Source organism: Mixophyes fleayi, chromosome 3 (assembly GCF_038048845.1).
Source record: "Mixophyes fleayi isolate aMixFle1 chromosome 3, aMixFle1.hap1, whole genome shotgun sequence".
Taxonomy (NCBI): Eukaryota; Metazoa; Chordata; class Amphibia; order Anura; family Limnodynastidae; genus Mixophyes; species Mixophyes fleayi.
In genome coordinates this window covers 157882395-159035827 of record NC_134404.1, presented here as the reverse complement: position 1 = coordinate 159035827, position 1153433 = coordinate 157882395, and the positions used below count along the sequence as shown (strand labels likewise).

At 40.7% G+C, this 1153433-nt stretch overlaps 4 protein-coding genes across 25 annotated transcripts; 2 read left to right on the top strand and 2 right to left on the bottom strand.

Moving 5' to 3' along the window:
* Positions 1-264690: 264690 nt before the first annotated feature.
* IMPG1 (interphotoreceptor matrix proteoglycan 1) lies at positions 264691-553171 on the top strand. 4 transcript variants are annotated; one of them, XM_075202664.1, is made up of 20 exons: positions 264691-264968; positions 322088-322309; positions 331440-331606; positions 343460-343488; positions 352844-352914; positions 356444-356593; positions 371466-371554; positions 373088-373237; positions 393843-393901; positions 406470-406490; positions 407280-407512; positions 419753-419835; positions 424541-425114; positions 494966-496173; positions 513063-513282; positions 521675-521885; positions 534485-534655; positions 534754-534936; positions 535236-535316; positions 552882-553171. In XM_075202664.1, exons 1-19 carry the CDS (start codon positions 264773-264775, stop codon positions 535279-535281), a joined length of 4083 nt encoding a protein of 1360 aa, XP_075058765.1. In that variant the 5' UTR covers positions 264691-264772; the 3' UTR covers positions 535282-535316; positions 552882-553171. The 4 variants fall into 4 exon arrangements, with proteins under 4 accessions (XP_075058765.1, XP_075058766.1, XP_075058767.1 ...); XM_075202665.1 differs by lacking the exon at positions 356444-356593; XM_075202666.1 differs by lacking the exons at positions 534485-534655; positions 534754-534936.
* A 2731-nt stretch (positions 553172-555902) lies between these two features.
* MYO6 (myosin VI) lies at positions 555903-761418 on the bottom strand. 8 transcript variants are annotated; one of them, XM_075202655.1, is made up of 36 exons: positions 761258-761418; positions 709393-709537; positions 706927-706996; positions 697328-697401; positions 693836-693965; positions 692065-692170; positions 690422-690477; positions 689336-689433; positions 682879-683043; positions 674534-674614; positions 664743-664923; positions 661899-662043; positions 647351-647508; positions 642045-642136; positions 636332-636404; positions 634741-634868; positions 632427-632522; positions 627667-627837; positions 623327-623365; positions 622055-622148; positions 615793-615923; positions 615547-615624; positions 613501-613630; positions 608268-608358; positions 606900-607050; positions 599586-599794; positions 599431-599509; positions 595670-595830; positions 591904-591945; positions 591455-591484; positions 589832-589870; positions 586165-586268; positions 568076-568207; positions 567029-567055; positions 561139-561357; positions 555903-558431 (listed from the first exon to the last, which is right to left on the bottom strand). In XM_075202655.1, exons 2-36 carry the CDS (start codon positions 709507-709509, stop codon positions 558232-558234), a joined length of 3897 nt encoding a protein of 1298 aa, XP_075058756.1. In that variant the 5' UTR covers positions 709510-709537; positions 761258-761418; the 3' UTR covers positions 555903-558231. The 8 variants fall into 8 exon arrangements, with proteins under 8 accessions (XP_075058756.1, XP_075058757.1, XP_075058758.1 ...); XM_075202656.1 differs by lacking the exon at positions 567029-567055; XM_075202657.1 differs by lacking the exon at positions 589832-589870.
* Positions 761419-820931: 59513 nt separating this feature from the next.
* Positions 820932-904470, bottom strand: SENP6 (SUMO specific peptidase 6). Of its 9 annotated transcripts, none has more exons than XM_075202650.1 (24): positions 904193-904351; positions 901778-901871; positions 896119-896182; positions 889752-889894; positions 887417-887521; positions 883984-884001; positions 883714-883778; positions 882580-882725; positions 881811-882198; positions 871731-871957; positions 871143-871313; positions 868330-868363; positions 860575-860760; positions 858113-858339; positions 856574-856683; positions 853531-853647; positions 850878-850997; positions 850254-850346; positions 848551-848978; positions 846820-846920; positions 843898-843986; positions 823126-823194; positions 822871-823021; positions 820932-821496 (listed from the first exon to the last, which is right to left on the bottom strand). In XM_075202650.1, the coding sequence occupies exons 1-24, from the start codon at positions 904224-904226 to the stop codon at positions 821284-821286; spliced, it is 3393 nt and encodes a 1130-aa protein (XP_075058751.1). In that variant the 5' UTR covers positions 904227-904351; the 3' UTR covers positions 820932-821283. The 9 variants fall into 9 exon arrangements, with proteins under 9 accessions (XP_075058751.1, XP_075058750.1, XP_075058747.1 ...); XM_075202649.1 differs by lacking the exon at positions 904193-904351 and adding an exon at positions 903305-903430; XM_075202646.1 differs by lacking the exon at positions 901778-901871 and having other exon boundaries at positions 904193-904470.
* Positions 904471-994394: 89924 nt separating this feature from the next.
* On the top strand, positions 994395-1152218 carry FILIP1 (filamin A interacting protein 1). Of its 4 annotated transcripts, none has more exons than XM_075202643.1 (7): positions 994395-994782; positions 1070233-1070511; positions 1108676-1108849; positions 1111844-1112022; positions 1137414-1140231; positions 1143899-1143956; positions 1151361-1152218. In XM_075202643.1, exons 2-7 carry the CDS (start codon positions 1070239-1070241, stop codon positions 1151399-1151401), a joined length of 3543 nt encoding a protein of 1180 aa, XP_075058744.1. In that variant the 5' UTR covers positions 994395-994782; positions 1070233-1070238; the 3' UTR covers positions 1151402-1152218. The 4 variants fall into 4 exon arrangements, with proteins under 4 accessions (XP_075058744.1, XP_075058741.1, XP_075058743.1 ...); XM_075202640.1 differs by having other exon boundaries at positions 1143899-1144120; XM_075202642.1 differs by lacking the exon at positions 994395-994782 and adding an exon at positions 996300-996415 and having other exon boundaries at positions 1143899-1144120.
* Positions 1152219-1153433: the final 1215 nt, after the last annotated feature.

Below are 1153433 nucleotides of genomic sequence, written 5' to 3'. Positions count from 1 at the left end.
TCTTTTTACAGCCTCCACTCTTTCTTTTTCACTCTTCTTCCAGTTCTTCCTCTTTTCTATGCTGGTTCTGGCAGCTCCTGTCAGCTCCTCTCCACAGAGTCACTACGTCATAACATCACGTGGGTGGCACTTTAGAGCAGGCGGCTGGGAACCGGAGACAGGTGGTGCATTTGTTATGGCCCTGCATCTGAGAAAAGTGGAGCTCGGAGCATGGCTTAAGCTGCAATGTATGCCATTCCCCCTCTGAGCCTTGCTGAGTCTCTGAGGCTCATTGTGTGATCACCACCCACTTTAGCATGATCTTTCAGTACAAAAAAAAAGACCCCTTTAAGACCCCTTTAAATGACCTAACCATTTTTCAGCCAATCAAAGCTCCTCTTGTGATGACTCACACTTATTGCCAGGGCAGACCCGGGATCAGTATAAAAACATACTAGTAGGTTAATTGACTGCTATCAAAATTGACCCTAGTCTCTTTTTCTATGTCTGTCTGTGTGTGTGAGTGTGTATGTTAGGGAATTTAGACTGTAAGCTCCAACGGGGCAGGGACTGATGTGAATGAGTTCTCTGTACAGCGCTGCGGAATCAGTGGCGCTATATTACATCACTAAATGGTGATGATGATGTGAAGTGGTATGAGATGCTTTTGTTGACGTTTGCTTATTGACTTGTTTACATTCCAAGCACTGTAATTGATCTGATTATTCAGCAGATTTTTTTTTCAAATTAAGAGCAATTCACCAATAAAATTGCCAAAAGGGAATAAATGAAATGTTACAGAATGTCATAATTGGAACAAATTACTCATCTCTACAAATAAAAAAATATTAAGAATTACATAGAAACTGCTGGGGGTAAATGTATCAATCTCCGGTTTTGTCAACTCGCTGGAGTATTTTATATAATTTGAGGCAGAGAGAACAAGTATGGAACACACCAATCAGATAAGAATTTTAAACACACATTAAACAGAATTTGAGTTTAAAATATGTCATCTGTAAATATTCTGTATTGACTGACAGCACATTATTGTCCCTATTGTCCCATGTCTGTCTACTGTCCCTCATATGTCCTGTCACATCTTTTGCTGCTCTCTGTGTGAGTCCCCATAACATTACTCACACTCATCCATGCTACTTATGTGTATTACAGCATCTATTTGTTACTTACTTCTGTATTCGGTGCTACGGAATCTGTGGCACCTTATAAATAAATAATAATAATCATCTCATAAGTTTTTTTATTAATATTTTAATGATCATATATAACTTTACATGACTTGTAAGTAACTGCAGCATGATGCGGTGAAGAAAGGTTTCAATTCTATTCCCATAGGTGGCTACCTTTATCTATGTAGTTAATGGTTTTGCTGTCTATTTTGTGTCTTCTTGGGAAATAAGTAGGAACCTTTCAGCAGCAGGAACCCAACAGATACTGATAATACTGGAGCACTAGTTGCCTTATTTTATTTGTTAATATGAACCTGCCTGTACCTGCCAGCTTCTGAATCAGTCCTACAATAGCCATTGGTTGGTACTCAAGCCATGAACACTCAATATACATATATTCATGTCTGATTACAAACTGAAAAATGTATTTAATATTCCATGCTACAATATACAGCATGTCTATTACTAAAGGCCAAGGTTTCCCAAACCCAGTCCTCAGGGCTCCCTAACAGTGCAGGTTTTCCGGATCACATGTGACATAATTAGGACCACCTGTGGATCTGTTACAATGTGTCAGTCAGTAATGAATACACCTGTGCTCCAGCAAGGAGATATGGAAAACCTGCACTGTTAGGGAGGCCTGAGGACTGGGTTTGGGAAACCCTACTATAGGCGATTAAATATATGCACCAAGTTTTATGTTCCAAATATTATTCAGTAAATAGGAATATCATCTTTCAAGTGAATTGAAATATCATGTTTGCAGTCATGGGTTTGGATAGGGAAGAATTAGGCTCCCCAGAGCTGGCATGTGTGCACTGAGCATTTCTGACTCCCCCTCCGGGTGCCACTCTTCCCTGCTTCTAACCTTGTGTGGAGTGGGGTCGGGCAGGGGCAGGCTGGGCTGGGGACAGGGAGGTCTCAGGCCAGACCCATAGTGGACTACCTTGGGCTGGGTCACTGGGCCACTTGCATTTTTATCCCTTTGAAATATTACTGAGGTTGCTGAGTCTAGTCTTGCTAAAATTTGTCAGCCCTCCCCTGGTGGCGGGACAACATTTTTTCTGCTTAGGAGGGTGGCTTGGGCTGTGACATCATAGACCCTGACACACTCCCTGCACATTACCAACATGGTGGAGCAGCAGTCAAGCAGATTCACAGCTAAGAAGCTGCCAGTTGCAGCCCTTCTACATCAGCAGCCAACGCTCAGTGTAAGGGCTTCACAAGGTAACTAGAATCAATGGGTGATTTCAACATCCCCATTGATAACCCACCTTCCAAAGCTGCTTCCAAACTACTCTCTCTAACCTCCTCATTTGACCTCTCCCAGTGGATTGAATCATCTACTCATAAGTATGGCCACTGCCTTGATCTTGTTTTCTCTAGACTATGCTCAGTTTCTAATTTTCTTAACACACCCTTCCCCCTCTCGGATCATCACCTTATCAGCTACTCACTCACCCCCACTGCTCTAACCTCTCTACTGTCTAACTCTACCAAACCTCCTCATACCTGCAGAAATCTGAATTCTATTAATCTTCAACAATTTTCCACCTCTCTCCAACACCTTCTCTCCCCTATCTCTACATTCTCATCCCCTGAGATGGCAGTACCCCATTTTCACCAAACCTTAGCAATGGCCCTTGATCAAGTGGCTCCAGCGACACTACATACTACACGTCGACTTCGATGTCAACCGTGGCACACTAAAGCAACACGAAATCTTCAAAAACTGTCCCGTAAAGCAGAACGTCACTGGCGTAAATCTCGCACCTCTAATGATTTCTTCACATATACTTCTGTCTACCACTCCTATCGAAATGCTCTGGACACTGCAAAACAAACATACTTCCAATCTCTTATCTATGCTCAGGCTTCTAACCCCAAACGCCTTTTCAATACATTTAAATATCTTCTCAATCCTCCCACCCTGAACCCTCCATCTACTATCAGTGCTCAGAATCTTGCTTCCTACTTCAAGGACAAGATTGACAAGATCAGACTAGAAATGGTATCCTCTTCCTCGACAAGCATTCAGCTCAATTCCTTCCCACTACCCTCTGACACCCTCTCTTCATTTGACCCCACAAATGAAGAGGAAATTTCTATGCTCTTCTTATCTTCCTACTCTACCTCCTGTCCTCTTGATCCTATTCCCTCGCAAATTGGTAGATCCTTGTCTTCTGTGCTCATTTCACCTCTAACTCAAATCTGTAATCTCTCGCTCTCTACTGGCATCTTTCCATCACTATACAAGCATGCAGTGATTACTCCTATTCTAAAAAAAACAAGATTCCGACCCAAACTCTCTATCAAATTACCGTCCCATCTCTCAGCTGCCGTGCCCCTCCAAGCTTATAGAGATACTTGCCTACACTCGCCTCACACGCTTCCTTTCCGCTAACAACCTGTTGGATCCTCTTCAGTTTGGCTTTCGTTCTTAACACTCCACAGAGACTGCGTTGACCAAGGTTGTCAATGATCTGATCACTGCTAAAACTGAACGCCATTACTCTCTCCTAATTCTCCTGGATCTCTCGGCTGCATTTGACACCATTGACCACTCTCTTCTCCTACAAACACTGCAATCCCTAGGTCTTCAAGACACTGTTCTATCCTGGTTCTCATCCTACCTTTCTAATCGCTCTTTCACTGTTAATTTCTCTGGAGCCACCTCTGCTCTGCTTTCCCTATCCGTTGGAGTACCACAAGGCTCAGTGCTAGGTCCTCTGCTGTTCTCTATCTATACCGCTTCTCTTGGAAATCTAATAAGTTCCTTTGGCTTTCAGTATCATCTCTATGTGGATGATACCCAAATCTATCTATCCTCTCCTGATCTCTCGACATCTGTGTTGTCCCGTGTATCTGACTGCCTTTCTGCCATTTCATCTTGGATGTCCTCTCGCCAACTCAAACTTAATCTTTCCAAAACAGAGTTAATAATATTCCCACCCACCAACAAGAGCATACCTGACATTTCTATCTCTGTTGATAACATGACCATAAATCCCACTCCACAAGCTTGCTGCCTAGGTGTAATCCTTGACTCACACCTATCCTTTGTTCCCCACATTGACTCTATATCTAAATCCTGCTACATACATCTAAAGAACATTTCCAGAATTCGCACATATCTCACGCAAGACACTGCAAAAACCTTAATTCATGCACTCATCATCTCCCGCATTGACTTATGCAATTCCCTCCTTACTGGTCTTCCCAAAAACAGACTCAAACCTCTACAATCTATTTTGCACGCTGCGGCAAGACTGATTTTCCTTGCAAATCGTTCTTCCTCTGTTGAATCACTCTGTATGTCTCTACACTGGCTGCCTGTTTTATACCGAATCCAATATAAAATACTTTTACTAACCTACAAGGCCATCAACAAAGCTGCACCAACATACATCTCCTCTCTTGTCTCAAAATATCTCCCAACTCGGCAACTCCGTTCTACACAAGATCTGCGTCTCTCATCCACCCTCACTACATCCTACCATTCCCGGTTACAGGACTTTTTTCGGGCTGCACCCACTCTATGGAATTCTCTCTCTCTCAGTAAGACTCTCCTCTGGTCCTCAAGTTTTCAAGCGTTCTCTGAAAACCTACCTCTTCAGACAAGCTTATAATATTCCTCAGCCACCCTCTTAACCTCGCTACCTTTAGCCTGTTACACAATTTCACACAAGACAACTACCCCCTGACCAACATTGTTGTGTGACGGGTTCATTTAGCTTATGAGTCACTTTTACCTTTGCAGTCTGGCTGGGCCAAAATGCAAAATGTAGACTTAACCTCATGTGTCAATCTCCCATTGTCCCATAGATTGTAAGCTTGCGAGCAGGGCCTTCTCACCTCTTTGTCTGTTTTACCCAGTTTGTTTATTAGTTTATTATGTTTGTCCCCAATTATAAAGCGCTACGGAATATGTTGGCGCTATATAAATAAATGATGATGATGATGATCAATGAGTGAGTAAGGGTAGGTACACACTGGAGAATTTTCCGACCAATTTGTTATCTACAACGATTGTACTTACAATTGAAGGTCCAACTGGTTGGGCAGATTCATGCATACACACTGCACACGATTTACCTTCAGATATGTGCTCTTCATTTGGTCTTATAGTGACTTGGAAAATGACAGCACAATATGCATTCATTCATTCCTGTCAGACTGATTAACCACCTTGTTATAGCTCTCCACATGTCATAACAAATTCCGTTAGCTTCTGTGACTCTGAAACAAAATATTAAGTCTCAGAATTAACAAATTATTCCATCTACAGCACTCTCAAAATTTAGTCACCGGGACATGTTCATTGCTGGCATCGGCTAAAAAGACCATGACTATGTAAACTCTATGGAGATCGAAAGCACGAGTGCATACACACACTCCCCAAAAAATATACTGATAGGTTAATTGGCTGCTAAGAAATTGACTCTAGTCTGTCTGTCTGTCTGTCTTTGTCTGTGTGTGTGTTAGGGAATTTAGACTGTGAGCCCCAATGGTGCAGGGACTGATGTGAGTGAGTTCTCTGTACAGCGGTGCGGAATTAGTGGCACTATATAAATAAATGATGATGATGATATATACACACTACATGAATCAGAAGATGACTGGAGGGAGATTACTAAACAGTACGATCAACCAAATGAAACGACAATCGGCACTTTGGAACAACTGACTTTCACAGTGTAAGTATACACACTAACACGACATGTGGTCAAGCGGTCGTTTGTCAGGTGATTGTCCCGATAATTGGCTGATAAACCTCCATTGTGTACCTAGCCCTTAATTACTAGGAGAACAGCCTAGACCAGGGTTTCCCAAACCCAGTCCTCAGGGCTCACTAACAGTGCAGGTTTTTCGGATCACATGTGACATAATTAGGACCACCTGTGGATCTGTTACAATGTGTCAGTCAGTAATGAATACACCTGTGCTCCAGCAAGGAGATATGGAAAATCTGCACTGTCGGGGAGCCCTGAGGACTGGGTTTGGGAAACCCTGGCCTAGACTAACCTAGTGGTAGTGCTGGCCCTGGCTCCACTATAACTCTACACACAGCTACCAGCCCCCCCCCCCCCCCCAATTCCTCTATAATAATTGCAGCTGAACTGAATCCTAAATAAAGTAAACTCTTTATCAAATATGTCAATGTCACTACTGTCAATTGTGACAGTTGCTTATGCAAAACAGCTGTTGTCCTACATGTTATGTTATCTGTCTGCAATCTGCACAATCTTACAGATTATGTTACGTATGATAAAGGAAATCAGCGTTGATGTAGAATATTTTTTAAAAACATGTGCTCCAAATGTCACACCTCAGTCTTCTTATTATTCCCTGCTTTGTTCAGACTGCTTTTCATTCCATGCTATGGAATCTGCTGGTGCTATATAAATAAATGTTGATGATGATGTTTGCAGGCTCTGCATTAACAGATTTCTACTTATAAAGTTATTTTTATTTGCAATGCTCAAAGCAACATAAATATTTACTATCTGTCAAGCAGAACTATACAATTTCACTTAATTAAAAGATACTTTCCTGTAGTGATTTATCATTCAGTAAATAATCTAATTAACATTTCACAGAGTGTGTTGTGTTAGAATGCATATAGAAAAATGAGGTCCCCCTGGGTCAAAGTTTTAATTGCAACTTCTAAAGCTGCTGCTAAGAAAACACATAGAGATGTTTCTTGCAAAGTGGTAAAAATGAAATTGTGAAGTTGTCTGAAATAGTCTGCCAATTACTCAGCTTTGTGTCTACTGGGACCATCAATGAAAGGAGAGAAGAATTCACGGAATGATAAAAGGATTGGTGAGGATGAACTGCAGATTAAGAGTGAAGATATGTTCTACACTTATGTATTATAGAGATCTTCTAATATAGAGATGAGTTAAATAATTCACCACAATTCAGAATACATCAGACTTTTGTAGCCCTTTAATCTAACCTGGTGAACTATGGAAGTTTGTTCATATGGGATTTTTGATAGTTAAACAGTGGAGTTTATTTATTTTAAGAATGTATTCAAACTGTTCAAAATAATGACAAACTAATTTACTGTATAAATAAAATACATTATCTGGAAAATGTATTCATCAATATTTTGCTATTTTTAAAACAGGAATGATGGACTGTCTTTACTATATCATATCACTTATGGCATCCAAACCCATGCTGACTATAATCATTTGAATCAGCCCAGTCTGGCTCAAGGCAGAATGTCAATTTCAAGGCTATTGCAGCAAGACCAGTACTGGTTTATTATTATACTTATAGCTATCGCCCTTTTGTCTCTGTGCCTTGCTTCCTCACCTCTTGTCCTATTGACCGAAATAGAATAACTGATTTCTAACTGATGCTGTAAGTTTTCAATACCCATGGTACTTGTTATCAGGGCTGCCAAGAAGAATTCAGGGCCCGGGTACAACAAATTCATGGGGCCCCCCTCATATTCAAGTAAGCCCCAAAATTTTTTTGCGCCGCCTTACGGCGGCGCAAAACAATTTAGGTGTATGATCATACATTCAGGGGCGTGGCTAGCCAAACGGCGGTGCAAAAATTTTGGGAGGTGTGGTCATGCATTTGGGGGCGTGGCAAACGTGCCATTGGGGCGTGGCTAACATAAAAACCACTAGGCTCTCAATTCGCCGGAGCGTCACATATGTTCAAGCACTCCTGACTTTCAGGACATCTACCACCACAGTGTAGTATACAAACAATGCAGTGTGTACACAAACAGTTCAGTCTTGGCCTACACCTTACATTGGGCACAACATTCACCAAAAATTGGTATTGTCCCTACTAGAATCACAACATTTCACACACTGTGCTGCTCTCTCCTACCTGTTCTTCTCACTTTCTCCACCTGTGGCTGCTGGTTTCTTTAGTTGTGGCTTGTCCGGATCCAGGAATGTTGAAGGACCTATTTTGAAAAAAAAATGGCTACATTTAGAAAATTACAGCCAGCCCCGGCGTTAAATCAATAGCACCCACAATTAATAATTAGGCCTTCCTCCAGCCCCAACATTAAAATAATACTATTCACATTTAATAAATAAACTTCCTGCAAACAGCCCCAGCAGTACCTATTTCTTGCAACCATCACTGCCATTAAATAATTCAGTCACATTTAATAAATAGACCTCATTCTCCCTAAACTCACCCCAACATTCAATAGCCCCCAAAACTTTTTTTCTCCTCTGTTCCTCTCTCCTTTTTTTCCTCCACTGTTCCTCTTTCCCACTTTTTTTCCTCCTCTGTTCCTCTTTCCCACTATTTTTTCCTCCACTCTTCCTCTTTCCTACTTTTTTTTCTCATCTGTTCCTCTCTCCTTTTTTTCCTCCACTGTTCCTCTTTCCCACATTTTTTTCTCCTCTGTTCCTCTCTCCTTTTTTTTCTCCTCTGTTCCTCTTTCCCACTTTTTTTCCTCATCTGTTCCTCTTTCCCACTTTTTTTTCTCCTCTGTTCCTCTTTCCCACTATTTTTTCCTCCACTCTTCCTCTTTCCTACTTTTTTTTCTCATCTGTTCCTCTCTCCTTTTTTTCCTCCACTGTTCCTCTTTCCCACATTTTTTTCTCCTCTGTTCCTCTCTCCTTTTTTTTCTCCTCTGTTCCTCTTTCCCACTTTTTTTCCTCATCTGTTCCTCTTTCCCACTTTTTTTTCTCCTCTGTTCCTCTTTCCCACTATTTTTTCCTCCACTCTTCCTCTTTCCTACTTTTTTTCTCATCTGTTCCTCTCTCCCACTTTTTTTCCCTCCTCTGTTCCTCTTTCCCACTTTTTTTCCTCCTTTGTTCCTCTCTCCCACTTTTTTTTCCTCCTCTGTTCCTCTTTCCCACTTTTTTTTCTCCTCTGTTCCTCTCTCCTTTTTTTTCTCCTCTGTTCCTCTTTCCCACTTTTTTTTTAATTCCTCTGTGGCTCTCTGCTTTTTTTCCCTCCTCTGTTTTTCTCTCCCCTTTCTTTATAGTACTGTCCATCTCTGTTTTCCTCCCCTTGCCTCTCCGTTTCTTTACTTACCTTTTGTCAACTTCTTTCCTTTCTTTTCTTCTCTTCTGTCAACTTCTTTCCTTTCTTTTCTTCTATCTCCTCTTCTGTCTTCTTTCTTCATGCTGGCTGCAGCGTTCCTCACTGACTGACGGGCGTGACTTGATGACGTCACGCCCGGCAGTCAGTGTGAATGGAGAAGAGGAGAGGAGGGACACGGCGCCGCGCGATCACGTGAGTATCGTTTTTTTTCTTTTTCTTTTTTTCTTCCAGCTCCCCCCACCAACGAATAACCCCCCCCCCCCCCCCCCCCCCGCGGGAAAAAAAATAAAAATAAATAAAAATCGCAAAAAAGAAAATTATAAAAAAAAAAAAAAATTTAATTAGCGGAGAGGGCCTGGCCCGGGCCCCCTGGCATGGCCGGGCCCGGGTAAAATGTACCCGCTCCCCCCCCCTCTCGGCGGCCCTGCTTGTTATACCAAAAATTCATATAATTTGGAGTAGATCAATAGTTGCCAAAAGTCTTTGCTCATCTGTACGTATAACACAGAACTGGAAATAATGTCAGTAGTCTTGTAAATATTTCATCAATCTGAAAGATTTGGTTTTTAGTATGTAGTCTAAAATATCTGTGAGCAAAATGTTAGAAATGTGATTGTTTTAAGCATGCTTTCTATTGAAAATGTACACAAAGTTAAATATATTTATTCCTATATATAATAAAATCATATATTCCCCAAAGAATAAAATACAAAGCTTATTCCTGCAATGGGCAAATTTATTCCCTAAAGAAAATTGTTCATAATTGATCTTGTCAGTAAGAGACTCAGTTTGCTTCCTCTAGGTTCTGTGTGATTTATTTAAAAGTTTGTGTGTTCCGGGCTAGACTGCATGGGCAATTGTTAGTCTCAAGAGCTGAACCTCATAATAACTATAACTCATTTTATAACTGATTTTCCTATGTGCTCTGTTACACAAAAAAATGTAATTGCTTTGTAATGTGATCATATCCTTCAGCCATGCAACAATTTAATCACCGTGCATGAACTTCAGGTGATTAATCTCCCCCAAAACTTTAATAATGGAATGAGAGATGAATCGCTCATTCAGAAGATCTTTGGTGATTCTACACAGAGAATGATCACTGATATAAAAAACAGAGGAATGTTTTTGTTTCCTATTGGCAATTAATCTCATTACATTAATCCCATAAAAATGTGTAAAGTCGGATTGTGTTTTCTTAAGCAGTGATGGACAATAGACAGCCACAGGACTGCATGCTGCCCCAGAGCCTTCACTTGTGGCCCCAAGGTCCATCCTGCTTTACTGTCAGAATAGTTTGCTATTGTTTTGTTATTGTTTAAAATGCCTGCTATGTTATTACAGTTAGGTGTCTCTTTCTTTGATTAAATGTATTGTATTATTACTCATAATAAGGATAATGTGTTGTCCTTTTGAAGGTTAGAGGGTCGCCCATGTGACCTTGAGGTGTATTAGAATGCCTATCATTGTTCTTAAGCAATTAATGTCATGAAATTTAATTACAAACCTTTATTTTTTCTCATTGCAAATCTGTTTTTATTTTCTTTCTTATTATCTAATATTCAGATTTATTATGAACACAGAGTAAAAGAATTAGTAAGAACATCACCTTTAGGTGTCCCATTTAAAAAGAAGCAAGGGGAGTGTTAATAGTCTATCAACTAGATTTCTTAGTGTAATATTTCAAATGTTGTAGACAAAATACATCAATACAGGTAAATGTATAAAATTCAACAGACAGATGAATACATAAAGCTTTATATCACACGCCCCCTCTAGAAATAAAAAGAACAAAATCCCCTTTGGCAGGTGCTAACGCCCACCTGTAGCATAATTCGGCACTCCAGTTGTCATTTCTTATTATTGAAAGATGCTTAATACATTCGGGTGATCAAATGCAAAATGTGTGTAACTAAATAAGTGTTTATCAAGATCAACCAATATTCCTGTGTCTGATTTCTATATATTTGTGACCTGTATAAGTCATATGTATTTGTGTACAATACTCCCTTGTTCATAGTTTGTTGAAATGGTTTGTCAGAATGTGGCATCCTGGTAAATTGACACAAAATCAAGTTTTTACGTTCAAAGCAATAAGTAGGTTTCGATCACAGGCACCCATGACTGACTCAATGTCAACTAATGTAGCTATAGCCACCTTATGTACACCAACTAAAAAAAACTTTAAAAAAAAGTTAATAATGATTCATGCTGACATGATAAGTCGCATATTTTGCATTGCCGTTTAATAAAGTGGTCATCATGCAAGGTGTACGGCTATGGACTTAGTCAGTGCTATGTCACCCTCCAACCACTTCCCCTTCACAGTTCAGGAAGCCTTCAAATGACTCTTGCAGAGAACCTTCCAATGTCCTGTGCATAATATAGAGAGTATTGTAGTGACCGCTGCACAATACAGAGAATGTTTTTTCACAATACAGAGGGCCTTCTAGTGAATACTGCACAATACAGAGAGCATTCTTGTGGGCACGGCAGAATACAGAGACCCTTCCTGTTAAGACCAGACAATACAGAGAGCTTTCTGATGACCGCTGCACATTACAGAGAGATAGGACTCTACACTGAAATAAAACACTGACATTTTGACACATGCTGGCTATTGTTTCTAGTGATACAGCAGTGATAGTGTACTTACAGTCAGGGGCGGATTGGCAATGTAACCTACCGGGAAAAACCCCGGGAGGCCGACGACCACAGGAGGCCGACTAGTGTCTTTTTAGGAGTTTATTTAAAAAAATAAAAAAAAATTATGTGTAGCGCCCCCCCCGAACGGCGGGGGAAAGGCAGTGTGTGGTACTAGGTAGCTGGCCCCTCCTCCGGGACCAGCCACCTACCTTAATGTGGCCGCAGAGAATGGTCTCTCCCCTCTCCCCCCCTCTGTGGCTGCAGTCTCCTACACAGGTCACATGGGACGTGTCACATGACAGCTGCCGTCCCATGTGTGCAGTGAGGGGAGTCTGCAGAAGGAACAAGGTAAGTGTATGTCTGCTAAAGTGTATGTCTCTGCTATAAAGTGTGTGTGTGTGTGTGTGTGTGTGTGTGTATGTGTCTCTCTCTATGCTAAAGTGTGTGTCACTGCTAAAGTGTGTGTGTCTCTGCTATAAAGTGTGTATGTGTCTCTCTCTCTGCTAAAATGTGTCTCTCTGCTAAAGTGTGTGTGTGTGTGTGTTACTGCTAAAGTGTGTGTGTCTCTGCTATAAAGTGTGTATGTGTCTCTCTCTCTCTCTGCTAAAGTGTGTGTCACTGCTAAAGTGTGTGTGTGTGTGTGTTACTGCTAAAGTGTGTGTGTCTCTGCTATAAAGTGTGTATGTGTCTCTCTGTCTGCTAAAGTGTGTGTCACTGCTAAAGTGTGTGTGTGTCACTGCTAAAGTGTGTGTCTCTCTGCTAAAGTGTGTGTGTGTGTGTGTCACTGCTAAAGTGTGTGTGTCACTCTGCTAAAGTGTGTGTGTGTGTGTGTGTGTGTGTGTGTGTTTGTGTGGGGGCTACTAAAGAGTATGTAGGAGAGGAGGGGGGCTGCTAAAGGGTATGTAGGATAGGAGTGAGGGCTGCTACAGGGTATGTAGGATAGGGGTGGGGGCTGCTAAAGGTTGGAATGGGAGGGTCTTAATATATTGTGTGATAAGAGGGAAGGGAGGGGGCTGTCTTAATAGTTCATGGGTGGGAGATAGGGTATTAATTTAATGGCGGAGTTTATGTTGGGTCTAATTATTTAATGGGTGCTAATATTTGTGGGGTGATGGTGGGGCAATTTAATTTATTGGTGGGATAATTTCATTTAATACTGGGCCTATTAAATTAATATGGAGTGAAGGGACCTTTAATTTAATGCTGAGATGGTTTGGGGCTATTAATTGAATATAGGGCTGAGTTTGGGAAGGAGAGCTATTTATTATTTAAATGTGAATATTAATTATGTAATGCCGTGATGTTTTTGAAAAATGGTTATATTAAATGTAAATGCTATTAATTTATTGCTGGGGCTGTTTGGAGGGAGGGAAACAGGCCTAATTATTAAATGTGGGTGCTATTGATTAAATGCCAGGGATGGTTGGAGTTTTCTAAATTTCGTGTACCCATTTTTTTTTCCATGTATGGCCGCCAACATTACAGAATCCAGACAAGCAGCAAATGATTCAACAGCCACAGGTGGTGACAGTGACAAGAACAGGTAGGAGAGAGGAGGACAGTCTGCCAACTGTCCTGAATCTGGTGGGACAGTCCAGAATTTTGGTGACCGTCTCTCTTAGGATTTGGTCCTACTGAAAAGACAGTTGGGAGGTATGCCCCGCTTCACACTGTACTACTTGTGAAGGCAGAGCTGCGTGTACCTAACAGTAGTGCACACAGTTTTGCCTGTTTATTTGTCATATATAATAACCCCCCCTGTCTTAAGTGCCCCGAGCCCCCCAGAGCCTTATTCCAGCTCTAGCGATACTTTAGTGGTTCTCGCCTTGATTCCATTGCCTCCTTCTACCTTGCATTGGTCCCATTCTCAGATCACTTTGCTGAACATATGGCCAGCCCCCATTGTACTGACAATATAATTAATCCTGCCTCCTTTAAACTTACTATATCACCAGCAAACCCTTGAATAGCTCTCCCCTTCACTTATGCCATTGTCTGCCAACCCTCCCTGCACTGTTATTAAATCAAAACACCACCAATCACAAGGCACATTTAGGGCTCATACATAATTGTTACCAAAGAAGTGTTTTCTTGCAGATGCTTGAAGCATTTTACTTTTCTGGTGATCGCACTTGATAGCCATTTATTATAAGGATTATTTTTGATGCATTTTTTGAAACACACAGTACACATTTTTAAATATTAAAGAGAGAGATTTGGCTGGTAGTTACAGCTCATGATGTTAGGGAAAGATGCAACAGTGCGGTGCGGTGCTCATATGCTGCTCTGGCAGACTGATCAAATAGGATTCTGCCAACATGTTTTGTAATAGTTAAACTTATTAAACAAAGTCAGATATGTTTCTATGAAGGGAATTTTGGAAGAATGTGTTAGTAGGCAACTAAAGAAGTTTGAGCACAGAGGCATAAATCAGTCTCAGATAATGTAAAAGATTTCATGTATTTTTATAGCACAGGACTGGCAGCTTTTTCCCTGCTTTGCTTTAGAAATGACCCACTGTGTCTTAAGTCATCACATATAGGTTTTCCTAAGTGTTACTACAACCGAATTCTAGTAGTTTTAAATCCCGCCCACTTTTGTGTTGGCCCCACCCACAGTTGATTTGGACCCGCCCACGTGAGGCCACTTCAAGAATTTTTTCCACTTTAAGTTCCTAATCCGCCCCTGCTTACAGTGTATAATGTGAGTGGTAGCACAGTAACAGTGTACCATAATAGAAAGTAAGACATACTGCATTGCAATTACTGTTTATTACCACAGCACTATTTTGGGACTGATATATGTCCTACATCTGCCTCCTGAGATTCCCTGAAACACCCAGAACTGGGGCAGTAAACAGACAGTAATGCTGTCTCCTACCTGTTCTTGCAGCTTTCAGAACCTACTATTGGTGTCTTAAGCTCAATTGCTTCTTAGTTATATCCTGAAATGTTGGGGGCTTATTTGGAAAGAAATATTTACTATTCACCTTCTGGAGAGCAGAACAAGTTAAAACTCTAAACCGCCTTCCTCATATAGTAAATCAATAACATACATTTCATAAATAGTTCTCATTACCGCCAACCAGCCCAAATATTAAATAAGTAACATCTATGTTTAATAATTAGGCCTCTCAACACCCAATAATCCCTGAAATTAAATGAATGGCAGACACATTAAAAATAGGTATATTTCCCCCCCAACTAAAACAGACATTATATTACATTAAATTTATAGCAATCACATTAAATAAATTGCCCTTTTTCTCCCCATACTCGACCCCACATTCAATATATAGATTCCAAATCACACCAGCACTAAAGTAAAAGTACTAGCGACACACCACTAAATGGCCCTAGCTCAATTACTCCACCATTTAATGAATGATCCTCAACAACAAATTTCTGCCATTAAATAATAGCACCCACCCTCACACCACCATTAAATTAATAGGCTACCCCCCACCCACCATCCACATTACACTAAGATCCCAACTACACTTACCATCTTTCATCCAGATTCCCTGAGCTATATGCTCTCCTGTCAGCCTCCATTGCTACCTAAACCTGTGGGATGATGTATGCATGTTAGATATGTGTGGTCCCATGTGTCACTTGGAGAGGAGAGAGGGGAGAGACAGAAGGAAAGGATGTAAAATATGGAGGAGAGAGCCTGGTCACAAGAGTGGAGGATTGAGGGGGGAGACAGATGGAAAGGCTGTCACAGGCTTAGGTGAGGGGGAAACTGTCACAGGCTAAGGGGAGGAAGTGCTGTAAAATGCTGAGATACTCAGTATTACTGACATCTTTACTGCAAAGTGGACAAATAGCAGTGTGCTCTTTGCCTCTGAGCATCACACCCCAAGAAAACTCTTTATTTCTTGTTTTTAAACTCCAAGGGCTAGATTTACTAAGCTGCGGGTTTGAAAAAGTGGAGATGTTGCCTATAGCAACCAATCAGATTCTAGCTGTCATTTTGTAGAAGGTACTAAATAAATGAAAGCTCGAATCTGATTGGTTGCTATAGGCAACATCCCCACTTTTTCAAACCCGCAGCTTAGTAAATCTAGCCCCAAGTGTTTGACTGTGTAGGCAATTGTGTAAGAAGCAGTATTACTGACATATTTACTACTAGGAGGCCAAATATAGGGTGCTCTGACAATGAGCAGCACACCACAAACAATTTTTTTAAGAACCAGTTGTATACATTTGAGTGATATTGTGGAGCAGTGACAGAAGAATTGCAAGGTAAACAGCCCCTAATTTCCCGATGCCATGTGGGTGGAGACAGCCACACTTGGTGTGGTGGCAGCTACAAGTAGCTCCAACTTCAAGTAGCTTAATTCCAATTGTCAATCATGGATCAGTCTACAGATCATGTGGGAACAAAGAGTAATAAAGCATGTTCAAAATCCAAATACTGTTTATCAATTTCATCAGCTCTTGATGTAAGAATTAAGTGAAAAGTTGCTAATGAATGTTTTGATTTGCCCAAAATTTTTTAAAAAACAAATATTCCATGCACTAGCTGCAATGGCAAGTAAAGGCTTAGACCATGCCCACTTATTGCTGGTAGTTTCCCTGCTACTACTGTTGCACTGTTAGAATTCACATTGCAAAATAGAGTACCCAAGAAGGTCATGCATCTTCTGTAACTTCCCATGAACCACCTTATCGCTCTATATGTACACATAGTATATGTTTATGTCTGATGTTCCAGATTCTGACACTTTTAATTATTGGGCAGCCTCCTTGCAAAATGTCTCAACCATTTGGAAATGTGAAGACGAGTGGTTTTGATGGTTATATAGACATAGAAATTGAAGAGGCTGCTGGGGGATAACATGATGAGGAGGATAATTGTGGATCTGAAAATTATGAATGTGTTGTACTTTGACAAGGTGATGAAAAAGATGATGATGATTGTGCCCATGATATGCCCATTGTCATGTTAGGGCATAAGAACAAAAAAATGCACCTCTTGTGTATGGAAATATTTTTATCCCAACTTAGACAACATTTGTCATGGCATCTGTAGCCTTTGTGACGTCACAATATGTAAAGGTAGGAGCATTGATCATCTAGGCACCTCCTCTTTGTTATGTCATTGGAAGAGAGTTCATTCAAGTAGTTTATGGTAACAAACAGCCCAGCATCAGCTAGTAGCAGAATGGATAGACACCTTCATTGTCAACACCTTTATCATCAACCTCCTCATTATAAGTACGTAGCATCCAATTTTCAAAATCTGACTCCTTTAATGCAATCCTTGAATCCCAAGAGGTATCCATTCACAGGCAACCTACTCTCTATATCATTGACTTCACTAAGCAAAAAACCGGTGTCAATCTGTTGGAAAAACTGAGAAATATCATAGCAAAATGGCTCTCTCCGCTAAGATTCTCCTCAGGTTTCCTCATCTCCGATAACAGCATGAACATTGTGTGTACATTATGATTTGGTTAATTTCAACATATACCATTTGTTGCACATACAATAAACTCGGTGGTTCAGAATGTTTTTAAAAATGAGTGTTTAGTGCAGGAGTTGCTGCCTGTGGCCTGTTAAATGTATGTATTTTCAGCATTCAGTGACTGAATGTAGAATATTGCAGCAACTGCAAAAAGAAAAATATCATCAGCTATGCCACCAATTGAAGCAAGAGGTAGTAACGAGGTGAAATGCCACACTTTAAATGCTTCAGCGTCTAGAGGAACAGCGACAAGCTATCCAGACAAGTCAATCAGACTAACCACTAAGGATCCCAAAACTCTGATGGCAGACATGCTGACATTGACGACTGTTTGAAAAACTGAAGTGCAACCATTTCGGCGCATGAATATTTCTGCTCCCAGAATGACGTCAGTTTCCACGGCAACAGTGTGATTGAGGCTGTTAAAGGGGCGATGCAAGGACGCGCGTACAGTACAATGCTTTTTACTAAGTCATGTACATAGTACAGCACGCGCGTCCTTGCATCGCCCCTTTAACAGCCTCAATCACACTGTTGCCATGGAAACTGACGTCACTCTGGGAGCTGGTATAATCATCATCATCATCATTTATTTATATAGCGCCACTAATTCCGAAGCGTCGAAATGATTGAACTTCAGTTCTTCAGTCTCCATTGTCAGCATGTCTGCAACAGAGTCTCGGGATCCTCAAGTCGTGGTAAGTACTGTCGTTTTTTAGTAAGCCATGATTATTAGTACCACCGCATATCTCCTACACATGCCATTGACACAATGTTTACCTTATGTTATTTCCTCACCCTGTTCTCCTCTGCAGTGTGTTTTTATGTTTGCATAAGAACTTGTTCAGTTACTAGGTCATACAACTTAATTCAACTCTTCAAAATGTTAATATTTGTTACTAATCCTATACATAATAATTCACTACATACATCTTGCCAGAAATATATTTCTTTATTTATTATTTTATTTCTGTAGTAATCGATGCTTTTCAATTGCTTTTGCTATTACTATATTTTACTACATGAGAACATTGTTTATTTACTTTTTCTTTCTAAAACTACCAATTTTACGTTACTCGCTATGAGAACAAGCCTATATCATTCCTTTACCTACATGCTTCTTAAGTAAGATGCTCTATTTATCTAAGACTTCAAGCTCTAAACAGTTCTTGGTTGACATTATTCCTTTTGATTAGCGCACACAAAAACCTCTACATTTAGTTCAAGGACAGATTTTCCTTCACATGAAGACAGGTGTCCAGCCCATTTTCATCTTCTAGCTTTACAAAATCTCATTGTCTTGAAAACAAACGATCAATTTTAAAATCTATTTGCAAAAGTGATATTTTATTAAGACAGAGTATATAATGTAGCTTTCACTATGTTTGCCAGTTGACACATTTTTCTACCTCTGCATATAACCTTGAAATTGAAAACAATGTACCGATCATTAATATCTATTAACTACACAATATATTATTGATATGTCCCACAAGCTACCTATGCTCTTTTAACTAAGTCCAAAGAGAACACATGAATGGGATGTTTTATGTTCCCGATATAAGATGCGGAGAAACAACTACAGAAAACTTAGAGAAGAAAATGTAATATTGTTTTGCTTATATTAAAGTACAATAAGGAATTGTTTAAATGTATATAGTTTTACAGTCTTTAAAAGAGTAACAAACATGTACTTTGATAACTGTTAATATGAGTATTATTATTATTATTATTATTTTTACCTTTCAATCATAATAATAAAGCACAGTTCAAAAGTTAAAACCATGCCATCCTGTGGACATAGCTTTTGTTGGTTATATCTTTTGATGTTACTAAAGGTGTTCAGCAGTGTTAAAAGAGCTCCTATATACTAACACAAACCCTTTGTAAAGTACATTGTACATGGCCGCATAGTTATGTTACCCCCTTAAGAGTAGCGTTAACAGCATCAGCTATGTCAGTGATGTCATCAAGTCCCGCCGGTGTCTTCTTTCTTTGGGATTGCTTCAAGTCGTTTCAGTCGTGATGGATCCTCGTCGGGAAGCAGCCGTCCAGACTCAAGATGTTGTGGTAAGTCTTGTCGGTGTAGTCAGCATCGATATGCTGATTACCACCGCACTCATGATCTGGTCTGATTACAGTTAATGTGGGTGGATGAAGAGTGCAGGGTCTACCTGCAAAAGCTGTGACCAGCACCAAGCATAAGCGTGTAACACTATACCAGGGAAGCCCTCAGTGTGAGGACCCCTGTCTTAATGGCATTGTGCAGCCTGGGGCTAAATTCCCAAGGGTTGGGCCTGCAAAACATATTATTTTAATGGCAATATTGGTCCTAGCAAAAAACTACAAGTGATAGCATATCCATGGCTGCCAGAATAGAACTACAATCTCCAGCATGCCATGTTTCTTTTGCCTATACACTGTTCATTCAAGCCTCAGTTATGCATCAATTAACTCAAGAGAGTAATCTTCATTACATGTGTCACTATCATACATTTGAATATCTTAATTACCTTGGTAGAAATGCACCTAAAATTCACTGTTCTGCATGTTGTGCACTTGAAAGGTGTAAAAGCCATTTAAAGCATAGACTGAGCTGCTATCTGCACCACCTTCAAGAATGTGTAAATATCACCCAGCACACCCTATGAGAAGATGCAAAAATGTCCACTCGCCTTTACGTCTTGTGGATTATCATAATAGAAAAAATCTACATTGGAATACATTGCAGAAGAAAATTTTAATTTACAATAAAATGGTTAACAAGAGTATCTGGAAGTCTATTTAAACCAATTTTTACATTCCCTCGTACCCACAGTCCAGCGGTGCCGAGAAAGGCCCAAGTGGTTTTAAGTGTAGGGCTGGTAGTCTCTGGTTGAGTAGGGGTCATACTGGTATTTTGCACCCGCCTTCATAAATATTCCAGTCCCGCGCAGACCATGCTGGTCCTGGTTTTCACTATAATCTGGGACCCCACTGCTGTGAGTTTTCCTGTTAAAATGTAATCCAGCCCTGACTGTCTAGCCTAGTTCTGATTTACGCTCTAAATGGGGAACCCCACAATCATTATTCGCTTAATTTAGTGGAGTGCCTGCTTTTAGTCATTTATTTATTATAGAGCTTACTCACTCACTTTGAATGAGCTTTTCGACACACATCGATGGCTTTAATATGACATCCAGTGGTAGAAACGGGTGTTGCATGTGATAAAGCTAATGCCTTTCCTGCATTACATTAATGGCATTGTGATGCACAAAGTGCCAATTTAACACTTGCTACATCTGTATGACCACCTGGGGAGGCTTCTGAGACCACTTCAAAGAGTGCATGTTGATGCGTAACAGTTACAGCACTGTACAAAATGTACACACCTTGGCATGTATGGTATGAATGTGATCAGTTTTGTAGGTTTACCAAACTTGTAAGTGATGACCCCACCCAATTCTAAGTTTAAAGTGCTTGAATTCACCAGGGGAATGCCTATCAAGTTCTAATAGCCATGGGTGTAAACGAACAGGCACAGCTGTAGACAGCTCAGCTGGTTCAAGGGATCATGAGGAACTACATCTCCCAGCAGCCTTGAGTTGCAGTGTAAATGGGAGTGGATGACATAAATACTCCTGTGAAATCACTGTCACACTCTCTTCCAATGGGACCAGAGATGTGTGCAGAGACATGTAGAGTGTGATAGTTTGCTGTGCTTGGGAAGAAACTGGAATACCTACAGCAAGCTATATCATTATTATCTATTTTCAGCAATATCCTGGATCAGGAGTAAGGAAGTCTGGGTTCTGAGAACTGAGCTCTAAATGTCTTCCAAAAAACAGACTCCAAAACTAAGTGAATGCCATGATGAACAGAACATAATAAAACTGGCATTGGACCTGTGAGAGCCGCGGTGCATGTTGCTGAGTCGGGGAGCCAATCAGTGCTCCCTGGCCGCCCATTCAAACTTTGGTGCCAATCAGGGCTATTTAAGATGCCCGCGCCAGTGCCTGGGAGTTCAGTCGGCAGCGGCGAGACTACAAAGAGGACGTCAAGAGCCTGGAGCAATGCACAGGCAGCAGGCAATGGAGACAGAGAGCCCTTGTCAGGGCTAGAAGCTACTCTGTCCAGTGAAGACCAAGTGGCGCCAAAGAAGAGGGAAGAGTCCCGGCAGCCGTGCCTGGAGCACGTCAACGGGCAGAATGGGACATACGCCGATGTAGCCTGAGGTACCACTGGACCAGGTAAGTCCCCCTGGGCACCACCTCTCCCGGGCCCGTGCCTGCACTCTGTACCACCTTCTTTGCTGGCCACCTTCCTTTCTCCGGGCACAAGGCCCGAGCGGCACACCAGGCACTAGGCTTGAGCAGCAGTTAGGGGAAGCCACTGGGCCTTAATCTCACAGCATAGGCCAGGGGCTCAGCCCCAGAAGTGGGGCACAAGAACCTTAGTTAGTAGACCTGGGCTTTAGGCCAATAGCATAGACAGGGCGCTCAGCCCAAGAAGCAGGGCACAAGGCCCTTAGTTAGTAGATCTGGGCTTTAGGCCCATAGAGCAGGTAGGGTGCTCAGCCCCACAACAGGGCACAAGGCCCTTAGTCCGTTAGACATGGGCATTAGATCCATAGCCAGGTAGGGGGCTCAGCCCCAGAGGCAGAGCACAAGGCCTTCAGTCAGTTAGGCCCCTAGTTAGTTAGGGCAGGACAACAGGCCCAGATTTCCTTCTAGGGCAAGCAGCAGGCTCTGGCAGAGTAGGAAGATATACTGTATATTATGGTACTGTGTTGTTGTGTGCATACAGGGGTTGTGGGTTTGGCTTGTGCTTCCTGACCAGGAACAAGAAGTCAACGTCCTGTTGGAGATAGGTTCTGGTGCTTAGTCCATTCTCTGGCCACACACAAGGCCCAGAAGGGGCAGAGGAGAACGGGCAAAGCACCGGGCCAAAGGAAAAGCCACATGGGAGTCCTCCAGCCCAGTAAGTCCCTGTCATACCCCAAGATTACAGAGGTAGTGGTGGGGCTCCTTGCTGGCATTGCAGCACAGCCCTTTTGAGTTCCAGGAGGTTACCCGCGGTTCCTTTTGGATGCCTGTTTCTGAGTTCCGGCAGGTTAGCCTGACAGTTCCAGGACAGACAGAATACCTTGGGGTAGGTCGTGGTTCGCCTAAGTCCCGGATACTGATTGTTCCAGGTGGGTACCTGGAACAACTGTAGCCCAGTTGTAGCCCTACTGTAGCCCAGTTTTACCTCGGGTTAATCCGGCCATGTTAGTAGGTGAGACCTTACCCAATAGATCATACGTGTTTTAACTCATAGGTCACCTTGACAAAGACTCGTATATGAGTTGAAACGCGTTGGTTCGTTGATGGGGAAGATAATTAATATTCCATGAACACTACAGAATAATCTTTATGCTCCAGTTTTAGCAGCTCTCTTTCTGGACGGCCCTGCTTTGCATTTTTGAATGCTTTAAATCTCCATTTATCTGGTACGGATTTCTATGTGTCTGTGTCCTGGATTGTTATGGAAATTTATTATTTTCTCCCAATTTTAACAATGTTTTAATGTGAGTTAAATAAAAGCATAGTATTTTGCTTCACTTTTATCTATGGTATAACACTATGTGTATTTTTCTTTTTTCCTCCTTGCATGTTGGGTGGAATATACTCCATTAAATACCTGGAGTGAGGAATTTAAAGGTGGAAAGCTACAGCACTAGTTACAACCATACACATTTCAGTAAGAAAGGGGATTCCTGTTCTGAATTATTTTCGTTTGCTGCTGCCGGTGGGAGATTTTCTCCAACAAAGTGGGAGTTAATAGGCAGAACTACGGTACTGTGAGTAACATCAAGACATATAAATGACTAATATATATGCAGAATCCATTTATGCCATTCTCCCAGTGTGGAACAGAGAAAATACTTTTTTTTTTAAATTGTATTGTGTCATATATGCAGATTTCTGTGCCATTGTGTGAGTGAGCGCCTATTTTTCCTTCTCTGTTTTTTCGGGTATACAATAGAAACATTGTATCGTTTTAATTATTGGATTAATGTCTTCTTCCCATAACTAGGGAACCAACTTGCTAGGAGCTGCCAGTAATTAACCACTATGGCTCAATGTCTTGCAATCCATAGTGGTAGTGGTCGGTAGCTGAAGGAAACATACGTATGCACAGCTAAATTGTGTACACTTACAGTAACTATGTTCTTTTATTGACCAATACAGTTCACATTTAATGCTACTTTTAATTGTTCCACATGAGGCAAGTGTCATTGGCATTAATTCCAATGAGAGAGGGCTATGTAGAATGAGGACCAGAACGGGTCTTTGTCCCAATCTAATCATCCTTGTAAGAAGAACGTTTGTTAGGGAGGACAAAAATAGTCTCTGCACTTCACAAAATCTGTACTTCATGAGAGAATAGTAAAAAGAAAAACCATTGATAAAGAACAATTATTTACATAAAATCTCATCTAGAGTTTGTCAGAAAGCTAAGAGAGATCCACAGTGAAGGAAGACTCTATTGTCTGATGAAATCAAGAATGAACATTTTGGACTCAATGCTAACCATTATGTTTGGTACATGCCTAATAATGTGCATCATCCCAAGAACTCTATCCCTACCATAAACCATAGTGTCAGAAGTATATAGCCATGTGGATGCTTCTCTGCTCCATCTGTCAAAACAGAATGCAAAATATTTGGAGCAAGATATAGAAAAACAGGAAAATGCTAGAGGAAAACCTACTGCAGTCTACTTTTGACATGGAAGAAGATTTACAGTCCAACAGGGCAATAGCCTAAAGCATACAGCTTGTCAGAGCGACTATAATGCACACACACACATATATATATATATATATATATATATATGTGTGTGTGCATTATAGTCGCTCTGACAAACCCATCAAAATTCTATGATTGATTTCAATATTGCTGGTCATCATATAACCTGGTGGAGCTCAAGCAGTATTGCATATAGGGATGGGAGGGGGAGACACTTACCCACATATACTCACAGCTGTAATTGCGGCAAACTATGCATCTACAAAATATTAACACAAGGAGGATACAAACTTATGTCAGCAATGATTACCTGACTTTTATTTGTAATCTTTTAAGAAAAATATTTGAAGTTGACATTGACAGTGCATTTTATGTGTTGATAAATGGTCCGTTTTCCCAAATAAATCCATTTTAATTCCTTGAGTGGGCAGCACAGTGGCCTAGTAGTTAGCACTTTTGCCTCACAGCACTGGGGTCATGAGTTTGATTCCCGACGATGGCCTTATCTGTGTGAAGTTTGTATGTTCTCCCTGTGTTTGCATGAGCTCCTCCCGGTGCTCCGGTTTCCTCCCACACTCCAAAAACATACTGTTAGGTTAATTGGCTGTTATTAAATTGCCCTTAGTCTCTCTCGGTATGTGTATGTTAGGGGATTTAGATTGTAAGCTCCAATGGGACAGGGACTGATGTGAATGAGTTCTCTGTACAGCGCTGCGCAATTAGTGGCACTATATAAATAGATGGTGATGATGATGATGGAAGAAAATAAAAGTCTTTTAAGCAGAATACAGACTAAAAAATATAAAACAAACCTAATGCTGATTTGTTAACACATTACAGCATATACAGTATGTAGTTTCTTTATTAAAGGAATAAATAAGAAAGAAGAAGATTGAATTCCCTTTATAGATTTGGCGCTAAAGTCACCTTGTTTGTTTGTCTATGAAAGGTACTAAAATTGAATTAACAGGAAGAGGAGGATATACAGAAAATTATCGATAGAGTTAGCAACAAATAAACATTATTTTTCAAGAGAAACATTGTCATGAATGCTATTAAACCTAGCAGGTTCATTTATTTATTTACGTAATATGTTATTTTTATATGTTATTATGTCTAATTGAATCTGCTTCAATGCACTCTTGTACTTTATTTTCAAATCAAACACAAACCTAAAAAACGTCATCTCAAGAGTGTATGATATGTAACTCTTTTTCTTTTCAAAGTATTCAGTCTGCTTCTTTGTCTAAAACAATATACAAAAATCATGCAAAAATCAATCAAATATTTTCTTCTAATCAACCTTCTAAATGTTTTTTAATAATATCTTTATTTCTCAGTTGAACTTTGACATGTGCTTCAATCAGGTATTCGATCGTTCTTAATGTACCTCATTGCTCTAACAATTCATGTTCCCTCACAGCAGTCCTTTAAATATGTTAGAGGCACATTACTTATGCCCAGTCCCCAGAAAAGTAGGTTAGTGTGGGAAGGGAAGGTGTGCATAGCCATAAAAGGTCATTTGGAAAAATATGAACGAACTGAAAAAAATGTTGGGTCTAGGATTTTGTGATATCACGTATGCCATCTGCACATTTTTATTATCTATTAATAATTAGTTTTTTTTAAATTATTTGATCTTTACATGTCCTCTGAAGTCACCATTACTTTTGTATAGAGATGAGCGCACTCGGATTTCCTGAATCCGAGCCCACCCGAACGTTGCCGATTCGAGTCGGATCCGAGACAGATCCGGGTATTGGCGCCAAATGAATACTTGAAACCGAGGCTCGGAGCCATAATTTCGCTGTCGGATCTCACGATACTCGGATCCTATAAATTCCCCGCTAGTCGCCGCCATCTTCACTCGGGCATTGACCAGGGTAGAGGGAGGGTGTGTTAGGTGGTCCTCTGTCCTAGTAAATCTCGTGCTGTGCTGTTTAGTTCTGTGCTGTGCTGTGTTCTGCAGTATCAGTCCAGTGGTGCTGTGTGCTGTGCTCTGTGCTTCTAAGGGCATAGTTATTTCCCCATTATTCCCAAGTGTTTAAAAAATTAAAAAAAAGTTATAAAAAGAAATACAAAAAAATAATTTAAAAAAAAATTAATTACAACCAAATTTGCAAAACCAATCCTGCAGTATAAGCCCATTGGTACTGCAATATTACCAAGTTCACACATTCTGCAGTATCAGTCCAGTGGTGCTGTGTGCTGTGCTCTGTCAATTTTGAGTTCAGTGGTGCTGCTGGGTCCTGTGCTGTGTCCTGTTCAGTCCTGTGGTGCTGTGTCCTGTGCTCTGTGCTTCTAAGGGCATAGTTATTTCCCCATTATTCCCAAGTGTTTAAAAAATGTAAAAAAATTATAAAAAAAAAAAAAAAAAGTAATTATAACAAAATTTGCAAAACCAATCCAGCAGTATAAGCCCATTGGTACTGCAATATTACCAAGTTCACACATTCTGCAGTATCTTGTGCTACATATAATGGAGACCAAAAATTTGGAGGATAAAGTAGGGAAAGATCAAGACCCACTTCCTCCTAATGCTGAAGCTGCTGCCACTAGTCATGACATAGACGATGAAATGCCATCAACGTCGTCTGGCAAGCCCGATGCCCAATCTCCTAGTACAGGGCATGTAAAATCCAAAAAGCCCAAGTTCTCAAAAAGTAGCAAAAAGAGAAACTTAAAATCATCTGCGGAGAAACGTAAAGTTGCCAATATGCCATTTACGACACGGAGTGGCAAGGAACGGCTTAGGCCCTGGCCCGTGTTCATGACTAGTGGTTCAGCTTCACCCAAGGATCTTAGCCCTCCTCCTCCTCCCCCCCCTCTAAAAAATTGAAGAGAGGGTTATGCTGTCAGCAACAAAACAGCAAACAACTCTGCCTTCTAAAGAGAAATTATCACAAATCCCCAAGGCGAGTTCAAGGGTGTTGGTGGTTGTCAAGCCTGACCTTCCCATCACTGTACGGGAAGAGGTGGCTCGGGAGGAGGCTATTGATGATGTAGCTGGCGCTGTGGAGGAAATTGATGAGGATGGTGATGTGGTTATTGAAAATGAGGCACCAGGGGGGGAAACAGCTGATGTCCATGGGATGAAAAAGCCCATCGTCATGCCTGGTCAGAAGACCAAACAATGCACCTCTTCGGTCTGGAGTTATTTTTATCCAAATCCGGACAACCAATGTATGGCCATATGTAGCTTATGTAAAGCTCAAATAAGCAGGGGTAAGGATCTTGCCCACCTAGGGACATCCTCCCTTATACGTCACCTGAATAACCTTCATAGTTCAGTGGTTAGTTCAGGAACTGGGGCTAGGACCCTCATCGGTACAGGGACACCTAAATCCCGTGGTCCAGTTGGATACACACCAGCAACACCCTCCTCGTCAACTTCCTCCACGATCTCCATCAGATTCAGTCCTGCAGCCCAAGTCAGCAGCCAGACTGAGTCCTCTTCAATACGGGATTCATCCGAGGAATCCTGCAGCGGTACGCTTACTACTGCCACTGCTGCTGTTGCTGCTGTTAGTCGGTCATCTTCCCAGAGGGGAAGTCGTAAAACCGCTAAGTCTTTCACAAAACAATTGACCGTCCAACAGTCGTTTGCCATGACCACAAAATACGATAGTAGTCACCCTATTGCAAAGCGTGTAACTGCGGCTGTAACTGCAATGTTGGTGTTAGACGTGCGCCCGGTGTCCGCCATCAGTGGAGTGGGATTTAGAGGGTTGATGATGGTATTGTGTCCCCGGTACCAAATCCCGTCGAGATTCCACTTCACTAGGCAGGCGATAGCAGAAATGTACAGAGAAGTACGATCAAGTGTCCTCAGTGCTCTAAAAAATGCGGTTGTACCAACTGTCCACTTAACCACGGACATGTGGACAAGTGGTTCTGTGCAAACGAAGGACTATATGACTGTGACAGCCCACTGGGTAGATGCATCCCCTTGCGCAGCAACAGCAACCGCTGCATCAGTAGCAGCATCTACAAAATGGCTGCTCGTGCAAAGGCAGGCAACATTGTGTATTACAGGTTTTAATAAGAGGCACAATGCTGACAACATATTAGAGAAACTGAGGGAAATTATCTCCCAGTGGCTTACCCCACTTAGACTCTCATGGGGATTTGTGGTGTCAGACAATGCCAGTAACATTGTGCGGGCATTAAATATGGCCAATTTCCAGCACGTCCCATGTTTTGCCCACACCATTAATTTGGTGGTGCAGCATTACCTGAAGAGTGACAGGGGTGTGCAGGAGAAGCTTGCGGTGGCGCGCAAAATTGCTGGACACTTTCGGCATTCAGCCAGTGCCTACCACAGACTAGTGGCACATCAAAAAACCATGCCCTGCCCTGCCATCACCTCAAACAAGAGGTTATGACGCGCTGGAACTCCACCCTCTATATGCTGCAGAGGATGGAGGAGCAGCAAAAGGCCATTCAGGCCTACACAGCCACCTACGACATAGGCAAAGGAGTGGAGATGCGCCTGAGTCAAGCGCAGTGGAGACTGATTTCCGTGTTGTGCAAGGTTCTCCAGCCGTTTGAACTTGCCACACAAGAAGTCAGTTCCGACACTGCCAGCTTGAGTCAGGTCATTCCCCTGATCAGGCTGTTGCAGAAGCAGCTGGAGAAAGTGAGGGAGGAGCTGTTAAAGCATTGCGATCCAACAAAGCATGTAGCTCTTGTGGATGAAGCCCTTCGTACACTTTGCCAGGATCCGAGGGTTGTCACTCTTTTAAAGTCAAGGAATACATTCTGGCCACCGTGCTCGATCCTCGGTTTAAAGCATATGTTTTGTCTCTGTTTCCGGCGGACATAAGTCTGCAGCGGTGCAAAGACCTGCTGGTCAGGAGATTGTCCTCTGAAGAGGACCGTGACATGCCAACAGCTCCACCCTCTGGCGGGGATGCTGATAACATCTGGTCCGGACTGAAGGACCTGCCAACCATTGCAGACATGTCTTCTGTCGCTGCATTGGATGCTGTCACAATTGAAAAAATGGTGGAGGATTATTTTGCTGACACCATCCAAATAGACATGTCAGACAGTCCATCAGACAGTCCATATTGTTACTGGCAGGAAAAAAAGGCAGTTTGGAAGCCCCTGTACAAACTGGCTCTATTTTACCTCAGTTGTCCCCCCTCCAGTGTGTACTCGGAAAGAGTTTTTAGTGCAGCGGGGAACCTGGTCAGTGAGCGACGAAGGAGGTTGCTTCTTCACAACGTTGAAAAAATGATGTTTATAAAAATGAATAATCAATTCCTCAATGAAGTACAGCACTGCCCTCCAGATAGTACAGAGGGACGTGTGGTTGTGGAGTCCAGCGGGGACGAATTGATAATGTGTGAGGAGGAGGAAGTACACACTGTAGGGGGAGAGGAATCACAGGTTGAGGATGAGGACGACATCTTTCCTCAGTAGAGCCTGTTTAGTTTGTACAGAGAGAGATGAATTGTTTTTTTTGGTGTGGGGGCTCAAACAAACCAATCATTTCAGCCACAGTTGTTTGGTAGGCCCTGTCGCTGAAATGATTGGTTTGTTAAAGTGTGCATGTCCTATTTCAACAACATAAGGGTGGGTGGGAGGGCCCAAGGACAATTCCATCTTGCAACTCTTTTTTTGGCATTATGTGACCATTCAACAGTCGTTTGCCATGTTCAAAAAGTAAAAGAAAATGTCAACAAATTCTAAAAATTAAATCAAAAGTTAAATGCCCTGTCATTATTTAAAACAAGAGGTATTGACGTGCTAGAATTAGTGTAGTGTTAATATGTTATAAACACTACACTTGGAACTTGGAGGAGGTATTGTGGCCCTGGTACCAAATTTAGTACCGGGGCCACCCCACTACGCAGTCCAGATACTTGTTTGGTGGAATTCTGACCAGTTGAGGCAGGGTGTATTTATTATATTGTGGCCCCGGTATCAAATTGGGTACCGGGGCCACCCCACTACGCAGTCCAGATACTTGTTTGGTGGAATTCTGACCAGTTGAGGCAGGGTGTATTTATTATATTGTGGCCCCGGTATCAAATTGGGTACCGGGACCACCCCACTACGCAGTCCAGAATATTTTTTTGGGGAATTCAGACCCGTGGAGGGTTTTTTATTAATTATATTGTGGTGACCACTCCTCTACGCAGTGCAGATACATTTATTGGTGCGAATCATACAAGTTCAGGGTTTTAAAATTATATTGTGGTGACCACTCCTCTACGCAGTCCAGGTACATTTTTTGGTGCGATTCATACAAGTTGATGGTTTTCTTATTATATTGTGGTGACCACTCCTCTACGCAGTCCAGATACATTTATTGGTGCGATTCAGACCAGTTGATGGTTTTCTTATTATATTGTGGTGACCACTCCTCTACGCAGTCCAGATACATTTATTGGTGCGATTCAGACCAGTTGATGGTTTTTAAATTATATTGTGGTGACCACTCCTCTACGCAGTCCAGGTACATTTTTTGGTGCGATTCAGACCAGTTGATGGTTTTCTTATTATATTGTGGTGACCACTCCTCTACGCAGTCCAGATACATTTATTGGTGCGATTCAGACCAGTTGATGGTTTTCTTATTATATTGTGGTGACCACTCCTCTACGCAGTCCAGATACATTTATTGGTGCGATTCAGACCAGTTGATGGTTTTCTTATTATATTGTGGTGACCACTCCTCTACGCAGTCCAGATACATTTTTTGGTGCGAATCATACAAGTTCAGGGTTTTTAAATTATATTGTGGTGACCACTCCTCTACGCAGTCCAGGTACATTTTTTGGTGCGATTCAGACCAGTTGATGGTTTTCTTATTATATTGTGGTGACCACTCCTCTACGCAGTCCAGGTACATTTTTTGGTGCGATTCAGACCAGTTGATGGTTTTCTTATTATATTGTGGTGACCACTCCTCTACGCAGTCCTGGTACATTTTTTGGTGCGATTCATACAAGTTCAGGGTTTTTAAATTATATTGTGGTGACCACTCCTCTACGCAGTCCAGGTACATTTTTTGGTGCGAATCATACAAGTTCAGGGTTTTTAAATGATATTGTGGTGACCACTCCTCTACGCAGTCCATTTACATTTTTTTGTGTGATTCAGACCAGTTGATGGTTTTCTTATTATATTGTGGTGACCACTCCTCTACGCAGTCCAGGTACATTTTTTGGTGCGATTCATACAAGTTCAGGGTTTTTAAATTATATTTTGGGTGACCACTCCTCTACGCAGTCCAGGTACAATTTTTGGTGCGATTAAGACCAGTTGATGGTTTTCTTATTATATTGTGGGGACCACTCCACTACGCAGTCCAGAAAGATACCTCGTTGCAACGTTTTGGACTAATAACAATATTGTGAGGTGTTCAGAATACACTGTAAATTAGTGGAAATGATTGTTATTGAATGTTATTGAGGTTAATAATAGCGTAGGAGTGAAAATAAGCCCAAAAACTTGATTTTTGAACTTTATATGCCTTTTTCAAAAAAAATCCGAATCCAAAACCTTAAATCCGAACCAAAACCTTTCGGCAGGTGTTTTGCGAAACAAATCCGAACCCAAAACATCAAGAAAATCCGAATCCAAAACACGAGACACCAAAAGTCGCCAGTGCACATCCTTACTTTTGTATCATACAGGTGTAATTCATACAGTAAAGTACATTTTTACAAAACATTAAAATGTACAAATTTGACATAAAAGTAGATACATTTCTCCTTTTTCTCATGACCTAATGCACACTAAAGATGAGCTAAATAATGGTGAAATTTCATGTGAATATGTTTTGCGCTGGAACAGGCCATTTTGCCTTTAATAAATCTATTTAAAAACATATGTTTAGAATACTATCAATGGAGTATCAGATCGGTTTGTGCATCAAATTGGTTTTGCAGGCTCCTCTTACTTTTAAATATTCAGTATTCAGTATACAATATATTTAATTTCCTTCTATGAACCACATATGCCGACTGCAAAGTGGGTGCTTGGAAGATTCCTATATAAATCAGCATTTAATGATATGACAAATGAATTTGTGTGTGACTGCAAGTATAAACAGTAAGGTGGCCACCAAGGATGGTCACTCGCTCACAGAGCTCCAGTCCTTGGTTCTACATTCAACCTCCATCTGGCCATTTAACCATCTTTCTTGGCCATAAAGCACCCTCCTTGTACTGACTAATCACCTTTCACAAGATCAGGACTTTCTAGTGCCCTCTTCCATGCTCTTTCCAGCCTAATGATTTCTCCTGCTTAAATTATGGAGACCTCGAACTAGAGTAGTCCCATTACTTGGAATGGCATCAAGCCATTCTACAAAGAGTGTTGCCCGGCAGCTCCATACCCGCTGTCCGCACCTCCAGCCAAACTAATTTTAAGGCTTGTTAATCTTATCTTAAGGACCACAGCAGAAAGTCCTACTGCAGATCAATAGCAAGCTCTTGAGTGCTGAGCCCCTTTAAAATTGTGTGCTATCTACAGTTGCTATTTTCAGCCTGCAACCGCCTTCTGACTTTATCCTCCTAGAAGTGTTCTGTAGCTTGTTGTGTCCCTAACTATGTCTCTTGCTATCCCATCACCTCTTACCTGCGGTCTTCCTCTGGCATCCAGACAGCTATCACCCACTATACTGTTCCTAGAACCACATGCCACTCCTGCTAGGTCCCTTTGGGAAAAAAAAGCATATGGATAGGGATATACCTTTTAGGTATACCCTTGAGTAAGAAATCAGGCCTCCTCCACCCAGGCCTGTGAGCAATCTAATCCTCTCACTGGACCCCTACACCATCTAGGTCTGCTTCAACAAGGCCTTTGTTTCACCCAGGCTCTGCACTAGACCACTTTATAATTAAGGAGTCCAACAACGTGGCCATTGTTCCATCCAGGCACTACACCAACTATTTCCAGCACCAGGCTCCAGCACCATTGAGCTCCCAACACCATCCATGCCCTTCCAGGACTATGCACTAGCTAGGCCCCTGTTATTCTTGTTGACAATATAGCCATCCAGGCCTCTACACTATATGGACCTTCCAAACTTCTATGCCATCTAGGCCTTTGCACCTGTCTGGCCTAAATATCTTTCAGATCACTGTACTACAGCGGACCCCACAATGCTACTGTCCTATTTTCAACAATTGTCTCTCATTAACTCCTTCATTCCTTTACCCTATGTATCACATCTGTCCTCTCTCTGTTTTTCTTGCTGTCCCTGTTTTGTCTTATTCTGAATTGTTTTTGTTTGTCATGTCATTTTTTTTGTCAATTGCATCCATGCATTTTTCTCTTCATCTGTACTGTTATGTATGTTATACATAATGTTCTCATATGTCTTATATGTATGCACTTATACAATTTTTTTTCCATGTTATTGTATGTTCTAATCTAACCCTTATGTACAGCACTGCAGAAACTTTGTGGCACCTTATAAATAAAAGATAGTAATAATATTCTCCTTGTGAACTGTTGGTTCTATCAAATATTAAGATAATACTTGACTTCCTTGGAAATTGTTTCCTACATACAATCCTTATCCTAAGGAAGTTTATTTTCATTTACATCCAGATATATTCTTTATAATCATCAAGTAAAATAGAAATTTTCCAAAAACGAAGATGCCAACATCAGATCCCAAATACTGGTCACACACAATAGGGAGGTGAAATAGTACAAAAAGTGGAAATCAAATCTCTATTATCAATAAAATTGTGAAAAACTTAATATACAGGTCCTTTTTATATAAATACACATAAATACACAGTATACACAGATGCCCATATGATGCAATCTAGGAAAAGAAAGAGCATGTATGTATACATAGTGCAAACTGAGAGCCAAATGAAGAGATCGGGGTTTCAAAATGGTGAACTTGCAGTCACAGGGCCATGTATCTGCCAGTTTTGTATCATCCTAAAAATCACTCTGCGCATGCTCAAAACCAGCAAATAGATATTCTAATTCACAGAAAGGGCTGTTACTACCCCCTACATGAAAGGAGTGAGTCTAAATTCACTGTACAGTGTGGGCAAACTAGAGCGCATGCAGCCACAGCTGTAGTAAGCTCTTTGGCTGTGGAAGTAACCTTGGATTTAGCCAAAATCTCTTGCTCCAGCTCGGGAATTACAGCCATCAGACCCGCTGGTTCTCTAAAGTGTTAAAAAATAGATTAAAAAAAAACCCTGCATGGGGTCCCCTCTCTACCCATTATAAACCCGAGTGCTGCCAGGCTAGTGCTGGTTGTAATGAAATAGGGTGAAAAAATGTGTGGGGTTCCCCCTCCCAATTTCACCGCTATAGGAGGGAGACTGGAATAATGACAAACCAACACTGGCTGTTCAGATTCCCTAGGGAGTGGGGTCCGCAAAAACATTGTGCAGCCCCACTCTAGGAAAATCCAGCCCCGTGCTGTAAGCACTAGGGCTCCTTCAACACCCCTGTGGTGGTGGGTATAGGGTAATAAAATATCTGAAAAAGTTTAAAACACCATTATAGTTTGTGGAACTACAAGTCCCAGCTAGCCCAGGCTGCAATCAACAGTGTGAGCATGCTGGTGAATGTAGAACTACAAGTACCAGCATACCCATTACAGTCAGGGCATGCTGACACTTGGAGAACCACAAGTGCAAGCATGCACAGACACACAGGGATTGCTGAGCCATGTAGTGCCACAAACTAAAATGTAAATAAACCACAACACCCTTATTATTACCACATTACTTGAATAAAAATATAAAAAATACAAATAAAACACATCTTCCTAGTTATAACCACATATCTTTGTTAACAATAATGAAACCCCAAATGTTTTTATCTGTATAGGATCCATCTTCTAAGCTTTCAATCAAATAAGACTTCTAACCATAACCAAAACAAACTATAATATTCCAGATGTCCTGTGGCTGTCAAAAAAATATAACATTCCAGGTCCTGGGATAGTCCAAAAATAATAATGCCCCCAGAAAATAATTCCAAGGACCTCGTATTATATCCAAAAGGTCATGTAAACAATCTTCTTTTCTTTGGTCTAAAGGACCCCATATTGTATACAAAATGGTTTGCAAAATCTTCTGTTCTTTAGTCCAAAGGACCCCAAAATAAATCCACTGGAACAGGATTGCTAAAACAAGAAACCAATAACAAACAAATGAACTTTGTTCTTCTATGGAACAACATGTGACGCTGAATGGGAAATAAACAGACGTGAGGTCTATTTAGATTGTAGGGGGTTTGCCATGATAGCGTGGGCTATAGTGCCACTCACCCTGGCTGGTTGGCCTAGTGCTGGTTGCAGTAAAGTCAGGGGGACCCCACACATTTTATTTCCCGATTTTGCACAACCAGCACTGTCCTGGCATCACTAGGGTTCATACTGTTTAGAGGGAGGGGCCCCACTCATTTTTTTTAATAATCTAATTTTTAACACAGTAAACAGCCAGTGCGTAAAGCGGCTATAGTGCCGCACGATGTGCCGGCTCAGCAATCACTGACAGGTACTTACATACCTGCAGTGTCTGTGTAGTGGGGGAGGGACAGAGCAGTCCTGTGCCCGAATTCAACAGATTATTTATTCAAAGCCAAAATGCGGGCGTCAAATTCTGTGTGTGGTTTGCGCTCAGAATATGTGCCCTAATGAATTAGGCCCATAGTGTTCCAAGGTACATAAGTACCAAATATATATTGGAGAAAACCATAAAATATTATTAATAATTATAATAATATTAATAAAAAGAATAATAATACATTTTAAGCCGTTTACAAACTATAGGGTTTTGACAACTTTTATGAAATTTATTATTGATTTACAGCATGTGAGAAGTTCTATCTTTCTCTGTTTTTTCTTAAATATGTTATTGCAGACAGCATTGGCACCTAATAATAAAATCTAGAGAATTCCTAAAAAACGTGTGCAGGCCCTGAAGAATAATTTAGGATTTAAAGAGATTATTTGCACTGCTGGGTTTATTATAGCACTTGACATATCAAGGTCATTTAGTACTATGCATCGGTAGATTAAATAAATTGCTCTGCCTTACACTTGAACGTAAGTTTAAAAGATGATGAAATTACGTAATAATGCACAAACAAATTTAAGAACTCGTGTTACAGTAAATTATTTTTAAATATACAATATTAGAGATCCCAACCCACATGCTATATTACCAGCCATATTGTGAGCCTAACTGACAGCCAAATTACACTTGCCACTTCGCCAGCTACTTTAAGCAGAACGTATGGCACAAACAACCTATTGCCCTAATCACTGAACTAGAGCTGACTACACATAACTACATGAGCTCCAAAAGTTAAGCTCCAGCTCATTAAAACCAATACAGGCTTTAGAGGCACTTACAATACAAGCAGGTCTCAACAAATCTGTCAGAGACATAGGAACAGATCTGGTTTCTTTGTTAGCTGTTTCAAAACAGTCTAGCACCTTGTTGTGAACCATTCCTGGGTGCCTTTTGTGGCTTGGGGTCATTGACTTGTTAAAAGTCCCATGACCATCAACCGAGACCGTGCTTTTCTGATACTGGGTTCTACATTGCATTCCAAAAAGGAATGGTAATCTCCAGATTTCATGGCAAACTCCAGTTGGACTTTCCTATGTCTCTCTCTCGGCAGTGGGCAATTTTTATAATGCAGGCATCTGCTACTCGTCACAGGTAAGTCCAGTTCCAAAGTGAAGGACAGTAAATGTATGCACTTTTAGGCTTGTATACATGTAACACAAAAGTAGGTACAAAAGTACAAAGCTTGTTACATATTTTTGCACAGCATCTGCCCTTCATAATTGACCGTAATACAGGTATATGCAGAATATTCTAAACATAAATAGTATACACACATTAGAGACCAAGCCCATGATTTTACATCACTAATTTATATCAATAAATAAACTGCCATGTTGGTGCCACAATATATTATATGTTTTTATTATATAGTATATGACACAACCTGCTGACTTTGAAAAGGAAGTCGGTCATTTAGGGCTGTGAATCATTAAACATTACTCACTTATCAGTTTCATATTCATAACATACCTTTCATAATCATTTATTGTATTTATTTCCACCTTAAATATTATGAAATATTTGAGCATGTCTTCAATGATTATGCGTATCACATATTAGAAAACAGACAGTTTTCAAAACTAAAACTTATAAGAATAGGGGATATATTAGAATGACGGTCTCAAAAGGAGAAGTTTCTAGTAGGATTATAATTGCAAATTAGAGATTAACTGTAATGAGGATCAGGGGAATGGAGAGCTTTCAATGGAGAGAAGGACAGTTTTGCAATTAATACTTAACATGTAATAGAGTACCTTCAGGCCATATTTTAACTCGTTTCAGCGAGAGAACTATGTAAGATAATGAAAACCAAAATGACTTCTGCAATTTTGCATCTTGAAGTTAAGGTATGGAAAAAAATTAATGTATTAAAAAGGTGCTGTACTATTAAAAAGGTGTTTATTTGATTTTTTTTTAGTGCCATATATGCATTTTATCATTTTCATTACTGTAGGAACTAATCTAATGTTTGTGACAACTAGTAATTGATACAGTGATGCCTCACAGTGCTGGAGGATCATGGGTTCAATTCCAACCATGGCCTTGAGTGGCAGCAGGGCTGCCATCAGAAACTGTGGGTCCCAGTACTAATTAATTTGGCAGGGACCCCCCTTCCCCTCCACTTACATGCCTCCTCCTTCCATATATGCACCCTCCTCCCTCACCACAGTACATGCCTCCCTCATCCCATCAATTACATCACAGTAAATGTCCCTCTCTTCCCAATCACAGCCCAGGAAATGTCCCCCTCTCCCCAATTGCAGCCCAGGAAATGTCCCCCTCTCCTATCTCCCCTATCATATTAATACCCAATTAACTCACCTACTCCTCTGCGATGTGGCAGCTCCCAGTCACTGATAGACTGGGAGAGCATTCACATTCTATAGAGATGCAATGAAAAAATGAGCGGAGAATCTGTAATATTTCTATACCCAATTTATCGCTGTCATCTAACAGTATTGGTAGTATTTATTGCTGTCATCTAACAGTATTGATAGTGTGGCACCTTGTAGTAGTGTGGGGATCCAGGACCTATTGTGCACTTTCCAAGCTGTGGGAGCTGATTGGTGGTTTTCAAAATATCAAGCTGACATCTAGGACATCACATGCTGCACAATGTTGATATTTTCTACATGCGTATATTACATATGAGATGGGGGGAAGCACACACATGTATAGGAATTGGTTACTGCAAGGAGAATTCCAAGTCTTTGTCATATTGAGATGCTTTTATCCAATGATTGTTTGGTAATAAACAATGTTATTATCTTAATTGGCGCCTGAACATGATTGCTATGATTAATGTATAATATAAAGTAACTGTTGGGTAGCATAGAAATTATATAAATATAATTGTTTGGATTTAATTAAACCTCAAATTGTTAGCATTTCTTTACTCAATGGAGAGGAGAGTTCATTTATAGTTGCCATTACTTTTTCATGTCCAAAGAAACTATAAAAACAAAACCCTCTCCCTACAAGGTTAAGCAGATTACACTATGGTGGTGTTTTGCTTTATATTTGTGAAATCTGGATAAGAGAAGATTAAAGATCACACACTTTCCAAGAGGAGAATAATACCACTTCAATGCGACAATTTTCTTTAATGGATTTTATTTACAATAATATCATAATTGTATAAGTTGTTGCTTTTTCATAAGCGCATATTTGCATTATATTTGTATATTTAGTTGTTCACAATTTTGGTGTTTTGGGTGTCACCTTCTTAGTGCAAATTGCTGCATTTGAATGGTGCGCAGGTGAATTTAGAGAGTATTTTTGTTTTCCCTACTGTACGGCCCAATGGCGCACTGTGGCGCCTTACAAATCTACGATAATAATAATAATAATAGTTAGTAATGAGTTACTTGCATGTAATGAAAGACCTCCGGATTCCTGGTGCACCCTATCCAGTCTGGAATGTTCTTGTTGAAGTGCTTCAGTTAGTATCTTAGAACCTAAACATACAGAGTTTTAGGTCTTGATGGATTTGCAATAAGACTGCATTTCGTCACTGTGTCAGAGACTTTATCAGAGGCTTCAGTATATACTTCTGATAGAAACTGCCTGCTCTATATAGCATATCAATCTTCATTAGGCAGCATCACCTGAGTGACAGAGGATAATATCACAAACACAGACATAATGTGATAAAAACGTCATTCTGTTATCTTAAAATTACATACATCATTTGTGGAAGTCAATCTTATACATTATGCAGCACATTGGTTCACAGGTATAAAGTAACATTTCGGCATTATGGTGTTCATAGCATTCATTATACTCAGCTGATACACGGACATTAATTAGTGCTAATTGGAAAGAAGGATGCGTATATAGTAAAAAGTTCAGATATCTTTCAAAGATAATCAACTAACCGCAGCCCAAATATCCTTGTTAAATAAAGGACTGAAATATGTCCCTCTGGCAGAACTCAACATGTTCGACCTGTTTATTGAATTAAATAGATACCCAAGATCATTGGGTCGTAAAAAAAAATTTTTGCTATGCAAAATATAAAGAAATCAAAAGAGATCACACTACCAATACTGTTAGATAACAGTGATAAAGTGGGGATATAGATGTTATCAGCATTATTAGAAGAAAGTAATCATATAGAAAAATTAACTTTATTTCTTATCAATAGAAAATTAGATATAAGTAAGGAAAAGAGCACTAATCACTTACGGTGCAAGCCCTCTTTCTTTCCTACACATGTTAAAAGTGAACCTATACATTGTTACTATAAACAATTGTTTCAAGTCTAGAAAATGTCGCAAAAACCTTCCATTATTAGAGAGAGAAGCATTAATTCAATTAAAATCTGATAGGTCCATTGTTATAAAAGCAGCGGATAAAGGAGCAGTTTTTGTGCTAAATACAGAGGACTATAAAAAGGAGGCATTACAACAATGGGATGATACAAATGTTTACATGAAGATTTCGAAATAACCCCACTATTAAATATCAGATAAAACAAAGTTTGCTTGATGAAGCCCTGAATGATGGGTTTATAAGAAGTTTCTGTTTGTTTCTTTTTCTGTCACACTGAGTTTTTTATTATTTACCTAAAATTCATGAATCCCTTTATTCACCTCCAGGGTGACCTTTCATAAGGATTGGTTCTCTCACATCTAAGGTTTCCTTTTATAATGGAAATTTTTTTGCAAACATACGTTGTCACTCTCTAGGTCCAACCTACATGATTCTACATATTTATTAAATTTGATTAGCGGCATCAAATGGAAAGACACATATGTTTTTTAACCCTAGGTGTACAAGCTGTTTATACCAATTTTCCCCACCTCAGAGGCACTAGAGCCATTGGTGATCATCTTCGATCCCAGGATGGAATCTCAGGGAGACAAAGTAAATTCATCACAGATTTCAATTTTTTCATAGTTACACATAATTATTTTTTGACAGCATATATTTTCTTCAGGTTATAGGGAGCACCATAGGAGCCAGGCTCGTCCGAAGCTACACCTACTTGTACATGGGGAGATCGAATCCCGTCATGTGTTGGGAATGGACTAGGTGACAAACCTGGTTCTCTATGGCCTTTACATTGATGATTTATTATTTTGGATGGTGATGTGGTATCGGTACAAGGGTTTGTATCATATGTCAGCTCAAGTTTACTCACAGAACTTCCACAAACTTTCTTGATTTGGCCCTGTCAGTTCAGGGTTCTGCTATTGTTACTTCCACATATATCAAAACAGTAGATACTAATTATAATTTGCACATTCATAGTGTCCATCTAAAATCATGGAAAACAAACATACCAAAGGGACAATTGATGAGACTCAAACGGAATTGCTCGCTAGAAGAGCAATATATGACACAGGCACGATTCTTGATGAAAAGATTTTTAGAAAGTAGGGGGTAAATGTATGAATCTCCGGATTCTTCATCTCCAGCGTGTTCAGCCTCTTCAGCGCTTAAATTTAAAGCAGCGCTGCATTGTAAAGGGAAGTTTCCCTTTACAATGCAGCGCCGCTTTAAATTTAAGCGCTGAAGAGGCTGAACACGCCGGAGATGAAGAATCCGGAGATTCATACATTTACCCCTAGATCTGTTAGAGAAAACTCTAAATGGACTTACAATAATGAACCCAACAGATCTTCTTATTACAAAAAGTAACCAACAAAAGAAAGTCAAACCTTCTGATAAATCAGATGCAATTTTCATTTCCAAATACAACATGTGCTCATATAGCATAAAAAGGTGTATTTATTAAGACCAATATGTAATATTTAAAGAGACAGTTTATTATACGAGATATTATTAGATTTCCTTTACAAAGCTGCGAATATATTACATGAATGATCTAATTGACTATTGGGAAATGTAACTTCTTTTCTGTAAGTATGAAAGAGCCAATCATAGCTGGCCTTTCTTGATCGCATCATATGCAAAACACTTTATCATCATTATCAGCTATTTATATAGCACCACTAATTCCGCAGCATTGTACCGAGAACGCACTCACATCAGTCTCTGCCCCATTGGAGTTTACAGTTTACATTCCCTAATATACACACACACACAGACAGTAAACTCTGATCATGTGGTAATTTCACGTGACCTCTGCTTAATATATCTCTGCATAAGTTTATTGGTTCCCTAGGTGACTAATATGTATATTAGCGAAACATTGTTTATATGTGAAAAACGCAAAAGAGAAGCAAAAGAAAGTAAAACAAAGAATACCATTTGTACACAATTTAAGTGAAAATAAGGTTGCAAAATGTAATGCCATCTCCCATATTGATCTAAACAGCACTAATTAATGTCTGTGTATCAGCTGAGAATAATGAACGCTTTAACCCAATAATGCCGACATGATACTTTACATCTGTGAACCAATGTGCTGCATTATGTATAGGATTGTCTTCTCACAAATAATGAATGCAATTTTGAGATAGCAGAATTAAGTCTTTAACACACTATGTCTGTGATATTATCCTTTGTCACTCTGGTGATCCTACCTAATGAAGATTGATATGGTTTATAGAATGGGAAGTTTCTATCAAGGCTATATATTGATCCCTTTGATAAAGTCGCTGACAGAGCGACAAAACATGTAGGGCATTTGATGCTAAATAATGCTATTGCAAACCCATTAAGATTTAAAATTTTTGTATATATTTGGACTCTAAGGTCCTAATTGATGACAGCATTTCAATAAAAACATCACGGAACTGGATACGGTGCCACAGGAATCCAGAGGAGAACTTTAAATATATGAGAGTAACCCATTACTAAATCCAATTTTAGTGTACTGTATACGGCAAGTACAAATTAATCCTATTTCCATTTGGGACTCGTTATTCTCTTTGTGTGACAAGTGGGATGCTGCAGGTTCCCTTATTTGAATGTCACAGATGCTGTTATATTGTTTTCTGAAACATTCGCAAGAATTTTCTGAATCAATTAGGATAAATGACTTGAGTCACTATTCTAAAGTTCTAAAGAACTTGGTTCTCCTATAGGAGGTCATTAATGATGTGTGATTAATGCTGTAGTGTATGGCATACCTCCAACTGTGCAGATTTCAGTGGGACCGTCCAGAATTTGGGGCTCTGTCCTCCTGTCCCACTGCTGGGGAGGTATGGTATAGTTTTAACACATTTCTATTTAAGTGGCACAGCATTTCAGTACACCATTTTAAAATGGCTACAGGTACTGTGTGAACCATAGAGTCCCGGGAGGGGAGGGGAGAGTAATAGGTATGTTAATAATAGTTGGAAATGTTTCTTTAAAGCATTGAATTTTAATGATTATTACATCTGTAATCTTTTGTTATATGCCACCAACAATGCTGCAGATCTTTGGAATGGAGAGTGTATTATGGTTCATTTAGTGTGGCTCCTTTGGTAAGTCATAAAACATTCTGTGAACATGTAGATGGATATTTTAAGGTTTAGTTTAAGTGTTTTGATGACACCATATTCAGATATACTGAAATACAATGATCATTTGTAGCCTCCCCCCATGTCCTAGCGATCAATTGACTTATTAATTAATTTAGTTTTTAGTTAGGCAATAGGTAAACAAATACAAGAGTGCCTTTTGTGTAGACAGTTGGGAAAGTTATTATTTGTGTATCTGCATACTGTAGCTCTCCCTATAGGGTTGTGTATTTTATACATCAGGAAAACAACTGTAAACTTACTTTGATTTAATTTTTGTAAAATAAAATTTAGTCAGCTTTCTAATAAAACAACTATTAATAAGCAAAAATGTAATAAATGTGAACTCGAAATGCAAAAAATGAAAACATAATTTAAAAAACCTAAAAAAAAGAAACATGAATCTAGGTGGTCACATGTTGTGACAGCCAGTGTGTACTAGTATTAAGCTGTCTCAGAAATACATGAAAACCAACACAATTCATTAGTTGCCCCACTTGAACTAGGAGTCCTAGTTCTCTGCTGCTGGCACCATCGTCATCCCGGAGACCTGTACATGACAAGAGAAGAATATATCATTGTCATAATCATCAACATTTATTTATATAGCACCAGCAAATTCCATAGCGCTTTACAACTGGGAACAAACATTAATAAAGCAATACTGGGTAATACACACAGACAGAGAGGTAAGAGGGCCCTGCTCGCAAGCTTACAATCTATGGGACAATGGGAGTTTGAAACACAAGGGCACGTGCTATATTATATTGCACATTGGATCAGCTTCAATACAAAGGCAAAAAGTAATGAGTGGGCTGTGTGATCAGTCACACAGAAATGTTGGTCAGAGGGTTGATGTCTTGTGTTAGTTGTGTAGAGGGTGGTAATAGGGTAACCTAGGGAGATTAAGATGCTGGTTGAGAAATATCATAACCTTGTCTGAAGAGGTGGGTTTTCAGAGAACGCTTGAAGGTTTGAAGAGTAGAGGAAAATCTTACTGTGCGAGGGAGGGAATTCCCCAAAGTGAGTTCAGCCCGAAAAAAGTCCTGTAACCGGGAATGGAAGGATGTGATGAGAGTGGAATAGAGACGCAGATCTAGTTTAGAACGGAGGTGTCGAGTTGGGAGAAATTTTGAGACAAGTGAGGAGATGTATGTCGGTGCAATTTTGTTGATGCCCTCGTATGTTAGTAGAAGAATTTTATATTGAATTTGTTGAAAAACAGGCAACCATTGTAGAGACTGACAGAGTGGCTTAGCAGAGGAAGAACAGTTTGCATGGAAAATCAATCTAGCCGCTGCATGTAAAATAGATTGTAGGGGTTCAAGTATGATTTTGGGAAGACCAGTGAAATGATAAGTGCATGAATTAAGGTTTTTGCAGTGTCTTGTGTGAGATATGTGCGTATTGTGGAAATGTTCTTTTAGATGTATGTAACATGATTTAGATATAGAGTCGATGTGGGGAACAAAGGATAGTTGTGAGTAAAGGATTACACCTAGGCAGCGAGCTTGCTGGGCGGGATTTATGGTCATGTTATAAACAGAAATAGAAATGTCAGGCTGGAAGTTTCTGTTTTTGGGTGGGAATATTATTAATTCAGTTTTTGAAAGATTGAGTTTGAGCTGGCAAGAAGACATCCAAGATGAAATGCCAGAAAGACAGTAACACAAGACAACACAGATAGTGAGGGATCAGGAGAGGACAGATTTGTGTATCATCTGCATAGAGATGATACTGAAATCTAAACAAGCTTATTAGTTTTCCAAGAGAAGTGGTGTAGATAGAGAATGGCATAGGACCTAGGACTGAGCCTTGTGGTACTACAACTGATAAAGGAAGAGAAGCAGAGGTGGTCCCAGAGAAATGAACAATGAAAGAGCGATAAGATAGGTAAGATGAGAACCAGGATAGGACAGTGCCTTTAAGACCTAGGGATTGTAGCGTTTGTATGAGGAGAGAGTGGTCAACAGTGTCAAAAGCAGCAGAGAGATCCAGGAGAATTAGAAGAGAGTAATGGCCTTCAGTTTTTGCTGTGATCAAATCATTGACAACCTTGGTCAGCACAGTCTCTGTGGAGTGTTGAGAGCGAATTCCTGACTGCAGAAAATCCAGTATGTTGTTTGCTGTAAGAAAGTGTATGAGGCTAGTGTAGGTAATTCTCTAGAGAAGCTTGAATGGGCATGGGAGCTGAGAGATGGGGTGGTAATTTGACAGAGAGTTTGGGTCAGAATTTTGTTTTTTCAAAATAGGAGTAATCACTGCATGCTTGAATAGTGATGGAAAAATATGGCCATTATTGTTCTGTTTTTTGGATCACATCATATATCATATATTTTGATATTGCATCTAGCAGAGACAAAAAGAGACGTTCATTGGCCTTGGGAAGTTCTTTAATAGTAATCATAGTATTGGGGGAAACAAAGGAAAAAAGCTGGTGCCCTTATTCACTATTATAAATATTAGATATTTTACTTTTCAGTTTTACGATTTCTTCCAGTTGTCTAACACATTCACATATTCTTGTAATAGCGTTACATGACTTTGACAAGATGTTAATCTGCCAAGGGAGCAAGGAGCAGTGTCGTGCTGGAGCATGAAGGGCCCACCAGGGAAACCAATGACTGAAGCCCACTTAATACCATGTAGCGCTGCAAAGGGGCTGTTGGGGAGCCTGGTGCACTTAAGACATTTATTATCATTTTAGACATATTTTAGACTAATACACAGGCAAAACTGTGTACACTACTGTTAGATGCACGCAGTTCTGGCTTCACAAGCAGTACAGGACATACCCCCCCAACTGTCCTTTTAGTCAGACCAAATCCTGACTAAGCATGAAGGTTATTTAAATTTAGGACTGCCCCACCATATTCAGGACAGTTGTCAGACTATCCTACTCTTTCCTACCTGTCTTATAACTTTCATCACCTGTGGCTTGTGTCTTTAAATCAGTTGCTGCTTGCCTGGATCCTTGGAGGCCCTATTGGGGAAACAAATGGGTACATGAAATTTAGAAAACTCCAACCATCACCGCTATCAAATCAGCAGCTCTCTCTCCAGCCCCAACATTAAAGTAATAGTACTCACATTTGATAAATAGATCTATTTCCCTCCAACCAACCCCAACATTAAATTAATAGTATTCCCATTTAATAAATAAACCTATTACCCTCCCTCCAAACAGCACCAGCAATAAATTAATAACATTTACATTTAATGCAACCATTTCCGACGACCATTACCGACATTAAATAATTAATATTCACATGTAATAGATAGTCCTCCTCCCCACATTCAATTATTGACTCAAACCACCCTAGTATTAAATTAAAGGTCCCATCACCCCATCTTAATTTAATAGGCTCCACCAATAAATGAAATAGCCCCACTATCACCCCAAAAATAAAATAGCATCATTAAATAATTAGCCTCCACCTAAACTCCACCATTAAATTAATAGTCTACCTTCCATCCATGTACTATTAAGACAGCCCCCCCATTCACTCACACATTATAGCAGCCCCCCTCCCTATAGTTTAGCATAGGCATCCCCCTCCCTATAGTTAGCATAGGCATCCCCCTTCACTATAGTTTAGCATAGGCAGCCCCCCTCACTATAATTTAGCATAGGCAGCCCCCCTCACTATAGTTTAGCATAGGCAGCCCCTCTCACCATAGTTTAGCATAGGCAGCACCCCTCTATATAGTTTAGCATAGGCAGCCCCCCCACACTATAGTTTAGCATAGGCAGCCCCTCTCACTATAGTCTAGCATAGGCAACCCCCCTCACTATAGTTTAGCATAGGCAGCCCCCTCTTTAGTTTAGTATAGTTAGCCCCTCCCTATAGTTTAGAATAGATAGGCAGCCCCCCCTATAGTTTAATATGGATAGGCAGCTCCCCCCTCACTTACCTGTAGTTGCTCTCACCATCACTCCTCACATCAGGCAGACAGGAAGTGAAGTGACTTTCTGTCTGCCTCACAGCCTTTTAGGATCCCATACAGCAACAGGCAGCCTAGCGATTGGCTGCCTGTTACTGTCCCACTGACCACCAATGTGTTTGAGCATTTTCTTCACCCCCTTCTCCACGGCCGTGCCCCCCCCACAAACCTGCGATCACTCCCCCCATGATCATGTCCCTCCCGCACCTGCTATGAAGCATCAGGGTCCACCAGTCCAACGCTGGCAAGGAGTAATGGCATCTTATAGAGTATAACTCACACAAGTCTGCAGAGATATCTGGAGAGTGTCTGTGATAGTAAAAAGATAAGGCTATTAGATGGCCAATTACTTCACTTACTTCCACCCCTTCATATAGACACATTGCCAGATAGATCTGCAGAAGCATTATGGTTTATGTATAACTTTTTATATTGCCACTACCCTGGATGGAATTATAATCAGGAAAACATCTCAGAACAGTTTCCATCTCAAAAAAAGTCTTGAGTAAGATATAATCAATAATTCTTACTTAAGAGTCCATGGTTGATTGAAATGAAGATAGGTTCAGGGTAGAACAAAGCTGTAAAATCTGATATCATGTTAGTTCTCCGCCTCTGATGTTTTAGACGTGAACCACACTTAATCATGGCATCAGTCCTTAAAAACATGCAATCTAGTATTTCCCAATTTGTTTGGTATGGTAGACGTCCAAGAGTTCACCTAAAATTCCTTTACAGGCAGGCTACAAAATGGTGGCCTAGGTCTCCCTTGCCTACATAAATACTACATTTCATCACATCTCACTCAAGCTATATTGGCACATGTACACCCACAAACCAGTCTGTCGGTTGACATGGAGGCAGACCTTCTTCGATGTTGTCTCCCAGCATTTTATTTTGGCTTGAAACAAAAGACCATCTCCCTCCTCACACCCTCCCTCCTACAGTTTGTTTCTCTCTCGAAATTTAGAAATACTGTACGCGCACCTTCAAGCTCATAGTTAATCAAAAACGTATGTTCCCTCTCTGGAATTGTCCAGCATTTCCACCGAGGGTTAATCCCAAGGCTTTTGCCCATTGGACTAAGCATAATTTTGTATTTGTGCCCGATGTAGTTCCAATGGGATTCTTTCCAACATTCCCTGAGCTCCGCGATCGCCTTCACCTTCCATGTTCCAACTTTTACCACTACTTACAAATTCATCACTTATTTAATAACCAGATAGACCCGCGAACACCTTGCTGTCCGTCTCCACTAGAGTCTTTCTGGCTCAATAACTCACCCTCTAAAGGTTTAATATCAACTTTCTAATCTCTGCTGATGAATAACAAATCTACCTGATAAAGAGTCGCATGAATTGAGTTGCATTGGGAGGAGGACATGGCTGAGACTCTAGAACCCGAAGAGCGGAAAGAGATTCGCCAGGCAGTTGCTAGATCATCAATATGCGCTCAGATAAAAGAACATTCTTATAAACTTTTTTTTTGCTGGTATTTGGTCCCTTCCAGATTGAAAACTTGTTATCCGACGACCATGGATCTCTGCTGGTGTAATTGTGGTCATCGGGGTACCCTGTCCCACATTTGGTGGAGCTGTCCGAAAATTATTCCTTTCTGGAGAGAAATAGCTGACCTTATTCTTAAAATAACTAGTTTAAGGTTTTCATTCCATCTCTCTTATTTTCTTCTCCCTCGCCTTCCCCTTGACATTCACAAACTTATCTGGAAACTTCCGTCGATTCCTCACTGCCGCTAGATGTTTCATTGCTAGAAACTGGAAACAAACAGAAGTCCCCCTACCCCAGCGTTGAATCAGAACGTATGGCAGATTTATAATTTAGCGCATATGACTAGCATCTTAACTGATTGGCCTAAACAGTTCCTCTCTACATAGTACTCCTGGCAGATCTATTTTACCTATTCACAACACACTTCTTACTGTACTACAAAGGTTTTGAGAACATCGTTTTCTCTTCTGAGTCCTTCTTTCCTTAGTTCCTACTACTCCCTTTGCTATCTTTCCCTATACTAACAAGCCCTTCATTCCTTTCCCCCATTTCTTCTCTTCTCTACCCTCCTGACCATCCCCCTTTCCCTGCCTGGCGCTGAAAGTGCCACACAATGTATTTAGTTCTGTTTAGTCTATCCCCATGGTTTCTTCATCGATTTTCATGTGTAATAAGATTCTGCTGTTATTTTGAATCTATCTGAAATGTAACTTAAGTATTTATCTTAAAGCTTGGGATTTGGTCCATTCCTGTTCTTTGTATACTCTGCATTGAAAATAATGTGATTGGGTAGCTGTGCAACCTTGAGCATAGTATCAGCCCTGAACATAATGTGACTGGTAAGTCCTCATTCAGTCAATGCAATAAAAAATAAATTACACAATTATCATAAATCTTTAAAAGGAAATAAAACTTCACTTGATCTAAAAAAGGATTTCCTAACAAATGTGCAATGTCTCAAACTATTTAACCTGTTCAAAAGTAGGAATAGCACAGCCATAAAAGATATGTTTTAGAAACTTATGGTAATGTATTGATTTATTTAACTACATAAGGGGATAAATGAGACATAAAATTAACAGACGCCACAGCTCACATTATATTTCTCTATCAGGATGTTTCTGTAAAATAATCCATCCCTAAGCATTTTACTATTTCAGTGATGGCAATGAAACAAACAAAAGTTCAATAAAATGTACGAAAACAAGATTGCCCTAATCTCAAAGTAAATCAATTCAACATAACGTTTTTAGAATGTAAACACTTTGTAGTGTCTTGAGACTTGAATGTTCTAGTCATAACAGCTTTTTGAGCTGACATTAGCCATGTTTCTCCCTACAAATATAGTTTCTGGCTTGATAAATTTAAACTACTGATGTGAATACAAAGGACGCATTAGTTCAAAATGCTGATAATTAGCCTGGCCATTAAGCAGCTTACATTTTTTCTTAATACACCATTATTTCTTGCTTCATTGACATCACAGCAACAAAACAAAAAAATGTCAGTGTTAGTTCAATTTATATGGCTCGGTGCACTCTATATTGAATACAATACAGTCCTTAATGACCATGTAATTGTATATTCTTCAGAATAAGATGCTATATTATATGAAATGTTATATAAACTACAATTTTGCATTCTACAAAAGCCAAAAATATTTTAGGTGGTTTGGAGGCGTACTGTAAGGTTATTCTGTCGGGCAGGTACATTTCTTTCCCCATCTGCCACTTGCGGTTGCCTAAATACTTGGAGCATACTCATGCCATTTTCATATAATTATATTGCAGGAATATGCTAATTAAATGCATGCTCACATTTCTCTCATAAACTCTCATGTGTTACAAAGACAAAAAAGGAAACATTGTCTATATTAGGAGCTGCAAAATTAAGATAGATTCAGAGAACATTATATATACTGCATATTATATTTAACATTAATCAGGCATCAGCTCAATAATGACTGTAAGGGATTGAAAGCATTTCTTCAGTCATAATTAGTAAAACATAATTCCCATTGAGTCAAAGGAAACGCCATCAAAATGTTCAAGTCATATGACTTCATATCATAGGCTTATTAGACTTGTCTTTTTTTACTGTACCATTGTGATGGCATAAGTCAGTGTTAAATGAAATTTCATTTATTTTGAAATTGAGGCATTTACCTGGTGTTCTAGGTGTAAGGTCTTATTCTTCCTGGTGCTGATATGAGTGTAGGATAGTTTCTCCACCTCCATCCCTTTCAAACACACTTTTTACTAGGTTTTAAGATGCTTTAAATTTTAGGTTTTTCGTTTTTATGTAAGAAAGTATACCTATTCATTTTTAAGTTTAATTTGGCTTGTTATATTTTGTTATTCTTTAGGGATATCTGGCAATATCCTTACAATTTATGAATTATATGTTTCTCTAGTATATACATTTTGTGTCTAGAGATGGTTCTCTGGATTAGAGGGGCTTCCGAAGGTGGCCTCCCCTGCAAGGTAATTGCCGGCCACAGTGCAGGGAGAGGTGAGGCCCCATCCGAGACAAGGCCCTAAGTAACTGGGATGCTTTAGATGGGGTTATTAGTATTTTACAAGCATAAAGGAAGATGCCTATTAGGAAAGCGGACATGGATTACCACTGAAAATTCCTCAATAATTAACTTAGTAGAGCAATCTACATAATTTTCAACAGGGTATATCTTGCATTATATGCAATTAAGTAAATTATTTTTATAAAATAAATAATATTAATCCTACATTAGATGTCTTCACAATATTTTTTTACCACAAGACTATAAAATATACTCTAATGAACAAATATGATAACACTATTGGACCTTAGGCTCTTTATACTACAGAATATTTCTCAATTTTCTCTCAAATTTATTTATTATGAGTTCTTGGTGAACAAGCCTTGCTGACACCAACTAGGGTTCTTTGTAAACTATGTTAATGTTTTTTTTATTTAGCTTGTAGGTTAAATCTCACTGTAATGTACAATGGTTTAAGGTAAATGTTGTGGCCAGGACTTATTTGTAATGTTGATAACTAGAGGTGAGTTATATGTATATTTTGCATGTGTGGTCCATCTATCTATTTTAGTTTAATCTATATTTGTGGCATGCATCGGCTAACTTGGATCCATGCAGCGTTGTCCTTTTTCTTTCCTTTCATGTGGTTGATGAGCCAGTCATTAATGACATCATCATAACTGTTCTGATATTTAAGCCCTCTGATATGTCAGCTGCTGATGTTCCTTTCTCTACCCTACTTCTTTCCTCATACTACTCTGTCTGACTGTTGGTCCTACTGATTGAAACAACTATTGTCACCTGTGTTTAGTCACTAATCCTAATCCTATTTCAATCTCTGGCTAACTTCAATTGCTTCCTTAAATCACTGAACACTTCATACTTGTTGTCAGGATGGTACTTGCTTTTACTGACTGCTAATATGCTCTCACTGTATACATGTTGTCTAACTAATTTGCAGCTTTTTAAAGTAGCTGGCTTTTTGACAGTGCTTTAGCAATGTATTAATTATTTTACATAAATTATTACTTTCTTGGCTATTGGATTTCCCTCTTTCAAATAATGTGGCCTATTATTAATTGCTGTTTGGTAATCAGCGGACAATTACACCCTACACTACAGGAAACATTAAGCAGTCCCGGGAAGGGGAAGGGTGTGTTAAAGGCCAGATACCCGCCATCCTGGCTCCAAGAAACTGTGGGTAGCCGTTATTTGAAAAAGAATAGTCGCATTTTCAAATTATATTACTACCTTTATTTTCAGAAGATTTGCAACTATTCAGAAAGGTATGACAATCCACAAACGTTTTCCAAATTATTAGTTACTAAATATTATTTTCTGCTGTTGTTCCACTTTCTGGAAACTACTATGAATTCTATTTTTGGGTTAGAAAGGTAAATGATCCCTCATTTGATGCTGTAGGTTGCCTAGTTTATAAAATGTATACCTTGCTGACATACCCTATTACTACACATATCATTAATTTAATTCAAGACAATGCAAATTAGCAAAAAATATATAATTTAGTGCAGATTTTATTATCAAAAAATCTATCAGTAGCATCCCGCTTTCTGTTTTGGAATGTGAACTAATGCATACTAAGAACCACAAAGTATTTATTGGTGGTGTTTAGAAAAAAATACATTTGTTTTCCTGCCATTTCAATCAGCTTGGTTAATTGTTCTGGACGCCCTTGACTAATACACCCCTAGCATTCCTTCCCCTCCAAAAAATGTTTACATTCATATTCAGCAACAAATAATGTATCATACTGCACATGGACAACAACCAATTAATGTACTTAGGGAACTACTTTATATTGTGACATTCAGCATTTCCTTTAAGGCATATATATGGAACTCATTAATGAATATTCAGTGATATAGGAATACTTCTGAATATGCATATTCAGGAGTATTCTCCAGAACTCTCTTAAAGGCTTGACAACCTGCTGTTCTCTCTTGCTCGTTCTTGCAACTTTGTTGACTCTTGACTGGCTTCTAGAAATTTGGAGTCCTGTTTTGAAAATATCCTAAAATTGTATTGTATTATAATACAAATTGTTAACAAACCCTGACTGATTAGGCTGTTTAGTTTAAACATAACACTTCATTATGGCCACATAAAACTATGCCATAGCACAGGCATATATAGACAATAAAATATATTAAAAAAATGTTGTCAAAGAGCTATAAGCAAATATAAACATCTTCCAGCCAATCTGAACAGTATTAAGCATTCTAGTGAACACAGAGTTGACGCTTGGAACTGCCACACAATACAGAGATAATACCCTCCCCAAAAATAAGAAAAAAATGACAAAACACATGGATGGGAGGGGTGCTTGTGGATATGAAATATGGCAGTGCTGTATGTACACCCCCCACCTCCTTGCCAGGATACAGCACCCAAGGCTACAGTCTGATTAGCCTATTGGTTGATCAGGCCATGTTTTCAATAAAAAACAATTAAACTTCATTTTGCTGTTTTGGAAAGTATAAGAAAACTAATGGTATTTTCATAAACTTTAAATTAATGTGAAAAAAGCCCCAAAGTTTAATTTGTGTGATTATTGCATACATAAATCATTGATGTTGATGTTGAAATGTGACCAGCCAACTAAGTGCCAAAATAGGCTGAGTACAGGAGTGAGACAAGCCTCAGCAGCAAGTGGGTTCAATAGAAAGTAGGAGGTGCACACCTGCCTATCAGGGGCCACAGGCATATGCATGAACATTGGTGTGTTGGTTTAGCAAATGCAATCTAGGATTGGAAATCCCTATTAGAGGGATGGTATAATGCAGCTTTATATATCTGCTCAACTTATGAGCTGCTCAGTTTCTTTTATAAGGTAAATAAAGAGCACAAATTCAACATTATTCTATTATTCTATTTTTCTATATCAAATTGGGTTTAAGGTACCAGTGGTTAATAAAAATGGGCAGACTAGATGGGCCAAGCGGTTCTTATCTGCTGTCAAATTCATATTCCATTATTATAAGTCAGTATCCATAATTTCAGATTGTGAGCTTTATTATTGGTTTTATAGTTATACCAACACATTGTGGGAATCAGGGGAATATTCTTTTCTCATTATCAGTCCCTGCTCTTCCTATATTGTCTATACATATTTTGCATATTGGCCAAAGACGCATATCTGGTGGATGTTGTAGGGGTACAGAGGCTTGGTGCCCCTATTGTCGATCTCTGATAACCTGATTTTCTTTCAGCATCAATAGAGGATGAAATGAAACACAGACAAGTTGTAGTTTCAGAATCAGCTCTCAGGGACTTCCCAGGCTGTTCCTTTATTTATACTTAAGCTCGAGCTGGTTAAAAACAAAAAACAAGTACAAGTAAGGAAATCTCTTTAGCTCAGCAAATATTTCTTTGCAACAATAAATACATATAAGGCAATATTCTTAGTTCAGTAATGTGTAATGTCTTTCAGGCGTTGTTTTTAGTCTTGCATCCTGTTTTTGTCTCTGTTTAATGGGAAACACTTGTTTTTTCTTCAACTCTTATTTCAAGGGCATAGTTCTCATATCTGTGGTTTTAGCTTTTTAAGGTATTTCACACATATATTTGTACCTTTAATAACTAGTCATTGCTTTATACTCTCACAATCCTCTCTTTTTATTCCAATAATCAAATATATATGTATTTCCTGACCCCTCCTTTCATGTCATGATACAGGGTTACCTTTTTATTTCTCCAGCTACTTTTACCCAGATTTTGATCTAACATCTCCATGTGAGTACAGAATTAATCATTCACCAGAGAAGGTACCCTTGCATCATTTATTCTTTCCCTAGAAGTATTTCACTGCAGTATACACATGTCATTTTTGCTTCATAGGGGTTATTCTGTTTACAGGAGGTACATAGTTTTTGAATTTGATTAAAATATGTTGGTACTGCAGTCATGGCCTGATTAACCATTTTAATTAACTTACAGGACAAATAACAATTCCACAAAATCAACAGGATTAAAACCACTTTTATTACCAGTATTGGATGAAGCACTACCCTAAAAATACCTGTTGCAGTGGGAGAGTTACCTGTGAACACATCCCACCAATGATGTTGCAGGTTATTTATTAATTGATGAGCTACATATTTTAATTCCTGTGCTTCTATTATGTCTGCATTTGTGAATGATTAGCTGAATAGTTTACCTGTGCCAAATGCTCTGCCAGGCGCTGGATGTTGTTTATAGCAGTTATTGTCCCCTGAAGATTTATAGTCAAGTTATGGGAGGGTAGTTTGATTGGGATAAATTGCTGATATATTTTGTATTCCTATCCTTGTAGAATATTTAAGTCTTATTTCTCCATATTAGATGAGTAACATTTTGGATACATGCTGAGAATGCATTAGTCAAGTTATACATTTCTGTAGTTTGTTTATCATGGGTTACTAAGCACACTATTTGTGGTGCTACTTCTATAAATATATAATTTCTCCTGTTATGGAGCTCCCAATTACAGACACTAGTCGGATGTTCTAACTTACAAGGTGCATAAACTTGAGTGTTTTGAGAGTACACTCTTCCATTGTTAAACACAATTATGTGTGTTGTTTTTATCATCTATATACTCCCCTTTTATCTGTGGGGTCCATAATTGTCTTCCACCAACCTGGGCATGAAGTGGGACAGGTAATATGAGGAATTTACATATTATCTTGGTCCTCAGTATACTGTATATCTGAAAAGCTCCTGTGCACCAGATTTCTGTACACTTTACACCCATTCTACCAGTTCATTGTTAGTCATTGGTTGAGTTTGAGCATATTTTCTGATACAATGTTTTAATTGAGCATTCAGTCTAGTTAAACATCAGGGAGATATTTATATCTATTCCTAAGGAATTGAAAAATGCTGCATTAAATATCTGCATATTTTCTTTGTCCCATAATATTAGTTTTTGTAAAGGCGTGAAAACTGTAGGCATCCATTGTGCCTGCATGGTGATTATCTTGTTTATATCTTCTCCTGCTGCACTTATCTTATTACTTAATAGTTCTATATCTGTACTTTTAAGTTCCCCCATTCCAGTACCTGTTGCCCCCAATAATGTATCATACCACTCCAATTTATTCCTATTTTGGCATTTGGGATCACGAGGGAATGTGATATTGAAAGTGTGCTAGGTTGCATATTTTCTAGTACCTATATTTCTGCAAATAGAGGGCACCTTGATTAGAGTATCATTAATGAATCTTGGTTTGGGTTCTAATATGTATAGTTTCTCCATGAGTACATACTCCCCTGGTATCTCAGTACTGTTGGTACACATCATCATCAAATCCCCTATTCCCTTCCATACCCTTCCGATTGGTACTGTATTGTTATTCAAGCCATTTACACACTTGAGGGCTTCCATCCATGCTTGGTTATACCCTTTAATTTGACAAATGGTTCAGTGCAGCATATGATGATACTATTAGTCATGATCATTGTATCATTTTCCCCTGGTGCCCAAAAATAATGGGGTTCATCCTCCCCTGCCGTTTTTACAAACCCAAGGCCACCAGTAAATGTAAAGTTTAACCTACAACAGGAATATGGAATCATTCTTCTGCTTCTTCCTGTCCCTATGCTTACCTTCGCACATTCTTTTTGATTACTTGTTTTATTCCATATCATACCTGCACATTTGGTTAAGCCTTCTGGACTTTATTTCCTGGTGTATACATCTGTATATACATTATTTGTTACTAGTGCTATGCACATTATCACAAGAAAAGAATTCACGGAGCTTCAATTTTCACCATCATTTTTTTGCAGTGAGACGCATGGACCCAGGTGTCTCTTCCTCCTAACTTAACCAAAGTTGGAGTGGTCAAGATCACTTAGTATGGACCATCAAATCTTGATTCCAATGTTCTCCTCACGTGCCTTTTTAGGTAGACCCAATCTCCTGGTTGCAAGGGTTCCTGTATCGTTATTTGGATCTGGAATAGAGGAGAAAACTTGAGAGTGCCCATTGGTCATTATCTTTGAAAGCTCTATTAAATAATCAGTTAGATATGCATGATTATGTTGCAATTGCTAAGGAAAATAGCACTCTGTCTTGGGGGCCCCTCCATATTAATATTATTAATATTTCATAAGGGGACAACTTTTGCTTCTTTCCTGGTGTTGTTCTAACTGAATATAGAGCCAAAGATTTTTCCTGTTTCTGCAATCATTTTCTGAATTTTTAACTTTAATGTGCCATTCAATCTTTACACTTTTCCACTTGCCTGGGGCCTATAGGAGGTATGACAGGCTTGCTGTATCCCCATATCCTTCATTATATTTTGCATTACTTCTTCCGTAAAGTGCAATCCTCTGTCTGATTCTGTTGTTTCAGGTATTCCATACCTGCAAATTACTTCACTTAACCGTTTCTTTGCAGTGTTTTTAGCTGTTGCTTTAGCCACTGCCCAGGCCTCTGGCCAATTTGAGAATAGATCTGTACATATAAGGACATACTCATATATTCTTACCCTAGGTAGCTGTATATAGTCAATCTGCAATCTACGAAATGGGTACAATGGCTTTGGTGTGTTCTTCTGTGATGTTTTCACTACCTGACCTGAATTTTATTTTCCACATATCACACAGGCTGCTGCATATGCCGCAGCAGCTGCATTAAATCCTGGTGCTATCCAATGTCCTAAGACAGTATTTATCATAGCTTCTTTAGAATTGTGGACCAGCTTGTGTGCCAATTGAGTCATCATAGGGTATAGGCTTCTGGGTAGGAAATACTTATCATCTGTTCTCCAGAGCCCTCCCTGACATACGGCACCTTCCTTTTCCCAGGCTTTTTTGTCTATTGAGGAGATTTGTTCCTGGAGCTTCTGTAGTATTTCAAGGGTTACAGGCTCTATAGGGTTTTCATCCTGCGTCTCGTGCAACCTGGGCAAAAGGACTACCAGCTCAGCAGCAACATCTGCCTTGGCATTTCCCCTAGCCTTCCTGGTCTTTTCTTTAGTGTGTGCCTGGACTTTCAATATGGCTACCTTTCTGGGTAGCTGAAAAGCTCTAAACATAGCCCTTATTTGTTCTGCATGCTTAATGGGTTTTCCTGCTTACCCCACAAAGTTCCTGCTCTTCCATATTGGCCCATATGCGTACCTGGAGTCTGTGTATATGTTACACAACAGAAAACAGCGCTGATGACTGATACACACAATCAATATACAACCATCCGTGGGTGATAAATATATATAAACACTTTATTAAAAATGAACCATAAAATATGCAACACTGGCCAGTGGATAACAACTAGACATGTAAAAAATCAGATCAACCGACTGTGTTGACCATCAATAAGGCTGGTGAACCATCAAATCGATCACTTCTGAAGAGAACCAGCTAAATGTCCCACATCGTAAAGATACTATTGTCCAATGACCCCGTGCAAGGTCATGAAGTGGAGCTTCAAAATAAGTGTGGCCACACTGGTGGTGGAAAGTGTACGTCACCGCGATGATGGTGAACCCCACTTCAATGCTTCTTACACATGTAGTATGGAGGAGAATATGCCATAAATGCCACAATGAGAAAACCGCCACTCCTGAATGGAAATCAAAGTCGCTAAGCTGCTTGAGCAGTAAGCGCAATACAGACCTGGTCCGATACTCAGTCCCGTATTGTGGTCTGTATGCGCATGCACCTCATACCCAGACGAACTCCGGGACCTCCGTGGTAAATATGTAGGTGAAGACGGCAATTCGTGTAAGTAGTGGAATAGCAGCTAACACAATCGTGGCACCAAATATATAGCGATAATATGGCTCAAAAAAGGCAACCTCCAAGAATCCACTAGGGATATGAGCTGGGTCATGGAATAGTGCTATCCAGCGGCTCAATGAACATCCGGGACTGAGTATCGGACCAGGTCTGTATTGCGCTTACTGCTCAAGCAGCTTAGCGACTTTGATTTCCATTCAGGAGTGGCGGTTTTCTCATTGTGGCATTTATGGCATATTCTCCTCCATACTACATGTGTAAGAAGCATTGAAGTGGGGTTCACCATCATCGCGGTGACGTACACTTTCCACCACCAGTGTGGCCACACTTATTTTGAAGCTCCACTTCATGACCTTGCACGGGGTCATTGGACAATAGTATCTTTACGATGTGGGACATTTAGCTGGTTCTCTTCAGAAGTGATCGATTTGATGGTTCACCAGCCTTATTGATGGTCAACACAGTCGGTTGATCTGATTTTTTACATGTCTAGTTGTTATCCACTGGCCAGTGTTGCATATTTTATGGTTCATTTTTAATAAAGTGTTTATATATATTTATCACCCACGGATGGTTGTATATTGATTGTGTGTATCAGTCATCAGCGCTGTTTTCTGTTGTGTTGTATTTTTTATATTTGAGATCTCATTGATCTCTTCAGCTGCAGATACTGATTCACACTTGATCTCCATTTTTTGCATCATCTCTCCGTGCGCCAGGTTTTTCTTGTTGTTTTTTCATCTGTGTATATGTTAGCTGTTTGGTTTTCTACCATTATACATGCCTCAGTGAATGCCTACAACTCCGCCTCCTGTGCTTAGCAAGAGGCAGGGAGTGGTTGTTGTATCAAGTTCTCTTTCAGGGTGGTCACAGCATGCCCTATGCATGGTGACCCTTCATAATAATATCTGGAACTGTCAACAAATAAGTTCCAATCTGCATTAGATATAGGGACAGCTGTCACATTTTCTAACTCCTTCATTTCTACTTTCATTAGTTTGGCACAGTCCTGTGACTCAGAAAAAGGAACATTTTTGTGTGTATTTTGCCTGGTCCTGATACATTCCTCCCTTCCTGATTCATCAAGAGTGGGGAGGTCTTCACCCACCTCTCTCCCCTCTGTTGAATCTGCTTCAACTGGGAACAGTGTAGCAGGATTCAAAACTGTGCACCTTTTTAATTGTTACATGTGCGTTACTTAATAATGACACCTTGTACTTAGTGAGCCTCGCTGTGGACAGATGCTTCATTCTTGCTTGGTTTAGCATTTCTGTAACTGCATGTTACTCGTTAAGGGGTGGTCTAGTACTATGTCTGCTACTTGATCTTTTAGCAAGGATGCAGCTGCCACTGCCCTTATGCAGGATGGGGGCTCCTCTTATGATACTGTCTAGCTATAATGAGTAGCAAGCCAGCAGTCTCTGTTTATGTGCGTGTTCCTGTGAAAGGACTCCTTGCGCATGTCCCTTCGATTCATTGCTGAACAAGGTAAATGGCTTATCATATTGTGGTAATCCTACCACTGGTGACTGCACAATGGCTTGTTTTAATGTTTTAAACGTTGTTAGTTGTGATTTAGTTAGATATTTCCTGGACCCTTTTACCTCACTAACAGCATCATAGAGGGGTTACATTAGGAGGAATGCTCCAGCAATACATTCCCTGCAGTACCCTACCAAACCTAAAAATGCCCTTAACTCCTTGGTATTATGTGATGACTTTACCTGTTGGATTGCAGTTATCCTGTCCTGTGTGAGGTGTCTAGTACCTTGTGAAATGCAATGTCCTAAAAATATTACCTTACTCTGTGCTGATTGTATTTTTGTTGGTGATATCTTGTAATGTTGCTGCCCTAAGAAGTTAATTAATGATATAGTCTCTTCCTGACACCCCTCAATTGTTTGGCAACACAGAAGTAAGTCATCTACATATGAAGTGGCTCCCCAGTGGTAATCTAGTCCTACAGTATTGTTTTCCCTGATGTGTAAATGCTAGGCAAAGCTGACAGTCGCCTGTATGAGGAACAGAGAAGAATGCATTTGCCAGATCTATAACAGTAAAATACTCTGCTTCTGCAGGGATCTGATTGAGGAGGGTATGTCAGTTGGGTACTACTATAGGTGCATCAGTCACCATCCTTTTGTTAATTTCTCTAAGATCATGAACCATTCTATATTCCTGTGGTTTTCCAGGTATTAACTTCTTCATCACTGGGAAAAGGGGAATATTCCAGGGAGACCTGCATTCCCTGAGAACTTTAGCCTGTTGGTATGCCACTATCTACCACTATCTGTTTGGTTATAGCTCCCTCTTGTTTTTAAGACAGAGGATATTGCCTAATCTTAATGGGGACAGTATTTGGTTTCATTTTTAAATATACAGGCTGTACTGCCAGTAATATAACATCTTTCTTTCCCCTTGACCGCACTTCCTGTGGCACCTTTTCACTGAGCCACAGGGATATTGAGCTTAGTTTTTCTGTGGGGAATACTTTGAGCCAAATATATGGCAGAGTGCATCTGACAACTCTGATTTTGTGTCAGAGAAGAAATATGGACCCTCCCTTCGTTGTAAGTTATTTTGGCTTGGAATGCTGACAGTATATGAGCCCCTGAGATTGACTGGACTGGTGGTTGAGGTTAGAAATTGCACAGGTAACGTCAAAGTCTTATCCTGCAATTTAATAAATACTGGTTCACTTTTTTTAAGCTGAACTCCATCCCCTGATAAACCTGTGCCAGTGATTTTTACTTTACTCATGTATTGTTTTGGTATTTCTAAGGCCTTCAATACAGTGTGGCTTGTTCCAGTGTCCATTACGCAATCAATAATTTCCCATTGGGGTGATTCTAACTGAATTTATCCTGTGGGCCCTGGGCTATTAATAGTGGGTTGCTGGGTGCCTGACACTGGGTAGCCTATTTCCTATGGTTGGGGGGGGGGGGTGTGGAGGTAATGAATGCTGAGACTTCTGGGTTTGGGGTGTCTGTGACCACAGCCTGTGACCACAGCCCGCCCATCTCTATTATAAAACAATATCCTTTCTCCAGTATTACGTAATGTCCTTCAGGCGGTGTTTTTAGTCTTGCATCCTGTTTTTGTCTCTGTTTCATGGAAAACACTTGTTTTTTCTTTGATTCTTATGTCAATGGCATAGTTCTCATATCTGTAGCTATAGTTTTTAAGGTATGTCACACATATATTTGTACCTTTAATAACTATTCATTATTTTATACTCTCACAATGTGTATAGCCATTTCTTATTTAGCAATTGTCAATTGAATTATGCCTTTTGTTTCTTATTGTACTTATTCCAATATTTTATCATTTGCCGTATATGCATTTTAATGATCACAATAAAATTCAGATTTTTATCAAATATTATATGCAATTAGGAGGGCTAGTATCCTTTTCTATTTTTTAACAATGCATATATCAAATATGGAAAATACAGGGGTTGGTACATAAATAATATCTTGATGTTATGGGATGGACAATATACATTGGGAGAATCTATTGTGTCATTGAACAATTTAGTCAACCTATAATTTAGATGCTTTGTGAGTGCTGAGATTATGGAGTATTTGGGCTTAAGAATCATGATAGGAGAATATATTTATTGTATATGATTAACTTTTACCCAGCATGACTGACAAGAGCAATCCCATATGGCCAGTTCCTGCAGTTTTGCAAGTTCTGAAGTAAACAAGAGCAACCATAGCACAATGCTGTACAGTTGATACCAGGCCCACAGCTATAGGATCCTACCTCCTCTGTGAACGCCTCATATATATGGTTATTTCAGCTATGTGCATTTCATAGGGACGATTACAAAATCTATTACTGGGACAACAGATGTCTATTGACGCCCCTGCACTGGAGTTGTTTGATGAGCGTAATGATTACTGCCAGCAGATCTTAGATTTCAAGATTATGCTTTTATCGTGCAGATGTGCTCACAAAACAAAAACACATTCAACAGGAGTCCCAGTGCAGAGAGGTGCCAGTACTAGAGTACACAATAGGCAATTCAAAGACCACAGATAGCAAGAACTAGGAGTACAATATCAGGTGAATCAGTAGTACAATATAACAGAAATACCAGGAGTTAGGAGTCATCAGGAATGTGTAAAGAACAAGGGTCCAGAAACCAGACAGGATCTTCAGAATTTAGCTAGCAATTTACTTCAATGATATGCCTCAGAGTGGAGGACAGGTAAATTTAAATAATCCAGACAATTAATTAAGTTCAAAGCAGATTGAAGATTATTTCTACTAGCGGCCATTCTGGTAAAAATTAACACTACAGGAGCAAGCATCCCTATCATGCTGGAAATTACAGGAGCAGATATTACACACTAGCAGGCACTCTGGTGGAGCTAATAATTACAGAGGGTTCTTAGAGTAGAACTAAAAGAATGTGAAAGACATGGTAACATACAGGGAATATAGAGAGCTGCCAATATTGACATGGTTACCCCAGGGGAAATTTCCCATTTGGTCACTCCATCTGCCTAAAATTGGTAGGGGGCAAATATGTTAAACTACTAAGCACTAGATATCACAACAATCTATCAATTGTTCAGATTTGTGTGTAAATCTGTGCTCTACATAGTGTGGTGTAATGTGATATAACATATGTATTATTATTAGTTTATTATTATTATTTATGCAGGAAAAATGTAAATGAGGGATGAGTACATTACAGATGATACATTTTAGTAAAGTATGTAGTGCCCTGACTGCCCTTGTGTTTTAACTAAACATAAGGGCAGTCATGCGTACACACTAAAATAACTTTTAGTGTGTACGCATGTTAAAATGGAAAAAATATAAGAAGTTATATAGGAATGTTAAGTACTGTAAATTGTTTGCAATAAAATTGTATAATTTGAAACATTGCTGTGTGAGTTGCTGCGGTAACATCTGATGCTCTGCAGAACAGAGCGGCGGTTGAAGATGGAGAGAGAGCTAAGCAAGCAAAGACTAATAGAATCTATCAGTGGCTTTTTATTAGCACTTAAAGAATCATTAACGGGAGTTAGACAAGCAGAACCTATGTGAGGCAAAGAAGTGAGGCGAGGTGAAAAAGCAGATAAGGTTGAAGATTTTATATGTGGAATATGAGATGATAGTATTAAGATTCTATTGAAGATGCAGAATATACGTTTAGTGAGTTTAAGGGAAAGTCTATTGAACTGGTGGGAAACCAGAAAGAAGACACTGATGCTAAAGTCTTTCCTCATACACTGAATACAGTTCACCAGTGTTCCCAACCTCCAGTCAAGCTCTCATACAGGAGTTGGATAAAACATTTCCCGCATTGATAAAATGTGATGTATTAAAATTGATGAAACCAGAACCTGAGCCTCAGAGACATACTTACATAATAACACCCAGGATTTACTCCACACCAGCTAGAGGAAGACCTCCTGATCGATATGATGAACTAGGAACACCTATTAGTTTTTCGGAATAAATCATACCATTATATGCCAGGTCCTGGGCATTGAGGTTCATACCCCAGGAAAATCTAGCACAGGACAATCCTGCTCTCTAAAGTGCCATAGGTTGGTAGACAACAGTTGTTCTGTGACTTTCACTATTGCAGAGATCATCTTACCAGCATTAGTAGATGCAGGATTCCAAGTAGCCCACTTCTTTAAATATTGAACCACCAATGTTTTGCAAGCTATTCCATTGGATAATTTAGTTAGTAATAGTTTAAAAATACCCACTTGTGAATATTGGATTATTGGATATTGTGTATATTGTATTTCAATAATAACTATAAAAAGGAATGAAAATTGAAAAGTGTTACAAAGCTACAGGCAGTTCTATGAGTAGAAGGTCTTGTGACCAGGTTTATTGGCACTGTTAAATGGATAAATGTGCATAATGGATTTATTTTATATTTGAAGTATGAGAGAGATTTGAAGTAAGGTAGTGGAAAGAGAGAATGGTACATAGGCAGCTAAAGTAACTAGTCCTGGAGGTGTTCCAATCCAAGGTAGCAAATATTGAGCAGAACACAATTATTAACACTTTTTCATGTCACAGAGGTCCTTCACCGAAAAATAATAAAATCTACCAAAGCAGCTAATAAGCAGGAGAACAATGCAGGCCAGTGTGGCAGATCACTAATAAAGGATTTAGACCCCGATGTTACAGAGAATCATAAGAGTCAACCCAGAGAAGTATAAAAATATGAAAAGGACGTTGAAGTATCACCTTTCTTGCTAGGAACTGTGCAATATACAGAAGAAGAGAATAGTTCAGGAAATGTTGATTCTTCCAAATAGATAGGAGAACACCAACAAGATATGATCAAAGTAGGCAATATCATTGAAGAAAATGTCTAAAAGTAACAATTGAGTTGGAAAACAAGCTAAGATAAAACTGCAAGAGCTGAAGCCCTAGTAGTAGAAGAATATATTTTTCAAAAAAATCAATGGAACAACCATCCTTAAGAATAGAAGCTCTCTTGAATACCGAAAGACCAACATGAGTGGTGACTGAAGACAACAAAAAGTAGTAACTTTCCTCCAAACCTTTTCAGATGCATTCAGGCGTGCACCCAGAGGGGGTTTCCTAGTCCCCAGAAACCCCTGTCCTGCCTGGGTGCTGTATGCTTACAGTGGCTGGCCCCTCTCCCGGGACAAGCCACTACTGCTTGTAGCTGCAATCATCTCCCAGTCCCCTCCCCTGCTGTGTGACACAGCTCTCTGCCCAGCAGTCTGGTCCCACCCCTTCCTCCTACATGGACAGCATCATTGTGATGCAGGAGGCAGAATAAGGTAAGAGTGTGTGTGTGACAGATTACATGTCTGAGTTTTTGACCTTGTGTGTGATTGTGTATGTGTAAGTCTGTGCTTGTCTGTGTATGTGACAGTTTACATGTCTGTGTGTTTGACCCTGTGTGTGTTTGCAAGTGTGACCCTGTCCTGCCTAAAGTGAGACAGATAGGACATATGCATTTGTGATATAGTCTGACTATTCTAGTTAGATAATTAGCAGTTGAAACAAGCCACCAAACTGTAAATTGCTAATCAGCTTGTGTAAAAACCTGTTTCATCATTTCATAATTTTTTTCCAGTAAACACTGATTATCTTTAACATTAGCATACTGAACAGTATGTCACCTAAAAGTACAATATAGACCACCTATGAGTGATTTTAATGTCTGTACAGTATAACATTTGACTATGTCTGAAGACTTCAGCTTGTGTGATGCAGCAATGCAATACAGACAAGCAACTTATATAGGATTTTACTTAAGAATACTCAGTAAGCAGGGTTCATTACTATCGGAAAAGATACAACACATGATGTTTATGTTAAAGAGCAATGTTATAAAGTGTACAGGAGCGTGCTGGGATGTGTTGAGTTTCAAGAATGATTCTTTGTATGCAGCATCTAGGCTGTTAATCGTAGCAGCATTTAGTTGTATGTATAACCAGAATAATCTACAATAATCTCTCAGTACAAAGCATCACGTATGATGTTTTGCCACATTCACTTTGACTGCTCAGTGTCACTTTGCTTATCATTTATTTGTAATTATAACTGTTTTTTTTATTCAGCTCTTAGTGTCATGTATTTAGCTGCACACTAGACATAGCAAGGCATATGCGTTTTGATGGACCAATGGAATGTTGTGCCTTACTGATTGTGTAAAATTAGAGCCACACCCCTACACATGCTGGCCACGCCCACTGGTGTCGTGGCGTGAAAACCCCCCATCTCAAATCCTGTGTTTTTCCCAGGCATTGAGTGGAGGAACTGTGATAATTAGACCCAAGTTGTAGAAACAGAAGGGTGACACCCAGTAGAAAATCCATGAGAAGTGCAAAAGGAAAAATCCCAGCTAAATATTTATAAAAATAATAATTTTGCAGTTCAACCAAAATTTATACATGAGGATATGTATAGTTTAGAAGGTGAGACTGTAGTTCCCTGGACTGCCCTACAATTAAGTTTTAGTGTAGAATAATATTAGCATGAAACAACAATAATAAGTTACATATATATGTTAAATAATGTGGTAGTATTTGATGTTAATATGCTAGACATGTCAGATGTTGAATTTAGAAATTGATTGTTTGCAATAAAGTTATGTAGTTTGAAACATTGATGTGTGAGTTGTCAAGGTAACAGCAGAGTAGAGAGCTACAGGTGAAAATGAGTGTGAAAGCTGAAGATGGAGTGAGAGAGCCGCCAGGAATCAGCTGTAGAGAAATAAAGACAGCTGAAAGGATTTAGTTTGAAACGAAAACCCTCAGTTTTATTACTTTAGCTTATCTTAATGATATTTCCCCCCCGCCCCCCTGTACAAATTTCTGGATGTAACAGCTCTTAAATGTCAATAAAGGCATCACTCCTATAATACTTTTGTTTCTTGACACGAAAGTATTTACCATCAAATAGTTGGAAAAAAGAAAGAGTGCTGACAAGATAAACTGTAGAGAAATAAAGAGAGCTGACAGGAGTCTATGAGAAAGGTTATGAGAGAAACAACAGAGGGATACAACAGGAAAAAAGCTTCACACAAGACTGACCCATCCAGCCTCATCTCTTTCTGTATCGGTGATGGCCACACAATCTCTAGTGACGCTGCCAACACGCCTTGGACCAGCGCACCAAATTGCTACATGTGGATGCGCACAGAGCTGGATTAAGGTTCTGGGGGGCCCGGGGCACTTAAGACAGGGGGGCCCCATATTGTCGAATATGATATTAATTTTAAACAAATAAACAGGCAATGCTATGTGCACTACTTTTTTTTTTTTTTTTTTTTTTATGCCTGGGAACGTGCAATCAAAAACCCAAAGTGCCCAAAAAAGGTGTGAAACCATAAAAAAGTGCACAAGGGGTACGGTACTGGCCCCTTCTTTAAAAAGAAAGGGCCCTGGTCCCCGACCCCCGGAACCAAAAAGGTCCCTTAGGGGGCAAGGGTCTTCAGACCCCCTTCGCTGCGAGGCTAGGGGGGTCCCTTTAGCCCCTGGGATCCACCGAAGCTTCACCCAGGGCTTAACAACTAGTCCACCCCCTAAGGGGAGGACCAACGTAGGTGTTCAGGGAGGCCGGAGCCTAATGGCCACACAACCTCCCCTAGATCGTCTCGGGGACAGGAGCCCAAAAGGGCCTACCCGTACCCAATAAAATCCAGAAACGTGAACACAAAAGAAAAAGTGACAAACGTGGAGATAAATAAATAGTGCCGAGTGGATACGGCCCCAGCCCAATGGCTGGGCTTGGTATAAAAATTTTCTCGCCCAGCCATAAGGCCGGGGCAAAGAATAGAGCGAGTGCTAAAAGAAAGTGGTCAAAAGTGCATGGGTGCCAACATAATCACATTATATCTGTTTCAAGGTGCTCCTGACCTGTGATTTTTTGGCACCCCCGGGGTCGCCACTCCCAGAGGCACATTTGTCCCAGGCTTTCAAAGCAGCAATCCCAGCCCCTGGCCAGAGGACCAAGTGCAGCTCTGCCACAACTGCACTTGATCTTAGCCAAAAGGCCGAGAAGCGAAGTGCTATGTGCACTACTGTTAGATGCACACAACTCTGCCTTTACAAGCATAACAGTGTGAAGTAGGACATATCTCCCAACTATCCTTGTAGTCAGACCAAATCCTGACTAAGTGAGACAGTCACCCAAATTCTGGACAGTCCCACCATATTGAGAACAGTTGGAAGATGGTCCTGGTCTCCCCTACCTGCTGTTGTCGCTTTCACCACCTGTGGCTGCTGGTGTCTTAAGCTCAGTTGCCGTTTGTGTAGATTCTGGGATGTCGGGGCCCTATTTTGAATCAAAAACAGGTACATAAAGTTTAGGAGTCCCCAAAGAGTCCTGTTAATAAATCAATAGCACCCCCTTTAATAATTAGGCCTCCCTCCCTGCAACCAGCCCCAAATTTGGAATTAAATTAATACTATTCACTTTTAATAATAGAACTATTTTCCCCAAGCAGCCCCGACATTAAATTAATAGCGTACACATTTAATAAACTTATTTCCCTCCCCACCAAACAGCCTGGTATAAATGAATAGAGTTTACATGTAATAAATAAACCTATTTTTCAAAACCATTGCCAACATTTTATAATTCATATTCACATTTAATAAATAGCACTCCTCCCCAAACTCAAGCACACATTAAATACCTCACAATCACTCCACAAATAATTAACAAAATAACCTTACTATATGTAAGTATATATTGGTTATCCCTAACAGCCTAGTCCAGCTAAGCACTAGCAGGACTGATTTGTTGCAAGGCAACAGAGCTAGCATGGAGGCATATTACATTTTGTACATTATGCCATAATTTTGTAATTTTTACCATAATGCCCACTTTTAGAAAAGCTACTTCCCTGGGGCATGGAGAGAGGGTCCACAATAAATAGACAATCTAGGTCTGAGCACATCGTACTTCTCTGTTCTCCATTTATATCCCCAACATCCCACTCCTCAATCCTCTTCATCTTAATTCTCTATCTTCCCTCTCACTCCTCATTCCCCACCTACTTAGCATCTTCAACCCCCTTCTCATCAGCGTTGGTTTCCCTTCCTGGGTTGTCACTCTGCAACCCCCTCTATTTGTATATTCACCCCCTCCTTGTCCATAATCACCCCCTCTCCTTGTCCATAAATCACCCCTTCTCCTTGTCCATAAATCATTCCCTCCTTGTCCATAAATCACCCCCTCCTTGTCCATAAATCACCCCCTCCTTGTCCATAAATCACCCCTTCCTTGTCCATAAATCACCCCCTCTCCTTGTCTATAAATCACCCCTTCTCCTTGTCCATAAATCACCCCCTCCTTGTCCATAAATCACCCCCTCCTTGTCCATAAATCACCCCCTCCTTGTCCATAAATCACCCCTTCCTTGTCCATAAATCACCCCCTCCTTGTCCATAAATCACCCCTTCCTTGTCCATAAATCACCCCCTCCTTGTCCATAAATCACCCCCTCTCCTTGTCCATAAATCACCCCCTTCCTTGTCCATAAATCACCCCCTCTCCTTGTCCATAAATCACCCCCTCTCCTTGTCCATAAATCACCCCCTCTCCTTGTCCATAAATCACCCCCTTCCTTGTCCATAAATCACCCCCTCTCCTTGTCCATAAATCACCCCCTCTCCTTGTCCACAATTATCCCCTTCATTTTCATAATTGCCTCCTCCTCTGGCTGAAACACACACAGACACAGTCACACACACACAGAAAGTCTCACACAGTCACACACACAGAAAGTCACACACACACAGCAGATCTTAACTTACCTTATCCCCCACAGACAGGCAGGGCAGATCTTCTCTGTTCCTCCTCACACTGTCATCTACACGGCAGCTAAGGAAGCCCAGAACACTCAAAAAAAAAAAAAAGCAAAAGCATGCTTGTGCTTATAGTGCCAAGAGAGCACTTAAAAACGGAACCCTGTGCTGCCCCTTGTAGACTGACATTTGGGGGCAGCAAAAAGAGCCACAGCTGGTCCCGGGGGGCCCCCTGAGAGAGGGGGGCCCGGGGCACATGCCCCCTGTGCCCCCCCTTAATCCGGCCCTGGATGCGCAACACAACAAGTGTACATACAGGAGATTTCAGACTATTTTGATTCAGGGGTCTAGAGACAATATCTCATTGACATGATAAGGAGATACAGAAAGGTTGTTACTATCTAAATAATATAGGTGGATAAATAAATTAGAAGTAGTTGGACCGTTAGGGTTCAATTCACATTATTAGTTAATGTTTTGCATTTAAAATATTAATGTAGTCTTCAAGATGATATGTGAACAGTACTTGAGAAGACTATAATAAGAGACATAAACTAAATGTCTGGAATAATTATTTGCCACCTATATTTTAGCATGCTTATGCATAAAGATGCAATAAAGTATACATTTTGATTGCAATGTTTTAAAGGGTCTGCAATATACATGCCTTTTTAAAATGTGTAAAGAATAGTTATATGCTTGTTTTTTATTTTCACTGCAAATTGTTATGCAAGTCCCACAACTATGGTTATTTGACATACATGTTTGATGATGAACTATGTTAGATTTATTAATGCTGAAATTTACGTACTTCCCTTGAGAAACTTGACAATGCGAAAGAATGTCAGCTATGTATATGATGAATAGAAGTGTCTATTCAAGGACTATCGGTCATAGGGTGTACGCTTCTACTACACACTGTACTTTTTGACATCTGCACTTTATTTTGATATATTGTCAAAATGGGTGATGTTTTGTATTAATGTATTTGTTTACCTACTAATAAAATTCAGATTTTGTTTCTGGACAGTAGAGTTCTTGTAATATCTGTTTTTTCTTTCACTTATTAAGGGTGTAGGTATTTACCTGTCATGTCATTTTTATTTCTATTACATTCTATTGCTCCAAAGCAATCTTATAGCCGAGTTTGTCCTGATGCTTATATTAATTCAGGCTGATTTCCCCAGCAGGGGTGTATCTCTATGAACGTTTTTATTTTGATGTGTTTTACTTTTTTTTTTTAAAACTCTAGTTAAAACACAAGGTGAAATGGTAGCATGAGAAAATATTTTGTCTGGGAACATATATTTTACTTAGGCTTAATGGGAGTTTCTGAAATACAGGATATGCGCTCTTGCGATTGGCCCTATCTATTGATGCTTACATATCTGTTTTGCATTTTCAAATTTGACCATAGCTATAAAGAGGTTTTGCATCTGAAGCAAAAAAAAAATTGATAGTACATAATAAACCCCAAGCGATGCTGCAAAAGTCCAGTGGGCCTTTGTATTCCCAGAATCTTTTTTCATACTGCAGTTGCTGTGCATTAAAACTAAAATTTAACATTCTGTCCACTTGTACACTGCTTGGATGATATAGTTGAATAGTGTACAGGCGGGCAGAATTTTGATCATAGTTTAACAAGAAGCTTGCAGAGCAGGAGCACAAAGACAATCCAAACTTTCTCATTACCGACATGGGAAAAAGTTGAGATCTATTACTTTACTGCGTACTGTCCACCAGATTATTTTTCTGTTTTAGGCGGAGACTCTGTGTAAATAAGGAATTTATTTATTCTATTTTTTTAATTACATTTATTGCAGAAAAGCATAATTTTGCTAAAGTTTTATCAATACTTGTACATGTTCTTTACTAGTCTCAATATATTTTACATTTTTAAAACATTTTGGACCTCATGTTGAGTTGGACACATATTTACGTCCATCTGCTGAGTCGTAGGCATATCATGATGCATTCAGATCTGCACCTGTAGCATATACACCATATGGCATACATATACCCACATAAGCATATTGTCAGGAGTCCTAGTATGAACACCCCGGAGAGAAATGTGGATGAAATGAAGTGGTTTATTTTGAACACGGGTCACACAGGTAAAAATGAAATGTTGTAACTGATAAGGCAGCTAATACAAGTCCATAGAAACAGTGAAACAGGATCCCAGGATACCCAGATAGCTGAGGGACTGAAGTATTGGACACCTGGCACAACAGGTTAACTGCAGGTACAGGTTATTAGGTTAGCTGGTAATCTGGAGACTCAGGATTTCCAAGTTAAACAGTGGACTGCAGATATTGGATGTCTTGAAGCACCGGATGATCCCCGGTTGAATCAAGCAAAGAAGAGTCGGTGTAGCCAGGGGTTAGAAACCAGAAGATCCACAATAAATAAGGTCCAACAAGTCGGGGTCTGGATCACAAGAGGAGGTGCAAAACATAGGAAGAAACAGGAGATAAATAACAGGGAGGAAGTCAGAATCAGCACACAGGAATGACCATTGATGAACTGGCCCAGACTGTTGGGAGAGGCAGTCTCTTAAATGCCCGACACAGGTGATTAGGATCAGAGTTTAACAATGAAGAGTTAACCTATTGCAGGTAGGTTCAGGAGAAGGCAAAGCAGCATCCACAGAGAAGAGACTGCAGTGTGAAGGAGGGGGATTGTATCATGAAGAAGATTCTGCTGCTATAGTTATAAAGGTCACATTGTTATACTGACTGTTTTGTGTTTGTATTACTAAGAATTATACTGTACTTCTTATTTTGAATGGTATAAAACAGATTAGAAAAATGCCCAACAGAGAGTCACATGCTGTTAGTTCTCCACAAAGCACGGTATGAGGTCAGCCATTTTGACTAGTGATTTTGTACTGGGAAGTCTTATTAAGCAGCGATGTGGTACTGGCAAGATTTATCTCTTAGATACGTTTTATTATGAGTACTAGAGTAGATGTATTGGAATAGTCATAGCTATATATGTGTATATATTGAGTGCAATTAGGATTAAGATGGAGCTAATGCAGCTATTTAACTTATGTGCAAAATAAAAACTCATTTACACCCCTTGCATTGCAACATGGTTTTGCCCAGAAAACTTAAGTAAGAAAACTTACTCAATTTCTTGCTTAACTTGCTTAATGAATCATCCCACAGTCCTTAAATCTATATACACACAGATTATAAATCATTAAAGCAAAGAGAAACACATCAAGTATTCAGTACATATTTTTTTAGTATCTTCAACAATGTTGTACTTTGTGTACAGACTTTTCACTGCTTACTGTGTGTACGTAATAATTTGTAATATATTTAATAAAGTTTGGAATTAAATGGTGACTGCCATGCATTTTTCATGTTCCATTCTTTTTATGATCAGCTTTCAATGTATTCTTTCGACAAATACCATAATAAAATGTAATGTGAAGCATACGAGGTATGTCTATTAAATAACGAGACTGATTAAATAACTCACCTTTATTTATTGGTATTACAAATGTAATGTTTGTCCCCTTCAATATACTCCCCATTTGCACTAATACATCGTGGTGGTCTTTTCCACTGGTCGAAGACATGAAGCAAATCAATTTCTGTCACTTGTTTCAACATATCTGCCATTTTCTTCTTTACAGCATCAACTGACTCAAAATGTGTCCAGTTAAGCACTGATTTAACTTTTGGTAAAAGATGAAAATCGCAAGGTCATAAATCAGGCAAATATGGAGGATGTTCAAGTGTAGTAATGTGTTTGTCGGTCAAAAACTGCTTCACAGAAAGTGCGGTGTGGGCAGGCGCATTGTCCTGGTGAAGAAAGAAACCATTTTTACACAGTTAGGGACGTTTCTTTCTGACTCTTTCTCTCAGCTTTTGCAAAACTTCCTTATAATAATGCTGATTAACTGTTGTGCCTTCTGGAACCCATTCTTCCAAAATTACACCCTTGATATGGAAAAAAAACAATGAACATTGCTTTGAATTTTGACTTGCTTTGAAAAGCTTTTTTCATTCTTGGTAATGAAGGTGTTTTCCAGTGCATTGACTGTCTTTTGGTTTCAGGATCATACTGAAACAGGTTTGGATCTGTGTCAAGTTGCTGCAGAATGTCAACACAACATTCCTTGCAATGTTCTTTTTGCTCTGGTGTGAGAACCCTTGGGACCATCTTTGCACAAACTTTCGTCATGTTAAGATCCTCACGCAAAATTTTCCATACAGTGTCTTTGTCAATGTTCACGGATTCAGCTATCATTCGAACCCTGAGTCGGCGTTCTTTTCGAACAATCTGACTGATATTTTCTACATTTTCTTCGGTTTTTGACGTGCGAGGTCGTCCAGGGCGCTCATCATCTTCGACATTCTCACGTCCCTCGCTAAATCTTTTGTGCCACTCAAATAGACGTACACGAGACAGGCAGTCATTCCCATAGGCCGCAGTAAGCATTTAAAAACATTCTGTTCTAAAAATTTAAAATTTACACATTGTTCAACATTTAAACTTAGCATTTTTTCGGCACTCTACAGAAAACACAACCAAACTTAATGGCGACTCACAATCAACTGAACGTCATAGAGTGTTGCAGCTTGTCATGCAGGTCCAGACAGGTTCAATGTTACTACGTATGCAGTTATAACCAGTTCTGACTGCTTTGTTTACTAGGCAGAATTACAGTCTCGTTATTTAATAGACATACCTCATACATTAATAATTTTTAAAATGAATGCGCTTGTACATAGCTAGATATATCTCATTGGCACTAGGCAGCGGTGCAGAGGAATGGGGTCCCACTGCAGCCTTTTAGAAGACTGGGCCGTGCTCTACAGTAATAGGCTGCATGCCCCTGCAGTGGCAGAAGGGGAGAAATTAAAGGGCCAGTCCACATTTACTTTTCAAGTAACAAAATAAATGCTCCTCCTGCATGCCAGTATCGAGAGGTGGAATCATTGAGTTCAGGGCAATTGGAAATCCCCTCCTGAGTGTGCATCTGCCACTTGAATTTCATATGTGGCTAGTATTGAAAAATGTAAACCTGCTTGCAGCTCTTGAATTGCCCAATAAGCATGGGTTAAATTATTTAAAGATAAGTAGTTCAGAGGAAAAACCTATACTTTTTATGTTTTGTGTGTAGACCATATATATATATATATATATATATATATATATATATATATATATATATATATATATTACTCCTATAATGCGAAGAAACAGTAAACAAAGCATGCAATGTTTACCTAAAATTTAATAACAATAATATGCCAAGACATTCAGCGCTAGCAGGTTCTCACGAAACACAGAACACAAAACACAAAAATAAGTGCAGATGCACTACACCCTAATCACAATGTAAACTTGTTCAGTCCTTCATTTGCAAATATTGTAAAACAGTTCATATATTCATCCCTATCTTGCAGAGATGTTAATGATCTTTTCACGTCATAAGTGGTTTATTTCAAAGGAATAAGCACCTCCCCATCACCTCCGTGGTAATATAAGATGGACTCCTACCAGATTGTAGAATATTGTAGGCTTGTAAGTATTTAGAGGACTTCTCCCAATCTAGAGTTCCTGTATAACAAATATCTCACTGTTCATCTCCTCTCCAACATGGATGACATCAGTTCCTAATCCTGGTAATCTGCATTCCTGTATCTGTTCCCATTCTGATCACTTCTTGATGGCTAATAACATCTTCTCCTGTCAGTCTCGCCTGGTACGCATCAAGAGGACCCCAACCGTAGGTTCCTTCCGTTGTTAGTGGGACGGCACTTGTGAAGATTCTGATCCGCCGTTAAGCTGTAATCACCGGCATCACTAGGATCTCACTCCGGGAAGGATAGCCACAAAGTGGCCTTTTTAAATTTTAGTATCTTGAATTTAGTTCATTTACTCTCATCAGATCTATGGGATGTGATTAATTGCATATATTTGCTTCTGCGTTCCTAGTACTTAAACCATTTGATTCTGTGCCCGCTCCAAAGCTTCTTGGGTCTTCTGTTTAACATAGTACAGTATCTGTTAACCTCTTACCTCTTAAAAACCAGGAGTTTTTAACACATAACAATTTTGCTTTGTGTAACATTTTGTTTTATTTTATGCGCATTATACAAGCAAGTGCAGGCAAAACAAGCAAAAAACTAGACTAGGACAGATTTTTTATAAATATTTGCAGGTTCGTCATGTTTAAATGGTACAGTTTGGGAATGAAGTACTGATTTTATTGGATGTCCTTATGAAAAACACTCTATCCACGATTGGGACTAGTAAAAATATCTTTCATTTATGAACTTTTAATAAAAGAATTATATATGGATAATTTGCTGTCACCAAAATGAGAAGGTGACCTAGCAGCTTTAACAGATGAGGAATAGTCTAATGCATAAGGGCATGCCCGAGAAGTACCGCATTGACCCCCTCAATCTCAGCAAAGTTTTTTTTCCCTCTTCACTGGAAGCGAATAGAGAAAGGGCTATGTGCGTTCGCATATTGCTTTTCCCATGAGGGATCCAGCGAAGCCGTAGAGGTTTCTTCTGGATCCCATTAAAAATTACTAAAAGTGATGGCGCTACTTTGCTGCGAAAAGCTTTGATTTAGTCAATGAAACATTGGGTCATGAGGGTTTGTATATAGTAGTAGAAATAATGAATCCAAATTCTTAAAAGTCTGTCCAAATGGATTATGCAATCTTATTTATTAGTTGGAAGTAATGATGAATCTGGATATTCTCCTGGGTGTTCAGTTCTTCAATCCTATTGACATAATAATTGTGTTCTATGTTTTATTCCAATTTGCGATCACTATAGATATATTATTATATGTTGACATATGTATCTTCCTAAAAGGAACAAACACAGACGAATTCCTCCAGCACACTGCTCTAGCCAGCAACAGATCTGCTATTTCTACTGTAGATAAAAATGCAAAAGTCTTAGTTGCATACATTTGCAAATGTATGTTGAAGCCACCCACCACTCCACGGTGATTTTGCTAATAGGGTGGTCCTACTCTAAACAATGAGAGTCCCATATATTTGGGCCATACATATGTGTTTTTAAATTGAGAGCTAACTTACCAAAGAGGTACCCCAGAGACCTCCAAATAGCAATCCAATGTCAGTACTCCCCCTCAGCTACTGACATCAACATGCCTCTCAGACAAATAAAGAAAATGGAAGTTGCTCAAATCAATTTATAGGCTATATCAGGTGCATGAATGGGTGGGGTTATCCTAAAAGGAACAAACAGACAAATCCCACCAGCACACTGCTATAGCCAGCAACAGATCTGCTATTTCTACTGTAGATAAAAATGCAAACGTTTATTGTTTAGAGTAGGACCACCCTATTAGCAAAATCACCGTGGAGTGGTGGGTGGCTTCAACATACATTTGCAAATGTGTGCAACTAAGACTTTTGCATTTTTATCTACAGTAGAAATAGCAGATCTTTTGCTGGCTATAGCAGTGTGCTGGGGGGATTTGTCTGTGTTTGTTCCTTTTAGGATAACCCCACCCTTTCATGCACCTGATATAGCCTCTAAATTGATTTGAGCAACTTCTATTTTCTTTATATGTATCTTCCTGTTAGATTAATGTATACAACTTTTATGTGATTCCTATATATTATTTCTGAATGTATTTTATGAGGACAATGTACAGTAAGTAATCTGTAATATTTGACCTTGTTGTGCATTATTGAAAGCATTTCAATCAAATAAACATGATGGAAAAAAATACACTTTTTCATGATGCTTCATGATGCTTGCCATAGTTACCTTAGTTACATGGTTAATGCAATGTCTGAAATGTATACTCTGTACATAGAGATCACAAGTATGTGTACATTGTATTATATTACAGAAAAATAGGGCCTAGAAATAAAAATAGATTTTAATTATGTCATTTATTTATTTATTTAATACAGGAAGTCTCAGGTCACTTCTATTGCTAACACTGGTAGATATAACAACAGCTGACACAATAGTCCCTGCTACATGCAGACTACACTCTATCAATCTGGCAGTGAGTATGTGCTTTCCTAGATTATTAAATTACTGGTTGCATCCAAGTTGTGATTAAGGCTTCACCATTAAGTCACAGGGGAGGTTCAGTGTGGAGCAACGTATTTTTATCCTATAGCATTTTCTTTTTAGTGTCCAATTCACAGCACTTTTTCCCACTCTTTGCCAAAAAAACAGCACATTTCAAATACATTTCCATACACATGGAGTATTAACCATACAAATGTGCAAGGCCGGAGAGGTACTTGGTAGTTTTCTGCACCTAGTCAGCCCATTTAAAAATGCGTCCGCCACACTGGAGATGTCATATGCTGCCATTTTCTGCTGCTGGCTCCTTTCTCCTCTCCTTCTGGGAACAATCCAAGTGACTTGGCAAAAAATCCATAGCGACTTTGGGTGTTTTACATTACACAACATATTTTATTTTATTGGAATTGACAGCTTTTTTTCAAATTATATTGCACTATCATATTATACCTGTCACAACACCCCAAACAAACACATACACACACACACACACACACACACACACACACACACACACACACACGCTTATACATAACTATTCACATTTATCCAGCATCTATTTCAGTTTTGTTAGCTGTATAAAATGTTTATTATGTTTTAACTGCATTAGTATTAGTTTAGTATAGTCACTAGTGTTGGAATTATAAATAATTAACATTTTTAATATATTTTAACAGCCTAATTGTTAGTCCAGATGTTTTTGATTCTGACAGTTGTATTTTTAAAAGCTATATAGTATTTGTGTTTTGTTATATGTAGGTCATCTAGCATATTACAGACCTCCTTTTTATCAGATTTATAAAGCTAATATAGTTGTCTTTAAAGTCCTTCTTGTTCAGAAAGCAGTGAGCAAACCCACATGAAACATGTTGAAAAGGTTTGAATGTTATAAGAGAAGCAGCTGTTGTTCTATTCTCTGAATTGTGAAGAACACATTATGTGATATACCTATTTATTTGACATCCATTAAAGTGTAGTGATTCTTTAAAAGAAATTGGAATTTTAAAACAATATTGCTCTATGTTTGCCTTTTAATATTTTATTATATAGACAGTGTTATTTATTTGATGCTTGGAGAATTTTTTATACTGATTTGAATAAAGGCGATCTTACCTACTATTATAGGTGATTAAATATTTTTTGCATAGTTACACATGGTATTTACATGGGATGTACTATGAAATTGTTTATCTCTTGAGTACGAGTTCACATCTTTACGGATAATATCGGCCCATTTGATAAGCACCTGGGTATTGTTTGAAAACACATTTGTTCATCTTAGTCAGGTGAGTTTACAATTTGACATTGGAAATTCACAATTTGGTTATAAATATAAAATAAACAAGGATCAATATGTACTTTTTTTTTGTTTTAGCACATAGATGTTCATGTGGGATCCTCCTTGACCTTTGCCCATAATGCCCTGTTTAGATTATAGTGTGTCATATGGTACAGGTTGAAACCATCACTCCAGATTGTTACAGGTTGTACGTGGTATTTTTTCCACAGTCTTCTTAATTCCATGAGTAACAAACTTCTTACTGACATTGAGCATTGTTGAAACTGGGATGCCAAAGGCTTTGAAGATAGCCCCATACCTTTAGAGGATTTGAGATATTTGGAGTTCTATAAAGAAAATATGAATTTTTCTGAGAATTAATTTCTTGTCTGCTTAATAATAAGTAAAATAATATAGTTTCAATATTATAAATACCATTTAATGATGACATATATAGAAAATAATGAAGAGAAATTAACATATTAATTAGATAAATATATGCAGTAAATATTAAGAATGATTAATAAAATAGGAATGCGGGAATCAATGTATATCTTATAAAAGATTGGATACTTGACTGTTTGTAGTAAAAAAAAAGGCTAAGTTCCAAACTTATAATATTTACAAGCACAGAAGATTTATGAATTAATAAATGGCGAATAACATATTTTTGTTTTATGCAAATTCATCCTTTATTCACTAATTAATATATTTATTATATATTTTTATATAAAGATTAACACTGGGGAAATGTATATTATTTATTTATTCACATATGTTTACTATTTAAGTATTGCATAATATTTTCTCACAATTTCTATGTAATAGTTCTCAATTAAGTAAAATATACATAGTAGAACTTTGGAAACTACATAGTATATTAGTTATGGTTAAATATTTAATTTTTGATTTAATTTAATTTATTCACAATGGAGTAATATGGTAGGACTACTAACATATTTTGTTAAATATTATACGTTTTCTAGAAAGAGCCAAAGATAACTTATATCAAGTTATGTAATAGAAATATAAGATAGAACAACTATGCCACTAATAAAACAATACAAAAACCAATATAACAAATTAAAATACAGTTGGCAAATCTACCTGTTGTTAATGATGAGAATAAGAGTTTATTCCTGTTATTGATAGCAGAGAATTTGCACAATGTTATTCATTAAATGTTGCTTTTATATTTACACAGTGATGTTTATTAAGTATTATTTTGTATTTGACATTAATAAGTGCTTGATAATGACACTTTCAGGCTGCAGTGTCTTTATATCAAATGTGATATTTGACAGGCTTTTTAAAATAATATGTAATAACAAAGTTCTATTCAGCCTCTAACAGATTTTTAATATCTAATTGCTCTAATTGCTCTTAATAAATGTTTATAGAAATGGATGGAATGTTTATAAAAACAGTGCTTGAAATGACATAGCATTTTTATAATTAGAACCACTTAACTATTAAAATCTAAGTTGAGGATTATTATCATTATTAGCTTTTATTTATAGGGCACCACAAAATTTCTGCAGCCTCGTACAGAGACAGACATAAGACTATACAGGGTAGATACAGTACCGAACATTGAACAAATACTATCAGGACTTCAAACACTCCAAACATAGCTTGCATAGTGATGTAGGAGCAGAGGAATAGGTAAAGAAACAAGAGGGAAGAGGGCCCTGCTCATAAGAGCTTATATCCTAGAGGGAGGGCAAACAGACAGGAGGCACAAAGGGAGTTAGAGGAGGGGTTCAAGCACAAGAGAGGGGGGAGAGAGAGGGTAAGGTAATCAAGTATGGATAAAAGATTAGATGGATGGCTGGTAGGCTTTGAGGAAAGCAGGAGTTTTGAGTGTCCGTTCTAAGAAGTCCAAATTGGGGGCCAGTTGAATGGAGCGAGGGAGGTCGTTCCAATGAAGAGGGACAGCCCTGGAGAAGTCTTGGACTCTGGAGTGGGATGAGGTGATCAGGGTGGAGGAGAGGCGACGGTCATTGGCCGACCGCAGGGAACGGGATAGAGTGTGAATGGAGAGAAGGTTAGAAATGTAAGGAGCAGTGAAGTGGGAGAGGGCCCTGTAAGTGAGTGTGAGGAGTTTGAAAAGGATTCTGTAGGAGAAGGGTATAAATATTTCTAAGTTTAATGGTGAAGTCATATATTAACAATTTCCAGTGGATGGATGTAACACATAATCTAGAATAGGGCACATCCCAGGTCAACTTCAATTCACAATGTTAAAATAAAGTTGACCAGTATTTGTCTGCTACATGTAAAAGTAGGCAAAAATATACTTGGTTTGACCTGTTGTAAATTTGCACTCTTTAGCTGATTTTGCTTTTAACTTTAAATCAGGCCCTATATGTATTGTTGCTTCCTCCCTGATGAAGTCACTGTGACTAAATGTAGGGAGTGGATTAAAAGAAATCTATTTTGTATTAATTACATTGCCCAGTGAACAGCGATGGTTGGTTGTAGAAGGACTCCATGTAGTAGGGTCAGACCCAGTTTCACTATACAGGTGAAAGACTGAACCAGAATATGGAGCACTACTCAAATAAGAGATAAACTATTTAAACTTGTCTCCCTGTATGTGTCTTATTTTATTTGCATGGAAAATTAAGGTTTTTAAAGACATTGCACTATTTGTGGTATTTGCCTTCTCCGCCTCCGACATATACAATGGGATAATAGGGGGATTTGCAAAATCCTCACGAAATCCTCCGGTTTTCCCTTATAAGACTGTCTGGCACCTGCAGGTTCAAAGTTTTCTAAGTGACACACTGTCTCAACATTGGATAGGTTGCACGGACCACATTACTTGGCTCTAACGTGTTTTTGTGAGATCATTAGCATCTAATCTGAAGGACCTTCAAAACAAAATCACGGCAGCAGTGAATTCAGTGGAAGAAAAAACTCTGAGAGGCATTTGGGACTAATTCAACTATCGTTTCAAAGTTATCCGTACAGCAGACGAAGGGCACATAGAACATTTATAAAATGGTTAGTAAAATTTGTTAACTCATTAAATCGTTTGTAACTTATTGTGTAATTGTTACATGATGTCATTGTGAAATAGATAGCTTTGAAATTAGGGCCATCTCTACACTCTGTATATTTAAAAACTTGCCTTATGAAAAATGTCTTTTTTCAAATAGTAAAGCTATAGTAAATAGTACTGTTATGCACGTCTAGATGCTATCCAACAATGATTGTCCACTTCCAGTGATGTGGTTCCAAATCACAATGCAATTTAGTAGCAAAAAGTAGCAGAGTAACAAGTCAGAATAAAATAAGTGCAGCCGTTACTTTTAACAGGCGCCCTGGATCCAGTGTACAGTCATTAAGGTCTGAAGGCTGTGGTCAAGTAGACTGAACACTGGTCCCAGAGCTCCTACTTATATAGTCAGTGATACAGTGAAAACAATACAGACGATGTGGCTTGCTTCCATAGGTTCAGGCTCCAGGAAGGTCCACTGCAATGCAGGTCATTGGCCAGTTCAAACGATGCTATCCAGGGGTGGGGTCAGCTCTCCGGAAGATGCATACTTAAGCTTCCCGCCAAGAAATAGTTTAAACTGGTCTATTTGCATTACACAGACAATACCATGCTTAATCATTTATTCCCCACAATCCATAACTAACATACGCAACATGCGATCCATTTGGCATTTAAACCGGACGTCTGCGAATTATATGTTTCCTGTGACCGAAACCTTTGATCTCACTAACGTGTATATAACATTATTATATTTAACCATAAACATTTCAGTATAAATAACTATGTGTTGCAACTAATTTTAATGTGAGCTAATTACAAGTGTGTGTGTTCGTGTAAATGTATGTAGAAGTGTTTGCCACGTGTTGCGGTTGATTACGCTTCTCCACGCCGTAGCGTGCTATTCGCATAATTTCAGACAAAGACAACAAAGTCGTTAGATATTAATTGAAATGACCATATCCAATTTATCTGACTTCGACAGTACTTTATTAAATAGTTTTTTTAATTAATTTTGTTCCGTTATTGCTGTTCTGAAATGACTGTAATAGAACCAAGATTTTGTGGTCATAAATCGGATTCCCCATGCAAAACTATCAACCAAAAGGCATGGTCAATCTCACCGATGGAGTGGTGCGCCACTGGTGATAGTACAGTTATTGTCGGCAGTTAAACTCATGATGTGTAGGGCAAAGCCCTATTTCATAAACCAATAGAAGTGCTACCGGAAATAAAGCAAAGTTGTTCTCTTCAACAGACTTCTTGCATAGCCTCAACCCCCACCCTTATGTTTGGCTTAATAAATAATATTATAATATTATATTTGCTTAGAGAGGATGATGATGGGAGAATGGAGGGAAGGAAGGGACAAAAGAGGAAAAAGAAAATACTGTAAAAGGACGATACCTGGTACTGTGTGAAAACAAACACAGCATCCCACAGAAAGTCATTTATCCAAACAGAGCAAAAAACAGACAGTATTTTCACATTTATTTTCTAACACAAACACAATTCATTTTGAGATGAGAATGCCTGCAAAAAGACGGAGCTTTGTTACATAAGATTATACCTCTTCTTTGCATGCCTTTCTAAATGAAAGTACATTAACCTTCCTTTTTAAATACAGCCAAACATTTTAGATATACATTTTTGCAATTCTGCCTCCTGCATACAATATACACAACCTAGTATTACAGATTGCAGAAAGCAGATGTGGTACGGATCTTATAAAGGGAACAAAATTGGAGCCAAAAAAATGGGAGCCTGACTTCTGTAGGATGTAAATTATTTGATGGCATGAAATATTGTAGAAAATATTGTGTCAGCCTGTCAAACCTAACAATTATGATTCTCTTTCTGTTGCATTAAGTTTCAAGCTGGATTTTAGTAGTGCAATTTATATGATCTATTTGGATTTTGCGTGAGTATTTGATACTATTACATAGAACAGTACAGTACATACCATGAGAATATCAAGTATAGTATGTACATATGTACGAATGTATGTACATGGGCAGAGATCTAGCTAAGTACAATGGGAATTTATAAACTGAACATATTTGTACCACACTAAAGTTATTAGTGGCTTATCATAGGAATCAGTATTGGGCCAAGTCTTTTCTAATCTCTTTACTAATGTAAGTGTCCATATCTGCCATTGGCACTACGCTATGTACAGTTATTAACATACAGCAGATACCAACTTCCTACAGAAAGATTTAGACAAATTGGCAAACTGGGAAGTTCTGCCTTTAATAAATTTGCTGTTTTATGGGCAGCAGAAATTGTCAATTTCAGAAAACCACAGTTTAATACATTTACCCCCACAACTTTACTCTTGTATAGCTTTGCTTATCTCTGTTCTACCTATACACAAACTGATTTTTATGACCAAATAAATTGAAAATTTCTAACACCAGCCCAATCTCCTCTCCCACGTAAATTGTAATCAATGGCCTCTGAATTACTCATTCCACTTACTGTGCTCAATTGTACTCATGTCGTAAACATGCAGTGTTACGGATAAGTGCTGACAACAATTGACTGTTCAGTATATATATATATATATATATATATATATATATATATATATATTTTGTGGCAAGAGCCCGCTACTGCAGAAGCACATGCGAACAACAACTTCCTTTTTATGGTGCTTTATTGTCAGGATGGTAAATGTTTGACACGTATACTTGTACAGCAATCATGGAGTCCCTAAACACTAGCTATACATAGTCCAGCTCTCTCTCAGGACCAGCCAGCTCACCCAGAGCTGGATTAAGGCTCTGGGGGGCCCGGGGCATTTTAGACAGGGAGGCCCCTATGATGTAACATGGTTATCATTTTATACAAATACACAGGCAATACTGTGTGCACTACTGTTAGCTGCACGCAGCTCTGCCTTCACCAGCAGTACACAGTGAAGAAGGACATACCTCCCAACTGTCCTTGTAGTCGAACCAAATCCTGACTAAGCGAGACAGTCACCCAAATTCAGGACTGCCGACCAGATTCAGGACAGTTGGCAGACTGTCCTGCTCTCTCCTACCTGTTCTTGTCACTTTCACCACTTGTGGATGCTAGTTTCTTTAGCTCAGTTGCTGCTTGTCTGGATTCTGGAATGTTGGAGGCCCTATTTGGATAAAAAATGGGTACATGAAATTTAGAAAATTACAACCAGCCCCAGCATTAAAACAACAGTATTCCCATTTAATATATAAACATATTTCCATCCCTCCAAACAGCCCTATCAATAAATTAAATGGCGTTTATGTTTAAAAAATATAACCATTTCCCACAACCATGGCATTAATTCACATATTCACATTTAATAAAAATACCTAATTTTCCCCAAAACAGCCCCACATTCATTTATGAGCTTCCAAACCACCCTAGCATTAAATTTTAAGGTCCAATCACCCCATCTTAAATTGATAGACCCCACTATTAAACTAAATTGCCCCACCATCACCCCATAATAAAATAGCACCCATTAAATAATTAGCATCCACCTACCTCCCACATTATATTAAGAACCCCCTTCCCTCACACATTTTATTAACATACTACCCTCTCACAAACACATTATATTAACATACTACCCCCCTCACAAACACATTATATTAACATACTACCCCCACTAACTTTGTTCTATCTGCGCACTGTATGGCTTTGTTTCTCTTCACACATGGGATGGCACCTGTCATGTGGTGCAGGCCACACATAGGGGAATGGGGTAGCATTGATCATAAGTATCCGCGGCCACTGATAAAAGGTGGCTGGTCTCCAATAGAGACTTGGACCAGTGCAGGGACTGGCCCAAAATAGTCTTTTTTTTTCTGTCCGGCCCAGCGGGCATATGCCCTCCAGCTCCCCGTCCCTGAAACTAGCATTGATGCTGTCATTTTTTTTTAATGTGCGTCAGTTTTGACTCTCTATACATATATATATATATATATATATATATATATATATATATATATATATATATATATTACAGAGATATGAAATAGATGTAGATATGTGTGATAGATTGATAACTCTGAAATAAATGTGATGGACACATAGGTACAACATTATATAAAAATACTGTATTATGGAGAAGACCTACACAAATGCAGCTACTAGAGTACTCTATAGAAAGATATATGCAACATTAGTTAAAATATTACTATAGATTACACAAATTCATTACAAATTCACATACTATATGCTAGCCTCTAATGAGAGTACTCATGATCAGGTGTACAAGTGACTGCTCCTATATATACGCAACAGGGATGTATGTGATGGGACAGGGAGATAAAGAGATGTTACAGGTTCAGGGATATATCAGGGAAATAAGTATTTGGTTAGATAAATAGTTAGAAAACTAGATACATAGACAGACAGATATTAATTGCTTGTACATATCTTATGTTTACACTATTTTGATATTTAAAGTTCAAACTTTTTCTAGTTGCCCAATTAGTTTAATTCCAGTGATACTGCACATACAACCAGGTAATAGCAGATAAGCAGGAAAGAGAAAAGATTTAACCACTTAGCTAACAGTGAGATTACTAAAACCTGCCTGCTTCCTTCACTGCACAAGGGCTGCCAGACCCACCCCAGGACTTTCTGAGACCCTCATACAATGAGCCGATAGGGAAGAGACACATGACTGCTTACCTGTAATATGCACATGTTGTTATAGCAAGACTGACACCCGGATCATAGTGCACACAAGGGACGTGGCTTCATGGAAAGGAAGACAGCACAGGCCCCTCCCACCTGTTCTTTCTACCATGGACTCTATAACGTTCTCTTTTCTTAACCTGTGCTGTGCCAAATAGGTCTGTAGATCAAGTCACTTTTCGTAAAGAATTGGGTTACACTGTTTTGTTATTGTAAGATTTGTTTATCATATGAAATCATAATGAATAATGTTAGCAATAAGCACATGCGCCTGCATCAGGGGGGCCCCACTGTCACACAAACAGAAGAATCGGATCACCAACTGACAGGTGATCTGATCAGCGTGCGGCCGGCGGCGGGGGGCCCTCAGAGAGAGGGGGGCCCGGGGCACGTGCCCTCTGTGCCCCCCCTTAATCCGGCCCTGAGCTCACCCAGCATTGGTCTCCCTGAACAAATGAAACAAACAAGCTTTTATATATGATGCTCCTCCCCCAGCCTTAGCTTGATGGACAGGTGACACACCCACCTTCTCTTTAAAAGAATACACCCATCACTGCCTCTGTTTGCACAACCAGACACGCCCTGTCTGTTTGCTGAGAGGAAGGATTTCAGATCATGTAAGTTTAACCAAATTTAAACTATTGCTTTTCATACATAAGTCTTCACTCTAGGTCAGCGGTTCCCAAGGTGTGCTCCGCGGCTCCCTGGGGTGCCGCGGCGCTGTCACAGGGGTACCGCGATCCCTACCAAGAAAAAGAAGAAGAAAAAAAAAACGTACCCATCATCCAGCGCCAGATGCTCCTCCTCACTGACTGCCGGGTGTGACGTCATCACGTCCGTCAGCCTCAGTGAGGAGCAGAGAAGACATCCAGGAAAGCAGGTAAGTAAAGGAAGTGAAGGGGGGAACACAGAGAGACACCATGAAAGAACACAGAGAGACACTATGAAAGAACACAGAGAGACACCATGAAGGGGACAGAGAGACACCACATGATGGGGACAGAGAGAGACACCATGAAGGGGACAGAGAGAGACACCATGAAGGGGTCAGAGAGAGACACCATGAAGGGGTCAGAGAGAGACACCATGAAGGGGTCAGAGAGGGACACCATGAAGGGGTCAGAGAGAGACACCATGAAGGGGGACAGAGAGAGACACCATGAAGGGGGACAGAGACACCATGAAGGGGGACAGAGACACCATGAAGGGGGACAGAGAGACACCATGAAGGGGGACAGAGAGACACCATGAAGGGGGACAGAGAGACAGCATGAAGGGGGACAGAGAGACACCATGAAGGGGACAGAGAGAGACACCATGAAGGGGGACAGAGAGACACCATGAAGGGGGACAGAGAGACACCATTAAGGGGGACAGAGAGAGGCTGAAGGGGGACAGAGAGAGACGCTGAAGAGGGGCACAGTGAGGCTGAAGGGGACAGAGAAACACTGAAGGGGACACAGAGAGGCTGAAGGGGGACACAGAGAGGCTGAAGGGGGACACAGAGAGGCTGAAGGGGGACACACAGAGACGCTGAAGGGGGACACACAGAGACGCTGAAGGGGGACACACAGAGGCTGAAGGGGGACACAGAGAGGCTGAAGGGGGCACAGAGCGACAGGCTGAAGGGGTCACAGAGCGACAGGCTGAAGGGGGCACAGAGCGACAGGCTGAAGGGGGCACAGAGCGACAGGCTGAAGGAGGGGGACAGAGAGAGATGCTGAAGGGGGGTCAGAGTGTGAGCTGATGAAGAGGGACACAGAGTGTGAGATGGCGAAAAGGGGGACACAGGGTGTGAGATGGCGAAGAGGGGGACACAGGGTGTGAGATGGCGAAGAGGGGGACACAGGGTGTGAGATGGCGAAAAGGGGGACACAGGGTGTGAGATGGCGAAGAGGTATGATAAAGGGGCCCAATGTGATGGTGAAGGGGTCTAAATACATCTTACGTCATTTTGACCCAACTACTTAAACAACGGGACTACCCGGTAATTATTTTCGCTTTGGGGTGCCTTGGAAAAATGATGGTGACCCTAAGGGTGCCTCGAGCTGAGAAAGTTTGGGAACCACTGCTCTAGGTGCATTACTGCACAAATGTTTTACTCTACTTCCCTGCTTTCTCTGTATATTGCCAGCTAAATGCCTCCTTTTGTTACAATATATACACACACTTTTGAATCTTTGTAATACCAAGAATTCATATATATGTATTGTGAAGTTAAGGAATTACAGATTTATGCCTAGGCTATATACTATGATAGATAGGATAATCATGCCAAGGAATAAACTGAACTAACCTATCCTACGTTACATGCATTTAAAACATAAAAGTGTAGTTTCTGATCCATAAGGTTATATTGTACTATTTTGTTTTGTTACACATTCCAGGACCTCCATAAGAACAAGATGTACATGCCATTATACTGTTTTTATGTAAAAGCTGACATTATGTACTATTGCTCAAGAATAACAATTGCATTGTCAGACACTGAGTTCTTCATTTAGATATTTTTAAGGAATTACATTTTTTCCATGTTCTTGTAAAGAACTCAATCAACTGTGTTTCTTTTACACAATTATTCTTGTCATCTCAAAGCCTCTTTCTTTCAAGAATTGCCTGGAGTAAAACTAAAACATGTTGTGTTGCTTGCCTCCTAATAAGTAACTCACACTACAGGCTAATACAATATTTATATTGTGGCATGTTTAATCTACATATTTGTATGCATTTATTGTATGTTTTAGTATTCACCTTAGCTCACTATTTAAATGTCCACTAAACCTAAAAAGCAATATATTTGATATAAAAAGCCACCTAATGAGTGATAAATTATTCTGTTAGTGACCTGAAACCAGGGCCGTCTCTTCCATTGGGCATGATGGGCAGGTGCCCGGGGGCCCTGCAGGCAAGGGGGGCCCATCCGAATCCTAAAGAAAAAAAAAAATTTTTTTTTTTTTCTTAAATACTTACCTTGCGGTCACATCAGCGGTGATCCGGCTCCCTCCCTGGTCCCCTCTTCCGCGCTGTGCTTGCAGTGAATGCTGGGTGTGATGTCACGCCCAGCATTCACTGCAACCACAGCACGGAAGAGGGCAGAAGAGACTCAGCGGCGCGGAAAAAAGAAGAGGATCGGACTTAAGGTAAGTTAAGGGGGCCCCTATATATATATATATATATATATATATATATATATATATATGTAAAAAAAAAAAGTGATTATATATATTATCACGTTTTTTTTTTACATACTTATATTTTTTTTTTACACACACACACACTATATATATATATATATATATATATATATATATATATATAAAAAATATATATTTTATTTTTTTAGGGGCCCGGTACACTGCATTGCCCGGGGGCCCATAAAGTTGTTAAGGTGGCCCTGCCTGAAACTACCAAAAATACCAGCACAATTAATCGGAATTAATCGGAGAATGTCAGTTTTTTAATAATACATATTTTTTATATAATGGAAAAGTAGAAGAGCAAATTAAAGTCGGAAGATGGGATTTACCGTATAATGTTATGCAATTTTGCAGTCATTTCTGGTAAAGGCATGTCATATTGTTTGCTGAAGAGATTATTATTTTACCGAATGCTTTATCTATACATTGTCAACTTTCAGCTTGTGTGCCTTTCTGCATCTCCTTTGCTGATTTGGTTTTGGTATTAAGAACAATTATTAAGATCTTTAGTGGTTAGTAGTAAAGGAAAAAAGGAACCTGATAACAATAATCCGGCCTTTATTTCAGTATATAATACAAAATCGAAACAGATCCATAATGTTGTCAAAAGAAATTTTAGTATTCTGAAAGAAGACAATGTATTAAAAACTTGTTTGGAGGACAGACCGAAGGTGATTTTTCCGAAGTCCATGAAAAAAAATCCAGAATGCCTTAAGATTGTAGGCTTGGAACATGTATCCTTTACTGTGAGACGAGGAGATAGGTTCAAAAGGATTTGTTTATGCGAATCCTCGTGGATCTTTAAATTAGGGACTCTTTGCCCAAATGGGTTAAATGAGGCTCTAGATTTTTGTGATACAAATTAGTGCATATATTAAAGGTGATATAAGTATGTAAACATCTTTGGGAGCACTGAGTGGATATTTCAGATATCTATTCTATATGAAACATCATGTGCATTGTTTGTAAGAGATGCGTCTGTTTTGAGTTATTATATTTAAATATTTGGGACTGTATAAAAGCAGACCCAATGAGAAATTGAATTATATGAGAAAATTTATGAGTATAAATAATTAGGAGTACTACATATGACATGAAAAGAAAATATGAGTAATGTTTTGAAATATGAACATTAAGTCCAGGTCAGGGTGAACTTGGAATCTATGAACTTTTATGAACAAATTGACTCTATGAAGAATGTTGTCATCCTCTACTGAAAGAACTAGTGGGAGATAGAAAGAACCCTTATAACATATTGGAAGACATCATCTGCCCTTTTAGAGATACTTACGATCATTCCCACCTGGAAGATTTTACAATCCGTTTTCCCTTATTTTTCTTCTTTTATATATTGGAGAAAAAAACGGGATAAGTGAAGAATGGGAGGACCTTATAAATATAGATATAAAATAAAAACAATAAAATATATATATGCTTTGATATATATTCAATATAACTTTGTCCCTTGAAAAGGAATGGGGAAATTGAAAAAGAAGAAGTGTACTCTAAGGTGAACATCACCTGGAAGATAACCACGCCCATGTGTACTATAAATAAGAGTGGAGAATATCGGGGTATTAGCTTTGAGAAAGTTCCGCTACTTGTGGGACGAAACGCGTCAGCTAAGGATTTTCCTCTCACCTGTTTCTATTCGTTTTTATACACAGCGCTGTGTGGAGTATAAGATTACACTGGTAAATATATGCCCTGATAACTTCAATTGTATTCTGACTGAAGCGGATCAAACAATTCATCATATGGTTTCCTGGAGGTCAGAATATACACTGCACTCCCCTCACGGAAATACCATCAGAGGTTTGGAAGGTCCGGGGACGATCGCAAAACAACATTGAAATTACGTTCTCCATTTACCCTCCTTTGAGAGCTATAGGATGTGGTAAGAGCGATTCCAGCATATTATATATTTTTTAAAAATATCTGATGCCACGCAATTTCCGTATATGTTAAAAGAAGGATTTCATTAATCATACTAAGTATATGTGGAACCAACGGAACTTTACATCATTGTAATACTTGTTTCACTTAGCTGGAGACCAATTGTTTATTACGAACATATGATTAATCCATTACTCTGGAACTTACTAATACTATTATTCTCAACGTGTGTCTGACAAGACCATTTATTCTATGTCCGGATTTTATTTCTCTTCTTTTTCTCTTTTTTATGCATGCATGCACTTTTGAAAGTACTCCGGAAAATTGTTTTTTCAATTATGGAAATCTAGAATATCCATGATCTATGGAGTCCTGTTTAGTTGTATACTTATTATCTGGATTTTACGTTCCATGATTTATATGGAGGTTTATACATTATAAATACACCTTAGCCTCATATTGAATCAATGTGCTCACTATACATCATTGTATAAACTTGTATGTATTTCAGGTATGTTTATTTTAATATAGGAATCTATGGTTCTAATAAATGTGTGTTTTTTATCAAATTGCATATATCTTTGAAGTTTATCAAGAAACGTTTTGCTATATAGAAATAGAGGGTTTGTTTCCCAGCGCTGGACATATGCTGTTTTTTATGTTTATTCTGTGACACGGTCTGATGAACCGTGGTCCAAGCCGCAGGATTACCCGGAAAAAATATTCCTATATTTAGGGTTAATTGTGAGACTACAAGCGCCGAGGAGGTTCCATAGGGACCGTGTTGTTTGTTGGTATTAAGAACAATGCCTGCAGTGAGTGGTTAAGTAATAGTAACATTATGCTATGTAGCTTTCAGTGTGCTATAAGTAACTAAGGGGTATATTTACTAAACTGCGGGTTTGAAAAAGGGGAGATGTTGCCTATAGCAACCAATCAGATTCTAGTTATCATTTAGTACATTCTACAAAATGACAGCTAGAATCTGAGTGGTTGCTATAGCCAACATCTCCACTTTTCAAACCCGCAGTTTAGTAAAAAATTTCTCCAGTTCCCCCTCTTTGCAAGTTAAAATATTACTATAAAACATTCTGGATCCCTAGTAGGTGAGATTACATTGACAGTGATATTGGGACAGCAGTTTTATGAGTAGCGAGGCAATGGTATGATAGCTATGTGATTTAGTAAAATTGCATCTTCATTTTAAATATAACATTTTGCTAATGGTGATCATGAGTATTGCTCCTAATCTGCAGCTTATATTCTAAAGGCCATTTGGCTGAAATGTCCTAGTAGAATGTCTTCACACATTCATAATTGGATGTCATAAGGAGTCTACACATTTTATATATGGACAGAGGCCAATAATACAAGCAGTAGAAAAATGTAGATTTTTTTTTTTTTTGATTGGTGTGTGGAAAAAGTTACATAGCTAATTTGACAACTTAGACAAGTTTCCTTTTTGCCTACAGATACATTTAGAATCACTTGATACAACCCTGTAAAAGTCTTGCAAATGGTTCCATCATGTTCGATTCCTTTAAGGCTTTCCTTTCTGGTATGATACATTTCTACATAAAATTGCATTATTTGTTGTGATGTTGTGAAGTTGCTCTTTTCTATAAATACATGTTGCTAGCTGTTAGTGATTTAAATTTCAGATAAAATGCATGCTATCATAAAAATGCAGATCACCACAGTGCTATTCTTGATGGTAATTTTAAATTACTAACCTTACTTATGATTGAAGCACATAGCAATTTATAAATTTAATCAGTGGTCAAAGTGAAAATTTAGAAGTGGTAATATGGAATTTTAAAAGTGGTACTATGGAAAATGTATTGGGAATGTAAGTAAATGGAATTTGATAGTTTCACAATCAAAGCACTAAAAGGATGGCATACCACCGCATATCAGCCCACTTTGACCACTGAATTTAATTCAATGTTTAACTTCTCCATAATAACACTTTTTCATTAAGTTAATTTTGGCTATTGTTTGAAGCTGAGGCTATAATTAGGGTGCACTGTAATTTACATTAAACACATGGACATAACTACTGAGACAGCATCTCCTTGGGGCTTGACAGCTGATGGAAACTATTAGATGTCACAGTGTAGCTACCAATTGTGCTGGCCAGACTCCCACTTACCATTTCTCCTGAGAGGTGAAGAGCTTGGTGTATGCAGTCCCAAGAGAGCTTAATGAGCTTCCTGCTGTGTGACGGCTGATACAACCACCAGCACTGTAAGGCATTTAAAGCCCCAGAATGCTGTGTAGATAAGCTCCCATTTTAGGGCTCAAAAGTGTATTTCTGCTCAGAGGGGAAAGGAAATACAGTGGGTCAATGAGCTACTGGAGGCGGCCAGCAGTAAGGCATATCCTGTTTTTTGTTGCATTATGTTCCTTTTCCTTTCCTTGTAACAGCCTAACTTTAAGACCAAACTATATAATGCTCTAGCCTGGGGGTACACATAATATAACACCAATGCAACAACAAAAATCAGTATTTTTGTACTCTCCATATTGTAAGTACAGTAAGCATTCCATATTGTATGACAGTTGCATTCGGTTTTACCTTTGCGGTGACAACCTACAATTTGCACTACTGTGGTTTTGTGCAGAATTTCTATCTGGGATACCAGCTCCCTGTTTTTCTGAGTAGCATTGTCTAACCACCACAAAACTTGTTTCAAACGTTGATCGTTTTGATGGATTATTCTTTACTAAGCAGTCAAACATAAGTTGCTTAAAAAGGTTTATCACAATCTCAATATCCTTATGGTTCCCACACACCCTGACGTAGACTTTTTAGGACCTTTCCTCCATTTTGTCAAAGACCCTTAAGTCTCCTAATGGTTGATGTCTTCCCCATCCTACCCAAAGCCAAAAACATTTAATGCTTAATTATGAATAAAGATTTAGACATGTGAAATAAAGCATCACAGCTTTATTTAACTAACCCTTGACAATGGCAGCAAAGAACAACACTGCAAGATGCCAACCCAATCTATAAGCATTGTGGATGCCATCCACCCTCGGAGACCAAGCCATGGAGATCCTGTCACCTTTCCCTGGCTTTGAACAGGACCTCCACAAGGGTGGTACTGTGCCCGTCAGCTGCAGTTTGAAGGTGGGTGGCACCTTGGATGTTGCCATGATCTCACTAACTCTAAAAGGTCCAAAGAGATACATTGCAAATGCTGCCTTCAGCCACCACTCCTGATGGCTGACCGCAGATCTTCTCTGCCCTCCTGTGATATATCTGTAATAAAAACACATGTCAGTATAAACTCTCCTGTATATAGATAGATAATTGCCTTGAGTGTTGCCTATCTGCCTTTCCATAACTGATCTGATTTTGGCAGTAGATTTTACAGACTATTAAACCTTTCCTCATTGTCACATTCATATTAATCATGCCAGGTGCTGTAGGGGCCTTGGATGTTGCCACTAACCCTAATAGCTCCAAAGAACACTTTTGCAAATGATGCTGTGCTAACTCACAATCATCTGCATCTATTGTCCCCACTATCAGTTGACCCAAAATGAATGCAGTTATGGGCCTTTCCCTATCCTCCTCATTGGGTTTGGTTCTCCCCCCCCCCCTTCATAACCCTGCTAACTTTTTTCAAAATTGCTAAAATTACACAAAGATTGTATGATATAAGTATGCCAAAAAGTGTATGATAAAAAGTAAAATAACTCTGAAACGCTAATGGTATATTATAATTAGCTTCAACTAGAAGCAAAAACTGGATTTTCCTCTTTTCTTCCTCCCTGTCTGACTTTATTTATTTTATAAATAATTTAGTTTTATATTATGGTTGGCAAATGACAAAATTTTAGTTTACAGGCATAAATTTTGTATTCATTAATACATTAATTTAAATTATAGTCACGTGCATTAATCTTATGTGTATTAACATTTTTAAGTCTGTGTGGTACTGAGAAAATAACTTCTACGTCTGAATATTGTGCGTATTATGAGTGTTTTCATTTTGTTTAAACTTTGTAAGTCATCTAACTGTCCCTTGACTCAAATGTCAGTTTCTTTTAAATGATTAAGTTCTATACTGATGCAAGTGTTTGTTTTATTAATCCCATGGTGGTAAACAAACTGTAAGACAACTCTGAATATTAAATGCTTCGGGAGGAGAAAGTAGTCTAAATACATTTGATAGAAGAAATTAAATCTTATCATAGACACATTTGGAACAATTTAGATAAAGTAAAGTAAAGCAATATCCAGTATGCAAAGCTGGAATACTCAAAGCAAACAGCGCCAAATGCAGTCACAGATAAACACACAAGTCATATCAACAAAGTAAATCATCTCAAAGCTAATTCTGATATACAGACGCTTGTGTATGAAGCTGCAGGAGTAGGACACATTAGTTTCCTCCTTAAAGAACTGAAAAAGAAAAATAAGTGTATTTTATACATGTGCTTATTTCCCCCTCTGATAAATAGATGTGATTTAATTAAAAGACAGACTATAAAGCATACAATTTTTATTTCTTGCCTTATCATGTTTATTATATTTGTTGTTGCTATTGAAATTAAATGTTGTACCAACAGAAATTAGTAGTTATGACTAGAACAAAAAATTTCTGAAAATTGATCTTGGAGGTGATGACATGAAGAAGTAGCTTAGCGGTTAAGGGCATTGCACTTATAATAATAGCGCTAACCATCATTTACAAAGCATAAAAGTATAAAAATGCAATGTAAATGTTTTTTATGGCATCACATGACTATATTTGTGCAATTACACCTAGGTTTATGGGCAACTACATGCATTTTTCGGCCAAGATAGTGGCATCTGTGGAGGTGCATAAGTTTACAAAAAGTGAGTGATAGGGCAGGCCAAAGACGTTCCTTGCTAAGTGCGGAATAGTCACAGAAATGCACTTTTACAATGGAGTTCAGAAATGTCATTTTGCAGTAAGGGATTATTTAAATTAATGAAGGGATGGAAAGGGCTCATTTTCATGATGGTGCAAGGTTTTTCCTACCTTGCAAGAGGCCCTCTCCACCACCTCTAAGGTCCTGAAGATCAGATCTCATCCCTATACTGCAACTTCTGTGGAAAAGTGTATTTTTAGCTACTCCATCAGCAATGTACTAAAAAATGTATTCAATTTAGAAAACACGTAGTTAAAAAAATGAATAGGTGACCCTTGTGCGTAGCATGCATACACAAAAATAATATTTTTTTATCTTTCCTACAACACACTTGGAAAATTCTAATCTATGGTTAAGTTACTACTCAGTCTCAATAAACGTGCAAATCATTTGCAAACATCTAACTACAAGCAGTTTGCTAGTCTGGTGGGGGGGGGGGGTCATCATCAACATCCACTTCTTATATCCACCCCCGCCCGCCAGCAAATAAAACCTCTTTTTCAGCTGTATATACTACTGTGTCCCAGTCTGAATCCATATGTATTTCTTAGTTTAGAACACCCATTCGCTCCACCGCCATGCCACTTCAAGCGTAAGGATTCATAAGTGCCAAAAAGTCCTATGTCTGAATAGCTGAATATTGTGTACGTTCACTTTATGAGCATGTGCCCTTAGTTTATAAATGTTATACATTTTCTGTTCATTATGTGATTTTTAACAATAATATATTATAGACATTATTTGAGACAGTATGAACCATTGGTGTCATACTGCATTTAAAACTTTTTTTTATTTACTTAACTTTATGCATATATTAAAACACTTAAACTATGAAATATGACCTTATTGCATAACTAAAAAAGGCTCAGTGGATCCCTCAAGACATGTGCACTCTCTGTCCCTTGAAGTTGTTTAGAATAGAAGCATGACATCACAAAACAAGAAAAATCAGCTTTTGCAAAACCACTTCAACAATTTTCCTTGTTCCTAATTCTGCAAAGGGCATCTATGAATCTGCAAAACTGCAGTCAATGAGCGCAAATTGAGTTTTTCTTTCCATTGTCACATTATATATATATTTTTGTATTGCTGTATCCATATATATAGGTAGGTGACTGCAGGGAGTGACAGGGGATTGAGTCATTGCTTCCTGAATGTGGGATAAACACAAAAATTTGTCTTTTATTGCATCTGCATGGAAAACAGATTCTGTATGGTGGGATGAAATCAGAGGAGAGGAGATTGTGGATTTAGGGGGTGATCTAGCAGTTGGCTGCACTACCTTTTCCCCAGAAAAACACAAGGGATTAGTGGTGGCCAAAATAAGACCAGTCTTTGATTTTAATGTAAAACAACTTGCAGGTACAATATACAGTATTTAGTATATATTTAACAGTGGTATAAAAATATTAAAAGGTAAGTGTGTGACAAACAAGATAAAGACAGTCCTAATATCCATTTACTGTCATTACTTATTTTAAACATGACTCCAACAAGCTGTATTTTAGAAGGAAAAACAAAAGATTGTAATTAAGTTAGTGTTGAAAAGATCATAGTATATTGGGAAGGCATAGAGCTGAAACAGGAAAATAGATCAAGTGTTGCCAACATTTTTTACACAATAAAATTATAGATTGCACTAACAGGGCCAAAATTGATGTAGACATGTATTGGGTTACCTGCTCAGTGTCCTCCTGCTACGTATTTAGTTTTCTGAGATGGTCTCCTTCAACTGGCAAATGGAGCACAATCTGGGCCTGATTAATCAAGGAACACAAATCCCGATAAAAAACCTACAAAATCAAAATTCTTATTAAACCCAATGTGTACAGTGGGTTTACTGCTAGCAGTTGCAAATGTTTCCATTCATTACTCACTGGGACTGTGAGACCACATAGATTAGCCAACATTCAAAGTAGGCAGGAATTAGAAGCGACAAATTTTTGCCAGCATGTATGTTCCCATCTGAGCAGGCAATACCACAAAGGGTGAGTATTTGCATAAAGGCCAGTAGCTGGAAGTGGGCATCCACCAACAAATTAGAGTGGCACTAAATATTGTGTCTGCACAAAAAAGTATTATGCGCTGCATGTCTGCAAATTTGCAACTAGTAAACTATCTTTTGTGTTTTATATTTTGTGAACAAATTAGTATGATTTAATTAGTTTGTAAATGTAATTTTATTTAAGAAAAGTGATAGTGATGAGAATGATATATAATAGGTAAAATGAAATGGTGTTTAATCAACATGATAATGAATAAGATTAGTGATCAATGAATCATATAGCAAGGGATTTACAAAAAAAAAGAAAAATCAAACACATACTGTATAACCAAAGCTCTAAAGAATCCATTGATGTAATCTGAAGAACTTACATGATAAGACACATTTCAAAATCAAATCACTCATTAATCTCCTTGGGGTACTGGGACTGTGTTATGTGCATCTATTATTTTATTTCAAATATAGCAATCAGCTCTTAAATTGATCACAGTAATTATTTTAACATTTAGTTGAGAAACATTGTGCTGCATCTTGTAAAGTGTTTTCTGAGAAAAAAAGTAACTCAATCCAACATAGATAACAAAGTAGCTGGAAAAAAGCCATATTAAACACTTGGATATAAAGTAAAATGGAAAGGATGTTATTGTTTAAAATTGGCATAGATGGCTATTGCTATGATCAAGTGTCTATTGCCTCTTCTGCTGATTCTTTATAAACTCAAACATGTCACGTCTTTCACTAGGAATATCACTGACTGGTATAAGCGCAACTAAACTGGGAGGCGCGGAGTCTAACGCGCCACCGGTGTTCACCAGGGACCCTCGCAAGGAGGTTTGGGCTTTGCTGCGAGTGATGCGCAGGTCACGGTTCTCCCAGATAGTTATCAGAGCAGTGAATGGAGAGTAATCAGGCAGGCCGAGTCGAAACCAGAGGAGCGCAGTACCTCGGAGAGAAGGCAAAGAGTAATCAGGAATGGTCCAAGTGTCAATACCAGTGCGGGCAGCGAAGTACAAGGGGAGATCCGGGAGAGAAGTCAAACAAGACAAGGGGCTAGATTGACTAAACTGCGGGTTTGAAAAAGTGGGGATGTTGCCTATAGCAACCAATCAGATTCTAGCTGTCATTTAGTAGAAGGTACTAAATAAATGAAAGCTAGAATCTGATTGGTTGCTATAGGCAACATCCCCACTTTTTCAAACCCGCAGCTTAGTAAATCTAGCCCAAGGAGTCAATGCACAGGAGATAATCAGGAACAATAACAATGCTGGAGCTGGATGGAACCAATACTCTGGCACCCTAATGGTGCCAGAGTGAAGTTTAAATAGAGGATAGGAGGAAATGAAGAGGAGGGGTATTTCCGGCGATCAGACTCAGCTGATCGCCGGGGAAGCGTCCTGTTGCTAGGACACACAACATGCAGCAATTCGCGCATGCGCGCGAGCCGCGACCGCATGGCCGGAAGACGTCCCGTTGGAAGTACTGCGGGTAGAAGGTGTCCGTCTCCGGCGACTATGGAAGGCGCGGAGACGGCGCCTAACAAAACACACATGTATATCAGTTTAAGAAATATGGCTTATTGATCAGATATAAAGAGATAAAAACAAAATATGGTTAAAGAACATATCTGAAAAATTATGAAGTTATAGTAAAATGTCCAGTTAAGAAGAATTGTATTTTTTTTGCCATAAAACACCAAACTGTATGTAAATACCTAAAGGCTTAAGAAAAGGTAACATTTTTAAAGTGGGTGTGTGAAGCTGGCGACATGTGATTGGTCATGAGTGGCATTGTTAAATCAATACCCACCAACACCCACTTCATCATGCGCCCCTTCAGTCCTTCCCAGTTGAAATTTTGAATTTGCCGTTATCTAGGCTGTGTGTCACTCACCGGACTGTGAGTGCTTCTTCCCGGACATTTAGGAACCGTGGCCGTCCTCCATCCTGAGAGACTGCGCATGCGCAGCCCTTTCTAAACCTCCAGTGTATGTTCCTTTAACTTAATTGGCAGATCAGGCAACCTCCCTATATTAAGCACCTGTGGTCAACACCACGTTGCCTGATCTTGGAGTCTCATTCCCCATGAGTCTCTGAAGGTGTTCCTGTGTTTCCTCGTTTATTCAGCCCAGCTGATTCCTGTGGTTTCCAAACCACTTCTACCTCAGTGGTTTCCAAACCACTTCTACTACTGTGGTTCCCATACCACAGTTACCCTTCTGTGTATCATCGTGACTGTGAGCTGATTCCTGTCCGCTGCCTCCGTGCACTACAGTCTTCTTACCACTTCAACTCTACCATGTATTATTGGGACTGTTAGCTGATGCCTATCCGCTGCCTCCGTGCACTACAGTCTTTCATTCACATCCACTCACCTGTTCATGATTGGGACTGCTAGCTGATTCCTATCCGCTGCCTCCGTGCACTACAGTCTTCAACCTGCAACTCGTCTGTGTTTCATCATCGTGACTGCTAGCTGATTCCTATCCGCTGCCTCCGTGCACTACAGTCTTCAACCTGCAACTCGTCTGTGTTTCATCATCGTGACTGTTAGCTGATTCCTATCCGCTGCCTCCGTGCACTACAGTCTTCAACCTGCAACCCGTCTGTGTTTCATCGTGACTGTTTGGCTGATTCCTATCCGCTGCCTCTGTGCGCTTCAGTCTTCAGTCCTTGTCAACTCTCCCGTGTTTCCTTGAGTCTGCTGCCACTATTGCTACCCGGTACTCTCCGTGATCAACAGTTCCAGTTCAACTCTGCTCTCCCGTGTCCCATCGTTACTGCACCTGCTGGTTGCTATTGGCTACCTCCGTGTTCCCGCAGAGACCCGCTGCTGCTACTCCTCAGCGCTACTCATCCATCTACTGCTGATCCGCTCTCCACGCTTTCCTGTGTTCCCTGCTGGTCTACCTACCTGTGCGCTGCACCTACTAGATCACCGCTTCACCCATCCAGGGACTTTGCATCCTGCCGGCCTCCTGCCGTTCAGGTATCTCTGCACTCCTGTCTGACTGCCTTCTCCTGAACCACGGTATGCATACTTCTCATTGACTGTGCTGTGTATTGCATACCTTGCTGGACTGTGTTGGTTCTCCTCTGGAGTTTGCTATCCGCTGAGTCTATTGCCATCATTGACTGTGTTATCTCGTGCTGGATTACTTCAAGAGACTTTCTATATTGGCAGTGTTGTTCAGTCATATATACATTTATATTGTGCATATTACTGTGGATCAAAGTCAAGGTGCCCGTGTATATATTGTGTTGCAGTCTCTCCCCGTGCACCTCCTCACATATATATATTCAGTGGTACAACTTGCTAGTGGCAGACCACTGACCCCTGTTTCCAGTTTCACCTGTTCCAGTATCCTCTCACATAGCAGTGGTACAACTTGCTAACGCAGACCACTGACTCCCCGGATACCTCCACTTGGATTCCATTCCTTCACTCAGACAGCGTTACAACTTGCTATCCGCAGACCGCTGACTCTCATCACCTCCTCGTTTCTGTTGGACATTCCTCCTCACTATAGCAGTGGTACAACTTGCTACCGCAGACCACTGACTACCTTCACGTGTCCTTTGTCCATACAGTTCCTCGTGTATTACTACCTCCATATTGCCAGTGCTGCTAGTCATAGACTTTCCTGAGCATCTCATCATCTGCTATTTCCTGTTCCGTGATCACCCTGCTACCAGAGTACCATATTACCACCTATACTGCTCTGGTAAGCCTATCACCTGGTGATCCCTGGGTAAAGACTCCTAGTGCCCGTGACAGTAAGATCAGGCCATGACAGACCCAGATACGGAACCTACCGCTAAAGAGATGCTGCAGCATCTGGTCAGCCGTGTGGAGCAACAGGATGCTCGCCAACAGCTGTTACTTCAATGTTACCAATCGTTAACCTCCCAAGGAACATCTGGACAGACTGTTACAGCTAATATTGAAGCTCCTGTGCTTTCCTCCGTTTCCCCAGTGCCATCCCAGGTGTCTACAGTTCCTGCGCTTCACCTGCCTACTCCGTCAAAATATGACGGGGACCCCAAAACTTGTAGAGGTTTCCTTAACCAATGTTCAGTCCATTTTGAACTCCAACCTCAAAATTTTTCTACCCATCGTTCTAGAGTGGCCTATCTTATCTCATTGTTTTCTGGACAAGCCCTGGCTTGGGCCTCCCCTCTGTGGGAGAGAAACGATCCAATTCTACAAGATAATGCCAAATTCATTTCCACGTTCCGAAGTGTGTTCGATGAACCAGGTCGTGTGACCTCCGCTGCTTCCAGCATTCTTCGTTTGCGACAAGGCTCCCATACAGTAGGACAGTATGTCATTCAATTTAGGATCTTAGCCTCTGAACTTCAGTGGAACACTGAAGCATTAGTTGCCGCCTTCTGGCAGGGGCTCTCCGATAAAATTGAGGATGCACTGACTACCCAAGAGCTTCCTTCGTCACTAGAAGATTTGATCTCTCTTTGCCATCGTGTAGATATGAGATTTCATGAAAGAGAGTCTGAGAAAACAACGGCTGTCAAAGCACCTCTTCGTTCAAACCCTCAATTTCGTCCAGCTCCATCCCCTGCGATTCCCATGGAGATAGGACGTTCCAAGTTATCTTCAGAGGAGAGGAAACGAAGAGTAAAGAATAGACTCTGTATCTATTGTGCTGATTCCACGCATATGCTCAGCTCTTGCCCTAAGAGATCGGGAAATGCCAGGCCCTAACTAGTTCTGGAGAGGTGAAGTTAGGGTCCCTGGAGTCCTCTCCATTGTCTATGAAATCTAAAGTCTGCGCTTTTGATGTTACGATTTCCTTTGCTACCAAATCCTTTGAGTCACAGGCATTGATTGATTCCGGAGCAGCAGGAAATTTCATTTCTAAATCACTAGTGAATCAATGGTCCCTACCAGTGATCACTTTAAAAACACCCATTACTGTGACGGCTATAGATGGATCACGTCTCATCAATGGTCTCATCACCCAGAGTACGTCTCCAGTAACCCTTCAGATTGGTGTACTACACCATGAAGAAATTTCGTTTTTAATTCTTCCAGTTACGACAAGTCCGATTGTCTTAGGCCTTCCATGGCTTCAGTGTCACTCTCCCCAGATTGACTGGCGCACCCCTCAAGTTACGTCTTGGTGGTCTGAATGTCACCATCGTTGTCTTTCTCAAGTTATTCCTCTTAAAGTACAGCAATCTTCCATCTCATCTTCCTCCCCGGGACTCCCTCCTCAGTATGCTTCATTTGCCGATGTGTTTGATAAAGCTCAGTCTGAACGTCTTCCTCCTCATCGTTCTTGGGATTGTCCAATCGACCTTCTACCTGGCAAGACTCCTCCCAGGGGTCGGGTCTATCCTCTCTCGTTACCTGAAACTCAAGCCACATCTGAGTACATACAGGAGAATCTCCAGCGTGGGTTCATTCGACCTTCCACCTCTCCCGCTGGAGCTGGGTTCTTCTTCGTCAAAAAGAAGGATGGATCATTACGCCCTTGTATAGATTTTCGTGGACTTAACGCCATTACTATCAAGAATCGGTATCCCATTCCGCTGATCACTGAGCTATTTGATCGCATCAAGGGAGCTCGGATATTTACTAAGTTGGATCTTCGTGGTGCCTACAATTTAATTAGAATCCGTTCCGGTGACGAATGGAAGACCGCGTTTAACACCAGAGATGGGCATTACGAATATTTAGTAATGCCCTTCGGGCTGTGTAATGCCCCCGCTGTTTTCCAGGGTTTCATCAATGAGATCTTTCGGGACTTATTATATGTATGTGTCGTTGTCTACCTGGACGACATATTGATCTTCTCACAGGACCTGCCTTCTCATCACCAACATGTGGCAGAGGTCCTCTCCAGACTACGGAAAAACTCATTGTTCTGTAAATTGGAAAAATGTTCATTCGAGTTACCCCAGATTCCATTCTTGGGGTATATAGTTTCCGGAGTTGGCCTGAAGATGGATCCAGACAAAGTAAATGCTGTACTACATTGGCCTCAGCCAACTACTCTTCGTGCCATCCAGCGTTTTTTAGGTTTTGCCAATTACTATAGACGCTTCATTCAAGACTTTTCATCCATTGCATCTCCTATTGTGGCCCTAACTCGGAAAGGGGCTAATACTAAGCAATGGTCATCTGAGGCTCTCCAAGCCTTTCAAATTCTCAAAGAGTCCTTCTCGTCTGCTCCCATTCTTCGACAGCCTGATGTGACACTCCCCTTCTTCCTAGAAGTAGATGCCTCTAATGTGGGCTTAGGAGCCATTCTCTCCCAACGCTCGGAGCAACAAAAATTACATCCTTGTGCCTTCTACTCTCGGGGTCTTCTGCCCGCAGAGAAAAATTATACTATCGGGGACAAGGAGTTGCTGGCCATCAAAGCTGCATTAGAGGAATGGAGATACTTGTTGGAAGGAGCTCGCCATCCGGTGACGATCTTCACGGATCATAAGAACTTGTCATATTTGCAATCTGCCCAATGCTTGAACCCTCGTCAAGCAAGATGGTCTCTTTTCTTTTCCCGTTTTGAATTAATTATAACCTTCAAACCAGCCGCTAAGAACAAGAAAGCTGACGCTCTATCTCGAGCTTTTGTGACGTCCTCTGATGTAGAAGAGGTTCCCAACCATGCTATTCTAGACCCCAAATGTATTTCTCTGGCTGCTTCATCCACCAAAATGCTACCATTTGGGAAGACCCTCGTGCCTCCTACTCTGAGGAGGAAAATCCTTTCGTGGTTCCATGCCTCTCGTTTTTCTGGACACGCCGGTGAACACAAGACCTTTGAGATTCTCTCTCGAAGTTACTGGTGGCCTTCAATGAGGAGAGACGTCAAAGAGTTTATTGCTTCCTGTGATTTATGTTCTCAATTCAAATCCTCCCGCAGAACTCCAGCAGGGTTGCTGCGACCACTACCCATTCCGTCCAAGCCTTGGACCCATATTAGTATGGATTTCGTTACTGATTTGCCACCAAGTAAGAATCACAATACTATTTGGGTAGTGGTAGACAGATTTTCGAAGATGGCCCATTTCGTCCCTCTGTCCGGTTTACCTTCCTCGTCTACTCTGGCTGAACATTTCATTAAAGAAATCTTTCGCATCCATGGATGTCCGTCTGAGATTGTGTCAGATAGAGGAGTACAATTCGTTTCCAGATTCTGGCGGGCCCTTTGTAAAACCTTGGGCATACGATTAGCACTCTCATCTTCTTACCATCCGCAATCTAACGGACAAACGGAACGAGTCAATCAAGATCTTGAGACCTTTATTAGGACGTTCTCTTCAGCCAACCAAGACAACTGGGTAGAATTGCTCCCTTGGGCTGAATTCGCCCATAACAACATGTACCATGAGTCATCATCCAAAACTCCATTCTTTGTGGTCTACGGTCACCATCCGTCTTTTCCGGAATTTCCTGCCCTCCCGCCCACCCAAGTTCCTGCTGTGGAGACTGCTTGTCAGACTTTCAAAAATATCTGGTCTCAGGTCAAAACCTGTTTAAAGAAGACATCTAACAAATATAAGTCTTTCGCAGATAAGAAGAGGCGGGCTATTCCACCACTAAAAATTGGAGATCGTGTCTGGTTATCTACCAAAAATATTCGTTTGAAGGTTCCATCTATGAAATTCGCCCCTCGTTTTATTGGTCCATATAGGATCATTCAAGTTATCAATCCAGTATGTGTTAAACTTCTTCTTCCTAAGAATCTTCGGATTTCCAATGCCTTCCATGTGTCCTTGCTCAAACCTCTCATCATCAACCGTTTCTCGACTCCTCCCTCAGCACCGCAGCCAGTTCAAGTTCATCAGGAGGAGGATTTCGAGATTACTGAGGTATTGGATGCAAAAATTTCGCGAGGAGTCCTCCGTTTCCTCGTTCATTGGAAGGGCTTTGGTCCTGAAGAGCGTTCATGGATCAAAGCTGAAGATCTTAATGCTCCTGCCCTTCTGAAGAAGTTTTATTCCAAAAATCCGGACAAGCCCGGTTCCAGGCGTTCTGTGCCCACCTTTAAAAGGGGGGGTACTGTCACTCACCGGACTGTGAGTGCTTCTTCCCGGACATTTAGGAACCGTGGCCGTCCTCCATCCTGAGGGACTGCGCATGCGCAGCCCTTTCTAAACCTCCAGTGTATGTTCCTTTAACTTAATTGGCAGATCAGGCAACCTCCCTATATTAAGCACCTGTGGTCAACACCACGTTGCCTGATCTTGGAGTCTCATTCCCCATGAGTCTCTGAAGGTGTTCCTGTGTTTCCTCGTTTATTCAGCCCAGCTGATTCCTGTGGTTTCCAAACCACTTCTACCTCAGTGGTTTCCAAACCACTTCTACTACTGTGGTTCCCATACCACAGTTACCCTTCTGTGTATCATCGTGACTGTGAGCTGATTCCTGTCCGCTGCCTCCGTGCACTACAGTCTTCTTACCACTTCAACTCTACCATGTATTATTGGGACTGTTAGCTGATGCCTATCCGCTGCCTCCGTGCACTACAGTCTTTCATTCACATCCACTCACCTGTTCATGATTGGGACTGCTAGCTGATTCCTATCCGCTGCCTCCGTGCACTACAGTCTTCAACCTGCAACTCGTCTGTGTTTCATCATCGTGACTGCTAGCTGATTCCTATCCGCTGCCTCCGTGCACTACAGTCTTCAACCTGCAACTCGTCTGTGTTTCATCATCGTGACTGTTAGCTGATTCCTATCCGCTGCCTCCGTGCACTACAGTCTTCAACCTGCAACCCGTCTGTGTTTCATCGTGACTGTTTGGCTGATTCCTATCCGCTGCCTCTGTGCGCTTCAGTCTTCAGTCCTTGTCAACTCTCCCGTGTTTCCTTGAGTCTGCTGCCACTATTGCTACCCGCTACTCTCCGTGATCAACAGTTCCAGTTCAACTCTGCTCTCCCGTGTCCCATCGTTACTGCACCTGCTGGTTGCTATTGGCTACCTCCGTGTTCCCGCAGAGACCCGCTGCTGCTACTCCTCAGCGCTACTCATCCATCTACTGCTGATCCGCTCTCCACGCTTTCCTGTGTTCCCTGCTGGTCTACCTACCTGTGCGCTGCACCTACTAGATCACCGCTTCACCCATCCAGGGACTTTGCATCCTGCCGGCCTCCTGCCGTTCAGGTATCTCTGCACTCCTGTCTGACTGCCTTCTCCTGAACCACGGTATGCATACTTCTCATTGACTGTGCTGTGTATTGCATACCTTGCTGGACTGTGTTGGTTCTCCTCTGGAGTTTGCTATCCGCTGAGTCTATTGCCATCATTGACTGTGTTATCTCGTGCTGGATTACTTCAAGAGACTTTCTATATTGGCAGTGTTGTTCAGTCATATATACATTTATATTGTGCATATTACTGTGGATCAAAGTCAAGGTGCCCGTGTATATATTGTGTTGCAGTCTCTCCCCGTGCACCTCCTCACATATATATATTCAGTGGTACAACTTGCTAGTGGCAGACCACTGACCCCTGTTTCCAGTTTCACCTGTTCCAGTATCCTCTCACATAGCAGTGGTACAACTTGCTAACGCAGACCACTGACTCCCCGGATACCTCCACTTGGATTCCATTCCTTCACTCAGACAGCGGTACAACTTGCTATCCGCAGACCACTGACTCTCATCACCTCCTCGTTTCTGTTGGACATTCCTCCTCACTATAGCAGTGGTACAACTTGCTACCGCAGACCACTGACTACCTTCACGTGTCCTTTGTCCATACAGTTCCTCGTGTATTACTACCTCCATATTGCCAGTGCTGCTAGTCATAGACTTTCCTGAGCATCTCATCATCTGCTATTTCCTGTTCCGTGATCACCCTGCTACCAGAGTACCATATTACCACCTATACTGCTCTGGTAAGCCTATCACCTGGTGATCCCTGGGTAAAGACTCCTAGTGCCCGTGACACTGTGTACTATTTGTGTTCAAACTCTCACACATGCACACTGTTTCAGTGTAACAGTGCAGTGCATCCTCCCATTCTTTTAGGAGATTATAACATCAAAACAGCAATGAATGATGTTAATGTAGGCAATTCCCTGTCTGATCGAGTACTATAACAGTAGCATGCACTACTGATGAATATACAGAATATATTAGTATGGGAACTTATCAGTTAAATATTTTTTTGTAATTTCCAAAAATGGCAGAGTTATAAAACATTAGGGATGTGCACCGGCGACTTTTGAGGTCTCGTGTTTTGTGTTTTGGATCCGGATTTTCGTTATTTTTGAGGTTCGGATTTGTCTCGCAAAACACTTGACGAAAGGTCTCGGTTCGGATTTAAGGTATTGGATTCGGATTTTTTTTGAAAAAAACATAAAAAGTTTAAAAATCAAGTTTTTGGGCTTATTTTCACTCCTAGGCTATTATTAACCTCAATAACATTCAATAACAAGCATTTCCACTAATTTACAGTGTATTCTGAACACCTCACAATATAGTTATTAGTCCAAAACGTTGCAAAAAGGTATCTTTCTGGACTGCGTAGAGGAGTGGGTCACCACAATATCTTAAAAACCCTGAACTTTTATGATTCGCACCAATAATTGTACCTGGACTGCGTAGAGGAGTGGGTCACCACAATATATTAAAAACCCTGAACTTTTATGAATCGCACCAATAATTGTACCTGGACTGCGTAGAGGAGTGGGTCACCACAATATCTTAAAAACCCTGAACTTTTATGAATCGCACCAATAAATGTACCTGGACTGCGTAGAGGAGTGGGTCACCACAATATATATAATAAGAAAACCATCAACTTGTTTGATTCGCACCAATAAATGTACCTGGACTGCGTAGAGGAGTGGGTCACCACAATATATTAAAAACCCTGAACTTTTATGAATCGCACCAATAAATGTACCTGGACTGCGTAGAGGAGTGGGTCACCACAATATATATAATAAGAAAACCATCAACTTGTTTGATTCGCACCAATAAATGTACCTGGACTGCGTAGAGGAGTGGGTCACCACAATATATTAAAAACCCTGAACTTTTATGAATCGCACCAATAAATGTACCTGGACTGCGTAGAGGAGTGGGTCACCACAATATATTAAAAACCCTGAACTTTTATGAATCGCACCAATAAATGTACCTGGACTGCGTAGAGGAGTGGGTCACCACAATATATTAAAAACCCTGAACTTTTATGAATCGCACCAATAAATGTACCTGGACTGCGTAGAGGAGTGGGTCACCACAATATCTTAAAAACCCTGAACTTTTATGAATCGCACCAATAAATGTACCTGGACTGCGTAGAGGAGTGGGCACTGGGCACCACAATAAAATATATAAAAAACCTTCAACAGGTCTGCATTACACTACACATACGGCTGCTCCTCCATCCTCTCCATCATATACATGTTGGAGTTTTAGCGTGTGACAACCTCTTGTTTTTGATAATGTCAGTGCATTTTGAATATTTTTCAATTTGCCCCACACCACTGAATGTACTTTATCTATGATACGCATCTATCTATCTTGACTGCGTAGTGTGGTGGCCCCGGTACACAATTTGGTACCGAGGCCACAATATAATTAAAAAACCCTCCACGTGTCAGAATTCCACCAAACAAGTATCTGGACTGCGTAGTGGGGTGGCCCCGGTACCCAACTTGATACCGGGGCCACAATAAAATAAATACACCCTCCACGTGTCAGAATTCCACCAAACAAGTATCTGGACTGCGTAGTGGGGTGGCCCCGGTACCCAACTTGATACCGGGGCCACAATACCTCCTCCAAACATGCTACAGACAATTCGTCATTGAGATCCCATTAAGTATGTTAAAGACAGACAGGGTCCAAGTGTTATTAGTTGACTTTGTAAAGAAAAAAACTGTCCCTGTTGCACATAGTCGTGCAATGAAGACTTACTTTTTCATTTAAAGGCACGATCTTTCAAGTGTAGTGTTTGTAAGTCTAAGTCATATTATACTTTTGGTAAAATTGGTTATTTTTGTTCCTCTTTATGTTAATTAATTAGTAATAGAATTAAAGTAGGAAATAGAATTAAATAGAATTAAAGTAGGAAATAGAGTGGTATAGAGTTGTAGTGTGGTATAGATAGAGTGGTCCACACAATATAATAATAAAACCCTCAACTGGTCTGAATTCCACCAAACAAGTATCTTGACTGCGTAGTGTGGTGGCCCCGGTACACAATTTGGTACCGAGGCCACAATATAATTAAAAAACCCTCCACGTGTCGGAATTCCACCAAACAAGTATCTGGACTGCATAGTGGGGTGGCCCCGGTACCCAATTTGATACCGGGGCCACAATACCTCCTCAAAACATGCTCCAGACAATTCGTCATTGACAGACCCCAGACAGACAGGGTCGTAGTGTTATTGTTTGACTTTGTAAACCCAAAAAAATGTCCCTGTTGCACTTGCACATAGTCGTGCAATGAAGACTGACTTTTTCATTTAAAGGCACGATCTTTAAAGTGTCAGAAAGAGAGAGAAGACACAGGAGAGGAGAGTTGTAGCTGGGGACCTGGGGTGGAAGCTCCCAGGCTCCCCCAGCATTGCCTGGAAGTCTGAGCGTGGTGACTGAGCCAGGGCAAGGAATGTGTGCCCTGGATGAGGGGGAGAACTCCATGCCACTATAGTGAACCCAAGAGAGAGGGGGACACTGCACATGGAAGAGGCCCTGGAGTGAGGGCTGCTACAAGAGGCATGGTAGCTGTAGTGTCAGATCCTGAGGCTGAGAGTACACAGAGTGACGTGTCAGAGCACAGGAGACATTATCCCCGCAGAGGAGGGATGAGCTGCAGTTGAGAGGTCTGCTGTTGAAATAGGACATGCACACTTTAACAAACCAATCATTTCAGCGACAGGGCCTACCAAACAACTTTGACTGAAATGATTGGTTTGTTTGGGCCCCCACACCAAAAAAGCTATTCATCTCTCCCTGTACAGACTAAACAGGCTCTACTGAGGCAAGATGTCGTCCTCATCCTCAACCTCTGATTCCTCTCCCCCTACAGTGTGTACTTCCTCCTCATCACACATTATCAATTCGTCCCCGCTGGACTCCACAACCACAGGTCCCTCTGTAGTATCTGGAGGGCAGTGCTGTACTTCATTGAGGAATTGATTATTCATTTTTATAAACATCATTTTTTCAACGTTGTGAGGAAGCAACCTCCTTCGCCGCTCACTGACCAGGTTCCCCGCTGCACTAAAAACTCTTTCCGAGTACACACTGGAGGGGGGACAACTCAGGTAAAATAGAGCCAGTTTGTACAGGGGCTTCCAAACTGCCTTTTTTTCCTGCCAGTAACAATATGGACTGTCTGACATGTCTACTTGGATGGTGTCAGCAAAGTAATCATCCACAATTTTTTCTATTGTGACAGCATCCAATGCAGCGAGAGTAGACATGTCTGCAATGGTTGGCAGGTCCTTCAGTCCGGACCAGATGTTATCAGCATCCCCGCCAGTGCCTCTTTTGGGAAAACTGAGCTTTTTCCTCGCAGCCATAGATGTGGAAGAAAATGAGGGTGGAGCTGTTGGCATGTCACGGTCCTCTTCAGAGGACAATCTCCTGACCAGCAGGTCTTTGCACCGCTGTAGATTTGTGTCCGCCGGAAACAGAGACACAACATACGCTTTAAACCGAGGATCGAGCACGGTGGCCAGAATGTATTCCTCTGACTTTAAAAGAGTGACCACCCTCGGATCCTGGCAAAGCGTACGAAGGGCTACATCCACAAGAGCTACATGCTTGCTGTAATCGCAATGGCTTACCAGCTCCTCCCTCACTTTCTCCAGCTGCTTCTGCAACAGCCTGATCAGGGGAATGACCTGACTCAAGCTGGCAGTGTCGGAACTGACTTCTCGTGTGGCAAGTTCAAATGGCTGCAGAACCTTGCACAACACGGAAATCAGTCTCCACTGCGCTTGACTCAGGCGCATCCCCACTCCTTTGCCTATGTCGTAGGTGGCTGTGTAGGCCTGAATGGCCTTTTGCTGCTCCTCCATCCTCTGCAGCATATAGAGGGTGGAGTTCCAGCGCGTCACAACCTCTTGTTTGAGGTGATGGCAGGGCAGGTTCAAGCTTTTTTGATGTGCCTCTAGTCTGCGGTAGGCACTGGCTGAATGCCGAAAGTGTCCAGCAATTTTGCGGGCCACCGCAAGCATCTCCTGCACACCCCTGTCACTCTTGAGGTAATGCTGCACCACCAAATTAATGGTGTGGGCAAAACATGGGACGTGCTGGAAATTGCCCATATTTAATGCCCGCACAATGTTACTGGCATTGTCTGACACCACAAATCCCCATGAGAGTCTAAGTGGGGTAAGCCACTGGGAGATAATTTCCCTCATTTTCTCTAATATGTTGGCAGCGTTGTGCCTCTTATTAAAGCCTGTAATGCACAATGTTGCCTGCCTTTGCATGAGCAGCCATTTTGTAGATGCTGCTACTGATGCAGCTGTTGCTGTTGCTGCGGAAGGGGATGCATCTACCCAGTGGGCTGTCACAGTCATATAGTCCTTCGTTTGCCCAGAACCACTTGTCCACATGTCCGTGGTTAAGTGGACAGTGGGTACAACCGCATTTTTAAGAGCACTGAGGACACTTGATCGTACTTCTCTGTACATTTTTGGTATCGCCTGCCTAGTGAAGTGGAATCTCGAGGGGATTTGGTACCGGGGACACAATACCTCCATCAACCCTCTAAATCCCACTCCACTGATGGCGGACACCGGGCGCACGTCTAACACCAACATTGCAGTTACAGCTGCAGTTATACGCTTTGCAATAGGGTGACTACTATCGTATTTGGTGGTCATGGCAAACGACTGTTGGACGGTCAATTGTTTGGTGAAAGACTTAGCGGTCTTACGACTTCCCCTCTGGGAAGATGACCGACTAACAGCAGCAACAGCAGCAGTGGCAGTAGTAGGCGTACCGCTGCAGGATTCCTCGGATGAATCCCGTATTGAGGAGGACTCAGTCTGGCTGGTGACTTGGGCTGCAGGACTGAATCTGATGGAGATTGTGGAGGAAGTTGACGAGGAGGGTGTTGCTGGTGTGTATCCAACTGGACCACGGGATTTAGGTGTCCCTGTACCAATGAGGGTCCTAGCCCCAGTTCCTGAACTAACCACTGAACTATGAAGGTTATTCAGGTGACGTATAAGGGAGGATGTTCCTAGGTGGGCAAGATCCTTACCCCTGCTTATTTGAGCTTTACATAAGCTACATATTGCCATACATTGGTTGTCTGGATTTGGATAAAAATAACTCCAGACCGAAGAGGTGCATTTTTTGGTCTTCTGACCAGGCATGACGATGGGCTTTTTCATCCCATGGACATCAGCTGTTTCCCCCCCTGGTGCCTCATTTACAATAACCACATCACCATCCTCATCATCAAGTTCCTCCACAGCGCCAGCTACATCATCAATAGCCTCCTCCCGAGCCACCTCTTCCCGTACAGTGATGGGAAGGTCAGGCTTGACAACCACCAACACCCTTGGACTCGCCTTGGGGATTTGTGATAATTTCTCTTTAGAAGGCAGAGTTGTTTGCTGTTTTGTTGCTGACAGCATAACTCTCTTCAATTTTTTGTAGGGGGGGGGAGGAGGAGGAGGGCTAAGATCCGTGGGTAAAGCTGAACCACTAGTCATGAACACGGGCCAGGGCCTAAGCCGTTCCTTGCCACTCCGTGTCGTAAATGGCATATTGGCAACTTTACGTTTCTCCTCAGATGATTTTAAGTTTCTCTTTTTGCTACTTTTTCTTAACTTGGGCTTTTTGGATTTTACATGCCCGGTACTACGAGATTGGGCATCGGGCTTGGAAGACGACGTTGATGGCATTTCATCGTCTATGTCATGACTAGTGGCAGCAGCTTCAGCATTAGGAGGAAGTGGGTCTTGATCTTTCCCTACTTTATCCTCCAAAGTTTTGTTCTCCATTATATGTAGCACAAGATACTGCAGAATGTGTGAACTTGGTAATATTGCAGTACCAATGGACTTATAATGCTGGATTGGTTTTGCAAATTTGGTTATAATTATTATATATATTTTTTTTTTTTTAATTTTTTATTTTTTTTTACTTTTTTTTTATTTTTTACAAACTTGGGAATAATGGGGAAATAACTATGCCCTTAGAAGCACAGAGCACAGGACACAGCACCACTGGACTGAACAGGACACGGCACAGGACCCAGCAGCACTACGGAACTCAGCAGGACAGAGCACAGGACACAGCACCACTGGACTGATACTGCAGAATGTGTAAACTTTGTAATATTGCAGTACCACTGGACTTTTACTGCTGAATGTGTGAACTTGGTAATATTGCAGTACCAATGGACTTATAATGCTGGATTGGTTTTGCAAATTTGGTTATAATTATTATATATTTTTTTTTTTTTTTTAATTTTTTTTTTTTTTTTACTTTTTTTTTATTTTTTACAAACTTGGGAATAATGGGGAAATAACTATGCCCTTAGAAGCACAGAGCACAGGACACAGCACCACTGGACTGAACAGGACACGGCACAGGACCCAGCAGCACTACGGAACTCAGCAGGACAGAGCACAGGACACAGCACCACTGGACTGATACTGCAGAATGTGTAAACTTTGTAATATTGCAGTACCACTGGACTTTTACTGCTGAATGTGTGAACTTGGTAATATTGCAGTACCAATGGGCTTATACTGCAGGATTGGTTGTGAAAATTTTGTGGTAATTAAAAAATATTAAAGTAGTTTTTGGTATTTTATAAAAAAAACTTTTTTTTATTTTTTTAAACACAGGGGAATATTGGGGAAATAACTATGCCCTTAGAAGCACAGAGCACAGGACACAGCACCACTGGACTGAACAGGACACAGCACAGGACCCAGCAGCACCACTGACCTCAGAAGGACAGAGCACAGCACACAGCACCACTGGACTGATACTGCAGAACACAGCACAGCACAGCACAGCACAGCACTAAACAGCACAGCACAGCACAGCACTAAACAGCACAGAACTAAACAGCACAGAACTAAACAGCACAGAGGACCACCTAACACACCCTCCCTCTACCCTGATCAATGCCCGAGTGAAGATGGCGGCGACTAGCGGGGAATTTATAGGATCCGAGTATCGCGAGATCCGACAACGGGATTATGAGTCAGAGCCTCAGTTTCACTTTTGAATTTGGCGCCAATACCCGGATCTGTCTCGGATCCGACTCGGATCCGCAACGTTCGGGTGGGCTCGGATTTCAGAAATCCGAGCGCGCTCATCCCTATAAAACATAACAATTGTCTGATACAGTAATCAAATCACACAATACAATTAAAGGCATGATGTAAAATATAACAATAGTTAGTAAACACAATTTATTTCATCCTTGAAATCTTTAAATGGAAATTATTTTTGCTTGCAAATCAATTAAAAGTAACCTCCAACATAAACCACAGACATCATTTCCTCTGTATTGCAAAGAGCATACAAAAATGCAGATGAGCAGATGCATTTACAGTAAGTGACGACCTTTCAGCAGCATAGAAAATGTTTTCTCTTTAGATTTACGTTTCAGACTTTATCAAGGTCTTATATTTTTTCTTTTTAGCTAGAAGCAAATGCATCATGTTTAGTGTAAAGGGCTGTTCTTGCCACCAGACCTTTATTCCAGTGAAGGCTGCAGCCCAGGAGTAAAGAACAAAAGTTTACAAGGACATAAGTGAAAAGAGGAATGAGTGTAGTCTAGGCATTTTGCCAAAGTAATGGTATGCGTGGTCTTGTCTAGGTCTACACAGCAAAATGTATTATCTGGGTTTCCTGCTGAAGTGAACTACAAGTACTGACTTGTTCGGTTCTATAAGAAGTAGGAACAATATGGGCTCCTGCCATAGTGAATAAAATTAAACATCCATTCAGCAAGGATTATCTGGAGCTCCTGTCAAAGTAAAGGATTTCACATCTTTCCCTCTACCCCTTATTTAGTTCTTTGAGGAGTAGGGTAATGGGACTGCTGAGATATTGGACTATGTTTATGCCAGATATAGCAGTTTTTTAATAAGTTGATAGCATTCCTTCCTTTTTTATGTAGCTGATAAAAGTTAATGGGATGCCTCTGCTATAGAGTAACTCAGCCCCAGATTGGTAAACTGTTGTTAAGTACCCAGTCTGAGAGGTAAGCACTACAGGACCAAGCGACACCAATACAACATTAGTTTTTAAGCAATTTTCAAAATCTGTCTCTTTTATAGTTATATAATGTGTAAGTGCCTGAAGACTATGTTGTATAGTATAAATAAATATAATGAAGTGACGAATATGGTCACCCAAATATGTGTTTGCAGTTTAGTACTTTCCATAACCCAAAAGAAGATATACATGTGCGAGTAAAGAATTTGTAAGGCATATCATGAGACAATTTATTTTAAAAGAATATTTCAACTGTAACTCCGCAAATAAGATCTTTCTTTTCTCCTGTCAATGTAAGAAACAATTCATTAGACAAACCACATGACATCCTGTGATGCAAGAAGACTAAAGTTTACAACCATATAAAAAATCTATTTTTTACAAAGAAGGAAACTTAGGAAGGTTCCTATCAAAAAAGGGAAGTTTATTGGATTTTTAAATTAGACAATTTTAATGTCCAATATACTAAATGATTTTAATCACAATTTTGAGTTGTACTCTTTTTAATAATGCTATATTCCAATGAATGTAAGTCAATGAACTATCCCCAAGGAATGATTTGTTTCAGTAAGGTGACTGTATAATTATGATTCTACATTTGTTTACTCTTGACTAACTTCCCTTATATGATAACGTATTTAGATGTATGTCATGTGTTATTGAATTTTTTCTGATGTCAACTACTGTATCTGCAAGAACCTTGTATTTCTAACATACTTTTAGAAGAAGTAAATGAATAAGCCTCTGAGGCTTATTCATTTTCTGCGTGAAACTAGTAAATTGGTTGACCCACTTTCTGCTATTGTTTATGCTGACACCAATAAAGATTATTTTGTTTAGAATGAAGTCTCTCAACAGTCCCTAGCAAAGGCATAAGTGCTTTTGTATAATTACTGCCGGCAAATAATCCTGCACCAAAGAATGCTACAGTCTCATTTGAGCTGGTGCTTTCCCTTTTATTAAGGTTTAGTGTACTTGGATGACCAGACTGCACATAGATCTGGCAGCCCAATGGTTTGTTCGGCAGTTACCAGTGTATGGCCAGCTTAAGAGAGAAAACAATCTTTTGGAGATAGCTATTTTACCTAAACACTGATAGCTTTGAACTCCAGATATAAATTCGGAACAAATTCCTTCACAGCGCCAATCAATTTTCTTATCATTTAACTTTTAAATCAATATTTATTTACATTTTTTTTATTATTTATATATTGTATCCAATATAAAACTTAATTATGTTGAATCTTATTTACCATTGTTTCCTTGTTCTCATTTTCTGTATTTTTGTGATACTCTATTATAGTGACACTCCTTTTTTCATATATTCACTAAATACTGTAAACTCCCTACTCTTTGAATTGCCGTCACCCATATCCTTTAAGTGACAACACCAACAAGGCTTCAATTTGGGCAAAGAAATAATGAAATTGCCTGCGGTCGGATGCACCTGAAACCCTAGAACCTGCAGGATTTTCACTCTTTGTTTCTGAATAATTTTATGTAGCACAGCCACACATTTCCCAGCAAGAGTTCATTGTCAAGAGGCCAGCTATGGGACCCTTTAATTGCAGCTTAGAAGGGCTGAGCTCAGTTTCCCGACCAGGATCTCAGTGAGGCTCCAAGAGGTTGGCTATGATTATCGCATGAGCAGTCTGTCATTGGGTTAGGCGTCACATAGGCTATTTTGATTCTATGTGGTCAAGCACAAAGTGATTTATTAGCTTTTTGTATGCAACTGCAAAAAGCACAAATCTTGCATGCTCGGTCTGGAAGCAGCATGCTGGAACAAAGGTCAAATACATTGCGACCACACACGTTTTCAGAATTTATTTTGGAACCATCAGCAGTGGTGGCATGGGGTGTTCAGGGATATTGGGTAAGTACTTCTGGTGTGGACAGCTTAAGATCCCTGCCTGAGGCAGCATTCCCTGCAGGTTGAACTTATATAACAAGAGCTACCAAATGTGGAATAGTATTGCGATGAGTGGCTGTTGCATTATTGTTATTATGTGGTATTACTTACATAAATATGTCCATCTGCTCTTAAATTATGGCATTTCTGTGGTCCGGTACATTGGACTGTTTAGTTTTGCTTTCAAGATTTTATTTATGCAAAGATTAATAATGTATGAATAGTGCCCTAAGTGTAAAAAATAGAAACAACAGTATGATGAGTACTTATACAATACAATGTACAGAGATATTAAAATCAAGTTAGTAGGCATGGAACCAGGTGGACTGAACCTAAAAGATTGAACCCTGGATTTTTCAGTGTTTTTCATTTTACTGTATGTATGTCTAATGAGGCAACTGACAGCTATGGGAAACAAGGTTATCAGTCACTCGGGTGTATTATTAACACTGTCTTTACTACAGTTTCCATAACTTTCTTTATATCATTACTTGTGGATTTATATATATATATATATATATATATATACATACAGCAAATGTTATTTACAACATTCTCTGGATTCTATTTATTTATTTTGCTTCCAGGAGACAAAACTCAGTCAATAATATAACACATTTCAACTCCTTATTTAAGGCTGTATTATTTTTGGGTTGGGTACAATACAACGACTGTGGAAATCCTGACACTACTTACCCCGTGTCACGGGCACTAGGAGTCTTTACCCAGGGATCACCAGATGGTAGGCTTACCAGAGCAATGTAGATGGTAATAGGGTACTCTGGTAGCTGGGTGATCACGGAACATGAAATGATGGCCGATGAGATGCTCAGGAAAGTCTATGACTAGCAACACTGGTAATAATGAGGTAATGATACACAAGGAACTGTATGGACAAGGACACGTGAAGGTAGTCAGTGGTCTGCGATAGCAAGTTGTACCACTGCTATAGTGAGGGGGAATGTCCAACAGAAACAAGGAGGTGATGAGAGTCAGCGGTCTGCGGGTAGCAAGTTGTACCGCTGTCTGAGTGAAGGGATGGAATCCAAGTGGAGGTATCCAGGTAGTCAGTGGTCTGCGGTAGCAAGTTGTACCACTGCTATGTGAGAGGATAATGGAACAGGTGATACCGGAAACAGGGATCAGTGGTCTGACATCAGCAAGTTGTACCACTGCATATATATGTGAGGAGGTGCACGGGGGAAGACTGCAACACAGGATATACACAGGCACCTTATACACGATCCACAGTAATATGCACAATATAGGTATATATATATATGTAAATGACTGATCAGGTCTGCAATCTAGAAAGTCTCTTGAAGTAGTCCAGCACAATGATAACACAGTCAATGATGGCAATAGACTCAGCGGATAGCAGACTCCAGAGAGAACCAAACACAGTCCAGCAAGATATGCAATACACAGCACAGTCAATGAGAAGTATGCATACCGTGGTTCAGCAGTAGCAGTCAGATGGGATTGCAGCGGTACCTGAGCGGCTGGAGGCCGACTAGATAGGAAGTCCCTGGATAGGAGAAGCAGCGGTCTAGCAGGTGCAGCGCACAGGTGAGTAGACCGACAGGGACACGAATCCACAGGAGTCAGCAACACGTGGAACTGGACTAATAGGAAACCCAGGAGAATGGAGATGATCCAGCAGAGGGTAGTAGAAGAGATACAAATCCAATGCTGACAGGAGGGCAGAGGCCAGTGGAACACGTGAAGGCGTGGAGAGTGGATCAGCAGGAGATGGACGATAGCGCTGATCACAGCGGCAGGACTCAGCGGCACACGGAGGTAACCAGTAGCAACCACAGGAACCAACAGCGATGGGAAACAGGAGTGCAGCGCAGGGCAGGAGCTGTAGATCACGAAGTGTAGCAGATGGTAATGGAAAGCGGCAGTCTCGAGGAAGTCACAGCAAAGATGAGATGAGAGAGTAGTGCACGGAGGCAGCAGATAGTAATCAGCTGGCAGTCACGATGTTGAACACAGGCGAGTTGCAAGCAGGAGACTGTAGTGCACAGAGGCAGCGGATAGTAGTCAGCTGGCAGTCACGATGTTGAACACAGGCGAGTTGCAAGCAGGAGACTGTAGTGCACAGAGGCAGCGGATAGTAGTCAGCTGGCAGTCACGATGTTGAACACAGGCGAGTTGCAAGCAGGAGACTGTAGTGCACGGAGGCAGCGGATAGAAATCAGCAAACAGACTTGATGAGAAGCAGGTGAGTGAGGTAAAAGCTGGAGTGCACGGAGGCAGCGGATAGCAATGAGCAAACAGTCACATTGATATAAAATAACATTGAAGTGGTGTAGAAGACTGTAGTGCACGGAGGCAGCGGATAGGAATCAGCAAACAGTCATGATGATACAGTTGATGGTAGAAGTGGTATGGAACCACAGTAGTAGAAGTGGTTTGGAAACCACAGGAATCAGCAGCACTGAATACACTAGTAATACAGGAACACCTTCAGAGACTCATGAGGAATGAGACTCCAAGATCAGGCAACGTGGTAGTGACCACAGGTGCTTAATATAGGGAGGTTGCCTGATCTGCCAATTAAGTTAAAGGGGTATACACTGAAGTATAGAAAAGGGCTGCGCATGCGCAGACCCTCAGGATGGTGGACGGCCACGGTTCCTAAATGTCCGGGAAGAGGCACTCACGGTCCGGTGAGTGACAGTACCCCCCCTTTTAAAGGTGGGCACAGAACGCCTGGAACCGGGCTTGTCCGGATTTTTGGAGTAAAACTTCTTCAAAAGGGCAGGAGCATTAAGATCTTCAGCTTTGATCCAAGAGCGCTCCTCAGGACCAAAGCCCTTCCAATGAACGAGGAAGTGGAGGACTCCTCGCGAAATTTTTGCATCTAGTACCTCGGTAATCTCAAAATCCTCCTCCTGATGGACTTGAACTGGCTGCGGAGCTGAGGGAGGAGTTGAAAAACGGTTGATAATAAGAGGTTTGAGCAAAGATACATGGAAGGCATTAGAAATCCGAAGACTCTTGGGAAGAAGGAGTTTCACACATACTGGATTGATAACTTGAATGATCCTATATGGACCAATAAAACGAGGGGCGAATTTCATGGATGGAACCTTCAAACGAATATTTTTTGTGGATAACCAGACACGATCTCCAATTTTTAGTGGTGGAATAGCCCGCCTCTTCTTATCAGCGAAAGATTTATATTTGACAGATGTCTTCTTCAAACAGGTCCTAACCTGAGACCAGATATTTTTAAAGGTCTGACAAACAGTCTCCACCGCAGGAACTTGGGTGGGCGGGAGGGCAGGAAATTCCGGAAAAGACGGATGGTGACCGTAGACCACAAAGAATGGAGTTTTGGATGATGACTCATGGTACATGTTGTTATGGGCGAACTCAGCCCAAGGGAGTAACTCTACCCAGTTGTCTTGATTGGCTGATGAAAATATCCTTATAAAAGTCTCAAGATCTTGATTGACACGTTCGGTTTGTCCATTGGATTGTGGATGGTAAGAAGATGAGAGTGCTAATCGTATGCCCAAGGTTTTACAAAGGGCTCGCCAGAATCTGGACACGAATTGTACTCCTCTATCAGACACAATCTCAGTTGGACATCCATGGATACGGAAGATCTCTTTAATGAAATGTTCAGCCAGGATAGACGAGGAAGGCAAACCAGACAGAGGGATGAAATGAGCCATCTTCGAAAATCTGTCCACTACCACCCAAATAGTGTTATGGTTCTTACTAGGTGGTAAGTCAGTAACGAAATCCATACTAATATGGGTCCATGGTTTGGACGGAATGGGTAGTGGTCGCAGCAACCCTGCTGGGGTTCTGCGGGAGGATTTGAATTGCGAACATAATTCACAGGAAGCAATGAACTCTTTGACGTCTCTCCTCATTGAAGGCCACCAGTAACTTCGAGAGAGGATCTCAAAAGTCTTGTGTTCACCGGCGTGTCCAGAAAAACGAGAGGCATGGAACCACGAAAGGATTTTCCTCCTTAGAGTAGGAGGCACGAGGGTCTTCCCAAATGGTAGCGTTTTGGTGGATGAAGCAGCCAGTGAGATACATTTGGGGTCTAGAATGGTATGGTTGGAAACCTCTTCTATATCAGAGGACGTAGCAAAGGCTCTAGATAAGGCATCAGCTTTTTTGTTCTTGGCAGCTGGTTTGAAGGTAATTATTAATTCAAAACGGGAAAAGAAAAGAGACCATCTTGCTTGACGAGGGTTCAAGCATTGGGCAGACTGGAGATATGACAAGTTCTTATGATCCGTGAAGATCGTCACCGGATGGCGAGCTCCCTCCAACAAGTATCTCCATTCCTCTAATGCGGCTTTGATAGCCAGTAATTCCTTGTCTCCGATGGTATAATTCTTCTCTGCGGGTAGGAGACCCCGAGAATAGAAGGCACAAGGGTGGAATTTTTGCTGTTCCGAGCGTTGGGAGAGAATAGCTCCTAAGCCCACATTAGAGGCATCTACTTCTAGGAAAAAAGGGAGTGTCACATCAGGCTGACGAAGGATTGGAGCCGAAGAGAAGGACTCTTTTAATGCTTGAAAGGCTTGAATAGCCTCAGTAGACCATTGCTTAGGATTAGCCCCTTTACGAGTTAGGGCCACAATAGGAGATGCAATGGAAGAAAAGTCTTGAATGAAGCGTCTATAGTAATTGGCAAAACCTAAAAAACGCTGGATGGCACGAAGAGTAGTTGGCTGGGGCCAATGTAGTACAGCATTTACTTTGTCAGGATCCATCTTCAGACCAACTCCGGAAACAATATACCCCAAGAATGGAATCTGGGGTAATTCGAATGAACATTTTTCTAATTTACAGAACAATGAATTTTTCCGTAGCCTGGAGAGGACTTCTGCCACATGTTGGTGGTGAGAAGGCAGGTCCTGTGAAAAAATCAATATGTCGTCCAGGTAGACGACGACACATACATATAATAAGTCCCGAAAAATCTCATTGATGAAGCCCTGAAAAACAGCGGGGGCATTACATAGCCCGAAAGGCATTACCAGATATTCGTAATGCCCGTCTCTGGTGTTAAACGCCGTCTTCCATTCGTCACCGGAACGGATTCTGATTAAATTGTAAGCACCACGAAGATCCAACTTAGTAAAAATACGGGCTCCCTTAATGCGGTCAAATAGCTCAGTGATCAACGGAATGGGATACCGGTTCTTGATAGTAATGGCATTGAGTCCACGAAAATCTATACAAGGGCGTAATGATCCATCCTTCTTTTTGACAAAGAAGAACCCAGCTCCAGCGGGCGAGGTGGAAGGTCGAATGAACCCACGCTGGAGGTTCTCCCGTATATATTCAGATGTAGCTTGAGTTTCAGGTAACGAGAGTGGATAGACCCGGCCTCTGGGAGGAGTCTTGCCAGGAAGAAGATCAATCGGACAATCCCAAGAACGATGAGGAGGAAGACGTTCAGACTGAGCTTTATCAAAAACATCGGTAAATGAAGCATATTGAGGAGGGAGTCCCGGTGAAATAGCTGAGATGGAAGCTTGCTGTACCTTGAGAGGGATGACTTGGGAAAGGCAATGATGGTGACATTCAGGCCCCCAAGACGTGACTTGAGGGGTGCGCCAGTCAATCTGGGGAGAGTGACACTGAAGCCATGGAAGGCCTAGGACAATCGGACTTGTCGTAACAGGAAGAATTAAAAACGATATCTCTTCATGATGCAGAGCACCAATCTGAAGGGTTACTGGAGACGTACTCTGGGTGATGAGACCGTTGATGAGACGTGATCCATCGATAGCCGTCACAGTAATGGGAGTTTTTAAGGTAATCATTGGTAGAGACCATTGATTAACTAACGATTTGGAAATAAAATTTCCTGCTGCTCCGGAATCAATCAATGCCTGTGACTCAAAGGTCTTGGTAGCAAAGGAAATAGTCACATCAAAAGCGCAGACTTTAGATTTCATAGACGATGGAGAGGACTCCAGGGACCCTAACTTCACCTCTCCAGAACTAGTTAGGGCCTGGCATTTCCCGATCTCTTAGGGCAGGAGCTGAGGACATGAGTGGAATCAGCACAATAGATACAGAGTCTATTCTTGACTCTTCGTTTCCTCTCCTCAGAAGATAACTTGGAACGTCCAATCTCCATGGGAATCACAGCGGGTGACACTGGACGAAATTGAGGGTTAGAGCGAAAAGGTGCTTTAGCAGAAGTCGTTTTCTCAGCCTCTCTTTCACGAAATCTCATATCAACACGATGGCATAGAGAGATCAAATCTTCAAGTGACGAAGGAAGCTCTTGGGTAGTCAGTGCATCTTTAATTTTATCGGAAAGCCCCTGCCAGAAGGCGGCAACTAGGGCTTCAGTGTTCCACTGAAGTTCAGAGGCTAAGATCCTAAATTGAATGACGTACTGGCCTACAGTATGAGATCCTTGTCGCAGACGGAGGATGCTGGAAGCAGCGGAGGTCACACGACCTGGTTCATCGAACACACTTCGGAATGTAGAAATGAATTTGGCACTATCTTGTAAAATTGGATCGTTCCTCTCCCACAGAGGGGAGGCCCAAGCCAGGGCTTGTCCTGAAAACAAAGAGATAAGATAGGCCACTCTGGAACGATGGGTAGAAAAATTTTGAGGTTGGAGCTCAAAATGGACTGAACATTGGTTAAGGAAACCCCTACAAGTTTTGGGGTCTCCATCGTACTTTGACGGAGTAGGCAGGTGAAGCGTGGAAGCTATAGACACCTGGGATGGCAATGGGGAAACGGAGGAAAGCACAGGAGCTTCAGTAGTAGCTGTCACAGTCTGTCCAGATGTTCCTTGGGAGGTTAATGACTGATAACACTGAAGTAACAGCTGTTGGCGGGCATCCTGTTGCTCCACACGGCTAACCAGATGTTGCAGCATCTCTTTGGCGGTAGGTTCCACATCTGGGTCTGTCATGGCCTGATCTTACTGTCACGGGCACTAGGAGTCTTTACCCAGGGATCACCAGATGGTAGGCTTACCAGAGCAATGTAGATGGTAATAGGGTACTCTGGTAGCTGGGTGATCACGGAACATGAAATGATGGCCGATGAGATGCTCAGGAAAGTCTATGACTAGCAACACTGGTAATAATGAGGTAATGATACACAAGGAACTGTATGGACAAGGACACGTGAAGGTAGTCAGTGGTCTGCGATAGCAAGTTGTACCACTGCTATAGTGAGGGGGAATGTCCAACAGAAACAAGGAGGTGATGAGAGTCAGCGGTCTGCGGGTAGCAAGTTGTACCGCTGTCTGAGTGAAGGGATGGAATCCAAGTGGAGGTATCCAGGTAGTCAGTGGTCTGCGGTAGCAAGTTGTACCACTGCTATGTGAGAGGATAATGGAACAGGTGATACCGGAAACAGGGATCAGTGGTCTGACATCAGCAAGTTGTACCACTGCATATATATGTGAGGAGGTGCACGGGGGAAGACTGCAACACAGGATATACACAGGCACCTTATACACGATCCACAGTAATATGCACAATATAGGTATATATATATATGTAAATGACTGATCAGGTCTGCAATCTAGAAAGTCTCTTGAAGTAGTCCAGCACAATGATAACACAGTCAATGATGGCAATAGACTCAGCGGATAGCAGACTCCAGAGAGAACCAAACACAGTCCAGCAAGATATGCAATACACAGCACAGTCAATGAGAAGTATGCATACCGTGGTTCAGCAGTAGCAGTCAGATGGGATTGCAGCGGTACCTGAGCGGCTGGAGGCCGACTAGATAGGAAGTCCCTGGATAGGAGAAGCAGCGGTCTAGCAGGTGCAGCGCACAGGTGAGTAGACCGACAGGGACACGAATCCACAGGAGTCAGCAACACGTGGAACTGGACTAATAGGAAACCCAGGAGAATGGAGATGATCCAGCAGAGGGTAGTAGAAGAGATACAAATCCAATGCTGACAGGAGGGCAGAGGCCAGTGGAACACGTGAAGGCGTGGAGAGTGGATCAGCAGGAGATGGACGATAGCGCTGATCACAGCGGCAGGACTCAGCGGCACACGGAGGTAACCAGTAGCAACCACAGGAACCAACAGCGATGGGAAACAGGAGTGCAGCGCAGGGCAGGAGCTGTAGATCACGAAGTGTAGCAGATGGTAATGGAAAGCGGCAGTCTCGAGGAAGTCACAGCAAAGATGAGATGAGAGAGTAGTGCACGGAGGCAGCAGATAGTAATCAGCTGGCAGTCACGATGTTGAACACAGGCGAGTTGCAAGCAGGAGACTGTAGTGCACAGAGGCAGCGGATAGTAGTCAGCTGGCAGTCACGATGTTGAACACAGGCGAGTTGCAAGCAGGAGACTGTAGTGCACAGAGGCAGCGGATAGTAGTCAGCTGGCAGTCACGATGTTGAACACAGGCGAGTTGCAAGCAGGAGACTGTAGTGCACGGAGGCAGCGGATAGAAATCAGCAAACAGACTTGATGAGAAGCAGGTGAGTGAGGTAAAAGCTGGAGTGCACGGAGGCAGCGGATAGCAATGAGCAAACAGTCACATTGATATAAAATAACATTGAAGTGGTGTAGAAGACTGTAGTGCACGGAGGCAGCGGATAGGAATCAGCAAACAGTCATGATGATACAGTTGATGGTAGAAGTGGTATGGAACCACAGTAGTAGAAGTGGTTTGGAAACCACAGGAATCAGCAGCACTGAATACACTAGTAATACAGGAACACCTTCAGAGACTCATGAGGAATGAGACTCCAAGATCAGGCAACGTGGTAGTGACCACAGGTGCTTAATATAGGGAGGTTGCCTGATCTGCCAATTAAGTTAAAGGGGTATACACTGAAGTATAGAAAAGGGCTGCGCATGCGCAGACCCTCAGGATGGTGGACGGCCACGGTTCCTAAATGTCCGGGAAGAGGCACTCACGGTCCGGTGAGTGACACCCCGGCACGATTAAACTGAAAATCTCATTATTTACTGAGTGGAAAGACTGATAGCTTGAAACGAAGACTTTAGTAAATGGCTGCAGCTGAAGATCCCGGCAGCGTCTGATGATGTCAGATTGAAGGGACACACTCTCATCCAAGCTCTTAAGGTAGTAATTTAAGGAAGCACCGCCTGTACAATGTTCATGGCTTATTAAATAACCTCGTACAGGCGGCACCTCTTTAAATTACTACCTTAGGAGCTCGGATGACAGTGTGTCCCTTCAATCTGACGTCATCGGACACTGTTGGGTTTTCAACTGTCGCAATTTACAAAAGTCTTCACTTCAAGCTGTCTGTCTTTCGACTCAGTCGATGATGAGGGCTTCGGTTTAATCGTGCCAGGGTAAGTAGTGTCGGGATTTCAACAGCCGTAACAGTGAGAACCACCGTTATTTTTGTGTGTTCCTTACACGCTTTCAGTAATTAATAGCAAGCAAGTTAACTTTCCATTTAAGATTGTTAGATTCATACTAGGAAAAATTTTTTACAGCTTTAATTTTTCCTCACTCTTTTTTCCTTCTTGACCACATCAGACCTGGGCTTTAACTGTTCTGATGTAATCGTTTTCAGTTTTCTCCCTCTATCCTCTGTTTTATAGTTATTAATTAATTTTCTCCTCTGTTGCTCTGCTATGCTGTGGCATGTCAACTGTTTTACTTTACTCACTTGTCTCCTGCATCACACCTCTACAGACACCCTTTTTTATCATTACTAGGTCCTAAAATTTTGATTGTCAATGCATTCTCATTGGCCGGCTGCTGTATATTGCCGCTCTTTACCTGCCCACTCAGCCTGTCATATAACATAGTCAGGCCTGTGAATATTCTTTCCCTATACATCTTCTCCTTCTACCATAACACTCTTTCCTTATGAGACCTAGTAGGAGGCTTTCCTGTCAGGCCTCTCAGTGTCTCTATAATGGTGTATAATGGTGTCTACGTGCTGTGTCTTTTAAAAAGCTTTACTTCTCACAGCCTGGTCAATGTCTGGTGACAGGTGGAAGGAGTCTTCAATTGCTTGCTATGAGGGCTGGGGAGGAGGTGTATGGAATTCTGTGTCAGCAATACACTCTGCTGGCCCACCCTCAGGAGTTAGCTCTGGCTGTTTAGCCTGCAAAGATTGCTGACATGTGATAACTGTGATAAGTAAGTTCATTCCGCACATTACCTGCTACAGGCAGTTCAAACAATTCTTATTTAGATAATATTGAACACAGACTTTCACTGTTAGACCCTGGTACCTGTGGAAAGAAATTGTTATTTTCTAACACAATAGAATCAATAAATCACTAGAGACATAACAATACTGATGACACATTGGGAAAGCATTCTACCTAAATCAGTAACTAGCAACACATTTGTAGCAATATTGTCTGATGCCCCAAATTAGGTACATCTGGGCCACAGATACTGCAGGGTGGATCTCTTCCACTCCTTGCCAGGAATGATGTCTTCTGACACAGATACTTACCTATAGTGACCGAATTGAGGAAAGGAAGCCACCCAGTGGAGGGTTTGGGTTTTCTCTGGGCAGGCAGCAATGAGGTTCCCTGGCTTCTTGCAAGCAAAATACCAGTGCGTGTCCCCCAAAAGTGGATTGGCACTCACCCTCCAACAAAAAGGAGCAGGTGAATTTGAAGAGGTTTTTTTTTTAGACTGCCCTGGCACAACAGATCCTCTATTAGCTGCATGTGCTTGAGTAATACTGTATTTGTCAGTCAATCTGCCTACCTGGTAAGATTATGTGCCATGGTGCTTGCAGCTCCCTCTTGGCTGTGGTAGCATACAGAAACACACCCTTTCCATCCCAGATGCTTATTCCTCAGAGGACTAATCGTGATGTACAAGCTAAAGCAAAAGGACTGTAGGCAGTAGAACAGTGATGGATAGAGCCAAAGTCAAAGTATTGCAAAAGGTAAAATACTAGGGGACGAAGCCAAGGTCGAAGTAATGGATAGGGTAAAATTGTAATATGAAATCCAGCAAAACAAGTCTTCAAAGCACAAGCAGAGAAATCCAAAATAAAATGTTGTTTCTTTAACTTGTCCTTATTTAATGAAGGGCTGATTGCATAGCAATGAAATCTGTGCAGTAGTCCAGGTGAAGTGACTAGCTAGATTGCTGTTCTGAGCAGAGTTCTGATTACAGGAACTGAGAGAAGGTGCTAAATTCTCACATGCAGGGGACACAGTCATACTCATTCTCCTATTCTTTCAAATCTCCTGGACATAACATGAGAAACTGCTCATGGATTATCAAATCATTTAGACCCTCAAAAGGTGTAAAACTTTAATCTTCCAATCCACTGTTGAAAACTAGGCTCCAATGCTTTTCTTCTAAGGGCAGGGTTTAAGTACTGAGCCCATTGACTATGAAGGCAGACTCTATGGTCTCCACAGAAAGGTGTCAAAACCCTATCTTTTTCCAGATCAGGGAAATGCTCCATATGGGGTCTTCTGAAACTAGTCTCATCAGTTTCTGAAGTACTGGAGAATTTAGCAAAGCTCCAGCTACTACCTTCTTTCAGCCCCTGGTTTAGGAGACATGATGGTGGGTGATAGAGGGGAGTACCATGCAGGTGAGTGCTAAGATGGGAATCACTAGGCTATAAGTACATAAAGCAGGATCCCAACATAAAAAAGACAAATTACTGCCTTAGTGTTTGAACAAAGATTGACTGTGAAAGGAGGTCCAGGAATTTCTCACAATACTTTTACTTTCCTTTTGATAAGTGCACCACACTTGCTTGCAGACCGAGATGATGGTAGTGAATGAGGTGTTTTCCATGAGGTTGCTATTTGACATGTTGCATGACATGTCGTTTTTCCTCTGCCAAACCACTCTGTCAGTCTCTACATTGGTTGACTGTCTTTTACCGAATCCAAAAAAAAATGCTTCTATTAACATACAAGGCTATATACAAAACTGCACCTACATTTATCTCCTCACTTGTCTCAAAATATCTCCCAACTCGACAAATCCGTTCTGCACAAGACATGCGCCTCTCATTCACTCATATTACATCCTCCTATTCCCGTTTACAGGAGTTTTTTCGAGCAGCACCCATTCTTTGGAATTCCCTCCCTTGCACAATAAGACTTTCCTCTGGTCTACAAACCTTCAAGCGTACTCTGAAAACCCACCTCTTCAGGCAAGCTTATAATATCTTATAATATTCCTCAACTACTGTCCTAACCTCACAAGGTTACCCTATTACCACCCTTTACACTATTCACACAAGACAACAACCCTCTGACCCCTGACATTGCTGTATGATTGGATCATATTGGATCACTTTTTACCTTTTATCTTTGCAATCTGGCTGGACAGAAATCAATATGTAGACTTAACCTCATGTATCCAACTCCCATTGTCCCATAGCTTGTCAGCTTACTAGTAGGGCCTTCTCATCTCTTTGTCTGTATCAACCAGTATAATTACTGCATTTGTCCCCAATTGTAAAGCGCTACGAAATTTGCTGGCACTATATAAAAAAAATAATGATGATGATGTTGCAGCACTCATTTTATGTCTAAATAATTTAAGGGAGTGCTTGGAAATATCTGGATAAGCAGAAGAAGCAGGATATGCTTACTGTCATCTGGAATCTGCAAATTAAGGATAAGGATGACTAAATAAATTACTTTCATCCAGAATGGCTGGAGTTTATGCAGGAAAGATCCAGCAGACAACAATTCCTCCAGCAACCATCCAAAGCTTCTGGATAGATGTCAAGAAAGCTAGTTGGAACATAATATCACTGACATAGTAATTTGTAGGCATTCCCTTTGATAAAGGCACTGATAGAGGTTCAAGCAATTGCTTTGCGAATATCAGACCACTCCTCCAGGTCTAATGAGTCAGCAAAATCAACCTCCCATTTTCTGCGTAAGGGTCCTTCTCAGCATTTGCGATGGGGTAATATGTTATAGAGCATTGAGATAAGACCCTTGGAGGAGTGACCAGAAACACAAAGGTTCTCCAACATAGAGATTGCTTTTTTAGGACGTGGATCTTAACAGAGTGGATAAAATGTCTAATGTGCAAGTACTGATGAAACTGCCCTTTTGAGAATCTAGGTAAAGTCTGAGAATTGAAGGAATAGCCTGTCCTGGAAAGGTTATTTACAAGCGAGTACCTGCCCTGAACCATATAGAGGACATGGTTAATGAGAATCCTGAAGGGAAAGCTGGGTTACCTCAAACGGGAACAATTGGGGAAGGGGTAGGAGACATTAGCCATCCTGTTGACAATTACATTTTTTATCATAAATGTGTTAATAAAAAATTTATTTTTTATTTGAACAAATGTTTATACCAATATATGTATTTTACATAACATTTTTATTTAAAACAATAAAAAATTGTGCATTGATTTGATCATGTGTGGTTAAATTGGAAAAGGAACCTGTCATTGGGGTTGAGCAATGGGATGGGTCAGTGTTCGTCAAGCTTTAGTAAATTTAATCTTCATATGATAGATTATAATTTGGTTCAGTACTTGTTGTTCATTTTTATTTTAACACAAATCACAGAACAACATTCTTTCCTATATAGAGTTTTTCAGATTTTAAAGCTTGGTTTTAAACCATAACTTAAGTTTATTAACGTTTCAGCCCATGAAATTAAATTACCCATTGCCAGATATTTTTTATGTGGTTTCTATTCATTAGTCAGGTAGCGGTAAGTTAGAAGAGCAACATATTTAGCATGGAGGCACCTTGAGTTTAAAAATAACCATCAATTGTGTTTTGGGTATGAAACTATTAAGTGAGGTTTAGCTTTAAGATAAAGTCTGACAGCTCAGATATATATCTCAAACCTGCAGGTTGCAATGACTTTTATCACCTCATGTATCACTCTTTGACAAGGGACCATGTAATAAATCACTGAGTGGTACATAAATGAGAAATGAAGCAAGCGTCAAATAGATAGTTATTGAAAATTAAATATTGTTTGAATTGCATAAAAGTGTGCCCTCTGGCATTCTAAAAATGAAGTTAAACATTAGATGCTTAATAGAAATATATGATCAAGACTCAAAGGGAAACAGACAATTTAAATTAAACAAAACAAAAGTACATTAAATGAAAGCTGAAATTAACTAGTTTATTAAAGGATCACAAAACAAAAAATACAATTTGCCTTCTGTATGTACAGTATGTGTTAAAAAAAACACTGTTAATCCTATTCAACATTTTAAATAGATATTCAGATGTCAATCAGAACTCTCTGAAAATGTGGTCTGACAACGACTGCAAAATTTATTAATAAAGTTTTGGACAAGGATTATGCCTCATCTGTCAATTGGATAATTCTTACTTTCAAAGAAGTTATTAATTCACATCATATGTCATTTCAACTTCACTTCAGAGAAAAATTGATTTTTTTAGCAATACTGTAAGCGATAAATAACCAGTAGCCAGATCGCAAATGTTATAATATAATGCACTGGTTCCCAGAATACAAGGATATCCAGACCCTTTTAATAAACAATTGCAATAATATAAAAGTATTTAATTCAATATACACATAAAGATGACTATTGTGATTAGTTAAATAATGCAATAAACCAATTAGTAAATAAATGTCTTCAGCAGGAACTCTAAATAGTAAAAAATAAAAATAAATGGTTGAAATAAAATATTGCAGCTTATACCCTCATAACATCCTCCAAAATGACATACAGCCCTGGCTTTCAGCTGGGGTTGTGAGTCTTACCATGTAGCCCCGAGAAAAGTTGGCTGCACAGACTTGTACCACAACTTTGTGAAGGAGGTGGACCTATTATTCTCTATTACTTTCCTCTATAGCAGTGCAGCTTTAATCCTTAATTAATGTATGGGATAATGTATATGTTTGAATTTTCCAACCAATCAGAAGCATAGGATTTAACTTATTAACCCCATATGATTAGATAGAATATTTGACTAAAGTGTAGTCAAACATTAGACCTTTCCCTTTTCAGTGTTACTAGGGGATTTTAAGGCAATGTCTGGCTCAGTAGTTAGTGGTTAATTCCAATTATATATATATATATATTAGAGATGGTCACTGACCCCGTGTTTTGGTTTTGTATTCGGTTTTGGATCTGGATTACCTTCGTGTTTTGGTTTTGCAAAACTGCCCTTGCGTGTTTTGGTATTGGTTTTGTTTGGTTTTGTTTTGCTATTTTTGAAAAAAATAACCTAATTTAGTGCTCCACCAGTTTCTTAGATAAGTGAGGTAATTCTAAAGCTAATAAATTATGAAAAAACAGTTTAATCCCTGGTAGGCCGTCCTTAATGCAAACACTTGTCTGCAAATTATGCAGTCAAACCTGGTTGTCTACCTCCTCCATCTTTGATTATTGGCAATGTAGCCATCGTCTTTGGGTGTATATTACACCCTACACTTGTAGTTGAATATTAAAAAAGCAGCCTGCACAGACTGTGGAGCTAGAAAGTAAAATTAAATGGACCACAGTATTTTGGTGGCTATCTAACCTCCCCCCCGCCATACACTTGTAGTTGAACATAAAAAAAGCAGCCTGCATAGACTGTAGAAATAGAAATTTGAATATACAAAGAAATGGACAAAGGCAGTTTGGTATCTGTCTGCATCAGACCCCCCCAGATCCACCTGTAGTAAAATAGAAAAAAAGCAGCCTGCATAGACTGTAGAACTAGAAATTCGAATATACAAAGAAATGGACAAAGGCAGTTTGGTATCTGTCTGCATCAGATCCCCTCTCCGCTAGGAATAAAATAGAAAACTATTCAGCCGTTATATAATCTAGAATAGAAATAGAAATTGAGAAAGGAAATTTGGTATCTGTCTGCATCATAATCATCAACATCCTCATTAGTGCCCTCGTCACCTCCATAAATATCCCCCTCATCCTCTTCTATTTCCAAAGTGGCATCCTCAATTTGTGTATCACCGGCTACACTCAGGCTGTTCAGGTACACATCAGCAGAACTGCTGAAAGGGCCCTTCTTTATGGGTACACTAACAGAATGCTCACGATTAGACATACCACTGTTGGATGGACTCTCCACAGGGATTGGTGTCATTTCTGATTCAGAGCAAACATTATCCTCCAATGCCTTACTGTTATCTTGCAGCTCGGCTTTGACGCGTAGTTGTGCACCACTTGTAGGCTCGGTAACATTTTTGGATCTGCCACTAATAGCCAAAGGTGAAGGCCTCATTCTCTCTTTGCCACTGCGTGTGTAGAATGGCATGTTGGCAATTTTTTTTTTATCGGCCCTTAACTTTTGCTCAGTAACACTTATTTTTCGCTTCAACACAGTAAATTTTTTTTGGGGTTTTGTTTTTTGCACTGATTTGGAAACACTCTGTTGTTTGACATCGCCTTGGCCAGATGACGTACTGGGAACACTAACATCAGGACTGGTGACAGAACCTGGTTGCTCATTCTGATCATATGTGGACTGCTTTGAATCCATTCTGAGCGCAAAGTACTTGTAGTGGTAAAAATTATTTGGTAAGATGCTGCTGACAGATATGACTTTTGACAGCCAGAAATATTTATGCACAACTAGGGGGGACACCCCAAAAGCACTGGGGAGTGCTAAAAATTAGTTGGTAGATACTGCTGACAGATATGACTTTTGACAGCCAGAAATATTTATGCACAATTATGGGGGACACCCCAAAAGCACTGGGGAGTGCCAAATATTGAAAAAAAAATGATAAACCTCTATCCTCCTCTCTTCTCTAGCGATTTTTGTTAGAGCAATTGCAAGAAGAATATTGGATTCTCTGTCCCTGCTCTAATCAGCCTGTGACTACACACTGCTCTCTCCCTCTGTCCAATGGCGATGGATTGCTGTGGAGGCGTGTATTTATAATGTTGAAGTATCGCGAGAACCGAGCCCCAAGATCCGATGACGTCCGGCCTCGATTTGGATTTAGAGCGGACGGGAGAGTACGAACTACTCAGCTCGGTACTTGGATAGGCAAAGTTCGGGTGGGTTCGGTTCTCAGGGAACCGGACCCGTCCATCTCTAATATATATATATATATATATATATATATACATACACACATTTTTATAAACTAGACATTCCCTATTGAGTAGATGTTTAGTGGGGGAGCCCATGTTCCCACTCAGACCAACCTAATTTCTACTTTTGGGACCTTTCTGCATACCACTGATCTGAAGAGCAGGCATAATTACACGGGAAAGTAGCAGTGCCAACTGTAACCTGCTGAAACTTTCACATAGCATTATGTTATAGCAAGCTAAAGAAGTATTTTAATCTGGTGGGGGCAGGAGCAACTTTGTCAAGTGCCATCCCTGGTCACCTGCCTTCTTACAGGGTTGATTGCCATCTATCAATCATCACATTTCGTTGCCTAGCAATGAGATAGAGGTGCTGGCTAATTCCTTCTCTGGCTGGACAGCTTTTGTGCGCACCCGTTTCTAGGCAATGGGACGCGCTTCTGCCGGTAAACCATTGGTCAGTGAAGGCATTGTCTTTCCCATTTGGCTCTATAAATTTCTGGCAGCATTTGGCTGACAGACTATTGGGTCACATATCCTGCTCCAACACCTGAATTGCTTCCTGATTGTCTCCTGGTCCTGACTTCTGTTCATCTCTGGCTATTCTCCTGGTTCCTGATTTAGCTCTGATTGATATTCTAGTTCTGACCTGGCTGGCTGAATTTTCTCCTGATTACTGTATTGGCTCCAATTGTCACATAGTACCAAAACGGCTTGCTACACTATTCTACCACCATCCACCCTACCAGCGACTGACACCAAGGGCCGCAACCTGCTCGTCCCTTGCAGCCCATACCTCCTTGTGGGGGTCCCTGGACCAGGGGCGTGTTAGACTCCACGCCTCCTTTCTCACTAGCGACAACTGCTGGTAGGGGAATACCATCAAATCCTTGTGAATTGTGACATTATACATTGTATATCCAGCACTTAGCATGCTGTTTTGATCAGTAAGAGGCTAACCAAACACAACTCCTGCAATGTTTACAGGGATTGGCCACCCGAATGGATTCCCTGAAGAGAACTCTGGCGCCTCCTGTGCTACCATTTGCTCCTTCTTCTTCCGCTGTTTCTGTGGCTCCCTCCTGCTTAGCCTCTGCCAGTGGGCTATGCATACCTCCCCCAGAAAAATATGATGGGTTCCTCAATTAAAGTGCCATCCAGTTCGAATTATCACCTGAAAATTTTTCTTCTGAACGAGCCAAGGTGGCAAATGTGATCTCTCTGTTTACGGTTCAGGCCCTGGCTTTGGCTTCCCCCTTTGGGAATGTATTGATCCTCTTCTGCACTAACTAACGGAGACTTTAAGAAAGGTGTTTGAGCCTGGACAAGTTTCCTCGGCGGCCTCCAGTATTTTGAAACTATGTCAAGGTTCTCTCACTGTGGGTGAATACGTGGTCCAGTTCAGGACCCTCACTTCTGAACTGAAGTGGAACAATTAGGCACTAGTAGCCATCTTGCAAGGCCTAGTGGTCCACTTCAAAGATGAATTGACTTTCAGGGAATTGACCATTAATCTTGACAACCTTACTTCCCTCTGTGTCAAGGTTGACATTCGGTTTCGGGAACGTACCCAGGAGAGGGAACACTCTTGCCGACCCATTCCACTTCTGGTGCCTACTTTCTAGAACTCGACCATAGTACCAGAGGAACCCATGCAGATTGGGCATTCCCGTCTCACTCTAGAGGAGCGTGAGAGTAGATTAAAAAATCACTTGTGCCTCTATTGCGTGGATCCAGGTCACACTCTATCCAATTGCCCGCAGAGACCATGAAACGGAAAATCCTATTCGATACCAGAAAAGCCAGCCTAGGGTTCCAGACATCCCCTCCCCGTTCCTGGTAAAATTCTGAATTCTTCATGCCTGTTGTCCTATGTTCCTCCAAAGGTACAGTTGCTCTCCAGGTTTTTGTGGACTCAGGTTCCACAGGGAAATTTATTTCCACATCCCTGGTCTCTGAACTGGCCTTACTGTTGGAATCCCTATCCCAACCTTGATCTTTAACAGCAGTGGATGGCAATTGTGTTGTTAACCACTCCACTGGTTGAGGACACTTGAGAACATCTGCAACTTTTTCAGGATCCATGGACAACTCTGAACCAGATACAATGTAACCAAAAAAGGGTGTTCACGGACCATAAATATCTTCTATCCGAGCAATGTTTGACTCCCTTTTAGGCCCGATGGTCATTGTTTTTGCTCGCTTCAATCTCATACTTACCTTCCGGCCTTGGGACAAGAACACTTGATCTGATTGCCTATTCGTTAATTTGACTATACTGATCTCCAATCTCCTTCCACCCCCAGGACCATTCTGGATCCTACCAGCATTATTGCATTTATCAGAACCATTCCCAAGACTCCAACTATTGGATGTTCCTTTCTGGCTCCTTAGCTCCATCTCGTTGAAATGGCCCATGATTCTCTATTTGCGAGCCATACTGGTAATAAAAAGACCTTCTCCCTCATCTCTAGACATTATTGGTGGCCTAAATATATACAAAAGAACAGCGATGTGGGAAGTAGCTATATCTTCTATTAATCTAATAGCATTCTACCAAATGTAAATAGAGGGATTGATTCTTGGAGTAAAACACACTTTATTGTATACAGTTATAATAAAAAAATTAAAAATACATATAAAAACAAATATCTACATAAAAAAACATAAATCCCATAGATTGTGTATGTATTACCCAGTATTGCTTTATTAATGTTTGTTTCCAATTGTAAAGTGCTACAGGATTTGCTGGTGCTATATAAATAGATGTTGATGATGATAAATATGGTAAATCAATGCTTGTTTACTATTGCCACTGCTCCAAATTGTAAAACGTATTAAACATAAGTCACTGACGCACTTGAATTTCAACACAATTCACCTCCGGAATCCTCCATTAACATATTAGAGAAATAATTATTCCCAAGATATTAGTGATGTATTGGAGTAGCGATCCCAAGATAGTCTCTGTGGGTAGTCTGTTGATGTTACAGCAGAGTGCTACAGTGAATACTTCAAATACATAGTTTTCTTATCTCTCCTCTGTGGAGAAACGTGCACCAAAATTTCAATTGTCCATATGGAAAAGAAAAAACTTCTCATACTGGTAATTAAGCATTTTTCATACTCTCCGGAGGGTCTTGAGAACAGCAGGATAAGGTGAGCAGCCGTGGACTTCGCTGCTAGTATATGCTCAATTACTCACTGCGTTGGTCACACTATGTGTTCCTCCACTTTGTCTATCCGGAAACAAGAGGAACAAGTTGTTAGTTACACATAGATAGTTCCTAACTGAGCAAAGATAGGTTGGAGCTCATGTCCTGTGTGCGAGATATATAACTGACGCGTTTCGTCCTGTATATCCAGGACTTTCTCAAAGCTACTCACAGGTCCTATACATATCATTATATAGAGGCTTAAAAAACAGGTGTTATCTTAATCAATTAACAATTTTAGTTCAGCCTCTTTCAATATCCACATTTCCAATACTGTTGTTCCCATACATTGTTCTAAGTATTGAAATAACCTTTATTATATATGGAAATTATTTTTAAAAACAAAAATATATACAAAGATATAATAGAATTATAATTCCTAAGAACCAATCCCTTTTATTAAAGATTCCAAATTCCTACAAATCCTCTCTTCACTAATTAACCACACAATTAATTGCAATAATTCCATAATGAATCGGAGTAATTGTGTGTGTGCAAGTATAGAGGAAATATATATGTTTCTATAAAAGAAAAAAATTACACACATACACACTTAGTACATGTTAATTGTAGAAATGCCATTTGGCAAGATACATATTCCTATTAATAAATCTTTACCAAAATTAACAAAGATTAAAAAATGAAAAAATACTAATAAAATATAAAAATCAGGATACATATAATCATATTGAAAACCTCTTTAGTCGACAGTATTACATCACTATAATAACACTAGCCTAACAATAGCAGCAACACTGTCACCATTAATGTGATCATATTAATATTAACAGAAAATAACATAATAATTTTACTAATAAAATACCACCAATATATTCCATCACACATAGAAAATATAGTAATAATAACAATAATATCTATATAACATTATTACAATAATCCAAACAATCATCATATTGATAATATCAATAATATATAAGTTGTAATAATGATAGTAATAATCATCCAGGGTCCGCTACAACATATACAATAAAAAATAATAATAATAATAATAATAATAATAATATTACAGTTAATCTGATGCATAATACTGAGTCTTATATCCAATACAGACTTATAGACTATATTAGTTGGAATAGATGAAATAAACCAAAACTAGTCATATTATTTTCCATTCAAACAACTGTGGTCCAGGGCTTCTTTTAATCCCATCAGGCACAAAGTAGCCAATTTGAGGATTCATGCTGACTCACTGAAACATAATTTTGTGAACATATTCCCCCTTCTCACAGTGCTCTCAATATATTCTACTCCCACTAAGGTTAAACCACTAGGGTCACCATTATGAATATTGGCAAAATGTCTAGACACGCTGCTTACTGACAGTTTATTCAATACATTTCTTCTGTGTTCCCTGAATCGGGCTTTCAAAGGTCTTGTGGTCCTTTCTCTACATATTGCAACTTGCAGCTACACTGTAAAACAGACCGCATATACGGTGTCACATTTAATGAAACCCTTAATAAGGAACTCTACCCCTGGTTGTTGGACCTAATACTCTTTGACCTATTCACAAGATGTTTACAAGTAAGACAAATTGGTTTATTACACCGAAAACTACCGTTCGATTTTCTGGGTATCCAGCATTCACCTGGATTTATTTTACTGGATTTCAATACACTAAGAGCTAGAATTTTTTTAAATCCAAGGCATTCTGTAAGGAGTTAGGCATCAGTCTCAAGCTCCCTTCAGGTTACCACCCACAGATTAATGGGAAAACGGAGAGGGTTAATCAGGACCAGGAGCTCTTCCTTAGGAGTTAATCCTTTGATAACTAGTCCGAGTGAAGCCATTTTCTCTGTTGGGCAGAGTTTGCTCATAATAACCATGGGCCTGATTCATTAAGGATCTTAAATTGAGAAACGTCTTATTTCAGTCTCCTGGACAAAACCATGTTACAATGCAAGGGGTGCAAATTAGTATTCTGTTTTGCACATAAGTTAAATACTGCCTGTTTTTTCATGTAGCATACAAATATCAACTTTAAATTTCAGTGTACAAATAAGCTATCAAGTATTTGTGTGCTACATGAAAAAACAGGCAGTATTTAACTTATGTGCAAAACAGAATACTAATTTGCACCCCTTGCATTGTAACATGATTTTGTCCAGGAGACTGAAATAAGAAGTTTCTCAAGTTAATATCCTTAATGTATCAGGCCCCATATACATAACTCCACTGGTTCTTCTCCATTTTTAACCACCTACAGTTGTCACCTTCTAACTTCCCAAATTTTCTCACTCCAGTTCTGTCCTTCTTGTTGTTCAAACTTTGGTCCAGGATTTTTCACAAATCTGGTATCTAGTTAGTTCTAAGTTGACTGAATCCTCCCAGTGTTATAAAAATAATGCAGATCGTCACTGTAGGCCAGTTACTCTTTTTCGACGCGGTGACAGAGTGTGGCTATCCACTCGGTACTTGAGGCTTCGGGTTCCACACTGAAGCTTGCTCCATGGTCTATTTGACCTTTTCATATCATACAAATTATCAAACCATTCACATTCAGGTTCCGTCTTTCTCCATCCCTCAAGATTCATAATTTTTTCTACATCTCGTTGTTAAAACCTCTTGTTTTAAACAAACTCTTTAAAGAACCTTTCACTCCAGCCCCCATTAAGACATTCTGTGGGGAGGAATTTGAGATAAAGCTAATTTTGGATTTCCGAATTATCACAAGTCATCACCAATACCTAATTGACTGGAAGAGATATGGCCCCGAAGAGATGTCCAGGAGCTTCACACCCCTTGTTTATTTACCAAATTCAAAATGGAAAGAAGAGCTTCTTGGCTAACCATGACTAAAGGGAGAGGAGAAGAGAGGGTACTGTCAGGCGCCTGCCTCCTTGCAAGGATGGATGCCTTCTCCCAATCACCGGGTCTCATTGCCTAGCAATGACACGCAAGTGCTGGCTACTTCTTTCTCTATCAGGACAGCTTCTGTTTGCATGTGTGCCTATTGCTAGGCAACAGGACGCACTTCTGCCTGGCAAGTCAGTGAGCATTGACATCACTTGTAACGGGTGCTAGGGGAGACAAAGTCACACAAACTGCAATCTTCTTCCTAATACGCTAAGTACACACCAGATCCCAAGGGACCACTATTAATCGCACCATGCTCTCCATCGCAGCAGTGCAGGAACCACACTTCATGGCTGATCATCCTTGCTGGAGCCTGACCTTGATTACCAACAGTGGAAGAACACTAAAAGGAGACAGGTGGCATACAAAACAACAAGCAATTTTCATGGCACCTGCCAGTGTCCACCTCACCACTGATCACTACTTCTCCATGAGCAGAACGATCCTGCTGCTCCTCACCCATCCTAGGACAACCAGTATCTGCCAAGACACAGCCGCTAGGCAGGTCTCCTCCTGCGCCTGAACCACAGCTGTTAAGCCTGCCTTGTCTTGGGGCTCAGGGCTTTATGTGTCCTTCTAGACAGGACAGGACAGAGGGGCCTTGTATGCCACTCTGAAAAACCTAGGACTTTACTATATAGGGCATAACGCTCTTGTACGCTACCCAGAGCCTTGCGCCCTGCTACACAGCTATAAGGGTCTACTACCCTTCTACAACAAGGGTCTGCTGCCCTCTAAACACCTAACAGGGGCCTGGCACTCCACTAGCCTATGAGCCGTGTGCCCAGCCAACCTAATGGGACTTGTGCCCACACTAAGCTAAGTGCCTTCTGCCCTGTTACACTATTGGGCCTTGTGCCCTGTTACACTAAGGGGCCTCGTGCCCACCTAAGCTAAGGGGCCTGATGCCCACTGAATTAACTATGGGGCCTTGTGCCCTGGCTAAAGGGCCTTCTGACCTACTAAACTACTGGGCCAAAAACATGGGGCCTTGTGCCCACTAAACTTACCTATGGCCACTATTATCCACTAACTATATATGGGCTAGCTCCCAATTCCCCTAACTGGGCCATGGTCTTGTGCCTCCCTAACTTGCTAACAGGCTTAGTGCCCAAACTGTGCCCACAGGCCTTGTGGTTGACCTACAGGACTAAGGTACTTGCCTGCTCGGCGCCTTCGGGTCTTCCAAACCCTCCAGCCGGCGGTACCTCTTCTCCTCTTTGACGCTGGGGTCCCCAGCATCTTATTGGCACAGTAGCTCCTGGCCCTCACAAGGGCCCTCTGCCACCACGCTTTTCTTCCCTTCCGGTGTCTTCTTATCTTGATGCGGCACCTTTCTCATAATTTTCTCATGGCAGGGTATCTGCTAGCCCTTACATGGGCTCTCTGCCACTTCCTTCGTCTTCTGCACTTCACTCGGTGGTTCTCCCAGCATCTTCTCATGGCAGGGTAGCTCCTAGCCCTTAAAAGGGCTCCCTGACACTTCCACCATCACCGCTGTCTTCTTTGCTTCTGAACTTTCCACAATGTCTTTTTCTCTTCGCTCCGCCGTTGGACTGAACAAAACATGGAGGCGCCTGGCAGCTTATATGTCACTGGGCATTGCTGTGAGCCCTGATTGGCCAACAATTCAAATGGTCGAAGGCGAGACAGGATTGGCTCAGCTATCCGACCACCGATTTGCCAGCATGGTAAAGTGAGCCCTGATTGGCTCACTCGCACTCTGCTGCCAGGACCTGTAAGAAAAGAATAGGAGTACTCACCACTGGAATGCAGGACCAATGAGCAGTTTTCAGTCTCTACCCTCTTCGCCCACTTCACGGCCACCATATCAGGGCACATCTTCTTTGCCCTCTTCCCGGGCACCTCGGCAGCTATGTACATCTCTATATCACTGACTGCCCCATTCGGACCTTAAAAATTGCTGACTCTGGCAGCATGTAGCTCTTGATTGTCTCGTGGTCCTAACTTCTGCTCATCCCTGACTATTCTCATGGTTCCTGATTTGATTCTGACTGATATTCTGATTCTGACCCGACGGGCTGACTATTCTTCTGGCTACTGTATTGGCTCAAATTGTCAACTGTTATCGAGCTGGCTTGTTACACTATTCTTTCACTGTCCACCCTACCAGTGACTGATACCGAGGGCCGCAATCTACACGTCCCTTGCAGATGAACCCATACCTTCTTGCTGGGGTCCCTGGTGAAGACCAGGGGTGTGTTAGACTCTGCACCTCCTTGCTCAGTAGCACCAACTGCTGGTAGGAGAATACCATCAAATCCTTGTGAATTGTGATAGACATATTGCGGCCTTTCTGTGCAGGCCTGATTTCATTGGGGGTCTCAACAGATTGAAGGAACTGGGACCAAGAAAGGGACTCCTACCAAAAGTTAATACAGATATCAGCTCATTTTATAAAAAAATTATGGTATTGAGGAAATTGGCAGTTTTGCAATAAAAAGCATCAAGCTATTATACAGGGTGGTCCATAATCCAGTGTCTACACATATGATCTGGATGTGGTGGAAAACTTTTTAGGGTATGTGGCCAGTATGGCAGCCATCTTGAAGTCGGCCACCATGGATGCAACTCAAATTTGTTAAATGGGAAGGTAGTGAAGAGACATATCAAACAGATGCAGAATTTCATTAAAAAACAATGGTGTTCTTTGTTTTAATGTAACTTTATTCATTCTCAAGTTTTAACTGAGTTTTGCAGCTAGTGACATTGATGACATTGGCACTAACACAAACAGAACGTGTTGAGATCGTTTTGCTATCAGAAAACCTGAAACAGGAACTTCTTACTAAGTTTTCCTGGGCCTTTACTAAATCATTATTATTTATTTCTGGCAGGGTCTCTGCAGCAGAGACCTAACTACTACAGTTCAGTACAGCACCCTTGCCCCTGGCAACACCTATACTCATTAAAGAGCAACTAAAATTGTAAATATTTTTTTTCATATGTATTCTAAACTGGACCTGCAAATTAAGCAGCAGTTCAGGTATATAATTTGTACCATTCATTTATGAATGCAAACACATCCATCCAAATGCTAATCAGAAATCTGACAGCAATTAGAGCAGTTATAATTATTTAGTCTGTTACCCCTGCATACTAAAATTAATTGTATGCTTGAATAAATTCTATTTCATTTTCAACCCCCATTCCTTTTATGAAAATGCAAGCTTTTATGTGCAACAAGCTGCTGATTAACTTATATATTATACAAAATAATATGAAAGCAAAAAATAAGTTGGTCCTATTGGGAAGCACACACATTTAATTACACAAATGTGTTTATTTCAAAGCAAACTTTTGTTCAAATCTCCTAATAAATCATAAAAGACATATATCTGATGGTCTTTGTGCATCATACCGCAAAACATTTCAAATAGCCAAAGAGAGACAATAAATAGACACATGGATACATTGTAGCTACCTTCCAGATATAAGACCATCTAAGGTGCAGCTTTCTATGTCACATGTACTACAAATTATTAAAATCCATAATTTATCTTGTCTGTGACACAACTAAAAGTCAAACAGTATTGGGAATCGCTGATGGAGTAGAAAGAAAGACAGGCAGAGTGACAGAACTAGAGACATTATGCTATCTTGTGACATATCTCTAAATAGTTTAACTGTGAAGCAGGGGCGGGCTGGCCCGGGGGGCAGGGGGGCATCGCCCCCCCCCGGGCCGCTTGGTCAGGCCGCTATTAGGGCCGGGGTGTAGGCCGGCCGGCCGCCCCCCGGCTGCAAAATACTATGCTTTCCCCCGCGGCCGCATCTGATGACATCAGATGCGGCCGTGTCAGCGCACAGGCGGCCGCATCACATGACAGGGGATGCGGCCGCGTCATCAATGACGCGGCCGCATCCCTTTTCATGTGATGCGGCCGCCTGTGTCCCCCCCCCGGCCACGCCTCTCCCAGCCCGCGCCTGCTGTGAAGGGTTTAGGGTGTTCAAGTTAACAGTCAAAACATATTTTGTGTTGTTAAGCAAGCACTGTTCATACCAACAAACTCTGCTTCAGCTATAGATATACATAAATCTTTTAACCTTTGGTTAAAGTAGATTTCAATCTCACTTGGGCAGGGAAACTGTATTTCAACAACTCTTTCTACAGTGCTGGGTAAACTTAATGGGCCTGATTCATTAAGGAAAGACTTAAGAATTAAGTAACAAAAAAATGAGTAACTTTGAATCTTGGCAAAACCACGTTGCAATGCAAGGGGTACAAATGAGTTTATTATTTTGCACATAAGGAAAACACAGGCTGTTTTTTCATGTAGGACGCAAATACTTTATTTTTACACTGACATTAAAAGTTGATCTAGGACATGCTCTACCCCAATTATAAATCTGCCATCACATTTTAAATTTACCTCCCCCTCCAATGCAACATGGTTTTGCCAAGGTTCAAAGTTAATCCTTTTTTTGCTTTACTTTACTTAATGAATCAGGCCCAATGTGTGTTATAGAAAATAGTTAATAAAATACAAAGTGATAGGATACAAATATCAATATAAGAGGTGCAATGGCAGGTGGCTTTTATTACAAAATACACCTATAGCAGCATGCCCACCCAACAATGTTTTCACTTGAGAAAAATATTAACTTTAATACATTATGTACTATATTTACTTAATTATATACCTTGTTGATATTTTTGTTCTGGTCAGTGAACAACCACTGGTACGATTGTGGATAGAGAGGACACAAAGACTTGATCTTGTTATTTAACAGGGATTTCTGATTACCATAATAACTTAGCTAAAATGTAGTGTTTTGCAATGGTATGCCCCTTATACACACTTTTCAGTCATTAAAAGAGTTAAGAAAACTTTGTTTATATATGTGAACTAGCTGCCACGTATGTTATATTCAGTAATATCCAATTTAGTCCTCTAGCTCTTTGCATTTTAATACATTTCTGATTCAGTTTGAAGCAGCATTCCAAAACATCAAAAGAAGTTTCCATTTTCATGTTATTCATATTTTTATTTACTGTTTTATGTTATCCTGTAGTAAAATCTGCAACCTTATTATGCCACTTACATTGCAGGCAATATTTCATATATATTTTATTCATGTCACTGCCACAAGTTTGCTGCCAAAAAAAGAAACAATTTAATTCCCTGCTTCTTTCTAGTCAGAAGTCATTGACTGTAGATAAAAAATGAAAAGGTTGGAACAATATCAATATTGTCAAATACTGTATATTGTTCAACTATATCAAACTTTGCCCATTGTCTAATCCATGGCCCAAGTTTATCAGGACAATCTTGTGTTTTGACACAGGAATTCTTAAAAAGGTTTTATATTATTTAAATATTTGGCAATACACAGCCCTGAATAGATAAACGGATGGACGGACAAGACAGAATAGCCCTCATTATTCACAAAAGATTACAAATATCTTATCTTTGCCATTTTTTTCTATGTTATCGCCAGCAGTTGGCCAGTTTTCTGAAGTGTCAATTTGGTATAAAGCTAAAATGGATAAAATCCTCAAACTGAGAAATGATCGGCTTTGTCTAGATATAGTATTACTAAAAAAAATGTCAGTTGTTTTTCCAAAACCGTTAAAAACATTTACACCTTTTCAAGATGAATTTGATATTTCTAAATCAACATTTCACAGATATTTTCTTAGGCACCTTATTGAGGCTCAATTGCAAATGGTGCTCCAAAATGTATACTATATCCTATCAAAAAACTCCTTCATGGTAAAGGTTCACACAATATAATATCTAAATTATATGTCATTTTATTAAGTGATTAACTTCATCCTCTGCACCTGAAAAGGGAAAATAACAGGTTGTATTTTGGATGGGGCCTTACAATTTGAACCTAGTTCGTAACTCTACATTAGCTACCAGATTTCAACAAATCCAGAACCAGAGAGGGGTTCTGGACTGCCTGCGCTTGTGAGTAGAGCGTTTTGTATGGTGGTTGCTGTCTGATGGAAGACCCTGTATCTTTAGGGTCTGTTGGAGGTTTCAGTGGCACTGTGGGTGTGGGGGTGTAGGTGTTGTGTATGATTCTGGATGATTCTTTCATGGTGGTTGTTCTTCTTTGGATGCTTACGAAGATGTAGTTTGTCATTGTAAATGTTCTTTGTTGGATAGTTTGGAGTGAAGAGCGGAGGGAGAGAGGGGCTAGCAATATTTGTAAAAAAATAGCTATTGTTTTCAATGTATTATTATTATTATTATTATTATACTACTACTACTACTATATTACTTTATTTATATGTTCTCCCCTTGTTTGCGTGGGTTTCCTCCAGGTTCTTCGGTTTCCTCCCACACTCTAAAAACATACTAGTAGGTGAATTGGTTGCTATTAAATTGACCCTAGTCTGTGTGTGTGTGTGTGTGTGTTAGGAAATTTAGACTGTAAGCTCCAATGGGGCAGGGACTGATGTGAATGAGTTCTCTGTACAGCACTGTGGAATTAGTGGTGCTATATAAATAAATGGTAATGGTGATGATGATGATGCCACAAATGGTCTGCAGCTCCATACATAAAAAAAACAACAAAACAGTACAGGACAATACAGTACACAAATAACAATTTAACTGTGAACACAGCTAATAATAGCCTAAATGAGCAAATTATTATAAACCAACTGCTCAAATCACAGCACAATCAGTACTCCACCTCCTAAACATAAGACCACCAGCATTATTACACAAATTCTATAACACCCCACTCACAGCCACATCCATCCACTTTACCATCTCATTAACAGAACTGCTACATCCACATTAAAAAACATTATGTCACTCACCGGACGGTTAGTGCCTCTGGTCTGGTACGTGGCTCTCTCTCATTCCTGCCGGCGCCTGTTCTAAGCCGCGGCCGTCCGCCATCTTGACTGGATTGCGCATGTGCAGGACTCTTGAACTTAAAACCTTGCTTTTAATCCTATTGGTGAATCAATCACCACTCACTATTTAAGGCACCTGTGTCCTTAGTATCATTGCCTGTTCTTGGTTCTCATTCCCTTGAGACTCCTAGGTGTTTCCTGTGTTCTGCTCGTGTGATCGGTTTTGCTGTGGACAACTCCTCTCTGCTCATCCGTGGTAAACTTGCCCGCTACAGACTACCTCTACTCCGCTGCATGCCTACACCTGGACAAGCCTTATCTGCTCTTCTGTGGTAAACGTACCCGCTATAGATTGCTTACCATTCCGCTGCATACCTGCACCTGAACAAGCCTGCTCTGCTCATCAGTGGTAACGTACCCGCCACAGACTATTTTCTATTCAGCTGCTTGCCTGCATTTGGACAAGTCTCCCTTGCTCATGAGTGGTATACTTGCCGCTACAGACTACCCGCTATTCCGCCACCTACCTGCACCTGGACAAGTCTTCCCATCACCGCAGTGGTACAACTTGCTATCCGCAGACCACTGACGCTCCCGCTCCTACCTGCACCTGGACAACTCTTCCCATCACAGCAGTGGTACAACTTGCTATCCGCAGACCACTGACGCTCCCGCTCCTACCTGCACCTGGACAACTCTTCCCATCACAGCAGTGGTACAACTTGCTATCCGCAGACCACTGACTCTCCCGCTACCCACCTGCACTGGCACGAGTCTTCACTGCACATCAGTTGTTATACCTACCTCCGCATTATAGTTGCAAGTCGCTGACTCTCCTGCTGCATAGCTGCAAGTCGCTGACTCTCCTGCCGCATAGCTGCAAGTCACTGACTCTCCATTGACATTCCTTATCCTAAGTTGTTGTACTGTTCCAACCATTCACCATACTGCCCAGAGGATCACTGTGATAAACTCCGCCCCTCTGGTAAGCATAATCACACCTGGTGAATCCTGGGTAGAGACTCCTAGTGCCCGTGACACATAATTTCCAGAAGCAATTGTCACGGGCACTAGGAGTCTTTACCCAGGGATCACCAGGTGGTAGGCTTACCAGAGCAATGTAGATGGTAATAGGGTACTCTGGTAGCTGGGTGATCACGGAACAGGAAACAGCAGATGATGGGATGCTCAGGAAAGTCTATGACTAGCAGCACTGGTAATATGGAGGTAATAGTACACGAGGAACTGTAGGACAAGGACACGTGAAGGTAGTCAGTGGTCTGCGATAGCAAGTTGTACCACTGCTATAATGAGGGGGAATGTCCAACAGAAACGAGGAGGTGATGAGAGTCAGCGGTCTGCGGATAGCAAGTGGTACCGCTGTCTGAGTGAAGGAATGGAATCCAAGTGGAGGTATCCGGGGAGTCAGTGGTCTGCGATAGCAAGTTGTACCACTGCTATGTGAGAGGATACTGGAACAGGTGATACCGGAAACAGGGATCAGTGGTCTGCTACTAGCAAGTTGTACCACTGAATATATATGTGAGGAGGTGCACGGGGAGAGACTGCAACACAGGATATACACAGGCACCTTATACACGATCCACAGTAACATGCACAATATATATAAATGACTGAACAGGTCTGCAAATATAGAAAGTCTCTTGAAGTAGTCCAGCACAAGTTAACACAGTCAATGATGGCAATAGACTCAGCGGATAGCAGACTCCAGAGGAGAACCAACACAGTCCAGCAAGGTATGCAATACACCAGCACAGTCAATGAAAGGTATGCATACCGTGGTTCAGAAGCAGGCAGTCAGATAGGAGTGCAGCGATACCTGAGCGGCAGGAGGCCGGCTGGATGAGAAGTCCCAGAATAGATGAGGCAGCGGTCTAGTAGGTGCAGCGCACAGATAAGTAGACCAACAGGGACACGAATCCACAGGAATCAGTAACACGTGGAACTGGACTCAAGGAGGACCCAGGAGAGTGGAGATGATCCAGCAGAGGAGTAGTTGATGAGATATAAATCCAATGCTGACAGGAGGGTAGACCAGCGGGACACGTGAAGACGTGGAGAGCGGGTCAGCAGAAGATGGGTGATAGCGCGGTCAGCAGCAGCAGGACTCTGCGGTACACGGAGGTAACCAGTAGCAACCAATAGGTGTCAGTAGCGATGGAACACGGGAGAGCAGAGTAGGCCAGGAGCTGTTGATCACGGAGAGTAGCGAATGGCAATGAGAGCAGCAGTCTCGAGGAAACACAGGAGAGCTGAGGAGAGACTGCAGTGCACAGGGGCAGCGGATAGGAATCAGCTAACTTGTCACGATGATGAACACAGGCGAGTTGTAGGCTGGAGGCTGTAGTGCACGGAAGCAGCGGATAGACATCAGCTCACAGTCACGATAATGAACACAGGCGAGTTGTAGGCTGGAAGCTGTAGTGCACGGAGGCAGCGGATAGGAATCAGCTCACGGACTTGATGAGGAACAGGTGAGTGGATGTAAAGTAAGGGCTGGAGTGCACGGAGGCAGCGGGTAGGAACCAGCAAACAGTCACAGTGAAATATAATAGCGTGATGTGGATTAGAGGACTGTAGTGCATGGAGGCAGCGGATAGGAATCAGCAAACAGTCACAATGATATGAAATAGCGTTGAAGTGGTTTGGAAGACTGTAGTGCACGGAGGCAGCGGATAGGAATCAGCAAACAGTCACGATGATACAGTTGATGGTAGAAGTGGTATGGGAACCACAGTAGTAGAAGTGGTTTGGAAACCACAGAGGTAGAAGTGGTTTGGAAACCACAGGAATCAGCAGCGCTGAAAACACGAGGAATACAGGAACACCTTCAGAGACTCATAGGGAATGAGACTCCAAGATCAGGCAACGTGGTGTTGACCACAGGTGCTTAATATAGGGAGTGTTGCCTGATCTGCCAATTGAGTTAAAGGGACATACACTGAAGTATAGGAAAGGGCTGCGCATGCGCAGACCCTCAGGATGGAGGACGGCCACGGTTCCTAAATGTCCGAGAAGAGGCACTCACGGTCCGGTGAGTGACAGTACCCCCCCTTTTAAAGGTGGGCACAGAACGCCTGGAACCGGGCTTGTCCGGATTTTTGGAGTAGAACTTCTTCAAAAGGGCAGGAGCATTAAGATCTTCAGCTTTGATCCAAGAGCGCTCCTCAGGACCAAAGCCCTTCCAATGAACGAGGAAACGGAGGACTCCTCGCGAAATTTTTGCGTCTAGTACCTCAGTAATCTCGAAATCCTCCTCCTGATGAACTTGAACTGGCTGCGGAGCTGAGGGAGCATTTGAGAAACGGTTGATAATAAGAGGTTTGAGTAAAGACACATGGAAGGCATTAGAAATCCGAAGATTCTTAGGAAGAAGAAGTTTCACACATACTGGATTGATTACTTGAATGATCCTATATGGACCAATAAAACGAGGGGCGAATTTCATAGATGGAACCTTCAAACGAATGTTTTTAGTAGATAACCAGACACGATCTCCAATTTTTAGTGGTGGAATAGCCCGCCTCTTCTTATCTGCGAAAGATTTATATTTGATAGATGTCTTCTTTAAACAGGTTTTGACCTGAGACCAGATATTTTTAAAGGTCTGACAAGCAGTCTCCACCGCAGGAACTTGGGTGGACGGGAGGGCAGGAAATTCCGGAAAAGACGGATGGTGACCGTAGACCACAAAAAATGGAGTTTTGGATGATGACTCATGGTACATGTTGTTATGGGCGAATTCGGCCCAAGGAAGCAACTCTACCCAGTTGTCTTGATTGGCTGAAGAGAACATCCTTATAAAAGTCTCAAGATCTTGATTGACACGTTCAGTTTGTCCGTTAGATTGCGGATGGTAAGAAGATGAGAGTGCTAATCGTATGCCCAAGGTTTTACAAAGGGCTCGCCAGAATCTGGAAACGAATTGTACTCCTCTATCCGACACAATCTCAGAAGGACATCCATGGATACGGAAGATCTCTTTAATGAAATGTTCAGCCAGAGTAGACGAGGAAGGCAAACCAGATAGAGGAATAAAATGAGCCATCTTCGAAAATCTGTCCACCACCACCCAAATAGTGTTATGATTCTTACTAGGTGGTAAGTCAGTAACGAAATCCATACTAATATGGGTCCACGGTTTGGACGGAATGGGTAGTGGTCGCAGCAACCCTGCTGGAGTTCTGCGGGAAGATTTGAACTGGGAACATAGCTCACAGGAAGCAATGAACTCTTTGACGTCTCTCCTCATTGAGGGCCACCAGTAACTTCGAGAGAGAATCTCAAAGGTCTTGTGTTCACCGGCGTGTCCAGAAAAACGAGAGGCATGGAACCACGAAAGGATTTTCCTCCTTAGAGTAGAAGGCACGAGGGTCTTCCCAAATGGTAGCGTTTTGGTGGATGAAGCAGCCAGTGAGATACATTTGGGGTCTAGAATGGTATAGTTGGAAACCTCTTCTATATCAGAGGACGTCACAAAAGCTCTAGATAAAGCGTCAGCTTTTTTGTTCTTGGCAGCTGGTTTGAAGGTTATTATTAATTCAAAACGGGAAAAGAAAAGAGACCATCTTGCTTGACGAGGGTTCAAGCATTGGGCAGACTGGAGATATGACAAGTTCTTATGATCCGTGAAGATCGTCACCGGATGGCGAGCTCCCTCCAATAAGTATCTCCATTCCTCTAATGCAGCTTTGATAGCTAGTAACTCCTTGTCCCCGATAGTATAATTCTTCTCTGCGGGCAGGAGGCCCCGAGAATAGAAGGCACAAGGATGGAATTTTTGCTGTTCCGAGCGTTGAGAGAGAATAGCTCCTAAGCCCACATTAGAGGCATCTACTTCCAGGAAGAAGGGGAGTGTCACATCAGGCTGTCGAAGGATTGGAGCCGAAGAGAAGGACTCTTTTAGTGTTTGAAAGGCTTGAAGAGCCTCAGGTGACCATTGCTTAGGATTAGCCCCCTTCCTAGTCAGGGCCACAATAGGAGATGCAATGGAAGAAAAGTCTTGAATGAAGCGTCTATAGTAATTGGCAAAACCTAAAAAACGCTGGATAGCACGAAGAGTAGTTGGCTGGGGCCAATGTAGTACAGCATTCACCTTGTCTGGATCCATCTTCAGGCCAACTCCGGAAACTATATACCCCAAGAATGGAATCTGAGGTAATTCGAATGAACATTTTTCTAATTTACAAAACAATGAATTTTTCCGTAGCCTGGAAAGGACTTCTGCCACATGTTGGTGGTGAGAAGGCAGGTCCTGTGAAAAGATCAATATGTCGTCCAGGTAGACGACGACACATACATATAATAAGTCCCGGAAGATCTCATTGATGAAACCTTGAAAAACAGCGGGGGCATTACACAGCCCGAAAGGCATTACCAGATATTCGTAATGCCCGTCTCTGGTGTTAAACGCTGTCTTCCATTCGTCACCGGAACGAATTCTGATTAAATTGTAGGCACCACGAAGATCCAACTTAGTAAAGATACGGGCTCCCTTGATGCGATCGAATAGCTCAGTGATCAGCGGAATGGGATACCGATTCTTGATAGTAATGGCATTGAGTCCACGAAAATCTATGCAAGGGCGTAAAGATCCATCCTTCTTTTTAACGAAGAAGAACCCCGCTCCCGCGGGAGAGGTGGAAGGTCGAATAAACCCACGCTGGAGGTTCTCCTGTATATACTCAGATGTAGCTTGAGTTTCAGGTAACGAGAGTGGATAGACCCGGCCCCTGGGGGGAGTCTTGCCAGGTAGAAGATCGATCGGACAATCCCAAGAACGATGAGGAGGAAGACGTTCAGACTGAGCTTTATCAAAAACATCAGTAAATGAAGCATATTGAGGAGGGAGTCCCGGTGAGGTAGATGAGATGGAAGATTGCTGTACTTTGAGAGGAATGACTTGGGAAAGGCAACGATGGTGACATTCAGACCCCCAAGACGTGACTTGAGGGGTGCGCCAGTCAATCTGGGGAGAGTGACACTGAAGCCATGGAAGGCCTAAGACAATTGGACTAGTCGTAACAGGGAGGATTAAAAACGATATTTCTTCATGATGCAGGGCACCAATCAGAAGGGTTACTGGAGACGTACTCTGAGTGATGAGACCGTTGATGAGACGTGATCCATCTATAGCCGTCACAGTAATGGGTGTTTTTAAGGTAATCACTGGTAGGGACCATTGATTTACTAATGATTTGGAAATAAAATTTCCTGCTGCTCCGGAATCAATCAATGCCTGTGACTCAAAGGTTTTGGTAGCACAGGAAATAGTAACATCAAAGGCGCAGACTTTAGATTTCATGGAAGATGGAGAGGACTCCAGGGACCCTAACTTCACCTCTCCAAAACTAGTTAGGGCCTGGCATTTCCCGATCTCTTAGGGCAAGAGCTGAGCATATGAGTGGAATCAGCACAATAGATACAGAGTCTATTCTTTACTCTTCGTTTCCTCTCCTCTGAAGATAATTTGGAACGTCCTATCTCCATGGGAATCACAGAGGGTGAAACTGGACGAAATTGAGGGTTAGAACGAAGAGGTGCTTTAGCAGAAGTTGTTTTCTCAGCCTCTCTTTCACGAAATCTCAAATCAACACGATGGCAAAGAGAGATCAGATCTTCAAGTGACGAAGGAAGCTCCTGGGTAGTCAGTGCATCTTTAATTTTATCGGAGAGCCCCTGCCAGAAGGCGGCAACTAGGGCTTCAGTGTTCCACTGAAGTTCAGAGGCTAAGATCCTAAATTGAATGACGTACTGTCCTACTGTATGAGATCCTTGTCGCAGACGGAGGATGCTGGAAGCAGCGGAGGTCACACGACCTGGTTCATCGAACACACTTCGGAATGTAGAAATGAATTTGGCACTATCTTGCAATATTGGGTCGTTTCTTTCCCACAGAGGGGAGGCCCAAGAGAGGGCTTGTCCAGAAAACAACGAGATAAGATAGGCCACTCTGGAACGATGGGTAGAAAAATTTTGAGGTTGGAGCTCAAAATGGACTGAACATTGGTTAAGGAAACCCCTACAAGTTTTGGGGTCCCCATCGTACTTTGACGGAGTAGGCAGGTGAAGCGTAGAGGCTGTAGACACCTGGGATGGCACTGGGGGAAACGGAGGAAAGCACAGGAGCCTCAGTAGTAGCTGTCACAGTCTGTCCAGATGTTCCTTGGGAGGTTAACGATTGATAACACTGAAGTAACAGCTGTTGGCGGGCATCCTGTTGCTCCACACGGCTGAACAGATGCTGCAGCATCTCTTTGGCTGTAGGTTCCGTATCTGGGTCTGTCATGGCCTGATCTTACTGTCACGGGCACTAGGAGTCTTTACCCAGGGATCACCAGGTGGTAGGCTTACCAGAGCAATGTAGATGGTAATAGGGTACTCTGGTAGCTGGGTGATCACGGAACAGGAAACAGCAGATGATGGGATGCTCAGGAAAGTCTATGACTAGCAGCACTGGTAATATGGAGGTAATAGTACACGAGGAACTGTAGGACAAGGACACGTGAAGGTAGTCAGTGGTCTGCGATAGCAAGTTGTACCACTGCTATAATGAGGGGGAATGTCCAACAGAAACGAGGAGGTGATGAGAGTCAGCGGTCTGCGGATAGCAAGTGGTACCGCTGTCTGAGTGAAGGAATGGAATCCAAGTGGAGGTATCCGGGGAGTCAGTGGTCTGCGATAGCAAGTTGTACCACTGCTATGTGAGAGGATACTGGAACAGGTGATACCGGAAACAGGGATCAGTGGTCTGCTACTAGCAAGTTGTACCACTGAATATATATGTGAGGAGGTGCACGGGGAGAGACTGCAACACAGGATATACACAGGCACCTTATACACGATCCACAGTAACATGCACAATATATATAAATGACTGAACAGGTCTGCAAATATAGAAAGTCTCTTGAAGTAGTCCAGCACAAGTTAACACAGTCAATGATGGCAATAGACTCAGCGGATAGCAGACTCCAGAGGAGAACCAACACAGTCCAGCAAGGTATGCAATACACCAGCACAGTCAATGAAAGGTATGCATACCGTGGTTCAGAAGCAGGCAGTCAGATAGGAGTGCAGCGATACCTGAGCGGCAGGAGGCCGGCTGGATGAGAAGTCCCAGAATAGATGAGGCAGCGGTCTAGTAGGTGCAGCGCACAGATAAGTAGACCAACAGGGACACGAATCCACAGGAATCAGTAACACGTGGAACTGGACTCAAGGAGGACCCAGGAGAGTGGAGATGATCCAGCAGAGGAGTAGTTGATGAGATATAAATCCAATGCTGACAGGAGGGTAGACCAGCGGGACACGTGAAGACGTGGAGAGCGGGTCAGCAGAAGATGGGTGATAGCGCGGTCAGCAGCAGCAGGACTCTGCGGTACACGGAGGTAACCAGTAGCAACCAATAGGTGTCAGTAGCGATGGAACACGGGAGAGCAGAGTTGGCCAGGAGCTGTTGATCACGGAGAGTAGCGAATGGCAATGAGAGCAGCAGTCTCGAGGAAACACAGGAGAGCTGAGGAGAGACTGCAGTGCACAGGGGCAGCGGATAGGAATCAGCTAACTTGTCACGATGATGAACACAGGCGAGTTGTAGGCTGGAGGCTGTAGTGCACGGAAGCAGCGGATAGACATCAGCTAACAGTCACGATGATGAACACAGGCGAGTTGTAGGCTGGAGGCTGTAGTGCACGGAAGCAGCGGATAGACATCAGCTCACAGTCACGATAATGAACACAGGCGAGTTGTAGGCTGGAAGCTGTAGTGCACGGAGGCAGCGGATAGGAATCAGCTCACGGACTTGATGAGGAACAGGTGAGTGGATGTAAAGTAAGGGCTGGAGTGCACGGAGGCAGCGGGTAGGAACCAGCAAACAGTCACAGTGAAATATAATAGCGTGATGTGGATTAGAGGACTGTAGTGCATGGAGGCAGCGGATAGGAATCAGCAAACAGTCACAATGATATGAAATAGCGTTGAAGTGGTTTGGAAGACTGTAGTGCACGGAGGCAGCGGATAGGAATCAGCAAACAGTCACGATGATACAGTTGATGGTAGAAGTGGTATGGGAACAACAGTAGTAGAAGTGGTTTGGAAACCACAGAGGTAGAAGTGGTTTGGAAACCACAGGAATCAGCAGCGCTGAAAACACGAGGAATACAGGAACACCTTCAGAGACTCATAGGGAATGAGACTCCAAGATCAGGCAACGTGGTGTTGACCACAGGTGCTTAATATAGGGAGTGTTGCCTGATCTGCCAATTGAGTTAAAGGGACATACACTGAAGTATAGGAAAGGGCTGCGCATGCGCAGACCCTCAGGATGGAGGACGGCCACGGTTCCTAAATGTCCGAGAAGAGGCACTCACGGTCCGGTGAGTGACAGCAATACAATAAGAGCCATATAGATAGCATTTTTGCAAACAAAAATTACTTTTGAGCAATAAACAACATAGGCCTTAAGCATTAACAATAATAGCTATATTTAGCTACAAACACTGCTTACTGTAAGCAGAGCAAGCTACTAACTGACAGCTATAAACATTGCAAGCTATATGCCATTTGCATAAACCAACAAAAAAAGAGCTTGAACTTATACTTTGTTTTCTGAAAAATATCCACAAGAGCTATCCTACAAGGACAACTGACACATTTTTCCTAATCACTCATCTCCACAAGGTCAGCATTTTTCCTCCCTCCCTCTCTTCTTTCTACAAATTTATCAACATAACAAAGCAACTACAACTTTAAAAGATCACAACAAAATGTTCTATATTGTACATGAATACATAAGAAAATAAAATAAATAGATATAGCATATATAAGAGTAGCTTATTGGGTACATGTAGAATAAGTCTGGACAAATATAGTAAAATACCTTAAAAAATATATGTTGGAGGTTTCCAAGGTACAGAGGTTGTGGGGGTGTAGGGTGTGCAGTTGGGTTACCTGTTTGGTACAGTCCATACAGGTAATCCAACTGCGCACGCACTAAAGTCACAAAGCCTCATTTGTACAATGTCACAGTTCTGGTTGCTCCCAGGAGAAAATTATTTGGCTGGTGGAACCACATTCGGTCAAGTTACTTAATCCTGAGAGTATGGGTCGTGACGCACAAACTTGAAGTCAATGGATTGAAATCGGTAGAATCGTGAGATACGAGGCTGAAGTTAATGTTCAGGCAAACAAACAAGACTCTTGAAGCAAAACTTGGTAGGATTAATGGCTTTATAAAGGCTGCATAAAGGCAAGACCTTAGTCCTGATTATCTTGACCTTTAGCAGAAGTGATGAGCGTGCAGAAAGTGTTATATAACAGTGTTGAAGCAGTCAGCATGCTTGCTTTTGTTGAAAGTGATGATGCTACAGGACAAATGTACTGCCACCTGTCATCCTGGCAGCAGATCCTCCCACCCTGCATGCCTGCATTTTTTAAGCTTTGCAAACGTCTTTTTCTGACAGTAATATCAAGACAAGGGTCTGCAGATGTAATTTTTAGACTTTCTCAAGTAATAAATATCTAATAAATGCCTTAAATACAAAATCAGCTCTGCTACATATAATAACTAGTATCTACTTTTCAGGGAGGGTGTGTTACAGCCTGTCGTGAGCAGGGCTACCTTAATAAAATATAGAACTAGCAAAATCTAGCAATCCCACAGTAGAACAAAACAATAAAATATAGATTCATCCAACAAGTGGCAGGATTTTCAATTCATAGAGTGTGTTTGTGATAGGAGGATGGCATATATTTACATTGGAAGGGAATGCGTTTTTTTCTGAGCTGAAATGAATATATGTGAATTTAATACGTCAACAGCATGTGCATCCTTAAATTATGCCAGGAGGTCAATGACAGAGCAGGGTGTCAGAAACATAGCTATCAAATATTTTATACAGTTCCTGCCAATTGATAGTGATGACCGATGCGTATGCATGCCAGAAAATGTGTTTGCAATCAAGAGCAACTGTAAAAATGCATTTTACTGTAGGTATTAAGAACATCCGTATGTATGTATTTTATGTTAAAAAAAAACAAGGCTCGTAGCGTCATTATGTTAAAAAAAACAAGGCTCGTAGCGTCATTTTATCTTATATCTTATATTTTTATTAATGACTATATTATTAAAAGGAATTAATGTATTTAATTTTATTTATCTGACGGGACTTTATATATACCTTTGCATTGTGCATATCCTGAAGTGTATTGTGTCTGTCTGTATATGACAAGTACCGTATATGCAGAGCGTACTTATACCCGTATTCTATTAGAAATGTTTCTTGAGATCCACTTGTACTTGAATATGTACAATTTGAATAGAAAGCAAAATGCATTAATTTTGCATTTCTTCATGATATTTGTACTATTGCTACATTATGTAAGTTATACAAAAATCAAGTCATAGCAATATGGTACAACATTTATGGGTGCACACTGAGGGGTGAGAGAGATGGATGTAGAGGGTGCACAGTGAGGGGTGAGATAGATAGGTGTAGAGGGTGCACAGTGAGGGGTGAGAGAGATGGGTGTAGAGGGTGCACACTGAGTGATAAGAGAGATGGATGTAGAGGGTGCAAAGAGATAGGTGAGAGAGATGGTTGTAAAGGGTGCACAATGAGAGGTGAGAGAGATGTGTGTAGAGAGTCCACAGTGAAGGGTGAGAGAGAAGGGTGTAAAGGGTGCACAGTGAGGGGTGAGAGAGATAGGTGTAGATGGTCCACAGTGAGGGGTGAGAGAGATGGATGTAGAGGGTCCACAGTTAGGGGTGAGAGAGATAGGTGTTGAGGGTGCACTGGGAGGGGTGAGAGAGATAGGTGTAGAGGGTCCACAGTGAGGGGTGAGAGAGATGAGTGTAGAGGGTGCACAGTGAGGGGTGAGAGAGATAGGTGTAGAGGGTCCACAGTGAGGGGTGAGAGAGATGGATGTAGAGGGTCCACAGTGAGGGGTGAGAGAGATGGGTGCAGAGGGTGCACAGAGAGGGGTGAGAGAGATGGGTGTAGAGGGTCCACAGTGAGGGGTGAGAGAAATGGGTGTAGAGGGTCCACAGTGAAGGGCAAGAGAGATGGGTGTAGCAGGTCCACAGTGAGGGATGAGAGAGATGGGTGTAGAGGGTGCACAGTGAGAGGTGAGAGAGATGGGTGTAGAGGATCCACAGTGAGGGGTGAGAGAGATGGGTGTAGAGGGTCCACAGTGAGGGGTGAGAGAGATAGGTGTATGGGGTACACAGTGAGGGGTTAGAGAGATGGGTGTAGCAGGTCCACAGTGAGGGGTGAGAGAAATGGGTGTAGAGGGTCCACAGTGAGGGTCAAGAGAGATGGTGTAGCAGGTCCACAGTGAGGGATGAGAGAGATGGGTGTAGAGGGTGCACAGTGAGGGGTGAGAGAGATGGATGTAGAGGGTGCACAGAGAGGGGTGAGAGAGATGGGTGTAGCAGGTCCACAGTGAGGGATGAGAGAGATGGGTGTAGCAGGTCCACAGTGAGGGGTGAGAGAAATGGGTGTAGAGGGTCCACAGTGAGGGGCAAGAGAGATGGGTGTAGCAGGTCCACAGTGAGGGATGAGAGAGATGGGTGTAGAGGGTGCACAGTGAGGGGTGAGAGAGATGGGTGTAGAGAGTGCACAGAGAGGGGTGAGAGAGATTGGTGTAGCAGGTACACAGTGAGGGGTGAGAGAGATGGCTGTAGAGGGTGGACAGTGAGGGGTGAGAAAGATGGGTGTAGAGGGTCCACAGTGAGGGGTGAGAGAGATGGGTGTAGAGGGTGCACACTGAGGGATAAGAGAGATGGATGTAGAGGGTGCACAGAGAGAGGTGAGTGAGATGGTTGTAAAGGGTGCACAATGAGAGGTGAGAGAGATGTGTGTAGAGAGTCCACAGTGAAGGGTGAGAGAGAAGGGTGTAGAGGGTGCACAGTGAGGGGTGAGAGAAATGGGTGTAGATGGTCCACAGTGAGGGGTGAGAGAGATGGATGTAGAGGGTCCACAGTTAGGAGTGAGAGAGATAGGTGTTGAGGGTGCACTGTGAGGGGTGAGAGAGATAGGTGTAGAGGGTCCACAGTGAGGGGTGAGAGAGATGAGTGTAGAGGGTGCACAGTGAGGAGTGAGAGAGATAAGTGTAGAGGGTCCACAGTGAGGGGTGAGAGAGATGGATGTAGAGGGTCCACAGTGAGGGGTGAGAGAGATGGGTGTAGAGGGTGCACAGAGAGGGGTGAGAGAGATGGGTGTAGAGGGTCCACAGTGAGGGGTGAGAGAAATGGGTGTAGAGAGTCCACAGTGAAGGGCAAGAGAGATGGGTGTAGCAGTTCCACAGTGAGGGATGAGAGAGATGGGTGTAGAGGGTGCACAGTGAGAGGTGAGAGAGATGGGTGTAGAAGGTCCACAGTGAGGAGTGAGAGAGATGGGTGTAGAGGGTCCACAGTGAGGGGTGAGAGAGATAGGTGTATGGGGTCCACAGTGAGAGGTTAGAGAGATGGGTGTAGCAGGTCCACAGTGAGGGGTGAGAGAAATGGGTGTAGAGGGTCCTCAGTGAGGGGCAAGAGAGATGGGTGTAGCAGGTCCACAGTGAGGGATGAGAGAGATGGGTGTAGAGGGTGCACAGTGAGGAATTAGAGAGATGGGTGTAGAGGGTGCACAGAGAGGGGTGAGAGAGATGGGTGTAGCAGGTCCACAGTGAGGGATGAGAGAGATGGGTGTAGCAGGTACACAGTGAGGGGTGAGAGAAATGGGTGTAGAGGGTCCACAGTGAGGGGCAAGAGAGATGGGTGTAGCAGGTCCACAGTGAGGGATGAGAGAGATGGGTGTAGAGGGTGCACAGTGAGGGGTGAGAGAGATGGGTGTAGAGGGTGCACAGAGAGGGGTGAGAGAGATTGGTGTAGCAGGTACACAGTGAGGGGTGAGAGAGATGGCTGTAGAGGATGGACAGTGAGGGGTGAGAAAGATGGGTGTAGAGGGTCCACAGTGAGGGGTAAGAGTGATGGATGTAGAGGGTCCACAGCGAAGGGTGAGAGAGATGGGTGTAGCAGGTCCACAGTGAGGGATGAGAGAGATGGGTGTAACAGGTCCACAGAGGGATGAGAGAGAGGGATGTAGAGGGTCCACAGTGAGGGATGAGAGAGAGGGATGTAAAGGGTCCATAGTGAGGGGTGAGAGAGGTGGGTGTAGAGGGTCCACAGTGAGGGTCGAGAGAGATGGGTGTAGAGGATGCACAGTGAGAGGTGATAGATGGCTTTAGAGGGTCCACAGTGAGGGGTGAGAGAGATGGGTGTAGAGGGTCCACAGTGAGGGGTGAGAGAGATGGGTGTAAAGGATGCACAGTGAGAGGTGATAGATGGCTGTAGAGGGTGCACAGGGAGGGTTTAGAGAGATGGATGTAGAGGGTCCACAGTGAGGGGTGAGAGAGATAGGTGTATGGGGTCCACAGTGAGAGGTTAGAGAGATGGGTGTAGCAGGTCCACAGTGAGGGGTGAGAGAAATGGGTGTAGAGGGTCCTCAGTGAGGGGCAAGAGAGATGGGTGTAGCAGGTCCACAGTGAGGGATGAGAGAGATGGGTGTAGAGGGTGCACAGTGAGGGGTTAGAGAGATGGGTGTAGAGGGTGCACAGAGAGGGGTGAGAGAGATGGGTGTAGCAGGTCCACAGTGAGGGATGAGAGAGATGGGTGTAGCAGGTACACAGTGAGGGGTGAGAGAAATGGGTGTAGAGGGTCCACAGTGAGGGGCAAGAGAGATGGGTGTAGCAGGTCCACAGTGAGGGATGAGAGAGATGGGTGTAGAGGGTGCACAGAGAGGGGTGAGAGAGATGGGTGTAGCAGGTCCACAGTGAGGGATGAGAGAGATGGGTGTAGCAGGTACACAGTGAGGGGTGAGAGAAATGGGTGTAGAGGGTCCACAGTGAGGGGCAAGAGAGATGGGTGTAGCAGGTCCACAGTGAGGGAAGAGAGAGATGGGTGTAGAGGGTGCACAGTGAGGGGTGAGAGAGATGGGTGTAGAGGGTGCACAGAGAGGGGTGAGAGAGATTGGTGTAGCAGGTACACAGTGAGGGGTGAGAGAGATGGCTGTAGAGGATGGACAGTGAGGGGTGAGAAAGATGGGTGTAGAGGGTCCACAGTGAGGGGTAAGAGTGATGGATGTAGAGGGTCCACAGCGAAGGGTGAGAGAGATGGGTGTAGCAGTCCACAGTGAGGGATGAGAGAGATGGGTGTAACAGGTCCACAGAGGGATGAGAGAGAGGGATGTAGAGGGTCCACAGTGAGGGATGAGAGAGAGGGATGTAAAGGGTCCATAGTGAGGGGTGAGAGAGGTGGGTGTAGAGGGTCCACAGTGAGGGGCGAGAGAGATGGGTGTAGAGGATGCACAGTGAGAGGTGATAGATGGCTTTAGAGGGTCCACAGTGAGGGGTGAGAGAGATGGGTGTAGAGGGTCCACAGTGAGGGGTGAGAGAGATGGGTGTAAAGGATGCACAGTGAGAGGTGATAGATGGCTGTAGAGGGTGCACAGGGAGGAGTGAGAGAGATGGGTGTAGAGGGTCCACAGTGAGGGGTGAGAGAGATAGGTGTATGGGGTCCACAGTGAGAGGTTAGAGAGATGGGTGTAGCAGGTCCACAGTGAGGGGTGAGAGAAATGGGTGTAGAGGGTCCTCAGTGAGGGGCAAGAGAGATGGGTGTAGCAGGTCCACAGTGAGGGATGAGAGAGATGGGTGTAGAGGGTGCACAGTGAGGGGTTAGAGAGATGGGTGTAGAGGGTGCACAGAGAGGGGTGAGAGAGATGGGTGTAGCAGGTCCACAGTGAGGGATGAGAGAGATGGGTGTAGCAGGTACACAGTGAGGGGTGAGAGAAATGGGTGTAGAGGGTCCACAGTGAGGGGCAAGAGAGAGATGGGTGTAGCAGGTCCACAGTGAGGGATGAGAGAGATGGGTGTAGAGGGTGCACAGTGAGGGATGAGAGAGATGGGTGTAGAGGGTGCACAGAGAGGGGTGAGAGAGATTGGTGTAGCAGGTACACAGTGAGGGGTGAGAGAGATGGCTGTAGAGGATGGACAGTGAGGGGTGAGAAAGATGGGTGTAGAGGGTCCACAGTGAGGGGTAAGAGTGATGGATGTAGAGGGTCCACAGCGAAGGGTGAGAGAGATGGGTGTAGCAGGTCCACAGTGAGGGATGAGAGAGATGGGTGTAACAGGTCCACAGAGGGATGAGAGAGAGGGATGTAGAGGGTCCACAGTGAGGGATGAGAGAGAGGGATGTAAAGGGTCCATAGTGAGGGGTGAGAGAGGTGGGTGTAGAGGGTCCACAGTGAGGGGCGAGAGAGATGGGTGTAGAGGATGCACCGTGAGAGGTGATAGATGGCTTTAGAGGGTCCACAGTGAGGGGTGAGAGAGATGGGTGTAGAGGGTCCACAGTGAGGGGTGAGAGAGATGGGTGTAAAGGATGCACAGTGAGAGGTGATAGATGGCTGTAGAGGGTGCACAGGGAGGGTTTAGAGAGATGGATGTAGAGGGTCCACAGTGAGGGGTGAGAGAGATAGGTGTATGGGGTCCACAGTGAGAGGTTAGAGAGATGGGTGTAGCAGGTCCACAGTGAGGGGTGAGAGAAATGGGTGTAGAGGGTCCTCAGTGAGGGGCAAGAGAGATGGGTGTAGCAGGTCCACAGTGAGGGATGAGAGAGATGGGTGTAGAGGGTGCACAGTGAGGGGTTAGAGAGATGGGTGTAGAGGGTGCACAGAGAGGGGTGAGAGAGATGGGTGTAGCAGGTCCACAGTGAGGGATGAGAGAGATGGGTGTAGCAGGTACACAGTGAGGGGTGAGAGAAATGGGTGTAGAGGGTCCACAGTGAGGGGCAAGAGAGATGGGTGTAGCAGGTCCACAGTGAGGGATGAGAGAGATGGGTGTAGAGGGTGCACAGAGAGGGGTGAGAGAGATGGGTGTAGCAGGTCCACAGTGAGGGATGAGAGAGATGGGTGTAGCAGGTACACAGTGAGGGGTGAGAGAAATGGGTGTAGAGGGTCCACAGTGAGGGGCAAGAGAGATGGGTGTAGCAGGTCCACAGTGAGGGAAGAGAGAGATGGGTGTAGAGGGTGCACAGTGAGGGGTGAGAGAGATGGGTGTAGAGGGTGCACAGAGAGGGGTGAGAGAGATTGGTGTAGCAGGTACACAGTGAGGGGTGAGAGAGATGGCTGTAGAGGATGGACAGTGAGGGGTGAGAAAGATGGGTGTAGAGGGTCCACAGTGAGGGGTAAGAGTGATGGATGTAGAGGGTCCACAGCGAAGGGTGAGAGAGATGGGTGTAGCAGTCCACAGTGAGGGATGAGAGAGATGGGTGTAACAGGTCCACAGAGGGATGAGAGAGAGGGATGTAGAGGGTCCACAGTGAGGGATGAGAGAGAGGGATGTAAAGGGTCCATAGTGAGGGGTGAGAGAGGTGGGTGTAGAGGGTCCACAGTGAGGGGCGAGAGAGATGGGTGTAGAGGATGCACAGTGAGAGGTGATAGATGGCTTTAGAGGGTCCACAGTGAGGGGTGAGAGAGATGGGTGTAGAGGGTCCACAGTGAGGGGTGAGAGAGATGGGTGTAAAGGATGCACAGTGAGAGGTGATAGATGGCTGTAGAGGGTGCACAGGGAGGAGTGAGAGAGATGGGTGTAGAGGGTCCACAGTGAGGGGTGAGAGAGATAGGTGTATGGGGTCCACAGTGAGAGGTTAGAGAGATGGGTGTAGCAGGTCCACAGTGAGGGGTGAGAGAAATGGGTGTAGAGGGTCCTCAGTGAGGGGCAAGAGAGATGGGTGTAGCAGGTCCACAGTGAGGGATGAGAGAGATGGGTGTAGAGGGTGCACAGTGAGGGGTTAGAGAGATGGGTGTAGAGGGTGCACAGAGAGGGGTGAGAGAGATGGGTGTAGCAGGTCCACAGTGAGGGATGAGAGAGATGGGTGTAGCAGGTACACAGTGAGGGGTGAGAGAAATGGGTGTAGAGGGTCCACAGTGAGGGGCAAGAGAGATGGGTGTAGCAGGTCCACAGTGAGGGATGAGAGAGATGGGTGTAGAGGGTGCACAGTGAGGGATGAGAGAGATGGGTGTAGAGGGTGCACAGAGAGGGGTGAGAGAGATTGGTGTAGCAGGTACACAGTGAGGGGTGAGAGAGATGGCTGTAGAGGATGGACAGTGAGGGGTGAGAAAGATGGGTGTAGAGGGTCCACAGTGAGGGGTAAGAGTGATGGATGTAGAGGGTCCACAGCGAAGGGTGAGAGAGATGGGTGTAGCAGGTCCACAGTGAGGGATGAGAGAGATGGGTGTAACAGGTCCACAGAGGGATGAGAGAGAGGGATGTAGAGGGTCCACAGTGAGGGATGAGAGAGAGGGATGTAAAGGGTCCATAGTGAGGGGTGAGAGAGGTGGGTGTAGAGGGTCCACAGTGAGGGGCGAGAGAGATGGGTGTAGAGGATGCACCGTGAGAGGTGATAGATGGCTTTAGAGGGTCCACAGTGAGGGGTGAGAGAGATGGGTGTAGAGGGTCCACAGTGAGGGGTGAGAGAGATGGGTGTAAAGGATGCACAGTGAGAGGTGATAGATGGCTGTAGAGGGTCCACAGCGAGGGGTGAGAGAGATGGGTGTAGCAGGTCCACAGTGAGGGATGAGAGAGATGGGTGTAACAGATCCACAGTGAGGGATGAGAGAGAGGGATGTAGAAGGTCCATAGTGAGGGGTGAGAGAGATGGGTGTAGAGGGTCCACAGTGAGGGGTAAGAGAGATGGGTGTAGCAGGTCCAAAGTGAGGGATGAGAGAGAGGGATGTAAAGGGTCCATAGTGAGGGGTGAGAGAGATGGGTGTAGAGGGTCCACAGTGAGGGGTGAGAGAGATGGGTGTAGAGGATGCACAGTGAGAGGTGATAGATGGCTGTAGAGGGTCCACAGTGAGGGGTATGAAAGATGGGTGTAGAGGGTCCACAGTGAGGGGTGAGAGAGATGGGTGTAGATGGTGCACAGTGAGAGGTGATAGATGGCTGTAGAGGGTGCACGGGGGGGTTAGAGAGATGGGTGTAGAGGGTACACAGTGAGGGGTTAGAGAGATGGATGTAGAGGGTGCTTGGTGAGGCGTGAGATAGATGCACATGCCACATACATCTGTCTCTCTGTCCTTTTTGACTGTAACAAGTTGCTTTTCGTCTTAACCATTACTGAGAAGTTCATTTAAGACATTTTTATGAAACTTACCATCTAGCTAAGATGCTATCAGTAAATGTTCTTGCCTTTACATAAACAGTTTGAAACTGCCATATGTCTCATATCGCATTGCTTTCCACCATAGTATAAGAAAACACATTTAGTAATATTTAGTTTAACTATTGCCATCAAGGCCAAACAACACATCAACAAATATTATTCAATATGAGAACATTATTTATTTGGTTGGTTGTAAAAGATCAAGGATACAGGACATATGTGTATGTATCCATGATATGATTGATTATGAGGAAGGTTATGTAACATAATGCAGTATTAATAATGTGGCTTGTGAATAAGTCACTTGTAACAGTATTTGTCATCAAACTGTACCCTGTGCTTCTAGCACAGTAATACAATTCTTTACACATTTTAATAAAAAGTTATACAGTAAGAGCTAGAGAATCAAATGTAGCCAGCACCAAAAGTATGTATTGTATGACAGTGCTGATAGGTAAGCATTCATTTCCAACTAGTTATTATCAGAGATCTTATGATGGCATTTAAAGGAATATTTACCCAGTGGGAAATCATTCTCCTTTTTTCAAATTTATTTGTTGGCTGTTGCATTAGTTTCTTCAGAACCTTGACTTTGTTCAATAGTGGGATTTTGTGAATCATTATCAGGCTTGTATATTTTGATATTGCTTTTTTGTTTATTAAGCCTTAATGCTACACAGCCTGGCCTACTGTACATAGGGTAAACCACAAGTGTCGTTAATTAAATATATACAAATTGTTTAATTGCAGGTAGGAAAATCAGATTAAGGTCTGGTATAAAACAAAAGATCAGCGCTGAGGAACACAGTACCTTAGCAGAGGGAAAGCACCAGGGGCCTGATTCATTAAGGATCTTAACTTAAGAAACTTCTTATTTTACTTCTTATTTCACCCCTTGCATTGTAACATGGGGCCTGATTCATTCATCTTAAATGAAGAGGTATCTTATTTCAGTCTCCTGGACAAAACCATGTTACAATGCAAGGGGTGCAAACTAGTTTTCTGTCTTGCACACAAGTTAAATACTGACTGTTTTTTTCATGTAGCACACAAATATTTGATAGCCTATTTGTACACTGAAATTTAAAGTTGATATTTGTGTGCTACATGAAAAAACAGTCAGTATTTAACTTATGTGCAAAACAGAAAACTAGTTTTCACCCCTTGCGTTGTAACATGGTTTTGTCCAGGAGACTGAAATAAGATACCTCTTCATTTAAGATCCTTAATGAATCAGGCCCCAGATCTTGTAACCAACTCTCTGCGCTGCAGGCACACTGCACACTGCTTTGTTCAAATAAAAGAAAGCTTTATTAGCAAGGAGGCCATTTATTCAAGGATAAACAATATCCAAATAAAGATATTTATATCAATAATGGATCACTAAAGATAATGACAATTGGTAACAATCAGTGGTCCAAATGGGGATATATACAGTTGCATGCCATACCGCCACTTCTGGTATTGTTTTCATTGTAAAAACATCAAATTCCATTCACTTTCATTTTCCATATCGCCATTTCTAAATTTCCACTTCAACCACTGGTAACAATTGAGAAAAACTGTAATATTTTGTTAATATTTGAACAGATTAAAGGAGATCTTATTTATACAAATCTTAAGTTATTCCAAAAATAACTTAAGATGTGATAAGACCACTCAGTATCCTAACAATCAACATGGAGATTTAAAAAAACAAAACTTCCCTCTTAAATAGTAGTCTCCCAAATCTTCCCCTGTAGGCGTGTTTTTATGACAATGTATTGCAGTCCAGCAGGATCATGTAATAGGAGTACAACAAATACACTTATTAGCAGCATTATATGTGGTTTTCACTGTCAACCAAGTGTTTTGTCCTTTTTGTTAGATTTAAAAAGCATTACCTAAACAAGACCTCTTCTAGAGACAAAACTACATGCTTCTGGAAATGTATTCCCTAAGATTAGGTGTATAGATAAAAAAGTAAGTTTACATATTATATTTCACACCTATCTGTAACCCATATTATAATCAATAATGGAAGTTCTCCTATTCTTCTTCATATATACCTTATTTCTAAATACTTTTCTGTCCATTTGTTTAACTCTGCTATAAGCACAATAATATTTAAGTAGTATCCTATTCACAGAGGCTAATCCATATTTCACTACATCTTAAGTCAAATTCTTCATAATCTGAGCAGATCCTGCATAACTGCAGGAACTGCACAGTTGGAACACCAGCCAATAATTTCTTAGACTGACAGCTATCTGATCTATATAAGCAATTGCCCATATAGATTTTATTAGTAATATCAGCGTGCGTGTCCATCTGAATCACCTCTTAGTGTGATGGCTAAACAACGAATAGGAACAGATGTTTTAACCTATGACAGAATTAAAGACATTCTATGCAAATGTTAGTGGAAACAGATTTAGATGAGAATATGGTATCTTAAAAAGAAGCATGTCATATGTCACTCCACCTGTAGATAGAGTAAACTGATAATTCCAAAGTTTTACTATTCTGAACTTACTTATTGTTTTAAAGATATCAATGTGGTTTTAAGTGTGGGTAGCAGAACCATTTTAAAATGTTGAGTTCATCACAGCAGAACAATGAATTACAATAATTTGTATCAATACCAAATGATGAATTATAATATGTTGTATTACAGCAGTATGATACATTCCAATAAGTTGCAGAGAGTACTTTATATTGAATGGTAAAATGTTATGTTATATTTATCACAACATTTTGTGAAGCCAATATACTATAAAAATAAAAACCCAGTTTAGTAGCAATAATTGTGCAGGATGCAAAGACTGTTTATTTCTAAACTGTTATTCTCTAAAATTTGGTTAACTGATGAGCGTAATAAGAACTTACAAAGTGAAAATGTATGCAAATTAAAAATGTGCCCTGAATTAATGCCTCTCTCATTGGAAATTATATCTACTAAGTCTAGTACAAAGCAATGAAAAATAGGTCTTTGTTCATTATTTGTCTGAAAAGGAGCATTCATATATTTCATTATAATATAGATACTTCACTCAGGAAAGAATTTCTGATAGGCTGGTACTCATGCACTTCACATCTCCTTATGTACTACTTGCTTTTGTGGTTTGTAAATATTTACACACCTACTTCATGAATAAATTTGCTTGATTTTGGTGCTTGAGGCTAGTGTGAGATAGTATTATAATAGTGTTAAAATCTATTTTAGAGCACAATTCTAGATGCAAAGCTACATCATAACATAACCAGAGTCATAGGCTATCATATTAACATGTGGGATGGTTGAATAGAGATTGAATAAATCTAATATATAAAATATTTATCAGAAATTTCACAGGTTTAGGATAATATACACTAAATTAACTATTGATCATCGAATTTCACTCGTTTGCCAATGATTGTAGGTTAAGAAAGATGACAGCTGTAGTAAAGGTTTAACTAAAACACACAATTGATTATTTACTTGTATAAATAATAAATAAATGTAAATTGACCTTTCAAGGTGTTAATGTAATATCGGTTTGTTCACACAAGATATACATTTGCTGCTGTCAATACTGCTGTCAATACTTGCTCAAATGTGTACAAAATATAGTTGAATGTCCTGTTATTTGATGTGCAGACTTATTTGCAATATCGGGGTATATAGTGGAGAGATTAGAATACTTTTTATTATTAACATAAAAAGTTATTTAAGAAGACATTATTGTACTTTATTATATACATTTGTTCAATTTGCCATACTTTTAGATATTCTTATGTCCCAGACCTTATTCTCCTAAACTGATACATTTGCTACTGAATTACTTCTGATCCGACAGTTCTGAATCACTTAAGTTGAGAGATTCTCAAACGTTTTCAAATAGTTTTGGTCATCTATATTGAAAAGCACCACTGTACCATTTTCATCACTTTATTTAGCATTTCTTAGCAATATTGTTAATTTGTTCTGTTAACTCTCTCAATACTACTCCTGCTTAGTATTTCTCAGCAATATAATTAAATTGGAATATGTCTACATTACAGTGATGATGTTACTTAGTTTTGGTATATAGTGAATTGGTATAGGAAACTTTTAAACTGCATAGTGTTGGTGCCTCTTTTTCATTGCACCTAAACCTCTTTCGCATGTTAAGACTTAATACTGTAAGTGATAAATAAGCACACGGACACCAATGTAATTTTGGAAATAAGGTCACAGTTTTATTAAAATAAGAATGGTGGCGAAGAAAGCAATGCAAGTCAGGTAACAACTAATAACAGAACAAAACAGAACATAATCCGTTATGATTGGCCGGTGCTAAATCTGGCATCAGAGTGACTACACCCCCTCTAGACTCCCCCACACAAAAGGCCAAGAGCCACATTACTTTGAAGGGGGCGGTGACCACCCAATCAGTGGAAGCACCGAATGAATTAGTCGCTGACTGCAATTTTTTCATGCCAAAGCTGTGGTCCTTTAACGGATACACTGCCTGCCACCATGTGACCGAATTAAAGCCTCTAATATATTTGTTCTATGAAGAGCCACAAACCCTCGTCCGTAAGGTGAACCCCATCTGACCTAAAGTGAACCTGCTACACCATGATTAAAGAGTGGTCAATAACTACCCCAACGTCTATGTTTCTGTGTTTTAACCATGTGCCCCAAACTAACTTCTTTGCGAACAGGAAAGATGTAGGCAGAATGCAGGTTTTTCCAGATGGCTGACTTTATGTTATCGCTAATGGGGAAGTAGAAAACCGTAACTAATACCCTAACCTACATCGGGAGAGAGTCAAAGCCATCTAAACAGCTCCCGGACATGGACCGGAGAAGGCGCTTTAATAAGGAGGTGCCCCTGCTGAACCTCAACCTTTAACTGAATGAATTGAAATTGCTGAGTAAGGGGCTGTTGCAATGGGTGCACATGTGCCTGTACCGGCAGAATTCACCCTTGGCGCACGCCGCGTTATTAAAGGTGAAGCATCAATTCCTAGTCTGAAGACAAGTGCTATTCCTCCCCTGGGCCTGAAACCTCATTCCCCCACCCGCCAGCGCTGAGACCCCATTAGGGCGCATCATTTCCATCCAAATCTCCACGTCCTTGAAACTGAGCAGAATGAGTGTTTGACCACTGATTTTACATCTAAAACGCTTGTCTTACGTGTGCCAAATCTATGACGTTTATCAAGTGAAGGGAGCACCATATGTCAAAGTGGGTTACTAGCCGGGTCTCAAGGTAGGTGGCTGCAAAAACGCCCTTGGATAGCACTGGGGGGGCTGTTCCCTGACTTCCCCTGCCCCGGGCCAGCCTGCTGGCAGTGGGGGTTGAAGATCTGGAGTTAAGCAGCAGAGCACGTAACCACCGGCCACGCGCAATGGGTGGTGGTTGTTTAAAAGCCGCCAGGTCCTGCGCAGCTGCCGGAGTTCGAGGTGAGCTCCGGTACCCAGACAGGTGGGTGCGGGGTAGGGGGTAGGAGAGGTTGTGGCCGATCTCTAGCGGTCGGTATTGAAAGTGCCAGTGCCAGGTGAGATGGCCACGCACTGGAAGGGGGGGAGGTGGAACGCTGTACTATGACTCCCAGTAGGGGCATGGGAGCCATCTGGAAAATGGGCTAGGGGTGCTACAAATCTATTAGGGCGGGACATTATGAGAGAGATAATGGAGAAGGGGAGAGCAAATTTAATGAAAAGAGGAGAAAAAGGTAAGGGGGAGAGATGGGAATGAAGAGAGTTTGAGGGAGAGCTGAAAACTAGAGGCAAGGTAACAGACAAGGAGGTAAAAGTTAAGCTGAAAGGGGTTCAAGAGAAGAAGGCAATCAAGTCAAAATGGAGCTATACTAAGTCTGCTATGGAGTGTACTGTCTGCTTTATAATATTTTATGCAGCAAAAAAGAGGTCCTACAACCACTGGAGGTAGAAATATAGTGAAGCTGAAAGCCCTCCCTGTGGATGTTATTGGCTGGAGGATGCAAGAGACTTAACCCCGAATGGGTAAGTAAATGCCACTTGCACAAACACATGAGTTTAAGTGCATTTGGCTTTATGGCCTCTCTTGTCATTATCCAGAATGCTCTAAAAAACAGAAAGAAAAAAGCAAATAATTGCTGATCCTCAATGAGGCAATGACAGCCACTTCCTGCAATCACATTGAGGAAAAATGTTGTACATTTTAACAGGAATACAATGGCCATTGTGGGGAAAGTTAGGGTTGACATTTAAAAGTTACTAGTTACTATATTTTAGGGACTGCAAAGTATAAAAACCTCCTTATTCAGAAAATGCTAAGTCACAAGTATCCCTTAAAACTGAACTGTATTTGTTACTGGGTTTTTTTCTTGTGCCTATTTAAAATAATCAAATATATGTGATATTGTTTCTTAATTATTTAAAGCTCTTTTTGTCATATGGTCCAAGCCATGAATCCTGAGTGTCGTGAATGGGGTTTTGTTCTGCAAGCTTTCAGTGTTACTTACTTAAGTGTGAGACTAACAGAGTTGATTTCAACAGAAGTAGAGTAGCAGAATAGCCGCATTATTGCCACTACTAACAATCAGGATTGGGCTTTAACTTCAAACCGTGTAGTTTTTTTTTGTCCTGTCACATGTTGCATATTTTTTTATATTACAATTATTCCTTTATCAACAAGAAGCAAAAAAAAAAATTTTGTTTAAAAAGTTCCAAGTATTTGATCAATTCATCAATGTTTTGGTTCTATATAGGACTTTTATCACGATAACAATAATGTGTACACAGTGATGCTATAAAGCCTAGTGAAGTCAATACCGTTAAGTACATAACAATAAATTAACACATCAGCCAGGCAGTGGGAGATTTGAAAACATCGGCCTGTGATCATTTATTGAATAACTTGAGCTAAGCAGCAGAAACAGAATTTCAAGAGGAAGCAGTTCTGGTGACCTATATATAGCTATAATTTTATTTAATAATCCAAATAAGATAGTTTAATAATATTCCCTTTTGCTGCTGTAATTTTCATTAGGAAGCAAAGCACTCCAGAAATAACCAACTGTTTTGCCTCCCAAGTTCAAACAATGAGTTTGTCTTGTTTTAGGCTTTTCTGGGAAGGGTATGAGCTGGTTTTGAAATTAAGAGTTGTTTCTTTCCAATTTCAGAGTTGGCAGCACTGAACAGCAGCATGCCAGAAGCAATAATATGATTTCTCTGAACAATTGTTATACTTTAAATCCTTATTTGCACTTCCCCGTGTAATCACCCACTTTTTTCATTGCTCTCTTTCATTTTTCTTCTCTCAATTTTCCTATATTATTCTCATAAATTCAGAATATACACCATTTACACTTTGCACTATACCCTTTTATTGTCACTAGCTCTCTGTTGCCAATACTTTCATTATCTCTGCTCCTGTGGCTATTTCTTATCATTCTGGATTCTTGATCTAAGATTAGTATCTACTGTTGCCGTTTACAGTGGGTTTGGACAAGGCAGTAACTTAGCGCTCAGAGATTTAATGGTGCCCAAAAGCGACCCATTCAATCTTCAACTTCATTGTATTTCATAAAAGCCACAATAAGCTAACTGAAAATAATTGAATATATGTGGGTGACTACTTCATTTTGCTTCTGCATTACACACTTGGCCAACCAAGTCACATAATCTGCCATGAACATGTCCCTGTTTTTCAGAGCATGTCCCTGTTTCACCCAGCAACTGCCTCCATCTGCCCTGGTCCCATCACCTTTGTTCAAAGTAAAAAGGACATTGTTTAAAAATAGTTTAGAGAAATTAAAAACTAAACACTTTGCATGTTTTAAATTAAATGCATTTCTTACTTATGATGACATTTCTTTCCATTCCCTATGGATTATGCTTAAAAGGAGACTGTTAAATGCTAGATTTTTCAATATGAAAAATATGACATCATCCTCCTCCATATCAGATTATAGAGAATAGACTTTATATAACATATCAGGACTGAGTCATTAAGGAAAGTAAGGCAAAAAAAATGTATATATAGCGAATTGTTCTCCGGGACAAACCATGGTACAATGCAAGGGGTGCAAATTAGTTTATCATTTTGCACATAAATTAAATACTGGCTGTTTTTCATCTAGTACACAAATACTTGATAGCTTTATTTTTACACTGATATTTAAAGTTAATATAGGACATGTCTTATCCAAACTTTAAATCATTCCCCCCATTTTAAATTTACCTACCCCTCCAATGCAACATGGTTTTGCCCAGGTGCAAAAGTTACTCCTTTTTTATGCTTTGCTCTCCTTAATGACTCGGGCCCAACATGTATAAGCAAAAGATGACATAGATTCAGGTAAATATAAGTAAGAATTGTTTTGTCCTGCTAGACAACTCTATACTAGACACTAATGGCAGTACCCTCTCGTGCCACTGTTAGTGCTGATACATAATTTATTGTTTGGAAAATAATAAATATTGTTCAACATTTGCTTACTTTGAAAACCACATGCCAATAGAATAGATAGATAGCAACTAAGGACAAATGTCCTAGGTGAGAGAAATACTCTCTATGGATTGATGAATTCACACACAGGATCAGACTAGTGATGTCATCACATGTTTGAAGGAGAATAAATGAACTGCTCTGCCATGCTGTGTTTAAACTATTTGCCCAATATCAGTTACCAGAAGTGTGATATTCTGATATATACATTAGTTAAAAGAACATCAGCATTATGGCAGAATAGATTTTACTGGTGCTATAGCTAGTTGTGATGTGTTTCACAACTGGGTGAACAATTTCAAAATATTAATATATTTTGTACTCTAAACAAGAATAGCAGTAACAGCAATATGATTCTTCTGCGAAACCAATTAAAAATATAACAAACTACTTCTTAAGAGAAGCAAAATATATATGCTTTGCAATCTTACTGCAGTAAATATGTTTATGAACATTCAATTATAACAATCAAAACATGTCAAAAGAAATGGCACATTTAGACATTTAAGGCAAATGTACCTTTACTTTCTATTCTCCACTAATGTTCTATTTTATCAGTTAATTTTGCTAGTTGTATTTGGCATTCTGCAATACAGTGAATACAGTTATTACAAAAAGCATTCTTACAGTTTATTTAGGGTAATATGTAGTCAAACAATGCATTTTGCAAAAAAGTCTTGGTTCAACCACTTTATAAAGAATCAAAAAGGATTTTGCCATATTCCTCGGTGAACTATATATAACAAAGACAACTGGGTTCCAACGACCTTCTCCTAACCCTGGCACCTTTACAAAATGCAAGACTTGAAAGATAATCTTCCAAAGTCATAAACATGACAACGAAATATACTGTTGCACAATGTTTCTAAGCGTAAGAAGGGAGACATACGAAATGAATAATAAAATGCAGCTTCAATGTGCATTGCTGTAAGGCTTATGCATTTATTGCTTTCCAAATAACTGATGCTATTTCATAGCCGTCTGATAGACCAACATCTCTGCACAAACAACTGTTCACTGTGAGCCAAAAAAGACAGAAAACAAATGAAATATGAATTTTCAGAAAATAGGCAGAGTGATCGTTTTATATGAAATCTTTAACATATTTGACTCTTATCTAAAATCTGATTGAACTCAAAGAAAATGTTTCCTAAAATACTTGAATGTGTATTTGTTATGCAACAATGCTGTTGTCCACTGATATAATTTACCGTATATACTCGTGTATAAGCCGAGTTTTTCAGCATACTTTTGTATGCTGAAAAAGGGCACTCGGCTTATACACGGGTGAACTTACTTGGTGTCTGGTCCCTCGGCTTCAACTTCTGCATATGCGTTCCAACACAGGAAGTTCGGCATTTGGAACGCAAACTTGCGTTCCAAATGCCGAACTTCCTGTTGTTGGAACGCATATGCGTTCCACTGCCGGGTAAGTGAAAAAAATCTCTCTCTCTCTCTCTCTCTCTCTGTCTCTCTCTCTCTCTCTCTCTCTCTCTCTCTCTCTCTCTCCCTCTCTCTCTCTCTCTCTCTCTCTCTCTCTCTCCTTTTTTTTAAATTTACAGTGCAATTACATAATGAACAAACAATACAGCCACCATGTTCATACATTTATATCCCTACCCCTTATATACCCCTTTATTTAGGTTAGGTTGTACCCAATGCCAATGATTTTATAATCATTTATGAATGTTCCTTGTCATCTACTGTTATTTATGGTTTAGCTAAAAATGATTTCATAGATTGAACCTATCATTTTTATTTAGGTTTTTAAATTAGCGCTCTTTTCCACCCTAGGCTTATACTCGAGTCAATAAGTTTTCCCAGTTTTATGTAGTAAAATTAGGTGCCTCGGCTTATATTCGGGTCGACTTATACTCGAGTATATACGGTAAGCTTTGAAACAAATTTAACACAAGAGATTCAATATTATTATTAACATTTATCTATATACTGATAGGTTACTCCGCAGCGCTTGTGGGGAACAAGCTCAGTAAGAAAATAAAACTGGACAGACTAACAAATCGGCAAAAGGGCCCATCTAAGAAAATTGCAATGTATAGGAAATAGGAGTTTGACACATTGAATTAAGTGCCACATATTGCATATTGATCTACCCAGGTTGCAATGGGAAAAAGTGATTAGTGGGGCTATATGGTCTAGCCCAGTGATGGACAAACAACGGCCCGTGGGCCAGATCCGGCCCACTTAGAGATTCTATCCGGCCCGCCTATATTTTAAAAGATTTCATTAAAATATGCATAAAATTATTAAAATATAATTATTTGTTTTTATATTTAAATAAAAAAAATAGATACGAGGAACTTAAAGAAATTCAGTCACAGCTTTATTCATCACATTAGTTTTATAAAAATTTGTATTATATATTTCGATATTTGAGTTTTTTAATAAATTATATTGGCCCACCTAAAGTTTTTCTTTTTTATTTGGCCTGCTCCTGAAAAAGTTTGTCCATCACTGATCTAGTCACACAAATGTTAGTTTGGGGCTCAGATGATTGTTTAAATTAGAGATGTTCACTGAACCCCGTGTTCTGGTTTTGGTTTTGGATCTGGATTAACGTCGTGTTTTGGTTTTGGCAAAAACCGCCCTTGCGAGTTTTGGTTTTGGTTTTGGATTCCGTTTTATTTCTAAAATCCCTATTTTTTTTGCTAAAATCACATATTTTTGCTTTATTTACGCCCTACATTATTATTAACCTCAATAACACTAATTCAAGTTGCAGTCAATTTTGACCATCTCACATATCATAATATTATTTACATGCACTTTCAAACAATTACTGCAACAGTTCTTGCCAGTGATAAGAAGAAGGCCATTGTTATGCCTGGGCAATAGACCAAACAATCCAAAAAATGTGTGGAATTATTTTTACCCAAATCCTGACAACAGCTGTCTAGCCATTTGTAGCGTTTGTAAAGCCACAGTCAGTAGCGGTAGGGACCTTAACAATCTAGGACCCTCATGTATGTTATTTGAAGCGAGTTCATCGCAAGCTGTTAGGAAAATCAGAAATTTATGCTAAAAAAATAACAACAAGCACTCCAACATCAGCTAGGTCCCTTCTCTCATCTACATCCCGACGCCTGCAATCTACACCACAACACCGTCCTCATCAATATCCTCAGTAGCGATCAGAGTTAGTCCTGCATCCAAGTTGCTAAGGCTAAATGACTCCTACACTATCCTGGATTCCTCAGAAGAATTCTTAAGTGTTGTTCCCGCTGCTGCTGGGGATGAATCTTCATCCCAGAAGCAGACCAAGAAGAAGACTACTAGTAATTTACAACAATTGACTGTTAAACAAGCCTTTGCAAGAGGAAGCAAGTATTAAAGCAGGCTACTCTGTGTATCATCTGCTTCACTAAGAGGCATATTATTATTATTATTATTATTATTATTATTATTATCATCGTAGATTTGTAAGGCACAACAGTGCTCCACAGTAGATAAGACAAGGACAAACATAAAACAAGACATACGTAAAACAAGAATAGACAAGGCAGACAAAATGAATGGAGACATGAAAACAAAGAGTATGGAGGACCCTGCTCATTAGAGAGCTTCCATTCTAAAGGGAAGAGGGCACAGCTGAAATAAGAGGAGCAAGTGTAGCTCAGAGTGAAGATTGTGATAGTTGTAAGGGTGCATTAGTGTGAATAGTGTTATCGATGATAAGGTCACCTCTAAAAAAGAGATGGATTTTCAAAGAGCATCAAAAGATTTGAATGCTGTGGGAAAGTCTGAGTGAGCGTGGTAGGAAATTCCATAAGTGGGGAGCAGCACGGGAGAAGTCTTGAAGGTGGGAGTGAAAGGTGGTTATCAGAGATGAGACAAGGCGCAGTTCAGATGTAATACCGCTGACAATCTGTTTTGAAAAACTAAGGGATGTCTTTGCAACATGGCTTATCCTGCTTGGACTCTCCTGAGGATATGTGATTTCTGATAACACCACCAATATTGTTAGAGCATTACAGCGGGGGGAATTCCATCACATTCCTCATTTTGCAAACACAATGACATACAGGAGATGCTATGGTCTACAAAAGTTAAAATCAAGAATGGGCGCTGATGTGTCACCAGAAAGCAGCCCAAGTTAACATATAGGGAGCCACCTGCTCCCCAAAGACATGTATAGCAGTAAAAATGGTAACTCACAGCGCTGAATGGTTCACATACATAAAATGCCAGCATCTAACATGGATAGCTGTAACATAAGAAAATATACATAGAGCAGTACAGTCTCAACATATTATGGAGATAAAATAGGATGTCTTTTAAAGGTGATCCCTCTTCCACAATGTGTTCTAGGTGGCTGATTATTGGATAACCACGTGTGGGAATCCCCGAAGGGTATGTGCTTACAAGATGGTTTCTTTAAAATCTGCACATCAAACAAATTACTGGTGAAGAATACGAGATCCTTTGGTGCTGTAGTCTCCAGCAAAAACCCTCACAGCGGAATAAAAACAGCAGATAGATATTAAAGATGGGGTCAATTACCCACACGACAGTCAGTTCTCAAAGTTGCATCATTCCTCCGGTAGTCCTAAACGATAGTCACCCCTGTTGAATCTGGAGACTACAGATTCCCACACGTGGTTATCCAATAATCAGCCACCTAGAACACATTGTGGAAGAGGGATCACCTTTAAAAGACATCCTATTTTATCTCCATAATATGTTGAGAATGTACTGCTCTATGTATATTTTCTTATGTTACAGCTATCCATGTTAGATGCTGACATTTTATGTATGTGAACCATTCAGCGCTGTGAGTTACCATTTTTATTGCTATACAGGAGATGCTGTCTGTGTCCCCAAATATTTAGGGTCATTTTCAGGATTCTGCAACAGCATGTAGGAAAATGCAGCAACTGCAAGAAAAATAGAATTTAGGGGGAATGTACTTTAGTCCAGCACAGTGGAGAATACTTTCTGTGTTGTGCAAGGTGCTGAAACCACTCTACCACCCTAATTAGACTTTTTGAGCAGCTAGAGGAATTGAAGGAGGAAATGAAACAAAGCAAATCCGCTAATTATGTTGGTCTTGTAGATTAAGCACTTTATTCGCTTCTCTAGGATGCAAGAGTTATCAACATCTTGAAATCGGATCATTAAATTTTGGCAACTGTGCTTGATCCTAGGTTTAAGAGCTATATCCTTTCTTTCTTTCCAAATGACCCAGATCTCAAGAAATGCAATGAGCTACTGGTCAGCTAGCTGACAGCTCAAGTGGTACATGACACAATGACATCTACTCCTTCAGTTTTGCTGGAAATTACTGCTAGAAAAAAACAATACACCCAGTGGTGATGCAGATGAGTCTGCACAACATTTTGACATTTGATCTAAAAGAATTGCCCAAAAATCGTAACAGCTCTTTCGTAAAATGAACTAAAAATTTCATAAAGACGGTCATTACCGGTAATTACATCAAAGTACACAAACTTCTGTGATGGAGGATTCCAGTGGGGATGAATTAGTATTATTTGAGGATCATGTACACACTGATGATGGTTAATATGATGACAGTGTAGATTGCAGGTGCTGAGATCTAAGTGACAGAAGGGTGCTAGCTGATGCTGGTATGCTTGGTAATATTTTGGGTAGAATGACATGTTGGCAATTTTATGTTTTTCTGCAGTAAATTTTCACCTTTATTAGCAAGGTGTTTTTTTTCTTTACAAAAGGTGCAAGCTTTTTATTTACATTTTTGTTTCCCTGACTTAAAACCACTATGCACTTGAGCAATGACTTTAGTACATGAGGTAGAGGGATTAGTATCATCATGACTGAGTCTGGAGAGTGATAAGAACAATGCCACCAATCCTGTTTCTGTATGAGCTATGGCACAGTAGAATGTCACTGTAGACTTTTAAGAACACTGACAGCCCTATTATTACAATTTCTGTTTCAGCACTGAACCCTGCCACCTGTCCTGTTTCTGAGTGAGTTATAGTACAGTAAAATGTAACTTCAGATTTAGACCAAGACTGCCGATTCTAAGATTTCTCTTTCAACAATGCCATTTAGCAACGGAGCAATGGAGCTCTTCTCTTTGTGTGTAACCTATATAACACCATACAATTTGACTGCAAATTCAGAAGACCAAGCCTGCCAGCCCTAGTATTTTTATTTCAGCAATGACAATTAACAATGGAGCTCTCCTCTTTGTGTGTAACCTATATAACACCGTACAATGTGACTGCAGATTTACACCAAGACTGCCAGCCCTATTATTTGTATTTCAGCAATGACAATTAGCAATGGAGCTCTCCTCTTTGTGTGTTACCTATATAACACAGTACAATGTGGCGGCAGATTTAGAACACCTAGCCTGCCAGACCTATTGATTCTATTTTAGCAATGACAATTAGCAATGGAGCAATGGAGCTCTCCTGAATGTCACTGGAGACTTTGAAAAACACTGCTACCCCTCCTATTTCTTTTCTACCTATGACGCTGCCCAACTGCTCTAGAGACTGCCAAGAACTGTGCTACCGCTTCTGTGTCCCTCTGTGAAATGGCGCTGGATCACCATGGAGGGCGGTACTTATAGAATCCAAAACTTGCGAGATCCGACGACGCAACAATGACGATAGATATATATATATATATATATATATATATATATCCTCCCACATTCCAAAAACATACTACTAGGCTAATTAGCTGCTATAAAAAAATTGACCCTAATCTCTCCCTCTGTCTGTCTGTGTGTGTGTATATGTTAGGGAATTTAGACTGCAAGCTCCAATGGGGCAGGGACTGTTGTGAGTGAGTTCTCTCTACAGCGTTGCAGAATTAGTAGCACTATATAAATACCTGATGATGATGATGATATATATATATATATATATATATATATAGTGACATAGGGAGTTATTTGCCACAGGAATCCAAGAGAGAAATTAGGTGTCCAACTAACAGTCTGCAGGTAAAGGCTGTAGGCAGGGTTACACATGAATAGGATAAAGTATACAAGTGTAAGACATGTGTAATAAAGTAAAAGTATAAAGTGTGATCTACATGCTTTGAAAATGGTTTGAAAGTATCTTTTCCACAACTAGCCGCAAAACTGACACAGTTTGTCTGCAGTGAATAGCAATTAAAGAACACCTGCAGAGAACTTCTTTTTAAAGTCAAGATGGGAGTGTTACCTGCCTATCATGCTTGGCCAGTGACAAGACAGGAAAAGTAGGTCTAGTCATTGTTAGGTTGCCTGGTGTCATCCTGACGAAGTGAATGCTGTTTATTGTGATGGAACAATAAAGGTACTGGTTATACAACAAGAAGTTGTCCATGTGTGCATCACCAGAAGGCCACAATTGCCAGTGTCACAATATATATACAGTATATATCAACTTTGGGGTATAGTGGACCTTTACACTGAACATAATGAGCACTTTAATAAGGAGATCAAGAAATATATTCTGCATACTTGAGTTCATGGCATGTACCTTGTATACCAGTATTAAACCGCTAATAGTCCTGAATGTGTTAGCCTCTATTGATATGAGGGTTAAAATTACAATCTTATCTGTCTGTGTGCAATTGGCGATATCAACCCATCTATTTAAAACATGAAAGTAATAAGTGTTTTACTCTTTCCTAACAAAGTAGCAAACTCACCTGCCCTCCAAAAAATATTGTATGCTTTTGCACTGATTGAAAGAAATATTAAATCTCTTCTACAATGAATTACCATCCAGTCACTATTGAATCAATGGATATGGTGATTTCCCAGTCCTAACTTGCTTACTACACGTTTACCAATGACCAAGTGAATACTGAATTTTCAGATTGCTAAAATGTATGTATTTTAAAAGGTACTGTTGTACAGTTAGAATTGTAATGATATTTAGTTCTAAAATTCATTTTATATTGCAGCCATGTGCAAATTCAGTCAATAGACATAACAAGCAATCTATTTTATTTGAATCATTGCTGACTGTCAGAGATATTTATAGTTCTGAGCTGGACTCTCACAGTTCTCGGCAGATGCAAATAAGAGTTGTTGATGGAGATGCACAAGTTGCTGTCATTGCAACGTCGGATTGCCAATGACAGTCTCCAATTATGTGGCAGCTGGGCACAAAATCAGTTAAACAGATCATTTATAACCAGTATTTTGAGTTCTCCAATAATTATTCAGACTAAAAAACAAACCTTTGTACTAAAAAGTTGGCTTAAAAATCACCTTCCTTACAGCAACACCTGCAAGTTTTAGGGACATAATAATCCATTCTCTGCCAACCAATCTGCGTGATAGAATAATATTTATAATGTTATGTATGATATCATTGGCCACATAGTTAATTATATAAGTGTTCATGTGATTTTTTTAATTACGTTATAAAAAAAGTAATGTATAATATGATATTATCTCTGACTTGTTATTAAGGTACAGGGCCTTGGTTGCTGTGGTCAAAGATGTTTTGGTCTAATTAATTGGTTAAATTAAGTGAATGTTCTTTATTTCAGGTATTAATCCTATTAATTTTGTGGAAGATAAAGTATTTATGGTGGCAGCAAAATAATGAAACAATTACTCTGGCAAATATCAATAAAACATTAGAGAATACAGATAAATGGATGTTTTAATCAGTTTAATAGGTCCTAGAGGGAAAGCAAAAGTATTATTCACGGTTGTTTCCATGGTGTAACTAATGTATAACAACAATAGGAATGACCCCCGATAAGATGGAGTAAAAACATTACTTTTCTTAAAAACTGAGGGCCTGATTCTTTAAGGAAAATAAAGCAAAAGATATTGAGTAACTGTGCTCATTGGCAAAACCATGTTGCATTGGAGGAAGGGAGTGTCCTAGATCAACTTTAAATTTCAATGTAAACATAAATGTATTAGTATTGGTATGCTATATGAAAAAACACCCAGTATTTAACTTATGTGCAAAATAATAAACTCATTTGCATTGCAACATGGTCAGTCCCGGAGAAAACGTACTCATTTTTTTTGCCTTACTTTCCTTAGTAAATCAGGCCCTGGATGTTCAATTTTTAATTTCCTTTAGGCTGTAATTTAAAGGAATATCTCTTTGAATTTTTTATAAGTATTCTTTCTTTTTCTTTTTACTGATAACTTCCTGCAGTTTGCTTATTTTCATCCTGTTACTTCCTTCATTGCATAGTATATTCTGAGTGCTTTTTTTCCGTACTGATAAGCAGAAGGACATAAACCATACAAGTACAATTATAATATCTTCTATGCAAACCTTGTGTGTTTATTAGCGTTGCAGTAATATAATTTCCATACCAAAATTATAATTAAGTCCATATTTTCCTGAAGGCTTTTCATAACATGTATTGGTATTTATTTATTGAATTAGTTTCTCATTGCATTTCTATGTGCCTTATGTGGGCTATAGTCGTTGCCACATAGTTCTAATATTTTTGTTTTTTGTTTGTAAATAAATCACTTACATAAAGATTTTTTCTTTAATCGGGTATGATGGAGTGGATCTCCAATTAAAAAAATAATAATTTGAACAATTCTAATATGTGATTTGTTTATTTCATTTATATTTTGATTTTGTAGCTCAATCTGGTTTGTTTGTTTGTTTGTTTGTTTGTTTGTTTGTTACCAGGTTCTTATGATAAAAAGCATAAGACCAATAGAAACTACATTTATACACAATATGTTTTTCATTCTTCATGTAGCCACTAAAGGCAGTTTATAACTTTCAGCATGTATTTACTTAGTCGACATACAATAATATACAATGTTATTTAGGTGGCTTTTATATCAAACAGCTGTGACATGGTTTACTGATTTCCACTATATCACACATACTTTTTCTGCTGTTTCACTCTTCCCAGGACATTTCCAGATTTCCAGATAATGCTTTTGAAAATCTTGAGCTCAGGGTGGTTATTCAACTGGATTAAAGTGTACATTCTCCCAACATAAAGTGGTCAGTTTTTTGCTATCTTAACCTGTATTTATGGAAATGCAACCTATAAACTCATTCTAAACCAATGGCTTATGAATATTGGTCATGAAGTGACTTCCCTAGTGAATATATTGGATGTATTCTCTTGAATTTTGGTTCACCCCCAAAAAGTGGTTGTCTACTATTTGTGTAGGCAACAGGTGATCTTAGACGTGACAGGGTTGCCAAGTCAAGAAAGTGGCAAGAGAGAAGAGAGACAGAAGGACAGTGTTGAATAGATTTTTTTATATGACCTGTTTTATCTACGAAGTAGTTGGATTCCTCTGCTATTATACTTAATTAAAGGGCAAACAAACTCACTATGACAAATTAATACATTGTGGGCCTGATTAATCTTTGGACGTAAGTCCCTTTGCATGCCGTTTCTTGCGTGAAATTGGTCTACGCATGCTCAGATATGGACTTTACGCCAATGAAAGCAATTGCATGCAATTCATGTCCGATCACAACTGACACAACTGCCTCCGACTTGAAGGGTGGAACGGGGGTGGGGAGGTGGTGGATGGATGTAGTCAATGTACAGTACGAATGTGCCTACACAGATGCGGCCGATTCAAGTTCAGGGTATCTCTTATGTAGATGTTTTATATCTGTATTATTTGCACCAACTTCAGGGAAGGTGTAAGTGCCAGCTGATAGTGATGACTACACATATGTGTGCCAGAACATGTGTTTGCACGTAGGTGAAACTTTAACAATGCATTAACATCATCCTGGTGTATTTAATGTAAATAAAAATACAATTTTTAAAAAAAAAAAAAACCAACAAAACATATTTTAATTAATGCTTATAGTATTAAGAGTTGTATATTTTATTCTTAAATTCCTTTTCGTACATGCCTTCTGATGGGACTTTCTGTTGCACATATGCATGTGTATTTCCTGCACTGTGTTCTGTCTGTCTTCATATGGCAAGTAATGTATAGTCAGTGCGTACTTTTAAACAGATTTAAATGGAAATGTATCTCGACATCAGCTTGTATTTGGATACGGGCATATTTGCATACAAGTTACATGCATTATTTAAAAACGTTCACATTGCATTCTAAGATGAATCAAGCCCTGCATGTCAATGGCTGTTTATTTCCAATTTTTATAATATACAAGTAGTGGACACAAAAACACGATAATAAAGTTACTTAATAAGACATTGTGTCACCAGTTGCAGCTGGTACAGCCTGTATGCGCCCACAACATTAAAAGAACCACCAGAACTCTTCAATATTGAAAGCAAGCACTCAGACATCCACTTGTCCATTTGTCATGCTAAAGGCTTACTTATTTGATTATATCACCTTCCTCCACTGTTTGGTTAGCAGATGTTCTTTGTACAACTGAACTCACAAATGAGCATTACCAGGTGTGATGAGCAGTTTATGTTTTGCAACTTTACTAAGATACATTAGTCTGTGGCATTCATTACTCTGATTAAACTGACTGCTAGTTCAACAGGCTGAAATTTGCAGTCTGTTGATATGCACTTGCATGGCACTTCAAATTTAGCTTTTGGCTGATAAGATTTTTTTCCCACGGAGATCCATGCAGACATCTTACAGAACATTGATTGTGAAACATTGAGCTGTCACTGAAGCACCTGCCAAATGCACCTCAACAAACATCTCTCTTTCAAAATCACTGAGGTCTCCTCTTGCAGCCACATTACCCATAATCTTAGGTAATCAGGCCAGCATTTTTAAATATGACCCTAAGCAAGCTGGAATGTTATTTGCTTAATTAATGCATGAGATAGTGTTAGTGAAAGAAATGTCAAGGTGCATCAGAAATTAGCTGAATGACTGATCAGAGGAACAGAAACCTCAAAGATAGGAAAATGGCAGTTTGTAAAAAAAAATATGCAGTGTAATGAGGTGCAGAATCTGAAGAACTCAACAAATGGCAGAGTAGAAATGAATGTGCAAGGCAAACTCCGGTTCAAGCAGCAAACAGGATAATCACTGTAACAGGCTAAGGCGGCGGTTCCCAAACTGTGCGCCGCGGCTCCCAGGGGTGCCGCTGCGCTGTCACTGGAGTGCTGCCGGCCAGACATAAAAAAAAGAAAGAACACAGAAACTTACCAATCCGCCGGGCGCCGGGACCCAGAAGCCTCCTCTCTCCCGCAGCTGTCACTGAATATCGACGTCAGTAACAAGCTGCTGCGGGAGAGAGGAGGCTGCTGGGTCATGGCGCCCGGTGGATTGGTAAGTTTCTGTGTTCTTTCTGTTTTTTATGGCTGGCGCGGGGCAGAGAAGGGGGGACAGAGAGCAGAGGATGGTGACAGCGGGGCAGAGAAGGGGGGACAGAGAGCAGAGAAGGGGTCACAGAGCAGAGAATGGTGACAGCGGGCAGAGAAGGGGGGACAGAGAGCAGAGGATGGTGACAGCGGGGCAGAGAAGGGGGGACAGAGAGAAGAGGATGGGGACAGCGAGCAGAGAAGGGGTCACAGAGCAGAGGATGGTGACAGCGGGGCAGAGAAGGGGGACAGAGAGCAGAGGATGGTGACAGCGGGGCAGAGAAAGGGGGACAGAGAGCAGAGAAGGGGTCACAGAGCAGAGAATGGTGACAGCGGGCAGAGAAGGGGAGACAGAGAGCAGAGGATGGGGACAGCGGGCAGAGAAGGGGGGACAGAGAGCAGAGGATGGGGGCAGAGAAGGGGGGACAGAGAGCAGAGGATGGGGACAGCGGGGCAGAGGAGGCAGACAGAGAGCAGAGGATGGTGACAGCTGGGCAGAGAAGGGGGGACAGAGAGCAGAGGATGGGGACAGAGAGCAGATGATGGGGACAGCGGGGCAGAGAAGGGGGACAGCAGGGCAGAGGAAGGGGACAGAGAGCAGAGGAAGGGGACAGAGAGCAGAGGATGGGACAGCGGAGCAGAGGAAGAGGACAGAGAGCAGAGGAGGGGACAGCGTGACAAGGGGCACAGCGGGGCAGAGGGGGGACACAGCGTGAGAGGGGCAGTGGAGGGGGACACAGCGTGAGAGAGGGCAGTGGAGGGGGACACAGAGTGAGAGAGGGCAGTGGAGGGGGACACAGAGTGAGAGAAGGCAGAGGAGGGGGGACAGCATGAGAGAGGGCAGAGGAGGGGGGGCAGCGTGAGAGAGGGCAGAGGAGGGGGGGCAGCGTGAGAGAGGGCAGAGGAGGGGGGACAGCGTGAAAGAGGGCAGAGGAGGGGGGGCAGCGTGACAGAGAGCAGAGGAGGGGGCAGTGTGTCTGGATGCAGAGGGGGCAGTGTGTCTGGATGCAGAGGGGGTAGAGTGCCTGAGGGCAGAGTGTCTGGATGCAGAGGGGGCATTTTTGCATACAACTAAATAAGTATTTCTGTCCTGACCTAAACACTTATTACAATTTTTTGACCCAACTACTTCTAAAACAGGACTGCTCAATAATTATTTTGGAGGGGTGCCTTGAAAAAATTTGGAGCCTCTAAGGGTGCCGCGAACGGCAAAAGTTTGGGAACCACTGGGCTAAGGTTATCTAGTACGTCCATCGATTACCAATTGGAGCTGGTCTAAGTGGCTGCCTTCTAACAAATTTCTTAGAAATATGAGCTGATTTCAACAAAGACATATGAAAAGTGTGGGGTATTCTCAAAGATTTAGAAAGATCAAGCTGAAAGCCCACAGGTTTCAATTTATTGACGATCTTGAATGACTCCATGTGCTTGAGACCCAATTTGACAGAAGGTTTAATGGTCTTGGTAGACAGTCATACCATATCACCTTCATTAAAATTACACATTTGTTGATAATGATCCTTATATAATTTAGAACGAGCAGCAACCTATTTCTAATAACAATATACTTTCTTTCAGATATTTTTCAAAGAATGAGTAATCTTCCCAGTTTCAGGGTGAATTGATGATAGAAAATGATGCAGATTTGGCATGCATCCCATTAACACAAAATAATGGCGAGTATCTGAAGGATCAATGTGGGAATCATTGTAAACAAACGCGGCCCACAGAACGTTCAGAAACATCTTAAATATTGTTCAAGAGACTGATTCACTTTTTCAGATGCCCATTGGTTCGGGGCTGATAGGTGGATGTAAAACCACAGTATTTTCAACAATCCAAAACAAGGCCATAAATTTCATACCTCTATATGAGAAAATATTAGTGGGTATGCCATGCTGTCTGAAAATGTGTTGAATGAAGATCGAAGCCAAAGATTTAGCAGAGGATAATTTGAGAAATGGAATAAAAGTAGCTATTTTACCGAAATGCCCCACCACCACCCAAATACAATTGCAACCTTTAGACACAGGTAACTCTGTGATAAAATTCATGGATATATGAGTTCATGGAACACGTGGTGTGGGTAAAGGAACCAATTGTCCATAGCATACCTCTCTAGGATTCTTCACTATAGAGCAGGTTTCACAAGTCTATATGAACTCCTTGACATCATTCTTTAATGAAGTCCACCCAACAGAACAAGATTAATGTCATAGTATTAGTGCTAATAGGATGCCCAGATATTCTGCTGCCATGGATTACATATAAAATAGACTTCCTCTATAACACAGATGCAAACAGTAAATGAGAAGAAATGGATGCAGGTGCTTGTTTCTGAACACCCTGTTATACCGCTTTCATACTGCCGCCCCGGCAATATCCCGGGTTTTTCAAGCCGGGTTTTTGCCGGGGGTCGGAGCGTCTCAGCTCAGAAACACCATTCATACTGCACAAGTCTGTGCCCTGGCAATTTGTGGGAGTCATCACCAGAGCAGTTTTCATTGGCTGAAAAATGGTGATGTCATTGAAAGGTGACTGGTTTTTTGACGCATAAAAATGATGCAAAAGTGGGTGGTGATTGTTTACCACATTACTTTTCATCATGACCGACGACTCACTTTTGTGTAGCCCAGAGTTCATGTTTACTAGTGTGTTTTTGCTGTTTTATGCAGCAAATGAAGGCCACTAACTTTGGAAAACCTATTCTACCATGTAGGCGCCTTTCTATTGTGTTGTGGTGGTATGCTACCCCTGGAGAATACCGGACAATCTCCTGCTTGTATGGAGTGGGGATATCCACGGTGTGCACTCTAGTGCATGAAGTCACCATGGCATTGCTGGAAGCCCTGTATCATTGCTTCATCTCCTTACCGCAAGGTCAGCGCCTGGATGATACCTGAGTGGAATGTGCAGGAATCTGAAATGCCAGTGCTGTCAGTGGACTCCAGTACTTTTGAAGGAGAGTGCACCAATACCTCTGCTGAACTTATTAGGACCACCCTCACTGCCAATTTGACCTCACTTGTTTGAATGTACCACACAAATGTAAAAGTAAAAAAAAAATGTTTATTTCACATATTGTATTTTGTTTTGTACATATTTCCTCATATGTCTCTTCACAAAAATATAAAATGACACAATACAAAAGTGCTTACTTGCATGTAGAAAAAAAAATAAATATATACACAAGTAGTAAACAGAAGACACAAATGTGGCCAAACAGTAAGTGCAAATTTGCTTTTCACGTAATATGTGAAGCTAACGGCGTGTTTCCAGATCACACGTAACATACATGATAATAATTAACTGTTAAACATTTGTCCATAAAACATGATTATTACAATTGCCGATATTGTGGCATTTCTGGTTGTGGAGTGGTTTGGTTACAAGGTGGGTATTCTATGTTGGGGTTACCCATAGGTTGAGCATGTTGTGTATTCTGTACCGGGTTTGGAGGGTTATTGTTGCCTAACATGTGTTGCCCCCGCTGGTACATAGGATAATGTCCGTCATAATAGTAAGGACTTGGAGGAGGTGCCTGCACCCGTGAGAGGAGTCTGTCCATGAATCCCATCATACAGTCACGATTTTCGCGTAACATGCGTTCCTGCATGTTCATGATTTGCATGAGGAAAGAGTCCTGGAGATCCCGCTCATTGTCCATGAAACGCTGCAGTTGTTTATTCTCGTGTTCCCTCATGTTGCTCTCCATCTCCCGCAGTTGATCTATCATGACAGTTGTCATTGTTTTAGTTGCTTGCTCCATTTTGTTGGGCCTTTTGCGTTTTTTAGGAACGTTGTAAACTGTACGTAGAAAAAACCACAGTAAAACATACATTAGAATATATAATGTGGCAGAACAAAAAAGCAGTGTTGTAAGCTGATATGTGTTCGAGGCCTCCTCCCTCTTGCCCAGTAGTTTTGCACTGCAACATATGCGTGTTAATGTTTTAATACTTTGGAGTGTATTATATTTGTCTTTTGGCCTTTTTGTTGATATAGTTCTCTTTTTTAAGTTATGTAGATATATTGGTATTTGGTTTGCATTTATGTTGATATACTTCTCTTTTTTTGCCAGTTATGTTCAAACATTTTTATTTTTTTTTAAAGTTATGTAGATATATTTATTGGTATTTGGCTTGCATTTCTGTTGATATAGTTCTCTGTTTTTGGCAGTTATGTTTATACAGTTAATTTTTTTTTTGACAATTATGTAGATATATTGGTATGTATATATAGTTGGTTATTATGTGAGATTATTAAAGATACTTACTGTTGGAGCGTAAACTGGGACCTGGCGTAGACTTTGACACCGGCACTGGTTCTGGCTGCGTTTCTTGCGAATTATCTGTAACGACTTGCGCAGCAGGGAATGGCTGTGAATCGTTCAGTTCCTCCAAAGAAATGTTGGTGTCACCTGTTGTGGCAGAGCACTCCAGTTCTGGGGTGTCTTCTATAGAATCTTCTATTATTACCGTTGCGGCCTCGCTTGTCTGTGTGCTCTCTGGTGGTGTTGGTATAGCCGCATCCACATTGCTAGAAGATGACAGTGCAATTGGATTTGTCAGAGGAGAATGTCCAAAGACCATATTGCACTGGTCATAAAAGGGCCAGTCCATTCTTGCAGCGCCACTTTTGCGCCTGTTGTGGTCATGGACTTTAGTGTACTGCTACCTCAGGGACTTCAATTTGTTCAGGACTTGTTGCTGTGTCCTCTTTATGCCACGTTGTGTGAGTATTTTGGCAATGTTGTAGTACACTGTGGCATCCTTCACAGTCCCAGTCACTTGCCTTCGAATTTCTTCCTCCCTTCTGACATTCAGCAGCTCACGCACCTCTTCCTCCATCCAGTGTGTCATAATTGCTGTTAATACTAGAGATGGTCACTGACCCCCGTGTTTTGGTTTTGGATTCGGTTTTGGATCTGGATTACCGTCGTGTTTTGGTTTTGGTTTTGGTTTTGCAAAACCGCCATTGCGTGTTTTGGTTTTGGTTTTGGTTTTGTTTGGTTTTGTTTTGCTATTTTGTTGGAAAATACATGTTTTTGTGCCTAAAATAACCCAATTTAGTGCTCCAACTGTTTTAGAGATAAATAATCTAATTGTTGAGGTAATAAATCATCCAAAAAAACTGTTTAATTCTTCGTTGGTAGGCCTTCATGTATTCTACACACAAAACAGATTGTCTTCCTATCCCTCTATGCATATTGGCAATGCAGCCATCGTCTTTGGATGTATATTACACCCTACACTTATAGTTAAATATGTAAAGAAATGGAAAAAGACAGTTTGCTTTCTGTCTCTATAGCCCCCCCTCCACTTTTTTAAAAAAACAAAAAATTCAGCCATTATAGACTGTACAATATTAATTGACATGGAGAAAGCCAGTTTGGTTTCTGTCTCTCTAGGCCCCCCTCCACTTGTATAAAATACCAAAAAATCCAGCCGTTATAGACTGTACAATATTAATTGACATGGAGAAAGCCAGTTTGGTTTCTGTCACTCTAGGCCCCCCTCCACTTGTATAAAATACTAATAAATTCAGCCGTTATATACTGTACAATATAAATTGAAATGGACAAAGGCAGTTTGGTATCTGTCTGCATCAGATCCTCTCTCCACTAGGAGTAAAATAGAAAACTATTCAGCCGTTATATAATCTAGAATATAAATAGAAATTGAGAAAGGCAATTTGGTATCTGTCTGCATCATAATCATCAACATCATCATTAGCGCCCTCGTCGCCTACACAAATCTCCCCCTCATCCTCTTCTAATTCCAAAGTGGCATCCTCAATTTGGGTATCACCGGCTACACTCGGGCTATTAAGGCACACATCAGCAGAATGCTCACGATTAGACATCCCACTGTTGGATGGACTCTCCACAGGGATTGTTGTCATTTGTGAATCAGAGCAAATATTCTCCTGTAATGCCTCACTGTTATCTTGCAGCTCGGCTTTGACGCGTAACAGTAGTTGTGCACCAATTGTAGGCTGGGTAACTTTTTGGGATCTGCCACTAATAGCCAAAGGTGAAGGCCTCATTCTCTTTTTGCCACTGCGTGTGTAGAATGGCATGCTTGCAATTTTTTTTTTATCGTCACTTAACTTTTGCTCAGTTACACTTCTTTTTCGCTTCAATACAGTAAATTTTTTTTTGGTTTTTGTTTTTTGCACTAATTTGAAAACACTCTGTTGTTTGACATCGCCTTGGCCAGATGACGTACTGGGACCACTAACATCAGGACTGGTGACAGAACCTGGTTGCTCATTCAGATCATATGTGGACTGCTTTGAATCCATTCTGAGCGCAAACCACTGGGGAGTGCTAAAAATTATTTAGTAGATACTGCTGACAGATATGACTTTTGACAGCCAGAAATATTAATGCACAATTAGGGAGGACACCCCAAAAGCACTGAGGAGTGCTAAAAATTATTTAGTAGATACTGCTGACAGATATGACTTTTGACAACCAGAAATATTAATGCACAATTAGGGAGGACACCCCAAAAGCACTGAGGAGTGCTAAAAATTATTTAGTAGATACTGCTGACAGATATGACTTTTGACAGCCAGAAATATTAATGCACAATTAGGGAGGACACCCCAAAAGCACTGAGGAGTGCTAAAAATTATTTAGTAGATACTGCTGACAGATATGACTTTTGACAGCCAGAACTATTTATGCACAATTATGGGGGACACCCCAAAAGCGCTGGGGAGTGCCAAATATGAAGAAAAAATAATAAACCTCTATCCTCCTCTCTGCACTAGCGATTTTGGTTAGAGCAATTGCAAGAACAATATTGTATTCTCTGTCCTTGCTCTAATTAGCCTATGACTACACCCTGCTCTCTCCCTCTGTCAAATGGCGATGGATTGCTGTGGAGGCTTGTATTTATAAAGTTGAAGTATCGCGAGAACCGAGCCCCGAGATCCGACGACGTCACAATGACGTTCGGCCTCGATTTGGATTCGGAATGGGCGGGAGAGTACCGAGCTGCTCAGCTCGGTACTCGGATACCCAAAGTTCGGGTGGGTTCGGTTCTCGGAGAACCGGACCCGCCCATCTCTAGTTAATACACACTTTTTCAGTAAAATAAAAGCAATTTTCTCCAACAAACTCCGATTCTGCTTCTCCTAAACTCCTTCTTGAATCTTCCACGGGCTCCCACTGATGACATCATCCTCCAGAGGCAGGCAGACAGCCAATCAGCTTGTTTTCTGTGCAACCCGGGTTGAAAAACCAGGGTTGCACCATTCATAGTGCAGGCAACCTGGGTCTGACCCGGGAATTACCCCTCGATAAATCCTGGGTTGAAGACCCGGGTTTTTAGACCCGGGATTTTTGACTTGTACCATTCATACTGCACCAAGACCCGGGTCGTTTAAGCTTGCCCTGCAAAAACCCAGGATTTTGGTGCAGTATGAATGGGGTATAACTGAGTACACAAATCCTGAGTAAGCCCAAACACAATGGTTGTGGAAGGAATTATGGAAGTGTTTTAGAGAGGGTCCAAATGTTCTTACAGAACCATTCTGGAAAATGCATCCACCTTAAGTTTCTTAGAACCTGGACAAAATCAAAATGAGAGAAAAATAAGGCCAAGTGTACCTGTTTGGGAATTACTCTTTTGCTGCTTCAATATATTGAAATTACTTGCATTAGAAAATGCAGAGGTGGTATGTTTAACTCCTTCTAGCCTGTGTCTACATTCTTTAAATGCCAATTTCATGACATGTAGTTCTATATTGCCTAATTTATAGTTGATCTTGGCAGAAGAGAATTTTTTTAGAGAAAAATGCACAAGGGTGCAACGATTATCAGTGACTGACAGTTGAGAAAGGATAACACCAATGCCAACATTGGAAGCATCCACTTTAGTGATAAATGGAATTTTTGTATCTGAATCTCTAAGAATTGGAGCAGAGAACTGGAGCCTTCTTGAGGGACTAAAAAACTTGTATTGCCTCAGGTTACCAAGCATTTGCATTATTTCCCTTCTTGGTGAGTAACATCAATAAAAAGGATGGTGTGCTGCGCAGACAGGATCTGATCCACCTTTAAAAACTGAATAATCAAAATCACGTTTCTAGGTGCATGCAAAATTAAGAAATCATGTACTTTGTCAACCGTATAAATATCATATATATTTATGGAATCTGTGAAATGAAACAAGATTTAATAAATGTATAAAAACAGAAAAAACAAACACATTGATACCAAATAATATCTAATATATAAAAGCCTAGCGGAGTGTGTGTGTGTGTGTGTGTGAGTGTGTGGAAAAAACTACCGGGTGAGTGCTCAAGCTGCAGCACCACCTGCTGGATGGAGTTATATACTACACGGACCTACTAAATTCTTAGCATTATTTAATATATAAAAGCCTAGCGGCGTGTGTTAGTGTGTGTGTGTGTGTGTGTGTGTGGAAAAAACTATTTTCTCAGAAAGGGCTTATCCAATTGACCTGAAACTTGGTATACTGACATTATTTGACAAAAAAATTATAATAGTGAAGTCAGTTAACTTCCATCATCCCCCCTTCCCCCCGTGGGAGGGGTAGTAAAGGCTAAATTTACCAGTTGAGGGCTCAAACTCATTTTCGTGAGGTAATTTTACCTCATGAACACACATGCTGTGTTAGTGTGTGTGTGTGTGTGTGGAAAAAACTACCGGGTGACAGAGTGCTCAAGCTGCAGCGCCACCTGCTGGGCGGAGTTATATAGTACACTGACCTACTAAATTCTTAGCATTATCTAACATATAAAAGCCTAGCGGCGTGTGTGTGTGGCGATGAAGATGACAAGAACCTTTATAACACCTTAAGTAGCTTGATTTGACTAGAATGCATGAGTATCATGCACGGGTTAACTTGTATGTTAAAACCACAGATCACTTATCACGGCTAAAACAGTAATTACATCAAAGAATATCTAGTTATTCTTTAATGTAATTAAATTTAAATAAACCTTCTGCAATATTTAGCAAAACTTAGAAAATGGTGGGTGGCTTTCAGGTTCATGGAAGGATTAGATTCCGTGATGTCTTGAACTTTGGCAGTGTCCATAGAAAAAAGCTCAGCAGAAAATACTATGAAATGCCAAAAAACTTCAAATTCACCTTTCCTATGTTTGGAGCTGATCTTCTCTAAGTTTTTTCCAAACCACATAAACCTGATCACAGTGAGATAATGAGGTAGATTACTGTACTGTATATAAGCATGTTATCAAAATAGACTATAAATAGTCTCGCAATACGTAATTATAGTCTCACAATAAGTAATTATAGTCTCGCAATACGTAATTTATTAAATACTGGAACACAGTCTGGACATTACATTGCCAGAATGCCATAACAGTACTTAAAATGCCCGTAATGAGTATTAAAAGCTGTTTGCCACTTATCATCCTCACTAATATATATTAAACTGTTCTTAGATGACAATAAAACATAGCAGACTTGCTTGCATAAGAGCACCAGTGAAAGACATCAAACACACTGCTTAGAAATACAATTACCTACTGTTCCTAACATCCGTAGGGTATCTGTGAAGGGTACTTCCTTGTGTTAGATATCACAGTCCCTCCCTCCAAAGTCAGGGCAAAATTAATGTGGTTGCGACTGGAGTGGGGGTTCAGTGCCTCACTCCAGCTACTCACCATGGACACATCCTAATTGCACCCATCTGTTATTCACCTCTTTCTCTCCCCTAGGAGAGATGATAACAGTGACCGTGGAGGAGCCAGCGAAACAGTTTAGTGGTTTCCCCACAGGAGGATGATTGAAAACCAGGTAGCTCACTTTACAGTTCATATCTGAAAATTCTAAATTTGGGGGGTTGGTATCACTTTAAAAATTGTCTTAGTAATTATCTTCAGAAAGAGTTTCAGTCGCAATACTATGAGCTGTTCTATGTTTCCCCTTAATTAGTAAATCTACCCAGTAGTTAACTTTTCCCAGTACATTTGTAAAATATTATATATGACATAATAAAAATACAAGTTATACATGAATTCCTAGTCTTGAAAAAAAACAAAACAAATAAAAAATCAAATAAAAAAAATAAAAAAAAATCAATAAACAAGAAAACATGTTTATAAATGGCTCCATTTGACAGCAAAGAAGCATATGCTGCAGCAAAACATTATTAGCAGTTTGGAAACATGACAGAAATGGTGCATTAGAGGTGATGATAAGCACTAGCGAAAATAATAGGCTCTGTCTAACAGCTGTTGGAAGCACAACCATGTTTCCCATATTTCTGTATTTTGCCAATTTAGTTTTAAATTTGTATTGTGTGAAAGAAAACGCTTTAGAGTTTGAACAGCTTTAGACCACTTTTAAAATGTTGTCTGACTTTAAATTGAATACTGGAGTTTATTAAAGCACCTTTTCGAGTAAAAAAATGTTATCTGCCGCCATATCACTGCTTTATAATAAAAAATATATAACTTAGGAATCTGACATTTTAGCAGTTTGATATAACAACACATCAATGCAAAACAGCTTCTTTATCTCCTTCATATGTTAATTTTTACTGTCTTTTCTATATATATATATATATATATATATATACATACACACACACACACACATTATATATAATATATATATATATATATATATATATATATATATATATAGTGGCAGAACTAAAATGGTTGCAATAGGCTATCTGCTTATAAAATGAAAAAAGACAAACATGAGAAAGTAGAGATAATCTTCTATATCAGAGCCCAGTGAAGTGAGCAGGAGGTCATGGTGTTAATGGAAAATTTTAGATATTATGTCTGTTAACATTTTTACAACAATTTAGAACATTCTCCCAAAATATCCGAATGTCAGATTGACTGTTGACTAAGAACTTAGAAGTCTATTTATCAAGGTAAATATGGAGGAAAGAGCAGTACATTTCCACTCTTTCCTCCAATTATATCTCCAGACTTTAGCTTTGCATGGATATCTGGTTGGGCCGCAAACACAGGAAGAGTTGGGATGGATTAAGTCACACACACAAATGCTAGTGATATTAATCATTACTATATGATGTGTTGCACTGTTCTGAACTGTTGAAGGTCAGCTCTGATTTATTCTTGACCACAAATGGCACCGGTCTGCCCCAAAAACGGAGCACTGGGCCTCAATGTACGTTAGAGCCCCTTTTACTGGAAAAATTGAACATGAAAGATTGCTGCAATCCTTCAATCTTCAACAGTTCAGACTTAAGTAGGAGACTACTGCTACATGTAGATTTGTGCCTCCTGCTGCAGGAATGTATACACACAAATAAAAGCCAACTAGTGAATTAAGACTAATTGCCTTTATGTTCTTAATGAGGATCTCAATAATGTTCATTGCCTCTCCTCTTTATTGCAGGGCATTTGTGAAAACTATTCCACAGGTGCTGTCCATAGAATTTAATTATTTTCTCTCATTTATTTAGTACAGTTTTTAACATAAAATCAAACATGTAACTGATTGCTAAAGCACCTTTTCTTCAATTACCTATTACACAGTGTGCATAAATGTTCCTCACTAAATACAGAGAGGACAGAAATGCTGAACCAATACTTTATTCAAAGTAGAGATGTTCACAGACCCCCGTGTTCTGGTTTTGGTTTTTGTTTTGGATCTGGATTTTGTTTCAAAAATCCCTATTTTTTTTGCTACAATCACATAATTTTGCTTTTTCCCCCCCTACATTATTAATGACCTCAATAACACTGATTTCAAGTCATTTGCTGTCAATTTTAACCACCTTAGAGGTCACAATATTATTTCCATACACTTTCAAACAAAGACTGCAGCAGTTCTTGCTAGTGATAAGAAGAAGGCCATTGTCATGCCTGGGTATAAGACCAAAAATCCACCTCTTTTGTGTGGAAATATTTTTACCCAAATCCTGACATCAGTTGTCTAGCCATTTGTAGCATTGTAAAGCCACAGTCAGTAGAGGTAAGGACCTTAACCATCTAGGAACCTCATCCATGTTACGCCATGTTCATGGAAAGCTTTTGCAAAAATCAGAAAATTTTGCTAAAAAATACCAACAAGCAGTCCAGCATCAGCTACCTCCCTTCTCTCAGCTAGATCCCAGCACCTGCAATCTACACCCCCCAACGCCTTCATCATCAATATCCTCACAAGTGATCAGTTAGTCCTACATCCAAGTTTCTAAAGCGAGATGACTCCTCCCCTATCCAAGACTCCTCAGAAGAATTCTTGAGCATTAGGTCCTCTGCTGTTGCTCCTGCTGATGGGGGTGGATCTTCAACCGAGAAGCAGACCAAGAAGAAGACTACTAGTAGTTTACAACAATTGACTGTGAAATATTCCTTTGCAAGAGGATGCAAGTATGAAAGCTGTCACCCAGTAGCAAAGTGGATGACAGATGCCATGGCGACTATGCTAGTATTAGATCTGCGACCAATATCCACTATTAATGCTACTGGTATTAGACAGTTACTTGATGTCTTCTGTCCCCATTACCAAATTCCATCACGACACCATTTTACTGGAAGAGCTATTCCTCACCTCTTCCAGAAGGTTCTCAAAAATGTAATTTTTGGGCTACAAAACTACATTCTATATTCTATCCACTGTACACTTAACCACAGATATGTGTACAAGCAGAACTGGGCAGACTAAAGATTATATGATTGTGACAGCCCACTGGGTTGATGATTCACCTTCACCAGCAGGGACAGCAGCAGCATGTGCCCAAGAACGTCAAATTTTTCAGAGGCAGGCTACTCTGTATCATCTGCTTTACTAAAAGGTATATTATTATTATTATTATTATAGTAGATTTGTAAGGCACATCGCCGAACAGTAGGGAAGACAAGGACATACATAAAACAAGACATACGTAAAACAAGAACATACAAGGCAGACAAAATGAATGGAGACACAAAAACAAGGGGTATGAAGGACCCTGCTCATTAAGAGCTTCCATTCTAAAGGAAAGAGGGCACAGCTGAAACAAGAGGAGCGAGTGTGGCTCAGAGTGGAGATTGGGATAATTGTGTGGGTGCATTAGTGTGCACAGTGTTTTTGAGGATAAGGTCAACTATAAAAAAGAGATGGGTTTTTAAAGAGCATCAAAAGATAAGAAGGCTGTGGGAAAGTCTGATTGAGCGTGGTAGGGAATTTCATAAGTGGGGAGCAGCATGGGAGAAGTCTTGAAGGCGGGAGTGAGAGGTGGTTATCAGAGACAAGACAAGCGGCAGTTCAGAGGTAATACCGCTGACAACATGTTTGAAAAACAAAGGTATGTAATTGCAACATAGCTTATTATGCTTGGACTCTCCTGAGAAAATGTGATTTCTGATAATGCCATCAATATTGTTAGAGCATTACAGCGGGGAAAATTCCAAAATATTTAGTGTCATTTTCGGGATTCTGCAACAGCATGTAGGAGAATGCAGTAGCTGCAAGAACAATAGAATTTAGGGGAATGTACTTTAGTCCAGCGCAGTGGAGAATATTTTCCGTGACCACTCAAAGTAGTCACCTGTGAAGAGAAGGCAGACAATGTTGGTCTTGTAGATTAAGTACTTAATTCGGTTTTCCAGGATCCAAGAGTTATCAACATCTTGAAATCGGATCATTACATTTTGGCAACTGTGCTTGATCCTAGGTTTAAGAGCTACGTCTTCTCTTTCTTTACAACTGACCCAGATCTCAAGAGGTGCAATGAGCTCCTGGTCAGCAAGCTGACAGTTCAAGTGGTACATGACACAATGACATCTCCTCTGTCACGGGCACTAGGAGTCTTTACCCAGGGATCACCAGGTGATAGGCTTACCAGAGCAGTATAGGTGGTAATATGGTACTCTGGTAGCAGGGTGATCACGGAACAGGAAATAGCAGATGATGAGATGCTCAGGAAAGTCTATGACTAGCAGCACTGGCAATATGGAGGTAGTAATACACGAGGAACTGTATGGACAAAGGACACGTGAAGGTAGTCAGTGGTCTGCGGTAGCAAGTTGTACCACTGCTATAGTGAGGAGGAATGTCCAACAGAAACGAGGAGGTGATGAGAGTCAGCGGTCTGCGGATAGCAAGTTGTACCGCTGTCTGAGTGAAGGAATGGAATCCAAGTGGAGGTATCCGGGGAGTCAGTGGTCTGCGTTAGCAAGTTGTACCACTGCTATGTGAGAGGATACTGGAACAGGTGAAACTGTAAACAGGAGTCAGTGGTCTGCCACTAGCAAGTTGTACTACTGAATATATATGTGAGGAGGTGCACGGGGAGAGACTGCAACACAATATATACACGGGCACCTTGACTTTGATCCACAGTAATATGCACAATATAAATGTATAAATGACTGAACAACACTGCCAATATAGAAAGTCTCTTGAAGTAATCCGGCATGAGATAACACAGTCAATGATGGCAGTGGAGTCAGCAGATAGTACACCCCAGAGGAGAACCAACACAGTCAATGATGGCAATAGACTCAGCGGATAGTACACTCCAGAGGAGAACCAACACAGTCCAGCAAGGTATGCAATACACAGCACAGTCAATGGGAAGTATGCATACCGTGGTTCAGGAGAAGGCAGTCAGACAGGAGTGCAGAGATACCTGAAGGGCAGGAGGCCAGCAGGATACAAGTCCCTGGATGGGTGAAGCAGGGGTCTAGCAGGTGCAGCGCACAGGTAGGTAGACCAGCAGGGAACACAGGAAGGCGTGGAGAGCGGATCAGCAGTAGATGGATGAGTAGCGCTGAGAAGTAACAGCAGCGGGTCTCTGCGGGAACACGGAGGTAACCAATAGCAACCAGCAGGTGCAGTAACGATGGGACACCGGAGCAGAGTTGAGCTGGAACAGATGATCACGGAGAGTAGCGGGTAGCAATAGTGGCAGCAGACTCAAGGAAACACGGTAGAGTAGACAAGGACTGAAGACTGAAGCGCACAGAGGCAGCGGATAGGAATCAGCTAAACAGTCACGATGAAACACAGACGGGTTGCAGGTTGAAGACTGTAGTACACGGAGGCAGCGGGTAGGAATCAGCTAGCAGTCACGATGATGAAACACAGACGAGTTGCAGGTTGAAGACTGTAGTGCACGGAGGCAGCGGATAGGAATCAGCCAAACAGTCACGATGATGAAACACAGACGAGTTGCAGGTTGAAGCCTGTAGTGCACGGAGGCAGCGGATAGGAATCAGCTGGCAGTCACAATCCTGAACAGGTGAGTGGATGTGGTTGAAGCCTGTAATGCACGGAGGCAGCGGATAGGCATCAGCTAACAGTCCCAATGATACATGGTAGAGTTGAAGTGATTAGAAGACTGTAGTGCACGGAGGCAGCGGATAGGAATCAGCTCACAGTCACGATGATACAGTAGATGGTAGAAGTGGTATGGGAACCACAGTAGCAGAAGTGGTTTGGAAACCACAGAGGTAGAAGTGGTTTGGAAACCACAGGAATCAGCAGGGCTGAATAAACAAGGAAACACAGGAACACCTTCAGAGACTCATGGGGAATGAGACTCCAAGATCAGGCAACGTGGTGTTGACCACAGGTGCTTAATATAGGGAGGTTGCCTGATCTGCCAATTAAGTTAAAGGAACATACACTGGAGGTATAGAAAGGGCTGCGCATGCGCAGTCCCTCAGGATGGAGGACGGCCACGGTTCCTAAATGTCCGGGAAGAAGCACTCACAGTCCGGTGAGTGACAGTACCCCCCCTTTTAAAGGTGGGCACAGAACGCCTGGAACCGGGCTTGTCCGGATTTTTGGAATAAAACTTCTTCAGAAGGGCAGGAGCATTAAGATCTTCAGCTTTGATCCATGAACGCTCTTCAGGACCAAAGCCCTTCCAATGAACGAGGAAACGGAGGACTCCTCGCGAAATTTTTGCATCCAATACCTCAGTAATCTCGAAATCCTCCTCCTGATGAACTTGAACTGGCTGCGGTGCTGAGGAAGGAGTCGAGAAACGGTTGATGATGAGAGGTTTGAGCAAGGACACATGGAAGGCATTGGAGATCCGAAGATTCTTAGGAAGAAGAAGTTTAACACATACTGGATTGATAACTTGAATGATCCTATATGGACCAATAAAACGAGGGGCGAATTTCATAGATGGAACCTTCAAACGAATATTTTTGGTAGATAACCAGACACGATCTCCAATTTTTAGTGGTGGAATAGCCCGCCTCTTCTTATCTGCGAAAGACTTATATTTGTTAGATGTCTTCTTTAAACAGGTTTTGACCTGAGACCAGATATTTTTGAAGGTCTGACAAGCAGTCTCCACAGCAGGAACTTGGGTGGGCGGGAGGGCAGGAAATTCCGGAAAAGACGGATGGTGACCGTAGACCACAAAGAATGGAGTTTTGGATGATGACTCATGGTACATGTTGTTATGGGCGAATTCAGCCCAAGGGAGCAATTCTACCCAGTTGTCTTGGTTGGCTGAAGAGAACATCCTAATAAAAGTCTCAAGATCTTGATTGACTCGTTCCGTTTGTCCGTTAGATTGCGGATGGTAAGACGATGAGAGTGCTAATCGTATGCCCAAGGTTTTACAAAGGGCCCGCCAGAATCTGGAAACGAATTGTACTCCTCTATCTGACACAATCTCAGACGGACATCCATGGATGCGGAAGATTTCTTTAATGAAATGTTCAGCCAGAGTAGACGAGGAAGGTAAACCGGACAGAGGGACGAAATGAGCCATCTTCGAAAATCTGTCTACCACTACCCAAATAGTATTGTGATTCTTACTTGGTGGCAAATCAGTAACGAAATCCATACTAATATGGGTCCAAGGCTTGGACGGAATGGGTAGTGGTCGCAGCAACCCTGCTGGAGTTCTGCGGGAGGATTTGAACTGAGAACATAAATCACAGGAAGCAATAAACTCTTTGACGTCTCTCCTCATTGAAGGCCACCAGTAACTACGAGAGAGAATCTCAAAGGTCTTATGTTCACCGGCGTGTCCAGAAAAACGAGAGGCATGGAACCACGAAAGGATTTTCCTCCTCAGAGTAGGAGGCACGAGGGTCTTCCCAAATGGTAGCATTTTGGTGGATGAAGCAGCCAGAGAAATACATTTGGGGTCTAGAATAGCATGGTTGGGAACCTCTTCTACATCAGAGGACGTCACAAAAGCTCGAGATAGAGCGTCAGCTTTCTTGTTCTTAGCAGCTGGTTTGAAGGTTATAATTAATTCAAAACGGGAAAAGAAAAGAGACCATCTTGCTTGACGAGGGTTCAAGCATTGAGCAGATTGCAAATATGACAAGTTCTTATGATCCGTGAAGATCGTCACCGGATGGCGAGCTCCTTCCAACAAGTATCTCCATTCCTCTAATGCAGCTTTGATGGCCAGCAACTCCTTGTCCCCGATAGTATAGTTTTTCTCTGCGGGCAGAAGACCCCGAGAGTAGAAGGCACAAGGATGTAATTTTTGTTGCTCCGAGCGTTGGGAGAGAATAGCTCCTAAGCCCACATTAGAGGCATCTACTTCTAGGAAGAAGGGGAGTGTCACATCAGGTTGTCGCAGAATGGGAGCAGACGAGAAGGACTCTTTGAGGATTTGAAAGGCTTGGAGAGCCTCAGATGACCATTGCTTAGTATTAGCCCCTTTCCGAGTTAAGGCCACAATGGGAGATGCAATGGATGAGAAGTCTTGAATGAAGCGTCTATAGTAATTGGCAAAACCTAAAAAACGCTGGATGGCACGAAGAGTAGTTGGCTGAGGCCAATGTAGTACAGCATTTACTTTGTCTGGATCCATCTTCAGGCCAACTCCGGAAACTATATACCCCAAGAATGGAATCTGGGGTAACTCGAATGAACATTTTTCCAATTTACAGAACAATGAGTTTTTCCGTAGTCTGGAGAGGACCTCTGCCACATGTTGGTGATGAGAAGGCAGGTCCTGTGAGAAGATCAATATGTCGTCCAGGTAGACAACGACACATACATATAATAAGTCCCGAAAGATCTCATTGATGAAACCCTGGAAAACCGCGGGGGCATTACACAGCCCGAAGGGCATTACTAAATATTCGTAATGCCCATCTCTGGTGTTAAACGCGGTCTTCCATTCGTCACCGGAACGGATTCTAATTAAATTGTAGGCACCACGAAGATCCAACTTAGTAAATATCCGAGCTCCCTTGATGCGATCAAATAGCTCAGTGATCAGCGGAATGGGATACCGATTCTTGATAGTAATGGCGTTGAGTCCACGAAAATCTATACAAGGGCGTAATGATCCATCCTTCTTTTTGACGAAGAAGAACCCAGCTCCAGCGGGAGAGGTGGAAGGTCGAATGAACCCACGCTGGAGATTCTCCTGTATGTACTCAGATGTGGCTTGAGTTTCAGGTAACGAGAGAGGATAGACCCGACCCCTGGGAGGAGTCTTGCCAGGTAGAAGGTCGATCGGACAATCCCAAGAACGATGAGGAGGAAGACGTTCAGACTGAGCTTTATCAAACACATCGGCAAATGAAGCATACTGAGGAGGGAGTCCCGGGGAGGAAGATGAGATGGAAGATTGCTGTACTTTAAGAGGAATAACTTGAGAGAGACAACGATGGTGACATTCAGGCCCCCAAGACGTAACTTGAGGGGTGCGCCAGTCAATCTGGGGAGAATGACATTGAAGCCATGGAAGGCCTAAGACAATCGGACTTGTCGTAACAGGAAGAATTAAAAACGAAATTTCTTCATGGTGTAGTACACCAATCTGAAGGGTTACTGGAGACGTACTCTGGGTGATGAGACCATTGATGAGACGTGATCCATCTATAGCCGTCACAGTAATGGGTGTTTTTAAAGTGATCACTGGTAGGGACCATTGATTCACTAGTGATTTAGAAATGAAATTTCCTGCTGCTCCGGAATCAATCAATGCCTGTGACTCAAAGGATTTGGTAGCAAAGGAAATCGTAACATCGAAAGCGCAGACTTTAGATTTCATAGACAATGGAGAGGACTCCAGGGACCCTAACTTCACCTCTCCAGAACTAGTTAGGGCCTGGCATTTCCCGATTTCTTAGGGCAAGAACTGAGCATATGTGTGGAATCAGCACAATAGATACAGAGTCTATTCTTTACTCTTCGTTTCCTCTCTTCTAAAGATAATTTGGAACGTCCTATCTCCATGGGAATCACAGAAGGTGAAACTGGACGAAATTGAGGGTTTAAACGAAGAGGTGCTTTAGCAGAAGTTGTTTTCTCAGATTCTCTTTCAAGAAATCTCATGTCTACACGATGGCAAAGAGAGATCAAATCTTCTAGTGACGAAGGAAGCTCTTGGGTAGTCAGTGCATCTCTAATTTTATCGGAGAGCCCCTGCCAGAAGGCGGCAACTAATGCTTCAGTGTTCCACTGAAGTTCAGAGGCTAAGATCCTAAATTGAATGACATACTGTCCTACTGTATGGGAGCCTTGTCGCAAACGAAGAATGCTGGAAGCAGCGGAGGTCACACGACCTGGTTCATCGAACACACTTCGGAACGTGGAAATGAATTTGGCACTATCTTGTAGAATTGGATCGTTTCTTTCCCACAGAGGGGAGGCCCAAGCCAGGGCTTGTCCAGAAAACAATGAGATAAGATAGGCCACTCTGGAACGATGGGTAGAAAAATTTTGAGGTTGGAGTTCAAAATGGACTGAACATTGGTTAAGGAAACCTCTACAAGTTTTGGGGTCCCCGTCATATTTTGACGGAGTAGGCAGGTGAAGCGTAGGAGCTGTAGACACCTGGGATGGCACTGGGGAAACGGAGGAAAGCACAGGAGCTTCAATACTAGCTGTAACAGTCTGTCCAGATGTTCCTTGGGAGGTTAACGATTGGTAACATTGAAGTAACAGCTGTTGGCGAGCATCCTGTTGCTCCACACGGCTGACCAGATGCTGCAGCATCTCTTTAGCAGTAGGTTCCGTATCTGGGTCTGTCATGGCCTGATCTTACTGTCACGGGCACTAGGAGTCTTTACCCAGGGATCACCAGGTGATAGGCTTACCAGAGCAGTATAGGTGGTAATATGGTACTCTGGTAGCAGGGTGATCACGGAACAGGAAATAGCAGATGATGAGATGCTCAGGAAAGTCTATGACTAGCAGCACTGGCAATATGGAGGTAGTAATACACGAGGAACTGTATGGACAAAGGACACGTGAAGGTAGTCAGTGGTCTGCGGTAGCAAGTTGTACCACTGCTATAGTGAGGAGGAATGTCCAACAGAAACGAGGAGGTGATGAGAGTCAGCGGTCTGCGGATAGCAAGTTGTACCGCTGTCTGAGTGAAGGAATGGAATCCAAGTGGAGGTATCCGGGGAGTCAGTGGTCTGCGTTAGCAAGTTGTACCACTGCTATGTGAGAGGATACTGGAACAGGTGAAACTGTAAACAGGAGTCAGTGGTCTGCCACTAGCAAGTTGTACTACTGAATATATATGTGAGGAGGTGCACGGGGAGAGACTGCAACACAATATATACACGGGCACCTTGACTTTGATCCACAGTAATATGCACAATATAAATGTATAAATGACTGAACAACACTGCCAATATAGAAAGTCTCTTGAAGTAATCCGGCATGAGATAACACAGTCAATGATGGCAGTGGAGTCAGCAGATAGTACACCCCAGAGGAGAACCAACACAGTCAATGATGGCAATAGACTCAGCGGATAGTACACTCCAGAGGAGAACCAACACAGTCCAGCAAGGTATGCAATACACAGCACAGTCAATGGGAAGTATGCATACCGTGGTTCAGGAGAAGGCAGTCAGACAGGAGTGCAGAGATACCTGAAGGGCAGGAGGCCAGCAGGATACAAGTCCCTGGATGGGTGAAGCAGGGGTCTAGCAGGTGCAGCGCACAGGTAGGTAGACCAGCAGGGAACACAGGAAGGCGTGGAGAGCGGATCAGCAGTAGATGGATGAGTAGCGCTGAGAAGTAACAGCAGCGGGTCTCTGCGGGAACACGGAGGTAACCAATAGCAACCAGCAGGTGCAGTAACGATGGGACACCGGAGCAGAGTTGAGCTGGAACAGATGATCACGGAGAGTAGCGGGTAGCAATAGTGGCAGCAGACTCAAGGAAACACGGTAGAGTAGACAAGGACTGAAGACTGAAGCGCACAGAGGCAGCGGATAGGAATCAGCTAAACAGTCACGATGAAACACAGACGGGTTGCAGGTTGAAGACTGTAGTACACGGAGGCAGCGGGTAGGAATCAGCTAGCAGTCACGATGATGAAACACAGACGAGTTGCAGGTTGAAGACTGTAGTGCACGGAGGCAGCGGATAGGAATCAGCCAAACAGTCACGATGATGAAACACAGACGAGTTGCAGGTTGAAGCCTGTAGTGCACGGAGGCAGCGGATAGGAATCAGCTGGCAGTCACAATCCTGAACAGGTGAGTGGATGTGGTTGAAGCCTGTAATGCACGGAGGCAGCGGATAGGCATCAGCTAACAGTCCCAATGATACATGGTAGAGTTGAAGTGATTAGAAGACTGTAGTGCACGGAGGCAGCGGATAGGAATCAGCTCACAGTCACGATGATACAGTAGATGGTAGAAGTGGTATGGGAACCACAGTAGCAGAAGTGGTTTGGAAACCACAGAGGTAGAAGTGGTTTGGAAACCACAGGAATCAGCAGGGCTGAATAAACAAGGAAACACAGGAACACCTTCAGAGACTCATGGGGAATGAGACTCCAAGATCAGGCAACGTGGTGTTGACCACAGGTGCTTAATATAGGGAGGTTGCCTGATCTGCCAATTAAGTTAAAGGAACATACACTGGAGGTATAGAAAGGGCTGCGCATGCGCAGTCCCTCAGGATGGAGGACGGCCACGGTTCCTAAATGTCCGGGAAGAAGCACTCACAGTCCGGTGAGTGACATCCTCCTTCAGTTTCTCTGGAAATTGCTGCTTGGAAAAAACTTAGCTTTCCCAAGACACCCAGTGGTGATGCAGATGAGTCAGCACAACATTTTGACATTTGGTCTGGTCTAAAAGAATTGCCCAAAAATCATGACAGCTATTCTGTAAAATGAACTACAAATTCCATGAGGAAGGCCATTACCGCCAATTACATCAAAGTACACAGACTTCTGTGGTGGTGGATTCCAGCGGGGATGAATTAGAATTGTTTGAGGATGATGTACACACTGATGAGGGTGAATATGATGACAGAGAAGACTGCAGGTGCTGAGAACTAGCGGAGATAAGTGCGCTAGCTGATGCTGGTATGCTTGCTAATATTTTGGGTAGAATGGCATGTTGCCAATTTTACATTTTTCTACAGTAAACTTTTACCTTTATTAGCGAGGTGTTTTTTTCTTTGCAAAGGTACAAGCTTTCTATTTACATTTTTGTTTCCCTGACTTAACACCACCATGCACTTAAACATAGACTTTAGTACATGAGGTAAAGGGTTTTGTATCATCATGACTGAGACTGGAGAGTGACAAGAACAATGCCACCCCTCCTGTTTTTGTATGAGCTATGGCAGAGTATAATGTCACTGGAGACTTTTAAGAACACCGACAGCCCTATTATTACAATTTCTGTTTCAACAATGAACCCTGCCACCTCTCCTGTTTCTGAGTGAGCTATGGTTGAGTAAAATGTAACTGCAGATTTAGACCAAGACTGCCAGCCCTATTATTTCTATTTCAGCAATGACAATTAGCAATGGAGCAATGGAGCTCTCCTCTTTGTGTGTAACCTATATAACACCGTACAATTTGACTGCAAATTCAGAAGACCAAGCATGCCAGCCCTAGTATTTCAATTTCAGCAATGACAATTAGCAATGAAACAATGAAGCTCTCCTCTTTTTGTATTACCTATATAACACAGTACAATGTGACTGCAGATTTACACCAAGACTGCCAGTCCTTTTATTTGTTTTTCAGCAATGACAATGAGCAATGGAGCCCTCCTCTTTGTGTGTTACCCATCATGATTATGACTGTCAACATCAAATGTCCTTGCACTCAAAGCATACTGATGAGGTATACTATCTGTAGGAAACATGTTTACTGGTTTACTAACTCATGGGTAGAGACTTTCCTAAATAACCCAGTTAAAGTTACCTATAAACCGTTGAATTTACCCTGCATGTAACTGTGTCCGTTTTTTTTTATGATTACGTGAGTTCAGTATTTTTAACTCCTGCAAGACTGACCAAAACATTTGTCTGATATATATACAAAGAAATTGCAATTATTGGGCCTTCAAACATAACTCCCATTGCGTGCCATATTTTTGCATGAAATTGCTCAGCACATGCTCAGAAATTAACTTTACGCCAGTGAGTGCAAGTGCATCCATCATGCTGAAACGGAAATGACAGTTTCCATTGCCTACGATTTGAAGATTGGAACAGGGAGGGAAGGGGCATGTGCATTAGTCCAATTCCCAGTTCAGGCTTTGGGCAACTCTGACGTATGTATTTTTTAGCCGTATCACTTGCACAGCTACAGTGCAGGTGTAAGTGCCGACTGATAGCGCTGATGTGTAAAGAACATGTGTTTGCAATTAAGACAAACAAGACATATAAATCCATTTTTTTGTAGAGTGGACATTAACAACATCCTGAAATATGTATTAGATGGAAAAAATAAATAAAAATATTTGTTTGTTTTTTAAATGTATTTTTATTAATGATTATAGTATTAAGAGGTGTTAATGTATTTAAAAAAAAAATTCTGTCACACGGCAAGTACCATGTAGCCAGAACTTACTTATACCCATTTTCAAATGGAAATGTTTCTTGAGCTCCGCTTATACTTGAATACAGGTGTATGTGCTGGCAATTTTCATCCAATTTTAAAAAATGCAAATTGCAAATTGTGTTCACTTTGCATTCCTTGATGAATCAGGCCCATTGTGCTTATTTTGCCCAATTTATTCATTTTAAAAAATAAAAATATATAAACAAAATATATTTGTTTTCATACTTGGTAGCATATACAAAAAAAAAATCTCTGTACTAAAGTTCCCCTGTTAGCATTACATCACTAGTCCTGCTGTGCTGTGCTGAGCCTTGCACTCAGAAGGAACAGATGAGTGATCATCAGCATCCTCTCAATGCAAACCTCATCTCCACTCTACATGAAATACATCCTGCTCCGAAGTGATTGATTGGTCCCCTCTGAGCAGGATGTCATACTCTGTTCTTTACAAATGGGATTGAAAGGGGCTAAATGAATACAGGAAGGAGGAAAACTGAAGAGTTATGCTGAAGGGGGGATTATGATGATGAGTGTGATTGATAAAGGGAGAATAAAGGGATTTAAAGATAGAAAGGGGTGATGAGAGAAACATAGGGATGAGAGAGTTAGGCAAGAGCATAAAGTAGGGAAGTAAAGATGGTAGGGGAAATTGTAATAATAAGAGGTAAAGCATTAGCAGAGCAGTAGGGAATGGTTGCTGCACACACCTGCCAGTGGTCCTTGTGGCAATGAAAGGGTGTTTGGAGGGGAGGGGGGTAAGGGACAGACAAGATCTTCAACATATTTATACATGTATATAAAATACATGCATAAAAGTGAATTTGATTTTGGGGACACATGTTGAAGGTAACTGGACAAAATAAGAAATCCTATCAAAAATATATTTTACACCTGTATATTTCTTGAATATATATGCAGAAATATGTTTTACATATACAGTATAACCTAATGATACAATATGGTGACATTATTCATCTGAATGTCTTACTAAAAGCTTTTTGTGAGCTATATTTACAAGGTTAGGTGTTTCTTAAATTGATGACCTTGTGTTAAGCATAAAAGAGTTTAGTAAATTAGAAGTAGTGTGTTAGCACTTATAGTTTGCATATGATTTGCATCCTCTGATTCTAAAGGTATCTTACATTTTAAGTAACACCAAAGCACTAACTGAACAGGAAATCTTAACATATTAGAGTATAATTTCCTAGTGTTAATGAGACCTTAAATGCTTTAAAGACCTGTTAAGGTCTCCTTAAATTCAATAAGAGAGTTTAGAGCAGGTCTGGACAACCTGTGGTTCTGCAGGTGTTGTAAAACTACAAGCCCCAGCTTTTTTGCCAGCTGATAGCCAGCCAATAACTGTCAGGTTATGCTGGGACTTATAGTTTATAGGTTGTCCAGGCCTGGTTTACAGCATCTGGACCTATGTTCCTTTTCATATGTATTTAAAAATGGTCTTAGCAGTGGTTAAAACACATTGATCCTATTGTTCACAATAAAGGTTTTAACCAGGAGCTTGGGGACATTGGCCATCTGCCCAACAGGATGGGCTTTCAGTGGGCTACCTTGGACTTCTGAACCAAGTCTCGACCCCGGGCTAAAATTTTCCATCTAGCCCCTGATTCTAACAATATTTCAATGCCTACATCCATGTACAACCTAAAACAGTTTTAGATGGAAGATGTTATATTGACAATATATATAGATTGTATAATCCACATGGAAAGTTCAGAAGCAAAGCAGACGTAACATCTTAATTCTGATTAAGTGGTGAGTAACAAAATTGCACTTTTTGGTGTAATTCAAAATAAATTAAATGATAATATGTATAGACATATTTTAAATTGGGTTAATTTTTCTTAAAGCAATGAACTTTTTTCAAGATTTTTAATATAAGTACATTTTATAAACCCATAGAATTTATTTTGAATAGGAACTGCTGACTTAAACAGTTTATTAGAGACCCTCTGTAGTAGTATTGCATTTTCGTACTTTTGTATGCTTTTTTTACTCTCGAATTTTATATATTTTTTTTAGGAAGCATTGAACCTTTTTTTTAATGAGCAAAGATCTTTTATATCTATATCCAGCAAAGGGGAAACATTTTTAAAACTGCAATTTCTTCTGATGCGTCTGTTAGTTACTTTCATGAAAATAATTAAACCCAAAAAATCTACCTATTATTTTATTCTGTGACTTCAAACATTAACAGGGATATCAATTATTGGATTATGTCTCAGATGTTTGGTGCACCACGATAAAATGTATACACAAAGGGCCTGAATCATTAAACAAAAGGATGAGTAACTTTGCACTTTGGCAAAACCATGTTGCATTGGAGGGAGAGTTAATTTTAAAATGTGGGTACAGATTTATAATTGGGATAGGGCATGTCCTAGATCAACTTTACATTTCAGTGTAAAAATAAAGCTATCAAGTATTTGTGTGTTACATGAAAGAGCAGCCAGTATGTTCCTTACGTGAAAGATAATAAACTAATGTGCACCCCTTGTTTTGTAACATGGTTTTGCCAAGGTTAAAAGTTACTCATTTTTTTTGCTTTACTTTCCTTAATAAATCAGGCCCAAAATGCTTTGAGTGTCTTTTTTTATTTCCGATTGTTTTTTGTCTTTATTCATTTATTTTCTTATTCTTTAAAATAATATTGTCATTTTTTTTGGTGTAGCATGTGTTAACATGCATCACCATAGGTTGCCTATGCCAAAGCATGTCAACACATGTTTTGATGCTAGAAGCTCTGTAGAAGAGATGATCTGTGTCTGACAGGATTAGGGTTAACCTGTATAGGCAGTTGTATTAAATAGTTTTAAAAAAATGTCCACAAAGATGTACTATTCCTTGTTCTCATCATCTTTTACATATCAATTCTTGGTTATGCATAATCTGAGTCAAATAGCCGGCTGTGGCATATAGAGGGTTATGTTGAAAAGCAAAAGTACATTACTTCTGTAGTACACAGCAGTTTGTCATTATCATGATTTACATTCGTAGTTGCCACAGGTAATTCTCTCTGAAGGCCGCTCGCCGGCCTGCAAAGAGGTCATGGACATTGGATATGCAACATTTTACAAACTGTCTAAGAATACAGTACAGACAGCAGATTTCAATACCAGGGAAAAATCCAGGTGCATTGACAGACAGCTGAAAGCACATAAGAAAGTGGTCCTGCCCTAAGAATCTTATACTGTAATTAACCTGCAGTCTCCATCCACTCTCTTCTGGCAACTAGTTTTACGGTTATTAATAATAATAATAATAATAATAATAATAATAATAATATTATTATTATCATCCTTTACTATGAAATACAGGACCCTTAAAAGCCAGCTGCAATGGTTTTCCTTAAAATTAATCTGTCATCAGTAAACAATGGCAAATTAAACAAATATTGGAATAATATATAAATAAACATATACCAAACTTAATGGGTGTTATTGCTATCTAGTTTTGTCAATATTAACCATTATATATTTGACTTTAGTGAAGTACTAAGTATGAAACTATGTGTATTATTAAATCAACAAATCCCATATACTGGCCAGAGCATGCTCACTGTACTCCTGAAACCTCCCTGTAACATCGGGCAATTGTTAATATGCTACAAGCAGAACATGAGTACAGTTTTTGACCCATCTGAAAGGGAGTCGATGCTTGCACATTAGCAACAAAAGCTTATGCAGACAATTCAGGAATGCATAAAGCAAGAAAAGGAAATAGGTCAGTGAAAAAAAATATGTTCACAACAACCTCATGCAGTGGTAATGAATATATTATTATCATTATTATTATTATTATTATTATTATTATTATTATTATTATTATTATCTAATGTAATAATAATAACAAAATAGTAATAATAATAATAATAGTTCAGCAAATTGTCACCAAAATCTATTTTGATTGAAATCATGCAAATGTTTTTTTGTTTTTGTTTTGTTTTTAATAATAAAAAAGGGCAAAAGCCACCCAAATCTGAAACGTGTAGACCAGCCCGCCTGTAAATGTGGCCCAGCGGTTGTAGCAAGGGGGCAGCGCTGTTAATTAAAAAAAAATCCTGCAAAAAAAAAAAAAGAAAATACTTACCTTGTGGTCACGTCAGCTGGCGCTCCGGCTCCCTCCCTGGTCTCCTCCTCTGTGCGGTGCTCGCAGTGAATGTCGGGGGTGACGTCATCACACCCGACATCCATTGCGTAGCACAGAGGAGTCACCCGCGCGAACTTTCAGCAGCAGTGAAAGATTATCCAGTATCTTATTGTTGTTACTCTGAATTTGGACTTTCTGCACCATGCAATTATGAACTAGCTGTGTTCTCTGTATGTATCTAATATAAATATTAAGAGATGATTGTATTTTTAATATTTTAAACCATTTTAAATGTGCAGTGCTGAGTAGGGTGAAATTATCACCCACTGTTACCCTCATCGGAGGCTGCTCCATGAGTCATTTTTCCCGCCACCCTATCTTTAAATCTCTGTAGATTTCTATTAGTCCTCCTGATGCTACCTATATCGGTGACCATTTCAAACTGGTCAATAAAAAAATGATTCATGGGTGCAGAAAGAGAGGAAAAAAAAGTTTTTGGCATTTAATTCCCCGAACCCCACTAAGGGACAGATGCAGGTAAGTTAAATTGCAGCTGGTAATGGGACTACTGCTTTAATCATGATTCTGCAACAGGTTTCCTAACTCTTACTAACTTCATTTCCAAGTAAGTTTAATATGTTAACTATGTTTTCTATGTTTTTTTGGATGATCAGCTATCGTTAGTGTTAGTGTATTTTATGTGCGGCCCAAACCAACTCGTCGTCTTCCAATGTGGCCCAGGGAAGCTAAAAGGTTGGACACCCCTGGTGTAGACAGAAAATAATGGAAGGATATCTGAATTTCCCTATACTACATCCAATTGATTATTATCCACGGGCAGAAGAACCTTGACAAGTGGCCATAAATTTGCCATTTAAACATATTTCTGCCCATGTTCTAGTCTATTATGTGAATGTGTGTAGATTACTGCAGATGGAATTATTACTGAAAAGCAAAGTCAGTTATGTCCAAAAATGTGGAAATGCTGAAATTTCTAAGAATTAATCAAATCACATTTACTGTACCATTATAAATGTAACATTACATTGATTAGCAACAAAGACTTAAGCTAGGTATACACTTCAGGTTTTTCACCCGATTATCATGCCAATCACATGATAAACGACTGTTAAGTCCGAAATGACATTTTTGTGTATGCTCCCATGACCAAGTGTTATCGTATCAAGGCACTTCGTATTGTGTCATTTGGTCTTATAACCAGACTAAAAATCTTGATATAAGATGGAAAAATTTTGAGCAAATTCTGAAGTGTATATGCACTCACGACCAATAGTGTAGGCAGATCTCCATAGAGTCACGATCTTTTTAGCATATGGTTATGACAGATGAAGAGCACACATCTGAAGGTAAACCAGGTAAAATCGTGTAAGTGTGTATGTATGAATCGGCATGCTGATTGGGACTTTCAGTAGTTGGTAAAATAGTTAAAGTTATTGCATCTGGAGAAAATTTCTGTAGTGTGTACAGGGGCAAATGTAGGATTTTAGGAGGAGGATTTCCACGGCACACCACCAGTGGACAAAACCAGCATACATGGGGGGCATGGCTATAATTTTAGACAGTACTAGGTAGCTCTCCAACACTTCCAGTCCCCCTTTAAATACATGAGCAATGCTGCATGTACTACTGTTAGGTGCATGTAGCCTCCCCTTCATGAACAGAGTTGGGACAAAGTCATGACTGAGTGGGTCAGTCCCCAAACTCAGGACTGCCCCACCAGATTTAGGACAGTTGGCGGACTGTCCTGCTCTCTCATACATGGTCTTCCTGCTTTCAATACTTGTTGCTGCTGCTCGTGACCTAAGCTTAGTTGTGCTTGTCTGGATCCTGGAATGTTGGGTCCCTATTTGGAAACAGAAAAGGTGCATGAGATATAGAAATACCAGCAATGAGTGAACACAGTAGGCCTCCCTGCCTCTATGCAGTCCGATGTTAAATCAAAACAACTCATGTTTTATTATTAATTGCCCTTTCTTGTAACCAGCCCAACTGTAAAATAATTTTATTCACCTTTAAGAAAAAGACCTATTTCCCCCAAACAACCCCAACATTAATTGTAATCACATTTATTAAATAACCCTATTTCCTACCATACATTAACATTAAATGAATCATCCCACCCTACATTAATAATTCTGCACCAACCCCACTATTAAATTAAATTGCCCCACCATAACCACACAAACAAAATATCACCCATTATTTAGACACCACATGCTTCACACATTACATTGCACAAGCCCCCTGTGACGTCACACACACTACATTGCCACAAACCTCTTATGCCATCACACACACATTACATTGTCACAAGCCCCGTGCCATCACACACATACTACATTGCCACAAGCCCCATGCCATCACACACACTACATTTCCACAAGCCCCCTGTGTCATCACACACATTGCCCTGCCACAAGCCCCCTTGTCAACACACAGACACACATTGACATCAAAACACATACACACACCACAGACATCAGCACCTCTCACCAGGGGCGGATCCAGACTATTACTATACCCCGGGCGATTTTAGGGGGGGGCGATTTAGGCCCCGCCCCCTTTCTAATTTCTAAGGCTGCCGGCGGCTGCACAGTATGTGCAGGTCCGCTCGGCAGTGACAGTGTGCTGCCTCCGCTGCTCTGATTGTGTTTAAAACACAATCAGAGCAGCCAGGCAGCACACTGTCACTGCTGAACGGACCTGCACAGAGTGCAGCCGCCGGCAGTAAGCCCCTGCTAGGGGGGGCGATCGTCCCGATCGCCCCACCCTGGATCCGCCACTGCCTCTCATTTACCTTTAGGTGCACTGCTGCTGCATTCCTCCTCACTGCTCAGACAGGAAGTGAAGTGAGCACTTCCTGTCTGAGGCCAATCAGCAACAGGCAGCTTCACGATTGGCTGCCTGCTGCTGCCACTGACCACCAATGTTTTGATTGTCGCCCTCTCCCCCCCCCCCCCCCGATATGTTGGTTTGAGAACTTAGAAATTAATTAACAACATATAAAAGTGCAGAATAGATCTGCAAAATCCTTTGTTGATCTCACACACGCCTCATGCCTACATATTTACCAATAGACCTAGTTTTATAACAAAGTGAATGGATTTGCGGAGCAGGATTGCATAGTTTGTACTGACTGGGAGTTAGGCAAAGGCATACCATTTTAAATATGGACGAGACAGATGGTCCCTCATGTAGAGTTAGACATAAGTCCAACTCATAAGTGCAAAATGCATATTTCTTATAGCATGCTCAGTAAAATGGCGTATGGCTAAGTCTGTCATGGAGACTTAGTATATAGAGGTGAAAGTAGTTGCAGATATGCCTCTTAGGAAGTGTATCTGTTTCGGCTGTTTCCACTATGGTGAAAGGTGCATCCTTATGATGATTGTCATCATCAGCTGATGAATATTAAAATAAAGTGAAGTGAAAGGCACTCTAGTGATGCCAGCCTAGGCTGGTAATGGCAAAATCAGAAGGGTGGTGAAAAGTGTGGGGTCCCCGTGAAAATGCCAATACCAGCACTAGGATATACCAGTCTGAGCACAGGGTCATCCTGAAATCGTGGCAACTAGCCCTTGGCCAGTGAGAATGGTACTAAATTCTCTAGGGGGAACTGGGCATGCAAAAAAAATTATGGACCTCTCCAGGACAAACTAGATCTCTGCTGAAAGCACTCAGGCTGTTCCCAGACCCCTCATGCAGTGGTTGAGAGTTAACTAATAATAATAATGATAAAGTGCCAACACATAATTTTTACAAGGTGCACTACTGCTACCAGAATGTCCCTGACCACCTTTAAGAGATCAAGAGCATTTACCCTGTTGGAGGAATTAAGTCAGAAACAAGAGATTAATAATTGTAAGCAATACATCATTTAATACATTTAATAGGAGGATTAAAGCACTAAAATTTAGCATATGCAAACACTGGTGTAGGAGAATAATTGGAACCATAAATTGTGTTTTTTTTCTTAGACAGTGTTACTATACTGGCATTATCACCTCAATGATTAATAAAAAGCACTTGAATATGGATATCATATAAGTGCAAGCACAAGAGGGTGTTTATTATAATCACATAAGGTGAATTGTTGCAATCATAAGATTAGTGGTCATTGGTTGGCGCTATTAAGAATATTACAAATTACTTCATGTTGGTGTTGATTAAATTAGCTAGTGTTTGTGTAATGCAGTGGCAGAGAGGGCTTTTAGCTGTGTGTCTAGGGTCATTATCCTGTTGGATGACCCATGACCTGTGAGTTTTCTGACACTGGGCAGTTTATTTTGTTCCATAAGGCTTTGATAGTCTTGAGATTTCATTGTGCCCTGTACAGATTCAAGGCACCCCGTGCCAGATGCACCAAAGCAGCCCAAAACATAACCGAGCCTCCTCCGTGCTTCACAGAAGGCATGGAGCTCTTTTTTTTAAAAAAATATATATTTTTTTTCCATCCGTGGACCGGATGGGACTTGCCAATAAGCTCCAGTTTTGACTCATCTGTCAAAGGGCATTCTCCCAGAAGCAATGTGGCTTGTCAATATGCATGTTGGCAAATTCCATTCTGGATTTTTTATGTTGTTCATTCCAAAAAGGAGTCCTCCTGGATCTTCTGCCGTAGAGCCCACTGTCGCTCAAAAAGAATTGTATGGTTCTATCAGACAGTGACATACCTTGACCTTGGAGTTCAGCTTGTATCTCTTTGGAAGTTATCCTTGGCTCTTTTTTTTACTATTCTCACTATCCTCCTGTTTCATCTGGGGTCGACTTTCCTCTTGCAGCCACGTCCAGGCAGGTTGGCTGCAGTCCCATAGACTTTAAACATTTTAATAATATTTGCATCTATAGTCCCAGGAACATTAAGTTGCTTGGAGACTTATAGCCTTTACCATTGACATGCTGGTCTATAATGTTCTTTCTGATCTCCTCAGACAACTCTCTCCTTTGTTTTCTCTGTTCCATGTTCAGTGTGGTCCACACGATGATGCCAAACAGCAGAGTGACTGCTTTTATCCATTTAAATAGGCTGAATGACTGATTACAAAATTGAAGAGATGTGTAATGTTATTTCAAGAAAGCAATTAGTTTGAAACACCACTATAATCCAATTACTTACAATATTTTCAAAGGGGCATCAACAAATCTGTCCGGCATATTTTAGAATCATTTTGGACAATAAGCAATAATTTATCTCTTTCTACTGTTTCTCTGATTTATTCTATGACATACCAAAGGCATGCATGTATATATGAGAAATTAGCTTTCAATTTCAACACTTTTAGGAGGACTGAAGCATTGTTTCAAGTTGTTTCGAGCTGTAAGGGCGACACCAAAGTGTCCACTTCTGTATATTTTGCTTAGTTGACGGTGGAGTTATCCTTACCCAACTTACAGTAAATAAAATCTACAAACAGAATCTTCAGAATATATTTCTAATATTTAAATATCACCTCTAAGTACCTGTAGATCTTTGTATTTTTGTAGTCACTTACTTGTGCAAAATTAATGAGTATACAAAGAAGTGTTGTGTAGTGGTTAGCACTTCTGCCTTAGAGCACTGGGGTCATGAGTTCAATTCCCAATCATGGCCTTATCTGTGAGGAGTTTTTATTTTCTCCCTGTGTTTGCGTGGGTTTCCTCTGGGTGCTCCGGTTCCTCCCACACTCCAAAAACATACTGGTGGGTTAATTGGCTGCTAACAAATTGACCCTAGTCTGTGTGTGTGTGTGTGTGTGTGTGTGTGTGTGTGTGTATGTTAGGTAATTTGTACTGTAAGCCCCAATGGGGCAGGGACTGATGTGAATGTGTTCTCTGTACAGCGCTGCGGAATTAGTGGCGCTATATAAATAAATGATGATGATGATAAATGATGATGACGTGTTACACCCATGTATGATGAGAGTGGAACTAGACAACTATAACTTACATTTTAATGATATGACAAAACTTTCTGCTTCTTTTTTGTAAATTAATTCTATAATACAGAATCACTCAGCCTAGTATCCCATTACTTTCATAAATTAATATATTTAATTTTTATATCACTACTTAGCATTTATTAGTGTCTGGGACACCAGATTATAGAGAGGGTGGATTATACTGCTAAACTGCTGAATTTCTGATTGATAGAAATATTGATATTGTAAATTTAGGTTGCAGTTAATTTTCCTTACTGACATATTGTTTGAAGTGAATTTAAATTATATTGGATTTTTCATTTTTCAACCATACATGATCTCTAAAGAAATCACCCTCACTCGATAACCCTGAAAGTTAGTGCTACACCAACAAAGCTAGACAAAGCAGAACTGCAGTGTTTCATGCTAAGTATTTGCAAAGCAGGACAGGATTCATGTGATTTGCTTCCACCTTCAGAGACATCACACCTAGAGATCTAGAAAGTGCACCACAAAAGGCACAACAAAAGGCAGAAACAGTCCACAAAATGCAATGTAGACCAGAAGCGGAGCTACCACAGCTGCAGAGCACCGTGGGCATGTTAGTCATGCCTAAAATATATATTTGCACCTGCAAATACTTTTCCTTAGTTCTGCCACTCATGTAAACAGAAGATGTCAGTTGTCTACTCATAATAGGTATACATGTATTAAACAGTAACTCTTAAGCATATCATTGCAACCATAGCATTTAGGTTTTAAGCATGCAAGTTTATTAAGTTCTGCAATCTCTCATCTATGGTCTTATTCAATAAAATAGTACAATGACAGCCAATATTAGCTGTCACTTACCTCTCCGCTGTCTTTGCAAACTGTCCCTGTGGTTCTCTGGCTCTGCTGGTTTCAGATCTCTTTGCAAGATGCTGCCCAGTCAGTCTCTACTCCAGATATCCCTCCAGAATCAGTGTATGGGCACTGCCATCATGGATTCGGTCACATGATTCCTCTCAGCCAATCACGGATAGCAGCCTCCTCACTAGGTTTCCCCCCAAAACCAGTTCCTGGGAGCTGACATCTTGGATATAGTCACCTGATCCATCTCAACAACTCAGAGTGCTGCTTCTGCCCAGCTGACCGCAGTCTCCAATCAGGAGTCAACAACTACTATAAAAGGACATCCTGGAGCCCTTACCTGTTACCAGTGCAGCATTGTAATTTCTAACACCAGCCTGGTTCACAGCATTCTGCAATTCTTCCTATTGTTCTAGCTCGGCTAGTGCAGTCTTCATTCCAGTTTCAGTAATCCAGTTAGTGAATGGTCTCCTCTGCTAGGCTATCAAGACCTGTGCCAGTCTTAACAAAATCATGCCACCCAGCTTTGTGCACCTAGTCACCAGCCTAACTCCAGAGACACAACCCAGTCTGGGAACAGACAGATCCTCAGGTGTGACATTAGCTTTCAGTAATCTAGCTAAACTAAACTGCAGCTGAGAGGGGAAGGGACAGCCCTGTGACAGGGCGTACGCATCCACTACACGTGGCAGCAACAGTAATTGGTCTTTTACCATACATTCGCGCAAACACGCATACTTATAAAATAGTATACATTAATGGTAGTTGCAACACATAGTCAGTTATGTCGAAATATAGTAGTATTTATATGTTATATTAGAGTTACATGCATATTAGTGAAATACACGGAACAGGTTGAAGGAATCACATCATGAGTGGTATCATAATGAACCTCGTTACATATCCTACTGTTTGGTTCACTCTGCGAGGGAATCGCAGAGTGCATACACAAGTTATGAATGATAGGGAATTATGAACTACTTAAGACTAATGACATTTGTACTTAAGACTAAGGAATCTTGGCGGGAAGAGCCGAGCATACCCCCTGGAGAGGTGACCCCCTCCTTTGGATTCCTTAGGATGAACTAGCCAATGATTGACAACCCCTTGGACCTTCCTGAGACCTGGACCAATAGAAGCAAGCTATACCATCTTCATTGTATTACTGTATTTAATTGTGTATATAAGCAGCAGCCTCACATCCAGTGTTCAGACATCTTGTCCCCAGACTTCAGGATTGAATGACTGCACTGGGTTCAGAGCGCCTGTGATAAGTAACGGCTGTATTTATTATCACTTCGCTTGAGCATATTATTCTACTATTTGCGAATAAATCTTTGTGCGTTGGAAACACAAATCGAGGTTCGACAATCGTTATTGGTTAGCGACAATACGCACATAACAATTTGGGGGCTCGTGAGCTTTGGAGGTTTCGTTACCGATGATACGCAAGACCAACGGATTTCGGTTCCGCAACAAAGGGTGGAGACGCGTCATATACGGGTAAGAACGCATTGTGTTCAAAACCTGAATTTTACTGTGTGTTGTGAAACCGAATGTCCGTTTTGCATTATCTAGGGCACGCTAACTAGAACCTAGGGACAAAAGAGAAAACTGTTTCTTTTTACTGTCATTGTGCGTTTTAACTGTATTGCATTGCTTAGCGTATGTGTATTTGTTGCTGTGCGGTAGATTTGCCACGTGGTTAAACAATCGTCTTGATAGTTATTATATGTGCATAATATAATTACTTGTGAAAACCTCTGGGACATTATTACTATTGTTGGGAATTCTTTTATTTTCTGCGCAGAAAAGGTGTATGTCGTGTGATTTGTTGACTTTAAATACACTAAGGTTTTATCTATTGCAAAATAGAGTGTCAGTTGCTGTTTGACGAGGCAGGTGCCCAACTGGTGTACGGTATACAAGGCAGGTATACCGGGGGGCGGAAACTGAATAAGTTTTCGCAACGTGCACCCAAGGGTAATCGCATCGCTTACGGATTAGCTTTAAGCGTTGCGATTGCACCGCACGGCAAGGAAAGCCGTGATTGTGACTTGGGAGTAACGGGGAGGAATTATGTTGGTAAGGCTGGTAATTGACTTTATGCTACCAGTTGTAATAAACTCAACAGATTTTGTTGGAGAGTCAGGGGTGATCAGGAAGCTGATAACCCTTTAGTCCGCATTGATATTTCTGTATTAGGGGTCCTTGTTTAATACAAGAGGAAGCGAGTGGACGCGGCTTGTAGCAAATACGTCCACAGGCCGGTAAAATATCTCTAGCGGTAGTGTTGAAAATTAGTGGCTGAATTTTGTGATATTTCTGGGACCCTATTGTTCAATATGGGTGCTAAGCACACGCTAGAGAAGGCCAAGGTACTGCCTAAGGAAGGTCCTATTGGTTCAGCGAGATTTCTCATGTGTAAGAAATATGGTGCATACGCCACTGCGTATTGAGACACGTGGGTCAAGATGACCAAAGGTTGTGATAGGCCTTACCCAACAACAGGGAGTTTTAATGCAGAGGTACTGAATACTGTAAAAGATAAAGTATGGTTGATTACCTCAACGAAAGTGAGGAATAAACATAATGATTGTTTAAAATTGTGGCAAATGGAAGGTAACACGTGGCAGAGCAGCGAATGCAAAGCGGAAGTAGGCGTGGCTAAAAGCGCGCGCACAACGGAAGTAACCGTTGAGAAGCGTGGCGAACTCAGCGCAAGCGCACCCCCGCCACCTTATGTGGCGGGAGTGGTAAGTACAGCCGGTACTAAAACTGAAAAAAGAAAAATTGCTAAGTTGTATCCTGTTTTAGGGCAGTTTAAATCAAGTGTATCTGAAGATGAAGATGAACCCACTGTGATTTCGGCCATTGCCCATGCTGTTAGTGTACTAGAGGCTCAGTGCAAGTATGAGAAAATGGCTGAGATAGGTGAGAGTAGTGTGATCACTAGGAGTGAAAGCGTTCTAAATCTTGAACCAGCAAATCCTGTCCCCTGTAGTCAGTGAACCAGAGGGTGCGTACCCAGTCCGCACAATATCAGTTCCCAATGGGAAACCGGATAAGGATGGTGTAGTTCCTTTAAGAAATGTTACAATGCATTGTCCCTGGAGTAGATCAGAATTACGTTCCATTATGACTGAATTCCCAGATCCTAGAAAGGAGTTAGCTAAATGTCAGAAATTTGTTAAAGACTTAGGAAATGCCCACGAACCAACCAATAAGGATTGGCGTGTAGTGTTGAGGGCGTGTCTTCCTCCCAATACTAACATACAAAAATTTATTGAAGATTGTTTGTTGGAGGAAGATGACACCTTGACTGATGAGATTAACCAAAAGAATATAGAAAGAATTGTCAAACACTTAGCCATATATTTTCCAGTAGTGGTAAATTGGAGTAAGATTTTCACCATAAAACAAAAAGACAGTGAAACTGCAGCGGATTATTTTGGTAGAGCTCTTGCATCAATGACACAGTTTACGGGGGTATTAGATATAAGGGAAAACCCACATCATAGGGAAGTAGCGGTAACAGTACTGATGGATGGTTTAAAGGAAAATCTAAAAACAAGAGTACAAACCTCAACCCCTGTGTTACAGGCACTAGGAGTCTTTGCCCAGGATATCACCAGATGATGGACTTACTAGAGTAATATAGCTGGTACTATGGTTCTCTGGTAGCAGGGTGACAACGGAACAGGAGAAACAGCAGATGGTGAGAGAATGCTCAAGGAAAGTCTATGACTAGCAGCAACTGGTAATGAGTAGATGAATGTACACGAGGAACCAGATGGACAAGGAAACGTGAGGAGAGTCAGTGGTCTGCGTATAGCAAGTTGTACCACTGCTATAGTGAGGAGGAATGTCCAGGAGTAGCGAGGAGGTAGTGAGAGTCAGCGGTCTGCGTATAGCAAGTTGCACCGCTGTCTATAGTGAAGGAATGGAATCCAGGTGAAAGTAGGTAACGGGGAAGTCAGTGGTCTGCGTATAGCAAGTTGTACCACTGCTTATGTGAGAAGATACTTGAAACTGGTGTCACAGGGAACAGGAGTCAGTGATCTGCGTCAGCAAGTTGTACCACTGATATATATATGTGAGGAGGGGCACGAGGAGATGAATGTAAAGCAGAGTATACACGGGGCACACAGAACTTGATCCCACGATGATATCCACAATACAACGATAACTGACAAGCACTGCTTGAAGTATACAAAGTCACAATAGCTATCCAGGCAATAGGAAACAAAGTCAATGGTAACAATAGCTTCAGTGGATAGGAGGCTCCGGAGGAGAACACAACTCAGTCCAGATGGATATGCAATACAAAAGCAAAGTCAATGGAAAGTATGCATACCGCGGTTCAGGAGAGCAGGCTGTCAGAGAGACGTGCAGGGATACCTGAACGGCTGAAGGCCGGCAGGAGGAGAGACCACTGGAGGGTGGAAGCGGTAATCAGGTTGGTGCAGCGCACGGCAGGTAATCCAGAATCAACGAAGCAATACTCAGGAAGCAGTAGTAAGTGAAACTGGAAACATGATGAACACGGGAGAGTTGAGGCTGTCTGGTATCCAGTAGTAGTGGTGGAGGCAGCGGAGAGAAGGCACGCTGAACACGGGAGAGTAGAGGCGGTCTGGAACCCTGTAGTAGTAACGGAGGCAGCGGAGAGCTGACACGATAAACACAGGAGAGTTGAGACGATCAGGAACTCTGTAGTAGTAACGGAGGCAGCGGAGAGCTGACACGATAAACACAGGAGAGTTGAGACGATCAGGAACTCTGTAGTAGTAGCGGAGGCAGCAGATAGGAATCAGCTGAGTGCAGGCACGATGAACACAGGAGAGTTGAAGTGGTCTGGAAACCACAATAGCAGTAAACAGGAATCAGCAGGAGATGAATACACGAGGAACACAGGAACACCTTCAGAGGCTCATGGGGAATGAGACTCCAAGATCAGGCAACCAGGTAATGATCACAGGTGGTTTAAATAGGGAGGGTTGCCTGATCATCCAATCAATTAAAAGCAACAGGTACTGAAGGTTTGATAAGGGCTGCACATGCGCAGACCCTCAGGATGGCGGACGGCCACGGTTCCTGAACACACGGGAAATGGCACTCACAGTCCGGTGAGTGACAGTACCCCCACTTTTAAAGGTGGGCACAGAACACCTGGATCCGGGTTTGTCCGGAAACTTGGAATAAAACTTCTTAAGAAGAGCTGGAGCGTTGCGATCTTCTGCTTTGACCCATGACCGCTCTTCAGGACCAAAGCCCTTCCAATGAACGAGGAAACGAAGAACTCCTCGCGAAATTTTTGCATCCAATATGTGAGTAATCTCAAAGTCCTCCTCTTGATGAATTTGAACTGGCCGGGGTGCTGAAGGAGGGACCGAGAAATGGTTGATGATAAGAGGTTTGAGCAAAGACACATGGAAGGCATTGGAAATACGAAGGTTCTTAGGTAGTAGAAGTTTGAAACAAGCTGGATTTATCACTTGAATGATCCTATACGGACCAATAAAACGAGGAGCGAACTTCATAGATGGGACCTTCAAATGAATATTTTTGGTTGATAACCAAACACGATCTCCGATTTTCAGTGGTGGAATAGCCCGTCTCTTTTTATCTGCAAAAGACTTATATCTGGCAAATGTTTTCTTTAAACAGGTTTTGACCTGAGACCAAATATTTTTGAAGGTCTGACAAACAGTCTCTACAGCAGGAACTTGGGTGGGAGGGAGGGAAGGAAATTCCGGAAAAGACGGATGGTGACCGTAAACCACAAAGAATGGAGTTTTAGAAGATGACTCATGATACATGTTGTTATGAGCGAATTCAGCCCATGGAAGCAAATCTACCCAGTTGTCTTGGTTGGCTGAAGAGAACATCCTTATAAAAGTCTCAAGATCTTGATTGACCCTTTCAGTTTGTCCGTTTGATTGAGGATGGTAGGAGGATGAGAGTGATAATCGGATACCCAAGGTCTTACCGAGGGCCCGCCAGAATCTGGAAACGAATTGTACTCCTCTATCTGAAACAATCTCGGAAGGACATCCATGAATACGGAAGATTTCTTTGATGAAATAATCAGCCAGAGTAGATGAAGAAGGTAAACCGGTCAAGGGAACGAAATGTGCCATCTTTGAAAATCTGTCCACCACTACCAAAATAGTATTGCAGTTTTTACTAGGAGGAAGATCAGTAACAAAGTCCATACTAATATGGGTCCACGGCTTGGAAGGAATGGGTAGTGGTTGAAGCAAACCCGCTGGAGTTCTGCGGGGAGTCTTAAACTGGGAACACAAATCACACGCAGCCACAAAATCTTTGACATCTTTCCTCATAGAAGGCCACCAGTAACTTCGAGAAAGAATTTCAAAGGTCTTGCGTTCACCAGAGTGTCCAGAAAAACGAGAAGAGTGAAACCACAAAAGGATTTTCTTCCTAAGAGCAGGAGGCACGAGGGTTCTCCCAAATGGTAGCACCTTAGTGGAAGAAGCAGCCAGAGAAACACATTTGGGGTCTAATATAGAGTGGTTGGGACCATCTTCAACGTCTGAGGACGTCACAAAAGCTCGAGATAGGGCGTCTGATTTTTTATTTTTTGCAGCTGGTTTGAAGGTTATGATTAGTTCAAAACGAGAAAAGAAAAGAGACCATCTTGCTTGACGAGGATTCAAACATTGAGCAGACTGTAAATATGACAAATTTTTATGATCAGTAAAAATTGTCACAGGATGACGAGCTCCCTTCAACAAATATCTCCATTCCTCTAATGCTACTTTTATAGCCAGCAACTCCTTGTCCCCGATGGTATAATTCTTCTCCGCAGGCAGAAGACCCCGAGAGTAAAAGGCACAAGGATGGAATTTTTGTTGCTCCGATCTTTGGGAGAGAATGGCTCCTAAACCAACATTAGAGGCATCTACCTCTAGGAAGAAGGGAAGCGTCACATCAGGCTGTCGAAGAACAGGAGCAGAGGAGAAGGACTCTTTGAGAAACTGGAAGGCTTGAAGAGCCTCAGAGGACCATTGTTTAGTATTGGCCCCTTTACGAGTTAGGGCCACAATAGGAGATGCAATCGAGGAAAAATCTTGAATGAAGCGTCTATAGTAATTGGCAAAACCTAAAAAACGCTGAATTGCACGAAGAGTAGTTGGCTGAGGCCAATGTAACACAGCATTCACCTTTTCTGGATCCATCTGAAGACCAACTCCGGAGACAATATATCCCAGAAATGGAATCTGGGGCAACTCGAATGAACATTTTTCTAACTTGCAGAATAATGAATTTTTCCAGAGTCTGGAAAGGACCTCTGCCACATGTTGATGATGAGAAGGCAGGTCCTGCGAAAAGATCAATATGTCGTCCAGATAGAAGACGACACAAACATATAACAAGTTCCGGAAGATCTCATTAATGAAACCCTGGAAAACAGCGGGGGCATTACATAACCCGAAGGGCATTACTAAATATTCATAATGCCCGTCTCTGGTGTTGAAAGCTGTCTTCCATTCGCCCCCCGACCTGATTCGAATTAAATTGTAGGCACCACGAAGATCCAACTTGGTAAAGATCCGGGCTCCCTTGATACGATCAAATAACTCAGTAATTAATGGAATGGGATACCGATTTTTGATAGTTATGGCGTTAAGTCCACGGAAATCTATGCAGGGGCGTAATGACCCATCCTTCTTTTTTACGAAGAAAAACCTTGCTCCAGCGGGAGAGGTAGAAGGTTGAATAAATCCTCGCTGGAGATTCTCTTGGATGTATTCAGGTGTAGCTTGAGTTTCAGGTAACGAAAGTGGATACACACGTCCCTTGGGAGGAGTCTTGCCAGGTTGAAGATCAATCGGACAGTCCCACGAACGATGAGGAGGAAGACGTTCAGACTGAGTTTTATCAAATACATCAGCAAAAGAAGCATACTGAGGAGAAAGTCCCGGTGAACAAGGTGAAATGGAGGATTGCTGTATTTTGAGAGGAACGACTTGAGAGAGGCAACGATGATGACATTCAGGCCCCCAAGACGTAACTTGAGGAGTGTGCCAGTCAATCTGAGGAGAGTGACGTTGAAGCCATGGAAGGCCTAATACAATAGGACTGGTAGTAACAGGAAGAATTAAAAATGAAATTTCTTCCTGGTGTAATACACCAATTTGAAGGGTTACTGGAGACGTACTCTGGGTGATGAGACCATTAATAATGCGTGATTCATCCATAGCAGTCACAGTAGTAGGTATTTTCAAAGTAATCACTGGTAGGGACCATTGATTCACGAGGGATTTAGAAATAAAGTTTCCTGCAGCTCCAGAGTCAATAAGTGCTTGGGACTTAAAGGATTTGGTAGCAAAGGAAACTGTAACATCAAAAGCGCAAACTTTTAATTTCGTAGAACATGGAGAGGACTCCAGGGACCCTAACTTCACCTCTCCAGAACTGGTTAGGGCCTGGCATTTCCCGATTTTTTTAAGGCATTAATTGAGCATATGAGTAGAATCAGCACAATAGATACAAACTCTATTTTTTACTCTTCGGTCCCTCTCCTCTGAAGTTAATTTGGGGCGACCTATCTCCATGGGTATCACCGGAGATGAAACTGGGCGAACTTGCGGGCTTGAGCGAAGACGTCCTTTAAATGAAGTTGTTTTTTCAGACTCACTTTCACGAAATCTCATGTCTACACGGTGGCAAAGATAAATCAAATCTTCTAGGGAAGTAGGTAATTCTTGAGTAGTCAGTGCATCTTTAATTTTATCAGAAAGCCCCTGCCAGAAGGCGGCAATTAACGCTTCAGTGTTCCACTGAAGTTCAGAGGCTAATATCCGAAATTGAATGACGTATTGGCCTACAGTACGAGAAACCTGACGTAGACAGAGGATGCTGGATGCAGCGGAAATAACACGACCAGGTTCATCAAATACACTTCGAAACGTGGAAATAAATTTGGCATTATCCTGTAATAATGGATCATTTCTTTCCCATAGAGGGGAAACCCATGCGAGAGCTTGTCCGGAAAACAAGGAAATGAGATAGGCCACTCTGGAACGATGAGTAGAGAAATTGTGAGGTTGAAGCTTAAAATAAACTGAGCATTGATTTAGAAAACCCCTGCATGTTTTGGGGTCTCCATCATATTTTGACGGAGTAGGCAGGTGAAGCGTGGAAGCAGTAGACACCTGGGATGGCACTGGGGAAACGGAGGAAGGCACAGGAGCATCAACAGTAGCTGTGACATCCTGCACAGACGCTCCCTGGGAGGCCAACGCCCGGTAACACAGCAGCAAATGTCGCTGGCGAACATCCTGTTGTTCAATACGGGTAACCAGATGCTGCAGCATCTCTTTAGCTGTAGGTTCCGCACCTGGGTCTGTCATGGCCTGATCTTACTGTCACGGGCACTAGGAGTCTTTGCCCAGGATATCACCAGATGATGGACTTACCAGAGTAATATAGCTGGTACTATGGTTCTCTGGTAGCAGGGTGACAACGGAACAGGAGAAACAGCAGATGGTGAGAGAATGCTCAAGGAAAGTCTATGACTAGCAGCAACTAGTAATGAGTAGATGAATGTACACGAGGAACCAGATGGACAAGGAAATGTGAGGAGAGTCAGTGGTCTGCGTATAGCAAGTTGTACCACTGCTATAGTGAGGAGGAATGTCCAGGAGTAGCGAGGAGGTAGTGAGAGTCAGCGGTCTGCGTATAGCAAGTTGTACCGCTGTCTATAGTGAAGGAATGGAATCCAGGTGAAAGTAGGTAACGGGAAAGTCAGTGGTCTGCGTATAGCAAGTTGTACCACTGCTTATGTGAGAAGATACTTGAAACTGGTGTTACAGGGAACAGGAGTCAGTGATCTGCGTCAGCAAGTTGTACCACTGATATATATATGTGAGGAGGGGCACGAGGAGATGAATGTAAAGCAGAGTATACACGGGGCACACAGAACTTGATCCCACGATGATATCCACAATACAACGATAACTGACAAGCACTGCTTGAAGTATACAAAGTCACAATAGCTATCCAGGCAATAGGAAACAAAGTTAATAGTAACAATAGCTTCAGTGGATAGGAGGCTCCGGAGGAGAACACAACTCAGTCCAGATGGATATGCAATACAAAAGCAAAGTCAATGGAAAGTATGCATACCGCGGTTCAGGAGAGCAGGCTGTCAGAGAGACGTGCAGGGATACCTGAGAGAAGGCTCGCTGAACACGGGAGAGTAGAGGCGGTCTGGAACCCTGTAGTAGTAACGGAGGCAGCGGAGAGCTGACACGATAAACACAGGAGAGTTGAGACGATCAGGAACTCTTTAGTAGTAACGGAGGCAGCGGAGAGCTGACACGATAAACACAGGAGAGTTGAGATGATCAGGAACTCTGTAGTAGTAGCGGAGGCAGCAGATAGGAATCAGCTGAGTGAGGGCACGATGAACACAGGAGAGTTGAAGTGGTCTGGAAACCACAATAGCAGTAAACAGGAATCAGCAGGAGCTGAATACACGAGGAACACAGGAACATCTTCAGAGGTTCATGGGGAATGAGACTCCAAGATCAGGCAACCAGGTAATGATCACAGGTGGTTTAAATAGGAAGGGTTGCCTGATCATCCAATCAATTAAAAGCAACAGGTACTGAAGGTTTGATAAGGGCTGCACATGTGCAGACCCTCAGGATGGCGGATGGCCACGGTTCCTGAACACACGGGAAATGGCACTCACAGTCCGGTGAGTGACACCCTGGTTGGAGAGGCAGCACGGTAGATTCTCTTAGAGAAGTTGCTGTGGAACATGACAAAAATATCTTTAGGAAAAGGGAATAAAAGAGTGACAAGTTGATGACGGTGAGTATACAGGCATTAGGGGAATGCATACACGACCACCAGCATATAACCCACATAACGGGAAACGCAGAATGTTCAGATGTTACAATTGCAAAGAAGAAGGACATATGAGAAAAGATTGTACAAAGGGAAGGTATAATCCTAATGAAGGGTCACATAGATATCCTCCAAGGAGGGATTCACATAGACTAGAAGACTCACATTTACCCGCGCTTATTACAGCAGCAAATGCTGCGCGGGAAATCAATAGTCAGCGCTAGGGGTCAGGTCATACCTGTAGTCTACAGCCAGTGAGGTTAACTGAGTGTCAGAGTGAAGAACCAAAAATGATAGTTGACATAGCTGGTAGGAAACAAACTTTTCTTGTAGATACAGGGGCGGCCCGATCTGTGATAACCTCTCCTTTCAATCTACAGGTGACCAGTAAAACTATTCCAGCTATGGGGGTAACGGGAAAAGTGTTACATTATCCTCTAACTAAACCCGCTGAAGTTACTATCGGGCCTCTGCATACTAAGCATTCGTTTCTCTTAGCTGCAGCGGCATCTACTAACTTGCTAGAGAGAGACTTGTTATGTAAAATGGGATGTGTCATATACTGTACTTCTGATGGTGTGTTCTTAGATATACCGGAGAAGGTCGCACATGAGGTACAGGATATATTGGACACCCCTCAAAGGTTAATATTACATTCTACTGTTATAGAACACAGTCCATCTCAAGTAAAGGGGATGTTGATGGAAATACCAGGTTCCCTATGGACCAGAGATGGACAGGACACTGGACTGATGGCAAACGTAGCCCCTGTCATGGTCAATCTAAAAAGTGGTAGGATAGCTCCAAAAATCCCACAGTATCCATTAAAACCGGAGGTGGAACTAGGGGTATATCCTGTTATTGAGAGGCTGTTACAACAAGGGATTTTAATTCGTACAGCCAGTACAGCAAATAGTCCCATTTTCCCTGTGAAGAAGAATGGGGGGAGGGGCTATAGATTAGTACAGGATTTAAGGGGAATTAACAAAGTTGTTGAGAGCCAATTCCCCGTAGTGCCGAATCCAGCTGTCATCCTCATGCAGATTCCACCGTCTGCCAGTCATTTTACTGTCATTGATCTATGTTCTGCTTTCTTCTCAGTCCCTCTTCACCCTGACTGCCAATACCTTTTTGCATTCTCCTACAGGGGAGTGCAATACACATGGACCAGACTACCCCAGGGGTTCATTGACAGCCCCAGTATTTTCTCCCAAGCCTTACATGACTGTTTGCAATCCTTTCAACCCCACAATGGGTCTGTTCTAATTCAATATGTGGACGATTTGTTGTTGTGCTCTGATTCTTTTATGTCATGTTTACATGATACTAAATTATTGTTGCTTCATCTTTCACAAACAGGGCACAAGGTGGCAAAGGATAAATTACAGCCATGTCAGACTAAGGTCAAATACTTAGGACACTGCCTCACTAAGGGGCTAAGACACCTGACAACCGACAGAATTGAGGCCATACAACACATGACTCTGCCGCAGAGCCAGAAGCAGATTCTTACTTTCTTGGGGATGTGTGGATACTGTAGATCCTGGATCCCAGGTTTTTCTATTCTGGCATTACCATTGCAGGAGCTAGTCTCCTCCTCAAAACCAGAACGTGTTGTACACACAGAAGAGTCAGAGCAAGCGTTCTTTAATCTTAAAGATAGTCTGACTAGAGCACCTGCATTGGGAATACCTGATTATGAAAAGCCTTTTGAGCTATTCTGTACAGAACGTGATGGTTGTGCAGCAGGTGTCCTCGCACAGAAACATGGTGACGTTAGCAGACCGGTAGCATACTACAGTGCACAATTAGACAATGTGGCAAGATCACTCCCAACATGTCTCAGAAGTGTAGCAGCAACGGCTCTTCTGGTAAGTAAGAGCGAGGATGTAGTATTAGGACATAATTCTATACACCCCATGCTGTATCAGCTCTGTTAAATTCAGCCCAAACCAGACATGTCTCTTCAGCTAGATTCACAAAGTGGGAACTAGCCCTGATGGCACCCTCAAACATCACCATCAAACGATGTAGCACCTTAAATCCAGCTACATACCTTCCGTATGTGTCTCTAGAGAAACAAAGGGTGGGAGGTGAGGAGACCCTGGTTGATGATGAGTTAGGCAAGAATACTGACACGCATGACTGTATGGAACACCTGAATCAGACCTTTACTGCAAGGCCCGACATACGTGACACCCCCTCAGAAAATGTAGATTTTACGTTTTATACAGACGGAAGTTGCCATAGACAGACAGAGACAGGAGAGCTATGTACTGGTTACGCTGTGGTGACGATCAGGATGTGGTAGAAGCTGAACCCCTTGGCCCACCTCACTCAGCCCAGGTGGCGGAACTAGTAGCACTAAGGAGAGCATGTGAATTGGCAGAGGGTAAATCAGCCAATATATATACTGACTCTAGGTACGCCTTCGGGGTAGTGCACGATTTTGGGGCCCTTTGGCGTCTTAGAAACTTTACGACAGCAGCAGGTACACCAGTGGCACACTCACAACACATAAAAGGACTTCTGACAGCAATACAGTTACCCAGAACAGTAGCCGTCATAAAGTGCAAAGCCCATACCTTTGAAGAAGACCCAGTGTCATTGGGCAACAACAGGGCAGACGAAGCTGCTAAATGGGCAGCAGGACAACCTATGACTGTATCGCCCGAGACTATGATGGTTTTTCAGACATTAGACATGCAGAAATTAATTGAAATGCAAGATTTGTGTTCCCTGCAGGAAAAAGGCGGTCTGGAAGGCGAAGGGATGTGGTCAAGAGTCCTCAGGACTCTGGAGAGATGGACAAGGTAAGCCTGTAGCTCCCCGAACATACTATCCAAGCCTGGCTGAAGCAGCACACGGTCTGACTCACCTGGGTAAAGAAGGTATGTGCAAACTGGTGAGAGCATACTGGTGTGCTCCCGGATTTTCCTCTCAGGCTGGTAAGAAAGCAATGTCATGTCTTACTTGTTTGAGGAAAAATGTTGGGAAAACTATTCCAACTGAGCCATCCCACATCCCTCCTACAGACGGACCTTTTCAGGTAATACAAATTGACTATATCCAATTACCACCGTGCAGGAATTTAAAGTATGTGTTAGTGTTTATTGATGTGTTTTCTGGTTGGGTAGAAGCATATCCGGCAGCCACTAATACTGCTGTGTTCACTGCAAAGAAAATTGTACAAGACTTTGTGTGTAGGTTCGGTATCCCTAGAATCATTGAAAGTGATAGGGGTACCCATTTTACTGGTGATATCTTCCAAAATATGTGTAAACTCATGGGAATCGGTAGCAGACTTCACACCCCTTACCGACCACAAGCCAGTGGTAAGGTGGAGAGAGTAAACGGTACTATAAAGAACAAGCTTGGTAAGATAATGGCTGAAACTGGGTTGGCATGGCCTGAGGCTCTGCCATTGGTCCTCCATAGCATTCGAACCACTCCTAGACCTCCTCTTAATCTGTCCCCCTTTGAGATACTGTTCGGACGACAACCTCATTTGATCGTGAGTCCACAAGACGACTTGAAGTGTAATAATGAAGTGACTGTACAATATCTTATAAGAATGAGTAGACAGCTAAAACAACAACAACAAAAACTAAAAATGCTGTCACCTGGTATGCCAGAAACGAACTGTCATGATGTTGAACCTGGAGACTATGTTATGATCCGCAATTTCTTACGTTCAGGTTGTTTAACAGACCATTGGGAAGGCCCGTACCAAGTGCTGCTGACCAGTACTACATCACTGAAGGTTGCAGAGAGAGACACTTGGGTCCATTCCACCCACTGCAGAAGAGTCCATAATCCGGAGAAAGTGCAAGATAAAACTAAGACTGACGACATAGAGCTGTCACTTGTGAGCCTGTTCCGGGAAACCTAAAGCCTGCAGTCGAGACACCTGAACCAGAGACGTTTCCTCAGAACTATCTTTCCAGCGATGGAGTGGCTGTTTTTGTTTTTCTTTTGTTCCAGGATTTTCCTTGTTTTTACTCTTTCTAGGACATTCTATTTTTGTGAAGGAGGATGGAGGACGGAGGAGAGTACTGGGAGTGATACGGATGAAATGGAGGCAGAAGAAAAGTTAATAGGATACTCAGAGCAGCCCATTATCAAACTTGGTCCAGGGGTTATGAAAAGGTCTGCTAGCTCAGGAACTCGGAGGCAGTGTGAGGGGCTATTGTCTGATGAGTATTGTATCTGTAAGTTCTGCGACTCCCTAGTTGAAGAGAGATGCATCCAACGATGCCAGTCCCCCAGTACTCTGAATATAGGCGGGCATCCTTTGGAGGATTATCACTCCCTGGTGGGTAAGGTGCTAAACCAAACCGAGTGTTGGGTGTGCTCTCACGTGCCGTAAGGGCAGCATAATATAGGACTAGTGCCATTCCCTCTAAACATATCCGAAGTACTCGAATTGAGGGGAGGAAGGCCCATAGACGGGAGGTACAATAACACTAGGTCCCCTAGTCTGACGCTTCGACAATACTCCATAGGCAGATCTTTGCTGTGCCTTAACATATCTCATGCAAAGCGCCTGGAGAATTGGGAGGCTGACCTATCAGATCAGACAATGGCTCGCCACACTCATTTTAGAGGGAGACTCACAAGGTCACTAATAGGCAGGAATTTTGATGGAAGTCACAAACTAGGGCGTATAACCAAACATAAGAAGGTATCCATTGGAAAAGTCTCTACAGATAAATGTAAAAATGTCATTAATGCCGACACGTGTCTAGAGCATATGGAGACACTAGGCATGGGTAGTTTTATCAAAACTCTGTGTGATATAATTCATGGGCATACTGTTCCTTATGTTCTCCCTGATGTTGTGTATTTTGTTTGTGGAAGGAAAGCTTATTCCTGGGTGACTCCGAGTTCCAAGGGCTTGTGTTTCTTAGCTAAACTGGTTCCCGAAATCATGACTATTACTCATGAAGAAATGGTTGGTATTCACAAGACTACATCACCACCATACATACACACACAGTATGAACACCGTGGCAAGAGAAATATGATTCCTGGTGAGGAACCCATAGCTACAAAATTGATTAGTGAAACTGCTGGTTTCCAAGTTATGGTTGCTCTAGATCTCACCAGGACCGCTCGGGGAACATTAAACTTTAAATATATCCAAGACCTAGCTAAATTAATAGATAATATCACCGAGATGTATGATGACACTTTCAGGTATACTGGAAGGGAGCTACAAGCGTACAAGAAGGAGTTGGTGCAACATAGACTGGTACTAAATTATCTCACCTCTATTACTGGTGGGTACTGTGTGACACTGGCCACCCAGTTCGGTGTCAAATGTTGCACGTACATTACTGATAATACGGATGACCCTAAAGAGGTTATAGACCGGAAGATGGATGAAATTTTGCAGCTGTAATGGGAATTTCGAAAGAGCCATAATTCTTCGTTATATGAGATCGGGGAAAAGGTGGTGGGTTGGTTCTCGTAGTTGAACCCTGTGAAATGGTTCTCCGGTCTGGGGGAGTGGGTACAGGAAATGGTTGCTTGTGTAGGTAAGCTCCTAAGCTCCTTCTCCTTATACTGGGTGTCATCTTAGCAATTGGTTTAGTTGTCAAATGTGTTCCTACTGTGTTGAAGTGTGGAAAGCGGTCACATAGGAGTAACACTGAGAAAGAGACTGAAAGGATGGTACCAGATACCGAGATCATGGTCTGTGAAGAAGTATTGTATAAACCTGAACTTGAAACGGTGATTGGGTGATAGTTTAGTACACTATCAAAGGGTGAAGCTGTCGAAGTCAGCAAATCGGATAAAGTCATTTCAATTAAAGTCTAGCAAACTTGGTTGTCTTTGTCTGAAAAGATGCGTACGGTACGCTACGACGTACATGGGCACGCTACGGCGTGAAAGGGCGTACGCATCCACTACACGTGGCAGCAACAGTAATTGGTCTTTTACCATACATTCGCACAAACACGCATACTTATAAAATAGTATACATTAATGGTAGTTGCAACACATAGTCAGTTAGGTCGAAATATAGTAGTATTTATATGTTATATTAGAGTTACATGCATATTAGTGAAATTCATGGAACAGGTTAAAGGAATCACATCATGAGTGGTATCATAATGAACCTCGTTACATATCCTACTGTTTGGTTCACTCTGCGAGCGAATCACAGAGTGCATACACAAGTTATGAATGATAGGGAATTATGAACTACTTAAGACTAAGGAATCTTGGCGGGAAGAGCCGAGCATACCCCCTGGAGAGGTGACCCCTTTCTTTGGATTCCTTAGGATGAACTAGCCAATGATTGACAACCCCTTGGACCTTCCTGAGACCTGGACCAATAGATGCAAGCTATACCATCTTCATTGTATTACTGTATTTAATTGTGTATATAAGTAGCAGCCTCACATCCAGTGTTCAGACATCTTGTCCCCAGACTTCAGGATTGAATGACTGCACTGGTTTCAGAGTGCCTGCGATAAGTAACGGCTGTATTTATTATCACTTCGCTTGAGCATATTATTCTACTATTTGCGAATAAATCTTTGTGCGTTGGAAACACAAATCGAGGTTCGACAATCGTTATTGGTTAGCGACAATACGCACATAACAGTATAGAGGATGGTGAGACACAGGGGGTTTGTGTTTGTTTTTGGATGTGATCCTGGGAAGAACTCCAGCGTTAAGGTCTAGGCTTCTGCTGGACTGAGCTGGACTGAGCTGGTAGATCGGCAGCTCAGAAAAAATCAACGGGTCTTGGATTCTGCAATTCAGGACACCGAGGTGACTGAAGCTCTTAAGCTAGTTGGGTAAGGGATAGATAATGTGGTGAAGCTGCCTGGTATTTATTTACTGTTTCTATATAATATTCTAGTTTTGTTTTTATTACAGCGACTGTAAGATCCCTATAGGGTACTGAGAAGGCTTCCCTGGCATTATAAGGCACCCCTGGGTGGCCAGCCAATGTGAAATGGGTATAATTGGGCCAGATAAACCTGTTCTTCACATATATCATTTTGCAGAAACCACAGGCTGTGTAATTAAACAAAATGCACATCACACATAAAAGTCTAACGCACCCGCGGTGTTCAGCAGGGACCCCTGCAAGGAAATTTGGGTTTCGCTGTAAGATGCTGTGCAAGTCGCAGTTCTCTGAGTCAGCCACCAGCGTAGTCACAGAAGTAGACAGACATAGTCGAACAATCCGGGTCAGAACCAGCCAGGTAGTGAACTACACAGGGGAGATCCATAGAACAGTCAGAGCGAGCCAAAAGTTAGTAACTGGAACTAGCAGCAAGATACCAAATTGTAATCCAAAGGGAGAGTCAAAGGAGATAGCCAGGTCAGAAACAGGAGCAGGTACTGGACACAGGAACAAGGTGCTGGAGCAGGTATGTGAACCAATACTCTGGAACCCTAGTGGTGCCAGAGTCTTCTATATATATATATTATAGTGTGCCCTGTTTGAAAAGAGGTGAAATTGGCGGTCAGGTACGCTGATCACCAACAGGTGAACTAGGAAAGCGACCGCAATGTCTCCTGCTCATGCATGCGTAGCGTGCCCTGAACAGAAACAAGGAAGCGTCCCGTTGGCTATCGAGAACAGGCAAGAGGCCTTTTTCTGCATTTAGTGTCAGTGCAGAGACAGTGTCTGACATACAGCAGCAGTGAGTACTATGAAATTTGGCAGCCTATGCATGAACCGCATAGGCTTCCTGCATCGCATCTCTGAAGTGGCTTGATTCCCTTCAGATATCACTGTGACATCACCAGGTCATGTGGCTGCAGCAGTCACAAGATACACAGTCCAGGAGCTGCTGGAAATCTTCCTGTTCCTGTGCTGTCACTGGTGAAGAAAAAGGTAAGAAGGGGTTATGTGATGGGGAGGGGGCATGTGTGTCTGAAAATCATGTGGGCAGAGGGGAACATGTGTGTGTAAAGCATGTGGGCCAAGGGCACATGTATGTGTAAAGCATGTGGGCAAAGGGGGCATATGTGAGTAAAGCATGTAAACAGAGGGGGACATGTGTTAGTAAAGCTGTGGGCAGAGGGGACATGTGTGTGTGAAGCATGTGGGCAGAGAGGGCATATGTATGTAAAGCTTGTGGGCAGAGGGGGCATGTGTGTGTAAAGTATGTGGGCATAAGGGGCATGTGTGTGTAAAGTATGTGGGCATAGGGGGCATGTGTATGTAAAGCATGTGGGCAAAGGGGGCATATGTGAGTAAAGTATGTGAACAGAGGGGAATATGTGTGAGTAAAGCATGTAGGCAGAGTCGGCATGTGTGAGTAAAGCATGTAGCTGCAGGATATATCTATCCCTCTGGTATGATTAAACATTTTCTTGAGGTGCAGAGCATCACCAAAAAACATTTTGCCCCGTGCCATGAACGTTTTGCGCATCATAACTGAGGGCCTACAGAGGCGCACGCAGGGGGTTTCTGAGTCTCTAGAAACCCCCCCCGCGCTAACTAAGTGGCCACTGTGCTATACAGCAGCCGCGGCGCTGTCAAAGCAGCGTCCACGGCGGTGCTGTATTGTATACAGCACCGCTGCAGACGCTTCTTAGACAGCGCCGCGGCTGCTGTATAGGACAGCACTGGCGAAACTGAGCTGCTGCCCGCGCATGCGCAGCAGCTCTCTCTCGTTTTGTTTTTTTGGGTTTTTTTTGGGTTGGCGGGGAGAAACCCCTTCCCCCGACAATCCTCCGTGCGCCCCTGGCCTTGATGTCATTATGTGCTCCTCTCATGTACTCACATTTTGAGGAGTGCAGGAATGGAGGTACAGTGGATGAAAGTGTGGTTAGAGGAAGGCAGAAGTGATGATTAGAACTTGAATAAAATTCTTTTAAAAGATGATAAAATTACAATTTCTTAAAAACAAATTTATTCACCAATGCAAATGCAGTCAGTGTATTTGGTAATAATTTTAGCCCAAAACATTAGTAAATATTTTTGTATTCATTTTCTTAAATTCCAACATTACTCATCTGTATATATTCGCACAAATTGATTAGTTAGTTGATTTAAAGTTGGTAATAGAGCAGAAGCAATTTTAAGAAACCTTGTTCAGCAATGTAAATTCCTTTTATGTATTCTATAACCATGAAAATGATAAAACAGCACTGGAACATAGTCATTTCCAATCCACCATAAACAAAACACTAAAAGTAATTACTTTTAAAATCCATGACAAACTTTGATGTTTACAGATGTTCATTGCCCAGAAAAATGTGAGTTCTCTATTTAGCAACATCTAGCCTGTGAGCTGTGCCACCAGTTGCTGATGAAACGTATTATCTTTGAAAGTTTCAAAATCATATGATTAATTGCAAATATTCTTTCTTGAATGCAAATTAAGCTTCTTATGAGGAGAATGAATGGTAATGTGCACAGATAATAAATGTATTCCCATGCCCATATAGCATCAATTAATAACAGAAATGGTGACACAGAGAATACAATAGTGTACAAATTATTGATTGTATTCACAAAATTGCATATTGCTCTAATGAATACCAGCTAGTATGCAGGTTACAGTTTTACTGACAAGAAATAGTGCACTCTTCTAGATCAAAAGTACTTTAATTTAATTAGAAATGGTACTGTTTCTACAAAAGTCACCCTTTACATATACAAAATAAAAATGGACACTTTAGAATTGTTATGATTGATTTCCCAGTGAAGTGGGTGGGTGCGAGGATTCAACACTAGCTCCAGATGAAACCTGTCAGAACACACATCCCAATGATAGCTACAAACACCTTGTCTCAATTCCTGTAATCAGCACTTCACTAAGAACAGTAATTTAGCTAGTCTCCTCACCAGGACTAAGTTTCCCTTACTCTGTAATCAGCCCTTCAGTGAAAAGGTCAAGTAAATCAGAACATTTATCTCACCTGTTTACAGTCTTTATAAGTAACAAAGTGCTACCAAAACTTTTCAGGAGTAAAGTTTTGTTTTGGATTTCTCTGCTTGTGCTTTGAAGACTTGTTTTGTTTAACTGTACATCACGATTCTACCTTTTCCAATCCTTTGACCTTGGATAATAATTTGTCCCCCTCTGTTATACCTTCACCAATCCCTTAACTGTAGCTTCATTTGTAACTATTCTACCATCTACAATCCTTTCACCTTAGCTTGTACCTACGTACCAGTCCTCTTAGGACTAAGTGGCTTGGCTGGACACGGTGTGGAGCTGCCAGCAGCATGACATTGGGATAGGGGCCTGAAAGAAGTGGTTCCAACCTGCCTCTGGAAGAAATGTTAGCCCAAGAACTGTTTGTTTTAACATCATGTATTAGGTTTCTATGGCTAAGTAGCTACATACAAGCCTCAAATAACCATGCGCAATGCCAAACGTTGACTGGAGTGGTGTAAAACATACCTCCATTGGACTCTGGAGCAGTGGATATGCATTCTCTGGAGTAACAAATAATGCTTAAGATTCTGTCAATCTCTTGGACGGATCTGGGTCACTTCCTACCTGAGCGCATACTACTAACTGTATAGTTTTGCAGTGGAGGATAATGCTCTGAGGCTGTTTTTCATGGTTTGGCCTAGACAACTTAGTGCCAGTAAAGGGAAATATTAATGTAATAACATACAATGACATTCTAGAGAATTGTGTGCTCCCAACTTGTCATCAGTTTTGGTAAGGCCTTGTTCTTTTTCAGCATGACAATGTCCCTGTGCACAAAGCAAGGTCCATCAAAAATACAAACATACAGTGCATACATCTGTTATAATTATTGAGAGGACTAGACAGAGGCACCATTATTAGTACAGTTTTCATATCACATTTATTTATAAGGCGCCACAGATTCCATAGCGCTAGACAATCATACAAATATTACATAACTAATACAATAAGCAAAATCACAAATATATGAGGCAGTTACGCATAAGTAGCACACATGAGTGTAAGTTAAACTTGAGACTCACACAGAATGAAACCAGCTGGAGCCCCAGGGACTGCTCCAAGCTGTCGTTATTCTTGGGGCTCCTCTGTTTCTCTCACAGCCCCAGACAAAAACTGAATCTCTGTATTACAGAATCGGCAGATCAGCAGGTAAAGTAGCTGCATGTAACAGACCATTACATGCGGTTATGCAATCTACATTCCATGTACATGCATTCAGTCATATATTTGTGAATTTACATTACTCATAATTTATAGTTGGGATGACAAAAGTGTCAACTGCTCTTTGATGTGCACACTGGATTGAAAAAAAGTGAAAGGGGGAATTCTGAGCAGACCACTTAAGGCTGAATGCCGCTGGCAAAACATGCAAAAATGTTTTGTGTAGACAACAGGCACACACACTTCTCAGGTTTACAGGAACAATAAGTGTTTAATAAAAGTAAACACAATTTACCATTCAATACTGCAAAAATGATACAATATTGAAATACAATGATATACAATGCAGATGCTATTGTAATTTTAACAGTCATAAATATACTTTTGTGAACTAGTGAGAGGACATAGACATATTCATCAGACTCCAACAATTGTACCCTTTAAGAGGAAATAATAGGGACAAAGGGAACTTGGATTTTTATTTATTTTTTTTTTAAAAAAGGGGTTGCATCTCATAAATAGGGACTGTTTGGGTGTAAGCATGAAGGACATAAAATTGTGATCTTTTTCACATTGGCACACTTCCAACAGTTATCTTCACTAAACCAAATGGTCCACTTCTGGATTTCAGCTAATGGTGATGGTTAAAGGGAGGTGCCACGCCCTGTTTATTTTCTTTTATATTCAGAACATAAAGAGGGGGGTTGTTTATGAGTAAATAAACCTTTTATCTACAGACACAATCAAGCAAGCATACTTAGGTTGCTTACCTTTCACAAAGCACATCTAAAAATAGGTATAACATGAACAGAGTATACTGTACTGTAGATTAAATTTAATACACTTCTTCATCAATCACCTCCTATAAATTACCTTTCTATATCTGTCATATTTATACATTTATTTCCCCTGCCCCAAATATAATCAATATATTTCCTATGTGTATTATTTAAAAAATACAATTGTAATTCTTTAATGGATAATACATAAGGCCACATTTAGAGACTGACGTATTTTGCATTTCGAAAGTACACATAAAGACTCTGTCACAAAAAAATGTGTACTTATGAGTGTATGTTGAGTCGCATATATCTCAAGATATATCTAACTAAAAATAGCAATTTTGCATGCCAACGCCAAACGACAGCATATAGATGCGGATTGAAATTGTTAGTAGTAAATGTGAATGTCGCATTGCCCTATTTGTACACATATAATAATGCAGTGAAATATCACATATACAAGAGAGAATAGTGTCTTGACAGTTATTAATAAATGCAAGTTTACAAAAGAAAATTATTTCTGCACAGGGATTGGACCTTTCCCATTAGTCTCACATTAACGTGTGTTGATATGGGGGGTGTTCTTTCAACTTAAATAGATACTGTTTACAAAGATAAAGGAAAACAGTTGAATGTATGACCCGGAAGTGTAGGAGGCGGCAGCGTCGAAAGCCGCATCTTACAAAATGTACTGTCAAATCGCTTTACTAAGGTCTTACATATAAAAGATTAACAATATCATTACAGCAGCAAGTGATACAGACAAGAGGGTTGCTAGATTGAACTCTGCAATAGATGAGCGAACAAATAGAGTGAATACATTCAGGGTGTGCATGCTTCAACAATCAGCACTTGTTCTTTACAACCACATTCCTGTAATTACAAATAGAATTAGGAATTAGCCACAAGTTTGAATTAACAGGAACGTGTGACTTATAACCACATCCTTGTTATTAGTAGTTATATACAGAAACAAGGTCTAGCTACAAACTGATACCATTCTGACATACTTAATTCATACTTGCCAACATTGACAAGGACTCCTCCGGGAGATCAGGGAGAGATGGGCGTATTGGGGGCGGGCCCGATGGGTCACATAATTTGGCCCCGCCCCCAAATGTCAATCATGGTTTCTGCCCAATTACAGCAGGGGGGCCACAATGGGGCACAAGTCGCGTCCTAAGTCCCACCCACCACCTCTTTACTATTGTGGCGATTAGGAATCGGGAGGTTGCCTCGCTCTCCCGGGAGTGCGGGAGCACTCCCAGAAATTCAGAAATCTCACGGACATTCCGGGAGAGTAGGCAACTATGACTTAATTTGATCTCTCTCCTAAAGACAAGATCACTTGTGTGTTTGTGTGCGATATGATTTTCCCTGGAGGATAACTACTGTCAGGGACAGACACTCTTAACGAGTTTTAACTATCACTTTACAGTATAAGGGAATCCTTCCTTTTTGTAAGGACTATTTGTGATCTCACTAACAGGAACATCACAATGGAATAACAATAAAAATACTATATATCATGTTTGAAATATGTGTGTAACGAGATAAAAATATTATTAAAACATCATATACCACATTGGAAAAAGGTGTCAAATGAGATTAGATATAACACCATCCAAGATAACATACCAAAGAGCTGTAATGGCTTGATAATATGGAAAATAATTTAAGACAACATAATAAACGAGTTATAATGGTTTAAGAACACGTGAAACAATATTGTGTTCCTTACACATTATACCTTCAGAAAAATAACAAAAGAAATGTTGCTATTGTAACCAGTGAACTATGTAAATAGTAGGTATTGAATAATAAATAAAATCAAATTACAAAAGTTGTAATAAATATAGTTTATCATTCAACATATGAGTAAGGCTCTACTGAAGGGCTATTTTTTAATGAAACCTTTTTTTCTCTTTTCACTCTTCTGTAATAATTTTAATTCACCTCGCCATCACCTGGTTAATAAAAGAAAATTAAATCTTCTTGTTATATTATAACATTGACATATAGTATATGAGGCCTAATTTACCCACTCCCTCATGTTTAGAAGATCAGCCTCCCAACTGTAAGTGCTGCAAAGTTTGCTAATTTTCTTGAATTTGTTTCTATTCTCTCACTAGTGATTGAAGCACTTTTGATGTAACCTGTAAGATACCGTATCTGTGCTTAACCCTCCTCATTTCAGTAAAGAATTTGAAAGAGAAATTAAAGTAGAGATAGCCGGGTCCGGTTTCCCGAGAACCGAACCCACCCGAAATTTGGGTATCCGAGTTCCGAGCTTAGTAGCTCGGTACTCTCCCGCCTGCTCCGAATCCAAATTGAGACCGAACGTCATCGTGACGTTTACTTTCTAGTTCCACAGTCTGTGCAGGCTGTTTTTTTTATATTCAACTACAAGTGGAGGGCGAGGGGGGGGGGCATAGATAGCCACCAAACTACCGTGGTCCATTTATTTTACTTTCTAGTTCCACAGTCTGTGCAGGCTGCTTTTTTTAATATTCAACTACAAGTGGAGGGTGTAATATACAGCCAAAGACGATTGCTACATTGCCAATAATCAAAGATGGAGGAGGTAGACAACCAGGTTTGTCTGTATAATTTGCAGACAAACTTTCGAATTAAGGACGACCTACCAGGGATTAAACTGTTTTTTTCATAATTTATTAGCTTTAGAATTACCTCACTTATCCAAGAAACTGGTGGAGCACTAAATTAGGTTATTTTAGACCAAAGACAACTTAAATACAGTGATTAGCTAGAGTATTTTTATTATTTCAATTAAAAACTATTAAATCTTGTGTCAGGGATTCATATATTTCATTTAATTTATAGTTCTTGTATCAGTGTTTCATTGACTTAATTTAATTTATACTATAGTATATTACTATAATTTTTTTTTCCATTTATTCCAATGGGATTTCTTTCATTCATTCAATGAACAACAGTGTATGGCTGCCATTGTGTGCTGTGACATGTATTTCCACAATTTTATATTTACTATTACTATTTTACTCCATTAACTACTGAACAGGGGTGCAGAGAAGATTACCAGGGATGGGTTGGTAGTCAATTGAGCTTTTTTGTATACCTGTACCATAGAGGTTATAGCCCCAGTATGAACAGCCTGGAGCAGGATCACATTATGACAAGGGGATCCCACAATCTGGGTTTCTTTGTTATACTGTACACAGCCCAACTTTTTATGCCTTGATATAGATACCAGTTTAGCAGGTGAACCTCCCACAATTTCATTGTCCTCTTGTTATAAAATGATTTGTTTATGTTCACTTACTGTATAAATAACTTACAGTATCTCAAAGTCCATTGGCAGAGATCACAGGTTGCCAGATCACTAGCCCATCTGCACGTGCAGCTGTGGCAATGTCCTTTCTCGGTAACAATGTCTGTGAAGTAGAATAGCATTTTATAGATTTTCCGGGCTTTTGATGGCTTTGGCTGGTGCTACTTTCCAACTTAGGAACAGTAGGAATGATTGAGGTTTTCTCGCTTTCACCAATTTTGACCAAAGTCTGCAGCGATTTGGTTGGCTAAAATAGGTGACAGATCAGTGGCACAAATACAAGGCACAGACATCACTTTCCATGAAATATCTCACTGAAGTGCAGTTGGAAGGTGCAAAATGAGTCCTAAGACTTAGGGACTGTCTGAGATGCTAAGTTCTATTTTATCATTAAAATAATCCTCCACCATTCTACTAAGACAAGGTATATCTAATTGAGAAACGCTAGAGGTATCAGTACATTTGGGCAATTTTTTTAAGCCTCACTAAATGTCATAAACTTTCACATTGGTGTGCTACTGTGTTGTTGACTCATCATCAGTGTGACTACCAGAAAAGGGAATTTATTTTCTGCCAGTAGCATTTGGAGGAGAAGTTGAAGCACTAAACATGTCTCGTGCAACTTGAGCTAAGAGCTTGCTCACAAGGAGCTGTTTACATTTGTGAAGATTTCTGTCATTAGAAAAGAAAGATATTACATATGAATTAAACCTAGGATCAAGCATGGTTGCCAAAATGTAGTGATTCAATTTCAAGATGTTGCAAACATTTGGGTCTTGGCAAAGTAAATAAACAACTTGATCCACAAAGCCAGCATACCGTGCCGAATTGATAAGTTTCAGCTTATCCTGTTTCAGCTTCACCAACTGCTTTTCCACTAGCTTGATTAGGGCTTTGAATTGACTCAGGCTGGCAGTGTCTGAACTCACTTCATTTGTTCCAATTTCAAAGGGTTTAATTTCAGTATCTTGCATAAAACAGTAAAGATTCTCCAATGTGCTGGACAAAGGTAACATATCCCCCACTTTCCCAATCTCATGGTTTGATATGTAGGTCTTGATGACTTGTTGCTGTTCCTCTAGTCACTTAAGCATATACAGTGTGGAGCTTCACATTGTTACTACCTCTTGCTTCAGTTGGTGGCATGCCAGATACATTGTTTTTTTGCAGCCACTGCAATGTTCTACATGTGGTCAGTGAATGTCTAAAATGGCCAGAAATTTTACAGGCCACAAACAGCATCTCTTGCACTGGCCTCTCATTTTTAAGAAATTCTGCACCACCAAGTTTATTGTGTGTGCAAAGCATGGTACGTGTTGAAAGCCATAATGCACACACAATGTTGGTTTTGTTATCGGCAATAAGGTATCCTGAGAAGAGTTTTAGCGGGGTGAGCCATTTTGCTATAACATTCCTGAGCTTTTCCAACAGATAGACACCAGTATGTGTCTACGTGAAACCAGCAATTCAAAGAGTAGCTTGCCTGTGAATGACCTGGCACTGAGTGCTAGCTTTACAAAGCAGAAAAAATGAGGAGGAGGATTGTCCACATATCTGTAGTTAAGTGGACTGTTGGTACAATGGCATTTTCTAGGGACTGGATGGCTTTTTGCTTAACAGCTGAGGAATTGAAGTTCTGGAGAAATAGAATCGAGATGGAATTTGATATTGTGGACACATGACCTCAACTAGTCAGCTAAAACTTGATGCATTGTAGGTGGAAATTGTATGCACATCCAATGCTGATATAACTGTCATGGGTTTAGTGATCTGCTGTGCAATAGGATGCTGACTGTCATGCTTGTTTCTTCTTGCAAACGCTTGCTTCACAGACAATTGTGAGAAATGCTTAGTCGTCTTGCTCCTCTTCTGTATAGATGTACCTCCCCCACTCCACCCCACCAGCAGTTGTAGCATGCAAGGAAGTGTCTTAGGAATCATGGCTTAGCAGAATCATTCGGAATTTGATAATTGAATCCTGGACTACGTACAAGTAATGAGGAGGTTGATGATGAATGTGTTGACACCAGTGGGGATTGCAATTGTCTATCCATTCAGCTGGTAGCTAATGCTGGGTTGCTTCCTACTATACACAATTTGCCACGTTTGGAAACACAACTTGAATGAACTCGCTGCAAATAAAGTAACAGGGAGAAGGTGCCCAGATGTTCAATATCCTTACTTCGACCTATTTTGGCCTGACAAAGGCTAAAGATGCCTTGACAAATGTTGTCTGGTTTTGAATAAAAATATTTCCAAACAGAAGAGGTACTATTTTTCGTCTTATGCCCTAGAATGATAATGCGCTTATCATGGGATGAGCTGGTGGTAACACTGGTGGCTGCCTTAGTTCAACACAATCATCATCATCCTCTTCATTATCTTGTCCATATACAACACATTCATTTTCATATCCACAATTATCCCCTTCATCCTTTTGCAAATTTGCAAATTACAAAGTAGCCTCTTCAATTTCTAGGTGTAAATCATCATCAATACTAATACTACTTACCATCCTCACATTTCCAAATGGTTGAGACCTTTTGAAGGAGGCTGCTCTATAATGACTGTGTCGGAATTGGAAACCTCAGACTCACATATAGCACCCTCTTTAGACTCTCATTTCAGTCTGTGACTGCCCAAGTTATTCTTCAACCTCAATGCTTTTTTCAGGCTGATTTGGCTGTTTTGAGGTGACAGTAATAGACATACACTCTGAGCGACAAGGTGGTGCATGGGAAGTTAAGAAAAATGCACCACCATGTGGGGCACTCTGTTTTGGAATGGCCATTTTAACACGTGTATCAGTACCAGCAGTAGCAGACTGTAATTAAATTAGCAGGCAGAGGTCATTGGATGGACAGTGGTATGAATGGAGTTAGACATTTTTGAACGTAAAGGTGGCCTGCACCCATACTTCAAAAATTCAAAGATCACGCACACAATACATTGCCAGATCATTCATCAGTAGCCAAGAGCATAACTTTCTTACCTTGGTTTACTTATATGCTCTGTGCCGTAATGCTGCCCTTCTGAAGCAAACCAGGGGACTCAAAATATTTATGGGGAGGAAGAGTTGAAAAATCATTCCCCCGGGGTAAGACTTATCCAACCATGGAGTAAAGACAACTGCCCGAGACTTGCAGCAGAGGCAGTCCCCAAGAAGGGATGTACTCACTCTGATACCAAGGCAGCCAGGGCGCTTCACACCGCTGCTAGGTCCCGGCTAGTAACAGGCATCCGGGGTGTGTGGCTGTAATTAATTTATTGCTGCCTCCTGAGTGGACATGAGAGGCATGCTCTTGGCCCCATTACTCCTATCTCCCTGCTACCGGTTCCTGCCCATAAGCTTTTACTACACTAAGTTAAGTCCTGGGGGCATCCGAGTACCTGTAGGTGCATCCAACTCTATGGGAAAGGTGGCTGCTATAAGTGAAAACCCCTCATACTAGTTCTAAAAGCTTATGACAGTTACTAGGTAGCTGTAACTTTGTAAAGGATTATATTCTGGGAGCAGTGGAATAATGACAATCTGACCTTCCACTGTTTGACTTTGCTATTAGTTGTTAGCTGACTCACATTGCTCTCTCCACCACCATTTTTGTTTAAATAAACCAAATTTATATTGGTGTGTGTGTGATTATTTATTTATGCAATTACAGTAATAGTAAATCTGAACATGCAAATTAGGTTTGGGTGCAATGAAAGGGAGATATCGACACTATTTCGAATTGCAGGATGTTATGTCACAGTAATGCAATACAAAATGATAACACATGAATGGCACGATGCGATAAAAACATGACTTGTCTGATGTCAATTTAACACTTGCTACATCTGTAGTTGATGTAATAAATGGCCAAGTAGATTAAATCCTTGATTTCATGTGTGATTTGGTCAAATTTATATAATATTTATACAAAAGAAACATCCCAGATCCAATATGTTTTGATGCAGTATTCAGGCATAACTGAATATCTGATCAGTCTGTAAATAAAAATATAGCTATGGTTAGTCATCATAAATACCTTAACACATTCACTAAATTATAAAATAAAATACTAGTGAATATCTCTGGTTTGGTAATGGAAACCTCAAATTCCGGTTGATAATATCAACTGGTTACTTTCCATTTATATTATCACTCTTTCCTTGAAAAATTCTTGATCTATAATTGTTACATTTAAAATGCATCCACACAGTTATTTATTGCACATATATTACAATCTCTGGTTATAGTATTGAAAACTAACAATTTCTAATCATAAAATATACAATAGTGCATTAATAAATAAGCAGCTTTATGGTTTACCCTATTCTGTCGCTTTGAGTTTTCATTGCTGTCTATTTCATAAACTGACAATAATAAATATATAGGGCTGTGAGGGGAACGAGAGGGTAAGGAAAAGAGTGAGGAAGACAAAGAAGGGGAAAAAGACGATTCAAAAATATTTGATTTGTACACTACACTACAGTAATGATCTTCATTTTATGGAGAGCTATCCCCCCTTAGTGAATAGTGATGATCTGGTTTCTACAGGTCTTCATTTTTTATTGAGTGAATTCCTATGTTCATTTTATCTAGTTGTTTAATGCTTGTATCATATTAATTAAATGTGACCTATCCTTAAATGCAATAGTACTGGGAAAAGTACAGTCTCTTGGTAATTCTTTGTTGACCATAATGAGTGTTTTTGATTAATAGTTCCCACTATCTTTTTATCAAAGTTAGTAGCAAAGTGCAAAGAGAATCTGAAAGAAATATGTAGAATGAATTTGTCTTGTGAGAGAATAATCATTCTAAATTATTCATGACTTAAGATTGCCTGGAACTTGTAAGCTCCCCGCTGAAGTCTTTTCCTAGACTAATAATGCCTCCAAATAGTTTCTGTATTTTGCTGCTTTAAAAGAAAAACATGATAACACATAATACAATGCTAATGTTTCATGCAGTGAAGGAAAATATTAAAAACAAGATCCATGGAATAGATATCGATTTGGACTAAGCGTGAACTGTAAACCAATATATTATAGTATGCTGCTCACTGCTCATCTTCATATTTAAATGTATTTTTTATTTTGAAATGTGGATATGTTTTGATCAATCATTTATCTAAGCTAAACCAATTTTAAAATTGCACAAATAGTAGTAAAAATATAAAATTGTATCTATTTGTGTGTATATCATACTTAAAATTACATTTAGGTTTTGTACATTTCAGGGCTTGTTTATGAAAGTGTGTTAAAGTTTCCATTAACAATTTTTTTCACAGCATAGCACTGTATAAAAATCAATGTTTAGCTGACCGTTTAAGCAAAGTGTGAAAACCAAACTTACAAGTCTAATAGACTCATTCAAGTAGATGAGATACAAAATGGAATCTAGTACTTAAAGATTACATAATAAAGCTGTTAAGATTCAATCATGTTAGGGAACGGGAAAGGGGGGCTATATAGCATCTGATAGTAGGATTAACTCAAACTTGCAAGCACATTGGGAGAAATACCTAACCAATACACAGAAGACAATTACAAGAAGACGGTAAAGTATAAAAAAGAAAAAGTAAAACTGCAACATAGAAACAAATGTAAGGAATAGAGAGGGAGGAGGAGGAATTGTACCATCCTGTCATAGCCCAATGGAAAGTAGTGGTATCTTAGAAATAATAGTTTCCTCTTGGTCCAAAGTGGCAAATAAAACTTTGCTGCTTTTGTTACCTTAAGATGGGGTTTAACAGCCTTTGCGTATGTTTTAGGAGATGGTATATATTCACTTTATGCCTGCTACATTGAATTCACATTATATTGCATGATTGAATAGAACAAAGCAGCTAAAATCGTATAAAAATTTATATCACTTTAGAAATAGTCAAGTAAGCCACCAGTGCATTAGTAAGCAATATAAACAATTCACACTCAAAAATACTCGCTATAAAATTTTATCTGTAGATCACTGCCTCATCCTTTGTACTGTTTTCCTATCTGGATGCATGTACCTAAGGATAGATGCTCGCAGACAGGCATGTAGGGACCAAATCAAATGGACACTCTGGGCCTGATTCATTAAGGAAAGCAGAAAAAAAAATTAGCAACTTTGCACTTTGGCAAAACCATGTTGCATTGGAGGGGGTGGCAAATTTAAAATGTGATGGCAGATTTATAGTTGAGGTAGGGTCTGTCCTGGACCAAGTTGAAATTTCAATGTAAATATAAATCTATCAAGTATTTGTGTGCTACATGAAATAACAGCGAGATTTCACTTATTTGCAAAATAATTAACTGATTTGCACCACTTGCATTGCAACATGGTTTGTCCAGGAGGAAAGCTATTCCCTTTTTTGCCTTACTTTCCTTAATTAATCAGGCCCTCTGCGTCTGAATTGGTCCAACCAGAGAGACAGGTTTGTTTCAGGCAGGCAGCTGTTGAATGGTCCTCATCTGCTTCCCATCATGTGGAAGAAAAACAGTTCTTCAGAATTAACAGTGATGCCTGAATCATTGTGTGTGCCACAGGTTACAGTGGGTAGCATTTGTTATACAAAAGGAAAAAATGACCCGCCTCCCCATTAACTTAACATTTTCCCCCCAAATACTGGTTATTTGAGCCATGAGCATTGTGACAAATATATTATTTAAAATGTTATACATGTACATATATATGTGGATTCTAGCTTTATAGCCACTTAAATATAGGGATGAGCGCACTCGGATTTATGAAATCCGAGCCCACCCGAACGTTGCGGATCCGAGTCGGATCCGAGACAGATCCGGGTATTGGCGCCAAATTCAAATGTGAAACTGAGGCTCTGACTCATAATCCCGTTGTCGGATCTCGCGATACTCGGATCCTATAAATTCCCCGCTAGTCGCCGCCATCTTCACTCGGGCATTGATCAGGGTAGAGGGAGGGTGTGTTAGGTGGTCCTCTGTCCTGGTAGATCTCGTGCTGTGCTGTTTAGTTCTGTGCTGTGCTGTGCTGTGCTGTGCTGTGCTGTGCTGTGTTCTGCAGTATCAGTCCAGTGGTGCTGTGTGCTGTGCTCTGTCCTTCTGAGGTCAGTGGTGCTGCTGGGTCCTGTGCTGTGTCCTGTTCAGTCCAGTGGTGCTGTGTCCTGTGCTCTGTGCTTCTAAGGGCATAGTTATTTCCCCAATATTCCCCTGTGTTTAACAAAATAAAAAAAAGTTTTTTTAAAAAATACCAAAAACTACTTAAATTTATTTTAATTACCACAAAATTTGCACAACCAATCCTGCAGTATAAGCCCATTGGTACTGCAATATTACCAAGTTCACACATTCAGCAGTAAAAGTCCAGTGGTACTGCAATATTACAAAGTTTACACATTCTGCAGTATCAGTCCAGTGGTGCTGTGTCCTGTGCTCTGTCCTGCTGAGTTCCGTAGTGCTGCTGGGTCCTGTGCCGTGTCCTGTTCAGTCCAGTGGTGCTGTGTCCTGTGCTCTGTGCTTCTAAGGGCATAGTTATTTCCCCATTATTCCCAAGTTTTTAAAAAATAAAAAAAAAGTAAAAAAAAATAAAAAATTTAAAAAAAAAAAAAATATATAATAATTATAACCAAATTTGCAAAACCAATCCAGCAGTATAAGTCCATTGGTACTGCAATATTACAAAGTTCACACATTCTGCAGTATCAGTCCAGTGGTGCTGTGTCCTGTGCTCTGTCCTGCTGAGGTCCGTAGTGCTGCTGGGTCCTGTGCCGTGTCCTGTTCAGTCCAGTGGTGCTGTGTCCTGTGCTCTGTGCTTCTAAGGGCATAGTTATTTCCCCATTATTCCCAAGTTTTTAAAAAATAAAAAAAAGTAAAAAAAAATAAAAAAGTAAAAAAAAAATCAATAAATATAATAATTATAACCAAATTTGCAAAACCAATCCAGCAGTATAAGTCCATTGGTACTGCAATATTACAAAGTTCACACATTCTGCAGTATCAGTCCAGTGGTGCTGTGTCCTGTGCTCTGTCCTGCTGAGTTCCGTAGTGCTGCTGGGTCCTGTGCCGTGTCCTGTTCAGTCCAGTGGTGCTGTGTCCTGTGCTCTGTGCTTCTAAGGGCATAGTTATTTCCCCACTATTCCCAAGTTTTTTAAAAATAAAAAAAAAGTAAAAAAAAATAAAAAATGTAAAAAAAAATAAATATATAATAATTATAACCAAATTTGCAAAACCAATCCAGCAGTATAAGTCCATTGGTACTGCAATATTACCAAGTTCACACATTCTGCAGTATCTTGTGCTACATATAATGGAGACCAAAAATTTGGAGGATAAAGTAGGGAAAGATCAAGACCCACTTCCTCCTAATGCTGAAGCTGCTGCCACTAGTCATGACATAGACGATGAAATGCCATCAACGTCGTCTTCCAAGCCCGATGCCCAATCTCGTAGTACCGGGCATGTAAAATCCAAAAAGCCCAAGTTAAGAAAAAGTAGCAAAAAGAGAAACTTAAAATCATCTGAGGAGAAACGTAAAGTTGCCAATATGCCATTTACGACACGGAGTGGCAAGGAACGGCTTAGGCCCTGGCCCGTGTTCATGACTAGTGGTTCAGCTTCACCCACGGATCTTAGCCCTCCTCCTCCTCCCCCCCCCTACAAAAAATTGAAGAGAGTTATGGTGTCAGCAACAAAACAGCAAACAACTCTGCCTTCTAAAGAGAAATTATCACAAATCCACAAGGCGAGTCCAAGGATGTTGGTGGTTGTCAAGCCTGACCTTCCCATCACTGTACGGGAAGAGGTGGCTCGGGAGGAGGCTATTGATGATGTAGCTGGCGCTGTGGAGGAACTTGATGATGAGGATGGTGATGTGGTTATTGTAAATGAGGCACCAGGGGGGGAAACAGCTGATGTCCATGGGATGAAAAAGCCCATCGTCATGCCTGGTCAGAAGACCAAAAAATGCACCTCTTCGGTCTGGAGTTATTTTTATCCAAATCCAGACAACCAATGTATGGCCATATGTAGCTTATGTAAAGCTCAAATAAGCAGGGGTAAGGATCTTGCCCACCTAGGAACATCCTCCCTTATACGTCACCTGAATAACCTTCATAGTTCAGTGGTTAGTTCAGGAACTGGGGCTAGGACCCTCATCGGTACAGGGACACCTAAATCCCGTGGTCCAGTTGGATACACACCAGCAACACCCTCCTCGTCAACTTCCTCCACAATCTCCATCAGATTCAGTCCTGCAGCCCAAGTCAGCAGCCAGACTGAGTCCTCCTCAATACGGGATTCATCCGAGGAATCCTGCAGCGGTACGCCTACTACTGCCACTGCTGCTGTTGCTGCTGTTAGTCGGTCATCTTCCCAGAGGGGAAGTCGTAAGACCGCTAAGTCTTTCACAAAACAATTGACCGTCCAACAGTCGTTTGCCATGACCACAAAATACGATAGTAGTCACCCTATTGCAAAGCGTATAACTGCGGCTGTAACTGCAATGTTGGTGTTAGACGTGCGCCCGGTGTCCGCCATCAGTGGAGTGGGATTTAGAGGGTTGATGGAGGTATTGTGGCCCCGGCACCAAATTTACTACCGGGGCCACTCCACTGTGCAGTCCATATTTAGGTGTATCAGATATTAAACAACGGTGACAGTTGATGCCCAATTTTTTAATTATATTGTGGCCTCGGTACCAAATTGTGTACGGGGGCCACCACACTACGCAGTCCAGATACTTGTTTGGTGGAATTCAGACCAGTTGAGGGTTTTATTATTATATTGTGGGGACCACTCTATCTATACCACACTACAACTCTATACCACTCTATTTAATACTTTAATTCTATTTAATACTTTAATTCTATTTCATACTTTAATTCTATTTAATACTTTAATTCTATTACTAATTACCATAAAGAGGAACTGCCGCTTCTATTTAATACTTTAATTCTATTAGTAGTTACCATAAAGAGGAACAAAATAAACCAATTTTACCAAAAGTATAATATGACTTAGACTTACAAACACTACACTTGAAAGATGGTGCCTTTAAATGAAAAAGTCAGTCTTCATTGCACGACTATGTGCAACAGGGACAGTTTTTTGGTTTACAAAGTCAACCAATAACACTTGGACCCTGTCTGTCTTTAACATACTTGATGGGATCTCAATGACGAATTGTCTGTACCATGTTTGGAGGAGGTATTGTGGCCCCGGTATCAAATTGGGTACCGGGGCCACCCCACTACGCAGTCCAGATACTTGTTTGGTGGAATTCTGACACGTGGAGGGTGTATTTATTTTATTGTGGCCCCGGTATCAAATTGGGTACCGGGGCCACCCCACTACGCAGTCCAGATACTTGTTTGGTGGAATTCTGACACGTGGAGGGTTTTTTAATTATATTGTGGCCTCGGTACCAAATTGTGTACCGGGGCCACCACACTACGCAGTCAAGATAGATAGATGCGTATCATAGATAAAGTACATTCAGTGGTGTGGGGCAAATTGAAAAATATTCAAAATGCACTGACATTATCAAAAACAAGAGGTTGTCACACGCTAAAACTCCAACATGTATATGATGGAGAGGATGTAGGAGCAGCCGTATGTGTAGTGTAATGCAGACCTGTTGAAGGTTTTTTATATATTTTATTGTGGTGCCCAGTGCCCACTCCTCTACGCAGTCCAGATACATTTATTGGTGCGAATCATAAAAGTTCAGGGTTTTTAATATATTGTGGTGACCCACTCCTCTACGCAGTCCAGGTACATTTATTGGTGCGATTCATAAAAGTTCAGGGTTTTTAATATATATTGTGGTGACCCACTCCTCTACGCAGTCCAGGTACATTTATTGGTGCGATTCATAAAAGTTCAGGGTTTTTAATATATTGTGGTGACCCACTCCTCTACGCAGTCCAGGTACATTTATTGGTGCGATTCATAAAAGTTCAGGGTTTTTAATATATATTGTGGTGACCCACTCCTCTACGCAGTCCAGGTACATTTATTGGTGCGATTCATAAAAGTTCAGGGTTTTTAATATATTGTGGTGACCCACTCCTCTACGCAGTCCAGGTACATTTATTGGTGCGATTCATAAAAGTTCAGGGTTTTTAATATATATTGTGGTGACCCACTCCTCTACGCAGTCCAGGTACATTTATTGGTGCGATTCATAAAAGTTCAGGGTTTTTAATATATATTGTGGTGACCCACTCCTCTACGCAGTCCAGGTACATTTATTGGTGCGATTCATAAAAGTTCAGGGTTTTTAATATATTGTGGTGACCCACTCCTCTACGCAGTCCAGGTACATTTATTGGTGCGATTCATAAAAGTTCAGGGTTTTTAATATATATTGTGGTGACCCACTCCTCTACGCAGTCCAGGTACATTTATTGGTGCGATTCATAAAAGTTCAGGGTTTTTAATATATATTGTGGTGACCCACTCCTCTACGCAGTCCAGGTACATTTATTGGTGCGATTCATAAAAGTTCAGGGTTTTTAATATATATTGTGGTGACCCACTCCTCTACGCAGTCCAGGTACATTTATTGGTGCGATTCGTAAAAGTTCAGGGTTTTTAATATATTGTGGTGACCCACTCCTCTACGCAGTCCAGGTACATTTATTGGTGCGATTCATAAAAGTTCAGGGTTTTTAATATATATTGTGGTGACCCACTCCTCTACGCAGTCCAGGTACATTTATTGGTGCGATTCATAAAAGTTCAGGGTTTTTAATATATATTGTGGTGACCCACTCCTCTACGCAGTCCAGGTACATTTATTGGTGCGATTCATAAAAGTTCAGGGTTTTTAATATATATTGTGGTGACCCACTCCTCTACGCAGTCCAGGTACATTTATTGGTGCGATTCATAAAAGTTCAGGGTTTTTAATATATATTGTGGTGACCCACTCCTCTACGCAGTCCAGGTACATTTATTGGTGCGATTCATAAAAGTTCAGGGTTTTTAATATATATTGTGGTGACCCACTCCTCTACGCAGTCCAGGTACATTTATTGGTGCGATTCATAAAAGTTCAGGGTTTTTAATATATATTGTGGTGACCCACTCCTCTACGCAGTCCAGGTACATTTATTGGTACGATTCATAAAAGTTCAGGGTTTTTAATATATATTGTGGTGACCCACTCCTCTACGCAGTCCAGGTACATTTATTGGTGCGATTCATAAAAGTTCAGGGTTTTTAATATATATTGTGGTGACCCACTCCTCTACGCAGTCCAGGTACATTTATTGGTGCGATTCATAAAAGTTCAGGGTTTTTAATATATATTGTGGTGACCCACTCCTCTACGCAGTCCAGGTACATTTATTGGTGCGAATCATAAAAGTTCAGGGTTTTTAATATATATTGTGGTGACCCACTCCTCTACGCAGTCCAGAAAGATACCTTGTTGCAACGTTTTGGACTAATAACTATATTGTGAGGTGTTCAGAATACACTGTAAATTAGTGGAAATGCTTGTTATTGAATGTTATTGAGGTTAATAATAGCCTAGGAGTGAAAATAAGCCCAAAAACTTGATTTTTAAACTTTTTATGTTTTTTTCAAAAAAAATCCGAATCCAAAACCTTAAATCCGAACCGAGACCTTTCGTCAAGTGTTTTGCGAGACAAATCCGAACCCCAAAAATAACGAAAATCCGGATCCAAAACACAAAACACGAGACCTCAAAAGTCGCCGGTGCACATCCCTACTTAAATAGAGCAAAGGATGTATTAAAATTAATTGTCATTTTTTTTTATTTCCGTTACATTCAGGTGGTGTAAGTCACAAGTTCATATACAGAAGTAAACTGACTTGCTACTTTCTATAAAGTCAAATCCTCATATATGAAGAAGCTCTTCCCTGCCCTATTTATAAAATATCTCAAATTCTTCTAAATATGAAATGTTTTCTGCATATCATAACCTCAGACTGGAGCACTGAGGAACACAATTTATTATCTATATTTCCCAACATCCAGAAAAAAGTTTTGTCACTCTGCAATTGACACCATTTGCCACAAATCTAGGTGCTATTTTGTAAATTCAGTGATATCACAACAACTATTGCTATAAGTTATCGATAATAAATGCAATATTAGTCTACTCGCTCCACTTTATGTAAAAATCACCACAGTCTGGTAAAAACACTATATTGTGTGAATAGTAAAAAAAAAACTATTATAAATTAAAGATAAGCGGGCTCGGATTTCGGTAATCCGAGCCCACCCGAACAGTGCGGATCCGCGGGATCCGAGCATTGTTCGAGTACTTCCGGCTGCCAAAGTAATCCAAAACGAGGCTATGACATCCAAGTCTCGCGTCGGATCTCGCGAGACTCGGATGTCATAAATGCCCTGCTCACGGCCGCCATCTTCATTCTCCCTGCGATCACTGAAGAGGGAGGTTGTTGAGATCCTGTGCTCTGTCCTGCTGATTAGTTTCGTCAAGTGGTGCTTTGTCCAGTGCTCTGTCCTGCTGAGTCCAGTAGTACTTTGTCCAGTGCTCTGTCCTGCTGATTCCAGTGGTGCTTTGGTCAGTGTCTGTCCTGCTGAGTCCAGTGGTGCTTTTGTCCTGTGTTTTTTTCTGCTAAGTCCATAGTAATTTTATAATTCTTAAAAAAAAAAAAAAAAAATAATTATTTAAAAAAAATATAAAAAAATTATTTAAAAAGTATAAAAAATATTCTAGAGCAATATATTCTTGCAGTCCCAAAAAATAGGTACTGCAATCTATATTACTACGTTCACTGTTTCTGCAGTCCCAAAAAATAGGTACTGCAATTTATATTACAACGTTCACTGTTTCTGCAGTCACAAAAAATAGGAACTGCAATCTATATTACTACGTTCACTGTTTCTGCAGTCCCAAAAAATAGGAACTGCAATCTATATTACAACGTTCACTGTTTCTGCAGTCCCAAAAAATAGGTACTGCAATCTATATTACAACGTTCACTGTTCCTGCAGTGCAGAAATATTAGTATCAGATATTAAACTACGTTCACTGTTCCTGCTACATCAAAAAAAATCAACTAAAACAAGAGGTAGTGACGTGCTTGAACTCCACCCTCTATATGCTGCAGAGGATGGAGGAGCAGCAAAAAAGGCATTCAAGCCTACACAGCCACCTACGATGGCCAACGTGTTTGTGCCGCCCACTTGAGTCGCTTTGCTTAGACATCCAGCTACCTCGGTGCAACCTTTTGGACTAAAAACAATATTGTGAGGTGTTCACAATAGACTGGTAATTAGTGGAAATGAATGTTATTGAGGTTAATAATAGTGTAGGAGTGAAAAAAAAACCGAAATATGGATTTTAGCACTTTTTATGCTTTTTTAAAAAAAAATCAGAACCCAAAATCAGAACCAAAACCTTTTGTGGGGTGTTTTGGCAAAACAAATCAGAACCCAAAACCTCAAGCTAATCAGAACCCAAAACCCCAAAAGTGGCCGGTGCACACCCTTATTATAAATGTTAAAATAGTTGAAAGTAAATGCAATACTTTCTATTATTTAAAGATATTACTTTCTATTAATTAAAGAGGTACAAAAATAAATGTTTTAAATAAAATGTTGATTACCTAAAGTCTTTAAATACCAACAACACAGGGTTGTTAAATCTGATTACATTTCCTCAAATTAGATTTACTGTAAGTAGTTAAGTAACATGGGTTCCTGGTTAGGGCAACCTGTCATCTCTGGGAACAGAGAGTTAATACTTAACAGTAATCATATTTAGTCATAAAGCCATACAGCCATTAGCACAAGCTATTTCATCACCGCTATAACTTTGTATTACTGTACATCCTGTCTAGTGCAGTGGACTACATGAAAACAATGATTACTCAATACAGCCTTTACCATTAACCTAGTGTTATTTGATTATAAATAACACATGTCCCTGCAACAGGTTACTTAGATGCAGACAACCCTTCCAGCTGTCCCATAAGAAGGATTATGTCTGAGTAGTAGATAAATAGATTATGCCAGACATACACTGTTTCCCAATGTTGTCACTCTAGTTGCAATTACAACTGAACAATTAAAAAAGGACAGCTGCAGTTCCATTGACAGTTTGTGAATCTGAATGCCAAACCGAACTTTAGGTCACCACATTTTTTTTAATGAAGCAGTAGAGACAGACTGTATTTTTTTTCTTAATTGCAAGGGCAACATATTTTTTCTGGTGCAACAACTGAGTAGGCAACACTCAAACATGAATTGTAAGAGTGGATTATTGTTGATCATTATCTGCATCTTCATTCAGTGTCATTGCAGTAAAGGTAAGTGAATATTCCCAACTATTAAAGGTGATGTCAGTCACAGGTTTCTTCATGCGGTTTGGTAAATTGTATAGCTTATCATACTGTATACTACCTACTGTGATGTCAAATGTATTGCATTAAGTACAGCTAAGGCAGCCTTTACCATAGTAATCACTCACATTGTTCATCTTGGGATGATCAATCATATTATTTTTGAAATACTAGGTTGTGGGCTGTGATCTTTTTGGCCATTGCGTGATGTGCCTGTTAAATGGTCCTTAGAATATGCCGTCAAGTTTGCTTCATGTGTAAAATACATTAAACATAATAGAGATACGTATCATACTATGATTATATATCTGTATATGTATATATATATATATATATATATATATATATATATATATATATATATATATATATATACATGCATATATATATAATGCTTCTATCTCTAATGGAGGAGTGTCTCAATACAGGGGAGAGGTGAGACTAACTAGAGTGGAATGCCATAGAAATGGTACCCACTAACCCAGTTGGGGGAATGACTTTTATTACATGTTGTAAGGAAGGGGACTTGGGAACGGTGTTGGAAAAAGTCACAGGGAATTCACTTACATTATACAATACAATACAATAAATTATTAGCTAACATCTTAGACAGTTAATTATGTTCTAAATCCGTTGGGTTACTTAAGTTACTATCTGAGTTTAAAGGAAATGCTAAATATTTTGCTCTCTAAAATTTTTGGGAATTATCCTCAAATTACAATAAATACATATGCACTTATACCATCAATGCAACATACAGTTACTTCACATTTATACAAAACCTGTCCTCTTCTGTTACTAGTAATAAACCCCCATAAATTAATAAATGTTCTTAATGTTCTAATTTTTGTTTCAATATATTTCTATTTGTCTTTTTTCTCTGGTTAAGAACTAGTTCCATTTATTACACAGTTCTGGAAGGGGTATTGACCCTCAGTAATAAACTTCCTGTATACTCTGATCATACAGCAATGCTTTGAAGTGATTCACCTGGCCAGGACGTGTGTATCTATTATGACTTTTGTGGATGTAGTTTTGAATAGTTGGTGGAACCAACCGCGTTATTGAATGCAGAGTTAGCAGAGTTTAGATCTACAAATGATTTCCTTGGTCTATGTCTTAATTTTACTTCATCAATAAAATCTTCACCAAAAAGGTTAGAATTGTAAATTGGAAAACTCATTAGCCTGGGGGCTGGATTGCTCAACCTCACTTATTATGTATGTATTATTGGTTAAAGTATTGGCCAATATAAGCACTGTCATGCTTATGGAATTGAGCAGTGCCCCTTTAGAAGCTATTAGGCTTTCCCTAGAGACATTAGTCTGCCCCTCTTGTTGCACCCTGTTGCGTATTAGGAATAAAAGAAAGGCCGCATCAGTGATCTGGAACTGGATCTTCCAAAGTGACTTATCAAAAAAAATCTGTGGACACTGGTCCTATAATCAAAATTCAAGCAAGGTCAATGACTGGTTATACTAAGGCTGTAATATCTGGGAGACTGGTTTGATCAATGAGGACTAGGTCCTCCTCCCTAGTTAGGGTGGTGAAAGTTCTGTTTAGCAAAACCTCTTACGTCAGAAACATGTCATATAGCCCAATTTGTGTGGAATAATTTTGTAGGGCGAATCCTACCCTGGTCATCTGTAGGTTGCTTATTTTAATGCTGTGGATGTCATGGATCCGGCGACCATTTCTGATTCCCAACCCACCAACTGACTAGGGGAATATACAACATCCTTCTCCTGAGAGGCGTAGCATTTTTCTTTTGGCTGAAGCCCAACAGAGAGAAAATTACATCATAGGACCTGGACTAGTTCCCTTTGTGCTGCCACAACTGGCTGCAGAATGCCTGCTATGGGCTGTGCCAGGGAATGTTGTTTTGCTCAAACAAGCTTCTTTTCTTTTTGAGAAAAACAGACTCCACACACTTTTTCTTATTGGAACCTGTGGTGGTCCTATGGTCCCCGCTGGTATTTCCCTGTTTTTTAATGAGGGAGCCTCTACTGAGAAAGAAGAGCCTCCATCTAACGGTAATGTGTGCTTTACAGCTTTACATTTCTTCATAGAAAGAAGAGCCTCCCTCTAACGGTAATGTGTGCTTTACAGCTTTACATTTCTTCTTAGAATTAGGTAGAGGAGAGAAAATGCTATTATCAGTGTCCTCCGTTTTGGCAAAAAAAATCTGACAGGCTAAGCACAATGTATCTTTGCAGTTGGTTTAGCTGATCACATGACCCTGTGCTTAGAACTCTGTGACACATAAAAAAATGATGTTTCACATATTCTGTGTTCTTTGAGAGGCTGTTACCACCCACTACCTGTTGATAGGTGGCAAGCCTTCCCGAAAAACAAAATGTATTTATGTCTTAATATTGCCTTTATTCTCCCTCCTTTTTTCTAACTAATGACATTTTCTCATAACCAGTTCTCACCTATAATCACTTCTCAGGCAACTCTTCATACACACTATTACCATGCCTTACTTCCCTTTCTCCTAATCCCTACTCACCCCTTCTATATCCGCTTCTCACTCCACTATAATTCTCATTTTCTCTCTCACCACTCCTCACTCATCTTTGCTTTCCCTTCGATTCCCTAACTGTCCCCTCTGCTGTGCTGTTGCTTTTCTCAGCTCGAAGCTCCTATGGTTTGAGATGCTTTTAGCTGATTGGTTCATATAAAGGAAGTTGTGTGTCAATAAATATGATGCGGACAATCTTGTTTCGCTTTCATTTCCTGCAAGCAGTTTACCACTTACAATTATCATTTAAAGGCACCATATCCTGTGCTTTAAATATTTATAACTATGTACAATGTACATGTCAATGCATATTCCTAACATTAGTATACATACCTATCTAGTTACATATAGATATATCTGCAAATTTGATTTCTATTTTCTAGTTATACATTATATTAAGGGGAAAAAAAGACTCATTTTAATATATTTAATTTGTCAGATATTTACTTTGTAGGGTACTACAAATATATCCAAATTCTTGATGCAGGTAAAGGTACAGAGAGATACTTTAGCTATGCCAAAGCTCTTAGTGAATTTGTTATCCAAATTAGAAATCTAGCTTCTGGAATTGAAAAATATAAATATAATCTTTACTTAACAGATAATCTTTACTTAACAGATTTCACATGAAAACACATAATCACCTTAAAGTAATTTGGTCATGCATGTATAGCTGGCATCGTCTTTTCCATGTTTTCCTTTTAGTGAAATTAAATATTTTATAGTTTCTAAAAATATTAATCATATAAATATGTTATTTTAATGTTTCTGTAAATGTAATTATGATTTGTACTTTGTTTACTACTAGTAGCTGACTTATTAAAAATTAGAGATGCTCAGGCTCAGTTTTCTGAAAACCGAGCCCACCCTAACTTAGGGGTTCTAAGTCGGCTCGCGAGCCGGCTCGTTATTTTCGTGCATCCTCGGATCTGAATCAAGGCAAAACGGCATTGTTGCGTTGTCGGATCTCGCGAGTTTTGGATTCCATATGTCCCTCCCTCCCCAGGAGATCCAGCGCCATTGCTCACACAGAAACAGAGGTAGCAGTGTTCTAGTCACTCTCCAGTCTCCAGTGACATTGCTCAGTGTCATTGCTCACACAGAAACAGGGGTAGCAGTGTTCTTGTCACTCTCCAGTCTCCAGTGACATTGCTCAGTGTCATTGCTCACACTGAAACAGGGGTAGCAGTGTTCTTGTCACTCTCCAGTCTCCAGTGACATTGCTTAGTGCCATTGCTCACACAGAAACAGGGGTAGCAGTGTTATAGTCTCTCTTTATTCTCCAGTGACATTGCTCAGTGTCATTGCTCACACAGAAACAGAGGTAGCAGTGTTCTTGTCACTCTCCAGTGACATTGCTTAGTGCCATTGCTCATATAGAAACAGGAGGGGTAGCAGTGTTCTTGTCACTTGACAAAACTGACTGGAAATGATTGGAAATCAATATTATTGAGGTTAATAATAATGTAGGGATAAGACGGATAAAAAAAGAGCCAAATTATGTGATTTTAGCAAAAAAAATAGGAATTTTAGAAAAAAAAATCGAGATCCAAAATCAAAACCAAAACCAAAACATGCAAGGGCGGTTTTGCCAAAACCAAAACCAAAACAAGAAGTTAATTCAGATCCAAAAACAAAACCAAAACACGGAAGTCAGTGAACATCTCTATTAAAAGCAATATGATTTAGTGATGGAACAAAATTCAGAATACAATATCAATGGCACTCTTCTTATGTAATAAGTGGCAGAGGTTATTAGAATAGAGTTAAAAATGAAATCATAGCTAGCAAATGATTCTTCAGGTAATGAAATGGGAGATTCTAGAAGACGTCATATTGGAAATGACTTAAGAAGATTTGGATGATCAGCTGGCTCACATGATTCATAAGGGGATTTGCTACATTCACTACAGGCATGTCATATAATGTAATATCCAAAATACAGATTTCAATAACTAAAGAGTAGCAATCATCAGAATCCAGTTATACTATATTTAAGGGCACAGTAATTAAAAATAAATAGGTTTCATTAGTTTTAACCATTTTTGTGCAACTGGGGCAGAATTAGTTTTCAATGCTTAACGTCATATGATGAATCCTTCTACTACTACTACTACTATTAATATTAATAATAATAATTTTAATAATAATATTATGTTTGATTATACAGAGACAATCACAAGTAGAAAAATCATCTGAATGTTATTCTTTTTAATCTTGCAATACTTATTTAACACCAAACCCAGTTAAGATTTTGGGAAGAGCCATTTTACATAAATGTAGACCTAATTTCACCAGAGCCATGTATATACAATAAATATCCCAGTAATTGTTCACACCATATGTTCATAGCTGCTGTATCCGTTCCTCTGTTGCTCCCTAAAGACCACACTGAATTTGAGATGTATGTAGGTCTTTATTGTACAGTAAACACTGCAGGATTTAAGTTGATACTGACTATTTTTAATGGTTTTATATTTCATAAACATTCCAAACAATGACCTTATAAGAACATTTTATTCATTATGTTCTCATTATATAGTGCATGTATATACTGTATAATTGCTTGAATAACAATTGCTTTTACTTGTTACTTGAATTGAGCAAATGCTTTCTGCAGAATAAAGAACTTTTGCCTGGAACCACAAACCAGTTTCTGAAAACTGTAGGTAAAATTAACTTTAAAAGCACTGTACAATCAGAAAACAGGTTAATTGTTATATAGAAGCAGAAATTTATAAAGGCCTACCTTCACCCGGTGCCATTAGCAATATTTGTGCAAACTAGTGACATTTAAGCCAATAAAACAAAAACACTTAGGTTCCTAAAAGGAGTGATCCATTTATCTACCCTATTTCTCTCTTGCGTTAGTGAAGTTATACAAGTTTGGATGTGCACAGTCATTTATAATGTGGATGTTACTATCCTAAGTAACTCGCTGCTCAGACTGATATCCTGATATGATAGATTAATTCAGTAAACATATGAGTCAATTAATCATATCAAAGTGATATTGCATGTCATAAATCAGAGATACTGCATGAGGCGTACCCTTAAGCATAAAGTCAGCATAGGAAAAAAGTCTGGTACAGGAAGAAGTGATGGTTTAGGATGAGTTTAAATAGGAGCAAATATTGGCAGTGTGCATATACAGTGACATCTCTTAAAATTGGCATAGATATTTCCTTTATGAATCCAGGCACAGAGTTGAAATATTTAGGGGCCGCACATGATAAGTTTTGCGTACCCATGTTGGTTCTGCAATTAGGGATGTAAAGAGGAGCTTGAGCTGTAGATTACGATCCATAGAAGAGAGGATATGAAGACATCCTACTCTTGCACATGGTTAAATTAACAAGTGCGAGAAGTCAATAGGTGTAAGGTTGGGCCTTTGTAGCTCATCATTGAGTTGACAGTTGTGCTTACATTGGAGAAGAAAAGCAGCAGATAACACAGGTGGTGTCCCATTTACAGAGGATTTTAAGGAAATGATGAGTTGTAGACAAGGGCAGGGAGCAGGAAACTTTGTAGCTCATTTAGTCTAGCTGAGGGGATAAGGGCATAGCTAATTGTGATGTGCAGGTCAAAATCTAGTGATTCTTTAAAAGTATCACCTAGATATTTAAATGATATGATATTCTCCACAGGAGAGCAGCAACAACAAAATATTTTGGCATTAATTAGTCTGGCAAGTGAGTCAGTATAGAGTATGTCTTGTTAGTGCTGAGAACAATTTTGTTCTCTGTTAAGCAATACTGCATATTTGAGTAATCTGAAGCAAGTGGGCCATTATTGATATCAGCATTTCTAGCACTTTGGTAAAAGTCTCAGTATTGGCGTAGTGCAGAGACAAGCAGTTACAACTCACATTAAGGTTCCACTGGAGAGTCCTGTGTTTATTGACATCCCTGCTTTGAGTGTATTCACAGTGTCCTGTCTTCAACTGGTGGAGAATTGAGTCTATCTCACACTCTTCTGTTTAGCTGGAATCAGTTGGTCTCAATTGCCTTCAAAGGCTGTAATCACATAAATACAGCGCTAGCTGGCATGAAGTCACTGTAAATAATTAAATGCAGTTTCATCCACTAACATCAGACAGGTATTGCTGATGTACTTATGCCATATTACTATGTCAGACCTGTATTCTTCCAAACAAAATCATCCTCCTGTTTATCCATAAAGAGATCTGCATATCTGGGTGCAAACTTGTTACCCATAGCAGTTCTGCATGTCTGTTTTTAAAATTGTTGCTCAATTCAAAATAGTTGGGATTTAGAATTAACTTAGAATGAATTTGACTTTAAAGGCAAAACAATGCCTTTAAAGCCATTGCTGCTCTATGTATTCACAAAGGTTTGATTTAAGTAACTGAATTCCGGACACAATAGGTCTTCTTGAGGGCTTAGTGATTTAAATGTTCTATTAGTAAGTTATGATATGGCTGCGTAGGGTCTAATTTGAGGGATGGATATGTGGGTGCATTTGCTTCTGTTATGTACTCAGTTTAATTGGGAATGACAAATGCTCTATCTCTGCTAGTTTGATAATTATGTCCTTATTATTTTTCAGGTCCTGGATGACCTGTTGCTCAACTTTTGTAGATTAAATTAAATTTATTTTTCTCAGAGATTGCTCTGATTTTCTGCTGATCTGGAAAATAAATTTAATGTAAGATTAAATCCATTTCCAGTGCAGACAACACTTTGTTTTTTTTCTTTTTAGTGTGTTTACAGAGTGACTCCAGATATTAGAGATCCTCAGTAGCAGAAATGTTTCTTTTTGTAGGTGATTTGAGCAATCTCACTTATCAGTATCATGTCTAAAATTTATGTATTTTCAATAGCAGTTTGACATACGGTTTTGCAAGTTCTCATCCTCAGCATATATCTTTCAAGTGCTAAGAGCGAGTTCCACTCATCGATAGTACTGTAGGAGTTCAAATGCGAACAAAACTCACCTAAAAGATCCCCACAAGGTTATCTTGACTATTTTTAAACATGGAATACCCATGTTATTACAATACATTTCATGCAATACTTTGCAAATACATTAAAGAAAGAAAAACATTGAATGCATTTTCATTTTTAAGCACAGATTTTATTATGAAAATCTATGTATAGAATACTGTTTTGGAAAGGTAGATTGATGCAAAAGCAAGAACCACAAAGTTTTTCTTGGTGATGTTTACAAAAAAAAGTACACACATTTACTTTTTATTTTTTTAAAAAAAATAAAAAACCCTTTAATGGCCATAATTTGTGTGCTTACTGCATAAATAAATTGATGTTGGAATGTGACAAAATAGGCTCAGCATAGGGGTGAGAAAGTCATGAGTGGTGAAATGGTTAACAAACATGTTAATTGAACCATTTTTATCAACTAGGACAAAAGTACTATGTGTGCTGAAAGTAGGTTTAGCAAAATATGTATGTCCCTTAAAGTGGTCTCTTAGTTTAAGATTAAGTTGCATATTATAAGTCAATTCCGAACAACATCTGGGAATGCACAAATGATTGATCAAAAATCAGTCCCATATGACCTGCTCCTCTATAGTTTTCCCCCTTTCTCTGAGCATATTGTAATTTTACCCTAAAGAAAGAATGTTGGTTAAGAGGACAACAAGGGCTAATATATATATATATATATATATATATATATATACACATATATATATATATATACACAAGTTAACCCGTGCATGATACTCATGCATTCTAGTCAAATCAAGCTACTTAAGGTGTTAAAAAGGGTCTTGTCATGCATTTGAGCCTAGCCCAGGCCTCCTCAGGGGAAGAGCATTACTTCCCGATGCAAGCGCCCTTTTTTAACGTGGTTTTGTCCACCTGTCACCACCTCATCATTCTTCTCCATCACCTCATCCTTCATTTTCATCGCCACATCTATCCAGATGTCTATCCAGACACAGGGATCTCTCTCAGCGGTCCTGAGTATCACACTCCTCTCGCTCTGTCACCCCCGGCAACCACCAAACACTCCCCACTGTCACCCCCGGCAACCACCAACCACTCCCAGCTGTCACTTCTCCTTCAAGAAATATATATATATTTTTTTTAAATCTTTATAAACACTTTTAACAATTAACAAATTAAATTAACAAATTAAAAACATCTTAGTATACCAAATTTCAGCCCTTTCTGAGTTGTTTTTTCCACACACACTAAGAATTTAGTAGGTCAGTGTATAACTCCGCCCAGCAGTTGGTGCTGCAGCTTGGTTTTATTTTTTCCACACACAGACAGACAGACTAACACACGCCACTAGACATTTATATTATAGATAGATAGACCCACTAGGGGACAATCGTACATACTCCCCCAAAAAAAGATATCGACAGGACATAGAGGAAAAGAGCAAAAAAAAAATCAAAAACGAAGACCGATATAACAGATTCTTCAACCTGATGAATTAAGATTATTATCAAAAGGGCTTTCATTTGCTCCTACCTGTTTTCCCAATGGCTTTGATCTTTTTATTGATGTAAATAAATACATTAGAAAACTAACTCTAAAAAGACATTTTTTAAAAGCAGATAAGGTGTCTAAAAATGATGAAATAATATCTACAAATGATATAATGTCTAATACTGGTTTAAAGAAACATTCTAATTTTTACCCTGTTGAATCCAAGGGGACCTATATAGATATGTTTGGTGAATTAGTTAAAAGAGATTTATTTGTGCTTAGTAATACCAAGCAAGAGTACAAACCTAATCTCACCAAACAAGAAAAGATAGCTTTAGAAAAATTAGTTAAGGATGAAGACCTTATTATAAAGCCAGCGGATAAAGGAGGAGGATTGGTTATTTTAAACAGACAAGATTATGTTAAGGAAACTTTAAGACTGGTGAATGATTTGGATTTTTATGAAAAGTTAGCTCTAGATCCTACAAATGTATATTTACTAGAATTGGAAGAAATATTATTGAGAGGATTAAGTAATGGTCATATTACTAAAAATGAATTTGATTATGTGCTGAATAAATTTCCTAGGATCGCTACATTCTATCACTTACCAAAGATACATAAACAGTTAGTCAATCCTCCGGGATATCCCATTGTCTCGGGGATAGACTCGTTAACTGCACACCTGTCTGAATATGTAGATTTTTATTTTAAAAAATATGTATCAGGTTTGAAATCTTATGTAAAGGATTCCACTCAAGTATTACAAATTGTGAGGGAAATTTAATGGAATACTGACTTTTTTTGGTGTACGATTGATGTACAGTCTCTTTATACTGCAATTCCACACTCTAGGGCAGGGGTGTCCAACCTTTTAGCTTCCCCGGGCCACATTGGAAGACGACGAGTTGGTTTGGGCCGCACATAAGATACACTAACAATAACGATAGCTGATCATCCAAAAAACCATAGAAAACATAGTCAACATATATATATATATGAGAAAAAAAGTTATATATTTATATATATATATATATATATATATATATATATATATCACTTCTTTTTCAAATCCCCCTATACTTACCTTTCAATCGCCCTGTTCAAAAAATCCTCACTAGTTATTATACTATAATCACTTTTTGTATTGATTCGATGCAATATTAATAAAGTGCATTTAAGCCAGGCATTGTATGTCAGGGTGCCCTGACCAGACCTGCGGTACCTGACATATACATCACTGTGACCCCAATTTGTGACCTGTTTTGCTAATTACACCACTATGTTAGCTAAGGGATAACAACTTATAATGGGCCAAAGAGAATAATATATAATGCCCCATTAGTAATACAAGTAGAAGTATGTAGCAGGGAGATAAGGTCCATGATGCTCCAGGACCAGGTGACTTTTATTCACTGGCCAGCGTCCCTTGAAATAATAAAAAAAATCCCCCTTAATTTACCTTTTAATCGGCTTATTTTCCTGTCCTCTTCTCTTCTTTTCTCCAATTCTGTGCTGCTGATTGTTCTTCTCGCGCGGGTGACTCCTCTGTGCTGCGCTCCGCAATGGATGTTGGCGTGATGACATTACGCTCGACATTCACTGCGAGCACCGCACGGAGGAGGAGACAAGGGAGGGAGCCGGAGTACCAGCTGACGTGACCGCAAGGTAAGTATTTTCTTTTCTTTTTTTTGCAGGATTTTTTTTTCCATTAACAGGGCTGCCCCCTTGCCACAACCAAAACTCCTTCTGGGCCACATTACAGGCGTGTTGGACAACCCTGCTCTAGGGGTATAAAGGCGGTTAGAGACTGTTTATTGAACGATGGAAGTTTAACTGTAGATCAGTGTGACTTCATTATAGAATGCACTAAGTACATTTTGGAACATAATTTCTTCATTTTTCTCAACCAGTATTACCATCAGGTGCGAGGGACTGCGATGGGCAGTCCCTTTGCACCTAGTTATGCTAATATTTATATGGGCTGTTGGGAACAACATGTTATATATGCTAGCAAAATATACATGGATAATATCGTCTTATTTAAACGCTACATTGACGATATATTGTTGATTTGCAGAGGTACTTAAGCTGATTTTAATTATTTTATTCAGGAGATCAATACTAATGAGTTTGATTTAAAATTTACATCTGTGATTAAGAAAGAAAAAAATCGAATTTTTGGATCTGGTTTTAGACACTGCGTTATTTGATGAAAGAAAAATGATTGATACTTATACATTCATCAAAAAAGTTGATAGCAATAGTTATATTGATTATAGCAGTTACCATTTAAAAAGATGGAAAAATAATATACCCATCTCCCAGCTAACAAGAATTAGGCGCAACTGTGCAGATATAGAAACTTTTGAAATACAAGCATCCACCTTAGTAGATAGATTTTTAGAGCGTGGGTATCCAGAAAAACTTCTGGCAGATTGTTTAGAACAAGTTAGAGGGTTTGATAGGACTGAATTAACAAAATATAAAGAAAAGAAGAAGAATAAATTGAATACATCGAATTGTCCCTTCGTTACAACTTATAATATAGCTAATCAACAGATAACGAATATTTTCCATAAACACTGGTCAGTTCTGAAGTTAGATTCGCTACTGTCTAACACCTTACCGAAAAAAACGCAAATTATCTTTAAGAAACCTAAAACACTTAGATCAATACTGGCCCCATCACATTTGAATGAAAAATCTAACAAAAACACAAGCTGGTCGTTCTCAACGAAAGGCTTCTATCCGTGTGGGCATTGTAAAGCCTGTAAATATGTACATAATAACCACAAAACGTTCTCTGATACTTCAAGTAAGTAAGAAAGAAATATTCAATGTTTTATGAATTGTAATACCACATACGTGGTGTACTTATTGGAATGTGGATGTGGAAAAAAGTACATAGGGAAGACCAAGAGAGCTGTTAAAATAAGGGTGTTTGAACATTTACGCAATATTAAACATAAGATTGAAAATCATATTGTCCCAAGACACTTTCTCGCTTGTCATAATGCTAATCCTGATACTGTCCGATTTAAGACAAAAGAACATATTGAGGTGAATGAAAGAGGAGGAGATCGCCTTTTAAAATTAGCTTAGAGAGAAACTTACTGGATCTATACTCTGAATACATTTGTCCCGTGGGGGTTAAATGAAGGTTATAAAGTCACACCCTTTTTATAAGAGTTTGTATTTACAACAGTTTATGTTATGCTGTTTTTATATATTTTATATACTGTGTGTATTTTTTATCATGTTTGTTTATAAATTGTTATTATTCTGCATTTAATTTGAACAGTATGGATTTTGTATCCTTTAAAATTGATATGTGCATATGTTAAGTTAAGCTAACTAGTGAACGAAGGTTTGTCTCGTTCACCTGTGATGTCAATTAAGATTATCCTAGAAGTAGGTGAGCTTTAGAACTTAGAACCACACCTCCTGATGAAGTCCTTGAGATGAAACGCATAGAGGTGTTTGTGGATTGTTAACATGTTATAGCCGCTTTGATTATGATGTCCGTGTATGCAGACTAGAAGTGACCTATACTGTAACCTATGCTTGAAACTTTTGACTATCTGGTACGTGCAATTTTATTCTTTTGAATAAATCTTTTAACTTGGGTAACACACCATGGAAGCGCCGCTGTTTGTTTGATGTTCTAGGATTTGCTACTTCCCCATGGAGATCGGGTGGTAAAAAGGGAAGGACGCGCAGAAGAAAAATCTGCTGGTGTTGGATTTCTTGTGGAACTAATATCTACCACGAACTGGCACGATAGTGAACTTTTTTGTGAACATTTTCTGCTGTGCGCACTGTTTGTTGTGTTGTATATATATATATATATATATATATATATATATATATATATATATATATATACACACACATATAAGTTACGCAATCTTCCTCAACAGCGTTGAAAAGTTTTGGTTACACACCTATGAGAGACCCCAGTATAGACCTGCATGCTTCATGTCAGCAGCTCAGAGAAGAGTTGAGGGCCCAGTGAAGCAATTGTGCTTCAGGAAGGAAGAGTCCAAGAGATACTGAGAAAGAAGAGTCCACAGTCCTAATAGAGGCTGTTAAGCAGATTAGCTGCACCTGTGTTAGTAAGGGTTGTTGACAATTAAAAGCATATTTAGTGTTATGTACTTGCCTGTTATGAACTTGCCCTTAGAATTGCCCTTATCCAAGATGGCCGGGAATGTCTCATGAAGATTCCATCTTGGATCTCATTTCCTGTTTGGGCCTAGAAATGGCACTTCCTGTTTTGAAGCCTTTGCTTAAGTATTGTGTTTGTGTCTGAACTAAATATATTTTTTTCAGAGATTCAATCTCATCAGGCTCAGTACCAAGGGATTGGCGTATAGCAGATGTGGTGCCGTTGTTTAAAAAGGGGACGAGATCACAACCAGGGAATTATAGACCTGTAAGAATGACATCAATAGCGGGGAGTAGTATTCAGGATTACTTGGTATGCAATAAAATTATTAGTGGGAATCAACAAGGATTTGTGAGGGATAGGTCATGTCAAACTAATCTAATTAGTTTCTACGAGGAAGTTAGCGGGAACTTAGACCAGGGCAGCACAGTAGATGTGGTCTACTTAGATTTTGCAAAGGCCTTTGATACAGTGCCACACAAGAGGTTGGTTTACAAAATAAGGGAACTGGGTATAGGAATCAACATTTGTACTTGGATCGAAAACTGGTTAGAGAATAGGGAACAGAGAGTTGTGATAAATGGAACATTTTCTAATTGGTCAAAAGTCTTAAATGGAGTTCCTCAAGGTTCCGTGCTGGGACCACTCCTTTTTAATATATTTATTAATGACCTTGGTGATGGTTTAGAGAGTAAAGTTTCTATTTTTGCAGATGACACTAAACTCTGTAAGGTAATAAAATCAGAGCAAGATGTAGCTTCTCTACAGAGGGACTTAAATAAACTGGAGGATTGGGCGGCCAAATGGAATATGAGGTTTAACACAGATAAATGTAAGGTTATGCATTCAGGGATCAAAAACAAGAACGCAATCTATAAATTAAATGGAATTAATTTAGGAGAATCTGTAATGGAAAAGGATTTGGGAGTGCTTGTAGACAGTAGACTTAGCAATAGTGGTCAATGTCAAGCAGCAGCTGCAAGGGCAAACAAAGTATTGGCATGCATAAAAAGGGGCATAGATGCAAGGGAAGTCAGTGTAATTTTGCCACTGTATAAATCATTGGTAAGACCTCATCTTGAATATGCAGTACTGTTCTAAGCACCACTCTATAAAAAAGATAATTTGGAACTAGAAAGGGTTCTGGGAAGGGTGACAAAATTGATAAAGGGTATGGAGTCATTAAGTTATGAGGAAAGGTTAGCCAGTTTAGGCATGTTTACTTTAGAAAAGAGGCGTCTAAGGGGAGATATGATTACTATGTACAAATACATTAGGGGTCAATACAGAGAATTTTCATGGGAACTTTTTACCCCAAGGACTATACACAGGACATGTGGTCACCCACTAAGGTTAGAGGAGAGGAAATTTGACAACCAGCAAAGGAAGGGGTTCTTTACAGTAAGGGCATTCAAGATATGGAATTCATTGCCAGGGAAGGTTGTGATGGCAGATTCAATAGATATGTTTAAGAAATGGTTAGACAAATTTTTAGCGGAAAGGTGTATCCAGGGATACGACCGTTAATTAAAATGAAGGATAGTAGAGGACATAGGGTAAAAAAAGGACTGCAATATTGAGTCTGGGGGGATTTTCACAATTGAAACAGATTGGCGGTTGCTTACTCTGGATCAATTTCAAATATAAGTGCAGGATCACAGGAGATCCAAAATAGGTTGAACTTGATGGACTGGTGTCTTTTTTCAACCTCATCAACTATGTTACTATGTTACTATGTTAGATGCTTCCACAGAACCTTGCTCCCTCTTGTGATTTGGAATACAATTGCTTGATATTTCTACCAGACCTTTATCTGTCTTGAGACTGTGGATTTCACTTGTTGGATAATTTGAGATTTATATCAAAATAAATCCTGTTTATTACAGAACTACCTGGCTATTGGGTTCCATTTGTGATACCAGAAGTGTGACAGGATACTCAAGCACCAAAATGACAGACCCCGCCGGTACAGAACCAACTGCTTTACAGCGACTTTCAGATCTGAGTTTCCACATGCATTCTACCTCAAGACAGCTACAGGAATTTCATGCAAAATTACAAGGACTTGAGACCCACAAATAATTAACAGGTAACTGAGTTCAAATAAATGTTCAAGAACTTAAAGATCAAATAGCGCTCTAAAATGGAGTTATTACAGAACTACAGACGCAGCTTCAAGAAGTTAATGCTGTAGCACCTTCGGCTGCAGTACATCAGCCCACACTCCCACTACCTCCGACTCAATTTTCAGGTGATCGTAAAAGATACAGAGGTTTTATTAATCAATGAAATATGCATTTTGATTTGCATCCTACTGATTTTTTGACTGATGTGCAAAAAGAACATTGTATTCTTTTATTGTTGAAAGATGATGCCTTGGCATGGGCTTCTCCTTTGATAGAGGCAAAAAGTCCAATATTATAAAATCTTTCTAATTTCATGGATGAAATGAACCAGATATTTGATGATCCAAATCGAAGTGCTACTGCTGAGTCAGTTTTATTAAAGATGCGTCAGGGAAGACGTTCAGTAGCTGAATACACATCTCATTTTCGAAGATGGATCTTGGACACAGATTGGAATTTGGCAGCTGTCTGTTTATCGAAAGGGATTACCTGAGTTTATTAAAGATGAATTATCTAGAGCTGATGCACCCACTGAATTTGAAGTCTTTGTTAAACATTGTATTTGTATTGATGCTCGTCAAATGGAGAGGAAACAGAATAGATGGGGCTCCATGTGGACTCGCCCTAATTATTCAGAACCAGCAGTATCAAATTACTCTGAAACTCCTGCAACACAACAAATTGAGGAGCCTGAGCCAATGCAAATAGATACCATTCGCAAGAAGATTTCTATTGAGAGCAGAGATCAACGACGACAAGATAATCTCTGTTTGTATTGTGGTAAATCTGGACATTATGTATCTAATTGTTCTCAACGACCGCGCAAGACAGTTGCTACATTGATGGAACCTAAAGATTCTGACCAGGAATCTATTATTTCATGCTGTTCACATCAACTGAATGCTATTATTCCTCAAATCTCTTCGCTGTCTACAATTGAGAGAGAGAACAGAAGAATAAAAAATAATTTTTCAATTCCAATACAACTTGAGATAAACTCTCGACTTATTTCAACCATGGCAATGCTGGATTCTTGAGCCAATGGTAACTTCATGGATATAGATTTTGCTAAACAAAACCATATATTATTTCAAGAAAGACAGGGTCCTATATTGATGGAGACAGTTGATGGGTCCCCTCTGAAAATGTCAAAGATGTACAACAATTAATGGGCTTTGCTAATTTTTATTGATGCTTTATAAAGAACTTTTATGGAATTGCTGCCCCCATTACTCAGCTCACAAAAAAGGGTTCTTCATTTCAGTGGTCACCAGCAGCTGATAAAGCTTTTTCCATTTTGAAAACAAAGTTCAAATCAGATCCTATATTAATTCATCCTGATCCTACACTCCCATTTGTTTGCAAAGCATCAAGTGATAATCCTCATCGATCATCAGAATTTGGAATTCATTAAATCAGCAAAGAGATTATTCCCCCAACAAACTGGATGGGCTCTTTTTAAGCCATTTTGATTTCCTAATTTTCTATAGACCTGGATCAAAGAATGGAAAAGCTAATGCTCTTTTAAGAGCCTACGTGGAGATTCCTCAACCGGTAAAGCCTGTTCAAACAATAATTCCTGATTCAATGTTTTGGGGGTTATTTGTACAACTGAGTTATTAACATTGATCCAGAATGGATATGATATGGATTCTACCCTCATGAATCCTCCAAAAAATGTTAAATTAACTTATGACAACAGGGTCTGGCATATGGCACATCGATTATACGTTCCAGAAAAAGCACAGTTAAAGGTCATGCAACTATTCCATGACTCTAAATTAGCAGGCCATAAAGGACTCCAGAAACCTCAAGAACTGTTAAGCCGTTCATTCTGGTGGCCCAAATATAAGGAAGATGTAGCAAAATATGTATCCTCTTGTACAACGTGTGCCAGATTTAAGATTTCTCGTGCTTCTCCTTTCGGACTATTACAACCTTTGCTAATACCTACACGTCCATGGGATTCCATTTCCATGGACTTTATTGTAGACCTTCCAAGATCTAAGAATATGACCACTATATTTGTGGTAATCGACAGACTGACAAAGATAGCTCACTTTATGCACTGCCAGAGTATTCCTACAGCAAAAGAAACAGCCGACTTACTTATAAAAAAAGTTTTTCGCTTGCATGGCGTTCCTAAGAATGTGGTGTCAGACCGAGGAGTTCAATTCACATCACAATTTTGGAAACAGTTTTGCAAATCCCTTGACATTTTGGTGAACTTGTCCACCGCATTTCATCCACAGTCAAATGGACAAACGGATTGAAAAAAACAAAAACTCTAGCGATATCTTAGATGTTATATTTGTCACCTACAAGATGATTGGTTTGATATAGGGATGTGCACCGGCCACTTTTGGTGTCTCGTGTTTTGTGTTTTGGGTTCGGATTTGCTTGATGTTTTGGGTTCGGATTTGTTTCGCAAAACACCTGTCGAAAGGTTTTGGTTCGGATTTAAGGTTTTGGATTCGGATTTATTTTGAAAAAAGCATAAAAAGTTCCAAAATCAAGTTTTTGGGCTTATTTTCACTCCTACACTATTTTTAACCTCAATGACATTCAATAACAATCATTTCCATTAATTTCCAGTCTATTCTGAACACCCTCACACCTCACAATATTGTTTTTAGTCCAAAACGTTTCACCGAGGTAGCTTTCTGGACTGCATAGTGGAGTGGTCCCGGTACCCAATTTGGTACCGGGGCCACAATATATCACCCTCAACTGGTCTCAATTCCACCAAAAAAGTATCTGGACTGCGTAGTGGAGTGGTCCCCACAATATAAAAAAACACTCAACTGGTCTGAATTCCACCAAAAAAGTATCTGGACTGCGTAGTGGAGTGGTCCCCACAATATAAAAAAACACTCAACTGGTCTGAATTCCACCAAAAAAGTATCTGGACTGCGTAGTGGAGTGGTCCCTACAATATAATAAAAAATCCCTCAACTGGTCTGAATTCCACCAAAAAAGTATCTGGACTGCGTAGTGGAGTGGTCCCCACAATATAATAAAAAAACCCTCAACTGGTCTGAATTCCACCAAAAAAGTATCTGGACTGCGTAGTGGAATGGTCCCCACAATATAATAAAAAAAAAACAATTGTTCTGAATTCCACCAAACAAGTATCTGGACTGCGTAGTGGAGTGGTCCCCACAATATAATAAAAAATCCCTCAACTGGTCTGAATTCCACCAAACAAGTATCTGGACTGCGTAGTGCAGTGGGCCTGGTACCCAATTTGGTACCGGGGCCACAATATAATAATAAAACCCTCAACTGGTCTGAATTGCAGTGCACAGATGGCGGACACCGGATGGACGTCTAAAACCAACATAGCAGTTAAGGGCGCAGTTCCTCTTTTTTGTGACTGCACAAACAATTAATGTAGTAATAGAAATGACAGTTGTTTTTTGTTTTAAATATAGAAAGAAAGAAGGTAGTACTAGAAATGGCAGCTATTTTTTTTTTTTTAAAATAGAGAAAGAAAGAAGGTAGTAATAGAAATGGCAGTTATTCGAATCCCCAGGAGAGTCTAAGTAGGGTGAGCCACAGAGAGATTATTTCCCTCAGTTTCTCTAACAGGTTGTCAGTGTTGTGCCTCTTCTTAAAACCTGTGATACATAACTACACACACTCGGCAAAGCAAATTATCTGCGGCACAGGAGAGTACCACTGGACTTATACTGCAGAATCAGTGAAATTTGTAATATTGCAGTACCAATGGACTTATACTGCAGAATGAGTGAACTTTGTAATATTGCAGTACCAATGGACTTATACTGCAGAATGAGTGAACTTTGTAATATAGCGGTACCAATGGACTTATACTGCAAAATCAGTGAACTTTGTAATATAGCAGTACCACTAGACTTATACTGCTGAATCAGTGAACTTTGTAATATAGCAGTACCAATGGACTTATACTGCAGGATTGTTTTGGGATATTTTTTTTTTTTATAATTACTTTTTTTGTTATTTTTTTTATAACTTTTTTTTTAATTTTTTATAATTTGGGAATAATGGGGAAATAACAATGCCCTTAGAAGGACAGAGCACAGGACACAGCACCACTGGACTGAACAGGACACAGCACAGGACCCAGCAGCACCACTGAACTCAGAAGGACAGAGCACAGGACACAGCACCACTGGACTGAGCAGAACACAGAGCACAGCACAGCACAGAACTGAACAGCACGAGATATAGCAGGACAGAGGACCACCTAACACACCCTCCCTCTACCCTGATCAATGCCCAAGTGAAGATGGCGGCGACTAGCGGGGAATTTATAGGATCCGAGTATCGCGAGATTCGACAGCGGGATTATGACTCAGAGCCTCGCTTTCAGTTATGCAATTGGCGGGAATACCCGGATCTGGCTCGGATCCGGCTCGGATCGGCAACGTTCGGGTGGGCTCGGATTTCAGAAATCCGAGTGCGTTCATCTCTAGTTTGATATCCTCCCCATGGCTGAGTTTGCATACAATAATTCTAAACATTAGTCTACAAGATTTAGCCCTTTCTATGCTAATCTAGGATATCATCCAAATATATGTCCCAATCTACTTTGTGACTCTCCAATTCCTGCTGTGGAGGACAGACTGATTCTTATGCAAAGTAATCTTGAATTATTGAAAGAGACATTGAAATCTGCTCAAGAAGGATCTAAACGTGATGCTGACAGATCATGAAGGGCTGCTCCAACTTTTAATATCGGTGATGAAGTATGGTTGTCAACTAGACATTTAAGGATGAAGGTACCATCTTCTAAGTTGGGAAGCAAATTAATTGGTCCATATAAGATCATTACACAGATTAGTTCAGTGGCTTTTTGATTGGATATTCCTGATTCCATAAAGGTACATCCTGTTTTTCATGTGTCATTACTAAAGCTTTCAGTGAAGAATCCATTTCCTGGTCACTCTTTGCCTCCTCCTGAGCCAATTCAAGTTGATGAGCAAGAGGAATTTATAGTCAAAAAGATCCTGGACTCTAGTATGTTTCGAAATCAACTACAGTATCTGCTACATTGGCAGGGGTATGGGCCAGAAGATGACTCTTGGCAATCTGCTAAGGATGTTCATGTCCCACTTTAGGTAAAAACATTTCATCAACAGTATCCTGGGAAGCTTGGTCCTGAGCCGTCCAGAGGACATCATTGAGAAGGAGGCATCCTGTTATGTACTTGCCTGTTATGAACTTGGATTTATACATATCAAAATTTCCGGTTGCGATACCAGCAGTGTGACATTTATATTTAACGTTTGCTGTTTGGAGACTCTATTTTGTACCAAAAATTGGACCTCTGGGACCACTGATATATATATATATATATATATATATCTACATTAAAATAGATACTACCAGTCCCATACCAGAAACTACTAGCCTAAAGCTGAAATAATAGTAAAAAGCACAAACACAATGGAGGTTAATATATGATAGCCATGGTGTCCTACAATTTTGAAAAACTCTTAATTTTGTAATGGAATAAAATATATATAGAAGGGAAAATAATTAAGAAAGGGTTGTGTAAGAAGCATTTATATTCCACACATAAGGCCCGATTCATATCCAAATGCAACTTGCGGTTAAAAAAAAAAAAGAGCACAGAACTTGACTGTAATTCCGCACATATCAAGTCCATGCAAATCTCAAGATGAGTTTCTATTTGAATTTGGGTGTAAGTATGCTCTATCTAAATGCTATGTGCCGTATGTTAACATATAGAATATCATGTTCAATGTATAGTCACATCAGCATTTTACAAAACACATTTTAGCAAATAAATGAACAACATATAATACTATAATCATTAATACTAATATGTGGTTTAAATATTTTTCTTTACATTATTTATATATATATATATATATATATATATATATATATATATATATATAAAACAAGATGTTCTTATGTTCTTAATGTGTACTGTACACACACAATGAAACTTATTTGCAAACACATGTTTTTTGCTATCTAATGGCACACATATGTGTAGTTTTTAATATAAAGACGATGCCATATCAATCATCACTATCAGACCGCATTTACACCTTCCCTGTAGCTGGTGGAAATAACACGGCTAAAGCAAGCTTACTTAAGAGATACCCAAAACTTGAATTGGCCACATTTGTGTGTGAATGCCCTCTGCACATTGTCTATGTTCGTCTGACTCCCCCCACCTTCCCCCCCCCCCCCCCATTCCGCCCTTGAAGAAATTCCGATCTGGCGCATGAGCAGAGCGAATTCACACAACATACGGCATGCAAATGGACTTACTCTTGGACGTGAATAAGGCTAATAATCTGTTTCCTGTATTTAAACCTTTTTATGGAAATTCCAGGCAGCCTTTCACAGTCTGAATGGTAGTAGGGAACATTAACTAGTACTAAGCTAAATAAATGTGTTACATACATCATGGCTGTAACTAGAACTTTGGGTGACCCATAGCAAGATTTTGAAGCAACCCTGAAGGTTTCTAGAGAGGAACAATTTCTCCTGCCCTGCCTTCCCATTCCTATTCCCCATTCCTCAGCTGCATGCCGCTCTGCACTTACTGCCCAGAAAGGAAAGGAACATTAGATTTTCCATCTCCCCTGAGCAGTGTTTACATTTGATGCATGGTATTTTGGAGCTTCAAATGCCATATAGTGTCGGTGTTCACTCATTAAACTCTCTGCTGAACATTACTCTCCTCTCACTCAGAGAAGGCAGCAGAGGGAACAGAACCTGGCAGCTACACAGTACTAGTCAGCAGAGGGGCATGATGGATCCCCTCAGTGGATTGGCCCATGCCAGCTGCTATCCCAGTAGTTGCATTCACAAAATACAGCATTCTTGGCAAGATATGAGGGTGTACACTTATCGAATAAAAGAAAAGAGCTTAGAGTCAAAACACAGAAAACGTATACAAATTAAGTTTTCATTGTACAAAATGTAAAAAGTTTAAATCATTACAAATTGGCCTCTTTTCATATCTATACTAACTAGGGGCCTGATTCATTAAGGTTCTTAAATGAAGAGGATTCTCATTTCAGTCTCCTGGACAAAACCATGTTACAATGGAAGGGGTGCAAATAAGTGTTCTGTTTTACACATAAGTTAACTACTGACTGTTTTTTCATGTAACACACAAATATCAACTTTAAATTTCAGTGTACAAATAAGCTATCAAATATTTGTGTGTTACATGAAAAAACAGGCAGTATTTAACTTATGTGTAAAACAGAACACTTATTTGCACCCCTTCCATTGTAACATGGTTTTGTCCAGGAGACTGAAATGAGTATCCTCTTCATTTGAGATCCTTAATGAATCAGGCCCTAGGATCTTATCTTATATTATACACTGGAAAGTTTTTATTCAGTATTAATTTAAAAAAAAATCCTGTCACTTTTAATCCTTCACAAATGGCCCTTTTAAAATATAAGGAATAGCAGAATAAAAACATATAAAGGACAAGTACCTTCTTATAATACTGTAGACTATTCATATGTGCCCTAATGTTTACATGCCTTACTCATGAACAAACATATAACTTCAAACAACTCACCTTGGTGTGATGGAAAGAAAAATTGAAAGAGAAAGTGGAAACAAGCGAAAGGCTGAGAAAGGATTCCTTATGCTCAGTCAGTTTTATATTTAACAAGTTGTGATCAATGAAGAGTTCAAAGTCAGCCAGATGTAAATGCTACAATCCTTAGCAGGAGATAGCCAAACATCACAGAGACACATCAAAGGCAAGTTTTGAGTGTGAGTTCTTAAGGGGTTATGGAAATTCAGTAAAATTGAGATTCTTGTAAGAAATGTTTGTTGAACAATCTAACTTCGATTTTAACAACTACTACTGAAAGTTGTTTTGTATTATCTATAATAATCTGGGTTGTTTAAGTGATTGCAAATTTATACGTTAAGTTGAATATTTTAAAGGAATAATTGCCAATGTTTATATTTGATAAAGACAAATATCAAGCAGATCATTATTGAAAAAAATGTATTTAGGCTACTGCTTCAATATATGGGCAATAACATCATTATCATTTTAATAATCCTAGATTATCCAGGAATTAACAATGTGATTTGAACTCCCGGGAGATTTCAGGCAGCTACACGTATTAGTATTGAGAACAATGTCATGTTATGATTTAAATTTTTAATCCTAATAAGTGTTATGGGGGTCTTAGGGCAGCTCAGAATAACAGTAGACCCCAGCTATTAATTTTGCACTGGAGTTGCAGGACTCACTAGAAAATCCAGTTACTAAGGTATACTATAGGGTTGGAAACCATATTGTTCCCATAGCACATACTGTATGTTTTACATCATAACTACATAATAATATTATATATGTATAATATTAGATTTTATATTTTAGTGATATTAGAGGACAATAAAGTCCCAGGCAGTGATAGCGTTCCCATATTGTTGTACCTGCTATTGTACTGAATCTCTCTCTGTCTTGTTTGGTATTGACCTGTGACTTTGTTTTTCGATCACTGCCTGATCGCTGCCTGTCCTGACCTCTAGCCTCGTTCACTGGATTAGTCTCCAACCACTGCCTATACTGACCTCTAGCCTTTTTCACTGGATTAGCCTATGACCACTACCTATTCTGACCTTTGGCCTTGTTCACTGGCCTTGACCGCTGCCTGTACTGACGTTTTGGCCTAGTTTATTGGATTATCCTGTGTCCAACATCTGTTTGGACTAGCCAACCATTCCATTCTTCATACACCTTTTAGTTTTAGTCCACCTCTGGCACTCCTGACCACTACCATACTTGTCTGCAGTAAACCTACACATAGCCAAACAAAATATAGATAAGTCTGTATTACTTTGAGTTAAATCCTGTGGGCATCCAATTACAGGTGAGCATATAGCATTCTATGGGAATGGCGGCTCCTATAGATAGTGACATCATGAAGACGTTTCTAGGGACTTGTGTCTACTGTCTGTCCTAACAGTAAGACATCAATGTCAGAGCAAAACAAAGCAGCCAAACAAATAAATAAATAAGTTGGATGAATGTAGAGGCGCACTTGACAACATAATCTTCCAGCATTAGGAGCCTTATATTCCTTCTCTCTGCAGCTGGGGTTACTGTTGTTTCCACTATATAACTCTCCGTAAGTCTTTAGCTTATCAAAATACTGCACTGTCCTCACTTACTAAATCAGAAGTGGACAGCAAGCTCACATTGATCTCCTGAAATAGCTTGTGCTACTATGAAGATTTGATTTGACTGGTTACAGATTTAAAAGTAAATACATTTTAAAATTAATGTTAAGATATAAATGAACACATTTCAGTTCGAGCAGCTCTAAACTTATGTGATTTACTAATGGTCAAATATATGCTCAGATTTACAAGAGTCTAATGCTAATTGTAAATGAAAGGACAATTGACTTCACTTCACAAAGCAATTCACAGAACGGATAGAGCAGTTCTTGCTTTGCCAAATGCAAAATTTTAGCTTTACAGGTCAATAAAGAGCAAAGAACATTACAAGTTTGACACTTGACACAAATTGCAATCTTTTTCAATAACATAAAAGAGGAATAGCTAAAGGAGAGATGTTGTTACTGGAAGCATATAATAAATATAACCAATAGCTTTATTTCTTATTTTTTTTAGATGTAATCCATTTCTGTACAACATGTTTATAATGTGATTCACAAAACAATTAGTTTGTTACTATTCTTTGGAAAAATACATATTTTATGACATTCTAAAACTGCACTTTCTATTCAGCTGCAGAGATGGCAAGTATAATAATATGAGCTATACATTAATTGAGAAAAAATATAATATCTGCATTTATGTAAACAGAACCAAATATCCAAGAAAGCTTGTCAGTTGCTAAAAACAAGAAAAATTAATTTAGGAAACATTAACAAGTTAGAGATGTGTATAGGTCCACAGTGAACATTTGACTGCTGAAATTGGTCTTTCTCCAACACAAACATCAACCCAAAGATATGTTAAGAGATCTATTTTTTTGCAGGACCAAACAAGTTTAAAATGCTTTAAATCCTTAAAAGCAAAGGTCAGCACAGACTGATGCTCAGCAATTTATTATGAGGGGCTTGTTTTGCTCTTTATAAGGAAATACGTTTTGTAAGTCAGAATACGATAGTATCAAAAACATCACAATCTTAGTTGCATTTATCCCCTTTTAATGATCATTATACACTATAATGCTGGTACTAATATCTGTCTGGCTGTTACTTATGTAGATTTTAAGATGTGTGCTACTGTACCTTGTTCCTTCTTAAGAATAGGGCCTGCACAACACAGAAACTTATTACAACATAAATCATGTTACAGGCAGTCTGTTGTGCGTTTCTTTTTTCTAAGGTGCTACAGTTAGTCAATATCATAAGAATAAGTATATCTGAAAATAAAACTGCAGATATAGCATCAACACTGGCAGTATCTGTGACCCCTAACATGTTTAGCTGGGAGTGATTGCTACAAACATTATTGCATTAAATGATTGAGTCTTTAGGTATTTTGCTAAGGATTTGAAAACTATTGGGCATAGATTTTTTTAATGTTTATTATTATTTATTAAAATATAGACCCCATAATGGCATGCTCTTTGGGATTGTATTTTTTTAAAAAAAATCGTAGAGATTTTCAACTCATTCAGTGAAGGTAAAAATTATACATAGTAATGAGCTTGGCAACAGTACATTTAGGATGCACACAATAAAAACACAGATATTTTAACATGGTTCTGATAGGTGAGATATATCAAATTGCATACTGTTTCAGCTTTCTGGCCATTCAAAACATAAGAGAAAGTACAGAATATGCATTTTTATGGGGGCAATCATTATTACTTGACTAAGGGTGCAATATTAGTTATCTTATGGGAGCAATATTATTTTATGATATATGCAATTTTTGTAACAATTTCACCAATGATTGAAAGTTCCAATGACCATGCCAATTCATGCGTACACACCTAAAAAATTTACCTTCAGATCTCTGATCTTCATATCTGATAACCATCTTCTGAAAAGATTGGGACTCTACACAATCTACAGAAATCGGCCTCTGCTGCTGGTCACCAGTACATACACACTTCCATATTTGCCCGACGTTGTTCCATCGTTGATCGTGATTTTGAGGAAGCTTAGATAATCAAATCAACAGATGCAATGTGTTTCAGTACTGTCCCAATCCTGCACTCACCTGAACCTTCATGACTTGTGTGTGATAAAGGCTTAATAAAAAACAACCACCTGGACTGTTTAAAAATGAACAACTATCCCACATACTAACTTTGTCTTACCAGTTATGCCACCATAGGTTTTTTTTGTAAATAGCTGACACTCTTACTCAAGAAGCCTTTGGTCCTCCCTTTAAATGAATCTATCACAATTTATTTGCATCAGAACTTATCATAAACCAAATAATCTCCCCTGATCCAGAGTTATATTAAACCAAATGGTCTCCTCTATTTCAATGTAGCATTCTAACACCAAGCTAAGTCTAAAACATGAATTCATAAGAACACAGAGACATGCACATATTTAGTGTAATTTAATATGGAAAATAAATCCACAATACTTAATATGAAAAAACAATTACCATAATGACAAATATATAATACAATAGTGTCTTGTAATAAATAAATAAAAAGGAATAGATTACAGAAATGGTATAAATTATCCATTATCTGTCTGCTGAGAGAACAGGAATAATGGGACACCTCTCAATATGAAATTAACTCCAAAAGTGAATAAATCTGTTAGATTTACAGGACTTTTTTATACATATAGCAGGTACCCACAGTCTGTGTAAATGCAAATTAGTTGTTTATGATCTCTTTTCAAACACCTTTCAAGTCAGAGATTATTTACACTGGCCTAACTTCTTACCAGATGTCCTACAAAGATGATATTACTTGCATACAACAGTTAATGAGGTTCCCTTAATTTACATGCTAGACATGACTACTGTAAGTATGACAATTGAGAAAATATGACATCTTCCTGTGACCTTATTGCCCTTCATTCACACTTATCTTAGCTGCTCTGTCACCCAGTTGAGAAGCCCTGAGATATTGCAGAATCACCAAGAATGTGAGGGGTCTGTTTGTTTTATATCACTGATGATACAGATATAAACTTAAATAGATCTTTCAAGAGCTTTCGCTTTTATGACCTGTGTCACAAATTTGGTATTGGGCGCTCATTTGTAACTTATTGTCTGGAACGCTCTATCCGTAATACTTCATGGGTAGAGCAGAATAGTTTAAAAACAAAAATCAAAGTGATAAAGTAATCATTTCATCTGAGCCACACCAAGCTAGTTCTATGAATTAATTTACAAACACTTTAGCTTACATATGACAGGTACAGATAAGACATGATCTTGGGAGCGTACATATTCTTGGAATATCTGAACAAAAACTTGTTAATTGTGTGTCACTCACCGGACTGTGAGTGCTTCTTCCCGGACATTTAGGAACCGTGGCCGTCCTCCATCCTGAGGGACTGCGCATGCGCAGCCCTTTCTATACCTCCAGTGTATGTTCCTTTAACTTAATTGGCAGATCAGGCAACCTCCCTATATTAAGCACCTGTGGTCATCACCACATTGCCTGATCTTGGAGTCTCATTCCCCATGAGTCTCTGAAGGTGTTCCTGTGTTTCCTTGTTTATTCAGCCCTGCTGATTCCTGTGGTTTCCAAACCACTTCTACCTCTGTGGTTTCCAAACCACTTCTGCTACTGTGGTTCCCATACCACTTCTACCATCTACTGTATCATCGTGACTGTGAGCTGATTCCTATCCGCTGCCTCCGTGCACTACAGTCTTCTAATCACTTCAACTCTACCATGTATCATTGGGACTGTTAGCTGATGCCTATCCGCTGCCTCCGTGCATTACAGGCTTCAACCACATCCACTCACCTGTTCATGATTGTGACTGCCAGCTGATTCCTATCCGCTGCCTCCGTGCACTACAGGCTTCAACCTGCAACTCGTCTGTGTTTCATCATCGTGACTGTTTGGCTGATTCCTATCCGCTGCCTCCGTGCACTACAGTCTTCAACCTGCAACTCATCTGTGTTTCATCATCGTGACTGCTAGCTGATTCCTACCCGCTGCCTCCGTGCACTACAGTCTTCAACCTGCAACCCGTCTGTGTTTCATCGTGACTGTTTAGCTGATTCCTATCCGCTGCCTCTGTGCGCTTCAGTCTTCAGTCCTTGTCTACTCTACCGTGTTTCCTTGAGTCTGCTGCCACTATTGCTACCCGCTACTCTCCGTGATCATCTGTTCCAGTTCAACTCTGCTCCGGTGTCCCATCGTTACTGCACCTGCTGGTTGCTATTGGTTACCTCCGTGTTCCCGCAGAGACCCGCTGCTGTTACTTCTCAGCGCTACTCATCCATCTACTGCTGATCCGCTCTCCACGCCTTCCTGTGTTCCCTGCTGGTCTACCTACCTGTGCGCTGCACCTGCTAGACCCCTGCTTCACCCATCCAGGGACTTGTATCCTGCTGGCCTCCTGCCCTTCGGGTATCTCTGCACTCCTGTCTGACTGCCTTCTCCTGAACCACGGTATGCATACTTCCCATTGACTGTGCTGTGTATTGCATACCTTGCTGGACTGTGTTGGTTCTCCTCTGGAGTGTACTATCCGCTGAGTCTATTGCCATCATTGACTGTGTTGGTTCTCCTCTGGAGTGTACTATCTGCTGACTCTACTGCCATCATTGACTGTGTTATCTCATGCCGGATTACTTCAAGAGACTTTCTATATTGGCAGTGTTGTTCAGTCATTTATACATTTATATTGTGCATATTACTGTGGATCAAAGTCAAGGTGCCCGTGTATATATTGTGTTGCAGTCTCTCCCCGTGCACCTCCTCACATATATATTCAGTAGTACAACTTGCTAGTGGCAGACCACGGACTCCTGTTTACAGTTTCACCTGTTCCAGTATCCTCTCACATAGCAGTGGTACAACTTGCTAACGCAGACCACTGACTCCCCGGATACCTCCACTTGGATTCCATTCCTTCACTCAGACAGCGGTACAACTTGCTATCCGCAGACCGCTGACTCTCATCACCTCCTCGTTTCTGTTGGACATTCCTCCTCACTATAGCAGTGGTACAACTTGCTACCGCAGACCACTGACTACCTTCACGTGTCCTTTGTCCATACAGTTCCTCGTGTATTACTACCTCCATATTGCCAGTGCTGCTAGTCATAGACTTTCCTGAGCATCTCATCATCTGCTATTTCCTGTTCCGTGATCACCCTGCTACCAGAGTACCATATTACCACCTATACTGCTCTGGTAAGCCTATCACCTGGTGATCCCTGGGTAAAGACTCCTAGTGCCCGTGACAGTAAGATCAGGCCATGACAGACCCAGATACGGAACCTACTGCTAAAGAGATGCTGCAGCATCTGGTCAGCCGTGTGGAGCAACAGGATGCTCGCCAACAGCTGTTACTTCAATGTTACCAATCGTTAACCTCCCAAGGAACATCTGGACAGACTGTTACAGCTAGTATTGAAGCTCCTGTGCTTTCCTCCGTTTCCCCAGTGCCATCCCAGGTGTCTACAGCTCCTACGCTTCACCTGCCTACTCCGTCAAAATATGACGGGGACCCCAAAACTTGTAGAGGTTTCCTTAACCAATGTTCAGTCCATTTTGAACTCCAACCTCAAAATTTTTCTACCCATCGTTCCAGAGTGGCCTATCTTATCTCATTGTTTTCTGGACAAGCCCTGGCTTGGGCCTCCCCTCTGTGGGAAAGAAACGATCCAATTCTACAAGATAGTGCCAAATTCATTTCCACGTTCCGAAGTGTGTTCGATGAACCAGGTCGTGTGACCTCCGCTGCTTCCAGCATTCTTCGTTTGCGACAAGGCTCCCATACAGTAGGACAGTATGTCATTCAATTTAGGATCTTAGCCTCTGAACTTCAGTGGAACACTGAAGCATTAGTTGCCGCCTTCTGGCAGGGGCTCTCCGATAAAATTAAAGATGCACTGACTACCCAAGAGCTTCCTTCGTCACTAGAAGATTTGATCTCTCTTTGCCATCGTGTAGACATGAGATTTCGTGAAAGAGAATCTGAGAAAACAACTTCTGCTAAAGCACCTCTTCGTTTAAACCCTCAATTTCGTCCAGTTTCACCTTCTGTGATTCCCATGGAGATAGGACGTTCCAAATTATCTTTAGAAGAGAGGAAACGAAGAGTAAAGAATAGACTCTGTATCTATTGTGCTGATTCCACACATATGCTCAGTTCTTGCCCTAAGAAATCGGGAAATGCCAGGCCCTAACTAGTTCTGGAGAGGTGAAGTTAGGGTCCCTGGAGTCCTCTCCATTGTCTATGAAATCTAAAGTCTGCGCTTTCGATGTTACGATTTCCGTTGCTACCAAATCCTTTGAGTCACAGGCATTGATTGATTCCGGAGCAGCAGGAAATTTCATTTCTAAATCACTAGTGAATCAATGGTCCCTACCAGTGATCACTTTAAAAACACCCATTACTGTGACGGCTATAGATGGATCACGTCTCATCAATGGTCTCATCACCCAGAGTACGTCTCCAGTAACCCTTCAGATTGGTGTACTACACCATGAAGAAATTTCGTTTTTAATTCTTCCTGTTACGACAAGTCCGATTGTCTTAGGCCTTCCATGGCTTCAATGTCACTCTCCCCAGATTGACTGGCGCACCCCTCAAGTTACGTCTTGGGGGCCTGAATGTCACCATCGTTGTCTCTCTCAAGTTATTCCTCTTAAAGTACAGCAATCTTCCATCTCATCTTCCTCCCCGGGACTCCCTCCTCAGTATGCTTCATTTGCCGATGTGTTTGATAAAGCTCAGTCTGAACGTCTTCCTCCTCATCGTTCTTGGGATTGTCCGATCGACCTTCTACCTGGCAAGACTCCTCCCAGGGGTCGGGTCTATCCTCTCTCGTTACCTGAAACTCAAGCCACATCTGAGTACATACAGGAGAATCTCCAGCGTGGGTTCATTCGACCTTCCACCTCTCCCGCTGGAGCTGGGTTCTTCTTCGTCAAAAAGAAGGATGGATCATTACGCCCTTGTATAGATTTTCGTGGACTCAACGCCATTACTATCAAGAATCGGTATCCCATTCCGCTGATCACTGAGCTATTTGATCGCATCAAGGGAGCTCGGATATTTACTAAGTTGGATCTTCGTGGTGCCTACAATTTAATTAGAATCCGTTCCGGTGACGAATGGAAGACCGCGTTTAACACCAGAGATGGGCATTACGAATATTTAGTAATGCCCTTCGGGCTGTGTAATGCCCCCGCGGTTTTCCAGGGTTTCATCAATGAGATCTTTCGGGACTTATTATATGTATGTGTCGTTGTCTACCTGGACGACATATTGATCTTCTCACAGGACCTGCCTTCTCATCACCAACATGTGGCAGAGGTCCTCTCCAGACTACGGAAAAACTCGTTGTTCTGTAAATTGGAAAAATGTTCATTCGAGTTACCCCAGATTCCATTCTTGGGGTATATAGTTTCCGGAGTTGGCCTGAAGATGGATCCAGACAAAGTAAATGCTGTACTACATTGGCCTCAGCCAACTACTCTTCGTGCCATCCAGCGTTTTTTAGGTTTTGCCAATTACTATAGACGCTTCATTCAAGACTTCTCATCCATTGCATCTCCCATTGTGGCCTTAACTCGGAAAGGGGCTAATACTAAGCAATGGTCATCTGAGGCTCTCCAAGCCTTTCAAATCCTCAAAGAGTCCTTCTCGTCTGCTCCCATTCTGCGACAACCTGATGTGACACTCCCCTTCTTCCTAGAAGTAGATGCCTCTAATGTGGGCTTAGGAGCTATTCTCTCCCAACGCTCGGAGCAACAAAAATTACATCCTTGTGCCTTCTACTCTCGGGGTCTTCTGCCCGCAGAGAAAAACTATACTATCGGGGACAAGGAGTTGCTGGCCATCAAAGCTGCATTAGAGGAATGGAGATACTTGTTGGAGGGAGCTCGCCATCCGGTGACGATCTTCACGGATCATAAGAACTTGTCATATTTGCAATCTGCTCAATGCTTGAACCCTCGTCAAGCAAGATGGTCTCTTTTCTTTTCCCGTGTTGAATTAATTATAACCTTCAAACCAGCTGCTAAGAACAAGAAAGCTGACGCTCTATCTCGAGCTTTTGTGACGTCCTCTGATGTAGAAGAGGTTCCCAACCATGCTATTCTAGACCCCAAATGTATTTCTCTGGCTGCTTCATCCACCAAAATGCTACCATTTGGGAAGACCCTCGTGCCTCCTACTCTGAGGAGGAAAATCCTTTCGTGGTTCCATGCCTCTCGTTTTTCTGGACACGCCGGTGAACATAAGACCTTTGAGATTCTCTCTCGTAGTTACTGGTGGCCTTCAATGAGGAGAGACGTCAAAGAGTTTATTGCTTCCTGTGATTTATGTTCTCAGTTCAAATCCTCCCGCAGAACTCCAGCAGGGTTGCTGCGACCACTACCCATTCCGTCCAAGCCTTGGACCCATATTAGTATGGATTTCGTTACTGATTTGCCACCAAGTAAGAATCACAATACTATTTGGGTAGTGGTAGACAGATTTTCGAAGATGGCTCATTTCGTCCCTCTGTCCGGTTTACCTTCCTCGTCTACTCTGGCTGAACATTTCATTAAAGAAATCTTCCGCATCCATGGATGTCCGTCTGAGATTGTGTCAGATAGAGGAGTACAATTCGTTTCCAGATTCTGGCGGGCCCTTTGTAAAACCTTGGGCATACGATTAGCACTCTCATCGTCTTACCATCCGCAATCTAACGGACAAACGGAACGAGTCAATCAAGATCTTGAGACTTTTATTAGGATGTTCTCTTCAGCCAACCAAGACAACTGGGTAGAATTGCTCCCTTGGGCTGAATTCGCCCATAACAACATGTACCATGAGTCATCATCCAAAACTCCATTCTTTGTGGTCTACGGTCACCATCCGTCTTTTCCGGAATTTCCTGCCCTCCCGCCCACCCAAGTTCCTGCTGTGGAGACTGCTTGTCAGACCTTCAAAAATATCTGGTCTCAGGTCAAAACCTGTTTAAAGAAGACATCTAACAAATATAAGTCTTTCGCAGATAAGAAGAGGCGGGCTATTCCACCACTAAAAATTGGAGATCGTGTCTGGTTATCTACCAAAAATATTCGTTTGAAGGTTCCATCTATGAAATTCGCCCCTCGTTTTATTGGTCCATATAGGATCATTCAAGTTATCAATCCAGTATGTGTTAAACTTCTTCTTCCTAAGAATCTTCGGATCTCCAATGCCTTCCATGTGTCCTTGCTCAAACCTCTCATCATCAACCGTTTCTCGACTCCTTCCTCAGCACCGCAGCCAGTTCAAGTTCATCAGGAGGAGGATTTCGAGATTACTGAGGTATTGGATGCAAAAATTTCGCGAGGAGTCCTCCGTTTCCTCGTTCATTGGAAGGGCTTTGGTCCTGAAGAGCGTTCATGGATCAAAGCTGAAGATCTTAATGCTCCTGCCCTTCTGAAGAAGTTTTATTCCAAAAATCCGGACAAGCCCGGTTCCAGGCGTTCTGTGCCCACCTTTAAAAGGGGGGGTACTGTCACTCACCGGACTGTGAGTGCTTCTTCCCGGACATTTAGGAACCGTGGCCGTCCTCCATCCTGAGGGACTGCGCATGCGCAGCCCTTTCTATACCTCCAGTGTATGTTCCTTTAACTTAATTGGCAGATCAGGCAACCTCCCTATATTAAGCACCTGTGGTCATCACCACATTGCCTGATCTTGGAGTCTCATTCCCCATGAGTCTCTGAAGGTGTTCCTGTGTTTCCTTGTTTATTCAGCCCTGCTGATTCCTGTGGTTTCCAAACCACTTCTACCTCTGTGGTTTCCAAACCACTTCTGCTACTGTGGTTCCCATACCACTTCTACCATCTACTGTATCATCGTGACTGTGAGCTGATTCCTATCCGCTGCCTCCGTGCACTACAGTCTTCTAATCACTTCAACTCTACCATGTATCATTGGGACTGTTAGCTGATGCCTATCCGCTGCCTCCGTGCATTACAGGCTTCAACCACATCCACTCACCTGTTCATGATTGTGACTGCCAGCTGATTCCTATCCGCTGCCTCCGTGCACTACAGGCTTCAACCTGCAACTCGTCTGTGTTTCATCATCGTGACTGTTTGGCTGATTCCTATCCGCTGCCTCCGTGCACTACAGTCTTCAACCTGCAACTCATCTGTGTTTCATCATCGTGACTGCTAGCTGATTCCTACCCGCTGCCTCCGTGCACTACAGTCTTCAACCTGCAACCCGTCTGTGTTTCATCGTGACTGTTTAGCTGATTCCTATCCGCTGCCTCTGTGCGCTTCAGTCTTCAGTCCTTGTCTACTCTACCGTGTTTCCTTGAGTCTGCTGCCACTATTGCTACCCGCTACTCTCCGTGATCATCTGTTCCAGTTCAACTCTGCTCCGGTGTCCCATCGTTACTGCACCTGCTGGTTGCTATTGGTTACCTCCGTGTTCCCGCAGAGACCCGCTGCTGTTACTTCTCAGCGCTACTCATCCATCTACTGCTGATCCGCTCTCCACGCCTTCCTGTGTTCCCTGCTGGTCTACCTACCTGTGCGCTGCACCTGCTAGACCCCTGCTTCACCCATCCAGGGACTTGTATCCTGCTGGCCTCCTGCCCTTCGGGTATCTCTGCACTCCTGTCTGACTGCCTTCTCCTGAACCACGGTATGCATACTTCCCATTGACTGTGCTGTGTATTGCATACCTTGCTGGACTGTGTTGGTTCTCCTCTGGAGTGTACTATCCGCTGAGTCTATTGCCATCATTGACTGTGTTGGTTCTCCTCTGGAGTGTACTATCTGCTGACTCTACTGCCATCATTGACTGTGTTATCTCATGCCGGATTACTTCAAGAGACTTTCTATATTGGCAGTGTTGTTCAGTCATTTATACATTTATATTGTGCATATTACTGTGGATCAAAGTCAAGGTGCCCGTGTATATATTGTGTTGCAGTCTCTCCCCGTGCACCTCCTCACATATATATTCAGTAGTACAACTTGCTAGTGGCAGACCACGGACTCCTGTTTACAGTTTCACCTGTTCCAGTATCCTCTCACATAGCAGTGGTACAACTTGCTAACGCAGACCACTGACTCCCCGGATACCTCCACTTGGATTCCATTCCTTCACTCAGACAGCGGTACAACTTGCTATCCGCAGACCGCTGACTCTCATCACCTCCTCGTTTCTGTTGGACATTCCTCCTCACTATAGCAGTGGTACAACTTGCTACCGCAGACCACTGACTACCTTCACGTGTCCTTTGTCCATACAGTTCCTCGTGTATTACTACCTCCATATTGCCAGTGCTGCTAGTCATAGACTTTCCTGAGCATCTCATCATCTGCTATTTCCTGTTCCGTGATCACCCTGCTACCAGAGTACCATATTACCACCTATACTGCTCTGGTAAGCCTATCACCTGGTGATCCCTGGGTAAAGACTCCTAGTGCCCGTGACAGTAAGATCAGGCCATGACAGACCCAGATACGGAACCTACTGCTAAAGAGATGCTGCAGCATCTGGTCAGCCGTGTGGAGCAACAGGATGCTCGCCAACAGCTGTTACTTCAATGTTACCAATCGTTAACCTCCCAAGGAACATCTGGACAGACTGTTACAGCTAGTATTGAAGCTCCTGTGCTTTCCTCCGTTTCCCCAGTGCCATCCCAGGTGTCTACAGCTCCTACGCTTCACCTGCCTACTCCGTCAAAATATGACGGGGACCCCAAAACTTGTAGAGGTTTCCTTAACCAATGTTCAGTCCATTTTGAACTCCAACCTCAAAATTTTTCTACCCATCGTTCCAGAGTGGCCTATCTTATCTCATTGTTTTCTGGACAAGCCCTGGCTTGGGCCTCCCCTCTGTGGGAAAGAAACGATCCAATTCTACAAGATAGTGCCAAATTCATTTCCACGTTCCGAAGTGTGTTCGATGAACCAGGTCGTGTGACCTCCGCTGCTTCCAGCATTCTTCGTTTGCGACAAGGCTCCCATACAGTAGGACAGTATGTCATTCAATTTAGGATCTTAGCCTCTGAACTTCAGTGGAACACTGAAGCATTAGTTGCCGCCTTCTGGCAGGGGCTCTCCGATAAAATTAAAGATGCACTGACTACCCAAGAGCTTCCTTCGTCACTAGAAGATTTGATCTCTCTTTGCCATCGTGTAGACATGAGATTTCGTGAAAGAGAATCTGAGAAAACAACTTCTGCTAAAGCACCTCTTCGTTTAAACCCTCAATTTCGTCCAGTTTCACCTTCTGTGATTCCCATGGAGATAGGACGTTCCAAATTATCTTTAGAAGAGAGGAAACGAAGAGTAAAGAATAGACTCTGTATCTATTGTGCTGATTCCACACATATGCTCAGTTCTTGCCCTAAGAAATCGGGAAATGCCAGGCCCTAACTAGTTCTGGAGAGGTGAAGTTAGGGTCCCTGGAGTCCTCTCCATTGTCTATGAAATCTAAAGTCTGCGCTTTCGATGTTACGATTTCCGTTGCTACCAAATCCTTTGAGTCACAGGCATTGATTGATTCCGGAGCAGCAGGAAATTTCATTTCTAAATCACTAGTGAATCAATGGTCCCTACCAGTGATCACTTTAAAAACACCCATTACTGTGACGGCTATAGATGGATCACGTCTCATCAATGGTCTCATCACCCAGAGTACGTCTCCAGTAACCCTTCAGATTGGTGTACTACACCATGAAGAAATTTCGTTTTTAATTCTTCCTGTTACGACAAGTCCGATTGTCTTAGGCCTTCCATGGCTTCAATGTCACTCTCCCCAGATTGACTGGCGCACCCCTCAAGTTACGTCTTGGGGGCCTGAATGTCACCATCGTTGTCTCTCTCAAGTTATTCCTCTTAAAGTACAGCAATCTTCCATCTCATCTTCCTCCCCGGGACTCCCTCCTCAGTATGCTTCATTTGCCGATGTGTTTGATAAAGCTCAGTCTGAACGTCTTCCTCCTCATCGTTCTTGGGATTGTCCGATCGACCTTCTACCTGGCAAGACTCCTCCCAGGGGTCGGGTCTATCCTCTCTCGTTACCTGAAACTCAAGCCACATCTGAGTACATACAGGAGAATCTCCAGCGTGGGTTCATTCGACCTTCCACCTCTCCCGCTGGAGCTGGGTTCTTCTTCGTCAAAAAGAAGGATGGATCATTACGCCCTTGTATAGATTTTCGTGGACTCAACGCCATTACTATCAAGAATCGGTATCCCATTCCGCTGATCACTGAGCTATTTGATCGCATCAAGGGAGCTCGGATATTTACTAAGTTGGATCTTCGTGGTGCCTACAATTTAATTAGAATCCGTTCCGGTGACGAATGGAAGACCGCGTTTAACACCAGAGATGGGCATTACGAATATTTAGTAATGCCCTTCGGGCTGTGTAATGCCCCCGCGGTTTTCCAGGGTTTCATCAATGAGATCTTTCGGGACTTATTATATGTATGTGTCGTTGTCTACCTGGACGACATATTGATCTTCTCACAGGACCTGCCTTCTCATCACCAACATGTGGCAGAGGTCCTCTCCAGACTACGGAAAAACTCGTTGTTCTGTAAATTGGAAAAATGTTCATTCGAGTTACCCCAGATTCCATTCTTGGGGTATATAGTTTCCGGAGTTGGCCTGAAGATGGATCCAGACAAAGTAAATGCTGTACTACATTGGCCTCAGCCAACTACTCTTCGTGCCATCCAGCGTTTTTTAGGTTTTGCCAATTACTATAGACGCTTCATTCAAGACTTCTCATCCATTGCATCTCCCATTGTGGCCTTAACTCGGAAAGGGGCTAATACTAAGCAATGGTCATCTGAGGCTCTCCAAGCCTTTCAAATCCTCAAAGAGTCCTTCTCGTCTGCTCCCATTCTGCGACAACCTGATGTGACACTCCCCTTCTTCCTAGAAGTAGATGCCTCTAATGTGGGCTTAGGAGCTATTCTCTCCCAACGCTCGGAGCAACAAAAATTACATCCTTGTGCCTTCTACTCTCGGGGTCTTCTGCCCGCAGAGAAAAACTATACTATCGGGGACAAGGAGTTGCTGGCCATCAAAGCTGCATTAGAGGAATGGAGATACTTGTTGGAGGGAGCTCGCCATCCGGTGACGATCTTCACGGATCATAAGAACTTGTCATATTTGCAATCTGCTCAATGCTTGAACCCTCGTCAAGCAAGATGGTCTCTTTTCTTTTCCCGTGTTGAATTAATTATAACCTTCAAACCAGCTGCTAAGAACAAGAAAGCTGACGCTCTATCTCGAGCTTTTGTGACGTCCTCTGATGTAGAAGAGGTTCCCAACCATGCTATTCTAGACCCCAAATGTATTTCTCTGGCTGCTTCATCCACCAAAATGCTACCATTTGGGAAGACCCTCGTGCCTCCTACTCTGAGGAGGAAAATCCTTTCGTGGTTCCATGCCTCTCGTTTTTCTGGACACGCCGGTGAACATAAGACCTTTGAGATTCTCTCTCGTAGTTACTGGTGGCCTTCAATGAGGAGAGACGTCAAAGAGTTTATTGCTTCCTGTGATTTATGTTCTCAGTTCAAATCCTCCCGCAGAACTCCAGCAGGGTTGCTGCGACCACTACCCATTCCGTCCAAGCCTTGGACCCATATTAGTATGGATTTCGTTACTGATTTGCCACCAAGTAAGAATCACAATACTATTTGGGTAGTGGTAGACAGATTTTCGAAGATGGCTCATTTCGTCCCTCTGTCCGGTTTACCTTCCTCGTCTACTCTGGCTGAACATTTCATTAAAGAAATCTTCCGCATCCATGGATGTCCGTCTGAGATTGTGTCAGATAGAGGAGTACAATTCGTTTCCAGATTCTGGCGGGCCCTTTGTAAAACCTTGGGCATACGATTAGCACTCTCATCGTCTTACCATCCGCAATCTAACGGACAAACGGAACGAGTCAATCAAGATCTTGAGACTTTTATTAGGATGTTCTCTTCAGCCAACCAAGACAACTGGGTAGAATTGCTCCCTTGGGCTGAATTCGCCCATAACAACATGTACCATGAGTCATCATCCAAAACTCCATTCTTTGTGGTCTACGGTCACCATCCGTCTTTTCCGGAATTTCCTGCCCTCCCGCCCACCCAAGTTCCTGCTGTGGAGACTGCTTGTCAGACCTTCAAAAATATCTGGTCTCAGGTCAAAACCTGTTTAAAGAAGACATCTAACAAATATAAGTCTTTCGCAGATAAGAAGAGGCGGGCTATTCCACCACTAAAAATTGGAGATCGTGTCTGGTTATCTACCAAAAATATTCGTTTGAAGGTTCCATCTATGAAATTCGCCCCTCGTTTTATTGGTCCATATAGGATCATTCAAGTTATCAATCCAGTATGTGTTAAACTTCTTCTTCCTAAGAATCTTCGGATCTCCAATGCCTTCCATGTGTCCTTGCTCAAACCTCTCATCATCAACCGTTTCTCGACTCCTTCCTCAGCACCGCAGCCAGTTCAAGTTCATCAGGAGGAGGATTTCGAGATTACTGAGGTATTGGATGCAAAAATTTCGCGAGGAGTCCTCCGTTTCCTCGTTCATTGGAAGGGCTTTGGTCCTGAAGAGCGTTCATGGATCAAAGCTGAAGATCTTAATGCTCCTGCCCTTCTGAAGAAGTTTTATTCCAAAAATCCGGACAAGCCCGGTTCCAGGCGTTCTGTGCCCACCTTTAAAAGGGGGGGTACTGTCACTCACCGGACTGTGAGTGCTTCTTCCCGGACATTTAGGAACCGTGGCCGTCCTCCATCCTGAGGGACTGCGCATGCGCAGCCCTTTCTATACCTCCAGTGTATGTTCCTTTAACTTAATTGGCAGATCAGGCAACCTCCCTATATTAAGCACCTGTGGTCATCACCACATTGCCTGATCTTGGAGTCTCATTCCCCATGAGTCTCTGAAGGTGTTCCTGTGTTTCCTTGTTTATTCAGCCCTGCTGATTCCTGTGGTTTCCAAACCACTTCTACCTCTGTGGTTTCCAAACCACTTCTGCTACTGTGGTTCCCATACCACTTCTACCATCTACTGTATCATCGTGACTGTGAGCTGATTCCTATCCGCTGCCTCCGTGCACTACAGTCTTCTAATCACTTCAACTCTACCATGTATCATTGGGACTGTTAGCTGATGCCTATCCGCTGCCTCCGTGCATTACAGGCTTCAACCACATCCACTCACCTGTTCATGATTGTGACTGCCAGCTGATTCCTATCCGCTGCCTCCGTGCACTACAGGCTTCAACCTGCAACTCGTCTGTGTTTCATCATCGTGACTGTTTGGCTGATTCCTATCCGCTGCCTCCGTGCACTACAGTCTTCAACCTGCAACTCATCTGTGTTTCATCATCGTGACTGCTAGCTGATTCCTACCCGCTGCCTCCGTGCACTACAGTCTTCAACCTGCAACCCGTCTGTGTTTCATCGTGACTGTTTAGCTGATTCCTATCCGCTGCCTCTGTGCGCTTCAGTCTTCAGTCCTTGTCTACTCTACCGTGTTTCCTTGAGTCTGCTGCCACTATTGCTACCCGCTACTCTCCGTGATCATCTGTTCCAGTTCAACTCTGCTCCGGTGTCCCATCGTTACTGCACCTGCTGGTTGCTATTGGTTACCTCCGTGTTCCCGCAGAGACCCGCTGCTGTTACTTCTCAGCGCTACTCATCCATCTACTGCTGATCCGCTCTCCACGCCTTCCTGTGTTCCCTGCTGGTCTACCTACCTGTGCGCTGCACCTGCTAGACCCCTGCTTCACCCATCCAGGGACTTGTATCCTGCTGGCCTCCTGCCCTTCGGGTATCTCTGCACTCCTGTCTGACTGCCTTCTCCTGAACCACGGTATGCATACTTCCCATTGACTGTGCTGTGTATTGCATACCTTGCTGGACTGTGTTGGTTCTCCTCTGGAGTGTACTATCCGCTGAGTCTATTGCCATCATTGACTGTGTTGGTTCTCCTCTGGAGTGTACTATCTGCTGACTCTACTGCCATCATTGACTGTGTTATCTCATGCCGGATTACTTCAAGAGACTTTCTATATTGGCAGTGTTGTTCAGTCATTTATACATTTATATTGTGCATATTACTGTGGATCAAAGTCAAGGTGCCCGTGTATATATTGTGTTGCAGTCTCTCCCCGTGCACCTCCTCACATATATATTCAGTAGTACAACTTGCTAGTGGCAGACCACGGACTCCTGTTTACAGTTTCACCTGTTCCAGTATCCTCTCACATAGCAGTGGTACAACTTGCTAACGCAGACCACTGACTCCCCGGATACCTCCACTTGGATTCCATTCCTTCACTCAGACAGCGGTACAACTTGCTATCCGCAGACCGCTGACTCTCATCACCTCCTCGTTTCTGTTGGACATTCCTCCTCACTATAGCAGTGGTACAACTTGCTACCGCAGACCACTGACTACCTTCACGTGTCCTTTGTCCATACAGTTCCTCGTGTATTACTACCTCCATATTGCCAGTGCTGCTAGTCATAGACTTTCCTGAGCATCTCATCATCTGCTATTTCCTGTTCCGTGATCACCCTGCTACCAGAGTACCATATTACCACCTATACTGCTCTGGTAAGCCTATCACCTGGTGATCCCTGGGTAAAGACTCCTAGTGCCCGTGACATTGTGTGATCTGCATAATAATTGCATGTATGTTTACCCAGCTTAACAATTACATTACAATAAAGTAGACCATGTATTTTTATCATATAAACCTAGAGGCAGAATTGATGCAGCTCTTGAGACTTCTAGGACTTCCAATTTAAGTACATTGTTACCACAACTTACACCTGTGATTGCAGTTCACTCTCTCCCACCATCCCCCACAGTTCTCTCTTTCCCCTCCACCTGCAGTTTTCTCTCTCCTCATCTAACTTACTGTTTTTTCTGTTCCACTTTCTCACTTTCTCCCCCCTGCAGTTCTCTCTCTCAAACCCACTGTAGTTGTTACTCTTCCCATCTGCTGTCCCTGCAGTTCTCTCTCATCCCTGCCCTCATCCCCATAAAAATATTACTTTACCATAAATATTTATTACTGCTATATCACTATATTACAAATATAATTCCCATCCCTCTCCCTGGATATTCTCTCTCCCCCTCTGCTACCTCCTTCCCCCTGCATTTCTCTCCCCCCCTCCCAATGCCACTGCAGTTCTGTCTCTCCCTCTCTCTCCCCATTCAGCTCTCTAATCCTCCCCCTCTAGTTTTCTCTCTTCTCCTTTCACCTGCAGTTCTTTCTGTTCCACCTCCACCGCCTTCCCTTGCAGTTCTCTCTCCCCCTCCATACTGCAGTTCTCACACCTCCCTCCCCCTTCCCTCTGCAGTTCTCTCTCTATCTAGGTAAATTGCCTTCCCATATTTTTTTTATTACTGCTGTATCATTATATTACAAGTATACTTCCCATCCCTAGTCACGGGCTGGCCACTGCTCCCTCATCATTGGTCAATGCTTAATAAGAGGGAGGGGATGAAAAATTTGTGACCAACCTTAAAATTTGTTACCTCCTAAAGTGATTGAGGGAATACATTTCTGTTTCTTCTCATATAAGATCAGTGTTTGTACAGGTGGCCACATTTAGCTTTTGTTTTAGAAGGAATATAGGTTTTGTTCAGTTTAAACTGTAACAATTCTATATAAAATTACATAGCTATCAGTGTGTAGATGATTGCATGCAGTATAGTCCAGCTCACAATGATTTGCAATGCTTTGTTAAACCTTTTCAACTCTTTATTCCATTTTTTTTTAGAACTGTCTCCTTTGAGTTAATCTCTTCTCTCTGTAGATTTATACTACTCAATCCCTTTCTAAAGTTATCACTCATCTATTACTATCTACCTACAGTAGCTCTGTGGCTTATTTTCTCTCCATCTTCTTAATTCCTTTATCCTTACTGCTTATCTGTCTCCTTTGTCCGGCTCTCTCCCACTTGCTCCTTCTCTGGCTCACATAGCAAGTCACCTAGTAAAAGCATCAGTGTTCACAGATCAGAACCACTGGGATATGTATTCTGGAAATTACAGTGTTAAAAATGAACTCATTGGGAAAAAAGGATGCTAAAATAAAAATACACCTATTTGTATCTGTAAATTCAGCTGTGTCTAGAATTGTGTCTTTCCCCTATGGTCAGGGCCATCTTTTCCATTGGGCACGATGGGCAGGTGCCTGGGGGCCCCATGGGCAAGGGGGCCCCATAAGCAGGGCTCTTTATTAGAATAAATAATCCTGAAAAAGAAAAAAACCTGCAAAAAAAACCTTCAAGGGTCACTGAGTAAGTACATCTATCTATCTCTATCTCTATATATCTATATCTATATCTATATCTGTATCTCTATACATCTATATATAATGTATATGTAGGGACCCCGGTGCACTGCTTTGCCTGGGGGCCCATAATGTTGTTAAGATGGCCCTGCCTATGGTAAACTAAAGACCATGTCCCCCAAAATACAAACTCATAATATGTATTTATTTAATTGTTAACTGAGCCCTCCCTGAGCCACTACCTATTTGCATCTGCTAATGACTAATACTGATCTGCATGAGAACAGATCATTTCAGGATGATTTAAAGAGAAAACTGTTAAGAGGAATATCTTCAGCTCATTTTGAGATAGAACAGTTGAAAAGATAGAGGTTTTTTGGGGGGGAATTTCTTCTGACTGAATCAATTTCACTTCGAATGAAAAGTTATCCATCAACTTGGCATGGATGAAGCTTTTACACTTGACCGTGCAGTTTTGCATAAATTAAATGTATACCTTTTACTATTTTTTACATATTTAAGAGTAAAATGTGACAATAACACTCTCAGCAAGGACAGAGCAGAGCTAGACAGCTCATGCTGTTTCGTCCAAGCCTTCAGTGTTAAAGTCAGCAATTGGCACACTTTACAAAGACACAAAGGTTGTATTTTTTTGTCAGTTTGTAAAATGATCTATATATTATGCCTTGCATTTTACTCCTGTTTTGAAATGTTTCAAACCCTACAACAGAACAGAAAGCTATAGTACAGGGAAATACAAAAATAAAGTAAAATATTATACTACAAGGCTTAAGGCAGGGGTGTCCAAACTCAGTCCTTAAGATCTACCACCAGCTCATGGTTTTAGGATTTATTTAATTATGTACAGGTGCATTAATCTTTTTGGCTGGGTCAGTAATTATCACACCTGCTGCTATAGGCAGAAATCCTGAAAACATGACCTGTTGGGGACTGAGTTTAAGCACCTCTGGCTTAAAGCATTCATATGTGGTTAGTTTATTTTCAACATTACTTGTTGCTACCTGAGCTAGTCAAAGTAAATAAATTGAATCAAGTTCTATTTTAACCAATTTGTTACAAGAGGTTTTTGCCTATTTTGAATTTCAACAGACAGCAATTTTTCTACACTTTTATGCTGTGTCAGTTTACGTGGAAATAGATATTTTTGTTTTATTTTATATCCAAGTGATTAATATTGTTTTTCTGGACATACAGGACTTTCTTTTGGTACCATAGTTGAATTTGGTGAAACAAATGCTGTGATGTCATTTTCCTATTTTTTGCATTTGAACAATTTATGTTTTATGTATAGGTTAGCACTTTGAGATAGTGGTAATAGCCAGGAGGACACCTTTGTGCTTCTTTTGACACGAGTAGCTATCCAGGCATAGGATCAGGGAATTCCATTTGTACTATGGCTTAGTAGTTATCCTAGTCCTTCTGTAGCACCCTTTCCCTATTACTCTGATAGGGGTGGTGAAATTTTGTCTCTTCACTTCAGTGCCTCCACCCAAGTCTTTTACACAGTATGATGGCATGCAGACTGTAACTGAATTCACCAGGTACTGACTTGGCCCCTTGTACTCGCCCACACTAATCCTCTGAATTGTAGGGGACCACACACTGTGGTTATGACCTATCAAATGGATGTTTATTTTGGGGGAAGTTAATGGGAAAGGCAGATTTAAAGAGGGAAAAATTCGGGACTAAATGGGACAACGGGAAAAATAATAATCAATGGCAACAATACAGTGAACAGTAATGACAAACAAACAAGATGGCCACCATACGTGCATTCACTAGCGCCACAACTCTCCACACTGTACTCACTTATACACAGTGTGAAGAATATAAATCAGCAATGATTAAACGCAATAATCACAGTCCTGGCAATATTAAATAGTTTGTAATATTAACTAGTTAACCCTGGTGCACTTGTACAAAAATGTGTAACCCAGGCTGCTTAACTTGGTTATATTTAGGTGTAATTTAGAGTAGATCTCTAATATTTGGAATGCTTCTATATATCTGACAGATAACACAGTCTGGACGTGGGTCGTGGACTACCTGCAAGCCTGATCTTGCTAGCTGTCCTTGTCTGCTCACAAGCAATTCATTAATAGCTGGAGACTCCCTCTCAGCACATAGTCTCGCTTTGCCTGGTAATGTCTCTCGGGCTGAAAGATAGTTAATTCTCTGCAGGGATCTGGCTACTGTCCTGTGTGCGACACTCAGCTACTTTGATAGCTCTGGTGTTTCTGTATCTGCTCTAGACATGATTCATCAAGGCACATTTACCAAGCGCAACATGCGTTTGGTTTAAAAGCAAATTAATGAGCTTTGCTCAGCACAAGGCAGCCTTGTTACACTTCTTATTCATCCTTCTTTATTAACCCCTGCACTCCTGAGGCTTGTCTCACTAGTTGAACACTTTTTGGCTCATAACATATTTATTTATTGCCTGCTGGTCACAAATGAACATTTAAAAGAGGGGACTTCACATTTTTATACTAGGGATGTGCACCAGCGACTTTTGGTGTCTCGTGTTTTGTGTTTTGGATTTTCGCGATGTTTTGGGTTCGGATTTGTTTCGCAAAACACCTGCCGAAAGGTTTTGGTTCGGATTTAAGGTTTTGGATTCGGATTTTTTTTGAAAAAAGCATAAAAAGTTCAAAAATCACGTTTTTGGGCTTATTTTCACTCCTACGCTATTATTAACCTCAATAACATTCATTAACAAGCATTTCCACTAATTTACAGTGTATTCTGAACACCTCACAATATAGTTATTAGTCCAAAACGTTGCAACGAGGTATCTTTCTGGACTGCGTAGAGGAGTGGTCCCCACAATATAATAAGAAAACCATCAACTGGTCTTAATCGCACCAAAAAATGTACCTGGACTGCGTAGAGGAGTGGGTCACCACAATATAATTTAAAAACCCTGAACTTGTATGATTCGCACCAATAAATGTATCTGGACTGCGTAGAGGAGTGGGTCACCACAATATAATTTAAAAACCCTGAACTTGTATGATTCGCACCAATAAATGTATCTGGACTGCGTAGAGGAGTGGGTCACCACAATATAATAAGAAAACCATCAACTGGTCTTAATCGCACCAAAAAATGTACCTGGACTGCATAGAGGAGTGGGTCAACACAATATAATTAAAAAACCCTGAACTTGTATGCTTCGCACCAGTAAATGTATCTGGACTGCGTAGAGGAGTGGGTCACCACAATATAATAAGAAAACCATCAACTGGTCTTAATCGCACCAAAAAATGTACCTGGACTGCGTAGAGGAGTGGGTCACCACAATATAATTTAAAAACCCTGAACTTGTATGATTCGCACCAATAAATGTATCTGGACTGCGTAGAGGAGTGGGTCACCACAATATAATAAGAAAACCATCAACTGGTCTTAATCGCACCAAAAAATGTACCTGGACTGCGTAGAGGAGTGGGTCACCACAATATAATTTAAAAACCCTGAACTTGTATGATTCGCACCAATAAATGTATCTGAACTGCGTAGAGGAGTTGGTCACCACAATATAATAAGAAAACCATCAACTGGTCTTAATCGCACCAAAAAATGTACCTGGACTGCATAGAGGAGTGGGTCAACACAATATAATTTAAAAACCCTGAACTTGTATGATTCGCACCAATAAATGTATCTGGACTGTGTAGAGGAGTGGGTTAACACAATATAATAAGAAAACCATCAACTGGTCTTAATCGCACCAAAAAATGTACCTGGACTGCGTAGACGAGTGGTCACCACAATATAATTAATAAAAAACCCTCCACGGCACTGGACTGGACTGTGTAGTTGGGTGGCCCCGGTACTAAATTTGCCACAATACCTCCATCAACCTTCTAAATCCCACTCCACTGATGGCGGACACCGGGCGCACGTCTAACACCAACATTGCAGTTACAGCCGCAGTTATATAGGGTGACTACTATCGTATTTTGTGGTCATGGCAAACGACTGTTGGACGGTCAATTGTTTTGTGAAAGACTTAGCTGTCTTACGACTTCCCCTCTGGGAAGATGACCGACTAACAGCAGCAACAGCAGCAGTGGCAGTAGTAGGCGTACCGCTGCAGGATTCCTCGGATGAATCCCGTATTGGAGAGGACTCAGTCTGGCTGCTGACTTGGGCTGCAGGACTGAATCTGATGGAGATCGTGGAGGAAGTTGACGAGGAGGGTGTTGGTGGTGTGTATCCAACTGGACCACGGGATTTAGGTGTCCCTGTACCGATGACGGTCCTAGCCCCAGTTCCTGAACTAACCACTGAACTATGAAGGTTATTCAGGTGACGTATAAGGGAGTATTTCCCTAGGTAGGCAAGATCCTTACCCCTGCTTATTTGAGCTTTACATAAGCTACATATGGCCATACATTGGTTGTCCGGATTTGGATAAAAATAACTCCAGACCGAAGAGGTGCATTTTTTGGTCTTCTGACCAGGCATGACGATGGGCTTTTTCATCCCATGGACATCAGCTGTTTCCCCCCTGGTGCCTCATTTACAATAACCACATCTCCATCCTCATCATCAAGTTCGTCCACAGCGCCAGCTACATCATCAATAGCCTCCTCCCGAGCCACCTCTTCCCGTACAGTGATGGGAAGGTCAGGCTTGACAACCACCAACACCCTTGGACTCGCCTTGGGGATTTGTGATAATTTCTCTTTAGAAGGCAGAGTTGTTTGCTGTTTTGTTGCTGACAGCATAACTCTCTTCAATTTTTTGTAGGGGGGAGGAGGAGGAGGGCTAAGATCCTTGGGTGAAGATGGACCACTAGTCATGAACACGGGCCAGGGCCTAAGCCGTTCCTTGCCACTACGTGTCGTAAATGGCATATTGCCAACTTTACGTTTCTCCTCAGATGATTTTAAGTTTCTCTTTTTGCTTATTTTTGAGAACTTGGGCTTTTTGGATTTTACATGCCCTGTGCTAGGAGATTGCGCATCGGGCTTGGAAGACGACGTTGATGGCATTTCATCGTCTATGTCATGACTAGTGGCAGCAGCTTCAGCATTAGGAGGAAGTGGGTCTTGATCTTTCCCTACTTTATCCTCCAAATTTTTGGTCTCCATTATATGTAGCACAAGATACTGCAGAATGTGTGAACTTGGTAATATTGCAGTACCAATGGGCTTATACTGCAGGATTGGTTTGGCAAATTTTGTTGTAATTAAAAAAAAAATTAATTCGTTTTTTGTATATTTTTTTTTACTTTTTTTAAATTTTTTAAACACTTGGGAATAATGGGGAAATAACTATGCCCTTAGATGCACAGACCACAGGACACAGCACGACTGGACTGAACAGGACACAGCACACAGGACCCAGCAGCACCACTGAACTCAAAATTGACAGAGCACAGCACACAGCACCACTGGACTGATACTGCAGAACAGAACACAGCACAGTACAGCACAGAACTAAACAGCACAGCACGAGATCTACCAGAACAGAGGACCACCTAACACACCCTCCCTCTACCCTGATCAATGCCCGAGTGAAGATGGCGGCGACTAGCGGGGAATTTATAGGTTCCGAGTATCGCGAGATCCGACAACGGGATTATGACTCGGAGCCTCGCTTTCAAGTTTTCATTTGGCGCCAATACCCGGATCTGTCTCGGATCCGACTCGGATCGGCAACGTTCGGGTGGGCTCGGATTCAGGAAATCCGAGTGCGCTCATCTCTATTTTATACTAGGGTACCACAAGCTTTCAAGTTCCAAGGATATGGAAATAGAAGCTGTAAAAGAGCCTTCCCTATACCTGGCATTTCCCATCGACTTTAATAGACTCTGCACGTACACGCGTGTTTCTAAAGTGGGAAAGATTTTTTTTCTTTGACATTATCAGAAAACCCAGATATCATGGTGGGAAGCCATCTGTGGGTTTTCTTACCTGCTTAAATGTAAAGGACAAGTAGGAGTCATCCTTAGCACTTTAGGGGGTAATGTAGAGGTCCCTTGTCCTCAAAGGATTGAAATGTTGTATAACACTTTTTGATAGATCTGCTTATAACTTGAACAAAGTGTCTAAAAACATGGTAGGTAATTATGGCTAATTTAGCACTGATCAAATTTATATTGTTATGTGTCAAGCGGGTTGGATTGTGAATGATGAAAATATGTCAACTGAGAGAAAGTTATCTGCTTCCAGAAGACAGTTCAACCAATAGAGAAAATGACAAATTTCCTTCTTGACAACTTGATTGACAACTCAGCTCACTGTGCCTCACTGTTGTTAATTCCTGGTCTGCACCACCCTAAGTGGTTTACAATAACTTGACTGCCAACAATACACATGTAGTTACACACAAAAGATCAGGGGGTAAATGTATGAACGTGCGGGTTCTTCAACACCCGCGTGTTCGGCGATTAAATTTGAAGCGGCGCTGCATTGTAAAGGGAAGTTTCCCTTTACAATGCAGCGCCGCTTGAAACTTAATCGCCGAACACGCTGAACACACGGGTGTTGAAGAACCCGCACGTTCATACATTAACCCCCAGGTTGGGATTTATAATCTCACAGACTTCCATCTCTCACTTTAGCTAATGAGACTCCTCTTCTCACTCAACTTGCTGACAGTCTCTCTGTCTGACTACCCGAGCACTGCCTCTAGCAGCGTCCTCAACCAGTTCTCACCCCAACTGCCAATTGTCATCTCACCTACATTTTCTGCCTCACAAAGGCAACCTGAATCCTGTGGTCCTAGTGCCGGTGCCACAACTGTGTTAGACAATGCAATTCAAAAGTCTTGACGGGCAGTGGATATTAGTTTACTAGCTAGTCTGAGGCCAAATGTAGTGTTTCACTCTTCTTCTATTCTTCCTCCTGCAGTTATTGCATTATCATTAAGTGGGGAGTTAATGGGCAAATTTAAATTATGTTAAGACAGAACTGCAAATTCTGTCTTAGCAGAATAGTTAAACAATGCCCCTGAATACCATTGTCTGTGCTTTACATCTATTTTCACTAAAGGTCTTATTTACTTTTCTCAGAGCAATTAACATTTTGATAATGTATCACTTGCTACATTTTATTGCATATGTCATATTTTTGTGTCAAAATTAATATCATTGTTAGACAATGATAAAAGTAATAAATAAGGACATTGATTAAAAAGATATGTGAGAGAAGTTAATTTGAATTAAAAAATGTCTTTAGTTCTCTTATTAAGTCAAATGGGTCTCACTCATTAAGGAAAGTAAAGCAAAACATAGGAATAACTTTGCACCTTGGCACAACCATGTTGCATTAGAGGGAGAGGTAAATTTAAAATGTGTGGACAAGTTTATAGACAGGTTTATAGACAAGTTTATAGTTGGGGATGGGCATGTCCTAGATCAACTTTAAATTTCAGTGTAAAAATAAGCTATTAGGTGTTAGTGTGCTACACGAAAAACAGCCAGTATTTAACTTATCATCATCCTTGGGCAGCACAGTGGCTTAGTGGTTAGCACTTCTGCCTCTCAGCACTGGGGTCGAGAGTTCGATTCCCGACCATCTGTGTGGAGTTTACATGTTCTCCGCGTGTTTTGCGTGGGTTTCCTACGGGTGCTCCAGTTCCCTCCCATACTCCAAAAACATACTAGTAGGTTAATTGGCTGCTATTAAATTGACCCTAGTCGGTGTGTCTGTCTGTTTGAGTGTGTGTTAGGGAATTTAGAGTGTAAGCTCCAATCAGTGTCGGACTGGGGCATGAAGGGCCCACCGGGGAATGCAACACTAGGGGCCCACCAAAGGGGGTGTGGTCAGCCATCATAAAGGCGGGACCAGACACTAGAGGGGGAGTGGTCAGTCCACGAAGGACAGCTAGCACCTTAGTGCAGTATATAAAGAATGCAGTGTGTGTATAAAGTATACACAGTCTTGACCTGCCTCTTAGATTGGGCAGAACAGTCACCAAAAATCACGATTGTCCCACTAGACCAGGATTGGCTAACCTGTGGCACTCCAGGTGTTGTGAAACTACAAGCCCCAGCATGCTTTGCCAATATATAGCAGCTTATTGCTGGAAGGGTATGCTGGGACTTATAGTTTCACAACACCTGGAGTACCACAGGTTAGCCAAGCCTGCACTAGACTCAGATCATTTGACAGACTGTCCTACCTGTTGTTGTCACTTTTACCACCTGTGGCTGCTGGTTTCTTTAGTTGCGGCTTGTCTGGATCCTGGAATGTTGAGGGCCCTATTTGGAAAAAATAATGGGTACATTTAGAAACGTCAACCATCCCTGCCATTAAATAAACAGCACCCACATTTAATAATTAGGCCTCTCTCCAGCCTCAACATTAAAGTAATAGTGCTCACATTTGATGAATAGATCTATTTTCCTCCAACCAACCCCAACATTAAAATAATAGTATTCCCATTTAATTAATAAACCTATTGCCCTCCCTCCAAACAGTCCCAGCAATAAATTATTAGCATTTACGTTTAATACATCCAGTTCCCACGACCATTCCTAGCATTAAATAATTAATATTCACATTTAATAGCTAGCCCCCACACTCAACCCCAAATTCAATTATAGACCCAAACCAACTCAGCATTAAAGGTCCCATCACCCCCTCCCTATAGTGTTCTCTGTGCAGCCCCCCCTCACTATAGTTTAGCATAGGCAGCCCCCCTATAGTTTAGTATAGATAGGCAGTCCCTCTATGCCACACGGTAGTGCCCCCAAAACAATGCTATGCCACACGGTAGTGCCCCCAATGCTATGCCACACGGTAGTGCCCCCAAAACAATGCTATGCCACACGGTAGTGCCCCCAATGTTATGCCACACGGTAGTGCCCCCAATGTTATGCCACACGGTAGTGTCCCCCAAAACAATGCTATGCCACACGGTAGTGCCCCCAATGTTATGCCACGCAAGTGTCCCCAATTCATATTATGCCTGCAATAGTCCTCTCAATTCACACACATCATATATATATATATATATATATATATATACATATATGTGTGTATATATATATATATATATATATATATATTGATAGCACAAACAATATAAACAACTGGTTAATACTTACCCAAAAGTTGATTGCTGCAGCCTCTCTGCTCTTCTCCCTTCAGCGGCGCGGGAACATCAGTTGGCAGGGGGAGGGGGCGGGTCACATGATCGCAGCTGCGATCGCATGTGAAAGATGACTGGCTGTCAGTGACAGCCAGTCATCTTTCAATTGTGATCGCTGCTGCGATCGCAATTGAGCAGCGGGGATGCAGCGGGGACGACGTAAGCTCCACCCACTGGCGAAAGGGGGTGTGGCCGTACGGTAGCCGGGCCTACCGGTGGTTTAACCGGTAGCTCGCTGGGCCAGTCCGAGGCTGGCTCCAATGGGGCCGGAATAAGTGGCACTATATAAATAAATGATGATGATGATGATGCAAAATAATATATTAATTTGCACCCCTTGCATTGTAACATGGTTTGTCCAGGTGAAATATGAAACTGCACGAGGGAATCATCTATCTTTTGCCAAATATTAATGCTGCTCCCTTGCTTTTTATGTTTAGTTTTGGTTTTTTTTTTGTTCTAAAATTCTGTCACAGATTTTTAGATCATTTTAGACCATTTTAGATCAGTTCACGCTCTTACAGTCAGTGACCTTAATGTAACATCAAAGTTTCAAACTATCCTTTTGGCAATGATCCGGTAGACTACACATCTTTTGAGAATTAGATGTGCATGGTTTGACCACTCATGTCATGACTAGAGATGGTCAGGCTCGGTTCCCCGAGAACCGAACTTAGCAGATCCGAGTACCGAGCCGAGCCGGCTTAGTACTTTCGTGCGCCCTCGGAATTAAACAGGAGGCAAAACATCATCGCTACGTCGTCGTATCTCGCGAGCTTTGGATTCTATAAGTACCTACCTCCACGACAATCCAGCGCCATTTCACAGAGGTACACAGAAGGGGTAGCACAGTTCTTGGCAGTCTCTAGTGTAGTTGGACAGCGTCATAGGTAGAAAAGAAAGAGGAGGGGTAGCAGTGTTCTTCAATGTCTCCAGTGACATTCAGGAGAGCTCCATTGCTCCATTGCTAATTGTCATTGCTGAAATAGAATTAATAGGTCTGGCAGGCTTGGTCTTCTAAATCTGCAGTCTTTATTTGAAAGTGTATGAAAATAATATTGTGACCTGTGAGGTGGTCAAAATTGACTGCAAATGACTTGAAATTAGTGTTATTGAGGTAATAGTAATCCAAGATGGGTAATTAATGGAAGGGACATAACAATAGTGGGTGCAGGCGGTGCTGTGGTTACAGGGCTCCAAGGTGAGGGGAACCAGCCAATGCTGGGTGTTCCTAACCCATACCGCCCACTTTCAGGCCCCTACTGCTCAGAATGGCCATCGTTCTGCTCTATTGAATATTGAAACTATTGAAAGCAATGTAGGTGGTCTGAGATGCAAGAATGGCATTGCTACCCAAATTTTGCTATAAGCCTCAGAAATTCACTGCTCTATAGTTTTCAAACTCCTCCATTTCATCACTAACTGTAGTTGTTTTATACTGGTCTTGGATTTTCAGAGACCAATATGCATGTTTAACTCCTTGACTTTGCAGTGCTTTTCAACTTTTTCTGACAAGACCACTTTTTATATTTCAGTGATGTGCCAGCTTCACCGGGAATAACTTTCTTTAGTTTAATACATAATATTATGTTGTTTTATATTTGTATTTTTAGAGAGGAGATGTCTATTATTTCTTTTAGTGGTATATTAAAATGTATATTGTTTTATTTTATGCGACTAATGTGGGCAAATTAAAAGAAAATGGGGAACAGTGCAATCCAAAATATGTGAACCACATAGTTCTCCAAAACATAGGAATATCAAATAAGAGTACAAAGTCTGACATAGTTCAATATTAACAGGTGGAAAAGAAAGTTTTAAAATATTTTTTACTTTTTTTCTGATTATATGTTGTATTCACACACACAGATATAACAAATCTTTGTGGATCATTTCTAAGCTTGGACAAAAGTGCGTGGGGTCGGGGAATTATGGCCAGGAATCACTAAGCGACCAAATGCCTAGGACACCAAAGCTTAGTGAGGACACCTAAAATACTAAATGAGTGTCACTCATTCAGTGTTTTCATTTTACCTGTGAAGCTGCCGATTGCTTCTCCTTCACGTCAGTGGTGGGCCGGGAGTTTGGTCACAGTACAGTCTGAATCAGATGAGCACACATACATACACACACACACACACACACACACACACACACACACACACACACACTTGCGATACACAAGGTAGGAAGACAGGGTAGATGGGCCATGGGCATGGTGTCTGGGGTGGGGGGTGCTTCTGAGGGAAGAGGCACCCAGGACATTTCCAGCGGCCCTGGTTAGGAGAAGTAGTTATTTCTTCCATATTCAGCACATAGCATTCACTTTGTACACTGGTTGTTGGAGATTGAAAGGCCAGGGCAGAACCAAATCAATCTGTTCCTATCCCTTCAGGAGACCATTGACCATTGGACTGACTCTTACTGTGGCCTGTCCTGTGGTCAAACCACTGCCACTAATTGCCTGGCAACCACCTGTTTTCCTAAAATAGTCCTGCAATCAGCAGAGCAATACAAAAGCAATTTTTTTATACTCAAGAGGACATGCTGACACTTATGGTTTCCCATGTACCACCATACCCAGACAGGCATGAGTATGCTGACATTTATAGTACTACAAGCGCCCCAGCATGCCCAAACACTTAATAGGCATGTTGGGGCCTCTAGTGAACAATGGACAAAATGTTACCATATTTTTTTTTTTTTACAGGCCCAGAACTCCCTAGAGAAAACAGTCCCATGCTGACATGACCTAGGATTGGTTTGGCATTATGGCCGGGGGACCTCATGTTAAAAAGGTTTTCCTGCTATAGTGCCACCAGCCCAGGCTGGCAAAGCCTAGAGCTGGTACTAATAAATTTGTGAGGACCAACACGCCTTTAATCCCCCTGATTTTGCTAGTACCAGGGAGGAACGCTGTTTTCGCTATTTATTTTTTTTTATTTATTTATATAATTGTTATTTATTTTTTATAGGCTTTTCAGGGCTGCGGCTACTGATCCGCTAGAAGATGCTGCTAATGAATAATACACTTTAACAGTATCTTACAAAATTTATCCAATTTGCAAACTTTTTCAAAGTCACACTTATATTTAGATAAGACTGGCTCGGAATCCTAAGTACTTTACGGGATGCAATTTACGATAGTGCTGTAAGCATTAATTACGTCTAAGTCTACATGAGGCCCATAATGTGCATTTACTCTCTCATACTGGACTCTACATGCAGGTTGGACAAGCTGTTTTTCCACTCACAGTGAACTTGGAAACCCCTTCCCTAGTTAATATGATAACAAATACTAGTCAAACGGTATATTTACTAAACTGCGGGTTTGAAAAAGTGGAGATGTTGCCTATAGCAGCCAATCAGATTCTAGTAATCATTTTAGTACATTCTACAAAATTACAGCTAGAATCTGATTAGTTGCTAAAGGCAACTTCTCCACTTTTTTAAACCCGCAGTTTAGTAAATATACCCCTTAGTGTTATCTCTGTATATTTTGTGACATCATCAGTGTTTTTTATAAACTTAACAACATAAAAGTAGCCTCGGATACAGGAACAGACACACTCTTTGCCAACAGACATCAGATTCGCAGACTGTTTCTGGATCCAGGGGCAGCGCAGTGTATGTATCGGTTGTACTTTGTATTATTATTGTGTTCTGCTAAATTTTGCTATTAAATTTTGTGCTTTGGAACACCATTAATCGCACACTAGCCTGGTGGCTAGTGTGCAATGCAAAACCTTTTCTTGTATTATAGTAAGAATTGCTACCTTAATTTTCATTATAACTCTTTTTCTTTATTTCTAGAAGCTTGTAGGGGGGTGCAATGTCAACAAATAAAACAATTTCTGAAACATATTGTTTAAGTGAATTAGTTAAAATCAACAGTTTAAGCGTTTGCATACACAGGTACTGAAAAACAGCGCTAGATAAAAGTGTAGACAAAAACTTGAACTTACTTGGACAGCGTTAGAAGCTTTTTCTCAAATACTCTTTAAACACTCCAGAAGAACTGCATTGAAATTTACAGCGTCATTGTGACTTACTATTAAGACTTGTCAGAAAGTCTGTGCGTACATATACCTTTGCTGTCATAACTTGTTTGGGCTTTCAGAGTCAAAGCACATTTTATGGGCTTTAAGAACATGCAGTAAATGCTTAAAATTAATGTTGATATGTATGAGGGTATGAGGTCTATTACTTCTAATAAATCACCTATGCTGTGATTTGTCTTCTTCATTTGAACATTTATTTTAATGTTTATTATCTCTTTCAGAAATTGATTCTAAATCAAGACTTGAAAATAACATTATATCAGCTTCTTCACAACCAAATGCATTTCAGAAGATTTCTAGAATTTCAACAATCAGAAGACTATTTGATTTGAAAAAACTCAGGACAAAAAGATCTACAATTTTTCCAACAGGCGTTAAAGTTTGTCCGCAAGAATCACTAAAGCAAATTATTGCAAGTCACCTGGCATACTACAGACTAAGAGGTAAATAAATACACAATCACACACAACTAACCTAAAACATGTTTCACACAGATCTTGGTTAGCTGTGAAATATTCATTTGAATCAAGTGCATAACTGTAGCCATAGCAGTCAATGCAAGTTCTTTGGTGCCAGAGGTGGAATTTACAAGCTGTGGCCCCCGGTGAAGGGAGGCAGGGAGGAGGGAAATGGGGCCCCGACCCTCTGCATCTGCCATGCATCGGGCCTCATTATCTCCATGGGTCCTGATGCATGTTCCACCAGTGTTTGGGGCCTGAAGCACAGGAGGCCTGTCCCAGAGGAAAATATTTCATATCATTTGTAAAATAATGATGATAATATAACTGTATATATAATTCAGGTTAGTGTGCCAGATTGTAACTGTTGCAATTAGTATTGTGCCCAATTGGTTACTGCCTGGGAGCTGAGCAGACAATGTGATGGGTTTGACTTTATAATGGTGCATACAGGGGCGCCATCAAAATTTTACTTTGGAGTCCAGATATTTATTGTAACTCCGCAGATGAAATTTATAATTTGCCACATTGCATTACAATTTTGAAGTGTTAAAATAATATTTTTTTAATATTTTTCACATCTAAAAAGAAATATCAATTTAATTTCTAACTGCCGAAGAAGACCCACAAAAAGTGTATTCATTTTTTTCCCATATAATGCCAATAAATGAAAAACATATTTACTTGACAATGGTATAAAAGCGCCGTGCACATAACCTCCCGTCTGGTTATAGCGTTCTTGCCCTGTATGATTCATAAAGCCTGCTGTGTTGCTAAACCTAAGGTTCTGATTGACTGCCTGTTGACTGACTCTGCTTGTTCCTGAATTTTCCTGGTCTGCTGCCCATTTTGACCCTTGGATTTATTTTGGACTCTTCTTGCTCGTTGCCCACCCTGATGTCGTGTCTTGTGCTTTGGTATTTCTGTTTGCTGCCTGCCCTCAACCATTTGTATAGGTACTGGTTACTCTGTATATACCATCTGTTGTACTACTATTCTCAGCCTCCAAATTCCCTTGCTACCTGGTTTCTAAGATAAACTCCTACTACTTTGTGCATAAGACCTGAGGGTATCTGAGTACCTGTGAGAATATTGCCCTATATGGAAAAGGCGGCTTGCTGTGGCGAAGACCTCTCATTGCCTTGTTCTAAGAGTTTATCTGGTTTCCAGTGGGAGCCGTAACAGTTACTAGTCTAGACCTGTAAGAGTTAACTTACCTCTTAACCAGTCCAGTCTCTGCATTTGTGGACATGTGTGGGCTTAGTGGGCCAAACCTTTCCCCAGTAGGGTAATTGCTGGGTACAGCAACATTATCACTGAGATGTCCCCTTTCATGCATTGGGTAATGATATAATAAGCCCAAATCTCCCTTTGATAAATGGGTCTTTACGTTTACTTATATTCTGCACAGAGGAATAATACAGAGAAATAACAAAATTGTGTTTATTTTGCCCTGTTATCCATATAATCAGGAGTAATAATCAATACAGTTTAGCTGTAACTTTCAGGAGTTGCTGACTGAGTCAAATCATGGATGCTGCTCCCCACAACTCCAAGATAGACACCTGTCATACTCTAGAGAGAATAGCACAGTGAACAAAGTCTGATCATTGTGCAATCTGATTCACTTATTTGTGAGAAGCACAATGACTACAGTAGTGCAGAAGGTATTGGTTGCATTTTTCTACCAGTACTTTCTCTGCTCCAACTGACATTGCAGTCCTTCACAGATTACTGTATGTGTTCACCATACTTTCCTTCTTTCACTCAATGAGTGAGGAGCTTGGTGACAGCTGTAGCTCCTTACACCGAGTGCACAGTGAATGTGCACTTCTTTTTTTCCTGTCTCATGCAGTTAGCGAGGAGTTTTGTTCTGACAGGCATAGTCTGGGAATAGAGACAGGAAGTATGCACATATGCTGGTGGCATAGACTGGCTAAAAGTTAAATTATGTTATTTCAGAGTTTTTTCCCATACAAATAAAAATCATATTTGCTTTTCCCTTAAACATTCTGCCATCTGAGTGCAACTTTCTCAATTTGAACAGGAGAGTTGCACTAATACCATAAAAGTATATTTTTGCAGTATTATATTGGGCAAATATTTTATAGGAATAGTGGAACCTAAAATGTTCTTAAATATCTTTCATGGAAAAACTAAACAATTTTACATCACATCAGATTTAAGAATAAAATACTTAATATTTTTCTTTATTTTTGCTGTGCTCTCTTACAATAGACTTTTTACAGTTGTCCTTTGTTCTCTAAATCATCTAAAGTAAGTGGTGCTCGAGTCTGAAAAGAAATTGATTAAAATAATGAGTTAGTTCTCATTCATTGTGAAACGACCTGTAATAACTTTTTGTAAATCTACGGCTAAGAAAATGGACATAATTTATAAAAGAATAGCAGTGAAAATGAAATTGAAAGCAAAAGATCATAGGTTATAGGCAAATGCAACACTTGTGGGCATTGCTCTGAGTGGCATTTCTCAAATATGATATGATGAGCCACAAGTATTAGGCAGGATGGCTTTTTATTTGTAAAATAATTAAAAAACTTTATTTTTTTGTCAGCTTGCATCTATTTGACTTTGCTTTTAATTAGCTCTCCTGCTCACCTCCGAAGCTTTTTGCCACACTTTAGGGGGTAAATGGATCAAGCTGTGAGTTTCCGGAAGGTTTGAAAAGTGGAGATGCTGCCTAGAGCAACTACTCAGATTCTAGTTATCATTTATTTAGAACATTCTACAAAAAAAAAGCTAGAATCTGATTGGTTGCTATAGGCAATATCTCCACTTTTCAAACCCACCATAAACTCGCAGCTTGATACATTTACCCCTGGTCGGCAGAGGAAGTGGTTGAAGAGATCTTGAAGGATGAGGAGTTTTATGTTGGGCGCAGGTCCTGAATGCAGCCACAAATTGTTTAACATCTGGACGGAGAGCAGGCCACCAATAGTTCCAGGAAATGAGCTTGGTGGACCACATGATCAGATAAATGGAAGGACTAGTACCACAGTAGTCTTTTTCGAAGCCTTGGAAGAACAAAGCTCTTACCAAGAGGTGGCGATCGGGTAGAAGTAAAGGAGGTGGCGAGTAGGAATTTGGGATCTTGGATTGGATGGTTTATTGAATCCATTAGTTCTGATTCATGGGTGAATGCCAAGGAGAAGGTGTCCTTCTTCTTGTTCTTAGAACAAGGTCGAAAAATGATATGTAGATCAAAGCAGGAAAAAAAGAGAGACCAGCGGGCTTGTCGAGGATTCAGACACTGGGTAGACTGAAGGTATTGTAGATTTTTATGACTAGTGATGATACTGACCGGAAATCATGATGCTCCCAGGCGATATTTCCACACCGCGAGTGACAATTTCATCGCTAAAAGCTCCTCATCTCAAATGGAATAGTTCCTCTCTGCTGGAAGAAACTTAGAGGAAAAGCAGGCACAGGAATGGGATCTTAATCCTGGAGAAGTGTTCTGAGATAGGACTGTTCCTACACCGACTGTCAACTCCAGGTCAGTGTCACGAAAGGGAGCCACGAGAGTAGAATATGAACTGCCTATAGTGACTGGTGAAAACGAGGAAACATTGAATAGCCTTGAGACCAGATGGGAGAGGCCACTCCAGGATGGCACTGACTTTTTGGGTTCCATTTGCAACCAGGTGCCGGACATGACATAGCCCAGAAAGGATGTTTGAGTGGTTTCAAATGAACACTTCTAGAGTTTGCAGAATAGCTGGTTTTCACGTCTATAGAGTACCTCAGTGACATGGGAAAAGATTAAAATATCCTGCAAGTAAACTACGACCGAGGAATAGAGCAAATCTCTAAATATTTTGTTCACAAAACTTTGAAAGCCCACTTGAGTGTTGCAGAGCCCAAAGGGCATTACCAGGTATTCATAGTAACCATCCCTGGTGTTTAAGGTGGTCTTCCATTTGTCCCCTCTACGAATCCAGATCAGGTTGTACGCGGCCCGAGGGTCTAGTTTGATGAAAATGCAAGCGCCATTAATGCGGTTGAAGAGTTCAGTCACAAGCAGGAACAGATACTGATTCTGAGGGTTATGGGCCTGATTCATTAAGGATCTTAAATGAAGAGGTATCTTATTTCAGTCTCCTGGACAAAACCATGTTACAATGCAAGGAGTGCAAACTAGTTTTTTGTTTTGCACATAAGTTAAATACTGACTTTTTTTTCATGTAGCACACACATATCATATTTAAATTTCAGTGTACAAATAAGCTATCAAGTATTTGTGTGCTACATGAAAAAACAGTTTTTTCATGTAGCACACAAATACTTGATAGCTTATGAAAAAAAAGTCAGTATTTAACTTATGTGCAAAACAAAAAACTAGTTTGCACCCCTTGCATTGTAACATGGTTTTGTCCAGGAGACTGAAGTAAGATACCTCTTCATTTAAGATCCTTAATGAATCAGGCCCATGGCATTGAGTCTTCTTAAAATGTAAAGCTCCCACCTGAAGTAAGATAGGCGCGATCCGCCTCCGGATGATGCATTTGCTGTCAATGGTAATAATGGCTACTGGATGAGGCAAGGGAACTGTAGGTAAAGACAGGAGTTCTATCACGGAGGAAGAAATGAAATTTCCAGCTGCCCTGGAATCTAGGAAGGCAGAGAAACTCTGCAGACTAGAAGGTCCGTGAATAGTGACTGAAATGGCACATATGGAAGGTTTGCTCAGATTTGGAGAGGGTTTAAATGTCCCCATCCTGACCCTCCCCAGAGCAGGTTAGGGCTTGGAATTTCCCTGACGCTTGGGCAAGAAACTAGAAGGTTCCCTGGTTCTGTTTATTAAATACAAAGATTGTTTGTAGTCCTCCTCTGTTTTTCTTCCGGAGTATGTCTACATTGCCAAATTGCATGGGTTCGTAAGAAGTACTAGGGGGTCTGAAAATGTGGTGCTAACTTGAAGGAGGAACGTCGAGGGGGTTCTTTCTCAGAAGTGGATGTCAATACAGTGATAGAGAAAAATCAGTGTGTCAAGGGTTGTGGGCAATTCCTGTGAAGCAAGGACATCCTATATTCGTTCTGAGAGACCCTGCCAAAAAGTAGCCACAAGGGCCTCATAACTTGGAGGAGAGTGTCCAAAGCTGGATCATATACTTGCATACTGAGCGGGAGCCTTGATGAAGCCTGAGTATACTAGAGGCCGCAGAGGAGACGTGTCCCGGCTCATCAAAGGAGAATATAAAGTTGTGTAGCATCTTGCTGCTCTACCCTTCCTCATACACAAAGAAGGGAAAGACAGGGCAGAAAAGGGGCACTCAGAATTTATAAGTGGAAAGGCAAATAATGAAATAAAACGTAACCTTTATTATTGTCGACAATAATAAAGGTTACATTTTATTTCATTATTTGCCTTTCCACTTATAGATTCTGAGTGCCCCTTTTCTGCCCTGTCTTTCCCTTCTTTGTGTATGAGTATTCTTACAGTGTTAGGGTGCACCACTCAGTAGTTCCTCTATAATTAAGTACTCTGGGATATGAGGTGGTATATTTATCCACTCATACAGGGATCTATAATTGATGACATACCTTGTGCGGTATGATCTCCTCCTTTCTGACTGCTCTACCCTTCCTACCAGCTATCTACAAATTCTTGGTCAGGGTCCATCCTTCATGGTCAGATGTTAATGTTACATGCTAGAAGTCCAAAGGGAACTCAGGGTCTGCTTGAATTGGCACTACCCACAAAGTGGAGCAGACTCTAACAGAATGGGAGGTTTTCGCCAGGGACCCCTGCAAGAGGACATGGACTTCACGGCTCTCTAACCTCAGGTCGCGATAAGGGGGTGACAAGTGAGACTGAGTAGAGAACAGAGAGGCTAAGGTCTGGAGGCAGACGGTCTGCTGGTAGGAGTAGCTGAAATATAATGTCAGGAACACCTGAAGGTGTGATGGTTTGGAGGCTCCGGAACTAAGTACTAGCACAAGTAGTAGTCTGCAGGAGAAGGCAGTCCAGGCGACCAGGGTGGCTGGTAAGTAGAATCTGGAAAACACAGTTATGTAATCATCTGTGGATGAATTAAGCACTGAGATCCTGAAGATCTGGGAAGCCGCAGAGCAGGATCACTAGGTGGTGCAATAATCTGCAGGAGATGAGAGGCTGGAAACCTGGAACGCAGGTATATATAATCTAGAACACACAAAGAGGGTCTCCAGGCAGGAGAGACACTAAGACCCTGAGGAACTGGGAAGTCCTGAGACAGGATCAGCCAAAAGGGTAATGACCTGCAGGAGGGAGGAATGTAGGAGTCCAGGTACGCTGGTAAGGTAAATCAGAACAAACAGGAATGTGATAGTTTGCAGAGAGATGAAGCAGTGAGGTCGTGGAGAGCTGGAAAGTCCTGGAGCAGGATCACAAGGAGGTGCAACGATCTGCAAAAGGATGGTATTGGAGTCCTGGCAAGCAAATGGTTGGTGACACACAGACGCACACACAGGGGTGGCCGAAGGTGAGGAGTAAAGAAGAGCGCAAGAGCTCAGCCAAATGAGGGTAACCTGCGTAAGATAAACACAGTAGCCAGAGGAAGGCACAGCACAGGTAGGGAGACCTGAAAATCTGGAAGCTAAGAGCTGCAGTAGATGCTTTGAATAGAGAGAGCCCAGCAGGCAATCAGCCAATGGAATTAATGAAATTAGGTTTTAAAAGCCAGGTCTGCGCATGTGCAGAATCACCAGCAAGATGATGCCCTCCAGCGGGGAATGTGGCTCCAATAGAGGAGAGGATAGCGGCTGCAGAAGGGCAGGTAGGAGTGCTGGACACCAGCCGGGTGGTTAATGGGTCCAGTGCGTGACACTTCTCAACCTTCTTCACAATTGGTGCACTCCTAATACACCAATTCGAGAGAAAGAGGAATGATGAGTTAGTAAATTAAAATAGAAAACTTGAAATTCCAGATTGAAAGAGCTACCTATAGCACTGACTGCACAGAATTAAATAGCATCAAAAACCATCTTGTAACATATGGATAGAATATATTAAAAAATACTTCTACTCCAAAAGTAGCATGGTTTTAAGTCTCAAGATAGCCACATTAATTATATTTTCTATATTTTATTTTAGATCATTTGTTTTGCGTGAGAACATTTTTCATCAGTAAATAAGAGGCATTACAGTGCATTTTTTTTACAGTATCTCTCCATGTCTAAGTAGCTCACCCTGTCATGCAGCATGCCATGGCAACGTTATAATATACACAGATCACTTATTGATAGTGACTGCACTCTCCGGTGTTCTGTTTTGACAATGTAAGATAACCTGAAAGGTCTCTTCAGGCACACACAATGCAAGATGAGAGACTAAGTAAAACATCAGATCTCCCAAGTGGAAATAGTGTGAAAACACTACAAAATGACAGGTGGATAGATTTATTTTGACAACTAGAAAATCTCACTTACTAAGCACAACCTAAGTACATTTAATTTATTTATTCAGTCATTTATTTAGAAAAAAAAATGTAACTTGTAGCAATATAACTGAAATCAAACACCTGGGCATACAGTTTCAGTTCGTAATCCTATAGCTGAAGTAGAGTTTAGTGCACATTATTATTATATTTTGATAATGCTAATGAAGAAACGATGATCTCACTAATTGGAACCTCACAATGAATCAGTTGTGGTAAAAGTTGTATTACATTCTGCTTCATCTGCACTAATGGTACAAGTGACAGGGTATAATGGAATTTCTTTAATATTACCTTTCAGAAAGCATATATTAAATTCCTATAAAAATATAGTTGCTCTCACAATATTCCATACTTGAAAATTTGATTTACAACAGCGACAACTCGATTTTAACATTTTGGGCTCTGCGCATGCCCAGTAACAAACAAAACACCAGAGAACGCAGTAGCTTCCAATTAATTTTCCAGCGCAAAAGATCCTTACTACAGGCTGCGATTCCCAGGGCGGAATGGGGCATATGCACATAGTCAATGTACAGTAAGAATGTGCCAAGCTTGAGCGCATGCAGCAATGTCCGATTCAATCTTCGGGCATTTCAAAACTAAATGTTTTTCTGTCGTATCACTTGCACCAGTTATAGGTCTGGTGTAAGTGCCAATTGTTAGTGATGATGGTCACATATGCAAGCTAGAACTTGAAATGAGTGGAAATGAATGTTATTGAGGCTAATAATAGTGTAGGAGTGAAAAAAAACCAAACAAAATGGATTTTTAAAAACAAATCAGAACCCAAAACCCAAAATTAGAACCAAAACCTCAAGCTAATCAGAACCCAAAACCCAAAACCTGAAAAGTGGCCGGTGCACACCCCTAATTTGAATATCCTTCTCCCTCCCTTTAGTGCATCTAATCAAGTGAACCATGGTCCTAACCTTGGAGCACTACAATTCCCACCTTGTCATATCTATTGAACTTAATTGTAACATACTTTTTTGCTTTGTAAATACTCTTCTTCAATGAATATTAACTTAGAAGTATATGCAAAACAAATAAATGGTAAGAATTCCAATTAATGTGCAGGAGAAAAAAACATTTTATTACGTAGTTGGTCAATATTGAAAAATGGGGACATTTCCAGGGACAACAATTTGATAGGATACATTTTTGAAACCTGGAACTGACTATGCAAATTGCGGACATTTGGCCACTATGCTAATCACAAAATCTCTCCGTGTCAATGGACTGGGTGGTTGCTTGCATGTTCAATTAAACATAGATTATCAACAAATCATATGGCAACCATTTTATGAGAGTCGATTTATAGATATAGTTACATTTTATATTAAAAAAATTACATTGTATTATAGTACTGGAGACAATTTGTAGAAATTAGCATTTGTGTCCAAATGCTCATGCCTCCTTCACCAGGCCTCTCATGGTTGTCTGCTCTATTATGATCAGAGGTGCAACGTGTTAAATTCAGAATAGATAAATGTTTTGATACAAAAATTGGTACAAAGAGGATTACATACATTTTAAAGTGAAATATAGAGGTTATTATGAAAGAAAGCTTAGGTGATAAATACTTAATTTGTGAAGACAATGATTAATGGTTGAACATTTCAAAATAACTAATCTATATCTACAATGTGTGTTATTTTGTTATTTGGCCCTAGTATGCCAGGAGGCTGTGTGGGAAGCTTTCCGGATCTTCATGGATCGAATTCCTCAAACTGCAGAATACCAGAGCTGGGTTGATGTATGTCAGCAAGAATCCTTTTGTATATCTGACATTGGGAGAAACTTTAGCAGCTCACAAGAACATCTGGATATTGTTTCACAGGTATGAATTATGTATATTAATACCAACCCCTGATCATCGTCATTTATAAGGCACGACAATACACTGCAGAGCCAAAATGACAGTCTAACAAAAACATGTTATATAAAATACAAATAATACCTCGAAAAATAACAATGACAAACAGATTGGTGTAGACATGAGACAGATGGTTGTGTGAGCTTACACTCTAGTTGTTGGCTCTCTTATTGATTGTTATATCAATAATACAACTGGCATCCTTTCTTTTGTATGCTACAATTGTCAACAATCATACGTAATTACATCCAAGTTCCAGAACTTAAAGACCTAGCTAGAATTTTAATCAAGTCATTGTTTAAACAGAGGGAGAATAAACTCCCTGGTGCCATACTTCACTACCTTCAGTACAATAATGCTATTTAAATAAGTTATCTGAACAATTCTTAAAAATTAAATCTGTAAAATGTTGCAGTACAGTATTCAGACTTCAGAAAGTGATGCATACACATATGGTCCTTAAAGTTACACTTATACACAGTGGCCGAAGTGTGGGTGTATACGGTGCTATGCCGTATCGCCACCTCTCCTACTGCCTTCATAGTAAAACTATACAATTCTATTCACTTACATAATCTCCTTAGCGGTTGATGTGTTTCTTTCTTAATATTCTTACGCCTACTAAAAGTTATCTTACCACTATAAATAACAACACAAGACACTTGTTTATCAAAATGAAAGGTCAGAAATTTATTGAAAATTAAATTTATCTAAATGGTGACAAATATAAGCAGATCAATCAGCCTTAGACCACACCACAAGCTGTAAACTTTGAACCAAATATTGGAACACTACTAGGCATTAGAGGCCAATTCTACCCCATTTGGCTCATTAGCTGAGACCCGCCCACCCAAGGGGAGCCCCATAATCCCAAAGGGGTATTCTCACTAATTCCCCAATCCCTTTTAGGGTAGAGTGCCTAACATGCCAATTAAATGTGTCCAAATGGCCACTGATTGGATTGCTTTCCGCCACAGCTAGGTTTCCACACCACAGAAACCTTAGCCCGCCAGCAACTGACCTCTCACAGCCGAACAAGAAAATGAAAAATCTTCTCAACAAGATATGATACTCCCACATCTGACAAATGCACACCATCTGCCCTATAGAACTGCGCGAATCATCCCTTGATTTCAGGATAACTGATAACTTCACCACCGAGATCCATGCATATTTTCCTCACAGCTCTATTAACTTTTGACTGAGCTTTTTCAATACAAGCTGGTTTATCAGCTCCTCTCCAATTAATTATAGGGATGATATCTGACCAAATTAAGTGTACTGATGGCCAATGCGATTTAATGACCTCCACCTCCACTTTAATATGGGCAATGAGGTCCAAACCTTTCAAATTACCCAAATCGCCCTCCTCCCCCCAAAAAAAACAATCTTTAAAAATGATGCCCTGTATAGTCCTCTAAAGCCTAACCATCTAACTAAATTAGCACGGGGAAAAAATGCTTGAGTTACGAGCAGGGCCACTTTAACAAAAATACAACAAATGAATGGCCAAGCCATCTTGGCATCCCGTCGAGGACTTGTAACTTGGAGTGAGATTAGACATAAAACAACGACCAATGTGATAAACATATAAACAGATAGCTAATACAACACCAGACGCGCAAAACGCAGGATGACCCATATGGAGGTAAAACCGAAAACCTTGGGGTACCACCAGCCAATCTCAGCTTGGTCTGAGTAGAGCGGATTATGAGACTCATATTTTTAGAATAAGTGCGGCTACAGTAGCAGCTGAGGATGGAGTTTCCGAGCAAAATATTATGGATTTTGGCAGATGGAAATCGAGCGTGGTCAGATCTGAATGGGTCATATCCACAAAATGACCCGTGCAGATCTGACTACGCACCTTACTTCCAATGTCCCTGAGGACGATTGTATTAAAACAGCGCACCACATCTTCACCCGCTATTCTGCTTAGGGAGCTTTCACTTGCATCCCTAGTATGGCGGCGGGCACTCTCTCCAGCAGCCTTATTACCTTCACGTGCTTACTTCTGGATCTCCTGGGAACCTCACTCCCAGAGGAAGAAGAGCCTGACTCCGAGCTACCACCAGAAACAGTGCTGCTATGCTCACTGGCTGCAACAGACCCTCTGCGACTATCAACAATCACTTGCGACGATGATCTCTGAGCAGATGTGGATGTGGCTGCCGCATTAGAAGATGCCTGGGTTTATTCTGACCCCGCTAAAACTAAAGATGATGTAGCTATTGGAGAAGGAGCACCTGTGGTTAATAATGGATTACTTTGATATGTAGGAACAGCAAAATAGGAGCCATGAGCTGAGAGAGGGGGATAGCAAAGAGGAAAAAACTAAAGGTTGGCTCGGAAATGAGTAGGGGAAAGGGGGGGCACCCTGATAAAATGGAAACTAACACTCTACCAGGCAAAAGAGGGCTGTGAGAATGATGGACACGACGTGGTGCTAGATGCCTGGCCAGTAGACCATGGTGGAATATGACGCGAAAGAGGGGCCAATGATGTCACAGAGGGTGAAGAACAAAAAGCTGAATTTTTCTGAAGCGCGGGCCTGCTGAATAGCGCTAAGAAATAAATGTGGGGAATGGTGGTGGGAACTATTTGTTCAGATGTGCTAGCAATCATAGATGATGATGATGATGTACAGAAATATGAGTAACTGAAGGGGATGAGAAACCTATAAACTGCAAAGAAGAGGGGTGGGGGTTATGGAGTGGGAGGGTTTGATGAAGTGGCAGGGGGAATGAGGAGCAAAGGTGCGGGAAGGGTAGTTAAAGAGCCTTTGTTTAATTGTGCTGAAACAGCAGCAGTAGTTAAAGGGGCCATATGTGGTGTGTTTAAATGAACAAATGAACAGTGCCTGTTGTGTGCACAGCAGAAACAGAAAAATAAATATATCATTTATATCCTGAATGACTATATTGGGGGAAGTGGTGGAACTGGAGCCAGGAACACCGACACCAATGTTGCAGGGCAAAAAATGACTTGTCCCTGGGCCAGATACTTGGGACATACTGTTTTGGTTTGATAAATTACCACCCCCAACCGCGCAAGGATCGGTGTGACAAACAGGAAGGGGTGTTTCACTTATTGACACCTCTCCTCTCCCGGCGTTCATATCTGCCAGCCACTCGGGAGGGAGAGAAACTAAATTTAAATTTGCATTGGTGTCAGTGGAGCCAGCTGCGGGCACTCTGGGAGCGCCCACAGCTAACATGGCTGCCACGGATATCAGAGCCATCTGTGCATGCACGACTGCCCTATATCGCAAGTGGGTTCGCGACGGCCCGATCACGTGCGTGCGTTCGCGACATCGCACATGTGCAGAAACTTTTTTGTGACAGCCCGCTTGTCCGATTCCCAAAAAGTGAGGGAGGAGGAACAGGGGGATTGCAGCAATTCCTCTGCATGGACTCGTTGCCTGGACATGGCAGAGGGGACCCGGGAAGCTTCTATTAAGCGATGTGGGACGACTCGGGGTCTCTTGGAGCGCAGCATAATAAAAGAGAAGTTGACAAATAAAAAATTAAACAGGGGGTTGAAAAGAGAAACAAAGTGAAAAGGGGATAAAGGGGAACTAAATAAAGGATAAGGGAGAAATAGGGGGTAAAATAATAAAGAAAGAAGCACTAAAGGAAACAGTAAAAGTAAAATACAAGGCACAAAACCAAATAAAGCAGTACTAAAATTATGAGCAATGATAAAAAGCAATTTCAATAAAGAATTGCAGTGGTAAACACTATCCAATGCTTAACCAGGTCAGTCACGGCTATACTTACCAGGAACTTTTCATGCAGGCAAGAGAAAGCTAACTGTAAAAACTGACCATATAATCCTCCCCTAGCTATAGCCCCTCCTTAATCCCTAACACTGATTGGCTAAACCTCACCCAAACCAAACTCTTGCTAAGCTCAATAGTTTTCTCTGTTTAGACAACCTCAGCATTTATGCTACTTAAGGTTAATTCCAGCCCTCTGTTATCCTTCGCAATGCATTTTTCATACCTCCATGTCTCAATTTCCACTACCAACACAGCTTATACATATATTTATTTGTTATTGACAGACATTTATAATACAATAGAAATAGAAAAGAAAAACAAGTAGCAATTGCAAAAACAAAACAAGTAATAAGCATAAACAATAGCAGAGAAAAAATAAGCCTAAAGTAAATTAGAATTAACTTTATTATTGTGAGGAGAAACATAGAAACATGAAATTTTAAATCTGTCATTTGGTTTAAATGGTACATACATGAACATGTGCTACTAACCTATGAATCTGTGCAAAGCAAAAGAAATTGATAAATGCATTGCTTCAATTTTATTTATTCTTATAGATCTTATTATATTTTAGTTATATTATATATAAGGTAGTACACAATAAACAGACAGCAATGATCCATAACATATTACATAATACATGAAAAACAAAGTAATACAAAGGCCAGGCATACTGATTAAACAAAAAAACATACAGATAACATGGTAATGCAGATCAAATTACAGTGAGTGAGGGTGACGGTAATGTCCAACGTGAATTAGGGCTGAGTTAAAGAAAACAAGGTTAGGGAAGCAGGCCAAGAGGTACAGAAGTATAAGGAGGGAGAAATGTCCCATAGATCTGGCGAAGAGAACGTCTTACATATTGGTTTTTTTTATTACTATTTATTTAAATTTATGTGATTGTGGATGTGTTTATAATGAGGCAATCTGAGGCATCAATTGCAGCTTGCAAATTAAATTAAGTGAACAATTTTGATGGAATAGACAATAAACTGCTTGATTATATTCATTTGAGAATTATGGATTCTTAAATTCTAACAAAAATGTCTAATCCAATGTGCAGACTGGTGACTGCTTCAATAAAGTCACAGAATAAAAGGTCCAGACCAGAAGCAGTGACCCTGAAGTTTACTCAGCCCACATTTTCTTTTGGGTCACAAATAATGTAAGGTTAAGGAATTCAAAAGGCCCATTTTGAAAGTGTAACTTCTGAGCTGCTGTCCTCCTCAGCTAGCTAATCAGGGCCATTAAAATTAAAGACATGGCATCTATAAATTTGTCAATCTCTGCAGAATTGGACTTTGATACTTCAGAAGCAGAGCTCCCATGCCAGAGCCTCTTCTTTAAAAATATATAAAGACCACTTTAGTAGGATCATCAGTTCCGATTAGCTGTCATTCTAAGAAACCTCTAAATAAAACATGATCAAACAGAATCTTTACTCCTAAAAGTTCACAAGCTAGGACAGGGTTTCTTAAATGTTACACATTCTCTTGCAAGATTTGAATTTGATTCTGAAGTGCTTTTTGCACTTGGGCCATAGAGACCATCTGCTGGCTCACCTCTGCCATGGCAACCCAGCAGAGTCCAGGCCACAGTTATTCTATCAGGTTCTGGAGTTGACAGAAGGAGAAAGATCTTTCAGGCTGTGGAAATTTACATGGAAAAACAGAGAAGTCAGGCATAGAGAAGCAGGCAGGATTGGTACTCCCTAGATGCTGGGAGCTACAACAGTGGTTGAGAGGTAGCGGGTGATAATGAAAGATTAAACAGTGTAATAAAGCGGTCTCTGGTAGAATGAATCTAAGATGTAATCAGGCAGACCAGCAGGTGTTCAAACAGGCCCAGGATCAGAAATCAGAGATGATAGTTACAAGTCAGGACTCAGAATTTAGGTGTAACACACACAGGGGAAAAATGAGCATTAAATAGTTTGTAGTGCAGCGGTCTCGTGTGGAATGAATCTTAAATTGTAATCAGGACTCAGGATTCAGATGTAACACACAGACAACACAATGTGCAGAAGTCAAAAGCTGACATGCACAGATAGCAGTGCAGTGCATTGCAACTATGACAAAGAGCCAAGACACTTGTTCCAAGGGGAAAGCCTATAAAAGTTAACTCTCCCTTTACAGAAAGACAGCCACTTCTTGCCTGTTTTAAACAATGCTGATAGACTTAGTTTTTGCTTTTATTTTTGTTTTTATCTAGGTTTATTTCTTGTTTTTCCCACTTTGGTATTGAAATGTACATTTGGTGCTAGAGTACTTCAGATCCATTTTTAATAACGTTTTCAGAACAAGTGAAAAGTCCGTGTATTTTGTTCAATTTGTTTTTTTTGGTGTAAGAGCTGTGGTTGTGTTTGTTTCCAACTTACTAAGTATAGACGTGGCAAAGTCATCACCCTGAAGGTTCCATTCTTTAATTTCCCAGATCCCGCAACTCAGGGGTTTCTGAATAGAGACCCAGAGCTTTTCAACACAGGGTTGCTAACCTCTATAAGAGGTGTATGTTTGCGAATTTAGACTGTAAGCTCCAATGGGGCAGGGACTGATGTGATTGAGTTCTCTGTATACCTTTTATATAGTGATACTCCTCGCTGAAACCAGGGGCTGGTTTTATGAGTTAAAGAAGGGACTATGCTGTTTGTTTTTTAAATGATTTATTCATTGTTTTTAAAAGCAACAGTGGTCATCAATAGGTTGACCAGGGGTCAATTGATCAAGTTGCAAACTTCCGGCGGTTTGAAAAGTGGAGATGCTGGCTATAGCAACTAATTAGATTCTAGCTGTCATTTTGTAGAATGTACTAAATAAATGGTAACAATAATCTGATTAGTTGCTATAGGCAACATCTCCATTTGTCAAACCTGCCGTAAGCTCGCAGCTTGATAAATTTACCCCCTTGTATTATTGAGAAAAAAACAAGCACTGCTAATTAAATAATATTAATAATAATAAAATACATTTTATAGCCACCCACTGTACTAGCCAGTCTGGGTAGGGTCCCCCATTATCATGCTAACTAGCTCTTGGACTAATCAGCGCAAGGCTGGTGCCTCTATTGGAGCTCACCAGTCAAATGCTTGCAGTTCAGCTGTGGTAGTCTGGGTAATGAATAAATGGAGTCAAATAAGAATATTAACTTTTCCATCCCGTCTGTGTAGGGTCGCTCTGATGGCCATAGCTGCAATTTACATTAAGTACGTTTGTCAGGCGCTGTCTCCGCACTGACACTTGGGGCAGGAGACGGACGCCTGCACCTTCCAAGCAACCACGTCCTGTTGCCTAGCAGCAGGACGCTATCTCTGCTCACCTGTCTGCAGCCAGCATGTGTTACCACCAAAATCTCCCTAAACCTATCAGGAGGCACCTTAGGGTATATAAAGCAGCCTCTGACACATGTCTAGTGCCAGAGTATTTGGTCTTCAGCCTTGCTCCAGCATTTGTTCCTGTGTTGCTGTTACTAGGATTCTGACCCGGCTTGTTCCCGACTTCTCCTTCGGTTCCTGATTCTGGCTTAGACTGATAATTGATATTGACCCGGCTTCCTGACCATTCTCCTGCTTCTGATTTGGCTATATCCGTTCCTCTGGTTGTGACCCGGCTTGTTGACTACTCTTCCATCCTGCATCCTGGTGGGCTGTCACCGCTGCCTCAATTGTTACCTCGCCAGCTGACTGATACTGAGGGCCGCGACCTGCGCCTCCCTTGCAGCGAAGTCCATACCTCCTTGCGGGGGTTCCTGGTGAAAGCCAGGGGCGTGTTAGACTCCGCGCCTCAGTACTCAGTAGTGCCAACTGCTGGCAGGTATCATCAATTCCACAGAGTAATTCTGACAATGTTCTGTTCCAACTAGCTGGTGGGTACGGGCAACCAATACAAGAGGACCCCCCCGCTAATACACAGGTGTTTAGCACAGTCACATGTGGGCAGACTCTAGTGCAGTGGTGTGTTGCAGTGCTATTAAATATTGGGCGCCAGGCCATCTCAGTTCAAAACAGAATAAAACTTTATTGAACTCTTCTTCTACTCCAGCACAAAAGAACATAACGGTTGCAGGTAAAGGTTATATGACCACTTTAACTCCTCCAGCACACACTTTGCAGCAGTAAAATATTTCTAACAGTTCACGCACCCGATGTTGTAGGAACAGTCATTGCACAGCATCAGCTGAGCCAATCATATACACAGACAGACGGTAGGCATGGTCCAGAGGTTCTCGCACTACGCTCGTACACACCATCCCCTACATTGGGGGCCCTCCTTTTTCGACTTGTAGCCACACTGCCTTCATGCATTGACCCCCCCCTCAAGTATGGGGGTGCTTTCCAAGGGGGTTCCTACTGATGCTGTACAGACTAAGTTCTGTTTATCCAGGGATCTTCCCTTATCTCTTTGCTGAAGTTGCATTTAACATTTGGGGGAACAGTTTCAGAATATTTCATAGTTGTTGCACATCCAAGTTGTCACGGATTTCTGCATCACCTCATCATAGTCACATACTGGCTTACTGACTCACAGTATTCCCCTGACTGCAGGGTACAACCGTACTGTTACACATAGCACTTTCCCTTCTGCTTAGGACACACAAATCAGTCTAACAGGGAAACTGGCCATGAACTCTCTCCCTGGGTGCTGACACTCATCGGGACTCTATCCAGGGAGCTCTTTCCCCCCTGCTGTCGTACAAATATGCTACCAAGGCAGCTGCCACTCGCTCACCCCTATCCAGGGTCTCTGGCTGCCATCTATAAATGCCTTTCTCTCTCAGGCACACTTTTTCAGTAGCATCTCCTCCAAATTCTCTACCTTTCTGCTGGCCTTTGTAGTGGCGGACTCTCCCCCTCTTGACCACTTTCATACCAGTGTTGCACCTCTCCATGCTCTCTCTCATTCTGTACAGGTGCCACTTCTGGGGTACCCCTGAAGGTGGGGATCCCCTCTGCATTCCTATTCTTCACTATAGGGCTCTCTTGCATAATTAAAGGCTCTTACCCCCTTGCTTACCACCCCTCACAGGGTAATGTGGGGCTGTTGCTGTCATTGCTGGGCTCCATTCCCCGTGTTTATAACTGCCCTCAATAGGCTAACCAGTTTACTTACAGGGGTGCTTTCCATTTTTGCCTTTACACTTGCCGGGGACCCAGGACCACCTCCTCTCTCCCGGGTCCAGCTAGAAGATGGCTCCCCTCTCTTGGCGCTTATCCCTGTTGGCCACGCTCCCTTCGGCCACTGGCCATGCCCCCTTTGATGGCGCATCATCTGGGGGCATGGAGACTAACAGCAACCCTTCTTGCACTTTCATGGTCAAGAGGTCATAAGATATCTGTTCATAATACTGAAAAAGTAAGTTAGAAATAAACCCACCCAGACATTTAATTGAACAAAATTTCCAGCATTATATCGCAAAGGAAAAAAAGGCATTTGGGAATCATTGGAAAGAACAGAGACAAGGGGCTAGATTTACTAAGCTGCAGGTTTGAAAAAGTGGGGATGTTGCCTATAGCAACCAATCAGATTCTAGCTGTCATTTTGTAGAAGGTACTAAATAAATGAAAGCTAGAATCTGATTGGTTGCTATAGGCAACATCCCCACTTTTTCAAACCCGCAGCTTAGTAAATCTAGCCCAAGGTGTGTCTGTTCTGCTATAGTGGCACTATTAGTTCCAGTATGGATACACTACTACTTAGGCAAGAAAAGTATTTTGAGTCAGTTTGTGAACTGCATTCTTTTACTACATCCTTATTAACAGACTTGTTTCCCAGTGACATCTTTACCACAGCTATTAACCTACAGTAAACAGGGTAGTATTTATTCTATTGGTATCTAATTGTTTTACAGCAGCCCTGAGCTTGTTCCAACCAATTAAAGAGTGGAAATGTGGAGAGATAAATTGCCACAGCCATGAAAAGAACTATACACTGAATATACTGTATCAATAAACACACTTTTTTTTAAAAAAAAAGTGTACAGATCTGTAATGAACACGCTCCCCACTTCCGTGACTTTGGGTGTTAACTGTATGAGGTTACACACAATTCCAGCTCTCAAGTTGCTCTCTACCTATCACACAGGTTATAGACCTGCTGAATCGTCCCACAACAACGCTCTCACACCCCCACTCACTTCAGGTTTGCCACCACCTATTGAATAAGGGCAATAGGGCCGCGATACACAGGCACAAAAGGCTTCTGGCTACCGACACGTTAGCAAAGCCCACACTAGCAATCAAAGTGTTAACTCGTCCCACCTCCAGACTGTTACACAAATGTAAAGGCAAGAACACACTAGGCTTGTTAGTCAAATATGTTAACAAATAACACACTGGCATTTAAAGGGTTAACTTTGTCTAGCTATATTCTTCTTAACAGGCTAATGGATTCGTTAGAGTATCAAGGGCGCCACTTATTCAATTATAGATTTAATATACACAGGTTCGGGCATTCAAATATAAAAAAAACAATAGACAACTGACATGACATACACAAGCAAAACAGTTTAAAATTCAGAGTTTAATTTACATGAGTTGTATAATCTGTGCCATGGTTTCCCATGACAGCATGGTTGTCACATTTGCCGCGATTTTAAAATGCTGAAAAAAATCCATTTACCCCTAGATCTTTTAATTTGATTGCATTAGAAATATATATTTTATTACATGTAATACATGTTTAAATTAAAGGTTGGTTTGCATAGGATTGGAGGGAGGATAGGAGTGATTAGGGCATGGTTAAATGTGAAAGGGAAAGTGCCAGTGGAGAGGGACAGGTTGCAGGGGGGAGATAGTATTGGGGGTGAGGGAATAGAGAAGTTGAGAGGGAACAGGGTCAAGATTGAGGGGGAAAAGGAAAAAAGGAATGAGAAGACCTTGTCCTCAGTAATGAGACAGAAAGAACAGAGGGATGATTGGGAAGTGGAAGAGAAAGTGGGTGTGTGGTGTTGGATCTTGTGAGAGGAAATTTCTTGATGCATATTTTGATGTTGACTTTGAGTTAGGTGGTTAAGTCAAAAGCAGGAAGGGGAGAAAGGGGGGTTGGTATTGGGGAGAAAAGCAAGTTGAAGATGGCAAAGAAATAACAAGGGTTAGGAACTTAAAGTAGGTTGCTTGGTGAGTGAAAGGGAAATCAAGCAAGAAGACAAAATTCATTTGTAGTGTAAGTCTGCATTGGGGCGAGATTGTCTCCATTGGCGTTAGGAGGTACGGGCACTTTTGCAGGTGAAGGGTCTGTTTGGAGTATCAAGGTTGGGGTTTAGCTCACCGGAGACATTGTAAGTTAGCTCGAGTTGTCTTGTGTAGTGTTGTACAAAGAGATATTTAGTATGCATTTGTTTCCTATATATGTGAAAATAGTATAGTACATATACACATAAAAATATTGAATCTGACGCCTTCTTTTGTTTTCCTTGTATCCCAATTTTGAACTTCCAGTTCTATCATATAGCCCACAAGGTAGAGTGATTTGTACAAAACTATTCATATTCCTTAGATGAATTTAGAGGAACAGTTAGCCTGTCTAGTTTATATTAAATTACAAAAAGTTATAGATCCACCTTTACAAATTAAACTTCAGTTGATTATAAAGCACACCATTCCGTTTTCAGCAATATTATTTTTATAGTCATCTTTCACAAGAAAATAATCCACTTTAAGTATTACATTGAATAACTGTGCATCACTAAATGCAAACTAGGCAAGTTCTCAAAGCACAGCAGGAAAATGCTGACCATTTACTGCTCTGTAATAATATTTATACTGCATCATACCATTAGTCTTAAACTGATAATAATGTGCAATGTTTGAAACAGGAGCCTGTAATCAGCATCATTATTGTAATGTATTTGCATATTTGAAATGATCAAAATGCTATTATTTCCAAAGTAATTTCAATGAAGGGTAATTTCAGTGAGTCAAGGTAAAATTAATTTGCTTTGCTAACAATAATACTGATGTTTGTTTTTTTGTGCTCATCTGTTTTATGAAAAATCGCAATTAAAATGAAGTGTGATATGAATATTTTCTTTTTTACCAGAGAGTTAAAGAGAAGAAAATTCCTGAAAAGTGAGTATTCTATAATAAATATAAAAAAATCATTTAGGGCTCATTCACACCTGAAAACCTCATGAAGTGGATAAAGGGTTTATGGTGGGCTTCTTCTCACCATGAAATGTCACATTTAAAATTTTAGAACATGGCACAACCTATATCTCATGCCTAATGCCTGCTACCGGTACAATAGGTTTTATTACTTAAAGCGCAATGCACGAAAAGCTCAACTTAGTATCCATGCGTTACACCCATTTTCTCAGAGTATATGTGTGAAGGAGCCTTTATTGTTCTTGATGAAGAATTTGTAGCTGTTATGAATGCATGTATATACTATTTTAAGACATTATTTTTATTAAAATCTATTATATATTTTTTATACTGAGGAATCTGCACAATGAAGCCAGTTATAGTTCCATACAAGTAATAAGTAAGTAATTTAGTGATTGCGAGTTTAATTTCAGTAATAATTTGTTAAATGCTACACATAATTAAAAAAAAAATCTAATGCAATCAGTGGGTGCAAATTACAAACAGGGAAAACATACGGAAACACGCAGACGGGCAGAACATTTTTTAGTATGCAAATCTACAATCTATAATACCCTCATCCACCATTGATGTTCATCTGAATAAATGCTATGCATATCATTTTGCTGGACTATGTTGTCAGTAGAGACAAAGCAACTTGTACAATGCACCTTTTTCTACATTTGTAATTTGAACCAAGCTGGGCAGGGGCTCTTAACAATTATTTTTTCCAGCTGCCTTACAGAGTCACCATCATGTGTTGCAAGTGCAAGCAAGCTTACAATATCTAATATTTTATATTGCTAAGCAATATCAGGTAGATTGAGGGTGCAATATGCAAATGTTGTACTGTGACCCTGAGAAGCTCTATTTAAACCACACTAAAAGGCATGACAGCTAAATACAGTATAACGACTGTAACCTGGTGTGACATGTACTAGGCTAGTGTAACACCAGTACTCAACAACCCCAACAGCTCAGAGTCAGTAATTATTAGAGATGGGCGGGTCCGGTTCTCCGAGAACCGAACCCACCCGAACTTTGGGTATCCGAGTACCGAGCTGAGCAGCTCGGTACTCTCCCGCCCATTCCGAATCCAAATCGAGGCCGAACGTCATTGTGACGTCGTCGGATCTCGGGGCTCGGTTCTCGCGATACTTCAACTTTATAAATACACGCCTCCACAGCAATCCATCGCCATTTGACAGAGGGAGAGAGCAGGGTGTAGTCATAGGCTAATTAGAGCAGGGACAGAGAATACAATATTGTTCTTGCAATTGCTCTAACCAAAATCGCTAGTGCAGAGAGGAGGATAGAGGTTTATTATTTTTTCTTCATATCTGGCACTCCCCAGCGCTTTTGGGGTGTCCCCCATAATTGTGCATAAATATTTCTGGCTGTCAAAAGTCATATCTGTCAGCAGTATCTACTAAATAATTTTTAGCACTCCTCAGTGCTTTTGGGGTGTCCTCCCTAATTGTGCATTAATATTTCTGGCTGTCAAAAGTCATATCTGTCAGCAGTATCTACTAAATAATTTTTAGCACTCCTCAGTGCTTTTGGGGTGTCCTCCCTAATTGTGCATTAATATTTCTGGCTGTCAAAAGTCATATCTGTCAGCAGTATCTACCAAATAATTTTTAGCACTCCTCAGTGCTTTTGGGGTGTCCTCCCTAATTGTGCATTAATATTTCTGGCTGTCAAAAGTCATTTCTGTCAGCAGTATCTACTAAATAATTTTTAGCACACCTCAGTGCTTTTGGGGTGTCCTCCCTAATTGTGCATTAATATTTCTGGCTGTCAAAAGTCATATCTGTCAGCAGTATCTACTAAATAATTTTTAGCACTCCTCAGTGCTTTTGGGGTGTCCTCCCTAATTGTGCATTAATATTTCTGGCTGTCAAAAGTCATATCTGTCAGCAGTATCTACTAAATAATTTTTAGCACTCCTCAGTGCTTTTGGGGTGTCCTCCCTAATTGTGCATTAATATTTCTGGCTGTCAAAAGTCATATCTGTCAGCAGTATCTACTAAATAATTTTTAGCACTCCTCAGTGCTTTTGGGGTGTCCTCCCTAATTGTGCATTAATATTTCTGGCTGTCAAAAGTCATATCTGTCAGCAGTATATACTAAATAATTTTTAGCACTCCTCAGTGCTTTTGGGGTGTCCTCCCTAATTGTGCATTAATATTTCTGGCTGTCAAAAGTCATATCTGTCAGCAGTATCTACTAAATAATTTTTAGCACTCCTCAGTGCTTTTGGGGTGTCCTCCCTAATTGTGCATTAATATTTCTGGCTGTCAAAAGTCATAACTGTCAGCAGTATCTACTAAATAATTTTTAGCACTCCCCAGTGGTTTGCGCTCAGAATGGATTCAAAGCAGTCCACATATGATCTGAATGAGCAACCAGGTTCTGTCACCAGTCCTGATGTTAGTGTTCCCAGTACGTCATCTGGCCAAGGCGATGTGAAACAACAGAGTGTTTTCAAATTAGTGCAAAAAACAAAAAACAAAAAAAATTTACTGTATTGAAGCGAAAAAGAAGTGTAACTGAGCAAAAGTTAAGTGACGATAAAAAAAAAATTGCAAGCATGCCATTCTACACACGCAGTGGCAAAGAGAGAATGAGGCCTTCACCTTTGGCTATTAGTGGCAGATCCCAAAAAGTTACCCAGCCTACAATTGGTGCACAACTACTGTTACGCGTCAAAGCCGAGCTGCAAGATAACAGTGAGGCATTACAGGAGAATATTTGCTCTGATTCACAAATGACAACAATCCCTGTGGAGAGTCCATCCAACAGTGGGATGTCTAATCGTGAGCATTCTGCTGATGTGTGCCTTAATAGCCCGAGTGTAGCCGGTGATACCCAAATTGAGGATGCCACTTTGGAATTAGAAGAGGATGAGGGGGAGATTTGTGTAGGCGACGAGGGCGCTAATGAGGATGTTGATGAGGATGAGGTTGTTTGTGTAAGTCCTGCACCAGTGGCAGCAGTTCTGGCACGTGACAAGAAAAAGGCCATTGTCATGCCTGGGCATAAAACAAAAAAATCCACTTCTTATGTGTGGAATTATTTCTACCCAAATCCAGACAACAATTGTATAGCCATTTGTAGTGTATGTGAAGCCACAGTCAGTCGAGGGAGGGACCTTAACCATCTTGGAACCTCGTCTATGTTACGCCATTTAACGAGAGTTCATGGCAAAGTGTTGGGAAAAGCTGAAAGTTCTTCCCAAAAGAATACAAGCACTCCCTCATCAGCTAAGACCCTCCGCTCACCGACATACCGACGGCTACAAAATACACCCACCACACCATCCTCATCAATATCCTCAGTAGCGCTCGGAGTTAGTCCGGCATCCCACTTAAGGCTGGATGACTCCGGCACTATTATTGATTCCTCTGAAGAAAGCGTTAGTCCTGCTGCTGCTGTTGCTGCTGCTGGGGGTGAATCGTCATCCCAGAGGCAGGTTAATAAAATGAGCAGTCCTACATTTCAGCAATTAACTGTGAAACAATCATTTGCGAGGGGAAGCAAATATGACAGCAGTCACCCAGTCGCCAAGCGAATCACAGACGCCATGGCTGCAATGTTAGTGTTAGATCTGCGTCCAATCTCCACAATAAACGCAGCTGGTTTTTCACAGTTAATTGAGGTTTTGTGTCCGCGTTATAGAATTCTATCGCGACACCATTTCTCCCGTAAAGCTATTCCACAACTATACCAAAAAGTGTGTAAAAATGTAGAGATTGCGCTGAAAAATGCCATTCTGCCCACTGTTCACTTAACCACAGATATGTGGACAAGTGGAAGTGGCCAAACCAAAGACTATATGACTGTGACAGCCCACTGGGTTGGTCATTCACCTTCACCAGCAGGAACAGCAGCAGCATGTACACCACTACGTAACATTTGTCACAGGCAGGCCACTCTTTGTATCACCGGCTTCACTAACAGGCATACGGCTGACAATTTGTTACGCAAACTGAGAGATGTGATTGATGCATGGCTTATACCACTCGGACTCTCCCCAGGGTATGTCATTTCAGATAACGCCAACAATATAGTGCGAGCATTACAGCTGGGTGATTTCCAACATATTCCCTGTTTTGCTCACACCATCAACTTGGTGGTGCAGAGCTTCCTACGAAATAACCGTGAGGTGCAGGAGATGCTTTCGGTGGCCCGTAAAATTTCAGGCCATTTCAGGCATTCAGCCACAGCATGTAGGAGATTACAGCAGCTCCAAGAGCAGTTTAACTTGCCCTGCCACCAACTTAAGCAAGAGGTGGTAACTCGGTGGAATTCCACCCTGTACATGCTTCAGAGGATGGAGGAACAGCGCAAAGCCATCCAAGCATATTGCACAAGTCATGACATTGGGAAAGGAGGGGGGATGTATTTCACTCTTGCACAGTGGGGAATCCTTTCAGTGCTGTGCAAGGTGCTGAAACCATTTGAAGTTGTGACATGTGAGGTCAGTGCAGACTCTGCTAGTTTGAGCCAAGTCATTCCTTTAATTAGACTATTGGAAAAGCAGCTTGAGAAAATGAAGGAGGAGCTGAAAGCAAGCAATTCAGCAAAGTATGTTGGCCTTGTCGATCAAGTACTTAATTCGCTTCACAATGATCCTCGAGTTATTAAGATCTTGAACTTGGATCAGTACGTTTTGGCCACTGTGCTTGATCCAAGGTTTAAAACCTACATTGAGTCTTTACTTGTAAATGAGCGAGATGTGAACTTTTGCAAGGAGCTATTGCTCAGCAAGTTGGCCGCTGAACTGGGCCTCGGCTTGACGACGTGTCCTCCTTCACTTTCTCAAGCTGTTGCTCGTAAAAAATTAAATTTCCAAAAAAGAAGCAGGGAAGACACAGGGGGCAGACCAGAACAATTTAACATCTGGGCTGGTTTGAAGGATTTTTCAAAAAAATGTGTCACTTTGCCCATAACTCCATCCAATATGAGTATAAACATGCAAAGGATGGTGGAGGATTACTTTCAAGAGGTAGTTGATATGGAAATGTCAGACAGTCCCTTTCCTTACTGGAAAGAAAAGCAGGCCATTTGGAAACCCATGTACAAACTTGCTTTGCAATACCTAAGCTGCCCACCCTCCAGTGTGTACTCTGAACTAGTGTTCAGCACAGCAGGGAACTTAGTCAGTGATCGCCATAGAAGGTTACTTCCCAAAAATGTGGAGAAAATGATGTTTATAAAAAAGAACTACATCTTCCACGAGGAAGGCCTTCACCATCCAAGACATCCAAGCACTGACTGTTCTCTAATGGCGGATTCAAGCGGCGATAAATTGATAGTCTGTGATGATGACGTACACACTGATGAGGGTGAGGATTAAGCTGAAGATGATCCTGATAACATCTTTTTAAAACTTTCTATGTAAGTGTAGGGTGCAATCTACCCCCAAAGAGGAAAGGGACTTGTGGCATTTCCATATCACATACCATCTTGAAAGGCTGCTGTTAGGGCAATTTATCCTTAAGGGTAGGGTGTCATAGACAGAGTGACCCTAAACTGGCTTTGTCCATTTTTCATAATATTGTACAGTCTATAATGGCTGAATTTTTGGGTATTTTATACAAGTGGAGGGGGGCCTAGAGAGACAGAAACCAAACTGGCTTTTTCCATGTCAATTAATATTGTACAGTCTATAATGGCTGAATTTTTTGGTATTTTATACAAGTGGAGGGGGGCCTAGAGAGACAGAGTGACCCCAAACTGTCTTTCTCCATGTCAATTAATATTGTACAGTCTATAATGGCTGAATTTTTTGGTATTTTATACAAGTGGAGGGGGGCCTAGAGAGACAGAAACCAAACTGGCTTTCTCCATGTCAATTAATATTGTACAGTCTATAATGGCTGAATTTTTTGGTATTTAATACAAGTGGAGGGGGGCCTTGAGAGACAGAAACCAAACTGGCTTTTTCCATTTCTTTACATATTTAACTATAAGTGTAGGGTGTAATATACATTCAAAGACGATGACTGCATTGCCAATATGCATAGATGGAGAGGAAGACAATCTGTTTTGTGTGTAGAATAGGCCTACCAACGAAGAATTAAACTGTTTTTTTGGATGATTTATTACCTCAACAATTAGATTACTTGTCTCTAAAACAGTTGGAGCACTAAATTGGGTTAATTTAGGCCCAAAAACATGGATTTTCCAAAAAAATAGCAAAACAAAACCAAACAAAACCAAAACCAAAACACGACGGTAATCCAGATCCAAAACCGAATCCAAAACCAAAACACGGGGGTCAGTGACCATCTCTAGTAATTATCCCACTTGTTCCTACAGACAGAAATAACATTACCTGTTGGTGGTTCTCGAGAACAGCAGTTGTGAAAACCTGTACTAAAGACACAACAGGATTCTTAATACAAATAACACAATAATCAAATAAAACAGACAGGAAAAGAACATTGGGTTTGCAATAAAATAGCTTGAATATACAGTGGGTATAAACACCCTTTTTGAAATTGCAGTTGTTTGTGATGTAAAGTCTGCAATCAAGATAAATGATGTCAGACATTTTCCACTTTTAAGGTGACCTTCCAACCAACAAGATTCAAATTAAAAACAGATAGACAGTTTTAAAAATAAGAAGAGAAAATAATATAACTACAATACCCCGTATGCATAAGTGTGCACACCCCATAAATAAATACTTTATGGAAGCACCTTTTACTTTTATTATAGCAGTGAGTCTTTTTGAATAGAAAATTCTTTATTTTTGCAGACCTGGGGTTATATTTACTAAACTGCGGGTTTTAATGTTGCCATAGGCCTCTTGATAGCCTCCTTGATGAGATTTCTCCTTGTCCTGTCATCAACTTTGGATGGACTTCCTGATCTTAGCATGTAGCTGTTGTGCCTCCACTTATTGACACTTTACAGTGATCCATGGTTCATGTAACGTCTTTGAAATTCTTTATACCCCTCTTCTGATTGTTATTTTTCAATAATGGGATCCCGTAGATGTTTTGGAAGCTTCTCACAAACCATGGCTATCCCAGTAAGATGCAACCAAGCTGATTTTTATTTTGGGTTAATCACTTTAATTACTGGAAGGTGTATACTAATTACCTATGAACGTGATTTTGAAAATTCAGAAAATTGTAGGGTGTTTTTATTTATTTTCACTTATCTTTTCTAAAAATTGTCTATTTGTTTTTCACTTGAATTTTGTCAGTTCCACAGTCAAATTAAAGGTGGAAAAAGGTCTGATATGATTTATTTTGATGTCAAGCCTTCACAAACACCTGCAATTTTAATAAGGGTATGTAGACTTTTTATACCCTTGTAGATAAAATATAACTTTAATATCTTTAATAACCCATTATTATTTGCAGAACAAATAGAAGTACTATAGAGTCGTGTGACTGAATTTCTATTTTTTATTCACCATTTCGTAATTACATTGTTCTGTTGTTAATGTATACCTCATAAAGCCAAATTGTTAACTTAAAAATATCAGAATTTTGCTTGTTGACTTTTGTAAGGAGCATGAAAATAACCTGTCCCACGAAATAGATGCAAGATCATTTCTACCTGCTACATCAAGCTTCTACCCTTTGCATAGAATGCCACTGCCAGCAGAGGGCAGATGAAAGACATGTAATAGGTGCATAAATATAATATCAATAAATATTATTTCTGTCCATTATATTTTAAGGTGTGTGGTTATAAAATGTTAACCATAACAGATCAATTTAAGTAAATGGTATTTTCCCTCTTTAAGGGAAACATAGCTTTAATATGTACAGGCACACAACAAATGTTGAGGTGAGCCAAACTGAGTTATCAGTTTCAGGTAGAAGGGGCTTTAGACAATTGAATACAAAGTAAATATTTACCAGATTTACCTTATTGGAGCATCTAGAAAAGATTAAAAGGAATACGGTCAAGTTGCAGCCCAAAACTCTCATTGTAAGTGCTATGTGCCTCGATCTGCACAACTGTGCCCAAATTTCTGCCAAAGTGCATATGTTTTTGGTGTAAGAGGGTGGCTGGTTTTACTGAGCAGTGCATATACCAGATTTCAATTCGTAGAGATTATTGATAAAGTAAATGGTTTATTTTTACAGACACTCTTTGCTGTGCATAGACCATTACCACTTCACCAAAGGACTTGGTTTTTGCATCAGCTCTGAGTTAATAGAGATTAGAAGGTAAATTTATCAAACTGCGAGTTTCTGGCACGTCTGCAAAGTAGAGATGTTGCCTATAGCAACCAATCCGTTTCTAGCTATCATTTTGTAGAATGTACTAAATAAATGATAACTAGAATCTGATTAGTTGCTAAAGGCAACATCTCCACTTTTCAGACCGCTGGAAACTAGCAGCTTGATAAATTTACCCCCGGGTCTTATACATATACTAATAGGATCAGAGGTTGGCTGGGCTGGGAGGCAGAGGGGCATCTGCCCCCCAGGCCGGTGCCATAGTGGGCAATCATGGTCTTGGTCATTGGGCCACTTGCATTTTTTTCCCTTTAAATTAGGCTACAGAGTCCAGTCTTACCCTCCGGGCTAAACTTTGCCATCCCTCCCTGAATAGGATCCATTTTGCACCTTCCACATTCCCTTTAACAGAGAAGTACATTTCTAGGTGAACTTTGACCGATGTACAACACAATTTAAAAAAAATAAAAATGACACATGTAACAAAGTAAACCCCAACGTTCCATCACTATCAGGATTAATTGACGCTATAAATGGCTCTACTGAGCCATTTGTATCTTAAAATACTGAGCAGTATTTAAGTAGAAAACTGCAAACGCTTTAGTTAATGAAAGGGTTGTTCTAAAGAGGCTCGGAGGCTGGACTTTGAGATTTTCACGCTCTTCCAATTGTGCCACCTCTCTGCATAACTAAGTCTACTTCTAGTTTGTGGAAGCCTCTTCTGAAAGCAGAGAGCAAAAGTACCTTGATGTGCACAGGATGGACCATCTAGGTGCATGAGTGTTTTACGCTACACCTCAAGTACATTTTAAGAATCTGACTCTGTATTTTTCTGATGTACATTACACACATAATACTGTTAATTTTGAGGTGCAAAGGCAGACATCAGTAACACATGTCTTGCCTATATTCTAGCTTTACATGTACAGCTAGTAAGCACCTGGTAAAACTGTTAAAAGAGGAGTAATGAATCCAGTTAGTGTTTAGAAGAAATAACTAAACATTGCATACATGAGAAAGTAGCACCTATCCCCACCAATTATGTTTTCTCACTATTAGATTAGAGCACCACATCTGTGTTCTTTTAAGTTTTCCTGAACTGACTGACATTACACCTTATTGTCTAGGAAGAATGAGATTTCTGCAGAAGGCACGTTGTCTCCAGTAATTACTGAGGAACCTTCTGTGTCTACAACCGGTAAGTTACTTTATACAATTTATCAATGTTCATGCAAATACTACTAATTACTGCTACTAATTCTACACTAAACTTAGGCATCCATGTACCTTTATTGTAGCCAGACTGACAACTACAAATGTGATTTATCGTCTTGAAAATCTGTAAAATTCCTGTAATATTACAGACATTACAAAAATATTTTTACATCTGGCATTTTGCATTGTAAGAGGGCAGAATCTGAAGAAATGCGTTGTTACACTGCCTCAACTAGATATCAGTGGTTTCACAACAGTTGTATTCACTCCTTTCATAAATGGACTTTGTCACAATACTCTCCTGCAATATCAGTTGTGGTTCCCTACAATCAGTGATGTGCACATCTCCTATATGTGCTGGTATTAAATTGTTTTACTATGAAGTGTAATACAATATTTTCATCATGTACTTTGATATGCTGCTACATCTCACTATGGCAGATATGTAATTTTCCTAAGGTGCAAGTACTTGATACCCTCCTGTCTATTTAGGACACCATGTAACATGTATTTTGGGTGATGTTTAATTGAAATGAGTTACTGACGCATTTTATACTTTAGAGGGAGACGACTGTTAGCTGCAGCATATGTGACAGTTGCCACATTTACTTTATCTCTAAAACCCTTGTGAGGGTTCAGTGTACCAGTTCTCTACTTACCTGTCATCAAACATAGATCTCCAGCTGTCCAGTTCAGATAACAGCAATACTACCAGGTTGGTTACCCCCAGCAAAAGTGGGTGGAGGGGCTTAAAAATAACTGTCCAAAATTTGTACAAGGTCTTGAATGCAAACCTTTAAGAGTTACTTATGTGTATGCTCAATACTTGTGTAAAAAAAACTATACCTTACTTATGGTGCATTCAAATGATTCATTGTATAACCGACACTCTATGCACTTGGCACTATTTTTGCTTAAAAATGTCATACTAAAATGAATCTTTTATATTTTCTGTAGGTCTTGCTTTAATTGATTACAGAACTCTACAATATATACCCTTTTTTATGCACAAAATACAGTGGTACCCTTACAATAGTAAATGCCAAGCAGGACAATAATAGTCCAGATATAAATAGCTGCACCACCAGAAAGGAGTAGTAAATCACTGGCCCACTCCTCTTACACCACCACATTGGTGAAATTAATGTTGCTCTGTAAGGTGCTGTAAAAGAGTCTATTTAAAAATATATTAACAATTAAAACTGCACTTCCATATAGATAGTGACAAAACAGTGAAACATTAGAGTTCAAGTAACCTGAATAAACTCACATTCAAGCTACACAGAACCTTAAACTCGTGGGTTTTTGTTTTTTTCAATGCAGTGACTGGAGCAAAAAGCAATTGTTTCCTCCATCTGTCATTAGTGTGATTAGTTTTCTAGGTGTACAAATTCATTTTCATCTCAAACAGTGTTTACAAAGCACTTGCTAGCACGACAAACCATATTTATATCACTAGTAAGTCTGTTTATTCCCTTACTAAGGCTTATTGAAGCTCTAATTGTATATCAAGTTTAATATATTAACTGTAATTTACTTTATAGAGAATGACAGCTACATAAAGGCAACACCCTCCCCCCAACTTTGCTTGAAATTAATGAATGGCTGGCACATACTTGCAGTTCAAGTGAATCTTTATCATATCCTTTATCTAATTGTGACACAGAGTTGTCCTTATTTGGTCAAATCCATTTAGTCCCTGATGCACTACAGGTCTCAGCATGCCCAGGCTACCATTTAGTGTTTGGGCATGCTGGTGCTTGTAGTACTACAAGCACCAGCATGTAGTACTACAATGTAGACATTTCAACTACATCGTAGTGATTCTTATAATACGTGAGGCCATAAGCCGAGGGTACTTAAAATCTTGTGTTTATGCCAGTGTCAACACTTACCCATTAGGGGTTAAGTTTTCCATGCATAGCCAGCCAATAGTTTTCCAGGGGAGGTGTTATATTCCTCTATAAATCATACCTCCTGAGTGGGCTGGGTGTTCGTTTCCTGGATCAGTCTGTTAGGCAGCAGGTCCCTTGTTTGCAGGCTATTAAAATCCAGCTGTTCCTCAAAGCCTACAAGCCATCCACCTAACCTTCTCCATCCTTGTTCTCCTCACCTCCCACTTCTCTGTTCATGCGCCTCTTGCACTTGATCCCCTCCACTGACTCCTCTCGTGCCTGATGTCTGTTTCCACTCCCTTTAGTATTTAAGCTCTTACAAGCAGGGCCCTCTTCCCTTCTGTTTCAATAACATTTCTTATTCTCCAACGTCACTGTACTTGCTTTGCTTGGAGCTTCTAGAGTCTTGGTTTTACTCGTTTTGCTCATGAATGCATCTCGTTTGCAAAACTAATGTCCGCAATTGTGTATGACTTCTAAATTAAAGCGCAACTATGTTGCGCAAAGCTTATGCCATTGTGAATGCTGTACCCTGTATGGGTTTTGCATTTAGTTTGTATTTTGTATGGTGCTGCGAAAAACCTTGTGGGACCATATAAATAAATAATAATAATAATAATAATATCTCAGTGCCGGAGCTCAGTGAGGGATCTGGATGCCAGGCACATGCGCAGGACAAGCTGGTCATTGCTGGATTGCCGGTCCTGGCGCAGAAGCGCAGGTTACATGCTCCGGGGTGGTGTTCCCACTCAGTTCTGGAGCACAAATAATAAATACTCCTATACAAGCAGTGGCATGAGCACCCCCCCCCCCAGGCGACCCCCTCACACGCTGCTCAAACTATAAAGGGGCACACGGTTTCCCTACCACAACAATTCTGCATAATGTCCCCCCAAGAGCACGCCAGCTATCTGCACGGCAGCAGCCTATTGTTTATGATCAGCCCACTCAGGGGAAAGGAGTAGCTACAACGAACCCCTTTCTCAGTGTACACCCCCCGTTCACATGTTCAGATCACTATTTCCAATTTCCCCCCCTCATGTCAGAGGGTTGGGCTAGCTGTAGGTCCCGTTTAGCAGTATCACACAGCCATCCGCCTGTGGAAAATTCCTTCCACCACCATTTTCTCCTCTTTTATTTTCCCAAGACTCCCTGTCCTGCATTGTGACAGGACCTCGGCTGCCCATTTTTCCTCTCAGTCAGCCCATTTGTCAGACACCCTGCCACCTGCTCCTAACCCAGGAGATCTTGAAATTAATAACTGGTCTCCTCGCCTGGCCTTCCCTGAAGCACAATTTTTGGGTTACTCTGACTGGTCATTAGCTTATTCCCCTCCTGTCACCCCATCACCCAAGTTTCCTGAGGTCTAAAAGTGGACAGCCCCCTACCCACCTCCTTCCCAGGACCCCCCTATTCATGCCCAAGCTTTTCCCTCTCGTGGCTACGACCCATGGCTCTCCATCCTGGTTCTCAAATCTCCCCTGCCCTTATTCCCTGGTGAAGCCCCGTCACCCCCCCAACCGATTTGTGCCACAGCCTCTCCCCCATACCCCTCGCCATTTCGCCGCACGCATGTGGCAGGTCCGTGGTCCGTTACTAATACATCTTTTCTTTCAGTGCCCGAGGCTCAACGAATTGGAGAAGCAGTCCCTATTCTCACCACGGCAGCTTCACATACCACAACAGAAAGTGGAGACATTGACACGACAGGTGAACATGGCAGAGCCGACGATTCACTTGAAGGGCAGGGACCCCCTGTTTCGTCCAGTGAGTAGGAATCTTTGTCTGCACCTATTTATCATACACATAATCCACCTATATTTTCTCCCTAATGGAAATGGCCAAAAAAAAGCCTACAGCAGCTCGCTGTGGGTGAGGGTGGACGAGGGCGCATATAGAACTTTGCCAAATTGTCCAGATTATACGCTTTTGCTGCGTTATACTAAGAGACCAGGCCAGGGCCCTCATTGACATCTGGTGCTACCTACATTTGATCACTAAAATGGTGATTAATGACGCGGCTTGCATCTGTAGCACGTATGATGACAGCTTCCGGCGCAAAGCTATGCAACAGGAGTACATCCCATTAGAATATAAGGATGTGGAAAGGTGGATGCCCTACTGCACCCGCCCGGCAGTGCCACTTTAGCTTCTGGAACTGCTAGGTTTCCAGGATCGGGGAGGTGCATTACACCCCACATGAACCAGAACCAATGTTTTCCTTTCAATCACACTATCTGCGGTCCGCACTCTGTGCGAGACTGCACCAGGAACGCAGTGGATCCTGGCATAGTTTGCGGGCTACCAGGAAATACAGCTTAAAGCCCTATCGCCAATCAAGTTGCATACCCTCCCAGGATATCTTCCTTGCCTGGGGTTTCTGCCACAGCATCTCCATCTTCACCTGGCAGGTACAGTCGAGCACTGGGCGTAACCTTCGGTTGGTCTCCTTGCTTCTGGAGGTATTGGCTGACAAAGTGAGCAAGGAAGTTCGCCTGGGAGGCATGATTGGTCCCTATTCTTCCCCACCGCTGCTGAACTTAATTGTCTCTCCAGTAGAGGTAGTCTCCAAAAAGACAGTGGGTAAATACTGCTTAATTCAACACCTGTCACACACCCACAACTTCTCGGTAAATGCTGCCATAGACGCAAGCCATAGATTGGTGACGTACCAATCTTTTGAGGATAGTCAGTTCATATGGGAGAGGGACCCTACTGGTCAAACTCAATAAGGAATCTGCTTTCTATTTCCTCCCGCTATACACGGACTCGTTCTGGTTCATGGGTTTTAAATTGTGGGATGAGTTTTATGTTGACTGATACCTTCCAATAGACTGCTCAGTGTCATGAGCCTATTTTGAATGATTTAGCTCTTTCCTGCATTGGTGTGTACAAGCAGAAATGGGCCATTCCGGTATCGCCCACTACTTAAATGACTTTTTGTTCATAGGCCCTCCCACTTCCTTGAATTTGCTTGGACACCCCTTTTGCAACACAGGCACTGTTTGCTGCAATGGGGGTGCCGGTAGCGAGATATAAAACCGAAGGCCGTCAGCTTTCTTGTCTTTCTTGGGCATAGAGATAGACACCATCACTGGATACTGTCGGCTGCCCAGGGAGTCGTCAGGTTAGAGGCCTCAATTACTGAGACGCTCAGCGCCCCTTCTAGTTCGCTGCGGTGGGAATAATCATTACTAGGCTTGATTAACTGCCGTGTCATACCTATGGGCAGGATTTTCTGCAGGAAGTTGCAATTGGCCACAGGTGAATTGTGGCACCCACACGCACGGCTACGGTTGTTGGCTGAAATCCGATTAGACCTTCGGAAATGGACCGAGTTCTTACGGAGTTTACAATTTGACCTCATAATTAGGTATCCAGTCACGCTCTGGTACTGCACCCAGATGCTTCTGGGGCTCATGGCTTCGGTGCTTTTTCCATGGAGACTGGTGCTCCACTCCATGGCCAGTAGAGCGGCAGTTTAGTGGCCTTGTGAGGAATTTGCTTGTGCTAGATCTCTTCCCCATAATCCTATCTCTAGAATTATGGTCCCCCCATCTGGCTGACCAGAATGTAGTATTCTGGTGTGACCACCTGGAGGTGGAGCAAAGCGCCTCCTGCATATCTACATTGGACCTCTTGCGCAGGCTGGTTCTGAAGTTTTGAGTACGCCATAACCTTTCGGGCATGGCATGCCCCTGGCACAGACAATAATATGACGGATGCTCTTTCCTGATTCCAGTGGCGCAACTTTAGAGAATTGGCCTCCTTTGCCCAAGTAACCTGAACCCTTGTCCCCCTTTCACTTGAAAGATGGTCGAGTCAGGATAATGGGACTGATTGAAGCATCCCTGATGCCATCCACTTGGAAGGCATACTGGGCATCGTGGCAGCAATGGGAGATTTTCCTGGGCTTCAATGCTGGAAGTCCATCTTCAGGTCAGAGAGATGAGATTTCCAGATTTATGTGGAGCAGAAACCAGAACGGGGCATCTAAAACAACCATGGCAGGGGTGGGGTATGTGTTCCTGAACATGACAGTGTCGACATCGAAGACAATGACTTCAAAGCAACGATAACTATAAATGCGACATAGATGAAATAAATACATACCATAATTTAGATGCCCAGTATGCCCAACACTTCTTGTAGCCGAGAGGTATAAAATGGGACTGGAGAAAAGGGTGACGACTCTTTATCTCATCATTTGCATTGGTCACAGTCAGATAGCCGGTTTTTAGGTAGCAGTGCCGCAACTAGCTGCCTGTATAATGGGTACAGGAGGCTGGTCGTGGCATTGCCACATTAAAACCGGCTATCTGACTGTGACCAATGACTGTGAGCAATGGAAATGACAAGATAAAGTCGTCACTCTTCTCTCCAGTCGCATTTTATACCTCTCGGGTATAACAAGTGTCAGTCATACTGGGCATCTAAATTATGGTATGTATTTATTTAATCTATGTAGTATTTATAGCAATTGTCGCTTTGAAGTCATTGCCTTCGTTGTCAGCATTCTCATGTTTGGAAAATCGACTAACACCGTACGGCAGCACCCCTAGCTGGCATTTCTTTTATGACGCAGCTGCATAACAAGACCGAACCCACCAAGTGCATTGTAATATCCAGGGCAGTAAGGGGCTGGGGAAGGACACACACAGTTAAGGCGGGCACCAGTCTCCCCATTTCCATTGCCTGAGGCGGTTGATGGGAGCGCTAGCAGTAGCAACATCCAGACCATACGAGACGGTCCTTTTCAGCACTGCCTTTTCCAGGTATTTTCATGGTGCGTTTACAGTAGAGGTGGTCACTGACCCCCGTGTTTTGGTTTTGTATTCGGTTTTGGATCTGGATTACCTTCGTGTTTTGGTTTTGGTTTTGGCTTTGCAAAACCGCCCTTGCGTGTTTTGGTTTTGGTTTTGTTTGGTTTTGTTTTGCTATTTTCGAAAAAAATACAATTTTTTTGGTCTAAAATAACCTAATTTCTCTTTCATCCATCTGGGGGACACTCCTTAACCATGGGGTTGAGTCGGGGGGAGGAGTCTGGCACCCAAAGAGTTAACTTTTTTTAGCTGACAGCATATAACCCCCGCCAATTCCCCACATACCTCAGTTTGAATTGGATGCCCTTGGAAGAAGGTTGCACCTGAAGAGCTCCAAGAGAGACAGTGAACAGGGTTCACTGGTTATAGGTTTTTTCCTTTTCTTTTGCAGTTTTTTTCTTTTGACAGTGGCGAGAGGGTCCGTGCAAACGGAGCTGACTCGTGGGAGAAGCGTCTGTCGAGGGGGCGGCCCAGCTGACAGAGAGGTAAGAAGCGATTCTCACAGCGGGAAGCAGTCGGCAAGAGACTTTCCCCGCTGATGCAGGATGGGCGCTGCCTTTAGGCAGAGAGCGCCTTTACTGCTGAGGTTCCCCAGAAGCCAGCTGGAGTATACCAAGTTCCTCCTCACATGGGGATGGCAGTGAATTCTTGAGGATGGTGCGCTTTGAGTAGCGCTAGCGGGGAACACATTCTAACAGGTTTTCCCCTAATATAAGAGAAAGGGCAAAACGCTGTTAAGGTAAACAACACAGAAGGAGAGCCAGTGGAAGGGGAATGTGTTTGAGGAACACCGCTTCCCCCGCTCCTGCTGAGTGAGCATGTGGAAGATCCCTTTTTTGGCACCAAGCTTCAAAAGGAGGACAGTTGTAGCAGTCATTTGAAGAGAAGTGCACTGTTGACACATATCTTCCACGCTAAGTATCACTTTGTTTCTTCTGTATATGCATGCGTAATATGTGTATTAAGACTATGAGGTGTTGAGAGAACGGTGTTTAAGGAAAACTATAAAGTTCTCCAAACCTGTCTTATTTAATCAGAAATACTATGATATGTTAAATAACCTAGTCTGTATTTTCTGATAAAGGTTGTGGAAGTGTTTGGGCGTGCCAAACATATTGTCTGTTCCAAATGTAATGCTAAATGGGCCCAGGGGGTAAATGTATCAATATGCGGGTTCTTCAACACCCGCGTGTTCAGCCTCTTCCGCGATTAAATTTCAAGCGGCACTGCATTGTAAAGGGAAGTTAACCCTTTACAATGCAGCGCCGCTTGAAATTTAATCACGGAAGAGGCTGAACACGCGGGTGTTGAAGAACCCGCATATTGATACATTTACCCACAGGTGTTCTGTGCTAATTGCAGTCATTACTGAAAAACCTGCTGCAGCCTTTCAGCTTGACTAATTATACCTTATACTCTCTATATAGAGGAAAAGGAACAGAAATACTATCTTTTGACTGGTTCATAGATAAATATGTACCTGTATTTTGCGGTGTGGTAGCAAAATGTGAGAAAGATAAAGCAACAGGATTTCACCTAAGTAGATTGGGGAAATCACTGTTAGCAGAGACACAGAAGGAGATTCCAGTGGTAGTGGAATGTGTTGAGAAACACCTCTTCCCATCCCCCGCTGAGTGAGCACGTGGAAGATCCCTTTTTGGCGCCAAGCTTCAAAAGGAGGACAGTTGCAGCAGTCATTTAAAGAGAAGTGCACTGTTGACACATATCTTCCCCGCTGAGTATCACTTTTATTTTCTTCTGTGTGTATGTGTGTGCATGTGTAGATATGTATATTATAAGACAATGATGTGTTGAGAGAACTGTTGTTTATGAGAAAACTATAAAGTTCTCCAACCCTGTCTTATTTAAATCAGAAAAACTATGATATGTTAATATAACCTAATCTGTATTTTCTGATAAATTGTGAGAAGTGTTTGTGAATTTTGAAACGTGATTTAGTTTTTCTTATCTTGTGATGGCAGATAAAAGCAAAACAACATGTACCAAACATAATGTCTGTTCAAAATGTAATGTTAAACTAACAAGTGAACGGCTGGATCAGGGGGGGCTTTGTGCAGCCTGCACTGTGGCTCCTGTGAAACAGCCTATAGACACCTCCACCATAACGGTAGATCCTCCTGAGTGGGCAGGTGCCTTAACACAGGGAGTTAATACCCTTGTAAATCTGTTATCTAAACCAGTTGAGATCCCAGCTACATCTGGGGTTTCTCAGGGTATAACAGTAGGAATGACAGATGAATCATTTTCCCCAGGGGTCAGTGTATTTCCCCTTCCCAGCCCTCCCGGGGGTTTCCCAGATGGGAGAGGTGGGTTGGTCAGCGGTGGCTAAAAGCCTGGACCGGCTTACCCATCTACTGGAGAACCCCAGACACAAGCGTAGTGTTAAAAGACGTAGACAAACAGCTAAAGTGTTGTGGTCAGTGTCAGACTCTGAGAGTTCCTCAGAGGAGGAGGGGGAATTGTTGGACGATTCAGATGTGTCCATTATAGAGTCAGAAGGAAACTCTAGGCACCAGGGTATGGACGATCTGGTAAGAGCAGTTCGTCAGACCCTGGGGTTTGCTGAAGTAGAGGAGACAAAGTCTTTGGACCGCTCACTCTTTAAGAAGGCTTCTAAGCAGGTGGTCAGGTTCCCTCCCTCAGTTGAGTTGAGGGATATTGTAGAAGCCTCTTGGAAATATCCAGATAAAAGGTTCTCTATGCCAAGGAAGTTTGGCGTATTGTATCCCCTTCAGGAGGAGGATATGACCCGTTGGGAACAGGTGGCAAAGGTAGATACACCTGTGGCGAGATTGGTTCGTCAGACTACACTACCTGTACCCGGGTCAGCGACCTTACAGGACGCGACTGACAAGAAATTGGAATCCCTGCTGAAGTCGATCTTCTCGGCCACCGGTATTAGCCTCAGGCCAGCATTGTCCTCTACCTGGGTAGCTAGGGCCATGGAAGTCTGGGCAGGGCAGTTAGAGTCTGCCTTGCAGGATTCAGATTTACTGCCTCTGGCCATGCAGCTAAGGGAGGCAGAAGGCTATGTATATGAAGCGGCCCATAATTCGGCCTCCATAGCTTTGTCTATTTCAGCTACAGCTGTAGTAGCTAGAAGGGCGTTATGGTTAAGGGCTTGGAATGCGGATTCAGAGTCTAAACGATCATTAGAATCCATCCCGTATACGGGTGGGATGTTATTTGGTCCAGAATTAGACTCTTGGATTTTACAGGCTTCAGGGGGCAAGAAGACGTCCTTGCCTGTAAATACTCCAAGACCTAGGGCTAGGCCTAGGTTTAGTTCTTTCAGACAGCCTCCTTACGGGGCGGGTATGGCAGAGGCCAGACTACCGATCCAGGGGCCGTGGAATCGAGGAGACAGTCCCGTAGGGGAAGGTCATCCTTTGCCCCTGTGGCGCGGAGAGCTTCTTCCGCCAAGCTGCCGGATAGACCAGCGGCATGACTACCACCCACCTTTGGTTCCAGAGGGTGGGGTGGGAGGACGGCTGCTTGGGTTTGCCCGGCAGCAGACAGGGTCCTCGGTAGAATATCGTGATAGAATTCATGGGACCAGCTCACCTCAGGTTTTGGAAAAAATTACCTCGCTGGCTTCTGTCAAATCAGAAAGAGCTCAGGGCTGTCGATTTGCTTCGTTCAGACGAAGCTATTCAGGCTTAGAATTTCCAGTAAGGGAAAAGGTTTAGTCACACCCATTCAGGGTGCTAAGGCTAGTCGAGTTGTTCAGTCTAGGACCGAACTTCTAGAGTCTGAAGGGGTCACAGAGAATCCCTTGTCTAAGAATGAGTTTCTTGAGACTAGTGAGGGACTTGGTACGCAGCAGAAGGTTGTCTCCACAGGACAAGTTGAGGTCCTAGATGGAGTGGACAGGCAGGATCCTGTCAGACAAGAGGCTGTCAGTAGCCAGATCTTTGAAGCTGCTGGGAAAGATGGTGACATCTTTCGCGACCTTACCCTGGGCAGGGTCCCATCCCAGAGGAGCATTCCCGTGCTCAAGGTACCAGGAGAGGAGGTAGGTCCTCAGCTGGTGGTTGCTGGACAAGAACCAAACAGAAGAACAAAGACAAATAAATATTTGGACGTAGTGATGGCATTACGTATATATGTTAAGAGATCTGCAAAGATACGTAAGACAGAGTCTCTATTTGTGTTGTTTGACTTTTCCAAACGGGGATGGCCAGCATCTAAGCAAACTATTGCCAGATGGCTTACCCTGACTATCAGGGAGGCTTATGTCCAAAGTATTAATCTCCCTGTGCCGAAACGTATTGTTGCCCATTCTACCCGGTCGGTTGGGGCGTCTTGGGCGGCTCGTAAGGGAGCCATGGCGGACCAGCTGTGCAGAGCAGCCACCTGGTCCTCGGTCCATACCTTTACGAAATTCTACCAATTTAATATATTTGCGTCTGGGGACACCTCCTTTGGCCGTAGTGTTCTGCGTGCAAGGAGATCAGAGCGGTCCCACCCTTCAGAGGGATTGCTTTTGTAAGTCCCCATGGTTAAGGAGTGTCCCCCAGATGGATGAAAGAGAAAACGGGATTTATACTTACGATAAATCTTTTTCTCTGAGTCCATCTGGGGGACAGTCCGATCCCCCCCGTCTTTTCGTTGTTTTGTCTCCACTCCCCCCTCTGTTGAGTGGTGTGTCTTGGTTGATTGGCCTATCATCCTAAGGGCTTTGGTAATCAAACTGAGGTATGTGGGGAATTGACGGGGGTTATATGCTGTCAGCTGAAAAAAGTTAACTCTTTGGGTGCCAGACTCCTCCCCCCGACTCAACCCCATGGTTAAGGAGTGTCCCCCAGATGGACTCAGAGAAAAAGATTTATTGTAAGTATAAATCCCGTTTTAGTGCTCCACCAGTTTCTTAGATAAGTGAGGTAATTCTAAAGCTAATAAATTATGAGAAAAACAGTTTAATCCCTGGCAGGCCATCCTTAATTCAAACACTTGTCTGCAAATTATACAGACAAACCTGGTTGTCTACCTCCTCCATCTTTGATTATTGGCAATGTAGCCATTGTCTTTGGGTGTATATTACACCCTACACTTGTAGTTGAATATTAAAAAAAGCTGCCTGCACAGACTGTGGAACTAGAAAGTAAAATTAAATGGACCACGGTAGTTTGGTGGCTACCTATGCCCCCCCCCCCCCCCCCCCGCCCTCCACTTGTAGTTGAATATAAAAAAAGCAACCTGCACAGACTGTGGAACTACAAATTCGAATATACAAAGAAATGGACAAAGGAAGTTTGGTATCTGTCTGCATCAGACCCCCCCCCCCCATCCACTTATAGTAAAATAGAAAAAAAAGCAGCCTGCATAGACTGTAGAGCTAAAAATTCATTTATACAAAGAAATGGACAAAGGCAGTTTGGTATCTGTCTGCATCAGATCCCCTCTCCACTAGGAGTAAAATAGAAAACTATTCAGCCGATATATAATCTAGAATATAAATAAAAATTGAGAAAGGCAATTTGGTATCAGTCTGCATCATAATCATCAACATCCTCATTAGCGCCCTCGTCACCTCCACAAATCTCCCCCTCATCCTCTTCTATTTCCAAAGTGGCATCCTCAATTTGTGTATCAGCGGCTACACTCGGGCTATTCAGGTACACATCAGCAGAACTGCTGAAAGGGCCCTTCTTTATGGGTACACTAACAGAATGCTCATGATTAGACATACCACTGTTGGATGGACTCTCCACAGGGATTGGTGTCATTTGTGAATAAGAGCAAACATTATCCTCTAATGCCTTACTGTTATCTTGCAGCTCGGCTTTGACGTGTAACAGTAGTTAGCTGCACCAATTGTAGGCTCGGTAACTTTTTGGGATCTGCCACTAATAGCCAAAGGTGAAGGTCTCATTCTCTCTTTGCCACTGCGTGTGTAGAATGGAATGTTGGCAATTTTTTTTTTTATCGGCACTTAACTTTTGCTCAGTAACACTTCTTTTTCGCTTCAACACAGTAAAAAAAATTTTGTTTTTGTTTTTTGGACTGATTTCTAAACACTCTGTAGTTTGACATCGCCTTGCCCACATGACGTACTGGAAACACTAACATCAGGATTGGTGACAGAACCTGGTTGCTCATTCTGCTCATATGTGGACTGCTTTGAATCCATTCTCAGCCCAAAGCACTTGTAGTGCTAAAAATTATTTGGTAAGATACTGCTGACAGATAGTAATTTTGACAGCCAGAAATATTTATGCACAATTATGGGGGACACCCCAAAAGCACTGGGGAGTGCTAAAAATTAGTTGGTAGATACTGCTGACAGATAGTAATTTTGAAAGCCAGAAATATTTATGCACAATTAGGGTGGACACCCCAAATGCACTGGGGAGTGCTAAAAGTTAGTTGGTAAGATACTGCTGACAGATAGTAATTTTGACAGCCAGAAATATTTATGCACAATTATGGGGGACACCCCAAAAGCACTGGGGAGTGCTAAAAATTAGTTGGTAGATACTGCTGACAGATAGTAATTTTGACAGCCAGAAATATTTATGCACAATTAGGGGGGACACCCCAAAAGCACTGGGGAGTGCCAAATATTGAAAAGAAAAAAAACCTCTATCCTCCTCTCTTCTCTAGCGTTTTTTGTTACAACAATTGGAAAAAGAATATTGGATTCTCTGTCCCTGCTCTAATCAGCCTGTGACTACACCCTGCTCTCTCCCTCTGTCAAATGGCGATGGATTGCTGTGGAGGTGTGTATTTATAATCTTGAAGTATCGCGAGAACCGAGATCCGACAACGTCATGATGACGTTCGGCCTCGATTTGGATTCGGAGCGAGCGGGAGAGTATCGAGCTACTCAGCTCGGTACTTGGATACCCAAAGTTCGGGTGGATTCGGTTTTCGGGGAACCGGACCCGCCCATCTCTAGTTTGGAGTCAGCAAGCTGGTAGTGCTGTCTAGAGACGGCAAAGGGACTGCGCTTCTAGCCAAATACATAGTTATTTCAGACATACATGTGGCTTGTAAGTTGTTGCAATCCAAAACTGAACAATTTAGCAAAGGACAATGGCTAACCTCACCTGTGCAGGATGACTTGGTCATATGCCCACTCTCATTATGCACCAAATTGGCAGGGGTACACCCCAGAGATGGAACACTGTTGTTGTCACACGCTGACAGTTCCCCCTTCCCTAAATTCCAATTTATCTTGCACTTTAAACGCTTTCTATTCCAAGTGGGTCAGGACCCCTCTCTCTACGGCATTCACTCTTTCCAGATAGAGGTGCTACTGCTGTGGCCGAGAGGGGTTCCTCTGCCTCAGTCATTCAGTCCCCTGGCACTTGGAAGCCGGAAACTTTCAAGAACTACATATGGCTCCAGCCCTAGTTTTAACCACCCTAGTATCCCTCATCAGTAACCGAGGGCTCAGCTGCTTGTCGCTTTTAGTGAGGGCATGAAGGGATTTTTCCCGTTTCTCCTTGGATAAAGGCCTGATTGGCTGTTGGCCTCCAGTGTTTCTTTTTTCTTTTTTTTGTCCTTTATATGGGTTACATTTTGCCCCAAGCCCCCTTCCCCCCCCCCATTCAGCTGCCCACTGATGTGGCGTCAGCTGATGTTTCAAATAAGTAAATAAGTAAAGCCATGGTATCTATCCTGCCCGCCCATATGGAGAGAGTGCAATAGTATTGAAGCCTTCTGTTGTGTGCAGAGGTTTGGTTGGCCTAGCATATGTTATTGCAATGTCAGACGCTCACCTCCGTGGCTGTCATGCATGTCCATGGCCTTGACGTAAGTATTGTCTTGTCGTAGATATGCCCAGATAGAGGATCCACATATGGGTGCTCTTGCACTCATACATTCTCTGGGCCTCAAGGCACCACCTGGCCCACGACTGGTCACCTTTCCCCTGCCCCGTGGATATCAGGTGAGCTGGGAAGAATGTTATGAAGGGCTACATGAAACACAGTGTTTCTAGGCATTTCTCGGAAGCTCATGGTAATAATCCGAAGGGTTTGAAGATAACTGGAATAGAAAGATTTTGTCCTACAGATAGGGGGGGGGATCGTTATAAGAAATTGTGTAAAAGCGAGGTATCATGGATTTTTAAATTACAAACACTACACCCAGAAGGTTTGAATGAAACCTTGGAATTTAACGATTGGGATATTTAGATTTTAATTTATGTATTTATTTTTATATATTTTTTAATTTAATTTAGTTTACCTATTATATTAATTTTTGGTGGTATTATTATGATTTATATTTTGTTAGTTTTTGATTATCCTTATGTACGGATTCATATATATGTACTAAAGATCAGATAGTGTTATGCACTTTCTAAGTGCATTAATGGACATTTGTACCTTTAAGACCTCAAAGATCTGAACAGATGAATGTAATTAAATGAAGGAATACTCCCTTTAAAAAGGGCAACTATCCAGATGGAATAATACTGCTTGAAAAAGTCTGTTCATCAGACGAAACGCGTCGCCTTGTTTTATGTTGCCTACCACTATCTGAGTGCCTGAGTAATTTGATTGCTATTACCAAGCTTGAAACGCTATTATTATTGGGACCTATCATCCACATGTCATTTGTGTGTCTGGATCCGGATTTGGTGCGCACCGAAGGAACTGCTGCATGTTTTTTATCCTGACCCGCTTTCTGGTAAGGTGGTTAATCTTTGCCATTGCTGACAGACACTCATCATCAGCCGATTTGGATCCCCAGAGGTATGTGGTCTTTTGATTATATAGAGCCACTGAAGCGGAAAGAAGCTGCACCTCTGTTGGACGCTTAACATACATAGTATGGTTCTATATACGGAATTGTTATTGAATTTCAGTCGCGGCTGCGACAGGAGATCTTATTTTACTGATGATTTATAATATTCAAATTCTCTTCATCTGTCTATTTACCGGATATTATTCATATTAGATCCACAATAACGGAACTGTTTTTATTCTCGGAGACATGTGGTATTTGATTGCCAATAGCCGCTGAAGCACTAATAAGCGGTGCCTCTATTTGATGTTTCACACACAAAGTGTGGTTCTCTCTATATATAGGATAATATTTGTTTTCTAACTGTGACAAGAGATTCCACTTTCTGGATAATTAACAGCATTTTCATTATTCCCTTGCACTGTTTGATGACTGGATAACATCTATATTTGATCCTTATAAGGACAGTTTTTTGAAGATCTAAACTCCAATAAGAAACATCATTTGCATGTACATGTAATAGTTCAATTTCAACTGTATTTATATATTTGAAGAGCAAAAAGGGAAAAACAATTTCTCTGCCTTCCTTATATCCTGCAGGATCCAATTAAATCTGGATATCCCAATTATATTTACCAGCTGATGATAAATAGGTGTATTGGGTTGCATCGCAATATATGCATGTATATACATGATTATGAGGTCATGTGATCTGTTTTTTATTGAGATCTATTTATATCTTTACATTTTTATTTTGATTTTATTTGTTTCTTAGAAAAGCCAGTGTATACATAGTATACGTTCCACCTTAACTTTGTGGTTGTCAGCATATGATACATGTATTTTACACAGCTGTTTGACATTTTTTATTAAAAACCTATTAGGTACTTCTGCGCAACTCTCCTTTTTCCCTTTTGTGAGCTGGGAAGAATGGACTTAGATGGGTTTCCCTCATGCCTTTGTTGGAAAACACGATAGCGATGGCTGCCCCCCCACCAACATTCTTGTAATACGTATAGGGGGTAATGACCTGATCAAATGTAAATTCTTAGCCTTGATCATCGCCATGAGGGAGGATATCCAGACCATTCATACTAGATATCCAAGCTCTCTTGTTGGGTCCCCATATCGGCCCCCATACTGAAGACAACCCTCCAGAATATCATTAGGGCCACAGGGCGAGTAATAGTCTCCCTAGTAATAGCCAACCCTACGATTTCGATTGACAAGAAACACATTTTTCAGGCTTGAGTGCTTTTCATAGGACAAATACACAGGCATTTAGGGTCACAAGCTAGGGGTATTGGTGGCAAGCTGGGAGCCACTTAGAGGACCCAGCAGTGGGAAGGAGCATAGGCAAACCGAGGGGTGGTTTCCTAGTGCCTGGAAACCCCTCTCCAAGCCTGGGGCACTGTATAATTGAGGTAGCTGGACCCTGCTCCAGCTTTCACACAGCTCTGCTTGAAAAGGGAGAGCTGCGTACACCTAACAGTAGTGCACACAGCATTGCCCATGTATATTATGGTGATAGGAAGAGTTGGAGAGCAGCCAAACACTGTCTAAAATTATAGCCACGCCCCCATGCATGCTGGTAATGCCCACTGGCGGCGTGGTGTGGAAACCCCCCTCTACAAATCCTGCGTTTGCCCCTGAGGAGAGCGTAAAGTCAGTAACTAATCGAAAGGTGCTACCACTGATTGCCCGCACATCACTGCCCCTTTCAAAGTAATTAGGCTTTTGAGGGTATATTTACTAAACTGCGGGTTTGAAAAAGTGCAGACGCTGCCTATTGCAAACAATCAGATTTATTTAGTACATTGTAGAATGTACTAAATAAATGATAACTAGAACCTGATTGGTTACTGTAGGCAACATCTCTACTTTTCAAACCCGCAGTTTAGTAAATCTAGCCCTTGGTCCTTTAGGATACCTTGACCTGCTTTGTTCGGGCATGTCAAGGTCAAGTCCAGAGAGGGAGCAGTCACGTTGACACCAAATATAGCACAAACCAATGGTAAAGATTTAGTCTTGGTCAAGTGGTGGAATGTTTACCTCCCACTGATTATTTCTTAGCTGACTGCCTTGCTCTCCCCAACACCAGAAAATAGGACTATTACTTTATTCATTAATAAACTGAACCTTTTTTGCCAAAAGTATAAACATGTCAGTGTGTTTATTTCAGTTGAGTTTTGGTAACGCGCATACATCAGAGGGGTAGTGTGGTGCAGGGAACAAAAGGCATTAACACTATGCATTTTATAGTTCACAAACTGCACACAAAACTACTAGAAAAAAAGTGGTTTGCAAGGCCCAGTTTAGTAAATCTCCCGCCACATCTCTTAAGTTTGTTGAATGTGTGCCATTTTGGAAATTATTGGTCATTCATAAATCATACATTTTAAGCACTCCCACAGAGAATGTCGATGGAAGTTAGGAAGTGGGTGGGGTGAGTCGAAGCTCAAAAATCAGATTGAATTGCAATTATGAAAGCAGAATTAAAAGAGAAATTAAATTGTACTATTTGTGAATTTTGAAAATTCGTTCAAAATACAGTAGACAGAATTTCTGGGGGCTTAATACAACTCTTAATAACATGCTGCCTCACACACATTATAAGAGAAAAAAAAAAGTTTTTTTGAATGAATATTCCCTTTAAGTAAATTGTTATTGAAGCATTTATTACCTAATCCAGATTTACTCCAGCCACAAACACCACTAGCAGCACAAAAAGTTCAGCTCACATGGGTGATTACACTGGTAATAAATGCCACCATTAGATTACGTTCAGGAATTTTATAAATGCCAAGCATGGAGAAGGCTGAACAAAGTACAGCAATATTCTTTTGTACAGATAATAACATATTACAAAATAACTACAAAGAAGAAACTCCCAGGCAGAGATCATGGAACAGCTTGGGGATACACAGACAATATAATGTAATATAAAGAATGCTGTGGTCACATAATAAAACAAAGGACAAAAGAAACCCGAAAGACATAATTTTTAATACACTTTTATTACATTTCTTAAAGTTACTAAGAAAGCTACAAATGGGAATGGACTAAGAGAATATCAGGTATTTCATTTCTTTTTACAGGTTTTCCTTATTCTCCATCAGCTTCGCTAGTTACTTCAAATGATACTCTCTTCAATGAAATCATCAATGACACAAAGCATTTATTAAAGGTATATCATTTTGCTTTGAATAAGGCTAATTATATGTTACAGTGTAACCTAATATTTTAAGAAAAAGTAGCTTACAGATGTTTGCTAATACTTGTTACTACTCACAGAGCCATCATAATGTGATTGATTAAATAAAGATTTGGATTAAACAAATTTAGACTATTCATTTTTAATGAATTTAAATCCGCTATATAAATAATCAAATACTCACAGCCATTACATTCGGTAAATGTGCGTTAATATTCCAAATACTGGAAATAACAGGATTATAGAGCATCTTAATGATGGTACTGTAACATAAGTGGTGACATAGTGACGCACCGGCGTTTAATTAAAAGCATGAGCAGTAGAATAGTAGAACATGTTTTACCCAACATAGAATGAATCAGCAAAGAAGTGGAAAAGACCAAATGATACAGCCAGGCAGTGCGTAAAGTCAGCACTACATTGGTTATATAGGAAAGAGCACTACAATTATAAATGCAGTGATTCCAATAACACATCCATAGTTAGGCAACGTTTTTAGTCATGAATTATTTTATGTAGACTGCATAATGTGTGAACCCAAAAATCAATCTGATTATTTTCAGGCATGTTGGAAAATGAGGTCAGAAGATTACCGCTACCGGTTGTCTTCCAACAGCACTACAGATCCCAGTCTAAAATATAATGTGAAATATTTCATTTAATTAATGCTCTTAACTTAGAAAAGTACTTGAGAAGACTACAGTAGGACAATACTATTCGATGGATTGTCAGTCTATGTTACTATGTTAACATGCAACATAAATGAGGTCTTTGGAGATCATAGCCATATTAATTTGATAATATTCAAAGGCAATTACACCTGTGCAGGATTACCTTGCCGTTATTTATTGTTCTCCAATAAGGTAGATAATGCCAAGGCTAATTAAAGATGTCCCAGAACGTCACATACCCCTTTACACACCATGCTGTCATGTCTTCTTATCACCAGATAACCATGCATGTGTCATTTTTCATGTGCATGAATGTCCAGCAGATATATGTATAAGGGACAGTATATACTATGCAGTGATCAGCTGTTAAATAATGAGGCAAATGGGGAAAGAAGAACAATAAGTGTGGGTAGGGAGATAGTAAGAATCCTATAATGGTCATTGCACTGATAGCACGCCCCTGAAAAGAAAAATAGCAAAGTAGTCAATATAATCAAAAACATACCTCACTCACCAAAGCACCATTGTCCACTGAATCAAACCATCACCATTTACACATGAACTCTTGAGTAGAGGATACTTATTTAGTTTGCAAATAATATTAAAATTAAAATCAGCTTGTTTGAATATTATTTTATTATTGTTATATTATTATTTTTAATTTGAGACAGTTGCCATAGCTACAAATAACATTCCCCCCCCCAAAAAAATTAATCTACAAGTAAACATTTGAATACTTTGAAGGTCTATTAAGCTGAGTAAATCAATGTGATGTGAAACCATGATTAATGCAACAGTGTATGAGTGTTGATGATTTTCTTCCATTCATTTATAGGAAACAGAAGTTACTAACTTGGTTCCAGAACAGCCAAAACAGCAGACTGTAGAGTTCACTGTTACCCTCAACAACCAACAATTTACAGCTGAGTTAAGTGATCCAAATACACCTCAGTATCAAGAATTGGCAACAAATTTTCAGAACCAGGTCAGTTATTTTTACTACTTAATGTTTCCTCTAATTTCACATTGGCCTTAATATCTTCCTTTTTAATTCAATGGCAATATCAATATAGGGAGATAAAAATGTGAATTCAACTCTCACTTAAACACACATCTTTTAGATCAGAGGTGTCCAAACTCAGCCCTCAAGAGCTACAAACAGTTCATATTTTCAGGATTTCTTTAATCATGCACAGATGAGTTAATCTATTTGGCTGGGTCAGCAATTATCCCACCTGTTGCTACAGACAGAAATCCTGAAAACATGACCTGTTGGTAGCCCTTGAGGACTGAGTTTGGACACCTGTTTTATATATAGATGAGCAAGGTTTTCAGAAATGTTATGCAAAATATTTTCCTCACTCCTCCTCTTGCCACATATGTTTCCTGTCCTACACCAAACACACCATACAGCAAAATGAATTGAACGCCGTCGTCTCTGCTCTGTCCATATACTATAAGTTCTGCAAAATGCAAGGTTGCAAATTCAGTGTGAGATGGCCATTCTATAAGAAAACGGAGAAAAGCAGAGTTCTTTTCATACCTTCGCTCAACTCTATTTGTACATTATTTTTAATTCTCCCCTTTTTTTGTACATGAGGCAGCTGTTATACCTTTGCTTCAGATATGCACATGTAGTGTTAGTTCAGTTGGATGTCTCCCAGCAAGGGCTATTACTACTAATAAACATAAGCCCCAGTGGGGAAGGAACTGATGTGCTTGAGTTCTCTGTACAGCGCTGCGAAATTAATGGCGCTATATAAATAAATGGTGATGATGATGATGATAAACAGCTTGTGCTAGAGTGAGTGACCTGTAACTTTCATAATTTCAGATGATGTGATCAATAGTTATCATTCGTAAACTGTACCTTGTTTAAAAATGGTTTTACAGATAAAATAGTACAATGAAAAGCTGACTGTTCTTTAAATGGCCCAACAGAAAGAATCTTTTCATTTAATTGTCTTCATCTGAAGTAGCCAAGAGCTTGTTTTTCTTTAAATAGAAAAGCTTGAAAATAGGCAACCCCCTTTTTATTAGCCTAGTTCCTGCTGTTAGATAGTAATTGAAGGTTTATTAGGTCAGGGGGTTCTTAGCCTCCCTTCTGACCAACCATTCAATCACATTCATGGGAAATGGTTAGATCAGTTTCCACTACTTCATATGTATCTGCTAGGTGTCAACTTGAGCTGGTCCTGCTCTAACAGCAGAATCATTATCAAAGTGTTTTCATAGGCATCATTGCATGGCTTTTTCACTGCTCATGTACACAGGAAGGGTTTAAAAACTCACAATGTGCCACCAGTATCTATTTTGTATTGTTATTTTTTCCACAGATTACTGTTAGTAGACTTCTTCCTGATGCTGATGTGAGTGGTGAGGGGTAATACGTAGTGATGAATAAAAGTGGGGTATATCATCATCATCATCATCACCATTTATTTATATAGCGCCACTAATTCTGCAGCGCTGTACAGAGAACTCATTCACATCAGTCCCTGCCCCATTGGAGCTTACAGTCTAAATTGCCTAATGTAGACACACACAGGCAGACACACACACATACATACAGACACACATACACACACACACAGACTAGGGTATATGTGCCTTAGGAAGAGCACAAGTAAAACAATTAGCAATACAAACCGATGTGATTAATATGATTAATGCAGAGAGAGTGCTCTCTTGCACATTCTCATTTACAAATCTGCAAGGTAGATTTTCTGTCTCTTTGTAGCAATTACAATATTGATATGTCTGTAGATTGTAGTACTTCAGTCAGAGAACCTAAAAGCCATCTAGAATTATCTGTCCATTAACAACCCAGCGTTTATTGTCTGCAACACTTTAATTGATGTTCTTTACCTTGACGTAAATAAACAAGATTCTCCTCCTTGAAATGTCACTGCCATTCATAATGCTCTTAAGTGGGATCAGCAATCAATTAGAAAGGAGCCATTGATTTCCTTTGCAGAAAAATTAAAATGGAGACCATTAGGATGCATACATTTATGAGGCTGTTTGTTTATAAAAAGAAACACTATGATTAAAGGGGAAAAATACCCAGATCAAATTATGTTACAGCATAAAGAAAAAGAAGTTATTGCAGTTGCAATAAAAACATTTTTACAGGAGTTTTGCAAATGTTATAGTGAGCAGCTTAAAAGTATTGTGACATTTATCCTATTTGCTTCAGACAAGCAAAGTTCAAAATGATCTGATATGTCAAAACTTCATAAAATATAAATGTTAAAGAATTGTGTATATTTATGTGTATTTGTAGTTGGCAACTTTGGAGAATTTTATATTACAGCAAGATTAACTTCACCTAAACAGTTTAACATTTAAAGTGACTGGAGCAGCCATTGCTTGGCTATGTGGGGTTCTGGTCTTATATGAAGAATAATTTCATAGTTTAGCAAATGTTGCCATAATTATCTCTAATTAGATCCAGATTTTACTTTTTGCCACAGAAGGTAAATTTTTCTGTGCCAACCCTAACACTATCTTCCTTTGCTCTATCTACTTGCTGAATATCAAGTATACAGAACAAGCAGTGCTGGATGATGATATGGGGCACTGGGCTGTACATATACCCAAGTATTGATTGCATCATCATCAGCTATTTATATAGCCCACTAATTTCGCAGCTCTGTACAGAGAACTCACTTACATCAGTCAATGAACCATTGGAGCTTACAGTCTAAATTCGCTAACATACACACACACAGACCGAGAAAGACTAGGGTCAATTTAGATAGCAGCCAATTAACCTACCAGTATGTTTTTTGGAGTGTGAGAGGAAACTGGAGCACCCGGAGGAAACCTATGCAAACACGGGGAGAACATACAAACTCAACACAGCTGAGGCTTTGGTCGGGAACTGAACTTATGACCCCAGTGCTGTCAAGCAGAAGTGTTAACCACTGAGCCACCGTGCTGCCCTCTGCATGTCAAATGACAGGTGTACATAGAATGTACATTTGATATGTAGTCAAATCTGGTCCTGAGTAACTTTATGCCCAACATTTTCCCATTGTCAAATATGCCCATAGCCCTCCCTCCTCCTTCCCCTTGTCAGGTATGTCCTCCATGCTCTCACCCTTTGTCACATATCATATATATGGGGGCTATAAGCATATATGACAATGGTAGATTGTGAGGGCATATGTTCTATCCACTCTGCTCTTGTCACATAAGTTCTCCGACCATACTCCCCTTTACATGTATGCCGAAAGCCTCCCCTTCTCCTCCCAAATCCAATGGAGGAAAGCACTAGTCTATATCACAGCATAACTGTAACAAACTTACCTGTTTCACGCTCCAGCGCTGCTCCGTCCGTCCCCATCCCAGGACTTCCAGGTGACGGGTCACATGATCTGCCTGTCAGGGTGGGTATCTTGAAATGCCTAGCACTCTTTAGACACTGCACTGACACTCAGCCTGTGTCAGTGCAACGTAGTTGCTGTGTTTGTGACTCCTGCCTTGTCTGTGCTTTTGCCCAGCTCCCTGTGAGGTTTTTTTCAGCCTGGATCTCCTGGGTACCATTCTTTGCCTGTCTGACCCTGAGTTGCTGGATCTTCTAAGTACAACCTCATCTACATCGAAAACTGGGACGAATGGAAGATGGCTTTTAATACCTATGATGGCCACTTTGAGTATTTAATGATGCCTTTTGGGCTTTGTAATGCCCCAGTGCTGTTTCAGAATTTTATGAACAAAATTTTCCAAGATCTGCTCTACCAGTTTGTTATCATTTATTTGGATGATATACTTATCTTTTCCCAGAACCTCTTCTCGAATAGGAAACATGTAGGTGAAGCACTTACCCGTCTGATGAAACGCCGTCTATTCTGCAAGTTGGAAAAGTGTCTTTTCAAACAACAACAAATTCCCTTTTTAGGATACATTATTTCAGGAACTGGACTTTAGATGGATCCTGCTAAGATAAAAGCTATCTTGGACGGGCCCCGACCCAAAGTCTATGCAACATTTCCTTGAATTTTCTAATTATTATACAGTTTACTAGATAGTACTCTACCATCATCGCCCCCATCTCTGCCTTAACTAAGAAGACCAATAATCCCAAGATTTGGTCCCCAGAGGCCATCTAGGACTTCTGCTAACTGAAGACTGCTGTTGCATCTGCTCCTATTTTGTGTCAACCGGACTGTCAGCTCCCCTTCTGGAGGTTGATGCCACCTCTTACGGCACATGGGCAGTTTTTTCGCAATGGGGTCCAGATGGAAAATTACACCACTGTGGATTTTTCTCCAGTAAGTTTCTCCCTGCAGAATTAAATTACGGGATCGGTGATAAAGAGTTACTAGCAATCAAGTTAGACCTTTCGGGAATGGCAACATCTTTTAGAAGGGGCCCTAACTTTAGTAACCATCTACACCGACCATAAGAACTTTCATTATCTTCGTTTTGCTTGGTGCCAGAACCCTCGCCAGGCTAGATGGTTATTATTCTTTTCTAGATTTGACATTAATCTGACCTTCCAGCCTGCTTCCAAAACCAAGAAGGCAGATGCTCTTTCCAGATTGATTTGGATGATCAGGACCCTCCCGAGGAGATTAAAACTATCTTTGATCCCAAATGTATTTTGGCCACGACACCCCTGGAGAACTTCAGTTGTCCACCCGGGAACACAGTCATCCTGCCTCATTTACGTTTCAAATTATTATGTTGGGATTATATAACTCGTTTCTCCAGCCATGCTGGTGTTAGGAAAATGGAGAAACTGCTCTCCTGTTATTATTGGTGGCCTTCTTTGCGTAAGGAAGTCAAGAGTTTTGTCTCTGCTTGTTTTGTGTGTGCACAGCATAAAGTTCCTTGTCTCAAGCCCTATGGATCACTCATTACTCTACCTGTTCATGATGTTCCTTGGTCTCAGCTCTCCATGGATTTCATTACCGACTTACCTCCCTTCTGCTCCTATATCGTGATATGGGTTGTTACAGACTGTTTCTCCAGAGCAACTCATTTTGCACAGCTTAAGGGACTCCCTTTCTCCTGCCTTCTGACAGATCTTTTTACCAAGGCAATATTTTGCTTGCATGAATGTCCACTTTACATTGTTTCTGACCATGGCTCACAATTTATTTTGAAGTTCTGGAGGGCCTTCTGCACCAAACTGGATTTCTCATCAGCTTACCACCCCCAGTCCAATGGATTACTAGAGCAGACCAATCAAGAACTTGAAAAGTTTCTCCAAATGTATCTGCTTATCAGGCAGGTTGGGCCAAACTTCTTCCATGGGCTGAGTTCGATAAAAACAACAATCATTTTCTTGAGGCGATTGCTAACACTCCTCTTTTGTAATGTATGGTTGTCATCAGAGACCTCCTACCTTTTCTCAATCCCCCATATCTTCGGTTCCTGTGGTAGATTCTCTAGTGCGCAATTTTTCCATCGTTTGAGCACAAAAAAAGTCTAACCTGAAAGATTCTTCTATTCGTTCCAAGAAATAATTTGATAAGAAGAGACGTTCTGTTCCTGAATTGGTCCCTGGGAAAAAAGTTTGTTTGTCGGCCAAGAAAATTCGTTTGAAGGTGCCCAGTATGAAGTTGTCTCCCAAATTCATTGGTCCTTTTCAAATTTCTGAGATCATTAACCCGGTAGCTTTCAGATTAAAGCTTTCTTCTTCACTTCGGATACCTAATGTATTCCACATTTCTCTCCTAAAACCTGTAGTTCACAATCAGTTTCGCAGGAATGACGTTAAACAATTATTGGACTCTCACAAATCCCAAGGTACGGTAAAGTTTTTGGTAGACTGTATGGGTTATGGCCCAGAGGAGCGTTCCTGGGTCAAAGCTTCAAACATTCATGCTTCCCGGTTACTCAATTTCACAAGAAATTTCCTAGCAAACAAATTTTAGGGTGTCCGGAGTCCAGAGGGGGTACTGCAACAATCTTACCTGTTCCAAGCTCCAGCGCTCCTCCGTCCGTCCTGATCCCAGCACTTTCAAGTGGTGAGTCACATTATCAGCCTGTCGGGGTGGGTATTTTGTAATGTCTAGTACACTCAGCCTGTGTCAGTGCACCGCAGTTGCTGTGTGTCTGACTTCTGCCTTGTCTGTGCTTTTTCCCTGCTCCCTGTGAGTGTTTCTCTGCCTGGATCTCATGTGATCTCCACGTTCCTTACCTGTCTGACCTTGCTTGATCTTCTGTATACCGAACTTGGCTTGTCTGACTATGCATTGTTGGATCACCTGTGTACCGAACTTGGCTCATCTGACTACACATTGCTGTATCATCTGTGTACCGAACTTTGCTCATCTGACTACGCTTTACCCAATCCTAACTGGTCAGTACTGTTTGTGCTTGATTTCTTGTACTAGATCCTTGTCTTCCTGTTCATTCTGAGTTACATCCAGTGTGCCTGATTCCAGTAGTATCATTACTTCTGCACTATCTTCTGGGTACGACATCCACCCTTTAGGCCTAGTGTTACATTCTGAGGCAGTCTAGGGGGAGCAACTTGCGAGTTCTCGGCAGCGAAGTCCATCCAACCTTGAGGCGGTTTTTGGTGAACACCGGGGAACTTGTTAGACTCTGCGCCCCCGGTCTGCCAGTGCCAATTAGGATTAGCACAGGTCCCTCTTCCTGCAGAATGCAGCAATAGCCCAACACTGTTGCATTATGTGGGAAAAATCAAAAATGCAAAGAGCCAATGACTTTCATTAACAATGTCACTGGCGTTTGGCCCACACAGTCTGCATGATGCAGCAGCAGTGAGTGAAGTGCTGCACTCAGATCCCTCCTCCGCTGGGCATCTCAGCATGGAAAGCACTGATTGAGAGTCTGGTGGAACATGGGAGATCATGGCACATCTGGACATTCTGTCCCCCACTATTCACAGAACCTCAGCTGGCCTGGGCCCAAATAAAAGATGCAATGGGCACTAAGGGTATTTGGGCCTCAGACAGTAATCACATCCACATCTATTTTAATCTGTCTCTGAGAAGAAGGGGAGTAACAGCAAGGGAGGGCTGGCAAATTTTAGCCCGGGGGGGGGAGGGCAAGACTCAACTCAGCCTAATAGGAACATTTTAAAGGAAAAAAAAAAGCAGGTGGCCCAGTGACCCAGCCCAAAGTAGCCCAGCCTGCCCCTGATGCTGACTGGGATCAGCAGTTGTAGTGACCCTTGACTTGCTTTGTGACATTGTATTCCTCCGCTGCCCTTTTCTGCAGGAAATTCCTGCCCAGGATTCACTTTATATTTTAGCCTCTCCAACCAGTCTCTGATTAATGCTAATCCTGGTAGCCACACGGTACAGGTACCAGAGGGCCTTATTAAAGAAAAAGTTCCTTCTATAGCAGTGCTTTCAAGAGTAAGGAAATGGCATGAATTTGTAAATCTAAGCAATTCTAACATTACTGTATACAATGTATAATTCCAATATTTCCCTTTTCAGCTGCCTATAAAAATAGTAAATATTATTATATTATATCTGGCACTTAAAATTCAAATGAGCAAATCTTTTTTAGACTATTATTGTATTTCTAGGATTAAATATGCAAGGTGTCATTACACTTAATTAATAAATATTGCCTAAAATAAATGTTCACATAGTGTCATCTAGGATGTAACGTTACTGTTCCAGTTCTTATACATAACATAATGTTGTGGGCATCACGGATTTCCATTGCATGGTAACTGATGTGTTATGTTGACCATCTCACTCCCAGTAGTCATTCTATATATACGTAATTGTAAAATAAAAATTTAATTTGGATACCTTAATTATATAAATAATTTATAAAGATGTTAATATTTACAAAAACGTAGTTGTTCTCCTTTTCAGTTATATATTTTAATGACATGCTACCATAGTTCATTAGCAAGCATCTGCTGGAAAATATTTGCATATTAGAGAGATGTGTTTGGACTGAAGTGGATATTTTTCATTACTTGGCTGCCTTTTTCTAAAACTTGCCTACAATTTGCTTACACAGTAATCCTCATGGGTAACAGTTTGTATTTAGAATACATCCTAAATGGGCTTATGCTATACACATAAAAAAGGATTGAGGAAACTGTTTTTGTAGTCATTGGATAAGGCTCTTAAGCTCTTTCTGAGTACTAATAATCATTGTACTATTTTGCTGAGCTGAGAAATATGTTTATTATTGCATAATATCATTTACTTTTATTTGTATAAGGTTTCTTAGCGTTTCATAATGTCATAAAATCCTACATTTGTCTGCTATTCCTGCTCCCTTTGTATTAGTATTGTGCTCCATAAGATGATTTCTGTTATGCTGAGGCAGACATCAGTGGCAAGAGCCATAGTTACGTTCTCTAAAGACTTTATGTCAAGATCCACAATAAGAGGTGAGCAAACATTTAGCAGTTTCTTTAATAAATATATATGATCCACTGGCCCAACAGCTCAATTTTGTTTATTTGCTTATTTATTTGTTTCCAACTAAAGAGTAAAATTTAAAGCTGCAATCCTCCATTTTTGGCTTTTTCTTAGTTTTGTACCTGTTTAACATGAATCTTCTGATGCAGTTCTTTAACTATAACTGGCTCAGTCTATCAACTGGAACACATTTGAGTTTCAGCACTCAAACTTGTCCTGAGGAGAGGATGACCTCATCTCTCTGAGTGACAGACCTCCCTCCATGTGAATGCTGACCGAGTAACTCTTTAGGGAGTGAGGCAGTCTAGAGTATTGCTGAGATGTATAAGTGCTAATGATTCCGGATCTTTCTATATATAATACATTAAGTATTCAACGTATAGTAATTTCACATTTATTACAATATAGGCATAATGGACTTAATTTGGAGTTTGACACATTTTGCTTCCCAAATGTATGCCTAAAAATGCAGCTGCAAAAATTGCAGTCTCACATGTGAATTTTGAGTTACACTTATCCCAACACTGTCAGACGTATAAATTTGTATATTTGTTGCCAACTATAGCATGGAGATGTAACTTGGCAGGGTTAATTATAAATGAAAAAAGTACATTACCTAATTTGTACATAATATAATACAATAAAGCAGGGGTTGGCAACTTTTTTCTATCAGAGTGCCGGCTAAAATCTAGTGAAGCCCAGGCGTGCCAGTTGGGTGTGATATATATATATATATATATATATATATATATATATATATATATATATATATACATACATACATACATACATACCTACCTACCTACCTACCTACAGGGCTGCCTAGAGAAATTCATGGCCCCAGTACAGCAACTTCAGGTGTCCCCCTTTATAGTTAAGCACAACATTTTTTTTACCATGCAAGTGGTCGTACAATTGGGGGCGTGACAGTGCATTATTGGGGGCGTGTCTAGCAGGTGAAAAGCACCAGGCCACACTCTTACAGAAAAATGCAATACTCACACATGCTCCCCTTGCTCAGCAGCTTTGCTCACATATGTCCCCTCTGCCCAAAGCTTAAATCACACTTGCCCCCCCTCTGCCCAGCACCTTTAGTCACACATGCCCCCTCTCCAGCACACCTTCTTACCTTATTCTCCACTGCACAGCATGGGAAGATATCCAGCAGCCCGCCGAGTACCATGTGATCACTGCAGTCACATGACCTGGCGTCTGAAGATACCTGAGCTGAAGGGGATTTAGCCACTACCAATCCCCCCTGCACTCAATAAAAAAAATAAAAAAAAGTACTTTTAAAATAAAAAATGTATTTTCAAAGATAGGTCTCCAGTGGGGACTCGGGCCACCAAGCAGGCCCGGGCAATTTGTAGCCGCCCCCTCCCCTCTCGGCTATATATATGTCTCATTTTATGAGGCTAATATCATATTAACAGTAAGGGACCAGCAAAAAAATGTTATGCCGCACAGTAGTGCCCCAATTCACATCATACCTCATAATTGTGTCCCCAATTCATCTTATGCCTCATAGTTGTGCCCACAATTCATACTTTGCCACAGTTGCCCCCAGAAACTCATAGTATGCCACAGATGCCCCCACAAATACATAGTATGCCACAGTTGCCCCCACAAATACATAGTATGCCACAGTTGCCCCCAGAAATATATAGCATGCCACAGTTGCCCCCAGAAATACATAGTATGCCACAGTTGCCCCCAGAAATACATAGTATGCCACAGTTGCCCCCACAAACACATAGTATGCCACAGTTGCCCCAGAAATATATAGTATGCCACAGTTGCCCCATAAATAAATAGTATGCCACAGTTGCCCCCACAAATACATAGTATGCCACAGTTGCCCCCACAAATACAAAGTATGCCAAGTATATGTGCCCCTTAATTTGCTGCCCTTACTTACCTTTGTAGACTAGTCTTTCTCAAGAAACCTGGGAGCTGCTTCAATAAAACAGCCGGTGATGGCCGAAACGGAGTTCTGCGCATGCGCAGAAGCTCCATTTCGGCCATCACCAGCTGCTTTGCTGAAGCTGCTTCATTACTGAAGCAGCTTCACCGTGGCATAATGAAGTATGGGTAATGAAGCAGCTTCAGCAAAGCAGCCGAAACGGCTGCTTTGCTGAAGCAGCTTCAGCGTCGGCGTGCCAGACAAAAGTGGTCAGCGTGCCACGTCTGGCACGCGTGCTGGGGGTGGCCGACCCCTGCAATAAAGTGTCCTATACACAACAGAGAATAGGGCCTTTACAGTGTTATTAATGAAATAAAGTTGCATTTTTCACATTTTATAAATCCAATGGGGAGTTTCTTTCTTGCAGAAGTCCACCATTGCAGCTTAAAGAAATGAGTGTCCAAAAAACCTGACTTGAATTTACTTAAGATCAGTCACTTCATTGGATACTTTTTCATAGATAACACAACAATTTTAAGTTCGTACGCAAGGATGGGAGAGAAAGGTAATTGTACTGGAGTGGTAGGGAACCAAAAACATTCCTCACAGTTTAAAGATATCAACAAAAGTAATACAAATGTAATGCCAAACAGATGACACCTCTTTTGCATAAGACTAAAACATGAAAATGTATCTAGAAAAAGCAAAAGGAACTCAGAAGATTGAAGCCTTGAGTTAAACAAATCAGTCTTAACTTCCACCAGGTCATATTTTGGGATTTCTCTCTGTGGAAACCGGTGGGATGATTGCTAATAACAGTCCAATAAATATTTTTTCCTTTGCATGCTATAAGAAAATGTTACCTATGTTTGGGGTACATGAGTACTGGAGTCAAGAAAAACTTATAAAGTGCATGGTGTTATTTGGAGTTGGAGTAACTTAGTGTCAGTAGTAATATTTTTACAGATATTATCTCCATTCCCTTAATCCGGCCCTGCATGTCCTAGATCAACTTTTAATGTCAATGTAAAAATAAAGCTATTAAGTATTTGCGTCTTACATGAAAAAACAGCCAGTATTTTCCTTATGTGCAAAATAATAAATTAATTTGCAGCCCTTGCATTGTAACATGGTTTTGCCAAGGTTCAAAGTTACTAATTTTTTTACTTTACTTTTCTTAATGAATTAGACCCAGAGTGTTTAGGAGTGCAAAAGGTCAGCAACCGACTAACAATAAGCAAAGGTGTTCACACACCAAATGTCCAGAACTAATGTTAAGAACAGGCGACTTAAATCGGAGCAGTGCAGGACCATATTCCTGTGCCAAATACATCTCAGTGCAATAGTTGCAACAACATCATTACGTAATGATGTCACAAACACACTCAAAACACAGTACCTGGACATAGCAACCATGTAGTGATGAGGAGTGAGGGTGCCCAATACACGGAATCAGGACTTTGTAACCAGGAAGAGATGAGGAGAGGCCTGTGTGATTTCATGCTGTTGACCTGTGTATGGCAAATTCGATATTATTACATATAGTAAGCATACTGACAGACTACTAATAAATAAAAGTGACTCCAATTAATCACATTATGCTGTCTCTCAAACTTACAGTCCCTGTCCACTTTAATTTGTAAATCTATCACTCAACTGGTGGGTTATCATGACAACATGTCAGTGTGTTGTTTTAACTATGAACATAATTAAGACTGCTATCAGTAATTGAATGTTGGCTGTTTGCATTTAAATGGAAATAATTGCTGGACACTTCAAGGAAACTTGAATTCACATCACTCCAAAGTCACAAATTGTTTTAACACCCAAATGCATAATAATTGTGAAAATGAGAAAATATTTAGCTTCTTTCTTTATGACATATTCATTCTATTAGATACATGTTATTACATGGAAATGGAAATGCATTTTTCTCTCTATAGATTGTGTTGTTTTGTTATCAAAGAAAATGAGAATTTGTACATATTGTATTGTATGAAACTCTCTTTTAGGAGTTTCAACTATATAAGGTACTGTATGGGGTTTATGTGATCATTTCATCTTATTGTACTTGCTTTGTTGCTACATTTAATAATGTTGAGGTAATACTTTGTGGTTGTGATTTAATATGAATTTATTGTATTCCACTAAATGTGTGATCAGGTTATGAAGAGGTTGTTGTGCTATTTTATGACAGCTTTATACATGATATCCAATATTTTTGTATCCCAGAGCCTGTACATCTCAATGAGCCACAGCTCTAGTCCATATCCTTCTCATAACTTGATTCCTCGACAGAGTAGGTTGCACTAAACCACTATTTAGCACATGTATAAAGCTTTACTTTGAAAGAGCATGATTTGTGAGTGATTAGAATGGCCTTTTTACATAGGATTGATTTGTAGTCCTATTAACCACATTCCTTTATCTTCTTTTAATTGCTGTCTAATTTGTATTCAAAAGGATGATCTGAGCTATCACAGTCTCCTTATATAACATTATTTATCAATGTTCATATTATAAATTATTAAGTTAAGTATCTATACCAAACAGCCTGCCCATAATAATGTGCACACATATTACTAAAGCACTCTGAAATTATTGTGGTCCATTTCTTACTCTCTGTCAGCCACAAGTCAAGTGAGAGATTTAATAAAGAGTGGTTTAGTAAAAAAAAAAAAAAAAAAAAAAAGTTTTCTGCAAAACTTGAACGATTTACTAAAGGCCAAGTCATCATTTTACAAAGCACCACTTTACACATCGCCAACACAAATTTGTTACATGGTAAGAACACAACCATCATATTTAAAAACACTATAAAAAAACAATGGTTGCGTTAAGCGAGATTGCTCAAATCGCAACCAATTGACCTATGATTGAGTATGGTGCCTACAAAAACCTGGCTGCTAGTGTGGATGTTGCAAAATGGGGTTTGCTGGTAAAATTGTACATTCAATATTCAGCATGTATGCTTTGTGGAGTTTGGAGCAGAGGAGAAGGAGGAAGGAGGAGAAGCATCAGCATCAGGTTCTGTGGAGAAGCTGCAGACCCCTTATTTTTTGTGGATGTTTGAACCTGGACTTCCTTTCCGATCAGGAAATAGTATAAATGTTTTGCCTCAACTGCACAAACCTCTTGAAGCTTTCACACCTGGTGAGAGATGATTTGGAGCCTATAGCATCAAAATCCTGTCACACAACATTCTGAAATTAAAGTCATTATAATAAGAGTATTGACATCATTTATTTATTTTTTAAAGGAAGCCTCACCAATTACCTCTCCATGGACTGGTTGTGGTCTGGATGGTGATGACACTTGCCTCTGTGATAAAACTGTGGATTGAACCATGAGACAAAAAACAAATTAATTTCTGAAGCTTATTATCTCTATCTATGCTGTGGAGTAAAAACTTCTCATATTCATGGCATCAGCTAATTACTAGTGTCAACAAGTTTGCAGAAAAATGTACACATTTAACATGCTTTATGACATAAATAATTATATTAATTATATATTTAAAAAATATTAACTCACCAGTCTGTTGCTGTGATGGAGGTCAATCCATTTCCTACACATGGAAACCCACAATTAGCTCAGATGGCAGTATGTGACGTAGCTTCTCCTCATGGGTGGTATATTCCTGGCAAAGTGGGGGGGGGGGCAGCCTCTCTCTCCTCAGCAATTTTTGTCTTTAAGCCACCTTTTTAAGTCTGGAAATCTCTTCCTGCAGTGGTTCATAGATCTCATTAGTGGCCCCACTGCATTCACTGCTTTACAGACATTGGCCCATAACTGATGTTTCCACCTTAACAGGGTCGTGGTTGCCTGGCTCCCCAAGATTTGTTCATAGCAGGGGATTATAGTTGATACTAATACACATTTTTCATTGTGTGAAAATCTAATATTACACCCTGCCTCGGTCTTCTCAACCTGGCTATCATTTTCTGCCTCATCTAATACCTCCTGTGCCTCCTATGCCCCTTCTTGCTCCACACTCCAATCCCCTAGCCTCTCTCTCTCCATACTCGCCAACAAATAACAAAAAAAAGCATAGTAACAAACACAACTAGCTAGCTAACTAATACAAATTGCACTCACTCATAAACAACAGAGACTGGGCTTAAAGAATAGACACAAAAAAAAGAAACAACAAACCGGATAACTAACAAATAAGAAACAAGACACAAAAAAACCAAAAGACACCATTCAGAAATCGTTGTAATATTACACTAACCTACTTTCCACAACACTCACCAATTATCCTGTAAACTAGCTCCTCACAACTCTATTAAACTTAATGAGGAATTGGCCAAGCTTTTATAATGCTTGTAATTTTAATAGAAAACTGCCAAGAAAATTACATATTTTGAAAACCAGCACTTTACAGGAAAACCACTGGCAGCAATTTAGTGAGAAGGAGCAATGTGACCAATAAAAACTAATAATAGTGGACAGGATGACATGATAGACTTAGAGCTACCATCTCCAATGTCCAGAAGGTATAAACGGGCTAAAACAAAAAACCTCTAGACATCTCCTTTGAAGCACATTTTTACTCCATGGAGACCAACCTTCCTCCTAGCATTAGCAATCATGTTTGGACAAAAAGGGAAAAATCTCTTTGTGCATTGACCCATGCACTTCTATGAGAAAAAGCATGTCCTTCTGAGGCATAAATATACTTTTGGCTGAAATATAACCCTTTCTAATAATAGTATGTCTACAGTTTTCAAAAGCCATGCTTCCAAGTGACAAAAATAAGAGCATTCCATAAGTGAACAACACTCTGTCCGGGCCTGAAACGGCAAGTCTTCATGATGTGCAAGAAATCACCTTATTTAAAGCAGAGGTAATCTGCAAAGGAAATAGAAATGTAAGTTCAAAAGCAATAGAAAGGAATGAATAAAGATTTCCTACTAGTAAATGTTTGTACTGACTTAATAATAAGGGGCCTGATTCATTAAGGATCTTAACTTGAGAAGCTTCTTATTTCAGTCTACTGGACAAAACCATGTTACAATGCAAGGGGTGCAAATTAGTATTCTATTTTGCACATAAGTTAAATACTGACTGTTTTTTCATGTAGTACATAAATACTTGATCGCTTATTTGTACACTGAAATTCAAAGTTGATATTTGTGTGCTACATGAAAAAACAGGCAGTATTTAACTTATGTGCAAAACAGAATACTAATTTGCACCCCTTGCATTGTAACATGGTTTTGTCCAGTAGACTGAAATAAGAAGTTTCTCAAGTTAAGATCCTTAATGAATCAGGCCCGAGAACATTATTATTATTATTACTATTTTTCCCCGCTATAACAACCATGTACGGGCATAAATCGAACTTTGCTGGTCCCTATAGCCAAACTTTGAGATAGAGACACTTAACCTCCCCTAACCTCTCCTTACCAAGCATAATGCCAACATTTTCCCTTCTCTTTCTTCAGGGAGCACAGAACGAGCGACAGCCACATGGCTAAAACTTTATTTCTGCTTAAACTCTGCTCTGTTTCATAATATCTAACATCTAACAGATGCAATTCATCGCCATCATTTTCCATATACAATGAAAACAACATCCTTTTTTCTACTACATTTTTGTATCTATCCTCAATCTATTGTATATTCACTATAAGAATTAAATAGCATTATTGTGAATAACTGTTTTTCCAGTAATACTCTGGATTAGAGGACCACTCAACCTTACTTTTACATATATATTTGAGAATGTTTGTAGCCTTTTAACTAAAGCTATATTCTCAATACAATATTTCTAAATTATAATACAGATTGCTAAAACATTGAATGTATTAATACATTCTAGCAGCAACTCTCATCGATTTTCTGGGGATTGCAAATTTAAATTTGTTCCAAAATATAAATGAGAGAGAGAGAAAAAAAAATGTTCTTTAACACATGAATAACTTTAAGTGTTTGTGTTTTTGACAAGAAGAAGAGTAAGTAATCTGTGACAACAATTACTCTGAGGTACTTTTACAGTCAAATACACGGTTCACCCTCCCCAGAGCAAAAGAGGTCAAAGTTCCTAGCGCCAATCAGACGTACTAGACGTATTAGTTCATCGTCATGCTGCCACACATTTGGTAAACAATTTGACAATTCAATTAACGTTCAAAGGTGGGACAAATCTACAAAGTTTAAAAAAAATATTTTTTTTGGGTGGAATTAGTGGAAATTGAATAACATTTGAAATGTTACCTGTTCTTTTTTGATACAGAATGTTTTCACTTAGTTTTGCAAACTGCTAAAAGCAAACATGAACCTATTTCCCTTTATAAATTGCCTAATTAAATAAATCTGTAGGTGGATATATGCTTTTTGCGACTAACAGAGCCGGACTTGGACTAAAAAATCAGCCCTGGCATTGAAAGCCCACAGGCCTAGTGGCTCAGCAAAGGCCCATGGGAGGAGTAGCTGCACATGCCATTTTTTGAAACCAAGGGCTGCTAGTGCAAACAGCGGTGAATCTAGAAAAAAAATTCAGTGACAGCATGGTCCGGTGAGAGCGAGGCAGCGCCGGCCCTGTTGCCAGAAGTGCCAGGCCGGGCTTGGTGCTACTATACAGTAAGCGACTTATGGAAATTTCCTTCTAATCCACCTATCAAAAATTCCTACAAAACTGCTATTAATTTCCACATTTAGATTTTACATATTGAACTTTAACTATAGAAATATTCTCACTGTGTCATACCAAACTGCTTGGGGCCTTTAGACATATGGGAGACCTGCAAAATTGACAGAGAACATACAGGTAACATTATGCATGTTATCCTCTCTCACTTATTTTCACCCAACCCTAAATTATTAGTTTGAGTGGAATTAGCTGGTAAGATTGTTTGTGATAAGATGTTAGTTTCTGCTAAATTCAGTCTTTCAGAACCTCAGAAAATTTACCAAATTGCAAACTAACAATTTTGAAAAATTCAGCAAAAAGAAATCAGAGTACAAAGACTGCCTTATGCTGTACATTCACCACTTACAGACTTGGTCAACATCGTTTATTAGGCTTAAGAGGCTGCCTGAGATGAAGACAACATAGACAGACCTAAGGGGAGAGAATGGTCTGCTTCTTGTCACTCTAGCATTATCACCGTCATACTTTTTGTTTATACAATTGATGAATGATCTGCGATTCCTGGGCTTATTTAATCAAGGCAAGTATCTGCCAATTTTGAGCGTATTGTACACAAAATCGCTCTGTGTATGCCAAGAACTGGGAGATACGTCCGTGAACGCAGCCCTGGTCGCTCTGTCTTCGAATGCAAAAGACAATTACTACAGTCTACGATTTTGAACGGTGCCCTGAAGGGGCTTTTTGCCTTAGTGAATTTACAGAAGTAGCGTGCCAAACACAAGCGCATGTAGCCTCGTCTGAATCCAGCTCTGGCTATCTCAAAGTTACTAGTTTTTCTGCTGTATCTCTTGCTCCAGCTACAGGGCTAGTCTAAGTACTGATCAACAGGGATGACAGTCTTGTATGCATGCTATAACATGTGTTTGCAATCAGGAGGAACTTTATAAATGTCATTTATGCACAGTACACATTAACAACATCCTAAAAATTGTATTATATGACAAAAAAAAAATGTAAAAAAAACTTGATGAATTTGGCTATTTGCAAAGCTGAAATACGCGCGTACAATATTAAATGCGAGTTGCGCTCAGAATATGTGCCTTGGTGAATCAGGCCCCCTGTGTTTACTTAACAGCAAAGGTTGTAGATTGTTTAAATTCAAAATTTTAATAAAAATAGATATTTAATACTATTTCTAATGCAGCGCAGTACAAAAAAAGGGTCTCATTTAGAGTTGGACACAAGTCGTGTTTTTAAGCACAAAGAAACAAACTTTTGTACTGCATATGCAGATGAAAAATGCTTATCCTGCATCTATATTATGCTTCTAGCGTGCCCCTGAGAGGGTGTCAGGGGAGATATGCCCACCAAAGTAATATTATCAGAAAGGGGAATTGCTAATATTATAAGTAAAATAAAAACACTTTCAAATAATTAGAATGTTTACAGACTTCTGTTCGATGTTGGGATATTAACCATTTACTTTCTCACTTTCAATGAAAAAATTAAGAACATGGGTAGCTCCAATAAGCTTCCTTGATTCACAACCTCTACTTCCGTTTTGTGTAAAACTATATTTCATTTCAACTCTGAACAGTTTAGTTTTACACAAAGTGGAAGTTGTTCAATAAATTAAGTAATTAATAAGTAACAGCAGCAGCTAGAAAGGGAGGGATTATCTAGAAAAATACAGTTTGCAAGCTGTACATCCTACACAAAACTCTCACTGCTGGCTCTGGTGATAGCTCTCTAAAAGCTATAGTTAAACATGACCACAGCATGAAATACTTAATTATATCATCTTATGTGAAAATACCCATAGTTACCTATTCTCCCTGTAATATGGTAGTAGATTACACAGCTTGAAATACATTTTACATAATGGCTTGCACCTAGAAATGTCACCACTTACTGCAGACACAATCACCAGTATTATGCCATAAATAAAGGTTGTGTTGACAACATTATGCTAAGTGTGAATATTGCTAATGCAAGTTGCAGCTCTCAGGGATATCTACTGGAAATGATAAATGGGAGGCTTTATTGCTTCCCCAGAACACAGATAAGTATAACAACTCCATGTGTAACAATTAAATATTTGCAAAATGAATGCTAGAAATTACACATATAAATGTTAAATTCAATGGGCATCGTGGAGGAACAGTGCTTAGCATTGCTGCCTCACAGCGCTGGGGCAGGAGTTTGATTCCATCTAGGGCCCTATTTTTCTGGAGTCTGTTCTCCCTTTGTTTGTGTGGGTTTCCTCCAGGTGCTCCAGTTTCCTCTCACACTCCAAAAGCAGACTGCTCGGTAAATTGGTTCTCCTATGTGGGAGCTCTTAAGAGGTTTTACATTAAATGTATTGCATACTTGCCTACCCTCCCGGAATTCCCGCGAGGCTCCCGAATTTCGGGGAGTCCTCACAGACTCCCGGAAGAGTAGGCAAAACTCCTGCATTTGCCCAAATTCATGGCAGTGAATGGAGGGGGGGCTTAATCGCGTCATTAAGCTCCACCTCCTCCATTCAATGCCATGAATTTCGGCTTTTTACAGTGGGGGCGGGGCTATGGGGACGAGACAATGTCATCACGCCCTCCTACTACCCCATGTCACATAACTTCTTCCCTGGATCTCTCCCGGGGAGAAGTCTTAAAAGTTGGCATGTATGATGTATTGTAGCAATCATATGGGATAATAGCCAGCAATGCGGAAGCTGTCATACTGTATAATTGTGCGCTCTAACAAAAAACATTGGTTGTTTGTTATTATTATTATAGAGTATGTTGTGACAAGAGTGTCATCAAGGCCAATGTGTATGGAATAGTCTATGTGCAAGGTCGTCTTTTCTGTATTGGGAAATTGCAACTAGAGCTAAAATGTCTGAAATTGAACTTAGAGATTTGTGTTCTCGCAAACACTTTGTGACTAGTGATTAATATTTTGGGTAATTCTAAATTAAGTATTAAGAATGTAATCACAAAATATACTAGGTTAATGTAGTTATTTTTCACAAATAGAATATAAGTGCTAACTATATGTAGCAAACTTATGCAGCTCCCAAGCTTGTTTTCACTTAGTTTTACAAACTGCTAAAAGCAAACATGACCCTATTTTCCTTTAAAAATTGCCTAATTAAATAAATCTGTAGGTGTAAGCTACTTATGGAAATTTCCTTCTAATTCACCTATCAAAAATTCCTACAAAACTGCTATTCATTTCCATATTTAGATTTTACATATTGAACTTTAACTATATAAATATTCTCACTATGTCATACCAAACTATAAACCACTATTTGTTTTCTGATACAAGCATGGTCATTTATGAATGGGAAAATGCGAAAGTGCAAAATATCTGCAATTCTACTATGCGCATTAATAAAAATTTCCTGCATGTTTCAAGGCCATAATACAGAGGAACACCACTGTCTTGCTTCGTACACATGATCTAGTGCTCTGTATTGCTTTATTTTATTGACTAAACAAACAATACATTTTCACTACAACCGTTTGATATAAGATGTGAAATTAGATAGCACATAGAATGAGGAAAGATCTGATACAATATAGTGCTTCCATATGACTGAAGACAATGGCAGACCAATAAATTACATTAAACACTATTTGCACCAGACTACTTCTATTTTGCCTGATGCGAACATCCTAAAATTACTTTAGTAAACAATCATATTTTGTTTTCTTTCTAACAGATGCAAAAGGTGTTTGAAAAGCTTCCAGGATTTAAAGAGATAAAGGTTCTACGATTTAGGTAAGTTTCTCTACGTATTTTCATTTTAATTATTCTAGTAAGTACTACTATATTGTACTGTATTGTTCACACAGTAAATAAATGTAGTCTGTGTAGGGAGGAATTCTTAAACATTTACATTTATGTTCAGTTTATACTTATTGAGCAAGGTATAAAGACGATCGAGAGAGAAAAAAACTCTATATTTAGTAAGATTACAAGATAAGGGTATTAACCGAGAAACATACAATGCTGTATTTTATATTTAGATCTTTATTGTTTAAACAAGTTTAATGAAGTAGGAACTCATGAAGAGCTGACCGCAAAAGTGCTGTCCGAACATATGTGTAAAAATTATCAGGTGCAACTTGTAATCCAGCATATAGATATTTCCATTGTAAAAATATGTCTGTCATCATCATAAGCAACATTACGTCATACTCATGGGACATGCACAGATAGATAAACTAAAAGTTGTATCTTAAGAATATGTGAAGTCAAAGAGCCTGAGTCCTCACTAAGGAAAGTGTCTGCCGGTTTTGTGCATATTGTACGCAAAAATCACACTGTACATGCTTAGAACCGGACGATATGCAACAGAACGCAGCCACGTCCAAGTCAGCTTTGAGCGCATATGACACTACAGCCTATGATTTAGGGGAGTGAATGAGGTGGGGAATAGGCGGATTTACGTAGGCAATGTAGATTAAGGGCGTTCCCCTGCAGCCACGTCTAAGTCAAACTCAGGAGCACACAGAAGTACGCTGTTTTTTTGCCAAATCTCTTGCTCCAACTGGGGGGGCTAGTTTAAGTTCCAAACACTAGTGCTGAAAATGTAAGTGAAAACGTGTTTACAATCAAGAGCAAATGTAACAATGTATTTTATGTACAGAGACATTAAGGACAGCCTGATAAATGATTTTCCAAGGGAAAAAATATTTTTAAGAAAATGTCCATTTATAATCATAAAAGACTATATTATTGACAGGTAACATTAATTGCTTAATATTTTATTTTGTCAGTGCGTATTGTTGAGATTTTATATTCCACATAGGTACTGTACGTACAATGCAGTGTCTGGTCTAGTAGAGCAGAGTAAGCCTACACCCTCAGTCAATAGATTTTCACTATGTCAATTTGACATTACTTATGAAATTGAAAACATTTGGAAATTTGTAAGGGTTTTATGTACATTATGTACAGTGAAAGTGTACATAAGAGTATTTTCATCTCATGCTTTCACCTTTATGAAAGGCTAATATGTTGTTGTGAACTAGTTACTTATTGACTCTAAAAAAATAGTCGTCTAATGAAAACAACCTTGAATACACATTTTACCATAGCCTTTAAATGATACTAAACTTGACATTTGAGTACATGGAGTCCCACTCTTATTTTTTGCATTTGGTACCAAGTATATTGCATACAATTTTAGGCAAAAGCAGGTTATGTTGTTCTTATTGGGTGTGTGACAAAACGAGTGTGATATGTGAATTATAGCAAATACTTTGTATAGCCCTTCTTTTGTTTCCCCAGCTCATCAGACTACAACTGCATTGTCCAATTACATGTGGTTAAGGGGACATTGTAATTAAATTTAAATATGTATATTTTGTATTATATATTGATGACTTGAAGTAATGTTATTCATTGTCCTTAAACTGAAGCCAGGAGGGTTATGGGTAAAGATCAGGTGGTGTCTAGGATACAGGTGAGAGGGCTTGAGCTGCATTCATTCTCCCCCCTCCTTCCTCTACAGGAAGCATGGAACAGCTGGGGACCCTGTGACATCACAAAGTAGTGTAAGGGGTTAATTTTAGGAGGGGCTCACTGCTACCTTATCCTTGGAAGTAGGGGAAGCCAATTAAGCATCAATTGTTCTCCTTAGGACTAGTCCAGACGTTCTGTCTGCATCCCAGCAGGGGGCTTCTGTGAAAGGACATCTCATCTCCACTGCCCTGTCCAAACCCCCTAGTCCTGCACTGGCCAATGGGGAAGTAGAATAGATGCAGGGGTTTGTCCAGGGAGGGGAAAGACTGTGGAAATTAGACCTGTGATATATAAGGAACAACTCCAGGGGGGAGGGGTGTTCATGCTTGGATTTCATTCAGGAAGGTGCAAGATGGAGTTTTGAATTGTCGTTTTCTAACTCGAGTCTATATATGCAGCTGAGAGGGATCCATGGGTCATGAAGTCTGGACAGCAGGTGACTATATCTCCTTAAGTTATTGGGGTAAGGGATAGATGATGTGGTAAATCTGCCTGGCATTTATTTACTGTGTGTATTTAATATTCTAGTGTTGTTTGTATAACAATAAATATACTGTTGTATTTTTATAACTGCATTTTGCCTGAGTGACCATACGAATCCTAGAAGGTACTGGGTAGCACTGGGCCAGATAAACCCGGTATCTTCACATTTTTGGTGGCAAGCAGTGGGGTCACTCAGTCCCAGGTCTTCTCTGGGTAGAGCTGCAGGGGAACTGTATCGTGATACATTCCAGGGCTCTGCAAAGCAGTTAGCACTAGAAACCAGTTACCACATTATCCTGAACTTACTCCTAAAGGCTTTAAGGTAGAAAGTGTCACGAAAAGCGCTGTGGGCTTTAGGCGAGGGAAGATGCCGCCTAAGTGCCGATTTGATAAGGGGAAGCGCACCCCGCCAGAGGAGAGCGGAAGATGGAACCGTGTCTCAAAGAGAGGAAATCACAGTGAGGTGATCCCTGGAATTAAAATGGGTGTGAGCTCTAGGAACAAGAGAGCAGATCACAGCCCAGTGTTGAAAAAGTTCCCAAAGGAAGGGATGAAGCAGTCCAGTACAACCAGGAGAAAGGTGTACTGGGATGAAGGACTGTGGGAGTGTCTGCAGGATGGGGATATGGATGTGTTGCACCACCCCACCACAATGCAGCACATTTTGGATTATTGGGATGAGGAGTGCCCAAAGATTATTATGTGGGAAGGAGCCAGTCTACAGGAGAAATTGGAGAACCTGTTGGATGTGTTCCTAATGTTGAAAGAGGAGGCAAGTGCCTGTAATTTTCAGGATGAACCAGCATGGGATGATTTTACACATGAAGTTATTTGTACTATGCAGAATCTGGCCAAGGGAGAATCCAGATACAACAATAATCAGCAGTACAAACAAGACGTAAATGGACTATTACAGCACAGGGACATGCCTGATGAATCCCCTGCAAATGTATTAATAGAATCTGTCCCATTAGCAGATTCTACAGATCCACTAGAGACAATGAGTATGGAGGAGCTGATAGTGGAATGCCAGATCCGGGGTGTACCTTACCTGTACAGCACACACATGGATATCCTGAAACGTTTGTTAAAAGATCAGGAGAATCCCATCAATGCCTTTAGTGTTTATAGAAAATGGATGCTCACTTTAGGTCCCCACATACCTCTCTGGGAACAAATGCAATGTCTGCAACAGAGTTTTGAAGAAGCAGAGGATGAGGTATGGCGGCAAGGATTTACGGACACTGAAATGTGGCAGGATCAGTGTTATCGAGTGAATACTGAAAAATGCCAATTGGAATATCTTTTATCACACTCTAAAAAGATGGCTGCTCAGTCTGTTAATCAGGGGGAGGTCCATCCCAGTGGATTAAATACAGTTGCCCAAGCTACTATCTTGGGGGAGACTGGAGAAGAACTGCTTGGTGAGGATGTTGTACCTCTGACTACTCAGAAAGGATTAGGAGAAATTCTCCCATTTGGTGACTTGGATGGAAAAGAGCTACCAAGTAAGTACCATGTAGTAGCATCTTCTGATAATTTGCCAGTGTTATTGGAACCTGAGACTGTGTCTGAGTTAGAACAGAATTACAGAAAAGACCAGTTATCCATCCCTGTTGTGCCTGAAAAGAATTTGTTTAATGAAGTAACGCAGGATACCGCATGTGTGCTCTCCGGGGCAAGTGATGTACAGCTTTACCCAATTGTGACAGAAGAGAATCATAAACTTGCGCAACATATGATCTCAGCAGAAATCATGTTTACAGACTGTAGGACAGAATTAATGGGAGAGGATAAAGGAATTGTCATGTCAGAGGCCACTACCATGGGGCCCTGGGAAAATTACACTTATGCCTTCCCCTATGCAGAATTGGCAGATGAGGAGATGTTGACTGAGTGGGTGTCTGAGAGGGCACCAGTACAGCAAGATTCACCAGCCCCACCAGCTTTGATGCATCGCACTCCAGCTCCAAATCTGGGAATCCAGGACCCAATACCAGAGGCCTGCACTGGACCATCCACTTTGCTTTGCTGCCAGGAGGACAAGTCTGTGTCCAATGAGGATTCACACTACCCCGATGCGCCAGAGGCGAGGGAAGTAGTGCAACAGTTGGATGTGGTAGCAGGGGAGGGGAGATGCACACAAACATACTTACAGGGGCACCCACATGTGGTTTGGGAGGGGGACAGAGGATTCCCCATAAGCAAAGAATTAATGGAGCCCCCACGCTTGCCTGCCACTGGGCAGTTGTCCCTTGAGTGTTTGGGGGAGGGGGGATTGGATCTTTGCCAGAAACAAACAGACAAGGAGCCAGAAAGTTTGCCTGCCACTTGGCAGTTTTCACTTGAATATGTGGGGGAGGGGAGCATGGTCTCCAGAAACAGAGGACAGGCCAAGGGACTATTTGCAGTTGGGCAATTAAGGGTGGATAAGGCACACAAGGGATGTTGGACTACAACTCTCCTACCATGGATGTGTGCACAGGAGTGGCCCAGTTTTATTGTTGTCTCATCTTATGACACAGGGCAGCATAAACCCCCACTCCAGCTGAGTGGGAAGATATGCCTGCAGCCATGGGACCCTGGTGGGAGATTGAGGAACTGTGTACTGCTGTCTACCTTGCCATCAGACCCAGGAGAAACCACAGCAGGCCAGAAACTTTGGACTTGGAAGAAATGATTACTTGGGGCTAGGGAGCCACTGGGAAACAAGGGCTAAAAAAGTAGGGGAGGAATGTGACAAAACGAGTGTGATATGTGAATTATAGCAAATACTTTGTATAGCCCTTCTTTTGTTTCCCCAGCTCATCAGACTACAACTGCATTGTCCAATTACATGTGGTTAAGGGGACATTGTAATTCAATTTAAATATGTATATTTTGTATTATATATTGATGACTTGAAGTAATGTTATTCATTGTCCTTAAACTGAAGCCAGGAGGTTTATGGGTAAAGATCAGGTGGTGTCTAGGATACAGGTGAGAGGGCTTGAGCTGCATTCATTCTCCCCCCTCCTTCCTCTACAGGAAGCATGGAACAGCTGGGGACCCTGTGACATCACAAAGTAGTGTAAGGGGTTAATTTTAGGAGGGGCTCACTGCTACCTTATCCTTGGAAGTAGGGGAAGCCAATTAAGCATCAATTGTTCTCCTTAGGACTAGTCCAGACGTTCTGTCTGCATCCCAGCAGGGGGCTTCTGTGAAAGGACATCTCATCTCCACTGCCCTGTCCAAACCCCCTAGTCCTGCACTGGCCAATGGGGAAGTAGAATAGATGCAGGGGTTTGTCCAGGGAGGGGAAAGACTGTGGAAATTAGACCTGTGATATATAAGGAACAACTCCAGGGGGGAGGGGTGTTCATGCTTGGATTTCATTCAGGAAGGTGCAAGATGGAGTTTTGAATTGTCATTTTCTAACTCGAGTCTATATATGCAGCTGAGAGGGATCCATGGGTCATGAAGTCTGGACAGCAGGTGACTATATCTCCTTAAGTTATTGGGGTAAGGGATAGATGATGTGGTAAATCTGCCTGGCATTTATTTACTGTGTGTATTTAATATTCTAGTGTTGTTTGTATAACAATAAATATACTGTTGTATTTTTATAACTGCATTTTGCCTGAGTGACCATACGAATCCTAGAAGGTACTGGGTAGCACTGGGCCAGATAAACCCGGTATCTTCACAGGGTGGAATAGCAGAGTTGCAGGGTTTGTGGATATAGTCCAATACTTCTCTGTAAATGCAATGTATTGTTTTACTGAAGCTGCAATGATGCCTTGTAAGGTCCTTAAAATATAATATGCTAGATATTTCCTTTTACTCTCCCCCTCACCTTTTTCCCTTCATGGTACTCCAGATATCTCATAACCATTATACTATTGACACACGTCTGCCCACATGTGACGACATTTGAGGACCATTCCTTCTGTAGTGGTTCTGAGTTCTATACCCTACCTGTATTATAAACCCTTGTTGTTAATACTGTTATGAGTTGTATTATCATACCATATGCTGTGCCGCTTCTCTTTGACAAAAATTGAATAAAAATATATTTAAAGAAAAAAATATATATAATATGTTGCCTATCTCTGCACTAACCAATTTTTTTAGAAGACACTGCACTCCATTCTAATTATGATTGCTGTCTATCAATTGGCTACTTCCCTATGTAATAGTTCTAGGAATACAAAAGTAAACAAAATATTGAGTATATTTCTATTCATGTAGAACCACACAATCTTACTACTACAGCAAATATGTAAACAAATAACAATGTAATCTGGATTCTAAATAAAAATACACACAACTTCCAAAAGGAATAAACTTTGGCACTATTTAGATGGATTCAGAATATTAATATTGTAATATACAAAGTGGGTTAACACAAAGAAAAATCTGGATCCAGGGTAATTATTGACACTGCTGCTATTTCAGGACCCACTGCGTATCCCTGAATATAAAGATGCAACAAAAAACGGAAACAAAGTGCTGTAAAAATAAAAATACCCCAAGTAGGATCCTCTCCAATAGAGAAATGGTTACAACCATGTAAATACTTTTGCCTTATAAACTCAAGTAATTTCTTCGACATAATAAAAAATATATGCATTTTAATCCCCAAAGCGTAAAAACATACACATAGAAAAACAAACAGCACCATACATATAAATATTGACAAATCGTCTATGAAGGAGGCTATAAAATAGGATGGCACCGATCAAAATATTGTATCCAAAAATAACAACATGAAGTATACTGCAACTCTCCTTATGGAATCCTTGACCGAAAATCTAATATATATAAGCCTAGCGGCGTGTGTTAGTCTGTGTGTGAAAAAAAAAACAACAAGCTGCAGCGCCACCTGCTGGGTGGAGTTATACACTGACCTACTAAATTCTTAGCATTATCTAATATAAAAATTAGAATAGTGAAGTCAGTTAACTTCCATCATCCCCCCTTCACCCCGTGGAAGGGGTAGTAAAGGCTAAATTTACGAGTTGAGGGGTCAAACTCATTTTCGAGAGGCAATTTTACCTCATGAACACACATTAAAAAGGGCTCTTGCATCGGGAAGTAACGCTCTTCCCCTGAGGAGGCCTGGGCTAGGCCCAAATGCATGACAAGAACCCTTTTAAGACCTTAAGTAGCTTGATTTGACTAGAATGCATGAGTATCATGCACGGGTTAACTTGTAGAGAAATATATGTCCTATATACGTAGGTCACATAAAAACGAACCCAATGTTCAAAAAAATTGGAGAGCTGGAGTGTAACAAATCTTAATGTATAATTGGATTCCAGGCACCATGGTGACAAATAAAACAGTTCACTACTCCGTCTGAAAGTTCCAAGACAGTTCACAATCCAAGCAATGAGTATACAAAACTTCTTATCAGTATAATATAACTTCACCCTCCGGAGGGAAAAAAACACAAACTTCTGATGAAATTGCTGGGACTCATGCCCACATAGAGATCGAATGCTTTCACTCCTTCTACAGCCATGTGTATAGAGATGCAGTAACACTCGCGATCCACGCTCCTACTACATCCGCATCCTAGAAGTGTAACAACATTCGCGGTCTGGAGGAAAACAGTGGGAGGAGAATATTAGTTCCGCGCAAACCAGGTGCCGTTAGTGCTTAACAGGAGAGCCACCATTGAAACTACTGACGCGTTTTGTCCTTAATAACACGGGACTTTCTCAAAGCAGGCGCAATTCCTACAGTCTGCTTCACTATCGGCTCTGCCTTTCAATCTGCTCCATAGACATTGTCACCAGATACGGTTCTGCACGAGTAGCCTTTCCATGCAGCTCAGCCCGAGTTTCCACTTGATACGGTTCAGCCTGAGTTGCCTCTTGATACGGTTTAGCCTGAGTTGCCACTTGCTGTCCAGTCCAAGGATTCTCCCAGTGCTGTCTATTCCGAGGCTTCTCCCACTGATGTCCAGTTCAAGGCTTCTCCCAGTGCAGTTCGGGTCCTCTTCCAAGTGTGCCAAGCCCAGGCCCTTCTCCAAGTGTGCCCAGCCCAGGTCCTCCTCCAAGTGTGCCCACCCTGGGCCCTCCTCCAAGTGTGCCCAGCCCGGGCCCTCCCTTGCTGATGGTGTCCTGTCCGAGCCATCACCTACTTTTGAGGGGCACCTTTTCCAACTTCGTGTCCTTCTGAGGTTTTGAGCTTCTCATATACCCTCCATACCTAGCCTCGTTAATGATCCAAAGAGACAAGTACTGTTTTTGTTATCTCAATTTAGAGGAGAAGCCTTGGAATGGGCAAACCCCTGAATTGAGACTAACTGTCCTATCAGACTGATGATGATGATGCCTTGAACTCTTTGTTGAGGCGGTAATTGCAAGTGCCATCTTGCGAGTCACCTGTGCATCCGGTATTATCACCTATCACTTCAGTCCACGTTCTACCTTTGTGTTCCACCCAGTCGGTTCAGGCTCCTATTCCGATGAGATCCCATAAAAAGAAAGGCAGATAGAAGAGAGGAGGGTCTGCTGTGCCTCAACTCTACTCTGGCATGATTTATTTCGTTTTCTCACCTGTAGACGAGGACTTCTCTGCCAGACCCCCTTTGTGGACTCTGATTCTGATGATTTTAAGCACTTTTGGTAATCTGGCGTCTGGAATCCGCCCTAGGTGGGGGTAGTACTGTCAGTATCTGCCTGCAGCTCTCTGTTTTGCATGCTGCTTTTATTGGCATATTGTATTTTGATCAATAAACACCTTTATTCTTTATCACATCCCGTGCTCCATAGCTGTGATTTACTTTGAAGTGTAATAGACTACTTGTCAATCGCTGTTATCATTTGTCAGCATCAACCCAGTTTTCCAATTCAAATGACATCTGGAAAGTGCCTGTCAGTAACACCCAACTTTGTCAACCATCATTGTCCCTTGACAGCATCACCCATTTGTTTCACATTTTTTTTATAGTATCATCAACAAATATATAATAATCATACATAATGACATTTGGGTAGATTGGAACATGTGTAGATAGTTAAATGCTATTTTATATTTGCATCTGCAGCAGGGCTATTACTGTAGCAATGCAGTATTATCCATTTGTAATGGGGATCATTTTTATTGGGAGGGAATGGCAATTTTGGTAGGATTAATGCATGGTGCACATTACCAATGATTCCTGGACAAAAACCTATTTCTGTCTGTCAAAAGCCCAAACTGGGATAGAAGTTTTCATGACACTTACACATTTGGAGAAATTTTGCAAGGAGAAATGGGCAAATATTGCTACATATTGGTTTAAAGTTGATAGAGATTATCCTAAAAGACTACTGAGCGTATTACCTATCAAATATGTCTCAACTAAGCATTGACCAATGGGTCTTCATAATTAGTAACCAATATTTCAGGTTTTTTTTTTATTTTGTTTACTTTATGGCTTATCTATTTATTTATTTTATTGTAGTAGTAGATAGACAATAATGTCCATACAATGGTATAAGTGACACACATGTGTATATGTCTGCTTAATGCAAATATTATGTGTTTCTTCATAATTCCAAATTTCATTGCCAGCCTCAATATGAGCTCACATAATTGTTGTGCTGCCCATAAAGTATTTGGCTACATCTGTTAATTATTGAATTGAGGTGTTTCAATCAGACCCGTTGCCTGAGGTGTATAAAATCGAGCATCTAGCTATGCAGTCTCCATTTGCAAACTTTTGTGATACAAAATGGGTCGTTCTGAAGAGCTCAATGACTTTGAAGTTTGGGGGAGTAGGGGTAATGGTATGGGGCTGTTTTTCAGGGTTTGATCTGCAAAAGGGGGACCAATTCCATATTAAAGTATACGTATTGGAAGAATACAATGTCATTGCAGTCCTTGTTGGTGTCATGGTCAACCGTTTGAATACTTTTGTCCATATAGTGTATATAATATGTTATGTGGGACATAGTTTGCATCTTCCTACAATCAATATATATTGGCAACAATGACCACAGTAGACCCGTGTAGACACATGACCAGATTATGCTTGCAAAAAGGAGTCTGTGTAAATGTACTCTATTTAACCAGGGTCTATGCAAAAGTGGTTTCTACTGTGGTAGCTGCCAATGAAACTGGGCAATGACCGACTAATGCTTTGTATTACAGATGAATAGGTAGGAAGTCTTGCTGTCATTTGCAGATTACTAGCAATGTAAACATGAATTTATAGTAAAGTAAGTTAGATAGAAATTTGAGTTCCTGTGACAAAATTTGGCATGATATAAGCATCCCTGGAGACACCAATTAAAAAAATGTACCAGTCACAAAAATAGATATTAAATATTAACTACCTTAAAGTTAACTTTATTCCGGTGTACGCAAAATGTTAATAATCAGTGCAACGGGCTGTGCAAACAACTAACATACTCTATTTAATAATTTAGGGCATCCTAATTGCAGAGCAATTTTAATGAGCTCCCAAATCAAAATCTGACCTACACCTCATAAAATATATTTTATGTACTTTACTTCTCATGGGATAGTAGATGTCCTGTTTCAAGGGAACATTAATATGCATATCAGAAGGATCTGTCTCCTTGCCAGTAATACTGTAAGTAATTACCACATATTATAGTATTAAAGGCGGAAAACCCGTCACTTGCTTAGTACTCCTTCAAATTGTCATGTTCTGCTTTAAAATCATATTAAAAACAGGATACCCATCTTATATTTAACATAGATTGGGGCATGTTCTACTTTAACATCATGTTAATACCAGATCATCTGATATGGTAATGGACTGTTCGTTTTACTAAATTATATGTAATTTAGAATACAGTAATACATTTTATTTGGTTTTGTGCATACATTTCAGACCTTGATAAATAGGGCATTTTCGCAGACCCCATAAACATCTATCAGGACTGTATTTGCGATGAAGAGGCTGGGACCGCAGTAGAAATGTCTGATATCTGCTGTGATCCTATAATAATAAATAGCCGATTTACTTTACCATGTGGTAATCCCTCTTTACTATAATATGGAGCAATATTATTGAAGTGAAATAAATGGTGGAGTGGATGCATTTTATGGACTTTCCTTGCTGTGTGGAGGCGACCACAGTATTTTCCACTACACAAAATGGTTTGGTTTTCTACCATTTTTGAGCTGTCAGAGATTAGGGTTCATCCTGTACTTTTAATAAGACACAAGTTGTGCTTTTCAGATGCACTTCAACAGAGCAGTGCATTACTGGGCACACTTTGCCCAACTTAAAACAAACCTTTGAAAATGCAAAAGTTCAACATGTATCAATGTCTCAATATTCCATTATAATTATGATTAATTTCTGCCATAAATGAGGCTAAACTTTTATGTTAAAGGAAAAACTGAAAAATGTAATTTAATGAAAGGGAGGTCTAAATGTGGTAGGTGTACGTAATGATATAGCTAGAACTTCAATAGTCCAACTTCCTAAGTGCACTTGTAGTTTGTAACTCCCAAGAGCGCAGAGTAACTGTGAACCTTGATGACCACAGGCCGGACCATGTAGGTGCACAGGTAAAATTAAAGTGTTTTGTGCAACACTATAAATGAGGTCATCTGAGTTTCTGGCATTGCAGCACGCACAAATATACCCATGTACAAAAGGCCTTAGGTATGTTGTTATTCCAGCATTGATGATTGAATTAATCATTGAGCTTATGTTAATGATACCCATAATTAAGTATATATGTAGAAGATGGATATTGTCTGACTAACATTTCTGGTCTTTTTGCAGTGATGCAATGGGAACAGAAATCCCGTAATCCTGGAAATAAAATATAAGTGGATATACCTTAAAAGTTATTTCACAGTTAAGCCTAATATTTTTGAAAGGAAGATAAATTTCAATGTGTTAAAAGCAACACTACAGTTATACAGTGGATGAATGCTCGTGTATCTGTAACTCAGAGCTTACTCCAACAGATATGTGCTGATAACTAATGTGAAAATGTTAGGGCTTTATGCCGGATGGTCTCTATAACATGTTTTATTCAACGTTAGCATGACCTACCCCTCGATATAACAAATGCATTTACAAATTAACCTACATTATCATTGTATACAATATTTGTTCTGTTTTAATTACTGGGTATTATATTCATCTGTACACCAAGCATTTGAAACAGAATTTACTGGTGGGATCTGCACACTGAATTTATTTAAAGGAACACGGCAACCACTGCAGTTTGAACTGGCGAACCGTGAACATTTAGAAACATGCCACATTAAACAAAAATCAACTCACACATTTATTTTATAATATATGACAATTGAAGCATTGATATTTACATATGTTCTTGTCTTTTCTTTTCCATACTGCATAATCAAGAAAGAAGAAGGACAAATATGGGTAATATTTTCAATAATAAGATAATAAAGAAATGCAATTATGATATTTTCCAGTACCCTTTTTAGCTATGTGTCATTATTGCATATTCTTGTAGGTACTGCTTTATAACCCCTTGGTCCTGTCTACTGCTACTCCCAAATCTTCCCTTTTCATACCATTAGACGAGTTACCTGCAGGGAAGCAATAGAAATGGGGCTCTTCAGTGAACACACCTAGTTGGGTGTTGGGTTTGCTTCAAACAACCCTGACATTATCCGCCCTTCATGTTCTGCTACTGATTTGAAGGGATACTACAATCAAAATAGTGCACTTGAAATATATAGTCGAAACATAATTTTTAAGACTATAGTTGGTAACAATTTAGTGTAGATAACATTTAGAACAAAAGTTTTTGTTGGGGCTTCAACTGTATCGCCGGTGATAGGATTTGTTATTGCACCGTCCTACCTGTCAGTAGTTACCGCCGATAATAACCCCACCAGCAAACAGGCCTACTCATGCTCATGGATGAGCACAAGGACGGAGGCTGCCTTGGTGAAGCAGGAAATTACTATTACCACTCCATGCCAGAATTGCTGAGGCAGCAACCATCAGTTACAGAACACCTGTTTTTTAATTAATTGTATTATTTTAAATGTTTGTGTTTAATTTGTTTGTTTCCTATTAAAATACTGCAAATACTTAAAATAATTCATTATTGTACAGGCTAGAGTATAACATTTGGATAAGTGAGATAAGAACAATTCAATGCACAGTAAACTTAATATACTTCCTTTTTTCATGCTGCAGATCTGATAGTATTGTGGTACGGTATGCTGTGGTCTTTGAAAAAGGCAGCTCTGAATCTAAAAATAAAATTGATGAGACATCTACAATAACATCTAACAAAGTTGAAAATGGTAACAATGGAGATGCAATAGAAATGTCATATACTGTGACAGAACTACAGGAGATGGTTGCCATGGCACTACGTGATGATCGATCTCTTACCCTGGATCTCCAAACCCTCTTGTTTTCAGATGGTGAGTAAACAGACATTGTGGTTAGTTCAGTGTTTAGTATATGCAATGATTTCTACAAATCTTTCTTGACTTTGTCATTTAGAAATTTATGTGTCATATTGTTATTTGATGACACATCTGTGTTATATTATCGTTTGATGAGGGAAACAAAAAAAACTGCTCTTTTCTGCCTTCACCAACTGCTATGGATTCCATTAGAGAACTCTTATAAGTAATGTGATTATTGTGTATAAGGTGGCACAAAAGTTACTGTTAACCATTTATTAACATCTAATTTAGAAGTTTCGCACCAACTTATTTTTGAATTTACAATGGGTAGAACCTGACTGTTTATGAGGCCTCAGTATCCAGCAATGTAGCCAGGCAAGTTTAATTTTGTGAAACATAAAAATTAAAATCCGTACCTTATTTGCTAGGTTGTATAACTGAGTCAAACCTTTCAGAAATGCACATATTCGGTAGATCTAGTCAGTTAATTTTATGGTATCATTCTGAAATGATTATCATTTTGGACAAGCAATTACTTTTATTGGTGCATATGACAAGGGTCAGAGCACCTGCAGCATTTATTCTTCAGGCGATTGATGGGTGATGTCAGGTGATCAGCCCAATTTGCATGCCAAACAGTTACAGGCATACTAATGCACTTGGCTTTGGTGGGAGAGCATGTGTATGCGCTACAAAGACGCCTCCAATTAGTCAACCTAGACAAGAGGTACACTTAGCTGTATGTAGGAGGGCTGTTTGCAGCTACTGAATCTTGGTGCTCAGTGTAGTATAGTATTGTAATAGAGTTTTGTAATAGAGTTGGGATCAAGACAAGGTGAGTGAGTGATTGGAATAGAAGTAAGGTTGTGTAGACCGATAAGGGGTGCAAGAAAGGGCTAAATAAAACCCTGAGAGAACTTTCTAGAAAGTCCCAGTCAGCAGAACCCCAAACTATGAGATGGGAGAGTGTAATGGAGACAGGCTTTTTATAGGGAGCAGAAGCAGAGCTATGACTGCAGTACAAGAGTTCAAGTGCTAAAAATGGCTAAAAGATGGAAGTTACTGCTCAGTAGGGGGATTTATGGAAGTGCAGTCTGACAGCACAAAATCACTGCAAATTCAGCGCTGGATATGTATGAGTCGGCTTAATGCCTCCTGTGTAATGCTGCACTAATTGCTCCAGGAGATGCTTTCTATTTCTCTCTTTAAGGCAGCAGCCAGATTGGGTCAGCTACTAGTTTCCTATAAAGAGAAAGGATATGTAGTAGGCTGAGGGAACTTGAAGAATTAGGCCTCCAGCTGAACAACGAGGGAATGTAGAAGCTCAGTTCTATTGTGCAAATATCTGGCCCATCTAAGGTGGACCAGTGCTCTGAATATCCTACAGAAGAAGGGAAAGTGGCTTCAAGTCAGGAGCAACTGACCACTGTTGCAGAGGAGCCAGCAGAGAAGTAGACAGTGGGTCTCAGCCTTGAATAGATGGAAATGGGCACATGACTAAAATTAGTTCCAAAGGCCACAAGACTGAGACCTCATTCTCAACAATCCCCCTGTTAACTGGTTGGCGTTACGGGAGTTGGATGAGTGCCCAGATGATGAGATCGGTCTGGCTAGCATTTGCAGCTATAAACAGGCTGGCTCAGTAAACCTGACTATCCAAAATAACACCTAAAGGAGTCCTGTCCTAAAAAGAGGAGGAACATATGTTCCACCAAGGATTTATGCAGACAAGAACTGTGCTGCAGAGAAAATATGCAATCTTCATCACCATCAACATCATCATCATCATCAACAATTACTTATATAGCGCCAGCAAATTCCCTAGCACTTTACAATTGGGTACAAACACAGTAATAAAACAATACTGGATAATACAGACAGAAAAAGAGGCAAGAAGGCCCTGCTCATAAGCTTACAACCTATGGGACAATGGGAGCTTGATACATGAGGTTTAGTACTACAAATTGCATATTGATCCAGTCAGAGTGCAAAGATAAAAAGTACTTAGTGTTCTATATGATCCAGTCACATAGCAATGCTAGTCAAAAGTGATTTCATCAGAAAGGCATGGTCTAGCACTCATTAATTTGAGTTTCTGCTGCGCTACTATGCCTGTGTCAGCACTACACCTAACTACTTTGTTATTAAACCTGCATATGCAGAAGCACTTGTCTGTGTAAATACTCACTGTTTCCTGGGATGTAAAGGGCTGAGCAAGTCCTGGATGGTTAGTATGAGAACCTTCAGCGGTAGGCTCCAAGGAGTATGCACATACACCACACATAGATGGACACAGTGTTACATAATTTCTCAACGCTGAGTTACTTTCTACTTTCTACTATCCATGTCCAATTCAGATACATGTGGGTGGTCCAAATTAGATGATATCTGGCCATACAATGGTTGAACAGAGCGGCTGGATCACTTCCAACTTCACTGAAGCCTCTCAAATGAGCTGAAGATGACACAACATTGCAGGCCAATAGTGTTCATCTTCTGACCACATTTATCAACATGCTCGATAAAGATCTGATCAATTCAATGAGCATTATAGTTGTATTGTAAAATATATTGCATTATTTTACAATAATTTATCAATTTACTTTTGAGCACCAACCAAAAATATGAATTTATATTTATATGTTTTTTTCTCTTATTTTAAATGCCAATGTATTATTTAGATATTTGGCTGCATGACCACACAGATTACTTATTTACAATAGTGATATGTAGTTGATAGCAAATGGGCTCATAATATATCCGATATAACATACATTATTATACATGTATGTTTTATTATCCACTTTAGATCCTCTGAATTCTCTATGTATGTATCCAATAGTACAACCTGTACAATAAACCAGTATGGTTGTCCTAAACTAACAAATATGATGAAAATATGACAGTATGAGCACATTATTCATTATTTAAAGATAGAGTCTCCAGCACAATTACTACAAATAGGCTTTCAATGCCAACCAGCTAAGGACAATGAATTGTCCATTGCATACATTACCTTGCTAGTCTATGATACTTAGGAAAGCAGCATATATTTGATCATAGCATAAATATCTGTGTACACTACTTACCTAACATACTTACTGTAATGTTTTCATTGAAAATATATTTCCCAAAGATAAATAACAAAGAGGTAATTATTTTTTCACTGCTGTGTGAATTGTTAGAAAAACAAAATATTGTATTCAGTTTAATGCAATGGATGCTGCTCCTATAACTCGGTCATGGCTTCTTCCCACACTACTCCTCCTTTCAATAAAATTTCCAGGGACATTTTCCTGTTGGGAAAAGCATCAATGTCAACAACCTTGAGACGTTCAGAGCCTTCCCATTGCATAGAGATAGTTGTGAGATATATAGATACAGGGGTGGATTAGGAACGTAGTGTTCCTCTGAAAAATAAGTGATCTCATGTTGGAAATGGGGCTAAATTGTTGGTAGGTCAAGTCAATTATTGATGAAGCAGATCCTGCAAGCAAGAGGTGTGTCTTACTCTTTACACAATACTGTCCTTTCACTTTCCAACACACCAGCAATGCTGCACACACCACCGTTAGGTGCACATGGCTCCCCCTTCAAGAGCAGTGACATACTGTCACTCACCGGACCGTGAGTGCCTCTTCCCGGACATTTAGGAACCGTGGTCGTCCACCATCCTGAGGGTCTGCGCATGCGCAGCCCTTTTCTATACTTCAGTGTATACCCCTTTAACTCAATTGGCAGATCAGGCAACCTCCCTATATTAAGCACCTGTGGTCAACACCACGTTGCCTGATCTTGGAGTCTCATTCCTCATGAGTCTCTGAAGGTGTTCCTGTATTCCTCGTGTATTCAGCGCTGCTGATTCCTGTGGTTTCCAAGCCACTTCTATTCCTGTGGTTCCCATACCACTTCTACCATCAACTGTATCATCAGGACTGTTTGCTGATTCCTATCCGCTGCCTCCGTGCACTACAGTCTTCCATACCACTTCTACCATCAACTGTATCATCATGACTGTTGCTGATTCCTATCCGCTGCCTCCGTGCACTACAGTCTTCTAAACCACTTCAACGTTATTTTATATCAATGTGACTGTTTGCTCATTGCTATCCGCTGCCTCCGTGCACTCCAGCTTTTACTTCACTCACCTGCTTCTCATTAAGTCTGTTTGCTGATTTCTATCCGCTGCCTCCGTGCACTACAGTCTCCTGCTGGCAACTCGCCTGTGTTCATCATCGTGACTGCCAGCTGACTGCTATCCGCTGCCTCCGTGCACTACAGTCTCATCTCATCTTTGCTGTGCCTGCCGCTTTCATTACCATCTGCTACACTTCGTGATCTACAGCTCCTGCCCTGCGCTGCACTCCGGTTTCCCATCGCTGTTGGTTCCTGTGGTTGCTACTGGTTACCTCCGTGTGCCGCTGAGTCCTGCCGCTGTGGTCAGCGCTATCGTCCATCTCCTGCTGATCCACTCTCCACGCCTTCACGTGTTCCACTGGTCTCTGCCCTCCTGTCAGCATTGGATTTGTATCTCATCTACTACCCTCTGCTGGATCATCTCCATTCTCCTGGGTTCCCTATGAGTCCAGTTCCACGTGTTGCTGACTCCTGTGGATTCGTGTCCCTGTCGGTCTACTCACCTGTGCGCTGCACCTGCTAGACCGCTGCCTCACCTATCCAGGGACTTCCTATCCAGTCGGTCTCCAGCCGCTCAGGTACCGCTGCAATCCCATCTGACTGCTACTGCTGAACCACGGTATGCATACTTCTCATTGACTGTGCTGTGTATTGCATATCTTGCTGGACTGTGTTTGGTTCTCTCTGGAGTCTGCTATCCGCTGAGTCTATTGCCATCATTGACTGTGTTATCATTGTGCTGGACTACTTCAAGAGACTTTCTAGATTGCAGACCTGCTCAGTCATTTATATCCATATATATATCTATATTGTGCATATTACTGTGGATCGTGTATAAGGTGCCTGTGTATATCCTGTGTTGCAGTCTTCCCCTGTGCACCTCCTCACATATATATTCAGTGGTACAACTTGCTGATGTCAGACCACTGATCCCTGTTTCCGGTATCACCTGTTCCATCATTCTCTCACATAGCAGTGGTACAACTTGCTACCGCAGACCACTGCCTACCTGGATACCTCCACTTGGATTCCATTCCTTCACTCAGACAGCGGTGCAACTTGCTACCCGCAGACCGCTGACTCTCATCACCTCCTTGTTTCTGTTGGACATTCCTCCTCACTATAGCAGTGGTACAACTTGCTATCGCAGACCACTGACTACCTTCACGTGTCCTTGTCCATACAGTTCCTTGTGTATTATTACCTCATTATTACCAGTGTTGCTAGTCATAGACTTTCCTGAGCATCTCATCGGCCATCATTTTATGTTCCGTGATCACCCAGCTACCAGAGTACTCTATTACCATCTACATTGCTCTGGTAAGCCTACCATCTGGTGATCCCTGGGTAAAGACTCCTAGTGCCCGTGACAGTAAGATCAGGCCATGACAGACCCAGATGCGGAACCTACCGCCAAAGAGATGCTGCAACATCTGGTTAGCCGTGTGGAACAACAGGATGCCCGCCAACAGCTGTTACTTCAGTGTTACCAGTCATTAACCTCCCAAGGAACATCTGGACAGACTGTGACAGCTACTACTGAAGCTCCTGTGCTTTCCTCCGTTTCCCCATTGCCATCCCAGGTGTCTACAGCTTCCACGCTTCACCTGCCTACTCCGTCAAAGTACGATGGAGACCCCAAAACTTGTAGGGGTTTCCTTAACCAATGTTCAGTCCATTTTGAGCTCCAACCTCAAAATTTTTCTACCCATCGTTCCAGAGTGGCCTATCTTATCTCTTTGTTTTCAGGACAAGCCCTGGCTTGGGCCTCCCCTCTGTGGGAGAGGAACGATCCAATATTACAAGATAGTGCCAAATTCATTTCTACATTTCGAAGTGTGTTCGATGAACCAGGTCGTGTGACCTCCGCTGCTTCCAGCATCCTCCGTCTGCGACAAGGATCTCATACTGTAGGCCAGTACGTCATTCAATTTAGGATCTTAGCCTCTGAACTTCAGTGGAACACTGAAGCCCTAGTTGCCGCCTTCTGGCAGGGGCTTTCCGATAAAATTAAAGATGCACTGACTACTCAAGAGCTTCCTTCGTCACTTGAAGATTTGATCTCTCTATGCCATCGTGTTGATATGAGATTTCGTGAAAGAGAGGCTGAGAGAACGACTTCTGCTAAAACACCTCTTCGCTCTAACCCTCAATTTCGTCCAGTGTCACCTGCTGTGATTCCCATGGAGATAGGACGTTCCAAGTTATCTTCTGAGGAGAGGAGACGAAGAGTCAAGAATAGACTCTGTATCTATTGTGCTGATTCCACTCATGTCCTCAGCTCCTGCCCTAAGAGATCGGGAAATGCCAGGCCCTAACTAGTTCTGGAGAGGTGAAGTTAGGGTCCCTGGAGTCCTCTCCATCGTCTATGAAATCTAAAGTCTGCGCTTTTGATGTGACTATTTCCTTTGCTACCAAAACCTTTGAGTCACAGGCATTGATTGATTCCGGAGCAGCAGGAAATTTTATTTCCAAATCGTTAGTAAATCAATGGTCTCTACCAGTGATTACCTTAAAAACTCCCATTACTGTGACGGCTATCGATGGATCACGTCTCATCAACGGTCTCATCACCCAGAGTACGTCTCCAGTAACCCTTCAGATTGGTGCTCTGCATCATGAAGAGATATCGTTTTTAATTCTTCCTGTGACGACAAGTCCGATTGTCCTAGGCCTTCCATGGCTTCAGTGTCACTCTCCCCAGATTGACTGGCGCACCCCTCAAGTCACGTCTTGGGGGTCTGAATGTCACCATCATTGCCTTTCCCAAGTCATTCCTCTCAAGGTACAGCAAGCTTCCATCTCAGCTATTTCACCGGGACTCCCTCCTCAATATGCTTCATTTACCGATGTTTTTGATAAAGCTCAGTCTGAACGTCTTCCTCCTCATCGTTCTTGGGATTGTCCGATTGATCTTCTTCCTGGCAAGACTCCTCCCAGGGGCCGGGTCTATCCACTCTCGTTACCTGAAACTCAAGCTACATCTGAATATATACGGGAGAACCTCCAGCGTGGGTTCATTCGACCTTCCACCTCGCCCGCTGGAGCTGGGTTCTTCTTTGTCAAAAAGAAGGATGGATCATTACGCCCTTGTATAGATTTTCGTGGACTCAATGCCATTACTATCAAGAATCGGTATCCCATTCCGTTGATCACTGAGCTATTTGACCGCATCAAGGGAGCCCGTATTTTTACTAAGTTGGATCTTCGTGGTGCCTACAATTTAATCAGAATCCGTTCCGGTGACGAATGGAAGACAGCGTTTAACACCAGAGACGGGCATTACGAATATCTGGTAATGCCTTTCGGGCTATGTAATGCCCCCGCTGTTTTTCAGGGCTTCATCAATGAGATTTTTCGGGACTTATTATATGTATGTGTCGTCGTCTACCTGGACGACATATTGATTTTTTCACAGGACCTGCCTTCTCACCACCAACATGTGGCAGAAGTCCTCTCCAGGCTACGGAAAAATTCATTGTTCTGTAAATTAGAAAAATGTTCATTCGAATTACCCCAGATTCCATTCTTGGGGTATATTGTTTCCGGAGTTGGTCTGAAGATGGATCCTGACAAAGTAAATGCTGTACTACATTGGCCCCAGCCAACTACTCTTCGTGCGATCCAGCGTTTTTTAGGTTTTGCCAATTACTATAGACGCTTCATTCAAGACTGTTCTTCCATTGCATCTCCTATTGTGGCCCTGACTCGAAAAGGGGCTAATCCTAAGCAATGGTCAACTGAGGCTATTCAAGCCTTTCAAACATTAAAAGAGTCCTTCTCTTCGGCTCCAATCCTTCGTCAGCCTGATGTGACACTCCCCTTCTTCCTAGAAGTAGATGCCTCTAATGTGGGCTTAGGAGCTATTCTCTCCCAACGCTCGGAACAGCAAAAATTCCACCCTTGTGCCTTCTATTCTCGGGGTCTCCTACCCGCAGAGAAGAATTATACCATCGGAGACAAGAAATTACTGGCTATCAAAGCCGCATTAGAGGAATGGAGATACTTGTTGGAGGGGGCTCGCCATCCGGTGACGATCTTCACGGATCATAAGAACTTGTCATATCTCCAGTCTGCCCAATGCTTGAACCCTCGTCAAGCAAGATGGTCTCTTTTCTTTTCCCGTTTTGAATTAATAATTACCTTCAAACCAGCTGCCAAGAACAAAAAAGCTGATGCCTTATCTAGAGCCTTTGTTACGTCCTCTGATATAGAAGAGGTTTCCAACCATACCATTCTTGACCCCAAATGTATCTCACTGGCTGCTTCATCCACCAAAACGCTACCATTTGGGAAGACCCTCGTGCCTCCTACTCTAAGGAGGAAAATCCTTTCGTGGTTCCATGCCTCTCGTTTTTCTGGACACGCCGGTGAACACAAGACTTTTGAGATCCTCTCTCGAAGTTACTGGTGGCCTTCAATGAGGAGAGACGTCAAAGAGTTCATTGCTTCCTGTGAATTATGTTCGCAATTCAAATCCTCCCGCAGAACCCCAGCAGGGTTGCTGCGACCACTACCCATTCCGTCCAAACCATGGACCCATATTAGTATGGATTTCGTTACTGACTTACCACCTAGTAAGAACCATAACACTATTTGGGTGGTAGTGGACAGATTTTCGAAGATGGCTCATTTCATCCCTCTGTCTGGTTTGCCTTCCTCGTCTATCCTGGCTGAACATTTCATTAAAGAGATCTTCCGTATCCATGGATGTCCATCTGAGATTGTGTCTGATAGAGGAGTACAATTCGTGTCCAGATTCTGGCGAGCCCTTTGTAAAACCTTGGGCATACGATTAGCACTCTCATCTTCTTACCATCCGCAATCCAATGGACAAACCGAACGTGTCAATCAAGATCTTGAGACTTTTATAAGGATATTTTCATCAGCCAATCAAGACAACTGGGTAGAGTTACTCCCTTGGGCTGAGTTCGCCCATAACAACATGTACCATGAGTCATCATCCAAAACTCCATTTTTTGTGGTCTACGGTCACCATCCGTCTTTTCCGGAATTTCCTGCCCTCCCGCCCACCCAAGTTCCTGCGGTGGAAACTGTTTGTCAGACCTTTAAAAATATCTGGTCTCAGGTCAGAACCTGTTTAAAGAAGACATCTGTCAAATATAAATCTTTCGCTGATAAGAAGAGGCGGGCTATTCCACCACTAAAAATTGGAGATCGTGTCTGGTTATCCACAAAAAATATTCGTTTGAAGGTTCCATCCATGAAATTCGCCCCTCGGTTTATTGGTCCATATAGGATCATTCAAGTTATCAATCCAGTATGTGTGAAACTCCTTCTTCCTAAGAGTCTTTGGATTTCTAATGCCTTCCATGTATCTTTGCTCAAACCTCTTATTATCAACCGTTTTTCAACTCCTCCCTCAGCTCCGCAGCCAGTTCAAGTTCATCAGGAGGAGGATTTTGAGATTACCGAGGTACTAGATGCAAAAATTTCGCGAGGAGTCCTCCACTTCCTCGTTCATTGGAAGGGCTTTGGTCCTGAGGAGCGCTCTTGGATCAAAGCTGAAGATCTTAATGCTCCTGCCCTTTTGAAGAAGTTTTACTCCAAAAATCCGGACAAGCCCGGTTCCAGGCGTTCTGTGCCCACCTTTAAAAGGGGGGGTACTGTCACTCACCGGACCGTGAGTGCCTCTTCCCGGACATTTAGGAACCGTGGTCGTCCACCATCCTGAGGGTCTGCGCATGCGCAGCCCTTTTCTATACTTCAGTGTATACCCCTTTAACTCAATTGGCAGATCAGGCAACCTCCCTATATTAAGCACCTGTGGTCAACACCACGTTGCCTGATCTTGGAGTCTCATTCCTCATGAGTCTCTGAAGGTGTTCCTGTATTCCTCGTGTATTCAGCGCTGCTGATTCCTGTGGTTTCCAAGCCACTTCTATTCCTGTGGTTCCCATACCACTTCTACCATCAACTGTATCATCAGGACTGTTTGCTGATTCCTATCCGCTGCCTCCGTGCACTACAGTCTTCCATACCACTTCTACCATCAACTGTATCATCATGACTGTTGCTGATTCCTATCCGCTGCCTCCGTGCACTACAGTCTTCTAAACCACTTCAACGTTATTTTATATCAATGTGACTGTTTGCTCATTGCTATCCGCTGCCTCCGTGCACTCCAGCTTTTACTTCACTCACCTGCTTCTCATTAAGTCTGTTTGCTGATTTCTATCCGCTGCCTCCGTGCACTACAGTCTCCTGCTGGCAACTCGCCTGTGTTCATCATCGTGACTGCCAGCTGACTGCTATCCGCTGCCTCCGTGCACTACAGTCTCATCTCATCTTTGCTGTGCCTTCCTCGAGACTGCCGCTTTCATTACCATCTGCTACACTTCGTGATCTACAGCTCCTGCCCTGCGCTGCACTCCGGTTTCCCATCGCTGTTGGTTCCTGTGGTTGCTACTGGTTACCTCCGTGTGCCGCTGAGTCCTGCCGCTGTGGTCAGCGCTATCGTCCATCTCCTGCTGATCCACTCTCCACGCCTTCACGTGTTCCACTGGTCTCTGCCCTCCTGTCAGCATTGGATTTGTATCTCATCTACTACCCTCTGCTGGATCATCTCCATTCTCCTGGGTTCCCTATGAGTCCAGTTCCACGTGTTGCTGACTCCTGTGGATTCGTGTCCCTGTCGGTCTACTCACCTGTGCGCTGCACCTGCTAGACCGCTGCCTCACCTATCCAGGGACTTCCTATCCAGTCGGTCTCCAGCCGCTCAGGTACCGCTGCAATCCCATCTGACTGCTACTGCTGAACCACGGTATGCATACTTCTCATTGACTGTGCTGTGTATTGCATATCTTGCTGGACTGTGTTTGGTTCTCTCTGGAGTCTGCTATCCGCTGAGTCTATTGCCATCATTGACTGTGTTATCATTGTGCTGGACTACTTCAAGAGACTTTCTAGATTGCAGACCTGCTCAGTCATTTATATCCATATATATATCTATATTGTGCATATTACTGTGGATCGTGTATAAGGTGCCTGTGTATATCCTGTGTTGCAGTCTTCCCCTGTGCACCTCCTCACATATATATTCAGTGGTACAACTTGCTGATGTCAGACCACTGATCCCTGTTTCCGGTATCACCTGTTCCATCATTCTCTCACATAGCAGTGGTACAACTTGCTACCGCAGACCACTGCCTACCTGGATACCTCCACTTGGATTCCATTCCTTCACTCAGACAGCGGTGCAACTTGCTACCCGCAGACCGCTGACTCTCATCACCTCCTTGTTTCTGTTGGACATTCCTCCTCACTATAGCAGTGGTACAACTTGCTATCGCAGACCACTGACTACCTTCACGTGTCCTTGTCCATACAGTTCCTTGTGTATTATTACCTCATTATTACCAGTGTTGCTAGTCATAGACTTTCCTGAGCATCTCATCGGCCATCATTTTATGTTCCGTGATCACCCAGCTACCAGAGTACTCTATTACCATCTACATTGCTCTGGTAAGCCTACCATCTGGTGATCCCTGGGTAAAGACTCCTAGTGCCCGTGACACATACCTACTTACTTCCCCTGCAGGCAGAACAAAGTTCTGACAATGTGGGATTGTCCTACCACAATGGACACAGTTGACAGACTGTTCTGTTTCTCCTACCTTACACCATTGAATACCTGCTGCCGATGTCTCAAGCTCAGTTGCAGCTTGACTGGATCCTGTAATGTTGGGACTGTTAGTTAATAAATAGAACTCCTTCCCCTCAACCAGGTCCAACATTAAATTAATAGCACTCCCATTTAATAGGCATATGTCACCCAACAGCCCCAAAATCAAATTAATAGCATTTAACTTTAATTAAAAGGTCTACTTCCCCAACATTAAAATATTAGCCACATCATATAATACCGAGACATCCCATCGCATTAATAGCCCCTTAAATATATTTTCAGCCCCACCATGCCCACATTATATTGACTTCACATTTAATAAAGAGTCCCCATGTAACATTAATACCACTGCACCAGTGACATACAGGCAGATGACAACTGCACCATGTATAACAAGTGCATTTATTTTGTTTTATATTAACATCGCAAATTGCTATCTGATAACTTATACCTTTTTCTTTCACTAGACCCAGATATACCTTTAGATCCTCTGGAAAGTGATGTTCATCCCTCAGTCACTGTGTCAACATCCAAAATGAAGACTGATTTGGTAAGGTCTTAATTTTAAAATTTAAATGTTTGCCTAATTGTGTACATATATTGAACTTTAATATCTTCTAATATGTATATGGTTTTACAATGCACATTACAATATGCATGGACTTCTTGAAACTTCTTATATGCTGAATAAAGAGAAGGCAGGTGAAAAAAAGCAACATCTTTAAGTTTGCTTATCTCACATCCACATTTTATCCAGGAGCAAATCTGGACCAGTTGATGTGGTGTTTGGCTGAACGTGTTAAAAGAAACCATAGCACAAGTCTGTATATAGCATTATATAAAATACAGCAAGGTATCTGGATAGAACTAGATATTCCTGATGTATATCTAAGGTTTAAAGGGCCCCACACCATTCCAAGCTCCATTAATTAAGTTACATACACTAATGAAGTTCTTCTCTGGGATCTACACTAATTACATCTTCTATCACAGGTACCTGATCTACTGTATACAGTTATTTTATTCTCATTACCTGACAACACGTATGCATTGATAATTATGTAGTGAAGCCTGAGGGGACATTTGAACATCCTTTTTGTAACTATAGTACACTGGGCCCCATAACGGTCTCAGCAACCTCTTGTATAAAATGATGTATTATATAAGGCACCTACATTTTTCAAGCAGGCAACTAAAGCACTGCTGTAACCTGTTGTTTGACAGGTTTTTGGTCCATCTATAAAAATCATTCCTGATTTCTTTTGGGTGCCAAATGTGGCAAAATATTATAGTAATCTGTTCTACTATTATTTAAATATGTTTCCCTGAGTTATAGTAGAGTACCAATTCCATTTAAATGTTTCAAATGACAAAACGGAGGACCTATAAAACCTTAGCTTATTTGTACACTGAAATTTAAAGTTGATATTTGTTTGCTCAATGAAAAAACAGTCAGTATTTAACTTATGTGCAAAACAGAATACTAATTTGCACCCCTTGCATTGGAACATGGTTTTGTCCAGGAGACTTAAATAAGAATTTTCTCAAGTTAAGATCCTTAATGAATCAGGCCCTTAGCCCCTATACTCTGTACCAGTGCCGAAACGAGTGTGGTGCGGACGGTGCCGTCGCCCAGGGCGCAAAGCCAAGGGGGCGCAGCAGCCACCCGCTACCTGCCTTCAGCCCTTAAGTTCCGCTTAAGGGCTGAAGAGAGAGAATGAAGTTCCAAATGCCGAACTTCCTGTCAGTGGAACGCACATGCATTCCACAGCAGAACATAGCAGCTGAAGCATCACACTCTGGTAAGTTAAAATCTCTCTCTCTTTCTCTCCTCCTACCCCCCCCCCCCCACCCCCCTCCTTAGATGGGGGGCGCCGGTGCCCTGTCTCGCCCAGGGCACCAAAATGTATAGTTACGGCACTGCTCTGTACTGTTTCAGGTTCTTTTACAACTGCTTAGGGTAGTCATGGGCAACAGGTGACTGTAGGGCTACATGCAACCATCAGAATCTTTGCCTACGGCCCCCCAGTTCCTCCTACTTTATTAACAGATTTGTTTGTTATTGTTTATAACACTTGTTTAAAATGCATGTGGGTTTACACATATGTGCCTATGCAGACTTGTGTGAGTCTGGCACTTATTTCCTTGTGCATCAGGAGAGGCAGGGCAGGCAGTGCCACCATCAGATATCATGGGGCCCAGTATGGGGCGGAGAGCAGAGAGCAGAGGAGACCAGCGGAGACCAGCGGACTGCAAGACAGCGGGCCCCCAGGTAAGTTTGTGTTGCGCTGTTGTACCGGGCCCCCTGGTGAGCCCGGGCCCGGTACAACAGTACCCCCCGTACCCCCCTGATAGCGGCTCTGAGGACAGGGAATGGAAGGGGTATCTTAACTTGGCCAAGTACAATAAAGGTGTGTTTACACAAATGCGGCTTATACAAAAAACTTATACAAAAATGGAGAAGCATATGCCTGTTGGAGGTGCAGACGCAAGTACTCGCTGATGATGATGACTTGTCGCAAACCAGATGTATATGCTGCGGAGGGTGACACAGCTCGAGAGGTTTACATATAGGCACGGATATGCAATTCTTTTCCATGCTCTTATTTTAAGAGTAATTTACTCCCACTTTGCGACCATCTGAATCATGCCCCCTAAGACACCAAAAATACATTCTTTCAAGATTGTGCTTTTTTATAACTTTCACATAATTAGTGCAAGCTGACTAATTTACCTAAAAATGTAATCTTCTAAATGTACAAAGAAGAATAATATCAAATATGTTTTGCTTATTTTAAATGTGTATGATGTATGGCTGTAAATACATCCTGTTTATTTGATTGCTTTTTTACATTTTTCCTTTGACTTATTTTTAACAATCCTCATTTTTAACTGGGAGCAGATCCTGATTTCTGCCAGCACTCAATGGTTATTTGTAAAATGAATCTAATAGAGTTGATTTTATATTAGGTTTATATATTCGATTAAGTTTACATGGATCCTAAAGTGCTAGCATGCAGAAAATACCTGATATAGGTCTCTCCTTCACTGCTCTGGAATTGCTTTTGGAGATGTCCTCTGCTCGGGTGTCACACAATTTCCTTTTCATGCCAGGCAGCAGAACATAGTGTTCACTTTGAGTGAAACCGTAGGTGCCACCCTCTGTTGATATCACAGGTCATAAGAATGTGTATAGAAGAAATTTTTCTATGCACTGATGTAGATTTTCCAATGGACTGCTTTAGATGAATTCAATTATTAGGTTACTAACATCTGTCACAAGAACGTATTGGGGTCACAGTCCTCTGGGTAGACGGTTGCACTTCAGCCAGTTAATCACACAAGTCCAGTGCTTCAGGTTCAACAGCCTTAGCTAGTTTTATTCACGAGCTAGTAAACAAAACAAAACAAACAAAATCCTTGCAGTCTGGTTTCTAACTAATATAGAGGTATTCTCTCCCTAGAGTGAGGGGCCTAGTGTCCCTCACTTAAACCAAACAATGTAACTCACAGATCAAAGTTGCAGTTTCTCTCAGGAGTCCTCTGACCTCCTCCCCAGACAGTGAGAGAGTGATCAGAGCGGCAGCCTTTTACAGGCAGAACACAGGTGCAACTCCTAATTAGTCTGCTGTGAAACCTGCACTGGGAAGCTTTCCCACACACCTAAACAATCTGATGTTTTAAAATACAAATGACAGGAATCTAGAACTTATATACGTGCCATTCACTTCTTTCCCAGCACTTCTGTCACACATCTGAAAATAGGAGATTATGATGGAAGGCACAGTTAAACCTTAACTATACTAATGGTTGTTGTTATCATTGTAATAATAGCTATAGACCTCCATTAAAGCTGCCCTACCACCTAATTCCCCCCTCTCCTCAGCAGGAGCACTGGGGGCTGCTACATGCAGCCATTTTTCTCTGGGCTCTGCTGGTTCTGTAATACTGAACTAGCGAATCAATGACCATCTTAAAATTGTATTGTATTTAATTGGCATCATGATCAAGTAGAATATTGGGACATTGCCTGCTTTCTGCCTAGGATTCTCTGTTTTGTCTTGTTTTTTACCACAGTCCTAAAAGTGAACATCATAGGCTAGGACTTCCTAACCCTTTTTGTCAAGGACCCAAATTACGTCTCTGGATTAGATGTGAATTCATTTTTGTTATTCCATTTTAATTTATTTTTTTATTTACTGTTCCCTTGAACTGAATTATGTTATTAGTAACAAATCTAATGGATTGAAGATAATAATAATAATAATAATAATAATAATAATAATAATAATAATAATAATAATAATAATAATAATGACAGTATTATATTATTCTTATTATTGGTCTATTCGTTGGTAGTATTTGATAAATATGCCAAAAAAGATAATGGAGACCCACCCTAAATACCTTTTTTTTGGTTTCCAGCTCATATTTGCTTCCCATCTCATAGGTTAAGGGCCCCTGTCCCTATCATTTGCAGATCTATTAAAACAAATACAAATAGTGTCTAATAGAGTGTAACGAAAATTATTAACCACAATGTTTCACATGTATCATAAAACTAATTTTTTATTTGATTGTTATGAATACCTAAAGTATACATGGAGCGTTGGTTATTATCGTGCAGATCACACGGTTCACAATCGTTTGTCCAGACATTGCAAGAGTGTGTACGTTCCCACGATCATGTTTTATGGTACCAAAACACATCGCATCTGTTGATTTGGTTTTATAAACTTCCTAAAAATCACAATCAACGATGGAATGATCTCAGGCAAATGCAGAAGTGTGTATGCGCTCACGACTAACAGTTACAATTTTTTCTGTTGATGGTTATAAGGGATGAAGATCACATATCGGAAAGGTAAATCTTGTAAAACGTATATAATGAGTACATATGAATCGGCATGCTGATAGGTACTTTCAGTCGTTGGTAAAATCGTTAATGATCATGCATTGGGAGAAATTTTCTGTAGTGTGTACCCAGATCCAAGTCAGTTGGGATATCTCTAGATTCAGTTTTTCTTTCGCCAGCTAATCTTCTTAAGGTCTCAGGAACAATGGTTAGGCTGTTGTTCCTGGTGAGTTAATTTGACTTGATGGCTCAATATATCAGAAACCTTGGGATATCCCAAGTGATTTATAAATAAAATGATGGCAGCATGTGTAAATTTTAATTATTAGAAGGTTACAAATATGTTGATATAATATCAAATTGTATATTTATTCAACATCTATTTTCTTCTTTTTTCAAGGATGAAGTATCAATTGTGGAAGTACCATTAGGCAATCCTACTGCAGAAATAGTGCAACAGTCTACAGGCGATGAAACACCTGCAAGTACAGTTACACCAGACAAAAACACAATCAATCTTGTGAATGAAATTGTTGCAGAAACTCCTACAGTTCCTATTTCTGTTTCTTATACTGATACTCTTCTTCCTGAAGAATATGGGACTTCACCTATTTCATTTCAAGATAAAGTAGAGGTAGACCTTCAATCGCCATCATTGGAGGAGATTATTAGAGACATTGACAATATAATTAAGGAAGGTTTTACAGTGCCTTTGGATACTCCATATACCAAGAGTGAAGTAATAAATAGAAATGTAATAGAAGTTATTGTAGACAATAATCTGATTGGGACATCAAGTGATACACCATCTGACACATGGGGCGAGTTTGTACCGTCATCTACCAGTACAGTGTTTCCATACATGACAATGGAAACAGCAAGGGGACACACCTCAGTAAAGACAGAAAATACCTTCATCATGGACAAGATAGTTGTTACATTGCCATCTGTGGTAGAAACACCATCTGGAGATGGTAAGTAGTAACATGATGCATATTATTTAACCTCTAACAAGTTGGCTAGAGTTGCATATAATACCAGTTGAAAGAGAGAATTTGTATTTCTAAAAACTGTTTCCAATGTAAAAGCTTGATAACAAGAAACAACTGAACATGAAAATGTCTATACATAGCCTAAAATACCAGTAATATAATATATCTTTTTACAATGAAAAGATTTATGGAGATAAGTTACTCCCTAAATAGCATATGTACAAAAGTCAATCCTATTTAGGAGAATAGACTTCTGGGTAATGCCAGTTATATGACAATCCTTAGAGTCAAGAGCATTTTCCTATTGCTGTGTGTATATATTATTTCACATGCTGACCAACAAATCCTATGGCACACTGAGGAGTACTAACAACGCTGAAACATACTGTCTACAGGTGGGGATGGATTCAGAATGAGCTTGTGTTGTGTTCTAAAACCCCACTAGGTAAGTCATTCAGAGGGTGGCCATGTAAATGGCTTTACCCAGAAGTTTAATACCCTAAATAGGAGTGGTTTTTTATTCTTAGATTTAACATTAGACAATTGTAGTTTTAGAGTGATATACTGTATTTTCTACAAAACTGACCAGGCAGATATTGCAAGCTCTCAAAATAACTTTAGTGTTTAGCTTTCAATGTAATCTCACAGGTAAGTCAATAAACTTTTAACAATCTTGTATAATGTGCGTTTAAATGGCTACATGACTATAATGGTACAAGCTTGTTCTAGGGTAAACAGATAAGATATGGTATAGCCAGGGCTGCCAAGAGGAATTAAGGCCCCCGGTACAGCAACTTCATGGGGCCCCCCTTTTAGTTGAGCATGGTAAAACATTTTGCGCCGCCGATCTGTCCAATTCTGCCCAGCACCTTTAGTCACACGTGCCCCCTCTCTGCCCAGCACCTTTAGTCACACATGTCCCCTCTCTGCCCAGCACCTTTAGTCACACATGCCCCCTCTCTGCCCAGCACCTTTAGTCACACATGTCCCCTCTCTGCCCAGCACCTTTAGTCACACATGTCCATCTCTGCCCAGCACCTTTAGTCATACATGTCCCCTCTGTGCCCAGCACCTTTAGTCACACATGTCCCCTCTGCCCCAGCACCTTTAGTCACACATGCCCCCTCTCTGCCCAGCACCTTTAGTCACACATGTCCCCTCTCTGCCCAGCACCTTTAGTCACACATGTCCCCTCTGTGCCCAGCACCTTTAGTCACACATGTCCCCCTCTGTGCCCAGCACCTTTAGTCACACATGCCCCCTCTGTGCACAGCACCTTTAGCCACACATGACCCTTCTGTGCCCAGCACCTTCACACATGCCCCCTCTTTGCCCAGCACCTTTAGTCACACATGCCTCCTTCCCATCACATTTTCTTACCTTTTCTCCACTGCACAGCACAGGTCTATATCTGGCCATGCTCCCCGCTGGTACCTGGTCCGGCTCTGAACACAGCCCCCTGCACTCGCGGGTGAAAAAAAAAAGTTTAATTTTTTTTAACTATGCAGCTACAGTGGAGTCCCGGGCCCCCCAGGCAGGTCCGGGCCCAAGTAATTTGTACCTGCACCACCCCCCTCTCTCGGCAGCCCAGGGTATAGCTGCCTACAGTAATTCCAGAACAAATCACAATGTCAGACATGTGTAAAAGCGTAATATGATGTAAATCAGATAGCAACATTAGGACACTGTCAAAAAGAAGGACAATTGTTTCATCAATTGGACTGTACAAATTTCAACAAGTTATTCTGTAAAGGAGCAATATCCAGGTCAACTTAGCATATTTTCTCCAGCACGTGTACGGTAGATCACTGCCTTCTCCATCACAATTTTGTTTGTGTTTCCTTACCAGGAAATGTGTTAATTCATTCTCATGATGAATGAGCAAACCACGTTTTTAAAGCACCTTTACCTAATGGTTTAATCCTATAATGCTATTCTTGTTGATCAATATAAAATATCATTACAACACTAAACAGTATTATTGCCATGCTACGTATAAAAAAAAATAGTTTAAAACTATACTAACTACAGGTTTATTTTTACAATACATGAAAGACTGGGGGCCAGAGTGTTTGGTGAAATGATAGAATCAAAGTAATTACATTTTATATAACCTGCTGCACCTGGATTTTCTCTCTATTGCCATTTCTACCATACTTAGGCCTCATAACTATTAGCATTTTAAATGAACACTAGATAAAAACATTATATACAAATGGACTTAATATGCATTTTTACTAGTGTTTTTGTGATTACTGTATGCTTTCCAATGCATTTATATGAATTAAACACAAAATGCAAAAAAAAGTCATACTGCCACAACGCAATTGAAACACCAATAGGTATGGTAATACTAGAAACAAACATGTGTTTAAAATACGTTAAAAGCGAATGGAAAACACGCTCGTAAAAACGTCAGGGGCTATGAGCCCTTCTGCATGTTTCCTGAATATTCAGCTCATATGCTAGACTGGGATTGCAAATATAATTGCCGTTCCCAAATAAACCATATACTGAAGAGTTAAGGACATATTGTGAAAATATGTGTAACACTGATGGCTTTGGCTTTCTATTAGTCAAGATTCCCTGCACGTTCACTGGCTTTTATAGCATTCAGCTGACATACTGTTTTTGCTGTTGTGCATCTGGCTGATTGTCTCAAATAGCAAATAAATCTGAAATGTTCTGCTGCTCACATCAACCTCGTGTCGTAGGCACAACACACTCCCCGCATGCAAATGATAGATATGAAAGTAAAAGAGAATTAAAAGCTAATGACAACCTGTCATCTTAAATAGTTACTTGCCATAATGAATAATAGAATTCAATAAATGTTTGCAAAATGTAAGTTAGTAAATGTTTAGTGGTGGGTGTATTTCTTTATTTGTTGTCACATCATTTTCTTAGCGTGACTGGTAAGGAGCAGCATGTATTTCTACAGAATGTGTTATGTTTATTCTAGTTATGTGAACATTATGGGGAATCAATGGCAGAGAAGGAACAAGTACTTTACATTTTGATGAAAAAATAGAGTGTGAGGTTTGTTTGTATCAGATACAACTGTCGATTTATTTTGTGTCTCTGAGAAAATTGAATCAGTGGATATTTTTAAATGCCATTCTGATTTTAAGAAAAAGTATTCACACCTAAACAATAATTCCACCCAGAACTAAAATTAAACTGCAACATCCATGTGCCTCGAACAAGCAGAATAGCATGGATATGGTGTCTGGTGTAACCTCGTTTTCTGCCACATCCCCCCTGGCACCTGATCAATAGTCAATTCTCCTATTATAAACTCCTGAGTGCTTTCTTCTGCTGAAGATTTTATGGTTGATAACCAGTTTAAATGTGAATGGCAAGCCTCAAGAGCGATCAGCAAACACAAAGTGCAAACGTGAGTCTCACATTTCGATCCACAGATCCGAGTCAATTGGTGATTGCAATGTGAACATTGGTCCTGGCCATCGAAACTCACATTTTTAAGCATCTTTACTTGTTACCAGTAATATTGACATTTTATGGGTGTTGCATATGTGATCAGATGTACACAAGGGGGTATGAAAGGAGAAGGAGATAATCACATCCCTTTTATAATATCATAAAACACTTTAACCTATTTGTCAGAAATCAGACATAAGAGAGGAAATACATAAGGTTAATGAAAAGTGTAAATCATCCATGTCCCCTTCTTTCAAAAATCTACCATGGTACTGGATATATTAGTAAGCTGAAAAACCAATGGTCCATGTCTTTTTAAGAAAACTGTTGTAATGTAATATATAAAGCCTCTAGCAGACCATACATAAGGTCACAAAAAATATAGTGACTATATACAATTGGTGACATCCCCTAGTATCATTACACACACTATAGTTTGTTAATATAAAAGGAAATTTCAGAAGCTGGGAAGAGCCAAGAGAAGCAACTACTTTCATGTAGTGCTCGTAATGAAAAAAACCAATATCTTGACACTAAAGATTTCCAAACAAATGGATTGTGCAAGAGGCAACTCTGTAATGACCTCTACTTTCCTGAGAGCTCAGAAGTTCTCAGCAGATATTGTATTCAATTATCAGAGTTAAAAGGAGCCCTCAATGGTCACTTTAACTTTTACAATAAGCTCATCAGACCTCTGAGGAACAAGTAGGTCAGTAGGACATTTTAAGAACTAAGTCACTAAGGTGTAGAAATGCCAGAAATAATAAATAAATACTGTTAGATAAAGACCATGATAAGACATTAATAATAATAAAAAAATCTAATACAAAAACCTTATAATTGTATAGAACAAAAAATCAGAACATACAGAGTGAAAAGCGCATTCGTATACAAACTAAAAGGAAAAGAAGTTACAGGAGTATTAGAAGGAGAAGAAAAGACTACATAAATAATAAAACACATTAACATATTTTCGATGCAGCCCTTCTTTTTGCAGTCCTATTATCTATAGATACTATACTGGGAATTGGCTTACATAGGAACAATATGATTTGTATAGTACTACCTGCCAATCTGAGAGAGCATTTTCCTAAAAAGCAAGTGTTCTCAGAATGTTAATGATATTGGTACCTGTGATGGTAATGCTTTAATGGAGCCTGTCTGATGTTTCATGTTGCCTCAGCTGAGCAAGCAATACCAAAATTCCCACTCATATTAAAGTGATTCTCCACTTTAAATGACTAGAGTGTATTGGCTTAAAAACAGCCTTCTGAAAGTTTTCTAAATATTTTGGATAAAATACAGTGTTGTTATATTTGCATAGGCCCTCCAACATGACCCTCCTCTACTCCCGAACATCCTACCTAATCTTCTACTGCAGTTACCAATGCTTGATTAATGAATTGATGAAATGGCTGGGGTTTGTTTGTTTTTGGGTTATTTTTAGTTTAAACCTCAAATTAATAAATTCAGCACAGGTAATAGCAATAGGAAATAAACTGGAAAGTTTGGAAGCAGTGGGAGGGGTTATGCTGTTTGAGTAACAAACGTGTGATGTAGAAGTTGCAGAAGTAGCTTTTCCCAGAGATGGAAGTGTGCCTATATACATCAGGATGTGTTATAATTGTGCCCCTTGTTGCATGCTTGGTACCTTGGTTCTCACAGCTCCTCACTAAATTTCTCTTTAGATATTGAAGAGGCAGTGCAAAGCATGCAAGTGTGAAGGGTGCCCTTGGTGGCCTGCAATTACATGCAGTCCTTGTTGCCCCATAAGTTGGAGGAAAACAGGCAAACAATAGACCAGTGTACCCCACCCAAATACATGGGTGTTTAACACAGTCACATGTGGGCAGATTCTAGTTGTCACGGTCACTAGGAGTCTCGACACAGAATCTACCAATAGATGACTTTGCCCACCAGAGGCACGGAGTCTAACACAGCGGCTGGTCTTCTCCAGGAACTCCCGCAAGGAAGTATGGGTTTTAGCGGCTTCCACTGTGCAGGTCGCGACCCTCTGATGAGTAAGGTAAAGTTAACGGATAACAGCTATAGAAGATGGTTAGGTGCCAGCCAGGGCTAGATAGTAGAGAAGGCTCAGAAGTAACGGAGAGTCTCGGGAGAGAAGAGGCCGTGCTGTGGTCAGCGTGGAGATGTCTGCGGCTGATAGGTATTACCACTAAGGTGGAGATGAGGCTTGTCCAGTCTGCAGGTGCGATGCAAGGTAGCGTGGAGCTGTCTGCGGCTGACAGGTATTACCACTAAGGTGGAGATGAGGCTTGTCCAGTCTGCAGGTACGATGCAAGGTAGCGTGGAGATGTCTGCGGCTGACAGGTATTAGATCCAGGAGGTGTGAACTCCTTGGTTGCCTCAGCAGAATGAGAACCAAGAACAGGCAAGGAAGGAAGGTCAGGGGAAGCCTTAAATAGGAAGAGACAATTGGAGAACCAATGAGGGAGATGGAAAGGTTTCAACAGTCCTTCAGTCTGCACATGCGCAGTAGCATGGCTAAGATGGTGGACAACCGCGGTGTCGCACTAGTGCAGCATTGTGATGCGCAAATCATATTGAAATATTGGGTGGCAAACCATCTCAGTACATATAACGCAAACTTTATTTCAAACATCTTCAACTCCAGCACATAAGCATAACGTTTGCAGATACAATTTCATTCCCTTAAATCCAGCACAGACTTAGCAGATGTAAAACACTTTCTTGATAAACTCAAATACCATGTGTTACTGGGTATAGTAGTTCAACAGCATGCAGTCATAGTTCTTCCTATGCACAGGCACACAGTTGGCATGTATCAGAGGTTCTTGCACTTCTTCTCTACTATCATCGCAATATCCAGGGACTCCATGAGTGCATTCCATTCCTTACATCAGGGATCCTCTTCCACAACTTATCGCCACGCTGCCACCACACAGCGGCCCCCCCCCCCTCACAGTATGGGAGCACTTTATAAGGGGGCACTCCTCCTGCTGCTGTTCAAACCATTATCCCAAATGTTCATGGACATTCTTTATTACTATAATGATGCTGGCAACTTCTAGTGTTGAATATTTCTCACATTTCCCACATTCTGTGTCTTACGTGTAGGACTTACTTACATCTGAAGATTTTTCTGGAGTATTTCACAATCCCAGTAACACTTTCGTCAAGCACACACTCTTCTAGTTACTTGAGATGTATCCATTTAATAATATAATAATAATAATAATAAAATAATTTCTACCCATTCAGATGCCCTTTTTCTGGGGTACACGTGAAAGTGGAGACCCCCCTGCTGGCTCTATGGGGTCTCTAAACCCCTGTCTGCTGACAGCAATGGAGAACACCTAACTTGGAGACACTTCCTCTGTTGCCTCTTTATCTCACCCCTTGTCTTTCACAGGGGCTCTGAATAGCAAAGTGCAGCCACACAGCTGTCACAGCGCACTCCCCCTGACGGTGCCTCCTTCTTAAAGTGGGAGTCTCTAGACTCCCTAGTGGAGTCACCTCCACTTGTGGCCTGACAGCATCTACCTCCAAAGTGCCATCATTCCAAAATGGCCACCAAACCTCAAGCACAGGAAAACCTTCTTATAGGTCCAACATACTGTGCCATTGGCCACGCCCCCACCAATGACACAGCCATCCTTATAATCGTATGGGGGAATGCCTCTCTGGTGACGCAACCACACATGTCACTGGTGCCCTCCTCCAATGTGAGACACTGCCCCATTATACTAAACATCTCCCCCTGGTGAACTCGCCTTCAGTCATCGGGGAATCGGGCCTACACATAACACTTCCTGAGTTTACAAGCAAAACTTGCGTGTGGTATATATCCCTACGGATACAACCACAATATATACCTCTTAAGGGACAATGAAACTTGTGGCTCCGTGTTGCTGATCATGAAAAAAGTTGGGTTACCGCTGTTGGGGGTGAAAATCAGTATAAGATCTCCCTACAAAAGCAGTAACCAGCATTCAGCTATGCCAGACTGTGCTGGTAACACTATATCAGGTAGACCTGCAGCATGTGGACCCCTTTCATAATGTGCTCCAGCCCCAACCTAGTCAGCACAGGGCTAAATTCCATAGGGGAGTCAGGCCAGCAAACAATAGTCCCCAACAGGGAAAACCAGCCTAGAGCCGAATGGCACAGGAGCGTTTCCAAACACCCCTGGGAAAGTGAGAGTCAGGGTAAAAGATAGATAAACATTACTTAGTGGAACTAAATATCACAGCAGTCCATGGCAGCCACTAACTGCTTGCAGGGGCACATGCAGGAGGGGTTTCTGGGTCTCCAGAAACCCCTCCCCTCCGCTAACGAAGTGCCCCACATAGCGGCACTGTAATATACAGCAGCCGCGGCGCTGTCAAAGAAGCATCCGCGGCGGTGCTGTATTCTATACAGAACCACCACGGACGCTTCTTTGACACCGCCGCGGCTGCTATATAGTACAGTGCTGCTGAAACAGAGCTGCTCTGTCGCGGGGGTTTTTTGGGGGTTTTTTTGGGTGGGGGTGAAAAATCTCAAGAGTCACACAGATTTAAAAAAGTGATATATATAAAAAATGCAGTGCTGCTGTATTATCTGCAATTATAATACTCATACCACATATACAAGTGCAACTCTGGTCCGGCATTTCCATTAGGCAGCTGCCTAGGGTGCCATGCTCTAGGGGGTGCCACTGAGGCCAGTTATAAGTGTTAATAATGTCACTTAAGCTGACCTACAATGCCGCTAGCCACTGCATATTTTATGAATTATTCAGGATCTGCAATTGAGTCATTCACCACAGCAAGGTGCTCTCCCCTCACTCCAGGCTGCACAGCTAATCTACGCACATGGAGGAGCTCATGAATGAGTAATGGTGCCAAAAGCCGCACTCTAGGGTGCCCCCAGACAGCTACTCACAGCTACTCATGGTCAGGGTGACATGGGCGGAGTAAATGCAGGTGCTCCGGGTGTTATCGGCTGTGGAGGTGCCACTGCCGACTCCTCGCCCAGGGATGTGTGCTTAGGGAAGTAAGGGGGATTCTGTAATGTCGGAGGCAGCTATGTCTGCAGCCAGTGCACCCCATGAATCTCTGACCTTACAGCTACAGCCTGAAGGCAGCCCAGAGAGTAGAGAGTCCGGCAGGGGATGTACTTTGGTGGAAACACTGCTTAGAATTGATGTGAAAAAGGAGCAGCTCTGTTCAGCTCTCTCAACTAAGAAACTGGAGAAACTTGGAGTGGAAGGGAAAGAAAGCTGTGTATGTGATAGTGTGACAGCAGTGTAGAATGACAATACCATGACACCCACAGGTGCCTCTGTTCCACCTCTTTAATTAGCATTATATTAAAACTTATATGATACTATTGATTAAAGTCAGGTCCTGGCATAGTGCTTTTCTACTTCACATGTAATATTCTTGTATATCTCAATAATAGTGTTGAAATTATACGTCACTTATCATTTACTTCATTTTATGATATAGTGAGTATTCGTTCCCTTATGTTTAATCACTGTAAATGTAGGCACTAGGGAAATGTGAATATTTTGTTAACTTTAAAAGTAAATCAATTGCATTTTAAATTCCCTTTAATCCAACTTGAGGCTTTCAGTTCTCTTCTTGATGAGTTTATGAGTATGGGTTGAGGGTACGATGGAGAAGGGGGGTCTGCAGGGGTGGTAGACTGAAGCTTTGAGTAGGGCACCCAGAAACCTTGCACTGGCTCTATTGCAAATGAACATCCATTTATCTTTCTTTAGCAAAATGAAATATTAAATTAGTTTTGAAAGATACATACTGTAAATACAATACAGAGAGCATGCTAATGAACGATAAACAATACAAAGACCATTCTCTAGTGACCATGATACTAAACACAGTGCATACACTATACAATGCCATTACAATTCTTGAGGTAAATGTAGTCCTCTCTGGTGGATTTACAATGCAGACCCACTCCCCACATATCTGGATTTACAATACAGACTCCCACAAATTTCTGCTGGTGACATAATGCAGACTCCATATATCAGGTGGGGGTACAATGTGGACCCAAATAAATTACTTAAACAATATGTAATCAAGCACTGTCTCTTGGCATGCTGGAGAGGAAATTTGGCTGTGCTGTGAAGCCATTATAGATAGTAGATGGCTCAGTCCAATACATAATGCAGGTTACTGAGTTGGTCACATGTTGAGTGTTGTTTAAACTAAAAAAGGCAACTGTAAAAATATTTACACTCATATGCAGAGCCAGAGGAATCTCAACAGGCATCAAGCTCTGCACCTGCAGCATATACACCAGGTCAGGCATACATACACCGACATCAGCATACACACAACCAGGTAATAAGCGCAACAAAACTTTGTTAACATATGCTTTGATAGTGAAATACACATTCTGTATTAGGTTTGATATAATACAGCAGATATAATTAGAGATGGGCGGGCTTGGTTACCCGAGAACCGAACCCGCACGAACTTCAGGTATCCGAGTACCGAGCAGAGCAGGCTAGGTACTCTCCCGCCTATTCGGAATTGAAAACGAGGCAAGACGTCATCGTGACATCATCGGATCTCGGAGCTCGGTTCTCGCGATGTCTCAAATGCATAAATATCCGCCTCCACAGCAATCCATTGCCATTTGACAGAGGGAGAGAGAAGGGTTAGGTCGCAGAATTAGAGCAGAGAGAGAGCAGTTATTACAGCAGTTATTGAACAGTTATTGGAGCAGGAATAGAGGAGTATAGATGAGTCATTTTTGCAAGCAAACATTAGAAACTGTTTGGGGTGTCATATTTTCTCCTAAAGAAACTATTTTCTGTCTGCAGAATTGTAATATACCAGCACAATTTATTTCTGAATTTGCACTACAAGTGTTGGGTGTCACATATTCCCCTGTAGTAAAAAGCAGTTTTCTGGTATTGAAATAATTATATACCAGCACTATATATTTCTGAATTTGCACTACAAGTGTTTGGGGTGTCACATATTCCTCTGTTCTAAAAAATCTATTTTCTGGTGTTGAAATTATTATATACCAGCACTATATATTTCTGAATTTGCAATACAAGTGTTTCGGGTCTCAATAAAATGGATTTACTGCAGTCCACATATGGGCAGGATCAGCAAGCAGTTGCTGGCACCAGTCCTGATGGTAGTCTTCCCTGTACGTCATCTGGTAAAGCCTATGTAAAAGTACATAGTCTTTTTAAGTCAGGGAAAAAAACACAACAAAAAAAAACCTTTTACCGTGTTGAAGAGAAAAAGAGCTGTAACTGATGACAAGTTAACTGCCGAGAAAAAAAAATTGTCGACTTGTCATTCTACACACGCAGTGGCAAAGAAAGAATGAGGCCTTCGCATTTCTCTATTAGTGCCAGATCTTAAAATGTTACTGAGCCATCTTCTTGTACGGTCACTCGTGACCAAGCAAGACCAAGTAATTTGGATTCCAAAAGTGGTGCACAACTACTGTTACGTGTGAAAGTCGAGCTGCAAGAAAACAGTAAGGCATTAGAGGAAAATGTATGCTCAGAATCAGAAATTACACCAATCCCAGTGGAGAGTCCACCCACTAGTGGTATGTGTAATCGTGACCATTCTGATAGTGTACCCATAAAGAAGGGCCCTTTCAGAATTTCTGCTGATGTGTGCCTGAACAGCCCGAGTGTAGCCGGTGATACACCAATTGAGGATGCCACTTTGGAATTAGAAGAGGATGAGTGGGAGATTTGTGTAGGCGACGAGGACACTAATGAGGATGTTGATGAGGATGAGGTTGTTTGTGTAAGTCCTGCACCAGTGGCAGCAGTTCTGGCACGTCACAAGAAGAAGCCCATTGTCATGCCTGGGCATAAAACCAAAAAATCCACTTCTTATGTGTGGAATTTTTTCTACCCAAATCCTGACAACAGTTGTATAGCCATTTGTAGTGTATGTCAAGCCACAGTCAGTCGAGGGAGGGACCTTAACCATCTTGGAACATCATCCATGTTACGCCATTTGACGAGAGTTCATGGCAAGGTTTTGGGAAAAGCTGAAACTTATGGCAAAAAAATAACAAGCACTCCATCATCGGCTAGGACCCTTCTGTCATCTACATCCCGATGCCTGCAATCTACACCCACAACACCGTCCTCATCAATATCCTCAGTAGCGATCGGAGTTAACCATGCATCCCACTTGGTAAGGCTCGATTACTCCTGCACTATAATTGATTCCTCTGAAGAATGTTTAAGCGTTAGTCCCACTGCTGCTGCTGCTGGGGGTGAATCTTCCTCCCATAAGAAGGCCAAGAAAAAGAGCGCTACTATTTTACAACAATTAACTGTAAAACAATCTTTTGCTAGAGGAAGCAAATATGACAGCAGTCACCCAATCGCCAAGCGGAATACAGACGCCATGGCTACTATGCTAGTGTTAAATCTGCATCCAATATCCACAATAAACGCAGCTGCTTTTTCACAGTTAATTGATGTTTTGTGTCCCCGTTACAAAATTCTATTGCGACACCATTTTTCCCGTAAAGCTATTCCACAACTATACCAAAAAGTTTGTAAAAATGTAGTAATTGCGCTCAAAAATGCCATTCTGCCCACTGTACACTTAATCACAGATATGTGGACAAGTGGAAGTGGGCAAACCAAAGACTATATGACTGTGACAGCCCACTGGGTTGGTCATTCGCTTCACCAGCAGGAACAGCAGTAGCATGTACACCACTACATAACATTTGTCACAGGCAGGCTACTCTTTATATCACAGGCTTAACTAACAGCCATACAGCTGATAATTTGTTACGAAAACTAAGGGATGTCATTGATACATGGCTTATACCACTTGGAATCTCCCCAGGATATGTCATTTCTGATAACGCCAACATTATTGTGCGAGCATTACAGCTGGGTGAATTCCATCACATTCCCTGTTTTGCTCATACAATAAACTTGGTGGTGCAGAGCTTTCTAAGAAATAACCGTGAGGTGCAGGAGATGCTTTCGGTGGCCCGTAAAATTTCCGGCATTCCGCCACAGCATGTATGAGATTGCAGCAGCTACAAGAACAATTTAACTTGCCCTGTCACCAACTTAAGCAAGAGGTGTTAACAAGGTGGAATTCCACCTTGTACATGCTTCAGAGGATGGAGGAACAGCGCAAAGCCATCCAACCGTATTGCACAAGCCATGGCATTGGGAAAGGGGGGGGAATGTATTTCACTCTTGCACAGTGGGGAATCCTTTCTGTGCTGTGCATGGTGCTGAAACCATTTGAAGTTGTGACGTGTGAAGTGTGTGAAGCTTGAATTCCCTTAATTCGACTATTGGAAAAGCAGCTTGACAAACTGAAGGAGGAGATAAAAGAAAACAATTCCAAAAAGTATGTTGGCCTTGTAGATCAAGTACTTTATACGCTTCGCAACGATCCAAGAGTAATTCAAATTTTGAACTTGGATCACTACGTTTTGGCAACTGTGCTTGATCCTAGGTTTAAGACCTACATTGATTCTTGCTTACAAATGACTGAGATGTGCATCTTTGCAAGGAGCTATTGGCCAGCAAGTTGTCCGCTGAACTGGGAATTGGCTTGACGACGTCTCCTCCTTCAGTTTCTCAGGCAGCTGCTGCTCGGAAAAAATTGTACTTTCCAAAGCGAAGCAGGGATGACGCAGGGGGCAGACCACAACAGTATGACATCTGGGCTGGTTTGAAAGATTTTACCAAAAAATGTGTGACCTTGCCCATAACTGCATCCAATCCTACTATTAACATGCAAAGGATGGTGGAGGATTATTTTCAAGAGTTAATTGATATTGAAATGTCAGACAGTCCCTTTCCATACTGGGAAGAAAAACAAGCCATTAAGAAACCCATGTACAAAGTTGCTTTGCAATACCTAAGCTGCCCACCCTCCAGTGTGTACTCAGAAAGCGTATTCAGCACAGCCGAGAACGTTGTCAGTTATCGACATAGGAGGTTACTTCCGAAAAATGTGGAAAAGTTGATATTCATCAAAATTAACTACATCTTCCATGGGGAAGGCCTTTACCATCAAAGAAATCCAAGCACTGCCAGTTCTCTAATGGCAGATTCCAGCGGAGATTAATTAATAGTCTGTGATGATGATGTACACACTGATGAGGGTGAGGATGATGCTTAAGATGATGATGACAACATCTTTTTAAAACTTTCACTATAAGTGTAGGGTGTAATCTACCCCCAAACAGAAAAGGGACTTGGAGCATTTCTATTTAACGTACAGTCTTTAAAGGCTGCTGTTTTGTCAATTTCACTAAAAGTGTAGGGTGTCATACACAGACAGACACCAAACTGTCTTTGGTCATTTCTATTTTATTGTACAGTCTTTGCAGGCTGTTTTTTTTTTCTATTTAACTACAAGTAGAGGGTGTCATATACAGACAGACACCAAACTGCCTTTGGCCATTTCTATTTTATTGTACAGTCTTTGCAGGCTGTATGTTTTTTTCAATTTAGCTATAAGTGGAGGGTGTCATACACAGACAGACACCAAACTACCTTTGGGCATTTCTATTTTATTGTACAGTCTATACGGGTTGCTTCTTCTCCTATTTCAATTTTAATGTCTGGGAATCATCTAGACCCAAACAGAACATCTGCTTTGGGCATTTCTATTTTATTGTACAGTCTATGCAGGCTGCTTCTTCTTCTATTTCAATTTTAATGTCTGGGAATCATCTAGACCCAAACAGAACATCTGCTTTGGGCATTTCTATTTCTAAAATAGTCTTTGCAGGCTGCTCCTTTTTCTATTTAACTATAAGTGTAGGGTGTAATATACACCCAAAGGCGATAGCTACATTGCCAATAGGCAAATATGGAGAGGAAGACAAGCAGGCCTGTCTGTAGAATTTGCAGGCAAGTGTTACATTACATTAAATAAATATGAAATTCTATAGCTCTTTTTGCACCGTTGGCTGCCACCCTGGATTGGTGTGTGTAGCTGTAGAATTAAGGACGGCCTACCAGGGATTAAACTGTATTTTTCCGAATTTGCACTAATAAGGTTTGGGTGTACGCTATAAAAGATGCTTTGGGCATTTCTATTGATCGTACGGTGTTTGCAGCCTGCTTTTTTCCCATTTAATTAGAACTGTAGGGTGTAATATACAGATAGACACCAAACTGCCTTTTTTGCTATGAATTTCGATTGCTCTTTTTAGTGCGTTGTCTGGCACCCTGGATTTTTGTGTGTCTGATTAAAGCACACATCCCGGGGGGTCAGCGCTCATTGACATTTATTAGCTGTAGAATTACCTTACCTATCCAAGAAACAGGTGGAGCACTAAATTTATGTTATTTCACCCCCCCCCCCCCCCAAATATTTTTTTGTAACAAGTTGCAAAACAAAACCAAACAAAACCGAAACACGCAAGGGTGGTTTTGCCAAAATCAAAACCAAAACACGAAGGTAATCCAGATCTAAAACCAAAAGACGGGGGTCAGTGACCATCTCTAGATATAATACACCTCCCGTAAGAAGGAAGTGAAGCAAAACATTATTTTTAAAATACATCCACAAAATCCTGTAATATATGCACGATCAATGCAGAAAGCACCTATCAACTTCAGAGGGGAATTCGCAATTAGCCAATCAGAAGCGTCTAACTAGTGTTGGCGACCACCCTCATCATCAGTATATATTTGCACCTGTCCTCTAACAAGTGCAAAAGGTACAACTGCTGACAGGCATATATGTGTCTCCATGCTGGTCTGCCTCAGCCACATTTGCATGAACACAACCTTACTGTACTTGGCCTATGTTAGACCACCCCTTCCCTCCCCCATTCTGCCTCTACAGTTGTAAGGAGACACAAGTGCCAGATGAGGGCAACTCTGCATGTGCGCATATGTATGTATGCACTCTCTGTGTGGGCCTGCAGGGTGCAAAATTGTGTAATTTACACTGTACAAATGGGTGTACATCCAACTCAGCATCAGGCCCATAGTGTGCAGGGCTGGCCCAGACGGACAAAGAGAGATCTGCCCCTAGGGAAAATGCCCCTGCCACTCTTGCCAAGCTCCTGAGGAAGATTGAAAGGAGAGAGGTGTGACATGATTGGAAGACGGACTCACTTTACCAGATGTGTGGCTAACAAATCACATGCCTCTAACTCAAGATACACTAAAATACTAAATAAACTACCTCTGGTGTATTCAATGCAGCTTTTGGGTTGAATGCTGGGAGACATCCCAACCCTTTACATTACCACCAAAGAAAGCTCAATATGCATTCATAACATTATTGTATATGTTTTATATATCAACTTTTCTAAATCTAATGAGAAAAGTTGCATACCTTGTGTTACTTTTCCTTTTCTTTGCCTTGATCTATAGCGTCAGATCCCTACAAAGACCTTAAAAAATAGTGTAGTACTTATTTATAGAGCACCAGAGATAGTGATGGATTAGCCTGGATTTAATTTGTGGATAAGCATGGAAGGGTAAACATGCATCATATGTCTAAAAATTCAGGATGTAAAAGAAACAATATGTGGAACATATATGGAATGAAATCTCAAGGATTACCTGTTTATAAGGACAGCTGCATTTATGAGTAAATATTGATAGTTCATATTTATTTTATGTCACTGAATTGAAAATTGATATACATTACTTTAAGTGGGAAGATTTACTTCAATTTATTATGTTGTAACTTTAAATCTGTTATCCCATCTGTGCATTCAGGAATATATTTTATTTTTATAACAAATCAAATATATTGTGACTCAAAGAGAATTTCCGTAATTAATTTCCAATTATCAAGAGCTGTTGTTGGACATTATTTGATATCAAAGTCGATGAATTATTGAGCTAAACGAAACACTGAAGACAACTGAAGTGTTACACTTAACTATATTTGTACAGTATGTTACCTGACCCAGTGCCGTAACTAGACATTTTAGTGCCCTGGGCGAGACAGGGCACCGGCGCCCCCCATCTAAGTGGGAGTGGCATTTGCCACGTGGGTGTGGCCAACTTAAAGTGGGGGGTGTGGCTAGCACTTTACTGAAATAATTCTGTTACACATATTTGCAAATGCATGATGTGTGTGTATATATATATATATATATATATATATATATACACACACACACACACATACAGTGGTGAGATTCAAATAACTTAACAACCGTTTGTCTTCCTTGCCCCTCAAAACACTGAGATATGTAAAAAGGTGCTTTGGGCAATAGAGAACAATAAAATCTAATTTAAATAACTAGCATTTAATAAATATTCCTAAAGAAGGTGTTTGTTCCATTAAGTGTCATTAATTTACGGGAGAGAGAGAAACACCTCCCCTCAGATTATAACTATCATTTATTTAGTACGTGTTAGAAAATAGCTATAATCTTGTTGCTATGGGTAACGCATCCACTTTTTTTTTTTATGTGTTCACTCTTTGTAATGCCTGGCATTTATGTAGTACAACAAAAGTACTTTGTAACTGTTGTTGCCTGAGTGACTTAATAGACAGTTTCTTTTAGGGGTTGCAGCATGTGGCATTTAAAGTACCTTAAAGAAAAAAGAGAGAGAGAGAGAGAGAGATAAAGAGATAAAGAGAGAGAGAGAAAGAGAGAGATCTTTCATTCACTTACCCGCAGTGGAACGCATGTGCGTTTCACCAACAGGAAGTTCGGCATTTGGAACGCAAGTTTGCGTTCCAAATGCCGAACTTCCTGTCAGTGGAAGATACGTTCCACTGCGGGTAAGTAAAAGCCTGTAGAAGGGGTGGGGAAGGGGTGTAAAACTCAAGTGCACCCATCCACGTCTAAATCAAGCTCTGTGCATCTCAAAATTACTTGTTTTTCTGCCGTATCTCTTGCTCCAACTACAGGCAGTGGTTATGACAGTCTCGTATGTATTTGCAATCAGGCATTATTAAAGAAAATTGAGTATATGTGCTGTAATCCATATAAATCAGATTATATAACTGTCTAGGAAAGTTCACAAAGTGAAAGGAAAACACTGGTTGCTATGGGTTATAGAATATTTGGACACATATATAGAGGTCTGGAGAAGTTGTATACAAGGTTTGACAACTCTTGCGTTCAACCTTACATGTGTATATTTGTCAGTACTTGTTATTGCTATTCTCACCTTGGTGTTGGAAATTTGCTGATGTGTTTTAAAAGTTCTAAAGACTGTTTTCTCCTTGGTACTGGAAATTTGCTAATGTGTGTGATAGAGGAATTAACCCCCAAGTTAGAGGCATGTATTCATACATGTAAAAACACTGATTGTGCAGAAATGTATAAGATAATGGAAATGCTAGCCTGGACTATTTGTAAAAGACAAACTAAAATATGAACAAAAGTAAGGCAATAAGGCAAACATAATACATTTTACTGGCAGTTTAAACTGCTATTCTGAGATACAAAGAATGCAAGACAATACAATTGGCAATTATTCTAACAAATCAATATTATATTTTAGACTTTGTTCCACTTCAAAACTATAATGTGTCAAATGATATAATGCATTAAAAAGAGACTAGGACGCAATGCAGAAAGATACCAGCGTCTGGACATGGGAAGTAAGCTCTGAGGTGAAAGGTCCCTACCTTTAGGAGGTCAGACACTCCGCTGCCTTCCTCGTTACGTGCTCCCGAGCTCCCCCTTGCTCTCAGCTACTGTCTGATAGATAAGAGCTGTGCCGGAGGAATCTGAGGTATGCAGCACTCGGCACAGATAACTTACAAGTCCTGTTGTGAGGAGGAATTAAATCAGCTGTTCTGATGCCACACCAATATTTTATTATCATTTCTTCTGACAAAGTACTGTGTCAGATGATGGCCGTTAAGGCAGACGGGTGACTGTTAATAGTGTATGTGTCTGCCAAGTCATGCCACTGGGTAAGGGACATCATGGGGATTACAGATTTTAAAGTACTAAAGAAAGGGAGCCGCCGCGAGATCAGGTGACCCTTTTTTTTTTCTTTTTTTTTTTTTTTCTTTATTAACACTGCCGCAAATTTATTTTTTTTTTACTATGCCGGCGGGGAGGGGAAGGTAGCGGGCGGCTGCTGCGCCCTCTTGGGCTTGCGCCCGGGGCGACGGCACTGCCCGCACCACCCTAGTTACGGCTCTGACCTGACCCATTGGTTTCCTGATAGCTGTAAGGAAGCCAATATCTCCACTAAATCTAAGGGACACTTCTCTCTGCTCATCCTTCTTGACCTTTTTGCTGCCTCTTGCCCACCTCACCTTGGATCTCCCAGCGTTTTCTTAAGCTTAATATTTTAAACACTGAATTTATTATTTTCACCCATTCCAGGACTTGCTAACCTCCCACTCTCTCTTTCTGTTGATAACACTACCCTCTTCTCTGCACCACAAGTCCGCTGCCTAGGGGTCATCCTTCACTCCTCCCTCTCCTTCAAACCTCACATTCAGACCCTCTGTAAAACCTGATGCTTACACCTCCGGAATATATCCAAGATCTGTCCCTTTCCGATGCTGACAAAACTCTTATTCACTTTCTTATAATTTCTCATTGTGATCACTGCAACCTCCTCCTATTTGGACTAACTATATCCCGCCTTGTCAGTCTTCAATGTATAATACTGCTTCCTGTCTTATTTTTCTCTCCTATTGATCTGCTGTCCCTCTCTGCCAGTCACTACACTGGCTCCCCCTGGCCTACAGAAATACAATTAAACTCCTCATCCTCACCTACAAAATCCTCCACCCCTCCAACATCATCTCTACCCACACTCCTTCTTCCTGCCCCCTCTGGTCTACCACTGAAATCCGCCTCACTACCACACTGATTACCTCTTCCCATTCCCACCTCTAGAACTTTGCCTGGGCTGCTCCTCTCATGTGCAATGATCTCCCATGCCCTATCAGATTAGCCTCTTCTCTCCAATGCTTAAAATTTGCCCTTAAAACTTATTTTTTATTCCAGCCTATCAGTTCTTCCCCTAAATTCTTTGCCTCTGCTATCCTATCCACACCCCAATATTATGTCACCCTCTTTGTGTCCTCCCCTTTTATTTTAGGATGTAAGCTCTTACAAGCAGTGCCCTCTGTCCTAGTGATCTTCTTCTGCTATTGCATTACTCTCTGTACCTCTAGGCCTGCTTCCCTAGCCCTGTTTTCTTGAGCCCAGGCCTACTTCTTGTAGGACATTTCCTTTATTCTTGCTCACTGTCCCTTATATAACGTCATCTGCATTACCAAGTTATCTGTGTAATATGTTTAATATTAATATTTAAAAACCTGCTGTGAAGTTTTCTAGCTTGTATCACTGAAGGGTAGTGCAGAAGCTCAAATCTGAGTGACCTTGTCTTGCACAGGCTGATCCTTCTGCTTACTGACAGAATCACTCTCTAATGTGGCACATGGTTGTCCAAGTTGGGTGAGATTTGCCGACATCACTAAGGCCTGTTAGTTTGTTTGGAGAATGAAAGCACATGCCAGCCTATAGTGGTCATATTAGGATCACATTTACCAACATGCACAATAGATCATGTCTATTTATGCCAGATACTCAGGCATTGCTCTCATTTTTAAGTCACCTATATATAATATCAAGTTAATTGTTTGACTTTGGTTGGGATATTGCATAGTGTGTTGCCAATACTCATTAACAGAAACATCCTCTACATATTTATAAATTCACACAGGGGAATCAGCATTGTTTTCACAACAAATGTGAAACAAATGTGAAAGAACATTATTCACAAGCTTAATTGGAGTTTTTTATCCTGTATTAACACCCCTTTGATATCTGAAACCCGTAGGACATGTATCTTATAATTTGTGATAGAAAGGTGTGGATTTTCATTCCTATGTCTCTTAAACTTTTGAAATAAATACCAGAGAACTCATGTGACCAGAGGTTGTTTCGGGTCATAACATCAACTACTTCGTTTTAAGTTCCAAAATAAAGTAAATCAGTTACAGGATTCTATTTCCACTTATTCTGTTAATTTAGGGTCATCAAGAGTCTAAATTTTGGGAACATAATTCAGCCTTTTATTTAAAAGTGCCTAATGGCATTAAAGATGTCACTAGTTCCTAATGAATTAATAGGCTCAATACTGACAATTGGTGCCCCATGACTCATATCTTACACTTTGACACTAATAAATAATGAATGATTAATGAATATATTCATTCAGCCAACAAAATGAGTGGCTTCATTATGGGTAGGCGACAGGTACATTTACAAATCACGGATACATCAACATATTGTTTTGAGTATTTGTTTTGTTTTGTACATGAAAAAACAGTCAGTATTTAACTTCTGTGCAAAACAGAAAACTAGTTTGCACCCCTTGCATTGTAACATGGTTTTGTCCAGGAGACTGAAATAAGATACCTCTTCATTTAAGATCCTTAATGAATCAAGGCCCTAGATGCACAGTCATGTTTTCTTTGGAATAGAGAGGCAACAGCAGGGGCTGGCTGGCAAATTTTTGCCTGGGGAGTGAGATTCAGGTCAGCAGCCTATTAGGAACATCCTAAAGGAAAAAAAAATCAGATAGCCCAGTGACCCAGCCCAAGATAGCCCACTATGCATCCAGCCCGGGGGGGGGGGGGGAGATGTCCCCCTGCCCCAGAGCCCAGCCAGCACCTGGGCAACAGAAACATCATTAAATGTGAAGTCCATCTCTACCTGTCAGCGTACTTATGTCTGTCATTTGTAACAAAGAATAGCTTCTAGCTCCAGTTGGACTCATCTGAAAAGTATTTTGCAATGCTAACCAATGGCAATAGACTACAGGGAGGTCTGTGAAGTGGATTAGCAGAGAAAGGTTAGGTGGAGCGTGCAGAGCAGTACGTCTCACTTAGGAACAAACTGACTAAACATATTAGCTAGAGGTGAGCGATGTGGTGGAATTTTAACTCAACTTTAACTCAAATGGAATTTCACTGCAGAACAGGCATAACTAGAAATAAAGAGGCCCCATACCGACATTTTAAAGGGGTCTAATCCCTTCTTCCCCTCCCAAAACAGCACAGTTGTGTGACATCAGCATATTAGTGTAGGCAACTCTGTGTTTTAAATGCTGGTTTCCTGCACATAGCAGGCAGAATAAACTGTTCTGTCAATATTGTCTTCTGCAGTAGTCGATAAATCAGTGCTTGTGTATCGGGAATATAGCACTTACACTGCCTGGTATGTGCAGGAAAACTGCATATAAGTGCAGAGTTGCTTAGGCTAATATACATTGCCATACAAAGTGCCCATATGCCCTTAGCCTTAGTGACCTGTATCTCCCCAGGCCTTCTATACCCCGTAGCAGCTGCATGGGCTGTTATGGCTATAGTTACACCAATGGAATCAAGTCAAACTGTATTCAGAGGATAAAAAAAATGGTGTTACAACAGCTGTGTTAAACAATCTGTAAACAATGTTCTATTTGCTACTAGGCCAGTCACATTTTACTCTCTGAGAAATGCATAGCACAGCAATCCTATCTGACGCCAGAATTAAATGAAAATATACAATGTTGGGTTCTGTATCATTTTGAAGAAAATCATCAGTTTTATTACATTCATCAAACCTATAAGCAAGATAAAAACTGACAGACTGTATTTTGTGTCTGACAAAATGAGCTGTCAGGGGTGCGCTTGCTTGAGAAGAAAAACCTACTCAAGTGAAAACCTAGGAAGCTCAGGATATAAACTGGCTAATGTGTAAGTTGTGCATAGTGCGCAAATAGAAATATTTGTTTTACATTACACATCAAAAAGATAATAGAACATGACCTTGGAATGTAAATAATGGTATTCTTGTTTAAGATTGAAGTGAAAAAATGCATTCTCTATAGGCTGAAGGCCGGTTTCCACATTTTTTTTAAAATACAACGGGGAGGAATGGTATGAAATCCGGTGGGTGGGGAACTAGAGGTCACAATCAATTTCCTACCCAGTATGTAGCCGTTCTTCAGCGGTGTTGTATCACATGTAATAGAGGTGACATGAAGGTGCTACTAGCTCCAATTGGTCACTACTGATGACCAAATAGAGGTCAGCAACTTCCTAACTTCAGTTCATTCAAGTGAGTGTTGGCGACATAGTTTTCGCTTCAGTCCATATAAGTGACCTGAACCAAAAAAAGTGAATTTAAGTTGTTTCTAGGCCACTGGACATATATAGCTGGACACACCAAAACTTATTTTTCTGGGTAAATCTCTGAGTATATTACTTGGCATACTATTGGGCACATATCTGAGCACTGTACTTATCATATCTTTCTTCGGATAGTGCATATGTTGAAGTTTAATAATCGGATGAAGGTGGTAATAAATAGTTTCTGTACACTACAATCAATTGCGATGAGATTAATACAGAACGTAATTATTATTGTGGAAACATTTAAATAAGTTTAACATATTTTTTTATCTTGTAATATAAAATATAAAGTAGTGAAGAGGCCAATTAATGTTTCCATTATTTAAATTACATTGAGTTTGGAATCATTATTTTGGTAATTGCATGAGGATGTTTCCGGTATTATTTATGTAGCCTTCTAACTTTGTGAATGTTGGTTATAAATAATATCACTTTTCATAGACCAACTAGCAAGTCCATAGATGTCATAAAAGAACCAGTTTATACAGGACCAGGGGCGGGACCCTGAGAAAGGACACCTGGCCACTTCAAGGAACAATGACCAGAGGAATCAACCAAATGCACGTCGAGTTCTTGGGTGGTCATGACCCATCCACCTATGAATGTGGACCTTAATATTGTAACTGTGATATCACTGCTTTTTATGACTGTACAGTGTATAAATTGTTCACCTCTGACTTTGGAAACCAGAAAGTTCTTATAGAAGTTCGTGTTGGTGCCAGCAGACACAGGCGTATGTATGCATTGTAATTCTTTGCAAATAAAACCTTTGTGCTTTGGAACCACAGCGATCGCATTGAAGAATCGTTATTGCATATGATATGGACGTAACACATATTAATTACAACCTGAGAACATAATTTGGCATATTATGTCTTGTTGGGCTTTTTGCTTGGCCTGTAACATATTTCTTGGCTTATTATTTATCATGTTATATTTTGCTGTGCGTATTGCATCTTTTTAGGAACATTACATGGCTGTATATGGCGCCATATCATCATACATAGTTATCATGGAGTTTTTATTTTGCTCAATTAATTGGATGTGGAGGGCATTGTGATTGCATATACATTATGGGGTAGATTCAGCTCATAGAGCTGTGACCAAAATCAGCAAAGAAATTCCGTAGTAACGGTTATAAAGCGCAACCATTACCATAGTAACAGTAATATTATGTATATTAATTGGATCCACCCCTATGTATCTTTAGTCCAGGATTTAGTTAGCCTACTCCTGTCACTTAATTGTCTTAGGTGTGGTCAGCCACTACTGTAGCCTGGATCAAAATAACTGCTATACAGCACTGGCTAAGTGAGAAACCAGCTGTTATATTGTATAATATCGTCTCTTTTCTTCTTTCTTTATTAGCTTATTCATTTGGTGATTATTGAAAAGCCGTGGTTTGCCGTGCCACTGTTATTTTATCTTGAGTATTTTTCAGTTATAAGAAGTCAAATATATTATTCTTTTGCTCAAACATCACAATGTTCTGCTGTTGTAATTACTTTAATCCTAGTAGGTAATGGTGGTGGTATATTTATATGTTAAGAGCAGCATAATCTTTAAACTGCTGAAGGGTACATTTTGGCCATCTGGAAATAAGAACATTGAAATAGTCACAGTAAAATGCTACAATCAGTTGCCTTTGCTGTATTTTATCAGTTTGCTGTTTATTGTACGGAGAAATTTCCAAAGAAGTCCATATGTTTCTAATGTACTTTGCCATATGTCACAATCTAAACGGTGCCATGAGTCATGAAAAGGTATAAGAGCTACATTTTGTATAAAAATACTTTTGTTACAACATTGTATGCTATTTGGCCAAACAGAGAAACGTGTCAGTAAATATATCAGTTTCTTGACTCACAGATTGATCTTTGCTGAACCACTAAATATATTTTCTCCTTGGATTGTTCCCAGAATGAAGTAGATAGATGTGCATAAATAAGAACTATTTTGTATTAAAAGCAATATGTGACAAGCCTACAGAGATAATAAATGTCTGCTCAAGTGTAGAATCTTAAATATGTCAATTAAAAGCACAAGATAAATGAAAGTCCAACGAGAAGGAAGTATTTTATTGAAATGTATAAAGTTCCAAATGAAATATAAAGTGGAAAATGTAATTACTGATTCTACATCATGAGAGATTAACACAAGATTGACAAGAGAGCAGAACTCTAGAAGTCAATGGATTTAAAATTGGAACACGTCTCTGATTCTATAAATGTGCCTGGAATCACTAAAGAGCCAGCTTTGCAGTTTATTGAGGTGATGGTAGAAAAAGTTATAACAGTAAGATAATCTCCACCACGCTAAAAGCAGAGTGTGAGGTCTGAGAGTAGAGCAGAGTGTGGCATCCTTTTACTAAATAGCAGTGTTTTGTAAGAGGATGGATTTGTGCACTTAATGCAATAACACAATGCCTGGAAATACACAGTGCGTTGTATCCCTTCAGTGTAGTGCAATTACTGCCCTACTGCTGTTTGGAGAACAATAGTCATGTTCAAATGAAAACCAGAGTTACTTTTATAAATTTGGACTAACCACAGGCATGTAGTTATATTTATTAATGTAATAAAATGTGCAGTATCTATGCAAATATATATGTACGAAATACTGTATTATTGATTTATCAATGAATCTGTTCTGAACAGAAATAAAACCAGATTTAGAATCACAAAATAACTGGATGTGGTGTGTTAAAGGAGACATCTCTTCAATAGGGCTTTCACCGTTCATTATCATTCACAGTCTAAATCCAAGCCTCATTTTCATGATTCGGGGGAACGTGAGTCAAGTCATGTCCCTACATGTTTTTCCAACTTTATCAGTGGGGTGGCTTCAGGGCTGGTGCTAGGGTCCTTGGCGCCCTAGGCACACTTCCACATCCGCCCCCCCCCAAGGCACACTTTCACATCCGCGACCCCCCCAGGCACATTTACACATCGCGCGCCCCCCCCCCCAGGTACACTTCCACATCCGCGCCCCCCAGGTACACTTTCACAATCCGCGCCCCCCCAGGCACACTTTCACAATCCGCGCCCCCCCTTCCCCACGTCTTTCCTTACCTTTACTTGCTGCCATAAAGCTGCTCCTCTCAGCTCAGTCTCCTCCCCTCCACTCACTGACACTGTCAGGCCGTGATGATGATGTCACGCCCGACAGTCAGTGAGTGGAGGGGAGGAGACTGAGCTGAGAGGCGGCGGTGGTGATCCATAGCCCCTTCCCGTGGATTTATCGGAAGCTGTGCGGTGGCCGTGGAAGGTATGGTCAGCGGTCGCCGCACAATTTTAAAGTAATTTTCATTCTGTGGCGCCCTCCAGAGTCCGGCGCCCTAGGCAACTGCCTAACCTTGCCTAATGGGAGCACCGGGCCTGGGTGGCTTGGTGCGAAAGAGGCAAATTCAAAAAGTTAAGCTGAAAGAAGAGTGTTAGTGTGACTTATATTTCAATAATTGCATGACACAGTGGTTATTGCACACTTATTTACTGTACAACTGTATGAAACACATTACACAAAAGATAGATTCATACAATAACTATATACAGCACAAAATAAGACCTGGAGGTATATTCACTAAGCTGTGAGTTTGAAAAGTTGAGATGTTGCCTATAACAACTAATTAGATTCTAGTTATATTTTATTTAGTACATTCTACAAAATGACAACTAGAATCTGATTGGTTGCTATAGGCAATATCTCCATTTTTTCAAAACCGCAATTTAGAAAATATACCCCCTGGCGTTTCCCTCCATCGAATACACACGCAGTAACAAGTCTAAATACACCACACTCCTCCCAACATAGATAAATGCAGACATGAGGAAATGTTATTACAATTCAATGTATGTGTCAATCCAGAAGGCTACAGACCAAGCCTTTGGGGTGCCTTACGAACAATGTTTAAATCCTGAAGCAACAGGCTGCTCAACTGGAATCACAGTAGGAGTTTGAGGATCAGATGTTGCACTCAAGGGAACCTCAGGCTGAAGTGACTCCATAAACAGTCTCTGTAGTAAACCCGGATGGGTATACAGTCTCCATAATGTTCTCAAGAGGCTGTTCAGAAAAAATTAGCTTGGCTAAGTCCAGGTGTCGACTCATGGACCATTTGTACCCTGGTATCTATTATTTGCTCAATGTGATGTCACCACAATTTTCCTCTCACTTTAATCAGAGGACCAAATTTGGATGAGACTATTATCGGTTGCCATTTGTCTGCTCTGTAATCACGGATAAGCACTTCTTGACCAATGCTGAAGTTCCAATTAAGTTTCTGATACACCATTTGAAATTGTCTATTATGTACCTTTCATCTCACATCTGGTTTTATTACATCCTATTGAGACCGCAAGTTCCATTGTATAAAGAGCACAGCAGGTGGTTGACCGATAGTGGAGTGTTCAGTTTTATGGTATATAAACAGGAAGTTGTTAATCTTGTGTTTAACAGCACATGTACATGGTGCATGGACTTTTGTCTGAGCCAAACCATTGGTGACTATATGGTGTGGAGCTGACGTGAAATGTGTAATACCATTTTCCTTTATGAACTTTTGGAATTCTGCAGACATGAATTGTGGCCCATTATCACTGCATACTTGCTCAGGCAGACCATTTCTTGCAAAGATGGTTTTCAGAACAGCAATTGTTTTCTCAGATATCATGGTTTTTGTCTTTATTAGCTCTGGCCATTTTTGAATGAGCATCCACTGCAATAAGAAGCAAACAATCCATGAATGGACCAGCAAAGTCAATATGTACAAGCTGCCATGGAGATGAGCGCAGTTACCAGGGGTGTAACAGGGCTATGGGCGGTGAATTTTGAACTCTGACATCCTTCACGTCCCTTTGTCAATGTTTTGATTTGTCCATTGATTCCTGGCCACCACATGTAGTTTCTAGCAAGTCTCTTAATTTTTATCGTGCACAGGTGGCCATCATGCAACTTTTCCAGAACTCTGTTTCTCAGTTTCAGTGGTATTACCACTCTGGACCCAAATATTAGAGTCTCTTCACAGAGTTGAAGTTCATCTCTTCTGACCAAAAATCAATAATATTAACAATTGTCATGCTTATGCCAACCTTTGATAGTCAAATCCATTACTTTAGACAGCACAGGGTCATCATTTCACGATTTATCATGTTATTAATAGTAGGTAGTTGTTCTACCAATATATGGTGATACACCTCCAGTGGGCCATTACCTCTGTTATCCTCTTATCGGGGCAAGGGGGATTGTGACAGACCATCAGATTTGCAATGCAGTTTTGTTGCTTTAAACTCAATGTCATATGTGTGTGCACCCAGGAACTTTGACCAACTTTGAAGATGAGCAGCAGTCATGGCTGGAACTCCCTGTGCATGGTTGAAAATTGATACCAATTGGTTGATGATCAGTTGCCAATGTAAACTTTTGTCCATACAAATATTGATGACATTTCTTTACTCCCGATACTAGACATAAGGCCTCTCAATCAATTTGAGCATAATTTTACTCTGCTACTGTCAAGGATATTGAAGAATACGGTATTGGTTTCTAATTTCCATGTCTCATTTGATGTGACAACACTGCTCTAATGCCATATGGTGAGACATCACATGCCAGTCTGATGGGCAGTTTTGGATCAAAATGGGTGAGTACTTTATCAGAGGTAATCAGTCTTTTTGCTTCTGAGAATGCTTTTTCCCAGTCTTTTGTCAACTTCCAAATTGCGTTTTTCTGCAGTAGGGCATTTAGTGGGTGTAGTGGTGATCTCTGGCACAAACTTGAGGTAAAAATTCACTAGGCCCAAGTAAGGTCTCAGTTGTGACAAAGACTGGGGCCAGGGTGTCTTCAGTACTGCTTCAATTTTATCAGTCGACTTGTGCAGGTCCTCTCTATAGCTTACATGCCCACAATAGGAAATTCTTTCTTGGAAAAATTCACATTTGTCTTTATTTACTCTGAGTCTGTAATTCTGTAGTCAGGCTAATACTCTTTCCAAATTGTTTAGATGGTCTTCATCATCTTTGCCTGTCACTATTATGTCATCCAAGTAACATTGTGTGCCTGGTATTCCTTGTAGGGCTGGATTCATTGTAATTTGCCAAAGCGCTGGGGTAGAAACTAATCCAAATACAAGGCAGCTATATTGGAATAAGCCTTTGTGTGTATTGATAGTTGGGTATTTCTGGAACGCTTCCTCTATTTCCATCTGTAAGTACACTTGAGCTAGGGCAATTTTGGAGAAACAGTCTCACCCCTGAGAGATCTGAAAAAACATCCTCTATTCTAGCCAAAGGATACTGTACAGTGTGTAGCACTGGATTTATTGTCATTTTGAAGTCCACGCAGATGCGATTGCTCCACACTTTGTCCTTCTTTACCACAGGAACTATAGGCGTAGCTCAATCACTCCATTCTATTGGGAAGAGTATACCAGAGTCTTGCATTTTCGATAATTCTTCCTTGACCCCTGGTTGGAGAGTATATTGTATGGGCTTTATAAAATTTTGTAACGGCTGTTGGATCCAACTCTATGCTGGCCTTAATGACCTTTTACGTTACATGTGCCTATCTATTTTTCAAAAATGGTTTCTGCAGCAGCTAGCAACTTCTAAAGTTCTTTAATGTGTAATTTTTGGACACATTAAATGTCGTAGGCTTAAACATGTGAATGGATTGCAAATTAAGTTGAATTTTCCTTATCTGTTCACGACCCAATATTGACGGTCCACCCTGTGGAGGTATGTATAAATAATACAGTTCATGTGTATTGCCTTTATATTTCATCAACACCCCAGTTTGCCAGTATATGGGATTTATCAATGTTTTCTTTAATGGAATCTTTGCATTTGTAATCCTTTGCATTTATCACTACATTTATTCTGTGATTTTATTCCTGTGGAAAGCAGAATTATTGATAAATCAATACTACAATATTTGATACGTATATATTTGTATAGACCAGTGTTTCCCAAAACTGGTCTCCAGAGACCCCTAACAGTGCTTGCTTTCCATATCTCTCTGCTGGAGCACAGGTGTATTCATTACTGACTGACGCATTTTGAAAGATCCACAGGTGGTATAAATAATTCACTTGTGACCTGGAAAACCTGCACTATTATGGGGTCCCTGAGTATTGGGTTTGGAAAACACTGGTATAGACAAACAACACATTTTTAAATTAATGGATATAGCTACAAGCCCGTGGGCTAGTGCTAGCTTATGAAATGCAACTCAGGTTTCATTTGAACACTATTGAATGACTATTGCACTCCACGCAGCAGCAGGACAGTAATTACACTAGACCGAAGGGATAAAACTCACTGTGCATTGCAGGCCTTGTGTTATTATATTTAAACTGTTTAGTAAGCAAATCCATCCTCCTACTTAAATGCTGCAATTTAGTAAGAGGATGTCAGTCTGCTCTACTCTCAGACCTCACACTTTGCTTTTAGCTAAGTGGAGAATTTGAAAAGCTATGTACAAATAACTAACATATCTAGAACCAATTTACCAGTTCACAAGAAAAAATAAAATATACCGATCAAAGGAGTCTGGACTGAATGCAAAGCAGATGAAAACCTAACAGTTGGTATTGTCATAATTGGCAAAACATGGTATATAGAGCAGGGGCGCACGCAGGATTTTTAATACTTAACTCAAATAATCAGTCCTTTAAATAGAAAGCTGAGTCTTCCTCCCATATGTTTTAAGCTAAGTCCATGCTGCATAGCATGATTTCACAGAACCCTGCACATGGAATTACTATTAATCATGGTAACCACATCCAGGTTTGTTTTAATAGATTTTGTTAATTGATGGTGTGCATGGGGTGCTTTTAGTAAATAAAGGTAAAGGTGAAGGTAAAGACAAACCAAATACGCTCTGAACGTTAAAGGGACTTTAATGCTGGTGCAGGTGGATTTTATAGTAATTAATGAGGACCCAATAGATGACAATTAAATATCATCCATAGTGTCCCTGTGTAACATTAGGCCAAGCTTAGCAGCCAAAAGGAAGACTTAGCTGTGTGTAGGGCTGGTTGCTTTTAGCAAAAAAAAAAGTATTAACTGCCCATGTCCCTTTGTAGGATCCCTATATATTAGACACCAGGTTAACACACAACTAGCCACACAAAATAAGAAATATAGTGAAAAAAAAAAGAAAAAAGAATTCAAGAAGTAATGAAAAAGGGGGGTAAACGGTGGGAGTGTTTTAATTTTTAGTCGATATTTCTGCATTTGGCTGAGGTTGTTGAGACCCTTTGCCCAACAAACAGGGACCCTAGATAGTTTACATAATTGCCAAACCTTGAAGGCCATTTTGTCCCTATCCATCACTGCACCAGGGAGGCTAGGAAGATCTTCTGTGTTGAGGCTTTTTGTAATTAGTGGAGATAGGGGCACACATTATTGTTTAACTCCTGCTACTAAAGCAACCAGTCCATCACTTTTGATTTTGGGGGACCCTATGTTGCTGGTCTTCCAATAATAATGTTGCCAGCCCAGGTTGGCTAGTACAGGGGTTTTGTGAAAAAGGGACAGACAACGTTAGAGAGGAAGTATCACAGTTCTCCCACAATGAGTAGAGATATGAGAATCCTGCCAAACTGATATGAGACTATTGGGGTATCATACAGCCTACTTGCTCTAGCACCCATTAGAAAAATGACAATGAACATCTGGTTGTTATGGGATACAGAACATTTGTACAGATAGCATTATATTATCAAATAAGCCAGAAGGAGATCTAAATGTATTTTATTAAAAGCATGGCTTACTAGAGCTGTGAAGACCATTTTAACAAAAGTTTGGGAACCCAAATAACCCCACAATAATCTCAACATTCCAGAGTTGCAACAATCTGGATGTGGTCAGCAGCGGGTGTGTGAATAAACTGACCGGACCCAAACTATTGTCTATTGTGCAAGATAATTTTCCTCTTTAAATTGTACTTATTTCTCCTACACACAAAAAAAAACTATGAAAACAAATGTTGTGGTTACTGTTTCATCCATCTGAAATTATGAAAAGCACATTATATTTATCAACTTTTAAGTAGCTCACTTGGTGCACATCAAAACACTACACCATACCTGTAACAGATCAATTACAGTCTCAGCATGGAGATATGAAGGCACAATCACCCTGATCCTGAGTGTGAGAGTGTGTGACTGCATAAGGTATAGCTTGCCGTGTAATGCAATTGAGCTGTGCTGCAATTGAAGTGTAGTATTAGAGGGAATAGCTTAGGTGTCAATGGACGTGACATGAATAGCCATCATTTGCCTCTGGTCTATACCTTCAGCAGTAAGGGGCTATAAGCAGAGTTATACAGTTAAATACAGTTAAACAGTTATAGGTAGGTATGCAAAGCGCAATATTAACTATAAGAAAGGCAGCATAATGACAGAATTAGAGATTTAGGAAACAAGCATTTTTACAAGAACTATTATTGAATCACTGCTTTTTAATGACTTAAAATACTATAGATGAAAGTAGAATAATGTGAATGTGTTTGACTTTATTAAAAAATAGAAAGGGTGTATTTTTTTCAGATGATGACTATGAATAAAAGTATAGAGCTATCTCACATGTATTACTAGCGTAAACCATTTACAAATTACAATCAAATTAATGAAAAAGAGATGTGTGCATTTTTTTTATTGTAAACTTTCTAATGCTATCATTGGGACCCATACTGAGTTCAGCTTAGCGCAAGACATACAAATTTGTGCTGTGCATACCTGTCCATATGCAGGTTTGGTACATTCTCATCTTTATGCTTGAGGAAGCGGTACAGGAATGGGCGTTTATTGGTTGGAAGAAGGGGATGTTACAGTATAATTTTAGTCCTAGATGGAGTTCTCTATCTTAAAAAAAAAGTTAGGCCAAGCAATTTGGCAAGATAGAACTGGGAACAGTCTACAATGCTATTTTCTGAAAACAGTTAAAGCATGACCAATTTTATACAAATAAATAAACAAAATATTCAAATTGAAAAGCTCCTTTTCTGGCTACATAAATTCACATATCTTTCTGTATTAATTGCCCCTGACAGGAAATGACTATTGTTTAATTTGTCAGATTGAATGCATTTCATTATTGCTCCAATATAGCATTAAGAATAAAAGGGCATGCAAACACTGCTATCTATGTACTTGTCTCAAACAACACAATTTACACTAATAATTTGTTCCAGATGATTAGATATAGAAGTTGGTAGTACTTACAAATTTTTATTTTAGGATTGAGCAATAATTACACTTTGCTAATCAGTATACAGATCATGTGTACAGAAAGGTTGTCTTTTGGCTGCAGTAGGAGACCAGGTTAATATACATAAGTGATTCTACTTACACAAAGATAGACATTATACTGATATAATATTTATTCTTCAAGCCATATTTATTGCTTAAAACAGACCGAATTAACCCAATATAGACATCATTACATGTTACAGCCAGCCATGACTGCAATGAATGCTTTCCTGGTTATTTGCTGTCAGTTCATGTTACGTCTGCTGAGTTTCATCTAGTTCACTGTAATCTTGCAATTCGGCTACTAGATACCTGAGCTTGACAAGAAAAAGAACAACTCAATAAAATTATAGAGATAATTCTAAACTTACATCATTGTTATGTGTCAGAAAGCGTTGTGTAAGCTGAGTTTTGTCAGAAATTGCGACAACATACAGAATGAATGAACAAATTAGTAGAGTGCAGTGTGTTTCTAAGTTTAATAGTGTTCCAACATATTTTTTTATTATTTAATCAAGCATTAACCTTGTGTAGGCAGTGGTGAACACCACTGTAGCTGATAGCAGCAGAAAAGATCTTTCATACCTAGTACAATGGGTGCTACCTCCTCCCCTGAACCAAAAATCAGAGAGGAATAGGACTTGGAGATACATATTATGTATTAGAGGGACGTATAGCGAATAGTCGTTATGTACTTCTGGTCTGTACTTTTGGCAATAAGGTTCTATTAGCAGAGGTACATATATATTTGAATATGCAAAGCGAGATGTTATCTATAATAAAGGCAGAAACAGAATTAGAGGAGTCTGCACATTAATTCAACCACAATTCATTTGTATATACATTGCCAAAGCATTTGGAGAAAAGTATATATTTCAGTGTGATATCTAGAACAAACATCATGAATAGGATGATTTATGTAATGCAGCCGTGAAAAGAAAGATTACACCCTATATATATATATATATATATATATATATACAGTAGTTGAATGAATTATTTTTATTATTATTAATTTTTGAATATAGGGCACCACTCGGTGTCCGTAGCGCCGTACAGGGACAAACGATTACAATACGAGGTGAGACAGCACGGTACAGTAAACAATAAGCACAGTAACCTCCAGAGGGGAGAGGAGAGAAGCGAGAGTGGTCGGAGGGCAGAGGGTCCTCGAGGAGTAAGGCTAGGTAGCTGGAGAGCAGAGTTAGAAGTGGTGGAAACAGGGGTAGAGATGGCCCTGCTCAACGGAGCGTACAATCTAAGGGGAGGGGTAGACAGATCGAGAGACACAGGGGTGAGAGGGAGAGAAGGATAAATGGAGGCAGATTCAGGGAAGGGGGAGAGGCAAAAGATAAGTTAGGAAGTTAAGTGGAAGACTGGAAGGCTTTGAGAAAAAAGTGGGATTTTAAGCCCGTTTGAAACTGGACAGATTAGGGGATGTTCTGATGGAGGGAGCTTGTTCCAGGGAGGGGGGCAGCGTGGGAGAAGTCTTGGATATGCGCGTGAGAGGATGTAATCAAAGGGGAAGAGAGGTGATGGTCATTGGCAGATTGGAGAGGGCGGGATGGAGCGTGAATAGAGAGGAGGTTTGAGATGTAGGGAGCAGTGGAGTTGGCAAGGGCCTTGTATGTGAGTGTGAGGAGCTTGAACAGGATTCTGTAGGGGAAGGGGAGCCAGTGAAGGGCTTGGTAGAGGGAGGAGACAGAAGAGGAGCAGTGAGAAAGGAAGATAAGCTTTGCAGCTGCGTTAAGTACAGATCTAAGGGGAGCGAGATGAGAGTGGGGGAGGCCAGTAAGGAGATGGTTGCAGTAGTCCAAGTGGGAGATGATCAGAGAGTGAATAAGACATTTGGTGGCATCCTGGGAGAGGAAGGGCCGGATGCGTGCGATGTTACGCTGCTGGAAGCGGCAGAATTTAGCAAGAGAGAAAATGTGAGGGGCAAAGGAGAGAGAGGAGTCGAGGATGACACCAAGGCAGCAAAGTTGGGGGACAGGGGAGATAGAGGAGGTGTCGACAGTGATAGAGAGGTCAGAAGGGGATGAGTTATGAGGGGGAGGAAAGACAATGAGTTCAGTTTTGGCAAGGTTGAGTTTGAGGAATCTAGAGGACATCCAGGAGGAAATGGCAAAGAGGCAGGCGGACACCCTTGAGAGGAGGGAGGGAGAGACATCAGGAGAGGAGAGGTATAGTTGAGTGTCGTCAGCATAAAAGTTGGTACTTGAGGCCGTAGGAGCTGATGAGTTCACCCAGGGAAGAGGTGTATAGAGAGAACTGATCTCTATTGGTAATTGTTGCTGCTCTGACCAATTCCAATGTGCCTGGCCCATCCTGATAACTTTATACCCCATTCATACTGCACCAAAAACCCGGGTTTTTGCTGGAGCAAGCCTAGACGACCTGGGTCGAGGTGCAGTATGAATGGTCCCAGATCTAATTTCCGGGTCATCAGACCCGGGAATTAGACCCAGGTCTTTTGGTGGGGTAATTCCCGGGTCTGCCCCGGGAAGCCTGCACTATGAATGCTGCAACCCGGGTCTCACTTGACACAATGTTAAAGTTAAAAAAACATTAAAAAAAACATCACAAGAGGAGCCAATCAGCGCTCCTCTTGTGATGTTGCCATGGAGACCCTAGGCAGACCCGTGTTCAGTACCCGGAATTTTGACTCCGGAGGGGCCTCTGCCCCCTCTGTCCCCCGGGTTCATTTACCCGGGTTATTGCTGGGCGACAGTATGAAAGCGGAATTAATTAGGGCATATTTTTTCTAGTTGTTTTTATTGTCCATTCCAAGACTGAGACTGAAATACAATACATACTTACAAAGTTTTTATTCTGAATGTCAAGTTTCCATCATATGATAAATTTGATTCAACTGTAGTAGAAATATACTTCTGTTGGCTCAATGCAATATTTCAACATTCAGTCACATTTTACTATTTAGACATGTGATACTTTAGTTCTAAGAGTATATAATTAATATTTATGATGCATCAGAATATGTATTGGCTCGATAGTAACATTGATTTGTGTACCTTAAAAGTGAAATGTATTATAAAGAGTAATATTATTGATTCATTTGTGTTATTGTCTTATAGTCTCTTTATATTACTTGCTCTCCAGCATATGGGAATCATGTACTGTCATATTCTTTAAATATAAAATTGACCTAATTGGATTTAGTTTGATCAAATATACACTTAAAGTTCTTTTTCTAAACCATCCAGACTTCCTGTCTGGATCACTATGAGCAGAGTCTGTTTCATGCTGAGGGACCCTGCTCATGATACCAATGGAGATTCCCCAGAAAGTGAAAGCTGGTCGGTACTTCTGTACTAGGTGCTCTGATCAGCAGTCTACTGAGATATGTGCAGTGAGAATTAGGCTACTGGATATCATGTCAAGCATTTCCAGTTCACAGCATTAGACTTCCTGAGCTGTCATTGACTCCTGAGGGATTCTGGAAACACTTTACAAAGTAGAATTACATGAAATTTAATCACAGAGGGTCCCACTCTAACCAAAGTTATAAGCACATCAAAATACCTAAGTAATTGTGATAAAGTTCTATAAAATGGAGGGCACTTATATACTTATTAGACAAAGAAGATGTCTATCCACAAATAACTGTATTAAAAACATTAAGAATATTAGCAAGAGCATTTCCCACTGTTTCCTTTGTATCAATAGTTTAATTTTAATGTATGAGTAATGTTTGTATTGTGCAGGCAACATTCTTTAAATATCCCACTGTGTATAATTTTTTTTGTTGTGAAAATTTAACACATGGGATATTTCATACACTAAATAGTTATACTTTAATTTTTTTATTCGTCTTATTATTATTATTATTATTATTATTATTATTATTCGCAAAATGTATTTATATATCACCGGCATTCTCCATAGTACTAATTTAAAAGTAACAGTAGATTTATGATTATGCCTCTGTCTTTTTATCTGTTACGTTTATTTGTAGCTATCAGTTAGTAACTGTTTGTGAAACAGAACTCCTAATTCACTGTAGTGTGATGCCAGTGTCCCTTCATAATAACATTTTTCCAGTGTTCTGCTAGGAGCAATTTAGCTGTAGACAGAATGATGTCTTCAGCAGCAGTGACTTGGATTCGGACCATGTTATTATACAGAACAATGCTGCAGAGTTCACTGCACATCTGGATGGAACAAATGATGTGTCAGGCAGCCTGGGCTCCATCTTATTGTTTGCTAGGAGTTTGCATGTAATACAGTTATTTCCATTTCCTCATTTTCTTTTTGCATACGTTATCATTTTTAATGTGCTATCTGCTCTAACTGTGGAAGCTTGGGGAAATTATATTGTTTTCAGCGACTACTATTGCTCATGTCATTACTATTTGTATATTGAAATTACATGGGGAAACATTGACATTGTGATGGGTGTTGGAATTGAATCGTTGATGTCTGGAAGAAATTCATTAAGAATAAATGGGGAGAGGCTGGATTGGTTGACGGGTTAAATCTTTCATTTCTCGGTGTAGCCTTTTTTCTGCTCAATATAATTTGACTTTCATGAATTCATGAGTTGTACAATAGTAGAACAATTGAAAATGATAGCCAATTTACAGAGCATTTAGAAGTATGCAAATGAAAAAGAAAAATTAATACATTCAGGGAAAATACTTTTTTAATATTTTTTTTCTTTGGAGATGGTTGAAACCTACTTGCTCATTTGAATCACAAAATTTGAATGTCAAGTTGCTATAAAAGAATAAGAAAAAAATAACACCTAAAATAAAATGTGTATTTATATGAAAGCTTCACACATAAATACGTAAACTGCTTGACATGATTTACCGATATGTAAACATAAATCATTCCTTGATCATTCTTCTTTGCCGTTCATTTTTCTCCATTCTTCTTTGCCCATCTAAACACCTGTCTGCATGCAAACTGCTTTCTCTGCTACCTTTAATACAGCTGATCACCAGTTTCTCTTCTAATGTGTAAAGGACACGGTCTTTTCATTGCTCTCAGTGTACCTTTTAGCTGCTCTTCTAGCGTCATCTTCAAAGTCTCTGTATCCTGTCCATTTTCACAATCAGTGCTTGCTGTGTTCTATTATAACAGATATATTCAGCTGGCACATAAAATATCCACTTTAGTTAGTACCATATACTAACTTTACAACTACTCTAATGAAGTTTCACTTACCCTTTAATTAACACTATTGATTGTATGTCAGGTGTCACCTCCCTGATAGGTCAAGATTAAGGTAGAAGGACGCTAAGACTGAACTCTTGGATTTTTCCATCCTATATTCCTATGCATATTAATGTGATTTTCTGGCAGCAATATTTCTGACACTCTTTTACAAGGAGACTAGTGTTTACCTTTAGTCTTTCTTCCATTCCTCACGTTCAAACAATGTCAAACTCCCTACACCCCAAAATCATCTGCTGCATTCATCTTTACCTAACACTCCCAAAATGCATTTATCTTCTGTTTTCACTAGTGTAACCCTTCACTTACTGGTCTACATACTTCTAAACTGGAAGTACTGTAATTTAATGTTGTGCCTATACATGAGTTGAAATATTTTAAAGTGATTAGATCTGAGTGACTGGCCCTAATTCAGAGTGTAACGCTAGCACAAGCTTAATTTAAAATTAAAAAAAATACGACACAAGTGTATGTATATGTACACCATTCAGTTGAAGTTGAACATGCAGCCGGGTCTGAATGAGTAGCAGATGCATCTGCTTGACAACAAATACACCCCTCTGACTCTTACGTCCAACTTGTGGACAGGTGCTAAAATCTTTTTTTTTATGTTATGAATGCACTTGCTATGTAACATCATTTAAACTTGAAAATCCTCGCTAATATCGCAGGAACAATTTCCTAGTATGCATAGAGGGGGAACAAAAATTCTCTTTGCTGCAAGCTCACCAAATTCTAATCTATGGCCAAACAACTACTAAAGTCTCAAAAAGCATCAGTGAATCATTCTTAAACCTCTCATTATAAGCAGTTCGCTAGTACTGGTGTTCATCATCGCCATCACCTGCTACTTACACGTGCCCCTGACCACCCTCAAATCCCTGCCACAATACTGCTTTTTTAGCCATATCTGCGACTATGTCCCAGTCTGATCCCGTAAGCAACTACTCAAACTCTCCCTTACTGTACATTGCCTACGTCAGAACACCCCTCCCCTCCCCTGTCATGCCTCTTCAGTTGAAAGGAATCGTAAGTACCAAAAAGTTGCAGGTCTGAGTAGCCGCAGTTGTATACATTCACGTTGTGAAAATGCGCAGTGTAAAACTACTCAAAGATATTTTCTTACCTTCATAAAGCTGCTATTACTTTTAAATGAACTCTATGGAGTATGCTGGCGAAATATATAAATAAATTTTAATAATAATAATAACCATCATTTTCCTATCCAGCAAAGACTATCATCATACACAGCAAACCATTTTCGTTACACATTAGAGGATTTTCTTATGCCTGTCATAATCTTTTTTTGGTTCTTTATTTAAAATTTTGTATTGCATACAAACTATTTTTTTTAATTTTACTTTTTTATTGTGGAAATCTTATATATAAAATGAATTGATCTGTTTGTTTGTTTTTATGTCTGGTTATGCATTGGACACCCCTGGGCCGATTGAAATGAAACCAATGCGAGGTGGTCCAGTTGTATCCTGGCCAGGGGGTAAATGTATGAACATGCGGGTTCTTCAACACCCGCGTGTTCGGCGATTAAATTTCAAGCAGCGCTGCATTGTAAAGGGAAGTTTCCCTTTACAATGCAGGGCCGCTTGAAATTTAATCGCCGAACACGCTGAACAAGCGGGTGCTGAAGAACCCGCATGTTCATACATTTACCCCCAGGTGTTTGGGGGGTTAGGGTCCCAGTCGGACCTCCCGTTGGTGTATGCTGGGCAGATCTTTGACCCGGGTCTGTTCTGAGCCTGCATTCGGACACCCCTGCACCGAACAGGATGAAACCAATGCGCGGTGGTCCAATTGGATCTTGGACAGGTTTTAGAAGGGTTAGGGTCCAGTTGGACCTCTTGTTGGGGTACGCTGGGCAGAACTTTGACCTGGGGTGCCTGTTCTGGGCCTTCCACTGGATGGATTTGGATGACATTTAATATAAAAACAAAACACCTCATGGATGTGTTGCTAAGCTGCTAATTAATTTTAAAAGGTTGACAGTTACATCCAACTTATTATAACATTATTATGATAACATGATAACTTTAAGATTCCAACCAGGGCTACACCGAGTATTTCACCTAGTAACAAATAAAAATAGAAATAAAGAAAAAAACATAGTGTATATGAAGATAAACAAAGATGACAAAAAAAACACATAGACAATCCTTTCAGATACAGTGTGTAAAGAGTAAACCAGAAATATCATTCATAGTGTTCACATGTTTTTGTCAACATTTTCAAGTTTGTAGGTTAGGGAAGCGAAGGAGGATGAGGTGGGAGGAGGGGAAACTGGTCATCATGGATAGAGCGCAAAACCTCAAAAAGTTATGTGGGGTGAAGAGCTCAGCCTGTGGAAGGGAGAAGTGGGAGTCCTAACATAGGGCAGGGGGTAGAAGTAATACGAAAGAGAGTCAAAGGGAGATTAGAGTAGAGGTATAGCCAGGGTGCCCAGATCTGATGGAATTTGTTGTCTCTATGTCGTGTAACTGGTGGTTAATCTTTTCCATCTGGGCAATGATCCAAACATAGGACCTCAAAGCAGAAAAGTGGGGAGGATCGCTCTGTTTCCATGCAATTAAACATCTAGTGGCAGCAAGAATATGAGAAGCCTGTTTTGCAACTGGAAGTGGATAACATAGGAGAAAGATCAATGGATCCTTGTGAACAGGACAGGGGAGGAGCAAGGAGAGAAAGGACCACCAGATATGTATGAGCAAACAAAACTGTCCACAACCACCAGGGGCAAACGCAGGATTTGTAGAGGAGGGTTTCCACATCATGCTGCCATTGGGCGTGACCAGCATGCATTGGGGCATGGCTATAATTTTAGACAGTGGTTGGCTGCTCTCCAACTCTTCCTATCCCCATAATATACATAGGCAATACTGCGTGCACTACTGTTAGGTGCACACAGCTCTCACTTTTCAAGTAGAGCTGTGTGAAGCAGGAGCAGGGACCAGCCACCTCAATTATACAGCGCCCCAAGCTTGGAGGGGGGTTTCAGGCACTAGGAAAGCCCCCTCGGTTTGCCTATGACCACTCCAGCAAAATGAAGACCTAGAAGGATACATTTTAGTACGCTTATCAGGGATGAAGTAGCATCTATATTAAACTTTATAATCGTTCTCCTCAATCAACGTGGAGGTGGAGCTGGTGGCCACCTGTTCCCTGATAGTTTTCCAATAGTCCTCCTCCGGACAAGCCATTTGTTTTATCACAATGGCGGATATATTTTCCAGTGCAACACCTTTACTCTAGTATGCTCTTCCTCCTTCAAACTGTTCCCTAACCTTCAATGCTGTCAATGATTCCTGAAGATATACCACTTCAGGAAAGCTTTGCTTAGTGTATTCCCTAATGACTTTGTCATAACGTCTGGCATTCTCTTTACTGCCAATCTTTACTCTCTGCAAATGATGCTCATCTCTATTTTTCTGTCATATATATATATATATATATATATATATATATATATATATATATATATATATATACTCTGACATCCTCTGGTGAAATTTGGTCCTCAAAATACTTTTTCTGTGCTTGGTCATAAATCAGAACTGTAACAGGCACATGGCTCCTGAGCGCTTGACAACCTATTACTCCAAGACATGTACAGTTCTTATGACTTTTAGAATGCTTCCATTGTGTCCTTTTAGATTGTAAATTTATCTCTGTATTAGTCATACCACTCAGGCCCGGCGCTCCCATTAGGCAACCTTAGGCAGTTGCCTAGGGCGCCGGGACCTGCAGGGCGCCGCTGACTAGATTTTCTAATCTAGTCAGCGGTTCAGCGGCACGAGAGAGATGCACAGCAGCGGCGGCGGGGCGGCCGCCGCTGTTTTTTAATGTCCGCATGATCACTGACGTCAGTCAGTGATCATGTGATAGTCTGTCCGGCGCCTCTGAGGTATCACACTGTCTGTCACTGACAGACAGTGTGAATAAAGTTATTCCCCCCTCCTCTTCCCTCTCAGCATGCATCGCGAGGAGCAGCTAGAGGAAGAAAAGGTAAGTGAAATCTAATTTTTTTTTTATTTAGTGTGTTCGGGGGGCGCGGGCGGGGGCGGCTTGCCTAGGGCGCCGAGAACCCTTGCACCGCCCCTGATACCACTATATTATTATTAACATTTTTTATCTATTTGCTTCTTTGCTTGTTAACCCTACTCTACATCACCTATGGAATATGTTGGTGCTTTGTAAACAAAGGGTGATAATAATAATAACAATCCAGTCTTTGATATTTGTAATGATACATGAGAAACACAATTTTCCTTCTGTTAGTTCTGAACATGGTGGTAGAACATGTGAAGTTTCTATCTATTGACAGCTTTTATCTTTTTAGCTTCTACCTAAAGAATTGAGAATGACTTATGCTACATGCACCTTGTTGTTTTCAATGCATATTTTAACAGATACCGCATGTAAAGACGCATATAAACTGCATTGTGTGCATTTTTTTATGTATTTAAATGCTCTTACAAATGCAATGAAATATGTGTTTTGTTTTTTAAACATGGGTCTGTGACAAAACAGAAAGGTGTTATCTTGTTCAAGCCAAACACATGTGGAAACACATGTAAGGGCTTTTCATCACCACATTTCATTATGCTTCTGATATGCTCCCATTGAGATGAATGAAAGTTTTTATCTGCAATTATATGAATCAGATGCACTGAAATGAAACATGTAGGACTCAAAAAGATACACTGCAGTGAAATGCAAGCAAAGTGAAGTTAAAAAACACAGAAATACATAGTCTTTTTTAGTACAATGACTTTTATTTTCACAGTTGTTTCCATGTGCTGTATGTAATAGAGATTGGCGGTTCGGATTCGGAGAAATCCAACAGATCCAAGGATAGGGGTTCCGAGTAGATACAAAGCACAACTTGATCCCTTACTCCATAATTGGATCTGAAAATGAGACAAAACGTAATTTCCAGGAAAATATGGAACCAAAACGCTTGTTGTACAGAAAGTGTGTCATTGCACTTCCGGTTAATGTGCTCCAAGCTGGAGTGTGCATTTGTTAGCGGAGGTGCATTATTGCACCTCCTTAGTACATGCCTTAGGTACTCATGGGGAATACACACCTGCTAAGTAGGTGTCCCAGTGACTCACCTAGTAATTACTGTGTTTCGTTGTTATAGTGAAAACCCATTTGTGCACTTCTTGTTTTGGCACTTCCGTGATTGGCACTTCCGGTTATGCAGGGTGGAATGCATATTGTTTGGAGTGCCTCATAGAGAATAGAAGGGAGACATTGCCTCATATATTTTGCAATGATATGCAGATTATCACCTTTTAATGAATTATGAGCTGCAGCTGAAGACAATCTGGGATTGCATAATAAGTAAGGTAATTATTACATTACATGTGTCACTGCTGTGAGTACCGCCGCGGCTCGCTTCTGGCTCCCCCTGGCGTCCCGGTCGTCATTTCCCCTTCCTGCCCAGCCGGACGCCTCTCACATAGCGCTGCGTCCCGGCAGTGCTGGAAGCCGGGTGCATGCATGAAAACAGGCACAGCCTGTGGGCTAATTAATACAGGGGGCTGAAATTACAGGCATTAGCCTGCAACTGTGTGTCTCAGGGACTAGCCCTGATTGGTCTGGCTCTGTACTGCTGATTAGTCTGCGGGGTGCATACAAGCCCTGATTGGGCCATCTGTGTATTTAAGGCAGTGAGGTCTGCAGCCTCACTGCCGGTTATAGCTTCTGTTACCAGTCTGCTGACCTGCTCTGCTCCTTGCTCCTGTCCTTTGGATATTGTGTTGGATTGCCCGCGTATGACCCCTTGCCTGGATTTGGACCCTACCTCTGGCGTGTTTACCGACCTTCCTGTTTGCTCGTGACCCTTGACCTCGGCTTGTATATTGGATTCCATGTCTGCTGTCGGCCCTTGACCCTTGCCTGGACTTCACTCCGCTTTCCTGGGTTCTCCCTAGTCGGTACGCACTTCACGACTCTTTGCTAGTCTGCAGCCAAGTCTGTCCCCACCACTAGGGGCTCCAGTGAACACCTGACTGGCAGAGCAGACTCCAGGTTGTGCTGTACCGGCTAGAGGGGTTCCTAACAACATGTTTGTTTTTTTTAATATATATCTTTTTTGTTGTTCTACAGTCATGGCCAAAAGTTTTGAGAATGACACAAGTATTGTTTGGTATACTGAAATAAAATTACAAGCATTTCATAAGTGTCATAGTATTTTATTGACAATTACATTAAGTTTATGCAAAGAGTCAATATTTGCAGTGATGACCACTCTTTTTGAAGACCTCTGCAATTCGCCCTGGAATGCTGTCAATCAACTTCTAGGCCACATACTGACTGATGGCCACCCATTCTTGCCTAATCAATGCTTGGCGTTTGTCAGAATTTGTTGTTTTTTGTTTGTCCACCCGCCTCTTGAGGATTGGCCACAATTTCTCAATGGGATTAAGGTCTGGGGAGTTTCCTGGCCATGGACCCAAAATTTTGATGTTTTTATCCCGGAGCCACTTAGTTATCACTTTTGCCTTATGGCAAGGTGCTCCATCATGCTGGAAAAGGCATTGATCGTCACCAAACTGTTCTTGCATGGTTGGGAGAAGTTGCTCTTGGAGAATGTTTTGGTACCATTGTTTATTCATGGCTGTGTTCTTAGGCAAAATTGTGAGTGTGCCCACTCCCTTGGCTGAGAAGCAACCCAACACATAAATGGTCTCAGGATGCTTTACAGTTGGCATAACACAGGACTGATGGTAGCACTTACCTTTTCTTCTCCGGACAAGCGTTTTTTTAGGTGAACCCAAACAATCTGAAAGGGATTCATCAGAGAAAATGAATTTACCACAGTCCTCAGCAGTCCAATCACTTTACCTTTTGTAGAATATCAGTCTGCCCCTGATGTTTTTCCTGGAGAGAAGTGACTTCTTTGCTGGCCTTCTTGAACCAGGCCAATCTCCTCCTCCAAAAGTCTTTGCCTCACTGTGCGTGCAGATGCACTCATCATCATCATCATCATTTATATATATATAGCGCCAGCAAATTCCGTAGCGCTTTACAATTGGGAACAAACATTAATAAAACAATACTAGGTAATACATACAGACAAGAGAGGTAAGAGAATCCTGCTCGCAAGCTTACAATCTATGGTACACACGTGCCTACTGCCATTCCTGAGCAAGCTCTGCACTGGTGGGAGTGGGCTCACTCACAATTTACCTAAGAACACAGCCATGAATAAAGAACGATACCAAAACATCCTCCAAGAGGCCCAGAAGTTGATTGACAGCATGCCAGTGCGAATTGCAGAGGTCTTCAAAAAGAAAAATATTGACTCTTTGCATAAACTTAATGTAATTGTCAATAAAAGCCTTTGACACTTATGATATGCTTGCAATGTTACTTCAGTATACCATAGCAACATCTGACAAAAAGGTCTAAAAAAAACAGCAAACTTTGTGAAAACCAATATTTGTGTCATTCTCAAAACTTTTGCCCATGACTGTATGTGGTTGTCTTGGCAAAGGCCCAAATGTAGATCCGAAATGTTGACTTATAATGTGAGGTATGGAATTGAATTATAAGAAAATCAAAGCAGAAATGGTGATTGGATCTTTTAGTAAACTGCTACGTATTTTTACTGCTAGTCTGTCACTAATTTTAGTCAGCCAGCTCGCTGCAGACTTTGCTGCGAGCTGGATCCAAAGTCTGCAGCCAGACTTTGTCCAAAATTAGTGAAAATATGGATAGTTGTGAAGAGATCATTAGAAAATAGATTGTAAATGATTGTAAATGTGAATGCTTTAAATTGTAATATAGGAGCAAAAACAGCTCAAAATTACATAATTTTACCCATTTTTTAACTATGTTCAATTAAATCCAGATCCAAAACCAAAACCTTTCAGGATTTTTGGGCAATACCTGTAACAAAACACGCGCACATCTCTAGTAATTAATATCACTTTGTACGTAATGCCATTGTGTATGTAATGCTGCTGTATATATAATGTCATAGTGTACATCATGCTACTGTGTACACCATGCTACGGTGTACTTAATGCCACTGTGTATGTAAAGCCACAGTGTACATCAAGCTACAGTGTGTCATGCTACTGTATATTTAATGCCACTAAGTACATAATACCTCTATGTTCCTAATGCAACTGTATATGTCATGTTACTGTATTATCCTGCTGCTATTCACAATATTGGGTAATGTTTTTATTGCTAAATTGATTCACAAGTATTTTATTTTTGATTCAAATACAAAAAGACAGTTGTATTGTAAATATATTTCATTTTCCACTTTGACTTTTAGAAATTCTTTTTATTCAAGGAATCACTTATGAGTTAAGATCTTTCTTTCCATTAACTTAGCACCCTCATTGGGAATTCTTAACCAGGCTGAATTGCTTTCATCTACAGATAACAATGGATTAAATAATGACAAGTGTGTATTTGACATACATTTGCTCATATTCCCCTCATTTTTCATTTTAAACTCCAACTAAATACTGTATTTATTACAATATAACACCAAAACATAGCCTTGATTGTCTAAAACAAACATATCAGACTTTAGCTCACAGGTTAAACAACACCTTACAAACATTTTGAAATGTTCTTTGTTTTTGCAATTGTATTTTCGATATGAAATAAACTCTCGTACTCTCACACATTCTTAAGTGTTTGCAGTGTTATATGCTTTTCTCTGCCTTCCCAACTCCCAAGAGTCAGCTGGTGTTTTGTATCTAGTAGTAAAATGTAGAAATGTCAGCATATATCAATTACCATCAACAAACATGTATATTCATCAAAAACTTAAACTTGTGACATCATAATAAAAGAATACCAGTGTTTGTAAATGACCAGACTTCCACCAAAAGCATTGTCACCCACAGCAGCATTACCTTGAACTTGTTTTTTTGCCTTTTTCTGCCAACTTTGTTTTGAACCCAGAATGTTCAGCTGGCCATCGTACATGGGAACTTATGTCAGCAGCAATGGAATTTAAAGCACTCTAAGGTGGGGAATTCAATACAGCATGGGTGCCTCACACGTCATTTATACACATCAAATGCTGGGGAGCTATTCAATTCCAGGATCTATGAACTTCATTGTCTCAAGTATAAAATGTAGAATATAAAATGTAGCAATGAAAATAAAGTAAAAAAAATAATATGAAAAGTAATAAATAATGAGAAAAAAATATAGAGAAAAAATAATTTATAAAGTGCAAAAAATGTACCGTCTGTATTGCAAATACCATTTGTACCTAGTTTTGCTCTTGATTTTAGCCAAAATATGTACAGTTTGCATTGAAAAAGCAACATGGTTGATGGAGGTGCAATATTTTGCATCTATTGATGGGAGGAGCTGGCAACATTGGGGATTTCCTGAGTGCATGTTAGGTGTATGAATGTACCTATTTATGCATGCAGGAAAAACAAGATTTCATTTTGTGGGACTAGATAATTTAATGACGTGTTTAGTGGGGAGTCATAGAGCTTGTTTCTCCACACAACCTGCACCTGTGAAGGTGGTGCAAACCAGGCATTACCCTCTGTCAGGACATCTTTTACACGGGAAAGCAGGCACTGTCCTGACTAATCTAAGACATAAAAGGGGCTAGACTGAACAGCATTTTAGAAAAAATATCTAAAAAGTAGAAACTAATGTTGGGATGGTCCTAAAGTGGTAGTAAAATGGGATTTGAAGTGACATTTTCACCGTTTCCACCCATAATTCCACAAAAGAAGACAATTTCATTGTTCTTTGCAGTCCCCAAAACCACAATCTGGACATGTACTCATGTATGCTTAAGGCGGACGAATAGGCTCATTTGCACACAATGAGCAGCTACGCACACCCATGTTTTACACTTCCAAAATTGACCTTCAGTGTTAAGCCCAATGACATAAACATTCCGCCGGGCATGTCACATTTAAAAACTGAAATGTTTCCAATAAACTAATTTTGTTACTCTGACTCCTTACTTGCACCACTATCTAATTTAAGATGTCACTCTTTCAGGTTGCCCAAACAGGTGTATTTTACATATATAATCACTTTGCATACTGCTCATACTTTCTAAATGTAAAGATCACTATATTCATTTTATCTGGTGCACATGGGGACGGGATAAAGTATCATATATGTAGATCATATGTATTTCCATCTCATTACACATTTATATGATTTTAGATTTTTAATTTAATAATCCAGATTTCTGTATCAAATATAATTTACTGAATAAAATAAAGAAATGTTTCCCAGGATGCATTGTATAAATAGCAACATGAATAATCAGTTTATATACACAATAGGAGTGTGCACCAATATAGATAACCACTAAAAAGTATTTCACACATTTTGTATAAATCAAGTGAAAACAACAGAATTAACACACAATTGCAACATAAGCAGGGGCGGATCTAGAAAATTGCTATACCACGGGCGATTTAGGGGGGTGATTTAGTCCCCGCCCCCTTTTTTACATCAAAGGCTGCCGGCGGCTGCACAGTATGTGCAGGTCCGCTCGGCAGTGACAGTGTGCTGCCTGGCACGGACCTGCACATACTGTGCAGCCGTCGGCAGCAAGTCCCCCCCTGGATCCGCCACTGAACATAAGTGTGAACAAATTGTATTATAACAACAACAATGATAAAATAGCAGAGAGTTGGTATCATGTCTGTTACAGAGATGACAAAATAGTAAGTGTTTGTATCCTGAGGAGGTGGTGTTCTCAAAGTAAGGCTAGGTACACACTGGAGAATTTTCCAACCAATCTGTTATCTACAATGATTGTACCTACGACTGAAGGTCCTATGGGTCGGGAGACTCATTCATACACACTACACTTGATTTACCTTCAGATCTGTGCTCTTCATCTGGTCCTATAGTTGTTTAGAAAATGACAGCACAATATGAATTCATTCATTCTTGTCACACTGACTACCTGCCTTGTTATAGCTATCCACATGTCATAATGAATTTCGTTAGCTTTTGTGTGTCACAACCGGTAGGGTCGGTGGAGTGCCCATACAAGTTTGCTCACGTTGGTACTACCTCCTAGAAGGCGCGGATTCTAACGGAGAGGGAGGTGTTCACCAGAGGCTCCCGCAAGGGAGTTTGGACTTCGCAGCTCCCAAACCACAGGTTGCGGTTCTCCTAGGAGGTGATGAGCAAAACTGTAGTGAGACTACTGTAATTGAGGATATCACGGATGAGAAGAATCAGGATAACTGAGGGCTTAGGAGACAGTTTCCTTGGGAAACAGTGGAGCCAATATACTGGGAGCACGAATCAATAGAACAGTATGCTGACTACACAGTAGACTAGTAGCGATGGTCTGCAGAACGATTACCACAAGGATAGTGGAGTCGACACAGAGGCTGTGATGATCTGCGGATCGATGTGCTGGAGACTCAAAGAACAGGTAGCAATAATCAGGAGCCAGGGTACAGGACACGTCTGAACAGGAGGAGAGACCTGAATATCTGGCAACAATCACAGGTAAGAGGTGTGTTTAAATAGTGAAGCCTTGCCTCCGATTGGCTGGAAGGGATGAATGGGAATACTGCCGCTTCGTGCATGCACAGAACAGCTGAAAAGATGGCGCCCCGCCGGGAGAGCTGCGGCGTCCGTCCCAGAGAAGCACAACTGCCAGAAATAAAGCGAGTAATAGCGGGGATTCCATCGATCAGCGGATCTGATGTGTGACACTGTGACTGTGAAGCGATATATTCAGTCTCAGAACGAACAAACAAATTATTCCACCTACTGCAGTCTCTACATTTAGTCACCAGGACATGTTCATTGTCGGTATCAGCTGAAAACACCATGACTCTGTAAACCCTAAGATTGTGATCGTGAGAGCATACACACTATATGATCGGAAGGTAATTGGAACAAGATTATTAAACAGTACGACCAACCAAATGAAACGGCAATCGTTACTTTGGAACGACAGTCATTCATCATGTAAGTATACACACTAACGTAATAAATCCCCCAGTTTGTACCTAACCTAAAGGGATTATATGTGCTTCCAAACAGCTTGTTAAAAGTAGGTTGATGTTGTGCATTCCGAAGAAAAATGTATGGAGTATGGAAATGGTCTATTTGCGGTTACCACGCAATAGTAAATAAAGTCTTTCCAAACGGTCGCACTAGCATTATCCAAAGTCAAACAAATAGCAGGGTTGTAGTAATGTAAATAGTTTATTTTCCCCTAACCAAATCTCTTTGCCCTCTCATTTTGTTTTTGGAATGCACAACATCAACCTACTGTTACCAAACCATTTGGATGTACATACAATCATTTTACTTAAGGACACTACCTCCTCAGGAAACAAACACTTACTATCTGGTCATCTCTATAGCAGGCATATATCTCTGCTGTTTTAGCAATCGCTTTGTTACAATATCATTTGTTTATATAGGTTACAATTTTATGTTACAAATTAGAGTGTGTTAAATATTCATTATTGGTTTCTCTGTTATCTATATTGGTGCACACTCCTATTGCGTATATAAACTGATTAATCTTCTTTCTATTTATATAGTGCGCCTTGGGAAACATTTCTTTATTTTATTCCATATTGGGAGAACCTCGGACCTCTCTCCTCACATATCCCCGCTGGCAGCATTTTACATAACATCACAGGGCAGCATAGATAATATTTTTTTGCAGTTTCCTCCCATACTTTTACTGTCCCTTAAACAGCAGTTTTCAGCATAGTTAAGGCTTTTTTCTCCTAGTAATAAATAGTGGCAGATTTTCCCTCTGGAGAGAGCGCATGCCAAAAGTAAGATCACATTATCCCTTTAGAGTGGGCACTAATGTGAGTTATTCATTTTAGTCACCTTTTCATCAAATCAGTGTCAGTAACCCATTTTCCTTTTCTCGGACCACAACAATGGAAACTCCACTTAGCAATGTGTTTAGAGCAGAACAAGACTAGTGTTTATATTGTTTATGTAACTGCGGGAACTGTTCTAGCCAGTAAAGATCTAGGGAGGTTGTACTCCTAACTGGTGAGGGACGTTCAATTATTCATCAACTAGAACTATATATCCATTTGATCGGTAATTACTTCTAGAAATGTTTTTCATTTACCCTCTTATGATTTTCATTCATGCCGCTACCTTCTCATCCCCCTGTGCGGTTTTCCAGATGGATGATCATATAAATTGCTTATTTTTTTTAGGGATGAGCGCACTCGGATTTCTGAAATCCGAGCCCACCCGAACGTTGCGGATCCGAGTCGGATCCGAGACAGATCCGGGTATTGGCGCCAAATTCAAAAGTGAAACTGAGGCTCTGACTCATAATCCCGTTGTCGGATCTCGCGATACTCGGATCCTATAAATTCCCCGCTAGTCGCCGCCATCTTCACTCGGGCATTGATCAGGGTAGAGGGAGGGTGTGTTAGGTGGTCCTCTGTGCTGTTTAGTTCTGTGCTGTTTAGTTCTGTGCTGTTTAGTTCTGTGCTGTTTAGTTCTGTGCTGTGCTGTGCTGTGCTGTGCTGTGCTGTTTAGTGCTGTGCTGTGCTGTGCTGTGCTGTGCTGTGCTGTGCTGTGCTGTGCTGTGTTCTGCAGTATCAGTCCAGTGGTGCTGTGTGCTGTGCTCTGTCCTTCTGAGGTCAGTGGTGCTGCTGGGTCCTGTGCTGTGTCCTGTTCAGTCCAGTGGTGCTGTGTCCTGTGCTCTGTGCTTCTAAGGGCATAGTTATTTCCCCAATATTCCCCTGTGTTTAAAAAAATAAAAAAAAGTTTTTTTAAAAAATACCAAAAACTACTTTAATATTTTTTAATTACCACAAAATTTTCACAACCAATCCTGCAGTATAAGCCCATTGGTACTGCAATATTACCAAGTTCACACATTCAGCAGTAAAAGTCCAGTGGTACTGCAATATTACAAAGTTTACACATTCTGCAGTATCAGTCCAGTGGTGCTGTGTCCTGTGCTCTGTCCTGCTGAGTTCCGTAGTGCTGCTGGGTCCTGTGCCGTGTCCTGTTCAGTCCAGTGGTGCTGTGTCCTGTGCTCTGTGCTTCTAAGGGCATAGTTATTTCCCCATTATTCCCAAGTTTTTAAAAAATAAAAAAAAAGTAAAAAAAAATAAAAAATTTAAAAAAAAAAAAAATATATAATAATTATAACCAAATTTGCAAAACCAATCCAGCATTATAAGTCCATTGGTACTGCAATATTACCAAGTTCACACATTCTGCAGTATCAGTCCAGTGGTGCTGTGTCCTGTGCTCTGTCCTGCTGAGTTCCGTAGTGCTGCTGGGTCCTGTGCCGTGTCCTGTTCAGTCCAGTGGTGCTGTGTCCTGTGCTCTGTGCTTCTAAGGGCATAGTTATTTCCCCACTATACCCAAGTTTTTTAAAAATAAGAAAAAAGTAAAAAAAAATAAAAAATTTAAAAAAAAAAATAAAATAATAATTATAACCAAATTTGCAAAACCAATCCAGCAGTATAAGTCCATTGGTACTGCAATATTACCAAGTTCACACATTCTGCAGTATCTTGTGCTACATATAATGGAGACCAAAAATTTGGAGGATAAAGTAGGGAAAGATCAAGACCCACTTCCTCCTAATGCTGAAGCTGCTGCCACTAGTCATGACATAGACGATGAAATGCCATCAACGTCGTCTTCCAAGCCCGATGCCCAATCTCGTAGTACCGGGCATGTAAAATCCAAAAAGCCCAAGTTAAGAAAAAGTAGCAAAAAGAGAAACTTAAAATCATCTGAGGAGAAACGTAAAGTTGCCAATATGCCATTTACAACACGGAGTGGCAAGGAACGGCTTAGGCCCTGGCCCGTGTTCATGACTAGTGGTTCAGCTTCACCCACGGATCTTAGCCCTCCTCCTCCTCCCCCCCCCTACAAAAAATTGAAGAGAGTTATGCTGTCAGCAACAAAACAGCAAACAACTCTGCCTTCTAAAGAGAAATTATCACAAATCCCCAAGGCGAGTCCAAGGGTGTTGGTGGTTGTCAAGCCTGACCTTCCCATCACTGTACGGGAAGAGGTGGCTCGGGAGGAGGCTATTGATGATGTAGCTGGCGCTGTGGAGGAACTTGATGATGAGGATGGTGATGTGGTTATTGTAAATGAGGCACCAGGGGGGGAAACAGCTGATGTCCATGGGATGAAAAAGCCCATCGTCATGCCTGGTCAGAAGACCAAAAAATGCACCTCTTCGGTCTGGAGTTATTTTTATCCAAATCCAGACAACCAATGTATGGCAATATGTAGCTTATGTAAAGCTCAAATAAGCAGGGGTAAGGATCTTGCCCACCTAGGAACATCCTCCCTTATACGTCACCTGAATAACCTTCATAGTTCAGTGGTTAGTTCAGGAACTGGGGCTAGGACCCTCATCGGTACAGGGACACCTAAATCCCGTGGTCCAGTTGGATACACACCAGCAACACCCTCCTCGTCAACTTCCTCCACAATCTCCATCAGATTCAGTCCTGCAGCCCAAGTCAGCAGCCAGACTGAGTCCTCCTCAATACGGGATTCATCCGAGGAATCCTGCAGCGGTACGCCTACTACTGCCACTGCTGCTGTTGCTGCTGTTAGTCGGTCATCTTCCCAGAGGGGAAGTCGTAAGACCGCTAAGTCTTTCACCAAACAATTGACCGTCCAACAGTCGTTTGCCATGACCACCAAATACGATAGTAGTCACCCTATTGCAAAGCGTATAACTGCGGCTGTAACTGCAATGTTGGTGTTAGACGTGCGCCCGGTGTCCGCCATCAGTGGAGTGGGATTTAGAGGGTTGATGGAGGTATTGTGTCCCCGGTACCAAATCCCCTCGAGATTCCACTTCACTAGGCAGGCGATACCAAAAATGTACAGAGAAGTACGATCAAGTGTCCTCAGTGCTCTTAAAAATGCGGTTGTACCCACTGTCCACTTAACCACGGACATGTGGACAAGTGGTTCTGGGCAAACGAAGGACTATATGACTGTGACAGCCCACTGGGTAGATGCATCCCCTTCCGCAGCAACAGCAACAGCTGCATCAGTAGCAGCATCTACAAAATGGCTGCTCATGCAAAGGCAGGCAACATTGTGCATTACAGGCTTTAATAAGAGGCACAACGCTGACAACATATTAGAGAAAATGAGGGAAATTATCTCCCAGTGGCTTACCCCACTTAGACTCTCATGGGGATTTGTGGTGTCAGACAATGCCAGTAACATTGTGCGGGCACTAAATATGGGCAATTTCCAGCACGTCCCATGTTTTGCCCACACCATTAATTTGGTGGTGCAGCATTACCTCAAGAGTGACAGGGGTGTGCAGGAGATGCTTGCGGTGGCCCGCAAAATTGCTGGACACTTTCGGCATTCAGCCAGTGCCTACCGCAGACTAGAGGCACATCAAAAAAGCTTGAACCTGCCCTGCCATCACCTCAAACAAGAGGTTGTGACGCGCTGGAACTCCACCCTCTATATGCAGAGGATGGAGGAGCAGCAAAAGGCCATTCAGGCCTACACAGCCACCTACGACATAGGCAAAGGAGTGGGGATGCGCCTGAGTCAAGCGCAGTGGAGACTGATTTCCGTGTTGTGCAAGGTTCTGCAGCCATTTGAACTTGCCACACGAGAAGTCAGTTCCGACACTGCCAGCTTGAGTCAGGTCATTCCCCTGATCAGGCTGTTGCAGAAGCAGCTGGAGAAAGTGAGGGAGGAGCTGGTAAGCCATTGCGATTACAGCAAGCATGTAGCTCTTGTGGATGTAGCCCTTCGTACGCTTTGCCAGGATCCGAGGGTGGTCACTCTTTTAAAGTCAGAGGAATACATTCTGGCCACCGTGCTCGATCCTCGGTTTAAAGCGTATGTTGTGTCTCTGTTTCCGGCGGACACAAGTCTACAGCGGTGCAAAGACCTGCTGGTCAGGAGATTGTCCTCTGAAGAGGACCGTGACATGCCAACAGCTCCACCCTCATTTTCTTCCACATCTATGGCTGCGAGGAAAAAGCTCAGTTTTCCCAAAAGAGGCACTGGCGGGGATGCTGATAACATCTGGTCCAGACTGAAGGACCTGCCAACCATTGCAGACATGTCTACTCTCGCTGCATTGGATGCTGTCACAATAGAAAAAATTGTGGATGATTACTTTGCTGACACCATCCAAGTAGACATGTCAGACAGTCCATATTGTTACTGGCAGGAAAAAAAGGCAGTTTGGAAGCCCCTGTACAAACTGGCTCTATTTTACCTGAGTTGTCCCCCCTCCAGTGTGTACTCGGAAAGAGTTTTTAGTGCAGCGGGGAACCTGGTCAGTGAGCGGCGAAGGAGGTTGCTTCCTCACAACGTTGAAAAAATGATGTTTATAAAAATGAATAATCAATTCCTCAATGAAGTACAGCACTGCCCTCCAGATACTACAGAGGGACCTGTGGTTGTGGAGTCCAGCGGGGACGAATTGATAATGTGTGATGAGGAGGAAGTACACACTGTAGGGGGAGAGGAATCAGAGGTTGAGGATGAGGACGACATCTTGCCTCAGTAGAGCCTGTTTAGTCTGTACAGGGAGAGATGAATAGCTTTTTTGGTGTGGGGGCCCAAACAAACCAATCATTTCAGTCAAAGTTGTTTGGTAGGCCCTGTCGCTGAAATGATTGGTTTGTTAAAGTGTGCATGTCCTATTTCAACAACATACCTCTCAACTGCAGCTCATCCCTCCTCTGCGGGGATAATGTCTCCTGTGCTCTGACACGTCACTCTGTGTACTCTCAGCCTCAGGATCTGACACTACAGCTACCATGCCTCTTGTAGCAGCCCTCACTCCAGGGCCTCTTCCATGTGCAGTGTCCCCCTCTCTCTTGGGTTCACTATAGTGGCATGGAGTTCTCCCCCTCATCCAGGGCACACATTCCTTGCCCTGGCTCAGTCACCACGCTCAGACTTCCAGGCAATGCTGGGGGAGCCTGGGAGCTTCCACCCCAGGTCCCCAGCTACAACTCTCCTCTCCTGTGTCTTCTCTCTCTTTCTGACACTTTAAAGATCGTGCCTTTAAATGAAAAAGTCAGTCTTCATTGCACGACTATGTGCAACAGGGACATTTTTTTGGGTTTACAAAGTCAAACAATAACACTTCGACCCTGTCTGTCTGGGGTCTCTCAATGACGAATTGTCTGTAGCATGTTTGGAGGAGGTATTGTGGCCCCGGTATCAAATTGGGTACCGGGGCCACCCCACTATGCAGTCCAGATACTTGTTTGGTGGAATTCCGACACGTGGAGGGTTTTTTAATTATATTGTGGCCTCGGTACCAAATTGTGTACCGGGGCCACCACACTACGCAGTCAAGATAGATAGATGCGTATTGCGTATCATAGATAAAGTACATTCAGTGGTGTGGGGCAAATTGAAAAATATTCCAAATGCACTGACATTATCAAAAACAAGAGGTTGTCACACGCTAAAACTCCAACATGTATATGATGGAGAGGATGGAGGAGCAGCCGTATGTGTAGTGTAATGCAGATCTGTTGAAGGTTTTTTATATATTTTATTGTGGTGCCCAGTGCCCACTCCTCTACGCAGTCCAGATACATTTATTGGTGCGAATCATAAAAGTTCAGGGTTTTTAATATATATTGTGGTGACCCACTCCTCTACGCAGTCCAGGTACATTTATTGGTGCGAATCATAAAAGTTCAGGGTTTTTAATATATATTGTGGTGACCCACTCCTCTACGCAGTCCAGGTACATTTATTGGTGCGAATCATAAAAGTTCAGGGTTTTTAATAGATATTGTGGTGACCCACTCCTCTACGCAGTCCAGGTACATTTATTGGTGCGAATCATAAAAGTTCAGGGTTTTTAATATATCTTGTGGTGACCCACTCCTCTACGCAGTCCAGGTACATTTATTGGTGCGAATCATAAAAGTTCAGGGTTTTTAATATATATTGTGGTGACCCACTCCTCTACGCAGTCCAGGTACATTTATTGGTGCGATTCATAAAAGTTCAGGGTTTTTAAGATATCTTGTGGTGACCCACTCCTCTACGCAGTCCAGGTACATTTATTGGTGCGAATCATAAAAGTTCAGGGTTTTTAATATATATTGTGGTGACCCACTCCTCTACGCAGTCCAGGTACATTTATTGGTGCGATTCATAAAAGTTCAGGGTTTTTAAGATATCTTGTGGTGACCCACTCCTCTACGCAGTCCAGGTACATTTATTGGTGCGAATCATAAAAGTTCAGGGTTTTTAATATATATTGTGGTGACCCACTCCTCTACGCAGTCCAGGTACATTTATTGGTGCGAATCATAAAAGTTCAGGGTTTTTAATATATATTGTGGTGACCCACTCCTCTACGCAGTCCAGGTACATTTATTGGTGCGATTCATAAAAGTTCAGGGTTTTTAAGATATCTTGTGGTGACCCACTCCTATACGCAGTCCAGGTACATTTATTGGTGCGATTCATAAAAGTTCAGGGTTTTTAATAGATATTGTGGTGACCCACTCCTCTACGCAGTCCAGGTACATTTATTGGTGCGAATCATAAAAGTTCAGGGTTTTTAAGATATTGTGGTGACCCACTCCTCTACGCAGTCCAGGTACAATTATTGGTGCGAATCATAAAAGTTCAGGGTTTTTAAGATATTGTGGTGACCCACTCCTCTACGCAGTCCAGGTACAATTATTGGTGCGAATCATAAAAGTTCAGGGTTTTTAAGATATTGTGGTGACCCACTCCTCTACGCAGTCCAGGTACAATTATTGGTGCGAATCATAAAAGTTCAGGGTTTTTAATATATTGTGGTGACCCACTCCTCTACGCAGTCCAGGTACAATTATTGGTGCGAATCATAAAAGTTCAGGGTTTTTAAGATATTGTGGTGACCCACTCCTCTACGCAGTCCAGGTACAATTATTGGTGCGAATCATAAAAGTTCAGGGTTTTTAATATATATTGTGGTGACCCACTCCTCTACGCAGTCCAGAAAGATACCTTGTTGCAACGTTTTGGACTAATAACTATATTGTGAGGTGTTCACAATACACTGTAAATTAGTGGAAATGCTTGTTATTGAATGTTATTGAGGTTAATAATAGCCTAGGAGTGAAAATAAGCCCAAAAACTTGATTTTTAAACTTTTTATGTTTTTTTCAAAAAAAATCCGAATCCAATACCTTAAATCCGAACCGAGACCTTTCGTCAAGTGTTTTGCGAGACAAATCCGAACCTCAAAAATAACGAAAATCCGGATCCAAAACACAAAACACGAGACCTCAAAAGTCGCCGGTGCACATCCCTAATTTTTTTATGCCTTCTTCTTCCTTATATGACAGGTGGTGATAATACCTTAACCAGACCTTTAAATATTGGTTCTATTGTTACTCAATAATGCCACAGTACATTAATAAAGATTACATTACAAGGATATCTGTAAAATATAATAAAAGCAGTGGCCCTACTTTTACCCACAATTCTCCTGCATTCTATTTTTTTGGAGGGTTTAGGCCTCATAACTACTGGCGTTTGTTTTGCATTTAAACTCATGCTATTGTCATACAGTGTTATTTGCATCCAGGAGGTTGTTGAGTTTTCCCCGGTATCTCCCAGAGGGGGAGGGGGCAGGTACAAAGGTCCGGGTCTGCCTAGGGGTCCAGGCCTGCCTGTGTAGTGGGAGGAGCCACCAACTCGGTGTGGCCACACCCTCCTCAGTTGTTATGGAAAGGACCCCAAGAAGTTGCTGTACAGCAGCACCAAATTCCTCTTTGCGACCCTGGGCTTTCCCAGTACATCCACTTCTGGTTTATACAAGTTTATGGAGCAAGCATCATTCATTTCTATTTATAATTTTAATTAGATATATATTTCCTTTAACAGCTCTATCCATTTGAATATTTTGATAGCATTCAAAATCTATTATTTCAGTGTGTTTTTCCTGTACGGTACTTGTACCTTGTATTAGTTATATTGTATTAATTATGTTTATAAACTTCCTTTATGGCAATGTTTTTTTTAAAAAAAAGAAATTTACTGTAGAATAACTATGTAACACTTTAAAACTATGCATTTTTCAGGGGGTTTTTAACCTATGTTTTTCCCCTTTAATTACCTACTAAAGGTCCTGCATCGGTTCCACATTTTTCCTGCTTAATACAGGATGGTACTTAAATACTTTTTTTTAAGTTGTTGGCTCTTTAATAGAAGGAGGCATTTATTTATACCTAGAACATAAAGCAGCTTCTTAACAGCTTCTGTAACATAATCTAGCATTTCATATTTGCATGGTTAAGGTCTCTAGGGAATAATGTATTCCTAAAGGACATTGTTGAAATTATGATTATCTCTGTTTTCAATTTCTCGCACATATACCCCGTGCTGTGTTTTGTCAGTGTTATATCTATGCTTAGTTTTCATTTTTCTCACCATTGCAATGTGGTTTAATACAAAAATCAAAACAAATGCAATATCCACATAAGAACAAGAAAGCTGAAAAACATTGGAAAACCGTAATCCATTTGATTACCTATAATATATCCATAAATATTCACTTTATCCTGTCTTAACTTATGGTATACTGCATAAGTAATCCAAACTGATGCTGTAAAAAGAATGAGTTTTCTAAGCTGCCTTTATTTGAAATGTGGTTTGACAGGGACTGATGTTTTATGTTGTAGAGTACACTGCAATTTTGTTTGGCTCACTGCAGCTACAGACATATATTTTATCATTTCTACTAGAGGACTACAGTGCTTATTTATGGTTTATTACTTTTCATAGGATCTGTATCAGAAAGTGATTGTGAAGCAATTTGATTTGCAATTTTAGACGTATCAGATAGTAGTGATGGTTTCAGCAAAATACCAACATCAATCACATATAATGTATATATAGTACATTGTCATTGTAGCACTGGTATCTTCTTGGAACCAGGCTTAGTTTTTGCAGAGGACACAGAAGCCCTGTATAGGAATCCCAGTGACTAGTCGGAGGCCAGTTCTCACATTCAAAATTAAGTATGTTTTATTGAACTTCAGTGAAAATACGTCACAACGGCAAATATGCAGCAAACATATACTTCATGAGGGGACAGTGTTCCAGTAAAGGGTGAGAAAAAAGAATTGTAAACTGGGCCACCCATTGCTAACATTAGGTGAACCTAGATGGCTGTCTATGACTCAATGTTTAAGGGGCACCTAAAACACTGAATAAGTGACATAACGTCACTCATCCAGTCTTTTTAATGCCTCCACATGGTATGCTGGCCACTGACACGAAGGAGGAGCAGCCAGCAGTTTATAACATGTGAAACTGAAAGCTGCTGCTCCTTCAGGTCAGTGTTATGCTGAGTAAGTGGTGCTTGGCTATGATGCCAGCCCTTAGCAGGATGCCACCCACACCGCCCACCTGCTATGATAAGCAATGGGGGCACAATGCAAGGGGTGGAGGAACTTCCAATGGGTGGGCACACGTATAATCTGGCTGGGAAGACATCAGGGAGGAGGTTATTATGCTCTGTCTCCAGTATAAGCTCATGAATAAGTGCTCAGCTGGGCCTTATCAGGGAGGTGACTCATCATCATCATTTATTTATATAGCGCCACTAATTCCGCAGCGCTGTACAGAGAACTCATTCACATCAGTCCCTGCCCCATTGGAGCTTACAGTCTAAATTCCCTAATATAGACACCCACTCACCCACAAACAGAGACACAGACAGGGAGAGAGAGAGACTAGGGTCAATTTTAATAGCAGCCAATTAACTTACCAGTATGTTTTTGGGCTGTGGGAGGAAACCGGAGCACCCGGAGGAAACCCACGCAAACACAGGGAGAACTCCACACAGATAAGGCCATGGTCGGGAATCGAACTCATGACCCCATTGCTGGGAGGCAGAAGTGCTAACCACTAGGCCACTGTGCTGCCCTGTGCTGCCCTGATAACATGTGAAACTGAAGGCTGCTGCTCCTTCAGGTCAGTGTTATGCTGAGTAAGTGGTGCTTGGCTATGATATCAGAGCCAAGCACCATACTACCAGCCCTTAGCAGGATGCCACCCACATCGACTCGACTCTCTTCCTCAGAGGAAGGGGCGGGGCAAAACCCAAGTAACCACCGGAATGTACCCATTCCTCTCATATGGTACGTCTTCACCCTCCAACAGGTCCAATATTAGGTCGGCATAATTCCAGGGTCAACAGGTTCCAAGTGACAGTATGTAAAATCAATACCTTATTTATCTTTCTGCTAGGGCTGAGAAAGAGCATGTTCTTGTGGGGCATATGGCAGCATAAAAAAAATATATATATTTTTAAGTACTGGTAGAACACATTTTGTCTTTAGGAGGGATGGAATGTGGAGAAGGTTGGAGGCGTAAAGCTCTGCTGTAATAAGGGGGAGGGAAACCATGTAAAAATGGCTGCGAGGGGTAAAATGTGTAAATCCCCAGACACAGCTATGTGCACAGTATACAAACACCAACACAGCCTTTATATTTTATTGGGATATAATTCTAGGTTATAACACTTAAATGCAGGATGTTAAGACACTGACTATAGGTGTGATCATCATCAATGTTTATTTATGAAGCACCACAGATTTCGCAGTGCAGTGCAGTGCAGTGCAGTGGGCCCCAATGCAAAGTGGGACAAAGACCATGATACTGATTGTATCCATTTTATGTAAGGCTGGACAGAGACTAAAAAGCAATACAGAAAACAGAAGCATATCAGTTACATCATACGAGACCTACAGGAGCAAGAGAACAAACAATTACATTAGTATGAGAAAATAGCAATTACATCAGAAGAAAACCTTTCAAGGAGGACAGAGGTGAGCACAGGAGATGAGAGGAAGAGGGAAACCTGTCTGTAAGAGCCAACATACTAGAGGGCAAGGAATAAATGGAGGCAATGGAGGTGAAGGAAACAAGTGGATAGAGTAGATAGAGCATGAAGAGGAAGCTCATGTAGGATCAGACATGATAAGCAAACGTGAAGAGGTGAGCTTTAAGGGAGCACTTGAAAGATTAGAGGTTGAGGTAGAGTCTGGTGTGATTGTGCGAAACCCCATATGTGTCAAACATAATGTTTGGATTGTTCAAACAAAGATGACAGCACGATAATAACCGTTACATAGCTGCAGTCATTTGTACTCACTGCCTGGCATTGTGCACTGCAAACAAATAATTGACTAAAGGACATATAACGATGCTTTTTGCATAATGATGTCCAAGTCATGTTCTGGATAAATAATGGTAAGTTTGTCTTACAGCAGAAATGGATATAAGTCAGTATAAAATCAATATCCCCTTCACAAACTTAAATCTAGGTGTTTTAAATCAAGGGTTTTCATTATTTATATTGAGTATATCTATAAGGTGCATAATCAAATAGAGTTTTTCACTTGATAATGTCATGGCAAGCATTTGACAGTTCCATAGTATAAGAGTGACTATTGTATATTGTATTGGTCACCAAATATTTTATCTAATATATATAAGCCTAGTGGCGTGTGTTAGTCTGTGTGTGTGTGGAAAAAAAAAACCAAGCTGCAGCGCCACCTACTGGGCAGAGTTATACACTGACCTACTAAATTCTTTGTGTGTGTGGGAAAAAAAACTCAGAAAAGGCTGAAATTTGGTATACTAAGATGTTTTAAATTTGTTAATTTAATTTGTTAATTGTTAAAAGTGTTTATAAAGATTTTAAAAAAATATATATATATTTCTTGAAGGAGAAGTGACAGTTGGGAGTGGTTGGTGGTTGCCGGGGGTGACAGTTGGGAGTGGTTGGTGGTTGCCGGGGGTGACAGTGGGGAGTGGTTGGTGGTTGCCGGGGGTGACAGAGCGAGAGGAGTGTGATACTCAGGACCGCTGAGAGAGATCCCTGTGTCTGGATAGACATCTGGATAGATGTGGCGATAAAGATGAAGGATGAGGTGATGGAGAAAAATGATGAGGTGGTGACATGTGGACAAAACCACGTTAAAAAAGGGCGCTTGCATCGGGAAGTAACGCTCTTCCCCTGAGGAGGCCTGGGCTAGGCCCAAATGCATGACAAGAACCTTTTTAACACCTTAAGAAACTTGATTTAACTAGAATGCATGAGTATCATGCATGGGTTAACTTGTAGATCATATGCACTAAAACAATGGCAATTTTTTGGATCAGGGGAATAAGGACTCTGAAATGGCCCAGCAACTTATTCCATAGCAATCAGGGGCTGGAAGGCAGGGGGGCATCTACCCCCTGGGCCAGTCCCATTGTGGGCTACCTTGTGCTGAGTCATTGGGCTATCTGCATTTTTTTCCTTTAAAATGTTCCTAATAGGCTAAAATTTGACAGCCAGCCCCTGATAGAAATATTCCTTCAGGGTGTTCCCATAGAGTTACTTAAACAGCCACTCCAGAGATATCTGGGAGACTTTTGTGGTACAGGAAGAGTGGCATACATAAACTGGCTGTGGCCAAAATATTGTGGGCATGATCTGACAGATGAGTTTGTGTTTGTGTATAAGAAATGTAATTTTCAAGAACTATTAGTAACTAAAAATGCTGTTGCCCCATCTGCTCAGTAAACATTGCAAAGCCTGTTCCAATAGCCAATATGCAATGCATACAAGGCCTCCATTATGATGTGTGATGTGTGGGCTAAAGCACAGCTCAAAGTCCTCTTTGTTTGTGTCATGCTCCTTGATTTGTGCAAGTACACCTAGATTTCACCAAAGCACAGGATTTTGCATCTTTTAGGATGTAAGCTCTCATGAGCAGGGCCCTCTTTCCTTGTGGGCTCTTTCTACTATTCCATCACCTCCTGTACCTCTTGGCCTGCTTCCCTAGCCCTGTTTTCCCTGTTTTCTTAAGCTTCGACCTTCTTCTCGCTGATTTCTTCCATCCCTTTCACTATCTGTCCCAGAAATAATCTGATTTGCTTTACCCTGTCACCTGTGTTTGTATATATTTTTGTATTATGTTGTGTCTTGGTTCTCTGTTTTCTGTATATGTAATGTACGGTGTTGTGGACCCTTTGTGGCGCCTTATAAGTCAAAGATAATAATAATAATAATAATAATAATAATAATAATAATAATAATAATAATTTGATAGCATTTGCAGAGGAGCTAAAGTTTGCATCGGCCAATGGGAGGAGTCTAGTGAGGATATTTGTTGCAAAGTACAGAATAGTCACACACAAACGCCTATTTTTGCAAAACAGTGCAACACTGATGATTTTGTAGTCACTATATAGTGAATATTGAAATGTGGTGAATGGACAGAGGCGCATACAACAATTTCTACTCTACAAATGGACTTGATTTTTGCACTAGTTCCAAGCTTGTGGAAATCAGGTCCCATCCTATACTTTTCATGGGACACATTTTGTGCCTTCTAGTTGCTCTTTGACACATTCCTAGGTGCACTTTACCAATGTAAAACACATCTTAAAAACAACTAGTGCCACTTGTCATAAATGTTGTCCCTCATGATTAATTTAAGCAAACTGAGCAGTATTTTTACAGACTTTGATTTAATGAAAAAGGTGGTTCTAAAGTGGTGTGATGTTATTTTCAAAGTTATAATTAAACTTTCGCTTCTCCAGATCTCTCTACCTATACTTAGCATACTTGTAATTCATTGAGGCATCTCTCCAGACTGGAGAGAAGGTGTGTAGCTTGATGTGCCCTGGGCAGACCTTGTAGGTGCATAATGTGTACTTCATAAAGGAGATCTAGATAATTCCAAAGATCAGTATCAAATACAGACAACATTCTAGTGACCAATATATGATACACCCCATTCAGATGTGTGTGCCATGCAATGCAGACTTCAATCAGGTGGCTGCTATATCAGGCAGACTCTAGTCTATGTTGGCAACAACACAGATCCTAATCTCTTGTGACTGCTATACCCTGCAGAGCACGAGTGGCTACTATATTACAGTAGACTTCAATCTTGTGGCTATACAATATAGACCTTAGTCTATATACCATAAAATCCCCAGCTTGGTGGCAATTATACAAGGTTAGTGTAGGGAAGGTACAGAGAAACTTGACTCCCAGCCTACCCTGGTGACTGGGAAGGACCCACAGGGGAGAAATTTGTGAAACTCTAAAATCCAGAACATTTGACCATCTTGAAAGGCAGAACACTGTATCACAGCACTGATCCATGGTGGCATCAATTAATAAGGCTGTATCACAAAAAGTATCCGAAAAGTTCTCTAACCTAGTGTCAGTGTTGTTTCTCTTTGAAAATTAATTATATAAGAACTTATCCCCAGCATTTTCAGAAATATATGTAGAAACACATAATGATAATAAGCAGGACATCAATAACCAGAGAATGGATATTCACTGAACATCAAGTTATATGTGAAATTTATGCCAACCTACACAGAGACACAGTGTGATACATTGGATAATAGAAAATCAGAAACATTGTATTTATTATACATGAGCATCCTCAGAATTTTAATGATATTGCAAACAGCATAACGTTGTTGTTAATATATTTATATTTGTATTGATAATAATGTTTATATTTATTCTATTTTTACTGTATTGGTACGTTAATATTTAAAAGCATCATTAAGACAGTTTCTTTCTCTTGCTCTTGACTATTAAATAGACCACTATGCACTGTGCATTTGGTACCCTATGTTAGTTATGTGTCATATCTAAGGGCAACAAATATAAACAACTATGCATAGTCAGTATAAAAGGGCTTGAAATTATAAACATTGAAGAAAGCCAGGCAGATAAAAAATGTAGTTAGCAAAAATGTCAGGAAGTCATGTAAATTAAATAAAATAAAGTTACATGTAGGTGAACAGCCCCGTTAAGCCACATGGTTGGAATAGAGCAAGGAATCAAGTTCAGAGTAACTATTAAAGTTACCAGGAAATTCACTGATGGGCCTCAATACAAAGTGGGACAAAGACCATGATACTGATTGTATCCATTTTATGTAAGGCTGGACAGAGACTAAAAGGCAACCATGGCATACACAGTATAACAGCTCACTCAGGGCTTCATTTAGAGTTGTATGTATGTCAATTTTTGCGGCTTAAATATATGCATTTCCATGCTGCCAAACTTGGGAGACGTATCTTTGTAGGTACTGATACTATCTAGAGACTTCTGATTGGCTGTCTGCATATTGACATCTCCAGCTGATAGTATTCATTCATTAATATTGTAGTTATGTAATGACACGTTGTAACTGTCTATTTGCATTTCCTTTTTGTCATATCCATTTTGGAGCTGTAACTAACCGGGGTGGCAGTGTTTGTTTTTTATCACATTTTCTATGGAAAAAGCAACTTCTGCATTTATTAACACTATCAAGACATTATTCTGTCTTTTGTATGTGACACTTCACTACAATATATTGTGTATGAATAAGGTAAAGCAGCTTTCACATTTACTTCTGTCAACCCCCATCTCCATGCTACCGTGGGGCGTAGTTATACTCTTTAGTGCGCTTCATTCAGGAACACTGCTGTTAATGAGTTGGACATATCATGACATACGTGCCACGTATATACACATGTAGGTAAACTTTTTTGGTGACAGAATGTTCACGTGTATGTTCAGAGCACAAAATGCAAACAAATATTATTTACCCCCACAAAGTAAAAAAAAGTTTTGTTAAGCCTAATAACATCACATGACTCCATCAATCACTCGGCATCTCACTATTGTTACAACTCATTACAACAGTAGTTCAGATAATGTAGTGACTTCAGATTGTGACCATTTCCTTAAAAGCAGACCTCGGAGGCTGAGCAGGTATTTTTTTAAAAAAGTTTGGGAGGACAGACCAGATTAATTATGCATTCAGACCATACTTGCCTACTTTTGCAGGCAGCTGTCCGGGAGGGGGTCTGTCGAGGGTGCACCACTAGGCTCCGCCCCCTGTCAATCTCAGGCAATTTTAGCCAATCGCAGCAGGGGGCGGGGCCACGATGCCGCGATTAGCCTTCCCCCCCGCCATCTTCTAAAACGGCGACAACTGGATCCGGGATTTTTGCCTGCTCTCTTGGGAGCCTGGGAGAACTCCTTAAAATTCGGGAGTCTCTCGGACATTCTGGGAGAGTAGGCAACTATGATTCAGACCCACCCTCATTTCTGGCACATTTATAGAAATGTTGGGTATGATACATTAAATATATTATTTTGTGCTCCAACATCCTTTTCTTAACTCTCTTTTTATGGCTTTGGTGTGGGCCCTGCATACCTTAGATCGGCACTGCGAGGCATTGTCTACAAAATGGGTTTAATACAAGGTTTTTGTGTAAATTCCATAATGTAAAAATTTTGGTTACTGAATGTATTCAGAATATATCCCTAACAAATAGATAATACATTTATATAATCTAGTTTTTTTAAAACATTATGGGCTAGATTTACTAAACTGCGGGTTTAAAAAAGTGGAGATGTTGCCTATAGCAACTAATCAGATTCCAGCTGTCATTTATTTAGTGCACTCTACAAAATGACAGCTAGAATCTGATTGGTTGCTATAGGCAACATCTCCACTTTTTCAATCCCGCAGTTTAGTATTTACTATATATTTATACCCCTGTGAGTTTATTAGTCATTGTTTCAAAGTAATGCTATATGCATTTACCAATCATTTTAAATAAGTTGCAGAGGTGCCCAAAATTTGGGAAATATATAACGTATACCCCCCTTGTACCTATACTCTACTTTCGGCTGTTACGCAAACTATTAATCTAACTACAAAAAATATAAGTAGATTATGGTGGCATAGTGCTCAACATTGCTGCCTGGCAGAACTGGGTTTAGTTCCAACCAGAACACTATTTGTGTGCAGTTCTCTCTACATTTGTATCGGTTTTCTGTCACTGCTCATAAACACACTGGTAAGGTTAATTGGCTTATATTAAACCTTATTGAGTGTGAGTGAGTCTGAGTGAGTCATGTAATACAAACTTTAGACTGTTAGCTCTAGTGGGGCAGTTACTGATGCAGATGATTACACATTCTCTGTAAAGCGCTGTGTAATATGTAAGCGCTATATAAAGGCAGGTGATAAAAATTGATTATGCCTTTAACTTTTATACTTAAATAGGATTTATAAAGTAAACTGTATACATAACATGTTAAATATTTATTATATTGATACAGATTTACGTTAGACAAACATTTTGGATGCAATTGTACGAGCAATGATATTTTAAATTAGTGGCTGGGCATGTCACTTTATCTTTTCTGATTAAACAGAGGCCTATTTGTGTCTCAAAGGAAAAGACCTTGTCATTTTTTTTATTATAAAATTAAATATTTAATCTAATAATTGGATTACTTTTCTAATTCAGTTTTGAAAGCCACTATTAAACAAACACCAATATTAAAATGCATTGTATTCACAAACATGGTAGTGAACAAAAAACAACCTTGAAAGTTATGCAATTTAGAGTTAGTAGTAAGAAATGTGTTAACGTGTTATTGTGCATGCGGGTATTGTAAATAGTACAGTCATGGCCAAATGGTTTAATGATGACACAAATGTTATTTTGCTGAAGCAGCAAACTTTGAGAAAACCAAAACTTGTGTCACTGTCAAGACTTTTAGCCATGACTGTAGCATAATAACTAATCTTGAAATATATATATGAAAAAGATTTTTATGTCAGCATTTTCTGTTAATATAGTACAAATATCACATTTATCGCTTTTTGTAAAAAGTGGTTTACACTGTTGTCACATATTGCTGTTCATCACCACCGTTCAATGCACATCACATCCCAGGGGAGTCTACTAAATAGAGATACCTAAAAGATATACACTCTCTGGTGATACAGAGTGAATTAAAACCTGGCAGAGTACAGAGCTGAACTGCACTAAGTGGTTTTGCTAAGAACAAAACTCTGCAGTGATACCTTTTATGAACACATTGATATGCTGGTCATGCAATGATTGCATGACCCAATGAAAGTTAAAAAATAAATGCAATAAAGTTAAATTAAGAAACGAGAACCAGCAGCGATGGCCTTGGTTCATTAGATGGGCCATTTCCATTCCTCCACCCACCTCAAGTACCTTCATCAATATATATATATATTTCAGGCATCTCTATTTAGTAAACTACTCTGGGATGGGATGTGTAGTGAACAGTGATGCACAACATTATGTGATAACAGTGTAAACCACTTTTTACAAACGCAATAAATATGATATTTGTACTATATTTAATCTATATATATTCTAGAAATGATATTCCAGACAAATGTGCTAACTAGCCAGACCTGAAAATTATTTTTTAGGGGAAACCAGTAGAGGGTATAAAAAGTGTGAGAGACAAAACAGAGAACATGATCCTATCCCTACTAATGGTAATCAGCCTCTGGTAAGAGCCCCTGGATTCTGATCGCCTTGTTTATAAATAACTGCATCTACATATATTCTGGATAATAAGCAAATGGGACCATTGAAGTGGGAATAATGCATCTATACAGTCCCTGTTTTGCTAGAAAACAGAAACAAATTAATCTACTAAAAAACATCAATAGTTAAGTGCTACAGAGTGAGGGCATTGCACAGTGAGCAAGAATAGTCCACCAAGCAAAATGTGTCAATGTGATCAGGTAGAGAGCAGAACCCAAAATACACTTGTTCAGCAAATCTGACACTTTGTTTGCACAATGAAGACATATTTGCTCTAAGAGATTATGTATTTTTTAAATAGTTCCTTCTACTGCTATATAATAGTAGTATGCATATAGATTTATATAAAACAATTAAAAGAAAATACAAAACAAGTATTTAATAAAGATACTTAACACATTTGTATTTTTCCATTACAGGTGAGTGGCATGCAGATCACCCCTCTACAGACAAGACATACGGGTCATCACTTCCTACAGACTGGCTGACTTCAGAAAACATTAATGCTGTTTTTCCACATGATGAAACTTCAACTACAGAACCAGTGTATAACAGCACTGTTAAAACATTGCCTGGTTACATAGATTCAAGTCTATTATTTTCTTTCACAACTCTAGAATCGGGATCAAACATATTGGCCATATCACCTTCTGAAAGTCCATTTAGATATGAAGAAACTGAAGCTAGCTCTACTACAAAAGTTGCAGCAGCGCTTAAAAGTACTACTCAGGAAGCCATAGGAATGCTGGAAGAAGTAACTCCAGAAGTAACACAATTGCTTGAAGAAACTACTCCAGTAAATGTAGGCATGGGTGAAGGAACCACTTCAAAAGTAATAGAAGTGTTTGAAGAAAACTCATCAATAGAAGTTGGAATTCTTGAAGGAACAACTACGGAAGTAGTAGAAGTACTTGAAAAAACTACTCCAGTACAAGAAGGCATGGTTGAAGAATCAACTCTGAAAGTAATAGCAGTACTTGAAGAAACTACTCCAGAATTAGTAGGAGTGTTTGAGTACACAACTCCAAAAGTAGAAGTGATTGAAGGCACAACTCCGACAGTAGTTGCAGTAATTAAAGAAACTGCTCCAAAAATAATAGCGTTAGAAGAAACTACTCCAGAAGTAATTAAAATGTTTGATGAAACTACTACCATATCAACATTAACACCGATTTTCTTAACAACAGAACAACTGAGAGTGTCTGAAAGCGTACCAAAATATGACAATAAGAACAACTTTAGTATCATGGGTGATGCCACAACAACTGCTTCTGTCCTGGAATCAAATTTCACTGAGACAAGTGTTTATCTGAGTAAGGTTTCAGCAACTTCACAAAGTCAAATGAATGACAGTGATAGAGAAATGAACAATGAACAAGGTATTTTGACTGTAACAGAACTGGATGAAAGTGAGGATTCTACATCAAGTCCAGACACTCTCTCAAACAATACTGCAGCCTTCTCTTTATTAGGAAATTCAACATCAAGCACAGAGTCTTCTGCTGATAAAGGAAAAGAGCTTGTGGTGTTCTTTAGCCTACGGGTGACTAATATGCCATTTTCTGATGACCTATTCAATAAAAGTTCCCCAGAATACAAAGCACTTGAACAGCAATTCCTGCACCTGGTGGGTAAAATATTCATTACTGAGATGAGAACTGTATTCACACGGTAGAACTGTGATATATAAGCTACAATTTAGTTGTTTTCCCAACAAAGAAAGTCAAGTTCTTTTAAGTCTTTCTTGTAGAATTCTCGCTGAGAGCTGATAAGTAAAAGGTTTATTAAAGCAGAGAATAACTAAATAACATCTTAAATGTAATTTACAATATCTGGCATACAAGTAATCATAAAATATGCCCTTCATTAAAATAGCTACTAATGTGAATCATTATTAAATAATAACAGCATTGGTCTTTTGTGAAAGATGTGGTGATTTAAAAAAATAAATAAATATATGTACATGTTTTTATTTGTTTAACAAGAGTGGATATGTCTGTGTTATATAACAAATGTCACACAATTTATCATAAACGTGGTTTTGATACATGATTGTAGTTTGGAAATTTAAGATATACTATATTATGTTATAGTTGTGAGCTTGCTGTAGTTATTGAATGTTTGAGCCTAAATTTACATACATACATATGTATGTATGTAAATATATATCTATAGCTGAGTTGAAAAAAATGGAGGCAGGGACAAATGAGGGATTTCTAGAGCCGCTCCGACGGAGTGGTGGGGGAACGTGGAAGGGTAAGTATCGTAACAGTACCCCCTACCTTAAAGGTGGACTCCGAACACCTATACAGGTTTACAAGGAATTTTTTTATGAAAGTGTTTGAGTAGACGGGGGGCATAAAGGTCGACTGCTCTTACCCAGGAGCGTTCCTCGGGACCGTAACCTTTCCAGTCTACTAGGAATTGTACGCCACCTCTGTTTCTACGGGAGTCCAGGATTTGTTTTACTTCATATTCACCCTGATTCTGAATAATAACCGGAGGAGGAGCCCTAGGAGGGGTGGAAAACTTGTTCATAACCACTGGTTTCAGCAATGACACATGAAAAACATCTGGGATACGTAGAGAACGTGGTAAGCTTAATCTGAAAGCTACTGGATTGATGATTTCTGAGATGGAAAATGGACCAATGAACCTGGGGGCAAATTTCTTGCTGGGAACCTTTAACCGAATGTTCTGTGTAGATAGCCAAACTTTATCCCCGATGGAGAAATTAGGGCCTGCTCCTCTCTTTTTATCATAGGCCTCCTTAGAACGAGAGATGGCTTTTCTGAGACTTGATTTGGTTTGTTCCCAGATATGCGCGAAGTTACAAAATAATAAGTACACCTCTGGGACTTCAGAAGCAGTAATTTGGGAAAAGGTGAGTAATCTAGGATGACAACCATAGAGAACGAAAAAAGGAGAATTAGAGAGAGCCTCATGGAAATGGTTATTATGGGCGAACTCAGCCCATGGAAGGAGATCCACCCAGTTGTCTTGATTGGCAGAAATGAATATTCTTAAGAATTTCTCCAACTCCTGGTTGGTTCTCTCTGTGAGGCCATTAGACTGAGGGTGATATGCAGAGGAAAAATCAAGCTTGATCCCAGATTTATGACAAAAGGATCTCCAGAATTTGGATATAAACTGAGATCCTCGATCGGAGACAATGTGATGAGGACAACCATGAAGGCGGAATATCTCTTTGATGAAAATATCAGCCAATGAGGAGGAAGATGGAAGACCTTTCAGTGGAATGAAGTGGGCAGTTTTGGAAAAGCGGTCCGTGACCACTAGGACCACAGTACACGACTTAGAGGGGGTAGGTCCGTGATAAAATCCATGGAGATTTGTGACCATGGGTATTCAGGAACTGGTAATGGAAGTAAATGACCATAAGGCCTCCTCCTGGAGGTCTTGTGTTGGGCACATATGGAACACGAAGACACAAACCTCCTTACATCTTCCCGTATGGAAGGCCACCAGTAGTTGTGAGATAACAGGGCCCAAGTTTTGCGAATGCCAGCATGACCCGAGAAGAGGGAACGATGAGCCCATCGTAGGAGTTTGATGCGAAGAGGTGCAGAAATGAAGGTCTTGCCTGGAGGACAGCTTTTTTTTATATGAGTGGCTGCCAATATTCGACTAGGGTCCAGAATAAATTTATTCTCCTCCAAGGGTTCCGAGTCAGCAGGATCAAATGAGCGAGATAGAGCATCTGCCTTGATATTTTTAGATCCAGAACGGAAGCAAATGTTGAAGTCAAATCGGGAGAAAAATAAGGACCATCTTGCTTGTCGAGGATTTAGGCAGCGTGCAGTATGTAGATATAGCAAGTTCTTGCGATCAGTATAGATGGTGATGGGGAACTGGGCTCCCTCTAGAAGATGCCTCCATTCAAAAAGAGCCAATTTGATGGCCAGGAGCTCCTTATCACCGATACCGTAGTTCTTTTCAGCAGGTAGAAGGCGACGGGAAAAGAATCTGCATGGACGTAGTTTACCGGTAGCGTCTCGTTGAGAGAGAACTGTTCCTGTACCTACGGAGGATGCGTCCACCTCTAGAATGAACGGGCGAGAACAGTCAGGTTGCTGGAGGATGGGTGCTGAAGAAAAGAAGGATTTCAAGGTAGCAAATGCTTGGGTGGCCTCTCCAGACCATATTTTGGCATTCGCAGACTTACGGGTTAAGGCAATGATGGGTTCCACCAAAGTAGAGTATCCTTTAATGAACTGGCGGTAGTAATTGGAGAATCCCAGGAACCATTGTGTAGCCTTAAGGCCCGAGGGTTGAGGCCAATCTAATATGGCTTTTAACTTGGTAGGATCCATTTGCAATCCAGTGCCAGAGATGATATAACCTAAGAAGGGAACTTGCTTTTGTTCAAAGATGCACTTCTCTAATTTACAATATAGATTATTCTTCCTAATACGGGACAGAACCTCCAAGACATGTTTGCAATGTGATACTAAGTCTTGGGAGAAGATGAGGATATCATCCAAGTAGATGACCACACATTGGTATAATAGGTCTTGAAAGAGTTCGTTCATGAAGCCTTGAAAAACAGCCGGGGCATTGCATAACCCAAAAGGCATGACCAAGTATTCAAAGTGACCGTCCCGGGTGTTGAAGGCTGTCTTCCACTCATCCCCCTCCTTAATGCGCACCAGGTTATAGGCTTCTCTGAGGTCCAATTTAGAAAAGATGGTAGCCCCCTTTATCCGATCAAATAATTCTGAGAATAGTGGTAAGGGGTACCGATTTTTTTACGGTGATGGCATTAAGGCCTCGATAGTTAATACAAGGGTGGAGGCCCCCATCCTTCTTCTTTACGAAGAAAAAGCCTGCCCCAGCTGGAGAAGAGGATTTCTGGATAAAGCCTTTTCTGAGATTGTCTTGGACATAATCCTCCATGGCTATTCTATGTGGAGGGAGTTTTGTGGCCTCCTGTTCACAAAAGACATCAGAAAAGGTTTGGTAGGGTTCAGGAAGAAGTGCCAAGGGTAACCTATTGTGTCATTTGGGATCCTCCTTGGGAACTACCTTCGATAGACAATGATTAAAGCAATGTTGTCTCCAGGATAAGATATGGCCGGACTGCCAATCCACGTTAAGAGAATGGAGACGGAGCCACGGAAGTCCAAGGATAACTGGATTGGTAGTTTTATGGATGACGAAGAAGGAGATACTCTCCTGATGTAGGACTCCAATCTGAAGACGAAGAGGAGTGGTGCGTAAAAAGATAGATCCTTCAGGGATTCTTCCACCATCGATGGCTAAAAGGGAGATAGGTTGTTCTAGAGCTTGCGTGGAGATAGAGAATTGCTTTACCAAGGCAGCCGAAATGAAATTCCCAGCCGCTCCGGAGTCAAGGAGTGCAGACTGAGAAAAGGTATATTGTCCAGACTGTAACGAAATGGGAATAGTGACACAATCATTACTATAAGGAACTCAGAGAGATGAAATAAGGAGGCCTAACGACATAGTTCCTGAACACGTTAGGCCCTGTCGTTTCCCGGAAGTTTGGGACAAGAGTTCAGAAGATGCCCGCTCTCTCCACAATATAAACATAACTTGTTTCGGAATCTTCTCTCTCTCTTCGGCCGATAGGCGGGTCCTTCCCAATTGCATTGGTTTCTCGGGCGGAAGAACAGGTGTTTGGAAGTTGGGAGCTAGACGGATCATACTGCGTTGAGACTGTTCCTTCTCAGAACTACGCTCCTTGAAACGTAAGTCCATCTTAATGCAGAGGGAGATGAGATCATCCAAAGATGCAGGGAGTTCCTGAGACACCAGCTCGTCTTTAATCCGATCCGAAAGACCCTGCCAGAATGTTGCTACAAGAGCCTCATCGTTCCAGCGGAGTTCCGAGGCCATAGTTCTGAAGTGGACCGCATACTGACCCACAGACTGGTTTCCTTGGTGGAGACGCTATAACCCAGCAGCGGCATTGGAGACCCTTCCGGGCTCGTCAAAAATCTTTCTAAAGGTGGACAAAAAGGTGGATAAATTATGCAGGATAGGATCATTCCGCTCCCATAATGGGGATGCCCACGCTAAGGCTTGACCAGAGAGCAGTGATATCACATAGGCCACCTTAGCCTTCTCAGAAGGAAAATTCCCCGGCAACAGTTCAAAGTGGATGGAGCATTGGTTCAGGAATCCTCTGCAAAGTTTAGGGTCTCCATCGAACTTAGGCGGATTAGGCATCCGCAATTGGGAGGAAGAAGCTGCTGCTGTGGAGGGGTGGTCCGAAGCCGCAATCACAGGTGCAGGAGGTCCGGTGGCCACTAAGGTGTTCTGAACAACATCCCGCCGAGTAGATAGGCTCTGGAGGAATTTTAAAAGTTGCTCTTGGTTCGCCTCCTGTTTGTCCATTCTACCCACTAAATGCTCCAGTAGATCTTTAGCCGCTGGATCCATGGTCAGAGCAAACTGTAACAGATTTACTGGATTCACTACTAATCTTGATTAATGCTGGCTTACCTGAGGTGCGGAGTCTAACAATCTCCCCGGTGTTCACCAAGAACCGCAGCAAGGCGGGATGGGCTTTGCTGCCAGGAGTCGCAGGTCGCGGTCCTCAGGTTTGCCCCAAGATGTAGTACAGCGGAGTAGGAGCAAGATGAGAGTAGTCGGACAGGCCGGGTCGATACACAGGCAGGCAATGCAGACAGAATCAGGAAGCGGTCTCAGAGTCAATCAAACCGGGTCGGTACACGGGTCACCAGAACAGAAGCGAGGTCAGCTAGCCGGGTCGGTACACAGGAAGACAGATAAACGAATAGAGGAAGGAGCGAGAGGCAATCCGGGTCAGGAGCACAGGCAATAAGGAAGGTCAACAAGCCAGGTCGGTACACGGAGGACAACGGAATCCAGAAGAGTGAACAAGCCGGGTCGGTACACTGGGGGTCAACACACAGGAAGCAGGAACAAGGGAGGACACAGGAATCAGGAGCCAGGAACTGGTAAGTTGCTCTGACACTCTCCAAGTGTCAGAGCTATGTATTTATGCAGTGTCCCATTTGAATTCCCTGCCCTGATAGTGATCATGTGACGCCCTAGGTAGCGGCTCCGAGGAGCGGTGGGGGAACGTGGAAGGGTAAGTATCATAACAGGGGTGTGGTCATTGCAGTAGGCGGGACTAGTACTTAACAAACTCTACTCTGCCTTCACCCCTCTGTGCTCTCTATGTAATACAACATGCTCCACTGTGTGACAAACTGGTTGTGTGAAACTGAGTCACAAGATCCCTACTACCCTGTATTCCCACCTTACCACTCTCTAGTAATGGCTTTCTCACTCTATCTCACACTCACCCTCCTGCCATTCATCCGACACTCATGCAGTTTGTATTCTCTTGATCTTCTAATATAGAGAATTATTTATTTATACTGTATTATTTAATAATACTGTAATATATACACTGTGCACTGTATGAGGAGATCAATCTGTCTTTGTATTATATACACTGATCTCTGCATACAGTACACAGTGTATATAATGCTATATACAGATATGTATATCCATCCATTTGGGATAAATTACATACCGGTATTGAACCAACTGTGAAACAATTGATATGGCATGACAACGGTCACACTTCTGTTCCCATTGTGGCAGTCCGCTCTTGAGTTCCTGGAGGAGATCACCTTGCTTTCTTCCTCTTCTTTTTCAGGCAGCAGCAGGCTGCTGCCTGTGGATTCATGGGAAATACAGCGCCTATAGGCCATCGGCATGATCATCACAGCCCTTAAGGATGTAACGTCATCCACTAATTCCTCTCCACTTCACCAAACAGCATTCAGGAAAGTTGTGATTAGGGCGCAGAGAAGAGTAACAGGCAGCCAAAAATTTCCCTAAGTGCATTCCTGGCAGAGATGGCAGACTGTAGCCCAATTCATTAATGTTACACGGCATCATTTTTGGTTTACCCATGCAATGCAAATTTTCCATCCCACTTAGCTTCAATGCACATTAAACCCCTTTTTCATTCATTTAAGTAATACATAAGCCAGTTTAAATTGTTGGTTCCCATTGTGCTCTTGGCTTTTTTTTACTGCAATATGCAAATGATTGGCAAGAGAAACATGGTTTTAGCATTGCACTGCACCATTGCTACCATCATAAATTACCCACACTGTCTTTTTGTACAACATATCCACCCTTGTTCTTTTAATCTAAATGCATAATTTGACTGATGTTGGTTATTTTTTATACTGGTGTATGGTTAATATGTGACTTTTAAGACTTTGTATATAAGAGAATGGGGGATAGTGTTACTTTACACACAAGTTGGACCAACCACAAGAGACCAGGCAAGGGGAAAGGAGATTTGCTTTTCACAAAAAGAAGGGATGACTGTGAATGTGCTCCCAGTAGCATAACGTTATTGACTCTAGCTGCATAATCATTTATTAAGCACCACTCATCCATATAAGCAGCAGCACAGCACTTATGGCCTCATTTAGAGTCATGAGCAAATCTAGCTAAACGTGCAAGTTATTACAGATATATTTCCACATGGCCATTTAAATGTCAAATGCTATTGGAAATGTGTGATAAAACAAGCGCTTAGTCCACAATGTTACGATGGTAAAACTTAGAAACATAGGGGCCGCTTCAATTCGGCCATGTTAGTCTAGGAATAAGGTGGCGCTAATTGCAGTAGTTATTATGGTAATTTTAACCTGGATTTTTACTTACGGCCCTGAGGTTAAAATTACAGTACTAACGGTAATTCTACTCACTTTTACCGTAGTAACTGTAATAATGTGCAGCCCGCTTTATTCTTAGAATAATGCAGCCAAATTGAATTGGCCTTTACAAGCCATCGCCACTTTAAATTTTAGCTGCAGAAACGCTGATCTCCCACGAGATGAAAAAAACGGACTTTGATACATTTACCCCATGGCCTCCAGAACTAAACACTGTATTCTAGATAAGGCCGTACCAATGACCTATACAGTGGCGTTATTATTTCTTTCTTTCTGCTACTGATTCCTTTCCCAATACAACCAAGCATCTGACTTGCCTTTCTCATTGCTTTGTTACACTGCCTTTAAGTCAGCTCAGCAGTGCTCGAAGTGTGACAGTATGTGTCGTTATGACATACGGACACTTTTACCGCCCACCTCCTTTGAAGCTGCACACATGCTCTAAAGAGCATGTTAGCATATGAGTACATGAAAACACTGCTGCCTGAGCAGCAGGTAATGGATTGTACCATTTTTGGAGGGGGAAAGTGTAGTGAAGATGCATAAACTGGAGGGTCCACATGTACACTATACGTAGGCAGCCATGGACATACAGTATATATACAGGGATTGCAGGGCAGCCAATTACAGTGTGCAGCACAGTCCAGATGCATATGGCCTCTGACCCCTCCTCTACTCCTCCCCCTCTTCCTCCTCTGGCTGGGATAGCAGGGACTCGGGTGTCAGCAGGAGCATAGCCGGATTAAGGGGGGGCACGGGGGGCACGTGCCCCGGGCCCCCCTCTCTCTGAGGGCCCCCCGCCGCTTGGGAGGACAGACACTGCTGGATGTTTTTATAAACTATCTTCTACACCCCTCCCCCGCTCGCAGCACACCCCTTCCCCGCACGCAGGGTGCCACGAGTGGGGGAGGGGGGGTGAAGAAGATAGTTTATAAAAACATCATTGGTGGTCAGTGGCAGCAGCAGGCAGCCAATCGCGAGGCTGCCTGTTGCTGATTGGTTTGCTTCAGGTAACGTTCTATCTGATTTTGAGTGCAAATGAAATATCGGTGGAAACGAAGGAGCTGCAAGTTCCCCTCACTCTGGAAACGTATGTGGATTTTATTTACTGATAATCTATACATTGTCTTCTATTGAAAGGTGTGATAATACCAGATATTCAGGTGTTTTACAGTGTAACAGATCCAGGTTTGGTAAACGTTGACTTAGAATCTGCATCAGTAATCAATCCATGATGTTTTATTTAGAGTGAACATAGGACAGCGTTAGCTACAGTGTTTGTGCTTCAATAATAACTGACAACTTTCCCAATCGGAAGACAAATTTGTCCATGCCCCAGTTCTGTTCAAACCACTTCAATTTCAGGTAGTGAATCATTACTTTTCCAGCAGGCCAAAAATCAGGACTGTTGGAAGGTATACATACATGTAGTGATTTTAAAAGGATGTATTTCCTTTAAAGGGACTCTTTTTAATTTTTTTCCTTTATACTTTTTATGGAAGAGTAAGTTAGAAAATGCTACCATGCTTCTTGTTTTGTATATTAAATATATAAAATAACAAAACATTCTGTTGGGAGACAGTTATGCATTCTCACATTTGCTCACAGCCATAGTAACAGTCCTTTTGATGACTTTCCTCCCTCTATCCTCCTTCCTCCATCTGTGGCCTAGGTAACATATTTGGGCTGTTAACTGGTATATTAGTACAGTGCAGTGTTATAATATGTGATGTACTGGGTTGCATCTATGATGTATCTCTCCAATGAACGGCTAACCCTTAGTGCTGCAGAGAAGACTCTTATTTCAGCCATAAGGCCTCGTCCTCATTGGTGTCAATTGTTCTACTAGCATTTTTAGCGTTAGTAGCAATGCATGTAAATGAGTAAATCATGCTTGCCTACTCTCAGTAGGTGACATCTGGGAGAGGGGCGCATTGAATCGTATCATTTTGGCCCCGTCCCCACAAGTAAAAAGACATTTTGTCACGGGTGGCGGGTCCAAAATGATGCAATTCTTGGTGAATCGCGTCATTTTCACACAGGAATTCAGGGATGCAGGAGAAATGCCAGCTCTCGCGGGACTTTCCAGGAGAGTTGGCAAGTATGGAGTAAATGGAAATTGAAACCACGACCCCATACCCACTCATGGTTTTGCTCACGTTTGGGAGCATTGTGATTTTCCGAATTCTGCCTGCGCCATTCAATGGAGTGACCTCATATGACTTCCTGAAATGCAAGTAAAACACATTTTTAAATGCAACTTTTTAAAGGCAGTGGGTACATGGGGAAAGGGAGCAGAGAAACAAATAGCAATAATAAAAATCTTTTAAAAGATTTCTCTATCTTAAACCATAAAGTTTAACTATTATATATCCATAATTCTAGATATATAGGTTTAGATTTGCTTGCAGCATTACTATGTAAAGTTAAGCAAGATCTATTTTCATTCATTTTGTAAAGGTAATCAGTTACTAAAATACTTTACTAAACTAATACGCCTGCAGGGAATGCACAGTTTAAGTAGTGTGATAATTAAAGTGACAATAAACCATCATATTGGAGTGTCAGACTACATTATTGCTGAATATTGGGGTTATTGATTATATAGAAAATGCAATATGTAGCTATGTGTGTGTGTGTGTGTGTGTGTGTGTGTGTGTGTGGTTTTTGACACGGGGCTTGTGGCAGTCTGTGGGTGATGGCAGCAGGGGGCTTGTAGCAGTCTAACGTGTGTGAGGGCGGCAGGGGGCTTGTGGCGGTCTGTGTGTAAGGGCAGTAGGGGGTTTGTGGCAGTCTAACGTGTGCGAGGCCAGCAGGGGGCTTGTGGCAGTATAATGTGTGAGGGCACAGGGGGCTTGTGGCAATGTAGTGTGTGTGAGGGCACAAGCGGCTTGTGGCAATGTAATGTGTGAGGTAGGTAGTGGCTAATTAATGGGTGTTATTTTGTTTGTGGGGTGATGGTAGGGCAATTTAATTTAATAGTGGGGTTAGTGCAGACTTATCAATGTAGGGCGAGATGATTAATTTAATGTTGGAGTGGTTTGGGCGCTATTAATTAAATGTGTGGCAGAGTTTTGGAAAAAGGATTGCTATTTCTTAAAAGTGAATGCAAATCATTTAATGTATGGTAGGAAATTGGTTTATTTAATAAATGTGATTGCTATTAATTTAATATTGGGATAGTTTGGGGGCAATAGGTCTTTTTATTAAAGATGAATAAAATTATTTTACAGTCGGGCTGGTTACAGGAAAGGGGCACTAATAATAAAACATGAATTGTTTTGATTTAATGTCAGACTGCATAGAGGCAGGGAGGCCTACTGTGTTCACTCATTGCTGATATTTCTATATGTCATGTACCTATTCTATTTCAAAACGGAACCAACAGGATCCAGACAAGCACAACTGAGCTAAGGACCCAAGCGGCAGCAACAAGTATTGAAAGTGGGAAGGAGAGAGCAGGATATTCTGCCAACTGTCCTGATTCTGGTGGGGCAGTCTTGAGTTTGGGGACTGACCCACTCAGTCAGGACATTGTCCCGACTACAGGGACAGTTGGGAGGTATGTCCCACTTCACACTGCTCTATTCATGAAGGGGGAGCTGCCTGCACCTAACAGTAGTGCACACAGTATTGTCTGTGTATTTGTCTAAAATTATAGCCATAGTACACTTTAGGGGCCCCCCTGTCTAAAGTGCCCCGGGGCCCCCAGAGCCTTAATCCAGCTCTGAGCAGGAGCTGCTGTGTATGAGATCTGTCACTGTTCCTGTCTCCAGTGGAACAGGTCTATTAAGTAGGTAAACTCCAGACTACACTTGCTTATAATAAAGTACATTTAGCCACTATTGTTGAATGCCATCTGTGCTAAGCAAAATGTGAGTTCTCATAGGGAATTGCTGTTTATAAGAAAAACAAAGATTATACATCATCATCATCATTTATTTATATAGCGCCCCTAATTCCGCAGCGCTGTACAGAGAACTCACTCACATCAGTCCCTGCCCCATTGGGGCTTACAGTCTAAATTCCCTAACATGCACACACAGACACACAGACTAGCAGCCAATTAACTTACCAGTATGTTTTTGGAGTGTGGGGGGAAACCGAAGCACCCGGAGGAAACCCACACAAACGCGGAGGAGAACATACAAACACCTCACAGATAAGGCCATGGTCAGGAATTGAACTCATAACTGCAGTAAGACAGAAGTGCTAACCACTTAGCCACTGTGCTGGCCAGATTAATTTAAAAGATCAGCTCATTCAGGAGTCATTTCATTTGTGCATTTTCCTAAAGTAAAAAAGGCTTTCCCAATGCAATTGTATTTCCCACAGCCATATTCCTGTGTAAATCCACAATATCACTCATACCAATCATATTTGTATATCTTTAATACGGACCAGCTCATCACTTTAACACTTAGATAAAAACATACAAATTACTATCTGACCTTATACAAATAAGGTATTCCGAAAATTTACATCCTGGTAAAAGTGTCCATATCAGTACAAATGTTGATGTCTGATGTTATATTTGCCCTGAAACCAAGTGACAACTATTGCTTCTGACATATAAACCAGATGTCCATTGCCGGCCATTCAGGTTTGAATACATGAGATCTGCTATGCATAGAAAGACATCTTAATAATACACGGAGAGCATCAGTATTAACTTTACTTTCTGACACCTTGAATCCTGCAGTCTGGAATAAGGAAGTAACCTGAAATATTTGATGCAGCACATAACTCTGCCTCTAAAGGACTCAAGTGGTTTTATAAGTCATCTTTTTTTATTTGATGCTTTTGTAATAGTTCGCAAATGCCGGCATTATGGAAGGTAATAACATATAATTAAATTAGCATCTCAAATCTAGCTTGCATTGCATCCTCAATGAAAAAGAAACAAGAACAGGTATAGATAAAGAGGGTAAGTTGGGTGAGGCACAGAGGAGAGCAAGTAAAGAGGTGGGTAACAGAGCCGATGATGGGGCTCATGGGGCGAGTAAACAAAGGAGAAAGATAAGGGAAAGGAGAAGGGACACATGGAAGGCATAAGGGAGTAGTAAAGAAACGCAGGGGAGACAATGTGAAAAGTTGAAGGGATGCAAGATATATGAAAGAAAATGTAAGTACACAAAGATATGAGAGAGATGTAGGAACACTATGAGGGAGACATAATTGGACACAGGGCAGATAGCATTTTATCATTTAAAATGTTTCATATTATAATATATGGTGTTAAAAAGCATCTAAAATTAATTTCATACTATCAAAATCCCTAAAGCTTCTGAGTACAGCCCCCAGCGATTCACTTCAAATTTCCATATCAGCACTTCTAAATTTCCACTTTGACCACTGCACCTCAGTATATTGCTCACTTAAAGAAAACATTCCAATTTGAAGTCTATGGGAACAGTAAGATGCCTGCATATCAATTATAAAACAAAACAGGTTAAAGTAAAAGCCTCATGCAAACCAGTAGGATGGTACATATGAAGTCTATGAATCCACTTGTCTTCACAACGTATGATAATTTGTTTTCTATGGCCACTTCTTGGTGACAGTGATACGTGATCCTAAGTTTGACAGCCCAATTGAGACAGAGTAGCTTGGTTATGTTATGACTGCCTTTGTTTTGTATCTGGCAGCAGTACCTATAATCCATCAGAGGTGCTGCTGTGTTGCTCCTGAACTCTGCAACATGCCTGAAGGAGTTAATCTCCTTGTCTGTTGATAATTAGAACTGCACCTGGCGCACTGCTCAAGCTGTGCTCTGTGCAGTTCATCCCGTTTGTTCCTGGCTGCTGCTAACCTGCTCCTGTGCTGTTTGGTATATACCTTCTGGATTGAACTTCTGTGTATGACCCCTGCCTGTACCTTGGACCTTGCCTGCTTGCCTGTGACCCTGATTTGTTTGCATGTACCTTGGCCCACGCTGTTTTGCTTGTTTCCCTGACCTTTTGGCCTGACTTCTGGACCTTGCCTATTCGCTTGATCTCTGCCTGGCTATTTGGATTTCTGACAGTACTATCCAGTCGGAGTGCTGTGCCCAGTCCAGGCTTCCCGTCAGGTGTGCCCAACTTGCAGTCCCAGCCGGGGACTCCTGCTCTGCCATCCCAGCCAGGGACTCCTGCTCTGCCGTCCCAGCCGATGACTCTCCAGAGACTGCTGCACAAGCTGGGTACTCTCCAGAGTCTGCTATTGAGCCTGAACGCCCAAAAGCCTCTTCCGAGTCATCAGATCCTCCTCCAGTCTTCTTTGATGGAGACATCAAACAGTTTGTTACGGTACTCAAACTTTCCATGAAACAGTTTCAAGAATGTCCGGATTATTTTGTTGATCAATTTAACCAAGTGGGTTCAATTATTATGTGTGTTAGAGGGGAGCCACAAACCTGGGCCTTCTCATTACTAAATTCCATTATTCATAATACCATGGACTTTGTTAATGTTGTTTGTCAGAAGTACACTCCATCCACAGTCAAGTCATCTGATCATGATTTTTCTGTGCCCGTTCCAGCCTGTGCGTCAGTTCCTGCACTTGTCCATAAGACCTCTATGAATGTGTCTTCCATCAGACAGTCTAGGTCACCTAGGGAGAAGGTTAACAAAAATGGAAAAACCCTTGATTTGCCACTTCAGCCACAACAACCACCCACCTTGGTGACTGGCTTTTTGGGCATATCATCATCTGGTGATAAAATAAAAGGTCCTTTCCCGACACTAGGCTGGGACTCAGACTCTAAAAGTGAATTTGTGGAGGATACTAGAGAGTTAGTGGATGAACTTGCCAATTCTTCTGCTTCTGAAGAACTGGGTCTTCTCTGTACTCCATTAGAGAAGAGCCCAATTGTGTCTCCAGGATGATCTTATAATAAGAAAAAGAAGAGGAGAAAAACCTGAAGGGAGCATGTCTGGAGCATCTGGAATCTGCTCCTTAAAGGGGGGGGGCTATGTTATGACTGCCTTTGTTTTGTATCTGGCAGCAGTACCTATAATCCATCAGAGGTGCTGCTGTCCTGCTCCTGAACTCTGCAACATGCCAGAAGGAGTTAATCTCCTTGTCTGTTGCTAATTAGAACTGCACCTGTCACACTGCTTCAAATACTTGCCTCAAGCTGTGCTCTGTGCAGTTCATCCCGTTTGTTCCTGGCTGCTGCTAACCTGCTCCTGTGCTGTTTGGTATATACCTTCTGGATTGAACTTCTGTGTATGACCCCTGCCTGTACCTTGGACCTTGCCTGCTTCCCTGTGACCCTGATTCGTGTGCCTGTACCTTGGACCACGCTGTTTTGCCTGTTTCCCTGACCTTTTGGCCTGACTTCTGGACCTCGCCTATTCGCTTGATCTCTGCCTGGCTATTTGGATTTGTGTGTCTGATCTCTGTTTGATCCCTGGACTCTGCTTTCCTGGACAGCCTTGTACCTTCTGGACTAGGGGAAATACTTATAATACCTGTTCCTGCCATTTTTACTATACAGTCTCCTTAGGAACCTGTTCTTATCAGTGAATCTGAGTTATCTTTGTTTGTGTATTTACCTGAATAAAGACACTTTGCTTTACACTTCCGTTGCTCTTCGTGAATGCACTGGGATTCAGGTTATTAAACTGTCTTGTTGTAGGGGTGTTAGTTTCTTTATCACCTGGTTTAAATGTAAAACATATATTTTATGGTCTTGTATCCCTGTCACCCTTAAACAAATTGTTACAATAATTACAGTGGAGACAAGTGGAAGACACCTTTTTAACATAAAATCCTCAGTCATCCCCAATATACATGACCTAAACCAAATGTTTATCCAAAACTTCTACTTACCTTGAATGTAAAGAATTTGGGTACAGTAAACAGTTTACCATACATTTTGGGGCTGATGCAGAGTGGGCTCTATGCCAATTTTTGTAGTGTATCCTGTGAAAAATCACCAAGTGGATGCCCAGACAATGGGCGCACGCATATGCTCCTTTTTGCAACAACATCCATTATTCCTTAACAACACATCTGACTTGCAGAGTTTTGTTACCGAAACTGGTTACTAGTGCAATCCTTTGGGATTTATTTATTACATGTTAAAGCCCCAACAAACCAACCAGCTCCTGTAAATAAACCTGTTGATTAATTGTAATTAGAATTCTATATACTCTATATATGCTAATTTTCATCGAAGTAAAGAAACAGCTTTTTAATATGTTAGACTAGACAAAATAATCCTATGAAAGCAACTGGTCAGTAAGAAATGTTTGTCTTTGAGAAAGCATACCACTAGGTCTAAGATAGTAGCTGTTCGAACAAATTAGCATGCGCTGGTGCTACATGTGAGCCCATACTGATCAGGGCTGTCTCTTCCATTGGGCATGATGGGCAGGTGCCCGGGGGCCCTGCAGGCAAGGGGGGCCCATCTGAATCCTAAAAAAATAAAATATTTTTTTTTTTTTTTTTTTTTTAAATACTTACCTTGCGGTCACATCAGCGGTGATCCGGCTCCCTCCCTGGTCCCCTCTTCTGTGCTGTGCTCGCAGTGAATGCTGGGCGTGATGTCACGCCCAGCATTCACTGCAACCACAGCACGGAAGAGGGCAGAAGAGACTCAGCGGCGCGGAAAAAAGAAGAGGATCGGACTTAAGGTAAGTTAAGGGGGCCCCTATATATATATATATATATATATATATATATATATATATATGTAGAAAGAAAGTGATTATATATATAATCACGTTTTTTTTTACATACATATATATTTTTTTTACACACACACACACACTATATATATATATATATATATATATATATATATATATATATTTTTTTTTTTTTTTTAGGGGCCCGGTACACTGCATTGCCCGGGGGCCCATAAAGTTGTTAAGGTGGCCCTGATACTGATCCCTTGTATCGGAAAACATGATCAAAATAAATATGAATATTTGTATTAGGTAAAATTGCTTCCAACAAAGCCACTTCCTCCTATTCGATAGAATTAAACTCTGACTATCTACTACTAAACTGCACAAGTAAATTTTCTCATTTGATAAAAAAAAAAATTAAAAAACGAATTTACATAGAAAATTTGGTGGTAGTGCAGATGTAAGTGCTGACATGAAAATTTCACATGAATGAGATAAGCACATGATAACACCATACATTGAACATACAATTCAAACTTTTGCAATTTTGAGGCATTTTAACATTGCTGGAGGAATAATAAAGGTATAGTAATAAAAATCACAAAAATGCACAAAAACAGTTCTCAGGTGTCTTTTTTTTTTTAACAATACAATCACATTCAAAGTTTGTAACCTTCAAAAGTTGCATTTAGTAAAAAAAATGCTTGGAAAAAGGTCAAAATAAGTATTTTTATAGAAAAGCTCTGTTCTCTTTGCAATGCTTAAAAATTATATACAGTAAAAATTTTATGAGCCAGCAGGCAATCAGTAGATCACCATTGTTGTATTAATTCATACTTAGCCACCAGGTCAGGTCTAATGAGTACTCTGTTTCAGCAAATCAGTTCTTACCGTTCCACTTGAAATACACCTTCAGCAAATTCTTGCAATACACTTGCAAGGCTTTAGATATTAACAGGAAACTACCTCAAATTTTAAACACTGCTGGGCAATTTATGTGTAATCACCATTTCTCTGAATCAGCCTTTTGGGGTTAGTTAGTCTGTGGGCTGAAAAAAAAACCATGTGTATCAAAAATGCAATACAGAAAATGTACAATAATTTACAAATTTATCTATCAAAAATTTAAAAATACTAGAAACAGACTAAATGTTTCAAATAACGATATGTGTTTCTTGCAGCTGCTTCCATATCTTCAGTCCAATCTCACGGGATTTAGGAACCTGGAAATCCTCAACTTCAGGAAAGGGAGTGTGATTGTGAACAGCAAACTGAAATTTGCTAAATCTTTGCCCTATAATGTCACGAAGGCTGTCCACTGTGTTTTGGAAGATTTTTGCAATGCTGCAGCACAGCTTCTCAATTTAGAGATTGACAGCTTTTCACTTGACATTGAACCAGGTAAGAATACACATGTACCCTACAATGTTATATCCCCATTTCTTTTAGAAGCTCTGTGTGTCTTCTTAATTAAGTGTGTTTTATACAGATGTAGCCATCATTATCCTAAAGGTATCTTAGAATTTTAGTATTTTAGTATTTTGAGGATTCTAGAAAATAGCTTCAACAATAACTATCTGGGATATCCTGATAACAGTTTAAAATAACACTGGCTATAAGTTTATATCTTCCTTCTTTTTATAATGTGACCTATTAGGTTTTCTTTTTACGCATTATCACTTATTGTTATGGTTTTCAATGGTTCATGTTTGGTACATCAGTTGCATTTTTTTCTTTGGTATTTTGTGCTTTTTTTATTATTGTTATATATAATACACAAGCCATACTCTAAGGTATCATAATGATTAGGAAACCACGTGAATGGATGAACTTACTGGACAGTTTATGCATTTATTTTATATGACAATGTAATTGTAGCATTGCTCTTGGCTTTATAAACCAACCTTTATAAGGTTTTCTGACTGTTTAAATAAAGACCACGAAAAACGGAAGACTTGTGTAGCAGATGTTATATAAATGTCATGCCCACCAAGATAATCAGTTGAATTAGATAGGATAGGGGATGACATTTTATACAATGAACAAGTAGACATGGACAATAGGGTAAGCTGAAAGTTTCATGGAGGTAAAGGAGTGACATAGTCAAACAAATCCAAAAGTCTCAACTGGAGAAGCAACAAGAGATACAAAAATAGACAGAGACACTGAAGGGGTATACAGACAAACTGATAGGAACAGGATTAGCACAAGAGCTGGACTGAGCAATTGGGCTGGCACCTAAGCTTCTAGCAGAGAATAGATGACAAGGCCTCAATGTGTTTTATTTAAAACCACCAGGGGGTGACATTGACCCAAGAATAATCAGTGAGGTAAGACCACAGATCATAATTGGATAAAGGGATAAGAGAGGTAACTGCCAAAACTAGACATGAACAATATCAGACTGATACAAGAGCAGGATCAGGATAGAAATCGAAACCAGAACAAGACAGGACAAAGGCAGATCAGGACATAAACAGGAGCAGCAAGAGGAAAAATACAATGCAAAATATTATAGAAGAAATACAAGATTTCCTTGTAGCAGTTGCAACTCAATGGTCTCCCAGGCAGCTATAAAATTCTTGTCACAGCACTTGGTTCTCGATCAGATGAAAAGCTCACATTAGCATATGTCAAAAACAAGATTGTGGATGAATACAAGGGTAAAGCACAGAGCGTAAACAATGACAAAGTTCCCAGAGCAGACTTGGTATTAGAGAAACACAACTGGAGTAAGAACTATAGATAACAAAGTAAAACATGTAAATGTTTTCTATGTAAGAAGCTTGGTCACCAAAAGTTTGACTGCTGAATTTAGAAAGCTAGAATGAATCCATGCAAGAAAGTAATCAACAGGCCAAAACTACTATAAAAGAGGACTACAAAACTTTATTGAGGCTGCCTTTAACACTAGTTTGGGTGCATCATGCATGCCTACATGGTGTATTGATTCAGGAGTCATGGGTCTTATGAACAATAAAAGTTACCATAGCTAATGGACAGAATGTGGCCTCAGAAGGAACAGGGGTCAGTTACCTTCTCTGCCCGGTCTCCCCTACACTTACCAGAAAGATGGCAGTAAATGTACGATATGTCTTGAAATCAAACTGTTGTCAGTAAAGAAATTAAAAAATCAAGTCAGTTTGTGTCATTCACGGGGAAGAGCTGCATCATCACAAAAGGGAGTCCCTGGTGCGGGATTAGTTGCTGGTTCTTTTAGTTAGCATGATTGATTGATATTATGTTTATACTGCTGGAGTTGTGTGAGCAGGTCCAACCTGCTCAGCCACACTGCCCGCCTAGCTTCCAACCCGTCCAGCTGCAGCTCAAAGAGACTCTGTACAATTTATTTATGACAATTCCATGGGGGCTCATTACCCAATAATCAATAAGAAGCTACAATGGGCAGAATGGATGGACTTTGGAGAGTCTTTTCCTGCCACTGTGCGTAAAGTATTACTATCTAAGTAGGTCCACCATACCATTGTGTACAGAAGACAGTATTTGGTAAGACATATTTAAGAAAGCTATTAATCACAAATGTATCTTTGTGAGCTCACTAAGTGTCATTGCTGTGCCTTAGGGACAGCTTCTTTCTGGGATTTCCAGTTCAGTGTAACTCATCAGTTAGATCACTTAGCTTAACTTACTTTAGTCCCTGCTTCCGCTATTGTTCCACTACTGCTCCTTCTTAAGTTCACTCACTCCTCAGTGGCTCCTCGCACAGGCTTCCTGTTTTATTTTATTTAGTCCCTCTCTAACTATAGATATATGAAGACTCTATTTCTCTAAATTCTATACTCACAGATTTGCCTGAATTCTAATGCAAAATATGCAAGTCGAGCCGAGTTCCACAATTTGTACCATTGGATTAAGTAAATCATTGGTTCAAATCTCGTAATTTGCCGCTACCAGTTTTTAAAATTGAAGTGGTTTTGTGGAGTACAAATGACTGTGCGCACCTCCACAAAGCACAGAAGACCCCTAATGATAGTTTATATACATCTCTGGGTATTTGTGTCCAACTGCAGTAATCTGTGCTGAAATTTTGTCTGATAATTTTTACTAGATGATCTCTGCACTTATGATCAAACTGAATAATTTCAGTTACCAAGCACAAGCTAAAGCTGGATCAAGTTTTCTCCATGCTGGGGAAATCCTTAAAATCTCAGGAGTCTGTGAAATAATTTATCTACAGTGGTTTCTTAAAGCCCTGATATAAGTGTAGGGAATATGGGAAAAGCCTCTCAAAATTAGTTTAATATTCCCAAAGTTACATTCTAGATCTTTGGGCTTTATTCCTTTTTATAAAATGTATAATAGGGTCATATTATTCTGGGATTACAAACTGATAACGTGTGTATTTTGTGTCATGCTTTATATAGCTTTTATATAGTTTTTTACTAGAGAAACCCAGCAGTATCCACCTGATTAAACAGAAAGGTAATGACTAAATTACTTTATTACCAGAATTCAATAACTTTTTTTTTTACACTAAATTACATGTTGAAATTTTAACAACTGTGAGGCAGAAGTGCTAACCACGAGGCAATTGTGCTGCCCTAATGTGTTAATACATGTGGCTGCAAATAACAGTCATAGTTTGTTAGACCACCCAATAGATCACATGTTCCAGGTAACCCAACAGGAATGCAAATAACTGTCACAGTTTCTAGACTACCTAGCAGGTGCACAGGGAGAGATCACTAACTGTCACAGTTTCCAGAGCAGCCAGCAGGTGCACAGGTGTATTGCCAACTGTCACATTTGGTAATGCATTGCTGTAAATGGCAGGCAGATGTTTTGTGACATATCTCCAAAATGATGCAACCAATTACATCATAGAAACTAGTTACTCATAAAAGTAGTATTTATGGTTTTAATAAATAGATATTGTACAATTTTTTACACCATTTTCCAATAGACTAAATAAATACAAGAGAAAACATTTCAATATTACATTTTAACCATGAAACACAATATGAAAATCTGAGGAAGGACAAAATGAAATTATAGTTTAAAATCAAGGTAGTGAAAAATGAGGTATTGTGTTAAGGTTATTGGTCAGTTTCATGGCCTCTACCACCACATCACTAACCTAATTCAAAGACAGTGCAAGACTATCAGTACATATTAACATTGTTAAATACTTCCAGACCTGTGGCTAATTTAAGAAAAATTTTTCCAGGTGTCAAAGGTGGATGATATAATACAATATTCAGCAAAATAAATTGTATCAGTATCCAAAGAATGGGAAGATGCATTAATACTGGCTGCATACATATCACTCTTGGTGTACAGCCTACATTATGCATCTGAAATAAAATGTGTGCAGTCAAGCAACATATATCTTTCATTTGATGCAATTGGGTTTTATAATGCTTGCTGATTGAGAAAGCTCACATTTGGGACTCCTTGATCGAAATCAGCCAAATAGGCTGACAACTTCGTCTGTTTTAGCTGCATATTGCTCTTGTTTACTGCCCCAGTTATTGGTCTTATGGAACTTATTTTGAATGTGTATAAGGCAATATTCTCTAAGCATTGAAACACAGTCACACTATGAATACTAAATACATATCTCTCTTCTTGTAACAACATACATATAAAAAAACAAAATAATGTTACATGCTTTTCTTATTCTGTATAAGAAAAACAACCTTAAATGTAGAGTAAGAGAAGTTGGGCAGTTAAGGTATATTTGTTGTACTGGGCAGTTAAGGTGTATTTGACTGGGGTCCGAGCACCTTATTGTTCCCATTCTTCATCTCCTGCATGTCTGGTATGTCTGTAGTATTGAAGTGGATGAATATAGAACAACCTGTAGCCAATTAGGTCCCACAATGTTCACAGTAGAACAGGGTATATCGCTGAGTGCACTGAACTTGAAATATGCCCACGCAATTGATTATTCTAGTAAGGACAGGGCTGTGTGTGACAGAAACAGTAGCATGATGTAACGAGAATGGAAAATAAGAGGAACCCCAACCACAGAGTATTGATGTAAAACACCTGTCAAACTAATGCAAGAAGATTGTTTCATATAGAGGGGCATTTGACAACACAAAGTATGCACAGCCAACATTTTATTCTGCATATATAGACCACTGCTCTGTAGCAATTATTTTGTTCTGTATGCTGGATATAAATGTTATTTAGTGCTCTTATTTTATATGTATGCGAATTAAGCAACTTTCTTTGTTCTATATAATTCGCATTTTGTTATTCTTTATATATAGTAAATTGCCCTATACCAAAGGTGCTCAAACCTCAAACAGTCTTCAAGAGCTAACAGGTCATGTTTTAAGGATTTCTGTCTGTAGAAACAGGTGGGATCCACAAATTTTCAATAATGGCACTCGCCAAGGCTGTCCCCTTTCACCCCTACTCTGTGTTAATTATGGAACCTTTTGCCCCTACTCTCTGTATTAATTATAAAACCCCTAGCAGCCTGTATTCGGCTGAATAAAGATATTTCAGGTATCACAACAGGCTCACGCGAACACAAAATTGCTCTGTATGCAGATGACATTATACTGACAGACACTAATTCCCACATTGCCTGCCCAAAATTTTGGGATCTAAAAATTTGCCTGCCCAAAAGTTTTGGATCTAAACATGCTACCCTCTGTCATTCAGACACTGAAAGTGAATTTATGACTTTCGCTGGCAGACCCAGAGACTCACATACTTTGGGATATAACTTGCTAAAAGTTACTCCCAGTATATTCGGCCAACCTCCCCCGATTTATAGATTCTATCAAAGCGATTCTAACACACTGGACCAAGCTCACCATCTCCTAGTTAGGACACATAGCAACCATTAAGATATATGTACTCCCTAGATTACTGTATGTCTGGAAGACGCTCCCCATACACATTCCCATTCATGTCCTGAATAACAACAGACCCTTACTAAATTTATCTGGGCTCACCGTAAACCTAGAGTCTGCATGCAAATCCTTCATAAGTATCAGACAGCTGGAGGCCTGGGTGTTCCTAATTTACAAAAAATATTATCAGGCCACACATCTTTCTCAATGTGTTATATGGCACTCCCTGCCACACCAGAGAGTATGGCTATACATTGTATCCTCTTGCTCCACATATCCCCTGCTATGGATGCTTCCCAGTGAAAGACCTATGGTGATCAATCTTAGCCCCACTGTTAAATTTTCACTAGCCATATGGGATTCCGTCATGTATACACATCGGTGGGCTCTGATTAATCCCTACTAACCCCTCTTTGGAACACTGTTGCGTTTCCTCTGGGGCAGGAACCAATTCTTTCATAATTTGACACGGCATAATGTCTTATTTGTTTGGGACCCAGCCCCTATGCACTTCCTACGCACATTTGCAGCTCTCAGTACATCGTGACCATTCCCCATCGACTATTTTATAAATACCTTCAGATTCTGCACTATTTTAACTCTCTTAAACTCCTGCTGTCTTTCGAACAGTGTTCACCACTGAAGGCATATTGCCATGACTCCCCTACCTCGGTCTTATCTCCACTATTGTTATCAGATGTTAGGACTAGATAATTAACCTCCCAAGGACCCACGGGAGTTGGCTTGGGATAGAGATGGGGAAGACTTTGGATCCTAAGGAGTGGTCTAAAATTAAAATTATACTCATCACTGAATTCTCAGTATCTGTTTGAGTGATTTTCTACAGATGGTACTGGGTCCTCACCCACATTCGTTCGATTTCCCTACCCTCTATGTCCACTCTCATACGAAGCATATGGTTCATGTATCGAATGGAGAGTATCATGGCCACCTTACATAATAATCCCTCCACATTTCAAATCTTGTGGACTTCCTGGACAAACGTCTATGATGCAGACCCTCTGCTGACCATTGGCTAATCTCTCAATTTTACCTTCTACCTCAATTCTTTAGAGACTCTCCTTTTCTTCCCTAACCCTCTATCCCACCCCCTCTTCTACAACATGTCTAATATCCCCTCTATTTGCGAGTAGTTTACTCTCCATGGTTTTTTCTTTCTTTCTTGCCTTTTGAATATGTACTACCTTCTATCCCCACTGTTTGTTTCCCCATATTTCGCATAAGAATATACTTTGCCTATGTAAATACTTGTAATATATTTTGCTGATCTGTCTGTCTGTACTCGTATCTCCATTAATTCCTTGTATGTTATCCTTTTGCCTATAAAACTCAATAAATCAGTTATGTAAAAAAAAAAAAATCAGATGGAAAGGGAAGAGAGAGGTGAAATCAACATATTTAAGTGACGTAGTATTAGTGAGTAAGGTTGAACAATCTGTGCATATTGTTTTTACATTTTACTATTGAATGAACAGATCCATTTTCTGTCTTTTGTTTCTTCATTTCTCACATATTTCCCACCTATCCCCTGCATATATTATTTGGCTTTCTGATCTTCTAATCTGTGTGTAGCAGTTATCTATTGAATTGATTTAGCTTTTTTCCCCTGAAGTTCTAGGTAATATATCTTTCACCTCAAGCATCTGTGTAAGAACTGTCCATCAGCTGAGCTCTAGCACAATTTCTCTTACTACTATATAAGACAGGCAATGTATTCTTGTGAGCTGTTCATTGCAGGTTCACTGGTCAAAGTCAAATTAACTATTTAGAAGCATGCGAGAAATACACAATAAATATTTGTTTTCATAATTACCTTGAAATATTATAGCAATGCAGAGCTTAATAGCTTTAATTAAATAAATATAGTAAAATAAGCCTTACTCTTACCAGCCAAGTGTCATGTCCAAATATATATTGGACTGTATATTTAATTCCTAAACATAATTCCTAAATTCCAAAAAATAATAAATTCTTGGTACTGCGCATCTTACTGATTGCATTGTACAGTCATGCATTGGCTCTTTAAACTATCATCTAGGATCCCCTGGAGAGCAAATTTTTCTTAAAAAATAGTAAAACATATTATAAAATAATCATAAACCATAAGTGAACAAGATCATTACTTGCATGTTTGATAAATAAATACATACATGGACAGAAATGCGTATTGCCGAGCCCCATAGCAAAATCTGGACAGACGTTCGGTGGTGCCGTTCTCACCTCCTGTGCCCCCTCTCTGCTCTAAGTAATGCAGTGCAGTGGCCCGAGGGAGATGCAGGGCTTTGGTGGTGGGACGACCCAGCATTGCCGGGCCATGTAGATGCCGCACCCCCTGCACCCACTATAGTTTCACCACTGAAAACACAGCAAGTCCCTCAGCAAGTGTTCACATATACTTGCTGTATCACAGGCTTTGAATAAGGGAGGCTTAACTCAATAGCATTTGGCACCGGGATGCAGCCCCAATCTTGCTTATTTTTATTTTCCATTTTGGCAGGGGACAAAAATATCTGCAAACCCAAACAGTGACTGAATACTGTTGTGTCTTTCATGACTTCAACCATTTTCCATCATGCAATTACAACTCGATCTTTTGGTAAACAGACAGGAAAATAAACTGTAGGCAGCTAATCCATTCTCTCACAAGTTAATTTGCTCCCCTGCTAGTGTAAGGTGTTCTTGCATCTGGAAGTAATACTGAAGGGCCTTGAGTCTCCCAGAGGGTAAATCTACCATTCACTCATTGTGAATGTCACCATGGTGAAGAGGAATTTCCACACAGTTGTTCAGTGGCTTCACATATATATTACTGCTTTCTATTTTGACAATGAATACATTACATGAAATGTGTAAAATGTTAAATTCTGTAACTCACTGATATAATAATATATCCTTTTGCTCTAGTGAATGCATGTACTATGTTTATTGTGTCATTGCAGCCGACCAGGCCAACCCTTGCAAGTTTATGGCATGTGATGAATTTTCAGAATGTGTGATAAACTCATGGACAAAAGAGGCAGCCTGTATCTGTAAGCCTGGCTACATAAGTATTGATGGACTGCCATGCCAAAGTATCTGTGACCTGGAGCCGAATCATTGTTCTGGAGGTGAACAATGTGAAATTGTGGCTGGAAAAGGAGCAGTTTGCAGGTAACAATCATTTGATGGGATTAACTGTTTCCATACTGCTTCTGAATGTTATGTTATTATAAGTGTTTTGCTGTGTAGTCTAGTATTTAAAGCACTGGCATTCCTATAGAATGTCTCAGGTACACTACAACATAAATGTCTGTAGAGTAAATTGAATGTAGTCTAATAAAACCCTGGTGTACTTTCTATGACATTGTTTATATATCCAAAGATGTGAATTAATTCCTTCTCCTTGAAATACTCAAAGGCAGCAATTACTATGGGTACAATCCATTTCCAGTTAAGGTTAATAAACACCCCCTTCCTGGTTGGTATTTAAGGGAGTATTTCCCTTTTCCCTGTGTCTTTGAGTGACATTCCAAGCTTTCTCTGAAAAATATAAACATATTAAGCACTAGTGGGAAACTGGGCTGCCATGAAGTATTTTGAGGAAAAGGAAGTAACTGTAATTAAACAATACTGGGTAATACAGACAGACAGAAAGGTAAGAAGGCCCTTACAATCTATGCTATCTTAATACACTTTTCTTCTGATAGAGACACTTTGTTCTGTGCCTATTTGGACCCCCAGATGTATTTGCTGTGATGGTATCATAAGACTTTTCACCTTGTTCACAATCCAGCCCTATTCTTGTAGAAAAGTGATCACCTGAGCTGTTCTGTAGTTTACAATGTATTCTAAATTCCCAAACACAACAGTGTTGTCCAGACCAGGCCATATCAGTATTCTTTGTTTCCTCAATTCCACCACCGGAGCAACTAGCACATTGGTAAATTTTATCAGAGATATTACCAGGCGAAAGGGCAGGCAAATGAACTGAAAGTGCTGGTCTAAAGCCCCCAACCTGAGGCATTTCCTGTGATGTTCTGCAAAAGGAATATGAAAATATGCATCCTAAAGGTATAGGGATGTAAGCAAATCTCCTTTGCTGATATCCACAAGTATCAACTTCACAGACTCCATGTCAAAATGCCTGGTTGATTCTCTTTAAAACCAGAAATGTGTAAATGGCTTCTGATGACTTTCTGACAAGGTAGAGTCCGAAACTGATTGCCTCATTGACTTGCAGAAAAATAAATTGCATCAGCCTCTCTTAAGGATCACAGACTGCATTGCAAGGCAACTTTATTTTGTACCCATTTCTTACAATGTTCAACACCCACTGATCTTTGGTAGAGTCGGTCCATATATCTGCATAGTGTGCAATTCTGCCCCCTACTAGTGTAAATGGGAGCTGATCCTCACAATAGTCATAGTGAATTCTTCTGATTTGACCTCCTTTCTTTAGGTCTGAATGCCCGAAAGGACAGTTTGGATGTAGTAGGCATATTCTGCTTGACATAATGTCTCCCTGGCTTATAACTTCTCACCTCTCTGCAGTGACAGTGAGTTAAGGAAAGGCAGTTAAGCCATCTATCCTGTGGCAAATGGTTAGATTTACTCACACAGGATTTTTGTATGACAGTGTCCAATTTGGCTCTAAAGAATAGGGACCCTTCAATTTGGAGATCGTCTACTGTTCAAGGACACAACAAGAGAGCTCTCCTGGTCACTAATGTTTATGCAGTTGTCCTTGAGGGGAAACCAACATTTTCTAAAGGTGTTTCACACAGAAACTCAATGCCTCTTTACGTTATCTCATTGCTTTTCAACAGGTATTGTCTGCTCATTTTCTTTTGGACATCTGTATGAGGTGTTTCTCCCCTCAATCCAAGTACCCTGGCCACTGAGGCCATAGCAATGACAGTTGATGAAAATATGAAGCTTCTTAAAACAACTCTCCATTTTCCTATCCAGGGGATCCCCATCTTCAATAGTAGTAGTTCTAGATGATAGTAGCCACAGGTGCATCTACCATTGGGTCCATGCTCCATTTCTGAGTCCCCTCATCACTGAATGAAAACATATGCTCCAATCTTGCTAAGTTAGACTGATGCTTGTCCACCTTTTCCATTCCTTATGAATAAGCTCTTTCACCACCTACAGGGAATGTTCTGCCCTTTCTAATGTAATTTTCAGATAGGATTTTATGAGTCTCTGTGGCAGAATTATTCTTCCTCCATACACATAGATTTGTATTTGTATATGTGTAAGTAAAATCTCCACGTTGACCAAATCAAACAACCTATGTGTTTCTTAATCTCTCCAGATTTATTACTAGAGGAATCTTCCAAATTCTCTGGAAAATCACATACTGACTACAAATACACTTTCTCTAGATTTACGCTTGTCTGAAACCTTGATCTCTTTAATGCATGTATAGCACTCAAGTCTTCCTTAGTTACAAAAGATTAATTCATCCATTGCATAGGTTCTTTAAACTTCTTCAGGGGTTTGTAGTTTTCCTTTGGGTTGTGAACTACATTTTGTAAAAAAACAAATATTCAGAATCAATAGTTTAAAGATTGAGGAACCTGTGATTAGCTTTTTTACTGTTGTGGCTTGCTGTCCTTCTTCTCTTCCACAGGTTCCACAAATGTACTGAAAGGACATTCCATTACTATACTAGCTAAAATTAAGTATAAAGTATTAAGCACCCCTAATCTTAAAGGCTTACCTAGTAAGGATGCCCTTCGGCTGTTTGGGACTTGAATCAACCAAATGCAGCAAAATGTTTCCAAAAGCAGAGCATAGTTCCAAGCCCTCCTTAAGCCTGGTCTCCATCTTGACACTCTGCAACGCGTATGCAGTTGAGGTAAATCCATGCAAAATTTGAAATTCCTTCACCAGAACACCTACCCGAGATAGGAGAACTCTGGAGATCTCTGGATAGCCAGCCCCGTCCATGGCTTGCAGCATGAGATGCTGCATTGCCGGGACCAATAAGATGGTAAGCCCCTGTACTAAAGAAAATAATAGAACATTATCTGACCTACCTAATACTAGAGACAGGAGAAGACACAGGGGCAGAGGAGGAGCTGCCTTATGTACCATCCGGGTACATCTACGCTGGAGGTGCACCTTAATTAGACTTGGACATATCTTCAGATATGCTTCATAGAAGGAATATCTTTTGCAGGTAACTTTAAGAGCTGCATTAGCCGCACCAGACTAGTAGTATGACTTTATTCACTGTTAGATCTGTTACCAAGAGAGAAACCACTAATTTCAGTAATTACACGGCAAACCTTCTATGGCACAGCACTTTTTTGCGCACTATTTTACTGCATTTCTATAGGCTCAGTCCCACAGGCCATTTGCAGGATTATGTTCCCAGAAGGAGAAAAATATATATGTATGTCCTAAGGTGAATTGCACCCTTAATTAATTTAAATGTTTACATTTTTCACATAAATTCTGAGAGTACATTTTAATGTTTCTATAACATTTGTATATATACTCCTATAAATGTCCTTTCCTTTATAAATGTGCTCCAGGAAAGAACAAAAAGGCATATGTTTGATCTCTGGCACCAGAGGATATGTAAAAATATTGTTGATTTACAGGTCTAAAACACAACTAGGAATCATCAATCTTCACCCATTGACGCTCATTTAAATATCTCATCCGGCACCACAAAATCTTACATATAAGTGCATTACTTAAAGGAACCCACCATCCCCTGCCATGTTGCATGGCTTCCTCCTTGGCGCACTTATCCATGCGCTTTCCCATTCAAAGCAAGCAGCATAACCAGTAAAACCACATTTGCAGTTTTTTTAACATTACCCTTAATTATAACAATACATTATTCGCTATAAAAAATGGTAATATACAATTTGCTATCCCTAAATGTTGCTGCCTGATACCAATAACCCAGTCTATCTCATTGTAAGACCACCACTTAGGGACTCTAACAGATGTACAGCAATTATTCATATCCTAAACACCATTTTTAGCTCTTGGTAAGCACTAGAACTTGCTCATTTGTGCAGGGCAGTGCTATTTGCAGACTTTTTATGGCAAGTAATATATGTAATGTTCATGTGCTATATATTAGTTGAATTTGTAGAATATGTTCATAAAAATACAGTAATCTAAAAATGCAAACCAAGTACAGTAAGTCATGTTGCAAACTGAGACAGACACGCATGGAGATGCATATACTCCTGTCAAAGGTCATATCACTTGCGGGTGCCTTACGGCTAATGCAAATACACGCTGATGATGATGACAATCGCTAAAACTAGCTAGGAGCTTCTGATTGGCTGATTGCAAATTCATCTCTGAAGGTGGTTTCTTCATTTATTGTGCATATATTTTAGGATTTTGAGATGCCTGGGCATCACCCTTGACTCCTCCCTCTCCTTTGTCCCCCCACATCAATCCCTCGCCCCAATCCTGTCGCTTCCAACTCTGTAACATCCCACACATCCGGCCCTTCCTATCTCAAGATGCCACTAAAACCATTATCCATGCGCTCATCATTTCCCGTTTGGATTATGTAACCATCTCCTTCTCCCCACTTAGGTCTATACTCCACGTGGCTGTGAGACTTATCTTCCTCTCCTGACTCTCCTCTTCTGCCTTCCCTCTCTGCCTTGCCTTACACTGGCTCCCCTTCCCCCACAGAATCCTTTTCAAACTGCTCACCCTCACTTACAAGACCGTCTTCCACTCCACTGCCCCATACATCAACCAACCTCCTCTCCACTCACACTCCATCCCGTTCCCTGCGATTGGCCAAAGACCATCACCTCTCTAATCACCTCTGATCACCTCATCCCACTCCAGAATCCAAGATTCCTCCCAGGTTGCTCCCTCCACTGGAACGACATCCCACGCTCCATCTGACTGTCCCCTAATTTGTGCATCTTCAAACGGGTATTCAAAACTCATCTGTTCCTCAAAACCTAGAAGCCATTCACATATCCTTCTCTCTGTGGTTATCTGATCACCTCTCTTCCCCTGTCCCGCTACTCGCTCCTCGTGCGATTAATCCCCTCTGGCTCCCCATTGTACCTACTGTCTGTTTGCCCTCCCCTTAGAATGTCCTCTCTCCTGTCTCTCTACCTATTCCTCTCCTCCAGCTCCACTATGCAAGCTATGTTTGGAGCTATTGACGTACTGGTATTTTTGTTTTTTGTTCTGTACTGTTTTACCCTGTATGATCCACTGTCTGTTTTCTGTACGGCGCTGTGCAAACCTTGTATAGTGCCCTATAAATAAAGATTAATAATGATAATGCCTCCGATTCGGCTTAAAAACAATATATGTACGTACAGATATTTAGAGCTTATTGTCTTCTATACAAATATAGAATAAAAAAGTTTGACACATTTTGGAGAATACCAGAGCTTAGCTGTAAACAGGCTGAGAGGTGTAATATGACATGGAAAACAGAGACAGCAAAACTGTTAAACCATGTTGTGTTGTAGGAGAGCATTGACACCTTTCTGGTTTTCGCTTGGGCAGTCAGCTTTTGGGTTGTTCTGTCTTCACCTCTGTAACAGCTGACAACCATACGTAGCAGACCATATATCAGGGCTGTCTAGAATATCTGACCATATCTCATCAAGAATAAATGACAAGATCCTACACCACCAACCCATTTAGCAAGCACAACAAGCTCATCTTTAGAAATGTGTCAAATAACAGAGTTTTATGTAAGAAATAAAAGTGATGCATTCATCAACCTTATCAGGTTTTTTTTTCAATGTAAAAGCAAATTCAACAGCATATTAGGAATTTGCCCTGCATAGAAAAGTCTCCACTATTCATATGTTATAATTTAATCAATATTTAATTTAGTACAACACACCAATATTGGAGGGATATTATTAAAGAAACACAATTATTTTGTAAACAATACATGCTTTTAAGGTTTTATTTTATCCCTTTTATTTGTGAAAAAGTATTTCTTAAGCTAGGTACACACTATAGCAAAAATAAACGATGAGCGATTTTTTAGCGACATGGAAACGAACAAAATCCAGATGAGCCTGACGATTTATGTGTACACACTGTACAGGATTATCTCCAGATGTCTGCTCTTCCTCTGTCATAACAATTGTCTGAATGGTGACAGCTATTCCCGTCTTGAACGACAGGTTGTAAAACAGGCTGCTCACAGGAGAGAGGAGAGGAGGTATGAGGCGCATGGGTGTGGGGGGGGCCTGCACTCACTTATCCGGGCAGGGTAATTACTCCTTTCAACAAGCAATATTTCAGTGAGCGATTTCCCTGCACATTTCTCTCCCCACTTCCTCCGCCCTCTCTGCTGGCGGGCTGAACCATTGTGCTGCAGTAAAATCAGGCTTAGACCACCCCATCTGAAAAGTGGTGCTACCTACACAGCATGAGACCAGCATACAGGGCAGCAATAACACTACCTGCACCTCACAAAGCATGGACAGCCTCTGGACCCCGAACACTAGCTGTCAAACGTCAGGTAAATAGCTAGATTATCGTTCCATTTCTGCAGAGTGCATACACACTGCATAATTGGACAGACATGGCTTATAACTGAAACACATTTTTTAAACAGTACGACCAATCATCTCGCACGATGATCTGTGCTTTGGAACGATGATCGTTCATCATTCCAGGGTACACACTGCTGTGATATCGGGCCAATCAGTCGTTTATCGTTTCATTTGCCCAATAGTTGGCTGAAAGTACCCACCCTTAGTAATGCTTGGTAACATACTGCAATGTGATAAGTTGGCATCGAAGTAGCACTATACTATATTTAATTTACTTTGGCAGTACAATGGTTGTAGCTGTTCCTGTATATTAAGTACATTTCCCCTTCCCATGTCTGCTTAATCAGTGACATATATTGGGTTCTCTGATATGTAGACCAATGTTTGAATGACACAGGACAAATAAATATTGTTGTCAGTCAGGTTCATCCAGAGGGGACCTTCTGATATTGAATGGAACCAGTACTGATTTGCAAATATGTTATAAATCTAGACTCTAAACTCTGAAAGGGTACAAATGTTCTTTTGGGCATTTTAGTAAACTGGAGCCAGATTGTCAAGCCTATGTGACTCTCAGCCCCTGAAAAATCACCCCTGGGTTCTTTTCATGACAGCAGTGTAGCTCATTGTCTTTTTCAGCAAGATAATGTTTCAGGCTATAAGCTTCATTGAGTCATGTAATGGTGCAAGGAACATGGCAGCAAATTTAGATTCATGTAGTGGTCTCCCCAGTCCAATTGAGTAACTGTGAGATGAGATAAAACAAGCAGTTTGGAGTAGAAATCCACCTCCAGCTAAATAGACATGGGACACATTGAAGTCAACTTGAGTCAATATCCTAGTGTTGCTCTTTCAACGCCTTGTTGAGTCCATGTCCTTGACGAACTTAAGTTTTTCTGAAGGCAAACAGGGTAGCAACTTTTGAATTTGTTAGATACTACTAACGAATATGTTTACGAAACATTTTTGTCGATGATAATATATCCTGTAGATTATTGTAATGTAGACTATGTTGTATATAATTTTTATAAATTATAATACAATGATTATTATTATAATAATACCTTTGAAATATTATTAGTCTTCACTTTGTATAGCATTCATTGATGGTAGTTTAATAGGAGGTAAGAGACAAGCAGCATGCATGAATCTAGTGCTTGTTAGCTTGGTTCAAAGTAGGAGTTGCTAAGGGGTTAATGTGCAACATCAATCTTATTGGTGAAATGCGATGCCACTACTTGTCAATTTTAAAGTGATCTTCAATAGAAATGTAGTCATTCTTATAACTAAATTGTTTATATTTTTTTAAATGAACAGTTCCCATTTTTCATAAGAGAAAAAATAGCTTCTATGTTTACTGTTCACGACACTTATAAAAGCATGTGTGTAACTGTCCAGGTTTCACCAGTATAGGGTTCCTTGGTGGCTATACATTCTATTATTCTTCCAACCAGAGCCCATTGGCACTTTACTTTCTTACATCTGTTTTTATCAAACACACTTGAGACAATTTTCTTTTGTTCTTTCTTTTAGAAGTAATCCGATTCATCTTGAGTACTATCATCCTCCTGTCAGTCAAAGCTATATTGGCCTGATTTGTCTAGTGTACTGGCCTTGTTTCTTTACTTCTGATGTTGTTCTTGTACTGCAACTTTACCTATTGCAATGCTTCGGGTTTTTTTTATTAATGTATACAATGTCATTGCATTGTTCTCAATGTTTTAAATAATGAGTATATCTTACCCATTGAAGAAAAGGCAATGATCTGTTGTTGTTGTTGCCACTGACACACTTAACAAGATATTTGCCCTGTACTCTGTAAGATGCAAGCTATGTTGGCTAGGTTATGTTGTAGTCAATAAAAGCTGATCTATAATATGCATCCAATCGTGGCTGGTGAGATTACAAGTCATTGTACACTGTTGGGTCAGCTAATACACTGAAGGTTAGTTTACTTGCATGGATATACAATGCACCAGTGATGTAACACATAGCAACAAATCAGATCTTTGTTTTTATTAGTCTAACCCAGGGTTTCCCAAACCCAGTCCTCAGGGCTCCCCAACAGTGCAGGTTTTCCGGATCACATGTGACATAATTAGGACCACCTGTGGATCTGTTGCAATGTGTCAGTCAGTAATGAATACACCTGTGCTCCAGCAAGGAGATATGGAAAACCTGCACTGTTGGGGAGCCCTGAGGACTGGGTTTGGAAAACCCTGGTCTAACCCATAGCTTGGAGGTAATGCCTTGCGTTGAATAAGAGTTGGTTCCCTATGTCTCATGCCACCAATTTTTATCTCAGAATTGAAAGCAGCAGTCATGTCTAGGGGCAGAAGGGAGAGCAAAGTAAGAGGGGTGAACAAAGAGGGATTTGGAATCCAGTTAGGGGGCACATTTTCACATGAACAGGCTCATCATTTTATCTGTTTATCATTTTTAACCTTAACTGCAATATGACAGCATAGATAAATATATAAACCCACAGTGCAAACATTAGTATGCCATTGCCATTTTAATCTATTAAAATAAAATGATTTCTATTGGCTTACTATCTGTTTTATTAGGAAGAACAAGCAAATCCTCATATATTGCTTTATATTATTTATTTACACAGTGGCTCCTCTCCTGACCTTTCTCCACAGCTGTCCTTTTTCATTTCAAACTTCCTAGTAATCGCTGTAATAAAAATACAACAAATGGCATATACAGCTCTTTAAACATTAATTGCAATGACTGCCACTGGTAAACGGGCTGCTTCATAGAGAGTAGTAGACAGAAAATACAAGCACACTATATTTCTATCATGTTTTGTTTTTTTATTTTCTTTCTAAATCTTAACTGAGCACCGAATGCTTCTGGAGAAAAAAAAAAGCAATTTATTATATCTTTACTATAAAATGTACATGATTATTTTATCCTAAGTGTAGATACTCATTATGTTTTACTCAGACATAATGCACAATGTTTATTGGGAACAGAGGTTATCTTGTTTTCAACCATAAAGGATAGACACTGACAAAAGCAGAATGGCTTTTTTCGCCTTGAAACGTTGTTCATTATTGTCTCCATAATATAAATGACTAGTACAGATAAGCAAAATTGTTTGCGATTCACAGAAATTGATGGAATGCTCAAGTAATCTACAATGGTCTAACAAATGTTGTTTTTCTCAGTGTGTATGTTTTTGTTTAAAGTTTTTACATTATAGGGGCGATTTTAGTTGAATGCAAGTGTATTTGCGCTGCTTAAATATCTGTCTTGTGTAAAACTTTGCACATACACAGATCTTACACCAATATTTTGAGCTGCATGTATCTAACACACATATTACAGTAAGTAGAGCAGACGCATGTTTTCCTTATTCATCAAGGCACATATCTGCCGATTTGAGCATATCGTAAACAAAATCGTTCTGCATATGCCCAGAACCGTTAGCACTGTCCATTGCACCCGTGAACACAAACGACAATTACTACAGCATATGATTTCGGAGAGTGAACGGGGTGGGGAAGGGGAGTTTTGCCTTAGTCAATGTACAAAAAGGGTGTGCCAAACTCAAGCGCACGCAGCCACGTCCGAATCAAGTTCTGAGCGTCTCAGAGTTACTTGTTCTTCTGCCGTATCTCTTGCTCCAGGTAGAGGGCTAGTCTAAGTAGTGAATACCATCTAGTAGGCATGCTATAACTTGTGTTTGGAATCAGGAGCAACTGTAAAACTTTTAAAATGTATTTTATTTTATGCTCAGTAGACATTAACAACATCCTAATAATTGTATTTCATGGAAAAACATAAAAAAAATTGTTCTATCATTAATGTCTATATTAACAGGAGACATTATTTCAAAAACTTTTTTTTCCTGTGCGTTCTTTTGCGAATTTATGATCCACATAGGTATTGGATGTATCTTGCAGTATCTTGTGTAGCAGAGCACAGCAGACCTGCTTCTGATTTCAACAGCGCACTTATCTTGAGATCTATGCCTTGATGAATTCAGGAGTGCGCAAGCCAAAATATGTGCGTTTAATACTAAATGCGGGTTGCACTCAGAATGCGTGCCTTGATGAATCAGGACTGTTAAATATAGCCTTGAGGTGCAATTTATTTGGGTTAATACATATTTTTTGAGTTACATTCTTTACCAATCATAAATTTGATGTCTATACAAGACAGATGTAGTTTTTGAGTTGATGATGATTGACGTATATTTAAACCGGACGCAGGAATGTGCTAGATTTACGTTGCACATATCTTAAGATGTGCATAACTCAAAACACAGATGTGGAAACGCAAGTGTGCAGACACATTTTTGGGCATACACTTTTATGCTCATCTCAAACTCACGCCCTATTTGCTCATCGGTGGAAAAAGGAAATGCTCACCTTTCTATTTCTAAGTGATCAGTGAGTATTTTCTTTCTCCATGGAACCCAGTACACTACTGAGTACAAGTGGACTCGCAATTTACAGTTATGTGGTATATCTCTAGGGTGGATACCACTATCTAAATAATGAAGAGGTTAAAAGAAAGCTCTTAAGAGGCTCCATATCAGTTGTTCCATCACATTTATTTTCTTGTCCTAAGCTCCTACGGGAAGGACCAGATTTGTAGGAAGGACTCATTGGCCAGTGACTAGGGCGGAAAGAGTGACGCTTTATTCAATTAGTTGGTTTATTTTATTTTTCAAATGAGGTCTATCATCCAGGCCTCTGACAGCTCAAATGAGTGGTGGGAAATCAAGGAGGAAGAGATGTGAATGGGAAAATACTGCTGAGGACTTTGTGGCACAGTGATGATTCAGAAATAAGCAGTACATAGTGTATAAGATGTTAGCAAGGTTCTCTGCAGTGACAGTGTCATGAACTTATTGTGGTCCAATCACTGTCATTGCAGAACCCTAAAAGAAACGTATACATCAAGTGCTTGCTATTCCTGAAGGGTGATATTGACCTATACGAGAGTTCTTATTCTTGGTTGTCCAGTGATTGTACTACAGTGCTATAGACTGTAGGTGAAGTAATCACAGGTATCAAGTGCTGGAGAGGCTGATATAGTATGTAGCTGCAGATAAATACTTGATATACCGTTCAGCCTGCCCACACATACAATTGTTTTCGAATACTGAGCGATCAAAGTTTTCAAAGTCAGTCAATTATATTTCTGGATGACCTTTTTGGTTAATATCTTCAAATAAGATCTTTCTTGTGCCACACTTGCAGTAATAATTTTCATACCTCATTGACTAGGATTGCACTGTGAGAAAAAAATCTAAACTTACGGGCACCTTTAACAGGGGTTGCTGTCTTCTGATAGCCTAAACCAAATCCTCATGCTACCTTTGTGATTGAATATATGAGCCATACATTTTCTGTTACTACAATGTCTATCTCAAAAGTGTGCAACTAGAAGACATAGCATTGTTTAGGATCCCACTATTCTTAGGATTGTACTCAATATTTTCACCCAAAATCTTTTCAAATATGTAGATTCCTGGAGCACTTAAATTAAAATAAGTAGATATAGTTTCTTAGAATTGTTTCATTTCACTTGTCGCCCATAGGGTGGATTTTGTGACCTCCCTAAACTTTAAGGGCTTTTTTTATTCCAAGATGATGGGATGCTGTGTTTATACAACATAGTCAACAAAACAAATAATCAATAGTTATTTGATATTTTTAAGACCTGTTATTTTACGTGAGGATAAATTGCCTATTTAAATTGGCATGAAACGGGAGAAACAATTCACAGTATGTGACGGATTCTGTTTTGTATGATAACAATATAAGACTTACACATTTTTAACATATAAAAACATGATGGCAAGTATAAGCACACAAAAAATTCCCTCTAGATGTTTGTATTGGGGTGCATTTTATTGAATTCAGATTTGTACAAAATTTAAAAATAAAACATGCATTTTATGGGGGGTATTCAATTGTCGGCGGAAACGCCGAAAATCCCGCGGTCTGCTCACTATTACCCTTATTATGGTAATAGTGCACGGAAAAAACGTTACTACGGTAATTTTCTCTCTGGATTTCAGCTCGCAGCTCCCTGAGCCGCGAGCTGAGATCCAGCTGACTACTACCATAATAACGGTAGTGGTTTTTACGCGGCGGGATTTCATTCCAATTGAATACCCCCCCTAAAACTCTTATGCATTCAGCAAAAATACACTAGTTAAGAATGAACCCTTAAATATGCTTTATTATTGATAGCTCTTGTCCATTTTAGTTGTCTCAAAGGTAAATCCTGGTTTCAGAGTGGAACGCATTGTTCAAAATCTACTGCTGAGAACGTAAGCCTTATGGTAGCTGCGGCAACCGCGGCCCTATTCCTTGCGTTTATTCTCCTAAAACTTGTTGGGAAAATGTATGGAAGCTACAACCACAAGACACAATCTGAGTAAGCTCACCAATGTTTATATTACTAAGCACATTAAAAAGAATGAAATGGTTGCATATGCCATACATGCTCACCAAGTATAACATATTTTGTTATAGAGTTAATGTGAAAAGCTACAGCCTACACAGTTTTCGAAAAATAAACCCTGCATTTTACCATGATGAAAATCTGAAAAGTCCCAACAGCCTTCTTTGCCCTACAAGTGCCTGCATCAGTCCTACAAGGGATACTGATCACAGAAGACTGCATACACCTCAACACACACAGCTCAGTGTGCGGAGGTAAAAGCGTGTAGAAGAAAGGCCCCTAGCCAGAGTTTTCTGTCGCTATGTTCTAATAACATATAATTGCATGAAGTAGCTTAGCCATCATCACTGCTATTTTCCCTCTCCATTCAACATCGCTAACATAAGAGTAATTTGCCTGTAATGCATCCCACATGCGTGCAACCAGAAAGGTTTCCCTACAGGAACCCTGAAGCTTTCTATGCTTGGCTTTTGAAGACACATTCCTTTTCACAATCACTATTCCAAATTGCTCTTAACATTTTTTTTCTTTTGCATCTTACATCATTTTTCAGATTGCCAGTCGCTATTATGCAGGAAAACCTGAAGAGCAGACAATGAGAGCCGTTCTCCAGCACTGTTTGCAGTACATAAAGGTTTGCATTTTCATTATTCTGTAGATTTATTCCTGATTAATTTATACCTTTTGTCCAACTCCCAAATTTGCAAGTATGGGACAAAAATAGGATTAGATTTGTCAAATGCTACCAACAGTAACAAAAGCTGATTCTTCATTTTCAGAAACTTCATATACTGTATATTGTTTTGCCTGTTATTTTAAGCATTAGGATAATTAATTACCGTTCTGTGTTCCCTGGAAAATAAAACCGGTCATGTTCATATGTTTTGCAGGTGTGCATATTAAGTCAAGAACATTTTTAAATGTGCAAGCAAAAGCATGAATAAAGATTATTTATTTTTGTTAATATCTGTGTTAACTAATAGGGGTTACTCCTCTCATTAAAGCAATTAAGAGGGTTAGGGTTGAGTTTACACAATCCTCCATGGACAGTTTAAATGCTACTTTACACTTTTATTTTTTTTCGGTGAGGCTGTCTCTATAGTGCTTCACATGCTGAGCTGACCCAACCCTTTTATAATCAAAAGGAAAAAACAGTGACTGTGCTCTTATTTGATAAAAAATAATAATGGTCACATTCCTTTGCACGTTAAACTGGTTGATATTTTATTTATGTAAACTATAATAAAATAAATTGATATAAAAGTATTAAAAAAGACAAACATTTAAAACCACAATATTCAACAAATTAAAACCAATAGTTAGAAAAGGCCTGTAAAGGATGGTATAATCAAGAGAAAAACCGTCTCTAAAGAGAGGTCCTCCTTGTGTGCAGGATGTAACAAAGTCCAATTATGGTAACTTCAATAGCTAGTACTGAAAGCAGCGTAAATGATTCACAAATGAAAGTGACTGTGCATATCGTTACTCACGAATGTTGTAGCGTTCAATAGAGGTAACGTCTTTCAGTAGTTCCTCAGTATTATATTGAATGCATCCCTAACAAGTGATAAAAGCAATTCTGATCATGTGATTTCTAATGCAAGTGAGAATACAGCTGACAGTTCTTTAACAAGTGGCAGATCGAGTGTAGCCTCAAAGGCGATTGAGACACTTATCTCTTTGTGAATTAGTGCCTGTACTGCACAACACCTTCATGCGGGCTGAAACCACTTTAGTACAGCTGGGCAAAACCGAATGTTCAGAAGCAAAAAACATAAGCTCCAAAATGTTCAATAATCACATTTCCATCATACATGACCGGATGACATCGGGACTGTAAGCACTGATTAACTTACTGGCAGTGGACACTCTTCAATTGAAAATAATAGTTCTATTCAAGTAAATAAACAGGCATATGGACCTTAACGCGTTTCAGTGCTATATGCACTTTCATCAGAAGGATTTGAAGTAAAGGGGTGGAACCCACGTTCTATTTAAAGAAGTATCAAGCCCATCACATACTAAATGTATAATTCAATACAGAAGTGTTCACAGACACAACAATTGATTAATTGAATCAAATATGAAAGGAATGCGACGTTAAAATATATTAAAGAAAATAACTTGTTAAAGTATGGAGGGATCTCTATAGTTATAAATATAATTCAGATGTTTTACAGATACTTTGAGAAAGTATTGAGAGGCTCAGGAAAAAACGATATGATATAATCTTAAAACCTGAGCTTTGCACTACATGTAACAGATAGATACTACCTGGGAAGCTACCTCAGCATGTTAGCCCTCACCATTCATCATCATCATTTATTTATAAAGCACAGCAAATTCCGTAGTGCTTTACAATTGGGGACAAACATAGTAATAAACAATATTGGTTAATACAAAGAGATGAGAAGGCCCTGCTTACAAGCTTACAATCTATGGGTCAATGGGAAACGGACACAGGAGGTTAAGTCTACATATTGTATTTCGGTCCATCCAGATTACAAAGGTAAAAAGTAATTAGTATGCTATGTGATCCAGACACACCGCAATGTTGGTACGGGGTCAGAGTGTTGTTGTCTTGTGTGAATTGTGTAAAGGATTGTAATAGGGTAAACTAGTGAGGTTAAGAGTGTGGTTGAGGAAGCTTGCCTGAAGAGGTGAGTTTTCAGAGAATGCTTGAAGATTTGCAGACCAGAAGAAAGTCTTATTGTGCGAGGGAGGGAATTCCCAAGAGTGGGTGCAGCTCGAAATAAGTCCTGTAAACGGAAATGGGAGGATGTAATGAGAGTGGATGGGAGACGCAGATCTTGTGCAGAACAGAGTTGTTGAGTTGGGAGATATTTTGAGACAAGAGAGGAGATGTATGTTGGTGTATTTTTGTTGATGGCCTTGTATGTTAGTAAAAGTATTTTATATTGGATTCAGTAAAAATCAGGTAACCAATGTAGAGACTGACAGAGTGATTCAGCAGAGGAAGGACGATATGCAAGGAAAAATCAACTTAGCCGCTGCATGCAAAATAGATGGTAGGGGCTTGAGTCTGTTTTGGGGAAGACCAGTAAGAAGGAAATTGCAATAGTCAGTGCAGGAGTTAATGAGTGCATGAATTAGAGTTTTTCCAATGTTTTGTATAAGATATGCGCATATTCTGGAAATGTTTTTTAGATGTATGTAACATGATTTAGATATAGGTTCAATGTGGGGAACAATGGATAATTCTAAATCAAGGGGATTTATGGCCATGTTGTCAATAAAAATAGAAATGTCAGGTAGGTAACTTCTGTTGGTGGGTGGGAATATCATTAACTCTATTTTTGAAAGATTAAGTTTAAGTTGATGAGAGGACATCCAAGATGAAATGGCTGAACGCTGGACAACACAGAAGGCGAGAGTTTAGGAGAGGATAGATAAATTTGGGTATCATTCGCATAGAGATGATGAGGAAATCCAAAAGAGCTTATTAGTTTTCCTAGAGAAGTGGTGTAGATAGCAAACAGCAGAGGACCTAGTACTGAGCATTGTGGTACTCCAACTGATAAAGAAATTGGAGCAGAGGTGGATCTAGAGAAATTAACACTGAAAGAGCGATTAGGTAGGATGAGAACCAGGATAGGACAGTGTCTTGAAGACCTAGGGATTGTAGTGTTTGTATGAGAGCAGAGTGGTGAACGGTGTCGAATGCAGCAGAGAGATCCAGGAGAATTAGAGGAGAGTAATGCCCTTTATATTTTAGCAATGATCAGATCATTGACAACCTTAGTCAGCGCAGTCTCTGTGGAGTGTTGAGAGCGAAAGTCTGACTAAAAAGGATCCAATAGGTTGTTTGCGGAAAGGAAGCGTGTGATGCGAGTGTATGCAAGTCTCTCTAGAAACTCGGAGAGACATGGGAGCTAAGAGAGGGGAGGTAATTTGAGATAAAGTTTGGGTCCGAACATTGTTTTTTTTCTAACAAGAGTAACCACTGTGTGCTTGTATAATGACGGGAAGATATCAGTATAGAGAGAGAGATTACAGATTTTAGTTAGAGGAGGAGACAGGGATCTACCGATTGTAAGGGTATAGGATCAAGAGGACAGGAGGTAAGAAGAGTGTAAAACTTCCTTTCCATTTGTGGGATCAAATGAATAGAGGGTGTCAGAAGGAGCTGAGAAGGAATTGAGCTGATTGCTTGTCGAGGAGGATGATACCATTTCTAGTCTGAACTTATCAATCTTGTCCTTGAAGTAGGAAGCAAGATCCTGGGCAGTGATAGAAGTTTGAGGGTTTGGGATGGGAGGATTGAGAAGAGATGTAAATATGTTAAACAGGCATTTGGGCTTAGAAGCCTGAACATTGATGAGATATTGGAAGTATGTTTGTTTTACAGTGTCCAGAGCATTTCGATATGAGTGGTAGAAAGTATATGTGAATAAATCCTTAGAGGTACGAGATTTACACCATTGATGTTCTGCCTTACTGGAAAGTATTTGAAGATTTTGTGTTACTTTAGTGTGTCACGGTTGACATCAAAGTTGAAGTGTAGTATAATTTTTTGCTGGAGCCACTTGATTGAAGGCTGTTGCAAGGGTACGTTGAAAATGAGGTACTGTCATACCAGGAGAGGAGAATGTAAAGGTTGAGGAGAGAAGGTGTTGGAGAGAGGTGGAAAGAGTTAAGATTTCTGTGGGTTTGAGGAGGCTTGTTAGAGTTTGTTAGCAGAGAGGTTAAGGTAGTGCGGGTGAGCATGTAGCTGATAAGGTGATGATCCAAGAGGGGGAAAGGCGTGTAAAGGAAATCCGAATCTGAGCATAGTCTAGAGAAAACAAGATGAAGGCAATGGCCATCCCGATGAGTAGAGGATTCAACCCACAGGGAGAGGTCAAGGGAGGAGGTTAAAGAGAGTAGTTTGGAGGCAGCATTGGAATGTGGATTAGCAATGGGAATGTTGAAATTGCCCAGAAATGGTGGGGATGTCAGAAGAAAAGAAGTGTGAGGGCCATGCAGAGAAATCCTAAAGAAATTGTTGGTGCACTCCAGGGGGCGATAGATCGCAGCAACACGCATAGCGAATGGATTAAAAATCCGAATAGCATGTAGTTAAAAAAATGTGAACGTAATTGATGGGACATTAGGTAGAGATGTGAATATGCATTGTGGGGAGAGAAGTAGTCCAACCCCACCTTGTCAGTCTCCAGATCTAGGGTTGTGGGTGAAATGGAGACCAGCTAGGTTTCAGTTATTGCTAGAGGGTTGAAGTTGTTTGATAGAAAAAGGTTGTATATTGATGTAAGTTTGTTACAAATGGAGCACACATTCCAAAGGGCACATTTAAAGGACTTTGGAAGACAGAGGAGACAGGTGATGTATTTGAGGTTTGCTGGTTTGTGGTAGTGTTCAGATATGTGTATTGGAGGAGTGTAGGGGACCTGGATTAGGTGATATCACCAGCTATAAGAAGCAGAGAGATAGGTAAGAGGATTGTAAAATGTGTGACATTTTATTTGCTGGTGACAAGAGGAGGCTGTTTCAGTTAGTGAATATAAATAAGAGAAAAGTTCATGAGTGTTAACTAGAGGTTAGTGGAGTAATGAAGGGGCAATGTGGACAAATGTTTGCGCTGCAGGCAAGGTGTAGGATGATACAGTCCTAAAGATAATGTCTTGAAAGGAGATTAATAAAAGTAATTTGTTAAACAGTGCAATTTAAGCGTAAAAGACAACAAATTTGTTGGAATTTAAAGAAATACCTAGTTGCAATATCCAGTGTAGTTAGAGAATTAGTGCAGAGTTAGGCTGCAGCACATGTAAGTTGTTCCTGGAAGTCTTCCGATGTTGTCCAATGTTTGTCTAACTGTGTTGACACTGTGTTACTGAACACTTTGTTAAAAATCCCACTCCATTCTGTTGAGTGCAGCCAAACGTTGTGACACGAGGCCTGTGTGTAACATTGTTGGTCTGGTCAACCTGGCATTCTGATAGGTGGGTAACTTCAGCCATTCAGCAGCCAGACTACTGGTGGATAGCATGTGCGGTACAACATCCGCTAGAATACCAGGATTACTCTAGTGCAGATATTTTCAAACCCATATATATATATATATATATATATATATATATATATATATATATATATATATATATATATATATATATTGTAACAAAAGGAGGGATTTAGCTGGCAATATGCAGAGAAAGCAGGGAAGTAGAGTAAAACATTTGTGCAGTAATGCACCAAGATTGAATGTAAAGACTTATGTATGAAAAGCAATAGTTTAAGTTTGGTTAAACTTACATGATTTGAAATGCTTCCTTTCAGCAAACAGACAGGGTGTGTCTGTTAGTGCAAACAGAGCCAGGGATGGGCGTTTCCTCTTAAAGAGAAGGTGGGTGTGTCACCTGTCCATCAAGCTGAGGCTGGGGGAGGAGTATCAGGTATAAAAGCTTGTTTATCATTTGTGCACTGAAACCAATGCTGGGGAAGCTGGCTGGTCTTGAGAGAGCTGAGCTATGTCTAGCTAGCGTTTAGGGTCTCAAAGAATTGCTGTGAAATCTGTACGGTGTCAAAACATTTACCATCTTGACAATAAAACTACATAAAAAGGAAGAAGTTGTTCGCGTGTGCTTCAGCAGTAGCGGGCTCTTGCCACAAGTGGTGTCAGGAGTGGGATACTCCAGGAAGCAAGTTTCCGCTACCCAACCCGCGCAGACGTCAACATGGAGGAAGTACCGAGAACCCTCGTGAATGTGGCCGCTGCGCAGCAACAGCAGCAAGCTCAGATGCTACGAGTTGCCGAGGCACAGGTGGAAAACACAAGGCTCTTAAGGGAAGAGTTAAGCCAGGTGAGGCATGACAGAAATGAACCACCTGGTCCTGTTTTACAGAAAATGTCGCCAGTTGATTATATAGAAGCATATCTGGTGTCCTTTGAGAGACTTGCAAAAAGGGCAAAATGGCATCCTAAAGATTGGGCTGAGAGACTGGCGCCATATCTGACTGGTGAAGCTCAGCGAGCTTATATGGATCTAGATGAAGAACGGGCCTCTGATTATTTGTGCCTAAAGTCTGAAATATTGGCTCGCATTGGAGTTTCCGGGCCAGGCCGAGCCCAGCGCTATCACCAATGGCGCTATGATAAAGAAAAAACCGGTCAAAGCGCAAGTGGCTGAGCTTTCTAAAATTTTAAAGAAATGGCTGCAGCCTGAGGAGAATTCGCCTTCTCGGATTATTGAAGTTCTGGCAATAGATCACTGCATCCGGGGGCTGAACCGCGATTTGCAAAGGTGGGTTCTGCAATCAGACCCACAAACTTATGAAGAGCTTGCCACCGTGGTAGAAAGGTTTTGTGCGCTACAGCAAATGACTAAAGAACCTGCATTTGTGCCAAAGCCGCTGCCATGCCAAAAGCCAGGTTTGACAATCGTTGCTACAGGGCCCAATGGCAAAACTGCTACGGACAGAGGGCCAGGTACAAAGCTGTCTAATCTGAAGTGTTTTGAATGTGGTGAGCCAGGCTACATTAAGGCAGAGTGTCCTAACCTACAGGAACCCATGGACTGTTCCGTGGCACATATTGGGCCTGCATTTCCAAGCTGTTTTACCATGAGTCCCACACCAGGAAATCCTTGTTTGTTCTGCATGACTGTGCTAATCAACCAAAACCTTGTTCTGGCCTTGGTTGACTTGGGGAGTGAACTCTTATTGGTTTCCAGCTCTGCCTTACCCGAAAACATAACTTCTCGGTTGCCCAAGGTGAAGGTTCTTTGCGTACATGGCACAACAGAGGAGTATGAAAGAACAATACTACCAGTCACACTCAAAGACAAAACTGTTATGGTGGTAGCTGCCATAGCACCTAGACTCCCATATCCACTCATTTTGGGGCGAGACTTCCCACTGTTTAATGATGTCCTCGGTGAGTGGATCCGGACGGACATGCCGGCAACTGATGCAACGGTCGGAAGCCCGGTCTTAAAGGAACCGCCTAAGAATCCACAAAATCTGGACATCGATCCTTGGGAACCGCCAAACCGGAATGCCATCCTGGGAGTCCCAGCAGGAGTTCCACAAAAGCATCCAACTGCGGGGAAACATGGACAGTCCAAACTAGCATTGGTCGGTGATGTCGCAGATGAGCCCACCCCGCCTGTCAGTGAGGATACGGACTGGTCCCCAATACCAATTTTGTTTCCTCTGCAGGACTTTGCTCGAGACCAACTTAATGATGCCACTTTGGAACATGCCTTTAAAAGTGTGACTGAGGTAAATGGGGTAGCGAAAGCCACCCAGCCTGCAGAAGGTATACCATGTTTTATTGTTAAAAATTATTTCCTGTATAGAGTTGCTAATGTACAGGGGGAAAAAGTAGAACAATTAATGGTTCCTCAGGTCCATGTACCCCTAGTGTTAAAAGCAGCACACACGTCTGTGGGGGACACCTAGGGGAGGATAAAACACAGGAACGAGTTCTGCTTAGGTTTTACTGGCCCGGTGTACACATGGCAGTGAAAAAGTATTGCCAGTCCTGTCCCTTTTGTCAGAGAACCTGTCCCAAACCCATGTACAGGGCACCTCTCATTCCAATACCAATAGTACAAGTTCCCTTTGAACGGATAGCTATGGACCTTGTGGGGCCACTGGAAAAATCCGCACGTGGGCACCAATATATACTAGTGGTGCTTGACTATGCAACCAGGTATCCAGAGGCAATTCCCCTACGAAACATAAAGTCCAGCACCATAGCTAGAGAACTTGTATTGATGTTTACACGCTTGGGAATACCCAAAGAAATTCTCACAGACCAGGGTACTCATTCATGTCTAAACTGATGAAGGACATATGCCAGTTGCTAGGGGTTACGGCGCTTCACACCTCTGTATACCATCCACAAAGAGATGGCTTGGTGGAACGCTTTAACTGCACATTAAAGCACATGCTCAGGAAAGCAGTGACTCAAGAGAAAAAAGATTGGGACACTTTTATTCCCTATTTGATGTTTGCCACCCGTAAGGTACCTCAAGCTTCAACAGGGTTTAGTCCCTTTGAGTTATTGTTTGGGAGACAGCCCAGGGGTATCTTGGATATGTTAAAAGAAGGGTGGGAGCAGCAAGGTCCCAGGGAGCCAAATCTGGTCCAATTTGTGTCCCAAATGTATGAGAGGCTAGGAAAGATAGGGCCCATTGTGCAGCAACATGTAAAAGAGGCTCAGGAACGACAGAGAAAAAGTTATGATTAAAGTGCTATTGTTCAATCTTTCAAGCCTGGGGACAAGGTCCTAGTCCTGGTTCCCACCCAGGAAAGCAAACTTTTCGCCCATTGGCAGGGTCCATATGAAATTCTAGAGGCTGTCCATCCTGTCAATTACAGAGTCCGCCAGTTAGGTAGGAGAAGGGAGGTGCAAATATATCATGTTAACCTCCTTAAACCTTGGCATGATGAGGAAACCTCTCCTCGGGTAGTAAGTACTGCCATTGAAAAGTCTGAAGTGCCCATAGAGCCAGCTTTGCCCATTCAGCAGAGACAACAGACTGAAGAAATGATTCGCCGGAACAGGGATCTATTCTCTTCCATTCCATCTTAATCGAATTCGACATTGTCACTGCGCCAGGAGTCATTGTAAAACAGAAGCCGTATCATATTCCAGAAGCCAGACGGGTTGACGTGAGAAAGGAGACCGAGAAGATGCTCCAGTTAGATGTGATTGAAGAGTCCACTAGTGAATGGAATAGTCCCATTGTGCTTGTCCCGAAACCCAATGGGACAATTAGGTTCTGCAATGACTTTAGGCGCCTAAACAGTATGTCGCAGTTTGATGCCTATCCGATGCCACGTGTGGATGAACTAGTGGAAAATCTTGCTGGTAGCAATTATTTGACAACCCTTGATCTAACAAAGGGTTATTGGCAAGTTCCCCTGACTTCCAAGGCCAAGCCAAAGATTGCATTTTCCACCCCTGATGGTCTCTATCAATATAAAGTCCTACCCTTTGGGTTGCATGGGGCACCTGCCACCTTCCAAAGGGCCATGAATAAATTGCTACGACCTCACAAGGCTTATGCAGCCGCTTACCTGGACGATATAGTGATTTATACCCCAGACTGGGGATCACATTTAGCCAAAGTTGAGGCGGTCTTAGCTTCATTAAGGTCAGCAGGGTTAACAGCTAACCTAGAGAAATGTGCCATAGTCATGAGAGAAGCCAAATATTTGGGGTACGTTGTTGGTCGATGGCATGTAAAATCCCAGCTAGACAAAGTGGAGGCAGTCAAAAATTGGGCAAGACCAGAGAAAAAGTTGCAGTTAAGAACCTTTTTAGGCTTAGTAGGTTACTACAGGCGGTTTGTAAGCCACTTCGCCACTAGAGCTGCTCCACTTATGGACATGTTAAAAAAAAGTTGTTCAGATAGATTAACCTGGTCTGATTTTGCAGAAACCGCCTGGTCTGATCTTCGGTTAGCTCTTTGTTCCTCCCCAGTTCTACAAGCACCAGATTTTACCCGGAGGTTCTTCCTCCAAACTGATGCTTCTGGTGTTGGCTTAGGTACAGTCTTGTCACAGGAAAAAAATGGAGTAGAAAATCCTGTCCTGTACCTAAGCCGTTACTTGCTTCCAAGGGAACAAAAATATGCCACTGTGGAGAAAGAATGTCTTGCCATAAAATGGGCTACAGAAGCTCTGCGCTATTATCTCCTAGGCAGAGAGTGCACCTTAATAACAGACCATGCACTATTGAGATGGATGCAGAACAACCGGGAGGTAAATGCCAAGGTAACCCGCTGGTTCTTGGCACTGAAATCTTTCAAGTTCTCAGTAGAACATAGACCTGGGATTCTACACAAAAATACAGATGCGTTGTCACGAAAATATGCACTCCTCGCGAAGTCCACGCCCCCCTACTTGGAGACGCTAGGGGGAGGGATATGTAACAAAAGGAGGCATTTAGCTGCAAATATGCAGAGAAAGCAGGGAAGTAGAGTAAAACATTTGTGCAGTAATGCACCTAGATTGAATGTAAAGACTTATGTATGAAAAGCAATAGTTTAAGTTTGGTTTAACTTACATGATTTGAAATCCTTCCTCTCAGCAAACAGACAGGGTGTGTCTGTTAGTGCAAACAGAGCCAGGGATGGGTGTTTCCTCTTAAAGAGAAGGTGGGTGTGTCACCTGTCCATCAAGCTAAGGCTGGGGGAGGAGTATCAGGTATAAAAGCTTGTTTGTATCATTTGTGCACTGAGACCAACACTGGGGAAGCTGGCTGGTCTTGAGAGAGCAGAGCTATGTCTAGCTAGCGTTTAGGGTCTCCAAGAATTGCTGTGAAATCTGTACGGTGTCAAAACATTTACCATTCTGACAATAAAAACTACATAAAAAGCAAGAAGTTGTTCGCGTGTGCTTCTGCAGTAGCGGGCTCTTGCCACAATATATATATATATATATATATATATATATATTACACACGCACATATACACACACACACACACATATGTATTGTGGAAAGCACGACAAACAAATGCTGCTGACACAGGTTTGCTGAACCACTTTGAAAATATTTACAAAGTCAAGCGACCCTAATGCTAACTAGACAGATAGTTCACAAACTGGATAGCGGCCACTCATTGGCATTGGTCACAACACCCACAGCAGAAGTACGGTTACTTAAGCTCCCTCCCATGCACGGCACTAGCTGTTCGCTTAATTAATTAATTACACCCAGGTGCTCCATACCTGTGTTCCAGTGATGTGTGTGCAGAGTTAACTTGCAGATTCTTAATTAAACTATTAGTCTCTTCTTTAATAGTATGTGGCAGACTGCCCCTATTGCCACAGTTATATATATATATATATATATATATATATATATATATATATATATATATAAAATGTCAAAGTATTCTGGTATACCATGATATGGATGATGCCACTTATTCCGAATGATAGAGGTTGCAATGTAGTCAAAGTGTAGTGGCGGAGAGCTGTCCATTCTGAATAAGTTGCTGTCAGCATGCTGCTGCCGCCATTGGAGATCTGCAGCGTCGGGTTTCAAATAAGTCTGTTTATATTGTAATCGCTTTTTGGTAAATTAGGATTTTAAAACGATTACCACCAAGAGATTTAAGGACTGAGTTATTGGGATCATAATTGCAAATCTACCTGGGATCTGCAGCTTGCACAACCTTTAGAGATTTGGGGATTTTCATTACCAATACACACTTGGGGCTAGATTTACTAAGAGTCGAGTCTGGTGGGTTAGTGGTCCAAACCGACGCATTTACTATAGGCTTGAGGCTTAAATTTAAAATGACTGGCGATGTATGGTGGATTGAAAAAGCTAAACCACCAACGGTTTGAATGAAACCGCCATCCAAAAGACAGGACAGGACAGTTTTAATACCTGCTTCAGAATGGCTGGATAGCTTAAACATGCTGTTTGAACTATTTTGCCATTCAGGGCAAAACGAATTAAATAACTTGTGAGGGGAAATAAAAATTCACTATATTAAGGGGATAAAATGATTTAATTATTATATTATTCGGACAGTAGGTAATGACAAATTGTGCAATATAAATTATTATATCCACCATTAACAATCAGTTAATATTATATATTCACATTTCCCACATAATTTAATGCAATAAGTGTCCCTTTAAAAAGAATATATATAAAAAAAATCCCCCATAAGTTATTAAATAAATTTTGTCCCTTTATCAATAATGATTTGCCAAATATTTAAAATGTCAATGGTGCTTTCTCTTATGTTCTGAATGGCAGAATAGATCAAACAGCAGCAGTGTGAGCAATCTCACCATTCACCTCTTTTATTTTGTTCGTTTAGATGGCTCTTTTGCGGCATTTTTGAAGACCCCAGCTTAGTAAATGCAGCTGTTTGTATGTCCATCATAGTTAAATCGGGATAGCGGTTTGTAAAGTGGTGGTCTTGAAAAATGTAATTTCTGGCCATTTTGACAGCAGTTTGGGCTTTAGTAAATCCGCGGGTTCAAAACAGACGGAAAAATAGCCGAAAAGCGGCGGTTTGAGCAAAGCGCCTTTTAGTAAATCTAGCCCTCGGTCTAGTTCATAGCCGTGAGAGGTTTGGTGATTTAGTGCATAGCTGTCAGTGTTTTGGAGGTCTGTATTGCATAGTCACCATAGATTTGAGTGATTTGGAGTTCTACATTTCATTCTCACCAGATATCTGAGGGTCTGAACTATTGTCACCACATGTGTAGGGTCTATATTGTGTGATGATAACAAAGATGTTTTCAGTAGTGCACTCGGATGTCAGCATCTTGGACACTAAACTGTTCTCTGTATTGTATAGTGGTTACTATCTGTATTAATTGCTGGTCAAGAAAATGCTTGATGAACTGTAAATTGTTCATTAGAATACTCAGCATTGTACATGGGTCAGTAGAATTTGCTTAGCATTGTATATAGATCTTTGAGTGCTCTGTGCACCATATAAGAATCACTGTATGTCACTAGAATGTATACTAGGCACTACTGTATAGAAGTCACACGAATAAGGTCTACATTTAATCCTGGTCAGATGGGTCTCATTATATTTCATTATAGGTCTTTAAAATATGCATTTTTCATATGTTTAATTGGCTGCGTGAAAACATGTTTTTGACCAAGCTTTGGCACAACGTTTGTGTAGGCGCTACTGGGCACAATGTATAAGGAGGATGAACGTGAGCACATAGCGCCCGCCAACCTTGCAAAGGTAAAAGTGGGCTGTGGTCAAGATGCTTGACTTTCAGTCTGTAGGAAGAGGTGCAGATCATGGGTCTTGGTTAGGCGCAAGTCTAAAGCAGACCCTTGCAGGATTCTACCGTACATTACATACACTAACCAATTCAATATAAGGCATTTTGATTCAATAATAATAATAATAATAATAGTTTAAAAAAATTACAGTAGCGATATTTCATGTTTTAGTACAGTGATGGCTAACTTGTGACACTCCAGGTGTAGTGAAACTACAAGCCCCAGCATGCTTTGCCAGCTATCAGCTAGTTATCTACTGGTAAAGCATGCTGGGACTTGTAGTTTCACAACACCTGGAGTGTAACAGGTTAGCCATCACTGTTTTAGTACAATAAAATATTTGGGTGATAGATGCAGCCATTTATACCCTACTTACAAAAAAATAATACACAGATATAATGCAAATAAAACTTTACCACACTTTTTATTTTTATTTAAAAAACCAACTTTCTCTGTGTTCCTATTACATGCAATCATCCACTCTTCAGTAAACATATCAAGTATGCATTGCCTCCTAACAGTCCCAATTTCCTGCAGCTAAAAGCCACAAGACTAGGTTATTGGAGTCATGGCTATGGCAAATTAAAGCATGATCTACTTCTGTAAAGATGAGGTCAGTTTTGTTACAATTTTTATTCAGCAATATTAGGAGGTGTCTGTGTGGATTTGCAAACCCGATTTCAAATGTGCAGACAGATTTGGGGGAGAGGGATGTTTTCCTAGTTGAAATCGAAATCACAGTGTAAAAATAAAGCTGCCCAGTTTTGTGTACTAAAATAAAAACATGCAGCATTTTGCTTGCATGTAAAAAAAAACAAAAACATAAAATGTGTTTTCATCCCTTGATCGCAACATTTGACCATGTGCAAATTAGCTGGATTCGCTCCTAATTCTAAAATGACACCTTTAAATTTATGTAAAACTACAAATTATAACGTGTAGTGTCTGACGTAGATATGAACAACAGGTATAATTTCACATGAATATACGGTATATACTCGTGTATAAGCCGAGTTTTTCAGCATACTTTTGTATGCTGAAAAAGGTCCGGTCCCTCGGCTTCAACTTCTGCATATGCGTTCCAACACAGGAAGTTCGGTATTTGGAACGCAAACTTGCGTTCCAAATGCGGAACTTCCTGTTGTTGCTGCCGGGTAAGTGAAAAAAAATAAAAATCTCTCTCTTCTCTTCTCTCTCTCCTCTCTCTCTCTCTCCTCTCTCTCTCCTTTTAATTTACAGTTGAATTACATAATGAACAAACAATACAGCCACCATGTTCATACATTTATATCCCTAACCCTTTATTTAGGTTAGGTTGTACCCAATGCCAATTATTTTATAATCATTTATGAATGTTCCTTGTCATCTACTGTTATTTATGGTTTAGCTAAAAATGATTTCATAGATTGAACCTATCATTTTTATTTAGGTTTTTAAATTAGCGCTCTTTTCCACCCTAGGCTTATACTCAAGTCAATAAGTTTTCCCAGTTTTATGTAGTAAAATTAGGTGCCTCGGCTTATATTCGGGTCGACTTATACTCGAGTATATACGGTAACTGCAAACCAATCACAAATGCATGTCATCAGAATAAACTACATATGTAGTTAAAATATTATTAGAATATATAGATATATAGATTTATTTTTTTATATACACACACACTTTACAGAGACCTTTAAATATACCAAAAGAAGCAGGAAATCCCTCATCCCATGTATATCTCTACAGGAGTTTGAATCTCAGGTCACTGACATCAGAAGATGAGGAACATAAAAGAGGGAATTGCAGCTACCCGTGCTAGTGACTGCAGTTAATTTATACCTCTCAGACTGCAGAATGATTAATAACAGTCATGTTATGTTACAGATAAAACATGTATTGGGAAAGAAACAATGGCATTATCACATGCCATAACTGTATTTTATAAAATAAATGGAAGTGCCAAAAGTAGCCTTTAAATTAGTAGCTATAATTCTTTAATATATTTTATGGCATGAAAGAACATTAGGATGAATATCATGTTATAGATTACAATCTGTATGATACAATAGATCTTATTTTTGTAGTTTTTCACCAAAGAGGTTGCAGCGAGTGACTATTCCTATCTGTACTGGCTAATGCTTTCCAATGATTAGTGTTATAGCAACATATTATAAATATACAACATTTATCAGACTATCTGACTATAAAATATGTCCCACTCTTATTTTAACAGGTGTTAGGTAAATTTTAAAATAGATTATGTTGTCAGTTCCATTTCAGCCTCATTTAGACTTACCAGTAAATCCAGCAAGAAGGTGCTATGTTGTACTGCAGGGGGCGAGGGGCAAATTTCAAATGTGCAGACAGATTTGGGGGAGAGGGATGTTTTCCGAGTTGAAATCGAAATCACAGTGTAAAAATAAAGCTGCCCAGTTTTTGTACTAAAATAAAAACATGCAGCATTTTGCTTGCATGTAAAGAAAACCCCTTAAAGATGTATTTTCATCCCTTGATCGCAACATTTGTCCATGTGCAAATTAGCTGGATTCGCTCCTAATGCTAAAATGACATCTTTAGTGTTTACAGTGCCAAATGGATTTAAATTTATGTAAAACTACAAATTATAATTTGGTAATTACAAATTGTGATGTAGCAGTGTGGATTCCTCTTTGCCCCATACGAGGAGAAATCTGCGATGTTGAGGTACCGTAAAACGTGCACAACCGTGATGTTCGGAGGAATTGAATATGCCCCTAAGAAGGTAATGGAGCAAATAATTGATTGGCACACTAGTCACCTGGCTCCATCCTGCTATATTAACCAGTAGTGTGGGCACCTGGAGATAGCCTGGCATCTGTGGATATCAAGACGTAGAACATCTATATATGCTGAAATTGTGTATTGCTGAAAATTACCAGAAAATGGCATTTGTTGCAAGTAATTATTTTCCATAGTGGAATATAGCAATGTGTCTACTGTAAACATGTTTTCCACACACTTTAAACATCTCTCTTATATATAGCAAATTAGAGAGATACCACAGTATACCTGAAGCTGAGAGCTAGACAACTACCCCTTGATCACCATTGTTGTGTGACAGGATCATTTAGCTTATGAGTCACTTTTACCTTTGCAGTCTGGCTGGATCGAAATGCAACATATTGACTTAACCTCATGTGTCAAGTTCCCATTGTCCCATAGATTGTAAGCTTGCGAGCAGGGCCTTCTCACCTCTTTGTCTGTTTTACCCAGTTTGTTTATTATGTTTGTTACCAATTGTAAAGCGCTGCGGAATATGCTGGCGCTATATAAATAAATGATGATGATGCACTGAATCATTCTTGTTCGTGCCCAATTGTACAGGTGAAATGAATGCACTACAAATGGACAACCTCTTCAAAGCTGATGTTTTGACTTGTAGCAAAGTTTCTCTCATTTAACTGTATAAAAATATTGCCGCAAATGTGAGAAGCCCCATTGTGTCCAGAACTATACATTATTTACGGACCATTACGTTTTCCAAATACTATGAAATAGCACAAGGTCAATTATAAGTGGAAGAGCTGAAACTAAGGTCTGTTGACCTGGTTATTTGGTGTTTGATAATACACCTAGGCCTTAGAGGTTGCTGTACTGTAGTTGTGTTTCTGTCCCTCTGGAACAGCGGGAAGTGGTGATTGTGAGTGGCTGGTGAGGTTAGCTGGTCAGTATTGCTCCGGTCCTCCTCTCACTTCATCCTTCAAAGCAGCGTCTTCTTTGCTATGGTGACGAAAGAGAAGGGGATGGCATATCCCCTCCTCTATCCTCCTTCCCAGATGGAGTCAACTTGTGGTCAGTACGTTGGGTGAATTTAAAGCTGTCTTCTGTGGCCGACAGGGAAATAAAACTGGGCACAAATTAAACTTGGCACCCACAGCCCATTCCCCGGGTGTCCAGGCAGGACAACTCCACTAGCTGGGACTTTTAGTTCCACACCAGCTGGAAAGCCAAAGGTTGCCTAAGCCTGGTGCACACCATTTTCCCCTCCCCCGTTTTAACCATTGTAGATAATGGTTTGGGTCACTGCATTAAAAACTATTGCGAACATGCAATATTGTAAATGTGGTGCAGTTCATGAGTTTTACATTCATTTTATTGTAAATTCTAACAATTCATTCCAAATGACATTGCAAACGGAGTTAGCAATAACTGTAATTTGCTGCATATTTTCATTGCTAGCTAAAATTAATACTGGTAAAATATGCCTAGTGATAAATTAAAGTTTACCATTATTCACCAACACAGACAACCCAATTCACATATTTTATAGAAGTTTGAATGAGAAATATCATCATTTATATGAATAACAGATCATTATTAATTCTTAGGGCTTCTTTATGGGATATCCATAATAATATACTGACTGGCTGCATTGTATTTGTATTCCTAACAAACCCTTTTCCTATATCTCAAATTTATTCTTCCAGATAGAAGTTTTCAGAATGAAAGGTCTAAAGAACATTTCTGTACCATGATGAAAAGAAGTTACACAAACAGAAGACTGTGTCTCACTTCCTTTTCCAAGTGCAGAATAATTATTTTAGAAAGTAAATTGTTATGCGTCTGTTATTAATTAGAAGATAGAAAAGTGAAATATACTGTACAATTAAATGTGGAATCCTTCTTGAATGACATGCTGCACTGGCTTTAATATTTGTGGAAGAAACATCGCTCTTCGGAAATGAATTAAACATATCCTTCTGGATAAATCATACAATCCTGTATTTTGCTGTTGTGTGTGTGGAAAAGGAGCCCTTAAAAAAAGCTTTATATTTGTTAGTTATTTTACGAAAAATAAATGTGCCGTAATATTTACCTCGACTCTACTGTAAAGAAAAAGCAAGTGAAATAAGTTGTGTATATGTATATGTGTGTATATATATATATATATATATATATATATATATATATATATATATATATACACACACACACACACACACAATATATATACATATACACACACATTTATTATGTTTGAGCTACTGTTTCCCATTATGTAATCTACACTTATTTTTAGGTAAATACTGCATGTATATAAAACACTAAAAAGATGTATCCACATATAAATTTTTTGTTGCGAATTAAGCACTGATAAATGTATTCGTTGAAATGCATGAACAGCATTTGTACAAAAGTGATGTGATAAAAAATAATATACAAAGGCCTAGACCTAATACTTTTTACATATCGAGTCCCTCAGCCCACAGACATCTGCACATGTAAGCAGGCATCATGTGGTACAAAATACCATATGTTAATAAAAATGATAGTCTGTCTTAATGCAAGCTCCGATAGCAGTGTCTACTCTTAACAGTTTGGTTAATGTACCACCACTATGCAGTTCCTAAATTGTAGATACTTAAATATATGTTACTAAAAATGGCAATGTATTTGTAATGTGATATATACACTCAGTGGCACTTTATTAGGTACACCCTTTTCTGGTATTGAGCAGAACAGAACAGTCTAAATTCTTTGTGGCAATAGCTTTAACCTATCTGGCCGTTCTCCTGTTCTCTCAAATTAACAATGTGTTGTTAATGCCTGAATTGCAATTTACTGGATGTTTATAAACAATAACTGATGCTCTTGACCAAGTCTGCATGCTTTTATGAGAATTTTGTTAGCCTAGCCCAGTGGTTCCCAAACCTTTTCAGTTTGCGGTACCCTTAGAGTCTCCATAATTGTTTCAAGGCACCCCTCCAAAATAATTACCAAGCAGTCCCGTAGTAGTTGGGTCAAAAGAACCTAATAAGTTTTTAGGTCAAGACAGAAATAGTTTTTAAGTTGTATGCAAAAATAATACACATAAATCCAAGGGAAAAGAATATTTTTATATATTTTTTTTTTTTCAATTATATTTCTGCCAAAGAATAATTTATGGCTAACTCACACTGTGCTCTCCTTCATCTACACACACTGTGCCCCCCTCTGCGTCCTCCTCTCACTCTGGGGCCCTCTCTGCGTCCTCCTCTCACTCTGGGGCCCCCTCTGCATCCTCCTCTCACTCTGGGGCCCCCTCTGCGTCCTCCTCTCACTCTGGGGCCCCCCCTGCGTCCTCCTCTCACTCTGGGGCCCCCTCTGCACCCTCCTCTCACTCTGGGGCCCCCTCTGCGCCCTCCTCTCACTCTGGGGCCCCCTCTGCGTCCTCCTCTCACTCTGGGGCCCCCTCTGCGTCCTCCTCTCACTCTGGGGCCCCCTCTGCGTCCTCCTCTCACTCTGGGGCCCCCTCTGCATCCTCCTATCACTCTGGGGCCCCCTCTGCATCCTCCTCTCACTCTGGGGCCCCCTCTGCATCCTCCTCTCACTCTGGGGCCCCCTCTGCGTCCTCCTCTCACTCTGGGGCCCCCTCTGCATCCTCCTCTCACTCTGGGGCCCCCTCTATGTCCTCCTCTCACTCTGGGGCCCCCTCTGCGTCCTCCTCTCACTCTGGGGCCCCCTCTATGTCCTCCTCTCACTCTGGGGCCCCCTCTGCGTCCACCTCTCACTCTGTGCCCCCTTTGCATCCCGGGGGCAAGGAAGAGGACAAACAAACAAACAAAAACAAACTTACCAATCCGGCAGCGCCCGGGACCCAGCATCGTCCTCTCTCCTGCCGCTTGTCACTGAATGTCGAGCGTGATGACGTCATGCCCGATATTCAGTGAGAAGCAAAGAGGGATGATGGTGGGTCCCGGGTGTTGTCGGATTGGTAAGTTGTTCCCCCCCCCCCCCCCTCTACCTGGCCACGGCACCCCTTGGAGCCGCGGCGCACACTTTGGGAGCCGCTGGCCTAGCCAGTATATGTGGCTACTATAGGCTTGAGAACCTTTTTTTTTTTAATCATCTAATATGTGGACACCAAAGTATTTAAGGAAAAAAATATTTTTAAGATTCAATTAGTAATATTTGGTTTAGATTTTCTACTCAACTATATAGAAGTTAAGTTATATAGTTTAATTGTAATACATTTAGAGACATAGAAGGGTGTCTTGCTACCCTAGTTTAAATAATTATTTAACATTCAAAAGAGCTTAAATAATTAAAATTTTGCATTATCAGCTTGGGTAAAACGCAATATGCAGCAAACCCGTTATCTAGAATAGAGGGTTTTAATAAACAGCGGTGAGATTTTGACTCATCATATTGTCACTTCTGATTTATTTTTCAGGCATTACATCCATTTCCATTATTAATATCACATCTTCGCATGGAATCTGTTTATAGTACACTTATAAAATATCTATTCTGTTAAAACATAAATAAAAATATTCAATAGAGATCCACTTTCGAAAGAAAGGCAGGCTGATTTAGGGGATGACAGAAATAAGCTTCCACAAACTATTTCAATGTGGGGATTTTGATTTACTCCAAAACACAAAAGGAATACATGTTTTTGGAAGTGTCTCATAAAATGTTTTTATATTCTTGTCTTCTTAAAAGTTAATGAAGAAACACAAAAACTGTTTTGAGAGTGAACAATTTAATAAATGTTTCAACTGTATGATAAAATGGAACAGATCATCTTCAAAGTCATCTATTTTATTTTGTAAACATATTATAAAATGTACCCGCTACGACTCTGGTAAGATGTTGAAAACAAAACTATAGTAGATGTTAAAGTTCACCTGTCGCTTTCATACAGTGGGGGCAGCCAAATTATAGTCTACGTTTCAAACTCTCAACAAGGCCTTTATCATTTGACAGCGCAACATACCCTACAATATTAGCACTAATCCAATGTAATTCATACCCACAAGGCAAGAAGGTAATATTAAAGAATGGCAACAGGAAATTGTCATCCTGCAGTACAACACCAGTACACAGCATATACCGCACCATGTGACTTGACCTTTGGTGCCCAGTTCCACTTCTTGCTGTGTTCTATGCACAACGTAATGTCAGATACAACCAAGGCTTTGGAGGATGGTCAGTTACTTTCAGCTTTCCACAAGGGTTGACGACCTGACAAAGGTATTGTTGAGAGACTGAAACGTCAACTATGATTTTTTTTTATATCACAGGAATAAAGTGCATGATTTTTGCCCCCACCAATATACCAAGTCTAGTACGTGCCCTCCAATTTCTTCTTTCTTATTTGTTTCAAGACTTTGTGAGGAGCACCCCAGCAATTACCTCCATTCCAGACTTGAGTGCCGAACCAATATATTATATAATATATATATGATTTTTATTTTATATATGAGTGCTTAAGTGGATTCATCTTGTATGCTCACATTTGGTTAGAAGTGCTTGTTTATGTCATTAAACCAATAGTGGGATCCTTCTCATCTTATTTTCTGTGCATTCATAAAATGCAGACAAGCCATTCTGTATGAACCAGTGCTTCATGGCCATTAGCCAGGCTTTATAAATGGTATTCATAAGCAACAGTAGATTCCTAGTGAATGAATGGACTAGTTTCTTATGAATATTGGTTTCAGCTCATATAATGGCTGCCTCTACTGTATACAGGTGGCAGGTGCTGTTTAACACTTCACATCAGTGAAGTATATTTCTCCCGCTTCAAAGTTGCAAAACGGTCATCTGTCAACCATTAAAATGCTTTTGAACAAAGTAAGCCACAAAGTCCAGTTCATGTACCTCCAAGCATGTAGTTCTAGTCTTAACCATTAAATAACGTAAATGCTCCATAAGAATGGACTATAAACCTTATGAAACAACAATCTGATTTATTTGACCAGTTTATAACAGAACTTTCTGAGATAACAGTTGGTACCACAAGGTTTCAAGCCAGGGTGTCAATTTTCACAGCACATTCATGACAAAAGTCAACTGTCACTGATCAAATTCAAGTCACAACTGTACGGTTTTATTCTTATTAACGGAGAGGACACCAATATAATGATCTAAATAAACTATTATAAATAACTATGGTTACATCATGTTCACTCGAAGCAGACATCCAGAACTTAGAAAAAGTGGTCCATAAATGGAATGAATAGAGGCCGCCAAAGAATGTCAGTTTAATGGCTCTACAAAGCGGTAACCGTACATATTATAAATGGATGATCTGCTTCTACATATGTTAAGCCACTGGGGAAGTGTCAAAATATAATCTGCTAACTATTTGGTGATGAAACTAAACACAAATCTCAGTGCAGTAAAACATACACATATGTATGTTATGTTTTAAACCTCTAAAATCAGATGCTTCCAATCTACCTTAAAATTAGACATAAAGTTCTAGCACAGACTGTGAACGTCTGACCATGGATTCTCTAATGAAGGGGAATAGGTGTACAATGTTACAGCTTACGGAGTAATAACAGTCCATGGATTGGTATTAAGTATTTTAGGCCATAAATGTGGAACAATGACACTGCCTCCCTCCCTCTTGATTAAGTATTTTTCCAGCATTAACCCAGGAGACACCGTAGAATATGTGCCCTACAAAAGAGCAGGCTGCACTGTGTTTCATGGCTTTCCCTGCTTGGAAAATAGTGCCCAAAAGCCTTCATGTTTGAGCACACAAAACAGTTTATCCAAGGTAAGGCCTCACAAATCGAAATGCATGATAAATAAAATCAAAAAAACAAAACTACAAAAAAGAGCCTGCTAGGGCCGTAGAGCACATTACTAATGGGCTACTAGATCAAAACATCAAAAAGGATGAATTAATAAAACCTCACAATTAATAAAACCTGTTCACTTTATATTAAAACCTCTATTACACGATTATGGAATGTTTAGTTTGAACAGACCCCTGTCTGGCAGAGGACTGTTTCCCTTTATCTACTAATCCCTTAGTGCAACAATTAATTCACCGGACAGTTACTTAAGCAGATTCTGCAGCATTGCAGTAGCGTACGTTGGTCGGGCTTGTCTGCTTTCAATAGCGCTACTCAAGTATTGAATTCCACCACAGCGCTCCCAAATCTCTTCAAACTGTCTGGGCAGAATCTCTGCTCCTTTTTTTCTTGTCAAGCCGGTTTCTTCAAGGTTCAGCTCACACATCTCCATGTCATCTTTGCCTGGAAATAGTTCAAATATTGTTCAATAAATCTTTCTGCAAATGTAAAGCATGCAAAGCAAACTGTATATTTCATATACACGCAAAGTCATATGGAGAACTTCCCATGGATTTAAAAAAAAGAATATATATATATATCAAAATTTTAAATCTAAACTAACAGTTTCTTTAACTTTGTATGTATTTATGTTAGTTTGCTGAATGGCTGTGACTGTTTTTGTATCCGTCCACAAAAGCCTGTGGCTAGAGGTGAGCAAAATGTCATTTGCCTTGTTATGCAATTCTCTGCAAAACTATGCTGGCAGAATTTGACCCTAAATATTTCCAGTCTAACCCCAACTAAACCACACAGCAAAATAAACTTACCACCATCGTTCAAGCTCTATTTATTAATTCTGATTTCACGGAATGTATGTAGTCCATGACTACAGTGGGGAATGGTATTCTAAAGAATGTTAAAGCAAAAGTGAAACTTCACACAACATGAAAATGGGCTATTCATTCTCAGAACTTGATTTGCACAAACTTTCGCCCATCCCTACTGGTTTGTACTTTAGTGGGCTGCAATATTATATTGTAAAAAATGCTCTACACAGAACTCAAGCTGCCTTTTATTTTCAGCTATAACCGTCGTATATGTATCTGTAACTGTAACTATCACTACAGCAAATTGGTAAAGCATTTTTGTGTAAGAGAATATGTGCTTTGCACAATTATTGACAGCGATCTCAAGCTGGCCAAACACATCAAAGGGAATCTCCAGGTTTGGGCAATTGCATCCATTTTTGATCTGTCAACACACATAGCCTCCTGTAACTTGAAATGGGGAGTGGTGCAAACTTGATCAATAGGGCTGAATGTACACTGATCAACCACAACATTAAAACCATGCCTAATATTGTGTAGGTCCCCACTGTGCCACCAAAACAGCTCGAACCCTCTGAAGGTGTCCTGTGTTTTCTGGCTTCAAGATGTTAGCAAATGATCCTTTAAATCCTGTAAGTTGCGAGGTGAAGACACCATGGCTCGGACTTGTTTTTCCAGAACGTTCCACAGATCTTGGGAGTTTGGAGGCCAAGTGAACTCTTTGTCATGTTCCTCAAACAGTTCCTGAACAATTTTTGCAGTGTGGCCAAGTGCTTTATCCTTCTGAAAGAGGCCACCTGCCATCAGTGAATGCAGCTGCCATGAAGGGGTGTACTTGGTCTGCAACAATGTTTAGGTAGGTGATACATGTCAAAGTAACATCCATATGAATGACAGGACCCAAGGTTTCCCAGCAGAACCTTGCCCAGAGCATCACACTGCCTGTGCCTTCTTCCAATAGTGCATCCTGGTGCCATCTCTTCCCCAGATAAACAATGCATACACCCCTGGCCATCCACAGGATGTAAAAGAAAACATGATTTGATCCATCAGACCAGACCACCTTCTTCCATTGCTCCATGGTCCAGCTCTGGCTTTCTAATGCCCATAGTAGGTGCTTTCAGTGGTGGACAGGGGTCAGTATGGGAACTCTGACTGGTCTGTGGTAACGTAGCCCCATACGCAACAATCTGCAATGCGCTGTGTGTTCTGACACCTTTCTATCATAGCCTGCATTAATTTTTTCGGCAATTTGTGCTACAGTTGCATTTCTGTGGAATTGGACCAGATGGGCTAGCCTTCACTCCCCACACGTATCAATGAGCCTCGGGTATCCATGACACTTTCGCTGGTTCACCAGTTGTCCTTCATTAAACCACTTTTGGTATGTACTAACCACTGAATACTGGGAGCACCCCACAAGATCTGCCGTTTTGGAGATGCTCTGACCCAGTCGTGTAGTCATCACAATCTGGCCTTTGTCAAAGTCTTCAAGAACTGACTGCTCACTTGCTGCCTAATAAATCCCACCTCTTGACAGGCGTCATTGTAATGACATAATCAATGTTATTCACTTCACTTGTCAGTTTTTTTAATGTTGTGACTGATTGGTGTACTGTTTATATCCAGCTGTATTGACAGAATACATCATCCTTCACTGTACACAAGCCAGTAGTAGAATGTGGAATAATAAGAGGTAATGAGAGAGGTTCCGGGAGAAGAATGCCTGATTTTGTATCCAATTTGGCCAGTCATGTGGGTGCCCTAATTTGAACATATAATCATTTCAGATTTGCTAATGACTGTTGGTAATAGGTCCACGCTTTGCTATTTTGGTTTAAATCAGACAAATAAATCACTAGGTATGTGGTCACCCTAAGATTCCATTTGAATTGCATATACTTAATTTTAGAAAAACAAAACACAACGTAAACAATTAAATGGCTGTAAGATTTTTTTTCAAAGCATTTCTTCATTTGACTATATTTTAAATAAGCAATTATACAAAAACAATTCATCAGTGGTGCTATTCGAAAATGTCAACTTTAAATTAGTTGACGAATCCATATCTATTTCCATCATCTTACCCAATGATGATATTTCTCCCCTATTCATTATTCCTACCATAACATATCTACAAACTCCATTATTAATTCTACCATACACCTATAGTAGAAACAAAGTAATGTGGGGTGGTTGAATTAAGGATTGCCTCGAAGTCACATAAAATTGCCTAGTAAACTATCATACAAAACAGCAATCACTCCAAATCCTGACTTCTTTAGTTACGGATGTAACAAAAACAATAAAATTGCCAAAAAAAGAACAAATAAAATGCATACCAGCTACTAGCAATATAGGTGGTTTGTCTGGATGAAGTTCCATTTGACGAGCAATCCATGGACCATCAAAATGTGCATACCACCATCCCTTCTTCTTATTCTCCGGATCCTTGTACTGGTCAGCAGGACGAATAAATGGAATGCGGAAGTAACGTTGCTGCCGATTGACTTCGATCTCCTGTTGCCTTGCGGGCAGCTGCGCCACTGGGTTCTGTTGGGCTACAGACAAAGAAACATTACCTTCAGTAGTTAACATGGTCGGTCTTAAAAGTGGTTACACTTTTTGGCTCCTTGTAAATTGCTCCAGGTCATCTTCTAACTCCCCATAGTCTACAATCTGGAGTATGTTCTTTCTGTTCCATCCAGTGTCTGAGTTACACATTGTGTAACTATTTGACCAATTTATATATCATTATGTGTATGTAATTGGAATTGGCCACCGTTATTGTATTACACATTTACAGAGACAGTATAAGGGATCTGTTCGGTTCTTAGCCTTTAATAGGTATTACTTTCTAAAACAGAATATGTCATATTATAGAGCACTCACTATGGTATTTTTTATTACACTACAAGGCTTTCAAGTCTGAATTTCAAAAATTGGTGTACTTTTCAAATGCATGAAATTACATTACATGGCTCAGTACTTTCCCTTCATATTGGCTGGAATAATATGAAGCTCAATTAGACCTTTAAGAATTTGTGAAATAGGTTTCTGTTTCTGCAGGAGGAAAAGTTGAACTAGTCATGTTTCATTTACAACTTGTACAAGTCACTGCAGGCTTTGTCTAGAGCAGATATTTTACACAATTATACACATATTAACCGCTGGAACAGTTTAGTTTGTGGTGTTCTTCGTAAACTGTTCAAAAAATTACACTTCTTTTCAAGAGAAACTATTTATAATCAGACTCTATCACTACAGTGTTCATTTTCTTACACAAAAGGACAAAATGTACAAACCAAACCATAGTATTTAGACAGGGTGGTGACTGAAGCATTTCAGGGTCAGATCAAATGCTTTCCGCTTTAGAATTTATAATAGTAAAATAGTTTTAGAATCATAAAATCATTGATAGCATTTCATTTAAATTGTCAAATTGACAAATAAACACACACCACGCATAAATGTACATTGGGCTTCGCCCGCTCTTCAGTGCGTATTATAGACATGGTCAGATGTTCTTTTTTTAAATTGGACAAAAGGTGTATGCTAAAGAAATTTTGAAATTTAATATTTAATATTATTGAGTTGGTTTCACAGCATTTGTGGTACATAGAAGGTTTTTAATTGCATGCGCTTTACAAAATAGCGCCTAGGATTAAGATGTCAAGAAACAATATTACTGTGAAATGTTTTAATAATTCAGGAGCCTATTTGTGAAAGGACAAAGAGCCATACTGCAGACAAGAACTCATGATAGGGTTCATTGTGTAGTTATTTATACAAGTAAAATTTAGTTTTTGTGTGTTCATTACTTTTTTAACAAATGGAACTGAAAGCCCAATCTAGGCCCAACTACAGAAAGTATGTGGCGAATCAGTAGGTTAACTGTTTTAGCGTTGTAGACCAGATAAATGTAGGTGATAAGTAATTTAGAAAAATAGATAAATGTTATGACAATAAAAATCATACAAATTGCTGCGATTAGGGGATTAATAATAATAAAAAGGCCCCACAGGATTTTACCACAGTAATCCTATATGTATAATAAACATATAGTAAAAAATAAAAGTAGTACAAAATTACATATACGTTCTCTGCTGCATGACTGGGTAACATAAGTATTGCCTTAGCACTGTGAAAAAGGTACTTGCACAAGAAAGCTACTGTTACAGATGGGTGCACTCAGTAGAAGCAGTGCAAACCAGCCATTGACTTTGCAGGTCTGGTATGAGAGGCAGATGAAAATGGACCTGCACATTTAAAGTGAGGATGTTGGTGTACCAGGACCATCACAGATCTGGAGCTACAAGAGTAAGCCGAATCGGATCTCTCTTTCTTTTCTTTTAAGATCAATGGAAGCATCGCTACTGGGGGGGGGGGGAGGGGGAGATAAAAAGGTAAACTAGATGGAACTGGCAGTGGACTAACATCTACTAAGACAGCCTTTGGGTCCCTTGTCCTTGAACTAAATATAATAGTCTGGTTGACCCCACCTGTCCGCAATCTGGGAGAACAGTCTGCCTGCACAGGAAGTCTGCCACCCAGTTCTCTACCATAGATGAAGATTGTAAGGCATCTGTAGTGGAATTAACCACTCGTTCCAGGAGGCATAGACAGGCCCCCACCATGGAAGAATCTGGATGTGCAAAATGCCGGTCAGGCTGACTGCTTATGTGAAGACTTAACTGCTGGGTGTCTAGCAACCAATGCCTATCTACCCTTCTGCATACTTCTCCCTAGAGGCAAACGTTTTTGCTTTGACTATTATTTTCTCTACAGGTTCTACTCTTGAGAAGCTAAAGAGAACAAAACCTGGGCCCCCTAGCTTTTGGAGTGTTAACCAGAAGAAGAGCACTCCTCCCCCCTGTAGCTCAGCTGATACGCTTATCCCGCTCAGGACCAAATAAGATACCTCGACAGAATGGACTCTATAGTCTGCTTAGACTCCGCTCCAGTGTCCCTTTGAGCCAGAGAGTCCGACAAACTGAGACGGCTGAAGCTGAAATCCTAGCCCATATCAGTCTGCATCTCACAAGTACTCTGTGTCTCCATGCTGCACTAAAAGCAGCAATTCAGACCCCAGCTGACAGCTATCAAGCCCCCTGAAAGATATTTAGACCACTCCTCCATGTCTTTATTAATCCATGCAGAGGCTAAATAGAGCTGCAAATAGGCCCCCCGCAGAGACAAAGATAGACATCAGGATGCTCTCAACCTTACGGTCAGCACCCTCCTTAATATCCTCCACGTTAGGAATGGGAACAATGGTTGTCTTGGACAAGCTCACTAATAAAGCATCCACTCAGAGGAGTTTCCCATTTAAATGTATCCTCATTAGGAGGACGATAACCATTCTGAAGCTTAATGGACACCTGGAGCCTATGGTCTAGTGTAGTCTATCCCTCTTCAAGCAAATAATCTAGCTGGGTAGAAGAACAACAATAAACTGTTCTTTTGTTACCCTGTTGGCTACAAGGCTATTCCTCAATATATGGAATCCAGAAAATGTGAACCTCTCAACCTCCTCCAAAGGGAAAAATAGTCAGATTCTGACTCGTTCACAGGCTACTCTTGCAAGAGACAGTAGGAGCGCAGATTACAGCATCCTTTCTAAGCAAGAGTAAACTCTGACCAGCTCCTGCACCAGTCACAAGAAGCCCATACAGGTGACTCCAGAGACACCACCATGGTACCCACAGGCCCCTTGCTAGGCATGACCAAAGAGGACATGTGCCCTAAGGAACCTCCCCCAGAACCTGAAGGACCCTAAGAAGAACTCCCCCTATAGAAATATCCACGCTAGTATAGTCATCTGTGCTGTGTGATCCACCAATGTCACCCAGACCACTAGAACTAAAAAAAAATGCAGCAGTACAAAAATGGCCCTCTCATTGCAGGGCATTTTAAAATAGCTAAAGCTCTGACAGGTACGGAGCTACAGACAAATTCTGTAGCTCCACCTCTATAACCAAATAGCTCCAGGGTCCCCCAACTGGATGCAGGAGAAAGGTAATTTACCATAAATATTTTAAACAAACCGCTGCTGCATAGACAATGGAATACTTTAAAATGTAATGTTGATTCTAGCAACAAAAAGTTTCAACGTCAACTAATCACCACTCAAATTTTATGGCATAAAATGCATCAATGCCAAGCTCAATGTAGTTTGCAAGCAAATAGGTCAATTGAGGTTCTTTAAATTGCCATGTTTGAGGATAGGCCACTTAGTGCATACCTCACATTGTTCATCATCTGCAAATATTTTGATATTTATTAATATATTTATATAAGAACTTTTGTTGACTCTCTTTTAATAAATATAGTTTCCTAGTCAGTATCATTTCTTTTGGGGTCCAAAAAGTTTCACGTTGAAGCGACAGTTTTCATTCTGCATATATAAATGTAGGTTGATAATTTTCTGTATACACATTTGACATTTCCACCTTAAAAAAATGACTATGCAAAAAACACTCAGAAAAACACACGGAGAGAAGACAAAGTTTCACCAGCGAAGTGTAATTTACAAAACGGTTAATTAAACATGTTAACATACCTCCCAACTATCCAGAATGCGGAGGGACAGTCCCGTTTTAAGGGAAGAGTCCCACTATCCTGATAGTCTGCACATTTGTCTTGACAAGTTCAGCCATATATTCCTGCTCATCAGGTGAGAGGATATCACCATTGTGAACAGGAACCGCACACCAGTGGCAGGTATCTCTGGTGTGCGAGGCAATTCAAGAGTGCTTTTAAAGGAGGGAACAGGTGTTGGGGCGAAATAATGGACCTTTTTTTCTTTGCAGCAGTGCTCTTAATTTCTAAAGCAACCATAGCCAAGAAGCAAAATTGATGCAAATAAATTTCCACGTTTATGTTGACTGTGTGGTACCCACAAGAGCTTCGTAAGGATTTGTTAGAGATATTGATCAGTGTGCTTAACTAGGCCACGTGATCATGGTCTAAGAAAACATTGTGCATGCTTATTTTTCAAACCAGTAATATGTAGCTAAATATCAGGGTAAGTTGTGTCATTTCAGACAGTGTAAAAAATATATACTGTAATACAAGAGGGCAACAACATATACCAGCATGATTCTATACATGATGTATATATACACCAAGTCCACCTATCTTTATAGCTACAACATATATGCAGACATATACAGAAGGGATCACCTACTTTGAGTAATGGTTGTATAAGGCCAAAATATTAACAAATAAACGTTTTTAAAAATAAATGGACAGCTGTAAAATATTTTTAATACTGGTAAGAAAACGCAAGTGTAATCTGCGTGGACTGTTTAAAAAAACAAATCTGTACCCTTGTTTACTTAGGTATCAAACACAGTAGCAGCAATGTTTTCTAAGCATGACACAAAGTGGCTGTTGTTACTTTAATGTATGCCACCACACCAACCAATGTAGTTAGAGCTTGTAATACATTGCTTTATAATTGCCTTCCACTCATTAAAGCACTTTGCTACAGTCATGTCTCTCACTGTTCAACCTTTCCAAATACAATATATAGAAGTGGGGTAACTTTATATCTCCATACTCTGCCCTGAGCTCGTTATCGGTACCCATCTTGTGTTCATAGTATAACCAATGTATAATTAATAATCAAGCATGCATAGGAGGCTTAAAGGACAACACCCAAATTACAGTATTCAAATAAATAATATCAAGACAAAAGACATTGTTTAATATTACCCTGGCTCAAGTACCATATTTATCATACCTGACGAATAAATATCTTTGTTTAAAAGTAATATAGAGTTAGGTTAATAAGTTAAAAATAACGCTCCAAGGTGACGTGTGATTAAATTCTAATCCACCAATGAATTGCAATCCATATTCTACAGCCCTTAGCCACTGTGAAACAGTTATATGGGGCACTATCTAGGACACTAAGCTTAAAGGACTTAAGCAAAGCAGGTCCGTTTAATGTTCCATGCCCTTGTTTATAAACCCAGAAACCTTTATTGAGTACAGATATTTTCTGTTGCCTAGGAGACGGCCTTCCTATTTGTCAGGTCTAGGACTAGTGTGCTGCAAGATAGAGAAGCACCACCCTTCTTAGCAGTTGTTTTAAAAAAGATTTTGGTCTTAAAAGGTTTTCATGGTTTCCATAACTGTAGCAAACATCATGTTGGTTAGTAGCATAAAGCTTAAACACCTTTCCCTCTTCCTTCAGGTTAGTCTGTTTACCATCGCCACACTTACTTGTGTTGTTCATAAATGGAGCAAACTCTGTAAAAAATATCAATCATATTTGAATTGAAAGCATGCAACATATTTGTCATCAATTAAAAGGGAAAATAACGGGTTAAATTAAATGTGCTTAATCACTTAATAGAAAAATAGAACTTATATTTACTAATAATGCTCTATAATAAAGAAAAAAAATCCAAATTATATATATATATATATATTTGGTATTGTTAGAAAATTGTGCCAAATATATTTTAATTTATATGGAACCAATGCATGGTTTATTTTGTCTCTACAAACACCCAGCACAGCAAGTAGGCCTTACATTCTATTTATATATAGTACTCGGCCCATGTAAAGTCTCTTTATTTCTACAAGGAATGCATTTGGTCCATCGGTGCTGCAAGCAAGACTGACCCCTATTCTAACAAGCTAATGCATATCAGCAAATAGGCCAAACGTCTAGTAAACAGTTGGGCGATCATGTTTTAAGTATTGTATGACTCATATCTGTCTGTGCAAAATTAAATACATTCCTTAACTAAGGATTAATTTCTTTGAGTTTGAGAGAATACAACTTGTGAGAATTGTGTTATAAGTAGTTACTGTTGATATTCTATGAGGGCACAAAACATATGAAGTAGTAGTTGACAGAAATGAGAACTATTTATCCTCAAGAATTAAGTATTTTGTATAGAAATGGATTTTGGATCTTCACTTGTAGAACAAAACAATGATTAGCAAAACACTGAGTCAGAGTGAGATTATAAGACCTAGCGCTTGTAAATAAAATCTAAACAGTAAGTTTAGTTTAATGGTAATTTACCTATGGCACTTATTAAACAAAAACAATCAATAATTAAATCTATAACAACAATTTATAGTATTAAATATATTGTAATTATTAAAAAAGTGTTCACCAGCTAACACAATTCACACTTCTGTTTTGTCCAAAACCAATATCTAACACATGACCATCTGAATATCTGTAACTTAACAATAGGAGTATACTGCGTGTGCAGTGTTTTGTTTTTTTTGCATGGGTTTCATAGGGCTTACCATAGTCCGTAACAGACTTAGGGGCACGTTGCTCAGTGTCTGTGTTGCGTTTCTTATTCTTGGATTTCCAAGCATGATAAACTTTAAGCCGTCTGTGAAACTCCTCTCTGCAGGCTGCCAGTAGTTCGATGTCTGTTCACGAGATTTACGGGAAAACACATTTTGGTTAATGCAATAAAGAAACAAAGACTGCCAAGATAATATCAGCTTTCCTCATCCAACATACTAATTTATGCGGTATTCATATTATTCTTGTAAAATAAATATGATATCCTGGTAAGGCAATTTATTTGTAATATTCATAGACCAAGCTCACAGTATATGATCATCTTACATAAAGGTAATATCAATTGTAAAACCTCATATATAGCTTGTTTATACTAGGGTTTTCCATATGCCACGAGAATTAATCAATATTTAGTTATTTTAGACATGCACCTATTTCAGGTAAATTGAGGTGTCACAGAAAAGGCCATGTACAAAGAGTAGCTTTACCCATCAGGGGGGTACGGCCAGTACAGCTGTAAGGAGCCCCGAACAGACACTTCAGTCTGTCTGGGACCTCTGGACTGGTCGGGCCCCTTAATCTGACCAACCACCTTCCTGTTCCTTGCGATGCTGTGGCTCCCAGCCACTAACAGGCTGAAAGCGCGTGGCGTGGTGGGAGGCATGTACCGCAATGAGGGTGTGGCATGTACCGCGGTGAGGGTGTGGCGGGGGGGCATGTACCGTGGTGAGGGTGTGGCGGGGGGCATGTACCGCGGTGAGGGTGTGGCGGGGGGGCATGTACCACGGTGAGGGTGTGGCGGGGGGGCATGTACCGCGGTGAGGGTGTGGCGGGGGGGGCATGTACCGCGGTGAGGGTGTGGCGGGGGGGCATGTACCGCGGTGAGGGAGCGGAGGGAGGCATGTCCGCGATGAGGGAGCGGAGGGAGGCATGTCCGCGATGAGGGAGCGGAGGGAGGCATGTCCGCGATGAGGGAGCGGAGGGAGGTATGTCCGCGATGAGGGAGTGGGGGAGGCATGTACCGCGATGAGGGAGTGGGGGAGGCATGTACCGCGATGAGGGAGAGGGGAGAAGTATGTACCGCGATGAGGGGAGAAGTATGTACCGCGATGAGGGAGAGGGGAGAAGTATGTACCGCGATGAGGGAGAGGGGAGAAGTATGTACTGCGAAGAGGGAGAGGGGAGAAAGTATGTACTGCGAAGAGGGAGAGGGGAGAAAGTATGTACTGCGAAGAGGGAGAGGGGGGAGATATGTATTGCGATGAGGGAGTGGGGGAGGCATATACCGCAATGAGGGAGTGGGGGAGGAATATACCGTGATGAGGGAGTGGGGGAGGCATGTACCGCGATGAGGGAGTGGGGGAGGCATGTACCGCGATGAGGGAGTGGGGGAGGCATGTACCGCGATGAGGGAGTGGGGGAGGCATGTACCGCGATGAGGGAGTGGGGAGAAGTATGTACCGCGATGAGGGAGTGGGGGAGGCATGTACCGCGATGAGGGAGTGTGGAGAAGTATGTACCGCGATGAGGGAGAGGGGAGAAGTATGTACCGCGATGAGGGAGAGGGGAGAAGTATGTACCGCAATGAGGGAGAGGGGAGAAGTATGTACCGCGATGAGGGAGAGGGGAGAAGTATGTACCGTGATGAGGGAGAGGGGAGAAGTTTGTACTGCGATGAGGGAGAGGGGAGAAGTATGTACCGCGAAGAGGGAGAGGGGGGAAAGTATGTACCGCGATGAGGGAGAGGGGGGGAAGTATGTATCGCGATGAGGGAGTGGGGGAGGCATGTACCGCAATGAGGGAGAGGGGGGAAGTAGGTATCGCGATGAGGGAGAGGGGGGAGGCATGTACCGCGATGAGGGAGTGGGGGAGGCATGTACCACGATGAGGGAGAGGGGGGAAGTAGGTATCGCGATGAGGGAGCGGAGGGAGGCATGTCCGCGATGAGGGAGTGGGGGAGGCATGTACCGCAATGAGGGAGAGGGGGGAAGTAGGTATCGCGATGAGGGAGCGGAGGGAGGCATGTCCGCGATGAGGGAGTGGGGGAGGCATGTACCGCGATGAGGGAGTGGGGGAGGCATGTACCGCGATGAGGGAGTGGGGAGGCATGTACAGCGATGAGGGAGAGGGGGAGGCATGTACAGCGATGAGGGAGAGGGGAGAAGTATGTACCGCGATGAGGGAGAGGGGAGAAGTATGTACCGCGATGAGGGAGAGGGGAGAAGTATGTACCGCGATGAGGGAGAGGGGAGAAGTATGTACCGCGATGAGGGAGAGGGGAGAAGTATGTACTGCGAAGAGGGAGAGGGGAGAAAGTATGTACTGCGAAGAGGGAGAGGGGAGAAAGTATGTACTGCGATGAGGGAGAGGGGAGAAGTATGTACCGCGAAGAGGGAGAGGGGGGAAAGTATGTACCGCGATGAGGGAGAGGGGGGGAAGTATGTATCGCGATGAGGGAGTGGGGGAGGCATGTACCGCAATGAGGGAGAGGGGGGAAGTAGGTATCGCGATGAGGGAGAGGGGGGAGGCATGTACCGCGATGAGGGAGTGGGGGAGGCATGTACCACGATGAGGGAGAGGGGGGAAGTAGGTATCGCGATGAGGGAGCGGAGGGAGGCATGTCCGCGATGAGGGAGTGGGGGAGGCATGTACCGCAATGAGGGAGAGGGGGGAAGTAGGTATCGCGATGAGGGAGCGGAGGGAGGCATGTCCGCGATGAGGGAGTGGGGGAGGCATGTACCGCGATGAGGGAGTGGGGGAGGCATGTACCGCGATGAGGGAGTGGGGGAGGCATGTACAGCGATGAGGGAGAGGGGGAGGCATGTACAGCGATGAGGGAGAGGGGAGAAGTATGTACCGCGATGAGGGAGAGGGGAGAAGTATGTACCGCGATGAGGGAGAGGGGAGAAGTATGTACCGCGATGAGGGAGAGGGGAGAAGTATGTACCGCGATGAGGGAGAGGGGAGAAGTATGTACTGCGAAGAGGGAGAGGGGAGAAAGTATGTACTGCGAAGAGGGAGAGGGGAGAAAGTATGTACTGCGATGAGGGAGAGGGGAGAAGTATGTACCGCGAAGAGGGAGAGGGGGGAAAGTATGTACCGCGATGAGGGAGAGGGGGGGAAGTATGTATCGCGATGAGGGAGTGGGGGAGGCATGTACCGCAATGAGGGAGAGGGGGGAAGTAGGTATCGCGATGAGGGAGAGGGGGGAGGCATGTACCGCGATGAGGGAGTGGGGGAGGCATGTACCACGATGAGGGAGAGGGGGGAAGTAGGTATCGCGATGAGGGAGCGGAGGGAGGCATGTCCGCGATGAGGGAGTGGGGGAGGCATGTACCGCAATGAGGGAGAGGGGGGAAGTAGGTATCGCGATGAGGGAGCGGAGGGAGGCATGTCCGCGATGAGGGAGTGGGGGAGGCATGTACCGCGATGAGGGAGTGGGGGAGGCATGTACCGCGATGAGGGAGTGGGGGAGGCATGTACAGCGATGAGGGAGAGGGGGAGGCATGTACAGCGATGAGGGAGAGGGGAGAAGTATGTACCGCGATGAGGGAGAGGGGAGAAGTATGTACCGCGATGAGGGAGAGGGGAGAAGTATGTACCGCGATGAGGGAGAGGGGAGAAGTATGTACCGCGATGAGGGAGAGGGGAGAAGTATGTACTGCGAAGAGGGAGAGGGGAGAAAGTATGTACTGCGAAGAGGGAGAGGGGAGAAAGTATGTACTGCGAAGAGGGAGAGGGGAGAAAGTATGTACTGCGATGAGGGAGAGGGGGGGAAGTATGAATCGCGATGAGGGAGTGGGGGAGGCATGTACCGCGATGAGGGAGTGGGGGAGGCATGTACCGCGATGAGGGAGTGGGGGAGGCATGTACCGCGATGAGGGAGTGGGGGAGGCATGTACCGCGATGAGGGAGTGGGGGAGGCATGTACCGCGATGAGGGAGTGGGGGAGGCATGTACCGCGATGAGGGAGTGGGGGAGGCATGTACCGCGATGAGGGAGTGGGGGAGGCATGTACCGCAATGAGGGAGTGGGGGAGGCATGTACCGCAATGAGGGAGTGGGGGAGGCATGTACCGCAATGAGGGAGTGGGGGAGGCATGTACCGCGATGAGGGAGTGGGGGAGGCATGTACCGCGATGAGGGAGAGGGGAGAAGTATGTACCGCGATGAGGGAGAGGGGGGGAAGTATGTACCGCGATGAGGGAGAGGGGAGAAGTATGTACCGCGATGAGGGAGAGGGGAGAAGTATGTACCGCGATGAGGGAGAGGGGGGAGGTATGTCCGCGATGAGGGAGAGGGGGAGGTATGTCCGCGATGAGGGAGAGGGGGGGAGGTATGTACCGCGATGAGGGAGAGGGGGGAGGTATGTACCACGATGAGGGAGAGGGGGGAGGTATGTACCACGATGAGGGAGAGGGGGGAGATATGTATTGCGATGAGGGAGTGGGGGAGGCATATACCGCAATGAGGGAGTGGGGGAGGAATATACCGTGATGAGGGAGTGGGGGAGGCATATACCGTGATGAGGGAGTGGGGGAGGCATGTACCGCGATGAGGGAGTGGGGGAGGCATGTACCGCGATGAGGGAGTGGGGGAGGCATGTACCGCGATGAGGGAGTAGGGAGAAGTATGTACCGCGATGAGGGAGAGGGGAGAAGTATGTACCGCGATGAGGGAGAGGGGAGAAGTATGTACCGCGATGAGGGAGAGGGGAGAAGTATGTACCGCGATGAGGGAGAGGGGAGAAGTATGTACCGCGATGAGGGAGAGGGGAGAAGTATGTACCGCGATGAGGGAGAGGGGAGAAGTATGTACTGCGATGAGGGAGAGGGGAGAAGTATGTACCGCGAAGAGGGAGAGGGGGGAAAGTATGTACCGCGATGAGGGAGAGGGGGGGAAGTATGTATCGCGATGAGGGAGTGGGGGAGGCATGTACCGCAATGAGGGAGAGGGGGGGAAGTAGGTATCGCGATGAGGGAGAGGGGGGAGGCATGTACCGCGATGAGGGAGTGGGGGAGGCATGTACCACGATGAGGGAGTGGTGGAGGCATGTACCACGATGAGGGAGTGGGGGAGGCATGTACCGCGATGAGGGAGTGAGGGAGGTATGTACCACGATGAGGGAGAGGGGGGAGGTATGTACCACGATGAGGGAGAGGGGGGAGATATGTATTGCGATGAGGGAGTGGGGGAGGCATATACCGCAATGAGGGAGTGGGGGAGGCATATACCGTGATGAGGGAGTGGGGGAGGCATGTACCGCGATGAGGGAGTGGGGGAGGCATGTACCGCGATAAGGGAGTGGGGAGAAGTATGTACCGCGATGAGGGAGAGGGGAGAAGTATGTACCGCGATGAGGCAGAGGGGAGAAGTATGTACCGCGATGAGGGAGAGGGGAGAAGTATGTGCCGCGATGAGGGAGAGGGGAGAAGTATGTACCGCGATGAGGGAGAGGGGAGAAGTATGTACCGCGATGAGGGAGAGGGGAGAAGTATGTACTGCGATGAGGGAGAGGGGAGAAGTATGTACCGCGAAGAGGAAGAGGGGGGAAAGTATGTACCGCGATGAGGGAGAGGGGGGGAAGTATGTATCGCGATGAGGGAGTGGGGGAGGCATGTACCGCAATGAGGGAGAGAGGGGAAGTAGGTATCGCGATGAGGGAGAGGGGGGAGGCATGTACCGCGATGAGGGAGTGGGGGAGGCATGTACCACGATGAGGGAGTGGTGGAGGCATGTACCACGATGAGGGAGTGGGGGAGGCATGTACCGCGATGAGGGAGTGAGGGAGGCATGTACCGCAATGAGGGAGTGAGGGGAGGCATGTACTGCAATGAGGGAGTGGGTGGAAGCACGTACTGTGCAGAGGAAAGGGGAGCGCATGTACGGCAAAGAGGGATACGGGAGGGGGGCTGCCAAATTAATCAGTACTTGGTCCTACAGATTCTTAAGGCAGCCCTGAGCACACCTTCCTGTTCCTTGCGATGCTGTGGCTCCCAGCCACTAACAGGCTGAAAGCGCGTGGCGTGGTGGGAGGCATGTACCGCAATGAGGGTGTGGCGTGTACCGCGGTGAGGGTGTGGCGGGGGGGCATGTACCGCGGTGAGGGTGTGGCGGGGGGCATCTACCGCGGTGAGGGTGTGGCGGGGGGCATGTACCGCAGTGAGTGTGGCGGGGGGGCATGTACTGCAATAAGGGAGCGGAGGGAGGCATGTCCGCAGTTAGGGAGAGGGGAGAGGGGAGAGGTATGTACCGCGATGAGGGAGAGGGGGGAGGTATGTACCGCGATGAGGGAGAGGGGGGAGGTATGTACCGCGATGAGGGAGGTGTGTACCGCGATGAGGGAGAGGGGGGAGGTATGTACCGCGATGAGGGAGTGGGGAGGCATGTACTGCGATGAGGGAGTGGGGGAGGCATGTACCGCGATGAGGGAGAGGGGAGGCATGTACCGCGATGAGGGAGAGGGGAGAAGTATGTACCGCGATGAGGGAGAGGGGGCGAGGTATGTACCGCGATGAGGGAGAGGGGGGAGGTATGTACCACGATGAGGGAGAGGGGGAGGTATGTACCACGATGAGGGAGAGGGGGAGGTATGTACTGCGATGAGGGAGAGGGGGAGGTATGTATCGCGATGAGGGAGAGGGGGGGAAGTATGTACCGCGATGAGGGAGAGGGGAGAAGTATGTACCGCGATGAGGGAGAGGGGAGAAGTATGTACCGCGATGAGGGAGAGGGGGGAGGTATGTACCACGATGAGGGAGAGGGGGGAGGTATGTACCACGATGAGGGAGAGGGGGGAGGTATGTACCACGATGAGGGAGAGGGGGGAGGTATGTACCACGATGAGGGAGAGGGGGGAGGTATGTACCACGATGAGGGAGAGGGGGGAGGTATGTACCACGATGAGGGAGAGGGGGGAGATATGTATTGCGATGAGGGAGTGGGGGAGGCATATACCGCAATGAGGGAGTGGGGGAGGAATATACCGTGATGAGGGAGTGGGGGAGGCATGTACCGCGATGAGGGAGTGGGGGAGGCATGTACCGCGATGAGGGAGTGGGGGAGGCATGTACCGCGATGAGGGAGTGGGGAGAAGTATGTACCGCGATGAGGGAGTGGGGGAGGCATGTACCGCGATGAGGGAGTGGGGAGAAGTATGTACCGCGATGAGGGAGAGGGGAGAAGTATGTACCGCGATGAGGGAGAGGGGAGAAGTATGTACCGCGATGAGGGAGAGGGGAGAAGTATGTACCGCGATGAGGGAGAGGGGAGAAGTATGTACCGCGATGAGGGAGAGGGGAGAAGTATGTACTGCGATGAGGGAGAGGGGAGAAGTATGTACCGCGAAGAGGGAGAGGGGGGAAAGTATGTACCGCGATGAGGGAGAGGGGGGGAAGTATGTATCGCGATGAGGGAGTGGGGGAGGCATGTACCGCAATGAGGGAGAGGGGGAAGTAGGTATCGCGATGAGGGAGAGGGGGGAGGCATGTACCGCGATGAGGGAGTGGGGGAGGCATGTACCACGATGAGGGAGTGGTGGAGGCATGTACCACGATGAGGGAGTGGGGGAGGCATGTACCGCGATGAGGGAGTGAGGGAGGTATGTACCACGATGAGGGAGAGGGGGGAGGTATGTACCACGATGAGGGAGAGGGGGGAGATATGTATTGCGATGAGGGAGTGGGGGAGGCATATAACGCAATGAGGGAGTGGGGGAGGCATATAACGCAATGAGGGAGTGGGGGAGGCATATACCGTGATGAGGGAGTGGGGGAGGCATGTACCGCGATGAGGGAGTGGGGGAGGCATGTACCGCGATGAGGGAGTGGGGAGAAGTATGTACCGCGATGAGGGAGAGGGGAGAAGTATGTACCGCGATGAGGGAGAGGGGAGAAGTATGTACCGCGAAGAGGGAGTGGGGGAGGCATGTACCACGATGAGGGAGTGGTGGAGGCATGTACCACGATGAGGGAGTGGGGGAGGCATGTACCACGATGAGGGAGTGGTGGAGGCATGTACCACGATGAGGGAGTGGTGGAGGCATGTACCACGATGAGGGAGTGGGGGAGGCATGTACCGCGATGAGGGAGTGAGGGAGGCATGTACCGCAATGAGGGAGTGAGGGGAGGCATGTACTGCAATGAGGGAGTGGGTGGAAGCACGTACTGTGCAGAGGAAAGGGGAGCGCATGTACGGCAAAGAGGGATACGGGAGGGGGGCTGCCAAATTAATCAGTACTTGGTCCTACAGATTCTTAAGGCAGCCCTGAGCACACCTTCCTGTTCCTTGCGATGCTGTGGCTCCCAGCCACTAACAGGCTGAAAGCGCGTGGCGTGGTGGGAGGCATGTACCGCAATGAGGGTGTGGCGTGTACCGCGGTGAGGGTGTGGCGGGGGGGCATGTACAGCGGTGAGGGTGTGGCGGGGGGCATGTACCGCGGTGAGGGTGTGGCGGGGGGCATGTACCGCGGTGAGGGTGTGGCGGGGGGCATGTACCGCAGTGAGTGTGGCGGGGGGGGCATGTACTGCGATAAGGGAGCGGAGGGAGGCATGTCCGCAGTTAGGGAGAGGGGAGAGGTATGTACCGCGATGAGGGAGAGGGGGAAGGTATGTACCGCGATGAGGGAGAGGGGGAGGTATGTACCGCGATGAGGGAGGTGTGTACCGCGATGAGGGAGAGGGGGGAGGTATGTACCGCGATGAGGGAGTGGGGAGGCATGTACTGCGATGAGGGAGTGGGGGAGGCATGTACCGCGATGAGGGAGAGGGGAGAAGTATGTACCGCGATGAGGGAGAGGGGGCGAGGTATGTACCGCGATGAGGGAGAGGGGGGAGGTATGTACCACGATGAGGGAGAGGGGGGAGGTATGTACCACGATGAGGGAGAGGGGGAGGTATGTACTGCGATGAGGGAGAGGGGGGAAGTATGTACCGCGATGAGGGAGAGGGGGGGAGGTATGTACCATGATGAGGGAGAGGGGGGAGGTATGTACCGCGATGAGGGAGAGGGGGGAAATATGTACCGCGATGAGGGAGAGGGGGGAAATATGTATCGCGATGAGGGAGAGGGGGAGGCATGTACCGCGATGAGGGAGTGGGGGAGGCATGTACCGCGATGAGGGAGTGGGGGAGGCATGTACCGCGATGAGGGAGTGGGGGAGGCATGTACCGCGATGAGGGAGTGGGGGAGGCATGTACCGCGATGAGGGAGTGGGGGAGGCATGTACCGCGATGAGGGAGTGGGGGAGGCATGTACCGCGATGAGGGAGTGGGGGAGGCATGTACCGCGATGAGGGAGTGGGGGAGGCATGTACCGCGATGAGGGAGTGGGGGAGGCATGTACCGCGATGAGGGAGTGGGGGAGGCATGTACCGCGATGAGGGAGTGGGGGAGGCATGTACCGCGATGAGGGAGTGGGGGAGGCATGTACCGCGATGAGGGGGAGGGGAGAAGTATGTACCGCGATGAGGGAGAGGGGAGAAGTATGTACCGTGATGAGGGAGAGGGGAGAAGTATGTACCGCGATGAGGGAGAGGGGAGAAGTATGTACCGCGATGAGGGAGTGGGGGAGGCATGTACCGCGATGAGGGAGAGGGGAGAAGTATGTACCGCGATGAGGGAGAGGGGGGAAGTAGGTATCGCGATGAGGGAGAGGAGGGAAGTATGTACCGCGATGAGGGAGAGGGGGGAAGTATGCATCGCGATGAGGGAGTGGGGGAGGCATGTACCGTGATGAGGGAGTGGGGGAGGCATGTACCGCGATGAGGGAGTGGGGGAGGCATGTACCGCGATGAGGGAGTGAGGGAGGCATGTACCGCGGGGAGGGAGTGAGGGAGGCATGTACGGCAATGAGGGAGTGAGGGGAGGCATGTACTGCAATGAGGGAGTGGGTGGAAGCACGTACTGTGCAGAGGAAAGGGGAGCGCATGTACGGCAAAGAGGGACACGGGAGGGGGGCTGCCAACTTAATCAGTACTGGGTCCTACAGATTCTGAAGGCAGCCCTGAGCACACCTTCCTGTTCCTTGCGATGCTGTGGCTCCCAGCTACTAACAGGCTGAAAGCGCGTGGCGTGGTGGGAGGCATGTACCGCAATGAGGGTGTGGCATGTACCGTGGTGAGGGTGTGGCGGGGGGCATGTACCGCGGTGAGGGTGTGGCGGGGGGGCATGTACCGCGGTGAGGGTGTGGCGGGGGGGCATGTACCACGGTGAGGGTGTGGCGGGGGGCATGTACCGCAGTGAGTGTGGCGGGGGGGCATGTACTGCGATAAGGGAGCGGAGGGAGGCATGTCCGCAGTTAGGGAGAGGGGAGAGGTATGTACCGCGATGAGGGAGAGGGGGAAGGTATGTACCGCGATGAGGGAGAGGGGGAGGTATGTACCGCGATGAGGGAGGTGTGTACCGCGATGAGGGAGAGGGGGGAGGTATGTACCGCGATGAGGGAGTGGGGAGGCATGTACTGCGATGAGGGAGTGGGGGAGGCATGTACCGCGATGAGGGAGAGGGGAGAAGTATGTACCGCGATGAGGGAGAGGGGGCGAGGTATGTACCGCGATGAGGGAGAGGGGGGAGGTATGTACCACGATGAGGGAGAGGGGGGGAGGTATGTACCACGATGAGGGAGAGGGGGAGGTATGTACTGCGATGAGGGAGAGGGGGGAAGTATGTACCGCGATGAGGGAGAGGGGGGGAGGTATGTACCATGATGAGGGAGAGGGGGGAGGTATGTACCGCGATGAGGGAGAGGGGGGAAATATGTACCGCGATGAGGGAGAGGGGGGAAATATGTATCGCGATGAGGGAGAGGGGGAGGCATGTACCGCGATGAGGGAGTGGGGGAGGCATGTACCGCGATGAGGGAGTGGGGGAGGCATGTACCGCGATGAGGGAGTGGGGGAGGCATGTACCGCGATGAGGGAGTGGGGGAGGCATGTACCGCGATGAGGGAGTGGGGGAGGCATGTACCGCGATGAGGGAGTGGGGGAGGCATGTACCGCGATGAGGGAGTGGGGGAGGCATGTACCGCGATGAGGGAGTGGGGGAGGCATGTACCGCGATGAGGGAGTGGGGGAGGCATGTACCGCGATGAGGGAGTGGGGGAGGCATGTACCGCGATGAGGGAGTGGGGGAGGCATGTACCGCGATGAGGGGGAGGGGAGAAGTATGTACCGCGATGAGGGAGAGGGGAGAAGTATGTACCGTGATGAGGGAGAGGGGAGAAGTATGTACCGCGATGAGGGAGAGGGGAGAAGTATGTACCGCGATGAGGGAGTGGGGGAGGCATGTACCGCGATGAGGGAGAGGGGAGAAGTATGTACCGCGATGAGGGAGAGGGGGGAAGTAGGTATCGCGATGAGGGAGAGGAGGGAAGTATGTACCGCGATGAGGGAGAGGGGGGAAGTATGCATCGCGATGAGGGAGTGGGGGAGGCATGTACCGTGATGAGGGAGTGGGGGAGGCATGTACCGCGATGAGGGAGTGGGGGAGGCATGTACCGCGATGAGGGAGTGAGGGAGGCATGTACCGCGGGGAGGGAGTGAGGGAGGCATGTACGGCAATGAGGGAGTGAGGGGAGGCATGTACTGCAATGAGGGAGTGGGTGGAAGCACGTACTGTGCAGAGGAAAGGGGAGCGCATGTACGGCAAAGAGGGACACGGGAGGGGGGCTGCCAACTTAATCAGTACTGGGTCCTACAGATTCTGAAGGCAGCCCTGAGCACACCTTCCTGTTCCTTGCGATGCTGTGGCTCCCAGCTACTAACAGGCTGAAAGCGCGTGGCGTGGTGGGAGGCATGTACCGCAATGAGGGTGTGGCATGTACCGTGGTGAGGGTGTGGCGGGGGGCATGTACCGCGGTGAGGGTGTGGCGGGGGGGCATGTACCGCGGTGAGGGTGTGGCGGGGGGGCATGTACCACGGTGAGGGTGTGGCGGGGGGCATGTACCGCAGTGAGTGTGGCGGGGGGGCATGTACCGCGATAAGGGAGCGGAGGGAGGCATGTCCGCAGTGAGGGAGAGGGGAGAGGTATGTACCGCGATGAGGGAGAGGGGGGAGGTATGTACCGCGATGAGGGAGAGGGGGGAGGTATGTACCGCGATGAGGGAGGTATGTACCGCGATGTGGGAGAGGGGGAAGGTATGTACCGCGATGAGGGAGTGGGGAGGCATGTACCGCGATGAGGGAGTGGGGGAGGCATGTACCGCGATGAGGGAGAGGGAAGAAGTATGTACCGCGATGAGGGAGAGGGGAGAAGTATGTACCGCGATGAGGGAGAGGGGGCGAGGTATGTACCGCGATGAGGGAGAGGGGGGAGGTATGTACCGCAATGAGGGAGAGGGGGGAGGTATGTACCACGATGAGGGAGAGGGGGGAGGTATGTACCACGATGAGGGAGAGGGGGAGGTATGTACCACGATGAGGGAGAGGGGGAGGTATGTATCGCGATGAGGGAGAGGGGGGAGATATGTACCGCGATGAGGGAGAGGGGGAGGTATGTACCGCGATGAGGGAGAGGGGGAAGATATGTATCGCGATGAGGGAGAGGGGGAGGCATGTACCGCGATGAGGGAGAGGGGGAGGCATGTACCGCGATGAGGGAGAGGGGGAGGCATGTACCGCGATGAGAGAGTGGGGGAGGCATGTACCGCGATGAGGGAGTGGGGGAGGCATGTACCGCGATGAGGGAGTGGGGGAGGCATGTACCGCGATGAGGGAGTGGGGGAGGCATGTACCGCGATGAGGGAGAGGGGGGGGAAGTATGTACCGCAATGAGGGAGAGGAGGGGAAGTATGTACCGCGATGAGGGAGAGGGGGGGAGGTATGTACCGCGATGAGGGAGAGGGGGGGAGGTATGTACCATGATGAGGGAGAGGGGGGAGGTATGTACCGCGATGAGGGAGAGGGGGAGGTATGTACCGCGATGAGGGAGAGGGGGGAAATATGTATCGCGATGAGGGAGAGGGGGGAAATATGTATCGCGATGAGGGAGAGGGGGAGGCATGTACCGCGATGAGGGAGTGGGGGAGGCATGTACCGCGATGAGATAGTGGGGGAGGCATGTACCGCGATGAGGGAGTGGGGGAGGCATGTACCGCGATGAGGGAGTGGGGGAGGCATGTACCGCGATGAGGGAGTGGGGGAGGCATGTACCGCGATGAGGGAGTGGGGGAGGCATGTACCGCGATGAGGGAGTGGGGGAGGCATGTACCGCGATGAGGGAGTGGGGGAGGCATGTACCGCGATGAGGGAGAGGGGAGAAGTATGTACCGCGATGAGGGAGAGGGGAGAAGTATGTACCGCGATGAGGGAGAGGGGAGAAGTATGTACCGCGATGAGGGAGAGGGGAGAAGTATGTACCGCGATGAGGGAGAGGGGAGAAGTATGTACCGCGATGAGGGAGAGGGGAGAAGTATGTACCGCGATGAGGGAGAGGGGGGAAAGTATGTACCGCGAAGAGGGAAAGGGGGGAAAGTATGTACCGCGATGAGGGAGAGGGGGGAAAGTATGTACCGCGATGAGGGAGAGGGGGGAAGTATGTATCGCGATGAGGGAGTGGGGGAGGCATGTACCGCGATGAGGGAGAGGGGGGAGGTATGTACCGCGATGAGGGAGAGGGGGGAAGTAGGTATCGCGATGAGGGAGAGGAGGGAAGTATGTACCGCGATGAGGGACAGGGGGGAAGTATGCATCGCGATGAGGGAGTGGGGGAGGCATGTACCGTGATGAGGCAGTGGGGGAGGCATGTACCGCGATGAGGGAGTGGGGGAGGCATGTACCGCGATGAGGGAGTGAGGGAGACATGTACCGCGAGGAGGGAGTGAGGGAGGCATGTACCGCAATGAGGGAGTGAGGGGAGGCATGTACTGCAATGAGGGAGTGGGTGGAAGCACGTACTGTGTTCAGGAAAGGGGAGCACATGTACGGCAAAGAGGGACACGGGAGGGGGGCTGCCAACTTAATCAGTACTGGGTCCTACAGATTCTGAAGGCAGCCCTGAGCACAGTTATATAGTTAGTACTGGGACACAAACAAAATATATGCAAGATAGACACTTGATTTTGTGGTACATGCTCTTTAAATTATTTATTGCACCATGATTATTTCCGAACAATAACTCTTGTAAAAAATAAATAAATATATAAAATGAAAGTTTTTCTTCACAACAGCTAATACCTAGGTGAGATAATTGGGCAAGCTCTGTACTGTTCCTTTAACTACATGAAAACAGCATAACCAGAGTTATTATATTTCTCTGCTAATTCCGAGAATGAAAGATAGTTCTGGAGAAAACAAATGGCAGTTAAAAAGAGTTGCTCCAGCTACTAGTTGATGTCTTGCCAATGTCTTTTCTGTGTGAGGCATCACATCTTGCCAATATATTAGAAACTCTACTGGCTTCTCTCTAGAGGGGAGATCGAGTACAGTACAACCAGACAACAGAACCTTTTAATGGGAGAGCAAGGGGAATGTGACGTTTTTTTACTAAGCACAGAGGACAAGAGAAAAGACAGCTCTGCAATAAGGAGATTATTCGAAAAACTGATGTACCAAACACTATACAAAGATTTCATGTTTAAATACTCAACTAGAAGCGAATAAATTTATTATATATATATATCTATATCTATATCTATATATATATATATTATTAGATTACCCAGAACACAACTAGGATTACCAGATTAGCCATGTACATTCTGACACACATGACATACAGAAGCTGGGAAATTATCTCTCATACTGTGGCCTATTTACCATGATTCACAATTTTGCCCCGTTACGTATCAATTTACTATTAAAGTAACATCAAAACAGCGCATCCAATAGGAAGCTGTCCCAATTACAAAATACACGGTGGACAAATAAAGGTACAGTTTACAGAAAAACTCTACTTTTTCAAACCCGCAGTTTAGTAAATATACCCTTATGAATGAGGGTATTATTATAAAGATAAATAATAAAATATATTTTATCACCAATTATAATAACAATTTAGCACATAATGTGACAAACATTCTTAAGAAAAACTGGAAGATCCTTTTACATGAGGAAGACCTCAAACAAATCCTACCAAATAATCCTGACGTAATATTCAGAAAGGCATCTGACCAAAAGAAGACATTAGTCAAAAATCACATTCAATCCAAAATGGTAAACCAAACAACTCTAACACAAAGCCAAAAACCAGAAGTACAAAACCAGGGAACAAGTTGATTCAACAGTATCCGGGTCCTCCCCCGAAGTAAGAGACTTTCTAACCTGCGACTGACAATAAGTGCTATATCTTCTAGTGTGCCCCTGTCATTTTCAGTACAATCAGACCGACCCAGAGTGATATTTTTAAAAGTTATAAACCGCTCTGAAACTAGACGGATTCATGAATTACAAGGTCTAACTCCAAGAGGCTTATATATTGATTCTGAGGTCCAGAATTGCCTCTAATTGCCAATTAGTGATCCACATCAGCTAGTACACTGCTAAAAAAAATTTTACAGTCATACAATACTGCAAATGCCCAACCCCATCTGAACTTGGAAGCAGTACAGGGTTGGGCTAGATAAGTACCAAGCGCCAGAGAACTTGGGAATACCAAGTGCTGTAAATATAATGCACGATCGATCTGTACCTTTTAGGATGTGTAAGTACACATCAATCTCTATTTTCATTTAATTTAGCTTTTGCCAACGTCAAGCGATATTACCAAACACACCCATGCATTCCTATAATCTTAGGGTATCATATGCATTTTGATGCACGGTTTAGTATACACTACAACCATATTTTTATGATGATCGTTGACAATTTGCACAATACACTTTTTTGCAAACAAATATTAATTTACTGTTTGGGCTGTATATCCATTTTATTTGCCATTGATCATATCAATGTATGATGTTATTAATATCCAATCTACACAGTTCACTGCTTCTGCTCTTGTATAGAAATTCAGTCATTTATTCATTACTCTATTCATTGATTATATGTAATTCATTTTGACAATGACATAATTTTTGCCATTACCAGAATAATGTTTAATGTCTCCTGCATGTACAATACAAAAGCAACTGTATCTGCTGTATAAGGATCTATATATAGGTATAGTAACTGTTTACTGATTTTGAGCTACTGAGTATGACATTAATTTTTTGCCATAACATTATTTTATATGTTCCTTTCATGTACATATATGTACATGAGCTGCTGAACTTGATATTACACACAATTCCACATACCCTCAGGTTGATCTATATCTTTTATTAATCATACACTACAATTTGTTATGTATTTAAGATGCCATTTATGGACTAAGCATTATTTTTCATCTGTAATCCAGTCCATTGGTTAGACTGCTATACCATATTCTCAATATTAGATGTAAGGTTTCTGCTTATATCAGGATTACTGTTTTATATTACTTTTGTGACTACCTATGGAGAGACACCTGTTGCTTAGCAGCACAATACAACAACTACCACTACCGCTGTCTATTTAAACGGGCCAGTCATCACAAAAACACAACCAATCCTCCCTGAAGAACTCACGCACAGGAAGTGTCAAAACGCATTGGGGCAACACCCCTCACACATAGGATATGGTAAGTTCATTTGTGCGTTCCAAGTGTGGAAAACACACAGGTTCAGCACACACTGCCACTTACAAGAACTTTTAAAGACTAAAAGAACAAGGACAATATTTTACTAAGTTTATTACTATACACATTTGGGAATTTTTAGCAACTAATTTATGCCAATTAGGTTCAAGTCAATTATTTGAATAAAGTGTTTATTTTACTTGATACCATCTAGTGTATGTTATCATCAGCACCTTCCCTCGATTCCCCAGTTTTTTTATTTTTTTCACACACATGCATACAGTACGTGATTACAAGTTCCCAAAGATACCCAGAACAAGATCATTGGGACATCACAGTCACAGCAATGACACTTGTACAGATGTATGACCATTTTCTAGGTTTACTAAAAAAACGATTCCTTGTGATTTTCAGACTTGTTTTCAGTTGCTGTTGTTTATTTTGGTTCCATCACCCATACCTGCATGGAAACAACAGTAACACAAGCAGTAACTACTGCTTGGCAAGATTATATAGCTCTAATGTACCTTATATTCTTTGGACTCCTCTAACTTTTATTACCAGTAGGTGCAAATGTTTACCAAATGCACAACGATCCATAATTAGGGGTAAAAAGTACATAGCGAATATGAAACCCTACAAACCAACATCAATGACTTTTTAATAATAATAGAGCTCACAGAGAAGGATCAAACATCTAATGGACTGTATGAAATCCTGTACCTTAGCTAGAGCTCATATGTTCACACATATTCGGGCAGCCAAAGGTCTTTTAGATGCTATAGGCCAACAGTGGTTACCTACCAAGAGACATAGCCAAAAATGATTTGATTTATCACTGTGACATTGGGCTTATTGTGTGCCACAAACATGGAAATATCTCCAGCAATGTATCTCATATGTTCAGGCTATGTTTTGCATGACTACCATTCTAGTGCAATGTCCTGTCGTCAAAAAGATGTGTGTGTGGTTTTGTCGTATCCAACACCCTTCAGAAAAAAAGAAAAGAAAAAAGCGCAATGTGCTAAGCAAAAGGACTCTGAAGCTGACTATTGCTTACTAAATGCATACGGGTCCTTTTTACTGTGCCTCCTCGAAGGGTGGGAGAAATGTGGTCACCAACATGCATGCAGTAAGGGCCAGTTTACAGAAGACCATTTGCCGCAAATAAGAACTTAGAACACTACAACTTGCAATCACAAATCTGATGGAGGGAATGCAGAAACTTCTATGTAGCTTCAGCCTCACACCTCAACAACCATCTATACAAGAAAAAAATAAACATTTTCTATAGTTCCAATAGTTTTACAAAATCTACAAACTATAAGGTTGCTTCTAATCTGTAAGTAGAACTAACTGGGTAGGCTACTGTTTATTGCAGAGAACCATGTACACTTTCCATAGCAGGCAGTATCCAGAATGCTTTAATTAACCTCCTGTGCACACCTTAATGACATACTACTTATACTTTAATAGCCAGTTTTGTTGACTTACCACATGAAGTATTGATTGCATCTCTCAGCTCTGCATATTTCCATTTGCTTAAGTCATGCTTTTTGACGCTGGCAGCAGATTTCGTAGCCTGAACTTGCACCCCTCTGTAAAAGCAGCACACAAGGAAATTATCTGATACAATAAGTTACACAAAATGGAAACTACAACACTTTTAGAACAGACATAAGGGGAAAAACTGCCTGGCTGCTGAGACACCACACAAAGAAATATTTAACGATCACATAGAAGGTAGCTTTCAGTTTTGACAAAATAATAAATCTTATCTTGCACTAAATTATATATTTCTAAGAATCCAGAATTGTAAAAACTTCCACGATTTGTAGCACACAGAAAGCATTCACAAGACAGAGAACAAAGTAATAGATCCATCTGAACTGGGCAGTTTAGTTCATTAATCATATCTTTGCGAAATATGTCACGTGCAACAATTCAATGATTTGTATAAATTCTTGGCAGATGTTACAATTAATGTAAGGGAGACCATTAACCTGGAACATATGGTATAGCAGTCTAACCAATGGACTGGATTGCTTTATAATGAGGATCTTTTTTCAGGTGAAAAAAATGCCCAGACAGATCTCTGACCTATGTTCCAGAGCAATGTTTTGTAAAATGTGGCACAACTCATATCTGGATGGTAACCTTATAACATGAACAGCTGATGGGTATGTGGAACGCAAGTTAGCACGTTTTATGCAGCAATAAAGCCACTGCAGTTCATGGAAACAACTTGGTAAGCTCTTCCTTTACTGTACGAATAACATTCCAAGAAAGTGTACAGTGGACCAACATCATTTATCAAGTAATTTAGAAAGGCTTTATATGTGAAGGGTTAGTTGTCATAAAGTCTGTGCCACGTTTGTTGCACTCTGCAATAAAGCCGTGAGAATCTGCCTGTTCAACTACAAACAGAGTCTTGGTACCTTTCATTTCCTGGCAAGTACTTCTTCACCTCTGGTCTTTTAGGATTTAAAATAGCTGTCAAAGAACTCACACGGTGTAAAACAGAACACCTCATTTTGGTGGCTCTCTGTTATAGGTTGACCAATAGCAAGTGACAAATACACAGAATTCTAGTACTGTGATTTTTTATTTTTTTTTAAACTAAAAGGTAATTTGCAAATCTCAAAAAATCTTATGTGTGTGTAAGATTGCCTAATAGTCTGCTACCTCCAGGTTTTTGGAAACACCCATGTAAAAAGGGAAGGCTACCGCTGTGACTACACCTGAAAATGTGCATGGTGGAAAGAGTGTAAATATCACTACAAAATCCAACCTACTTCCACATTAGGATCGCCTCCTTATATTTAAACTTACTGCATAAATGAAGCTAAATCAAGTATTTTTATATCCACGGGATGGAGGGACAGTCGCATCAAACTGTGATTGTCCCACCAAAATCAGGAAAGTTGGGAAATACCATAGTGTAACATTAATAATTGAATCAAAGTGGAATATACAAAGTCAATACGTGTTTCCGTTCACCATTCCATGAATTGCCGCTGTTAAACCTACTGTACTAAATTAATAGTTCATTCATATAAAGGCGAACAGCTTGGCCAAAAATATTGGCACCATTGCTGTTTTTTATATTATATTTTTTTAATAACTCACAATTTCTCCTAAAAATAAAGTGAAATTAACAATATTATTTGGTCTCCATAATTCTTTCTCTGATAATCTACAGGATATTTGTTTTTGATTCTCAATTTAATACTGTATTTCATTTTAAATCAGAAAATGCAAACAAAATGGCACTGACAAAATTATTACCAGCCTAGACTTAATATTTGCTAGCATAGCTTTTGGTCACGATAACTGCAGTTATGTGTTCTTTTCATTTTGCTTTCTGCAAACATAGGGGTGATGTGTTTTACTAAAAAGCTCTCATTTCCTCCTCTGACCCCAGGACATCCTGTCAGAGGGAATTTGGCTTGTTCAGGTGTGTTTTGGAAAAACTCAGGTTGGGGTTTCTCATGTCTCTCTCTGTACTGTAACTCTCCTGGGCTTCCTATCATATAACTCCCTCTCATTCAGTTGGGGACAGATGGTGCAAGCTGAATCTGTGATACTCTGTGTCTGAAGGTCAGCATGAGTCTGTTTGTCAGTTGATCCAGGTGTTTTCTTTACTATGCGAACAATCCTGCACTACAAGTGAGTTCAGTACTAAAGTGAAGGAGAATCACCTGCTTGAAATCTAATTATTCCAAATTTAATGATTTCTGTGTGGAATAAGCTGGCTTTACTCCAATTTACTCTATTCCATTGAAAACCAAAGAGAGATATATGTGGATACCAAGATATAATTTCAACAATTTTCTGGAAAAATATGGTACATTAGGGAAAAAAAACTCCAAGGGTGCCAATATTTTTGACCATGATTGTACATGGTTTTTAAAAGTGACCTAAATAAACAGCTATTTCTATTCTACCACATACTATCTACCATTCCTTTACAGTGCTAAAAAATGAATTTACATTTATAGGATTCTCTAGCCAACTAACTCTCTGCTAGCATTCCTTTAATTAAAGTGTAGTATTGAGAAGAAGTGGTTGCGATGCAAACTGTTCATTAAAATAAATGCACAACAAATTCAGCACTATGATGCGTTAAAGGCATTTTGGAAGAATAGCTCTGCTACAGGGCTTGTAGCAGATATTTCATGTCAATGTCATGCCCTGTCTTGTGCAGGACAGGAAAACAATCCCTGCTAAACACTACCTAATGAGCCCTGTAAATCCTGTTCGTAATAATATAACACAAACAACTGGCCTGTTTTGTATCTCACAGTACGCCATCTTAAATGGGAATACAGATAATTAAATCAGTATGCAAGGGGAAAAAGAATTGTAGATATTCAAATATTCACAATGTATGCAAAGCATTAGCTAGTTAAGGTATTACTTATAAAACTGGAATAATCTTTTTCCCCTTGAGGCATCATACACACGGGCATTAAAATCAGGCACTCAGAGCATTTACTAAGCTTTGTTGACATGTGCAAATAAGAGTGGTCCAAAAAATATCTGGGCGAACGGGCACACAACCTTTCTGACAAGTCTTCGCTTCACTACAATTTCAATGTTTTCTGCAACGTTTATCATCATTTACACTTAACGCAATATAATGGAGTTCTATTGAAGCTTTTATTGAGTACATAGCAAACTAGTAGTATAGTAAACTATACCACATGGAGGCTTTAAGAACAGATTTCTATCTTTATATTAAAAGCGAGAGCAAAAACACAAAGCACGTGAGTATTAGGTCTAAGACAAAAACATCCAAAATGTGGCTTTTGTTCAAAGCAACAAGACAGATTAGCACTTGCTGCAACAATGTCACCTGTAGCTAAAATGCAAAACAATGAAATTCAACCTTCTATTACTTTGGATAAAAATGGAAATGATTGAATGATGATTATAACTGAATTACCATCCGTTCGCAAATATTAAAGAAAATAGAATCATAATAGAATAATTTGGCTTAATCGTTGGTTTTTTTTTTTTTGTTTTTTTTTTTAAAGTCTCTTATTGAAAAGTTACAGTGATTAAATGACTATATCATTTTATTTTTTTGACGATGAAATTAAGCAAAGATTTTTATTTAGAATTTTGTGCAGAACAAAAAAGTGATTTTCTCACCAACCTAGACAGAATATCTGACATTTCTTTGGCCATTTCATCCCTAAAGAAAAGGTTAATAAAAAAGACAAAACACATGTTGACGCATAAATGTGACATCATCAAAGCATTAGGAAGACACTCAGTGTGAAACAAAACGCATGCGTACTAGGGTATATACTGTTTGTATTCAGAGTAGCATTTTACAGACAAAGGGCTAGATTTACTAAACTGCGAGTTTGAAAAAGTGGGGATGTTGTCTATAGCAACCAATCAGATTCTAGCTATCATTTATTTAGTACATTCTACAAAATGACAGCTAGAATCTGATTGGTTGCTATAGGTAACATCTCCACTTTTTCAAACCCGCAGTTTAGTAAATATACCCCAAAGACTTCTAATTGCTGACACAGTCTGTGGCTCTCCAGCTGTTGTAACACTACATACCCCAGCATTCTGTGTCAGTGTGTGGCTAGCAGGACATTGGTAGGGCAACAACATACTGTGGCTAATCACCAGGTTTGGCAGGGCATTTACTTAGATTATCTCTTCCCCAGTCATTTCATCTATCATGCTACCTCTGGTCTTGCTAATCCTACGGGTCTTGTAGGAGATTTACATATTGTTACATTGCACTTAGATGGACTAGACTGCATATTGCCTCTAGGTGGAAGACTCTCGCTATGTTCTACGTTGTAACAGTATGCCACACAAAAAAACGCTTGTACAACTAAGTATTTGGTGTTCCCAACAGGAGTTTTCCAATAAATTCCACCTCGTTTCTGGCACGAGGTTGTAAGTCAATTTTTGTTGTTTTACTGCGTAAATGTACTATGAAAATAAAATGTATTGTGCTCATAGGCCAACAAAGTGGATTCTGATATATTTAGGCTGATACTAAACGTACAGACGTGTTCATGAGAAGAATACATTGTCAATGAAGGTTTCCTCTGCAGTATGGTAACATTTGGCAAGCTTGTGAAGATATAAGACTGAAAAGGCTGTACAAATAATGTATTTGTCATTGCTTCATTTTTAGTCTGAGTAGATTGAAGTGGTTGTACAGACACTTTCAGCCTTCTGTCTTGCGCTTATCATTACACTCATTTAGTCCTTGATTGGCTCTTGTGATAAAGGAGCCATTTGCAGTTCAAGAGGCTTGTTCTGTACTCTGGTTAGAGGTTATTTTTGTGCAAATAAAAATGTCATCACTTCTTGCTTGTTCATTTCAAGTGTCATTTTAGGACTGTTTATGTCTACTCATTAAAAATGAATGTATAACAAATGCAGCGTATATTATAAAGTACAATGCTCTCGTCTTTATAAAGTTAGCTGCAGTTACCACCAAATATATTCTCTGCACAAAAGAACATTACAATGTATTCATTACACTATATGTCGCCCTCTTTGGAATGCCTGTATTTTACGTCTTCAATATAAGACAAGAGCCCGGGATATTGTTTTACAAGAGGTCAGACAAATATTAATGTCACCTTAGCAAACAAACCTATTTAAATGAATGCAGTATCATTTTCCATGTTTGTTATAGTTCTGTTTGTGTAAAAGTGTACAAGACATAGGGCGTATGAACAGAATAATAAAGACAATTTGGTCAATAATATATAAACAGTTCACACGGAAGACATACATTGTCATTTTGGGCTTTTCTCCACCAGCTCTGGAAATAGAAAACAGGTGAAATAAGTTAAAAAAAAATGTTTCAGCAATTGTTTTTTTTAACTTTAGATTTAATGATTGCCCTTCCACCGCCCCAATGTACCTCATTCATTTTCATTTAGTATAATATGATCTCTGTTGGAACTTGCAAAAAGATTATATTCTCCAGCTCCCTTTAATCGTTTCAACAGGAAAACATGATTATCAAAAATAAAATTAACAATAATTAAGACACACTCTTAATAATTATTTCCCGAACCCCTTGCAAAGTCTTTAACTAATTTGGATCTTTCTGAATTCCCTAATTGCCTATTCATCTCAACTGATTTGTTAGTGACTTTCCATTTTTGGTTGAAATCATACATGCAATTCTCACATAATTACAAAATACATGCGTGCATAGGAGACAGGACTTCTTACTTGGCATGTGTCGCAGAGGACTGAACCAGTTCTGCTTTTATGCTGCAGATATAAAGTTCAAGGTGTACAATTTTTGCCAGTATTACAGACATGGATAGTTATTTATATAAATGAAAATAGAAGCTTTAGATGTCCAATATTCATTCAAATATATACAACTTACACTGCAAGATATACAGTATTAGGTAAAGGATTAGTCATATTTTGAATAGCATGACATGTACATATTACTAAACTTACGGTATATGTTTTAAAATATAGCAAACTAAATATCACCTGAAAAATGTACAAAAAAGTAAACCAAAGCCCACGTTATCAGCCTTCTGTGTATATTCCCCTAATATAGGCACCACTAATGAGATGTCTGTGTACTGCAGTCAGTGTGCACTGGTCAGTACAGAGGGGGGATTGTGAGACCAAGTAGTACACAACTACAATAGTATGAAAATGCATTCATTTGTAACAAAATTGTTGTTTTCGACTAGGATAAAAGTACAGTAACTACTGCATTGGCTTTTGAATAAAAGAACACAGATAGGTGGGGTTAGATCAACATACACCCAATCAGATCATTAGAACATTAACAGTAGCACAGATTCTTATTCCTGCATGTTCCAGGGTGTTCAAGTTGGTGAGACTAGGCTTACACATATTGAGTCCAATCATCTAAACATTAACAGCAGTGTGATGTAAGATGATAATGGTGCCAAATACAACTCTATAAAACAAAGTTCATTTAGCTTGTTCATAGTATACAAGGATGAATATTTTTATGGTGCATTTTGTACTGTTAAGTGCATCTCGATTGGAAACCATACAAATACATCACTTCCAATCTCATAACGGTTACTACTATCATCCTGAACACTTAGCAACCTCACTTGGCTACGGTTCAATCAACCTTCTGGAGATATATTGATATGATGAGGCAGGTGGGCTAACCTTCATGATGAAATATACCACCCAACTGTTCCTTGGGTCTTACAGCTGTCACTAATACATCATTTAGAAATAGTCCCAGCTTGTCTCTGTAACAGACACTGTTGTTTTCCCCAACGATAAAGCATTTCTCAGTCGTAAAGCAAATTCCTACGTTTCTGCTGCAAAGTGTAGACATTAGAAGCTTGGAACATAAACCTATTTATTATATTTATATATTTTAAAGAGCCAGAAAAGGACATCACCAAGTGACTTTCTATAGAAACTACTCCCAAATTTAGGCAACAGCAATTAGCTACCTGTCTCCTGGGATTTGATCAGCCCTTTGAAACAGGCCTGGCTGTAGATAATAAAATGTATAATGTACAGTTCTGAAGTATGTATGAAAGCATTAATCATCATGGACTTATCACAGTTCCATGTTCCATTTCCAGTCTACAACCCAGAAAATATAACTGCTAAGAATGGTAAATGGTTAGTACTTGTTTTTTTTATCTTCAGCTTTGGGGGAAAAAAAAAAGCTTTGCATAGCTCTGTTATCTCTGAAGGGCAGATATTTATTTTGAAAATAGCTACTGTTTCTAGCTTAAAAACTATGTTTTTCATAAATTAGGATAAGTGTTCAAAATTAGCTTATACTACAATCATATTTGTAAATGAATGGACACACTGTAAAGAAAATGGGCTTTGTTCATTGGAACTTCAATGACCTTGTTTTAAGTTAAAGCAGCATCTGCCAACATGTATTTTTCAGGTCTCCTATCCTCTGGGAAGAGATTAGTTCCCTCACACATGAAATGCATTTAATAAACCGCTATCTTTATAGACCACACAAGTTATGACAGAGAATACAGAAGCCACAGTGGAAGTTTAGAAACTGCACAGAATACACCCTCAAATCCCTGACAAAGTAATACTGAAGTGCTGATCTCTTCCAATGTCACAGGAGTTGCTAATGAGACTTGGACAAATTAAGATCTATAAATATTAATGGTTTACTAATGGAAATTTTGCCTTGCAATATCATCAGGCTGCACAAAATAGGAGTTATTAGCATTCATAAGGTTCTTCCTGCTATGATCTATTTTATGGAGTCGATTTGAAAGCGGAGATAAATTTCCCTCTCCTTGCTGCATCATAGGAAATAATAAGACTCTGCCTACACATATTGTGTGTTAGCGCCCTACTAAGCGGATCTCATCTGTTGTCCGCATAATTGGCATTAAGAACCCCATCAAAGAAAAACAAAGGGTTAATATTTTTATTAAGAGTTTGTATTTTACTTATGAATCATGAAAGCAGTTTGTATATTCATGCAAAAAGGAAAACAGTAATGTTAAGCTGTCACATATCCTTGCTCCGCTCATTATAATATAATCTGTCCTTAATTAAGAGAAAAAGAGAGATCCTAAAAATTAAAGCAGAAAATAAGCAAAACAAGACCAAAAGTAAATTCCAAATATTAAATCTAAACCATGAGAATGCTAAAGCTTAAGTCTTTTTCACTTCCCCTAAATGAGCAAGACATACCCTGCGTCCTGCGTGTATCACGAGAAAGCACGCACATCAGAGCAAGGAAAACTGTGGCAAGATAAATGAATCAAGCACACAGACCTGGAAACAAGTCACACTCATCACAGTTCACTGCCCATTTCCAGAGAACTTTATATATTCCAAGGACAACAATGCAATCTTACTACATAAATCACGTCAAAAGTTTAAATAACTAAACAGAAGGAAAAACATAAATCTTGGTAAAGTAGATCCCACTTAAATGAATCCCTTTGGGGATTTCAAGCTTACAGATGTACTTTCTGTGCTTTTATCAGGACCAAGGGGGTTAAGAAGAGCAGAGATTAAATCATCTATGCTTTGTACTTGGAGATCCAGAGTAGATAATGCTATAAGGTTAATATATTCACTGAAAACTGGCTCCAGGCTCTGTATAATGTGAAAGAAATAATTTCACAGTCCTGGAACTAACAATGAATGTTCAACAAAGTCACTTTCAGAAGTATTGTAACTAGTTACAATGTTTTAATTTATAAGGCCAGTATAAAACATCTTAAAATGGTGGAAAGTAAAAAGGTGGTGTTACCCATAGCAACCACATTTCATGTTTAAACTGCACTAGACAAAAAAACATCTAATTGCTTTGAGAAACAACATTTTTTTCTTTTGCACAAGTTGCCACAGATGTCATTAATGGTGTATTCGTCAAGAGATGGAGGTTTCACTTTGAGGGACAATGTTAGTCCCAGACAGTTGAAAGCAATAGGTGGCCCATACACATTAAGGCCATATTCCTGCTTATTGCTATGTAAAAGTGCCAGTGTGCTGATTTTACACAGTGTAATTTAATATTGGACCAGTCAACATGCACTGACCTGCTCTAATCACACAATGTGGACACAGTATATCCAGTCATAGGGGATGCAATTACAATCCAATGCCTATCTACAAAAATGTGTGGCTCTCTAGAGATATACACAGCAGGGAAATCTTTAGACAAATGAGCTGCAACACTGAATCAAAAGAGCATCTAAGACTAAGAGCATCTCCTTCTGCCTCCAGAACCATTCCAGAACATTTAAGAGCTCTGCTGCTAGTGTGTGATTGTATGTATGAAATATGCAGTTCAAAATTATTTGGATTTATAAGAAAAATAATATATATTTAAAGTGAGAAGTGGAGTGATGACAAGAAGTTCACATCTTAAGGTACAATAGTTTAAATGACATACCTAAGACAGTATTATTGTTTATTAAACCAGCAAGACACATGCACAAAGAAGCGATGTGGTTGTGAAAATGAGAGATGGAGATACCTGCGTAGTGCGGAGTCTGGACCAAGCTCCTCATTGATGAGCTCTGAATCACTCTGAGCGATCCTCATGGCAAGCTCACGATCTCTGCGCTCTTGTTCTAGAACAGCTTGAAGCTGTGACTCTTCCTCTCGTTCTCTGGCCAGCTGCACCTCCACCTCTGCCTGTATACATGATAATATTAACATAATGTTAACAGAGCACACAGTTTGGAATAGGATTTAGGGAATAGGTGGCTAAACATAAGAACATGCATGCACATAAAATGAAAGCAATTTTATCAGTCATATGCTGCATGTGGCAGACAGAGATAAAGGGGACAATATTAGTTATATGAAAGTACTCCACATTACTTATGTCCTTACTAATATAAGAACAACATCAAGACATATCCTGAAGCAAGCAATGGTATTCGGTTTGAATTGTGAAGGGATTACATAGTATGGAGGCATACTATATAAACCCTTATCTTTTTTCTACATATTTACTGCCAGGTGGTGAAGGTGGTAGTAGGGCCAAAGCAAAGGGAGAGCATCCAAATACTGAACTAGAATATTTCAGTTGGTGAAAGTGGGTCATCACTTACCCATGACTTAAGATACCTTAACTCACCTGTTGTACAATAGAGGTAACCTGCGTAAGCCTTATAAGATTGAAGCACTGGAAACTTCAACTTAGGTCTACTTGTTCCCATAACAAAAGTTCAAACTGTTGAAAAGTCATTCCGAGGATATAACCATCAATAGTTCAAAAATGTTTGATATAAGAGTCTAATCTTTTTTACATTTACTCTATCAACCACTGACAAGGATAACTTCTTCCAGAAATGACATTTCTTTTTAACTAGGTATATTCTGGTATACACATTAATGTTATTGAGAGGATGCTTTTGTCGCCTCTAGGTCCAGGAAATACAATCAGTTACATTTTGTACATGGGGGATTTATAGCAATTTCAGCTTCAAGAGATATCGTGAATGAAGCAAAATGTGGTTATGCTCCCTCAAAGTAAATCCCACTCAATGGAGTCAAATGCATTGGTTACTTATGTTGAGATAATAACCCTGCCCCCAACACCATTCTGTACACCAGTGCTCTAAGAAACAGAACTATTACACAGAATCTTCCCAGAAAACTCAGCCGTGAGAAGCTGCTATTGTATGGGTAAAAGTGAGCGATTATAGTTTTAAGAACCAATCATGGGTGTATCGTAAGCAGTGTAATCTCTGACTGGGGAAAATAAGATAAAAGAAGAGACGCAGTAGGAGATGGAAGAGAATCTGTAGATGTTGTTAAGACCTATGATATTACCTAAGCGTCAAATAAAGAGTTATGTCATTCTAGCAAATGGATGAAGTAAGTTCTTCAATAGACACCTTGGTGGAGATACTTTTAACTTTGATAACCTTATCTTTGTCATTTTCTGACAGCGAATTTATCTTTCACAGTTGTATAAATAAGTATTCATACCACATATAGTTTTATTATATTAGTCACTGTCTGATATCAGTCGGCACCAAAGATAAGCGCATACTTCACAGTTGCTTACATAAGTATTTATGTTGTTCTTTAATATTTATAAAACAATAAAGTGAGGTTGTAAATGGAGTAAATTATCCCTTTAAAACTACAAGATACTTACACCAAGGTTGACCCAAACACACATGCTTTATATAGCACTCTGCATACATTACTAAAGTGGACTTTGGGCATTATTTACACCAATGTGGAACCCGTTTCATACTCCATGCCATACCTGTTTAACGATACATACTTAGCAGCTTTGTACGCATTAAAGGCATACAAATTAAGTGTTCAATTAGCTCTTCATATTAAACATTTAGATATATTTACAAATAATAGAAGCACAACAGGCTTACATAATGGATTTCTAAATTGTATTATGTACGCACAAATGGCAAAATCAGGTTTGCAATTTGACTTTCAATCACTGTAATATAATTCTTATGCTCGCAATCAGCATAACATTTTTACAGGAGCAAAACAATGGGAACTGACAAAATATAAACAGTATGCTCCACTGCTGTGATTTTTCAAAAAACGAAAAATAATTAGGTACAATACCATTGATCTTTTTCCTTGACCTAGGTCAAGGATTTTCTTTTTTCTTCAATTTATTTATCAGCTTGCAGCACCCCCTCTCTCTTTAATTAGAAATACTTCCATGATTTAAATAGAAGAGGTTGTCTTATTCGAGTGGTGCAGGGCCCACTTTCTGCTTTTTTTTTTTTAGGTTCAATACCACCAAGTACTATAAAACAGTCACAAAATACGCTACATAAGATGCACCATTTCTAGCAAATATCAATCAGTAGACAGCTTTGACACTATATTCTACGAATGGACTTGTGTCAATAGCCTATTAGGAATGTTTTAAAGGCAAAAAATGAAGGTAGCCCAGTGACTCAGCCCAAAGTCGATGACCCCTGCCCAGTCAGCCACTTGTAAGAGTGTACAAAGCAGCCAGCAGCATAAATGGAGGAGCAGAAATACTGTAAGGATGTAGAAGCAGTGTGAGGAGCAGAAATGAAGGAGCAGAGATACTGTAAGGGTGTACAAGCAGTGTGAGGAGCAGAAATGAAGGAGCAGAGATACTGTAAGGGTGTACAAGCAGTGTCAGGAGCAGAGATACTGTAAGGATGTAGAAGCAGTGTGAGGAGCAGAAATGGAGGAGCAGAGATACTGTAAGGGTGTACAAGCAGTGTCCACAGCATAAATGGAGGAGCAAAGATACTGTAAGGATGTACAAGCAGTGTGAGGGGCAGAATTGGAGGAGCAGAGATACTGTAAGGGTGTACCAGCAGTGCTAGGAGCAGAGATACTGTAAGGGTGTACCAGCAGTGCCAGGAGCAGAGATACTGTAAGGGTGTACCAGCAGTGCCAGGAGCAGAGATACTGTAAGGGTGTACCAGTAGTGACAGGAGCAGAGATACTGTAAGGGTGTACCAGCAGTGACAGGAGCAGAGATACTGTAAGGGTGTACAAGCAGTGTAAGGGGCAGAAATGAAGGAGCAGAGATACTGTAAGGGTGTACCAGCAGTGACAGGAGCAGAGATACTGTAAGGATGTACAAGCAGTGTGAGGAGCAGAAATGGAGGAACAGAGATACTGTAAGGGTGTACAAGCAGTGTCAGGAGCATAGATACTGTAAGGATGTAGAAGGAGTGTGAGGAGCAGAAATGGAGGAGCAGAGATACTGTAAGGATGTACAAGCAGTGTGAGGGGCAGAATTGGAGGAGCAGAGATACTGTAAGGGTGTACCAGCAGTGCCAGGAGCAGAGATACTGTAAGGGTGTACCAGCAGTGACAGGAGCAGAGATACTCTAAGGGTGTACCAGCAGTGACAGGAGCAGAGATACTGTAAGGGTGTACCAGCAGTGACAGGAGCAGAGATACTGTAAGGGTGTACCAGCAGTGACAGGAGCAGAGATACTGTAAGGGTGTACCAGCAGTGACAGGAGCAGAAATGGAGGAACAGAGACAGTGTAAGGATGTACAAGCAGTGTCAGTAAAGATCAGACAGCTGAAATCCAGCTCAGAGTGTGTGAAAAAAAGTGTTCTTTCCCTCACTAAAATGTTGAAATGGAAGCTTGCAGTGATCTAGGAGAGGATTAGCAGGTTAATATGCTTAGTCAATTAGATTCATTTCAAATAAAAACAATTACGCTCATTTGCCCTTTAAAGAAAAAAAAGTGAGGAACTGCTCAGTACCATGGCCCATAATGGCTATGGTGTAAGGTATACCTGAATCCTTTTCTCTTCCTCTTCCCTCTTTTTCCTGTCTTCTTCGTCTTGTTTTCTTTTTGCCTCAATCTCAGCTTTTCTATGAATAAAAGTGGATAATGATTATAGTAAATTACATTACCAAAAGTAATATATTATTGGAGGTGTATACTCACAGTCGCCTGTCATTTTCCTCTTTCCTCCGCAGTTCCTCTTCTGCCTCGTGTCTCTTCCTCTCTCGCTCCATCTCTTCCTGAATACGGCGCAAACGTTCAGCTTCTTCCTCCTCCTTCTTCCGCTTTTGCAGGGCATTGAGGAGCTGTCCTGAACTCTTCACAAGTGTATCATATTCTCTCTCTATCTGATCACGGGACATTATAGTGTTCTGAAAAAAATAAATAATGAAAAATACATTCAGATTAATAAGCAAAACGGATAAAAAGTATATAGCCGATAAGTAATATGTACTTGTATCACATACATTGCTAGCGTAATAACACTGGTACAGTAGTACAGTGCACCACTTATTTGAGCCACAGAAAGAAAAGCATTGAAATTGTAGTGCCACATATAGCATTGTGTAATAGAATTAAGATTTGAGATAACAAATAGTGAAGTATTGCTGTAAGATAAGAAACTCAAAAACAAATTGGCCTATGTTTTCTAACAAAAATTTTTTTTTTAAACATTTGACTAGTTGTATTGCAGTCCCACTGACAGCAATCATTATGAGAAAGCAAATTCTATCATTCATTTTGTTCAATTTTCTGTTATTTTCCCTTGTCAAAATCAAAGTAAAAAATATATTAAAAATACCAATCTTGACTCTGCAAAACAACGGACATTCATAACAGAAATATATACTGCAGAGAATTCCAACATTAATACCTAGCATATTATTGAAAAAACAAACACATCAGTTTTGACTTAGTAAGTAGGTACTAAGCTTGGAAATTCAAACAGTTTAATAACAACAGTTTGTTTCAACTTTTCTTACTGGTAAATAGAGAACTGGATTTTATTTTGTAAAGTTTAACCCTCTGTGGGTACTGGAATTCTTCCTAACCAACCTGCTTGTATAAACCATAGTTGCCTACTTTCCTGGATTGTCGAGAATATTGGAAGACTTCCTGCAGTCCCGGGGAGGTAGATTAATCTCCCGCATGTCAGCTTTGCCTCTTGTGCTACAAGAAAATGGCTGCCACGGTCATGAACAGGGACATGTGTTGTTATACAGTTATTATACCTTATTTTCCTCTCTTGTTTCCAGATTAACATTAGAGGAGATTAAGTAATGTGTTAGAAAATAAATCTGGACTACTAGTAAGTGACAGACTGTGAGTCTGAGTCTGTCTGCCTGCTCATAAGTCTGACACAGGGGCGGGCTGGGCCAGACAGAAATAATCTATTTTGGTCTGGTAGACTGAGCGGTGGCTGGCCCCTCCTCCGGGACCAGCCACCTTTCATATTGGCTGTGGATCCTCCTGATCCGTCCGTTCCCTGTCTATCTGTGAGATCCTAGCTGTCACATGGGACGTGCACCACATGACAGGTGCTGTCCCATGTGAGAAGTGCTGAAGACAGCATGCGCGTAGGGATAAGGCAATTTTGGGGGGGTCGTTAATATTGCGTGTGTGCTGATATAGTGTGTGAGCCAGTGTGTTAATATAGCATGTGTGTGAGAGTGGGGGCCAGTGTGTTAATATAGCATGTGTGTGTGAGAGTGGGGGCCAGTGTGTTAATATAGTGTGGGAGGTAGGCTATTTAAGTGCAGGTGGGGGTTAATTACTTGTGGGGTGATGGTGGGGCTATTTAAGTTAGTAGTGGTGCCTATTAATTAAAGGTTAGGTGACGGAACCTTTAATGTAATTCTGTGGTGGTTTGGTGATATTAATTGAATATGGGGCTAATTTTGGGGAGGAGGGTTATTTATTTAATGTGAATATGAATTATTTAATGTCGGCATGGTTGTGTAAAATGGTTATATTTGTTAAACGTAAATGCAATTTAATTTATTGCTGGTGCTGTTTGGAGGGAGGGAAATAGGTTTATATATTAAATGTGAATATTATTATTTTAATGTTGGGGCTTTAGGGAGGCCTAATTATAAAACATGGGTGCTATTGATTTAACACTTGGGCTGACTGGAGTTTTCAAAATTTAATGTACCCATTTTTTTCTCTAATAGGGCTTCCAATATTCCAGGATCCAGACAACCAGCAAATAAGCTGAAGTAACCAGCAGCCACAAGTGGTGAAAGGGACGAAAACAGGTAGGAGAGAGCAGGACTGTCTGCCAACTGTCCGAAATCTGGTGGGACACTCCCGAATTTGGGTGACTGTTTCACCTAGGACAGTTAGGAGGTATGTCCCGCTTCACCGTGTCCTGCTCGTGAAGGCAGAACTGTGTGCACCTAATAGTAGTGCACACAGTATTGCCTGTGTACTTTTCTAAAATGATAACCATGTTACATCATAGGGGTTACCCCAGTGCTGTAATCCAGCTCTGGGCCAGGACAATGCAAAAGCAAGACCCTTTGCTGGCAAAAACATCAGGAGTTTTTAAAGCAAACAGTCTTTTTGCATTTTGATAAATCCCGTTATAACAGGTATGTAAAAAAATAAATAACTAAAATAAATAAATAAATAAATAAATATTTATATATATATATATATATATATATATATATATATATATATATATATATATATATACACACATATATACATATATATATATATATATATATATATATATATATATACACACACATACACACGCACACACAAATACATACATGTATTATTTATACTTATTTATACTTATTATTTATAGTAATAAAGTATCGCTGGATCAAGAACACTAAAATAGCCTCTTTTTAATATTGATATTGATAAATATATATTGTACCAAAGACCACCCTTTAAGGATGGGCCGCTACTTATGGGCCAGTGCTGTGTGCCCGGGCTAAGGTCTGACACAAGGACAAAACACACATAATTTGTTTTATTCGTCTTTGGGTTTTTTCCATAGTTTGCTCTGGTTGGAAATAGTTCTGGGCCTAGCAGCTTTCTAAACTATGGGAGTCTCAAATGTTTTACTTACCCTATTTTGCAAGCTTTACATATGACTTTTAGAGATATTTCATACTAATAAACACTGTTAGCCCTTTAAAATACATGTGTTAAATAAAACAACACACTTGTTACATTGTTACAGGCCATCTTAGAACCAAAAAAACTAGTAAACATGGGTGTGAATTTTATCCTTATAGGTGAAGTTTCACTAAGGTGGATTGTCGTATACAAATCGAAACTGTAATAGGTCTACCTGTTTATATACTGCACATCATCTACCACTTTAACATAAGTAAGACCTGTACTTGCATTTTAAAATTAGTTGTTTTTTTTTCTGGGGTTTGATCTAACTTCAATGTTTTAATGCTTTTCGATCAATATGCCCCTGGCATTTAAGACATTAGAGAAACAAAAACAAGAGCTTTGTTGACTTTAGTTTTTAAGGAAACACAATCGCATCTTAACATTTCCCTTCATCTTCTGGTCTGAATTCATTTATCAGAATTATTTCCAAACTCCTGGTTACTGTACTCCGTCAGTCTGATCCCCCAAACTAACCAATGACCATCACTGCTTTTGCTGGGGGTCATTTGGTGGCGCATGTGATCATATTAATAGCCTCCAATTAGTGGAGTACATTCATGAAAACATGGACGCTACCCCCGAGTCTGTAAAATCTGCATGGTAAGCCTTACAGTGATATTATTGTGTCACATGGCAGATGTCATAAATGTGATTAAATGCACCTACGATGAGGAACTTCCAGCAAGCATATTCAAACCTATAAGCAATCCAGCTTGGCATGTAAACCTGGATTTGGTTCAAAATGTACTTATTAGGATGAAATATAGTATAAGACTGTAGTCTATCACTGAGTGGAATAGCTTTATAAACCTAGTTCCTTTTTGACAGTTGATCAATAGTCATATATGCAAGTGCCACTATACTTGGTATTTTTCAAAATGGTCTTCTGGAAGGGAAGAGTTTTCCTATGCAACATATCCTAGAAACCATTTACGCTCAATATTTAATCCTCTCTGTAGTAGTACTTTTGGTGAAGGACTTCTCTGCAATCTGTTATGCAGCAACTATTCTGTTTATGTAATTTTGAAATGTAAAGAAAACACTGCATTTATGGGCAGCACGAATCACAAAAGAAAGCAAAGGTAATAAGCAACAATGAGAGTACATTAAGCAACAGGGTTTGCAATGTAATGTAGAAGAAACATAGGCATCAATCAAATGAGAAGATGATCAGTGTCTCACTCAGAGAAAATTACAATAATTTAACACAAGTGTCACCGCTTCGGAAAGAGCTGAATGCAGTTAGCAAATTAAAAAAAAAAAAACTTCTGTTCCAGTAAAACAGACAAACAAAGCTGGTTACACAACACGTAACACAGGTGGGAAAAGAAGCAGAAGCTGATCAACTTCCTTTTACAGTGATGATGGATTACGAATGGGATTAGGCTGATTAGTAATGACAATCCAGCATTACAACAAATTGCATGTATGCAGTCAGTATTGGTGTTAATGCTGCTCCTTTGAAATGTGGAAAACAAGCACAGCTGTTAAAGTGATCTGCCAGCAGCTTCACTTGCAGCTGTGTAAAGGATAACAGAGTCTTACATTCCAGAATCCCTCACCTGGCACACTAGCTACATCCCAGCAATGCACTACCAGAATGCAGAAGTAGAGCACTGACATTACATCCAGTCATACCTCTAGTGCTAAAAAAACAAGGATGAATTGCTACCCGCTGATTACCATCCTGCGCCTCATTATCTATGATCATGGAGTTGGCAGTCTAATGATGATCTATGGTTTATTTTCTTTTAGAGGAAACCCTCTGAGTGTAAGATGTTTAAGTTGTTACAGGAGAACACTGGAGGACATTTAATGCAATTTTATATCATAAATAATACTTCCCAGAAAAACACAGATTGCTAAACTCAAGTTGGGTTAGACATATATAGACTTATAATTGTATATAAATTAAAAATAGCAAGGAACAGAAGATTATAGAGCAGAAGTTACCCCCATCTTTGCACAATTATCTTCTGATTCTTGCTACCCTATGACTCAAATGACTCTGCTACAAGATACAATTTGCTGTAAGTAATGTATCCAATACATTTTTAAGTTCACTAATTAAATGTGCACAACATACTATATATGCATCATGAGTTTATCAGTGCACATGTAATTTGTTCGACAGAGGAACATAGACGCAAGTTAGTGAGGGATAAGTTTAGAGATATTACCATTATACGTATTAGAGAAATGGATTTCATGTCAGAATAAGCTATTTTTTAGGCAGGACTGCCAAATATGGACAAAACTGCCTAGAAGGCCACAATGTCCCTAGCATTGATTAGAAAAATTAGGGTACATTATTTTGTTTGTTTTTTTAAAGATTGGTACCATATCTGCATTACCACCGATATTGTGTTACTGACCCAGTTGTGAGTGAGTCCATAAGTATAAAAAAAATAGAATTGTCTATGATTTACTAATCATCATTCCATTTGGCGCCAGGCGCTTCGGCACCTTCTGGAGCCAATCTCTTTATCTGTCTTAATCTTGATTAGGCATAACTGAACCTCCTCCTATTTTAAACAAGTATAATTTATGGCTTCTTCACACATGTGCTGGGAAAATAAGTAAAAACGCATGAAAACTAACATGCGTTAGCGATTACTTTTTTTATACATGCCCTTTTACGAATACAATCTATTGTATTGGTAACTCACATTAATGCATGAAAAATATGGCAAACACATTCTAAAATTGTAATTGTTGCATTGAAGTGTTAGGCGATAATGATGGAGACAATGCCTTTGACTCTTATTAGTCCTATTTTTAAAGCACTTTTCAAGCTTTAATGTGTGAAAAACACACAAACAGCAGATGGATGTGAATGAACCCTTAATGGTCTATATATAGGCTATCCAATTATTCTCCCAATCTATCCTTTGGTAGCTCAATAGTGCAGGTTTTATTTTTATGTTGTAGATGTACTACAAAAGCATTTTTGGAATTGCACTTGTCATCAATACTTTTTTTTTTTTTTTTTTTTAAGCCTAATCTTTGGTAACTGTATTTTCTGTCCTACTAAAAACTGAATCCCCTACTACAAGCACCTGCCTGGCATTCCCTATACTTCTGTTTCAGTCTTCAGTGAAGCAGCCATTGCATTGATTTCTAGTGGAAATATGCTTCTGTAGTAATGCTATTAATGAACGTTGGCATATTTATTGGGGTGTCAGATTAGGACTAATTCCTCTTTGTTTTTCTTGTAGCCTGGCCTTCTAACATCAGTTATCTACCTCAGGACTCTGCTCTACATCTCCCATCCCCTTATAACCTGGCCCCACCCAGTGCCTGCTCAGTGACAGGGACCTCACTGCTGCCAAATACTCATTTAGATCCAAAATGTGGAAATCTTTAACATCAGCAACTCATTGACAGCTATCTTCCCTCTGGAATGGTTGTTCCTAAAGTGCATACAGCACAATATAAACAAAGTAGCGATACCACAAAATAAACACAATTTACTTAATAAATAATTACTACAATGAGTTTAGTAATAAGTATTAATACATCAGTGTACAAGTACAAATAGACTACTTATAACTTTAAATAATATTCTAAAATGGATCTTTTTTTTAAAAGCAATAAAACTACAAAAAAAATAAATCAGAATCTTCAGCATACCCTTACCACAAAGAGAGGAAATACAAATATATACCACGCTTTTCTGGTTCCTTGTGCTGAACTAAGTCTTTGGGCTAGATTTACTAAGCTGCGTGTTTGAAAAAGTAGGGATGTTGCCTATAGCAACCAATCACATTCTAGCTTTCATTTATTTAGTACCTTCTACAAAATGACAGCTAGAAGCTGATTGGTTGCTATAGGCAACATCCCCACTTTTTCAAACACGCAGCTTAGTAAATCTAGCCCTTTGCGTGAAACAATGAAAATTTCAGAATAGTGTGAGAACGAAAACTGCTAAATTCTTAAACACATTAAGTCTTCTTCATCAATTAATAAATTTAATAAAATGTCCTCATGAAAGTTAAACTCGTACAAGCTTTGACTGACCAGGGAGTGCTTTCTGCAATGAAAACACAGTGACAGCATGTCAAGCTCTCCCAGGGCCCCTTATCGACATGAATCATTCCAAGCACAGTAGGCATATTATCTGTGATGGGGCTTTTAAGAGCATCATTGAAATTTACATCTTTTTAACACAATTACAGATTGCAAGTAGCCTGCCAAAGAATCTGAGGCAGGAAGTGTGAAAAACACTCATTTATTTTCTTCCTCATGCAAGTCTATTTGCATAATGACATGTTTAGCATATAGACAACACAGCTTCAGGAGCAAAGAACAGAACCACTTTCAGCTCACCTTTATCTTAGACAGGAGAGCATCAATGGACGACTCCAAGTCCTTCACCTGCTTGCTCATCTCCTGTTTACCTTCCTTCAAAGCATTAACAACTTCATTGAATTTGAGGAGTCTGGTTTTCAGTGTTTTTACATTCCTCATTCCATCAATTCTGTAAACAAAATGTCAAATTAGGATTTCAAAGGTACCCAACAAACTAGCAGGAGTATGTGTATTAACATATGCATATTGCATTTGATCCACACCACAATATTGCAATATTTTTGTTGATTTGAAATGCAGGATCCATTCGAAAAGCAAGGCTGTGCATATCACAGAACGAAACTAAATAGCAATGTTCTGGGGACAGCACAGTAATGGGTTTTATGATGACTTTGTTTATATTTTTTTTCTTTTGTATTTACCAAACTACTTTATGCAGAAATGAAGGGGGTAATAAAGTGGGTAACGGAGACGTGGGCATGAGTGCGTGGGGGCACAACAACAAATCTAGGATGTATTCACTTACAATTGTTAGTGCAGACAACTATAAATATGACCATGTATAAGCGTACTACAGCGCTACATCCAACCATAACACTGGCAATTGTTTGTAGTAGTTGGAGTAATGTGTTGTACAACAAGCAACACAAACTATTAATTTCACCATCATGCATAGCATTGAACAAAAAACTCAGTCCTTATTAGCATTTCAATTATTTTAAAGAAGACCATACTGTAATTTGGATTACGAATGTCTCCAGCAACTGGGATTAAATTTGATGCTATTGTTGTCATGGTAGGTAATTCCTAGGCAATGCACCGATTTCAAAAGACAAATTAGCTGCTGGTCCCTGAGGACTAGATTTTTAGGAAATCCCGCAAAAAAAAAGAAAAAAAAAAGACTAAAATAAAATACAAATATTAAGAGCAACATGAGTTGGAAAGAAAGATTAATGCCTAGCACTTCATTCCCATGATTGATTTTAGGGAGCACAATAAGAGAAATGCAAGCAGTGATCTATCCAATTCAAATAACAGAAGTGGCATCTGCACCAATAAAAGTGGTTGTTAAAATGTAAAAAAAAAAAAAAAAAGTAATAGCGGCGTTATGTTTATGTTGTTTGTAAAAGGAAACATATCATTCAGACTGTTAGTTGATTGGGATGAATTGCTCAATCTAGAAATCTTTGATAGCTGCCTCATTTCACATAGGTATTGAACACCTGTTCAGGATTACAGCCCTCCACATATCTAAAAAAATCAATCAGTGATTGTGAGTACAAGTCGCTAGATCATTCTGACAAAAATAAAAAATAAATGAATCAAACTCATGTGATGGTGGAAGGAGAAAATAGATTTGATTTTGTATGCAACCTTTCTTCTTACCGTGGTTTGTGTTTCTTCCTGCAAAGCCACATCCGAATAGTCTTTTGCATTTTAATGCAAGCAGAGGCCCGGTATTGAATTTTATTTTTCACTTTAAAAGAAAAATAGAAAAAGTCTTTTGAACAAGCAGTAATCAAAATCTATCTTTATAAGCAAAAGGTATGAGTTAAAGCTCATTTTCAGAGATACCCATCCATTAATATAAGTAAAGTAAATCTGTCAGCATTTAAGAATCACCCCATCCCATGCACAATTTACATATATATTTTGCAGAGTATGAGCACTAGTTATGAAAAAAACAGTTATTGCTATTTATTTTATTTATTATTGAAACCATATTACGCAGCGCTGTACAGAGAATATTTTATTATTCACATCAGTCCCTGTCCCATTGGAGGTTACAGACTATATGATCTACCACACAAGCACACACATTAGGGTTCATTTCTGTCAGCAGAAAATTAGTCTACCAGGATGTAGGGTGAAACCAGAGTGCCCAGAGGACACCAATGTAAACACGGGGATATCATACAAACGCCACTCAGATAGGAGCCTTGTCAGAGCTGAAACCATGGCTCTTTATTGTGTCAGAAACACAAAGCAGTACATATTAGTGTGTGAACACAGCAAAATAGGTTTTCAAGTGTCAATCTTGACATGTATACATACAACACAATAAAAACAGCTCCAACAAGGGTAAACTTGAGTCTGATTCTTGTAACTTGAAGGAAAGGGGTGAGGGGAACACTAGAGTATAAAGTATTGGGGGAGGGGCACAGGCCTAGACATCAGTCTATAAAAGCACAAATCACAAAGAGCCAATAACCAAATGACTTAAGGTAGGTAATTATGTTACATTGGATAGTAGTAAAGAAAAGCAATACAGAATTGGGATTTAAGATGTAGGCGTTGGACTCACCAATGACTCATAGACCTTGGTTTTCCAACCAAGGTGTACCAATCGGGGTGGTCTATGCGTTGGTGTATGGAATATATAGGAAATGGCCAGTCTATTAATGAAATTGACCTCAGTGTCGAGACAGGAGATCACCTTGGAGGGGCCAATGTAGTCACTATTTATGTGGGCTGAGCGCCAGTACAATTTTATATCAGGGAGACCACATCTAACAATAAGTATGTTTTTTTTTAAGTTGGTTAGAGGATAATCTTGAAGGTCTACTATTTGAAACAATACATGTAATGGATTTGTTAATGTTATTCACTAGTGAGAGCGGAACAGCTTATTTACATTACGTGTAAATATCTGTGCAATTATAAACTATACAGAGATAGTATAACGGGTGGCACGGTGATTAGCATTGCTGCTTCGCATCGCTGGGTTTTCTTCCAGTGCGACAAATTCTTTACGCACAGTCCAAGAACATACTTAGATAGGTAGATTAATTGGCTTGTGATACATTGTGTGGGCAGAGTCTGATGGGAATGATTAAATATCTGTACTGCAGGGTGGCACTATAACTCTAAAGATGCATGACCACTAAAATATGGCAAAACAAACTGTGACTAAACATGTTTGATTTCACCTTAACCAGCCTGTCCCTCGTTAATCAAATGTTGATTATAATATGTACTTTTTATAGCCCTTGCTTTTGTTCCCCAGCTCAACAGAGTACAACTGCAGTTTCTAATTAGATGTGGATAAGTGGACATTGTACCCACGCCTAGATAAGAGACTTCTTCATTCCATGCTACCCATTGTAAAAACGTGTTTGTTGTTAATTTAATCATGCTGTTATGCATTGTTCTCAAATTGAAGTCAGGTGGGTTATGGGTAAGGATCAGGCGGTGTCCAGGATACAGGTGAGGGGGCTGGAGCTGCATTCATTCTTCCCCCTTCTTCTCTACAGGAAGCCTGGAACAGCTGGGGACCATGTGACATCACAATGCAGTGTAAGGGGTTAAATTCAGAAGGGGTTAATGTTTTCTGATATTTGGAGGTGGGGAAGGCCAATTAGTACCCATTGTTCTCCACAGGACTGTCTGACACAAATGTATTGTTTTACTTTCTAACTGCATTTGTCTAAGTGACTATGAACATTAGCAGGTATTGGGGTAGGCTTCACTGGCATAGTAAGGCATCCCTGGGTGGTCAGCCAGCGTGAAGTATGTAGAATTGGGCCAAAATTATTGGTATTTTCACAGAAACTTTGATTTTAAGTCAACAACTCTAGGACAGCCATGGGTTGTCAGTTAGTTTACAAGTATATAGTCAGTTGGTCAGAGAAATATGATAAGTCAATTAGTCAGTTATTATATTTAATCAGTTAGTGAATTAGCATTTTGTTTGTCCAAGTGAATTATAGTTACCCAGGCCTAGTATTAGCAGTCTGTCAATTAGTTGGTCAGTTACTTAGCAGTTGGAGAAGCAGTCTATTAGTCAGATCATCAAGTGTCAGCAAGAATAGACAGGGCGAGAAGGCAGAAGTGCAGGATAGGAACAAGTAGGAGTAGGCACGCATCAGCCAAAACAAAGTAGAGTATGGATTCAGTCACTCAGGATGCCAGGACCACAAGAGACCAGCACCATCACGGCTCCAGAGAGCAATCAAGGGTTTACCACAGCAAGTCACTCTCTTCTGTAATTGTTCCAGACCAGGCAAGGTGGACAAAACCAGTTTGCTAACCTCAAGACATCTAGACAGTAAAGCAGTATTATCAACAGCACCAACAACAGAAACCTTAGTGCACCTACATCCTGGCCAGGTGAAATATTTCAAAACACTGAGCACTAAATACAGTTTATCCAAGTCACAAATATAGTGAACTACTTCAACCACTACTAAACCTGCAAGTCAGCTACACAGACAAACTTTGTTAAACAAAAGACTAAACTGTAGTTAACATTGGATAAAAAAGTCCACAGAATTTAGGATATAATTCATACATACTCCTTTTTATAGACCTCTAAGATCAATCATCATCATCAACATTTATTTATATAGCGCCAGCAAATTCCGTAGCGCTTTACAATTGGGAACAAACATTGATAAAACAATACTGGGTAATACATACAGAGAGGTAAGAGAACCCTGCTCGCAAGCTTACAATCTATAGAATGTAAATCAATGTACATAGCAGTGATTTTTAAGTAATTATTTTTTAATGGTTGTAAGCTACCAACAATTTATCGGTGAAAAAAAGCAAAACAGTGATTGTCTAGGTATTTATTTAAATGATTGAGAATTAAATAACCTTAATGTATTATTCATTTTTTAGCATACCTTCAAAAGGTCCCAATTTAGGCAGGACAGTTCCAACTGACGGAAAGTTGACAGGTAAACTATATGGACAAAAGTACTCGGACACTTGGCCAATATACCAACAGGGATTGTAATTACATTGTATTCAAATACATATACTATAATATGGCGTTGGATACTCTTTTGCAGCATCAACAGCTTCCACTCTTCTTGGCAGACTTTCCACAAGATGTTGGAGTGTTTTTGTAGGAATTTGTGCCCATTCATTCTATAGAGCATTTATGAGGTCAGGCACTGGTGTTGGACGAGAAGGCCTGGCTCGCAACCTCCGCTCCAGTTCATCCCAAAGGTGTTCGATGGGGTTGAGGTCAGGGCTCTGTGCGGGCAGGTCAAGTTCTTCCACATCGAACTCATCAAACCATGTCTTTGTAGTCCTTGCTTTGTGCACTGGGGCACAATCATGTTGGAATAGAAAAGGGCCTTCCCCAAACTGTTGCCACGAAGTTGAAAGCATAACATTGTCCAAAATGACTTGGTATACAGAAGCATTAAGATTGCCCTTCACTGGAGATAAGGGGCCTAGTCCAAACCCTGAAAAACAACCCCATACCATTATCCCTCCTCCACCAAACTTGACAGTTGGCATAATGCAGTCAGTCAGATAGCGTTCTCCCGGCAAACGCCAAACCCAGATTCACCCATTTGACTGCCAAACAGAGAAGCGTGATTTGTCACTCCAAATAACACGTTTCCACTACTCCACAGACCAGTGTCGGTGTGCTTTACACCACTCCATCTGACGCTTGGCATTGGCCTTATTGATTTACGGCTTGCATGCAGCTGCTCGGCCATGGAAACCCATTCCATCAAGCTCCCGCCGCACAGTTTTTGTGCTTACATTAATGCCAGTGGATGTTCAAAACTCTTCAGCTATGGAATCAGCAGAGTGTTGGCGATATTTATGCACCATTCACCTTAGCAGTCGTTGACTCTGTTCTGTGAATTTACGTGGTCTTCCGCTTCGTGGCTTAGTTGCTGTTGTCCCTAAACGCTTACACTTTTTAATAACACTTACAGTTGACCGTGGAATATCCAGCAGGGATGAAATTTCACAAAACGACTTATTGAAAAAGATGGCATCCTATCACAATACCACGCTTGAAGTCACTGAGCTCTTCATAACAACCCATTTTGTATCACAAATGTTTGCAAATGGAGACTGCACAGCTAGGTGCTTGATTTTACACACCTCTAGCAATGGATCTGATTGAAAAGTTTCAATTCAATTATTAACAAGTGTGGCCAAATAATTTTGTCCATATAGTGTATGTTCTGTGGGGCTATTACCATGATGAGCAATTGCAGCAGTCACCAGACTTTTTAGAGGACGGGAGTTGGGGGTGACTTAGCGCTTTAAAAGTGCTAGATACGCCCATGGAGCATGTGGCACATCCCCTTTAGCATGCGAGGCAGCATACTACATTATTTCACATTAGCATGGCAAAAATGTTGGGAGGTATTTACTCATTAAAGTGTGCCTCCCTCTGTGCCTGGGTTAGCAACATTTCCTCGCTGAAGAGAAGGACAGGATGGTAACTGCAGAGCACTATTAACTAGAACTTGGGTACATCACAAACTAAAATATGCATTTTCATCCCAGTCCAATATCACTTCTATAACTTTCAGTGAATTCTTATTAATTATTTTAATGATATGTTTGCAGGGCTTTCAGAATTTTCAAAGTCTATCTAAGATAAAATAACTAATTATGTTAGAGCTGAAATATCTTAGCAAAATTGTACTTTTTTTTTCCTAGGTAGAAAACGAACATTTCTTGCAATGCTAAAAAGGAAGTACTTATACATTTATTATGTGCTGCTCATAACGTTATACAATCCAGAGAAGATTAGGAAATAAAATACTTTTCTTTAAATATTCCTATGACTTTGAATTTAAATAGAAAAAGTTTATGAATTCACATTTTATGCCTCAACACACAATAATCCACTTACATTTTATGACTGAGAGTGCACACCACTGGACCTTCTTCCAGCGACTGCAGATAAGCCAGTGATTGACACGCTTTATCAGTTCAGCTAAATGATCAGGATCAGACTTCATGATCTGATCAAATTCAGCAAACTGAAATGAAAAACAAAGCATCTTAGTACAAAGACAGTGTTTTAACTAAAACGAATATGATTATTGAAGAAGATGAATACCCCCATGTCTCCCACAATGCATGTGCCTACATGCAGACATGAATATCTGTGTGCCTTAATCTACAACAGTGGTTTTCAATGTTCTTTTTCTCCAGGCCTCACAAATGCCTTAACAGTAAAATGTAAACTTCAATTAAATAAACAATTACTGCATGCAGCTAGAGTATAAATACCACAGATCTTCCTATTACAAATACACAAATCTGCAAACAGTAAAATCATCCAGGTGCATCTTACTAATTTAATGCACTGCACCATACAGCCTACAGATGGAGCCATTTTCTTCAGATAAGCCATAGTTGCCTACTCTCCCGGAATGTCCGGGAGACTCCTGAACTTTTGGGAGTTCTCCCGGACTCCTGAGAGAGCAGGCAAAAATCCCAGATCCAGCTGTCCCTCTTGTTCAAGATGGTGGGGATGGGGCTAAACGTGCCATCGTGGCCCCGCCCCCTGCTGCAATTGGCTAGAATTCCCCAAGATTGACAGGGGCGGAGCCTAACGCCGCACCACGCCCCCTCGACGGACCCCCTTCCGGACAGCTGCCTTCAAAAGTAGGTAAGTATGAGATAAACAGTGTGATTGGCGAGTAGCATACCCCCTACCTCGAGCTGCACTCACATACAAGTGTAGTTATGTCAGCAGACCTTATGGACTGCCAATGCTGGTCAAAAAGAAAATTGCTTTGCAATTAAAAGAAAGTATAGGCTCTTAATGCAAGCAGTGTGAACATGTAATATGTATATCTAATTACTAACTTTGTAGCACCAGTGCATCTTTTACACCTTTCAGCTCTTTGACTTCAACATATCCTTTCTCCTTTAGCCAATGTACTTACATATAATTGGATCTAGTGGATCTCAATCAAAACAAAAGCCAAAAAATGTGAGCTGGGAAGGAATGCCTGCACAACTCATAGCTAAAGCTATAGCACCATAGCAGAACCTTGATATGCTGGGAGTGTGGTGCTGGACTGGTCTATGGGGAGTGCAGTACATATTCAATTTAATTAAAATTATTAAACACATTCCCAGTTGTCAGCTATTGAGATGGTTATGTTCGTATTCAAATATACAGGACAGCTAGCACTCAGTCTAGGGGCGCCAGGAAAACTAAAAACACTGTATGAGCGTGACATGATGTCCCTCACAACATGTTGGCGCTGTAGGTGACTGCCTCAGGTCACCGAATAGTAGTGCCAGCCCTCAACGGATATATAGAGTTCACTTGCGTGGCGGGAGAGCTGCAGCGGGCAGCAATGCATGTATCACTACGAAAGAAATCTCTGATTATATATATATATATATATATATATATATATATATATATATATATATATATATATATATATATAGTCTCTTATTGTAAACTTGACGGTTTGCTGGGTTTGGGTGTGCGCCCTTTATTTGTCTTGATTGTCCAATATACACTGTTGGCAGGTGTGCTGTGGACTGTGATCATCTTTTATAAAGCACCAAGATATAATAGAGTGTTGTACAATAGTAACTGTCTGCTGAAAATGCTGTAACTGATCGATCCCCATCACAGTGCACAGTGATAGTCACTTTACAATGTTGATGCAACCTTTCTAACACCTGTGAAACAGTCTGTGCATAATGCATGACCGTATTCTAGGTACTTTGGCATATACAGTGACAATGTGACAGCTGTAGAGAACACCGTACCTTTAAAAACACTAATCATTTTATTAATTTGCAAGCATATTCTGAAATTCAAGGGCAAGAGGAGACATATTTGCACATCAAAGGAAGGTTAACAGCACCTAGACCCTTATCCTGGAATAATCACATTTCATATTAAAAGAAAGTAGACATTTACCTTGCCAGGCCTGAAAAACACCTTAGTTAACCCAAATTTGTAATCATTTTCATTTAAGCCCAAGGCTTTGAACAGAGCCTGTAACATAAAAGAAACACATTAATAGGCTTGAATTCATACCCCTTAAAATAGTCTTCAAAGCCGACAATAAATTATTAAAACACAAGCAATTTTACTAGATGATTTTACACAGCATGAAAAGGATTTTATGGTACAATTAAAATTGCTGTTCACTAGGAGAGATACCTTGCAGAAAAGTCTGGGGTCCAGGCGAGACATCTTTGCAGGCATATACTTCTTGTACATGTTATAGAGTTCATGGAAGGAAGCCCGGGACGGGAATCCTCCCTGCATGAGGTCCAGTACAGACACCATTCCTGGGGAAAAGAATAATCACTAAACACCTCCAAATATCACATATAGCAAAGAATAAACTGTCTGTGCTACAGAGCACTCAGCGGAAAACAGCAGAAGTGAGTGGCTGGAAAGAACAGGCTGTGCAGGCTGGAAAGAACCAACCACACTGGGAACGTTGGCTTTGAGCAGTAGGACAGCACTTCATCTTTATACCTTGTTGGGTGGGGTACTAATTAATGATGCTGATAACACCGATAACAAGTTCATAGACAAAATATGCCCCAACGTGACTTCAGCGACATTAAAAAAATCCAGACTTGCCTCTTTAATGACAAGAGAAATATTCGACTGTCTTCTCAAAGATCCCGACCGGAAGTAATAATGGCACTGCGCTTTTACGTCATTGAGATGTTTTTAAAGTGGCAGTTCCGTCTGATGATCCCTAACCCGAACCGTTACACTTACATGACAGCCAGCATTGGCGCTTTAAAAACTTCTCATATGGTGGTCGCCATTTTCAATGACGTAAAAGCGCAGTGCCGTTATTACTTCTGATCAGGATCTTTGAGAACAGAGTCGGATAGTTCTCTTGTCATTAAAAAGGTAAGTCTGGATTTTTTTAAATGTTGTCTATGAACTCGTTGTCGGTGTTATCTGCACCGTTAATATCATTACCATCAATTCTGTTGAGAAGTACAAGTGCATTAAATCATACCAACTCAGTTATATTTTAAATACATTATAATGTATTTAATGGCCAGTTTTTTTAAACAGAAGAACACATACAGACAAATGTCCTGAGAGTTGCTGGCAACATACTGCCCACTGTGATGTCTACTGCAATATTGGACAATTGGCCAGATATAGTAGTATGTGTGATCCTAAAAGGAACCCCATGCACAATAATAATCACTATTGGACACGTTGGCAAATGCAGCTGGAAGATGACTGATGATGATCTCGATTAGCCTTGCTGTGCGTTTATCTTCAGACCATACCAATAGGCCCCTCTTATACTGGGAGTGATCAATGGCAAAACTATACTGTGGATAGTACAATGTGTGGATGGCATTAAAGTACCCATACAGAGCGTGATTCAGCCACATGGATTTCTGTAAGGTTAGATCATAAACATGCACACTTGTCTTTCCAGATCTGAAAGCCTGGGCCAAACGATCAGACACATTAGGGCACCATTAGCACGATCAGACAGATTTTGTTGATAAATATATGTGCATCGAGAGCTGGCACTCTTTTGCCACTTTATCATATGTATTTTGAGAGAAAAGTACAAATGGACGATTATAAAGGGAAACATCTCCTATTTATGTATATGCGGACATATAACTATTTATATACAATACTTTGTTTTAAAGTGCTAGACTCTCTTTTGTTCTCATATACACAGTGAACTTTCTCAAATGAATTTTATTACTTGTATAAACATACTTAATTCATTTAAGGTGCACACCTAGATACTAGGGATATCCAACAAAGAACATCTGTCAAAAAAGAAATACCTAATAGTTTATAGTTATATTTAAAGAGTCAATAACACAGCAAGTGCTTCAACATATTTTATAGGACTCCAATTTGACTTGCATCTTAGCCTAATAAGGCTTCATGAAAGTAATTTCAGAAAAATACAATTTTAATTTTGAAAAAGAATGAACAGTGCAGTCCAATTTACGTCATCAAGCCCGACATTTTCAGTGAGCATTGCACAGAAAGCAGCTGTGATGGACAAGACAGAAGAAACAGAAAAGAAGAAATCAGAAGAAAGAAGGCAATAGAAAGGTAAGTGAAGGGGAGCAAAAGCAGCATAATGGAGGGCACAGTGTGAAACAGGGGAGAAGCGGAGTAAAAGTAGCATGGAGGGCACAGTGTGAAACAGAAGAGACAGGAGAAGGGAGGCAAAAGCAGCATGGAGGGCACAGTGTGACACAGGGGAGAAGGGGAGCAAAAGTAGCATGGAGGGCACAGTGTGAAACAGAGGAGACAGGAGAAGGGAGGCAAAAGCAGCATGGGGGGCACAGTGTAAAACTGGGGAGACAGGAGAAAGGGAGCAAAAGCAGCATGAAGGGCACAGTGTGAAACGGGAGACAAGTGAAGGGGAACAAAAGCAGCATGAAGGGCACAGTGTGAAACGGGAGATATGTGAAGGGGAACAAAAGCAGCATGGAGAGCACAGTGTGACACTGGGGAGACAGGAGAACGGGAGCAAAACCAGCATAATGGAGGGCACAGTGTGAAACTGGGGAGACAGGAGAAGGGGAGCAAAAGCAGCATGGAGAGCACAGTGTGACACAGGGGAGACAGGAGAAGGGGAGCAAAAGCAGCATAATGGAGGGCGCAGTATAAAACAGGGGTAACATGAAGGGAACAAAAGCAGCATGAAAGATGCAGTGTGATGATGAAGGGGACACAGTGTGATGAAAGGGGGTGACAAAATTGCATACAAGATTTTTTCTTTTTCTTGCGGCCCACACAATCTTAGACTTTGATCTTTGGCTTAATTGGGGTTTTGGGTTTGACATGCCTGCTCTACACACTCTTGTCATTAAGTGTTCGCACACAGAGGTGGAGATAAATTGTAATTCATTATCCACAGTACTCAAACTATGAAAAAAAACGTTAACTGCTCACCTATTCTAAAGAAACCATCTCTCGATCCAGCCTCTCTCTCCAACTACTGTCCTATTTCTCTCCTCCTCGTTGCCTCCAAACTACTTGAGTGATTAGTGTACTAACGTGTGTTTCACTTTCTCTCCTCTCATTCCATTCTCGACTCTCTCCAATCAGGCTTCCGCCCCCAACATTCCACTGAAACTGCTCTCACAAAAGTGACCAATGATCTAGTTACTACAAAATCTAATGGTAATTTCTTGCGCCCTCCTTCTTGGGCCCCGTCGTTTGCGGATCCTCCCTCCCCCTTCCCCGCCCTCTCTAGCTGTGCATTGAGCGTACTGAGTTGCTGTGTTTACTGTACTGTGCTGTCTCCCATTGTATTGTGATTTTGTTTGTCTCTGTACGGCGCTGCGGATGCCTTGTGGCGCCTTATAAATAAATATTAATAATAATAATAATACTCATTCTCCTGGATCTCTCTGCTACTTTTGATACTGTTGATCAACCTCTTCTCCTACACACCCTTCACTCCATTGGCCTTCGTGACACAGTTCTTTCCTGGTTCACTTCCTACCTATCGAACCGCTCCTTTAGTGTTTCTACTTCTGGCACATCCTCTCCTCCACTCCCACTATCTGTTGGGCTCTCACAAGGCTCTGTTCTTGGCCCATTACTTTTTCCATTGCACACCTCTTCTCTTGGGGCACTAATTCGCTCATTCGGCCTCTAATACCACCTCTACGCTGATCACACCCAAATCTATATCTCTTCCCCTCACCTCTCTCCTTTTGTAATATCTTGTGTAACCAACTGTCTTTCTGCTATCTCAACATGGATGTCCCAACGCTACCTAGAGGTCAACATGTCCAAAACTGTGCTTATTATCTTCCCTCCTGCCAGAGTCAACACCTGCCCTCAAATCTCCCACGCTGGTAATAACACCACAATTTCCTCAGTCTTCCAAGCCCTCTGCCTTGGTGTCATACTTGACGCCGCCCTCTGCTTTATTCCTCATATTCAGACTCTCTACCTGTCCTGTCGACTCCACCTTAAAAACTTTTCCTGAATATGCCCTATTCTTACACTACATGCTACCAAAACTCTTATCCATTCTCTCATCAACTCCTGTCTTGACTATTGCAACCTCCTGCTATCTGACATTACTGAAACCCATATATCCACACTTTAATCTATCCTAAATGCTGCTACAAGACTGATCTTCCTCACTCAACACTCCACATCTGCTCCACCACTTTGCAAATCCCTACACTGGCTCTCTGTGTCCTCCAAAATCAAATTCAAATTACTCACCTTACCTACAAAGCCCTCAACAACACCACCCCTTCATACATCTCAAATCTCATATCAAATACTCTCTCTACCGCCCTCTTAGATCTACCTCTGATCTGCACCTTGTCTGGTCTCTGGTAACCACCTCTCACTCCCGTCTACAAGACTTCTCCCATGCTGCTCCCCACTTGTGCAATTCCCTACCACACTCAATCACACTTTCCCACAGCCTTCAAATTTTTAGATGCGCTTTGAAAACCCATCTCTTTTTTTTTTTTTTTTTTAGAGGTGACTTTATCCTCGATAACACTATTCACACTAATGCACCCTCACAACTATCCCAATCTCCACTCTGAACCTCATTTGCTCCTCTTGTTTCAGCTGTGCCCTCTACCACTTAGAATGTAAGCTCTCTAATGAGCAGGGTCCTTCATACCCTTTGTTTTAATAACCGCATTTATTTTGTCTACCTTGTATGTCCCTGTTTTATGTATGTACAGTTTTCCCCACTGTACAGCGCTGTGGAGCCCTGTGGCGCATTACAAATCTACAATAATAATTAAAATAATTAAAGTAATTTATTTAAAAAAATATATTTTTTCCCCCTAAGGTCTAAGAAAAAAATGGAATTATTATGTTGTCCAAGAAATTTAAAATTATTCCCATAATTTATTTCTGAACATAGCAATTCCGAAATAGCAACACATAATGTGTCTCACTTACAAATGAATGCACAGATGTTTGGAAAAATAAACTATATTCACATACATTACACACTGGCTATAATTCAAAAATATTCAAAGTGTCATACATATGAACAAGCATAACATATATTATTAATATTGTTCACACAATTATTAAACATACATGCATTAAAAGCTTTGCTGTAGTTAACTGTAACAGTTTAGCACTTTTTATTGCGCAACTTTTACAGGCAATATTTTATAATATACACCAAATGATCCAGAGATGTTGGGCGGGTTTCCCGGTTGAATACATGCAAGCAATAAGTACAAGGCTGCTCACTCCAAGGTTCCTGTTTATCTAAAGTTAAAGGACATGTTTGAACTTACATAAGCTTATATTTATGTAATGGTTCCGAACAGGAAAAATTCATATACTCACACATTTTAGGCTCTATGTGACTTTACACTACATTCATAGCCTTACAGATGTGCATAGAAAAATGTTTCATTCCAAAAAATCCCTATGTTCTGAGCTAGTTGCTGAAACTTTAGCACAAATATCTGGAAACAGAAGTTTTAGGCCCTTTAAGAGTATACAGTACAACATTATACCAGAATCCTAGATGCAAAAGACTTCACCCCTGCAGAAGATAGATGCACATTTGTATTCTACTGTAACTAAATACATTTTAAATTCAAAATGAAAAGCGACATTAAAAACCAATGTTCTGGGATTAAGGATGGTCTCCTTGATCAAACCAGTAAGAAGAAATCACAAGAACATATCACCGCAAAATGTGATTTTAATTATAGCAACTCACAAAGTCTAATGAGCGAATACTCCTGGTAAGCCTAAAATTGCGAAAATCAACAGAAATGACTTCTCTATGAAGCTCTAATTCAAATGCAGGTGAACGGCATGGAAATAAATTGCCTGGGGCTCAAGTATTATTTCTTTTGATGTCATCCCGTCATCTACAGCTTAACTAAATGGAAACAAATCCTATAGAGAAAATGTGACAGTGAAGCATGATAAAAAGTATATATGCAGCTCCTGCAGGGCCAAGCGGCTGTCCTTAGGGAAGCTATTATTCCATTCCACAAAAAAACCACAGCACATTAAAAATATGAATCGAATGATTGAGTAACACAGTAGCGTTGTATTGAAACTAAACGAACCCTATACAACTCACAACATCTAAAGCACCATATAATGTATTTATCCCTATGTAAACAAAGATGCTATTACAAAAAGATGGACGTTTATGTTTTTCTAGAAAATGTAGATGTAGTTAACAGGAAAAAGGAACTAAGCACAGGGCAAATAACAATAGAATGGAACATATACTCAAAACTCCATTCCTTTTGTAATCCTATTAAAATCAATATGACAGAAGCTTGCACTTGCCAAAAAGGTATATCTGGAATAGACATATAATTGGTCATTGGGCCTAGAACACAGCTGTATTATTATGCAGGTATATCCAGAATTGTATTGGGAGCTACACTAATAACACTGATGTTATAAAAGATGAAATTAACATTACCTGAACACTGCAGCTGAGACAGAATTTGCGCTCCTTCAAACTGATGACTTGTCATTTTTAAATTAGGCTTGATACAACGGATGAAGCTAGATCCCTGTGGGAAATCCAAGTAAATACATTTGTATAACAACACTGGTACAGTAGTTATTTTATGGCTGCACCAAGCAAGAAACAAAGTAAAATCTAGGTCATCACATTCAAAATGCGCGCAAGCAAAATTATTAACAGCCACTAAAATGTAAAAGAAAATTAAAAAAAAACAAAAAAAAAACTAAACATTATGCATTTTTCTTAATTGCTCAGCATTTCAATAATGCAAATGTCCCTGTGCTATTTACCTTCCACAATGATTTTAACAGCACAATTTATTTTTCAAACCCAACAAAAACCATGTACTTAGAATGCATACAAGTCATTCCAAGAGTGAATGGCTGTCCTTCAAATTCTAATGTCTTTATTGATTTTTCTGACATGGCAAAATATGTCCAACGTTAATAATAAATGTCCTTGGGCAGCACATAAGATGGCATTGTTAGCTTGTATTACTAGCCAGCTTTACTGGATTTCTCATACGCTAGAACAGAAAAAAAAATGCCATGTTCTCATGTTCAAAGATTCGCTCGGTAGAGGATACAGTCAATACGAAATATAAAAGCATACATGGTTTTTGTATTTATTAAGAGGTGTTAATAAAGTTTTATGTGATGACAGTTTGCTCTGCTGCCAGTATCTTAGTAGTTAACTCTGCTTTCTTCTAAAATACTCTCCCGTAAGATGTGTCCCTTGTACATACACACAAGTTCTGTGGGCAGAAAGGCAGACTGTACCTTCTTCAATTAGCGTAAAGCATGATTTAACAAAAAAGTTTAGTTGCAGAGAAATAAGGCTGCAGTCACCCTGCAGAACAGAATAGATATACTTTTGTCAGAATGTGTGACTGTAGCTTTCAGCGTTTGTATCTTTATCTTCTTCTAATTTGTGCCTCTATTTGGCAATCACACATACTCTAAGCTTATCCGGTGTAGCTGCTTATCAGCGTTAATAGTGCATTTATTACAGACACATTGCTGGCAGATTATCACGGCTCTAAAGACATTGTCAAACCATGTAAGCAGAGCACTGGAAGACTTTGCAGGTGCAAACGTAGCTAGATGCAAGGAAGCAAGAATTTGTACCATCGTTTTCAAATCTATAGGAAAAAACGCTTTGGCCGATACAGTCACGAATTACTAATGCGCACAACTGACAAATATAAAGATGTGGTTTTCCTACCGTGCTACGAAGTTTTTCAAGTAACAGATTTAACTGGGTCTGTGAAAAGAAAAATGAAGACAAAAAAAATATTACATTCAATATATGTTGATGATGCTTTACACACATGTAGCACGGCGACACGTTTGCATGCGTTAACTGGCAAGCAGTGCATGTTTTCATAGTGTAATGTCACGTTGACGTGCGGCCAAGACAACAGATTACAAAAACTTTAATAAACAAATGTTTATATGGAATGCAGATTGTGCTACTCACTATTCAAGTGATGAATAGTTGCATTTACAACTATTTTCTGTAAAGAAAGTATAACAACACTAAATACAAGAAACACACAAACAATAAAAATTACAATAATTCAACCAACGTGTTGAGGGGGCAGATTCTATCCCTCACAGGTAAAAGTAGGATTTTGGATGAGTGAAATGTCATAACAAGCAAATTGTGACTGAAAATGGTCATGTGCAAATAGTGAAAATATATGGAAACCTGTAGGCAAGAGACATAAACGTGTAAATTACATTGCAAATAGGGGTTTCATATGCGTTCAACCCGTGTTTCTGTAAATGTCTGTGACAAAACAGGAAGTTATCTTGTTCAAGCCAAACGCATGTGTAAATGTTTCTTAACCACAGTTCATTGTGTTTATAATGCAGTCCCATTAAGATGAATGTAAGTTTTTAAACTGCATTGTCCAGCAACCGACACACTACAATGTAACAAAAAGTGTCTAAAATAATGCACTGCAACGTAAGATAAACAAATGAAAATCTGTAAATAAGTAGCATCTCATTTACTAAACTTGTGCAAAAAACGCATCTTAAATGGACACTTTTAACACCAGTGGTAATGTGCCTCACCTTGCTATTTATTGCAGCTGTAATGCTGTTGCAACATTGAGGTAATGTATCAAAATTTAGTTTGCAAAAGAATCTGAGCAAATCAGGGTAAAATCTGAACAGGTTTCCTCTACTCACAGCTCATGTTACAAATAAATCTACATATCACCCATAAAACAGTGAGATAGAGAGAACTAAACAGCAAACGTTTTATTGCGTCCATCACATTGCCCAGTCAGCCCTAGGAATGTACTCCCTAGTTATTCCTGGGATTAGGAAGGAATTGTGATTCCCTCTATGAAGCACTGTCACATTGGGGGTTTTGTTGAACTTGATGTACCTGTGTGTCTTCTTCAACTTCAATAACCAACCCAATTTTGCACAACACTAAATCAACGATGTCTACATTGAAAAAGTTAATTGCTGAATATATACTAAGCATATGTTACAGAACTACTATACAACTACCACCAATGCAGGGGATGTGGCTGCTATGAGGTTCACTTGGGGAGGGGGGGAAGGGGGGGGTCTGGCAAAGGTTGTTCAGCCACTATAAGGCCCCCGCTCTTCTCAGTTGAGTGTGTACAGTGAACATGCGCCAGTATGGTATTTGCTCAGAAGAACGTGGCTTTATATAAGCATTCACTGCACATACGCCAGCCCACCACTCATACTCAAAAAAGCAGAGTGGGGACCTCTGGAGGAATGGACTGGAGTTGTCAGGCCGTCCACAAAAATCTCCTATGGGACTTGGCACAGTTATGTTTCATCCCTGAACCATTTTAGCCTTTTGGTGTGTAACTACTAAACTTTAGTGTAGTTCTATTTTAAGAACCAGGCAAAACTGTGATACAGTCTGAGAAGACTTTTGACAGCATATGTTGACATTAGTTTAAATTACAACTGTTAAACTGTCAAACTATGAGTAGTTCTCAACTTTGTACTTTTGAATGCAGCAAAACAAGAATCTTGGTAAGAGTATTACCTTTACGTTAACCGTACTATGCAATGCACTGCACTTCTACCAAGGCAGCTAGCTTCATATTTCAAAATACACTCCTTCTCAACTCATTCAATCAAATAATTTTTACATGTTTTTCATCCATTAACTAGAATGCAGCACAATACTAATGTGTGAATATGACCTCAGCATAGAGACTCTATGTGGTAAGGGAATCAGAAATAGGTTATTGGAATAAAACTATGAATGTGTTTGTCTGCATGAAAATGAGAAGATTGGCAAGTAGTTATTTTTACATTTGTTTCTCTAATGCAAATGATATTTGCTTTCCTTCCCCTGACACACTGATTAAAATTAGCAATTTCAGACAGCGTACCAAGATTAACTGCCTGCGCTGATTGTGGAGAATTTAGCAGGTCAGAACATACATTTTAAATCTAACTACCCATTAACACGCTCTAATAATTTAATATTTACTCTGCAATTGTTTTTTATCCAAGTCTTTACAGGCAGCATGGATAAGACCATGCCAGATGAGCTTCTATATGGATACACATAAGGTATGAATTTGGGGACTAAAAATATGCGTGAATTTACACTGAATGTGGTAATGTTGGGACATTCCATAATGGAGAAATATCTAGTTATAGTTTTAAATTAAACTATGAGCAACATGCAATGCCAATCTGAGGCCTCTAGACCCAGCAGGTCAACACCTTGTATTAAAAGGGGCAAATGACAAATATAATTGTACTCACTTGTAAAGCATTGGTGAGGTCTCATCTTTAATATACAGTTACATTTTGGGAACCAATTCACAAAAAGAATGCTGTGAAACTGGAGTGGGTGTAAGGAAGGAAACTAAATTGATTACAGTCTACATTCTCTACCATACAAACATATACACACTTTAGGGTTAATGAACATGGGGACAACATTCAAACTCCAGACAGATGGTGCTGTGGTCAGAATAGAACCCATGGCCCCAGTGCTGTGAAGACAGCCATGTTAAGTACTGTACCACCATGTACGTAAGTGTATTTACCCAACATATACATGCATATTTGCTTAAAATCGATGTACTGCACATGTGTTGCATGTATCATACATTTTCTCCACCTTGTACTAGGAGAGGTGGCTCAAGGGAAACTTAAAACATAGGCATGGAAATGCAAGCGTGGAGGGCATTAGGCCCTTAATCTCCAGCTGGGGCAGCACGGTGGCCAAGTGGCTAGCATTTCTGCCTCACAGCACTGGGGTCATGAGTTCAATTCCTGACCATGGCCTTATCTGTGAGGAGTTTGTATGTTGTCCCCGTGGTTGCGTGGGTTTCCTCCGGGTGCTCCGCTTTCCTCCCACACTCCAAAAACATACTGGTAGGTTAATTGGCTGCTATCAAAATTGACCCTAGTCTGTGTGTGTGTCTGTGTTAGGGAATTTAGACTGTAAGCCCCAATGGGGCCTGGACTGATGTCAGTGAGTTCTCTGTACAGCGCTGCTGAATTAGTGGCGCTATATAAATAAATGATGATGATGAAGGTTCTTTACAGTAAATGCAGTGAAACTGTTGATTTTACTCCCACAAGAACTGGTGCTGGCAGACAACATAGATGGATTCAAGGAACGATTTCACATTATTCTAGCAACATTCAACAAGCAAGACTTCTGACATTAAAATAAAAAACACACGACAGTGTGCCAATCCTTGTGAGTGTAAAATGAACTATGCTTTATTGGGATTTTCTTCTGGATCAACACCTGCTCATTTTTGAGGGTAAGGTTTGACATATGTCTGTTTTTTTTACCGTATACAACATTGTAACTACTTTAACCCTTCACGCCAATCAAGTCAAAAGGCTCACAAGCATTATATTCAAAGTATTTTAAAGAAATGTAAATAATAACACCCTTGTAGGAGGCAGTATGCAATTTTAAACCACCTTTCATAGTCACTAACAGGAGACCAGAACTTTACATGCTAAAGCTCTGTGGAGAGTTGAATTAATGCGTTGAACAGTTGTTATCCATAGTAATGAAGTGCCTTAGAGAGCAGATGCTATAACATTAACAAGAACATGGTAACACCCCACCCTCTGTGTGTCCAAGACTCCTGTATTTTATCAAATACTGACATCACCAGTGCCTCCGATGGTCAATTTTCCAGCTGAAAAATTCTTGACATCTTATATCTTCACACTACTGCAGTGCTAGCAAATGTGCCCAGAAATGTAGTTAATTTAACAAATAATCAGCAGGAATGGACTCAGGAACAGCAGGTGGCTCTCACAAGATTTTTGTTTTGATGCATCCAAAAAAAAATCCAATTTTACACCTGCTCATTTTTTCTGTACAATATGTTTTGTTAGAGACTCATATGAATTATGTAATTCATTCTACGATAGAATACAGACATTACAACCTATCGCCATTTGGTGTTGGACTACGTCGTCCCTATTCTCAATCCACTTCTGCATTGCACCTAAAACAAAAACAAAATAAAACACAACTGGAAGTTCTTCTATTCAGCAAAGAATATTCCATACCTTGAACTTGTTTCCCACACTGATGAAACTGAGTTTCCCAGTCTTCTGCTTGGAGTCCTTGTTATTATTTGCTGATTCAAACAAATCCCGTACAAATTTATCTTTGGACTCGCATATGAGGGACTCGAGTGACATGTGTAGTGCATCATTATTCTTCTCAACAAATTGTGTCTAATGGGAGATTTAAAAAGAATCATTTATAGGCAGGAGAAAATTAAAAGAAGAAACTTGCAACCTTTGTTTCAAGTACAACAAACAAGTAAAAGTAAATAATGTGTATATAGATATATATCAACACATAACCCTTTCATTTACATAGGTGTTTCGGTCCTTCATCACCAGATCAGTAACACCATATAAATGTTAATAATCACATTACCTATTGGACCTACATAACTATTTCTTGTGGACAAACGTGGGCTGTGCTATCATTCATACTTGTACACAGTACCAGGAAAACCAAGAAGTGCTATGGTCCCCGAATATGGCAGCAGCTGCAGGACAGGTACATACTTCATACTCTCTACTAGAGAGTGTATATAGCAAACACAAACAGGATTGAGGTTACATGTACAAAATAGAAAGTGAAGTTTTCCTTTAAGGTTTGGTTTACTCATATGGGCCATAATAAAATAAAAGTGTACACATATACATATACATTAATTATATGCTGACCAATAAAATAGTGTTCGTACACTGTTATTGTAGGCTACAGTAAGGTAAATACCAATAGAATATGTAACGTTTCTCAATAACTTGCAATTATGTGTTATATGTGCAGGGGCGAACGGAGGATTGTCGGGGGATTGTTTCCCCCCCGACCCCCCAAAAAAAACACCCCCCGCGAGAGCAGCTCCGTTTCTTCAGCGCTGTCCTATACAGCAGCCGCGGCGCTGTCTAAGAAGCGTCCGCGGCGGTGCTGTATACACTACAGCACCGCCGCGGACGCTTCTTTGACAGCGCCGCGGCTGCTGTATAGAACAGTGCAGCTATAGTGGCCACTTAGTTAGCGCAGGGGGGGTTACTGGAGACTCAGAAACCCCCCCTGCGTGCGCCACTGATGTAAATTATTGGCTGTCTGCCATGAGAGGACAAGATGGTATAATAACATCCATTAGACCCCTCTGTGGACAGACTGGATTTCTGCAGCAGGACAATCTCTTTGAGCTGCTTCATCAGGTCACACCCATGCAGGCTGAACAGGGACTTTCCTGGGAACAGAAGTTGAAGAATGTATCCATACTTTATATTGACAAGACAAATCGCAATGTTTACTAAACCAATCTAATTTATTTCTTGTATTCTTGAACTGTGCTTTCCAATAAAAAATTTAGCCCCATTAAAAACATGTGAGGTCTCAGCTCTTGCAATAAACAATTGGGATAATACAATGCACGTGAATCAATCAAGCTTGGTTTACTAGAATTAAAATGTTTGGATGGAGAAACCTATCAACATTGTAAGTTATGAAAAGAGACTCTTATGCCTGTTTAGAAGTTAGCAAGTTATATGGTTAAGATTCTGGAACTGACTTTGTTATGATCAGGGACACATCTCCCATCAATTAAGTACACAAAACTATTAGGAGTACACTTAGAGGCAACTATTTTGGTATTTCCATATAATTTATTACTACTACAGAAGGTATTTTTTACAGATGTGATACAAATCAATTAATTTAGTTGGTTGATTTTTGCATTAATTAATGCATTTCCATAAAGTGGACAAACAACAATAGTGCACTAATCATCCAATTCAATTGAATTTCAATACCAAGAGATACATGTCCTATGAACTTCTTAAAAAAAGTCCAATTCTTCAGAAAAGTTCCTTAGTTGAAACCATCAGCCACAAAAATGGATGTATCATCTGCATTCCAAAGGAGGCAAAGCATCTAAAGTGATCTAAAGACGCTTCCAAGATGTAGACTGGTTGGCAGAATATCCAGACTGGTTCAAGCTGACATTCCAACATGTAATTCAATTCATCCTGCTGTGTGTTACCAGTACAGGCTAGTGGTGGTGGTGTGGGGAACGTTTTCTTGGCACACATTAGGCCCCTCAACACCAACTTAGCTTTGTTTAAGTGTCACAGTCGCCCTGATTATGGTTGCTGACCATGTGCATCCTTTTAGGACCAGTCTACCCATCTTTCTAATGGAAACTGCCAGCAGAATAACACGCCATATCACAAAGCCCACGTCATCTCAAGCTGGTTCCAAGAATAGGACAATGAGTTCAATGTACTCCAATAGCCTCGACAGTTACCAGGTCTTCATCCAACAGAGAACAATTGGGATGTGATAGAACGGGATAATCACAGCATGAATGTACAGCTGGCAAATATGCAGCAACTGCATGATGCCATCGCGTCAACATGGACCAGAACCTCTAAGGAATGTTTCCAGCAGGATATTCTGGGGGCCAAGATGGTATTTTTTTTAATCTTTTTCTGCTATAAATTTATATTACGTTTCATATCATTTTGCATATTTTTATTTGAGGGTAATGCAAGTTACCCCTGGTATTTGCTTGGAGTCTTAGGGGTAGATCTACTAAAGAACAGTTGTGATGTTCAAAAGAACAACTAATTAGAATCTATATAGCATTTCCTGGAATGTACAAGATGAATTATAGCTAAATCCGATCGGCTGCTATGGGAAAACACCTACACTTTTCCCTTTTTAGAAGTTTTAGTAAATATATTCCTTAGTTTTAACTTAATTGTTTCAATACTTCCCCAATGTCCAATATTTTTGCTACTTCTAATAATAATAAACCAGCTTTAAATCGGTTTCTGTCACTAAACGCTGGATAAGTTTATTTTTCATTTAAAAGCCTTTTTATTTATGTATTTAAAATATTAACGTATGGTGTTATGGGTGCTTTATAAATGTTTCTTTCCCCTCTGTGTCAAACCGTAGACAGACTATACCTTCTTCACAAATACACAGTTTAGATTTGAAAAGGTGCAGTCAGATGCTGGAATTATTGTTATGGCATATTAGTACAAGATGAAAGAGTCATTAGGTTGAGAAGAAGTACATAGAAACAAATTGAGTTACAATTAAGTCCTGTGCTGTCATATTCTTTGCAGAGTGCGAGTACATCAACCATGACAATATGTCTCATAACTGCTGTACGTGGTCATCAGCAAGACACAGTGTTCAGTCTGCATTCACTCCAGTCTGAGACGTGACAAACTTGATGACTGACCATGTCTAACTCCTGATCCTCGACTCCAACAGAATTATATGTGCAAAAAGTTACATTTACCAGGTTTCAAACCATTACAGTTTTTTATTTGTGAGCATTTGCACCCACATTGCTTGCAAAAACCTCAACATTTTCATGAGCAACCTGACCATATATTTACTGTTAATTTAAATTATTGATTTTCCACTTAATTGACAAATAAAATGTTGGGTGGTGAGAAAAACACAACCAAATTCTTAGTTTGCCATGTGCTAAAGTTTTCCCCATATATAACAGATTACAGATTAATACAAATGAATGTTCCTGAAGGCATATAACCTACTTACTATGACTATTGGAAGCTGCTAAGCCCATGTTAGATAAGTGCGGAATTAAAATTAAACACTGAAAACAGATTTGCTAGAATATGCCAGGAGGAAGTACTGTATTGAATTGAAGGCATTTATGGTTTTGAAAACAATTTTCACACTCCGTAACTGACATTTTTAGAAGGTATTTCTAAGGTCCCCCAGCTTATCTATCAGTCAGACTGGAAGGACAATGGGAATTGCAATTTATTCATGTACAAATTCTTGTTTATTTGGCCATTAAATCCCTGCATGTCATAGGATTTATAAATGTCAGATCATAAAGTATTTTATGCAGAATAATAATGAAAGTAATCCTTAAGCCGATGCTCCCCAGATATATAGATAGATGTATGTGGCAGCAAAACCAGCCCAATGCGAAATAATAATCCAATCTACTGGATCAGTTATGGGACATGCAGGTAATCATACAAAGTCATTTGTAACACTAGAAGGAATTTGGCTTCCGGGTGCTCGTCTTGCTTGCCAAATGGTCAGATCTTATTAAATTTGGCCCACTAATTATGCGAATAAGACTACTGGGAGGTCACGCAGTCACACAGCATGCCGGAGGAGGAGAGGGTGCAATCTGCGGGCTCCAGCTGTAACCGTATGTGGAGGAGGTGTGAAAAGCATTTGGGGAGATCTGATGGGTAAGGGTCATGTGGAGAGGTCTGATAGGAATGTAAGAAGCATGTGGAGAGGTCTAGGGGACATTTAAGGGGCATGTGGAGAGATATGATACACATGTAAGTGGCATGTGGGAGATCTGATGGGCATGTAAGGGGCATGTGGGGAGATCTGATGGGCATGAAAGGGGCATGTGGGGAGATCTGATGGGCATGAAAGGGGCATGTGGGGAGATCTGATGGGCATGAAAGGGGCATGTGGGGAGATCTGATGGGCATGAAAAGGGCATGTGGGGAGATCTGATGGGCATGAAAGGGGCATGTGGGGAGATCTGATGGGCATGAAAGGGGCATGTGGGGAGATCTGATGGGCATGAAAGGGGCATGTGGGGAGATCTGATGGGCATGAGGGGAGGTCTGATGGGCATGAAAGGGGCATGTGGGCATGTCTTAGGGGCAGGGTGCTTTGCAGTATCTATAGATATTTTTGGCTTTTAGTCTCTGATTGGTTGGCTAAACCTGTCCTATGCAAAAGCAATAAATTAATTAGACCCATATATAACACTTACTGTTTCGTAGCACACAGCTCCTGCAAAATGTCGTATGATAAAGCCCTCGTCATCTCGTATATTTCGGTGAACAGTTAGTTTAGATTTTCTGGGAATCTGCAATAAAAGCAGGAAACAACTGCAATGTACTGCTTCATTTCATCACACACACCACACAGACTTTGATTACTGGACACGAACAATTTATATGTGACAAGGTCCAACAAAATGTCATGCTACCTTCTCTTACAAGTCACAAAAATAAAATGACAAATGGTGGCATCATCTGTGGTTTTCTGCACTACTAAGACAACAAAGCAGAGATTGAGATTGATCAGACTGATGTTCTAAATGCATCTTAATGATTAAGTAAAACGTATGGCAGATATTAAGCAGAGAGTAGTGTAATCTCTCAATGCTTGTGACTGAAGATTTAAATGGCATGGGCTTCTTTTGAATGCATTTTCTTCAAGGATTTCATTAGTCTCATGCTACAGTCATAACATTATACATTATCTATGCTAAAATCAAGGCTGTCATTTGTTTTGCACAGATAAAAAGGTAGCGGGATGCCTACTCGCCATGTCAGTGGAACATACAGCATGGTACGTATATTTTTAAGAGCCTCAGGAGAGGCATAAGAGAAAATCTATACACAGCCGCTTATCATAAACACGGGAACTGGAGCACTTTAAGGACAATCTACACAAAAATAAATGATGAAATACTCTGAGGCAATTCAGTTCACCTACGCATAAAATGTTTCATTGGTTTTGAGCATAGCTTGTCTTTTCATAATAATAATAAAAAAAAAAAAAAAAAAAAAAAAAAGAATTTGAAGACAAATGTTTGTCTAGCAAAGATCCCTAGAATTAATTAAATTAAGATTTAAAAAGATGGTTAACATACAATATGCATATTTTTAAATTGTGCTTATTTTGCATATGTTTTTCATTACAGGTTTAGCAGAGTGCAGCTAAAATAAAAACGACAGACACAATAAGAGAAAGAAACCAGGGGAGGACAGCTTCTTCTAGGTTAGCAAACTCACAAGGCTTTTGTATGAGAGTAGTGATAAAATAAATTGAGCTAAAATGACAAAAATGGATCAATAGTGACAAATAGGCTCTCAGTTTGATCTGTCTGCTTGGCACGAGTGACGAATGTCAAATCTGCGTGTGGCTAAACAGATGCTGTCACTCAGAAAATTTACAGACGAGAACACACTGGTAATGGATTTTTTTCTCTTTACCCCTAGCTATACTCCCAAAATTGAGTGACATTAACCTCCACCAGCACCTGTATTAAATACTTGTCCAGGCTTACAATCAAGATAACTGAAAAATGGGGTTCATTATATACACACGCACAATAAGTATTTGTATGCACAGCATTCATTCTCTCTCTCTGTATATATACACACACATACATATACAGAGAGATTTATATATATATATATTTATATCTATACACACAAACAAACATACACATGTCTGCCACTACCTTTATTTTTCTCATTCACTGCAATAATACCAGAACTACATCTGCAGCTACTGATCTTGACAGATTTAATGTCACTAGTATGAGACTGGCTCTTTTCTAATACACCAAGTGTAGGTGATACCATGCAGGACAACAGTATAGCAGAAACAGAGAGTAAAATATACTACTACTACTACATCATAAAGACATACCCATACTTTGCAGAACAGCCTTGCCCTGTCCATCAGTGAGAATCGAACCACCTGGGGCCACAACTATTACATGCAGCAGTATGACTCATTCCTATCTCCTAGAATGGACGTTTTGATTGAATTTGGCACCTGGTTGGATTGCTGTTTGACCTTTCAAATCACAAAAGTTCCACCCTTACACCAGGTACAAAATTCTCTGCTCCCAAGCCTCCCACTGTATCTACTATTGCAATTGCCTGTTCTGAATTGTGTTTTTAAAACATTAAGTAATTGCATTAGTAAATAAAGTGAGATGTTCTGGAGCAGCGCATTTTGTATCGGGTGGAAGAGCTTATGTAGGGGGATCTGGTATCAGATCTTACTTTCAATGCCCACCTCCTGCTCAGTCATAGTCTATAGCACAATGTTTGCAGCTCCTCCTCCTTTCCAGTTGTGCTGCGGAGTGGTTGTTATTAGGAAATGGTGGGGTTTTAAGAGGGGGAGCTCCAATGATTCTCTAGTCTGGGTAATACTTATCCAAGAGAGGGTTTTACCAAATTGGACAACCCCTTTAAGGTTCGCACAATAAACTAAATCATGCAGTCTATCATGTCATAACCTTGATTTTGAACTACTATTACCACCACAAACAAATGACTTACAGTAAGGCGAAAGTGGTTCTTGTGCTTCTGGTGAACCATGGATGTAAAGTGTCGGTCACTAGGCTGGGGTAGTCTGTTCTCTTCATCAACAATATCAAGAATACCCACTAATTTTGATTCAATCAGATCTGAAAAAAAATTAAGTAAAAAAAACGCATGATTCACTTAATGGTGCAGCAAAGAAACAACTATTCCTATGTAATACGTCACGCACTAACAATTCTCCCACCAGATAATCATCTTTAGAAAGAGAACTGCACATCTGTCTCTGGAACTGAAAGAGGAAATTAAAATCAAGCCAGCATTTTTACTATTGCTGACGGTACACTAAACGGTTCAGTTAAGAATCGGTTTATTTCCAAAATGTTATCTGTACCTCTAAAACCTGAGAGAGAAATAAATTTAAAAAAATGCATGTTTAAATAGGTGTATAAAACGATATACATGTGGATTTATTTTGCGAACCAAAACATAGCATGTATACAGACACAATGGTTGTTTGCACAGGATCAGGCGTGCACTTAAGACAAGTTTCCAGTTGCCCAGAAATACCCTCTCCGCCCAGGACAGGCTGGTCCCTTCCTTGGGATCAGCCACTTTACTGCTGTGGATGCACAGATCCGTTCCGCCCCTCCCTCCTACACTATATGTCCTGTCCCCCTTTTTCCTGGGGCAGGCAGCATGGCATGTGCAGGAAATAAGAGAGACAGACAGAAGAGTCTGCCTCTGAAATCTACATCATCAGATAGTAGAAGGTAAGTGTAGGGGGAGGACTCTTACTATAATAGGGATGGAGGCTTGGTATTAATGAGGGTGAGTGATAATCATTTAATAGTCTATGTGAAATATGAATTTATTTGTAGTTGCCAATCTATTTGATGGTGAGGACTATTTCATTTAATAGTGGGTCATATTAATAAGTGTTAATTTGAGGTTGTGTGATGGCATTACTTAATTAATGCTAGGGTGATTTGGGGGCTATTAATTTAAGGTGGGGCTGAGTTTAGGGAGAAAGAGGGCCATTTATCATTTTTGAATACCAATATTGGGACAATTTGGGAGAAATAAATGGGAATATTAATTATTTAATATTGGGTCTGTTTGGGGGAAAATAGGTATTAAATGTGAGTACCATTCATTTAATGCCAGGGCATGTTGGGGGAAAATAGGTCTATTTATAAAATGTAAATGCTATTCATTTAATGGCAGCTTAAGACGTGAGAATTAACAGGTAGTGGAAGTGTCAAGGACAGAAACGAGATCAACAAAGTCTGCCAATCGTTCCGATTCTGGTGGGGTAGTCCCAATTTTGTGTGACTGTCCTGACTGAAAGTATAGCTGGGAGGAATGCCCCACATCACACTGTACTGCTTGTTAAGGGTCAGCTGTGTGCACTACTGTAAGATGCAAGCAGCTCATCCTTAATAAGCAATACCACCAGAATGCAAACATTTGGCTACTATTGCCCGTGTATTTGAAGGCGATGGTAAGAACTGGAGAGCAGCCTAGAACTCTCAAACCACAGCCTTGCCCCTTGTATACACTGGCATGGCATGCAAACCTGTGTCTGCCCCTGGTAATGTACACTAACCTATGCAGTCCTGGTTATCCACATAGTGCACTTCATTAACACCAAGGCCTTCTTTCTGGTATAGTTCCTGTTCCTAAATAAAGAAAGAAAGATACATACATGAGTAAAAAAAAAAAAAAAAAGACATCTGTCACGCACATAAATATAACGGAGTGTCAGAGAAACAGATCTAATCAATAGTATATAATCACCGTACCAAACTATTGCAGCCCTCACACGTAAACTTACTGCATTTTCTATATAATAAAGCACAGCACTACAGAAATATTGCAGGGAAAATAACAACAGACCAGGTAGCATGACAAAGTCTATAATAAAATAAGCATTTGAATCTGATCACTATTTATTTTCTGAAGTGTATATATTTCATAACCATGTATTATCTATAAGATTAAGGGGGAGGGCATCATTTTAATTTACCTTCAAATAGCAAATGTAAACTTTAACAATTAGCTAAATTATAAGCAGCTGAAAGAGTCAACCTTGAGCTCATTAACTAAATCACAATTGGCAGCAGTGCACTTACTAGCATAGTTTCCAAGGTGACATTATCATTACATATATCTTAGTCACTGGACAGTTTGCAGCTTTAAGTAATACACAACACAATTTTATTTTGACTGCTGTTTGAGGAGATAAAAAAAGAAACAAGCACTTTATTACCTGTTTTTTTTTATATTTATTTTTTTTATATTCTTATAATTATATGTATATTACATCTCATTGATCACCTTAAATTTTAGTTTTCAGGTGGAGTAAAATGTTAAAATCTAAATACTCTTCATTTATGGCATCTTTTTTGTTAGTAAATTTATTAACAAATGTATTAGTTACCTGACTAAGTCAACCAGCTCAAGCAATTTAAAGAATCCATATTAAATGCCAATGTATTTGATATGCATTTTTACGACTGTTAGTATGCTTTCCATTGTGCTGAAATGTGACAAATGCACTGAAATGGAACAAATAGTGTTCTGGAAACCGCTGCCAGGATGCATCGGAGTGCAATGCAAGTAATTATACAAATGGGTATGGCAAGACTAAGAACAATAATTTCTAGTGTCAGATCCGTTTTACAAATATAAAAAAACAAACACATAACAAAACACACTTTAAAAATACCATTGGGTATGAATATACCCTAAGAAATAAAAATGGTTTTATCATATTTCATACCATAGTATTTTTTAGAAATTTTGAATAGTTAGTATCTGAAATATAATCTCAGGTCTTCAATTCTTGAAATGCTGCTCTCTATGCATTGCAATTTTAATAATTTAAGTATTATTCTTGGCCCTGAGCTGATCGGTCACAGAACAGATTGTTTAGTTTCTAGAGTAACAGTGGTTTCTGTCTAACTGTATTTGTGTCTGCAATAAGCTTCTAGGCATTGTGCAATGTCCAATCACTTTTCAATAACAAATCTCCAACACAATACAGGAGAGAAATAGCAGATGCGCACAGCAAAGGTTTCTAAAAAGTACAGCAAATAAAATGTTGTAACCAAATCAACACAAACTCGGGAAGATGGAATCAATTTTAAAGGGACATTTTACTAAAAGTCCTTTTATTTTTAGGTTTACATAAATTAGGAGCAGAATTTTCCTTTGCACCTTACTCGGATATCCCTGTGCTCATAAACAAACACATTTCTGTCATTTGCATCCTTGTTATTTCAGGTTTATGTATTTTGCTTTGACTGAAGGAATTTTGCATATTCGCAAAATGATTACCATACACCATGATTATATGCAAATAGAAAATGATCAAGAGTTAATAAAAAATCACTACAAAACATTATGCCCATCGTAAATATAGTATAAGATGAACAAAATTTGCCTAAGATGTATAAGATTTGTATAAGATGAACAAATATATATTGAAATTAAACTAATGTGCTGCCTATTAAAAATGAATGACATTGAGGCACTGCTAATATTACCAGTATTAACTTTCACACCTGCATGGTGTATGTGTGTGTGTGTGTGTGTGTGTTATATATATATATATATTATATATCTGTACACACACACACACACACACACACACACACGTGTAAATTATTAACCTTTATTTATATGGCACCACACGTGGTCTGCAGCGCTTTGCACTGGGCAAACAACGACAAAGTACATGGTATAATAGAACAATACAGTAAACAAATAACACTACACCTATCAACACAACTACTGATAGCCTGGATGGGGGTGAGACACTGCAAGGGGATCTGCGGCCAAGAAGAACGACAATGAGAGATGGAGGATGAAAGAGTGCGATGTATACTACATGGTGAAACGGTTAAGGCGGAGGACTGGTAGGCTTTTATAAACAGGTGTGTTTTTAAGGACTGTTGTAAGCTATACAAGCCAAGGGATAGTCTGATAGAACAAGGGAGATTGTTACAGTGGGGAGGAAAGGTGACAGACATTGGACGACCAGAGAGGTCGGGAGGGAGTATGTATGGAGAAGAGGTTGGAGATGTAGGGAGCAGTGGAGATGGACTTGTATGTGAGGGTGAGGAGTTTGAAGAGCATTCTGCAAGGGAATAGGTGTAAGGCTTGACAGAGAAGGGAGGCAGATGTGAGGCGGCAAGAGAGGAAGGTAAGTTTAGCTGCAACATTCAGTTTAGATTAAAGAAGAGCGAGATGTGGATGGGGATACCCAGTAAGGAGAAGATTGCAGGAGTCAAGACGAGAATTATCAGCGAGTTGACAAAAGGTTTATTGACGTCCTAGGAGAGGAGAGGAAGGGTCTGAAATGAGTGATGTTGCAGAGCTGGAATTGACAGGATTGGGCAAGAAACTGAATGTGGGGGGCGAAGGAGAGGGATGAGTCAAGAATGACACTCAGGCAGTGGAGTTGGGGGAACATAGGCAATAGAGACTTGAAGAAGGATTGTTTAGAGAGGGAGAGGGCGAAACTGTTGAATGAGAGGATGAAGTTGAAATTAAGGAAGTTGCCAAGGAACGAGGTTTCCTACAGTGGCGTTCAGTGGTAAGTGTGCATTTTTGAAGGAACAGGGCAAATTTGGAGTGCTAAGGTTGGGGTTTAGAACAGAAAAGTTGGACAGTAGAAGTGGGGGGCTGTAGAGTCAAGAGTGGTGGTGAGGGTGTGGTTGTAGAGGAAGGCCGCCTAGCTGGGGCAGGACTGAGAGGGGAGAGGAGAGTTTCAAGTGAAGAGGACAAAACAGCAGAACAGAATCATCATCATCAGCAGTCATTTATATATCAATATATATTTATTGGCTAACTAAACAACATTGTACTGGATGGCTTTGATATATATATATAAAAACATGGCAGTATATTCTTATGGGGAAGGAGGACAGAATGCCAATTTGCTTACCTAGGTTTAGTAGTGTAGCTAAGTCAATAGACAAAATGTAAACCCTGACCCTACTTCACATTTTCTTAGCCCTAAGAATAACTACCACAGATATATTTTACCTGCACTGCCTGTTTTCTGCTGTGCTTTCACAGTTACAAGGACAGATAAAAGAAACAAGTAGCCCTGAGCCCAGGTAGGAATCACAGCTAGGCCTGTGAGCTTGATAGCGACTGCTACCTCCTACTGCTATGTCACTGCATCGATTGATGGAGGAACATCACAAAATATTTTCCCCTACATTTGGTACAATGTTTCTAGATTGAAACACACTTTTTTTTTTCTTATAAAAGAAACCAAGGCCAGTTGTCTGTGTATGATGCGTTGTCATCCATTGACGAATATAAGTGAAGTCAGAAATCTTCCCGATTAGGATGATTGAGCGATTAAAAAATATATATATATATATAAATCCATATTCAATTTATATCTCTGTCAATGGTATAACTAACTTATATTCACTACATAAACAGTGGAAGTAATTAATTTACCAACAATATGAACCGAATACACTATACCAGAAAGCATTATTTATCTCTATCCACACTGACTAAGTAATGGATTGAAGCGATTCTAACTTGATATTCGTTTGATTTATCTGTTAAAGCAGCTGTATAAAATGTGTCAGCACCATCATCTCACTAGTAAAGTTCAGCTATGAGAAGCTCAAGATGACAATGGCATCTATAAGAGAGGATCAGATATCTAAAAGCTTCAAGTTCTAAAACGGCATTAACATTTAATTGAAAAGATAGACAAACATGACAGTTAGATCTGTCTAAAGAGCTGTCAGGTTTCACTTCAGCATTGCCTCTTCTAAGTGAATTATGGACTGATGTGAGAGATTACTGAACAATACATGTGCCCATAAAATAGCCCTTGTTCATAATAGCCATATTTTAAAAATGAAAAATACAACTGGATTTTATGTACTTTGTACTAAACCAAGAATACAAACTGGCAATATTATTGTTATGTTCCCCCAATACCTGATTTTGGCAGAGAAGCAAGAGAAAACTCAGGGGAGAAAGAAGAGGAAATAAAAGCCGGTAAGTGCATGCAAGAGGAAGTGGGAAAGCTGGCTCTTCCATATAGGTGGAAAAGGGAAAGCCATGCTCAAGAAAAAGGGAAAGCCATTGCCCGTGAAGGAATATGAATTACCATCACATACATACAAGAAAAAAGAAAGAATGGTGTATATGTAGGCAGGAGGAAAAGGGAAGGCCGGCAAGCGCAGGAGGAAAAGGAAAGGCCGGCAAGTGCAGGAGGAAAAAGGAAGGCCGGCAAGCGCAGGAGGAAAAGGGAAAGCCGCAAAGTGCAGGAGAAAAAGGGAAAGCCGGCAAGCACACGGGAAAGAGGGATGGGCGGCACACACGAATGCTGGAGGAAGAAGGAAACATAGAAGAACCTGGCGCAGGCATGTAGGAAGTAGAGAGACAAGATCGTCGCGAACGCACAGACTCATGAAGATAATAATTTTATACTTTTTATGTACAGACCCCTCTCCATTGTAATGTAGAGAGAGTGACACCTTTTCATTGTCAGATGAGATAAGCAGCTTCAACTACTGTTTGAGAGTGCTCCATTATTTAATCCCCACTGCAGTTTAAAATACCCCAACTGGCCCTTCCCCCACCTGATGTTGACCTGCTCCACATCAGTTTTTGGGCTTTAGGACTGTTCGTTAATCAGAGAGAAAAGGTGGTGATTGCAGCTTGCATGAAGAAGCCCCTAAACTTTGCCTCTGATTATCCTCAAGTTTTATAATGTCAGCAAAAATGAGGGTCTGTGAACAATGCATACAGAAGCACGAGGCCTGATTCATTAAGCAAGGTAAAGCAAACATAAATGAGTAACTTTTCACCTGGGCAAAACCATGTTGCATTAGAGGGGGATGTGAATTTAAAATGTGGAGACAGATTTATAGTTGGGGAAGGGCGTGTCCTGCATCAACTTTAAATTTCAGTGTACAAATAAAGCTATCAAGTATTTCTGTGCTACATTAAAAAACAGCCACCCCTTGCATTGTAACATGGTTTTATCCATGAGAAAACTTACTCAATTTTTCTAAACATGACTACAAAGCCCTAATTATAAAAAAAAAAGTATATAAATATATATATAATATTATATATATATAAATTAGGTAGTATTGGTAGTCTGCCCCTAACACTTAGGAATGTTGCATGCTATAAATAAACTGGAGCATCTACAAAGTTGACAGCTGTTCCATGTCTCAGTAATTAAGTTATGCAAGTGCCCTGAGGGTCTGATGTAAGATTTCTTGTTCTTTTTATGACAGGTAACATTTCAGGCAATATCTGCATACCTCTTTCAGGATCCTTTCATTAAAGAACTGCTGCAGCTTCTCATTACAGTAGTTAATGCAAAACTGTTCAAAACTGTTGTGTTCAAAGTATTCTAAAAAATAAATAAGATCAGAACATTAGTACGAGTACTGCTGACACACTGATTACTGCAGTAATAGTATAAACATTAATCATTTGCTTTAGTCTGAATCAGAAAAGCTAGAAAAAAGATCTACTCTGTTGAGGGCACAGGAGTTTCCTTTCCCGCTCAAAAGGTTAGAAATATTTTGGGCAATTAGGGAGCTTTATATAACTAAAGAGAGGTGTGAAACTAAAGCTACCAATCAGGGCCGTTGATGGCGTCTCCAGCAACCCCCTTTCCAAAGACTGCGCATGAACCACTCCCCATAACCTGGGACCTATTCTGATCCCGGCTCTGTTTACAATTACCAGACTTACATTGTTCCGCTGGCTCTGCTAGCAATACCCGCACAGATGTGATTGCCTACATCAATCAGTTTTTATTTAATTGCATGCAAATTGTGTAGTGCGTGGGAAAAAAACTGACAAATTGTTGTGGTCATGATCTCTGAACACTTCATGTATTTTGGAATTGTTTGTTTTGGAAACAATTGATACTACAGCGCATTCGTAGAATTTTCACAGGAAAAGCATTCTGGATTGGTTTGGTCTGGTCTGCCATACTATGCTGCCCATAGGGTGACAAATGATTGAATAGTCTAAACTGCTGTGACTTTGGTTGTTAAATCTGTATCCATTTTGGTGGCCAATGCATTAGAAAATGAGTCCATTCTATCACAGGAAAACACTGGGATCTGTGCGTGTGAATAGCTTAAGACAGGTAATATGTTACGGGATTAAAGCTGCCACTCAGCCAACGCTATTGGTCCTCAGACCAATAGCGTTCCTCTGCTCACTGCATTTACCAACATGAGGATAGTGATCACATTGAAGTCTGTCAAGAGTATTATCAGGCTTTAGGGTCTTTTTTGGGTGCCACACTCAATTGTCCAATATCAGCTATGATATCGCAGCATCTATGGCCAATTTAAATCTCACAAAACAAAGGAGTGGATTGTTTGGGTGCTGAATTTCATGCATTGGTTGCATCTACTACTCAAAAATAATATCCTGTTATTTATACCCTGGGAAAATATTACTCAACATTGTAAAATTACTTTATGTTGGGCATCAGTCTATCATCATCATCAGCTATTTATATAGCGTTACTAATTCTGCAGCGCTGTACAGAGAACTCACTCACAACAGTCCCTGCCCCATTGGGGCTTACAGTCTAAATTCCCTAACATACACACACACATAGACAGAGAGAGACTAGCGTCAATTTTTATAGCAGACAATTAACCTACCAGAATTTTTTTTTTGAGTGTGAGAGGAAACCGGAGCACCCGGAGGAAACCTACGCAAACACAGGGAGAACATACAAACTCCACACATATAAGGCCATGGTCGGGAATTGAACTCATGACCCCAGTGCTGTGAGGCAGAAGTGCTAACCACTAGCCCACTGTGCTGCCCAAAATGTCTATGCCCTAATATGTCTATGCCCTAATAGAGCTTACAATCTAAGTTCTCCAACACAGGTACACACACAATCATTAGAGCTAATTGAGCTTGAAGCTAATTAAAATAAACAGTAACTCTTTGGACCATGCGAGAAAGCCAAAGTACAAGTAGGAAATTCACAATATGTATACCTATCTACCAGTACTTCTCTCTATTGATATCTATATATCAATAATAGACCAAATATTAGTACCCATTCTAGATAGAGTCATGATTGGTATAGTATTCAAGAGAACAAGTATCAGACGGCACATGAAACATGCAAAAACTATAGAAACATATTCCTGTTTAACAGCAATGTTTCAGGACTTGTCAGGTCTATTTTGCAAGCTGAGTTGAAAAAGATCTCACAGGTCTCGAAACGTTGGCGTAACAAAGCATTTCTTTACTTTTTGCATGCCTAGAGTGTGGTCTGACATTTCTATTTCTCTCTATATATTAAATTATATTGACAGAGAACACCCGCCTTCCAAAAAAAACAAAGTGAACGAGGGAGTGGCCTTTAGGGACTGTTTGATAGAGGATAGGGCACTTTATCTCAGATTAACTGGTTCCTGTTCAAAGGGCACTAGAGCACTGGTGTTCTGGAGTGTACCTCCTATTCTTTATCGTCCATTGCAGATTCAACAGCTGTAAGTAATGTTGGGCTGCCTTTGCATGTTCCTGAGTGCTGGGAGCAGGTTAAAAGCCACACTGGGAGCCCCACAGCAGCTGCATGAATGGTTTGTGTGAATCCTGCAAGAGTTATATTGAGAGATAGGGGGCGGTGGTGTTTTGGGCTGCTGCAACCCAGAACCAGATAGCAGCAGTGCCTGATTCAGTAGAGCAGAAGCAGCACTCCTGAAGTTAAAGAGCTGCTTACGAGCCTGGGCCTACACTGCTTAAGCCATATTTGCCTGGAAGGGGCACAAGACATTGGGAAATTCAAGTCCTGGAAGCAATTTGCCAGTTTTAGTGGTGTAAGGGTGGAGGGGTGGCCGAGCAAAATGTTAAAAGTTCGAATAAAGTCCAGGCTTATTCACTTGCAAGATAAATGAATCAACCTGGACTGAGTGAAGTAACAAGGGGCTGAATTAGGTAGGCCCTGCCAACCTGTGTAAAAACTGTATAAGAAGGGGCAGCAAAGCCCATGTAAAGTGTTTACCATCTATCTGTGTGTGTTTGTCTGAATCATCACTACCTTTCAGTGAATTGTGACAGCTCCTTCAAGAGCACAAATATTGAGAAATAAATACTACTCTTATAAAGGTCATTATATAAGAGCACTGACTCACAGCGCTGCCATGTAAATGCCATTATCTAAAAATCCCTAATTTGGGCTTTTTTCTACTGCAAAAAATTCTATCCATTTAACTCCTATGGGAGACACCGAGAGAGAGACACCGAGAGAGAGAGAGAGAGATAATAACTGAATCAGTGACAATAAGTGAAGGAGTTCATAAGAAATGTACTTTCTGTCACTACCATGGTTAGAGTCATCCTGTTTAGAAGAAAGGATGATCATTTCTAGACTAACAGGTAACTGATAACTACAATATATTCAACCACTTTAGCAGTAGATGTGCTTTAAACAAATCTATGTATATAAGAACGTCTAAAAGTGCCTCACTTTTCTAGAAATGCAAGCAATGTCTTTTTATTCCGACATACAGGTTTCTCAGTGTGAATTAAGTTGCGTGTATTTCAAGAGCACTGGTCATCTATATGAAGTGATGAAAGCAATTTTCTTCACTGAACCAATAGTCATGAAATGGAGCCTATCCATTTACTTGGAACCAGCAAAACACGAATACTAGTCATGAAGTGTCTTATTAATGTCAGTGGCAGCTGATAAATTGATTGTTTGCATTCGCAGAAACAGTGTGGATGACGTGCTCTTTAAGGCATCTGTAGGTATAATTGTTAATTGTATTTTAGATTACAATGGTTTTCTTGAAATATTTTAATTAAATGTGACCAAGAAATAGTTATATTAAATGACAATTTATTATGTGACAGCACAGTGGCTTAGTGGTTAGCACATCTGGCTCACAGCACTGGGGTCATAACTTCAATTCCTGACCATCACTGTAAGCTCCAATGGGGCAGGGACTGATGTGAGCGAGTTTCTCTGTACAGCGCTGCGGAATTAGTGGCATTATATAAATAGCTGCTGATGATGACAATACATGTTATAGTGTAAGTCATTTGGGTATTTAGGAACTGAAAGATCATTTATGATTATTACTTATTTTAAAATATACTTTCAACATCAACTCCTTGCTATAATACAGAGCAGAAAACAAACTACACAGCATCTATCTTGTTGTTTGGAAGGCCTATAGCTCTTGGCGTGCTTCTCAGTCCTAGGAAAGTGAGCATCTCAGAGATTCTGAACTTCTTACAATCCAGCCTAGAAATGGCCTTGTCCTCTAGTACTTTGAAAGTTTTTGGTGTATTCCATGGCACTCATTAGATGCAACTCTCACTGGTTAAAAGATGCTTTAAGGCTCTCAACAGACTCCTTTTGAACTTTGATGAAATTCTTCCCCAATAAGCTGGCCTTATTACTCATTACAGTCCACAAGGCTGGAGAAATGCAACCCTTGTCTATTTGCAAGCCTTACCTATACAAGACTTACTATTTACTAAACTGCGGGTTTGAAAAAGTGGAGATGTTGCCTATAGCAACCAATCAGATTATAGCTGGCATTTTGTAGAATGCAATAAATAAATGAAAGCTAGAATCTGATTGGTTGCCATAGGCAACATCTCCACTTTTTCAAACCCGCAGTTTAGAAAATCTAGCCCTTGGTGTCTATCACAGTGAACCCTGGAGTTATCAATTATCAGGAATACCTGAAACTACTGTAGTGTACAGGAACACTACTTTCAAGTAGAGGAATGAGCATGCTTCTAATACCAATTCACATCATTCTTCCAAAGAACACCACAGGTTAAATGCTAAAGAGATATATTATTAACTAATATGTCAGAAGAGGGGCAACTAGTTATAGAAGCAGATGTGCTAAAATTAAATTTTGGTGTCACTGGGAGAATGAGCCATAAATAAAATATGAAAAGATGCAAGAGAAAGAATTAAATGAATGACAAAATGGCAACAGAATAGAATAACAAAAATGAGTGCTGTAAGAGAATGCACTTGGGAAGCAAGACATGCACTATAGACATAGAAGTCATGAAATAGCGAGGCATACCCAAGGGACATACTGAAACAACATAGATTGAGGCATAGAAGGCCTCATGAAGAAAGTCATTTAATAAAAAGGGTTTTTTTTTTTTTCAGTTTTATTTGCTTTCTGGATTTTTCTGCAATGTGTATTAGAAATACTGGTTATAAAACAGAACAATATAAAAATACACACAGACATAAGCTTTTACTTCTATCTCATTATTTGGTTGTTTAATAAAAGACTTGTTTTAAAATGACAATTTAAAACCCCACAAAAGTATTCTGTTAAGTTATTGACATTGTGGTACATAAGAAAAGTGGAAGATTTATCTACACATCTGAATACTTCAGTGCTAACAATACTCAGCATTTTGCCTTTATCTTCAAACAGACATAACAGGGTGAATGGTGATCCACATTAACATTGGCATAGACATGTCAATATGAGATAGGCTAAGTAAATGGACCACAATTTGTTTTACTAAATTCCTAACAAAACTATGGCTATAAAGTAAACATAAATAATGAATCATTTAGATTACTTACCAAAACCAGCAATGTCTAAAACGCCAATAAAGAAAGTGGAACTCTCAAAGGGAAAGCACTGGTTTACCCGGTTAACCACATGATCAAATAGCCGGCTGTAAACTGCCTTAGCCAACGCATCCCGAGCATTGTTTGCCTGCTCCACTTTCAATGGCACCCTGAAACAGAATTAAAGTAGAAGTCTGTTTCGTCATCTGTACACAAACGATTTATCATTTTTAATTTTCTTATGTACATGGAACATTATTTTTGGTGTAATAAAGCTAGCATCATGGCAATAATATAAATACAAGATTTTTTATTTATATTTTTAAATATACCAAACAGAAGCTAAAAAAGAAAAACTACTAAATTTGATAAATGTGCATCAAGTGAAGAAATAAAAGTTAAATCATAAAATGTTGTGTGTAATAAAACATTCCAGCACTTGCAACAAAGGCATCAACCATATCAAATATTTTTTCCCATTTTTCTAAATACCACAGAATCAACATACTTTTCACTCATTAACATATTTAAATAAAACACCTTCTCAAGACAGAGTGTCACACTCTCTAGCTTAAGGTGTACCTGTAGCAGCAGCTACTGTATTTGTTCCAGAACCACCCTACAATCTCTCCCCAGCTCTAGTACCACCAGTGGCAACGTAAAGCAGCAAATGGTTATTGAAGACGACACCGGGCCCCACCTACTACCCGATAGCCAACCCAGCATGATTGGTTATTCAACAGAGCGCTATCCATCAATCGTTTTTTTTGTAGCTTCTTTTAAGGGGCACGACCACTGACACGAGTACCGGGCAATACTGCATCTCTTGCCCCTAGCATTAGATGGCCTTCTATAGTAATGTGCTCTCTGATGTGTTTTTTCTCAGACAAATAATCTACAGGGCAGACTGAACTCGTCAATGATGCCTATACATGTGTTAATGCAATCTCTAAACCCTACCGTGAACTATGGTGGCGGTAGCATCAGATTATTGGGATCATTTTTAGAGGCAGGGACTGCCAATCTTTAAATGAACTTAATATCCTGGCTAAAGTTTGTAACCCTCAAGCCTGTATGGGTTCCTCAAGCCCTCAATTTCATGAATGCTTGTTCTAAGCTTACAAATATTTGGTCCAGATGGACTAAATTATTTTTGTAATAGATGGGAACAATATTAGTCAACAATGACCAAGATGCCCAACTCTTGTGTTTTTATTTATGTTTCACATTCTCATCATCCTGTGACAAATCCCTTAACTTGCTGTGCATCACCACTCCTCAACTAACCTGACCCAGATGAAGCAATTGTGCAAGAAAGAAAGTGAAAATATTGTTCCATCTCTGTATTCACAGCTATTAGAGACTTACCTAAAAAGATGACTGCCTCCAATAGCTGCCAGAGGTGGTTCAGTGAAGTATTGACCAAGGGGAATACATACTTAGTTAATAACGATTAAACACTGAAATATCATCATTTAACATTATCTTCCTTTTTGTGGGCACTAAGATGAAGGTGTGATTCAATTACATACATATAAAAAAAATATTCCATGTTGTGAAATCTTAAGTGTAAAAAAAAGGAATGGGGTTGGAATACTTTTTCAGGGCACTGAATATGTCCATTTGATTTGTTCAGATTATTTCCTTGCAGAACCTGTACTATTTAATGCTACTGGGCTTTAACACTCCATAATCCTTTTAGAGACCATGGGCTAGATTTACTAAACTGCGGGTTTGAAAAAGTGGAGATGTTGCCTATAGCAACCAATCAAATTCTAGCTTTCATTTATTTAGTACCTTCTACAAAATGATAGCTCGAATCTGATTGGTTGCTATAGGCAACATCCCCACTTTTTCAAACCCGCAGCTTGGTAAATCTAGCCCCTAAGCTCCAACAGTGGAGGTCTCCAAAGCACAGGACGGTAAAGCTAGCTGACGATGGCTTTCCATTTGCTTATGTCTCAATTACGCAAATCTTTTTGCAACCATTACAGTATCAATATAGTACTGTATAGCTACCTAAATTATAGTCTGCTTACATCAAACCATATCTGTTCCTAATGTTGGGAAATATATGTAATTAGGTAGTTTGTTAAGACCTTTAACAGTACTGTTATTTGTCATGTAAGTAAAGACTCATGGTCATATAATAGGCATGGCCTCTTGCATAGGAAGACTTGTGAATATAGTTATGCACAACACATTTTCCTACTGTTGCATAAAAGCCATTTTTCGACTAAACTAATGTCACAAAGCAAAGCATAAAATTCAATGCACACTTGCTTAGAAAACCAATTGTGGCCAACAGAAAATGCATACTAGTGAACAGGTGAAAATGTTATTATTCACATCACATTTGTTCATGCACAGATGCATTAAGTTGCAAGTGTAAATTAGCAATAGTTTTTTTTTAATCAATAGACAAGAATATTTGTTTTTTTTCTTCTTATCTGTGCTAATCAATATTACATGGTCAATCAATTATTACTCAATCTCTCAGTTCTGTTCAAACTGGTTTATCATTAGACTGAATTTCATGGTGTATGCATTCAATGCCTCAGTATATTTTTGCATAGTCATAAGAAAGGTAGAAAAAAAGTGGAATCTAAGCTTTCATACAATGAAATATGTCTTTGGTTCAACTTTTTATTATTAAAAATAATGATTGGCATTTCATATTACGTTTTGCAACTATTCTTTATTATATGATGCAAAGGAAAAAGCAAGACACATTAATCAGTGATAAGCAGTCATGCTGTCAAGCTAAATATATAGAAAATATGAATATTAAGCATTAAAAGTTAATGAAAGTATGCAGGAAAACAAAATAATAATGCATTTCTAAATAGGGTTATAAAACATTTATGACTGAAATCACTTTATGAGTGACAAAAAATAAAAATATCTCCCATACAATTACAGTAATGCATAAGACAATCTTTTCCTGTAAGCATCTCTTGATTTATTATGTGACAACCAGGAGTGACAGAAACCTTATAAGTAGAGAGCAGGTACTGTACCATGACAGTCTCCTGATAATCACAGATCAGCATGGCTAATCCATGAGATTTATGTTTATTCCCCGACTGTTCTTTTACATAATATAGGGTACCAATGTCAAGCAGGTATTCACACTGTATCCATGAATAAGTCTTTCAGACATAAGGAAAGAGATATATAAACGGCAGTAACAGGAAGTGTAAGGAAAATCAATAAAACCACTTTGCAAAAACATGCCTTGTTCTTTAATACAGAGCTTGTCCACACTGGGTCAAAGTCTTCCAAAGTCCAAGCATTAAAATGATATTGCACATACAGGGCCAGAGTCAAATCTGGACATACAACCATTTTCGTAGCGTATCTTGTGTAATATCACACTGCACAAGTTTGTGAACGCAATTGTACAAATTTGGTATCCACATGCATCTGACACACGACCCCTTACAATTTGTCATGTACAGTAAGGGCATGTTAATGCAGATATGACCAGTTCACATCCTTCATTTATCGTAAGTGCACTTGTTTTCAGCCATTTTTTCATACCTGCTACAGGGCAGGTGTAAATGCCGGATGATCGTGGTGACCAATTAAAAATTGTATGCATCTCAGTAGCTATCACAGAATAACTGAAAGCATTTCAGATTTAATGATAGTTAACTATTTAATTGGTTAATTAAAAAAAAAAAATGTATGATATATATGCGTATACTTCTTCTGTTCTGTATGTCTATCTACAGAAACTACTGTCAAACTCATAACCCCAGTGCTGTGAGGCAGAAGAGCGAACCACTAAGCCACTGTGCTGCCCATATATAATGTTGCCACCTACTGCAAATACAAAATCAACACCATTCAACAAGATATTTCCTCGTGCCAAATCTCACACACTACACCCACCTTTTCCTACACTCTCCAATCCCCCCTCAGTTCAGTCTCTCCTGTAACAGAAGAAGAGGTCCCTGAACTCATCTCATCAGCTCACCCTACAACCTTCTCCATCGATCCTATTCCCTCCAAACTTCTACGCTACCTTTTTCCTGCTGCATGCACACATCTGGCTCACCTATTCAACCTGTCTCTTTTCACTAGTATATTTCCATCTTCCTTTAAACATGCGCTCATCTAACCAATCCTGAAAAAAACATCTCTCGATAGTCCTATTTCTCTCCTCCCTTATGCCTCCAACTACTTAAATGATTTGTGTACAACTGGCTATTTCAATTTCTCTCCTCTCAACTATTCTCAACTCACAAAAGTGATCAGTGATCTACTTACAGCAAAGTCTAAGGGGTATATTTACTAAACTGCAAGTTTGAAAAAGTGGAGATGTTGCCTATAGCAACCAATCAGATTCAGATTCTATTTTGTAAAATGTACTAAATAAATGACAGCAAGAATCTGATTGGTTGCTATAGGCATCATCTCCAATCGCAGTTTAGTAATTATACCCCCAAGAGTCATTTCTCCTTACTCATTCTCCTGGATCTCTATACTGCTTTCGACACTACTGATCACCCTTTCCTCCTGCACACCCTTCACGGTACAGTTCTGTCTAGGCTGATGATACCCAAGAACTATCTTGTGTAATCAACTGTCCCTCTGTTATCTCCTTGTGGATGTCCCAACTCTACTTAAATCTCAACCTATCCAAAGCAAATCATATCTTACCTCCTGCCAGAGAGTCACCACCTCCCCTCAACTCTCCCTCCCCATCTATAAACACCACAATTTCTTCAGTCTCCCAAGACCGCTGTCTTCATGTCACGAATGATAGAATAAAACCACATTGTACATGGTCAACATTACTATTCGGCAGCTCCTATACTTTTGGATAAAGTTTACCTCCCCAAATTACTATTGTCCCACCCCACAATGAAACACTATCAAATTAACTCATTTGGAGAGAGATATAAAAAGAGAACTATAGATTAATTTGACAGTGCAACACCACAGGCTCCTGATAGAAAATGATTCCCATTATACAACCCCCACTCCCCCCCCCAAAAAAAAACACACAACACAATTTAAGTCTCCATCTAAGCCTCCAGAGATATAGCTTTCACAGATGGCGATTGGCTTCAGACTTACAGATGAAATTAAACATACATTCATTTGTTAAATATAGTTTAACACAATCTTGCCTAAGAACTCAGCCATGAATAAGGAATGGTACCAAACATCCTCCAAGAGCAACTTCTCCCAACCATCCAAGAACAGTTTGGTGACTAACAATGCCTTTTCCAGCATGATGGAGCACCTTGCCATAAGGCAAAAGTGATAACTAAGTGGCTTGGGGATCAAAATATCTACATTTTGGGTCCATAGCCAGGAAACTCCCCAGACCTTAATCCCATTGATAACTTGTGGTCAATCCAAAAGAGGCGGATGAACAAACAAAAACCCACAAATTCTGTCAAACTCCAAGCATTGATTAGGCAAGAATGGGCGGCCATCAGTCAGTATGTGGCCCAGAAGTTGATTGACAGCATGCCAGGGCGAATTGTAGAGGTCTTCAAAAAAAAGGGTCAACACTGCAAATATTGACTCTTTGCATAAACTTAATGCAATTGTCAATAAAAGCCTTTGATACTAATGAAATGCTTGTAATGTTACTTCAGTATACCATAGAAACATCTGACAAAAAGGTCTAAAAACACTGAAGCCGCAAACTTTGTGAAAACCAATACTTGTGTCATTCTCCAAACTTTTGGCCATGACTGTATATACAATGTAATATGTATAATCCAGAGGTAACCAATTCTGAGACCTGCATGTTATATTATTGAAAAACAATTAAAATCTCAGTAAAAACAAAAAAAAAAAAGAAATAAATAATTTATGATGACATGCAATTATACAGCTGCCAATTGTCCCTAATTTCCAGGAACATACCCAGGATTTAAGGAATTGCTCCTAAGTGTCTGTATTTTTCATTAAATGACAAATACCTAGAATACCTTCTTGTATGTTGCAAGCATTTTGGATACAGTTCACAGTGTGTGTTGTTATTTCCTGGGCTCTACAGGTTAAGAAACACAATTTAAAATGCTTGTAAGTATGCAACTACCAAAGACATGTGACCTTAAGCTAAGTAATACAGATAATACAAAAGTTTCATAAAATAGTGCAACAAGCCTTTTACATTTCCGCAACTTCATGCAAGCGTTCCAGTGTCATTTTTGCCACTGAACATGGAAAATCTTTTAATATGCTTCCTTTCAGGTGCTTCTATCTATCAATTACCTATGTGAGAATCTATAACATTACAAACTATCTTAACATGTTACTCACTTAATAAGTTCCTCAAAAAAAACCACATTTTTCTCTCGCTCAAAATTAGCATTTATTTGCCTTACCATTCCAGCTGATATAAGGAAGCAGAGTGGCTGTGGTCTAATTTGTTCATCGGATTATTGATCAAATACAGAGCTTGCTCTCTATAGCTATTTATAGACATACAGATTCAACCATCCAGATCATATGTTTTAAATCTAATTGTCCACAAATCATTTGGTGAGTGGACAACAAAGAGCCAATAAAGATTAAATAATATTGTTAAAATAATTTATGATGTTGCTTGCACAGCCCTCCAAATTTCTGTCAATGCTTATAGTTTAACTGTATCCATTGCAAATGTTTGGGACCGCTACATGAAAAGTGTGGACTGCTCTGCCAGATTAAAATGGTGTTCAGAGAGGAAGGGGTTCTAGTTGTGCTAAATCTGGTTGTTACACCTGTGTTCAGTTCAAAGAACAACAAATCAGATGTGTGCAGTGTGTGGCTATCATTACTATATCTTTGGAATAAGTGATATCCACATATGTATACTTTCCTGTAAATAATATCTGTATACACAGTAACTTGTCATCACATCAGTCTTCATTGGGAAAACTTGAGTACTATAAGGAATAACTTCCTTCAACTTGTAAATGATTTCAGATGTTAGAATTACCTTGTATTTATGCGACATATATAAATGTGCTCAATGTAGAGCTTGGGGACATAGAAAATAGGGCACCCAATAGTGTAGTATGGATTAGTTACCATCTAGCGTCTAAAATAATACATAATTATGCATACAATACAGTGACATTATTTAGGAACGTGAAGAGATCTCTTTTCCGAAGTTTCTCAAGTTCTCATATCATGCTCCATACCAGAATGACCGGAAACATAAATATAAACAAAGATAGTGTAGTATCCTCAACAAACTGGGCTATCACAGGAGTGCACCACTCCCCACCTCAGGTGTATGCTCGTACCAAAGTGAAAAAGTTTTTTTGCTTATCTGTATAGCTAGGTACACACTACAGGGTTTTTGTCCAATAATCGGCTCAACCAGCCGACATACAACCGCTCGTTCAAAAGTCGGGTCAGTGTGTGTAGTGACACAATGGTCGAAAGTCTGCCCAAATGGATGATTGTCGCCTCATTTGGTTGGTCGTAACGTTTAATATTTTCGTTCCAATGTCGTTTCCGTTGTGTAGTGTGTATAAGTTTCCGACCGATCCACAACAGTGAGAACGAAATTACAGTAATTGCTCACGACAACATGGCTGTAAAAAGTTGCTAACGGAACAGCTGCTCTTTATCGCCTAAAACAAGGCTAGTGTGTATGCAGTCCACGGACCGAGCGATCGGAACATCGAACGGATGTAAAAACGATCGGCATAAAAAGTTGGTGAAAAAATCTGTAGTGTGTACCCAGCTTAAGGCTTACCTGTATGCACTCCAGGGATCTTCCTACGATTCATTTCTTATCTCAGTCCCATCCAATGCAGTCATTCATTTCATGCAATGGTGACTATTGCAATATATTTCAAAGTAATCTGATGATCTTTTTCCTGATGATACCATTACATTAAGATATGCAGAAGAGCCGGTAGCATGTGTTTGTATAGATATTATATATATTCAATGCGGTGTTTTATTTTCAGCATTTATTAATATTGTTATTTGATATCCTGGAACTATGTAGAAATGTATTCTCTTGATTTATTTGCAATTCTGTTTAAATGTTTTCTTAGTGCTGCATTTTTGTCTTTGCATTTACTAAAGCACACAGGCACTCAGAAGATTACAAATGTTTGCACATCACTAGACACAAAAGCACTTGCTGTTTAACATCTTTTCATTAATTAATTCAACAGTCCCAGCTTGCACACTATAGATAAGGCAAAACAAAAGTGAAACTCCATCGCTGAAGTTTCTTTTGCTTCAGTGTGACATTGGAAATACAGTCATTAAGAGATAGATTAGCACTGTACATGGTGATTTTTGGCTGGAAGTATTTGCAAAACTAAATATGTTGCATTCTCCAACTTTTTTTTATTTGAATAAAACACACAGTGATTATAGAGAATGGTTAAATACAGTCCCTGTCTGCTCCTTTGATATTTTGTATGTTATAAACTAATTTCTGATAAAAGGCATGAAGAACACAAGTTTGAAATAGTACAGCCTCATCGCTATACTTCAAACTGTCCACATTAAAATCTGTGAGGCAGCGGATGAAATCGCGTAAGATTGCTGATGAAAAGCCAATGAAGCTTTGAAATTCTAAGATTCGATTTGCAATTCAATATTCTCTGGGTAGCAAACATGAGGCAAACCTGAAGGGAAGAGTATAACTACTAATTAACTTCCAACTTGAACAACTATTTGTCCCCAAAGGCAGAAAAGGGAAACCCACTGAAAAGCAAGTTAATTAGTTACATAGCAAGTTTAAGTCTGAAATTTGTGTGTATCCGTTTTCCACAGCAAGATTTGGCTGCAAGCTAATTATCATTTCAGTTGTTCAAAAGCTCCAGTGTAAGGCAGTTTGCAAATAAAATATGCACAAAACACACTATGAACTATATCCCGGCTTTCAATAAAGTTTACCTACCATCAATAAACAACAAGACTTATTTTAAGAAAATCATTCAATATTTTGTTATATTTTATCACATATCTGACCTGCATTGTTAGACTTATTATATGACATGATTAAAATGACTCAAGTTGTCAATGCAATGGCATATCATTAAAAAACACCAAATATTAGGATCAGAGGAGGTGTCGGCAATGAAGCTAGGAAATGATCCCACACTGATGTGGATGTAATGTAAAGGATGGTTAATAAGACTTCTATGCCAGACCAGTTAAAAAAATGAACGATTCGGATGTGTATTGTTTTGGCCCCACACAGAGCAATATTGGAATCATTTTCAAAACCTCATACTCACCAGCAGCCAAACCACAAATTGCAGCAAAGTATAAGGGTCTCTTCTTAATACTGATCCTCCTGGACATCTCTGCAACCTTCAACAGAACACCCTCTTCTCCGAAACACCGGTTCACTCCCTTGGCCTTCACGATACAGTTCTTTCATGGTACACTCCTACCTGGCCAACAGCTCCTTAAGTGTTCTTAAGTGCCTCTGGATCCTTTGTCCTCCACTCCCCACCCTCTGCTGGGGTCCCACAAAGCTTCATTCTTGGCCCTCCACTTTTCTCACTGTGCATCCCATCCCTTGGCGAATTAATAAGCTCATTAAGCCTCCTCTATGCGGACGACAACGAAATCTAACTTTCCTCCCCTGACCTCTCCTTTTCTCCACTATCTTGTGACCAACAGTATTTCTGCTATATATATATATATATATATATATATATATATATATATATATATATCCACATGAATGTCCCAACACTGCCTACAGCTCAAAGCTCAACATGCTCAAAACAGGGCCCAGAGCCACCATTCCTCTAAAATCTCTCTAATTGTCAACACCACACCAATTTTCTCACTTTCCCAAGTCCACTATCTTAGCGTTACCCTTGACTCAAACTTACCCTGTCAACTCCACCTTTGAAATATTACAGGGATATTCCCATTTCTTATCCAAGATACAACAAAAACATGTCCACTCTCTCTTCATCTACTTGCTTCAACTTTTGCAACCTTCATCTCCCTGGTCCTTCACCTATCCGTGCTTTAATTTTTAATACCATTTATTAATATAGTGCCAGCATACTCAGCAGCACTTGACAATTAGGAAAAAACACAATAATAAAACAAGGCTGGGTATTAACAGACAAACGTACAATCTGTTGTATTTCCTAAATGCTATGGCAAGACCCCATCTTACTCTCTCGCCAATCCACACCTATAGTATTCACTCTGCAAATCCCTATACTGGTTCCATATATTCTCAAAAATCCCATTCAAATTACTTATCTTTACCTATAAAGCTCTCAACAGATCCATCCCTTTATACATGTTAAAATATTGTCCCTCACATACTCTGACCTGTGCCTTGACTCTTCTATGATAACAATCGCTTACTGCCCCATAAAAGACTTCTTCCGTGTTGCTACTAAACTATGTAATGCCCTTCAATGCCTTTTCATCCAGGCCTTCAAGTCTTTAGACACACTCTGAAAACCCATCTTTTTATTTGAGCTTACCCTACCCCCACCTATACTGCTTACACCGGTACGTCATGACTAGTGTCCTAATCTCCCCTCTGAGTCACACACACTGCTCTTGTCTCAGCTCTGCACTTTTTCCCATTGTAAGGTCTCTGATGAGCAGGGCCCTCACTACCATTTGATTTCATGCCTGCATTTATTTTGTTTAACTTTTATGTAGCTGTTTTATGTACATTCTATTTTCCCCACTGTATGGCACAGCAAAGCAATGTAATGACAATAAGTGTTTTATCCTAATGATAAGTATGAAAATAATATTCTAATAAGACTTTGCATAGTCTTTATAAAGGTACTAGCAAGTCTACTTCTAGAGCTTACCATTAAGTACAGTTGTCATTGTTTTGCTTGTCTTCCTCATAATTCGGTTCTCTTGTTTGTTCATCAGATTATTAGTAGTGTGTATATATATATATATATATATATATATATATATATATATATATATATACATATACACACACAATATATACACACATATATATATATATATATATATATATATACACACACATATATATATATATATATATATATATATATATATATATATATATATATATATACACACACACACACGCATACATATACACACATACATACACACACACACAGCAGGTGGAATGGTGAAATAAGTATTGAACACATCAACATTGTTCTCAGTAAATATATATTTAATATGGCTATTGTAATGAAATGTACACCAAATGTCAGCAACAACCCTTGCAATCCACACATCCGAAGAAATCAAACCATAGATGTCCGTAATTTTAGTTTTATGCAATAATGTGAAATGACACAGGGTAAAAGTATTAAACACATGAAGAAAGAGAGATGCAAAATGGCATGGAAAGCCAAGACAAGAGCTGAAATCTATCAGTGATTAGAAAGCAATCCTACCAGCTGGTTCAGCCACAACTGATGGCTTATAGAAAAGTGTCTCATTACGAAGGTGTCCCACAAGAAACATCTCATGATGGGTAAAAGCAAAGAGCTCGCTAAAGACCTTCGCTACCTTATTGTTGCAAAACTTACTGATGGTATAGGTTACAGAAGGATCTCTAAACTGCTGTACCTTCCAGTGAGCACTGTTGGGGCCATAATCCGTAAGTGGAAAGAACATAATTTCACCATAAAACAGCCACGACCAGGTGCACCTCGCAAGATTTCTGACATTGGAGTGAAAACAATTAACAGAAGAGTTGTCCAATAACCAAAGACCACTTGTAGAAATCTTCAGAACGACCTGGAATTAGCAGGTAAAATTGTTTCAAAGAAAACAATAAGTAATGCACTCAACCACCATGGCCTGCATGCACGCTCACCACACAAGACTCATTTGCTAAAGAAAAAAAACATGTTGAAACTTGTTTAAAGTTTGCTGTACAACATGTGGACAAGCCTGTGAAATACTGGGAGAATATAGTGTGGTCAGATGAGAGCAAAATTGAAGTCTTTGGATGCCATAATACACACCATGTTTGGAGGAGAAATGGCACTGCACATCACCCCAAAACACCATACCAACAGTGAAGTTTGGAGGTGGGAACATCATGGTGTAGGGCTGTTTTTCTGCACACGATACTGGCATACTGCATGTAATTGAAGGAAGGATGAATGGAAAAATGTACCTAGACATTCTTATTGAAAATCTGTTGCCATCTACCAGGATGCTGGAGATGAAACAAGGGTTTCAGAAAAAGAAAGAAAAAAAAGCAGCTAGAATGGCCCAGCCAATCGCCTGACTTGAATCCAATTGAAAAACTAAGGAAAGAACTAAAGATTAGAGTTCATAGAAGAAGCCCACGGAACCTTCAAGATTTGAAGACATGGAAGAAGAATGTGGCAAAATCACACCTGAGCAATGCATGTGACTAGTTTCTCCATACAGGAGGTGTCTTGAAGCTGTCATTACCAACAAAGGCTTTAGCAAAAAGTATTAACTAAATTTCAGGAAGCTTGTTCAATACTTTTTCCCTGTGTCATTTCACATTATTACACAACACTTAATGTATGGACATCTATGGTTTGATTTATTTGCATGTGTGGATTGCAAGGGTTGTTGCTGACATTCGGTGTACATTTCATTACAATAGCCACATTAAATATATATTTACTGAGAAAAATGTTGATGTGTTCAATACTTATTTCACCCGCTGTATAGATAGTTATATATCACTCTACAATAGGTTGAGGACATGGTCGACAATGATATCAATGGGTACATGGCCAGGTCTGGAAAAGACCAAAATATGCCAGAGCAGCCAAAACAAAAAGCAGACACGATCATCTAAAGTTTGCACAGTACAACGTAAAAATGTCTCTCACATACAGCCCCTTGTGCTAGGCATAATTAACCAATGAAAACATTTTAAGTTACAGTCCCTAAGATTGCATAGAATTGTCTACATAGACAAAGAAGAAAAAGTCCTCCTATATTCATGCGACTATGGAAACAATTGGTGTGTATGGTGTTAATTATTAATTGTTAAATTTTGTGCTGAAAATCTAAGAATTCATCCAAGATGAGTAGGTTAAGGCTTAAAGTGCCTCAATGCCATTGCATACATGCGATCAGAGGCTGTGTCCACAATGTAATGCCTTTTCTACTGTTGTGAAAGTTATTGGACACATGGCAGCCGTAATATACAGAACACTAGTGGATAGGATAGATGCAATCTCAATAACTATTTTCAAACTGGAAACTAGCAGAAAAGTTAATTTAATTTGTTATTTTATAAGGGATATGAACTTTTAGATTATTTTTTGTGTGTGTGTGTGTGTGTGTGTGTGTGTGTGTGTGTGTGTGTGAGCATTAGGTGTTAGTAAAGTTAGTACTGTATATATTTGTTATACAGTTTAGCAGTACTGTTATACAGAATTAGGGCAGCAGCTATAGGAGATCTTAAAAAGCTATCCCTGTCACAAACATATGGAACAATGACTATTGTGGTGTAGCGATCACACATCAATACAAAGTTAGGTGTTGTTGCTCTTATAGAGATATTTGGCTACTGCCGGGAACTTCTGGTTTGTTATAGAGAGGTAAAATGTGCCCTTCATTCAATTAACATTCTACTAGAAACTAGTACTCTACAATACCATGCTGCTTGTTCAAAGGATATGGTACTCTGCTATATTATATAAAAAGAACTATATATATATATATATATATATATATATATATATATATATATATATAGAACAGTAATATACTGTATATTCTGGCTTACAAAGTATAAATAAATAAGATCCAGTGAAACTTTAAAAATTACAATGCCACCAAAAGATAAATAAAAAAAACAAATGATGAATGCAAATAAGTTTAACTCAAGGTCTGGTAAGAACTCCCAAGATCTATAGTTCACATCACACTTTGCAATTTGTATTGCCTATTTCAGCACATCCTTGAGAGCATCCTCTAATTAAAATACGCTTAACTGCCCAATACAAGAATGACTACAATAATATCTCTGCAACTAAAGCACTTCAATAGGAGAGAAAAAATAGATTCCACAAAAATCATGTCCTTGAGAATGAAAAAATAATTACAGGTTTAATACAATACATACAAAGATGTACAAATGTAAATATAATACACTAAAATATATTTGTGACAAAAATATCTTCATATTGCATTTAAAAACAAATAATAAATATATATATATATATATATATATATATATATATATATATATATATATATATATATATATATATATATATCTCTATCTTTAATAAATAATGGCGCTCAATTCGGAACAGTTAGTCCCTTATCAATAGTCCATGTACACTATAACCACTTCTTTCATACCAGGTGGCAGCCTTCCTTCCTTCCTGCCTACAAGCATGTACAGCTCAGTTTGGTGCAGGTAAGCCAGCCCATTATTTATGTTGTATTTAATAATGGGAGTCTTACTCCTCATGCTATGATATCTGCTATGAAGCAAAGCGATAAGAAATTAAGAGTTTCAAGTAGCAGGATGCTTTTATTCACGGGGAAGATGCCGTTTTTCAAGAAATAATCACCAGTCACTTAATTGGTTGCATGGCAGAAGTGGGAAAAAAAGAGAGTAAAGCAATCTTACTTGATAACTGTGCCTTTGGTGCCCCCTGCTGTTGTAAGCATGACCCTTGTGGTTAGACTGACATGTAGATCATCTTCGTCCAGACCAAGGAGCATAGAACAGCATTGTAACGAATTACTAGATTTGTTCTTTAGAGTGCAGCCACCTGGTGTTCAATACAACATATATGTCAGCAAAACTGAGCACTGCAGACAAGTACAACATTGGTTAACAGTGTTTGGCATTTATCCTAGCACTTCGTTATTTTGTCCAAAATGTTCATACTATACAATCTGCTCTTTAATCTTTTCACTGGCAAAAATAAAAACTTTGTATATAACAAAAACACAGCAAGCAGCTTGAAAGCAGAACACTATTTTTCTTACTAGAACCTGGTACCATTTAAAGTGAGAGAGAAACAGCTTCAGAATCATGGAATAACAGAAGTATTGACAGTACATGCATAAAGATATACAATCATATACAAATATAATATAGAGAAGCACATACTTAAAATACTACACATTAGCTTATAAATTAGAGATACATAGGTTAGGATTTATTTTTCTGATAGTATTTATATACAAAACTAATTACAGAGAGAAATTGGTGTAATTTTGACAATGTGGAAAGACAATAGTTGTTGCCTTATTATATTAACAAAGACAAGTACAAAAGTAGCGGTGTCCCCCATGACCCCTGCCACCAACCTCCCTCCGTTCACAGATCTAAATACAAAATTGTAAGCATTGAAAGATCTCAGCTCAGGTACACAGTGCTAGGTTTTAATTCCATACATTGTAATACAGGTTAGAGCTAGCCAATCTCTTCACAGCTCTGTGTTTTCTATGTAGTTTAATAGATAAATACCATCGCACTAGATTTAATTTGATTAATATAACTTTATTGTGGATCATCCCCCTTTTCAATTAATTGTAACATACTTTATTATTTTTTTTACCGGGAGGTGCTACCATTTAACACAAACATTCATGAAAGAAAAAAAGATGTTTGTTCCAGGATGGTGCACTGATCTTAATGATGTGTAGGCATCACTAAGATCAATACACTATTTTGGAACAAACACTTCTTTTTTTTTTCTAGGTAGTTTGTTAGTAATATTTATGTAATGCTATAAAAACACATGGTGTCTCACCATTTCACCACTAGGGAACATTAACACTATGCCCAAGAGTCCAAGCTGCAGGATACTGACCACATGGAGGACGGTTTTAGTTAGGCATACAGACCCACAACCATTGCACAAATTGTGTAACAGACCACAGATGAAACAGAGTAGGGCTTGCTGTGCTCATGGTGTGTCCCCAGCTGTGTGCATGGACTGTCCATATGCGATCAATCATCCCTAGCATTAACCATCCAGTTAACATACAGCAACGCAGACACAGGCAAAAACATCAAACCATATACTTAAGAAATCTTTATACAATCATTGCTTTACTAGGCGTAAGGTAATATAGGCATTAAAAGCAACACCCTCTAGTGATTCTACCTTTTTATTTTGCTGTAGCAAGAGATGGAAAAGCCCAGTAGAAAAAAAAGCAGCTTTCTTAACATATAGATTTGTCTTGTAATAATTATATAAACAAAAGTAATAAAATAGAAAACACAAAATAATCTATAACAAAACATTATGTACAGTACATGTATAAAAACAAAAAATATAAACATTAAATACTGTTTCTCTGTAACTTATAAGAAGTGTCTAACTTTCCCATTAGCCTTTTAGAACATTTGAGAATTGAAGCTCAGAAAATGTGCCTCTCCATGCAGAGCTATAATATAACATTACACATTCTAACTGTGCTTCACACTGCCCTCGCCTTCTCTGCTTAAAACCATTTAAATCCCCCAGCGAGCAAGTGTTAAAACTTTCACCAGATGATCACCAAGGTACACATTCGACTCCGGGAAAAACTCCATTGAAGGCATCTTACTGCCTGAATCCATGAAACACATCTTTTTTGAGTCAGTGAGTAAAATGATGAATAATTCCCTTAGCTCTTATTACATCAAAAAAGGCAACTTGCTTTTGCCACCCAAAGTCACAATATCGCATAGCAAGTCAAGGGCAAGCAAAGCTGCTATACAAACTCATAGCCATATAATCACAGTACAGTTCTCCTCAAGAAATGCCTAATGTAAAAAGAAAAAAAACCCTCCCAAAAAAATAATAACTCATATATATATATATATATATATATATATATATATATATATATATATATATATATATATATATATATATATATATATATATATATATATATATGCATTGAACTGGAATGCTTTTTATTAGTGACAATGGTTGTGTGTATATATACTAATCTTTACCTCTCACTATAGAGCATGTAACCCTTTCCTGTTCTGGACAGAACGGAAAAACCAAGCAGTCTCTGTACTGCAGGGGTTAACTATTTTCTAACTGTGGTCGTGCTGGATGGGACACTGACACTGCTGTATGAATGTGGCCAATCTGTCAATTCTACCACTGACTTGTCAAATCAGATGGCCTGCAGTACACCTGCATTGCAGCAGTCACACAACAGTGCATTTTTATTGTTTCTAGAAGACCTTTACAAATCAACTGTGCAGATGGCTGTTTCATTTACTTGTAATCAAATAACCCCTTTCATTTACTCATAGAGGAAATCATTTTCAAAATCAATTTTTCTTTTAGTCTATGCCCTTGGTGTACTATCTGAGAAAAATTTCCACATGCAATTTAAAGTACAATTTATTCCCACTTTTAAAAGAACATTGTGCTTTGTGACTCAAATCAAACTCGCATCATTTCAGATGACATTTACACTGATAGAATAATGGAATAAAATGTCTTCTAACCAGAGGTGCTCCCAGCTTCTTCAAAATCAATATTTCCAAGGTGTAGGACACCGGCAACCACTCGGAAAAGATCAAGCTTCTCTGTGTCATCCAAGCCAATCTTTTTCATAGCGATGCACATACGATTGAAATCTCCATGATCGTCTAAGAGTGGATCCTTTAGGGAGCCAAGTTTGAGGTACTACAAAAAATTGTCAGGGTCAGTAGGTAGTTTAGGAAAGATAAAGCAAATGTAAGAATATATTTAAACTCATGCAATGGCTTGGTCTCTAAACACATATAATCTTACTAAGAAGCACATGCAAAAGTAAAGATAATATATTAAAGTGGACCTACCACCTACACAGTGGAGGAAACCATTTTGTGGGCTGAACCAATATTTAGTAGAATGAAGCCTATAAATTCACTAGAATATAGTCACATCACTGAGACAAGAAGCCCTTTAATGACTTGGGGCTAGATTTACTAAACTGCGGGTTTGAAAACGTGGAGATGTTGCCTATAGCAACCAATCGGATTTTAGCTGTCATTTTGTAGAATGTACTAAATAAATGACAGCTAGAATCTGATTGGTTGCTATAGGCAAAACCTACACTTTTTCAAACCTGCAGTTTAGTAAATATACCCCTTAGACTCCATTTTGTGTAGGTGACGGATTCTCATTAAGATGGAAATCGGAGGCACTTCAGTAGTGACAAATTCTACTTAATAAGGAAGGATATAGCATGTAAAGTATTACAAGACTGATAATAAATGTAGATAAAGTCATGAAGGCATAAAATCAGCTAAAACACTTTGCTTTACGGGCATATGGAGGTTTCTGGATTTAATGACATTTTAATTTGCGTTCCCTGTATATTTAAGGACTCATTCACCCATAAAACAAATATGCATGCAGAGCAGTTCATCTCTACTCCTGGAAGATAACTTAGACATGCTGGATTAAGCAGTGCTCATGGAAACACCACAGAGTATTAGAAGCTCACAGAGTCAGAGAACTTCACAAAGCCAAAAAGTTTCTTCCACATGTACGTCATGCATCTGCAAAGTCACGCCACGCTTCTCTACACACCATCAACACTAAGCTAAAAGTAATTGCAGGGTACATGAAAATACCTCATTTTCCTGATATAATATGGAGAAGGCAAAAAAAGCAATTTGGAGAGTTAATTGCACAGTTTTGTTTGTATGCAGCGGTTAATACATAGAAGGCAGAGTGATCAGACTACTGGCTAATGACCTAACAGCAGCAGGCTTCTCGGTGTGCTTGCAAAGTTAAATTATTTGAGCAGTGACAGAAGGACGTGAGCATTTCTATACACATTCTTGCGTTTGCTAGACGGCTATCTGTAAATGTGACAAGGCCCATGATTATCTTTGCTGATGGTACAATGTCAGTCACCCTCACACAACACTTAGCCATTTACATTATATTAGAAAAGAGGATGCTTAAAAAAAAAAAAAAAAGTGAGAAGAAAATTACAATGCACAACTACTGGTCAAGTTCTATCATCCCTCTGCCCCTGACCATTAGAATCCTCCTCCTTGCCAAATGATTTTAGGCAAACACACGCTTGTTGCTCTGACACTGAAATAGCTATGTAAGGATTACAGTGTAATATATCACTTGGATAGAATTCTTGAGTGATCAATTAAAATAAAATGGGTTCAAACAAGTCCATCTTTGCTGCCAAGCCAAAAAAACCTATTCACTTCCTAGGGTGCCTGCAATAGCATAGTGCAGAAGTGATAAAAAAAAAAACAGCATTCACTTCCATCTACAAGCTATGTAACCAAAAACAATCAATGAATGCGTCAATGAGCTTTGAATGTCAGCATTATTCAGAGGTAAACATGGACAATGTTGACGCACCAAATAAAGCCACAAAGGTCAAGGACGCATGCGAATTAATAGGAGGAGCAATGCACAACAGCTACTAGTTTGACTGATGTGTCTCTTGTTTATAAGAAAAGGGATCAGGTGTAAGGAAAAAAAGCAAAACATTAATTATCAGCTATGTATGTTTAGAACACAAGTGAAAAACACACAAAGATGTCAACATCTTGGAAACTGTAAACACATGTGCCAAGGCCCTGCTGATAGGAAAAACGAACTGCACTGTTCAATCAAAACAACAGAGTTCCAGCAGTGTATCTCCTACACACAATAATTACATTGTAACTGTTTCACTCCTAGACCAGATTGACTGGAAATTGGTTACACTTACAGCGGAATCCAGTGCAACCCACTGTATTTACAAGTAACAGTCTAAGAGTGTATGCAGAGGTAGCTATTATGATTCTTCAATAACCACATCTATGTTTTAGCACCACTTATATCTAGTTCTTGGTAGTTTTAGAATAATTAAAAGGATAAAGCAAGATATTTTGACATTTCATGAGCTTTGCTTGAAAGAAAAACAAAACAAATGGTGTCTGTTTATTGAGATAATATTATATACAGTGGCCGTATTGGAAATTTAGAAGTGGCGATATAATGTAAGTTAATGAAATCCGATAGAAGTGCTGGTGTGTGTGTGTGTGTGTATATATATATATATATATATATATATATATATATATATATATATATATATATATATATATATATACACACATATACACACACACATACACATATCTGCACACACATAGACAGATGGAGCGCATTCGAAAATGTCGAGAAATGGTGTGATGATACACCCTACAAACTGGAATAAGTGTTCGATCGTTCTACATGCCACATCATTTTTTTATGTGTACTTGGTCCTTTGTGTTTACAAAAGGGCACTGACAAAACTGACAACAGTTACTCAATTTCTTTGTCTGTCACACATAAAAATTCAGGGTGGATCTCAGGTTGAAAAATGGCTCCATCAGTGCCGGACTGGGGCATGAAGGGCCCACCGGGGGACTGCAACGCTAGGGGCCCACCAGAGGGGGTGTGGCCAGCCATCATAGAGGTGTGATCAGACACTAGAGGGAGGGAGTGGTCAGCCCATGAAGGACAGCTAGCACCATAGTGTAATATGTAAAGAATGCAGTGTGTGTATAAAGAGTACACAATGTTGACCTGTCCCTTAGATTAGGCAGAACAGTCACCCAAAATCAGGATTGTCCCACTAGACCAGGCTTGGCTAACCTGTGGCACTCCCGGTGTTGTGAAACTACAAGCCCCAGCATGCTTTGCCAATATATAGCAGCTTATTGCTGGAAGGGTATGCTGGGACTTGTAGTTTCACAACATCTGGAGTGCCACAGGTTAGTCAAGCCTGCACTAGACTCAGAACATTTGACAGACTGTCCTACCTGTTCTTGTCACTTTTACCACCTGTGACTGCTGGTTTCTTTAGTTGTGGCTTGTCTGGATCCTGGAATGTTGAGGGCCCTATTTGGAAAAAATAATGGGTATATTTAGAAACGCCAACCATTCCTGCCATTAAATCAACAGCACCCACATTTAATAATTAGGCCTCTCTCCAGCCTCAACATTAAAGTAATAGTGCTCACATTTGATAAATAGATCTATTTCCCTCCAACCAACCCCAACATTAAATTAATAGCATTCCCATTTAATAAATAAACCTATTACCCTCCCTCCAAACAGCCCCAGCAAGAAATTAATAGCATTTATGTTTAATACATCCATTTCCCACGACCATTCCCTGCATTAAATAATTAATATTCACATTTTATAGATAGCCCTCCTCCCCACACTCAGCCCCACATTCAATTATAGATCCAAACCACCTCAGCATTAAATTAAAGGTCCAATCACCCCCTCCCTATAGTGTTCTCTGTGCAGCCCCCCCACTATAGTATAGCATAGGCAGCCCCCCCACTATAGTTTAGCATAGTTAGCCCCCCTATAGTTTAGTATAGATAGGCGGCCCCCTTATGCCACATAGTAGTGCCCCAAAGCAACGTTATGCCACACAGTAGTGCCCCCAAATAACGTTATGCCTCACAGTAGTGCCCCCAAATAACGTTATGCCTCACAGTAGTGCCCCCAAATAACGTTATGCCTCACAGTAGTGCCCACAAACAATGTTGTGCCCCAATGTTATGCCACACAGTAATACCCAAAATTCACATATGCCATTCTATAGTGTCCCCAATTGATATTATGCCCACAGTAGTGCCCCCCAAATCACATATTCCATATGCAATAGTGCCCCCAATTCACGTATGCCATGCAATAGTGCTCTCAATTCACACACACATATATATATATATATATATATATATATATATATATATTTATATATATATATATATATTAGTGATGGGTAGTTCACGAATGATTAGTTCAAATGAACTAAATCATTTAGTTCACAGCTCTGGCAAAGATTAGTTCACCAGGAACTAAAACAAGTGGGAGGAGTTAGAGATAAAGCCCAGCAGCCTCACTCACTGTCTCATTCACACTGGCTCTTTTGTTTCTATTTAGCGCTCTCATTTAATACTCATGAGTCAGTACCTCTAAACTACCAAAGGTTGCACTGCTGTGCTCAGACATTGTGTGAGACTCTGGAGCTGATCACTGACTGAGTCACGAGTCATTCTCCTCGCTCCGGAGTTCAATAGTTCATTTCACTCAGTGACTCATACAAGTCTCCGAATCTTTCCACTCTCCGAATCTTTCCACTCTCCGAATCTTTCCACTCTCCGAATCTTTTCAATCATTTAGATCATTTAGCTCATGAGTCACAGGATACATTCCCTTCCCTGTCAGCACTGCACTGCACTGCTGAGTGCTGCATGCTATATACTGTAGTTCTGTTTACTGCACCATATATACAGGGGAGATGTATTAAACCTTCAAGAGAGATAAATTGGAAGCGTTGCCCATAGCAACTAATCAGTTTCTGTCATTTTATAGACTCTGCTAGATAAATGACAGAAGCTGATTAGTCATAGTTGCCAACATTATGTTGGTTACGTCTGGGAATTCCTGGAGCGGGGTATAGGTGCAGGGGGTGGGGCTTCATGAATTGTGCCATTTTGGCCCCGCCCCCAGTGACGTGATGCCCATTTGGGGTCTTTTTACAGCTGTAAAAATTCCCCCCTAAGGTTTGATACATTTCCCCTATATCCTGATTGCACTGATCTCAATTTTAAAAGCAAAAAAAGTGACACTTTATAATACTCTGAATTTGGGTCTTTTTCATTTGCATATTATGGAAATAAAAAATAATAATGAAAATGTAATTAACTTTGCAGAGCTCAACATGTCACTAGTGTTTGTATAAGTGATTGCCCTTTTTAAAATATTAAAAATGATCTGATATATTAAACTTATCTGATCATTTTAACAGGGCTATAACTCATCTAATGAGATGTAGTATATATGCCTACAGTATGTGTAATAGACTAGATCTATGTCTCCAATCACTTCTCTCAGCAGTGTTCCAGAGCCAGTGATCTAACTAAACTAACTGAGCTTAATGAACTAAATGAACTACTGAGTGAAATGAACTAGAGTGAAATGAGTGAAATGAACTACTGAGTGAAATGAGTCAAATGAGTGAAATGAGTGAAATGAACTACTGAGTGAAATGAACTAATCTTTTGTGTGAACTAGATCAGAATGAACTAATCTTCAAAATGAACTAGATTTCCCATCACTAATATATATATATATAGTGGTCGCACAAACAATATAAACAAGTGGTTTAAAAAGTCTACTCACCCATATGTTGATTGCTGCAGCCTCTCTTCTTCTCCCTTCAGCGGCGGCAGGAACATCATCACAGGGGGAGGAGGCGGGTCACATATTCGCAGCTGCGCAGCCTGCGTTTGTATTTGAAAGATGACTGGCTGTCACTGACAGCCAGTCATCTGCAGCAGCGGGGACGGCGAAGAGGACTGCGGGCACCCTGGATGACGACAACGGGCCTCCAGCTAAGCCCCGCCCACTACTAAAAGGGGGTGTGGCCGTAAGGTAGCCGGGCCTACCGGTGGTTTTACCGGTAGCCCGCTGGGCCAGTCCGACACTGGGCTCCATGAGCGGAGCAAAGCAGGTCATTATTTCATATGTTTTAGTAGGATTGGATTTTCATTGTGTAAAATTATAGTTTTGGTGCCCATACATAGTCCAATAGTTGGTTAGTTTAATTTAAGAAAAAACCATACTGACCAACCGAATCACAATCTGTAGGTCATTTTCAAGCAAACTGGTGTGAACACTGCACAGTGAGGAAGTCAGGAATGACTGTCCTGCCAGATCAAACTCTAAGCAAGTTCCATTGGATATTACTTGGGCAATGATCACATAGGTCTACAAACTTTCAAGCGGTCTCTGAAAACCCACCTCTTCAGACAAGTTTATAATATTTCTCAACCACTCTCTTAACCTCACTACATTACCCTATTACCACCTGTTACACAATTTCACACAAGACAACTAATCCCTGACCAACATTGTTGTGTGACAGGATCATTTAGCTTATGGGGGGAATTCAAAGTACCACAGCACTAAAACTATTACCATTATTACGATAATAGTGCGCGTAATTACCGTTACTATAGTAGATCTGATGCCGGCTTTTTGCTTGCAGCTCCTTGAGCTGCGAACAGGAAGCCGGGTTAATATTACCGTAATAACGGTAATATTTATAATGCGGCGGTACTTCGGGGGTAATTGAATTCCTCCCCATGAGTCACTTTTACCTTTGCAGTTTGGCTGGACTGAAATGCAAAATGTAGACTTAACCTCATGTATCAAACTCCCATTGTCACATAGAGTGTAAGCTTCTCAACTCTTTGTCTGTTTTACCCAGTTTGTTTATTCGTTTACTGTGTTTGTCCCCAATTGTAAAGCGCCACGGAATATGTCGGTGCTATATAAATAAATGATGATGATGATGATGATAGGTGTATGTGTATTCACTGAATGATCTATGTGCAAATGCCCCTTGTTGTCTTTCAACAAATTACCAATTTGGCACAGTACAGATATGACCACATTTCACACAAATTTGAAACATCTTAAATTATGTTTTCTGCCCTTTGCTCAAATAAACCTTCGGAAGCATAGCATTCAATCAAGGTATGTACCCGAAGCCTATGTGCATAGAAATTGTAGTACCATTGATCTAATCCAATCTCCTATGACAAGGACATAATCTTATAATTATAGTTATACATAATGACAATATAACAAATTGGATTACGAATTTTGTTTCCTAAAGAGATTAAGGGGCCGATTCAATTCCCTGCATTGTTCTTCAGAACACGGTTGCGCATAATTACTATTACTACGATAATTTCTCAGCTGATGTTTGCTCGCAGCTCTATGAGCTATGAGTAAAAATCAATGGAGATTTTCTTACAATTTAGAACAACGCGGGAAATTGAATCTGCCCCTAATTCTTCTATGCATTTTGATCAATAAAGTAACCTACAATTGAGGTTCTCGGCTAAAAAAGCACTGCATCCTCTACCACCAGCACATAATATTCTACAATATAAGATATTATACACTACAGTCATGGCCAAAAGTTTTGAGAATGAAACCAGTATTTGTTTTCACAAAGTGCGCTGCTTCAGTGTTTTTAGACCTTTTTGGTAGATGTTGCTATGGTATACTGAAGGTAAATTACAAGCATTTCGTAAGTATCAAAGGCTTTTATTGACAATTACATTAAGTTTATGTAAGGAGTCAATATTTGCAGTATTGAACCTTCTTTTTGAAGACCTCTGCAATTCGCCCTGGTATGCTGCCAATCAACTTTCATACTGACTGATGGCCGCCCATTCTTGCCTAACCAATGCTAGGAGTTTGTCAGAATCTGTGGGTTTTTGTTTGTCCAACTGCCTTTTGAGGAATGACCACAAGTTTACAATGGGATTAAGGTTTGGGGAGTTTCCTGGCCAAAATTTGGATGTTTTGATCCCCGAGCCACTTAGTTATCACTTTTGCCTTAGGGCAAGGTGCTCCATCTTGCTGGAAAAGGCATTGTTAGTCACCAAACTGTTCTTGGATTGTTGGGAGAAGTTGCTCTTGGAGGATGTTTTGGTACCATTCCTTATTCATGGCTGTATTCTTAGGCAAAATTGTGATTGTGCCCACTTCCTTGGCTAAGAGGTAACCCCACACATGAATGGTCTCAGGATGCTTTACTGTTGACATGACACAGGACTGATGGTAGCGCTTACCTTTCCTTCTCCGGAAAAGCGTTTTTCCATATGCCCCAAACCAGAGCCGTAACTTAGAATTCTAGCGCACTGGGCGAGAAAGACAAATTCCGCCCCCCTAACGCCCTCAATTTTAACCAAATTAACCTAAAATTTTCCTAAATCGCGACCCCCTTCAGCGTTGCACCCTGGGCGGTCGCCCCTGTCGCACAGCCCTAGTTACGGCCCTGCCCCAAACAATCTGAAAGGGGATTCATCAGAGAAAATGACTCTACCCCAGTCCTCAGCAGTCCGATCCCTGTACCTTTTGCAGAATTTCAGACTGTTCCTGATGTTTTTACTGTAGAGAAGTGGCTTCTTTGCTGGCCTTCTTGACACCAGCCCATCCTCCAAAAGTCTTTGCATCAGTGTGCGTGCAGATGCACTCACACCTGCATGCTGTCATTCCTGAGCAAGCTCTGCACTGGTGGTGCCCCGATCCCATAGCCAAATCAACTTTAGGACACGGTCCTGGCGCTTGCTGGACGTTCTTGGGTGCCCTGAAGCCTTCTTCACAACTATTGAACCTCTCTCCTTGAAGTTCTTGATGATCCGATAAATGGTTGATTTAGGTGCAATCTTACTAGCAGCAATATCCTTGCCTGTGAAGCCCTTTTTGTGCAAAGCAATGATGTCTGCACGTGTTTCCTTGCAGGCAACCATGGTTAACAGAGAAAGATGATTTTAAGCATTACCCTCCTTTTAAAGCTTCCAGTCTGTTTTTCTAACTCAATCAGCATGACAGAGTGATCTCCAGCCTTGCCCTGGTCAACATTCTCACCTGTGTTAATGAGAGAATCACTGACCTGATGTCAGCTGGTCCTTTTGTGGCAGGGCTGAAATGCAGTGAAAATGTTGTATTTTAGATAAAGTTCATTGTCATGGCAAAGAGGGGATTTGAAAAAAATTGCAATTCATCTAATCACTCTTCACGACATTCTGGTGTATATGCAAATTGCCATCATAAAAACTGAGGCAGCAAACAATGTGAATACCAAAACTTGTGTCATTCTCAAAACTTTTGGCCATGCCTGTAGATAGTGTGAGAGTTATGTGTTGTCTGAAAACAGAGATGTATGGAGGCAACACATAGGTCATAATTGCCAGAACATCTGTTGTGCAGTTTAAAAATCAGCTATGGTCCAATCATATACCAGGATTTGCACAGATGCGCCTAGATTTTTGCCAAAGTGCTTAAGTTTTCAATACGGCATCACTTGCAGAGGACTAAAAGTTTGCAAAGGCAGAGGGGAGAAGATGGGCGGAGTGAGGGCATTCCTTGTACAATAGGCATGCAACTTGATATGCACTGGGCAAATTGTTCAGGTGCCCCAGTACAAAACAAAGGCATTTTGAAGTGTGCATTGATTGAGCATCATACATGATAAAGTGTAATGTATTGTGTTACCCCAGGCAATTCATTTATCTTCAAATCTAGTGTAGATTTCTGAAAATTAAGGCTGATGTCTAAATACACCTCCCAGATACTGGCTATTCAAGTTTGAATAGATAAAGTCACTGCTGACCACCAATATGCACCTTATAACGGGAAACGTCATTATCAGACATTAAACACAGGTTATATGTTCAGGGATTAGTGTGCTTTCCCGTACCTCAGGACTCTTGCGGTTCTTTAGAATTTGTTTATCAGTGTCCTTTGAAGCAAAGTACCTTGTACAGCCACGGTTCAGATACTGTGGAAATACAGACAACCAATTATACACGTTATTATAAAATAAATGAAGTGATAAATATGTAACACTAAATATTATAACTATTATTATACGGTCATATATTGCATTTGAAAACAACTCGAGTGGTTGAGGTCAGTGTAAAGACATCAGAACCTAACAATAAAAACCATGATGGAGAATACATTTTATAGAGTCATCTGGAAAACAAATGTTATAGTATTGGAATATACTCACTGAAATGAGAGTACCACCACATGGGCATCAAGATTTACATGAACAATTAATGAAATGTCACTAAATTATATCAGAAATGTATAACAGTTAAAGAAAAACTGTTGGCATGAAACATTAACTACAGAAATGACAAAAGCGTAATATAAATTATAGCAACATATTGATGAAGTAATAGCTATATACATCATAGAGCATTATATTTGTAGTTTCAATATACCCTTTTAATATTTGTATTTATACGTGTTAAAGGCAAAGGTCAAATACTGATAATTTAGTACATAACTCCACAAGTGAGACATAGAGACTGGTAAAGAAAATTAGGCCTAAACTTCCAAGCACTGTACCCGTTCATCAATTTACTCAAAGTAAAGTTAACAAGGTTGATATATTTAGAGTTAATATAGGTTGAAAATAAAAAATATTTCTGTGCTATAAAAGATGTAGACACAGGAGGTCTGTGTCATGGAGACAGCACAGTTAGGAAGAGATGAATAGTTCTAGCATCACCATTTGGAATCTTATGTAATCAGACAGGTGCAACTTTTGTTCTTACAAAATACACAAATGTGTTGTGCTGCATTTTTATTGGTTATAATTTACATAATGCCATTTTTAACATAACTTTCAACAAAACAGCTTTAACTTAAATTAAAAATCAAGAAACTATTCTGCTGTGTTATACAGGGTAACATTTTCACAGATTCATAGTACTATGAATACAGGTTAGCAAGGTCACTTAAGAGACAGGAAATTGGTTTAAGGTTTAGCTAGTCATTAACAGCTATTCAAGATACATGCTGTCAGAAATAGGTCTAGTCTTTGATATGTCTTATAGCATGTACAACTAAAAACAGGTTCCATCCAGCATAATTTTGCAGAAATCAAAGTATTTAAATATTTAATTAAAAAAAAGTTGGTAATCAACACATTATGATGTACACCAAGCAAACAATAGAGCTTTAACTTCACATAGGGAGAATAGATTATACATTTATCACCAGGGACATCTACAGCTTTAGAAAGTTAAACATCTTATTCATAGGCTTGGCTACAATTTATCTTTTAAAGTAATTGCAGTTTCAATAGACTTGACATTTCTGTTTGCAGTCTCCAGCCCACCGAGAGGCCCAGTCAAATATGTTTCATTTCAATTTTAATCATTTAGAAGGATTTTTTTTCTCTTTTCATCAGACCACTCTGTAAGAGTAATGTTCTTGGACTGCTAGAACTAGACATCAGGCTTTATAAGCCTAGGTGATAAAACCTGACTGCTGTCTGGCTGAGTAATCAGCAGTAGTCAGCACCCATCAGCGGGAGAAGATTGTAAGGGTCATTTATTGAAACATTCTTAATTGCAAGCCCTACACGTACATCTGATCCGACTGGCTAGTGTGGTCTAAGCACAGACAACATGTGCTAGAACATGACAAGCTCCATATTGGCTCAAGCAATAACAGTCATAAATCAGGTAAAACATAATAGAGCAGTAGCCTAAGTAGAAACAAAATTAACTGTGTGGTCCAGATCAAGTGTGAGTCTAACACCATCTCTTTTTAATCTAATGGGGAATTTTTAGGTTTTGTTTTCCATGCTCAAGATGTCACAGGGGTCCATGCTCATTATGGGCATAAAAGAAATCTGCTATTTAACAGGTAACATAGCACCAACACCTGAGCGTTAAATGAAGATAAGACTGTGTACAATGAGTATGTCCAAAGTTGAAAAATTCCCTTTAATTCTAGCATTCCTGTTCTCAGAGCCCATCAGTGCACAGAAGGGTCCCGAAGGGAGGGACTCCGACCATATATGTAAGGTGAAACAATTGTGGCAGGGGATTTCTTTACAATTTCAAAAGGTGAAATAAGCATTTAAATTAAGCCTATATTATTTTCTGTCTAAATCCAAGGATTTAAAAGACAAAAAACAGAGTCATAAGACTTCTTTTAACATCATAGCTTATTAGCTTAACTTGCACTAAACTGTTCAAAGTTTGTTTTTGAGGACCAAGTGCTATGGCATATTTGTATGATTTCTACCATGTCACTATACACAATAAGCAATGCAAGAGTTAATTACAATGTTCTTAAGGTCCCATGTGTTTTTTTTCAAGAACAATTAATTGGTGTGTGTAGTGGGATAGTCGCCCTGGGCTCCCTCACATCATGTGGGCTCCCACAATGTGTCCCCACTTCCACCTCCTTCCCATCTTGTGTGCTGCACACTTAGGGATTTTACAGTAGTTCAGTACCGCTCCTTCCCATACTCAACTCTCATGCAAAGATGACTCCTATTCATTAAACTCTGAGGGCAAGGCTCTATTTACAGTGCAACTGTGCTCAGATCAGACAAGGCCAGTTGAAGCAGTCTGGGTGCCCAGGACAGCTTTTCCCCCTCAGGCACTGTGCACCCTTGTCCAGCTCAACGCTTCTTAATTTGTGCGTAACAAGTGGGGGGAATCAACATGGTTAGGCTGTGTTAGCCAGTGTTCTGGTGTTTAGGAAGTGTGGATTTGTTCTAAGTGTAATTTGTTACAAGTGTATATACAGATGTATATAGCATAGTAAGAGTTACACAAGCATTATTTTCTACAGCAGACAAGAGTGTAGTTTGCCAATGTCTTCATCCTGTTTTATCTACAGGTACATACTTTACACCATCCTTGTACCACCCATGTTTAAAAGGATCAGATGTGCTGTTTTCCTATTTAGATATATGATTTATATAGCATAGTAAGAGTTACAAAAGAGAGGTGAACAGGAGAGGAACATTTTACATGGAAATGCAACTATATGTGGACAACATTTAACAATCGAGAGTCCTGTTACCCTCCACCTCATGCACCTTCCTTGTGTATTGCCTGGACACTCTCTGCTGAATGGTTTCTCAACCTTGCTTCTTACAGCTGCAGTTTTATTGTGACTTGGTAGTTTCAGATCTGCTGCTGCTTGTGTTCCCACCTTCAAACCATACTTGCTGATTCACTAACCTTGATTCTCTATCTGGCTCCCTGGCGCCCAGTGATCATATACAGTCACCTCACTGCACCTTCCATTTTCCCTAATGTTATTTGGCTACAGTTATGTAGGCCCTCTCCACTCCTGACAAATGTCACTGTCAAATCGAACTGTGTTATACTTATCCATCCCTCATCTCTACTGTCCCAACTACTTTCCATTCCCCGTCTGATCCTATCACCACTTTTCTCTTCTGAAACCTCTGACTCCTCTCCATTTACTTTTTCCTTTATCACTTCTAACCTCTTGCAATCCTTCCTTTCGGTCATACATTCAGTTCTCTATTTCGAGCTTTAATTAATATTATGATTTGCTCCTCTCTCTGTTCACCTTGTTCAACCTTGCTATGTTCTCCCCTCTCCTCCCAGCCCCTCCTTCCTCCACTTTGTTTATTAGCTTTTTCCTCTCTTCCCTCCCATAATCTGACTCATTGCCTACCCCCTCATCTTTCCCTTGTTCCGATCCCCCCTCACCGCCTCTCCATTTCCCCTCACTGCTCTGCTCTCTGCTTTATTCTCTTTCTACCTATCCCCTCCACCTCTAAAAATATTTTCTCACATCACTTTTTCCTTCTCCTGCTTTTCCCTCTCCTATCCATACAACCCCCAAATTAGCCTCATCTCCACTTCTCTCCCAACTGCTGTTCCCCTTCCCCCTGTTGCCTGCCCGCCAATGCATCCCTTCCTAATTCTGTTTCTCGTCCAAATCCAACCCTCTCTCCAGGTTACGTCCATTGCTCAAAATCATACCCATCCTTGCAGTCCAGCAACCCAACCAACCTCATCCACAAATCTCCTCTTCCATCTCTTCCTCTATTCTGTGGTCTCTGGAACACCAACACAGTCTGTAACAAAATGACGTCTATCCATGATCTCTATCTCTAGATCCTTCATCCAGCTTGCCATCGCTGAAACTTGGTTATCCCCTGAGGACACTACTACTACTGTTGCGCTCTCTTTCAAAGGCATGTCCTTTTCCCATAGACCCAGACCTGGAGGCTGGCAAGGTGGTGCATTGGAATTCTTCTTGCCCCTGAACACTGCCCTCACTTTCTCCACATTAAGGGTACACTCCAGCCTCTTCAACCCACCCCACATACGTGCTGTTTTTATCTACCGTCTTCCTGCTGTAGTCTCTCAATTCCTTGATTACTTTTCCACCTTGAACTCTCCCTTTCTTTTCTATGATCTTCCCTCCCTCATCTTTGGGGACTTTAATATCCCTATGGACAATCATTCACAACCATCTGCTTATAAATTTCTCTCTCTCTGTCCTCCTCCCATGGTCTCTTCTCAATTGGTCTTTTGCTCACCAGCTACACTGTGCACCTGTCCTCCATTATCTTCGCACCTCTTTCAGCCACTCTAAACCGTTACTTATGGGCAAAGGTTTCAGCTGGTGCTGCATATACAACTTGTACCCCATTACCCATGCAGGCTATCAGTAGCCGTGTTGAGAGTTGTAGTGTTATGCAATGTACTGTCTTGTTGTTTGCCTTCTGAACGGCACTATGAACAACATGCGGCGCCCTATAAAGATTAATAATAGTAATAACCTAAAGAGTGGACCAAGATTAGAACTAATCTGGCTAAAACCTCTATCTCTGTTCGAATCAAAAGAAAATTCATTCAAAATATATAGTAGATGGTACTTGGTCCCATCGCGTCTTCATTCTATATTCCCAGCCTCTTCGGACAGATGTTGGAGGGAGTGTGGTTGTAGAGGCTCCCTGCTGCACGTTTGGTGGTCATGCCCCAAGATAGTCTCATACTGGCAACAAGTCCATAAGTTGATATCCTCCATTACTCACATTCAAATTCCTGACACACCGCTCTTTTCATTACTCCCTAGACCTCTCCCTAATATATCCCGCCCAACCCAAAAACTAATTAGACATATTCTTAATGCAGCTAACTGCCTGATTGCTTCGCACTGGAAGAACTCGATCCCACCCTCACTTACTGCGACCATAAATTTTGTATGGTCAACATATCGATTGGAAAGTATAACCGCCACCCTCAACGATACTCCAATTCAATTCAAAGCTGTGTGGAACCCCTGGACATCCTTTTATGAAGCAGAACCGCCCCTTTCTACCGTTTGACATTCTCTTAGTTTAACTTACTATCTAATTACTTCCTCCTGATTAAAGATGATCGTCTAAATATACCAATCTCTTGCTCTAGTTACCATAGTCAAACTCACTCATCTTTATTTTTCTCTCTCCCTCATCAGATACCTTCCTTCTCTTCCCCCTTAACCCCCTGTATGTCTCCCCTCACCTACAAACTTTTTCTCTTTGAATTATATACACCAAATCTACATTTGGATTTTACATCACTTTATTTATCATACGCCTGCAAATGTTTTCATTTTATCCACATGTATTTATGTTCTTCTCCATTTATACAACTCATTGCTGATGTTTTATCCGTGTAAACCTGTTTAAATAAACAATAAAAATTTTGTTTAAAAAAAAATAAAATAATAGTAATAATAATAATGGACCTTCTCTTCCTTTCCCTAACCTTGACACCATTTTCATCCTCCCTGGTCTCACTTCTCTCCCCCATAACCACTCTTTCTTATCTGGATGAGACTGTCTCCTTCTATATTAACCCCCCTACCACTGCACTTGACTTTGTCTCCCTGCTGTCACCATCAAGCTTAAATCGGTCCCCGCCTCAACCACTATCTTCAAAAATGATCCAGTTGTGCAGAATGGCTTTAAAAGACGGTCACGCACTCATGCCGACTTCCTTCATTTCAAGTTCATACTCGCCTCTTAAAGTTCTACTCCATCACTCTCTAAACAATCATACTTCAAGGTTTTCATTTCCTCCCAATCCTCTAATCCCAGTCACTTTCAACTTCCCTCCTTGCTCTCTGCTATTTGCTACCCAGTTCACCCACTTTTAATACATAATGACATCAGTCCCTTAAATCCCCACTCTTTCCCCCCTCCCGTGTGATTGTTATGTCCATCCTCTGTTCGACACTGTCACCCCCACTTCCTAGCTCACCGACCTTTTCTTCCTTCACTCCGGTATCTGCAGATGAAGTCCGGACCCTTCTCACTTCCTCACCCCCCTCCACCTGTCTACTTCACCCCATACCCTCCCACCCCATCCGCTCCCTCAGACTTGAAGCCTGCTCCCACCTGGCCCACCTACTCAACTTAACCCTCTCCCCTGGACTCTTCCCCTCCTGCTTTAAACATGTTTTCATCTCTGCATACTCAAAAAAAAAAAAAAAAAAGCCCCTTGACCATGCCTCTCTCTAATTACTACCCTATCTCCCTCCTTACTTTTGCCACTAAACTTCTCGAATAGGTTTTGTACAACAGTCTCACCCCCTTTCTAACTTCTCACTTGCTCCTTGACCCACTCAAATCTGGCTTTCGCACCAACAGCTCCACTAAAGCTGCCCTCACAAGGTCACTAATGAGCTCCCTTTCGCTAAATCTTCTCCCTGCTTATCCTTTGGGACCTCCCTGCTGCCTTCAATACCGTTGACCACTTCCTCCTTTTGCAAACTATCAAATCTATAGGCCGCTGTAACACTGTCCTCTCCTGATTTTCACCTCACCATGTCAACTGCTCCTTTTCACTCTATACACCTGATTCCACTTGGCCCCCTGCTCTTCTCCCTCTACAGCTCCTCTCTTGGTGATCTCATCCGCTCCTTTGGCCTCCAGTACCATCTGCAGGTGGTCATCTGTTGATGACACCCAAACCTATTTTTCATCCCCAGACTTCTCCCCTTCCCTTAGGTCTCATATCTCCCACTGTCTTTCGACCATCTCATCTTGGATGTCCCAGAACTTCCTTAAAAGCAATATTTTCAAGACTGAACTAATCATCTTGCCCCCTCTCCAGAGCTCCCTCACCTCCCCATCTCGCTTTCTGTTAACACTACCCTTCTCTCTCCCTCAAGTCTGATGACTATGGGTCATCCTTGACTCTCCCCTCCCCTTCAAACCTTGCATTCTGTCCCACTCGATATCCTGCTACGTCTAACACAATAATATCCAGGATATAGCCTTCTCTCACCACAGAAGCCACCAAAACGCTTATTCACTCCCTTACTCTCACCTGTAAATTCTTTCACTCTGACCTACCCACCTCCCACCTTGCCCCTCTTAAATCTAATGCTGCTGCTGCTGCCCACCTTATTATTCTCTCCCACCGCTCTATCTCTGCTGTCCTCTCTGACAGTCACTACAAAAGCTCCCTGTGGCTTACAGAATTGATTGTAAACTCTTCACTGTCACCGTCAAAGCTCTCTACTAACCCCCCCCACCATCAATCTGCCAATGACCGCCAACTCAATGTCTCACTACTTCACTGATTACCGCATCCTACTCCGGCCTCCAGCACTTTGCCCAGAATGCTACCCAGCTGAGGAACATTCTCCCACGCCCAATAGTCACCGCTCTTCTGAAGAGATTTTGTTTATTATGCATTTATCAGGGAATCTAATCCTCGGCATTAAAATGATTCTTGTGTGTTAAATTGCATGGCTTGGAACATTAAGTTCTGAAATATTGTATGGTTTTATGATTGTTGTATGGTAGGATTATACTTATTACCTTCTTACTGTTTTTGATACCTTGTGCTAGGAATCAAGCACCATAATTTACCTAGCTAAGTAGAAGGAAAATATGTGAAAGAGAAACAAATTAACTCATGACTGAAGATATATAGTTTTTGACATAGGCCAATTCTTTGTATGATTAACACAATTGTAAAATAACAGAAAGGGGCATTGGTGTAATAATAGAGCTTGCAGCCATTTGACTAGCTACAGGCCCGCCGATCCTTTTGGGACTTATTTGATCCAAATCTCAATGGGCGCTGGCCAACATCCATTTTTAATTGTATTTTCAAACAAATCTAGAAAACTTTGTTGCTCACTAGTTTTACACAAATATGCTTGGTGTTATTGTAGAATCTCACAACTATGATTCGACTACAAGTTAGTAAATAGTAGTGACACATAACAAATTATACATACCCTAAAGTTATCTGGTGAACCCAAGAAGAGTTTCTGACGAATGTCCTCTGGGGCACCTGCACACAACCTGTAGAAAATATGGTAATTCCTTTCATCTTGACCTTGCACACAGATACGAGACTTCTCCAGAAGGTAGTGAGACACAAATCCACCCACTACAGAATGCTAGATATGGAAGAAAAAAAAATATTGTTGGTATAGCAAGTTAATGAATAGCAGAATTTTTATTTTTTTTTACATTTAGGTTTTTTTCAAAAATAAGAGGTACAGAAAGTAAATCAGTACTACATACCAGAATATTAGAAGAGGAGGAGGAGAAGAAGGAGAAGAAGAAGGAGAAGAAGAAGGAGAAGAAGGAGGAGAAGAAGGAGGAGAAGGAGAGGAAGGAGGAGAAGAAGGAGGAGAAGGAGAGGAAGGAGAAGAAGAAGGGGTGGGGATAGAAGGGCTTGTTAGTGGATGAGAAGAAAGGGAGTAATATAGTAAAGTGAAGAAAGACTCGATACCAAAAGTATGCTCTTTAAATTTTTAAGGAGTGTAATACATTAAAAAATGTATTATGATGAGGCAAAATGGTCTTGCCAACAATGCAATGCATAAAGGAATTGGTTAGGGCGATCATTTAAGACGCTACTCATATGTTCTAAATTATATATTTGCCAAACACTTTGAATAAGCTCTGGGATTGTGGGGGTCTCAGCTTGTTTCCATTTTTTAGCTATCAGACATCTAGCAGCGGTGATGATGTGGCCCGGGAGTCTCCAAACAAGTTTATAAGTGTCAGTGGGGAGGAAGAAAGTAAGAGAGATGGAACGGAAACTTTAGACTGGTTAATTTATGGATAAGATCAGCTACTTCTAACCAGAAAATTATCATTTTTGGACAATTCCACCAGATGTGGGACAGGGTACCTCGATGACCACAGGTACGCCACCAAAGATCAAAGATCAGAAGCTGTCGGATAAATAGATTTCAGTTTGGAAGGGACTAAAAACCAACAAAATAAAAGCTTGTAAGCATTTTCTTTTATCTGAGTAAATAGAGAATTTAGCAACTGCCCCTAGAATATCAGCCCACTCTTCATGATCTAAAACCTCGGCCATGAACTCCTCCCAGCGAAGCTCATGTAGCTCTTTATCAGGCAAATTGTTATTCAACAGCAGCGCGTAATAAGTGGAAATTTGCGGGTCTATTTGGGTGTTGAATAGGTGTCGTATTTGTAAATATTGATAAAAGGATGAAGATGGAAGGTGGAGGCAATCACGGAGCTCAGGGAAAGTCAGAAAATATCCCATATATCGGGTCAAATCATAATGTTATGCTTTGTCCAGTGGGAAAAAAGATTTAGGATTCATATCGGGAGGAAATGCATGGTTGTTCCAGAGAGGGAACATTAGTTTAGGATTACCTTTAAGTTTATAGGTGCGCATACAATATTTCCATATTTCAAGTGAAAAGCGAACTGTAGGAGGGAAGGTGTGTGGAGGGGGGGGGGGGGGGGTCTTTTATATCAAGCCAGTATAGGATACTGGGAGATAATATCCGGAGAAGATCTGCTTCTGTGTCGACCCACAATCTAGTGTGGGGGCGTGCGTGAGGTAAAGCTGCCTGAGTGAGATGTGATGCTAAGTAGTATTTATGGAGGCAGGGAAGACCCAAACCGCCATTTTTAGTATGCCGGTAAAGGACTTTTAGACAGACTCTAGGGCGTCTGCTGGACCATACAAACTGAGAGATACTAGACTGTATATCTCTGAGAAAAAGCGAAGGGACACAAACTTGTAAGGTTTGAAATAGGTAAAGAAGTCTGGGTAAGATATTAATTTTTACTAAGGCGACTCTCTACCAATTCATGATATATACTGAGGTGACTAAGAGCGGATATCGAGTTTTAAAGTGGCTATTAAAGGGGGAAAGTTGGCCGCAAATAGTTTATCATAACTTTTGGTTAGCTTGATTCCTAAATATTTAATATGTTGTGATTGCCAATTAAACTTAAAAGTGTTTTGAGTATTAGATTGAAAGTTGAGAGCTAGGGCTTCAGTTTTGTCGGAGTTAACTTCACAGTTAAAAAGTTAACTTTTTTTTAATTTCAGAAAAAACAGAAAGGATTGAAACATACGGATTTGTGAGGGTAAGGAGTACATCATCTGCATAGATGGCCAATTTAGATGGCCTAGAGCAGGGTTGTCCAACCAGCGGCCCAGCCGCCTGTAACTGTGGCCCAGAAGGAGTATTGGTTGTGGAAAGGGGGCAGCGCTCTTAATGGAAAAGAAAAATCCTGAAAAAAAAGAAAAGAAACTACTTACCTTGCGGTCACGCGGTCACGTCAGCTGGTACTCCGGCTCCCTCCCTTGTCTCCTCCTCCGTGCGGCGCTCGCAGTGAATGTCGGGCGTGATGTCATCACGCCCAACATCCATTGCGGAGCGCAGCACAGAGGAGTCACCCGCGCAAGAAGAACAATCAGCAGCACAGAATTGGAGAAAAGAAGAGAAGAGGATCGGAGAACAAGCCGATTAAAAGGTAAGTTAAGTTTTATTATTTCAAGGGACGCTGACAAGTGATTAAAAGTCACCTTGTCCTGAAGCATCATGGACCTTATCTCCCTGCTACATACTTCTACTTGTAATACTAATGGGGCATTATATATTATTCTCTTTGGCCCATTATAAGTTGTTATCCCTTAACTAACATAGTGGTGTAATTATCAAAACAGGTCACAATTTGGGGTCACAGTGGTGTATATGTCAGGTACCGCAGGCCTGGTCATTGCACCCTGATATACAATGCCTGGCTTAAATGATATTGCAACGAAACAATACAAAAAGTGATTATAGTATAATAACTAGAGGATTTTTTGAACAGGGCGATTAAAAGGTAAGTATAGGGGGATTTGAAAAAAAAGTGATATCTATCTATCTATCTCTATATATATATATATATATATATATATATATATATATATATATATATCTATATATATATATCTATATATATATATATATATATATATATATATATATAAATAACTTTTTTTCTTGTGTGTGTGTGTGTATACATATATATATATATATATTAACTATGTTTTCTATGGTTTTTTGGATGATCAGCTATTGTTATTGTAAAGGCCGGGAAGGCACAACCATTAACCAGAACTATTGCTGAGGGATTATAATACAATGATGCGATTCCGTTAAGGAAAGTACCTTGAATATTGGCTGTGTTAAGAACGTTGCGCATAAAGGGCCACGAGACACTGTTGAATTCTTTCAGCACGTCAAGAGCAACCACCAGAGAAGGGGTCTTATATTTATTAGCAGCATGGATTAAGTTAATGACTTTTCTTGTGTTATCCGCCACCTGGCGGTTAGGGATAAAAGCCACTTGGTCTGGGTGGACCAGGGAGGGAATCACACGGGTAAGTCGGTTAGCTAAAATTTTGGCAACAAGTTGTAAATCGACATTTAATAAAGAAATTGGCCGGTAGCTTGCACATTGACTCGGGTCTTTTCCCTCTTTTGGGATTACAACTATATTTGCTCTGGTGGTGGCTCCATCAAACTTCCTTCCGAGGAGAATGGAATTAAAAAGATCTATGAGCATGGGAGAAAGGGCAGGAAGCATCTTTTTATAATATGCAGCTGTGACACCATCAGGACATGCGGAAGACGTGTTTCTGAGCGATTTGATAGTGAATTTCAGTTCCTCAGGTGCTACCTCTTGGTTTAGAGAGGACAACTGCGCATCACTCAACATAGGAAGCCTACAAGATTCTAACAAAAATTTAATTCTAGATCTGAGATCCTTAGGAGGGGGGTTATCTGGGTGTAAGTCATACAGTTTAGAATAAAAGTCTTGAAAATGAGTGGCAATCTTTGTACAGTTTATTAGCTGAAGAATCTTGTATATAGATCATTCTATTACGGGTTCTCTTGGAGCGTAGGCTACGACCTAAAAGAGTCGGTCTTGTTTCCTTTTTCATAATATCTTTGGCTTAGCCATTTCAGCATGTTGGCAGCTTTAGATGATAAAATTTGTTGTAGTTGACCCTTGAGAGCCAAGATTTGTAGATAGGTTTTACTTTTAGGGCGACATCGATGTTTCTCAGTGAGAGAAGATATCTCGGCTTCAAGATCGTGTATACGAGATAATTGGACTTTTTTCAGGTTGAGGACATGCTAATTAGTAACCCTCGAATTGTGGCCTTATGAGCCTCCCATGTTATAGAGTGAGGAATATCTGGAGAGGAGTAAAATTCCCTGAACTCCACGATCGCTTGCATGACTTTTTGTTTATTTTGCTTTTTGGAAAGGAGGTAATCATGTAGACGCCAAAATCGGCAGGGGTGAACAGAAGGACAAATGTCAAAGTAAAGTGAAACTACTAAATGATCTGTCCAAGTAATGGGGATTACATCCGAGGAGCACAAAAGGGGAGTGGTGGGTCTATCAGCGAGGATCATGTCTATGCGAGTATGAATGTTGTGAGCAACCAAAATGTAAGCTAAATAATAAGTAGACCTTTACAAATACCAATACCAATCATTGTACAAATAGACCTAGCCCCACATAATTTAAACAAGTGACACATCCAATGTATGGTCCAAATCAAAAGCCAGTGTCCCCAAAAGAAGATAAGACAGGATCTCCCTTACACAGCCACAATTACACATTAAGGCACCGATGTACCAGCACACATTATATACGTGGAGAAAAGGCGTTTCAGCACCACGGCAATACACTTTACTGTTCACTGGATATCATATAACAGATAAAGAATATGGTTTTCCTCTGCTACATGTCAACATAACTGAAGCTGAAAAGAAACAAATGACAAACTCAGATTGTCTGTAGAACGTTCAGCCTCTTGTACAAAGCACATTATACAGTTGATCCCATCGGTGCTAAAGAAAACTGCAGTATTGTGTCACTTTACTGGAAAAGGTTACTCTCATTATCAGGGTTGGCTTCTAGACAAAGGCTCACTCAGCACTGGGATAACCTTTTCTGTGATACAAACCTATACACAGGACACTTGGGAACACACATTATTTGTTTTCTATTTATCTGGAAAGGGCAGGTCGTGAGAGGAGCTTTGACAATATTAAAGGTTGTCACCTCAAACTGTGGAGTCAACTTTGGGAGAAATGTCACAAGAGAGTGGAAAACAGTTATATCATTTTCTTATGTGCTCTGCTCAGTTGTATGTAAAAATCAACAGTTATCAGCTGTACTAAAATTACAAACGTAGTCAAGTGTCTTTCCAGCTCACTGCCAAAGACTATGCATAAACACAGTAAACATGTATAGATTGGGTTACAGTGATAATATAGCAAGTTATCAGCATTAATTTACCATAAATTAAATTCTGTAGTAAGAGAATCACATCACGTAAGATTCTCAAGATCGGGGAGTCTTAATGGTTCTTACGTTATGTGACTGACAACAATGCTATGGAGTGCATCACTGATCACAGAATGCAATCAATCTGTGTAGGTACAAAGCAAATGGGAAATGATTCACCTATCATTTTCACTCATTTGCTACTAGAATCAAGAGAATGCATTATTTACACCAGTACCACCTATTAATTAATATACTTTTATTAAACAGTAGAATTATTAATATTTTTCTTCTTAAACATGGGTTTTCACTATAAAGAGCAAAACGAACAGGGCAGCACGGTGGCTAAGTGGTTAGCACTTCTGCACTCACAGCGCTGGGGTCATGAGTTCAATTCCTGACCATGGCCTTATCTGTGAGGAGTTTGTATGTTCTCCCCATGTTTCCGTGGGTTTCCTCCCACACTCCAAAAACATACTAGTAGGTTAATTGTCTGCTATCAAAATTGTTCCCTAACATACATAGACAGACAGACAGAGAGTCTGTCTGTCTATGTATGTTAGGGAATTTAGACTGTACGCTCCAATGGGGCAGGGACTGATGTGAATGAGTTCTCTGTACAGCGCTGTGGAATCAGTGGCGCTATATAAATAAATGGTGATGATTTTATATATATATATATATATATATATATATATATATATATATATATATATATACACATATATATACACACACACATACATACATAGATATACATATAATATATATATATATATATATATATATATATATATATATATGTATATTAATATTGAGTGCTACAATAGGAGTTTAAAATAATAATCTCAGATAACACATGCTCTAACATACGAGCCTGGGTCTTATTAGACACTGGGGCACACCCTTCTGCCTCTGATGGTGGCACTTGAAAAACCATGCCACCACTGTGGGGAGGAACGTTACATAGGGGGTGAGAGGTTTAAACCATTAATGATTTTTTGTTATGGAAAGATGCAAATCATCCCTTATAGGTCATTCTAGGCCACCTAGGCAGAGTTACAAATATACACAAGAAAACAGGAGTTATAAATAAAACAATAATAAAGATACCTACCTTTTCATTGAAGTGAATTTCCACAAATTTTCCAAACCGACTGCTGTTGTTATTTCGGACTGTTTTTGCATTTCCAAAGGCCTCTAATAAGGGGTTGGCTGTGTGAATGCAAACACATTGTTTTTATCAGTAACAAAGATAAAAAAAGCTTAGTTAAAAGCATCATTTATGTTATTCTGTTAAGCTCTTTAGCAGTTGCTTCTTGAAAACAGCACACAAGGACATGTACTACAAACTGAATATTTATATCAAAAGCCTATGAATAGGTCAAAACTTTTACAGAGTCCAATAGAAAAATCACATTTCTGTAGTAGCTCAAATTCAAATGCAGCAAGAAAATACCAATATTTTAAAGTATGTTCTTCCCTTCTGGGATAAGTTCAGGTAAATGATAAAAGATTAATTCTAAAAACCCAGGAAGATATGTATTCCACTGGATCCACAATGTAAACCATTACAGAGGGCAATAACAAAGGAGTGACGTGGAGCGCTATTGTGAGGTACTAGGACATGGTATATTAAAATTGTACTTAAAAAAAAAAAAAGAACATAAGACCTATATTAAACCCTACAATTAGGATGCTGGCTCTCTGAATTCCTCATATGTCTCAACAACCTAGCAGTAACCTCCATGGGCATTTGAAAACAAAAAAGGTCTTAGGTAAAATATACAAGCTTCTATCCGACAGCTTGGAATAGGCCTTTTGTTTATTACACTTTTAATGGGACTACATAGGAAGTAATGTTTAGAGGAAAATTAGTTTCCTTAGAAATATTTCTACCACATTAAAATAAACACTCTCCTTATTTCTTTCTTGTGAGAAATAATTCAGCATGGCTTCTTGTTGGGAAAAATGAACAGCAACCTCTGAGTATTAATCCCATAATGACATTTGGCAAACGTCAAAACAACAAAATCCCTTAGAAATAAGAATGTACAATACATAGTTGTTTCACAGCATTTATTTTCCATGGAAACATATTACTAACAGCAGCAACATAAAACATATGGCTTTCTCCCTACTGCCTTACTTATTTACATATTTGGGGGGGGGGGGGGCTTTCTAGTAACTTAAGCTCACATACCTTCTACAATCCTCTCATCGATATCTTGCCCAGATCCATATGATTCGGTCAGATATCTACAGAACATTGTAATATTGAATGATTAATAGACAGGAGAAAACTGTATGAGTCATGTGACAAGTGTGTGCATCATGTATACCGAGTACATACAAAATACAGACTAAAGAACTGCTTGTCTTAGAAACAAATATTTCTGTTCAGGTAGTAGATAGAACAATGAATAAAGTGACTTAGTTAGAGGCTGATTTCACATAGGCGGTACTTTTCAAAGTAAGTTAGTGGAAACACTCTTTCTCTGTCACATGGGGGAGATAAAGCCATGAAGACCATGTACACAGAGTTGTTCGCATTCAAAGAGCCCATGTGACACTAGCCTAATCCATATATGTGTGCTGGTCTTTGTACATAATGAGAAGGAGGCCATGTTTGTACTATTTGAGGTCTTGGTAGCCATACCAGTTATTAGAATCAACAATCTTCCATTGTGAGTCATTTAAGAAAATCATCTTTTCATTTTCATTTAAGAATAAAAGCTAAAAACGATACTTAAAATAATAACAAGTTTGAATCTTAGTAAACACAGTCATTACCATGGTTTGAACACTATTATAGCTCTTACTGTGTTCAAAAGATTATTTCAAACTGCAATCAAGTCCAAATGTTCCAATATGAATTTAGCAAACATTTCTATGAAAAGATCTTCTGAAATTAACTTGTGTCTGTGTAGTACCCCCTTCAGGACCGCCAACCTTCAGCAAATTTGTAACATTTGTGCCTCTCGGTAAGAAATAATACAGATCAGTAACAGTATATAGCAACCTCTGACAGTACAAAAATTCACACAGAATCAACCACTCCAATTGTTTTGGGTCTGAGTAGGGTTTTTTGACACCCAAGTTTTCTTCTCTGGATGTTACAATATACATTTATTAACACATCATCAAAATTTGTATATACAATTGTCAGTAAATAAAATAAATAAAACACCATTAAGGGTTGGCAACCCTGACTTGACCTCATGGACTGTAGTGGTTGGCAATTGTAGAATATAGCAATTTGAAAATGCAAGTAATCGGTAAAGCCACCACCTACAATAGTGAACAATTTGGGCACACAGGAAGGTGACCAGACTAAATGACATGTTTGTTCAAGTGACTGACCAACAGGCTGCCTTGGCATGATTTGCACTTTTGAGTGAAAGAATGACCCCACAGATATGATTGATGGTGGTTATCACTCAATCATACCCAATCAATTCCAACAGAATTGTATTTTGACCATATGTAGCAATTGCTTTGGAGCTCACACATGGTACTGTGATAGGTCAACTTGGTCAAAATGAAGGACTAAAATCACACTATAAGAAGACTATAATACAAAAAAACAAAAACAAAAATGTACTATTATTATCATCAACAGGAAAAAATGCACACTGTGATCTCTAAAATACGGATTGCTATGTTATGTGAATGCTAACATTACAATATATTCAAATAGGGAATAAATTAGTATTGATTTATTTGAAAATGAATAAGCTAAGAACTTTAGAATGTTCCTTTAAATCAGGAGCTGTGAGAAAAAAAATAAGACTGGAAAATAATATGAACAGTAGAAAATAATAATTCAATTTACTGTATACAGACCTCAGAACAAACTTAGTATTTTCTGTCTTGCCAGCTCCTGACTCTCCAGACACGATGATTGATTGGCTCATCTTCAAAACCTTCATGTCTCGGAAGGCTTTATCAGCTGGAACAAAACATATTGTAATAAGCAACACTTTAATGCTCCAGCAATTCCAACTATCAGAAGTTATTCACTTTATGTGTGCTTCCGAAAAAGTGACTCTGATAAGGTCGCTTAGCTGGGAAGTTTGGTTTATCTGAAGTAAAAAAAAAATTTTAATCACACTGGATGTATTAAGGAAGTGGTGGCTCAATTTTTTTTTCTAGCTGGGATCCCCAAATATGTGGCTCCGCCCAACAGAATGTGTTGCATATCTAATAACCAATGGGACAGCAGAAAGAAATTCTTGGGGTTCCAAAGCACAATTTGCAAACATTAAGAAAACAAAAGATGGCTTTACAACTTCAGTCCCCCAACTAACTTGAAAATAAGCTTGAACAAAGGAATAATCATATTAAGGAATGGTTTACACGCCCGTTTCATGACAGAAGAACATTTGTAATAGCCCATCATCAAAATTCCTGATTCCACTATTCCTGTAATTACCAAGTTTGTTAATAAGGTTTTCATGGAGTGGGTAAGATTCTATTAAAATGACACTAAAGTAGAGGATGGAAAAGTAACCACAGGCGCTCAACCTAAAGGGTGCTGTCCTGGCAGGAAACAAGGTACCATCAGCTTGTATAAACTATAGTGCATAACAGATTTTACCTGGCATCGGCACTAATCCTACGGCAACAGTTAGAATGCAGTATCTTATATTAGAAAGATATTATTCTCAACAATATACACAAGGAAAAAAAATTAGACAAAATACAGAATGATTGAATATCACAATAAGCATCTGAACATATACAGATTTACCAATGTATATTGGCCATATACGTTGAAATCTGAGGGATGAATGTTCATCTCCAAATCCCCCCCAAAAAAGAAAAACTATATATACTTGTTACACTAAATTGGGATTTATAGACCCCTTGGCTGAGGCTTCTTGATTATTCACAAATCTACGGTAACCACAGATAGGCAAGATACTCTCACAGTACTACTTGTTACACACTTTTATGTTGGATGACTCCATGACAACGTTTTCAGTGTAATCAGTGGAGAACGTCATTAACCAGACGATAAATTCTGTATTTAATGAAAGGCTTACATATTAGTCACTTCATGTGAGGGTATTTTTTTAATTTTGATTACATCACAGGGTTTCACTATTTACAATTTTCCTTTTTAGTGGTTTGGAGATGAACATTTATGCCTCGAAATTTGATGTATATGGAGAATACCCATTGGTGAATCTGTGAATGTTAAGATAATTATCCAATACCTTAATAATCATGTATTTTAACTGATGTTTTTTATATATATATATTTTTTTGAGACGAATATACTTATAATTTTAGATAATATTACATTATAACTGTTGCAGCGAGAATTGCGCCAGCACAGTGTAAAATTAATTAAGCAGTATTAAAATGATGTAATAAAATAGTGAGTTTGAAGATTCTCAAGTGACAAAAATGCAAAAACCAAAATTGCTTATTTGAACTTTCAAAGCTTCTGCAAATTGCAATGCATAAGAAGGCTCCTCTAGAAAACCTACTTATAATATTAATATTTTTCCCCCAAAAAGCCCAAATATTTAAAATAATTACACTAACAATTTAATACATTGAAAAACAAACAATACATTAAAGGAGAGACAACAGAAATATTTCTTACCTATTGCGTAGACATGTGGTGGCAAAGTTCCCAGAGATTTACCGTGGTATTTTTTAATGAATTCAGAAGTGTACAGGTGTGGGACATCAAAATATGGGTTTACTGCAATCAAAATGTTGGCCACATAAGTCTAAAAAACAAAGGAAGAAAATATATATTACATAAAAAACAAAACAAAGGGGGGGGGGGGGGAATCGAGAGTCCGTGTCCACATGTTGGTATGCTGCTGATTGCATGTTGTTTTTAAGGTATAGAGAGACAGTTATATATCAGGATAGTAACAGAGTAACTCGTGCAAAATACAGCTCTCAAGATACAAACTACACACACATTATTGCAATTTTCAATGCAGCAACTTACAGCAATATAGGTAGGCCAATTTAACACGGTCCTAATAAACTATATAAAATATTAAAATAAATACCAACGCATACATTGGTTTCAAATCCACTATTTTAACTCATTAAAATATTACACCTGATGCAAAACCATTTGTTACTCTACATTCATCAAACACAAACATGAATTCACTGGTGAACTATCTACACTGCAAGTGATGCATCACCTGCGGGGCCTGAAGATGAGAGGGGCCCAGCAATGCTGGTTCGCCCTCCCAAACCCAATGATCTGCTTTTCTGAGCATACACAAATAAATAGCACATATGTATTGAAGCCCATAAAAGAGCAGATTGTAGGCATCTTCTGAGCATGCACAGGAACGTCTGGGGTTCTGCTCATATGCCCCAAACACGTGCAGAAGAGCGGAGCAGGTGCCTTGGGAGAGTGGAGTGCTTTGCTGGGTTTTCACTCAAATTTTGCTATGGAGCCCAGCTTGGATACCCGTTCATCATTGATCCCTATAGTAAATGTAGTTTTAGTACACACAAGTACTTTTCTAAAATAAAAATAAAACATGGAGTGTTCATGTTGTGTCACACATTTTTGTATTGGCAGATGCAAGATTTTCTTACCAAATGACACAACCAAAATGACAATTTCCTCCTCTTAAATGTAATAAAAAACATAGCTTACAAACTCTTCTCATTTCACAGGTCACTTTTTAAACACATTTACTGTTTATAAGTAATATAATGAAAGAAGCTGTAAGGCTGACTATCCAATGTCATTAAGAAAATGACCATGACACAGCATTTGACATGTGTCAACACTTCTGTTTGATGGTGGGAATCACTCTATTCTGAGCACACTTTATTCACAGCAATGCAGTGAACCCAAGTAAATAGGGCAGGCAATGTCCAGAAACCGCAGCCAGGCCTTCAGCACTCCCAACCACAAGTTCAACTGGTCACTTAACCAATAGGTTCCATTCCAAGGCCTGTGTACATGTTTTTACGAATGTTAAAAATGCTATTAAACGCTTTTTCATTTATGCCAGTGGGTAAGTAGCCCAAATATTAAGCCAGGAAATCATAGAAGAATAATGTTAATATACCAAGCAGTAACAACAGGAATAATATAAATGACTTAATTATTTTAAACAAATATTTTGCACCATGTTTTCTCTTGTCTGTGTATTTAGCTTGCTGTCATACAGCCCCTTATGTTTGATAATAAAGACATGAAAGGCATTTTGCTGAGTTAGTAAAAGAGTGTACTTTAAATCAAAAGACCAAACAGCAAGAATAAGTAAATAAAAAAACATAACAAAATATGTATGATATAAAAGAAAAATATATCTCATACAGAGAAAACTAAAATGTAAATCAAGAGTGGGAACAAGCTAGAGTTGAATGTCACTTGAAAATGTATTATCCATATATTCAGGAACAGAAGCAGATGAAAATAGGAAAGGTAAAAATGTGGACACTAGGTACCAATTACGATAATTTCTCTTAGGAAGCACTCTGTGTCAAACCTATATTCCAGCTGTCACTGTTTTGGCAGATGGCAAGATTACTTCTGTAATTTGGTCAGAATTAATTAAGCACAATTAGGTAACTTGATAGTAGTATAAAAGATTAAGTCTGTCATCTGAGCCAGTAGGTGTTAAAGGAGACCTGTGTATGCTTAAGTTTAAAGGCATGGAAGAAGAGAATAATTTCACCACAAGCCAAGTGCTACATTAGCAGCAATCTAACCTAGCATACCACAATCACCTTAGAAACACAATAACAGCAACAAGTTTACCTTCAACTCCCAAAGCAGTTCAATGCCTTTTTCTATTTTACTATATTTAATGGATTAGGGAAGATGGTTGTTGAGCCTTGTTTGTATTATAATAATAAAGCTAATAGAGATCAGCAGAGTGAACAATCACAATTAGGCATGTGTACAAGGCAGTTAATGTAAATGGTGTAAGTGTTAAGATATACAGGGGCAAACGCAGGATTTTTAAGGGGGGTCTCTTTCCCCCCAAAAAGAGAGAGAGCTGCCGCGCAAGCGCAGCAGCTCCATTTTGGCGATGCTGTACGGTACAGCAGCCGTGGCGCTGTCAAAGTAGCGCCCGTACAATACAGCACCGCCACGGACGCTTCTGTGACAGCGCCACAGCTGCTGTACCGTACAGTGCTGCTGTGTAGGGGCAATGTTTCATGCCCTTTCGTAGGGCCCTAGAGTAGGGCTTTCTGGAGAACCAGAAACCCCCCCTGCGTGCGCCCCTGATATGTTAACATGGGTATTTTAGTTTTGTACACGTTAAGTGGAACCTGAGCCACACTGTGAACAAGGTGTGCACAAGGAATTTAAAATTAATCATTGCTCTTGATGGTGAAAGGCCGTACACAACATATAAGCGCTAAACCCTAAAGTTTTAATTTTCAGACTTCACATTGTACAGCATTGACCTAATATTCCACCACAGCTCTATGGAAAAGTAAAAAGACATAGCTTTCCAATGCATTACAGAGAGCTAAAGCAGCCCTCCCTCTCAAAAATCTTTATGATAATTTGAGCTGCTGTGACATCACTGGCCTTGCCCCTTTGTATGATATTAGCCAATTTCGCAGTTCATTTCTGCCAGATGTCAGTCACTGTGTTTCTAGCTTCTAAGAGAAGCACACCACCTAAAAGAACAATCTACTGCAGAGGAGTGAACTTTTACCAAATTGGATTGCTATTACCCCTTATAGCCTCATCCTGAGAAATCAAAATCTCACCCAACCAGATCAGAATAGGTCTGTCAATGAGGAGAGTGCTCAGTGACAAATCTGTACTCCGGATACCCACAATTCCAAGTTGCTTACAGGGATTGTGCCGGAAAACAGGTTTCAATCATATGCCGACATCTTTCATCATATTTCTAAACTGTCACCTAATAAGTTATGTACTTTAGAATGAAAGTGACTAGGTCAAAGCCTGAAAAGAACGTAAGTAAAATGTAATGACATTCTACTCCTTTTATGAATTAGCGGTTCATTACAAATACATGAAAAACAATACCCATAGCAGGAAAAATAAATGTCAAACAGAGAACAGAAATCAGAATAGAGCATATATATTTGATTACAGTACATGTTAAAGCCAAAGACTTACATATATTTTATCTTTACTGTATCGAACTTTAATGTTGTGAAGAAGAGTGGCTTCATTGAGATACATTAACGAACCTGCAGAGAGAACCACAGAGTCATTTACAGGTTATAAAGTACAGTGCCCCTTTATTATACCAGCAAATTAGAACACAGATATGTGTATCATAATAACGGAATTAATACATTTGAGTGCACTGAGAGAATAATTCATGGCAAGTGAGGGTCATGTTGTAAAAGGGGATCACTGTACGGCAACTTACATCTGAAATAAAATTAAAATTACCGATGCACCACAGGTGAAAAAAAACAGACATCATTCACATAACCAAAGACATTGTATATGGAGTAACACAAGTTCTTCTCTAACCTATTTATGCCATAAATAAGCTGTCAGGTTTCCCACTAATTATGTAGCACTTTAATTTAGTCAAGAAATATCTGCGCCTAGGAGTAGTTCAGATCTATGAAAACCCTGATCTCCTAAGGTACTCCATTGGCCAACACAAATATTATGTACTGAAAACATCCCAGAATGCTTCAGTGTAAGGAAATGTAAAACTTGTGCTTACTCTTTTCATCAACTGGATATAATGAAAGTATGTCAATCCATTACCATTTATTTATTGTATATGTATTTTAGGATGAATATATACAGTATATTATATAAGAGAAGAGTGGGGGATTCTGGAGGATGGGCTGGTATTGTTGGGCACCACCACCCCCAGCCCAAATTTTGCTATTGGGCCCAACAATGGAATGTTACACCCCTGTGTGTAAGTGTGAATATAGGATTTTAGTAATTAAAAATCTTTATCAAAATACACCCCTCAAAAAGGCATATATTTCTAATAGAATTGGCTCTTTTCTAATTCTGGAAAGTAACTGTAAAGTGAATTATTTCCAAAATTAACAATTTTCCACAGACCAATGTATATAATGTATATAACAGACAAAAGAAAAAAGTCAAAGTAAATCTGAATAAGTAATAAACTCTAAAATGGGAGAGGTCACAGAAAAAAAGGTAAAGCAACTGGGGCTGAACTTTGGACAGTAAGCGGCAACTATTGAGTTACAAATTACAACAGGAAATTTAAATTTCACTGTTAATAGGTTACCTATCTAGGAGATTCTTGACAACTTGAGCAGACAACTCTCATACTAGGTTTAGATTATCCTCTCTGTGTTATGAATTATACAATAAAATTTGCTCATTTGTTTTGCATATTTTACTTGCATCCAAAGCTAATGGTTACAAGAATAATTTAGCAGATACAAAGCTGCTGCCAATTCCGAGCTTTCCAAATATATTAATTAATATTAATTTGCACCAGCCAGCATCTCACAGAATAAAGTTGTGATTCGCACTTATATAAACACAACAGACTGCACAATGAGTATGCTTGCAGTAGGAAATAAAAGCTTTATTTATTATTTTGTGGGTGGTGTTTCCCCTTTTAGGATGGTCATACAGTGGGCTGGTACATCAGAATGGTCCAAACATGCAGTGGCTCAGATCTCTATCTATACTGCCCATTTCAACGTACACCTAATACATCCCAATCTGAAGTTTATGAATCCCAAAAGCAGAACGGAGTTACGGCACCTTTTTTCCATGGGTTTTCAAAGTTTCATTAACTTTTTAACATTTTATTTTGTTTTTTTCTCTGCAGTGCTGTTACAGTGCAGCACCGCATCTTAGTGTCCTGCTTCCGTCTCCGGCAGCATTGTGACGACACGATGCTGCCAGTGAGAGGAGCCTCGGTCAAGCAGAAATGCAAGAAAAGAAGCATAGACGGTAAGTACAGACTACAGAAAGCGAAGGAGGGGGCGCAGAAAGAGAGGGCTACAGAAAAATGAGGGGGCAGAAAGAGGGCTACAGAAAAACAAGGGGTGCAGAAAGAGTTGTCTACACAAAAATGAGAGGGCAGAAAGTGGTGAGTTCCGGCACCTTTCTTCTTACAAAAAAAAGCACTGCCCAAAAGACTTCCAATGCAGACATATGCTGAGATTTGTAGCCATCTAGTTCTAGGAGGGCCCATCTTTCTGCCAAAATTGCAACTTACATGGGCTTCTAATAAAACAGGTAACACATGGGTCAATCCTGTTGTGGGTAGCCACAATACACACGATTCTGATATTCAGCTCTTCAGGCCAAGCGGTCAGGTCATTCCTGGCATGACTGGGACCTGTTGTGCAGTTGGAACGTAACCACACACAGGAGCATGGTGGCCATCTGTAGTCATGATCATGCCGATAATGATCCAGTTTGATTTCAATCTGATTATAATAGGATAATGCCGGTGTCTTCATTACCCAATATCGGCTGCGATATCACAGCACATGTAGCCAGCAATTCTAGAATGTGCATGCTACATTTAAAGCGCCACAAAGCAGCATACTCTTTTGGCCCCTTAAACTGAATTTAAAATACTAAAATACTGTCCAATCATTTTTCACAGGAAGAAATATGTTGAAACTGGACACCTAGCTAAATGGATCAATGTAAAACATGTGTAAGAGAGAGGAAGGATAAAGAACTATATGTCACATTACTGAATAGTAAAGTGAATTGTGAATAGTAAATGTATAAAACATTTGTTGACACCATTTTTAACTTTTGCACCTATTTCTAATGATAATGATCATGATTGCCCTTATGTCCAACACTACTGAGTCTGATGCATGTCCCTACTGTATGGCTGGAGGTAAAATCTGTGAGAAGGTGCTGTCATATTCTACTCACTGCTAATATTATGATACTAATCTGCAGCTCAATCATTCTGAATGTAAAGAAAGTAAAACCTTATTTAGGAGAAGTAAAAAAAATAAATATATATTTTAAACCCCCATGCAAGCAACTTAAGTGTATTGTACATAGCCTGCAGGGTAACTCCAACCACAAGCAGACATCCACTAAGAGCCCGCATTCACAAAGGGAAGCCCTCAGGCAAAGAAAAGCCATTCTTTTTTAGAGATGTTACATGTGGGTATCTGAGAGGCGCTACACTAATCACTAGTCCTGTTATGTGGTACTGTAAATTCATGACAAACTGGTTCTTTCAGATGAAAATGTCAGTCTTTATATTAGCCATATAATTAAAAGCAAAACAAGTTACTTGTACTGATCTTATACGTTAAAGGGCATCCAGTTTCCGTGGCCCCCTAAAGCTAGACTGACTTGGTAGTTGGCTAAATGAAGATTTAGTCCAGACAATTATAATCAGCTCACCCAATGAGACGGCAATGTGGGGTTGCACTATAGCAGCTACTTGTTTCATTTACATGGGTTTACTGCATTTCAATGCATTTGAAGATATACAATGTTCTCTAAAAACACTGGTGAAAAAGCAAACAGTTATCAAACATGTTTGGTATGATATGTGTCTTTACTAGCATTGAAAATAGTTCTTAATAGCCAGTGAGTACGGAGCCTTAATCAGATCAGCAAGGCCCGTCACACAGATCGTGCATATCAGCACATACAATGTGTTTACTCCACATAGAGCTGTAAGCAGTGAACTGAAATTGCTGTGATTTGTCTTTTCTCTTCAGGGTGACTAACATAATGGCTCTTTTTACAATAGCTCTTATTGGTAGGTAGTAGAAGTGAAAAGGCTATTAGTATTTACAAGTCCTGAGGCAGCAGTTTCATTCATCCAGACAGCTGATGTCTGACTTGAGATCTGCTGTTTAACTGTCCACAGAAAGCTGTCAATTCTAAGCAAGAATCTCAACACCTAAAACTTTCAAATTGTTCAGAACTTAAAACTCAGCTAGAATATTATAGACATTTAAAAACAAAACAAAACTAATATTATACTAATTTTTTTTGTTATTAATATCAAGCAGATGAAATGGTTGCCTTTTCTGGGACTACATAACAAATACACACACATGGTAATCCATAACCTACTGATGAACGTTCATGCTACAGTTTAAGACAGACTAACCTTTCCTTTTATTTCCATTTTTTGTCTTATGTATTTATTAAGAGGAAAATTCTATTGGAAAATGTATTCAGGTCCGATGAGTAACAAAAAAATTAAAAGCAGGCTAGGGGGACGCAGTCAGAAATTTGTAACCTATGCAAAGGTGTAGCATAAAATTATGTTAAACACATGCGTTTCCCAGTAGTAGGCAAATGTTTGTACATGACATTTTCTTTTAAATGCTTCTCACAGGCCATAAGTGCTTCAGCTTGAAGAGTCATATGTTTATGTCCCTTCACTATAGCATCCCTATGTTCTTGTGATTTTTGTCCCCATACCTAAAACTTGGAGTTCAGTTACAACCTTGAGGAGGCCAGAAACAGTTCCTGGCCTCCAGTTATAATATTTTATTAAAACTACCAAAAGTAGTATCTATCCAGAAAAAAAACAAAACAAACGCAACGTGAATTTCACTTGTGTACACAAAATAGTTAATTGACCACTACACCTAAAAAAACAAACAAAACAAAAAAAAAAACACAAGCTGGACTATATAAACATATCATAATTTCAGTATACAAAATGGAAAACTTTATGCTAGCCACACAAACATTGAGATTGCTGGTGATGTAATCAAATTGCTTTAACACTGTTGCTTTTTGGCCTCACAGCATAATCAGATTTTATATTTATGTTAAATCCTTTTCCAAGCTACCCTTACGGATGGGATTTACACATAGTAGAGGCAGTGTGCAGCACGTTCCTCCTTCATCCTTTGATGCATACACTTTAACCCTATAAAATCTGGTAAGTGGACCAGGAAGCAACCCCACACAGCTGCTCAGCAGAGGCCCCATGCGCCTTAACAATCTCTGGAACTGGCAACCCTGTTCCCCTGGTAAGCCTGATGGATTACTGACATAATCAATCTTGTAATAGATATCTTGAACACTGGCCAACCCTTCTTATGAAACTCGAAAAGGACCAAAAGACTTTCTGTCCTGCGAATATCAAAAGTCCTCTGAACATAAAGTTCCCAGAGCCCTGACAACATCCAGATATTGAAGAGAGCCCTCTTCCTCTGGGGACCTATTGTGGACAAAAGCCGGGATAACTATATCCTGGTTGAGGTGAAATCTAGAATTTACCTTCAGCTGAAAGGAAGGCCTGGTTCGAAGCACCACCCTATCCCTGGAAAATAAGTAGTGGAGATCTGCAGGACAAAGCTGCCAACTCTGAAACCCTTCTTGCCCATGAAATGGCTAAAAGAAAAACAGTCAGGAATTTTAACTCTACCTTATCCAAAGACTCAAATGGTAAATAAGTAAATGAAGCAATGGTAATGTAATGTGGTATTTTATACACCAAAATAGAAATTTGTATTGTTTGTATTTATATTTTTATTTCTATTTTGGTGTATAAAATACCACATTACATTACCATTGCTTCATTTACTTATTCATCCAGTACACTATTTCAGGCACCTGGGAATTTTGTACTGAGAGTTATCTAACTTGGGAGGGTAGAACCCCCTCCTGCACATCTGTTTCCTTTGTCTGGCAGCCACCACACATTATTAGAGGGAGCGCAGATATCTTCCTTTTCTCTTTCGAATGGTAAATGTCGCAAAGCATTCAAGAACAGATTTAAATCCCATGGAGCCACAGGAAAGACGTACAGGTAATGGATATGAAGAACCCACTGGAAGCTCGAGCCAGTCTCCAACCCATCCTGTAAAAACATAAGGAGCCTGGGTGTTTGAAAAGAAGAGGTGGAAGCCCCTTCTTCTCATGCCAGGCAATATAAAACCTCCACACTCTGTGATAATTCCTGGCTGAAATTGGTTTCCTTGCCTTGATCACGGTCTGGATCAGAGGCGGAACTACCATTGGTGCAGAAGGTGCCATGCACCGTGGCCCATGGAGATAATGGGGCCCACTGTATGGTAGATGCAGAGGTTTGGGGGCTTCGGTTCCCTCCTCTATGACTTCCTGCACCGGGCCCACAGCTTGCTAGTTTCGTCTCTGGTCTGGATAACTATCAGAAAATCCCTTATCAGGATCAAGGCTTCAGCAGCCATGATGTCAAAGCCAGCTGCAGTAAACAGAGGTGCCGAAATGGGCCCTGACTTACCAAGTCTGGCCTGAGAAGGAAACATCCTTACTGACCTGCTGACAAAGTTAGACATCTGTGTACCAGGACAATAGCGGCCGATCTAGAGCTACCAGAATGAACAGAACCACTTCTGTCTTCACATTCTTCAGGATCCTTGGAAGCATGGCCACCGGGGGGAGTGTGTAGATCAGGTGGAAATGTCAAGAAGTTGACATGGCATCTACCAAGACTACCCTTGGGTCGCTTGTTCCCGTACAGAACTGGTTCACCTTGTGGTTGAATTGAGACGCCAACATGTTGATGTCTGGTTGCCCCCACCTGCTCACAATCTGATGGAAAACCTCTGGGTGAAGAGGCCGCTCTTGCAGGTGTACAGCCTGTCTGCTCAGGAAGTCTGCCTCCCAGTTTTCTATCCCTGGAATGAGGACGGCCATGATGTCCTGAAAGTTCTGTTCTGCCCACCGAAAAATCCCTTCTTGGTGGTCGAGGTATGCTACAGTCGTGGCATTTTCTGACTGTATTTTTACAAAGGCTCCCCACCACAAATGTTCTACATTGACTAGAGTGCAGAACACTGCCAGCAATTCTAACATGTTTATTGGGAGCTTTGATTGCTCAGCAGTCCAAAGACTATGAAACCGGACCTGATGGTTGACAGCTTCCCAACACCAGAGGCTTGCATCTGTAGTCACCAGTGTCCATTCAAACAGAGAACTAGTGCCCCCTGCTGAGGTTCCCTCTCCTCAGCCACCAAAGGAGCCAGAGATGCGCCCTCTGGAAAAGGCATATGACCTGGATGGACAGACAAAGGTAGGACTTGTTCCACTTGGCAAAAAGTTTCAATTGCAACTCTCTCGCATGAAACTGGCCAAATGGGATAACCTCAAAAGTCAAAACCATCTTGCCAGGTACTCTCATGCAGAAATGAATAGAAGTCAGTGTATGAGCGAACAGACACTTTACAATGTTTTGCAGGGATAGGACCTTGTCCGCTGGTAAAAACATTCTCTGTTTTTGGGCGTGGAAATAAAGGCCCAAAAAGACCATCCACTGAGACGGAGTCAGTCTGGAATTTTTGAGATTTCAAATTCACACATGGTCTGAGCAGTCTCCTGCACGTAAGCCTGGAGAATGTCCAGATAGGGAATAATTTTTATTCCCCTGGAACGCAGCACAGAGATGCCATGACTGCCATAATTTTGCTAAACTCTCTTTGGACTGTGGCTAGACCAAAAGGTAGCATCCGAAATTGGTAGTGGAGGGACTGAAAAGCAAACCTGAGAAGACAGTGATGTCCTTCCTAAATAGGAACGTGGAGATAAGTGCCCCTGATATCCAAGGCCACCATAAACTCGTCCTTTTTTATGCCGTTCACTACCGATTTTAATAACTCCCTCTTGAATCTGCACACCTGGAGCTGGGTGTTTAGGGTTTTCAGATTCAAGATGGGCCTGAAGGAACTGTCTGACTTTAGAACCAGAAAGAGGCTTGAGTAAAACTCAAGTCTTTTCGTGAGCCGGAACTACCAAGGCTTGAATAACTTCTCGCATAGCAAGACGATTTGTCCCGTCTGCAGGAAGCCCTGTGGTGAAAAATCTTTTGGGTGGGGCCCCAAGGAGGACTATAATGTAACCTTGTACCACGATCTCTCTCACCCAGACATCTGTCGTCGACTCTAACCATTGGTCCCGGAAAAGAAGTAAGCAGGCTCCCACCACAGAAGAATCTGTGGGCACAACGCCCGTTCTACTGAAGGCTTGTCAGGGAACCTAGCACCTGAGTGTCTGGACCCACAAATCTGTCTTCCACTCTTCAAATCCCCCCCAAGAGAATGGAATTGACTCCAGAGTCCACTTAAACTCAACATCAGCTTCCCCGGACTTTAACCAAAGCATGCGACGAGTCGAGTCTGCTGTGGCAGAAAACCTTGCCCCAATTAATCCAGCATATGGAGTCTGTCTCCCAAAACTCTGAAGTTTCCTCAATCTGTTCCATTATGGGTAATAATTCAGACCCTGCTCTACCAGCCTTCAGGTCTTCTGAAAGCTGTTCCAACCTCCTCTCTACCACCTTGTTAACCCATTCAGAGGCCAAAATAGGTCACAGCCACAAAATTAGATCTAAGCATGCTCTCAAACTTATGGCCAGCACCATACTTAATGTTTGCCGCATCCACCCTGGGGAAAACGTTCGTATTTTCTGGCAGAAGAGGGTAACAGTTCAGCAGTTTACAGGACACCTGTCTGTGGTCCAAGCCTCTCCCAACAAATCTTTTAGCAGGGCAGAAGGAGGAAAAAAAGACAGCCTTTTCAGCAACAAAGTTTCTGAACTATCCGGAACATCTGAGTTTTGTATGTTCAATACTCGGTGCACCGCCTGAATTGGTCATCCACTGCCTGTCGACTATAAGGAGCCTCTTCGAAGAATGAAGCATCCTCACCCGAACCATGACCTACCTCATCCTTGACCTAGGAGAACTCGTCAAAATCAGAACCAAACCTCTATGTTTTCGAGAGACAGGAGGTGTAGCAGATTCCAACATCCTTTCTAAGGAACAGGAAACCCTGACAAATCCCTGTACAGAACTTGCCAAACTTCTTGCTCAAAGCAGCTGCTCCTGAGTTGCCATCCTGAGACCCACTGGCTGGACATAAGTCCTACTAAATCTACACCTGAGGGAGTCTGAGAAGGACTCCTTTCATGAGAACAGGTCAGATGAGCAAACTCAGCGATAGCACTGGCTAAAGATTTAGCTCTGGCTGGTTCCACTACGTAGAAACTAGAGCCGTCAGGCGCACTCCGAATCAGAACCTCAGATGCCAGGCTGTGCATAAGACATCTGCACCTGACTGTGGGCTATGGCTAGGACTATGGAGAGGGATGGAGGGGGAAGGGGAGGAGCTTCAGATAAAATTATGAAATTTTAAAGTGCCCTCGTTCCTATACTACACTCAATACTCCAGTGTGTCCAGTGTCTGGGGTAACCCAATCGGAGGACAGAGAAAAGTAATTTATTAACATTCTTTTTTATGTAGCACATACATATTACACATTGTTTTACATAGAATATTTAATAATCCACATCAGTTCATATCCAAGTAGAGCTTATTAACTTTCCAGTGTGACTTCAGAGTGTGGGACGATACAGGAGAACCTAGAGGAAACCCAGACAAACACAGGCAGAACATACAAACATCCTGAGATTGATCAAACCAAAAAGTAAATTTCAGGCATGGCTGAATAATCAGTCATCTGTCAACAAACTGCAGCCAAACTAGAAAGAGATGCGGTTAGCATAGTGGGCAGATCCCCTTGCCCCTCTGTGTGGCAGGTGTTGCATATATACATTTTTAATCATTTTAGCAACCATTTTATATAAGGTGGCTTGCATCTTAGGACTAGTGGACTTTTAAAAAGTATTACGAAATGCGGTCTGGTCATGAGAGTATGCATGCCCCATATCACTAAGAGGCAAAAAGAAGGATAGAGAACATTATAATCTCCTCCCATTGTCTCACGTATTAATAACAATTGTCAAACCCTGATGTATACTCACAGTTGTCTTCCACATGTTTTGTGGTATCCTCTTCAGCAGGAAACACCTGATTAACAGCTGCCAAAAACACCTGTATGTCAAAACAAAGGAACACAGTTAGCCTATGCCATGGATAAAACAGATGTTGTCAATTTTAAACTTGCTCATTTACAGGTATATTTCACCAAAGAGTGAAATATAGCATTTGCAGTAGTATACCTTAAATAAGAATATATATTAAAACAAGATGAAAAAGTTGGATAAAATAACACTATGGCAATACTAATGTGCTTCTTCACAAGGCAGACTATATTGCAGTTTAGTCAAATCTAACCAATCGAGTCATTGCTCTTTCAATATCACTGAGAATAAACGGATTTTTATTTTCCTCTCTAGTTACAAATGGATTGGCCAAAAATCACTATATTACATAGTATAATGTATTTTTAAAACAAATAATTTCCCAGCTTCTTCTGGGCATATTATTGGTACTAATGTACATACTGTATGAATGCTTGTCTTTAGTTTACTTATGTATTTATGTAACATGTCCCTACTTTGCCTCTAAATTGTGTTTCACACCATTGTAAAAATTATTTTTTGTTGAGGGCCCTTTTTTGTGTTCATATCAGATAAGTATGTAAACTCCCCATTAGGGCCCACCAATACTTGTGCAGTTTTTATCCTGAACAATGTTTTTTCAAGATCTCCTCTATAGATATACATTCAGCCCAAAATATATATATATATATATATATATATATATATATATATATATATATATATAACATTACCCAATTTAAAATGAAGGTTCTCATCTATAAAGCTCTCTACATTGCTGCACCCATCTATAATTCTTCTCTTTTGTATGATTACATCTCTAAGCCTGCTGTTCAGTCTGCTAATGACCTAAGCTTGTCATTCTCCCTTATAAGCATATCCCTCTCTAGTCTTGATGAACCACTAATCTCCAAAGTTTTAAAGCACATCTTTTTAGGGATGCTTACCAAAGTATCCAGTACCAGGGTAGCATTGTGTGTATAGCTACTGTTTAAATAATCTATTCACCTGAGAAGAATAGCTAGCACCCATTATTTTCACCAGTTGTACCTGTGCACCATTTCATTTGCCTAATCTGTTTCATCTACAACATGTGAGGGCACCTCTCTCCTCCCAGGTTATATGTAACAGGGGTTACAAGTAAAACACTTGTAGGAGCCTATTCCCACTTGTTAATGTACATTCATTAGGAGTTGAAATTAAGAAAAAATAAGTATAGTAAGGTAAAGATTTTGGGTGAAACAAAAGACTGTCCTGTAAAAACCATGTCACGTGTGAGATTTACGGTCATCATTTTATTGTTTGTTACTGTACTGTTAATCAAGGTATATAAATTGTGTTCCCTCTAATGGCAGAAGCACAGCATAAAATGCTGGTACTACATAAATAAAGAGTAATAACAAGACAACTTACAGTAATACACATTATTATTTAGTGGCATTTAAACACTAAGGGAGATATATAAAACATAAGAAATAGAAATGTTAACTCATCTTTAGGATTGTCACATCACTCATTGTACCCTATAGTACATAACATTATATTACCATGGTTTTCACAAGTGTTATCTCTTTTTAGGTTACGAAGTAAAAAACAATGTGGTTTAGTTAACCCCACTATCAAAAATGCTACTTTTCTAAAAATAAGCATAATGTAGTCTTTTTCTTTACCAACTGACAGCACTTCATATTAAAGCAGTAGCAATGTATCCTATCAGAAGAGAGCAGAGAAAAGCTATTAAAACGGTCTATTGTCTCAAGAAAGCACATCACACAACTACTTTGTTAAGGACATTATCACATCCTAAATTAAGCCTAATAAAATAAGGAGTCAATGTATTTTTTCCTGAATCATCCTGTTTGATAGAACACCACCATTAGAATGTAGCCAACAGCTATAAGCAGTGTTTTAAAGTAGCTGAGAAAAGCAGCAGGATGCCACAATCATTCCCCTGCTCCGAGGCCTGTAGAACCTGGTCCCCATGACAGGAGACATAACCTGTTTTATCACAGTAGATTTTTTTTCCTAAATAAATTAAATGTCTTTGCACATTTTTCTTAAAATGTTCAAAAACATTAGGGAGCCATAGATAATGCATACAACATTTTATCACAAGAAAAAGAAAACTACATAACAATACTATAGCACACATATACATTAACAACAGACAGTCTGCAGGGGAGCACAATAGTTCTCCTACCATTGGCCCATGATTAAAGACACCTTTCGGCATTAGCTATGTTCACATATTAGAAGTTAGATGAATATGGGATCTAATTATCCAAAATATTTGGTACTTTGGCATAATTTTAACATGTAGTTCAGTATATTTTAGGCATGGATACATAGGACATACAACTCTGCAAATAGCCCTGGACTATACATCCAATTAAAAACAGTCTTGAATATACAAACAATAAAACATACCTTTCCCTTTTGATGTAGCGGTTCAATTGTTAAAGAATCCGGACCAATATCCACAATGTTGCCCAACTGAAAGCCATCAGTTGGGTGTGGCGCCCAGACTGGCTTTCCGTCCTCCATGGTCCTCTGCCACTGATCTCACGTTTTACTAAATAAGAGTAAACAAAAGACATTAATTCTGTTGTTCAAAGCAACCAGCATAATCATTATTTCGGTTAACAACCTATTATGTATATCTAGGCTTATGCCAACCTGATATATACAAAGACACGCATATAACTATACATATAAATTGTCGCTTTATCCATGCATACTATTTTTCACCTCAATACATCAGACTGAAGCAAAACATTACAGTTATTGCTGAACTGCAATGCCCAGCAACTGAGGTGTAAACTAATGAATGGGTTGCCCATCACTCACATACAATGCTGCTGCAGTCAAGTTATATGATCTCATCTTTATAATGGCACCTAAAGCACTCATTGATATCTATTGGATTACTTCATAGCCACACCTCATCTTTAGACCTTTTGTTTTCTATACAATACACAAGTGTCAATAACACTTCTGGGAAGCTTGAGAACATTGACATGTATACAAAGCTAGCAACTAGTACCAATGCTTTCTCAGATCTTACCGGCCACGTTAAGATTTATACCATGCTTGCAAAAATAAACAAATACACAAGTTTTGTTTTGTGAGACAGAGGCAAAAACGTAAATAAAGTGTTTTTGCAAAGCACACAGGAGTTAGTTTTATCCTACGCTGTTCTAATGGGGATTATAACAGCAAATGTGATGTTAAATGTGCTGTAGGACGGAAAGAGTTGTCTTATGTTCCTGCTTATGTCCAGACTGTAAGTTAGCACATAATAGGAAGCAGAGCAGGTCTGAAAGGAAGAAGTAGAGAATAGCAGTTGAAGTGAGATGCCAGCCATGTACACAGGACATCTCAGGCCAAGAGAGCTACTGATCAGCATTCTATTACTCTAAACTAAACAGACACTTTTTGTTTATCTGCCACAATGAATCTCAACATAATTTGCCTAAAAATACTTCACTTAGTACCCAATTATCAATCAGTGAATTCAGTAGACAATGTAGTGTTTAAACAAGTGAATAACTATAGCCATGGCAGTTCACGCAATTGCTGTGCGGTCCAACAGCATAGGCCCGTCGCAAGTGGGGGAAAAAAAAATGTTCTTCTGCGGGACCTGCCAAGGACTGGCTCCAGTATTAGGTAGTTTATTTGTTTGTTTGTTTTAAACAGCTTGTGCCTATATTATTGCAAGGTTGAATACTGTTTTGGGAAGGTGCAATCTGTGGGACAGAGAGGAGCAAAATCATGGCAAAAATTTTGCACAAATCAAGTTTTCCAGAGATGCAAAATACAGTACTAGGATTTCACTGTTGCCGAGACAACAAAGATCAATAGAGGTTGGGGTAGGATTAGGAACACTTCTGGGCATGTTCCATGTGAAACATGCAAAATTACGCTTGTGTCATTACATCGCAGGGGTGGGGCCAAAGTGACGCAATTTCCTGCACCATGCCCCTCTCCATCCTCACTCTTAACCTCCCCTCCAGGATCTACCAAAGGGAAAGTGTCTAGCCTTAAACCTAGTAGTAAATTAAATAAGGCAATATTTGAAAAATCAATTAATTCTTGCTAAAGTATGCATAGCTCGCACAATGGCCAATAACCCACCTTCCTTGGATAACCTTAGTAAATGAGACGGTTGAACATGAGAAGTTTGTATACTCTAGCAGAAAATTTCTGAGCAAACATGGGGTAGATTGATCAATCTGAGATATACAGACAGGTTAAACAATCTCCTGACTGAATTTGCAGGCACCCAGCAATAGACAATATTGTAAATAATTTGTTAGTTATGTTTATTTAGCTATTTTTGTAACACAAATTATTGGAAAATATCTAGATGGTTAACGCATTGTCACCATATGAGGTTACAAAAGATTCTGTCTCCCTCTCTGTCTGTCTTTGTGTGAGTGTGTGTATATATTAGGGAATTTAGACTGTAAGCTCCAATGGGGCAGGTGATGATGTGAATGAGTTCTCTGTACAGCGCTGCGGAATTAGTGGCGCTATATAAATAAATGATGATGATGATGATGATGATTCTATGCTCACGGCATATCCTCTCTGACAACATTAACCGTCAATTGTTCAAAGCAAAAAGCAGAGTGGAAAAATATTTAAAACAGTTTTTCTACATGAACAAAACATGCCTCCTCTATCTTTACATCTGCTAATCCTGTTGACAGTTTGCAATGTCACACAACACAGTTTTGGGCACGATTAAAGCAGCAATCCCATGAATAAAATGAGGTGTGTTTTTTAAAATCATTTACTGTGGCCTGCTATAAGAAAAAGCTTGGTAATTATCAGTTTCCTTATTCAGGCACCTATTAATTATAATTCTGCAGGTTCCATAGTGTCATGTGACTACTATGGCAACCACAGTCCCAAGGCACATGCAGGGATGTCAAAACACAATGTCATTCATCCAGCAATTTTGACGCTCCTGCCACCCGTCACCAACCCCCCCTCCCCGAAGCAGTGGGCGCTGATATGAAGGAGAAACAGCCAGTTACTTCTAACATGTAAAGCTGCTAGCTAGCTGCTGCTACTCCATGTCAGTGTTATGCTTGTAGAGTGGCACTGTCACAGCCGATCACCATAATCCAGTCTGAGGAACAGAGGATGCTGCCCCCACCTTCTGCTTGTCAGGTATTGATAGCTCTTTCCCACCAGCACTGAAGGTTGAGTTAATAATTGCCTCTTGCTCACCACAAATACTCATCACACATTAAGTGAACAACAGATATGCAGCATGCAGGAAAGTCACTTGGTTATAATAGTTACCTATAAAGGCTCTGTAGGTCACCCTGTCACAATATATTTATATATATGTGTGTGTGTGTGTGTGTGTGTGTGTGTGTGTGTGTGTGTGTGTGTGTGTGTGTGTGTGTGTGTGTGTGTGTGTGTGTGTGTGTGTGTGTGTGTGTGTATCCATCCAATATCAAGTTGTGCATTACCCCTCAATATTGAACAACTAAACAGTTTTCTTAGGCTACAATTCAGAAAACATTCAACCAGACAGAAACTCACACAAGTCAACAAAGGCCATTTCTATATTTGTCATATTTCCCTTCACAATGTAAAACAATTTAAGAACAAAAAATGTCCCCCATAAGCATTATAGTTAAAAGTAAATATTTACCAAAAAATCCTTCCATTTTAAGACAGTTTTACAAAGATCTTAAAACAATCTGATTATCCCAGTCACATGCTATAACTAAACACCTAAATCCTTTAAAAACAAACCATGCATTCAATTTGAACTGGAAAGAATATACTAAGGACTAAACAATAACTGTATTATTTATTTCACTTTATTTATACAGCACCTACATATTAAACAGTGCCTTACAGGGAATAATTTATAATTCACATTAGTCGTGCCCTAGTGGAGCTTACAATTTATAGTGCAAAAGATATGATGCAATTAATTTGTCAGCCGCCAAAGAATAAGACCGCATAAGACTAGTGGAGGAAACTGAGGACCTAAATTGGGAAAACGACTAATTTAGTCATGGAGGGAGACAGGAAGGGTAGACATAATGCAAGGAGGAGTGACAAAGGGGGGGAACGCAACTGGAAAAAAATGTGGAGACAACGTGGCAAACAGGCAAGGGGCCTTGGGAAACCAGGAGAGAAACTAGCTCTGTCACCCCTCACAGCCATGACTTTGTCCAGTCTGCAGGCACAGTTAGGTGGTCTGTCCCCATCGTGCTACATTGTATTGCAGAGCAATATAAAGGGTAAGCCTTACACAGTGAACAGTGAGCAAAGCATTACAAGTGAGGCACACCAGCGCTAGTTTTGCTCACTCCAGACTGGCCACACCCCTCTATGATGATGAGGACGCTATTTTTCCACGTGTAGTATGAAAAGGAGTTACAGTTAATGTACAAATTGAGCATGGCACTTAATATTTGGGAATAGATTAATATGTTAAAAATGAATAAATAGTAGCACTCACGTCCCCTTCAGTCTCAATTGCTTACATCATTTCACTGTACAGTGTGTATATATATATATATATATATATATATATATATATATATATATATATATATATCATCATCATTTATTTATATAGCACCAACATATTCCATAGCGCTTTACAATTGGGGACAAACATAATAAACTAATAAACAAACTGGGTAAAACAGACAAAGAGGTGAGAAAGCCCTGCTCGCAAGCTTACAATCTATGGGACAATGGGAGATTGACACATGAGGTTAAGTATACATTTTGCATCTTGGCCCAGCAGACTGCAAAGGTAAGGTGACTCATAAGCTAAATGATCCTGTCACACAACAATGTTGGTCAGGGGGTAGTTGTCTTGTGTGAAATTGTGTAACAGGCTAAAGGTAGTGAGGTTAAGAGGGTGGTTGAGGAATATTATAAGCTTGTTTGAATAGGTAGGTTTTCAGAGAACGCTTGAAATTTTGTAGACCAGAGGAGAGTCTTATTGTGCGAGGGAGAGAGTTCCATAGAGTGGGTGCAGCCCGAAAAAAGTCCTGTAACCGGGAATGGGAGGATGTAATGAGGGTGGATGAGAGACGCAGATCTTTTGCAGAACGGAGTTGCCGAGTTGGGAGATATTTTGAGACAAGAGAGGAGATGTATGTTGGTGCAGCTTTGTTGATGGCCTTGTAGGTTAGTAAAAGTATTTTATATTGGATTCGGTAGAAGACAGGCAGCCAGTGTATAGACATACAGAGTGATTCAACAGAGGAATAGCTATTTGCAAGGAAAATCAGTTTTTCAGTCTTGCCGCAGCATGCAAATTAGATTTTAGGGGTTTGAGTCTGTTTTTGGGAAGACCAGTAAGGAGGGAATTGCAATAGTCAATGCGGGAGATGATTAGTGCATGAATTAAGGTTTTAGCAGTGTCTTGTGTGAGATATGTGCAGATTCTGGAAATGTTCTTTAGATGTATGTAACATGATTTAGATATAGAGTCAATGTGGGGAACAAAGGATGGGTGTGAATCAAGGATTACACCTAGGCAGCGAGCTTGTGGGGTGGGATTTATGGTCATGTTATCAACAGAGATAGAAATGTCAGGTATGCTCTTGTTGGCGGGTGGGAATATTATTAACTCTGTTTTAGAAAGATTAAGTTTGAGTTGACGAGAGGACATCCAAGATGAGATGGCAGAAAGACAGTCAGTTACACAGGACAACACAGATGTCGAGAGATCAGGAGAGGCTAGATAGATTTGGGTATCATCCGCATAGAGATGATACTGAAAGCCAAAGGAACTTATTAGATTTCCAAGAGAGGCGGTATAGATACAGAACAGCAGAGGACCTAGTACCGATATAGATAGATATAGATATATATATATATATATATATATATATATATATATATATATATATATATACATATATATATATATATATACATATATATATATATATATATACATATATATATATATATATATATATATATATATATATATATATATATATATATATATATATATACATACACATATATATATACATACATATATATATATATATATATATATATATATATATATATATATATATATATATATATATATATATATATATACACACACACACACACACACACACACACAAGTTAACCTGTGCATGATACTCATGCATTCTAGTCAAATCAAGCTACTTAAGGTGTTAAAAAGGTTCTTGTCATGCATTTGGGCCATAGCCCAGGCCTCAACCACCAACCACTCCCCACTGTCACCCCCGGCAACCACCAACCACTCCCAACTGTCACTTCTCCTTCAAGAAATATATATATATATATATATATATATATATATATATATATATATATATATATATATATATATATATATATTTTTAAATCTTTATAAAAACACTTAACAATTAACAAATTAAATTAACAAATTAAAAACATCTTAGTATACCAAATTTCAGCCCTTTCTGAATTTTTTTTCCCACACACACTAAGAATTTAGTAGGTCAGTGTATAACTCCACCCAGCAGGTGGCGCTGCAGCTTGGTTTTATATTTTCCACACACACAGACAGACTAACACACGCCACTAGACATTTATATTATAGATATATATATATATACATACATATATATACTAGGGGTGTGCACCGGCCCCTTTTGGTGTTTTGGGTTCTGATTGGTTTTGCCAAAACACCCCACTAAAGGTTTTGGTTCTGATTTTGGGTTTAAGGTTCTGATTTTTTTTTTAAAGAAGCATAAAAAGTTTTCACTCCTACACTATTATTAACCTCAATAAGATTAATTTCTACTAATTTCCAGTCTATTCCGAACACCGCACACCTCACAATATTGTTTTTAGTCCAAAAGGTTGCACCGAGGTAAATGGATGTCTAAGCTAAGCGACACAAGTGGGCGGCACAAACATGTGGCCCATCTAGTAGTGGCACTGCAGTGGCAGACAGGATGGCAGTTTGAAAAACTAGGCCCCAAAGTGCACATAATGGCAAAAAAAAGAGGTGCAAGATGGAATTGTCCTTGGGCCCTCCCACCCACCCTTATGTTGTTGAAATAGGACATGCACACTTTAACAAACCAATCATTTCAGCGACAGGGCCTACCAAACTACTGTGGCTGAAATGATTGGTTTGTTTGGGCCCCCACACAAAAAAGCAATTCATCTCTCCCTGTACAAAGTAAACTGGCTCTACTGAGGCAAGATGTCGTCCGCATCCTCATATTCCTCGCCCCCTTCAGTGTGTACTTCCTCATCCTCACACATTATCAATTCGTCCCCGCTGGACTCCACAAATCACAGGTCCCTCTGTAGTCTCTGGAGGCCATTGCTGGTCTTGATTGAGGAATTGATAATTCATTTTTATGAACATCATCTTCTCAACGTTTTGCGGAAGCAACCTCCTTCGCCGCTCACTGACCAGGTTCCCCGCTACACTGAAAACTCTTTCAGAGTACACACTGGAGGGGGGACAACTCAGGTAAAATAGAGCCAGTTTGTACATGGGCTTCCAAAATGCCTTTTTTTCCTGCCAGTAAGAATAAGGACTGTCTGACATGTCTACTTGGATGGTGTCAGCAAAGTAATCCTCCACCATTTTTTCAATGGTGACAGCATCCAATGCAGCGACAGTAGACATGTCTGCAATGGTTGGCAGGTCCTTCAGTCCGGACCAGATGTTCTCAGCATCCCCGCCAGCGGGTCGTTTAGGAAATCTCAGCTGTTTCCTCGCAGCCACAGGTGTGGAAGAAAATGAAGGAGGAGCTGTTGGCATGTCACGGTCCTCTTCAGAGGACAATCTCCTGACCAGCAGGTCTTTGCACCGCTGTAGACTTGTGTCTGCCGGAAACAGAGACACAACATACTCTTTAAACCGAGGATCGAGCACGGTGGCCAGAATGTATTCCTCTGACTTTAAAAAAGTGACCACCCTCGGATCCTGGCAAAGCGTACGAAGGGCTTCATCCACAAGAGCTACATGCTTTGTGGAATCGCAATGCTTTAACAGCTCCTCCCTCACTTTCTCCAGCTTCTTCTGCAACAGCCTGATCAGGGGAATCACATGACTCAAGCTGGCAGTGTCGGAACTGACTTCTCAAGTGGCAAGTTCAAACGGCTGGAGAACCTTGCACAACACGGAAATCAGTCTCCACTGCGCTTGACTCAGGCGCATCCCCACTCCTTTGCCTATGTCGTAGGTGGCTGTGTAGGCTTGAATGGCCTTTTGCTGCTCCTCCATCCTCTGCAGCATATAGAGGGTGGAGTTCCAGCGCGTCACAACCTCTTGTTTGAGGTGATGGCAGGGCAGGGTTAGGCTTTTTTGAACACCCCTGTCACTCTTCAGGTAGTGCTGCACCACCAAATTTATTGTGTGGGCAAAACATGGGACGTGCTGGAAATTGCCCATATGTAATGCCCGCACAATGTTACTGGCGTTGTATGACACCACAAATCCCCAGGAGAGTGTAAGTGGGGTAAGCCACTGCGAGATTATTTCCCTCAGTTTCTCTAAGAGGTTGGCAGCGTTGTGCCTTTTACTAAAACCGGTGATACACAACGTTGCCTGCCTTGGAACGAGCAGGCGTTGTGGAGATGCTGCTACGGATGCTGCTGCTGCTGTTGCTGTGGAAGTTGATGCATCTACCCAGTGGGCTGTCACAGTCATATAGTCCTTAGTTTACCCTGAACCACTTGTCCACATGTCCGTGGTTAAGTGGACAGTGGGTACAACCGCATTTTTCAGAGCACTGAGGACACTTTTTCGTACTTCTCTGTACATCCCGGGTATCGCCTGCCTAGTGAAGTGGAATCTCAACGGGATTTGGTACCGGGGAGACAATACCTCTATCAACCGTCTAAATCCCACTCCACTGATGGCGGACACCGGACGCACGTCCAGGGCCGGATTAAGGGAATGGAGGCCCCTGGGCTAAAGGCGCCTCCATTCCCCCGTGAGGGCCCCCCCCAAGCGCTTACCTGTCACTGTAGTCCTCCGTCCCCGGCGCGCTGTAAGCTCCTTACTGAGAAAATCTCGCGAGAGTTCACTCGCGAGATCTCCTCAGTAAGCAGATTACTGAGCGCCGAGAACGGAGGACTACAGTGACAGTGCTCAGCAGCATTGATCGGGCTGGGGGCGCCCCCGCCCCCGGACCGATCAATAATGCTGCTGAGGATTTTGAAGGGCCCCCTGGATGCCCGAGGCCCCTGGGCTATAGCCCAGTTAGACCTCGGGTTAATCCGGCCCTGCGCACGTCTAACACCAACATAGCTGTTACGGCCGCAGTTATCCGCTTTGCCATAGGATGACTACGGTCGTACTTCGTGCTCATGGCAAACGACTGTTGTACGGTCAATTGTTTGGTGAAAGACGTAGCGGTCTTACGACTTCCCCTCTGGGAAGATGACCGACTACCAGCAGCAGCGGCAGTAGTAGGCGTAGCACTGCAGGATCCTCCGGAAGAATCCCGGATTGAAGAGGACTCAGTCATGCCGGTGACATGGCCTGCAGGACTATCTCTGATGGAGATCGTGGAGGAAGTTGACGAGGAGGGTGTTGCTGGTGTGTATACGACAGGACCAAGGGATTTAGGTGTCCCTGGACTGCCGACGATCCTAGCCACAGGTCCTGAACTAAATACTGAATTATGAAGGTTCTTCAGGTGACGTATAAGGGAGGATGTCCCTAGGTGGCCAAGATCCTTACCCCTGCTTATTTGAGCTTTACATAAGGTACATATGGCCATACATTTGTTGTCCGGATTGGGATAGAAATAATGCCAGACCGAAGAAGTGGATTTTTTTTGGGCTTTTTCATCCCATGGACAACAACTGTTTCCCCCCCTGGTGCCTCATTTAAGATAACCACATCAGCATCCTCCTCGTCAAGTTCCTCCTCAGCGCCAGCTACATCAATATCTTCCTCCCGGTGTACAACATTGACACCTTCATTAGCCAAATCTGTAACTGGACTGTGGGTGATCCTTCCAGCATATGCAGAGGGCGTGCTGCAAATGGTGGAAGGAGCCACCTCTTCCCGTACAGTGATGAGAAGGTCAGGCTTCGCAACCACCAACACCCTTGGACTCGCCTTGGGGATTTGTGATGCCATCTCTTTAGAAGGCAGAGTTGTTTGCTGTGTTGTTGATGACAGCTTAACTCTCTTAAATTTTTTAGAGGGGGGGGGAGGAGGAGGGCTTAGATCCTTGGGTGAAGCTGAACCACTAGTCATGAACACGGGCCAGGGCCTAAGCCGTTCCTTGTCACTCCGTGTCGTAAATGGCATATTGGCAAGTTTACGTTTCTCCTCAGATGATTTCAATTTTCTTTTTTTGCTAATTTTAGTGAACTTTGGCTTTTTGGATTTTACATGCCCTCTACTAGGAGATTGGGCATCGCCCTTTGCAGACGACGTTGATGGCATTTCATCGTCTATGTCATGACTAGTGGCAGCAGCTTCAGCATTAGGAGGAAGTGGTTCTTGATCTTTCCCTACTTTATCCTCCAAATTTTTGTACTCCATTATAGTTTAACCTCTGGTACTAATATTTCTGGACTGCAGGAACAGTGAACGTAGTAAAATATTGCAGTACTAATATTTCTGGACTGCAGGAACAGTGAACGTAGTAAAATATTGCAGTACTAATATTTCTGGACTGCAGGAACAGTGAACGTAGTAAAATATTGCAGTACTAATATTTCTGGACTGCAGGAACAGTGAACGTATTTATATATTGCAGTACTAATATCTCTGGACTGCAGGAACAGTGAATGTAGTAAAATATTGCAGTACTAATATTTCTGGACTGCAGGAACAGTGAACGTATTTATATATTGCAGTACTAATATTTCTGGACTGCAGGAACAGTGAATGTATTTATATATTGCAGTAGAATTTTTTTTATACTTTTTTAAAAATTATTTTTGTATAATTTTTTTATAATTTTTTTATGATCTTTTAAGAATTTGAAAATAATTTTAAAATAACAATGGACTTAGCAGAACAAAGCACAGGACACAGCACCACTGGACTCAGCAGGACAGAGCACAGGACAAAAGCACCACTGGACTGATCAGCAGGACAGAGTGACAGGACACAGCAGCACCACTACAATACAACCTCCCTCTTCCCTGATCTGAGCCCGACTGAAGATGGCGGCCGCAAGCGGGGAATTTATACAAACCGAGTCTCGCGAGATCCGACGCGGGGATTTGGCGTCAGCCTTGGTTTCATTTTTTTTCACCGCCGGAAATACCCGAACAGTGCTCGGATCCGCACTGTTCGGGTGGGCTCGGATTGCGCTAATCCAAGCCCGCTCATCTCTAATATACACACACACAGTTGCAAAAAAATAATAATTTCTCAGCCTAACTGGAATAACTTATGCTAAAGGTCCCCTACCAAGAGCTACTGAGCTATACACAATTAAACTAGTCAGAGATATGTCACAAGATAGCACAGACTGTCTACTTAAACCTTAGGCTGGGTTCACGCTACAGGAAAATTCTAACGACGCAATAGTTTTAACAATATTACCAACGACAGCATGCCGATTCATGTGTACACACTATACACGTTGTACATGATTTACTTTCAGATCTGTGCTCCTCGTCTGTCATAACCATCGGCTGACACGTAGCAGCATTCCCCTTTGATAAAGTTCCACCCAAGGAGTAGAATAAATCCCACATTGACCATACAAGCTGGTGGCCGGAGAGAGAGAAAAAGAGGGGGAGTCCATCACAGACATACACAATTACGCGGGGACGGGTGGTATGGAATGAATATGACACCTGAATGGATGACAGCAGCTCCTGTCCGATACCACATGCACGTCCTCATTTCTGTCCTACCCGGTCCTCTCCCCCCACCTGAGAAGTGCTGTGGTCTGAAGCCAATGATCAGGAAAACATGAGGGAACAGAATGCCTAACCTGCGATGCACCGTGTGGGAAAGATGGTTATTTACATACTGACACACTGTACACCCAGGGGTGAAGAAGATAACAAAGTAGGAAGACCCCACAGATAGAACGGATTGAGTTTTGTTGCCAGATGTTCCGAGGTTTGTAGATCAAATATGTATTATTGTTGTGTCTAATCTGGTGTTACATTGTCCACCCTCCTGGTAACTGTCCGGTGTCCTATATTTCCTTGTTGCATCGTACACATTACTGTGATATTGGGCCAACGGGTCATTTATTGCCCGATTGGCCCGATAATCGGCTGAAAACACTTCAGGGTGTACCTAGCCTTAGCCAGGAAGTAGCGTTTACTGCAATAAACTCTACTTTATATGTATTATGATTAAATCAGGGCCGTAACTAGGGCTGTGCGACAGGGGCGACTGCCCAGGGCGCAACGCTGAAGGGGGGCGCAATTTAGGAATATTTTAGGTTAATATGGTTAAAATTGAGGGCTAGGGGGGCGGCATTTGTCTTTCTCGCCCCAGGCACTAGAATCCTAAATTACGGCTCTGGATTAAATCATTGAAAGTATTGTCTATAGATAAGGCTGACTAAGCCAAACTACATGTGTTAATGAAGCAAAACATACTCTATAGTGAAATCCTTCTGTGCATGTCACAGACATTAATTCCAAGCCACAAAGAGGAGGGGAAAAAAGCAAACATTAAGGGCTTTATTTCATTTTGGCAACGCTAACAACTGTACCCTATAATTTAAAGTACAGAAAACAAAAGTAAAAAAAACGTTCTCGATAGTGTCCCATTAACAGTATATGGTCACATTGTTTTGGGAGTCAGGCACTTTGGAACGATCCAAATTTCAGCATCCCCCATTCACTTAAATGTTATATTTTAGGGTATCCTATTTTTAGAATGCCACAGTGTTCTGGTCAGAAGTAAGAAACATTCTAAAACACAGATGTTACCAGCCCTAAAAAGCAACATACAGTTTAATCTCAATGGTTAAATGGAAAGCAAACTCTCTTACATTGATGCTGTTTTGATAAACTATTTGTTAACAGTGCAACTTTAGCTTTTTATTTTACTTAATTAAGATGCACATATGATGGGTTCTGAAGAAATACCCCAAAAAATTACATGCCACCAGTAAATTACTACCCAATATATTGGCTTTCAGATTTTGTTACCGCAGTCCTATGTAACAGTTTGGCATAATTGCAGCTATAAGAAGTAAAAACCAGGTCAAAGTCCTAATTTGTCCCTCAAATGATTTAAATTATTTATAATTAAGGAAAATTGTAAGAGATAATGTATCCATCATATCTTGTTAAATCTCCTATTATGACTATGCCTTGTGCGGCTGTATAAAAGCTTTTATATAGGTGCCAGTATGTGACATTAACAAATTTAACAAAAGGTTCTGTATTAGAGAGCTGAAAAAAAAATAACTGACATTTTATTACTTAATTAAATATGTCCATGATGATCACTTTCATTCTTCTGCACTAGGTTGCTGTGTTAGGAAGTAAAGGTGTTTTTTTTTGTTTTTTTATCTTGCAACATCCTGGCCAGCAGTGTGTGGGTGACATAGGCAGGTAGACATGGCTGTAGAAATGAACTGTGTAGGTTGGAGGATTCATGTGCAGGGATAAGGTAGGTCACAGCAATTTAACTGCTGAAATTAAAGCTCTTTACCCAGTGTCCTTTCCCACTAGAACACTTTCATAAATATGTTTCTTTACTTGTATGTAAAGGGGAGGGGATAATGCCCTACTGAACTTCACTTTATAACACAGCAACAAAAGAATTTACATTTTTGGGGGAATTGTAGCCAGTTTTAAATCTACATGCATATATATTCACTTTTACATAAATCAGACAGGCTATAAAAAGAATCTTTGCATTTACCATTTTCCTTGGGTTTGTTTCTTTAGGCTGCTATTAAAGATTGATAATTCTGCAGTATCATGTGACTACCAATGCAACCACATTCACACACATGGCATATAATGTAGGAGCAGAGTTGCTTTGAAATGCCCCTCTGAGCTTTGTCTGCTCTGTGTAGGGTAAAATCTCCCCCCACCCTCCTTGCCTTCACGTGACAAGCTGAGAGCTGTGAACCTCTGTGTGTTACGGACAGTCTAACTTTGCACCCTCCAGAGAGATTTTAGAAAGGAGATAATGATTTGTAGGAAGACAGCTGAAAAAGATGACTGATGCATGCTTCAAAATTTTTTAAAACCTGTTATGCGGGGTAGCTGCTTTAATAGATTCTTGCAAATATACTATTATTAATATTATAAGATAAATTGCAGTTTAAAACTATTTAGCATACAGAAAAGGATACAGTATATACTTATAAATGTACACTAAAACAAACTTACAAAACGGTATCATACTTTTAAATTTTTGTATTTTCAGAATAGCCATCAGTCAATAATTCTACGGAATTTTAAATCTAAAATTCGATATGACTAAGCCCAACTAGAAACAATCACAAATATTTGAGATTATCAGAATTGAAGATATATACTATAAAGTTATACTCTTTGATTAATGTTTTTTCCAATGCACTACTACTTTATGTTTTTAAGTCTACTGAAACTGCAAATGAAACACAGGGCACAATTTCAATATGTGACTACTATCATACAGAATCACCAGGCAAGCCAATGTACAGAGAGCTGAAGCACAAAGAGCCTTGTGCCAAGATATTATATAAATACTTGAATCTTCATTGTAGGCAAATTAAAAACAATCTCTTTATGTGACCGGTTTCAGGGAGACCACCTTTCCCAAGAATCCTTTGAGTCTATTAAAAACAGACAGAATACTTTACATTATAGTATTTTTTTCCTAAACATTATACAGTACTTATCCCTGTAGCTTGTAACGGACTATAAAGATGGGTTGTGCAAATACTCTCAAAAACCCTCATACCTTGTTATACTTGTAGAGCTATAAGCAGCATAATGGCACAACCAACTTATTACATATTACAAGTGTATAGAGCAACAGTATTGTAGGAATAAAATATGCAGGTTTGTTTTCTTTCCATGGCCTTCATTTAAAGAGCCCTGTACATTACTTTTGAATTGGTGCGCCCATATGGTTCGCCCAGTGCACTTCTAGGTGCATGCCTACGTTCTGGTCTTTGGAGGTGCCAGGGTGTATGTAGAGGAAGAAAACTCTGTGGAGTGGCGCACTTTGTAAAAGCATAAAAACATTGCTGTTTATCCCCTAAAATACTGCAAAGTTTAACCTTGTTCATGACAATTTATTACATATGGCATTTTTGTGTCTTTGTAGATCTAATTTTCATAGTTTGAAGTGCACCTAAATATGCACTTCTCTGCCGAATTGCAACCAGAAGGCACAAAATACATCCTAAGTATAGGATATGCTCTTGCTCCTAGTGGAAATGGCCATGTATTCTTCAGCAGTGTAAGCAGGGGCGGATCTAGAGAATTCTTCTACCCGGGGCGATTTAGGGGGGGGGGGATTTAGGCCCCGCCCCCTTTTTGACATCTGAGGCTGCCGGCGGCTGCGTACTATGTGCAGGTCCGTTCAGCAGTGACAGGTAGGGACAGTGTGCTGCCCGGATGCTCTGATTGTGTTTTAAACACAATCGGAGCGGCCGGGCAGCACACTGTCCCTAACTGTCACTGCCGAACGGACCTGCACATAGTGTGCAGCCGCCGGCAGCAAGCCCCCCCTGGATCCGCCACTGAGTGTAAGGATAGACACTATACAGATGAATCAGTGTAAATCAGGGGTTTAAAATCATTTTGGCTCCTCAGCTGTTTTGTACTTGTAAATGCCCTTCTGTGACTAATCATATCAACAAACTCATCTGCTTTGGAAAAATACCATTTTATGGTGATCAGTAGACAAGCAAAACTGAAACCATGCATTTGTCAGAAAATTGCATAATGCTAATAATTACAGACTAATTTAGTCTGTTTAAGTTGTTATGTCCCTAATGAACCAGTAAATCAACCCAAACAATCAATTTGTGATAATTTGGCATTTAAGTACAGATCAAAGTGCAGAGCATGGCTAACGTTAAAAACTACAGAGGAAATCCAACCAAAGGAAATATAAGTAAATTCTTTCTTGACACAGCTAGATAGTCTTTTATACCTTATTTAGGTCATTTTCTTCCCCATGTGCAATGAAAAAGTCCAAAGCCGGCATTAGTATTTAGTTTTGATGATAATGTGCAAGGATAGACATAACCTGACTTGTGATACATGATCTATGAGCGATCATCTTACTATAACTGAGCTGCATCCTCACTGCTAAATCAATTAATTAAGTCAATTAGAACGTAGAACTATTAAAAGCTTAAAAAGCAGACAGGATCATATCACAGGACATTTCGAGACACAAACATGTAAGATGTGATAACAACAGAAAGGCTTTATAGTTAGGACAGGGAAGAGTATATAAAATATGCATACTTTCATCTCAGAAAACAATATTCTGGAATTCATTAGTTTAACTCTGAAGCCTATATTTTACACATGTTGGATGAATAAAAAAAATAAACAAAAAACTTTTAGCACCAAAAACTGCACCATGCGAAAAATAAGAAGCAGCAAGTGCAAACCATATTTAAAACGCATCAAAAATTTAATTTAAGCTTAAGAAACCTGAAAAATCAATGCCCATTTTTACAATCAGACTCTAGATATCAGTTCTCCCACCATCTACTTGGGACATCTGAGCCACATGTCAGCATGTGAAAGAGCCAAGAATACTACTACCTTTGAGAAATACAGTAGCTTTCACATTCATTTTATTCCCTGTCCATTTATACTTTTACCAGTAATTATGTTTGCCCACAAAGGGCATGTTATCTAGACTTACTGCTTACCATCTTTACCGGTTCTGGAACAAAGTTGCTTTTCAATTGGCTTGGTCCACCAGTCTCAGAGGCCTGCTTTAAACCCACCTTCTTGTGTGTAATACACCTGTATGACCTTACACACAATGTCTGTTAATCAGTGAACTACCACTGTTCCTATCAGCCTTGCTTCTCTTCCTCTGTACCTGCTGCTCTACGGGAAGTTGGAGCTCATCACTTGGCTGCCCCAACCAGCATCTGATATTAACAGCTACAGGAGTAATTTCAGAGAACTGGGGCAGCACGGTGGCTTTGTGGTTAGCACTTCTGCCTCACAGCACTGGGGTCATGAGTTTGATTAGCAACCATGACCTTATCTGTGTGGAGTTTGTATGTTCTCCCTGTGTTTGCGTGGGTTTCATCCGAGTGCTCCGGATTCCTCCCACACTCCAAATACTAGTAGTTTAATTGGTTGCTATCAAATTGACCATAGTCTTCTCTCTCTCTGTCTCTGTATGTTAGGGAATTTAGACTATAAGCTCCAATGGGGTGAGTGAGTTCTCTGTAGCTCTGTTCTCTACAACACTGTGGAATTAGTGGCGCTATATAGTTGATGATAATAATGATGACTGGAAAAGAGCAAATGTAGCCTCACTGCACAAAAGTGGAAACAAAGGAAGACACAAGCAAATACAGACCAGTGAGCCTTTCATCAGTTGTAGGGAAATTGCTGGAAACACTCTTAAAAGAAAGAGTTGTATTGTAATATGCTTTTCTAAAAAATTCAATAAAAACCTTTTGAGTTAAAAAAATAATAATTGTAGAATCTCTCAAATCCAGTAACTTACAGGATCCCAACCAGCATGCATTTACTGGGGGGAGATCATGTCAAACAAAACTTCCTGACTTTTTTGACTGGGTAACTAAAGTAATAGATCAAGAGGGGGGTGGGGCATAGATGTAGTTTATCTGGATATCAGTAAGGCTTTTGACACTGTCCCACATCACAGACTGTTAAATAAACTTGAAAGCTTGGGATTGGACTCTAGATGGTTGAATGGATAAGATCTTGGTTGCAGGACAGAAAACAGAGTTGTAGTAAATGGAGTACCCCAAGGATCTATACTAGGACCAGTGCTTTTTAATATCTTTATTGGTGACATTGCACATGGTATTAAAGGGAAAGTATGCCTTTTATAAATGACACAAAGATATGCAACAGGGTGGACACACCAGGAGGGGTAAAACAAATGACTAATGATCTAGGTAGACTACAGAAATGGTCAAGAGAGAGGCAACTATAGTTAAATGCCAAAAAATGCAAAATCATGCACTTGGGTCTCAAAAAACCAAAGGCTAAATATAGTATTAATAGCACTAAAATGGAAACTACTGAGGAGGAAAGGGATCTGGGAGTTACTACTTCAGGTGACTTAAAGACAGGTAAGTAATGTAACAAAGCAATGAGAAGTCAGTTGCATAGGGAGAGGAATCAGCAGCAGAAAGAAAGTAATAACACCACTATATAGGTAACTGGTACGGCCTCATCCAGAATACTGTGTTCGGTTCTGATGGCTATATCTCCAGAAGAATATAAATACATTAGAGACTGTACAAAAAAGGGCAACTAAAATGGTGCATGGCCTACAGCACACAACTTACCCAGAAAGACCATAAGATCTTAATATGTTTAGTTTGGAGCAGAGAAGGGAAATGGGGGACATGATAGAAACTTACAAATATATTAAGGGTTTTAACAAGGTACAGGAAGGAAACATTCTTCAAAGGAAGATAAATATTATAACATGAGGACATGCAATAGAGGGAAGTAGGTTCAGAAGAAAATTTGAGGAAAAACGACTTCACAGAAGGATAGTGGATAAGTGGAATAGCCTCTCATCAGAGGTGGCAGAGGCTAATACAGTAGAGCATTTTAAACATGCTTGGGATAGATATAAGGATATCTTTACAAATATTAAAGGATCAAATAGGGTTTGAGTTTACCATAGGTTATTAGAATATGGGCAGACAAGATGGGCCAATTGGTGTTATCTGCCATCAAATTCTAGGTTTCTGTGTAACATGCTCTGGTTTGGTCATTTCTGAACTGAAAAAAATAACTAACTTGTACCCTCAGTCCGACTTTTGAATGCACAGACACTTTGAACTACATTTTTCTGGGGTTTGTAATCTGTCAGACACGTTGGCAAAAGTAAAAACATTTCTTCAAAACATTGTCCATCGCATTTGGGCCACCCCTCACATTGTCTTTTATTCTCTACAGTTACATCCTAATTTATGTTTCAACCAAAATATAACAATAAGTGGATGTCAGGGCTGTCACCTATTGTGTCAAGTTCTATCATTTGTACATGTTAAAGTTTCAATTACATTGGTTTATGTAAATGCAATTCTCTTATAAAATGTACAAATTAGGAGCAAAATTTGTCCCACCGAAACTAAAGGACAGCGCCTGATTTGAAGTCCATTAAACTACACTGAAAATAATTGTTCCATTTAGATGCAAAAACCAGTGCGCTACTGTGGTTAGCACCAATCTGCCCATGTCTGGCAGGCTCATTATACCTGAAATAGCTACATATGGCAATGCGTGGTCCATGCTGACTATGTTTTCATTGGTTCCATTGCTTAAAAGTTTATACTGATGTGTTTCTCTGTAAAGACACTTTAAAATTGCTAATCTTATATGCATACAAGAAGTTCAGAGCAAACACCCTATGAAAATAAATAAGGTAGCAAACACATAATGTGATTACACGAGGTGTTAAATCAAACAAATACATTATACTGTGCAGACAAATGTCATGCTAACATCTTATGTGACTGAGTATGTAGAAAACAAGCAGAGGATGTAAATGGTTATATTTGTAGTGTGTTTTCATTTCAGCGCCTGGAAGAGCTTTTAAAAAAAGAACAATCAATTTCATTAAAAAGGGTAATTGGAAATTGTTGCTTCTACATCTTAGGAGCACGATTCTACTGCCCACCAATTGGATGTTATGTTATTATAAACAATACTTCACTTTCATCTCCTTCTAAACCGGTAAGGGATGTTGTGCTTTTGCGTAAACCGCCGGCAAGGCTATATAATTCAATATCTTCAAGTATTCTATGCATGAATTGCTAATAAATATGCCCGGGGTCAGGTCACGGCTAGTTTGGGAATATGTCTCTTGTAGTAGAATGCATGGGCAGAAAAAGTAATACATTATATAGAATTTAAATCCCTGCTGACCATAAACTTTGGATTCCTTTTCAAAGAGAGACAAATCTTGCAAAATTTATAAATTGATAAATGCTGGTGAACTCTGTCTACACATTTTTATACATCTGTTAAACCTTATAGACACTCTTTGAACCAATAGAACGTGTGTATTATATGGATGTAAATTATTCAACAAAGAAAATAATTGCCATCAGAACAAAACAGATACATCTGTGGCTTAATGGTTAGCACTACTGCCTCACAGCTCGGGAGTCATGAGGCGATTCCCGACCATGGCCTTATCTGTGTGGAGTTTGTATGTTCTTCCTGTGTTTGCGTGGGTTTCCTCCAGGTGCTCCGCTTTCCTCTCACACTCCAAAAACATACTGTTAGGTGAATTGGCTGCTATTAAATTGCTCTTAGTCTCTCTCGGTCTGTGTATGTTAAGGGATTTAGATTGTAAGCTCCAATGGGGCAGGGACTGATGTGAATGAGTTCTATGTACAGCGCCACTGGAATTAGACACACTATATAAATAGACGATGATATTTAAGCATGTAAATGTAAAATGTATAATGTGCAGAAATTAACATTGGAGGTAAAATACATAGATAAGAGGACTTTCCACTGCAGTCCTTTTAAAAGGTAAAGTATTCGCTCCCCACTCCACTATAGAGCGCTAACTGCAGCACAGTGCCCTGATGAGAAACGATGCTGGTCCAAGAGCTGGAAATTCAGTCATTAGATACCCCTCCCCTGTGTATTTTTTTTTTTAAAAAAACGTTTTTTTTTCCTTTTCTTTTTTTTTTTTTTGCGGGGTGGGGGGGGGGGTGGGGGGATGCTCGGTCGTTGGTGGGGGGGAGCAGGCTAGTTTAAAAAAAGATAAAACATACTCACCTGATCGCGGAGCCGGCATCCCTCCTCTCTGCTGCTCTGTGCTCTATTCAGACTGTCTGAATGCCGGGTGTGATGTCATCATGTCATGCCCAGCATTCAGTCAGTCTGGAGCAATGGAGCACAGAGCAGCAGAGAAGACCAAGAAAGGAGAAAAGGTAAGTGAAGGGAGGAAAACGAGGGGAGCACAGAGGGGTTTAAAAATGAGGGGGGCATAGAGGGGTTAAAAAACGGGGAAGCAGCATGTCAGAGGGGTTAAAAACGGAAAAGCAGCATGTCAGAGGGGTTAAAAACGGAAAAGCAGCATGTCAGAGGGGTTAAAAAATGAGGGGGAGCACAAAGGGGTTAAAAAACGGAAAAGCAGCATGTCGGAGGGGTTAAAAAAATGAGGGGAAGCAGCATGTCAGAAGGGTTAAAAACGGGGAAGCAGCATGACAAAGGGGTTAAAAAATGAGGGGCAGCACAGAGGGGTTAAAAAACGGAAAAGCAGCATGTCAGAGGGGTTAAAAAATGAGGGGGAGCACAAAGGGGTTAAAAAACGGTGTGTGTGTGTATGTTAGGGAATTTAGACTGTAAGCTCCAATGGGGCAGGGACGGATGTGAGTGAGCTCTCTGTACAGTGCTGCGGAATTAGTGGCGCTATATAAATAAATGGTGATGATGATGATATATGAATATTAATCACCCTAGAAATGAACAGTCTTTTATATAAATGTATTCTGAATAGTGCTTCTAATTGCTCTTTAAATTTTAGTGTGTCAAAACAAAGCCAGATTTTTTAAATTTATTTTTTTACTTATTCTGTTACCTGTGCACTAGTTTGCCTTTAACACAAATTGTATTTTATGTTGTGTCTTGAACATAGAGAACTTACAGTTATTTATAAGGGTTAACCCATCACATTATTGTGCGGAATAAGGCCTAAATCATAAGTGCAGTATATAGTATATTAAATGAATCCATTGATAAGTGGAGCTACTAAAGTGTAAAATTTGAAGCCAGAGAGTCTGTTCTGTGTGTATTCGGGGACTCTGCGCATCCCAGTGTTAGAAAGCTAGCAGTGTCACCTGTGGCAGCTTCAAAGAGCCCCTGCGGCGAAATATATCCTGGCCTAGGATGGAGTTTTGACACCTGAATAGATTTTTAGGAACCGCTCAGCATGGTGTCTGATTTGGCTATATGTTATATAGACAAGAATAATTCAGTTTTAAAATATGCTACTTAAAATCAATAAAAAGTAGTGATCAACCACATATTCCTCAATAACATAATTAAGGACAGCTCATATGTTGAATTCTGACACACAGAGAAGTTGAGGAAATGATTATAAGCTCAACTGATACCGTTTGGTATCAATAGATGGGTAAATTCATAGCGGATCTAATAATAATAAAATCGGGTCTGTGCGACTCTCCACAGAAAAGTTAGATCACATAGTAGAATTGGGTAGTAAATCAGGCAACATGCAAATGGTGATTGATAAAATCAACCCCCGAGGGGTGGGGAAAGGTGTAAAGGTGTCTTTAAAAAGCTGAAACCAGTTACAACAAATTGTCAGTCTTTTGGGAAAATCAATCCACATTGATAAGATGTCCATCTTTCAAGCCAATTTCAAATGGCACAGATTATACAACTCATGTAAATTATACTGTGAAATTGAATCCCTTTTATTTTAAACTGTTTTGCTTGTGTATGTTATGTCAATTGTTTATTAATTGATTTTTTTATATATCTGAATGACCTGTACCTTTGTATATTAAATGTATAATTTAATAAGTGGCGTCCTTAATACTCTCATAAATCCATTAGTCTGTTAAAAAGAATATAGCTTGACCAAGTTAACCCTTTGAATTCCAATGTGTGATTTGTGAACACATTTGATTACCAAACCTAGTCTGTGCTTGCATTTATATTTGTGTAACAGACTGGAGGTGTGACAAGTTAACCCTTTGATTTCTGGTGTGGGCTTTGCTAACCTGTGGGTAGCAAAAAGCCTTGTGTGCCAGTGTGGGACAGTATATCGGGGTCCTATTGCCCGTATTCAACAGGTGGTAGCAAACCTGAAGTGTGTGGGGGTGTAAGAACGCTGTTGTGGGGCGATTCAGCAGGTCTATAACCTGTGTGATAGGTAGAGAGAGACTGCAGGCTGGAATCGTGTGTAAGCTCATACAGTAAACACCCAAAGTCACGGAACCTGGGAGCGTGTTCGTGACATGTAGTTTTACTTTTATCGACACGTGTCTAGCTACAGAGCGTAACAAAGCTTTACCCTAGCACTACCACCTTATTAGTGTGATGACAAGAATACCCTTTCCTAGGTTTCTCACTAAGATTAAAATAGTAGAAGGCGTTGTTATTGGCATAACCAAGAAGAAAAAACTTGACACACATTAAAAGGGCATGTATTATCATGCTTTATAAAGGACATTGTGACACACTAAGGGATACTGCTTGTACATAGATGATATTAACCATTTCCTAGCGACCAGACAGCCTTATTTTCATGAACATTGATTGCGCCTACAAAATGGCAGCCATCACTGTTTGTAGCCAAGGACAGAAACGGCAAGATGTAGCGGCAGTATGCATAAGGGAATGGAAAAAAAGTAAAAAAAAAAAAAAAGAAATGTACCATAACACACAGTCACTGGATAAAAAGACTGGAATTGTTATTGTATTAACATTCCTTACTATAAGCCATGACGCTGCCACAGAACAGTTTGTTTTGTAAAACCCAACAGTAAACCATTTTTACAGTGTGAAGACACTACCAGGGGCAAACGCAGGATTTGTAGAGGGGAGTTTCCACACCACACCGCCATTGGGTGTGACCAGCATGCATGGGGGCGTGGCTATAATTTTAGACAGTGCTTGGGTGCTCTCCAACTCTTCCTATCCCCATAATATACATGGGCAATGCTGCATGCACTACTGTTAGGTGCACGCAGCTCTCCCTTTTCAAGCAGAGCCGTGTAAACCGGGGGCAGGGTCTAGCCACCTCAATCGGTCTTGGAGGGGGGTTCCAGGCACTAGGAAAACCCCCCTCGGTTTGCCTATGACTACCATAATCCTGACACTGAACGCCACATTACTTAAGCTTCTACGTAAATGAAAATGTTTCCTATCGCATCATAACGGAAACTACCATGTAAATAGAGACATTTGCTGTTAGTAAATGACCTTCTGTGCTTTAGCCCCTCATAATCCATTTTGCAGCAGTAATCTCCTGCGCGATCTGTATGTTTAGAAACCAAAGCAGAAGAACAGAAGGAAAAGAAAATGCGACATAACAGCAGCTCCTCTGCCACCATTATCAGTTTAGAGGGTTTGATATTTTTACCTAATAGTTCTATCATTGGACATTTAATTGTGTGCGATAATGTATTATCTTCAATAGCTTTCTAGCTGTTTAGTGCTCTAGTATGAGATTGGAAAAAAAACTAATCAGAAGAAAGATATATTCAAGTAAAAATATTTTCATTATGTCTACTGAAGTGATTTCACGCTATTCCACTGTATTGTTTTCTTGCATGGCTTCCTTCACTTACAGCTCAAGCAAGTAAAAAAGGAAATGACAGACATCTACCCCAGCAGGTTATACTGCTCTTCTGAATTCTTGTTATAAGACATGCACTGCGCAAGTGACCTAATAGTAGAAGTGGTCCCACTGAGTAACAATTTTGCCAGGTTCCGATATCCATCATGAATAAAAGGAAATGTGATGGATACAAATAAGACGATGCAGACAGCACAGTCAAATCCCATATTATATAAAACTCTCACCTTTGAGATGTTCCTTTGAACAAGCATGCAAGCTAACACTGTGGGGAAAATTTCAGTAGAAAAATACTTACTGCTTGAAAACACCATGTTAAGCAGCAAACAAAAACAGCCATGCTGTGGGAAACAGTGTTTTTAAAGAATAGAGAACAACCACATAAATAAATAATTAAAATAGCCTGAAAATCAACATGACTACACAGTAAAACATACACTACTGTGAGACATCACAGAAGAGAATCTGTCCTTCTAGAGCAGTGGTCAAGGAACAAGGGTAAATTACCCCAAATGGGGTAAAAATGTAATTCCTGGGGGTAATGCTGCCGATTCACATGCTGACAGTTGGATTGTAGACCCCTTTAAATGTGAAATTTCTGTTGTTCCAGAAGAGCCTCAAGGGTTGGCAGAGGCACTTCTTGAGCTTCGGTGCAATAATGAAGCATGTATTGCATTTGAAAACAAAGCAGATCTGTCATATTTTTGGATGTCAACAGCTGCAAAGGCATTCAAAATTGCACATGAGGAGGCAGTCAAAAAGTTGCTGCCTTTTGCAACAACCTACCTTTGCGAACAAGGATTTTCCACTCTAACGAACATTAAAACAAAGCAGAGAAATCAATTGGACGCTGAAGACTGTATCCAAATTGCTCTGACATCAAAATGCTCCAATATTGATGCTCTCGTATCAAAAATAAAGCAACATCAAACCTGAAGTTTTGAAGTTGAAGCTTTCAAAGAAATTTTGAATAAATTCAATAAAATTTTGAATTCTAATAATTAATAATATATGATTTCCCTTCCTATAAAATCAAGGGGGTAACGACAGAATATCTAAATATATTTTGGGGTAAAAGGTAAAAAAGTTCCCTGACCCCTGTTCTAGAGGCTACCCTCCTAAATGGTCACACCCTAGTGCACTTTTTAGAATTTAGCCATACGAAATGAAAGTGTTTTTTGTTTTTTTTTTAATTAATGGTGGCGGTGATTATATAATCGTACTAAGTTTAGGACCCAAGCTGCAATTCTAGTTATTGGATCTTTTCCTGTGTGGTGCATTGATTGTACTTTTTATGTAGGCAACAGTGATTATTGGATTCGCTTCCCAATCCAGCAGGTGGTTGTAGCAAAGCACATCCATCCATCTGCATAAAGTGGTTTTACAGAGATTGGCTTCTGTATATATGTTACACAGAAGGAGCTCTATAATGTTTTCCTCTAGGTGGCCATTTCTCCTGCTGTTTGCTGCCTTCTCTTTCATTCCATGGAATAAGTGTTAGATAGGAGATGGTGCGTGATTGGCTGTTGAAAGACCTATCCCTTTTATTAAATTGGTTTAAGCAAAAACCACATACAAACCAGTAATACAAGAATAACAGTAAGAAAAATAAATACTGTAGTAAAAGAAAACTGAAGCAGATGTCCAGAAACTGCAAGCTGTGACTCATCAATGTGCTCCAGCTGTAACACTATGAATTTAGATTATATACAACAGCCCCTGCCGCACCCATAAGGCCACGTATTAAACCTTTAAAATAAAAAAGGTGTAGTCATTATTTCAAAACAGCTGATACTGTACCGTAATATTGCTTAACTATTCAAATTGGAAAAGCACACACATAAAATACATATACACCGAGCAGAAGGCTGGTGCATCATTACGAAAACTATGTCATTAGCAGAGTTGTTAAACAAGGCGGTTGCTCCAATGGCTGTTTTGTTTGCTTTTAATGTTGCAACAACACATCAGTCCACATTACCACAGATGTAGATTCATCAATGCTGTATACAATATAAATAAAAGTATGTGCAATACTGAGCTTAAATCAAAACCTGAAGTAATTTGTGTTTCTACTTAACTGAATCTGTCTAGCATGCTTTACAGAAAGTAGCCAGGGGCAGGGCTGGGGTGGGGTGGGGGGGGGGGGATATGCCCCTCGGGCTGGTCCCATAGTAGGCTACCTTGGGTTGGGCCACCTGCATTTTTTATCTTTAAAAAGCTAAAAAGCTGTTAATAGGCTGCTGAGTAGAATTTTGCCCCCCGGGCTAAAATTTGCCAGCCCTCCCCTGAACGCAGCCATTGCTTAGGTGTGTGGCCCATCTGCATTTATCATCATTATGGAACCTGGGAATGGCTGGCAAGGGGGGAGGGACTCAGGTCAGTAGCTTATTAGGAATATTTTAAAGAAAAAATGCACGTAGCCCAGCCAAAGGTCTGGAATAAAGGAAAGTCATTGTGTGAATAACTTACTAGCTGCTAAGTTAACAAATACTCTGTACAGGCTGCAGACTGGAGTACTAATAGAAGGCAGAGCCAGTGATGTCAATCCAAGCAGACATAATGCTTTACAGCTCAAGCTGTTCTCATTGATGGGCCATTTACAAACAACCATTCTGAAAACATCATGGGCTAAATGTATCAAGCTGAGAGTTTTCCGACGGGTTTGAAAAGTGGGGATGTTGCCTATAGCAACCAATCAGATTCTAGCTATCATTTTGTAGATGTACAAAATAAATGACAGATAGATTCTGATTGGTTTTCAGACCCGCCGGAAAACTCTCAGCTTGATACATTTACCACCATATGTCCAAATAAACTTATATAAACATCCTTTAAAGATCTCCCCACCATTGTAGGACTAGGGAAATCATTAGTTGCAAGCAAGAAAATCAGGTATTCTCCGTCTGCCTTGCTCTAACAGATGCACAAAAACTAGATCAAATTGTTGCTGGTCATATGCAATGAGCCATCATAGCGAATATCTGGTATCACAGCATCTATGGCCCGGTAATATAGTCCTCTAACCAGCACCTATTTCCCAGGTGCTCCACTCGGCTGTTTTTACTTGAGATCCGGCACTTGGATTCCGACAGAGTCCAATTATAATAGGAGAAACAATGGTTTATTCTATTAGAACAGGCACTATGTGAGTACTACAGCCAACAGTGTGTGTTAGACCATAAACCACCAGTCTGACCAGTCCTGGCTGGAGCGGGCAATAACCTCCAACATTTTTCAATATCATTGCAAATTATTACAACTGCCCCCACCGCACTACTTCTTAATGTCACCAAACTGGCAAATTTTTCTGGGGAAAACACTGTAATGGTCCTTATGCCTAATAAACCCTCTTTTAACCCTATAACTGCATCACAGTAAATCTGATTAAAATTTGGGATAAATAATGGAATTTCTCTATTTACTAGACATTAACCATTAGCAAAATTTTTAAAAAGTGTTTATCCTCTGCTTTTGCGTATGTTTCCCTGTATATTGCATTTAAAACAAAATATATGTATCCCAATATGATACCAAATAAACGTTTGTCAGTCCTGAACAAAACAATCTACTATTAGATCATGTAAAAAAAATTGCTCCATCCCAGTTTATTAAAACATATAATATATTTTACAGACCTGCAGTGCTGGTAGCCATTCCTTTATACTTCATCTATGAAAAAGCCCATTAAGAGGCTTAGTTGTCCTGTAACTTAAGGCATTCTCATTTACTATTTTCAAATTTAAATATTTATATTGAAGTATTTAAACTGCTGTGATTTATTTAGAAAGGCATTACTTGTTTCTGCTTCAATTCTAGCTGTCCAGATTGTATTGTTTTGATTCCGCACTTACAGGTACGGTGTGGGGAACACAAGCCACTTAAACAGTCATCACAGTCATACAAAGTGTCAAGAGAAGAAATTACTACGGCACATTAAGCCCTCAGGCTATTAGTTGCATACCATTGAGTTACAATCATCATTTCAACATCATAAAAATACCAAGTTTGCCCGTGTAGTCTCAAAAAACATACCACATCCATACAGCACATGGGACACAACAGGAACGCCCCCCTTCCCTTGTTACATGAAGCCAGCTGCTCATTACATACCATCCATAGCTCTAAGACAAGTCTCTATTGAAGTGCTTTCACGGACCTGCACTTTGAGCTACAGACAGACTTAATTAGCCAATATAGAAACTGCAGCACAACCAGTCTCTCTGCTTCAGCTAACTTGAGCATTACACCTGTTACCCCACCTAAAGAGGGGACATGATTTTGGGGTGTTTACCAAAAGATTTCAATCTGATTTATTCAAGATTTTGAGAAATAGGCAAAGAAACAATACCAAGCCAACAGAACCAACAGTATTTTAGGTGACAGTTACATAGCCAATATTATTTGTTTGTGCCCCCACATTAGTTGTAACCAGTTCACCACGCTGGTGCTTGGTTCAATTTGGGGAGTTAGGGGACACTTTTTTCCCCTTCATTTATTTTTACCAGTAAAGACATATACGGATGACCATCAGCAGCAACAAAACCTACACACCAGAGTTCCAGGACTCCTAATTTATACGTAAAATAACAGGCGGCTTACTCTTACTATGCCACATCTCAATGGGTAGTGCTACACTTGTGTGTGCACACTCTTACTGCACTTGCACGCCAGTGATCCATCTCTCCATGCATAGGGGGCCACAAGTGCAACTTGCACTACAACTTGAATTTATTCTAAATTCAACGTTGTCTCACAGTAAAAGTTCTGTGCCTAAGAAATGGCCTTAGGGTCTATCTCTAAATGAGACTCCTTGTGTTTCACTAAAATTTGATAAGTTTGCAGAAATATTGTCAAGTATCATAACTTTCAAGTGACAGACTATTTATTTATACTTTATTTAAGCTTATGTTAACATAGCTATCCTTTTACTTAGCAATACACTTCATTGTACTAATGATGTAACCCTTTAGTGCATCCCCCACTACAATCGGGGGCTACAAACTCTGGTAAACGTAAATCTCCCATCCCCCACCCCACAAAAAAACCCTCAATCAATAACAGAGGCTTGTTCTTTTTAGCAATACAAGTCCCCACTGCTAGTGTTAAAGGCCAACTAGTAATATTCACACTGGGTGTCCAAGTCCAACAGGTTTGGAGAGATGAATAGTGGCTTGCAGAAATATGAATAGTAAAGGTACCATTCTAAACACGCTTCTCAGAACAGGTAACACAAGAAGATATACATGTTACTCTTCTTGATTCCGATATCACTTGGCTCACTGCTTGTGATGTTCAAAACGTAAGAACTGCCATTGACCAACATGTGGTGCGTTGAAGGATAAAGCATGATATATTTAAACCCTACCAGTCTGAGTCTCCTATTAAAATCCACAAATTTGCTCCTTTTCTTCTGGACCTTCATGGAGAAGTCTAGAAACACTATTTTATTTTATTGAAGCCATTCTTGCCTCTATATCAGCAGCCATGCCAAAATGGAACATAATAGTGCCCCTGGAGGTGGTTCATGTACGGGTACCTGAGCCACACACACATATCCCGCCACAACTGAATCCAAGCAACGCCTCAACAGAAAAACCTATTAAATTTAAGTGCTCAGTTCTAAACACTGAATAAAAAACCTTCACTCTGGGCAATAAAGCCTATACTCTGGTATGGCCAATCCACTTTAAATACACAAGGAGTGGAACTTGTAAGGATCTCTGAAGTATGCTGGTGCCTAATCACTATAAACAATAAAGAATATTGTCTGGTTTCTGCTTCATCTTCAAGTTGGATGTGACTGTAATAACCACCAGGCTAGATTTCAATTCCCACTATGCACTCCACTGTTCTCCTCAGGTCCACTCTGTGCCTTTGCTCAATTCCTCTACATAAGTAAATCACTAATGTCTCCATTGCCCATCCAATCCCTCTGCCCCAAGTGATAACTTCACTTTGGATAAAAGTACTTTAAATGGATAGGTCTACAACAGGCGTCAAACTTGGGGCCAAAACGCATATTCTTTGCTGCCCCTCAAGGGCCCAGGAAAAAAAAAATTTGATGCGGCGGTGTCCGGCGCCCTCCTCCCCTCCGCTCTTGGCACTGAATGCTGCGCATGACATCATCACACCCGACATTTGCAGTGAGGAGCGCACAGAGAAGAACCACGAGAAGAAGAGAAGAAAACAGAAGAGAAGAAGGCAATAGAAAGGTAATTGGAGCAAAATCAGAATAATGGAGGGAACAGTGTGAAACAGGAGAGACAGATGAAGGGGAGCAAAAGCTCCAGCATGCTTTGCCAATATATAGCAGCCTATTGCTGGAAGTGTATGCAGGGACTTGTAGTTTCACAACACATGGAGCACCACAGGTTAGCCAAGCCTGTCATAGGGCATCACACACTATAGCACAGAAGGATGTCTGCTTGTGAGTCTCCCACTAACTGACCAAAGTGGAAATTAGATCTATTCCCCCTCCTCTCCCCATGTCCTCAGTTATTAAAGTATTCTTCTGTCATATATATTAAAAGGTTTCTTTTTATCATGTTTCATTTGGTGGAACTATAGTCAAAGTAAGAAGTAGCACAGTACTCACAATATCTATTTTAAATAAAATAAAAATTGTACACAAAATATACAACTAAATGTAATCTAATCTAATCTTCACTTTTAAAATATGCAACTTTTGTTAAAAATCCTGCCAGAACAACATAACAGATAAATGTGCAAGAAATACAAGGCTAATGCGTGCATTTTATTCTGCAAGATATTTGAAATCTAAAACAGGATTAACTGCTACTTTCCTAATGGTCTGTAAAGAAGTGAGGAATTGTGATACAAAGGCTGTGTTGAGCTTCCAGACAACAACTAAGTTATTACATGGACATCTATTATAAATAGATGTCCATGTAAAAGTGAATGGATGTCAGAGATTACATTTTGAAATTTATTACTGTGCATAATTTATATGACTTTAAACAATCACAATGTGCAACAAGTAACATTTGTATGCAGTTACCTATATTATGAGTAAAGAATATTTCCACCCAAAACCGTTTTTAGTTTAGGGTGGAATTAGGCAGCATATGTAATATGACACTTATCTGCCCTTTCCAAATATGACAGATCCTGCAATTACTTCAGTATCCTGAGCAGAAGATCCTCTCGCTCTCCTGCTCAGGGGATGGGCTTTTTTTTATGAAACACTTTGGGTTGGTGTTAGTGTATCTCAAACTTTCTCAGTTCAGGGCACCCTTAGTGTCTCCGTAATTTTTTCAAAGCACCCCTAAGTTAAAATAATTACCAAGTAGTCCCTTGGCAGGCTTTCCACTGACCCTGGCCACGGCATAACCGTGAGATCGCCACGGCACCTCAGGCAGCCACGGCACACAGTTTGGGAACCACTATCCTATAAGGAAAATACTGTCACAAATCACCCTACAAGTTGAACCTGTTGTTGACCAGAGCTTCACCTATAGCAACCCCCTTTCCCATAGAACCAGATATGTTCGCCAGTAGTCGGTTGTCCCCGGGACTTATTCTCGAGTAGTGATAACTCAACTCCGTTATGCAGGCACCACAGAGAACTTGATAGTGGGATGCTGGCAGGAATACTCCTGGACCAGATAAAGCAGGAACACTGAGTAGTAACAGGATGCAGTACCAACCTCTACCAGTATAACAGATTGGCAGTCTGGAGTAGACGATGATGTAGTACCAGCTGTGGCCTGTGTGAGATGGAGCTAGAGAGCAGCACAGTGTCAGAGAAAATTCCAGAGCAAGATAGAGCAGTAAATCTGTACTGCGAAACACTGCAGACACAGGTGAGTCTGATGGAGCGAATAGCTGGAACCACGATCCTGCGTCAGGGAGAAGATCTCACAGACGAAAAGGCAGAGTCCAAATCCAAGCAGAAGTCAGGGCCACGAGCAAACAAGCAAGGTCAGTATTCAGGCAGAAGTCAGGGTCATGAGCAAACAAGCAAGGTCGGTATCAAGGAAGAGGTCACAACGGGTATAAATCAGGAAAACGGTCAGACTCTTCACAGAACCAGGAGCACGGAGAAGCAAGCGTGTGAACACTATAACCGGCAAAGGCAGAGTGAAAGTGAATCTTCATATTATTGTAACAATGTGTATGTTTTCAATATAATATCCCTTTAGTAATCCCATATTGGCAACTCATATTCCTAGTAAATATTCTGGTCCTGATTTAGAGTTACGAGTAAATACAACTTGAAGGTAACATTTTGCACCTTTGCAAAACCATGTTGGGCTACAGGAGAGGCAAATGTAAAAAACACAGAAAAATGTATAGTCGAGAGTGTGGCAATTCCTAGCTCAGCTTTGTGTAAAAAGATCACACTACTTGAGTTCCCACTGCCACTCGGGTCACGTCTCCATGGAGATGATATGTCAATTATTTGTCTTGATTTTGATTGGAGGACGGGGCGGAGGTGTGAAGACATGCTTACTGTTTGCTATTATACCTCTACTCAGTTTCAGGTTGTAATATCACTATGACATTGTGCAACCATGGAAACAGTATCCAGAGGTTCAGATTTATAGAAATTTCAGTTTTTTTGAATTTGCCCGAATTGTTTTTATAATTACATGTCGGTCTGGAATTTTGTTTGACTTTATGACTATCAGAACTAGGCGTGCCATTAGACGTGGTTCATATATGTATTTACAACAAGATTAATGATTGGCCAATCAGACTATAAAAGGATTAGAGGTGTGTGGATTCCCCTCCCCTTGATAAAAACACTTTGGGGGGTATTCAATTGTTGCTCCAGACCGCAAAAAAACGAGCGCGTTAAAACTATTACCGTTTATACGGTAAACTTGCGCGTAAAAAACGTTAATACGGTAGTTTACTCGCTGAATTTCATCTCGCAGCTCAGGGAGCTGCGAGATGAAATTCAGCGAGTAAATTACCGTATAAACCAGGCCTGTCCAACCTGCGGCCCTCCAGATGTTGTGAAACTACAAGTCGCAGCATGCCCTTCCAGCTATCAACTGGTTGTCTACCGGCAAAGCATGCTGGGGCTTGTAGTTTCACAACACCTGGAGGGCCGCAGGTTGGACAGGCCTGGTATAAACGGTAATAGTTTTAACGCGCTCGTTCTTCCGGCGGCCGGAGCAACAATTGAATACTAGGGGATTTCCTAGGAATTGGGATGACTTCACCATAACACAGAGGCGTTCTACTGGAGCCACAACCCAGGACATTTGTTACAACTATCCATGTTGTCACTGCTACTGATGTGAGAGACTTACATTACCCCAGAAGGGAATTCTATTTTTATTGAACAAGTTTTAAAGACACACACTTATTGTGAAAGCTTTTGTAATATCTGTAACTGTTTTATATTAAAGTTGGACTATATTGTACTATGGGAGGTATTTGTATATATTCTTTAGGAATTTATAAATCCATGCATCTTGCCACGCCTATGAGGTTAAGAGTTGAAAGAAGAGGAAATAAATAATCTTAAATATGGATTTCCGGGTGTGGAAGAGTTAGATAACGGATACCATTACTTTATTTACATGTAAGTGCATTTGCATACACACTGTGGTAATATATTATGAGGCATTTCCCTATTACTCTTCTTTTTGGAGTTCTCACAAGCTGCCCAAAGGTATTCTATGCCTACTACCAATCCATTATGTCTTAAAGTTGTTAAAAGGTGAAGCGGATGGATCCCAATTGGGAGATAAAAATTGTGGAAAACTGAGAGATTTAGCAATAGAGTGCAGTTCTCATTTATATAAAGTTACTAAAGTCACCTTTCTGGCACCTTTTCTCTTCCTTTTTTGGAGCTCAAGAATCCACTTGATGAAGTCTGATGAGTGTGAGTGAGGTTGGCATTACTCCTCACATATCCTTCACATTTTGCTGTAGTGTGTTCAGCACATTCACTAGGTTTGCATGCAGCATTTTATATTACTGATAAGTTGGATTGGATTGGATACATATATTTGTTTTTTTTTCATGGTACTCGATGAGAGGGGTCATTTCATCACAAGAGTTGCTTTGCAAAGAAGAAGGAAGAACTATTGTGTAGTCATTCATGATCAATAATCAAGTTGCTTAAAGACTACCTGAATTGGTGGTGACATTGTGTGAAGTGACACTGTTTGCACATTTGTAGACTGAAAATAAAGCTGCCCAGTATTTTTGTGCTACATGTAAAAATAAGGTAATTTTTTTCCCTGCATGCAAAAAAACAAGAAAATATTTGCACCCCTTGAATCGCAACATGGTCCACTATTTAGCTGGACTTCCTTCTAACTCTAAGGGGCATATGTATCACTTGAAAAAGTGGAGATGTTGCCTGTAGCAACCAATCAGGTTTCAGTTATCATTTATTTAGTACAGTCTACAAAATGACAGCTAGAATCCGATTGGCTGCTATAGGGAACATCTCCACTTTTTCAAACTCGCAGTTTTCTAAATATACACGTAACAGCGGTCCTCTATGACTAAATATCACAATGTAGCTCCCTAAGCTTGTTTACTTATAAGTATGGTTATAGTACTTTAGTGGTTAATGTACTTGTACGTAATGATGCAAACTAGAAAATGCTGATATTATAACTATAAATTACAGTTTCACAAGTACCGTGTAACCTACTTTTCTCTCTCTTATTTTGCAAAAGCAGTAGTGTATGAAATTGTATAATTTGTAAAATAAAATACCTTTTTAAGTACACATTTAGAAAAAACACAGCACAACACAGAATGTAACATTAAATCATACCTTCACATATGAAATTTTATTATGTGATGTTATGACTTAATATTACATTCTGCACTGTACAAATATTTATTAAATATTGGCTAAAAAAAAGAAAAAAAAGTGGGGAGGAGGGTGAAGCTGAGACACCCCATTAACCATCATGTCTCATTAGTACATAACAAACACAGGCTTAGACAAGAACAAATCCATGATAGAAACATTTCTTTGTGTTTCTATGCCTATGATCATTGGGTCCCAAAAGACTTGATCACTGACACATCCCTTGTTAATAGAGAAACAAATCCTAACTTCTCCTTTATTTACATTAATAATGATTTCTTCTGTCAATTGTGATTAATGGTTAGGAAGGGACTTTTTGGAACCAAACGTAATAGTACTCTAGTAACTTCATTCCTCCCCTCCCTTCTACATACTGTAATTTATAACTAACATTCAAGATTTATTAGCCAGTGTTATTTTCTTGTATCCCCATTTGCTTTCTACATACTAAACTAAGTGTCTATAAATAAACTTTGTATTATATACAGACTTTCATGTCTGGATGTGCTATCACAACTACTAAAACTTGACTACAAGTAAAAAGTACAGATTTGGGGATGAATGTATTAGAAAATGAAGGTGTGGGGCCTAATACAACACAAATGTCCTACTGTTTTCTTCAGAGGGTATACAAACATATGCTGAAATACTATTACGTATACTAAACAGAGCCCACTCTTATTCTCCATGCCCTGTGTTGGCTGGCTTACATCTGTCGTCTTGCCAAACCATGGTCATTGTTCACCTTACTTGCTTCACGCTTCTTTCACATGACTTGAATGTCTCAGTAAGAGTAACTAAAAGTGTAATCAAACTGGACTAGAATGAGGAAGAAAGTGCAAACATCTTTGCAGGAGACAGGATAGTTCATGCACAACCCTTGATAAGCACTGTTTATCAGGATATTAGGTAGATTCCAGATGTGCCTTTAAACACACTGCCGCTTTAAAATTTGGCTGTGAAAGTTGCCGCATATCGTTGGATTTGCAAAAATCGCTCCTTAATACATTTACCCCCAGTGCATTTTTTTTTGTTTTGATTATAACCTTCTTCTTAAAAGTAAATTTAATGGAAATTAACTTTTTTAACCCTGACCCCCGGGAACCCATCCAATTAACAGAACCATGTGGTTTTCATGTACCCACTGGCCTTTCACCAATTAATGTTTAGGCTTAATAGCTTGGAGATTTTTGAATACAAACAGAAAAAAATTGATGTTGTGCAGATCTGGAACTGTTCTTAGCAGATATGGGGCTATGCCAGTGGGCTTCGTGGGTAAAGAGATTAATGTAGAATCTATTAAAAAGTCTACAGACAGAATAGACTGTTATCCATGCTCCAAGCCTCCCAGTGCCAGCCACATTGACTTATCCCAAGTCACTGGATGGAATTGCAAAAGAGACAAATGATGTCAGACTAAGACAAATGGGTCCATTTAGTCGGCTTAACTACATACCCACGCAGTCTATACTATTAGCACTGTATTATACTAATCCTTTAAACATTTACAGGGTGTATGTATGTTATCCATTAAACACTGTCCCACAGAAGCATTATTCAGACTTCTCTTACCAGACATATAGCAAATACCGCAATAAGCATACATAGGAACCAGTCAAAGATCAGTATATGTTCTTGTCAGGGCTCTCATCACTGCCTGTCACAGGATAAATTATCAGCAATAAAATAATCACATCGTCATCTACTAAGAAACGTGGAACACTACGATTAGCAGCCAGATTCAAGGTGTCGTTATTACTAGTTTGTTTTCACACAGTAAACTCTATTCACCAAGAACATATGAATAACCACGTCTACTTTAAAGAAACAAACCATTGTATATTAGGGAAATGTTATCCTATTTAAGTCAAAGACAAATGAAATGCAGAAATGACACAAAAGGACATTCTATAAAAGACCTTTATGAATACTGGTGTTGAAGTGTTACCAAAAAGTTGCTGCAAACCAGTCAGTCAGATTTGACCTTCCTTTTTATTCAGTATAACTTAGAAAATGAGAGCAAAGATCTGAATAATTGCTATGCGTTACAGCACCTTTTCTGCAATTACCTATGCACCCATATAATTCCCATTAGTCATCTTGCCAAATGAAACAATGGTGCTGCCACTGAGAGATTCTTTCATCAAACATTATTACTAGATTAAATCAGACAGACATTCTTACATTTTTAAAAGAAATGTGCCAATGAAAGCACAACTACACTGGAGTAACTGGCGGAATAAGGAGCTATAATAGGTGATAACTGTAAAATGCAATATTGTTAAAAGCAAAATCTAATTGGTACCTGTGCTGGGCAATTTCATTATTACAGTAATGTGAATGCATCGTATGCTCAAGATAAGCATTCTGGGAGACTAAACAATACCACTATTTAAAAAGTCAATTTTGAAAAACCGTGTAGCTAAATAAAATGCATGTATATCACATTCAAAAGTTATTAAAGCACAAATAAGCAACAGCATTATACATGCATGATCTCCTTGCCAACAGCCTGGTCTGATTTTATATGTAATTATTTATGAAAAGACAGTTAGGATTTGTGACAGGATGGACCGCCTATGCCACCCTGTCTGTTGTTTCTGGGAACCAGCTGGGCTTAATTTCCCTTTCGTTATTCCGAATACACCCCTCCTGTCGCAGTAGGAGGAGCCTGCTGCCACCACTGGACTCCTTTATGGCATCCAGAACCACATTCCTTCTGGGTAACTGTCGCTGCTAGAGTACTCCCGTGCTAGTACACTTGGCTGGTACCCCTGACCGCTTACTGTGGATCAGGGTGCGTAGATGGATCCCCCCTGGCCTATAATACTGGCCAGAGCTGCAGGGTAGCGGGCAGAGCAGTGGTACTAGGAGCTGGGTAAAAGCTTCAGAACAGCCGGAGGACGGATTAGATATAGGGTCTAATCTGTAGGTCACAGGATTACAGCAATATTGAAGAAGTTGTCAAGCAGGGTCTTGAAGCAAAGAGTGATGTTTATTTCGCTCAAGTGTCCTGACAAGGACAGTTCCACTGATTAAAGGTATCAGTGGTCAGGTCAGATGGAACATTAGAATGAAATATTTCAGTGTACAAGGGTCTCTTTTTATACAGTTTTAGACACAGCCTCACAGGCTTTTTTTTAGAATTAATATCAGCAGCTGAATTTTTTACCAAACTATCAATGCATTCGCTCACAAAGATGATCCCTTCCTAAATTGCCACTTTCTGTTGTACTTTAGGATTAATGGTGTACACCTTTCAATGGTGATTATGTATTATGTTAGCATGTGTTAGAAAGCCTGCTGATGTAAGGGTTTTTATACCATAAATGATGTGTAAGTGTCCGTCTTTCACTATTTGAAATGACTTGAATGAATTGCTCATGTGACAGGGAAATAGTGTTTCCCTGGGAAAGTCAGGCGTCACTGTGGGAGCCTCAGAACACAGTGCTTTTCTGGCAGGAACAGGCACAACCTCTAAAATACTCAAGAGGCACAAGGCTTACTGTATTTCTGCCTGCATGAATTACTAAACTGCCTGTGCCATACCCAGTGTGAGCCAGTAACATGTTCTAATGAGCTTGAGAAGGTTTGTGTGGGAGAAGACAGAAAATGAATGCAAATTGCAAACAAAAATCCCCAGTGGCAGACAAACAAGAGTCGAGTGGGGGGATTGTCTCTGCCTGAAATTCTGCACATTCCTCTCTGCAAATCCGGGTACATTTAGGGAAACTATGTCACAGAAGTAGTGTGTTTTATTTAAATGGGAAAGAAATTAAGGATGGGATTTCGTGAAAGCTGCACAGAGCCTGGCAGACCATTAATCTGACATTCAACAAGTGACTTAGAACAGCAGTCTCAGGTTTACAGCAACATTAGCAGTCAAGTTTTGCTGCTTAAATTTATATTATTAGTTATTATCCACAATATCATATCAATAAGCTAGTAACAAAAAAAGTTAAACTGCAGTAACTCAACAACTGACTGGAATTTTCAAAAGTTGTCTTTTCAGCAGCTTACTTACATTGCTGCACCTGTGTTAGGTCATTTACTCACTGGCATTAACAAAGCAAGTAAATGGAGCAGACAACGTCCAAAAGAATGCAGGCACAAGCTGAATTGGTATAAAGGTCATTGGAGCCCGGACACTTTGCATGTTTTTACTTGTGTTAAAAAAAACTTCAGTAAAAGCATGCTTATTAGTGCTAGTAGGTAACCGACTCTGGGGCTAAATGGATTTACTATACACTGTAATTCACATGCCAATAGATGAATATCCTGCCTTTTTCCACAATCCCCTCCTACAAACTCAGATTCTGCATGCTTGCCAACATTGGGCCTACTTGTGGATGTCTGCAATCCTGTTTGTTGTCACCGTGTAGACTTGTATGAGCAAGAAGTCCACATTCTCAACTAAAGTGATAGAAATAGTTGGCATAGTAGACAATACACACCCTACTGCTAATTATATCGATATTAGAAGTCACCAAGGAAATTCTTAATCATGTTAAAGCATAAGAATTTAGGCTGAGTGCTTTTAAATGGCACACAGAAATGCAAGTTGAATTCACTGTGTATACAGATATTAAATGTGATTATTAAACATACAGTATATTAACACCACATGTGTTTTATATGTACATATATAGTAAAATAGTGACAAGAATTTTTTTTAAATGTTGCATAAGTAAAAACAAAAAAAATGAAAAAAATTAAATCAGTCTCTTAAAAACACAGATATTGATCACATAACCTGTTATAGGAAAGTACTAATACAAATGCAGACGTGATCTTATTTTACTACTACTCCTAATTGTTGACCTTTCATCCTATAAACGTGCATCGGAAGGGAATAGCCAAGATTACTCACAGTGAAAACGGAAAACAATTATAGTTTAGACAGAAACACACACTTAAACATCCCGTACATTTCCAAGATAACAATAAACCTCTTTTCAATGCCTCATAATTACAGTCTTAAATGCTTGGCTTTGTCCAGCGCAACAGTGTTTTACGGTCTCTTCCATTCCCACTGTAATTACAAGAAACGTACAGAGCTTTGTCGTGATCAGAAATACATTTGAAGATTTTATTGTGGAAGTTTCACATTTATATAGGTGTACAGAATTGGCATTTTAGCATAGACGGTGTCATAAAGATTATGAATCACAATGGAATAAAGACACTTTAATGCTAATTTGTTAAGGGGATTCAAAATCTGTATTTTAAATTTGCACTTTCTATTTGCATAATGAAATCATTAGGGATGAATGTATAAAATATTCTAGTTGCCATCATTTCTATGACTGTGCTGGTATGCTTGCTCTTTTATTCCCCATGATCCCTGTATCTTCTTCCAGCATTTGCTTGTCAGTCTTTTTGAGGCATAATAATCCTATCACAGGGGCTATACAGTAGCTCATGAAGCATCATTGGCTTCAGGGTATGGCTCATAGCCTGCCCAGAGGTATAACAAAACGATCTACAGTATAGAGATTGCTCTGTGCTAGGTACAATTATAGTCCCTTTAAGCTAGGAAGTGAAGGTGGCAAAATAAAAAGGCAACACGTGTGTGTATGTAGAACTACAATTAGTATCTAGAACCTTCCCAAATAGGGACACATTTATTAGTATCATATTTGAATATAAATGGTTTATTAAAGAAAAGTAAACTTCAGACAAAATGTAAATATTAAATAGCTATTATTGTAAGCACCACTCTGCATACAATTACTTGTCTGGCTGTAACAATTCTTGTGTTACAGCAGGTATTGTGGCTGCTCACCCAGGGTCTACCATTAATCCAGCTATCACAGACTCAGGTGATTAACCACACCACATGGGCGGAGGGTCTGCATTCAAACATCCTGGCACAGTGCATGCTTGTAACCAAGGACCTTGGTGTCACAATCCTCTGACCCGGCAGGTCTCTCCAAAGGCTACACAGGTTTGAAAGAAGCACGCTTAAGAAAGGACTTCAGCATTAGATTGTTGGAGCCTTCTTGGGGGAAGGGGGGCAGGGTAGTTAAATTTGGATTAAGTTATTCTTTAACGGCTTCGCAAACCATGTTTTGCATCGAAAGTAAGAACCCAGGACTACTGTAAATAAACTAGATTAGTATCATACCCATCATCACATTTTACATATGGGAGACAGCAAGATTGGACAGGTAATGGCAGAAGGGGGATACTGATTGACCATTATAATTAACTAAAATTACATAAACATATCTGGAACTAAACACAGTGGATGCTGTATTGGTTATTTTAAATACTGTTGAAAATGACTCAAGGTACTAAAAGTTTTATATATAGACCAATGTTAATTCCAGTGCCTCTGTTGTGGGGAGAGGGGGGGCTTCAATATCACTTTCTGACCAAGGAAAGACTATTTTATTATGTTCTTAAAATAAATGTTTTAAGTGCGAGATCTAAATCTTCTCTGACATGACCTATGCACTCTAGCTAGTGACTTTTCTTTTACTCTAAAAATGATTGTTTTAAAGATTACACTGAAATTCTATCTGCCTTTAGGCAGAATAGTATTTATCTCCCAAAACACAATGAAGGGTTTGTAGTACAATGTGGCTGGACAGTTCGCATGAATAACAAGCAATCTTATGTAGTGCAATCCAGCTCCTCCTCTTTATGACCAGATGATTACACAGATTGTCTGTTTCTTGTTGTACAGCACTACCAACCACAAAACATTACACATGAAACTACCAGAGTGTAGTTCCTCATATCCTCACAAATGTTCCTCCAAAGGACCAGGAATATGCATTGAAAACACATATGCCAATAGAACAGAAGAAAATATTCTCACACATCTGAAACCTGTTATAATAGGAGAGTTTCATACAGAGCCAAAACATATGTAGTGAATGCAGTGCTCATTGTACACATGGAAATTCAGTCAATGCTAGATCCACTATGGAAGCAACATGTACAGTTTTCCTTAGTTGGCCCAGTGTTTAATATGAAGAGTCATGTGTAGTTCCTACTGCATTCCACCTTTTTAACTAAGATTCAATGATACCTATTCTTTGCCATGTATGTTGCATTCGCCACCTGTACCTACCCTTACTCTGGTCATACACCAATCTGATTACCTACAAGCAATTTGGTACCATATTGAAGCATCAACATGCATGTTCAAAATCTAATACAATTGGCTCTGAGCAGGCGGGATAGAAATCCTAATCATCATGTGACCACAATTAAAAACAGGATGATTATTCCAAACTAATCACACATTTTGGAATTTGTCCTGGCAAACTCTATTCTATTTATGGATATAGTTAAATATTACAGGGAGCACCTGTAGTATTCTTTAGTATTCTTTATGAATATCAATATTAACCATATGCAATCAGGAAAAATTATAGCTAAACCAAGTGTATATATTATATTTTGATACATTTATCCCTTGGAGATTTGTCTGCAATTATTTCCATGTTCATACTTTAAATTATGGAAAATTATATATATTGTGTAGCCTGACAGAGTCAGCGAAGCTGTCTACCATGAAGTTGGCAAATCATAGTACTCTAGATAAAAATTATTTTCTATGTATTGACTCTTAGGGGCATATTCAATTCTTAGCGTTTTCCGTGGCGTTAAAACTATTACCGTTATTACTAGTAAGTTAGTAATAGTAAGCTGGATTTCAGCTAGCGGCTCAGGGAGCTGCGAGCTGAAATCCAACAAGAAAACTACCGTAATAACGGTATTTACGTGCACTATTACTGTAATAACGGTAATAGTGCGCGCGCCACAAGATTTTTGGCTTTAACGCCAAGAATTGAATATGCCCCTTAATGAGTGTTTTTTGATAGGTCATCCTTGTTGTCCAAAATGAGCTATGGCTACTATGCATGCTATTAGGAATAGTCAAATATATAATTTAATAAGAAGAGAGACCAACAATTAGCTTTTAGAAATGTACACTATAGTCCCTAAATTAATAAGGCTGGTATCTCAGAATCTGAAGAAAGTGTTAACATAGGACTGGACCAAAATAGGCTTAGAGGAGAGCTAATTGCCCAGATGATGCATTGACTCACCTTAAAAATGGAAAGCGTGAATGCCTCTTAAGTTTTGAAATTGCCAAGCTGCTCGTAAGAGCAAATCACATCTGAATGACTTTATGTATTTTGCTATGATACCAGGGCATGATAATAGCCAGTCTTATATAACTGTGATCAGTTGCTCAGCTGTAAAAGAATACACATTTCATAGCAATCCAACCCATCAGCTATATAAGGACATCAAGTGTACCATAGCTAGATTCACCCCACAGAAACCATAAAAGATCGGAATCAACCTGAATAACCAGACAGCAATCCACATTGACTAAAGAAAAATAATTTAGGGATTAAAAAATAATCTTCCAAAAAAAATTCATTGTTACAATGCAATAAAGAGAGAGCCATTACGTGGAAGAATAGAATGCTACGAACTAACTGAGGTCAGCTGAAACAAGAATTATCAAAGGGGCTAAGTTTTCCAAAGTAATCCTCATGGTTTTACTAGCTAGGGGCAGAAATTCATATGGAAAAGAAAATGTCAAATGCATTTGTTGGATCAGCAAAGCAAAGAACATAAAATCCACCATACCAAATAGGGTAAGAGACCAAGATGGTTGGTCTTCAACCAATGTTTTCACAAGTCATGAATATCTGGGAAGAGTCTAAAAATGCTTGATAGCAAAGGGAAATGGGCAATAAATGTTCTGCCGCATGCTCCTTCAAATGGCTGTCAAGGGAGAGCCTGTTTATTTACAAACAATTCGTATTCCAGGGAACCATATTGCCATATTTTTTTTAAACCAAATATATAATACTCAGTAATTAAATAGCAAAGATGTGTATCAAGAGCTCTCTGGGCCTATCTTATAAGTTAAATATATTTCCTGTGAATAAACACCATAAAACAACCTGTCAGCTTTCAGGAGCTATCTGCTGATTTTGGCACTACCCTATCTGGAGGCGCGAAGTCTAACGCGCTTTGGGTCTTCACCAGGGACTCTTGCAAAGGGATTTGTATTTAGCTGCAAGAGACGCGCAGGCCGCAGTTCTCCAGTAGGGTAATCAACGCGATAGGTAAAGGTGATCGGATGGTCAGGAGTGCCGAGGTCTAGCCATGCGGTCAGCGCAGTACACAAGGAGGTTCCAAAAGAAGTCAGGCAGGCTGAGATCAAACACCGGAGCAAGATTGAAGAGCCAAAGGGAGAATCCAAGTAGCCAAGCCAAGAGTAGCGAAGTCCAGAACCAGGAAGTCAGACCGAAGATAAATGCAGCACATAAACGCCTGGAGCTAGGAGACTTAATACTCTGGCACCCCAATGGTGCCAGATTCTTCCTCAAATAGAAGCGGAGGTATTGGAAATGGCGGCGGCAATGATGCGCACACCCAGTAGGAGCCGCCGGGCGGCCGGAGTTTATGCATCTGGTTGCTAAGCAACCAGGAGTGCAGGGACGGCGCCTGGCACAACTATACCACATTTAATTATAGCGAATCTAGGTTGTGGTCAGAAAGACAGTGGACAGTATAGAGGCATTAAAGAACAAATTACTAGGCCTTCACAATCTTAAACGTTAAAGCTAAACATGAAAGCAGGGATGCGACAAATCGAGGATTTAAGAAGGGTTTGCACAATCCTGTTTTAAAAATAAATAAATTAAGATTTGGCCAAACGCATATGGTTTGGCCAACTGAAACCATGTAGTTTACACAGGTAGGAGATTGAGTCAGAGTCATCACTTCCATGGACTAAAATTACACTTAAGTTTTATCATTTAGACTCCTTCAACTTAAGATACAAACTAAAACAAATTAAACTTTTGGCATTTCTACAAATCCTAAACTGTGTGTGGCTCTGGTGTATTTCCATCTAAATGTAACTTCTAATGGTCTATGACTGGAAAAGTCCTTAGTCTTATATTTAGTTTACCTACAGAAAAAGAGTAATAGTAAAATTAAAAATAGTCAAGGTGGGGAACAGAAGAGACTTCCTCAAGAGCTCAGAGGTCTACTGAGGTAGAGCAGGAGAACTTAGTCTAGATGAAGACTTCCCATAAAGCATGAGACCATAACAGCAATTAAAGTCCTCTACGATTACTAATGGAGCAAAGTTACCATGGACAAAAATATAGTATGTGTCTGAAAAGATCTATGGGGCAAACACAGGAACAAAAACACAGACATGTCAACAAGAAGCAATTTAAAAAAGAAAATAAATGAATGAATAGAGTAAACATTGGGCAGATATGTTTGATTAAAAATTAGATTGACATAAAGGCAGAACATGTACATCCCTAGAACCAAATGCCTAAACCTGTTGCAGCCCATTCAGCTTAATAGTCAGATTTCCAATGAATGCTGATCACTGTCACACTTCTGCCTGTTACAGGCAGCAGTAAGAGAGTTTAGTAACTCTTCATATCAACAGGTCCAAGGAAGGGATTCTTGTGCTTCTATTAGTGACGTGTGGATGTTTACTGCTGAAACAAGCGCCAACCCAAACTTCTTCACGCTTAAAACATACACTACTATCTGGTTGGGACATCTGGTAGTTTTGAAGCAAGCTGGCCTGACATCATAGCATGTGTGGTGCACAAATGATTGTTCTGCCTGATCTAAAGAAATAAATGTCAATGTTTTATTCATTAAGAGCCACTGTTATCCTCTCTGTTTCAATCATGAATAGAGTAAACAGACAGAGGTATGCATGCTGTATATGCCAACCTGATATAAAGTTCTCCACAATGGAGAGACCAGGTGAAGGATTAAGTTGCATGTGGTAGGTTGTTCTTCTATGTTTTGTTTATTGACATTTCAGGAAGAGCACGAAGCAAAAACAATACCCAAAGGTCTGCATTTACAATAGCACCTGCTCTCCTCCTGAGGCATGAGCTGGACAAAACAAGATGAGCAAGATGAACTAAGGTGTCCGTCTGGAAATTTTGGTTGACGTTGCAATGTATGAAAAAGAACAGAATCAGGGATACAAAAATCTTTCACGATTTAATGGGAAAATTGCACATCGTCTTAAAATATGTAACTTTGATCATTATTTTCTATTTTTAATATGCTGTCTACCTTACAATTAAGAACAGATCTATTTGCTGCAACAACTTACTTGCTGTATGTAAGGAAACAGTATTACAAAAGCCTAAGAAGCAAATTTGACATGTGACCTTTGTTTCACGCCTGTGTTTTGCTGCACGACCTTTATCAGTCTTGCAGTTCTGCATATTAAAGATGTCAATGCTCCGATTTATACACAGGACCATCTATTAGCCTTTCTAAAGCTACAAATTGGTTCTAATCCCAGCCTGCTATTACAGGTAACACTGAGAAAATAGAGCGAATCCAGTACGTGTTCACACCCCAGTGAAACGATGCAGCAGGTCATTATTAAATTCCAACATTTCACTGGTATCTAGGCAATACTGTAAGTACCGCTTATGTACAAGGAACCATGGTAGCGATCCAGGATACCCCTCAAACCTTAAGACATAGTGAAGTAGCAGTCATCAGTGCACACAAAAAAAATAATAAAACACAGAAAAAAAAATGTGTGATCTAATTGGGGGGGGGGGGAAACATTTAAAATAAAGTATGTCTCATGTGTAGTTTTGTAAAACACTAGCAGGACTTTTTACACAGAATCTATATTACTTGCATGCTTATTATCTAGTGTAGATAATAGTTTTCAGAGGTCATATTGTTTGATCTCCTCTAACAAGCTCTACTGAAATAAACTCACTATCAAGATAAAAAAAAAGATAATACCTAGTACATTGACACAGAAATGCATGCACCACTGTGGTCCATTCTCTGCAAAATGTATACTTTAACATGGAAAGTATTGGTTCCTTTGTCTACATTAAAAAAATAACTTTGGGTACTTTTAGGAATATGGTGGACTTAAAAGTCCTATAGTAAAGAATTCCATTGACACACAAAAAAAATCTAATCTCTGTCATCCTGCTTGAACTTTGCTTATCCTATCACCAGTCTACTTTCCATAAATTAGTTTAATGCAGTGATCTTTGTGAACCAAAGGATATTAGCAGTATAAAAGCAATGTTTGACCCCAACTTACGTCATAATAGCATAATAATAAAGACAAGTGAAAAGCTCTCAAACGAACATATATGAAATATTGCCAGTGATCTCAACAGCAACATTGTAAACACAAGCAGGCTTCTTAAGATCGTATGCATTTCCATGTGCTACAGCATAGCATATAAATATGGGATGTATTTATTTTACATTTGATATTTATCAACAAAGACATACCGTGATTCTTTACTGAGACTGAAGATCTTTTGCAGAATGGTTGAAATACCACATAGGTTTTACCAGGAGTAGAAAACAAGAAATTAAGATTCAATTAGCAAAAACAGCCAGCAGAAAAGGGGAGACATGAATGAAATTGGAAAGTGTACACAAAAAATTATGCCTACTGATTGCAATCTGCATGAAAACATTCGAGAGGGACCAATGGGTTTCCCTGCTGAGAAAGCAGGAGGGTGTGATGGCAAATGCAATGCAAAGCAAGGAAAAATATCTAAACCAGATGCGAAAGAGACATGGACAAAATGTATTAAAAAGTAAAGATGTTAGACTAGCACCTCTATCTGCTCAAGGATGGTGAGAAAGAAAGAATATTAGATGATGCTAATGGCCTCCAGGGGAGCAAAATTGGTTAAAGTATGGTCAAAACATCAACATATGGAACTATGTTACAACACAGTCAGGAATTACAATAAACAGAATGCATTTCCGGCAGAGAAGATAACAGTTTCCTTGCATTACTAAGCTGACATAGTTGCTCCATGACATGAGGACTGCCAATATACTATAGGACTACATTGTGGTGCATAACATGCAGATCAGAACCACAAATAAAGCCGTCACAGACGCACTAGAGAGGTCCTAGGATAGTTGCAGACACGCTGCTCCTCGTATTTGGAAATGCCAATCCACAAGTAAGAATAATACAACCAAAGAAACAGGAAACACACAGAGTACAAGCAAAAGGAACCTTAAATGGCTCAACCAGGACTCGAATTAAACAAAATACAACGTTCCCAAGGTTTAACAACCAATTTTATTTAGAATACTCATTAAAACATATAATAGAAAAAGTGAACCAAGATAAAGTTGATATATAAACTTCCTTATTTGTTATTGTGAACAGGATAATCCTTCTTAAAGAAAACCAATCATTAGACATATCAATCCCGGTTATTTTATTTAGATAAAGGCATAGCCAAACAGAGTCTCAATAATAACCACACCAAATACATATGAATGTCTAATGCGGGACTTGTATACCTATATCAATGTTCACCGCAGAGGAATTCCAGCAGTTAATTTAAGCTCTTCTCAGATCAGACCCACGTAGGAAAGTAATCAAGATACTGCTTGAAAGGTATAGCAAATATATCAGACTTTACATTTCAATGGTCATAACACATGTTGGAAAGTCCCATACATTATGTGGTTATATGTTTGCTATTTCGTTGTACCTCTGAAAATTGACAACAGGATACTAAAAACATATTTTACCTACTTTACAAATATTGCATATAATTTGGTCTTATTATATTTTATACTCCTTGTTTAAATGTATACATGGAAAATATTCCCATATTTTTTTATGCAGGAAATGTGAACAAACATATATTACATTCCAGAGCTCCTGGTGATGAGCAAGGCACAGGAAACATGAAAAAGTGGAGAAAGACACAGTGTGTCCATTGCTACGTCAAATACATGTAGATATAGTGTACTCTACATGGAAAACTAGACATTATATAACACAACACTATTTAAATACTATATCAGAGGGCAGAGTAGAATGAAAACAGACATGCATTATAAAATGACAAAAGGGGTCTTTGGTCAATGATCATATTCAAACCATTACGGGTGAGGAACATATTCTGACAAATTAAGAAAATAATATTCAAAATTATCCCAACCTTAAACAAGAGAAAAGTAATGGCACAACGCCAGGGTATGGCAGCTTGCCACATACCAAATATCACCCTTTTACCACTAATTGCAATTTGTTTGTTTTTAATTAGTACATTTTATATTGCAGACATTCGCCTGTACACCAAACACTTTGTCATCGAATCACAAATTATAAAATGTGACAACACATGATCAGCATCGCCATTACACAGGTTTCACACACCAGTGATAAAATACACATGTGTAATACTATAAACATTTCAAATGTGGCAGTGTGGGAAGAGAGGCTGATCTTCATCATAAAAGTAAACCAACAACTTGAGTTATTCATGCATTTAACCAAAAACAAACAAGTTTTAACGGAATTGGAGGTCATATTTTTACGACTCCAAAAGACTCTGCTGAGCTAAAGTAATTACACTAAACTGTATACCTAGATATTACACTGTAGCCGAATAAAGCTTTACATTCCAAATATAAAATCTACTATTGAATCAAATGTACTACATATGTTAATTATGGTGATTACAAATAAGACAACGGGTTCAATAGGTGTGCCTGATATTGCTGCAGTAATTATCCTGTTGGTGCCCCACAACACAGCAATGCTGCCAGACATGGTAAGAGCTCTCCATCATAGAATGCTAGGAGTACCAACTCACTATATGTTACCACACTTCTTCAGTAACAATACATACTTACTAGTTTATCTCACTAAGGCGAGGTTACTAGGTGTGCACAAACAGGATAAACTACAGTTTCTATTTTTAAATTAATTGTGATTCTTTCATAAGATTGCACCCAAAAGTGCAGAAAAGACATTGCTGGAACCTGAGTCTTTACACAAGAGGAACACAACATTTAAACCAGAATGTGTGCTCTACATTGTGGAAACAGGGCACAGTTTAGTGACACTGCACTATTGGCACTATCTGCAATTGGCCCAACATCTGAAAGTAGCTGGCCATAAAGAGACTCCAATTCCTGAATCAATACTGATCAGATTATCAGGTATGTTGATAAATACCAGAAGATGACCACTATTGGCCTGTACAGGTCAGATCAGACAGGTTACAGCTTTGCATCTGCTCGGCACATACACCGGATGGAAGAATTTGGTCCAATTTGTGAGTGACCAGCATTACTTATTGTAGGATATTTGTTCAGTGTAGAACTGAATATGGAAATATAAAAACTAGTACTGGTAATTAGGGCAGGGCTATGCAAACACTCACTGCAAAGTCAGAATGCACTTTGAATAGGTTTTGTTACTTTTGTACAGTAAACACAACCAAGGATGTGTACGAAAACGTTTATTATTTTGTACCAGGTCTCATTTTCAACATGAAAAAAAAGCACTTAAGCTGCATAGGTTTGTACTGACCCTTACTATGTGAAACATGGAGTTATCAGCAGATAGATATTAATAAGTCTGTATAGTCTTAACCCAAGACACTGGGACAGAACTGCAACACAAGTAAGAGACAATTTATTTCTTTAACATCATTTTTTTTTCCATGGTACAAGAAACAGTAGGAAATGTGTGTGTTGACCTTTTTATGTAGCTCCTACATATTACACAGCACTTTACAGAGAACATGTAATCATTTAGGTCATGTAGCTTTTTTGCTCAGAATTGTATACCATAGCATTATAACTGCTGAAACGTGTATGACAACAAGTCATCCTACCAACCACAGTAACTTGTAGCATTGTTATAGAAAATAAAAAAAAATAATGGAAAAATGCCAAGTGCAGTATTCTTTATCTCTATTATAGTCCTACAGTACTATCTCAACCAGGAGAATATACTTAACATATGCCATGTTATCACTTAAGAATATGAATAGAATTGTGACCTTCTTGCCTAAGATTACTTCCCGACTGATGTTATAGAAATATTGCTTTTTGTTTGTTTGAAATTCCCAACTTTTTATTGCCAGGACAAGGCAAAGAAATTCAAATTACTTATTTTTACTGGGCAATGACCATAAAGGCCCCCTTTTTAATATTAACCGCATATCCTTTTAGTGCGTGTCAATCTATTCTCTGAATATACAGTGCCAAGTGTGTTTGGGGGGGAGGCACATTAAGCCACACTGGAATTCAAAAGCTTATATCTCACTTCACTTGCGACTTACAAAGTTGCAAACAGCAGCATAAAGAGATGCTACCTGTAAAATGTACCTAACAAAACTATCTGAGACATCAGCAATTCTACTATGCATAATTAGCTGTTGGGGGGGATTTTTTCTTTACTAGTACTGCTCCTGTTGTCTGTTAATTAATGTAGGACTGTAGAATAAATTACATCAACTGTCACCCTTGTACTCTACTAAAAAGTTTACAAATCATCTTTAGTCAATGATTTATATTTACTATGTTCTTTTGAAAAGGAAATATTGCAAATAACTAAAAAGAGAGGGCACTCAACAGGTGACAAGTATTTTATGGCCACCAATATCAATGCATTAAGCAATGGTCTCTGTTACTGGTAATATTTATCAAAGAAAAAAGAATAATTGATTCTAACATGAAGGTAATTCATTCTGTACACGAAGTAATTAGAATAAACGAACATGTACATTCTACGTCTCAACAGCGAGATACAGATACAATTATGTTGAGGAAGAGTTACACTAAGGATAATATTAATAATGGGGAACATGAATAAACTAAAGTTTCATTGTGATTCCATAGAGCAGGAAAATATGATCCAGGAAGAGAGGTACATCCAGGATCAGAAAGGGGTGGAGAATGGGACTCTGAGTGAGGAGGGGGGGCTGACAGAGAGCTGTGGTCACTGAACAAAATAAACATTAAACTACTAAACTAGACAAAAGTGGGGCACATCAAGTGGATGGTGGGGGAGATGAGCACATAAGGATGTGTCACTGCAGCAGCTCCATAGGAAATCCCTACAGCAGATAACATGAATGCTACACAGGGAGCAGAGATAGAGCAAAGATCACTAGTCCATACAACCGGGCTTACCCGGCCTCCCGTGCCAGAGAGCACTCACTCACCCTAAACTCTTCCTGCAGCGCCGCAAGATCACCGAGCCGGGTACACCCAGATACAGACAGGGACCTGGTTTACTCTCTGACCCCCGGAGGACTGCTCAGCCCTGCAGTTCCAGCTCACCCTCACCGCCCAGTACCGGAGCACAGCCACCGCTGACGTCACCAGCCGGGTCCAGCCCTCCTCCATGGCCGGGAGAGGAGGGAGGAGCACCTGGACAGAGAATGACAGCACCCTGGCCTCACCCTGGCATCAGTCACACCTTGACTGTATGGATACTCCCATAGACAAGGTTGTGAGAAGCTCACGTTACTTAACAAGTGACTGGCATATGATTTTATCAGGCATGTGGGAACACTATTATTTCTAAAGGCCTGAATGTGTCACCAATATTTATTCTGAGTGACAGGTAAGTTATTACTAACAACCTGCTACTCAGATCTAACATTTATAGGATATATTTCAGTTAAAGTTAGTTATTTATAATCTGGAATTAAATCTTAAAAATATCCTTTGTAGATGTGAACATAGGAAAGCTCTATATTTTTTTTGAATGAAAGAACCTCTGTTGACTGGGAAAATCTGTCTGAAATTGCTCACTGTACTCTGATACTCCACAAGAAGACATGCTGGAGGATGGACAACTGGTAGGCAGATTTCCTCATCATTATTAAGCCAGAACACATCACAGATACTGGAAACAATGTGTTAATACATAAAAATTAGAGGGAAAAATGTGGATAGCCATGTTATTCTCTTGTAGGAAGTGTAACACTGGCACTTCCAATGACAGCACTTTTCAAGCTAGAAAGTGCTAGCGCTCATAGCATAAAACCACTACATGCTGACACATTTGCAGTGCATGGGGAACACACTTTTCCTGTCTAACTGGAGCACTTCGGCTGATAAAACACACACACATATATATATATATATATTATTTATTTATTTTATTTCTTTCAGCCGTTTTTCAGTACAACTATATCAATAACGCAAACAAGAAAACAAAGGGTAGGTTGGGCCCTGTTCATGAGAGATCTTAAATTCTAATTGAACAAGGGCACTGCTGAAACGTGTGTCTCAGAATGGAGACTTGGACAGTTGTGAGGGTGCATTAGTGTGGTTAGTAAATGTTTCATTTTTAGTTGGAAAGATTTGAGCTCTCTCAAGTTATTTTGTTTTGTCAATAATGCATATTCTAGCCAAAAACAGGATATAGAATAGTATATGCAGTGAAGGCAATGTTCTATATGTCATCCAGTCTAAAGAAACTGGCTTCACTAAACTGCTCAAGCTGCAATCACCTCCGCTATGTGCTACTCCACGGGCTATACCGTTTAAGCTGCAACCACCTCCGCTGTGTGCTACTCTACGGGCTATATACCGCTCAAACTGCAACCACCTCCGCTGTGTGCTACTCCATGGGCTACACCGTTCAAGCTGCAACCACCTCCGCTGTGTGCTACTCCACGGGCTATACCGCTCAAGCTGCAGCCACCTCCGCTGTGTGCTACTCCACGGGCTATACCGCTCAAGCTGCAGCCACCTCCGCTGTGTGCTACTCCACGGGCTATACCGCTCAAACTGCAACCACCTCCGCTGTGTGCTACTCCATGGGCTACACCGTTCAAGCTGCAACCACCTCCGCTATGTGCTACTCCACGGGCTATACCGCTCAAGCTGCAACCACCTCCGCTGTGTGCTACTCCACGGGCTATACCGCTCAAGCTGCAGCCACCTCCGCTGTGTGCTACTCCACGGGCTATACCACTCAAGCTGCAACCATCTCCGCTGTGTGTTACTCCACGGGCTATACCGCTCAAGCTGCAGCCACCTCCGCTGTGTGCTACTCCACGGACTATACTGCTCAAGCTGCACCTGTCTCCGCTGTGTGCTACCGCTGTGTGCTACTCCACGGGCTATACTGCTCAAGCTGCACCTGCCTCCGCTGTATCGCTGATCCTAGGTCTGGACTGCTTAAACCACACCTGACTTCGTCAGGCTGCTATTCTACTGTTTCAAGACATCTCTCTGAGCCGTCCTGTTCAAGCTTCATCTGCTCCGCATTGGCCTCTGTGGCTCAGTGGTACTACAGGTCGTATCATCAAGCTGCTTGTTGTTCTCTTCTCTGGCTGAACTGTTCATGTATTAACGAAAGTATTAAGGCATTGTATGGTACTGATCCCTGCCGCATCTATTGTGATTATGCTGATAATTTTTATTAATTATGAGTCCTTTTGTCAGTCTCAGCTTGGCTAGTGTATCATTAATGTCAGTGATGGAACATGGGTGAATTCGCCATGGTAGATTTTGAGCACTAAAAAACTATGCAGCGTGGTGAAATTGGCACACTGTACTCCAAAACACCTTTGATTTCTCTCTACTAAATCTGATTGTAACCACTTTACCCCCTATTTTTGGCAAATCTGTTCCAAAATGAGCTAATTAGACACAACTGAGGAGTCCAATGCTCTCTTCACTGAAACAACCTGCTCACTATCACAGTAGCTGATCTACTAGGACAGCCATCAGGGGGGTATGGCCAGTACAGATATAAGGGGCCCTTCCTAACAAGGGGTCCCCCCTAGTCTTGATCCCTTTACCTTTTTTCTAGATTACTTTCCTGCTTTTCTCCGGTCTGGTGATGCTGCGGATCCCAGTCACTCATAGGAAACGCTGCACGGTGATGAGGTCACAGTGCGGCGCTCCCAGACTATCAGTGACTGGGATTCGCAGCATTATGTCAATAAGACAAAGAACAGGACAAGAAGAATGGAGGCAGAGAAAGGTAAGTGTATTGGGTAGGGGTTTAATGTGCAGTACATTGTGGAATGTTGGGGGCCCTATTTGGAAAAAAAAATGGTTACATGAAATTTAGAAAACTCCAACCAGCAGCGGTGTTAAATCAATATAACACTCACGTTTTAAAATTATGCCTTACTCCAGCCCCAACATTAAAATTATAGTATTCACATTTGATAAATACATCTATTTCCTTCCAACTAGCCCTGCCATTAAATAGTATATACATTTAATAAATAGACCTATTTCCCTACAACCAGCCCCAACATTAAATTAATAGTATTCCCATTTAATAAATAAGCCGCTTTCCCTCCCTCCAAACAACCCCAGCAAGAAATTAAATAGCATTTATATTTAATAAAAATAACCATTTCCCACAACCATCTCAGGCATTAAATAATTCATAATTTCATTTAATAAATATACCTAATTTTCCCCAAACAGCCCCACATTCACTTAATAGCACACATTATAGTCATATACTGTCCCCCCACACACATTATAGTCATATACTGTCCCCCACATACATTACAGTCATATACTGTCCCCCCACACACATTACAGTCATATACTGTCCCCCCGCACACATTATAGTCATATACTGTCCCCCCACACACATTACAGTCATATACTGTCCCCCCACACACATTACAGTCATATACTGTCCCCCCACACACACATTATAGTCATATACTGTCCCCCCGCACACATTATAGTCATATACTGTCCCCCCACACACACATTATAGTCATATACTGTCCCCCCACACACATTACAGTCATATACTGTCCCCCCACACACATTACAGTCATATACTGTCCCCCCACACACACATTATAGTCATATACTGTCCCCCCACACACATTACAGTCATATACTGTCCCCCCACACACATTACAGTCATATACTGTCCCCCCACACACATTACAGTCATATACTGTCCCCCCACACACACATTATAGTCATATACTGTCCCCCCGCACACATTATAGTCATATACTCTCCCTCACACACATTACAGTCATATACTGTCCCCCCACACACATAGTCATATACTGTCCCCCCACACACACATTATAGTCATATACTGTCCCCCCACACATTGGCCATTTTTTATTTTCCCCCTCCTACAGCCATTGCCCCCATGCAGACATTTACACCCCCAATTCCCCCTGCAGACATTGTCACACACCCCCCTTCCCCCTGCAGACATTTTCAATCACTTCCCCCATGCAGTTATTTTTACTCATTCTCCCTCCCCCCCCTGCTGTACCTGTCACTATCCCCCGGACACACCAACTCAGCTCAACACCCTGCGCCCTCAGCAGACCGACGTCAAATCGCGCAGTGGCGCGGAAGTTAAAATAAAAGAAGAAAAAGCTGCGGGACTTGAAGCGCAGGGACCGGACCGGCCCATACAGCCATCGGCCCTTCTGGCAAATGCCAGATGGCCAGTCTGGCCCTGGGGCAGTGCCAGGGAAAGTGGATTCTACTTGTACAATGATTTATTAAAACATGTCTATAAGAAACCTTGTGGTTTTTGTCTATATGAACCTCCTGAGTAGGGAGAAGACAAGGGGGCAATGTGACATGAAATTCTACCTCAGAGTCTGAGGTAGTAGAGGAGGCTTTTTCTTGTTCTTATTTTTAAACTGCAATTCTTCCTCTGAGGAAGAAATGGATGAAGGAGAGACCGCTCTTTTGGTGATTCTCCTGTCAGATTTGTGCACCTGAATGGAGAATAGCAATAAGGAGTTACCGAGACAGAACCAACATCCTCCATGATGTCGCTGCCTGAAAAATCTATTGCCAGGTTTCTGCACACGACTATGAGTATGCACACAAATGTGTATGGCAGAGAGAAGTAAACATTTCTTTTCACTGTCTCTTCCTTCTGCAGTGGTGTTTTGGGAGGTTTACAATCAATTAACTAATAATCTCATGACTTTCAGTCAGCTGATAAGGCAGAATATTTCAGAACATGTTATGAGACAAAAAGGACAATGCAGCAGACAGACAAGAACGCAAAATAGTAACACAGATACAGAATGGCTACTACTATCACTGGCACTGAGAGACTGGTTTCCCTGTGCTATAAGGAAAAGGAAGCCAACCAGAATCCCCAACAAAGTCAAGCCCTCTAGTGATTTGTAGCAGTGAAATCATGCGATCACACTGCACTGATAAATCAGCTGCCACAGTTGAGGATCCTGACACCAAGAAAGTAATAATTTAAAAACATTCAGGACCAGTGCTTTTTTTGTAAGAAAAAAGGTGCCGGAACTCACCTCTTTGTGCTCCCTATTTTTTTGTAGCTCTCTCTTTCTACACCCTCGTTTTTCTGTAGCCCTCTTTCTGCCCCCCTCGTTTTTCTGTAGCCCACTCTTTCTGCCCCCTCATTTTTCTGTAGCCTTCTTACTGCGCCCCTCACCCACTTTCTGTAGTCTGTACTTAACTTCTATGCTTCTTTTCTCACTTCTCTGCTTGATCACGGCTCCTCTCACTGGCAGCGTCGTGACGTCACAACACTGCCGGAGCCGGAAGCAGGACACACACTAAGATGCGGTGCTGCACTGTAGCAGCACCACAGAGAAAAAAAAATGTTAAAAAGTTAATTAAACTTTGAAAACCTGTCACGAGCCGCGGCAGTACTCACAGCCGCCGCGGCTCGCTTCCTGTAGGTCCCAACGTCCCGGCCGTCACCATGACGACCGGGACGTCATTTCCTTCCAACTCCCGACCGTTGCCAAGGCAACGGTCGGACGCTTCCTCAGCGCCGTGTCCTGGCAGCCAGGCGCGCATGCGCTCTAGGGACAATCAGGCAGATTTAGCCTGTGGCTGAATTAGCAGGCATTAGCCTGCAGGTGTGGATTTCAGTGCTAAGCCCTGATTGGTCTTGCTAGGTGCTGGCAATTAGCCTACAAGTGTGGCCTTGTCTAGGGGCAGGTTCTGATTGGTTATGGGTTGTATTTAAGGCAATGAGGTCTGCTGCCTCATTGCCGGTTATAGCTTCTGTGCTCCAGTCTGCTGACCTGCTTGCTCCAGTTCCTGTTCCTGTATCTACGTTTTGACTTCCCGTGTATGACCCTTGGCTTCGTATTTGACTTCGCTTGTGTTTCCTGTGACCCTGATCCTTGGCTCGTTTACCCGTTCTGCTACTTTGCCTGTGACCTCTGACCTCAGCTTGCTCATCGTTTCTGTTACCTGCTGCCTACCTTTTGACCTCTGCGTGGACCTGACTCTTCTTGCCTGGGTTCTCCCCAGCCGGTACACACTTCACGACCCTCTGTCAGTCTGCAGCCCAGTCTGTCCCCACCATCAGGGGCTCCAGTGAACACCTGACTGGCAGAGTAGACTCCGGGTTGTGTTGTGCCGGCTGGAGGGGTTCCTAACATTATAACCGGCCCACTCACGGAGACAAGATTAGGATGGATACAAGTGGATCCACACCGTCTCCAGCACAAACTCTAGCAGGCCACGTTGAGTCCTTGTATCAGATGATGCAGGGATTGGCTGAGCGTATGTCTGTTCAAGAAGAAGCCACAAAAGCTTCACAACCGACTCCAGGTCCCATCTGTGAACCCAAAATGAACTTACCAGATCGGTTCTCCGGAAATAGAACCCTGTTTCGGAACTTCAGGGAGAGCTGCAAGCTCTATTTTCGGATGAGACCTCGCTCCTCCGGTTCAGAGCAGCAAAGAGTTGGGATTATTATTTCCCTTCTACAGGGTGACCCCCAGTCCTGGGCGTTTTCTTTGCCGCAGACCAGTCCGACCATGCAGTCCGTAGACTCCTTCTTCGAGGCACTGGGTCTACTGTATGATGACCCGGATCGAGTGGCCTCCGCGGAAGCTCATCTACGGTCCTTGAAACAAGGCCGACGGTCGGCAGAAGAATACTGCGCTGAATTCCGTAGATGGTCACCTGATAGTCGATGGAACGACCCTGCCTTACGGAGTCAGTTCCGTCTCGGCCTATCTGAACAGATTAAAGATTCTTTGGTGCAATACCCGTCTCCTAGTTCTCTGGAGGATCTGATGCACCTCTCCATTAAAATTGACAGGAGATATAAGGAGCGGAAAACTGAAAAGGAAGCATCATCACCTCCATTCGCCTTCGTTCCTGTTTCCCAGGATGGTGAGGAGCCTATGCAATTAGGAGCATATCGTCTCTCTTCGGAAGAGAGAGACAGGAGACGTTCGCAAGGTCTATGTCTATACTGTGGCATAAAAGGCCACTTCTCCCGTTCTTGCCCAAATAAGTCGGGAAAAGACCATGCCTAGGGAATGAGGGGAAAGTTCACCTAGGTCTGCAAATTATCTCCCCGAAAAATGCTGTATTAATCCCGGCACAGCTCACCTTCCGGGCTCGCTCTGTGGACCTGTCGGCCTTCATTGATAGCGGAGCTGCAGGCAACTTCCTTGATATTGGGTTTGCCCGCTCTGCCGGAATTCCGATGGTAAAACTCAACTCTGCCATTACTGTTTGTGGCTTAGACGGAGGTCCGTTGCCTGGTGGCAAGATTTCCTGGGAGACCCCGCCACTACAGTTGAAGATCGGAGCTCTCCATTCTGAGTCAATCACCTTCTTCCTGATCGATTGTTCGTCGGTTCCTATGATCTTGGGCCACCCATGGCTTTCCTGTCATAACCCTGTCATAGACTGGGTAAAAGGAGAGATTGTCAAGTGGAGTACTTATTGTACACAGTCTTGTTTGTCACTGTCTCTGCGTATGATTCAGCCTATTCCGGAGCGGCTTCCCTCACAGTATCATGAATTCTGGGACGTGTTCTCCAAGAAGGCTGCTGATACCTTACCGCCACATCGTGACTTTGACTGTGCCATCGAACTTATTCCTGGTTCCAAGTTACCTAAGGGGCGTTTGTATTCTCTTTCTGCTCCAGAAACAAAATCCATGCAGGAGTATATCGATGAAAACCTGGAGAGAGGCTTCATCAGGCCATCTAAGTCTCCCGTAGGAGCGGGATGCTTCTTTGTATCAAAAAAAGACGGAGGGTTAAGACCTTGTATTGACTACCGGGGATTGAATCATATCACAGTCAAGAACACCTATCCCCTTCCGCTCATCTCGGTTTTGTTTGATCAGCTAAGAGGGGCCACTGTCTTCACTAAAATCGACCTTCGCGGAGCATATAATCTCATCCGTATCAAAGAAGGAGATGAGTGGAAGACGGCATTCAATTCGCACTCTGGCCACTACGAGTATCTGGTCATGCCGTTTGGCCTTAGTAATGCACCTGCAGTGTTCCAGGACTTGATCAATGAAGTTCTTCGGGAATTCCTTGGTTGTTTCGTGGTCGTCTATTTAGATGATATCCTCATCTATTCCAGATCTTTGCCCGCCCATCAGACTCACGTCAAACAAGTTCTACAGAAATTACGAGAGAACCACCTGTACGCTAAGCTGGAAAAGTGTGAGTTCGAGGTACAGAGAGTATCCTTTTTAAGCTATGTAATCTCTTCTGAGGGATTCTCCATGGATCCAGCTAAGGTCCAGGCTATTCTGGATTGGGTGCAACCCAACAATCTTAAGGCGGTGCAGAGGTTCCTGGGCTTCTCCAATTATTATAGGAGATTCATTCACAACTTTGCCGACATTGTGGCTCCCATTGTCGCTCTGACCCGTAAAGGAATGGATCCAACTAATTGGTCGTCCCAAGCAGTAGCCTCATTCGAAAGCCTGAAAAAGGCCTTTGTCTCCGCTCAGGTCCTCAGACATCCGGATCCAGCTAGGACATTTATTCTTGAGGTCGACGCCTCTGACATCGGTGCCGGTGCCATCCTATCGCAGAAGGATCCTCATACTAATCGTCTGCACCCATGTGCTTATTTCTCCCGTCAGTTCTCTTCAGCGGAGGCCAACTATGATGTCGGTAATAGAGAACTATTGGCAATCAAATGGGCCTTCGAGGAGTGGCGGCATTGGTTGGAGGGTGCTTCACATCAGATCTCTGTCATTACCGATCACAAGAATTTACAATATATACAGTCAGCCAAACGTTTAAATCCCAGACAGGCCCGGTGGGCGTTATTCTTTACCCGGTTTAACTTCCTGATCACCTACCGACCAGGCTCCAAAAATGTCCGGGCAGATGCCCTTTCCAGAAGTTTCTCGGCACACCACATTCCAGTCACTATCCCAGAGCCGATTATTCCCCCTTCTGTAATCCATGCCGGGTTGACCCAAGATCTGAGTATCACACTTCAGAGATTCCAGAAATTAGCCCCTGATACTACTCCGGAGCGACGTCTCTTTGTTCCAGTCCATCTAAGGAAGGCGGTTATTGCAGAGGCGCATAACAGTAGGGTTGCAGGGCATCCTGGAATTTTCAAGACGTTAGAAATCCTTTCCCGTACAGTCTGGTGGCCATCTATGTCTGCTGACGTCAGGAGTCATATCCTCTCATGTGAGGTTTGTGCCAGAAACAAAGTTCCTAGGATCCGCCCAATAGGCCAGTTAGTTCCTTTGGCACCACCTGCAAAACCATGGACCCACTTGTCCATGGACTTTATAGTGGATCTACCACCTTCTGCAGGACACAATACTATTTGGGTCGTGGTAGACCGGTTCAGTAAGATGTCCCATTTCGTTCCCTTACCCAGACTGCCTACAGCTCGGGATTTGGCCGTCTTATTCATTCAACATATTTTCCGGCTCCATGGACTCCCTACTGACATAGTTTCCGATCGGGGTTCCCAGTTCATAGCGCAATTCTGGAGATCTTTCTGTACCCTCCTCGGAATCAAGGTTAGTTTATCATCCGCATATCACCCTCAGTCCAATGGGCAGACCGAAAGAGTTAACCAGTCCTTGGAAAAAATTTTGCGATGCTACACGTCAGAGTTCCATGATAATTGGTCTTCCTTGTTACCCTGGGCAGAATTCGCCTGTAACAATTCCTGTCATTCATCTACTAAAACTTCTCCGTTTTTCTGCAATTATGGTTTTCACCCCAGATCTAACTCCCTGTATTCACTTAACCCAGTTGGTGTCCAGGAGATCCGTTCCACTGCAAGAGATCTCAGAGTTATCTGGAGGAAAGTACAGGCATCTCTGAAACAGGCTTCAGTTGTCGCAAAAAAATTTTCGGATCGCCACCGTACCATCTGCTCCTTCAAGGTGGGCCAGAGAGTGTGGCTGTCTACAAAAAACATTAAACTCAGACAGCCTTGCAAAAAGTTAGGTCCCAAGTTCATCGGCCCGTTCCTTATCATCAAGCAGGTTAATTCTGTTGCATTTAGGTTAAGAATTCCGGGCTCATTGAGAATTCCCAACACATTTCACTGTTCTCTGTTGAAGCCGGTATTATATCCTACTCAAATCCAGTCTTCAAATTTGCCTGAGAGAAAATCAAACAGATCACCAAGATACGTTGTTCAGAAGATCTTGGATTCCAAAAAAGTGCAAGGTCAGGTGCACTTCCTAGTGCAGTGGAGGAATCGTGGGTTAGAAGAACGGTCTTGGATCCCACGGAGACAACTCGATGCTCCTAAACAGTTGAAGGAGTTCTTTAAAAAGTTTCCAAGGAAACCGGGATGTCGGGGTTCCTTAACCCCTCCTCAAGGGGGGGGTACTGTCACGAGCCGCGGCAGTACTCACAGCCGCCGCGGCTCGCTTCCTGTAGGTCCCAACGTCCCGGCCGTCACCATGACGACCGGGACGTCATTTCCTTCCAACTCCCGACCGTTGCCAAGGCAACGGTCGGACGCTTCCTCAGCGCCGTGTCCTGGCAGCCAGGCGCGCATGCGCTCTAGGGACAATCAGGCAGATTTAGCCTGTGGCTGAATTAGCAGGCATTAGCCTGCAGGTGTGGATTTCAGTGCTAAGCCCTGATTGGTCTTGCTAGGTGCTGGCAATTAGCCTACAAGTGTGGCCTTGTCTAGGGGCAGGTTCTGATTGGTTATGGGTTGTATTTAAGGCAATGAGGTCTGCTGCCTCATTGCCGGTTATAGCTTCTGTGCTCCAGTCTGCTGACCTGCTTGCTCCAGTTCCTGTTCCTGTATCTACATTTTGACTTCCCGTGTATGACCCTTGGCTTCGTATTTGACTTCGCTTGTGTTTCCTGTGACCCTGATCCTTGGCTCGTTTACCCGTTCTGCTACTTTGCCTGTGACCTCTGACCTCAGCTTGCTCATCGTTTCTGTTACCTGCTGCCTACCTTTTGACCTCTGCGTGGACCTGACTCTTCTTGCCTGGGTTCTCCCCAGCCGGTACACACTTCACGACCCTCTGTCAGTCTGCAGCCCAGTCTGTCCCCACCATCAGGGGCTCCAGTGAACACCTGACTGGCAGAGTAGACTCCGGGTTGTGTTGTGCCGGCTGGAGGGGTTCCTAACAAAACCCATGGAAAAAAGGTGCTGGAACTCCGTTCTGAGCTATGACAAAAAAAAGCCCTGTTCAGGACCATAGATAAATAACACCTGATTAGATTTTGTCAACCTCAATCCCTATTATTCCTGAGGAGAAGAGGGATGCATGTAGACCACCTTACTTTTAATCTCTGTAATAAGAAATGTAATCAAAGAAAGAGACACCAATCTAAACTAACATATCAGTGGGCTTTTTAATGTGTGGTGAACTATAACAAACACATCTGACAATTCTATGTGACTTCTGAGTTACCAGATTTTCTACCAGGATTTTAAAGATTGGTGTAAGGCTGAGACAGACACTAAACAATTCGGTAGAGAGGTTTCCATACGTCAACCCCATGATATAAAATGTGTGAATGGAACCAAAGATAGACAACTTAGCAGCACTCTGGCATATGACAGGGTCTAAAAATTCCTGACCTTTATTAAAATAAGTAGTAAGCACATCACTCTTTACGGTAGAGGAAGGAGGGAGACTACGTGGAGCAGACTGCGCAGCCCTAATTCATTGTATCTCAGATATGCTACTGGCGCCTTGTGACCTCCCTGTGTTGTGTGAAGGAGATAACGTAATGTAGAATTCAGCTGCTCTGGACAAAGAATATGGTAAAGTTCAGTCTTATTCTCTGCTTTATGCCACTCCGAGATTCATCCACTGTCTCAGATCTTATTAAATAAAACTGGATCCTCAGATGAAGCTTGATGTGGGAATTATAAGAAAATGAGAGCTGTGGTCGACAGGGCATTAAGTACAGAAAAGAACTGTTGGGTGTCGAAGTCGTATAATTGGATGAACGAAAGTATATTTGGTTGATATTGTTTTATTGGTCGATTGCACTCAGTATGCCAAGCTACACGTGGCATATTGCGATCGCACGGTAAAATACGCAGGTACACACTCGCATTACATCATTTAGTTATTTATATAATTCATATTCATATTGGTTCCGTCACACTGTAATTTATGAGCAGATAGTATTTGGTTTATTATTAGTTTATATAATATGATTATATGCACACTTTAGTGTTATTTAAGGTTCAGGTCATAGGAATTGTTTCATGATATCATATTAAACCCCTAATCATCAGCAGCTGTCACGTGCATTCAGCGAAGAGATCGCACATTGCATACTTTAGTTATTGATGTTAGGGAATAAACCTTTGTATTATGCTGGCTATGAAATACTAATTGACTAAGATGTAACTGGAGCATTGGCGGGAAAAAAGGAGCAGATCCCCTGGAGAGATTACCCCTACCTTTGGATTCCTTAGATTGAACCAGCCTATGACCTGTTTACCCTGGACCCATCTGATGTCTGGACTCATCTCTATTGTTCACTCTTTAACACTGACTATATATATAATCATAGCTGCACCCCCACCAGTCTACTCTGGCCACAGTTATCTAAACAGATATACTGTCCGCTGGGACCCGTGGAAGCGCATGCAATACGAGCGCGGTATGTATGTATCTTTTGGTATTGGCTGTACTGTACTGTACTGTATTATATTACAATCATGTATTGAATTGTTAACTATTTACATCTGCTAAAATAAATCACTTTGTGCGTTAGAAACACAATATAAACGCCTATGCAATGCTTATTTGAAAACGATAAAATTACTTTAATATGGGTTAAAGCAGGAAGGAGCTGGGGGTTACAGGTGATGGTTTGACCTGCCTCATGTTGCTCATCACTGTTGCAAACAGAGCATAGAGTTTACTTTTTGACATTTTCTGTGTGCTTTTTACTATAAGGGTTCAAGCTTATTGTCAGCCTAGATATTGAGCATGTATGATGACCTGCTAATGGAGATGCACAGACATTATATGGACAGTGAATATGAGATACAAAATAAATATGTTTGATTCAGCTTAGAGGGTTGATGAAAGGGAAAGATCTGGTTCATAATGGACATCTTGTTACAGGAGCATAGTTTGTTTTTCTTGAGTGGGAAACTCACTCTATACTTCAAGGATTTCACAAAAACACATTTGCTCTAATATTATATGTCCACTATTACACAATAACTTGGAATGTGAAAGGCATAACATTTATAGCAAAGAGGAAAAAAATGGCATGGCCTTGTTGTTCTCTTGGTTTGGGTCCCGTGTTTTAAGAAAAAAAGCAGCAATCAATAGACAGGCAATTAACACAGTTGTTTGCAGTTTCATACATAAACTGTTTTGTCAATATGAGGGTGATGCAAAACAACAAAATGAAGCATTTTTTAGTAATTAAATTAAAAATAGAAATACAATTTTGGGAAAAGTTTTAAGTAAACTCAAGATAAAAATAAATAAACATAAAAAATATAGAAAATAAAAAAGTCCCACATGTGGAGTGTGTACTGGTTCCTGTGGTGGTTGACTGTTTACACCTTAGTCCAGCTAGAAGAAAGGATTATGGTCCTGATTCCAGCTCAGTGCGCTTTGGATCCTTGGCTCAAATGTATAATCAAATGCATTTTGCTTCTACATGTAGCTTCCCAGTCAGGCAGGAGCATTCTATTGCACCATTCAGCCAATCATGGGTAACATACCGTTGCTGATTGGCTGCCCGGATATTAATTAGGCAGGCCCAACTGTCATTAACTCATTTGCTGTCGGGAAGAGCTTATGAGCAGTTCTAATAGAGTGTTTTTGTTGTTTTCCAAATGGATTACTTCGGATAAAGAACAGGAAACTATTATTGATTTATTTGGGAAGCATCTTTATTCATAATGGGGGCCATGTTACTTATATAGAGAGCTAACACGGGCCATGTTATTCATGTATTAGCAAGGGGGCCACTATATTTTAACATTTTTACCCTGGTACCCACCTGCCAGGTGTACCAGCCAGTGCTATTTATCATTCAGAATTACATCCATTACAAGAGGTAAGTGGCAGTGCGTAGATTTCAATACATAGCCAATAAAAACAAATGCTAAGAACAGCATCTGTCATACAGAACAAATGAGGTACTATGCAGTGATCCATACATACCACAGTATAGAACAGGTACTAAAAATTATATCCAGGACCAGAGATGATCTTCCTTCGTCCTTGCTACCTGCAGGTCTTGCTGAATGTGTGGCTGCCAGAAGTGAGTTGACATTGAAGCAGGACCTCTGTCTTGCCAGCATAACAGTGAGTGAAGCCTTATTGCCACCAGATTATACCTAATGTGGGTACCCCACAGGTTGGTTAAAGAGAGACTGGTAATCATAACAATATCATGTATGTTATATTGTAGTGTTTTAGTGTGATAGTACCATAAAAGTGTTATAGCTCTGTTGGTGAATTCTATTCAATAAACTTGAGCATTCTTTTTTTCAGATATTTGCATGGGTGTGAAATTACTTTCCCATGTTCTTTGTATTGAGTGGGTTGATAAGCTGAAAGGTAACCCTTACCCACTGTGTTGGTGCAAGTGTCATCGTTGATTAACACTGTGTATACTCTCCACTATTCAGTGTGGGTAAATTTCCTGTGAATGCTTCCCTACTGTCCGTGTAGTCAGGAGAAAGTAATGGCTGGTGGGGTTATTACTTTAATACATGTAACGTCCTGTCCTGGTCCTGTGGGTGCATAGGCATATAATGCACTTATTGTGCAATAGTTGTTGCCAATTGTTGAAATGGGCCGGTATTATACGATGGTATATGCCATAACACCACTTCTCCTTCTGCCTTCATGGTACAACTATCAAATTTCATTCACATCCATTTTCCATACCACAATTTCTAAAATTCTGTACCGCCACATCTAAATTTCCACTTCGAGCACTGGTTGTTGCAGTAAGTTGGTTGCCAAACTATTGCAAAATGGACACTCTTTATTTACACCTCTTCTCCACTCCAACACAATATATGGATTGTAGATAAAGCAAATATATACAGCTCCTCTCTCCTACAGCACAGTTCTTATGCAGTTGTCAAGTTGCAAATATCACAGTCCACATACTTCTTGCCCCCCTTGCACAATGCTTCAATGTTTAACTTGGGTATGATAATAGGACAGTCATATTTTCCCATAGATTGTAAGCTTACGAGCATGGCCTTCTCACCTCTTTTTAGATTACAGTCATCTCAGCAGTATGCACTCACCCCTCGTCGACAGGGGTTATATCCCATTTAATTGGTTCTGACACTATCTCTGATGCACTCTCAGTCATAAGTCACCACTGTTCTGTGGGGACATTATCACACACTTAGCTCTGGTACCATCTTAGGTGCACTCTCAGCCACAACTCACCCTCCCCTGCACTATTTTACCCTGAATATCCGCCTGGGACAACCTAACTCAGCACGATGCCTCAAATACCATCAAGTTCCACGAAACTCAACCACATCACAAAAAACACAGCTCACAGACAAAAGCCACGAAACCACACTACGAAAACCCACTATGGCCTGCGCTCCACGGCTACGGAAGGATAAGTTATCTATTTCTAGTTCTACTAGGTGAAGGAACCCGTGTCAGTCGCGCACACATATCAACACCCACATAAACCTAGCGCAATAGTATACCCAAAAACTGCAACTCACCCTAGCTCTACAGAGGTGACCACTCATTTAGACTTTCTCTCTTATGTACCTTTAACCCTGGGCTCTGACCCATCCTTCAGTGTAGCTCTCAGCCCCTTCAATGCAAACAATATTGCCCCTTTGCTCCCAGCAGCACTCACCTCTCCTAGGGGTCTCTATTTCTTTTTTTATATGGCCTTCTTGATATTGTGGCTCCCTGTAAAGATACTAGCTTTGTCTGACCCAACTATACCCACTTTGCATGGCTGGCCACTTGGGTGCTTTTCTATACCAGGGAAGTATATCCAGTACCTTCTAGGGGTTCATCAATCACTCACAGGCAAAGCTGTTATGAAATACAACAGTACTTTTATTATTGTACAATACACTTGAATAAGTATACACTTTAAACTAATGCCAGCCGGGTTTAACATACACCCTGTCTCTTTATCCGAATGGAGATAGGAAAACAGTATTTAAAGTAGAACTTGGCAGACATCAGAACTCCAAAACCAAGTTTCCAGTGTAGAACAGCAGGATGCTCTGTCCAGCAGAAGCTTAGACTTCAATGCTGGAGCTCTTCCCAGGATGAAAAACAAAAGTTGCAATAACCCTCCCCTGGGTCTCATACTTTCCTCTATACCCTGTAATTTTCCCACACTCCAAGGGCTGGATCAGTAATAACCTGAGATAGTAGGACCCTCTTAGAATGGCTGTCTGTTAAAAAAAGGGGCTGTAACAGGACTGTAAGTTCTCATACTAATACACCCCTTGACCCCCTGCTGATTTGACACCGAGCTGTCTAGCTGGCCACAACCTGAATGGGGACATACTGAGTTTAGTGTGAGGCCAGGATGATTAAGTGACAAACCCAGTATTACAAGCTTTTTCAGCCAGAACTAGCTTCCAGCTGATTAGGGCTTCCTGTAGACTAATGAGGGAGAAGGAATGTAGCTACAGCCTTCTCACTCAAGTCCTGGAATTGCACCAACCTGATCTTTACCTATAACTCACCTGGCCTCATTTGAGAAATTTATATAATGTGCATTAAATACAATGCTGACATAAATGTTCACAAACATTATCAAAAACATTTCCCAACACAAATATACAGCAGTCCTCCATTTGTTGTAAAGTTGGGCAATTGTGCACAGGGCATACAAGTACATACATAGTTTGGAATTAACATATGTATATACATTTCAACATTGTAGCAATGGTATGGAACAAGCATACAAAATTACAAAGCATGTCAGAGTTACATATGAATGCATTAAAAACATTGGGTAAAGTTGCTCCCAAGTCCACCCGCTTGGGAGCGGTCTGGGGATTTGGGGAACACTAAAAGGCTAGAAAAGTTTTTGTTAAAGTCCTCATTTTGTGATAAACATGGCGCAGGCTGAATAAGGTTAAATCAACCCTTGTTTCATCACACTCGCACCCTTACAATCTATTTTGCATGCAGCGGATAGATTTTATTTACAAATCGTTCTTCCACTGCTGAACCACCCTGTCAGTCTCTACATTGGTTGCCTGTAATATATAAATTCTCCTACTAACATACAAGGCCATCAACAAAACTGCACCAATATACATCTCTTCACTTGTCTTAAAATATCTCCCAACTTGAAACTTTCTGCCCAAGATCTACATCTCTCATCCACACTTTTTACCTTTTTTCAAACCTTCAAGAGTTCTCTGAAAGCCCACTTCTACAGGCAAGCTTATAAAATTCCTCAACCACCCTCTTAACCTTCCTTTTGTACCCTATTACCACTCTGTACACAGTTCACACAAAGCAATCATCTATACCCGTTCTCTCATTATTTATACCGGCTTCTCCCAGTTACCTTTTTTGGTCATTTATGTTGCTGTTCCTGATATTGTTGTGTTCATTTGTTTCTCCTGTTACGCCTCCTGGTCTCTGGGACTACTACAAGCTGCTTGCCGACATCTCTGTACCTGTTTTCCTTCCACTCAGCCAGTTCATCTGCATCAGCCGTATTCCTTGTTGCTACCTGTTTGCAGCCTCACTCTGAGATCCATTGTTCTGTGTCTGCAATACTCGGTTTATACAATTTTCTGCCCTTTTTGGATCACATCTGCTGAAATATTTATGCTTTCACCATATTCCGGGTTCCTTAGCTGTCATTTCCAGTTCTCAGCATAGAAGTGTGACACCTACCTTTAATGGGGGCCTGACTTCTGGATCCTATAAGGGAAAAACACCTCAAAAGCCTACCTTTAATGGGGGCTTGACTTCTGAGGGCAAGGGCACACTAAAGACATATACACAGTACTGTAAGGGACCATCACACAAAGGCCAACTGAGATTACCGGTACAATGGGGACAGACCAGGCGTGGTCTAAGAATAAAGGCCTACATCCTAACTGTGCCAACAGGCCTGCACTTTACTTGGCCACAGGCTAATCCTGACATTTAACTGGTGTCCACAGGCTAATACTGTAATTTAAGTGGTGCCACAAGCTAATTCAGATTTTAACTTGAATGCACCCTAAAGACAAAAATCCAATAAACCTCCAACACATTTATTCCCACTACTGCCATACAGGCCTAGTGCCTGAAAGATGCCAAGAGCCTTGTGCCCAAAATGTGCAGAAAGTCAGAGTGCAGGCATGGGCCTGGAAGAGGGCTGCCCAAGGGCTTACCTTACTCTGGCAGCTTTTGTCTGCTTATTCTATATGGAGACTTCAGCAGTCTTCTTGCTTAAACCCACAGCTCTCAGACTCCATGCTGTCTGGTGTCATCTACTGTTTTATTTTTTCCTTTCTGCCTGCTTCTTTCTTCTATCCATCATCTTGTCTCTTGATCCCGAAGGCTACTTACTTGACCTCGGCACCTTCTGTTCTTCTCCCAATGTCTTTGTTTTTGATTGTGACGGCATCTATCTGGAGCTCTGTTGAAATAGGTCTCCGCCATTGAACTGAAGCCACACCACATGGGACGGTTATATAATACTGATTGGCTCACTACGGCGCCAAAAATTTATATGCCCACTGATTGCCTGAGTCACTCACCAACACCATGGAAGAATGAGGAATTTACCTACGCTGAATCGCAGGATCGGTGAGTGTTCCTTTCTTCCTTACGTTGCGCTCTTCCCAGGCTTCGGGGGGCACCATGCCTTACATGCATAGTTCATAAATATAAAAAGTAATAGTATATAAATCTGACAATATCTCTTTAAGTCTTTTTTCAAAGAATAGCTGGTCTACTACCTCCATATGCAGCAGTTTATATTGCAATTTCAGTCTTTGAGCCCTAAAAGACTATGGGAGGGTAGGAACTGATTAGATTGAGGTTTTTCTGAACTGTAGGCATCCAGGCATGGACTCTCTGAGTTTAGCTACTTTGCTAGCCAAATATGTTTATTTCTAGTATTCTCTTTTAATAAACTAAAAAAGTTAAATTACATGTATTAAGTCTACTTTTACTAATCAACATTGAGGGTAGATGTTATCAGAATAATCCCATTTTTCAAGTGCGATTAAGGTACAATAAACTCATATAATGAATTTATGTAAGAAGTTCTAAAACAAATGGAGAAGGCCACATTTAAAAACCTAAACAATATTCCAAAACTGTGCTGAAAATTATTACTTTATATTACCATTAAAGTAATTTACTTGAGATAATCAATGGCACCATAACAAATGGGTTAACTCCCTTGCCAGAAACAACCTTCAGGATCACTGAGAGCACCCTCCAGATCCACACTTGCCTGTGGTGTGGCTCTCTTAAGCCCTTGCATAGCATATAAATCCTCCTTTAAAAGAACAGTGTCCTTTATTGCTTTGATCATCCCAGAAATGAATTCCTCCAACTGTTCATGAAAATGAGCAGTAGCTGTTTTGAACAGAAAGCCCTCTTCTCTATTCTCGGGCAAAGGATTGTCAAATGCTTCACAAAAACGGCGATGAGACTTCCTGCTTCTCTTTCCTTCAACAGGCTCCTAAATAGTACTGAGAAGGAAGAATAACTTACTGACTAACTAATAAAAATGTAGAATGGCCCCCAGTGGTCTCGGCCTTTGCCTCCCACCTCCCCTTCCTTCTCCCTGTGTATTTTGATCATCTCAGTGAACCCTATTTGGACTGTCATTTGTAATGCGATTTCACGAGGCAATTGGATTATATCCAGCTCTTTGAAATTCACCTCTGGATTCATTTGTGGTGTTCGGGCACTCTCCATCGTAAGCCCAACACTTTATTGGGTTCCAAAATAGAGGATTCATCCTGTACTACTGGTCAGTTAGTCTCTTCATTTCAATATGAGCATACATCTATCAGCGTGGGGAGCATCTTCACAGTAAGGACGGAGCCTGCATTACAGGTCTATTGGTGACTCACAGGTTTATTTGCATCGGACTTCAGCTCAATAGAAATCCGAGTGGATTTACCGGCACGACAGGTGAGTGCTGCCGGACGGTCCTTTCCGAGAGGCCCCAGCTGTTATATACCTCTTTGCTTAACATCGTCCTTGTGCATTTACAACTACTGCTCCTGTTACATATCAGTATCATCAGACTGCATTTTTGGAATAACCATTTGTAAGTTTTGGATAGTTTCTTTATAACACCTATCATTCCTGGAGACGTTTACAGCTAACACATTCATTACCTGTGATATTTGTCTATATCTATTGGATTCATCCACTCCGTTTTTTGGTGTCTAGTTGACACATTTATTACATTTTTATTTTGTTTTGGGATATAGACTGTTGCCATTTTGTTCCAACTGAATGCTTTTTTTCTGTGGGCCCACAGTGTTACATTGATTAGGAATTCCCAGGTATTCATATATCGGCAGCATTCTGTCCTATTTATTACGATATACTGTTTATTCAATGTCATTCTATAGTGTTATTTATTTTAGTCTATATTTGTAATATTTTTAAAATTCCTATTTTTTATTTATTTGAATGATATATTATATATTATAAACATTATTAGTAGACTGTGTGAGACTATCCTTTATTCATCCCCCATGACTGTAATATTCAATATTTTGATATATATTTTTTAGCGCTGCATTTTTTTGTGTTTTACTTTTGTATGTGAGGAGGGTTACAGCCTTCTGTGCAGCTGCTGTAATTTTTGGGTTACATTTATTTGGGCGCCAACAGAAGGTTTTATTTTTGTTTTTATGTACCAAATATGAATCCCTTAAGGGCTCATCAACAATCCTGGGTGTCTCAGGAAGGACCAGACACATAGGGCCTGATTCATTAAAGAAAGTAAAGCAACAAAAAACAGTAACTTTGCACCTTGGCAAAACCATGTTGCATTGGAACGGGAGCTAAATTTAAAATGTGGGTACAGATTTATAATTGGGGTAAGGCATGTGCTTATCTGGGTTTGATTCTTGTAGTCGTAGTATTGGGTACAGATTACTTCATGATAATGCGACCAAACACAATAACAATAGAAATACTGCTCATAAATATTTTGTTATGGACATAAATTGGTTCTGCAGCTAATAATATTTTGGGGAAAGAGTGGTCTAGGTCAGCGCTTTCCAAACCTGGTCCTCAAGAAGCCATAACAGTGCATGTAAACATATGCAACTGTGAGGCCCTGTTAGAAATGTATACACACAAAGCACCAACATACTGTACACTTCAAGATGTAGTATAATTTATCTTGCAAAACAATAGTAATATAGAATTATATAAATAACCAATTAAACATGATTTAAATTGTTGATCATCCTAATGCAATAGATAAAATACATAACGTGGCAGCTACTGTTTTCCTCCTTCATTAATTGTGTATGTTTTACTGTTGTCATTGAAGTTGCAGAATTCAATGTGTGGTATTATATTTCAAGAAGAAGCTCTCTGGAAGACAAGCCCACTGGGAATAGTAGTTGTCTGTTGGAGGAAATGAGAACCAGAGCAAAGTTTAAAAAAAAATATTAAATAGGAAATCAAAAACATTTTTAATTATTTCCAGTGGTCTGAATGTTGGGGCTTGGAACATTCAGTTTATTTCTGATTTACAAACAGCTCCAATGATATTTATTGTAAACTCTAAGTCATCTAATGATGTGATGTATTAATAATAGCATTTTAGTTTTCTAGGTTTAAAATTATTTTGTGGTTGTAAAACAAATAAGTTCATAGAGCCTATACAATGGATGTATTTCAGTTGTATATCTGTGCTGTGAAAATACTAAAAACTAATATAGCACCTAGCCACTTATATGTAAGAACACAGCACTCGTATTTTATTCCACCAATTTTAAATATTTATGTAACCTTAAATACATACATTGTAAATATGGTATATTATCCTTATGTGGAACTGAATGTCACCTGTTTTTTATATTTTATTCAGGGTTCCAGCAGTGTGCACAAGTTACTATGATGCGTTTCAAGTGCTACTCAGTGAATACAAACTTCTGACCTTTTCTTTGTGGAGTAACATAATCAAACAATGGCAGCGATGTGAAAGAGTGACTGGTGATATTCACATAGTCACTACCAGGGGCGGGCTGGGCCGCTCAGACTCGCGGCTGTTAGTGCAGACCGCCCCCCGGAAGTAATATAATGTGATGCGGCCGCCTGTGCGGTGTGTGCCCCCCGGGCTGACGTCCATCAGCCCGCGCCTGGTCACTACTGAGACAGGAGGGATGAACTGTGTTCTACAAGTGCTGTTCATATGCATAATGCATCTATTTACTCCACTTTGCAAGTTTTTCTGGACTCTGGAATATTTGATTGAGAATTGGGCATCTTTCCACAGTGTTGGTAATTTAGTTGTTTATAGATAGTGTACATTGTCAGGCAAAACATTTCACTGTGCATTATGATTTATTGTTTTTATTGTATTAATCTTAATATATTACATTGGTTTGTTCATTTTCAATGCATATGGTTTCTGCAATATCTTTTTGATGCTGATAATTTTGAAAGAGGTAGTTGAGTGTGTGCCTTGGTATTATTGCAGAATGTGCTGGCAACGGAATCACAACAGCTAGAAACAGCATAAAGAGAGATATATTACATTTTACATTTGTGGTACATTTCTGAAAAATAAATTTATTCTTATTTTAAATAATACTTTGTACAAATGTTTCTGTATTATCATTTCACAGTAAAATGCATACAGTTCAGCATAAAATGTTTATAAAAAAGAAACTTTTTACGGACTTATCAACTTGTTTGTTCCTCACACACCTCCCCTACTATGTGCCTCCTCTCCAGCTCAGACCTCAGTTTTGTATAACCAAGCCAGGAAGAAAGGAGAAGCAATACAGAAAATAGCACCGAAAACAGCACTACTTTCAGAGCAAAGGGAAGGTACACAGTGTCCCCCAATGGAGTCAGAGAAATCGATTTTACGGTGAGTAAAAATCTTCTTTTCTCTTTCCTACCATTGGGGGACACTGCGAGACATTGGGAACATTAAAAAGCTGCCTCTACGGAAGGGATTGCTCTGGAACGGCTGCGTACAACATCCTGCGCCCAAAACTTGCATTAGAGGATACACAACCATGCAACCAAGAAACTCTGCAGAAGATGTGGGTGTTGCCACCTTGCACAACTTACCGAAGCAACCTGACGTGCCGTTCAAGGAGCACCAACTGCCCTGGAGAGTGAGCTCAAAAGTCACCAGAGCAGGATAAGGGGAGTGAACATCCCACAGAATGGAGGAAGGGATGTAGCCGGAATGTCTGGAAATTGACCAGTCCCGCTATTGAGTGTCCGAAGGACGAAGAGAACATTAGTCAATCTGGCACCGAAGAGCACAAACCACATCCAGCTGAGGAAGAGTGTCACACAGAAAGGAGGAAGAATAACAGAATGCTTAACCACAAGCTCCCAAGTCAGTGTTTAATGCAAAAACTATCCTCTGAACCAATATTGGCCGGAGTGACGTACCTCTCTATCATCCTGAAAAAGTAAACTGTGGGAGTGCAATCCACACTATCTCCACTGAACCCCTGGGAACAGGGGAGATATCCAAGGGAACACCCCTACCCTGGGATAAACATATTTTCCAGAGTCAGCAAGTCAAAAGTGGCCAAAAGAAGCGCTCTGATCACCCGTACTAGATTTCAACGCTCCACCTGACCAGCCAAAGGGGGGCTGAACCAGAAGAAAGAACTAAAGATACCGTGATTCTGAAACTGGTGCTGAAATTGATGTAGAGCACCGAGAGCTGCACCTTACGGGAAGCTAGGCAGAGTCCTATATCAGAGGCAGCTTGCGAAAGAAAACAACTAAAAGAGCCAGTCCTGGGATGTGTGAAAACTCTAGGATTCACACCAAATGCTGTACTGTTTCCAAACCCAGGAGAGCGGATTAGGAAAATGCCGTACAGCCTCTATTCAAGCTACCAAGCAGCTCCCTGTGAAGATCCACTGGCCCTATGGCTAGGGTCTCCAACGCCACTGCGGTAAGCTAGACAATATAAAGAGTGGTAGAAAGAGGCCCCCGACCGTTCAGATTTGGCCACAGAGGTAGGTGGAAGGGAGGTGTCGCCATCAGCCGCCAATGTCTTAGAACCATGCTCTGCGAGGTGAATGAGGGACCATCAGGATAGCTGGAAGCCGCACTCCTTTATAAACTCTATAGCACCTATGAGAACCTGGGACGTGAAAGGAACAGGTACACCAGACTGAAGCTTCAGGGAACATCCTGGCATCGGAAAATTCCACTTAAGGGTCTTTAGATTATGAGCAGTAAAGGGGGGACCTGAGAAATAAGTATGGATGCCCTGAGGACAAAGTCTGAAGTGCCCCCAAGACTCCACCAGTAGGGCAAAGGATGTCTCTGTGGAAAGACCTTTCCCCCTGATTAAATGCCTGCCTGCTGAGACTCTCAGCCTCCCACTTATTCATGCAGAGATAATGGACGAAAATATGGGAACCTGACATGCTGCTCAGGCCATAACCTGGTCGTCTCTCACACTGCTCTCGAGCCGCGTATTACCCCATGACGCTATAGAAATGCAACAGCCGTGGCATTATCTGACTGATTGTCTAGAGGTTTCATGATCAGGACCTGCTGGGCCTGACACCACATTCTGTGAACCCTGAGCACCAGATTTAGAAGAACAGTCTTCTTGGGAGGCCCCAGAATACCCTGAGACCCTAAAGATCCTATTAATCTGCCTCCATCTAATAGACTGGAGCCTGTCAAGACCGAGGTCCAGGACCTGGTGAAAGACTGAATTCACTCCTGACTATCTGACTAATCACTGCGAGAGAGATAGATGAGTGGGTTTGGACAGAGTGATGATCTGGGAGTCCATTAACCTGGGAACCAGCCCCTTTCTGGAGAATTTCCCTCTGGAGATGTTGAGAGTGGAGCATGCAAACATTACTCCCTGGAACATTGGTATCCTGTTTTCCAGAAGCCACATGTAACTGAGAAGAGGAAACTTTTCTTCGCTCTAGGAGCATCGTTTTCCTGTGCTGAAATGGGAGAGACCTTTCCTCCGACCGGAAGACCACGTGGGACCCAGTATAGAAGCTGAGGTGTAAGAAAAGTATCTGCTGTAGCAGATTGAGTGGGGACCTATGTAGTTTCTGCACACAGAGGTCCACTTCAGGAACTGGATGGAGATTTGTCTGTGAGATTGAGATGACGGAGCCCATTGGAAAATGGTCGCCCAGACAGGATACTATTGTGACTCGGCAGGTGCGCCGTAGCTCTGCCATGACCGCCATAACCTCGGAAACCCGTGAGGCGCAATGTCCAGAATGAAAAGGCAGGACCCAGAGCCAGAACTGAAATTTCTGTACCGCCAATGCGAAAGCCACCTGTGCCCCTGTATCGACTAGTGCATATAAGAAGACCTCCATGATGCACATTGAGGTGAGGCTAGGAACTCTCTCTGTTCACTGCCTGCAATGAGTGTGTGTGTAGTGACGACATCCGAAACAAGAGAATTCAGTCCTGCCTGATGAAGGACTGCCAGCTTAAATGGTATGAAAGGATCCATCTGTGGGCCAGGAAGAGGTTGAAATAAAATACATCAGCTTCCGGGAATACCACCAGGTATACAGGTACTTCACCTAACTGCACCTGTGCAGGTACTATATGCTCCTATGGGAGACAAAAAATGACTACTTGATGGGGCGCCCGACCCTGGAAAAAAGGGAATGAAGGGTTTAAACACACGCAGAGAACCCAACTCTGCAGTGGAACGCACAGGCGCCTGTGCGTTCCACACCAACACCGGAAGTGAGGCATTTGGAACGCTTTTGCGCTCCAAGAACAACGGGAGGAAGCCGCTCGGCCGCAGCCACTCCGACCGCTCGTCCAGCGCTACAATTCAACAAAAGAATTGCCCAAAGAAGCCATTCACACAAAGCACTGCACGAACTGCCCTTTTAAGAGCACAAGAGCAAAAACGCTGTAACATCCTCCAACCTACACCTAATCTAGCCCTTAAACCACACTCCTCTCCCTTACATACAGCCCCTTAACTCGCCACAGTTATACTAGCACATACTCTCCCCCTAATACAGCACAGATCATTTCTACTACAACTGCACACATTTTATTCACCACATCCCCACACCAAATCCCATAAAGGGAGTTTAACCTAAAATTTAGAACTATAAGCACCAAATAAGCTTGCTCCGCTACTTCACCCATTAGCTGTACATTTTAGGGCTATAGATAAGCAAGCCTACAAATTAACTAGCAGTTTTTCTGCGAGCTTCAAACCCCAAGCTTTAAACAGGACAGTTTAACCCCCCTGCCCGTCACATCCCCAAGAGCTACTTACTCTGAGAACCTTTACGATCACCACAGTATACACGGCACTAGAGCTATAAACAAGGCAAAAAAGCTATAGACCAAAACTGCAAAACAAGCTATAAACATTTCCCACTCCAGAAGAGCCACCGAACCGGCCGTTATCGTGTATACTGTCTCGCCTGTTCTCTCTCCCCCCCCCCCCCCCCCACTCCCCAACTTATTTCCATCACAGGTTGCGCCACGGAAGAAACAAGGAAACAATGAAGGGTTTAAGACCGCCCTTGATGTGGCCTAGTGGAACTGACAGGAAGAGATGTACACTTACCACCAGTGCCCCCCTAGAAACTACACTGTAATTCTGCAAAAGTGAGAAGATCCGTTCTTGGAACGTCCTCCAGAATACCTCTGGCTAACTGCTCTGACCATGGCTTAATGGCCTTTTTCAAAACCCAGCTATGACCCTGTTGGGTGTAAACAAACTGCCAGCCGTCACTTAAGCTGAGTGGAGGCTAGGTTACACTTCCTGTCAGAGAAAACCTTCTATGGGTGCCTGCCCTGCGTAGGGATAGCAGAATAAGTGAATAGACGAGTCACAGGGTTGTCAACCCCAGGAGTTCCTTCCGATCTAACTATTTTCTCTGCCAGGAGAGGAAAAAGAGATGAAAATCTGTCCATTCTAATAATTGTTTATTTGGCTTTTTTGCCAAAGGTCAAACACCCTGCCCAGCATCTGAGGAGGTGAGGATGGGACTGCAGAATCAAGTTACGCAAGGGTTAAAGTGTGTCTGATGCTTAAGCTGAGACTATCCATCCTGAGAGTGGATGTGGAATTTTCAAAGTTAACAATGTTTTTGTCTGTAAATCAAGATCCAAGTAGCCATCCTCTGCCGAGTAATGGACCATATCCTGATCTTGACTGTGAACAACTCTGAACAACAAAATTATGCTTACCCCTGTGAGATGGTGAGCAAATGTGTCTATGTCTGGGTGGACTCAAACTTGGACAGAGACATAGCCGCTTCTGTCTGGGAAGATGTGCCTGCGACAGATCTGATCTGTGTGGGCTGAGTGTGTGTAGCAGCGTGAGAAAAGGAGGATTCACGTACCTATTCAGACCCTACTCCAAAACCAAAATCAAGCTAGTCCAAGAGAGGGGTACACTGTATATCCTTATATTCATCCATCTCTCTGACTTCAAACTAGGAGAAACAAGTGGCCCTAAACTGGTCAACTCAACCTTTAAGCATAGATGTGAGATCCATTTATCAACTGAGGGAAGGGGTGACAGTTTGGCAAGGAATGACATCTAGACATATTAATAAAGTGATATAGAAAAGATCTTTTGAATCTCTCACTATGCAATATGTATTGGAGCAGATACAATATTGGATCATCCAGAAATTCAACATCCAATAGTCTCTATATTCACCCTGACTGCCTTTCAATAGCACCATTGCTTAGGACAGGACCAGAAGATATATACCTGGGAGCCCCATACTCCATCTTTCCACACCTCTACTACAAAGTAGAAGAGGCAGGGAGCAATGTAAAGGGACCTACAGTACCTCTCCAGGATATTTTTAGTTTGTACCAAATACACTATATTGAGTCTGTCACGCAAAGTTGTCAATGCTGCCCATGTAGCTGTAGTTTCTGTCTGTGAGTAAACTATAGTTTCTGAATTTGAGTTCATATAGATTCAGTTTGAATATTGGGCTGTTTCTTTATGCTCCATGTTTGATAAAAGAAATACTTCAGATAAAGTAGTTCTGGGAATCCTAGCGTGTCAGTAGCTGAAGTTATTGAAAAGTAATGGTCAAGATCCTTTTTAATGTCCTTTTGGAGTTAGTCATCTTGAATTGGAGTTTTGTTGAGCTGCAAAGACCAGTTTCTCTGAAAGATGATGGGTAAAAAAAACCATTAGGTAAACAGTAGCATGATATGAATAGGGGTTATTGTCTATTGATTTAAGGGCCAAGTGTAGATCCTTTTGCTTGAAGACAATATAGTAAATTCTGGATTAAACTGGGTACACACTAAAGAAAATTACTGCAGATGTGATTTCTGTAATGATTTTACCAACAACTGAAAGTCTTGATGAACATGCAGATTTATGTGTATACATCTACACAATTTACCTTCAGATTTGTGCTCTTCATCTGTCATAACCATCTACTGAAAAGATTGTGACTCTGTAAACTTCCAACAATGTTCAATCGTTGATCGTGATTTTTAGTCTTTTTAAACAATCAAATCAAACCATACAATGTGCTTTGTTATGAGTAAACATGATCGTGAGAGCGCACACACTAATGTGATATCAGACCTAACAGTAATTTATCATGTGATTGGCATGATAATTGTTTAAAACACCTGCAGTGTGTACCCATTGAGGAGCAAAATAATATGTATAATCTTTCTTATCTGGATGTTGGAACTGCCAGACATCTATTGACTGGTGCACAAAAAAAGAAACCCTTAGTGACACAGAATAAATAGAGCCCAATCAAAATAAATAGTGATTAGTCTCACCGCTGTGTAGGAAATCTGTTGTTTTCCCAACAACAAGAAATTCTGAAACTAAAATATACAGGGCTATGGCTGAAATTACTGCTACTCTTTAAATACATATATTAACCATATAATAAAATAGCAAAAATATTAGAGATGAGCGGGCTCGGATATCTGAAATCCGAGCCCACCCGAACGTTGCCGATCCGAGCCGGATCCGAGACAGATCCGGGTATTCCCGCCAATTGCAAAACTGAAACCGAGGCTCTGAGTCATAATCCCGCTGTCGGATCTCACAATACTCGTATTCTATAAATTCCCCGCTAGCCGCCGCCATCTTCACTCGGGCATTGATCAGGGTAGAGGGAGGTTGTGTTAGGTGGTCCTCTGTCCTGCTATATCTTGTGCTGTGCTGTGCTGTGCTGTTCAGTTCTGTGCTCTGCTCAGTCCAGTGGTGCTGTGTCCTGTGCTCTGTCCTTCTAAGGGCATTGTTATTTCCCCATTATTCCCAAGTTATAAAAAATTGAAAAAAAAGTTATAAAAAAAAAAAAAAATAATAATTATAAAAAAAATAAATAAAAAAAAAATATCCAAAAACAATCCTGCAGTATAAGTCCATTGGTACTGCAATATTACAAAATTCACTGATTCAGCAGTATAAGTCCAGTGATACTGCAATATTACAAAGTTCACTGATTCAGCAGTATAAGTCCAGTGATACTGCAATATTACAAAGTTCACTGATTCTGCAGTATAAGTCCATTGGTACTGCTATATTACAAAGTTCACTAATTCAGCAGTATAATTCCAGTGGTACTGCTATATTACAAAGTTCACTGATTAAGCAGTATAAGTCCAGTGGTACTGCTATATTACAAAGTTCACTGATTCAGCAGTATAAGTCCAGTGGTACTCTCCTGTGCCGCATATAATTTTTAAAGGCTTTGCCGAGTGTGTGTGGCTTAGGGGTACGCTCTCGTGCTACATATAATGGAAAACAAAAATTTGGAGGATGACCCTCTCCCATCAGAGATGCTGGAGGCCAAAATTGTAGTTATCCCTAAAGACGGTAAAGACCCGCTCCACTGTGCTAGCTACAGGCCAATCTCTCTCCTCAATCTCGATTTGAAAATTTATGCCAAAATCCTAGCAAACCGTCTGAATGCCTTCCTCCCTTCTCTGATCCAGTATGACCAAGTAGGGTTTATCCCGGGACGCCAGGCGAGGGACAATACCAGACGTGCCATTGATATCATCCATATTACAAATTCCAGGAGATCCCCAACTATTATGCTCTCTCTGGATGCTGAAAAAGCATTTGACAGGATCTCTTGGGACTTTATGAAAGCGGCTCTTGAGTCGTTCGGCTTCGCTGGCGACTTCCTCACTGGCATCCTAGCATTATACACCACCCCTACTGCTAAAGTCCTGGTTAATGGCACTCCCTCAGAATCATTCTCCATTCGAAATGGAACACGACAGGGTTGCCCCCTTTCCCCTCTGATATTTGCTCTGATAATTGAACCTCTGGCTTCCCAAGTTAGGTCTAATCCTAGCATACAGGGGGTCAAGGTGGGTAAAACGAACTCCAAGATCTCACTCTTTGCAGACGATATCCTCCTATCACTTACCCAACCGGGGATCTCCTTGCCCAACCTATATGCCATCCTTCAGAACTACAGCGATGTTTCGGGCTATAAGATAAACTACACCAAGTCAGAGGCCATGCTGCTTCACGTTTCTCCTCGGGATACCGAGCTCCTCCGGGCTAACTTTAATTTCAAATGGCAGAACAGGAAGATCAAATACCTGGGGGTTTTCCTCACTTCTCGCTATGACCTCCTCTTTCGTGAGAATTTCCTACCCCTTTTCTCCAAGACGCAATCAGACCTGACCTCCTGGAACCGCCTTATTATTTCGTGGCTGGGCAGGATCATAGCTGTCAAAATGAACATACTCCCCAAATGGCTGTACCTCTTCCAAACCCTTCCGGTAGCTGTCCCTGCCTCTTTCCTTGCCAACATCCAGAAGGCCCTCACCCGCTTTATTTGGAACCATAGACCTCCTAGAGTCTCATCCAATATCTTAAAACGACCAATCCCTGGAGGAGGAAGAGGCCTTCCCGACATCAAATTATACTACTTGGCATCCCACCTTTCGCAAATCGTTGCCTCCTACGCTCCCTCTGGCTCCACTGCATGGCTTGATATAGAATCGGCCCATCTAACCCTGCCCGATCTCTCCTCTCTCTGGGGCGTATCTCCCGCCCGTCGCCCCCCTGCTGTTAGAGCACTGCCTTCTATCAAATTTGATGCTATGCTCTGGGACTCCAACTCCTTCAAACTAAAACTTTCAACTGCAATATCTCCTTTAACCCCCATCTGGCATAACCCGGTGTTCCCTCCTGGATCTGCCTCTACAACCCACCGTAACTGGTCTCGTGCAGGGCTTAAATTTCCAGTAGATTTTTCCAAACAGGGCCGCTGGCTTTCGCTAGCGGATCTCCAACCCAAATCCCCGTCCCAAATCCTCAGCCCCTTTGAATTCTTCCAAATTAATCATTTCTTGCGATCCCTGCCACCAACCTATGTTCTTAGGGACCTTACTCCATTTGAATCTCTTTGTAGAAAACATCCCTTGGACAAGGGCATGATTTCTCAAATATATAGCATTCTTCTCACTTCTGCCCTTCCCTCTCCAAACCCTCATGAAAACGAGTGGGAAAAGGACCTTGGTCCTCCCCCGGATGAAGAGGCTTGGGAGGACATGAGACTGGGGATAGCTAAATGCTCCATATCAACTAAACTCAAGGAAACCTCTTACAAAATTTATTACCGTTGGTATTACACTCCCACAAGACTCCATAGAATGTTTCCCTCTTCCTCGCCCTGCTGTTGGCGGGACTGTGGCCAAAGGGGTACGATGTTTCATATTTGGTGGTCTTGCCCGATTATCACCACCTTCTGGGACTCAGTCCATAGTTTCCTAAATACCCTTTTTGAAGCTCCTATCCCGAAAGATCCCTGGATATTTCTTTTATGTTACACTCCCCAAGACCTGGACAAATTCTCCAAGAAATTAACTGCCCACATCCTGACAGCAGCCAAATCACTCATAGCCCTTAATTGGAAAAAGACCTCACCTCCATCCCTTTTGGCTCTCAAGAAGCAGATTTGGCACGTGGCCGCTATGGAGGAGATTACGTACTACCTCCACGATAGAGGCCACGTCTTCAGTCAAGTCTGGGCTCCATGGCTAGCCGTGGAACACACCTTCCCCCCTCAACGCTCCACGTCCTCCGACCTGACCCATGTGCGATGACCCTAACTCTTCCCGACACATATCTCCTCCTCTGCTATAGGCTCAACACACCCTAGTTATCCTCTAAATACTTACAGTGCTTATCTTTGTGGTCCTACCCCCCTCACCCCTCCCCCACAATCCATTTTGTTCCTACACCCATTTTATATTACTCTTTAAAAATGTAAAAACCGGTCATTTTTGTCTAAAGGTTTCCTAATATGCGATACACCACAATAACTGTTGTGATTTTACTGTGCATGCTACACAGTGTTATCGTTTTGCTGTCTGTATTTTCTTGATTGACCACTGAAAATAAAAAATTATAAAAAAAAAAAAAAATTTGGAGGATAAAGTAGGGAAAGATCAAGACCCACTTCCTCCTAATGCTGAAGCTGCTGCCTCTAGTCATGACATAGACGATGAAATGCCATCAACGTCGTCTGGCAAGCCCGATGCCCAATCTCCTAGTACAGGGCATGTAAAATCCAAAAAGCCCAAGTTCTCAAAAAGTAGCAAAAAGAGAAACTTAAAATCATCTGAGGAGAAACGTAAAGTTGGCAATATGCCATTTACGACACGTAGTGGCAAGGAACGGCTTAGGCCCTGGCCCGTGGTCATGACTAGTGGTCCAGCTTCATCCAAGGATCTAAGCCCTCCTCCTCCCCCCCTACAAAAAATTTAAGAGAGTTATGCTGTCAGCAACAACAACAAAACAGCAAAGAACTCTGCCTTCTAAACAGATGACATCACAAATCCCCAAGGCGAGTCCAAGGGTGTTGGTGGTTGTGAAGCCTGACCTTCCCATCACTGTATGGGAAGAGGTGACTCCATCCAGCATTTGCAGCACACCCTCTGCATATGTTGGAAGGATCACCCACAGTGTAGATCCAGATTTGGATAATCAAGGTGTCAATGTTGTACACCGGGAGGAGGCTATTGATGTAGCTGGCGCTGTGGAGGAACTTGATGATGAGGATGGTGATGTGTTGTGGTTATTGTAAATGAGGCACCAGGGGGGAAAACAGCTGATGTCCATGGGATGAAAAAGCCCATCGTCATGCCTGGTCAGAATACCAAAAAATGCACCTCTTCTGTCTGGAGTTATTTTTATCCAAATCCGGACAACCAATGTATGGCCATATGTAGCTTATGTAAAGCTCAAATAAGCAGGGGTAAGGATCTTGCCCACCTAGGGACATCCTCCCTTATACGTCATCTGAATAACCTTCATAGTTCAGTGGTTAGTTCAGGAACTGGGCCTAGGACCGTCATCAGTACAGGGACACCTAAATCCCTTGGTCCTGTTGGATACACACCACCAACACCCTCCTCGTCAACTTCCTCCACGATCTCCATCAGATTTAGTACTGCAGGCCATGTCACCAGCCAGACTGAGTCCTCTTCTATACGGCATTCATCCAGGAATGCAGGAATCCTGCAGCGGTACGCCTACTACTGCCACTGCTGCTGTTGCTGCTGTTAGTCGGTCATCTTCCCAGAGGGGAAGTCGTAAGACCGCTACGTCTTTCACAAAACAATTGACCGTCCAACAGTCGTTTGCCATGACCACAAAATACGATAGTAGTCACCCTATTGACAATTTTTTGGTTAACAAAGTCAACAAATAACACTTCGACGCTGTCTGTCTTTTCACATACTTGATGGGATCTCAATGATGAATGCTCTGTACCATGGTCGTCTAAAACAAGAGTTATTGACGTGCTATAGCTACTGTAGTTTTTATAAATTATAAACACTACACTTGAAAGTTGGAGGAGGTATTGTGGCCCCGGTACCAAATTGGGTACCGGGGCCACTCCACTATGCAGTCCAGATAGAGGCGTATCAGATATTAAACAACGTTGACTGTTGCTGCCAAATCATAAATTAATGAAAATGACCTGTCATCGTCAAAAACAAGAGGTATTGACACGCTCGAACTACACCCTGTATATGCTGCAGAGGATGTAGGAGCAGGCAGCTGTGCAGTGGAAGTCAGACCATTTGAAGGCGGAGGTATTGTGGCCCTGGTACCAAATTGTGTACCGGGACCACTGCACTATGCAGTCCAGAAAGCTACCTCGATGAAACGTTTTGGACTAAAAACAATATTGTGAGGTGTGAGGTGTTCAGAATAGACTGGGAATTAGTGGAAATGATTGTTATTGAATGTTATTGAGGTTAATAATAGCGTAGGAGTGAAAATAAACCCAAAAACTTGATTTTAACACTTTTTATGTTTTTTTCAAAATAAATCCGAATCCAAAACCTTAAATCCGAACCAAAACCTTTCGTCAGGTGTTTTGCAAAACAAATCCGAACCCAAAACCTCAAGCAAATCCGAATCTAAAACACAAAACACGAGACACCAAAAGTGGCTGGTGCACATCCCTAAAAAATATTATATTTTAATGATACAACCATAAAAACATTACATTTAGTAAGCACCAAATAGTGTTTACAATTTATACTTTTGCAAATCTAATAACTATGTCTAAAAAATGTGCTATAGCCAACTGTTTATCAGGTTCCATAATCATCTCATAAAAGTTCCTGGCAAGAATCAAACAACAAAACCTTGTCTCTTTGAATTGCAACGTTTTTCAGATGTATCTTATATAAATCCTGTGTGATCAATGTCTAGCAGTTCATTTCTTGTAATAAACGCACAGAATGAGCAGTCATTCTAATGGTAATATATGAACACAATAGGTTTTCTAAGAATATGTGGCATGAAAAGAAAACAGTCAGTAGCGTGAACAAGCAGACACTAATTAGCACATACTTGCAAGTATCTCCCTGTGTCTTTTTTATTCCCCTGTCTGAATCTGATAACGTATGTAGAAATCATGGTTCAGCATCCACTATAGTTTTGTAGCATACAAGAATGCTCTTTTGATGCAGAAAATGATCATGAATATCCTATGCAGTGCATCAATAGGGTAAACGTCTAGATATATTAAGAATATTACCTAATTGTTTCCTTATTGGTGCACCAAAATAGAATATTTGTAATCATTCTCTGCATCGTAAGAGCAGTATGGTATTATGCTATAAGATTGCGCCGGATACCATTCTAAGTAAACAGTGATTTCTCCCTTATGAGACTCTTGCAAAACAAATGACATGGATTTAGCCACTAATATCGATACCTCTTTGTTCTTTGTGTGGATAACAACAGTGAAAAATGGTAGGCAATCTAGTTGTCACACTCCGGTCCCGCTTGTGGGCACCTGTACCTTTACCTTCTCCTCACAGGCGAGGATGTCAGCATATCCTGGCATCAGTCTCTTAGCAGGCACCATCTTGCAGTCTGGTCTGCGCATGTGCAGAATCGCAGTCCTCCTTTGATAACCTCCTCTCTTCCCTCATTGGCCGCAGGATCGTGGAGCACTATTTAAACCTCTTGTGTCCACCTGCCTATTGCCTGTTCTTCAAGCTCACTTCCTGTAGCTCTAGGATCTGGTTCCTGTCTTCCTGTGTGGCATGCATGGTGTGGTATCAGCCTGCTCTCCTCCAGCATTGAACCCCGCTGCTCCAGTGACCCATCTACCACTACCTGAGTTACCTGTATCATGTCAGCTTCGGTTCTCTCCACCTGCTGCCTCAGAGAGCTACCACTGTTAAGTGACAACCTCGGTGCGCTCAGAAGGAAAAGACCCCAGGTTGCATTCAAACTGGATCAGACACTGGTTTAAGAAACCCCAGCTCTTCTTGGGATCTCCATCAAATTTTTCGGGAGGAGGGAGGCGTAACAATGGGGTAGAGACAGTAGCAGAGTTTACAATCTAGCACCTGATTTCAAAAATACTTAAAGGTCTATAAATTCATGCTTTATACATTATGGCTTATACCCACTGCACTCTACACAATCAACTCTTAGAAATGCTCCATTTAGATTGTAAACTCTCACAAACAGGGCCCTAGTTTATCTTGTTGCCTCCCTCCCACCTCTTCCCTATTTGCTTCCTAACCTTGTCATCCTTGGGTACCCTCAATATCAGTTTAAGTGCCAGGCCATTGCCCATTGTAATATGACTTGTATTATGTTGGAAACTGTGGGTTTGGGGTGCAGTGGATTAAATAACGCATGACACTCAGATTGTCTAACAGATATATAGTTTATTGTAAGAATTAATATAAGAGTAAATATGGTACAAAGTTAGTATAATATAAGAAAATACTTAGCTGTTTCCAACAGATCATCCAGTAGATATGTTTACAAATTTCTCTAGGGCTTCGTCTTTCTCCGCAGCTGCGCGTAAACTCGAAAGTTAAGAAATCCACTGGTAACAAACAGTTGTTTATCTGTAACAACAGGTGCTTGGCAATTCTGCAGCATTCCAAGCTAAGGCAAGGTTAGGTCGCAGATACCTTGCTTTTATTGACAAGGACCCTAACATCATTTGCATATAATTTATAAACATGATCTTGGATTTCTATTGATTTTGTACTGATAAAAGCTTGAGCATGTGCAGTAGGCCCAAAGCCACCACCCTAACTAGAAGTGTGTAGAAGATTCTAGAAAGGCCTTATTTATATAAGCATTGTGAAATCACTTGGTTATATAAATGAATACAGGCTTTTGATTGGTGCAATAGAGATAAAAAGAATACATTTCTCTGCGTCTGCGCAATGAAGCACTGAGACAACACACTGGCAGGATATGTTGGCATTGCCACGACTCTGCCGTGTTTACTAAAAACATTTAAATACAAAAGTGGAAGCTGCTCAAATCAATTTATAGGCCATAACAGGTGCTGAAAGGGTGGGGTTATCCTACAAGGAACATACACACAACATTTTTTAGCCCAGCACACTGCTATAGCCAGCAACAGATCTGCCATTTCTACTGTAGATAAAAATGCAAAAGTCTTTGTTGCACACATTTGCAAATGTATGTTTAAGCCATCCTGCCACGCCAAGGCGCTTTTACATTTAAAGTAATACACACATGAAAGTATAAAACAACAAAATGGAGTTTCAGCAGGCATTTTGTCACACCTGCCACATATTCATACTTGCCTACCTTTGGCAAGCTGCATCCGGGAGAGGGGCGTGTCTAGAGGGCGGGAGGAGATGGGGCAAGGTGAATCGTGTCATTTTGACCCCGCCCCCTCGTCAAATATGCCTTTTTGTTGCAGGGGGTGGGGCCAAAATGACGCGATTCACTGCAAATTGTGTCATTTTAGCCCCGCAATTGCGGGATGCTGGAGATTTGCCAGCTCTCCCGGGAGTCCATGAGACCAACCCGAATTTCGGGAGTCTCCCAGACATTCCGGGAGAGTTGCAAGTATGCACATATTAGCTCTTGTATTTCTTACCCGTGGTTTGTCTATCCATCTCTATTTCATATCTACATTCTTGTCCATAAGCTACTAAGAAGTGTAATGTAACCATGTAAATGATTTGTAGCAAACACTGCCACATTTACTGCTTAGTGCATTTGTCTGGGTTGTCTATTAGTCCACCAACTGGTGGCTATGTGCAAGCAGCTAATATGTCAATGTATGCTACAAATCATTTACAAGATTACAACACATATTTTTGGGGTAAAATATTGGCAATAATTAGACCTTGGTCATGGATCTAATAAAACAACTCACTTGTTCGAAAAAGTAGCCACACTAGGGCATCTCCACCAAATGGCGCTTAATAACTAAGCGCACACAGGCAGTTGTAATCACGCCATCTGTTTTTTTTGTTACGGTAGAGGGAGGAGACACAGGGCCCGATTTTTATATAACATAGAACCGACTTGCAAATAATGAAATAGAACATGTAGTACAAGGTTGTTTGGATTTTGTGCTTAGTTTCACTTTTGAATGTCTGAATAAATTTCATTCAGAGTGTGAATTTCAATAACAGAAACCCTCCTTATTTTAAAAGAGAAACGAAGAGTTCAGTAAGTGTGAGCTACCTTTTCTACCTATAGACAAGCATAGTACATGTTTATCTCCCCATAAATTGATAATAGCAGAAGGTGACCGGTGAAGATTCTGTTACCCACTCTGTAAAATAAGACCTTCCTTCAGGCAATGGGAAGCAGGTGTTTTCTTCTACAAAAGAGAGAAATGCAAATCCTGTCATATTGATGATGATGCAGGTGGGATGATTGTCATCTCATTTGTGAATAGTATCTTCACTAGGAAAATATCTTTACAGCAAATAAATCCAGGTGTTTTAAAGAGGAACAAAAAAAAAATACATTCCATGGAAGAGACCATATTCCATACATGGTGACAGTCTGTATATACAGGTAACGGATGATTGTATTGCAGACTCTCTTGGCCTGTAGACAGGTCAGTGTTACTAAGATCTCGCTCTTTTTAAGTTCTAGTTAAAATGCTATTTATAATAGTAAAGGAGATTAGTGGTAGAATTACCAATGGTAATTCTACCACTGGTTATCCCCCGGGCTATCCCCCGATAGTCCCCGACCCTGATTGTTCCCCTCTTCATTGGTAGGGGGAGCAGGTAACTTTAAAAAATAAAAAACTCACGCGACAGCTGCGCTCTCCGACTCCTCTCTGCTCCGTTCACACTGAATGTCGGGCATGACGTCATCACGCCCGACGTTCAGTGAGGAACGTTTCAGAGAGGGGTCGGCAAGAAGAGAGAAGACAGAATAAGAGAAGAAAGAAGCCGAGAGAAAAAGTAAATGCAAGAACGGAAGCAAGGGCAGCACAAAGAGCACAGACAGCATGGCAGCAAGTGAAGAGGCAAAGGAAACATGGCAGAGAGTGAGAAGGGGCAAAGGCAGCATGGCAGAGAGTGAGAAGGAGCAAAGGCAGCATGGCAGAGAGTGAGAAGGGGCAAAGGCAGCATGGCAGTGTTTAAAGGGGGTCCAAAACAGCATGACGGAGTGTGAAGGGGGTCCAAAGCAGCAAAGCAGAATGTGAAGGGGGGTCAAAGCAGCATGGCACAGTGTGATAAAAGGGGGCTAGGAGAAGGGGGGGAGCAAAAGCAGCATGGAGGGTGCAGTCTGATCATAAGGAGGCACAGCATGGTGATGAAGGGACACAGTAATGTGTGTGTGATGGCACAGCGGCATTGTGGCAATGCAATGTGTGTCATAGGTGGTGGCTAACTAATGGGTGCTATTTTGTTTGTGGGGTGATGGTGAGGCAATATAATTTTATAGTAAGGACTATTAATTTAAGATGGGGTGGTTTGGGCGCTATTATTTGAATGCGGGGCATGAGGTCTATTTATTAAATGTGAATATGAATTATTTAATGGCAGTGATGGTTGTGGGAAATAGGTATATTTATTATAGGTAAATGCTATTAATTTGTTGCTGGGGCTGTCTGGAGGGAGGGAAATAGGGTTATTTATTAAATGGGAATACTATTACCTTAATGTTGGGGCTAGAGGAAGGCCTAAGTATCAATTGTGGGTCCTATTGATTTAACGTCGGGGCTGGTTGGAATTTCTAAATGTACCCATTTTTTTTTCCAAATAGGGCCCCCAACATTCCAGGAACCAGACAAGCTGCAACTAAAGAAACCAGCAGCCACAGGTGGTGAAAGTGACAAGAACAGGTAGAAGAGAGCAGGACAGTCTGTCAAATGAGTCTAGTGGGACAATCCCAATTTTTGGTGACTGTTCTGCCCAATCTATGGGGCAGGTCAAGACTGTGTATTCTTTATATACTACACTATGGTGCTAGCTGTCCTTCATGGGCTGACCACTCCCCCTCTATTGTCTGTTCTTGCCTCTTTGATTGCTGGCTACACCCCCTCTGGTGGGTCCTTAGCATTGCAGTCCCCCCGGTGGGCCCTTCATGCCCCAGTCCCACACTGGGTGTGGGCCCCGATTCCCTCCTCCCTGCATCAGGCCCACAGCTCTCTAGTGCCACCTCTGATGGAGACACTAAGCGGCTTTCTTTCTCATTTAGATTATTTGATGAAAATAATATTTTTTGTTATTTCTGAGTATTTCATACAGTTTATTAATGTGTTAGCAGTAGACCCTACAAAGAACAGAATCAGATCAAATCCAGTGTAAGACAGTTAAGGGAATATAATCCTGAGTCTTTCACTGCACAATTATTGGTTACACACCAGAAGCAGACCAAACATATGCTTTATGATTGCTGTGTATCAACTTAACTTCTTAAAAAAAAATTGCTAAGATGTATTCATTTAAATATCAAGTTTCAATTAAGCAAATCTGATTGTCTGCTCAAGTGTCACCTTGAACTTGCCCACCATGAAAGTAGATTCTATATACCAACCAAAATTTGCACTGGCAGATGAGAAGTGCAAAGTCTAACAAGCCCTTCGATTTTCACCCCACAAGGAGGCATGGACCTTGCTGCTGGGAGCTAGCAGAATATGACGGGTTTGGTAATGTGTGGAAATAGAGAACAAGATGAAGCTGATAAGAGGAGCCAGACAAACCAGGGATTGGCATATAAGTGGACAGAAATATCTAAATCAGGAGCCAAAGAATAGTCACAAACCAAGCCAAGATCAAATCAGGAGTTCAAGGAAGCAGTCAGGAAAGCAATATATCACAACCATTAGAGACAGCAGCTAGAGGTAGGATACCTGTTGCTCTGACACTGAACAGTGCTCATAGACAGTTTAAATGGTGTTCCTGATTTGAATCTCCTGTCTCCCTGCTATAACAGCCATGTGACCACAGGTTATAGAAACCTGCAAGTTCCACGTGCCCCCTGCTAGAGACCATAAGCGAGCACCTGGACTGTTATGTAAGACCAGCGATGGCTCTGTCAATGGTGCCTGCAGAAGGTACAGTGAAAATACTATGCAGGAGTTTTGCCTTTTTTGGTAAAGATTTCCAACATGTTACACATTATTAGGAGATTGGTTTGAGTTGTGTACATTATAGTTTGTCTGCATTGAACAACAAATGGTCAAAATGTTAAAAGCACTCACTTACATAAAGAGGGGGTAATCAACCCAGGGGCCTAGATCTCAGAGGATGCAATGGGGCTGATGCAGAATGAGACGTATGCCAGTTTGCGTAGTGTATCATGCATGAAATCACTCTGAGCATTCCCAAAAAGTGGTACATGCCCATGTGTAGGATGGGAAGGGGCATTCTAATGTTGGCTGAGTACAGTGAGGGCATGTTTGCTGAACTGTGACATGATGCAGACCTAACAGAAGATGCAGATGCACCTATTACAGCTGTATTATTTGCACCAGTCTAGGGTTTACCACAAATACACGCTGAAGATGATGACAGTCGCCTGCATTAGCTTACTGAATTCCGATTGACTGATTGCAAATTAATTTCTGAAGCTGCTGGGCACTTTCTTCATTTTTTGTTCATATATTATAGGATTTTATGTATGTATTTAACAAAAAAAGACTTACTTTCATTCGTACACGAGCAAGAAATTCATATCTGCTGTATTATATGAAGTCTAATAAAAAATGCATACAATGTTTTATTGAGTTGGTGACCTGGGGGTAAATGTATCAAGCTGAGAGATTTCCGGCGGGTTTGAAAAGTGGAGATGTTGCCTATAACAACCAATCAGATTCTAGCTTTCATTTTGTAGAATGTACTAAATAAATGATAGCTAGAATCCGATTGGTTTTTCAAACCTGCCGGACAACTGTTAGCTGGATACATTTCCCCCCTGGTTCTCTGTGTGTGTATGTCTGTGTACTGTAAGTATGTCTGTAGCAAACTTTAAGCGTATACTACAGATGCCAAGCTGGATGCTTCTTGCATCTGACTCAGCATATGGGCTGAGATTTACTTTATTTGCATGCACATTTTTGGGCTGTAAATTACATCCAAGTTGCATCAAATTCTGCATCAGCCCCACTGTGTGCAAAGGAAAGAATAATGGCCCGCCCAGTAATGCTGTAGTTCCCCATTCAAATTGTACAATATACATACAGACATGGGATCAATAAACTCAAAGGAGCAAGTGCCAACCATTAGGTTCCACCTCCTCAGCCCCAATCATAATATTAGGTTCAGAATTATTACAGAGAGCAGGCAAAGAGATGGCAGTCAATCATAGTCAATGTTAGAGTACATTTACAGTTTTTTAAATTGATCATTGTTTTTGCACATATAATGAGTGCACTTTGTCTGTATTTTATATCTTTTTCAGAATTATTATCACAATCGGTTTATTTACACACTGTACAGAGAAGGAGCTTAACACTATATCAAACATATGCAATGCCAAAACCCTGCCACTGTCAGGACATGCTAGGCTGTGCAATTTCACACCAGCTGGAGTGACAAAATTATTAATTGCAATCTTTAATAATTAATATTTTAAAGCATAAAGACACACAAAATGAACCAAAAGCAAACTTTTTTTCTTCTTAGAGAAGGTGTCCCATGCAGTTTATTTAGTGGTATTTCATTCAATTAATATTTGTATAAATGTGGATACTTTTACCTTTGATTTATATGCCTCAGATTTCCTGTCTTTGGTCTACTACAGTTGTAACTACAGGAAATCTTTTTTTCCCGTAACCTTTTCTTCTGCTAGTACAGATTACTGCAAAAGCATTGAGCTACATGGTGCCGTCATGATGAAAACTGGCCATATAGTCACTCTACCCGGTGGGTACTGGGCCTGTATTCACATATCATAGAAATGTATATGATGGGCATGATATTATATAATGTACTACTCAGCTAGGCTTAATGTGTGCAGTACATATCTGTGACGAAACAAGGGTTGAGTTCACCTTAGCCAGCCTGCACCTTATATCTCACAAAATGTGGACTATAATAACAAGTACTTTTCTAGCCCTTTAGTGTTCTCCAAACCCCAGAGTGCAATGGTGTGGGACAGTGTCCCATTGCTTGGAGGGTCACTTTATTTTCATTCTGACTTAATAAACAAGAATAAATGTCATGACGCTTTTCCACTGCTCTTATATTTGATATATAAAACATTAATGTCAAGCATAATGCAAATGTGGCCGCAACCTGGGCAGTTTAGGAATTCCCCTTGTTGTTCATCAAATAAAAAAAGAGGTTCAAGGTATTATAATATTGTTACGAGCCGCAGCGTTTCTCATAACTGCTGCGGCTCGCTCTCCTCTGCCCCCTGCGTCCTGGCCATCTCATTGACGACTGGGATGTCACTTCCGGCTTCCGGCCTGATCGTTGCTGAAGCAATGGCCAGACACCGTCCTGTCAAATCGGCACGTGGAATTAGATGGGTGCGTGCGTTTTAGGAGGATAATTCATTATCAGCCTCCTGGGACTGATTAGCTTAGGCTGTGCCTCTCCAACTCCTATTGGCTGCTTTGGATATTTAAGGCAGGGAGGACTGAGCCTCCCTGCTGGTTATAGCATTTCAGTCTGTGCTGTTGTTGACCTGCTGTTGGACACCTGTTTTTGCCTGATTTTTGGTTGTGACCCTTGCCTGTTTCTTGGACTTTGCCTGTTTGCCTGTTGCCCTGACTCTTGGCTTCAATACTGACTCTGCTGTTTCGCTTGTGACCCTAACTTCTGCTTGGATACCGATTTGCCTATCTGCTATGCACTCCTGACCTCGGCCTGCCTCTGACCACCCGCTCCAGCCTGGGCTAGCGCCTCCAGTTCTACCTGCGCTACGGCCATCATGAGCTTTTACTACACTGAGCTTAAGACCTGGGGCATCCAAGTACCTGTGAGCATATAAAGCTCTAAGGGAAAGGCGGCTGCTAAAGGTGAAGACCTCAACACTATCGTTCTAAAAGCTCATCTTGGTGGTCGTGAGCCCTAACAAATATACTAGGAATGTACAAAATATTGGATTTGGGTCAGTGTTCTGACATGTTTCAAAAGCTTCAAAAAAATCAATTTCCAACACCGAAATAAATTCAAGTGAGCGGTGATATTATGCGAACCAGGTGCATCACATATATGAGCACAAGGCTTGTATATGACATCACTCAGAGCAACCTTAATGCTATGGTACACCCGGTCTCAACAAGACATCCTGTTGAGTAGGACAACAACAGTTATAGGGGGCAGAGGCATCAAATGGTTGACAACAATATAGGAGGAAAAGGAGGACAATAACAATTACCATCAACGAGGAGCAGAACATATCCAGGGGTAGGAGGACACATTCGAGTAATGCTACATTTATGAGGGGAAGAAGAGGAAAGAATAGTGACAATACAATTACATGGGGGAGCCCTTTTTCTCTGACAGTTTTCACAACCCACGTAACTCAATTACGTATCAGCAAAGACAGTCCAAACATTTTTGATGTTTTGCTTCCCTAGAGCCATAATCTAACAAATGGTAGAATTGTGATGATAGCCTTCTATGTAACTAACTATAACTTTTTATTCTGTACCAATAACTCATTTTGTTAGCTTTGTAAGTTCTTCATAATATTTAGATTCAGTCCTTAATATGGATTTTATACATCCTTATAATAAACTGTATTGTACTTGTCAATTGTGTGTTATAAACAACTTTTTTTTGTTAAAATATCATAGTAGAGCGCACAATATGGATAAAGCATACCATATTATGTTAAACAGATTTTGTTATTTGACAAATCCTTTTTCTTTTCAAATACTAAATTCCACAATAGGGTAAGTTACAAAGTAGTGTTGTACACTTTATTTTAATAGCGACAGAAAAATCTTAAAGTCTTCCAAACGTCTCTTTTTCTCTCTAATAACATGGGAGGCATGGCGGTAACAAATATTGTGATATCATACCTTAGCCAAATTGTTATAGCAAAGTGTGCACAATACAATTACTGTACGAAAAATGCAACAGGAATTTGCAAGTGTTATAAATAACTATTTTGCACTCAATTTGATTTATTATTGCTTTTTTATATAACGCCAATCATATTCTGACACCAATGAGTACAGTTTGTGCAGTGAGAGAATGACTGCACACAAAGTCCAATCGTGGTCATCTTCCAACAACATTTACCAATATTGATCGGATTGATTTTCATGGGATACATTTTGGACATTGGGCTATTTTTGAGGCCACATGCTGCAATAGTTGACATCATAATCAGCTAAAAAGACACTGCTAATCGGCTCTTGAGAACATTTCAAGAGGCCGCTCCATGATTGAGGATCTACATGAGGCTTCTTCAATTAGAAGCCATCCAAACTTAAGACTAAGGTAACTGAAATCACTATACTTGTATGCATGACATAAAAATGTATCAGGGGGTATCCCATTCCATTTTCTCGTCATATATGTGTCCATATAGCGCTCTATCTGCATCTGGAAATGTCAAGCTGACCTACTAGTCATAGTCAAAAGTTTTGAGAATTACACAAATATTGGTTTTCACAAAGTTTGCTGCTTCAGTGTTTTAGACCTTTTTGACAGATCTCGCTATGTTATACTGAAGTAAAATTACAAGCATTTCATTAGTGTCAAAGGCTTTTATTGACAATTACATTAAGTTAAGAGATTGCAGTGTAGACCCTTCTTTTTGAAGACCTCTGCAATTCACCCTGCAATGCTGTCGATCAACTTCTGGGTCACATACTGACTGATAGCTGCCCATTCTTGCCTAATCAATGCTTGGAGTTTGTCAGAATTTGTGGGTTTTTGTTTGTCCACCCACCTCTTGAGGATTGACCACAAGTTCTCAATGGGATTAAGGTATGGGAAGTTTCCTAGCCATGGACCCAAAATTTCGTTTTTCTTTTTTTCTTTTTTGAACCCCGAGCACTTTTGCTTTATGGCAAGGTGCTCCATCATGCTGGAAAAGGCATTGTTTGTCACCAAACTCTTCTTGGATGGTTGGGAGAAGTTGGAGGATGTTTTGGTACCATTCTTTATTCATGGCTGTGTTTTTAGGCAAAATTGTGAGTGAGCCCACTCCCTTGGCTGAGAAGCAATCCCACACATGAATGGTCTCAGGATGCTTTACTGTTGGCATGACATAGGACTGATGGTAGCGCTCATCTTTCCATCTCCTGACAAGCCTTTTTCCAGATGCCCCAAACAATCTGAAAGGGGATTCATCAGAGAAAATGACTTTACCCCAGTCCTCAGCAGTCCAATCCCTGTACCTTTTGCAGAATATCAGTCTGTCTCTGATGTTTTTGCTGGAGAGAAGTAGCTTCTTTGCTGGCCTTCTTGACACCAGGCCATCCTTCAAAAGTCTTTGCCTCACTGTGCATGCAGATGCACTCACACCAGCCTGCTGCCATTCCTGGGCAAGCTCTGCACTGGTGCTTGCTGGACGTTCTTGGGGCGCCCTGAAGTCTTCTTAACAACTATTGAACCTCTCTCCTTGAAGTTCTTGATGATCCAGTAAATGGTTGATTTAGGTGCAATCTTACTAGCAGCAATATCCTTGCCTGTGAAGCCCTTTTTGTGCAACGCAATGATGACTGCACGTGTTTCCTTTTCCTTCCATGGTTAACAGAAGAACAATGATTTCAAGCACCACTCTCCTTTTAAAGCTTCCAGTCTGTTATTCTAATGCAATGAGCATGACAGAGTAATCTCCAGCCTTGTCCTCATCAATACTCTCACCTATGTTAATGAGAGAATCACTGACCTGATGTCAGCTGGTCCTTTTGTGGCAGGGCTGAAATGCAGTGAAAATGTTGTTTTTGGGATAAAGTTCATTGTCATCGCAAAGAGGGACTTGCAATTTATCTGATCACTTTCATGACATTCTTGAGTATATGCAAATTGCCATCATAAAAACTGAGGCAGCAGACTTTGTGAAAACCAATTATTTGTGTCATTCTCAAAACTTTTGGCCATGACTGTACTACACGGTGATACTACCACAGAAAAACCTTTTATTTATCTTGTGAAAGTAAATGCTACCATTAACTCCCAAGTCTGGTTTTGTACAGTCCTAAATTATAAGAAATAATAATTATCATCAGGGAGGTTGCAGCACTTAAGTTAAATTGAGTCATAAACAGAATGAAAGGCCAAGTGTTAATATGTAGTGCCCAAATTGAATGTAATTGTCTTATATTAAAATCACAACTTTATTATGGATTTATTTAAAATTGTGTGTTCTAAAAATCAATCCCAAAAAAAGAAATCAGCAAAATAATGAAAATGTGTAATATGTTAGTGAATTAAAAAAATCGCACACGGGGGGTGGGGAGCAAATTCAATTCAGCCATGTTGGTCTCAGATTAATGCGGCGTTAGTAATATTACCTTTAATACGGTAATTATAACCCAGATTTTTACTCGCGGACCCAAGAGGTGCAAGCAAAAGTCAGCGCTAAAATTACCGCACTAGCGGTCATAGTGCGCAGTGCTCATTATTCCTAGTATAATGCGGCCATATTGAATTGCCCCAGAGTGTCACAAATAATATCTCTGTGTTGTTTGGTATAATCAATGATATGACCTTATAAATATAAATATTTCTAGCAAGGTGATAAGTAATTAGCCTTTATATAGATCAGAGATTCCTGAAATTCCTCTGTGTGTTACTCTTTCCTCCAGTTTTAATAACAAATATCATTAAGAGGAAAACAAAGAGACTTGTAACTCAAATATATGACCCTATATAGTTAGGAATATTGTAGTGCAGTACCAGATGGCTTTTTGTTCATTTATTCAGTAACCAATTATAGGAAATTGCTGCACCGTAAAGTTTTAGATATACTGCAATATTGTAGTCGGATGGCTTCTTTATAAGGAAACAAATTGCATATAGTTGTTACACTGACGTTCTACAAGAAGTTGTCTATAGAGTGAAAAGAATAATATCATTCACTCCTTGCATAATGTCATATTTCTAATGCCGATAGCTAAAATTCTTGTATATATTGTAACGTCTTCTCTGCAATCGTGGGGAACAAGTTACTGCGTTATCTATGGCTGCGGTGCTAGACATAGGCCTGATTCAATGTGCATTTGCTTCAGAACACACGTAATTCAATTCTGCGCACGTCCAAATTAAACTAGGGGCAGATCTGAAGATACATGCGCTGATGAATACGGGTGTAGGTCTGCTCTGCTACACAGGACACTGCAGGATAAATCCAATAGCTAAGCGAGATATAAATTCTCAAAAAAAAGATTGCATTATTGTCACCTGCTAATAATATGGGCATTAGTGACAAAACATTTAAAAAGTAAAAGTGTTTTGTTTTTCATGAAATACATTTATTAGGATGTCATTAATGTTTAGTGTACATAAACACTTTTACAGTTGCTATTGATTGCATACACCTGTTGCATCATACATACACAGCTGTCATCATCAGCAAGCAGCACTTAGACTAGCCCTCTAGCTGGAACAAGAGACACGGCTAAAAAAAACAAGTAGCATAGATGCCCAGAACTTGAAATGGAAGCTGCTGCATGTGCTTGAATTTGGCAATTCCATTGACTACTGGCAAACGCCAATTCCCTCCTTGAAATCGCAGGCTGCATGGAGTCTCCTTTGCGTTTGAAGATAAATTCAATATGACTGCATTATGAGCATGTGCAGAGTAATTTTAAGGATGATACGTACAAAATTAACGTTTATGTCCCTTGATGAATCAGGCTCAGAGTGTTTGGGATTACTGTGTTCCGTTAAAACCTAGCTATCCCTCGTGGACTGTGTTGCATTCTATTAACAAAATAGGACATTGACTCCCGGCATACACGCCAACACATGCTTTGTTGAAAGATGCTTTCACATAATCTACAAATATTTTGACAAATAGAATTCATCACATATCACAGGATGTCTGAGTTTTGGGGTTCTCTGCCAATAGAATGTATGCATGGTTATCTTTGCTCGTACATTGTTCATCTTCTGAGCAGATCCTACTTCAGAGACTGACAGAAAGCATTTCAAAGTCCATTAATGTTAAATAAACCCATCCATTATTTGATTTATATAAACAACATAGAATGGTTCCTTTTCAAAACTATGTTTGTGTACTGTGCAGTTTTATACATTCCTTTGCAGAATTTATTAAAGATACACTTGATTCATGCACCATTCTGTAGTTTTCAATTACATGGCACAATTAGGCTTGTATGTTTCATTTTATTAGTACAACTAAAATTTAAATTACATGCCTGAATCCCTCTTCTAAGTAAAGTACTACTTTATAATTGTTTAGCTATATGGTTACTTTCAGGGCTTACTGCACAATGAAGGCTATTCATATCTTAACCTTGAAGAGGAAGTATTGAGGGATATCTGGTGCCTCTGACAGTGTGTACCTTGTCTAAGACCTCATCCATTTAGCCTTAAATCATGCTACAAAAAGCTGGGCAATCCAAGCTAATATTAAGAGGAATAAGATAACAAAATAAACCAACATCTACAAATATCAACACACTGTGCCCCTTCATCCTTACTCTTTGCCCCTTCACCTTTACACTGTGCACCTTCATCCTTACTCTGCCCCCTTCTTCATTCTTTTGCCCCTCCATTGCTGTTTCCCATCACCATTTCCCCTCCGTTTCTTTACTTACCATACTTGGCCTTCTATTTCTTCTGTCTTCTCACCAATCCAGCGGCACCCAGTACCCAGCATCCTTCTCTCTCCTGCCGCTCCTCACTGAATATGGTGGACGTGATCACATCACGCCCAACATTCAGGGAGAAGCGAGGAGAATGCTGGGTCCCAGGCAGGTCCAGGTAAGGGAGATGCGAGAGGGATGTGTGAAGACACACATGCAGGGAAAAGTCTCTGTCTTCAGGACAGTGGGGACTGGTCCAGGATTGTGCCTCCTTGGACTGTGCTTTTTGTACTTGAAAAAGCAAGAGGACATTGAGCTCAGTCCCAACCACGTGAAAAGCATGGCTGAAAGGCAGGGATTGTGCATTGAAATAACAGATACAAAGTTGCTGGCGAGGAATAGGTGTGTGTAACTTGCAGTGTGGTAAATCCTCTGGTATTGTCACATATTTTCTATTATTTTGTGTGCTGTGTGTTTTATATATAATAAAAGGGTGCAATTTTCAGTCACTATTTGCCTCTGTGATTTATTTACCTCCCCATGATATATTGAGAAAGTCAGGGGCAGACCAGGCTGGCAGGGCAAACAGGGCTAAACATCACTCTGGTAGTCTCACATATGCATCCGCCTACTGAAAAACTACGCAGAGACATACGAAGTGCATGTCTGATTCTGGGCATTACCTGAAAATGCAATGGCGGTTCCCATTTCAGGGAACTTTTGTCATTTTTTTTTTTTTAGAGCCTGTTCTGCTAATTTGAGCTTGAAGTCATTTAGGGTTGCAGAGCTGGACATTTATTTTGCTTGATGGTGAAGTTAACAAAAAACACCACTCAAAACTTTTTCTTTTAACCATAATGATTGCTCTATTTTATTATGATAAATTCCTCCATAATTTGTTTAAATAATTTCCATAGACATCTTGATGCTGAGCCCTGCGTTTTCTCAAGTGGTACTGTCTAGCTCTATCTTGCAGTAGTACAACAGCCATTATTTCTATACAATTTGTAAAATCAGTCATTCCTGTAAGAGATTATATAGTCAACGCAGCAAAACCGTATGGAGTCTGAAAAACAATTAACACTTTTTAATATGCAATCATTTTCATCCGGCAACAATCACCAGAAAAACACTTTTTATGTTATTTATATTGAGTTACTTTTTTAAATTGCAACAAATTGTGTTACTGGATATATGCAAGTGCTATATAACATGTTGGCGCTATGTAAATCAATGTGGATGATGTTATGTTAATAAATTGCATTTATTGTAAGTAAAAAACATGGTGTTTTGCTTTTATCTTCCACTTCTCTAGGTTTCATAAGTGTAATGTTTAATTAGAAGAGAGTGGACCATTAAATGCCTCCCGATCTTACACAAAACCATAGTTTTCCCTAACCAGCATTTGAGGTAATTTACTCTGCTGTGAAAAATATCTACAGCTATAGAGCAATAGAACAACATCTCAAAGGGATTCTTAAATGTCACTTCTGTTTCTGAAACCACTCTGCAAATGTTGACCAGAGATGCATCCATTTTTTATGTAGAGTAATCTAAAACTTTTTTGCACAAGAATTACTAGCTGTTATTCTATCCGCCTGTGAAAACCAATACAACAGGAGCATCTAATTAGCCAGCCACCTGATAGCCTTGCATGTGCACAAAGGTATGCATCTTCAAGAAGCTTGAGTCTTCGAGATGACCACATGTACAAGCGATAGCCTTTAGTAAAGAAAGACACAGAGTATTGTCTCTATTTGCATTGAGTTTAACATAACATATGCATAAGTCACGCTTGTTTGGAATCATTAAAGTACACAAGATGATAAAAACAAGACCAAAGAGTATATTACTCTCATCAGAAACTTAACACAAATATCTTTTGCGTTAGAGACTGTATCGTGTGCTATCGCTGTGTATTTGTAAAGTTTTGTCTTATAATAGAGATGTAATTAAGCATCGTTGAATAAAATATAATCCAACCCAGTGCAGAATATAAAAAAAAAACAAGTTTACACCTCTATTTTACACCTTACATCCAATATCTTTCGCAGTCCTGTTGCTTCTACCTTCAAAATAGTCCTGGAATACGCCCCTTTTATACCAAAGATAGAACCACAATTCCTATTTATCCTCTCATTTCCTTACTCAACTACCTCTCCCCATCTGGAATTTCCCTCACTGTTCTGTCCCCACATCAATTATCATTTATGTATATAGCTCCAACATATTCCGTAGCGCTTTATCAATCGATCCTAAATGCTGTGGCAAAACTGACTTTCCTGACATTCAGCGCACCACTCTGCAAATCCCTATATTGACTCTCCATATGTGCCAATAAAAATGACCTGCACCCTCACCGCTCGCTAGAATACCTTTCACTCTTGCCTACAAGACTTCTCTCATGCTGCTGCTCTCTTTGGAATTTGGCCTGTTTAAAACCCACCTATTTACACCTTTGCCACAGTCCCTATAACACACTTGCCTACTAACGGCGTCATTTTGCCCCCGTCCCCTGCGACGGAAATGTTCTGTCCCGGGGGCGGGGCCAAAATGACGAGATTCACCGCAAATCGCGTCATTTAGTGGTGGCAGTAGCGGGATGCGGGAGATTTGCCAGCTCTCCCGGGAGTTCCATAAACTGACCCAAATTTCGGAGTTGGCAAGTATGCCCTGTAAGTTACACTCACTCCCCTTTTCCTCTCTTGTATGTCAGTTTTATGTATGCTATGTTTTTGCTACTTTCCATGGTTGTAGAGTACATCAGCGCCTTAGAAATAAAGTATTACAAAAAATTATTAATAAAATACTTAGCAAGAAAAATATACTGTGAAAAACAGCATTTTGCATTAATAAATGTTACAATTTAGAAATACATTTTCATGGTCTGTAAACATCTTAAAAAATTCCAATTATACAATAAAAGGCAGCCTCATTTTGAAAACAGAATAACAGTATTGAACAATTTCTTAAACACAATTTTGTTTATAGCTAGAAATACACTTATAGGGCACATGAAATATAGGGTGCAATCCATACATATTTATTTTTATATATTATGGGCAGCACAGTGGCTAAGTGGTGAGCACTTCTGTCTTACCGCACTGGGGTCATGAGTTCAATTCCCGACCATGGCCTTACCTGTGTGGAGTTTGTATGTTCTCCCCGTGTCTGCGTGGGTTTCCTCCGGGTGCTCAGGTTTCCTCCCACACTCCAAAAACATACTGGTAGGTTAATTGGCTGCTAACAAATTAACCCGTGTGTGCGTGTGTGTCTGTGTGTCTTAGGGAATTTAGACTGTAAGCTCCAATGGGGCAGGGACTGATGTGAGTGAGTTCTCTGTACAGTGCTGCGAAATTAGTGGCACTATATAAATAAATGGTGATGATGATATTATAGAGCAAATCCAAAAGAAGTGACTAATTCAGAATTAAAGAGAAGACAGAAAAAAAAGGCAGTGGTTGGGTGGTATAAGCCATTATTACCAGGGATACAATGGATATACAGTTGCATATTAAACATTGTGAATTATGTTCCAGAAGGGTAACACCACAATTGCCACTTTCCATCCACATTCTTCTCTGTGTTGACAATATGACAGAAGCTGACTCTGCGTAAAGAAACAGAAGTACATCAAAGTAATTAGAAATGACAAACTAGTTCTTTAATATTTGCTGTATGCCCATGCTTTCAAGCAGTTTACAGATACAGCATCATTTTCCTTAAACATCACTTACACATTTTCTTAATTAGATTTATTAAACAGAGACAATTGATTAATAAGCCATTTATACCCCACCTACATATTATGTAGGGCTTTTATTTAATGAAATTAAAATGTAATTATTCAGTCCCTGCCCCAGTGGAATTTACAATCCATATTCCATAACACACTAGAATTAAATTAATCAGAAGCTAATTAACTTACCAGTATTTCTTTAGCATGTAGGTAGAAACCGGAGCATCTCAAAGAAACCGCCATGCAAATACAGGAAGAAAAATAAAAACGCAACACAGATAGGGCCCTGATCAGAATCAAAGCCTTGACCCCACCACTGTGAGACACCAAAGCCAAACACAATGCCACCATGCTGCACAGGATAAATTATAGTTTATCATTAATTGATACGTTTCCTCTCTGTGATTCACACCCTTCTGATATAAAACTCAGCTATACCCAAAACAATCAAATCAAAGTGGCCTGAAAGATATTCAGACATTTGGAAAACACAAAAAATACAAGCTCTGTTGCTGATGACCTGTGGATGTCAAAGGGAACAGCCTCTCACATGGGGATGATTGATTCAAGACTAAATACATAGTGTTTTTAACAAAATTCTACCAGAGAACATCAATTCTCCTATCTATATTCCATAACACATTATGTTGAAATGCAGGTACAGTATTTGTATTCTTTCAAAAGGTATCAGTGTGCGAGTCGCTCACCGTTTGCCCACCAATCCAAAAAAACCTAGAGCCACAGGGAGATAAAAACCAACATGCACACAAACGCTACCTACTTCTATAATAACGATCTACAGTATATATCTATTTACACCAATCGGCCACAACATAAAAACCACTTGCCTATTATTATATAGGTCCCTCTCGTGCTGCTAAAACAGCTCTGACCTGTCGAGGCATGGACTCCACAAAACCTCTGACGGTGTCCTGTGGTATCTGGCACCAAGAGGTGGGCTTCCATGGCTCTGGCTTGTTTTTCCAGCACATCCCAGATGCTCGATCGGAATGAGATCTGAGGAATTTGGAGGCCAAGTCAAAACCTTGAACTCTCTGTCATGTTCCTGGAACTATTCCTGAACAATATTTGCAGGCTGCATTATCCTGCTGAAAGAGGCCAGTGCCATCAGGGAGAACCGCTGCCATGAAGGGGTGTACCACAATGTTTAGGTAGGTGGTACGTTGCAAAGTAACATCAACATGAATGCCAGGACCCAAGGTTTCCCAGCAGACCATTGCGCAAAGCATCACACTGCCTCTGCTGGCTTGCCTTCTTCCCATTGTGCATCCTGGAGCTAGCTCTTCCCCAGGTAAATAATGCACACGCACCTGGCCGTGCACATTATAATAAAGAAAATGCGATTCATCAGACCAGGCCACCTTCTTCCATTGCTCCATGGTCCAGTTCTGGCACTTACGTGCCCATTGTAGGCACTTTCGGCAATAGACATCATGGGCACTCTGACTGATCTGCAGCTATGCAGTAAGCTGAGATGCACTGTTTGTTCTGACACATTTCTACCATAGCCAGCATTAACTTTTTCCAGCAATTTGTGCTACAGTAGCTCTTCTGTTGGATTGGATCAGACAAGCAATCCTTCTCCCCACGCCTTGGGCGCTTCATGACCCTGTGACCAGTTTACCGATTCTCTTTCCTTGGACCACTTTTGGTAGGTATAAACCACTGCATACAGGGACTATCCCACAAGACCTCATATTTTGGAGATGCTCAGACCCAGTCGTCAGGCCATCAGTTTGGCTCTTGTGAAAGTTGCTCAGATCTTTACACTTGCACATTAACTTCAAGAACTGACTGGTAACTTGCTGCTCAATATATCCCACCCCTTGACATGTGAAATTGTAACAAAATAATCAATGTTATTCACTTCACCTGTCAGTGGTGTTAATGTTGTGGCTGATTTGTGCATATTTATCTATTTATTGCTTTGTGTAGCTCTTAAATGCTTTGATAAATTGTCCAAAATTAAGTAGATGTAGTAAACTAGATCTACTTAAGTTGAAAGTAAACCAAGCTACCTCCCTCTACAACCACTCCCTCACCAATGCCCTGGATGCTGTAGCTCCCGCTTCTTCTGTCCACCGCCACCTCTTGACACCCCAACCCTGGCACTCCAAAGTCACCTGCTTCCTCCAGAAGTGCACTCGTGCTGCTGTGTGCCTCTGGAGGAAATCTCGCTGCCTAGCCAACTTCCTTCACTTCAAATTTATCCTCTCCTCTTACAGCTCTGCCCTCTCCCTCACTAAACAAGCTTTCTTATGTCCCTCATTTCTACTCAGTCCTCCAATCCCCGCCGCATTCAATTCTCTCCTCTCTCCCCCCACCCTCCTATCCCACTCTCCCTCTTTGCCTCCTTTTCTCCTCTAAAATTCATGCCATCAGACTTGACATTCCCCCCCCCCCCCCCTTGCACCATCCTCCTGTCATCCTTATTGCTCCACCTTCCTCTATCAACCATCTCTGGTGCTCATTCCGCCCTACCTCAGGTGAAGAAATCCACTCCCTCATCCTTTCCTCTCCCCCTTCTAACTGCAACCTTGCTCCCATCCCCTCTCACCTCCTTCGCTCTATCTCCCTTACTGCCTGCTCCTACCTTGCACACCTCTTCAATCTGTGACTCTCCACTGGCATCGTCCCCTCTTCCTTCAAACATGCCCTCATCTCTCCCATCCTCAAAAAACCCAAATCTTGACCCCTCTTCTCTTGCCAACTACTGCCCTATCTCACTTCTCACCTTTGCCTCAAAACTACTCAAGGGTTGTCTGCAGCCACCTCACTAGACACCTCTCAGACAATTCGATCCTTGACACTCTCCAATCAGGCTTCCACCCCCTCCTCTCCACTGAAACTGCCTTGGCTAAAGTTACTAACGACATTCTCTCAGCCAAATTTAAGGGTCACTTCTTGCTCATCCTCCTGGACCTTTGCACAGCCTTCGACACGGTCAACCACCCCCTTCTGTTGCAAACCCTCCTCTCTCTCTCGGTCTCTGTCCTTGCTTGGTTCTTCTCTTACCTCGCCAACCGCTCCTTCTCTGTATCCATTTCTGGTTCACCCCCCTGCCGTTCTCCCTGTAGGAGTTCTTTAGGGCTCAGTTTTTGGCCCTCTACTCTTCTCGCTGTACACTACCAGACAATAAGTGAACTGTTCACCATGTTTGCAGACATCAAACCTGCTACTTAAATTCAAAAAATGGTATTTCTTAAATGAAAATTAACGTGTAAAAAGTACATCACTCCATGGTAATGTATACAGCTACATCCTAACCCAAAAATTACCTAATTATAAACCGGTCTTTTCTTAAACCTTTGCTGACATTTGTTTTTCTCTTCCTGTTTAAGTTCTCTTATTTGCAGATAGAAACTATCAGGCTGATACAGCTAAAGTGCTCCCATTAAAGCTGTATTATACAGCTGTTGCAAAGAGGACTCCACAATTTAATTCTGCAATGGACACCTATGGCCATCTGTTGAGATATGTCCTTTCTACAAAACTTCAACCTATAAGATTATGAAAATAAATCTATTCACAAAATCGCTTAAACAGTCACAGAATGAATACACATACGAAGCCGTTTTCCAGTGTGTAGGCAAAATGTATAGTAGTAAGGGTAATAGATTGTTTTTTCCTTATTCTTACAATGCGAATGGTTGCATGAAGCTTTCTATCTAGTCTATGTTGGCTCTTTTACATGTGCTAGAACCATAGTCTTCACAACACAAATTGAATCGCTTTGGGAAGAAGGTTTCTTTGCCTAGTGTGGATCACTAATAGAACAAGAAACAGCTTGTGAAACAATGAAGTTTGCTGATGTTCATAACTTTTTTACACAGCTTCCAATAACACCCTCATGGAATATAAGGATATTATTGAAAGGCTCTGCAGATCAGATAGTGCCTTGCTCCCCCTCTGAGCATTCCAGAGCCCTGCTCCCTCTCTCTCATGGACTGTCGAGCGCGATATCATAGGAAGGTAATCACGATGTGATGAAGCAGGGAAACACATAAATAAATATATATATATTTTTTTTGGGGAACAAATGACATTGCATTATTTTAATTACATCCTTGAAGGCCCTGGTATTTCTGTTTCTCTTCTGTGGAATATGTTTTATGGGTGGGGGTGGACACAATGCAGTGGGCACTATAAATCCCAGACTCTATATGATTTCCTTTTACAATTCCATTATAAGGTGCTTGTAATGAGTGTTTATATGGCCTATTGTAGATGCGAGATACTCCTCGACAGTACAGAACACATTTCTTAGAACACTTTGCTGTTAGATTGCCTATACATTATTGAAGAATTTGGTTTGTACATAAACATGTTTTTTTTTTTAAAGTATTCTTTTTATTTCAAAAATAATAAATATGTTATTTAGAGAAATAGCCTATTACATAACTAATAACAAAACAAACACTATATCAAACTTCTGCAGCTTGAAAGTCTATGCACTCCAACATTCTGTATACATTTACAAAAGTATGTTAGCTTGGCCAAAAAAAACATGGAGATGTGGACTAATGATCTCCCATATCAGGGACAATTTTCACTATTAAACCCTTGCTCGTCAGAAGCAGCTCCAGTATACATTTTAAACATAAAAAGGGGTGAATTTTTTTTTTTATCAGATTAATAAAGACCCTAAACCCTAAGGTTCATTTATCATTATTTCTGTCATGCTTCTTATTCGATAACAAATAGGTGCAACATACATGTACAGTAGCTAGGGCATTATGTTCTAAGCTGTTCTGCAACAGTAGAATAACTGAATATTGCTTTATCTAAAACCAAACCAATATCTAATTAAATGAGAAATGGACATGAACAGAACAGAACAGAACACACACAATTGTGGTTTGTAGCCCATTTTGAGCATTTCATCATGCGTAAAATCAAACAGTTTGAAATAAATGTAAACCGTATTAAACTAAAGAATACAAAACAGGAGACAATTGTTTCATTTTCAGCACTTCTAGCATTTCCTTCTTAGATGACAACAGGACTGCACAAGTCTTGGGCTTATAAGAGGACATCGCAGATGTAAGGCACAGAGAAATAATCAATAATGCATCACGGGCAGATAGAAATACAGATGAAAAGATAGGGCATTAATCACACTTGTTCCTGTATTAGTTGTGTTTCAGAAAACATTACAGGCACAGTACAACTATAACCACACCAATTATCTTAGTTACTGCACACAGCCTCAATCTCAGATCACCTTATGGTCCTCCTTAAGAAAATCTAAGAAACAAGTATTTACTCATAAAATATTATTTTCTTCTTAGCTTCTAGTAAGGGTTTGAGTGATCATACGCCAGAGATTTGTATAAATGGGGCTCTCAGTTTATTAAATGTCTAAGTCAGTTGTAAGTAGTTTTGATATTTCAGTCGATATCTCCAACAAGTTAGATTTGTCAAACTCTTCAGCACAAGGGATTTAAAAACCAAAACAAAATACACAAAAATAATATTTATATTAGGGAAAAAAGCATTAAAGGCTATGTTTAAAAAGGTTAGGACATTTCTCTAGCACAATCCCCTAATTTTTCAACCCTGTAAAGGGGGAAAACTAAGATCACTGTTGAAAACAAACTTTAGAACACAAGAGGGTCATACTTAATATGGATAACGAAAAAACAAACAAAACAATGTCAGGAAAATAATTTAAACTATGCTGCTGAATTGTTAAGAACATACTTAACATATCAATGTCATTAGCCCACTTTGGTCCTAGCTGTAAAAGTCTAGATGCTTACATGAATAATCTGCCTTCGTCTATACAATCTTATATTTTTGTTTGTAGTATTAACGCAGTGCAACGAGGCAACAAAAGTGTACCCGGTCACTTACACACAGTAGAGGCAAACATTTTGTGGGCTACATGAATATTCAAGAGGCATTACCGAGACCCATTTTGCTACTGCATGTATTGCAGCTTTGTTAATTACTGCTAAATGACAACATATCTGCACATCATTTAATTATCTTAAAGACTGGAACGAATGATTTCAGCATCATACAATGTAGCTTTTTCTTGTCTTGCTGAAAGGAAAAAAATCTGATAAAAACAGAAAATGGGAAATACAACAGCTGAGCACCTCCCCCCCCCCCCCAAAAAAAAAAACCAAAAGCACACAACTTAAGTTAATAGCTTAAAGAACAGATAAAATCAGTCCGTAAAATACTAGATGGATGGACTGAACAAAAAATGTACATATGTCAAACATGCTGAGGGAAGTTTATACTGAATAATACACATTAAAATGTGAGCCTATAAATATTTTTTTTTTTTATTTGAAGTGTACTTTGAATTTGTCTTTATTTACTGTTAAGAGAATTACATAAACACTTCTAAAGAACGGGAAGAAGAAAAATCTTTTTTTTATAAATACTGAAAAGAAATGGCCGCATCATCGTATGTACAAATCTTACTTCTCAACGCTTCATACACCTTTTCTGTTTGGGAACCAGTCCTTCAGGTGACCTACAGACTAGCACTGATATTCACAAATAGACGGACAGACTGATCCATTTAATGCTCAAGCTTAGAAGCATAGCGAATTTTAAAAGTCGTCCACTTTTCTTTAATGACGGCAGAGCATACCACAGATAAATTGTTCAGACAGTTTCAAAATCGCTGACAAAATGCTCTGTTCCCTCCTGTGGAGTGGGCTGCGTTGTACTAAGGTCCCTCTGCCCTTTCTTGTCTTTGCTTTGAAGTTCCTGCAGAGTTAGGATAAGATTCCGGATTTCCTCACGCTTGGTCTTCATTCTTTCTTGAGGAAACCAATCCATCAAATTCATGGGCAGATCAAAACTCTCAATGGGATTCTGGAATACAGTGAAAGAGATGACTTATGACAGGTGGTTGTCATGTAGGCCAAATCTGGATGATACAATTAAATTGCTAACATTGAAAAGCATTATATACAATGGCAATAAAGCACAGAACAGTTCTACAAAGTATTTGTTACATTCCGCCTTTCGATTTTCAAGTTTGAGAACCCCCAGTTCGTATGTTAACATACGAATGAGAAAGAACTCTGTCCTGGTAACTTCACATCCCAATATACTTCTGCTACTGGAAACATGTTCTAAACATGATTCTATGGACAGTCTAGAGTTGCAGCAGGCAAAGTGAATGTTTGCACTCCTGCAGCATACAATGATTAAAATAAAACAAATGGTAAACAAAGTTTGGAAAAGAACCAGGTCTACAACAGTAAACACGTATTCTGTATCTACAAAGAGCGTTTTTGTGTGTTTTTTTAAACATATTTTGGGGGGACATTTTTTTTTTTTAAAACTGGTTCAAAAAGGGTGCTGTAACCAATAGCAACCAGGCTAGCTTTCATTTTTAAAAGTTCTCTAAGAGAATGGCACACTGCTTTGCACAGTTAGTTCCCTGTGCACTAATTTTTATAAATGTAAGAAATTAGTCTACTCACACTTATATCTATTTAATTTTTGAAGAATGAATTTGTAGATTCAAATGGACTGTTAGCAGTTGAAGGACTAGAATAAAATATTACCCAAGCCTCATAATATGCATACATATAAACATAGTATTGGTTCATTGATATATTAAATATCAAGCCAATAAAAATGAAATAAGAAATTAAACACAATATATGCAAAGATCTGCTGGGAAGTCACACAGTTCATCACGTAAAAGCATGACAACTGGTAAATAATCACTTAAGTGCATGACATTACAAGTGTTTTTCGGTTTATAAAAATTGCCAGCATTAAAAAAAATGTTACTTCATCAAAACAAAAACTGCCCTCAGGGGTTTAAAAAATGAAAATTCATCAAGAATTTTCAAAACTACTAACAGATTCTTTTGTTTTTGATCTCGTCTATTTGCAACTCTTAAGAGTGACTGCATTAAATGTTATTGCTAATCTGTATGGGCAGCGCAATGGCACACCCAGAGTTTATGCAGCCATTTAGATTTTTTTTTTTTTTTTTACTTCCTTGCAGATACAGGACCTGCATCCAAGCAGTTCATCTAGCTTAACACACATTACAAGAGACACAAAAAATCTCCACTTACACAATTCACTACATTTTTAAGCTGCTTTTTATACATCTATATAAAAAAAACAACAACGAAAAACCCAACAACAACATAGCTACAATTATTACAATGCCAAAACAGGAAATGTTCAGTAACATTATTGCACCTGTAGCAATAAACTCACCTCAAAAAAGCTCTCCACATACTGCAGTATAAACACACCGCAGTCACTGAAGTTGTTCTGCTGAGGCACTCTGGGGTTGGAACCTTTCATAACGGTTTTCGAAAAACTTCTTTTACTTCCTTTCCTAACTTCCCATTCTACCTCCAGGTATCTAAATAACAAATTAAAATGAATGGTGTTCAACACTGTACAGGGAGGATTGAACTTAACAAAAGTATTAAGATGTGTTTGCTAAAACAAACATATGAGACTTACTCTCGTAAGGTTTTTACCACAGTGGAACGAGAAGGACCTCTCAGAGAATCCATAAGCAGAATACATGGTCTGCAAAGAAAGAAAACAAGTGTCAATTTTAAAGAGCCTAAAACAAAACCAAAACACACTTAACTCATGGTTAGTATACTTTTAGGTAATGCTGCATTTAATATCTTTGAATATAATAATTTATCAACTAGGCCACTACAATACACTTAACATGATTCTAACCCTCATAACACATTAGATGGGGGAATGTAAAATATAGGCACCATGGACACATACACACCTATATGTTGGAAACTACACAATAAATCTTCTGTTTAATCCCTTCAATTTTTTTTTTTTGCTCATGTTTGTAAATCACTTTACAATTGAAAGTTATTTCCATTGAAATTTGCATTTTCTCTGGTTGGAGCGCATATAACACCACATTCATGGCAAAGTTTATGTAGGTGCTACATGTCACATGAACGCCAGGACCCAAGGTTTCCCAGCAGAACACTGCCCAGATCATACAGCCTCTGCCGGCTTGCCTTCTTATAGTGCATCCTGGTGCTAACTCTTCCCCAGGTAAGCAACGCACACGCACTCGGCCGTCCACATAATTTAAAAGAAAACCTGATTCATCAGACCAGGCCACCTTTTTACACTGCTCCATGGTCCAGTTTTGGCGCCCACGTGCCTATTGTAGGCGCTATCGTCGGTAGATAGGGGTCAGCACCAGCTGGTCTGAGGCAACATAGCAATAGCGATGCACTGTGTGTTCTGACACCTTTCTATCATAGCCAGCATAAACTTTTTCAGCAATTTGTACTACAGTAGCTTTTCTGTTAGCTTGGACCAGACGAGCAAGCCTTCGCTCCCCACACGCATCAATGAGCCTTGAGTCCCATGACCCTGTTGTCAGTTCTCCTACCTTGGATCACAATTTGGTAGGTACTAACCACTAGATATACTGAAAACACCCTACAAGATCTGCTGTCTGTTAGGAAATGCTCTGACCCAGTCGTCTAGCAATCACAGTTTGGTCTTGTCAAAGTCGTTCCGATCCTTACACTTGCCCATTTTCCCTGCTTCCATCTCATAAAATTCAAGAACTGACTGTTTACTAGCTGCCTAATATATCCCTTGACAGGTGCCATTGTAACGTGAATAACATGGATTACCTCTTCAGTGATTTTAATGTTCTGGCTGATCGATGTATATTTAAAACATACTCCCTACTGATACACAAGGACCATCATTTGGTTTTCTGCAAGCTGTAGTGTGTCAACCGAAATTTAAGAGGCCTGAACTAAACTACAAAGTGTGAAAGTGAACCACACAGCAGGACATATATATGTCCTGTTCGTGCAGAGTTTACTCCAGCTAAAGAGAATACCTACATCACACTGGGCTTGGGCTTTTTCATACATTCTGGAATTTTTCTATGTGGCTCAATCCTGCTTGGGTTATATTTATACATAAATAACTAAAGCAGCCATACAAATAGCTGTGTGTCTGGGCAGACGTAAAAGTATGTGCTATCATGCTCTAACAATAGCTTAGGTGATCTACTGGGCATGTAAAGTTAACAAGCATAAAACAAACTTCTGCTGAAAAAAAATGATAATATAAAAACAAGATGCAATCTTTGTAAATGTTTACCAGTTCTAATAAAAAGAAGGTGAGAATAACAAAAAAATAGTAGAATGCTGAACAATGAACTCTAGGTTTTAATATAAACTAATTTTTAATGTAAATCCACACTGATACCTACCAGTGACATTAAGGCACAACTAAGAAATGTTACATGAGATTTAGAATATATACTGCAACAACTTAATAGAGGGCTCATAGCCATATCAAGTTTTAGAAAGCCAAAATGTTAATGCCGTAACAAGAGAGGAAAACTAGCAGACAAGTCACAGTACAAGTAGTTGCTCAACAATGATAATTGCCTCTTACTCATGTCACCAGAATATTTAAAACTAGTTAAGTTGTGAACCAATTAAAAATCACAAGACCCAGACCTAATATTATTTATAGCTTGTATGCCATCTGTTCTGTACAACACTTACCACAGGGGTCAGTTCCATTTACTTGCCACCAGAATGAGCTGTGTAATGCCTACTAGCCATTTCTGGATACATAACTATACTGGCTTCCTTGGTATAGCTGCATCATTTTACATGGTAAAATTGGAGCTATATTTATACATAAAAGCACAGAGGTCACCAACAAACAAGGCTATGTCTTTAGTGGTGAATCAGTACATACTGATAGAGCATACATAGTGTTTATGTGATATTACAATGTAAAACCATGTCCATAGTGCGTTATTCATGCCCGTTATTTGGACAAGCCTGGTAGACACACAACTTTATATGGGCTTTGAGCAAATTCATCAAAACCTACACCATTCTGAGGAAAATTGCTAAACAAGTTAATGAGGAGAGGAATGTCAGTGCGGGGAAGACTGGGATCATTTGTAAATGTAGTTTAGTATATTTAAGGCATGGTGCACCAAATTTGAGTAAATCAAGCCCCGAGCATTGCGGAACATGAGACACATACATTATATATTTCCTGTTGTCTGTGCAGTGCAGCCCTGTATAATATTACATGCTCTAATAGGATCACAGCCAAGGCCCCTGGCCCGAAGGAAATATAAATGGCAACATTCAGCAATTTTAGTCTGGTAGTAATGTTTACAATTTTACTGTTTCTACCTGATGTTCTACAGTCAACAAGACTTCCCACCTTCTAATTGTTAGCAACCACCAGCTGGCAACATCAGGCTTTTAAATAATATGACAGCTACCATTCTAGAGGGAATTGTGACCTCTCTAAGGAAAATGCAACAAAACACGTCAGAGACTTGTGGAAGATCAACACCGAAGAGTAAAAAAAAAAACCAAAAAAAAAAAACTGTCCTGGGATAAAACCAGTCGTCATGGCATTAGCATTGTTTGTGATCAGGTTACAAAACTAAATGCATTTAAACAAGACCCTGAATTCAAGTTTAACAAAACTGAATAGGCAGGACAAACCGGTCTCTTTCATGTGTTTGTGATCTTGTATCTCTTTTTGTGGGTGCCTCATCCTAATATATCTGTATATGCAAATGTTATTTAGTCATTAGCCAGTGTAAGGTGAGCTCACGCCATATGCATGACTATAGATTGTATGGCCATTACTCATTTAACACAATTATGGTATTGCAGTAATCCGTTTCCCCAGATGTTAGCATACAATGTCCATTCAGACCAATACGAGAAAATGAATGTTAAGTAAGCAGACACTGAAAAACGTAGGGAAATAAAGAGAGACCAGAAATTAATATACACAAATACAGATTATGGGGTTAGAGTATGTACTCAACAGCAGAGTGAACAGTGCAGAGCTCAGATGTGTTTAACACCGCAAACTCTGAGCTTTATAGGCATCAGGAAAACCTACTTTAAATGAAAAGGATTAGCACTGTTGCACAGTGGTTAGCATTGCTACTTTACAGTTCTATTCCAACCAAGGCACTATTTTGTGTGAAGTTTGGATGCTTTCCTCATAATTGTGTGGGTTTTCTCCCACAGTCCAAAAATAGGTTAAGTGGCTGCTGGAGATATTAACCCCAGTGTGCCTGGGAGAGAAACTAGAGACTGCAAGCTCCATTGGAGCAAAGACTGATGTAAAGTGCTGCATAACATGTTGGTAATGTTTACTAATAAAAGTGAAGAAATAATGCTTATCTATTGAGGGTAGGTAATGTAGACAGAACTTGTTCTTGAGCCATCTGTATTCCTAAAACTCCGTGTGCACTCTGTTTTAGCATGGTGAGCAGAGTAGAGCTCAGATGCACAGGTGAATGGTACTTATGTGACAACTGGGCAGTGTTTATATACAGATGTGCTTTACAGAGGATGGAGCATGACTTATTCTTCCATTACTTTTCTATGTCATGTCCCACTCTGCTTTCTCTTTAGTCCATGTGTAAACACGCTTTGTAATTCCTACATAATGGGTACTCAGAACAAACGGATTTCCAAATTAACACTTGCATTTCCCTACAATCACAATAATATACAACCGAGGCACATATTGAGCTAGTTGCTTAAGACAAGTTACAATTTTATTCTGGCAAAGAAGCAACTTTTCTTTTAATTGCATGGACAATGTAGGAAAGTTGCATAATTGTTGAAATTTAACAACTAAGATACATACTTCAATCTGATCACTTTTGAATAAAAATCTCTTCCAAGGACTATTGATTCTTCAATCTTCATTTGATAGTACTGTATTGATGGACATGTCAATTTTGAACATTTCAATCACAAATGATTGATTTGTGGCTAGCTTCCCTTACAAGGTGAAACTCCTAACATGGTATATTAGGCATCTTAACATTAACTCACGTTAATGTTAAAGGCCCTTAAATTAAATGCTGTTTAGTTACAAGTGTGGACATCATATGATATTTGATACACACCACTATATATAAAAAGTGGACAGGCAAAACTGCATCAATATAAAACAAAGGTACACCCATCAGTGTTCTCCCCAGCACCTATTCCACTGGACTGTTTTTACTTGCCACCTGGCTCTTGGAGTCCAACAGAGTCCTATTATAATAGAAAAACAAACTGGTTCTCTTATTGTGTGAGCACTACAAGCCGTGAGTGAGTGTGTGTTAGCCCACTGACCACCAGTCTGACCAGTCTTGGCAGGTGTTGGCAATAATGAAAAATAGAGAAAGTTATTGCCAAGTATTACAACTGACCCCACCTGGCTACTTCTTTGTGGCACCCAGCTAGCAAAATTTTCCAGGGAGAACACTGCCCATTGCAATCAAGTATTTGTAATCCGATTGTTAAAAAATGAAAACTGGGGATAAAAGAACGAAAAAAAAACCTTAAGTGGCTGCTCTGTCAGATCACAATTGTAGAATAAGTGTGTAGATTTTGATGATCGCATTATGGAGGCTGAACTGCATGATCACTTGAAGAACTAGTCTCCTTCCAGCTTTGATTGGATATTTACCTTAACAGCCAACTATGTAAAATATAACATATCTACCACCCTTGTGACCTGTGAAACGCAGATTAATGGCGGATACCACTATACTTCGTATAGTCTGCATATTTCTGGAGTCAGATTCTGAACAAGGGGTAAATGTACCTCTGTTACCAACAATACAATACAAGACGATCCTTTCAAATGAGGAGGATTGTAAATTTTAAATGAGAGCAGGACACCAATTTATTCCTAACGAAGGTGGAAAAAGATAGAAACACTAACAAATTTAGCACCCTGAAGGATACTCCCAGCATTAGACATAATGATGTCAGCCTTTCAAACTAACAGCAGCAGTGTATGTTTGACAATAACAGCTGAATTTAGATGCAAAGCGGTTAAATCTGGTTGGTGACATATATATATATATATATATATACATATATATATATATATATATATATATATATATATATATATATATATATATTGAGGTAATCCAGTAAGGATATCAGGCTGCTGCGAAGAACTTGATGGGAGACACAAGAACCAATTTTCAGCTCGCGCCTGCATTGTGACTGATGCGAACATGTGAGGGAGCATGCCTCCCGCTGCACGCCCAGCAGGGTCAATCAGGTGTGAGGGAGCATGCCTCCCGCTGCACGCCCAGCAGGGTCAAACAGGTGTGAGGGAGCATGCCTCCCGCTGCACGCCCCCAGCAGGGTCAATCAGGTGTGAGGGAGCATGCCTCCCGCTGCACGCCCAGCATGGTCAATCAGGTGTGAGGGAGCATGCCTCCCGCTGCACGCCCAGCAGGGTCAATCAGGTGTGAGGGAGCATGCCTCCCGCTGCACGCCCAGCAGGGTCAATCAGGTGTGAGGGAGCATACCTCCCGCTGCACGCCCCCAGCAGGGTCAATCAGGTGTGAGGGAGCATGCCTCCCGCTGCACGCCCAGCATGGTCAATCAGGTGTGAGGGAGCATGCCTCCCGCTGCACGCCCAGCAGGGTCAATCAGGTGTGAGGGAGCTGCCTCCCGCTGCACGCCCAGCATGGTCAATCAGGTGTGAGGGAGCATGCCTCCCGCTGCACGCCCAGCAGGGTCAATCAGGTGTGAGGGAGCATGCCTCCCGCTGCACGCCCAGCAGGGTCAATCAGGTGTGAGGGAGCATACCTCCCGCTGCACGCCCCCAGCAGGGTCAATCAGGTGTGAGGGAGCATGCCTCCCGCTGCACGCCCAGCATGGTCAATCAGGTGTGAGGGAGCATGCCTCCCGCTGCACGCCCAGCAGGGTCAATCAGGTGTGAGGGAGCTGCCTCCCGCTGCACGCCCAGCATGGTCAATCAGGTGTGAGGGAGCATGCCTCCCGCTGCACTCCCAGCATGGTCAATCAGGTGTGAGGGAGCATGCCTCCTGCTGCACGCCCAGCAGGGTCAATCAGGAGAGAGCTTGAGCATACCATGTGTGGATATGCAGCTGACTGCACTTAGGGAGTTACTTTCAGAGCCGACAGGAGACCAAAGAAACCAGCAGAGGAAAAGCAAGAAGAGAGGGACAGATAACAGGAAGGGTCAGTGAAATTAGAGTGGAAAAGACATACATAGAGAACCAATAGAGAGCCAGAGAGCAGATTAAGAGAAGCACAAAGAGGGGGAACTTTGAATAGGAAAGGGAGGACAAAGTTTCACTAAAAGAGGAGTGTGGCAACCTTGATAAAGGGAAAATAAGTGGCACACAAATCATCAAAGAGGAGCAGCCGCAGACAAGCTATAGTTAAGGAAGGGAAACATCAGATAGGCTAAGAGGAGCAGAAGAATGCAATAAAGACAGACAGGTGGTTGAGAGAGGAGCATTATCACAATGAGCTATTCCCTATTTTTGTTCTTTCTTTAACCAGAGATGTGTTCAAAATGCAATCATAGTTTACAATCTAAACTTGTTACTTTATTAGCAAAACTTCTAGTAATTTGCAGTCTTAAATATCTTCCCTAATATTTTATGAGCAACTATTTTTTGTAAAAGACGACATGATACTACATTTCTTAGCTTTGTAAACTTTTACTCTAGGTAAAGTCTCTGGGTTTATTGATGTAGCGAATGCATTTGATAGAATCATTTGGAATTTTATGACCCACATGCTCTGCGCCTATGCAGTACTTCAGGACAAGTAAAGACAAATGACGCTTTCATCCAGTATCTCAATCACAAATGGTACAAGGCAGGTTGTCCGCTCTTGCCTACCATTTTTGGGCTATGCATTCAGGTTATAGCCATTTCCTATCATCAGGATAATAATGGAATTTGTTAAGGAAATTTGCAATATTATTATTTCCATTAACGCTAGAGAGGAAATTGGCCACAAACCAAAGCTTTATAATCAACTCATTTGCCAGCATTGCAAGCAAATTTTAATTTCATATGGTAACCTGATGGTATTTGGTATGTAGGAGACCATATAACCAAAGGCCTTTCAAATTGAACAGCTATCTCTGCTCCAGTACCTTGCAAAAGACCATACCAGGACACCAACAAAAATACAGTAAAAAATAAAAATAAATTAAGGCAACATTCATGGATATAAAAAGCCTACACAATTGAAATTGCAGGCATTTGTGATATAAAGCCCAAAATCAATCAATCATGCCAGTCCTTTCTTCACCTTTCATGACCTCGCAACCAATAGAATTCAAGAGGAAAAACGCACACACACAGCACGATACATGTTTAGTGCTTTTGCTTTGTCCTTCACTCTTTCTGGCCTGAAGTGTTCAAATATACTACAGATTGTAATAGGAATACGACACAATCTTTCTGCATAGCTAGACTGGTGCAAAGCATTAGACTGTCTACAAGAATACTAGGCTACACCCCCTTTCAAATGCAGAAAAACATATCAATGGAAATATATTATTTTGCCAATTAAACCCATGTTTGTCACAGATGAGAAACTATAATTATGGAGAAACCCACCCTTGCAAAGAGATGCACATTTCATATATTCACATGATTTACCTTGTTGGTGTTCAAAGACTCTTATACATAGAAAATTATAACACATGGGGAAAACGAATACTGTTTGATGCAGTCTGATTTTATATTAACTGACCAATAGATAAACTTCCACTGAAATACAAGTTTCAAACATGTCCTTTGTGAGTTACTGTATCTACACTTATCTGTATGATGTCCTATTCCTTTTTGATTAAAATGAGGTTTCACCCATTTCCTCCTTCAGTTCTTCAATTCGCTGCATCTTATGTTTTACGTTGATTATTCATAGCTCTCTTATTGTTCACAGGTCCAGCAGCATGATGTCCCGGGTGGACACCAGGTAGGGAGACTCTGCCACTTCCAGGTGATAAGTCACCATGGTCTTGCTCATCCCGCAGCCAGGTGGAGCCCGTAGTTACTGCCTTGTCTATCTTCCCTGCACCACTTGGTCCCAAGCATCTAGCTCCAGGTCAGGAAGAGCTGCAGACACTACCTGTGCGGTCATGCCTCATGCTTTAACAATTCCGAATGAACCACCACCCAGATGATAAGGAGACTCCGGTCACCTCCACGTAGAGGTGTGCAACACCACCCACTCAGTTCCAATCCATTGCATATCTGAATGGCATTGTAAATTATCAGTGTCATGTACAACAATGTTCAATTTGATCCCTTTGGCTACCTACATACAATGATATTTGGTCTACTGTCACATACATAAGTCTATTTACATTAAAAAAAAGTTAAAGATTTAAATGTTTGAATATTTTAAACCCAAGCATGTTAAATATTTAAAGCAAAAAAGGAAGATTTGACAGAACAATGACATTCTCTACTACATGTTGTAACTCCATACAAGTATGTTTTTTTGTTAGTTAATGACAATTCATGCTACTTGGGTCACAACCTTAAAACAGGCTGAAAACAATTTTAAAAATATACAGAATATCAATGGATGGATCAAGCAACAGACTTATTACAGTGATGTAAATTAGAAATAAAAGACATTTTAGTCTATACCCAATATGCATTCAGCATGCACATATGTCTTTGTAGTGACCATTCATAGCTCAATGTATGCCTGGTTTCTGTATAAGTATTTATTTATATTGCTTGAGGAAATATGCCATGTGAACCAGCTGTATCTCCTACTATCTTTTACACATCTCCTGTCTCTTATACTGGCAAGAAGAATACAGCAAGTTTATTAAAAAGTAAAAAAAACCCCAAAAAGAACCAACTTTTTTTAATAGTAACTATAATGTAGATGTGTTTTGGACTTGGATTCACCTTACCAGCAGGTCCAATTGGTCACACCATAATTTAGGAGCAACAAGCACACATGAGATGCACTCATGTAAGCAATGTGTGCACATTACTTTGTCTTAATGAAATCATTCTTGACACTATCAGTTTCTTTTTCACATTGCCTTTACCATGTCCTCTGCTAAAAGGTAGCAAACATTTTTTCTCTACTTAAAAACATTTCATTGATACATTTTGTCACTCAACTTCTCATTTCCCCTTTCTGCAGGGCACCTGTCATCCAAACATAATACAGGAAGCCATTTTGTGAGCTGAACCAACAGCAATGAGAAAACAGCCTACTAAATCACTAAGAACCAGTATACATAAATCACTAGCTTCTAGCGAGTGGATAGACTATAGTCTAATGAATAATGGTTCAGCCCACAAAATGTCTGCTTCCACTCCGTTTAGTTGAAAAATGCTCTTTAAAAGAGAAGAGGACATGTCACCACCGTCCACAGGTTACTTTGTAAACTAGAGGCTATATAAAACCATGGGTAAACTTTGTTTCACTTGTACCATGTTGTTCTGGGAATGTGGGAATGTATTTCCTTAATTCACATTCCATAGCAGAAATAAAACTCAACTCTAGGTGCTGTGCAAAAAAAAGTATAACGGCTTACATTAGCTAAAATGTGGTCTAACTGTGCGTTCGATGGAAGTATGAGTAAACGGCTTTGGCACACTTTTCTACGCAAACAATTAAAAAGACACTAATAAGAGGATCTCCTCAGGAAGATCCTGGGATCTTGTCCTCAAATCAAGTGTCAGGGCTCTAACAAAAGAGAAAAGATTTACTGCACATTCCTCATAGCTTTTTAAGATGGCGCATGGCTACTCCACAATGCAGTATTGACCAGCAAAATGAGGTCTAGCTCAGCTTGAAACAAACTATCAGAGCTCAAAAAAGTAAAGGAGATTGCTTCCTACTAAATCCAACAATTAAATCAGCAAATGTTAAGCATTGGAAAGAGCTTGTCGAAACATGTGCAGACATTAATATATTGGTACATATCTGTTTAGAAGTGGCACAGAGGTCAGCATTGTTGCCTTAGTGCTGGCATCATGGGCCCAATCTGAATGACGTTTGTTCTACAGAGGATTTCCTCCGTGTGCTCCAGTTACACTCGAGTGAGTGAGGTAGTGTCAGAGAACACAGATTGTAAGCTCCACTGGAGTTGATGTGAATGATTAAATATTCTCTGTAAAAATTATGTGTAAATATGCAGGGGCAATATAAATAACGGTTAATACATAAGAGGATACAAGATTCCAACATAAAGTGCATTAACAAGTTGCTGAAATAGAGGAACCGAAAAGTCGCTTAGAAAATAGATGAGTGATCATTCAAAATGCAACACTAGGAGAAAAGTAATGCACCATAGAAAAATATAATTTTTGGGCTAATTCCAAAAAAGTGCAGTCAATCAAGCAGCTCATGGAAACACAGAACTAGCGACATATACGTTATATAGTGCCTTTCGATTGAAAGTTGAACACTATGGCAGGCCCCAGATCCTAACATCTTCTTAAGATGCGCCCGCTTTCTAGAAATTGTCTGAAAAAGTTTTCACATTTGTGTAAGTTTCACTAAATGGAGCCATGGAAAATCTAGCATCCCTCTATCAGAGATTATTGCTGGTTCTAATGAATTCCTACATTGACGGTAATCAAGAATTGATCATATATTCTTCAATCATTTTTTTTTTTACAGAAACTACTGGTATTGGCTGTATTTATCTGTTGTTCAGAAAAAGATTTGGAAGGATGTTTAAATGAAAATATCAAAAAAGTGTCTCATGTGAAAAAATGTTTTAACTTTATCTTAACTGTTTTAAATGAAAACATTTTTTTTTTTTAATATTTTTTTTTATTAGGTTTTACATAAGGAGATGCAAGATAACAGAAAACATAAAGGAATCAGGCGTATATAACGAACAAAACCACTTGAAGCTCAGTAACGTCGATTTTTCAGTTTCCAAGTGATACATACTAAATTAGGCACGGTTATTACTACCATGGGAGGCAGAAAAGAAGGACAATGAAATAGAGGAAATAAGGGGATAGGGAGAAATATAAACCTTGTTCGCCAAGGTTTATAGAGATGTGAGGATGTAAAATGAGAGAGGTACTGGCTCATATTGAGGGTACATCGGAATTAGAACACCAGAGGTGAGGGAGAGACAGGATACTCTGTCCAAGGGCTCCAAACACGGGTGAAAAAAGCAGGAATGTGGCGTAATATACTTGTAATGTGTTCCATGTGATAAACCTGTCATGTTAGTGATGTTAGAAACGAGGCGGTGTATAGAGTCCCAAAAAGGAGGCAATTTCGGACAATGCACATGTGGGACAGGGTACCCACTTGACCAAACTGGCGCCAACATAGCGGGGAAGTGCTTGGGTAGATCGTATGTAGTCTTTGGGGGACAAGATACCATCTAAAATATTTTTTCCCAAGCGTTTTAGCTCATTTTAAACACAGTGAATGAAAACTTTTATCTAGACATTTAGTTCAAGTGAAAACTGAAAAATAAAAACACAGAAAAGCACTGGCAAAATGGAGATTGAGGCTTACAGAGCAATCCAGCAACTGGAACTACACCAACACCACTAGCAAAGAGACATTGAAAGAGTTACCATTACACAGTGCTTTTTTTGTCATAGAACTCACAGAACAGAGTTCTGGCACCTTTTTCAATGGACTTGAATCGAATATATGTTAGAAAAGCCGCCTCGTTTCTAACATCATATATATATATAGTGCAAATAAGAACAGCAGTAAATTCCTTCACTTGTCCTCTTAATTATGGAATTTCAGCACAGCATATTATTTTGAACCAGAACGTTCAAATTATTAAAATTGGAAATGTTATGTGCAAGTCAGTCACCTATGTTTATGCTGCTGATTTATTGTTCACAGTCTCCAGCCGATTAACTTCTCTGCCAAACCTTTAGAATAAATGTAAGTTTTTGTGGCAAAAAAGTTATTCAAAATTTTGCAAAAATCAGACACATTGGGTACAACAGTACCTCCAGAAAACATTGACAAGTTTGCTTCACATCCCCTATTCAATCTTTCGAAATTAGAATACTAAGGTATGTTTCTAACTAAAAATGTAACCAAATCGTGTAAGTAATTTTAATCCTCTTCTTAGTAATTTGCAGTCCAATTCTATATTAATTATAACATAGCGAACAACTTAAATTAACACTTCATTTTGGAAAGGGTCTATTTATTCACTTTTAGGTTCATTGTGTTAAATAACACGAGAGCTATATTCAAATTCTATTATTTACGGAGGGATACAAAAATGTTAAAAATAAGAAACTTTAGAAACAAATAATTCCTTAAGGCTTTTACTGGAGTGCATTATGTGAAGAGCTCTATCGAATGGAAAAAAAATACATGTCCGAGACCAACAAATATGATCTTTATAAGATTTGGTCTCTGTGGATTATATACACTGCTCAGAAATACCATTTTTGATTTACACTATTACTATTATTTTATCATAATACTACTTTGACTATCCAAGCACTCTACTGGGCAAGTACACAAAATGTTTATTCTAACGCAATGAAAATTGTTGCGTGAATTAGTTTACCAACACTAAGTATTAATTTGTACACTGCCAGTCTATGAAATGTTATGCTTCCAATGTACAAGTCTAAATAATTTTTGAACTGTATGTTTTTGCCATACAGGACTGAATTACACTACATTACACCAAATCTAATTACTCTTCTATACCGTATCTATATCCCTTGTAGAATTCTTTTCTATGTATTAAACCTCTTCATGGAAAGTATTAAAACAGTGACACCTGCAGACTTTAAAAAGCATACACACTTACTATTGCATACCAAGATTCTAATTCAGTGAAAAACAAAGCCCTAGCACTTCATCAAGTTACAAAACAACTAAATTCTCCTGCTAAATTCTCCTGCCAGTTGTATTTTTATCTCTACATAGAACCACATAACAGAATATTGTCCTACTTAGCTTTAGGGCTGGGAAGTATGGTTTATTTCAATACTCTTTTGCAGAGTGGTTTAGCACGGTGTTTACCCATGAATAAACAGAATGTGCAGGAAAACCAGAAAGCACATATCCATAGACTATATAGATATGCAATCATCTGCAGGGCAAAGTATACTTTTACATGCGTTAGCCCCTCTCATTAAGCTATAATTTTGTAAGCCCTCCCTGCAGTACTTTACAATTATCACTGTATATTTTATAATTATGTTCTAATTTTCTTACCGATCTAACAAATATATAAAACAAGCAATCCCATTTAATCGTATTTTAATTTACAAACTCTAGGACAGCTATATTTTTCCCTGCGTAAGTTTTTCTATTTTGGTTTTTCCACCTTAAACCCACATATTGGAACAAATGCTTACAGAAAAGATGTTAGACCATGTCTTATTCAATTGTGATCCATCATCTTCAAGTAAAAAAATACATGTACCTGCTATTTATACCCTACTGCATAGGGGTATAGTTACTAAACTGTAGGTTTGAAAGAGAGGAGATGTTGCCTATAGCAACCAGATTCTAATTATCATTTATTTAGCACATTCTTCAAAATGACAGCTAGAATCTCTTTGGCTGCTATAAGAAACATCTCCACTTTGTCAAACCCGCAGTTTAGTAAATATACCCCATAGATTTTTTCTTTTAAAGTTATCTAATTTTTAAGCATGCATCTGCTAGAGCAGTGTTTCTCAAACCTGGTCCTCAGGACCCCTAAATGTGCATGTTTTTCATATCTCTTTGCTTTACAACCGGTTTATTCATTACGCATTGTAACAGATCCACAGGTGGTATAATTATTTCCCTTGTCATCTGGAACACATACTGTTAGGGGTCCTGAGGACTGGGTTTGAGAAACACTGCTAGACAATTTATGCAGCTGCTAATTTACAAATTGTTATCTCTTTCAAAATCTCTCTGGAGAATAGGCAAGTTTGGCTGCCAGACACAGATCCAGTTCATCTGCTACACAGACACAGGCTCAAAGCACTCAGCGTATGATGTGATATGATGGATGTCAGAGTTCACAGGGCATTCCAAAGCCGCTCTCCTCACATGTGCCATTTTTCATGAGATTTCTGGTCAACTTTATATTTCAATACATTTCTCTACAAAGAAATGGACATACAAATAAAATCCTCACAGCCTACAATGGAACAGTGCGCACAGTGACAAAATCACCACACTGTGGCAATAAATTTGTGAAATACTGCCATACTAAAACCCACTTTCCAACATAACATCTCTGATATGATCCTTCAAACATGCTCTCGTATCCCCCATTCTTAAGAAACCTAATCTCGACCCCACTTCTCTTTCGAACTATCGCCCCATATCTCGTCTCCCCTTTGCCTCCAAAATTCTCGAGAGGCTCGTCTGCAGCCGTCTCACCTCCTACCTTTCTGAACACTCCCTCCTTGATCCTCTCTAGTCTGGTTTCCGCCCCCTCCACTCCACTGAAACTGCCCTGGCTAAAGTCACCAATGACCTCCTCTATGCTAAAGCCAGGGGCCACTTCTCCCTTCTCATCCTCCTTGACCTCTCTGCAGCCTTCGACATCGTTGACCACCCCCTCCTCCTCCACACCCTTCAGTCTTTCAGCCTCTCCGGCCCAGTCCTGTCCTGGTTCACCTCTTACCTTACTCGCCAATCCTTCTCTGTCACCACCTCTGGGTCTCTCTCCCCCCCGTCCACCCTTCTAGTCGGGGTCCCTCAGGGCTCTCTGTTCTGGGACCCTTATTCTTCTCTCTATACACCTCCTCCCTGGGTAAACTCATCAGCTCTTTCGGCTTCAACTACCACCTTTACGCAGACGACACTCAACTATACCTCTCCTCTCCTGATCTCTCTCCCTCCCTCCTCTCTAGGGTGTCCGCCTGCCCCTCTGCCATCTCCTCCTGGATGTCCTCTCGATTCATCAAACTTAACCTTGCCAAAACTGAGCTCATAGTTTTTCCTCCCTCTCATACCTCATCCCCTTCTGACCTCTCCATCACTGTCGACAACACCTCTATCTCCCCTGTCCCCCAACTTCGCTGCCTTGGTGTCATCCTCGACTCCTCTCTCCCCTTTGGCCCCCACATCCTCTCTCTTGCTAAATCCTGCCGCTTCCAGCTGCGTAACATCGCTCACATTCGGCCCTTCCTCTCCCAAGACGCCACCAAATGCCTTATCCACTCTCTGATCATCTCCCGCCTGGACTACTGCAACTTCCTCCTCACTGGCCTCCCCCACTCTCATCTCACACCCCTTAGATCTTTATTAATGCTGCCGCTAGGCTTATTTTCCTTTCTCGCCGCTCCTCTTCTGTCTCCCCCTCTACCTAGCCCTTCACTGGCTCCCATTCCCCTTCTGAATCCTCTTTAAGCTCCTCACACTCACCTACAAGGCCCTCGCCAACTCCACTGCGCCCTACATCTCCACCCTCCTCTCTATTCATGCTCCATCCCGCCCTCTCCGTTCTGCCTCTGGCTGTCGCCTCTTTTCCCCTCTTATAACCTCCTCCCACGCGCGTATCCAAGACTTCGCCCGCGCTGCCCCCCCTTCACTGGAACAAGCTCCCTCCATCTATCAGAACCTCCCCTAATCTGTCCATTTTCAAACGGGCCCTAAAAACCCACCTTTTTCTTAAAGCCTTTCAGTCTCCCACTTAACTTCCTACCTTATCTTCTGCCTCCGTCCCCCTACTCTCCCTCTCTCCCCTGCGTCTCTCTGTCTGTCCAGCCCTCCCCTTAGATTGTATGCTCCTCTGAGCAGGGCCATCTCTCCTCCTGTTTCCACCACTTCTAACTCTGCTCTCCAGCTACTTAGCCCTCCTCCTCGAGGGTCCTCCACCCCCTGCCCCCTCTCGCTCCCTCCTCCCCCCTGGGGGTCTCCCTGTCTTCTGCGCCCTCCTTCTTGGGCCCTGTCGTTTGCGGATCCTCCCTCCCCCTTCCCCGCCCTCTCTAGCTGTGCATTGAGCTTACCGAGTTACTGTGCTTACTGTTTACTGTACTGTGCTGTCTCCCATTGTATTGTAATTCATTTGTCCCTGTACAGCGCTACGGACACCTTGTGGCGCCTTATAAATAATAAAAAATAATAATAATAATAATAATAATAATAATAATAATAATGATATGGGAGTATCATTACTTTACTATTACAAGAAAAGAATTAGATGTTTACAATCCCCTAGAAAACATGTTTTATATAGTATTCCTTAAACTTAAATGCGACACATAAGGGGGTATTTTTTATGCTGTCGCGAATCATGAGAATACAGCATATCAATTAAGAAACTAGTGATACCAAAGGCATGCAGCAAAACATCATGTCAATAAAAACACTGGAGCATAATGTTATTATGCTTCAGTGATATTACTACTTCCTAATGAACAGTTAAACTGGGAACAATTCAATTATGATGGAATGAAGCAGCAGCAGAGGGAAAGGAAAAAGAAAAAAGGACCCACACTAGTAAAATCATTTTTCCATCATTATACCTATAACCTTGTAGACTTCTCAAACAAATGTTCTCTCCCTTTAAATAACTTCCAAATCTGTGTCCCCCAACATCTAAGGATCATAAAAGTACCCGCAGAAAATCAATGCCAATAAATAACCATGGTGAAAAGGGGGATGGAATACGCGCTCCCTAAACATATGTAAATAGGCAGCCTATAGGATGTGTATAAAGGAGAGGTGGGCTTCATCCCTCCATATCATATAGTAAAAGAGATTTTTCCAAAGGCGCCAAGATGAATATATGGACACGGATAGGTTTCAAATGCAGTATATTTATACAACAAATTCAAATCAGTGCACTGATAACACAACAACCGATGGTGTCACAAATAAATACAATAAACATTTTGCTGTAAGCATGTTTGTAAAGTTCCTTTACATAAAGTCCATGGTGGAATGAGTCATTGCAAATAAGGTCCAGTGAATTGGTATACAATGGTATTCCACGAATGATGCCTGAAATTCTCAGGACGGGTGATATTCCAGTTAATGCAGTGTTGCCTCTGGCTAAATACAGGACAGAGTCGCCTCTGGTGTAAAGTCTCTCTGGTTGCAGAGCTTAATGCCAATAATTGAGGATCTTCCAATAGTGCAATAGAGGCTTCTGTACATGGATATCAAGTGTTCACTTAATGAGGGGGCAGAGGATCGCTTACCCTATTGTAGGATCTTATCCACGGTGCCGATCCTTAGGACTCTCCGGCTGGGTGATTCTGGAGACTGTTGTAGAGACGCGGCCGCGTCGTCTGTCCCGCGCTTGCGCACTCTGCGGTTGTGATGTTCTCTGTACTCACAGGTGAAGCGGGGTGATCGTAACGTGTAGCGTGCAGTAATGTTTGGGTCCTACGCGTTTCGCCGGTCTGGCTTTGTCAGGGACAATTGCACTTACATTACAGAAACTCCTTTTTGTAGCCGATAGAGTTCAATGACTGGTTGTTTCAGAGGTGGGCTGGTTTTGAGGAGACCAGTCTTCTGTCTTCTTTGCGGTTGATTGACATCCCAGATGTTTGTCATGTGAGCCAAACTGAAAATAGTTGCGAGCCAGTATATTCTAAATGGATATTAAATTACCCAGAGGATAATTTGTCCTTATTCCTTAAAGGTAAATCCCTTGGATATTTAGATAGTTAGGTTCTGTTATAAAGTTTTCTGGCAGAGAAACGTAGATATGCATCGTTCCTTATTTTCTTATACGCTACACTGCAAATCATGCAGATGTTGCATAAAGGGCATTGTCAATCTTGATCTGCTGTGTAGATCTGAAATTATAATGTTAAAAAGGGCTTTCTTCTTCCTCCTCTGGGTTAGTGATTATACACGACACTAAATGTAGTTACCATGCATTACAATCCAGATTTATAGTGGAGTGCACAAAAAATAGTCAGTTTTCATTTTCTTAAAAGTCAACATAGTTTTGTTAGTGTGATATCATTTTGTTTGGTACATAACAGGGATATACACTTTAGGTTTAGTATTTCTATGTTACAACATGGAAAATACATTGTGGAAAATACATTTATAGTGGAAAAAATGTTTTAATTGCTGACGTATTAAGCAGGTTAAATAGGTAGCAACAAGTTTACAGAAATTTGGACAGCTCAAAGTCGATGTTGAGACCGTATGGGATCAGTGTTTTGGCAGTATAGATCCATTTGGCCTCTTCTCTGGAGAGGCGCTTTATATAGTCACCACCTCTCCATGGCTGTTGTACCTTACAAATTCCCATAAAGTTTAAAAGTGAAGGGTCTCTGTTGTGGTATTTAAGGAATTGGTCTGAGACACTATGTGCCTCAAACCCCTTCTTTATGTTTCTAAGATGTTCTGAAATACGTGTGCGCAAATTCCTGGTGATTCTTCCGATGTGTTGTTTCCCACAGGGGCATTTTAGCAGGTAGATGACCTCCTTACTGTCACAGGTCAGCTTGTTTCTAATTCTGTGACTTTCCCCTGTGGTTTTGGATACAAATGTCTTTATGGGTTTCGTTTCCCTTTTTGAACTGGTCTTACAAGCATGGCATCTATTACAATAGAAAAAGCCATTCTCATTTTCTTCCAGCCATGTGCGGTTTTTAGTCTGAGTGTTTGGCTGTGTGCCGCTTTTAATCAGTCTGTGCTTAAGGTTATCTGCTCGTTTGTAAATAAACCTTGGTTGGCAGGAAGTATTTTTCTAAGTTCTTCATCACCTAATAGAATGCTCCAATGTTTTTTTACAATATTTTCTATTTTACGCGATTCCTCGCTATATCTTGTTATGAAGGGCAATTCTATGGTGGTTGATCAATCAACCGCAAAGAAGACAGAAGACTGGTCACCTCAAAACCAGCCAACCTCTGAAACAACCAATCATTGAACTCTATCGGCTACAAAAAGGAGTTTCTGTAATGTAAGTGCAATTGTCCCTGACAAAGCTAGACCGGCGAAATGCGTAGATACAGACATTACTGCATGCTACACGCTACTATCACCCCGCTTCACCTGCGAGTACAGAGAACATCCCAACCTCTGAGCTCACAACCGCAGAGTGCGCAAGCGCGGGACAGACGTCGTGGCCGCGTCTCTACAATAGTCTCCAGAATCACCCAGCCGGAGAGTCCTGTGGGGAGTTACTAAGGATCGGCACCGTGGATAAGATTCTACAATAGGGTAAGCGATCCTCTGCCCCCTCATTAAGTGAACACTTGATATCCATGTAAAGAAGCCTCTATTGCACTATTGGAAGATCCTCAATTATTGGCATTAAGCTCTGCAACCAGAGAGACTTTACACCAGAGGCGACTCTGTCCTGTATTTAGCCAGAGGCAACACTGCATTAACTGGAATATCACCCGTCCTGAGAATTTCAGGCATCATTCGTGGAATACCATTGTATAGCAATTCACTGGACCTTATTTGCAATGACTCATTCCACCATGGACTTTATGTAAAGGAACTTTACAAACATGCTTACAGCAAAATATGTTTATTGTATTTATTTGTGACACCATCGGTTGTTGTGTTATCAGTGCACTGATTTGAATTTGTTGTATACATATACTGCATTTGAAACCTATCAGTGTCCATATATTCATCTTGGCGCCTTTGGAAAAATCTCAATAAATAACCATGTCTGTAGCATTCCAAACAATGTTCTTTGGCCACAAAAGAGCAACATAAAAACATAAAAAGTACATTAAGGCAGTTAGTCTTCATGTTGAATGTATTATTTATGAGCAATGCCACAAGCAACAAACCTTTATTATCACACAATAACAAATTCAAGGTAAGGGACTAGCTAGATTTCCAGTGACACATAGGTACAATGTGTTTTTAATGTGCTGTATTGATAAACTAGAGTAAGTGCACACAGAGCCACAGGGGGCTTGAGATACATCTGTTTTACAGGGTAACGTGAAACATGTTGCTTTATTGATCTATGCCACCATCTCTGCTCCATAATACAAAATGGCAATATTTAATTTTCTGAATAAAAATAAATAAAATCTTATTCACAAGCCTAACTGAATTAGGCTACTTAAATTATTTTCTATTATGTCACAGATAAAATACAAACCAAACACCAACAGAGTGTTTAATAGGTTGACAAAATTTTCTTTCAATCAACACAATAATATTCTCAGGGTATGGTAGCGACAGATTACACATTCATACACGCTACTAAAATGAAAATGACATATCATTAAATGACACTACCACTATAAAGAATTGTGAAATTGATGAATATCTGACCATTTTCTATGCGGTCATCCTTATAGACCTTTATCTAATTCAGATGCTGTAGTGTATGCTATATACGGTCATTTTTTCCTTTTATGAAAAACATCTCATTATTGCAGTTATCACTTGCTCTATAGCTCTCCAAGCCAATGTTTTCTAAGAATTTCCACTTATTCTACATTCATTATAATTCTGGCTGGGCTGTGTGCAGGACACTTACTGCTTGCAGTGCGAGGATTTGAGATGCCACTTTCCTGCCTCAGAGGTGAAATTGTCATCAGCAAGGCCGCCATCATCGCTGCTTTCATCCTACAAAAAGTAATTCATAAATGCACTTAGTATAAATGCAGAATATTGGAGTAGAAAACCTCATTAGGTTGTCTAGGGTAAAAAAAAAAAGTCTTAAAAGACATTTACATAGGATGTTTATAGCCTACCCACCTACTGAAAACATATGTATGCCAAAAAACTGAAAAAATAATTCCCTTCGTACATGTGAGTAATCAGTTGACCTAGCTGCATAAATTTTTAAAACATATTAAACCTATTCAAAAAGGCGATCATCTCTTAGAGGCAGCCTCCACGATGCTTCTGCCGCCACGCTTAGAATGTCAGCGTACCAGGGTCTTCTTAGTCAGTCTGGAACTACCAGAATTATTTGAACACAGTCTCTTGGACTTCTTTAATAGCCGAGGAAACATAGGAATCAGAAAGGGCAGAGATACACTAATTGGTACTTCCATGGGGCCATTACAACATCCACTTGGTGCCTGGTTCTTGCACAGTACAGAGTTCATTTGCGATTCAGCCCAGAGGCCATCATGACAACCTCGGCCTAATCCCACCTCTCCATAACCTGGATGAAAACCTCTGGATGGCTGAACCATGATTGGCATGCTTATTCAGGAAACCAGACCTCCTAATTGTCCACACACTCCGTCCCGTCCAGCACATAGTCTTGTTGCTCCCCTTCCACCCCAAAGGGCTCCTGCTCCACCTCTGGTGGTTTTCTTATATGCCACAGCTGTGGCATTGATGGATTGGATTCAAATTGGTCTATCCCTTAGAAGGGACTGAAGCAACTCCAGAGCTTTTAGGACAGCTCTGAACACGAGTGTATATGGGAAGCTTTGCCTCCTCTTGGGACTAAAGTCTCTGTAAGTAGAGGTCATGTGTCAACCTGCAGGCTGGTATGCATGGCCACATGGCTCAGTCCCTGAGGGAGAAGGGATAGCCCATGCCGAGATTCTCTCTCTCCAGCCACCACAGAAGGGACTGCATGTCGAACATGACCACCTGGCTAGAATTTTGTTCTGGAAAGTCAGAGTGTGAAAGCAAGCAAACTGCACTTCTTCAAAGCAAAATATTCTCCCTATTAGCTTTTTGCAATGGAGGATTGAGAATTATCTGTGAGATAACAGAACTCTCACTTGCTTCTGAAACACCAGCATCATCTTCTCCAGTAAAAACACTCTTTAAAAACTGGCTTTAGCGACCTAGAAAGATCATGCACTGCGTTCGGACAGTACTGGACTTTAAATATCACCCAGCCTTGTGATTTCAGTGTTTGCACTGCCAAGCACAAATGAGTCAGGAGAAGAGGGGCGTAGGACACCTACATCAAAAGGTCATCTAGGCGTGGTATGAACATGATCCCTTCTGGCCTTGAGAGCTGCCATGACCACCATGACTTTTGTGAATATCCTTGGTGCTGTAGCCAGACCAAAAAGGTAGCACTTTGAACTGCTAATTAGATTTCTCCATCACAAACAGCACAAGGCTGTGATGTCCTTCCCAGATTGGGATTTGGAGATATGAATCCTTATCCTTTAGGGTTTACAGAGGCAAGAAATTTGTCTCTCTCCATGGAATTAATGACAGGTCAGACCAACTCTATCACAAATTTGTCCAACCGCATATGCAAGATTAGGCACTTCAGGATCAGGATGGGCTGGAAAGAAAGTTTGATTTTTGTATGAGTAATATGTGAGTAATAACTCAAACTGTTCTGCTTTTTCGAGAGTGAGACAGTACTCTAAACAACAGGCACTGAATGGCCCAATGAAGCAAAGTCTCCTGGATCTGTATCAGGAGGTTTGTGGAGAGCAACAGCTTGAGGAGAGCCCCCAAGAAGTCCAATACGTAATCTATTTTTAGGATGCATCTGAACCACAACTCTGAAAAAGAGCTGATCCACAGGCCCGAAAGAAAAAGAGATGGGAGGGATCGGAATCATGTGGTCTATTTTTCAGCAGGCTTGGAACCAGGACACCTGCTTTGCCAAGACTACTGACTCATTTTGGTGGTCACCCTATGATGCTAAGGGATGACCCCACACAAAATTCCCTTACATTTTCCCTGAGAAATAAAAACAACACTGTTGGGAGTCCCTAAGGGAAGTTTAGGAGGAATATGTTCAGTTAACAAAGAATGCGCTGCACATTTTGTCAGCTCCACGATGGATTGAGCTAGCACCTCGCTCTGCCATCTCGTTTGTATCCTTCCCAGATGTCCGTGTACTGGTCCTCAGTCTCAGAAGCCACACATTGGACACCTGGATCCGAAGCATCCATTCTGTCATTTTGCCTGGCATTTAGAACAGGTGAAGTACAAAGCATATGTTTTGTATTGCATGTTTAACCAGTGTCCCCCAAATATGATGGATAACAAATTACTACTATGCGTAATAATGCAGTAGGAAATTGACAAGTCCAAATAACACTTAATTCCTTTACAATACAGGTAACAACATAATAGTACATGCAGGAATGTCTCAAGTTATGGTCTATGGCAGTGATGGGCAACCTGAATCACTTTCCAGCGCCACATTGTGTGGCCCTCTAACCTTCCAAGGGGTCTCATATCCTTAAATCTCAGTAATACATTAAAACAATACATTAAATCAAAGGAAGAGACACTTATCTGCAATAATATATCAGCAGTCAAGCTATAACAAACGAATCTGAGAATAAGGCAGGAAGGACCTTGGGGCCGGAGATGAAGGCTCAGAATGATGCATAGGCCCCCTACTGCCCATCACTGGTCTATGGATTTACCTATGTTCACTCACACATTAGTTTGGTTTGTTGTCAGACAATTTGCAAGTTTCATGTCACATTTTTTTTTTCTTTTTTAAACCCACCAGATTATCTTGATCATCAGAAAAATCTATGAATTCTTCTTCATTTTTCTTCAGGTCATCTGGTGAGTCACTATAGCTTATTCGTAATCTGTGTAAACCATCTGAATAGGACAAAACACATTTTAATTAGTATAAAAGGTATGACAATATTGGTTTTGTTTACCTCCAACAGCTACGTAGTAGTGTATACTCTTTCTGCATTTAGATTTAATTTGTCTTACTCAACAGATGCACCAGTTACAAAATTTCAAGTATATAATGGTCATGGTGAACAGTGTAGTATATCAAAATTTATCAGGAAAGATTAAGTCGCAAGCCAAAACGGACAGCTAGACATTTGAGCAACTATATTTTGCAAGGAATTTTAACATTTTCCTTATAGCAGGCCAGGTGTTGGGAGGTTGCAGTAGAACTTGGCAGAAGCTGCTTATTGCCTTGAAGCTGCTTATTGCCTTGGAGTCTTGGAGTGAAATGAATTATGTTCACTGGAATATTTTAGAATACTCAAAAGTAGAAAATGGTACACCAGAGTCTGGAGAAATATTAGGAGCATATAAAGTTGTGAAGTAGGGAAAGGACACAGTTTTGTGATTTTTGCCGACTAGTTACCATTCCAGAAGGGCGAATATTAAAAAACTGAGTGCATGGACCATGTATTTTAGAAAGCAGAGACTGGAACTTCCAGACAAAATTAAATGTACTTGTGGCCTATTTTTTTAATGTATACTAGTGTCTAAGTACTTCCGATTTCGAGCTATTCCCAGCACCCACCCTAAATTCTAATCGGAAATTAAATTCTAAAATGATTAACAGTAGTTCAACGGTACGTGTCACTGGAGAGACAATGCACCTCAACTTCTGTTCTCACCCTCTCCTTATCTATGAGAAAGATAAGGCCACCAATTAGAATAAATCAATTGCAAAAAAGAACAAAACTGTAGTATGTTTAATAAAAGAAATGCGTCAACACACTACTCTTCACTGTTATCCCCCTTATTCAGGTGGTTTCCCTAACCTTTTCTGGTCCAAAGTGGTGACCTGTGCAGGTTCTAGGGAATTACAGGCCCTCAGTAGTTCATTAACATTTCTACACACTAAAGATTCATATTGTAAGTGTTCTTGTAAAAATATAGTCATGGAAAGTTTAACAAAACTTAATGGGTCTTTTATGTTAAATATAAATTTGATATATAAATTAAAATTATACAAAAAGGTCCTTCATTTTGAAATAAGATTCCAGGTGGCATCCATTTAAAAAACCCTTCACTTGCACAGAAATTATTTAAAGATAACACTACAGCACAAAAGCAAAAATATACCTTTTAAAGCAAGATACACAGCAAGTACACTTAGGTCCCCTTTCATCATTTGCCAAAAATCACAAATGTCAAAAAGGGGAAAACTCAAAAACCAATTTAACGGAAGTATACAGGCATTCAAAAGCAGTCACCAACTTTATTAATATATAGAATTTTGTTGTGGACAATTTGGTCTGTTTTAATTACAAATAATTTGTACAATTGAAGAGAAAAAACTATAGCTAGCTAAACTAGACAAATGGTTAAATTAAGTTTTATTCAACTAGCAAATATACAAACTGTACTTCAATGATTGCATTTCTACTGCTATTCAGTTGAGGTTAAGCAATGTGTTATATGCATGCATATAATAAGAAAATGCAGAACAACAAAGACTTGCATATTATGGATTTTAATTGCATGAAGTACTTACCAACATGTTTTAATGGAGTTTTACATTCACTGGCAATTCCATTTACATTTTTAGGACTACAGTCTGTTTGTGGAAAAGGAGATTTAAGAGACATATCTGCTTCTTGGAACTCTTGATCACATCTTCGGAGGCCACTCCGTACTACACAATGACTTGGTTTATTCCCAGGAGTGTCACTTTTATCAGCCCCAGAGCTTGTGTCACTGGTAGGAACAGTTTGTTTTTTATTGGGTGTTTTTTTATGAGTGGATTTGGAAGAAATGCCTTGCAGAAGGGTCTGAGAGTCACCAGGAGGAAAAGAGGCACCGCTATCATCTCCCTGCATCACGGTGGCTGCTGGACTACCTGTAACTTGGTAGTAAGGGTTTGGATAATACACTGGTTCTTCTAAACCAGGAAAACAAATGACAGCTAAAAACCAATGGGCACTGTAAGAAAGAGAGAGAAAGAAAAGTAAGCTTGGCATGAACCAGTTTGGGTATAATTCTGAGTTTCAACAAAACCTGTGCAAGAGTATTATTGAAAGTTTTTTTGTGTTCATAACATTTTGCACAAAGTCTCGATAACAGTTTTATTATTGGAGCCCCATTTAATTGTATTTTTTACTATTCACTTCCTTTCAAAGGCCCGTCACTTTTCCATATGCTGTGATCTATATTACTTTATAGAAAGAAAAAAAGGGAGACCTAGCTGTTGTATAAATCCCATATAGAATGAAAGCAGAACTGCCCTTCTAGAAGTTTATTTAGTAACACTATGCAAAAATATCAAATAAACAAAATTGTGTAGTGTAAGCACTAGTAACCTAAATAAAAAAACACATGAAAAAAAACAAAAAAACCTCAAGATATGTGAAGCAAATGCAACTATGCATTTTTGAAGACTGGCTTAGGAGCCAGATTTAAATCCCAATTTCGGTCAGGCATCTATAACCATCCACTTTCCTTTGTAATATAAAGAACTAGTATTGGTAGATTAAAATATATCTCTTTACTTTAACAGATTCATCTTGTTTTAGGTGTATTGTCACATGTTGTCGTGTTGATTGCATTTTAGAGTACACTACTTTCAGTGCCAAGTCCACCGAAAGTACACAAGCACGTCCAAAACCATGCAAGGACCACACTTGCGGTACACACTAGGGTTACTGGTGCTGGATCATCCACAGCTTAGCGTTGATATTTATGATCAACAGCTCTATTAACATATTTAGAATCACAAGCAAACATGATAAACATTTTGCGATTTACTGATTCACACCAGTGGCGGAACTACCATTGGTGCAGCAGGTGCGGTGAATCGGGGCCCATGGAGATAATGGGGCCTACTGCACAGGGAACTAGCGAGCAGTGGGCACCGGTTCCCTCCGCTAGTTCTGCCTCCGATTCACACCTACAGTATATACATTTTTTTTATATAAATGCAGGACACAAAGACATAATCTACCAGCTGCAATGTTATTTGGTCGTGAATTAAAATTTTGCAAAGGAAATGTATTTAAACAGACAATGAGAACCAAATATGAACTATGCTCCTTATTGTCCATGTACTAGACACCGTTGGAGACAGATGAATGGATAGCAAATATAGCACAAAGCGGATGCTTTGCAGACTGGCAATTTACGCTTAATATTGCAATATTTCATTGCATGGAAATGAGCATGCCAAGTAGTTTGTGATTTTCATTTCAAGATTTTACATACGCTTCATTAAGTGGAACAAAAATGAAGTCTTTTTGAAAAATATCCACATGCCGAGTCCATGTTTTAACTCTTCCATGTCTCCTTTTCTGCAATCTAGGGGGAAAACAAAACAATGATATACACACACATATATCAGATGAGAAATATTACAAATTCCATCTTTATTGTTATTGTAAATGAAAATAAAAAAAAAAATGTTTACAATATGGTAATGTGAACACACACCAGGTGTACAAAAGTTCGAAAAATCTTCTTGGTCAACCTTGTTAACTTTAGCATGTTCTGAATTAAAATATGACTGTTGATGGACCAACATAGCCCATACTGTAAATGGCAGATGTCAATAGTTAAATTGCAATTCAAAAACAATAGTCCAAAGCTGAGTGCCTTTGCAGTAATCACAAAACGTCTGTTGGCATGTAGACAAAGGTGAAGCTCACATATTCTCTATGCAATTAGAAAATCATTTTTGAAAACTGTTGCAATTTTACAGAACTTAGTGGGTGAATGAAGAAGATTTGGCAGTTATAAAGGCTATGTCAAGAGAAAAATGTTGCTTAGACATTACAAGACTACACAGAAAATAAAATTATGTAACTAACCTGCATAACTATTTGTACTTACGTTAAGTTTGCAGAATCCTGAAGATTCCTCCTCTCTCTTTGATTTAGGCGCTTATAGAAAAAAGAACTAAAAATATGGATTTTGTCTGCCTTTTTCCCCAGTTTCTCCAGCACTAAATACCTGTTAAAAAAATGTAAGTGTTAGAAACACCAAACTCATTGTGAAATTTGTGACAAGAAAAATAAATTCTGATTTCAGAATTATAGTGCTGTGTGATACATTCGTATTGACATTATTAGAAGATAGCCCTATTTAGAATTGAAAACATATGTGCACTAATGATAAATAGAAATCATTAAAAAGGTCTTCAGAAAGAGCTGACAGATTTGAGAAGTTCTAATACAGCAGATAAATAAGAGGGGGTGGGGGGGGGGGGGGGGGCGCGTTTGAGTACCTAGACAATCAACGTGGTTAAAGAAATGGAAAACTAAAGCAGCCTTTTTTTACTATAACCTACCAAATAGAAATTATCACTTTCTCCCTCTTCAACACTCACAATACTAACATGCCATTAACAGGTCATGCTGCAGGAGGCTTATTTGACCAGCTTGCCAAGTACACCATTACTAACTTTATACTGTTGATTTGTGCCACCCTGAAAGCAGTTCCAGTTAGCTATTGGAGATCAATTAACACTAATTATCTGTGATTGCTAGGAACACTGACTGACTATGAAGAACAAGAGTAATTCCCAACAATTGTAGTGCTGGCTGCTCTCATAGTTCTTAAAGTGCAGGTGGCTGCATTGAGATCTGCTGATTTATCAATTTCCATTTTTGCTCGCAAAGATCTCCAAATTTACGTATGTCGCTGTTAGGTTAGCAGTGGCAGCAGCAAGACTAATGCTGTGGGGATCTGGCCACTTGTCCACTGGAGAAAATGTTGACTTAGAGGGGTGAGCTAGGCACCAGATCAGGTCTACTGCAAGTAATTTAAGTAGGAGATTTAAAGAGTAAATCTCTCAGCACAGATTTAGTGGCACAAGCATGAAGAGTGGACTGAGCCCACCCTCACCATTGTAGTTTGTGGGTGTTCACCAGCAAAGAGGTACTGCAGTAGCTGCACACAACACCCAGAACAAAGGAGAAGGAGCCTGGTGGTGGCCGAGACTACTCTGCTACAACTGACGTGCAATTGGCATTCATGGTCTGGGAGATTCTTGCATACAGAGTGGTAGAGTAAGTCCATCCTGTTACACTTACTCTGGTTTGCCTTTAGTGTTTTCATAGCATTGTCTCATTAACACTCTTCTACATGCAGTTGTTGTCATAAGCATATTTGATAGTTCATCCTTTATGGAAATTGTCCAGGCTAATCATTATATACACACATACACACACACACACACTTACAAGCCCATATGGGCATATAAGAATCCTTGTTCCAGCTCTTTGGCGTTTAGTCTTCTTCGCAGATATTCTATGTTGAAGTACTACAAGAGCACTACCACCTCTGAACAGAAGTTACAAGGAATTTATACATTTGAACCTCAAATCTCTTGAACTTTGCAAGCCAGTTTAAAAATAAAATCAATTCAAAATCATTTTTCAGAGTTCGTTTATTGTCCACATGGTGGCAGTCCATCATCAACAAATTTAAGCTGTACCTCAGCAAAATGGACATAAAAATTAGGTGTAGCATTACTGAAACATTAGGAATTATTAATTAGAAGTGCCCCTATTCCAATAGCCTTCTAGAATCATCAACACCACACATCAATCATGCGTGTATATAAAAATATCCTTCTGTTCTGATATTAAGACGAACTAGAGTTATAGGCAGTGTACAATATTGATGATATCTGGAATTAAGAAAGTTAAGATAGTATTAAAACATCAATTAAAGACCGCATAAGCAGACAGGGCATTTTAATACATTATTTCTAATACACATGCCATCCTATTTTTAACTATTTTGCTGGTTTTAAAGAGGATTCATCAGTAAAATAAAAGGTTATGTTTTAAATAACAAGTTCTTAGTTGTGCATCACAAGACTGCAACTTATTAAAGCTAAAACTCCTGTATAGTGAGTAAACCATAAAATGAAGTAATAACAAAAACCCTGCTAAAGCAACGAAAGTGGTGAGACAGGCACATGGAAGTTATACAAAATGCAATGCTTTTACATACACCACCATATCATGCAGCAAGAGTGTCTTGGCAGCATATTGGATACAGAACTTTGAATTCAAAATCGCTGTGGAACAGTGTGGACCAGGATGCTGAATGGTCTAATGTGTTTGCCAACATTGCTGTCAGCACTGGAACTGGTCTCACAGGCAGGTGGGTTTTTATTTATATTGGAGACACTGTGAGTAAGTTAAACCAGAACGTTCGGCACTATCCAGACAAGAAAGGTACAGGTTGGTATAATTATACTGCATTCCTCTGTTTACAGAAACAATTTACAAAATTTGGAGATGTTCTAAGAATATACTTTTTAACATGCATTATAATTAGAAAAAAAATAAGTGATATGACCTTGGCGCTGTACTTCACTAAAAATGGTAAAAGCTCGATAGACAGGAACTGTATGTTAGAGTACATTGTGTTGGGACCTTATAAAAATAAAATATCTATTAACTAGACAGTTCATTTTATAAATAAAATGAAAAACAAAACAAAAAATAAAACAACCATAAATAAGACTTACTTTAAGTAGAAATCAATAATAACATCATTTAAAAATTCTCCTTCATTTAAGCAATGGAGATCCTCATTTGTGACAGAGATTCCACCTTTAGCAGGAGGTGGAGGATAAACAATCAATCTAAAAGAAAACAAAAAAAACAAACACGTCTACTTATTACGTCAAATAAGGAAAAAAAAAAAAAAAAGCAATTGCAGTCTATAAATACAAACGCAAAGGTAAAAAAGGAAGACCCATCCAGATAAAACCTGCAATACATTTCTTTTAAATTGATAAATCACTTTGCTTAAACTGTTAATCTTTGGCCTGTTATGATGAAATGCCTTTTTTTGTAATTTCTTGTCTATTTCTAAAATGTAAAGCCTGAGATGAGGCAAGACTTGGAATAAAGGAGTGTATTTATTATCTCTTACTAAAAACTGGCCAACGGCTTCATTAGGAAGACCAGTATGGGGCGATACATCCCTAATCCTGATCAAACATCAGGGGGTAAATGTATCAAGCTGAGAGTTTTCCGGCGGGTTTGAAAAACCAATCCAATTTTAGCTATCATTTATTTAGTACATTCTACAAAATGATAGCTAGAATCTGATTAATTGCTATAGGCAACATCTCCACTTTTCAAACCCGCCGGAAAACTCTCCGCTTGATACATTTACCCCCAGGAATGTCTGATTTTGATCTCGTTTCTTGACCGACGCATTGGAGGGATCCTAGGAGCCAAACCCTGAAGGTCCTCTTTTGCATAAAAGATGAAAATACAAAATCTAAGAGACAAACCTGCACCTGATAACTGGTCATGCCTCACTGAAGATGTGAAAAAAGATGCACCTGTATCTCAGTGAGAAGCAGCTAGCCTACCAAAGCAAGTTTATCCAAGCAGCCTACTTAACAACTGGCCAATACTTGGAATAGCGCCCCTGGCAAGGTGATCTTGCAGTCAAAGAAGGGAAAAAGAAGTTTCCAAGATGTTGCAGACTACCTTCTTCTCATGAGATACTTTGGATCTCTACATAGATGCGGTTCTAGCGCTTTCCAAAGTTGAGAGGAAGCTCTGTCAGCACTTCACATGGATTGAAATCCGGGGAAGCAGACGTGTAGATGTCCTCAGACAGCCAAAATATATGAAAGGTCCTCCACCATGCGGTCCATGTCAGTACTTTGAGCAAAGTCAAATTGTAAACTTCAAGTGATAACTCTGGCGACAGTTCCTACACACATCCATATGACTGTCCCATTAACAGAGCATTAGGAAAAGGGTGTCCCTATGTGCCATGTTCCAGATGTGGGTCCTCACGAACCAATAAAAATGTGTGTGTGTGTGTGTGATCTAATGCACTATACACCAATCAGCCACAACATTAAAATCACCTGTCTAATATTGTGTAGGTCCCCCTCATGACACTAAGGCCGCTATGACCCATCGAGTTATGGACTCCACAAGACCTCTGAAGGTGTGCTGGCACCAAAACATTAGCAGCAGATCCTTTAAGTCCTGTAAGTTGCAAGACTCTGACTTGTTTTCCCAGCACATAATGAAGATGTTCAACCAGGGAATTTGGAGTCCAAGTCAAGACCTTGAACTCTGTCATGTTCCTCGAACCATTCCTGAACAATTTTTGTAGTGTAGCAGAGTGGATTTTCATGCTGAAAGAGGCCATTGCCATCAGAGAACACCGTTGCTATGAAGGGTGGTACTTGGCTTGCAACTATGTTTAGGTAGGTGGTACATGTCAAAGTATAACATCATCATGAATCCAGGGCCCAAGGTTTCCCAGCAGAACATTAGAGCATCACACTGCCTCCGCCGACTTGCATACTTACCATAGTGCATCCTGGAGCCATCTTTTCCTCAGATAAACAACATATACAAACAAAGTAAATGTGATTTATCAGGTCATCTGTTTCCATTGCTCCATGGGCTGGTGGTAGTGGTGTCATCAGCTCTATCAAAGCAGACAGACTTAACCACTACAAATTAGCCCCAAAACCAATAATAGCAATAGTATGACCATATGGACTTACGAATGTGAAATGCGACTATCAGAAAGATCTACATAAAGAAATGTTGTCATTTTTAATAGACTCCGAGCAAATGTCCATTTTAAAGCGGCAATGCCCGGATCCACTGCCTGGATTACATTATACAGGCCGTGGGGCCGCCCATTGCTGCTTTAAAAGCGCCATTTGCACTGAGTCTATTAAAAATGCCATCATCATTTCCTTATGTAGATCTTTCTGACAGTCGTATTTTACATCTATAGATTATTAGGGCTGACGGACAGAATGACTGCCTGCTATATGGTAAGTCCAAATTGTCATACTATCGCTATTACTGGTTTCGGGATTAATATGTAGTGGTTAAGTCTGTAAGCTTTGTCCAGAACTGGACCCCCATGGTCCAGTTCTGGAACTCACATGCTTTCGGTAGTGGACAGGGGTCACATGACCACTTTCACCAGTCTGTGGCTACGCAGGCCCTTACGCAGCAAGCTGCGGTGTACTGTGCGTCTCTACATTTTCCTATCATAAACTTTTTCAGCAATTTGTGCTACAGTAGCTCACTTGCCCATTTTCCCAACTTTCAACACAGCAACCTCAAGAACTGACTGTTCACTTGCTGCCAAATATATCCCACCCTGTGACAGGTGCCATTGTAACAAGATCATTCACTTTATTCTCTTCACTTGTCAGCTGTTTTAATGTTGTGGCTCATTGGTGCATGTGGAATTTCTCCATACGTATATCCAGCGAACGTTTCCTCTTGATCAGTTTTAAGATTTTACTGTTATCTAGTGTATTTTACACATTTGAGTCATTTCTTTATTCATGAACTCTGTCAGATATATTTCACTGTGATTTATATTTGTGCTGTTTTACTCTATTTTGGGATTGAAATCAGATTTTAAATATACTTCCTTCCAATTACATCATTGAGATGTCATCCTTTCCAGCATCTGAAACACAGGTTTTGCTGTCCCGACTACCCTATCCTACTGATTCCATAGCAAAGGACAAATATTTAAAATTCTAAATATAAACTCACTTTTCAATGGGACCAACAAAGACATTGTGTGTGTCTCCAACTCCATCGTCAGTGAAAAACTGCAACTGAGCCGCAGCATTCCGCAATTTCATCCGAGTTTCTGTTGGAACCTGCATTACAAGTGCAGTATTGTTATTGTTCTGTTGCTGTTAAAATGCTACCCAGACAATAGCAAATGATTTTTTAAATTGAAAATAAACCGGCTTTTATGAATTTGCTTGCATTCAACAATATATATCACAACATAATAAAAGACTAGAAAAGGTTTGCTTAGATTAGATTTTACAAGCACAGTTGGGGTACTGTCATATGGAAGCTATCTGTGCCAGTATACAATTACACCAGGAGCCTGGCATTTATTCTCCACTTATAAATCTTAGGGCTTTGTAAAATCAAACGATTTACAATCCAATATAACTATTGGGCCACTACAGGTACCTCTTCTATTAGAGTGTTTATTGCATGTGGACATATGCCATTCTGCATACTCATTTCTCTGCAGTCAGCCTCCAATTTTAATATTCATGATACTACACACTCCACAATTCACTCATTGTCTAATGCCTTAAAGTAGTTCAGGTTTTACACAACACTATTACCCTATATACAGTGGGGGTTGTACTTTTACTATGATAGTATTGTACATTAAGTTTTTCGTTTTTGTCTGAGCATTATTGGTAGTGCTAAGAGAAGCTCAGATGAGGAAATTGTGATACATAGGTTTGAAAATACTGTGAATACATTAGGACTAAATATGGTTGCTCAGATAAGAATGGGTTTGATTTTTTTCCTACAATTTACCATTTAGTTTACAGCAAAAAACGCTGTGTGTAGATGTTTTACTATTGGGAACAAGCTCCTTAAACAAAATAAAATCAAAAAAAGTTACATTTTTACTTTGAACGCTACAATAGCTATAAATCAAGCAACCTGGAGCCTCAAAGAAAAAAAACAAGTTTTCAGGGACTCCCCTTGCATTTTCTCCTTATAACTCCATGGTACGGCTTCATCTTGGCCGAAAAGCTGTGGCTCTGTGATGCTGCTTCGGGGTGTATGGCCGCATGGATCTATATGAAGCCGCAAGCATGGAGCTTGCAGCTCGTTATTAGTTTGCGGCAGGTTTACGCTCACCTCAGTGGCCGTTTTAAAACGGTTAGCAATAACTCCCATGGCTAACGGGAAGTGCAGCTGTAAAGCTAGTCGAGTGTCAGGATTAACGCTCAATTTTGTCAAATTGCACAAAAACTGGCTGTTCAGCCATTTGGATCATTTTAATTGCGGTCTATTGTGTCGTTGTAAGACAACGACATTTCCCGCCACGTGCAATAAAGATTCTATTGCATCATTAAATGAGAATTGTGTTCGATTTCAGCCCACAAATGCTGCCATTTCAGGCCAACAAGTGGATAACTGGCATAGATATTGCAGTATGTATATGGCACCTTAACTTAAATACCCAACCCAAAAAAAACAAAAAACAAACAAACCATGGCTAAGGCTATGCACAAAGACAAAACTACCCAAACAAAAAACATTTACACTTCTTGCTATGTGGTCCAGTGGAGATGAGATGTGTGCTGGAGTTTCTTCAGTGTGTTTAGTAAAGGCAACGAGTCTTCTGTTCGCTTCTTCAAATGCAATTTTCGAGAAAAAGTCTGGGATTGAGTGTTTGACTCCAGTTACAGTTAGTAACTTTTCAAAAAGTGCGTTTTCATGCACAGTCAAGGGGCGTTCAAAGATTAAGACAATGAACTGTTCTTCTAAATCTACAATAGAAAAGAATGAAAAACATTAAAAAGGGATATTTTACTTATAAATCACTTAAAAAAAAAAAAGTTTACTGAACAAAGCATTCTTGTTCAAAAATATAGAAAGCAAAAAGCAGAAAGGACATTCTCCATATATTTTATACCCCTAAGCATTACTAAAAAATGTATTTAAACACATTGAAAATTAACTTTGCATATTAATAAAGCAGATCACCTAAGCCCAGCAATGGTATTATTGTGAATGGTAAGCCATTCCATAAGTAACAGTGTATCAATAGAAAGATTCTGTGGGGTTGGTATGCGGTGCACTTTATAACAGTGCTAGCTAGACACATATCACGACCAGTATAAACAGAGAGAATTGACTAAGCTTGATCTGCAGTGTTTCTGTTGAGAACAACAATTTAGACCAGTGGTTCCCAAACTTTTGCAGTTCGCGGCACCCTTAGAGTCACCACAATTTTCTCAAGGCACTTCTTTAAAATAATTACCGAACAGTCCCGTTTTATAAGTAGTTGGGTCCAAAAAACGTAATAAGTATTTAGGTCAGGACAGAAATACTTATTTAGTTGTATACAAAATTAATACACATAAATTCAAGGGAAAATATTTTTTTCAATTAAATTTCTGTCAAAAAATAATTTACAGCTAACTCACTCCGCCCCCCCCCGCCTCCACTCACTCTGCGCCCCCCCCTGCCTCCACTCACTCCGTGCCCCCCTTCCTCTGCCTCCACTCACTCCGCGCCCCCCCCTCCTCTGCCTCCACTCACTCCGCGCCCCCCCCTCCTCTGCCTCCACTCACTCCGCGCCCCCCCCTCATCTGCATCCACTCACTCAGTGCCCCCCTCACCTGCATCCACTCACTCAGTGCCCCCTCTCTTTCATTCTTTTGCCCCTCCATTGCGGTTTCCTATCACCATTCCCCTCCACTTCTTTACTTACCATACTTGATCTTTTTTCTTCCATTTCTTCTGTCTTACCAATTCGGCGGTGCCTGGGACCCTGCATCTTCTCTCCTGCTGCTTGTCACTGAATGTCGGGCGTGATGACATCACGCCCAACATTCAGTAAGAAACGAGGAGGATGCTGGGGGTCCCGGGCGCCTTCGGAATGGTAAGTTTTGTTTTTTCCTCCTGCCACTGCACCCCTGTGACAGCACCGCAGCACCCCGGGGAGCCGTGGCGCACACTTTGGGAACCGCCGATTTAGACCATCTATTAGCATATGTAGAAATGGTATGAACTTTCCATTCCTGGGAAAGTCTGAATTTTGGGAGGGAAAGGCAAAACAACGGTTTACTAGATGGGCAAAAGTAGGATTTACTAAAGTCAAGGACCTTCTGAACACATCCTGAAAACCCCTCACATTCACTGAAGCTACAGAAAAATATAACTATCTCAACACAGATTTGTTTTCATGCAAACAACACATTATCTACAAACAGTTCTCCATGTGCTGTGGCAGCAGGATGCATTCAATCCTCTAAAGTCACTCATACAGAATGTCCCTAACTCTACCTCAGCCATATTTGCCAAAATTAAAGCAGAAATTAATCTTGAAGAGGAGAACTCTGGCATCAAAAAATATGAACTGCATCTCACTGATTTAATGGTGCTAGACATCATAAAACACTTTTTGACGTGAGCTAAAAATTGTTCAAGAAAGGACCTTCAAGACATAACATAAAATTTTAAAATCAGGCCTAGTTCTCACCAAAAAAATAAAGTGTCTGGCTGGACTCCACTCAGACAGTAGAGGCCCCAAACACAGACTTATTTCAGAGTTTTTGGCAATGCAAATTAAATATGCTAATAGTAATTGTAAACAAATGTCAGTCATTATTTATTCTAAATCACTGAACTTTACTTCTTAAAGGGCCACCAGCATTTCTTAACGTGTTTTACATTCATTTATAATGCTTGTGCAACATATGCAAATGTGCATGACACAAGAATCCGCTTTCTGTAGGGTTACAATACCTTACACTGAGCATGCCTACAATGATCTGGATAAAATCTTAAACTGTAAATGGGTATGTGGACTAAAGCTGCTGAGAACAGCAGGGTAATATCTGCATTTAGAACGGTGATCTACGCATCATTTGACAAATTAAATATTTTTGTGTTTATAGAGAAAAAGTAATTTCAAAGAAAATGTTTGTCGTCATTTAGAGAAGTGTAGATTATAACAAAGAGAAAGAAAAAAACCCACTAGGAAACAGGACACTTACTTGTTGTATTGCAGTCATACCATCCAATGCCATTTTGCCTGCTCATCTTAAACTGTGTCCGCAGACTCTGACAGAGGGAAGGCATACTTTGGAAAAACGCCACTGTAAGTTTTCTTGCACAACACCACTCGCAAGTAGTAAGCTCTGATGTTTTCAAGGTTACGTCTTCTATGTCATCATCTGATGCTATGAGCCAATACAATGGATTATTTTTGAGCTGTATTTAATAAATATCTTAGATATAAACATTGTTTTGTAGTTCTATAGGAAGCAATAAGATAGTGTTAAAGGATAAGAGCAAAATTATCACTCAGAATTTTATGTTCAGTCTATGTGCCCGTTTTTCAAAACGATTTCTCTGAAATAAAATACTTTAAAGTGAAACTATAGCTGGTAGTGTCTGAAATTACAAACGGTTGATCATCTTCTAAGGGTCATTTACTAAGGTGCAAAACTACAGTCATGCAGCACAGATATTGTTCTGAGACTTCATGGACCTATAATTCTGCCCCTTTAGACAAATATAATGAATGCCAGGTGTACATATACACACAGCACTCTTCAACACACACATATATATTTCTATATATATTATATTATTATACATATACTCACGATAAATCCATTTCTCTGATTCCATCTGGGGGACACTGCTATCAAGGGGTTGTGTGAGGGGAGGAGGATTTTGGCACTTAACTAGTTAACTCTGTTAATGTATGCTGCTGACAAACCACTCCCCTCTGCAACCCCCATGTAGCCTTCAGTTTAAGTATAAACCCCAAGGAAGGGGAGTCAACCAACCAAAGACCAAACAGCAGAAGGGAGGGAACGCAGTGTCCCCCAGATGGAATCAGAGGAACGGATTTATCGCGAGTATAAAAATCCTCTTCTCTCTTTCATCCTATCTGGGGGACACTGCGACCATGGGCACTTTTTAAAAGCAGCCCTCTTTAAGGGAGAGACCGCTCTGACAGCCCGACATGTAGAGCACTACGGCCAAAACTGGCGTCTGGCGACACAGACATTGAATTGGTAAAATTTAGTAAAGGTATGGACCGAGGACCAGGTGGCTGCTCTGCATAACTGGTCCGCTGAGGCACCATTTCGCATAGCCCAAGACGCCCCCACAGAACGGGGGCAACAATACATTCTGGCACAGGTCGGTTAGCATTGATATAAGCCTGCTTAATAGTCGACGTAAGCCATCTAGCAATAGATTGCTTGGACCGGCCAACCACATTTTGAGAAGTCAAATAAAATAAACAAAGAATCCATGCGATAAATCTTTGATATTCTATGGACAGATTCAGAGATCTCTGACTACATCCAGAAATTCCATAGATCCTGTTCCAGACACTTGTGAATCGTCCCATGGACACCGGAACCACTGTTTCTTGGTTTACATGAAAACCAGAAACTACTTTTGGTAGGAAAGAAGGAACTGTTCTGAGAACTGCCATATCATCGTGAAACACCAGATAAGGTTCTCGACATGATAGCGCCGCTAGCTCGCAAACTCTACGTGCTGAGGCAATTGCAAGTAGAAAAAACACTTTCCAAAACACTTGTAACTCTGCAGTCTGCAACAGTTAGAAGGGAAGTTTTTGACGCATACTAAGGACCAGGTTAAGATCCCAGGGTGCCGTGGGCAGAACATATGGAGGCTGGATATGCACTCCCTGTAGGAAGGTCCTGACATCCGGTATGTCTGCAAGGAGACGGTAAAAAAAACACTGAAAAAGCTGAAATCTGCACTTTTAAAAGGATCCTAGGCGAAGACCACCATCCAGGCCATCCTGGAGAAAAGCAAGAAACTTAGAGAGGCAGAACGAATCCGAGTGGCAGGTCCGGTTCTCACACCATGTAATGTATGTAAGCCAGATACGGTGGTAGATCCGAGCAGAGACTGGTTTTCTAGCTTTAAGGGGGGTATCCACTACTCGTGAAGAGAACCCCCTGGATTTCCAAAGGTTGGCTTCAACAGCCATGGCGTTAAATTCAGCCATGGCAAGTCCTGATGTAGGAATGATCCCTGAAGTAGAAGGTCTTCTCGAAGAGGTAACCGAAGACCTGGACCTACCGCCATCAACAGTATTTCTGGATACCAGACCATCCGCAGCCAAGCTGGAGCCACCAGTATGACTGGCAGTCCACCCTGCTTGACTTTCCGAAGAACGTGTGAAATCACGGAAATGGGAGGGGATATGTATCCTAACCTGAAGTCCCAGGGTACAGTCATTACATCTACTGCCAATGCCAAGGGATCTCTTGCCCTCAAGTAAAATTGTAGGACCTTTCTGTTGTGACGAGACATCATTAGGTCTCGGTCCGGGGTCCCCCATGGGACGACCAGAGACTGAAAAACCTCCGGATGAAGAGACCATTCCCCTGGCAGAATTGCATGTCGGCTTAGATTGTCTGCTTGCCAGTTCTGGATGCCTGGAATTAAGACTGCATAAATGGCAGGGAAGTGGTTTTCGGCCCAGGTGAAAATCTGAGTCGTCACCTCCATTGCTCTTGCACTCCTGGTGCCTCCGTCTGTCGATGTATGACACTGCTGTGGCATTGTCGGACTGCAGACTGACCGGTTGGCCTTGAAGGATGGACTGTGTGCCCTGTAAGGCCTTTAACGTGGCTTTTAGTACCAGTATGTTGATGGGGGGAGAGGTCTCCTGAACGGACCATAGCCTCTGAAGTCTCAAATGAAGAGCCACCCCCACCCACCAGAAGGCTGGCATCTGTGGATACTAAGATCCAAGACCATGGGGCAAAGGACCTGTGACTAGCAAGTTGTCCCAGGCTATCCACCATCTGAGGGATTATCCCGCTTCAGGTGACAAGAAAATCAATTGACGTTAACTTCTGATGGGATCTTGACCATTTTTTAGGAGGTACCATTGGAAGCAATGAGAGTGGATTCGACCATAAGGGAGAGTCTCAAAGACCAACACCATCTATCCTAGTAGGCGCATACATAAGAGGAGCGACGGTCTGCGGCAGGACAAAACTCGACTCGCCGAGTTCCGCAGGGATCGTATTTTGTCCTCTGGAAGGAATACTTTCCGGTTGTTGGTATCCATTATCAGTCCCAGAAAAGTCATTCTCTGGCAAGGTGTTAACTGGGATTTAAGGCGATTTATGAGCCACCCATGCCTTTCCAGGATTCTGATGGTAAGCTGAAGATGTTGGTCGAGCAGGTGAGCTGAAGCAGCCTTGCTTAGTAAATTGTCCAGGTAGGGCACTAATTGCACACCTCTGGAATGAAGATAAGCCGCCATCACAGCCATAATTTTTGGAAACACCCTTGGGTGCAGTTGTAAGGCTGAGTGGGAGAGCCGTGAACTGGTAGTGAGAAGATCCTACCATGAATCTGAGAAGAGCCTGATGTGCCTTCCAGATAGGAACGTGGAGGTAGGCGTCTTTGATGTCTATCGACACCATGAACTGGTTTGCCTCCAGTCTGTTGATAACGGAGCTCAGGGATTCCATTCGAAATCTGACCACCTGCAGGTGAAGGTTCAACTGTTTTAGGTTTAAGATGGGATGGAAGGAGCCATCCGACTTTTGGACCAAAGAGAGGTTGGAGTAGAACCCTTATCTCTCATCTCTTTTAGTCTTCCGGAACTTCTCGGATAACTTCTGCAGAAAGAAGAAAGGCAACACAGAGAAGCATTGCCTGTCTTCTTTGTGGGTGGCGGGGCAAGCTGGTTGCAAAAATACAACGAGGGGCTGGGCCCACTAGGTCTATTATGTAACCTCTTGTCATGATCCTGCGATCCAACCGTCCTTGGAGGACTCTGCCCACTGATCTCTGAACAGAAGCAGACGTCCCCCCACTCCCGCCACTGCTAGAAGGGGGGGGCGTCACGCTGCTGGTTTATCCGGGAGCTTAGAAGAGGGACAATTTGTGGAGGAGGAGGACCAACCTCAGTGCGAGTGTGCAGCCCCTGCCAGATGGGCCCCCTTGAAAGGGCTGTCTAAATGAGCCAAGCCTGGGTGTCCTAGGCTTTGGGACATTGACTGGTAAGAAGATACTTTGCCTTCTGTGGCCTGGGAAAGTATGCTGTCCGGGCCAAATAACACTCCACTGGAATAAGGGAGGGACGTCAAGGACTTCTTAGATTCAGTGTCCACATCCCATAACCTCAGCCATACGGCCCCTCCTTGCCGCTACTGCTGAAACAAAGGAAGAAGCTGCGTTCAGGGCAGCTTTATACACGTACCCTGAAGCCTCCTTGAGGCCAGGGGAAGCAAGTCAGAATCTTGCAAAGCTGTAGCTGTAACTTATCAGCCCATGTTTCCATAGCTCTGGCAACCCAAGCTGATGAACATGGATCTGAATGAAGTACCTGCTGCCGTGTAGATGGACTTTAAGAAAGCCTCTATCTTACGGTCAATGGACTCCTGCAGGGATGCTGTCCCTGGAACAGGAAGCGTGGTGTGGCGAGCTAAGCGTGCCACTGGCGTATCCACCCATGGGACCTGTTCCCAACGGATTAGATCATCTTCTTGTAGCAGGTATAAAGCCAGGTCAGATTGTTTCCAGGATGCTTTTCCGATCTCTTTCAACTCCACAGATGGAGAAAAACTGATCGCTCGTCTTCTGACCTTTTTAAATAGGCTACGATCTGTAGATCTAGTCTCCTCTATGTCTAGAAGTCCCAGTGCCTGACGCTCTGCTACCACCAGGTCATCAGTCCCCTGATATCTGGGAGACTACTCTGGGTTCGTAACCTATGCTGAATCGGATTCTTCTAAAACCTCACTGTTCTCTTTGGAGGATCTCTCCGAATCAGAGAGGGACAGAAGGGGGTTAGAAGATCTGTGTCTTTCTTGGGAAAATGTCTTGGGGGTTCCAAAAAAATGGTTTAACCGATCTAGGCCCCTGACCAATGATGAAGACCAAGCCGGTTCTCCCGTAAGGGGGGGCATGAGATGGTAGTGCGGATGGATCTCCTGCTTGTGTAGAGACAACGGACTCGGTAGTACCCATGGTCTCCCCTGAACTAAGGGGGCCATCGTTCCAAAGGGTGAAAGGAGTACCGCAACAACCGCTGTAATTTCTGTGGGTTTAGAAAGCAGTTGTACCAATGCGGTAACCCTCCGCATCATGACAGCCACCCACACTGGTGTTTCCGTTACAGTTAGGGCGTTAGTCTGTGCCTGCGCTACCATGGGAGCCCCACTGTAGTCAGTAAAAATCGCCTCCAGGTCCTGCTGTTCAATGGGTAATTTCATTTTACACTTGAAGTATAATATTTAGCACGAGCTGCTTTACCCTTGTCAGACATTTTAAGGTAACAGCAATAAAATGTAATACACGCAATCGCACAAGAAATAGACAGAAGATACTAACTAATCTATGACAGGAGTCAAAAGATAGTATCCCTGTTAAGGCTAAATGTGAAAGCAAGAGTATTTATGCAAGTAATATTCTTTCTACTAATATAGGTGCATTAATAAGTTTTCTAATACACCTCTATCTATATTATAGTGAGTATAAAAAATGATTTTGTACTTCTCCTGCTCCAGACAGCTTAGCCCTGGGAAGACTAAGTTGGTCAGCAGCTCTGCTTATCCCTCAGAAGGAGCGGATGTCTCTTTTCCTGGGCAGATCTTGATGCCTTGGGAGAGTCCAGTTTTACTCTGCAGGTGGGGAAGCTCTATTATCCTAGCTCTCTCTGTCCTGCATTTGCTCCATTTAATAGGGCAACGATTGTAAGGGCGATTTACTGCTTCTCTATAAGCAGTAATTGCCGCTCAGTGCATCTGCTGACCCTGCAGATGAATACCAAGTTCCCCTCCCCCTTTTCTGCGGAGGGGACTTCGAATAGTCCAACATGTCAGACTCAGACGGCGGGGTTTACCGGCACTCTCTGCCTTCGTGGCAGCGGCGGTAACCTAGTATCTATTAGGCTTATATAAGCCTCCTGTCTCACTGCAAAGAAGTCACACAAAAAATAAAAATTCTCTCTGCTGTCAGTTAGCCGTCCGGCTCTCATCTGATAGCTGCTTCTTTAACTTACGAGTGTGATCTGTAAGAAGAAGGACAGAGCACACCTCTGCATAAAAATAAACATATGCAGTAAAGGAACTTTACTGCCTAGCTAAGTGAGCCCAACTCCCTTGGGCACTCAACTAAAACTGAAGGCCAAAGGGGGTTTGCAGAGATAACTAGTTAAGTGCCAAACAAGAGGGAGGTGACTGCAAGGGAGCAAAAATTTAGCTTTCTTTGATGGTAGGAATTGCATGAACGTATTGTTTTTAACAATGCGTTATAAAAGAGAAAGCCTCAGCCCACGTTAAGTGCAAACCCAAATTTCATGTTCTGGCACTAGGTGTATAAAGGAGCTTTAGAAGGATAAGCAGTATTTCTCATAATACGACCGGATATTCACACATGCTCAGAGGTGCTGGAGAAAATACATTTGCCTACACTTAAACTAGACGCATTTTACATGAGAAAGCATAGTTTTATGTTCACAAACACTAAAGTAAAATTTTTTACAAATGCACAAATGTGTAACATGAAATACAGTCCACATGTTCCCTTACTTACATGGTTTAAGTAAGACATAAATGTGGCTTAAGAGAGCACTACTTTAAGAGAAAAATGCAGAAATTAAATGGATGGTCCAAAAGTAATAGCAGGTGGGACCTCAAAAGGCATTTTGTCTTTTGCCAGCATGAGCATTCGCATCTCTGTTCACAACTAGTCAGAGCTATAGTAAAGGGATACGTACCAAAACTGAAAGAAGGTATACACCTGTGGATACTCAAAGTGGTGAAATAAGTGAAACTGTAGAAATTGAACACACTACATGTCTGCCTATTTTGACCCTTACTGACTTAGCGGGTAGAGGTGAATTGTGCAAATACCAGTGCATGTCATTGTTCTATTTATATCACCACTGACTTCACTGTTGCCATTTTTGCCCAAAATATCTAGAGGCAGATTTCCACTCTGTAATGGAGCTTTGCACAACATACATGAAGTTACTTTACAGTTTCAATTCCTGGCTCTAGGCAAGTAGAAGCATTCAGAGAGGAAGATATATTGGTGTGGGGGTTTTACATAGGGTACTACACTGTGAAAACAGCAATGAGAAAGAATTGAAATGCCATAGCAAAAGGATGACATTGTTCCATGAAGAAAACTTAAAAATCAGAATCTTTTGCAACTTTCTATAAAAATGAGCTCTATGAAATATGGATCTATTTCATTAACTGTGGCTATGTTTAAACATTACAGTGGATACAAACAAAAAAAGTTGCAGGTGTTTGTGATAGAACGCCTGAATTCAAGACCTTTTCCACCTTTAACGTGATCTTGCAGCCAACAAAATACAAGTGGAAAATAAATAGGCAACTTTTAGGAAAAAGTGAAAATAAACAAACCTACAATACCTTGATTGCATTAGTGTGCACACCCTTTCATAATGGTGCTGTAACTGTGTTCTGAGTTAACCAATAACATTAAAAATCATAAAACTAAACTCATCCGCCGACTGGTGAGAAACCAGATTAATGCCCATAATCTGTCACCTACTGCCATTGACTGGCAGAGAAAGACGTGTGATGTGCAAACAACAAAACGCTTCCTCAAAAACACACCAAAAACGGAGCTTTAAATATATCTTCAGATATTTACTGTTTTTATTTAGACTGTGTTTTTATTCATTTTAAAAATCGCCACTTATACATTTATATTCATCAACTCCGTGGTCAAGAAACAAAGTATTATTTTATAGTTACCTTGTACTTTGATCTTTATGAAGTCTACACAAAACTGTACAAAGAAAAAAAAAATACAGTAATGTTTAACATAACAAAAATGATTGCAAATTATTTTACATTTACAGTGATTTAAGGTGGAACAGAGATTCGCATTCATTAACACATTCATACCACTAGCTGCATTTGTGTGGTCATTTCGTAGCAAAAAATGTACATGAAATGACAACCAATACAGTGGAACAAACACTAACTACATATTTTAAAACATTACTATACTGTCAGACAAAAGAAAAACAAAATGTTGTGCGTCTCGCACTAGAGAACTAGCTATACACAAAACTCCTTTTCTACGAGTGTATTAATGATGGTGAGGAAAATACTGCATGGCCCATTAGCTACAAGTCAGACTTTCCCCAGGCCCCAGCTGAAAGCACTGTAATAATTAAATGACTATATGGACTTGTTGAGTTGATCTAGAGGGAAGGCAACATTAAAGGTCCAGCAAGACAGCTGACCATTTATCTTCACTGTGAAAGGGAGAGAAATACCTACCGGACTTAAATGGCAATCTGAATAATTCCCTGTTCAACCTACCCAATAACACATTCTAATAGTCACAACTGGAGATAGTTATTCTTGTAAGGAAGACCTCATCTATTTATAAATCCATGTAATGAAGTAGTCATCACCACCACCCTAGGTAAAGCTTTTCATAGTCAGACTCAAAACAGTGAAGAAACCCTTGCTGAGCTAATGGTAAAAACCTGTCTTACAGTAGAAGTGGACATCCCCTTGTTGCATGGACAGTCCTAGATATAGCAGAGGTCTATTAAAGATCTATTTATACATACTAAATACTCTCTACAGGTGCCTCCCCCAATGTAAACAAGTACAGTTTCTCTAGACTTTCTTTACAATACCACCTCTCCCCTCCCTTAAATAATAGGGGGGCATGCTTTGGAACGTGCCATGCCCTTCTTGCAGACAGGTGTCAAAAAGTGCATCATATTTTTTAGATGAAGTCTGGCAAGTAACTTACACAGCAGTAAAATTATGATTAAATCCTGTGCATCTAAATGCCATTTTACGCATTCTACATTTTTTTTAATAGCCTTAATAGTCGCAGCCTTCTGCAAGTGCTGTTTAATTTACCATGTAGTTTTCCGGTCACACCTAGAGAGCTGAGGTATTGCAATGCCTTAAAGATACACAAAACATACAATAGAAAGACCCTACCAGTCTGTTTTTCTTAAAATAAATAAATTACAATCTCCCTTTACAATTTAAATTATTAACACTGTAAATAGCAGAAAAAATAATACTCAATAATTGCATAACATGTCACCCCCAATTTCAATATTTCTTACAATAATTGGCAGCAACATTTCTTGAAAATGCACTTCTTTCAGGTTACTAAACAAAGTCCAAACGATAAAATCAAAGCATACGCCAGCCGGCAACACACAGAATTGTATCAATCGTGTATAAATGTAATGTTATTAAATTCAAGAAGCATTAGTGAGGCTGACCTACATTTATCACCGATATATTTAAATAAATTTTGCCACTAATTTATTTCTATTCCTGCAGCAGTTACTCTAATAGACTACTGCACTTTAACTTCAAAAGTCCTAAAGTGGGGGGACTTTACTCTTGGATTGAGATTATCGGGGCAGAACACAAGGCCCTGACTGACTCTTGTGTGTGGCATTCTACTAGTACAGTCAAGCATTCCAGAAGTGGATCCCCATTTGGTCCCTTATTTGTTTTCAGGAGTTATTTCCAATTCTCTAACTTAGGCAGCAGTGCATTTACGGCTATATAAAGACGTTATAATTAAAAAAATCATGCTGCTTAATTTCATGTGTCCTTATTAGTGGCAGTTGCAAGACATATTTGCACCTTACAAGATCCTAATTTCACAGCTGGGACTTGAGTCTACTTTCTGGTTAACATTCATAGGGCTAGTTTTATAGTCCACATGCACACCCCTTTGTGTGTTACTTCAGTATTAGTAGAGAAGTATTCCAGAAGTGGAACCTTACTTGGTTCCTCCTTCTTCTGGAGTACTTTTCAACCCTTAGTGCTGGAGAGTATGCATTTATATTTATACCTATATTATGTCTTAAGATATCGTGTTTACATAGATTTAAGTGTTTGTCAGCATATTCATCTAATCAGCATACCCACCCACTCGTTATGCAATTTTTCCTATTTAATATTGTTAATAATTTACATATAACCGGAAATGATCTCTATACAAGAATGGCTAGAGTCCCAATGCAAACTAGATCTTAAAACAGAATTTAAAATATAGAACACTCCCATCATGCAAACCCTCCCAAATGCACTACCCAACTATGCACCTCATTCACACACATTTCTGTTATCCCTACTATTTCATACCCGCCCAACAACATTAATCATTTCAGTTCACATAACTTCACTATTTCAGAAAATACCAAATTAGAGGCCACAGCTTTAAGATTACAATCCAATTCTCCGAAATTGATCTTCATGACAGTCTCTCCCCCCCCCCCCCATAAGCAATTTTCTCTACACAACATTACATTTGTTTGAGTTATAAAAAGGTACATACATTTTACTTCTACAATCAAACTGCACAGGAGAAGAGATTTATACTGTCAAACCACTTTAAAAAGTTTACAGCAATATGAGTTAGGCCTTATCCTTCCCATGTATTATATCATAATAAAAGCTGCATCAGTTTTCTATGTAATTAGAAACAAAAAGCTGGGAGAAAAGTGGCTCATTAAACTGTATTGCAGACAAAACACCTTGTAAGAAACGTTTCACATATTTGCACTCACCACAACAGGTTCCACTATCGTTCTGTATAAGGTTCCTACTCGTATATTCCGACAAGACAGAATGATACTTTCACATGCAGTTGTAGAAAATGACGACATGGCTTCACTTGGAACTTCTACCTGGGCAACTTTACGACGCTTTACAGGAGTATTGGTGACTGTATTGCCAAACTGCAAATGAAATTTGTAGTATTAGCACTAACCAAATCTATAACATGTTGCAGTCATGATGAGCAAAACTACTATGCTGTGGCTAACTTTAATCAAGTCAAACCCTTAAATGCAAAATATTTTTCCTGTTAACCTTCACCATATTCAAAATCTCGCTGGTTATGAAAAAAAAAAAAAAATTTTTGCAAAATATTTCTTAGGTTAAATGTAGTAAAATTGCACATCGTAAGCTGTATAAACGCAGAGTCCTTTATACATGACTGCCAACATGAGTCAGTGTAAATATCTGTGTGACAGTAATGCAGAACTATCACTGCCTATGTGCATAAGGCCAAAACATGCAGGCATCCAAAGCACCAATATGCTACTAGTTTTATATGCATAAAAAAAAAATCCACTTATAACTGAAAACAGTACCTGATCTTTCATTCTTGCTTTCCTTGGGATTGTGACAACAGGCTCAGCTTCAGGTGGACTACTGAATATGTTGTCAATTAAACTATTTTCTCTTAGTGCAGCTTCTACTTTTCCAGATGATGGAACAGGAGAGGAGCAAGCCGAATCGGCAGGTCGGGGAGAGATGCTCTCTATCCTGCTTGTGCTTCCAGTGCTAGCATTGTCTTCTTCGTCACTAGATAGGATAACTGTGGTTATGATAGAAACAGTACAATTATTACAAAAAGCACATATGTGGACAAATAAAGTACATCATAACTTTTTCTTTTAAAAGTTCTTTTCCAACATCACTTCAGCTTTTCCAAACCCAGGTTGTCTATGTCTATAACAAAATGTGGCAGTATACCACTGGTTGTTTTTTTTTTTTGCTTTTTTAAATAAAAAGTGATTATGGTAGGAAAACCCTTAGCTGAATGAATCCAGACTGGATTTTACAAACCTACTATTGTACTATTCGTTGAGCTGCTCCATCAGACTTTGCAGGTATGAATTATACGGACAAGTTTCAAGAGTGGGTTATATTACACACACCAATGGGCCCCAGGATACCAGGTATGATCATTCACATTCCAAAAAATCGTTAACCTCTCTATAAACTGTGTTTAAAATCAATTATTGATATTAGTTTGATGTTATTTAATTTTTCCCAAATGATTACACAAGGCTAAGTAAGGCACAGTATTTAAAAACTGAGGTCGGACAGGGACATAATGAATCCAAGAGTTAGGATTCAACAATTTTGCAACAAACAGTTTGCATAGCAGCTCAAGATTTGTGATTTTGTGTTTGTTTCCCGTTGAACATGTGGTGGGTTTTTATTTTGTATAACGTGTAATTCAGACTGTCTGGTATTTGTGGTGCCCTACAAATAAATAATGAAGATACCTAATAGCAGTCAGCAATGTTGTTATACTGTATGCATCCCCCTTCTCTACTTCCCATCTCAATTACAGGCCTGGTGGCAAGGGATGTTTGCAACATCATTGGGGGTTGAGTAGTGGGGAAAGACCAGGTCCAGGAAAGACCAAAATATGACAGATCAGGCAAAGCAGTGTCAGACATATCTTTGCGATTTGTCAAAACCTGTACAAAGAGAATACACAAAACATTGTCTACCATACACAGTTCCCTGTTCTCATTACAAGAAAATTTACAATCAAAGACTTTAATGCATTATATAATGTAGTGACTTGTTGGGTTGAAAGAAAGGTGTAGTCCCAAGCACAGTTCCGTCGTCATGGAAGAATTGAATAGGAGATCTAAGAGAACAGAGCCCGCAGCTCCAAAACTCTCCTAACTGTGGAGATGGCCAAAAAGGTAGTTATTGGTGAATGTGTGGAGGCTACAAATGCATCACTCCCTGCAGGACGGTCTGCACTTCAGGCAAAAAAAAAAAAAGTGAGCAGAGACCACAACCTTCAATGAACTGAGTTCTAACCTGCCCTTCCAAATCATCCTACACAAACAACAGTAACTGGTCCAACCAGAAAGAGGAGGTAGGAAAGCCCTGTAATTCTCTCCAGGAGATGTCAATCTTCCTAACACTGTGGTAACTTCTGTCTGAAAACGGTAGGAACAGATAGAGCAGATGGAAATTTGCACGGAACAGACATGGGACCAACTAGAAATTCCTGTGCTTTCTGCAGCTAGATCACTAAAGACCTCCGAGTTTCAGCCTTTATAACAAGCTTGGACCCTACCAGAGTCCAAAAACCATGGAACCTGTGTTGAAGCACAACAACTACAAATTACTGAAGACTGGCATCTGTGGTCACCAAAGTTCAGTCGCAGATGGTGAACAAGCAAGCCCTGTTTAGGTCATCACTCCTCAGCCACCATTGGAGTCATAGATACACCTTTGAAAAAAGTCTGAAGATCTGTTTGGGCAAGAGGGTTGGGTTTTAAGGCCAATAAAGATCCTCCACTGTGAAGATGTCAGGTTGGATTTCCTGTAGTTGATGATCCAACCGTGAGTTTCCAAAATCTGGGCTGTGTCCTGAACATGCGCTTGAATGAAGTCCAAAACAGTTAACCTTGATGAACAGATTACCCAGGAAAGGGATAAACAACCACTGAATCGAAGAAAGGTCACCATCACCTTTATGAACGCCCTTGGCCCCAGGTTGATAGGTAGGGCCCCATATCTATAGTGATGGGACTGAATTGTCACTCTAAGAAGGCACTGTTGTCACTCCCAGATTAGAACATGTAAGTATGACACTATAAACTTGTCCTGGTCCATGCTGTTCATGACAGACCTTAAGGACTCAATCTACCAACAACTTAAGATTTAAAGATTTCAGATTCAAAATAGGTCAAAATGAACTGTCTGGTTTATGGAGCATGAAGAGATTTTAGTAAAATCCCAAAAAACTTTCTGCTGTTCTGGGATGGAAATAAATACATCCCCTGAAATACGGGACTCGATAGGTTTGCTTAGGAGAAATTGATTTTCCCCATTTCGTCCCATGGTAAAAAAAAAAAAAAAAAAAAAAAAAAAAAAATCGCCTGGGCAGAGATTATAGCAAAACATATGGATCCCCAACCTACAAAACCTTTCACCCAGGTTTCAGTGGGTGGAAGAGAAGACTGGCTACCACCATAGGATCCCCCTGGTTGGCAGCTTGCCTTTCATTGCTGCCCGCTTGTCAGAGGACTTGATAGCTGACATTTAGCCATCAATGCCTGTCTACCTCTCTGCAAAACTCCCCGGGGGACAGAAAGTTGACCCCTTGAGACCTGACCCTTTGCCTCAGCCCCAGGGCATGGAAGAGAATCCAGTGTCCTCTTAGACACTGCGTTCGCCTCCCAGGTCCGTCCAGAGTCAGATGTCACAACTACTGAGGCTGAAATTCTACCCCAATGAGTCTCATATCAATGGCAGCTTCCCCTAGATACTCTGAGGCCTCACGGATATGCTCCACCAGAGCAGATCCAATTCTGATTGGTCAAACCCTTCAGCAATCGCTCCGACCACCTCCCTGCCTCCTTACTGACCCAAGAGGAAGCTAAGCTGGGTCTAAGTGACACTCTGTCCCTGTTATGATCATGGGTGGCTTAAATTTTCCCATCTGTGCTATATTTTGACAATTCGGTTGAACAAACATTTGACACTGTTGACCACTCTCTGCTCATACAAACGCTACAATCCCTAGGCCTTGAAGGCACTGTCCTATCCTGGTTCTCATCCTACCTATCCAATCGCTCTTTCAATGTTAATTTCTCTGGAACAACCTCCACTCCGCTTTCTTTATCAGTTGGAGTACCACAAGGCTCATTCCTAGGTCCTCTGCTATTCTCTATCTACACCACTTCTCTTGGAAAACTAATAAGCTCCTTTGGATTTCAGTATCATGTATATGGATGATACACAAATGTATCTATCCTCTCCCGATCTGTGTTGTCCAGCGTTACTGACTGTCTTTCTTCCATTTCATCTTGGATGTCTTTTTGCCAACTCAAACTCAATCTTTCAAAAACCGAATATAATATTCCCACCCAAAAGCAGAAGCTTCCTGCCTGACATTTCTATTAACATGACCATAAATCCCACCCCGCAAGCTTGCTGCCTAGGTGTAATCCTTGACTCACAACTATTATTTATTCCCCACATCGACTATCTAAATCATGTTACATACATCTAAAGAACATTTCCAGAATACGCACATATATCACACAAGATACTGCAAAAAACCTTAATTCATGCACTAATCTCCGGCATCGACTACTGCAATTCCCTCCTTACTGGTCTTCCCAAAGTCAGACTTGAACCCTTACAATCTATTTTGCACGCAGAGGCTAGATTGATTTTCCTTGCAAACCGTTCTTCCTCTGCTGAGCAACTCTGTCAGTCTCTACATTGGTTGCCTGTATTTCAACGAATCAAATATAAAATTCTTCTACTAACATAAAAGGCCGTCAACAAAATTGCACATACATCTTCTCACTTGTCTGAAAATATCTACTAACTCGACACCTCCGTTCTGCACAAGATCTACGTCTCTCTTCCACTCTCATCACATCCTCTCATTCCCGGATACAGGACTTTTTTCGGCTGCACCCACTTTGTGGAATTCTCTCTAGTCTTCAAACGTTCTCTGAAAACCCATCTCTTTAGGCAAGCTTATGATATTCCTCAACCACCAACTTTAATCTTAGTAGGTTACCCTATTACCACCCTCTACACAGCTAACACAAGACAACAACCAACATTGCTGTGTGACTGATCACACAGCCCACTCAATACTTTTACCTTTGCATTCTAGCTGGTCCATTGTGCAATATGATGTAGCACATGCCCTTCTGTTTCAAACTCCCATTGTCCCATAGATTGTAAGCTTGTGAGCAGGGTTCTCTTACCTCTCTGTCTGTGTTATAACCCAGTATTGTTTTATTAATGTTTGTTCCCAATTGTAAAGCGCTATGGAATTTGCTGGCGCTATATAAATAAATGTTTATGATAATGATAGAGAAATTCCGAAACTAACAGACAATTATTGAATATCAGACTTTTGTTTACCATCTCCCCATAATAGCCCGTTGTGAGGCAAATCATGTCCTCATACAGAGCTCACACCACTGAAAAACAATTTTGTTACACGTTCACAAAGTATGTCACTATCATAATAGGTTGTGTATTTTGCACAAATACCATGTGACCAGACTTGTGAAATTCATCTGCCCTAAATATATTCAACAAAGACTATTTTTGCACACTCATTAAAAAGGGAGCAAATGGAACCATATAGTCCCCATGAACATCAGGTTAACAACTTTTCTTGGTTTCATAACCATAGGTTTTACAATCCATATGACCTATCAAACATGACCAGTTGCTTTCATCTATTATGATCGTTATGAAAGCAGCAAGAACAAAACAACATAGCAATCATTTATAAATTTCATACTTTTACTCATTCATCATATATTTTCCATGCTATTTTTGTTGCCAACTTTTGCAGTTTTGATTCACCCAGTTTACCATTATGTTACCATTGAGGTTATATGAATAATATGACAGGATCTCTACTAATTGAATTACAATTAAGGAACAGCAGCCACAGCCATTTAAGAGATGCTTTTGAAAACATCAAGCCACATGGCATATCCCCAGAGAAGTCACCATAGAATGATGAAACAAGTTGGAGGAAAACTATTACTATCTACATATTTGAAAACTTTGCTATACAACATCAACTATCCTGTGCCGATTTCTCTATATCCATAAACTTATTATAAAACCCTTATGCCCATGTGTCCGGGGTTTATATAAGGACTTGGAAAGTGATATGTACCCGCCAGCAAGTTAACCGGAACTAGCGGCGTTTGTATATCAGGACTACTGAGGCCTGCGAGCCCCAAGTAGTTCACCTCAGAGGGGTAAGTGACTCCCTAATACCCAGGCTTCATAATCATCAGTTGCCGTATATATGGAGGACAATTGCCCATCTTAATAGGACCCAATTGAGATGAGATATCATATGACCCGTTTGCATATTTGGTAATGTTTTCCATCTCAGGCACCTCCTACTACTGGCATCCATCAAACTCCATCAGATTCATCATCATCAACCACATAACACCTGCTAGCAATTCCAATACAAGTTGTAACTATCCTAATTTTTCTTTATTATTTAACAAGAATTTATTATATTCAAAATCAGGATTGCATATTTATATTGTATTTGTCATGCATGATTTAAACCTAGAAATTGATCGCTTCTATGTATAACTGATTGATTTTAATTTATATATTTATTAAGTTAATACCATTTGTGCCTACTCTGTGTTGCAGCACTCAATTTGTAACTGGCTAGAAGAAAATATTATTTATGAACACTTATATTTCGCATTCCATTATAACTAACTAAGTGTAGCGCTTGAGTACTCCTTTGTGCTATACCAGGGGTCGGCAACCTTTTTCTATTGGTGCACAGGCAAAAATCCTTCCAAGCCCAGGTGTGCCAGATAGATATATGTAAAACTATGACATTATATTCACCTACATTTTCCAAACCACCACTACTAAATTTACCTACGGCCACTTCTACATTTCCACTTTGACCACTGTGTGCGAACGCGTATATATAATATATATATGATTATTTTTATTTTATCGCGCTAATATCAGGATAATATTGATAGTAATGGAACCAAATAAACGTTTATGCTATGCCACACAATAGTGCCCCCAGGTCCCTCTTCTCCCTCAGGGCTGTGCCCCCCCCGGTCCCTCTTCTCCCTCAGGGCTGTGCCCCCCCCGGTCCCTCTTCTCCCTCTTCTCCCTCAGGGCTGTGCCCCCCCCCCCCCCCCAGGTCCCTCTTCTCCCTCAGGGCTGTGCCCCCCCCCCCCCAGGTCCCTCTTCTCCCTCAGGGCTGTGCCCCCCCCGGTCCCTCTTCTCCCTCAGGGCTGTGCCCCCCCCGGTCCCTCTTCTCCCTCTTCTCCCTCAGGGCTGTGCCCCCCCCCCCCCCCAGGTCCCTCTTCTCCCTCAGGGCTGTGCCCCCCCCCCCCCCAGGTCCCTCTTCTCCCTCAGGGCTGTGCCCCCCCCCCCCCCCCCAGGTCCCTCTTCTCCCTCAGGGCTGTGCCCCCCCCCCCCCCCCAGGTCCCTCTTCTCCCTCAGGGCTGTGCCCCCCCCCCCCCCCCAGGTCCCTCTTCTCCCTCAGGGCTGTGCCCCCCCCCCCCCCAGGTCCCTCTTCTCCCTCAGGGCTGTGCCCCCCCCCCCCCAGGTCCCTCTTCTCCCTCAGGGCTGTGCCCCCCCCCGGTCCCTCTTCTCCCTCAGGGCTGTGCCCCCCCCTGGTCCCTCTTCTCCCTCAGGGCTGTGCCCCCCCCTGGTCCCTCTTCTCCCTCAGGGCTGTGCCCCCCCCCCCAGTCCCTCTTCTCCCTCAGGGCTGTGCCCCCCCCCAGTCCCTCTTCTCCCTCAGGGCTGTGCCCCCCCCCAGTCCCTCTTCTCCCTCAGGGCTGTGCCCCCCCCAGTCCCTCTTCTCCCTCAGGGCTGTGCCCCCCCAGTCCCTCTTCTCCCTCAGGGCTGTGCCCCCCCCCCCCCCCGGACCCTCTTCTCCCTCAGGGCTGTGCCCCCCCCTGTCCCTCTTCTCCCTCAGGGCTGTTTCAATATCCTGGCTAGGGAGATTGATAAAGGGACCACAATCTGCATGAGCCCTGAAATCTACAGTCATGTCTGGGCGGCGCTTCACTAAGCAGGTCCACCAACTGAGAGGATGAGGGAAAAGAAAACAGTCAGTTTCTTTTTACTCTTGAACGGCAAATTGTCTGAAATCCGATTACTTGCAGTTCTTAATCTCTACTGCCTACCATCCACTCGCTGCATAAAACTTACTCAGAAAGCCTTAAAGATCTTAATATGTATAGTTTGGAGCAGAGAAGGAAAAGGGGAACTCCACTGCTCCCTACATCTCCAACCTTATCTCCATTCACGCTCCATCCCGCCCTCTTCGTTCGGCTAACGACCGCCGCCTCTCTTCCCTCCTGGTTACCTCCTCCCATGCTCGCATCCAAGACTTCTCCCGTGCTGCCCCCCTCCACTGGAACCAGCTCCCCCGCTCCATCAGAACTTCCCCCAACTTGTCCAGCTTCAAACGGGCCTTAAAAACCCACCTCTTCCTTAAAGCCCTTCAGTCCCCCACCCATTGACCTCCTCCTCCCAGTCTCCCCCTACCCCCCTCCCTCTCCTGTCCCCCTCCTACTTCCCTCCTTTTCATTCTCCTCTCCCCCCCTCTCCGTCTCTGCCTCCGTTCTCCCCATTCCTTCCTCCTACCATTGTGTCTCTTTCCGTCCTACCCTCCCCTTAGATTGTATGCTCCTCCGAGCAGGGCCTCCTCTCCTTCTGTTCTCCACCACCTTAACTCTGCTCTCCAGCTCCTTGTCCTCCGGCCCCTGTCTCTACCCCGCTGGGGGCTCTCACCTCTAATCTAGCTGTTCATTGAGCTTCTGAGTTACTGTGATTTCTGTTAACTGTACTGTGCTGTGCTGTCTCACCCTGTATCGTGTTTCTGTCTGTCCCTGTACGGCGCTACGGATACCTAGTGGCACCCTATAAATAAAAATTAATAATAATAATAATAATATTATTAATATGATAGAAAAATTCAAATATATCAAGGGTTTTAACAAGGTACAGGAGGAAAACATTCTTCAAATGAAGAGAAATATTAGAATACGAGGACATGCACTGACACTGAAGGGAAGTAGTTTCAAAGGAAATTTGAGGAAAAACTTCTTCACAGAAAGGGCAGTGGACAAGTAGAATAGCCTCCAATCAGAGGTGGTAGAGGCTAATACAGTAGAGCAATTTAAACATGCTTGGGATAGACATAAGGATATCCTTACAAATAATAAAGGGTCAAATAGGGTTTGAGGTTACCATAAGTTTAAAAAAAAAAAAAAAAAAAAAAAAAAAAGGGCAGACCAGATAGGCCAAGCGGTTCTTATGTCTGCCGTCAAGTACTTTGTTTCTATAAATTCTTGTCAGAACATGTGGAAGCCTCAGGTTCAGCAGCACTTTCTGCCACTTCCCCAATTCAGACTCAGACCCTTCCAGAGTCAGAATCCTCTCCAAAGAAGAGTAAAACTTGTAAAAGCTGGTAAAAAACTATGAACAAAAGACCAAGAGGCTAACACAACTACTCAGCTGGTGCTCATTCCGATGTGGCCGCCCAAATAGTACTTACCGACTCTGTGCAGTGAGCCCATAGGTACTATGGAACAGGCTGCCCGGCTCCACTATAAGACTGATGGATTACAGCGGTAATTTGTCTATCTATGATAACATTAGAAGGAAGCCAGCCCCTCTTATGCACATCATAAGCAAAAGATTCTCAGGCCTGCGCACATCTTCAGCCATGCGCACATAAATCCACAAGGCTCTGACCACATTCAGAGAGCGTTTTTCCTTTGGAGACCTACTTTTGGCCAGAGCCAGGAAGAAAATGTCCTGATTAAGGTGAAATCTGGAAACCACCTTAGGCTGGAATTTAGGTTTGGTACGAAGACCTGCTCTATCGCAATGGAAAACTAGAAGAGCAGACTTGTAGGACAAAGCTGCCAGCTCTGAAACTTTTCTAGCAGTAGAAATGGTCAAAAAGGTATAAAGTCTTCCATACCAGAAACTTCAGATCTACAGTTCAAATGGTGAATGATGAAGAGGATTCAAGACCAAGCTGAGATCCCACAGTGCCACCAGAAGGGCATAGGGAGATTGTATACCCTGCAAAATGCCTGAACATTTAGTAACTGAGCCAATCTTATTTCAAAGAAGACAGAGTTGATACCCGATTCTTAAGAGAGCAGACCGGTGCCCAAACCCTCAGAGATTGAGAATGGACAACCTCTACAGAGGTTCTCTCTGTAGCCAGCAAAGGAGCAACTGGTGCACCTAAGGGGAGACGTATCACCTGACTGGAAAGACACAGGCGAGATCTGTTCCACTTCAAGGGGAGTTCCAACTGAAACTCCCATGTTTAAAACTAAGCAAACTGGACCACCTCAAAAGTCACTTCCATCTTCCTCACAACTTTCACGCAGAAGTGTACTAAAGTCTGTTTGGCAGCTAAGAGACCTTACAAATTTTTTTGTAAAGCTTGAATCTTGTCTGGTGGCAAGAACAGCCTCTCTTTCTGGGTGTCTAAAAGAATCTGGCAAATGCTGCCAACTGCTTGTCCAAATGCTTGGCAGCTAGCAGCCAAAGTCTGCTTTCCTCTTTGCATATCTCCCCCCTAGGGGCAGAATACTGCCTTTTGGTATCATTCAACCAGGCTTTCAATTAGAGGGCCAAAATCGCTGAGTCTGAGATCCTAGCCCCAATCAGTCCCGCATCTAAAATTGCCTCTGCCAAGCACGCTACAGCTCTCTGAATTTGCCCAACCAAGAGGAGCAATTAAGCCAACAGGCCCTCTGAAAGTTGTTCAGACCACCGTGCCACAGCTTTATTCAACTCCCAGAGAGGGTAAAGCGGGTTCTACATTTAAAATGAGTTCAGCATAACTTAAGCCCACCTAAAGAAAGTACACATTTGCGCATTTGACTTACTTGTGTCATTTGGTTCTGATGACCTAGTACTTCTTATTCTTACATTTTTTGTTTTCTTGCATAAATTTGCTTCTGTGGAAAGTCCAAGCTTCCCGTTTGCTGGATATTGCTTCCACCTTGGAGACTCATGTTTCAAAGTGGTATCCATGGGAATCTTATCATAGGAAGAGCTATAGAAGTTCTTAACATCCAATCCTTTGCTGAGAGATTTTTCTACTGCTGAAATTTGATGAATTGAAGGCCGTGCTAAGGTAGCAGGCGATTCAGACAATGAGGTGTTTTGTCTGCAAAGTCTTTGTGCATCTCCACAACTTTGGCATTTTGTCTTACTTTTATTTTCTTTTACACAAAATACGCAATATTCAAAACGTTCATTTTGCTCCATACTCTACAAGAAAAAGAAAAGTGTAAGTAAGTGATTGATGGCGAATGGTGGGGAAGTCATTTAAGAATGTTGCAAAAAAATAACAATTGGCAATGCTAAATCACTTTTGTGATGTGGTGTCTTTTTCCAAAGCTGTGCCTGTTCTTAAGGAGTTGCACACCAATTACTACAGCAAAATGTAATCAATGTTGGGATCAGCAAGTAGGATGGGTGCTGCATACAAAACATGATACATTTACATTTTTATCCCCCTCCCCATTGGATATGGCAAATTATGCGCAGAATTAAAAAAAAGTTTTGCATTTTTGTCAATATTTAATGTATATGAAAGGCAGACACTTATGTGTGCATGCACAATTCAGCTATACAACATTAATGACACACCTGTGTTTGTGCTAAACACAACTGAGCTGCATGAACCATGGACAAATCACACTGCTGTAAACTGGGGCGCTGCTTGTATTGTACCTTTCTCCTTATCAGAGGCTCTGGATCAACATCAGAATCTCTCCTTGGGGTGTGCATGACTTCTACAAAATGAGAGAGAGAGAATACTTCAGTCTGATAAAATGATTCATACATTATAACTGAGACATGCTTGAAAACAAACTAAATTCATAATTTATCTAACCAAGCAATTTTATCAAAGCAAGAAGACTATAGATCATTGCCTGTGGGTATTTCTTGCATGTACAGTCGATGGGGCGACATCTAAGCTGCAGCCAGTCACCGGAATTCCTTTGTTACAATATTCAATCAATGCCTGAACATATCTAGTCTTTTAATGAAATGCATATATTTTTGTTTTGTTTGTGCATGTATTAAAACAGTGCCTTTTGCATATAAACCCTTCTACAAATATGTACGACCTATTACAATGGGACATCGCAGAGGCTAAACGGTAAACACTGACAACCCACCATCTCTGGAGTAAGGGAAACACAGTATTAAACGTTCCATGCTTGTAAGGACCACACTAGAGTGCACAATTCTCAGGGCTCATACAGACACTAGTTTTGATTATTTGCTATAAATAGTTGCGTGTTTCTATGCAAAATTGCCTGGAAAGCATATGACCACAGGAATGAAAATAACATTTTTAAAAAAACACCACAAAAAAAACCCCAAAACAAAAAAACACTGGTCAGAAAAACTGAAATATGCATCATCAATGAGTTTACTGGAAAATTCTTCAAAGCCAAGAAATCTGGCTACTAAAATTGTAGTTGCAACAAAATGACAACTAAACCTACATAAGAGCATCTTCACTCATCATTAGCACACTAAGTAAAAATACAACAGTTTATTATTTAAGTGCAAGAAAAAAAAAAACTATAGTTGCCCATAGCAAAACTATTGTTTTTCTAGCGCTTCAGTGCAAGAGACTAGACAAAATGCTAAAAGAAAGGGCAACATAAGAACCTTCAAAATATGTACATGGATATCATGTCTAATGCAAGTTTTGCAGAAACAGCAATTTCTTAGAAATGATAATGTGCATCTAATGAATAAACTTACCCAGTCTTTCCGATACATTATTAGGTTCAGCTTCTACTTTTTGAACATGAGGTGGATATTCTTTCCTTTGCAACCAAAAAAACAAAACAAAAATTAAAGCTAGTTAGGAAAAGATCCAAAACAACAGCAACAAAAAACAAAAAAAAACAAAAAAAAACTTTCACTGCTCACAAAATGAAAGCCATACAATTATAAAACAAAGGTTGGTTCACTAAGGTTTACATGAAGCAAATAAAAAGGTCATGCTTTGGTTTTAAGATCATAACTTACCTTTCCCTTTTTTCCAGACTGCGTATGTGAAAAAGAAAAAAACAGTGTAAGAAACACAGCTCGTTTCCAAAACATTGCTGTATGTTCTTAGTAAGAAATAAATGTCGCCAGAATGTTGAATTCCATATGTAGAACACATTCTAGAGGGGATATGGTAAATACAATATTACAGTAGCAGGGTTACACAGAAATCTCTGTATGGTGATGGTGGAATTAAAAGGTCAGTTGGCTGAGGTCCATGTATGTTTGCAGCACTATTAGGGACACATGTGAGCTCTCAGTGTGGTGACCAAAACTCTACAGAAACAGTTATTACCAGATCATATGGGATCCAATGGGTCAGCCAACGACCACATGCTCAATTTTTCCAGAAAAAAACCATGAAAAAAATCCAATTGGATATCGCAGAAACCCACACATGGATCATTTCTATCTACCCAACGTGGCCAATCTTGCATAGGTAGATGGAGATGGGTTCTACACATTTTCTTTATTTGAAACCTGTATTCTGCTTGTAGTAGTATTTGGGCTTTAAGTTTATGAACCAATCCTCTCTATACTAAACCGGTTTCATCTTGAATTAAATGCAAAGTGGATTACAAGATTAGTATAAATAATGTCACATTAAATGCATCTTTTTTTAGTTTAGAACATATTAAGTCACTTTGAATCTCTGTTTTACATTTTCATGGTGCCGGGAGCTTTCAAGTGTGTGTGGTACATTTCAGTGAATTCTACACTTATCTCCTGTTAACAAAAGGTCAACAGTGTTAACCAAATGGTGCAATATTTTACATAGTATAAATAATGAAGTATAAATTATTTCATGTGATCAGTATTTAAGTCTGCACTGTACTTCTCTGCAAGCATAGAGGACACAGATCCTTATGCTAAAACATGTATTACGATAAACAAACATTTGGTCATATATTGCAAGAGTGTGTATGATCCCACGATCAGGTTTCATTTCATCAAATCACACTGCGTCTGTTGGTTTTATCAACTTTCTCAACAATGAAACGATGTTGGCCAAATCTGGAAGTGTGTACGCACTCAAGACCAGCAGTGTAGGCAAATATCTGTAGAGCGTACAGTCACAATCTTTTCAGCAGATATGAGAGATCAAGATCACAGATCTGAAGGTAATTTGTGTAGGTGTGTCTGCATGAATTGGCATATGCTTATTAGGACTTTCAATTGTTGGCAAAATATAAAAATCACATCTGAAGTAGGTTGCATAGGTGTGTACACAGCTTTAGTAATGAAAAATGTTTGGATGCGATAGTCATTCACCTTTGATTATAAAGCTTTCAATTAAATTAGGAAATCATAACATATTAGCTCCTCTAGAAACCAAGTTTGTTTTTTATTTTTTAAACGATGTATCTCCAAATATCTGTACTGGTCGCTTTAGAATAACTGCCACATCTGTTGGGGCTCATTACTAGAGATTTGAGAGATGTGTGTGGCCACTATTCTTGCTTGCTTAGTGGTCTGTTTAAATGCCCTAAAACCTTGCACAGCTTGCCTTATTGAGAATAATGTTATAAATACATATACACACACAACTCTATTATTAAAGTTTAAGTTGACTGACAATTTGCACTGTATTTCAAGATTGTTACATTGCCGATGATAAACTACCGTTCTCTGTTATCAGATACTCCAGACAAAGCGTGTCTGCCTGCTGGGATATAACTTACAGGATGTCTGCAGTGTATGTATATCTCCTTACAATCACAATCTTGTCACAGTTGTGCTCCTGAAATGTTCCCACACATGTTTGTGTGTTAGAGACTTGTTTTCTGTTATGCAATTTGTATTTTAGATCTAATAGTATTCTAAGCAAAGGGGAAAACAACTTGCAAGTTCAGAGCTTGTGAGATTTTCTAGCAAGCCTCCAAAGGTAACAAACATGACCTGTAGTGTTCAGAATGGTGGATTCATAATATACATAGGGACAGGACAAGCTAAGGCCACATACCAACTGGCGTTGCATTGGTGGGGTTTTTTTTTAATCCCAGTAAAACGCATTTAACTATTTTTAGTAGCATTCAGGAACTCACCCTATGTTTATCCAGAGTGTGTGATAAACGTAAAGAAATATCCCCAAAGAACTGTGTTCCAAAAATCTGGGAACAAACGGGATGCTACTGCAATGCTAGCAAACTCTTTTAAAAGCAACAGTGTGTATGGCAACACTAGAAACAATGGCTTCTAGGATTAACAGTTTAAGTGCATTTTACTTTAAAAAGTGTAATCATCACCAGATAGGAGACATTCATATGCTATGCCATTTCTTTCATTAATGTATCAAATCCACTCAGGACAGTGGGCAAAAGTGGCTTTAACTGTCTAATGCACTGGAGAAGGAATTGCTCCTTCCCATAGTCTGTTTAGCAGACCTGCAAAGTAAAGTCACAGCAAAAGTGAGCGGTACACTGTACTTTCATTCTTTATGTATTTAGCCCTTTTAAAACAACAAATGGATTGTAAAAGTTGCACTAGGCAACAAAAGGCAATTTACGTTTCGAATATAACCATATGAGCAGAGCTAGACAAATCAAAAACACCACATCAGTTAAGAAATGCACCCTGGACACTGGAGCATGGTTTCCCTTATATGACCTGACAACCTGTATCAACTGGGAATCATTAGAACTGGTTACCAGCATTTATAATGTTGTGCGTTGACAGCGACCAGAATCATAAATCATTCGCCAAAAGCCCCAGTGTCATCATAGCTGGCATTTCTGTGTATGTGTGGCTCTGGCTCCCAGAAAAGCATGGCATTATAGAAGCTGTGCAAAGGAATCATAAATGCTGAGAGCCAGTTCCATGTAGTCTCCTACTACTACACTGGTAGGATGCACAATTCTCTAATGCATACATGATGGGGTCATTGACTGCAGGGAGTATAGTTTCTAAACTTCGAGTTTGAAAAAGTGGAGATATTTCCTATAGCAACCAATCAGATTCTAGCTGTCATTTTGTAGAATGTACTATATAAATGACAAACTGATTGGTTGCTATAGGCAACACCTCCACTTTTTCAAACCCGCAGTAGTAAATATACCCCCATGTGTCTTTATTTTCCCATATATTATTGTAACCTCTGTGACAAAAGCACTGGGAAAGTAGAAAATGGCTCAGTGCTGGTATATTATTCATGTTGGGGCCACATGACAGGAGGAGATAAACCACTGATATGGGGAGGCACATGATTGGAGGAATATGCTGGTCATTTTGGTAGTATAAAAATAAATTCTATTTTGGTCATTGCCACGATTGAACTACCACTTTTTTATGGTGTGCAGTGTGGGTGGATTTTAACTTTAAATGGACTTCAATTTTACACTACAAAACTGCTGGCTCATAATTTTTAAAGTACTGTGTGCAGGTAGTCATACGAGTAATAAAAGCTTAATCCTACCTCTGTGCAGCTGTTTTGACGACCGTCCGAGTGATATTAGCGTGATGAAATATTCTTCTCTGCACCACATTTCCAGGTGAGAGTGCAATGTTCTGTGCATTTTCTCTGTCATCGCAAAAACAGAAAAAATAAATTGCATTATGTGTTATGCACAGGAAACAAAGAGGTGGTCCAATTTTAACAGACAATTTTTATTTTTTATTTTTAGAAGTCTATTCATAGCATGACGAGCATGCTAGGTAATGGTAGAGGATACCTGACTCTGGCTACATAAGACATCTCCTATGGAGATTTTGCAGGAGACAATGCAGGTAAGAATTAGGAACATAAAATGTGGGCAGCATGACATTTAGCATTTCTGAGGCTAGATTCCAACCCCCAATTCTATCTGTGCAGCTTTTGTATAGTTTCCCCAGGTTTTCCCACAGTCAAAAACATATACTGGATGGTGAATTGGCTCCCGATAAAACTGACCCTGGGGCATGTGTATGGCTGTTGTAGGGTAATGAAATTGTAAATTCCAACAACAAGAAACGCATCTGTTTTCCTGATTTTACAGTGTGGCTGAATATGCAGAAATTATACAAACTTATAATAATCTATATAGTATATCCAAATTCTAGGGGCAGGAGTTTTATGGTAACTGACACATTAGCAAGTCCATGGACCTTCACCTGTCAAACACACACGCCACTGAAGCTGGGTACACACTACAGGTATTACACCCGATTATCGTGCCGATCACACGATGAGTGACCGTTTGGTCAGATATTGCATTAGTGTGTACGCTCCCACAATCATGTTTTATTATACCAAAGCATATTGTATCGTTCCAATTGGTTTTATAAACTTCCTAAAGTTTACAATCAATGATGGAATTATGTTGGGGAAATTAGCCATCAGCAGTGTAGACATATCTGTAGACTGTACAGAGTCACAATCTTTGAGAGATTAAATCACAGATCTGAAGGTAAATTGTGTAGATGTGTATACATGAATCTGCAGCAATTTTCTGCAGTGTGTATCCAGCTTTAAACCTAGCTGAGCATTGCTGCTAGTGACACCTCCCCACACCCTGTATGATAGTACCTTAAAATGCCTGGAGTGGTTTAAAGTGACCATATATACAATAGCAGTTTCTGTAAAGCAATTGTTCTTATACCCTTCTCCTGCAGTATCCAAATGTTGAATACAATAGATCCTAAAATTAAAAATTTTAAAGTTGGGAGAGGGAACTTCTGAATAACTTGGCCATCAATATTGTAGTGTGTCGGAGACTAAAGCAGTCAAAATTGTAATGTCTCATAGCACGATAAAGGTGTGCACAATACAAAAAGAGCAACAATTGAGAGGGAAATTTACAACTGAATATTCCTAATGAAGTCATTCTGCTTTTAAATTACCAATGTGCGAGGTTTAAATATAACTATTAGCTACTTAAGTTTCAACCATAGGATGTGCTCATTCTTTGTCATGGCGTGTTGCTATAAGTTTTCTATACATATTCTTATATATTAACCCATTGTTACCAATAAGTCATTTATAAACAGCAATTCTGGCAGTTCTATATCATGGAAGGGCGGTTTTTAATGTGCAGCATCTGGATCACTGCTGTTCATCTCAACCTGGGAATCCAGTCTTAGAGCAAAGAATAAGACTTGTCGTTTTGCTGTGTTCTTTACCCCACTAGATGTTCATAATAGGGAAAAAAGTTAAAGGGTCAAAAAAATAAAAGGGCCACCAAATAAGTCTTGAAAGACTTAACACAATTTGGCGTGCCCTGTTGTAACAAACATAAGTCAGTCAAATGCTACGTGAAGGCCAACGTATCAGCTATCTACATGTGATGACTTGCTGTTTCTTTGCTTGAGTAAGAACAGTTTTGCTAGCCTACTTTAACTTACATAAGTTTGCAAAAAAAAAAAAAACAAAAAAAAAAAAAACCCTCCTAAAAAGATTACCTTAGTTATTTAAGGGGCTTTTACTTGTCCTTATGAGTATGCAACTACATCTGAAATAGAAGCATGCTCTCTTTATAGAAGAGCAACATAGCAGAGGTTCATATGAGTTTATGGATTTCCACATCTCTGCTTTATGACAAAGAACAAAAAAATACTAACAAAGCTGTACTTGTATTAACCAGGAATTAAATTTTATTTATGTGGTCAATGGTGGAAAGGCAAGAATTTCAGGACTATCACGATCTAACTGAATGTGCTAATCTAAAGTGCTCCCCAACATTAAACACATGGATAAGAAGAAATGGAAGTGCAGTACATATAGGTTAAATATGTACAGTCCTAGTAAATAAATGTACATATTAAATGACATTTACCCCAGTTTCTTGCTGGCTCCCAACATGTTTAAACCAGTTGCATTGCCTCTACTAGGTCTCAAGTGTAGTGCTTTGTATCTTCTCTCAGAATGTTTAAGGGAGCACCCCGGAGATTTGAAAGATCCAGGTCTAAGTGGTGCGGACTGCAAAAAAAAAAATAAAAAAAAAAATGAAAAAAATATTATATTATATTTAAAAAAAAAAAACAATGGTATGGTGCACAAAAATAAAACCAATATCACCAGGAACAAATGTTTACAGTGAAAAATGGAAATGCAATGTGTAGGATTCACAAAGAACAAATGCATTATATGTATTGGTCACACTGCAGTACTGTTCTATATGCAATACCCAAAACGCTGCAATACAGGCATGTCTGTTTTGTGACATGGTCACTGTATGCCAGCCTTATCAAGGGTTATCTACAAACATTGCTTAAAGGGATAGTACCACCCTTATTTTTAATTTTATAAACTATCAAATATATGTCTGTATGTATATATTTGATATTCTAAAGACCTCAGAAAGGGGAAGGTATGTGTAATGTCACATTACTACAACATGCTTCCCACAAGCAGCGTTATAATTATCCGGGTCCGTGGTTTTTCTTAATTTTTAAAGGTATTTGGAATGAGGAGGAGTGTATGTGTACCTTGCACAACAAAATGTATTTATGCAATCTGTATGGATGTGCTAATTTCTAATTTATGACTTAGAGCCTTGGTTTCAGTTTTGCAATTGGCGGGAATACCCGGATCTGTCTCGGATCCGGCTCGGATCGGCAACGTTCGGGTGGGCTAGGATTTCAGATATCCGGGCCCGCTCATCTCTAATGTACACGTCAGGCCATTTCACTTTTAGCAGCTGTCTACTCTTACCAAATAACCACTTTTTTAATAGAACAATAAGCTTAAGAAAACAAGCACCAAAACAGATTTATTCTAATTGTTTTACATCATACCAGATTCCAGGGAAATGAGGAAAACGTAAGCAGAGATGGCTTAGCTGCCGAGCAAAGTGGAACACAACTTCATGGAAATTTATTGTGAAGCCACAAGAAAGGAGAGGTATACAGCCGCCGCACAAATTACAAAGTCACAATTTCGATAGCAAACACCAGCACCGTGTGGAGTGCATTGCCAGGAACCACTGGTGCTGCAAGGTGATGACTGCAGCATGGCAATCACCTGCTTCCAAGACAATTGACACCATAGGGTAAATGTATGAAAGTCCGATTTGTTCAAGTTGCCGGAAATCGGCGACTTTGTAGCTAAAATTTAAAGCGGCGATGGCTTGTAAACTCACCATGCAGCATTATGTGTTATTTGAGGAGATTGCAACAAATCAGGCGGGAGGGGGGTGGGGGTGTTGCCGGGGCTATATTGCCCCTATCCAAATGGGGGCATCCAGGTCCTGGAGATGTACACAATAAGCTAACACATAGGGGTATATTCAATTAGGTCCGGTGATCGAGATTACGCACGGCTGCACACTTTCCGTTGCCGCAGCACCATGGATTGCCGTGCACACCGCATAGGGTTGCAAAGGCAAATCGGCGATGTTGCAGTACCATGTTGGACCTTTATGTGCACAGCTGCGCATAATCACCAGACCGAACTGAATATGCCCCATAGTGTATTTCTAACTATCTGCATTCTGACACTTCAACAAGCCTTAAAATGCCAGCAAAACAAAACAAAAAAATAATAATCTCAAACTAAAGAGCTGCAAGATATGTTTAACAGTAAACATGCTAGGAAACAGGCACTAGAGAGTGGAGCAGACTCTTGTAAACTACAACATGCAGAATCTCAGAATGTCTCAGAGTCAGAGATGATTCTTCAATAACCAAAGCAGATTTGGCACCTTTTATTAAGGAAATTTAAATCTCAGCCAAGATCTAGTTTAAAAAAAAAAAGTCACTAAATTGCAGACAGCTATCATTGAGCTAGCGGACAGAAATGACAAACTGGAGACAAGAGTTGATCAATGCGACGGCCAATTCCACAAACGAGCAAAATATTAAAAAAAACCAAAAAAACACAATATAAAAAATTAGAGATGAGCGGGCTCGGATATCTGAAATCCGAGCCCACCCGAACGTTGCCGATCCGAGCCGGATCCGAGACAGATCCGGGTATTCCCGCCAATTGCAAAACTGAAACCGAGGCTCTGAGTCATAATCCCGCTGTCGGATCTCGCGATACTCGGATCCTATAAATTCCCCGCTAGCCGCCGCCATCTTCACTCGGGCATTAATCAGGGTAGAGGGAGGTTGTGCTGTGCTGTGCTGGGGAAAGAACAATGCCCTTAGAAGGACACAGCACAGCACAGCACAGCACGAAAAAAAAAAAAAAAAAATTATAAAAAAAAGAAATTAAACAAAAATATCCAAAAACAATCCTGCAGTATAAGTCCATTGGTACTGCAATATTACAAAGTTCACTGATTCTGCAGAATAGACTGGGAATTAGTGGAAATGATTGTTATTGAATGTTATTGAGGTTAATAATAGCGTAGGAGTGAAAATAAACCAAAAAACTTGATTTTAACACTTATGTTTTTTTCAAAATAAATCCGAATCCAAAACCTAAAATCCGAACCAAAACCTTTCGTCAGGCGTTTTGCGAAACAAATCCAAACCCAAAACCTCAAGCAAAATCCGAATCCAAAACACGAGACACCAAAAGTGGCCGGTGCACATCCCTATAAAAAATACCTTCTTGCACTAAGATTTTGCGGAGGACAATGACAATTATATCAGGAACGTCTCAAGTATGGATATTATTTCTACTATTGCTATGACAATCTAAGCGATTATGTATCCAGACTGCCAGAGACAGAACATAAAGCTTGCCTGGGATTCATTTCATTGTACATACAAAGATCCAAACACCTTGCAATGTTATAACCAGCATTGTGTTCCTTCAATCTAAGGAAGAAATACTTTGAATTGTCCAAGACAAAGCTTGAATTTCCTTTTAATGCTGTGACCTCCAATTCCATCAGAACTTCTGTGACACTAGAGCAAGGAAAAGAGCAGAGACCAGTCACATCAAACCACTGGCAGGTCATCAGCTTCCAGAAACGTGAACAGAGCTAAACTATGGTCAACAGATATATCCGATTCCTTCCTCAGAAAATTGGGTCCCTCAAGCAAAGTTTCTGACCCCCCTCCTTACTCCAGAATGTACCAAGATTGATCCAAAGTCGAAGCCATCAACTGATGACCATAGCCGAGTCCAACCACCTGAATATCCCTCCTAGGCAAGAAGCTGATCCCCCCCATCCCATCCTCTCTTTCTGTGAAAGTCTGTGCTTGATTTACATTTAGTTCATCTCATCACCCACTGAAAGAGGTTGAATATTGAAATCATTGGTTTAGCCATGATGAACAGAAATACACCATAGTGACTTGTCTATAGGGGACGCCCAGCCGTTACGAGTCTTTCTGTATCTTTTCTATCCTGGTTGCAGGCATTGTCATACACCAGGTTTGAGTGGCACATAAAACAGATATAATAAACAAATGAATAGCATTAGCCATGCATAGGAATAAAGAAAGACAACAATTTACCCCATCACACTGAAAAATCCCATATAATAAAATATTCTCAAGAATAAATTCCTTCCAGGTAAAACAAAATAGGTTAAAGAATTAAGATGGGAATATAATGGTTTACAAATAGCTCATATACAAGTCCCTGAAGTAGACAGAATAGAAAAATAATGAAAAAAAAAAAGATTAATTTTACCATTAAAAGCCACAGGAGACAGCAAGTATGATAGTGATCCTAAGCCCAATAGCCCTAGTAATCAACTACATATCTTTGCTTGTTACCTTCCACACATCTCACAAAAAATAAAATCACTCATCAAATCCAAATTGCGATAAAACAAGCTTAGAATCATCAAAAAACTTAAATCTAACAAAGTCCCACTCCTCCCCCGACATCTTTATGTATACTATTTACAAATTTGGAATGCGTGTTAAAGTATGTGCAAAATTTATTTTAATCTTTTCCTCAACAAAACAGATATTCCACCTTCAATTCTCTCACCCTATATAAGGTTAATTCATAAAATTGTAACTGGTGCACCAATTACTCTCTCCTTGATAAACACAGATCTTATGATTTTTATTATATTATTAGCAAAAGATATTTGGCAGAATTCCTTGGCCAATGAAAACCCTTCCCAGAATTCTTTACGTGTTTCTCACCTTGCTGATATCGCATCTCCCCAAGTCCAAGTATTTTAATTTATTTGGCATAAAAAGCACCATTACATTAAATGGCTTATATTAGTCATACTTCTGGAGAGGCTCTGAAAGTTACTGATTTTCTTAAAAACTAACAAGCAGCACAACTCATTTGCATTTGTTTCCTGAAATAAAACACTGGTTGGGCAGTAAACATTCAAAGATTAATCCCTGGATCAACCAAATATTAACTCAGGCTCTTAAAAGTTGCAATATCTCAACACAAAATTTAAGTGGAAAGGTGCTCCATCTGTCATGATCCCATTTGTGTTTACTGAAAACTCTCACTGCTCCTCCTCTATTCCTCTGACAGTTTTGAGCAGGTATAGCTCTATATAAATATGGTGATGCAGGAGCCAACACAGCTGTTCTGAAAGGGTGGATAGGGAATAGGGCAATGGCAACAACACAAAATAAAATTAAAAGCCCAAAAAGAAAACACACACAAGAACCAGCTAACCATTAAATATTACTATATTAACATCAAGTCTTCTGGGCTAAAAACAACAGAGCAATAAACCACCAAATACTACTCTGACGAAAACATAAACCTAATACATAGCAAGAAGTGTTGTGTTTTATCGACCATTATTAAAAAAAAAAAAAAGGATTAATTCACGGACAGCACTGTATGACTGGTCAATGTTCTAGAGTTTTAGGACCATTCAAAATTTACATTTTGGGCAGTATCAAATGTGTTTGAATGCAGCAAGGGTTGATATGCATGGGCTTCCTTTCACACTACAATAGTCACCAAGATGAAGATTTCTGGAAAAACCAAGACAAAACAACTAGTACAGTAAAGTATCCCACAGCAGCTGCCCAGTCTGGATACAGGGACTTGACAAAGAACACACTTAGGTGATCATTTCAAACTTGCCACTATCTGGAAAACTTTACTGAAAATGTGTTAAATCCTTAACAGAAAAAAAGCAATATATTAGTTTATCCAATAGTGTGTCAAAACAAAGCATACCCACTTCACAATAATAAAATCAAATAAAGAAAAAAAATCTACAGAACAAACATCAACTTGCTCAAGGACAAAACACTCATTAATGTGCTCTTGGCTTTCATCAAAGCACTGTGTATCCAGATTCATAACCAATTTGACCACACAAATTGGAAAGATTCAGCTGTTTAGCGAGCGAGTCCTTTTGGTGCTGGAAAACGATCGCAGACCATATGAGAAGTCATTGCCTGGCGTCAAAGGTCTTTAACACAAACAGTTGGATGTATAAGGCAAATAGCACATGTTAAAATCACATACCGTATATACTCGAGTATAAGCCAACCTGAATATAAGCCGAGGCACCCAATTTTACCACAAAAAACTGGTAAAACTTATTGACTCGAGTATAAGCCTAGGGTGGGAAATGTCTTGCTTTTTTAATAAACTCAGGCTCCCAAAATGTCTCCAAATGTACCAAAAAATCAGCAACCATATTAGTAAGGTGTATATATAGTGTATATAGCGTTCACATGAGATAGCAGATGCCACAATTTGGAAAATATTGGAGAGGATATGTTTGTCATTAATAATCACTAGAGAAACTGCTCACCCCAGGTACTGCGCCCGTCTCCTACTAGGCTGTCTTTAGGAAAGTACACACATCTTTCATCTCTTTCTCTTTGACGAGGAGCTCTGGATGTGTCCCCCTGTGTTTACTCTCCTCTGTGCCTGGTAGGGAGAGAGGGAGGGGGGGATTTTCTTCAGTCATTAACTGCCGCAGTGGAAAGACAGGAAGTTTAGCATTTGGAATGCAAGTTTGCGTTCCAAATGCCGAACTTCCTGTCAGTGGAATGCACAAGCATTCCACAGCGGAAGTTAAGGGCTAAGGGACCGGAGACCAGGGACTCACCCGAGTATAAGCGGAGGGGGGTTTTTTCAGCATAAAAAATGTGCTGAAAAAGTCAGCTTATACTCGAGTATATACAGTATATATGTTACAAATGTGACCAATGTACATCTACGACAACCTAACTGGTTGCCTGAATTGCAGTTTGTTTGGCAACTTTATGATGTCTATGAGAACAGTACATTTGGTTTGACAACGCATAGCCCTCACTAATAAATAGCTAAACATAGAAATAATGGAGACTTGCCTTTTGTTCAGTAATTTGTGAGTTGACCCCATCACTTTCCTCTAAACTGAGAAAGTTTATCGCACTACAAAAATAAAAACAAAGCAAACAAAACACAATCAAATATATTAATGAAACAATGTAATAAGTATGTGCAATTTAAGGTGTCAATGAAAACAATATAATTTTAAGGGTTATTATTATTTTCAAATACATTCATTGTCATAATATTATCATGAATCTTCATAATGTTGGTCCAAAGGATAAGGTTATTGCATATTTTAATATTGTGATGCACAGTTTGAGTGATAAGCAAGTGGGAATAGTTTTAATAAAAATGTTAGGCTCCCAGGCAGTCCAACAAAGAGACCTGTTGTCCGACTACTCACTTACCACACCAGCCCATACATGCAGGCCAGTATAAGTAAGCATATGGTCAGTGGTACCTACTGTCTAAGCAGAGGAATAGACTAATAGCAATATTATGCATCCCTTGGATATATGTAGATTAAGTATGTGCTTTGATTGGTGTAGGTGATTATTGTGGAAAGACCAAATTCACTACCAGTCAAATGCCTGGAATGCAACTTTGCTATAGTAGCATGACTTTCACACATGTGCACAACTACAATGCTCAAATACATATAAAAAAATATAACAAATGCAATGCAAGATGAGTGAGCAGTTTCTTGGCATAAAACAGGTGAATACGTTCTAATAAGATTACTTTAAGTATATGTCTTCATGATTTTGCCAGAAAGAGAATTTATAGAGGACGCATCAAATGTTCTTCTATAATCAGGCGATTTCAATGTACTGTGTGCTTTGGATTTCATTGCGTCTCCCAAAGACACATTTCTGCAGAACATTTTCTACCACCAGACAGTACACTGAAAGAACCGTACAGCACATGCATAATGTACATAGTGAAGTAAATGGCAACATTTGCAACTCAGACCACCACACATAAACAATCAAAATTAAATGAAAAAAGGGCACCGCAGCCGATCCCTGCACTGAAAAGTCCTAAGGCTACTTCCTGAACACACCCCCCCCCCCCCCTTCCACACACACACACACACACACACACACACACTTCTCAATGGGGATTTGGAGACAGGGGTAATACGAGAATTTCTACAATTTCAATTATACCATCCCAGTGGCACCAGAATAATGGGCAGCCCATTATACCAATATTTATATAAAACAAAAACACCCTAACCAAAACCCTGTGTGACACAAGGGGTTCATTTTACACCACCATGGATGCACCTTGTTTGGCACAAAGTTAGGACTTTGGTCAGGAGTACTTTTTACCCCCCTTTGTCACCCAGAACAAAAAAATAAAGCAAAGCACAACCCACCCACACACGTCGACTGACAGCCTGTAAATAGTCAAAACACTTATTTGGTGCAGGAGTCTTTCCCATTTAACCCCAGGTACACTCTTGTCGGTTGGCCCAGGTACACAGCCTGAATGGTGGGGAAGGGAAGGTATTCATTTATATTACACTACAACCATCTGTAAATCAACACGCATTGTTGCTCTCACCGCAAAACAACGTATTTACATTAATTCAAAACCAAACCATACTTTTAGCCATGGTATTGTATGTAAAACATCAATGGCTTGGTATTTAATGTCCATAATAAGCCTGGAGAAATTATACTGCATGGGCTTTGTGATTATGGCAGAATCGCACAGGGTTAAGACAATTATGGGTGCTACATCTATAAAAGAGAATCTCCTAGTATGCCAGTAGAAAGATGTAATCCCTGGAATATTTTCTCATCTCCAAACTCAAAGACAAATGGCTGCTAATCTAAGGAGCTATTGCAGAATAAAATAAAGCAAATTAAATTTTACTTAAGTTAAGATGGGTACACACTACAGAAAGTTACTGCAAATGCGATTTCTGTAACAATTTTACCAACGACAAAGTCCCGATGAGCATGCAGATTTAAGTGTACACACCTACAAAAATTTACCTTCCGATCTCTGCTCCTCATCGGTCATAACCATCTAATGAAATGATTGTGACTCTGTAAACTCTATAAAGCTCTGCCTACACTGCTGTTCCCGAGTGCATACACCCTTCCACTTTTGCGCATCATTATTCCATCATTGATCGGGATTTTTATGAAGTTTCTCAAAATAAAACGATACGAAGTTCTTTGGTACGATAAAACATAATCATGGGAGCGTACACAATAATGCAATATCAAATAGTCGTTTACCGCGTGATCGTGTAGAAAAACCTGAAGCGTGTACCCAGCTTTATAGACACGTGAAAAGTACATCCTTTTTCAAATCTGTGTTTTCAGGACAAAATATTGTAGCAATACGTCAAGTTTGTCTTTCACCAGAAATGGAGTTCTGCAAAAAGCAACCTCCTCAGAGAATGTTGTTCCACAGGTCTTTGAAGTGTTTCTTTGCAAACTTAAATTATACTGCAATGAAGGATCCTTCTCCTGACTAACCTTCCATGACAGTTATGCTGGCATGAAACTACAAGCCCCAGCATGCTTTTCCAGTAGATATCCAGCCATTGCTGGCAGGGTATCCAGGGACTTATAGTTGCACAACACCTGGAGAGCCGTAGGTTGGCCAGGCACACTGTAGGATGATGGACCTCTTTGCCTTATAAATCCTGCAGGTGTATTTTCAAGTTGGCATGGTGTTAATACAAACATGAAAGCTTCACACCAAATGGTCATTGGTTCTGCTTTGATATAGCAGCTGCTAGCAATATCTGATGATCAATTAATTAAGTGTACTTAAGTGGAATCCCTTATAACTGAAGATGACAGAGATCTCAACTAGATCTAAACTGTTTATGGAATCTCTATGATTTAAGAATGGAGTGTTAGCCGAAGCAGCCACTCTATTAGTATAATGACTATCCTCTATTTATATAGCACAAAAAACTTAGACCATCCATCCAAACTAAGCACAATGGTTGTGAGACACATTCAAAAGACCATATAAAAGTGAACTTACAGCTCAGTATTCAAGAGTTGGCAAGATAGACGTATTAAATGGCATGGTGGCTTAGTGGTTAGCACTGGGGACATGAGTTCAATTCCTGTCCATGGCCTTATCTGTGAGGAGATGTATGTTCTCTCTGTGTTTGTGTAGGTTTTCTCCGGGTGCTCCGGTTTCCTCCCACACTCCAAAAACATACTTGTAGGTTAATTGGCAGGCAACAAATTGACCTTAGTCTGTGTGTATGTTAGGGGATTTAGACTGTAAGCTCCAATGGGGCAGGGCCTGTGAGTTCTCTGTACAGCGCTGCGGAATTACTGGCGCTATATAAATAAATGGCGATGATGATGAATGGCAGCACTTAGCTCAAGGTGTCTTTACTGGTATGGAAATTCTGTGGGTGTACCTTTTCACACACGGCTTTTTCATGCTGTTGAATAAGGAATTACAAAGTAAAATCTGCTATGCTTTGTACTATGATATGTTATGTGCTATTAATCTTATTTTAAGACTTTGTGAGGACAAAATGGTTGATCATTATTTCCATATACGTGACAACACTGATCTTTTTAAAAAAAAAAAAAAAAAAAAAGGAGGGGGAATGTACTTTTTTACATGACTGCCGAAACACATTACTTAATATTGCCTGGAAAGATTTTAAGTAACAGAAAATGAAAGAACTCATATATAAAAGCACTTTTTTTTTTTTTTTACATATTGCCGTCAATGTATTTACATCTTCCATGGCCCCTTACAAGTTGTTGCTGTCTTCACGATATGACTGGATAGCTTTTAATTCTACATTACGTTGTCCATTCTTGGTTTAGGCAATACACATTGTCCAACAATTTTTTTCCCCACACAAAAAGGTCTTAAATTATAAAACGAATGGAAAAACACACCTTCAAAATTACTGTTCTCTGGGCACTCAAAACGTGCAAACAAAAATGCATGCAAGTGTCAACCCAGCACTGATGCAAGACATTTGTATACACACACACTATCAGAGAGACAGACATAAGCCAGGATTATATTCTTAGGGGGGAATTCAATTTTGACGCGAGTAACCCTGATTTCTGCTCGCGACTACGAGCAAAAACCAGCGTTAAAGATTACTGTATTAATGCGCACTATTACCATAATATCAGTAACAGTCTGCAGGCCGCGTTACTTTCGGTAGTAACGTGCCCAATTGAATTCCCCCCTTACTGTTGCAAAAGTTTGTGTCATCTACCATTGTTCCAGAAGTGTTATCAACATGTTCATTAAAGTGAGGAACTATAAATAATAAAAATGAAATACATTTAAATGGAAGAGATTTTATACCTTTGAGCATTTGCCCCTTTTACTGCACAAATGTTTCCCACATTATATTTTACAGTTGTGGACCCTTCAAACTATAAAACCCAACTGTCTTGTTACATACGTTTGACCTTTGTCTTACACCTACTGGTGTTTCATTTGGGTTTAAAAACGCAAGTGAAAACATATGCAAAACGCATTTGACATCTGATTGAACTGATGTGAGAGATTTATTGATTATATGGCAAGAAGTCGGTGCACACAGACTAGATTGGGAAAGCAGAGCCTGTACCTCTTTGACAAGTCTCTAATGTGCATTGTAATGGTGTCTCCCTTTAAAAAAAAAAAAAATTAATTATCTCAATATGAATAGCCATCTTGGACAATTTTTTTTTCGGTTCCAGAACAAAAATGAGTAGATGGATTAAAGAGATGCCCATGTACATATAACCTCTTCAAATTGTTAATGTTAGGCTATAATCTAAGAGATTAACAAAACATTGAGGCATATTTTAAAGCACTGTGAAATGCACAACAATGTGTTGTAACCCATTGTAGCAATGATATTTTAAATGGCACTATACACATTTCAGAATCTAATTGGTTGCTGTGGATACAGTACATTTCTGCACATCACATAATGTTATGAACTAAGCACATATATTTAAATTGGATCATGGTGCCAGAATGTTTTCTCTTCAGAGGGTTGTATGTTGTCAAATATCTCTTTAGGTATGTTGTGGAAACATTGCTTTTATTGAAAGCAATGATCACTTCATTTAGCAACAAAATGTGATTTTTTTTGTTTTGTCTAAATATGGTCATTGTTTGTTTTTCTTTGTAAGGCCATATAGGCCTTAAAGGGGAAGTCTTCAATTGATTAGTCTCTTGACTGTCAGCATGCATACTGATGTCAACTCTTCTCACAAGTAAGAATTCAGCTCTTTTCATACACAACATGTTTACTCCATGTTTTACAATTTAATACATAACTGCATCTACTAACCCTCCCTTTAGTTGCGAGGGGAGGATTACCATTGCAACAATTATTAGGGATATACTGTGTGCAAATAAAATTATAAGAGTGCATTCTAATATTTCCAACTAATTAACTTCCTTTAAAAAAATGTGGGCCATTTTGTACACTGTCACCTGCACGTATTTAAGCAATTATAAATTATTTTTCAGTTTTGAGACACCTTGTTGGAACAGTGGTGGATAATTCGGATAGTGTCTAATAGTTTCTGCTGTAATAAATATGGAAAGGACACATTATATAGTGGAATAGTACTGCTCCACTACTAAACAGCAGAGAAATATGTAACTGTAAATGCTATTCTTATTACAATGTACCAAAACTGGTCTTGTGACTCACAGAACTGTACTTACTCTTTTTCAACATCACCATCACTTTCTTCCGGTCTTTGAAAACTCCAGTTATTGCTAAAACCTGCATCTTTCTTGGACTGTGCTCTATCCAAAGCTAAAACAAAGCAGAGCCAGTCCATGTCAGACAAAGCATGGATAATTGCTTAGAGGTGAACATAACTAAAATAAAAACAGATTATAGCTACGCAGGGATCGTTGATCCCCATTACACCCTCCATGCTGTAACAAGATGGAATATACACCCAATGACTACTTTATTTGATACACCTGCTTCTTAATGCAAATATCTAACCAGCCAATCATGTTGCAGTTAATCAATGCATAAAAACATGCAGACACAGTCAAGAGGTTCTGTTGCTGATCAGACCAAACACCAGTATGGGGATGAAATGTGATCTAGATGACTGACTATGGAATGACTGGTGCCATCATACCCTTCCAGCAATAAGCTGCTATATATTGACAATGCATGCTGGGACTTGTAGTTTCACAATATTTGGAGTGTCACAGGTTAGCCAACACTTGTATACAGCATCTCTGAATCCACAGCACGTCGAACTCAAGCAGCAGAAGACCACACCGGGTTCCAATCTGGTAAGCTAAGAACAGGAAACCGAGTCTACAGAGGGCACAGGCTCACCAAATCAGTTGGAAGACTGGAAAAAATGTGACTCGGTCTGACGAATCTTGATTTCTGCTGCAACATGCAAATGGTAGGGTCAGAATTTAGCGTAAACAACAAGAATCCATGAATCGATTCCGCCTTGTATCAGTGGTGCAGGCTGGTAGTGTAATGGTGTGGGGAATGTTTTCCTGGCACATATTAAGTCCCGTAATACCAACGGAGCATAGTTTAAATGCCACAGCCTACCTTGGTGAATCTATGCCACAAAGAATTCAGGCTGTACTGGTGGCAAATGGGGTCTTGCACAGTACTACAAAAGGTGTACCTCATAAAGTGGCCACAGAGAATATTTCATACAGGGGCCAAGTGTCCTAAGGGTTGTAATAGTTTTCCACTCTCTATAACATGGTAAAAGGTAGGAATATTTTACGATGACTGTTTCAAGTTTATTTACTGTTTTATAATGGCTCAGATGGAAGACAGTGCGCCACAATAAATCCCAGTTAATATAGTGAAAATGACAATTACTTTCACCCGCAACTATGCAAATACTTTCCTAAAATATTTCAGCACAGCAAAAAAAGTGCTACAAAAATAAAATGAACCCGCCCCACATATTCAGCTGTATCATTGATCCCTTCTCTAACAGGTGTCAGACAATATCTGAGGAAGAGAACATTTCTATACTTAGATTTATTTTTTTATTACTGTAATACACAAGCATACAAAATGATAGATGTGTAGCACTGACAATTCTCCAGAAACAAAAATGTAAATAGAAAATGGAAAGTTTATAAACAAAATATTAAAAGACTATGTAGGATCAAAGCACACAATCATGAATTAAAATGCTTATTCATCTCTATAGAGAGACGCCTGTGTGCTGCACACAGCCGTCTTACCAAAGCAGACGACTTTACATTCTCTAATTTCCCTGTCCATGCGCCATCATCCACTTTAGCAAGAAGGCCATTTGCGCTGCACCAACATCTCTCCATAGAGAGCAAGTGAGCTTCCATCTCTTCTCCTTACACCTGTCAAAAACAGAGAAGAGAGTAATTCAAATAACTTGTGTGTGCACGAGACCTAACACATGTTGATATTAGAAAACTTTTTGCAACATTTCTATTTTAGGTCAATGTTTAAAATAGTTGCCAAGTATGTCGAATTTCCAGTAGCATTACTAATTTTAGAGTTTAGCCCTGGAATATGTTGTCCCTGTTTTACAATATAGACCATGTCACAATTATGGAGTTTCTCTAGAAATTCTAATCACAATTTGCAAACTATGCAACACTAAACTACTTCAAATACTGGTCCCTGAATTTTTTTTAGGGTGTTTTAAAAAAAAAGACAACCTGACAGCATGAGGAATTTGCAACTGCTCAACTACCACCAAACATATCTATAGCAGCATAGCTTGATATCTGACAAGAGGGTTGCACATAAGCACAATGCAGTAAAAGACAAACACAGCCTGCAGGACAATTACACTACACAGTGGTCAGCAACATGCAGGGCTGAAGAGAATGCATAGACAAAGCAGAACATAGGAAGCTGCAAGCAACATAGCACAGAGATGCCGACAATACTGTACACATTGCAGAGAATAGATAATGCTGTGACATGATCGCCAGACAATATAGTGCATTGAGCCGTAAAAGCCTAGACAGAAACCAATGCACTGCAAGCTGCAAAATATAAATATAATACAGTACACAGGCAGCTGCAGATAGCATCAGGGGACTCAGCCAGTCACAGAATACATCAAAACCAGGCCCAACTCTCACCTTCCAAAAAGCGGCTTCCCCGGCCGCCCGCCATCTTCCAGCTTACTCCATAGCCAAAATACGGCAGAAGCGCTGGGCTGGGTGAGCAGGAAATGGCAGGAATAAAGCGGCTGAGCACGGAGAGGAAGCGGAGATAAGACAACCGGTGAGGGGCTGGGAGGTGACACAGGCCTCAGCCGGGAGAGGATGGACGAGGCCGTAGTTAGAGTGATGGGAGGAGCCTGAGCCACAGACATACACACATAGCCAGCAGGGAGGGGGCTGCTGCAGCTACACAATCATCTGCTGCTGCTGCGCTGCACTGACAGCGCTCTCTTCCAGTGTACGGGTAACGCAGCGCCACCTGTCCCTCGGAGGCTCTGCTTCCCAGCAGCTGTACACCAAAATATGCCCCATCAATACGTGTGTGCTCGCTTCTCCTTCCAGACATAGCGCTGGCGAGTTGTTAAGTCAACCTAACTTCAAAGATCAGGCCCAGGATGTAATGGGTTGTATCTAGAAATATCTCTTACTTTGACTACTGAACAAGTGCACAGTCTCATTTCTCTTTTTATATTAGGTATATTTCTACTAGCCATGGTTACCATCATAATTTGTAGGGCCCTGTACAAATGAAACTAGCAGGCCCCCCTCCCCAGGCTGAAAAAAATGACCCCATGTGCTACTCAGACTGCCCCACATGACCCTCTTCATGTGCTTGTCACACCTCTTCACTACATGCCCCTTACATGCCATGAGACCCCTGTCCTCCCTCCCTCTTAACATGACATCAGACTTACCCACATGCCCTGGTTATGGAGTACAAATGAAACAGGCTACCCACTTCCCGAAAAGGACTCTGGGAATGCTAATCTCAAAATACCTCACAGTTTGCGCCAAAATTCCACCATATGACCATGCAGACCTCCCAGATGCTCCAAAATAACATGGCACATGTACCCGAAAATGCCCCATATGCCACTCAGATCTCCCCACATGACCCTCTGATCTCTTCACATGCACCTTAAATGCCATCATACCTACGCACATGCCCTTTAGAAGCACACCAGGCCTCCCCACATGCCCATCATACCTCCCCACATACTTTATATATGCCCATCAGACCTCCAGACATGCCCTTTACAAGCAAACCAGTCCTCCCCACATAATCTTTATATGCCCATCAGACCTCCTGACATGTCCTTTACAAGCACACCAGTCTTCCTCACATGCCCATCAGACCTCCCGATATGCCCTTTACATGTGCATCAGACCTCCCTACATATTCTTTATATGCTAGTCATCAGACCTACCAACATGCCTTTCACAAGCACATCAGTCCTCCTCACATGTCGATCAGACCTCCCAGTATGCCCTTTACATGCGCATCAGACCTCCACACATACCGTCAGACCTCCCCACATGCCCATGAAGAAACTTAAATGATTTAACAATATCACACAGGCAGGGGCAGGCTGGGCAGGGGGGCATCTAGTCCCAGGGCTGGTTCCATAGTGAGCTACCTTGTGCTGGGTCACCTGCATTTTTTTAATTTAAAATGTTCCTAATAGGCTGCTGAGTAAAGTCTTGCTCCCCCCCCCCCCAGTTAAAATTTGACAGCCCTCTCCTGCACACTGTCAAACAGGCAACTCGTGTTATTACAGTTCTTGAGAATGGATTCACACAGTAATAATGTACTTTGCCTTCTTGATTTTACAGTTTATTACCAGGGGCAGGGTTACTTACAAGCATAAGTAAAACACATTGATTGTCTTGATTTCACTGGCCTGCTCCTGCACTATACTACTTAGAATGTCTCCAGAATGGAACAGAACACTTTGTACATACCTTTATATAACAGAAAGCTGTTGCTTCTCATACACTATTTTGTCAGTGGTTTAAACAGCTTCTGCATTTTCAGTACATAAACATCCCTATTTACCTACAATATAATACATATTTAAAAGCTATACTTTATATACAGGAAATGCACAAAATCTTTCACTCACTTTAGCTTTATTGCTAACATTTTGTCTTCTATAGAGTTGCAGATTTCGATTTTTCCATAAAACGTAGAAATACACAATCCCCTTCTCTATAAAAAGCAAAGCTGAGATACAAAAGGGGATTTACTAAACTTAAAACTAAAAACTACAACCAATCACCCACATAAATTGATCAAACATATCCACAGGATAGTGCCACCATCCACAGTATAATGTGAACACTTGTAAACGGAAAAAATGAAGATCATATAAATGTGTGGTGACAGGTAAAATAACTATTTTAGATTTCCCAAAAGATCTCACTACTTACTAAGTATAAAACTAGGCATAATTCATGATCCAAGAAAATTACTCAAAAATGTAATTTGTTTGTGCCAGCTGGTCTGATACAGTCTGTCTTGTCTGAGGTCCATTACAGCAAAATATCTGGACATCCAGGTATCACCAAGACTATTAAATTACTCTCTCACTCTGGTGGCCTTCTATGAAGAAAGACGTTAGAGACTTTGTACAGTCCTGGGTGAAAACACCCAGAGATTTACCCATGGGACAGATGTTGCCTTTTACCGTGCCCAGTGTTCCATGGACCCACATTTCCATGGATTTTATCACGGATTTGCTTTTGTCTAAATAGTGTAATTGCATTTGGGTGATAGTCGATCGCTTTAGTAAGATGGCTCATTTAGTTCCTTTGCCAAAGCTACCATCTGCTAAGTCTTTGGCTCCTCTGTTCATTCAAAATGTTTTCAGATTACATGGAATACCCACTAATATTGTATCAGATTGTTACGAGCCACAACGGTGTCCATAGCCGCCGCGGCTTGCTCCCTTCTCTGCCAGGCGTTCCGGCCGTCTCCTTGATGACCGGGACGTCACTTCCGGTTCCAGGCCGACCGTTGCTAGGGCAGTGGCCGGACGCTAAACACCTCAGTGCCGCGTAATGTTAGGAACAGCAGGTAACTTCTATTTTCTTTCTGACTGTTGCAGTGTTGTTTTCAGCCTGAGTGTGATCACCTGAACTCTTCTCACATGCTGATACTGGTTTAAATACCTGTCAGCTTCAGTCTGCCTTTGCCGGTTATAGGGTTCACACGCTTGATTCTCCATTCTCCTGGTTCTGTGATTAGTCTGCCAGTTTCCTGATTGATCCGCTGTGATCTCTGCCTGGATACCGACCTTGCTTGTTTGCTCGTGACCCTGACCTCTGCCTGAATACTGACCTTGCTTCTTTGCCCGTGGCCCTGACTTCTACTTGGATTCGGACTCTGCCTTTTCAACTGAGAGATCTCCTCCCATCCGCAGGATTGAGGTGCCAGCTATTCGCTTAATCAGACTCACCTGTGTCTGCAGTGTTTCACTCAGAGCCGTAACTTAGAATTCTAGCGCCTGGGGCAAGAAAGACAAATGCTGCCCCCCTAGCCCTCAATTTTAACCAAATAAACCTAAAATATTCCCAAATTGTGCCCCTCTTAAGCGTTGCGCCCTGGGCGGTTGCTCCTGTCGCACAGCCCTAGTTACGCCCCTGGTTTCACTGTACGGATTTACTGCTCAATCTTGCTCTGGCATTTTCCCTGAAACTGTGCTGCTCCCTAGCTCCATCTCACACAGGCCACAGCTGGTACTACACTATTCTCTACTCCACACTACCAATCTATAATTCTTGTGTAGGTTAGTACTGCATCCTGTTACTACTCAGTGTTCCTGATTTATCTGGACCCGGAGTATCCCTGCTCAGCATCCCACAGTCAAGTCCTCTATGGTGCCTACCTACTGGAGTCGAGTTATCACTACTCGAGAATAAGTCCTGGGGACAACCGAGTACTGGCAAACATATCTGGTTCTGTGGGAAAGGGGGTTGTTATAGGTGAAGCTCTAGTCAACAACAGGTTCTGATAACTCAACTCGTAGGGTGATTCGTGACAAATATATGCTACATTTGTAGCTAGTGGTCAACTGCAGTAAAAAAGTGGTAAATATAACATCTAAACACCATGATATTCAATGGTGAGGTATGGGGCATATTGTCCCAATGTTGTGGTACACAGTGGAGAAATTTATATGTTGGTAGTAGGTGGGTTGTCCGATTGGTGATTCCACTGTACTGTACAGTCATGTATTTGTGAGGGGCATGTGGTTACCTGAAGTAGGTATACAGCACGCCTGTAGGTGTAGTTGATGGTCTTGGCGTTGCTGTTGATCTGGATGTGCGAAGTGTCTGGATTCGATCACTCGCTCCGTTTGCTTTTTACGGTCTGCGTATGCACTCGGTTTGCTGTGTCGGTCTCTCTCTCTATTCCCGACCAGACAAGTTTGAACGGGACACACAGCATGCATCATGGAGTAAGTAAACAACCCGCTGTCTGAAGTGTCCGCGGATGCCGATTACATGCTAGGGGGTAAATAAGTTTTCTGGCGGGTTTGAAAAAGTGGAGATGTTGCCTATAGCGACCAATCAGAGTCTAGCTATCATTTTGTAGAATGTACTACAAAAATGATAGCTAGAATCTGGTTGGTTTTCCAAACCCGCCGGAAAACTAGCAACTTGATACATTTACCCCTAGATATCTTAAAATCCCTCCGGAGGGTGATAACGACTTCAGAATACTGGTAAGGAAGTCTTTTCTTTGACAACTTGAAACATTGGTGTGTTAGAGAGAAGTTGAACTAAAGGAATTTTTGGTACCTATTGGAACCTATACGCCAAGCGAGAATAAATCTAACTCCCCAAATCTATTAGTGGATTCCATATTCCAGTGTCAACAATACTTATTTTAGGAATATAATTATCTAAGAACAACTTGGAGCATTGGTGTGGAGGAGAGAAGTTGAACTAAAGGACTTTTTGGTATTTATTGGAACCTATACGCCAAGTGAGAATAAGTCTAACTCTTCAAATATATTAGTGGATTCCATATTCTAGTGTAAACAATACTTATTTTAGGAATATAATTCTCTAAGAAGTGAAGGATTTCTAAGGAGAGATATATTAAATTATAAAGCGGACTGGTGATTGAAATATTGATACATATTAAACCTTGGAATACTGGGGACTAATTTAGGAGCTATTTTAGAATTTAAATTGCCTTATTTGCTGGTGGAGGTTATTATTCTCAATTTTGGGGTGATATACATGTATCTGATGTCTGAATATATGTGTCACGAACACGCTCCCAGCTGCCGTGAATTTGCAGTGTTTGCTGTATGAGGTTACACACGATTCCAGCCCGCATTCTCTCTCTACCTATCACACAGGTTACAGACCTACTGAATCACCCCCAAACAGCGCTCACACCCCTACACACTTCAGGTTTGCCACCACCTATTGAATACGGGCAATAGGACCCCAATATACTGTCCCACACTGTCACACGAGGCTTCTAGCTACCCACAGGCTAACAAGGCCCATACCAGCAAACAAAGGGTTAACTCTTCAGACTGTTACACAAATGTAAATGCAAGCACACACTAAGCTTGTTAATCAAATGTATCAACAAATCACACACTGGCATTCAAAGGGTTAACTTGGTCGAGCTATTTCTTCTTAACAGGCTAATGGATTCGTTAGATCTGTGGAGCATCACACAGATTGTCACGATACTGGTTACTGAGGCTACTTACTGGTATTAGCTCTGCTAACCAGGAGGCGCGGAGTCTAAATGTACCCATGTCTTCACCCGCAAGGAGGTTTGGAGTTCGCTATAGGAATACGCAGGTCAGCCACCAGTGAAGTGGCGTAGACAAGCAATCCAAGAACAGGCTTCAGGTAGTACGGTACAAGAGGTCAGGCACAAACGTAGTCAGACGGTTTGAGTCAATACCAAGGGAACGATAATGCCAAGGGAAGATCCGCAGGGAAGGTCAGGACAAGCCGAGTCAGGAGCCAGGAAACCAATAAGGGTGCTGGGAAGCACAGTGAAACGCTGGAGAAGAAGGACCGTAACCTTGATACTCTGGCACCCTAATGGTGCCAGAGACTTCCTGATATAGGGACAACCTCCTTCTCATTGGTGGACAGGGTTCAGCTGAGCCCCCTCGGCGTCCTGTTGCCTAGCAACGGTGACGCAAGCTACTTCGTCAGGCGGAAGTACATAATTCGTCCCGTTGCTAGGCAACGGGACAGGGAGATCAGGTGTCCGTCGCTGAGTGAAGGAGTGGGGACTGTGCCTGACAGTACCCCCCCTCTGTTCTTGAGGCTTGATCTTTAAGAAAACGAGCCAACAACCGGGGACCTGGATATCTTCCTTATAAACCCACGATCTCTTCAGGGCCATAACCTTTCCAATGAACAAGATATTGAAGACGACCATGAAATTGGCGAGAGTCTAGAATATGGCTAATCTTAAATTCATTATTGTAGGCAGAAATGGCAGCTGGAGGAGGACATGAACTAGAAAATTTGTTTAATACCAGGAGTTTGAAAAGAGATATATGAAAAGTGTTCTGAATCTTCAGTGAGGGAGGGAGACGGAGTCTGTAGGTCACAGGGTTGATGGCTCGGAGAACAGAGTAACGCCAGATAAATCTAGGAGCCAGCTTCAAGGATGGTACACGAAGCCTGAGATTCTTAATATAGAGCCATACTTTGTCTCCAGGTTGCAGAATAGGCACAGACCTTCGATGACGATCAGCGTCACGCTTGAATTGTTGACCCGATCTTAACAATTTGTTTTTAGTGGTAGCCCAGATATGAGATTGCAAACCAAAGAATTAGTGGTCGGAACAGAGGAAGTAGGAGAGGAATCGAAATCGGGGACTATGGGATGAGTTCTGAACACTGTGAACAATGGAGAGAAACCAGAGGAGTCATGGACATGGAAATTATGGGCGAACTCAGCCCAAGATAGAAGATTGCTCCAGTCCGAGTGATTCCCAGAGGAAAAGCAATGGAGGAATAGCTCCAAATCTTGATTCACACATTCCGTTTGGCAGTTAGTCTGAGGATGATACCCAGAAGAGAATTTTAAGCCAATCCCCAACTCTTTACGGAATGCTCTCCAAAACTGTGAGACAAATTGAACACTGTGGTCCGAGACAATCTCCTGCGGACAACCATGTAAACGAAAGATCTCTTTAATAAAGATTTGGGCCAATTCAGGTGTGGCGGGGAGGCCTTTTAGAGGTATGAAGGGAGCCATCTTAGCAAACCTGTCCACCACTACCCAGATAGTATTGAATCCATTACTGGGAGGCAGACCGGTGATTAAATCCATCGAAATACAAAGCCAAGGGCGTTCTGGAACCGGTAGATGCAACAGTAAGCCAGCGGGAGAATGTCTAGGAGTCTTATTCCATGCACAGACTTCACAGGAAGCCACATACTCCCGGATATCGGCGCATATGGTGGGCCACCAGAAACGCAGAGAAAGAAATGCCAAAGTTTTCTTGGCACCCTCATGTCCAGCAACCTTTGTATCATGGCCCCAGCGTAGAGCTTTGGTACGCAAAGAGGGATCCAGGTAGGAACAACCAACCGGAGGGGTTCTAGGAGAGGTCCTAGTCAAGGCAACAATACTAGAAGGCTCAAACATGGGTGGAAGCACAGAAGGAGGAGATAAGTCTGAGTCATCGAAAGAACGGGAAAGTGCGTCCGCCCGGATATTCTTGGAGCCAGACAAATAGGTGAGTTTGAGAAACCTAGAGAAGAAGGATGACCACCTGGCCTGGCGTGGATTGAGACAATGGGCATCTCTGATGTAAATAAGGTTTTTGTGGTCCGTAAGGATAGTTACAGGATAGCGTGCCCCCTCCAGCAGGTGACCCCATTCTTCTAAGGCCAGCTTCTTTGTCTCTGATCCGGTAAAGGCTTTCAGCAGGAACAAACTTCCTAGAGAAGAATTCACAGGGACGGAGATCGAATCTTGGAAAGAACTGCACCAACACCAACCGAGGACGCATCAACCTCCACAAAAAAGGATTTGTCTTGATCAGGCTGAATAAGGACTGGAGCTGAGATGAAGGCCTTCTTTAAGGTCCCAAAAGCAGCGACTGCCTCCGCTGGCCAGCTGGCCAACGTCTAGGGTTAGCGGATTTCCGGGTAAGAGCAGTAATTGGAGCGATGGAAGTAGAATTTTTTTTTAGAAACTGCTTGTAATAATTAGAGAATCCAATAAATCGAGCAGATTTTAAACCCAAGGGTTGTGGCCAATTGGTGATAGCTAAAACTTTCTCAGGGTCCATTTGGAGGCCAGAACCCGAAACAAGGTACCCTAAAAAAGGAATCTGAGTAACCTCAAAAATGCACTTCTCCAATTTACAGAATAGTTGATTTTGTCAAAGGCAAGAGAGAACTTTCAGAACATGGGACAGGTGAGAAGAGAGATACACAGAAAAAAATTAGGATATCATCCAAGTAGATAACTACAAATTTGTAGAGCAGGTCCTAAAAGATCTCGTTCATAAATGATTGAAACACTGCTGGGACTCTCACAAGTACAAAAGGCAGTTTTACATTCATTACCCCTGCTTGATACGGATAAAATTATATGGCCTACGAAGGTCCAGTTTAGAAAAATCTTTGGAGCCACTGATCCGGTCAAACAGTTCCGTAATAATGGGAAGGGGGTAGCAATTCTTGGCGGTAATCCTATTCAATTGGCGGATCCATCTTTCTTTTTGACAAAGAAGAATCCTGCGCCAGCCGGAGAAGAAGACTTCCTAATAAATCCGCGCTGCAGTTTCTCCAAAATATATTGGGACATAGATTGATTCTCAGGAAGGGAGAGCGGATAAATCCGTCCTTTAGGAATAGGTCGGTCCAGAATGAGCTCAATAGGCGGCTTTACAAAACACATCCTGAAAGGCAGCATAGGGCGCTGGAAGAGACAACTGAGGAGAGAGCATATGACAAGGAAGAACCATGGACGTTCACAGAGGATAGGCAACTCTTGTGACACTAGCTAGGAACCCCTCCAGCCAGTACAGCCGAACCCGGAGTCTGCTCCGAAAGTCCAGTGTTCACTGTTGCCCTTAGTGGTGGGGACAGACTTGACTGCAGGCAAACAGAGGCTCGTGACATGTACACTGGCTGGGGAGAACCCAGGAATAGAATTACCAAGGCCGTAAAGTAGGAGGTGCAGGAGGGAGTCCGGTGAGACACTGAGTGGATGGTGTCAAGACTGATATATTACTCGTGGCCACTGGAATAAATAAGGAACAGTTGATAGAGAAGTCCCCTGATCCACAGCGACTTCTGTACCGTTGCTTGTCCGGAAAGGAATGGAACTTGCAGTGAAAGGTAAAGATGATGAAACTGAACGTAGGCAGTAGCCAAGAGTAAATACAACCCACAGTACCGGTGAGAGTCCGGGGATTCTAGGGAAATAGGTCTTAAGCGGTTGCCAGGTGTAACTGCAACCCACAGTACCGGTGAGAGTCCGGAGATTTGAGAGAAACAGTTCTTAGGCGGTTGCCAGGGGTAACTGCAACCCACAGTACCGGTGAGAGTCCGGAGATTTAGGGATAACAGTTCTTAGGCAGTTGCCATTGGTAACTACAACCCACAGTACTGGTGAGAGTCCGGAGATTGGAGGGAAACAGTTCCTTGGTGGTTGCCAGGGTTAACTACAATTATAGGCACACGGTGATATATGTAAACAGTCAATAGTACCTGTGGCAAGGTTGATTCCGTAGCCAAGGGAAGATTGTTGAAATCTGAGCACAGACATGCTGAAGGGGCTGCGTCTCCGTATAGGTTAGGATCAGCAGAGGAGCTGCAGCTCACGCCGGAGCCATGCCTGGGATCTCGACTTTACTGGGGTCCAGGAGATAACTGACTGGAACTGGTGAGTAGATAGTAGAATCGTCAGGAACGGAAAAGGTCTGGTACACGGGAATACACTAAGCCAGCAGGAAACAGCAGGAGCAGGAAACAGGGCAAACAAGGGAGCAGAACACACTAAGGTAAACATATTACTGGCAATCCTGCAGCGGATTAGCCGGCTATTTAAGGAGAGCCGAACCAATAGGCTGCAGGTGATAATGAGGAGCCAGATGAATGAGCTAGAAGAAACAGGCTGGCCAGGTGAGGCATAATATGGAAATGACAGCATGAATTGAGGGCAGATTCTGACAGAGAACAGACCTAACTGACCCTATCTAATACCTATCTAATCTATCTAGCTAATCTATCTGCCTATCTGATCTACCTAAAATAATCTATCTAAGAACTAAACTAACTACATATCTAAACACCCAGTGGCTATCTAACTTACCTAACTACCTATCCCTAACTACTTATCTATCTAGTTACTCTGACAGAGAGCCCGGCGAGTAATAACAACACTGGGGGTCCCAAGATGTGACCTGGGCAAGACTCCAATTAAATTGTGGTGCATGAACTCTGAGCCAAGGCAGACCCAAGATAACCGAGTTCATGGATTCTGGAGCGACCAGGAATTCAATCCATTCGGAATGAAGGACTCCAACGGTTAGACGGAGGGGTACTGTAACCTGGGAAATAGTACCATTGGAGATGCGAATGCCATCCACTGCATAAAGAAACAATGACCGAGGGAGAGCCCCTGTGGATATATGAAGTTGCGAAGCCAGAGTAGCAGAGATGAAATTACCGGCAGAGCCAGAATCCACAAAGGCATGCGTCAAGAAGGGCCCAATAGGAGACTCCAGGGTAATAGCCATCAAAAAGTCAGGTCTGGTGCAGGTGTAGGGAGTGATGAATTTGACTCTTAGATCGGCCTCCCTGACACCGGCTAGGAGGAAGCGTTTCCCGGTCTCTTGGAACATTTAGAAATTAAATGACCGGAATCCCCACAGTACAGACAAAGATGTTGCTTGATTCGTCTCTCACGTTCTTCAAGCAACAGACGAGAGCGCCCAATGTGCATGGGCTCTTCAGGAGGTATTGAAGGATTCTAGAAGTTAGGAGCCAGTCGTGGAGAAAAACTCCTAGTGGTAACTCTCTCCTGGGTACATTCCCGAAAACAGCGTCAAGATCGGAGGGTAGTTTACAAGAAACCAACTCATCCTTGATGCGGTCAGCAATACCCTGCCAGAAGGTTGCCACAAGCGCCTCGTTGTTCCACTTTAATTCTGAAGCAAGGGTGCGAAACAAAACTGAATACTGGCCCACTGTCTGGGACCATTGGCGTAAGTTTAATAAACTAGATGCTGCTGAAGAAACACGTCCCGGTTCATCCAAGACTTTGTGGAAAGCACCAATAAAAGAGGAAGAATCTTGTAACAAGGGAAAATCCTGTTCCTATAGGGGGGAGGTCCAGGCTAAGGCTTGTCCGGAACACAGGAAGCCACTTTCGTACGTTCAGATGGAAAGGAAGCAGGTTTGATCTCAAATTGAATCGAACATTGATTTACAAATCCACGACAGTTCTTAGGACCCCAATAAAAAATTTCTGGCAGAGGAATCCGTAAGTGAGTAGCAGATGCCGTAGAAGCAGTAGAAATGGACTGTGACGATCCTGCGGTAGTAACCGTTGCCACTCGAGAAGAGGTAAGAGAGGCTTACAAGGTATCCAGCCGAGACACTACTCCCTGAAAACATTGAAGTAGGTGGGCCTGTTCGGAGTCCTGCTTCTCCACGCGGTGGGTGAGGTGAAGTAATAGATCGCGAGCCGATGGTTCACCAGTGCCTTCAGTGGTCATGGTCAGAGTATACTGTCACAATACTGGTTACTGAGGCTACTTAATGGTATTAGCTCTGCTAACCAGGAGGTGCAGAGTCTAAACGTGCCCCTGGTCTTCACCAGTTACCCCCTCAAGGAGGTTTGGATTTCGCTGTAGGAGTACGCAGGTCGCGGCCCTCCAGGTCAGTTACCTGTGAAGTGGCTGACCCAGAGCAATCCAAGAAGAAGCTGCAGGTAGTACGGTACAAGAGGTCAGGCAGGGACGTAGTGAGACAATCCGAAGTCAAGCTGGCTGGCAGCGCAGTACAAATGGAGCAGAAACAAACGTATTCAACGGCCCAAGTCAATACCAAGGGAGCAATAATGCCAAGGGAAGATCCGCAGAGAAGGTCAGGGTGCTGGGAAACACAGTGGAACGCTGGAGAAGAAGGACCATAACCTTGATATTCTGGTACCCTAATGGTGCCAGAGACTTCCTGATATAGGGACAAGCTCCCTCTCATTGGTGGACAGGGATCAGTTGAGCCCCCTTGGTGTCCCGTTGCCTAGCAACGGTGACGCAAGCTACTGCGCATGCGCCTGTTGGCCGGGCGGAAGTACGTCATTCGTCCCGTTGCTAGGCAACGGGAGAGGGAGATCAGGTGTCTGTCCCCTGTGACGAGTGAAGGTGTGGGGACGGTGCCTGACACAGATTCAATTTTATCATTAATAAATCCCCTATGAACTGGTCCATCTTTTTATATCAAATACGCCCAGATACAGTGTAATCGTAGAGCTTATACTCATCTCCTCAACTTCTCTGTGGGGCAGAATTCTGAATTTGACATATGAGTTGCCCTTGATCATGCTATGGAGGAATATGTGGTTGATCACTACTTTTATTGATTTTAAGTGGCATATTTTAAGACCGATTTCTATTTGTCTATATAAAGTATAGCCAAGTTAGCAGATAGGCTCTGTGATCCAGACACCATGCTAAGCGGTTCCTAAAAGTCTATTCAGGTGTGAAACTCCATCTCAGGCCAGTCTATATCTCACAGCAGGAGCTCTTTGAAACTGGAACAGGTGACATTCCTATCTTCTCACACTGGAACATACAACAGACTTTCTGTCTTCCCATTTTACACTTTAATAGCTCAATTTATCAATGGATTAATTTGATATAACATATTTACACTGCAGTTATGATTTATCCCTTAATCCCCACAATTATGCGATGGGTTAACCCTTATAAATAAGTTCTCTATGTTCCCGACAATATGCATTTTTTATATGTATAATTGCATTATTGAATATTGACTTTTAATATAACAAGTAATCCCTTCTATATGGGTTTGTTAATTCTAAACTCAAGTCTTATATAAGCTATAGCTTATTTCCACAACGCTGTTTCTTTGTATAGTTGTATCCTGATCGGTTCTGTCCTCAGTGTTTGACCCGGATTGTCTTTTCCTGCTCCTGACCTTGGCTTGTTAAAGGGCTCTTCATATACTGCATATCTTTACCTGCCCTGATTCCTGGCTTGTTAAAAGAACTGGTATCCTCTCCTGCTCCGGACCTTGGCATTAACCATCGCCAGTCTGATTCTCACTTTACTCTGCTGTTACCATCTAGGTTTCTCACTACCTCCTACTATGTTCTGTCCACTCCACTGGGCAATAGTGGGATTAACAACTAATACTGCCCTAGATTAAGTCCTGGGGGCAACTGAGTACTGTATAGTTCCTGAGAAAGGGGGCTGCTAAAGGTGAACATTTCACCAAGTGGTTCTAGTAGTTGAAGATTACATGCCATATTACCCTCAATCCTTTTATACCGGGGAAGCCCTGGATCTTAATGACCAGCTACTGGCAATGATCTTTAAACACCTGATGCTTGCTGAGGCCTATATAAAGTAGTTTCATGTCAACACAGATTGACAGTTTATTATCTAGTCTCCAAAACCGCTTCTTTAAACATGAACTCCTGATAAATCCTCAGACTGCTTATCTGTATTTGACCATTTGATTGTACCATTATCCTTGGCTTCGAACAACTACCCTCTCTGCCTTTGGACCACCTGCTATTCTTTGAACTTGGACTTGTCAGGCACCGACCCTGCTTTTCCTCTTCCACGCAGTCAGACAGTCGCCTCCAGGGTGCTTTGACGCGTCTCATCACTGAGCAACCAGATACGTCTCTTCCAGTTTGAGCGCTGGCCATACAGTGCATGCGTGTCCTGCTGCTAGACAACGGGACGTTATTATGAAGCTCCAACGGCATTCTGTGCCGACATGCCACTAGTAATTAGGACCTGTGCCTCCTCTATATAAAGCAGTAGGTCCCCTATGCTCCATTAAGCTCCATTGTTGCTCTCAAGCTATATGTCTGACTCCTGTGCACAGCCTCGGCTTTTGGATTATCATTTGGGCTTGTTTATTGTCTCCGGTGTTTGTCCTTTGGCTGCCTGACTATTCCTTTTTACTCTGCCTGACTGCACAGTATAGACTCGGCTTACTTGACCACTCTCTACCATCCAGTTGCTGCGCTGGTAACTCTTTTGGAGGACCACAACCTGTGCTTCTCTCACAACGAATCGAAACTCCCTTGTGGGTGTCCCTGCTGAAGACCAGAGGCACGTTAGACTCCTCACCTCTTTTTAGAGTAGTGTCAGTACCAGCAAGTAGCCACCAGTTGCATATACATCGTGACAGGACTATTAGATTCCTCTGCTGGTACGTAAAGGTACTCACAATTGTCATTACCTGTTACTGCTGCAGTTATTCAGTAAACAGATTTTATGCCAAAGGATACTGCTGTCGCGAGTCAGAGAATTGGCTGGGACCACTTGCTGTTATTGGTGCAACTGAGCAAGGAGGCGTGGAGTCTAACACACCACTGGTATTCACAAGGGACCCCCGCATGGAAGTATGGATTAGAAGGGGTGCGCAGGTCGCAGTTCTCCAGGACAGTCACCAGCAAAGCAATATGTGAAGTGAGAATAGTCAGACAATCCGAATTAGAGCCAGCCGGAATGCAAGGAAGAATTTCCAGAGAATGGTCGGCAGTAGCCAGGAGTCAAAACCAAAGAAGACAGAATGGGCCAAATTGCAAGCCAAAACACACAGGAGCAAGGGAACAGGATAACGGTACATAGAACAAGCAGGGAAATTGCTGGAGCAAGGATTTGGACCTAATACTCTGGCACCTTAATGGTGCAAGAGCCTCCTATCAATAGGGTGGAGAAAGGCCTGATAGCCCAGCATAAGATTCAAACACATGTGGAAGTGTCTAGCAATGTGACGTGGCGCCTACTGTGCAGACGCCTATACAGTGCAGCTGGGGAGAAGGAGAGCATCCCGTTGCTAGGCAATGGATTGTGGCCAGCAGGAAGGGACAGGTGTCCGTCCCTACAACTATGGAAAAAGTGTGGGGATAGTACCTGACATCTGCATTATTTCTTCTGCTTTTGGAATACACCAGTTACAACTTCACAGACCTGACAGGTGCCATATATTTTTGACTCTTAACTAGATTTGACAATAATTTACTAGGCTTTTTGTATTGATGATGTTTTGCTTGCTAAGCTTGGTGAAATACCTGCTCCTTAGCCAGTACATTGACTTCATACTCAGATGTAGCTGGTATAAAGGTTTTTCTTTTCTTCAATAAACGTTTTAATGTGTTTTTAATACATAGAGTATTTATATACTCTCTAAATATGGCTTTCAGTGTCTCCAATTATAATGTCATTAATAGCATTAATATTCAGTCTTTTTAAAGTGCCAACAATTTTTATTGTGTTGTACAATTTCTAAGAGGTATGCAAAAATTTTATTCTAAGAACTAACTTATGCAAAAGGGTGAAAAGTGTCCTGCTTGTTAGAGGTGTGATAAGATCAGGTTAGGGGTACGGTCTCCTGGGGTAGACGACTGCACTACACATGCAATCAACCAAATATGTCACACCAGTCCAGTGCGTTGATTTTAAATAGCCTCTGCTAGTTTTATTTACTAGCATCAAAATAAACAAAACATAAGCAAAATCCTTGCCTGTCTGTCTTCTAACTAATACACAGGAAAACATCTCTAAAATGATGGACCTAGTGTCCCAAACAAAATAACGGAACTTACTGATCACAAATTGCAGTATCTCTCAGGAGCCTTCTGACCCCCTCCCCAGGTATTGAGAGAATGAATGAACTGTCTAGCAACTTTTTAACACCTCATCAGGTGCAACTCCTGATTACAAGAAACTTGTTAGCTGGTTGGAAAACCTGAAATGAGCCTTATTAATGGAGCCCACCCTTCTCTCTCCATCCATACCCCAGGGACCCTTATACCGGCTCTTCCTACAGCCGAACACACTCTCTGGGAACTTTTTCCTAAACACAAACAATCTCCCTGGGTTTTTTTTAGAACACAAATGACAGAAATTCAGGACTTATATACCTGCCATTTACTACTTTCCCAGTGCTTTTGTCACAGAGGTTACAATAATCTAGGGGAAAAGAAAGACACATGAGGATATATTTACTTCTGCCAGATTAAAAAAGCAACCAATCAGATTCAAGCTGTCATTTATTTAATGCAATCTAAAAAATGACAGCTAGGTGGGAATTCAATTGGCCACGTTACTGTAAAAATGCGGCCTGTGCACTATTACCAATATTACAGTAATAGTGCGCTTAAATACCGTTATTATGGCAGTTTCACTGCCGGCTTTTTGCTCCCTGAGCTGCGAGTAGAAAGCTGGGTTAAATTTACCGTAATAATGGTAATAGAGTTATCGCGACAATCCCTCGAGGGAAAATGAATTTCCCCCCTAACATCTGATTGGTTGCTATAGGTATCATCTCCACTATTTCAAAGCTGCAGTTTGTTAAATATACCCCATGGTGTGGTTTAAAAACTGTGGTGAGTGGAAAGCGTGGGCTACTAGTGGACGTAATGGTCGTCAAGAGTCAGGATAAGCCTCTCTAAAATAAAGAGTTTTCAGTGAGCATGAGAATTTAGGGGAGAGTCTACTGGAATATGGAAAAGCTTTCCATCCACCTTAGAATATTTTTGTAGATGTCCATGTGAGGAAGTAACCATTACAGTACCTAGCAGTTGGGACTATGCCCACTCTTTCATATGGTTAACTGCACCTACGGACCTCCACTCTGCCCCCTCAAACATACCGACAGCATCCAAAATATTGCTACATGGGTTCTAAAACACTTGAGTGGAGAAACTTTTATTAAATAATCACATGTTACTGTATAACAACCACATACGACTATAACACTAAAAATACTATGTAAAATAATACAGTTATACAACACACATTGTCAATGCATATGTCAGTCAGAGAGGCTTTATTAATGACCTGGTACTTTAGAGACACTTTATCTGATTAGGTATTCAATTTCTACTGCTCTCTGTGGCAGTGGTCCAACACAGATGTTGCCCTGTTTTAGGCAGGCACTCAACAGCTCAAAGACCATGGACAGGCACCACTACTCATCCAGGAGTTAGCTGTACCAGTCAAACAGGAGCCATATCCCCTAGTCAGAATTAAAGTACTCTGCCACTCCAAGCTGCGCTTCACTCCCTGGTGCCTCTGACTCCACTCCTTGTTCCAGTCGCACAAGTCAAGGCCAGTGGGAAACATAATCCCCAGCCAACCACTGCCTCCATAAGACTTTATAAATAGTTTCCTGACCAGGCTTAACCTTTATCAACAGGAACCTGGTACCCACCTCCTGTTACACATGTGGACACCTGATGAACGGAGGGATAAAAGGAGAGTTAGAACCAAGAATGCTATAGGAAATGAGGCTGGAGACATGAGGGAGTTCAGACAGTACTGGCTTATGAGTAAGGTTTCCACTGGACTGAGGCCACTGAGGAAGAAGGGAGCACTACAAAACAGCTGCTGAATCTAAGAAGCCCCAGGGTTATTGCAAAGAGTGTGCCTGCTGAAAGTGGGGTGACATGGGAGTTTTACCACTGCATCAATGGTAGTGAGGCAGGAGTCCCAAGACATCAGTACGATATCTTTATATCACCTCTTAGGTAACCAGACTAGTATTCCCTTTTGTCCTCTCATATGTTTATCTTTATGTCATTGAATAATAATGAGTTCAGCGTCATCCATAAGCTTCTTTTCTTCCCTGTGGATATAAAGCTGGAAGAAAAAGAATATATTTTCCTATTTTTTCACTACTATAAGCTATCACCCCACTGGTGTTGGGAGGGGACCCAGAATAGTGGAGCCTGAACCATACATTTTTTTTGTGTTGGTCATTTAAATTATAGATGCCCTGGGTTTGGAGGGAAACTCCTTGACTTTAATTCAACTGCTAACAGTGCTTCTGGTGATTGCCATAAGGGCACACTCATGGATGGCAGAGGATTTGTCCTCAGGGACATTGTGGTGGAGGTATAATGTTAGGGAGATTTTAAATGCTCACAAGGAGAAGCAAATATCAAATATTTATGTAAAGGCCAGTAAAGAAGTAGAAAGGGGGAGAACAAACTTGCAACGTAAAGAAACCTCCAAAGGATAACTTGAAAAGTCATCACTATTACTATAGAGTATGTGACACTATTAACGGGAAAAACATTAACTATATCCACATAAAGCACTCAGAGAAATAACAATATAGAAGTGGTCTAGGTAGGGAGTCTGGTTGAAGAGCGTTCTTTAAGACAAATGGATTTGGAATATGTGTAAACCTGTTTAAAAATGAGTTATACAATATGGACTTAAACATAGCGATATGGCGATGTACCCCAACAGTAGAGGAAAGAAATGCACACGTGACAAAATGTACAGCACCCCAATAATTGTTAAACCTGAGCAAAGCTATGTAATCAGCAGAACATTAACAGTTTTCCCAGTTTGCTTAATGTGTTCATGCTCAGACTGGAGCAGAGCTGAAGCGCCAAATGCTCCAAGAGATAGGTCTGGAGGATGAAGATGCCTGGTGACCTGAGCTGGAATGTTCAGAACTGTGTTAGTCAAGTGGGAGTGGACTAGGAGCAGGCGAGGTCTTCTCTTCAGATGATGCTGTTAGGATGTTCTATGAGCAAAGCAATCTGGTGCTTACCTCTGGAGATGAGATGTTTTTTCCACCAGTCCGGCTCTCTCGGCGGCGACGGTCCTGCGCCTGCGCAGACCGTTTGTCACGGGCATTAGGAGTCTTTACCCAGGGATCACCAGGTGATAGGCTTACCAGAGCAGTATAGGTGGTAATATGGTACTCTGGTAGCAGGGTGATCACGGAACAGGAAATAGCAGATGATGAGATGCTCAGGAAAGTCTATGACTAGCAGCACTGGCAATATGGAGATAATAATACACGAGGAACTGTATGGACAAAGGACACGTGAAGGTAGTCAGTGGTCTGCGGTAGCAAGTTGTACCACTGCTATAGTGAGGAGGAATGTCCAACAGAAACGAGGAGGTGATGAGAGTCAGCGGTCTGCGGATAGCAAGTTGTACCGCTGTCTGAGTGAAGGAATGGAATCCAAGTGGAGGTATCCGGGGAGTCAGTGGTCTGCGTTTAGCAAGTTGTACCACTGCTATGTGAGAGGATACTGGAACAGGTGATACTGGAAACAGGAATCAGTGGTCTGCCACTAGCAAGTTGTACCACTGAATATATATGTGAGGAGGTGCACGGGGAGAGACTGCAACACAAGATAGACACGGGCACCTTAAACTTGATCCACAGTAATATGCACAATATATATATATATATGACTGAACAGCACTGCCATAACAGAAAGTCTCTTGAAGTAATCCGGCACGAGATAACACAGTCAATGATGGCAATAGACTCAGCGGATAGCAAACTCCAGAGGAGAACCAACACAGTCCAGCAAGATATGCAATACACCAGCACAGTCAATGAGAAGTATGCATACCGTGGTTCAGAAGCAGGCAGTCAGACAGGAGTGCAGAGATACCTGAACGGCAGGAGGCCGGCAGGATGCAAAGTCCCTGGATGGGTGAAGCGGTGGTCTAGTAGGTGCAGCGCACAGGTAGGTAGACCAGCAGGGAAACAAATATACAGGAATCAGTAGAGCGTGGAACTGGACTCCTGGAGGACCCTGAAGAATGGCGATGGTCTAGCAGAGGGGTAAGTAGAGAGACACGAATCCAATGCTAACAGGCGGGTAGAGACCAGCGGGAACACAGGAAAGCGTGGAGAGCGGATCAGCAGTAGATGGATGAGTAGAGCTGAGGAGTAGCAGCAGCAGGTCTCTGCGGACACACGGAGGTAGCCAATAGCAACCAGCAGGTGCAGTAACGATGGCACACGGGAGAGCAGAGTTGAACTGGAACTGTTGATCACGGAGAGTAGCGGATAGCAATAGTGGCAGCAGTCTCGAGGAAACACGGGAGAGTTGAGATGAACTGAAGACTGAAGCGCACAGAGGCAGCGGATAGGAATCAGCCAAACAGTCACGATGAAACACAGACGAGTTGCAGGTTGAAGACTGTAGTGCACGGAGGCAGCGGATAGGAATCAGCTAACAGTCACGATGAAACACAGACGAGTTGCAGGTTGAAGACTGTAGTGCACGGAGGCAGCGGATAGGAATCAGCTAACAGTCACGATGATGAACAGGTGAGTGGATGTGGATTGAAGACTGTAGTGCACAGAGGCAGCGGATAGGAATCAGCTAACAGTCACAATAATATATGGTAGAGTTGAAGTGGTTAGAAGACTGTAGTGCACGGAGGCAGCGGATAGGAATCAGCTAACAGTCACGATGATACACAGAAGGGTAGAAGTGGTATGGGAACCACAGTAGTAGAAGTGGTTTGGAAACCACAGAGGTAGAAGTGGTTTGGAAACCACAGGAATCAGCAGCGCTGAATAACGAGGAAACACAGGAACACCTTCAGAGACTCATGGGGAATGAGACTCCAAGATCAGGCAACGTGGTGTTGACCACAGGTGCTTAATATAGGGAGTATTGCCTGATCTGCCAATTAAGTTAAAGGAACATACACTGAAGGATTAGAAAGGGCTGCGCATGCGCAGTCCCTCAGGATGGAGGACGGCCACGGTTCCTAAATGTCCGGGAAGAAGCACTCACAATCCGGTGAGTGACAGTACCCCCCCTTTTAAAGGTGGGCACAGAACGCCTGGAACCGGGCTTGTCCGGATTTTTGGAATAAAACTTCTTCAGAAGGGCAGGAGCATTAAGATCTTCAGCTTTGATCCATGAGCGCTCTTCAGGACCAAAGCCCTTCCAATGAACGAGGAAACGGAGAACTCCTCGCGAAATTTTTGCATCCAATACCTCAGTAATCTCGAAATCCTCCTCCTGATGAACTTGAACTGGCTGCAGTGCTGAGGGAGGAGTCGAGAAACGGTTGATGATGAGAGGTTTGAGAAAGGACACATGGAAGGCATTGGAAATCCGAAGATTCTTAGGAAGAAGAAGTGTAACACATACTGGATTGATAACTTGAATGATCCTATATGGACCAATAAAACGAGGGGCGAATTTCATAGATGGAACCTTCAAACGAATATTTTTGGTAGATAACCAGACACGATCTCCAATTTTTAGTGGTGGAATAGCCCGCCTCTTCTTATCTGCGAAAGACTTATATTTGTTAGATGTCTTCTTTAAACAGGTTTTGACCTGAGACCAGATATTTTTGAAGGTCTGACAAGCAGTCTCCACAGCAGGAACTTGGGTGGGCGGGAGGGCAGGAAATTCCGGAAAAGACGGATGGTGACCGTAGACCACAAAGAAGGGAGTTTTGGATGATGACTCATGGTACATGTTGTTATGGGCGAATTCAGCCCAAGGAAGCAATTCTACCCAGTTGTCTTGATTGGCTGAAGAGAACATCCTTATAAAAGTCTCAAGATCTTGATTGACTCGTTCCGTTTGTCCGTTAGATTGCGGATGGTAAGAAGATGAGAGTGCTAATCGTATGCCCAAGGTTTTACAAAGGGCCCGCCAGAATCTGGAAACGAATTGTACTCCTCTATCTGACACAATCTCAGACGGACATCCATGGATGCGGAAGATTTCTTTAATGAAATGTTCAGCCAGAGTAGACGAGGAAGGTAAACCAGACAAAGGGACGAAATGAGCCATCTTCGAAAATCTGTCTACCACTACCCAAACAGTATTGTGATTCTTACTTGGTGGCAAATCAGTAACGAAATCCATACTAATATGGGTCCAAGGCTTGGATGGAATGGGTAGTGGTCGCAGCAACCCTGCTGGAGTTCTGCGGGAGGATTTGAACTGAGAACATAAATCACAGGAAGCAATAAACTCTTTGACGTCTCTCCTCATTGAAGGCCACCAGTAACTTCGAGAGAGAATCTTAAAGGTCTTGTGTTCACCGGCATGTCCAGAAAAACGAGAGGCATGGAACCACGAAAGGATTTTCCTCCTCAGAGTAGGAGGCACGAGAGTCTTCCCAAATGGCAGCATTTTGGTGGATGAAGCAGCCAGTGAAATACATTTGGGGTCTAGAATAGCATGGTTGGGAACCTCTTCTACATCAGAGGACGTCACAAAAGCTCGAGATAGAGCGTCAGCTTTCTTGTTCTTAGCGGCTGGTTTGAAGGTTATAATTAATTCAAAACGGGAAAAGAAAAGAGACCATCTTGCTTGACGAGGGTTCAAGCATTGGGCAGATTGCAGATATGACAAGTTCTTATGATCCATGAAGATCGTCACCGGATGGCGAGCTCCTTCCAACAAGTATCTCCATTCCTCCAATGCAGCTTTGATGGCCAGCAACTCCTTGTCCTTGATTGTATAATTTTTCTCTGCGGGCAGAAGACCCCGAGAGTAGAAGGCACAAGGATGTAATTTTTGTTGCTCCGAGCGTTGGGAGAGAATGGCTCCTAAGCCCACATTAGAGGCATCTACTTCTAGGAAGAAGGGGAGTGTCACATCAGGCTGTCGAAGAATGGGAGCAGACGAGAAGGACTCTTTGAGAATTTGAAAGGCTTGGAGAGCCTCAGATGACCATTGCTTAGTATTAGCCCCTTTCCGAGTCAGGGCCACAATAGGAGATGCAATGGATGAAAAGTCTTGAATGAAGCGTCTATAGTAATTGGCAAAACCTAAAAAACGCTGGATGGCACGAAGAGTAGTTGGCTGGGACCAATGTAATACAGCATTTACTTTGTCTGGATCCATCTTCAGGCCAACTTCGGAAACTATATACCCCAAGAATGGAATCTGGGGCAACACGAATGAACATTTCTCCAATTTACAGAACAATGAATTTTTCCGTAGTCTGGAGAGGACCTCTGCCACATGTTGGTGATGAGAAGGCAGGTCCTGTGAAAAGATCAATATGTCGTCCAGGTAGACAACGACACATACATATAATAAGTCCCGAAAGATTTCATTGATGAAGCCTTGGAAAACAGCGGGGGCATTACACAGCCCGAAAGGCATTACTAGATATTCGTAATGCCCATCTCTGGTGTTGAACGCTGTCTTCCATTCGTCACCGGAACGGATTCTAATTAAATTGTAGGCACCACGAAGATCCAACTTAGTAAATATCCGAGCTCCCTTGATGCGATCGAATAGCTCAGTGATCAGCGGAATGGGATACTGATTCTTGATAGTAATGGCGTTGAGTCCACGAAAATCTATGCAAGGGCGTAGTGATCCATCCTTCTTTTTGACGAAGAAGAACCCAGCTCCAGCGGGAGAGGTGGAAGGTCGAATAAACCCACGCTGGAGATTCTCCTGTATGTACTCAGATGTGGCTTGAGTTTCAGGTAACGAGAGTGGATAGGCCCGACCCCTGGGAGGAGTCTTGCCAGGTAGAAGGTCGATCGGACAATCCCAAGAACGATGAGGAGGAAGACGTTCAGACTGAGCTTTATCAAACACATCGGCAAATGAAGCATACTGAGGAGGGAGTCCCGGGGAGGAAGATGAGATGGAAGATTGCTGTACTTTAAGAGGAATAACTTGGGAAAGGCAACGATGGTGACATTCAGACCCCCAAGACGTAACTTGAGGGGTGCGCCAGTCAATCTGGGGAGAGTGACACTGAAGCCATGGAAGGCCTAAGACAATCGGACTTGTCGTAACTGGAAGAATTAAAAACGAAATTTCTTCATGGTGTAGTACACCAATCTGAAGTGTTACTGGAGACGTACTCTGGGTGATGAGACCATTGATGAGACGTGATCCATCTATAGCCGTCACAGTAATGGGTGTTTTTAAAGTAATCACTGGTAGAGACCATTGATTCACTAGTGATTTAGAAATGAAATTTCCTGCTGCTCCGGAATCAATCAATGCCTGTGACTCAAAGGATTTGGTAGCAAAGGAAATCGTAACATCAAAAGCGCAGACTTTAGATTTCATAGACGATGGAGAGGACTCCAGGGACCCTAACTTCACCTCTCTAGAACTAGTTAGGGCCTGGCATTTCCCGATCTCTTAGGGCAAGAGCTGAGCATATGCGTGGAATCAGCACAATAGATACAGAGTCTATTCTTTACTCTTCGTTTTCTCTCCTCTGAAGATAATTTGGAACGTCCTATCTCCATGGGAATCACAGAGGGTGAAGCTGGACGAAATTGAGGGGTTGAACGAAGAGGTGCTTTAACAGCAGTAGTTTTCTCAGACTCTCTTTCACGAAATCTCATATCTACACGATGGCAAAGAGAGATCAAATCTTCTAGTGACAAAGGAAGCTCTTGGGTAGTCAGTGCATCTTTAATTTTATCGGAGAGCCCCTGCCAGAAGGCGGCAACTAATGCTTCAGTGTTCCACTGAAGTTCAGAGGCTAAGATCCTAAATTGAATGACATACTGGCCTACTGTATGGGAGCCTTGTCGCAAACGAAGAATGCTGGAAGCAGCGGAGGTCACACGACCTGGTTCATCGAACACACTTCGGAACGTGGAAATGAATTTGGCACTATCTTGTAGTATTGGATCGTTTCTTTCCCACAGAGGGGAGGCCCAAGCCAGGGCTTGTCCAGAAAACAATGAGATAAGATAGGCCACTCTGGAACGATGGGTAGAAAAATTTTGAGGTTGGAGCTCAAAATGGACTGAACATTGGTTAAGGAAACCCCTACAAGTTTTGGGGTCCCCATCGTATTTTGACGGAGTAGGCAGGTGAAGCGTGGGAGCTGTAGACACCTGGGATGGCACTGGGGAAACGGAGGAAAGCACAGGAGCTTCAATATTAGCTGTAACAGTCTGTCCAGATGTTCCTTGGGAGGTTAACGATTGGTAACATTGAAGTAACAGCTGTTGGCGAGCATCCTGTTGCTCCACACGGCTGACCAGATGCTGCAGCATCTCTTTAGCGGTAGGTTCCGTATCTGGGTCTGTCATGGCCTGATCTTACTGTCACGGGCACTAGGAGTCTTTACCCAGGGATCACCAGGTGATAGGCTTACCAGAGCAGTATAGGTGGTAATATGGTACTCTGGTAGCAGGGTGATCACGGAACAGGAAATAGCAGATGATGAGATGCTCAGGAAAGTCTATGACTAGCAGCACTGGCAATATGGAGATAATAATACACGAGGAACTGTATGGACAAAGGACACGTGAAGGTAGTCAGTGGTCTGCGGTAGCAAGTTGTACCACTGCTATAGTGAGGAGGAATGTCCAACAGAAACGAGGAGGTGATGAGAGTCAGCGGTCTGCGGATAGCAAGTTGTACCGCTGTCTGAGTGAAGGAATGGAATCCAAGTGGAGGTATCCGGGGAGTCAGTGGTCTGCGTTTAGCAAGTTGTACCACTGCTATGTGAGAGGATACTGGAACAGGTGATACTGGAAACAGGAATCAGTGGTCTGCCACTAGCAAGTTGTACCACTGAATATATATGTGAGGAGGTGCACGGGGAGAGACTGCAACACAAGATAGACACGGGCACCTTAAACTTGATCCACAGTAATATGCACAATATATATATATATATATATGACTGAACAGCACTGCCATAATAGAAAGTCTCTTGAAGTAATCCGGCACGAGATAACACAGTCAATGATGGCAATAGACTCAGCGGATAGCAAACTCCAGAGGAGAACCAACACAGTCCAGCAAGATATGCAATACACCAGCACAGTCAATGAGAAGTATGCATACCGTGGTTCAGAAGCAGGCAGTCAGACAGGAGTGCAGAGATACCTGAACGGCAGGAGGCCGGCAGGATGCAAAGTCCCTGGATGGGTGAAGCGGTGGTCTAGTAGGTGCAGCGCACAGGTAGGTAGACCAGCAGGGAAACAAATATACAGGAATCAGTAGAGCGTGGAACTGGACTCCTGGAGGACCCTGAAGAATGGCGATGGTCTAGCAGAGGGGTAAGTAGAGAGACACGAATCCAATGCTAACAGGCGGGTAGAGACCAGCGGGAACACAGGAAAGCGTGGAGAGCGGATCAGCAGTAGATGGATGAGTAGAGCTGAGGAGTAGCAGCAGCAGGTCTCTGCGGACACACGGAGGTAGCCAATAGCAACCAGCAGGTGCAGTAACGATGGCACACGGGAGAGCAGAGTTGAACTGGAACTGTTGATCACGGAGAGTAGCGGATAGCAATAGTGGCAGCAGTCTCGAGGAAACACGGGAGAGTTGAGATGAACTGAAGACTGAAGCGCACAGAGGCAGCGGATAGGAATCAGCCAAACAGTCACGATGAAACACAGACGAGTTGCAGGTTGAAGACTGTAGTGCACGGAGGCAGCGGATAGGAATCAGCTAACAGTCACGATGAAACACAGACGAGTTGCAGGTTGAAGACTGTAGTGCACGGAGGCAGCGGATAGGAATCAGCTAACAGTCACGATGATGAACAGGTGAGTGGATGTGGATTGAAGACTGTAGTGCACGGAGGCAGCGGATAGGAATCAGCTAACAGTCACAATAATATATGGTAGAGTTGAAGTGGTTAGAAGACTGTAGTGCACGGAGGCAGCGGATAGGAATCAGCTAACAGTCACGATGATACACAGAAGGGTAGAAGTGGTATGGGAACCACAGTAGTAGAAGTGGTTTGGAAACCACAGAGGTAGAAGTGGTTTGGAAACCACAGGAATCAGCAGCGCTGAATAACGAGGAAACACAGGAACACCTTCAGAGACTTATGGGGAATGAGACTCCAAGATCAGGCAACGTGGTGTTGACCACAGGTGCTTAATATAGGGAGTGTTGCCTGATCTGCCAATTAAGTTAAAGGAACATACACTGAAGGATTAGAAAGGGCTGCGCATGCGCAGTCCCTCAGGATGGAGGACGGCCACGGTTCCTAAATATCCGGGAAGAAGCACTCACAGTCCGGTGAGTGACACCGTTTCACCTGTTCTACCTGTCCGGTGCTTCCATTGGCTGCTCCCCTTGGGCGCTCCTTGATAAGGCTCGTCTCCACATTCCTCAATGCTGGTTCTACGCGTCAGTCTCCTTGCATGGAAACAGCTCCCTACTCCTCGATGTGTCCGATCTCTACATCTCTGTGTACTACCGCTGATCTCCGCTTACCTGTTCCACTTAATAGTGGTAACTGCTGTGGATCATCGCTCTTTACATCTCTGTGTACAACCGCTGATCTCCGCTTACCTGCTCCACTCGTTAGTGGTAACTGCCGTGGATCATCGCTCTCTACCTCTCTGTGTACTGCCGCTGATCTCCGCTTACCTGCTCCACTCGTTAGTGGTAACTGCCGTGGATCATCGCTCTCTACCTCTCTGTGTACTGCCGCTGATCTCCGCTTACCTGCTCCACTCGTTAGTGGTAACTGCCGTGGATCATCGCTCTCTACCTCTCTGTGTACTGCCGCTGATCTCCGCTTACCTGCTCCACTCGTTAGTGGTAACTGCCGTGGATCATCGCTCTCTACCTCTCTGTGTACTGCCGCTGATCTCCGCTTACCTGCTCCACTTGTTAGTGGTAACTGCCGTGGATCATCGCTCTCTACCTCTCTGTGTACTGCCGCTGATCTCCGCTTACCTGCTCCACTCGTTAGTGGTAACTGCCGTGGATCATCGCTCTCTACCTCTCTGTGTACTGCCGCTGATCTCCGCTCACCTGCTCCACTCGTTAGTGGTAACTGCCGTGGATCATCGCTCTCTACCTCTCTGTGTACTGCCGCTGATCTCCGCTTACCTGCTCCACTCGTTAGTGGTAACTGCCGTGCATCATCGCTTTCTACCTCTCTGTGTACTGCTGCTGATCTCCGCTTACCTGCTCCACTCGTTAGTGGTAACTGCCGTGGATCATCGCTCTCTACCTCTCTGTGTACTGCCGCTGATCTCCGCTTACCTGCTCCACTCGTTAGTGGTAACTGCCGTGGATCATCGCTCTCTACCTCTCTGTGTACTGCCGCTGATCTCCGCTTACCTGCTCCACTCGTTAGTGGTAACTGCCGTGGATCATTGCCCTCTACCTCTCCGTGTACTGCCGCTGATCTCCGCTCACCTGCTCCACTCGTTAGCAGTAACTGCCGTGGATCATCGCTCTCTACCTCTCCGTGTACTGCCGCTGATCTCCGCTTACCTACTCCACTCACTAGTGATAACTGCCATGGATCATCGCTCAGTAGTGATAAATCCTCACTTCCCATATCTCCAAGTATGTGGTCGTAATTTTCTTTTACCTTTTCCATGGATTGATGTTAACTTATGTAGTGCTCCATGTGTTATCTATCTTGTGTACTGTTTCTACCTTCATCATCATCCACTCCCTAGTGGTTACCTGGGGCTACCCTCATCTCTTGTGTTGGTTCTCTATCACTTCATACTGGGAACTTCCCTGGAGGGCCGTGACCTGCAGGGTTGAAGCTGCGAAACCCAAATTCCCTTGCGGGATTCCCTGGTGAAAACCTTCCGCTCTGTTAGACTCCGCGTCTCCGGGAGGAGTCCTGCCAATCCCAGTCCTAACCAACAGGATCCCACCCATCCTAGCGGATTCGTGACAAGAACTATGTACTTAAGGGGGACCATTGATTTTTCATAATATTGTCTATAATAAAGCAGATCAGTATTATTTTAGTTAAACGGTGAACAATTGTTTAACATTATCTAGAAATAACTTTGGAATGAAAAGTATTCACATCAAATCTTATTTTAAGTATGCTTTTTCAGTTAAATGACCCTGCACATGAGGGTACTGAAATGAGGAGGAGCATAGGAAAGAGATGTAGTAACGCATACCAACTAATCAGCTTTTAGTCATTTGAGTAATAGCATTTAGAAAGTTTGCTGTTTTCTTGTGCACCAGTTTTCACAAATATCAGCAATAATGTTTTCCTTATCTATTGAACATTACCAGTTATGTGTCCAGCAGCTGGTGATCACAACTCACACCTCCAATAAAATTAAGTTTCTAAGAAGACTGCTAAATTAATATAGTACTAAGCCGGTAATTTGTTAACTGTGTTTTAGGAGCTCAGTATTACAGTAAGATCATGATTAAACAGCTATATTATGGAATACATTTTTGGCTATCTCTAACAGATGGAAGTGTCACGATTTTACAACTTTAGGAATAAACTCTAGGAATTGTTTATCACATCACAACATTCCATTGTAAAAAGAATGAAGAAATTCTTGTACAATAAGAATGCACCAAAAATTCGTTCAATGCAGCTTTTCCTCCCACGAATAAAAGTGATGTGTATCTGTACCATTTACATGGCTCTGTTGTGCTACAAGTATACAAAGTCACAGACATCAAATTCCACTGTTACACAAAGTGCTCATTCAGACCATGCATGCTTTCAGTCTAGCCATACTCCGTGCAAAACGTTATCATTTTATTTAAAGCTTTAACAAAATCTGTCCAAAGATTGTATTGCATTTCAAGAACTCCAGTACAATGCCTGGAAAGTTTTGGAGGGCGGTAGCTGTTGCTGTGGTAAGCAATTTTAATTACATTTTGCATAAAATATAAAAACAAAACGGTACAGTATTTACTATGAATAACACACTCCAGTATGTAGCTAATATAATGGATTATGTAACCTAAATATAATGTTATTAGGATTCACAGAGAGATTCCATGACCATATAAAAACACAAGGTTGCAGGAACTCTGAATTCTTGTTAAAGTGACTTGCTGTTGCTAGAATGACTAATATATGGTGATGTGCCCTAACACCGGAGGGAAGAAGGGCACGATTGACAAAGCTATGTAACTAGCAATACATAACTTGAGGTATGCAGTATAACAGAGCCAGAGCAGAGGTCATGGAATACTAATGTAACTTGTAGAACATAAGGATATTTTTCAAAGAGTTAAACCATGTTGTGTTGTAGGAGAGCATTGACACCTTTCTGGTTTTCGATTGGGCAGTCAGCTTTTGGGTTGTACTGTCTTCACCTCTGTAACAGCTGACAACCATATGCAGCAGACAATACATCAGGGCTGTCTAGAATATCTGACCACATCTCATTAAAAATCTGTATGATAAGGGTTTAATGGGACAGTGTATATCTTAAACAATCTCTTTATATGGTTACTGAAGTCCTAACTTTAAATATCTATAAATTTACTGTACAATGTATTATACTACATATAATTGTATGTTTTCTGTCTAATTTAAAAATTGCTGCATTTACATTATGTGAACCATGTTTTTTCTGATTCACATTGATTCGGTTTTATATACATTTATGTAATATATGTGTCTTCCACTTTTCCAACAGCTTAAGTTGATGAGCTTTGTCTTTTTCAGCCTTACAATGTATGTTAATTATTACTTAATAGTTACCAAGATTTATGAAAAGTGAATGTTTTAGTTCATAATAAAGAGAGACAAGAACCACAGGGTTAGCAAACCAAGGCAGTTACAATACCATTGTTGTGGTGCTTTTGATATAGTATAGTTGTGTCAGAAAGAAACCATGCATTATTATTTATTAAGTTTCAGAACTTACACAATCATAAATGCATTATATGGTTTAAATAAAGTATAATACAGTAAATCATTGAAACAAATCATACAATGAAACAATGCGGAAAAAGTAAATACAATTTAATACTTACAGGAAACTATGTTATAGAAAAAAATGGGAAGGGGAAAAGCAAACAATGTTCATTAATAACAATATTGTAGTAAAAAAGAATGGTATGAAAATTGAAAGAATGATAGCAGCAAGTTCAATCTTCGTTTATAACAAGTTAAAACAAACTTTGTATTTCTCTGCAGTTTTATGCAGTGCTATCATATAATGTTTCCTAATAGACTGAAAATTTGTTCAGCCGTACCATGTCTATGCTTTACTGTAGTCTGCACCTTCCACCCGCAATTTATGCAGTGGCCGCTGTTACATTGGCCATTTAACCAATTAGTGAACACAGGGGCGGATCTAGACTTTATGTTTAGGGGGGGCGATTTTGCATAATCACGCCCCTCCTTTGCTCTGATTGGCTGGCCCGCGTTAAACCCCGCCTTCCGCCCGTGATTGACCCCGCCCCCTCCCGTTGTAATCGCCGGGTAGGACCACTCTGATTGGCTTGCCCACATTTAGCCCCCCCCTCGCTCGCACTTAGCCCCGCCCCTCCCGTTTTGATCGGCGGCTGGGACCTAGCTTATTGCTGCTAGGGGGGGCGAATGCCCCGATCGCCCCCCCCTGGATCCGCCACTGAGTGAACATCATTATTCATATTGATATGCACATTTCCCACACGAATAAGTGAATATAGCTACAAAACACACGTTGGTTTTAACTATCTGTTAATATTATTCCTATTGTGAGCTTTCAAGAAAGAGACTATACAGTTATTTCATTGCACTACTGGCCAGTTTAATATAAATATACAACTAATTTACAAACAGGCTCTAGTTTTATTTTTGTATGTGTTCAGTAAAAACAAAAGCAGTTTAATCTCTGGTTTACTTTGTTAGTTTACCTTGTCAGTATGAAAGGATATGGGACAAATACGCATGTCCTGGAAAGTAGAGGATTATAATAGGGTAGGAATTAGGCCTAAACCTTTCCCAGTCAAACTGACTGGTGTAAGTGTCTTGATAAAGGTAAAATAGGGCTGAGGGGTTTTGAGTTTGTTCTGATGAATTTGGTGATATGTCTATGCCATACTTGCCAACTTTTCCTCGTTGGCTTCAGGGAGATCCTGGGGGAGGTGGGCGTGCGGGGCTTGACAAATCGCATCATTTTGGGGCTAAGATGACGCGATATTTGGGTCATTAAGTCCCCTACTTATCTATTGCGGGGTGAGAACCGGGAGGTTGCCCAGAAATGTGGGAGTCTCCCGGACATTCCGGGAGAGTAGGCAACTATGCGTTAAAGAAAAGCAGCTAATGAATCTCTAGAGACTGAAGTGTCTTTTACATTTCTGTCTCCATTACTGAAGTCATGTCTTACCTGTCAATCTTTTATTAAATCTTGGTCTCCATGAAAATGGCCACCTCCATAGGCATCAATACATGGACATAGGACACAATTTCTGAACTGTGTCATCATGCCACAGATGGCGAAGCCAACCATGTCTTGTACTGACTCAGCATCAGGGAGAATGCCAGACTCTTCATGGAGTGAGGGAGATCACCCCTATTTCAGGGAGTCTCCCTGACAACCAGGGATAGTTGGCAAGTATGGTCTATACTGTGTGCAATTTGAAGTGTGAGGTTTGATGTGTATAATAATAAGTGATCTACAGTGGATATTTAAAAAATATCAATGTCTCAATGCGTGATAAAACGGCAGAAATATGTGAAAGGGGCCTGTAGCTTAGTACCTGCCCAGGGCTTGGTGGGTGTTTAATTTACCAGTGGCAATTTGGGTCAGTTTTCCATGGTGTTTTGGAGAACTGACCTAATAGCAGGCTTAGTAGCAATGTGTTTCAGAATTGTTTTGCTGTGATTAAATATGACAGGGATTGCTAGAGCAAGTAGCTGTGGGTATACTAGATCCGTCTATTCATCTTGCCCGACAATAGCCCACAATGACAGCTATATCACTGGAGATACCTTGTAACCCTAACCTCTACCACAGCACTATGTTGACTTTAAGTAAAGCATTTAAAAATGCAAAAGTTGTTCCTTTGCAGTCAGTTCCCTATAATGACTACACTTCTATCCACTCTGAAATCAGTCAACACTTGTAGACCCATTTCGTGCATATAAGCAGACTTGCCAACTCTCCCGGAATGTCCGGGAGACTCCCGCATTTTGCGAGAGTCTCCCGGACGAGTGTGGCAATCTCCCTGATAGGAAGTGGGCAGAATTTGGTTTAAACGCCGAGATTCACCCGTCATTTCGTCACGGGGCGGGGCCAAAATGACGCGATTTCGGCACCCCGCCCCCTGCGCGCCCACGTCCCAGCCGGCATCTCCCGGAAAAAGAAAAACAAATGTTGGCAAGTATGCATATAAGATGTCCTGTTACTCCAGCCTATTAATATGTTTTCAAGCTGGTTTATTTTAGACGTAGTTCTTGAGATTAGTTGGTAGAATGTTTACATGTCTGTATTAATATAATCAATTCTTGTGCTTTTCAACCAGCCTGAAAGTCAGTAACAGCAAATCAGTCTATAAATATGTACTGGTAAAAACTGTGTATACTGCTGTAGAGGAGCTGGGGAGAAAGGAGAAAACTAACCATACTGAACAAAAGAGAATTCTTGCACAGTTTGTCATGAACAATAAATTACAAGAGGGAAGATATGGGAGGAAAATGTAATTATATAAAATTACATAACATAATCAATTACAGATTTGCTGTTTTGAGTAGTTTTGATTAATCCAGCTTGGGGAAAGTGCTCTAGACTGTGCACTTATTGTCTGTTGGATTACGGGTTCTCCAGCTCTGATGGCTAATACCCTTGGACACAATCACATATCTGAATAAGGTGCAATGCTTGGTGGATGCTGGAGTTTAAAACACCGATGAAGCCTGCCTACCACTTGATGTGGCTTTACAATCATATATGCCCATCATGGATGAATTTTGAAAATAATACTTTACAAATCAGCATGTATAGCCACTATAAGCAGGGAATGTGAAATAAAACGTAATACATACATTTAGTAGAATTAAACAGGTTTAATAAATATGTTTTCAGGAGAATGGTATATGTTTGTGTTAGGGCTTAGAGAAAAGGTTATTGCATTCATGGTGGTTTGCTCCTTCCGATGTGTTCAGCAGACACTTTTAGCAGTGGGCAGACAAATCTGATCGCTGCTTGCTATATTTCTGGTCCATGTGGCACCTACTAAAATATCAGGTAATATTGTTGAATAGTTTTTCAAAGTGATCAGTTGGTTATGATTATTAGAAACAACCAAGGTATGGATGTGATCTGCTGAACACAGAGCACTGTACTGTTCTGTTGTCTCCTCTTTTTGTTTCTTAACTGAACAATAGAGTCACTAATTAATTGTGATGTGCGTAAGCAACAACATCAGCACGAGATTGTCTACCAAACAGCAGAAATTAATATGAATTTCTACATCATATGGTTCAAAAATAGTTAAATAAAGCCATTCTCAATATATTAGACAAGTAATCCACCACAGTGTTTGCCTACAATAGATTTGTGAATTTTCTGTGGAGGTGCTTTCAGGGTAAATCCACAAGATGGCACTAAACTCATTTATTAAATCATCATAATCATTTGGCTTGTATTATGAAATCTACAAGGCACATTATATATATATACACATACACATACACAGTATATCATGCATGTGAGCCCATTTACTATGAAATTGTACCTGTCTCCAGGTCATACATGAGGTTTTATTTATTTAAAGGATTACTGTTTCGTAATAGGTATTCTCAGGGCTGCCTCAAGAGGGGTGTGGGGACCACTTTTATAATAATATATATTTTTTATTTATATATCACTTCAAAGGTAGATGCTTCAGGTGAAATATCGATATCATCTAACAGTATATGTGATTTCATTATAGTACATTTAAATGAAACTTCAATCTATGCAAAATACAAACATAAAAAAAACAATTTAAAATGAAAGTAAAAGATACTAAACAACACAATTGAAAACATGGACATGCACATTAGGCACATAGAAAAGGGGTCAGACGGAAAGGACACCACATTGACGTACTGTCTACACTAATCAATGAGTGATTTAATGTGAATAAGTGCAATATATATGTATATATATAGAAATATATATATATATATATATATATATATATATATATATATATATAGAAATATATATATATATATATATATATATATATATATATATATATATATATATATATATATATATATCTATAATATAAAAGCCTAGCGGCGTGTGTTAGTCTGTGTGTGAAAAAAAAAAAACAAGCTGCAGCGCCACCTGCTGGGGAGATTTATACACTGACCTACTAAATTCTTAGCATTATCTAATACATATATGTGTGTGTGTGTGTGTGTGTGTGTGTGGAAAAACTATTTTCTCAGAAAGGGCTCATCCAATTGACCTGAAATTTGGTATACTGACATTATTTGACAAAAAAAATAGAATAGTGAAGTCAGTTAACTTCCATCATCCCCCCTTGCCCCCGTGGGAGGGGTAGTAAAGGCTAAATTTACGAGTTGAGGGGTCAAACTCATTTTCGTGAGGTAATTTTACCTCAACACATTAAAAAGGGCGCTTGCGTCGGGAAGTAACGCTCTTCCCCTGAGGAGGCCTGGGCTAGGCCCAAATGCCTATATATATATATATATATATATATATATATATATATATATATATATATATTCTCACAGAGCTTTCCAAATTTTAAATACCTGATTCCATGTTGTAGGCTTCACACAGCTCTTTATCGAGATAAGGGCTCTATATAAAGGAGACTCTTTCACCATTAGGGTTCTGGAGTATTAGGTCTCCTGGCTCTAGCACTCTCTACCTAGGCTTCCCTGACCTGTCTGGATTCTGCTCTGGTATATATATATATATATATATATATATATATATATATATGGGTGACACAGTAAATTGTGTGCATAGGGAGGCCTTTGACAAAGACAAAGATGATGGATTTAGGTAGAAGACTGGTAGGCTTGATAAAAAGGTGGGTTTTTGAAAGGTGTTTAAACATTGCAGGCTGGTGGATAACCTGATTTGATGTGGGAGTGTATTCCACAGGTGGAAGCAGCATGGATTGTAACATGTTTATCAGTGGAGAGTTGAGTCACTGGTCATTGGCAGAGAGGAGAGGGCAAGAGCTAGTGTGGAATGAAATGAGGAGCTTAAATTAAATTGGTGGGAGAGGAAAATCAGGTCAAGTTGGATGATGAATTGAAGTGGGGAGAGACAAGTGAACTGAGGCCAGATTGGATGTGGGAGTGTATTCCACAGGTGGAAGCAGCATGGAAGGAGTCAGGATTGTAACATGTTTATCAGTGGAGAGTTGAGGCACTGGTCATTGACAGAGAGGAGAGGGCAAGAGCTAGTGTGGAATGAAATGAGGAACTTAAATTAAATTGGTGGGAGAGGATAATCAGGTCAAGTTGGATGATGAATTGAAGCGGGGAGAGACAAGTGAACGGAGGCCAGACCGAAGGAAGTTGCAGTAGTCGACACAGGAAATAATGAGAGAGTGGAAAAAGTTTTGTTAGCATTATAGGACAAAGGGTCTAATCGTGGTAGAAGCGACAGGCTTGAGAGGATTTGGATGTGAGGAGTGAAGGAAATAGTGCAGCTAAGGATGATAACCAGGCAATGGATATGATAAACAGAAGAAAGTGTAATGTCTCTAGAGAGAGATGGGTAGGTTTGGAGACTCTAGGGAGGTAAGATGATGAGTTCAGTTTTAGACATGAGTTTAAGACAACATTGCAACATCAATGAGGGAATAGACAGCTGGACACATGAGAGAAGGGAAAGGAGAGGTAGATTTTGGTGTCATCAGCATAGAGGTCTTAATAGAGACAGAAGGAGTTCATCAGCCCCCCAAGGAAAGAGGCATACAGCCAAAACTACAGAAGGAAAGTGTGGAGCCTTATGGGACCCCAACAGATAGAAGGAGAAGAGGGGAGTATCTGGAGGTAAAAACAGAGAAGGAGAATCAGGATAAGAACTTATATGACCATATAAAAAATATACTAAAACATGTGAAACAATAAAACTTCCAAACAAAACTTTAGAGATCATATTTAAGAAAATGTATCCCTATTCAAAGTTCCCAAGACTGTAACTAACAGGCTAAATGCTATATTAACATACCATTTCATATAATACAGATTACTCAGCTACATGTTTAACATTTAGTTAGTGTTAATTGCTTGGAGTATAATGTTTGCATGTGTAAGGGGAAATTATGGGTGGGGACCTAAGAAGTGAAGGGAATCAGCACTTATTTACACTACGCACCGCGCTGGTCTCTGGACATTCACGGGAGCGTCTCCTCTGTGATTCAACAGCATCTGCAAGAAGAGGGGGAGGGGGGTGTCTGAGTACCCGAACTCAACAGGGGAGGGAGAACCTTATCTTTTATGTCAGCACTCATTTTGCTGTAAGGGGTTGGGGTGAAATAGAGGGATGACAGTCCAACAAAGTGAGCACACCACTGGGAACAGCCCTCACCAGGCCTCACGTGTGGCCTCAGCTCTTATTAGGGAAAAAATGCCTATTATATAAGAGCTAGGGCCCAGAGTGAATCTTGGTGTGGCATAATGCAAAGAATAAGACCAAAATTGATCTTATTATTTTCCCGGAACAGCCGACTTTGGGATCATGTGACCTCTTCAGCACAGTGCATAAAAGTCACACATTGCCACCAGCACATCAAGGATCAGGAGAAGGGACACAGAGCCGTAACGAGGGCGGTGCGGGCGGTGCAGGCAGTGCGACCGCCCAGGGTGCAAGGCCTAGTGGGGGCGCAACACCCGCCCGACCTTTACATATCACCAGTGAAATGGCAATGTAGTCCTGCAGTGCTGACACCGCAGGACTACTTTACCCATTAAAGACAGTCAGCGCGAGGGTGCCGGCTTCCTGTTCTTACAGCGTCCTGACGTACAAATAATGACGTCAGGACGCTGTCAAAACACAGGCGACGAGGTGCCGGCACAGAAGGAAAAAGATGACAGAAAAAGAGACGCTAGGGTGAGTAAAATACTGCAGTGCTGGACAGGGGCGAGGGTTGGAGAGGAAGGTGTGTGGAGTGAATGGGGGGGTCTGGTAAGAAGGAATGAAGGGTCTGGTGGGGGGGGGTGTCTGGAGAGAAGGAGTGAGGGGTTTGGTGCGGGGGTCTGGAGAGAAGGAGTGAGGGGTCTGGTGGGGGGGAGTCTGGAGAGAAGGAATGATGGGTCTGGAGAGAAGGATTTAGGGGTCTGGTGGGGAGGAAGTCTGGAGTGAAAGAGTGAGGGGTCTGGAGAGAAGGAGTGAGGAGGGTGTCTGGAGAGAAAAAGTAAGGGGTCTGGTGAGGAGGGTGTCTGAAGTGAATGGGGTGGTCTAGAGAGAAGGATTGAGTGGTCTGATGAAAAGGGTGTCTGGATTGAATGGGGGAGGGGGGGTTTGTTTGAAGAGGCAACATCTCCACTTTTTTTAAACCCAGAGTTTAGTAAATATACCCCTAAAAGCTTCCCTGCTCATTTTACAGGAAGTAATCACCCTGATGGATGTCAGCAGCACCAGTAGAGCGTAGGTAAGTATAGTGGGCTTGGAGTATCATAATGTGTCTGGGGGTGTTGTGATGTTTCTGGGGGTGTTGTGATGTAGTATCTGGTGGGGGTGGCATGATGTGGCTGAAGGGTCAAGTGATGTGGCTAGGGGATGGCGGGATGTGACTGGGAAGGGAGTGATGTGGCTGGGGTGGCATGAAGTGACTGGGGAGGGCATGATAAATGTGATGTTTAATTATAATGTATGTATTATATACCTTGTGATCAGTGTTATGTACTCTGTTCAATTATTGCTTGGTTTTCCATATTTCATGTACCTACACATTTCCCAAACAGGTCCCAACATTCCAGGATCCAGACAAAAATCCAGTACCAGGTGTAAAAGCTGCATTAACAAGTAGGTGACAGCAACACAGTTTTAATATATAACATGTCATGTCCAATGAAGGGCAGCCACATCCCATGTTGACCACAGCCCCCAACACTATGTGGCAGCACAAACCCTTATCGTGCTCATCTATGGAGGGGGCCCCCAAAAAGTTGCTGTACCAGGGCCCCAAATTTCTCGTGGTGGCCCTGAATATGACTACCTGCCCACCATGTGTATGTCAAAGTGTACGCCCAATTCCCTATTCTTGGACTTCCCACCAGAAAATTAATTTGCGTTTAGTTATGTAGGTCTGCAGATCAATTTCAAAATGCGCATGTAAAGCACATTTATAGCTGCCTTTTCTACCAATGTAATAAAAACATGTAGAGGTACATGAAATAAAGTCCTGGGGACTGAATAATTAAGGAACTTTAATTAAGAAGTTTCTTATTTAAGTCTCCTGGACAAAACCATGTTACAATGCAAGGGGTGAAAATTAGTTTTCTGTTTTGCACATAAGTTAAATACTGACTTTTTTTCATGTAGAAACTTCTTAATTGAAGTTCCTTAGTGAATCAGGCCCCTGGTGTAACATTACTCCCATGATTAATTTAAGATATAAATGAAGAAAAACCAACCGATATTTTAGCATACATATGTAAAAGTTGAAATTAATAAAAGTATTGGTCCTAAAGTTATAATAGGTTGGAGTTTAAAGTGAATCTTTCCACAATGCACTTTTCCAGCTGAACCCAAATCCAGCAGAAGTAGGTGCAGAGTGCTTTTAAGTGGGGCAGTTCCCAAAAGCAGAATGTGAACGTGCACCAATGCATGCACATGGCAGACACATAAGTACAATTACACATTATGAAATGTACTGCCAGAAACATTTTTACCAGTTTGTAAATGACCACAATGGATAGACATCTGTCCCTTTAAGACATAGAATATTTGTTTCATTGCTTGCCTTAAACATATGTCCCAGACAGATTTGTTATAAAAACAAGAGGAAGTAGACAACATCCATTTGTTGGAATTGCAAAAGATCTGTCAGGAACGTATATTGTTCAAATCATTCACTGTATAAATGTTTATATTGTAAAGTGCATATGTTGAATGTTAACAAAAATCCAAATCTGAGCAATGGCAGACTAACATTTTCTGTAGACAATTCAAGACTTTCCCATTTAAAGTTTTAAACAGAGAAAATCATCACTTAGGGGCATATTTAAGACGCACCGCATAATATGAAAAGTTTTCAATCCTCACCGCTTAGATAAGGATTGAACTATCTTTCACGATTATTAAAAAACCTTCACACGAACTGCAGTTTCGAAAAACTGCTGTTCCTGTGAAGTGCAAAACTCACCTTTCACTTGCTTCTTTCTCTTATCCTCCCATTCAATGCCGACTGCAATGATGTTTCCTCCTTTCAATCCCTGTGCGCATGCGCCGACCATAAACCTCGGGCATGCGTACAGTGATCCTGGACTGCAAGAAGGTAAGTCATGTGAGAGGGAGGGATCACATGATCCCTCCACTCATGCACTGTGCAGCTCTGCTCTTCGGAGCAGAGCTGTCAGCAGTGAAAGTTTTTCATTATGTTAATGTACGCCAGCTGAATATTAAATTAATAGTGTTTAAGTATAATAAATAAGCCTCAGTCTCCTCAACCTGCCCTAACATTAGAAGCATTCACTTTTAATACGTTCATATATCCCCTACCACTACCACTACCACCACCGGTATAAAATTAATATTAATAATATTCCAGAAAAGTCAACAAACCCCTCCCCCTATAGATTATGAGCCAGAATAGCCATGTAACCCCCCACTCCTCCCTCCATATTATTTATACATATACATATATATATATATTCCCACCAAATTTCTAAGCTACACAGGCGCTTATAAATGTGCAACCACAAAGTGATAGTGACCAAAAAATTTGTATACTCAGTACATGAGATGGCAGCTCCCAATACAATCGACACCTATCTGCAGGTATCAGCCTAATAAAATACAAAAAGAGACGCCCCTTTCTCTTTTTGTATATATATATATATATATATATATATATATATACACACATACACACAGTTCTCCTTTGCAGTGGTTATAGCTGTTTTGCGGTGGCTCTAGCTTGTTTGCCATGTTTCTAGCTCTTTTGCGCTGTTTAGAGCTCTTTTGCTCTGCTTAAAGCTCTTTTTGCGGTGTTAAGAGCTCTTTGTGGTGTTTACAGCTCTTATGTGTTGTTTTATGCTCTTTTTGAAGTGTTTAATGCTTATGCTGTGTGTTATGCCCTTTTGCAGTGTGTTTATAGTTCTTAGTTAAGTAAAGAATTGTAATTGGCTAGTTTACTAGCTGGCTTGTATAGTTTATAGCTCTTTGTGGTTTAATCCCTCCTTGGTTTGATGGTTGTGATTGTCAGTGTTTAATGTGTATATGTGCGGTGGGATGTCTTTTGTAAGAGTTAGGTAGTGGGTATTTCTTATAATTATGTATTAGGTGGTAGGAGGTAGTTTATAAGCAATAATTTGTGATAAGTTTGCTCTGGTAAGAGCAGTTTTACAAGTTTTCAGTGTTTTTTGTTAGGTGCGAGAGTGCTTTGTTGATTCTCTCTCGTCTGCTTTGTTGTTGGAACAGCCGAACTTCTGGTTTCGGCTCAGTCAGTGAAGCGCATACAGGCCAATGCATTCTACTGCAGGAAAAAGGTTTTGCGAGAGTCCGGTGGAGTGAATCGGTTTGTTTGCAGTTGTTCTGCTTATTTATCCAACGCTTTTTGTCTGTGCTGACTTACTCAGGGATGTGCTAACAGGGGGAAAGTTTATATGGAGGCTTCATGGAGGAGGCCAATGGGATTAGATGGGTGTGTTGTGGGATAAAGTGTTGTTTGGTGGGTTATTAATTTATGGTGTGAAATTCTGCTGGGCAGTGGAGGAATATATGTGTGTAAATTAATTTGAATATGGATTTTTAGTTTTATTGAAATAGGATTTCATTAGGGTTGTTGTGGCTTTCTGTGTAAGTTAGTGATTGGATGTATTGATTGGAGGTAAGGAGATAATTTTATGGAATTAAATGTATGTATGTATTTTAAGTTTCTCTGCAATATTAAAGGTTAAAGATGTCAATGATTGTGTGCAGATAAATAATTTGGGATTGGTTATGTGATGTTGTGTGGAATAAGTTTCTGTATTGAATTATTTTAAGGCTGATTTGCAGATAGATAAACAAATAATGGTAGCACTCAACTCTAATGCAAGACAAGAGCAGCTATTACCAGAAAGGGAATATCCTATCCCTTTAAAATCTAGGCAAAAAAATTATGGGAAATTGCGCTCAATTATCTTAATGTTAGATGGATATAGTCAAGATGCAAGTGTTAAATGAAAATAAAACAACATTTAATTTACCATGCAGTAATAAAACAATTGGAGTGGCAACAGAAATTAATTAAATAAGTAAAGCATTAAAATGGCCAGTAAACAATCAATAAAATAAATCAATGCTTGGTATCAAACTTAGTCTGTGAAAAGTCAATCAAACAGAGTCCAAACACCGTTCAACAACACTTCCAACGAAGCAGGAGAGAAAAAGGTTCAAATAAATCCCATATGGAGATGGTGAATTCTTTAAAGCCCAACCAAATAGCAGGCAGCGGGATCCATTAAAAAGTAAAAAATAAAAAATAATAAAAATAAAAAGTAAAAACTAAAAAATAAGTCTACCAACCTCAGTTGCCGACAGATGTGAGAAATATACAACCTAAAGCCGGTAATAGTAGGCGGTGCAGGGATCCCTGTTTGTTGATAACGCTATCCGCGCTCCTAGAGATCCTAGATGCCGACAGACAGGGGGGAGAGATGGCGTGCGTTGGTTTTACCCTCGATTGGGACAGGCATTAATATTTTCTATTATTTTTGACGGTCTAGTAGGATTTAATAACTGAAGTTTGATTCTTTTTATGCTTTGTGAGAGACAGACACTGGTTTAAGAAGTGTTGGTGGGGTGTTTAAGTTGGGGGTAGGTCTAAGTGGTGAGGGATTTTGATTTTTGGAGGAGTGCGGGTGGGATTGTTGCTTGAGGAGGTGGGAGAGGAGGTATTGTTGGGTGCATGTAAAAGGGGCATTATAAGATTGGGGGCTAGATTTACTAAAGGGCGGTTTGCTCAAACCGCCGGTTTTCAGCTAGTTTTCCGGCGGAAACCGCCGGATTTACTAAAGCCCAAACCGCCATCAAAACGGCCATAAATGACATTTTTCAAAACCACCACTTTACAAACTGGCCATCCCGATTTTAACAATGATGAACATACAAACAGCTGGATTTACTAAGCTGGGGTATTCAAAACCGCCGCAAAACAGCCATCCAAACGGCCAAAATGAAAGAGGTGGTTGCAATAGGCGAGATTGATCAAACAGCTGCTGGTTGAGATATTTTGCCATTCAGAACATAAGAGAAAGCACCATTGATATTTTAATCATTTGGAAAATCATTATTTATTGCTAAAAGGACAAAATAAATGTAATATTAATTTATGAGAGAATTTTTTTATATTTTTTTTTTTATGAAAGGGACACTATTATAGCATTATATTATGTAGAAAATGTGAATATATAATATTATTAACTGATTGTTAATGGTGGGTATAATTATTTATGTTGCACAATTTGTCATGACATATTGTCCAAATAATATAATAATTACATCATTTTTTCCCCTTAATATAATGAAATTTTTTTATTCCCTCATAAGTTAATATTTAATTAATTTTGCCCCTTAATCAATAAATAATGATTGCCAACATAATTTAAATGTCAATGGTGCTTTCTCTAATGTTCTGAATGGCAAAATAGTTCAAACAGTATATTTAAGCTATCAAGCCATTCTGAAGCAGGTATTAAAACTGTCCTGTCCTGTCTTTTGTATGGCGGTTTTGATGGCAGTTTCATCCAAACCGCCGGTGGTTTAGCTTTTTCAAACTGTCATACATCGCCAGTCATTTTAAATTGAAGCCTCAAGCCACCCTATAGTAAATGCTGCGGTTTGAACCACTAAACCGCCGGCGATGGGTGGCGGTTTCAAACCGCCACCAAACTCGATTCATAGTAAATCTAGCCCTGGGTCTTTTATAGAAAGGTGCCGAGTTTGAAGTCTATGGTGAGTCCTTTGGGGGAGAGGGTGACAATGGCGTGGATCTGTCTAGTTTCTTCCCTGGATATTTGTGCCAAAAAGTCTCCCCCTCTCTTCTTTATGTGTTTGATGCCAGTGAAGAATAGTCCTGATGGGTCATGGCCGTAGCGAAGCCTGAAGTGTTCAGAAACACTGTGGGTCTGTACTTCGTCCTTTATGTTTCTGATGTGTTATGCAATTTTTGATGCTTCTGATTGTTTTTCCTATATATTGCAGTCCACAGGCACATTCTATAAGGTAGATGGCTCCTATGGTCTCGCATTTTATCTTTCAGGTGAACTCGGTAGTTGGTTTTGTGGTAATAGTTTTTTGGTTTTGCAGGTTGCGCATTTGATGCAGTAGTAGAAGCCATTTTTGTTTTTGTTAAGCCAGGTGGTGGTTGTGTTATTTTCTTTTGGAATGTAGCTTGTTGTAAATTTAGTTATTTTCTGACAGCTCCTTTTCATAGCATTGCAATGATGTATTGCAACATTATAACATCATGTGGTGCTGCATGCAGGGAGCCAGGGAACGGTGCCGCCTATGAGACAGCCCAGCACCTGCAAGAGGGAGGCCCGGGGAATGGCTTGAGCTACAGATCACAGTGGGACCCCTTGTCATTTTGAAACCCATACACCAGTGCCCACACACCACCTCCATGATGGCGGCCCTGCTGTTGATCACTGCTAGCACAATTTTCTGTTCACTTCTGGGTAAAAAGTCTTAGGCACTGTAAGGTGTAGTGTGAGATATATATATATATATATATATATATATATATATATATTTGTATATATATGCACACAAATAAATTTGGATGATGAACAACGAAGGTAGAGTGCACCCATAATAACAGACATACAATAAATTTGTAACGTAACAGAGCATCCATCATAGACACTTATGCTACAGAAACAGGCAGAGTTCATTGGATGGGCAGTAATAGAATTAATACAGTTAGATATTGATAAAACTAAATACACAAAGGTGGCTTGCACCTTCATCTATTTATTTACTATGCACTTATCGTTGGGTAACGTATTCACAGGGAACTGAGAGCAAAGCTTTCAAACATTTTGTTTTACTCTAAGTGCTTTTTAATGGTACAAGTAAGCTAGATCTGACTGAATACTAGTGTTTGTGCTGTAATGCTGTGCTTGTGAATCAAGCAAGGGGACGAGTCACTCGTATATATTTGCAGATATATAAATATGTCATGTATAAAATATGTCCTGTATTGGTCATTTGTGGATGGGGTGCTCGGATCAAAACGATTCCCTGGTAAATGTTTGAGAGGTATTTCAGCTCTGTACTGCTCCCCGTTTGCCACCATTTTGCCACAGTTTTGGCAAATGGTCTGACCTCGGTACCCTTCTGGATTTCTAAATGCACTTGACACCGTTGCCACCTCTCACCACTCATATTTGCTCTAATAATAGAAATTTGACCTTACCACGTGGTCACATCACTATATCTCATGGATAGGCTGTATCAATGTGGTCAAAATAAATATCCTTCTCAGACCTTTACATACACTTATTGCTGGGTAGAGTATTCAGTGGGAGCCAAATGATGAGACAACATCCAGGTGTTATACAAATGTGTTTGACAGCTACAGGATTTACATAATATGATTGGTGGACAGCAGAGTAGACAGGGTTATAAAGTCAACAGTATAAAGACATCAACAGTATTATCAGGACAACAATTGAAATGTGGACAGTATTTATTAGATTAACAATTCAAATGTAGACAATATTATACCTTACTCTATCCCTTTCCCTAGACCAATACCTATCCCTGTCCCTGTCCCCAGACCTGTACTTAATCATATTCCTATGCCTATCCCTAACCCTATAATAATACTGTCGACATTTGAATTGTCTACCTAATCATACTGTCCACCATACTGTTGACACCTGAATTGTCGACTACTATACAAGTTGATAGACCAAGGCTAAAATAGTGTAAGATGGAATTGTCCTTGGGCTCACCCACTCACCCATATGTTAAAAAAGACATGCACAAAGTTTAAAAAACCAAGTACTTCAGGGACAGGCGCTGAAGTGCTTGATTTGTTTGGGCCCCCACAAAAGAGAACATTTTGGTTGTTGGTCGATGAACTGGACAGAATAGATGGCTCTTTATTTTTCTTTACAAATTACTAATGGTCATTTGGCTAACAGTGGTCATCTTCCTCTATGTTGATGGTCATGTCATCACCTTAATCATCATCCTCATCACTGATGTCATGATCATTATCATAACACAATATTAATTCAGCTCCACTGGAATATACACATACTGTTCGGATTTGGCGACAATAACAGTATTCTTTATACAATTTGTATTTCATTTTGATGAACACAAGTTTTTCTACATATTTGGTAAGTAGTCTCCTCCGACGGTCACTCACAATGTTCCCAACTGAGCTAAACACTCTTTCTGAGTATACTCTGGAGGGTGAGCAGCCTAAGTACACCATAGCTAGTTTGTACAAGGGGCTCCAAATATCCATTTTTTTTACTCCCAGAATTCAAAGGAACTGTGTGAGATGCTAACTTCTACTTTATCATTGAAGTAATCCTTCACCATTCTACTAAGACACGGTGTATTCAATTGAGACACTCTAGAGGTGTAAATATTAAATGTGGGCATATCTTTTAAGCCTGACCATATGTCCTAAACTTTCACATTGGTTGCTGCAGTGTTGTTAACTCATAATTAGTGTGATTATAAGAAAAGGGAAGTTTGTTCTGGCAGTAGCATTTGGAGAAGAAGCTGAAGCAGGGAACGTATCACGTGCGACTTGAGCCAACAGATTGCTCACAATAAGCTATTTACATCTGTGAAAAATTGTGTAATTTTGAAAAAAAGACATGACATGACTTAAACCTAGGATCAAGCATGGTTGCCAAAATGAGTGATTCAATTTGATGCAACAATCCCTTGGGTCCTGGTGAACTGAATAAAGAATTTAATCCACAATGCCAGCATACTTTGCCGAAGTAACTTTCATCTCCTCCTTCAGCTTTTCCAGCTGGTTATCCAGTAGTTTGATTAGGGGTATGACTTGACTCAGGCTGGCAGTGTCTGAGCTCACTTCATTTGCTACAATTTCAAAGGGTTTCAGTAGCTTGCATAAAACAGTAAGGATTATCTAATGTGCAGGTGTGAGGACTTGATGGCTTGTCGCTGTTCCTCTAGTCGCCAAAGCATATAAAGTGTGGCATTCCACCTTGTTACTAACTCTTGATCAGTTGGTGGCATGGCAGATGACATAATTTTTGCAGCTGCAGCAATGTTCTATATGCAGTTGCAGAATGTCTAAAATGGCCAGAGATTTTACAGGACACGAACAGCATCTCCTGCACTGAAACAGAAATTCTGAATTAAATGCTGAAACTGAACTAAAAGTCTCCAGTGATATTCTACTGTGCCATAGTTCACACAGAAAAAGGAGAGTGGCAGTGTCCTTGTCTCTCTCCAGTCTTCAGTCACATTGTTCTTGTCACAGTCTCAGTCATGATGATACTAATCCCTCAACCTCATGTGCTGAAGCCTATGTTCAAGTGCATAGTGGTTTTAAGACAGGGAAACCAAAATGAAAATAAAAAGCTTGTACTTTTTTTTTTAAAAAATCACCTCTCTAATAAAGGTGAAAGTTTATTGTAGAAAAACATAAAATTGCCAGCATGCCATTCTACCCAAAATATTACCAAGCATACCAGCATCAGCTAGCTCCCTTCTCTCAGTTAGATCTCAGCACCTGCAATCTACACTGTCATCATATTCACCCTCATCAGTGTGTACATCATCCTCAAACAATACTAATTCATCCCCGCTGGAATCCACCATCACAGAAGTCTGTGTACTTTGATGTAATTGCCGGTAATGCCCTTCCTCATGGAATTTGTAGTTCATTTTACGGAAGAGCTGTCACAATTTTTGGTCAATTCTTTTAGACCAGATCAAATGTCAAAATGTTGTACAGACTCATCTGCATCACGACTGGGTGTCTTGGGAAAGCTAAGTTTTTTCCTAGGAGCAATTTCCAGAGAAACTGAAGGAAGAGATGTCATTGTATCATGTACCACTTGAGCTGTCAGCTTGATCTGGGTCAGTTGGAAAGAAAAAGAAGACATAGCTCTTTAACCTAGGATCAAGCACAGTTGCCAAAATGTAATGATCCGATTTCAAGATGTTCATAACTCTTCGATCCTGGCGAAGCGAATAAAGTACTTAATCTACAAGTCCAACAAAAAGTCAAAAAAATTCTACTTAGGGAAATCACTTGACTCAAGCTAGCAGTGTCTGCTCTTTATAGGTGACTACTTCAACTGGTTTCAGCACCTTTCACAACACGGAAAATATTCTCCACTGCACTGGACTAAAGTACATTCCCCAAAAATTCTATTCTTCATGCAGCTGCTGCATTCTCCTACATGCTGTTGCAGAATCCCGAAAATGACCCTAAATATTTCGGCACACAGACAGCATCTCTTGCCTGTCATTGTCATTTTTTAAAAAGTTCTTTACCACCAAGCTGATTGTGTGAGCAAAACAGGGAATGTGATGGAATTCCCCCGCTGTAATGCTCTAAAAATATTGGTGGCGTTATCAGAAATCACATATCCCCAGGAAAGTCCAAGCAGGATGTCACTCACCGGACTGTTAGTGCCTCTAGGTTGGGACATGGGTCTCTCTCGCTCCTGCCGGCGCCTCTCCTGAGCCGCGGCCGTCCGCCATCTTGACTAAGATTGCGCATGTGCAGAAACCCTAAACTGTTATTACCTCGCCTCTAGTCTCATTGGTTAATTAATCACCTCTCAGTACTTAAGGCACCTGTTGCCCTATTACCTTTGCCTGTTCTTGGTTCTCATTCCTTGAGACTCTGAGTTGTTTCCTGTTTCTGCTCGTGTTATCCGTTTGCTGTGGACAAGTCTCCTCTCCACATCGGTAAACTTACCCACTACAGACTACTCTCGCTACCTCCGTTACCTGCCTGCTCCTGGACAAGTCTCCTCTCCACATCGGTAGAAGAACTTACCCGCTGCAGACTACTCTCGCTACCTCCGTTACCTGCCTGCTTCTGGACAAGTCTCTCCACATCGGTAGTAGAACTTACCCGCTGCAGACTACTCTCGCTACCTCCGTTACCTGCCTGCTCCTGGACAAGTCTCCTCTATACATCAGTGGTACAACTTGCCTATTGCAGACCACTCACGTTGCTCCGTTACATGCCTGCACCTGGACAAGTCTTCCCTTCACATCAGTGGTACAACTTGCCTATTGCAGACCACTCACGTTACTCCGTTCCACGCCTGCATCTGGACAAGTCTTCCCTTCACATCAGTGGTACAATTTGCCTATTGCAGACCACTTACGTTACTCCGTTCCACGCCTGCACCTGGACAAGTCTTCTCTACACATCAGTGGTACAACTTGCCAATTGCAGACCACTCACGCTATTCTATTACACACCTGCGCTGGACAAGTCTTCTCTACATATCCGTGGTGAAACTTACCAGCTGTAGACCATTCATGTTTCCTTGTGATATAGCTACTACTCTGTATGGTACCTATTAGCTGCACTAAAGTCTACAAGTGCCTCTGTATTGTAGCTACAAGTCGCTGACTCTTCTACTGTATTGTTGATTGGTCTTTGCCTACGTTATCCAGTTATCAAGTACTGGACTGCTATATGCTACCTGAATGCTAAGGCACTTGGACTCTTTCCTCATTTTATCCTGTTTACTAAACTGCTGTACCATCACAGTTCCACGGTGCCAAGACTCAGCATTTATACTATTGACATTCCTTTCCTCTTTTCTACTGTATGGTTCCACTGATTCACCACACTACCCAGAGGTCCGCACTTCTGGTAAGTGTAGCTACACCTGGTGAATTCTGGGTAAAACTCCTAGTGCCCGTGACACAGGATAAGTCATGTTGCAATGACATCCCTTAGTTTTTCAAACAGGTTGTCAGCGGTATTACCTCAGACCTGCGCCTTGTCTCTGATAGCCACCTCTCACTCCCACCTTCATGACTTCTCGTGCTCCCCACTTATTGAATTTACCACGTTCAATCAGACCTTCCCACAGCCTTCAAATCTTTAGCTATGTATATACATATGTATATGTGTACACACATATATATATATATATATATATATATATATATATATATATAAAAATAGTGTGTTCATGTATATATACACACACATGGGGGTCAGTGAGCATCTCTAATGTATATATAGATATATACCATACTTGCCAACTCTCCCGGAATAACCCGGGAGACTCCCGAAATCTGGGTCAGTCTCACGGGCTCCCGGGAGAGAGGGCAATTCTCCCAATTCCCGGGCGACGGTGGAAATTGAATGGGGGAGGCGGGGCTTATCCACATCACGGGCGCGTCATTGTGACCTCCCGGAACTTAACCTGCCAATGTTGGCAACTATGATATATACACACACATATATATATATATATATATATATATATATATATACACACACACACATATACACACATATATATATATATATATATATATATATATATATATATATATATATATAGTGTGTGTGTGTTGCCATATCTCCTGTCTTTATTGTAAAACTATCAAATTCCATCCACTTACCATTACATCACTACATCACTAGTGACTGTCTAACAAATAACCTACAGGCGTTCCTATCTCTTGTTATTACCCCATCCAGGTTCCCCTTTGTACTTTCCTTAACCTAATCCAAAATGCTTATCTGTTTGTATTACTGTTGTCTGATATATCTGCTATTTAAAAACTAATAAAGTTTTTTCTTAAACAAATAAATACATTTAAAAAAAAATAGTGTGCAGTTCCACATCTAATTCAAGTAAACAGGTAAGTCTTACAAAAATGAAGCAGCCAAAAATACAGCATAACTTCCTCAAAATATTATCTTATTACAAAATGTGTGCCAAAGTAATAGGTATTATGTCAGACCACATGTACTTTAACCATGCCTCTGATTTGTGACTTTTTCCAACTAACCAGAACCCTTGGAAAATCTACTAACTGCTTGTCACATTTACAAATATTCTCTTAATTGCCATGCTTCTGAGCTCTGTGCCTCAAACAATATGGTGGCTGGTATTGAAATATATAATAGATGGTCCCACTATGTGACCAATGTTCGACTTCTGTCAAAATTAAAAATGTTATGGTAAACAATGTGATTTGTGATGGTGAGTATATCAGTAATGTATTATTTTGTTTGGTGGCACCATTTGCCTGATATTCACTGTGTCTCAGGATTCAAATATTGTAGCTTTATCTGGGGAAACAAAAAAGCCCAGAATAGGACTTGTTAAACTCCAACAATCCAAATCAAATGCATTAATGTACCTAATTTTGCTTTATACAGTTAAGCTGTACAGATGCGATACATAAAAGATTGGGTGCACAATTCTGAAATCTATACTTGCACATTGCTAGATGAAAGTTTAATTCCTGAAATTAGTTTAGAAGTGTATTTACACTTACATAGCCAAGATGTACCTGATCATATACTAAATAATTCCATTCTAATGTCCACACGCACACTTTGGCATCATAAATTTCATGCCAACCCATATGTTTCCATATACCTTCCACTCTTAGGAAACCTAAACTGCATGGCTTCCTACCCATTCACGCTATGGGACAGAGATAGTATTAAAACTGTTCAACACCTAATAGACAAAACTGCTAAAAGACTCTTGACATTTGATAAATATGGAATAATTAGATCTGTTAGTTTGGCTTTCCTACAATGCCAACATTATTTTAGCTCAGTTGTGAGAAAGTTTTCTCAATATGATTGAGATAACCCACTTGACGTAACATTATTTTCACCAACTATAAAACATAAAACCATCTCAACACATTATTCCCTGTTACATTAACAGTTTGATTATAATAAATCAAAGACAGTATTATCACTATGGACAGAACCATTTCCAAATCTTATTACACGCATTGGAAGACTCAATTAAAATTCTCCCAGTGATGACATATGCAGAGATGTTTCTAAATTTATATCATAGCACTTATTTATTGCCCTCATAGATTTCAGATTTGCTTAGTTTCAACTGATTTATACTCTATAGTGGACTTAGCTTACTGCTTATGGGGCTTCCCACTAATTAAGATTCTGGACACAGATCTGGAGATTTTCAAATGACAATCTGGTGATTTGTTTTCTCACTGTCCCCAGAGTGAGCAATATTTGGAATTTTACCTGAAGAGTATAAGTTTCAAAAGGAATGTAAAAAACTAGGGGGTAAATGTATGAATCTCCGGATTCTTCATCTCCGGCGTGTTCAGCCTCTTCAGCGCTTAAATTTAAAGCGGCGCTGCATTGTAAGGGAAACTTCCCTTTACAATGCAGCGCCGCTTTAAATTTAAGCGCTGAAAAGGCTGAACACGCCGGAGATGAAGAATCCGGAGATTCATACATTTACCCCTAGATCTTGCATTCTCAGCCGCAGCGAGAAAGAGTATGCTCTAGGTCTGGTCCCGTAACACTCCTCTATCACTATTTAGAAAGAAACTTTTCCATGTGTTTTGCATGGATTGGATTGAAGCCTCATTAGAAAAAGAAACCAGCATTTTTCCTCATTTGAGAAATTTTATAAAAATCCTTTCAGAAACAGTTAAAGCACAGGTTTTGAAATGCTTCTACCATATCAGGGGGCATGAACTTCAGGAATATGATGATAATCCACCAATAATGCTTTGTGGAATGAGTGAGTGATATTCATTCTTAGACAGTTTTTATATTAGTGCAGTACAAAGTCAGGATCCAAGTATCATGAAGACAAGAAGAAAGTCTGATCAATAATCAGGAATCAAGCAGTAAACGGGATAATACAGTCAGGGCTTAAGAACAGCAAAGCTTATATTCTGGCAGGGAATGACAGGTAGAGCAGGTTTAAATACTATTTAGGAGTTCAACTACCCACCTCTGTAATGTCAGCGATCACCTGATTGCATCTCAGTGACGTTGCATCAGCTTTGCTTGCCACTATGTGAAGTGAATGTTAGATACTCAGTCCTGTATCTAAATGCAGGATTCCTGACAATCTGTTGAAAATGCCAAAAAGTTTTTCAAACAGCTTGGCTACTGCAAAATGATGATGCCTAGAGATCCCATTTTTTGAAAGCCAATTACACACTTTTCCTTGTAATTGGATGGTGGCTAAGTGAAGTCACCAGGAACCCCTAGTTTGATAATTTAGCATTGAGCAGCAGTTGTAAGGGAGTTCTTTGTTTTGAATTTGGATTTTTCCCAATTGGACTATGACAGATCAAGAATAAAGAAAGAAGATTTTACTTCCCTATGGTCTATGTCAGATAAAGGAATGAATATTATTTCCCATTGGACTACAACGGATCAAGATTTTATTTTAGATTGAATAAATTATTGAACAAGGGTTTGGGAAGTCTTTTATTCAATAAAGTTTATTTTAAAATTGTCTACTGATTTTTTTTTCGCTATTTCTGTATAATGTACATTGGTCCTAGGGACAAAAGGGGTGGCACAATTGACATCTTATTCATCACCAAGCTTTCTAGGTGGAGTCTACTGGAAGGAAAGAAAACACTTTTTTGCAGCGCCCACCTATTGAGGCACCAGAACTTTGATGACCAGTATACGGCCGGATTTCACTATGGCATAGAGAGCCCCATGCTTGTGCAAACTGATCTAGACTAGCCTGAGGCTTGTTTTTACTGTATTATGTGGACCCCATACTTGTGTACTCCTTGATTTGGTGGAAACCACTGTAGGCTTTTTGTTGAACTGGTGGAAGCATCTGAGCGGAACAATTGAAAAGGATAACTGAGACAGTTGCAAAATCACTGTTGATAGTGGGTCCCAACCTTTTAAAAACTACATCTGTACGTTTAACACACAAATATCATAAATACAGCTACAAAGCAGGTGAATAGAAATAGGACATGTAATACAAATATTTAAACATTATAGAGAAACCTGCTGAGTGAGGTATTGCTACAATCAGTGTATGCAATAAATGAACATCTAAAAACTGTTTTTACCCCTATTAAAAGAGACCTTTATTTCTCTCCCTTACTTTATGGAAACAAGTCAGGAACATGATTATTTGGAGACCACTTGGATTGTCCTAGTTACCATGTCAGTTCCAACTGAGTTCTGTAAAAATAAATGCTCAGAGATTCAGATTAATTGCCTTTAATTTTTTAAATGTAATCCATGTCTCCTTTTTTGGATATGTTGCCTGATGTAATAAATATTCCATTTATAGACTTAAATCCCACGCACTCTTTCCCCATGTCTACTTGCCATTATGTTTCTTTCTTCTACTGCAACTATACCATGATAATTTGATAAATTAAAATATAGTTAATTTTGAAAATATAAAGTCTTAAGGAGCCTCAAGGACTGCAATGCTATATGAATGCTAGTCACAACAAAATACTGTATATTGTATGTTGTTAAGATGTACGAGCGTACAATTTGTGAATTGTAAGAAATATCTGTTTGGAATCTGGAATACATCTTCTCAAATGATTGTAGACTCTGGTTTTCTTCAGAGTGTGTTAAATAAATACACTATGACTACATAAGATACAGAAGATATAAAGTCCTCAGATTAAGCTTCTTGTAAGACATTAGAAAAATAACAGTGCGCATCCTGGTGAATTCAATTTCTAACAGACACAGAAAATATAAACTGTAACCGAGCAACAATAATACTACATTTCGTCTTATGTAGCCTCAAATATGTTACAATGTTTAACTTTGTGTTGCTAAGAATTGTTAACATGTAGACAGAATATTCGATGTTACAAGTATGTAAGTAAAATGTGTTACATTTAATAATGTTCTTAAGGAAAAATATAACCCCTGTAAACAAAAGAAATACAAATTCTGAAAGTTTGGATCTTATAGGACACAAAAAGCCTTGATCCCTATAAGCAGCATTACCAGTTAATACTCAGTTGTCACTGTTTGGAAAATAGGCTTTTCATTGCTGGAAAGCCAGGCAACGAGAAACACTCCTTAAAAATTGTAGTAGGTGCGCACTAGTTCACAAATACCCTGTGTGACCAGCAGCTGAGGATCTTCAGGTGATCCTGACCTGTCAATATTGGTAAAGGTAAGAGAGGTGGATCCTGCGCTATTGTTACACAGGGATATTACAGGATGTGAGATGCAATATTGCCTGTATTGGCAGGTATAAAGTGTATATACTGAGAATGAAGTATATGTTACATACAACAGCATAGATAAAAAGCCTGTAGGGTTAAATTCAACTCATACAATAAACAACATGAATTACATCCAATATATAATCCAACTAAAAAAAAAAACATTAAAAAGTTCATATACCAGCTCCATCTCCACATTAATCAAGGAAAATGCGTACAAAGTTTACTACAGGTGGTATCTCACACCTGACAGGCTCGCAAAGATGTACCAGTCAGCTTCTCCCGATTGCTGGAGAAATTGTGGTTATCGAGGCACCTTCGTGCATATTTGGTGGTCATGCCCTGTTATTTCCTCCTTCTGGGACAGGGTTTCGAGACTTCTTTCCTCCCTCCTCCAATGCCCTATTAGGAAGAACCCATTGTCCTTCCTACTCTGTTATCCTATACAAGACCTAGACACCCACTCTGCAAAACTTGCTTCACATGTCCTGGCAGCCGCTAGATGCCTGATTGCTAAATTTTGGAAACAGGCGGACCCCCTCCCCCTTCCCCCGCATCTCTTCTCTTACATCATATATATGGTTCATTGCCAACATGGAAAAAATCACGTCGCTACTGCGAGACAAAGAAGACAAATTTCATCAAATTTGGGCCTCCTGGCTTTATGCCTAGGATCCCCGCAGTTTTCTCTTCCTCCAAATTATCTCCCCCTACACAATTCCAGATTACATCGACCCCCTTACTACTTTAAAATACTCCCATGCAGACCTGATAGTGCTCCCTTCTGAAGGTGAACATGCTTTTCTTAGTATACCCCATGAGACGGCCATTTCCCCCTCCCCTTGCCTACCCTATACCCCCTTCTATGCCCACTTTCTTTCTCTCCCGCCCCTTACCCATTACTATCTTGTTATATTGCAATACACTTTACTGTTTTGTGAGTGACATTGTTGGATATCTACTCTGCTCTGTGATTATTTCAATCAAAATGCTTGTTGTTCTATGTTTATGTCATTCATACTTTATTATGCAATAAAATTTTGAGTTAAAAAAAAAAAGTTCATATACCAATATCATCCAGTCGAGAAATGAATAAATATAAGTAATATATAGTCTCTATACTTGCAGTGGGGACCATGGATAATTCACCCATCAAGTGGTTCTGTAGTCGTTGGTCGGCATCTTTGCGGTAGTAGATGAAATGAGGTTGCGATGTGAAACGGCAGTAAGGTCGCGTACGTTTCACCGTGTAACGCGTGCGTCAATGACAACTTCCTGTTTTAGGTGTGGGCGTACCCAACGCATTTTGTCTAGAGATGCTCAGGCTCGGTTCCCCGAAAACCGTACACACCCGAATTCAGCAGATCCGAGTACCGAGCCGAGCCAAGCCGGCTCTGTACTTTTGCACGCCCTCGGAATTGAAAACGAGGCAAAACATCATCATTACATCGCCAAATCTCGTGAGTTTTGTATTCTATAAGTATCGCCATCCACGGCGATCCAGCGCTATTTCACAGAAGGACACAGAAGGGGTAGCACAGTACTTGCCAGTCTCTAGTGCAGTTCGGCAGCGTCATAGGCTGAAAATAAAGAAGAGGGGTAGCAGTGTCCTTCAAAGTCTCCAGTGACATTCAGGAGAGCTCCATTGGTAATTGTCATTGCTGAAATAGAAATAATAGGTCTGGCAGGCTTGGTCTTCTAAATCTGCAGTCACATTGTACTGTGTTATATAGGTAACACACAAAGAAGAGAGCTCCATTGCGCCATTGCTAATTGTCACTGCTGACATAGAAATAATAGGGCTGGCAGGCTTGGTCTTCTAAATCTACAGTCACATTGTACGGTGTTATATAGCTCACACACCAACAGCACAGCTCCATTGCTAATTGTCATTGCTGAGATAGAAATAATAGGGTTGGCAGTGTTCTTTAACATCTGCAATTACATTGTACTGTGCCATAGCCACCCACAAATAGGAGAGGTGCAGTGTTTAGTGCTGAAACAGATATTCAAATAATAGGGATGGCAGTGTTATTAAAAGTCTCCAGTCACATTTTACTGTGCCATAGCTCATACAGAAAAAGAAGAGTGGCGGTGTCCTTGTCTCTCTCCAGTCTTCAGTCATATTGTTCTTGTCACAGTCTCAGTCATGATGATACTAATCCACCTACCTCATGTTCTAAAGCCTATGTTCAAGTGCATAGTGGTTTTAAGTCAGGGACACCAAAATGTAACTAAAAAGCTTGTACCTTTTTAAAGAAAAAAAACACCTCTCTAATAAAGGTGAAAGTTTACTGTAGAAAAACATAAAATTGCCAACATGCCATTCTACCCAAAATATTACCAAGCATACCAGTCCCAGATAGCTCCCTTCTCTCAGCTAGATCTCATAGCAGCAATTTCCAGAGGAAACTGTAGGAGGAGACATCATTGTGTCATGAACCACTTGAGCTGTCAGCTTGCTGACCAGGAGCTCATTGCATCTCTTGAGATCTGGGTCAGATGGAAAGAAAGAGAAGACATAGCTCTTAAACCTAGGATCAAGCACAGTTGCCAAAATGTAATGATCCTATTTCAAGATGTTGATAACTCTTGGATCCTGGCGAAGCAAATAAAGTACCTAATCTACAAGTCCAACATAATTAGTGGAATTGCTTTGTTTCATTTCCTCCTTCAATTTCTCTTGCTGCTTTTTTTTTTGTTTAAATCATGTAAAATTTTATTGCATTTTTTAACTTTTTTTTTTACACTTTTAACAGCAAAAAAGCCCAAAACAGTAGGCTAAACAACAACTATAACCTACACAGTGATACAGGCAGTGTCAAATATTCATACACAGTAGGATCAAAATGCATTGATATTCAGATTTTCAAACCAGGGTATGCACATCATCCAAAATTTCAAGATACAATGAAATAATAACACAGTAGTATTAATACAAAATATAATCGTTGACCTTAATAACAGAGTAGGCGGTTGGATGTCTGCCCCGAGCATTACATTAGGACAGCTCCACCTCCCTCAATCCTTCTGTGACATATGGGATATCCTCCACCTGTACCATATTCTTTCATATTTATCCACTAGGTTCCTGCTGGTGTACATGAACCTCTCATGGCCGACTGTATCGTTAACAAGGTCAATCCAGCTACTCAGAGTCGGACCTTCAGGTGCCATACATTTCCTAGCTATGACCACTTTTGCCAATATAAGTAACGTATTGATGTGCAGTCTAATAAGTCTACGGGTGTTTTTGTTCATGCCTAAACCAAATATACAAAGTTTTAGGGTCAAGGCAACTACTCCCACCTCCAATTGTTTAATACAATCCTCCACCTCTCCCCAAAAGCATGAGACCAATGGACACTCCCAGAGCATATGCCAAAAGTTCCCTTTCTCACTCCTACACTTAGGACACAGAACCACCTGACCCCCATTAAACTTAGAAAGCCGAAGAGGAGTAAGATACGCTCTGTACAACAGAAAAAACTGAACTTGACGAAATTTAACTGATGCAGTGACCTCTTTCGGACTACACAACACCATATCCCATGCCTTATCACTAATCCGCCCAAGATCACCCTCCCACCTGCATCGCAGCTCTGCTAAGCCCCCCACACCAGATCCTTCCACCAATAATGAATACAAAAATGAAATTTGCCGCCTATGGCCCAACCTTGACAGCTGGACCCTCAAAGAATCTACATTGAAGATCGGTGCAGCTCCCCGAAACTGCGAGGCAAGAGCATGTCTCAACTGCAAATATCTATAAAAGTAACCCCTAGGTAGCTCATGTAATCCCTGAAGTTGCTCAAATGAATATAATATCCCATTCTCATACAGTTGTCCAATATGTATTATATTGTAGATTCGCCAAGCTCCAGCTCCCTCCATCCTAATCAACTCTCCAAAGTCCAAATTATCCCAAAGTGGAGCGCACGGGTCCAAGTCCAATCCACCCCCAATCTGGGATGACAATCGCCAGACCTTCATGGCCTGTATCAATAAAGGGCGGTCCCCCCCAACCTTTCTACAAGCCAAAAGAAACTGCACCCGTGTATGTTTAGAACCTGTCTCAGAGACTAGAAAATCATGCAAATCTACACCCATCCACGCCCGGAACCATGCCTCAATATGTGTCAGCTGTGAGGCAAAATAATAAAGCCGCAGATTCGGCAAAGCCAAGCCCCCCGACCCTCGAGAACGATATAAAGTGGTAAGCTTAACTCTTGCTCTCTTGCCTGCCCACACTAAAGAAGCCATGAGACACTCAATATAATGAAATATACTATGAGGGATATATATCGGCGACTGCTGCAAAACATACAGAAACTTTGGTTCAATTATCATTTTGACCAGATTGATTCTACCTGTGACCGTTAATGGCAGCTGTTTCCATACCCCAATCCGGCTTTAGTCAATCTGAGGCTGAACATTACGCTGGATATATTGACCCATATCATTAGAAATCCAGATACCAAGATATTTAAATACCGGAGTCCACTTACGAGGAGTCTGCAGGACCTGACCTATAAGGCAAGTACCCTTAATCGGAGCCACACTAGATTTGTCCCAGTTGATCTCTCTTGCTGCTTTTACAAAAAGTCTTATTAGGGGAATCACTTGACTCAAGCTAACAGTGTCTGCACTCTCTTCACAGGTGACTACTTAGAGTGGTTTCAGCACCTTGCACAACACGTAAAGTATTCTCCACTGAGCTGGACTAAAGTACATTCCCCCTAAATTCTATTTTTCTTGCAGCTGCTGCATTCTCCTACATGCTGTTGCAGAATCCCGAAAATGACCCTAAATATTTCGGGACACAGACAGCATCTCCTGCATGTCCTTGTCATTTTTAAAAAAGTTCTGTACCACCAAGTTGATTGTGTGAGCAAAACAGGGAATGTGATGGAATCCCCTCCCGCTGTAATGCTCTAACAATATTGGTGGCATTATCAGAAATCACATATCCTCAGGAGAGTCCAAGCAGGATAAGCCATGTTGCAATGACATCCCTTAGTTTTTCAAACAGGTTGTCAGTGGTATTACCTCTGACCTGCGCCTTGTCTCGTCTCTGATAACCACCTCTCACTCCCACCTTCAAGACTTCTCCTGTGCTGCTCCCCACTTATGGAATTCCCTACCTCGCTCAATCAGACTTTCCCACAGCCTTCAAATCTTTAGATGCTCTTTGAAAACCTCACTCTTTTTTAGAGGAGACACTATTCACACTAATGCACCCTCACAACTATCCCAATTTCAACTCTGAGCCACTCTCACGCCTCTTGTTTCAGCTGTGCCCTCTTCCCTTTAGAATGTAAGCTCTCTAATGAGCAGGGTCCTCCATACCCTTTGTTTTCATGTCTCCATAAATTTTATCTGTTCTTGTTGTACGTATGTCCTGTTTTATGTATATCCTTGTTTTCCCTACTGTACAGCGCTATGGAGCACTGTGGTGCCTTACAAATCTACGATAATAATAATATGCCTCTTAGTGAAGCAGATGATACACAGAGTAGCCTGCCTCTGAAAAATGTGACATTCTTGGGTACATGCTGCTGCTGTCCTTGCTGGTGAAGGCGAATCACGAACCCAGTGGGCTGTCACAATCATATAATCTTTAGTTTGCCCAGTTCCGCTTTTCCACATATCGGTGGTTAAGTGTATAGTTGGTAGAATGGCATTTTGTAGCCCAATAATTACATTTTTACGAACCTTCTGGTAAAGATGAGGAATAGCTTTTCTAGTAAAATGGTGTTGTGATGGAATTTGGTAATGGGGACATTAGACCTTGAGTAACTGTCTAAAACCAGCTGCATTAATAGTGGATATGGGACGCAGCTCTAGTACTAGCATAGTCGCCATGACGTCTGTGATCCGCTTTGCGACTGGGTGACAGTTTTCATACTTGCTTCCTCTTGCAAAAGTTTGTTTAACAGTAAATTGTTGTAAATTACTAGTAGTCTTCTTCTTGGTCTGCTTCTGGGTTGAAGATCCACCCCCAGCAGCAGTGGGCCTAACGCTCAAGGATTCTTCTGAGGAGTCCTGAATAGGGGAGAAGTCATCTCGCTTTACAAACTTGGATGCAGGACTAACTCTTATCACTTGTGAGGATATTGATGATGAAGGTGTTGGGGGTGTAGATTGCAGGTGCTGGGATCAAGCTGAGAGAAGGGAGGTGGCTGATGCTGGACTGCTTGTTGTTATTTTTTAACATAAGTTTCTGATTTTCACAAAAGCTTTCCATGAACTCGCTTCAAATGGAGTAACATGGATGAGGTTTCTAGATGGTTAAAATCCCTACCTCTACTGACTGTGGCTTTACAATGCTACAAATGGCTAGACAACTGTTGTCAGGATTTGTGTAAAAATAATTCCATACATAAGAGGTGGATTTTTTGGTCTTGGCCTTCTTGACAATGACCTTCTTCTTATAACTGGCAAGAACTACTTCCACTGGTGCATTACTTGCCACAAGCGTGCCTTAAGCCTATTGTTAGTTTTTTTGTGGGGGTCCAAACAAACCAAGTACTTCAGCCACAAAAGTGGCACTGCTTGTTGCTGGAGTACTTGCTTTGTTAAACTGTACATGTCCTTTTTCAATATCTTACATAAGGGTGGGTGCACCACTTTTCTTTTCTGACACTGCTGTGTGGCAATGTTTCCTAGGTGTGCTATGAACTGCTTTGTGTTTGTGTCATTGCTCTGTCGCTTAGCATCCAGCCAGGTCGCTGCAGTCTTTGTTTGAAAGTGTATTAAAATAATATTGTGACCTGTGGTCAAAATTGACTGCACCTGAGTTGAAATTTGTGTTATTGAGGTTAATAATAATGTAGGGAGAAAAAAAAGCAAAAATATGTGATTATAGCAAGACAAATAGGGATTTTAGAAAAAATCGAGATCCAAAGCCAAAACCAAAACACTCAAGGGCGGTTTTGCAAAAAACAAACCACAAAGTTAGTCCAGATCCAAAACCAAAACCAGAACACGGGGGATCAGTGAACATCTCTAGTTTTCAAGGGTGAATGATGTGGCTTGTGATATGCCTGATTCTTATAGTGGGGCATTGATGACGTAAACCAAATTAGACTAATTGATAAATAAATAAATAAGCAACAGACTTTATTATATAGCAAGTATCTTCTGTTCAGACTGTGCACAGATACAGTATATTACATTTTCAGTGTGGGAACACAAACTGAATTATTTAGTACAAACAATATTAGCAATATCTGAATAGAAGCAGTATTAACAGTATGCCGCAAAGATGCCGGCCAGAACCACTTGATGGATGAATTATCCATGGTACCCACCGCAAGTATAGAGATTATTTATTACCTATATTGGACAATTCATTCATTTCTCTACTGAATGATATTGGTATATGAACTATTTAATTTTTTTTTTAGTTGGATTATATATTGGATGTAATTCATGTTCTTTATTGTATACGAGTTGAATTTAGCCCTACATGCTTTTTATCTATGTTGTTGTATGTAATACAACCTTGCAATAATTACATTTTAGTAGAAGACATATACTTCATTCTCAGTATATTCATTTTATACCTACCCATACAGGCAATATTACATTTCACATCCCGTACTATCTCTGTGTAACAATAGTGCAGGATCCACCTCTCTTACTCCTTCCCCCATAACTTGCCCAGTTAATACATTATTACCCACCACATTGAATACATAGACCTCACATTACATTTCTAGCCTCCACATTTAATAAACGAGACTCTGTATTAAATGAATAGCCCCCACCAGCAGACACATTTTATTACTAACATGCACTACATGACATTAATAGCCCACACCAACACCTACATTACAATAAATATCCCCTGCTTTACATTATAAGTTCCTACCAGCCCTCACATTACATTAATAGTCCCACTACAAAATCTTAACACCCTCTGCCACACATGTTACGTTAATACCCGCCTCCATACACATTATCTTAATACACACATTATATTAATAACCACCCCACACACATTACATTAATACCCTCCCCAGCACACATTACATTAATACCCTACACACATTATAGTAATACCCTTCCCCACACTTATTACATTAATACTCCCACTACCACATTACAATACTCCACTCTAATTGTATTCACACCCACACTCACAGTACATTGATGCACTTACCCGCACACATTGCATTAATACCCCACTGCCATCACTACACAATTACAGAGCTTGAGTGATGTGGGGCTGGCACCAGACCAACAAGTGCTAAAGGTGGAGGGGGCTGGCTGACCCAGAGGGGGGGGGTAAGTAGAAGGGGATGAAAGGGAAGGAGCAGATAGGAAGGATTGGTGGAGCTGGAGCTGAGGAAAATGCAGGAATGATAGAGAATGATAAAGGAGTGGTTAGCTATCAGGGAGGAATGGATCAGCCTCCTGCCCTGACTGAGCAGAGAGGCCCTGTAACATGTCTGCCTAAGAGTCCTGGACTAGGTTAAGCCAGTCAGGGCAAGGGTCTGATCTCTGTTGTCATATTTAGTATGCTAGCGGGACCCTTGAAGGGGGGGGCTAGACACAAGGAAGGACTCCCCCAGCCCTATCCCAGAATAACTGGGTGCAGGGTAGGACCACAGGCTAGGGGGCTGGCATGGGCCCATGGGCACTGCACACACTCTGCACCCATGGTGGTTATACCACATATATAGCTGTTATACATTGAATTTATATTTGCTGTCTAGCTATCTGTAAGCTCATTTTTTGTTACTAGCTGTTGTTTTTGCAAAAATTTGTTAAAGGAGACTGCAGTGTCATTAAAGTTGATGCTCTGGCCAAATCATATTATGGGATATTTAGCAGCAATATACATTCATAGGAGATGGCAAATAGGTCGATGATCGCATAATGCTATGTTCTACTGCTGCCATGTTTGCCAGCGAACTGCGAGAAATGTAATGATTTAGTTCGGGTTACTTATATCATTGAAATGGTATTACTAACAGGGATTATTTTCTGATGAGATAGAGAATGTTTTACATATAGATAAATATTAGTCACTCTTTTATATACTTCAAGTTGTATTTTAGGTTTAGAAGCGCTTTAAGAATCTTCCTGATGTTCTTAAATACATATGGTATTTCAGCCACCAGATACCTGACATTTCCTTGTCAGGTTCTGGGCTAGCACTGTTCTTTTTAGGTAATGTAACTTTTTCTGTAATCTACAAATCTACTTGCTCACTTTGACATTTATATTTACACATCCACATATCTAGAACATGGAATGTCTGTAGATGTGTGTATCAATGTTATATCCAGATTCCAAGACCAACCTATATCAATCTATATTAGCCATAATAATACACACTGCATTCAAAGTTGACTTTGTATTAGTTACTGGTTAATTATTTACTATTACTAAGATATTTGTCAGGGCTAGGTAATACACCACATATTTGTCAACATATTTTTAAGTGCCATGTTCAATATTTATGAATATATAGTTTTGTTTGTTCAGAAGAAGAGTCAATGTACAATTTATGTCTAGTCTTCCAAGGTTTCCAGTATTGCTCATATGAAGCTAGTGAATGAGCCAATGTAAGGTCGTTTATATTTTGTGATGTGAATATATTAACTGGAGAATTCCAATAATAGGAGGATATAATAACAGTCTCAAAGAATGCATAAATTCAAAAGGCGCTGTACCTTTAAGTGCAAAAATGGGTATTGGAATAGTGAGTTGAAACTCAAACAATAGAATGGTCCAGAGGGTAGATAGGGATCAAGAGCAAGAGAAGTAGATCTGCAAAGTCAAACGGTCAATCACGGGTAATCTCTTAGAACACATAGAGTCAGGAACGCTGGTCTAGAGAAACCTATTCAATAAACTTGACAACTTGCTAGTGATCTGCTTGCTCTTTTATGTTTGGTCACTGAAAAAGCGTCTTTGGCCTGTTGTGAGCAGCAAAGGGATTTCTCCATCTTGAAAACGAGTTGTGATTTCAAGCTGCAGCCCCTGCATGCATATAATGAGCCATTCAGGACATAGGAAACTCCTGGATAAGAATCTATTGAAGGTAAGTCCTTTGGGGAACATTTAGTCAAGGTCTGCATCAACAAGGGACCTGAGAGTTAGTTTATAACTCATCCTCTATTATTCTCCTCTGTGAACTTGCTGGTGATAGTCTTGTTTCAATAAAAAAGTGGTGACTACATTGATTTATATATAACTCACAGGGTCATAAAAGAGCTGGGTTGAAGAAAAAAATATAATACTGTATTAAGAAGGTTGAAACTGAGTTCCAGTTTTGGGTAATTTTGGGAAATACCACCCTGTGTTCCTTGATTATTATTAAGCAAGAGACACATAACCACTGTTTATCTCTGTGTGTAGATACTAAAAGAGACTCATGTGATCTGCCTTCTCAGCCTGAATAGCTAAATCTATCCATGCTTGAATGTGGCAAAATTGGAAAAGCAATATATTTTTGAGGGAGGCAGAGAAATCCCTGTGGAATCATAACTGCTGAGAGAAATTGCTTTAAAGTACTCACTGCACTGTCAGTATAACCACACCAAAGTAATATAATAATTTATTGAAAAATTATATTCCACAAATACATATACTTATTTATATTATACAAGTTAACCCGTGCATGATACTTATGCATTCTAGTCAAATCAAGCTACTTAAGGTGTTAAAAAGGTTCTTGTCATCTTCATCGCCACACACACATGCCGCTAGGCTTTTATATATTAGATAATGCTAAGAATTTAGTAGGTCAGTGTAGTATATAACTCCGCCCAGCAGGTGGCGCTGCAGCTTGAGCACTCTGTCACCCGATAGTTTTTTCCACACACACACACACTAACACAGCATGTGTGTTCATGAGGTAAAATTACCTCACGAAAATGAGTTTGAGCCCTCAACTGGTAAATTTAGACTTTACTACCCCTCCCACGGGGGAAGGGGGGATGATGGAAGTTAACTGGCTTCACTATTATAATTTTTTTGTCAAATAATGTAAGTATACCAAATTTCAGGTCAATTGGATGAGCCCTTTCTGAGAAAATAGTTTTTTCCACACACACACACACACACACACACACACTAACACATGCCGCTAGGCTTTTATATATTAGATAATGCTAAGAATTTAGTAGGTCAGTGTAGTATATAACTCCGCCCAGCAGGTGAAGATGCAGCTTGAGCACTCTGTCACCCGGTAGTTTTTTACACACACACACACACACACACACACACACACACACACACTAACACACGCTGCTAGGCTTTTATATATTAGATTATATGTACTTATATTCCACAAATATGTATTTCCCAATACATATGCCCTTAAAAGGTACACAAGCATAACAATACTAAAGTTAGAAGGACTTTAACTTTTCTAATGAAAATAATCATGCCTCCAATCTATGAAATAAATAATCACACAGAAAGGACTCATTAGTTATATGGATGGCTAACAGTTTGAGCAATATCACAGTCTGAATGTGTAAAATAAAAAGCTTCCACAGCTGTTAATTGTATCACTGTACTCAGTGTATAAAGTTCATTTAGTGGGAGTAGCAAACTATCCTGGTATATATTTTATATTTTGAGAATTGGCCTTCAAGGCTTATAGCTTACCTATACTACAGCCATCTTTAGAAGTAATTATTAGAGCAAAAGTGGAAAGGTCTTCTGTTTGGTATATGGACCAAGCGACAGGATCAAGTCATGTGGCTGGCTTAAGACCAGTGAAGTGAGTGGACAATTACATTATAGCAGAAGTGTGTTTTTATCTTTTTTGCTCATAAAAGAATTAGAAGGTATCATAGTGTAGTATGTTTAAGAAAGGTAGACATTTTCAGATATTACAGCTGCATAAGTGTAACAGAATATATAATATATTGAAACTTTAGATTATCATTCACACATCCAGATTTCAGAGTTTCAAATACATATTTAATGGACATAATAAAAGTAAAAATAATAGTACATTAAGCATACATTTGATTAAAATCATCAAGCTTATCTGTAAGGAGTCCAAATGAGATCTTGTAACAGTGAGACATCCCTGGCCAGGAAAAAGAGGGGTGTATCTCCTGAAGAAGTCACTCAATGAAATGCTTTGGCCCACACCTGGAGCTCTGCTGCTCATCTGGAGGCTTCCATATTGACTCTGCGGGGGTATATTCACTAAACTGTAGGTTTGAAAAAGTGGAGATATTTCCTCTGGCAACCAATCAGATTATAGTTAGCCTTTATTTAGTACATTATACAAAATGACAGCTAGAATCTGATTGGTTGCTATAGGCAATATCTCCACATTTCAAAGCAGTTGTTTAGTAAATATGCTCCTGGGACTCTTGCTTCTGGGGGACCAGTGGAAAGTCTATGTCAAGTATCAGCGGGTAAGTTAGCTTTGTGGCAACTGCCACTATTACCATGACCTTTACAGTAACAGGCCAAAGGGTCCTGGCATATTCTTCGGCAGTTCCGTGGACACAGAGGACCTTCACTTTGGATAGTTTGTGATCCAGAATCTTTGGCAAAATAGAGCTGGAAAACAAGGTCCGTTCAATACCTGAGTTTAAAAGAACCAGCACCTGATGGTGACTGACAGAAACAGCCATGTGGAATTGGCAGGACTTCCCCGCAACTGGACTCATAATACAGCAGCTCTTATAGATCGATTTTGTGTGTGCCAGCGAACAATCCATAGGGTAAATTAACATTGGCCATTGTATCTGCAAATGTCCAGGCTTTCTACACTTAAAGCATATTGGACCCAAAGCAGTTTTGGCTGCCTCTCTGTCAGATAAACTCTTCTCACCCAGTCCACCTTTCCATATATCAGGCTTAGATCAAGGCACCAACTTTGGACTGGGCAGGAGAGGTTTGGGCATAAGCTGCAAGGCACCATATCCCTCTACTAAAGTGGCCAATTCCTCCTACGTCTGAGAGTCCACCTGCACTGCCCACCTTTGGATCCCTTGGTCCATATCTCAGACACAATGATCAATAGCCAGAATCTCAATCATCCGGACCGAAGTGTTCTTTCCTGGCTGCAATCACTTTTTAAATGTTTTACACAGTCCAGCAAGCTGAGCATGAACTGGCAAATCTTTGGACAGTATTCAGCCATGATACCGTTGGGCATCCCCGCACAGGTGACTCCTATCTATGCCAAGATAGCAGTTTTCAGCTGCTGATACTAGAGATGTGCACCGGCCACTTTTGGTGTCTCGTGTTTTGTGTTTTGGGTTCGGATTTGCTTGATGTTTTGGGTTCGGATTTGTTTCGCTAAACACCTGTCGAAAGGTTTTGGTTCGGATTTAAGATTTTGGATTCGGATTTATTTTGAAAAAAGCATAAAAAGTTCCAAAATCAAGTTTTTGGGCTTATTTTCACTCCTACGCTATTATTAACCTCAATAACATTCAATAACAATCATTTCCACTAATTTCCAGTCTATTCTGAACACCCTCACACCTCACAATATTGTTTTTAGTCCAAAACGTTTCACCGAGGTAGCTTTCTGGACTGCATAGTGGAGTGGTCCCGGTACCCAATTTGGTATCGGGGCCACAATATATCACCCTCAACTGGTCTCAATTCCACCAAAAAAGTATCTGGACTGCGTAGTGGAGTGGTCCCCACAATATAATAAAAAAAAAAACAATTGTTCTGAATTCCACCAAAAGAGTATCTGGACTGCGTAGTGGAGTGGCCCCGGTACCCAATTTGATACCAGGGCCACAATATAATAAAAAAAACCTCAATTGTTCTGAATTCCACCAAACAAGTATCTGGACTGCGAAGTGGAGTGGCCCCGGTACCCAATTTGATACCGGGGCCACAATATAATAAAAAAAACCTCAATTGTTCTGAATTCCACCAAAAAAGTATCTGGACTGCGTAGTGGAGTGGTCCCCACAATATAATAAAAAAACCCTCAACTGGTCTGAATTCCACCAAAAAAGTATCTGGACTGCGTAGTGGAGTGGTCCCCACAATATAATAAAAAAACCCTCAACTGGTCTGAATTCCACCAAAAAAGTATCTGGACTGCGTATTGGAGTGGTCCCCACAATATAATAAAAAAAAACTCAACTGGTCTGAATTCCACCAAAAAAGTATCTGGACTGCGTAGTGGAGTGGCCCCGGTACCCAATTTGGTACCGGGGCCACAATATAATAATAAAACCCTCAACTGGTCTGAATTCCAGTGCACAGATGGCGGACACCGGATGGACGTCTAAAACCAACATAGCAGTTAAGGGCGCAGTTCCTCTTTTTTGTGACTGCACAAACAATTAACATATAATAGAAATGACAGTTTTTTGTTTTTTTAAATAGAGAAAGAAATAAGGTAGTACTAGAAATGGCAGTTATTTTATTTTTTTTAAATAGAGAAAGAAAGAAGGTAGCAATAGAAATGGCAGTTCCTCTTTTTTTGAACTGCACAAACAGTGATGAAAATGAAGGTGGAGCTGGTGGCATGTCACGGTCCTCTTCAGAGGACAATCTCCTGACCAGCAGGTATTTGCACCGCTGTAGACTTGTGTCCGCCGGAAACAGAGACACAACATACGCTTTAAACCGAGGATCGAGAACGGTGGCCAGTATGTATTCCTCTGACTTTGAAAGAGTGACCACCCTCGGATCCTGGCAAAGCGTAGGAAGGGCTTCATCCACAAGAGCTACATGCTTGGTGGAATCGCAATGGTGTACCAGCTGGCAGTGTCGGAACTGACTTCTCGTGTGGCAAGTTCAAATGGCTGCAGAACCTTGCACAACACGGAAATCATTCTCCAGTGCGCTTGACTCAGGCGCATCCCCACTCCTTTTCCTATGTCGTAGGTGGCTTTGTAGGCTTGAATAGCCTTTTGATGCTCCTTCATCCTCTGCAGCATATAGAGGGTGGAGTTCTAGCACGTCACTACCTGTCACGGGCACTAGGAGTCTTTACCCAGGGATCACCAGGTGGTAAGCTTACCAGAGCAATGTAGATGGTAATAGTGTACTCTGGTAGCAGGGTGATCACGGAACAGGCAATAGTAGATGATGAGATGCTCAGGAAAGTCTATGACTAGCAGCACTGGTAATATGGAGGTGATAATACACGAGGAACTGTATGGACAAGGGCTAGTGGAGGTAGTCAGTGGTCTGCAATAGCAAGTTGTACCACTGCTATAGTGAGGAGGAATGTCCAACAGAAACGAGGAGGTGATGAGAGTCAGCGGTCTGCGGATAGCAAGTGGTACCGCTGTATGAGTGAAGGAATGGAATCCAAGTGGAGGTATCCGGGAAGTCAGTGGTCTGCGGTAGCAAGTTGTACCACTGCTATGTGAGATGAATGGAACAGGTGATACTGGAACAGGAATCAGTGGTCTGCCTTCAGCAAGTTGTACCACTGAAAATATATGTGAGGAGGTGTACGGGGAGAGACTGCAACACAGTATGTACACGGGCACATTAAACACGATCCACAGTAATATGCACAATATATATAAATGACTGAACAGGTCTGCAAATGTAGGAAGTCTCTGAAGTAGTCCAGCACAAGGTAACACAGTCAATGATGGCAAAAGACTCAGCGGATTGCAGACTCCAGAGGAGAACCAACACAGTCCAGCAAGATATGCAATACACCAGCACAGTCAATGAGAAGTATGCATACCGTGGTTCAGAAGGCAGTCAGACAGAAGTGCAGTGATACCTGGGCGGCAGGAGGCCGACAGGATGAGAAGTCCCTGGATGTAAGAAGCAGGAGTCTAGTAGGTGCAGCGCACAGGTAAGTAGACCAACAGGGACACGAATCCAATGCTGACAGGAGGGTAGCGACCAGGGGAACCAGGAAGGCGTGGAGAGCGGATCAGCAGTGGATGGACGATAGGACTGGCAGCGGCAGCAAGACTCTGCGGACCCACGGGAGAGATGAGATGAGGCTGAGGTGCACAGGAGCAGCGGATAGGAATCAGCTTGCAGTCACGATGATGAACACAGGCGAGTTGCCAGCTGGAGGCTGTAGTGCACGGAGGCAGCGGATAAGAATCAGCTCACGGTCACGATGATGAACACAGGCGAGTTGCCAGCTGGAGGCTGTAGTGCACGGAGGCAGCGGATAGGAATCAGCTCACAGTCACGATGATGAACACAGACGAGTTGCAAGCTGGAGACTGCAGTGCACGGAGGCAGCGGCTAGGAATCAGCTCACAGACTTGATGATGAACAGGTGAGTGGATAAGGAGAGAAGGCTGTAATGCACGGAGGCAGCGGATAGGAATCAGCAAACAGTCACAATGGAATATAATAGCGTTGAAGTGGTATAGGAGACAGTAGTGCACGGAGGCAGCGGATAGGAATCAGCAAACAGTCACGATGGAATATAATAGCGTTGAAGTGGTATAGGAGACTGTAGTGCACGGAGGCAGCGGATAGGAATCAGCAAACAGTCACTATGGAATATAATAGCGTTGAAGTGGTATAGGAGACTGTAGTGCACGGAGGCAGCGGATAGGAATCAGCAAACAGTCACGATGATACAGTTGATGGTAGAAGTGGTATGGGAACCACAGTAGTAGAAGTGGTTAGGAAACCACAGAGGTAGAAGTGGTTTGGAAACCACAGGAATCAGCAGCGCTGAATACACGAGGAAACACCTTCAGAGGCTCATGGGGAATGAGACTCCAAGATCAGGCAACGTGGTGTTGACCACAGGTGCTTAATATAGGGAGTGTTGCCTGATCTGCCAATTGAGTTAAAGGGACATACACTGAAGTATAGGAAAGGGCTGCGCATGCGCAGACCCTCAGGATGGAGGACGACCACGGTTCCTAAATGTCCGAGAAGAGGCACTCACGGTCCGGTGAGTGACAGTACCCCCCCTTTTAAAGGTGGGCACAGAACGCCTGGAACCGGGCTTGTCCGGATTTTTGAAATAAAACTTCTTCAAAAGGGCAGGAGCATTAAGATCTTCAGCTTTGATCCAAGAGCGCTCCTCAGGACCAAAGCCCTTCCAATGAACGAGGAAACGGAGTACTCCTCGCGAAATTTTTGCGTCTAATACCTCAGTAATTTCAAAATCCTCCTCCTGATGAACTTGAACTGGCTGCGGAGCTGAGGGAGGTTTTGAAAAGCGGTTGATAATAAGAGGCTTGAGTAAGGACACATGGAAGGCATTAGAAATCCGAAGATTCTTAGGAAGAAGAAGTTTCACACATACAGGATTGATTACTTGAATGATCCTATATGGACCAATAAAACGAGGGGCGAATTTCATAGATGGGACCTTCAAACGAATGTTTTTAGTAGATAACCAGACACGATCTCCAATTTTTAGTGGTGGAATAGCCCGCCTCTTCTTATCTGCGAAAGATTTATATTTGATAGATGTTTTCTTCAAACAGGTTTTGACCTGAGACCAGATATTTTTAAAGGTTTGACAGGCCGTCTCCACCGCTGGAATTTGGGTGGGCGGGAGGGCAGGAAATTCCGGAAAAGACGGATGGTGACCGTAGACCACAAAAAATGGAGTTTTGGATGATGACTCATGGTACATGTTGTTATGGGCGAATTCGGCCCAAGGAAGCAACTCTACCCAGTTGTCTTGATTGGCTGAAGAGAACATCCTTATAAAAGTCTCAAGATCTTGATTGACACGCTCAGTCTGTCCGTTAGATTGCGGATGGTAAGAAGATGAGAGTGCTAATCGTATGCCCAAGGTTTTACAAAGGGCTCGCCAGAATCTGGAAACGAATTGTACTCCTCTATCTGACACAATCTCAGACGGACATCCATGGATGCGGAAGATCTCTTTAATGAAATGTTCGGCCAGGATAGACGAGGAAGGCAAACCAGACAGAGGGACGAAATGAGCCATCTTCGAAAATCTGTCCACCACCACCCAAATAGTGTTATGATTCTTACTAGGTGGTAAGTCAGTAACGAAATCCATACTAATATGGGTCCACGGCTTGGACGGAATGGGTAGTGGTCGCAGTAACCCTGCTGGAGTTCTGCGGGAAGATTTGAATTGGGAACATAATTCACAGGAAGCAATGAACTCTTTGACGTCTCTCCTCATTGAAGGCCACCAGTAACTTCGAGAGAGCATCTCAAAGGTCTTGTGTTCACCGGCGTGTCCAGAAAAACGAGAGGCATGGAACCACGAAAGGATTTTTCTCCTTAGAGTAGGAGGCACGAGAGTCTTCCCAAATGGTAGCGTTTTGGTGGATGAAGCAGCCAGTGAGATACATTTGGGGTCTAGAATGGTATGGTTGGAAACCTCTTCTATATCAGAGGACGTCACAAAAGCTCTAGATAAAGCGTCAGCTTTTTTGTTCTTGGCAGCTGGTTTGAAGGTTATTATTAATTCGAAACGGGAAAAGAAAAGAGACCATCTTGCTTGGCGAGGGTTCAAGCATTGGGCAGACTGAAGATATGACAAGTTCTTATGATCCGTGAAGATCGTCACTGGATGGCGAGCTCCTTCCAATAGGTATCTCCACTCCTCTAATGCAGCTTTGATAGCCAGTAACTCCTTGTCCCCGATAGTATAATTCTTCTCTGCGGGCAGAAGACCCCGAGAATAGAAGGCACAATGATGGAATTTTTGCTGTTCAGAGCGTTGGGAGAGAATAGCTCCCAAGCCCACATTAGAGGCATCTACTTCTAGAAAGAAGGAGAGTGTCACATCAGGCTGTCGAAGGATTGGAGCCGAAGAGAAGGACTCTTTGAGTGTTTGAAAGGCTTGAAAAGCCTCAGGCGACCATTGCTTAGGATTAGCCCCTTTTCGAGTCAGGGCCACAATAGGAGATGCAATGGAAGAAAAGTCTTGAATGAAGCGTCTATAGTAATTGGCAAAACCTAAAAAACGCTGAATAGCACGAAGAGTAGTTGGCTGGGGCCAATGTAGTACAGCATTCACCTTGTCTGGATCCATCTTCAGGCCAACTCCGGAAACTATATACCCCAAGAATGGAATCTGGGGTAATTCGAATGAACATTTTTCTAATTTACAGAACAATGAATTTTTTCGTAGCCTGGAGAGGACTTCTGCCACATGTTGGTGGTGAGAAGGCAGGTCCTGGGAAAAGATCAATATGTCGTCCAGGTAGACGACGACACATACATATAATAAGTCCCGAAAGATCTCATTGATGAAGCCTTGAAAAACAGCGGGGGCATTACACAGCCCGAAAGGCATTACCAGATATTCGTAATGCCCGTCTCTGGTGTTAAACGCTGTCTTCCATTTGTCACCGGAACGGATTCTGATTAAATTGTAGGCACCACGAAGATCCAACTTAGTGAAAATACGGGCTCCCTTGATGCGATCGAATAGCTCAGTGATCAGCGGAATGGGGTACCGATTCTTGATAGTAATGGCGTTGAGTCCACGAAAATCTATGCAAGGGCGTAATGATCCATCCTTCTTTTTGACGAAGAAGAACCCAGCTCCAGCGGGAGAGGTGGAAGGTCGAATAAACCCACGCTGGAGGTTCTCCTGTATATACTCAGATGTAGCTTGAGTCTCAGGTAACGAGAGTGGATAGACCCGGCCCCTGGGGGGAGTCTTGCCAGGTAGAAGGTCGATCGGACAATCCCAAGAACGATGAGGAGGAAGGCGTTCAGACTGAGCTTTATCAAACACATCGGTAAATGAAGCATATTGAGGAGGGAGTCCCGGTGAGGTAGATGAGATGGAAGATTGCTGTACTTTGAGAGGAATAATTTGGGAAAGGCAACGATGATGACATTCAGGCCCCCAAGACGTGACTTGAGGGGTGCGCCAGTCAATCTGGGGAGAGTGACACTGAAGCCATGGAAGGCCTAAGACAATCGGACTTGTCGTAACAGGAAGGATTAAAAACGATATTACTTCATGATGCAGGGCACCAATCTGAAGTGTTACTGGAGACATACTCTGAGTGATGAGACCGTTGATGAGACGTGATCCATCTATAGCCGTCACAGTAATGGGTGTTTTTAAGGTAATCACTGGTAGAGACCATTGATTTACTAATGATTTGGAAATAAAATTTCCTGCTGCTCCGGAATCAATTAATGCCTGTGACTCAAAGGTTTTGGTAGCAGAGGAAATCGTAACATCAAAAGCGCAGACTTTAGATTTCAAGGAAGATGGAGAGGACTCCAGGGACCCTAACTTCACCTCTCCAGAACTAGTTAGGGCCTGGCATTTCCCGATCTCTTAGGGCAGGAGCTGAGAACATGAGTGGAATCAGCACAATAGATACAGAGTCTATTCTTTACTCTTCGTTTTCTCTCCTCGGAAGATAATTTGGAACGTCCTATCTCCATGGAAATCACAGAGGGTGAAACTGGACGAAATTGAGGGTTAGAACGAAGAGGTGCTTTAGCAGAAGTTGTTCTCTCAGCCTCCCTTTCACGAAATCTCATATCAACACGATGGCAAAGAGAGATCAAATCTTCAAGTGACGAAGGAAGCTCTTGAGTAGTCAGTGCATCTTTAATTTTATCGGAGAGCCCCTGCCAGAAGGCGGCTACTAGGGCTTCAGTGTTCCACTGAAGTTCAGAGGCTAAGATCCTAAATTGAATGACGTACTGGCCTACTGTATGAGGTCCTTGTCGTAGGCGGAGGATGCTGGAAGCAGCGGAGGTCACACGACCTGGTTCATCGAACACACTTCGAAATGTAGAAATGAATTTGGCACTATCTTGCAATATAGGGTCATTTCTCTCCCACAGAGGGGAGGCCCAAGCCAGGGCTTGTCCTGAAAACAAAGAGATAAGATAGGCCACTCTGGAACGATGGGTAGAAAAATTTTGAGGTTGGAGCTCAAAATGGACTGAACATTGGTTAAGGAAACCCCTACAAGTTTTGGGGTCTCCATCGTACTTTGACGGAGTAGGCAGGTGAAGCGTGGAAGCTGTAGACACCTGGGATGGCACTGGGGAAACGGAGGAAAGCACAGAAGCCTCAGGAGTAGCTGTCACAGTCTGTCCAGATGTTCCTTGGGAGGTTAATGACTGATAACACTGAAGTAACAGCTGTTGGCGGGCATCCTGTTGCTCCACACGGCTGACCAGATGCTGCAGCATCTCTTTGGCGGTAGGTTCCGTATCTGGGTCTGTCATGGCCTGATCTTACTGTCACGGGCACTAGGAGTCTTTACCCAGGGATCACCAGGTGGTAAGCTTACCAGAGCAATGTAGATGGTAATAGTGTACTCTGGTAGCAGGGTGATCACGGAACAGGCAATAGTAGATGATGAGATGCTCAGGAAAGTCTATGACTAGCAGCACTGGTAATATGGAGGTGATAATACACGAGGAACTGTATGGACAAGGGCTAGTGGAGGTAGTCAGTGGTCTGCGATAGCAAGTTGTACCACTGCTATAGTGAGGAGGAATGTCCAACAGAAACGAGGAGGTGATGAGAGTCAGCGGTCTGCGGATAGCAAGTGGTACCGCTGTCTGAGTGAAGGAATGGAATCCAAGTGGAGGTATCCGGGAAGTCAGTGGTCTGCGGTAGCAAGTTGTACCACTGCTATGTGAGAGGAATGGAACAGGTGATACTGGAACAGGAATCAGTGGTCTGCCTTCAGCAAGTTGTACCACTGAAAATATATGTGAGGAGGTGTACGGGGAGAGACTGCAACACAGGATGTACACGGGCACATTAAACACGATCCACAGTAATATGCACAATATATATAAATGACTGAACAGGTCTGCAAATGTAGGAAGTCTCTGAAGTAGTCCAGCACAAGGTAACACAGTCAATGATGGCAAAAGACTCAGCGGATTGCAGACTCCAGAGGAGAACCAACACAGTCCAGCAAGATATGCAATACACCAGCACAGTCAATGAGAAGTATGCATACCGTGGTTCAGAAGGCAGTCAGACAGAAGTGCAGTGATACCTGGGCGGCAGGAGGCTGACAGGATGAGAAGTCCCTGGATGTAAGAAGCAGGAGTCTAGTAGGTGCAGCGCACAGGTAAGTAGACCAACAGGGACACGAATCCAATGCTGACAGGAGGGTAGCGACCAGGGGAACCAGGAAGGCGTGGAGAGCGGATCAGCAGTGGATGGACGATAGGACTGGCAGCGGCAGCAAGACTCTGCGGACGCACGGGAGAGATGAGATGAGGCTGAGGTGCACAGGAGCAGCGGATAGGAATCAGCTTGCAGTCACGATGATGAACACAGGCGAGTTGCCAGCTGGAGGCTGTAGTGCACGGAGGCAGCGGATAAGAATCAGCTCACGGTCACGATGATGAACACAGGCGAGTTGCCAGCTGGAGGCTGTAGTGCACGGAGGCAGCGGATAGGAATCAGCTCACAGTCACGATGATGAACACAGACGAGTTGCAAGCTGGAGACTGCAGTGCACGGAGGCAGCGGCTAGGAATCAGCTCACAGACTTGATGATGAACAGGTGAGTGGATAAGGAGAGAAGGCTGTAATGCACGGAGGCAGCGGATAGGAATCAGCAAACAGTCACAATGGAATATAATAGCGTTGAAGTGGTATAGGAGACAGTAGTGCACGGAGGCAGCGGATAGGAATCAGCAAACAGTCACGATGGAATATAATAGCGTTGAAGTGGTATAGGAGACTGTAGTGCACGGAGGCAGCGGATAGGAATCAGCAAACAGTCACTATGGAATATAATAGCGTTGAAGTGGTATAGGAGACTGTAGTGCACGGAGGCAGCGGATAGGAATCAGCAAACAGTCACGATGATACAGTTGATGGTAGAAGTGGTATGGGAACCACAGTAGTAGAAGTGGTTAGGAAACCACAGAGGTAGAAGTGGTTTGGAAACCACAGGAATCAGCAGCGCTGAATACACGAGGAAACACCTTCAGAGGCTCATGGGGAATGAGACTCCAAGATCAGGCAACGTGGTGTTGACCACAGGTGCTTAATATAGGGAGTGTTGCCTGATCTGCCAATTGAGTTAAAGGGACATACACTGAAGTATAGGAAAGGGCTGCGCATGCGCAGACCCTCAGGATGGAGGACGACCACGGTTCCTAAATGTCCGAGAAGAGGCACTCACGGTCCGGTGAGTGACACTACCTCTTGTTAATTTAGATTGCAAGACTTGTAAATACTTTGAAGATAAAAAAAAGCAGGCTGCACAGACTGTGGAGCCAGAAAGTGAAATTAAATGGACTACGTTACTTTGGTGGCTATCTATGCCCCCCCGCCCTACACTTGTAGTTGAATATAAAAAAAGCAGCCTGCATAGACTGTAGAACTAGAAATTCAAATATACAAAGAAATGGACAAAGGCAGTTTGGTATCTGTCTGCATCAGATCCCCTCTCCACTAGGAGTAAAATAGAAAACTATTCAGCCGTTATATAATCTAGAATATAAATAGAAATTGAGAAAGGCAATTTGGTATCTGTCTGCATCATAATCATCAACATCCTCCTCAGCGCCAGCTACATCAATATCCTCCTCCCGGTGTACAACATTCACACCTTCATTAGCCAAATCTGTAACTGGACTGTGGGGGATCCTTCCAGCATATGCAGAGGGCATGCTGCAAATGGTGGAAGGAGCCACCTCTTCCCGTACAGTGATGGGAATGTCAGGCTTCGCAACCACCAACACCCTTGGACTCGCCTTGGGGATTTGTGATAATTTCTCTTTAGAAGGCAGAGTTGTTTGCTGTGTTGTTGCTGACAGCATAACTCTCTTAAATTTTTTGTAGGGGGGGGGAGGAGGGCTTAGTTCCTTGGGTGAAGCTGAACCACTAGTCATGAACACGGGCCAGGGCCTAATCCGTTCCTTGCCACTGCGTGTCGTAAATGGCATATTGGCAACTTTACGTTTCTCCTCAGATAATTTTAAGTTTCTCTTTTTGCTACTTTTACTGAACTTGGGCCTTTTGGATTTTACATGCCCTGTACAAGGAGATTGGGCATCAGGCTTGCCAGACGACGTTGATGGCATTTCATCGTCTATGTCATGACTAGTGGCAGCAGCTTCAGCATTAGGAGGAAGTGGGTCTTGATCTTTCCCTACTTTATCCTCCAAATTTTTGTTCTGCATTATATGTAGCACAAGAGAGTGTACCCCTAAGCCACACACACTCTGCAAAACCTTTAAAAATCATATGCGGCACAGGAGAGTACCACTGGACTGGAGTTATACAGCAGTACCACTGGACTTATATTGCAGAATCAGTGACATTTGTAATATGGCAGTAACAACAATGGACTTATACTGCTGAATCAGTGAACTTTGTAATATTGCAGTACCACTGAACTTATACTGCAGAATCAGTGAAATTTGTAATATGGAAGTAACAATGGACTTATACTGCAGAATGAGTGAACTTTGTAATATTGCAGTACCACTGGACTTATACTGCAGAATGAGTGAACTTTGTAATATTGCAGTACCACTGGACTTATACTGCAGAATGAGTGAACTTTGTAATATTGCAGTACCACTGGACTTATACTGCAAAATCAGTGAACTTTGTAATATTGCAGTACCAATGGACTTATACTGCAGAATGAGTGAACTTTGTAATATTGCAGTACCAATGGACTTATACTGCAGAATGTGTGAACTTTGTAATATTGCAGTACCACTGGACTTATACTGCAGAATGAGTGAACTTTGTAATATTGCAGTACCAATGGACTTATACTGCAGAATGAGTGAACTTTGTAATATTGCAGTACCACTGGACTTATACTGCAGAATGAGTGAACTTTGTAATATTGCAGTACCAATGGACTTATACTGCAAAATCAGTGAACTTTGTAATATTGCAGTACCAATGGACTTATACTGCAGAATGAGTGAACTTTGTAATATTGCAGTACCACTGGACTTATACTGCAGAATGAGTGAACTTTGTAATATTGCAGTACCAATGCACTTATACTGCAGAATGAGTGAACTTTGTAATATTGCAGTACTACTGGACTTATACTGCAGAATGAGTGAACTTTGTAATATTGCAGTACCAATGGACTTATACTGCAAAATCAGTGAACTTTGTAATATTGCAGTACCAATGGACTTATACTGCAGAATGAGTGAACTTTGTAATATTGCAGTACCAATGGACTTATACTGCAGAATGTGTGAACTTTGTAATATTGCAGTACCAATGGACTTATACTTGAAAATCAGTGAACTTTGTAATATAGCAGTACCAATGGACTTATACTGCAGGATTGTTTAGGGATATTTATTTTTTTTATAATTACTTTTTTTGAAATTTTTTTTATAACTTGTTTTGAAATTTTTTATAATTTGGGAATAATGGGGAAATAACAATGCCCTTAGAAGGACAGAGCACAGGACACAGCACCACTGGACTGAACAGGACGCAGCACAGGACCCAGCAGCACAACTGAACTCAGAAGGACAGAGCACAGGACACAGCACCACTGGACTGAACAGGACACAGCACAGGACCCAGCAGCACCACTGAACTCAGAAGGACAGAGCACAGGACACAGCACCACTGGACTGAGCAGAACACAGAGCACAGCACAGCACAGCACAGAACTGAACAGCACGAGATATAGCAGGACAGAGGACCACCTAACACCCCCTCCCTCTACCCTGATCAATGCCCGAGTGAAGATGGCGGCGACTAGCGGGGAATTTATAGGATCCGAGTATCGCGAGATCCGACAGCGGGATTATGACTCAGAGCCTCGGTTTCGGTTTTGCAATTGGCGGGAATACCCGGATCTGTCTCGGATTCGGCTCGGATCCGCAACGTTCGGGTGGGCTCGGATTTCAGAAATCCGAGTGCGCTCATCTCTAGCTGATACTTAGTCGCCTGGTCCTCATCCAGGTCTATATAACTACACTGAGCTTCCCCTGAAAGATAGGGAACTAGACGTTGAACCTAACTCTCAGGTGGCCATTTGGCTCAGGTGGCAGCACATTCAAATGCTATCAAATTATCATGAACCAGAGGATTCTGTAGGTCCCTCTGAGCTTGCTAGGTTTTGTGCCACCTACTGAGAGGTGCAGAGGCTAACAGAGCAGCAGGTGTGCACCAGTGACCCCTGCAGGCATGTGTGGGTTTAATGGTTTCTGCCCCACCAGTCGCGATTCTCCCAGTAGGCATCAAGCGAGATTCAATGGAGAGTGCCAAATGGAAGGAGAAAGATACAGAGAAAGTAGTGTTCTTCAGCCAGAGATCCAAACGACCAGGAGTGCATTAAAGCAGGTAACTGGAAAAGTTAGAGTGTAATGAACTGCTGCAGGTATACACGGAGGTCCAGAAGTGCTTGGAAGCAAGTAACTGGATCAGCTGAGATGTGAGGCACTGCACCAAATAAACATGGAGGTCCAGGAACTTGCTTTGAGCAGGTAGCAAAAACAGAAAGCAGGAAAAGTCACAGTCACACAGGGTGAAAAGACACAAAGATCTGGAAAGAAATGAATGGAGACAGGTGTTTTATATATCCTGCCCTATAGAGGGCACTGTCCAATGAGAGGGAATGGGATTTTATAAAATCAAAGATAGCGGCCGTGAGCAGCCGCAGTGTGGGAGCCGGGGATAACCAGGTAAGTACACCAGGACCTGACCGAGCGATCGGCGGGTCCAGTGATTGATAGTATACCCCCTTTTAAAGGTGGGCACTGAACACCTAGGTTTAGGTTTATGGGGGAACTTTGAATGAAACTTCTTCAGTAAAGAAGAAGTGTTGATATCAGATGAGTTGACCCAGGAATGCTCTTCAGTACCAAATCCTTTCCAGTCTACTATATATTTAATTTTCCCATGAGATCTTGGAGTGCAAGATGTCGCTGATCTGAGCAATGGAAGAAGTCCATAGATCACTGAGAAAGGGATGGCAGAAGTCGACTCATGGTAAAGGTTGTTGTGAGCAAACTCTGCCCACGGAGGACGATCATCTTGTGTGGAAAAAGAGTCATTTCAGAGATTATCCATATGGTATCAAAATTCTTACTGGCGGGGAGACCGATGCTTACGTCCATGGATATATGTGTCCATGGCTTGGCAGAAAGTGGGAGAGTTAGGAGAGGACCACAGGCTGAGCATAGATGTTACAAGTGGCCACAAACTGTTTAACATCAGGGTGGAGAGTGAGCCACCAATAATTCTTGTAGATGATTTCAGTGGTCTTGGGCACTCCAGCATGACCAGCAAAACAAGATGTGTGGTACCATCGAAGGAGTTTCTTACAGAGATTAGGAGATACAAAGGTTTTGCCCGGAGGTGGTGATGGTGACGAAGACAAGGCAGCTGACAGAAGACAATCTGGGCCCAAAATAGGGTGTTCAGGGAGTTCTTTAGAATACTGTTCTTGGATGAAAGCCCGAGAGAGAGCATCGGCCTTCTTGTTCTTAAGTCCCGATCTGAATGTGATACGAAGGTCAAAACGAGAAAAGAACAAGGACCATCGTGCTTGGTGGGGATTGAGGCAATGGGCAGATTGAAGGTATACGAGGTTTTTATGGTCAGTGAAATAGTGACCAGGAACCTGGAGCGCTTCAAAAGATATTGCAATTCTGATAGACCATTTTCATGGCAAGAAGTTCCTTATCCTTGATGATATAATTTTTCTTGGCAGGGAAGAATTTGCATGAGAAAGAGGAACAGGGATGTAATTTCTTCCATTGAGGAGATTCCTGGCAGAGAACTGCTCTGACCCCTACAGCCAAGGAGTCAACTTCTAAGAAAAAAGGCAGGGAGGTATCAAGTTGCCTGAGAAGAGAGCCCATTTAGAAGGCTCTCTTGAGTGGCTCAAAGGCCTCAATTACATCAGAAGACCAAAGCTTAGTGTTAGCTCCTTTTTCGAGTGAAGGCCACGATGGGAGTAACAAGAGTGGAATAGCCCAGAATAAATTGTTTATAGTAGTTTGCAAAACCAAGAAAAACATTGAATTGCTACAAAATCCAGAAGGCTGAAGCCATTCAAGGATGGCACAGATTTTCTTGGTTTCCATTTGTAGACCTCAGACAGAATTGATATACCCCAAAAAGAGAATCTGGGTAGCCTCATAAGAAAATTTCTCTAGCTTATAATATAGTTAGGTCCTCCGGAGACTGGGAAAAACTTGAGAAACATGGTGGTGATGAGTAGGGAGATCTTGTGAAAAGATTAAGATGTCGTCCAGATAAACAACAACACAGGTGTAAAGCAGATCCCTGAAGATTTTGTTAACAAAACTCTGGAAGACTGCAACGGCATTGCAGAGCCCAATGGGAATAACAAGATATTCATAATGGCCGTTCCTGGTGTTAAAGGCAGTCTTCCATTAGTCACCACTACGAATCCAGATCAGATTATAGGCCCATCATAAATCTTACTTGGAAAGAGATCCGGGTGCCCTTAATCCAATTGAAGATCTCCATAACCAAATTGATGGGGTACCGATTGTTGATGGTGATCGGGTTCAACCCCCTGTAATTGATGCATGGGTGTAGGGACCCATCTTTCTTCTTCACAAAAAAGAAGCCAGCAGCAGCAGGAGAAGTGGAGGGTCTGATAAAACCACGAAGGAGACTCTACTTTACATAAACAGCCATGGGCTAGGTCTCAGGAATCGACAAGAGATAAAAGCGGCCTCTGGGAAGAAACTTGCCTGGTTGGAGGTCAATGGAAATGTCTCAAGGTCGATGAGGCCAGAGTAACTCAGAACAGACCTTGTCAAAGACATAAGAAAACGAGGAGAACTGAGGACAGGATGTTTCGGGAACCTCAAATGTAGAAGTCCCAGACAGCAGAGGCTTAACTTCGGCAAGGCAGCAGGATTTGCAGTCCGGACCCCAGGCCAGAGATCCGTAGGACTACTAGTCCACATTAGGCAAATGTTGCTGGAGCCATGGGAAGCCCAAGATGATGGAACTAGAGTTCTATGGGACAAATAAAAAGGAGATCAGCTCAGAGTGTAGAGCCCCGATCTGCAGGGTAAGAGGGATGGTCCGAAGTTGGATGGTGGTAATGCGAGTTCCGTTGATAGTGGAGATAATAACTGGTACGAGCAAAGGAGTGGTAGGCAAGTACTACCACTGAACCAGAGACATGGAAATGAATTCTCAGAGGCCCCGAAATTCCGAAAGACGGAGGAGGAAAATTGTCTGAAATAGCCGAGTAGTGAAATGGGAATGGGATATATGAAAGTTCTCTTGGAATTAGGAGAGGGACCCCAGCCTGACCTCCCCAGGTAGGTTAGGGCATGGCATTTCCCTAGCACTGAGGACAGGATTTAAAAAGATGACCTGGTTCTGCATAATAAATACAATGATTGTTCTTTATCCGCCTCTGTCATTCTTTGGGAGTAAGCCGGGAGTGGCCAACTTGCATAGGTTCATCCAGAGGGCTATGTGGCTGGAAACAAGGGGCCAGTTTGAAAGCTGACCAGTGAGAAGGTTCTTGGTCCATGGATCTTTCCTTGTAAATGAATGTCCACTCGATTACAGAGTGAGATTAAGGTATCCACAGTAGATGGTAGCTTCTGGGAGGTGAGGACATCCCTAATATGGTCAGAACGACCCTGCCAGAAAGTGGTTTCCACGAGGGCATCGTTGTTCCACTGATAGATTTAATTTTTTATCCTGGCTCAAACTACTAGTCCAGTTATTATGGGTCTACCCTGGCTCCAACAGCACTTTCCTCAGATCGATTGGAACCATTCTCAAGTACTAGCCTGGGGACCCACCTGCTACTTGTATAACACAGGTGAAACCGCTACTTGTCTCCTCCACCTGTTCCTAGGGCTCCAAAGCTTTGCTCCCACCTCAGTATGCTCTATTTGTGGATGTTTTCATCAAAGGCAGGTCAGAAGTTTTGTCTCCACATTGCCCTTGGGACTCTCTCATTGACCTCCTTCCCGGCAATATAATCCCCAGGATTCGAGTTTACCCTCTGTCTGTTCCAGAAACTCAGGCCATGACAGAGTATGCCAGTGAGAATCTCCAGCGGGGTTTTATCCGGCCTTCCACCTCGCCAGTTGGTGCTGGGTTTTTCTTTGTAAAAACAAAAAAGACGGTACCTTACGTCCTTGTATCGACTATAGGGTTCTTAAAGCTATCACCCTCAAAAAAATCTGTATTCTATCCAGTTAGTGACGGAATTCTTTGATCGCATTAAGGGAGACCTTAGGGGCACTTACAACCTGATCTGAATCCATGAAGTGGATGAGTGGAAGACCGCATTTAACACCAGAGACGGTCACTAGAAATACCTAGTTATGGTCATTGGACTCAGTAGTGCTCTAGCTGTATTTCAGAGTTTCATCAATGAAATCTTCTCTACTCCTCAGTAGTAGTTTACCTGGACGATATTTTAATCTTCTCCCAAGACTTGTCTTCCCACCATCATCATGTGGCGGAAGTACTTTCCTGATTCCGGGCTAACCAACTGTTCTGCAAACTTGAAATCTGTATATTCAAGACTGCTTAGACATCTTTCCTGGGTTTTATTGTGTCCGGAGACGGCCTGCAAATGGATTCCGAAAAACTTTGGACCATCATTGATTGGCCTATTCCCTCAGGACTAAAGGTCATTCAACGATTTCTGGGGTTCACCAACAATTATAGACAATTTATCCGAGACTACTCTTCTATTGTTGCTCTGACCCGAAAAAAAGCAGACACCAAGACCTGGTCTCCAGATGCTATATTAACACTTTTAAACAGGCATTTTCTACAGCTCCTGTCCTTAGACAGCCCAATACCTCTCTGCCATTTTTTGTTAAGATTGATGCCTCATCAGTAGGAGTTGGGGCAGTTTTATCCCAGAAGAATTCCCCCCAGAGAAATGATTCCATCCGAATGCTTTCTTTTCACGTAAGTTTCCCTGGAGTTTGTTTTATTCTCAAATCTAGGGAGATTTTATATTTTCCGGACATAGTTTGGATATTGCTCAAGATTTCTACAGTGAACGTTTGAACCTATGGATCCCTTTTAACTGAGTTTATGCCACTTCAGTTTTACAATTTCTGGGCATTGCTTAAGAGATAGATGTGTTTGCTTGCATCATGGATTTGTTTGTTTTTCAGCTCTGAAGATGTTTTTGGGCTTTTATACATAGCCAAGTATTTGCAATGAACATTTTTTCTTTTTGCAGGTTGTTTTATTTTATCTATTTTATATTAGACTGTTGATCATTGTTTTATTTTATATTTTCCATCCATTGTATTTAACTATATATTTACAGGTCCGGACCTGGATATTACAGCCCTTTGGGCAAGTTTTAATAAATGTCTATATTTTGACTACTATGAATTCTATATTGCACATATTCATCTTTGCGCCTGGGATTTTATGTTTGTGAGACCCAGGTAAGTGCACCGGGACACGACCGAGCAATTGTCAAAAGTTAGTTTCTGCAGTGTGGGTGCAGATGGAGCCTCCCTGTCTCCTCTACCCCATGAGCAATCTCCTCGCGGGGAAGACGAGTATTCTGCTCCTTTGCTTCTGCCACATTCACCAAGGTTCTTAGTATATCTTCCATTTCTATAGAAGTTTGGACTGGGAAGCACAATCTTACTGCCCTCAGCATCCCACACAGGCAAAAAGTAAAAATTATTTGCACAGGTTTTTTTTTGGAGCACACCTAACTCACAATTTAGTGAATCACCAGGTGTCGCACTACAATAAACTACAATAACCAACATTTTTACAAAACAATCATGTGCTTTAGCATCGAACACAGGCAAATAACAAAACTTTTTGTCACACATTTGTTTGGACCACATCTAAATCACAACTTAGTGAATCGGCAAGTATAGCACTGCAATAACCAGCAATTTGTAAAACCTTTGCTTACTTTACAAAATAAACAGCTTCTCAATAGTTCACAGGTTGCTTTTTCTCTGCCTCTCCACAGAGAATAATGCATGCTTTCTTTGCAAAACTGCAACTGACAGCATTATAACAGTTTTTCACTTGATAGTGGTATTTATCATGTTTCACTGACCACCATTTGTTGACTTGGTTGACAGCATGATCTGACAGTCCTTTGTAAACCCATGATGACACCACTGTGATGCTGACACTCCACAGATGACAGACACAAACAATTTCTTACTTGGATAACTGTGTTTTTTTTGTTCACATCACAAATAACACAGCACTCTTTTTAAGTATGACAACAGGCAACCCTAACCCTGGTTAGACAGTCACCGGCCAACAAGCTGGCATTGGTCGCACTGCACAAATGAATAATACAGATTTAAATACAATAATCCTCTTCCTGAAGGACAGGGTCTAATTACCTCATTAGACCCTGTCCTCTACCTGCATATGTTCGTCCTAGGATTCTCACATTGCAAGAATTTAACCTTGTTGTGAGGACCTTGCATCTGGGTGGGTTCCTTCAAAATCACCTATGCAAATTGTTGCAACCAAACAGTGGTAGTAATAGGCAGAGTAATTCCTTAGAAGCAAAGTGTAGGCACATGATGGAAGAGCAGTTCCCAGTCACCACAGAAGATACAGTCACAGTCCCCAAAAACACAGTTTATATAATACAGATTATTCACACAGTCATGAAGCTAATGGAGGGTGTATTAGGGCGGTGATCACTGGTGATTGGTCTTAACCCTCTTTGTCACTATATATATATATATATATATATATATATATATATATTTACACACACACTATCTATCTGCCCTCTGACTAACTTACTGTGGTCTGATGCGCAAGGCAGGTCTCCTCTCTCAGGCCTCTTTGTAGCGGTGACGGTCCCTCCGTCTACCAATGGTGGCAGCACACCCTGGATTGCGGAAGTGTGCATGTGCACTCCTGTCGTTTATAATCTCTTATTTCCCTGCATTGGATAATTGTTTTCCACTCCCCCTCAGCCTGTTACCTATTTAAAACCAATTACAAAAAGAGAGGAGACTGCACCAGGTTATCCATAAAACTCCCTCACTACAGATATCTATTAAACTATCTTCGTATAAGATATCTGTGGTGCAATAAAATCCCTTTAAAATCCTTTCAGCCTTACATTCGGCTTGCCTAAGTCAAAGCTAATAGCGAAACGCGCATCGGCGGACGCCGCGTTCGCTGCTCTGATCTTACCATCCCTGTCAATAAGCTCTTGAAAGCTTTTATATAGAAGGAATATCTAGATGTGCTGCTTGTCTTGTCAGAATTAGTTAGAGGCGATAGAGTGCTGGAAAGGATAGCTAGGCACAATAGCTCAGCAAATTAGATTTAGAATATCTTCCTAGCGGGATGGTCCCGCCGAGCAAATCTATTATTCTATTCTATTTATTTAGTTATCAATAAGGAAGCATTACTAGCGGTTCCAATTCTCCAGGCTGTTTAAGTTGTCAATTTTTATATATAGGACCAATGCCATGTTAATTTGAATGGGAAGTTTGACACATATAGTGGATACAAGAGGAATTTCATAGGTCCCATGAGCTGTGTGTATACCCATATATATGCATTATAAAAGCGCCTTTTCAATTATCTATATTTGATTCTATTACTTTGCTTCTACCAAGGAAATGTACTAATAAAAGTGGCAAGCTAAGACATTCAAGGTTTCTAGAGGGATGTGGTATAGATAATACTTATTATATATGTCATTTGACAAGATACATTGAGTTTGATCAAAATTAAAGAGCAGCGCCGCGGCCAGACAAAGAGTATTTGTCTTTTTAACTGTTTTTCTCATTTGGTGTGTTATCCAATTACAAGTTTTAATATTTCGCTACTAGATACCAGTTTATGAATATTATTAATAAAGATTTATTCAGACAAGTTCTGATCAGATAAATATTTACATACATGTCTTTATATCCATTAAGAGTGCCCCATGAGATCATTCTTTTTCCTCTTTTTTATGCTAACCTATTTAAAACCTCTGTTCTGGCAATATGGTTCCAGATCTTCATGCCCGGTCTGTTGCTGCTGGAGCGTTTGGCTCCTGTTTCCCTGTGCTTCCTTGTGAATCCTAGTATCCTTTGCTTCCTAGCTAATCCTGGTATCCAGTATCTGGTGTGTTTCATCTTATCCTAGTATCCAGAATGGTGTGCTATTAAAATAATCCTGGTATCCTTTATTCGGTACTTCTTAGGTAATCCTGGTATCCAGTGTCCTGTGCTTCTCAACTAATCCTGGTATCCTGTATCCAGTGCTTCTCAGCTAATCATGGTATCTGCCATCCTGTGCTTCTCAGCTAATCATGGTATCCTGTATACTGTGCTTCTCAGCTAATCCTGGTCTCTGGCATCCTGTGCTTCTCAGCAAAGCCTGGTATTCTGTATCCAGTGCTTCTCAGCTAATCCTGGTATCTGGCATCCTGTGCTTCTCAGCAAATCCTGGTATCCTGTATCCTGCGCTTCTCAGCTAATCCTGGTGTCCAGTGTCTTGTGCTTCTCAGCTAATCTTGGTATCCAGTGTCCAGTGCTTTTCAGCTAAACCTAGTATCCAGTATCCTGTATCCACAACTCCTCCTCATCTCCTGATTTCCCGTGTTGGGAACTGCTATGCTCTTCTGATATCTTCTTTGCCTGTGAACATTCGTCACACCTGTCAGTCTTTCCTGGTACCCATCTGTAGAAACGTGACCTGCGTGGTGCTAACAACGAAAACCAAAACCTCCTTGCAAGGGTCCCTGGCGCAGACCTTTATCACGTTAGACTCTGCATCTCTGTGGTGGGCAGATTTTTAGTAAATTTACCTTTTCTGTGTGTTCTGTGGCACCATCTATCTATCTAATCTATTTATATATTATTTCCCATATGAATCTATCTATCAATGTATCTGGGTGGCACAAAATGGAACTGTCCCTTCTAAATTGGTACCAGTGGGATGTATGATATCTGTCTATCTAACCATCAATATGTACAAACACAGACTTCAACATTCAGGTATTGACTGTAGCGTAGAATCAAAGACTAAAGATCCAAATGTATAAATTTAAGTTGCTCTGAGATTTTGGCATTAATAATGCAGAACATGGCATAACAATGTTTAGGTTATACTCCTAACTGCTTTGGTATTGACAGCAACATGCAAACTGTAGCACTGTGGTGATTAATGAAATGACGCTTGGCTCAAGCAAGTCAGAAAATAACTTTGCCTGAGAGCTGAGCACTACTAGCTCCTCTGGTACACGTTAAACATAGAGATAACGTGACTATGCTTTGTTATATTAATAGTTGTTTGTTGTCTCCCAATGAGCTCACTGGACAGTAATCTCAGGGAGTCCACTGATAACTTATAGCTGCTTTACAACAGGAACAAGAATGCTACAGACTTCTCAGCTGTTGACAAGCCTGACTGGCTGAGAACACCAGTTAAATATAGCACAGGAGAAACTGTTCAACAAAGTCTCTACTCTAACAGAGCCAGAGGAGACCAAAAGAGAGGAAACATTATCTGAGAACCATACTGCCAAACCCCAATAACACCTAGCAACAGTTGAAGGGAAAAGAAAAAAAATCATCCAAAATTTTGGGTGGGTGCATGTGTCACCTCCTCCTTGTGTGACTGGGATATTTGCATGCTACCATTTACTGCACAATTTAGCAGAGCTCAGAGTGGTGTAGACTCATCTTTTGTTTGGTGGATGCTCTGTCAATGTTTCAGTAGTAGAGGTTTACTGTTACCACTAGTACACTTTGCTTTTCAAGAAAAGCCACTGAAAGCTTCAATCAATACAGGACAGTTCTGAGGAACGCATTCTCTGGTACACTTTGGAACATTTTGCCAGGTAAGACAAAAGATTTTTTCTTTAATATCCCACTAATCAATGCTTTAAAGGAATATTCTATTTTCTATATAACACACTTTTATTTACGTGTACATATATGCTGAGAACATGCCTAATTTCTAAGACATACTGCATACAGGTACCAATAATTGTTGCATTTTTTTTAAAGAACATAAATAATGTGTGTATTTTTGACAATATGGTCATGCAGTGGGCAGCAACATTGAGGGCATTGGCTATTGCATAATTATCTTCTGTACATAGTTGTATTCAAAATGTAAACAAACTGTAACTTTTCCAGATTGATTTACTATTGCAGAGATGCTTTCTGGGTTTTTTTTTTTAAAGAGATATGCAGACGTCATTGTAACAGTCTATTGCTGAGGGTCATATTCATATTTAGAGAGCAAACATACTGTATAAGCTCATTGTGATTTCAGCTCCATGCCATCTCATTGTTGCCAACAACTGAATACAATTTCCATGGACATATCGGACATGGGTTTTAATCTACGTCAGCAGAGATATGCACATCTATTACTCAGGATTTAAAAATAATTCTATTTTATTGTAAATACTGAGTAAGAGCGAACTTGAAAAGTGCATCCAGCATATAGAACAGACGTGGTGCTCTGCAGTTGCTCAATATTAAAAAATAGGGACAATATTTTCCAGTAATATTAATATAGTAATATTTCTGTGATCTTTTTTATTTTGGAATTGTTTTTTGTGAAATGGGCACAATATAATTAGCATTCAGCAGCTGAGACATTAACTATTATTAAATTTTTCTTGAAAAATGTATTATTACTTTTTAATTCAAACAGACAGTATTTAAGGGTGTATCCTTTTTTTCATATAACTGCAATGACACATTTCCTTTGGCAGCTTATAAGAGATTGATCCATTGGGATACACTTAGTATAATATTCCACACCACTCTGCATTCTGATACAAACCATTGTACCATTATGTTATTACTTGCACAGTGAGAGCAAAGCAAGGCAAAGACGCATTATCCAGTTATTAGTGCTACTACCGTAATGTGCTTCTACTTCCACATTCCAGACATTACCACAGAGATATCCTTGCTATCCTGCAAGATAAGTGAACAGAAAACATTCTAGAAACAGGTGCCAAGGGATGTTGGTGCTAGTAAATACGACCAAAGAGATTATGTACTTTTCAAAATGGTTTCATGAATTTTTAAAAAACATATACTGGTAAAGCTGCACTTGTGATGAAAAACAGCTACACGTCTCTGTTATGGATGTTTTGACACAGGTGACGAATCAGATAGATTCTACGTATAAAATATTTTGTTTATGTATTTAGGTGCAGACTTAAGCCAACAGCTAACACGAAAACAGTATCATATTTTTGCTTAGTTGTTGTGTGTATGTGATAGAGGTTGGACCATCTCCCAGCATTACAGCTGATGGAGTATTTGACAGTGATCAGCTGAGAGACGTTTGAAAGCAGAAGTGTGCTGTTTGATGAAGAGGGAGGCAAGTGATAGGATGTGAGCAGGAGAAGGCAGCATGTGACTTTGGATTCCCAGCCCAGATTCAGTCTTCATCCTGGAATTCCTTTTTTCTTTCATGATCCATCAGTTCCACCAGTGCCAAAAAAGGTAATTCATTTTAACACTGGCGCTAAGACTGACAAGGAATGGTCCAGCTGTCATCTGTACTGTTTAGGCTGTCCAGATATCCATAGCATGTATTCAGAAATGTGAACTGTGCAAATCTGTTTTATACTGACTTAAATCAGTTCAACCTTTTCTTACTGAGAGTTGCCATTATTGATATCTGTAAATGTGGGCGGTACTATGCTGTATATACTGAGCACAAAGAAAGTCCTGTTAACTTTAGGTGGCAAACCCAGTAGTTATAGTGTGATTACATTGTAATCACACTGGTTAACCTTATACATTTTTTGGCAAAGAAAAAAACACATTTATGGCAGAACATTAACTGCGTAACAATAAGAATCAAAACCTTGATTCAGTGCATTGTTTCCAGCTTCTGATAATTTTTAGCTAACAAAAAAAATTGTACCAGAACATGCTGCCAAGAGGAAGTACATGTAAAATTCACTACAAAATATAAAGTTATTTACAGTAAAAGTTGAAATGTAAAAACTGTTCTGGTCATATCATATGGGACAATAAAAATTGTGGTCCTTAAGGGGTTAGTTGATCCATTGTACCTAGTTTAATATAATCTTACATTTGTATATTGGTATACATAACATAAATAATCTTTATTTGTAACAACTACTCCATCATTTATAAGCACTGTGGTGGTACTGTTGTAATAACTGTTTATAATGTTTTTCTTCTTAAACTGGCCTTGCTGTTTTCACTTGGGCCTGTTAGAGTGGTCAGAAGATGACTGCACCTATCATCCCAAAAATAACTATTTTCTGACTAGATTTATGGCCATGCCCAATTCTTTGTGTTATGGGGCCACATACACTTTAATATCAAACCATATGCCCAATATATCAAAGCATGAGTGGCAAGCACAATGAGCAAAACCTTTTCCAAATATGACAGCTTTTCATAACGGTGGAATAAACTACACACAACAAACTCTATTGGCATAATTTAGAGTTGGATACATGTCAATTTTTGTGCTTATCTTAAACTTGGAATTTTTTTGAGGCATATCTTTTATGGGTACAGAGGTCTGTTGTAAAAATGCGTGATGATAACACTAGCAGTACTATCTAGCCACTTCTGATTGGCATCTTGTGTATTGACCACTTCAGCTTATAATACTTTATTTATTAGTATTGTGGCTATATTATGTCAAGGCGCGCCCATCTGTTCAGATTATTTATTTGTCATTTCAGTTTAGACTACTGTAGAAAATAAGTTTCCCATTTTATTTATAAATCAGTGAATGACACATGAGGGGATGTTTGTATTACATTTTATTATTATATAATGGAAATATGACTTGCATTTATTAATAACACTGTCAAGACAATATTCTCTCTTGTATATATGACATTTCATAATATTGTATACAAATAGGGTAATGTGCCAACTCGCTATTTTAGAAGCATTTGTAGAAGATAGAGCATGCGGTGGAGAATATTCATCTTAATTATAGTGACCCGACCTATCCAGGAGAAGGTCTTTCCCCTCCACTCTCTTAGATCTGCTCGAAGCCGCGTAATTAAAGGACCAAAATTGAGGTTAAAAAGACGTGACAGGTCAATAGGGGTCAACAAACCTAGCAATTTAAAGTGATGGGGATGCCAATGAAATGGAAATGTTTGTTGGATACTCTCAGCAACATGGGTTAGGTAGTGTGATATTAAGGGTCACCGATTTTGAGTAATTAATCTTGAAATTAGAAAGGGAACCAAAACGTTGGAATTCCTTAAGTTTGGAATCGATACAATCGGGTTAGTGACCATGGCCAGGAGATGATCCGCAAACACAGCTAATTATTATTCTATCTTTCCTACTTGTAATCCTGATATGTCAGGATTTGCTCTAATGGACCTAGCTAGAGCTTCCATACAGAGTAAAAAATTAGTGGGGAGAGTGGGCAGCCCTGTCTGGTAATGTTACCAATCAATACCAGTTTCGAGAGTGTCCTGTTTATTTTAGTTTGTGCTGTGGGGGAGTGTTAAAGAGCTAAAATCCTGTGGAGCGCTACTGTGCCTAGACCCATGTGAGAGAGCATGCACTGTATAAATGACCAATCAATACGATCAAATGCTTTTTCAGCGTCCATGGATATAAACAAAGCTTGGGTATCTGAGTACAGTGCTGAGTGAATCAAATCAATGACCTTAGTTGTGTTGTCTCTAGCCTCACGGCCAGGAACAAAACCAACCTGATCAGAGTGAATTAAGTACGGGAGAAGAGATTTCAGGCGGTTGGCGATAAGTTTGCGTAAAGTTTAATATCCACATTGAGAAAGGAAATCGGATGGAACCTTGGGCATTGAGATGGGTCTTTGCCCTCTTTCGGTATTACTGTGATGTGTGCTGCTAGAGAATGCATGGAAAATGGGACGTCTTCCAAAACTGCATTGAAGGCCGATACCATTAGAGGGATAAGTTTATTTTTGAAAACCTTATAATAAGAGACTGAAAACTCGTCAGGGCCGGGGCTTTTAAAGAATGTTTCAAAAGGGAGATATCAGCATCTGCGAGAGTGGGGAACCCAATCTCCTGAAGATAGGCAGATATATAAGGGGTCTTTTCTAGAGAATCAGCCCAAGGAGCTTGTCCTGAGATGTTGTAGAGACGGGAATAGTAAAAGTGGAATGATGTTGCTATGTCTGACGTAAGCTGGGTGTCTATGTCTTTGTCGTTTTTAATCGTTGCTATGAAAGATTTAGCTCTTTGCAAGCATCAAACCGGGTTTATTACCCCACTGAAAGTAACGGTTACAGTAGTTTAATTTTATTCTGTCGTACACTAGTTTATTTAGGGATGATTTAGCTTCTGTGAGTTCTGCTAATACCTCCGAGGCCAAAGTGGCTTTAGGTTTAGGCTCAAGGGGGTAAATGTATCATACCCCGGTTTCTTCAACTCGCGGGAGTTCGGCGTCTTCTCAGCTTAAATTTAAAGTGGCGCTGCCTTGTAAAGGGAAACTTCCCTTTACAAGGCAGCGCCGCTTTAAATTTAAGCTGAGAAGACGCCGAACTCCCGCGAGATGAAGAAACCGGGGTATGATACATTTACCCCAAGATTGATGATTTTATGAAGAAGCTGGTTTTCGAGGGCTTTCTTTTCCTTTTTCATGTAGGAACCTATTTGAATTAGTTTACCCCGAATAACACACTTTATGAGCTTCCCATAGTGACACTGCCAAGATCTCCGAGGTGATGTTGAACTCCATATAATCATCTAGGGCTTGTTCAACTTGAGTCCTACAATAGAAATTTTGTAGAAGTTCATTAAGTCTCCATGAACAGCTTTTTATCCTGGGTTGGGACAGGAGTAATGTTAGGGTTATGTGTGTGTGATCAGTCTAAGCCGCTTGGCCTATAGATGTGGAATGAACTAAATGGAGGTGTCTATGTGAGAGGAATAAATAGTCAAACCGGGACTAAACCCCATGTTGGTGCAAAAAGAAGGTATAATCTCTGATTGTAGGATGTTGTATCCTCCACGTATCGGCCAGCTGAAAACCGTGTAGGGTGCGCCTTACTTTCGCAGGCCTACGAAGTCTGGGAGCTCCATTGGATGAGTCCAGTTCCGGGTGAATTGACCTATTGAATTCACCCCCAACCACCAGCACAGCCTCAGCCAGATCCTCAATCTTTTCCAGGACTGAAATCAGAAAGGCGTGTTGGCCTTTGTTTGGATTAACAAATGTATAAACAGTGTCATAAAGCTTACATTTAACCAAGAGGGATCTCCCCTCAACCAGTCTAGTCTTTTGTAACCTGGTAAAAGGAAGTGATTTTGAAAAAAGTATTGCAACTCTGAGGGTTTTATCAGTGCTGTTGTTGCTAAAGTACGAGTTATGGTAATAGCAATCTTGAAAGACCAGAGAGGATCCATACTTAAAGTGTGTCTCCTGTACGAAAACAACATTAGCACTTTCTTTGTGGAATTCACGCAGGACACATGAGCGTTACTCCGGGAGATTTAACCCTTTAGCATTACCCGAGATAACCTTAAAGGTGCAGGTCACATGGGTACATAGAAGGTGGAAACAGCAAAATATAAAGATATAAAGCTTAAATTCTAAATTTTTATAGGAAGACGCTCCTGAGGGAATGGAGGGCACAGAACTTCAAATATTATAAATAGTTGTTCTACATATTATAAATAGAACAAAGTATATATATCGCTCCAGACGGAGGGGAGGGGTAGAGCCTCACCCATCCTCTGGAAAAACATACAGTGGTGGGGGTCAATGGGGGTCTGCAACCAAGGCAACCACTAGAGCTTAAATATTAATGAAGTAGCTATGGAGGATTATCCTCTGAGTCATGCTAGGCTGAATACAGCAAAAACGAATAAGTAAAAGTGTTAATGTAAACTACAGTATAATGCAATAATCTGCTAAGGTGTCTCAAAGTATCCAAATCTAGAATAAGGTGATAAGGTGTCCACTAGAGGGACACTTGGGTAGGCCTAGTGTCAACTGTGGTGGCTACTTGTCAGGGGAAGAGCAATAACAAAAACATAACTTCGTATGAACCACCTCAGGATGATTGAACTGGAATATCAGATGTTAAGACACATAATAAACATTTAATTAAGAACAGTTTTAAGGCCTGGAGACTGGAAAATAGTAGGGCCTACAGTCAAAGGTCCTGCAATAGGAGAGAAAAAACTAAATGTTATAGGTACTTTGATCAGGTGACAGGGTCTCCTGGATGGTTCTGTCTTCGTTTAGATGATGATCTTAAGTTACCAGCTGTCTGCCAAGTCCCTGTCAATGGAGGGTTTAGTCTTGCAAGGTAATCTCGCCAATCCGGGAGTTGGATATTTTGAATATCCATAGCTGAACAAAAAGGAGGTTTGATCAGAGGGAGATCGCACAGATTCGGTTCACCCATTGAGAGTAACTTGTAGGCCAAAAGGAAAGCTCCATCTATATTTAATATTTTGGTTGCGGAGAGCATCTGTCAGAGCCTTGAGCATACGTCTGAGCTGAAGTGTATGCCAGGAGAGGTCCTGGAATATTTAAATTTTCTGACCATTGTAGTCAATTCCACCTAGAGTCTTTACTTTTTTGAAAGATTGCCTCTTGCCTCTGTTTTGGATTTAAGTATATGCATTTGTACGCTTGATGCAAAAATTCTGCTGTGAGTTGGCTGTATTTTGAGATACTTGTAAGCCAACATACACACGTAAGTTTACATTTTTCTTCAAGAGGTTGGTAACCCATGCACTCAGAGCACAAAATGTGACCTACTCTTACAAAAGCCCCATTTTTTTTTTTACCAAGGTGCTTGTGACGATTATGTAGTATATCTAATGACTGATTGTTATTTTCTGTTGAATTCATGTATGACAATGTGAATATTCTATGTAACCTTGTAATGTAATCTCAGTGTGTGCTTTGCTAGATGAGATGAGTTTGAACTTATGCAAGTGTCATTAATCTTTTGAAACTAGCCAGGCCCGGTATAGATAAGGATCTTGGAGGAGTTTGAAGCCCCAAAGTTGTAAACCATCTAGCAACTCAAGCAGAGCAGAGGTGAGAGATTCTCTGAGGTGCCCAAACATATATCTTAGTGATAGATTATGTACTTCGGAAAGCTCTGTGTCATTTTGGGAAACAATCTGACTTAATTGAAAATGTAATTCCTAAAATGGGGGTGAAGAGCTTGTAAGAAGGGTTTAAAATCTTCTGCCTTTGACAAAAATGTGTGCATTTTCATAAAGGGGTCTATCAAGACTGAAATGTCCCATATTTCTCAATTGTGTTTCCTCACACACCAGGGGGTAAGTGTATCATCCTTCGATTTTTTCAACTCGCCGGAAATCGGCGACTTTGGATTGAAAATTTAAAGCGGCGAACTTGCCTTTACAAGCCATCGTCGCTTTAAATTTTACCTGCAAAGTCGCCGATTTCCGGCGAGTTGAAAAAATCGGAGGATAATACATTTACCCCCAGGTCTTAACTAGTAAGTAGTGACTCTGATTTTATTTCCTATTTTATTTTCTGAGACTTATCTGTGCAATTTATTGTAAGTCTTGTTATTAATTTTTGTAACTAAGCCTTGGAATCATAATTCAGATTAAATAAATGTAATCTAGTGTGTTCTCCGTGACTCTTTGTGAATTTACGAAGCCCAGGGAGGCTCATGCTACATGTGTATGTGATTTAAGTGTGAAACATTAATAAGTGGTTCTGGTGAACATAAGGACACCATAATAAGTCCTTCGTGGTGGCAGAAAAGGTGTATTCATTGCTAAGTGACTAAGGTAACGCCAGTCACGGCCATCTGTTCAGATTGCGTTTTTTTGGGCAGGCTGGGCGTTTGTGCCAGTGATGTATTTCTTTTGTATCCTCTACATATTTTTAGACTAAACTTTTGCTAGTCCTATCTATCTATCTATCTATCTATCTATCTATCTATCTATCTATCTATCTATCTATCTATCTATCTATCTATCTATCCATCTATCCATCCAACTACATTCTCATGGTGGCTTACTCGCTATAAACTCAGGTATGTAGCTACCAGGAGTGCAAGGTTTATTATTATTTTGTGTCTCTGCTCTTACATGTTTTAACTCAGTGTTCTAGTGTACAGTGTAATAGTTGCCAGCATCCAGATTGGGTATCAAGTATTATCTAAATATTATTATTATCATTTATTTATATAGCGCCAATCATATTATACAGTACTGACAGAGAATATGGAATCATTCACATCAGTTCCTGCTCCATTGGAGCTTACAGTCTAATCTCCTTACCACCCACACATACACACACACACTAGAACTAGGGCCACTTTGAAAGAAGCCAATTTACCTACCAGTATGTCTTTGAACTGTGAGAGGAAACCCATGCAAACACAAAGAGAACATACAAACTCCACACATAGAGGGCCCTGTTCAAGATTGCACCCATTACCCCAACTCTCTGAAGCAGCAATGCTGACCACTGTGTCACAGTTTTGCCCCACATTTCTGACAATTTTTATGAGATGTCATTTAATATTAGCATCCTCTCATTACAATCTGATTAGGTCTCTTGGGTCTATGCAAATTATCAGCATATTATTTCTTTTTCACTGCTATCATTGAACTGAGATATATAAGCTTATCTCGGTTAATGTATAACTGGGTGTGCCCCAGCTTGCTACTTGATGTAGTATATCTTTGGCAAACAGACGAAAACATATGTATAGTACTCCGGAATTTTCTCCATTGTCAGATGTGATCCAGCCCCCTCAATGTTTATTATTAATTTTACCAGGTTGATTTTCTTGCAAGCTGTATGATCTAGAACTGATGGATTTTTCTTCTCTGACATAGAACTTCAGTTGTTATGTAGAAGCTATTTATAATTGTGCAGGGGTATGCACTTTACCTGTGTCAAGTTCACATTTAATAATATTTTCTATTTACTCACATTTAGTACACAATAATCTCCACGTTTGTTATCCCTCTCAATTCTTTCTCACAATATGCAAATTCCTCATTGCATCATTCAGAGTTAGGAGCAAAGTAAATTAAAGGAGCAAATTTGCACAGATGCTTAAAACAAAAGTATCCCAAAGCTGCCAGAAAAATAAATTTAAAGGGAATGATAATCCCCTGCCACATCAAAATAGTCATAGTGAATGGCTGGGTAACTTGGCAGCAGCAGAGCGTACCAGGCTTAAGAGGGAACCTCAGGATTGGATGCAGGCTTTACATGATTGACCACATCCTACTCTGGGACCGCCTCTATGGTGAGGTCCGCACAGACAATCACAATAATGAAACAATAATATCCACCACCTTTCAAATAAAAATGCAGTACTTATGACATGCAGAAAGCTTCAATGTCAATCTTGCATAATTAATGTAGCTTGTACTAGGGAGGGATTTATATACAAATTTAAATAATAGTGTGCCTATTTTATGTACCATCTGCATACATAAAACTATAAAATATGTAATATGGCATTTGTCAGCAAGTAAAAATAGAGCCATATCTAATTGAATTCGGTGTGTATTCCTGTGATAGGACCCACTTAATGGATGCATTTTACGAAACCCCCTACACTCTCGCACTAATTGAACCACTGAACTAACAAATATGTAAACATGTGTCTTCACCCCTCACATACTCCTCTTTCCACTGCCCTTATAGTAATGACGATAACTGCTGTGCCAGTGTTATTGTGCTTCCTGACATCAACAGGTTAGCACAAAGAAACACATGTGACCATATTCAAGGAAAGGCTGCAAATGAATAGATGTTTTAAAATAGCTGTGATTGTAAAGTATATAATTCATACTTGCCAACTTTCCCTGAATGTCAGGGAAACTCCCTGAAATAGGGGTGATCTCTCTCACTCCCTGAAGAGTCTGACATTCTCCCTGATGCTGACCCAGTACAAGACATGGTTGGCTTCGCCATCTGTGGCATGATGACACAGTTCAGAAATTGTGTCCTATGTCCATGTATTGATGCCTATGGAGGTGGCCATTTTCATGGAGACCAAGATTTAATCAAATACTGACAGTTAAGACAACATGACTTCAGTAATGGAGACAGAAGTGTAAAAGACACTTCAGTCTCTAGAGATTCATTAGCTGCTTTTCTTTAACGCATAGTTGTCTACTCTCCCGGACACTCTCACATTTCTGGGTGAACTTCCGGGCTCCCAGGAGACCAGGGCAACTTCCTGGTTCTCGCCCCCGCAATAGATAAGTGACATGGAGGGGGAGGCTCAATGACGCAAATATCGTGTCATCTTAGCACCGCCCCTACTGTAATTGGCCAAAATTGTGACAATCATTTAGGGGGGAGGCCAAAAATGATGCTAATCGTCAAGCCCCGTGACCGCACCCCCACCTCCCCCAGGACCTCCCTGAAGCCAACGAAAAGTTGGCAAGTATGATATAATTATATCTGAAATTATATAAATAAAGAGTAGCCACCTTAACTACTTTATGGGCCCCCGGGCAATGCAGTGTACCGGGCCCCTAAAATATATATATATATATATATATATATATATATATATATATATATAATAGTGTTGCGTGTGTATAAAAAATATATATGTATGTAAAAAAAAAACGTGATTATATATATAATCACTTTTTTTTTACATATATATATATATATATATATATATATATAGGGGCCCCCTTAACTTACCTTAAGTCCGATCCTCTTCTTTTTTCTGCGCCGCTGAGTCTCTTCTGCCCTCTTCCGTGCTGTGGTTGCAGTGAATGCTGGGCGTGACATCACGCTCAGCATTCACTGCGAGCACAGCACGGAAGAGGGGACCAGGGAGGGAGCCGGATCACCGCTGATGTGACCACAAGGTAAGTATTTAAAAAGAAAAAAATTTTTTTTTTTTTTTTTTTAGGATTCGGACGGGCCCCCCTTGCCTGCAGGGCCCCTGGGCACCTGCCCATCGTGCCAAATGGAAGAGACGGCCCTGATACACAACCTTATCAAGATGATTAACTTATTACATTTGTAATGTGTAAAGCACTTGGATATAACTGGTATAACAATAAAACACAAAATTAATTATTACAATAATCTAACAAACAATCTCATTTCTATCTACATAAAACAGACTGTCATTTTGCAAACAATAGAGTATGAAAACAAATAAATGTGTAACAATCTGCATCAAATATATGATAGATTGTTGATTGTGCATTGTGATATTTGATGCTTTCGTTATTACTAGAGATGGGCGGGTCCGGTTCTCCGAGAACCGAACCCACCCGAACTTTGGGTATCCGAGTACCGAGCTGAGCAGCTCGGTACTCTCCCGCCAATTCCGAATCCAAATCGAGGCCGAACGTCATTGTGACGTCGTCGGATCTCGGGACTCGGTTCTCGCGATACTTCAACTTTATAAATACACGCCTCCACAGCAATCCATCGCCATTTGACAGAGGGAGAGAGCAGGGTGTAGTCATAGGCTAATTAGAGCAGGGACAGAGAAAGAATACAATATTGTTCTTGCAATTGCTCTAACCAAAATCGCTAGTGCAGAGAGGAGGATAGAGGTTTATTATTTTTTCTTCATATTTGGCACTCCCCAGCGCTTTTGGGTTGTCCCCCATAATTGTGCATTAATATTTCTGGCTGTCAAAAGTCATATCTGTCAGCAGTATCTACTCAATAAATGTTAGCACTCCTCAGTGTTTTTGGGGTGTCCTCTCTAATTGTGCATTAATATTTCTGGCTGTCAAAAGTCATATCTGTCAGCAGTATCTACTCAATAATTTTAAGCACTCCTCAGTGTTTTTGGGGTGTCCTCTCTAATTGTGCATTAATATTTCTGGCTGTCAAAAGTCATATCTGTCAGCAGTATCTACTCAATAATTTTAAGCACTCCTCAGTGTTTTTGGGGTGTCCTCTCTAATTGTGCATTAATATTTCTGGCTGTCAAAAGTCATATCTGTCAGCAGTATCTACTCAATAAATTTTAGCACTCCTCTGTGTTTTTGGGGTGTCCTCCCTAATTGTGCATTAATATTTCTGGCTGTCAAAAGTCATATCTGTCAGCAGTATCTACTCAATAATTTTAAGCACTCCTCAGTGTTTTTGGGGTGTCCTCTCTAATTGTGCATTAATATTTCTGGCTGTCAAAAGTCATATCTGTCAGCAGTATCTACTCAATAATTTTAAGCACTCCTCAGTGTTTTTGGGGTGTCCTCTCTAATTGTGCATTAATATTTCTGGCTGTCAAAAGTCATATCTGTCAGCAGTATCTACTCAATAAATTTTAGCACTCCTCTGTGTTTTTGGGGTGTCCTCCCTAATTGTGCATTAATATTTCTGGCTGTCAAAAGTCATATCTGTCAGCAGTATCTACTCAATAATTTTAAGCACTCCTCAGTGTTTTTGGGGTGTCCTCTCTAATTGTGCATTAATATTTCTGGCTGTCAAAAGTCATATCTGTCAGCAGTATCTACTCAATAAATTTTAGCACTCCTCTGTGTTTTTGGGGTGTCCTCCCTAATTGTGCATTAATATTTCTGGCTGTCAAAAGTCATATCTGTCAGCAGTATCTACTCAATAATTTTAAGCACTCCTCAGTGTTTTTGGGGTGTCCTCTCTAATTGTGCATTAATATTTCTGGCTGTCAAAAGTCATATCTGTCAGCAGTATCTACTCAATAAATTTTAGCACTCCTCTGTGTTTTTGGGGTGTCCTCCCTAATTGTGCATTAATATTTCTGGCTGTCAAAAGTCATATCTGTCAGCAGTATCTACTCAATAATTTTAAGCACTCCTCAGTGTTTTTGGGGTGTCCTCTCTAATTGTGCATTAATATTTCTGGCTGTCAAAAGTCATATCTGTCAGCAGTATCTACTCAATAAATTTTAGCACTCCTCTGTGTTTTTGGGGTGTCCTCCCTAATTGTGCATTAATATTTCTGGCTGTCAAAAGTCATATCTGTCAGCAGTATCTACTCAATAATTTTAAGCACTCCTCAGTGTTTTTGGGGTGTCCTCTCTAATTGTGCATTAATATTTCTGGCTGTCAAAAGTCATATCTGTCAGCAGTATCTACTCAATAAATTTTAGCACTCCTCTGTGTTTTTAGGGTGTCCTCCCTAATTGTGCATTAATATTTCTGGCTGTCAAAAGTCATATCTGTCAGCAGTATCTACGCAATGGATTCAAAGCAGTCCACATATGATCTAAATGAGCAACCAGGTTCTGTCACCAGTCCTGATGTTAGTGTTCCCAGTACGTCATCTGGCCAAGGCGATGTCAAACAACAGAGTGTTTTCAAATTAGTGCAAAAAACAAAAACCAAAAAAAAATTTACTGTATTGAAGCGAAAACGAAGTGTAACTGAGCAAAAGTTAAGTGACGATAAAAAAAAAATTGCAAGCATGCCATTCTACACACGCAGTGGCAAAGAGAGAATGAGGCCTTCACCTTTGGCTATTAGTGGCAGATCCCAAAAAGTTACCCAGCCTACAATTGGTGCACAACTACTGTTACGCGTCAAAGCTGAGCTGCAAGATACCAGTGAGGCATTACAGGAGAATATTTGCTCTGATTCACAAATGACAACAATCCCTGTGGAGAGTCCATCCAACAGTGGGATGTCTAATCGTGAGCATTCTGCTGATGTGTGCCTTAATAGCCCGAGTGTAGCCGGTGATACCCAAATTGAGGATGCCACTTTGGAATTAGAAGAGGATGAGGGGGAGATTTGTGTAGGCGACGAGGGCGCTAATGAGGATGTTGATGAGGATGAGGTTGTTTGTGTAAGTCCTGCACCAGTGGCAGCAGTTCTGGCACGTGACAAGAAAAAGGCCATTGTCATGCCTGGGCATAAAACAAAAAAATCCACTTCTTATGTGTGGAATTATTTCTACCCAAATCCAGACAACAATTGTATAGCCATTTGTAGTGTATGTGAAGCCACAGTCAGTCGAGGGAGGGACCTTAACCATCTTGGAACCTCGTCTATGTTACGCCATTTAACGAGAGTTCATGGCAAAGTGTTGGGAAAAGCTGAAAGTTCTTCCCAAAAGAATACAAGCACTCCCTCATCAGCTAAGACCCTCCGCTCACCGACATACCGACGGCCACAAAATACACCCACCACACCATCCTCATCAATATCCTCAGTAGCGCTCGGAGTTAGCCCGGCATCCCACTTAAGGCTGGATGACTCCGGCACTATTATTGATTCCTCTGAAGAAAGCGTTAGTCCTGCTGCTGCTGTTGCTGCTGCTGGGGGTGAATCGTCATCCCAGAGGCAGGTGAATAAAATGAGCAGTCCTACATTTCAGCAATTAACTGTGAAACAATCCTTTGCGAGGGGAAGCAAATATGACAGCAGTCACCCAGTCGCCAAGCGAATCACAGACGCCATGGCTGCAATGTTAGTGTTAGATCTGCGTCCAATCTCCACCATAAACGCAGCTGGTTTTTCACAGTTAATTGAGGTTTTGTGTCCGCGTTACAGAATTCCATCGCGACACCATTTCTCCCGTAAAGCTATTCCACAACTATACCAAAAAGTGTGTAAAAATGTAGAGATTGCGCTGAAAAATGCCATTCTGCCCACTGTTCACTTAACCACAGATATGTGGACAAGTGGAAGTGGCCAAACCAAAGACTATATGACTGTGACAGCCCACTGGGTTGGTCATTCACCTTCACCAGCAGGAACAGCAGCAGCATGTACACCACTACGTAACATTTGTCACAGGCAGGCCACTCTTTGTATCACCGGCTTCACTAACAGGCATACGGCTGACAATTTGTTACGCAAACTGAGAGATGTGATTGATGCATGGCTTATACCACTCGGACTCTCCCCAGGGTATGTCATTTCAGATAACGCCAACAATATAGTGCGAGCATTACAGCTGGGTGATTTCCAACATATTCCCTGTTTTGCTCACACCATCAACTTGGTGGTGCAGAGCTTCCTACGAAACAACCGTGAGGTGCAGGAGATGCTTTCGGTGGCCCGTAAAATTTCAGGCCATTTCAGGCATTCAGCCACAGCATGTAGGAGATTACAGCAGCTCCAAGAGCAGTTTAACTTGCCCTGCCACCAACTTAAGCAAGAGGTGGTAACTCGGTGGAATTCCACCCTGTACATGCTTCAGAGGATGGAGGAACAGCGCAAAGCCATCCAAGCATATTGCACAAGTCATGACATTGGGAAAGGAGGGGGGATGTATTTCACTCTTGCACAGTGGGGAATCCTTTCAGTGCTGTGCAAGGTGCTGAAACCATTTGAAGTTGTGACATGTGAGGTCAGTGCAGACTCTGCTAGTTTGAGCCAAGTCATTCCTTTAATTAGACTATTGGAAAAGCAGCTTGAGAAAATGAAGGAGGAGCTGAAAGCAAGCAATTCAGCAAAGTATGTTGGCCTTGTCGATCAAGTACTTAATTCGCTTCACAATGATCCTCGAGTTATTAAGATCTTGAACTCGGATCAGTACGTTTTGGCCACTGTGCTTGATCCAAGGTTTAAAACCTACATTGAGTCTTTACTTGTAAATGAGCGAGATGTGAACTTTTGCAAGGAGCTATTGCTCAGCAAGTTGGCCGCTGAACTGGGCCTCGGCTTGACGACGTGTCCTCCTTCACTTTCTCAAGCTGTTGCTCGTAAAAAATTAAATTTCCAAAAAAGAAGCAGGGAAGACACAGGGGGCAGACGAGAACAATTTAACATCTGGGCTGGTTTGAAGGATTTTTCAAAAAAAAGTGTCACTTTGCCCATAAGTCCATCCAATATGAGTATAAACATGCAAAGGATGGTGGAGGATTACTTTCAAGAGGTAGTTGATATGGAAATGTCAGACAGTCCCTTTCCTTACTGGGAAGAAAAGCAAGCTATTTGGAAACCCATGTACAAACTTGCTTTGCAATACCTAAGCTGCCCACCCTCCAGTGTGTACTCTGAACGAGTGTTCAGCACAGCAGGGAACTTAGTCAGTGATCGCCGTAGAAGGTTACTTCCCAAAAATGTGGAGAAAATGATGTTTATAAAAATGAACTACATCTTCCACGAGGAAGGCCTTCACCATCCAAGACATGCAAGCACTGACTGTTCTCTAATGGCGGATTCAAGCGGCGATGAATTGATAGTCTGTGATGATGACGATAACACTGATGAGGGTGAGGATGAAGCTGAAGATGATGCCGATAACATCTTTTTAAAACTTTCTATGTAAGTGTAGGGTGCAATCTACCCCCAAAGAGGAAAGGGACTTGTGGCATTTCCATATCACATACCATCTTGAAAGGCTGCTGTTAGGGCAATTTATCCTTAAGGGTAGGGTGTCATAGACAGAGTGACCCTAAACTGGCTTTGTCCATTTTTCATAATATTGTACAGTCTATAATGGCTGAATTTTTTAGTATTTTATACAAGTGGAGGGGGGCCTAGAGAGACAGAAACCAAACTGGCTTTCTCCATGTCAATTAATATTGTACAGTCTATAATGGCTGAATTTTTTAGTATTTTATACAAGTGGAGGGGGGCCTAGAGAGACAGAAACCAAACTGTCTTTCTCCATGTCAATTAATATTGTACAGTCTATAATGGCTGAATTTTTTAGTATTTTATACAAGTGGAGGGGGGCCTAGAGAGACAGAAACCAAACTGGCTTTCTCCATGTCAATTAATATTGTACAGTCTATAATGGCTGAATTTTTTAGTATTTTATACAAGTGGAGGGGGGCCTAGAGAGACAGAAACCAAACTGTCTTTCTCCATGTCAATTAATATTGTACAGTCTATAATGGCTGAATTTTTTAGTATTTTATACAAGTGGAGGGGGGCCTAGAGAGACAGAAACCAAACTGGCTTTCTCCATGTCAATTAATATTGTACAGTCTATAATGGCTGAATTTTTTAGTATTTTATACAAGTGGAGGGGGGCCTAGAGAGACAGAAACCAAACTGGCTTTCTCCATGTCAATTAATATTGTACAGTCTATAATGGCTGAATTTTTTAGTATTTTATACAAGTGGAGGGGGGCCTAGAGAGACAGAAACCAAACTGGCTTTCTCCATGTCAATTAATATTGTACAGTCTATAATGGCTGAATTTTTTAGTATTTTATACAAGTGGAGGGGGGCCTAGAGAGACAGAAACCAAACTGGCTTTCTCCATGTCAATTAATATTGTACAGTCTATAATGGCTGAATTTTTGGGTATTTTATACAAGTGGAGGGGGGCCTTGAGAGACAGAAACCAAACTGGCTTTCTCCATGTCAATTAATATTGTACAGTCTATAATGGCTGAATTTTTTGGTATTTTATACAAGTGGAGGGGGGCCTTGAGAGACAGAAACCAAACTGGCTTTTTCCATTTCTTTACATATTTAACTATAAGTGTAGGGTGTAATATACATTCAAAGACGATGGCTGCATTGCCAATATGCATAGATGGAGAGGAAGACAATCTGTTTTGTGTGTAGAATAGGCCTACCAACGAAGAATTAAACTGTTTTTTGGGATGATTTATTACCTCAACAATTAGATTACTTGTCTCTAAAACAGTTGGAGCACTAAATTGGGTTAATTTAGGCCCAAAAACATGGATTTTCCCAAAAAATAGCAAAACAAAACCAAACAAAACCAAAACCAAAACCAAAACACGCAATGGAGGTTTTGCAAAACCAAAACCAAAACCAAAACACGACGGTAATCCAGATCCAAAACCGAATCCAAAACCAAAACACGGGGGTCAGTGACCATCTCTAGTTATTACTGACTGTGTACATCAAAGTAGTAGTAAAAAGAATGTGTAATGTAAACTTGGTTGCTACTCTCAGTACACAGTAGGACTTGCTGCCAGAATCTTGTGTCGGACAGAATGTACTATGTAATGTCCTTATTGATTTACTTGTGTTTGCATCTAGCAGCAACAGAATTACCAGGAGAAGATGTCATATGTATTTTTTAAGGTTACAAAATGTTGTTTTGTGCATACTACATATTTAAGGACTCCATGGATATGGGACTGAAAAGTAAGATTGTCTGGACTAACCTATGTTTGCAGTAATATTGAAAAACAATTTCCTTTTTTAAAAATGAAAAATAATCCTTTAGAAGTTAACAAAATGTCCAATGGAAATAACACAGTTGTTTTCCTGAAGTCTAATGGGGCCATTTGTAGGCTAAGCTGGAGTTTCCCTAAACCACGCCCACATGCCAGTAAAGCCACACCCACTTATGATACATCATTCCTCTTAGGGTCCAAAAATTAGGCTTGTTAGGAGTTATGGAACATAGAGGCTATAGGCAGGGCCGCCATCAGGGGGTACAAGGGGTACTCTTGTACCGGGCCCGGGCTCACTAGGGGGCCCGGCGGCACACACTTACCAGGGGGCCCGCTGTCCTCCAGTCCCAGCATCTGCTGTCTTCAGTCTGGCTGTCACCATAAAAGCCAGGCTGAAAACAGCAGTGGAGACGCCGGGACTGGAGGACAGCGGGCCCCCTGGTAAGGAAGAATGCATCAGGGGGGGAGGGTTGGTGTTTCATGGGGGGGGGGTCATCGGGGGGCCCTGCCTGCTTCATTTGTGCTTCATTTGTACTGGGCCCCACGATTTCTGATGGCGGCCCTGGCTATAGATACAATACACACATATGTCACCTACATACAGCAGTAAACATCCAACCAGCAGTAACTACTTCATTTTTACCTGACGGAACTATTTCCATAGTTGCCTTCTCTCCTAGAATATCAAGGAGAATGCCAAATTAAGGAAAAACCTCAAGGACTCCAGAGAGAGCTGGCATGTCAACTGGAAGCACTTACTAGCCATCTAGTGGCAGGGATGTGGTGGCACAATAATGCAATTGTCCCATCCACTTTTCACCATGAATTGCATCATCCCCCGACAATCTTGTCTTTTCTTACCTAGCCTTTGGATCTCATGGAAAGCAAGGTAGGAAAAATAGGCAAGTGTGGCTATTTGTAGAAATGGTAATGAAGCTTGCCAGCTGAACCTGTTTTTCAATATTTTAAAAGCTCTTTCTCACTCTATGAGTGTGGTAAGATTAGATTGTTTTATGAAAAACATATATAATATAATTTAAAAGCAGGAGAGACAAACAAAAAAAGCCCTAGATTTATTTTCACTGGACTTAGGGCTTCCAAAGCCTTAAGGCCAGTGAGGGCAATCACCTGGTATAGCCATTGTCCTCCTATAGCTATCGTCACCTCACGATGGCAGTGGCTCAGCACCTAAAAAAATTATTTATTATTACAATAAACCATTTTTTTAGCTAATTTAATTATTTTTATTATTATTATTATTATTATTATTATTATTTTACTCTTCTTTTATAATGGTTCTACATTTAAAAAAAATAAAAATCAAATTTTTAGGGAAAATGGAACTGGAAGCCCAAATCTGGGCTTCCAGTTCCACTGCGCATGTGATGTGTGATCTCGCAATGTTGGTTCAAAGGGAGAAAATGCCTAAATCTGTAAAAATTAGAAACTAAGCATTGGGAAGCATTTTTTTTGCAAAGGTACCCTGCACTGGCCTGGCAAGCTGTATCTTTTAATGGTAAACTGCCAATCGTTGATGCCTCCTTTTCACTACACCATCACCCTCCAACATTAAAACTACTAAATAAACTCCTAATAAATACTGTAATTAAAATATAGACTGGGACATGTAGATAACTTGACAAAATAGTTTACAGTTTATTAAAGTAAATTGGTGGCGGAGAAAGCAAAAATGCAAAACAGCTAAAAAACTGAATACTGAACCAAACGAGTGGATGACAAAATGCACCTGAATCCACTACCCAAGGATAAAATCCCTTACTGAATCTCTGATGCTAACTCTGGCGTCAGAGTGACTACATCCTCTAGACTCACAATGACATGCCCACACCAAGCAGGTCAAGGGGTCTTTCACAGAAAAGGACTAAGAGCCGACTTTACCTGCGGCCAATCAGTGTTAGCGCCGTTTTCATCAGTCATTGATCACAGTGCTTTCCCACTAAACTGCCTGCTTTGTATCAGGGAAAATAATTGGTTAATAACGACAAAAACACAGACAACTTAACATACTACATGATCCCCGGCGTGGGAGGGATTTTGTGCAGACGAAATGAGGCAGTACAACAGCCAGAGAAGCTTTTTATATGTTAAACCCAGGACACTCCCCCGCCAGTTCCCATTGACTGTTAGGGACCTACAGGAAAAACGTAAACTTTAACTTTACAGGCAAGTGTTTTGCGTATGTGAGCACAAACTTATGCGTTTAAGTGCGTTCGGCTCTAATACCTCTCTTGCCATAAGCTTGGCGATAGAAGATTTTCTATATCGGCGATACAAAGGGATAAGAAGTCTTCCATATTGCAGGGTCTTTATAAATAGACTCCTTCATGTTAGAAAGGTACAAATGGTGCTGTTTAAAAAAAATGCCATATTCTATTAAAAATGTAGGTATTCAAAAGTATGTCAGAAAAAAATAATACTACTGTCAATATAACACTGCAGTGCTAATTATTTATTTCTGGCTCAGATAGTGACATAATGTGACCTATCTGTTCACATTATGTGTAGACAAGGCCAGATAATTTACCAGTCCACTGAAGTAGCGTGAACTGTAAATCCAAAATATACTACGTCACACATAGAAATCTTGAGAAGCCCTACAGAGCCAGTTGGATTTAGAGGCTTTAGTGTTCTAGTATCTGTGATAGACGTGTGATAGAAAGTAGTATTTTTAGATGGCCCAAATCAGAATATTAATAAGTTTTAACAAGTTCTTATCTTTCTGCTCATGTGATAGCTCTTAGTACCATCTGTAACAATGGAAACAATCAGTGCAGTTTACAATTTGTTTTTATGGCTACAGGTGTTGTTAAGGAAGGTCAGTCATTCTCAATGTATTTGTCAAATATCAGCAACAGTGTGCTCAAAAGTTTACCAGGCAACTTCAGACAAAAGTCCTCTAACAAGTATTAACAGTTATTCCAGAGAGTTGTAGTACTCAGCCTCGTGATTTTCATCAGACAAAATAAACTTTCAGTTAAGAGAGGATACACTTTTTAAACCAACAATCCCACATAGTTTTTCCCCCTTCAAATAGCAAGTTAAGTATATTTTAAGCATATGTGATTTTTCTTAGATGTACTTCTACAAATCAATATCTCTTTTTCAAAATCTCTCCAGAGGTTTTGAAATATGGTTACTAATTATAAAGAAAGCAGAGGGCAGAGGAAGAAGGGGAGGAATTGACAGTACACAAAGCTCCGAGGGTCTTTCAAACACTCTCTGCTCCCTACATCATGTGCCATGTGACTGTGATTGCCATGGTAGTCCATGACACTGAGCAGAATTATAAATCATTAATCCTAGCTTGAAGAAACAAACCAAGAAAAATTGTAATTACAAACATTTTTCTTATAGCCTGACACAGTGATTTTTGTTAAAAAAAATACCTTAATTTTCCATTGCTATAAGGTATTTTGATAAAAAAAAATTATTTATATTACAGATTCTACATAAACTTATATCGTTCACATTCAAGGGTGTGTTAATTCTCAAATGTAAGCACAGCATGAGGTAGATATGTGTCAGGAAGACTGATTGTAGGCCATAGGTCTTTTATATTACTTCAAAAGCATAAACACAAAAGTTGATGAAAAAGGGAACATATGTGATGACAACAGTTTTGCAGGAGTACTTTCACCAAATATTATTTCAGCTGTAAGTTTTGATGCTTTTAAATTCTTGTAAGAACTCCATCCATTTTACTATGGTCAGAGAAAGTCAGTTTATAGGTATTAGATGGCTTTCAAATCTTAGGGGGTTTTATGGCTGGATGTATCTTATAGTCAGCAAAACATGACAAATCTCAAAAGATGAAGAAGTAGTTAAGCACACTGCAGGAGAATCAAATAAAGACAATATTTCTGCATATATGTTCTTGAGGGGTTTATGCTGGCTTAAATTGTAATGTTTTCTACTTAGTTTGCCTATGTATATAAAGTTGTAGTACTTAATTTTGCTATGCTGCTGTCCAATAAAAGTAAATAATAATAAAAGGCTCCCTAACAGTGCAGGTTTTCCATATCTCCTTGCTGGAGCACAGGTGTATTCATTACTGACTGACACATTGTAACAGATCCACAGGTGGTCCTAATTATGTCACATGTGATCCGGAAAACCTGCACTGTTAGTGAGCCCTGAGGACTGGGTTTGGGAAACCCTGGGTTACACCATCGGTTCCCAAACATTTGCAGTTCGTGGCATCCTTAGAGTCTCCATATTTTTTTCAAGGCACCCCTCCAAAATAATTACCGAGTAGTCCCATTTTATAAGTAGCTGGGTCAAAAAAAGATAATAAGTATTTAGGTCAGGACAGAAATTCTTATTTAGTTGTATGCAAAAATAATTAGAGATGAGTGCACTCGGATTTTCTGAATCCGAGCCCACCCGAACGTTGCCGATCCGAGCCGGATCCGAGCCGGATCCGAGACAGATCCGGGTATTGGCGCCAAATGAAAACCTGAAACCGAGGCTCTGAGTCATAATCCCGCTGTCGGATCTCGCGATACTCGGAAACCTATAAATTCCCCGCTAGTCGCCGCCATCTTCACTCGGGCATTGATCAGGGTAGAGGGAGGGTGTGTTAGGTGGTCCTCTGTCCTGGTAGATCTCGTGCTGTGCTGTTTAGTTCTGTGCTGTGCTGTTTAGTTCTGTGCTGTGCTGTGCTGTGTTCTGCAGTATCAGTCCAGTGGTGCTGTGTGCTGTGCTCTGTCAATTTTGAGTTCAGTGGTGCTGCTGGGTCCTGTGCTGTGTCCTGTTCAGTCCAGTGGTGCTGTGTCCTGTGCTCTGTCCTTCTAAGGGCATAGTTATTTCCCCATTATTCCCCATTTTCAAAAAAATTAAAAAAAAGTTATAAAAAAAAATACAAAAAAATAATTTAAAAAAAAATTAATTACAACAAAATTTGCAAAACCAATGCTGCAGTATAAGCCCATTGGTACTGCAATATTACCAAGTTCACTGATTCAGCAGTATAAGTCCAGTGGTACTGCTATTACAAAGTTCACTGATTCAGCAGTATAAGTCCAGTGGTACTGCTATTACAAAGTTCACTGATTCAGCAGTGTATAAGTCCAGTGGTACTGCTATTACAAAGTTCACTGATTCAGCAGTATAAGTCCAGTGGTACTGCTATTACAAAGTTCACTGATTCAGCAGTATAAGTCCAGTGGTACTGCTATTACAAAGTTCACTGATTCAGCAGTGTATAAGTCCAGTGGTACTGCTATTACAAAGTTCACTGATTCAGCAGTATAAGTCCAGTGGTACTCTCCTGTGCCGCATATAATTTTTAAAAGCTTTGCCGAGTGTGTGTGGCTTAGGGGTACGCTCTCTTGTGCTACATATAATGGAAAACCAAAATTTGGAGTATAAAGTAGGGAAAGATCAAGACCCACTTCCTCCTAATGCTGAAGCTGCTGCCACTAGTCATGACATAGACGATGAAATGCCATCAACGTCGTCTGGCAAGCCCGATGCCCAATCTCCTAGTACAGGGCATGTAAAATCCAAAAAGCCCAAGTTCTCAAAAAATAGCAAAAAGAGAAACTTAAAATCATCTGAGGAGAAACGTAAAGTTGGCAATATGCCATTTACGACACGTAGTGGCAAGGAACGGCTTAGGCCCTGGCCCGTGTTCATGACTAGTGGTCCAGCTTCACCCAAGGATCTAAGCCCTCCTCCTCCCCCCCCTACAAAAAATTTAAGAGAGTTATGCTGTCAGCAACAACAACAAAACAGCAAAGAACTCTGCCTTCTAAACAGATGACATCACAAATCCCCAAGGCGACTCCAAGGGTGGTGTTGGTTGTGAACCCTGACCTTCCCATCACTGTACGGGAAGAGGTGACTCCATCCAGCATTTGCAGCACGCCCTCTGCATATGCTGGAAGGATCACCCACAGTCCAGTTACAGATTTGGCTAATGAAGGTGTGAATGTTGTACCCCGGGAGGAGGATATTGATGTAGCTGGCGCTGAGGAGGATGTTGATGATTATGATGCAGACAGATACCAAATTGCCTTTCTCAATTTCTATTTATATTCTAGATTATATAACGGCTGAATAGTTTTCTATTTTACTCCTAGTGGAGAGGGGATCTGATGCAGACAGATACCAAACTGCCTTTGTCCATTTCTTTGTATATTTGAATTTCTAGTTCTACAGTCTATGCAGGCTGCTTTTTTTATATTCAACTACAAGTGTGGGGCGGGTGGGGGTTGGGGGGGGGTGGGGCATAGATAGCCACCAAAGTAACGTGGTCCATTTAATTTCACTTTCTAGCTCCACAGTCTGTGCAGCCTGCTTTTTTATTCTTCAAAGTATTTACAAGCCTTGCAATCTAAATTAACTAGAGGTAGTGACGTGGTAGAACTCCAAAAGGCAGTTTGGAAGCCCCTGTACAAACTGTCTCTATTTTACCTGAGTTGTCCCCCCTCCAGTGTGTACTCCGAAAGAGTTTTTAGTGCAGCGGGGAACCTGGTCAGTGAGCGGGGAAGGAGGTTGCTTCCTCACAACGTTGAAAAAATGATGTTTATAAAAATGAATAATCAATTCCTCAATGAAGTACAGCACTGCCCTCCAGATAGTACAGAGGGACCTGTGGTTGTGGAGTCCGGCGGGGACGAATTGATAATGTGTGAGGAGGAGGAAGTACACACTGTAGGGGGAGAGGAATCAGAGGTTGAGGATGAGGACGACATCTTTCCTCAGTAGAGCCTGTTTAGTTTGTACAGGGAGAGATGAATTGTTTTTTTGGTGTGGGGGCCCAAACAAACCAATCATTTCAGCCACAGTTGTTTGGTAGGCCCTGTCGCTGAAATGATTGGTTTGTTAAAGTGTGCATGTCCTATTTCAACAACATAAGGGTGGGTGGGATTGCCCAAGGACAATTCCATCTTGCAACTATTTTTTTGGCATTATGTGACCATTCAACAGTCGTTTGCCATGTTCAAAAAGTAAAAGAAAATGTCAACAAATTAAAAAAATGTAATCAAAAGTTAAATGCCCTGTCATTATTTAAAACAAGAGGGTTTGACGTGCTAGAATTAGTGTAGTGTTAATATGTTATAAACACTACACTTGGAACTTGGAGGAGGTATTGTGGCCCCGGTATCAAATTTAGTACCGGGGCCATCCCACTTCGCAGTCCAGATACTTGTTTGGTGGAATTCTGACCAGTTGAGGGTGTAACTATTTATTATATTGTGGCCCCGGTATCAAATTTAGTAGCGGGGCCACCCCACTACGCAGTCCAGATACTTGTTTGGTGGAATTCTGACCAGTTGAGGGTGTAACTATTTATTATATTGTGGCCCCGGTATCAAATTTAGTACCGGGGCCACCCCACTACACAGTCCAGAATTTTTTTTGGGGAAATTCAGAGCCGTGGAGGGTTTTTTATTAATTATATTGTGGTGACCACTCCTCTACGCAGTCCAGATACATTTATTGGTGCGATTCATACAAGTTCAGGGTTTTTAATTTATATTGTGGTGACCACTCCTCTACGCAGTCCAGGTACATTTTTTGGTGCGATTCATACCAGTTGATGGTTTTCTTATTATATATATTGTGGTGACCACTCCTCTACGCAGTCCAGGTACATTATTCGGTGCGATTCAGACCAGTTGATGGTTTTCTTATTATATTGTGGTGACCCACTCCTCTACGCAGTCCAGATACATTTATTGGTGCGAATCATACAAGTTCAGGGTTTTTAATTTATATTGTGGTGAGTGACCACTCCTCTACGCAGTCCAGGTACATTTTTTGGTGCGATTAAGACCAGTTGATGGTTTTCTTATTATATTGTGGTGACCCACTCCTCTACGCAGTCCAGATACATTTATTGGTGCGAATCATACAAGTTCAGGGTTTTTAAATTATATTGTGGTGACCCACTCCTCTGCGCAGTCCAGGTACATTTTTTGGTGCGATTAAGACCAGTTGATGGTTTTCTTATTATATTGTGGGGACCACTCCACTACGCAGTCCAGAAAGATACCTCGTTGCAACGTTTTGGACTAATAACTATATTGTGAGGTGTTCAGAATACACTGTAAATTAGTGGAAATGCTTGTTATTGAATGTTATTGAGGTTAATAATAGCGTAGGAGTGAAAATAAGCCCAAAAACTTGATTTTTGAACTTTTTATGCTTTTTTAAAAAAAAATCCGAATCCAAAACCTTAAATCCGAACCAAAACCTTTCGGCAGGTGTTTTGTGAAACAAATCTGAACCCAAAACATCACGAAAATCCGAATCCAAAACACAAAACGCGAGACACCAAAAGTCGCCGGTGCACATCCCTAAAAATAATACACATAAGTCCAAGGGAAGAGAATATTTTTATATATTTTTTTCAATTATATTTCTGTCAGAGAATAATTTACAGCTAACTCACTCTGTGCCCTCCTTCTTCTCCACACACTCTGTGCCCCTGAATCATCTCCACACTCTGTGCCCCTCTGCATCCACACTCTCTGTGCCCGCTCTGCATCCAAACTCTCTGTGCCGTTTGTCACTGAATGTCGGGCGTGATGACGTCACGCCCGACATTCAGTGAGAAGCGAGGAGGAAGGAGGATGCTGGGTCCCGAGCGCCGCCGGATTGGTAAGTTTTTTTTGTTTGTTTTTCCCTCTTTCTGTCCACAGCACCCTTGTCCCTGGGAGCCACGGCGCACAGTTTAGGAACCTAGGGGTTAGACATAGAATGGCTAATTTCTCCCCTTCTTCTCATATAAAGGTTGTAACACATTCCTGCAAGGGTCCTTGTCCATTTAATGAAGGACATTTTCTCTCAATCAGATTTCTTGTTTGTGTACATTGTCAATTCAATTACTTAGCTAAGGGCAGGAGTGGAACAATGCATTGCAGGGATATTGGAGTGTGTGTGGGGGGGAGGGGAGGGGGGACCTGGCTTTGCTGGGCCCAGCAGCGGACACCTTCTGTAATATTACCACTGACTAAGGGCACAACATTTTTTCACCAAAATGTGTGCAAAGCATTGTGGGACCCTCCAAAGAGATACATATGTTTGATTTTCATTTTAATCTCATACTAAGGTATTTCATTAATAAATTATTCCCTGATTTATTTACCATATTTAATAGATTATACGAACATCTTCTGTTTAAATGAAAGAAACATATTTACATATGTTAAAACATAAACAGATATTAATTACCGGAATTGAAATGAAATCCTTATTATGCTATATTGCAAAACTTAATTGAATCAATATGTGATTGTGAATTGCTGATGTCTGACATCACCAGTGCTTTCAACCCTCTGCCAGTATCATTCCCTTGTCCAAAAGATTGCTGAGAAAATCACACTCTTTCCCAGACACGCATGAATAATATTGAGTAATAAAGGCACACAGACTCAATTTCTCCTTTGCTTTTTATTGTTGTTAACTTCTGCCTTGCAAGACGTTGAGACTTATTAACTAAATGGTGAGGACTAAGTAAACATATATGAAATATACTTTCTCTTTCATTGCTCCCTCCCTGCATTTCCTAATTAGCAGTGCTGTAAAGCAGTGTGATTCACCAACTGTTGAATTACACTGTTGGTCTGAGGCACTAATCCGCAGAGTGAGGCCTCAAGAATAGCATATACCAGAGAAATGTTGCTAACTCCGTGCCATGATTCATCAAGGGATGCAAAGTGAACGTAATGTGTGTTTTTCTTAATTAGACGGAAATTGTCTGCAATTTCAAGCGGATTTGAAGGAATGTTTATAGTTGAATACAGGTCTAAGTATTTTTTTTTTACATGAAATTCATATATCAGGATGTTATTAATGCCTACGGTACATAAAATACATTTTAACAGTTGCTCTTAACAGCAAACACTGGTTCTGACATGCACAACTGACCATCATCACTATCAATCAGCGCTTAAACCAAGTGAGCAGAGAGACAGGCGTCCGTCCCCGGCAGGTCTGTACAGTGCGGGGACGGCGCCTGACAGGTACCCAGATAACATGGGTCAGTTTAATGCCTCCATATAGAGTATGGAGGCCAATCACAGTGAGTTTGCTTTTGCAGTCCAACAAGTGTGTCCATGGACCATATCATAATGAATACATACATACAAGAGATGCAAAGCTCTTAGGGAAGTCAATAACGTCCAAAAATGTAAAGGATAATTCTTGTCCTCATGAAAGAGACAAATATAGGAAATATTCTTCTCTGAAAATTTGACTTTTCTGTCCCTGCCTGACGTCTGACATAATTTCAAATCATTTATATAGATGTAGTTGGGGGGGAGGAGTTCTAAAACTGGTGTACAAGAAAAAGATGTTGTATCCACTAGCAACCAATCAGAATGTTATAGTTTAGAACATTTTTTGGGTGACATCACATTCTTCCTGTGCTCCAGTATTCATGAATTTCCCTAATGCTATCACATTATCATCATTCTTATCGACATTTATTTATAAAGTGCCTGCAAATTCCGTAGCGCTTTAAGCTGCTGTGCTTTGGTTCTGGGCTACAAATAAAAATCTTAAAGCTTAAAGGGAATTTATTTTTCACATTCTTAATAATAGTTGGAAAAAAAAAGATATCAGTTAGTTTTCATTCAAAACTCTTTTGAAAGGAAGTCGAAAAGATTTGTGCTGAAGGCAAAGGATCCTTATTAATTCACTAATGTATGACCCACCTGTAAAGGGTTAAATATTAACAATTAAGCAAAACAAAGACCGCATTTCCATTTAATTTTTCTGATAAGAAGTAAATCAAAGGTTTCAAATACTCTCTCTGCAGAGTGATAGATACTGCAGGATAGCAAGTTATAGAAGTTTGTCATTCTTGATATCTTGCCACATACTTCTGCTGAATAGAAAACAATCTAGGGCAGACTTTTCATGTACACTTTCAACGATAAGATAAAAGAAATATTGATCTGCATCAACATGCAGGGTTTTCATCAGATGTTTGTTGTCAGCATAATGATAGGTTAGAGGTGAGAAATCAAATTTTATCTCTGGGCTGTAACTGTCAGCAATGTGAATTAAACAAGCAGCAGCTGCATTATACCATTAACATGAGAATGTACAAAGCCAAGTACAAAATAACTTTTGAAGTCAGAAGAAATGTTTGTTCTTATGGGGCCCATAAGACTTTCTGTTTTGAGAGAGGAAAGAAGATGGATCTTTGAGAAAATAGAGATGTCAAAGATGACTTTATTTAATCTGATAATATAAATGTGGTAATTTACCTGCCAAGAGATGAGGTTATCCTATGTAATTTCTTACAGTATGTTAATAAGTACACCTTCTATAAATGTTTATCTAAGTTTTTCAGTGCACTTTATGTCCTTAAATATTAAATACATTCAGGCAATTGATCCAATATCACGGCATGTGTGATCCCAAAATAAGAGTGATCAATAGGATTATCTCTTTGGGTACTCATTTGAAAGATAACCAGTATCAGCCTGTGCATGCCTGTGATCCTGTCGCTCAGCCCTCGTGCCAGGCAGCAGCCCCTCGTCTGGCCAGATTTTTGCCATATAATATTAAAATACAATAAGCTTTTATTTTAATTTGGGAAAAAAGGCCCCTGCCTTATATCATACTTACCTACATTTGACAGGCTCCCTCCGGGAGATCACTGAAGAGGGGTGTGAAGGAAGGGGGCGGGGCTTCACAACGCGGGGCCAAAATGACGCAACTCGAGAGGGGCCGCCCCCCTTCCGCCCATACACCCCTCCATGCCGGCAGATGCGGGAGAATTGCCAGCTGTCCTAGGAATCCGAGAGACCTACCCAAAATTTGTGAGTCTCCCGGAACATTCCGGGAGAGTTGGCATGTATGCCTTATATCCTAATATATGCCTCTTTAGCCTTACTCAGAATGAGTGTTTTAGCAAACTTTTATTTAATCATATATTTAATTTAATAACATTGGCTGAGGTTATGCTTGCCAGATGTTGGATGGCATCTGAGGCATCTAGTGTACACAATTTGACTGTCCTTATTAATGATGTATTGCTATTTGTGGAGTTTTGCACAGCCCTGTGCAGCACGCCTGTTTGTTCTATTTATAATTTTTCTTATTATAAAACTAATCTGTATTGCAGATGACGATTTGTTTACCTAGGAAGATACACTTCTAAGTCAATCTAAAACTTTTTTATTTTTATTTCTATGTTCAGTGTTTATGATTGTTGGGATTATAGGCTTAGTATAACTTGTGGGATATATTTCTTTTGTATTTTATGTGTACTTGAAAATCTTTCAACCAAAATACCTGATAAAAAAATTAAAAAAAGGTGTATATTATTTGTACCATTATCAGTTACATTTACTAAAGGGGTATTGTCACTGTGTATTGTCAGATGTATTTACTAAATGTGTATAGTAGTTGTGCATTGTAAACCTGATTTACTAAAGGTGTATAGTCACTGTGTATTGTCAGGCAGGGCATTTACTGAAGCTGTATTGTAGCTGCATAATTTTCTAAAGGTATATAAAAAAATGTGCATTGCCTGTCAAATTTACTGAAGGTGCATAGCAACTATGAATTATATTATTAATCATGGTTTACTAAAGGTGTATCGTTGATATAAATTGTCAACCTGATTTACTAAAGGGGTACAGTAGCTCTACATTGACAGCCAGCTTTACTACAGATGTACAGTAGCTATGTATTGTTAGCCCGAATTAATTAAGGTGTGTAGTAGTTATACCATTCTTGCCAACTCTCCCAAAATGTCCGGGAGACTCTGGAAATTCGGGTTGGTCTCATGGACTCCCAGGGGAGCAGGCAAGTCTCCCGCATCCCGCAACTGCTTAGCCTAAATGACGCGATTTGCGGTGAATCGCGGCATTTCCCGTTGCAGGGGGCGGGGCCAAAATGACGTGTTTGGCCACCCCCTCCCACCCTCTAGTCACGCCCCTCTCCCGGAATACACTTGAACAAAGTAGACAAGTATGAGTTATACCTTGTTAGTCAGATTTAGTAAATATATAATAGCTGTGTGCTGACATACGGTTTTACTAAAGATGCATAGTAGCTGTGCATTTTCCTCCATATTTAATTACTGTTTCATTTCTACTCCATGCTGGGTCCATAAACTCTTGATAGTGGATGTTGAGGAATAAATAAATAAAACTGACACTCCAACATGACCTCCTCCACATAGTATAAAATGCTCTGCTCCTGAATGTCCATCTTAATTTTATATTGCAATTACTTGGTGAGAATTAATCATTGTTTTTTTTAACATCAGTTCATTCAGGACAGGTATCTATAATAGAAAATTAAGTTGGAAATTCTGGGACAGAGCATTCTGTATCAGGTGGGTTTAATAAGGGATTGTTGCAATAAATGCTATAGTTTTCTGCTTATCATTTATTTAAAATAATAATACTGAATATGTGCATATAGCTACGTAGTGTAAATGCATTACACCAGAAGTGATCGACCACATTGCCAACTACCACCACCTCATGGCTTAGACATGGGTAGGGTTTCCAAGTCAGTCATGTAAATGTGAATACACATATGGATTCTAAATGATGCATGACTTCTCTGCAATTAGTTATCATGCATTCCGCATGCCTGCAGGTTTCAGCATGTCTCTAGATCATGGCTGATCTGGCAGCCCTGCTCACAGCATCCCCAACCCATTTTCATGTATATTTAACTACTAGCCCATTGCCATGTCCTGTTTATGGTTTGGCCTCCAGTGTAATTTAATAATAATATAAAGCATGGAACATTTTATCCATAAAAAATGTGGATGTTAATAGATTGTCTACATCTGAATTCTTCCTCATTCCCTCTTCAAGACATCTGTTGTTTATTAAAGAATGTTAGCAGATAAAATATGTGATTCATCATTTCCCTTTCTGTATTTATTACCTTTTTTATGTATTTGTATTAAAGATGAAACTTTCAGCAGCTGTAGATAGGAGATTATCTGCCAGGGTAAGTCCTTTTGATGGTTGTCTCAACAAGACTCAACATAGCCTGCATGACGTGTTGGTGTGAAAGGGTTAATCATAACAACACCAGCTGCTTTATCTAAAAATGATTAAACTCTCTTATATCTCACACTCACTATTAACTATCCAGTTTGGATAGTTAATAGTTTCCAAAGCTGACACTTTGAGGAAGTTTTCAGTAACTCCCTGGCTTATCTCAAAATATAATCTCAACATAATTTAATCAGTTATTTTTTAACCAAACAATTATCTGCCTTAAATGTAGTGTTATAACATCCAAGCCTAACTGACACATAAATCATGTAAGAACACAAAGACAGAACATTATTAAATGGACTTTAATGTGACAAAGAAAGCTACAATTCTTAGTGTACTAAAAAAGGACACAAAAATGACATGCAGAAATAGAAATGACAATATAGTTCTTATAATAAATAGGAATGAAAAAAAAACTGAAAATTCATGTATTTTTCAGGGATTATGCGACAGTGAAGGCTAAATGGATAGAACCTCAATAGCAGATTGATCCCCAGTAACTGACAATTTCTCATAAGAATGCATTACCTACCATTTAAATGTTTGCCACCAGTGTCCAAATAAACCTGTAGAACCACGGTCCAGTTTTCATCTAAAGCAGCCCTTATTTCCCATAGAGTGGTATGTGCTCACTGATACTCAGTTGCCCCCAGGTCTTGAGTGCAATAGTATAGGTTAATTTGTGGCCTAATGCAAACAAAGATATATAGGAGACCAAATCTCTGAGCAAATGGTATGCAACAGTGTATGTAGAAAATGGGAAAAGCGGAATGCGTTGGTATTAGAGGTATATCATGTTTAAATGGGGCAGGGGACTGGTATTGGTTACCAGCCAAAGTCTGTGCAGTCAGTTAACAAAGAAGAATAGTAACAAGCAGAGGTCGGTCCATTCGTCAGACCGGATAATCATAATTAACAGTTCAAGGAAGGTGGCAGACAGAATCAATGAAAGAGGAAAAGAGCAGTACAGGCAGTAGGCAGAGTACTCAATAACTAGCAGAGGTCGAGGCAAGTGGCAGACAAGTTAAAAGGTTAAACATGAACAGGGCTGGTAACATGGAGACAGGAACAGTGCGACAGAGCACAGATACCTAGACTAGCAAATGCTATATCAAGCATTGAGCAATGGCATTGACCGACAAATAAACCCCCCGGCATCAGATCAGTGTAGCCCTCACAGAATAAGGAGCAAGGTGCAACTTGCGAGTGAGTGAGGGAATCTCCAATCAATCTCCTCAAACAGGTTGAGAGGCAGTGGAACATCTAAGTATGCCACTGCTTCTATTCCAACATCAGAGGGTAGCTGGGTCCCAGGCCTCTCAGAAGTATAAGCAACCCAGATATGGGACAGGACACATACACTAATCAGATTGCTAGAGGAGATGTCAGGATAGTTAACCCTTTATTTACCTGCTCACAGGGCTGCTCCAGGAAAAAAAACCTCATATCAGTGGGAATAATCATGATCACTTTTATATTTTTATTATCTTAAATCCTGATTATATCACTATCACAACTGTGGCCATCACAGTATTACCACATGTGCTTCTGTCAGGAAAAAAAACTTTTTTTTACCATGATACTATACCCAGTTTCAAAGTATGAAATTAATCTATTGATTTGAATAAATAATGTTTCCACTTAATGTCCATGTATATTAAGGAATATATAGTTTGGTAATGAGACCACATCGGCTTCCTGCCGCCATTCCTTGCTTTCAGCTGACATTTTCAGGAGAAGAAGCAAAACTTTTCCCTGAAGCCTAATCTGTGGCCAGACTAACCTGCACAATGGCCAATCCAAACAGGTGCAGCATTTGTTACATTCCATCTTTCCCTAGTGCAGAATATTACTCTGATCAGTCTCTACTTGCAAGTGAAATGTCCACTACCAGGGTTGCTCTTCAAATTTACTTTACAATAGATATGAGGCTTCACAAGAATTGTTGTTGGGCCTCTTTTGCAAATAAACTATATTTTGTAACCTGCACATACATTTGAGAAAATATAACTGATTTATAAGGATCATTTATGTATTTATTATATTTAAAAAAATATGATTGAGTTAATAGCCACATGTATAAGTATGAAGCAAAGCAAGCATAATGTTTTTCTCACTTGAGGCAGCATGAAATAGACAGCAATAGCAAGAGCACCGCCATAATAGGGCCAAATGTCACTAACCAGCTTAAATATGTTGGTTAAATTGGACTGTCATAGTCACAATGTTACAATGCATTCTTGTTAGCGCACGCCTGGTACTCACAGCAATAGTGAGTGCCAATCTTGCTTCTCATTATACATTATACATACAAATAAAGAAAAAATTGCTTCAACACTAGACTTTCTAATGTATATTATTTATTGAGGGTAAAGGCTGGACATTATCAGGCGCCTTCATCAATCAGAATAAAAAATGCAGACACAATACATTTAATAATGATTACCTAGTGAGAAACCAAAGTAATGGTCGCAAAGGCATGTTACACCCTCTATACATTTGAATCGTAACAAGGGTGAATTTGTTAGGTAATCAATCTGCATCAAGATTGGATTGAGGGGGTGTTTTACTAAAGGCACACAATTCCATGGATTGGCAAATCTGTGTTTGCATTCAACAGCTAATCAAGGAAGGGAAAAAATAAACATAGACTCCTGTTTTTGTACCATGGATATGAACACAGATCCACCGAAAAGCTCTTACAACTTTAGTAAATCACTTGGTTAAAATTGAAGCTAAATTTTCTGTAAGATATAGGTATTCACTTTACTTTTCTGGTGTGTGTGCTTGAAATTTCACTTCATCTAGCATGTAAAAAGTCATTTTGATAAATAGTAATGTGTGCTGTTAAATCCCCTTGTCTTACCCTAATCACTACAATAGAACTTCGCAGGCAAGTACTGTTAGTTTTTCTGATTTGCTGAAACAACCTTGCTGTACTGTAAAACAAGAGGGTATCTCTGCAGCAGTGTGGTTTTATTGCCAAATGGTTTGGTGTGAATACAAAAAGTAGTGGATATGTCTTTTAAATAAAAAAATGTTTCAGTTGATAATGAATATATAAGAAAAATGTACAAAATAAAGAAACAAGGGGAATAACAGACAATACATAAAATCTGTTTAAAATGTAAATTATATATGGGATAATATACCCTCTACTGTAATATGTGTTTTTAGTACTTCAATTAACAGTGTATTAAAGGAAGGAAGCTGAGAAGCTGTAGATATTGTTCAAACACAATGTTATGGACAAATGTGAAGTATATTAAATCTGTTATCCTCTGACATGGATGAGGTATGCCCTAAAATAGACACTAGTCATGACAGATGTTATATTTGATCATTAGGAATGTCACAGAATGACAGGGATAAGGATATCTTTCACAGCTGTTTATACAAGAACTCACACCACTCATGTATTATAGGAAATATTATTAAAAGCATGTGCAGTAAGTGAAATACAAGTTAGGCATCAATTCTTTCGCATAGATTCCTACTCTCCTGGGAGACTCCTAATTTCTAGGAGTTCTCAGGACTCCCGGGGAGAGCAGTGCAACCTCCATATCTGCCCACTGGTTAAGTTATGAGGGGGGATAATGACATAGTTAACACCGAATTTTGGCATCTGGCCTCACCAACTGTTATAGGAGAAAAATTGCGGCATTTCATGCACCATGGCCCCCCCGAACTTGTCAACGTGATCTCCCCTCCAGGATGTCCCAGAGAGCAGATCGAAGATGTTGGCAAGTATGGTCTTGAGATGCTAGGGACTCTACAGTGTCTATTCAGTATGTATCCTTTGCTATGCATAAGACATTTGTTCTATTACTCTTAAGAAACTTAGTCAATTTCAGAAATTTTTATGATGAAAAGTGCTTATATGAAACTTAATTGAGCCTATCTATCTATCTATCTATCTATCTATCTATCTATCTATCTATCTATCTATCTATCTATATATCTGTCTATTTCATTATCTATAAATAAAATAGTCTAGATAATTGTTTCATCTCCTATTTCTAGCAGTGCATGATATATATTTCATCCCTTCACCGTAAAATGTGAAATCATCATACTTCACCTATATTTCACATTCAAGTTTAGTATGCACAAAAGGAAAGACTTAATCTCAACTCAAATCTCTACTACTAGATTCCAGAGGCCTAGCACACTCTTAAAGGAACCAACCACTGGTTCTTGGTGGAACCCTTTTATTGCACACGCCAACTAGTCAGTGAACCCTCCTGTGACTCCTGAACCACAGCTTGCCCCCATTTATACTAGAGATGAGCGGGCTCGGATATCTGAAATCCGAGCCCACCCGAACGTTGCCGATCCGAGCCGGATCCGAGACAGATCCGGGTATTCCCGCCAACTGCAAAACTGAAAGCGAGGCTCTGAGTCATAATCCCGCTGTCGGATCTCGCGATACTCGGATCCTATAAATTCCCCGCTAGTCGCCGCCATCTTCACTCGGGCATTGATCAGGGTAGAGGGAGGTTGTGTTAGGTGGTCCTCTGTCCTGCTATATCTCGTGCTGTGCTGTTGAGTTCTGTGCTGTGCTGTGTTGTGCTGTTGAGTTCTGTGCTGTGCTGTGTTCTGCTCAGTCCAGTGGTGCTGTGTCCTGTGCTCTGTCCTTCTGAGTTCAGTGGTGCTGCTGGGTCCTGTGCTGTGTCCTGTTCAGTCCAGTGGTGCTGTGTCCTGTGCTCTGTCCTTCTGAGTTCAGTGGTGCTGCTGGGTCCTGTGCTGTGTCCTGTTCAGTCCAGTGGTGCTGTGTCCTGTGCTCTGTCCTTCTGAGTTCAGTGGTGCTGCTGGGTCCTGTGCTGTGTCCTGTTCAGTCCAGTGGTGCTGTGTCCTGTGCTCTGTCCTTCTAAGGGCATTGTTATTTCCCCATTATTCCCAAATTATAAAAAAATTTAAAAAAAAGTTATAAAAAAATTACAAAAAAAATATCCCAAAACAATCCTGCAGTATAAGTCCATTGGTACTGCTATATTACAAAGTTCACTGATTCTGCAGTATAAGTCCAGTGGTACTGCTATATTACAAAGTTCACTGATTCAGCAATATAAGTCCAGTGGTACTGCTATATTACAAAGTTCACTGATTCAGCAGTATAAGTCCAGTGGTACTGATATATTACAAAGTTCACTGATTCAGCAGTATAAGTCCAGTGGTACTGCTATTACAAAGTTCACTGATTCAGCAGTATAAGTCCAGTGGTACTGCTATTACAAAGTTCACTGATTCAGCAGTATAAGTCCAGTGGTACACTCCTGTGCCGCATATAATTTTTAAAGGCTTTGCCGAGTGTGTGTGGCTTAGGGGTACGCTCTCTTGTGCTACATATAATGGAAAACAAAAATTTGGAGGATAAAGTATTATATTGTGGGGACCACTCCACTACGCAGTCCAGATACTTTTTTGGTAAAATTCAGACCAGTTGAGGTTTTTTTTATTATATTGTGGGGACCACTCCACTACGCAGTCCAGATACTTTTTTGGTAAAATTCAGACCAGTTGAGTTTTTTTTTATTATATTGTGGCCCCGGTATCAAATTGGGTACCGGGGCCACTCCACTACGCAGTCCAGATACTTGTTTGGTGGAATTCAGACCAGTTGAGGTTTTTTTTATTATATTGTGGGGACTATTCCACTACGCAGTCCAGAAACTTTTTTGGTGGAATTGAGACCAGTTGAGGGTGATATATTGTGGCCCCAGTACCAAATTGTGTACCGGGACCACTGCACTATGCAGTCCAGAAAGCTACCTCGGTGAATCATTTTGGACTAAAAACAATATTGTGAGGTGTGAGGTGTTCAGAATAGACTGGGAATTAGTGGAAATGATTGCTAATGAATGTTATTGAGGTTAATAATAGCGTAGGAGTGTAAATAAACCAAAAAAACTTGATTTTAACACTTTTTATGTTTTTTTCAAAATAAATCCGAATCCAAAACCTTAAATCCGAACCAAAACCTTTCGTCAGGTGTTTTGCGAAACAAATCTGAACCCAAAACCTCAAGCAAATCCGAATCCAAAACACAAAACACGAGACACCAAAAGTGGCCGGTGCACATCCCTAATTTATACTGGATCCCTCTGCCTGTACTGATATCCCAGAATCCAGAACACCCACATGCCACCTGCACATCCAGCTGAAGATTTTATTTGCCTCAACATGCTGCCCACTTGATTCATTATATCACCTCTACTTCTCACCAAAGATCCACCTACTCCGTAGCCTCTTCCCTTCCCCACCACGTCCTTTTCTTCCATTTCTTCCCGTCCTACCTTACCTACCCCGAAACTCCATCCTCTTTTCTGCCTCATCCTCTCTACTCCATTTGTCATCATCCTCACCAATTCCGTAGCACTGTACAAAGGATATTTGTCAGTCACATCAGTCCCTGCACCATTGGAGCTTACAGACTAATTTACCTAACACACACACACAGGCAGACAAGGGTTAATTTTGTCAGACGTCAATTAACCTACTTGTATGTTTTTGGAGTGTTGGAGGAAACCAGAGCACCCAGAGGAAACCCACGCAAACACGGGGAGAACATACAAACTCCACACAGATAAGGCCATGGTCGAGAGTCAAACTCATGACCCCATCGCTGTGAGGCAGAAGTGCTAACCATTGAGCCACCGTGCTGCCCATTAACTACCTCCCCTATCTCCCTTCTTCCCCATCCTTCCTGCCAAATATCCCAATCCCACCACCACCACCACCACCACTTCAGCATACCCTCCTGCAACTTGAATTGTTTAGACTCCACCTCCTCTGCTATTCACCTGGTCCATTAAGCCTATTGTCCCATTTGCTCCTACTGTTTCTCATTACCTCATTCCTATAGAATATAAGCTGTCTTCGGCAGGGTCTTCTACCATATGTCTCATGTATGTCCACTCCCCGTCTTCCTTGTATGCCCTCTCAATGCTCTGTGCTGAATGTTCTGTGTATGGTATGTGATTTGTTATGTTTAATTGCATCCATATATTTATTATTCTGCTCAACTGTACCCAGGTATATGTTATTTTGCTTAGTGTTTCAAGTATGCCACATCTATATACAGGATCTGTTGCACATTAACAAAAGAAGGGGATGATTATAATGATTAAGTCATTTGAGCTATTGTGACATCACTGGCTCCAACCAGGTATATGACCCAACCAATATACACCGTGCATTTCTGTAAAACAAGTCCACCAGTCACTCTGTGTCTGCTCTGTTATAGAAGCACCTCCCTCAAAACTTTGCATCATGCTATTGAGGAGTACAAAAAGAGTATGATGGACTTGGTTAAGTATAAATGGTCCTGATATTCCATGTATATTATTTAGCTTAGTAATACATAGACTTAGATATATTGTAATGGGAAATAGTGGCTTTACTTGGTTTTTATAACTTGTTAATAATTGCCTGACCATGAATGGCCAGGCAGCCAATTCTACTCTGTGTACATACTCATTTGCATTCTTAATCGAGTATGCTTGCAGGTGCACTGCAAGCACATATTTTTGGACATTGCTTGCTTTTGAAAGCATGACACCAAATATGAAAATGTACATTCATATGTATGGGATCAGTTTGTGAACATACACATTAGCAGTTAAGAAGAGTGGCTACACTGCCGTTTTGCCCATTTTATTTTCCTTTATTTCAATGCAGTCATTTATTTTAATGGTTCATTAATTTCATGGTATTGTGTCCTGCAAGCAGAAATCCTTCCAAAATGAATGTGTCATTGAAATGAATGGAGTTCCACAGCATTGTTATATGTTTTTCAAAACATCAGTAGAGATTAATTTTGTTTCTATTGATTTGAGAACAAAGCAGAGACACTCAGGTTCTCCCCTCACTGTTAGCCAATCACAAACGGCCATTGTGGCAAACCACTTAAGACAAAAGGGAGTCCTGCTTTGATCATTTAGCAGCAGGCACTGCTAGTATGTAAAGACAATATTCTTTCTCTCCTACACCCCTCCCACATTGGACTATGATAGACCAATACAGAAGATAACTTTGTATTCCCCATTAGCCTTTGGAGGATCAATAACGAAGAAAAAAAACTTTTAGGTTATATTAAATAAAATTCTAAACAATAATTTGAATATGATTTTATCCAAACATACGTTACTTGTGTCTGTGTTGTTTTTGTTTTTTTAACCATTTTAGCTAAATGGGCAGGGCTCTTAGGGACCTCAGGTCATTTTACTGGACCACTGGAGTGGCAAAGTTGCCACTCCAGAGGTCTTAATATTTTTCATCACTCCAGCCCCTACAACTCAGGAGACTTGGAAGGGCCCAAGTTGGTTTAGGTATGGGGCTGGTAGTCTCTGGAAGGGGAGAGCAATGTAAATTTTTGTACACCCCTTCCCAGGCCCGGCGCTCCCATTAGGCAAGGTTAGGCACTTGCCTAGGGCGCCGGGCTCTGGAGGGCGCCTGGAGGGCGCCACAGAATTCTAAAATACTTTAAAACTGTGCGGCGACCAAAGACCATACCTGTCACGGCCGCCGCACAGCATTCAGATGCACAGGGAGGGGGGGAAGAGGCTATTTTGTCACCACCGCCGCCTCTCTACTCCGTCTCCTCCCCTCCACTTACTAGTGTCAGTGAGTGGAGGGAAGGAGACGGAGCAGAGAGGCGGCGGTGGTGAGACAAGGTAAGGAGAGGAGGGAGGAGGGCGGCGATTTTTGCGGGGGGGTGGGGGGGGCACCGCTTTTTTAAAAATGCCTAGGGCGCCGTGGACCCTAGCACCGGCCCTGCCCCTTCCCATAGAACAATAATCCCTGTGCTGACCAGCTTGGTATTGGGTTCCACTTTTCTATGCAACTCCATGCACATGAACTCACTGTTTTAGTAGAAGCCAACCCAAGCTTTCTGCTGTTGGGCTGGTTGCGGTCTTTGAGAGAGGAATGCGGGCCAAATGTTTATTTATTATTAGAGGCTTTCTATTCATTTATTGCAGTGGGATTTCTACACGTAGTACACAGGCTGGAAACCCATTGAAATGAATTATTCCTTTAAATTAATAGGAAAAGCTTCATAGCACTTTATAAGCCTTACATTCTTCACATATTTGCAACGCACATTTTTATTGCATTTTAATCACATATCAAACTCTTATCAGCTGCATGTACAAATACATAGCATTTTTATGCATTTTCACATGCGGTTTGTGCATGCAAACATAGTGCCAGTGGGTAACAGGCCTAAAGTAACCTCTACCTCCTCCTTCTCTTTTTAATGTATATTATTCTGTAAAGTTGGGTTTGGTATATTGAGCTTGTGGAGGGGCAATATTGCAGGAGTGTTGCCTAAGCATGACTTAATTTACCACTGACAATTTGAAAGTCATTTTTACAACACTTTCTACAAACTCCACTTTTATTGAATAACTTCTTTGAAATCCTGCTTTAATAGTTAACTTAAGCACTATTTGACGGCAGCAACTTATTGTTCAAGTTGCAGAGACTGTGTGTACAGCATAAAAACAGACCTATTGTGTTCCAGGAAGTTAATTTCCACATTAATTGTGAAGTCCAAGCAAAATTCCCAGATGTAAGGTTAGATGATATCATGTACCCGGATACAAGGCTATTGGTATATATCCATGCGTGTGCAAAACAATGGAGCCTTGGTTACCATGTAAATATTTTTCAGATTTGTGTGATCACCTTATCATTAACTTTATCAGCTATTACACATAGCTTAGTTTAGACATGCAGTAGTGGGTGCTTAAACAAACACACATGTCTATTCTATTATACATTTGAGGCATATGACAATGACATCTATTGATGTGTAGCCTGTTTTGTAGTTTTTAAAACATTTTTGTGATGCACTTGATTAAAGGATAATTCCACTCAAACCTGAATTGTCCCGTAACAAAAGATTGCTTTCCCTGGGTCCAGAATTGGCATCCTGGCATGTCACTCCACATTTCGCTTGTGCCCGCTGCTGTTCAGCTGGTTCCTGCACGATCTTGCTGGCGGCGATTTGTTAGTGGACAACACGCTGCCTGTCGGAAAAAAGACCAGACTGGTGCGATATTCATACTTGCCAACTCTCCCGGAATGTACGGGAGACTCACGAAATTCGGGTCAGTCTCACGGACTCCAGGGAGAGCTGGCAAGTCTCCCGCATCCCGCAACTGCGGGGCTAAAATGATGCAATTTGCGGCGAATCGCGTCTTTTGGCCCCGCCCACCGCAACAAAACGGCATATTTGTCGCAGGGGAGGGGCCAAACTGACACGATTGGCCGTGCCCCGCCCCCTACTGCCCTCTGGACACGCCCCTCTCCCGGATACACCTTGCCAAAAGTAGGCAAGTATGGGATATATGCAGCTCTCAAACACTTTAAAAAATTATAAGAAATGTTATTTACTTTACAGAACGTACAAAATGCTTATGTTAGTGTAACTGCGTAATGGATGAGTGCTTTTATTTATAAAGGACTATACATGAAGAAAACAAATCTGTTGTTTTTACTATGGCTTGTATGACTTAGCATGTAAACTGAACGGCAGAACATTTCCTCAAAGAGTACTATTTAATAAGAGAAACTGTTAAAAATATTTAGTTTAAAATGCTATTTTTTTAGAATATTCTGTAAAAAATAAAAAGAATGCTTAATAATGGCAAGTAAATGACAATGTTTATATGGGAATACTTCCTGGGCAATGAATCTTTAACAATGTAAGTTTAGAGATCAATGTAAACTAAATTGTGATAATTTACAACTCTTTATCATTCTGACTTTTATGGGAAGACAATGTTACATATCCAGGCAACAAACTGGACAAGTCTGCATTACAAATTACCCTCTTTGTAAAAGACTTTATTTCTTTTTGACCCTAAAATAAAACCTTTTTGAACTGATTAGGTGAAGAGTATTAGCCCAATATCGAAAATAATTTGACAAGCTGAACTAATGTTTCCCCTTGTCCATCTTGTTTTAAAGCATAGGGATGTCAGGGAGAATTAGAACATTTCTTTTGATAAAGTACATCTTCAGGAATGTTACTAAGCATCATGGCTGGGGGACAGTTTGATGCAATGAGGTAGTGCATTCTGGAGATTCCATAGATAGAACGCAGCACGTGAGAAGGATTTTATGGAGAACCATATATATAATTTAAGGTTGGAAGACAGGGAGATGATTTGGAACTTGATAACATTGTTGACTAACAGAACACATGGGTGATTATTCTGACAGCAGAGGCCTTGGAGTGAGATGTCAATATAAAAAAAGCTATGGTTGAGCTGGACATTAACCCTCAGAGCACTCACATTAACCAGCAGGATTGACCCGTGAAATGCTAACTACATGTGAGTGGATTGATTAGCATATTAGATAATACAGGGATATGATCCCTTCTTTGCCATAGATGTTATAGAGGTTAACATAATTATTAACAGCAGAGCCTGTTTCTCATTGTCGATTAATCAGTTAAAGACAGACAGAGTTGGAAATTAACTGTGTGACGATCATTTGCAACTTAATTTAAAATTGAGGATTTTTTTAAAGTAATTTATAGATTATGTACATTTGTAGGAAGACATTCTTGCATATCTTGCTAAGTAAGCACCGTGCAGCAACAAATGGGAACAAAATGCTAGTAATGTAAAGAACTACAGTCATGGGACAGCTGGCTGTGGAATATAATGTGTGAGAATGCTATTGAATTACTCAAATCTAAAGAAAAACTTTATTCTGGAGTTTATCATGAAAGTGTCGATATGGAGCCTAAAGTAGACAGGGGATGGCTGGCAAATTTTTAGCCCAACGGGCAAGACTCGACTCAGCAGACTATTAGTAATATTTTAAAGGAAAAAAAATGCATGTGGCCCAGTGACCCAGCCCAAGGTAGCCCACTCTGGGACCGGCCCAGGGGGCAGATGCCCCTTTGCCCCCCAGCCCAATCTGACCCTGAAAGTAGATGACATTAGTTTTAATATGTCTTTTCACAGATTACACAATGTCTCACTAATTAATAACACATAAACTCCTATCAATACAACTCAAGCAGGGGTGGTTATGAATTCAGGGGGCCTCTGTGTTAAAGTAATTTTTGGGGTTCCCCTTCAAAAAATAAGTCTGTGGTGGGTGGGCCTACTCTCATCAGTGATTCAGTGTCAAGTGGACAGAACAAGTTACCCATGGTAGATATAGCTGTGCTTCGATGCTCGTCTCATAAATGGTTCCTACTAAAGTATTTATTGAAAATGTGCAAATAGCAAGATATACCTAATGGAAACTTTGTATATTTGGATGTACATCAACACAGCCTTCTGGAGGACTCTCAATTCAATAATAAAAAAAAAACCGCTGGGCAGATGAGGAAAATGGTATTATGGTGAAATGCGTTCATGCGATCAGAACACAGAATGGCAATGATATGTGTGTAAGATGCACAGGGAATTTCTCACTGTGAGAAAATCCTGAGAGTCATCTAACAACTTTTAGTGTGCTATATTTATCTAAGACTCATGCTGCTACCAGTTAAAAGTCAAGCTGTTCTGTCTGGGTGAAATTCCTTGCTCACTGGAGAGAGAAATTGTTTTGATTTAGCCTGGCAAAAGCACCATAGTCCTCACTCTATCATCCGATGGTGAATACTACTATTCCCTGGGTCTTACCTTAACTATATTAAGGTGTTTGCAAAAATATGAGGTCTACTCTGTACCTTCTGAGGTCTTTTATACATTATATATCAATATGATTTAAAAAGTTACAATATCCAAGAATCAAGCATTGAAGTAGTAGTGTGACTTTGCATGATACCTGCTGGATACAACACATTCACTACATGCCCAGCATTATATGTTGGCTAAGGGATTCCTAACACCTGTAAATCATACCCTTAAATGATCTCAAATGTAACTGATGTGGCATGGAGTGGACATTATTTTTATTATTAACCTTTATTTATTTAGCAACATATCACTACAGCTCCATACATCTTCAGTGCAACATGTACATACCATGATAAAAATAAGGTAACATACATTGATATATGTGTAATCTGATTGTTGCAAGCATGGTAAAAATTAACTAAAACAATATTGTCTATGGCCCCAAGTAATCTTAATTTGCCCATTAGTTTGAAATAGGTTTCTGAATTTCTGGTAATGACTTTGCAAAACCTGATACTTGGGGCGTGATTTAGAGTTGCACATAAGTGTGTTTTTTTCATGATGTAAAGAAGTGTAATTAACATACTGCAAATACTACATACTTTCCGTATTTAGAGTTGCGTGTATATTGCACATGTGGCCCCTTGCGTGTATGCAAGTGCAGTACAGTAAGTCTCATTTTGAGTTACATGGATCTTGAAAAACAGTACACAGGAGCAGGGTTGCCATCAGAAACTGTGAGGCCCAGTCCTAATTAATCTGGCAGGGCCCTTCGGGCCCCATACATGTGCCCCCCTCCCTCTTCACCATACATGTGTCCCCTTTCCCTCATCACAGTACATTCCCCCTATCCCTCATCACAGTACATTCCCCCTAACCCTCATCACAGTACATGTCTCCCCCACTCCCTCATCACAGCAAATGTTCCCCTCCCCACAAAGTGAATGTCCCCCTCTCGCCTCCGGGCAATCACAGCAAATGTTCCTCTCTCCCCTCCCCCCAAAGTGAATGCCCCCCCCCCCCACAATTGCAGTAAATTTGCCCCACTCGACCCCCCCAATCACAATTAATGTCCCTCTCTCCCTTCCCTGCAATCACAGTAAATATCCCCCTCTTCTATCTGCCCCTCCTCTCCCTATCAAATGAATACCCAATTAACTTTCCTTCTCCTCCACGATTCTGCAGCTCCCGGTCACTGACAGACTGGGAGCATGGCGCTTCCAGCCTATTAGAGCCTGGGAAGTACAGCATTGCGGAGAAGAAGGGACAACACAGACGGTCAGAATGAGGGGCCTGGATAGTCCAGGGAGCCTGGACAGACGGAGAGGTTTGTCCGGGCCCCCTAGTCTGTCCGGGCCCCTCACAGCTGTACTGGCCGTACCCCCCTGATGGTGCCCTGCACAGGAGACATCATTTTTGCATTTAGATAAACTTCAAGTTTTAGCATTAGTGAGGTGCATCTATCTATATGCTAGAATTAAGGTTACAAGTATCTTAGCAGCACGGTGGTGAAGTGGATAGCACTTCTGCCTCACAGCGCTAGGGTCATGAGTTCAATTCCCGACCATGGCCTTATCTGTGTGGAGTTTGTATGTTCTCCCTGTGTTTGAGTGGGTTTCCTCCGGGTGCTCCGGTTTCCTCCCACACTCCAAAAACATACTAGTAGGTTAATTGGCTGCTATCAAAATTGATCCTAGTCTCTCTCTCCCTCTGTGTGTGTGTGTGTATATTAGGGAATTTATACTGTAAGCTCCAACGGGGCAGGGACTGATGTGAGTGAGTTCTCTGTACAGCGCTGCGGAATCAGTGGCGCTATATAAATAAATGGTGATGATGATGATGATGATGATGATCTTAAGTTGTAGTAGCTGAAAACACAGATACAGAAATGCGAGTGTACAGGTGTATCTTTGCTCACACGCAAACTCTTTACATTCAACTCTAAATCTTGATATATGCCAGAGGCACAATGTATTAAGCTGCGATTTGCCTTTTTCAGCGATTTTCTTGGGCGAGTTTGAACCCACCGATGTATGCAAGTGCAAGTAAAGTGTTGTAACCAAACTCGGCATGCTACAAATCGCCATCCCTACTTTTGGCCTTTCTAGGAATACAAGTCACCATATGTATGAAGCTGCAATTTTGTGAACTCACTTTTGCAAAAATCACCAGAATCAACACAATGCTTTGGATAGGCAAGATTAGCAAACACATCAGCTTTCCTCTGCTGGCCAATGGTAATATAACAAGAGGCACAATACAAGTTTCAATTATGAGGGTAATGATGATTTCTTGTTTAGAGGGAATAAAATATATTATGGGGGCCAAATTATTTTATGAATAAATCAGTAGGCCAAATGTCATTAATGATCATACGTAAGGGGGAAAAATAATGTTATCATGTTATAGTAGCATACTATTTCATTACCAATGGGGCAATAATATTATTTTTCTGATGTGGTAAAACTTAATATTTCCAGATAGGGACACAATTTAAAGTACATATTTGTGGCACTGCACATGGACACAAAAAAATCATGATTACCCTCATGATTAAAACTTGTATTGTGCATCATGTTAAGAATGGCCAGATAGCGCTAACAACATGATTTTTTCGTGTTGAATATTGGGCAAGTTTCTGTTGAATCTCCAGGGTGTCTCTGCTGAATCTCCGGCAAGCTCGACTAAACCGATGGCGGGATAGGTGTTTAAAAATCAAAACAAATAGCTGGAGATTGGATTTTGAAATCTCAAAATCGCAGATTAATACATATGGCGATTTTGCACATAAAATCACGGGGGTCTCGAGCAATTTGCAGCGGTTTGAATCCGTGAAAAAAAATCTCACTTTTACTCGCAGGTGTGTAATTATTTCATATAAACTACCCTTAATGTATAATTTTTTAAATGTTTTTTTTTTTTAATGGAGTTAGTCTTTAGTTGCAATGATAAATACTGACTGTTTTTTCATGTAGCACACAAATATCAATTTTAAATTTCAGTGTACAAATAAGCTATCAAGTATTTGTGTACTACATGAAAAAACAGTCAGTATTTAACTTATGTGCAAAACAGAATACTAATTTCCACCCCTTGCATTGTAACATGGTTTTATCCAGGAGACTGAAATAAGAAGTTTCTCAAGTTAAGATCCTTAATGAATCAGGCCCAGTGTTTTTAAACATTACCTGACATGAGATGTAATTTCCTCTGCCAAAGTTGCATTCCCAATTAGCAAGGAAATACGTAGGGTCCAGTGGATGATCCCAAAAACAATGCTGAATGCATCTTCTGATAGATAATGTATATGTCAGGATGCAGAATCTGCAGTAAATGCTGTGAGTAATACTGTATATTTGAGGGGCTGCACACACTTGAAAAGTGTTTGTTAAAGTGGCCAAGTGCTTTGGTGTTCCGTGAGATATGTTTGAATTTAATACTGCTTGACACATACACCAACTTTTGTAAGCTCATGTGTTCTCATGTGAGAACGTTTCATGTACCATCCATTATTAACCCCAAAGCGTTATACCAGTGCAGTCATTGGATTTATAGTGGGATTATGTTGAAACTGATGGATGTAGTCTTCAATAATTAAAGCGGAATGATCAGACTCTAACGGATTGTATATGCCGTGAACATAGAGAACTTATAGTTATTTATAAGGGTTAACCCATCACATAATTGTGGGGAATAAGGCCTAAATGATAACTGCAGTGTAAATATGGTATATCAAATAAATCCACTGATAAGTTGAGCTACTAAAGTGTAAAATGTGAAGCCAGAGAGTCTGTTGTGTGTGTATTCGGTGGCTCTGCACATCCCAGTGTTAGAAGATAGCAGTGTCACCTGTAGCAGCTTCAAAGGCCTCTGTGGTGAGATATATCCTGGCCTGGGATGGAGATTTGAGACCTGAATACACTTTTAGGAACCACTCAGCATGGTGTCTGGCTCAAAGAGACCATGTGCTGACTTGGCTATATTTTATATAGACAAGAATAATTCAGTTTTAAAATATGCCACTTAAAACCAATAAAAGTAGTGATCAACCACATATTCCTCAATAGCATGATGAAAGGCAGCTCATATGTCAAATTAGGAATTCTGCCATACAGAGAAGTTGAGGAAATGAGTATAAACTCAAACTGACACTGTGTACCTAGGCTTGTTTGGTATCAATAGATGGGTAAATTCATAGGAGATCTACTAATAATAAAAGAAAAATTAGGTCACATAGTAGAATTGGGTAGTAAATCAGGCAACATGCAAATGTTGATTGAAAAAAGTGTCACAGACCACAACCCCTGGAGGTGGGGACAGGAGTGGAAGTGTCTTTAAAATGATGAGACCAGTTAGCAACAAGTTGTCAGTCTTTTGGGAAAATCAATCCACATTGATAAGCTGTCCATCTTCAAAGCCAATTTCCCATGGCACAAATTATACAACTCATGTAAGTTATACTCTGAATGTAATCCCTTTTATTTTAAACTGTTTTGCTTGTTGATGTCATGTCAGTTGTTTATTGTTTTTTATATCTGAATGCCCTGTACCTTTGTATATTAAATCTATAATTTAATAAGTGGTACTCTAACGAATCCATTAGCATGTTATGAAGAATATAACTCAACCAAGTTAACCCTTTAAATGCCTGTGTGTGACTTGTTAATACATCTGACTAACCAGCCGAGTGTGTTCTTGCATTTACATTTGTGTAACAGTCTGGAGCTGCAACGAGTTAACCCTTTGATTGCTGGGTTGGGCATTGCTAACCTGTGAGTAGCCACAAGCCTTGTGTGCCAGTGTGGGACAGCATATTAGGGTCCTATTGCCCGTATTCAATAGGTGTGGCAAACCTGAAGTGTGTGGGGTATGAGAGCGCTGTGTGGGGGTAATTCCGTAGGTCTATAGCCTGTGTGATAGGTAGAGAGAGACTACGGGCTGGAATCGTGTGTAACCTCATACAGCAAACACCCTAAGTTACGGAAGCTGGGAGCATGTTTGTTACAGTATACAATTCAGCCAGGAATATATAATGCTTTCATAGGTATTATATGAACACGTGTAAGCACTTATGCCCATCATTTTTGGACATTTGATCTACCATTCAGCGCAGCCGCTGCACCAATTAATAGGATTTTATTCTGATACCGTGGAATTTGTCTTCATGTAACAAAGGGAGTTTCATTCTGTTTTTTGCTGTTTTTCTGAACATGATTAAAAGTGTCATTGTAACAATATGGAGAATAATCACAATCTTTCAAAACAGCAATAAATGACCATTTAATGTAATACGGATAATTCCATCTTTGACAATGATATGTGGCATATACATTATCACTAGAGTCTTTTTGTATAGAATCACACATTCTAATATTGTTTTCATCTGCTAAATTAGTATTAATATTGTATATATTGGTTTCTTCTTTTCTCAATATAAGCGGACAAAGGGCTCTATTTACGATCAATCGCAAATTGCTCACGTTAATTTTTCATTTCTTATCGCAATGATAAGAAATTAATTAACTTGGCAATTTATTAAAACTGATCAGCTTGGACAGCGGCTCCGCAGTTGCGATCACTTTACTTACAGGTTCTTATGGCCAAGCAGAATTTGCGATTGGGAGAGCACAAAGTCTGCCGGGGAGGGATCTGAAGTTCCATCTCTTGCAATGCTCTGTTCATTCAGATGGCGTTAGCTACTGGGGTCAAGCTAAGTAGGACATAATCTCAGTCCCCACGTCTCCGATATCTGCTGCAGTCTTCTGTTATTAAATAGCCTTGTTACTATTTCAATACGGTAATCCCCCGAAAACTACAGTTTATAGGTTGCTAAATTGGCTCCTCGGTGTGATCCACTATTGACATTGTTTGAAACAATATGTAATGAATGTATCTTCAAAAGATAAATAAACTTTATGCTAGAAGGAAGGAGTTTTAAGATTTCATTGGCGCTGGGAGAGTTACCTTGTCTCTTGTTTTGTCAACTGAAGGCACTGCTATATTGAGATGTGTAACTAAATAGTTGTAACTAATATATGTTTTAATGCTTTCTATTAAAGTGCAGTAAGTAGTTACTTTACAGCACTCTTTGTTTTTTCCTTTTTCAAATGTGGATAGTCCTTTGAATCTAGGGTTGTAGGGTAAATTTTATATACCTTACGATGGTGGTATTACCACCACTGAAGGGGATGCAGCCATTATGGGGCCTGGATGGCAGGATGGGCCTGGGAATACCAGGACCATGTTCTTTTCCTATGAGCATGTGTAGGGGCTGGTACACAAGCAGGGAAGCCTCATTTTATTGCTCCTGGGAGTCCCAAGAGGCAAAGTGCCACAGAATTCAGTGAGTCCCGACTGCCAATGATGCCGGGCTGTGCCCTCGGATCTGGCTCCAAACCTTCAGGAGCCAAATTTGGCAAGGAGGTGGCCCTAGACAACAGGAACAAAGCCTAAATGAAAGTATGGACAGGGGATCTAGAGATTAGATCCCCAGCCCGGACTTAGAGGTACCAGTGCTGAGAGGGAACTTAAGCTCCGTGGTAGCTGGCTGTATGTAGACAGTGGGGCAGACACCCCCAGTCACTAGTAGATGTAAAGTGACCAGACTGGCCGGACACAGATAAGGGTGGCAGCCTGGAGTGGTTAACCAGTTTAGTTCACCCACTCCAAGTCCTGTATGCAAAATAATATAAAAGAAGGTCTAGTAACCTATGTAAACATTCAATAATAATAATAATACTGCTAGGCTCTATAAATAAGTGCTTTATAGCATGAAATGTGATAGTTGCCTTGCAGTTTCTAACTGCAAGCATCTTAACCTCACATTTTATATTTTAAAAAAATGCCAAATTAACAGTAGCTTACTCGTGTGGTGGATTTTTCGTAGGAAGTTGCATAACATTGCTATGAACCATCAGTGTTGTTTATTAACATATTTACTTTTGATTTGTAAATTTATACTCTGCAACGTGATAACATAAATTGCTCACAACCACATTTTTCTGTAGAAATGAATGCTTATAAATTTCATGGGGTCAAAACAAGTGCAGAACAAATTATTTTTAAATATAAAAAGACTTTCCCATCCATCAATTTACATCTGTTGTCTGTTGTGTACTGAGAGTTTAATATTAGCCCATACTGAAGGCATTTCCTTTTCCCAGATCACTGAGGTGTAATCGAACCTGCATAAAATGTGATTGGGGTTATGTGACTGCCAGTATAATCTACTGCAGCTGACAAGCAGATCACAGCACTGGCTATTCCTTGTACACAACAGCTAATAAAGTGTAAAAATACAGCTATGTTTTTTCAAACACTCGTGAAAGAAACCACTTACCAGTTGTGAAAGTGAGCATTTTAATTTGGAGTTTGACAAAAACATACTAATGTATCTCTATCAAAACTCTACATTGCTCAACTTTACATTACAAATATATTTGTATGGTGTTAAATTAAAACACAAATTTTAAATGCAAATTGTAGATAAATGGTAAATCAATGGGCCTTCCTCTGACGCTAGGCGCAACATATATATAGTGGGCAAAGGACATACTGTATCCTGGTGCAGGCACTGGATACATGATGGGGCTGTACTGTATATGACATGGCAGGGATAAGATATCAGGTCAGGGGATAGGATGTCACAGGAGAGGGGACACTGACGGCACTGATACTTACTGGAGTACAGTGCCACATAGGATTGTCTGCAGAACAATGTCCAGCTCTGGGGGCAGGTACAAGAACATTCCTATTTTATGAGGAAGTAATATTGGCTGCACCAGAGCAGAAGCAGCATGGTAAATATTATGGGACTTTTTGGGTTCTAACTGAAAACACAGGGAAACCCATCATTGGAGCGACCCATTTGTCCAGACTTGTTTGGTTCAAAACTGTAATCACTATTCATATTTAATAATAAAATAAATTATTAAAAGTTAAAAAAACACTCACTAAATATAGAGGAAACATCAACATGTCATGGGATCACACACCAACAATTTACAAAATGGTACATCCTTGCCATTCTGTCTAATGCAGAAGAGAACACTGTTGGACCTAAAAGTGCATACCTTACAATAGTCCCAAATATAATGGGTGTGGTTTTCAATGAATGTTGGGAGGTATGGAAGTGTGTACTACACTATATGTTTCTTAGTGACTTCCTTGCCAGTCTTATACATTTATTGGCATCAATGTGAAATCCATATAAAAGCATGTAGAAGCCAGCCCTAGAGAGTGAGATGGGGGGATGCTTAATAATGGCGTTCTGTGCTGGCGTTCAGTCACTTTTATTGATTTTTTTTATGCAGTAAACATTTTAACTACACCTGTTAGTGACCCATCACAGCTCAGTGGCGATATTATACCACCCAATATTGATTGCTGTTTGCCAGCACAAAAGTACAGCATGCTTGATAATGGTGTACAGTGCAACAACCAGTCACCTGAGCTATTTCTTATGGCGCTTTAATAAAGATATAATGTTAATCCATTGCAGTTCTCTGCTCATTTGAAAACCGATGAAACAATTATTACTAAAGTACAGCTCTTTTCACTGTTTCGTTCATGAGTAAAAGACCTGTGTACAGGTTAGATGTACTATGTGTACAGAGTATATTTTTGCAGCTACTTTTGGGTTGCAGTTTGCAATCAGCTTTAAATCAGGCACCTTTTTTTCTATTAAAACAGGATTTTTTAAATAAGCTGGCTGTGGTGAAGAAGATATATTTAGGGATGTGTTCACAGGTTTCCACACAGCCATCAAAGGACTTAAATTCTCTGGGTAGTCAGAGGTAACAGAATGAAATGTTTTTTTAGGGTCCTATACTTAGTATTGGAGGTAGTGATAATACACCAAGCAGCAGGACTGACATTCTCAAAATTAAATACTTATATAAGTTTGGTGTACTCTGTTGCTGATCACAGATTTGGGAAAAAAAAGGAATTTATAAAATATGTATCTGTTTAGTTAACAGAGCAGTCCAGTCCAACTGATGGCTCATGAAAATAATATTTTTCTAGTTTGGGATTTTCAAAAGAATAAAGTATTTTCAATAACCATGCTTAGTGACACATTTTTTTTAGCATCAACACCATTTATTTATATAGCGCCACTAATTCCGCAGCGCAGTATGAAAATGATAGTAACAATATATAATGGCTGTCCAGCTGTCTTCTTTCCTGGTTATCTTTCTTAGGAGTATTGTAGGATACATGAAATATGTTTCTACGGGACCTACAAATGTCTAGTTACACCTTTAGATCAGGGCCGTCTTAACAGCATTATAGCCCCATAGACAAAGCAGTGCACTGGGGCCCTACCTACACAACCACTCACCCACTTATGTACAGTTAGTTCATATATGTTGTTTTCGTCAAGGTCAAGATATGGCAACACCAAGATTGCATGTACAAATAACAGCTGATACTGAGGTAATTAGTTCACCTAAACGTTTTAATAAAGAGGGTTTAAAGGTTCTGAATAAATCTCCTGAGATATATACTTAAAAGTTGGCAAGTCTATGGGGGCCCTATGCTCGTGTCGCCCCTGGGCAACTTCCCAGCATGCCCATCCGTTAGGATGACTCTGCTTTAGATAAAGAAGAGAAACAATGGTACATCTACTGAATCCTGAGCCCTGGTAGAAGTTTCTGCTCTCTAATCCCATCCTGTATTGTTTATGCACTTTTTTACTTTTGTGGGCGGGTTTTCCTTTATTTCTAGAGGAACTGTTTTAACCTTAGGTGGGGCAGTGCCAACAGGACCCAGGCATGTGAAGGTTATGGCTGTGACTCCACTGAGCTTTGTTATGTGTAGTCATCCTTTTATAAATGAAGTACCATATATAATGGGGCTTCTGATGTTTTCCTGCTCTTCCAAGAAAGTAAAGATAAGTTACTAAAAATTCTGGCACTTGTATTGTTAATTTTAATAATTAATAATCTTTGTCTGACTATTTCTAGACAGACTATTAGTATTTATGTACAATGATATTTGACACCTAAAAATTGCCTTTCTTTGAATAACTAAGAAAATATTGTTTTGGAATCAAGTACATTTGTTGCCGTTTGAAATGAGAATTTTGCTGTAGTCATCACTGGGAAAGCTCTCTGTGATAGATCTGTTTTTAGAAACAGGAGTGCTGCCTAGATTTAGATATAATGTGGGCTCTTTGGACATATAACTCTGGTCATGGTGACTTTTTCAGAGACATGATGTAATGGTCTTTCCAGTCCTTTGCTTCTCTGTTCTATGTCTGTCATTATGCATTCTATGTTTGCCTGTACTATTGTGTTATGTACTTGCATTGTGTTATTCCTCATGCTTTGTTGGGTTCCATTCCCTCTGTTTTAAGGGGCTAATGTCAGCGACTTATGATCTGAGGCTTCTGTCAATCCAATGTGAGAATACTGTGGTGTCAAGAGCACCTCTGTAGTAAATAACATTCATACGGACAATTAGTTTATTTCTGTACTCTTTGCCCATTTTTATTATCCTTTCCCTTCTTCTTTCATTTTTGTTTGGAAAAATGTGAACAAAAAGTATTGGACAGCACAGTGGCCTATTGGTTAGCACTTCTGCCTCACAGCACTGGGGTCATGAGTTCAATTCTCGACCATGGCCTTATCTGTGTGGAGTTTGTATGTTCTCCCTGTGTTTGCGTGGGTTTCCTCCGAGTGCTCTGGTTTCCTCCCACACTCCAAAAACATACTGGTAGGTTAATTGGCTGCTATCAAAAATTGACCCTAGTTTCTGTCTGTTTGTCTCCCTCTCTCTCTGTGTGTGAGTGTGTGTCTATATTAGGGAATTTAGACTGTAAGCTCCAATGGGGCCGGGACTGATGTGAATGAGTTCTCTGTACAGCGTTGCGGAATTAGTGGCGCTATATAAATAAATGATGATGATGATGATTGAAATAAACATTCTGGACCTGATACATCTTCCAAGGCAATTTGAGCGTAACTTGCATTTAAAAAAACTCAAGATACCTTTCCATTTTAATCTGGGTATCAGTAGCTGGATCTGCGTTTTTGCCATACATAGACAAAAAGAACACAATGCAGGATACGCACATACATATGTCCCATCAGAACGCATGGAGAAAACAATCTAAAAGAAATTGCCAACTTATAATACTAATTATTAATAAACATGTGTTTTAATAACAAAAAACTTTTTTCTTTACATGAAATTTATAATTCAAGATATTCCTAATGCATACTGTACATACAATCCATTTTTATAGTTTCTCTTTCTTACATACACATGTTCTGTGCTATCTAGTGGTATGCATTACTATCAGTTGGCACTTACACCTGCTCTGTAGCTGGTGCAAATGCTAATGCTAAAAAATACGTACATACAAGATGCCCCAAGCTTCAATCCGCCCCATAAGTGTTGTTTACGCTCACACATGAATTGCGTGCAACTGTGTTCATTGGCGTAAAGCCAGTTCCTGAGCATGTGCAGAGCAATTTCAAGTAAAACACGGCCCTCAAAGGGATTTACGTCTGAAGATGAATCAGGCTCTCTTTGTTCAAATGTTACTGCTTGGTAAGGTCTGAATATTTGTTCACAAGGTGCACTGTTCATTTGGAGCATGGGCAGATTGTCGGGGCATAAGGCACGCCCTGGTGGGTCAGTGCAACTGCTCTGAGAGCCTCATACCTCTCCAGTTATGCCTGAGCCTGCCTTGTTCTGGAGCTACAGCCCCAGGATAATAGTGTTAATATCGGAATATGATTGAATCCCTGGACCAATAGGAAACTGCAAGTTCTCTGCTTACCTCTTCCTATTGTTCCATTAAATCATGACCACCTGAGTCACAGGAAGTTCCTTAGACCCGACTAATGGAAAGGAGCATGCTAGTTACATTTAACAGTAACCTGGGTGTCTTTCAATAACCCCATGGACTGGAATGATGAAAATCCCCTGGTTCAAATTTTTCTCACAGTTTTTAGTTTTGGGGAAGTTATCCTTTAAATCCCCACCCACACCCCGTAAAAACATATATCAGGTTGATGAGGAATCTTCTTCGAAATGCTCAGGGTTACAAATATTATGTAATAGTTTCAAATATAATTATTAGTTTATACATACTGGGATGCCACTTGTTGGACATTGTTTTGTTTCTAGCAGTTCTTGTCTTTGTCTTTAAGTAATACTGCGGGAGGAAGGGTATTCAAATGACTTTACATAGAGTTTTTAGGTAAAAAATAAAATCCTCATTTCAAATGACATAGGAGTTATTTATGTGGTAAAATAATAGCATTTTTATAAGCAATTGGACAATGCATAAAGCACAAAACATAATAGTTTCACACTTTATAGACCAATTTCATTGTCCATACATGCAGCACTGAATACTATCACATTTAGACCACTCTTCCATTATTTTTCATTCATTAACTAATTTCATTTTTCTTCTCCCAAACTGCTACTTGCTTTTCCAGATCTTACCACTCCATCACTCAGATCTTAATATAATCATTTGCTGGATGCCCCCCACCCCCCATCCAACCTGCCCCTCTCTTTCTTCTTACCTAGAATGCCACATGTGGTAGGTAACAAGTAACTGGCAGCAATGTAGAAGAGGATACAGATAACAACAAAAGTATTTAAGAGAAAATTATAGCAATTTGGGAATATACGGTAGAATTCCATATTAATAGTGTGCTAATGAAAAAATAATTTTACAATTATAAGTCCAATTTATATCCACATTACCACCTACGAATAATAGGTCCTTCACTTCCCCGGAACGCCAATGGCTTACTCTGTGCAGCTGATTTTCTCAAGACTCCATGGTGAGACTCACAGTCCTGGATAATAAGTGGGGCTGCTTGACACTGTGGAGGGGGTGTGAGCAGGAGGACCAATCAAAAGCCACAATCATGGAAACTGCAGCTTCTGATTGGTCCTCCCATACCCCCTCTCCACAGTAATTTAAAGGGGCGAACTTATGCGTTTGGCTTCTTAGTGTTTAATGTAGCTTTATCATTTAACTTATGGCATATGTATCATAATTGCCTAATTTTGCATACAACTACTACACACATACTACTTCTTCATACATTTAGGTTTAAAAAAAATTGTTACATTGATTATAATACTTTTGAGATCCCATTAATAGTTAAATGCCAATTTTTTTCTCACATGACGTATTCTCCAGGCTGCTGAAGATGAATAACAATGCAAAGACCTAAAGCAGCACATATCTGACACATATTGCCACATACTCTAAGACAAAGGCAGAATTGTGTGCACAATAAAGTCAGCGCTGTAAAATGGTTAAATAGTAACCTATTAAACTCTAGACAGTCTTTTGAACCAACAAGTTGATCATTATTCAATGTGAAGGAGGTCAGAGCTCTTAATTCATGTAATGAATGAATATAAAACAAAAAAACGATTCTTCAGCGTTGAAATTATTCCCACAGATTCAGGAAAACGGTGACATCAGAAATATTCACATAGTATTTCAAACAGCCACAAAACTGACAAATCCAAACTGTAAGGAGGTACAAAGAGTTTATTATAAGAAACGATGAAGTCACAACATCTTGTACTTCACATTCTTGGTGTAGGTCTCCTACTGTACTTCATCTGTGTCCCTGCACACTATATCCAGAGAACAATGATTATATATCCCAGGGAGGAGGTCTGTATAATAGGTAGGTGTGGTCACAGGAGTCTCAGCGAAAGGAGAAAGAGGAAGCAGAGCTAGTCAAAGTTAGATGAAGGTTCAGTGAAGGTGAATAAGATCAAGAAAGAGAGCAGAGGGGGACCGTGGAGATCACACACAGGTAACCATTTACTGTAATGTTTCTACAGCAGCTGCTTGTGGTTGACATCACATGAGTCAGGATTGTATATATTGTTATTGCAACCATCTCTAGCAGGGAAAGGATTAACGTGCATATTGTACAAATTTCATACTGCTTAGCCCATGACATGACAATTAAATTGAATTAGTGTTTCCTGAAACTGGGCTATGCCTTGCAACATTTATCATGTGTAGGTACAATTAAAACTTTACTGATTTATTGTGTAAAGCATGTAATACATACATTGCACCGAAGAGCACGTTAAATAAGCATGTATTTTGCTGTATGAAAATGTGTTACAGAGGATGGGCTCAAAAATTCCCTTACAGACTGGAGGATGTTCTAAATAGGATGTGAAAATTGCTGAGTATCGCAATGATCTGCTAAAGTTTGGAACTGTAAACTGCATATTATTATTATTCTCACATGTATTGATATTATTTGGAAGGCGACAGAAAAATAAAGAGAACATTTGTGAGTGATTTTGAAGATGTGCTGTAATAAAGTTAAGCTCTGTGCACTGCAGGCATATATAAATGATCAAATTAACTTCACGTTGTGCTTATAAAACCCAGTTTAATAAATTATGTTATTTTTAAGATGTTTTAAAAGTTAATGTTCAATAACCTTTATGTACTTAACATTTACATCCTGTGTAAATGTTATCATAACTCTTTGAGAGCTGTCTGCCACAAGTCATATAGCTGCTATAGGTATGCAAACTATATCCATTACAATCTTGGATCACACTGGAAGCTAAGAGGTTAACCTCCAGTGACTGGTAATAAATGGTTTATTTATTATGATGCAAAATGGAGAAATGTAACACATTTTTAGAATTAAAATAAGTAAATTAAATATAATACATATAGTTAACTCTATATAATACCTTTGCAAGCTTTCATGGCATCAAGGCGGCTTACACAGTAAGCGACATATAGTTTATGGAGCAAATGCAAAGAAGTAAAAATATGTATGCCAAGTGAATATAGACAAAAATATAGCCAAATGGAATGTGAACAAAGCATTTAGTGGGGAAACAAGACAAGAAATCTTGTCAGTCTGCTGCTTTTTTACAACTGGGTTGCGTCTGCAAGTTGTTAGGTACATTCTACTATCTCTACTGTATCTAACCAACAATTGAAGCTACATAAAAGGGGGAGGAATTCAATTAGCCACGTTGTTCCTCAGAACATCGCGGTCGCAAGAACTTTACAGTAAAAAGTAACAGTAAAAATGCGCAGCCGCGATGTTCTGAGGAACGTTGCGGCTAATAGAATTCCCACCCAAGGTGATTTGTTTGAAACCTAGATCCAATGGCCCTGATTAAGAGTTGGACGTGACATACTTATGTGCCTTCCATAATATTTGCTGTACTGCGCATGTGCACAACTTGTGGCAGTATATATATATTTTTTTAAACATATTTTATTAGGGAATGTTTCAATATTTAAAGAGTTTACAGATTAAGTTGCATTAATCAAACAACAAGTGTAGAGCTATTACAAAAATCAGTAAGCAAAAGAACAATAACAGTAGAGACAAGGAAACAAAAATAAGGGAATAGTCAGGAGAGATGAGGAGGACTCAGAAAGAGGGGAGAGAGAGAAGGGGAAAGGGAAAGGAAGAGAAGAGAGCAAGAGTGTTAGCATGGAAAGAAGGGGAGGAAGGAGGGCAGCCAGGTGTATGAAAGGTGCTCAGTATGAAGTGTGTAACTTGCGCTAGAAGCGTTTTGTGGCAGTATATTATCCGCACATATCCGAGAGCTGTGCTTATTGTGGGATGAGGCTTACAGCAGGGTATGGGATTAACTCACCATCCATAAGTGGATGTTTGAAGGCACCCGAGGGGTATGGCTTGTCAGAGAGTTTCTTCTTCCTTTTGCTGGACAACATTTGTTTAGGTGGCAGGAGATGGCTGCCTGGGCAAAATGATTATAAGTAAATGAAACATACTTACCTATTCTCCCGGAACATCTGGGAGACTCACAAATTATTGAGAGTTCCCCCTGTATTGAATGGAGACTATGTTACCCTTCCAGATTCCTAATTAAATGTTATGTGATGACATTGTCATTACTAGTTATTACTATGTGGATAACTGTAGACTTGTACGAGCCATTAATGATTTACTAGGTGAGTATTACATTTCATTTATTTTATGTAATTAGAGTGAACGTTTTGTGGGTATAGTGTTAGAGTGGTGTCTAAGGGTGTCTAAAGGTTGTTATTGTGTGTGTAGAGAACTTTCTCAGTTGCTCCTTGGGAGAACAGTTAATCTCTGGCATAGATTTCTGAAAGTTAGTTAAACAAGGAAGAATAGAGAGCGATGGCTCATCTCTTTCCTTTCATTGGCTGGCTACAGTGTATACAAGACAATGTTGTTTGTGCTTTGCCGCAGTGGCCCCGGAAGAGCATATCAAGATGAATGCTTATTCTCCGCTCTCAGATGTTGCCTCAGCATACAGGAGGGTGTCTAGATTTGAGAGGAGGCAGTAACATCAGATGATGTGAACTGTAGAAAAGTCCAACCTTCTCATACTTGCCTTTATTTGGGACACTGGAGGAAGGTCCAATGGACAAACAGAGGTGGCATGATGATGAGATTTTCATCACCCTAGCTTCATTACTGAGGTGCATTGATGCGATTGTGTCATCGCTTGGGATGGGGCGGTGCCATGATAACAGGAGTCATGTTATTAGGAGCCACTCGGCAAGGCCTGTTGACACAAATCATGTCTTCAAGGCCACGTTTGGCCTCTTTTAAAGAACAAGAGGTTGAAGCAAGGAGCGGGATTTGCGAGTCTCCTAGACATTCTGCGAGAGTAGTCATGTTTGAACCTCCTACCTTGCATTAACTTAAAAGTTTCCATTTTTCTCCTAAAATACTGCTTGGTTTAGCCTAAATTAGTCATGATAGACACCTCCTCCCTGGGGGCTCTCATCTCCTCATTCAGTCTTCAGTATCACCTTTACGCTGACGACATCCAACTCTACATCTCCTTGCCCGATCTCTCCTCTACCCTCCTCTCTTGTGTATCTGACTGCCTCTCTGCCATTTCCTCCTGGATGTCCTCGCGCTTTCTCAAAATTAACATCTCCAAAACTGAACTCATTGTCTTTCCTCCCCCTAGTCTCCCCTCCCACCACATCCTCTCTATCACTGTTAACAATACCACCATATCCTCTGTCACCCAACTCCGCTGCCTGGGCATTACCCTCAACTCCTCTCTCTCCTTCGCCCCCACATCCAATGACTTGCCCAAGCCTGTCGCTTCCAGCTACACAACATTGCCCTCATCCGGCCCTTCCTCTCTCAAAATGCCTCCAAAACTATCATCCACGCACTCATCATCTCCCACCTTGATTATTGCAACCTCCTTCTTACCGGCCACCCTCATTCCCATCTTGCCCCCCTCCGCGCTATACTCAATGCGGCTGCAAGACTCATCTTCCTTTCTCGCCGCTCCTCGTCTGCCTCCCCTCTCTGCCTTGCCCTACATTGGCTACCCATTCCTTACAGAATACTTTTCAAACTCCTGACCATCACTTACAAGGCTCTCTCCCTGTCTACTGTCCCCTATATCTCTAACCTCCTCTCCATTCACACCCATGCCCACTCCCTGCGCTCAGCCAATGACCGTCGCCTCTCCTCCACTCTGATCACCTCTTCCCACTCAAGAATCCAAGATTTCTCCCGTGCTGCCCCCCTTCACTGGAACGACCTCCCTCGCTGCATCTATTTTTGTCCCAATCTGTCCTCCTTCAAGTGGGCACTCAAAACTTACCTGTTCCTAAAAGTCTACCAACCTTCCACCTAACCCCCTCATCTCCTCCGCCTGTTCTCCCCCTCTCTCCTCCCAGCCTGTTACAGAGCAATTACAAAGCAAAAGTCGTAAATATGTGCAAAAACATCTGAAGAAATGAACGCACATTGGGAATTACCATATCACTGCACTGTGTAAATAAACTACTACAGTGTAACTAAACCAGACTTTGCCCTCAACGGCACGTCATAACGCTGAAGAGAGCCACCAGACAAGGCCTATGCTAATCACATGATCAAGCTCCCGCCCTCTTTACTAGAAGGAGCGGTGGGATTGGAGGGTGGTCTACTCTCCATGGATTCCAGGAGAACTCCCTAAAGTCCAGTCTCACAATTTTCAGGTAGAGTAGGCAAGTTTGGATTTCAACACCCACCGTAAACCAATGTGCATCTTGCTTTTTCTGTGCATGTATTCTTTGTTATTTACAAAGCACAACCACTGTGTACATTCAGTTACAAAATGACATATTAAGGAAGCTAGGATACAGGCGCTCGCTAGTAAAGGAATGCAGAAGTAAGAGCTAAATACACACATTTATCACTAATACATGGTCAAGGGAAGTGTATTGTCAATACTGTATGCCAAATATTTAAAACATCCCAAAGCTTTTAAACTTGAGTCTGGCCAGTTATCTGTGCAGACAACTTTAATCATTATGTAGTATTTGAATAATGATATCATGAAATGTTGGCCTAATTAAAGGCTTCTTATCCTTTAATTTTGTCTTTCTGTGATCTCCCAGAGGGAAAGTGAAATGGCAAAAAATAAATGTATAGCGGGGGTAGGGCTTGATGGTGTCATTAAGCTCCGCCTTCACCAAGACCCAATAGGATTCCTACTCTTCTGGGAGGTCAGGAGGATTCCGTGAAATTTGGGAGCCTTCCTGAAATCTGGGAGAGTAGGCAAGTATGAGCTAGATACACACAACTGGTATCATTTTTATTTCATATGTTCTATGATGTCCTTTGAAACAGCATGTAAAACATCTAGCACAATTAATGCTTACTGTGAACCAGACGTTAGTAGTCAATAGGTAACAACGGGACCATGAAAAATTAAACTGTGATTACTTGTAAAACGGAAGCAAATATTTTAATAATAATATTATATTTCATCCAAGAGTTGATGTTATAATAATATAATATATTGTATTATTCTGCCGCCTAAATTGCATGAGAAGTTGTTGTTCATACAACAGATGTTTAAGAGAGAAAAACTCTCACAAACATGCTGAATAAATGAAACCATTTCCCCTGTGAAAGCAGTCGTCACTCATACTCAGTCTAACCTCTGAGTCTTTTTACATTTACTGCCATGAAGTACATTATGTCATAAACTTCCTATTATTTGGGCTTCACAAACAAATTGAAAGCACAGCAAACTGACCATGTAGAGATAAGGTAATAGAGGCTAAAAACATAATTAAATATAACATAAAACTGTTCTTTTTTCAATTTTATATGACATATATATATGGTAAATAGATAAGCTTCACTCTTCAGATGAAATAAAAAACAGAACTCTGTAAGCAATTAAAACCATGAAGTCATATTTTATACTCTGGGGAAGGTTTTTATTTTTTGTCAGCAGCATGTAATATTTGTAATATCATCCAAACCACTCCAAATAAAACCATTATGTGTTTGGGAAAAAGTGTTCTATTTCCTGTTAAAGGAAAGTCCTGACTTGTATACTTTTCCTATAAAACATTTAGCACAGTCAAATAGATATGTCTCCGATGTGCTGATTTATCAACCGGCCCCTTTCTTCTGCATTAAGGCTAATTTTTTTTTATCACCACTTATTACGGCAATAGAAAATCCATTGTCACCATAATTTACCAGGAAACTTTTGCCGGCCAGTCGAGCGGTATTTAGCTGCATTGGCAATACTGGGTCAGAGCACTAAGGGATAACGTTACCGCTATCACGTTTTTACACAGGAATTACCACTGACTGGTGTTGGTGCTACTAAACTGGGAGGCGCGGAGTCTAACACACCCCCGGTGTTCACCAGGGACCCCTGCAAGAAGGTCTGGGCTTCGCTGCGTGGGGTGCGCAGGTCGCGGCTATCCTAGATAGTCACCAGTGCAGCGTAGAGAAAGCATAGTCAGACAGGCTGGATGCAATATTTCCGTTTCCAAAGGAAGCGCGGTACCACAGAGATAAGCGAGAGAATAGTCAGGAACGGTCCAAGGGTCAAAACCAGTACGGGAAGCAAGGTACAGAGGGGAATCCAAGAGAAAAGTCAAGGCAAGCTGAAATCAGGAACAAATGAAGCAGGATATAACACAGGAACGCTGGAGTGGTGAGAACCAATTCTCTGGCACCCTAATGGTGCCAGAGTGAGATTTAAATACCTGGGGACGGATCCTGATAGGAGGGAGGATTTCCGGCGATCAGACACAGCTGATCGTCGGCTGCAGAGGGAGCTGGAGTCCCGTTGCCTCCTTGATCTACAGTGGAGGAAATTGCAATTTCTGGTCAATAAATAATTAGTCCTGTACCCAGTGACTAGTGAGTTACTTCCACAGCTAACAATGATACAACAGTACATCTCTTTCTTTAACTAGTAAAGTAAAAGATTGGGGTGTTGAATTTACCAGGATCCCTCTAATAACAAGAATTTCTATTGTTGCTCTTCACAGTGAAAATCTTATATCAGGCAATTTAACAAACAAATCCCTGGGACAGCTAAGCGATGCTCCGCTCCCCAGTTACTCTAGCAGGCAGCGGTAAGAAGAATCTTACAGCTCGCTAGGCCAATGGAGGGTGATTCAGTATGCCGGCTCAAGCTGGACCTGGAAGCACGGACTTGGGCTTCCAGTACCAGATTAAAAAAAAATAAAGTTTTTATAAATAACATTTAAAAAAATATATTAAAAACTAAAACAGAAAAATGCCTAAGTTTACTAATAAAGCATTGTTTTTCTGGTGGTTCTCCCGGCAAAAGCCATCCTGAGATAAGATGGAGAGGTACATTTACTAAACAATGGTTTGATGAAACAGTTTTAGCTGTCAGCTTCAAAACCGCTGGATTTACAATAGGCCAAACCACCAGTAAACCGCCTGAAAACAAAGCATCACATTGCAAACTACAATCCTGATTTTTAATATGATCAAAATACCAACAGTCAGATTTACTAAGAAAACCCACCAGCAAAGCACTCACAATGAAAGAAGTGGTTGTGAATGGTGAGATTGGTCAAACAGCTGCTACCTTGCCCTTCAGATAATAAGAGGAGGCAGCATTGACTTATAAGTTATGGGGGTAATCATTATTTACTGATTAAGTGGCAAAATAAATTTATGATTAGCTTATGGGGCCAATTCTTTTTTTCATTTATTTAAGGGGCAACATTTAAGGGTCATTATATTAAGGGGACAACCATTTTTGATTGCTAATTACGGCAATATTTATTTGTGGTGGGGGCAACACTTATTATTTCATGATGGGAGCACCATGCACATGGGTGCAAACAGTGCACTGTTACATAAAATAATTTGTTTCTGCACATAACATTACTTCCAACAGCAGACTAATGAGAATCCTATTTGTTTTGGAAGACAGGTACCAAAGAATTGTCTACTACTCCCTCACTACAAACATGCCTTTCAGCTCTAGCACTACACACACATTGTACACATCATCTTGTCCCTGCTGACTTTCTAACAGACATAAATCTACAGGCGTGGTCTAACCGCATCTACTGAAAACATTACAGCATCAAAACAAAAGACTATCTGTAATGGGAAAACAAGGTGTGTAAGTACTTCCTGGAGAATTCAAATCAAACTGTATAATCAAAGATTTAATAAATAGAGGAGAGTTACAATGCATCAGCTCACATTAATAAGTGAAGACTCTGGGAAGGCAAATGAGGGGCAATGGCCGAACAGGCTGCAACCCCCCCTCTCCTGTCCCCTGTTACTCAACTGATCCCGAGGGAACACTATGGACCACACCACCACTCCACGTGTTCCTTCTTCACTGCCATCTAGAAAGAAACAAAATTTAGAACATGGATCTCCCAATAAGGAATGTCCGAGGCCGCAGCAGAAGGGCAGAAACACTTACTCTGCCCTGCCCATCTTGCTCTGGGCCTAGGCGGAGGGACTACTAGAATGCCACAAATACTACACTCACCAATTGGTGAGGGCCCGACCAGAAGTAGGACTAAAGAGAGCTAAACTCACCCGACCACTACAACTTTTGATCTCTGCTTCTCTATTCCTTTCTGACGCCTATGAACGACAACAAAATATGTGTGAGGCTATGTAGTACCTCCCACAAACTGGCCCTGGCTAACAACAGGCGCCCAAACCCTACAACTGCTAATGGTCAGATCCTACCAAGAAGACTGTCTCCTCACTATGAGGTTACTCACAGAGTCCCAAGGACCAGTCACCCTCTGCCCGACCGAGGCCCACTGAAACAACGTGCCTCCTGGCCAGACGCCTCCATCTGGAGCCGTTAGTGGCCACTGCCGGAACTCAAACTTGACACGCCCAATTCGGTGGTAACACCGCCGTATCTAGAAACGGCAGTGGAAACTTCCAAAACTCAGAGTTGGACACCCGATTGGAACCACGGGATGATCTCCTGGAACTCAAGAGGGACATGCTGCACTGCCAGTGAGGAGCCCAATCACTGCCTGAGGAAACCTGCGTAGCCCCAGAGACCTACGGGCCTGAAAAACTACTGTGTGTTCTACTCTAGTGGTGTGGTGCTCTAACTGAGCCCCTTGTTCTCACAGACACAAAGAATTACAAGAGAACAGCAGGAAACAAGAGCCTATCCTTAATGTGGGCCTGACGTCTTGATCCTGAGAGGGAAACACACTAAACAACCCACAAAGTACACAGGCACGACCGTACAGATACACACAGTACCTTTTCCTACACTTACACAGCTTCTGCCTGACCTAGACGAAGTACCACAAAGAGTCCTGTGGACCTTATACACCAGGGGTCACACCCATTCCTCAAAATAGGGCCTAATGCCCTACTCAACCCTGCTTAAGGGCCTTGTGCCCTGATACATAAGGGACTTCACCCTGCCTAACTTTGGGCCCTAGTGCACTGCTACCACCTACCTAAGGGCCTTGTGCCCTGATACATAAGGGACTTCGCCCTGCCTAACTATGGGGCCTAATGCCCTGATAACTCTACCTAAGGGCCTTATGCCCTAATATATATGGGACTTTGCCCCTTCCTAGCTATGGGGCCTAGTGCCCTTTTTTTAGGCCAGCAATTCCTAAAGTGCCACCTAACCGGAGGCTCAGACTTAGCGCCTGTGATGCGGAACCGGCCAAAGTCCCTCACAAGGCTACACATGTCAAATCACTGACAACTCTAACCTGTGCAACATTGTTAGTAAAGGGGCTAAACTATATGGGTGATTTTGTGCTGCGATTGGTCAGACTGAACCACTGGACAAAATCAAAGTAATGTATACTTGCCTACACTTGAAAAATAATTTCAGTAGCTGACAAAGTGGGAGTGTTCTGTGCTCTGACCACGAGGTGGGTCTAGCTCCACCTGGGGGCATATCTAGTGCCACCCAAGGGCGTGTTCATCACCACCAGGTGGAATCTATAGTAGGGTGCTCAGCTTGCTGCCAGAGGGGGTTTGTGTATAGGTGGCACACCACCAGAATCTATGTGTAGCAGGGCTGAAGGGAAGATTATTTTTATTTTACTATGAGTATAAAAAGTTATGGCCATGCAGATGATTACCAAGTAGCGCAATAAAATTACTGCTTCACTGCATGATAAATAATAAGAAAAATATGATTTATAATAAGGTCTCCCATGCAGAAGCATGGGGAACCAATCACTTGTGATAACAGGGTCAATACATAGAGCACAACAAAAAAAAGCCCTCAGAGTTGCGGGAGTTTAGTCTTCCTGCTTATTGTTTAGTAGAAACAATTTGGAACAATGTAATGAATATACATTCCCCGGTGATTTTGTTCTGTACAGGCATTTCTGTTATCATGATGTGTTATTAGTACCTGTAGTTTTTTTATGCATTTAGAGAATATATAAAGTCTTTAACCGTACAGTGGTGCAGTTTATTTTTTCCCTTATGGCAAAAATTACCTTTTCTATCACTTTTATAAAGCACAGCGGCAGCAGTCATGGGTCTTCATATGCTGTAAAATATATACTGGAAATGTAGCTGTATTTGCACAGAAACAAATTGGATGCGCCTTTACACTAGTATGATTAAACAACAAAACAAAAGGATAAACATAACACAACTGGTGCCAGACATTATTTTTTTAATAACAATTTCTTGTTAGTCCTTTTATCACTAGTTAATTTTATATTACAATGGTACTCTGTGACAGTCACATTTTGAATCTGTGCACCTGTTGTTATGCAAACTCATTTTGGTATATTTTTATCATAGGGAAGTGAATGTGGTTCCATGTGTGTAGATATAAATGAATATGACTCTCTTAATTATATTTGTACAGAGAGATCACACGTTAATAATATAAGTAGAGAAGTCTAAAAAAATAGGGAGACACATTAAACACATCAACTCTTGACAGCAGTATAGTGAGTTATATGTGCAGCATCAGAGTTGTGTATCTATCTATCTATCTATCTATCTATCTATCTATCTATCTATCTATCTATCTATATGTATATAGACACAGGAAATGTGTCAGTTAAGAATGACAATTTGCATCACATTCAACATTGCAATTTCAACCATTACTATATCCCTCACTTAACACCAGAGGGTACAGATAGGGGGCCTGATTCATTAAAGAACTTAAATTAAGAAGTTTCTTATTTAAGTCTCCTGGACAAAACATATTACAATTTTTAGTGTTCTGTTTTGCACATAAGTTAAATACTAACTGTTTTTTCATGTAGCACACAAATATCAACTTTAAATTTCAGTGTACAAATAAGCTATCAAGTATATGTGTGCTACGTGAAAAAACAGACAGTATTTAACTTATGTGTAAAACAGAAAACTAATTTGCACCCCTTGCATTGTACCATGGTTTTGTCCAGGAGACTTAAATAAGAAACTTCTTAATTTAAGTGCCTTAATGAATCAGGCCCAGGGACTCCAACCAATTACTTCACCCATCCACAAAAGTCTCCTGGAGGGGTGGGAAAGGGCTTCCAGTACTAGGCTGAGAACAGTTTTATTATAAAGCCCACATCAGAGGGCAGTGTGTCACAGTGGTCTCAGCGCTCCCCTGCAGGTAATACTTCAGTGACCAGTAGACATTGTTGCTGGTCCCTGTACCTTAGTAAGCAGGGCTGTCCTGGTCTGTGTTATCCAATGTCAGTGCTTATTGCTGACATTGCATTTTACATTGACAGGACACAACAGGATGAGATGACAGACTGACAACACTGCCTTGTGTTGTGTCCATGCTTGACAGTTTACACAGTGAGTGCTGCTACACCACCTTTGACATTAATATATACCACAATTGGCATAAATCAGAAATTTAATTTAAACAAAAGCACACAGTCTAGCACACATCTTTTCCCAAGACAAGTTTAATAGATAACTTTTCTCTTAGTCCAATCAGAAAATGTTCTGAAAAAAAAATACTCTCAAAACTTGCTTATTGGAATCCCCTGGAAATTTCAAAACCAATTCACAGTGTATGTATTATCCCTGCAATACCAATCATGGAAATTGATATCACTATTCAAAAGTTATTAGCATCTGAAAATAGGGAGTGATAATGGGAGGCGCGGTAAAACCTTAGCTATACTGATGGCCAAAATTATTATTTATTTATTTTAAATAGCTTTGAGCTATTTATTTTAAAACAGTGTTGCACAAATGTCTTTTTGTAATGAATACAAGAAATATCCTTTATGTTGTAACCTCATTTGTTATGTTTAGCTTTTCGATCATGGGAACTTTTTAAATGCTCACTGTGCTGCAACCATACATAAATAAACACTTAATTAACGTATAGTGTTGTGTTTAGCTTAGGGCGGTTTTCTGGTTTGCCATTTACATGTTATGTGACCATATTTATGTTATGTGCCCTGAAGACCACAACATTTCCCCTCTTCTGTGCCACTCAAAGACTTCCACTTGCTCACAAAAGAAATTAGCTGTAAATTATAATACACTTTTCAGTGCATCTGCCTCGAAATATGACAACTAGTTCCAGACATTTGAAGTATCATCAAAATTCAATTTGACAGGTGTTTCTCTATTGGAGAGTGGCTGTGGTCACACTAGTAGCACAACAATCAGTAACACTGTGCCTTTGAGTCCTACCGGATGGGATCCAGTTCTAATGCACTGTAGATTGGAAGGACAGTAATGTTTTGGGTTACACTAGAGTGGTGAATTGTGTGGCGCTGTTAGTCAGTTTCACGATACTGACTACCCCAACAGTGACTACAACGACGTGGGAAATCCAAACACTCATACCCCGGCATTAAACAAAAATCGACTTACCATAACACAGATGCACTCATTTCACGACTAGATCTGTTGCCGACTTTTGTAAACAATGTCAATTAGAAACGTGACTCCTCTTAAAGCGCCGATGCACGGACCCGGCTGTCATTCATCTAATGTAAGTCTTATTTTGTAGGGCTTTGGTTTAGGGATTAGGGTTATGGATTAGGGTTAGGGGTTAGGGTTAGGGTTAGGGGTTAAGGTGACGTTTAACCTTACTGTTACAAGCCGAATCCGTGTATTGCCACTTTAATATCGGTTGCCTTTTTAATTGACGTCCTTTACAACAGTCGGGAAGATGTCCGGTCATGAAATGAGTGCATCTGTGTTATGGTAAGTCGATGTTTGTTCCATGTCAGGGTATGAGTGTTCGGATTTCCCATGTCGTTCTACTCACTTTCGGGTTAGTCAGTGTCGTTAAAGCATACTACACCCTTGTGTGGGAGGACAAGCTGGTATACTCTGTGGGGGCCCATACTGGTGTGTAATTTGGGGATGTACAGGCTGGTCTACAGTGTAGAGCAGAGCCAGATTATCCAATAGGTTGACTAGGCTGCAGCTAGGGAAAAAGTTTTTTTGGGTGGGGGAGCAAAATTTTGGGGGTGGATAAACGACATGGAGAGGCATAAACTGAAATTCATTTTTAAATATAAGAGAATGATTGCTCTCCAAAGAAAGAAGAAAACTTAAAAGAAAAACTTAATAAGGTTTTAATAATAATGTATTCCCAAGGTAAAGACTTAAGACATCCTTGGGCAGGTACTTTAGTGTAGGTAAGTAGGAGAGACAGCTCACCCCTCCATCTTCACCCACAGTAGTGTTTATTCATGCTTCTGTTACACTATACACTTCTGATATTAATGAAAACAAAATGAGTGACAAAGATCGCTGTGAGCCCTTTAAAAATCAAAGTGGAGCTGAGCTTCGAAAATGCATGAACAGTAAACATTGGTTGTGGGGACAGGAGTGAAAGATGCCAGATTTTAAGTTAAGGACAAGCTTAATGCTTATTATCCTGGTGTGGAAGGCAAGGGGGGGACGCTACAAGAGTATTGGCCTAGGGTGCCTGAACCCTTAATAAGGCTTTGGTGTAGAGGCACAGGCTTGGGTACTGTGTAGGATTACATGCTGATGTAATGTGATACACATGTTGTAACCTATATGAGAACAGGTGTAGAGTGTAGTGTATTGGGCATGGGCTAGTAAAATGTGTGAGTGCACAAGTTGGTAAAATGCGTCTGCACACAATCTGGTATAATGTATTTGGTAGAGGTTGGTTATGGTATGCTGGCCATTTGGGTTGTATAATATATCCATTTTATAAATAATTATATACTGGTTATTGATAGGTACCATCAGCGGCCGAAGTCTATATTTAGAAGTGGCAGTATGGAATTTTAGAAGTGGCAGTATAAATAATATAGTGGGAATGTAAATAAATAGAATTTGATAGTTTTATAATTAAAGCAGTGGGAGAAGTGATGGTGCGGTGTACCACCGTTTACCCCCCACTTTTGTTTTTTTTAAACATATTTTATTGAAAGGTTTTTCAAGTTTTAACATCATAGAGATTAGGACATAGATCGCTCAATCAGTATATAAAGTTAATAAGAACTTTGTTATAGCAAAAATAAGACATCAAATTTAGAAATGGAGGGGGGGGAGGAGCCCAAGAAAAGGACGATGGAGGAGAAGGAAAAACAGATTGGGAAACAAAAAAAGTTTACCCCCCCACTTTGACCCCTTGGTACCATTGTGAGCAGCCTGGTTTCTAAGTTTTGGCCTTGGCTCCAAAATTTTTGAGAAATGTATCCAGGTCTGCTATAGCCAATGTAGCCTGAGCTAGGGTAAAGAACTAATATATATCAAGAAAAATCTGCATTGCGAGGGTCATGTGGGGACAAAATGGTCCTGTGTATACAGCAATTACATACAGATAAATATGATATTTCATGTTTCATCAATAAATATCTAGCCCAATCTTTTTGAGTCTGGGCTCACCTGGATTGAAATAAAAATACAGTGGCCACCCTGACAAATGTAGAGGAAAAATACATTGTAAACACAGCATTACCACACAAAGTGCGTGTTTATTATCATACTACAACATAATATATATACTTCTGCACCCCACTATGTTAGTCTTGCACCCCATTAGGAAACCGTACCCCACCAGTTGGGAAAGACTCATCTAACTTTATCCTTCAATGGACCAGGGGATGTGAGCCTAGAAGAACCATATGTTGCCAACATCTGCATTTAATATGACTCAGCTCCAAACTTTGGTCAAAGACTTGGGACCTAGATCTTTTGTTCAGTCAAACCCCTGTTATGGGGTCTTAGAATGTTGATTACCCCATTATTTGGTGGTGGTTTATGCTTTTTTAAGTATTTTTAATGCTTATCAATCTGTTTTTTACAATCTGTGTTAAGTTTAAGATCCAAAATTGTAATGATTGAAACTAAGAAATAACCAATATTTAGTGCTTAAACATCTAAAGGATTTTAATTTATTGCCCTGATAATGAATTGGGATCTGGATATCTAAATGAAAATATTAGTGTAAAGTTACAAATGCAGAAGGGAGTAAACTGTTTTTCTTAAACCCTAAAGACATAATATGCTGTCATCAATATCTATAATGCTATGAAAACGGGATGGCATACAGCAAGGATAAAGGAGGCAACACACTGTACTGGGATCAATTGGAGCTCTTCACTTGAAAATATACAGCAAATGTTTAGCTATAACCTACCTGCCAATCAAAAATGGTACAAAAATTATGTGGGTGTATGTGCTGTGCCCGTGATATCCCATGATACATTACATAATGGGAATACTTGGGAATGGGAATATTTCTAAGCAGGAACTAAAACGATATAGCAAATTAATCCTAAGAGAGCAGTCAGGAGAAGAAACAGAAGTGGGGTACTATAAAACAGAAGTGGGGTACTATTAAATATATTTGTTATTCAATTAAAAATAGAGGCAGATGTTGAAAGTAATTCACACATCATGATGGAGCCCATTCATATGTATAAAGTCCATCTTCTTTGCCTTTCTTTCTTATGTGTTGCAAGCTTTGCTTTTCACGAATTTCCATAAATACTAATATAAACACAAATTCCTCTCTTTTGTTCCATTCTATTGCTGACGATATCACCGGGGATTAGTTGATGTGAGGAGCAGAGCTGGAACTAGCGAGCTATGGGCCCCATTGCAGGGAGAAGGGAACCAGGGCCCCTGAGCCTCTGCATCTGCCATGCAGCGGGCCCCATTATCTCCATGGGCCCTGGTGCACAGCATCTGTCACACCAATGGTAGTTCCGCCACTGGTGAGGAGCTTCCAAGCCTAACCTTTCTTTTAGGAACCTCAGGAGTTCCTGACAGGTTGCTGCACGTCTGTGCGGAACATGCACTCAGTCTGCTTTCTTTGAAACAAAAGTAACTATCAAGGATATGTTTTGGAATTAAATGTCTGTTTCCCAGTCATACATATATGCTTAGGAAATTTGTTTATCTCCATTGAGTACGTTTTCTATACCCTGCCCAGTGGCGCACGCAGGGGGGAGTTTCTGAGTCTCCAGAAACCCCCCCTGCGCTAACTAAGTGGCCGCTATAGCTGCACTGTCCTATACAGCAGCCGCAGCGCTGTCAAAGAAGCGTCCGCGGCGGTGCTGTAGTGTATACAGCACCGCCGCGGACGCTTCTTAGACAGCGCCGCGGCTGCTGTATAGGACAGCGCTGAAGAAACTGAGCTGCTGCGCTTGCGCAGCAGCTCTCGCGGGGGTGTTTTTTGTTTTTTTGGGGGGTCGGGGGGGGGAACGACAATCCTCCGTTCGCCCCTACTGCCTCCACTTTTGCTAGGTCTCACATAACAGATAATTCAAGAAAAGTCTGCTATTTTTTTACAAAAAAAAAATCGGTGTGGTTTATTAAATGCTCCACTTAGTTATTTGATTTTCTAGCACTGAACAAATATAAATCTCCGGTTCCTAAAATGGAAATGTTATGCACTTTTTATAATTGCCATATTTACATATAGGCCATAACACCATGTAAGTAAGTTAAAACAACAACTTGGTTGTCGGCCAATTTATTCTGTGCTGATGATGCAGCTAAACTAAGCAAATGACTTCCCTGACAGGAAACATAGGGGATTGTGTGTTTTTTCCATTACACAGCTAATGGGGAAGAACTGAGATGGTGTCACTGTACATATTTATGTTGCTTTAAGTGACACTGTGGGCACATACATTGAGTGCTACTGGCCACACAACAGTACCAATGATGATGATAATTATTATCTTAATAGAAGCCTGCCTTTCTTTTCACACATTATTAGCAAAAGTATACACTAACCTTGGCATTTGGTGCTTTCAGACCATAATAAAGGGTGATAACTATATATGTTTACAGTCACTGGGTCTGGTAATAACGGAACAGACATGATTTAGTCTATTTTTTCTCTTGTCTGTAGGTGGGGATGAGATCTCGAAACCAAGGTGGAGAAAGCTCAACTATTGGGCGCCTCTCCAACTGCAACAATGGGACTGCTTTGGATGATGAGAACCTCAGCAGGGATGGCAAAAACAAGAATAATCTGCATAAAAATAAGGATGGGGATGGACTGGACTCTGGGACTGTTAAAAGACACATGAAATCTACCGGTGTTTGTGACAGACGAAACAGGAAACTAAATGAACCATCCAAAGAGGATCTTGTGAAGCTGCTGAGTGTTATGGAAGGAGAGTTACAGGTATGGTCAAGTTATTAATCTGTATAATTTTTCTACATACGTTGCCAAGTGTAAGCTGAGATACTAATGTGACTTTACTAAATATAACGTGCTGTGTTTTTTTTTGCTACTTTGTGCTTATAAATCAGTGGAACCTTTATAGTAATTTATTTTTACTGTGTATATATGACAAGTTATATGTGTACGCATACAGTGTTGGATTAATATACCTTGGGCCCATCAGAGAAAATTATTTCAAGGGGGCATTCATACATTCATGATAAAATAAGCAGCATCCCCTCTATTAAAATGTAACAAACTCCAAACACATATGTGTCAATCACTTTCTTCAAATAATTCATTTCAGTGTGAGCTGACAATAAACACATTCATTAAAAGGCACAAAAATCAACAACTCCACCTTAGTGTACACATCACATACACAAATTAAATACAGGATGCACAAATCAATGCAGACTTGCGTGAGTCTCCCACGTATGCCTGCTTGTACCTGTTTAGTTTGGACAGAGGCGTTCTAACGTAAGGTGAGTACAGTAAGAGCGTGTTCACGCAATTGCGAACAGATGCAGACCGGGACAAAGATGTGTGCCTGAGAATGGCTTATTATTTGTGGGTGGTCAAGGTCAGGAGCAAATAGCAGACGATGATCAAGTCCCCCACCACTAGCAATACACTTGACTGTTTTTGAATGTTCTGCTTACTCTGATTGGTGATTTCTTTGTTGCTGGGGCATACATTATGCTTTTGTGTTCATGTTCAAGCAAAAACAATTTTTTACTTACACAAGACGAGAAGTTGTTTTGCTGTATTAGGGAGGTTTTAGCAGTGTTTTGACACCTAATCATAAATGCATTTGTTGCAAATAAAAGAAATGGCTAAAATCATGGACGTAAGTGTATGTTATGGACGTCTGGAGTAAACCAGGTTCATATGCTACTGTTGCCGACTGGCAAACATGTTAAATTAGTTATTGCTTTTCATATGCTGGCAATTGCAGCTTTTTTAATTAACACAAATGGCACCTGCGATTTGGGGTGCAATTCCAGACAACTCTGCATCAGCTTTTAAGTGTTTTTTTCAAAATATATTCGCACTTCATAAAAAAGACTTGTAATTTTCATTCAGGTCATTAGAAAGTGTTTGCTAATGTTTACCATGCACATAAACATAGAATTGCTGTCACTAGGACCAATCTGTGTAGTATGACTCGCTAACTTGGCTCTACATAGGTAGATAGCAAGCACAAGCTTTTGTATGAAATGGTTCTGTGTGTTAAAGGTATTAATTTGCATTATCTGCAGAGATTAAGGGGCATATTCAATTGACGGCGGGAACACCGAAAATCCCGCTCGAAAAATATTACCGTTAATACGGTAATCCTGCACGTAAAAACCGTTAATACGGTAATTCACTCGCTGGATTTCAGCTCGCAGCTCATGGAGCTGCAGGCTGAAAACCAGCGAGATATTACCGTATTAACGGTAATATTTTTCGAGCGCGGGATTTTCGGCGATCCCGCCGTCAATTGAATATGCCCCTAAGGGTTTCTTACACCACAAAACATTTTGAAATAGTATTTTTTATCTAAAGTAATATAACCATTGAATTCAAACCTGCTTCTTTCTGACATGGTGTTTTAGATCAATGCAATAATAAATAATAATAATAATAATAATAATAATAATAATAATAGAAAATAAATTACATTTTGTTCCCATAGCAGAAAAACATCTTGTGCTTATTTGCTGTTTGAACTCACTTGTAAATAAATAGAGAAGATTACTCATTGAGGTCATATTAGCTGTTAACCCAGAGTAAGAGATACGACCACTTAATAATCTTTCCTAAGTACAGAACCTGATGCCAGTAAAGAGTAGAGCAGTGACCTTCAACTAACACATGCCAAAGGGAATTCAACTTCATGTCTTAAAGAGGACAGGTCATGTCATTTTCTAACTTATGTTAACACACACAGACACACAATTATTATTACATATAAATCTGTGCCCTTCCCATTTTGTCTTTAAATTAGATCTTGGATTAGGCTGAAAATCTGTGACACTTATCTCATGTGATCATTCACATCCAATCAGTAGCCTGTCTTGAAAACTATACTACTACCTAGAGTGTGATGATGTCACAGAAAGTTTCTTAGCAATATAGTGAGGAATGCTACTGCCAGTATGTGAAAGGTGGTCGGGAGAGTCACACTCATTCATACTCATGTATATGTCCAGATGATGGATACCTTCATGCAGACATCAAATATGCATTTAGGACAAGCTGTACAACCACATTTGATAACTTTAAAAATCTCCCCTCCAGGAGATTATTATTATTATCCTGGACACGTGGCAAGTGCAGGGAGGTGAGGTGCCACAAATCCAGTCATTTTGGCCCCATTCCCTATTGGTGAGCTCACTGAGCTGTCACAAATACATCATTGCACCGAGACCAAAAGGATGCCTGGTGAAGTGGGTGGGATCGGGGCAAAAGACTGTTTCTCCTTGGGGCCTGGGAGAACTAACTGAAAGTTAGACAAGTATGTGTACTACTATAACCAGAAGGGGCGGTGATACAGACCATCCTCTTCTGACTATGTGTGAGGTTCTGACCAGCTTCACTGTGATTGCGTTGATCTGATAGGGCTACAGACAGTGGCATAACTATTGCTATTGCTACAGGTCCCTGCTCATCTCTGTTGCTGACCCCTCACCCTTCCCCGGAAACAGTGGTAGCTCCACCAATGCCTGTAACATACATAAAATGTATCATATGTTGCCTATTCCGATATCTATTTTACCTGTAAGTTGAGCATAGGTGACGTGTCCACTTTACTGTTCCTCCATTCTCTGATCCCTGCATACTATGTTTTCTGTAATATATACTCTCATATTCCTATTTATTTACATAAACAATATCAGGTGATTGATTATCTGGTGTGTACGTTAGGTCACATCCATTATATAGCAGAAGCATTAACCAGTAAACCCAAAGACAGTTAGACTTCATAGAAATGGTATTTGGATAGGGGAATAATCTTTATGGGCCCTGGGAAGACCACTTGATTCAAATAGGGGTGTTTCCTCTTTTATGTGAACTGCTTGACCAATATTATCAAATAAAAGAGGCAAAAAAAGAACACTAATCACAGCCATAACTGAATAGTCTCTGAGTTAACACTTATATAGCCTTAACATTTGCCCTAAATGTATACCAACCTTAAGTTGTATCCATAGACCTAACATTAGTCCCCACCCTAGCATAATCCATGCTTTGCCAAGTAGTGCGCTGCCCGCAAAAATGATAAAGCAGCGGAATAATATTTGCCAAGATTGTTTAGGAAGATGCAAAACAATCATGGATTTGCGCACACACATTTGAAGCAAATTACACAAACAGAATTACAAAAAGTATTTTCGGAGGCTTCTGGCCTAAAACAATCTGGGCCTATTTATAATGGCTGTAAAATCAATTGCCAATTTTCTTCTCAAATAGATTTCAAAATATTTGGCATTTATATTTATTATTATTATATTGTCCTGGTATGCGCCATATGCCACTTTGTTTACTTACATTAAATATTGTTCATCCATTTATGGTTTTGTTCTGTTCTGTGGATTACCCTGTTTATTTTTTCCCCGTATTTGACAAGAATTGCAAATATAGAGCAATGACCCGCTAGAAAGGAAGGGTGGTAGTCTGGCCTAGTGGATTGTGTGGACATGGTGACTTTCTGACACTGAGGGCTAGATTTACTAAGCTGCGGGTTTGCAAAAGTGGGGATGTTGCCTATAGCAACCAATCAGATTCTAGCTTTCATTTATTTAGTGCTTTCTACAAAATGACAGCTAGAATCTGATTGGTTGCTATAGGCAACATCCTCACTTTTGCAAACCCGCAGCTTAGTAAATCTAGCCCTGAGTGTAGACATGGCCTCATGAGAAGTGCCACTGTATGTTTTTCATTATCTTATGGTAATAGTATCTTGGGGTGAAATGTTAGCCTTCTGTCCAGCATGGCAGGCTGCCCTATGATGGAGAGCATCAAGTATGGTTTTCCACTGCTCCACACAGCAGATACTGACTTTATCAAGAGGTATTAGCAGCACTCAAAAGCGAATGTTTAAATAGTCCTGTGTCTCCAAAAAACATTAATCAGTGGTCAATAAATTGCCAGGCTTTCCGGTATATCCACACTTCCGCCCTTACAATGAAGTAATTTCCACCCACAATCCAGTGGGGCGGATTGATGTCACATCCAGTTAAGACACAGACAAAAACAATACATTTATAAACATATAGCAATAATCGCCACACACCTGTTATATAGATACAAAAACACAGTATCTATCTATACAAATAATTACTAATCTAGCTATTAGATCATAATAAGGTCATATTTACATAATGCAGACGCCATTTATATGGTGGTTTGATCCCATAACCACGACATTTATGAATACTAAACTCATACTCAAAATAAACAAACTCATTAAAAATATATCATACAAAAATTTATATATGAAATTATACCAACGAATTATCTGTCTAGACACAATAATGCTAATGTAAAGGAAGATAGCAATAAGCATACATATTAAACAAAGACGTATAAATGCCTTTTTGTTGGTATTTTTTTAGCCTATATGATGTTAGGTAGACAATAACCAGCTTAGATATAAATTATTACTCAATTCATCCAGATACATATAAAAATATTATTATATTAAAAAATAAAAGAATCTGTATAGAGAAATAGAAAAAAGAAAAATAATATATTAACAACTTTATATTTAATATAAATTAATAAAGGGTGATATTTTGAATGCTTCATTTAATCCTAAAGGTGCCAAAGTGCCCAATTTATAGATCGAGTACATTTCTCTACAGGATACTTTATATCATTTTTAAAGGCTAATAGTCTCTTTACAAAAATGGAGCAATAGAGGCAAGTTATTTCTTTCTGTTCCATTGTGCATGCGTGATTCAGCTAGCTTGGGTCACGTCTGCGCAAATCCCCACAGACCGGTCCGGAGAAGCAGTAACTTAACTCTTACCAGTTCTGGCCAGTACTGCAGAGACAGCTGCTTCTCAAGTTTTTAATATTAAATCATGGCTATAGGGGAAAAACTGCTATATTTCATATCAGAGTTTCACCCCTGCTCCAAATATGCCAAACCATTTTATAGGAGCAATCAATAATAAACTGGTTTAAGCTATTAACCTGCTCATATTTGAACCATGCAGCCTTGCAATACTTCAGCATGCTCAAGCTGACTTTTTTCGAGCTTTCAAATTTGGAAACATTAAAGCAACAATCCCATGAAAAAAAGGAGGTGTGTTTTTTTAACATGATTCACTGTGGCACACTTTAAGAAGTAGTTTGTTAATTACCATTTCCTTTGTTTGTTTCTTCAGGCTGCTAATAACAATTTATAGTTGAGCAAAAAGTCATGTGACTGCTGTGACATCCACAATCACATAGTTCATGATGTAGTGTCAGAGATGATTTGGAACGCACTTGAACTGTGTCTGCACTATAAAATCCTCTACCCTCCTTCTCCTCTCTCTGCCATCAAATGACATGCTAAGAGACTGTGAGTGTTTATAGCCGCCATACTTGTATGCCCTCCAGAGAGATTTTGAAAAAGAAATAATTATTTGCACGAATACAGCTACGAAATTGATGCATGCTTCAATGGTACTTAACATGTTATTTAAAGAATACCTTGTCTATGTGATTGCCACCTTAATACAAAGTTTATGAATGTTTTCTATAGACATCTCCAATTTCTTGTTTTGAAGACTAAAATGGTTATTTAAAAACAATCCTATGTATGTTTACAGTATTCAGTAAACATTTCAGTTCATCAAACATTTGAAAAACATACTTTGCTTTCTGAGTTTTTCCATATCCAGATACCAAAATGTTGGTGTTTTTATGTCTTTGTAGTGGATTTTGATTGGAACTATTTGGACATTGTGTATTGTGTTTGATCTTGTACGACATATTTGCCTTTCGTGTGCACCATTTGGTTTATATTTTGTATGAGGTATGGAAAACATTAAAAGACTAGCAAAGTCTTTAAAACATGATGTACTATGTACAAGTATTTAATTGCATTTTTTCATATTAGATTGCTAGTTTATCTTCATATTGCAATGGTTTATACATCTTTAAAAAAATATTTTAAATATTGCCATAGATCACAAATCATGTGACAATTCATTTGGTATGTGGGCAAGTACTATGTATAGAGGTCTATTTGGTTTTCAAGCTCCATCTAGTGGTAACTTAAAGATTCAGTGCAAATATTACTATGTTATTTATGCAGTTTGATGAAACATTTCTCAGCTTTAGCTATTTCCTATCTGTGACTGTTTTATGTCATAATGACCAGATCAATGTTTACCTTTTTTTGCAATGCATTGGTACAAATGTGCATTTTTACTTTCATATATTGTATGAAATGATTATTATTACTATTATTATTATTATTATTATTATAATCTGTCAAGGTATGATGCAGTAGTAGAGATTAGGAATAACTGTATTTTCCATTTTGGAACGCATAGGTCCAACCTTTATACTACATTGTATTCACATCATTTTGCAAATATACAAAAAATACAAAAGTGTCTCACATAATGTGAGGTATGGTTTTAATTTGTTACAGTGTCATTTATTATTTTTTGATTATTTGTTTTAATTATTTTAAAATGTTTACTGTACATCTTTTTAATTTATTTTTCACATACTTTTTAATGTGGGGTTGTGGTAAACAGCATACTTACCTGTCACTCCACAAAGATACACAATGGGCCTGATGCAGGTTGAACACAACTTGGGCGCAATTTAAGTATTTCAGCCCATATACTGAGTCGGCACATCTCAAGATGCATCCAGCTCTATATCTGTATCACATGCGCCAGGGCTATGGCAGAAGTAATTGACCCGACATACACAGAAAAGTCAGTTTGAGCTAAAGTATTCCAAATAAACATTAGTTTTCATAGGGGAAAACTATTGCCTTTAGGCTTTATATAATACAGCAGATATAATCTTTCTTATCAGGTATAATTGAAGAGCTTTACACACAAAATTCTATAATGTATGCACATCAATGAAGAGTTGCAGATTTGTAAAGCACCACAGTGCTCCGCAGCGGCGTACAGTAGGGAAATCAGGACATACATAAAATAGGGACATACAAGGTACACAAAGTGAATGCAGACATAAAAACAAAGGGTATGGAGGGCCATGCTCATTAGAGAGCTTACATTCTAAGTGGTAGATGGTACAGCTGAAACAAGAGGAGCGAGTGTGGCTGAGAATGCAAATTGAGACAATTGTGAGAGTGCATTAGTGTTAATAATACCATTAGGAATAAGGTAAACTCTAAAAAAGCGATGGATTGTCTAAAGATTTGAAGATTATGGAAAGCCTGATCTGGTGTGTTAAGGAATTCCATAATTGGGCAGCAGCGCAGGAGAAGTCTTGTAGGCGGGAGTGAGAGGTGGTTACCAGAGATGAGACTAGGCACAGGTCAGAAGTAGATCTAAGAGAGCTGAAGGAAGATAATTTTGATGAGATTTGAGCTGTATGAAGGGGTAGAGTTGTTGAGGTCTTTGCAGTTATGGGTGAGTAATTTGAATTGGATTCTGGAGGAGAGTGTAGGGATTTGCAAAGTGGTGCAGCAGATGTTGAGCGATGAGAGAGGAAGATCAGTCTTGCAGCAGCATTTAGGATGGATTAAAGTGGGGATACATGAGTGGGGGGAAATTATTTGCAAGTAATACATCTGTAAAAGTATTATCTGCGTCTACTTTCTGGTCTGCATTGGCTCACACTTCTGTGAGCATGCCTTTACTGTACTTGTACCTAGGTAGAACACCCCTTCCCTTCACTGCCACGCTTCTTCAGATGCAAGCAGGCGCAAGTGTAGATGCGTGCAACTCTGCATAGGCGCAAGTAGGTGCAGGTATCTTTGTGGGCAATCACAGCATGAAATCATGCTAACTACACTATGCGAACGGGCATACATTCAGGCCCAAAGTGTAATCACAATCACTGAGCAGAAATGCCAAACAGACCACATATTATACTACCTTGTGTCCTTACAGCAAGGGATCTGACCTGAAACTGAAAATGCAGTTCAACTGCTGCTGATTTTAATTGGGAAAAGACGTTCAGTGTTTTCAGCTGGAGCAGTGCCTCCAAGCTTGGCTATCTCTCATCCTGGTTGTGACCATAGGAAATCCTGCCGAGTCAGCAAAACTTGATTTACTCCTTTACTTCATTTATCACAATCCCACTAAAAGTAGTTCTGCTGCCAGTGCAAGAATGCTGCCTGATGGACAAGGGAGCGCTGGCAAATGTTAGCCCAGGGGACAAGAGTCAACTCAGCAGCCTATATTAAAGGAAAAAAAGCAAGTGGCCCAGTGACCTAGCTGAAGGTAGCCCACTATGGGACCGACAGATGCCCCCCTGCCCCCAGCCCAGCCTGCCCCTGCTGATGGACAATTTTTCATTTGCCCCAGAATAGACACCATCATGGTTGCCACCAGAACTTGGTTTCTAAGATTTCTAAGGATGGAACCCATTTAGCAAGTAGCTTTAATCAATCTAGTACAAGTTAGGCAATGAAAGCAGAAGACTGATATGATTTATTGCAGGCTTAAAATACAGTACGATTATAATACGAAAATGTGGCCTTGTGCTATTGAATTTTATGTTGTAAAATATCTGCTAAAAGTGTATACATGCATCTGCCCATAGGTATATTGTTTCTAAAAGCGTATTGACTATTTCACAGTTTATTAAGTTACAAAAATAAGCCGTTATGATTCTTAAATAACCACCAGGCGTTGATTTTATGCAAGGCAATCTAGGAAAGGAAATATGACCTGGAACTTAAAGTTGGAAGCAATGGAGCGGGTTACAGATCTGGAATAATGTTACTTTATAGTTTGTGTATGTGTGCTCTATCTCTTTTCACCTCCTCTCTATGCTGCTACCACAGTAGAATTGATTCCTTCATCTCGAAATTTTGTGATTACATGCTTAATAGCACATTTCAAATACACACACATACTGTAGGCATGTTAATTGAAGGCAACTTCTTTAAAAGCACAGTTAAGGTACTGTCACATAGCTAGGAAATGAAATGACAAATAATGTCACTGTGCAATAGAATATTTAAAAAATTATTACATCACTTAACATTGCCTATGATACCAACAATTATATCATCACCTCAATCAAACAAGTCACCATAATAAAATAGAATACATTGAAGGATAGTATAACTATAATAATTTTCATTTATAGTCAGCAATACACCATTTAGATATCAACATTGAATGATACAGAGATGCTATGAGGCACTGGATGACTGACTACTCAGAGAATGACTTTTGAAGGGAGTTAACGGTTCTAGCAGCAATTCTGCCTACAGAGGATTGAAACAAAATGTCTTATTTGCAGATACTGATAAAACGCAGAGGGAGCGAGATTATGGGATTCTTGAACATTTGCAAATGTAGGGAACATTTCCACTTTGGATAGGTCATTGAGAAATCTAACATTAGCTGCTATCCAGACAGGAAATGTATTGGTGAAACGTCCTGTAGGAAAATGCAGATTATGCCATAGTGGTATAAGAGGAGATGGGGAGGGAGCCTGGGTAAAGAGTCATTAATGGGTGACTGTAGTCTTATAGAGGGCATGGCAATCACATACTAGCCGATGATACAGAGAGTAAAGCAGACTCAGTGTCCACCCAGACTCGAGACCCAGGAGAAGAATGCCACCGAATACCCAAACCACCATTCAACCCCTATAGTTGGAGAATATCCAGTCTAGCCCTTGTTATTTTATCAGATCAGATGAATGATAAGCTCATTCATTAGAGGGTAACAAATATAAATATAGACGACTTGGGAAAATATTCATTTTATATAAGGTAATTCGGTCAAACCATGAAATAAATAGTTTATTCCATGTTAGAAGGTCTGCTTTGATGGCTGCTATAAGAGGTGTATAAATATCTTTAAAGGGAGATGTCAGGTTCTTAGTGGCATTTTCGGCAAAAAGATCAAATATTTCAACAATACAGCAATTTAAATTAAATGTAATTGGTTTTGGGCTTTTGATTTATAATCTTGCATGTGTTATCATAATCTTTCTGTGAGCTAATTAGTGATCAAGGATGTAATAATGTTTGAAATATTAGGTTATATCATCAATGATATCATTAGTGATATCATCAATAACATCATTAGTGATATCATCAATTCTATCACTAATGATGTTATTTGCCAAGTGATTTTTATGAATAATGTGATCAAAAAATTCACACAGTGAAACCTTAGCTGTGCTTCATGCAACGTTTTTTTCAATTTCCTGTATCTTTCAAATGAAAAGGGGAGAAATAAGGATTCTTTTGCGCCTTCCTTCATATGTTTAATATAAGAGGTAGCTACTAGTCTGGGCTGTCTAGCTTGATTTCATTGAGACACGCCTCATGACATTCTGGGTCACCTCCAACTTCAAAGCCCCCGCTACCCTATCAGGACCCGCCGCTCTGATCTCAAAAGAGCAGAGCGGAGGCCTCTTCTGACGGATCATGCATGCTCAGAAGAGGCACCTGTTCTGCTCTATTGAAGGCAGATAGTAGGTCCAGAATTGCATTGCCGAACCCCTACCAAATTTTACTATGGGCCCAGCGATGCAGTCTTCTGCCTCTCCCCACTGCCTGCTGCCCATTACTCTGCATCCCCTATGCTGGCCAATCTGGACTGGCTACTATGCAGTTAGCATGCAATTAGTTCCTCCACATTTGGAAAGCCGTAAATTGCCTAAATTTACACAAGCCCCAACAACAATGGGTGATGGAGAGAACCATGGCATGTAGTACAATGAATTTGTAGCTTCCCCATCTGTACTTGGTGGGGCCAGGAAGATCCCTTCTAAAGGCATTGGGATAATCTTATTAACCCAAGGCCTACACCACATCGCATAGGCTAGCAAGATACCCAGCACTATGATTCCAGCACTCCCAAATGAAATAAGAATTCTATAGTTTAACAACCAGCCATAGACCCTGTCAGAGCTCACCACATCTTAGTGTGTGTCGAGGGGGGGGTTTGGTCTGCTCCACAATAGAATGTGATGTAGTGTATCTTAGTAAGGTGTGTAATGTTCATCCCTGATATGGACTTGCTATGCTGCTAGCAATTTTGCTCTGGCTCATGTTGGGTATGGAGTCCAGTTTTCATAACGGATCCCCTCAAGGGAGTGATGAGCTTTGCTGAGATGAACCCACAGGCTACAGCCCCCAGACTTGTCTTGCTAGTCAGCTATTGACTAACAAAAGATGGTGTCAGAAAACAGACCAAGGTTGGGGCTGGCAGCAAATAGTCATTCTGTGGCTGAAGCTGCACAAATGGAGAGGTTTTTACATGGAGGACATTTTTACCACTGTGGGAGGAAAGGGCAGCTGAGATCACAGAGCCATCTTGCTCTGCCCTCCCTTCGCTATAAGGTTACATAGCTGCACGCTGCCTGCCATAGACTTTAATGTTAATTTTAAAACTTTAATTTCTTTAATTTGGCAGCACAAGGCTCAGTAGTTAGCAACACTTTACAGCACTGGGGTATTGGGTTTCAATCAGGGTGCATCTGCATCAAGAAAGACCTCAGCACGGAACAGTTAATATGTTCTCCCCATTCCACCTGGGTTTCCTCACATGACCCCAAAACATACTAGATTATTTGACAACTAAAAATTGGCTCTAGCATGTGTGTATGTGCGTTTACGTGTCTGTGCTGGGAAAAAATGAGATTGCAATCTCCACTGGTGCAGAGACTGATGCAAATGAATAAACATTATCTGTGCAACTCTACTTAATATATAGGTACTATGTAACTAAAGAGTAATAATAATTTATTGTTACACGTTTAAACCTCACAGTCCAGCATTAAGTCTTCACTCATGCTAAGTTTTCTGGATAACGTTTTAGTCAGTCCTTAGTTTGAAAGTAACAAAGTTCCAAGCTGAAAAAGTTTTTGTGAAGCTCTACAGTTTTGTTAAACCGCTCTAAAACTGCCTAAATGGAATGATTTAAACTAGGTACACACTACAGGTTTTTCCCCAATCATCAGAACGATTACACGATTAACGACTGTTAGGTCCAATTTAGCATTAGGACCTAACAAGACTTGGGGGTATATTTACTAAACTGCGGGTTTGAAAATGTGGAGATGTTGCCTATAGCAACCAATCAGATTCTAGCTGTCATTTTGTAGAATGCACTAAATAAATGAAAGCTAGAATCTGATTGGTTGCTATAGGCAACATCTCCACATTTTCAAACCTGCAGTATAGTAAATCTAGCCCTTGGTGAGAGTTACTTGGTGAGAGTGAGCCTTACCCATTATCCAGAGGCTACTGTAGAATGGGTCAAGGGGAAGATCCAAAACATGAGGACTGTGTTCAAGAAGTAACTCAATAAGTTGGAGTTTTCCCAAACATCTGGGGCAGGCGCTGAAAACGTGTATATACCTAGGTTGTGGTAATTTGACCTCCTGCGCTTCACGGCTGACCAGGAAAATAGCCAGACCATCAACAAGCAACACGCCCCAGAAGGGACCTAGTTCCTCACCTATCCCTGCGGAATCTGAAGACATACCAGCAAGTGGCATAGTAGGTAAACACACAAAATAATGGATGTATAAAATATGTATTTACATTTTGGAAAACATGAGTACTTCCAACACAGAATTTCAATGTACTTAGATTATAAGCATCTCATTCTGCCAGAACACAGCTCCCTTACCATTAAAATATTCCAAATAATTACTCCCTGTTTATTTTTCATCTGGGAAGACTTCAGTGGTGTCAACACCACCATTTCCTCAACTTCTATTATATGCTCCATTGTAGCAGCTTTGATGCACTCAATGGGGCTTTTCTGCCTAAGAAAGTTGTGTAGGACACAACAAGCCATCACCACCTTGTCTATTTTGTCAAGGCGCAAATTTATGGTGGTATGGAAAATCCTAAATATATTGCTCAAAATACCAAAAGCATTTTCCACTTCTCGCCACTCTGAATAAGTTGCTATAAAGCTCTATATTTCTGTTAAACCGCTCTAAAACTGGCTAAATTTAATGATTTAAGCTAGGTACACATTACACGATAAATGACTGTTAGGTCCGATATCACATTAGTGTGTACGGTCCAACGATCGTGTTTTATCATACCAAAGCACATTGTATTGTTTGGTTTGATTTTGTAACTAGACTAAAGATCTCTATAAACGGTGAAACAATGTTGTGCCAATTCTGCAGTGTGTATGTACTCACGACCATCTGTCCGACATTTGACCAATAGTTGCTCCAACAGCGACATCTTTCTGGGCGTGCATATTTAAACTTATGATGTTGTTTCATACGTCTCCCACGTGCTGTGTTGTCTAAACATGAAGCAAATGGAACATATACCATTACCATTTTATTAACCTCTTATGGCCATTGTCAACCGTATGGACAAGTCAATAGGTTCAGTGCACCTGGGTACACCCTACGGCTATACCACAGCACATGTGAAGTAGACAAAAGTGTATTTATTCATTATGAAATGTAAGCACATTTATATATACGTACATAATATCTACAAAGTCTCATTTATTTAGTGGTGTGTTATGTGCACATTTATTTTATGTTGTTTCATATACTGAGACAAGACATGGGATTCCCAGCGACCAACGTTCCTCTATTTGAGAAAAACAGAATCAACCTATAACATCAAATTTAACAGGCTATAAGAAGAGGTATTAAGTATCCTGAGGGTGAGTGCTGGTATCATGTGTGCTGGAGAGCTATTATATATAAACTAATCGCACCAGATTTGGGAGAATTTGTGCGATTTATTGTTTAGGTATGCCCAAAAAATTCCATTGATACCAAGAAACAAATTTTATGTATGAGGTGTTGTCTAGATGGAGGGTCTGATTTTTTCCAGTTCTAAGCCTCTAGGCACCTGGCTGCATTAAGGATTTGTATGGACAGCTTCTCTGCATGTTTATCAAGAGCCTCTAATTGAGAGCCCAAAAGGAAGGACCAAGGGACATTTAGTGATCTGTATCTGTGTAACCTCAGTGAGTAGAGCAGCCACGTCATCCCAAAACAAAGCAATCTTTGGGCAGGACCACCAGATGTGAAGGAAGGACCCCCGTTCACCGCAACCCCGCCAACATAGGTCAGATGTGGTCCCATATATCGTTTTCAGCCTAATCGAGGCAAAATAGATTTCGTAAGTGTTTTCTTTCACAAGAGAGGAGATAGAGGTTTTCGAGACCCACTCTCAGATTGTTGACCAGATGTCCTCATCTGGTGGTGTGCCTAAGTCGGCTTCCCACTTAAGTTAGTGAGCTGGGCAGTTGGTCTGTTTGGAGGTGACAAGGAGATTATATTAGTTAGAAATAATACCTCTCTGAAGGGGTTTTCTAACCCAGATTCCAATAGGGTCAGCTCCCTCGTTACATCGGGTTTTGAGAGGTATTCAACATAATGTTTTACCTGCAGGTACGCAAAAGGGCTGACTGACATAGAGCTGACATACTCACTGTTATTAATGTTCGTTCGGATTCTCTTCAACTTTCGTTACTCCTTGTTTTTCAAATCTGACCATCACTTCTGTGTCTGGAACTTGCTTCTTTTTTTTCCGAGTTTGTCGCATAGCACATTAATCAACGTCTGCATTATTATCTCCTATATGTAGTTAACATTTCAGTATTTTTTTGTGACAATTGTAGTCATGTTGGTCCAGCACTCTTACTATCATCTCCATCTCCCTGGTATCTCTTCTTTTCCTTCCACCTCCACTCCTCCCTCACTTTTATATTTCCCTTGCTCCTCTGCCATGTTGTCACATACTGCTGGCAACAGCCTGGATCCTCTCTGTATATGTAAATGCTTCTACTGCATATGTGGGCATTAACAATTGGTATGGACCGATCACGGCAGCCCTATGTCACGGCTGAGGATCTGTCCGTATCCCCACCGGGTTGTGTCTCTGGAGGTAGGCTGGTGATAAACTAGCAGGGGAAACCAGGCAGGAACTAGATTGCTGGAAACGAAACCAGGATGGAGGAACCGGAATGGAACTGGTAATGCTGGAACAGGACAACAACCGGAATGGAACAAGAGAAAGGATTGTAGACAGGTTGACGTTTGAAATTACAACATTGCACTGGCCACAGGTAAGGGCTCCAGTAAGTCCTTTCAGAGTAGTTGATGATTCCATATTGGAGAGTGCAGTCAGCTAGGCAGAAGCAACACTCTGATTTGCTGAGAAGGATCAGGTGACCATATCCAAGATGGCAGCACCCAGGAACTGTTTTTGGAGGGAAACCTGGAGTGAAGGCTGCTATCCCCTGATTGGCTGGGGATCATGTGACCAAATCCAAGATGGCAGTGTCCATAACCAGATTCTGAGGGATCTCTCGAGTGGAGAAAGACTGGACAGCATCTAGCAGAGAGATCTGAAACCAGAAGAGCCTGACGACTGCAGTGACAGGTTGGAAAGACAGCGGAGAGGTAAGTGGGAGTACCTGAGAGCCTGGTGTGTTACACTCGAGCTTCAGATTGAAGCATTGTGGACGAACATTCATTTTTCTCTAGCATTCGTCCGTAGTGGTATTTGCTGCTCTGCATTGGCACTTTTTATTAAAGTTTTCATACTTTTTGACCTGTTTCACCACTTTCTATACCAAATTTCATCGCTATTATAGCAAGATAAGTACTTTATTACATGAGACTTTATTTTGGTCACTTTATTCTGTGTATGGAAATATTATAATACATTTTGTATAATTTTTTTATAGAAATTTTATGATGATATCTGAAAAACTTTTGAGCTGGTGAAGGACTTCATTGAGGCCTACAGATCCTATCCCTACTTGTGGCAATTCAAGTCAAAAGTATATTCCAACAGGTAGAAGAGGATCTTGACTTATGAGGACTTGGTGAGAGTGAATCTTCCCCATTATCCAGAGGCTACTGTAGACTGGGTCAAGGGGAAGATCCAAAACATGAGGACTGTGTTCCAGAAGTAACTCAATAAGTTGGAGTCCTCCAAAAGATCATGGACAGGCACTAAAAATGTGTATGTACCTAGGTTGTGAAGTTTGACCTCCTGCGCTTCACGGCTGACCAGGAAATAGCCAGACCTTCAACAAGCAACATGCCCAGATGGGACATAGTTCCTCACCTGTGCCTCTGGAATCTGAAGAAATACCAGCAAGTGGCATAGTAAGTAAACACACAAAATCATGGATGCATAAAATATTTATTTACATTTTGGTTAACATGAGAACTTCCAACACAGAATTTCAATGTACATAGATTATAAGCATCTCATTCTGCCAGACCACAGCTCCCTTACCATTAAAATATTCTGAATACTCCTCCCTGTTTACGTTTGCCATGTGGCTGGCATTTCTCACCTGATAAGACTCCAGTGGTGTCAACTCTACCACTCAACTTCTACAATATGCTCCATAGTAGAAGCTGGGCTGCTCACAATGGGGCTTTTCTGCATAAGAAAGTTGTGTAAGACACAACAAACCATCTCCACCTTGTCTGTTTTGTCAAGGCGCAGATTTATGGCAGTATGGAAAATCATAAACCTAATGCTCAATATGCGAAAAGCATTTTCCACTACTCGTCTTGCTCTTGCTAATCGGTAATTAAAGATCTACTTTTCAGGTGTGAGAGGTTTTTGGGGGTAAGGTTTAAAAATATTACTTTGCTTCATCAGCTACAAATAACAAATTGAGTCTGAATTTTGTTTAGGTGCTTGTTGGCAACTTAAGTTTGTTAATCTTGTTTTTAAGTTCGTTATGGAACGGAGTTTGCTCCAATGCCCCATCATTTGACACTTTTCTATTTTTACCAATGTCCATAAAGATAAATTCATAGTTGGCATCCGCTATGACCATCAGGATAATGCTGAAGAATCCCTTGAAGTTATAGAAATAATATCCACTTGTAGAGGGTGGCATAATTCTTACTTGTTTGTCATCTATTGCCGTGCCACAGTTTGGGAAATTACACAATTTGTCAAAATCTTCAGCAATAATTTGCCATTCCTAGACCGTTGATGGGAACGGCAAAAGAAAGATTGTTGTAATGTTAAATCAATACATGCATCTTTTATCATACTAACTATATACATTTGTTTTTTTATCACACAGCCATCTGTCTTCACTGAGGCAGGATTGTGTGCTTTGGCAGAGGGATCTGTAACATTGACGCCTCTCACCCAGCAGACAGATCACAACCAGCAAACCAAACAGCCAACCACACAACAACCCACGAAGGACACTGAGCAAGCCACCCAGCCACCCAGCTATAAGGGCAACAAACTGACAAAAGGGCATGTGAGACCAAACAAAGAGACATGCTGACTCACCAGATAATAGAATTGACAAACCATTTAATGTGATAGGAGGCTGACAATTGGGAACTGTTGGGAGAAGCAGTAACTGAAACAATGAAACAGCTGCCAGTTGAGAGCAGACTGGAGGTAGACCATTTTGTTACCGATGTGCTCTGAGGGGGAAAATTATGCCACACATTAGACTGACAGACTGCCTCCCACACATGACCAAGATTTCTTCCAGCCTGCCCCATTACATATATTTCAGTCTCTCCCTCCCCACATGCAACATCACAATATGGGAAGTAAAACCAGTACCTCTCCTACCTATAAAACTTCCACACCAACCAGGAGTGCAAGTATGCTGCAACATAGTGGAAGTCCTTCTGCATTGGAAGTCATGGAACACTACAACTATGAACACCTTTGACTTTTATGTCTATATTTTTATTACTAATGTTTGAGTTTGTATTTTTTATAGGTTTTATGTTTTTCTTTAATATGTTAATTTATTAAATTATTTCAAATTCTAATAAAGGTAATGTATTTTTACAACCTTTATATATTATATTTAGGGCACCAAGCAGCACTTCTCTGTATTCTGGCATACAGTGGAAGTGCTTTCCTGCTGTTGGGATAATGTAGCAACCAGTCTCTGCTGTGCAGATATGGGTCCTATACCCCTCCTGCCTTTAGAGCACCAAGCAGTGCTACCACTGTATGCTGGCACACAGTGGAAGCTTGGGGTGAAATATATGTTATGTACTTGAGATCAGCCAGTAGCCAAATATATAACAACTAGTCCCTGCTTTGCAGATATGGGTCTTATACCCCTCCTGCCTTTAGGGCACCAAGCAGTGCTTCCAATGTATGCTGGCATACAGAGGAAGTGCTTACTGCTTTTAAAATATACACTCAGCGGTATATTTACTAAACTGCGTGTTTAAAAAAAGTGGAGATGTTGCCTATAGCAACCAATCAGATTCTAGCTTTTATTTATTTATTGCATTCTACAAAATGATAGCTAGAATCTGATTGGTTGCTATAGGCAAAATCTCCACTTTTTCAAACCCACCGTTTAGTAAATCTAGCCCTCAGAATTTATATATATGTTTATATTTTTGTATTTGAGTTAGTTTAATTTGTTTTTAAGTTTTAAATATATATATATATATATATATATATATATATATTTATTTATTGTTGGTGTTGTTATTAATATGTTAAAATGCACAGTTTCTTTTTTAATAAAAGCAATTTTGTTTAAAATCAGACTATTTATTTCGCTAACCTTCATATATAGACCTTGGAGAACTTGTATGATAGCCTCACAGGTCTCAGTTATGATCAATCCCAGAGCTTGCGGTGAAATAGCTGTGTTGTACTTCAGCCATTGTCCTTCCTGTGACCAAAAATCATAGCTCTGCAGATATGGGTCTCCTTATATGGATGTCCTCCTTCTGGATGTGTGGGGTGCCAAGCTGGAGCAGCTACTGGAATGTGGAATCATTCATTCCCAGGAAATTCCTGAGGTCTTAAGACTTGTTGTCCTGTATCTCATGTAGCAGTGGCATATGTGAAAGTAAGTCTCTCCTCTGTGTCAAGCGCCATCTCTCTGCTCCTTCAGGACGGCATTCTGTCACTTCCTCCGCTGCGTCTGGTTGCCAGGCAACCAGACGCGATACTTCCGGCTGGACCGCCGGTACTGTTGCTCATGTGCGTCCCATTGCCAGGCAAAGGGGGCGCTATTCGGATCCCCGGTGGCCGATGACATCACGCCGCATCTCATTGGCCACTAGCTCTATTTTAGACTGACTCTGACACCATGCTGGTGCCAGAGTATTGGGTCATTCCTGGTCCAGCGTTCCTGTGTATTATTTGGCATGTCCTGACTGCTCTCCAGTGTTTCCTATTGACCTGGCTTGTCTGACCAATCTATTGGATTCTCCCTGTGCATTGATCCTCTTCTTGTAAATTCCGCATTCTTCATTGAATCCTTCAGGAGGGTTTTTGATGAACCTGGGAGAGTGCCTTCAGCAGCTTCTGGTCTATTGAGCCTTTGCCGGGGTAATCTCACTGTAGGACAATATGCAATGCAGTTCCGTATGCTGGCATCAGAGTTAAAGTGGAACAATGAGGCCTTGGTAGCAACCTTCTGGAAAGGATTGGCAGATCGAATCAAGGACAATCTTGTATCCAGAGAACTGCCTTTGGACCTAGACACACTCATATCATTATATGTTAGAGTTGATGTGCACTACCGAGAACGAACCCAGGAACGATCTTTTTCCAGACATTTTGTTCTGTGGTTGGCACCCCTGTTCCAGAACCCGGTAACACCCCCAGTGGAGCCCATGCAAATTGGACGTTCCCGTTTGTCCCCCGAGGAAAGAGAGAGTTGACTCTAATGCTGCAGCTTTGTCTTTATTGTGGTGATCCTGGTCATCTTCTCAATGTATGTCCTAAGAGACCAGAAAACCACCTTAGGACATTCTGCATCTGCTCCCAAGGAGACTTCCGAGCTTCTTATGATTGTCACTCTGGATACCCCCAAAGGATCTCATCCTACCATGGCTTTTGTGGATTTTGGCTCCTCTGGAAACTTCATCTCAACGTCTTTCGCTTCCTGGATCCAGATTCCTCTGCAATCATTGCCTCAGCCTCTCTGTCTCACGGCAGTTGATGGTATTCGTGTCAGCAATGGTTACATCTCCTACGTTACTTCACCTGTTAGTCTGATGGTAGGAACTTTACATAGAGAGACGATCCAGTTTCTGGTGCTGCCCAAGTCCATTAATTCACTTATAATAGATTTGCCTGTGGTCCCGAGTATCTTCTTAGATGTCTGCCCTTGCCTGGGGTCCCGAGTGTTCTCTTAGATGTATGCCCTTGGTTTCTCCTCCAGTTGTTCAGGTCATCTGCCACACCATTTCCGCAGTCTCTATTCCTCCTTCTGCATACGCTTTCTTTCAAGATGTTTTTAGTAAGACCGAAGCTGAAATCCTTTCTCCTCATCGTCCCTGGGATTGCCCTATTGAGTTAATTCCTGGATAACAAATTCCTAAAGATTGGGTTTACCCACTCTCTCAGCCTGAGACTCAGGCTATTACTCAGTAGATCACTGGGAATCTACAACGCTAATTCATCAGAAAATCCTCCTCCCCGGCCAGAGCGGGTTTTTCTTTGCCAAGAAGAAAGACAGTTTTTTACGTCCCTGTATTGACTAGCGTTCACTCAATCATACTACGTTTAAGAACCGTTATCCGTTGCCCTTATCTCTGATTTGTTCGACAGAATCAGCGGATCCCAGATTTTTACTAAACTTGACCTTCGAGCAGCTAACAATTTGATTTGAATAAGGAAAGGAGACGAATGGAAGATGGCTTTTAACACCAGAGATGGTCATTTTGAATATCTTGTGATGCCCTTTGTATTGCACCTGCAGTCTTTCAATCGTTCGTCAATGAGATTTTCCAAGATTTACTGTACACTTCGGTAGTGGTCTATCTGGATGATATTCTGGGGCCTGATTCATTAAGGAACTTAAATTAAGAAATTTCTTATTTAAGTCTCCTGGACAAAACCATGTTACAATGCAAGGGGTGAAAATTAGTTTTCTGTTTTGCACATAAGTTAAATACTGACTTTTTTCATGTAGCACACAAATATCAACTTTAAATTTCAGTGTACAAATAAGCTATCAAGTATTTGTGTGCTACATGGAAAAACAGTCAGTATTTAACTTATGTGCAAAACAGAAAACTAATTTTCACCCCTTGCATTGTAACATGGTTTTGTCCAGGAGACTTAAATAAGAAATTTCTTAATTTAAGTTCCTTAATGAATCAGGCCCCTGGTGTTTTCCAGGGATCTCTCCTCCCATCGTGCTCATGTCAAAGAAGTTCTATCCAGATTACGCAAACATCATCATTTTGAAGTGTCTCAAGTTCCTTTCCTTGGATTTATTATATCTGGCAAGGAGCTACAGATGGACCCTGCTAAAATCTCCGCTATTTTGGATTGGCCTCGGCCCCAGGGTTTTAAGGCAATTCAGAGATTTATCGTTTTTTTTCAACAATTTATTCAGGATTTCTCGACTATCATCGAACCCATCACGGCATTAACCAGGAAGTCTGCTAATCCTAAAGTCTGGTCCCCGGAGGGGATAACAGCATATCTTACTTTAAAGAAGGCCTTCTCCTCTGCCCCTGTTCTTGCCCAACCTGATCAGGATCAACCTTTTTCCGTTGAAGTAGATGCCTCATCTATTGGTATTGGAGTGGTACTCTTTCAAAGATCCTCGACCGGCATTCACACTCCTTGTGGATTTTTCTCTAGGCGGTTTCTTCCCAGTGAAAGGAACTATGGGATTGGGGACAAAGCATTCCTAGCTGTTAGATCCACACTCGAGGAATGGCGTCATTTATTGGAGGGCGCTCTTCATCCAGTTTTCACGGATCATAGAAACCTTGTATTCATTTGTGAGGCTCACTGTCTTAACCGTCGACAGGCTCGTTGGGCATCCTTCTTTGCACGGTTCAATCTGGTCCTTACCTTCTGTCCTGGAGTTAAGAACGGTCGAGTGGATGCACTATCACGTTCTTTTGACGATTCTGACCGTCTGACACTTTTGGAGCCTCAACCTATCATTGACCTCTCCAGTATTGTAGCACTTACCAGAGCTAAGACCTGTACTCCTCCTACTGGTTGATCCTTTCTGGAAGCCCATTTAAAACTCAAAGCTTTACGTTGGGCCCACTCTTCTCGCAGTGCTGGTCATGCGGAAGAAAAGAAGACTACTGTATTACTTTGTTATCGGTTCTGGTGGCTCTCTATTCACTCGGACATTCAGAAATTTATTGCTGCCTGTACTACCTGTGCCCAACATAAGACTTCCAGAATAGTTCCTGCCTGTTTGATTCACCCTCTACCCATTCCGGTCCTGTTGCCAGGCGACCGATGACATCACGCCGGCATCTCATTGGCCACTATCTCTATTTTAGACTGACTCTGACACCATGCTGGTGCCAGAGTATTGGGTCATTCCTGCTCCAGCATTCCTGTGTATTATTTGGCTTGTCGTGACTATTCTCCTGCTCTCCAGTGTTTCCTATTGACCTGGCTTGTCCGACCACTCTATTGTTTTCTCTCTGTGCATTGATCCTTTCTGGAAGTTACCGACCCGGCATGTCTGACCATTCTATTGGATTCTTCCCTTGTACCTCCGCTGCTAGCTCATTACAGATCCGGCTCACCTGACTACTCTCTTTTGTACCTCACTAAGCGGCTCAGTAAAGGACCGCGACCTGCGCGTCTCACGCAGCAAAACCCATACCTCCTTGCTGGGGTTCCTGGAGAAGACCAGGGGGAGTGTTAGGATCCTTCTACTTGAGCTGCACCAATGTTAGCAGGTACTCCTCCTATCAGAATTGTGACACTCTGGAACCACTCCTTGCTCCAAGAAGTCCGTTTCTTTCTTATTCTTCTTTCCCTGCAGTTAGGGTGTTTACAGTGTTCTTTCCAAGGTGAGAAGTAACAAAGCATGAGCTTTTCGATTATTTGTAAGGGTGATCATTATATTTCAATAAATCGGAATAAGTATAGAGTTGTGTACAGAGTTGCCGAATATACACTATACACAAAGCTGAACAATGGGATGAATGGCAATTATGATATTTCCTGTTTCTGTATGTATGTTTGTGGGTGCTGTGTGCGCTGAGGTTCAGCCCTTTATTTAAATTAATTTAGTATATTGCTGCTGGGACTACATATATCTGTACAGTGTGTATGGAGTCACGATCATTTGAGCCGATTGTTATAACTGACAAAAATCAGAAATCTGGGGGTATATGTATCATAGTCCGGTTTTTGCATCCCGCGCGAGATCGGCGAGTTGACAGCTAAAATTTAAAGCGGCACTGGCTTGTAAAGGCAAGTTTACCTTTACAAGGCAGCACGGCTTTAAATTTTAGCTGTCAACTCGTCGATCTCGCGCTGGATGCAAAAACCGGACTATGATACATTTACCCCCTGATGGTAAATCATGTAAACTGTGTATAGTGTGTACGTATGAATTGGCATGCTGATCGGGACCTTCAGTCATTAGTAATATTTTTGCGATATCGCATTGGCAGAAATTTTCTATAGTGTGTACCTAGCTTTAAAGACCTCACATTCCATAGGAGTGAAATTGTTGCAGTGTCCATTAGAAGGATTCAACTCCAAAGCTATTTGGACACTATGTTCTAAAAACTTGTTTATAAATCAAGATCAACTGGTGCCAAATCCATAGGCTGCATGAATACAGCAGGAGAAATGGGAGAATATTATTTTTTACATTTTATAGCTGATTATAAGGGAAGCTGTAGAGGAAATCCCACCACTAGTCATTGGTGTTAAACACAATCTGTGTTAACCACTTGTCCACCTGGATCAATGCAATCATCTTTTCGGTCAATTGACTACATGGATGGACAAGGGTAAACCGGAGTGCTATAGGTGTCCTAATTGTATAATATGTAATAGCCTTCTTGAATGATGAACTTTTAGCGTCCTCATTCAATATGTTTGTTCAAAATTAAATACTGATTGACCTGCACCAGTGATTTCATGGCCTATATCCTAATTTTCTTGTATGAACTTCACTATGTGGATAAACCTGTGTGTTCATTTTATGGCTAATCACAGATAGTCCAACAGGGATGTTTTGTAATTAAAGTCTGCTCATAATTCTGTTTCTTAGAGAAAAGACTCTCTTCCTTCTCTAGGTGCTATTCTGAATTATAGAATACCACCTTTGATGAGAGGAAGTGATTGTGCTAAGAAATTTCTTAAGTTGAATCTTTGAATTGAACATTTTGGCCCCTAGAGCTTGAAGTTAACACTGCTTTCAATGATTTTGCTGTGTCTATGCCAGATTGCTTTTTGAAGGGGACATAAGAGAGCCATGTTTTCGTTGTCATCTGTATATCTTATGATATTTTTATGGATGAGATGATTTTTAACACCTTATTTTTTTTCTTGCATGAAAATTGAATATGATAAGATATGATAGGGTTTTGAATATGCACTTCATGGACTCAGTCAGTGCTTGATTTGTGATTTACTTTTTATGTAATTGTTATTTTCTGCGTATGTGTTGAATTTGTAGCAGTAATATATTGCAACATTTTTTATGTTTAGATACATTGCTTTGGTTACTATTACTAGTAATGTCTACAGCAATTCTAACGTGTTGTCTTCAGCACCAGTCAGTGGAGAGGAAATAACTTGTGTTTTTGAGTGCATATTGTGGGTATATCCTTTCTTTTTTGTGTATCTTGTTATTTATTTACTTTACTGCACCACCCTGTATTGGATTATTGTTCTTACTAAGGGTTTTTAAGCAGACTAATTTTGCTTAGCCATTCGTGTGTTATTTTACCAGAGAACATCTACTTGCTAGATTTGCATTTTTTTTCAAGATGACTCAGTGGAAATACATTCACTTTAATTTTAAAATCAAACCAATGTGTTATATATGTTGTGGTAAAATACACAGCATCAGCCATCCCTCATCACTAATGACTCATCAATGACCATTTATCCCTTTCCCTGACATAACTTGTCAGTACTCACTGATTCCTCATCTCTCTTCATGTGTTGCTTATTTTTCTAGAGAAATAAATCTCAAGCAACAATATAATCTGCAACACACAAAGAAAAGACTTATTGCTCCTGTAATATTTCTTAGATAAGCTGTCTACAATGCCGCTAGCGGTTTCTATAGTGTTACAAGCACTGCCAGCTCTATTGTCATCATTCTCTACATTTGATCCCTGGATTTTTATTGGATTCTTAGACAGTCTGCCAAGCAAAAGCAAAAACATAGTGGGCCTGAATCAATAAGGAACGTAAATGCTGATATGTGCCGTATTTTCCGTAACATCGCTCTGTGCATGCCCAAAAACTAACCATACGGCAGAGAATGCAGCAACGCCCAATTCATCTTTGAGCACAAAGGACCCTTACTACCGCCCACAATTTGAGGGGAGGAGCGGGGGGGGGGGGGGGGAGGGTGTATGCACATAGTCAATGTACAGTAAGGGTGTGCAACGCTCGAGCGCACACAGCAACAGCTGCATCCAATTCAAGCTTTGGGCATCTCCGTGGTACATGATTTTCAGTAGTATCACTTGCACTAGCTACAGGTCTGGTGTAAGTGCCGATTACTATGATTACTATTGATGATGGCTGTATACCAAGCTAGAACATGTGTTTGTAATCAGAAACAACTGTAAAAATGCATTTTATGTACAGTAGACATTCATAACATTCTAATAAATTTATTTTATGGAGGGAAATAAAAAAAAACCAAAACCTTTATTTTTTAATTAATTAAATAAATAATTCATTTAATTATTTCTTTATTATTAACAAGTGACATTAATTGAATTTTTTTTATGGTTGTTCTTCCACATATGCATTGGACGTATCCTGCAGTGTCTTATCTGTTAGGGCAGATCTGACCTAGAGCCGTATTCATCAATAGATGTATCTTTAGATCTGTTCCTTGTTGAATATGGGCGTGCGTATGCCCGAGGTACGTACATTTATAAAAAAAACACACATTACATTTGTTTTGCGTTTCTTGATGAATAAGGCCCATAGTGCCAGACCATGGTGTATTAATAAAAATAGTCTTTGTCTATAGTGTATTGCCTTTCATAGAAAAAAAGTGTTGCTAGATTCTGTTCTATGTTATTATTTAAATAGAATGGTTGTGCATCAATAAGACACAGATGGTTTTTTCATAGTTTAAATAATTGTTTGGAATACTGGTGACATTCCCACTGGAGATGAGTAATAATCTGTGGATGATGTGATCTCAGAGTGTGAAGTGGGGCTCATTTTTTATTTTATTTTTTAAAAAATATTTATCAGAACTTTTTTCATGCATGCACATCTGCACTGTCAGCTTAACTCTTTGGTATTTTCACTGCATACTGTGCCTTTGTATTGCAATTTTTTGTAGTGATTTGTAGTGGTTAATGTTTCAGTGCAGCAGATTCAGGGAAAGTTCAGGATTTTCATATATATTGTGACATAAGCACTAGGAAAGCGATTGAAGGCAGATATGTATCCAGGGCTGCCAAGAGGAATTCAGGGCCCGGGTACAACAAATTCATGGTGCAAAGAATCTTTGGTGTGTAGTAATACATTCAGGGGCGTGGCAATGTGTCGTTGGGGCGTGGCTAGCCTAACGGCGGTGCAAAATTTTTCGTAGGTGTGGTCAGGCATTTGGGGGCGTGGCAAATGCACCATTGGGACGTGGCTAGCATCAAAATCACTAGACTCTCAATTCGCCAGAGCGTCACATATGTTCAAGCACTCCTGACTTTCAGGACATCTACCACCACAGTGTAGTATACAAAGAATGCAGTGTGTACACAAACAGTTCAGTCTTGGCCTGCACCTTACATTGGGCACAACATTCACAAAAAATTGCCATTGTCCCTACTAGAATCACATTTCACACACTGTGCTGCTCTCTCCTACCTGTTCTTCTCACTTTCTCCACCTGTGGCTGCTGGTTTCTTTAGTTGTGGCTTGTCCGGATCCAGGAATGTTGAAGGACCTATTTTGAAAATAAAATGGCTACATTTAGAAAATTACAGCCAGCTCCGGCGTTAAATCAATAGCACTCACGTTTAATAATTAGGCCTTCCTCCAGCCCCAACATTAAAATAATACTATTCACATTTAATAAATAAACCTATTTCCCTTCCTGCAAACAGCCCCAGCAGTACCTATTTCTTGCAACCATCACTGCCATTAAATAATTCATAGTCACATTTAATAAATAGACCTCATTTTCCCTAAACTCACCCCAACATTCAATAGCCCCCAAACCTTTTTTTCTCCTCTGTTCCTCTCTCCTTTTTTTCCTCCACTGTTCCTCTTTCCCACTTTTTTTTCTCCTCTGTTCCTCTTTCCCACTTTTTTTTCTCCTCTGTTCCTCTCTCCCACTTTTTTTTCCTCCTCTGTTCCTCTTTCCCACTTTTTTCCTCCTCTGTTCCTCTTTCCCACTTTTTTTTCTCCTCTGTTCCTCTCTCCCACTTTTTTTTCCTCCTCTGTTCCTCTCTCCCACTTTTTTTCCTCCTCTGTTCCTCTTTCCCACTTTTTTTTCTCCTCTGTTCCTTTTTCCCACTATTTTTTCCTCCACTGTTCCTCTTTCCCACTTTTTTTCCTCCTCTGTTCCTCTTTCCCACTTTTTTTTCTCCTCTGTTCCTCTCTCCCACTTTTTTTTTCCTCCACTGTTCCTCTTTCCCACTTTTTTTCCTCCTCTGTTCCTCTTTCCCACTTTTTTTTCTCCTCTGTTCCTCTCTCCCACTTTTTTTTTCCTCCACTGTTCCTCTTTCCCACTTTTTTTCCTCCTCTGTTCCTCTTTCCCACTTCTTTTTCTCCTCTGTTCCTCTCTCCCACTTTTTTTTTCCTCCACTGTTACTCTTTCCCACCTTTTTTTTCTCCTCTGTTCCTCTCTCCTTTTTTTTCTCCTCTGTTCCTCTTTCCCACTTTTTTTTTTATTCCTCTGTGGCTCTCTGCTTTTTTTCCTCCTCTGTTTCTCTCTCCCCTTTCTTTATAGTACTTTCCCTCTCTGTTTTCCTCCCCTTGCCTCTCTGTTTCTTTACTTACCTTTTGTCAACTTCTTTCCTTTCTTTTCTTCTCTTCTGTCTCCTCTACTGTCTTGTTTCTTCATGCTGGCTGCGGCGCTCCTCACTGACTGACGGGCGTGACTGGATGACGTCACGCCCGGCAGTCAGTGTGAATGGAGAAGAGGAGAGGAGGGACACGGCGCCGCGCGATCACGTGAGTATCGGGTTTTTTTTGTTTGTTTTTTTATTCCAGCCCCCCCCACCAACGAATATCCCCCCCCCCCCTGCGGAGAAAGAAAAGAAAAAAAACGCAAAAAAGAAAATGCTAAAAAAAAATTTAAAAAAAAATTAAATTAGCGGAGAGGGCCCGGCCCGGGCCCCCTGGCATGGCCGGGCCCGGGTAAAATGTACCCACTCCCCCCCCCTTTCGGCGGCCCTATATGTATCTCAAAGGCTTCTGTCTTGTAGGTTTTAAAACCCCAGGGACATTGCTGTGTTTGGGAAAACTTGCTCACAGGTTGTTTTCAGCATTAGGAAAAACTGGTAAAGGGTTATGAATGGAGAGAGAAGGGATGGAGAGAGAAGGGCGAGCTCCATTCATAAAGCCCATTTCAATAAGCTAGCACAGCGGTTCCCAAAGTGTGCTCCGCGGCTCCCAGGGGTGCCGCGGCGCTGTCACAGGGGTGCCGCGGGCTAGCCATAGATAAAAAAGAACACAAAAACTTACCAATCCGTGCGGCGCCGGGACACAGCATCCTCCTCTCTCACGCAGCTTGTCACTGAAGCTTGTCACCTATATATGTATATATATACCTACAGTCAAGTGTTAGGAACCCCTCCAGCCGGCACAACACAACCCGGAATCTACTCTGCCAGTCAGGTGTTCACTGGAGCCCCTGATGGTGGGGACAGACTGGGCTGCAGACTGACAGAGGGTCGTGAAGTGTGTACCGACTGGGGAGAACCCAAGCAAGCGGAGTGGAATCCAAGCAGAGGTCAGGGGCCTGCAGCAGACAACAGTACCAGTATACAAGCTGAGGTCAAGGGTCACGAGCAGACAGGGAGGTCGGTATTCAAGCCAGAGGTCAGGGTCACGAGATTCACAAGCAAAGTCAAAATCCAAGCCAAGGGTCATACACGGGTAAACAACAGCAAGTCCAATAGACAGGAACAGGGCAGAGAGCAGGTACAGCAGACTGGATACAGAGACTATAACCGGCAATGAGGCAGCAGACCTCATTGCCTTAAATACAAATACAGACCAATCAGGAGTAAGATACACTGCTGCAGGCTAATTGCTCATACAGAGCAGGGCCAATCAGGGCTTGTCCCTGAAATACCAAGATGAAGGCTAATGCCTGTAAATCAGACCTCTAATTAATCAGCCCACAGGCTGCCTGTCATGCGCATGCGCCCGCCTACCGCCGGGACGCAGCGCTATAGTAGAGGCGTCCGGCCGTTGCCCTGGTGACGGCCTGGCAGGAATAGGAAATGACGTCCCGGTCGTCAAGGTGACGGCCGGGACGCCAGGGGGAGCCAGAAGCGAGCCGCGGCGGCTGTGAGTACCGCCGCGGCTCGTGACATCAAGTCCATAAATATTGGGACGACACAATTCCCTTATTTTGGGCTCTATGCAGCACCACAATGGATTTGACATGAAACAAACAAGATGTGCTTTAACTGCAGACTTTCAGCTTTAATTTGAGGGAATTTACATCCAAATCAGGTGATGAGTGTAGGAATTACAATGATTTCTATATGTGCCTCCCACTTTTTAAGGGACCAAAAGTAATGGGACAAACTAAACAATCCTACATCAAACTTTCAATTCTTAACACTTTGTTGCAAATCCTTTGCAGTCAATTATAGCCTGAAGTCTGGAACGCATAGACATCACCAGACGCTGGGTTTCATCCTTGGTGATGCTCTGCCAGGCCTCTGAAAATGTCTTCAGTTCCTGCTTGTTCTTGGGGCATTTTCCCTTAAGTTTTGTCTTCATGAATTGAAATGCATGCTCAATCGGATTCAGGTCAGGTGATTGACTTGGCCATTGCATAACATTCCATTTGTTAGCCTTAAAAAACTCTTTGGTTGCTTTTGCAGTATGCTTCGGGTCATTGTCCATCTGCACTGTGAAGCGCCGTCCAATGAGTTCTGAAGCATTTGACTGAATATAAGCAGATAATATTGCCTGAAACACTTCAGAATTCATCCTGCTGCTTTTGTCAGCAGTCACATCATCAATAAATACAAGGGAACCAGTTCCATTGGCAGCCATACATGCCCACGCCATGACACTGCCACCATCATGCTTCACTGATGAGGTGGTATGTTTGGATCATGAGCAGTTCCTTTTCTTCTCCATACTCTTCTCTTCCCATCACTCTGGTACAAGTTGATCTTTGTCTCATCTGTCCATAGGATGTTGTTCCAGAACTGTAATGGCTTTTTTAGATGTTGTTTGCCAAACTCTAATCTGATCTTCCTGTTTTTGTGGCTCACAAATGGTTTACATCTTGTGGTGAACCCTCTATATTCACTCTTGTGACGTCTTCTCTTGATTGTTGACTTTGACACATATACACCTACCTCCTGGAGAGTGTTCTTGATTTGGCCAACTGTTGTGAAGGGGTTTTTCTTCACCAGGGAAAAAATTCTTCTGTCATCCACCACAGTTGTTTTCCGTGGTCTTCTGTGGCCTATTTGTGCTCGCTTGTGGGAGAGCTTAGAGAAGAGTATATAAGTATACTATTTCCCTAATTACCACCTAAGATGAACTGTCTGGAAGCTTTTGCATGAACTATACCTAGTGTCCCTCATTTGCAACATATTAGCACATCACTTCCTAAAAACAGATTCATATGAGTTAAATCACAATATGTTCAGTCTCCCTGCAATGTTTTCTTAGATGATTACACATCTGCAGTAAGAAATGCTGCTCAAAGGATTAATTACATGACCCACAATGAACTTTAGAGAATGCTCATACATCATGTCAAGCAGTTCATTGCTCAGGTGGAAATCAACATGTTCATTAATTTAAAAAAAATCCTTTTCTGTGTCAAACATATAAATATGTTTCCTAAATAAAAACATTCATTCAACAGTGTGAAGTTAGCATAGTGTATCATGGGAGGTTTCTTGCCAAGTTCCAGACTACAGATAATTAATGATGTGATTGAAATCTCCCATGGTCAGTTCTCTTCAGTGACATCATTGATGAAGAGTCCTGGCAGTGGGAGTAGAACAAAGATATAAAAGATATGTTTGGAGGAAATAATAGTCAGATGTCTTCTAGTGAACATTTGATTTAGATTTAAGGTTTCCATTGGGAACTCTTGGCCAGTTTTAAGTGCAAGCCAAATTAAATTCTTAAATGTGTAAAAATTCAGCTTGCACTGATCTGAACTTTTATATACACTTTTAGCTAGTGATTTAGAAATATGTATTTTTTATTACCTTAGAAATCATAGTGGTGATGATAAATACAACTCATAAACCTATTTTGGTCACCGTGCAGCCTTCAGGCACTTTATTTAGGCATCTATTTTTAGATGATGCTTTACCAAGGTGCTCTTTATTCATAGCTTCTCTTATCCCCCTTAACGTTCTAATTTCTGTGTTCCTCACTCAGCTTTGGGACCTGAACTTTACCCATGGTATGTGCCATTTTCCAAAAGATGTTCCTTTTTGTTGCTCTCTTTTCTGTGGGCTGCTGAAATCAACTCAGGGCAGTAAAAGTAATAATTCAAAGTGCAGAAGTTTATGCTGTTTGCACCTATATTTTTACAAATGTATCCGTTTTTAAAGGGAAGTGCACAAATAAAATAGAAGCTTTAAAATGGAAAAGGGAGATTTCTTTTTACGGAATGTAATTATTTAAATGCCCTAGCAATGGTGCAAAGGTGCATTTAGGCAGGCGTTCCCCAGTTAATGGGTCGGTGCATTTAGGCAGGAGCTCTCCAGTTAATGGGTCGGTGCATTTAGGCAGGAGTTCCCCAGTTAATGGGTCGGTGCATTTAGGCAGGAGTTCCCCAGTTAATGGGTCGGTGCATTTAGGCAGGAGTTCCCCAGTTAATGGGTCAGTGCATTTAGGCAGGAGTTCCCCAGTTAATGGGTCGGTGCATTTATGCAGGAGTTCCCCAGTTAATGGGTCGGTGCATTTAGGCAGGAGTTCATCAGTTAATGGGTCGGTGCATTTAGGCAGGAGTTCCCCAGTTAATGGGTCGGTGCATTTAGGCAGGAGTTCCCCAGTTAATGGGTCGGTGCATTTAGGCAGGAGTTCCCCAGTTAATGGGTCGGTGCACAGCCTTTTCCTCTCTGGAAAAAATTATCTGGGTAGTAAGAGATGTCGAAACCCAAACTTATCCCCTATACATTTAATGAGACAACTATCCTGATATAGGCAGAACAGTCCAGATTCTAGGGCCGTTGCTAACACAAGGCAGTCGTCTAAGACACAAGGCTTTAGGGGCCACCTAAATTACAATGAGTGATATATTGTCACTTATTCAGTGTATTTATTGTCACTGTGATGCTCCCTCACTATGCACTGACCACTGATATGGAGGGACAGTAGTAGATATCTTCTTACCTGTGAAGCTGCAGGCCACTGTTCATTTATGTTGGTTATGGGCTAGGAGTACAACACCAGGCTTTGATGTAGCAGATGGACACCATACTCCCAAGAGCAGAACATGCTGTTCCATCCCTGCTGCACCCAAGGTAAGAAGTGGGGTAGCGCCTGACAGAATAGGAGGGTGGCCCCACCTAGGGCATCCAGGGGGCATGTGCTGGCACTGCAGTCAGGACTTTTGTACTGATTGCCACATTGTTGGGAGGTACTTCCTGCTCTGCATAGCAATGCACAGGTGTTTTCATGGGTGGGGAAGGTTGTTTGCGGTGCTTAGTGCCTCAGTGCTAAACACCCTCTAGGGTATGTGGCACAGCTCTAACATGACATGTCCACACCCCAAGCTGAACGAGTTTAGGCCCTTTCTTGGATAGTGTCCCAAATTGCAAAGAGGAATGTTGGGGCATGTAAAGGAATGTTTTATGCTAAATGGGGGCAGAAGTGCTAAATGGCGCTGGAGTAGGATAATGGTGAAAGCCATCCGACGGCCTGCAGAACAACAGCTAAAAGGAAGCCTGTCCTATGCCATACCACCACTTTTCCCACTATCTTCATTATAAAACCATCAAATTCCATTCATTTACATTCCCATTACATTTTTCATACTGCCACTTCTAAATTTCCACTTCAACCATCGGGTAGATGGATTTTAGTTTTGCGCGCTGATTTCTTTTTCTGCAGTGTGTTAGTTGTGTAAATAAAGTTGTGAACATTTTATCCCAGTACTGAGTGAGTCATTTCTTGGTTAAGCTTTTCACAGAGGGGCGCCAGCTGGTTGACCTTTAGCCCCTTATTGCAAGCACAAAAAATAAATGCAATATTAAGCAATGGATGCAAAGTGAAACTGGTTTTAAATTATCCAATTGTCAACAGTTCCTCAGTGTTCACTTTTTAGGTCAGTAATTCAGTGTGGAGCATCTTGTAAGAAAATCTTTGCACTTCTTTTTTTTGTGGCCATGGGTTCACTTGCGAATTGTAAAATACAGCAACCTTACCTATTTTTTATTATTTTACTGAAAGTGTCATTCTTAGAAATGATTCATTTCTGTGAGTATATCTGATAAAGTCTCACCTTTACAAAACTAATCTGTGAGGTATGAATTTCTTGTATTATAGTTTGGATGTAATCCTTTAAAATGACAGACACTTGTTATGATATTTCGTAATCTGCAATGTTAGTGTTCTTTTAAGCGTGTACCAAGTAGTTTAGCTAGGATTTTAATATCTACAGCAGTGGTCGAAGTAGAAATTTAAAATGGCTGGTATGGAAATTTTAATTTGCCGATATGGAAATTTAAAATTGCCGGGATGGAAATTTAAAATTGCCGATATGTAAATTTAGAAGTGATGGTATGAAAAATGTAAGTAACTGGAATTTGATAGTTTTACAATGAAGGCAATAGGAGAAGTGGCGGTATGGCATACCACTGTATAAACCTCCATTTCGACCACTGATCTTCAGTAAGTAAAGATATGGGTCTGTATAAGGAGAATTAGTAGGGAACCCTCTGTGTTTTGGTAGTACCATATGATAGCTTATTGAATAGAGAGCACATGACTCAAAAGCCACATTGTATATTTTGAGAAAGGAAGGGGCCATAAAAGTGAATGTGGTGGCCAAATGCACCCAGGGGCTGACTGGCAACTTTTGGTCTGAGGGCAAACACAAGCAATTGGCTATGCCCTTCTACCAGTGTGCTGCATGTGCAAGTACAGCCAATGTCCTCCTATCACTATCATCATCTCAGGATGATGGTAGCTGAAAAAAATGCTTTATTTATTTAAATTATGTATTTTTTCTTTCTTTTTTTTTAAATAAAGTTTTATTTTTTTACCATTTTTTCAACTTTATTTATTTTTGTATTGAGGAATCTGGGACTGGGAGCCCAAGCTGCAATAAGTGGTGATAGAACATCTTTCATACCGCTGCTGTTTGATAAATAGATCCCAAAAGGGTTGTATTACTGGAACATATTCAGACAAATAATTGTTATACGTGAGGGATCAGTATTGGGTCCTGTCCCTTTTAATCTTTTTATGAATAACTTTATAGATGTTCTAGAATGTAATGTGTCCATATTTATAAGGCTTTAGACAAACTGGCAAAGGGGGCCGTAACATAGTAGATGTAATGTAATGTAGTTATGTATGTAGTTAAATCTAGGGTTATGAACCCAGGCTGGGGTACTAACTATGCTACTCATACAGTAATCTGAATAAAAGCAGGAAAAACTGAGAGGAAAAATGATTTTGGATTTAGGAACACTAGGGGAAAAATTCAATTGGCCGCGTTACTGTAAAGAGTAACGCGGCCTGCACACTATTACCGTTTTTAGGCTAATAGTGCACTTAAATACCATTATTATGGTAATTTCAAAGCCGACTTTTTGCGGTGCTAATCTGGGGGGAATTGAATTTTTTCCCTAGGTGACAGAAGCAGCATACAGTCTCAGTCATCAGTTGTAAATACAATCCTGCGGTGTAATAAGATGGGGGTAAATGTATGTGATGCAAGCATAGTTTTAACATTATATGAGTTTAGTTTGAATATAGGTTTTGGGCACCTCATTGTAAGAAGTACATAAATGTACTCGAGTGGGTTCAAATACAGGCAACCTCATTAATAAAGAGAACAGACTCCAGTCATGGCCAAAAGTTTTGAGAATGACACAAGTATTGGTTTTCACAAAGTTTCCTGCTTCAGTGTTTTTAGATCTTTTTGTCAGATGTTGCTATAGTAAACTAAGTAAAATTACAAGCATTTCATAAGTGTCAAAGGCTTTTATTGACAATTACATTAAGTTTATGCAAAGAGTCAATATTTGCAGTGTTGGCCATTCTATTTGAAGACCTCTGCATTTCACCTTGGCATGTTGTCAATCAAGTCTGGGCCACATACTGACTGATGGCCGCCCATTCTTGCCTTATCAAAGCTTGGAGTTTGACAGACTTTGTGGGTTTTTGATTGTCCACCCACCTCTTGAGGATTCACCACAAGTTGTCAATGGGATTAAGGTCTGTGGAGTTTCCTGGCCATGAACCCAAAATTTGGATGTTTTGATCCCTGAGCCACTTATTTATCACTTTTGCCTTATGGCAAGGTGCTCCAACATGCTAGAAAAGGCATTGTTAGTCACCAAACTGTTCTTGGATGGTTGGGAGAAGTTGCTCTTGGAGGATGTTTTGATACCATTCTTTATTCATGGTTGTGTTCTTAGGGAAAATTGTGAGTGAGCCCACTCCCTTGGCTGAGAAGCAACCCAACACATGAATGGTCTCTGGATGCTTTACTGTTGGCATGACACAGGACTGATGGTAGTGCTCACCTTTCCTTCTCTGGACAAGTATTTTTCCAGATGCCCCAAACAATCTGAAAGGGGATTGATCAGAGAAAATGACTTTACCCCAGTCCTCAGCAGTCCAATCCCTGTACCTTTTGCAGAATATCAGTCTGTCTCTGATGTTTTTCCTGGAGAGAATTGGCTTCTTTGCTGGCCTTTTAGACACCAGGCCATCCTCCAAAAGTCTTCACTTCACTGTTCCTGCAGATGCACTCACACCTGCCTGCTGCCATTTCTGAGCAAGCTCTACACTATTGGTGCCCCGATCCCGCAGCTGAATCAACTTTAGGTGAAGGTCCTGGTGCTTGCTGGTTGTTGTTGGGCACCCTGAAGCCTACTTCATAACTATTGAATCTCTCTCCTTGAAGTTCTTGATGATCCGATAAATGTTTGACTTAGGTGTAATCTTACTAGCAGCAATATCCTTGCCTGTGAAGCCCTTTTTTGTGCAAAGTAATGATGACTGCACGTGTTTCCTTGCAGCTAACCATGGTTAACAGAGGAAGAACAATGATTTCAAGCACCACCCTCCTTTTAAAGCTTCCAGTCTGTTATTCTAACTCAATCAGCATGACAGAGTGATATCCAGCCTTGTCCTCATCAACACTCTCACCTGTGTTAACGTGAGAATCACTGACCTGATGTCAGCTGGTCCTTTTGTGGCAGGGCTGCAATGCAGTGGAAATGTTGTTTTTGGGATAAAGTTCATTGTCATGGCAAAGAGGGACTTTAAAATTAATTTCAATTCATCTGATTATTCTTCATGACATTCTGGAGTATATGCAAATTGGCATCCTAAAAACTGAGGCAGCAGACTTTGTGAAAAATAATATTTGTGTCATTCTCAAAACTTTTGTCCATGACTGTAGACTAGATGGTTAAATTATAGAGAGAGCTTTGAAAAACTAGATTTATTTACCTCAGAAAACAGGCATCTTAGAGGTGACCACATTAATATATATAAATAATGGATATCTGAGGTCAGTAAACCAAGGACCATACAGAGAACCAGGGGTCATCAGTTGCAATGGAAGATAAAAGTTTTCACCATTAACATAGGAATGGCTTCTTTACTGTAACAGTAGTTAAGCTTTGGAAATCCTTACCATATTTGGTGGGACACCAAAATCCACAAATAACTTTAAAATGTTTTGGATTATGGGGGTTATTTATCCAAATTATTTAAATAATTGCCATTTTGGGGAAAATTAAGGAATTTTTCCATCTTGTGAGGCTGTCACACTAAAGGTTTGGTTTTGGTTTCCTCTGGATCTATACAACTTGGGGATGGTATTGATGGTTTGAAAGGTTGAACGCGAGGAACCTGAGGATAAATGTATCAAGCTGAGAGTTTTCCGTCGGTTTTGAAAAGTGGAGTTGTTGTCTATAGCAACCAATCAGATTCTAGCTATCATTTTGTAGAGTGTACTACATAAATGATAGCTAGAATCTGATTGGTTTTTCAAACTCGCCCGAAAACTCTCAGCTTGATACATTTACCCCCTGGTCTTTATTAACCTCACTATGTAAATGTATACAAACAGCTGTAATTAAATGACTTTCACACTTTTATGCAGTTGTTTTCCATCTTAAAAATTGCTTGTAAAACATTGAGCTCTATGGCAGAAAAGTACTTTGTATAGGTGTAGTAATGGTAGTAGTAGTAGTAGTAGTAGTAGTAATAATTATATCTGTATAGTATATAAAATTGCATAGAAACAAAAAATGAATTAATGTAACTGGTGCACTCTAAATATTATAGCTGATTTTATTTCATGTAACATTAAAAAAGTTGTGCTTGAGAAAAAAATATATTGAAGTACATTTTTAATTATGTTTTAAAGACCTAATAAGTAAATGAATTGTTTGGCTATGTGAAAGGTTAGGATCGGTGTGTAGATACTACACACGTGTGCTTCCTAGCAACATGTCATGCAATATCTTTCAAGCAATCTGTTTTTGGCAATGTGGAGTATGACAGAATAAGTTCTCGTTGAACTAGCCGATGGCTTGAGCTCATGTACCAAATGTCAATTTTTCAGAATGATGTAAGCAAGTGTTATATAATATGCAGCTCGTCTAATCATATCATATTACATTCCCACAGGCTAGGGAGGATGTTATCCATATGCTAAAGACAGAGAAGACTAAACCTGCAGTTTTAGAAGCTCATTATGGGTTTTCAGCTCCAGAGGATGTACTGCGGGTACTGCACAGGGATGCTCTCCTAGCAAAGGAAAAATCCATAGGAGAAGATGTCTATGAAAAGCCAATGGCAGAGGTATGTCTTATGATTACTATTACATTTCATTACATTTTCCTATATAAAACTTCCTTTCTCAGTGTCCTTACTTTCTTTATTGACCTTTTTGCCAATGTGGAAAAGCATGACACGTTGGGACATCAAGTAGGTATGACATTATGATTCTAATAGCCTTGCTTTATAGAGTCTCTTCATTGCAAATCTGATCCTAAATGTTCACTGTATAGCAGTGTTTAGTAAGTAGAGCAGTGATAGTTCTCAAATTTCAAGACTTGTTATAACTGAAAAATAGAGATCTTACATTGTACTATCTATCTATCTATCTATCTATCTATCTATCTATCTATATCTACAGTATCTTTATATAGTATCTATCTATCTATCTATCTATATCTATCTACAGTATCTTTATATAGTATCTATCTATCTATCTACAGTATCTTTATATAGTATCTATCTACCTATCTATCTATCTACAGTATCTTTATATAGTATCTATCTATCTATCTATCTATCTATCTATCTATCTATCTACAGTATCTTTATATAGTATCTATCTATCTATCTATCGTATCTTTATATTGCATCTTTCTATCTATCGTATCTTTATATTGCATCTATCTATCTATCTATCTATCTATCTATCTATCTATCTATCTATCGTATCTTTATATTGCATCTATCTATCTATCTATCTATCTATCTATCTATCTACAGTATCTTTATATAGTATCTATCTATCTATCTATCTATCTATCTATCTATCTATCTATCTATCTATCTATCGTATCTTTATATTGCATCTATCTATCTTTCTATCTATCTATCTATCTACAGTATCTTTATATTGCATCTATCTACAGTATCTTTATATTGTATCTATCTATCTATCTACAGTATCTTTATATAGTATCTATCTATCTATCTATCTATAGTATCTTTATATTGCATCTATCTACTGTATCTTTATATTGCATCTATCTATCTATCTATCTATCTATCTATCTATCTATCTATCTATCTATCTATCTATCTATCTACAGTATATTTATATTGCATCTATCTACAGTATCTTTATATTGCATCTATCTATCTATCTATCTATCTATCTATCTATCTATCTTTATATTACATCTGTTTATCTATTACAGGTATAATTCCATTTCATATATAAAATTACAAATGTAAATGTATTATATATAACAATAGTTACAATTGAAACCAGAAACATAAAAACACCTTTTTGATAATGTACATAATGCCTTTTTATTTTAGGTGTTCGTTTCCCTTTAAGTAATTGAGATGCTGTCCTGAAAACTCCATGTATTGTATGACACTTTAACAGGTTCTACCTTAATAGTGAGAGAATATTAATACTACCCACATTGCACTAAGACATGCATCTAATCCAGTCACGTCAACCTGCTGTCCTTACGAAAAGTCAAAGTGCTCAATCATGGACTGTAGTCAGAACAGGATTTTGGATACGGTTTGTAATAATGAAATGTGATTTATTGAGTGAGGTTTGTGACTCTTCTGTACATAACTAGTATTAGTAAGCCATATGAGGCTACCTACAAATAGTATAAATTACAAAAATCTAGCAACAGAAGTATGTTATCAAACTGATAACTCAATACTTAATTTACATATAAACAACAGAGTGGATGGATCTACATTCTTTTTATAGCTATGTCTAAAAATAATTTGACCTAAGTTATATTTAGCAATAAATTCAGGATATCAATTCCATTAATAAATTCCTAGTCATATTAAAAATCTTGAGCTACAGTACATTCCTGTTTAGAATCAAGTTTTAATGAAGGTGTGTTTTGTACTAGTCAAATGAAATGCCGGGATCTATTGTTACAAATAATATTACATGAAAATCTAATGTAAAAAATATTCTCTATTAAAACATACATTTTATATGTAACTGGCTGCTGAAGACAAAAATTGTTTTTGTTTTTGGAACGAACATTGCCCATTCACATGGCCTAAACATTAAAACTGAGCAAAACAAGCTTGGGCTGGTTACAGCTATTGAGTGGAGGACAACAGTGTGGGGTTTACTCACAAAAATTAGTGGTAATTTGCCACAGCCTGGGAGCACGGGTCTGAATCCCCTAGGGGAATTGGGTCCACATAGTAAATTATTAGTAAATAGCCATACACTATACAAAAATAGATTTGGCCAGATTCATTAAGGAAAGTAAGGCAAATAAATAAGTAGGTTTTCTCCGGGACAAAACCATGTTACAATGCAAAGGGTGTAAATTAGTTTATTATTTTGCACATAAGATAAACACTGGCTATTTTTTTATGTAGCAAAGTTGATCTAGGACATGCCTTACCCCAACTATAAATCTGTCCCCACATATTACATTTACCCCCCCCCCTTCCAATGCAACATGGTTTTGCCAAGGTGCAAAGTTACTCCATTTTTTTGCTTTACTTTCCTTAATGAATCAGGCCCATTATTAAAAGAAACGCTCCCTCATTCTATTTTTTCTTGTACTCATCATTTTGGGATCTTTTTTTATTCTGTCTTGAAGTAATCTAGGGGTTAAATTTCTGTCAGACAATGCTCTTAGTGAAGCTAATAACTTTTGGCACTAGTCACTATAAACCACTTACAGGGGAGCTAGATCTGCCACCTCCATACATGCCCTGTTTTGAAACCTTATTTCAGATAGAGGCACTTTACACATATCTACTATTACCTTTTTTTAAGAAATGAAGCCCTGAAAAAGCAATGCTCAAAATACTTTAAAAACGTATGCATACTTTGAAATGCTTTTAGAGTGCTTTTGAATTGTTCATTTTTCAAGACTCCATTTAAATAAGGTCCTGCTCAACACATCAAAATCATGTTTCCCTTGGAAATGCGCAGTTCAAAAGTAGGAACATATGGACAACAATGACTGAAAACAATTAAACCATGGCTAGTAAACACTACTGTGTGGTTATTAAAATAAAAATAATTCTATTTTTTTTCTTAAATTTTTCCAGCTGGACCGACTTGAAGAAAAGCAGAAAGAAACATATCGACGAATGTTAGAACAGCTACTTCTGGCGGAGAAGTGCCATCGTAGAACTGTTTATGAACTGGATAATGAGAAACGGAAGCACACAGACTACATGAACAAGAGTGATGACTTTACCAACTTGCTGGAGCAGGAGCGTGAAAGGTAAGTACAATAAATAAATTGTGTATGGATGCTATGCTTCACACTTAGCATGCAAACTCTTTCTAGAGTTCATGTTTTCTGTATTGCCTCTATCGTGCTCCTGTCCCCTACATACAGTGGAGGCAGCCATTTTGAAAATACAACCTATCATTTCAAGTGCCTCAGTGTTGTTGCTGCTTCACATTGACAGGCTGCATTCTAGTTAATATTTGTAAACTGAAATGTATCATTTTGATGTTCCATCTGACCTGACCACTGATACCTTTAATCAGTGGAAGTGTCCTTGTCAGGACACTTGAGTGAAACAAACATCACTCTTTGCTTCAAGACCCTTCAAGATCCTCCAGCTGTTTCTGAGGTTTGGACCCAGCTCTCCAGTACCTCCACTCTGCCCGCTACCCAGCAGCTCTGGTCAGAGTGATAGGCCAGGGGGGATCCATCCTGTCACAACACCTTTTATAATTTAATTGCTCTTGTATGGGAATGCTACAGGCAGGGCCAGATTTATACCTGTTTCTTAAGAACTATTGCATCACCAAGTCTCCAGATTAGAGTTTGGAATGGAGAAACATTTGACTACCAGGCAGTGCTTGAAGTGGGCCAATATGTGCCAGTATAACATAGCGGAACTTTCTCCCACTTCCTTTTGATATTTTTTTAAAGAGTTTTTTAAGGGGCTACCACCTTCCTTGAAACATTTTAGTGGAAAAAATACACTGCAAAAAAGCCATCAATTGATCCACCAGCAACACTTTATGTACACCATACCAGATACTCAATTCTCGCTTTTACTAAAGTCCTGCTCAAATTGTAGGCCGCTGTATACTGTATATTCACATTCATCAATTACATATATTCATACCTCCCAACATTTGGGTAGGTGGCCTAGGGACATGAGGCGGGACTATGCAATGATGGGGGCGTGGGCAGGTAATGATGGTGTTGTGCCTAGCGCTTTTGAAGTGCTAGGCTGCCCCATTCTCTCCTCCCCTCCACTCCAAACACCTTCATTGCTGTGCGCACTGGTCACCTGTTTACTGCTCTGAGCAGCAGTAAATAAGAGATACTCCCCAACCTTTCTACCCGCAGAACAAAGCTGTCTCAATTGAGATGGCGGAACAGAGCGCTGAAATTGGGACTGTCCCAATCAGGTTGGGAGGTATGATATGTTTTCTAGAACTTAATTTAAGATTTAATTTTGTATCCTGCTGTGTATTTTTTCATTTAGACTGCAGAAATGAAAGAAAGGTTTTCAAACATAGGTGAAAAGTCTATGAGAAACTTTACTATGAATATGGAGTCCAGAGTGTTTTGCATAGAAAAATTGCTATCGCAGATGACAAGAAAAACAGAGAAATGGTCAGGCAGGGGAGTGAGAGGCTCAAGTGGGTAACTAGGGGAGTGAGTGGAGCAGGGTGGTAACTAGGGGGGGAGAGAGAGCAGCAGGGGGTAACTAGGAGAGAGAGAAGCAGGGGGGTAACTAGGGGAGAGAGAGAAGCAGGGGGTAACAAGGGGAGTGAGAGGAGCAGGGTGGTAAATAGGGGAGTGAGAGGTGCAGGGGGGTAACTAGGGGAGAGAGAGGAGCAGGGGGTAACTAAGGGAGTGAGAGGAGCAGGGGGTAACTAGGGGAGGGAGAGGAGCAGGGTGGTAACTAGGGGAGTGAGAGGAGCAGGGTGATAAATAGGGGAGTGAGAGGAGCAGGGGGGTAACTAGGGGAGAGAGAGGAGCAGGGGGTAACTAAGGGAGTGAGAGGAGCAGGGGGGTAACTAGATGGAGTGAGAGGAGTGAAGGGGTAACTAGGGAAGTGAGAGGAGTGAAGGGGTAACTAGGGAAGTGCAAGGAGTAGGGTGGTAACTAGGGGAGTGGAATGAGCACTAGGGGAGTCCTGTCACTACCAATTAAGGTAGTGACAGGAGCACAGGGGTAACTAGAGGAGTGAGAGGTGCAAGGGGATAACTAAGGGATTGAGAGGAACAGGGGAGGTTACAAGGGGAGTGAGAGGAGCAGAGGGGTAACTAGGGGAAAGAGAGGATCATGGGGTAACTAGGGGAATGAGAAATACAGAGGGAGACAAGCGGTTACCTGGAATGTAGGTAAGGGCACATGTTGAAAGTGAACGAGAAAACAAAGGAACTAGATAAGTTAAAGGAGAAGGGACAGATGTAAGGGAGAGGGAGAGGTGAAGAAACACAGGAGAGACATTATGGAAAGTTGGAAAGTTGAAGGGATATATGAGGAAATGTAAGCATACAAAGGATACATGAAAGAGATGTAGGAAGAAAGGCAACATTAGGTAAAATGACAAAGGAGACATGGGGGGTGTAGGGACAAGCAGCAGACTGCCCCTAAGCTCAAAAAAACACCCTTGTTTTGCCACATGGCACCTGCCAACCATATTGAACAGAGATACACCTTCAAACTTCATAAGTATCGGGACAGCTAGAAAATAGGTAAAGCCTGTATCTGCTGGCAATCATTGTTTTAATCTGTGGTATCAGGTCTAAAGTCCTCTGAGAGTCAGCCTAAAAAGAGACTTCATACTGTATGTAAAAGACAGAAATTCTGAGTTTTGTGAATATTTTGGCATAGAATAAATTGTGTGTTTTATTTGTTACCCTTGTAGGTAACCTGCACATATCTGCTAAATAAAACCAGCTATGACCTGGTCACACGGATGATGGGCTGTGATTCAGTTTATTATGTGTACGCTGCGTGTTTCAACCATTTACCCCAGGAAACAGCGATTCTGCTGATCATCCTGCCACAATATACATGTAGGAAGACAATCACATTTTGATGGGAGAATGGAAATTTTTGACTGCATTATATAAAGTATTTTATATAATATATATATATATATATATATATATATATATATATATATATATAAGATTAACAAAATTATAGCTATATTTTCATTGAACACACTGCTTTAGCTGTTTGACTATAAATGCAAGGCGTAAACACATTGGAGGGCCGTTTGACCTCATGACTACTATTACACGAATTTACAATAGTTTTCATGGAATAGACGCCAATTGAAGTTTTTTGTGACTGCTGCTCCTGTGGAGATTTTTAAATAAATATGAGAAATAGTTCAATCCTTATCAATGAGATAATGATTGAATGTGCCCCACGGAGAGGTGTCAAAGATTGTCAGGGAACCCTGAATATATGTATTATAGATCAATGCACTTAATTAAACACTTTTTGTTACATTTTATTTAGAATAGCAGATACAGTTAAATGCAGGTAATATCCAACAAGATCTAGAAAAATGTGAAAAGTATACAAAATATAAATCAAATATACATAGTAAGGCAAACACAAAATTATTAAAGTAATTCTATCGTTTTCAAATAAGCATTGCATAGGCGATTGTATTGTGTTTCCAAGGCACAAAGTAATTTATTTTAGCGGATGTAAAACTAACAATAACACAAGATAATCTAGAGTTATAAATATTAATATTAACATTCATTTTGATCCACATTTCTTTGGTGACAAACTGCACTTATTTAAAAGTGACATAGAAAAATGGGTACTTTCTATCCTAATATATGACACTATATTAAGATATTCATAACCCGTTCTTGTACATTGCCCAGTGCTATGTTCACCACAGGGCCGGTGCAAGGCTGCCCGGCACCCTAGGCAAAGCTTAGCCTCCATTCTCCCCCCTTTGTATAGCCTCCATTCTCCCTCCTTACTGTAGCTTCCATTACCCCCTCTTTCTGTAGCCACCATTCTTCCCCTTTGTATAGCCTCCATTCTCCCCCCTTTGTATAGCCTCCATTCTCCCTCCTTACTGTAGCTTCCATTCCCCCCTTTTTCTGTAGCCACCATTCTTCCCCTTTGTATAGCCTTCATTCTCCCCCCTTTGTATAGCCTCCATTCTCCCTCCTTACTGTAGCTTCCATTCCCCCCTTTTTCTGTAGCCTCCGTTCTCCCTCCTATGTATAGCCTCCATTCCCCCCCTTTGTATAGCCTCCATTCTCCCTCCTTACTGTAGCTTTCATTCCCCCCTCTTTCTGTAGCCTCCGTTCTCTCCCCTATGTATAGCATCCGTCCCCCGTCCCCTCCTGTTATCTGTAGCCTCCTCTTTCCTGTACTCACCTTAACTTCTTCATTTTCCTTCCTTTCTCTTCTTCCTCGCTTCTGTCTTCTTTCTCTGTCGGCTCCTCTACACTGGCAGCGTCGTACGTCGTGACGTCACGACGCTGCCAGGCGCCGGGTAAATTTTAAAATGCGGTGCTGCTACAGTGCAGCACCGCATTATAGCGAGCGAGCGGGCGGGCGAGCGATAGCATTTATTTCTAAATTATTACTGGGTCCCCGCTTCAGCGCCACCCTCCAGAGCCCGGCTGGTTCCCCAGCAGCAGAATGCACCATGAACAGACTTCAGAATACTGATCGGTCGTACTCATAGCACTGATGAACATGGTTGGGATTGACAGCGCTTTCTTAAAAAGTGTTTGTGCTGCCACTAAGTGGAATCTAATGGGTTACAGAGGGAGGTCCCTACCCTCTGACTATAAATTAAAACAGAGGTATGGTTCCTGGGTGCATGGAAGGTTTGCAATTATGTATGATGTATATTTAAGTGTCAACTTGGTAACAATATAATTGCAGGAACTTGGTATAATATAATTACAGGAGCTATATCTCTATCTGTATTCATAGCACTGACTATGAAACACTGGACAATTGAATTTAAAAGTAAAAATTAGTTTTACATTAGAAACTTGTAGAATAAAAATACAAACTGGGGCATATGGATATGAGAAAAGTGGGACACTTCCTTTTAAGAGAACAGTTTACATGGATACTAAAAGAGAATTCTGTGAATCCATATATAACCACTGATCTCAGACAGATGAATCTTTTTAGAAATTAAGAGAATGCGTCATGTGATATACTTGACAGCTTTTCATTTACCATAAGCTGATTAGTTATTTTAAGTCAGAATTGCATCAGGAATAGGGGGTAGTCCATCTAACAATGGCCTTGTTTAAAATAAATGTGGTGTGAACGTTAATAGAGTTTTCCAAAAGTTTCTGGCTAGTAGTAGACACAAAAATAGAATAAATCATAGCAAAAAATCTGGAACAAAAATGATCTGGCTCTGTGGAAGGTTACTAAAGAGAGTGAAAATAAAGGCCAAATTTGTCTTGTCTCTTAGGGACTATAATAACATTGGTTTCTAGAAAACTAAAGTTGATAGAATATGAATTTGTACATAAGCAAATTTATTGCCAAAGCTCCTGTGAATTCAGGGGCTGGCTGGCAGACTGTAGCCCAGGGGGCAAGCACATAGCACTGGCCCATAAGTAGCGTCCCATATATATATATATATATATATATATATATATATATATATATATATATATATATATATATATATATATATATATCCACAAACACTTTGCACAGGGGCCCAGAGGGAAAGTCAAGTGTGTCTAGGCAGGGGCAAACACAGGATTTTTAAGGAAGGGGGGGTTCCAAATGCTTGAATTCAGGACTAATCCAAAAAAAAAAGTTCCACAATAAGCCTTCAACATACACTTTTTTAGTCTAGTCAAATTGTTTTTCAAAATACCATTGATACCGCACATCAAAACTAGCATTGATACCACACATTAAAACTAGCATTGATACCGCACATTAAAACTAGCATTAACACTGCACATTATAACTAGCACTGATACTGCACATTATAACTAGCACTGATACCGCACATCAAACTAACATTGATACCGCACATTAAAACTAGCATTGATATTGCACATTAAAACTAGCATTGATACTGCACATTAAAACTAGCATTGATACCGCACATTATAACTAGCACTGATACTGCAAATTAAAACTAGCAATGATACCGCACATCAAAATAGCACTGATAACGCACATTAAGAATATAATTGATAACCCACATTAAAAAGAATTTTGATAACGCACATTAAAGCTAGCAATGATAACTCACATTTAAAATATGATCAATAAAAAAAATAAACAACAAAAACCATTGATACTGTGACACCAGTTTTTGATTATATTACATAGATATATGCAATATATATAATGCAGCAAATATGTTATAGGATATAGAATATAAAATGTCGGATCCTATAACATTTTTGCTGCTTCAACTGAAAAAAACAATCCTATGCCATCTAGCTGACTTTCAGTTTATATAGTACCCTATATATAAACTGAAAGTCAACTGAAAGAGGGAGTGTCCCACTTTTCTCACATCCATATGCCCCAGTTTATATTTTTATTCTACATAATCACTCTCTGATTATCTCCCGCTTGGACTACTGCAACCTTCTCCTTATCGGCCTCCCCCTCTCTCATCTCGCTTCTCTTAGATCTGTACTTAACGCTGCTGCTAGGCTTATTTTCTTCTCTCGTCATTCCACCTATGTCTCCCCACTCTACCAGGCTCTTCACTGGCTCCCCTTCCCCTACAGAATCCTTTTTAAGCTTCTCACTCTGACTTACAAGGCCCTCGCCAACTCCACTGCTCCCTACATCTCTAACCTTATCTCTATTCACACTCCCTCCCGCCCACTGCGATCGTCCAACGATCGCCGCCTCTCTTCCCCTCTGATTACCTCCTCTCACGCACGCATCCAAGACTTCTCCCGCGACGCTCCCCTCCATTGGAACAGTTCCCCCGCTCCATCAGAACTTCCCCTAATCTGTCCCCTTTCAAACGAACATTAAAAACCCACCTTTTCTTAAAAGCCTTCCAGTGTCATGCCTAAACTCCCACTGGTCGGCCTCCTCTCTTTCTCATCCCTTCTTCCCCTCCTCGACTCCGTCTCCATTACTCCCGTCTCTTCCTTGTGTCTGTCTGTCTTCCCCTCCCCTTAGATTGTACGCTCCTTGAGCAGGGCTCTCCTACCTCCTGTTTCCATCACTTTTAACTGCACTCTCCAGCTACACAGCTCACCTCCTCTCCAACCCTCTGCCCTCTGTCTCCTCTCGCTTCTCTCCGCTCCCATCAGTGGCTCTTAACCTGTCATCCATGCCCACCCTCTTGGGCCCAAGTTACCTGCCTGTACTCACTTTTCCCCTCCCTCCCTCTCTTTCTAGCGGTGCCTGAGCCCCAGAGTTATAGTGCTTACTGTTACTTGTACTGTGCTGTTTCACCTTGTACTGTGCCATTGTTTGTCCTTGTACGGCGCTACGGATACTTTGTGGTGCCCTATCAATAAAAATTAATAATAATAATAATAATAAAAAAATAATACCCAGTAACTTTAAAATACAATTAAAGTAAAAAATATAGTATATTTAAAGAAAGAATATATATCCTATATTTTTATATATAATTAGCTGAACGCCCAGTGTCACTGGGTCTCACCGTTCAGCCGCAGGATGCCAGTGACGATTTCCACTGTCTGGCTATGCCTGGGAGGAGCTGCTGCGGCTGTGCATGCGCAGCAGTTCCATTTCGCCAGTGATAGACTATACAGCTGTCGCGCGGTGCTGTACACCAGGTTTAGTATGTTTTCATGCTTTTGCCAGTTCGTCCGTGGAGGTGGGTTTAGCAATAGATTATAGAATAAAGTTCTATTACAGTACTGAACCTAGGGGCTGATTTATCAAAGTGAAAAAAGCCATTTTGCTTAAAAAACTGATTTTTTTTTGCCAGCAAAATGGCTTAGTTTTGGTCCGCAAAATACTAATATGGTTATTGCTGGCGTTAACCCCTGTTGGGGGAACCTATTTATCAAGCACTATTAATAGATCATCATACAAATAGCACTACATTATTTGTATGATTATCTATTCGCATACATACACAATAAAACATACTATTTTTTTAATTTATTTTTTTTAAGTTTTATTTTTGAGAGGTCAATAATAAGCATCAGTCCAAGATGATATCCATAACAATCAAGTCAAACAAGTTCACAGACCTATACATTTAGTGTATATCATACAAAACAGAATCATGATATTGACGAAATTTTAACTGTAGGGAGAGGAGAAAGAGGAAACAGAGAAAATAGAAGTTGGTCAAAGAGAGATAAACCAAATAGACTAGGGGGGCGGTGTGGCAAAACCGCCAATAGAAGAAAAAGCAGGAGAAAGGGAAAAAAAAAAAAGAAAGAAGGGGAAGGCAAGGGAGGGAAGGCGGTAAAGGGTCGAGGAAGGATACCAAGTGGAGTCTTGTAGAGGAGTCGCATGGCAAAAGGAGTTTGAACTTGAAAAAATTACATCCACGGTGCCCAAATTTTGTTAAAAGATTTAGAAGTATTACGCAGTATGCATGTCATAAACTCCATTTTGTATGAGTGCCAGACTCTATTGATAATTGCCTGCAAAGTAGGCACGGTGGACTGTTTCCAATTAGTGGACATTTGACACAGCGCTGCAGAAACTATATGGCGGAACATTTTTGTTTGATGTGTAGTAGCGGATGGAATTCCAAGTGGGAGAAGGAAAAATCTGGGAGAGATTGGGATGTCAACCTGCAGAATCTGATGTGTCCGGAAAGATTTTTTGTAATTTGGTTGGGACCAAGTACCATCGATAAAGAAGCTTATAGGCGTTTTCATTCAGCTTCACACAGATTGAGCAACACTATTTAATTAGAAAATAGTTTGAAACCGGTGTGTTTTATTTTAAATTCTTTCTATTTCAACACAGACAGACTAGGGTCAGTTTTGTAAGCGGCCAATTAACCTACCAGTATTTTTTTGGAGTGTGGGAGGAAACCGGAGCACCCGGAGGAAACCCACACAAACTCCTCACAGAGAAGGCCATGGCTGGGAATTTAACTCATGACCCCAGTGCTGTGAGGCAGAAGTGCTAACCACTTGGCCACTGTGCTGCCCCATACATCTTGTTGTATCCCTCACTTTACCTCTTTTAGGTCTAACGCTGCCATAGGTCTCTATTATATACAGAATTATTTGAATTTTGCTTTCAGACGTGTGAAAAATTAAAACATTAGGATTGGGAAATATTTTAGTTACATTTTCAAATCAGATAAAGGGTGATAATTACTGTCCCGAGATCAAAATGAATTGTTAACATTGTTTGTAAATGTTTTGTTTTTTGTTTGAAAATAATGAAAATAAATAGTTTTTAAAACTGTGGCCAATTGCAATATTGAAGTTAGATTTCTGATTGCATTAATGTTAATTGTATTTCAGGAGAATCGTACAAGCCTGTTTTACAGCTTTCAGTGCACTGTATAAATTTGGCCTTTCAAGCAAGCAACACCCTGTTATGAAACTAACTGAAAGGAAAATGATCACCTTAAAGGTGATTATTATGGAGCATAAGATTTTTCCTATGAGCGGTCATGAATGCAGATTTATATACTCTGTTTAAGTAACTGCACTTGCAGGAGCAGCACTGGAGTGTATACCTCCAGCCTAAACTCAGGGCACTACTCTGGTACTATTCTCTGAGAGCGGGTAGATGTATAGGGGATAGCGTGGGGAGTAACAGTGACATCTAAATCTTACCAGGGTCGTTACAGTCAGGTGGCAAAACCCATCAACACTAATGTGCCAAGACACCACCGCTGTAGGGAAGAATAAGACAGGCTGTGGATGCTTTCAATTGGGTGGCCAATCCTTACAAGCCAATGTAGCTGATCCACACAGACGCAACTCACCTATAATCTGCAAACACCTGACACATGCATTGGTGTAGTATAGCATAGAGTCTGTATCCAGAAAATAAGTGCATCATTTTACTGTTTACCATCAATTATCAGAAGGTTTAAAAAGACCTCACTGAAATTTTACTATGTTTGATAATCTGCTATTAAACATAATATTTAAAACCAAGTATCACCTATTCATCATCATCATCATCATCATCACTATTTATTTATATAGCGCCACTGATTCCGCAGCGCTGTACAGAGAACACATTCACATCAGTCCCTGCCCCATTGGAGCTTACAGTCTAAATTCCCTAACATACACACAGACAGAGACAGACAGACTAGGGTCAATTTTGATAGGAGCCAATTAACCTACCAGTATGTTTTTGGAGTGTGGGAGGAAACTGGAGCACCTGGAGGAAACCAATGCAAACATGGGGAGAACATACAAACTCCTCACAGATAAAGCCATGGTCAGGAATTGAACTCATGACCCCAGCACTGTGAGGCAGAAGTGCTAACAACTTAACCATGTACTCTAGAATACTATAGACATACCTACCCTGGTGCCTAGAGTTTTGGCACCATGTAATGCTTTATTTCCAAATTGGGCAAATATATGCAAAACTGTGGTGGTACAGTAGCTCTATTCATGAAAGAATAGAAGTGTGGTCTAATTTGAGTTTTATCATACTTTATGTTATTATAAGCATGTAGTGATCACTCACTGAGCAGATATTATTTGTTTTTATTGATAAAGTATTTCTTATTCCCAAGTGCCAATGATAATGTAATCCAAAAAAAGTACGAGACAAAGCATTTCTGCTATATAAATAAATGGTGATGATGATGATGTTAGCAATCTTATCATTAGCAATAAAGTGCACAGTACGTGGTAAACTTTGTGATTATGAAAGGCAGCGGGACTTTAACCTTAAATACTTAATCAATCATGTTCTCTTGGATGAGGCTTTCAAAATCTTCCTGTAATCCCCTTCTACTGTCCCTTATAACCTCCCCTCAGCAAACTACATATTGGCTTAGCTGTGATAAAACATTCTTCTGTCTTTAGTCATCCTGGCACCAAGATACTTCTGGCTGCTCTTCCAGTGATGTAATGTTTGAAACTGCATCACCTGCAAAGGAAACTGATCTGCAAGCAATAAAGGACACAGTTACTTTAAAGAAAAATTGTATAATTGATGTAAGCAGGCTTAAGGCTTGTTCTGTGTTTGTTATTTGAGCCTTTCAAGCTTCCTTTTAGAGAAAGAAACAGAACAAAACCGAGTTCTAACTCTTCCACAGCTTGCTAACTTTCGAAACATTTCAGAATTCCCCTACTAAGAAGCTATCTGCGTTTTATGTGGACAGTCATTGAAATAGACAAGCATATTATGGAACCCTATTACAAAAGATTCTGCTAAATAACAATATGAATCCAAACCTTATTTACATATGAATAAAACACATATTATATTAAATAGGAGGCAGCTGGATTGTAATCCATGTATCTATAATTTAGTCTCTGAGTATTTGCTCTGGATCTTATTCACAATACGCACTAGGGGCCTGAGTCATTAAGGAGACCAAAGCATAAAAAAGGAGTAACTTTGCACCAGGGCAAAACCATGTTACATTGGAGGGGGAGGTAAATTTAAAATGTTGGGACAGATTTATAGGGCATGTCCTAGATCAACTTTAAATTTCAGTGTATTTGTGTGCTAGATGAAAAAACAGACAGTATTTTCCTTACTTGCAAAATAATAAACTAATTTACACCCCTTTCACTGTAACTTGGTTTTCTCCAGGAGAAAACTTACTCATTTCTTTGCCTTACTTTCCTTAATGAATCAGGCCCAATGTATTTTTGTATAGTGTATGGCTGTTTACTAATAATATACTATGTGGACCCAATTCCCCTAGGGCCTAGGGGATTCAGACCCGTGCTCACCAGGCTGTGGTAGGTTCCCACACTGTTTGTCCTCCACTCATTAGCTGTAACCAGCCCAAGATTGTTTTGCTCAGTTTTAGTGTTTAGGCCATGTGAATGTGCAATGTGTGTACCAACTGCAAAAACAATTTTTTTTTGTCTATACCCGTCTTCAGAAGCCAGCTACAAGGCTTTTATTCCAGAACAAAGTTATGTTTTAATAAAGAATCATTTAGATTTTCATGTAATGTAATTTGAAACAATAAGTCCCAGCATTTCATTTGACCAGTACAAAACACACTTTCACTAAACCTTTATCCTAAACAGGAATGTACTGAATCTCAAGATTTTTAATATAACTAGGAATGTATTAATGGAATTGATATCCTGTTTCTATTGCTAAATATAACTTAGGTGAAACATGGTCCCTCACTTTGGCAGCAGACCCAAGATACCACTGCTTCCTTTTATCGATTTGAGCTGCTCTCATCATTTTTATTCAGTACTATGAGCCTCCAACCAATCTCATGATTTAATATCAGAACTGCAACTACTTACAGCTCACTCAGTGCAGGATAACACAGACTGGAGAAAGGACAGACCAACAGTAGCTAGGCCTAAAAGAAATTGGTCCTATGGGGTGGGTACCTATCTGTAGGTGACAATAAATCAATTCTGGAAACATCACAGGTCAGATTTACTAATGTATTATCTAGGACTGGAGGAATGCAGGTAAAATGATGTTTCTGTAGCGATGCACCTTAAACAAAGCAGTTGCACTATTTCGGGAAGACATTAGATGGTCCTTTATCAGCCAGATTGGGTTATAGGTAACTGCCTGTCAGGTGGAAGACTGATTACGTTTTGCAAATTGTGTAGTAACTCTTGCAACCACATAATTTGTGTAGTGATAACACCATTATACTGATGCACATGGTGGTGTTGCAAAAGAGCTTTTTTGCTGCTTTCTGTAAAGTATCCAGGAAAAGCAGTGTTTTTTTTAAACAAAAAAATAAATTGCTGTTCTATTTAAATGAATGAATTTAGCTTAGAAGGTGTGACATGGGCAGAGTTTCTACCCTGACAGCTGCTAAAAAGCTGCAAGCAGCATTTCTGATCAGTAGGATATCGGCTAAAAGAAAGAAGCACTTCATAGAAGTATGTGATTACCCCGACACCTGTCACACAAGGAACTGAAACAGCTGCTGAAAAACAGTTTGGAGGCTTAGTAAGCTTTTCAGGCAGATATTTTTTGCCTCAAAAGTGGGAAAAACGCTCTGAAATCTTGAAGAGTTTCATTCCATGTTGTTTTCTGCTGAGTGAAAAACTCTCCAATAACACCACCCTTAGGGTTTTATTTACGAAGCGGTGAAGAACGGCGTAAACTCCAGCAAAAGGCTCTTTCACACTTTTTGTTGTTTAAAAAAGGGCTATCACCGCAGAAATCAGAGATTGGTCAGCCGTAGATTTAAGCTGTGAAAAGCTTTGCAGTAAAGTAATGCCGCCTCAGGATGGCGTAACTGGTATTTTTAGTGGTATCCAGCTGAAGCCTCTCTGGTTTCGCTGGATCCTTCGCATGCACAGAGCACGTGCTCCATATGCTGGTAGTATTAGGCTGCCGGTAAGGGGGGAAAACACTTAGTTGAAGAGGGGGGTCCATGGTGTATCTCCAAGAGCAGTACCGGCATAGTAAATAGTAGCGGTGTATTTATGTACTGTTGCATTTTCCCATTAATGTTAGATAGACCCCTAAGCTTTCATACACTTTATCCACTTCATTTTAGTACCTGACACTATTTACATGCATTTGTTAATTACTGATGATTATTGCCCCACACTTGCTTTCCACTCACCTGGCACTCTAGTCATTATCTGTGCCCTGCACTAATTAATGACAAGAAGGAATGCAGAGCTCATTCTCCCAATTAATGTACTGTGGTGACTGACAGAATGAGAGACGCAGCTATAGTAGAGGGAGATGAAGCATTGTTCCCCTCCTCCCGCAGAGCTGGAACTTAAAATTTTCGTGCCTGGGGCGAGAATGAAAACTGACGCCCCCCTAGCCTTCAATTTTAACAAATTCAGAATAACATAAAATATTAATAACTGCGCCCACCTTCAGCATTGCGCCCTGGACACTCGCCTCTCTCACACAGCCCTAGTTTTGGCCCTGCTTGACCTACTCCATTTACCCTGTCTATTTCTGCAGCCCTAATGCAGAGATCAACCAATAACTAAATCTTGTGGGGAATAACAGTACAAGTGCGGTATCTAGTGCCAGAAGGGGGTGTATTGCCCTTACATATGATATATCTGCTCTGCCTTTTACTTGTATTATTGAGTGCCAGCATAGTTACAATGTGTACATGCAGGTTCATACTTGCACACTCTCCCAGAATGTCCGTGAGACCCCCGAAATAGTGGGGAATCTCGTTGACTCAAAAGAGAGTCTGGTAATCTCCCTAAAGCCGGGCAAGAGAAGCCGTGGGCGTAGCAACCACGGAGGAAACATTGAGGAGTGTGCTGGAGAGCAGCAGCCATTTCCTTAAAGCACACCTCCTCCTCCTCCCGCTGGAGAGTGGTGGCCATTTCCTTATAGCACACCTCCTCCCAGGGCCATCTTTTCCATTGGGCACGATGGGCAGCTGCCCGGGGGCCCCACAGGCAAGGGGGCCCCATAGGCACGGCTCTTAATGAGAATAAATAATCCTGCAAAAGAAAAAAACCTGCAAAAAAAACCTACAAGGGTCACTGAGCAAGTACATCTATCTATCTCTATCTCTATATATCTATATCTATATCTGTATCTGTATACATCTATATATCTATATCTATATCTAGGGGCCCCGGTGCACTGCTTTGCCAGGGGGCCCATAATGTTGTTAAGAAGGCCCCTGCCTCCTCCTCCTGCTGGAGAGTGGTGGCCATTTCCTTATAGCACACCTCCTCCTGCTGGAGAGCAGCAGCCATTTCCTTATAGCACACCTCCTCCTGCTAGAGAGCAGCAGCCATTTCCTTATAGCACACCTCCTCCTCCTGCTGGAGAGTGGTGGCCATTTCCTTATAGCACACCTCCTCCTGCTAGAGAGCAGCAGCCATTTCCTTATAGCACACCTCCTCCTGCTAGAGAGCAGCAGCCATTTCCTTATAGCACACCTCCTCCTGCTGGAGAGTGGTGGCCATTTCCTTATAGCACACCTCCTCCTGTTAGAGAGCAGCAGCCATTTCCTTATAGCACACCTCCTCCTGCTGGAGAGCAGCAGCCATTTCCTTATAGCACACCTCCTCTTGCTAGAGAGCAGCAGCCATTTCCTTATAGCACACCTCCTCCTGCTGGAGAGCAGCAGCCATTTCCTTATAGCACACCTCCTCCTGCTAGAGAGCAGCAGCCATTTCCTTATACCACACCTCCTCCTGCTAGAGAGCAGCAGCCATTTTCTTATACCACACCTCCTCCTGCTAGAGAGCAGCAGCCATTTCCTTATAGCACACCTCCTCCTCCTGCTGGAGAGCAGCAGCCATTTCCTTATAGCACACCTCCTCCTCCTGATGGAGAATGGTGGCCATTTCCTTATAGCACACCTCCTCCTGCTAGAGAGCAGCAGCCATTTCCTTATAGCACACCTCCTCCTGCTGGAGAGCAGCAGCCATTTCCTTATAGCACACCTCCTCCTGCTGGAGAGCAGCAGCCATTTCCTTATAGCACACCTCCTCCTGCTGGAGAGCAGCAGCCATTTCCTTATACCACACCTCCTCCTGCTAGAGAGCAGCAGCCATTTTCTTATACCACACCTCCTCCTGCTAGAGAGCAGCAGCCATTTCCTTATACCACACCTCCTCCTGCTAGAGAGCAGCAGCCATTTTCTTATACCACAGCTCCTCCTGCTGGAGAGCAGCAGCCATTTCCTTATAGCACACCTCCTCCTGCTAGAGAGCAGCAGCCATTTTCTTATACCACACCTCCTCCTGCTAGAGAGCAGCAGCCATTTCCTTATACCACACCTCCTCCTGCTGGAGAGCAGCAGCCATTTCCTTATACCACACCTCCTCCTGCTAGAGAGCAGCAGCCATTTTCTTATACCACACCTCCTCCTGCTAGAGAGCAGCAGCCATTTCCTTATAGCACACCTCCTCCTCCTCCTGCTGGAGAGTGGTGGCCATTTCCTTATAGCACACCTCCTCCTGCTAGAGAGCAGCAGCCATTTCCTTATAGCACACCTCCTCCTGCTGGAGAGCAGCAGCCATTTCCTTATAGCACACCTCCTCCTGCTAGAGAGCAGCAGCCATTTCCTTATAGCACACCTCCTCCTGCTGGAGAGCAGCAGCCATTTCCTTATAGCATACCTCCTCCTGCTAGAGAGCAGCAGCCATTTCCTTATAGCACACCTCCTCCTGCTGGAGAGCAGCAGCCATTTCCTTATAGCACACCTCCTCCTGCTAGAGAGCAGCAGCCATTTCCTTATACCACACCTCCTCCTGCTAGAGAGCAGCAGCCATTTTCTTATACCACACCTCCTCCTGCTAGAGAGCAGCAGCCATTTCCTTATAGCACACCTCCTCCTCCTGCTGGAGAGCAGCAGCCATTTCCTTATAGCACACCTCCTCCTGCTGGAGAGCAGCAGCCATTTCCTTATAGCACACCTCCTCCTGCTAGAGAGCAGCAGCCATTTCCTTATAGCACACCTTCTCCTGCTGGAGAGCAGCAGCCATTTCCTTATAGCACACCTCCTCCTGCTGGAGAGCAGCAGCCATTTCCTTATAGCACACCTCCTCCTGCTAGAGAGCAGCAGCCATTTCCTTATAGCACACCTCCTCCTGCTAGAGAGCAGCAGCCATTTCCTTATAGCACACCTCCTCCTGCTGGAGAGTGGTGGCCATTTCCTTATAGCACACCTCCTCCTGCTAGAGAGCAGCAGCCATTTCCTTATAGCACACCTCCTCCTGCTGGAGAGCAGCAGCCATTTCCTTATAGCACACCTCCTCCTGCTAGAGAGCAGCAGCCATTTCCTTATAGCACACCTCCTCCTGCTGGAGAGCAGCAGCCATTTCCTTATAGCACACCTCCTCCTGCTAAAGAGCAGCAGCCATTTCCTTATAGCACACCTCCTCCTGCTAGAGAGCAGCAGCCATTTTCTTATACCACACCTCCTCCTGCTAGAGAGCAGCAGCCATTTTCTTATACCACACCTCCTCCTGCTAGAGAGCAGCAGCCATTTTCTTATACCACACCTCCTCCTGCTAGAGAGCAGCAGCCATTTCCTTATAGCACACCTCCTCCTGCTGGAGAGCAGCAGCCATTTCCTTATAGCACACCTCCTCCTGCTAGAGAGCAGCAGCCATTTCCTTATAGCACACCTCCTCCTGCTAGAGAGCAGCAGCCATTTTCTTATACCACACCTCCTCCTGCTGGAGAGCAGCAGCCATTTCCTTATACCACACCTCCTCCTGCTAGAGAGCAGCAGCCATTTTCTTATACCACACCTCCTCCTGCTAGAGAGCAGCAGCCATTTCCTTATAGCACACCTCCTCCTGCTAGAGAGCAGCAGCCATTTCCTTATAGCACACCTCCTCCTCCTGCTGGAGAGTGGTGGCCATTTCCTTATAGCACACCTCCTCCTGCTGGAGAGCAGCAGCCATTTCCTTATAGCACACATCCTCCTGCTAGAGAGCAGCAGCCATTTCCTTATAGCACACCTCCTCCTGCTAGAGAGCAGCAGCCATTTCCTTATAGCACACCTCCTCCTGCTAGAGAGTAGCAGCCATTTCCTTATAGCACACCTACTCCTGCTGGAGAGTGGTGGCCATTTTCTTCTAGCACACCTCCCTCCTTCTTAGGAGATGTGCTACAACAGAATGTTCTCTGCGCTCCAGCAAAGAATGCAGCCATTACTTATTCTTCTCTACAGTGTGAGAGTCAGGGACAAATGAGGAAGAGGGAGGACGAGAGATAGAGAGAATAGAGGTGGCGTGAGGAAGGAGGCCAGAAAAAATGGTGGGGGTTGATCAGGTGGAGGTGGATGGAGGCAGGAGAGAGAAAGGGGATAAGAAAGAAAGGGGGAAAGCAAAAAACAGTGAACAGAGACAAAAGGAAGGAGGGGGGTGAAAGGGTCTATGGGTGAGGGGGAGAAAGAAAGTGGGAGAAAGGCCGGTGGTGCTAGACATTGCCCTGGGCGGTACTCGATACGTCCATGGGTGGAGTTAGACGTGACCCTTGGAAGGAGCAGGACATGCCCCCTTTGGTGGAGCGAAGCATTCCCTTGTAACCTATGTGCACAATGCTGCACAATTTGACTAGCAAACATACCCCATTTTAGATGTCTACAATACTGCAACAGATAACCCCAGGATTACCCACCCCAGCTCTTGTTTCTATTCATCATCATCACCATTTATTTATATAGTGCCACTAATTCCGCAGCGCTGTACAGAGAACTCACTCACATCAGTCCCTGCCCCATTGGAGCTTACAGTCTAAATTTTCTAACACACAAATACAGACAGACATAGGGGTCTATTTATTAAAGTTTTTCCCCCTTGTAAAGCCCCGAAAACGTTGTTTTCGGGGCTTTACCGTTAAAATCCCTATGTATTACGATATCTGCTGCTTTGCACCCATTAGCGTTTTTCTGAGCACTCCCCATAACAATGTATGGGGAGTGCTCAGTAACGCTATGTATTAAAAACTGGCAGGTGAAATATTTCTTTTTTTTTACTTGTTAATGTACGCCGTCTGAAGCTGGCGTACATTAACATAAATGAAACTTTACACTGAAAACAGCGCTGCTCTGACGAGCAGAGCTGCACAGCGCATGTGTGGAGGGATCACATGATCCCTCCATCACATGCTTCAGGCTCCTGCAGACACGGATCGCTGTGCGCATGCCCGAGTTTACCAGTCGGCGCATGCGCACAGGGATTGAAAGAGGGACGATCGGCACCGCAGAGGGAGGAAAAGAGAAGAATACAGTGTTAGGTAAGTGTAAGAATTCACAGGAGCAGCCGTTTTTCGGAACGGCTGTTCCTGTGTTGATTTTTAATACATATGAGAAACTTTTCAATCCGCATCTATGCGATGAGGATTGAAAAGTTTCTACAGAAAAAAACGAAGGGTCATAAATAGACCCCATAGAGAGAGACTAGGGTCAATTTGATAGCAGCCAATTAACCTACCAGTATGTTTTTGGAGTGTAGGAGGAAACCAGAGCACCGAGAGGAAACCCACGCAAACACGGGGAGAACATACAAACTCCTCACAGATAAGGCCGTGGTGGGTAATTGAACTCTTGACCCCACTGCTGTGAGGCAGAAGTGCTAAACACTTAGCCATCGTGCTACCCATTGAAAAGGTTTTCGTGTCTGCCAGTTTCCACATAATCCACACAGTCATTGGTTGCAATGCTGGCAGCCTCTCCTGCTGTAAAATCCAACAGCTATTCCAAGTTCACTAACCTCTGATTTGCAGCTGGAGTTCAACAGAGAGGCAGCCGGAATTGGTGCATATGGCAGTGTAGGTTGGTCTCTTTAGTGTCCAGATCATGCAGCGCTTCTCAAATGTGACCACCAGTTTTTGCTTGTAAGAGTTCTGGTGGCTGCAATATAATCTTCTGATGGAGGCACGAAAACCACAATTATATATTACATATTATGTCACATGTACAGACTTTTACTTTTGGGGCTTAATTCCACTTTAGCTCACCGTGAAGATTGCTGGGGATATCTTGTATTTTCTCAAGAATTCCATTATGCTGTATACATTGGAAAGCGTCCAGTCTTTAAAGTACATAGGAGACCAATGAAGTCTTCCCTCAGGACTTCTCACAGGCACCCAATGGGAAAAGCAATGGCAAAAAAAATCAAAACCAATGACCAAGAAAGAGCTCTCCATACTTGGCCTTATGGCAGCAGACGTACCCTGGAGAATTTTTTATGCCTTATTCAAAACATGTAAAAATACATAATAACTAATAGCCCTACAAGCTCTTGGAGTAAGTGTTCTCAGTCTGATTTGAAGTGACATTTGCCATTTCTGGTTGGGTTCCAAATGTATCTCAGAAGAACTGGATGTGATTCAAAACTGTCAACTCTTGTACTCTCTAGTGGGATTATCTATAAATAACGTCATGTGGTATTTCATCTAAGACTTCCAAGAAAAGACAGTACTATAAAACAAATTAACTGCATAATGTTTCAGACACAGAATCAACCAAATTCCTATGAACAGTTTGTTAAATCAAACAAAATATATGGTAATCATTCTATAACTCTACTGCCTTGTCCACATGAGCTCTTCTTAGGCGTTCTACTAAATCATTATTTTGAAAACAAGTAGTTGAGTACTCTACTAATGTATCCTTGCATGTACATTGTCTGGTCAAACATGATGGTTTCCTAGTGCCTACCAAAGTTTACAATATGATTCTGTATCTCTTCATTTGATTGCGTGTGGGTCAGATCTTATCCCCTGGAGGCTCTTTTCAAATCACCCAGCCTTTGATTGATGTATCTTTTGTAAGTGTATTTGGAAAATATGCAATTTTTTTTTTAAAAAAGCCAATATACTAATATAAACAAATTAGTCATGGATATAAATGCATTCATTATTTGTATATAACATACTTTTCCTGTTTCCTTTGTGTATGCTTAATTTCTAGTAGCCTGTAAGTTTTGATTGTCTTATGAGACCATCTTCTAGAAGTGACATTTCTGTTTGGTACTGAAGAGGTTAATTTTCCATGGCTGGCAGATCACCAAAATCCTAAAGTGAATGTTTTCTTATTGCTTTAAGGCAATCTTCTTCAATGACTGCTTCCACTACATCATCTGAATGGAACCTGCAAGTTTACTTTGGCATTAACCCTTTCTCTGCCAGAGGCTGCATCTGATTGTGATGCATCATGCTTTCTGCAAGGCTGAGAGCTTGCCTCCTATTGGCTTGCTATGTGATCGAGGGGACGCACAAGGGATAATGATGCTCCCCTAGCTGCCAGGCTATGCTTTTCTTCCATTCAAATGGCCTTCTGTTAACATCGCTTCTTTGTGAACGCTGGAGGAAACAAAGCTTTGATTTGCAGGCTGATAGCTTACTGCATTGAGCCATGTGCTCCTAGACACCAATAACCATAGACTGGTTTCATTTTTCCAAAAGTCAGCACACATACATGAGAGCCATGTGGAAGATCATTAGCTCATAATTTAGCCAAAAGAGAGCACAAAGTAACTTCAATTTTCTCCTCTATTTTATTATCGTTTCTCCTCCCCCACTTTCAAGTGGGGATAAGCTTCTACTGGGATTTGCATGACAAATCTTAGTACAGTGGAAACGTGCAGAGTGTGTAAAGATTATTTATTACACTGCCTACAATAAATTTGCTACAAATATTAAAACTGGAAATATTTGTGTTAGCAAAACACTGCTGTACATGAGATATAAGGATCTTGATTATGTTGTCTGCCTGCACCTTCTATTAAACACAGAACACTTTCGACCTGCAATGTTTAAGTGGACACTTGACTCATTAGTCCATGTGAAATAGATAAGAAACAAAGAACCCGAGAAAATAACAAGGTATATTTTCTTTAATAACAGAAATTTAACTACGTGCACTTAAGATTTTATTGAAATGCGAATCACAGTAGAAATGGGCTTTAGAGAAGTTTTCAGAGAAAAGAAAGTATTTGTTTTGTTTGGGGGTTTTGGTGCTCCACCCCTCCAGAATGAGCGAAGTGAATCTGCACAATAATGAAGCATGTAAGAAGGGATGACATCATTAGTCAGTGGTCCCAGCTCACATGCACAGCAATCACCTTTTATTGTCCTAATGACATGGTTGGAATGTGATGGCAATTTCCCTGGACAACAGGAGCCAGAAAACGTCTTGTTTAGGTTTCCGTGGAGAGTTGGCATGTTTTGTAAACTATCTGCTGGATGATTGCAAAGGTAAGAAAAGTCAAAGTCTGGTGCAATATAAAACACGATGCTTGTGGACTTGAATGAGCTCTTTTGTCCACAAAGTCCATTCTAGATAACTTTGTTTTGCGTGTGATCACAGCAAGATGTGCTTGTGGCTGTAAGAACAGAAGACTCGCAGTAGTTGGAATTAATCGCTGGATCTCTTTTTGCTTCTCACTTTCTTAGAAATCTATAACATTATACCTTAAACCAATTTTGTACCATAGGAAGACTATACAAATGTATAAAACATTCAATTGTATCATTTTCCTATATGTAAATTTTAAACTGTTTGTCATTTGTTTAATTTGTTTTGTGTTTTCTGGATTTATATTACCAGTTTATTATGTTTGGTTTGATTTTAAAATCTAAGCAACAACATACTTGTTCAACATTGCTAATATAATGCAGGGAATAGAAGTATGATTTCTCTCAGCTGTTGCATATTACTGAAAGGGATGAGCTAAATTGGACATAATTTGTATGTGCTGTTTTCTTATGTGATTTATGTGGATCACTACCATGTAGAAGATTAATTCATTTATCCATAACAAATAGCAGGATACAATTTAAATAATATAAAAATGACCCATAGTATAGCTCATTTCCATATGCTGCTTGAGGAGTATTAGGACACAATACATGTTCTTACAGTTTACCAATAATCTTTTGCAGTTTCACTAAAAAAAAAATACAATCTGGTTTATTCTCTCACTGGAGTCTGTTTAATGGGGTGCTGTTGTTGCACTGTTATTTAATCTACCTGGGATGACCCAATGTTGCAAATTGTTGCAGCTCAATTGCAACTTTGTACGCAGCTTACAAATTGGCAAACATACATGACTGTGTAAACCACTGATGGGCAACAGACAGCCCTCTAAACCTTCTCCTGTGGCCCCCCTTTTCTGCTTTTTTGTCAGATGTGTTTATTATAGCTTGTAACACTTGCTTAAAGTGCTGTTGATATTTTAGTGCAGATAGGTGTCTCTTTGATTAAATGTATTGTTTTAAGTTATTACTGAGTTTAAGGGAAATGTGTGGTCCTTTTGAAGGTTAGAGGGCCACCAGTGCGGCCACTGAAGTGTATCAGGTTGCCTATTACTGGTGTAAACAATTAATTTTCCTTTATATTATACATAAACAGATGAATGTATAGTCAGAATTTACTCACACTCTGTCTGATTTGCATTTTAAAAAAGAGAACGGAAGTGTAGTTCTGACCGTATTCAAATGTAAGCGTATGCTCTGCCAACACAGTACTTGCCATATTTACAGAGAGAAAGGACTGCAGTATACGCACATATGTGCAAGGTCACATCAGAATGTTTTACAAAAAAATTATTTGTATTATTAAATAAATAAACAATTAGTAACTGTTAATTATTAATATAAATATGGATTTAAAAAAATATATATATTTTATTTTTTTACATTAAATAATTATATAAAGATGCTTATAAAGCATACTATACATACAGTGCCTTTTTACAGCCTATCTTACTTGAAAACACATGTTCTGTGCTATCCAGTGGCAGACAATGCAGTGCCAGTCAACACTATACACTTCCACCTGCCCTGTAGCTGGTGCAAATGATATAGGTGGAAACAAGCGCACTTACGAGAAACCCAGGACTTGAATCTGCCACATATGCATCAGAACGCCCTTGGCTTGCCCTTACAGTACCTGGCCTACATTTGTCCACCCCTTCCCTCCCCCGTTCTGCCACTCAAGTCATAAGCAGTCATGTCATTTGTGTTCGGGCATGAATTTCAAGCAGTTGTGTTCATTGGTGTAAGGTCCATTTCTGAGACTGCGCAGAGCTATTTCACGCAAGATACGCTAAGCAAATGGACGTATGTCTGAACATGAATCACTGCCCACTGCGTTCAAACTGTTCTGGAAATGGTGGCGGTATCAGGATCATTGCTACTGATTGGGATTGGGTGAGCAGCTATTGTCCCTCAGTTTCTACTACCACTCATCTGAACAGTTGTTGTGTACCGTAAACAATGATCATGAAAAATGCATGATTTTCAGAGTGATGTTATTACATTGCATTCCATACAGAATGCTGCATTACAGAATTCCGAGAAAAAAAATCATTGAATCTTACCTTGTGAAAATAATCTAATCTTTATTTGGACACCTAATACTTGATAAGCGGAACTGTGGGATCCATTTACTTCTTGTTCTCAAGAATACAAATCTGCTAATTTGTGCTTCTGGACAATTTCTCTAAAAACTTCAAGGGGCTGATAATGAAAGGACATACTCCAGTTTGCATAGCATATCCTGTGTGAAATCACTCTGTGTATACCCAGAAAGTGGGCATGCACATATATGCCAGCAGCTGGAGAGACAGGATGGGGAGGGAGGAGGCTTCTAACATTGGCCAAGTACAACAAATGTAGCTTATACAGACCTGCAGAAACATGCATATACACCTGTATATCTTTTGCACCTGCTACAGGGCAGGTGCAAATACTTGATGATTATGACTTGTTGTAAACAAGGCGCATATGCTGCTGATGCACAGTGGTAGTCATCATAATGACACTGATGATACCGACATAGTCTATACCAACAAATAACGATTTTAAGAATGCCTATAAAAAGAAAATGCAGACTTACTATAAGATTGACAATGTAGATCAACGACATGCTCCCACCATATACTGAGTGCTGACAATGCAGGCACTTTGTAGTTAAATCAGTTATCATAGCAATTCCGGTTTCTGGATTTAAAGCGGCAATGCCAGCAGCCGTGTAATGTAAAAGTGTTTATCGTCTTTGTAATTTTAACCCGTAGCCTAACCCTAACCCTAATACTAACCGTAACCCCTAACTCCAATTGTAATCGACAACTTTGTTATCTAATTTTAAGGTTAAATTTAGGTTTAGGATTACGATCAGGGTTAGGCATTAGGGTTATGGTTAGTATTAGTGTTAGGCTACAAGTTAAAATTCCAAAGACGATAAACACTTTTACATTATACATGGCTGCTGACATTGCCGCTTTAAATAAAGAAATCTCTGGTTCGCTATGATAACTGACGTCAATACAAACTGCCGGCATTGCCAGCAATCGGTATATAGTGAAAGCATGTCGCTGATCTACAGTGTCATACTTATAGCAGGTCTGCATTTTTTTTTTATAGACATTCTTCAAATCAGAATTTTTTGGTTGGTATACACTATGTCGGTAATGGTACCCAACCCGTTGATGCAAAGGCGGATGCTAGTAGATTAATGTCCTATTGAATGTTTATTCTTGTAAACTGGTTCAGGCATCATGGACTGTAGTAGGTAGACTGTAGGATTCACATAAGGAAGCTGAGGTCCCAGATAACTTGGTCTAAAATAATGAAAGTATTATCAAGACACTATATAGATATAATTTTAGTAATGTAATATTTTAACTGAATCAGAGCATTCCGCGAAATGAAATTGCATTTATATAAATAACATTATTAATAGAGTGTGAAGAGAGAGAGTATATTTTGAATGAGAGGATACATAATAACCATTTTACTTTGATTTTAATATTGCAAACAAGAGTCATAGGGGCATATTCAATTGTCGGCGGAAACGCCGAAAATCTTGCGGCGCGCGCACTATTACCGTTATTACGGTAATAATGCGCATAAAAAAACATTATTACGGTACTTTTCTCGCTGGATTTCAGCTCGCAGCTCCCTGAGCCGCGAGCTGAAATCCAGCTATTACCGTAATAACGGTAGAAGTTTTAACACAGCGGAAAACGGCGACAATTGAATATGCCCCTTTAACTTACATTCTGGCTTGTTTGAATATATCAACCATCACATTTAGACATTTAAATTCTAAAGTTAATATTTGGTATGTTTTACAGGTTAAAAAAGTTACTTGAACAGGAGAAAGCTTATCAGGTGCGAAAAGATAAGGAATATAACAAGCGACTCAATAAAGTCCGAGATGAACTAGTAAAGCTTAAGTCATTTGCACTGATGCTAGTGGATGAGAGACAAATGCATATTGAACAGCTTGGACAACAAACTCAAAAGATACAAGACCTTACTCAAGAACTTCAAAAAGCAGAATCGAAACTGAAAACAGTTTGTGCTAAAGCCAATGAGGACGGACAGAAAGTTGTTAAATTGGAATTGGACCTTGAGCACAAAACTTCCAAATATTCTCAAGAGCATGAAGAAATGACTGCAAAACTGGTCACTCAAGAGTCCCATAACCGTCAGCTTCGCCTTAAGCTGGTTGGTCTCAATCGTAAAATTGAAGAATTAGAAGAAACAAATAAGAACCTTCAAAAAACTGATGAGGAGTTAAAGGAGTTGAGAGAAAAAATAGCCAAAGGAGAATGTGGAAATTCAAGCTTAATGGCAGAAGTAGAAAATTTACGAAAAAGAGTTTTAGAAATGGAAGGGAAAGATGAGGAAATAACAAAGACAGAATCGCAATGTAAAGAACTTCAGAAGAAGCTCCATGAAGAAGAACATCACAGCAAGGAGCTGAAGCTTGAGGTGGAGAAATTGCAGAAAAGAATGTCTGAATTAGAAAAATTAGAAGAGGCTTTTATGAAGAGTAAGTCGGAGTGCACTCAGCTTTATGTGAAGCTGGATAAAGAAAAAGCCCAAACAAGGGAATTGATCAAGGACGTTGAATTGGTGAAAGGTCGAGTTAAAGAACTTGAATCAGTGGAAGGAAGACTAGAAAAAGCAGAACACAATTTAAAAGATGACTTAGCAAAGTTAAAGTCTTTCACTGTTATGCTCGTTGATGAAAGGAAAATCATGATGGAAAAGATAAAACTAGAGGAAGGTAAGGTTGATGACCTAAATAAGGACTTAAAAGTTGAACAAGGAAAAGTTATGGAGGTAACAGAAAAACTTATAGATGAAAGTAAAAAACTTTTAAAACTGAAGTCAGAGATGGAAGAAAAAGTGTATAGCTTGACAAAAGAACGAGATGAGTCAATCAGCAAACTAAGAACTGAGGAAGAGCAAAACTGTGAACAAAGTTGCAGAGTAGACCTGCTAATGAAGAGAATAGAAAATATGGAAGTTTCTGAAAGAGAAGCAGCACGAAGCAGAGCAAAGAAAGCATTTGAGTCTGTACATCATGAAGACAACAAGACAAAAGAGTTGATTTTAGAAATTGAAAGACTTAGAAATCGTCTTCAGCAGCTTGAAGTGGTTGAGGGAGATTTGATGAAAACAGAAGATGAGTATGATCAGCTAGAAAGAAAATTTAGAACTGAACAAGACAGAGCTAATGTTCTCTCTCTGCAGCTTGAAGAGCTGGAAAGTAATATAGCAAAGAATAAAGCTATTGAAAAAGGAGAAGCTGTAAGTCAAGAGGCTGAACTTCGACATAGAATCAGGGTAGAGGAGTCTAGAAATAGAGACTTAAGAGCAGAAGTACAAGCACTCAAGGAAAAGATTCATGATATGATGAATAAAGAAGACCAGCTTTCACAACTTCAAGTTGACTATGCAGTCCTTCAAAAAAGGTTTATTGAAGAAGAAAATAAAAACAAAAATATGGGACAAGATGTATTGAATTTGACGAAAGAGCTGGAACTCTCAAAGCGATACAGCCGTGCTATAAGGCCAAGCATGAATGGTAAAAGAATGGTAGATGTTCCTGTGACATCCACAGGGGTCCAGACAGATGCAACAAGTAATGAATCAGTTGAGGAGGAGACTCCAGCAGTGTTTATCAGGAAGTCCTTCCAAGAAGAGAACCACATTATGAGTAATTTACGACAAGTAGGACTTAAAAAACCTACAGAAAGATCACCTGTTTTAGAAAGGTATCCACCTGCAGCTAATGAGATAAACATAAGAAAATCATGGATCCCCTGGATGAGAAAAAGAGAAAATGGCTCTCCTTGTACTCCAGTCACACCAGAAAGAGCAATTCGTCCAAATCCTAGTCCAGGGCGCCCAGGTGAAGTGTTCCTTTCACCAAAACATGGTCAACCTCTTCACATAAGAGTAACACCAGATCATGAGAACAGCACAGCCACTTTAGAGATAACTAGTCCACCTTCAGAAGACTTCTTTTCAAGCACCACAGTAATACCAACCTTGGGTAATCAAAAACCGCGGATTACAATTATTCCTTCTCCGAGTGTCATGACCCAAAAAGGAAAAGGTGTTGATAACCCAGTGTCTCCAGAAAGAGCTATGTCCCCTGTTACAATAACAACTTTCTCACGGGAAAAATCTTCAGAAACTGGTAGATCCAATTTTAATGAAAGGCCCACATCTCCGATTCAAATACTCACTGTATCAACATCTGCTGCATCTCCAGAGTTATCTATGTCCCCAGATTCTCAAGAAATGACCATGGGGCGCGCTGTATTTAAAGTTACTCCTGAAAAACAAACTGTGCCAACTCCAATAAGAAAATTCAATTCTAATGCAAACATAATTACAACAGAAGATAATAAAATTCATATTCATTTAGGTTCTCAGTTTAAAAGAAATACTGGCAGCTCCTCAGAAGGAACAACGCCGATTATCACTGTTAGACCTTTAAATGTTGGTACAGAAAATATGGAGGTTACAACTGGTACAGTACTTCGCTCTCCAAAGACCAATTTGTCTGCCAGGCCTACCACAAACAAAGTGACCAGTTCTATAACCATAACTCCTGCCACAGCATCTTCTACTCGTGCAACCCAATCAGTGGTGAGTACACAAGTAATGTTTTTCATGATTAATTTATAAAAAAAATATGAAAACACTAATTTTAAGTAGGGAGAAATTCTGCCAATTATAAATCTATTATTGTTCCACTTTTGTGTAAAGGTAGTTGAAAGAGGTTACCTGCAGTGTTATTCAATGGGATTCCTAACTAGGGGCCTGATTCATTAAGGATCTTAACTTGAGAAACTTCTTATTTCAGTCTCCTGGACAAAACCATGTTACAATGCAAGGGGTGCAAATTAGCATTCTGTTTTGCACATAAGTTAAATACTGAGTGTTTTTTCATGTAGCACACAAATACTTGATAGCTTATTTGTACACTGAAATTAAAGTTGATATTTGTGTGCTACATGAAAAAACAGTCAGTATTTAACTTGTGTGCAAAACAGAATATTAATTTGCACCCCTTGCATTGTAACATGGTTTTGTCCAGGAGACTGAAATAAGAAGTTTCTCAAGTTAAGATCCTTAATGAATTAAGCCCTAGAACTTTGCTGTGTGTAGAAAAATATCTACAAATATCAGGACTTTGAGGCCTGTTTGTCAATAGGCCCCCTACTCCTGTGATAGGATAATTTTTATATTGTTGCTTATAAAAAGCGATTCAAAAATGACTTATTGTAGCAATTTACCAAATACCTATCTCTATGGCAGCTGTGTGATACTCAGCTGCCCAAATGAGAGTGGCCCGGAGTGGTAAAACCAGTTTCTGTAGATATGCGCAAGCACGAACCAGCCGTGCAGTGGAACATAAAGCCATCACCATATGGCAGTAATAGAACAGGTATTGTAGTGTTAGGAACTCCCAAGTCAGTACAGTGAAACTCGGGAACTACTCTGAAGGCCAGGTGTTCGCTGGAGCCCCTAGTGGTGGGGACAGACTGAGCTGCGGGCCGACCGAGGATCGAGTAACGTATACTGACTTAAAGGAGTTCCCAGAAGTGGAGTGATTGGTGGACTGTAGTATAAGAAGAATCCTAGGTCAAAAGGTCACAGGCACAGATGCAATATCCAAGGGCAAGCGAAGGGTCAAACTCACAGGCAGAGAAGCAAAATCCGAATTCCAGGCAAAAGGTCAAGGTCAGAAGAGAAGGGTCACAGGTCCAATAACAAGCAGGGGTCAAAACACGGGTAGTCAAATCCAAGGTAGCAGGAACCAAAATGGATAGCACAAGCAGGCAGCAGGACTGAGGACAGAACGCTATAACCGGCAATGAGGCAGCAGGCCTCATTGCCCTAAATACTGAAGCAGACCAATGAGAGCCTAGCTCTCTAATTGCCCACAAGCTGTTCCAATTAGCCTTCAGGCTTGCCCCGCTGTTGCGCACGCGCCCGGCTGCTCTGTAATGCCGGGACGCGGCGATGGACAAGAGAGCTTCTTACCGTTGCCATGGCAACGTCTGACGAGCCCCCGGAAGTGACGTCCCGGTCGCCATAGAGACGGCTGGGACGGAGACAGGGGAGTCGCGGCGGCTGGGCACCGCCGCGGCTCGTAACATGTAGCTGTACAAGCACTTATAACAGCCTCCCGATTGCAAACATAAGCAACCAATAAACACCATAATGTGCCATGACTTCATGATTCCAAGTAAGGCTGGCTCACTTAGGTCTCATATTCATTTTCATTTTTAACTTGCATTTTACTAACTTTCTTAAAGTTTGTAAATGACATGTAAACATGTTTCTAGCTTTACTATAATCATTGGCGCATTCATTTGCATTTCATTGCAGTAGCTTTTTTTTTGTTAATGCAACTTGTTCCATTTTTTGCCTTGGCTGCGAGAAGCCTACAATGATAATTTTAACACTGGTAAAAATATCAGTAAAAACGCATATTAAACGTATTTGTATTTGATATTATTTTTTACTATCATAAAAGAACTTCAGTGTGTGTGAGGTCTGAAACCTCACACATGCTGCTTTATTGCAGCTGCTATCTAGCAGCTTGCCTGTTTACATAGCATGTGTACCCCACTGATAATCTGCCTGATTATTAGTGGATTTGTAGGTGAATGCAGCGTGAAGGTGACAGCTATCGGTCTGTCTGTTTGGTCATCCTGCAACCACAGTAACAGATTACACTAACAACAGATAAGAACTCACTGCTCAGTCTGTGCACAGATTAATGGATCTTATCCAATGCAGCCAACCACACTGTGACTAAACTGGACACTGAAGACCTGATGCAGAGTTGGTTGCAAAATGAGCATAATTGCACTAAAAAAGCCGGCCGTAAAAATAGCGTATTTACGCATCTTAAGATGCATGCAGGTTTGTACCAGTAGCATACGTGGCCACTCTACTCCAGGTATACGTCAGATGCTTACATCCCATTGTACCCATGTTTTTATGTGCAACAAGCACATTCGCTATTAGGCATTAAAAAAAAGTATTTAATACAGCAGGAATAACTCCCCTCTTCCAGGTACAAAAAAGATTTGCTTAAACACATCCAGAAAATTATAATATATGCCCGAGCGACAAAGAAAGCACCAATAATCGTCAGCAGTACAATTGCAAACAGCCAGTTACAAGGGGTTCGCAAGTGCCTGACCACCCACAAATAATACCCCTTTCATGGTGTAGTCTCGACCCGGATTTTTGCCGGGCCGAGGCTGCAGTATGAATGACTCCAGGTCTAATTCCCAGGTCAGCTGAACCAGGAATTAGACCCGGGAATTTTGGTGGGGTAATTCCCTGGTCCGATCCGGGTCGGCCGCACTATGAATGATGAGACCCGGATCTCACCAGACATAATGTTAAAGTTTGAAAAAAAAATAAAAATCCAAGCCAATCTCATCTCCTTTTGTGATTTTGCCTTGGAGAACTGGGTAGACCCGTGTTCAGTATGAACGGGGTCTACCCGGGAATTTGACAAGTAAGAGCCTCTACAGCCCCGGCAATATTCCAGGTTCATATACCCGGGATGTTGACAATAACATCACTATAATTAGACGGAATTCACATTAAGTTCATTCTTTGGCAAACACTGGATACAAATGGGTGACCTAGTAATGCAAAGGTTAACTGCATTACAGAAACTAGTGCAATAATTAATACAATGTATTTTGAATTCTCTCTTCCGTGGCAATTTACTTTAAAGTATTGCATGTTCGTCTTCAACTATTCAAGCAATTAATTTTCCTAACATGTGAAATAGCACATTTATGAAACACTTTGCAGGTTCATCCCGGTATATATATTTTTTTGTAATAAAGGCAGCCATAACAGAAGAGTGCTGATGGTATTTTTAATACCTAGGTTTACATTTATCAAGCTGCGGGTTTGAAAAAGTGGAGATGTTGCCTATGGCAACCAGATTCTAGTTATCGTTTATTTAGTACATTCTACAAAATGATAGCTAGAATCTGATTGGTTGCTATAGGCAACATCTCCACTTTTTCAAGCTTGATAAATTTACCCAATAGACTTTTTTGACAATCACATCTAAAAGCCATTATGCTGGGTTATTTGATATACAGGCTTGGTTTGCTCATATATGCATTGGTACATTTATTTTACTGCCAACTTTTTACAAACTTATTGTAAAAAAAAGTTCTGTTATTTTTATAGATGATTGGTCCTATATTTTATAGACTGACTTTACACTGTAATAAGTTTTTAATGTGTGTTTTCTCTAACTCTACAGACAACACAGGATGGGTCATCCCAACGCCACACCCCTACCCGCATTCCCATGTCAAAAGGTATGAAAGCAGTAAAGCCAATAATGGCAGTGCCAGGAGCAGGAAATCTGTCAAAATTTGAGCCACGTGGCGAGAGTCAGTCTATGAAAATAGAATTGAAGAAATCACCAGCCAGCAGCTCTGCCCCTTTCGGAGGGGGGAAGGGCTGAGGCTAAGTCTCAGGGGTATGTGCAGGTGTTTCTGCTACCATAAAAAGCAGTCCCCTGTTTATCAAAGTTCTTTGATAAATACTAATTCATGACTTCCTATTCTTTTACACCACTCTGCTGTTCGATAGAGCAGCAGACTGGTGAGCCATAGGCCTTCTGCAAATAGTAAAAAAAATAAATAACAAAATGTAAAAAATAACCATGTGTCTCAAAAGTAACTGAGGGTATTTCTATACTGTAAACCATTGTACTTTAAGGTATTACTATTTAAAGGGCAGTGGTTACCTGAACACAGTGGAAGCAGCAATTTTGTAGTGTGAGACAATATTGATGACAATGCTTAATCATACTTGCCAACCTTATGTTGGCCGAGTCCGGGAGATCCTGGAGGGCAGGAGGGGTGTAAAGGCGGAGGGGGCGGGGCTTCATGATTTGCGTCATTTTGGCCCCTTCCCCGGTGATGTAATGCCTGTTTTGGGTCTTTTTACAGTTTAAAAAGACCCCAAACAAGCATTACATCACTGGGGATGGGGCCAAAATGACGCAAATTGCGGAGCCACGCCCCTCCGCCCATACAATCCGGCTCCAATTTTAGTGAAGTGGTCAGATGTCCATGAGACCTACCGGAAATTCGGGAGTCTCCCGGAGAGAGTTGGCATGTATGTGCTTAGTATCTATTTTGACTCCATTCTCACCAATATTGGTCCGCCCCAGAAAATGGCTGCTTCTAATGTGTCTTGGTGACAGATATATTGTAATTCTATGTACTTATTTAAAGTGCATTTTTAGTAATAAATGTGCAAGTAAAGGAGGGTTCAAATTAAAATTGCAGTCACAAATTAAGGACTTACCTATATTTTCCTTCAATTGTCAAATACAAAAATGTTCCCTTCACATATAATAATTTCTACTCCTTTTTATATGTGAGCCGACTAAAGTGATAATAGCCCAAACATGGTGACATTCATAATTCTTTTTAGGTGGCAAGATTCCCCTTGAATGGGTTTACTGCACTCTAACAGTAGCACTCTAATGTTTTACAGTATAGAATATTGTAGGACATGTTGGTACATGTTACTGAAGCCTGTATTGACCTGCATGCCAGGTGGCATGAAAAGGTGTATGACTTTTCCCACATGAAGTATGTATATATATGTGCTGCATTTTTCTAGTGAATTTGATCTGCAAGTATATTTTGTATAACAATTCCCAGTTTATTTTCCACACTCTTAAAAACTTCTGCCATCTTCTAATGTACTTCTACAATTGAGTCAGTGTGCTGTTGTTATATCACATTTGCCCAGGCTCCTGCAGTTTTTGGGAGACTCGTGAATGAAGGATGGAAATTCTGGAGCCCCCAAAAGAGCAGCCAATCCTGTCAGGAGCACTTGCCTGTCACAAGTAGGGGACAGGTGGTAGGGTGGACGATGCAAACCACTTGAGCACGCCCCTTGTAAACACCCATTTTCGATCCTGTATTACATCATGCCACTCAGGGTGTACTGAGGTGAGCTGGACATGGTAATATGATTGTCCAACCAGGGCCGCCAAGAGGAATTTTGGGCCCCGGTACAGCAACCTCATGGGGCCCGCTATAGGTGATTAGCAAGTAAACTCCTGCGCCATCAAGGGGTGTGTGGCCATTCCATTGGGGGCGTGTCTAGCAGGTGAAAAGCACTAGGTCATCCTTCTACAGAAAAGTACATTACTCACACATACCCTCTCTGCCCAGCAGCATTGCTCACACGTCCCCCCCCCCTCTGCCCACATGCTTTAATCACACATGGCCCCTTTCTACCCAGCACCTATAATCACACATGGCCCCTTTCTACCCAGCACCTTTAGTCACTCATGCCCCCTCTGCCCAGCACCTTTAGTCACACATGCCCCCTCTGCCCAGCAGCATTGCTCACACGTCCCGTCCCCCCCTCTGCCCACATGCTTTAATCACACATGGCCCCTTTCTACCCAGCACCTATAATCACACATGGCCCCTTTCTACCCAGCACCTATAATCACACATGGCCCCTCTCTGCCCAGCAGCTATAATCACACATGGCCCCTCTCTGCCCAGCACCTTTAGTCACTCATGCCCCCTCTGCCCAGCACATGCCTGCCCCCCATCACATCATCTTACCTTTTCTCCACTGCACAGCACAGGATTAGATCTGGCCATGCTCCCTGCTGGTACCTGGTCCGGCTCTGCACACTGCCCCCTGCACTCGCGGGTGCCCGTGCGCACCACCCGCGAGAAGAAAAAAAAGTAGTTTTACTTTTTTTTTTAACTACAGAGCTCCCCCCTCCATGCAGGTCTGGGTACGGGTAATTTGTACCTGCTTCCTCCCCCCCTCTAGGTGCCCCCGGTCCAACCCGCTGTTTTGTTGCGAGATGTATCATAAAGCCTCTACCACTTCATCTTTTACTAACTTACCTCAAGATATACTGGAAACAAAGTAGGAAAAGTATGTGTGATATGTAAATATCTACATACTTTTAAAAATGTACTCATTGTGTAGTTGAACTGGTTTGTAACTATTAAAAGAAACCAACTGCAATTATGGGCAAACATTTTCAGCAATAATTAGCTAGAGAAGAACAAAATTTTAAAAAATGTTCTTCAAAATATTCGCTTCAATCTGCATTTAGCGGCAAAATTTTGCACACATTGCTGGCGGAATTTGGCCCTAGGGATTCCCAAACCAAACACATAGCGAAATGATTTGACTGTTGTTGTCCCAGCTCTATTTATAGATTAGAAAGTACACACAACATGGCTTTACAAATACAGTGTGAAATGGCATTGTGTGGAACGGCAAAGCAAAAGTGGAATATGAAAATTGTATTACTGGAACTTTTTTTACCTGTGCAACTGTTACACCACAAAACACAATTCACGTGAACGTCTACCACAGGTTCGCTCATCTATAATTATCCTGCAAGGATAATGTTTACAAGTCTTTGACAAAATTTATATTTTGCTGTGAATACATATATTTGTCTATCTACATGACAACAAAGCAAATTTGATTGTATTTGTTAATAGTGAATGTTAATGTAATGTAAGCAACAGGAAATTTCTGTTTTCTAGCTAATTAAAAGTTTATAGGTGTGACTTGATTGATATTGACTATTTATTATTCCCACTGACAGCTGTGCTTTACACACAGGGTTAATTCTATTGAAGCATGCAGCAGCTTGTCAATGTTTTCGAATAAAATGTTCACCCTATCCTATTACTGATGAAGTTCCTGCTCTGTATTACATTTTGCTGTGAGGAGTGCTTGAGTAACAGTATTAATTGAATTCAGGTTCTCTCTCTGCAACCATTGAGGGTGTTCTGACAACCAAATCACATGGCTCCCAGGTACTGTACTGGAACCAGAAGCCTGGCTCCAGGTCTGGCAGTGTACAGAGAACAACACTGCACTGATAGACATCTCTCGGCCTGAAACTAGTTAGAGATGGTAGCTATTAGCAAAATCGTGGGGCAGATACATGCTGGGCTTATGTTGTTAAATATGAATAATTCAGTTCATACTGTGTATATATAGTAAAATTACTTACAATTTAAATCATAGGGCTATGGTACTCTGTTTTTGGAGCAGAACTGTGCCCTATGTAATATTTAGTTAATACATAAAATACAGCTTAAAAGATGGACTATAGCAGACATTTGCCACCTCAGAGGTGATTCCCTAGGTCTGACATGACTTCTATGGGCACACCCTGGTGGAGCGCAGCGCAAAGCATGTGGATCCGTGGGGGAGGGAGGATCCCCAAGTACCGCTCCCTGCAATTAGTAACAGAGTGCATTGCTTGGAAATCCTTTTCTCTGGTCAGAAAATACATTTATTCCCGACAGTAAAAAGTATTTTGACTGACAGGTGAGCCGGCTTATGTGTCTAACCAAGATGGGAGGAGTGAGCCACGACATGTAACTGGCAGGAGGGGTGAGCCGCGTCATATGACCAGTCAACAGAACAATAAGTCTCGATCCACCCCTGCCACGTTTATCCATCATCATCATCACCATTTATTTATATAGCACCACTGATTCCGCAGCGCTGTACAGAGAACTCACTCACATCAGTCCCTGCCCCATTGGAGCTTACAGTCAGACAGGTACTAGGGTCAATTTTGATAGCAGCCAATTAACCTACTAGTATGTTTTTGGAGTGTGGGAGGAAACCGGAGCACCCGGAGGAAACCCACGCAAACACGGGGAGAACATACAAACTCCTCACAGAGGAGGCCATGGTCGGGAATTGAACTTATGACCCCAGCGCTGTGAGGCAGAAGTGCTAACCACTAGGCCACCGTGCTGCCCATCCATGTAACTTTTATTATCTTTTATTTATTTGGCACCACAAATGGTCCGCAGTGCCGTACATATTGCATAGGAGAAAACAAAACACGGCATACATGTTAAATGCATGTGTAATTGTAAGAGTGTAATGGTAGACACCAGACACACCATGAGTCCCTAAAACCGACTTGACAGGGTCTTCACTTATAGCAACCGCCGTTCCCATAGAGCACTATATGCTCACCAGTACATGGCTGCCCCAAGGCCTTAACTCAAAGTAGTGGATACTTACGATACTTAAATGTTTGCTCTGAGTGGGTATATAGGAGACTGAATACGAATAGCAGGACTACCAGGAGAGAACAAGATTGTTCCCTTAAAATACACCTATATAGTGATATTTATTACATTTTATATGTACTATTTTATTAGTTTTCCCAGTTCAGTAAGTTACCCATTTACTTATAACTCTCCTCCCTACTAGTTACCAGGGGTGTAGTTTGGTCACAGATGCACTGTGGGGCACCAGAGATGGTGTAATTTCTTAAACTGTATTTCCTCCCTCTCATTGGATTCGAAATAGGCAGCACATGGGAGGGGTGTACTTTACTGAGCTGCCTCTGGCATTTAATGTAAGGCGACATCACATACACGCAGCTATTTGGGACAATCCTCATGCTCCTGCCCTAATGCCCGCCAATGTCCGAGTGGAGCTTGCTTGGGAGGATAGTAGGTACACAGAGCCAAGGTGATTTAATCCTCTGAGCTGTCACTGACACAAAGATTGATTAGGAGGGTAGAAAAACCAGCAGGAGATAGAAGAAGAGAGAGAAATGAGAAGTGACAGAAAGATATAAAGTTTAAACTGAAGAGGGAGAGAAGGACAGTATATAGCAGCATGCGACAAATAGCATTGAAAAGATGATAGAGAAGGAAAATGAGATATATAAGGAAAGTATGAGAGATATAACATTTAAGTAAAGAGAGAAAAAGAAAAAGAGAAATAACTTTACAAAAAGGAGACAAGGAAAAACCTTGTGAAAAACATTCATGTCTCCGACAGGGGAGGGGGGCACAATGGATATCATACAGGACCCCACATTTGCAAACAGGAGCCACAGACAGTCACTCACAATGTGGGTCACACTGTCATCCTACAAATATATGTGTATAAACAATGCTGATAAGATCACTGTGGCGGGCGCCCGCAGCACCACTTCAATTATGATTGTAATATATATTATATGGGATGCATTACAGAGTAAGAAGGAGGAAGGTCTCACAAGGGTGGCCATGATGGCTGTTCATCCAGATCATCTTGCCCGCCACATGCCAAAACAAGCTGGGTGGCTAGTCCGTGCAGCACTTTTAAAAATTTGACAAGACTCCTTCTTTACACATGTGACAGTAACCACTCTATATGGGGTTACCAGGTCAGTATTCACTATATAAATCCAGGCACATATAAATGACAGATGCTGCACGGCTACACTGTAATTTACTTTTATGCACCCCCCTCCGACACACTTTAAACCAGGGGTGTCCAACCTTTTAGCTTCCCTAGGCCACATTGGAAGACGACGAGTTGGTTTGGGCCGCACATAAAATACACTAACACTAACGATAGCTGATCATCCAAAAAAACATAGAAAACATAGTTAACATATTAAACTTACTTGGAAATGAAGTTAGTAAGAGTTAGGAAACCTGTTGCAGAATCATGATTAAAGCAGTATTCCCATTACCAGCTACAATTTAACTTACCTGCATCTGCCCCTTAGTGGGGTTCAGGGAATTAAATGCCCAAAACTTTTTTTTCCTCTCTTTCTGCACCCATGAATCATTTTTTTTATTGACCAGTTTGAAATGGTCACCGATATAGGTAGCGTCAGGAGGACTAATAGAAATCTACAGAGATTTAAAGATAGGGTGGCGGGAAAAATGACTCATGGAGCAGCCACCGATGAGGGTAACAGTGGGTGATATTTTCACCCTACTCAGCACTGCACATTTAAAATGGTTTAAAATATTAAAAATACAATCATCTCTTAATATTTATATTAGATACATACAGAGAACACAGCTAGTTCATAATTGCATGGTGCAGAAAGTCCAAATTCAGAGTAACAACAATAAGATACTGGATAATCTTTCACTGCTGCTGATAGTTCGCGCGGGTGACTCCTCTGTGCTACGCAATGGATGTCGGGTGTGATGACGTCACCCCCGACATTCACTGCGAGCACCGCACGGAGGAGGAGACCAGGGAGGGAGCCGGAGCGCCAGCTGACGTGACCACAAGGTAAGTATTTTCTTTTTTTTTTTTTTTTGCAGGATATTTTTTTCATTAACAGCGCTGCCCCCTTGCCACAACCGCTGGGCCACATTTACAGGCGGGCTGGGCCGCGGGTTGGACAACCCTGCTTTAAACTGTTAGCCCTAGCAAGCAAACTGTCTTACCTCCTCTCTCTATACATGTGTCTGTATTTCTACCAATGTATGTGCCTTATACAAACTAGTAAAAGAAACATCATTTACACTGTGACGGTTTAGCTGCATTCATCTCCCAGTGTACACAGCTTGAATAGAATTGATTTGTGGTCAATGTGATGGGGATACACACACACACGCGCTGGAGGCAAGTTCTATTTTTATTGTGTCCAGCATGTTCTGAGAACACACTTAACATTAATATTCTAAAAGCCATTGAGACTGCGTTCACCATGCATTAAATACAACTAAAAGCATGACCGCAAAATCGCCTGTTTTTTTTGTTTTGTTTAACTAGTGTGTATGAGCCCTCGTTGTACAGCACTGCAGAAAATGTTTGAGCCTCAACAATAATTAAAATGGAAAGTACATCTGTTCAGATTTACTAGAACTTGATGGAGTTTTTATTTAATTCTGGTCCTCCAAAGACTATTAAACTTTTTTTTTTCCTCTTTCTAGAGAGCATTGTTATCCATCAGCTAAGCATGAACACTAGATGACGTATGAGGGAACATGAATTGATGCAATTCTACTGAACACAGTTTTATGGATATTTTCTGGAATCCACAGAGACGAGATTTTTACTCATTTTTATGCTACTGACACAACAAAGAAAATATCTTTATTTTTTTTTTTAATAATGCAAGTGTTTGAATAAATATTTCCAATCTGCAGGATTATATTTTGTGAAAATTCTGTAAAATTCTACAGGATTTTTTTCTCTGCCAGATTTTTAACTTATTTTATACTTTCAGATTTTTGTTCAAGTAGCTTTTTCCTGCAATATTGTATTTTTATATTAAACCTGCCTAGCTTTCAAGCTTACCTCCACGCAGAATGATATGGTCTAAAATGAATATTTGAAGATGTATATTTATCTGTGCAGGTTGAAGCAATACATTTAATGGAGTACAAACAAAATAAAACAAAAAATGTAACCATGTGTGAATGGATAAAAATAGAAACTACTGGTGTCTGCATGGGAATGTGATCTAGTTAGATATTTCATTAGCGAAGTGGCATTAGACATTTAATAACATTATGTACGTCTAGTGTAACAAAAAGTAGATCAGGGATTTGATTTGATTAGTTTCATTTGACTAGGCAGAGCAAACCTAATATGCAATATGTTACTATTTTTCACAGAGCAAACTCATTTTTAGAGAAAACAATAGAGGCATACACTGGACTCAACAAATGGAATTCTTCTTTTAAACATAAATTTATTTTCTGACTGCTCGACCGGGTCTGATGACAGATTGTATAGTATGTTTCCCTGGTGTGTTTGTCTGGCACATAAATGTTATATCACATTTACTCTATTTATTAGCGATTGTTTTGTGTTGTTTTTAGATCTCTAGAGTTGGCCATATTTTATGCTAACTTGTGCCCAAAATGATGCCGCTGTACTTGCATGTGTCTGTGAATGTAAGAAAATGTGTGTTTGTTTGCACAAATCTTAAGTGACGTTTAGAAATTATAATGTGTTTTCAAAGTGTAACATACACTAGAGTGACTGACTTAGAGTGGGATATACAGGCAAATGTACATCTCTATACCTGTATTTTGAGTGGTCTTAAAGATATGTGCAACTATAAATATAGTGCATAGAGGTGTGCTGTGTTGATGCAAGGCACAAACTTTGCATCTGTTTTGTGTAGGTGCATAATTTGTGCTTCAAGAGACATTTTCAAACAATCTATGCAAACCGAAAAAATAAGAGAGTAACCGAAAGAGCATAGGTAAAGTGTGTCTGCCTACTGTATTCACTTTGAACGTTAACACCCCTGATCTGTCTCTCAAAGCACAAGGGGCCACAAGTGACAAATACATGTAGATGAAACACTGGCGCAAGCAGTGATATTTATTTTGTGCGAGAAACATAATTACAAAGTCCAAGGGGTGTATTTACTAAACTGCGGGTTTGAAAAAGTGGAGATGTTGCCTGCAGCAACCAATCAGATTCTAGTTATTTATTTAACACATTCTTCAAAATGACAGCTAGAATCCGATTGGTTGCTATAGGCAACATCACCACTTTTTCAAACCCGCGGTTTTGTAAATATACCCCCAAATGCATCCAACTACATCAGCCCCTAAAAGCTTATTCAGAGGAGCTGTTTGAAAGTATTTGTCATGCCGCACTGCAAATGAAAAACGGCTAGTAAGCTATTCTAAAAATAAGGCTACAGGATCATTGATATCACTACCTGCATATGTTTGCTGTACTGGTGTATTGTTGATCCTAATGCTGTTTTTCTTCATCTCATGGAAAGGTATAAGCGCTGTTTTAATAGATGTGATTCATAGAGCGCAAGTTATCTGATATGTAAGTAATATGTAAGTGGTTTTCCTTTGTCGTCTTTTATGCATAGGATGATGACAGGTTTGTATGAAAAGTCTAAAGCATGAAGAGTGTGTTTGTTGTCGGTACCAGTACAGAAAGTTATAATAAAATGCACTGTATTATGATCACTATTCAAATTAGAAGTATAGCGTACAAATGGAATTGCGTAGCTTGCAGTTGTTTCT

Coding starts and splice junctions, on each gene's coding strand:
- FILIP1 (XM_075202640.1), top strand. CDS start 1,070,239: ATGAGATCTCGAAACCAAGGTGGAGAAAGCTCAACTATTGGGCGCCTC. Junction 1,070,512..1,108,675: donor TTATGGAAGGAGAGTTACAG/GTATGGTCAAGT, acceptor ACATTCCCACAG/GCTAGGGAGGATGTTATCCA. Junction 1,140,232..1,143,898: donor CTCGTGCAACCCAATCAGTG/GTGAGTACACAA, acceptor CTAACTCTACAG/ACAACACAGGATGGGTCATC.
- IMPG1 (XM_075202664.1), top strand. CDS start 264,773: ATGCCAAACCGAACTTTAGGTCACCACATTTTTTTTAATGAAGCAGTA. Junction 356,594..371,465: donor GGGACCCCCTGTTTCGTCCA/GTGAGTAGGAAT, acceptor TTCTTTTTACAG/GTTTTCCTTATTCTCCATCA. Junction 393,902..406,469: donor ATAAAGGTTCTACGATTTAG/GTAAGTTTCTCT, acceptor TGCATAATCAAG/AAAGAAGAAGGACAAATATG.
- MYO6 (XM_075202655.1), bottom strand. CDS start 709,509: ATGGAGGACGGAAAGCCAGTCTGGGCGCCACACCCAACTGATGGCTTT. Junction 647,509..661,898: donor ACCAAAGGCACAGTTATCAA/GTAAGATTGCTT, acceptor ATTCTGTTTCAG/GGTGCCATTGAAAGTGGAGC. Junction 623,366..627,666: donor GTGTGGGAAACAAGTTCAAG/GTATGGAATATT, acceptor TTCTTTTCACAG/ACCCAGTTAAATCTGTTACT.
- SENP6 (XM_075202646.1), bottom strand. CDS start 904,428: ATGTCTGTGGCTCAGGCTCCTCCCATCACTCTAACTACGGCCTCGTCC. Junction 871,958..881,810: donor ATCAGAACCAAATGACACAA/GTAAGTCAAATG, acceptor TCATAACCACAG/TTATCCTATCTAGTGACGAA. Junction 821,497..822,870: donor ATGTGGAGAGCTTTTTTGAG/GTGAGTTTATTG, acceptor ACTGTATTCCAG/AATCCCATTGAGAGTTTTGA.